Source organism: Acinonyx jubatus, chromosome B4 (genome assembly GCF_027475565.1).
Source record: "Acinonyx jubatus isolate Ajub_Pintada_27869175 chromosome B4, VMU_Ajub_asm_v1.0, whole genome shotgun sequence".
Taxonomy (NCBI): domain Eukaryota; kingdom Metazoa; phylum Chordata; class Mammalia; order Carnivora; family Felidae; genus Acinonyx; species Acinonyx jubatus.
Window position 1 is genome coordinate 9362653 of NC_069387.1, and position 995520 is coordinate 10358172.

General features: G+C 42.8%; 1 protein-coding gene, 7 long non-coding RNA genes and 1 pseudogene across 21 annotated transcripts; 1 reads left to right on the forward strand and 8 right to left on the reverse strand.

Moving 5' to 3' along the window:
- Positions 1-5965: 5965 nt before the first annotated feature.
- LOC106981349 (uncharacterized) lies at positions 5966-57431 on the reverse strand. Of its 3 annotated transcripts, XR_008299904.1 has the most exons (7): positions 57120-57431; positions 39346-39405; positions 38241-38289; positions 37506-37581; positions 31939-32166; positions 24999-25127; positions 5966-13224 (listed from the first exon to the last, which is right to left on the reverse strand). It is a non-coding gene; the product is annotated as an uncharacterized LOC106981349 (long non-coding RNA). The 3 variants fall into 3 exon arrangements; XR_008299903.1 differs by lacking the exon at positions 39346-39405; XR_003425190.2 differs by lacking the exons at positions 31939-32166; positions 39346-39405.
- Positions 36225-36322, reverse strand: LOC113603747 (uncharacterized; annotated as a pseudogene).
- A 15-nt stretch (positions 57432-57446) lies between the features above and the next one.
- CELF2 (CUGBP Elav-like family member 2) lies at positions 57447-879431 on the forward strand. 11 transcript variants are annotated; one of them, XM_053225256.1, is made up of 16 exons: positions 57447-57523; positions 253472-253511; positions 478922-478957; positions 717446-717642; positions 767938-768020; positions 798779-798827; positions 806969-807103; positions 815327-815406; positions 819512-819670; positions 823783-823846; positions 835425-835559; positions 862006-862125; positions 869081-869278; positions 873519-873662; positions 876792-876963; positions 878372-879431. In XM_053225256.1, exons 4-15 carry the CDS (start codon positions 717465-717467, stop codon positions 876917-876919), a joined length of 1473 nt encoding a protein of 490 aa, XP_053081231.1. In that variant the 5' UTR covers positions 57447-57523; positions 253472-253511; positions 478922-478957; positions 717446-717464; the 3' UTR covers positions 876920-876963; positions 878372-879431. The 11 variants fall into 11 exon arrangements, with proteins under 11 accessions (XP_053081231.1, XP_053081223.1, XP_053081233.1 ...); XM_053225248.1 differs by lacking the exons at positions 57447-57523; positions 253472-253511 and adding an exon at positions 361207-361326; XM_053225258.1 differs by lacking the exons at positions 57447-57523; positions 253472-253511; positions 478922-478957 and adding an exon at positions 494423-499011.
- LOC128316277 (uncharacterized) lies at positions 467902-474809 on the reverse strand. Its single transcript, XR_008299905.1, has 3 exons — positions 474421-474809; positions 469463-469613; positions 467902-468786 (listed from the first exon to the last, which is right to left on the reverse strand). It is a non-coding gene; the product is annotated as an uncharacterized LOC128316277 (long non-coding RNA).
- Positions 507016-508315, reverse strand: LOC113603585 (uncharacterized). The gene is made up of 2 exons (XR_003425189.2): positions 507938-508315; positions 507016-507304 (listed from the first exon to the last, which is right to left on the reverse strand). It is a non-coding gene; the product is annotated as an uncharacterized LOC113603585 (long non-coding RNA).
- Positions 713709-715264, reverse strand: LOC128316279 (uncharacterized). The gene is made up of 3 exons (XR_008299908.1): positions 715054-715264; positions 714707-714902; positions 713709-714033 (listed from the first exon to the last, which is right to left on the reverse strand). It is a non-coding gene; the product is annotated as an uncharacterized LOC128316279 (long non-coding RNA).
- Positions 804271-810776, reverse strand: LOC128316278 (uncharacterized). 2 transcript variants are annotated; one of them, XR_008299906.1, is made up of 3 exons: positions 810607-810776; positions 809082-809566; positions 804271-804912 (listed from the first exon to the last, which is right to left on the reverse strand). It is a non-coding gene; the product is annotated as an uncharacterized LOC128316278 (long non-coding RNA). The 2 variants fall into 2 exon arrangements; XR_008299907.1 differs by having other exon boundaries at positions 805095-809566.
- On the reverse strand, positions 839694-853857 carry LOC128316280 (uncharacterized). The gene is made up of 3 exons (XR_008299909.1): positions 846596-853857; positions 841508-841587; positions 839694-840810 (listed from the first exon to the last, which is right to left on the reverse strand). It is a non-coding gene; the product is annotated as an uncharacterized LOC128316280 (long non-coding RNA).
- Positions 860880-955805, reverse strand: LOC113603586 (uncharacterized). Its single transcript, XR_008299902.1, has 15 exons — positions 953837-955805; positions 953352-953573; positions 950847-950978; positions 945389-945499; positions 944466-944544; positions 941497-941686; positions 935453-935646; positions 931359-932863; positions 930996-931183; positions 920255-920317; positions 916582-916768; positions 914706-915427; positions 907859-914296; positions 875446-875525; positions 860880-862880 (listed from the first exon to the last, which is right to left on the reverse strand). It is a non-coding gene; the product is annotated as an uncharacterized LOC113603586 (long non-coding RNA).
- Positions 955806-995520: the final 39715 nt, after the last annotated feature.

Below are 995520 nucleotides of genomic sequence, written 5' to 3' on the forward strand. Positions count from 1 at the left end.
CTCTCTCTCTCTCAAAATAAGTAAACTTTTAAAAAATGACAATTTTTTTATTAATTCCCTTTACAGGTAGGGTGAATTTTATAAGAGAGGGTGTAGGTCATATAAACAAAGGTTATGCTGTGTGTCTTGTTCAGAAAAATAAGACGCAATCATTGCCCCCAAGTATCAAAACTGACACTGCCCTTTTTACTCTATTTCAAGGGTCTATTCTAAATCTCAATACTAGCCTCCAGTTCCCTATGTTCTTCTCCCTAAACACTCAACTGTTGTTTACCACTGTTATTTCTATTAACTGAATTTCCTTACCCCAAATTCTTGTCTTCAGTTTAGTGGCGTACCTCTTTTGGCTTGCTCTTACTTGAGGTTTCTTGATGCTATAATGTACCCTGGTTTTCACTGATCCAACTCTTGATTCTGCACAAGAGGCTCAAGGCCTTTTGCTAACCTCCCTTATTAATGATTTACAAACAGATAAAAACTTTAAAGAAATATTCGGCAAGGATTTTGAGAGCAACAAAGGGGAAGATAGATGGGTCAAATCAGCACACTAGCCATAGGAACCATGGCTACAGCCGAGTGATGACAGAGGGCTCACTCACTGCTTTCTTTAAACTTGCCACGTTTCTCCTTAAGTGAGCCAGTTTGGGATTGGAATTAAGCAGAAGAAAAAAGTAGTGTATATGGAAGATGCTGTGTGCTTTTTGTGCTAATCTGATGCCCTTAACATTTTTAGCTAAAACTTCAGGACTCATGAAGATCAAGTATACAGCACATTACAACAAGTCCCACTGAGGCATGGGTGGCCCTGGAGCAGGTGAGTGTCTCGAGGGATCATTATCTGGCTGGAAGTACTTTAAGAAGAATGTCTGTGGCAGAGATCTAAGGAGCTCACAAAATTCAAAGCAAAGTGTTTGGATCTCTATTCGAAATTTTTTGACAAGCGCTGCAAGGTGCAGATGTAAGAATTACAAAGGTCCCATTTCTCAGCCTCCCCTGCTCCCCTGCAGAGTTTCCATTGATTTCAAAGACTTGGCAGGCTTGGATCAGCTCTGTGGGGCATGGACCCAGGCAAGGAGTGGGCCAAAGACGAGAAAAAAGAAAAGCTGAACAGGGGAAAGAAAAGTTCTATGGATGAATTTTAGTACAGAAGATTGCCCCTTTCTTCTGACCCACATAGGGGCTAATACAGCTGAGCTAAGCATCCAGCATATATATATGCATATATATATATATATATATATATATATATATATATATATGCACCAGCATATATATATGCATATATATATATATATATATATATATATATATATGCACCAGCATATATATATGTGTGTATATATATATCCAGCATATATATGTGTGTGTATATATACACATATATATATGCTGGATGCTTAGCTTTATATATATATGTATATATAAACATGTTTATAATAGAAACTATATTCTATGTAAGATACAGATACACATGATTATGTAGCATATGCAGAATAAATAAAGTGCATCTGTTCTTTTTTCAGTAAAACTGAACCCGAGGGAAACTTGGATAGGAACAGTAAGGGTATTAGAGAATGTCACCATAAATCTTAGTGCTCTTTGTTACCAATTAACCAGTGATTATATTTCATCAGCAAGACTATAGTGAGAGATACCACATTATTCAAGTCGATTTAGGGCCTGAGTAATAAAAGCTCAGACAGTGAGAGATTTGCTATGAAAAAACTGTATTCTTATGAAGACTTTGGAAACTAGGTATATTTCTATGTCTATTCTGTAAGTCTTGGATTTTAATATTTTACATTTAGGTCTTTCACCCATGTGACATGTATTTCTGTGTGTACTGTGGCATAGGAATTTATTTAAACATTTTTATACAGGTAACCATTTATCCCAAATCATTTACTAAGTAACTTCCTTTTCTCAGTAATATACAATTGTACTTCTTTCATATTAGACTTCTATATTCTTGGGTTCATTTCTGGGCTGAGTGTCATTTGCCAATTTTCTACTCCAATGTTAATACCAAATGATCTTAATTCCTATATCTTTAAAATAAATGTTGACATACGGCAGTAATCCCCCCTCCCCACGCCCCGCCATACCCTTTTCTCTTCAATTTTTTTTAGTATTTGTTTTGTCAAGTACATTTAAGCTAAGATGGTCCAATTCTGCTAAAACTCTATGGTGATTTCAGTTTAAATTACATGTAAATTCTAGAATAACTTAGCATCCTCTACATCTTTATTAAGATTTTGTTTTCCTATCTATTACTAGGTAATCAGGAGATGATTGCCATAGATCCCAAACCTCACATCTGTGCTACCACTGATGTCTGTGTCAGTACACTCTATTTTAAAAGTTTACTTATTTTTGAGAGGCGGAGGGGAGGGGCAGAGAGGGAGGGAGACACGCAGTATCCGAAGCAGGCCCCAAGCTGTCAGCACAGAGCCCGATGCGGGGCTTGAACTCATGAGCTGAGAGATCATGACCCGAGTCCAAGCTGGACACATCCAGCTGAGCCACGCAGGCGCCCCTGTGTCAGTATACTCTAAATGCTGCTGTAGCTGAACAACCCTTGTCCCCACCTGAAACCAATCCTGCCGGTTTTGCACTCTTTCGCCTTATCAAGCACTTCTCTCCCGCCAATCTGTCCTTTACCTCTTACAACTCTACCAGATTATTCCCATCATTACATAAATATGTTTTCTGCCATCTTCAACAAGTAACTTCTCTTGGCCTCATTTCTTTGTCTAGCTCCCACTGAAGTTCCCTATCTCCCCATGCCACAAAATTACTCAAAAGCTGTATTTTAACTCCACTTCTTCTCCCTCTAACCTCCCTTAAACTCATTGGAATCAGGATTTCTTACCACTCTGTGAAAACGGTTCTTGTCAATATAACCAATGACCTCCACACTGATGCATGCCATTGGATTTCTGTTTTCCTAGAAAATGGTCCAATTCACCTAATTATCAAATGCTTGGGCATATAATTATTTATATACATAATTTTATAAACTTTTCAGTGTTTCTAACATTTGTAGATAGTGACTTTGTCTTTTTTCCCCACCTTATCTCTTCTGTTTTTCTCCTTTCTTTGCAAAGAATGAATGTTTTCCTTTGTTGCTCTTTTTATCAGTTTCTACTTTTGCCTTTAATATTTTGTTTTGTTTTACTTTCTTTATTCATTTTACTATTTTTCCCTGCCTTCTTGCAACTGAGACTTAGATCTGTAATTTTCTTTTCTTTTCCTTTTTTTTAAATATTTTTTTAATGTTTTTATTTATTTTTGAGACACAGAGAGACAGAGCATGAGCAGGAGAGCGGCAGAGAGAGAGGGAGACACAGAATCTGAAGCAGGCTCCAGGCTCTGAGCTGTCAGCACAGAGCCCGACGTGGGGCTCGAACTCATGGAGTGTGAGATCATGACCTGAGCTGAAGTCGGATGCTTAACCGACTGAGCCACCCAGGTGCCCCTTCTTTTTTTTTTAATAGGTTCCATGACCAACATGGGGCCTGAACTCATGACCCTGAGATCAAGAGTCACATGCACTCCTGACTGAGCCAGCCAGACACCCCAGATCATTCACTTTTAAACTTTTTCTCATGAAAATATTTATGTTTTTAAAGTTTGAGATATGGCATTTTATTACTTTAACTTCAAGATATTTTCTAAATTTAATATGGTTTTTTTTCTGTGACTCATGAGTTACTTAGACATGTATCTCTCAATTTCCAAACATAACATTTTTCTCTTATCCTTTGGATGTCTACTTAATTGCATTAAAGTCAGGAAATATGCTCTATCTTCTTTAATTCCTTTGAAACCTGTTGAGACTTGCTTTATAATTCAGCATATGATCAAATTCCATACATCTTTTATGTGAGCTTGAAAGGGATGTGAATTCTGCAACTTTAGTTTGCAGATCTCTATGTAAATCACTAGATCAAGTTTGACAATTATGATGTTTACATTTTTTGTGTTCCTGCTTATTTTTTATCTACTTGTTCTGTCAGTTGCTAAGAGAGTTGTATTAAAATCTCCAGTTGTCATTGTGACTTTCTCGTTTTAATCTTGTAGTCCTATCTTTTTGTTTCATGTATTTAGAGTTCACGTATTAGATGCCTACAAATTTAAAGTTTTCTGATAAATTGGAGGTTTTTTTCACTATGAACAGATCCTTTGATGCCTAATAATGCATTTGCCTCCAAGTTTCTTTTGGAAGGAATTAATCTGTCTTTCTCCATCCTTTCAATTTAACTTTGCTATATATTTTAGATGTCTCTTGTAAAGAGCATGTAGTGAGATTTTATTTATTCTTTTTTTGTTTTCCAACCTGAAGAACTTTTGGTTTTCTTCAACTAGAGCTTTTAATCCATTTCCACATAATATGATCAATGGTATTGTGTTTATTGTGCTTTGTTTCCTTCCTCCCCCATATTCAATATTTCCTTTTTCCACTTTTCTTTTTTTAATCTGTTGAGCATGTTTTCTTTCTTTCTTTTTCTTTATGTTTTTAGCATCACTAGACTGGAATTTTAACACTTTTCTTTTTTAAGAACCAACTAATTTCAGGTCACTTAGTGATATAGGCAGAGTTCTAAGATGACCCCAGTGATTCATGCTTTTGTAAAACTCCCTCCCCTTGAATGTATGCAGGATTTGTGAATGTGATGGGATATCATTCCCATGATTATATTACCTCTTAAGGCAAAAGGGATTTTGCAGATGTAATGGAGGTCCCTAATCATTTGACTTTGAATTGCTCTCAGAAGGGAGATTATCCTGGCGGAAGGGGGTACTGACATAATGAGGTGAGCCCCTTAAAAGAGAAAAGAAGCAGCAACAAAGAAAAAGAACATGTATTAATAAAAAAAGGATTTAAAAGGCAGATTACTAGCTGACTTCACAACAGCAACAATGAAAATCAGAAGTTACTGGATTCGTATCTTCGATGTGCTGAAAGAAAGTTCATCTAGAATTCTATACTAGACAAAAATGCTTTTCAAAATGAGAGAATGATAAAGAAAAGAGATTTTCAGGCAAGCAAAAAGTGAGTTTTTCACAAGATGAAGTCACTAAAAGAAAACTCTGCAGTATATATACTAGTCAGAAGTGACATATTTTAGGTGAATAGCATGAAACATAAGACAGAATAAAGAGCAAAGAAAATGGCTTACATGTGAAAAAATCCAAATGAGCATTGGAAGTATAAACTATGAAAATCACAATGTCTTATGGCACTAAAAATAAAACAAAATAGACAAACTTTATTAAAAGTTTAAATAGTGTTAAAGTTGCATTATCTGGTTAATTGTAAAATATGAGAAAAATATGCATTAAGCTTTCTAATGTGGTCACTGAATGTATTTTCTCTCTGTGCAGATTAGTACAAACTTAGGACCTTGTAACAAAACCAATAATTTTACAGTTTTCTTGGGCCACGAGTCCAACAAGTGTTAACTTTGTCTTCTGCTCAGGCTGAAATCAGTGTTGGCCAGGGCTCAAGATCTGATGCTCGGGATCCTCTCTCCAGGCCACTGTTTTGGGAAGAAGTCAGCCCCTTATATTTGTAGGACTGAGGACTCAGCTTCTATCTTTTTTTTTTAATGTTTATTTTTGAGAGAAAGAGAGAGAGCATGAGCGGGAGAGGGACAGAGAGAGAGGGAGACACAGAATCCGAAGCAGCCTCCAGGCCCTGGGCTGTCAGCACAGAGTACAACAGGGGGCTCAAACCCATGAACCATGAGGTCATGACCTGAGCTGAAGTCGGACACCCAACCGACTGAGCCACCCAGGTGCCCCCTGAAGACTCAACTTCTAAAAGGCCTCTTGTCATTTCTCAACACATGACCATCTCCATGATATTGGCAGCCAGGTAGCACCATTTCACTACTAAGAGAACTGTGGGAAAAATGTAAAATGAACAAGCAAATAGTGGGGAAGGTAAAATGAAGCTTAAAGTATTTTATTAACCCAAATAAATAGAAAAATATAAATGAAATGTCTCATTTCTAGAAAAACCAAGTCATGAAATTGGCACAAAAAATAGAAAATCTGAGTAGACTTATACCCATATTAAAGATATTAAATCTGTAATTTAAATTCTTCCTACATTCACATCTATTAACCAGTGAATTCTTCCAAACATGGAAGGGAACAAGAATATCATAGAGGCTATAAAAAGAGGTAACATCATTTCATTTTATGAGGCCAACAAAACTGTAGTGGATGCCATACTAAATTCTTGACAGTCACTGATTCCCTCATTGATTTCAGTGTTGGCAGCTGATAGCTCTCAGTTTAGTATCCCTAGAGGAATTTCTAGTGACCAAAGAGAATGGTGTAAATGCCCAGCCCACAGACTTTACAGAAGAAGAATGCTGAAGACCATCCTGGGTCATGAACTCCTCTGGGTTGTCTGAGGCCTCTGTTGTGACTGTTTCACAACAAATGCTTCCTTTTTACCCACTACCCCTTTCCTCACTCATCCAAAGGAGTTCATTTGCAGGCAAATTTCTGTCTTGAAATTTTTCTGGGGAATCCAATCTGAAACAATAATCTTGATACCAAAAATTAGAAATGATATTATAAGAAAGAAATATTATAAGTTACTACCTATCATGAGCATAGTTGCAAAAATCTTAAAATTTAAAAACAAATTCTAGTGATATGTAATGGGGATGATACATCTTGACCAAGTTGAGTTTATTTCAGGAATTCATAGTTAATTGTATAATTCACCACATTGGCAGGAATAAAGAAGGAGAAAAATCATATCTTTCAAGAGATGAAGAAGAAGTCTTTGATAAAATTCAACATTTATTTAGGCCAAAAACCTCTCAGCCAATCAGTCATAGACACCGAGTTCCTTAATCTGATGGAGAAAAATCTAGAAATACTGTATAGCAAACATATAATTAATTGTGAAATATTGTATAGATTTTCTTGTGGTTGGGAAAGAGACAAAGACAGCCCATATCACAAGTTTTATTTATCATATTTTAGGCCCTAGCAATTGCTATAAGACAAGACAGAGAAATAAAAAATACAAGGATGGGGAAAATAACAGAATACCATTTTTTTGCACATCAGAAACTTGTCTGTGTAAAAAACACAAAGATCTACAAAAACATCAGTATTAATAAGTGAAATTAGAAAGGTTATTGGATGCAATGCCCATATGCAAAAGTTATATTTTTATATATTAGCAAAACACAAAAAATAACTTTAAAAAATTCCGTTTATAATAGCTTCAGAAAGCACCAAATGAATACAAAACATGTGAAAGAATTCTTTACTAAAATTTCTAGATGTGGCTGAGTACAGTTAAAGAAAATATAAATAAGTACCTTGAGTACCTGGATTGGCAGACTCAATATCTCAGATTCTTCCCAAATTAAGCTATAGGTTCAGTGCAATCTCAATCAAACCCCACAGTATTTCTCTACTTCTTTCTTTCTTTCTTTCTTTCTTTCTTTCTTTCTTTCTTTCTTTCTTTCTTTCTCCCTTTCTTCTTCTTCTTCTTCTTCTTCTTCTTCTTCTTCTTCTTCTTCTTCTTTGTATTGGGAATATTGTTAAGCATATTCTAAAATTTATGTGGAAATGCAAAGAGTCCAGAATTGCTAAGATAGTCTTGAAGAAGTTAAGTTTTATACTAATAGTTGCCAATACTTTTAAAAAAACATTTTTGCCTTTACTTATTTTTAACCTACAGTAATTAAAATATGGTGTTCTACTGGCACAAGGACAGATGCCTAGATAGATGGAGAACAGAGAATTGACAAGTAGACAAACATATGTAGTCAAATGATTTATAACAAAGTTGATACTGTAGTGTGGTGGGGAAAGGATAATCTTTACAATAAGTGTGTAAATCAATTGGATATCCATAAGGAAAAAAATACTATAAGACCTATCTCCTACCATATATTAAAACTCAGCTCCAGATGGACCTACGCATTTAAATGTGGAAAGGCAAAATATTAAAATTATAGAAGAAATTATGGGAGAATCTCTTCATGATCCTGAGGTAGGCAAGATCTTTTAAACATGACACATAAAGCATTAATCATGAAGGAAAATCTTACTAACCTGGACTATATTGAAATTAAGAGCTTCTGTTTAAAAGACAACAATAAGAGAATTTTAAAATAGCAAACTACAGAGTAAGGTACAGTCATTCTTTGTTATTTGTGGATTTCACACTTGTGAATTTGCTTTACACTAAAATTTATTTGTAACCTCAAATTAAATACTGCCAGTGCGGTTAAGGTCATCCATAGACATGAAGAGAGTAACAGAAAATTTGAGTTGCCCAGCATGCATGGTCCCAGCTAAGGTCAAACGAAGAGATACACTGCCTTCTTATTTCAGCAAGTGTCCTTTTTGCAGTATATGTAGTACCACATTTTTTGCATTGCCGAACTTGTTTTGTTATTTTGTCATTTCAAATGGCCTGCATCGCCTAGTGCTGAAGTGCTGTTTAGTGTTTTTAAGTGAGGGAAGGGCTGTTTTGTGCTTTACATGGAAAGTGTGTTAGCAAACTCTGTAGGCATGAGTTACGGTACTTTTGGCTGTGAGTTTCATGCTAATGAATCAACAACATATCAGATGAGGTGTCTTTAAGCAGAAAATACATAAAACAAGGTAATGTATTGATCAGTTGACAAAAATGTTGTGACTAGAGTCTTATAGGAACCCAATCTTGTATGTCCCCCAGGAGCAATGATTCAGCATTCACCAATTCAGTGCTTATGTGACTTTATAGAACATAATTTATTGCAAATAATGAGAATTTGCTATATCTGTAATACATGTTTTTTAAAGGACTCATATACAGAATATATAAGGAAGTCTTATAAAACAATAAGAAAAAGGTGGGCAATCCAACATAAACATAGGTGAAATACTGAACAGGTACTTCTTGAAAAGAGATACTCATTGGGTCCATTTATTTATGAAATGGTAGACTTGGACATATATGCTTTATCTGTACATTATCACCCAGTTTCACTCACAAAAATGATAACCTACAATTTGCATAATATAAAGTTATTTTTAAATGAAGCGATTTTAACTTTGTAGGTTCCTAATGCAAAAAGTCCACATTACCATTATAATAGTTTCCTCTACAAACAATTGAAGAACCATGCCTAATAAAGTCTCAACTGATAAGTCAAAAGAATAAATATATGACTATAATTATCCAAAGTCAATCAAATACCACTTGAGCCTATATTTTATCTACAGAGCTTTAAAAATATTTGAATGTTTGTTGGAATTCATATAATAACTAAATATATAGAGTTTTAATTTAGGATCTTGGTATTTTCTGAGAAAATAATGGGGATGGTAAAATTAAATTCATGTGCAAAAAAAAAAAAAGGTTTTAAGATTACCAAATTCTATCCAGACAATTTTGTCATAAATTTGTATATTTAATCTGCTGTTTTAATCTGCTATTTGCTTTGCCACTGCTGGGTCTTTGCTCATGCATTTCCCTGTATGCCTGTGCCTACTACAATGCTAACCATATTTCATTGCCCAGCTAAAAATGTTGCCACTATATCCTTTTCTCGTTTCTCATCTAGGAGTAATTCCTTCTGCTGCTGAGCTTCCATTGTACTCTTCAGACATTTAGTCCTTCTCATTCCACTTGGCAATGTAATTATTTACATACATATTCTATCTTCCACACTAGATTATAAATCCTATCCAAGGTAGAGGCAAGGCACACTACCTGTTTGAATCCCCATAGTACTGATCCCACACAGAGACTTCAAATTTGAGATTCATTCGATAAATACTTAAAAACCTAAAGAAAATTTACTTACTTGATAAAATACATTTTAACCATCATTTTCTAGAAAATGAAAAGTGACCAAAAGAATGTAGGGAATAAGTAGGGCAAAAACAAACAAAAATTTCAACAACAACAAAAAATAAGCCTAGCAAAGTTGACAAAAGCAGTCAGGAATAAGGTATGATCAGGTGAAGGAAGTTCCTTTTGATGACACCTTTTCCTCCTATAGCTCTTCCTGTCTCTCCTGTGTTTCCGGTTTTCCTTGTTTGACTTCCATCTTTCACTCTGCCTTTGGCTACTAGTACTGAATTCTGCTTTCCCAGCTCCTCACCGCCCCCCTGGTTTAGGCTGGTGCCAGTCAGAGCTAAGTCAGACTGTGACCATGGCCAATCTCCCAATAGCCATGCTTTCATTATTTGTTTCCCAGCCGTAAAGCTGGGTGTCACAATAGCTCTTTGAGTACCCATCCAGTATGTCATGAGACAAAAGACATTTCCTGGCTGCCTTCAATGAGACAGACAGCCTTCTTTTATTTGGATAGCCATTTTACCGAAAAACGATTCTAGATCCCATATTACCACCTGATGAAAGTATCTAATATGCGGAAATCAGTTGATTGTTTTCCAGTAAGAATGGTCTCTCCGAAATATAATTGAGTACCTTCAATAAGTTTTCTTACGGTTCTCACAATATATTAATACTTCTGTTCTCAGTACATATAGATAACTATGTTATTGGAGGTTTTACATGTTGAACTGGATAGATCACTGGTCTGCTGGAACAGAGATAAATAAATAAATAACCCAACACCTGCTAGAGTGCCTGAGGCAAAGGATGATTAATGTGAGTGGATGATGATGTTTAAAGCAATATTTTCTTTTCCCTCAGTCTTGAGTGACTACACCATCCTAATGCTCTGGAGACAGCTGTTTTTCTCGTGGCAACAGCTGGAGCTGTAGTACCCTGTGGGTAGCATCAGCCCACTTCATGGACCCTGTGTTTCCCAGGAGAGTCTAGTTAGAGTCTCTCACTGCACACAAAGAACACATCAAAGGAAATGACAAGACAAAGAGAGTGAATAATTGAATGGAGCCATCCGAAATGTTTTAAGCCCATCCTCAGAAAAAAAAAAAATTCATTCTTACCTAAACTATCTCATGTGCTGATAAAGTACACATCTGATTAAAGCTGCATCCTCATTTGTACCATCATTACTATCATTATCAAAGACCTGAAATGAATAGCCTCAGTGGCAGAGCCAGGCGGTGGGCTCAGGGGACGCACACCCAGGCTTCTACCTGGCATTCCACATCTATGCTTGTGATTGCCCACTGGGCGTTTGTCTCAGGTCATCCCACCAGTAGAAATGGGAAAAACTTTAACTTAAAAGATCCAACACAAACTTTCTGTTTTCCTCTCCATAAGGCTTCTCTGTCTCCTGTCTCTTTCCTTTCTTTGTACTGACACCAGCATTCTCCATGATACCCTCTGCAGGAACTTGGGGATGATTCCAGATGCCTCTCCATTGCCATCCCTCTCATTTACCAAGTTCTTTGATTATGTCAACTATATAGTTCTTCCTTATGCCCAGCTTCTTCCTCCTTAGTCAATTCTAATTGTATCTACTGCCCATATACATGGTCTTAACCCATTCAGCTTGCTATAAAAACAATACCATAGACTGAGTATCTTAAATAACAAACATGTATTTCTCACAATTCTGGAGGCTGGGAAGTCCAAGATCAAGGTACCAGCAGATTCTGTGTCTGATAAGTACCCACTTCCTGACATCTTCTTGTGTCCTCACATGACAGAAGGGGAGAGAGAACTCTCTGGGGTCTCTTTTATGAAGTTATTGATCCTATTCATGAGGCCTCCCGCCTCATGACCTAATCAATTCCAAAAGTCCTACATCCTAAAAATATCACATTGGGAATTGGGTTTTTGTTTTAAGTAATCTCTAAACCCCAATGTGGGGCTCGAACTCATGACCCTGAGATCAAGAGTCACATGCTCTACCGACTGAGTCAGCCAGGTGCCCCATTGCAGATTAGGTTTTAGCATACATTCTACAACATACACTTCCTCCAAAACGTTCTCCACACTTTACCCAAAAAATAATAGTAATTTTTGTTGCTAATCTGTACAAATCATCGTATAACGTCCTTTGGCCTTAGGATAAAATCCAAGCTTTTTAGCATAATATGCAAAACCTTTAATCATCTAAGTATCATCTCCTGCTGATCTCCACTATTTTAAATTTTATGCTCTATTGCTGCTGCACTGCTTTCATTTCCCCAAATGGGTCAGATATGACATGTTCTAGTCCTTTGCACATGCTTTCTTTCTGCCTAAAATAGGATTCTCTTTCCCTTACACTTGCCTAAGGGATATCAACTTATCCCAGAGCCTATCACAAATGTCACACCTGTAATGACCATTTCCCGACACCTATGCCTTCAGCCGTGTCACATCCTGCCTTGCTACCTGTTACTTTGGCCATACTTCTATGGTTGCACTTTTCCCGCTACACCTGGATCATGTGCCAGCCTCTTCATCTATATATTAAAGTGTTTACGAGAAGCCAGGGACCATGTCTCAGGTATTTATTGCTGGCACTTCGCATAGTCCCTGACATGTAATAGGTACAGAATAAATATTTTAGACTGAATGGGATTAGATTGAACTGAATTACAATCTGTTGCTAAGGGAATGCATGCAAATAAAAACATTCACATGCAAAGTGCCAAATGAGGGTTTAGAGTCACCCAAAAGAGAGAGCAGTTCTTCTGGGCTAGGAAGAGTTGGATGAGACACAGAGCATTCGATAATATGAGTATTGTATTTCGTGGACTCTTATGTCCATTTCAGTCCTCACAGAGATTTAGTAAATGTGGAAGTGACGAATTCAAAAGTACTGTGATAGTATCAATAGACCCCTCTTCTGGTTTACAATGTGTTCCTTAAATCCCTTAGACAGTCAAACAGTCGTGGTGTCTGGGTATGCTTCTGCAGGAAGGAAAGGAGTGAGTCCATTCGCACAAAGGTGGAAAACTAGAAATGCTACTCACATTAATTTTTCTTCTATTGTGATAACCACTGTCCCTTCGCTACCATGGAACATACTTTTACATGAGTAAACAAAGCAATTAATATCTCAGTTTGAAGTACTTCCCTTTAGATTACTTTGCCAATATCCAGAGTTAATCTAAGGAAAATAAGTAGCTATTCGTCTTTGGTAGACCTTTAAGACCATTAAGGTCTACCAAAGTAACTCCTGCCAGTCTGTAAGATGGGTGCCCACTTCTGTCCATAGAGCACTGAGACACACATTTTGGCACTTTTGGAAAAACACTTTGTCTTTTTTTTCCAGCCTTCAAGTTTTCAGTAATACTGAGTTCCAATTTTAGTGAATCCTGTTGGAAAATAAAGAATTTTAAATGGCAAAAGAAAAAAAGAATATTTACATCTCTGATTTATTTTTCAACCAGAGAGCTACATACCGGATGGCCTCATGGAAAGTTTGATACCTGTCATCCCTTAATCATGGTTCATTAAGGCTTTACCTCTCTTTAAACCTAGGTCACCCTTACGCTAAATGAAAATGTCACAGGCCAGGAGAATGCTTCCAGAAATCCCAGGAAACTGGGGGTTCTGAACACCTCGCACATCTGAAAAGGCAGATCAACTACCCTTTCTACCTCTGACAGATCTAGTCTTTTGAGTGGGGGAGAGACAGAGAGAGAGAGTCCCAAGCAGGCTCTGTGCTGTCAGCACAGAGCCCAAGGCAAGGCTTGATCTCACCAACCCTGAGATCATGACCTGAGCCAAAATCAAGAGTCAGACACTTAATGGACTGAGCCACCCAGCCGTCCCCAGATCTAGTCTTGATACTTGCCCAAAGGGAGCATACTAGTTCCTGGAATACTAGCAGGGAGAAAAAGGCTGTCTTTCTTGGTCACATAATTACTCACTAGTTGACTAGGGCCATAATGGCCAAATCACTTCAGTCCTATTGAGCAAACAAGCATGTGGCTGCCTGAGTAAAGGTTCCCAACTGGTTTCTTCCTCAAATGCAGGGTTATGCCCACTGTGGCCAGTAGAGAAGGTAGGGAGGATGTGATCATTTTGTGAGGAGGGAACGTTACCTCTGATCTTAACAAATGCCACAACTCAAGCACTTACAATGAAGCCAACTCCAGACCCTCATCCTTAGGGGATTCATCCTTTCAGGAGAAGAGAATACAGACTTGACCGTGCCCCCTTCTTTGTCCCCTGGGATCCCCAGGTCAGGACCGTCCTGGTAAAAGATCCCATGCCATCCTGACTGAAGCTCAGACTTTCCTCTCAGAAAGAACTTCTCTCACACAGAACTCTGTTCGAAAGCCTGAAATGTTCATTCTTTTATCAGCCCTAATGATTAAATTCTGCAAAAGAAAGGTGTTATAGGAATGCCAGTGTCTATTGTATGAAGGGGGGAGTTGTACGAAGGTTAAATGAATAGCAGTCACAGGCTGTGTGGACAGTTTTATTAGGGATATTTCCTCCTCTCTGAGAACCACATTGCGTCATTCCAAAAAGCTCCCAGTGTGACTCGGGCCTGAGAAGCCCTTTCCTTTTCTGCCAGGTAATTTGATTCTTGCTGATCTCACCTGAGGGGACTGAGTCTTCTTACTGCTGTCAGCACCTACAGTGACCCTGCTTAGTAATTATTTATTCAATGGGTACGGGAGCAGTGCTTTTTCATTTTTGTCTGGACTGAGCAAGATGATGGAGACAGGAAATGGTCACCATCCTGCACCCAAACAGATTCCACTGTTCTAGTCTTGCTCAGACTAGACCCAAAACAAACTCAATGGAAGGACATAGAGTGTTCTAGTCAACGCCCAAGTATATATCTAAAGAGTATATACGATTTATATAGTATTAATGCATGTGTGTATTAACTTATATACATATATAGTCATGTTAGTTCAGGCTGCTGAAGGAAGAAAATACCATAGACTGAATGCCTGATAAACAACACAAGTTTATTTCTCAGTGGTCTGAGCCTGGAAGTCTGAAATCAGGATGCTTGCATGGTCAGGAGACCTTCTTCTAGATTGCAGATAGTTGCCCTTCGTTATATCCTTACATGGTAGATAGACAATGAGGCAGAGAGCTCTATGGCGTCTTTTTTATAGGGGCACCAAAATCCCTTTCATGAGGGCTCCACCCTCATGACTTCATTACCTCCCAAGGCCCCACCTGCTAATACCATCACCTTTGCGGTTAAGGTTTCAACACATGAATACTGGGGAAACACAACAAGCCTGTAACAATAAGTATTTATGATTTCTAGCTAAGGAAGCTGTAGCTTCTTGATCCCCTTGTCGTGCATATTGGAAGAGGGTCATACAGAGTTAAGCTTTCAGAATGTAGGCCCAAAGAAGGGTGTTTATAAATCCTCCTCCTCTGCATCAGGACCCTTTCTCCCTCCACCCTGTGCAGGCATCTGTTTTATGGGGTTCAGAGTTCTGTTTTGTGCGTTCCAAACCCAGTTCAAGTTCCACTGAAGCAGGGCTGGTGAGTTTAACTCATTAGCCTCCCAGGGAGACAGTGCTCCTCAGCCAGGCCAGTGATATATTTTCTCAGAGACCACACAGTGTGGTCTCACCTAAGACAAGTCTGTCCCTCCTGCTAGCATGACTCCAGCTCCTTCAAAACAACAGTTACAATCATTTTGTTTTAAGGTGCATGCATTCTTTTCTGGGCCTGTCTTACATTGATAGATCCGCCAAATTGTTGTCAACGGCTTTTTCCTTAACATCAGGATTAAAAATATGATCTTAGGGGCGCCTGGGTGGCTCAGTCGGTTGAGTGTCCAACTTCGGCTCGGGTCATGATCTCACAGTCTGTGAGTTCGAGCCCCGCGTCGGGCTCCGTGCTGATAGCTCGGAGCCCGCGGCCCGTTTCGGATTCTGTGTCTCCCTCTCTCTGACCCTCCCCCATTCATGCTCTGTCTCTGTCTCAAAAATAAATAAAAAACGTTAAACAAAATTAAAAAAAAATATGATCTTAGATTAGATTATTTATTTATGCATTTATTTATTTATTTTGAAAGAGGGAAAGAGAGACAAAGAGATGGGGAAAGAATCTCAAGCAGGCTTCATGCTCTCAGTGTAGAGCCTGACATACTGCTCAATCCCCGAACTGTGAGATCATGACCTGAGCTGAAATCAAGTGTTGGATGCTTAACCAACTGAGCCACACAGGTGCCCCTAGATTATTTTTTATTCCAATGTGGCTCGCCTACGTTCCCACACCATCCCCAATGGGACAGGAGTGTCTAGATTATACCTCCACGTCACGTCACTTTCGTATAAAAGTATGTTTTTAAAAATTTCTATTCGTATGTCTAAGGAATATACGCAGTGAGTCCATCTGAGATTGCATGCATGAGCCATGTAACAAATACAATTTTCATCTTTTCTTTAAGTTCATTTATTTACTTAGAGTGGGGGAGGGGCGGAGAGAGGGGAGAGAGAGAATCCCAAGCAGGTTCCACACTCTCAACGCAGAGGCCGATTCAGTTCTCCAGATCACGACCTAAGCCAAAATCAAGAGTTGGCGCGTAGGAGTGGGTGTTCTAGCTATGGCTCCTACTGGACATGGAATGTTGGATTCCTAAGGTCCTGCACCTATGGACAAGCTAATTTAAAAAGGTCAAAGTAGAGTCTCTGTAAGGCAGGGTGTGTCCAGTTCCCAATGGGGGTGGTGGTCTGCTGATCAGGAAATCAGGGAAGTTATTGTCATTTAATCAGAGAACTTCACTCTCATGTGATTATCATGGGATTAAGAGTGTAATCTAATAGGAGAGAATGTGTAAGGATTATTTCCCTTGGAGGAAAAACTGCATGGTAAGAAAGGGTTATTTACTTACTCATCAGAATACAGGCCACTACCTTGGTAAGAAAATGGTCCTTTTGCAAAGTGCTCTATGAACACTTTATCATCTGTAAAGTAAGCAGTATCAGTTTGAGGAGCTGAGGGCATGAGTTTTATTTTTTCCAAGTTAAAAAAGGATAGGTCCTTCAAAGTTGAACATTTTGAATTACAGATATAAAACAGAACTCATGGTTGTTAAAGTTGACCTTAGTATTATAGGGAGTAATATTGCTTTACCACAGAATCTGGACAAAATGTATTCTCTCTCAGAAATACTCCATGAAATTCCACAGCTGCTCAATGGCCCAACTTCACCTTTTATTTTCAGATATTTATTGTTAGAGTCTTTCATAATTCATAATTTCTTTCTTTTATTAAAGAGCAAAAAAATACACAAGTAAATGAAAAGTTATGTTAGAGCTTTAGAAACTGCTGTCTTAACTCTTCATAACTCTTTTATAATATATATATATAACATATATATTATATAACTCTTTTATAAATGTGCACTGAATATTTCCAATGTTTGTGGTCTAGGTCAGGGTGGAGACCATGGGGTGAAGGGTCCAAGAGGAAGCAAACAGGAGTGAGACACTAGTCCTGCTTGCAAGGGTCTTGCAACATCATGAAGAGAATTAGAGGAGAACACAAAGAATTAAAATATGAAGAAGAATGTCATTTTTACTGTGAGGAAAGTGCACATGAAATTCTATGCAGGTTTAGAGAATAGGTCCTTCATGTCCAAATAGTGACATTTAAAAAGACAGTAGAGGTTATCACATTTGAAATAGATCTCAGAAACCTTCCTGGGATATGTTGGAAAGTGTAGATCCATGGAATGGTGTGAAAAAAAAGATGTTTAGGGAGGAAAGTACAGGGTAATTCCATAGGCCATCAAAGGCTCCACAAAGTCATGCCATGAATTCTATATGTTATCCTCTGTTGGTAGAATCCTGAGCTTTTATCAAATTCTCATAAGGGGTCAAGGGGCACCTAGGTGCCTCAGTCAGTTAAGCATCCAACTCTTTATTTGAGCTCAGGTCATGACCTCACAGTTGTGAGATTGAGCCCCATATCAAGCTCCATGCTGAGCCTGCCTGGGATTCTTTCTCTCCCCCCCACCCCCCCGCCTACTGCCCCTTCCCCACATGCGCTCTCTCTCTCTCTCTCTCTCTCTCTCTCTCTCTCTCTCTCTCTCTCTTTCTCTCAAAAAAACATCTCATAAGGGGTCCATATCCTAAAAATGTCTAGGATCCTTCTGGTATAGATCATGTTCTGGGAATAGCAGGAAATTTGAGGCATTTAATAAGCACTGTACAGTAAGCCAAAATAAACAGGTTCAACTCCTTTATTTTTAAATCAAAGAAATGGGACTCTGAGGGCTGATGGATCTCGATCATATCAATGGGCTTTCTACTGGGGGTAAGGCTAATGTCTAGGAAGCCATTCTTAAAAATATGTGACAAATTTATTCTGCTTGAATAGTATTACTGTTAGCCTCTGTACTAGGCATTAGGAGTCATTAAATTGTTTTTGGACAAATAGTATATATAGAAGATGTGTCTGGCAGAACTGTTAGTTGTATTGCAGAGGGCAGACTCTAGACTTCAGAAAGCCAATTGGAAATTTATTGTAGTATCTCAAATCAGAACCAAAAATGGTCTAAATTAGAGTGGTGTAGGTAAAGATACAAAAAGCTTATGTAGCAGTATTTTCTAGACAAGTCTCCTGAGGAAAGGGAAATAAAAGCAAAGATAAGTAAATTATCAGGACTACATCAAAATAAAAAGCTTTTGCACAGCAAAGGAAACAATAACAAAACTAAAAGGCAACCTACTGAATGGGAGAAGACATTGCAAATGGTATGTCCAATAAAGGGTTGGTATCCAAAATATATAGAAAACTTATACAACTAACAACCAAAAAACAATCCAATTAAAAAAAAAATGGGCAGAAGACATGAACAGACATTTCTCCAGAGAAGACACCCAGATGGCCAACAGATACATGAAAAGATGCTCAACATCACTCATCATCAGGGAAATGCAAATTGAAATCATGATGAGATTTCACCTCATACATGTCAGAATGTCTAAAACCAAAAACACAAGAAACAAGTGTTGGTGAGGATATGGAGAAAGGGGAACCCTCTTACACTGTTGGTGGGAATGCAAATTGCTGCAGCCACTAGAAAACAGTATGGAGGTTCCTCAAAAAGTTAAAAATGAAACTACCCTATGATCCATGAATTGTGATACTGAGTATTTATCCCCAAATATAAAAACACTAATTCAAAGAGATCCATTCACCCCAATGTTTATTGCAGCATTATTTACAATAGCCAAAGTACGGAAGCAGTCCAAGTGTTCATGGATAGATAAAAAGATAAGATGTGATATATACATACAATGGAATATCACTCAGCCATAAAAAAAGAATGAAATCTTGCCATTTGCAACAACATGGATGGAGCTAGAGAGTATGATGTTAAGTGAAATAGGTTAGAGAAAGACAAATACCATATGATCTCACTCATATGTGGAATTTAAGAAACGAAACAAACGAGCAAAGGAAATAAAAAGAGAGACAGAAATCAAGAACAGTTCTAAATTATAGAGAACAAACTGATGGTTACCAGAGTGAAGGTGGGTGGGGAGGAAAGGAGAAATTAAGTGATTACCTTGATGAAAAAAAATTAAGTGATTAAAAAAAAAGAGTTGTAATAATTCACCTAATATGAAAAAGCTAATAAATGACTGAGTTGGGACTTGAAAAAATAAAAGAGGATAAACTTTAATAGGAATAAATGTAAAGCCTTGTTTTTAAATGTGTTTTTAATGTTTCTTTTTTGAGAGAGAGAGAGAGCAGGGGAGGGGCAGAGGGAGAGGGAGAGAGAAGTCCTAAGCAGGCTCTGCTCCGTCAGTGCAGAGCCTGACTCAGGGCTTGAACTCACAAACTGTGAGATCATGACCTGAGCCAAAACCAACAGTCGGTCGCTTAATAGACTGAGCCACCCAGGTGCCCCAAAGCCTTGTTTTTAGAGGCATAAAAACTAACCTCTCAAAAATGTCAAATGACATTTAGCTAGTATTTATAAGTTTGTAGAGAACACGATCCATTTGTAATTCCTAAATTGGCGTTAAAAAAAAAAAAGATTCAAAAAGCTTAACATGAAACTCACGGAGTTCAGAATGGAATAGCCATAAACAAGGAAGACTTCACTCTTGTAAACTGGGAGATACTGCTGAAATATGTAACACACAGGGAGAGCTGTTTCAGGAGAAAGGTGATATGTGGTGTGGGACATAAATGGTTCTATTAGCCAACAAATTATGCCAACCTCCCAACAACGTGTATGGTTCCACAAGTTAGTTTTCAGAAGAGAATTGGCATCAACCCTGTGACAATTTCATGGTCAGAGCTGACATCCGTTTCAGCTGACATTCCTAGTGGGGTACACACACCATGTGAAAGTAACAAAAATACAGTTAACTGAGTTTATCTTACAGCCATTGTACAGAATAGATATAGGAGAAATCAGAATAATTTTACCCTGCCCATAGGTTTATGAATATTTATTACCATAGCTGCATCAATCCGTATAGTCTATAAAGACCATGCTAGTGACTCAATGTAATGAGTATTTAGGGAGCTCCTATGATATACCAGTGACTGTCACAGATATTTTTAAAAGTAGGGGGTGTATGCAAAAAAAGAAAGATTAGTCCTGAACCTTAAATACTGGTACTTTTTTAGTTACGGTTGTCGGAAATAAATACAATCACTGATTTCCCATGGACACCACAATGTTTATCTAAACATAAAATGCTAAAAGCCTTGTCAAATATGCATATCCCTTTTGCCCTCCCCTTGAAACTAGTTTTAACTCTGTTGGAAGTGGGGGCTGGTAGGGATTAGCTAAGAAATCCGAAACAAACCCTGTCACTAGAGGATAAGAAGAAACACACCCTCAGCTTTGCAATTGTTCTTGATGAAGCTCATGGCTCCTGTTGACTGCCAATGTCAAAAATCAAGTTTCAGCCTATGGGGGTGTGTGTGTGTGTGTGTGTGTGTGTGTGTGTGTGCTTGTGTGTGTATTCTGAGTTGTGGCAGTAATCAGTGTGGCCTGCTGTAGCGTCTGATTATTCCTGGGTCTGTGTCTGTGCAAACCCGTACGACTTGACAAGTTCACTCCACCTTAAACTATAATTTCTGCGCCACATGAAAGGCCTACTTCCTCACTGTTCTTGAATTTCTACTTTAAGTTGTCTCCCTGTTCACTCAAACTTTCTCACCTTCCTATGCTGGTGGCTATAAAAGTTGTTCTTTTCTTTCCATTCGATTTTTGTAAAGTCAGAGTGAAACTAAATGACTCAAAATGAAAAGATAAAACCGGGTTGAGTGCCAGTTGCTGAGAACTCTCCTGCCACCATGCCTTTGTCCTCCAAGACGCTGGTTTCTCTGAAGAAGTTCCTGTGTGTGTCAGAAACCCTGGAGCTCTGGACCAGCAGCTGGTATATATCATAATTACTTTAGAGTTGTAGTATTCTGAGAGCATCAAGAAATAATGAGATTTGCCTGAAAAATTATTATTAGTGCCATCTTAAAGGCTTAGATCAAAGTCTGCCTGTCCTTATTCTAAAGTGGTAAGTACGTTAATGGTGTGGCCCACTATCAGAATAGAATCCTCTGCCTGTGAATGTGAATAGCACAGAAGCGGATTGCTGGAAGTGAGAACACGTGGACCGTGAATATATGCAGTGGCATTGTGGGCAGATGGAGTTGCCTGGGGAGCAGGAACAGCCACTCCCTGATGGTTGAACTGAGACTAGAAGGGCATGTCTCAGGGGACTAAATGAGCTACAGAAGTAAATCATACCTGAAACTCTGTAGACCAGTACCTTTATTTCAGCACCCCATCGTCATGAGATTTTTTTCCAGTAGAGCTATGGATGATTAAAGCTTTCCTTCATATGGGGCCTATGGGGAAGCAGCTTTGCCCATCTGAAGATGGTGGAATATAATTACTAAAAAAGTTAGTGCTCTGGAGTGAGATGGTTTGAATTTGAATCGAACTTCACTTGTTGTCACTTGCTCCTCGTGTGACCTGAAGCATTACATAACCTGTGTAAGCCATTGTTCTCATCTATAAAATGAGGATAACAATTAGCCTTACTTGATAAAAGTATTTGTGATGGTTAAATGAGGTAATACGTATTAATTGCTTGACAGAGAGCCTGGCTGTTAGCAAGCCCTCAGTTAACAAGCACTATTATTATTGTGTATCCTAAGTTTCTTGTAGAGCGTTCAGCTATCTCTCCGTAAAATGTTTCCCCTGGTGACTTGGCTCAATAACCCCTGACACATGGATGAATCTTTCTTCTCTAAGAGTCTGCTTCTGTACCTTGATCCAACAGTCTTATGGCACTCCATTTATACCTACCTGAATCTTGCTACCATGACTGTGTAACAAGTAAATCATGATGAAGTCATTGGCTCACCTTTTTTCACTATTTCTGAGAGATGTCTATGGCAATCTCAGGGCAACATCTCTTTCTGTATTTTGTCCAACACCACCTTCTCAAGAATGGATATGTCTACATGCTTTCCCCTGCCAATAGGAATGATTCTATTCTGTATCACAAGCCCCCTGCTTTATTGAGTTGAAACAAACTAAGAAAATGCAATTAGACTTTAAGAAGTATAATTGCATAAGGAAATCTACAAAGACAGGGTGTTAGCACATATTTAAGTTTTTAATTTAAGAGCATAATTTGCTATTTAGACTTACAGGAGAAAAAAATCCTATTTTAATGATTCTTACTTTTAAAAAAGGGTTTATTCAAATCAATTTCTAAGTCCCAAGAGGTGAATCATTACCCCAAAAGTTGGATCATGGAAAAAAGTTTTTTAATCTGTTTATACATATGGATTTCACCCTAAGAAATCATGTGTATGTAAATATTACATAAGATAGTTAATTGGTTATAGAAATTGTTTAGATGAAGTGCTGTGGGAGCTCTGAAGAGAAAAAATAAATTTTCTAATACTGAATCAGGGTCAGCTTCAGAGAGAGAGAATGAGCTGAGATTTAAAAGATTTGGATGTGTGGTCATGGCTCACCTATTTGTTGAATAGATTGTAGAAGTGAAGTATATACAGGCAACTACAGTTTAGCTACAGTTAACTGTTAAGCTCCCTTCCACACTATCATTTAATATCAATTTTATCTTCATCTCTCTACTCCAAATATTTCTTTTTTTTTTAATTTTTTAATGTTTATTTATTTTTGAATGAGAGAGACAGAGGAAGAGTGGGGGAGGGGAGGGAGAGAGAGGTAGACACAGAATCCGAAGCAGACTCCAGGCTCTGAGCTGTCAGCACAGCGCCCGACGTGGGACTCGAACTCATGAACCACAAGATCATAACCTGAGCTGAAGTCGGACACTTAACCGACTGAGCCACTCAGGTGCCCCTACTCCAAATATTTCTAAATCAACTTATGATAGCCTGGGTTTTTGCCTTGGTTGCTTTATAACAAATGTCAGCAAACTTTTTCTCTAAATAGCAAGATAACAAATATTTTAGGCTTTGCAGGCCATACAGCATGTGTTGCAAGTCCTCACCTCTGCTGTTGTAGGTGAAAGTAGCCATAGACAACACGGAAAGGACATGCATGGTTGTGCACAGAAAGGTGGAAAGCTGGATTTGGCCTACAGGGGAGCAGCAGTTTGCCAATCCCTGGTCTACAACATAAGCTCATTGATATATCAGTATGAAGGCAATATTCCTATTATCTGATATTCATAGGAATAGTACTATAACAAATAGGGGTTTGGCATTCCTACTACACCAAATACCCAACTATCAAGAGCAGCAAAGGATCTGGGATTTTACTTGGAAGTGAATAAATTAGCCTGACACAGTTTCAAAGATGCTGGCATAAGATACAAGATTCCTGGGTCAGAAACAAAGGAAAATTTACTACTCATGGTAATAGCAGAGTCAGAACATCAACATTTCTTGTGCTGGTTCCCAGATTCCTAATCTCCATAAGGCAACACAAAAAAAGCCAGGTAAGAACTGCACACATAATGCATTGTATTATAGGGGAAAAAAACCCTGAGTTTAGAGAACATGAATCTTTTATAATGGGCAATAAGCCTGCCTGACATTTGCCCCAGTGAGAGACATTAACTTTATTATACTAGACAGTAAGTACGCCTGCCCTTTGCTCTGGAGAGAGATATCATCTGTATTTTCCAAGTCTTTTCACCATACAAACATCCTTAATAGATAATCCAGAACAAAAGTAGATAGTGCCTCTATTTGTAAGATGTGCAAAAATGCCAGAGACTGTGACAGAATTGTCTACTAAACCCAGCCTCCCAAACCATCCCATTTTCTCGTAAATCTTGATACAAGACCTTGTAGATCTTGGTAGAAATGCAGTTAAATCAAACACACTTAAATGTCCACAGGATGTACCAAAATGAATGTCAAAAAAAATCTAAGAAATGGGCAGAAGAATTCTGAACCTTTTTAATTCAAGACCCCAGCTAACCAATAGCAAAGATGGACATCAGCTCTCTTTCATTACCATCTCTGGAAGTATATATATTTAAATAATATTATATTAAAATCAGACTGTTTCAATGCCACTTGTTTTACTATGAATTTTTAAAGTTTTATACGCTTGTATGCATGTTATATGTATATGTGTGTGCATGTATAGAAACGTATCTTTGATTACTTATCAGAGATTACAGGCAAAAGAGAGAAAAAATTGATGCTGAATTCAAAATAAGTTGGAATGCTTCCGATTTTAGATAAACTGACTAGAATTTCAGGTGGTTTTTGATGAGATTCATCCTCTCAGAATTTTTTAATTTTAATTAGAGTCTCCAAGAATTCAGGTGATCCAAAATCACATTTATACAGTAAGAGATGACCTGTACTATTCCTAATCTGCAGCACTGGGAAATAAAGGTGGGTTTGTATAGAACTATTTGGCCAAGGACAATAGACATAGTTGGAACAAATTTCTAAGTTTAAATATTTTTTTTAACTAATACATCTCACATATTTATTACTGAACCAACCTGTTAGCAAAGAGCTATAAAAAAATTATTATTTTCCCTAGAAAACATGCCTGACTGTCCAGATAGTGGTGACTTTTTCAGTTCGATATGGTAAGATGTTAGTGACCTTGACACAGCTTAAATATGTGAGCCATCATATGTGGGATTCCCTATAGACTCACCTTGGTTCTTCTCCAACATCTCCTTTGCAGTTGTACTTGGTTTTATCAGCAGTTTTCATTCAAATCCATGGGGGAAATGGGAGGATTCTGCTTTTGTTTCTTGGCCAAGAGTTGCTGATCCTGAAAGTCCTGTGAGAAGGCATGGCCAGGAAGAGGTCAACCGCACACACTGTGATGATGGGGGAGGGGAGAGAGGGTCAGTCATTTTTTAACAGATGACTGTAGGTTTTTGAAAAGCAGAGCCCAGGGTATTTTATTGAAGTGAAAAATGTGTTAATGTTGCTCTTGCAGTCAGCGTTTTAGATATTTGTATATTGCTATGTCAGCGTACTAGGTTCTGTGGAGGAAGTGGGATGTAGGATTACAGGCAGCCCTACAGAGGGGCTATGCGACCTCAGGGCTCATACATCATACACCATACACAGAAGCAGAATACATGAACATGGCAGCAGCCTGGTCCAGGCAAGCAGAATGCTAGTGGCTAGGGTCTGAGAGGAAGGTGGCCCGTGTCACACAGCTCCCCTCCAAGAACACATTTGTGCCTACTCTGAACAATTCACTGAATATGAGCAGAAAGGTGTGGCGGGGGGGGGGGGGCAAATGGCAGATGGATGTAGGCATGTGTGTGTTTTCCCTTCTAAGGGCTCTTCTTCACTTTGAATCCCATTGGCCTTTTTGGAGTCATGCATCATGGAAATGCTAGTGTTGGCTTGGCAGTAGGAAAATAGAACTGTGGCAGGCACCAGGTTTCAGCTATATTTTCACCGTGCTTATACTTTGTTTCACTTTTAGTAGCAGCATGATGTCAGTCATGTTTAAATCAGAGGAAAACCTGAATTTTTCATATTAATTAAAGTTTAGTGGGTTCGTTATAAAGAATACATGAAGAGATCAGTAGTGGTGGGGGTGGGGAAGTCACATGGGGTAGTTTCTGCAGCTAGACTGTGAGTGAGTTGAACTTCCTCTTGGATTTTCTGGACTAATTCCAAATTTGAGAAGAGATTAACAATTGTTATTTTATACTGCATGACTTTTTTTTTCTTTCCTCTTGTGAAGAGGAACATAAAGGAAGAGGGAGAAGAAATGGTCTCAGTGGGTACTCATATAGATAGGATCGTGAGTCTGTGTATATGCACATGGATGTGTGTGTGTGCGGGTATTGTGGTTCTCCTGTGAAATGACACAAATATATAGAATATATATTTGTGTGTGTGTGTAGATATATATATACACACACACCAACAAAGCTACTCTAGTTGCACGTATCTCTAGCAGCATAAGGCAGGAGACACATTAAGGCCTATGCCCCCAACCTTCCTATTCCAGCTCTAACATGTAGCCTGAAGAATCAACTAAAGCAGTACTTGCCAGGTTTCTAGATCATTGCCATGTAACCAGTTGAATCCATTTGAGTTCAATCATTTATATTCTTCTAAATAGATATATTTTTAAGTTTATTTATTTATTTTGAGAGACAGTGAGAATGAGCGGGGGAGAAGCAGAGAGAGAGAAGAGGGAGAATCCCAAGCAAGTTCTGCACTACCAGCAGAGGCCAACATGGGGCTTGATCCCAGGACCCGGGGATCATGACCTGAACCAAAATCAAGAGTCCTATTCTCAACTGACTGAGCCACCAAGGCGCCCCTAAGTGTATATTATTTAAGTGTTACTTGGGAAAGACATAGATTTTTTAAAAAAATCAACCCTGTGGTGCATATTGTCTTACTAAAAACTAAATTTGAACTCAAAAGAAATTCATAGATGTGACTCTCCTTGAACTTCCTGTGACAGATACATTCTGAAGGTTTGTAAAATTTGTCACTGTAAATGGGAGAGATAGTCATTGTCCTGGTCTCCTCAGGTCCCACCTGCCACCATCCTGTCGGATATCTTCTTCCCGTAGGGTTTCCAGAAAGATCTGACTATAAACTGTACTCAGATGCTCTGTGCCTTTATAAAAACCAGATTCCTAGTGCCAAGGGCTTCTTGCTTTCACAATTACTGCTGCTACAGTTACTGCTATGTTATTACTATTAATGTGTCTACTTCCTCTATCTGTCTCTTGATATTTGGACTGCCTATTAGGACACAATTGTCTCTAGTTAGGAAAATCTGAATTATTCTTTTAATCTTTCACACTTTGTTTTTGGTACACTGTGTCCATCTGTGATGGCCTCCATTTCCCCACATTGAATTAATGCTTCTTGTAATCCCATTTAAGTCTACTTTCTTGGGGCTTCGCTTCCTGTTTGATCAGTTGGCATCATCAAAGTGGAATTTGGGATATTAAGTCCTTAGGACCCAGAATGTCTCTTGACAGTGATTCTCCAATTGTGGAACATGAACGGGTGATAGTAAACTAAAGTAAACTAGGTATGGCAGAATTAGCATAGCCATTATTGAGGCAATTAACAAAAATCACATAAATAAACAAGTATGCTAATCTTAAAAAAAAAACAGCAAAAGCTTTTTTCTTTCATGATGGGACCTAGATTCTTTGATATAATGATTGGTTGACCTAAGACTTGTAAAACTTAAAAATAAAATTAAAAAATTTTAAAAGACCTGTAAAACTTAAGAACCACATATCTGGTCATTGAGCAACGGTGGTTTCACTAGACCGTCTGCCTTCTTTACCATGTTAGTCACATCCTGACGTTTCATTTGTACCTCTGTTGTCATATGCTACAAGGAACAATTTACCCTGCCCTATCCTTTTGATAAAAATGAATAACTTCCAAGGACAGTGCCTCTTTCCTACAAACAATGTAAATTTATTTCTGCTGCTTTTTGCTATTTTTTTAATACCTCAAATCTCCAAGCAGTGGAGCAAAAGGTAAAATGGCCATGTGAATATGCATTTGAAGAGCTCTCATCATGATAAAAAATTGCCTTTTAAATATTTTTTTCATGCCTCTGCATTGTCATAACAACACACTTCTGAATTACTAATGGCAAATAAGTCAACTATTGGTAAGTTTTAATGGAGCATATTGATCTATTCAAGATCCTTAAATTGTTAGAGGAGAGGGAGGTTTTTTAAACTAAATGAAACATGACCTAATGTGTAAGTAAAAGAAATAAAAAGGAAACAAAGAAAAGGAAAGTTCAGCAAAGTAGAAAAGTAATTGACAGGGTATATGAGGAAGAAATGAGTGGTATATACATCCTACAATTGTGTAATTTGGTAAAGATGAATTTTGTAAAGTCCAGTAAATGATTCACCTAATATAAAATTTGACTTGTTAAATTAATAGAAAACAAATAAAGTTTCATGGTATTTTACACTGGTGCATACTACTTGAGAAATAATACACAAACCCATTCCTCTGTCTCTCTCTTGGTTACATCTAACTTTGTGCACTGCCCTTTTGGTGGGAACCTAGTAAAACAGACAAGTAAATAATCATAACTGAACTAATTGATAAAATCTGTGGAGATAAAACACAGGTTTTCAAATACGGAAGGTCAAAATACACATTTCTAGCATAAAGATAAATGTAACTCAAGCAATAGTTTGGAGCGCCTACTATGTGCCTGTCACTGTTCTAACCTGACATGCTCTTAGTAAGCAAAATAAAGGTTAACTCTGTAAGGAATAGTAAAATTAAAACACGTGCAAAATAGGTATTTATAATGAATGTTTGAACCCTTAAAAATCATAATGGTTTGTTTGTACAGATTTACATTGGAAGAACTAGAAAATTTGCTTTAAAAATTGGTTTTGAATGCTCAATGATAAATTTGAATAGAGCCAGCCATGATGAATCTGCTAAACTCTCTATGAATCACAATAAACAGGACTCTCTTGCCTTTCTTGACTTTAGTAGTGAAAGACATGACTCAGATGTTTTATTTGATAATAATTGAAAACCTTGGTATTGAGCAAATGTATTTTCTACCATGAGACATTTTTATAGAATGAATGCAATACATTTCCTAATCCATCATTCAAAGGCTATTTTCATTCATCAATGTGGAATGTGCTTTTCTTTTTAACATCACATTTTTAGTAAGAAAAATTAGAGGATAAGAAAATCTCCTTTAAAAATGCATATACATTTTTCTACTTTCTGATTGTTTGACCAAATAGAAATATAGTTTTCTGTATCATTCTTTGAGAGGTAGGGAAAAAAAGCTAACAACTATCTTGCTTTCTTCCTACTATAGACTGAATGTTTGTGTCCCCTCAAAACTCCTATGTTGAAATCCTAAGCTCTGAAGTGACAATATTAGGAGGTAGGGCCTTTGGGAAATATTAGGATAGAGCCCTCCTGAATGGGATTAGTGCCATTATAGAAGAGGCGCCACTCTACCATGTTCTGTGTGAGGACACAATGAAAAGACTGTCATCTATGAACCAGAAAGTGGGCTGTCATCACACATAAATCTGCCAGAGCCTTGATCTTGGACTTCCCAGTCTCCAGAACTGCGAGAAATGCATTTCCGTTGTTTATGAGCCACCCTATCTATGGTATTCTGTTATAGCAGCCTGAACGGACTAAGACACTTTCTCATTAATATATGTGTAGTAATAGAAGGTCAAAACAGATAATAAATTGAAGAATTCAACCCTGCTGACAGTATATTATCAAAAGAACACAAAGTATCTGGGTAATCGTTCAGCAAATCTCTACAGGAAAGCAGAGGATGGGAGGTTTTTTGATTAAGCCTTCTGTAACGTCACAGAGGTAAGAAGGGTTCCATCTCTACATCCTCTGCTCTCACCGTGAATGGTACCCGTAACAGGATCTCTGCTCCTATGCAAATCACTGATTCCATGGAAATACAAGAGAAAAGGAGAAAAAATTTTTTTTTCCATTTGCTCTGAAGGAGTCATTCTCTTGGATATCAAGAATGGGATGAACCAATTCATTTATGAAAACTTCTGTGGGGGCCAAAGAGAATTCCTATTCTGTTTGAGGATACCAGTGAATAGTAATTGCAACAGTTTATGCACTGCCGACTGCATATTTAGTGTTTTGTGCCCTTACCTTTAAATCTGCAATCACATTTCAAGTCAAATTTCATTATCATCATACTGGAGATGAACAAAATAAGCTTTGGGGAGGTGAAATGACATTCCCAAAGACAAACATTTAGTAATGTCTGAAGCTGGAATTCTAACACAGAGCTCCATGTCGAAAGATAAAGACCCTTCATAGCATCATACTAACACCTCAGTGGTGGATGGATTCCTGGCTTGGAAAAGGGTACGTTCCCTAAAAGGGCTGTACTACTTAAAACAAGGTAAACATAATGGAACAAAAAGCAGGAAGAAAATGTAATTTAGCAGGTTCGTTAAAATGTGAACATATATTTATCAATGTTTATAAAATCACATCAAGAGTTAATCAAAATATAGTGCATAAGCTACATTTGCCCTAGTTTGACATTCAGTTTTCCTGGATGCTAATACCAAGACCCTGGTAGTACTTTAACTTTTTTTTTAAGGTGTATTATTTATGTAACTAATTAAGTTTTAAAAGACTTTGTCACTGATATGATGTGAATTTTTGATGATAGAAATTAGGAATAATGTTTCCCTCTTTGGCTAACTCATTCTTTTCTACATTCTGTTTTTTAAATTTTTTTAGTGTTTATTTTTGAGAGAGAGGGAGACAGAGTGCGAGTGGGGGAGGGGCAGAGAGAGAAGGAGACACAGAATTTGAAACAGGCTCCAGGCTCTGAGCTGTCAGCACAGAGCCTGATGTGGGACTCGAACCCACGAACCATGAGATCATGACCTGAGCCGAAGTCGGACACTTACCTGACTGAGCCACCCAGGCGCCTCTCTTTTCTACATTCTGAACAAATCGAATACCAGCATTAAAAATAAGCTTAAAATAAGACTTTATTTTAAGCTGATTTCTCAGACATTCTTTGCATGCTTTGTATTCTTTGTAATGCTGACTTCTGTGGTTGGTTTTTCTCTTATACAAATGAGAACTGTAATGAGTATTGAGTAAGAGTAACTTGTAAGACTTGTAAGATTATGGTGAGAAAATTTAATGTTAAGACATAAAAAAACCAATTGCATCCCAATCTGTTATCCAATGAAATATTAAAAGTCCAGCTTAAACATGTAAACATTTTCCAAGATCAACTCTCCAGAATCTGGACATATAGGAAATATATACTATTCAGATGACAGGTAAACTATGAAAACTGCCACAATTTGAATAATTGATCCTAAATAAAGAGCAAACCTCAAATTTGATTTTTTTAATCTGGATTCTTCAACAATAATTTATATATGATTCAAGCCTCATATTGACTGGAAGGATACTAACTTTTTTCTTTTCCTGTAGATATACTTTAATAGTCAGTTTGCAAGTGACATGACTTGCTTATGCAAATAAAGGAGGTTCTCTTGAAAATAGCCTAATATCTCATGGAATTAAAGCAGACGAGTATGGTTGGGCTCAGGAAAAACCAGAAGCGCAAATGGTATTGAATTCTGTCTTCTTACCTAGGTTTCTGTTCTTCACTGTTTTTCCGTCTCCTTCCTCCCCCCCTACCCCTTACTAAAAACAGGCTACCTTTCTTTATCTAGTCTATATGACAAGACTCATGATGACCTGTAACACCCAAGCTGTTTTTCATAGAGGCACCGTCTGGGTTCTCAATATACCTACCTCCTGGAGGGGCAGAGCTTCAGCCAGCATGAGTCAGGTACCCGCTCCTGAACCAAACAGCTGTGTCCCGGTGTGTACAGGGTTATGTGTACAAAAGAGATCACAGTGGTGTTTATGTGGATGGAAGTTGTAAATCCCAAAATGGAGGCACAGACCTCTGGGAATAAAATCTCATAAATGTCACTATTCTATAAATTTCAATAACTTCTCCATTGTCAACCAGGGGTAGTTAGCACATTAACGTTATCTTTCTGCTGCTTCTCCAGACCTTAAGACATATAGGCCTGTGGTACCTGACTCACCGCAAATCAACACTCCGTTTCAGATGAGCACTGCTGGGTTCAGTTGTTTTCAGACTTTGGACTCATGAAACATTCCAACTGTACTTGGCATGAGTTATTGAGTACACATAGGGAAGCTGCCAAAATGTGCAGAGTGTCTTTGGCAGAAGAAAAAAACAGATGGTCCCATCAAATGCATCACGTTCATGGCCATTAAGTTAGATTCGAAGAGAAAAGAGTGATATTTACCTGGGGAATATATTTTAAAGGGTTAAGTAGCTCAGTTATCATAAGCTCGAACATAAAGCTTCAAGAAACTGATTATGAATATGGGCATATAGGCCAGATTCCAGATACTGAAATAGTGGCAGGTAAAGGATGTTTCATGATCAAAAACTCTGCAACAGAGCTGCTGGGGGCTAGGAAGTGGTTGACAGATCACCCTGGCAAAGAGAGTCAGACATGAGCAGAGCCAGTGTGAATAAAATCGTCGGTGTGAATGACCGCAAGACGAGAGCAGAATTTCTAAGGTCTGAGGTATGCAAGCAATATTATAGGTTCCCCTCAAGTATAAAGAGAACTTGGAGATTGTTCAGTCTAAACTCTTTATTTGCATTGAGGAAACTGAGGTCAGAAGAGGGAAGCGATTTAGTACCGGGTCTCCTAATGACATGGATAGTGCTCTTCTGTCCATTATTGAACAGGAACTTTGCATTAATAATCAAAAAGGGAAGCAATCTGCTTGGAAAGACTGTCTTCATATAAATTCATCCAGGAATGCTTTGTCTAATAACCACTTTGCTTCTGGCATGCCTTCTTATTTTCGTAATGAATGTAATGAGAGTCATTCAAGTCATAAATGGAGGAACATTGTTGTCAATCTTGGGACAGACCTCAGCCAAAAATTCCACTTATGGTTTAATGAAGTTGGTAAAAACTAATGTGTGGGTGGCCACTTAATAAAGAAACACAGTGGCCTGAACGTTAAAGGACAGGCTTAACAAAAGCCTCCTAATATTAACTGATATATTGGATGGGACAGAGATAGCTGTTGACATCCATGCTTTCCCACCTCTGGAAAGTAAGGACCAGCCAGGGACTGCATTTCCCAGCTGCCCTTTAATTTTGACTAGAAAAGGAATAGAAATGATGTATGTGCTGCCTCCAGCCCAAGGGGTTAAAAAATGCTGTTCTTTCTCTATACTCTTTCCCCTGGTCTATTGGCAGGAAGCAGAGGACTCTATGGCCATGAAGGACAGTAGGGGGCTGCACGTGGAAAAGGGTGTAGGTCCCCATATCATAACACAGAGCAAAGTTTTTCATAGTCCACGAACATCTACATTCCACTGTTACTTGAGCAAGAAATAAACCTCAGCAGGGTTGAACTACTGAAAGTTTGGGTATTATTTGTTAAAACAGCTGAAACTACCCCACTTAATGTAACAGACTGTCTCCTTATGTGGTTGCCATGTTGGATATGTCTGAAAATGCATGAGAATAGGCCACATTCCTAAAGAGATACATCTGAGTGAAATAGGTCTATTAGCAATGCATAATGTGCCAGAATTATAGGCCTGAGCATCTTTTTAGCCCCACCAACATTTCTTTTAGCGTTTCTAAGCTAATCTGTCTCTGTATAACAGAAGGTAAAGTTTTATGCTAAGATAATCACTTATAATTTGGTGCTATGGCTTGAGTCAAAGAATATTGTTACAGTGAGATTTTCACAGAACTGTTGGGAACTACACAGACTGCAATTTCTAACATGTGTTTCCAAGTCATCTCCTTTGGGCCCAAATAGCCTAATTTGTTTGTGCCAACAGAAAATCTCAGAGAATATGGCCAAGGCACTTAAATATCCCAGCAAGTGAAGCACAATCTTAAGGGATGTTAAAATAGTACAGAATACATGCAATATCAGGACAGGACCCTGACAGTGATATTGTCCAGTTTCTTCATTTATCATAGGAGAAAACTGACTTTGCTTTTTAATGTCACTCCACAAACAAATGCCTTAAAAATTCTGAGATCCCTGAATTTTACTAGAAAACTCTAGAAAACTAGAATTGATCACAAATTCATGTTTTCTTTCAGTTATCTCTTCTCTCCTCCGACTCCCAAACTGTTGTCTTCTACTGATTTATGTACACAGAGGACTTAAGCACCCCCAACACTGAGGTCTTTTCTGAGGATATAAGCTGTGTATAACAATGTCCGCTTCTTTGCGTCTTCAAAACCCTTCTATGGAAACTTGCCTTACCTCCAAATATTCCTATCAATAATGTAAATGCAAAAGCATGACTTTAGTATCCACATTATGAACAAGAAAAAATTCAGTGGTAACACAAGAATGCTGGAGGCACTTCTGCTGCTTTCTTCGAAAACATACTCTGCGAGAGGTGGGTGATTTGCACGGTACTTCCCAGGGGAGGAATTGGTACCGACACCTAGAATTCTTGATTCTGTGTCCTGCAGTCCATTTCTCATGTTAGAAGGACACCAGCTACTTGTATCCTGACCATATCACGCAAGGTTTTTTTATGTTTATTTATTTATTTTGGGGGGGAGGGGAGGCAGGGGCAGAAAGAGGAGAGAGAGAATTCCAAGCAGGCTCTTCACCCAGCACATGGAGCCCGATATGGGGCTCAGTCTCACGGCAGCAAGATCATGAGCTGAGCCGATATCAAGAGTCCAGTACTTAACCGACTCAGCCATCCAGCCGCCCAGCAAGATTTTGTCAAAAGGAGTATGTTAGAGAATCAGTAATATCACCTTTGCATTGATGGCTCATAACTAGTTGTAGAGAAGAAAGTAGTTCAGTTCTGTTTTACTTCTGAAGTGAAAGATATCAAATTCTTAACAACATGATCACAAGGAGATGTTAACAGCTATACTTTCTTTGTCCTGATTGCTTTTCCAATCATTTTTTAAGAGGATTAAACAAAGGTCACCACAGTGCTAATGCAGTAAAATCTGGAGAATTTTTGTTTCTCCAGGAAAATAAAAATATGCAGTGATTTTTATACCAGACATTTTGATTATATAGACATTGCATGACACCCCTTAGGGCATGATCACATGCATGGCAGAAAATAAATTAGTCCATTGGCAAAACATTAGAGAAGAATTAAGATTTATAATCCCAATTATTGATCAGGAGAATGACAGCAATATCATTCTCTGCCAAGAGAAATTGTGTAGAGAGAGGAGAAACTGACAGAAAAGGAACTCTCAGCAATGGAAATAATACAAGATACAACCAGATCTGTTTCCTCAGTACAGATAAAGAAATGAAGATCATTTTAAGGCAAATATATATTATTTTTTTATCTGCAACTTAGACTTTATTTTTTTAACTTGTTTTATTTTTTATTTTTTTAAATTCACATCCACATTAGTTAGCATATAGTGCAACAATGATTTCAAGAGTAGATTCCTTAGTCCCCGTTATGTATTTAGCCGTTCCCCCCTCCACAACCCCTCCCGTAACCCTCAGTTTGTTCTTATTTATGAGTCTCTTCTGTTTTGTCCCCCTCCCTGTTTTTAAGGCAAATATAAATTATATAATTTTATATATAGCATAATTTATATATAGCATAAAAGTTTATATAAATATAATATATATAAATTGTGTATATATATATATATATATATATATATATATATATATTCACATTACCTACTGTGAAAATTGAATTATCCAAGAGGAAAAGAAGCCCCTCTTCGCCATATACTTTAATGCACCAAAAACTTGTACACCTTTTTGTGTGTCTGTGTATGTATCACAAGTACTGATTCTTAAGCTAGCAAGTGATTCGTTTATATAATAGTTAATATTACTTAACCCCCACTCTTTCTTCCATCAGGAAAATCAGCTTTCAGGTTCATACATCCTGAAATAACACTCTTAACTTTAAAAAGCAAGATGAGAGACCATATTAAGTAGTGGTACAAATCAAAATGATTATAAATCATCCAAAGAACTCTGTTTTTAAAAATCTACTCCTAAAACTTTCTAGGTTGTTTATCCAAACTTTAAACTTTTATTTAAAGTACTGAGTATTATTTTCACCTATATATTGGGAGAAGATACTGTAAGATGAAAGTGTCCATGTCAGTAATTAACTCATTCCATTTTCAGGGGTATCTAACTATCATTCATTGCTGGACCCAGTCACCTTCTTTTTTAGAAATTTATGTTGAAGAAATCATCCAAAAAGTAAAGATTTACAAACAAGGATATTAATTGCATTGTTATCTAAGTAATAGTAATCTTAAAGATTAGAAACTACTAAACATGTAATAGAAGGGAGTATATAATAGCATTGGATATATATGCATTATAATTTTAAACTGATAAGAACAGATACTACACTTGATTTTAGCCAACAGCCCCAAAAGCAATATACATTATAATTTTAGTTTTGATATTTTTAACTCTTTAAAAGTTATTTTATGTACATGGAAAAAAATTCAAAACAGTAAAAAAAAGAGGGGGGGATTTTTCCACCATGAAAAGTTAATTTTCACTTGTACCTCCTAATTATCCTCTCTAGACGCAACTACATTTATCATTCCCGATATATTTTATATATATACCAAAGTTATGTATATATATCTACCTTTTGGGTTTATACAAATGGTTGCAAACTATTCATATTGACTATTCTATAAATTGCATTTTTCTGTTGACAAAGTACCTTGAAATTCAATATAAATAGCATGTAAATATTATTCATTCCTCTTTTTAACTTTTTTTGAAGTAATAACATGCATAAGAAAACATAAAAATCATCAGTAAACAACTTGGTGAATTTCCAAAAACTGAACACTCCCATGGAACTTGTACATAAATCAAAAACTAGAACATAGTAGAAGTCAACTCTGTGGCCTCCTACAATCACAATCCTCAAAGGGTTACCACTACCCTGACTTCAAATACCATTGATAAGTTTTATCCATGTTTGAACTTTATAAAATTAAAATCATGCAATGATTTTATCCACTAGCTATTGAAACAATAATGCTGCATAACTAATCCCCCAAAATTCAGTGACTTAGAAAACCAAATAATGATTCTCATTATTAATCAATTTGGGGCTCTATTGGATTTCAGACATTTTTGTCCATTTTGTATGATAATAGAATAGTTATACCAGGGACAGCAAACTTTTTTGGTTTAGGGCCAGATAGTAAATATTTTAGGCTTTGGGAGCCATAAGGGACATTCTCAATTCTGCCATTGTAGCATTAGAGCAACAATATATAATACATATATGAGTGGATGTGGCTGAGTACCAATAAAACTTTATTAATCAAAACAGGGAGTGAGCCAGATTTAGGCTGTGGCCATAGTTTGCCAATTGTAGGGAGTGGATTCAGATTTCACATAACCTCAAATTTTCAGTGGCTTAATACAACCAAAGTTTTATTTCTTCAGCACAAGTCAGTGAAGTAGGATGTATTCTCAGGGACAGACTGCACATCAACACTTACACTATCAGCATGGCAATGGGAAGCAAACATGGCTACTAAAACATGGGCTCAAAGTTACCATCCAGAAGTGATGCACACAAGCTTTTACTCACCTTTCACTGGCCAAAGCATATCAAATAGCTTTGCCTTACTTCAGAAAGGGCAGGGAAGTATAATCCTCTTCTGTGCCTACATACAGGAAGGATCCAAATATTTGTGAATATATTTCATGACAACCAGAGCTGTTGTTGCATCCGTGCAATATGGTGGACTAAGACCTGGCAGGACCATCGTACTAGAAGAACATTTGTATACATGTCTGAGTGTTGCAAATGACTGTAACTTACCATGTCACTGCCACCCAGTCAACATGATCTCCTCATAGCTATGCCTGCATCCTTATGGTGCAGTATGTTGCCAACCTCCCACACAAAGATCTTGCTGAGATATATGCTTTGGAGCCTCCAGCCTTCTTCCAAAGCCACAGAAGTCTTTTCAACTGTGCAGAAAAAAAAATGTGGGGGTATAAACACTCTCAGGGACAACCCATGGGATAATTCTAATGTGTGTGGTCCATGGTCCCTCAGAGAGCTACTAGAAGGCTTGAACCCCTGTTATCCATGACCATAAACAGCTAATTAATGTATTTTGTAATTAATTGAATTCTTTCCGTATCTAATTTTTCCACTTCCTATTTCTGCTTCTTAGGAACCCTTCTCAAATTATCTACGTACACTCAAGGAATTGTTCTGTGTTTTGCTTTCATGGCAACAGAAAGCCAATTTCTAATTTCTAAGACAATTAGAAAGCCTACATTCATGATGGAATTCTAGAATTGGATCACTTACCAGTCAAAGGGCCTCTGTTATATTCTTACTCTATTCATCTTTATGGCCTCTGTGAAAAAAATTATATGTATTATGACTGGTGATTGTGGATTACTATAAACCTAACCAAGTTGTAGCTCTAATCTCTGCTGATGAGACAGATCATCACAGATTTTGACACTTTGGATTTTTGGCTATTGATACGGTGAATGCCAACTGATACAGCGAATTATTTTCAATATCCATAGGTAAAGAGGATCAAAGCTATTTGCCTTTACGTGGGGAGAACAACAGTACACAATCACTCTCTGGCTCCAAGACTGCCGGCCCTCTTGCTCTTTGTCACAATATACTCTATTGAAATTTTGATGATCTTGTCATTCTGTAAAACATCTTGGCCACTGTATTGATCGCATCATATTAATGCCCTGATGAGGATATCATCAGAATCTAGATGGCCTGTAAAGGTAGATAATATGCCATAGGGTTTACATGTGCCCTACAAGATTCAGCATCTTCATATGATTCCAATAATCTGGGACCTGTTCTGATACTCATGTAGGGAAAAGGACTAGATGTTGAACTTTTGCCCTTTATCACTGAGGAAGAGATACCACCCCAGGTTTGGTGGTTTTCTTTGGGTTTTGGAGGCAGCATATAGCATATTTATACCTGGTGCTTGGATCTATGTATTGAAAATTCAAAACTCTGTCAGTTTTAATTGTACAGAGCAAGAGAGAACTTTGCCACAAGTTCAGATGATATGATCTGGCAGGTCCAATGGTGTTGGAGGTATCTGTGGTAGATAAGATACTGTATAAAGCCTCTGGCTGACTCCACTAGGTAAGTCACTGCAGAGAACACTAGGGTTCTCTGCATATGTTTGAGAAGCAGCTCCTGGCAAGCTACCTGGTGCAAGTATTTGGCAAATGCCTAATCATGGGACATCAATTGACTAAAAACACACTACAGTACATTAAAAAACTGGGTATGCTTAAATTCACCAAGTTATAAGGTTGCACAAATGCAATCATAATCCATCTTACAATAAAAATTATACATTCAGAATGTGTCATTAGCAGGTCCAGATGGCCCCCAAAATGAAAAGAACAGATGCCCATATCACCAACATCTGTTGTATTGATGGCTTTCCCCAGTGCACAATCATGACCTCCCAGAGTATTCCCTAAAAAAAAGGAGGGAAAAAAAAGCATTGCTTCAAAAATGATTAAGTTCAATATGTTGGTACAGAGATGCGTTGACCTATAGACCTAATCAGGAATGACCTCCAAGAATCATGGTGGAAAATCTATTCATAGAGCCACAGACAGTAGACTTGGTCGTCACTTTGGTATGAGGAGAAGTAATCTCAAGTGAGAAGATACATGAATAAATGACGTGAAGCAATGACTTGGCTGATTGGTAAGGGCCAGGAAGCAACCACAGTGAAAAACTGAAAACAAAGAAGAGGAAAATAGACATGTGATGGATCCATGAAGTCAAAACCTACCAGTAAAGAAAGCACTCAATAGCTAGATAGGTTACGTTTGGAGGTAAATATCAGGCAGACTCTGTCCTTGGCCAGTTTTTTGTCCTTGCACCATTGACCCATACATGGAGAAGCTAAGGTGATAGAGATGAGGCTAAGTGTGAGCCCAGTGACTGCTTTTCACCAAGGCTCTTCCTCATTCATGTTCAACTACCTTTTGCTGCTCTTAAATAACCAACCCTGCCAGCGGCCTCTATCCTAGAGGACCAGTAATTCATTCTTACCAGAACTGGTGCTTAATCAGGATACGGATTTTTCTTATACACTCCCAATGTGTCTGCCAGTACTATCTTGAGAGCGTTTAGAGAATGCTCTGAATGTTACTGACATAGAATCCCACAGAATGTAAGCTTGAACTTAAATGACCTATTTTATTGCAAAGTTGGTGTGAAAAGGGACATCAGTTTTCATGGATGGATGGAACTATTTCTAAGTTCCGTATGTTGTTCCATCGATCAATTTCTCTATCCCTGAACAAGTACCACACTGTCTACTGCTTAATAATAGGTCTTGATGCCTGGTAAAGCAATCCTACACATATATTCACATCTTATTCTTTGTTAGAAATTTCTTGGCAGATTTTGGCCTTTGAGTCCTCTGTATAAATTTAAGAATCAACTTACAAAGCCCCACGTAATGTTCTTTTGGAATTTTGATCAAAATATCATTAAGTCTATAGATCAATTTGAGGAAAAATTAAATATAATACCGAGGCTTCCAATTAATGAATGCACATATATTTCTTTTTTTAGATTGTTTTATAACATATTTTAATAAAATTATCTTTTTTTTCATTCCTGTCTTGCACAAATTTTGTTATACTTATTTCTCTAGCAGCTTCATTTCCAAACATCTTTATTGTTGATAATAATTATTATATTAATTCCTATGTTCTTTATACACACATATCTTCTGTGAATAAGAGAATTTGTTTCTTTCTCATTCTTATACCTCTGCATCTACTTTCTTTCTAAGTTTTAGGATCTAGTGCAAAGATGAAAAGATATGATGATATTAAACATTCCCTAGGAATTTTTTTAAGGTTTCACCATTAAGAATGATGTTTTTTGTAAGCTATCTTTTATTTAGTTAGAAGTGCTTTAGTTTTCTAAGAATTTTAAACATGAGTCAGGGTTGAAATTAAGTTATTTTTACATTTATTAAGATGATTATATAAATGTCTTTTAAAATATGTTAATGTGGTGATTACACTCCTCATTAAAATGTAACTTGACTTCTTGCGTCATAATAGAGACAGTTTACACCAGGGGGTTGGCTACAAAGGTGATAGAATAGGCAGAAGCCAAATGGGACAAGGAGGCACCTGCCCTGGGGAATACTCAGTGAAAGTGGAGTCATGGCAAGGCCAGCTAGTGACAGCTGGAGACACAGGAGAGTCATTTGCTGCTAGAAAGTCCATCCAAAATAAAGCCAGGGAGAAGCATCCTGGCTTTCCCTATCCTTCTACTCTCCTGTCTCCCTTCCAGTGCCTCCCACTGGCTGAAGCCAGCCAGAAGCCAGCAGATGTAGGAATCTTTGAAACATAGGTGCAGAGTTTGGCCACCTGTAGTGGTCAGTTGGTTGCAAAATTCAGTGGTACTTCAAGTAAATAGAGACACATCCAGGGGAGTTTGTAATTTTTTTTTGGGGGGGGGGGGATATTGCATTAGGCTGTTTTAAGGAGTTTTGGATATAGGATCACAATTGAGATTGGCTTTAAGGTTATGCTAGTTGCATGGAATTAGTTGAAATGAAATCTCCTCCATTTTCTGGAGGAGATAGAATAAAATTGGAATGATCTTTTTCTTCAAAGTTTTGTAGAATTTGCTGGCAAAATAATTTGAGGTGTGTGACTTTTCTGTGAGATTATCGTTAATACTAATTATGTTTCTTGGGTTATTATAAGAGTAAGCTTGCTATTTCTTCTTGAACATTCTATAAAAATTTATATTTTTCTAAAAATTTGCCTATTTGATCCAAGTTTTCTAATTAAATGGCATTGAGTTGCTCACAGTATTCTCTAACTGTATTTAAATCTCTCCTCTATCTTAATTATGTCCCCTTTTGTTGCTAATTGTTCATTTATAGGAGATTTTTCTGTTTTATTATTCTTTTGAAGAAAACAACTATTGAAATTTTGAATATCTGTAGTATCTTTACGTTCTAAGCCATTGGTTTCTAATCTTTGGCTTACTTAGTACCCTTTTTATACTTTCTTTTGGTTTATTTATCTCCTAAAATGAATATTCATGACTCTCAACTTCCCTCCATTTACTATTAGTACTATATTCAACATGTTTTGACTTGTAATTTCATTTTACTCAGTTATAATTTTATTTTACCCAATTCTAACTATAATTTTTGTTGTAATTTTTTTACTGAAATATGAGTAACTTAGATGTATATTTAATTTTCATGCATAGAAATACATGGAAATCATTATATAATCTTGCAATGATAAGAGATTATTTCAACATGATGACGTAAAAAATACTAAAAGAAAAACTGATAGATTTGAGTACATCAAACCTAAAAATTTCTTAATAACAAAAAACTTTGTCTATACAAACACAAGTTATCAGAAAACTTAAAATAATTTATACAAAAGATAGGGGTGCCTAGGTGGTTCAGTTGGTTAAGCATCTAACTTCGGCTCAGGTCATGATCTCACAGTTCATGAGTTTGAACCCCACGTCAGGCTCTGTGCTGACAGCTCAGAGCCTGGAACCTGCTTCAAATTCTGTGTCTCCCTCTCTCTCTGACCCTCCCCTGCTCATGCTCTGTCTCTCTCTGTCTCAAAAATAAATAAAATTAAATAAATAAATAAATAAATAAATAAATAAAATGAAATGAAATAAAATAAATAAAAACATAAAAATTTTAAATATATACAAAATATAAATTTTAATATCTTTAATATAAAAATCTCCTACAAGTCAAAATGAACATAAACACCCTAACATAAAATTTGGTAAAACATGAAAACAGATTCCAAATAAGATATATAAATGACTAGTAAGAAAAAAATCTTATTTAAATGACCTAGAAGTCAAATTAAAATTAAGATAATATACATTACTCCATTTTATCTATATTGTTGAAGCCTTTTAAAAATGAAAATATGTAAAGAATTCTCATATATCCATTTGAATGTAAATTAGTTTGATTTCTCAGGAGGTAAATGTAGTAATATAGGTAATATATATCAGAACCTTGAGCATTGTGTACAACTTCTAAACCAGTAATCCATCCTTTTAAATAAAACTTAGGGGAAAAGTAATGATAATGAGGTAATTAATATCTTATTGGCAAAAGTGTCTATCGCCATATTTAAAAACAAAATGCTCGGAGGAGCCTGGGTGGCTCAGTCAGGTAAGAGTCCTAGTCTTGGTTTCGACTCAGGTCATGATCTCAAAACTCCTGAGTTTGAGCCCCACATCGAGCTCTGCGCTGACAGCACAGATTGCACTTGGGATTCTCTTTCTGTCCCTCCCCCACTCGTGCTCAAAATAAATAAACATTTTTTTAAATATTAAAAAATTAAAAATTAAAATAAGATGGGAAGTTCTACATACAAGTAATATTAAAACATAAAAATATTGGGCAACGTAAATTTTCCTAAGTTGGTGCTCAAGTTTCTATCTGAATTACTTCATCAGCATTTATTCACTGTTAGCATGGGCTGAACCTCAAAAGCAGTTTTGTTCATTTTTGTATTATATTTATGGGTCTGTTTTATAAGATGCATACAAGTTTGCAGACCTATAACATCCAGGGGAATAGAATCCTTTTATTATTATGTAGTGATCCTCTCTATCCTTAATATGTTTTGCCTTAAAGTATATTTTTATATAGATGTAGCTATCCAATATTTATTTTGGTTTCTGTTTTCTTTATGTATCTTATTCCTTCATTGTGCTTTCAGCTTTTCATACTATACATATACCACTCATAACGGGATAGACATGTAACTTTTGAAATCCCCTTGAAAATCTGTCTTTTGCCAGTAACATTAGTTATAATTATCATACATAATTGGACACTTATCATTGTCATTACTTTGGAATTCCTTTCATTCCATCTCTTTTTGGTTTTTTTCTGCTCCACTTTTTGGGGAACAGGAAGATTTTGGTTTCATGAACGGGTTTTGTAACCAAGCTGCCTAGTTTTCAATCTGCCACTTGGTAGCTTTATGAAATTTTGCGTCACACTTTCCTACTCTATAATATGAGGATGGTCATCAAGCCATAAAGGTCATCAAGCCACTTTGTGATCTAAGTAGTTCACATGTATAAAGTGATTAAACCAGCCTGGGTTGTAGGAATCACTATATGAGTGTCAGTTACAATTAGAATTCTTTCTCGCTTACGACCTCTTCATTTTGTTTGTTTGCCTATTTTATCTTCCATGTTTTTCCTCTACTGGTTTGAAATTTAAGCTCCCTATTTTTCTCTTTCTTTTATTATTATTTGTTTCTTGTGACTACTGTTGAAGTAGTTTTCATGAATATTTAACTTAAGAAAGGTAAAAACCAAAGTAAAGCCTTTCTAGAAAACAAGATTTGTTTCCAGAAAACAAGTTTCTAAGATTTTAACTCTACTCACCTTTCCCCTGACATACATACCGTTTTTGTCTAATATTTAAATTTTCACTTTTTATGAAAATCTCAATAATTGGACATTAATAATATTTTATACAGAGAGAATTTCAATTCATATATTTGTTTAGGATATCCTTCTTTGTGTTTTAAAGTTAATATTCCATTTTCTTCAGACTTACATTGTTGTATTTAAAATATATGCAGTTCTTTCGATTGTCCTTCTTTTGTAACTATTCTACCTATTCTGTTTTCCACAACTTTTACTATAAATTTTACATACAAAATATACAATAATGTGCTTAGATTTAAGTGTACAGTTCAATGCTAACAAATATATATGTCCGTGTAACAGCCACTCCCAAAATTTCCTTCTCCCCAGACTGCCTTCTTCACACCTTTGCATTCAGTCTCCCCCAACCCCATGCCACATAACCACTGGTCTGGTTTCTTTCAGCATTGATTAGTTTTGGCTCTTAGAGAACTTGATATTAACAAAATTAAACTCTGCATTATTGTATATCTGACTTCCTTTACTAAATATAATACCTGTAAGAGGCATTTATTTTCTTGAGTATATCTTCAGTTTGAGTATATCTTTCAGTTTATTTTTCACTGGTAAGTAGTATTCTATTGTACAGATGTTGTTTATCATCTGTTAAACATATTCTTATTGCTAGTTTCTGGTTATTGTGAATAAATCAGTTATTAACATCAAGTACAATTCTCTTGGGGATATGTGTTTTCATTTCTCTTCGTTAAACTCCTGGGAGTTGTATTACAGAGCAGTTGGGTTGGTATATCTTTAAATCATAAGAGATTTTGGACTGTGCATTACTTTTCTTGTAATGTCCACGTCAGTGTTTGTTACTACAGTTATTATAGCCTCATAAATTGGGAGAGTGTTCTATTTTCCATTTTCAAAAACACTTTGTATAACAATGGACAGTATTCATTTGATAGGATTCACCAGTATATCTGGGTCTTGACTTTTCTTTGTAGGGAGATGTAATATTACAAGTCTAATTATTTTAATAAATGAATAGTTTTCAGGTTTTCTGTTTCTTCTTGTGTAAGGTAAGTAGAATTTTTCAACAGATTTGTAAAATTTTATTTGATCTGCTACATGGAACTTTAGACAATATTCTCCTATTCCTATAAGGTATGGAGAATATGTAATGATATCTTCTCTTTCATTCCTATTAGAGGTAACATTTTTCTATGTTTTTTCTCATTAGTCTTTTGGAATTTATTATGGCCCCAAGTACGGTATGTCTGTCATTGCTTCATGTGCACTTGAAAAGAAAGTATATTTTTCAGTTACTGGGTATGATGTTCTGAGGTCAGATCTTCTCTGTCATTATTGATTTCTTGTCTACTTGTTCAAACCATTTCTGAGAGAAGAGTCAACATTGCCGACTCTAACTTTGAATTGGTCCATTTTACTCTTTAGTTCTGTCCGTTTTGCTTCATGTTCTTTGACATTCCTATACGAGATACATGCACATTTAAGACTGTATGTTTTCCTGCTGAATTTACCCTTTCACCGGTATAACATTTCCCCTTTTTTCTCTGCCAATACTTCTTATTTGGAAGTAGGCTTAATTTGATGCAAATTTAGCCTTTATGTTTTTATATGTTTCATGGTTTTTACATATTTAATGTTTATGAGGCATAAATTTGTCATTATTTTACTTTAAGCCTAGTTGTGGTTTATAATTCAAAGTGAATCTCCTAGAATATATGTTATTGATTCTTACTTTTTTATACAATCTGCTACTCTCTGCTTTTTAATGAAAGTGTTTGATTCATTTACATTTAATGTAGTTATTGACATATTTGGAGTTTATTATGTCATATTTCTGTTTCTTTTCTATCCGCCCCATCTACTGTTGTCCTACTGTTTCTTTTTTCATGTCTATTTTAGGTTAAATAAATGCCTATATTCATTTTCTTGCCTATTCTACTGTATAGAGAGCATGCAATAATATAATTTGGGAAGGATGATCAGTTATAACAGGTGTGGTTTAATGTCTCTTTGTAAGGAATGTTGTGTTTTATTAAAATGGGAAGTTAATTTTCTGGCACCTTTAATGATTTTGCTGAAACTTAGTTCTAGGTTTTGTTAAGAACCATCACAGTTACTTTGGGGCATGATCGTTACCCCTTAGGTATAACTGTGCTGAGATATCAGCTGAATGTACACAGTAGTAACAAGGTCCTTCAGTTATGGTTGAGTCAGGACATCAGTATTTCCTAGAACTATGCAGCCTTTTGGTTCCACTCCCAACCTTGAGGCAGCCACTCTCTCCCAGGCAATCCTAGGAAATCCTAGGATTCCCTCTCTCCATTGCCTCCTCCTTTCTGGAAGCCGTTATGCACATTTTAGCTGCTTCAGTAGCCTTGAAATCTGTTCTTAGCCTCCTCATGTCAGTGAGACCCTGATACTCTGCTTTAGCTCTACTCTTGTCTGTTGCATTTAGGAGTCACTTTCTATGCAGAGAGCTAGGGTAAATATGGTGCTTACCTCAGGGGTTTCTTTTTGTCTCAGGGATGACAGACCTGAGCTACCTATGGTTTAATATCTGTACACAGTTTCATACATTCTACCCAGATTTATAGTTCTTCATAGCAGGAAGCTAAATCCAACACTTAGTTCTTACATTATGGCTGGAAACCGAAGACTCCTTTAACAGTGTTTTACCTTTTTGTCATCATTACATATCATCTTACGTTTCTTTTTATTCATTTTCTTTCGGTGCTTTCTGAAGCTGTGGTTTCATATTTTTCATCATGGCATAGCTGGTAAATTTTCATGTATTACCCCTCCAAATATTAACCCTCATTGATTCTCTCTATTCTTACCTTCTGGAACTCTTATATATATGTTAATATTCCCTACTCTCACCCCATATTTTAGCTGATCTGTGTTGGTGTTGCTTGCTAGGTGAGGGATACCAATCCTTTTACCTCTGAAAGATCTGGGGCTTTTATTGCCTTGCAACAGTGTCCACTCTCATAATAGCAAAATAACTAGAAATGTGCAATATTTGTTGTAACAATGACATAATATATGCAGTTTTTATAATAACCAGAACCAAACAAAAATCTAGAAACAAACCAAATACCTATCAGTAGAAGAGTAGAAAAATTATGTAGTATTAAGAATGGAATCTTCTACTTGAGTGACTGTTCATTATCTACAGCTACAACTTCTATATGCTTAGTGGAAATCTAAGTGAAACAACACATTTCAGAAAACTAAATGCAGCATGATATCATACATCTAAAACTTTAAAATAAACAGAAATAACATTATATTTGGGGAAGGATAGGATGGAGCTGTTCACAGCATGACAATCCTCCCAATGAAATGAGTGTGAAAAGCCAGATACAGTATAAAATTAAAATATTTAAATAGGCCATAGAGCTATAGAAGCAATGAGGACTAAAGGGAGTCAATTTCTAAAGAAACAGGGGTGCCGGGAAGTCCTAGGCTATCCGTACAAGCAGTTTTCAGTCCTAAGCATATGATGAATACTAAGTCTGGTCCGGGCTCAGACAGGGTGCTACTCCTGGGGAAGGGGAAATGCACAGAGATGTTGGTTATTGTGAGGGATGTCTTCATATTTTCTTATTCCACTCTATAGTTTTGAATACACTTATTTAGATGTTTCCTATATTTACTACAGCACTCTATTTTTACATACATTTTGACAGTTTATAAGCTGACAGTCTTGACAATTTTACTTCATCTGTTAACACGCTCATTTTGTTTTCCCCTTTAATTCATGTAAATGTGAGAAAATTATTTTAAAATTACGACATTGAAATCACTGTTTTATAGAAAAGATATGGTGCACAGTTCAAGCAATAGATTTTAGATCTTCCCTGAGTTCTAATGTATCAGATTTTGACTAAAATTGCCTTGCATTTATAGATTAATTTGAGGAATATTAGATCTCTATAACCTCGTGTAACTTGTAACTCAGATTTTCATATCCTATATTATTTATTTCAGTAATATTTTGGGGCGCCTGGGTGGCTCAGTCGGTTAAGCGTCCGACTTCAGCTCGGGTCACGATCTCGCGGTCCGTGAGTTCGAGCCCCACCTCGGGCTCTGGGTTGATGGCTCAGAGCCTGGAGCCTGCTTCCGATTCTGTGTCTCCCTCTCTCTCTGCCCCTCCCCCATTCATGCTCTGTCTCTCTGTCTCAAAAATAAATAAACGTTAAAAAAAATTTTTTTAAAAAAATAATATTTTATAATTTTGTGCAAGACGATCTTACACATCTTTTGTCAAGTCTGTTCCTCAGGCTTCACAGTTTGCTTCCTAGTATATAGAGGGTTGTGTTTTCCACTAAATTTTACGCTTATTGATGAAATGTAGGAATATTCTTAAATTTTTATGTATTTTTCATCAATAATCTTGATGATCTCCTGTTAGTTATAAATGGTTATATTTATATGTACGGATCTCTTGCATTTTCTCTACAGATAAGTATATCATCTGAAAAGAAGAAATTATAGTTTGTTTCTTCCCTTTCAAAATATACATTGCTTATCTTTTCATGATTTCATTTCATTTATTGTTTAGAATCCTTAAGAAAATGCTGAATAACAAGGATAATAGAAATCACTCTTATCTTTCTGATTCTAATGGGAATGCTTCTGAGTTCCAAGACTCAATACAATACTTGTCATAAGTTCTGGGTAAATGACATTAACTGTTTTCAGCAAGTATCATTCTATCAACTTTTGTTAAGAGAGTATTTATTTTTACTTAGGAACTGATGTAGAATTTTTTTAGATTGCTCTGTTGTATGCACTAGAGATACAAATCCTAATTCATTTGAGGAATGTCGTCCACTTCTTTGTTCCCTTTGAGTGTGACAGTTTTATCTATTTCCAGTTTCCTAGTAACTTCTTTCCTTACTTTTTTCTTCTTCAGGATGCTGTATAGAGGTCACTTCCCCTTGGAAGCCATCTTGGATTCCTTGAGTCTCAGTTGACACTACCCTTTCTCCGTCCACCCATATCAGGCTATCTACTTCCCATCCTTACACTTATCACTCGTCTTGGTTGTCTATCAACTTGTCTTCATCCCCACTTGTCTGAAAGAAAAGATTGGTTCTTGTTCCCAGTTGTATCTCTAGTAACTAGGACAAGGTCTGACACAAATTAAGGTCTTAATATTTATTTAATTGGCTAGTTAATTGCTTACAGTGTTTTCCTGGTTTGTTTTAGGGCTGAGGTGGAGCATTTGATTAGTTTTCAGCCTAAATTATAATCATTTTAAGCTTTGATATAAGAAGTTTGGCCCATTTATGACTAAAACCAGGCCCATTGTATATAAGATATAAATGTTTGTGTTGAGGAGGTTTTTGGGACCTCTCTGTGAGAAACTGAGAGGAACAGCTTTCTAATTTCTCATCTCAAATATCTGTATTTCTCAACAGCTGTTGTTGTGTTTCTGGTTTTGTTTTTTTTTTTTTTTTTTTTTGAAAGAGAGAGAGAACATGTGTGAGCAAGTGGGGGAGGGGCAGAGAAAGAGAGTCTCAAGTAGGCTCCACACTCAGCATGGAGCCCGCTGGGGCTTGCTCTCACAACCATGACATCATGACCTGGGCCAAAATCAAGAGGCAGACTCTTAAATGACTGAGCCACCTAAGTGCCCCAACAACTGGTTTATTTTAATCTTATGAACAGTATGACACATGAAGCTGATTGTGTTTTCTATTTCACATTGTTTGGGAATATTAGAGCCAAATTGCCTCTTAACTTCTATGATATTACAGTATCATTGTGTTCATTAATTTAATTCCTGATTTCCTTTGCATATGTACCTTTATTTTTCTCTCTCCTCAGTATCATTAAATTATGTTTTATATTGCTGAATTATATGTTTCCCTGTAAACTACCTTAAATCTGTTTTTTAACCAAGCAAGATAAAATATTATTGGCGTAATATATCATTGAAGGAATTCTCACCACTTCAACCTATTGTAAATGCTGCTAACAGATTTGTTTTTCAACAATACATATATAATTATATCTTACTCCTGTTTAAAATACTTCAGTGATTTCCTATGATGAGACACAAACTTCATATAAAGGTACACGTAGATCTTTAAGACACTTTTACTCAGTGCAGTCTTGACATAGGATCATTTAAGTATATCATGTCTGCATTTGACTAAACCATTTGGAAAATAAAATATACAAATATATTTCTATGAAAATGTACTGGCTTACCTTTTCATCAAAATTATAAAGCAAGACCTTTTCTTTTCACAATAGCAAGCTTAGGGGTAGTTAGTTTTATCGTCACTTGTTTATTTTGTTGTGTTTTGATTTTTTTACACAATGATAAATATTGGACTGCATTTGGCAAGTAATGGAAATGCTACAAGATTTATATCATGTTGCAGAAAAAGGAGAGGGCACAAGACAGAGCATAAAAAAAATGTAACTATGAATTGTTCAACTGCTGTCTAAATAAATAAATAATAAAATTGTAACATGTTATGCACAATGTAGCAAATGTTATCCAGAAGTTAACTCAGAATCCAGGAAAACTGTACCTACAATCCTCAAGTTGGAAACAGCTTTAAATTAATGACAATGGGAAATTATTTCAGAAAAAGATAAAGAAGATTTTCCGGATTCACATCTGATCTTCCCCACTGTATCACCCCCTTTGTTTCTCTTCCTATTTCTAAAAAAGAAGAATTATGTCAATTCTAATAGATGCAGATAATCATGGTTTGGGGAAAATAACTCTGCTTTACAAAGACTTACTCACCACTGGCTTGGGAAGAAATTATGAGTTTTGTAATGAAATTCTATATTCCTTTGCTAATGTGCCAAAATAGCAAGTCATTTAAATCTGCCTTCCTAACAGTATCAGATAATAGAAATATGTTGCAGAGCATTTTGCAGAACATCTGTAAGATGGGAGGGTTAAACTTCCTTAGAGATCAATTGATAAAGATTTTAATTTGGAAAAAGTCATGAGCAGTGACTACAGTGAAGAACCTGAAACAAGGATGGGATAATTCCAGTTCATATCGGAATGAACAATTATATAATGTAACAATTGAAGAGATATTTTACATGTGTGCTTGTGTGATTCCTGGGCTGTTTGTTTAAATACAAGATGCCTTTTAGTGCCCTTCATATGTATAGACATGGCTATCCAACAAATATTCCCTTGGTCTATTAGGTGTGCCATAAATCATCTTTAAAATTAGGTACAAATACAGTTTCTGCCAAATTAAATGCTATATATTGGTAAGAAGGGATTGTCATGTACACATTTACGTGTGCTGTCTTTTCAGTCATATCACAATTTTCTCCACATGAGAAAGATTTCTAAAATAAACCTTTAAAAATTAACATTTATTTATTTTTGAGAGACAGAGACAGAGCATGAGCAGGGGAGGTGCAGAGAGAGAGAGGAAGACACAGAATCCGAAGCAGGCTCCAGGCTCTGAGCTGTCAGCACAGAGCCAGATGTGGGGCTCAAACTCACAAACCGTGGGATCACGACCTGAGCTGAAGTCAGACACTTAACCGACTGAGCCACCCAGGCGCCCCTAAAATAAACCTTTAAATGTAATTGTATATACAGTTGACCCTTGAACAACCTAAGGGTTAGGGACACTGACCCCTGCACAGTCAAAAATCTGTGTAGAACTTTTGACTCCACAGAAACTTAACTACTCATAACCTATTGTCAACAGGAAGCCTTACTGATAACAAAAGTAGTCAATTAACATATTTCTATGTTACATGTATTATATACTGTATTCTTACAATAAGGTACGCTAGAGGAAAATAAAATGCTATTAAGAAAATCATAAGGAAGAGAAAATACATTTACAGTACTTTACTGTATTTATGAAAAAAGCCCAAGTATACTCCAATTAGATTTTCATATATTCTAACTAGATCGAGAATAAGAACCTGGAAGTCTTATTTCATTGTATCCCTTACTATCTCAACCTAAACTGGACCACATTGCCAAATAGAACTGCTGTAAAATGGTTAATAAATTCTAATTAGATTAAGTTGTGTTGTAGTTAACTCCATGAAGTTTTGCCTTTGGCATTTCCTTTTTTTACCAATGCTATCCGGCAGCCGACCCCACCACCAGTATAACGAGATCGCTTTGCCAAGAGCCTTCAGCTTGCTGTTTCCTCAGCATTTTCTAGTCTATTCCAGTCCAGATTATATATATTTGCAATCTTTGAAGAATCTGATGCTCTGGAATCTTCTGACCCCATCTTGCTCCACATTTCTTCTCACCTCTGATGTCACTTCTTCATCTGTCACTTGAGCTCCACCTTTACCATCCCTGAAATTCTTCTCTCATTTCTTGGCATTCTCTTGAAGAGCTCATCATTATGTGCTCTCTGCCCTATGCTCATAACTCTCATCATTATCACCTCTGCACTGATCCCTGTCTTGGCAGCTAGAGTCAGACACCGGCTATCTTCTGTACTTTGTGCAGCTGAATTCTCAAATGGGCATGTTCCAAACTAGCCACACCATCCCTCACTGTGCAAAACTTGCACCTCCCTGCAGCCCCCACAGGGTGAATTGTGCTGCTGTCCACCTCTGTATCCAAGGGAGAAGTCACCCCTCCTTCCAGTGTATTCTACTGATCGTATTCTATAAGCCCTATGTCACCTTGGCCAGTACAGGGACCTGAATTTCCCTGGACTTTCATCTTTGCTTAAACTTTCTCAGACCATAATCTCTCACCAACTGATTTTTAAGGAAGCTTTTTCTGCTTTCCGATCTGTTCCACAAAATTCCAACAGCCAGTTTAATCAAGAAATGAGCATTTTTATAAAATGCTCTATTTGGAGGGTGCCTGGGTTGCCCAGTCAAAGCATTCAACTTCAGCTCAGGTCATGATCTCACGGTTCATGAGTTTCAGCTGCACGTCAGGCTCTGTGCTGGCAGCTCGGAACCTGGAGCCTGCTTCGGATTCTGTCTCCCTCCATTTCTGCCCCTCCCCCACTCGCTCTCTGTCTCTGTGTCTCTCTCTCTCTCTCAAAAATAAATATCAAAAAATTTTAAAAACAAACAAAGTGCTCTATTTTTTTACATGTCTAAGTTGGGTGTTCTTTTCTGTATTTTCTGTGGTTTACCGGGTCCTCTTCTTACATCTTGTGTGTATGCTATGCCTATCAGAAGAGCAATGTATAAATAGAATTTAACGTTGTTTCCCATTTTAAACCACCGTTATTCTTCAGGTATCACATGTTCCCGGCACCACTAATGAAGAGACATTATGTTTAGCCATTTGAGCTCATACCCAGAGGGGCTCCCTTACACTTCAGTATTGAATTCAATCTAAAAGCATGCTTCCATTTGTCAGATGTTTGCTTGTCTGTGTGAGACTATGTTAGTTAGCAGGGTAGGGAACTCTGAGGTACCCTACAGTCTTTGTTCTGTCCTAGGCCAAGTGTCAGTTTCTGAGTTAATACTTTCATAATCTGAACACCCAGACTGAACTGGGTATTTACTTGGTCCTAAAGAAATGATAGTGAAAACCTTAAAACCAAAATTCTGTGTCTGTGTGTGTAAAGTGTGTGTTCAAAAACTCAAACTTGCTTTTCATAAATTTAATTAAATTGATTTAATCATGGAAACATGTTTCAAAAGACAACCCAAGAGTGAGGCACCTAGGTGGCTCCGTTGGTTAAGCATCTGACTCTTGGTTTTTGGCTCAGGTCATGATCTCATGGTTTCATGAGTTCAAATCCCATGTGGAACCTGCTTGGGATTCTTTCTATCCCACTCTCTCTGCCCCTCCCCCACTGGCATTGTCTCTGTCTCTCTCAAAGTAAATAAATAAACTTTAAAAAAAGACAATCCAAGAGTAGCAGATATATTTTTATGACAGTGGTGAGGTATTTTTTAGTTATTCACATTTAAAGGGATTAATCATATTAATTAAGTAATATAATAAATATAAGCAGTTTATCAGAACCCTACTGAAATAAAAAAACATTATTCATTGGGTAGTGTAGTCAGTAAGACATCAGGATCACATTTTACCATTCACTAGGAAGTGCTTCACTGCCCCAAAGACAAAACAGTGAAATCACACTAAAGAGAGTTGATCCAGAATGAGGGAGACATTTATCAAAAAGTAATAAATAATTTTAAAATATGCAGTAAGTTTGAAAAAATTGTCAACTATAACTGAGAAGATAAAAATGTATTCGTGTGATACACTTTAAAAAAATGAACTAGCATTTCCCATCCTGACATTAAGTTTCTCTAAGAATGAACATTTAAGTAGTGTATGACATTAAAGCTATTGAAAGAATTTCTCTAAAAAACATTTCCAATACACTTGTTCAATGTGTTTCTTTAAGGCACTTTTCCATGATTTGAAAGCCATATAAATGTATATCCCTACCCAGAACTCCTAACGATTCAGTAGGGTATTTTTGAAGTGACTTTTTTCCCAGGTTAGTTATGAGATACGCAGTAAGATGATACTCGGCCCCCCAACACCAAGTAGTAACTTCTGCAGTCACAGGTTCAATGTCTAGTGAAATCACAGGGCTCATTCATACATTTCTTAAAGCCTATTCCTTCTCTAAGATTCAGTGTCAGGATTTTTTATTTGCTTGAAACTGCTCTTCTGCTAACTGCACTCAGTCAGCATTGACAATGTAAAAATATTCTTCATTTAAAACAGAGATGTTCAGAATATAAACCAACATGTGCAGCTCTGTGTATATTTGTATATATCCTAATATGTTCTGTGTGTGTTATGTTTTCACAATGGTACCAAAGTATTTAATATTGGCATGTCATCATAAAACTGTATAATTATAAGGTAAGACACCAGTTTTAAAAAGCCATTATCATTGCTTTTTTCTAGCTCTACATATTTTTTCCTTCTACATATTTTTCTACATATTTTTTTCTTCTACATATATTTTTTCTTCTATATATTTTCAGCTCTACATATCTTCCTAGAAGCCTTCTTTTACAGAAAAGGATTGAGAAAACTCCACTTGGAATTACAGAATGCTTTAGGAAAATAAAATCTCTCTTCTGTTAAATCTTTTGAAAAAAATCTATGCATAACACTTTCCAAGCCAAGACATGGGTTGGTTTTATTGCATTTTATGCTGTGACAAAGTACCATAATTAGCACATTGGTGTAATTTACCACTGTTTCATTAAAGCTGATTGCCTAACTACCTGGGAAGTTAACATGGCTTCTTGAGTACTTGAGCTGCCTTATTTTTCCACGCTATAGCTGCTCATGGGAGTCGAGTAAAGGCATTCATTGCTACCAGAAAAGTAATCCCGATAAAGTTTATAATACAAGGCAAATATATAGTTTTGCTCGTTGCTTCCTCAGTCTTTCCATTTTTGGTTGGTTTGACTTTAGGGTGAAATTTCAAATGACAATATGGATATCTGATATTCAGCTAAGTTTTTACCAATTGAGAAAGCCAAATCATGTTTATTTCAGTTACATTGCAAATCATTTCTCTTTTGAAAATCTGACTTTAAAAAGTCAAGTCCCTTAGGTCAGGCTCACTGTTGGCTTTCAGGGCTTCTCCATATTGTGCAGGAACAGTGAAATGCATTTAAATGGCTTGAGGTAGGGATAAGGGGAAAAGGTTTTTAAAAATACAAAAACTAACAAGTAAAAGTAAATTAAATGCTGTCACATCTGTACGAATAACTTTCCTTCATGTTAGCAGCCACTAGCAAAGAACCATGTGCATTTTATCCTTTACACCTTAACCGCCGCACCCCGACTGTGTGACGTGACACATCGCTCAGCACAGTACTCGGTTGGAGCAGGAGGATTATCTAAGAAAGTCCGTGCTTTCATAGGAGACCCAGTGCTATGTATACCATTCTAGAAGCAGTGCTTCAGATGAAGAGGCTAACGTGTAGATAATCCTTACATGTACAGGCATGTCATAGCTTCCATACCAAAGTAGCCTACAGCAGCCTCATCTGAAATGAAAGTTTAGCAAACAGCAACCACAACAACAATAAAACTTATTGAAAATCCTCCATAAGCTATTTACGTTCTGACAGAAGGACGGGCTTTATTATCTCCCATGATTCCTCCTGCTACACACTGACAGAACATGCTGCACATGAAGTAGCCATTTTATTTCGTTGGCTAAAATTAAAGTGGTTTTCTACACCTTAAGGTTAAATATGCAGTGTATACCCCATCTCCGTATATGGTTTGTAGCTATTTGCCTCATTCATAAATATGAAAATGAGCTTTTTGCCTTATTATCTCATCCTTTTTAAAAGTTTCTGGTGCTTATGGAATCTCCTTCCTAGGCCCTTCCGTCCCTTGAACTATTCTCAATACTAAATGCTCAAAAATAGAAAAAAAAAAAAGCATTCAAATGAGAAGTGGCAACTCTGTTAATCTTGGCATTTCTACCGTCCCTAGAAATTTCAGTGTTTATGACTGAAAGGAAAACACAGGAGAGAACATGTCTTGGAGAGGAGGACAGGACAGTAAGAAATGCAAAGAATGACACTGAACAGCTGAAAACAGTAAAAATGTGAATAATAACAGTAACTATGATTATTATACATATTTAGAAAAACAAAACAATGAAAGGAAAAAAGAAAACCCAAACAGTAATCAAACCCCATCATCATGAGCTGTATGTGTATCGTTAACATGGAAGGGAATTGCATGCAAAAATCCTTCAAGTAGAAAATGTAGAATACCTTTCCACTGATGATTTTTAGTTGTCAGGACAAGTGAGACCCAAACAGCAGTCAGAATGGTCCCAGCATGCTTGTTTCCTTTTTTTGTTTGCACAGTAGCTGTCAATTCCAGCCTTGCAGGTAGTGGAACCCAGCGGGAAGAAGGGGCGGGACCCAACGATGCAGCCTGAACTGAGAGCAAATTTAAATTACTGAGCCTTTTTTTCCCCCTTTTTTATTTTTCTACTCTGCGACAAACTGAAAAGATTCCAGCACGCTAATTTAACCACCCTGCTTCTTCTTCTTTGCCTTTTTTTTTTTTTTTTTTTTTTTTTTTTTTTTGTGTCTCCCTGCTTCCAGGATAATTAAAAGAGAAACCTGTAAAGGCAACACTCCTGTGAGCGAATTTGTGCTGCAACGTGCTGGTAAGAAAACGAATTTAATTTTTTTATCTTTTCCTTTTTTTTTCTGCCCCCCCTGCTTTTTTTTGGCTTTTCTTTTTTTTAAAGAGCTGAAGGCTTTGTCTGTCTAATGCAGTCATAAGCGTGGCATCCCTGCCGTGAGGGGTTAGCATGTAATGAAAAGGTGTAATTGCCTGATATGTGACCCTCGCGTCATACTTATAATGGGTAATAACAGCATTCCTAGGTATCCTGATGATGCTTCTCTCTGCGAATTGACTGGTCACCCAGTTTTAACAAGGTTAAGATTGTCGCACTATGGCAATGAGTTGTTGATCGTTTAGGGTTGACATTTCAGTGTCCTGTCAGGGAGAATTCTTGAGTTCTCCAACTTACTCGCTTGTAGGGGTGTTAGGGTTTTAATAGGTCCGTTACAGACCATAACTGTTCTGTTGTTTACTCACCAAACAGGAAGTACAACGATGAAACTTTTTTTTTAAGTAACACCGTAATTATCCTAGACTTCCTTAGTCCAGATAATGAAACAGACACAAGTGAGTGCTGAGTAAAGTCATTTTAATCCCTTTGATCTGTAACTAGTCAGGAGTTCATTAGACAGTCAACTGTGGAGAGCCTAGATCATTTGGGGACCTTGAACTGGAGATGCCAACTTTATTCTTGAAAAGGACAAATTTTAATTCAACCCAATTAAATTCAGCAAGTATTTCTATAGACTCTGCCTGAGACTGGGGCTGAAAATGTTCTTGCCTGTTATTCTGTTACGGGGAGAAACAGAAGCTAAATGGTATAAATTTTCAGCAACATCTCTCCTGATTTCCATGAGAGCTGATCTGATCCTTTAAGACACATTTCAAAACACATAACTGTTGACTATGTGATGAAGTTCCCAAGGTTAAATCCACAATCAATGTACTCCTTCCTTTGACACATGTAGATTTTATGTCAGTTGGCAACTACGGTCAGTGTATTTTTTTACTGAATTTTAATATTATAGAGCAGGAAGAACACACACACAAAAAAAACCTTTCTTGCAAACCAAATATCTCATTTGAAAATATATCCATGTGGCAAACTTCATTTGAGCTTCTCCAGACTCTCCTCGGAAGCTGGAATATACATGGGAAGGTTTAGGCTTGTCTGTGAGTTGGGCTGGATTTGGGTCAAGAAACTTAGGAATAGAGATTTTCTCTTTTTTACCTTGAAAAATACATGTAAGATATCAAGGGATATTTTATGCTGTTCTCCATTGTTGTTTGTTAACTATGGTATTTTGTGTTTTGTTTTTTGTTGTTAATAGATAAGTAAAAAAAGTAATAGGGAGACTGTCGAGAATATAGTTGCCAAATGTCCATTAAGACCTTTTTTAAAGAAAACTCTCCTATGAAAGTTTGAAGACTGTATGTCATTTGCATCTGATAGAGAATATGGCATTCTATGCGCTGGTAACATTTGGTCCCTAGTCTCTGTAGCTGTTTAATCTAATTGTGTCATTTCTACATTTAACAGCTCTGAACCGTGCCACCCCATGGGTCCTCACTGATGCCCCCCCAAATCACTTGAAATGTCTAAAAGGACCTCAGAACATTAGAAAGTGTCAATTGTTAGAATAATTTCTGCCTCTTGCATCAAGAGAAAACACTATGGATTTAGTAGTTCATTTTTAAAATCTGTTTTTATCCGCCAGTAACTGTCTATTAGGAACATTTCAGTTATAATTGGAATAAATTGTTGCCCAGTAACAAGCAAGTAACTCTGAAGCTACTTTCCGTAGAATCGGTGACTAAAATGGCTACAAAGAGCTAACTGCAAGTTCAACCAAGGCACCGGCATTTCTTAATTTATTTTTTAATAAAAAAGATTAATTTCCTTATAATTTTACCACGCTACTTAAACTCTTAAACTTCTTACCAAGGTGTCACCTGCAAGAAAATAGCTAATTGACCAAAATCCCATATCTGAAGAATAGAGGCCAGTAGACCTCTGAAACAAATTTCTTTCTGATTCAAAATAAGAATGAGAGAAGATAAGCACCACCTCTCAGACTATGAGTGTTAACAAGATTCCGGGCTAGCGATACCATTGTATGTGGAGAAGCACTGTCATCTCTTGCAGAACGTAATGTAGAATTATGGGTTTCACTGTAGGGCTCTGTCATTTGAACTAGTGATCAGTCCATAATTCTACAGATTGCTGCAGTTAAAATGGTGCTTTCCCCCATTAATAAAATATTGAATAACACTGAAATTACTTTAGATTTTACCCTATCCATTTTTTTTCAATAAAAAAGAACCAGTAATAACCCCACATCCCACTATCGAAGCACGCATAATATCGGAATGTCCTTTCGCCTTCCCTTGCTGAAATGCTATGACATGACAATTTCAAGAGCAAATTTCTTTAACAATAGTTCCGCATTTGCCATTTAGTTCTTGTGGTGTTTGGGAATAGTTTTCAGCTTATAACTGTATGGATGTTGAAGTAGGAAATGCCTTAAGGAGAGGGTGAACGTTGTTTTACACGTAGACGTACAAACAGATGGGGTTATATATGATGCTGGAATGAAAATGTAAAGGCGATATAAAAGTATACATAATGCTTTTTGAAAATATGACATTTGCTCAATTCATTATAAATGTTTATTAAGTATCAACTGTGTTAGGATCTGTGGGAAATTGAAAAATGAAATAGTCATATCTTGGTCATCCAGGGATTTACAAATGTAGTAGAAATTCAACTGGTGGACTAAAAAGTGTAATTTGATTAATTAGCCTATGACAAACTCAGCATAGTATGAGGCTCCCGGGATCAAGAAAAATTATGATGTATTGTTTCCGACCTCTTGGAACCGGCGTATTCTTCTCACATTTCCTTCAGCAATTTTTCTATAGCCACATAGGTGTTTTCTCTTTCTTGTGCTTTTTAAAAATTATTATTATTTATTGATACAGTCTCAATTGTGTATTTTTTTTCACTATAATAAGAAAAGAAGCAAAAAATACTGAGCCAGGCATCAGGAGCTATCCATCCTAATACTTGATTACCACTGACTTTGTTAATTAATCTTCTTGGGCCTCTGTCTCTTCATCTTTGCCAAGAGGAAGTGGCCCCATCAAATAGTCAAGTTTCTTGACTCTGCCCAGCTGAAGATGGGTAACTTTCAAGGAAGAGAAAGGGGAATGTCAGTTTGGGCAGCCACCGTGGTCAAGTGGTTCAAACAAAATACAAGAGGGCGATGAGTTAATTGACTACAAGTCCTGGCCTGTGCATTTGTGCTTAGCTGATGTGTGGTTAGGCCAGTCCCTTGAATTTGTGCCCTGTTCTCCCTTCACTGATGTGGTAAATGCCCACAGGACTAGAAAGACACATTGCAAGAGAACAGTCAGTGTGTATCAGGAATGCTGTTCTATCATCTGTTGAGATGCCTCCACATGTGACCCAAGAAAATAAAGAGAATATCTCTCTCCTCGAAACTAAGATGTATAGCAATGCTTTTTTTCAACACATAAAAATATTCTTAGGTGCACCAATCCCTAACACTTCAGAGTGATGAAATAATTCAAAAAAGTCAGTTTATAACCTATGCATTAATTAGAATATTGTCTAATGCCTATTACCAAAACTGTTCTAATATACCCATCGTATATTTCCTCAGAAAGTATGTAAATGCTTAGTTACACTAAATCTTATAATCCTCCGTTTCCTTCCTGCCTCCTTGGTTTTCTATTGTTTTCACAAGGATGAAGATAGAGAGATACATGAGATACAGAGAGAGAGGGAAACTGGTTTAAGTTTTTTCCCTTTTATTCTGATCTAAAGGTTAATTCATCATTTAGAAACCCAGGTCAATGGAGGGAGGTAGAGAGAAGGCTAGTTGTTCCTAGATTATTTTTGTAGGAAGAGTGGCAAGATAGCACGTGTAATTTCCTCATTCACTCATTCATTCATTCAAAATTTGTCCTTAAATGTCTGTTCTGTAGAAGACACTGATCTATACTGACTAAAGAAACATATATGATCCTCAAGAAGCTTAAACTATTGCAAATGACAATCTCTTGTTCTTTTTTTTGTGGCTGAGTAACACTCCATTGTCTATGAGCGGCACATCATCTTTATTCATCTACCTTTGGACACTTAGGCTGCTTCCATATCTTGGTTAATGTAAATAATTCTGCAGTAAACAAGGGTGCATGTATCTTTTCAAATTAGTGGTTTTCATTTTCTTTGGGTAAATGCCAAATTGTGGAATTACTGGATAGTGTGGTAGCTCTATGCTTAATTTTTTGAGGAGCCTCCATACTGTTTTCCACGGTAGCTGTACCAGTTTACATTTCCACTAACAGTGCACGAGTGTTCCTTTTTCTCCAATCCTCACCAACACTTGTTATTTCTTGTATTTTTTGATACTAGCCTTTCTGAGAGCTTTGAGATGATAACTCATTGTGGTTTTGATTTGTACTTCCCTGATGAAGAGTGATGTTGAACATCTTTCCAGGTGTCTGCCGGCCATCTGTGTGGCTTCTTTGGAAAAATGGATGGATGGACCTAGAGGGTATTATACTAAGTGAAGTCAGACGGAGAAAGACAAATATCCTATGATTTCACTTATATGTGGAATCTAAAACACAAAACAAAACAGAAAGAGACCCATTAACACATAGAATAAACTATGGCGGTTTCTGGATGGGGTGAGGTTGGGGATGTGCAAAATGTGTGAAGGGGAAAAAGCGATACAGACTTCCAGGTATGGAATGGACACATCACAGGGATGAAAGATACCGCACAGGGAATATAGTCAAAGGTATTGCAGAAGTGCTGTGTGGGGACAGATGGAAAGTGCACTTATGACGAGCAGAGCATAATGCACAGATGTGTCAGATCACTGTTCTACACCTGAAACGAATGTAACACTGTGTCAACTAGAATGCAATAAACTAAAAAGAAGAATGTAGGAAAAAAAGAGACTTAAAATGTAAGACATTTTTAAACAAATGGCCACTAAATATGTCCTTACAAGTCACGTTACGTGCTGTGAAGGAAAACTTCAAGTGCTCTGACAGAAGCTATGGGGGAGACTGAGATTGGTGGGCTCAGAGAATGCTGTTCTAACCCAAAGATACACATGCTAATTCTTTCTAAAGTGAAAAAAAATATATGATTCTATTTCCCCATGTCTTTAGGTAGCAGAGTTAACGAAGTCCTTTGCTAACCTGGATTATTGTAGTAACTTCCTAGCTGGCCCCGAGCTTCTACGGCAATCTCTTCTACCGCCTGAGTGGTCCATTAGAAATGTCAGTCAGAGGCGCCCTGGTGACTCAGCTCGTTAAGTGTCCGACTTTGGCTCAGGTCATGATCTCACGGTTTGTCTTTCCGAGCCCCATGTCGAGCTCTGTGCTGACAGATCAGAGCCTGAAGCTTGCTTTGGATTCTGTGTCTCCCTCTCTCTCTGTCCCTCCCCACGCATACTCTGTCTCTCTCTCTCTCTCTCTCTCTCTCTCTCTCTCTCTCAAAAATGAATAAATATTTAAAATTTTAAATATATTAAAAATTTTTTAATGTAAGTCACATGGTGTCACTCCTCTGTTCAAGACACTGCAATAAAGATGCCTTAGAAACTTGTAACATTGGTTTCCAAGAAGGGAAACTGGAAGCCTGGGACATAGGGATGAGAGGAAGGCTTGCATTTACTATATGCCCTTTTATACCTTTTGATTTTTGATACCCTATTCATGTACTGCAAATTTGACTAAATAGGTTGACTGTGTAATTTGTCATTTAAACCTGGACACTTTTGAGAGTGAAAGCAGTAATATTAATAATCACTGTAGGACAACCACATAAAATGGAGTTGTCTGGGCCAACAAGGATAACACAACCCTACATATCTCCCTGACTCTTGCTTCTCACATCCGCTAATATTCTAGGCATGTTCATGTACTTGTATACACACAGAGCATTTGAGGTCTGCTCCTACCCCAGGACCTTTGCACCTGATCTTCTCTAAGCCTAGATCATGCTCCTTCTAGATATCCATATCTATTGCTTGTTCACTTCCTTCATGTTTTGCCCAAATATCACCTTCTCTGACCACTCTTTTTGTAAGTACAAGTCACTCTAACCTTCGTTATCCTCCTTCATGGCTTTCTCTCCAAAGTTATCACTTCTTTTATAGTGCATCATATACTGTGTAATTAATGTATTGTAGAACAGTCTCCATTAAAAAGATGTTTCATGGGGGCAGACATTTTGGTCTGTTTTGTTTACTGCTGAATCCCTAGGCAAGATATACTTAGCACATAGCAGGTGTTCATTAAATACTTATTTAATGAATGTCGGATGTCACTATTATCCTAATCAGTAGACTTTAGGCTGTGCTCTGGGCTGGGCTCCAGAATTGGGTCTCAGTGCAGAAGTGCAGGAGATTAGCTCAGAAATGTGGGGAATGGAGTCAGGGAGGCTGAGAAAGATCCAGAAATAGAGCCAAAAAGTAAAATAGAATATCCAAATAAGTATCAAGTTCAAGAACTCAGATGAAGACACCAAGAAGAGTGGAGACATAAGGCATCATTGGAGATGATGAGACACAACCAGTGGGTTAGATGGCAAGTGGGGACAGTAGTAGACAGTTCTCTGATGTCCTGTGTATGTGCAGAATCTACTGGAATGTGGACCAGATCATCTAAAATAAGGTAGTTCTTTCTTACAAGGTAACTTTGGCTTTGCTGGGATCCCTACAAGACTTTCTTAAGGAACTATAGTTGACCTGAGTAACAATGAGCTGATCTAATGATTGATAATCATCCAAAAGAAAGCAAGGTTCAAGGGATCTGGGAAACGTTTTACTAAAGTTGCTTTTATAGCCACAGCATACAATATGAAATTTTCTGTGTACCTTTTTTTTTAATGTTTATTTATTCATTTTTGAGAGAGTGGGAGGGAGAGACAGAGAAAGAGGGAAGGAGAGAACCCCAAGCATGATCCATGCTGTCAGCATGGAGCCCAATGCAGGGCTTGAACTCATGCACCATGAAATCATGACCTGAGCCGAAATCAAGAGTCCGACGCTTGACCAACTGGGCCACCCTGGCACCTCTCTGTGTACTTTTTAAAGTAGCACTTGAGTAGTACAAATAGCATTCCTCAGAATCTGTGAGTTATAGGATGATGTAAGCAGACCACAGAGAAGTGGACAAAACTCGTTCTCTTGTTCATGTTTAATTCCACCACATTTATATGAATATGTATATGATACACATATTAATATGCATATTAAGTCAGCCCTATATTCTACAGATGACATTGTGGGAGATAATGATTTCTGCATATTCATCTTCTTAAAGGTTCTTACAAGAACATAAAGATGGGATGGCTTGCTTTTCTGGTAAAGACATACCTCGAAGATGCACTACTTTTGAGTATTTCTATTATACTAGGAATATCTATTATACAGCTGACCTATTTAATTGAGGGGTTGGGGGTGAATCCCGAAAACCCTTCATTTTGAAAGATATTTGATAGGGATTTTAATCAACTAAATTGATGTATACTTTACATACAGTAGACTGCACCCATGTTAAGTGTGCAGTTTGAGGAGTTTTTAACCAAAGGTGTTCACTGTGAAACCAGTACAGAAATTAAGATAGTACAGAACATTTCCATCCATACAGAATTTCCTTGTCTCCCTTTGTAGTCAATCCTGTGCTCCACACCTAGCCTTTAGGCAACCACTGATTTGCTCTCTGTCGCTACAGGTTAATTTACATTTTATAAAATTGCATGTAAATGGCCTCATGCAGTATGTACTCTTCTGTGTGTGGCTTGTGTCATTCAGCATAACGCCTTCAGATTCACACATATTGTTATGTGCATCAGTAGATTTTTTTAAGTTTCTTTATTTTGAGAGAGAAATAAAGAAAGCACAAGTTGGGGAGGGGCAGAGAAAGAATCCCAAGCAGGCTCTGCTCTGTCAGCGCGGAGCTCCCTGCAGGACTCGAACTCATGAGATCATGACCTGAGCTGAAATCGGGTGTTGGATGCTTCAGCGATTGAGCCACCCAGGTGCCCCACATCAGTAGATTTTCTTTTGTTGCTGCATTGTATGAATATGCCATACTTTGCATATCCATTCATCTATTGATGGGCATTTAGGTTGTTTCCATTTGGAAGCTATTATCAACAAAGCTGTATGAACATTCACCCACAAGTGTTCATGTGGCCATAGGAGGAGTTCTTTGCACTCAGGTAATAGATAAAAGTGAGAATGCTGGATCTTATGATAGGCGTATATTTAACTTTATAAGGACAAACCAAGCATTTTCCCGAAGTGTAAAACTTTATGCTTTATCCAGCAGTGTACCAGGATTCTAGTTGCTAGATATCTTTGCCAACAGTTGAAACTGCCACTCTTTCCCATTTTAGCCATTCTAATGGGTATGTGGTGCTATCTCACTATGGTTTTAATCAGTATTCCCTGAGAAGTTACGACGCTGAACATCTTTTTATATACTCACTGCCTTACTGTGAGGTGTCTGTTCAAACCTTTTGTCCATTTTTCTCTTAATATTTAGTTGTAGGAGTTCCTTTCATATTTTGGGGAGAAGTCTTTTTCAAATATCTGTATGGAGAATATTTCCTCCCAGTATGTGACTTTTCTTTTTGTATCTTTTGGAGCACCTGGGTGGCTCAGTCAGCTAAGCGTCCAACTCTTGATTTTTGACTCAGGTCATGACCTCACAGTTCATGAGATGGAGCCCTGTGTTGGGCTCTGCACTTGGGATTCCATCTCTCTCTCTCTCTCTCTTTCAAAATAAAAGAATAAACCTTAAAAACATTGTGTCTCTCAAGGAGTAATATTTTTCAATTTGGATTAATCCTAATTAAACATACTATATAATCAGTGTATGAATTTTTTTCTTCTATGGTTCATACTTTTTGTGTTCTCTCTAAGACATCACCTAATAGGAAGTGAAAAATATTTTTCTTTTGTTTCCCCCTATAAATTTTATAATTTCAGTTTTAATATATAGATCTATGATCCATGTTAATTTTTATCTTTGGTATGAGGTGAAAAATCAAGATTCATCTTTTTTTATGGATATGTAAATGCTTCAATAGCATTACTGATAAACTCTTTCTCCCAATTAAATGATCTTGAACCGTTTGACAAAAACCAATCGACCATATATGTGTTGGTTGTTTTCTGGAATCTCTGTTGAGTTACATAATCTATGCTTTCACAGTTCCACACTGTAGAGATTCCCCTGGCTTCATACTAAGTCCTGAAAACAGGTAGTGTAAGTTCTTTTTCAAAATTACTTTGGCTATTCTAAGTTGTTGTCATTTTCATATATTTTTAGGATTAGTTTGTAAATTTTTCCCTCAAAAAGGCTGCTGAAATTTTTATTAGAGTTTTATTTAATATATAGTTCAATTTGTAGAGCTGACATTTTAACTACCTTGAGTCTCCATCCATAAACATTTATTTAGTTGTTCTTTAGTTTCAGCAATGGGTTGTACTTTGTGTAAACAAGTATATTACCATTTTTGTTAAGTTTATGAATTAAGTATACAATGCATTTGGATGTTATTAAGGTGGACTTGTATTTTTTTTTATTTCATTTCCAACTTCTGTTGCTAGTATATATAAATACTTGTGGCTTTTGTATACTCACCTCCCATAATGCTATCCTGACAAATTTACTTATTAGTTCTAGTGCATATTTTTTGCATATGATTTCTTAGGACTTTCCAAATACAATGTCAACTTTTGATCAAAACACTTCATCTTTTCAAATTTATATTTCTTTTATTCCTCATCTTAACTGGTTGAAATAGCCAGGATTTCCAGTAAAACATTGAATCTAAATAGTGAGAATGAACATCCCTTCTTGTTCTCTGTCTTAGGGGGAGCATTCAGTCTTTCACCACAGAGTATGATTTCCATGAAGGGTTTTTCAACACACCCTTTACCGAATAAGGAAGTCTTCTTTTCCTCCTTTGCTGAAAGTCTTAACAATGAAAGAGTATTGTCTTTCTATATACTGAGGACTTATTTGCTAATATTTTTATTAGGGATCTTTGTGTCTTTGTTCATGAAGGTACGGGTTGGCTCCTTTCTTCTCTTTTAATGAATGTGTCTGCTGTGCTCTCAGAATAATATTTATCTTATAAGATAGGTTGGAAAGTATCCTTCCTTCTTTATTTTCTGAAATATTTTGTGTAGGATTAGGAATTTTTTTTCCCCTAGATGTTTGATAGAATTTATCAATAAGGTAGCTGGGCCTGGAGTTTTCTTTGTGGGAACACTTTTAGTTACAAATTCAATTTCATTCATAGATACAGAATTATTTAAATTTTCTGTCTCATGTTAACTTCCGCCATTTGTGTTAGTCAAGGAATTTGTATATTTTATCTGAGCTATCACAATTATAACCATAAAATGTTCATCATATTCTCATATCCTCTGAGTGCTATAGGATTAGTAGTAGCATTTTGGCTTTCTTAATATTAGTAGTTAGTGTTTTCTGTTATGCTTTTTTTAATCCGTCCATTCATTTTCTACTTCTGCTGTAGCGTATTGCCAAAACCTTAGTGACTTAAGCAATTTAATAAGTTTCTTACTGTGTAGTTCTGTGTATCAGAAGTCTGACAGATCTCACTGGGCCAAAACCAAAGCATCAGCTGAACCACATTCATTTCAGGAGGCTTGGGAGAAGGATCTGTTTCCTCACTTGTTTGTATTTTTGGCAAAATTTGATTCCTTGCAGTTGTAGACTGAGACCCCTTTCCTTTGCTGATATCAGCTGGGGGTCATTTCCATCTTCTAAAGGTAATTTCTGGGTTTATGGACTCCTTCTTCTACCTTTGAAGCTGGAAATGGTGAGTCAAGTCCCTTTCACCCTTCAAATCTTCCTTCCTTCTTCCATCTTATTCTTTAACCCAACTGGGAAAGTTCCTCCACTTGCAGAGACGCAGGTGATGGCATTGGGCCGATCCAAATATTGCAGGAGAATCTCCCCATCTCAGGGCTGTAGTCACATCTGTAAAGTTTTTCTTGTCATCTAAGGTCACATATTTACAGGTTCCAGGGATTAGAGCATAGATATCTTTGGGAGTCCAGTTTACTTCCTTCTATGCTAGAAGCATACCTAATTGACTTTGCCCTTTTTTTGTTTTTCTAATATATGCCGTTGAACCTGTAAAATTTCCCCAACCACCACATTAGCTATGTTCCACAAATTTTCATTCATATTATCTTCATTGTTTATTCCATTCAGGATAATTTTAATTTATTTGTGATTGCTTCTTTCTCCCATGGTTTTTAAGAAGTGCGTTACTTAATTTCTAGATACTTTGACTTTTTCTACATATATTGTTTTTTGTTGCTGATATTTGTTTTAATTCCATTCTAGTCAGAGAACTTAATAATTTCATAATTTTTAGATTTATGTCCCAATGTATGGCTCACCCTGGTGAAAATTCCAAATGTTCATAGAAAGAATATGTATTCTGCAGTTTTTGGTGAAGTGTTCTATGACTGACAGTGAGGTTGATAAATAATGTCCTTCCGACCTTATATTTTCTAATTGATTTTTCATCTGTTTGTCTTATCAATTACTGATTAAGTCTCCATCCATGATTAGAGATTCGTCTATTTCTCCCACTTAGTTTCTCTTAGATTTTGATCCATGAATTTTGAAGCTTTATTATTAGCTTTATTATTTTTTATTAACTTTTCCTTTCTTCCCTTCTTTGTGTTAATCAGATCTTTCTGAAAATTTCATTTTAATTTATGTTTTGGTTTTCTATTTATATCTTTCTGAATTATTTTCCCATGATTTCTTAGAAATTAAAATATACATTCTAAAATTAATTGTAACATTCTAATAGGATATTTCCATTTACCCTCTCTCTTCTAAGCTATTGTTACATAATTATATTTATATACATTATAATCTTATCTAGTTAGGAGATAAACTAGTAAATTAGTTTTGTTTTTTGTTTGTATGGTTTGCTTGTTTTTAGGGGTTAATTTTTTGTGGGGGTTGTTTGTTTTGCTTTAGACTACCATTTCTCTTTTAAAGAAATTAAGAAAAGAAATATGTTTATAGAGGCTGAACACCTTCCCTTACATTATTTGTAATACAATTCTGATAATAAATTTTCTCAGTTTCTGTTTATCTGGAAATGTTTTCATTTCACTTTATTTTTTAGGATGACTTTAGAATTTATTATTGACACCTTTTTTTTTCTTTTAGTATTTTATTGTGTCATTTCAATATCTTCTGGCCTCCATAGTTCATGTGTAGAAGTCAATAAATCATAGCATTCTGCACCTATTATTAATGTGTATGTTTTCTCTGGCTGAGTTTAAGATTTTATTTGTTATCTTTGGATATCAACAGTTTAACTACAATATTTTAGGAATATTTTTCTTTATTAAGTTACTTGTATCTGAATTTAACAGTTTCCATCAAATTTGGGAAAGATTCTGCTATTTTTCATTCAAAAAAAATGTTTCCTGATCATTTCTCCCTCTCTTTTAGGAACTCCAACTACGTGTATAACAGCTTACCCAATATTCTGTCATAGGCCTCTTAGACTCTATTTTCCTTCGTTCTTTTTTTCTCTATTTTTCTAATTGGGTAATTTGCATTGGTCAATCTTCAAGTTTCGTGATAGCTTATTCTGCTATCTACAATATACTATTAAGCCTATCTAGTTAATTTTTAGAGTTTATTGAGTTTTTCAGTTATCAAATTTCTTTTCTATAGATTTATTTCTTTTTTTAAGTTTCTTATATTTTCACTCACTGGCATCATATTTTCTTTAATTATTTGAACATATTTGTAATCACTGCTTTAAAGTTTTTATCTCCTAAATCCACACCTGGGATCACTGGAAGTCAGTTTCTGTTGACTGTCTTTGTTTCTATTTATGGATCACACTTTCTGTATCTTTGCATGTCTAGTAATTTTTGGTTGTAAACTGGACATTAAAGATAGTACATTGTTGTGACATTGGATTTTGTAGTATTCTGAGAATTGTGCTTAATTCAGTTAATCTTCCTGAACATGAAACTCAATGTTTTTTTTTTCTTGTAGTATGCAACTACTGATATCTCTAGACTGTTCTTATGAATTCCAAATGCTTTTATTAGTCTAACCTCTTGGAGTTCTTTCCTGTGCTTGTGTAATCTGACAATGAGGGATTTTGGCCAAGATTTTATTCATATTTTGGGACTCCCCTTTCTATAGCCTTTTGCCTCTAGGAATTTCCTTCTAAATCTAACTTGTGTGGCATATCCTTAGGATCTCACTTTTGAAACTTCAAATCCCTGAGGCTTCAGCCTTCTGCTGGCTATGTTTCATGCAACTGGAAAATGTATTCAGCTTAGAAAGCAGAAAAATTATATATCTTGCCCCATGCATCTTTTATCTTTCAAAAGTAGATTCCTCTCTGACCTCTTCCTGCTTTGTTGCAAGCCCTATAGAATTTTTCCTCACCATGCATAGTATATCTGTCAGCTAGACACTGCATTTTTGGTTTCCTTCCTCTGCAATTGTCTTGCTCTCAGAGCTTCATCTTTACATTTCCAAGTGCTTTGCCAGCCGTAAATCCTGATTTCTGTACACATTTGACAAGGCGTTGTTTTTCTACCACCATTTTCCTCTATTGTCACCATGGGAATTGGGAAATACTCCCAATTCTTACACTTTGTAACTATGTGTTTCTTTCTTTTTTTTAAAGAATAAACTGTTCACGGCTTTTGTACACTGTTGGACACATCCAGTATCTTGAAATTAATAGGGTTTTTTTTATGTTTTATCTAGTTTTTATCATTGTTATCTGTGGAAGGTTTGGCACAACCACTTTACTGTCATGACTGTAAGTTCCTTTTGTAGGCATATTAATGTATTTTCTGTGTCTGATATGTCATAGGGACTATTTAAAAAGTAAGAAAGAAACTAATCCAAAGAGAAAACTCTTTGACTTCTTCATGTATGACAATTTAAACCTGCCCTGTGGTTATTACATCTCTTATTAAATGGTTAATACATTCACAACTCACTCATTTCAAGAATTGAAAGCACTCAATTTTATGAAAAGGTATATGAATAAAGAGCATTTCATTAGGTTTTTTTCTAGTTTAGAACAAACTGACAAGATTCCAGTCCACTAATCTAACAACATCAAGGTCTCATTGTAGATGACTACGGACTCCAGTGATGATTATAAGTATGTTAGTGTCATATATAAGGTAGATAGTGAAGTAATCAGTTGTCCATCCTTATTCTTTAACTCGGGCTTCAAAGAGTGACTATCAAGTACCACTGGAAGAAACTGGGCGATCACAGTACCAATCGTTGGTTTTCTCCCTCGTCCTCCTCAAAATGCTGTTTACAATGATAACAAGCAAATACACACGAAAGAATATGCATTGGGGAGTAAGCAGTTCACCTGTGTCTATGAATATAAGAATTAAATATCCTTGCCATTGTGCTTTTGGGCACTATTGCGCATTATATTGTATCCCACCACAAAAAGATATATGTTGAGGTCCTCGTCCCCAATACCTCACACTGTGACTTCAGTGGAAATAGAGTCATTATGGACAGAATTGGTAAAGTTTTAGAGAACATCCAGGCATAGGATGAGTTCCTAATCTAGTATGACTGGTGGGCTTAAGAAGATTCCATGTGAAGACAGAGACATGCAGGGAGAACCCCTTATGACAAGAAAGCAGATATTATAGTCATGCAGCTTCCAGCCAATGAACATCAAGATTACTGTCATACCACCAAAAGGTAGAAGGAGGCAAGAAAGGATTCACTTACAGATTACAGAGGAACATGGCCCTTCCAGCACCTTGATTTTGAACTTCTAGCCTCCAGAACTGTGAGACAATACATTTCTATTATTCTAAGCCACCCAGTTCATGGTGCTCTTTTATGACAACCCTAGGAAACCAATAAAGGTGCCATTGCTAGATACATGATTTGCAGGTCTAAGTAAAAATAGTCATTTCAGAAAAGTAGTCATTTTTCTTTTTTTTTAAACTTTTTTAAATTTGTTTAATGTTTATTTTTGAGAGAGAGAAAAAAAGAGTGAGAGCAGGGGAGGGGCAGAGAGAGAGGGAGACACAGAACCCAAAGCAGGCTCCAGGCTCTGAACTGTCACCACAGAGCCTGATGCAAGGCTCAAACTCACAAACCACGAGATCATGACCTGAGCCGAAGCCAGACGTTTAACTGACTGAGCCACCCACGTGCCCCTAGGTTGTCATTTTTCTAAGGTGGTTGATCCAATCACTGTGCTTCTTGGTATTTGCCCAAAGCAACTAAGGACATATGTCCACATGAAAACCCATTACGATGCTTATAGCAGCTTTACTCATAGTTAACAAAACTCGGAAGCAACTAAGCCTCCCTTCAACAGGTGAACGGATAAATACACTATGGTATATGCCTTCTGCCCATCCAGATGACCAACAGACACATGAAAAGATGCTCAACATTGCTTATCATCAGGGAAATACAAATCAAAACCACATTGAGATACCAGCTCACACCAGTCAGAGTGGCTAAAATGAATAACTCAGGAAACAACAGATGTTGGCAAGGATGTGGAGAAAGGGAACCCTCTTGCACTGTTGGTGGGAATGCAAACTGGTGCAGCCACTCTGGAAAATGGTGTGAAGGTTCCTCAGAAAGTTAGAAATAGCATTACCCTATGACCCAGCAATAGCACAACTAGGAATTTATCCAAAGGATACAGGGTGCTGACTCATAGGGGCACATGTACCCCAATGTTTATCGCAGCACTATCAATAATTGCTAAATTATGAAAAGAGTCCAAATGTTCATCGACTGATGAATGGATAAAGAAGATGTGCTATATATATATAAAGGAATACTACTCAGTGATGTAAAAGAATGAAAACTTGCCATTTACAACAATGTGGATGGAACTGGAGGGTATTATGCTAAGTGAAATAAGTCAGCCAAGAAAGGCAGATATCGTATGTTTTCACTCATATGTGGAATTTGAGAAACTTAACAGAAGATCATGGGGGAAGAGAAGGAAAAAAAATAGTTACAGAGAGGGAGGCAAACCACAAGAGACTCTTAAATACAGAGAACAAACTGAGGATTGATGGGGGTGGGAAGTCTGGAGGGGGTGGGAAGTCTGGAGGGGGTGAGAAGAATGGGTGATGGGCATTGAGGAGGGCACTTGTTGGGATGAGCACTGGGTATTGTATGTAAGTGATGAATCATGGGAATCTACTCCTGAAGCCAAGAATACACTGTATACTCTGTATCTTAGCTAAGTTGACAATAAATTATATTAAAAAAATAAAAATAAAAAAACTATGGTGCACCAAAACAATGTAATATTTTCAGCACTAAAAAAATGAGTTATTAAGCCATGAAAAGAATGGCAGAAACTTAAGTGCATATTCCTAAGTGAAAGAGGCCAAACTGCAAAGTTTACATACTGTAGGAGTCCAACTATATGACTTTCTGGAAAAGGCAAAACTGTAGAGACAGTAAAAATATCAGTGGTTGCCAGTGGTTGGAGGGGAAGGGATGAATAGGCAGAGAACAGAGGATTTCAAGGGCAGTGAAACTACTCTGCATAACACTATAATGATAGTTACATGCCATTATATGCTTGTCTAAACCCATATAATGTCCAACACCAAGAGTGAACCCTAATGTAAACTATGGACTTTGGGTGATGATGATGCATCAATCCTGGTGGGGGATGTTGACTATGGGGAAGGCTGTGTGTTGCAGGGGCGGTGGGGGGAGGGGGAGGTTTGCAGGGATTATATGGGAAATTGTCGTTTCTTCCTCTCAACTTCCTCGCAAACCTAAAACCACTCGAAAAAAACTTAAGCCTTTTTTAAAAAAAGAAATAGGTCGTTGTAGATCATGGACAACTAAAATTACAACTCTGTCTAGCGTATATTGGTGCTGCTTTTGATTCAGAGAGTTTTTGTGTGACTGCTGTAATATAATGGGTGAGCCCCAAAATGTTTCATCTCTCTGGTCTGCCCAAGTCATATTCATAGCTAAGTAGGTAGAGAAAATGGAAATATCTGTTGGGCATTCAGACATCCAAAATTTTGGAGATAATCTTTTCTTAATTAAAAACATTGTCAATCACATTTGCATACCCCTACCTGGTCCTTCTTATCTTTTTGACTCAGCCATTTTCTAGGCAGAAGATTATCATTGTGTAATATCCCTAAAAATTAAATATGATTAACAGACCCATAGCCTGTCTTTGTATGGCCCATGAGCTAAGAATGTTTTTACATTTTTAAGAGTTGTAAAACAAAACCAAAAAAAAGCAAGAAAGAAAAGGAAGGAAAGGAAGAAAGGAAGGAGGGAGGGAGGGAAGGAAGAGGAGAGAGAGAGAAAGAGAAATTGGAGATAGAAACTGTGTAACCTTGCAACACTTAAAATAGTTGTAAACTGGCTCTGAATAGAAAACAAAAATTTTTCCAACCCCTGAACTATAGGATTTATAATGTTTTAAACAGCATAACATAGAATCTTTATATTCTTCATATTATTTTAGTAAGCATATCAATAACTGCTCCCCAGGGAAAATAGATCCTTCACATAATGTGGCAGGCTATTTATTTCTGCCCTGACAATATCAGTAATACAATTTAATCCTACAGACGAGATTCTTTCAGAAGTTGTTTTGATCTTCTTATGGTTGAGTCACTGCCAAACATCAATTAAAAATATCACTCAGGTATGAGTTTCCATATGAGCAGTTTTCTTACATACCCTTCAAGGGAAAAGATGGCCATCAGCTTTTCTATCTTTTGTCTGATAGAAGATTATGTTCTGCAGCACGTAAATTGCTTTTGTCAGCAGGTGAGCCAAGCCTTCGATGGGAAAAACTATAGACCCCAATGCTGTTTGCTTCTCAATTACATTATGGGTTTTCACCCACTAAAAGATGAAATCTGGCCGATGTGAGGCTGTTTTGATTTATTGAAGCCTACCACCCCAGTTATACTTCTTCATTATAAACTGCATTAACATTACACATTTTGTACAATTTGTGCCTACTAGTATTCAAATACTTTCCAGAAAATGCCCAATTTAGAAGGAAGGGCCTAACATATATACATTTCTCTTTATAGCAACTGAGGCATCTTTACTACATTTAATTTTAGATCAGGGAAAGCAATCCATTATAGAAGACAAAGACCTCTCTAAATTTGCCCAAATCCAAAAACAGAGTTATATAGTAATTAGAGGAAAATGATTTTTCCATTTTGTTTGGACTCAACATGAATACAGTCCATGAGAAAGAATTCTAAATAAATTATTAAATCAAAATGACAGAAGTGACTGCCATTCAGGGACTGTGGCCATAAGAAGTCAGTAACTCATGAACACAATTGACCATGTCTTTCTTTAGCCCCAGACATTTCTGGAAACAGACCTCTATTATTTCTGGCTGGAACAATTTCAGCTTTAAAAGCATTCACAATAAATTACTGGCAGCAACTGAATATTTTATCTGGTTTGGGAGCAGTAAGAGGGTAAAAGCACAAAGAATAGGTTAAAGTAATTGTTTTTGTTTGGTGTGGTTTGGTAAAACTGGAAGGAGTTCTTAATCTTTCTTTTGTTCATGCTCCCTGCCCTGTGACCCCTGCCCCTCTATTACCACATTGGCAAAGCACTTGTGAAGCCCTGAGTTTTTATATAACTTTCTTTCTCTTCAAGCAAGGACTGCCACTCACATTCTGAAATGGGTGGAGAAGGAAAGAGACGCCCTCTCCTACTTTTCCCTCAGTCTTTATCTAGATTATTTCTAAACTGGTGGGAGTGAGAGCAACATCATGATGACTTTATCAACTTGTCTGTAAATCTCACCACCAAAAAAAGGCAAAGCCCTCTTGTTCTAAAGTATGACCTACTTGGAAGTTGTGATTAAGAACATGATATTTGAAACCAGACAGATCCTAGCTTAAAGTTCTGGATCTTCCACAGGACCTTGGGGAAGGTATTTATTATCTCCAAGCTTCAATTTATTCGCTTGGAAAATGGGAATATTCACACCTTCCTCAGTGACTCATTGTGTGAAATAAATGTCATGAGGTATGCAATCCTCTAATTTAATGGTTTCTTAATAAATTATTTATTAGTATGACTATTCACAATTTAACCCTGTACACCTTTTTTCTTTTCAAAGAAAGTATAACTGTGCATTAAATATCTTAACCAAACATTATTAAGCTTGACCTGTAAATTTACCCCGGTTCCAAAGAACTATTTCCGTTGCCTAGAATCTTTGTGGACTCTGGACCTTGCCTGCTCTATGGAAATCGAGTTCCCAGCTCTTTGTCTACTCAATAGTTCAATGGTGGTTAATCTATTTAGAAATAAAACTCCCAAATGGAATCATACATGTAACCCCAGTATATAACACAGTCAAAGGAAAAGTCACTCTAGTTTCCACAGAAGTGGAGACCAGAGCTTCACCTTACAGGCCTCTGAATAATGCCTGAAGGACCCCAGACTTCATTAACCCCTTAGGAAAACCACTACTGTAGTGGATCTCCCAGACCAAGTTCAGTGTTCAGGTTCCTGGAGGACCGGCTCTCCCATTGTGTAACTCCACTCCTATCCCTGCACATGGACACCTGCAACGCAAGCTCTGTTAGCCCAGCCTTTTGCTCCCTCAGTTTGAGGTTAAGTTAGAACAATTTGGGGATGTAGTTTTTTTGAAATCACTGAAGGTTTGGATGAGATATTCATATTTTAACAAGCTTCCCAAGTGGATAGAGATGCTGCCTCATTTGAGAATCACTGCTAAAAAGACAACATGGTCATAGATTTCCTAACTCCCAAATTGAAGGGAACGAACTCACTCTCTTATTTAAGCATTTGAGGATGGCTGTTTAACACCTGCTTTTGAAAATGAGGATCAGAAAGAATAACTAAAAATCTGGATATTTTATTTATTTTTTATATAAAATTTTTGTTTATTTATTTTCAGAGAGAGAAAGTGAGACAGAGACAGTACGAGTCAGGGAGGGGCAGAGAGAGAGAAAGAGAATCCCAAGCAGACTCTGTGCTGTCAGCACAGAGCATGATGCAGGGCTCAATCTCACAATTCAGAGATCCATGACCTGAGCCAAAATCAAGAGTCAGATGTTCAACTAACCGAGTTCAACTAAAACCGAGTTGTAAAGAAAACTCAAAATGAAAAAAGAGTCATCTACATTTCAGTAAATCAACCTTTTGAGAACTGTTTTCTAAACAGTCCATTACTTATTTCTCATCTCAAACATAATTCATGTTTTTTGTTGTTGTTGTGTACACTTTAATATTATTCGTATAGTAAGGAGTCCTCAGTGTATTTTTAAAGAAGGAAGATTTGAATGTGCTACTTTTCTCTAGGTCCTTATTGTTTAATTTAAACAACTGCCTCCTTAGAGAGTCCTCCCTTGAACACTGAATTCATAGTAGTGAACAAGTCATTCTCCTTGACATCAAACTTTTAATTTTCTCTATATCATTTTTCCATATATTTTCATGTTCATTTATTTATGAACTTATTTATTTGTTTGTTCTTTCCACTTATTGAATTTGCTCCATGAGCACAGGAACTTGGACTTACATCAAGGGCCTGGCCATTTTGGCTCATAATGAATATTATTGAATGAAGAATGAATGAATGAACTAGTTAAGTGAGCCCTTGCTTTGAACTACCACAAAGAGAATTCTTTGGGGTGAGAAAAGTATGACAAAGGAAAAATTGTCTTGGCAACAATTTAACTCCAAAGTTAAGGTAATCAGATTCCCCATTCTCCATTTCCCCCTTTTGAGTTGGGCCATTTCATTTCATTTTATTATTTTATTGAGAGAGAGCAAGAGAGAGGGGCAGACAGAGAGAGAGAAAGAGAGAATCTTGAGCAGGCCCCATGCTCAGTGTGGAGTCCAATTCAGGGCTGACTCTCACAACCCTGGGATTACGACCTGAGCTGAAATCAAGAGTCAAATGCTCAATGGACTGAGCCATCTAGGTGACCCAAGTTGGGTCATTTTAGACGTGAAGATATCATCCCAGTCACAGACTCTCTGAAAGGACGTTTAGACAAATCTTTGCCATTTGGGTTATATATGATACTATTGGAAAATTTGTAATTGTGTCAGCAAGACTTGGGAAGATGAGGGAGAAAAGAAACAAGATCATTCCTTTGTTTTCAGAGCACGAGATGTTCTGTGATGGGTTTTTCCCCCTTTTAATTGTTGACTCAATTCTGGAGTATGGGGGAAATCATGCAAATGTTATGCTTCATTTTCCTTCTAATAACTCAAAATAATTATTCACTGACAGAAACACAGGCTTAGCAGTACATGAAATAATACAGAATCAGGTCTCATTGCATATGTAGAAGGTCCAATTTAGGCAAAAGTTATTTCTGGCATTGCATGAGTCTGAATCCTCAATGGCCATGTTTTGGATGTTCTTAAACTTACTAATGTTAAGAATCATTTTCCTATCTTTTAAAGCAGATATAGGAGTTAGCATTATAGGATTCCTAAATGTAAGTGAACAATATTGATTTGCACGTATATTCACTGTCTCTGGAAAAGAATTGCAAGTGGTTTGCATAGTAGATGTCTTTGAGGAGATGATCCCATTTTGGAAATGGTTGGTTATATTCAAACCTTTCATTTACTGGGGAAAAATTCTGTTTAGAAGGATAATTGTTTCAGAATATCCCAATGCATATTGTGCTTTTTTTAACATTATAAATTATTGCCAATACACTAAGCATATGAAGTGTATGTTATAATTAATGTTCAATGACAGATTTATGAAAACCACTCAATTTAAAATATGAAAAAAGTTGGTTAAAAAGCTATAGTTCATAAAATTAATGCTCAGCTAAATGTTGATAGGTGTTGGGTCAAATCAATTTAAGGACTCTGGGTTAAACAACATTAAAAAGGTTACTTTACTCTAGGACTTCATGCAAACTTAAATATGCTAATGAGCATCATGAATATTCAAGCCAAGTATGAAGTTTGCATGATTTACCAAATTCATACCAAAGACAACAGTGAGGGTTTTTTTCTGTATTTTATGATATTTTGGCATCTTGGGGGCCTTGCTAATCTTTGACAGACTACTCCCTGGACTAGCTAATTTCTAAAGACAGCAAACTTCCCAGCTGCCTCAGCCTGTTTGGGCTGCTATGAAAAGTACCAGAGACCAGGTGGCTTCTAATCAACAGAAATTTATTGCTAATAGTTCTGGAGTCTGGAAAGTTCAAGATGAAGGCATGAGAATGGTCCTGTTCTGTTGGGGAACTTATTCCAGGTTCATAGCTAGCAACTTCTCTCTGTGTCCTCATGTCATAGAAGGGGAGAGGGATCTCTCCGGGGTCTCTTTTATAAGAACACTAATCCCATTCATGTGGGCTCCAATCACATGACCTAAGCCTCTCCCAAAGACCCCATTTCCCAATACCATCACATTGGGAGTTAGGATTTCAACATAGTAATTTGGGGGAGAGAAACATTCAGACCTACTTGTGAACATGTCTTCCATATGCAAATATATCCACTGTCCACATCCCAGCTGCCTGGTTTTTCTAACTTGCACACCAGACCAATATTTTCCCTGTCCCAGATCACCCTAGGGCCAGCTAGTGGAAAACCACGGACCACCCCTATACCCTGGGGCCTGCTGAAATTATTCAAACCATCCCATCCTGAGGCTCTACTGATGTTTAACCTGCATCCTCCTTTCCCTGGAGAACACAATGAAGGCTCTGGACCATGCATTCCTCTCCTGCCTCTTGACCAAACCCGTGCTTCCCCATCTAGCCCTGCATGACCTGGTGGGCCCTCTTCTCTCAGACACTCCCATAGCATTGACCTCTGTGTGTCATCACTCAGTCTCCCCCAAAAGTTGAAATCTCACAGGTACAATCAGGATAAACAGTGTGTTAAACAGTTCGGTTTAACACCAGTAGAGTAAAAAGGAGCATAAACTTTGGAGTCAAGGTGGGTTCCAAGCAAGCCCTGCTTCTTACTACCTAAAATATCATGAGTTAACTTCGCCAAGCATCTCCTCTCTCATTCATAAGATGGAAAAGAAAGTAATAATCCCTCCGAAGGTACTCTGAAAATTGAATAAGACAAGATATTTAGAACACAGTTTCTGATAAAGCTAGGAGTTCAGTGTCTAAGTATTTACATAAATTCAGTATGTAAATAGAGAAATGAACACACCAAAGAGTGAGGAAAGTTTCATATTAGTCATTTATCATCCTTGAGATACGAAAAAGTCTCGTTTATTTATTTGCCCTTAAATAAAATCAACCAGTTTTTTGAAGGCAATTTTAAGATTGCTATCTGCGTCTTTGGTTTTGCTTAGTTTGGTAGTGGGAGGCAGCAGAAGTAGGTCTTTTTAAGATCAATTTCATTTTTTTATACATTCTATCAGCTAGGCTATAGTCTACAGGCCTGTGTTTGTTCGCTGAAAGGAGGATTCCACAAATGCAGGAAATTAAACTTAATTCAAAGTATTCTGTAAAGAAAACACTTCCCCCTTAACTCTACAAGTTATAAAATTTTATTCCTCTTGAAAATGTCCTTCAGCTAATGTACTGGTGACCTTTCGGTGGGTTAGGGATATAAGCCATGCTCCGATCTATATGCAACTAGCCAGGTTTGCACATTTTAATGATCAAAATTTAACTCAACTCCCAACAAGTGAAGAATCTAAAAATGAGATATACCACATAAAATACTGTCATAAACTGCTGCAATGCCATTCTTAATTAGTATACCTAATAATTAAATTAGACAGGTGGTATATCTGCTTTTCTGGATATGGGTTTTATTTTAGAATCCTGCATTCCAAATCTGCCATGAGGAAAAGGGTATTTTCCAATGAAAATATGATCCCTATTGTTGAATTTTTCTTTTTAGATAGCTTCCTGGTAATGCTTTATGGGCAGCCTGTACTTTATATCTCTTTATGTACTCTTTCTGATGCTACAAGAAATTGCCCTCTAGGGACACTATGACGTTTCACTGGGGCATTTGAGTGATAATTTTTACGTGGTCTGTTAAGGGGATTGGGTTCACATAAGAGTTAACTCCTTACTCTGTGATTGATAATAGATACAATTACATTGGCTGCCATTTCTGAGCCTCATTGCCAAGATAAAATTCATGTTGTTACAGCATAATCTTTATTAAAATGTTAAAAGCGATGATGAATAATACCAAAGACCTGCATTTGCAAGGTACGAATGTCCAGAGGTAACGTGTTCATTTCCTTGTTCAACAGATGCTGCTCTCTATAAACAGTTCTACACAGTTTTATTTCAGTATGCCACATTAACCTTTTTCAATCTGGTTTGCAGTGAGAGGCACCTGCATATGTATAAACTTTTAAGCTTGGGATATTGCTTTTCTTGCAAACCAGTCTTTAGGTCACATTTGTGAGCGATCAGACAGATACATACAGGCTGGCATTCACAAAGCCATCCAATGGATGATTCCCCTTAAGAAATGTGAGGAAAAAGTCGTCATTTCTCATGCCGTGAGAGAAAATCACCTCCGTTCTATTTGTGGCACTGGCAGCTTTGTATTAACAATGTTCACGGTGCACCCACCTCATGAGATATTACGAGGATGAATAAGACCGTCTTTGCAGAGTGCTTTGTGTTTATACAGCACCTCTTCCCAAAATACCCTCAGAAGTGCTGCAGCCATTGTCGCCTGAAGTTAGCGGTACCCATCCTGTCTATCTCCGAGCGAAGCATACAAATGCAAAGCCACATTTTAGAACCTCAGCATCATCAGGATGAATATAAAGGCTATCTGTATAAAAAAAATGAATAAATAAATTCTGAGGATTCCAGTGTAGAGAAATACAGGAGAGCAAGTAAAATCACCCACATAATCATCAGTGTTTATGATCAGAAACTTTCAGATTCTATACTTGGCAGTCATGTGAGGAGAGACACCATTTTAAAATGAGTTAATTGCATCCATTAGAGCATGGAGTAGAATTAGAATCGTAGAAATGTAGAATAACAGCATCTGGAAATTCAAGAAACCTTAGAGCTTCTGCATGATTATCCTCTTTATTCTCCTGGAAAGGTCAAAGAGCCTCCAAGAGTGTGTGGAATAGCTGGTAGTGACGAATTGAGGGTCCTCATCCTCTTGCTGCTAAAGACGAAGAAATAGGAAAAAACAATGAACAGACACTATGAACACAGAAGCAAGGAGCCCAGACCTTACCCTGTTCTCACTGATTAACTAAACACGCACACATGCACGCGCATGCGTGCGCGCGCGCGCACACACACACACACACACACACACACACACAGACAAGCTTAGGTACTGGCCCCTCTGAAGATCTTTCAATACAATTATTTACTTATTTGTGATTCAGAGACAGCAACTGCTAACCATCAGAGCTCAAATGAGTCTTTCATAATAAATTATATATTTTTTCTTCTATACAAAAGTAACACACATTTCACACAGTTGTGTATCATTTTCTTTATTGTTTACTATCTTTACAGTGTTGTATTTTTTCAAAGGAATCTAGGTACACATCCCTGGGTTTGTTGTCCTAGTGTCCACACACTAATTTAGGAAGCTGTTGCCAGGATGTTAAAAGCAGAAAGATCCAACAGTGATGGGAAAGAATTAGTCAGCTGAAGGTCAGTAAATGCCAAAAGGAGCAAGAATGAATTATTACAAAGAGCTCAAAGCAACAAGTTGATAAAGAGATGAACTGTGTTTTTCTCCACCATCTCCTTACTCCCCCCAGTATAAAATGAAATTTCCTTTTCCATTGTATATGTCTAGGGATGTATTTCATTGGACTAGAGAATGTGCAAGCATTTTCCAGTTGGAGACATAAGGGTGTGTCTGTTTCAGAAGTAAGATGGTTTCCCCTATGGTTTCTGGAATGGCTCTCAGAGAACATGTTGGGTGCTTATTCTTTCCAGACACCTCTTCTATGTTTGCATTTTCTTTCATTATCATTATACACAGGTTGCCAGCATCACACTCACAGCACAGATGTAATATCTAAATTATAGGAGAGCCAATTGACCATGTCAGGAGCCAGTGCCACATGAAGGCTGGGTGGCTACTTGTAGTCAAAATGTCCCTCTCTTAGACCTCAGCTATTTAAAAAGCTGCCAGGTACCTGGGTGGCTCAGTTGGTTAAGCATCCGACTCTTGATTTTGGCTCAGGTCATGATCTCATGGTTTGTAAGTTCAAACCCCGCATCAGGTTCTGCACTGATGCATTTCCTCTCTCTCTCTCTTTCTCTCTCTCTCTCAAAAATAAATAAACCTCAGAGCGCCTGGGTGGCTCAGTCATTTAAGCATCCAACTTTGGCTCAGGTCATGATCTCAGAGCTTATGAGTTCGAACCTTGCATCTGGCTCTGTGCTGACAGCCCAGAGCCTGGAGCGGGCTTCAGATTCTGTCTCCCTCTCTCTCTGCCCCTCCTCCACTCACACTCTATCTCTCTCTATATATCTCTGAAAAAAGAATAAAACAGTAAAAAAATATATTTTAATAAATAAATAAATAAATAAATAAATAAATAAATAAATAAACAAGCCTTAAAAAACCATATAAACAAAATAAAAAGCCAAACTGCAGTCTGATTTGTTTGGTCTCTCGTGGATTGGAGTGGTTCTAAAGGTTTTTGCATTAACCTCCAGAAATTTCACATCAAACAAACCACTGTACATTTGTTGGTGTTACTAACCTAGGGTGGTTTTTAGATAGGCTTTTCACGATTTTTTTAATGTTTATTTATTTTTGGGAGAGACAGACAGAGAGTGAGCAGGGAACAGGCAGGGAGAGAGGGAGACAGAGAATCTGAAGTAGGATCCAGGCTCCAAGCTGTCAGCACAGAACCCAACAAGGGCCTCAAACCCATGAACTGTGAGATCATGACCTGAGATGATGTCAGACACTTAACGACTAGGCCACTCAGGTGCCCATGGTTTTTATAATCCTATCTTCCTACTGGGTGGCTCAGTCAGTTAAGCATCTGACTCTTGATTTCGGCTCAGATCATGATCTCACAGTTCGTGAGTTTGAGCCCCACGTAGGGTTCTGTGCTAACAGTGTGGAGCCTGCTTGGGATTCTCTGTCTCCCTCTCTCTCTGACCCCCCTCTTTCAAAAATAAATAAGTAAACAGTAAAAAAAAAATCCTATCCTCTGGGCCACCTGGGTGGCTCAGTCAGTTAAACATCCGACTCTCAATTTTGGCTCAGGTCATGATCTTGTGGTTTGTGAATTCAAGCCCCATGTTGGGCTTCATGCTGACAACATGGAGGTTGCTTGGGATTCTCTCTCTCTCCTTCTCTCTCTGTGTCCACTCCCTCTCTCTCAAAATAAAAAAAAAAAAACTTTAAAAATAAAAAAAATCCTATCCTCCTACTAGAGATTCTGCTACTATATCTACCCTCTGAAGAAAGGAGTATGCTTTGGTTCTTTCCTTAACTTTGTCTCTTTCATAAAGAAACAAAACATTACACTTTGATACATATTTGAGAAGATATTGAAATAACAATAGACTATTTTTTATTACAATAGACTATTTAACTGGTAAATTATAATGGAATCACTTAGAAATTATATATTATATCCACATTTATACCAAATTAATACATCATGATTAAAGGTCTTATAATGAATGCCAAATGAATTAGTAATGATGGTCTTTATGCATAACCCTTTAAATTATACAAGAGTATATTTGTAGCAAATAGTTCAACATAAGAATGAGAACTGGAAGTTAACTAAGTTGTACCTGCAATACAAAGATTGCAAACTTTTATTTGTGATCTTTTTAGGACTATATTTTTTGATTAACAGTTTTTCATTGCATGATATCTTTTATATAACATGAAAACCAGTATACTATTAATTTAACTGGGTTTTTGTTTTGTTGTTGGGTTTTTGTTTGTTTGGTTGGTTGGTTTTTCTTTTAGTGTTGAACTGCTTAACTGTTTAAGTTCTTGATTTAGTGTGGATACTAACCCTTTATTGGATATGTCATTTGCAAACGTCTTCTCCCATTCAGTACTCTTCTAGTTTTGTTGATTATTTCCTTTCCTGTGCAGAAGCTTTTCATTTTGATGTACTCCCAATTGTTTTTTTTTTTTCTTTTATTTCCCTTGCCTCAAGAGACATATCTAGAAAAATGTTGCTATGGGCAATGCCAGAGACATCATCTGTACTCTCTTCTAGGATTTTTATGGTTTCAGGTCTCACATTTAGGTCCTTACTCCGTTTTAAATTTACTTTTGGGTGTGATGAAAAAAGGTGGTCCAGTTTCACTATTTTGCATGTAGCTGTCCAGTTTTCCCAACACCATTTGTTGTGTTGGGAAACCAACACCATTTGTTGTTTTCCCATTGTGTTCCCCAACACCATTTGTTGTTTTCCCATTGTGTGTTTTTGCCTCCTTTGTCGAAGACTAACTGACCAAGGTAACATTAATTTAAATCAGTAAAATAATACAGCTATTAAACTAAGGAATGCACTTCATACCACATCTTTCAATTCTTCCCCTTCAAGACTTGGAAACACCACATAAAAGACAGGAAAGGGTCAAAATCTCCTACAAAGGCATGAAGATAATACATCTGAACTTCCCTTCCTATTTTATAAGTGGAAAAAATGAGTTCAGGAATGGTGATGGTAACCAACTTAACTGCTAAACAAAGCTGTGGAAGACCTGTCAAATCTTCACTTAACTATCAGGACATGGTTCTGATATGTACTGCAAACATTCAGCCCTGTAAAACAGCTTCTAGAAGCTCCATAACACCTCACTGATGAATAACTTATTTCCAAACCAATGTTTTCACCAAAAATCCACTTCACCTTACTTATACTCTGGGGAATATAAATAGTGAAGAAGAAGAAAGAAGAAAGAAGAAAGAAGAAAGAAGAAAGAAGAAAGAAGAAGGAGAAGGAGAAGGAGAAGAAGAAGAAGAAGGAGGAGGAGGAGGAGGAGGAGGAGGAGGAGAAGGAGGAGAAGGAGAAGAAGAATTCAACTTAATAAGAATGGAATCTCAGCGCTATAAAGCATCTTTCTTACAAACAGTCCAGATATGTTAGTCCTGTCATGTTCCTTATCCAGAGTGAAAAATGGCCCTTGGATTTCGGAATTTTAATTTAGAACAGCCTAGGTATACTTATACAGAGAATCCTTGTCACTGTTCATGTAAAATTTAGACACATTTTTCAATGTCTGCTTAGTCTAGAACTTATTGTCTTGACAGTGTCCAAATCATACTTTATTTTTCATGTTTCTTCATTCACTCATTAATTCACATTATTTAATAATTTCACTTAGGGTCCCCAAAATATTCACATGATTCATTGGGTATACAGCATGTATTAGAAATGCCTTGTATTTCATTGTTTTGATTTTTATGTAAGCCAGTCAAGTAAAAACAACAATTCTAATTGAAGATTTTCATCAAGGCATGGGAAACCAAAATTTTCTGTCAATTTCTTGGCAATGTTTGGGCTTTTTAATATTCTGAAGAAATTTTATCATAAAGTAGTCCATGAATTATTTGAGAGCAACTTGTGCTAACATACTTTCTTTGGCTTGTCCATAAAAACAAAATATGAGAAGAATTAGTAAAATGTCAGGATTTCAGGAGCGAAGTTGACAATTTCAATTAAATAGCCTCATGAGCTCAAGAATCTCAGCAAAATAACTCTTTCTCCATTCATTCTCCTTAATTTAAAAAATTTTAATCTACATGAGTATATCCCAGATTTGGGAGAAAGCCATGTATATATGTTTGTATCTCATGACTCTTGCCATTATTTAGAAGGAACATTTCTTTTTGTAACTATTTGGTATAGGGACTCAGATGTCAGAAGGGAATGCAGAGTGTTTTTATAACATTATTGAAATTTATAAACCTTTATTATCTGAAAAAACACATTTGATGATTCTCCCAGTAAAATTCTCTGGCATGTCATGGGGAAAATCACTTCTATCATATTATCAAAAAAATAAAAACTATTAGAACACCTGAATTTAAACAAATTGTTCACCGTTTCTTAAGATGATGTCCATTTGATATTAAGACATGGGTAATGTGAGCCTTTTGGCTTGCTTAATTACCAGAGAGCAGAATAGGTCAATTTTGCCTAAATTGGAAACAATTCTGTTATTAAACGATATGGGGGCTAGGGGTAACTATAGTTGAAAATTTCAGTTTAAGACTTGCAAAATTACCAGAAGCAGGAATCATTTTTCTCTATTATCACATGACACCTGCCAGTTATTCTGACATGACTATTCTCTGGAAAATGTCCCTGTCTGCACCAGAAAATTTTACTATGGTTATTATTTTGGACTTCATTCAGCTGAACACACTAATGGGTACTCACTCTGGAGTCAAACATGTGTTTGATGGATTTAGAGGGGGAAAAAACAGTTTTAAAGACATATAACTTATAGTCTATCTGGCCAAGGAGAGATTATATGCACAATAAATTGGAAATTATACACACACACACACACACACACACACACACACACACACATGCACACACTACATAGAATACAGAAAAAGAAGAGAGGGAGGAAGGGAGGGTAGTAGGAATATGTGAGCAGGTTACAAATTAGTGCAAGGCTCTGGGCTGAGAATGGTCATCTCTCTCCTATCTCTGAATCTGGAGAGGTAAACAGGCTTGTCATCAGGTGGAAACCAAGAAACAGAAATTGATGCAAGTCGCCTAAGGGAATTAATAAAGAAAGGCTACTTACTTGGAAGTGAAAATAAGCTTTGATTCAAATGGAAGAGTCTTAGGACCTGAGATGTTTCACCCCCAAAAGGTGACCTTCCAAACTGAAAATGAGAAGGTCACATAAAAATCCAGCAGTAGTCGGGCTGGATGATATGAAGTTTTCTTAAAATTAGTCATTATTTGCTACCCAATGACTATTGTAAGGAAGTCAATCCTATTTAAATGTCTGTAGGGGGACAGGTTAAAGAAAACTTAAATCTCTTCACAGCGAGAAAACCACTTGATTCCTCCTTCTCTGAGGCAGTTTGTCTCCCAAGGTCAAGGTTAGAGGAACTTGCCTGGCAACAAGGCTTCCCCAGCAGAGCAAACAAATGTGTAGGTACTTCAATCCGGCCCCTTTCACTAACATTACAATCTATTCAATATATTTTATTCAGTATGTTTCAAAAACTTCATCCAGACACATTCAATAAATGCAGAATTTTCTTGCACAGAAATTATACTTGTTTGCATAGCCTATCCATTCAAAAATATGACTAAATGAGATTTCCAGCAGTGTCTGCGCTAGAAACAGTTTCAAATTCATTTGGTGCCCTTTTGCTCCAGCTCTTCAATATCTTCGGGAAGATAAGCTCCATTCTAATCACACTTATCAGTGGATGACCCTCTCTTTCTCTAAATATGGGTGGCAACTGGACTCTATTTCTAATCCTGGGATTTTCTCAGCTGAAAGCTAAGGGCAAGAAATCCATTGCCCAAACTGTTTATGTTGATTTTCTTACTTTTGTGATTTGTGAATCCTTATGACACGTGTATTCCTATTCTAATCTGTAAAACAAAAGTGTGTTCTACATTCACACACAAAACCAGTGTGATCTTTTGCTCAGTTAAATAGGTGATCCAGTGAAGCCACAATGTAAAAGTCATGAGTTGGGTTGCCTGGGTGGCTCAGTTGGTGAAGCATCCGACCCTTGATTTCTGCTCAGGTCACGATCGCGGGTTTGTGGGATTGAGCTCTGCGTCGGGCTCTGTGCCCACAACAAGGAGCCTGCTTGGGATTCTCTCTCTCCCCTCTCTCTGTCTTCCCCTCCCCTGCTCGCATGCACGCTGTCTCTAAATAAATAAATAAACTTTTTAAAAAAGTGATGAACTAGCTGGGCTGCCCCATAACTACTCCATTCTTATTTGAGAAGCACATGTCTTTCTGTTGTCAATTGCTTCGTCCACCACTTCTCAAGTACATCTTAATAAATTTCTTTTTTTTTAATTTTTTAATGGTTTATTTTAATTTTTAGAGAGATAGAGCATGAGCAGGGGAGGAGCAGACAGAGAGGGAGACACAGAATCCAAAGCAGACTCCAAGCTCCAAGCCGTCAGCACAGAGCCCGACGCGGGGCTTGAACCCACGAGCTGTGAGATCATGACCTGAGCTGAAGTCAGATGCTTAACTGACTGAGCCGCCCAGGCGCCCCCATCTTAATAAATTTCTTTTTAAAGTTCTGTGGTATATAAGACTACCTGATCATCTTTTCATAAGCCTTATCATAGGATCAGTGTCTCCTGGCCTTTTTCCTTTTTTTCCTTGGGTTTCTGTCTGACTGTCTCCTCCTCCTTTTCATATCCCTTTCTCTCAGTTCTTCTGCCATTCCCAGACAATTCATTTAATAATTTAGGATTTATTCTTTCCTTAATTCCTCCCCCAACTCCAGCTGGGGCTGGTTATTGGTGATACCATTACAAGAAAGCTTCATTAAGCACGTGATTGTACTTGTCAGGAATCTCTGCAGCTCCTCGTCTGTCCTCATCCACACAGGGCCAGCCCCAGGTCACAGCTCCCTCAGCCCTAAGCTGGTTGTCAGCATCCTAACGCCAGCTCCGCTGCCTTTCGTCCATCCTCCGTACAGCAGGCGGTGTGCTATCCACACCAAATGATCAGTCTCTCACTAGTTTTAACATCCTTTAAAATTCAACCCTTATTTAGGCATGATAAAATTGTAAGCCACTGTGGAAAACAGTAAGGCAGCTCCTCAAAAAATTAAACATAGAATTACCACATCATCCAGCAATTGCCCTTTGGAGTATATATCCAAAGGAAATGAGATCACCGTCTTGAAGACATATATGGACTTCCCACATTCACTGCAGCCTTATCCACTTAAGGCCAAAGTTGGAAGCAAGCAAAGTGGCCAGCAACAGAAGAATGGATTAACACATTGTGGTCTGTGCACACAGTGGACTACTAGTCACCCTTAAAAAGGACAGAAATGATGGCACATGCTACGACATGGATGAATCTTGAAGACATTGCACTAAGTGAAATAAGCCAATGACAAAAGAAAGGACAAATACTGTATGATTCCAATTATATGAGGAATCTAGATTAGTCAACTTCATGGAGACACAAAGTAGAACAGTGGTTGCCAGGGGATGACATAAGGGAGGAATGGAGAGTTATTATTTACTGGGTACAGAGTTTTGACTTCACAAGATGAAAGCACTCTGAAGTCGGATAGTGGTGATGGTTGCACAACCGTGTGAATATACTTAGTGCCACTACACTGTGCACTCGAGAACGATCAAAATGGTTAATTGTGTGTTATGTATATTTTAATAAAATAAATCAGACCTTGCTGCCCTTAGCAAAAGCCCAAATTCCTTACCAAGCCATAGGCTACTCTGTGCCCTTATTCCTCCAAGCCCTGCCCATGATGTTCCTGCTGCCTAGAAAATGCCATTTTGCCAGCCTACCTCTGAGCTCTTCTTGACAATTCAGAGCAGAATATATATTGCTGTCTTGTGGAGACCCAGTGGTTCTTGTCCTCATGAGCCCAATAGCATTACTATGGTAGAATCTCTAAGAGGTTTATCCTAAGATCTCCTCCAAGAGAGGATGAATTTCACAAATACAGAACAATTTTTCTCTGGCACAGAGCAAAAGATGCTTCATAAACATTGAATTAATGAATGAATGTCAGTCTTATAATATGTAGAACATTCTCTAAGAATTACCGTATGTCCAATTTACTATTTTTCCTTTAAAGGGAAAGGGTAAAAAGGTAGCAACCATAAGATAAATGGAGAAGGGTTTTGAAATATTAGAATTAAGAATGTTTCCTTTTAAAGTTGAATCGGGTTGTGTAAGCACTTCCTTTCCTAACATCATCTGGACATTTTCTTTTGGTACATTTTGTTACTGATCAGTAAAATATTAAGAGTAAGTAACCCAACGTGTTTGACCATTCCCAGTCAAAGAAATGGGCATGCTGAGATACCACAGTACATTCCAAGTTCTCTTAATATTGGAGACAATCATTTTCCAATACCTCATCTTACAAGTAGGAAGATAAGTGCATAGAAAAGATGATGCATTTACTCCAATTACCATAAGGAAAAAGCAATAAGTATGTGATTGAGAGATTTGACAATTTCTTCTTTAGCTCATTGTTTTATACAACTATCGAACTTCCTCACCATGATACTCTACTGTAGAGTTGTTTTCATAAACACTGAACCCATCAGTGGGGGTTTGTTGAGCATATATTATGTGTTCTGCCCTGTTCTTGACCTTGGGGAGAGGAGGGAGGGATACATAGAACATGTAAAAGGCCCAGTCCATGTTCTCAGAGTTTATCATCTAAACATTGCAATCACTATCAAATACATCTATGAAAGGCATTACAAGATTAAACTCTGGGCTTTTGATATCCCAGACAAACATTATATGGATCTATCCATACAACAAAATATATGGATTTTAGCCAAACAACAGAGAAACTCAAAGTAGGGAGGATTAGGATAACATCTGCTTGAACTATTTTAAGTTAATATCAGTCCTCAAGCAAACAAGGGTTGCATTCAAAATCTACCTTGCCCCATTAAAAGATGTATCTCTTTGTAAATAGAAAACAAAACAGTTCATATCATGTATGGAATATTAGATAGCTATTGATCAGGTTAGAAAATAGCTGTGTGACTTTTATCTATCATCTCTTGAAAGGAAAATTCTTGAAAGGAAAATTGCCCTTTCTACTTTGTATCTCAAAACAGATAATTAGTATAGAGCTTAAGTTACTAAAGTAGATACTAGTAGATATATTGAGGACCTCAAAGGTGCCTTGAAAACTATCCATGTTGTAATGCATGTTCCCAAGAGTTGAGCAGGCAGCAGGATCCACAGACAACCAGAACTGTCCCACTGAGCACGAACTGCTTTTTCCCCTTCCTTTAAGAAAGAAATCAAAATTTCTGGCAGAAGAAATGGTTATCCACTGCTCTCTGGCAATACCATGATTAAAATGACTCTAAATGACATTTTTTTGCATAATGTTTAAAGCTACATGGGCAATGAGAGACAGGCAGACAGACAGACTTGGGCACTTCTATTTGCTGTGTTCTACAATGATCCCTTCTTGCCCCAACAGAACAAACTCACTAGTTATTAGTTATTATACTTGATTCACTTTCTGAGAACTGTAGGTATTTTCTCCTGATATCCTCATGTACTGGGAAAGAGGAGAAATAATATAATTGAAATAAAAGTTTGTATTTATTTCTATTTGAGTAGCTGACATTTCAACTTGTTGGGAATATCTATTTGTCACTCTATTTTTTTGTGACTCTTTAAATAGTCACATTAAATGTTTATTATAATGTAAACAGTGACCTATACATCACATAGTTTGTACCTGGCCCTGTTCACTTTACATGAATTTCCTTATGTAACCTTGAAAAAACCCTTTGAGTTGAGTTTTGCCCACCTCATTTTACAGCTAAGGAAACTGAGACCTGGAGAGATTAAATAATTTGCCCATAGCCATACAGCTAGCAAACAGATGAGTTTAGGGGATTTAAACTCAACTCGATGCAACTTCAAATCCTGAGTTCTTATAAGCCAGTTTCTTCTATAACAAATCAAATCATCTAGTAAAAACTATTGAGTGGCTATTCTAGATAAGTTTCTCATTGGATATTTCTCAAATCTTATTACTTATTTCCATCTATACCTTCCCTCCTTTAGAAATGGCCTTGATTTATTCTCTATACTACAGTAGTACTCTGCTAATTGGTTTTTTCTTCACTGTGTCCCTGATCTCCATGACTTGAAACCTTTGAGCTTTTCTGGTTGTTCTTAATACCATCTCAGGTTTTACCTAACTTTGCATTCCCAGAGCCTTGGGAAAAGACCTGGCACCTAGTGGGTGCCCTACAAATCTCTATTGGTGAATGCATGCATGGATAGATAGAGGGAAGAATTGATGAATATAAACATTAATAATGTATGATCCTTGCCCCCCAGAAGCTTACCAGACAAAAGAAAATTGAACATATAAACTTATTCCTATAACCCAAGATGGAAACTCAAGGCCTTTATGGTAAACAATACTGAAATCATCTCAGTGCTCATGCCGCCTGTTCTCCTGCTTCTCTTGCCCTGCAGGGTCCAGATGTGTAGCACCCCTAACTACAGTCAGAGGCCTGGGAGAAGTGTAAGAGGGAAAGAGAGATATCTGTGCCTTGAAATCAGGGGCCAGTGGTCAAGGGAAGAAGGTGGAAGAGAAAAGGAAAGGGAAAAAGAATGTAATAAAAGATGAGGGCACCAAGGAGACACTCTTGGGACATACCTACATTTATGAAGCAGAGGAAGGAAAGAATAGCCAAGAATGGAAAGGCCATAATAAAGGGACACAGAGAGAGAAATGGAGAGACACAAAGACAAAGAAAATAATTATTCAGTTCACGTAGAAATATTGACCGTGAGTCTGCGCACCAGGCGCTAGTCTTGGTGCTGAAAACAGAGCATTGGAAAGACAAACAAAAATGTCTGCGGAGCACCTGGGTGGCTCAGTTGGTTGAGCCCTCACTTTGGCTCAAGTCATAATCTGACAATCTGTGAGTTCCAGCCCCGCGTCGGGCTCTGTACTGACAGCTCAGAGCCTGGAGCCTGCTTCGGATCCTGTGTCTCCCTATCTCCCTGCCACTCCCCCTGCTCATGCCCTGTCTCTTTCTCTCTCTCAAAAAGAAAATAAACATTAAAAAAATTTTTTAAAAAACAAAAATGTCTGCCCACTAAACTCACAGCCTAGTAGAAGAGAAAGGCACTAAGTAAGATTAAGTCAAATGTATACTATGTAAAATAGGTGCTACTGATGAAAATTAAAACAGGAATGGGAGAGATAAGTGCCTGGGATGAGGGCTTTCAGCGTCCCCAGAGGTGGTGGGGGGAAACCCTCTGAAGCCTGACATGAAGAAGTCAGACACGCCACTCCCTTGAAAGAGCATTCAGGCAGAGGAAACCGATGGCAGGCATGAGGCTCCGAAGCAGAAGTCTGCATGATCAAGAAGACCAAGGAGGCCAGTGTGGATAGATCAGAGTGAAGGATCATGTAATAAGGTGGGAGTGAGCCAATGATACAAGCTAGCAGAAGGACTGGCTTTTACTCTAAGCCAGACAAGAAGCTGCTGGAGGATTTCTAGATGAGACTTGACCTGCTACAATTTAACATAATCACACTGGCTTTTCTATTGAGAATTAAGAGATGAGCAAGGGCAGAAGCAGAGACCCGAGGCTATGGCGGTGACCCAGGCAAGCAGAGAAGGTGGCACCCATGGGGGTGGTGATGATGGAAGTGGTAAGAAGTGCTCAGATTCTACACATATTTTGAGGGAAAGCAAGGAAAGTTTGTTTATGAACCAGATGTAACTGGGGAGAAGAAGAGGGGATCAAGGAATACTCAAAGATTTTTACCTGAACAAGTGAAAGATTGGGGTTGCCATTAACTGAAATGGGAAAGCAGATTTGTGGTACCATCAATAGCTCAGTGATGGGCAAGTTTGAAATGCCAGTGACGCATCCAAAGGCAGATTATGAGGAGACACTTTACAGGAGAACTGTAACTGCCTCCCATCTTCAGGAGAACCAGGGGAGGCAACATTCATGAAATCAGGGAAAGAACGTGTCGAAGTAAGGAGGTGGGAGGACACCTGGGTGGCTCAGGCAGTTGAGCATCTGATTTCAGCTCGGATCATAATCTATCGGTTTGTGACTTCGAGACCCACATCGGGCTCTCTGCTGTCAGCCCAGAGTCCGCTTAGATCCCCTCTCCCCATCTCTCTCTGCACCTTCCCCATTGTGTTCTCTCTCTCAAAAATAAGCAGACATTTTTTAAAAGTAAGGACGTGAATAGTCAGACCAAAACCACAGATGGGCTAGTAGTGGCAAGACTGGGCCAAATCTCTTGGGTTTGATCAAGGGAACTATTTGAGCTCAGCGACTAGGGGCAGACCTCTGACTGCCAGTGGTTGAGGAAAGAGTAAAAGGTGAGGAAGAAAGAAAGCATGGCATAAAGAAGACTGCAGTTGGGTAAAAGAGACTGGATAAATCTAGCACAGAATGCCTTCTGAGTTCATGATACAGTGCCTTTCTGGCAAGGGTTATTTTGCAGACTATAGTCAAATTTCACCTTGCCCTGCCCTCTTTCTCCTTACGGACGTAACAGCTAATACAGAGGCACACTGATGGAAAACATCATGTAACAAGCCACGCAAGTGAGAACGTCAAGTCCATGAAAAATTAGGAGGTAGGGATTTGCAACTAAAATTTGATTAAGTCATTTCATTAAAAAGGACATTTACAAACAAAATAGTGTAACACAATTAATGGTCTCATTAAAATATTTACTCACAGATTAGGGAAGGACCACAGGGAGGTGGGAGAGAGTTGGAGAAGAAAGGGCAGTCCAAGCATGCGCTTTGGTATTTTCCTAGCCCTTCACCATTCTCCTTGACTAAAATCAAGGGGGCGGGGGAGTCAAAGGGAGGCTCCCGGCTTCTTTACAACCACCAGTCCCGTAGGGACAACTGGATCTCCTTCCGGCAGTCTACCAATAGAAGAGTAATTGAAATCATTTTTGATTCTTTTAAAATATAAGACATCCAGAAGGAGGGTTAAACTGGTAATTCAAACCTGTTTATTTAGTGCTGTGATGAGTTTGCTTACTAGTTTGGATTGGCAGTTTAAGTGGAGGCAATGGTGGGAAGGGGGGGAAAGAATGATAAGGTGGGTCTTTTAAAGGCATACTGGGAAGATGCTGTGCAGAAAGGGAAATTCCAGAACCATTTAATGGCAATACCAGGAGCCATGACGAAGGCCAAAAGAGAGGCATGTATGCAGGTAAGCTGAGGTCAGCGCAGTTCAGACTCCATGAAACATGAGGGTGAAATACAACCTCATCATGTAAACCAGAACGGGAAACAGCGTCTCAGTTACGTTGAGTCATGGAAACTAAACCCTCTACGTTGAAGCTTCTTGACTATCTCAAGTCTCATTTGGGCACTACATAATATTGATGTGGCATTTTGGGGTAGAATCCAGTTTACTCTATTGTCCCAAGCATTATTACCCTGTTTGCTTCATTTTATATCATTTAGTTAAACTTTAAATGACTTAATTGATCTTTTTAATTGAGATTGTTGTAGATTCTAATACAGTTTTGAAATCTAACACAGAGAGAACCCAAGTATGCTTTATTCAGTTTCCCCCAAGGGTAACATCTTGCAAAACTGTAGTGCAATGTCACAATCAGGATCACTCATGATGCCCTTTTATATCCACTCCCACTTTCCTCTGTCCCTTCCCTAACCCCAGACAACCGTTAATCTATTCTCCATTCTTATCATGTTGTCATTTCAAATAATTTTATATAAATGGAATCACACAGCATGTAACCTTTGAGGATTCCTCCAGATTTTGCATTTATTAATAGTTTCTCACCCCCCCGTTTTTTTTTTTTTTTTTTTTTTTTTTTTTTTTTTTTTTTTTTTTTTTTTTTTTGCTGAGTACTATTCCATGCTACATACCACCCTGTACTACAGTTTAACCCCTTACCCACTGGAAAACATCTGGTCTGATTCCAGGTTGGGGCTATTATGAACTCGGTTTTTGTGCAAATTTAGTTTTCATTTCTTTATGATAAATGTCCAGGAGTGCAACTGCAGGGTTGTATGGTATTTATGCTTTGGTGTGTGTGTGTGTGTGTGTGTGTGTGTGTGTGTGTTTTATTATTGTTTGTTTTACGAAACAGCTTAACTTTTCTAAATTGGCTGTACCATTTTGCATTCCCACTAGCAATGTATGAGTGGTGCAGTTTCTTTGCATCATTCTTTGCCAACATTTGGTTTTGTCACTATTTTTTTTTTTAATTTCAATTATTCTGATAGGTATGTAGTGATGTCCCCTTGTGGTTTTAATTTGCATTTTATTACTGGCTAAAATATGTTAAATCACATATTTTCATGTGATTACCTGGCATCTGTATATCCTCTTCCATGAAAGGTCTCCTCGTGTTTTTGCCCACTTTAAAATTTTGGGATTTTTTAATTTTTTTAAAGATATGTCAGATACTGTCTCTTTGTTGGGTATGTGGTTCACAAAGATTTTCTCCCTCTCCATATCTTGCCATTTCATCTTCTTAACATATCTTTTATGAAACAAAATATTAAATTTTGATAAATTCCAAACTATTAGTTTTTCCTTTTATGGATCATGCTTTTGGTGTCAAGTCTGAAGAATTCCTTACCTAAAAATATAGTGAATAAAAAAATTTTTAAAAAGAATTATTTGCCTAGCCCTAGACCCTGATAATTTTCTCTTATATTTTTCTCTAAAAGTTTTATAGTTGGGGTGCCTGGGTGGCTCAGTCGGTTGAACGTCCGACTTGGGCTCAGGTCATGATCTCACGGTTCGTGGGTTCGAGCCCTGCATCGGGCTCTGTGCTGACAGCTCAGAGCCTGTTTCAGATTCTGTGTCGCCCTCTCTCTCTGCCCCTCCCCCACTTGCGCTCTGTCTCAAAAATAAACATTTAAAAAAATAAATAAATAAAAGTTTTATAGTTTTGGGGCACCTGGGTTGTTCAGTTGGTTGGGCGTCTGACTTCGGCTCAAGTCATGATCTCACAGTCCGTGGGTTTGAGTCCCACGTCGGGCTCTGTGCTGGCAGCTCGGGGCCTGGAGCCTGCTTTGGATTCTATGTCTCCCTCTCTCTCTGCCTCTCCCCTGCTCATGCTCTGTCTCTCTCTGTCTCAAAAATAAAAACATTTAAAAAAAATTTTTAGGTTTTATAGTTTTATGTAGTATTACATTTAAGCCTGTGATCTATTTTGAGTTAATTTTTGTACAAGGTGTAAGACAAGTTTATTTTTTTGCCTACTCATATCTACTTGTTTTACCATAATTTGTTGAAAAAGATATCTTTCTTCCATTGAATGCTTTTGTATTTTTATCAAAGTCAATTGGGCATATTGTGTGGTTCTGTTTCTGGGTTGTCTATTCTTATCCATTGATTCATGTGTCTATTCCTCTACTAGTATCGCTTAGTGTATGTTATAACTCTTATAATTCATTAGATTGATTTCTCCCACTGAATTCTTCTTTTTCAGAATTTTTTCAGGTATTCTAGTTCTTTTACTTTTCCACATAAATTTTAGAATATTGCCTTATATAGAAAATAAAACACGGTGTTTTTGATAGCAATTTTATTCAACCTATATACCAACTTGGGGAGAATTGACATCTTTACTGTGTTGCATCATCCAGTCCTTGAATATAGTACGTGTCTCTATCCGTTTAGGTCTTCCTTGAAATTCTTTCATCAGCATTGTGCAGATTTCAGCATGAAGTCCTTTAAGTGTTTTATTAGATCTGCAACTAAGTATTTGAAATTTTGGGGTGGTTTGTTTATTAGTTTAGCAATTACAAATGGTATTATATTTTTAATTTTGGATCCCCTGTGTTCATTTGTTCATACAAATACTATTGATTTTTATATTTTTATCTTATATTCTGCAGCCTTGCTGAACTCCATTGTTCTAGGAGTTGTCTATGTAGATAATCATGTTATCTGCAAAGAGGACACTTTTATTTCCTCCATTCTGATTTGTATGTTTTGTATTTCCTTTTCTTGCCTTAATGAACTAAAATTTCCAGCACTATGTTCAAGAATGGAGAGAAGACATCTTTGTCTTACTACTGACCTTTGGCGAAAACATTTAGTCTTTAACGATTAAGAATAGTGTATGCTGTAGAATTTTTTAATGCTCTTTGTCAAGGAAGGAAGTTGCCTCTATTGCTGTTTTTGTAAAGAGTTTTTATCAAAAATGATTGACAAATGGTTTTTCTCTGTCAGTTGATATTTTATTTTCCTTCTTTTGTCTGCTAATGTGGTAGATTACTTTAATTGATTTTCAAATACAGAATCAGATTTGCATCCCTGAAATGAACTCCACTTGGTCTTGGTGTACACTTCTTTTTATATATTGCTGAATTCCATTTGCTAATGTTTTATTAAGGATTTTTATGTCTACATTCATGAGGTATATTGGTTTGCAATTTTCTTTTTGTGAACTGCCTTTTGTCGGATTTTATGAAAAGAATTGGAAAGTGTTTTCTCCTGGGTTTTGTTTGTTTGCTTGTTTGTTTGTTTGTTTTTGGAACAGACTTAGTAGCATTGGTATTAACCCTTTTTTCTTTAACATATTTGGCTTTGGGTTCCAGATTTCTCCAGGGAAACTCTCTGGGCCTGGAGATTTCTCTTTCAAGAGTATTAAAATTATGCATTCCCTTCATAGGTATAGGGTTATTCAAACTATTTAATGTGTGTGAGTTGTGCTACTTTATGCTTTTTTGAGGAAGTGGTCCATTTCATCTAAGTTGTCACATATAGATGTATAAAATTGTTCATAGTATTTCCTTATAGCCTGTTTGATGTCTGCATGGTCTGTAGTGATGTTCCCTGTTTTATTTCTGATATTGGCAGTTTGCATACTCTTTTTGTCCTTATCAGTCTTGCTAGACATTTTTTACTTTTACTGATCTTTTTTTTTAAGCTATATTTATTTTTCTGGTTCTAATTTAAATGTTTTCTGCTCTTTATCATGTTTTTCCCTTTGCTTGCCTTGAGTTTATTTTGTTCTGTTTTTCCTACATTCTTGAGGTGAGAAGTTAGATTATCGATTTGAAACTTTTCTTCTTTTGTAATGTATTCATTTAGTGCTATAAATTTCCCTCTGAACAGTGCTTTCTCTGTGTCCTACAAATTTTGATATACTGTATATTATCATTCAGTTCAATTTTTTTAAATTTCTTTTGAGACTTTCTCATGACCTATAGATTATTTAGAATTAGGCTGTTTAGTTTCAACATGTTTGGATATTTCTTGTTATCTTTTTGAAATTGATTTCAGTTTGATTGCATTATGATTATAAAACACACTCTATATAAATTTAATTCTTTTAAATTTATCGAGATTCATTTTAGCCACAAGATATAGACCATCTTGATATATGTTCCAAGGCACTTGAAAAAAATGTGTATTCTGTTGTTGTAGAATGTTTTATAAATGTATGTTAGATACCTATTGCTTGATGGTTGAGTTCTTCTATATCCTTGCTGTTTTCTAATTGTTCTATCACAGTCTTCTTATGTTTGTTTTATATATAATGTTCAGGAATTCCAGTAGGAGGAATACGTAAAAGTCCATCTACTCTATCTTTCCGGAAATGGAAGGCAGTATTTACTAATTTTTAAAAAATATTTTACTTATGACTCAAATGTCTACCTCTTGCAACAGTCAAATCAAGGGGAAAAAACTGCCTCAGGCTATCCATTTCAGCAGGAAATGATCAGTTCTCTACTGTTGAGTCTCATGCTTTTTTTGTTTTCTTTCTTTTTTTTTTTTTTTTTTTTTTTTTTTTGCTTTTCACCCAACTCTTATCAAATCCTCAGGATACTCCTGTGGAATGAGTACATTCAATGTGTGTGTGTGTGTGTGTGTGTGTGTGTGTCTGATGGTAAATAATTTCAACACATACTGAATGTCCATAGCCAACAGTGAGTGTCAGTCCCTAAAAGCTTAATCACATAATACCAAATGCTGTTCAAATATTTGATGCTTTTCAAATAACACCAAAGTAGCTACCAGGAATCACTTGGTGGAGTGTGAATTCCAGAGACAACCATCATAGTTATCCACTCATTCCCTACCCCACCCCATTTTCCATTAAGAAAGAGAGGAGGCTACAGAACTTGCTGGAATTTAACCTTGGGGAGCACAAGTTCTCATCTTGAACTCTGGAAGAATGCATACATAGTGCACCTATGACTTACCACGTCACTCCAAGTCCTATTCTGGTTAAAACTATGTTCCATAGTGGAGACCCAGATGAGGGATGTGCTTTGTAGAACAAATGATGGAGATATGGGGACGTTTTGGGGTTTAGCCCAGAGGATTGACCAAAAGGAATCTCAGTCCTCCACTTCAGCTGCTCCAGCCTCAAGCGTCAAGGACTTCAACAATGTGTTAAAATGAGCCATTTTCTTTCTTTCTTTTTTACCAGTAACCTGGCTACCATTATTTCCTGGTTCTGTAGCCCTCTGGGTCCAAAAACATGAAAGGCTACATCTAAGCATATATCATACTAATCTCCAGAAATACTTCAAGGGAACCACAATTTTAAGCAGCAAAATAGCCACCAACTTTTCACTGAAATCACCACCAATTTTGCAAGCTTATTTGCTTTGTTTTGTTTTCTTTCCAAGCAGCCCTGTGATAAGTAAAGGAGTCACTTTGCCTGGGCTCCAGTTCCCCACCCCATGGATCCCCACCCCTGTTGGGAATGAGACCATGGAAACCATCTGGCAAAGTACACAAGCCAGACGGTGTATGTTTTGCAGGACCCACTTTGCAATTGCCAAGATAAAAGAGAATAAGCAGCCACTTCATCTTCCTAAATCAACCCCTCTCCCTGCTATGACACTATTTTAGTGTATGTTATTAAGAAACACAGGGCATTCCTGGTTATCATCTTTTGGTAAATTTAAAGTCTGAGTATAAGTGAGATAACATAAATAAAACAAGCTCGAGCAAACTAATAAACTTAGAACAGGCCCCTTCGATGCCTAATTGGAAAGAGTTGTTCTCAGAGACTCAATAAGTCAGATGCAAATGCCAAAAAAAAGTACACAAAATATTAAGGATTAGGCCTGAGAGTGGGAAGTTCTCATAACCGCATGATCCAGAGGACATGGTACAAATTAGCATAACCCCATGTAGTTACCAAGTGAGTAGTGAGGAAGAAGAGATACAGAGTTTCCAAATAAGTTCATCCCCAAACCTGCATTGAAAATTTATGGCAAACTGAGGTACCAGGGAAGAGAAGGATGTGAAGTATCAATGTGATTTTTTCAGAAAGTGTTTGAATTCAATTTTCCTCCATCCAAATGAAGGTTGACGCTATAAAAAGGCAGTTTGGGGAGAAAGGTAAAAAGACAGAATACCTTCAAAAATTAGCAGATTCTAAGGGGTCAGATATGCTCTTTATTTTTGAGAACCCTCAAATATAGCAAGTGTTTGAATGGATCAAGCTCTGTTCCAGGAACACCACTTAGTTTAGTCTATAGCTTTCTGAATCAATACCAGACAGGTGATAAAATAAAATGGAAATAACTAGCTGCCCATAGCATTTACCTTTGGTTCTTGTGTTACATAAGGCACTAGGGGAAAGAACACGTGCAAAAATAAAAATAAATAAGCCCAGGACAATTTGGTAATGTTACCTAAATCTTGGACTGGTCCAAACCGGAACTCCTCAGAGGTGTCTGTGCTGTCTCACACAGACAAATCAAAAATTCATGTGCCTTGCAATACGCAGCCAAATTGTGCATCCTGCCTCCAGCAGATAAGCCTTTACTGTTGTGCAATGCTGTCTAGCAGGTAAAAGGAAAACCACTGACCCCACTGAGCAACTCGCAATACTACTTGAACACGAAAATACCAGATGGATTGAAAGTGACAGACCTAATAAGCAACTTCCAGAATCTGCATGAACCTAATTGCAGAAAATCCTTAGTGCAGCTGCTTCTATTTGCTTCCTCAAATCCTGAAGCCAAACAACTTAGATCAGAGAGCCGCAGCATGCTCTTGAGCTGCCCCAGCCATCTTTAATGCACTGTCAGGTTTAGCTGGACCATTAGGAATTATTCAGAAAGATCTTCCAATATTCCACAGGAAGGAAAGTCAGTTAGGGATATTGGCTGCGTGTAGAGTTTTACTTCTTAGAGTTTTAATGCCTCTTTCATCCAGATTTCTCAAAAGGAAGAGAGGCATATTTTCAATTAATGAGATATTAATGATAACAAGTGCCTTCCTTAATACTTGTTATGATGAGCACTGAATGCTGTGTGTAAGTGATGAACCACTGAATTCTACTCCTGAAGCCAATATTGCACTGTATGTTAACTAACTAGAATTTAATAAAAATTCTAAAAGGAAAAAAAAAGAAAGCCAACAACTTCAGAAAGACCAATCCGAATATCATCATCATCATCATCATCATCATCATCACCATCATCATCATCATCAAATAACTTGAATCCTAAGGTAGATACATGGCTGGGAAGCCTAGAATACTCTTCCACTTAGAAATATGCAGTTGCTCAGAATTAGGCAAAGTCAAGGATTAGAGCATCTGTTTAACTTTATTTTCTACTGTTTTGCCCGTGTATTTGATTTCCCTTTCATAAATAACTTCAGGTACTAGAAGAATAAAGAGGTGGTTGCAGTGAGATGGAAAGGGATGGGTTCACCCACTCTTGTTGGAGGAAACTGCTCTAATTCCATCATGCCTGCTTGTGACTTTCCAGTACAGAAAAGTCCCCATCCTGTCCCAGGTGAAAACCTCCACTTTGGAGAATAATCTCTGAGAGTCCCTGCCATTCCACTGTTTCAGCTTTGGTTCAGTCATGAACCATTTTTACCTTGACAATAAGTTTATCTTCCCTGAGGTGATAGTTCATCAATTTGTTTTATTTGTTCACTTCCCAAATACTTACTGGCACTGATGACGTGCTTGGCCGTGTTCTTGTCACTGAGGGTGGCAGCAGTGAACAAAATGAATATAACCCCTACCCTGTTTGGGCTTACATTCTAATAACCGTGACAGACGATAAATAAATACATAAGTTATGAATTGTCAGGTACTGATATACATCATTTAAAAAAAATAATAAAACAGTAGGGGAATGGGCAGTGGGATGACCATTGTAGGTTGTGTCCAAGGAGGTGATATTGAGGCAGAGATGTGAATTTTAAAAGGTGAGCCATGCACAGAGCTGGGGTATGAGCCTTCCAGGTGGCAGAGAAAATGCAAAGGCTTGAAGAGCGAATGAGCATGGGGCATTCCCAGAGTAAAAAGGCCAGTGGCACTAAGGGGAGACAGTTAAGGGAGAGGAGAGGATGGAAAAGCTCAGAAAGGTGGGCAGCAGCAAACTTGGAGGCCCAGCAAGCCTGTGTGGAGGGTTGGATTGGATTCTATATGAGACGGGAAGTAAAGCAAGGGTTTTGAACCAGAGTATCATATGACTGGTTTTACTTAAAAATATATATATTAAGCAATTTATTAATTATATTAATTAATTATTTAATTAAACAATATAAATTATATAAGTATAATAAGTATTTAATCTAAATATAAAATAAGTTTATATTTAGATTTATATGGCTAGGACCCTGGTTCTATCATGAAAACTTGGATAAGTTATTTGTGCCTGGGTTCCTTTGTCTATCAAACATGAATAATACTGTCACCTACTTCAAGGGTTGCCATAAGAATCAAATGAGCAGGGGCACCTGGGTGGCTCAGTCAGTTAAACATCCGACTTTTGATTTCAGCCCAGGTCATGATGAGCCCCCCCATCAAGCTCCGTGCTGAGAGTGAAGCGTGCTTAAGTTTCTCTCTGTCTCTCTCCCTCTGCCCCTCCCCAACTTGTGAGCTCTCTCTCTCTCCCTCTCCCTCTCTCTCTCTCTCTCTTTCTCTTTCAAAAAAATAAATAAATAAAGAGAGACAATCAAGTGAGTAAATGTAAGTAAACCACTTAGAACAGGCCACAGCACCCAGTAAGAACCATACAAAGGTTTGCTATTATTATTTTCCTTATTGAGGCTGATATTTTGCACTCATGGTTTCTCTTTTCAAAAATATTAAGATTTGGGGATATGAGAACAATCTCTTTTTCTTCTGACTAGATTTTGAAGAGCCAACAAGAGATTGCAAATGTTAGACTGTCCGTAGATAAGTACTTGTTGAATCGAGTGATTTTAACCCCCAAACACCAAAACACAGAGATATAGAAGTAGGCAATATTCCTAAAGGACCATGGGAATCTGGCAAATTACCTTCAGTTTTCCTTCTGGTTATTCTTTTTTTTTTTTTTCATTTATTTTTGAGAGAGAGGGCTAGCAGGGGAGGAGTAGAGAAAGGAGGACAGAGCATCCAAAGCAGACTTTGCAATGACAGCAGACAGCAGGGCTCAAACTCAGGAACTGTGAGATCATCCCTTGAGCTGAAGTCCAAGGCTCAACCAACTGAGCCACCCAGGCACCCCATTTTTTAAATAAATGAACAAGCAAATGTATCCAGGGTATAAGTGAAGCAATCAGTTAAAGAAGTCTCTGATCAGAGGACATCTCCTCCTCTATCCCTGTAGTAGGAACTCAGAAGATATTTGTGCTTCAGGATTTGGAATGCCAGCCACCAAGTGTCAATAGTTGCCTGCCCTAACAACAGGAAAGAATGATTTCTCTTCTACCAGCGAACATGTACCATGAGACCTTCCTTCTTCCAAAAGGTCCAGTGTAGGCAGACACCTCTGGGAACTCTTAACAAGATCAATTAAAGACATTCTGGTTTCTGCTGTTTGGTAATTCCTACTCTCCTGATAAAACACAGCCATCTCTTTAGTTCCTTTCTTGAATTCTCTTTTGCATGAGAAGATGGAAAGACGAGCTATTAGTCTTAGTGGGTGGTCAGATCATCAACACTCTGGCCTCTATCTTGGGCTTAAAAGAAATCATTTTCTGATGATTTTAGCATCCTACTTTATAAGAAGCTGCCTGTTGCCTAAAGTTGAGGTCCAACAGTTCAGTGACTCATCTGACATGATGATAAGGTCGTGAAGGTGGTTGTTTTCTGCGGCTACATAAGGTCATCCGGGAAACTCACTCTCTTATTTCCTGTTCTTTCTGAGTATGGCACGATGATAATAATCAGTGTCTATTAAAAGATTTAAGGTAAGCATTAATAGTGGACCAAATGCTGTGGACCTTAACAGTTCATTGAGCACTGTAGGTTTTGGTCCCTTTTTATTTTTCTCATGAATTTTCTGACACACTTAAGAAATTACATCACCCCATCGACTCTGGTAATCAAAGGATGACAGATATCAGAACCAGAGCGTCCTCACAACTGGCCCGACTAGTCCTGATGTGTTCAAAGAGCAGCATTTCCTTTATCCTGGCACAATCAATTTATTAGGGTGAGAAGATTTCCCTCTTCTACTTTCAATTTCAAAGCTTTTTAAAGAGGAAGATGAAGTCCATCAATCAACAAATACTTTTGTCCAATTAAGTGAAATCCTCCTTCATTCAGTATAAAGTGAGACAGAGATAAAAAGACATGAAACCCCTCCAAATAAGAGTCATACAAAAACCTCAATTTATCCTACGATTGTTCCAAGATTGTTTTAGCAGAGCTACCTACATAGAATAGAAAGTTGTTCAGATTACAGTAAAATAGCCAAGATGACAGTATCATTTAATCTAAAATATATATTATAAACCTAAAGCATAAAGCATGTGTGTTCTTCAAAGACTTAATTTTGGAAAATATAAACGTTCAGATTCCACTTTGTCACAGACCCTGTCACTTTCTAAATTAGCTCCAAAGAAGGGGCAAAGGTAATGTATGTAAGCGAAGCTGGGTTCTTTCTCTAAACAAAGCCTAGACTCTTTCTCTCACCAGGAGACCTCCCACTTTCTATCACCTACTCAAACACTCCTGACGGTTGCCATCCTGACAGGCTCATTCATATTCTTGGCCAACCACACGGAACCCCTAAGGGCTGTAGAGGATGTTATCTCCAGATCCTCAGGGGATGTACGCAAATAAAAAGTTCTTGATTTCAGATATTTTGGAACGAGATATGGCAAAACTCAGTTTAGAATAGTGGAAACGGAGAAGTTTATAGAAAGTTCGCTTTGGACTGCAGCTGCAGACAGATCCATTCATGGAATTGATTTGCAGTTGGTTGGGCAGACCCATAATCGACCTACTGAGGGATGATGAACAACTAATTCAAACATGACTTTTGTTATGAATTAATAGTTGTTGGGGAGTTATGTTTGGTACACTCCAAGGGAGGGACAGGGGAAAGACCAACAAAAGGTATGATTTCTGCTCCTCAGCAAGGTGTTAGAGCAGCAACACAAGAAGCAACAGGCACCAGGCAGAGGATGGGTAAGGGCTGGGCACTTGGTGGTTCGGAGAGCCTTCTGAGGGCAGTGCCTTAACTCCTGGCTAACAGCAGAAGTCTAGCAGGAGCCCCGGAGAAAGGGTGGGCTTGGGTGCCCACCGCACGGTGAGGAGAGCAGCTGGCATGGTGGACTAATAGAAGAGCTAGGAGAGCCACATAGGCAAGAGACATGGTCTCTGGGTCCCTTTCCAAAGAAAACAAGTAGCCAGACTGCTTAACCCACAGCTTAAACAGAGAACTAACAAATCCAGAACGTGAGTGCTAATTCCTGAAGCCACCATTGTATCACCATTGGGTGCGGTTCAACCTCGTGTTCCCAGATAAATCTCACCCTCTATTTCCTCATCAGCAAAGTCAGGATAACCTCTGGAAGCCTTGCAAAGCACTGCTAATTAGCATCTATGACAAAGTAGCAGTTATACAACAGTTTATGTAAATGTGTAATAGCAGCAAGGACCAAAATGCTTTGCCTGTGGCATTTTGACTTGAAAGGAGATCTGAAAATACAAAAGATAAAACAGAGAATCCCACCAAGTTTGAGAAGAGCTACTAAGGACAGAGAGTACTGAGCACCTGATCTACTCCCTCTGAGCTATCGCAGGGACACTGAGCTCTACAATGGCATCTGGTCACATTCTATAAACACATTAAGTTCTCACAATTCATTTGATACATGTAATGAATCTGACATCCATTAGCTGTGTGAACTCATGACATCACACAATTATGATATGTGCTATTATGACCAGCCATGTTTGCCCAGTGAAGTCTTCCACATCTTCAGTGGCTTTGACTAAAGGTCTTGCGTTTGAACTGAATTCTCGGCTGCGACTGCACAGTCTTCCAACACTGATATCTAGTAGTTGAACATTTATATTCAATAATTAGGGGAAAAATGAACATCATTCAATCTGGTAAAAGAGAAACCAAGTGACCTTGAAGGGAGCAGAGGATCATTTGAATTCAAAGAAACTTTTATAGCCCAGTATCCCACTGTGCCTCACTAATACTCTATTATTATCACTGTGAACTTCACTTTAAACAAAGAAGAAAAGTAGCACAGAGAGAATCCGTGACCACTCAAGGTCACAGTGTTAGACAAGCTGAGTTGGAGAGATCTCTGGAGTCAGAAACACTCTCATCTCCTGTTTTTGTCACTTAGTAGCTCTGTGAACTTTGATCAGTCATTATACCCGTTTTTCTCCTCTGACACATGGACATCCCATATTTCATGTTCTAAGAACATTTTTTCTTCTCATTGAATATCACTTGGATGGGAAAACATCTTAACTACCTATGTTGTAGCATATTTTTGTGGGCAGCACTTTTTCTGTTTATGTCTTATAAAAAAAAACAAAACAAAAAACGGAGGCACCTGGGTGGCTCAGTCGGTTGAGTGTCCAACTTCAGCTCAGGTCATGATCTTGTGGTCTGTGAGTTCGAGCCCCGTGCTGAGCTCTGTGTGGACAGCTCAGAGCCTGGAGCCTGCTTCGGATTCTGTGTCTCCCTCTCTCTGCCCCTCCTCTGCTCGTGCTCTGTTTCTGTCTGTCTCTCTCTCAACAAATAAATAAACATTAAAAAAAAAACGCAGCCATACTTCTTAGATTTGATAAAAGACAGTAATAACCAGTTCATTTTTAAAATTTTTTTAAAGTTTATTTATTTTTGAGAGACAGAGAGAGAGAGAGAGCATGCACAAGCAGGGGAGGGGCAGAGAGAGAGGGAGACACAGGATCCAAAGCAGGCTCCAGGCTCTGAGCTATCAGCACAAAGCTGGAGGCGGGCTCAAACTCACAAACTGTGAGATCATGACCTGAGCCCGAAGTCAAATGCTCAACCAACTGAACCACCCAGGCGCCCCAGTAATAACCAGCTCTGATGAGAACACGCAAAGAAGGCAAATGGGGCAAGTATACGCATGAAGTTTGTTACATTGGGGAAGTCAGTCCAACCCAACAAACTTACTCAGCGACTGGAATTTGCTAGGTGGATGAAAAAAAAAACTTTAAAATAATTTAAAAATAAAAAGCAAAACCACTCCCATGTTGGTCTAGTACTAACATTTGGAATGCGTGACTGCTAAGTCTGACACACTGAAGACGCCTGGTCACGAGTGAGAAATAGGCATTGCTTGGTCAGTGCAAACAAAACCATCAGAAGTTTCATGGAATATATCTGAAAAGTCTATTATTTAAATCTGGGTGCCATCGTAGCTTGTCATCTTGATATCTTTGACAGGTGCATGTGAGGATTTTGACACTAAGGAAGTTTCCAATATACTTTTACTATATAAAAAACGTAAAATACATAAATGTGTTTCTAAATTGCTACTGTTTATTTTAAGAAATAAAACATTCATCATCTTAAAATTCTGCACTTCTGTACACTGATTGCTATGTGGTAAGGGTAAGAGCGGCAGCAAATTATAGTCAATTCTGCAGCACAGATAAACCGCAGCTGTTTTTAGTTCTGTTTCTGCAACATCCATAGTGGAATTCAGAATTTACTGAGAGCTGGCTTTTCTCATTTTACTGGCAAAGGAATTGCTGGCTTAATTACCCTCGGGGTCCTGTGTAAATTATGTCCATAGATCTGGAGAGAAAAGATGGCAGAAAATAAATATTCAGCAGCATAAAAAAAAATGCAAACTTCACCTCTGCTATGTTTGCGTTCTCTCCCCCGAATCCTCTGAAGTTTGGAGGGGGACAAGTCCCCTCCCCAGTCCTAGATAAATCATTTGGTCCGACACAGCCTACGCATCTCCATCTCCGTAAAACGTCTCCCAGCCTGGCGTCTTCATTCACCACAATCATACACACCCAGCCCTGGAAGACTGTGTTTACCTCTTCATTCATTTACCCCAGTGCCAACAGGTGCACCCTGGCAGGGGCCCCCACAGTCTCATACTTTACCTTCCCTCATGTTTTAATGCTAACATTGCCAGGATGGGTGCATGGAAACATTTATGCATGAATTAATTTTTCTCGTGTGAAACCAGGGGCCAGCAACACAACATTACCTAATACGTTATTATGTATTGAGGGTTGACCCCATGCCATTTGTCTCAGCCAAGGCTTACAAGCACTGTGGTCAAAGGTAGGTAGGCATTCTTTTTTTTTTTTTTAATGTTTATTAATTTTTTAAAGAGAGAGGCAGAGAGAAGGGGAGAATCTCAAGCAGGTTCCTTGCTGTCAGCCCAGAGCCCCATGTGGGGCTCAAACTCACGAACTGCAAGATCATGAACTGACCTGAAGTCAAACTCTTAATGGAGTGAGCCACCCCAATGCCCCGTAGGTAGGCATTCTGAATTCAGTGACCGAATTTCGCTACAGCTTGAGAAGAACTGAACAGACACACCAGCCTCCCAGGCCAAGTAGGAGTGGCCTGAAGGAGTAGGAGGTGATGCCCATTTCCATCTAGACACAGGTTGTTTTTACCCTCAAGCGCATCCTTTTAGCCATTTTACTCATTTTTGCCTTCCTGCTATGAGGATTCTGGCCATGAAGGAAGAGAGGCAAGCGTCGTAGTAAGAAAAACAGGAAGACTGTCAAACCTTCATAATCGTGACCTTGGTCAGCTCGGCTCGGATAAGAAGTATATTTTGACGTGTGACCCTCTCCTGGAGTTTAGGCTGACACTCAGAGCCCATATTTTACATTTGAAGCCTGGATCCCTTAGTCAGGTGCATCGGAGACCTCGGCAAGGGCTAATGTCAGATTGTCTCATGAAATTAGCCCAGTTTTAGAAAGCGATTTTGATTGGCAGCATTAAAAAGATAGGTGAAGAGGGGAGCTGCGAGGGCGTGGTCCCACCAGGTGCTGAAATGCCGCTCTACCTCTCCCAACAAGAGCTTTGAAGCCTTTCTGAAAGCAAACCCACTCTGGCAATTATGTGGGAGAGGGCTGCACTTTGCACAGAGCTCATGATCCTGCTGAGGAATTATGCAGTTAATGTGCTAGAAAAATCCTTTATAAAGTGGCATTTCCTTTTCCGGCTTTCCAGCCGCCCGCGCCCAGGGCGTGCCAGTTTCTCACATAAGTACAATGGCCTCACAGGTGCTGTTGCATTTCATTTCCATTGAAGAGGTGACAGACCGTGTCATAACCACCCACAGTCTCCTTGAAGCCCACCCCGCCATGCAGACACCCCCATCACGCTGGCGTCTATCTGCTTTACGTGACTACGAGACCAGGGGCCTCTCAGTGGCACCTGGCCCAACTTCTCCCAGCACCCCGCAAATGATGCTTCCCTTGTTGTTGTGTCTTTATCTTTCTCTCTAATAGAAATTGTTGTGAGCAGTTGTGAGACTACAATTATTTTCCCAGGCCCGTAGAATAGCCCTAAGACAAATAGGACAACATGTATGTGCATTATTTATACCAGACTGAAACTGCAAAAAAGCAAAAATACAATAAAAGACAGGAGATTGTGTTTCCATGCCTTGGTCTGCTGCTGTGTGATCTCAGAGAAGTGACTTAACCTCTCTGGGCTCCTATTAGATTTTGGGAGAGGATTATACTAGAGAATGTTTATGGGCCCTTTCACTGTAATGATTCTATAATTCCAAACACTACAGGAGTAGGACTCCTCTCTTATTATCTTGAGCTGCAAATAATTTACTAAAACTCAGTAAAAATTCTTAATTATATAGTAGGTAATGACGCACAACACCTGATAAAATACAACTCTCATGCCCAACGTTGGCATGTGCTTTTATCCGGTGGACATCAGAATGGATAGAGCATCGCACAAATTGGAAGAGACAAACAGGTCCATACTCAGAGGAAGCCTCTTTTAAGGATCATCTTACTGGTGACCCAAGCTCCAAAGCTGCAGAGGAAGACAGATTGGCTGAGAGGCCGTCTTTGAAGAAAATAAGTTTCTTCATGTGGTTGGGGAAGCATACTGCTTGCTGGGAGCTGGGCACCTGAGGTGAGCCCAGCAGAGCTTTGCAAGTGGCCAAAAATTTGTCAGGAGTTCAATCCAAAAAGAGTCAGAAAGGGGATGAATGGGAGCCGAGTTTTAGGAAAAGCAGGTAGAATTTCAGGAAGTCAATCAAAAAGTAAAATAACATTAAATAGGATGATCCAAGGCCCAATATGAATAGAAATATGAGGGCAGCCTGGTGTGAACTTTGGGGTAGGAAGGCCAAGCAGTAAGCTGGGAACAGAAGTTAGCAAAATGGTAAGTTATTTAGCTGTTTTGTGGGCAGGTCCTATTTGTTCATGACGCCTCTACTCATCTCTGGAAACAATTGTTCTTTTAAAGGGTCAGGCTCAGGAAGTCCTATTAAAATAGGGATGTATGAATACTTTGAGTAAATCTAAGCAAATTAATGTAGCCTAATATTAGGTTACATCAAAAAAAGAATTCAGATCATGAATGGTTGGATTGGGATTTTAATAAATGAAATGACCCACACCTTCACTTTTGACAGTTTATGTTATGGTAGGTAAGACACGTCTGTCATATTATCATTTAGGATAGCATTAGAGAGCCTTTGGACCTCTACAGTCAACAGCTGATTTGACTTCCTAGTGGTAGAAAAAGAAGAGAAAATTAGTCCTGACAGACGTATCCCATGAAAGCAGAGTACTAAAAGTGAAATAGTGCCTACAGTATCCTGCCGGATCCAATTCTTCTCAAGCAAACCTTCTTGTAGGTGAACAATTTCCGGTTGTTCCATTTACAAACACCACCTCCCAGACGCTCAGCGAGGCTAGACCACAGAGACCATCACAGCTTCAAAGACTCATCAGAATCCAGAGTTGCACCAGCTAGGTTGCTTTCCTTGTGTTTACTGTGAAATCAGCAAACACTCAGTTCAAGAGACACACATGAGACAGGCGTGAGTTGCTGGCCAAGTTCCTCCAGAAGTGATCTTCCCAGAGCATGGAAGGTAAGGAGTACTTCTGTCTAGATAAGCCCAGACCCCCAGGCTGGTTACTGTATGTAAGAAGGTGAAGCAGAAGAGGGGCCGTGATTGGCCTTGTGGGCGCCCCATCTGATTGCCAGCTGAGGAAATCGACACCACGACTATTGACTTCTTTGTTCGACTTTTCGCTTCACAACTGGGTCTATTAAATCTTTCAGTGCACCAGTGGACAAAAGATTTGAGCCTGCTTCACATTTTAAAAATGACACGGCATGACCGTGTCATTGACCCAGCAATTTTGTAAGCACTTATTTAATAACCTAAGGAGAAATTTTGAAACTTCTACCAGTGTTCACGGGAGCCAGAGAAGGCAAGAAGAGGTAGTATGAAGGCCCCTCTCCTACCTGATGCCTCGTCCAGCTTTCACCCAAGTCAACCGAGGCTACCACTGAATGCCTTAGAATATCCCGACCTTGACCTAACACCGTGGCAAACCGTCTAGACTGCTGGGTCTGGGTGGGTCAACTTTCTGGAACACACTGGAATCTTTTATATTTTGTGCTAAGCACGAGATACCATAGAGCCAAACGTTCCTATTCTCCAGTGCGTAAGAGTTTGTCCTCAAGCTCTCACCCAGCTAGTGATTCTATGGAAAGCAAAACCCACGCTGAGTTTTAAGCTGCCAGGATGAAATGACATGCAAAGGGAAAATGAGGGCACGCTGCTAAAGGCAAGGGTAAGAGAATTGGGCATGTATAATGTGGGAACAGCAGCCGGAAAGCCAAAGCACAATGTGAGATGCAACTAGCAAGAGAAACAAAGGGCAGCCAGACAATATTTCACAAATACATTAGGAACAAGACAAAGGAGAATGTAGACCCGCTAATTAGTAGGGAGGGAAAACAAATAGCAGATGCATCAGAAGGCTTGAGCTTTTAATACCTATTATGCTCTAGGCTTCACAAAAATGGCTAGCTATCATCAGAAGCTGAATATAAACCACAGTAATGAGCACATGGTGGGGGGAAAAGGAAGTTTAAATGGAAACCAAACAGATTAGTAACTACTTAGTCAAGCTAGATGGTTTCAAATCAGGCCCTGACAAGAGTCATGGTGCTATGGTAACAAAACCAGCTTGAGAAATGCAAGTTCCTGTTAAAAATTCTGTTGAAGGAGTGGGAATATTTCAGGTGGCTGAGTCTGAGGCACATGCAGGGTTGGCACTGAGCAAGAGGAAAGGAGAAGTGACTGGAAACCAGAGCACTGACCCTGGGAGAGGAGCACAGGTATCCCCACCACAGGACAGTCAAGGTGAGTTAGAGATTGGGTCATTCAGCCCCAGACCAAGCACAGAAGGAAGGGAAACTCAACTGGCAAGGGGGCCACTGGTGATAAGAGCTAAGGCTGAGGCCATGGAATTATCATATTCCAAAATAGAGCTGCTGTGTCTCCATAAAAATGTCAGGCCCTTGACCAAAGAAGGCAAAGTGGGAGAACCTGGGATGGACTCCTGCAGATGTGGGGTATCTTAGGGGAGGCAAGAACCTGAGAAGGTTCTGTGGCTTTAGTTGTCAGATTAATAATAGTTAAAGTAGTTTGCATTATTAATCGGTGTGGTGCATTGTGCAAAGTACTTTGTGTGCGTTTTTAATTTGATAATCTCATTAACCTGGTAAGATAGGTACACTTATTATCTAAATTTTTTGAACTCCCAACTTCCCTCAGCCTGAGACTCATCATGTAAAGGATCCAAAGAGGGAGAGCTAGAATGGTGTAAAACAGGGAAGGAGCTTCATTTATCTGTTTTTTGTTTGCTTGGGGTTTTGTTTGTTTGTTTGTTTGTCTTTGTTGTTTACTGAAGTAGAGTTGACATGCATGTTACATTAGTTTCAGGTGTACAACATAGATTAGATGAGTCTATACAGTACACTATGCTCGTCACAAGTGTAGACACCATCTGTCACTGTACAATGCTACTACACTACCATTGACTCTATTCCCCATGTTGTACCTTTTCTTTTATCACTGTGACTTACCTAGTTTCATACTGCAACTGGAAGCCTGTATCTTGCAGGCCCCTCCACTCATCTTGCCCATCTTCCACCCTCCTCCACTCTGGCAACCATCCGTTTGTTCTCTGAATTTATTCATCTGTTTCTGCTTTTTGTCTGTTTCTTTGCTCACCCTAGATTTCATGAAATCTATAGAATCTCTTTGATTTGTTAGCTAAAAAGCAAAGTACACAAAACTTAATTCTTTATGTAATTTTGTCATCTAAATGTAACTCCCAGGGTTCTGCCAAGATGTCCATCCTACTTAAAAAAAATCCATAAGCAGATGTGTTATTTCAACAACAACAGCAACAAATATGAGGCTCTGCATGCTTATCACATCCTTCCCAAATACCAGATAATGAAGAAAGAATAAACAGGCGTAACTGGGCAGTGATCGTCCACACTTGGCTGCGGTTTATGAAAAAGAATGGCCATAGCCTGGCCAGGGTCTTGTAAGGTGGAAGCATCTTGGTGAGGTCACTTTTATCTGGGGCAAGGATGACAAAAATAAGTGAGTCCCTCATACTTGTTCCACCCTTGGCAAATATTGCTAAGTAATCCCAACAATCTTTGGGCCCCGAGAGTCCTTCTCCACACATAGTACAAGATTCTGTTTTTGCCAGAATACTTGCAAGTGCTCAGTGCAGTACTTCTTAGTATCAAGGTGTCTAGGGCATCCAATTAACTGTCAGTAAGATGTTTGTTGAACATGGACCCAGGAAGTAGAACTTCCTGGCTTGGGAAATCCATTCAGCAAACATTGGGAAATGTTGGGCTCAAAAAGGCAAAATATATTTCTTTACCATATCACTTTTCTGTCCTGGGCACGCCAATTTGAACTGTTATGTCTACATAGATTGGATATAGTATGCAGCATTTCCCAATACTGAGGATCGTTGGAACCATCTTCCCACAGAACAGGTAACATCCTGTAAGGCACTCCCCCGTCCTTATTTCTGAGAGGTCAATAGAATATTCCTTTTGTGGAAACAAAGGTTATTATTAATCATACTCAACATATTTCATCCTTGGATGACATTAGCACAATGGTCAGACCAGGATGGAGTTTAGGACAGAGCCAGGCAAACAGAAAAGATGCTGGATGCTGAGATCCAAAGGGCTGAAATTCTTTCAGTCTCCCTTGCTGAGAGGAAGGGTCGATTCTAGAGTCTTTTGCAGAATGGTGCCTCCTTGTGGAAAGCCACATGAGTCTGGCTCTGGGAGAGGAAGCAGGGAGGAGCTGGCAGGCAACAGTGACCTGACAAACACTGACGATTCCTCTTGTCAAATTTCCCCTTTTGCATGCACCATGCAATTCCTTCAGCCCATTGAGTTGTAATGCAATTTATTAGGTTACAACATTCTTCAGTAACACTCCAGGCTCGACTCTACATATATCTTTCAAAGGATATCTGGGAACATTTGAGTTACTTTAGCTGCATGCATTTAAGCCATTACTAATAATGGGTTAGTCTGAAGATGGCCACTTACATCCATTGTACTTCAGCTTTTATTGATTAGCAGTCAGAAGGTGACTCATCTCCAGAATTTGGAGGCATCATACTATAGGGCTACGTACACTTAACTAGATGTTGCTGAGGAGCTAGTGAAACCTTGTTAACTTAGTTTGAAACCAGCATAGGAGACCTCCTCAGCCTCTACCACCAAAGCTTCCATTTCCTGAAGTCAAATTAAGAAGTCCTTGCAGTGGGACTAGGAACATGATGCATCCACTCAACCTTCATTCAGCATTCATTCACTTAACAAATGTTCACTGAACATAATTCTTTGTTATTAATACTGAGGTTACCACAATGGAAAGAGACATAGCACAGTCCCTGCTCTCCCAGGGCTGAAGGTGCAGGTGCAATCTCCAGAGTGGGGCTGTGCGAGAGTGAGGTCAGCAGCCCAGGAACTACCCACAATTTCCATTTAGTAAATGAAAGCCTTCACACTTCAATCTGGTTGGTCACACAAGACAAGAGCGTCTTACACCTATGAATGGCACCATCCAGCTTCCAGTCCAAATCCTTCAGCCAGTAAAATTCTACAGAGATGAAATTCTGTACACTCTATGCATTAATGATTAAGGCAGAGTTGGTTTAAATTCTGCACAAATAGAAGTTGTAAGAGAGATTTGTAATCTGTATGTTCCTATGTGGCAGGAAAGTCTTTCAATAAAGGGCATCTTCTATAGACACTTGGTACCTAATATAATAAGAAATGTGGAAAGATCAAAATAAGATAAAATGGAAGGAACAAAAAAGAATTAGAATGGCAAAGTATATGGGGACCCTCAAGAGACAGTTTGCTCTTGAGCTAAGTATGTTTCAGAAGGCAAAGATCATGAGAGAAGTTTGAAAAAGTTCCTTCTGGGCGTGTATGTGCCTGTATGTATGCCTCTCTCTGTGAATACCTAACCCTAAAATAAAAATAATCTTCTCCTCAGAGATTTCAGAGACCTTGAGGCGGCAATCACTTTCTGCTTAGTATGAACACAAGATGAACAAACTCATGAATAGATAGATACTCAGCCATTATTAATATGGGATTGAGATCCAGGGTCTGTGGCCATTTGTATACCAATACCCCATGAAACTGCCCATCACACCAAAGGCAACCCATCACCTTAACTTTAAGTTGTTTCAAAGGAGATTTTGCATTCAGAAATAATGACTTAGGAGACAGTCATTAGCAGTGATAGAAGTGAGAGAATTTCTCCCACTGAAACTTCCAGGATTGGGTACATGGCTTTTTAAAGAGATTTCAAGCACTGTCATCTATTTTCTATTGTAACAGTATTCAAATGATGCCTCACACTGTTGGGAGATGTGAGGACATCCTTTTGAGCTAATAAGCTACCTAGGTACTTTTGAAACTTGGGATGAAACTTAAGTTTTGTTTAGAAAAATAGGCTGTGTATTTCTTGAGGAGAGGGTCAGTATGTACTGCTTATTTTAGTGCCTGGAGGCCTACCAATATCACATGTGGATGGTGAATGTTATGTCTTTGTGTATGTATGTGTGTGTGAATATGTGCATGTGTTTCTGATCGAATCATTATTCTAGCCCTAACAATAGAGGGTTCTGAAATGGGGCTCTATTTCTAAGTTTCTCAGCTTTTTTTTTTAACAAAGATTATTTTAAAGATATGCTTACTGAACTTCTTAGGTTTTTAATCTATTTATTAACCAAGTTTATACCCCTTTCTTTTCCAACTGTTTCTGCAAAAGCATTATAGAATCAAAAATAATAGACCGTCACATGTAATTCAGTACATAAAGGTTTCTCCAAAGACCTTTGTCTGGAACCAAATGTCAGATAAAGTTTTATGGAGAGACATTACAGTAATGGGTAGTTACAAAGGAGCAAATGGGACTGGTCTTCCTACTGTCTGATGACTTCTTAGTAAGTTCCTTCCGTCCACCTTAAATTGTTGCTATTTGACAGGCTTCCCTCTGCCATCACTATTTGCCACTTCACTTAAATTGAAAGTGACTCCATACATAGCAGATACTGATGGCTTCTAAACCAGCCCTTAGGTTCAAACATCTATTCAACTGCCTGCTGGACATCTCAGATTCCACAGACCCCCTCTGAGCTCATTCCCCACCAACCCTACACTCTGCCACTTGCTACTCTTCTTTTACTCAATACATGTTTGTTGAATAAATAAGTGAATTATCTCAACAACTTCTAAACAAATGTCATATGGAAGGCAAGGATTCATTTTTCTATGTAATGAGATGGATGGATGGATTCCTTTTAAATTGGATGGATCCTTTCTAAGTAGGGTTAGTTTGGCTATTCTTTCTGGAAATCAGAGGCTAGACAAGTAATGGGGACCTGGAATTCTGGTCATTTGAGCAAAGAAGCATATTCTAGGCTAGGACCAGACAAGGATATATTAAACTTGTACCACAGTTTATAAATCATCTGTAGCACTTAATTTTGATCCATTCGAGCAAAATGTTGTGGTTTCATTAGAAGCAGAGAAAGATCCAGATGTGTACCTTTGCACACATAAAAGGAGACCAAGTTGGTTAATATTTGGTTGACCATCTCCCACCACTGCAGTACTCAGTGATGTCATACTCCAATGATAAATGAATGAGGTTGTGAATCTGGCCTATTCTTAATTAGCCAAACTACAGAGTAGAATAATGTGTTAATGCATGATTCTCCTTTTAAAGATAATATATTTCATAGAGTATGTGGAATTTATTTGACTCTGCTGTGTGACTCCAATACTTGAGTTCTTCTAAATGATGTCTGTGTTTCTTTTATGAGTCTTTAACTTTTTACATGGCTGTGACTGCAGAGGGTATTCTGGCTAAAGTCCAAGGAAACTCAAACAGCAATTGAAGAACCAATTACTGTGTCCAGTGGTTCATATTAATTCTTTACAGGAAGAACAGTGCTGTTACTTACATAGCTTTTCTGGAGTTTTGACCCCCTCAGGAGTAAGTGCATGGACAAGGCCACCCTATCATGAAGGAATTGCTATGAAGATTCCTAAGTGCTCATACTTCTTTGACTTGACTCTATAATCCTTACTCAAGAAAAGTTCGTATCAGAAAACCCAACAAATTGACTGTATGACATATACTCAGAGCTTCATTTAGTGTTGACATGTATGGGACTTTCCCATACATTGTTTTATTCCATGCCCGGTTAAAACACTTACCCAAGATCACACAGATAGTAGAGGGTCTCACATTAGAGCCCAGGCCTCCTCATGCTCATCATGCAATATTGCTAAGCAAACCACCTCACTGTATTTGATTTCAGTTCATAGGTGCTTGAATTTTCACAACTTGAGATATATCCGTTTTGTTTTGTTTTGGTCACAAAGCAAATGCACCAGGAAGGGATGAGCAAATGCACCAGACTCTCTGGGAGATGATACTAAGGTGGAAGACATAATGAACAAAAGGTACAGATCACCTGGAGGATGAAAACAAGACAGGCGTGCAGGCTTAGAAAGGTGATCCTGTGACAGTAGACCCCTTTAGCCTTCCTGTCACGTGGGCAGCTAGTTGACATTAGCATTCAAAATTAATGTGGGAGGTTTCCTGCCAAATACATAATAGCTCCATAACAAGAGGGAAGTCCCAAGCTTAGAGAATTCACTCTTGAACCTAAACATGAAATGTGCTAATCTACCCCCTGTAAATTAATGGGAGACTTTGGGGAGGAGGTATCTCATCGTATATACAGAGTCCATCAGCAGTGCTGGCCCGTGTCAATGCTGAGTTGATGTTCAGCCCACACTCGTGATCCATTCCCTTTATTTACTGAGTGGTGATAATTACTATGGTGTCACATTCTTGAAAAGACTTGTGCTGTTACATGTGGCAATATCTGTTTAAGGTCCTTTATCATCAAACAAATGAAATAAAAATGTAGACAATTCATTCATGACTCAGCGGTATGGGAGGGACTTAAATAAAGGGGTATATTTTGATCTTAAATGGAGGATTTTGTCCTCTAAAACTTTACTATTGTCATTATTATTAGTTTTATGTTGACACTAGTATTTACCAAGGACTATCTATCATAGCACAGTCAAGAACGGTAATTGAATGGAGAATTGATTTTTATTGCATCTAATAAAAAGCAACTATTATTATCGTTACAAATTGCCCATAATTACAATTGTCTGGAGAATGTCTTATCAGCCCGAATGGGGTAGAAAGAAGCTAGGTGTACAATAGCACTTCTTCGTCTATGAGTTAAACATGTATGTTCATTAAAGGTATTGCAACTCAGCATCCTAGCAAATTCAGTCCATTTCACCCTCCTGGACAGAGTCTAATGCTGCTGCTGAATGATATTTAGTAGACATGCCATTTATTTCTGCCCTGTCACATTCTGAGGCACAGGTGCAGAGGGGATGGTGTGTTCTTCTTAGTGAGTGGAGATTCTGTCAGCCTTCCCCATCAGAGCTTGGTTCATAAAATATTAAGCACTTGTCATGCTCTTTTTGTACACCAGTCTTAAAGATTAGTAAAGTATTTGCCACATTTTGGAGACCACTTACATTTATGAACGTGTCTTCCAGCCACCTCCATACCTGGTTCCCTGGTGGACAGATAAAGTCAATGAAATCTACCCCAGCCTCAGTCAGAACATTAAGAATCCCTTGCAAGGGCTACAGAGGCACTCTATCCCAGGGCCTTCCTCATCAACTCTGAAAGAAATCAAGGCAGTGCCAACATTTCTAGGCTGTGGCTTAACACGTATCTTTATTCTCAAGACAATATCCAAACCTTGTAGGAGCTGAACAATTTCTAGAGCTGCTCTGTGTTCTTAATGGGAAATAAGAGGGATGTTTATTCCTGTTTCCTACATACCATCCTCCTCCAACACCCATATACAAATACACACCTACCGTCCAGGGGGATTTCTTTGGGTGTCTAGAGCCCTCCCTGCCCTTCTGGTTGAGAATTCACGAAAGGTTAGGAGAGATCCAGGGCAGACCCTTCTCAGTTGCTACACAACTCTCATGTATTGATACCTGGTTACCTACAAAGCTGTTTGAAAACAGTGAATGCAGAGATGGAAGGGGTATATTGAATGAAGAAAGGTTTCTGAAGCAGTGAATAAGTACAGCATGCTATTCACTAATTCTTATTAAAAACTATTTTCAGGGTTGAATTGGTACTGTTCTTTTATCCCAGATACAGAATAGAATTGTCTCTTTAATGCCTGTCTTCAAATTACATAGGAGTAAACTAGAGGGTGGGCCTACACCTGCAGCTGATGATTGCTCATAGTATTTATAATACAAAATAGCTAATTAAGATTATGGTCAAGTGGTAGTTTTCTGCTGATATTAGCACACAAAATCATGGTTGTGTCTCTATGTGCTTTTACCCTGTACAGTATCAGCAAGCTAAAAACTAATGGTTAATTTAATGCCAGATCTTTCGAAAATAAGCTAGCCACACCTTCCAAAGAAATGCATTTGACTTGGCATTCAACTATGATCATACATTATCTCCATGTAAATTGGTATTCTTGTAAGCCACAGTCTCTCAAGGTCTCTCACAGTAGGACGTGAGAACCACATACATCAGAATCCACTGAGGACACGTTCTAAGATACAGATTCCTTGACCTCACTCTGGACCTACTGGGTTAAGCTCCACGAATCTGTATTTTAATATTTTCCTGAGTGGTTTTGATGGGTGCCATGTTTAAGAATCACCTTCTAAAACAAAGTAGGATGATTGACCAAAGTCTTATGGTGTCTTTATGATGATGAAATAAGCAACACAAATAGTCCTGTGAAAGGAAAATACTGTTTACTTGACCACATACCCCAGATCCTGACCTCAGATCCTATTCTGAATCATTCTTTCGGGTACATCTTGGGCAATTCTGGATTCAGGCATGAGCCACTCCTGAATCTTTCACACTGAGCCAGCTCTGCCCAGTCCATGGAACACTAGGCAGTATACTCTTCACATAGGGCTGAGATGTGATTATCCATGAATCCTGCAGGAGATGCCTAGCATTTAAGTCCCCTACATTCAATTTCTCTTCTCACTTCTTGTTTTTAAAATAAATTTTGAATCAGAATTAATCAGCTAAGTTTCCATTTAGACATTGTTTAGCTATAAATTCACCACTTGTAGAAAGAACACACTTTATCCACTGTTAAGAGAGGTAGCACCCTTCGGTCCTGTGGGCAACCAGGAACAGCTGGTATTCTCAGAAGTCCCCAGCATGACAGGGTGCCCCGACTACTCCCATGGTATTGCAGTTGCATCAAAGCTGCAGTTTTAGCCATTACCCTATGAGGAAAGCAGGCACCTGGGGAGTTGACTAAATGTTTGGACATCCTTAGCTGAAGATGGCTAAGAAAAAAGAAAGAACATAATGGTTTAAGTCTTAGGTATCCAAATAACCAATACAGTAGAAGTTACTCAACTTCCTCAAATGACAGGCAAGCAACGTCTTTTCAACCCTTACTGTCACTGCTGTGGTGGAGAACCACAGGAGTGGAGAGGTCTTCTCGATAAAGTCCATTTGATGCTACTGGAAAACCCCTCGGCCATGCATTTGGAAAGTCGTTAGTAATCATTGGTTCCAATAACTTAATTAAAATTTAAGCCACACACCTGTTTGCAAACTTACAGGCAGAGATAGAGAAGCTTGTTCTTGGGGTGGTGACTGACAGGGAGGAACAGATTGACTTGGCATGTATGTAGGACTCATTAATCTTCTTCAAGTATGTTCTGGGGAAACATGGAGTTCTCTCAACAAGCTGTTACCAGAACAGCACTTTTCTTTGCACAGTTGGAATCCTAACAGTTTAAATGGGAGTCACAAGTTGAGGGAGAGAGGCGTACTCTCCTGTGATAAAGGTTTCTGTGATTATACAACTTAATATTGTAAGCAGCACAACACAAGGTAAATAATATTGCATCATTGTTCTAGTTTCTGTAGTCTTGATCTCTAAGTAGGATACAAGCAGCTTGAAGGTTTGTCTTAGATATCACTTGTTAAGTGTGGGTCCCTACCTGTTAGCGAATTTTATATCTCCTTTAGCATCACATATTTCTATTACCAAAAAAAATTATTTACTTACTAGATATCTGGGAGCTTTGTGAGCTATCTTGGCATATCATTGGGAGATTAGATGCTACAATGATACGAGAGGGAAAAAAATTAAATGGAGATATCATTTTCTTAAAGAGATCAGTCAAAAGACAACATAAATGTAGAGCAGCCACGCTCAATCAGACACCCTCCAAATATTGGCGGGAGATTTGGGCTGATGGGAATTTTCATGAACTTAGCATTTCTGGCTTTGTTCTTTCTCTGAATGCTGTCTCTGCAGATTTAAATCCATCTTATTTCAGACTGCTGGGTTTCTAACTGAGAAGAAATAGTGCAGATGGCTAAATTATCTTCACTTGTTCGAAACCATGACAACTTACCATAATATAGCTTTAAACACCTGAAATTAATTAGAGAGAGTACATTTGAATGTGGAGAGTGTGATTTACAGTATGGGCTTAAATATGGGGACGTGTTTTGATTTAAGGTTGTCATTTATTATTTTAACCATAAGTGTTGATCAAACAGACTTGTTTTGTCTTTAAATAAAGACGATTTTGAGGGGCACCGGAAAGGGGCTACTGTCCAATATTCAGACCATACAAATTTTGGAAGACCCAGAATAAATTATTTTTATAATTATGACACAAACATTCACTGATTATTATGGGGAGGTAGGAAGGTAACACTAACAATTTTTTTAACGTTTATTTATTTTTGAGAGAGAGAGCACATGAGCAGGGGAGGGACAGAGATGGGGTGGACAGAAGATAGGAAGCAGGCTCTGTGCTGAGACCAGAGAGCCCAATGCAGGGCTTAAATTCAAGAAACCCTGAAATCATGACCTGAGCTGAGGTCAGGTGCTTAACCGACTAAGCCACCCAAGTGCCCCAGGTATACTAACAATTTTTAAGAATCTACCAAGGGTCATTAATTTTTTTTTGAATAGTACTCCCTGAACTTTGTTATAGGTCCTTCAAGAGCTGAAACTAGGTCTTATTAATCTCTCCAGCCCAGAGTAGCTGATAAAGGAAAGAGTATCATGTAGTGGAGTCAGACATACTCTGGCTTGACTCTTGTATCACAGCTGACTAACTGTGTGACCTTGGGTAAATGGCCTAACCACTCTGATAGAGAGGTAAGATTCACAAATGAGGGAGAAATAGAATCAGAGGTAATGGGACAAAGACTATGCCCAGAGACAGAGAGACCTTTTTGGGGAAATAAATATGTCATTAAGGTCTTGGTATGTTGACTCGGAGATGCCAGCAGACCATCCAGGAAGAGATATATAGCAGGAAGTAGGGTATCAGGGTCAAGGAGAGAGCTAGAATAGGAAAGAGTAGAGAGGAAAAAAAAAAGAACTCTAAGGATACGGTTGGAAAATTGAAAGATCAATGGTAATTAAAGAACCAAGAAAGGATCCGCTGAAAATAGAAAGAAAACCAACTTCCATTTCACAGAGTGTTGGAGTGAGAGAAAGTAGACCACAAGATCAGGTGCTTTAAAGTTGTCAAAAAAGATCAGGGCTGGAAAAATAAAAGCCAAGAGGTTAGGAGTAAGTGTAGTAGGGAAAGGCAGGCACTAAATATAGACACACTTTTAAGAAGTTTAGAGTAAAAGGAGAGGTGAAAATAGCACAATGATTTGAGGCAATCCAGCAAACTTCTTTTAAAGTTGGGAGGCCAGAGTATGTTTGTTGATGGGGCAAAGAGCTCAGAGAGGAAGAGAAATGCATCAAGCCAGTTTCCAGTGAACCAAGGAGGAAACAAGGTGAGGGACACAGAGTTAGGATAACCTTGGAAAAGAGAGAATCTTTTTCATCTGAGCCAGAGGGAGAAGGGTAAAGGGAAACACAGATAGATTTTGTGAGGGTCACGTGGACCTCATGCTCCACCTCAGTTTGTTTTTTCCTCACTTGTTCTGTGCCTGTTGTACCCCCTTACCAGACATCAACTAGAATCCTATCTTTGAAAGAAAAGAATAGGTTCATTTTTAAGAAATGGTTAACTTCAGACCACTGAGGCATTTCTTAGAAATCAAGAGGTCATCCTGATATATCATTATGGTCTAAAAGAATTGATGTGCTTTGAAAGGGGGGGGGGGGGCAACTTAATTCTTTCCCCAAGTAGGATTAAGCATAAGGTAGAATACTTAATACTTAAAGAGATCTTATTTATCAACAGTGCAATGTTAAAACAAATCTGTGACTGTGTAGGCACAGATAAAACACTAATCTGTTTAATACTACAGAACTCCTTGCTAAGAAAAGTTTACAGGAAAGAAAAAAATATTGTTTTCTGTAAACCAAATCCCATTATATCAGCCCCAGTATACAATTAGGGGGATCTATTATACCTACCTTTTCAACACCTCCCATTCATTTCGTTGGTGAAGGAAAGACCCCTGCCCCAGGGTTATGATGGTATCTGTGAACACGGGACGTCAACACTGGACGAGTGGAACCACCTGTGGTTTATTGGTTACGTATATTCACAGCATGGAGGAGGAGGAAACTGCATGCCACATAGGGCCATAGGGCTGTGCATTTGGGGACAGGGTAAACAACCAGGACTCTGGGAGGTAGGCCTTATGGTATCAAAAGGGTGAGATGTCCCCTCGTTGCCATATGGGAGTGTGCAATTGGTGTGTTGGAATAAATCTATGAACCTACAGAGAACTGAAACATACTACTCAGAGGTGAGCAGTAATTGTGCCTGGTAAGGAGGACTGTTGAGGTGGAGACCTTACCCACAGGAGCAGGATAGGGAGGGAAACTTGTGGTTAGGCCATTCAAGGCCATTCTCATTGTGCCACATGTCAAGCCAGCATGTAATACTGAGCCTTACTTTTATGCCTTACACCACACTCGTGACATAACCAACACGACATAATAAGTAGTCATGTTATAATGGGATCATGTTGGAATTTGAGGCAGCAAAGCATTTTGCCGAGGGTGGGCGGGCTCAGGAAAGCTCTGGACTCTTATTGGAGTGATTTGTATGAATGGCACTTTATGTGCTTTCCACATACACGGTTTGAAAGCACCACAAAAAGAATTGCTCCCATAAATACCTCCTAATGCTTGTGGTCTGTTTTGCAATGGCATCTGCTCTGTAAGCATATGTTCTTTGTCTAAGTGAAGTGTTCCTCACTGAGGAGAATTTAAGGAATCCCAAGCCACTGATTAAATATCAAGTCAGTTTTGTGGATGGCAACACTCATCATTTGCCCTAACTGTGATTCCAGAAGCAGGATTCTGGGCTTCACTCTTGGCTAGGAAAATCATTCAGGGTCCCAGCAGGTAGCACACAGCTCCATCAAGCAGGGCCATTCAAAAGAGTCTGATGGTGGATCCCATCAGAGACAGAAATTGCACCATTTTAACACAGAGAATTTAATATGAGGATGTGCCTCCTGGGTACGTGAAAGGGTAAAAAGAGAACACTAAATAATTGCAGAGGGTACATGAGCTTGGACTTGGAGAAATGATGGGCAGTAACAGGAAGTATTAACAGGGATTAGAGGAGGGCCCTCATGGGTGGGAACCAAGCCCCCAAGGAAGGGGCTCCATCGGTGGGTGCTGATGGCTCTTGGGGGGTCATGGTGAGGCTGGTTCTGCAAGTTTTGAAGAACAAATAACAATTAGACGGGGGGGGGGGGAGGTGCCTGGTGGCTTACTAGGTTAAGCGTCCAACTCTTGGTTTCGGCTCAGATCATGATCTCACGGCTCATGAGTTCAAGCCCTGCATTGGGCTCTGTGCTGACAGTGTGGAACCTCCTTGAGATTCAATCTCTCTCTCTCTCTCTCTCTCTCTCTCTCTCTCTCTCTCTCTCAATCTCTCTCTCAAAATAAATAAATAAACCTAAAAAAAATTAGACCAACGGGATTCAATCACTGCTATGGAAAAAAATGCCACCACCAGAGTGTCAGGTATAGCTGCCATGATACTAATAAGAACAAGAAATAAATAAGAGGGAGAAACCGCTTCTTCCTCCAGGCTTATCATCTCCCTGTGGTGTGAAGCGCCTAACAAAGAGCTAGCTGGACTAGCAGAAATGCAAACCAGGTCCTGTATCACAAAGAAACATCCAGGGGGGTGAGTTTTGAAGCTGAGAGTCACTAGCTTTAAAACCAGTACAGGAACATTCCAAAAGGTGGGGCAGCATGAAGGCAAACTGCCGAGGCACGTGGGGGACACAGGAGACTTATCCCTAACATTTGTGAGGCCCAAGGCAAGAGCACAAATGGAGACCCACCTCCCCATAGATCTATAAATGTAAAGGTTATAAAGTAAGCAGACCAACTGTGAACTAAAATATATCCTGTCCACTTACCTAACCAAATTGCATTTCCTGCTGGCCCAGGAGCTGGCTCAAAAGGACGCTTCTGGGACTCCTTGGAGTTCTGCTGGAAATTTGTGGTTAGCGGGAGCCATCAACCTGTGCTGTCATTTTTCTTCCCACCTCAATCTCTGTACTGTCCCATGAGGGGGTCCCACATATCCCAACTCAGGTCACTCTCCCCCCACAAACAACTGAGCTGTAACCACTCCTTGAGCCTGAGGCTGAAAACACTACTGTTGCGGGATCAGGCCAGAAGAAAGTCCTGGCGGAACCTGCAACTAGGCTTGGAGCCATGTAGACAGAGAATTTGAGGTCCTCAGTACTTGAAGCCTGATATAGAAGGAGGTGGTGCCTGTCCTTCAAGTGGCATGACACCTTGTGCCCGAGGACTACGCATGGAATGAAGAGGGTTATGGCTAGAGGGGCAAAGCTGAACCGGTAAAAGCCCTAAAAGCAGTTCAGGCCCCATTATGACCTGTAGGCATGAAAGGGCAAGGAGAGAGAGTGGTCACAGGAACCAAGACAGTCCAGTTGACCCTCGAACAACACAGCTTTGAATGGCACAGGTCCACACACGTAGATTTTTTTTGATGAATATAGTGCAGTACTATAAACGTATTTTCTCTTCCTTATGATTTTCTTAATGACTTTTTCTTTTCCCTAACGTGCTTTATTATAGGAATATAGTATATAATACATTTAACATGCAAAATGTGTGTTAATCAACTGTTTTATCAATAAGACTTCCAGTCAACAGTAGGCTAATTAGTAAAGTTTTTGAACAATCAAAAGGTACACATGGATTTTCAGCCGTGCAGGGGGTCAGCGCTTCTAATCCCTCTCGTTGTTCAAGGACCATTGGGAACTGAAGGAGATGATTATCTGACAGAGAGTGTGGCCTTCAGCAGAGGAACACTGCTATTGTCAACCACCCCTTTGCCCATTAGGGACATAAGCAGAATATAAATACTCCATTCCCCCTCCTCTGTGAAATTTCCTCCACTCCCCATTGGTTGAACCCAACTGGAAGCCAAGCCAATGGACAAGAGAGTTCAGTTGACACAACCCATAGATCTCAACCTCCCTCAACAGAGGGAGATGGAGAATGGTAGGTCTGGAGGGGCAAGTGGAGGCCATACCACATACCTGATATACCAGTCCCACAAGCTTTTGTTTTGTGCTATGTCTGGCCCCACGTGTCTAGACGTGGTTAAGCCCCTACATCTCTCTCTCTGTCCTCCTGGCTTTCATCCATCATCTGACAGCAGGGTCACCTCTCATGTGTCCCCCCAAAAGCCCAGCATGGTCATAATATAGTCAGAGATCAAATACCCAGCCCAGAACATTCTACAGAAGAGGGATGAGTAACAGTATGGTATGAAGATTGGATAACCTCAAAACAGCCATATGTGCTAAGCATGTAGGAATTACTGAAGGTAAGAAGAAATGTCAGGGGAAAGAGGTTGGTTATGCTGAATATATACCACTGTTCCCTGTCCTATTAACTGGAAGGAAGCATTTTGTTTCTCTTGTTCTCTCGGTCTCTTAGTTCTGATGTTCCCTAGTATTTTTTTAACCTTTTTGTGTGGGCAACATCCTTTTTTAAGTCTTTCCCAAATTCTTTTAAAAAACAAGTAGGATACGGCTGTATATAATAAGCAGCAGCAGGACAGTGAATAGTAGTATAGTTCAATGTTTCTCATTAGTCTGATGACCACTGATTCATAACAGAATCATCCAGATGCTTTATAAAATGCCAGTATCTGGTCTACATTTCAAATTTCTAGGAGTTGGCCCTAAAGTCATTGATGAAGTGGTTAAAAGCAGTGAAGCTAGAGTTACAGTGTTGCTATGAGATTTAGGAAAGCTTTCTTAACCTCTCTGAGCCTTTTATCATCTATAAAAGAAATAACGGTATCTATTCTGTTTTAGTAAATAACAGATAATACGTGTAAGAGGACTGAGCACAGTTCTCACTGATCACCACTAGGGACCGATGTTTAGTTTTTTCCCTTGTTCTCTATAGGGCTGGCCAGTGCAGAAGGTGACCCTCTCTGCTTGGCTAACTTTAGAGGGACTCTATGGTTTCCAAAGAACCAGGACTCTCCCTCTCTATGCTACTTTGGAAATTTACTCCCCCATTCGGATGTCACTCATCATGACTGCAGCAAAAGAGGTTGGGTCAGGTATTTCACTCCCACTATGCAGATGGTAAAGCCAACACCCAGAAGGGCACACTCCCTGAACCAGGCTGGAGGATCTTGGCTGCTGGAGCTAAATGGAAAACTCTGGAACACCAACTCTCAAGAGATTATTTTTATTCCTCAACTGTGCTACTGCTTTTACTCAGCCTGCACTGAGAATGCCTCCCAGTAAGAAATTGTACCACCAGGCATTAGAAGTATGTGCGAAGTCCATCACTGGAAAAGGCTGAGGCATAATAGAACCCATTTGAAATAGCTCAGCAAATATACATGTTCAGTTACAGAAGCTTTCAAAGTAAATAACTTGGCTACTTGAAGCAGAAAGTAAGAAAATAAGCCAGGCTAAATAAGGGAATCTTTCCTAGATTTTTATTTCTTTTCCCTCGGGTCCTCAGGGAAAACTACCAGGTGTAGCTCTAACAAATTTTAAGAAACAGAGTATTTCAGCAGAGGTAAAGGGAGAACTGGACTTCTCTGGCTCCCTTGGTTTGTGTGTGTGTGTGTGTGTGTGTGTGTGTGTGTGTGTGTGTGTGTGTGTCTTTAAATACTCATACTCGAATTCTTTCCAAAAAAGATTGAGGCAGTAATAATTCCTGTTGCTCTGGTGTCTCAGTTTTGAACAGCAGAGTCGATATTAAGAACTCTGTAACTTCTTTTGCTGGAGGCAGCCTTCCTCAGTGAGGTGAAAAAGGACTTCAAGGTGAAGTTTTAATTCTTTAATTCTTCAAGATCAAGTCCAAGCTGTTTCATTGGAGAGTGTGGAAGCAGGCATGTCAGCACACACAGCATAATACATCTACCCCCAAACCAAACACCCCAGGAACAGGTTCAGTTTAATGTGAGACAAAGGGCTGCATGCTCCTGGCTTTTCACACCTGTTCCCCTTATCTGCTGCCCACACAGGCCTGGGCTCTGAGGCTTGAAAGTGACATGCTCTCAGGGACTTTTTGCTAAGGGGGCCTTTCACAGTCACCGTCAAGATGTATCTCATGCCTTGACTATTTTCTAGCAAGATACCTAGGCTGGATTTGCCTTTTGACAAGAGCAAAAGGCTTTTTTGTTGTTGTTGTTTGTTTTGTTTTGTTTTGTTTTGTTTTGTTTTGTTCTGTTTTGTTTTGTTTTGAAGGCTTTAACTCTAGGACCTGCCTACCCACACAAGCGATTCATGACTAAACAGGAGGTTGCAGAACAGCAGGGAGGGAATGGCTGATCCCTCTCAGTCCAAGCTGGTGAATGTGACAAATGATAAATTATCCAGATAACTTCCTAATGAACAGAAATAAAAAATCTGCACAGGGAGCACTGGGTATTTTCTGGAGAAGGGGGTTCATCTCTTGCCACCAATAATTAAAACCTATGAGGCTACCAGGACTGTGTCCGTCATCAAAATCCTGGCCTCATTAGGTGGATGGATTTCCCAGTGCTGGTATCCTCCCCCACAGTCACATGCACATCCTAAAAAATTCAATCCTCTCCCCGTTCTTGCTCCTTTGGTGTTCATTAGATGCCTACTGAAGTCCCTAACCACCTCATCACCCAAAAGACCATATGTCTAAAGCCTTTTTAAAGACTTGCTAATATCAAATTTCGGGATGCTTCATAGATTAATAAATCTCTTTTTCCTAATTTTTAAAGTGTATTTATTTATTTTGAGAGAGAGAGAGAGAGAGAGAGAGCAGGGGAGAGGAAGAGAGAATCCCAAGCAGACTCCACGCTGTCAGCACAGAGCCTGACATGAGGCCCAATCTCATGAACCATGAGATCATGACCTGAGCAGAAACCAAGAGTTTCTTAACTTAATAACCCCCACCCAGGGGCCCCTCTTAGGTTAATAAATATTATATGCTAATTAATTCAGGTTATTTTTGTGAATAAAGTCAAAGTTTCAAGTTCTATTTTTCCGAGATAGGATTTACATCTTTTTAGGATTTATACCTGTATAATGCAGGTCAAAGGAATGGGTGATGGGACAATGAACTTCATTGTAATAGGGCTGATAAAATGGCTAACAGTAGTGCTTAAACAGCGTTCTAGGCGCTTTAATGGGTACAACATCATCTAACTCAGTATCTTGTGAAGCAAATGCGATTACCAGCACCATTTATAATTGAGGAAACTGACACATAGAGGGTTCAGTAACCCACCAAAGGCCACACAGCTGGCAAGTGTTGATGCCTGTGTTGAAACACAGGTAATTAGTGTGTTGCCAGAGCCCCATACTTAATTACTATACAACAAGATGGGAAAAGAAGCTTTGGGGCATGTGGAAATAAACAAAGATCAAGCAAATGAGAACAGACACGGATTATTTATTCCAAGTTTGCTGCAGCTAAGAGTCAGCCACCATGTCTTATGGAAGTGGGGACACTGTATAGAGACAAAAAGAAAGGCTTCAGGTATGCCCTGATGGGGAGCTGTTGACATGGGAGGGTTTTACGCAAGCTCACTAGAACTGACTCATCCCATGTGATTGGTAGAGGTTCACATTTGGCTTTCTCTGGTTGACCCTAAGTCAGAAGCAGAGACAAAAATTAGGAAAACTCACAGTTATTGATTAAGTCCTGGTCATTTTAGCCAATCGTTAAAAGGGTTATTGTTTGGCTTCCTGGACTACTTTCTAGAAATATTAAAAGGACACTTTCTACAAGTCTGGCTTCTGGGTAGCTGGCTTCCAGAGCTGGTTACTGAAGATAATATGTTGGTTTCCTGAACCAGTTGCTACAGAGAGTAGGTCGCAGTCCTATTTTTATATATGGTCTGGCATTGTCAGTTTGTAGATGTAATCTCTCAGGCAGAAGGATCTCCTAGAATCATTCATTTTCCCCAAGCATGGAATGACAGACACCTCCTTCTGGAAGAGTCTTCCAGCTGTCAGATTCTTGCACTGAAGCAGGTTTGTGAATTAGGTCAAAGTCTTGATTTCTGACAAATAGATGTCCATTGAGTTTCCTGGTGATCTCTTCATTACAACTGAATATTTGCCTGGTGGTGAGGAGCCAAACGGTAGAAAAATTGCTGGCCTTACCCCTAATTGTGGCCCCAGAATAAATGCCAAAAATTGACCAAGGTCTTAGCAGATAAAGAAGGAGGGGAGAATTTCTCTTTCCATTTTCAAGCTAAAATGCAGATCTCAAAATGACTGCTCAAGCGAAGTAGAGGATAATCAACCTGTTCATGAGGCGTTTGCTCCCCAAGACTGAGATACTTTTCAGCAGCTGGTGACCTACACAGTAGCCTAAACCTCTCATTATGTTAGCAGATGGTTCTGTTTTCAAGAGAACCAAGCACATCCCAGAGAGACTGAAATATAAATAACACAGCTAATCAATATTTTTTTTCCTAAGAACCAATTCTGTGTTAATTATGATAAAAGTAGAATATAATGTCCCTGCCTTCAGAGAGTCTTATAGTCTTTTGTGTGAGATACCAATTTTCAATGACTGGAGTGAATGATAAACAAATTCAACACTAAGCATCCAGTAAGTTTTGCCTTGAGAAATACATGAGCCCCTAATGAGATATGGCTCTAGCTGTGATTTTATTGACTCTTTCTAACACAAAGTTAATATGAAAGCTAACACAAGTGCTTGCATTTGGGGACCTGAATCAATTATGTATCCACAACAAGTACAGACATATGTTCTAAAGATGTTAAAGGAGGAGAACACAATTAAAGGGATGCCAGCATCCTACCTATGAATGTTCTGATGTAACAAGTGCCAGTGACCAGTGTTAACATTGGAATCTAATATAAAATTAAACGATGGCTCCTTCCAGCTAATGGGTAAGCACAAATCCAGAAGCACATTACCCATTAGCAATGCAGGTAAAATGCTGATCAAGGCATGGAGTGTTTGGCCAAGGCCATGATCTTACTCACTCCTCCTGGCAGGGAACAATTTGGGACCAGGAAAAGAGTCCCAAGAAACTGGATGTGAGGACTATCCTGTTATATACAGCACAGCAAGGATAGTGTGAAGTTTGATAAATGTGGGTTCTAACCTGACTCAGTTACCTGAGGAATGACTTTGGGCAAATTGCTTCCATCTCTGGGCTTCAGTGGACATTATAAGACAATATATATTACATATGTACAATATTATATGATATATGTCCAATATATGGACAATATAATATTATATTACATATATAGGTAATATATGTATATAGACTTATAAAGTGTTTAAATATTTTTCAATGTTTATTTTTGAGAGAGAGAGAGAGAGACGGAGTGAGAGAGGAGGAAGGGCAGAGAGAGAGGGAGACACAGAATCCGAAGCAGGCTCCAGGCTCCCAAGTTATCAGCACAGACCTGACACGGGGCTCAAACTCACAAACTGTGAGATCATGACCTGAGTCGAAGTCGGAGGCTTAACTGACTGAGCCACCCAGGCACTCTTATATAAAATGTTTAAAATTAAAATAAGAATATTCCATGTAGAAAACTATTAGGATAATTTTGCTAGTGTTATTCACCAAAATGATGGCTTCATAGAAGGAAAAGTAATGGAAGACTTGAAAAGAGAAAAGAACAAGCCAAAAATTTTGCAAACTCTTCTCACCATTAACTCTACAGACAGAAGAAAGAAAGAGCATTTTCCTTTAAGAAGCCACACATGTAATAAATAAAAAAGGAATTGTAAGAGATTGCTCACCAATAGGTATTGAAGCGAATCTGAACATCCCTTCCTTTTTTAAAAAAAATTTTAACATTTATTTATTTTTGAGAGAGACAGAGCATGAGCAGGGGAGAGGCAGAAAGAGGGGGAGACACAGAATCCGAAGCAGGCTCCAGGCTCCGAGCTGTCAGCAGAGAGCCAGATGTGGGGCTTGAGCCCACAGACCACAAGATCATGACCTGAGCCGAAGTCAGAGGCTTAACCAACTGAACCACCCAGGTGCCCCTGAACATTACTCCCAATAACACATGTAAAATAATTCCCTAATTTAATATTCTATTGGCAAACAATGGCAAAATAAACCCCGTCGTCTTTCCAGGACCCTTGAATGAGTATCTAGTTCTACATCTAAAAGCAAATATTTTGTCCAAAGTCATCTTTAAAATCCTTAAACCTGAAGCACCTGAATTCCTAATCACCGTCATGCACACATCTCAATGGGTTTTCTGTTTCTCTTCAATACACATAGAGCCTTTAAGCAATCAGCCCACGCAATTCCTCTGCTCTCCTCGAGCACTTGATGAATAAAATGAGAGACCGCAATACAACCTGAGAGATGATGCTTTCTATTCTTTACATAAGGATGCCCATTTCCACCTTAAAGTAAAGTATTCTTTTGTGATTTATTTTCAAAGCCAGACACGATCTAGAGAGATGCGTGTCAGCAGGTGTGTGTGTGAGTGTGTGCACGTGCACGCATATGTGTGTGTAAGGACACTGAATCACACATCCCCTCTCAGGCTACAGCAGTCATTCTTAGATATAAACATTCCACTTCATCTAGTATGGCTGGTCGTCTTATACTTGGATTAACTGGATTTCTGCCTACAATCAAAAGAAACCCAAACAAGTCCCACTACAAAGACTTGACACTACGTATGTTTCTCTAAGTAAGAAATAAGGGTGTTTTAATTAAGGACAAAGATTTCCTATCATATTAAGAAGGAGTTGATCGCCCACTGCATTATTCTCTACAGTGAGTCACAAAAACAAAGCACAAAGACACAAATAAAGTGATGCTTTGGTTGCATTGATATTATCCTCGGAATAAAATTATACATATAATCTTTTTATGTTAAGGAGGAGTAGCTCTTCAAATAGAAGATATATTTAAAAACAGAGAGAGAGAGAGAGAAGTTCATCCTTTTAGGATGAGGGAGGTAGCAAACCCCTCGAAGAGACATTTTTGCAGGGCACTGAGGAATATTAGCATGAGCTCTGGCAGAAGCCGCGTCTAAATGAAGAGCCTATCAAAATGAGGCCCCGTCTATGGTTCAAGGCACCCAGACGGGTGGGAATGCGTCCACAGAGGAGGTGTGTAATTTTGGCTGTGCTCCTGGAGAAAAGGTAACAGCCCAGTGAGAGGTTCAGAGAACAGACCTTGTGCTAAAAACCCCTCAGGATACAGGATGACACCGATAACAATCAGGGAAAGAAATTTGACAAGCGCTTTAGAAAAATTATGCAGACCTCAGGTAGCCGGCACCAATAACCCATTCAGAACAGCGTCAGAAGCACCGGGGCTGTATAGCCGATGGCAGTCATCTACAAAATTGCCACTAAACGCTGAGACCATTCCCACAGATTGTCATCCGGCGGGTGCCATGCAGATCCACACAGTGCAGGATAACGTGGCAGCCATCATCAAATAATCTCTACATTGCTAATTGTACCCGCTGAATTTTGAAAAAGTACCTATAAATAGCAGGACAGGCGCTTTTGTTCGCAGAGTTCAGGCAGACACCTTTTTCAAGAGCTCATCCCGGTTTCGTTAATGAGGACCGGTTGCCGCAGATTGCAAGGAGAGGGTGCACACGGTCAGTCGTGAGTTTACGTCCAGGACACTTAGGTAGATGAACCCTGTGTTTTTAATGGTAAGCTGACGACATTATAAATAAACTGGTTGTAAGTGTCTGAGCGGGTCAGAGGGTGACCCACTTCCTCTCCACGAGGACACGTACCGGAGGGTAATGAGCCAGCCCAGCCACCCAACTGAACACCATAATTACTCTCTAGTCGAGAACAGGCTACGTGAGAATGGATTTATATGTTGCAGCTAAATTATTTTCCTGATTTTTGTCGGGAAAGAACACGATACAGTCCTCTCCAAACAGGTGAGAAGAGAGGGAACAAGTACCTCACAGACGTTTTGTTTTTCTTAATGGTTGGAAACTTGATTTTCAAGGAAGCACCTATGAATAAAAATGATTTTGTGTGTATGTGAGCAGGAGGAGGAATCTTGGAGAGTCCCGTATTTTGCATCCTAACCCTACCCAAATATTTGCCTGTCAAGAAGTTTCCATTGTACACTTGCCATCGTCTTACCAAAACTGTAGCCCCACTGGGGGCTGACTGCCCAGCCAGGCTGTATGGTGGGTTACCATACCACCCAGTAATTACCTTAATTGGTTCTACAATGGTCACAAATACGTCTTAAACAGTAGCGGATTTTATACCTACTGATTTTTCCAGCAGAAGAGCTAATAAGAGATAAAAGTGGGCTTAACTCACAAATGGATACCACAGGATCTTCAAAGCACAGAAACAGGAGGTCGTATGCTGTAGATTTCAGTGTCTTTTCAATATGCAATTTATTCTTCAAGTGTAGAGAGCCTTTGCCTCTTATGTCACCAGGAGTCACTTAGCCATGTGTGAGCCACTCAGTCTCTGTGGAGATCTCACCCCGGCTGGTCCCCTCTCCCACGAAATATCACTGATTTGTCCTTAGAATGGCAAAGAGTGCAAGGAGTCTTACAGTACAATGATGTTTTTTGTCATCTCAGCGCTAAGTTCTCTTTATGTCCATTTCATTAGACTGGTGAGATTATTGGGCCTGTTGTTCTCTAACCTTCATTGTTGAGCAAGTTTTGATCTGTTCTCTATAAAATATCTATCATCCCACCCTCAAAGAGCTAAGATTCTATTACGTGTTAGAGAACACAAGCAAAATGCATCGATTAATCCCATTTACAACATGCAGAGATGAACACCGTTCACCAAAATCCGTTTTAAAGATTATTTTCGGCTTTCATTTAATTTGGTCACCTTTTTAAGTTCAGTTTCCATGGAGAGAAAAGGCAGCAAGTCACAGGGGAGAGAACCCCGGATGAGCAGCCGGGGGCCCCTAGTTCCAGCCCAGGCTCCAGCACTAATGAGCGTGTGACTGCAGACACACCGTTCAATCTTCCTGGGCCCCGTCCCCTCATCTGTTAAGTGGACTAGAGCTTCCCCGAGGTCCCTCCCAGCCTAACATACAATCTGAAATCATTCACTGTCAACCTCCCTCTGTATAATTACCCCTGCAAGCATGCATGTGCTGGTCGTTTTTTCCTCCTTAAGGGGATCCGTCAGTCTCGGCTTCAGATTTCAGCCTCACACTCCCTGAACACCAAGCTAACCATCAGCCTTTCTTTCTGAGTACAGGGGGCAGCAAGGGTTGGAGACGCGAGCCTTTAAGCCATTCTAATAAGGTTTTAGTTTTAATTATGAATATATATTCCAATAAATATCCTCGTAGTCCAAACAGTTTGGTATGTTTGACATTTTGAACATTGAAGACTTGAACCGAACTTATTTCATGGCTATGGGGACCACAGTATTTTGCAAAATTAAGTATAAATAGCTTTTCTCTTCCTGGATCAATAATTTTCCCTTGGCTAAGAATAGATCGTAATTTCCTGTTATCTGAGAAAATTCATCAAGGTTTTCTTAATCTCTCTTTTGATATGGTTTAAAGTTATTGTTAATACAGTTTTCTTAAATGAGTATCCATTTTCCTTCCCATAGTTATTTTTCAAGTCATATATTGCCTTTAATTTCATAAGTATGTTTGGGGTGTGGGGGAACATGCTTTTTTAAATGATTAGTAAAGCAAATAAATAGCAGTCTGTGGCTTATTCCTCTTGATCAACCCCAATTAGAAGGAGCCTTCATTCTGGACAGGGGCTAAATGCTATTGAGTGCAATTTATTCCTTAGTGTCTCTAGTGGGGTTAATGATGGTTCCAGAAGGATTAGCAGGTGGCAATAGGAAGGTTAGATTTCATCTCCTGTAGCAGAAGGGCATAGACTTGGGCTCGTGACTCTCACTTTTGTGCTCTGTGACCTTGAACAAATTATTTAACCTCTCTGACCCTCGGATTCTAATTTGTAAAATGGACAGATAGAGCAACTCAGAAGATGTCTTAGGTGGTGTATTAATTCACAGGTGCTGCCATAACAAAATATCACAGCCTGGATGGTTAAGCCCCAACAGACGTATTTCTCACAGTTCTGAAGGCAGGTGCAGGCAGGGTGAGTCCTTTCAGAGGCCTCTCTCTGTGGCTTGCACATGGGAGCCTCCTTTCTCTGCCATCATGACCATCCCTCTGTGTATACAGTGTCTGGTGTGTGTGTGTGTGTGTGTGTGTGTGTGTGTGTGTGTCCAAATTTCCTTCTCCTATAAGGCCACCAGTCATTTCGATGGGCACCCATCCTAAAGACCTCATGTTAACTCAGTCACCTTTTTAAAGACCTTATCTGTGAATACAGTCATTTTGGGGGTGAGGACTTCATCATATGAGTTTGGGGGGGAACACAACTCACAACCAGCAGGTTCCCTGGGCAGCAGTCCCTGAGCAGGCTATCTGCATGTGACAGGCCTGCTGGGGGTGACGGGTTAGACAAGGTCTCAGGAACAAACTCAGCAAAGAAGCGAAGGAAACAGCATTGAGCAGTGGAAGAAGCTGAACCATGACAGAGTTGTAACAGAGGCCTCGACTGATCCCAGAGACCGCTGGAGCTAGGATGGCCCTTTAGAGTTGCCCCACGTGGAGGCCAGGTCTTTGTGCCCTGACATGGACCAGATGCCATCTTTGCGCCCTGCCATTGACCCAGATGCTGTCTTTGCACCCTGACATGGACCAGATGCCCCCAGGGAAGGAAAGGAGGTGTATCCTTGAGCCAGGAGACTCCCAGTAATTGAAGGTCATTCATGTGAACCTTCAGCTTGGCAACCAGAGGGTTGAGTGCCTTGGTCCTGTAGGTGGGGTGCAGGGTGGTGCCCCCAACTTCCACTGGAGAAGTAGATTTCAATTTCACCATTTTATAGGATTTGGATGAGACTGAGACCAGCATGTGGACTAATATTTAGAAGCTCGAATGATTTCCCCTCCATGGCCCCAATCTGCGCATGTCCACAAGGCCTTTCCTTGACAGCAAGATCCTCAAGCAGTAGAGGATCCTGGCCTCCCACACAAATCTACTTAATGAGTTTCTGCTGAATAGGAACAGGGTGCGGGAGAGCTGGTTTTCAGCTACTTTCCAGTGTTGATATTTAACTTCCCTCCCCTCTGACCCCCTTCCTTCTGTCATCCATATAGCTCAAATCACAACCCATAAACCATCTGAACTCTTGATAAACGGAGCTCTTTAGGGAGCCACGTGCTGCTGTTCTACTACAAAGCTCTGTAAATTTCACGGTGTTTTTTTTTCTTTATTATTTTTAAATACCCTGCATTTAAAGTTTCATATCTGCAGAGGCACGGAGAAGAGCACGTGGAACATAATGCACAGTGAGCTCTGGAAGAAAACAAAAGAGGAGGGGGTGATTTCAGACAAAGAGGTTGCCTTGTATCTCTGACACGAGGCTTTTGTCGGTGCTGTTGATCAGTGCGAATCAAAGTCCATTTGGGAGAGCCACGTGCCTCTCCAAACCGTGCAATAATACTTCATGGCGGTGAGTCCTTGGGTTGAGGCACAGTGAGGCTTAGAGGGAGAAGCTAAATGGCAGGCTATTGTTCCGGAAAATGTAACCCAGCAATGAATGGATGGGAAGAAATAAAGAATTTTAAGTAAAGAAAGGCACCGTGTGGGAGTGAAAGAAGTACATAGGATCCTTCTTGCCTGCAGCTTTTCCTAATGGAGACTAGCAGAAAATAAATGGAGATTTGCCTGATATATTTGTTCTCCCAAGGACAACACCTCAGGTGGCCTGTCCTTCAGTACCTCCCGGAGGTGGATCCTATTTCCAGGTGTAAACTCACACCCCCCAAGTAAGGAAGGATAAAGAAGCAAAGAAAAAATGCTTCAGGCTGTGAAATGAAACGGTTTGCTCTGACCACAAAGGTGTCTTCGGAGTGTTTTGTGTTTTGTGGCATAAAAGAGATTCACACCCTGCATAATGAATAAAGAGTAGAGAAGGCTATTTCCCATTACGTGAGTCAGGGATCAGAGACAGATCCCAAGGGATGCTCTTGGCTCGGTGGGTTGCCATTTCCCTTGTAGCCTTGTTTATTCATTAATTCTTCATTTACAGGGCACCTTCTCTCAGGTTCCCGTAACAAAATACTATAGACTGGGCAGCTTAAATAACAAACGTTTATTTCTCACACATCCAGAGGCTGACAGTCCAAGATCACGGTGCCAGCAGATTTAGTTTCCTGGTGAGGGTCCCATCCTGGCTTACGAATGGCTACCTTCTCCCGTTGTGCTCACATGGCAGAGAGAGAGGGAGCAAGCTCTCTGGCTCTCTTCTTATAAGGGCACTAATCCCATCATGGGGGCCCCACCCTTATGACTTCCTCTAAACCTTCCCAAAGGCCCCATCTCCAAATACCATCATACTAGGACTTCAGTGTTTTCCTTTTGAGGAAACGCAATTCATTTCATAGCATTCTGTCCCCTTGACTCCCAAAATTCATGTTCTTCTCACAAATTATAGTCATTCATTCCATCCAAACTACCTCACAAGTCTTAAGTCACTCCAGCATCAAGTGTGAAGTCCAAAGTCTCATCTAAATCAAATGTGAGGGAGTCCTGAGGTATAATTCATCCTGAGGCAAAATCCCTTTTGAGATGTAAAAACTATATAAAACTAGACCCTATAAAACTAGACAAGTTGTATGCTTCCAAAAATGCACTGGTGGGATCAGGGGAGCATAGGCATTACCATTCCAAAAGGGAGAAATAGAAAAGAAGGAAAGGGTGATGTGTCCCAAGCAAGCCAAAACCCAGCAAGGCAAATCCCATTACATCGTAAGTCTCAGAAAGACTAAATATGAATATGTTAATTTCATATGAGTATGAATATGTTGGGGAATATGGTTCAGTCCACAACACCACCTGTGCCATGGAGAGAAGGGGGTAGAAGGGATATGGTCTGTGCTTTCAAAGATTGGGATGAGAGAGACATAACATAGTTAGGGAAGTCAGAGAAGACCTCCCTCAAGAAATGACTAAACCAGGTTCTGAGAGATGAACAGAGGTCAACTAGGAAAGAGCATTTGAGGCAAGTGGACAGTAGGAGCAGAGGCCCCATAGCAGGAGCATATGTGACAAGTTCAAAGCCCAAAAAAGGTCTTCATTGTACTTAGAGAAGAAAGAGCTCAGGGAAGCATAATGAGCAGGGTGTGGTCAGAGAGGCTGGTGGGGCCAGACCAGGCAGGTCCTTGCCTACACAACCCAAAGTGAATCCTCTAAAGGAATTTACACAAGGTGGCAGCATGATCATTTTCACGGTTTGAGAAGATTATCCTGTCTTGGGTGTAAAGAACAGACTGAAAAGTGGCTCGAGTCTGAATGGAAGCCAGTAGATGGTAGGAAGTCATTGCAGTAATCCAAGTAGGAGTCCACAGTGGCTTGGACCGGAGTGGTAACGGTAGGAAAGGAGACATGTGAGCTGATTTGGGAGTCACTGGGGAGGTAAAGGCCAAAGGATTTGACAATAGACTAGATCCTGGGGACAAAGGAGAAGGAATTAGTGAACCTCATTATCCTTGACACCTGACAGAAGAATCTGGCCCAGATGTGTGTGCACACAGCACCTTCCAGATCTTATACCCGTCAGTCTTCACATGGAGCACTCAGGGTATGCTTCCTATATCAAGATGATACATATTCCCCATGGCCTTGGTGGGTCATGACCTGTTTGCTCTCAGCCCTCTTCTTTGACCTCCTGCTCTGCTCTAATTACAGAGAGGTTGGCCCCTGTAGTCTTTGTTTTCCAGGCCACTTCTGGCTGCATCTGGCCATTGAGAGGTTCTGCAGGGTAGAGAACAGGAAGAAGACAAGATACTGTCTCAGATAGTATCTTCTGGAGTTCCAGGTCCAGGTCTGCCTTGCCTCCAGCTGCCCTCAGATGGCCCCAGCCCTGGGTTCCAAAATCACTGCTTCTTCCATGGTCCCCCCACACTAAGTGCCATAGTATTTTTCAGGTTACCAGTTGCTGCCTTATCTCACTAACCCCTATTTGGCTTTTCAGCCCTTCTATCATCTGTGTAACTATTTCTGTGAATTAAGCTTCCTCTGTGTGCCTGGTATGACCTTGTTTCCTGTGGTTCTTACACCACTAAGGCCAGAAATGCATCCCTTCCAACCACTTCTCAATGTCTAAAACTCATTCGTTTTCCTCCACCGTGAAATAGAAGGCTTTAGATGCAAATAATCCTAGGAGGTTCTACAAATCGAATTACACATAGGACATATGTTTTCCCCCAGACAGCACAATGTATATATTTGGTACAAGAGAACAAGATGCAGTGGGGTTGGGATGGAGGAACATTAAACAGAATCACAAGGAGAAGGCCAAAGATTAGGTAAGGTATAGCAAAGTGTTGTTAACAATTAGACAGCTAAAAGTAGGATCTCAAGAGCAATAATTAGAAAGCTATATTAGCAAAATATAGAAGTGTGGGAACCAAAAAGTCTATTCGGTGTTTTACTTTATCTATGATACAGTTAAAATAATTTCCACCTCAAGTCTATACCAAGCTGTGCTAGCTGTCCAGTCTCCATTCTATATTGATTGCCATTTACCAAAAACAAAAAAACATCATGTCTTTATAGTGTACACGTCATTGGTAAATGCAAGGCTGATATACCAGGGCAGGACGTGAAAGCCTGAACCCACGTCGTATTTGTTCAGAGCTGGGACCTTTATCCACTCATGAGGATAATTCTAGTGTAATACAAAATTGGATTTGCTCGTGTAAGTATAACCTATGTATTAGCAATTTGTGCTGGGAATGACCCAGATTGTGGTTTTTATAAATAGCCCACATTGTTTGATATATAGTATACCCTGCACCATTTAGTATATTAAACAAGTTAAATTATGTAACCTCTCCACCTCCTCATGTGAGTGTACACACACACACACACACACACACACACTTACATCAATCTCCAAACACCATTAATTCAAGATTTCAAGTCAAGTTCAGTAAGCTACAGCAGCAAATATGTCACATACCAGGATCACAGCCTTACCTAGCGCTCCTCAGTCACTATCTGAGATGGTAGTCACTGGCCACAAACGGCTACTGAAGACTTTAAAAGTAATAGTCTGAATTGAGATGTATTGTAAGTATAAAATGCACACTGGGTTCCTCTAAGACCTAATACAAAAATAATATGAAATATTGCATTAATACTTTTTGTGCTGATTATATGTTGAAGTAATTATATTGCAAACATACTAAATTGCATATACTTCTAAAATTAATTTTAATTGTTTCTTATTACTTTTTTAATGTGGCTACTGGAAAATTAAAAAATACATACTTTGCTAAGGGCAGTTTAAATCATCACCCATCTAAAGACAGATTGTAATAGGTACCATGATATTCAAATCTCTTCCCACCACCACCATTAAGCATATCTGGCCACCTCATTGGTGATTTGGGAAAATGCACTGTTTCATCTGGGAGACATGAAGGAGGGCAAAATCAAATGAGATTGGTAGCTAGAGAAATCTGGCTTTGAATCTAGTGCTCAGTAGCTGTGTGGCCCTGAGCGAGTTATTCAACTCTCTCAGTCTTAATTTCCTCATCAATTAGACACCCCACAGGATGCTTAGAAGGATTAAGGATAATGAATGTCAAGTGCCTAGTTCAGTGTCTGGCATATAGTAACTGCTCGAGAATAATACCAATTATTTTATTTGCTTTTACATCAAGTGTGTGTGAGAACAGGTGGGTAGCACCGGACCGACAGCATCGGTCAGCATGGCAACTCAAGCAGCATCGGTGGTCAGTGAATAGACTGAGGCAGATGGAAGGAAGGGTCCCACCAGCAAAGTGTTATTTGGTAAAGGCTCTCTTAACTCTGTTAATTACAAATCATGTAAATCTCTAACCCATTTAAATGGCCTACCTGGGAATTCCAAGGTAGGATTTATGCCAATGGCATAAGGGAAAGGAGCGAGGCATGCTTCCCTTTGCTTAGTTGTGAACCACTCTCTGCTGCCTGCCATAGTCTCCCCTTGTCCCTAAGACCTCCACAGCCTTAGCTGTGATCTTTGCTAAAGAGCTCTAGGAGTATAAAAATGGGCACTGAAATAGTTATTGAATGCAAATTTGCTGTTTGATGAAGCTTCAGAAGTCTCTGATAGTTCTCTGTGCTTCTAAAAAATATACTACAAAGCCAAACTCACACTGCTGTAGGTTGGCTTTCCAACCATTTAACCAGGTAAAACAGGAAATCTTAAATGAATTCTCAATGTCATGAAATCCTCAATATGATTCATCTCTGTTGTGACTCTGGACAGACTTCCCAAAACTCAGGTCAGCTTTCCTGTTACTTAATAACAGCCTACAGCCTATCCAAGAGAATTTTATTCTGAACCCATTCTTTCTAAGGTGCATAGCTCTCCTTATTCTTTCCTCAAAAGAATGATAGGCAGGCATAAATCAAATATAGGCATACTAAAACATACATGCTTATTTTTGTTGAAACATAGAAGTAATTTCTTGCACCACTACCATATTGCGTATATCTCTGAAACACACTGAACTATTACTGACCAAAAAAACCTAACCATTTTTCCCCATGGAAAAATGAGTCCAGAACCTAACATTAGTCTAGCATATACTCTTTTCTGTCCTGATGGGATTGAGGATGGTGTTCTCTTATCTGTCACATCCTTCCTTGATTCTCCTGCTTGATCCCTCCACTTACAAACAAATTCTCAGCCTCCTCTCTCTTCAAAAGAACCACATCTACTTGCTCTGTCCCCTTCCCAGCCACACTGCAACCCAGTCCCACTAGAAGACTTACTGACCTGACTGGGTAGCGTCCCAGACCATTTATTTGGTCTGGGGTTTACCAGTTGCATGGCCTACTCTGTGTTAAAAGATACATAGGCATGATTCATGCCCTTCTACTTCATTCATTCATTCATTCATTCATTCATTCATTCATTCTCAATACGTGAGAAGTGTCTTCTCTATTTTAGAGGCTGTTTTAGTTGCTGAGATAAAGCAGTGAACAAAACAGACCAAATCACTTTCTTTGTGGAATTTACATTTTAGTTGTGAGTGATCCTTATCAACAAGATAAAGAACTAAGACATTGAGTATCTCAGGTGATAAGTGCTAAGTAGAAAATGAAGCCAGGAAATGGGGCGGAGGGTGGGAGTGGGGGGTATAGGTGTTGCATTTTAAAGACAGGACAGAGGAGGGCAACTTCACTGAGAAGGTGGCATTATGTCCTAAGATCTGGCTATAGATGCAGCCATCTGGCTCCCACCTTTTCCTTGACTTCATTTCTTTGTAAGCCTAGTTAGAGAGTGGTTCAATCTCAAGATTAAATTCTGCAGAGAAAATCTCAGCTGTGTGCTGTAATTCCAGCATTAACCAGAGGACTGTAAACCTACCAACATGACCAACCAACTCTGTTGTTCGTTACCTAGAATTCCCTTGACAATTTCTCCAGAGTTGAAGTTATTAGCAGGGCAGAATTTTAGAATTGCTGTATTTCCAGTTGTAATAGCTCTAAAATAGTACTCAAAAGCAACACTCTTACCCTCTGGCTTCTCTCTTCTCTTCATCTCCCCTAAGCTCCTGCAGAGTAGGGAGGAAGAACAGATTCCCAATCTAAAACTGTGAATAATGGCTTCTACAGCCAAGTCTGGGTTTCTAGTTCAGTGAAAACTAAAAAGGAGCAGTTCTGTGCAATTAGAGATGAATAATCATACTCACTCATTTTTATTGATCACTTACTTTCTTATTGAAATGCCTATGTTTTAGCACTTAACTAAAAATGTGTATATATCATCATATTTAATCCTCCCAATAATTTTGTTGTTTATGTATATAATTATCCATTTCTTACATTTAAAGAGGACAGACCATAAAGAAGTTAAGTAATTTGCAGTGAGTAATGGCAGATCTAAGACCCACACGTAGGCCTTTTGGCTCCAGAGCATTCATTCTAGAGACCATGCAGTATTTTCCATGGAATACTGGAATATGGCGATTTAAGAGGAAATATCCTCATTGGTTAAGTTACCCACATGAGCTACAAGCTTTGATCCCTCAAGCTTCCCATGGTATTGTCCCTTTCTTCCTTTCCCTTTCCTCCCTTTCCCATTTATTTCCTTTCTTTTAATTTCTGGGTCAGATGTTGATTTCACATCTTTGCCCTCCCCTGCTATCCTGGTGCTTCCAGCCAAGGATGCTCTCATTCTTACCCTCTAGCACAGAACCTCTGGGGAGCCTTCCTAATACTTTTTCTACACGCTAGTAACACAGATAAAGAGACAGAACATAAAGCTTCTTCCTAGGGCTCTTCCTCCTCATCACCTTCTCTTTCTCTTAAATCCTGCAGAGAAGGACAAAGTTACCATTGTAGGGGAGGGAGGAAATGTTATTTTTCCTTCCACCCTGCCGGGTTCTTCAGCCACAGCCTATACCTTGGTCTGACAGAAGCAGATCCACAAGAGAAAAACAGAAGCGTTCTCACAGGTGCATCCTGCATTCACACGGTGCCCAGTCCTGAGTAACTCAACGGAGGGTTGGACTTGGAGGTCTGTGCAGCTAACTTAGCAGGGAAAGGGAGGGGAAGAAAGACACTGAAAAGCAAGGGACTGTCTGGAAAGATAAGTGGGCCCTTAGGCGAAGCGATGAACGATATGATAGTGCGTGGCCGTGTTTGGGTATGGTGCTGGAGAGAGCAGAGTTGCCTGAGATGTTGAATATTTTGGAGAGGCTTTGCTTTCAGGCAGATCAGAGATTTCAGGAACTCAAATACCTTTTAAGTAGTTTTTTTTTTAAGCTTCCTTATTTGTTTTGAGAGAGTGAGAGAGAGAGAATGGGGGAGGAACAGAGAAAGACAGAGAATCCCAAGCAGGTTCAGCACTGTCGGTGCAGAGCCTGACAGGGGGCTCAGTCTCACACACTGCGAGATCATAACCTGAGCCGAAAACAAGAGTCGGGCAGTCAACTGACTGAGCCACCCGGGTGCCCCAAGGAACTCAAATACCCTTAGATCAAAAGAATTCTTATGCCAAAATGGCATATTCGGGGGTGGCATGTCCTGACCCCCTTCACCATGTTAATTTTCAGGAAGCCACTTCTGCCCCCAAAATCCTGTATGTGTGCCACAGTGTCTCTGGCTGAGGGGGAAGAGCTGAATAGGGAGCCCCTTGTCACTGGCCCTTTATCCATTGTTCTCTGTCTCTCCCAATACTTCTATCACCAGTCCTGCCTAGAGGGCGCCCAGCCTGAAAAAAGTCTTGGGTGAGAAAGAAGGTGCCAGGATTGTAGAACCCTGAAGGTGTGAGGAAGAAGAGAGAGCCTCAGAAATGGTTGATGGCTGAGGTGGGAATACCTTAATCACTGGCCATTCTTTGATCACCATTCAAATATAACGCACCTACTGAGACCATATATTCTGTAATGGTACACTTTACAGCTTAGGGTCATACAAAGTCGACAAAGCTCAGCCTGCCTTCTCAAGGATCTCACAATCCAGACAAACCTGATCATTAAACTGCCTTAAAAACATGTAGCATTCCTGAAGTGCCTGGGTGGCTCCGTCGGTTAAGTGGCCAACTTGTGTTCAGGTCACGATCTTGAGGTCTGTGAGTTTGAGCCCTGTGGGGGGCTCTGTGCTGACAGCTCAGAGCCTGGAGCCTGATTCCGATTCTGTGTCTCCCCCTCTCTCTTTCCCTCCCCTTCCTGCTCTCTGTTTCTCTCTCTCTCTCCCTCCCCCAAAAGTTTTTAATAAAAAAAAAAGTATTTAACATTCTCATTTGCAAAGGTTTGAGTGAGGTGAATTGAGTGTTGACTTCAGTAAAAATATATCAAAATTACACTTTGTTCAACAGACAGGAGTGTTGCTCAAGGCTTAAGGCTTGATACTACTCATTTTTGGTGGTTTTTTTTTTTATTATTATTAAAAAGTCCTAGGAGAAGTGTAACATATTAAGTTAATTTGTGATTTTTTTTAAAACTTCCTCTCTCTGATCCTTTGCCCCCCACATTTTGCCTCCAATATCTCTGTGTGAAATATGAACCACTTCCAAACAAGTTAAACTTGAAGACCTACTTAGTTTCTCAGGCTCATTACCAAGGATTTAAAACCTCTCCTATTCATTTCACAACAATGGTTTCCATGGCAATTACTGCAACACATGACGTCCCCTGCAGCGCTGCTTAAAAATGCACCAGCAGAAATGGCTCCACATCAACACATTCGTCAGGAAAAGCTAGGCTGGGCAGGTCCCCCTCTTGGGGGGGCACTGGGTCTAAGAAATTAATAATAATTTAAAAAAGACAATCGTTTTGATTTCTTTGTTCACTGTTGATCTTCTCTTTTCATTTCAACACATCACACCTGTGAAGATATTTCTTGTAGCAAATCATTTGAATTGCGTTTACGTGAAAGTGGCTAGGGATGAAGACAAGGGCTTACCACAATTTCTATCATCCTTTTACCTCTTTCATTTGTCCCTGACTCTTTTACTCATTACCACTTGCCCTTTGCCCTTCAAAGAGAGACATACATTCTGCAAGAGTAGGTAGAGTGCCAGAGTAGAATCCCAGAGAGAGAAGAGAAACACACACCACCCTGACTCACTGTCTGCCCTTCCTCTCTCTCACCAAGAAACACAAACAGAAGGTTCACTTAAAATACATCCACAAGAAATAACTAGTCAGATGAATACACAAAGCAGGGGCATCCCTTTTATTGAGGACCAGCAGTGTGCAGGTACCGTGGTGAGAGCTTTGCATTAATCATTTCATCATGTCCTATGCGATCAGCATTTTCACCCTTATACAAATTAAGAACTGCATGCTCAGAGAGATTAAGAAATTTTGCCTAAGATCACACAGCCCTATGTGTCTGAATTGGATCAGAATTGGAACCCAAATTCACCTGGCTGCAGTGTCCATGCTCTTGACTTAACTGATAAAGGGACAGATTTTCTCACTCGGGTCTGAGAAATGATAGATGGGGAGAGGTGTGTAGTCAAGAAATCCAGGCTATTATCTGAGCGCTTGGAGTCCCTGTGCACTGGCTGGCACCATTCGAAACAAGTCTCTGCAGCCCTACTCCTTCATTTTTCTGGGAAATGTTAATAGCAACGTTGACCTGCTTCCTTGGGTTATGTAACAAGAGACTGAAATAAACAATAGGTAACAGTTCTGAAATGCTAAGTAGTAATGATGGTGACAATGAACCCACAGGCCCCTCTGTTCAGAGGGGAAACAAACATAACAAGAATATTTGAAAATAAATAGGGAGAGGGGCTTGCCCAGAGCGAATGAATGGTATAATCCAATTACCCTCATTCTGTCAAGCCCTAAGCATATGTGTTGGATGAGAAACACAGCTCCTGATTCTAACTTCTGTGAGACCTGGCTCTAGAGGGTGTGAAAAGGCCCTCATGAGAAGACTATCTGGGTCATTCCTAGATGTTTCTGGCCCAAGAATTTATAAGACTGTGGAAGCCTTTATGTATGTGCGTTAATTTTTCCGCGGGGAGAATTTTGGACTCACGCTTTCCTTTTAACAAGCATGGTAGTAATGAAAATATCAGTTATCTTCAGCATGGGCCCCAGTTTGTGTAATCATTAAATAAGGAGCTATATTAGCTTCATATGAAGGTAACGGCTTTGCTTATCTAATTTTGCATTTACGTTACTTAGGCCCAGTTCTTAATGCTGTGCGATAAGGGTGGGCAATTAATGCAGCAGTTGAGGTTACCATGCTAGACTTTATGTTTAGTTAGAAATTAAACACGGTTGCAACTTTGCATCAGTTCCCCCTTTTCCTGCACTTGGACTGCTATGTAAAGGAAGACCTTGGAAATAACACAGAATTGTGTTCCAACACATCCCCATATAGTTGGTTGGCAAGAATGTATTCAGTACCTGAGGATACAAACAGAACCCCACATGGTCCCTTTGCTCAAAGAACTCAGAGTCTAGGCATAACCATAGAAGACTTCCACAGACATCATTTAAAAAGAAGGCTCCAGGGAAAATGGGAACGATAATCTATATAGATGCGATCAGGCTGAGTCCCAAAGTCCTGAGGATTTTGCCGGGCTTCCCATTCTCTTACGCTGAAAACACGTAGGAAAAAGGTTTCTTGATTCTCAGCGATTGTGCCAAGCTCTTTTAAGGACCTTCTATGGCAGGTTAAAATAAAGAATTTTAACTTTCAAAAAGAAAGCAGATTAAGCAATCATATTTCGTAAACTTCTAGGTTGGTCATTTTTGTCCATTACTTAAATAAGTGAATTATATCTGAATTCTAGGTTGAGTCCAAAAGGCTTTAGATTGTCCAAGGCTATTATTTTGGGATTTTTTAAAAAGACACCCCTGGAAATTGATTTAGCTTCTTGGAAATAAATAACTCTTCTGCAATGTGCTTCTTCCACATACCCGTCCTTAAATTTTTGGGTTTGCTTAGAGTATCAAGCTATAGGCAAAGAACATGCAATGCATTGTGGCTTTCAGAGACATAAATACTTAAATATATATAAATAATTACATGTATTTAAATATTCGTCACATTGCTACTAAGAGTGAAGAGCATCGGTGCAAATAGAAAGACAGTGGGCATTTAAGAAAAGATACCATAACGATGTATGAAAGACTAAAATATCTGGATAGATTTATTCTAAACTAAAAAAAATTGATGCATATAGATTTGATGAGTAAAATAAACACTCACTCTGTTGCTCTAAGTCAGTTTTAATGGTAAAGAGAACTAAAGAAGGAAAACAAAGGAAAGAGGTTTATTTATTTTTTTTTTTTAGCTTAGAAATCTAGGAAGATTTATTCAATTGCAAAATAATAACTAATTCTCTTTATTTTTTATTATGTGAGTGTATTTTATTGGCTTCAAAGCAGTACAGTTTTATTTTTTTTTCAACATATGAAGTTTATTGTCAAATTGGTTTCCATACAACACCCAGTGCTCATCCCAAAAGGTGCCCTCCTCAATACCCATCACCCACCCTCCCCTCCCTCCCACCCCCCATCAACCCTCAGTTTGTTCTCAGTTTTTAAGAGTCTCTTATGCTTTGGCTCTCTTCCACTCTAACGGAAAGAGGTTTATTTTAAAACTACAGAATCACATAAGACTTCCAATAAACAGGTGAGAGAAAGTGCATTGACTTTAAAATCCAGCAGGAATTTGTTTGACTCCCAACTTGCCACTTACAGATCAGTTCAACTTCAGCCAACTGTTACAAGTTGAGTTCCCTAAAGAGGCTGACTCTACAATAGGAGATTTATCTGGGGGTGCACTTGGAATGAACATCCAAGAAAAGGGAGGAAAAGGAAGAGATTGAAGCAGGATTGAGTAGAGAGAAGTTGAGCTTCCCTGTAGTCTCAGTGGAGGCTTCCAATTGCTTTACAAGAAGCTGGGTTGACCCTTTACAATGGTCCTGGGTCCAAACGGGATCAGGCCCTTGTAATTCCCACCCTGATGACTCACTGGATAGACCTCCCCACAAAGGCCATGACTTTGAGCAATACGGTTCCTTTCAGCAGAGGCACTAGCAAAAAGCCATCTGCCAGGAGCACTCTCAGTATCTGGAGAAATAAATTCTGGAAAAGGGGCACCTCAGTATCTGAAACAGTACACTGTACTCATTCATGTATTCAGCCAATGGATATTTATGGAAGTTTCCTAGTCTGCAATTCGTGTGCCCGTGATCAAGTGATAAACAAAGCAGACCAGGTCCTCACCCTCTTGGGACTTATGCTCTGGAGGATGGGGAGGAGGTTTTATAAAAAGGAAACAAACAAATGAAATAATTGCCAAGTGTTAGTCTTCTGAAGAAAATAGAGTGAGACAGAGATGAGGAGGAGGAGAGGCCACTTTAAATCAAGCCATTTCAGGGGCGCCTGGGTGGCGCAGTCGGTTAAGCGTCCGACTTCAGCCAGGTCATGATCTCGCGGTCCGTGAGTTTGAGCCCCGCGTCAGGCTCTGGGCTGATGGCTCAGAGCCTGGAGCCTGTTTCCGATTCTGTGTCTCCCTCTCTCTCTGCCCGTCCCCCGTTCATGCTCTGTCTCTCTCTGTCCCAAAAAAAAAAAAAAAAAAAAATGTAAATCAAGCCATTTCAAAGAGAGAGGACCGATGAATGAATGGAGAGAGTGAGAGCAAATAATTCCTTTGAAAACATTGACTATGAGGTCAAGGAGAGAAATGGGACCATAGCTGCAGGAGGACATGGTGTCTAAAAGGTCATGGGTTATTTTCATAATGTGTTTGCAAGGTTGATGGGTAGAAAAGAAGGGAAGGGTGAGTCAGGAGAAAAAAAAAGTAACTGAAGAAGCAAGGTCCCACATCAGGAATCAGCATACTAGGGCCCCAACTCTGGAATCTGGTTTTGTAAATAAAGCTTCACGGGGCACCTGGGTGGCTCAGTCCGTTAAGCCTCCAACTTCGGCTCAGGTCAAGATCTCACGGCTTGTGAGTTGGAGCCCTGTGTCGGACTCTGTGCTGAGCCTGGAAACTCAGAGCCTGGAGCCTGCTTTGGATTCTGTGTCTCCCTCTCTCTCTGCTCCTTCCATGCTCATGTTCAGTCTCTCTGTCTTTCAAAAATGAATAAACATTAAAAAATTTTTCTAATAAATAAAAAATAAAAATAAAGCCTTACAAAGCCACACACATTTGGTGAGTTATTGTCTGTGGCTGTTTTCCTGCTCCATCAGCAGCCTTGAGTTATTGTGAGTGAACTCATGGCCCACAAAACCTACAAACCACAAAACCTCATGGCCCACAAAAACTTTTACTATCTGGCTTTCACCAAAATGTCTGCTGACCTGTGGTTTTGAGGAGGCAAGAGGGAATGGGATCCCAGGCAGATCTGAAGATGCTCACCTAAGGATGGAGAAGGTGCCTGTCTTGGGATGTAACAGGAGGAAAGACGAAGAAAATCTACTCAGAGGTAGGTAAGTTTATAGATTGGTGGTGGCAAAAAGAAAGGAGTTCCATTTTGATGGCATTTATTTTCTCAGTGGCAAATAAAATAAGACTGCAAAGGGAGGAGTTGGAAGTATTTGAAAAAAGGTAGAGAGGTCTTGAAGTTCTTGATTAATAAAGGCTAATTTACTATGGTAGTGTAGTAGAACTGAAAGAGGAGGAGATCGTGGCCTCAAATTTGAAGTAAACCCAAATTAATAAAGAGCACACTAGTTATGATGTTGTAATAAATTTATACTTTGACAGCAGTCTCTCTCCTCTAACCTTAAGCAGTGAGAAATAAAACACTAATAGAATTTAAAAAAAAAAAGAAAGAGACTCAATTGAATTTAAAAAGAAGATAATCATCTCCATATACCCAAAACAGCAGAAAACACAGCAGTATAGTTCACTTGAAGAATCCAGCATTGGTGCCTAGAGTTGGGGGTTATCAGGGTGAGGGATATAATAAGCTCAATTTCAGGCTCACTCTTTTTTTTAAATTTTTTTTTCATGTTTAATTTTGAGAGAGAGAGAGAGAGAGAGAGAGAGAGAGAGAGAGAATCCAAAGCAGGCTTCAGGCTCCAAGCTGTCAGCACAGAGTTCGATGAGGGGCTTGAATTCACGAACCATGAAATCATGACCTGAGCCAAAATCAGACACTCTGCCTCTGAGTCTCACTATTAGAGCTGAAGTTAGGGTGTGTGTATTGGTCAGGTTCAGCAGAAAAAATACAAATCATTCTAGAAACATAGAGGAATTTAGTACAGAGAATTAGGTGCTTACAAGTCACTGGGAGGGTTGAAGAATCAGGTTTTAGGCTGGACATCTTGGAATGATGGCAGAATACCATGGAGCCAGATACAACAACCTCAGCTGCTCTGAGAACTGTCCTAAACTGGCAGCTTCACAAGTCTCTGGACATCGGAAGAATGCTCACCAGAAACTGCCTCAGGAAAGCTGTGCACTTGCATCCCAACAGAGGCAGACAGAGGCTTCAGGAAGATTGCCTCTACCTCACTTGCACTTTTGAAATCTAGCATGGATGTACCTATTTCACATCTGAGAAAGAGTTCACAGTTGTGTAACTTCTTCAGATAAAAGGAAAAAGAAATGGCAGAAACCAATCTAGTATCCACCACCATGAGGTATCATCATGTGAAGGGGTTGCTCCCTGAGGCCTGGGGTCTTCTGTTAAAGACAGCTGTGGGTCTTTTGGGGCAGCCAGAAGAAGGACAAAGCCCTCAGGGTCAGAAACGGAGTCAGATCACCTCCTGGCTCAGTGAATGGTCTGGTGAGCACGGAAAACCATTGTAAGACTCAGTGATAAGTTTTGCATCCAGGAGGCAGCTGCTAGGTTGGCACTAGTGAAGAGAAAGTGAAAGAAAGAAAACAGAGAACATCAACTCCAAATGAACTTAACAACTGAAATGCATTCGAAGAAAGCAACAAATCAGCAATTAGAACACAAATTCACTCCAGGTGAAATTAACTTTATACAAGCATTTAGGATGTTCAAAGACATAAATGAAAGAATAGTATCAATTTCAAAAGAACAATAACCTATGAAAGAAAAACTGCCTAAAAATAGGTGGATATGAAAGAGAAACTTAAGGTCTGTGAATTAAAATGTAGTTGTCAAGTTAAAAAAAATCAATAGATGCCATAAATACAAAACTGGCATAGTTAAGGAGAGAATTAGTAAATTGAAACATAGTAATGATGAATTCACCTGGAACATGAATAGAGATATTAAAAACATAAACAAGAAATTAGGAGATGTGGAAGATCATTTCAGATGCTTTTATATCTAAAGGGAGTTTCAAAAACAGAGAATGCAAGAAATAATGGACAAATAATATTTGGATACATACTTATGAGATTTTTGCAAAAAGAAAAAAGATAGTTTTTCTTAGATTGCAAGTGTACTGTGAATACTAAGCAGCTCAAATAAAAATAAACCCACACTGAGATGAGTTGTAATTAAATAAAAGCACTTCAAGGATAATGTTAAAATCTTAAGAGCTTCTAGAGAAAAAAAGAAAGATGGCTTAAAAGAACCAGACAAGTACATACCATCAGAATTCTCATCAGCAATAATGTAGTGTTTTCAGAAGTAAATGTCACGCTAGTTTCAGAGGACTGAAAAATATAAATGGCAACCACAACTCTATGTCTAGTTTGACTAGATTTTTTTTTAAATGACAGAAAAACAAAATATTCAGACATTCAGAGACATAGAGTGCTTACCACCCACAGACCTTTACTGAAATTATTATTAAACAATGTACTTCAGCAAGAACAATAAGTGAACATATTCACTTGGCATGTATAAAAGAAGAAATCGCAAGTAAGACATTGATGAAAATGTCAGTAAATATTATCACTGTTAACAATAAAAAAGTGAATCCAGTCACCCAAATAATATATTTTTTCTCCAAAATCTAGGCATATTAATCAGCTCAAGTGTTGGCATAAAGAATGTAAATAGTTGGGGCGCCTGGGTGGCGCAGTCGGTTAAGCGTCCGACTTCAGCCAGGTCACGATCTCGCAGTCCAGGAGTTCGAGCCCCGCGTCAGGCTCTGGGCTGATGGCTCAGAGCCTGGAGCCTGTTTCCGATTCTGTGTCTCCCTCTCTCTCTGCTCCTCCCCCGTTCATGCTCTGTCTCTCTCTGTCCCAAAAATAAATAAACGTTGAAAAAAAAATAAAAATAAAATAAAATAAATTAAAAAAAAAAAGAATGTAAATAGTTGAGGCCCCTGGGTGGCTCAGGTGGTTAAGTGTCTGACTGTAGGTTTCAGCTCAGGTCATGATCTCATGGTTTCATGAGTTTGAGCCCTGAGTCGGGCTCTATGCTGGCAGTGTGGAGCCTGCTTGGGATTCTCTCTCTCTCTCTCTCTCTCTCTCTCTCTCTCTCTCTCTCTCTCTCCCCCTCCCTCCTTCCCTCCTTCCCTCCCTACCTCCCTTCTTTCCCCTCCCTCTCCCTCTCTCCCTCTCTCTTCTTCTCTCCCACTCATGCTGTCTCTGTCTCTCTCAAAATAAATAAATAAACTAAAAAAAATTTTTTTTAAAAGAATGTAAGTAGTTGAGATTTTACCACATGAATTTAAAAGTCGGCAACAAAGGCCAGGTTGGTGATCATGTATCAGGAAACAAAAATAATGGTGGAGCATAGGTTGTGAATGGAATTATAAAGAAAATAAAGGCATCTGAGCTGTAATAAATAGTGCAAAAATGGTACGATCATTAGGAAGTCTCAATGAGGTCAAGGAAAAGTTACAATCAGGACCCTGATAGGATAGGATAGAAAGCTGTGAAAGATCGGATCCTTGCAACAGATTTCAGAGGCATTGCTCTGATGGGATGACCATGGGTGTGAGTCATGAGATGAGGCAGAAGAAAAAAATTTAGAAGCAAAATCTAGGAAGTGACAAAATTCTATCATGCCTCAGAATGAGATGGGAGTGAGAATGGAGGAGAAGGCAGAGGGTCAGAAATCCAAGGGTTCACAGGGCACCTGGGTGGCTCAGTTGGTTAAGCGTCTGACTTCAGCTCAAGTCAGGATCTCACGGTTTGTGGGTTCGAGCCCCACATCGGGCTTTGTGCTGACAGCTCAGAGCCTGGAGCCTGCTTCGGATTCTATGTCTCCCTCTTTCTCTGCCCCTCCCCCGCTCATGCTCTGTCTCTCTCACTCTCAAAAATGAATAAATGTTAAAAAAGAAAAAAAAAAGAAAAATCCAAGGGTTCAATAAGTGAGGGGAGTGATGGTGTGATCTATAAATAAAGGCAATAAGGAAAACATGGAGTTGGAGTAGCCTGATGGAGTGGTGTGTCTTGAAAGAACTTGGGTGTGGCCATGAGGAGCAGCTCTTGAAAGTTTGATGTTCTATTTTCCACCCAAATGATGACAACATGTATAGTGTGGGTTTCTGAGAAAGAGAGTCTGGGCCAATGAACCACACCGCAAAATGAGTCTTTTTAGAGTTCTTACTTGCAAGGCTTATATTAGAAATAAAGGGAATCTAGAAATTCTTTTTTTTTTTTTTAATCGTTAAGGGCACTTTGGTGTCATTGTTCTTTCTGGATGCCTCAAGATTAGATTTTCTGACTTAATGTCAAGATTTTTGGAAGAGCTCTTATGCCTTGTTCGCATTGCCTTACAATTTGATAAGTGTCCAAGGGTTGTATGGAACTATATACTATTCTCTGAGGAAGAAATCTACACCAACAAGATTCAGAAGTCTATTTATCAAGGAATCTACAGTCCAATGAAAGAAGAGTAGGAAATATATCATTATGAGTACCTACACTTCTATGTTTTATTGCTTATATTGATTATATATTGGTTATAAATAAACTATGCAAACATCCTGCAGTATATAGATAAAATCTATCTGTAATATAAATTTAACTCTAAAATTAGGCTTAATACATAAGGAATAGAACACCCTGATTAATCATGTACTTTATTTTTTTTTAATTTTCATTTATTTATAGAGAGAGAGAAAAGAAAAACATGGAGTGGGAGAGGGGCAGAGGAGAGAGAGAATCCCAAATAGGCTTCTCACTGTCAGCTCAGAGCCGTGGGGCTCAGCCTCATAAACACCAAGATCGTGACCTGAGCTGAAAACAGGAGTCAGACACTTAATCAACTGAGCCACCCAGGTGCCCCAGATTAAATAAGTATTTTAGATTTCACATGATTTGAAAATAAACAAAAATATTTATTGACCTCCTTGAACATCTTAGGTGATGGTTTCTGTGTCACAGGTGATACAAAGAAGTATAAGACAATGTCCCTGCTTTCCAGAATTTCAGTTTATGTATTTTTAATATATATAATATTTTAGAAAAGCTGATACATATTAAGTGTCAAAAGAAGTATTACCCAGATTATTATAAAAATTGCTCTGCATGTTCAGAGTAGATAGGGTCAATATGGTCTGATCTGCTCAAAGAGAACCTCAGAGAGATTCTGTATTCCAAAGATAAATAGAAAGTTAAAAAATGGCTTGAATACAAATTGAGAAACAGCAAAACAGAAGACTACTTCATAGAACCATTCCTAAATATAGAGTATTTGTGTGGTAATAATGTAAAATACAGATTACATGGTGAAAGGCTTTGAATGCCAAGGACATTAACCCATAGGCACTTTGGGCCAAGGGAAGGTTTGGGGGCAGATAAACGATATCGTGGAGTCAGTGGTTTAGGACTGACTGATGGTGAGATATAAGAAAATAGTATAACAAAGATATTAGAGTCATGAAACTCTGTTAGAAGTTCAGTCCTAGGCTTGAAGAGACATGAGCCTACTCCAGAGGTAAGAGAGAAAGAAAAAATATATGGCTGAATGAAAAAGACATTAGGGTCAACCAATAGACTTCATTGCTAATCATCAGCAGTGAAGTGATGGCAAGAATAAATCAGGCATTCAAAAGAGTCCAACAGGAGTTCAATTTAATTAATAAAATTATGAACAGAGTGAAAAATAGGAAAGAAAACTGTTTTAGCTCAAACTTAGTATTCTCGTGCTTACAAAGGATAATGTATACAAGCAACCCCAAAATTAGAAGCTGGCAGTGTGTATGTTGTTTTATTTCAAGCAAGTGACTTTTTATTTTGTTGTTCTTATTAGAAATGCTAAGTATGTCTAATAACTTTTAAAACCAGCGTTAACACTGGAAGAATAAATAGAGGCACAACTGATCACCATGCCAGGCATATGGTGTTTCATTGAGCCAGGTTGCTCCTAATAATGGCAACATAAACATAAATAAACACAAGAGTGCACACTACTCATTAGCTTATTCTTGATGGGCATTAGACACTGAGTAAAGAGAATATATAAAGCCTGATGTAGAATAAGGGACAAATCATGGAAGAAATCTGTGTAAACCCATGCTTCATGTTTAGATTATGCTTTTCTGATTTTGCTTTATTAACAAACGTTATTGGCCTTGGTTAATTGGTATTTTGTATAGACTAAAGCACTGATAAAGCTTGCTTCATGTTGGAGATTCATGCTTGTGGAAATGGAAGGAGATTTTCATTTTCAAAGTATCTGATCTAGACAGGTTTTTCTTTTGTTGAGTGTTTTATGTACCACGACCAGGATTTTTTTTTTTTTTCCAATGCAGGACCCATTCTACCAACATACAAAAGGAATACACTCTCAGTATGGAATCTCTGTCTGACCTTGCATCAAATAGCTATCGTGCATTACCAGAATTGAAAGCCTAGCTTTCCTCTGGCTACTAAGGTCATGTGTTTAATTTTTTAGGTCAACATATCCAATTAAAACAGATTCAGTTCAGAATAGACAATAAAAGGTGGAAGGTTTACAAAGGACAAGACATTCACTTGTCTGAGGTTACATAATTAAGGGGGAAAAATGAAAGTTTCATACTGGTTTGTGCTGGAAGTGCTGGGTACTCTAAAATTCAGCCACTCAAAAAACATTTTTTCAAGATAGCATTAAAGGTATCCCGTGACCCCTGGCAAGGTCAATAATCATGAACAGGCATTATCTCCAGATTTGGAAAAGTAAATCATATCAAAGTAGACTTTAAATCAAATCAGAGTGGACATTTTATCAGTCTCATGGACTGATATAAAAGCTTCTGCATTTTGAATCCTTTGCAAAAGCCACAAAGTCCAACATAGACAGGCATCCACCAGCTTCTTTATCCCATAGGCATTTAGCCTCAGAGTTTTTCTGTTTCTCACATGGCGGGCACTCCAGGAGCCCAGTCTCATCTTTGCAGGGAGATAGGGGCTTCAGGCTGTACAAGAAGCTAAAGAACTTGGAAGGGTCAGATGACTGAGTATAGCTAACTGAAAGTTTCCTCCCCATTGCCTCTATGTCTAACGTTCATAGTTAACACAAGCACAAGAGACAGCCTGGACTAATTTTTAGGTTCTTACCTAAAAATTTAATAAGATCAAGGTGAGCTCAAGTGTTTGATTTCTCTGGCCCAAGTTTTGACATACTATTCACTCACAAAAGAAGAAATTAACCCCCAAACAGGCTTATGATACTCTTAGTTAGCTAGTCAATGTATTGTTAACTATGAAGTCATCAGTGGATAGGTAAGGGAATCTTTGAAACAGTGCATGGTCTCCTTTGAGCCAAACTACCTAGGTTTGAGTCCTGGGTCTACTACTTATGAATGTTGTTTCCAATTGTTTAAACACCATAGACCTTGGTTCCTCACTTGTACAAGGTAAATAAAAATAGCTTCTACTCCAAGAAGTTGTGAAAAGCGATGAGCTAATACATACAGGGCATCTGGCTCAGTAGTTCTCTCTTACCAAGCTCTCAGTACATGCCAGCCATTCTGTGGTTACTCTGTGAGCCTACCCACAATAAAAACTTGATCGGGTACAATAATGACCTGCATTTGTGCAATTGCCTTCATTTGGGGGGGTTGGGGGGGATGGCTTACATATTCCTGTCATTGTGCCTTTACTGATGCTGTTTCCATTATTTAGACTATCCACCAACCATCTTTCACCAAACTATAAAACTTGGCATAAATGCATCTCCTTCGAGATTCTTTCTCTACCTTGCCCAATTCTACCCACTCTGATCCTTTCTCCCATTCCTCATGCACTCATGCATGCACTCATGCAATGATCCTGAAGATCCTATGGAAAGTAAATAAACTAACACCAGAATTACTCTTACCAGTGGGATGTTTCATTGTGTTGTACAGGAAACATAGTGTTTCTTATGCATAAGTAAATGAAAGACCCATTTTCATTTTAGAGGCCAAATAGGAAAAGGCTATGCTATCCCCAAGCTGGCTTACCAATCCAATCTCATTACCACAGCAAAGAAAATACTAAGCACACAAGGAGACGGAAGCCATCAGAGCAGAGATCTCAGATCACAGCAGAGAGAAACTCAGAGTCAGAATGCTGTACTTTGAGGGACACCTGGATGGCTCAGTTGGTTAATCATCTGACTCTTGAACTCAGCTGAGGTTACGATCTCATGGTTCGTGAGTTCTAGCCCCGCATAGGACTCTGTGCTGACAGTGTGGAGCCTGCTTAGGATTCTCTCTCCCCTCTCTCTCTGCCCCTATCCTAACCACCCCCCTCTCAATAAATAAATAAACTTAAAATGAAAAAAAAAGAAGACTGTACTTTGAGCAAGTGCTAAAAGCAAGCTGCCTCAAGCCAACAGTGAGTGATGAGAGTATTGCAGGACGCCCAGAAAAATATGTAGACCAGACTAGATCTATTTGCTGAGGTTCCATGGCCATGGGTTATTTTTCCCTTAGCAGAGAGGAACTAGAGTTGGAGAAATCACTTGGTCAATTCTTCAGATGTTTTTGGTAGGTGGAAAAATCTGTATGTTGTTCTTATTGTGAAATTTAAGTTAAATTGTTCTCAACAAATCAATCTATCAGGTTTCACAAGCTCTTCAATTTTCATACATCAGAGAAATAATCCAGTGTAAATGTATATCCAGGGTTTGCCTACAAGACTATTTCAAGTAGAATATTGATTTACAAAGTGAGCAAAGTACCAATTGGGCATCCTCCAGACATAAACTATAATCATCTTAACCAGATATGCTTCTCTTTGGATATTCTCTCACTGCATTTACAGCTTTCACTAGGATGACTTTAGTTGCTCATATTTCATGCATATATTGGGTCTTTCCATGGGTCCAGAGACTCTTTAGCCATTTAAATCTTTATATCAGTTCTACCTATAAAAAACAATAATTTTAGGGGCACCTGGGTGGCTCAGTCAGTTAAGCGTCTGACTTTGGCTCAGGTCGTGATCTTATAGTTTGTGATTTCAAGCCCCACATCGGGCTCTGTGCTGATGGCTCAGAGCCTGGAGCCTGCTTCCGATTCTGTGTCTCCCTCTCTCTCTGCCCCTTCCCCCCCCCCCACTCATGCTCTGTTTCTCTGTCTCTCTCTCTCTAAAAAACAAACATTAAAAAATTTAAAAAAAAATTTTAATTTAAATAATAATTTTATTCTACACTGATTATTCCAAGACTTGGCATTTTTACATGTTTTTAAGGTTAGTAACATACATGCCCCTTAGCTTTTTATCTTATGCATGTCCTTGTTCTTCAATTACATTATAATCTCCAGGTCTAGAACATTGGAACTGTATTTCCTTCTTTTGAAAATTTGAAAATGCCTGCTAATTCTGTACATATAGTACAACAAACATTTCATGTAATAAGTGATTAAAGAAGCAAATACACTCTTGTAAAAGAATAACACAATTCTTCTAGGTTCTGATTTCTTGGAATTTTCAGCTGGCCACCTAGGAAAATTTGAATTCCAGCCACTGCATCAAGGAATGTTATGAATTTGGGGCTTAGGGTTCAAGAATGATGAAAATGTGTGAGTTAAACTCACGAAAAGGCCTCCATGTAAGGGCTGTTCATTGTCTTTCAGCATTCTTCATATGTTTGCCTTTCTCCATTGGTTGGAGGCTCTCTGGTAAAGATGAAACAGAAGTCTCATTTCAGCTGCATCTGACTAGATCCTCAAGGATCAGTGTAGGTTGTTAAATTGTTACTTAAGACGACTTTTTAATTGTGTTGCATTTGTTATTAGCCTTAGAACCTCTGTTACACGGCTTTGGGATTAGGATAAAATGAAAATATGTAACCTAGAATAAACTTTCTCCCACCTTGAAGAAGTGGCATCTTTAAGAGAGGGTAAACAGGCAGTCTTTCAACAGAAACAATGCTGCCCCAGAATAATAAGAATATTCATCTTTTAGTGCTACAGATTTCCCTCTCAGAATACACTGAAGGAATTTTAATCTCCTCTGGGAAACACTGAGTATCTGATACTCTAGAATACATAGAAGCTCCATACATCTGGGGAGAAAAAATTGTTTTTGAGTGGGACCTGCAGAATAAAGAAGATATGCCCAAAATGCAATTAAGTAGTGATGGAATGACTTATAAATAGAATGCTTATGGGGTGGGGGAGAGATCTGAATTACAGGAACAGATAACAAAGAATGTAAGATATGGATTGACCTCTGGGGATCCAACAACATGTCAAAAAAGGTTAACATAAATCGTGTTCTGCTCCTACACAGTAGTAATAGTTGCCACACAAGAAAAACAGTTAAATATTTTCCTTAAAATACCGCATCACAAAAAACACATTTTGTATGAACTTTAAAATGAGAGAATGAGTTTACAAATTCAAGCCGTTTGAAAAGCCTATGGTCATTTTTGGATTAATCAATACAGGATCAATTTTATGCAGAGGAAAGTAGAGAGGAAAAGAGTATCTGTTCCTTTCCCAGATTCATCCATGCACTTTGCAAGGGTTAGTTTATTTAATTTTGCCATTAATCTCGCAACTATCCGGAGCCCTTCATTGAAATGAAGACTCCAGGCCCTATTTCTCCCATGGATCCACTCAGGTGTGACTGTAGGAAGTCCTTTTTTCTAATCTTCAAAGCTCACAACCTGTTCTCAAGTAGAAACAATTTGCATTTTGTACACATACATGGAGGTTGGTTGAGCAGGAAGACCGTTCTGGCACTCTCACTAATCAACTGTGTAATCTTGAGAAAGCTACTTAACTCTTCTGGGACTAAGTTTCTCCATGTTTAAAATAGAGTGGTCAAAACTAAACAATTCTCAAAATCCTGAAAGTGCTACAACTTTGATTTTAAGGAATTAATACATGGCACAGATCATAATACATGTGAGAAAATAGAGCCCAAATCAATGTATTTTGCAGTTTTCAAGCTCTCTCCTCTTGGAAATTCTGTCTCCTGAGAGTCGGAGACAAGGCAGTAGAAATGGCTTAACAAACTGTATTCTGTTGGGTCAGTAAATATTTACTATATGATTGAGTCAACAGGTGAAGAGATCTCATAGTGATGTCGTAAACCCTGTAGAAGTCAATAGAATTATCTGAAAATATAGTGCAGGTGGTAGGGAATGATTTTCATTTATAAATTTCACTTCTTTATGCTAATGTCCATGGGAAGGTTACAATTTTAGAGAAACAGATTTTTTCAGGTCACAATTACACTACCATTACTATAGCCCTTTGTTGGCCCTCTCAGCTTAGTGTGGTAATTACTGCTTGTATGTCAGAGATAATGTGTTTTTTTTTTTAATTTTTTTAATGCTATTGAATTACATATATTTGAATCTCTTGCCAGGTATAAGATGTCAGCGCTTTCATGTAACGATTGTTGTGGAAGGTATGTGGTATTTACAAGCAAACAAATGGGTAGTATTCACAAACTGAACAAAGGATGTGGCCCTATTCATTCCATTTGCTAATAGTTGCTCCCCACATAGTAGTTTAAGTATAACCTTCAGCTGTAACTTGCATATTGAAAATACTTTTATAAGTAGCCAATTATTTGAGTCAAGGAAAAATCTGTGAAGGCTGAGTTGGAAATAGTGCCAATTTTGATCCATTTACTGCCAAGAGAGTGCCTTGATGGAGAAGCCCAAAGCTCTGGATCTGGGATTGACCATTGCAAATAGGAAATGACAGTCAAGATGAGAGATGATGGGAAGACTTTGGCAGGGGTGGATATTGCGTCAATAGTACTCAGAAAAGCTGACACATTGACACCAGTAACAGAAAAAGACCACTCTATCTCCCTCCCACATTCAGGCAAACGGGTATTTCAGTCACGCGAGGCTTCAAAGAGAAGGAGGGGAATGGAGACAGAAAGTTGGCAACGGCCGCCATGCTCACCCCGGAGACCATTGTTACATAGCCGTCTCCAAGTTCTTTGGAAAATCAAGAAAATATCTAACCTAAAGATTTGGGCAATTATTGAATCGCCTTACATACCTACTACTTACTATAAGGGTAAAAGAGTTCCATATTCCAACCAGCAGGAGCAAGATTAACTCCTTCCTGTGAATATTTCTCTAATTCTTTTTTTTTTTAATTTTTTTTAATGTTTAAATAAAATTAGCATGAGTAGGGGAGGGGGAGAGAGAGAGGGAGACACAGAATCTGAAACAGGCTCCAAGCTCTGAGCTGTCAGCACAGAGACCTACTCAAGGCTCAAACTCGGGAACACGAGATAATGACCTGAGCTGAAGTCGGATACTTAACCAACTGAGCCAGGTGCCCCTATTTCCCCAATTCTTTATACAATCCCATAAAGTTTCTTTTCCAATAAAATTTCATTTCCACTTGACACAGTTTTCTTGCACACTACCCTGAACTTCTGAATCCCAGCTTGGGTACTAAAGCTATATTAACTACTTGATGTAATTAGTTACCTTTATAAGATTTTAAATGTGTTTTTTTTCTTTCCTTTTTTTTGTTTTTTATTTTTTTAATTTTATTATTTTTAATTTACATCCGAATTAGGTAGCATATAGTGCAACAATGATTTCAGGAAAAGATTCCTTAGTGCCCCTTACCCATTTAGCCCATCCTCCCTCCCACAACCCTCCAATAACCCTCTGTTCTCCATATCTAAGAGTCTCTTATGTTTTGTTCCTCTCCGTGTTTTTATGTTATTTTTGCTTCCCTTCCCTTATGCTCATCTGTTCTGTGTCTTAAAGTCCTCATACGAGTGAAGTCATATGATATTTGTCTTTCTCTGACTAATTTCACTTAGCATAATACCCTCTAGTTCCATCCACGTAGTTGCAAATGGCAAGATTTCATTCTTTTTGATTGCCAAGTAATACTCCATTGTGTATATATATACCACATCTTCTTTACCCATTCATCCATTATTGGACATTTGGGCTCTTTCCCTACTTTGGCTATTGTTGATAGTGCTGCTATAAACATGGGGGTGCATGTGTCCCTTCAAAACAGCACACCTGTATCCCATGGATAAATGCTTAGTAGTACAATTGCTGGGTCATAGGGTAGTTCTATTTTAGTTTTTTGAGGAACCTCAAAAACTGTTTTCCAGAGTGGCTGCCACAGCTTGCATTGCCATCAACAATGCAAAAGAGATCCTCTTTCTCCGCATCCTCGCCAACATCTGTTGTTGCCTGGGTTGTTAACGTTAGCCATTCTGACAGGTATAAGGTGATATCTCATTGTGGTTTTAATTTGAATTTCCTTGATGGTGAGTGATGTTGAGCATTTTTTCATGTGTTGGTTGGCCATCTGGATGTCTTCTTTGGAGAAGTGTCTATTCATGTCTTTTGCCCATTTCTTCACTGGATTATTTGTTTATTGGGTGTTGAGTTTGATAAGTTCTTTATAGATTTTGGATACTAACCCTTTATCTGATATGTCGTTTGCAAATATCTTCTCCCATTCCGTCGGTTGCCTTTTAGTTTTGCTGATTGTTTCCTTCGCTGTGCAGAAGCTTTTTATTTTGATGAGGTCCCAGTAGTTCATTTTTGCTTTTGTTTCCCTTGCCTCCAGAGACATGTTGAGTAAGAAGTTGCTGTAGCCAAGATCAAAGAGGTTTTTGCCTGCTTTCTGCTCGAGGAGTTTGATGGCTTCCCAAGATTTTAAATGTTTTATCAGAATTTAAATATATTAACAAAACCCATGATTAGATGGTTTTCAGTTATGTGTCTTTGGTGAGGCTTTCAATCATGCCGAGATAACCAGGATATTACAAAGGCTGGTAGTATTTTTGCTAATGACTGAGTTCGCCTCTTGGCATCCAAATATATGTTTTCATAGAAATATATAAATTGAGACAAAGAAGAAACTAAGTGATTATGGGGTCCAGACTTCTCACTTTATAGATAGACAAACTTTATTCCCTGGAATTGTTTTACCAACCAGCTCTCCTAATCATCCCCCAGATAATAATATACAAAATAGTAAATATGCAACAATAAATATACAAAATAACAAATTTTATAATTTCCTCGGTTGTGTATGTTCTTAGACTTTCAACAATCAATAAGTTTTGAGTATTTATCATACTCCAAAGTCTGCTAGCTGATCTAGAGGATATGGTAGAACTATATGTATCATGATATTTTCCCTAAGATCATTAAAATCTTAGAAAAGAGGGTAAAATAAATGAAATATCAGGGACTGATGGTTCATGAGCTTCTATATATATTCTGCCAGCTTCAGCCTTCAACAAAAAGTGGTGGTGATTTGTGTTAACAGAAGTATAGGATTTGGAGAGAAGGAAGTGATGGTTTCATTCTATGCAAAGGTGATCAAACCACATCTGGAATAAGACAGTCAGTCCTGGACTCTCAATTTAAGAGGAGTTAGACAAGCTGTATGTTCAGGGGATAACAAAAAATCCCAAGACTGTGTAGAATAACGGAAGACTGAAGAATAATACAGACCTTAACCTAAAGAAGAGAGTATGTAGGGGGATAATGAAAGCTGTCCTCAAATATGAGAAGGTCTTGTATGCAATTGTGTGAAAGAGCATAATGATCATATATAGCATATTATATATGTGTGTGTGTATATGTGTGTGTGTGTGTGTGTGTGTGTGTATAGTATATATATAGCCTGAGTTATCTCTAAAAGCACCAGGCCAAAGGTAGAAGTGATTTTATTTATCTGCCCTTTCCCACTTTTATAACTGCAGAGTTGGGCTCTGCCCCTCAGACTCAGCCCTGTTTATGTCTGTGCCCTTAGGCTATTTTCCAAATACTTACAGTTTATTCCCTTCTGTATTTTTCTGCTCTCACTCCATTGCTCCTGAGTGCCATGACAGACTTACTTCATGAGTACCAGTGCTGCTGGTGGAAACTGTTTCTCTGCCAAGGATGTGGTCTTTGTGTGCCCCAAAACTTCAAACTTACTCAAATGCAAAAATCTATGGGCATTTTAGGCTTAAAGTTGCTTCTGTGTTGCTCTAAATGAGGAGATCATCCCTTCTCCCAATAAAGCCCAAGACCTTGTTGTTGGGTCAAAACCAGAGACCAGATTCTCTCCTATCACACCCAAAATTTCTCTTTTCCAAAAGCCCCTTCCTTCTATAAAATATATGCACAGAGCATGACATCTGGAAAAGAGGGGCTGACTGGCATCTATCTTAAACACCAAAGTCAAGATTGAGCTCTGGCCAGAGAAAGCTCTGACCAATGACAGGAAGCTACTGGGACATGCTTCCAAGTAAAGGAAGACTAGTAAATATTGGGGGCTTTTATCAGATCAGATGTGCCATCTTGAAAGTTTTCTCCCCACCACTATTCCAGTTCAAGTGCATATCCCATGAGTGCTTGATGGAAAGTCATCTAGAGAGGATTCACACAACAAATGAGTGTTCAGACTAGATAAGCTTAAAGATCCCATCCAACTCTAAGACTGTGAGAGTCTAAAGCTAGAGTCTAAAGCTATTTACTCACCTTGGACACCGAATTAGGATGTTGGTCATAGATATTGATCAGTGGGGCAGTCATCATCACAGACCCTGAAACAAGTGGAAAACAGAGGGTCAGGATGTCTTGTGGTCCTCTTCTATGTGCCAGTCCTAGTGCTGTTTCTCCAAGTATGATGTGCAGACACTCTGCATCAAAACTCACCTCGGGAGCTCATTACAAATGTAGATTCTTAGAATGACAGCTTAGAAATCATTGTCTTTAAAGAGGTGCTATCCAACAGGACTTTCTGCAGTGATGGAAATGTTCCATATCTGTGTTGTCCAATACAGAAACCACAAGCCACATGAGCCTAATGAGCATTTCAAATGTGACTGGTGTGACTAATGGACTGAAGCTTTAAGTTTAGTTCACTTTAATTAATTTAAATTTCAATAGCCGTGTGTGACTAGAGGCGGCCATGTTGAATAGCACAATTCTAAAGTCTTAGAACAAGGAAGCTTAGAGAGGAATAAGTTTGCGATGCCTAAGAGTAAGGCTGGGCCATTGAGGCAATTAGAGGTTAGAGCAAAGATGCAGCAAAAACTGAAGAAAATTGTAACAGGAAGGGACCTCAGACTTCATCTCGTGGAATAGTTCATAGCCTTTCTGAGTTTCTGGAACCCTTTGAGAATTGATGAAAGCAATGCATTTTCAGAGCCAGTAATAGGAAGGTACTAATTTATATGATAAATTTCTATGAGGTTTTGGGTAGAAGAGTTAGAAAATCCCTAAAGCATCCACTGTCCCCTTTCCAAACTACAAATCCCTGACTGGGAATTCCTGATATAGCAAACACCCTCAGTCTACAGACAGGAACACTAAAACACAGACTTTCAAGATTGGCCCAAAGCCATTCATTTATCGTCAAGCTTGGGTTTCAGTGCATCCCACCCTGTCCTCCATACATCTTTCTTTACCCTGGGTCATGTAAATTTCACATTTTGTGTTGACAGTAGAATGAGCTTAGATTTATCCACAAAGGTTGGGAGTTCAGCAGGGTGTGCTGGAATAAGCACCCTTGCATTTATTTGAAAGTGCAATGTATTGTTGTAATACTTAACCTTGTTGTCCCATTTCTGGAAATGAAGGAACCATTAGTTCCATATTCCAAGTGCAGGAAGAACAACAAAGTGCTTTTGATTTTCTTTCCTGGCTCTTATAAGAATAAAATGTGGTTAAAAGGAGTCAATAAAGAGAAGTCTTGCTCCTTGGTGTTTGATTAGGGGAGCCTTTATGCAATTGATTTTGCAGCCTCTTTATCATATCGCAGGAAGGTCCCCATACATTTCAGGAGTATTAACTGTTAAAAATAGTTTGCAGTTGCTGGGTAAATACCAATTTGCAGCAATTGGGAAGAAAAATTTGGCATGACTGTTTACATACATTGTAGAGAGAATATTAACATCACCTTGAGCTATCTGTTGTTTGCTTGTATGTGTGAAGGGAGAAAATCCAATGCTTAATACAACACTTGGAACTCACATTTGCTATTGTGTGTTCATAAATATTAATCTAGAGAGATAATTAGCTCTATAAATTTTACAATTAGCCTTTCAGAAAAGAAGTGGATGCTAATAAAAATAAGACGTGCTTTTAAGCTTTTCCACTGCAAATGTTTTCCCTCTAACAACTCTGAGGCAGGTCTGCCTTTGTTTAATCTTTTCTTGAAATAGGCATGCTTTATACTTATTCCATCTCCCCCTTGGGACCATAACCTTGTAACAGGGAAAATAGGTTTTCTATTCTTAAAATCTAGTTACTATCTATTTTTAAAATCTTTTTTTTCTTTTTTTTTTCTCTGAAATATCCCAGGATAATAAAAGGCCATGGTTCACTCCCTCTGAGATCGCTCCAATTTAGGCCAAGGGAAATCTACATAAGTGTGTTGCCCAGGTGACATTAACATGTTTGTGTTTGTGTGTTCTTCTGCATGTATTGACTTTAAGCAAAACTCCAGCCCTGAAATCTAACAGTGAAATCCTACAATTTAATGTCAGTTGCAAATTAGGAAGATATTAGTCCTAAAGACATGGGCAATGCCCCCTTTTAGAAACTATACAATGTAGTGGAAAAACTATTCAGTTGGAAGTCAGCAGTGCTGAGTCCTAATCTAACTGATATGAACCAGCTGCCTAAGCTTGGGAAAATCATATAATTTCTTTTTCTTTGAAATTAAGAAGGTCATCTTGATCAGTGGTCCCTAGTCTTTCTTTCCATTAGAATTTATTAACATACATATTCCTTGGCCTTTCTCCAGCACTACTAAGTCAGAATTTTCAAAGATTGAGGCCCATGAATCCATATATACACACACACACACACACACATATACACACGCACACACAGACGTGTGCGTGTGTATATATTGTTTTCTCTGAACAAGTTCCTCTAGCAGTTCTCATACCCAAACAAACCCAGTGGATGGTATATGGCAGCTGGGGGACTCAAGGGTCTTCACCGTCCCTTCCTGTTCTAAATGTCTGTGATTGAAATGTATCCGTGCAGGGTATAAGCCAGAGACCTCAGGAAGAAAGACGTTACCAGTCTGAATCATGCAAATAATATATAAAATGTGAGCAGAACCAGAGTGGGCTGTGGCCTTTCCTGTTCACTCAAGGCCATTTCTTAGCGGCACAGTGAAAATGGTTGTAAGATGGGTCAAGTTTTCCCTTGAGGCAGCCTAGAACATTGCTAGGATGGGAAATAGTTTCCTGCTCTCATGTCAACTATAACTGACTAATGGTAGAACCTGGAACCTTATAAGAAGAATAGCAAGGCCAAGTCAAGGGCTAGGTGAGCAAGGTACCAGGATGAATGGTTAATGCAAGAGTGATCACAGAAGCCTCACTTACTCTGCTTTTAGACCCTAAGAGGTCTGAAACCCACAAACCTCAGAGGCCTAGATTCAAACCTGAGTTTCCACCATTCATGGCCATGTCACCTTGAGGAGGTCAACTCCCCTGCCTCATTAAACAATAGGAAAAATAAAACATAGCTCATAAACTCCTTTGAACACTAAACTAATAATGGGTTAAAAGCTTGTAACATACCTAGCACTTAAAAGGCAAAAAACAAAAACAAAAACAAAACTAGTTCTTCATTCCCCTACTTCCTTGAAACAAAGTTTTCATACCTGATCCATCGACATAGCTCCCAGGCAAGCCAGTACAACTCCTGGAACGTGAGAGGTGCTTGAATAATTCCAAATGGGTAATGAATGAATAATAAAAGAAAACAGAGATACAACGCTTTATGTGTACCTGGCAGTGATCTAAGCACTTGATAGCCTTGTTAATGTTACCATCCACCTTTTACACATGAATGAAACTGGGTCACAAAAAGGTGGAAGCACTAGCCCAGGGTTACACGGTTAACTGTGTCCTGACATCCATGTTCATAACCACTCTGTCACACTACTGCTTAGAGGGAGGAAGGAAGGGAAGGGAGTTCACATCACTGTGTAGAAACAGAAAACAATGCAGCCTACTTTGGGCAAAATGTATATTTTGTGTAGCCTGCATGGGATTTATTAAAAATTCAATGTGACGCCTGTAGGCGGGACATGCACATACTGGCTGCTCTGGCCTCACCATCCTGTTGCCTCACTCATGTTAGTCATGTATGTCCCTGCCTAACCCTAAAAGGATTTGAATTTGGGATTATCTTTTGTACAACTAGGTGGGGCCCATGGAACCCTCACCACACAAGTAAATGTCTGTGGATGCTGGACAGTGGGTACCTGTTACTCCACGTTATTTTGACTCATGAGACTCTTGTGCAAAAGAGATCATTTTGTAAACTTAAAAATATAATAAGAAGCAAAACAATAAGTAAATTCTAGGGATTTATTTCCTCCTCTCTTTTCAAGTGAAGTTCCCATGAGCTTGGAGCATCAGAACTCCACAGTTTAGTGCCAGTATTGCCTGCTGAGATTTCCAGCTCAATTCTTTTCTTGTTTGTTTGTTTGTTTGTTTGTTTGTTTGTTTTTTAATTTTTTTTTTTTTTTTTACTTTTCCCCATCAAGATTTTTCTACTGAAGGGCCCAACTAAGCTAAATTCAAGAGAAGAAATTAGGGCTGAGCTAATATGGAAAACTAGCTTATGGGCTTTATGGGCTCCTGGGGAAGATCCTGGGGTAACTTATAAAGAGATATTTTCAGGGCCTGAGAAAATTTACCAGATGTCCCAACCCAAGCACACGTGAACTGGCCCCCCTCACCCTGAGAAGGAGGACCTAGGAGGGAAAGTACAGATTCAATTCTTATCTTTTACCTAGAACTGCCAAAGATAAAGATATGGCCCCCTTCTAACAGATTCCATGTTAAAGAAGCATAAAAAAGTTTCCACCAGCTGAGCCAGCAGGCCTGAAACTGTGCATGCTTTACAACTGGCAGACTCTTCATGAGCCAGTGGCCCCGCCCGGGGGTCTCCTGAGGATTGCTTTTGGAACTTTGAGCCACAGGAAGGAAACTGCATCAGCCTTGGGAGCTTTTCATCGAAAGGAAAGAGCAGGTCAGTGAGACACGTGATCCTGGCTCCCATCTTGTCCCTAACTGCCTGGAAGGCAGGGGGACCATGTGCCTGTCATTAACTGCTCCAAACCTCAGTTGAGGTTTGGTTGCAAGGTTGGTCCGGATGTACCACTGCACCATCCTGGCATCCCCAAAAGCCCTGGAGGGGAACCGTTGCTGTCACCTTAGGGTTGACCTCGGAGAAGTGACGGTCAGGATAGCAGTGGGGAAGGTGGGCTACAGGGGCAGCTCTTTGAGGGGTTGTAGATGGTGCAGTTTGGTCTTGCTAGTTAACATATTTTGACATTTTAAACCGTAAAAGAAGCACAGGGGGCACATTTTTATCACAAGAGGTCATGAGTTTAAAAGGAGAGCAATCTTACCTCAAAGCCCATTGAGGGAACGAAGAACCCTCTCACTGTCCTCAGGGTGTTCCAGGCTTTGCTCACTAAGCACATCGCCCCACCTCATTCTGGTGTGGATGCCAGGAATTAGCCCCTTATGTTGAAATACCAATTTAGTCTCCCTGGCGCTATCACGTTCCTTAATGCACACTGCCCTAGTGAGTTCACACACATTAACTGACTGGAATCCCTACACCTTTCCACCATCTATGTCCCGTGGCTGTGGCTGGTGCTGTTAGCCCCATTTAATAGAACACAAAACTAAGGCTCCTCGATGCCCAGTGACCACTCCAGGCCACGAGCTAGTGCCCAGCCCAGCTAAGGATGGAATGTGTCCTTTCCACCACCACACCAGAGGACGTGAGTCACTGTCTTCATTGTTCATGTGAGAAAACCTTAAGCCCCAGAGAAGTTAGGTGACTCCTCAGAAGTCCTTTAACCTGTTAGTGGCAGAAAGCAGGACTACGACCCTAGAACCCATCTTTCCTGAGTTTATATTCTTTTTGTGCATCATGAAGCTTCTAAAGCCCTGGCTAAAGTTCTAGACGTTCCTCAAACACTAGGACCATTGTCCTTAGGATCATAAAAGTGCTGCGTTCGAGGCGGCCCATGTGTGGCCGGCCAGCTTTCAGGAAGCTTTCAGGGCAGCTGGGTGTGATCTGTTCACAGGCAGCTTGGGAACGTTTCCCCATCGCCAGAGCAGAAAGCACATGTGAGGCTGCTCTCCTGGATGCTGGTCGTCCTCCAGGAATATAAAGTAACTCTCTGATCCAGAATGTGACACACCAGACACACACACACACACACACACACACCCTTTCTATAACTGGTCTCTATTTGAGGTAGGGGAATGAAGAGAAAAAGCTCCTACAAGTTCATTTCTTATTTTTTGTGACAACAGAGGTTGAGAAAAAAGTTGCTTATTGGGAATCCACAGACAATCTCCAGCCCTCATGTTAGCCATTACTTTGTAACATTCCATAGAGGTACTGATGAGCAAGGACGTGTCTAAAACTCACCCTGGAGCAAGAAAACCCAGGAGCCAGAACAAGTCACAAACTGAATTATCAGCTCCAAGTGGAGAGTAAGTTATATAATAAAAGGCAGATTTATCAGCCCCAAATCAAGAATCAGCGTTATAAGGAAAGACAGAATGGCACTGGGCTATTTTTATCTCAGATTCTCATTTTCTGTAACTTTCTTGCACTGTTCCCACCAGCAGCACAGAGTCTTCATGTCCCACTGTCAGCCTCTCTTGGGGACCCACACAGTCCTGCTCTCCCTGGCAAATCTCTGTCTCACCCCTAGTTCCATGTTAGATCTCCTGGCAAAGCTTTCAGAAAGTACCAATACCTGGCCTCTCCATAAGCAGTTAAGTCAAAATCTTCATGAATTCCTCAGCTGATACTTTTGTGCAGCTGTATCTAAGCTTTGGACATTTCTTTCTTTTCTTGTCTTTTCTATCAAAATGTATTTGTGTGTGTTCCATTCAGTCAAATCCTCTCCCCTCCCAGAGCAAAATGCATAAGTTAAATTGCTGTGGTAGACAAAATTGTCCCAACTAAGAGCAAAGGAAATGCAAATTAAAACAATGAAATAGACCTTTTCACTTATCACATTAGCAATATTTTTGGAATATTTAACTCCTTGTGTTTACGAGAATATGGTAAAACATTCAGCCTTATGTACCATTGAATATAAACTGACACATTTCTAAAAAAGTAATTAAGACAGAGAAGAGCTTAAATGTGCTGATGCCTAAATTTTATTTCTTGCACTTGCCCAAAGAACACAGTGAAAGATATGCAGAATGGTGAAGTATGGGAACGTTCAGTAGTGTGTTATTTATAATATCAGAAATGATGAATAAGTGAAATGAAGCATTTAATAATAATAATGGGATCATTAAAGACATCACAGTCTACCCACATTATGGAATAATATATAATCATTAAAAGTTATGTCTACAGGGGCGCCTGGGTGGCTCAGTCGGGTGAGCGTCCGACTTCGGCTCAGGTCATGATCTCACGGCTTGTGAGTTTGAGCCCAACATCGGGCTCTGTGCTGACAGCTCAGAGCCTGGAGCCTGCTTCATATTCTGGGTCTCCCTCTCTCTCTCTGCCCCCTCCCTGCTCATGCTGTCACTCAAAAATAAATAAACATTTAAAAAAAATTTTTTAAAGTTATATTTACAGGGGCGCCTGGGTGGCTCTGTTGGTTGAGCGTCTGACACCTGACTTCGGCTCAGGTCATGATCTCACAGTTCATGAGATTGAGCCCTGAATCAGACTCTGACCTGACAGTGAGGGCCTTCTTGGGATTCTCTCTCTCTCTCTCTGCCCCCCCAACTCTCTCTCTCTGCCCGTCCCCTCACTCTCCCTCTCTCTTTCTCTCTCAAAATAAATAAGCATTCTTTTTAATTTTTTAAAGTTCCATTTACAAAGGCATAGAACATGGGGATATGCTTTCAATAGATTAATATTACTGAAAAGACAAGATGCAAAGTTGTGCATATGAATGTGTGTATATATATATATATATATATATATATATATATACACACACACATACATATATATACAAACATACATATAAACAAAAAGTAAAGAACATATGTGAAATTCTGAATGTTTATCTCTAGGAGGTAAGATTATAGGTAATTTTTATTATTTTTCTCCTTCAGATTTCATTTTCTAAATGTTCTGCCCCCACCTGCCAAATATGCTTCACTTTTATAATTAGGAAAAACAAAAAAAAATGCGTTTTTAATGAATCGACAGTTTGATCGTCCCCTTCGCAGACAACACATACGCACCTTTTTAGGAATCTCTCATTAGGACACAGGGGTTCCATGAGTAGAAGTCAGTGGCGATTCAAATAGAGAAGATAATGCTTCAGAGGGGGTATTTTCCTCTCGACTTCCCCAGCCTCTGGGCAGCTTTCTCCACCAGCAGTTCCGGTGTGCCTAAGCCAGCATTGGAACACAAACCCTCTCCTGCCCTCATTGTCACACATATGATTGTGGCTTAGTGTGTGTTTGCCACCTGTATGCCTGTGTGTGTGCTCGCGCACATACACCCTCTTGTAATTGGACATGTATTTGTTTCATTAAATTCACTCGGTCAGCAGTTTCTCCTCTAAACAGTCCCTGAGGCCAAGAGAAAAAAAAAATCAGTAATCAACATACTACTTTCAAGTACAGAGTACCGACCTATTTATAAAAGGAAATTAAGTAAAACCGGTAATTATAACTAGCGTACAACCTTTCAACATAGTCAATGAGAAATTCAATTTGCTTAAAATAATGAGATACTCTGGCAGGAACAATCTGTTCAAATGCTGTTCCCAAGAGCCTCAGGATGGAAGCGAAGCCCTGGCTGACATTTGATGCTATCTGTCAGTTTATCAACTCTGTCTCGGGGTGAGTTTTACGATGGCGCTAGGAGGTTTGGGATAGAGAAAGGAAAGAAAAAAATCTCTTTCTGTTTTCTATCCAGTTAAAGCAAACCTATTAGAAAATGGATTCAGATTTCCATTTTGAACACCTAAGCAAGCTCAGTAATCTACCTCAGACCTACTTCCTATGCATTTCTCGTAGCTACTTTCCATGCTTCTGCACCATCATATAAGCCACACAGTTGAATTCTCTGAGATATCTGCCCAAATTCATGTAGGTTTTCTTGCCAAGATCACACTTTATTGGGGTAGAACGAAGATATATAAAAGTTAAATTAAAGAGTGTTGGGGCACCTGGGTGGTTCAGTCGGTTGAGCGTCCGACTTCAGCTCAGGTCATGATCTCACAGTTTGTGAGTTCAAGCCCCGTGTCGGGCCCTGTGCCGACAGCTCAGAGCCTGGACTCTGCTTCGGATTCTGTGCCTCCTCCTCTCTCTGCCCCCCACCCCCCTGCTCATGCTCTGTCTCTCTCTGTCTCTCAATAATAAATAAATGTTAAAAAAAAAAAAGTGTCGACGCAAATCGATACCTTCGACTCAGGGGCCTTTCCCTAGCTAGCTACAGACTACCTCCTGATTCCCTTTATTCCTTCCATCATTCATTCATTCAACAAGTTTTATTGGCTACTACTGTCAGCCGTTCTGCTAGATACTGAGGAGATAGAGAAGAGAGAACAAAGCAAGTCTGTGTCTTCAAATACCCCAGCCTCTAGCAGGGGAATAGACCCACAAAGAAGAGATTATAAAATTATGTGGAGGTGTGGTGATAGAGAGTTGTGAAAATGGTTAGAAGAGGTAGCTACCTAACCCAACCTGAAGGGCCACAGGGATGGGTGAGAAGTGTCAAGGAAGGAACAAGGAGGTAAAATCTAAACAAAGTAGTAAAGGATTAATCAAAGTTAACCAGGCTGAGAGGAAGTGCAGTCCCAGCCAAGGGCTCAACATGAGTGAAGGCAGAGAGGCCAACAAGCAGAATGAATGTCAGGCAAGGAGTGGTGAGAGATGAAGATAGAAAATTAGGCAGGTGTATCAGCTGGCTGTTGCTGTGTAACAAACCACTCCCAAATAAACCATCCCAAAAGCTGGCTTAAAATAACCATCATTTCAGTCATTCATTCATGACTCTCTGGGTCATCTGGGTGTTTCTTTTGGTCTGGGCCAGCTTAGCCAGAGATGGATGTTCTAAGATGGCTTTGCTTACGCATCTGAGGCCCTCACCTAGGATAACTGACATGACTTCATGTGGTCTCCCATCTTGGAGGAAGTTAGCTTTAGATTCTTCCTGTGGAGGCCACAGGGTCCCCAGGGAGCACGGAGATTCCCAGAATGCCAATGCCATGTGAGGATATTTTTCAAGACTTCACTTGCATCACACTTGCTGATGTCCCAGTGGCCAAGCCCATAGCCAGCGTGGGAGAGAACCTTCAAGGGCATGGATACATGGAAGTGTGATATGTTGCAAGTGGGTACTCTTCACAATCTGCCACAAGAGGTGAGATGATAGAGGGCCTTGAATAACATGCTAAAGAAATAGGAGACTCCTTCAGGCATTTAAACACAGGAAATTTATATTTTAAAAGGACTACCCAGGCAACTATGAGTTCAGAGAAATTATAGAGTTCGGAGAAATTATAGAAAGTATAGCGTGATAAAAACTCATGCTCTAAAGACAGGCAGACCTAGATTTGCATCTTGGCCATACCACAGTCTAAGTATGTGACTTTGAGCGAGTTCCTTGCCCTCTGGAATCCTCAGTTTTCTCATCTATCAAGTGGAGATAACACTGAATGCCTAATCCATAGGGTTATAGTGAGGATTACATGAGATAAGGCATCTAAAGCACTTCAAAATAGTCTAAAGCCTCTGTTAACCATGCATGAAGCATTAGCCATTATTAGTTTATTGTTATTATGAATCTGAGGGAGCAATCAGGACCCAGATATAGAAGTTCATGGGAGAGCTGATAAAAGCCTAGAATGAGCAATAGTAGCTGAGGCAGTGAAGAGAGGTTTGAGAAATATTTAGGAGTTACCATTGGAGGATGAAGGAAATTGATTGCGTGTGGAGCTCTAAGGAGAAGGAAAACTCAAGAGAAATCTCCAGATTTTCTAGCTTAGGCTACTGCGTGAGCTGTTTGCTTATAACTGACATAGTTAGGATAGGAGGCCAAGTTTAGATAGAAGGAAAAATGATGAGTTTTTTTTTTTTTTTAAGGAGAGTTTGAGACACCTATGAGAGTCTAGGCTTATGGGCACCCATTGGACAAACACTGTTAGTTGAAGTTCAAACCTAACTGTGCCCAGCCGTGAGATTACATAATGTGAAAAGAAACTTTAATTGTAAATGTATATACTTTCAGGCAAAGGTTTCTTTTTTCCCCATTTTATTGAGATATCATTGACATATTGCACTTCATAAATTTAAGGTGCACAGGATCATGATTTGACTTACATATATTGTGAAATGATTTCCACAGTAATGGAATGGTTAACATCCATCATCTCATACAGATAGAAAGAAAAATTGGGTTTTTTTTTCCTTGTGATGAGAATACTTAGGATTTATGCTCTTAACAATTTTTAAATAGACCAATATAGCAGTATTAGCTATACTCATTATGTTGTCCATTACATCTCCAGGATTTATTGATCTTATAACTGGAAGTTTGTACCTTTTGACCACCTTCCTCCAATTCCCCAGCCCCCGCCTCTTGTAACCACAAATCTGATCTCTTTGTCTATGAGCTTGATTGTTGTTGTTGCTATTGAGTCCCACTTATAAGTAAGATGATAGAGTATTTGTCTTTCTCTGTCTGACTTATTTCACTTAGCATACTGCCCTCAAGGTCCATCCATACTATTGTAAATAGTAGGACTTCCTTTGTTTTAATAGCCGAATAATATCCTGTTGCATATATATGCCACAACCTCTTTATCCCTTCGTCTGTCAGTGGACACTTGGCTTGTTTCCATGTCTTGGTTATTGTGATTAGTGCTGCAGTGAACATGGGGGATGCAGATATTTCTTTCGTATAGTGTTATCATTTCTTTCGGGTTTATTCCCAGAAGCAAAATTGCTGGATCATATGGTAGTTCCACTTGTAATTTTTTTGAGGAAGCTCCATACTGTTTTTCATAGTGGATGCACCAATTTATAATCCCAGCAGCAATGTACAAGAATTTCAAAGGATTGTATTTTTAGAAGCGAATAGACCCTTATTCTTCCGTAAAATCCAAACCCTAATAAGCAAAAGTAAGTACCTATCATTCCTTGTTGTGTTCAGTGTTATTTAACTAATTGCAGCCTCCCTGGAAGTTAAGACAGTGCTTACCTCATGATCCCATCAGAGGTCTCCATTGGAAGGGGCTGACTTAGGGGAAATGCCTGGAAGCAGAGAAGACCAGAAGTGGTCAACCAGAGAGGAAAACAAAATCCTGGGGGGAACGAGATGGGATTTTGCCTCCTCTAATTGGGTACAGCAATGTAGACTGTTCCAAACAAAAGCACTGCAGATTCCCAATTACATGATGAGGATCAAGGATCACCTGGCAAGAAGAGAAGAAAGACACAACTTTGCCTAACAAGAACTGTAGAACTTTTACTAGAAGAGTAAAAGGTACACACTCGGTTCTTTTAGGAATTAATTCCCTCACCCCTTAATTCTCAGAACTCTGGGACCACTCCATCTCTCCCCTGCAGGTGGCCATAAAGTCTTTTAGGCAGAAGAGCTATCAGAGGGTGAGCTGGGTGCTCATCCGGAGGTCTGTCCCCAGACAGTGTAGTAGAATTAGCTGGAGCCTCTGCCCTTAGACTTACTGCAGATAGGAGAGTTCACAAACATGCTAGTGTATAGGACAAAGGGTCCTAAAATGTATGACTCCTAGATCATTAGTTCTTTTTTTTAATATTGATTTATTTTTGAGAGAGAGAGAGACAACAGGGGAGAGGCAGAGAGAGAGACAGAGGATTTGAAGTGGGCTCTTTGCTGACATCAGAGAGCCTGATATGGGGCTTGAACTCACGAATCATGAGATCATGATCTGAGCTGAAGTCAGAATGCTTAACCAACTGAGCCACCCAGGTGCCCCAATCACTAGTTCTTAAACTGATGAAAATCATAAACTATCTCCCCATGAAAATTCACATTCACAGAAAATTACCCATACAATTTTAGAACTTGCATAAGACTCTTAAGAGACCACGCATGGAAAATAGACATACCTGAGGACCCAAAGCTATCAACATAGACACAGAAAGTGGGTAGGAGGAAACACAAGGGTCACCAAATGAGCCCTCATTCTCAAGAGTGGTACAGGGACCAGGTCAAGGCCAAGATATACAAGGGGTGCACAATTACACCAGGATGTTAGCTGGAATGATTGAGAGATTTGACCATGACATGCTGAAGGTAGTTTGGGAAAACCACTGTATTACTCCATTTTGGTTGTATAGGTACTGAGGCTAATAGGATCGAGCTTAATGAAACAGTAAAGAATTTTGGAATTTGAAAAGGGATTCTGACTTCTACCTGTTAAAAAAAAGCAAAAAATCCTAACAATACCAAATTTAAGTCTTTGTTATAAAGTTTGCTTTGAAAGAGGCATTTAAGAAACTCAATTTTCACTTTCCTGGGTTTAGATTATCATTCCAGGCAACCCACCCACTCTCTGCCTTTGTCTTGGATTGGCCCACATGGCTCGGTGTCCTTTCCGGGAACATTGTGTCATTGTGTGCATGAGACTTGGGTCTGCTTTGCTGTGGTGGGTAGGCAGCAATCTGTGAAGGAGACCCAATTGCTACTGCAAAAAGTGTAGGTGTCCCAGTAGCGTCAGGCAGCGCTATGTTATGGAGCAAATAGAAGGACGGGGGTTAAGCCCCCTCAACCACCTCTCCACTTCTTGCTTCAAAGAGCATGATGTTCTCAGGCGTGGGCTCCTGCCCAACACCCCTGCATGTATGCCTATATCAGCTTAATCTTTACCCAGTTGTCAGAGGGGAGGAAAGCCACCATCTCTGTTGTCTTCACTTCCTCCTCTTGAGCATTCCCCATGGTTTCCTCTCTTTGGGTTGAAGTTCAACACTGAAAACTGTGGAGGTGGCCCACGGACTCAACTCAGGGATGAGGGGTTTCGGCCTTACTGTGACAGCATCTCCCTAACTTCTCTGGGATCCCTCCCATGGATGTCCCTTCCTCCTTGGCCCACTAGAATACAGTGGTTCCTCCAAGTTCACTCAAGAGATGCACTCTTCTCATAATCCCCTTCCCATCCTCAAACCAAATCTGAGTTTCTTGAGTGTGTTAATCCAGGATAGAAAGACACACATCTCAGGGCACCTAGGTGGCCCAGTCAGTTAAGCATCTGACTTCAGCTCAGGTCATGATCTCCCGGTTGGTGAGTTTGAGCCCTGCATTGGACTCTCTGCGAGAGCCTTCTTCATATCCTCTGTCTCCTTCTCTCTTCCCCTTCCCCCCCCCCACCTCTCTCTCTCTCTCTCTCTCTCTCTCTGTCTCTCAAAATTAAACATAAAAATATTATTTAATTGTTTTTTTAAAACAAGACACATATCTCTAGTAATTTAAATTTGGGAAGGAGATTGATGTTTTGATCTAAGAGAATGAGGGGCCCAATGAGTCAGAGAATTTGCCTAAAGATATTCAGCCACTTGTAATTGTCCAAGCTGAACTCTGAGTGGTGGTACATTTGGAAATGCCATTCCAAACAACAGGCATATTTTAAAATAAGCCTGGACACTGTCATTTCTTTTTGTCTCATATGCCAAAACCTCCTAGAATGTAAACACAAACAGCTGTGGAATGAGTACTCAAAGCTTGGGGTTTATTGACTAATAATGAGAAACCACACTTCTAAATCCTTTCCAGGCAGGCATAAATGTGACATAGACAAAATGAACTCTAATGACAAAAGGAACATTTTGTATAATAACCTTTGTATATTGCATAGTAATTATAATTAACTGTAGAGGACCAGTGTGTGATACACATCTCTCTGAAAACCCCTTGTAGTTGATTCCAAGTTAATGGTAAGATTGGGCAAATGAATGCAATGAAGTGTGACAACATTAGCAAAAATCACATTTTTCAAGTGCCCTGATCCCTAGGCCTCTTCTACCACAATGCACAATGTTTTCCAATCTTTCTCAAGTGCCTGTCCTAATGACCCCGACACTCGACTATAGATAAAGCAACCCATTTGCCCAATTAAATGTTTTCTCTTAAATATTCCCCAGTGCATTCCAAAGGAAAATGGTGCCCAGAATTAACACGTAAATATTACTTCTCAATAAAATCCAGGCATGTGCCCTTTATTCTAATGAATCTAGTCTAGGGAGACTACCTTTGTGTGCAGAGGGGGTATCATTTATCAAAATAGTGCTTTGTAGTTAAGAGGGAACCCCTTGGTTCCTGGACTGAAGAGCATTTCAGATAATACTTTCTCTTAAACTGATAGAAACCTGTGTCCAGAGAGAGTAGGGGTCCTAATGAATGGAACACTTCCAACGCAATTAATTTTCAAATCTTATATTCCACCTGAGTATTTAGTATGAGATGTTGATATGGCCAAAGATTGTGTTCTGGAACCTCAGATAGGCATGAATAAAACATGAACATATTTATTACATGTAGTCTCAGCCCCTCCTCAGAAAAGGCCCTTCAGAGATTTATGTCGGCCATCATTCTTTCAAAGAGCTTTTTTTCACTTTGACCACAGTTCTTTAGGGATTTGGCAGTGGGTTATGCATGAAGGCTGTGACTCGTGTTGGACAGCTGTAATAATTAATAGCAAAACACAAAACCGAGATGCCACAGTCAATGCCTCACTCTTGTCGTTGGGGTGTGGTAAAGTGGCCTAGGTCTCCGATGTGACAACATGCTGGTCAGGGGCCACCTGGTTCCATTTACACAATCACAGTACATGTGCATACAGCTGTGAGGGCACCCATACCTGGCAAATTATTGTGAATGTGTATGGATATTCAGAGTATACTATTTAGATGGATAACTTGCTAAAGCTGAAGAATTTAGGCATCCTCAACAATCTGTGGGTTCTTGGCACCTTTTGAAAATTAAGGGCTGATGTTCTAATTTGTGGGTAATTTAGCATTTTGCTTCTCTTCCCTCCCTGTGCTTGCTTTGGGGCCTGATTTTTAAGCTGGCTGGTGTATGGATGAAAACCGTTAACTAATATAAATGAGAAGAAATTTGCTGTGGTCTGAATATTTGTGTACCCTTAAAATTCATATGTTGAGATCCTAATCGCCAGTGGGATGGTGTGAAGAGGTGCAGCCTTGGGGAAGTCACTAGGTCATGAGAGTGGAGACTTCCTGGTTGGATTAGTGCCCTTGTGCAAGAGGCCCCAGAGAGCTAGCTCAACCCTTCCACATGTGAGCTTATGGGGAAGCTGGCAGTCTACGATCCAGAACAAGACTCTCATCAGAATCTGACTATGCTGATACCTGAATCTTGAACCTCCAGGCTCCAGAACTGTGAGCAATGAATTTCTGTTGTTCATGAGATACCCAGTCTGTGTCATTTTATTATAGCAGACAAAATGAGGCAATAGACCAACAGACTAAGACAAAAACGTAAAGAAGTCATTGAGAACCATGGTTTTTGATGAGACTTGAATTGCCATTTAGGCTCCACCCCTTATAAACTGTGACCAGAGCTTGTCACGGGCTCTGAATTTCTGAGATTCAAGTTCCTTACCTGTATAATGGAGATCACAGTAGTTTCTCTCTCTGGAGTTACTGAGATGAAATGAGGAAGATACATTAAAAGCACTTAGTACCATGCTCAGCTCAGAATATGTACTCAATAAATATTAACAATCCATCTTTATGTTTACCAGCAATAGACAAAGTCATGTTATAAAGGGTTTATTCTGTCTCTGAATTCTAGGTGATAGCATGAAGCATGCCCATCAAGTCTATAACACTATGGAATGTTGACATCAGGAGATGCGTTAGCTTTGTGGCTGGTGGGCATGCAAAGGAGAAAATGGAAAACACGTCTGCAATGGGTGACAAGATTATCATATCACTATGCCCTTTGCTACCAAACCACCTGTGACATGTTTTTCATTTTTTTTCTGTTGTCTTTATTGTTTATTCTCTGTCCCTCTTATTGGTATGCCTTAATGCTGACTTCCCGCACAAACATGCTATTAAATCCTTAATAGTTTTTACCAGTTAACGTGGTGGGGGCTCATGAACATGTCATCAGGAAAATGCCATGTAGTTCATGCGTCCCGGGAGGGGGATGCGAGGGACGGGGAAGCTGGTTCATGATGTAGAGATAGAGGATTTTGCAGAGTAAGCTTCCATTTAAAAGTTATTTTCTCAACTGACATTCTTAGGGAGTCAATTACTCAAATCCATTTTAAAACTTCTTCATAGGAGTCTGGTCTATCTCTGAAGTCATTCTGAAGACCACAGCACCATTCCTAACATGTCCCTAACATTCCACTTTGTATTCCTCTAATTGAAAGGGTTGGAAGGATTTTTGCTTGTAATGTTTTTAAAGGAGATAATTTGGATAAAAACTGAGACACGGAAGTTGCTGGCATGGTGGTGATATTTGTAGCCATGGAAACAAATAAGATCCCAAAGTCAAGGAGGAAGCATGAAATCTGGGTGCAGACCTTTGGAAAACGCCTCCGTTCAGATGACGGATAGAGAAAAAGCAGACAATCCTAATAGTCTGAAAGGGAGAGAGGAACCAATATATTTATTTGACACATAAAGCAAGGGAGGGGGACAAACTTCAACAGAGATGTTCCAACTTTTTTAGACATAGATCCTCTTCTCAAAGGATTTTATGCAAAGTTCAATAAATAAACTAACAAGGGAAAACTGGTAGGACATGCTATGTGGCATTTTTAAGCACTCTCTATAAATCTTATATAAAGTGCCTATTTATTTAAACCTTGTTTAAATAAATTAAATCACTTACTTAAATTTTGTGCCGCCCTGTGACATAGGGACTATTATTACTCTCTTATATTTGCTTCTTTTACAGATAAGCAAACTGAAGCACAGAGAAGTGAAGTAATCTGCCCAAAGTCACACAGCCAGTAAGGGGTAGATCCGAGAGTTTAGATCCAGAAAACCTAACTCCAGGATTAGAAAGGTCTGAGAAGATATTGTGAGGAGAAGGAATAAGTCTTAAAGAGGTCAGAGCAGCAACCAGATTAGGAGAAATGGGGAAGAACAGCAAAGAATAGTGATCTGTTAGCTCCAAAATGTTTAGCCAACAATGAAACTTTTAGAATTCCCTTTCCTCTCCATTCTTCACAAATAGGGTTTTAATTTCCCTGCCAAAGTCCTGTGAAAGATAGTCCCAGTCTCTCCATAATGCTTCCAACCCAAATCTCTAAAGTGATGTTCCAAGAGGGAATAAGGGGAAAGATAGAGAGAGTCACTTCAAGTCGTTGTTGCGTTGGCAGAGAGAGTGGGGGTGGAAACCCCCGGCAAAGGAGAGGAGAGGAAGAAATTCGTAGTGTCAGAATTGTGGTGGATCTCTAGTTGGGGTGATAGGGTTTAATCAGGAATCATAAAGAACTTTCCACAGCCCAGACCTGCAAAAACAAAAACAAAAACAAAAACAAAACCCTATATATGGGTACCTGGGAAACAGACCACTCCCTGAGCTTTGGGCTAGGAAAGCCCGTACTGAAATGAGGCACATTTAAACTGCAGTTTATTTCTCTTCAAAACATTCTGTCTCTAACCTTTTAAATGTCTAATTGGCTGCGTCGTAAATCTAAGGAATGGCCCATCTGTGCTCTCTTCCCTCTTACAAACAAAAAACAAACGCAGCTCCTAGATTTGGGCTCCCTCAATAGCAATTTGCTTTAAGCATCGGGTTTCTTGATTTCTGGGATTGGTGCTGCACAGCGATGATGAGTTTTGTATGTGGATATTTTTCCAAACTTCTCGAGGCTTTGCTGACCTTCAACAGTTGTACAAAGTCTTTGAACCCTGGCCTCAAGTCTGGGCTCCTTAAATAAGGGCTCTCTTTCATTATATCTGCTTACCCCTGCCCAAAAAGAAAACCATCCCGCATTTATGCACACAGTTGGCACCTAATTATTTAATTTTTAAAATTTTCTCAAGTGTTCATTTATTTTTGAGAGAGAGAAAGAGTGCAAGAGGAGGACGGGCAGAGAGAAAAGGGAGACACAGAATCCGAAGCAGGCTCCAGGCTCTCTGAGCTGTCAGCACAGAGCCGGACCGGGACTAGAACCACAAACTGGGAGATCATGACCTTAGCTGAAGTTGGGAGCTTAATCGACTGAGCCACCCAGGCACCCCAGCGGCTAATTATTTTAAAAATAGAATAGAACTGAATTGCTCACAATAGTATTACGACCTGGATGAACCAAAATCAGCAAGTATACCATGACTTGAAAATTCTTAGTGTTCAGGTAAATTCATTACCATTTCACAAGTATTTATTAAGTGTCTACTCAAACTTTAGGTTTGGTGATGAGATTTCAAAAAATTAATAAATTATCATTTGGGCCATGAGTTCCTCCCAAAACTGGAGGGAGATAAGACAATTGTATTTCCTACGGTGATTTTCAGCTATTTTTTGATTCATTGACACTTGGTGAGAACACATGTATTTATAAAAACTAGGCACGCATCACAAAAGTATCCGTGATGGCAATAGGGAACTGTTTTTTTGTTTTCAACAACTCGTCACATGTGAGCCACAAAATTGACAAACCATAAGGAGTAACTCACAGATAATTTTCCCTGTCTTTTCCTAACTGATGTGGTTTTGGGGGATTTGCAGTTGTCTCTAAAATATGTAACTATGCATATCAAAGAGGTACACAAAGAGGGAATATGCATTTACATTTAAAAATATTTTGGATCTCATTTGTATCTTTGCCAAGTAGTCCTAAAACTGCCTTTGTACCAGTATTTTCATCAGCCCGTGCTGTAACCATAAATCTCCGATTTCATTTTATATTATTTCTAACTAAAAGAAGTCAGATAAATGTGTGCATATTTGCAACACCTGGTATATCTTTCATAGCACACTGCTCTGTTGGATGGAGAATTGGAAATTCAGGCTTGTAGGGAGACTTAAATCTGTTTTAAAGCAATGTTAAGTGTAGTGGGAAGGCCCAAAATAGTTCCATGCAGCTTCAAAATGAGAAAAATAGCCAAGAGGACAATGAACTGGAGGTAGAATTATTTTCCATATATTTTGCAAATCCGGGCAATGCATTCTCCATTCAAGCCACAAAATGAATGAACAGCTAAGGGAGCAAGCTTGAGATGAAAGCTTAAATTGCTTTTACCTTGGGGCCACTGTCTTCCGCCTCCTGGGATGCATTTCAGTCTAAACTCTCTTCTTATTTGGGGAGAGTGGGGAGGAAAGGGGGCCAATTATCACAAAATTAGACTTCATCATTAATCTTATCACTAGAACTGCACCACTAACTTAAACCAAAACTTGGAATATTTTACTGTAAAAAAAAAAAGCTCCTTCTCTGCATAAAAGAAGGATAAATGTCTTTTCTTTAATAGTCTGCTAAAAAACCTCTAAACCCTGAGTGCTACTACAGAAAGTGGTCAGATGTCTTGCTGCCTAAAGACACACAATGTAAGGAAACAATGTCTGGGATATTTTCACCAAAAAAAAAAAAAAAAAGGAAAAGAAAAAAATCACCTTTAAATAGAAAACCTTTAACCTACAAAATTAATATTTTTAAAAGTTTAAAAAAATTTTTTAATGTATTTATTTTTGAGAGAGAGACACAGGGTGTGAGTGGGGGAGGGGCAGAGAGAGAGGGAGACACAGAATCCAAAGTAGGCTCCAGGCTCTGAGCTGTGAGCACAGAGCCTGATGCAGGGCTCGAGGCTCATGAGCTGTGAAATCATGACCTGAGCCAAAATTGGATGTTCAACTGACTGAGGCACCCAGGTGCCCCCAAAATTAATATTTTTCATGATATAAATGATAAAGGTTGCAGTGCTTTAGAGAGGAATACAACTGAAATGTTTACAAGATTCACAAATAATAATTGAGTCTCATAAGGTAATACAAATTATGGGGTGCATAATTGCAAATTGGGGTGGTTCAGTCGGTTGAGTATTCAACTTGGGCTCAGGTCAAGATCTCCCACTTAGTGGGTTCGAGCCCCGTGTAGGGCTGTGTGCTAACAGCTTAGAGCCTGGAGCCTGCTTTGGAGTCTGTGTCTCCCTCTCTCTCTGCTCCTTCCCTGCTCATGCTCTCTCTCTCTTTCTCTCAAAAATAAATAAATATTTAAAAAATTTTAAAACATTAACTTAGGGCCCTGTATATTTAGTATTTTGGCTGTGGTTCACTAGGAACTAGTGAATCATTGTTCTGGTCAAAGAGAAGTTTGATGGCCTCCTATAGACAGAGCAAAATGGCCTCTCATAATGGCAGTAGTAGCAGAAATAATAATAATAATTCACTGACTTGTTATATAAATTATGATGGGTAAGCTGAGGAACAAACATAAGTGCATAGGAACAAAGATGTATTTTTTAATGTTTATTTATTTTTGATGGAGAGCACAAGTGGGGGGGGGGGGGGGGAGGGGGAAGGGAGGGGAACAGAAGATCCAAGCAGGCCCCAGTGTGGGGCCTGAACTCATGAACTGTGAGATCATGACCTGAGCCAAAGTCAGATGCTCAACCGACTGAGCCACCGAGGCACCCCAGAAAAAAGATGTATTCACTGTAGCCTGCTAGTCTTTCTACAAAGAGCTGCTCCAATAGATTTGGCTAAAATTACCTACCTCTTGTAGCCAGCAGCCCTTCGGTCATGAGCACAGAAGTCTTGATCAGCTAAGAGATAAAATAGTCAAAAAATCATGTCTAATATCTTCAGTGTTAGTACAAATATTTTGTTCAAATTAGTAATGACTAATAAAAACATTGCTTAACAATTGGAAATATTCTTGATGCCTGTCCTTTGTATCTGTGTACTTCATATCACTATTCCATTACTGTCTTCCTAAGAATTTACAAATAAAAACATGTAATTCCAACTATTTGGAAGTTTTAGGTTTTCCATATGTTCAAGGAAACCTCTTCCTTTAGAGCTGAATCACCCATAATGTGATTACTCTTTTGGCTGGCTTATTGGTCAAGTCAGAGTACATGGTTGATCCTGTGGCTTACCACATTGTCCAACATGAAATCAGCTTAAGGCGTTGGCACCCTGGCCGATTCGACCACATTGTACAAGCATGCTTACTCTGGGAAGAGTCCAGGAAAGGGGAGAGTGTGTGTGTGTTCACACAAATGTTCTGTAAAACCCCGTGCAAGAGCATAGGACCATATCAGCCATGTGAGAAATAGGAAAGTCATATAACAAGTGCAGGCACACTTTTGGAAGATTTCCTTTAATCAGTCCAAGGGACTTAGTACAGAAAGCGAATACAATGAATTATTTGGAACGGCGCTAGTGCCTTGGAAATTACTAGCCTGTAATCGTGAGCCAAAAAGCATTTGTATCATGTGCCTGAAATGCATGATCTATGCTGAATGTTCTGCCAACATTTTCAGGGCTATAAGTCATTTTACAACCCTGCACGTGACTCAGAGCTGGAACGTGCTGGTGTTTTGTTGTGCTCTGTGCTACTTCCTGTCTCTCCATTCCTCTCTGTCCCAGCCCTTGTCTCCCCTTTAAGTAGACATGGCCTCGGTTTCAGAGGTAAACAAAGGGACTGCCTGCATTCACTGGCTGTGCTGGGCTCTGCAACTGAAGATGCATTTAATAAAATATCTGCAGCACTGAGATATCTGTGTTTTAGAAAAATGTGACTTGAGGGGACTTGGCTGGTTTCACTCCTCTGGGAGTCCTTGGAAAGAGTTAGACTGTGATGTAAAATCCACTGGACAGAGAATAAAAGTTCTAAGTTTTGGTCCCAGTCCTGAAACAAAAGGCAATTTTTCTGAGCATGAATGTCCTTTGTAAATCAACATTGCGCTACTGACCCATGGTTACTTGAGAATGAGCTTTGGATTGGACAAGATTCACTAATGACAAGAGTGAGGAGAAGCAGGCACCAAGGTCACTCCTCAGGCTGATGGCACATGTTTTCACAAGTTACAGGTACCGGTTATGGTCACACAAGAGATAATTAACTAGCATCGTACGGGGTTCAAATCCATGACTTGTTGCCTCGTAACATGTTCTAAGAGATGAGATTCTGTGAAGTAAATTCTGTTGAGCCCTTTTTGAGCTGTACCTTGAAGCTTTCTGAAGTCGCTACAGTAAAATTAGGACACTAAAATAAGAATTTATTTGATAAAATTGGGATGAAATACACACTGGAGAAGTCTGGTTCCACATTTATCTGGAGATGCCTGGCTTTGTAGAAGGATATCAAGACTGGAAGGTAACAGATTAGTGTTTCAGAGGGGATCTGTTAAGAACCAGCTGTGTAAACTAGGGAATGGTTATTCCCACTTTACTCTGAAGTTCTTTCCAGACCTGAAAGTCCATGTTTTTTTAAGCTATGTTCTATGCCCAACACGGGGCTTAAACTCATGAACCCGAGATCAAGAGTCACATGCTCCCACCCCCTGAGCCACCCTGAAACTCCATGGTTTTAATCAAAGGAGAAACCGAGGAAAAATATTACTGAGATCACCTTTAAGCATCACTATGGTATTACGTGCTACCCATAAATATTCAAAATCTATTTAATGCTAGAAGATGATCCTTGACCAAGAGCAATTTGATTTCCTTACTCAGTTTATAACCTCAGTAATGCTCCTAACACTGAAAGATTCAGCGAAGATCATGCATCATCCACTTGCTTGAAATGACTAATGCGAATGCTCTCTGGTGCACCTCATCGTGTGTTTTGTTCAGGTGTTTCATTTTTCACAGTGTTACATTTTATTTATGTAAAGAGAATGTTAAAAATAGGAAACAGCAGCAAAATGAGCTACCTGACAGGCTAACAAAACGCCTGCCACAGGAATTGTGACTTCCATTTGTAACTCGTAGGTTCAAACAACAAGGATTGAAATTACAGGTTTTACCCTTTGATGTATCTCAAAGCCCAGCATGGGTGGGATCCCATTCGGAAAAGCAGCAGGTGTTTTCCATTCGTCCTGAACTGGAGCCCCCAAAACACAAAGGTTTCTAAAGGAAAACATTGTCAAGAAAGAGGGTGGGATTAATAACTCTTTCTCTGTTAATTTTGGAACCAGACCATTAGGTAAATTTGCTTCCTCAGATGCAAGACACCAAGTGAGAAGTTTAAAAGTGGACTACTTTAAAACTAGTGAGTGACTCATTTTCAGTCAGGTTTGACTACTTGTCCAGGATCATTGGGAATGAGAGTCCAGGCATTTTAAAGCGACACAGGCCACAGGCTGTTTTCTTGGATACCAATAAAGAGAAAGGTCTAAATGTCATTTGAATAAGGGGAAGCATTTGTTACAAACTGTGTTACATCCTAGAAATCCATGGAATTGTACAAAAGATACTTCGTTTGGGGATGTCCAGATTCAGATAGCTGTTTGAGTTAAATGAGAGAGCATTTTTGAACACCGTATGTGTTTACCTTAAGACAACCAGATTAATACTGGCCTGGGGACCTAAAATCATTCATCCTTAGTGACTGTCCATTACTCTCAGCAAAATAACATCCCGGACTTAGTGCATCCCACAGGATACTTAATTAGCTCCAAAGACAAAATCAGACACTGCTGATGCCTCTGTTATGTCATCTTAAAGCTTGAGGGGCTGAATGGATCTGAGAGCCAGACTATTTCATCATCTTTAATGGGCGTTCTTTAAGGAAAGATTTAAAACTCTATCCAGGTTGAATTGGCAGAAGGGGAAAAAGACCTGCATGAAATAAAAGCAAATGAGGCCTGACCTCTCAGACAGCACTCAACTTGGGTCCTACCATCAATACTTCCCCAGCTTTTCCAAACTCTCCGTAGCCCAGCCACCTGCCTAATGGGTAGATCTACACTCACACTGAGACCAGATAGAGGATGTGAGTGAAGGAGACTTGGGAAACCCTTGACTCTCTGTCAAGTATCTTCCTCTATTTTTTGGAATTCCTTGGTAACAGTAGTGATTCCTCACTAGAACCACCTATCTAGAAGGACCCATCAGAAACACCCCAAGATCCTTTCAAAAACATAGAGATAGATGCCCAAGAGATGCCCTGAATAAGCAGGCTTGGTATTAGACATTTCAAATGCTCTGGGGATGGGGGATGACTCTGATTTATGGGCAGAGCTGAGAACACTGGCTAAACTGAACCAAAATTGAAAAGCAGCCTTCCTGCAAATGTAATCTCCCTTGAGAGAACCATTGATCTTCCTCACCATAATTCAACACTTTCCATCACATTCTCCTATAATATCAGAGTCCGTTCTGTCTGAGGGTTCATCTAGTCTACTGTGTCCTGCCTGTATTCCTGGTGAAAGAATTAAGTCCAGAGAGAAAAATATATATATGCATTAACCAAGGTCACACAGGTTTAGTGGCAACAGCCAAAGCCAGAATCCTGTTATTTTATTTCATTTCAGATTCAGTAAACATTCTACTTTGCCGCCACCAGCACCACCATCTTCAATTTATTTCCCCAGCATCTATCATGTACATTATGAAATATGGCGCCATTCCAGTAAGTTCTAATGAAGCTGGAATGAGGGAAGAGTACAGACTACCCAGAGCTGTGTTTGCAACACGGAAAAGGGGTGATAAATGTTTCCTTTTTCAAGGATCTCCTTTTACCACCTGAGTACACATAGCCCTCTTCTGGAGCATCACAGTAGAAGGCTTGAATAGTCAATGAGAACGTTGTGGTCAGAAGCTAAGAGGGTGGGTCAGGAAGGCGGGTGCGGCAAGAACAAGAAACACGGGAGTGCAGAAGTCCAAGCAAACTTTGCCCGGGGCCAGCTCCGTCCCTACTAATAGAATCAATAGATTCTTCTTACAAAAGAACAGATAATTGGCTTCCAAAGTCACTTTAAAGAACAGATGGGGGGTAGGAGTTGAGAACTCTATTCTGGGATTGCAGCAATCACTGTAGATACCGTGGTTTTAGCCAAATCACCCAACTGGCTTGTGGCTCAGTTCTCTCCATCTGCTAATGTGCTAAAATAATGGGCCGCATCATCTTCCGCACCTACTTGCCTCTCTGATATGCTCTGAGGAACAACATTACAAAGCTTCTCAGAGATTTTGGATTAATTTAAAACTCTTCAAGGTACAAGAAACCCAACTAATCACTGTGGTTAAGGGGAAATGAGTTTTCACCTTCAGATTCAATGTGTTTCTGAGGTCCTTTCTAAATGTGAATACTACTTTCTAAAGCACAATTGATCTGGGACCTATTCATGTGGATCAATATATTTTGCTGTGCATCATATCAATTAAGATAACTAGTTCAGGCTGAAGTACCTTTGATATTTTGATCAAAACTAAAAGGCTGCAAAACAACGTGAACCTTGCTTTTCTTCAGTCATTTAAATAAGATCTATCAAAATGAATATGCCATAAGCCTAACTGCATGTGCCTCAACACCCAGCATCACTAATTAGAGCTGTATCTTTATAATGTTCATGGTTCAAAAGTGTAAAAATATTCTTCCTACACAAGTAAAGATACATCTTCACATTCCCTCTCCCTCAGAGCTTCCTTAAAATGGTGCCAAAGAAAATTTTTCATTCTAGATTTTAGAACATGTGTGACTATGATTTTATTCTGTGAGTGGCTGGTAATATTTTTTTGGAGTTGACATTTTTTTGACGGTTCATTTAAAGTGATTATTGCCCCAAGTTGTTTTCTGTAATGTGAGATAACTTTAAAATCTGAAATTTATCTTTAGACCAACTTACCTGTTCTTCGAGACGGAAGTTAAAAGTTTGGAGAAAGTCGTTTTTCTTTGATTCAACTCCACTTCGTGTGCACAAAACTATTCTTTCATGCCAGTAAATGTTTTTGTCTATGTGATGCCAGAAAAAACCAACAGTGGATACAGAAGTCAATAAAAAATAGGGAAACTCGTACTTTGATAAGTATAAAGAAAACAAGTTAATTGGCTCAGCGTCTCACTTTCAGAACAGTTATGGTGGTTGGGGGAGTAAATTGGAGAATTCTGGGTTGAGAAAACAGAGAGACACATACAGCCAATTGGGTTGTATTGGGTTGTATTGGGTTGACAATACAGCCAACAAACACAGGTTTGCAAGTTTGTACTGGTCCAAATAAAGATAGCAGGAAGGAAAATGATCAGAGGTGCCTTAGGACTATATTATTTGCTTTCTCTCAGGAATGGGAGAGTAGAGATAAGAGTGATGAGTATGGAGGTCATTCTTCTGGATGCCCTGCTATGTTCTACTACGAGCCAACTATAATGTGAGTTGGAAATACCCTGTAGTGGGGCCAAGTCAGGTGTATTCCTCTACACCCCATGAATTACTGTGTGTGGGAAGAAGGCACTGCTGGCCTCATGTAGGCATTTCTGCAAGAAGGCAGCCAGAAGCCTAAGCACCCCACTCTGCTGTAAAGAGTTACTATCCAAAAATGTCTGTAGCATCTGATCCTTCTAGGGGGCTGACCCTATAGTCAGACATCGAGGCCCAAGCACATTTACTCATCCTGATTATCTTCACTGAGCTACTTTAAGGAAACTTTGCGTCCTCTGCACCATCTCACTTGACTTTTCCTCTTTAAGCTGCAAGGATGCAACATTCAGTGAACTTACTTTGGCAAAACACTTAGGAAAGTGGCACCAGTGTTGCCCTAACAATGCCCTCTAGAGCAGCAATGTCGCAAACACTTGAAATGAAGACATGGTTGTAACGAGCCATATTTGTAACAAACCGTAACTGAGATCACTTCAAATTATTGCCCGTAAAAAATCCAACATGATTGTAAAGCCCTTTCCCCGAAAAGACCCTGAAAATCAGTGTCATCTGTGTCCATGTCTGAATGGATTTCCTGGTTAAGGTAGAGATTAATGACAAGGAGGCCAAAGACACATGAGGCCCCTTTAATTATATAAAAACACTTACGTACCCATATACACATACACACACATCCATATCTCTCTACCCCCCATACACACACACACACACACACACACGTGTACACACACATATGTTTTACATGCATATATATTAAATATATCTAAAATCTCCTTTTATACCATTCTTTTATGACCAGCCAACTCTCTAGTAAAGGCAGCTATTTGTCAGAAGGCAGGGCAGGCACAAATTTAGCATATCCCATCATAACTGGGCGGAGGGAGGAAGCAGGGATTGTTTTCATCTACAGCATTATCTACACGTTAAATTTGTCTCCACAGAGTCTATTATTTCAGTTTTTAATTCGAGGACAAAGAGAAACACAAACACCCTGTCTACTTCTTACAGTATTTTGTAGCAGAAACAATCAGTTGGAAAAGTGGAACTTTCCCTTCAAGACTAGTTATTGTAATATTAGGTCCCACCCATAAAAATGTGGCAGTAGCTTTTATCCCAAATACGGTCAGTGGTGTTTCCATACAGTAAACAACAGCAGAAAGGCCCCATTATATGTACTCTAGGATTCCAACTATACGACATTCTGGAAGAGGCAAAACTGTGGAGACAGTTAAAACAAATCAGTGATTTCCAGGGGTTAGTGGGGAGGGAGGGATGAGTACGTGGAGCACGGTGGATCTGGGGAACAGTGAAACCACTCTGTGTCAAAACCATAAGCGTAGATGCTTGTCATTGTATATTTGTCCAAAACCATACAGCGCACAACACCAAGAGTGAACCTTCACGTAAACTGTGGACTTTGGGTGATAATGATATATCCACTTGGGCTCATCAGTTGTCACAGATGTCCCACTCTGATGGGGGATGTTGACAATGGAGGAGGCTGGTGGGCAGGGGTGGTGGTTGTAATGGGGCACAGGGGTATTTGGGAAACATCTGTGCCTTCTGCTAAATTCTCCTTGAACCTAAAACTTCTGTGAAAAATAAAGCCTTTTTTTAGAAGTCTCCACTGTCAAAAACAAAAACAAAAACAAAACAAAAACAGAAACAAAAACAAAAACAAAAAAATACCAGCTTGTTTTACGGATAAATCAAATCCAGCCATCCATTTTACTTCTCAGTTGCTTTATCCAGGAAATGATGAAATGGTAAGCTTTTCTATAGATTGTGTGAAGAGGGGGAAGCACAAATAGAGGGAAACACACACACACACACACACACACACACACACAAATAAATATGAGTTTTAATCTCAGATCTGTCGCTAATTAGCTGTGTGACCTTAAGCATCCTATCACCAAACAATTATCAAGAATTTTATGTGCCAAGAACTCTGCTAGATACAGGGACATAGAAGCCAGAGAGAGGAAAGGGCAAATAAATCATTATGATTAACAGAGCCAAATCTCCAATAGACGTGTTACTTCCCTTTCCTGGACAGAGGGAACAACATGTGCAAAGTTATAAAGTTCTGCAACAGAAGATACTTAGCAGGACAATAGAAGGAGGTTGAACCCATGGCCCGCAAGCCTCTTAATTCCACCCGACCTCCGTTACAACAACTTTAAAGTAATTGATTGGCTTTGGCCTTCAGCCAACCCTTCTTCTGCTAACCCTTGCGATACCCTTTGTCATTCTCATTTGGGGCCTACCACGGCTGACCAACTTACACGTACTTTCAGAGGCACATTCTCGTATTGGGTCCTTGTGCCTTAGCAAAGATGGCTGGACACTTTATCCTTGTCTTCTACAAATAGAAAAGTCTTTTGATGTTTGAGTTGCAAGGAAAGAGTCCTTGCCGGACATTTCAATAATAGTCAAATGAGTAAAATTGTTTTAACTATCCACTTAACATGAAGTGACAGATTTAGAGGAAAATAAAATTAACATTAAAAAACAGTAAAGCATCGTATGAAGCTTACAGCTGACCCTCATTAGAGACATCAGTGTCGAAAATCAACCATTCTTAGCTTATAAACTCTTAAAATCTTAGCCCAGTAACTTTTAAAAGCAGATTTGTTTTGGTATGGTCCACAAATCATGAAACAAATGTCAAGTGGAATTGCAAAGGGTATTCTCTTTCTTGGTAGTGGAAATGAGGGTGGGCTGTGGGAGGGAGAGGAATATTACTGCGGCTTGACAACATTATGCTCAGAAAATATCAAAAAGCAAAGAGAGTTTAAAATGGGTATTTACATATAATATCCATGCATATTTACATTTAATATCATATTGGATTTAATTTTATTACTTTCTGGAAGGCAATTGGGAGAAAAATAAACACAGTGGAATGTTAACTCATTGGCATGCAGAATCGATATGATAGTCACATGGCTGATATAAACTCATAAGAAAATGCTTCTGACATTTCATCAGAGCTTCTTAATTTAGTATTTACAATGTCTGTGTGAAATGATATAGTAGTTTTATTGTTTAATTACAGAGAATGTAGCAGATTCCTGACTTTTCCCCCTTAATTACTATTAGCTTGCTCAAACTATTGAATACAGAAGTATATGAGTTGGTCTCTTGTTAGGTTTGCTATTGCTCAGATTTCAAATAATTTTTAATCCTCCCTGAAAATGCTTTTAAAAGAACCCACTTTTCCTCTCCAATATGTGGACTTTTATTATGAGCAATAATGTAACACAAGGGTATGATTCTGGTGAGATAATCATAATGCGAAATAGAAACGATGCTTTGGAGTACTATAACCTGCCTGAAATGCTTATTCATCTTGCTGATGTCCCTTAGATTTATTGCCCCTTCTTGTATAAGGTGATCAGCTCTTTTGGAAATGAGGGCTGCATTTTTTTATTGCACTCAATGTGTATAATTTTTGAATGTCATTATTTGTGCTAGCAAATGTGTAATAGAGAGTAAGTCAGAATGAGGGAATAAACAAATGCCTTGGCCCTCTCCCCACCTAATATAGAATTCATGACCATGGACTGTACCCAGAGTAATGTTTGTAGAAAGGGGACTGGGCTCGTGTTTCTAGAGTAATTTGGATTTGAGGATCTGGGTTAACTGATCCCTAGGGTTGAATAGGTTGACCAGATGTCCCTTTCTCCCCCATTGCTCTTTTAGTAATTTTAATAGTTCTTGTTATGCCCTTGGATTGAACACCTGTTAGATGCCTGTTAGTATTTGTACTCTACTGGAGCAGTAGAAGAATGACCACCTCCCATCCATTTCCCTCCCAATAAGCAATTTTCCCCATCCCTGGGATACAGGCCTCCACCATGAAGCCAATGTGAAATATGTCTCTCCATCAGCTGCAAATTTCATAAGGCAGTCTCCACAGAAGTTGTTTTTCTGATTGTAAAGGCAGATTTATCTTACAGCAAATGGCTCCATTTAAACAAAACAAAACAAAAGTTATAAAACCCCACTGTCTCCAGAACTGATTGTGAGTGATTAACATTCCCCACAACTTCACAGAGGCTGCCACAAGGAACTCCACGAGGGAGAATTGATTGAGTCGCTTATTCAAGAATAAAAATGAGCAGGGTGCCAGGCCAGTTGACAGAAAGAGATAGGAGTCCAGCCTTATCTTCATGTTAGTGCCCTTGCCAGTTGCTATCACACTATTAAGATAAAGCAGGTTACCTGGGTTTATAAGCCACTGATTGGAAGTTGGATAGTGAATTCAGATTTTTTTTCCTCTCTGCAAGTATTGGCCAGAGCCCAGATGAAGGTGAGTTGGTACATGAAAAAGCAGCTCTCTAGGAAACAGACATATGAGCAAACCAAAGCACTTATGCAGCCAGACAGAGCCTTTTCTGTAGAATGGTGAACAGTGATCACGTGCTGAGAAGCGCTGGACAGGGAAGCTCCGAATAGCTCAATGGTACCTATAGGCTCAACTAAACAGTGTTCAGTTTGTCCGGCCTGGCTCCTGTCTCTCAGCTTGGGAGCTATCTTCCCATTAATAAATGAGGTCTGCTAGGTGCTAGTCCCTGTTATGTGACTGTATGACTCATTCACTGTTCTCTGTTCTAATTTATAAAAGAAGAGTTTAAAAATATTTCGTGCAGTTATTGGGAAGATGTATATTGAAGTACAGCCCATTCTCATTATTCATTGATCCCAAATCTGTCAATAGGCCGACTCACTAAAATTATCTGTAACCCTAAAGTCACTACCTGCAGCACTTTTGTAATCATCTGTGGACATGTATAAAGCAGGAGGGGAAAAAAACCCCACTTGAGTTTCCAGATGTGCATGTTCCCAGCTGAGGTCCAACAAGTCCCGCTTGCTTTAGCTCCCATGCTGTACACATGGTCTGCTTTGTGCCACATTTTTTACATGTTTGTGCTTTTTGTGGGTGATTTCGCTGTTTATCATGCCCCCCAAGCACAGTGGTGAAGTGCCATGCAGGGGTCTAGGGCAAGAAGCTGTTCTGTGCCTCATGGGGAAAGTAAATTGCGTTAGATCAGCTTCATTCAGACATAAGCTATAGTGCTGTTGGCCATGAGTTCAATGTTAATGAATCAACAGTATACATTAAATGAGGTGTCTTTAAATGGAAGCACTGGTGTCTTTAAACTTTAAACACATAAAACAAAGGTATATATTGGTTGTTTGATGAAAGTGTTATGACCAGAGTCTCGGAGAAACCTAACCTTATATTTCCCCTAGGAGCAATGGCTCAGCATTTGCTAATTTAGTGTTTGCAAAGACTTTTATAGCACATAACTACCACAGATAAGCATCAGCTGTATTTTGGAAGGTAAAAAGTACTATATGGACTCAAAAAAGTTTCCCATTATCTAAAAGTTCTTCTACAAAGCAAATTTAGAACCTATTTGTCAGAGGTAATGGGAGGATTCCATGGCCTCCCGTCCTAGAAACGACTATGCCATTAAAATGATGTTGGTCTTTTGCAAGTCTCTACCTTTCTGGGTACATCTGGGTATATAAAATAAAGGGGCTCCATAAAGGTTTCTTCCAGGTGTCAGATTCTATAGACAGGTTTAGCAAGCCTTTATTGAATGAATGAATGAATGAATGGGATTCAGTAGTGATCCTAACATGAGGAATTATGCTCAGCTGCTAGTGTCATGATGCAGCCAAGCTGCTCCCCTCTTAGCAGAACGAGACTATCTACCTAATGCCCTCCAGGAGAACGAGACCAATAATATTGCTTCCTCCTCTCTAACATTCTCTTTTAAATTGGGAAAATCCTAGATTGGCCAATATCAATTCACATCCTTCAGATAGTTTCTCAGATGTCCAGCTGCTATATCTCCTAAAAGAACGAGAGTTTTGATGGTGATAGTTTGGCTTCATAACTTGGAGTATGGGTTTGCAAAAAAATGGGGATGAGGGAAAGTCAGGCTTACATGGAATCCAAAATAATAGCTAACATTTACTCAATGCTCACTCTGTACTGGGCAGTGTCATAGGTGGTAACTCATGTAATACCCTCAACAACACTGTAAGGAACAGACTATTATCAACCCCATTTTAAGGTGAGGCACAAGAAGCTAAGTAACTTACCAAAGGTTACACAACTATTCCATGGCTAACTTGGGTTTTGAACTTGGGTCTTCTGATTGTACATTCTTGGCTTTAGCCAGGAAATACAGCAGCCCCCAAATATCCTCTTAGGAAACATGAAAATATCAGAAACCCAAAAGTGCTCTGGGATTTGGGAAGAGAAGAGAAAGGGTCCAGAAGAGAAAAAAAAAGTACAGGAAGGGAAATCAGAGAGAGAACCAAAGCACAGCACTTTACTAGGACTAAGTAAACCGAGTGCAGTGGCATCACCAAAGTGGCATGTATCTACTTTCCATTAATATTCCAATTCACACCCCTCCGTTCTTTTCTCATTGGCACTAAATTTCTGTGCTGGAATCAGGCAACACAAGGCTCAGAAAGGACCCCAGACATTACCCTTGACTACTTCCTTTCCCTGACTTTTTCTATAAAGCAAAGCAATCTTGAACTCATCAATTCACTGTCTTAATACTTCTGACTCTGACCAGCTCTCTCAACCTCACACCTTCATTTAGCCCACCACCATCTCCTATGTGGATTATTACCACAGCCCACTCTGGTTTCCACATCTTTTCCACCCATTATCTAGAATCCAGCTTAAAGGATCTTTTCAAAATGTACATTTAATAGTTAAAACCTTCAGGTGGCTCCCAGTATCCCTAGAGGTAAACCCATTTCAAAATGCGTGATGATGTGGGTCTTGCTTTCTGCCCAGCCTCTCTGCCATTCTCCCACTATGACTCAGTATTCTAGGTTTTTCTGTGAAAGGAGCATGTTCCTTTTTAGTTCAGGGCCTTTGCACTTGCTGGACCCTTGGCCTTCTGGCTCAGTACAAAATTTGCCTCATGAAAACCCACGTGTCTGTTGCATATCAAATGAGTTGGCACATCATCCAGGAAGCTACCACCACATGTGATCGAGTTTGATATCACTGCCATGCAAGTGCAAAGCACCCCAACCAGTCCCCCCAGGGCGCTTCTCAGGGTGCACTGGAATGGCCTCTCACCCCATTAAACTGCAGGCTCCCTGAGGACAGGAACTGCCCCTAGTCTGTCGCAGCGTTTCTAAGGCCAATCATAGAGTTTGGCATATGCTAGGGCAGGATTTCGATTAGTATTTTCTTTTTTTTTTTAATTTTTTTTAACATTTGATTTATTTTTGAGACAGAGAGAGACTGAGCATGAACGGGGGAGGGACAGAGAGAGAGGGACACACAGAATCAGAAGCAGGCTCCAGGCTCTGAGCCATCAGCCCAGAGCCTGACGCTGGGCTCGAACTCCCGGACCGCGAGATCATGACCTGAGCTGAAGTCGGACGCTCAACCGACTGAGCCACCCAGGCGCCCCTTGATTAGTATTTTCTAAAGTGCTCTGCCACTTGCTAGCTGTGGAAAAAACACGCAGACTTTGAGTCTCAGTTTCACATGTGCAGAAATAACACCTAAAAGCCTTATGGACCAGCTTGCACACTGGCAGTCACTGGGCTTACCTTAGGCCACATGTGTGTTTTGTCAATGAACACACCATTATTTCTAAATATTGATGGGAATTCTTCAGACATTGCATGCCTTTCCAGTTCAGCTCCTGTTTCCCTACTTCCTGTGGTCTTACGGACCTGGCCACTGCCTGATCTTGAAGGTATTACTGTTTTGACAACTTATTTACAGGATTGTTGTGAAATTATAATATTGAATGAGGCAGGGGTGCCTGGGTGGCTCAGTTGGTTAAGCGTCCTGCTCTTGGTTTCGGCTCAGATCATGATCCCATGGCTTCATGGGTTCGAGCCCTGAATTGGGCTCCGTGCTGCTTGGGATTCTCTCTCTCCCTCCCTCTCTGTCCCTCCCCGACTCATGCTCTCTCTGTCTCTCTCAAAATAAATAAACTTAAAAAAAAAAAAAAGGTTGAATGAGGCAGAGAATACTGTAATCTAATCTAACCATTTACTGCCAGAATCCTTTTCAACAGAAGAATTGTTTTTGCAAAAACATCTGATAAGAGTTTAGAAGTTGAGACCCCAGGGGCTTGCGTACCATGTGATCTCAAGGTTCTGGAGAAGAGGATAGAATTGCTCTACCTAGGAAGTAAAGGTCATTTGGGGTTGTTGGTGAGGACAGGAATGAGACACAGGATTGACAAAGAGACAAACAGAGAAGGGAGAAAGAACCTACAAAATAGCCAAAAGAATACTCTAGGGCAAGATTGACAATTTGTGACCCACAGGCCAAATTCAGCCTGCCACCTGTTTTTGAATAAAGTTGTATTGACTACAACCAGGCTCATTTGTTTACATACCGTCTGTGGCTGATCTCACACTACCAGGGCAGAGTTGAGTAGTTGTGACAGAGACCATAGGGCCCACACAGCCTAGAATAGTTACTCTCCTGTCCTGCACAGAAGAGATTTGCTGATCCCTAATCTAGGGAAATAACCATTGGGCAAACCCTCCACTTATTAGAATGGCTAAATAGGACTTTTTAGATCAGAAAGGTCTCATACACAATTAAATGTATAGTGTAAACATATATCAGCCCCCTTGATTCTTTGGAAAGAGCTACTTTGTTCATGAAGCGTTTTTTGAGAGGCCTTCTTATAGCAAGTTTGAAGAAAAGTTGGAGTTTCGCATCTGAGACAACACTGCGTGTTCTTATACGTGGAGAAAAGTTGGTGCAGCAGCCCGAGCTGGCATTCTTGCTGAAAAGGCACAGAAATCCCCTAGAGGGATTTCCTGATCAGGAACTGAGTGAACTATAGATTGTGGGGTGCTGAGTCCAAATTTACCCCCCTTCATAAGGGAGTAAGAGCATCTGACCTAGGCTTCATACATGGATCCCCTAGCACAGTGCCAGGTCCATAAAGTATTCAAGGAATAGCAGAAAACATCATTATTATTTATTGTTAATTATTATTATTATTATTATTTAGCCCATTTTCACTCATGGATGGTTGAGAAAATTGAAAAGCAAACACAAGAAGCGACTCCCTCAAGAGCAGTAAAATATGTAACAAACATATTTATAAGAGATATTAAAATTAAATTTAAAAAGAGGGGCTTGAATATACTTGCCGTGAGAGCTCAGACGGCTTCTGTGATTGAATCTTAAATTTACTCTAAGTTTCTTTACATCAGTTATAATAAGAAATGAAGTGTATTACATAAATCTTTCTATTTAGGAGAAGGAAGAAAGCTATGTCTTCATTAGAAAAAACATTCCTCTGCTCTCAATTCTAAAAGGAATTTCTCACGTTGGACCTTGAGGGTACTCAGAGTGGCAAAATGAAAAGCAAAGTGGTTCACAGGTTGGCTTGCATACTGTAGAACTTGTGGACGTTTCCAGAAGTACCCATTCCTAGGCCTTAGCACACCCCGCCCCCATTGACAGTCTCTAGGGCTGAGGCCCAGATGTCTCCATAAAATCGGTGGTTCAGAGGCACAGCCAGGATTAACCACCACCAGTTCAGAGCATCCCCCAGTTTAGATTATCATAGAAGCAGAATTCAAATGAATATACTTTTGGTTTTGAGACCGACCAGTATAAGACTTTTAATGTAACTCAGCAAAAGATTAAACGTCTGAAAGGGCAGACTGGTTCTTGAAAGATGCCAAGGTTATGACTATACATCGGGAAAAGAATAGAATGTTTCAAAGTTGAAATAAAGGTTAGTAACAAGGCGAAGCAGTGGAGTCCAGGCAGGATATGTGTTTGTGGACCTGGTTTCAAAGTAGGTGGTTGGAGCCCTCTTTATGGCCATAGCAACCGTGTGTTAAACAATACAACAATTTGCTGAAATGCTGTCACTCACATGGGAGATGCAGCTTGTGGAATCTGTTCCTGTGAATAACAGCATTGCTGTCTCTATTTGCCAGAATTCGAAACCTATCTGCAGAGAGTATCTAGAGGAGGGTTCTTCTTTACTCTCCAGCGGGAGGCAAATGTGGGTAATCTATGTCATACACGTGCATCCAAAAAGAGCTCCATATTTTACTAAAAGTAAAAGGGCAGTCTGCAAGCTGATTGCAGAGTAATCATTTAATTTACTCCGAGTTATCTCTACTACTGTCTTCTGATTCTGCAGAGATGCTAATCTTAGCAATGGGAAATTATGTCATGCCTCTTTCCCTTAGGCAGAATTGGCTATCACTCCACTTTCCCTGGCCACTGACGTAACCCAAAGCCACCGCAACAGGAAATTCCCTTGGAAACAGCATGCCCGAACCAGGGGCTTCTGGATCTCAGAGGAAGCATACCTGAACCCTGAGCATTAAGAAGCAGGATGAACGAAGACAAATCAGAGATGATGAAGGGGAAAGACATTTAGATATAACAATGAGGATGAGCTTTAAACGGGGCTTGTAGTTATTGAGGATTTATAATGCGTGAGGCACTGACATATATGAGTGCCTGACATCAGTTTATCTCATCAAATACTTGACACAATTCTAGAAGATAGGATCGATTGTATCTGATTTCCTGATCAGAAAGTTGAGATGCAGAGAAGTTAAGCGTCAGCTAATGAGTGAAATTGGCAAGCTTGGCCCGGAACCCAGGGAGTTTGAGTGTAGAGTGACATGTTTAACCCCATACCCAAGAATGTGGAGGGCCCATGTGATATGACTGATAAAACTGGACTCAGCAAGTCATTTGATTGTACTCTTGTGCCTATATTTCCAATGACCATTCAGTGTTTTTTGTTTGTTTGTTTGTTCGCTTGCTTGCTTTTACTTATCTCTGTGACTTGGAATGAGAAAGAATCGTGTGTAGGAGGCATGTACACTAGGCAGAATATTCCCAGGGGCAACTGGGAGCTTTCTCCATGGCCTTTGCTTTATTTCTGCCATCTCCTCTGCTTTCCTGACAGTTGACATAGATCATAGCTGAGCTTGTGTATAAATTTCTGCAATCCAAACCAGAAATCTGCTCCATGTCAATTTCCAAGCCATTAAGACTATTTATCACCTTTGACCTCTCACCTTTGTCCCAGCACATTATGAACCGTATTGAGTCCCAGCACATGTCACTTAAAATAGTCGTTTAAAATATTTGGTCTGTATCTACATAATCAAGACGATTTTTGTTTTGGTACAATCAATTAGTAAACTTAGCTTCTTTAATCAATTCACATCACATTCAGTTAATTTGGTCAATCGATATATAATGGCTTCTAAAAATGACCCAAATTAATGCTGCACCATGTTTTTAGCATATAAGCCTAGTCCTGATGCTATTATATATGTTGATTGCAGAAAACCCTGGGGGATAGTCTCAAATCCCACTAGATCTAGAAATGTGTGAATAACATACTACACTCAGATATATTCCTGGAATTTGACGAATGAAGGCAATCATCCTGAGATTTTTGAGAGAAATTCTGCACCGCTGAAATAACTAGTGGATAATCATCTTCCTCCAGGGAACAAAAGGAAAAAGAGCAAATTTAGGGACAAAAAGAGACAGATGGCAGAAGGAAAGTTCTTCATTCTGCCACTTTTGTTGTTCGTAATAAAATAAGATATCACATACCCACATGTATCCACTTAGCTAATGTCCTTTACCCATAGCACCATGGCCAAGTCTATGTGGGTGAAAATGTTTCTTCAAATTTACAAATACATATATATATATGTGTATATGTATATATATATGTATATATACACATATATATATACATATATATACACATATATATATACATATATATACACACATATATATGTGTGTGCATATATATATGTATATATATATATATATATATTAAAAAATAAAATCAATAAAACAACTAAAAACTTTGAACTTCTTACTTCCCTCTTGTGACCTTCTTTTGCCCTTATAGTTTTCCATGATTTGTTTTCAGTTTAATTAGACAGCAAGCTAAGTAAAAGTGTAGAGAAGGTGGTAAAAATTTCCGTAGTCCTGTAGGTATAGTATTGATAGAAGAGACAAATTTAAAATTTCCCCCATTGGCCTTTAATCCACTTACTGTGTTATCACTTACCTGCCTTCTGAGTATGGTGACTTAGCACAATTCTTACTGCTATGGAAATATGGCCACAATAACGACAAAAATAGCGGCAACAGCAGCTGGATTTCATTGCCCTTGTCCTGTGTGAGGCTGCCATTATGAATTAACTCATTTAATACTCATGGCAACCTTTTATGAGGCACTTCAGCAGGTACCAGTATTAATCCCATTTCATACACAAGGTTATATGGCATGTGTTAGAAGCACAGGAATAATGTCCTGTATTTTCATAGAACAAAGAGCATCATGCTTTTGCTGAATCAGCTGGGAACGTAGTCAAGTTTCACAACTTCACATCTTGAAGCTCTGAAAAGCACAGTTTTCCCCATAATGAAATAGCCTCAGGGCCAAAGTGAAAACTCCTTACTTGATCATTTGTAACTTGAGCTTTAGAAAGTGTCCTTGTGTGGAACCAGCTTCCTAGAGCTCCCCTTTCTTCTCTGTATCCTTCCCTTCCGTCCTTAGACTGAGCACTCCACTTGGACTTCTTACCAGCTCTTTGCTGAGGAAAGGCTAAAGGTACAAGTCACATACAGCATCATCCTGAGCCCCAAAGGGACAGGGTGGACCTCGGTATCCAGGTTTCAGAGCCAGCCTGGTTTTCCTCATTTGCTTTGTTCATGTATTTGAAAGCTGTAGCCACTGCATCTACTTCATGTGATTTTTTTTGTCTCTGAAAATACCAAGTTGTCCGCCAACAAGTTTCAAGCTTTAGAACAGCGTGGTTAACATCCGCCTCACCTGCCATTGGGGCCCCGCTTTCTCCTGGAAAGAGAAGAACATTTTGGCATTTGCTCCCAACTTGAGCCAAAACAAAAAGCTAATGTCGACTTTTTCTCACCTTGAGTTTACTTTCGTTAAGCTGGTATTCTTTTGTGCCTGCATCCAATTGTGAAGTGTGGTAGTTGCTTTATTGATCTACAGTCTACTCCTGTATTGGAGCTTCCGAATCACACTTTCTCCAGACAGCTCAGGAATTGCATCGGGGGCCCTCAGTCACACGAAAAGAAAGGGTGATTGTCGAGTTGAGACTCACATATTCATGTTACAATGAATCTGTATTAGCAGTAGGAGTAGGGTAAATGAAATAAGACTGATCTAGGGTAGTAAATCTGCCCAACTTAAGTGAGTTTCATATGCAGTTAACAGCGTGTAAATTTCCTAAATGTGATTAACAGCTTCATGCATGTGAGACCCATCAACTACTGACAAAGCTTTCGTAAGGGAATGAGGAGGGGAGAAAAGATCACAAATAAACAGATTTTCTTGGATTTCCCTCTAGGGTCTCATCTTTTTGCTATAGATTTTTATGCTTTCCACTCTTTTTTTTCTTATTTTAGAACTTAATATTTGATGCTTTTAAGGGTTCCTATATTGTTGAGTTGAAGCAGAATAATTCTTCGGCTGGCTAGCTCTGATAGCAGGCAGCAGTATATTTTCTATTTGGTGTACTTCATTGACAGCTTATTAAAATGTGCTGTCTCTTGTATATTAATTTTAGAGTCCTCAAATCCTGAAAAATCTGTCCTTAATCACCTCTTTACAGTTGAATATTAAGATGTTGAGTGTTTTTCTCTGTCAACAGCACTGATGTACCAATGTCATACCAAATGTTACAGGGCACAGAGGGTTTTATGTACTTTTTTAATTAAAAAAAAAATTTTTTTTAGCATTCCCTAAACCCTAGATGGAACTTTGTGAAGTCTTCAGGAGGGTTTCTCTGATCCCAAACTCTAGGTCTCCAGCATTTAAGAAGCCACGGCTAAGTAGCTATTGAGGCTAAAAAAGAATTTGGCAGAGAAATCCAAGTCCCAGAACCATGCACTAAAGACATATGTGGGGCCTCCACAGCCCCTAAAAGAGCCTCATTTGATTCACTGAACAGAGGAGGAAAAACTTGCTTTCATAGCAAGATTTCCAATGAGTTAGGTCTGTAAGACTTCACATCTCAGGGTCTCACACTTTCCCATAAAACCTCGGAGTAAGTGCATGTACCTTCGGAGGGAAGTGTAGATGCGGGCGGGGTCTTTAGGAATGATTAGAATTAAAGTAGTTATATTCCAATGTTACTGACAGTCCTGTCTGCTTGTGGGCTGTTGTGAGATGCACAAGTGGTGTCAAAACTCCTCCTGGAGCCCTCACCCCTGCAGGGAGTGTACCTCTGAGAGGAAAGCCCACATGCAGGAGGGCTGGGCTCCCCAGGGCGCAGGCGTGCAGATAGCTGAGGTTGACCAAAGTTCCCGTCTCTTGCTAGCACTTTGTATATTTCAAAACTCTATTAGCAGGTGAGCCACCTGACTCCAGGCCATCAGAGATCTCAGAGGAAGGTGGCGCCTGGGGTGGCCCGCTCAAGGGCACCATGTAGCTCGAGGAGAGGAATGTGTCTGATGCTGCTCACATCCCACCCTGAACCCAGCAGACCCACCCTCTCCCCCGTCTCAGAACACTTCAGCTTCTACCCTTCAAAGGAAACTTTCTACATAACCGCTTAAAATGGGATTTCTTTTCACCGTCTCCCAGAACGTAAGCCCCAGAACAGTAGAACCACATGCACGTAATGTCTTCATCACTATATTCCTAGTTTTTCACATATTATTTGGGACCTAATTCTTCTCTAACCCTCTTAAAAACAGTAAATGCCTCACGGCACGGTCAAAACTTTCATCAGGATCCTTGTGTTGATGGAGACAGATATTTTATTATCATGTACACTAAGCTGCTGCCATTCCAGAAAAGGAAACAGAAGGAAGGGAGGGAAAGAATCTCATTTATGGAGATGCTACCTTATGCCACCCACTCTGCTAGATCCTTGCTGTGTACATTTCACCAGTGCTTCCGAAAAACGGATGAGTGGGAAGCGTACTCTCCATTTTGGAGATGTATCAATCAAGTCTCAGAGACATGAAGGAGCTTGCCCAAGTCACTGCGCTAAAAGTGGCAGACATCTATAGTCTGAAACCTCATAGATACCGATAGCCTGAAATTTTCCTCTTTTACCGGACAGACTTCCCATACATTCGTGATTACAGAGAAGAGGATGCCCAGAAAACGATGATGACATAAATAAGAGAATCACCTTTTAAAACCCCAAAGCTTCTAAAGAGCAGAGAGGACCCCCCATTTTTAATCCAATGGTATTAATAGTCTGTGATGGGCACATGTGAACACAGATGTTCCACTCCCCCTGGAGCTTGTTTAACAGTGAATGCCTCAGGTATTGGACCCTGGTGGATAATTGCCCCAAATTTCTTCAGCACCCTGACCTTAGATCTTTGCCCCAAATATCCCTCGATGCCGATCTTCCTTGTTCTCTTACCCTGGTTCATTTTCCTAATCTCTGAAAGTAGCCAGAAGTCAATAATTTTCCCCTATCGTTTTAGAGGAAAAACGTGCCCACAAAAGGCATTTCTCCACCTGGAATCCAATTCATACCTCATTAGACTAGTGAGTGCATTTGCTTTTTAATGTGAGGGTCCTTATATTCCCTAGAAAATCTGCAAACTGTTTTTAACCTCCTTTTTAAAAAATTTGATTTCCTTAAGCTTAATTAAAGGTCTCTTTACATCATCTTAGACAAATTCCTAACTATCATCCTTTCTGCAACATAAACTTCAAAATCATTGCTCCTTGAGCTACATTCTTTATGGATTACATAAACCAAGATACTTGGGGAATAACAATCTCTCCAACAAAAGAACCAGTGTGCTTAAAGATCGCAGAACACTTCCAGGGAAATGTTTTCTAGTGAGAATATTGGAGAGGCCAGTGTACTCCATTTCAAAGTATTAATTGGAGGTATTTGTTTTAGGGGTCTGGACACATTGCACATGATCTCATGGCTGTGCAGTAGTTCCTTACGTAAGCAAGCCATCGCAAAGTACAAAAGAAGACAAAAAGAATCGAGCTTTTGCAAACCTGTTAAACAATAGCCTATTAGTTGTTTTGGCCCTGGAGGAGTTTTACCTGATGTTTTATTACGGACAAATCTGTGTCTACGATTATGCTACGTTCTCCCATTTCAGAAGTTAGATCATAAAAGAATAATGGAATAATATCTTGCCAAGCAAGACACTCCATCTGCTTTTGTTTGTTTTTTTTTTTCTTCCCCAACCCATCGCCCACTTTCCCAAATGCTTCCTCTAACGCAATAATTTTCCTTTAACACAGACCTATGATTTTAATCAGCCCATCTGTGTGGCTCCGTCTGGGGGAGAGGACTGAGGAATTCATGCTTGTTCAGTTCACATTTTGAATGTAAGGGCGTTCACAAGCACAAAGTTCCCTTCTGAATCTCAAAGTTAGCGATCGTAAAGACCACCCCACGGTCCTCAGTTCACACCAGTTGTTCCTTTTGCTCAGCAGGGGTTGTACTAAATATTAGGTGCGGAGTTTGTCTCATCTGGGGAGAGGGAAAATCCCTACACCCACCATTTGGATTGAAGGCCACTCAGATCTGTATTCAATAGTGACTGTTCCCCTAGATGTTAGAATGACAGAAGCCAAAAATCAGCACTCTGACAACTAGTTGAAACTAGATCCACTCGGTAGAGATTGTCACTAGATGCTATAAAACATTTTGTAGCCATTAAACCAACAGCTCATAAAATGAGTGAGATTTGGACAAGCGTAAACATAGAACCTGTTAATGGTTCCAGAAAATCTTATGGATTGGAAGGGAAATTAACGAGAGTCAGATAAATGGAATAGGAAAAGGAATTGAGTATTTTCTCTGTAACACTTAAAACATATGCAGTGTGTTAGGATCACTAAATTTTAAGAACTGCAAAAATATAGCTGCAAACAAAGAAACTGAAGAGATTAAACATTATAACTAAGATTTCAGAGGTAGCTCCCACCCCCCCCCCCACTTAACTCTAATTCCCCCTGCACATGAATTTGCTGTAGAGTGCAAAAGTATACATTTTTATGCCTCATTACATAAAATGTGATGTCACAGAGTGACAGTTGCCAGGGGAGCACTAATTTGGAATTGCCAACGTTATACACCTTAAGATTCTCAAGTATAACACTGCGTTAAAACTCTTCTCGCTGAATTCCTCTAATAAAAAACACAGCTGTGAGCATCCATTCAAATATGTACTTACCATGTTTTATTCCTATGAGTAATCACTTCCAGATTCAGCCTGACATTTGGAACTTTGTTTCTAAATAGAAGTCTTTGGAGTAACAAAGTTACCTTTCCTCATTAGAAACAAAGCCAAGCTGGTGGTGAGCTTGAACAAACTATACCAGGGATAAAGAGACATCTAGTTCAAAAGCATGGACATTATATGGAAATGGTAATTTCTGTGTGTACAGAAGGGCTCAGGACTAACCTACCAGCTCCAACCCAGAAATATACTTCACATTTGTCTCTACAGGGCATGCCAGTCCGAGGAATGTTAGCTTTAGAAGATTCCAGAAGCTGTCTTAAAGCAGGGGTAAAGCATAGTCATCCCAGCACTAACTGTTCCATTGAGAAATGACTTAAAACTTGACAATAAGATGACTTAACTTGCTAAAAACTAATAAACGTAAGATATTACTTTATTTGAGAAGATGAGGGAAGCTGTAAGTTCCTAGAATGTGAATGAGTTGAGATTTTGGTGAATCGCCATACTTTTTTCTTTTTGGAAGAGCCTCCACATTTGACTTTCAGCTCGTCTTCTTACAAGTTTTTAGCATCAGAATTTTCCCTAGCGCAGGTGAAATTCTACTCACAAAGGAAGGAGGGTATTCTATGAAATGCGAGCTAAGGAACGGGGAAAGTAGTGAACAAAGATACCAAACTGGCTGGTGCCCTGGGGCTGGGGACCTGGTTCTCCTCTTACCAGCTGCAAGGCTCACTTCTCTTCATGCATAAAGTGATATTGATGGTACATACTTCTCAGCATCGTGAGGAATACGTGAAATATCCACGTGAACTACTTAACGCTGTACCCACCATATAGCAGGTGTTCCCAACTGTTAGTTCCCTCTGTTCCCACATACCAACCCCATCCTCATTCTGGCTCTCCCCTTCTGCTTTATTTTCAGATGCCAACATGTTTTAGGCTATATTCTCATAACTAAAAGCAAAGTGGAGAAAGTATGTTTTTGAGTTTATTTCAAGACATGAGTCTGGTCCATACCTTCCACACCCAGGAGCAAGGCAGATGGTGTGTTCTTCTTTCTCAGGGACATGAGCACAAAGGACGGGGTGCAGCGAGGGATGAAATGGGGTTTTATATTCGTGGTCTAACCTTGTAAGTAATCACCTGGCTCACCCAGTAATTTCTTTGATGTTCACAGGTAGTTCTAGAAGCCTCATGTTGTGTATTCTGTAGGCACAACTCCATTTTCAGTTTCCCTCTAAAAATTAAAAAGAAAAAAAGGTATTAGCTTTTACTATATGGAAGAGTAGACAATCTAGATCTTCTAGGAAAGGTGAATAGAGAGAAGGCTGGGCCAGCTGGCAGTTAGATAGATCACGGTGAACAGTCAGCCCTCAGGTGCGATCTCTCTTTTGCACTTCTGTTAGAATTGCTAATCCGTCATAAATCTGCACTCTCCATAAAATCTCTAAACCTTTTTGTCTAGTTGTGTTTGCTAATGTTTCTTTTAAAACTTACTTCCATTGTTTTAGTACATAAGGAAGACGTATAGCACGAAATTCATAGAAAGAATTTCTAGAAAGGAAAGCCTTCTTCCCACATCTGAACCAACCAACATTTCCTGTCCCGAGAGGCAAGTGTGGCTGCCAGGACTCTGGGATCTTTTTCCAGGATTATGCTCTGCACACACAAAGATACAAACATATGCCAATATCAGGTTCTGCACCTGAGGGCTGCATTTTGCACTTTACAGTATAGCTTGTAGCTCACTCTGTAGTCAAGTAGAGAAGCTTCATTCTTTATAAAGGCTGTGTAGTATCCCAGTGTATGGATGTACCATGCTTTTCTTTAAACTAGTGCTCTTTTTATGAGCTTGAAATCATTCTTCAATCTTTATTATTATCGTTATTATTATTCATTATTACAGAAGCTATTTGGGGGCCTATACTTGGGCCTTACTCAGCTCACACTTGCATGAGTCTATCTATAAGACAAACTTAAAGAAATTAAAATAATAGTTCAAAGACTATGGGGGATTTCTTTTTAAGGTCAATAGACATGGCCAAATTCCTCCTAGAGGTTTTATCAGTTACACCCCCAGAAATGCACGTAAGTTCCTATTTCCCTACATCTTCATCCACCCTGTCCGTAAGCTGCTTTGCTCTTTGCTCATCTGTGATGAAAATCTCTCAGGGAAGTGTTTGCTTACTTTTCTCTGGCCTAGTATCTTTTTTGTATGTTTCTATTCCCTTGTCTGTGCTTTGTTTCATATCCACTGCCCATCTTTCTACTGGATTGTTGTTGTTTATATTAATTTCTATCTTTTTTATATTAAGAACCGTCTATAAGTTGCAAGGTTTTTTATAGTCGTATGAGTTGCAAATGTCTTTATAGTTTCTCATTTACCTTTGTATTTGATTTTTTTTTTGTCACATAGAAAATGTTTTGATGTTTACGTAACTAGATTTTTCATTTCTAGCTTTTAGATCTTCTGGGCTTTGTGTCACGTTAGAAGGAACTTTCCTACTCTGAAATTGTTGGTTTTTCTACTATCTTAGTGATTTTAGTTTTTTTAGCCTTCAATGATTTGACTTCTCTACCATGTATATTTGTGTAAGTAGTGAGGTAGAGATATGATATTTTCATGATACCTATCCATTTGTTATTCAATGAGTATTACATCTTTTCCCACTGATTTAAAGTACAATTTTTACCATATATTAAATGTTTGTGTGTATTTGGGCTTATTTCTAAATTTCTAAACTCTGTTCCAACACTCTGCCTGTTCAGCTACCAGAATTACCAGTTTTTAATTATTATATCTTTATACTATGTTTTAGTAAGTCCTAAGGTCAGCCTACTCTCCCTTTCTCTGATTTCCTCGAATTTCCCTGGATTTTTTGTTTTTTATGTTACTATAGGTACTCTGAAATAAGCTTATCTTGATATTTCAATTAGATCAAAATGAGATTTACCAATTAACCCACAGAGATCCTTAAATCTTTATGATGTCGTGTCTTCCTAGCCAAGAACTTGACATGTTTTTGTATTCCTTCAAGTTTTCTTTTGAGTTCTTTAGTAATGCTTCAGATTTTCCTTTATATATATTATATACATGGCTTATTACTTTTATTCCTAAGTATCTTCTCAATTTGGGGCTGTGATTATAAAGAGAGATTTTTCCTTTACCATACTTTTGTTTTTAGTGTTGGTTGTATATATGAAGGCTCTTTGTTCTGTATATTAATTTTTTACCAGACCACTTACTGAATTATCATAGTGCTTATAATAGTTTGTCAACTGATTCCCTGTGTTTTCCAAGTAAATAACATGCCAACTGCGAATATTCCTTCTTAGTTTGGTTTTTAGCCTCTATTGGGGTAAGCTTGGTTAGACTGCAATTGTAAACACCTTCAGATTCTTATTCAGCACAACAAAAGCACATTTCTTGCTCAACCAATGTCCTCTGTGGCTCCGGGTGATTCTCCAGGATGGCGATCATCCGTGTGTTGACTGGGTGTTCCAGGCAGCCTGACCCTTACAACGCCTTCTTATTATTAGCACATGCTTCCGTGGAACCCATGCAGCAGAAGCAATGAACAAAGAGCTAGGTATCAGCAGTTAAACGAGTAGGCACATGCATCTCTGTGCTTACATTTCATTGTTCAAAGCAAGTGACACGCTGCACTCAAATCCAAGGGACCAGAGGGAGCAATCCCGTTGCATATCTGAAGGTAGAGATCATTCAGATACAGTCTAATGTGCCTTCTCCCTAATTTCTTTGACCAATTTAGCAAACTGTCCTGTCACCCCCCAGCAGAACTGACTCCATTTATTTATCATCCTGCAAGTAGAAATAATTTACTTGTGAATGATTCAAAAAATCATTTCAGATCTTGTTCAAAGGAATCCTTATTAAAATCCAGTTCTTGGGGTGCTTGGGTGGCTCAGTCAGTTGAGCTCAGTTGGACTTCGGCTCAGGTCATGATCTCACAGTTCCTGAGTTTGAGCCCCGCATCAGGCTCTGGGCTGGCAGCTTAGAGCCTGGAGCCTGCTTCGGATTCTGTGTCTCCCTCTCTTTCTCTGATCCTCCCCCCACTCATGCTCTGTCTCTCTCTCTCCTTCAAAAATAAATTTAAAAAAAAAATCCAGTTCTCAAACGTATCTGGGGCATGATTCCAAGCTCGTCGGCCTTCCTCTGTGAAAGATCCCGAGTACCGTTTATCAGTGTTTCTTCCAGGGGGCCACTGAACATTCTAATCTTACCCCACTGCAGAGTTTATCTCTTTGAATTTTTCTTCCATGTTTTATCCCTTTCTAGATTAACTCTGTACACCTAAGGGGAGGAGACAGACTTTCTTCCGTTAAGCACTGTGTATTATATAAAATCTTGGTTTTTAAGATGTATGTGTGGAAGGGGAATGAATGTATGTGTACACATACATAGAGCATCACCTCTCCATCTGCTGTCCTCAAAAGCCATGACATGAAAAATAAACATGTCCAAGTTGTCTCTAAATAATGAGCAAAATAAAAAATGTCAGCGTAGGAGAGATTCTACATGGCTATGAAAAGATTTTTAGGCATTATTTTCTTCAAATTCTATACAAAACAAAGTAATTACTTAGTTGGTAAACAGATACCATCCATGTGACCTCCAGATCCTTCCTTCTTAGTGGTGACGATGATAATATAATTTGACAACAATGTTTTAAGAATGCCTATTGTTTATTTGCATTTTCTTCCTTCTTCCTTGGACCCATTTGGGTCCATTGAAACAAAAATATACATGACAAATATCCTGAAGAAGAGATTCTTGAGTAGGGATGTTTTTCACCTAAGAAATATAGCAAAGAACTTAAAGGAATGGATTTGTAACGCTTTCAAAATACCATCGTAATGGCCAGTTAGTCAAAGTTTTATTTGTATTATTCCCTTCTGATCAATAACATATACACAAGAAAATATGTGTTTTAAAGAATTCCCTGCGTGATCAAAACAATATATAATTGCTACTTCACTTGACTTACTTTGTAACAGAGCTAATATTTGGCTTTTCAACCTGCAATAAATACCTTCTTCTCTATTCTCTTCTGATTGTGCCATAATTAACACCAGGGAAGCACAAGTTTAACTATATATGACAGATATTTATTTAAAACACCTTCTGCTGAATATATTAACATTTTTCTTTCTACATTTTAAAGTAGCCTTGAGTTCAGCACTAAAATCAGATTCACATTTCTATTATGTTAATAGCCCCATGCTAGAGCAGAGTATATCATTTCAGAGGAAGTCAGTGAGCTGCATCACAATAATTGTGTGTTTACTGCATTAGGCAATTTAAGTGGAAAAAATATGCTGTGGAAATATGGTACCCTCAATCTCCCCTACCATCAGCAAGGACAAACATGGAAGTCATATCCACACCTGCTAGCAATAACCCATTAGATAGGGTTCCTGTAGCCAGTTTCTTACCAATTTCTAAGAAAATGGAAATCTCCATTGCTTGAGATCCTTTACCCTGACATCATGAAATTAATGATTTAAGTATGTCAATTGTCAAAAAGACCTTCCCTGGGGCGCCTGGGTAGCTCAGTCGGTTGGGCATCTGACTTCGGCTCAGGTCATGATCTCACAGTTCGTCAGTTCGAGCCCCGCGTTGGGCTTTGTGCTGACAGCTCAGGGCCTGGAGCCTGTTTCGGATTCTGTGTCTCCCTCTCTCTATCTGCCCCTCCCCTGTTCACGCTCTGTCTCTGTCTCAAGAATAAATAAACATTAAAAACAATTAAAAAAAAAACAAAAAAAAACCTTCCCTCTAAAGATAATCTGTGAACAAGATTATGACAGGGTGTAGTTCACCAAATTCTGGAAACCCAGACTTGTGAGACATTTGCACATGTGGCAATGAAATTATTAAGGTAAAGAGGAATAAGTGTTATTTTCATATTAGGATATGTTTCACAATGTAACTCTTTTGGAGCGCCTGGGGTGGCTCAGTCAGTTGAGCATCTGACTCTTGATTTCGGCTCAGGTCATGATCTCGCAGTTCATTAGATCAAGGCCCATGTAGGGCTCTGCGTGGAGCCTACTTGGGATTCCCTCTCTCCCTCTCTCTCTGCCCCTCCCCTGCTCATGCTCTCTCTCTCTCTCAAAATAAGTAAACTTAAAACAAAAATAAAATGTAACTCTTTCTAGGGAAGAGATTGAGGTGAAGCACATCAACAATATCTACAAGTTAAAAGATTTTCCGGGTGGAAAGTATGTTAGATATGATAATTGTGTAAGTGAGGGAACCAGGACTCAGAGAAGTCTGATACACACACAGCTTGTAGGCAACTGCATTTACGTTGCAACCCAGTGTCCTGGCCCACCTCAATCCACTTTTCTCCACATGAATGGTCCATCTCTGGCGAGTTAATAAGGGAAAGCTAGAAATGTTGAATTACAGTATGCATACCTTGAGAATTCACTGTGCCCCCCCAAAACGTGCTGCATTATCCCGGAATCCCAGGCAGGGACATTCAGCTATAGATAAACGCTTGATTCACTGAAGATTGGGACTGGGACCCCCACCTGGTCTTGCTAGATCACAGGCCGGTGTAATTTCCACAGCAGTGTACTCCCTCCCTGACTACTACAGAAACAATACATCCTGCAGGCATTGCCTTTGAGCTTTTGTTTTCCTCAGAGCATGGGGAGAAATATCCCAGCTCAGCACTGGCTCTTGCAACAGGTAGTCAGAGAAGAGCTTGGTAGCCATCACTCAAAAGTCGGAGGACACAAGGCTTTCAGGACTCTGATATACCGTCACTTCCGTCCTTCAACGTGGGAAATGCCCAGCAAATATGAATGGAAACCTGTGCTCTTCCTTAGTGGGCATGCGATCACAATAGTTATCTGAAGATTCTGATTAAGCCTTTCAATTTGTCACTCAGTCTCAAATGAGTGAGACTTGTCATGGGATCTCTCCTCTGCTCGAATTAGCCTGAATAGAACACTGTGGACTGTTTTGGTCCTTTGCACCAGAAGCCCCTCTGTTGCAACTACACTGAATTCCATACCTTGAGAAGGGGCTAAATAGAATTCCTGAGGTCCTAAAAACAAGCATCATATTTACTAAGTTCAATAATAGTTAGAAATTATACTTCTTTTGAAAAAGAAAAGAAAAATCATAAGGTTATTATGTGTGATCTCGCCTTGGGTTCAGTTTATGAATAGTTCATCAAAAACAGAATCTAAAGAAATATTCAGTTTAATTAAGGGCACTGACATGGACGGAGAGAGTAGAATATTTAAAAATGTTGCCAGCATCTTCCTGGGCTATAGAATAAAACACCCACCATACTGTTTTCTTCCATTTATATAAGTTAATGCCACCAGAGGAGCATCATGGACGCTCGATTACTGAAGGGCCCAGACTTATAGAAATGCATGGATCCTTGGTTTCTGTGTCTGAAGTTGTGTTACAAGTATCCTCTATGCCAAGCCTATAGTTAATCTTACCATTGAAGGCTTCTGGTTTCTGTGTCTGAAGTTGTGTTACAAGTATCCTCTATGCCAAGCCTATAGTTAATCTTACCATTGAAGGCTTCATTCATTAATGAATTCCTATGTGAACACATTTATTCACTCTCTCATGCATCCATTCATCCATTTATGAGTGAGGGGTAAATGGTCATATTGTGTTATAATAAGAGCTTGGAACTGTGGAATAATTTGTGCAATATCTACTGGAAGGTCGTGAATATCATGAATAAGATTAGCTCCATATTCTCTGCTTAAGACATTAAAAGAAAAGAAATGTTTTAGAGAAATGCCCATCTAGAGACAAATCCCCACTGCATTTAACTATTTTGGAGGGCATCCATTGCTATTAGGACCCAGAAGGTTCTGGAAGTAGGTGATCGCTAAAGAAGTTGCTGTTAGAAGTATATGATTAGAAGAGGTGCCTACTGATAGCATCTGCCTCAGAGCAGGGCAAGACCTACTGACAAAGGACAAAATTCCCTACACTTTCTGGATTCAATTTTCTCTTCAAGTGTAGAACTCTCTTCAAGGCCATGAAGTGTTGGTTCATGTGTGGATGGAAAGATTATATTTGGTTCTTGGTTTTACTCTTGAAAAAAAATTCAAAAGAGAGTTTTTAATACCAGACTTTGGCTTTATGATCATGAGAAAACAAAGATATAGTCTAGATAAATGTGCAGTTGTTCTGGATTGTGTGGTTAGCCTGGACATTGTGAAATTCTTTCTAAACGATTGGATATCCTAAGTGTCTTGAGTGGTTTTGTTTTTGGTTGGTTGGTTGGTTGGTTGGTTGGTTGGTTGGTTGGTTTTTGGGTTTTGTTTTGTTTTGTTTTTTTAATAATATTATTTATTGCCAAGTTAGCTCACATACAGTGTATACAGTGTGCTCTTGGAATCTTGGTAGATTCCCATGATTCATCGCTTATATAACATACCCAGTGCTCATCCCAACAAGCACCCTCAATAGCTAATATTATTGTCAGCTTGTGGCACACAGTACTCTTGATTATGACGAAAGAATGTTTTCCAAACTGGACTATACCACAAACTTGTACCATACCTCTTGAGATTTCCCTCTGTGGATATTGAAATAGTGGTCGCAATTTACAGGACTTGTGCCTTTTTGAAAATATCCCTATCTTTTAGGAAATTAAACATAAAATGAAAGACATTTAGGGAGTTTTGTAAATGTTAGAGGAAATAATTATTTTCACAAAGCATTGATGCAAATGATAAGTTCACTCTTTATTTTTACCATTTACACTTGAGCTTTGTTCAAACAATATTTTACAAGAATTTGGGGTGAGTAGATTTTAACAGCCCTGATACATATGTGTGTGTGTGTGTGTGTGTGTGTGTGTGTGTGTGTGTGTGTATTCCTTCAAAAACATTATTGCAATAATGAAAGGGCTGTAGATGGTCTCCAGTAAACATTTGATAATGTTTTTTGCTTAGTATAGTTTCTCACTGGGGCAAATAATTACCAAATTTAAAAATAAATCTATTTTAGTTTGGCAACTGATTATTCCAAGGGTCAGCTTTGAAATATGAGGACTTCCCTGTTGTCTAGACCAAGCTAACGAGATTCTCTAGGGACAGTCAGTGAAAGTAAGACTGTGGGAGTGGATGGAGTCAACATGACCAGGCTCATCTGTCACCACCCCTGCTGCATGTGCCGGCCTCCAGTCCACAGAAATAGCTTCCATTCCTGGAATGGGTCACACCTTCCTATTTCTGTGCATGCTCTTCTTGGAATGCCTTCTTCTAATACCATCTGTTAAAAGCTTGTTCATCGTTCAAGCCCCATTTCAAATGTCCTCTCCAAAAAGCGTTTCCCGATCCCTTAACTAATCACTGCTTCTCCTGTATTTCCAGCATGCTGCTCCCACCCCCTTTTTAATACTATTTTTTATCACGCGTTTATTTATTTTATTTATGCCGTTATGTATATTCCCGCTGAGATATTAAACATGCTGAGAATGAAAATTTTATCATATCTTTGAATCTTTGTGCCTTAACAGGATTTTGACCATGGTAGGTGTTGAGTAAATACTTGGCTTCAATCACTTTTGTAATTCTCTGAAGGTATCATTGTCTTTGTCACCTATGTGCCTTTAGCTCCACTGTTTGTTCTCTTTGACTGGAACACCTTTTCCCAAGTCCTACCCCCTTTGGTACCCAAATCTCTTACTCATGCATCAGGATTTCCCCAGTTGTCATGCCCCTGTATAAGTCTTCTTCAGTCTTCACTTTCCCCTCCACCAACAGCCATGAAAGTTTTGGGTCTCTCCTCCACACTTCCGTAGAAATCCCTATCTTCCTGAATCGTGGTAGGGATTGCATGATTCTATGATGGCTTGTTTACAAGGCGGTCTTAGTAATTTTGTGAGTTCCTTGAGGACAAGAATCATTTCTTGTATCTCTGAATTTCTAAGACTAACATAATAGGCATTCAATAAACATTTGCTGAACAAATGAATGAATGGATATTAAAATGAAATTTGGTAGATACATTAATGCATCTTGCTATCATTCATTCTTATGTTATTTTCTAAATGTGGGTGGTTCAGTCAGTTGAGCATCAGACTCTTAATTTCCGCTCAGGTCATTATCTCATGGTGCGAGGGATTGAGCCCCACATCAGGCTCTGTGCTGACAGCAAGAGCCTGCTGGGAATTCTGTCTCCCTTGCTCTCTGTCCCTCCCCCACTCATGCATGCTCACATGCATGCTCTCTTTCAAAATATAAATAAACTTAGAAAAATAAAATAAATATGAGAGAAACAAAGGCATTAAGAAAAGAAATTTTTAAAATTCTTAATTTTTATTTATTTTTGAGAGAGAGAGAGAGAGAGCAAGCATGTGCTGGGGAGGGGCAGAGAGAAAGAGAGAGACACAGAATCAGAAGTCGGCTCCAGGCTCAGAGCCTTCAGCACAGAGCCCAAAGCGGGGTTCGAACTCACGGAACGTGAGTGAGATCATGACCTGAGCCGTCATGATCAACCAAACTGAGCCACCCAGGAGCCCCAAGAAAATAAATTTAATTAACTAAGCATATTACAAAATCTTTGACTGCATTTTTCATCTACTTCTGCTATTCATTGCATAAGTATATTGGCCCAGTTATGGCGACGGATGGCACACCCCTCAGCCATCTTTGTTTTCTTCCACACTCTGCCCACCACCCAGTCCCATCTACTTGGCTGTGAGAAGTAAAGAAATTCTGGCTGGCAATACATGGATTACATGAGTATGCTATACCTTCCCTTCTTTAGGGAAAAAGAAAAATCTATCTGCATAGAATACAAACCATGCTATTGAGAGTTTGTGATACACCAGTCATTGTCATACCCTACTACACATTCTGAATGAATTTGCAATTTCACCAACTTCCCATAATCTGAGCTCATCAACAACAATAATAAGGTTTATACTTAGAAGGCAGTATGTGGTCGTGGAAAAAATGATAGACTTGTATCTAGACAGACCAGGATTTAAATCAGTAACTCTGTTTCCTAGAGTGACCTTAGGCAAGTGATTTAGTCTCAGTTTCCTCATCTGTAAAATGGCAGTAATACAGTACTCTGTCATGTTGTTCCTAGGAGGTTAACATCATAGCACCTGCTTACACCTGGCAGCAACTAAAACATGCTAAGTACTCTTGTCCTTCTTTCCATAGGTAAAATGCCAAAGAGATTTTAAACAGATTTCTCTACATCTCAGTTTGCTCCCCCATATCCTTCAACCCTACCCCCATTATCATTTTTGGATAAAAAGTGGGTTAAAATCAGTATCAAAATTCAACTCGGTATCCCTCAGGCTGTATCAGGTCTCCCTCCTTGTTCTCCTGAGGCATTCTATATTATCTGCTCTCGTAATTTTTCATGTGTTTGTTTTAATAAGCTTTCAAACTAGATCAGAAACCCCTTGAGAGGAAGGACACTGCTTTTCTGATTCCGAGTGCCTAGTAAAGACCGGACAGTAGGTGGTCAGTAAACAGTTGGTTCATTCATTCATGTATTCAGTAGTCAACCAAGACCATCCTGCAATTAAACAAAAGACAACAGGAAGCTGGCTAGACATAGACGGAAGAGCAGAAAGAGATTCCTTTTGCCTTGGCAAGGATATTTATGAGTCCCAGGTTGTTGATTTTGCTATGTATCATCTGAGGCAAGTTTTTCTCCTTCATGCCATTATTGCCCAGGATCTTGTCACCATAGTGGTGGAGCCAAAGGGACTTGGGACAGGTCACATCGACCGTACTACCCTATGAATCATTTCTCCAGCAAAGTCCTGAAGTCAAACTCAGATTACCTGAAAATTTACACCACCAAACAGACTTAGAATCTTGCTTGTTTGCCTGCATTAAATAATGATGTCACAGCCAGACTGAGGATGTCTTTCTAGCGAGGAAACAACTCGAGAGAGAAAGTGTTTATTGAAATGCAAATGAACCCTTTGTGCTTGTTCTTTAGCTCTTTTGAAAAAGAAAATCTGTTAGAAGATAGCATGTGTGTTGTTCCCCTCCCCCCATGCTTATCTCTACAATGTTAGAGGGCACTAATAATATGAAAATATGTAAGAATCTTGCAGAAGAAATGCTTATTTCAAAAAGGCAGACTTCCTCTAAAAATAGCAAAAGGAATAGTGAAAGTACCCAGAAGAGTAAATCAACATTGGCTCAAAATCGTTCTTTTTCCCCATGGATCCATGGACAGCCTGGGTGCAGGTGCTGACCTGCCTTCTCCGGGCTCAGACCGGAAGCCAGGGAGGGGTGCGTGTTGAGATCCCCAGGCCCCAGGTAGGCCTGTCACCCTACGTGGATTGCCTCTCGGGCAGCCTGGCAGTGGCTCCCCCTCTCAAAGAACAAGGACATTTCCTCATCTGCATCTGCGGTAAACAGCAGTCCTGAGAATTGGAGCTGCCACAGCCCTCTGAGTCTGCAGATTAGTAGGTTCTCTTGAAATGTAAAATATTAAAAAATGTCTTAACTATCACAAGGCTACCTTCCCTGTAATGCTGAACAGGGCTGGGAGAAGACATATGAGCTTTCGGCATCTCACTCCAGCGGTCCCTTTGCAAGGTCAGATTCCTGACAGTTATGTCATTCTTATAAATGTAAATTTTTGCAAAGTTGGACCACAGAGATTTAAATATTTTCTTGGTTTCCACCCGATTCTTTTGTCCAGTGCTTTCCTTTATTAATCATGCATCTTATGGAACAACATAGATATCCACCCCTTGGGGAGTCCCTTCTTCTAGAGAAAAGAACACCAGGAGTTCCTATAAACATACCCAACCTTCTCCTAGACCTGGAATTGAACTTCTGTGTTTTACTTTGTGTCTTAATGTAGCTTCTGAAAGTTTTAAAGTGCATCAGTCTTAAGTGGCAATTTCTTAGTCTCCATTTGCATTTTGAACATTTGACACAGCTACAATTTAATAGGTTATAAATAGTAGACTCCTATACTCCACAGTCAGAAATAATCTCTTTCTCCCCTCTCTTCCAAATGATCCTTTCTAGCGCATTGTCAGCCCTGAGGCAAAAATGCAGAAATATGGACACCTTCTGCTCTCCGCCCCACAAACCCAAACCTTGCTTTGTTTTCTACCAGGTGACAGAAGAGGTTTACCAGGTGGCCGAAAATACGATGCTGCAATTTAGACTTTCTTTACAAAAGCATGTCTCCTTTCTCCCACCCCATGATAAATAGAATCTGTGCTGCCTGACACTTGTGAACAATGGGTGAAATGGATATTAGAAAAATCTCATTTATCTTCTGCTTTATTTCTTGATAGGGGTCCTTGTCACTAGGGCTATTGTGTGACCAGCCCTGGAAAGGGCATCTCATTAGTTTTTCTTATCAAGATAGCAAGGTCCTTTTAAATGGCAAAGCACTTACATGTTAGATTCAATTAGGAAACTGCATAGTGGGTGTGTGCATGCACGCGCTTCCCTGTGTCTGCTTCGAGACAGAGCTGTGTCCACTTGAGTCCTGTGGAATCAGCGTTCACCACGGTCAGTCTGGGGCCCGTCACAGCGCACCACACCCTGGGACCCTTGCTCAGCCCCTCTCGCGCAGCGGGATCTTTTGACAAGCGTGCTTTGGGACGACTCGCTGTTGTCACCCAGACAACTGGGGAAATGTCAACAAATCAGCAATGATTTCGAATATGTCAGATGGAATTCAACTTTTTCACGTCGTTTCGAGAATCCTAGTGACAGGCAGATGAAGTGGGACAAGTGTACATCAGGGCACTGTTTAGTAAATGTAGCTGAGACCGTAAGAAAGAGCTCCTCTCCACCAGCAGCTGTGAAAACAAACCTAAAATGAAAATATCCTGCCAGGGTTGTGAATGATCTCCTGGGGATACTGGCCTCTTTTGAAAGCACAGTGATTCTTTCAGGGCAGTAGGAAGCCATGTAGCTCACTTGTTAAGTGGATATGGGATATTATTGGCTTGCAAGATTGAATCCCCCCTTGATGAATGCTGTTAAATCCCCTCCTGTCCAATGGATGTTTCAGGGAGAAGGTCCATTTACTCACCTCTGATTAGAGTCACCATCATGATCCACACTCCCCACAATTGTGATTAAGGAATGATTTCCGTGAGGGGGCGCCTGGGTGGCTCAGCCGGTTAAGCATTTGACTCTTGATTTCGGCTCAGGTCATGATCTCACCGTTTGTGGGATCCAGCCCCACGCTATGAAGAATGACTGAATGCAAAGAGGTTCCCATCTAAAACTTTCTTTCTCTTATTGAAGGGAACCTAGTATGAGACGCCAGGAATGTGCTGTGTAGGGTAGCTGAGTTCTGGTTCTGGCTTTGTGTCTTGCTGGCTGGGACTGATGTCAGGACTCCCACTTCCTGGGCCCTCAGTTTCCTCTCATGTGATGAAGGGTGTGCACTCAGACCTTTCCAGATGTTCCAGTCCTAGTCTCTTGGCTTAGGATCCTGGGGATCTTCACCTCTTATTCCTCTTTGTGCAAAGTCTCAGCCTGAGGTTGCTGACAATGTATTAAGGCTCAAATTGGTCCTATTTTGTCCTATGAGACAAGGCATCTGAGGCCCCTACATGTTCTGAGCACCTTAAGGATAAGGGATCACAAAGAGTAGGGGGCTTGAGGGAGGACAGAAAGGGAAGTAGACCACCAAAACAAAAATTTGCCTACTTCACAATCTCCCCAATGGCCAATCTGTAAACACCCACAAATAAAAACAGAGTATGTTCCTGGGAACGATAAAAATGAACCAATCCTTGCAAATGAAAGCCATGTGGCATTGATGCTAATCCTCCAATTTTCCCTGGCACTTGTCGCACCCATGCTCGGTTTCCTGCCCATTGTCACTCGGTCCCTTACCTTGCTCCCTCACTGTTTAACCAAGCGTCTTCCATCACTACACTTGATAGTGTTAAATATTATAGCAGTCACATCTATCTTCATGCATAATTAAGAAATGGATTAGATGCTTTGAAAATGAAAATCGCTTCTCCGACTTCCGAGGCTAGAAAAATTATCCAAATCCAGTATTACTTCCTGAGTTTTGTTTCATGGAATATTTATGACAAGCTGTGATAAAATATTGAACCGGGATGTTCTGACTAGAAACAGGTGCCATCGAGGTACCACATCATTATGTGGAACTTGCCTGGCCCTTGTTTGCCAAGAGCCTCTCTCTGGTATGCCAGCTTTGCTTCGCACTCAGTCAACTCCACCGTATTGATGCTCAGAGTGAAGAAATGGAGTCCAAAGGGAGGAGCACGTTCATGATTCCTCCCCACCCTTCAGCGAGCTGGGTACGTCCTGCCCATTCCACTTCCGTCCAGCCCCCTCTTTCTTGTGAGTGATGATGGCCTGAAGAATGCATGACGTTTCCTGCCACGTAATGTCTCTGTGACTTTATATACAGGATCACAGACACGTTTCTGCCTCTCCTGTCCTTCTTGGATTCAACCCAGATTTGTAAGCCAGACGACTGGCTGGCCCTCCTCACAGCCCAGCCCCTTGCCGCCTTCTGTTTGCCCTTATTATCCTCCAGTGGAAACCCGAAGCCTCCTTCAGGGCTTGGCTGAAAGGTCTCTTCGCTGTAAGACTTTGTTGCTAACCCAGTCCCTGGGGTTTCCTGTCCTCTGAACCCAGTCCCTGCCCCGTCCCATTTGTGGGATGCTGGGGATCTTGACCTCTTATTCCCCACATTTTCCCTGCCTTTAGGTAAAACCTGCCTTCAATTTGATCTCAACTCTTGTGTATTTTTAACAGATTAAGAACTCGTAAATGCAAAAAGAAACGTGGGTAAGATTTAGCCACCAAATTCCAAAGCCACGTTTCTGTAGTGCAGCTCTTGAGAGGTGAGGATGACCTACCAATAAATGATGATGACAAATTATTAAGACCACCGTTTGGACACTGCCCTACGTTTTATTCAGTGCCTCCATAGACAGCACCTCTCAGAATTTTTTTCTCTCAGACACCCTGGATGTGTATCCCTAGGGCAGAGGGAAACAGCCCCAAAAGGCAGGCAAGCATAAAATATTTTCAGTCTCTTGCTTTATGTTAAAACTTTTTATAGGGTGCCTGGGTGGCTCAGTTGGTTAAGAATCCAACTTCAGCCCAGGTCATGATCTTGTGGTTCATGGGTTCGAGCCCCGCATCAGGTTCTGTGCTGACAGCTCAGAGCCTGGAGCCTGCTTCAGATTCTGTGTCTCCCTCTCTCTCTGCCTCTCTCCTGCTCTCTCTCGCTCACTCACTCTGTCTCTCTCAAAAATAAATAAAAACATTAAAAAAATTTTTTAACTTTATTTGAAACTTGTTATCTCCCATAATAAGCCTACTCATTTTCTTCTTTAAAATGTTGTAGCTTACTGACCGTTAAGTATAAATGCTAGTCCACAGTGATTCCATGTGTCTATATGTCAGTTTGAAAAACACTAGAATGTCATTGAACTTGATCCTTTTCGATGCTCTATAAAAGAGATGAGACATTTCTTATTAACTCATTGTGATAGGAGACAAAATTGACCCTCAGCTTGATTCACTTCCCTGGGTCACAGATTAGTGACAGGCCAGGATTCAAACCCAAATGTGTCAACTCCAAACCTCATGTAAAAATTTCTTTGCCCCTCAAGAAGCTTCCAGCCGCACTGGCCTAATGATATGCCTTTTACCCACCACCAGCTGCTAAGGCAGTGAATGCAACCACCTACTGCCCAGACACGTCAGAGCCCAGGCCCATGTGGATTTAATCCCCCTGAGAACCTGGAACCCAGCTCTCAGCTCTGGTCCTGTCTGCAGCCACATCCAGCAGCCAAGCTAGAGACGGGGGTGCCCTCATCAGTCTCCCTGTCACATTCATGTATCATAGCTGGTTGGAGGACTTTACTGCCCTCATTACCATTTACTTCCTTTTTAATTTTTTTTTAAAAATTTTTATTTTATTATTATTATTATTTTATTTTTTTATTTTTTGCTGGACTATAAAGCCCTCAGACATAGGGACCACCTGTTCTGTATCTGAATACATCTCACTCAGCTCAGGATCTGGCCTATCCTACGTGCTCTTCTGTACATATTTACCAAATGACTGAACTAGCTTCCTAGTTTTCTGAAACGGCACAGAAAGGGTTGGAGTGAGGAAAAAAAAAATGTACCTTTTCCCCAGAGCCAGAGCTAAAGTATAATTGTGACAACGAACACATAACACAGTGTTGAGCCAGGCCAGTCTACAGCCTTTCTTCTCTACTCTAAGGGATGATAAATAGCGTTCTGGAAGTAATGGTCTGTGGCTTAAATGGGCCAGGTGTGTATTTTGATTTCCTCTTATTGCCTCTTGAAAAATATTTTACGGTTTTGTAATTTTGTTTCTTAGTATCCAAGATGAATGACCATACCTACCCAGCAGCCGGAAGGAAGATATTCTTAAATGTCATGATTATTTATCCCAAAATATTACAATAATCATATTTGATATTTGGTCTTCTCAAAAATATTACCAGAACTGCTTTTCCTTTGATTCGATGACTGAAATAAGGCCCTAGGGTCAGATGGGCAGGCCTTCCTTTCCTGTTTCTGTACTTCTCACCCACCACCCGGCCACAGAATTGAAATGTTACATGTTCCTCACCTTTTCTTATGATATATTGTAACTTCTCAAGGCTTGAGATTTCAATCCTGGATTTTCAGCTGCTAGACTATAACTGATTTCCCATCTATTCCTCTTTGAAAGAGGTACTATGTCTAAAGAAAACATTATCTCCTGATATTTTCACTCTGGTGGAACCATGGATGCTCATAGGTATTCTTACACATACTTCAGAGCCAAGAACGGTGAGGCTTTCGTTTTTCTAAGTGACCTAATAAATAAAAGGTAACTATCTCTTCTGAATATACTTGCCTTCATGATCTTAGAATAAAAATGCAGGTCTGGGGCACCTGGGTGGTTAAGTCGTTTAGGCATCTGATTTTTGGTTTGGGCTCAGGTCATGGTCTTGCGATTCATGAGTTCGAGCTCCACACCCTGCTCTGCTCTGACTACACCAAGCCTGCTTGGGATACTCTCTCTCTCCCTCTCTCTGCTCCTCCCCCATTTGCGCTGTCTCTGTCTCTCTCAAAATAAATAAATAAACTTAAAAAAAAAAAAGCAGGTCTGTTTTTCTAGTGAGAAGGTTGGGAATTATAAGTACATGGTAGAGGAACGCCTGGGTGGCTTATTCGGTTAAGCTTCCGACTTCAGCCCAGGTCATGATTTCACAGTTCGTGAGTTCCAGCCCCGCGTCGGTCTCTGTGCTGATAGCTCAGAGCCTGGAGCCTGCTTCAGATTCTGTGTCTCCCTCTCTCTCTGCCCCTTCCCCGCTCACACTCTCTCTGCCTCTCAAAAATAAATAAAAATGTTAAAAAAAATAAGTACGTGGTAGAATGTGTCTTTTATATATACTCAGGTCAATATTACTAGCTCTTTTCTTTGGAAAAAAAATGAGCTGGACCATCCCCAAGATTTTTTTTGTATATTTCACATACAGATACGTCCGACAGAGAGGGATGTAGCACCAAAAGCCATATAACTTGTCTCAGATGACAATCCAAATTCACAGACATCACCTCTGTGTAATAATGGGCTTTCAGAGCAGATCGTGTGTTGAATCTACAGGTGCAATGATTCACACTTCTAGAAGAAGAAAGCAGATTCCCATAACCCCACAGTTCTCCAGAGTTCCCAACACACTGGGTCCTGACAACAGACTTTCCAGCCCTGCGAAAGACCCAGCATGCAGTGTAGATAAACTGAGTGTGCCCACTGGCTTTCAGGAATACTCCAATACCTAAGAGTCTACATTCAGATTCCCCTGGTCTGTGACAGTTCATCTGCTCATTTCTGCCACCGCCACATCGATCTCTGCGGGGGAATGATTTAAGTGGCCGATTAGATCAATTCTTAAGACAGCTCAACAAAGATATCCACCCTGCCATAATCTGCTCATTCTGTATGGATAGACATGGGCTTAGCTCCAAGAACTCCAATTGCATTCAATCTGCCGAAAACTTTCAGACTATTTAATGCTCTGCAAATACTGTTCCCGAATCCAAGGAAGGATAAAGAACAATGCAAAGTACAGCCTTGTCCCTTAATGGTGTTTTATTAAAGCCTCAATTTGAGGCAATACAAGAAATTGCAAACAAAAATAAAACAGAGCAAAACAAAAACCCCCGTTGAAAGCATTGTGAGCCTTCAGTCAAAGCAATCTGCAGAAATAGGCAAAGAGTAAGACCTCTTTAGCAAGACAAGCAAAATTATTTTCATTGAGCACATCCCAACTTCTGCTATCCATCTTACTGTGAAAGTATTAATCACCTCATTTCACTCACTCGCTTAAAAAATAGTTGCCATAGGGGCATCTGGGTGGCTCAGTCAGTTGAGCGTCCAACTTTGGCTCAGGTCACGATCTCACGGTTTGAGTTCAAGCCCCACCTTGGGCTCACTGCTGTCAGCTCAGAGCCTGCTTTGGATCCTCTGTCCCTCTCTGTCTCTGCCTCTCTCCCTCCCTCCCTCTCTCTCTTGGTCTGTCTCAAAAATGAATAAACATTAAAAAAATAGCTGCCATAATTTTTCATGAAGCTGAAGATACACATACTTACGAACCAGAAATCCCAATCCTAAATATATTCCTAAATGTGTACAAAAAGGTCCATGTAAAAATATACACATCACATTATTTGTAAGAGGAAAAAGAAAAAAAAACAACGTATTAATAAGAAAATGAATATTTTTAAAATTTGTTTGTTTTTATTTTTGAGAGAGATAGAGAAACAGAGCATGGGGGGGGGTACAGAGAAAGGGAAGCACAGAAATTGAAGTAGGCTCCAAGTTCTGAGCTGTCAGCACAGAGCCTGACACAAGGCTTGAACCCATGAACCATGACCTGAGCCCAAGTGAGATGCTTAACCGACTGAGCCAACCAGGAACCCCAGGAAAATGAATATTTTTTAACAAAATGGAATACTCTACAGCATTCAAAAGTGAAATAGCACCACGAGATGCCACTTCACATTCTCTAAGATGACCAGAAAAAGACAGAAAACAGTGAACGTTGGCAAGATTGTGGAAAAATTGAAACCCTCATCCGTTGCTGATAGGAATGTACAATGGTGCAGCCACGTTGGAAAGCAGTTTGGGAATTCCTAAAAAATGTTTCACATAGAGTTACCATATGACTCAGCAATTCCACTTCTGGGTATATACCCAAGAGAAATGAAAATATGTTCACACAAAGGACTTACACGTGAATGTTTATAGCGACATTATTTATAATAGCCAAAAAGTGGACACCATCCAACTGATGAATGCATAAATGACATGTGGTATATCCATACAATGGAATATTATTCAGCCATAAAAAGAAATAAAGTACTGATGCATGCTACAACATGAAGCTTAAAAGCATTATGTTAAGTGAAAGAAGCCAGATACAGAGGGCCAAATAACATATAAGCCTATATAATAGTAATGTCCAGAACACATAAATATATATAGATGAGAAGTAGGTCAGTGGTTGTATGTAGCTTGGTGGTGAGGAGCAGTGGTTGCCAAGGGGTGCAGGGCACTTTTGGGGGAGGAATGAAAACGTTCTAAAATTAGATTATGGTGATGGTTGCACAGCCCTGTGAATATACTACCAAAACAATTGAGTCATGTGCTTCCAGTGGGTGAATTGGATGGTACGGTAATTTTATCTCAGTGAAGTTATTTTTTTTAAGTTACAAGAAAAAAATGAAATAGTGGCAAAGTAATCAATATGATTAACTTTCCCAGCATAATGTTGAGTGCAAAATGTTGGTGATAGCAGCACTATCAACCATAGCCGAATTATGGAAAGAGCCCCAAATGCCCATTGAATGACTAATGGATAAAGAAGATGGGTGGTATATATACACACTGGAATTTTACTTGGCGATCTAAAAGAATGAAATCTTTCCATTTGAAACAACATGGATGGGACTACAGTGTATTATGCTAAGCGAAATAAGTCATTTGGAGGAAGAGAAATCTATGATAGGATGCATGTAATGTAATTCCCATTATATAAAGTTTAAATAGCATGCCAAACAGTATTACATTTATATGAAGGATATGTGTACACAGGTAATTAAGGAGAGATAAGAGGAGGGGAGAGGGGAACATGCTTTGGAAGATTTGTGCAAGGCTTTTCAACTCTATTTATGATATTTATTTCTTAAATTTGGTTAAAGATAGAAGATATTCAATATAAAATCCTTTATGTCTTTTTAATTGTTTAAGAAATTTGGGAAACAAAAATAGTAATAATTACCAACAAGCCCATTCATCCAGAATGGTCAGCTGAATTTTATCAGAGTGCTTTGCCCTATGAGTAACTTTATGCTCCCATCAATTAGATTTACAGTGAATTATAAGATAAAAGAAAGTTAAATCCCCTATGATTTTTGGTTGCAACGTTAATATCTCACTATAAAACTTGGAGGAAATGAGCAATATATCCCCACACTTGCCCCATAAAAACGTTAAATCTTTAAGTTGTCATCATAATTCCCCTGGTGAGAATGATTACTTAAAAATTTTTGTCTGATGATGTCCTTCCTAAAATCCAAATATTGAGTCTTAAAAAATAATAACAACCCAATACATGGTCAGCTGTAGGCCACTAGGACCATCATGGTCTTCTTTTTTATTCATTTACTTTTCCCAGTCTTCTGCTGCTTGGGGCCTTCACAGTGCTGATGTATATGTTCTATCATAGATTATCACTTGATCATTCCTCTTTTGATCACATCTCCACTTTTTGATAGTATCTCAAATTTCGAACCTGGAACCTGAGATAGTATTGACAATTTTATAAATGCTATCATCCGTTAAGCTGCTTCATGAGAATGCTTTGTTTTTATTAAGAAAGTCAATATAAATCTATACATGCTGGATCCAGGACCAGATCTACAGACTCTCTAAGCAACTTTGTGTATCCATTAACAGGACACCAAAATCTTGCCCTGTTTACCAATTGTAATAAGTGTTTTTGCCATCAAAGTATTTTAGGCCTATTTTCTGCATTGTTTTTTCAATTTTTCTGTAGTAGAGAAAGATTTAAATTTAGCAAATGTGACTTTGTAAAATATATCCTATACTGCTACAATTTCTGAATATAAGAGTCTATTTTGTATAGAGTCTTCTCGATGCTTTTCCAAGTCAAGTTTTTAACATGCTAATTGGCCTAATAGAATTTGCTCTTCATAGAGTCTAGATGGTCATTATCCAGAATTTGTCACGTTCTCAGACTTTGTACATCTTGGCTGGATAACTCCAAGAAAATGCCAAAGCCTTTTTGAGGATTGTAGAATCTTAAGTGAGAGGAGGGGGTATTTTCTGTGTTTTCAGAAACATCTGTAGCATTTTACCTAGGGGTGATGTTGAGCTCATAAATCAATCTGCATTACTGTTTGAGGTGCTTAAAGTAATGACTGTTTGCCAGAAGAATGCTTAAAATTTATGTTTGACTTCTGATTATTAGAAAAAGCAAGCATCAGCTACCTTGTGTCTTGTAAAAATGCTGTTCAAATTATTTTATTGAATATAAAATGACCTCAAGAGCTTGATAATAAGGGTTTTGTTCTTTAAGATTTTCTTGACCCATCTAATCCCTCAATTCATAAAGAAAACAGGAGCATATCAAGGAGATCATGCCCTGTATACAAATAAGTTGTCAGTGTTTTCGTAATGAGGGGATCTTCTTCTGATCAGGTTAGTTGGTGAATTGTTTGCTCTTTAATAAAATATTTATGTTTCCAAGTCTAAAGTGCCCTCAGTGTTGCAATATTTAAAGGAATTTCAAAGTCAGTAATTATAAATAATTCCCATGAAAGTTATTTTCCTTTTGTGATTACCGATTGCCAAAACTCTGAAAACAAGAAATCCATGCTTCTCCCTCCCCTCTCCTTTTCTTCTTCATATTCTTCTCTTTAAATCTCCTCCTTCATTGTGGTGATTAAAGATGGAATCCATCTTGGACAAGACTGAGAAGCTGGTGAGCTTTCTTGTTCACACCTCGCCAGGCCCATTGTTACTGACTTCCAAGGTTATGGCCTCACCACCAGTTTCCAGACCCTTGCAAGCCATCCCATACCCTAAGCAGAACTGGATCCCTGAAGCACAGATCTGAGCTTGTCACTGTGGGACATCATGCCCTCAGCTCTGACTCCCTCTCAGTGACCTTTCCCTGGCCCCAACCAGCCTCTCATCTGCTCAATCCCACCACCATTGCCTCTCAGCTACTCAGATTCTATACAAAGGTCTCAGGACAACTCATATATATATTGTGTTGGGCTGAATGATGCCCCCTTCACAGAGATGTCCACATTCAATCCCCAGAACCTGGAATGTATTGCTTTACATGTCAAGGGGGTGCTTTACAGAGGTGAGTAACTCAAGGATCTTAAGGTGGAGGGATTTTCTTGGATCATCTGAATGTCCTCAGGGTTATCACAAAGGTTCTATAAGGACCTTCCTATAAGAGGGAGGCAGAAGGGTCAGAGGGAGAGGGGGTGAGGTGATGTGATGACAAACCAGGGAGAAAGTAAGAGATATGGCAGTGAAAGCAGAGATGAGAGATAAGGAGAGACCTGAAGATGCTTCACTGCTGTGAAAATGCAGGACAAGGCCATGGGCCAAGGAAAGCTGATGGCCTCTAGAAGCTGGAAACGGCAAGGAAAGAAATCTGATCTTTGGCCCCCCCAGATCAAAGTTCCCCAGTGATCTTTACTTCTGTTAGACTGGATTGTTAATCTGATGAAGCACAGTGTTAATAGCTGATCATGACTTAGTCACCTTTCCCAGATAATAATAATAATAATAATAATAATAATAATAATAATAATGGCTAGATATGATGTTGTAGCAACACTGCAAGTGTTACTATCACAAATTAGAAATAATGAGGTGGAGGCTCAAGACAGATAAGCCAACTGCCCAAAGTGACAGAGTATGCTGGAGCAAACCTCTCAACGGAGGTTTGCCTAAATCCATGGTCATCCCACCTTAGAAGGACCATGCTGTCTCCTATAGTTTACTAAAGCCTTGGGTTTACTAAAGCCTTACTAAAGCCTCCTATAGTTTACTAAAGCCTCGGGCGTCTTATTTCAAGCATCACCTCCTTTCAGAAGCTTGTCCTAGTACCCCTAGATGCATTTCTCCATCCCTGTCCATTCAAACTCTGCTGCGCCCAGGCCAGTACTTAGTTCTGCCCTGATCCATCCAGTATGCTATTGACCGCATTAGCTACAGTGAACATCTTCGATCCATTCTTCAAGGCTGATAAAATGACTTCATTTTCTTTATATTCCTTGCATCTAATTCAGTACCCGCGATGCTATAAGTAAGCTACAGATGTTTGATAGAGAAAAATGAGTGAATGAAGAAACCTTTTGCATCTTTGCAAATAAAGTGTCATCAAAAAAAGTGACCTATATTGGGGCACCTGGGTGGCTCAGTCGATTAAGCATCTGACTTCAGCTCAGGTCATGATCTCGTGCTTTGTGGGTTCGAGCCCCATGTTAGGCTCTGTGCTGACAGTTCAGAGCCTGAATCCTGCTTCAGATTCTGTGTCTCCCTCTTTCTCTGCTCCTGCTCTCTCTCTCAAAAATAAATAAACATTTAAAAAAAATTTAAAGAATGACCTATTTACATTCATTTTTGGGTTTTTTTTTATTATTTTTAAGTTTATTTTTGAGAGAGAGAGTACACAAACAGGAGGGGCAGAGAGAGAGGGAGAGAGAATCCCAAGCAGTCTCCACACTGTCAGTGTGGAGCCCCACACAGAGCCTGATCCCATGAACTATGATCATCATGACCTGAGCCAAAAACAAGAGTCAGACACTCAACAAACTGAGCCACCCAGCTGTCCCTACATTCATTTTTAAAAAGCAATTTGGAGAATCAAACATATTTCTATCCTTCTTTCCTCTGCCTTTTCTCTTTCTCTCTCTCTTTTAATCCAAAGTCAACCTGAAGTAAAATGAAACTAAATGGAACACTCCATGGAACAGATGCATTGGTGTGCCTTGCAACCCTGGGTAGCCACCAATCACTTCGGTTTCTCTCCCAGCTACCTTCGCCACAGTCCCTGTTCAACACAAGTTTATGATCAAAATAAGCAAAACTCAGAAAAGGATACATTTCTCACATCTGCTTTTTTTTTAATTGAGGGATAATTTACACATAGTGAAATGCTCAGATCTTCAATGTGTGTCTTCAATCAGTTCTGATGAATGCAAATCGTGGGAAAAACATTTCTATCACCTTGGAAATTTCGTCCTGCTCCTCTCCAGTCACTTGCACATTCTCCTCCAAAGTAATCACTGATCTGATTTCCATCACTCTAGATTAGTTTTGTCTACTATAGACGTTTATTTAAATAGAACCATATAGTGCATATTTTCTTGTGTCTGGCTTCTTTCATTCTGCGTAGTATTTTTGAGATTCGCCTCTATTGTCGCCTTCACCAGTAATTCATTTTCTTTGTTGCTAAGTTGACTTTCATTTTAGGAACACACCACAGTTTGTTTTTGTCATTCTTCTACTGATGGACATCTGGGCTTCCAGGTTTTGGTCTTTTTGAATAAATCTGCTTTGAATGTTCTCATCCCTGGGTTTTTGTGGGCCTGTGTTTTTATTTCTCTGTGATAAATACCTAGGAGTGGAATTACTGGTTTACATTATAACGATGTATCTTCATTTTACCAGATGAATTATATATGCGTAGATTTTAGAATATACATGAAATCAATTATTATAATTGTCCCATGGATGTGAGCATGTTGCATAGCATGTTGCCTGTGTCTTGGGTTCTGTTCCCTTTTAGTAGAGGCTGAGACAGGGATTTTTGTGGAGATTACAACATTGAGATGGTGCCCCTGGGAGGAACTTGTTGGGGAGTGAGGGAAGCAGGGTAGAGCAGGGAAGAAGCCAAGCAAAGAGGTGGTTTCAGCTGAAGCCCAGCTTCACCCCCGTCCCACCGAAAGCTCCGGAGCATCTCACCACAAGGTAGGAGAGCTGGACACTTCACAGTTGTTTGTGGAAGACAGCCCCCATCCAGGGCAGTGGAGTTTCACGTGGAGGGAGGAGCCTCTCAGGCACCTTTTCGGTTTGGTGGCTCTTATAAGGACCAAGGGTAGTTCATTGGAGAAAAAAGCAACTATGAGCCACGAACAGCCAACGCACAGCAACGGAGGAATGGGAGCATCGGCCTGGTCAAGGACATCTGGGCGGGGCTCAGACAGCATCCATTCTACCACATCAGTCCCTAGAATGCATAAATTATTTCCACACCACAGTTTACCTGCATTGGCTCAGGATAGGACAATCCAGACAAAGAAATGTACTCAGACAGTACTCTGAAAGGCTCACTTCTGTGGCCCAGAGCTGATGACTCTAGATAACAGATATCTGCCCAGGCTTCTATCGAGCTGAAAACTTGCATGACTTCCCAATAAGGAAAAAGCCAACAGTAGCTTTCAAACTGGAACTTCTGCCTAGTGACCTTGCCCTTCAGGGATGATGTGGCTGCTTTCTGAGGTCTTTCAGCCCTGATGTAGCTCCTAGTGGTGGCTGTTTACCCCTGTATCCTGGTGGTTCAGTCGCCACTTAATAACACTACAAATATAGTGCTATTAGTGTGATATAGTGCTACAAAAATAGATTTGTAGGCCTAGCAGGCTTGGCAGACATACGAAGAAGGGCATGGCTTGTGAAATTCATGTGCCTAAGAAGTCTCATTTTGCACTAAAAACTGACCCCTCCTCCACAGAGCAAGTGGTATCTTTCTTTGAGGGCTATTGTAATCCTAAATTGACAGCGTAGGTATATAAAATGAATAAGAAAAGCTCACAAAATGGCAAAAAGTTAATACTATCTTTTTCCCAGCCAAACCAGCAATGTGGAGGGGTCGGTAGGTACAGGGGACTTTTAAGGTCCCAGATGATCTTTTGACCCAGTGACTCTGCTTTCTGATGTGTTCATTAGAGCACATATCAACCACTTCCTGAAAGAGAGGAGTGTCCCTATAGCATCATAATGCGGCCATGGCAACACCAGGTCAAGATATCTTTCCATGACCTTTGTGGCTGTTTGTATGAAGAAAGCCCCATTCCGTCCTCACAGCCTGGACTCCACTGTTCTGGGATGTCTTATTCTCTGCAGTATAAAGAGCTGTTGTTCCACTTCTTAGAAATAAGATGGTGGTGGGAATGAGAGCTGTTATGGCAAACTCATCCCAGTTTATTATTTCCGTCAAAGAAAGGGAGGACATCCTCAGGCAGGCTTAGTTGAGGTTATTACAGGAGCTAAGAGGTGAAGCTGAAACACCTTTCATTTTAAACCTGCAGCTGCCGTATACGCTCAAACTACTGTGAGGACGGACTTGCCCAAGGACAACAACCATGAACTTGAGCAAGGTTTATGAATCTTTGCTTATTTCTCTGGGGTCGTTCAATAGCAAGCAGCCACAAGTTAATATTTAGGGCCGTTCAAGAGAAAAGGCTTACAAGTTGCAACTCATCCCCAGTTTTCCCCAAAGAATAAAAACACAAGAAAAATGTAGGGTATTTATACACCAATGAAGAAGTGATCTTTCAATTTGAAATTGTGGTCATTATCAAAGTCCTATGATATTTGTTTTGGCTACTAAAGCTGTCCAATCTATCTGCTAACTGTGGCCCGAAGAAAATCTATGTCAGCAGCTGAACCAAGAGGGAAAACAGGAAGAAGTACCTCAAGTTCATTATTTCTCACGCAATTCTAAGTCGTCAGGAAAGAGAGTAAGGCGGTTTGTGGATACAGGAAATGACATGGTAAGGTGATAAATAAAGCCTCAGTTGGCTGACCCTTTGAAAAACATCTTGAGGCTGACTATGTTTGAAATGACTTAGTAGTGAAATCAGAGACACATGTCCCTGGCCCTGGATATCTGTGCTGTCCCTCAGAGATGAATCACAGCATGTAGCAGAAATATTATTACATTTCTAACTCGATAGTAGCAACATGTTATAGAATTGGGGCACAAATAGATCGTTCAGCATGCCGTCTCCTGTTTTCTACCAGTAGTTAACCTATTAAAGCAAAAGAAATCCATTTTGTTGTAAGTGACATTTTGAAAGATGTACCGACTTTGAAAACTTACATGTATTTAGCCTTCTGGAGCTTACCTCGAAGAACTTTGAACTCTCCAAACAAATCAGGTCAAGGGTAAGAACCACTGAAGATCAATGCATATTAACATCCTTAGGGTCAAAAAATTATGAATCCATTCAAAATCTGGGTAAAACATGGTAGACAAAAGCAGGAAGCCACAGTTTTGATAGTCCTAGCAGATCGCAAGCTGAAGATAAATTTTGAGCAATTGAAAAGGGTACAGATATCAATATAATGATGGTAACAGGGTGTTTGGGTGGCTCAGTCGGTTAGGCATCTGACTTCGGCTCAGGTCGTGATCTCATGGTCCGTGACTTCAAGCCCCACGTTGGGCTCTGTGCTGATAGCTCAGAGCCTGGAGCCTACTTCAGATTCTGTTGCCGTCTCTCTCTCTCTGCCCCTCCCTTGCTCATGCTCCCTCCCTCTCTCTCTCAAAAATAAACACACACAAACACACACACACACACACACACACACACACACACACACATAATGATGGTAACAACTACAATTTTCTCTTTAGAATATGAGGCAAGAAGAGAAACCACCACTCAATTCCAATATACATTGTAACGCTTTTTATTGGGACTGGTTTGGGACTCAACTTTTTACAATGAGTATGGAAATACAAACATGATATGATATAAAACTCTGTGATGAAAGATTAATGATAATAGGACTGTTTTCATTGGGAATAGGGAAGTGAAAAAAAAATACCCTTGTAGTAACCCTAGGGTATTTGAAGCAATATCACAAAGATGCAAAGTGGGTTTTCTCTATTTGTGCAAAGAAGACAAAAGAAAAAGTACAGAAGTTGCGTTGGGCTAGAAATTGTTGCACCTACTTTGTAATGTTAGCATTGGGATAGCCCATCAAGGAAAAGTTTAGGATCCCAGAAATCTTTAAAAATAGCCAGGTATTGGGGCGCCTGGGTGGCTCAGTCGGTTGAGCGTCTGACTTCGGCTCAGGTCGTGATCTCGCGGTCCGTGAGTTCAAGCCCCGCATCGGGCTCTGTGCTGACAGCTCGGAGCCTGGAGCCTGTTTCAGATTCTGTGTCTCCCTCTCTCTCTCTGACCCTCCCCCCGTTCATGCTATGTCTCTGTCTCGAAAATAAATAAACGTTAAAAAAAATAAAGTAAAAAAAAAAAGCTAGGTATAAGACAAACTGGGATCAGAAACCATCTGAACCATCTGCCTTCATTTCTACTAAACACACGATAAACTGAAAAGAATCTTTATGTCTGCCTTCATGGTAGCAGGCCGAGGTGTGTGAATTCGTCTTCACAGGCATATATCTTGGGCCTGCATTCCTTGCCTCACAAAGTTGGATATGAGTAGTTTAAAAAATTATTGAAATAGTTAAGACGTTTTTGCGACTGCAGAGAGATGGTGGTGGGAATGAACTGTGCCAACTAAAATCATCATCATTCCAACAAATCAAATGTAACCAAGGAAAATAACAATACCAACAAATGAAGCCAGTGTGAAGCCACTCAGCACTGTGGTACTGGATTAATCATGTTGCTCTTTGAGAATTTAAAGCTTTTAATCATGTAGTGCTGTAAGTCTTTGGTTAAAATTCATGGGCACTTTATAGGTTTATTTGGCCCCCAGGGCCCCTGTATTGTTCACTAAGTACAATGAAAACCTGTTAAGAATAAAGAAGAAAAATTAATGTCAAACTGAATAAAAGAGCTGAAAAGGTCAAAACTTGTTCCTAGGGCCAAGGAGTATGCCTGCCCATGGAAAAGATCACAGAAATCAAATTTAAAAACAGAGCTTATGCCCATAAATTTGTGGAACTAGCAAAATTGTCTGCAAATCGGCTTTCCGATGGCTCTGCGTTACAAACACATAATATGCACAAGAATATATTATGGATATACATAAACATATGTATAAGCAAGAAAGAAATTCCTACTTTTTCTTATAATCCAAATACCTTGAATTATCTCTTTAATTATCTGTCCTCAAGAAGATAAGAGCAGGCCCCCCTTGGAAGACCCATGTCTAGCCTGGATACATAAACCTACCGACGGGCATTAAAATTCTGTATCGAATGAGCACTCACTTTATAGTTGAAAATAAATATAATTAATACTGATATAATAAAGCAAATATGTTATTCTTTAATTTCAATTTCAATGCATCACAAGTTAGTTTTAAAAGAAGGGTAATGCTCTATTTTTGCAAATCACTTATCACTAAACTCTAGGAGCTAGGATTGCTCAGGGGAGGTAGGGCTGGATATATCAGCACCTTGCGAATTGTTCCTAAAAGTTAAGGTGCACAGATAACTCATTTGGTAGAAAAGTTCATAAAATTTTAAGGAAGAAGAAAAGATAAAGTTCCACGGAAAGTATTTGTGCAAGTTTATCCCAGTCACCAGCAACTCATGGTTCAGGAATGGAGCTAAAGTCCTTGAAACCTGTAATAGGGTTCCAGCCCTACAGTCAGGCCCCAGGGATCCTAAGGGTTGGGGACTTTCTCAGCAGGCTTCGTCCTTCTCCCTGGTTATGAAGGGAGAAGAATCTTCCTGTGGCTCTGTTGCCATCTGGGGTAGGTGTCCGGGCATCTCAGAGTTGCTGATTTCCATGGTCACCTCTTGGGTTCCTAAATCCCCTCGCCAACCAAGCAGTGCCAATCCATTCTTTCCATTCAGGACCCTCAGAGTTTTACCTTTCCCCTATTCTGGGAGAAGAGTCCCAGCCAGGCACCAGTGACTGAGTAGATTTGTAGAGTCCTACTGGTCAAATTAGTTCCGGGTCAAAGGGCCTACGTGGATTCAGTGTCTCCCCAGAGGACAGGAGTCGGGGGAATGAAGGTCACAGGTCAGTGCCCTGCATAGCCCCAGGCAGCCCAACAATGGTGACAGCTCTGCCTCCAACCGGCCCGTGACCTCAAGCAGCCCACATCAGTTCTGCCCTCTGAACGAAGCAGAAGAAACCAGGAAGGGTCTCAAGTGGTAATGTGAGTAGCTCAGAGGGCGAGGGAAGGAAAGCCTCGAAATGACTTGTCTCAGAATCGCCCAAGGTTCCTGCCTGAAAGGGAAGTTTGTATGCCAGCAAGAAAGAGGCTAGCTAGTTCACCTCACAGCCGAGTCTGAGGATTTTTCATTGCGTATACATGTTCACACACACACACACACCTCAGCCTACGTTTATTAAGCCGAAGGCCCTCCAAAGTGTATCAGATGAGAACCTGATGGAGTTCTAAAGAATAGAAAGGAGAATGAATACACATTCTAGATAATCCAAAGGGTCCCTGTTTCATTTGAAAATGTTTTAAGATGTCAGGTTGAAAGGCACCATGCTATTTGAATAAATGAATCAATCCACCAGCATGGTAACTGTGGCAGTTAGAGCTATTATCGCTCAAACAGGCAACTTTAAAAAAAATATATTGTGCAATAGAATCAGGAAAAGTGTCTGGGGTCAGCCTTTTATTATAGTGACTGCCTATATCAGTGGATGTTGTGAAAATCAAACAAGTATTTGTTTTGGAAAAAACAAAACATTCAAAATGCGTTCCTGCCTTTAGCTCCTTCCAAATAAATGAAAGTGTATGTATTTCTGACTTTGGGCTAGTGTTCTCAGGTGTTGGCACACTGCAATGGAGACGTTTTTAAGTGTTAAGAGGCCACAGGAATAGTTGCCAAGCTGGTCACAACTAAATCGGTCTTGAAATGTTTCCTGTAACTCAAAAAGCATTATTGAAGTTTTTGAATATGTCCCCTAAATTTCAAGGAGTCGTTTTATTTTTATCTGCAGGAGCAGTATTACACTTATTGATGGATCTTTTAAACACTCTGTGGTGTGTGTGGGCTTATGCAAATTTGATTTTTCAAAGGCGCCCCTGTGAATGCACATGCCATTAGTCCCAATCCACTGGAACCCCTGGGATCAGTGCACAAGGTGGAATCAGAAGAAGTTCAGATGGAAATAAAATTGAGCCCTTTTAGCTCTCCAGGGGCGTATCCCATACCATTTCCCAGTAGGGATTTTGCTGGGCATCTCGGAATGACAGCTCCTTTTAGCTTTTTATCCTGAAGCCTAACCCCGTGGTTCTCTGCACAACCTCACAGTAGTCCTTTTGACTACATTAACTGCTCAAATCATGTGCCCCAAAGAGGCACAGCTTCGCAATAGCAGCCAAGCAAGTATTTCCATTTTCTCAGCTGTTCAAAGGGATGAAATGGACAATTGTGGCAAAACAGCAGCCTAGAGGGAGAGATGAGCCACCCAGAACTTAGAGTGAACATTTCTCGAGTACTGTGAATCGCTTCCCCTTTTAACATTTGTAGCAGTTTTATTGCAGTGTAGCTGACATACAACGAGCTGTACATATTAAAACATGTCATGTGTAAGTTTTACCATGTGTAGTCATCCCTGGGACCTTCACCGTTGTCAGGAAAGCATGTCACATTCTCCTCGGCTCTCTTTCCAATCCTTCCCTCCCATCACCCCTTGCATTGCTCAGCCCCATCCCCCAATTTGCGACCTTCATCTGTTAAGGAAGCCAAAAAAGTTGTCCCACCAGAATGCCCCACCTTCTGGATTTGACTGGTTACTCCCTCTTGGTGCCGTTTAGCTCATTCCTCTGTCTGCCACGTTTCCTATAAAGTGGAAGGTGCAATTTAGAGGCCTGATGAATTTGTGTTAAGCATTTTGGGCTAAAAACAACATATGTATTAAGTGTCATGTCCTATCCGAGATACTTAATATTGAATTGACCCAACTGTTTCTATCTTACTTTCTCTGAAACTAGCTTTTATTTGTTGTTGTTTTATTATTTGCTGTTTTGTTTTTTATGATTTCTTTTTTCCCCCCTAAAAACTACACATAAAAAAAAACACCTAGAAACTTGAGCAAGAATATTACTTGGGTTATAGTTCATGGAGTTTTAACATTGTCTCTATTACAAACTATTTGTATGTCCACTCTGACTGTGAGGAGAGGTAGCTTAATCGTGGCTTTCAGTGGCAATAGATGTGGGTTTGAATGGTGGCCCTCTCACTGAAAGTAAGTAGTGTGGTCTTGGAAGATGTACTTTTCTCCTCTCAGCTTTAACTTCCTCACCTGCAAAATTAGAGATTAAAATGTCAGCTCAAATTCCCTGAAAGGTTGGTTATATAAATTAAAAGAGATAACATATCAGTTGTTTTGAGAAGAGTAAAATCCTAATCAAGTAAAAGCTTTCATTATGCTGATGCTCCTTTGAGATCAGGAAGAATCCTAAGAATTGAATTGCACCGGTGGCAACACGGAGACACAGAGAGAACTAGTGTAATGACTTTACAGAGCTGGGAACAGAACATCATCTTGTTGGCTCCCATCAGACTACAATGTTAAAAGCTGAATGATGTGATTTTATTTCCAAACTATGCATGATATATTCTTCCTAAAGGGGTCATGCAAATCTTGGTCCTACTTTGAAAGTAGAGTTGCCTTGCTCAGAGCCAGGACCCAAACACATAGAAGAATAACAGGGCTGTCATCTACGCTCACTCCCAAAATGCAGTCGGCACACTACCTAGGTCAGAGCATGCATTTTTGCAACACACCCCATGCTTACCTGCCATTGCTAATGTCACCTCTTTCATGACATATTCATTTATCCTCACAAGATATAATTTCCTTTCCCTCTGAACCCTAGGCAATTTACCTTGAACTTTTCTTAGAGATCTTACACATTTTTCATAGTATAATTGCTGCTTATTTAAGATTGCATTCTCTGGCAGGCAAGGACCGAGTCTCATACATGGTTTAAGCGGAGCACATATTCAGCATACGCTTGCTGAATGCTGAAAGTGGACTTTCAGTCCCAGTCTGAGTTTCCAGTGAGAGTAATCACACCCTTACTGATGGGCCAGCCCAGCTGTAACCACCAGACAAAACAGGTCACTTACCAAACAACAAAATTCTGATCATACCTTAACAAAAGATAAAACAGGTAGTTTACAGCTTAGCTCTTAGGCTTTTAATAACTGTGAATGCCATATTTAAATTTGGGGAATTAAATCAAAACTGTCTTTATAATTAGTCATTATTCTAAGGGCTGGGTAAGCTAAATACTTAACCTCTAATTTTCTCCATTTATTAACAATATAAAATCTTTTAATATAGTCCCAAGAAAAAAAGCAGACCAATTCAGGCCAGCTGCTCATGGTTTTATTTGACAGCTCTAAGGTAATGATGACCATTAGCAATGTATAGTCTGGGGAAAGAAATCTGCCAAGGATCATTCCCTGGGGACATTCGAGTATACATTTACATGAGGTTAATAAGATGCTTTTAGAGGACCAAATCTTTTACATCCTTAAAATTATATAGAAGCCAAGTAAGTACCATTCATATAATGGCAAAATGAATCTTAAGGCTTGTGGACAGGGCCACGGGATGCAACCTTTTCTGCTTGGCCGTAGAATGTGAGGCCGCCACAAGGTTCTGCCTGGCCTTAAGCACAAGGATTATATGGCGACAGTAGGAACCAGCTGCCCCTTTTGGAAGCTTAGAAGCAGTTCTGACATTTTAGGGTTAGTGTTTTTCCAAGTTTCTTTGAGACCATCAATATCAGAATGACTTGGGTAGTTCTGGAAAGTGCATATCCCAATACAAAATACTGAAGCCGTATCTCTGGACTGGGACCTAGGAATCAGAGTTTCTACATAAGTTCCATGAACTTGTGATTGTTACACACAAAAATTTGAGACCTCCCTTAGTGAATCTGAGTCCCATCTTCAACATGCAGTGCTGCTACCCAGCACTTTGCTCTCCATCACCACGTTCTTTCCTTGGAAGCAGCCTAGCGTTTAGTGCTTTAAATGGCCCAAATATGGCCGCCGCGGCTTTGGGAGAATCCTAACTGCTATCTGCTACACAATGAAACAAGTTGCCACGGGTCAATTTGATTGAGTTGTTCTGTTGGCCAGAACAATCAATGAGAGTGGCCTGATTATTTGGGGCCACATGAACAATAGAATCAGATGAAGCCCTGCTAATGCAATTACCAGCAATTGACTTCTGACCATGGGTCCGGGTGAATTCAAAAAGGCAGTCACTTTATAAGATGACCTGGTAAGTTTCTGTCTTCGGTCTGTATGTATCCCTCTGTCTGAGCAGACCCCTGATAGAGGGCTTTAGCAAAATTCTACTTCTTTGGCATACTTTGACTATTCTACACAACTAGTTACCACCCATCCTTGTGGTGTCTGCCTTTGTTACCTATAATGTTATTACATTAAAAGAGATATTCATGGGGCGTCTTGATGGCTCAGTCAGTTAAGTGTCTGACTATGGCTCAGGTCAGTGATCTTGTGGTTCATGAGTTCAAGCTCAGCATCAGGCTCTCTGTTGTCAGCACGTGGCCTACTTGGGATCCTCTGTCTTCCTCTCTCTCTGCTCTTCCCCCACTTATGGTCTCTCTCAAAAATAAATAAACATAAAAGAGAGAGAGAGATTCATGCCCCTAACATCTAACAAAAATGTTTCTAAACTATTGATTTTTACGTTATTTTTAAAGGTCAGTAAATTATATCTGATACTTTGAGAAGTTAAATGAATACTTAAAATTGCTTTACCTGTAACCATATTAAAATATCTCTATTTGGGGGCTATCATCAGACTTATCAGATACTAAGCAGTAGCAATTGCTAAAGAAGTTCAGTGATCTGACTATAAAGAATCATGTACTTTTTTTAAGCTACTCTTTGCTGCTTGGAAGATGATAGTGGTCTTTCTATTTGACAGTATTGCATGTTCTGTGTGGACACTCAATGGTTGCAAAAAGTCTGGAAACTGGGCACAAATGGATCTCTGTGGACATAGGGGACCAAGTGTTGATAGGTTTAAATCCTTCTTGCAGTCAATCAGTTTAAAATTACTTACCCACACACATAATAGTCCCAGAACTGGGGTAGTGCTTCAAAGGGGAGAGAAATCTCAGTTCCTGTTCGTGGAAGAGATTATAGTTCATTGTTGTGATCATGTGTGACTCTCCTGTGTAACTGAGATGTTAGTCATTTCATCTAACCTATACAAAGGTAGTTCATTCTGTTACACCTAAATAAAAACAAGAGAAATCAAACATTACTTTCCAAGATACACATGTAAGTGGAACAGAGTTTCCAAGATTCCAGCAAATAGCAAATAAAACAAACTAAAACCAATGTTCTAGCACATGACCATGGGAATTGTGATTTTGATCCTTGAACAACAAAGTGACTTTTTTGTGAAAAATAGGTTATAGTCCTTGAGTAATAAGACAAAGGACAAAATGGCAACATTTTGTGTAGCTGAATGATTCTGATGCTACACTGGACCGTGTGTGTCTGTGTGTGTGTGTGTGTGTGTGTGTGTGTGTGTGTGTGTTTATAGTAACATGCTCTATCGGGAGTTTTTACCTTTTTAAAAAAAATATTGAGATATCATAAATACAGGAGAGTATATAAAATGTATAAGTAAAGCTTGAAGAATAATTATATGTTGGGGGTGGCTCAGTTGGTTGAGTGTCTGACTTCAGCTCAGGTCATGATCTCACAGCTCGTGAGTTCGAGCCCCATGTTGAGCCCTTGCTGACAGCTCTGAGCCTGGAGCCTGCTTTGGATTCTCTGTCTCCCTCTCTTTCTGCCCCTCCCCAGCTCATGTTCTGTCTCTCTCTCTGAAAAATAAATAAACGTTAAAATAATTTAAAAAAATAAAAAAGAATAATTACATGTTAGTATCCATTTAATTACCATCAGATCCTAGGATGCTAGCATACTAGAAACTACGTGTCATGCCCACTACCCAATCTTGGTAACCATTGACATGATTTTTTGTGATATATATGTATGTATGTGTATATAAATTTTTTTTAATGTACACATACTACAGTTTTTAGGAGTCCCCAAGCCCATGCTTACTCTGACACCAGCTCTAAGTTAGCAGGTCCCCCAAACCAACCTCAGGTTCCATAATTTGCTGAAAGGACAACACCGAACTCACTGAAGCTGCTATTCTCACAGTTATGGTTTATTACAGTCAAAGGACAGAAAAACAGCCAAGGGAAGCAGCACATGGAACAGGGTCCAGGAAGGCTCCAAGTACACAGCACTTAGCGGTCCTTTCCCGGTGGCATTGTGTGGACAGTGCTTACTTCTCCCACAGATGACACATGACAATATATACATAGCATTACCAACCACAGAAGCCCACCCAAGACTTGGTGTTCCGAGTTTTTATTGGGGCTTAGTCACATAAACATGGTTGATCATCTGCTGGGCTAACCTTGGTCTCCAGCCCCTCCAGAAGTTGAGGCGACATGCATGATCCAAGGCTTCCCTATGTACCATAAATCCCATCGGTATTATAGACTATCTGGTGCAACCTGAGGCCCCCGGACAAACAATGATACTCTTATCAGACAGGATATTCCAAGGGCTTCAAAATTATCTCCCAAGAGCCAAGGGCAAAGGCCAGACCTCTCTTTGAGCAAGGTTAACTCTTTACTACACATGGGTGAATATACATGTTATGCATATATATCTTTTCATTAAAAATATATTTTGGTTGTTTCTGTTTTTAAACATCATACAAAGGCTTCATTTAAATCATTATATATATATCATATGTATATATCATATTTGTGTTTTGCTTCTTTTTTATTCATTCCATACTGTGTTAATGTTCTAGGTATTTTTATCAAATATTAAGGAGAGTCTTGAAGTTTTATTATAAGATGAAAAGTAGATTTGATAAGTAACTATAGTATAGCAATAAAGCCAACCTAGAACTTCCTGCACAAACAGTTAAGGACTCCATTTTTTCATAAGTATGCCCTTTATGATCTGTGATGAGTGACTTAGATGACCCCAGAATGAAATGTAGTCATTTTTATTTTAATAAAAGCTATCACTCACCTATCTATATTGATTAACCTTAATTATTAGGGTCTCATCACATTAGCTTCCTTATCCCCAACAAAGATGAAATCAATCACAGCCTAAGCCAGGGGTCAATACATTTTTTCTTAAAGGACTAGGTAGTAAATAGTATAAATTTTGTAGGTCCTATCCCTTCTGTTCCTACTCACCTCTACAGTTGTAGAATGAGAGCAGCCATAGACAACATGTAAACAAGTATGTGTGGTTGTTTTCCAATAAACCTTTATTAATGGAAACTGAAATTTGAATTTTGTAGAATTTTCATATGCTGTGAGATATGATTTTTCTTGTGATTTTTCAGGCATATAATAAGGTAAAAAACCATTTGGGGGTGCCCAGGTGGCTCATTTGGTTAAACATAGACTTCAGCTCAGGTTATGGTCTCATGGTTTGTGAGTTCGAGCCCCACATTGGGCTCCTCACTGACAGTGCAGAGCCTGCTTGGGACTCTCTCTCTCCCTCTCTCTTTGCCTCTCCCCCACTTGTGCTTTCTGTCTCTCTCTCTCTCAAAGTAAATAAATAAACTTTTTTTTTTTTAAGGGAGAAACCATTTGTAGTTCATGAGTCCTATGAAAACAGGTAGCAGGCTGGATTTGGCCCACAGGCTATACTTTGACAACTTCTGACCCAGGCCAATGGATTCCGAGTTTCTAGAATTGGGTTCAGGTTTTCTATTTATAATAGAATACTCCTCACCTCTCACTAATTCATCAATCTTATACCTCTGACAATCACAAAAATGAATTGTAACTCATATAAAACACTTCAGAACCCAATTTTTATTGTCTGACCAAAAAAATAATGTTACATATAGTAAATGGATTTTAGTAAGCATTGGACCAGAATAACTAGCTGACGTTCTATATTTTACACCATAAGTAAAACAGACCAAGAGATTCCCATAATAATCTCTGACATTAAGTCCCTGGATAGAATTTTGATGGCAGAAGAAAGGCATTAATTTTCCTCCTGCCCCCAATTCAATTGATATGGATCAAATAAAAGGTAAACATCAGACATCAAAATCCCCAAGGTAATATAGACAAACTCTAATAAAAATCTCATCAACACAGATGTGGCAGAAATCAGAAATCAATTAATGCAGTGCTATCGTTTTACTCTGAGAATTGAAGAGGTCCCTGACAAGTAAATTTCACTTCTGCCTTCACTTTAGGTCCATGAGCACAATGAGCAATCTGCAATAGCAAATCACACAAAAGTCATCTCATTTGCTTGTTATACATTGCTTTCACTGCAACTTTTTTTAATAAAAAAGTGAGCAATTTTTTTAAGGATATGTTAGCATAGAATATCTTTCTCAAATTCAGAGACTGAACTTAATTACTTTTTTTTTTCATCTTCAGGTCTACAGAACTAAAGAAAGGAGTTATCCAGCTAAGGCAGGTAAGAGCTTCCTTCTTCTGCAGGCTTAAGATGGACTGCTTGAAGACACCTGTTAAAGGTAGTGGTGGTGGCTTAATCACATGGATTCGCTTATCTGATTTCTGCTTCCTAATATAAGAGTAGTGCTGTTGTTTCTCTTTGGATTTTTCTCTTCTGGATGTTGTTTACTATTGAGTCTGATCCTTTGTCTCTTTGGATCCCATTTATATAAAAGCCTACCTGTTGTTGGATATTGAAATTCCTGTATGACTAGTTGATTTCATATTCTACTCTTGGTTATTTTGTTGCAAGGTGTTTTGTTTTCTTAAAGCATTAGCTTCTCTTAAAATATTTTGAATAAGGTTATTGGAAGAATGTTCAGAAAATCAGGCACATGGGTATAGTTTTTAGGTTGTAAACAGTCGACTATACACCAACCCTGTCACTCCTCAATTGACAAAATGGCACACCATACCCAATGACTGTCAATATCACAGTCACCTGTTCATGCCACTCAGCAAGGCTCTGTGGAAAGAGGTCACATTTATTTTTTTTTGTTTCTGTGATTTCAAGTATCAAAATACTAATGTCCATATTTGAAAGAATAATTAAGTCCCCTTAAATAACTTAACACAGGTGCTTTCCTGACTGTGGTATTTCTGTATCTAGACCTGTGAAGATTTATACAGTGCCCATGTCTCAAGACAACCCAGAAGAACACAGAAACTAATCAGCCACTTTCAAGTAATGCTTACAGTAAAGCTATTCAGAATCCTTTTCCTTTTTCTTTTAGGTTTTTAAATATCATTTCCATTGAGTATTGAGGACCACAAACTCAGGAACATTGTTACTGATAAATGATTTCTATTAATAGCCATTTTATTCATTAGAGCTTTTTAATTTGTTTTGGTTTTGTTGATTTTATGCTTGTGTTTTTTTTTTTTTCAACACATTCCATTTTTCTGTTTCTTTTCAATGTTTTAATCCAATTACCAGCCCGGTAAACAAGCATTTGCCACATCTACAGTAGAGGCACTGAACTGTGAATGGAAGTGATTTCTGATTACAGACAGGCTAATTTTCAAGGGACAAGAGGAACAAAATGCAGTGAACTGAATAAAAGAATAATGGAAAATACCTTGTTAGGTGACATATGGCACAGATTTAGAGCCACAGATTGGAAAGGAAAAAGTTACTTAATCCTAAAATACATATGCATTGCATGGATCGTAGTTATGATCTGGATCATGTATGATCTCTTGGTTATGAGAGGAAAGATATTTTACACATTTTATTGTTCAGCAGTGTTCATTAATATTAGGATTAGCCTCTCTAATTGAGAGCGTGGCAAAAAAACCAGTTCAGAGCCCGTCAAGCCCCAGAGTTTTGTAAAGAGAGCCAAAGGCAGAGGCCATTAGGCAAGAGTGTCTCCAGAGATCTGGAGTTTCTTTTCCTTCTCGCTCTTTCTTGTCCCCTTTCTCCACCTCTTTTTATAATTTCTACCTCCATGGCCTCCTACTCTTACCAAACCAAACCAAACAAACAACAACAACAAAAAAAAAAACCCTCTCAAACTTCCTGTACCTAGAGGAATGATTAATAGCATTTGGGGACTTATCCATGTTGTGATTTTTCACACATTGCATGGCATTCATGCCTTGGGCTAAAGGGAGAAAGTAGTGATAATAGAGAATTATGATTGCTTTAATATGAGCCAACAGACGGATGAACATTCTAGGTAGTAATAGGACGTTCGCAGATCTGCCTAAGTCGTGGGGGTCTCATTGCAAAGTGGGTTTCTCCTCCATGAATGTGAGGGCTGACCATGATTACTTATTGGAGTCAGAGTCAAAACAAAGTGAATCTAGAAACTCGATGCAGATGTTTCTTACCAGTCTCGCCAGGAATATGAATGATAGAGGGGATGGGAATGGAAAGCCCTTTATATTGGCAGAGGGTTAGGTAAAATAAAAATCACAAATAATGAGTGCTTTGTCAAATTAGGCCACCTTCCATCACAAGAATAGAATGTCTTGCTTTGAAGCTCCGAAATCAGAGAAACAAAATTCATGGGCTTCTGAATCTTCAAGAAAACTAGCAGGCACCTAATATTCATAGCACTGGAAGCTACTTCACTGAGCCTTTAACCACTGTGAGTTAAGATTCCTACCTACTGATGAATTCTTTTTGGTCACAGCAAAGCTAACAAAAGGCAGGAGGCTAAACACAAATGACCACTGGAGACCAAAATATCAATCTCTTAGGAGAAAAGAAGAGGTTGAGAGGGCTTTCAGAACAAATGGAATGCAGCAGTGGAAAGCAGATCAACTCTTAATTTGCTCAGTGCAACGCATGGATTTGATGATCCTTGGGGGAAGGGGTGTCCAGAGGTAGATAGATCAGCTCAAATTTTGGCCCTGCACTCCTCTTCTTAGAGGCCAAAAGAAACTAGATCGAACACCTGTCTTTTGATGGTTTTATGCAGTACAGTCTGATTCTACTTAGCAATGCAGCTTAACACATTTCTTTCCATTCTTTAGGCAAACATTGAATCATAAAACTTTGCACAGTATTTAAAAGACATTTAGCTGCCAAATTATGAATAAAATGGGTGATTTAGACACTGGAATCCAAAGCCTGATGTCACTTTTATCATCCCATTTCATTATATACTATAAACTGCAGAGCTGTAACTTATAATGACAATGACAATCACACACAATATATTCTGTAGATTTACTTCTAATGCTAACAGACTGTGTTTTAGACAGACTGTATAGTCCATATACATCTAACACACAGGACTTTTGAGTTTAGTTTCAGTGGTTTTATAAGATGTCTCATGGGGCCCTGGGTAGCTCAGTCAGTTAAGCATCTGGCTCTTGATTTTGGCTCAGATCATGATCTCACGGTTCATGAGATCAGGCCCTGAGTCTGGCTCTGCACTGACAGTGTGGAAGCTGATTGAGATTCTCTCTCCCTCTCTCTCTGCCCCTACCCCACTTATGTCCTCCCTCTCTCTCTCTCCCTCTCTCTCTCCTTCTCTCTCCCTCTCACTTTTTTTCTCTGTCTCTCTCAAAATAGATAAACATTTAAAAAAGAACACTTAAAAAAGAAGAAGAAAAAATGTTTCAGGTGCCAAGACCTAAAAAAATTAGCTGATGTTCATTTGAATCCTGACTTGATCGGAGACGGACTTTATAGCCCAGGACCCCTACTGATGAAACAGAAGACTGTTCTGGGTGTGAATATGAAAATAGTCTGTTTCCTAGTAGACCATGGACATTTGCATGAGTCAGGTAAAGAGTAAAGTGAGCCTTCAGTGAATAAAAACTGACAATGTAGAAGGTGAACGATCTAGCTTGGTTTTCTACATTGATCAAACTCATTGAATAAATGCTTAACAGTCCTCTCCCTACTGGGGAGGGGAAGAATGGGAGGAAAGAGTCCAGTTCAGAATGGTAGTGGCAGGGCAGGGACTAGATTGCCTTCTGTAGTCTTTTGCACCCACAGCTGTTCCAGTAGTCCATGCAAACCATGGTTACATTTTCAGGACCTCGCTGAATGATGTGATGGGGAATTTTATCTACAATCCGTCTGTCAACATGGGGATAATATTGTGAAACTTTAGACTTGCTTCTTCATTGGCAATTTGTTGATAAGATGGAGGGAGCGTTTCGCTTCGCATGGCCCTATGCTATTTGCTGATTAGCTGGAAAAGAGTTTGGAGCTGCCCCCATGGAAGAGTAAATCAGTTAGTGTTAACAGAAAAACTAGTTGCTAAAGAAACCTTAACTTTCTGTGTGTGGTGGGGGGGGGGGGGAGGTGCACACACATATGGGTATCACAGCCTCTTGTTAACTCATCCCTTCTCCAATTAAGCAGAGCAAACTCCCCATCATGTTATCAGGGTTGGTCCATCCTCCCATGACTGGCCCCATGATGTGGCTTTCTCATCCTGTATTTGGGACTGTGTCTGCCCCAATTTGACATTCTTGACTACAGCTTGAATAATGGCCATCCTACCTAAATTCCTGACATCTGGTAATTGTGTAGTCCTTAACCCTTGTTTCAGAAACCTGTAGCATTCACTTCTCATCTATTTTGTTTCTGCTTTCTTGGGCCTGATTTATGCCTATTCCTTTTCCTGTGCTCAGCCCCATGAAAACACCCTATGCTTAAACGCTGGGGTGCCTTTTCCATTTTGGTATTTTACAAAAGAGTCTCTTACAGAATCACTGCATATATCGGCATAGTTGCAAAGCACTGTGATGCTGTGGGCCTAAGCTGCTTTTTAAAGGATGCCCATAGACTATGCCCAAAAGGACTGCCAGAGAAATACTAAAGGTTAACTTTCCTCCACCTGAGATTTACTGCTGAAATTAGCAGAGCTCATTTGAGAGATAAATTTGCTCTTTAAAAATTTATTTCCTCTGCATTCATTTTCCCTTCCTATAAATGGGAACCTGGGATCTCATAAAACTAAATTAAAATTATCAAATACTATTGAACCAACCTAATGAAAATTTTAACCAAAAGTCATTGTAAATTAGGTATGCGCTATACTGAGAACACAAGCCCTTGTAAAGTAGATATTGTTCTTATGTAAACTCATGAATGGAGACTTTCTTGAATAAATTACTTCTTAATAACATCAGAAAGTCATTGGCTGGGTAAATATCTCCCTGGGGCATTCGCTGATATTCTGGAATTTAAATGTTCAATAGAACTTCATATTTGTCACCTTTACTAACGAGTTTTGCTTTATGAAATCATTATTAGCATGAAAAGGTTAAATTTTGTGTCTTATTTCTAGAATTCATACCATTTAAAAGAGCTCAAGGGATTGAAATTTGTCTTGCTGGAATGCAACATTTACATAATTTCTCTTACCCCAACATTTTCTCTCCCCCATCCACTGGTAGTTTGCTACTGAAGCAGGAGGGAAACAAATGATCAGAACAGCTAGAATGTCTGGGAATTTCTGCCAAAAGGACCAGATAGATTTCCTTCTCAAAGGACCAGATAGCAAAATTATTTCTTCCATTCTAACTTGTGGTTCAACATCTAAAATTTTTAGGGTTGTTCTTTCTAAGCCACATATTCCCAGCAAGGGCACCCATGGCTGCTACATTTATAAGGCTCATGAACACATTTATCAAAACTCCCTGAGTTGTGAGAATTTGCTTTGTTGTGCTCACACTGGGGTTTTTTATTTGGAGATATTTTCCCTGCATTTCTTTCATTTCAACATTTCAGCAGATATACTAATTGTTCTTTTCTCAAGATGAGAACAGTAGGCCCTGTAACTTCAGCGTGGGGAACCCTGTGAGGTAGGAGACAATATGCTCATTTATGATCAGACCGAACTGCTTTTCCTCATAGAGAACAGAGAAGCAATGCCATGAGATTTCAGAGATGTGTCCCGATGACCACACTCAGCAAGAGAGATGCCAACAGATTATCATCACTCCTCTTCTGTGCTGCCCAGATCCTGCCCAGACTCCCCCTGTTTGTGGCTAACTATATTCCCAAATTTACTGCTGACTTTATATCAGCCAATAGGATATTTGCTGCATGTCCAGGATGGAGAAAGTCCAGGGTGCATTACTCCCTGACAAGTAGGTATTCATGGCACCTTTATAATATTTATAGCATCTAGCTTCCCTAAAAATTGAATCAATACCTTAAGACTAATCCATGATGCTATAATTGGTTATAAGAAAATGAATGGTCTCCTTTTGGAGGGCCATCATCTTTTATCACTTTTGCTATTTTAGGTCAAAAAAGTATATTGAATAAGATCATAACATGAAAAACCAAAACTGGTATGTGAATGTACTTCATATTACTGTGAAATGTTTTTTAACACATAGGCTAAAGATATTAACAAAAGTTGCTCAAGGATGGTTTTATAACCATGAATTTGCTCCTATGCAAATACCTAAGAAAGTCATGGAAATCACCATGGCACAAGACAGATTTGCCAAGGACCCCAGATTAGTAAATAACTGAGTGTGTTCCCTAATGTCTGCAAAGAAAACCCTGTATTCAGCCAAAGATTTTAAACAGAAGTGAAAGTCGGTTCCACATTATGCTACAGATTCATTGAAATACATATATTCTAACAAAATTATCTCTATATACATATACATAACATTTTTCTACTGAATTTAAAATCAGATCAAATCAAATATGATTGCAATCAAATATGAAATCCCACAGAAAATATTTCCTGGGTTGATAATAATCCAAACACCAGACAGAGTCCCATGGCAGGAGTCAGAGTAGACAGGATTGAGAATGAGGTTTAAATAGTGACTAGCTCAGTGAGCGGGAGGTATGATGTGCACTTACAGTCTCTAGGACCCATGGTCTCTGATCGCTTCTGCAGTTTCTCCATCATTCCTCCAAATTCTGAATTCTCTCCACTTCTTCGTTACCCTCTGAGACATTATGGGTTTCCTCCATGGCAGAAGAGTCTCTGACCTCACACTTGAAATTCCCAGAACCTTGTACCTTTGTAACTTGACCGGCTCGTTCCCATGTCTGAGTGGCAGGTGTCACCCTCCAGGGTATGAGGTGCTCCAGTCTAAAATCCCCTTGTGCCTGAGGCTTGTGTTATACAAAGCATGTTTCCTGTCTTCCAACTCTGCCTTATTAAAATTATCTATGTATCTTTAAGCAAGAGTTATCCATCTCTATGCACAGCAGCACACTACATAGGGTATACTGATTTGCCAAAATAGAAGTTGAAAACTGAGGGGTACCTGGGCGACTCAGTTGGTTAAGCATCTGACTTCGGCTCAGGTCATGATCTCATGATTCATGGGTCCGAGCCCCACGTCAGACTGTGTGCTGACAGCTCAGAGCCTGGAGCCTGCTTTGAATTCTGTGTCTCCCTCTCTCTGCCCCTCCCCTGCTCATGCTCTGTCTCTGTCAAAATAATAAACATTTTTAAAAATGTCTTTAAAATAGAAGTAGAAAACTGAGTCAAGAATGTCCAACTGCACCCATCAGGTGCCCTGTCAGTGTGGATTGGTTGGCATTAGTTCAGATAAGACAGAACACCTGGAGACAAAAATTTCAGCTCAACCTCCTACCAGCTGTGTGTCCTTAAGAAAACTTGTTTTGTTGTTGTCTTAGTTTCTTTTTCAGAAAAAAATGGAGAATTACAGTATTTCCTATATCACAGTGTGGTTTTATGGATTATGTAATAAAATATATTTAAGGTGGTTGGAATCATGACCAGGACGTGTTATTACAACATCTTGCCTTCGAACAAGGCAAAGAAATAGCCATCCACCTGGAGCTAGCATCCAATCTGGGTTTGGGAGGAAGTTGAGTATAAAAAATGATTGTAGGGCTTAATAAATAGCAAGACAGGAGTGACACCAGGGCCTGGGAATTGCCAACATGGTAGTGATTGTTTATAAGATGTTTCTAACAGGACCAGGGTGTAGAGAATTGATGATGGATTACCAAAGCAGCTGTTGGATGATAGCTGTCCACTGCAAAGAAAGAGGACCACAGGAAACCCATCTCATTAAGAATGCTCCAAAGCACTGCTTGGGGCATGTTAAGAACTAGGAGCTGTAGGGGTGCCTGGAAGGCTCAGTCGGTTGAGCGTCTGACTTTGGCTCAGGTCATGATCTTGCAGTTCGTGTGTTTGAGCCCTGTGTTGGGCCCTGTGCTGACAGCCTGGAGCCTGGAGCCTGCTGTAGATTCTTTGTATCCCTCTGTCTCTGCCCCTCTCCCACTTATGCTCTCTCTCTCTCTCTCTCTCTCAAAAATGAATAAACATTAAAAAAAATTTTTTTAAAGAACTGGGAGCAGTATACAGACCAGCTCTGTAGACATCCCTGAGGGCTGGCATGGTAACCACAAGCCCTGACATGACACCAGCCATATCATTTCATAGATCCTAGAAACTATCTAATAGGATGGTAAATCTATAGTGGAATACTCACTTTAACTGGAGAAAGGCCTTCAGGAGAAGATCTTAAGCCAATGGAATTGATTCACAGAACTCAGAGTGGCAGAACAGTTCCACAAATCAGGCCACTTCTGTGACATTATGCAAATTAACTGACTTTTCTGCTATGTCATTAACAATACATATATCTCTTAGGATACACGGAGAGTTAAATAAGAGACGTAAAGCAGGGTGTCTGGGTGGCTCAGTCGGTTGAGCATATGACTCTTGATCTCAGCTCCAGTCTTGGTCTTGGGGTCATGGGTTTATGCTCGACCCTGGGCTCTGCTCTGGGCTCTGCTCTGGGCTCCACACTGGTTGAAAAGCCTACTTAAAAAAAAAAAAAGAGAGAGACAGACAGAGAGAAAGAGAGATAAAACTTATGGAAGTACTGAGCAAAGTCCTTAAGGCAAAGTAAATAATACATACACGTAACTTTTTTGTTGTTGTTGTTCTTCCTAATCCCATGTACCTGAAAAGAAGACCATATGCCTTTCTTAAAATTATGTATCCTTTAGTTTTCAGGACAATAGTCCAAATAGTGGAGGAGCATCCTCAATGAACTGTAGGTCTGGGGCTCTGGTCCAATAATGTGCTCATGCAGCAAACACATTCTGGGCTGAGCTGCTTCCTGACTGACTACTGTTTTATTTCCTTTCACTTTACAGAAAAGTCAGCAATGAAAGACTTCTCAAAGCCTCCAACTATTTATTATCATAAGCAAACAGCAGAAGACAGTGCAAAAATTAAGGATCCATTTTCACACACGCCAACACGGAAGGAAGGGTTGTCTAGAGTCAGGCTTTTCAACAACACCCACATAGAGTCATCACCATCTTAACCATCACTCTTGATTATATAAGTCAGTAATGAATTCTGTCTTTGCTACTAGCCTACAGTGTGGCTTTTCGTAAATATATGTAACATGCTGGTAAATTTGTATATCTATTATATATACAACATCTATATAGAATACATAATTATTATGTATTCTGTATTATGTACTAGTAAATTAGTGTAGATACAGTATATATGCTATATGCATGTTATATGGTATATGAGATACATACTATAGTGTAATATGTATTATGTGCTATATACACTATGCACTAGGGTATTATATATACTAGTATATTATATATCTATTATATGCTATGGTAGAAATATACTATATACTGTAATGTGTATGTGTATGTATATACACTACTATATACACTATATCCCAAATACTATATATATTACTATATATACTATAGAATATATCTACTATTACTATAGTAAGATATGTATCTTGCTCTCAGATATATATGTTATATATATATATAATTAAGATATCTTAATCTTTTCAAAGTAAAATGCCTTACTTTATTCACAAAGATTTTTTTGATAAGAAAATATGATGGAAGATGCAAAGGATCCTTTGAGAAATTAAATATTATCCCAATTATGCTGCACATTATTTGTGTATAAACATACACACATACGTATATCAGACTTACCTAAGAAAATAATACATGTTTTGAAGACAACTCCAGTTAAGTTTTTTTCGATCATTAAACTATAATGATGATCATTCAATCAAGATAGGAGAAAATTTCTAGAAAACTTTAAGAGTTTGCTATAATTTACCAGTTCTTTTTTTAAAAAATATTTTTTAAGTTTATTTGTTTGAGAGAGAGAGAGAGAGTGGCAGAGGGGCAGAGAGAGGGGGAAAAAGAGAATCCCAAGAAGGCTCTACACCATCAGCTTACAGCCCAATGCAGGGCTTGAACCCACAACCATGAGATCATAACCTGAGTCTAAAGCCAAGAGTTGGACACTTAACCGACTGAGCCACCCAGGTGCCCCTAATTTACCAGCTCCTTGATATCATAACTGCTACTTAGTGCACCCGGGAGCCAGGCAGTGTGCTAGCGATGGGCACATCAGTGGTAAATGATTCATATGCAGCTATGTCCTTGTGGAAACAGACACTTAGACACCTAGTAAATAATGGCACAAACAGATATATAATTGCAAATTGTCTCAGCGCCTGTAATGGATAAGATCACAAGTAGATGCGAACTGGTCATCAAAATAGTCCCTGAAGAAGTGACATTTGCTCCACTATCTGCAGGGTGATTTGTAGTCATCTAGAGAGACAGGGTGGGCTGGGGAATGGAAAGGAGGTGAGAGGTGAGGGTGACCTCTCATGCAGAGGAAGGAGGGACTGGTGTGGAGGAGGTTGTCTGAGGCCCACTGGATTGCATAGTTGGAGAACTGGAGGAAGCCCTGTGCAAGGTCGGGGGAGCTCCAGAAAATGAAGGAGCCGGGTTGCCACAGAAGGCTGGAATCTCCTGCGGCCTTGCCGACCTTCCCGAGGGTTTTGACCTCTATTCTAAGAGCCATTATAAACTGCTCCTGACTTTCAATTGAAGTGAAGAGATTTGCGCTTTCCAAATAACGGCGCTGGTGACTGATCAGAAGAAGAGAATGGTGTCATCAAAATATTTCCAGATTTCACACTCTTCTTACTTTCATCTTAGGGGAGACTGGTCTTATAGAGAGAAACTGCATCTCACTAGTTAAATGTTGACATTTTAATAATTCCAGGAGAAATAAGAAAACTCCAACCTCTACCTTAAACTGAAAATATGGCCCCTGCTAGATATCTGGAATCCCCAAACAAAAGGTTTACTCCTTTTGCCTAAAGGCTTTATCCCTATTAAAATGCTAAAATTAAAATAAAATGAAATAACATAACATAACATAAAACAAACGTGTGCTCTGAGAAGTAGCACATGAAGCCCATTTGTCCATTATACCTCAGTGTGGAGCCATCATTCTCTTCATAGGAAGAGGTGTTGTTTAGCAAGAGGTAGAATAAAACCCACATATAGGAATATAGATGGGTAAAATGACCAACACCATGGAGAAAGGAAAGGGAGACCAAGGGAAAACCCAAAAACCAAATTCCCAGACTTCGCAATTTTATAATCTGATCTCTACCTTGTTTGAGAAAAATTTGCACGAAGCCCTAACTACCGAGTTCTGGCTTCATTCATTGCTTCTGCTGTACCTCAACTCAAGGATGCGACCTTGATGTCTCCCTTTCTCCTGCCCCCATAAATAACAACCATGAAGCAAAAACTTAGCTTATCAGTGGCACTCAGGTAAAACAACTCATAAACGCTCCGAGTAGTGTTTGCAATTTTCCTGGAACTGAAAACATCAGGCTCCAGGTTTGAAGCCCCAGCCAGACGGGATGAAGGCAGACTTCAGGGAGCCGGTGCAGGAGGAGGGCCTTTGTGAGCCTTCTGCCACTGAAGACACTAATGCCGCTTCCCAACCTGCTCAGAAGGACTAGACAGACAAAACCCAAACACAGAATAAGATGCAAATATCCCCAGGAACTGGGACAAGTATGAGCCTCAGCTCCAAATGTCAATTACTGGAAGTCTCCAGAGCCTGGTTAAAAATAGATATGCAGGTTTCTTTGTTCCCATGTCAGAAAGGGTCATCCCATCAAATCAGATTCCCATCACCCTCTTTTCACCCAATAGCTGAGTTGTCAGCCGCTTGCAACTGTAAACCTTGGTTACGGCACTGTCACAGGGTCCAAATTAGCATGCGCCCTTTCAATTCTATCCAAATACCACCGTCTCCAGGTTTTCACAGGGTGTGCACTATGTGGAGACGCATGTAGACATACTACAGGTAAACACTGCTAGAACCAGGCTGTTTTCCCCCAAATAGCCTGCGCGAGTTTGTGCACAGAGAGAGTAGGGGTGGGTTGGAGTCGCCAGCAGGCAAGCAAAGGCAGACCAGGAGGCAGGACGGGGTGGAGAGGAGAGACGCATGCGATTTTCCATTTCAGCTGCCATCTCACTTAGGGACCTTTAGAAAGTCCCTCACACTGCAGTCTTCCTCTTGTCCGTACTTAGGTGAAGCCCTAGCTACCCACCTTTGCCCGAGAAATACTGTACAAATGAATTAGATTTAGTCTGAAGGACTCATGAACTTCTCCTGCTAAAAGTACTTAAACCTGCAGCCAACTCCAAATTAGACTCGGTAATTGAAGGAGCCGCAGTGCAGATATTCCCAAATAACAGACAATCCAGAAGTCATTTTGACTTGATTCTGGTGTGCAACGTTTCAGTTTTGAGGGGAGCAGCGGGTTTGCTTCCCTAATTAGTTTGGGCTTAAGCCAGTGTTAAACTTGTATTCTCTTCCCTGAGCCTTGCCTGGCTCAAAACAGAAAGGTACGGAACAGGAAGGGGAGCCCCCAAAACGGACATTTTGCCACCGAAAGGGGAAGCATTCATCCCAAAATGAACAATGTACAAATTCTCAATAAATCTGGGCTTCACTTCGGAGAGAGGAATGCTGGTGGTGTGCTTAACTTTTCGTTCTTGCCAGAAATTTCCTTTTCATCTGACTCACTCCTTTATGGGTCTCTCACCTGTGAGTCTTTGGAATTTAGCCCTGCTGAGGAGCCCCCTCCCCAGCCCACCCCAACCCCTGCCAACCCAGAAGAATCACTGTAGCTGTGTCAGTGCTTGGGACAGCTTAACCGGGCTTATCACATCTCTGCCATAGGGACTTCTACAGATAAGCAGGCATTTTAAGAGCTAGCCCTCCCTCTAAAAAAAGAAGAAAAAAAAAGATTCAGATCTGTTTGGGGGATGAACAGAATTTATTAGAGCTCAAGTATGCCTCCCTTTCAATACAAGCAATTGTATTCCCTTGACCCTTTTTTTCACATGAGTTTTCCTTCCCCAACTAGGTATAAAATGCAAGAGCCTATAGAACTGACTCCATTTCAGACCATTTATGGTGCCTACCCAAAGGGCCATCCTGTTCTCCCTGACAGCTCTCAGCCATTCTGCTGTCTCCTGTGGGGCCCAGCGTCATCTTTTCAGAGCCCACAGGCCTTGGGAAGCGATGCCTTTTTCCTCCTCTGTCCTTGCCCTCTGGGTTCCCTTTGAATAACACTGAGCAAGTTCACAGTTCTTGCCGTGTCCTGGGAACTGTTCTAAACCCTCAGTGTATGTTAACTCATTTTATCACAACTCTCTAGACGACGGTTTTATTATCCACATTTGACAGGTGAGGAGACCTGAGGAGAGAGATGTTAAGTAAATTTCAGTTCGCCGCACAGCTAGTAAGTGATGGGCTGAGAATTCAAACCCAGCATGCTGCTGCCCAGCTCGCCCTTCTAATCTATAGCGCCTCCTGACGGCCAGCCTGGCCCTACCCTACCCTGAGATCTACACTTCCCATGCTGAGGGTTCAGAAGGACACAGACTATAACACTGAAGATAAAAGCGTAGTTCTGCATGGGTCCTCTCAACTACGGTTTCTCGGTGGCTCTCAATCATCAATTAAGGCAGAATGTCTGCACGTGGGGAATGGAGTGTTTAAATAGCTCCCCAGGTGGTTCAGGACAGCCAGGGCTGAGAACCATTCATCAAGATTAATAGAAGGGAGAAGAGAAGGAGGTAACAGAAAATGATGGGTAATAAAAATCGAGGTGTGTTAGATTCCGAATCCCAACATTACCCCAGGGCCTGGGTCTTACTCCACACGTAAAAATGTGTAGCCCTTTCTCAGACAAGGGAGAATTGTGTGTAATGAAGTTGGGCCTCCCTCTTTCTTGAAGGAAAAATCATAAAATCGTAATCAGTACAGCAGTGTAATAGACTAGAAGGTTGGGCAAGAGAATGTATATGATGAGGTCTCTTCTGCCTCAAAAGATAGGTGATCGCAGAGAAAAATATTATAGCAACACTAAATGGCAACCATACGATGGATTAAAATATCTTCTTACCTCTGTCCTCACTTTGCGTTTACAGTGGAACTCGCTTCAGTACTTTGTAAGCTAGATAATTATTTGAAACCCCTGCAGTCCCAAAGCTATCTCTGAGCAAAGATTTAATGTCTGAGTTCTATGGTGAGATTTCTGATTACCAAGACTTCATCATCTTTATGAAACAAGCGACAATACATTTACTGATATACAGGACAGTTTTATCATAGACTGTTAAGTCTGAGCTACCATTGTCAAAACAAATGGATAAAGCATATTGTGTGATTTACTTTCCTTGATTTTCTTCTCTCTGTTTGCATACCCACTCATCTGCAAAATTTGGTAATTCACAACGGGGCTCTCTGTCATTAGTCTGAATTAGTAAGTTTCTACTGTATTTTAGAAATCAAATTGAAGTCCTCAGGAGGTTGAAATACTCGAAATTATCTAAATGATTTTCATTATTGTAGCTCAGATTTTTATTAAACATGTTATTACTTTTCAGAAATAATGAACAATAATATAATAATTAATAATCAAATATACATCAAGGGGTACTTTATTTCAAACTACAAAATTAAAAGGCTGATCATCAGCATTGTAGTGATGGAGTATAGTCTCTGGTATCTCTGTGAGATTTTTTTGTTGAAACGTTTGGGCTTAGTTAACTCTCAGGCAGGCACATTGCTATCTCTGTCATCTTGCCACCTGTTCTGATGACCAGTGCATCGTGTCTACTGGCTCCCAGCACAGGCGCTTATCCGTAGAGAGAGAAGTTTTAATGGTGATCACAGTATCTAATGGTAAAAGAGTACCAGCATTCCCATTAAAGTGCCCTCCCAGCCCATCCTAGCAGAGACGAAAAAGCTTATATATTATCTTCTCTTTTACCAACCCCACTTCCCTCCAGATTCTTGCACGAAAGAACATCAGGTCACAAAATAAATGTGTGAGGTTCTCATGTGAACGTGTGAGGCTCTCATGTGAATGTGTGATACCCGTTTTCTTCTCCTTTCTCCAATGGCTCAGCATCCCTGAACTCACGGCAGTACGGAAGTCTGCCCCCTTCCCTCTAAGAAACTGGAAAGACTCAGCAAGACTTTTCCTTAGCAACGGGGAAACCCTCTAAAGCATTTGCATTTAAAACATGTAATGCCTGCTCTGTAATGAAAGTCTGTGTTTAAATGTCAAGGTGGGGCTGGGGGAGTAATGGCACTACAGGGTAGAGGAGCTCTACCTGACATTATACACAACAATCCAAAGTGGAGCCTCAAGCCTCTCACTTACTCACTCAGCACTTAGAAGATCAGAAAAGAGTATGTGCTCATATTTTCCCCCAAAGCTTCTTGGCTTTCTCCTGTTACTCCCCTGCTAAAATCAGGATGAATTACCTTTAACTGTTTTAAATTTCCTTAATTTGCCATTTATTCAGGATGTTCTGTCAGTCTGGAGCAGTCCTCTCTCCTCTATCTGTCCCCACCCACCTCTGGCTATTCCAGGTTTCTGACAGGTTTCTGACAGAGTAGATGTCTCTTCCTCCAAGAAGCTAAGCTAGGGCTGGAATCCCTTCTATGTGCACCTTTCCTGATAATTATAAATCATGTCGTTTTCATGGTATCCTCCATGTAAACTACATGCTCTATGAAGGCAGGAATATGTTTGCTTATTTATTCTTTATTCTATTACCTAAGACAGTATCTTTATTCTATTACCTAAGACAGTACCTGGCACAAAGTAGACCGTCACCACGTTTTTGTTCACTGAGAGAGTGGGTGGATGAATGAGTGGATGGAGGTCAGTGATGCAGGGGAATCTTGCATCCTTCCTGTCTCTGTTCGTATCACCACCACTCTATCCGGGTGTCCCTCCAGCCCATCCCACCAGCCTACGTCAGTGTCCTCCACTTTACAGCATCTTAGCTCAGAGTGTCTGAAGGAAGCCCTCCAGCCTTCAGAACACTTGAGGATGGGAACGAAAAGGGTGTGCATGGGCCCTTACACCTCAGCTTTTCCAAAGAATCAGATGTGCTTATCAAATGATAAAAATCACGTTGAGGGAGGGGAGGGGGAAAGCAAAAGAAAGGGAACTAGCCTGTGAAATAAGAAATCGAGAAAAATTAGTGACACTGGCACAGATTGCAGATATAAGAAAATTGAGCAAACGAGTAACTGTTAAAAACTTGGAATGGCTGTGCGGATGTAATTACAAATTGTATTCATTTACATAAGGTGCTTATAAATTTTGCCAAAACGTTATGCAGAAAAGAATAATGTTATCTATCACAAGACACAAGTCAATGTTTGTCCTGTGGTCAGTCTTCTCTTATTAGAATGGCAAACCCAACACACACAAGTCTTTTTTCTTTTTCAATTATCTAGGTATTTAGCTTGGTCAACTCTCACAACTTTAAAATCTAGAGAGAACTCTGTGACTATCTATGCACATGTTGAATTCTAGAAGCCATTAAATGTTTTCAAATACTGAAATTAGCTTTATCTAAATGGATTACCCCTTTAGGAATAAGGTAATAGTAACAAGTAACAAAAACTTTTCTGTTGGGAGTTACCATTAATTCATCTGAGTTCAATTCAACCAAAATGGAAGGAGGGCCTTCCATGTAACCAATTGTAGAGATAGCGGAGAGAAAACTCTACCCAGGTCTCCATCCCCAACCAGATCTTTTAGGAGAATGGAGCCCACACTTAACTAGGACCAATCCCATAACCAAGACCTCAAAGAAATTGCCATCCTGTTATCAACCTCAACCCATCAGTTTCATACTGGATTCACAGCATTTGGAACACCTGCCTCCACAGTAATAAAAGACATAGGCCTCAACATGGTATAAAAAGAAGGTAACTAAATCATACTAGGAGGTGCCCAGCCAAATGCAACAAACCTTTAGTTATTCCTGATAGATAATGGGAAGCAAGAGGGCACTGGTATTCTCAAGTAGGTGGAGTGCCTGGGTGGCTCAGTCAGTTAAGCTTCCAACTTTGGCTCAGGTCATGATCTCATAATTGGTGAGTTTGAGTCCCATGTTGGGCTCTGCGCTGACAGCTCAGAGCCTGGAGCCTGCTCTGGGTTCTGTGTGTCCCCCACTCTTCGCCCCCTGCCCCACTCACGTTCTGTCTTTCTGTCTCTCAAAAATAAACATTTAAAAAAATTAAAAATAGATAAAATTCTCAAGTAGTTTAAAATCCTTCCTTCCACACATTACTGTTGGGCATGAGTGGATACTTGGGTCTTAATGCTACTCAACTAGATCCTCTCAGATTAAGTATTAAGAACCTTAAGATCCAAAGAACTCAAGTGAATTGTCAAAGGCCATACTAGTTAGTAGTAGAGTCAAGAATAATACTCAAGGAGCACCTGGGTGGCTCAGCGAGTTAAGTGTCTGACTCTTGATCTCAGCTCAGGTCATGATCTCACAGTTTCATGAGTTCGAGCCCTGATGTCAGTGCAGAACGTGCTTGGGATTCTCTCTCCCCCTCTCCTTGCCCCTGCCCTGCTCATGCTCTCTCTCAAAATAAGTAAATAAACATTTTTAAAAAAGAATGTTATTCACACTTACAGATACATAGTCCAGTGGGCTTTCTTCACCTATATTTTACAACTTTAACTTTTACCAAAACTTGAAGCAGGTAGATTTGTTAGCCAACCAAAGATACCCTCTGTGTCTTCTACTAAATTGAAAGAGAGAAGATAAAGCAGATGAAAACACCAAAAAAAAACCTCAGAAAGGCTTTAATTTTATAATTTGGAGAGTGTTCCAGAATGGCCTGGGACCCAGCCTTTTATCTTCCAAAATCTAGTCCATTTTTTTAGTAGAACCTCAGTCTTTGAAGTAAATACCAAAATCATGATCTCTGACTTTGAGGGTGATTGGCTTACCCCTACTTTATCAATCTGAGTTAAATATTCAAATTCACTTGAAATTCCAGTTCTTTGAGTACAATGCTTTAGTGGCAATATAAATAATAACTCAATTTTAGGGTGCTAATTACAGAAGCCAGACTCTATAATCAGTGTACAATTTGATCTAGAAATTCTCCAGTGGAGTGTGTACCTTCAATCTGCAGACACTTATTAAATGTCAGCAAAAGCCTAGCCATCTGATACTATTAGGGGCTTTTGATTATGTCAGGCAGGGTGAGAATAGATTTCTTTCCTTTATTTAAGATAGGAAAAATTGGTCAGTTGAATGCAGTTTATGTCACATAATGGTAATATGACAATTATCATTAAACACTTGAACGATGACAATGTGAGATGCATTCCTTGTTAAGATAGAGGCAAATTAGAAAAACTGGGTAGAGTACAGGGAGGCAGACCTTTGGTTCATGAACATAAAGAAAACAGTCCCTCCCCGTCAGAGCTGATCAACCATGTAAATGACTTGCCTCAAGAATCAGTGAGGCAAACTTCTAAACTTTCTAAAAGCAAACTTTGCACAATGTAGCCTTTATAAATTTGTCTTTAGTAACATTTGGATTATGAGTTTAAATCCACTATTACTAAGCATCTAAATTTGCACTTTGCTTGATCCTATGTAGAGGACGTCAGGGACGTGAACATAATCCTTATGAACTGAAATACATGTATTCAACCAAAGGAATGGGTAGGATTTCACATCTTATGCTTTTGGAGCTGACGAGAGAGTGAAGTCATGAAAACACTGAGCATTTGAATCAGAGAGCAAAACCAAAAGGCATAAAAGAGGAAGGCATCAGCACATTATTAAGTGAGATATCCTGGCTGCACCATATCTCATAGCACTGGCTAAGTCCACCAGCTGGGAAACATAGGATCATATTTCTATAATGAACATATGTTTAAATAAATATAGAAATAAAATCTCAGAGCTGGAAGACTTTAGGCTCCCATCATCTCACCTTGTAGATGAGGAAATGAGACCCAAGAAGGTGACTTGCCCACAGCTCTTGGGATTTACATGGTGCTTAGGGCTTCAGGCACTGTTTCTAGCCAAACCAATTAATTGATGTAAGGCCTGACATCTTGGGACACAAGACAATGACATTGAATGGCCCTGAAGAAGGAAAAGGAAGCAAATGACCAGGCACATGTAAAATACCTCCAAATCAAAACATAAAAATCATGTCAGTGTGCAAAACTAAGGGGAAGGAAAAGGATATTGTAGAGCGCTATGATAAAAGAAGTCATTGACTCAAGAAAGAATAGGAAATTATGGGAAAAGCATGACAGATTACTCCATTTGAGAGCTATTTCTCTTGTTTTCCCCTCTTTTTATTAACTATATCTCATTGTGAGATCTTGCTTTGGATTCTGATATAAATGGTGTTATTGAGCCCAGAATAAACTTATATATGATTGAAATAATATCCTGAGAATGGTGAGAAATGATATTTAAGTTAAGAAATAATAATCCTGTGAGCATATTGGTATTCACCTTGACCCTTCCAAACACACACACACACACACACACACACACACACACGAAAATTTTATCTAAAAAATGAAGGCATAATGACATAAATTCTATAAAAGCAAAAGCTATTTCTGGCCTGTGGTCTTTAAGCGGCCTGCCCTTGCAAGGTATTATATATGCAATATATGCTTAATAAATACTCATATATGAAAAGGATGATGATGATAGCAGCCTTTGCCAAATGCCAATTACAGGACATCCAGTCAAAGCTTCATGGGTCAATACATCAGCAGAAAGGAAGCAGCAAATGGAATTAAAATAATGTATCTGTTTGTTCATTGTTAATGGCTGCTATGAATTTGAATTAGGCCAGTAATTGCTTCCCTGATATGAGAGCAAAATGCCAAGGTAAAGACTGTAATTAACATTCAGAAGGAATGTACTCCCGGAGTGTGGGGACTCCTTTGAAAAGAAATCTCCAGTTTCCTCTGTCCCTTTTCCAAATCTCTTTTCTAATTTCTCAGCATTGTTTTCTCTCAAAATTTCATTTTTGTGGTTTTTGATCTCTCCCTTTCTTTCACATTTAATTATCGTCCCTGATTTTGAAGCTGGCGAAATCCCAGTGTTTAAGGAATGCTACTTCTTTTCCATGAAAAGTTGGAGAATAGGAGATAATGGCCCCATCTTGGGCAAAGAAACGCAGGAGTCACACAATTAAACTATAAATTCGATAGTGTCATCCTTCCCAGCCTGTGTGATTTCTTGGTTTAACTTAGGCAACTGTGGTATATGAAACTCAGAGTTTGCTCTTACAGCCAGTAGTGACTCAGGATTCGCTTTCTGTCAGGCATCAATACACAGCACAGGTTCTCAATGGGGATGGGGGAGAAGGGTATGATTTTGAACCCACATACCTTAGGCAATATCTGGAGACGGAGGCAGTTGTTGTCACGCTGGAGAGCTCCTCTACCTGGTGAGGGGAGCCCAGAGATGCTGCTGAACATCCCACAACCCACAGGACATTCCCCACAACAGAGAATTGTCTGACCCAAAATGTTGGTAAGTGTCGAGGTTGAAAAACTGATACACTCTAAAAACCATAGTTTTAGAGAAAACTCTAAAAACCATAGTTAACTCCCAGCGTGAGACTTAATTTTAAAATGGATTGAGAGTACGGATCTTGTTAATTCGTTTTCCTGCCTGTTCTACCATTCTATAACAATATCAATGTCTCGGTTTTATGCCATTTGTTTCACTTCTGAAAGAAGAAAATGAGAAAGGTATTCCATTAGAAGTACACAAAAATGCCCATAGCATTCTCCTGATTCCATTAATGTGTTTTAGCATTTCTTGTGAAGTTTTTGTGTCACTGATACTGCAAATGAAACCCCCACTGCTCCTGAGACAAAATTTGACATTTAAAGTCATTCCAAGAGAGGAACAGAAATAAAAGGAAAAAAAATTATTTTTCAGATTTTAAGCTCACAGGGTAGTGGGTAGCCAATGCAATTGATTTTCAACCAAACAATTCTTTCCCTAATCATAGTATCAGATCAAAAACATACTTCTGCTGGACTCAGTCATGCTTAAAAAGACAGTGCTATGCATGCAGCATGTGCTTAATGTATGCTTCTAGAGTAAGCGATGCCCAGTCATTAAGTAGTGCTTCTTGCTTCCATGTAATTATTCCTACTTAGAGATAATAAATCCTGGTCTTGGGAAATTTTTGCCTGGGACACTAATTATATTCAGATGATGGAGTCTCTTATTTCAAATCCATTTCTTCACCCCACTTTATGATTGTAAGAACTTCAACCTTCCTGAAGATTTTACACTGAGAAATGCATTTCCCTCCAATATCCTGTTTCAAATGTTCTGTTTTTGTTCCCCATACCCTAGTAGGAAAACTGTTTTTCATTTGCTATTTCAAGCATTCTTTTATGGCGATGGGCGTTGAGTCCTTGCTAAGTGGCAGGCAGGGCTCTGTGAGTTTTCATGAGCTGTATTGCGGAATCCTCCATTAAAGCATCCGTATGGGTCAAGGAATCCAGCACAGAGCCAGAGGCCATGACAGAAAGAATGGACAAAGCACATAGTGTTAGCTGTGCTCTTCACCCAATCACCAAGCCATCAGCTTCCCTTGGGGAGACTGATCTTCCTTCTGTACCAGTGTGACTTGGAGGGGAAATTGAGGACCTTCCAGCACATCTCAAGCAATAGCATTCCGAGTCAGTAAAAGGAGTAAGAGATAACAAATGGATCTCAACTGTAGGGCATTTTTTAAAAACCTGAGTGCTCGATTTTTAAATTTTATTATAATGACTAGATGGATGTAACTGAGTTAATTGGTTTCCTCTGGACAGAAGATGTTCAGCCATAGTCCTCTCTTTCCTATTCAACAATGATCAGCTACGTCAAAAGGGGTCAGCTCACCTCCCCTTGGAGGGAGGAGCTTGGCCAGTAAGAGTTCTTTTTAAAACTGAGTCTCTCAGAGGCCTTTCCGTATTCTCCCCCATCAAGACTCACAGTTGCTCTAAGTTAAACCAAGAAACCCCACAGGCTGGGAATGCTGATACTACGGAATTTAGAGTTTTATTGTGTGACTCCTGGTTTTTCTTTTCTTAAGAAAAAGAGGAAAGACATCATGATGTCCTGGCCTCAGGCTCGTCTTTCTGAGTCACAGTGAAGCTCTGGTTGCTTGGTGTCCAGAGTCCATTCCTCAACTTCCCTGAACAGAGACAACCACCAGCCTTCCCTCCAATTTGCACACCTTGGGCTTAATTATAAGGACTGACCGTGTACACTTTGAGAATAGAGGGAAATAGGAGTGTATTTATCCCGCTACCTGCTTTCCTCACAGGAAGATGGCAAAGTGTTTGCCGCTGGATTTGCAATGAGGACGCCATGATAGGAGTGCTGAGCTCAAGCAATCCTCAGCTTTTCAAGGTCTTCGTTTTCCTGTTCATAAAATAGTTTGGGAGCCCTTTATTCCTCTGAATTTTCTCCCCTCAAAAAATGTTAGCATGTCTCTGTAGTTTCATGAAGTTCTGTGGAGATTGGTAGGATGTAAAGATGAAGCACTGAAATCTGTCAGAGAGGGGAAGGTACATCGGTCACCTAGTGGCACATCAGCTCAGGATTATGATACAGATCACCACTGATTGAAGGTGTCAAAGTCTGCATCCTCACAAGAGGAAGGAATTTTCAGAGTGGACAGTTCTGTCTTGACATTCAGTAGTACATATCATGACCAAGGACATTCTTCTCTCATCATTTTTTTTTAAGTTTATTAATTTATTTTGAGAAAGAGCAAGAGAAAGCATGATCAGAGAGAGGGGCAGAGAGAGGGAGAGAGAAACCCAAGCAGGCTCCACACTGTCAGTGCAGAACCAGACACAGTGCTCAGTCTTATCAACTGTGAGATCATGACCTGAACCAAAATCAAGAGTTGGATGCTTAACTGACTGAGCCACCCAGGCACTCCTCTCATCATTTTATTCTCTTGACTTCTGTGATCAACATTTTCCCAGTTTTCCTACTATATTACTTTTTTTTTTCCTAAGCTCCATTACTGGATCCTTCTACAAAAGGATTTTGTAGTGTTTACAGGATCATGTACTCAGCCCGTCTCTCCTTACACCCCCTCCTCCTTTGTGATCTCATCCAGTTCCAGTGTTTCAAATGCAACCCATATATCAAGGATATATTTCCACAGGCTAGACCACTCCGCTGAATTCTATCTTCTTTTATCCAACTCCTACTTGGCATCATCATCAGGATACCAAATGGGCATCTTACACTGAACACGGCCAGCGGACAACTATTGATTTCCATCTTCATTTCTGCCTATTAGTCTACTCACAGACCCAACCATCTCCCAAACCTATGAGTCATCCTGACTTTGCTTCGCATTCATATCCAGCCCTCCAAAATATATCCCAAATCCAACCACTGCTAACCTTCTCCACTCTTCCACCCTAGTGTCGACCACTGGCATCTCTCCCCAGGACCAATTCAATAGTCTTTGAATCATTGCTCTGTCAACAAAGTATTCCTCAAGCTTTAAACCCTCTCCTTCCCACTATACTTGGGGTGAAATCCAACCCTTATTAAAATCTGCAAGGCCTCCAAAACCTGGCCCTTACTTCCCACCACCCTCTGCTCACTTGCAACACAACTGTCATACTGACATTACTTCTGTCACACAGCATATCTGGTTTGTTTTGATTGCAAGGGCTCATTGCCAGTTTTTCCTTAAGTTTGCGAGATTCATTCTCCAAATCCTGGCAAGGTGTTCTCTTCTTATCATTAAGATCCCAACTCCAGTGGTTACTCCTGAAGAGACCTTCATTACCCTATAAAGAAGCCCCACCTTGACATTCATGTGAAACATTCACCTCTTTCATCTTAATCACAGCATGTGCTTCTGAAATTATTTATTTGCTGTATGTCTATTGTCTGCCCTCATGGCTACAATATATTCCCCTTGCAAGAAATGACTCTATTTTGTTTATTGCTATATCCCTGGAGCCTAGAACATATAGGAAAGCTGATATATAGACGAGCTAAATCAACACTTCTGTGGTATGTAGAAATAATCCAAACAGTGGGGAGAGAAACATAAGTTAAATGCTGTGTAACAAGGCAACTTCTTACTCTATCTAGTTGCTGCCTACCACCAGAGAGCATTTATCCACCTTGAGATTTACAGATAATCCCAGATTGCCCTTCAGTGATTGTAAGACCCGTATATGAACTAATCAAGTGAACTGCTTCCAAATAGCTTGCTTCAAATTCTGGTATGTCATACAATTCTGCTTCCGTAGTTTGGGCTACCTCTGACATCCAGTGATGCCAGTGTTCTTATGCTATTTAATCAAGGACAGAATGAGTGAATCATTGTGAATGAACTGAACTAGCACCAAAGGAAAATATGGCTACTGGTGCTTTTTAAAGATTTTTTTAATATTTATTTTTGAGAGAAAGAGACAGAGAGAGACAGAGAGACAGAGACAAAGCGTGAGCATGGGGAGGGGCAGAGAGAGAGGGAAACAGAATCCAAAACAGGCTCCAGGCTCTGAGCTGTCAGCATAGAGCCCAACGCAGGGCTCAAACTCCCAAACCGTGAGGTCATGACTGGAACCGAAGTCAGATGCTTAGCTGACTAAGCCACCCAGGTGCCCTGCTATAGGTGCTTTTAGAGCAACGAGATTAATATAAGACTCCAATTTCAGGCAACGTTTAGATGGTGATTAAAAATGTAAACCTCGTCCCAGAAAATATCAAACATTTTTTGGCCGCTAGAAAACATGAAATGTCCTTCAAGATCAGCCTTTAAATTGAGGCAACTTTCTGAAGCTCCCATTTTGCGTTTATTCCACTATTATTTTTCCCATAATTACCTTGTTATTGCCAACATCATCAGCACTATCACTGGTAAAAGAAATTTCCAACTGGAAAAATAAAGAAAGCATGCGGGCCAATTACCAATATTGACCTGAAATTTAAAGCAGGATGGTAGCTGAATTATAACTAATTAGAGGCTAGCCATGAGAATTAGGGAGGTCTGCTGGTTACACATGTTCAGCTTCAAGAGGAAAAGAAAGTGTGAATAGGGATGAAAATCAGAGAATCTACCTTGCATCTTCCCACAGTTTGGCAATTAAATGAAATTCACACCAATTGAGATCAAGGATGCCTGTAGGCTGACACAATAAAAGAAGGTTATATATGCCCCTACGACATGTTGACAGAATTACAATCATTTCAGTGCTGGAAGGACAGGGAATTTTTGATGAGTTCCTTACAAGGGATATCTTTTAATCATAGGAAAAATGACTTCTCCAAAATACAAAAGCGGGCACATTGAAATGCTTCCTTTTGCATCCACATGCTTATATTTTAATTGACAAATAATTATGTTGGCTTAGATCTACAATGTGCTCTTTGCCTTCTCATCCCCACACCATACAAACATAAACATTTAAAAAGCCATATAGTCAACAAAATCTGACTTACCGAAATAGTTTATATTACAAAGGGTTTTTATTTCTACCATATGAAAGATTCATCACTGGATGACTTCATAGAGAGCTCTCCTATGTTTTTAAGTGTTTGCTTAGAGATTATTACCAGACCAAGAATGACAGAAAGAAGGAAATTTAAAGTTCACATCCTAGAAGCCATAACCAATTCAAGAGCTATCAGAAATAAAAATAAAGCAACTCTGAAATCATTAAATGTGTCGATAGGAAAGTAAGTTAACATTTTAAGAACTTCATGGATCATTTTAAAGAACAAAAACACGATATAAAACAGGACATTGGTAGTTAATCAAAAGCCACGAAGGAGAGAAAATGCCTTTTCAGTAACTGGAACAAAAATATCCTTGTTCCACACTATCTCCATAGAATTTTCAACAGTCCGGCCTCAACCCATAAGCTAGACGATCAAATTCATATATGAAATCAGTTTTCATATACGAAAACTGTTATGCTCAGTGTTCAGTAACCGCTTTTTATGTTCGATTTGCTAAACATTCTTAACCAAAGGATATATTCTATTCTTTCATGAAAGCACCTTTTCAATATTTATTGTTGACTACTTTATAACGAAAAGAAAAGGATCAAATCAGTTCCCTTTATTAATCTATGTTACATCACATTGTGGGTTCAGATTGTGGGTATCAATCACCACAGTGTTGTTCTACGAAACCAAACATTCCTGACACGTGAGCCAAAAATTCCGGTAGAAGAGCTGGTGGTGGGGCTGAGGTTTTATTCCATTACATAACCACCACTTTCCTCACCAGGAAAATAACCCTTATCTGCTTGCCCTATAGTGTTGCTGTAAAGATAAGATGGGCTGAGCTATCTGACTCTCTGAGATGCATAAATAGCTATACACAAATCTAGTAGAAAATAGTGCTATTTACTGCTGATATGTCATTTGCATTTATAGGCAACAGATGATTAGAAAGTGATTCCATGATGTCCAGGAAAGATTGAAACTTCTGGCATGTCCTTATTTCTCACAAAGGGTCACCACCTCTGCCATGTGACCTGTTCTTTTGAAGTCAGCTGAAGTTGATACATGTCTGATATAGTATACTCTGTACTTTAAAAGCAAACTTCATTCCCCATTAGTTAGAAAAGTTCTATGTGAATATCAAATGAAACCATGTGAAGGGAAATGATAATGTATCCAGCTGATTTTCCTAGCTGGCCTGTAGATATAATCATGGATAGAAATTCTGTCACCATTGGCACTGAAAAACAATTTGATCAACGATGTTCTTCTATTAATATTCAAAAACTACAGGTCAGGGCATAGGCGGTTCAGTTGTTAAGCATCAGACTATTGATTTTGGCTCAGGTCATGATCTCACAGTTGGTGAGATCGAGCTACACGTTGGGCTCTGCACTGACAGTATGGAACCTGCTTGGGATTCTCTCCCTCCCTCTCTCTCTGCCCCTTCCCTCCTCTCTCTCTCCCTCTCACTTTCTCTCTCCCTCTCCTTCTCGCTCAAAATAAATAAATAAACATTAAAAACAAAACAAAAGCTATCGGTCAAATAGTTCATGAAAGTTCCATCATATACACTATTTGTAAAAATTATTGGGATTCATCTTGAAAAACAAATTCCTTCAGTTTCCTTCTTTTTATTTGTTTGCAATTTCTTTAAAAATTGCACCAGTTGGAGCGACTTTCTTTCAGTTTATTGTCATGCTCTTCTCCTTGTTTTTATTTTAACCCCAAGTGGTCACCATATCTGAGTATCAGAGACCAAAGTGGACAATTTCAACCAAAGCCTTGGCAAGAATAACCTGCTGTTGGAACTCTCCTAGTCACTCCAGCATTTTTGATGTTTGAGTTTTTCGCTTTTACTACCATACCCAAAGTTTGTACCTAAATTTCATGACCCAGATGCTTTAATTATGCCCAATATAAGTAATCAATACCAGTGAAGTGTTCCCATAATTTAATAGAGCAGATAAAGTCTGGATGTCTAACAGATAAGAATAAATCATGTGGGCATGTGAATCACAGTTTTTGTCAGAGACTCAGTGGGATCATAATGTATTCTTTCAATCCACACCAAAGGTAGTAGTAGCAGGAAGCTATTTTATAGATTTCTTGGTAATCTGAGCTGATGTTATACCTGTTATAGGACTTTTCCAATAAAATAGAAACACAGCAGGATAAAAAAGATACAAATGGCGATTTTATAACAGTCAATAAAAGCATGACTCTATAGTAATGGAAAATTTGTTCATGAATTGTGAGGTATCAGTGACTCAGTTGGCGTGGTAATAAAATAATTTGTGTTCTGCCATTGGAACATTTTTTAATGTGCTAGCATGTACCTTTAATTTACTGGGGTTTTTTTTTCCCCCTTTGAGAGAGGAGTCACCAAAGGCAATGAAACTTATTAAGAAAATAATGTATCATAGTCAAATACAGACACCTAATCAAAACAGCCTCTTGAATGGCTTTTTAAACTACTTTATAGGCCATTACTTTTATTCATGAAAGAAAATTTCAGCCCATTATGTGAAGAATAAATTTATATTTGGTTCTCTCCATTCATGTAAATGGGAATGAACCATTTTATGCATAAAATAGTTAACCTCGTGCCTCCCAAATTGAGTTTTCACTACCTTGTAAGTCATACGTTGACCCATAGGAAGTACAACGCAGAAAGAATGAAAAGGATGAATCACCATTTTATGTGATGATTTAAATTAAAACAAAGAAACAGCAGAGGAAAATGAGTCATGGTCATTTGAGGGAAGAGGGCAGAAGTGATACAATGCTTTGTTCGATACCTCAGAGTATGTTCTATCTAATGGATTTATCCCCAGTCATCTCCAAAGGGAATGCTATACAATGGGTTAGTGTCTTTGTGGTTATTAATTTGCTGGGAAAACTTTATTCCTTCACCTTACCCCAGGGTTCCTAAACTATTATAAGTAATCAAAATAATGGCAGGATCCTGTTTCCTAGTAAGGCTAACCTGTCAAATTCATGAACTATGATTATTCTCTTTCAGTGACAAGATGCATTCACTTAAATTACATGACTTTGTATTTGGTATTAAGGACAGGGAGAGAAGATCATTTTTATCTCTAGAATGTAAGAAACAGCATGTCAAAGGGCGAAGAAGCCACTTATGAATGCTTTCTTGCCTAACAAACCAATCCAAGTTTATTTAAATTTCTAGTTTTATTTTATTTTTGTATTTATTTAAGCTCACTTATCTATTTTGAGAGAGAGAGAGAGAGAAAGAGCACACATGTGTGCACGTGAGTGGGGGGGGAGGGCAGAGAAAAAGGGAGAGAGAGAGAGAATCCCAAGCAGGCTCCACTCTGACAGCACAGAGCCAGATGTGGGGCTCGATCTCACAACATTGAGATCATGACCTGAGCCAAAATCAAGAGTCGGACACTTAACCGGCTGAGTCTCCCAGGCTAAGATTTTAAATAAACACACCAGAGAACCATGTATGAAAAACGGGGTGCTATCTTGTTCTGAACAGGAAGCAAAAGAGCAAAGTAAAATCGAACCAAAGATACATAATTGTGTCCATTCTTTTTGCCCTTTTGGTGACTTCACTATCTGCAAGTCTTAAGACTTTTTATACTCATGTTTGTGGGATGGAGAAGCTTTAAGTGCCCAGCAACATAGATCATGACGATGCCCCCATCATACTGCACTTTACTGTGTGGTGCTAACCTGCCTCCACACTGCTGCTGACTTGTTCTGCTGATCTCGTGTCCATTCCTGTTGTCATTGCTTCTTCTTCCCCAGGGCTGGTTCCAGAGCGAATTCCACCGCTCAGACCCAGCCACACCAAGGAGATACGAACATCAAAACCCCCACACACCAGCTGGTAGTGTTTGCAGGGCCTTAGAGGTAGGGTGGGAGCGCTCTGCCTCACTGTGTTTGCACAATTAACACCATGTTAAATGTGCAAACAGGCGGAGCGCTGAAAACATGCCGCAGCAAACACAATCTTTGTCATGCAAGAACTCGACAACTCCTTGCTCAGGGGAAACGGGTTTGTTTTCCTTCCCTCAAGTCACTTAATGAGCAAACAGCTATATGGGAGGCTCGCCATGCTCCTGCTGAACAGTTTGGCTGAAAGCTAGGTGTCACTAGGAGGTCTCCTCCAGGAAGCCGACTGAAGTCAGGCCACCAAACACCATACCCTGTATAGCTGTTGCACTTCCCTCACACCTAGGGGAAGAGCCAGACCAACAGGTTTCCCGTCCATGGCAGTGGACTTGTCAGCCTGTAGTAGTGAGCCTGACTGCCCTCTGTACCAACTCCCCAGAATCTGTTAGCCCAAACATTTTAAGAAGCAGAAATAAATAATTACTTTTTAAGATTATCTATTTTGAGACACAGAGAAAGTGCAAGCAGGGGCAGAGCAGAAGGAGAGAGAGAGAGAATCCCAAGTATCTCCACGCTGTCAGTGTGTCAGCCTCGTGAACCATGAGATCATGACCTGAGCTGAAGTCAAGCATTGGAGGCTTAACTGACTGAGCCACCCAGGTGCCCGTGATAAATAATTATTTAAATGTCCCCACTGATTCTGAGGAAGCCTAACTTCTTTCCAGAATATTTAATTACTGGAAGTTTTTTTTAATTTTTTTTAATGTTTTTATTTATTTTTGAGACAGAGAAAGAACATGAGCAGGGGAGGGGCAGAGAGAGAGAGGGAGACACAGAATCCGAAGCAGGATCCAGGCTCTGAGCTGTCAGCACAGAGCCCGACGTGGGGCTCAAACTCACGGAGTGTGAGATCATGACCTGAGCTGAAGTCGGATGCTTAACCGACTGAGCCCCCCAGGCGCCCCTAATTACTGGAAGTTTTATATTGCTTTTGCATGTTTGTGACAGTGAGCAAGCTGCTTCCTTCAACTCTATGAACTGTGTAATAGCATGAGAGCCAAGCTATATGGGCTTCTTTCTTGACCTTGACCTAGCTGTGTGACCTTAACCTTTCTGTGCCTCATCTGATCTGTAAAGTAGGAATTAAAGTAGTACCTATCCCATGGGGTGATTATAAAGATTGATAGAGATAAAATAGCAGGGCATATAGCACATAGCAAGCACTCAGCAAATGTTGGCTATTGATCCCAATTTTAGCCGTGGGAATCACGGCAACATGTAACCTAATTTGAAAAGGGCAAAAGCAGTTGTTCTCAGTCCAGTGACAGCCATCCAGTTAGTCACAGGTACTGACTTGTTATTAGCCGCTTCATTCGCCTAGATTTCCTCATTTTCATTCAGTCCTAAAAGGATATAGCTTAATACAACTGAGCGAATTCCCGTTGGGTTTCTTTCCATGAACCAAGGCAGGAAAACGCGATGGTAAGAACTGGGTTGTCGTCAGAGGCCCCGTAGGCTCTAGCACTGGCTTACCAATGGGTAGGAGATCTGCCAAGTAACTCATTTATAAATAGGGCTAATAATGACACCATCTCACAGTTTAATGGAATAAAGAAATTTTAAAACAAGATAATATTAACTATAGAATGCCAGGCAAATATAAGGGACTGTTACCCTCTTCAATGGCATATTCCCTGCTGGCAATTAATTTGCCTGTTTCCTCCTCACTGTTTTGATGCCACCATCAGTATCCAATGCCTTGAGTATCATACCCCCTCTTGGAAAGCCCACAAAATGAGAGTAGAAATGATTACATGATATCTCTTATGTAAAGCAGCTAACAAATAATAGGACAATTTCTTTAGATAATACCTGTCCCCAACCCCCCTACATTTTTCCACCTGTCCCCATCCCCCCTACATAAAATGGTAAAGAGGGGTGCCTGAGTGGCTCAGTCAGTTAAACCTCTGACTTCAACTCGGGTCATGATTTCACGGCCCGTGGGTTCAAGCCCTGTGTCGGGCCCTGTGCTGACAGCTCGGAGCCTGGAGCCTGCTTCTGATTCTGTGTCTCCCTCTCTCTCTGACCCTCCCCTGCTCATGCTCTGTCTCTCTCACTCTCAATGATGAATAAGTGTTAAAGAAAAAAATTTTTTTAAATGGTAAAGAATCTGGGATGTGAGGGTTTTGAGAAGAAAGGGGCAATGCCAAGGACTAGGTAATCCTACATATAGAATGTAGTAAATGTTGATTGGACATTCTTGGTTAAAAAATAAAGAAATTTGGAGATTATTTGAGAATCTTAAGAGTCCCCTTGAAGTCGGCCTATCTAAACTTCATTATCCAACAAAACCTTTTAATCCAGTCATCTGATCAAGACTCAAGTGAGTTTCATTTTTTACTAGTTACAATTTATTGAGATCCTACCACGGAGCCAGGTACCACACTAGGCTCATTGCATGTATTATCTCTCATCCTCACAACTGAACTTGGGATTGCATACTGTCCTGGGCATCTAGAGGAGAACATGGGCTTGGAGAGGTTGGAGAGCCTGCCCAAAGTCACACAGGTGATGAGTAGCTATCTGGATTCAAACCTTGGGCACAGAAACACGCACTCTCCCCCGATGCCACAGAGCCTCCCCTGTGGGGAGGTGGTGTCAGACCCAAGTAATACACGGCTGGTGTCAGACCCAAGTAATGCTCATGAGCAGCTTGTGCATGACCTATCCGGGTGTTTGCCTGAGATCAGGTTGCAAACCTTCTTACAGCCTCCCTCTCCACGACTGAATTCAGCATCTCACGCCCAATAAAGTGAGCAGAAATAACATCTTAAGAAAGCCAATTGGGACGAAAAAGAATGCAAATCCTAAAACTATCATTTAAACCCCACCAACACCGGATGTAGAACAAAATGTTCTGCCTGGTAACACAGATTAATAAAATAATTAAGCCCTGTTAGACAGGTAACGTTTTAGTCAATTTCATGTGGGTAAAGCACTCTTGCACAGATTGCAACTTCTGCTCAGAGACTATAAACATTTGCATTTTATGAGTTTTTAAAGGCATATCTTATTTTAAATTCAAAACCTTAATGTTGCATACAACTGCATTTGATGAAAAGTTATTTGGGCATCATTTGGAAAGAGAAGCCAAATACCCAGTTTTGGCAGAGGTCTTGAAGCAGGGAAAGGTCAATCTTTAAAAGTAGCCAAGTAGATATAGCTTGAAATATTAATCATTTGTTTACCCACATTTAATGCATTTTACCCCTGTTAATCTACACAGAAATCTCACTTGGAATTTAACAGCAATCTATACCCAACCATCAAATATTTAGTGTCTGTTTAGGAAAAGTAATCGGTAGAACTCAAAGCTACTATTTGTTCTGTTTGATTAATGTTTACCAAGTGGAAGTTTTGGAGCAAAATAATACATCAGTGTTCCACACTTACTGATGCTTCTTCTGCTTATCAATACCCTGTCTTCTGATCCTTCTTGGCATCGTCCTTTGAAAATGGAGCACAATGAATATTTTCTTGAATTAAATTTTAATTTCTGTCAAGAATCTGCATTTCTTGTGGACAACAAATGCATTACCTTTACAAAATTCACTCTAGGTAAGTTAATAGTATTCACCTCTCACTATATATTTGCCTTCTCTTTAAAAAAAAATCACTAACCACGGTCAGTTATAGACAAGAGCAGAATCCTTCTTGCTCTGGCTCCTTTCTGTTGCATTATTTCAGGTAAATGCCAATCTCTGGGGGCAGCATGATCCTACCATGTGCACTGGGTTCAGGGTTCTAAGAATGAATTAATTAGCATCTTCCCATGCATACTGAGGGTAATGGAGTCCACCCTGCCCGTTGAGCAGTGATTTCAGTGATTAAACAAAACAGGGAAACATTTTTAAAATAGTAAAATGGTATATACACAGACAGTCTTATTAAAATTGCAGGCCTTTGAGGACACCTGGGTGACTCAGTCAGTTAAACGTCCAACTCTTGGTTTCAGCTCAGGACATGATCTCACAGCTTTGTGAGTTTTAGCCCCTCATCAGGCTCTGCACTGCCAGTGCAGAGCCTGCTTGGTATTCTCTCTCTCTCCCTCTCTCTCTGCCCCTCCCTGACTTGTGCTGTCTCTGTCTCTCTCAAAATAAATAAATAAACTTAAAAAAAATTACAGGCCTTTGAATAACTCATGGTAAGAAATATTTGAAAGCAGTTGAAGGGTAAGACATACCTGCAGGCTCATAAAAATTTGCATAGCTTAAATCACTTTGTTCCCTGAAATAAATTAAATAAGTTAGCACAGTTCCTTAAAGCCTGAGTTGAAAAATTGAAAACAAAGCCTTGCCCTTTTCTTTACTCCTCTCAGCTCTGACTCAAAGCCAACCTCTCATCACAAAATTATTTTTGTAATTAAAAGGTTTTTTTTTTCAAGAATAGAATTTTGTAGGCTAATGCTTAAAGGGCATCAACATGTGAGTTTCAACAGGGAAAGATTCTGCTGTGTATGAATGGTAAATGACACCTGCACTGCCATGATGAGCCATACCCAGTGAGGACCAGAGAAATGAAGAATAGTTTGTATGAGTGAATTGGAAGTCCTCACTCTATTTCCAGAAGCACGCTCCAGCATTTCCTTTTACAATACCATCTAGGCTATCTTGACTTGGGCAAGATGATAGCAGTCCTGAGATTTAGGGACTAGACAAGCTAAAAGATCATGAAGCAAGACCCCTCCCTTTTTGACAAGGAAATGATCTCTTCCTCAATTTTAGATGTTGATATTAATCGTATTTTGATTCTTCTAAAAGGAAATGCTGAAGTCTTAACTGCAAAATTGCTTCCTTGTGAATCCGTGTGCACTATAATATTCTCATATTTTGTCTTTTCTCTGAATTTTAATTCATTGGTATCTATGAGCAATGGGACTTTTGACCCAGTTGTAGTCAACTGGAAATGCTAAACACCCCCTAAATTCATCTTTTGATTATTGTGGCTATGTGCCTGGGTCTGTGCTTTCCCGATGATAACTGCTCTCATTGTCTTAATGGAAAGCATTGCATGAGGAGTATATAAAAGTGAGTGTGGCTCTCTCAAAAGAAGGCCAAATATTTCTTGGCTCTTGGCAAGCCGACATACTAGAACTTTTGGTCTAAAAGGTTTTCTAGGCAGGGTCCCCAGCCTCCTAGAAAGGAAATTCCAAGTGGCTACTCAAACAGATCTAGTAAAAGTGCTGCTCTATCAGAGACTGGTAAAGACTCCCGGGTGTTTTGCAAATACATTTTCAGCTCTTAGTTAATTATCATTTGAATATCATTTGCATTGCTGGAAATTCTTCCAGAAACTCCAAATAGTTCACCAATTAGCATTTACCGTGAGCCAGTTTTTTGAAGCATGTTGAAACCATCTAAAGTTCTACGTAGTCCCTCATTTTTTTTAAGCACAAAACCAGACTCCTTACAGGGACAAGAGAACTGATGATGTTAGGCAGGATGGAAGAATAAAGTAGAGAACTCCTGGAAGCACCTGTGTGCCATCCTGGAGAGAAAGAGAAAAAGAATTCTGGAGGAGATGAAAATTAAAAGTGACTGTATATATCCCAAGTACACAGCCAGTGCATCTGAAAATGATTTGTTATACATATTAAAAAAAATCACATCTCATTGGCTGTATTCTTTACATCTTGGTTGGATAGTTTCTTTAAATATTATTGAAAGGACACTAAGAAGACTACGGGCTTTTTTTTTTTAACAAAGATGATATTTTCATCTTTAAAGGGCCAGTAACCTATAAATCCGTTCCATCAAAGCAATCCAGAATCAGTGATGGATATATTATTCAGCAAATGAAAATTTGAGGTCCTCACATTTGTGTCCTAAGCCCAGCTCTGTGATGGCTGACAGAGCTGCCTCCTTGTACACAACCATGGTAACTCACCTCATCTCTGTATGTTTTCAATGATAGTTCTGTTCCTTTTCTTTTGAATGAAAACCACTCAAAAACAAAAACATCCATGTAGTAATCATGACACCTGTTTGATCCAGTGCCATCTCTTCTAGGTTGTACACATTTGGGTCACTTCCCTTCCCTTTGGTTGCAGTGTCCTCAACTAAAAATTAAATTCACTCTAATCATGGATTGTGTGGCAACTTTGTGATTTAAAGCACAAGGGACACTGTAACCTAATGATGTGGGTTTTGTGGGTTCTACTCTTGAGCATGGCATTCCTACTGAACAGGTGCTAACTGTTCATCTCTCCCTCAAATCCTTGCCTCCTGTAAATGTTGCTAGCCCATGGGTTTCTATCTAAATGACTCAAAATGGCCCAATGGAATTGTCTTAGTGACTCTGTCTGTTGGGGTGTTTATAAGTGACAGTAATTTTTATATAAATTCAGAAAGCTCGGAAGGGAGTATGGTTTTTAGCTCCATTGTAAAATGTCCAAGATGGTGGCTCTCATTGAAACGTTTCATCCTGATTAGTGTAACTACTCTTCAATCCTAGTTTGATGCTGCTTTGAAAACATGTTCAATTTCAGCACTACCTTTTATGAATTATTCTTGGATTTACTCTTGCTTTTACCAGAATTCCAATTCCTACCTCAATTATCGACTGTAATTTCCCTAAAGGTGGCTTTCTTTCTGTATTACTGAAAAATCAATTTTTTGTTTCTGGATCTGAATTGAAAAGTGACTCTAATTAGCTGCCACTAACAGGAATAATAATAATAACTCCACTGGTAAGTGTTTACATTTATATAAGACTTTTTTTTTTATCAAAGGAGGATGGAGTACTTCTCCTGTTTGACAGGGTGATGAACCAACTCAGTCAAAGTGATGGATTCAATCACCTGGGGTGGAATGTAGTAGCTATTAAATAGTCCGTAACAGTACAGGATTGATGGGGAAAGAACAAAGAGGATTTCTTTCTTTATTGCCTTATGGTATGTGTATCCACCGCTGGTGATCCTCCTTGGTGGTCCTCCTTGGACTGCCAGAGAAAATCCCAACTGGCTTGTAATAAATTTCTAGTAATTTGTGTTCCTGCCTTGGATGAAGTCTTCAGACAGTACATTGAAATGGGACAGGCACGGTGGTAGAGCCAGATGGACCCACCTCTATCTCCATTTCTTCCACTTACGGACTTGCCAACTTGGGCCAAAGATACAACCTCTGTGAGTAGTACTGTCCCCATATAGTAAATACAGGATGTGATGATAACCACTCTCTTGGTGGGATATTATCACCATTAAGTGACATACAATATTCAGGATGGGAATACAGAATTGGCATCCAGGGCTGAGTGGGACTGTGGAATTTTCTATTGTGTTTGGCTGGTTATTGTCTACAAGTTTTCTGTCTTGCCTGTTCATCCCTTTCTAGTTTTTTGGATAGAAAGCAGACTTTTCTTCTGACATTTTTTGTCTATATGCATTGAAGTGTCTAGGTTGTGACCTTCTATAGTCCCCACTTGGGGATACTTGAGGCACAAAGAAAATTTGGGAATTCACCACCCTGCTGTTAACCAGGTCCCAAGGAGCCTAGCTGGGCTACCTTTGTCTCTCCCCCTTTCCGAATCTTTTCATGTGTGTTTCATACACACACTGTCCCAACTGTTTGGTTGTACTTCAAAGGAGAAACGGATGTGTTCCACCTTGGTCATGAAATTGGAACACAGACTTTTTGTTTTTGGTGTTTGTTTTTGAAGAACACTTCTAATGTATTTGCCCAGTTTCCTACCTCTATACGCATTCTATACAAAACATAATTTAATCTTTTATAATTAAGAATAATGCTATATTGGCCATTACAAGGGAAGAGGATAGTAGATCTAGATGATGTAGGAGATGAGACCCTGCTATACATGAAATCCTGCAAATGACTTTCAGGTCCCTGTAACAGTGAAGCCTGTTTGCTTCCATCTTCCTATGCCACTTTTCCTGTTTTATGCAGCCACCTACCTTGACGTTATTAGAGGCTTTTATTTTTAATGTTTATTTTATTTTTGAGAGAGACAGAAAGAGAGACAGGGTGTGAGTGGGGGAGGGGCAGAGAGCAAGGGAGACACAGAATCTGAAGCAGGCTCCAGGCTCCCAAGTTGTCAGCACAGAGCCAGTCCAACAAGGGGCTCAAACCCACAAACCATGAGATCATATCCTGAGATGAAGTCAGACACTTAACCAACTGAGCCACCCAGGCACCCTGTTATTAGAGGCGTTTACACCTCCTTCCAGATATTTGCCACATCATTTCTGAACCATTCTGCTTTGTGTTGATATTGAACTGAACTCCTGGCTGGCTTTGTAAATCATCATCAACAACAACACTGACCACCTGCCCTTGATTGCTTGATAAAGAAGAACAGGGTGCCATCTTAAAGATTGCTTTCTAGTATACAATAACTTTGTCAAATAGAAAATATTTTATATTTATTCCAATCCATTTGTACTGAGCACTACAATAAGCCAGGCACCTAGCTGCTAAGGACACAGAGATGAATAAGATCCTCCCCAAGTTGCTCACAGGAGAGTGAGAAGGAGGTCATACACACTAACAACAGGTAGACATGGCACGATTCATGCTGACTTGGGTTGGGAGGAGGTTGGGGAAAGCCTCTGAGCACAGGTGACCTTTGAGCGGGATCTTGAAATACGAGATTTGTTTCTTACTTCAGCTAAGTATAGGGATAAGGAAGAAAATGCATGCAAGAGCATAGAGGTGTGAAAGAATCAAGAATCCAGGGAAGCCCAGTGCCTGGCATCGTGCCTGCCGCCCTGGAGGGTCCCAGCACACATTTGCAGAAGTGGTGATTAAGGAGAACTGGTGAATAGGAGAGAGTAGGAGAAAGTCAAAGGAATTTCGTGAAACATTTCTTCTATGTCATTTCCTATTTTACTAAATGCCTTTACTGCTTTATTTCCTTTCACCTGCCTCTGGTATGTAGTGATAATGTATGCATATTGCCAACTGCACAAAGTGAGAATTCATTCTTTTAGGAAAGCAGGTTTCCTTCCCTTTTTTTAAGCCCTAAGAACATGAACTGGTTAAATTATTTTGCCGCCTCTAAATGTGGAATATAGTTGAGTTCTGGAGGGGGAAAAATTGATTGCCATAACAAGGTCTACTGCTAAAGTGAACATATGTTGCTCATAATGTCACTTTCTAAATCAATGAAATTATCATTATAGAACATGTCGACAAATTAGACATGTAAAGTGCCGGCTGTATGTGGGAGAGATGTAATTTGGCTCCATAAAAAGAAAATTAAACAATAAAATATCAATGACAGATGTAGTTAGCTAAAGGTTTTGAGGTTTAAATACCAATTTGTGGGGAAAAAAATTACGCAGACAAACTGAGGGTACCAGATAAAAATACAAGTCTTCGCAGGAGAGGAAGATTCAGCCTTTGGACCAGATGTTCTAAGACCTTAGTGGTGCCCTTTATGTACCAGATGAGTATACTGACAAGTTCGTAACTTTTTCAAAGCTGAATCAACTAGACGCACAATGATAAAAGAAATAAAGCCAATCAAATATTTAATTCGTGTCTCTGATTTGAAAGAGTATGCATTAGGTTAGATTGATAAAGCCATGTTCTTCCTCAGCAGGGCTTCCTCAAGAAAGATTTGTCTCGTGTTTCTCTTCTTAGAAAGCAGGTTGCCAGAAACCACAGATTCCAACATATTTCTAGTTGTGGTTAATTCTCCCCAAAAGTAACAGCATTGTAGAATTATCTAATAAGAATCTTAAAGATAAGTCTAAAAATAATCAACATAGGGGCGCCTGGATGGCTCAGTTAGATAAGCATCCGACTTCAGCTCAGGTCATGATCTCCCAGTTTGTGGGTTCCAGCCCTGCGAGGGACTCTGTGCTAACAGCTCAGAGCCTGGAGCCTGCTTAGGATTCTGTGTCTCCCCCTCTCTCTGCCCCGCCCATGCTCGTGCTCTGTCTCTCTGTCTCTCGATAATAAATAAACGTTAAAAAATTTTTTTTTAATTTTTTTAAATCAACATACTCAATGATGATAAGCATATTGTTATTACCATGAAAACTGTGTACTACTACTTGGATAGTAGAACATATTAAAGTTAATCTTTTTTTATACTCCAACTACATTGGGTTATTCCTACTGGGTCTCAGATTTATAATATCCTTGGCTGGAAAAGTAGGTAGACCCAAACTTTTTTCAACATGGATGCCCCAGACAAAGTAATAAAATATAAGCAGTAGAAAACACTTGATTTACAAATTTTCAGCGTCACCTAAGGTTAAGGTAGGAAAAATGGGGCACCTGGGTGGCTCACAGTTTGAGATCAAGCCCCACATCGGGCTCCATGCTAACAGTGCAGAGCCTGCTTGGGGTTCTCTGTCTCTCTCTCTCTCTCTTTCTTTCCTCTCCCCTTCTCTCCTTCTCTCTCCCTGTCTCTCTCTCTCTCTCTCTCTGCCCCTCCTCTGCTCATGCTCCTCTCTCTTTTCTCAAAAATAAATGAATAAACATTTTTTTAAGATAGAAAAAGTGACATATCCTGAGATTATAGAAACATTGGACCATTTCAACAACAATGAACTTTTTTAAGGGACTTTTCCAATCTTTTGTAAGTCTTCTGCTTTCTTTCTCCGCTATACCCACTGATCTCGGGGACCAAGAGTGGGTTCGTCATTCTGTGCCCTAACACTTAGCACAGTAACTTGCACATACTAGTGACCAAATAAACACAGGTTGAAGTAATATACAGATGGATAGATGCAGAAATCAAAGAAGGAAGGTTAAAATATACCCCACATGGAAATCATTAATCCTGCTCATAAAATAATTTTGCCTCTCTGTGTTCCAGACACTTGGGAGAGTTGGGGTCTTGGCCCCCACAAAGTTGAGTGGGGCCATGTGAGTACTGCTTCTACGAACCAGTTGTCAAGGGAAATGACCTGGATCACTTCCAGGCTGGACCGTCTAGTTGCTGGTGTGAAACCCAGCAGAGTGTTATTCTCCTCTCTCGGTGTTCATACCTGCTGCTCTGTCAGCCTGAATCCCAAGCTAATTATCATTTTAACTACAGTCCCCAGCTAACCTGGGGGCATAATGCATGGGTGAAAAATAACCTCTTGTTGTTCTAAGTCCCTGAGATTATTTTGGATAATACAGTAGGCAAAGATAGAGTGGCTACTAATATTTCCTAAGAAACACTGCTTCTCCTATTAAAATGTCACATGGTGGGGCACGTGGGTGGCTCAGTGGGTTAAACATCTGACTTCAGCTCAGGTCATGATCTCGCAGTTCATGAGTTCAAGCCCCGTGTCGGGCTCTGTGTTGATAGCTTGGAGCCTGGAGCCTGCTTCCGATTCTGTGTCTCCCTCTCTCTCTGCTCTTCCTCTGCTCATGCTCTGTCCTCTCCTTCTTCAAAAATAAATAAACATTAAAAAAAAATTTTTTAATGTCACATAGTATACATCTTTAAAATTATCTTAACCTTGTTCTAATCTCAGTCCCATTTCCAAAAGGGGCAAGTTTGACTAAACTTTAAATATTGCAGTAGTCCACACCTGAAGATTTTTCTCCATTGGAAAATCCCTTTCGAAAGTGGGTTTACATGTTAAGGAGACAAGGATGGCTGCAGAAAATTAGACACAGACGCAGACACACACACACACACACACACACACCCATAAGTAACTTCATTCACTATCTCCTTAACCTATAGAGAAAAAAAGACTTGACATAAATAGCTGGATTATCTGGTCATTCAGGTAAATATTATTTTCCCGAGTTTCCATAGCTAAAGTTACTGAACTGATGGTTCCATTACACTGCACACACATAATTAATAGAAAAAAAAAATGACATAATTATATAAAGTGGGAAGGAATGAGGATCTAACATAAATGGCATTCCCTTTTGAAAGTTGTGGATAGAAAACTTCTCCAGCATCTGTTATGGAAATATGGAAACTGATATTTTTAAATGCAGTGTGAAATGTAAAATAAGAGATAAAATGTGGTTAGTCCATATTTGAGGATCTTTGCTTGTCAAAACAACACTTCCAAAAAGAAAATTCTTTAGAAGGATTACCCTTCAGAATACTGCCACCAACAGTCCTACTTCCAAGAAGCGGTTTATTTAGTATATCCATACAATACTCAGCACCACGAACTCACAAGCCCAAGACGACCCTAGAGGAACAGAAGAAGGAAGGTACCCATACAAATAGGTAACCTCTGGACAGTGTGAAAGGAGCTGTATTTTAGGAGACCAGTTGAGATCAGAGAACCCACCCCCTAACTCCCCACGAGGAGAAAAAATCATAATGGGGGTCATTAGCTAAGCAATGGAAACTATAAAGGAAACATCAAGCAATGATGGAACATAGAGTAGTTATCTTCTGGAAGTTAACTGTAGGACCATTTTCTTTATTTTAAAAAGGAGCATCAGACAGAGTCAACACAGAAAGGTAGGAGCCGAGGCTCCATCTGGATTACTTCCCAGCCATGTGTCTGGGGCAAGTCATTTGCTCCTAGCTCCAGCTTTCTCATTTTTTAAATGAATGGCATTCGTCTGGTTGTTGCAATGAGCAAATAAATCCCATAAGCTTTGTGCCCAGTACACTGTACATATTCAATACATAGTCACTATCACTGATATTGAAAGTATGAATTTTAATCACATATTTGATGAGTTTGCTCTACAGCTCAGATCAGTGGGGCAAAACACTACTTAGAACAGTGAAAAGTTTGGGGCCTGGATGGTTCAGTTGGTTAAGCGTCTGACTCTTGATTTTGGCTCAGGTCATAATCTCACTATTCATGGGTTGGAGCCCTCTGTGCTGACAGAGTGGGGCCTGCTTGGGATTCTCTCTCCCTCTCCTTCTGCCTCTCCCCTGCTCACACTTGCTCTCTCTCTTTCTCAAAAATAAATAAACAAAAGTTTAAAAAAAGAACAGTGAAAAGGAAATTTTGAAAGATGCAGGGATTCATACCTTTTGTTGAATAAGTAAGATTCATGTACATATAAAGTACAACGTAGACTTATGTTCCCTAAGGTGAATCTCAGGCATGATGATTCCAAAGTCATTTCCAAATCATTTCTAAAGGAGTACAATATAAATACGATATTTTACATTAGGCATGTTAAATTTTACTGAATAAATTTTACTGAAATTTATGGGGAAAATTTTTTAACAGACCTGTCACTGATTCCAGAGGAGCCTTAACCAAGTACAGGAACATTCACTTTCCTTGACCTCTGTTACTCATGTGCATAAACGAAGGGAATTGAATTACATGGTTCTTGAAGTTAATTTTGATTCCTAAATTTTGTAGCCCCAAATAACTTATTTTATTGTTCCTGAATATTGATTAGCTAGGCTATCTAATTTCCCAGTCACGCCAAAAGAAAAACAGAGTGGCTCATCTTCGTATGGCACACACACACAAAAGATCTTGTCATAAAAAGGAACATCAGAGTGCAATCTACTAACAATCAATCAGGCAGTGGACACCCCCCTCCCCAGGGAGAAGCAGAGTGCCTGGTGCATATTTCTGCACTTGGCTTCTGTGTGTCCACAAGTAGACTCTATGCCTGGGTCTGTTCTGCCTGTCAGCTTCTCTAAGAGCGTTGCTTTTCTCATTTCTCATCTTCACATCCATAATTTATATTTTTTTCTTCAAACTTTTCCTTTGTCTATCTGCCAGTAGAGATAAATGCCCCAACTGCCATCATCAAAGACAAAGACTTTAGGCATGTAAAGAAATGCAAAGTGTGCCCAGGGGGAGCATCAGAGAGAGGACAACCTGTGGAATCCGCTTCACCCGGGACCGTAGGTCCATCCAAGGATGGTTCCAGGTTTTGTGGGACCTAAAACTTAAATATGGTAGAGCGCCTTTAGGAAGAATACAAAATTACAAATACACAATCAGCTCAGAAGTATCTATTTAGAAGGGGAAATTACAGGACATTACAAATGTGTAAAATATTTAAAAGTCCAGAAAAAATAACATACATATATTTATGAATAACTGTTTAACATATCTCAATAATACTATTTTTCCCCTATCATTTTTGGCTGCCTAGTCTTTGATTACCTTTTGATGTGACAACATTCATGTGTTTCTTTTTTTATGAGAAAACAGAGAGGTAATTCAGTCTTCCAGGATGACTCACCAGAAACTGGTGGTGATTCTCATCATCACTGTGAGTTCTTCCAACTTGACAACTCGTCATGGGTAAAGGCATGTACATATTCAGGATTGTTGTGAAATTTGGGAGAACCTTTTCAAGTGTCTTTCCTATATAAGCTGTGAGATTTTCTACATTTTCTGCATTTTCTACAGCACAGCTTCTGGATCTGTGCATTTCACATCCTGTTTTCTCTCCACCTCCTCCATGCTTCCATGCAGACTGCTAACTGGGATGTATTTGTGGCACGATTGGACATCTGCCCCTGCATCATCTTGTCACAGTGCTAGGTAGGCTGGCCAAGTGGGCATAGGAGTAGTCCTGGAAGCCATTCCTAATGTGGGATCGCTGGCAAACAATTAGCTGTCCACAGAAGTAACTGAGGACTATGTAAGTATAGCCCACTGTTTGCAGCTTAGCCTCCACTTTAACTAGAACCTGAAAGTGTACGGGGGCTATTCCAGTATCACAAGGGGAGGTGGGATGGAGGAGAAGGAAATATGGGCAGGAGAATACAGCTGTTTTAATCCACTGTGATCATAATGTCTCACTTTTTAATTTTTTAAAGAACTATATGACCTTTTATAATAGTCTGGCCAACCATCCCAGGTTGCTAGGACAGTCCCAGGGTTAGTGCTGAGAGTTCTGCACCCCAGTAAACACTTTAGTCCCAGGAAAACTAGGAAGTTGGCCACCTGTCTTGTAAACACATTTCTGGGGCATCTCCCAGGGCCTTGAAGGGACTCGTGTGAGTGAGGGGTCCCGAAGCTCACACTTAAACACCACCCTTGTGGTTAACCTACCTCTGGTCCCAAACCTTGTCCTACCAGCTATGAGGGTGAGAGTTTGGGCAATGTACCTTATCTTCTGAGTTTCCTTCTCTTTTAACAGGTATGAAAGAGGGTTGCTTGAGAGTATTATATGAATTTATAAGTTTAAAGAATCTGTCACAAAGTGGGAATTCAACCCTTGGGAATTATTATTACAGACAATTATTAACATCAGGAACCAAAAGATTTCCATGGGTGCATGGCTTCAATATTTTAGTGTGAAGTCCATGATAAAAAATTAAAAAGTTAAATTCTGAATTTAGCTTTACAGTTGACTTTTCAGAACTCCATGGGTATCATATTTCACAGAGTATTTCTGTGCCGTGTGTTGTGAACACAGTAGCACAAGAGCGAAACTGTCTTTATGAATTTTAGCAACTTGGAGACAGTAACGATGACATACTTTATATCAAAAACAACTGTGCAACTAAAACCCAGGAATTAGTCCTCGAAACAGGACCTCATGAGAAACCAAATGAATAATTTGCAGCAAACTAGAGTTGAAAATATGAATATCTCTTTCATTTCATACTATCAGCAAGTTCCCTCAATAATGGCATCCAGGAAGTGGTTCCTTATTTTAACTGAATTCTGTTCCACTGCAACATGAACCCATTTGTCTTGTTTGCATCCTTATGGTGATAATAAAGGGTTAACATCTTCCTCAGAATATTTCGTATACTTGTGGACAATTATTGCACCTTAGTCTTTCCTAGGTTACATGAAGCCGTATTGTGTCCCGTCATCATTTTTGAGAGAAGTGGTGTGGAGGTAGGAAAGTCAACAGATATTTTATAGTTGCCGCTTACTTGCCACTCTCATTTCTGTGCCTAAAATTTAATAATACTCAACACAGTCAGTATAAAGCCAAAAACCACCTGCTAAATGAATAAGCTTTCCAACAACACAATGTATGAATTTAGATCGGTCACCAAACCTCCATGGACTTAGCCATTCTCATCTTTAAAGTAAGAGAATTAGACTCAATTTTCTTGAGCATGCAGTCCAGTTTTGAAAATCTGCCTTCTTAGAATCTTTTTTTTTTTCATTCTTTGTCTTGGAGTCTTTCTGCACAGCCAAAACAAGATACAAAACCCTAACAAAGAATCTGGCCCAACATGCTGGCAGGGCTTTGTCCTTGCCTCTTTTGTTGTTTTCCTATAAATGCTCATGATAGCTTGCTTGCTTTTAAAATAAAGGTGCTAGGAATGTAGCCCACTCTCTAGCTCAGAATTTCTTGCTGCTAAGATCATCTCTATTCATTTTTTTCCCATCTCCTAGTTGTTTTTTCCTGCCCAGTTACCGAAATGTATCAAGCGTATCAAACTGGCAAAATGTGAATATCTGTAGATCAATTCTTGATAAAGTACTCTTTAGGTTAAAATTTTGAAACTTAAGGGCAGTAGATTAGGTTTTTATTTTTGCTTGATTGCTCGCTTGTTTTGGCTCACAAAGCCGTACCCATAGGGTGAGACCATTGAGTTAGAGGGAGGAAAGAAAAAGAAAACCTTCAAGCTCAATCTTTTCAGCCTTCTTACTGGCCTATATGTGCTGACCATCAATTTTTCAGGATTCAGTGAGTAAGATGATTTCATCATTTTTTCAAAAGTAAACCACGAAGACCAATCTGCTCAGTAGTTTCGTACGAGTATTGACTGATAATCTTGCTCGTGATGGTGTGGTGCCCTGACATACATGTTTCTAAACCTCTAGGGATTGAAAGAGTCAACATGCCTTCCAAATGGCAAAACTTAATCCCGCAGAGAAAATTACTCAAGTAGGATGAGCTGCCCCTATCTGGGTAATTATAAATTATAAATAAGTAATTAAAGATTAATTCTAAATCTCAGTAGGCCCTATGATGGATGTGCCATCTGGTTGTTCCTGAGATGTTTAAAGAAACTTGGTACTTATATGTCCCAATCAATGGCAAGACCTTTTACAGAGAAAACGCGTGAGAAATTTTAACATTTTGTTCTTTAATATATTTAATGGCCCCATCTAACTATTCCCTACATGTTTAAAAAGTTTTCTGAAGGGTCTTTTTAATGGCTCATGCACTGTTCCTATCATTCTCTTTAATCCTCATTTTTGAAAAGCTATGAAGATTTAGGAGATTGTAGTGCTTTCTATCAGCCCTCTGTCATCCCGAGTGTGATAAACATCTTTGCATGAGGAATTATTCAGTAGCACCAAAGGATAGATCCAGTGTCTCACACGGAATTATCCCTGAACAGCTCTTTCTGATGCTACCTTATGTTCTCATCCTGGGTAATGTGTTGCTGCCAGGATTCAAAATTAGCAGAAAACTGTCAGCTGTCTGTGAGTTGTTCCTCTCATGTCCCCATTGCTCTTTGTTCTAATGAAGTACACGAGACACGGCAGACAAGGTGGAGTTCATTAGCAGCCGTTTGGAAGGCCTTCAGCAGTGGGGAGGCTCTGCCCATTCTCTACCCCATCCCACCCCACCACCCAACTCCCTCCCTCTGAATAAATCATGTCAGCACTCTCTCCTCTCTTTCTGGCCCTATCTTGTGTGCTTCCCCACTTGATGGCAAGTTAGATTGGCGTAGGAAAGAAGAGGAGGTCATCTGTCACATTGCCTTGTTTTTATGACCTCGAGCCAAGGGCAAAGGGAAATACCCAGCCATAATCTAATTGACCATTTTAAGAAACGAAGTCATGGCTTACAACACATTAAGCAGATCAGATCCCTCCCCTGCTAACAAGCCTCTGATGCCCTCCCATTACACTGAGAATAAAAGGCAAACTCTTTGTATACCCTGCTCCGTTGGGCCATCTCTCCACGCCTCCAACGTCTTCTTATATCATGCTTACCCACACCAGCTATACATAGGTGGTGTAAAGAAATGGCGTGCTCCGGGTGATGCGTGCTGGTGGGACTATTGCCGCAGATATTCTAGAATCTGCTTTGCACTATGTGTCAGATGCCTTGCTGTACATATCCTTTGACCCAGCAATTCCACTTCTTAGTTTTTACTCTAAAGAGATAATCAGCAATACATAAACAGATAAATGTTCCTTGTTAGACACAATGCAAGGTTCTTTATAGGAATTAAAAGTTGAAAACCATCTCTGTGTCCACCAAAAAAAAAAAAATAGATAGGTTAGGTATACTACAAGACATTCATATTTCTGAAGCCATTAAAATTAGACTCTATCTTTAAATGTGGAATATAGGAATTTACCCAAGGGATACAGGAGTGCTGATGCATAGGGGCACTTGTACCCCAATGTTTCTAGCAGCACTTTCAACAATAGCCAAATCATGGAAAGAACCTGACTGTCCATCAACTGATGAATGGATAAAGAAGTTGTGGTTTATATATCCAATGGAATACTACTTGGCAGTGAGAAAGAATGAAATACGGCCTTTTGTAGCAACATGGATGGAACTGGAGAGTGTTATGCTAAGTGAAACAAGTCAGGCAGAGGGGGACAGATACCGTATGTTTTCACTCTTAATGTGGATCCTTAGAAACTTAACAGAAGACCATGGGGGAGGGGAAAAGGAAGTGCGAAAAAAAAGTTACAGAGAGGGAAGGAGGCAAACCATAAGAGACTCTTAAAAAGTGAGAATAAACTGAGGTTTGATGGGGGGTGGGAGGGAGGGGCAAGTGGGTGATGGGCATTGAGGAGGGCACCTGTTGCAATGAGCACTGGGTGTTGTATGGAAACCAATTTGACAATAAATTTCATATTAAATAAATAGATAAATAAATAAATAAATAAATAAATAAATATTTTTTTCATTATGTATTATAAATGCAAACTTTTTTAAAGTTAAGCTTTAAGGGTAAAAATCATGAAACTATGTTCATTACAAAAGTTTGAAATCTTTAGATCTTTAAACAACTAGGGTGAAAATTGTTAAAACAAATATTTTCTTTTTTTTTTTAATTTTTTTTTTAATGTTTATTTATTTTGGGACAGAGAGAGACAGAGCATGAATGGGGGAGGGGCAGAGAGAGAGGGAGACACAGAATCGGAAGCAGGCTCCAGGCTCTGAGCCATCAGCCCAGAGCCTGACGCGGGGCTGGAACTCACGGACCGCGAGATCGTGACCTGAGCTGAAGTCGGACGCTTAACCGACTGAGCCACCCAGGCGCCCCTAAAACAAATATTTTCAAAATTGTTGATATTATGAAGTTAATTAAGGAGTTCTTTCAATGTATAACATTTGAATATTTTATCTTTTCAAGTTTTACATGGATTTAGGTTTCAGACAGAATATAGAGTAAACCAGGATTTAGTAGATTAAATATTTAAACTTAAAACTGAAAGTTTTAGAAGAAAATATATTTCTCAATGGGAGGCATCTCTTTCATGTTTCATGAAGCAGAAAGAAGGAAACTGAAGATGAGACAACTTCAAAGATCATTTCTGTCTCCATCCAAAGTTGTATAACTTTTGTCAATGCTTTTTTAAAAGTCTTATTGAAATTGTATATGTGCATATACATATATATATATACAATTATTACAAGATAAAATTCTCTTATCTCTTTATAAACAATAAGACATTAAATAACAGTCTAAAAAATAAATAAATGTGGAATATATATAGTGACTTCTTTTTAAAGAGTACAGTATGGAAAATGGGGTCTCTAGAGAGGAACTTTACAGTGGAGAAGGCTGAAAAACAATCCTCAGCCAGGTGATCAACACTGATATCAACATGTTAATATAAATCATTTTGATAAAAAAATAAAAATAAATAAATCATCTTGATGGTATAGACACTTGATATGTTATAAGAATAGCACTTTGGCTCTGTGGTCTTCCTCCCAAAACCCCATTACCCCAATCTGATCTTGAAAAAAATATCAAATTCCAATAGAAGTGCATCCTACAAAATACCTGACTGGTACTTCTCAAAATTGTCAAGGTCATCAAAAATAAGCAAAATCTGAGAAACTGTCACAGTCTAGAGAAGCCTAAGGAGACATGACAAGTAAATGCAATTTTTGGCCTCCTGAATGGGATCTTAGAATAGAAAAAGGAAATTAGGTAAAAAAAAAAAAAAAAAACAACCTGAATAAAATATGGACTTTACTTAATAATCATGTGTCAGTATTGGCTCATTAACACATGTACCATACTAATATAAGATGTTAATAGTAGGAAAAACTGAGTGTGAAGTATATGGGAATTCTCTATATTATATTCTCAATTTTTCTGTAAATCTAAAATCCTTATAAAAATTAAAATCTATATAAAAGGGGAAAAAGTGAGATTTTAGGTGTATACAAAATATATACTAGCTTAACTTTAAGTGAAAAAAGCAAATTATCAGATGGAATCGGATTCTAACAAAAAATTATGTATGTGCACGTATATTCACATTTTAATACATGCATATTTACATCCATTGGAAAATTTGGGCAAATGTACATTAACAGATTAACAGTGGAATGACAGATTTTTTTTCTTTTGCCTTATTTTCTATTTTTTCACAATGATTATTTAAGTATCAAAAAAATTGTGAATTTTATTCAAATCTTCAAATGTTTAGATACACCAATGCTGACCAATGATCAGTGCAACCTCCTGAAAACTGTACCATGTGAGAACAAATTTTATTGCACCTTGCATTCTTTTTTTTTTTTACTTTTTTATTTTGAGATAATCTTAGACTTGCAGAAACGTTATAGAAATAGAAGAGTTCCTAAATACTCATCATCCAGCTTCCCCTAATGTTGACATCATCACCGTAAAATGAGCATAACTGGTAAATTAAATTGATACAAGACTCAACAAAACTATGGACCATATTCGAATTTCACCAGGTTTTCCACTGCTGCCCTTTACCTCTTAGTTTCCTCCCATTTGTGAAGTTCGCTTATTCTTCCCTCATCATGTGTGAATTTGACATTTTTGAAGAGCTCTCGTCAGTTATTTTGTAGCATATCCCTCTTTTGGGGTTTGTCTGATGTTTCCTCCTGATCAGAAGAGGTTACTCATTTTGTCAAGAACACCGCAGAAATGACGTTGCCTTTCTCGGGGCATCATAATTGGGCCTTCATGAGGCTGATGTGCCTTATTACTGGGGAAGCTGACTTTGATCACTTCGTTAAGGTGTATCTACTAGATATTTCCACTTCTGAAGTTGCTATTTTTCTCTTGAAATTCCTTATCTTCAAGACTTTGAGACAATGCATCCTGATTCCTCCTCAAGCCTTTGCACCCTAATTTTAGCATCCACTTTGTGGCTCTTGTCTGCAACACTTATTGCCATGTTATTTGCCCAGTGGTGATTTTTTCTATGTCATTCTTTCTATATTTATTAATTGGAATTCTTAAAAAGACATTCCTTCTCCCTTGTTTATCTATTTATATCAATATGAACTTATGCCATTCTATTACCCAATACTCATTTATTTTTAAATAAAACATATAAAAAGTATAAATATCTCAAATAGTTCCAGACTTTGCCATGAGGAACCTCTTGGGGTTGACTCATTTGTCCTCCAACCATTTGGAGCAATTGCTACTTTATAGAACCACAAGATGTTTCAGGCTCTTATATTTCTCTGCTCCAACTCTGGGACCTACCATGTCTCCAAGGAGCCCTGCTCCCTTTATTGGAAAATAGTGTTTAGAAACCAAAATCTTGACCCAATGTATGCAATTACTACTGAAAAACCACTGCTTATAGGACCTCTGAGCAGATAGAGCTAGTGAAAATATATGTATGTATACCAAACCACCATACCCACAAACAGCTATTTTTCTATTGCCATCTGTTTGCATAGATAGATAGATAGATAGATAGATAGATAGATAGATAGACAGATTCCAATCCACACCCCACAGGTTCTTTTTCACCTTCCTTGTTTATAGCTTCTTTCTGTAACAGTGAAGAACCTAGTTCTCATTATGTACAATGCATTTACTTATTTATTCAACCCTAATATACATATAAAGTAGTCTCAGAATGTATAGCCCATACCCTGAAACAAATTTAATAATTGGATTTGTATACAGATGTGTGTGTGTGTTGTCTTTGGATTTACACCATTTAATCATAATATTGTTTCCTAAAGTTATTTTGGTTAGTTTTTCTCTCCACTCCCCCTTCAGTGTGGTTCTGTCACCAATTCGTAATACATTTTATGTTAACTTGGTATTGTTAATATTTCATTGTGAGGTTTCCACATGTCTTGTTTTCTTATTCTTGATTTTCTTGACTAGGTACAACAAAACTGTGGTTCTAAGAGTTAGAGCTATCCAAATGGGTATACTCAGAAAAGTGTCAATCCCTCCTTATCAAACCCCCTGTATCCCCATTCTCCTCACCCTTTCCCACCCACCCTCTGTTGGGAAACCAGTCTCTTCAGTTTCTGTTTATCTTTCCTATAGTTCCTTTGCACGAATAAGCAAATACTTGTGCGTTTTCTTACATGAAGGTGGCATACTATAGATTCTAGTTTGCATTTTGTTTTTTTCACTTAACAATATATTCTGGAAATTTATTTTCTACAGTTGTATGGTATGCTATTGTGTGGCTATACACTAGTTAATTCAGTGATTCTCCTATTTGTGCGTATTTAGGTTTTTTCCAATGTTTTGCAATTACAAGCAATGCTATAAGGAATAATCACGTGCATATGTATTTGCATATTGTTTTAGGTGTATCTTCCTAGAAAGTGAAACCCCTGTGTCAAAAAATAAGTGCATATGTAGCTTTGATAGATATTGCCAAATATCTCTTAGACTTTTTTTTTATCAGTCTGCATTCCTAGTGGGAATGTGTGACAACAGGCTATGTTATTATATTTTTTAGTCTTTGCTAATTTGATAGGTGAGAAACACATCAGACTTGTTTTTCGTTAAAATTTAATTCAAAATTTAAGATTACACTCTAACCATACTGTTTTTCCATATGTGTAAGGACATTTTCATATGCGTTTCATGAATTATCTGTTTGAATCTTTTCCCATTTTTCTACTGTGTTTTTGATCCTTTGTCTCTCAAGTTTTTAAAAGTTCTTTGTGTATTAGGGACCTTAGCCCTTTGTCTATGATATATGTTGCAAATATTGTCTCCCTGTTTATCAGTTGTCTTTTGATATTATTTATATGAGGCTTTTATCATGTAAAATATTCTCATTGTTATGTAGTCAGATGTATCAATCTTCTATTACCTCTTGATTTTAAGACGTCTTTGACAAGTCTTTCTCAAGGATAAGGAGAAATTCACTTCTCTCTGTGCTTGTATGGTTTCAGTCTTACACTTAGAACCTTTTTTTAATGTTTCTTTATTTATTTTGAGAGAGACAGAGAGTGCACAAGCCTGGGAGCAGCAGAGAGAGAGAGAGAGAGAGAGAGAGAGAGAGAGAGAGAGAGAGAGAGAGAGAGAGAGAGAGAGAATCTCAAGCAGGCTTCCTGCCATCAGCACAGAGCCTGGTGCAGGACTTGATCTCATGAACCGTTAGATCATGACCTGAGCTGAAATCAAGAGTCAGACGCTTAACTGACTGAGCCACCCGGGCACCCCTGAATCTTCCACTTAGATCCTTAATCAACTAACATTTATTTCTGTGTATGGCCACACACCCCTTTCTCCACCATCTCTTTACAAGAACATTGTCACTCAGGTAGAGTCAACTTGGAGTAAATCAGGTTAGCCAAAAGATGTAGCATTAAGTCATCCCATGGAGAAAGAGAGAAGCTTCCATTGAAATGGCAAGAGGAACCATCAGTGTGTGTCATGGCTTCCAGAATGGCTTGGTGTCTACCTGCCAGTGTAGCTTTGTCTCTGCATGACAAGGGCAGTGCTCCCTGCCCTGGCCAGGGTCTTCCACCTCACTGGGAATGTACACTAGGACCACTTGCATTTGCTCCTTCATACTTTGTCAGTATCTACTATGTGCCCAGGACTGTTTCCATTTCTGGGTAAATGGGGAAGACAATAGCCTTGGTTCTTATGGGGTTCATCTCCTGGTTTAGAAAATATTTCCACAGCCCATAGATCCCTCTGAGCCCATAATAGCCTTAATCTTTCCAAAACAAAAGTTCCTCCAACTTGGAAGGTACCCAAAGACGTTCCTTGTGATACAGCGTGTGAAAGCAGCTGGCTGTCTCCACTGGAATAAGGGGTGGTCTTTAGAAGCAAAGCAAGCTTCTTTAGACTAGGAGAAATTGGAGCGTTTTTGATGAAAAACTAAAATGACAAGTTACAGGTTACACACAATAATACGCTCTTTCTGCAGAGTGTTTCATGCCATGCAGCTAGATAAAGGACTGTGCTTAGAGAAACTGAGAATAGCTCTAATCTCTAAATGGCTACGTATAGTTGGGTCTTTCTCACCCCTGATGAGAAGACACCATCTGTCCAAACTCACATTTGAGGATTCCCTCACTGACAGGCAACTTCTAAGTGCAAGAAATTTTTTAATTGGAAAATACTGCTGTTCCATTTTGTCTATTTCCCACTCATTTATTTAATGCAAAAACAACATCTTTGTCTTAGTGATGTTTCATTCCTGTTGTTTATTCTAAAATGAAATCTTAATCCTCTTTGTGACATCTTAACCCATAGTGGTTGCTATGGAAACAATTAGACTATCACACAGAAAGGATAATTACCTTTGGTTGGGTACCATCCAGATCATATAAGCTCTTTATTTATTTTTTTAAGATGTGGGGGGTGGGGCAGAATGATAGAGGGAGAGAGAATCTTAAGCAGGCTCCACGCTCAGCAAAGAGCCCAAAACAGGGCTCGATCTTATGACCCTGGGATCATGACCTGAGCTAAAATCAAGAGTCAGATGCTCAACTGACTGAGCCACCCAGGTGCCCCCCCATAAACTCTTAAAGACACTATTTAAGGCAAATGTTCCAATGAGATATAGAGATAGAGATAGAGATAGAGATAGAGATAGAGATAGAGATAGAGACTAGTCCCCCCTTTATCCATGAAGGATATATTCTGAGACTCCCAGTGGATGCCTGAAATGATGAAAAATACCAAACCCCATATATACTATGTTTTCTCATAAGCATACATACCTATGATAAAGTTTAATTTATAAACCAGGCACAGTAAGAGATCAAAACGGTAACTAGTAATAAGAGCAATTTAAACAATATACTGTAATATAAGCTATGTGGTGTCTCCCTCACTCAAAATACATAATTGTACTGTATTCACCTGTCTCATGAAGTGCATAATGATAAAATGCCCACGTGATGAGATGAAGCAAGGCGAATGATGTAGGCATTGTGATACAGCATTAGGTTACCAGTGACCTTCTGACCATATGTCAGAAGGAGGATCATCTGCTTTAAGACCACCATTGACCAGGGATAACCAAAACCCTGGAAAGCAAAATGGGGGCTCAGGGGGCCCACCGTAAGTGAAATGACTCCAGTTCAGCATCCTTCACCATCTTTGATAGTTCCAAGATGTGAAAGATAGAGGCAAAGTTTTTCTCAGTATCCTTTTCCTTCTTCACACCAATGTGTTATACACGCATTTTTTAAAAATCCATTTGTTCATAAGCGAATGTTTTCCAAATAAGTTGCTAAGACAGTTTTACAAATATCTGAAGCAGTGAAAATGATCCAAAACTGCTCAAAGAAACTCTAAAATCTCAAGTCCATATAAAGAAGTACGAATGTTACTAACTCACTCTGCCACCTGTATCACGAGAAAAGCATTAGAAGTCACGATCACTTTTAAACACCTATTTTCTCTCCTAGTGAGTTTTGAAAAGATCAGTGTTATTTTGCGTCTTGAATCATTCAGATGCATATAATTTCAGTGCCTGGAGATGTTAGGCAGAATTATTCACATTTGCAAAAACAAGGAGAAATCTTTTGGTCATAAATTAGCAGTAATAGTACATGCAATTTAGTACTTATTTGTATTAGTGCAGTTCCAAAGTGTCTAAAGAGTACTTTTACAAAGAAATTCCCTATGGTATCTACTGGTTCCCAATTAAGGAAAAGTTGACACCAGTGCTTGTATTGATCCTATGCCATCGCAGACATCTCTAGCAATTGTGTGACCCACCGCTGTGGGTGTCACATACACCTCATCCCATCCAACCAAGCGTGCCCCACCCTCCATGTCAATTACCCAAAGCCTGTGCGATGAAAAGACATTGCATATTCTTACTTCAAAATATGTATTTATATCTTTGCCTATTACACTAGAAAAATTGTTCTCTTTTTTCAGCAAGCACTTATTGAGTATCTAACCCTTTCCACTCTGACATTAAATTGGCCAATACTGCCATTAATTTTTCCCCCTCATGTTATGACTGCAGAATCAAGATTTTTTAAGTCACAGAGAGGCTCTGTGTGAAGAGGAATCTTTTCCTGCCTACATCCACTCTCTACCTAAATTGAAAGCCAGTGAGCAACCTTCCCTGTTTCCATCTTGTGAAACTTTCCTGGCACATGGGGTTCACACACGAGGTTTTCAAAACAGCCCATGCATGGCCAGCCTTCCTGGACATCACCAGAACATCAAGGCTCAGAAAAGTCAACTCACAGACATGAATATTAGTTTATTCCTGTGGGAAAAGCTCCTTCCCTAAAAGATATGCGGAAGGTGCTTTTTGTCAAATCCGTCAAAACTATGCCATGTAAAGCTATAGGGGGAAAAACACCTCTGATAAAAACTGAAGAGACATTTGCAAAGAGGCCTGTTTCACGGACATGGCCTACTTGTGGTTCTTTTTCCCATCATCACTCAGCAAGCAAGAAGTTAGAGAAATAGAAATGGAAGTCATGTGTGCACAATAACATTCTATTGGTCAAACTGCTGCTTCAGCACCTGGATTTCTCACTAAATTATTTTCCTTTCTTGGCTCCTATCTCATTTTATAGTTTTCAAGGCAATTTCCTAGTCCATGTGAATTTGTTCAGCCTCTTCTCCTGGATCCATGTAAACATTTTCACATGTCCCTCCAAAATTCTTCCCTTCGTCCGCACCCCTACGGAGCTCTCTTTGAAGTGGAGAACTTGGCAGATCCTTTCTCCAAAAAGCAGCAGGCTTCATCCTGGGGGTTTGAGATGTGTGTTGTGTTTAACCTCCTCCTAACTGGCCTGCTTGCCAATAGTTAGTATAATCTTAAACCAGTTCCATTTTCCTCCAGCGGGTCCATCTATCCCCACATAGACCACCTACCTTCATTCTGCTTCACTACTTGTGGATATTTTTTTCTGCGGGTGTCCCTCTGATGGAAGATGACCTCTCTAAAAAGACCATGGAACTAGCCCATCATCAGTACTGCCTATCTCTGTGCTTGATGTAGCTATCTTTGGGTAAGTTGCATACTTCCTGGTAATTTCTCAATGCTTCTGTACTTGAACAAGGCTGATCATCTGTTCTTCCCATCTATCGTGTGCTATTAGGAGGGTCAGCCATTTTTTAATGTGGTCTGCATCATGTTGATATTCTTTCCTGCCTGTCATTTGGACTGGGTGACATAAGACACGCAAACGAACATTCTAAAAGATAGTGTCCCTATTTTGCATTTTTGCCTGATTAGTAATTCCCCAAACTGCTTGGCTGCTGTCTGTCTCATTTCTTATTTTAATTAGATGGCCAGTCCGGGGCGTGAATCCTTGAGTCGCCTAAATCTTCACCATTCATCTAAGGCAAATCAGCTGCCTTGCCTTTCACGGCTTTCATTCACTGTCTTATTTTTAAATCTTGCAGCAGGATTTCTTATTATGAAAACCGAATAGTCTGTATTCTTTGAGGGCAACAAGTAAATCTGCAGAAAACCAGGATAACAGAGAACGTGGACAATATTGACACAGTCTTTAAAAACCAGATGTTTAATGTTCAATTATGCATTTATTTGGCGAAATGTGCTATAGTCGCTCTCTTTGCGTATGGAGAATTTAAGAATTTCACTAGTGCTGGCAGCCTCTTGGAAAGAGGCTGTGTCAAATAAGGCTCAGCCAAAAAAGAGACCTAGATTTGGGATTGATTAGCCATCTGATAGAGTTCTAAATCAAAACTTTTTGAGGTGAATTATTTTTAACTTTAGCTTCTGATTGAGGCTAGACCCCATAAAGAAGTTCCAATGTGTATTGTTTTTTGTTTTTGTTTTTCGGTGTTTATTTATTTTTGAGACACAGAGAGAGGCAGAGCACGAGCTGGGAGGGGCAGAGAGAGAGCAAGACACAGAATCCGAAGCAGGCTCCAGGCTCTGAGCTGTCAGCACAGAGCCCGACGCGGGGCTCGAACTCACGAACCTTGTGATCATGAGCTGAGCCACAGTAGGACGCTTAACTAACTGAGCCACCCAGGCGCCCCTCCGATGCATGTTGTAAGAGAGAATCCTCACTCTCCTTCCACCATCTCTGTGCTGAACACTGAACAGAGACCAGCAATCTCTGTGAGGTGGTTCCTTGATTTTCTTAAACCTGTTCCTAAACCTCTTAGGCCTCAAAACTGGCGATTTGGATCATATGATGTTGGTTTTAGAGTTGCTGTTCTTAATAAACATGAATAAAATAATTATATTACTAAATGATTACAATAATGATTTCAATATCTCAAGCACAGCAAAGTGGATAACTGCCCTGTCACCACCTAGCCATGTCCCTTAGTAGGATTGTGAGCCTAACCTTGGCTCCACAGTAGGGCCAGGTGCACAGTGAGAAACGTAAGACAAGTGTGAGACAAAAAGTAGGAGATAAGTTACGTTCCTGTCTAAGGGACAGCTGGATGGCATCGGAGTGCCACACCGCTGGAGAATACAATGCACCTTGCAGAAAGAGCTTAGAAACCATTTGTTGAACTTACAAAACGGTGATCTAGATTTTTTTTCAAGGATAGGATTCTTTCAGGGATCTTTGGAAAAATAAGCTAAAGTAGTTGCTGGTGTTGCCCAACTAGGAGAAGATCCATCCTCTGGGAGCCTGGTGGGCCTATAGATGGAGACTGTTCTAAGTTGTCCCCAAACCACCCCGGAGTGATGGATCCTGTAGTCATGTCTATCCCTGCAACTACCCCTGAAGGGTCGCACTGTGCTAGGCATTGAATCAAACCCTATAAATAAAATAGATGGTATGGCCCTTGCTTTTCTTTGGCTTTCATCTAGTGAGAGAGACCAAGGAAAACCAAAAATAAGTGTATTTATAAATCATGGTCAGTGCAGTGAGGAAAATAAGAAAGGCACATTGATAGAGAGTGATGGGTGTTGTAGAAGGTGGGATATGTTCAGACCTGAAGTATGAGAAGAATACACCTTTGTGAAGGGCCCCAGGGAAGGGGGAGACAGATCCAGAACAGAAAGGGACAGTGTATGTGGATTCCCTGAGGACGACAAACATCGGAATCGTCACAGAGCCTACAAGAGGACCTGTGTCAGGGGACAAATCAGGCAGTGACTTGTTAACCCTTAAAAGGAGTCTGAGTTTGTATTTTATTAAAATGCTCGGTGCAGGGGCGCCTCAGTGGCTCAGTCGGTTGAGTGTCTGACTTCAGCTCAGGTCATGATCTCCTGGTTCGGGAGTTCAAGCCCCACACTAGGCTGTTACTTGCTGTCAGCACAGAGCCCGCTTTGATCCTCTGTCTCTCTCTCTCTCTGTCCCTCCCCTGCTCATGCCCTCTCTCTCAAAAGTGGATAAATATTTATTTTAAGAATATAAAAATAAAATAAAATGCTCAGTGCAAAAGGCTGCAAATGAATTTTTAAAAAATGTCAGTATGAAAGAGGTCAGTGGTGGAGGTGGGACGACTGGAGAGAAGGGCTCACCATGAGCTGGTGGTAGCTTGGGCCAGGGTACTTAGTGGCTGCAGCGACGGACAGAAGATGGGTTGGAAGTGACGATTCTGTAGAGAAAGCGACAGCACTTCCTGCACGGGGTGAGGGAGACAAGCAGGTCAGGGATGATTCCCAGCTTTCTGGTTGGACAAAACGTGTGAATCATGGCCCAGTTTGCTGAGATGGGGAAGAGGCAGAGAGAGACACAAAGGGTGTTATGTTTGGTTTATGAGAGATTCATGGCAGTTATTAAGAGTTCAGCATATGGACATTGTTAAGTTTGAAGCACCTGTAAGATAAGCAAGCGAAATGTCCAACAGATTCTTGGATATTCTGTTTACAAGGATTTGGTGCCTATCTACTCTGTACCATGCACTGTTCCATTATGAAAGAAGGTAAGTGATTCTGGATCTTTTGGGAAGTTTGGGCTGGATATAAAATCAGCTTGCAGCTGCTCTGAGGGCTGGCTTCCTTACAGAGGGCACGTTGCCTTCCGCTGCCATGAGACATGAGACACATCATGACAAGCTGACAGTTACTCGGTGCTCCCAAAGAAGGAAATGCATTACAGCTTCATGTACTATCCATCAAACTGTGGATTAAATGGCCCCCAAAGGACCGGAATCAGTCAACAATGTTTACTAATAGTCGGTGTGCAGGGGCACCTGGGTGACTCAGTCGGTTAGGCGTCTGACTTCGGCTCAGGTCATGACCTCGGGGTTTGTGGGCTTGTGCCCCACGACGGGCTCTGTGCTGACAGCTCGGAGCCTGGAGCTTCTCTCTGCCCCTCCCCACTCACGCCCTCTCTCCCTCTCTCTTTCTCAAAAACAAACAAACATTTTAAAAAATTTTTAATTAGTGGGCCAAGATTATTACCATTTATTTATAATAGCAAGATATTGATAGGATCTACATGTCTAACACAGAAGAAAAGGTTAAATAGGATATATTCATCTAAAGGAATGTTAAGCGGTCATTGCAAATAATAGTTTTGAGGAATATTTAATGACGTGACATAATATTTAAAATCTCCAAGTGAAAAATGGGCCACTAGGGCATATTGATAGGATGATCCTAGTTTTCTTTAGAATGAAAGTAATATATGCATTAAAAAAAAAGACAAAGGAAGTTAGTAAATAATATAAATTATGGCTATCAATAGTTGACATGATTTAAAGTGACTTTCATATTTTCTCTCTGCTTTTAAGTATTTGTAAATGTCTTATAATGAGCCTCCCCTACAGTTCTAAATTAAAGATGGGGGCAATTCCCTACAAGAGAAGGCGGCCTGATAGGAGGGTTGGGGAATTAGGAAGGACATGTAGACATGGCCCCTACCCCTAAGTTAAATGTATAAAATGGATCCATGAAAACCAGGGCCATTACTTTCTCTTAAGTCGCTGAAAAGATCAGTATGTTTATTATTTATCGCCAGTGTATCACATGGACAGGCTTGTGGGAAAAATGTGCAAGAGTGTGGAGAGATACTCTGAACAAAGGCGGGCAAACAAGACCAGGAAAATTGTTATTGTTAACTAACATTTATTGCACGTTTATCAGACACTCAAGTATTTTACGTTTGAGAATGACAATTGCAGAATGTTAAATTTATATTGGATTAATTTGGGTTAAATACTATTTCTTTCCCTTTCAACCCTCTGGTATAAAATCAGAAATTGGGAAACTTTAATTACTAAACAAATACATCCATGCAAATATGTATGTGCCCATGTATGTGTGTTCCGTCTTCATATAACGTTAATTAAGTAAGATAAAGTTAAAATTTAATTAAAACTTTGTCACTAACTCTAGCCCCAGTGATAAGGTGAAAGAATATAATGGTTGTCACCTGTCTGTTGATTTATCATTAATTAAAGCTCAGCTGGTAAAGTCGTCCTTGAACTGAAGTGGGAGACACCGTTCAGATGTAGTTGCCATGGGTGCGGATAGTGAGGTCCCCAGAGTCACCAAATCTGTTCCATTCTTATTCCAATTTAGATACTAGCATCTGTAAAATCCAAATCCTTTTGTTAAAGCAGATATAAAGACCTAAAAAAATAACAAACGTCACTTCTCAAAATAATTGTTTCAGGATTTCAAAATGTTTTAGAGATGTCTAGAAATCCCTGAATATTCCTTATGCTCCTAAATAGAACCCAGTAGGCTTAAGATCCCATTGTGCTAACAATATCTCCTTCTCTGAGAAATAGTGGAGGGTCGGTCTTGTGGCAAATCTTTCCGTAATCTTGGTTTGGGGGTCTGTTTATAAATCAGATCTTCGGGTAGCCCCTCCCCCTATCCTTTTGTTTAAAACTAAGTATCACCACCGCCTTACAAACAATTGCATCAAATGCAGTGACTGTCTGCTGTGTTCATGAGGGTGTTTGCTTTAGAAAGCAAGGTTAGCGCACTCTTGTCTGGAGGTAGAGGAGAGTCAACGTTCTGAAAAGTACAAGAACAAAATCCCAAGTCAGCTATTGATCCACTTCTGAGGCAGAATTAAGTTTGCCTCCGAGAGGAACAGAATTATAATGTAACTCCTTCAGGGCAAAATGGACCACCATCAACAAAGCCATTATACACATCAGCCACTTTGTAATTCCATCCAGATGGTGCCTTTTGCCTTTTTTTCTTCCAAGGTTCCCTTGAATAGAGAGAGCTTCATGCTAATGAGGCAAACCATTGTACTCCATCTTAACATTGATCAGTCAGATCACCTCGCTTTGGGGCTGTAGATTTCATGACTAAGCTTTATTAGTTATTACCCCCTGCTCCCAGAGGAGTAAGGTGAAAACAGAGATGAATTAGCACAAATCTTGTATTGGTTTTGGAAACAATAAGCTTACTATTCTGCTTTAATGAGTTTGACTTAAGTGTATTTGTGAAATATATCATATTTCCAGTTTGTGAGTGGAAATTTTTTAAAAATCGAGTGAGAAGTTAAATGCTCCGGTGTGGTTTCCAACACTAATGTATTCATTTGTTGCCAAACACGCCTGACCCCCTGTTGTTTGATTACAAAGTTTAAAATGCATTCCCAAGCCATAGGCCAATAACCTTTCTGCAAAAAGATGTGCTTGTAACAACAAATTATGACCTGGTTAGGTCACTGAATTGATGAAGGTGAGGTTTTACCTAACCTACTGATGTGCTACCTAAAAACACACAAGCGGGTGCAGAGAAGTGTTTTCCGGCATTTACAACAGGGCACGCATCAAGTCCAAATCCTGGTCCCACCTGGCTTGTACTCCTCGTGGGAGAGTCTGTCCTGTAATCCAGCCCATGGATACTCTCCGAAGGTTTCCTGGCACTATCAACAACTGCTAATCTATTCATCACATTGTGGAATATTCTTTGCACTCGAACATGTCACAAGGAACAATGTGCACAGCAAGAGGTCTTAAATAAAGTTGGTTCTAGAAATATGACATGGCAGGAGTGAGCTGCTTTGGTATTTCTTTATGTTTCAAGAGATTTCTGGACATCTAAAAGAATTTAGGCTATATAATTTACTGATATTACCCAAGGGGAAAAAGTGTTGGCAGCACAAATATTTCTACCATGATGGCATTAAAAATGAAATACTGAGGGGCTCCTGGGTGGCTCAGTCAGTATCACTATTAAGTATCTGGCTCTTGATTTTGGCTCAAGTCATGATCTCACACTTCATGGGTCCGAGCCCCCACATTGGGCTTTGTGCTAACAGCACAGAGCCTGCTTGGGATTCTGTCCCTCTGTCTCTCTGTCTCTCTCTCTGTCTCTCTCTCTCTGCCCCTCCCCTGCTGGTGTGCTGTTTCTGTCTCTCTCAAAATAAATAAATAAACCTTAAAAAATGAGGGGAAAAAATGAAATACCGAGTCTCAGAATTATTCTAGTGGTAATCCCTGACTCAGGAGAATCCTAGTTCACATATTCACAAACCAATATGTGAATATGTTTACATATTTTAGAATTGTCCACAAACATTACATCATGTACCTAAAGCCAGTGATTTTCAACTGATGTGGCCCATTAGTGAGTGACATGAAATCAGTGTTATGGGTTATAACCTTCCCTTGTTTATTTTTCAACGAAAGATACTATTATGATAAAAAAATTCTGAGTGCATCTCATATTAAAAAGGCAAGTATGGGGCGCCTGGGTGGCGCAGTCGGTTAAGCGTCCGACTTCAGCCAGGTCACGATCTCTCAGTCCGGGAGTTCGAGCCCCGCGTCGGGCTCTGGGCTGATGGCTCAGAGCCTGGAGCCTGTTTCCGATTCTGTGTCTCCCTCTCTCTCTGCCCCTTCCCCGTTCATGCTCTGTCTCTCTCTGTCCCAAAAATAAATAAACGTTGAAAAAAAAATTTAAAAAAAAATTAAAAAAAAATAAAAAGGCAAGTATGGCTTAGTGAAATGTTTGTTTCAGTTAGTGTGTATTTAGTGGGTTTATATATGGTGTCACAACGTGAAATAAAATTTAAAGCCAATATCGTAGGAGGTTTATGTTCTTTTATTAATAAAGGGTCACACTTTTTAAAATTCTTTACTAAAAAAAAGGATTCTAATTTCCAAAGCTCTGTGTGTGTACGTTTACACACATAAGCAAAGGCCAGGAGAGTGGGTGGGTTTTTACCTATCCATGGGGGGGGGGGTGAGGGTAGGTGGGTGCTATGCGATTCTACAACAGAAAGAGTAATTCACACAAAAATAAACATTTTACCACAGAGTTCCAAATGTCTCCACCATTTCTTCCAATCTTATCCACTTAGAGGTAGTAAAACACCCTGGTAATGTTATGGGAATTTGCTAACAAACAGCGCCTTCTGAAAAGCGAGCCCACTCCCCAAAATGAAATGTGGCCAACGATTGGAAAGCACACCACGTGACTGATTATAGCTTTTATTCCTGGGCAGCTGAACAAGAATAGCATTTTTCTTTCTTATATAAAGAAATTCGCAAGTCTTTTGGAAAGACTTCTAGGATGAGCGGTTGACTTTTGAAATTATAAATTCTTTGTGATATCCCTACCTTGGGGACATGGTCCCATGCCTCTGACTTCCCAAATTTAAAGTAAAGTTAACGTAATGGACTGTACCTCCCTGAGGTCATAGAAACAATTCCAGAGCAAAACTTACAGCATCTAGGAAACAGACCACACTGCTTAACGCGGTTGCTTAATTTGTGTTTTCAATGTACATTTATAGGTAAGGGTTTATTGTAAACAGGATGTTCTCCGGATCAAATGCATGGATGTAATTAAATTGCGGCCTGTTGAGACATGTTTTATAGCTCTTATTAGAAGTAAATATAAATAAAGGTTGTTTGGAGATTTGTGCTTTCTTTTTAACATTTAACTTGAAAAACATTTTAAATTAACCATTTCAGTGATGAGGCAGTACTCTTACTCATGTTTCTTTAAGGTCCTAGAGGAAAACTGAAGACACCAGACCCGCTTCAAGAGAGAAACACGAGTACGCATAATCACAAGGCAGTGGCTTCACAGAGAACTCTGCCGTCTCAGAATTTGACGATATAGGAGCGCCTGGTCTCAGGTCTATTTTTGTTGCTCATGGGTTCAAGTCCAGATTCTGTGGCTTCTTTTCTTACCCTTCAACCATCTTGCCAAACATAGTATCCTGCCACATTCCAGCACAAGCCCTGTTTGCAGATTCGAATTCCACTTGTCTTTGAAGCCCCACACGAGTGTCTCTGTCATTCCCAAGCCTCTGCTGGTTCCCAAAGCCTTAAATTATGCCGTCCTGAGTTTCTGAACCACAAACCATCTGCTTCAATCAGTTCCCAATAAGACTTTACTTCATGTGTCGCGTTAGTTACTACGGTGTTTTAAAACTTAGATGATTTCTTTCCCTAAATAGATTATTTGCTTCCTGTGAACACAGACCATCTTCTCTGGGTTCAGAAATGACATTAACCAGTCACTTTAAATTTATTTCAAGGTCATGTATACAAAAGACCAATACTAGGATGAAAACTTACAAGAGAAATGAAAAAAAAATCAGAAGCGATAAAATAGAGGTATAAAATCTCAAAATGTCATAAAAATCTTCATATTAGGACATATGAAGAATTAGGAGGCAATTAGCAGGTAATTAATACAACTACGGATCATTTTCAGCAGATATGTGAACTTGGAGCAAGGATTTCGTCCGTATTCATGTTCATCTTCTATTGCACCCTCTTCCTAGTTACTAATTGTCCAATTATTCAGGTAATAATAGGTATTATTTAAGATGACTCTGGGTGAAAGTAACAGAAAACACAATTCAAATTGGCTTCGACGATAAGGGAATTAATTGGCTTAAATCACTGGAAATACGGAGGTAGGATAGGCTTCATGATTTGCCTTAATCTCCTGGCACTGCCTCATTTTCCTGCAATTCATTGGGTTCTACCTTCTTGTGTCTGCTAGCTTTCTCCTCTGACTGGTCTTGAGATAGAGCAATAGTTCTACAACCAATGCACAGGACAAATTGGCTGAAGGGAAAAGAAAAGGAGACGTTTTGGGAACCTTTCCCAGGACAGCAGGAAAGAGCTCTCCTAAGATGGTCCTGCATGTGATGTCCATGAGCCATTGTGCCAAATTCCATCACGTGGCCCCTCCTACAAACTTAACCAGACCAGTCACACTCACTCTTGGAGCCGTGGATGGGTTTCGACTCACCTCAGACACCTGAGTCTGGAATGGAAGAAGGTACTCCAACAAATCTGGGGTTCTTTGGGGAAAAAGAAATGAGAGAAATGATGCTAGGTAGGCAACCGACAACAACCACTATGACAACTTTTCAAAGAAACCTTTCTTCCCCAGTAGAACCAAAGGCTCTAATGCTCATCTCTCTGTTGTTCAGTATCAATGAGTGTTGGCTCAGTTAAATATAAAATGCTCCCTGGACAAAGAGTCTATTTCCCACAATAATTTTACAGATATATTATTGGGGAAAGCTGGTAAATATTTACTTAGGAAGAGTCCCTTTCATATAATATCAAGAATAATTTTTTTCTCTGTATCCTGCATTCCTAAAATAGTGCCAGAAACCTGGTCATTCACCAAAAAATACTGATGCTGTTTCTTTCCACTTTTATGTAGTTTCTTTTGGAAAAGAAAGCTATACTTCTCAGGTCATTTAATATTCTGATGCAGAAGGTCTTTCGAAGGTGCTCAGTCTATATTTAAAAGTATTTAAGGGGCGCCTGGGTGGCGCAGTCGGTTAAGCGTCCGACTTCAGTCAGGTCACGATCTCGCGGTCTGTGAGTTCGAGCCCCGCGTCAGGCTCTGGGCTGATGGCTCAGAGCCTGGAGCCTGTTTCTGATTCTGTGTCTCCCTCTCTCTCTGCCCCTCCCCCATTCAGGCTCTGTCTCTCTCTGTCCCAAAAATAAGTAAACGTTGAAAAAAATAAATAAAAGTATTTAAGAAAATTTGGCTCATTTAAGAAAATTTAGCTCACTGATTACTGATGATGGTAGTTATCTCACTATTGCCATGATAAAGTTTGGTAGTAAGGAAATTTTGTTTTCATCATTTCACTCATAAGGAATACAATAAGAAAATACCTCTGCTCATAAGCTAATATCTAAAAGACCCATTATGAGACATTTGGGATGGAGTCATTGTATTCGGGGTAGAGGTTTTTTTTTTTCCTCCTGAGAATAATAGTGCCCTCATAGTTTTCAGCTAGAAAATTTATTTTGACTTCTCCTAAAGTAATATTATATTAAATCTTGATTTATAAAATCCATATACTATCACATAGGTTTGTTTTATAACTGTTGAGTCATTTTTCACTGAACATCAGTGAAAAAGGTACCAATCTCAAAGGAAGTAGATTTCTATTGAATATCTCTCTATGATTTGTTAACTTTCAATGGCTCAGTGGTATTGATTCAATTACATTAACCTGTGGTAATAATGATACCTTTATTGATCCTTTCATTTTTTTCTTTTCTTGAACTACCACTTTCCTAAGATTCATTCATGATTGGTAATTTTCTAAGAATCATCATCCTAGAACAGCATGAATATCAAGAACCTATAAATCAGATTGACTTAAAGAATCAATAGTTTTGCTGGGGTGCCTAGGTGGTTCAGTCAGTTAAGTGTCAGACTTCAACTCAGGTCATGATCTTGTGGTTCACGGGTTCGAGCCCCACATTGGGCTCTCTTCTGTCAACACACAGCCCACTCTGGACCCTCTATCTCCCTCTCTCTCTCTGCACCTCCCCCACTTGTGTGCATGCGCTCTCTCTCTCTCTCTCTCTCTCAAAGATAAATAATAACATTTTAAAAAGATCAATAGTTCTGCTAGTCACTAGACAAAAGGTCAGCATCTGTAATAAAAAAAAACTATGAATTCATTAAATTCAACAATGACAACAAATACACATGCAGATATGTATGTGGGTACCTGTGTATTTGAAAGGCCATAAAACCAAATAGGCAAGTGGATGAAAAAGGAAAAGAAATGATTAAGAAGCATGAAAAGACATTCAACAGCCAAATACTAAAAATACCAATGAAATTGACTATGAACTATCTTCTAAAAAACATAAGAATAAAAAAAACATAAGAATAAGCTTGTTGTTAAATACATAGTTCAAAGGAATTGAATATACACCTATGATACAAAACCATAATACGTTATAGTAAATACTCCTCTCTGCATAGAGTGAAAGGAGTGTAGAGAGAACTAGAAGGTAGAGTTCTCGCCCTTATCATCTTACCATTGAAGTTGTTAAAAGATGGTTACATTTTCCATCCTTTAAAACTTGTAAGGAATTCTTCAGTAATGAAGAAGCGAAGTTTGTAAACTAGGCCCCTTGTAAAACCAAATTGTTCTGAGCCCCAGGACTTTCTTTCCATTTATTGATGGGTTCAGATGCCTGCACTCTATCTACAGGTACCACAAATAAAGTGTTGTTAGCCGCTGAATGATATTGACAGAGCTATCAGCAATCTGCAGATTTTCATTGTGAACTGTGGCATCCTGAAATCAGTTGAAGCAGAAATAATATCTCTGTGTTGAAAGATTTCAAGTTCCTTTTATTGATGGGTGAAGTGCAAGACTGGATATGAGGGACTGAAGAATGCTTTGAGAGGGCAGAAATGACAGCTGGAGCACTGCCTACGATTGTGAAAGGGAAAACAAGAGGTAGGAAAAGAAACCAGCCATGCTCTGTGCTGTTTGGTATATTAAGCTTCAATTCACCTTAGGTTCTTTATCCAATTTTCATCAGGTTTACCTCTCTGCTTTATTCTCTTCTGAGCGCTGTAAGGAATTATCAGTACCACAACCCTTTGGCAACACTTAGTGGGAAGCCCTGGGAGGTCAGCAGTATGAGCTGGCGTAATGACATCTTCCTGCCTGGAACAAAGATAGCATTCATCATCATTTAAGTAGACAGACGATGCTGCTGGACAGCACTTCAGCCCTGGATCACCTCAGTGTTCCATATGGAGCCAGCCCTTGTCCCTGTGTCTGTGTGGAGTAGGAAGCTCAAGGCTGGAGAGTGAGACTCTTGCTAGAACTTCCAGGAAAATTAATGCACTAAATCGGTTGGTTAATTATCTGTATCATTGACCTCGGTGCCTTAATGGGAAAAGATAGTTCAGACGTTGCATGGTGGTAAACAAAAAATTATAGTGCAAGCGTCCATTGCATATTGACAGACTTGAGTGTCTTGATAATGTGGAAGGAAATCAGCCACCTGGTCCAAAATGAGTGCCTCTCTTTTTGTTTTCCTTTATTTTATGCATTTCTCTTTTTGTAATTTTTTTTAATGTTTATTTATTTTTGAGAGAGACAGAGACAGAATGTGAGTGGGTTGGGGGCAGAGAGAGAGGGAGACCCAGAATCCGAAGCAGGCTCCAGGCTCTGAGCCGTCGGCACAGAGCCTGACGCGGGGCTCGAACTTACAGAGCTGTGAGATCATGACCTGAGCCGAAGTCAGATGCTCAACTGACTGAGCCACCTAGGAGCTCTATTTTATGCATTTCTTATTCCCCCAACCTATGTGTCACTCAGTTTCCCTAAGATCAATGCCATGTGTCCTGTAAATTCATTTGTCTTTTGATTAAAGCTGCCTCTTTGAGCAAAGCTTCTCGGAGAGCTTTTTCTATCTCCTAACTGTCACAGAGTCCTCTGAATGTTTTTAACCTTGTCAAAAGCTGGGGTTCTCCTTAGTTGACGTGGATCCTTGCTTCATGGTGATGTGAGACATCCAATCCTTGAATGCTTCCTAACACTGTTCTTGCCAGCCATCTCTGAGCCTGAGCACAACAAACAGATTTCATCATTGAAGCTGAATCTCAAAGAATAATACGGCATGAAGTCAAGATGAAATAGGGCCACATAGATGGAGAAGCCAAGCCTCACACACCCATGCCACGTAAAGTGGGTGAATATTAGCTGAACTCAGTGACCTCAGTTAGCAGCCAACCAGGACTCACACAGGGCCTCACCCCCAAGGTGAGCCACGTGGCCCCAGCCCTGCATAGGAGAATCACCATTGTCATGGAAAGTCCTTCCAGTGGCTTTAGAAATCTGAATGTTTATCTTCCCCTTCTCACCAAAAATTAGTATCAGTATGGGATGCCAGGTTTTTCCTGGCTGTACATGCCTTTGGAAAACCACAGAAAAGATAAATTATATTCTTGAAAAGAGAGTGCTTTTCCGAGTAGAAGTAGTAGCTAAAATAGCCAGGTTTTTATCATTTTATCACAGTAATAAGACTGTTCCTACTCTTACTCTTTCTGCCCTGGTACATCCATCCAGACCTCCTCTTTACCTCCTCCCACAGTCCTCCTCTTTATCTCTGAGGACGGGGGATGCTGGGAGATATCTGCTTTTGCCCTTTGGATTCTCCACATGATCCAGACTGACACTTGAATGGGGAGAGATTGTGCTACTGTCACTTGGTTTGGTATCTGATTGTATTAGGAGAGCCCATCATTTCATTGGTTCATCCATTCATTTACTCACGAAATCATTATTCATTTATTCATTAAATGACTCATACCTTGTGTGCGCCCTGCATAAGTCACAAGATGCAAATAATTCAGATGGATAAAACTTACAGTCTGGTATGGGAGATGGGCATTAAAGATAATTACAAAAGCAGTAGAATTAAGGGTACCTCTGATTAGAGCCATAATGGAGAAGCACAAGGTGCTTTAAGCACATGTACACCTAATCAGGGGCCTCAGGAAGATTTCCCAGGGGAAGTGACATGCAAGCTGAGTCCCGAAGTCTGTACAGAACTTGTCCAGGCAAAGGCAGTAAAAGGCCAAGAGTGTTTCTGGCAGAAAAGAACAGTATCTGTAATATTGTCGAGGAGGAAAAGAACGCTCTGTGTGGGAGGAACTGAAAAAAAAAAAAAAACCTCTCAGCAGGGCACAGTGAATGAAAAAGATCCACAAGATAAGGCTAATGATGTTGGCAAAGGTCACATCATGCAAGGCTTTGTAGGGCTTGTTAAGGAGTTTGGATTTATCATACGGGCACTGGGAAGCCATAGAAGAATTTTAAGCTGGGTGGTAACATGATTTAATGGGCATTTTAAATGATCACTTGGTGCTTTATGGAGTATGGATTTGGGTGGTGGGAGTTTAGAAGCCTGCTGGTCATCATTTTGGCCGATAATTCTTACAACATATTATGACACCTGAATTAAGTAACAATAGAAATGGAAAAACTAGAAATCTGCAACAAATATCTGAGAACTAAAATTGATGCTTTTGGGGGAATGTGGGGGAAAGGGTATGGAATGTGGCTCCTGGGTTTTGACATAAGTGGTTGAATGGATGACAGTGTGTGTCACTTGATAGTTTTTAGGAATATTTGAAGGAATAAATTTGAAGAAAAAGCCTATGTGTTAATTTTTTGACAGGTTAAATTACAGGTACCTATGTGAAATCAAAGTAGACCTGGTAATTAGGTAGTCAGAAAAGTTGTGATGGTTAATTTTATGTGTTGAACTGACTGGGCCTTGGGTCATCCAGATAGTTGCTCAAACGTTACTCTGAGTGTGTCAGTAGGGACGTCTTGTGGTTGAGATTAACATGTGAATCAGTAAATTGAGTCAAGCAGATTTCCTTCTCCAATCCGAACAGGCCTCATCTAGTTTGTGGAAGGTCTGATTAGAACAAACAGGCTGACCCTCCCATGCGGAAGAGGAATTCCTCTTGCCTGATGGTTTGAACTGGATCTCAGTCTTTTTCCTGACTTTAGTCTGTAGAACCAAAACATCAAATCTTCTTGGCTCTGCAGCCTGTTGGCTTTCAGACTAGAATGTACACCATTGACTCTCGGTTTTTAGGCTTCACACTTGAACTGGGACACTTGAACATTGCTTCTCTTGGGTTCCAGCTTCCCAATGGCAGATGTGGCCTTCTCAGCCTCCATAATCACATGAGCCAATTACTTATAATACATTTCTTCCTGTGTGTGTGTGTGTGTGTGTGCGCGCGCGCACACACACACACATGTGCATACACATATATCCTTTCAGTTCTGTGCCTCTGGAGAACTCTAATACAAAAGGTATCTGAATGGTGATATAAATTGAAAATTCTGAGCATATAGATGTTAAATGGAGCCATTGGAACTGATGAGACAGCCTGAAATTGGGAACAAGGGAGAAATTCTAAAACTGAGCCTTGAGGCATTTCAACATTAGAGGTTGGGTAGAGAAGGATGATCCAACAAGGACAAAGGAATGACCAAAGAGGTGGGAGGCAAAGTGGGAGATTGAGGCACCATGGAAGTAGAAGGAGAATGCTTCAAGAGGCAGATGGGTATACCCTGTGGTGCATTTCAGGAGTGACTGGGCAGTGTTTGTTGAGTTGAGCAATACAAAAGTCAGTGCTTGTAACGGCATCTAATTGTGAATCATGCTGGCAGAAGTCAGATGGAAGTAATATGAAGCATGACTTAGAAGTGAGGAGATATAGATATTGATTAGGAAGTTCAACTGAGAATTGGTATAAGAGAAAAAAAGAGAGAACAGATTGTACCTACAGAGACCCTCGGAGTCCTGGAAGAAGAGTCACCCACGCTAGATGTTTGCATGTCAGTAGCATTCAAACAAGTGCTCGGGAACGGAGACAACATTCTGGCATGTTCTGGGAAAGCTTAAACTCTAGCTTTGGAGGGGGAATATCTCATAAGGGTTCACAGCCTATATAAGATACACACCCTACGCCGGTGGGCTTTTACATGAGTACAACCACTTACCCTCTCAAACAAACAATTCCATAACGATAAAGCAAAGAAAGATTTGAAAAACAGCCATGTTTTTAGAGACGTCATTTCTAGTTAGTATTAGAACTTCAGATTACAAATTAGAACTTCATGTTAGAAGTCCTAGATTTAATCCAAGATTTTTTATATGAAATCTCTTCTTAATGTCTCTGAGCTTCACTCTTTAAAAAAATATACCTGATGATACTCACCCTGTTGAACTCAGAGAGTAGCTGTGGGAATCTAATGAGATAAAGCATGGGAAGGTGTGTTGGTACATTTAAAAATGCTGGCCAAACTTGTATTAATGGGGCACCTGCTTCTTTCCTGTGCAAATAAATCATTTGAGCAGTTCCAACCGTTTGCAAAGCTTCTTAACCCCCCACTTACTCTGCACAAAAGCAGCCATATCCCTTGTAGTGAGCCTTGTGAAGTTGCTTATGAGATGTATTTGGTAATGGGCATAGAAATTAGATCTCAAAGAGTCTGAGTTTGTGATTATGAGAAGGAGGCCCCTCAGCTCACACGAACTGGCAGGCTTCCTAGGTCAAGAAAACTATCTCCAAAGGGTCTTAGAACTGAATAGCTCTTTTATAAGGAGTCTGTACCCTGAATATGAAAGAAGATGAAGAGGATCGTAGGGGAGGAAAAATAATTTTCCCTCTACCCTTCTAGGTCCTCGGCTGAGACTCCTCTGTAATAAAAAGACTGATGAACAGGAGAAAAACAAACAGAGGTTTAATAACGTGCATACCTCCTGTATACATGGGAGAGACCCGGGAAAACTGAGGAGCTCTTCAAAATGGTCCAAGCCGTCACCTTAAACTCCATTTTTAGCTAGAAACAAAAGACAGATGTTGCAGTGGCCAGGCCGCTCACCAGGAGGTTACCAGGAAGTAACTAGTAACGAGAGTAATATAGAGGTCTAAATCGTTGCCTTGTCAATTGAGAAGTTTCTAGAGACTTAGCCATCCTTCCCTTCCTAGTACACAGAGGGAGACAGCCCTCTGTATATGTTACTGTAACATATACTTGGTTTTTAGAGCTTTCCCCGTGTGTGCTGTTTCCTAAAAACAATCAACTCCAAATAATCCTTATGCCAAAGAGGCATGTTTTGGGGTGACCAATTCTGCTCCCCTTCAGGTAGATGATGGCAGGTGAAACTGAAGTATATAAACCATGTCCCTTTTGTACGTACTTGTTGCAATGGTGCGGCTATTCAAACCATGGAGCTATTTAAATAGAATGAGGCATGAGCACGGGAACGGAGGGTCAGTGTATCTTCACCAGGCAAAAATATAAAATCCAGCTGGAAAAAGAATGGTAGACCCTGGGGAAGGAGGAGGACGATTAAAATGTAAAACAGAAGGAGACTGTCTCCTATAATATTTATTTGTGACAGGTAAGTCAGTCCATCATATCACCTGAACCATGGAGAATTGTGCTATTGTATTAATTACTCTCTTTAGTGACTCTCTGAGCTTTGGACTATTTAAATTCCAGGATGAGAAAGCACTAATGGATATGGTATTGTAGATGTAATGAATTAGTATTTCACGCTGTGCTACTATCTGAAAGAGTGTTAAATGGTAACCCACAGCCTGGCATCGCCCCATGCTTTTAGTGTGCATTCAGCCATTCGTTCCTATTAGTAACAGAGCCACTCTAGGGTCATGTAAAAATTCAAAAGGGAAGAAAAGGAAAGTAGATGTCAGTGGGACACTTCGGGAAGATTAACATGTTTTGCTGTGAGGCTGTTTATGACACATTTTATTGTGTACATTGACAATAAAACCCCAATAGTTCATATTTGAAAGGGAAATCATATGCCCTTTAAAAATTACATACCACACCTGCTTTCAAACAGGAGTTTTTAAAAGGCATACCTCCCCAAAAAAATTCCATTTGGCAAATTGGCACAGATCCCATAGCATCCCATACTTAGCCATCTCCACCCACCTATCCTGGGCTTCCATATACATAACAGGGGTAAACAAAGAGGCTTATGGCAGGCCATTTTGAGGCTCCAACACAATCGCTCATTAAAACCTAATCAAACAGCAGAGGGACACTACAGTGCACTGCATAAAGTGTCTTCTGAGAACAGTCAAGGCCAAGTTTTCCAAGAAGTGGAACAAGCCTGCAGATGAGTGTCTCTGGAGGGGTAGGCGCCAGGCCAGGTGTTAATGTCAGAAAAAAGCCCAAATGAAATAATCCCCTTCTTTACATGTCTCACAATCTTACTTTCCACTCTCCCTAATGTCTTTTTAATAATATTATAAATCCTCATGCCAATATTTCAAAACGTCTTGAATTGGAAAACAGTCAAGAAGAAAAAAGGTCCCTCTCCCACTTTCCAGGCACATCTCCCCCTCCCGCACTGCCCTGCCACGCATCTGCGTCTAGATCCTTTGTACAAACTCACTCTACTTCAAATCTCTGCATTTTTATTTCAGTTCAGCCTTGGCTAGGCTTCCCAGAAAGCAAAGCCTGAGGCAAAAGCTTATGTGTAGTATTTTGTTAGAGAGTACAAATCCCCAGGAAAGTGGGATTAAGGGGAAAAGGGGAATAAGAGGGAGATGTGAGACCCAGTATAGGGTAGGTTATCATTACCAAGCTGGCCACTTTGGTATTGAGTGTCACTGGTTGCTTGATCTTGTAGGACTGGTGTCCAAGGAGCCATGTGAACACGTCTAACTTCAGACCATGTGTCTGCGGAAAGAGAAAGGAAGATGTTGTCTGCCAGCTCCTGTCTCTCACTGGTCAAGTTTCACTTCATGGGATAACTGCCCCATACATCTGAGTTGCACGAGGGTGGCAGTGAGCAAGTTTCAAGGCCTCTCTTGCTTCAGTTCTTATAAAAATAGAAGGCCCCGGGCATGATGGCAGGAATGCTTGGTTCAATGACAAGAGCTGTTCTTGGGTGCAATCTGTAGGAAACTGACCAGAATCGAAGCAGGTATCTGGCTGGTTATACAGCAGTGGCCAGGCCAGAGCCAGTGGCCTAAGACCCCAGAGATAGATGAGTCTATCAGACCTATCCATCCCCTTGCCTTGTATTGGCTCCCCTGTTATAATTTGGGCTTCATTGCTGTAAGAACAAGATGCCCCGAGAGGGGACATACAACCAGTCTCAGAGTCTCCTTCAAGGTGGCAGCAAGTCCTAGTCTCTAAGAAGAACGAGAAGCTAGAAGGTGGGTGAAGGAACTACAACCCCATTCTTGCACTTGGTCTTGAAGCCATGACTGATCATTCCCCACCTCCCATTCTGGATTTCACTTATGCTCAATGAAGTGACAGGAGATGACCATTCTGTTGGACTGATGTTTAACCTCCATCCTCGGCACAGTGACCACACTGTTCATGGGCCCACTACACCTGCATTAGGGCTGCCAAAGATGGAAAGGCTGGGTGACAAGCACAGAATGAGTCATCCTACCCCCTAGTTTTTAAAATCCTCTAATTCAGTCGATATTCTTCCTTGAGCATTACCATGAGACACAAAGACCTGCACGCTTTGTGCCACCTCACAGATGCCCACCCACATATATCTTCCCCACACTACTTTGTCCCTGATCTTCCAATGTTTTTCTTCTAAGTCTCTGAACAATCAATCACTTTGTTCACCATTCACTAGGGTCCATATATATATATATATACACATATCTTAGACCACTTCTCTCTCACTACAATGGGAATAGCTAAATATACTGCCAGAAGTTTTGCACAGTGAGCATATTTAACTTCATCACTGTCTTTTGGGGATATGTTTGAATGGGTCTAAAATATAGCACTAGTCCAATTTATACTAGTATCAATATATTATACTGACCTATCAATGAGCTGTAAGCCAACCCCAACACATTCAACTGATTGTAAGAAACCCTACTACTCCCACCATGATGCTATATGTGTGAGTTGAAGGACACGTATTAGCCCTTTAGAAGTGGATGCCAAGGTAGATTGAGCCACCTCTTCGTGTAATTTATTCGTATCCTCTGGATCTCGTAGGGCTGATTCCAAACTAAGAGTTTCCAAAATGCTATCCTTAGGGTGTATTTTCGAGGGCCATACAGGGTACCAACTGGCTTATCCTGGGTCCCCCAGAGAGCAGAGGCTAGGATTAAAACAATAATAATAAAATAAGTAAAAAATTATATGTTACTGTGTTAAGGAGTACAATGCAAGGGAAACAAGATGAGGGAAAGAGGGAGAAAGGCAGAGAAAAAGAGAGCCTATGCAGAGAGTGTTAGTAAGCAGACCACCACTTGGTAGTTAGCATGATTGATTATTCAGTCTCCTGGGGGTGTCCTTGAAAGGGCTGCATGAATAGTTTCATTTTCAAACAATTCATCTGTAGGAAGTAGGGGGTAAAAATTTATCTTCCAGCTCCCATAACCAGTTGGTCAAAGACTGGCTCCATGCAACAATTGCTCCCAATCTTCCAGGGCTGCACATGCGTGGGTCCTTCACCCATGGGGCAATCATGAATCTTTGATGTATGGGGGCATCTCACATCTCAGCATCAAAAGCAAAGCTTGAGGGTGGGGGATAAGAAGTAATATGGTACATAGTAGGACAACTGGGTGGCTCAGTCAGTTGATCTCAGCTTGATCTCAGCTCAGGTCTTGACCTCAGGGTCATGAGTTCAAGCCCCGCATTGAGCTCTGTGCTGGTCACGAAGCCTACTTTAAAAAGAAGAAGGAGAGGGAGTGGTAGAAGGAAGGAAAGAGGGAGAGGGAGAAAGGAGAAGGAGAAGGAGATAGAAAGGAAGAAGAAGTGGTAGGAACATGATGCAAAGTGCTATCAGGTTGAAGCTCCAGAAATTTGGTTGGAGCTCTTAAGAGTTTGCTGAAGAAACTACTGGGCAGGAACAAGTGGCCCAAAGCCTTGAAAACCAGTAAAGTCAAGAGGATTAGAAGAAGGGGACTGTATGGTAAAAGTTCTTTCTACCTCTGTCATCCCCCTTCTCCAGATCCTGATTTTTCTTTTCCGATTTTTGCTTTCTACTAAAGTCTGTATCTTTACCCACAACTGTCATCTACAGTGATAATAATGCCCTCTCCCCTCCATCCTTCCTTCCACCCATGAAATATATGCTCTACTATAAACAAAATTATAAAATAAGCAAAGGGAGTTTTTGACTTCTTTCTTCTTACTATTTCCTATTGGGATTGTCTCACCAAGTTATCCTCAGCTCAGTACCACAGATATTTATTATAAGCTTGTCATCTGTGCTACTGAATAAGAATGTGAATGGAGATTAAAGAAGTGACCCTCGTCCTGATAAGTTTACAATCTAACAGGAGAGATACTACAAAGGCGGGGCACTTCTCCTAACCTGGAGGGCTAACCAAGTTTTTCTGGAAAAGATGATTCCTGCCAAGTCTTAAAGGATGAGTAGCAATCGGTCCAGCAAATAAGGAGAAAGGAATTCCAGGAAAAGAGAATCACCTGATCAAGGCACAGAGGCTAACCAGGGTACAGAGAGAACTGCTCTCAATTCTATGTTACTTACATATAAAGACTAGTGACTAGTAGATCATGGGAGATCTTTTATGTCATAATAAGGAACAAGATGATGATTCGGTGGGTGATGTCAATCACCGTAAAATTTTAAACAGAGGGGCGCCTGGGTGGCTCAGTCAGTTAAATGTCCGACTTCGGCTCAGGTCGTGATCTCACGGTCCGTGGGTTCGAGCCCTGCGTCGGGCTCTGTGCTGACAGCTCAGAGCCTGGAGCCTGCTTCGGATTCTGTGTCTCCCTCTCTCTCTGCCCCTCCCCTGCTCATACTGTCTCTCTCTGTCTCAAAAATAAATAAAAACATTTAAAAAAATTAAAAAAATAAAAATAAAATAAAATTTTAAACAGAAAGCGTCAAAAGCAGAATTATCTCTTAGGTACACTACTCTGGCTGAAAAATAGAGGATCAATTTGTAGCAGCAGAGAGAATAACTGTAGTGTTACTGCAGTTGTCCAAGCAAAGAATGATGAAGGTCTGAACCAGTAATGTGGTTACAGCAGGTCAGAGAGAAAGAAAGAAGTTAGAGATATATTGAAGTGTTAATATCAGTGAGACTTCATAACCAATTAGATATAGAGATTGAGGTGAGCAGAGGTACACTGGGTAGCTTGAAGTTTCTTAAGAACTTGAATTCCTGAGAGGATGTGGTATAATTAGCTGGGATTGAGAATATAAAAAGAGATACAGCTTTGGTAGAAAAGATGATACAGTCAGTTCTGGATATGTTAAGATAGACATGCCTATGGAACATCCAAGAGACTGTCTAGAAGGGAGCTAAGGCTGGAAATATTTTGGAATCATCAGTCTGAAATTGGTGGGCTAAAAATTTAAAAATATATGATCATCCAAGATAATTATCTGAAAGGAAGAGATGAGTATACCATGAATATATTCTTAACTAGGTCCAATGTGTAAGCAGTAAGCACACAGCAAGTACCCCACAAAGAGAAAGAGAAGGAATGTAGAGACAGAAAACAGGGCCCACGGAAGAGTTCTGTTGGACAGGAGCACGTAGAGATGCTACTATGAACTAGAAGAAGAATGTGTCATTCTCTGAGAATAAAGAGAAAGAGATAAGTAAGTGTCCACGTCTGGATTCAGAGAAATTTGATGTTTCAGTCGGTGGGCTGGATGGCCCCAATTTTCTCAGCAAAATAGGGAGGGAGCGATATGATGGGCCTGAATGTTGAGTGGGTGGCTGGATGAGGACAGGACAGGTATGGCCTACCTAGTCCCTTATGATAACAGGATAACGAGGTAGCATAATAAATCAAAATTTTGGAGTGTCACTGTACAGTTTCCTCAACAGGTGGCAAAACAATGAGGGAATAGAGCAAAATATAGCACCGAACTAGGGCTGAGGTCTGGTGGGCTGTGAGCCCGAGAAGGATAAGGTTACAAAATAGGTGAAACAGCTCTATACTCCAGGCTGGTAGGGGAGAGATTGAGGCCACTATGAATTTAGGGGAAAAGAGAAAGAAAGGGAGAAAGAGAGAGAAATCATGAACTGGAAGTTTAAGACTGAAGACAAGTTGTAAAGAATGAGGATGTGAGAGAGTTGGAATAATGGAATGTGGTCAGAAAATGGAATAGGAGCTTAAGATCATTCATAACTACTACAGGGCCCCCCTGTAATGCCACATCCCACCTCTCTACACACACCCCCTGCTGACCAGGCCCCATTAGTGCCAGCTCAAATTCCTCTTTTCTTCATCAAATTGTATTCATCCTGCATCTCATGCTTTTGAAATCCAGCTAAATGAATTAGGCTAATGTGTTGAACTAATCATGATAAGATATTAATGGCTGATGAATGCTTAATATGTTATCCACCCCAGAAAATAGACTCCTGATGATAATGACTTAAAACAGTAGTTCTTAACTAGGGGCGTAGCAGAGTCCCCTGCGGTGCTATTTCAATAATAAGCTCTTCCTGGGCTTTATCCTAAGAAATTCTGATTCAGTCACTCTGGAATGGGAACGGAGCATCTGAATTTTTGCAAATATCTCCATTAAAGAGGGAGGTCAATGGAATAATGACTGGGGAATAGAAGAACCTTCTTCCAGCTCCACAAATCAATAGCTCCTACTATATACAGTTGACTTTGGTTGTTGTTGTTACTGTCTCTCTATGACGTTTTTCCATGCCCCATCTTTCATTTTTGTATTCACTCCTGATCCAACTTGCAATATCTTAGACAACTCTGGTGTCATTTTTGGACACAATGAGATTTATGGCCTAAGAAGAACTCATCAGAGACTTTTTTTGTTTAGATTCAGCAATAGATTGGAAGCCACTGTATACAGTGGTATTGCTAATTCAGTGTTAATCTCAAGCCACTGGTGGCCATCTTCCCAGATATTGGTGGGAGTCAATCGACACAATGAAGCCAAGCAAACATAAGCAGAAATGACATATGAGGACCCATATCTGTCCCTAGTTTCTGGAATTTTTCCTTCAATCCTGTGTGCTGCCCCAGTATCCTTTCCAGTTATGGGAGCCAAAAACATCAATTTCAGTCACTTACAACAGAAAAAGGCCTGAGTAATGCCTACATGGAAGACAGATTTTTCCTGAGAACATCAACCTGTTATTCATTTCTTGGGATTCATTTACCTGCATCGATAGGAAAGCCTCTTACAATTATATGTCTGATACTGCAGCAGAATAGAGTAAACCCTATTAATGTGACTGAACAGCAGGAAGGGAAATTGGGGAAAAGTTCTAGATTGTAGAATGCATTTTATGAGAAGTATTATTGCATTCAAGAACAAAACAACTGGACTTTCCTGAGAACCTGTTTTTGTTAAATAAATGTGAAGGCAGGGTGGTGCATTCATGAGTCTGCGAACTTGCCTTCTAACCTTGGTTTTGCCACCATCCGGACAGATGATCTTAGGTAACTCTCTTGAGTTCTCTCAATCCAGTTGCAACTATAAAGTATCAACTGTATGATTCTAGATTTTTTAAAATCAGTTTTATGATTATTAAACATAAATTATATAAACATTAAATAATTTTTAAATGTGTAAAGTTGCATAAAATTAGTTTGTCTCAATTCAAATGCTGTACTTTTTACCTCCTTTATATTTTACGAATTTTCTAAATAAACCTCTGTGACCTTTGTGAAACACACACCATCTACTTCAGCCCAGTCGCTCGGTGAATGTTCACAAATTAGGGTCTGAATCAATGAGCTTGGGATGTACCCAAGTGAACAGGTGGGATTAGTACTATCACAGAGGGAACTCTGAGAAATCTCTATCAACAGCCAAAAGCTATAAACTCACCATTGCTTCTTATTCCTCTTTAAGGCAGAGCTAGAGAGAAGCAGCTCTGGATTTCCCTTTAAATTGTCCCCATGAGATAATTAAACACAGATCCTTTATTTCTTAGGCAGTCTCCCATATGGGTAAAAGATGTGGAAGATCAAGGCAACATATGTGAAAATGTGTCAAGTAAAAAGAAAACTCACTTATTTGAACATCTTAAAAAATCAAGATAAAAAAGAAAGTACCAAGGGAGTCATAAAAGTTAGCTCTAGGCCAGAGAAATGTTGCTTTTAATTTCTATACAGTAGAAGAAAATTTAGCAGCATGATAACACTTCATTAAAAGGTATACTTTTAAAGATCTGTATTATCCAATTTGAATTGAGGGGACAGCATAAGGTAGTTTAAACTGACACATGCTGATTTAGCATTTATTCAGTAAACAGGATCTACCACTTGCTGAAAAATATATAGAACATCTCTTTCAACCCAAATATGGTGTGGATTTCAAAGGACTATGGAAGAAAGAAGGAAAAAATAACCCCCACCTTTTATATCCACCCACTTTTTAAGACTGTTCTCAGATAAGGGGCTTGTGTTATATGCACCTGAACAAGTCTGTCTAGGACCCCATCACTATGGGCATTAATACAAACACAAATAAAGGTATAAAAACTGAAAAAAGAGAAATTTTCCTGTAACCTTTGAAACTGAAATACTTCAACTGAAAGCCTTTTGCCTCATTTTGTATTGCAGGCTCCAACATTACATCTGGTGCTTTGGTTTAATTATGACACTTGAAGACTCCTATAGGCATTTATACATATATGAGCTTTTTCCCCTGATTTAAAGCTTAGCATGTTGCCTCAGGAAAATAAATCTTTGGAACAACCTAAGCCTCACTATTTGAGCAGCATGCTGACTCTTAACTTGGTCAATATGATACATTTGTTCTCTGGCTTCAGTGATTTTCAATCCTGGCTGTATATTAAAATTGAGTAGGGCACAGACATCACTATGTGTTTTAAAGTCTAGCCCACTTCCCACCATTCTGTGATTCTTCACTTTTGACTTTGACCTTTCCCCTGTTGGGTAGTGCCCTTCTCTCTTCCCTTCCTTCCCTACGTGGCCCAGACCACACTACCCATCTATTCTATCACATTCCTCCCAAGATTCACAGTAAAACGATGATGACTGCAGTTTGGAGCCTCGCTCAACATTTTCTACTCTCATGGAGAGAATTAGCCAAGATCGGTACTACTAGAGATTCACAGTCCCAACTCTAAGCCAGGACACAGTACTGACTGATAAATTTTCTTTTTAAGTTTTTATTTTAATCCCGGCGTTATATTAGTTTCGAGTGTATGATATAATGATTCAACCCTTCCATACATCACCTGGTGCTCATCACGACAAGTGTACTCCTTAATCCCCATCACCCATTTCATCCGTCCCGCCCCTCCCCACCTCCCCTCTGGTAACCATCAGCTCAGTTCATTCTCCATTGTTAAGAATCTGTTTCTTGCTTTATCTCTGTCTCTCTCTCATTTTTTCCCTTTGCTTATTTCTTTGGTCTCTTAAATTGCACCGAGTGAAATCATATGGCATTTGTCTTTCTTTGCATTATTTTGCCTAGCATTATACTCTGTAGCTCCATCCATGTTGTTCCAAATGGCAAGATTTCATTCTTTTTTATGGCTGAATAACATTTATTTATTTATTTACCACCTCTTCTTTCTCCATTCATCAATCAATGGACACTTGGGCTCCTTCTATATCTTGGCTATTGTAAATAATGCTGCTATAAACATAAGGGTGCATGTATCCCTTGGAATTAGTGTTTTGGTATTCTTTGGGTAAATACCCAGTAGTGCTATTGCTGGATCATACAGTAATTGTATTTTCAACTTTTTTAGGAACATCCATACTGTTTTCCACATTGGCTATACCTGTTTACATTCCCACCAACAGTACATGAGCGTTCCTTTTTCTCTACATCCTGGCCAACACCTGTTGTTTCTTGTATTGTTGATTTTAGCTATTCTGACAGGTGCAAAGTGATAGTTCATTGTAGTTTTAATTTGCTTTCCCTGATGATAAGTTATTGTGAGCATCTTTTCATATGTCTGTTGGCCATCTGTATCTTTCCTTTGGAGAAATATCTGTTCATGTCTTCTGCCCATTTTTTAATTGGATTTTAATTATTTTGGGGGCGTTGAGTTGTATAAGTTCTTTATATATTTTTATTGGACATGTCATTTGCAAATGTCTTCTCCCATTCCATAGGTTGCCTTTTACTTTTGTTGATTGTTTTCTTCACTGAGCAGAAGCATTTTAATTTGATGTGATCCCAGTTGTTTATTTTTGCTTTTTTCCCCCATGCTTCAGGAAACATATCTAGAAAGATGTTACTGTAGCAGATGTCAGAGAAATTACTGGTTGGGTTCTCTTCTAGGATTTTTATGGCTTCAGGTCTCACATTTAGGTCTTCAATCCATTTTGATTTATTTTTGTGTTATGGTGTAAGAAAGTGGTCCAATTTCATTCTTTTGCATGTTGCTGTCCAGTTTTCCCAACACCATTGTTGAAGAGACTGTCTTTTTCCCATTGGATATTCTTGCCTCCTTTGTCTAAGATTAATTGACCATATAATTATGGGTTTATTCCCAGATTTTTTGTTCTGTTCTATTGATCTGTGTGTTTATTGTTGTGCTAGTACCTTACTGTTTTTATTACTACAGCTTTGTTATATGACTTACAGTCCGGAATTGTCATGCCTCCAGCTTTGCTTACCTCCCCCCCACCAAGGTTGCTTTGGCTATTTGGGTTCTGTACAAATTTTAGGATTGCTTGTTCTAGCTTGGTGAAAAATGCTGTTGGTATTTTGATAAGGATTGCATTAAATATGCAGAGTGCCTTGGGTAGTGTAGACATTTTAACAATATTTGTTCTTCCAATCCATGAATATCTTTCCATTTCTTTGTGTCATCTTCAATTTCTTTCATCAGTGTTTTATAGTTTTCAGAGTATAGGTCTTTCCCCTCTTTGGTTAGGTTTATTCCTAGGTATCTTATTATTTTTGGTGCAGTTGTAAATAGGATTGTTTTCTTAATTTCTCTTTCTGCTGCTTCATTATTGGTGTATAGAAATTCAATAGATTTCTGTATGTTTATTTTGTGTCCTATGATTTTACTGAATTCGTTTATCAGTTCTAGCAGTTTTTTGGTGGAGTCTTTCCAGATTTCTGTATATAGTATCATGTCATCTGCAAATACTGAAAGTTTTATGTCTTCCTTACAATTTGGATGCCTTTTATTTCTTTTTCCTGTCTTATAGCTGTGGCTAGGACTTCCAGTACTATGTTGAGTAAAAGTAGTGAGAGTGGACATCCTTGTCTTTTTCCTAACATTAAGGGGAAAGCTCTCAGTTTTTCCCTATTAAGGATGATGTTCACTGTGAGGTTTTCATAGATGTCCATTATTATGTTGAGGTATGTTCCCTCTAAACCTTTGTTGAGGGTTTTTATCATAAATTCACGTTGTACTTATCAAATGCTTTTTATGCATCTAATAAGAGGATCGTATTGTACTTATCCTTTCTCTTATTGATGTGATGTATCACATTGATTCATTTGTGAATACTGAGCCACCCTCAAAATGAAGTACTAAATCCCACTTGATTGTAATAAATGATTTTTATATGTATTATTACATTCAGTTTGCTAGTATTTTATTTAGAATTTTTGCACCTATGTTCATCAGTGATTTTGGTCGAGTGTCTTTATCTGGTTTTGGTATCAGGGTAATGCTGTCCTCATAGAATGAATCTGGAAGTTTTTCTTCTTTTTCTATTTTTTGGAAACATTTGAGAAGAATAGGCATTAACTCTTCTTTTCAATTTTTTTAATGTTTATTTAGAGTATGAGCAGGGGAGGGGCAGAGAGAATGGGAGACACAGAATCCAAAGCAGGCTCCAGGCTCTGAGCTGTCAGCACAGAGCCTGACACAGGACTTGAACTCACGGACAATGAGATCATGACCTGAGCCAAAGTTGGACCCTTAACCAACTGAGCCACCTAGGCACCCCAGCATTAACTCTTCTTGAAATGTTTGGTAGAATTCACCTGGGAAGCCCCCTAATCCTGGGCTTTTGTTTGTTGGGAGTTCTTTGATTACTGATTCAATTTCTTTGCTGATTATCAGTCTGTTCAAATTTTCTATTTTTTACTAAATTAGATTTGGCAGTTCATATGTTGCTAGGAATTTATCCATTTCTTCTAGGTTGTCCAATTTGTTGGCATATATTTTTTTTAATATTCTCTTATGATTGTTTGAATCTCTGTGGGGTTGGTTTTTATTTCTCCTGTATCATTTGTGATTGTATTTATTTGAGCCCTTTCTCTTTTTTTCTTGATAAGTATGACTAGAAGTTTACCAATTTTATTGCTTTTTTTAATAGAACAACCTCCTGGTTTCATTGATCTGTTCTATTGTTGTTTTAGTTTCTGTATCATGTATTTCTGCTCTAGTCTTTATTATTTCCTTCCTTCTGCTGGTTTTGGGTTTTGTTTGTTGTTCTTTTTCTAGCTCCTTTACATGCTAGGTAGGTCGTTTATTTGAGATTTTTCTTGCTTCTTGATATAAGCGTGTATTGCTATAAATTTCCCTCTTAGAACTGCTTTTGCTGCATCCCAGAGGGTTTGGATCTATCTGTTTTCATCTTATTTGTTTTTATGTACTTTTTAAATTTCTTCTTTTATTTCCCGGTTGACCCATTAATTGTTTAGTAACATGTTATTTGACTTCCATGTATCTGTGGTATTTCCAGACTTTGCCTTCAGGTTGACTTCTAGTTTCATAGTTTATAGTCAGAAAATATGCATTGTATGATTTCTATCTTTGATTTGTTGAGGTTTGTTGTGTGAGTTAATATGTGATCTTTTCTGGAGAATGTTCCATGTGCACTTGGAAAGAATGTGTATTCTGCTGTTTTAAGATAGAATGTTCTGAATGTATCTGTTATGTCCCTCTGGCCCAGTGTGCCATTCAAAGCCATTGCTTCCTTATTGATTTTCTGTTTATATGATCTGTCCATTGATGTAAGCGGGATGTTGAAATCTATTATTATTGTAGTTCATTTATATTTGCTATTAACTGCTTGATGTTTTGGGGTGTTCTTATCATGGGTGAATAAATATTTATAATTATTATATCTTCTTGTTGGATTGTCCCCTTTATTATTATATAGTGTCCATCTTTGTCTCTTGTTACAGTCTTTGTTTTAAAGTCTATTTTGTCCAACATAAGTATTGCTACTCCCACTTTCTTTTGACATCCATTTGCATGGTAGATGTTTCTCCATACCCTCACATTCAATCTGCAGATGTCTTTAGGTCTAAAATGGGTTTCTGGCAGTCAGCATATAGATGAGTCTTGTTTTTAATCCATTCTGTCACCTTCTGTCTTTAATTGGAGTGTTTAGTCCATTTACATTCAATGTAATTATTGATAGATACGTATTTATTGCCATTTTATTACTTGTGTTGTGGTTGTTTCCGATGATTTTCTCTGATTCTTTCTCCTTCATCTTTCTTTGTTTATGTTAAATATTTTTTTAAATTTACATCCAAGTTAGTTAACATATAGTATAATAATGATTTCAGGAATAGAATTTAGTAATTCATCACTTACATATAACACCCAGTGCTCATCCCAACAAGTGCCCTCCTTAATGCCCAATGCCCATTGAGGCCATCCCCCTACCCAACACCCCTCCAGCAACCCTCAATTTGTTCTCTGTATTCAAGAGTCTCTTATGGTTTATCTTCCTCTCTGTTTTTATTTTATTTTTCCTCCCCTTCCCCTACATTCATGTGTTTTGTTTTTTAAATTCCAGATATGAGTGAAATCATGTGATATTTGTTTTTCTCTGATTTATTTCACTTAGTATAATATACTCTAGTTCCATCAACATTGTTGCAAATGGCAAGATTTCATTCTTTTTGATTGCTGACTAATATTCCATTGTGTGTGTGTGTGTGTGTGTGTGTGTGTGTGTGTGTGTGTGTATACACACACCATATCTTCTTTATCCATTCAGCAGTCAATCTCATCTTTCTTTCATGTTTTGACTTTATTTATTTAGTCTTTAGACTTTATTTATTTAGACTTTATTTATTTATTTATTATTTAGTGATATATATGGATTTCTTTCTCTTTATTCTTTGCATATTTATTAGTGATTTTTGATGTATGGTTACCAGTATGTTTATATATAAAACCTCTCCTATATATATCAGTCTATTATATATTAAGTTGATGGTCATTTAAGGTTGAACCCATTCTTCTCTACTCCCCATGTTTTAGATAGATGTTTTTATATTTTATATCATTTTTTGTGAGTTCCTTGACTATTTTTTTTCCAGAAATATTCATTTGTACTGCTTTTGTTTCCTACCTCTATAGTGTCAGTTTTGGTCTCTCCTTTCCACTCCAAGAGTTCCTTTTAATATTTCTTACAGGGCTGGTTTAGTGGTCATAAACTTCTCTAGTTTTTTTTGTTTGTTTGTTTGTTTGGGTTTTTTTTTTTTTTTTTTGCCTGGGAAACTCTTTATCTCTCCTTCTATTCTGAGTGATAACTTTGCTGGATAAGTATTCTTGGCTTTAGATTTTTCTCATTCAGCACTTTGAATATATCATGCCACTCCCTTCTGGCTTGGGATGTTTCTGTTGAAAAGTCTCCTGCTATCCTTATGGGTTTTCCCTTGTAAGTTAATAGCTGTTCTTTTTCTTCTTGTTTTAAAATGTTTTTCCTTATCATGAAATTTTGCAAATTTAATTAGAATATGTCTTGGTGTTGGTCTGCTATTGTTGGTTTTTTGGGGGGGATTTCCCTGTGCCTCCTGGATATGGCTATCTGTTTCCTTCTCCAGATTAGGGAATTTTTCAGCTAGTAGTTCTTCAAATAAAAGTGTGCCCCCACCCACTTTTTGTCTCTTTTTCTTCTAGGATCCCTATAATATGAATGTTATTATGTTAATTGAATCACTGAGTTTTCTAAGTCTGTTCTCTCTTTGTATAAATCTTTCCTGTCTCTTTTGTTCAGCTTACTTTCCATTGCTCTGTCTTCTAGATCACTAATTTGTTCCCGTGCTTCCTACGTCGTGCTATTCATTCCATGAAGTGTGTTTTTCATTTCATTTATTGTGCCTTTTATCTCCACTAAGTTTTTCTTCATCTCTGTGTTCAGGGTCTCACTCATGCCTTCCACTGTTTTCTCAAGTCAGGTGAGTATCTTTAGGATCATTGTTTAAAATCTCTATCAGGCATGTTACTTATGTTTGTTTAAATTCTGTTTCAGGCATGTTACTTTATCTGTTTCACTTAGATCTCTGGCTGTGGCCTTGTCCTGTTCTTTGATTTGGGATAAATTTTTCCGTCTCCTCATTTCGTCTACCTCTCTGTGTCTGTTTCTCCATGTTAAGAAAGTCAGCTGTGTCTTCTGCTCTTGAAAGTAGGGACTTTATGAAGAAGAGGTGCCCTGCAGTGCAGTGTCCCCTGTTCACCAGAACCTGGCACTTCAGGAGCGCATCCTATGTGTGTTGTATATTCCCTGCCGTTGTGTCTGAGTCACTTTTCCTTTCAGTGAAATCATCTGCACTGACTCTACCTATTGTGGGCTGTGCTTGCTCTCTGTGGTGCTAGTGAGACCCAAACGGGCCAACTCTGTGGGGGCGTGCCCACTGGGAAACTTGGGAGCATGATGATGGTGTTAGCAAAATTTACGCTGGGCCACTAGTCCTATGATAGATCCCTGGAGGCACTGTGGCAGCTGGGGGCCACATGCCAGTGCTGCAGGGGGCATGAGGCTGGGCACAGTGTGCGGCTGCAGCTGTGCACCTGGCGGTTGAGTGGGGTGCATGGATGGCTTTAACAAAATTTTCCAAGCCCAGGGCTGAGGCTAGCAGGCTTGGAGAGGGCAAGTCCTCAGGAGAAGTTGTATGTTGGGTGCACTGCTAATAGGTTAGGTAGCAAGTGTCTGTGCAGCCCTGCCCCCCTCAGGTGGCTCTGTGTTAATGCTGGGAGTCAGGGGAGGAAAATGGCACCCACCAGCTCCCTCATTTTCAGAAAAGTCCCCCAACATGCTCCTAAATCAGTATGACCAATTCTGTCTCCCATTTGTTCCCAACATTGTGTAAACTCCCCTTTTTATGTTCCCTCTCTGCGCAGGCTGCTGTCTCTTTAAGGGCCACAACCCAGCTATCATTTGCCTTCCAGGTTCACCTAGTGCTGAGTCAGCTGACTTTGAAAGCTCCAGGCTCCAAGTCCCCCCCCCCCCCCACATTGTATAAACTTATAAAATTCAGCCCCTCTGGTTTTTGAAGCCAAACATTATGGGGATTAGTCTTCCCCATGTGAGATTCCTGGTGAGAAGACCCGTTTCTCTGCCTTCTCCATGCACAGAGCTCCCTACCTCCTGTAGGCAACCTCCCTCCACCTTTCTGACCTTCCTAACCTTCCAGATGCAGCTTCTTCTCTATATGTGGTTGTGGAGTTTGTTTTGCCAGTCTTCGGATCACTTGCCAGTTTATTGACTTGGGATGTGGATGCTATCTAGTTGTAAACATGGGACAGGGTGAGCTCAGCATCCTCCTACTCTGTCTTCTTCCCAAGCTCCTGCCTGGTAACTTTTTAAAAGAATTTTCTTTCTGTGTTGCTAACACTTCCAGTCAACCAAGACATAATCTTTGGACACTTAGTTAGCACTGTTTTAGCATTGGAAGTATAATTTCAAACACAGTAGATGGAGTCCCTGACTTCAAGGAATGTACATTTCATGGAAGGAAACATAAAGTACATACAGAGAAATAAATGAATATGAAAATACGGAGAACTGATACACATCATGACGAAGCTCAAATAGGATTGCGTGGTAAAAGGGGGCAGTGAATGGGTAGTGGTGATGTGCTGTCTAGATTGCTTAGGGTAGGGCTCTGGGCGTGGGGGGACTTTTGAGTTAAGACCTGAAATACAAGGAGACAAGCCTGAAAATATCTGGGGGAGAGCATTTGAACAAAGAGGGAGTAAATGCAAAGGCCCTGGAACAGGAATGAGCTAGGTGTGTGTGAAAGGCAGAAAGGAGGTCCTGTAGCTCTAGGAGTGGTCAAGGGAGAAAGTAGGGACAATGCAGTCATAGAGATGGGCAAGGAATAGATCCTGGGGGCCTTTTAGATCCTGTAGAGGATTTCAGGTTTTATCCTAAATTTGATGGGAGACCAATGAGGGGTTTTAAGCAGGTGCTCCACAGATCTAATGATGACTTCTTTTTATCCCATTGACTCCTTGACCTCTGGCTCTGTTTCCATTGTTCTTCTGACAATGATCTGGCAAAAGTCATCCCATTCTCTTCCCTTCTCCCCATGGCATTTGTCCCAATCACCCTGTCTCTTTCTTAAAACTCTCTCTTCCCTTAAGTTCCATGGCATCCTCTCTCTGGAATTTTATTCCTAGTCTCTTCCTGACTTCTCAGTGTCTTTTGTGGGATTCTCTTTTCCATTTACTCGTAATGTGTTCCAGGCCCTAATTCCTCCTTGCTTCACAGACTCAACCAAGAAAATATCTTCCACTGCACAAACTTCAAATACATCTCTATGATAATGATACCCAAGTTTTAGCTCTAGCCCAGACCTCTTTCCCAGGCTCTGGTCCCATGTGTCTAGTTGGCCCTTTTGCATTCTCACATGGATGTGTCCAGGTACAAGTTCACTGTACCCCAAACTGAATTCATAAGCATTTCTCCAAAGCAGTGCCTTCTTCTACACTTCTTTATCTTAAAGAATACCACCCCCTCTAACAAGTTGCTCAAGCTAGAGTCAGAGCCGTCACATCTGAATCCTCTCTCTCCATCACCCTCAATATCTGATGATTGGCTCAGTTCAATCTGATTCTCCCTTCATAGCATCTTTCCATTATGCCCACTCTCCTCTATGCCCCCCATAAGTGCCCTGATTTGACCCTCTCTCATCTCCTGCCTGTGTCAATGCCATGCTTCATAACCAGTCTCACTCCCTCGGGTATTGCTTCTCTCAACTGCACTCAGGGTGTTATTTCTAAAGTACAACCCAATCACACTATCTTCTGTGAGTGACCCTCTACCCCAAACCCCTCTTCCTTGAGGATGAACCAAAACACCTAAGCATGACTTCATAACCCTTCATTATCTGGTTGCTGCCTACCCTGCTCCAAACTGATTATCACTCCTTGCCTCAAAGTCCATGCTCTGACCATAACAAACTATTGGCAGTCCCTAGGCTACCTGTACTCTCACTTCCTACAATGCTCTTCTCTCTTCCTGCACACGAGTCTTTGGGTTACACTTCTTTTCTCTTTGTCAACTTCAGCTCTCAGCCTGGAATTACCTCCTGCAAGAATTCATCAAACTCAACCCCCACCTCCAACCCCAGTCTTCCCCTCTCATATGCTCCAATCATAGCACCATCCACCATGTTTTTGAGTGATGTAGAAAAGCAAGCATCCCCCTCTCTATTTAGACCACCATCAAACAAATCTTCTTCCTGGTTACAGTAGATATTGGCACAGCTGGGTCCAGGAGAAAGGGACCCTGTATTCCTTTTTTTTTTTTTTTTAAAGAGCCCAGCATAGTAGCAGCAAAACTATGATTGATTTTATGGGACTAGAGAGGGGACAAGGGTGTTGGAGCATGGAGGGTCTATCCTACCTTCTTGAGCATGGTAGGATAACCTCACCAGTGAGGTTAAGTTCCCAGGGAAGATTCAACAGGAATATTATGCAAATACAATGACCTGAGAGAGGAAGCCATCTCAGGTGGGTAAGAATGTGAGATGACTTGTTGCCTTTCTGCATGGATGTCCAAAGAAACACATGCCTGCACAGATGCTTAAGTATCAGGTGACCCTCCTGCTTCCAAAACCTTAGTAAATTGTAAGCTCCCAGAACTTAGACCAAAGCTAGGAAAGGGAGGAGACTTTATAAATTAACTGAGAGCTGAGCTGCCCTGGTGATACAGGAACTCAAAAAAATAAAGCCGAGTTAAAGAAAAAATAAAAACTTATTTCTTCCACATCTGAGTTATGAACTCAGATTTGTATTGGTCCACTTACTATTCTGATTAGTAATCACCTATTTATTTGTTGATCTCTCTAACTAGACCATAACATGCTTTGCCCAGAACACAGAGTCTGGCTAATAATGGTGATAAGTAAATAAATGTGAGAAGAATAAATGAGTGAAGACATGTTTTAGTACCAAAAATGAGCCACAGTTAAGAACTCCAAGAATCTCAGTCTGCTGGGGAGCGGGACAGGAGACAAGTAACTATGGTGCAGTGGATTCTAGTAGAGATACATTTATGGGGCAAGGAGAACACTGGAGGGAGCAACTAAACTCCTTGCTGGGAGTCCAGAAAGGCTCCATGGAGGAGATGACATTTGTGCTTAGATGTGAAGGTAGACAACAGATCTTGATAACCAGTTGGTTCCTGCATCAGGCCTGGCTGATGATTTCACCAACTTATAACTTGGATATATACTACTTTCACTGAGGGTCAACACAAAAAGTGCAAAGAGGAATCAAGGAGGACACTGAGTGCAGACCCTGGGAAGAGGCGTCTGGAAAGAGCAGGATAGTGTGCATTTGACCAAGAGCAAGTCACTGTTTCTTCCTTCACCTTTTTTTTCACCTACCCACGCTGTGTCAGCTCTGCAACTAATATTCGCTTTGTGGGTTCACAAACTGTGTTCTGTGTGTTGACTCTCCCATGTCGTAGAATAGTGCTAAGGTTTGTAGTTAAAAAGTAGGCTTGATACTTAGGAGCTAGAAATGTTTAGGCTGGTTTAGCCCTATTTTCTCTGCCATAGTCTTTTCCAACATAGTCACTTAAGTAACTGCAATCTATGGCCCATCGGAAGGAGAACATGGTGCCACAGGCTTTGCAAACATAAAAGCCTCACTCGAGCCAGGGGCTGACCAGAGGAACAGCAGGCCCCTTCTGTTCCACCTTTACGAAACTCCCAGTCTCCCCTTCCTTCTTCTTCTGATTTGCTCTTTTCTTCCTCCTCCTCCTGTCCTTTCTCTCTTCTCTGACCCCTTGCTCCAGCTTGGAGCACGGCAGTGTGAAGCTTTCTGTTAGCAAGCACTGGTCACAGATCTGTTGCTACAAATTGAACAATCGGGCCCGTCTAGCCTAGTCGTTCCCATACTTCCATCGTCATCAGATTCATCTGAGATTTTCCAAGCAAGCGCGCATGGCCTCATTTCAAGATCTTTGAATTTAAATAATCTGGGGTAAGGTCCAGGCACTCGTATTTCTAAATGTTTCCCCAAGATATTCTAAAGTGCAGGCATGTTGAGAATCACTGATCTAAACTCTGCCTCCTTATTAGAATTTTTTTTTCCCTGTAAAATGGTCATTGGCCTGAATGATATTTAAGAAAACTGACAACTTTCCAGTCTATGATGTCCTGCTCAATGGCCCATATTGGTGGATCCCTGGGGAAAAGTGTGGTCATTATTGGGAGGTCCAGAGGATGAGAGAGTGAAGCTGGTTACAGATAAGATGGGAAGAGAGGTAGAGAGAGGTGAGTTCTGACATTCTGTGCCCGGTTAGTCCTGATATTTCTGATAGTAGAGGGTTTTGTGTTTTTGTTTTGTTTTGCTCTCTTCTGTTTTTCTCAACAGGGATAAGCATACTTTTTTGGGGAAAGTGACTTGTAAGTCATATCTTTGGACATATACTGATACGATTGAGATCCTCTGGCTCTTTTGTTTGTTGTTTATTTTGTTTTGTTTTAATACAGAATCAACAGCCAAATAGCCATTTTGTGGAGCTCCCCAGCCCCACCCAAATTCTGTACATACAAACATCTGTTAAGAATAAGAATAAAATATTCCTGAAGGCAATTACTGTGGGTATTGTTATTAAGAGGAGAGACACCCAGTGCTTCTCCATGTTGCCACATGAGCAGTACAGATCCGTTACTCTATAAGTCTCTCCCCTTCCTAATTTAAGAAGTGGTTTGCTAACAGAGGGAACACTTCAAAAGCCAAGGATCTCAAACATCTGTGGCCTCCAGCATATGAAAGGGTTTCTGTGAGTGACACCGTTATCTAGAATCTACACATCAACACAACTCTGATTAGTTGAATTTGTCAATAGGCGTTAAGTTGGGGTTGTTAAAGACTCTGAGTAACTATTCCACTGAGGGCTCCGCATGCTTCAAGGTGCAATATGCCTTGTTGATCAAACATTCCGCTCTTCTTGAGTCATGACAGAAACACTAAGAAATCAAGCAATTCCATCAAAGAAAGCATTTTGTGAAAATGAACCCACTTACCAAAAGGGGGAGTCTTCAGTGTCCTTGTCCTCTTGCCAGTGACCAGTATTTATGGGAAGGCCCATAAACTAGTGGCGTTGAGTTTCCTTTTTTTCCCCTCAGTGTCTCATCTTGAATACTCTGTTCCCGGAGGGGAGATATGTTCGGCTTCCTTTGCCTTTTTGCAGTCAGGTTCCATTCAGGTTCTTTGTGACATCAGCTCTGTCAATCTGAGGTTTCCCAGCCATCCTAATTTATTTGAGGAGAGCAGTAGATTTTGGGGTTGGATGACTGAGCTTCAAACATGGACTCCCCCCGCCCCACTGGCTTTATTAGTTCTGTGGCCCTGAAGTGTTCCTTGAACTCTTTGATTTTACATTTATTTAGTAAATGTGAAGGGCTTCTGTGAGGGCCATGAGTTAGAGTGTCTAAGAGGATGTTTCCTAAGCTTTAAAATGCTTTACATAGGGGTGCCTGGGTGGCTCAGTCGGTTGGACGTCCGACTTCGGCTCAGGTCGTGATCTCTCAGTCCGTGAGTTCGAGCCCTGCATCGGGCTCTGGGCTGACAGCTCAGAGCCTGGAGCCTGTTTCGGATTCTGTGTCTCCCTCTCTCTCTGACCCTCCCCTGCTCATGCTCTGTCTCTCTCTGTCTCAAAATAAATAAATGTTAAAAAAAATTTTTTTTTGATGGTTTACACATTCACGGTATACTTCTTATCTTCTTTCAGAAAATTAAGAAATTTTCTCTCATTGGGGATTTTCACAATTTCTAGTGAGTGATAATTTCTTTCAGTTGGCAGACAGTATGTGTTGCAGGCTGAATTGTGTCCCCGTGAAAGACACACCCCCTGGATATGTCCCAACACTCAGTACCTGTGGAAATAAGGTCTCTGTAGGTGATCGAGTTACAATGAGGTCATTAGGGTGGGCCCCTAATCCAATAGAACTATGTCCTTATGAAAAGAGGGAATTTGAACACAGAGGCAGAGACACATAAAGAAAGACAGCCATCTATAAGCCAAGATGTTGGGGCTACCAGAAGTTGGGGAAAGGCCTGGAACAGCTTCTCCCTCACAGCACTCAGAAGGAGCCAACCTTGAGGACACTTTGATCTCAGACTCTAGCCTCCAGAACTGTGAGACGATACGTGTCTATTGTTTCAGCTACTCAGTTTGTGGTGTTTTGTTATGGCCACCCCAGGAAACTAATACATTATTATTTCTGGAAGACCTGAAATGCCCTGTAGCTGAAGTTCTAAGCAAGAATCTATTCAGTCTCCAGCAGGGGCTGTTCTCAAGCAAAATAAGAACGGGAGGTCATGACCTCAAACTTGCTGCCTTTGGGAATGTTTCTGGGGTTTAGATGACCTGAGATATTTAGCCAGACACACTTGGACCCACATCACCTGTATGGGAGGCTTATGTGTGGGTACCCCTCCTCCACATGCCCTCGCCTCTCCTGCCTGATTCCATAGGGGCAGGCTAAGATCTGTGAATGCTTAAAGCAAAAATTGAAAGCACTTAATTATATAATTTTAACTTTTTCAAGTCAAATTCCACTGTATTTGCATGTCTAAACCATTATGAAGGGTTGTTCTCAAATGTAAAATGACGATTCCTAAAACCTCCGTATGTACTTGGCTCAAGTTTGAATTGCAGCCAATCCTTGTCTTGACTAGCTGGGGTGACTGATAAAGTCGTCCCTGTAGTACAGGGGTATCAGCCCGCCCTGCACATTCGCATCAGCTGCAAGTTTTTAGAAACACTGATGCCTGGGTAATGCTGCCACCAGAGATTCTATTTCACCCCTCATCTGGTGGGTGTCCTGCACATTGAGATTTTAAAACTCCAAGCCAAGATTGAGAACCACTGGTCAAGCATAGGCTCTGGACTCAGCCACAAGTGAGCCAGAATTGTGCTCCGCCCTCTAATGGCCATGCTACCTTGGACTTGCCTCCACTTCTCTTTGTGAAATGGGTGATAAGAATACATATCTCATAGTATTTATGTGAGCAATTAAAAGAGATAATGCATATAAAGTGCTTGGCCCATATTAGGTGTTCTCAGGAGTAAACATTTCCTTTGACTGTCAACTTACAGATTTCTGGTCATGTTGGGTGTTTAGAAAAGGTGACATAAATGACCCTAAGCTACCACATCACAAAAGCATGTTGGCCAATCATAAAACTGAGATCTGGATGATGAGAAGTCCTCAGTCACAGCTTGTGATTCATCTGGAAAAAGAACAAAAAAACCACTTTTTATGAAAGGTTAATTCTTTTAAAAGGACGTTACAGAGCAGATACCCTTGAAGTACTTCCATATTTCTCAATCTGCTCTGACAAGTTTTCTGTACTCTGTGATTCAACTCAAAGAATGGAAATCAAATTAACAGGAAATAAATGGCCTAACCTTATTTTCAGGAGGTCACAGGAGGTCAAAGGTGCGGTAGGAACAAGAAGCATTTTCCTATTAAGCAAAGTGAAAATCATAGACATAGTGAATTTAACCCCTCTGGACCCTCTGCCCCTATAGAAAATACTAACCTGCTACTCCTTTTGACCTCTATTTGCCTGTATGGATTATGTTATTTAAATCCCCCCCCACACACACACACATTAAAGGAAAGGCCATAGAGTAATCTACCCTCATTTTCATAGAGAACTCATCTCAGAAAACTTTTCAAGTTTTAAGGTGAGTGATTTGGGATGCCTACTTTGTAGAGAAAGACCATGGACAAAATGAGGCAAGAACCACGTTATGTGGTTTATGTTGTAACTTTAAAATATGTTAAATATTCACTTACCAAAAGTTTCCCCTTGCATTTGTAATTGTCAACTGACACATTCATTTAAACGTTGTCAAGAAGAAATCAGGATTCTCACTTTTTAATGCTTCAGTGGAAAGAAAGCCCTTAAGGTTTGATATCACAGACACACACACACACACACACACACACACACAAGGTTCTATCAAGCCTTTCTTTGAAAATGAATTACTCTATTTCCTGATCCAATAATGTCAGCCTAATGGCTAAGATACACTTGTTTTTATTCTATAATGAGGTGAACAATTTTCATTTTCTCTTTTCATTTAATACTTTCTAAAAACACAATATGCTTTCAGTAAAATAGGGGAATTAGAAAAACAATGGCTGGTTAAAAATGAAATCCAGATTTTTTCTCTCTGTTTTCCCAATTTTCATAAGCTACAAGCTCTGTAAACAAGAGAAATGGTCAAACAAGCTTGTTTCCAAGAAGCCTCACCCTTTAAGCATAAGACCCCCGGAGGGGGTGGTGAATACGGATTACTGTATGTGTGCAGCCGTAATTCTGTAATTAATTTGTTTTGAGCTTTGTGAAAAGCATGCTTTGTCCCTACATAAAGAGAGGACTTTGTAGTTTTCGCCAGTTATTTTATCATAACCCTCAATCGGCTGAGCCTGTTACATTCTTTTTTCCTAGAGTGAGTACTTGCTAGCTACATTCCTTTTTCCTTTTTTAATCCCCTTTTGTTAAGGTGACTGACTATCCAGAGAAGCATGTGTGAGGGAGGTGGCTGTGCTCACATAAACCTTAAAGCTTTCTTTTCTGTTCCAAAAGCCATGCCTGTCCAAACAGCTATGGAATGCCCTAATAATTTAAATAACAAAAGGCACTTTGGCCAGTGAACTGCCCAAATCCTACCATCAGTGGTCTCTACCACTGGATTAGAAAATTGCTTAACATCACCTAGCTGTAATTGAAAAGGTTAGATGTGATTTAAAGGAGAAAAGAAAAATGCAGCTGATTTTAGGCAGAAAATGATGAGAGTAAGCCACCAAGGAGCAAAAAATGAGACAAGGTTTTAGACCCCTGTCTTTCAAAGAAGCTTCTGATGGCTTAGAAGTAATGATTTCATAAATAAGAACATGACCTATAACCATGTAGATGTGTGGATGTATCTAGAAATATAAGATCAGAGACAAACTTCAAAATAGGACTGTGCATTTTTTTTAAAACAAGAACTACTCTAGATCCCCTAAAAGGAATTACTAAATAGATAAAATAATATGAGAGGTCATGGTTCTCTGATTATAAAAAGAAACACATGGAGAGAACTTAGAAAATAGAAAAATTGTAAAAAAATAAACTGAAATTATGCTAGTTGTCCACAGCCATACCACCCTGAATATACCCAGTGTTATCAGAAACTGCGCCAGTAATATTTTTGTAGGTTTCTTTCCAGTTGTTTTTACATTCGTGCACATAAGTGTGGATGTTGGAAGTCACAAATTGGGAAGTCTCTCAGTGTGTTTTGTTGGGTTCTTGCAGTCGCAGGGTGTGTGTGTGTGTGTGTGTGTGTGTGTGTGTGTGTGTAAAATATTAAGTCCACAACTAAAGTCAGAATTCACCTAAAAAAATAAGATTTCTATTATCCTTGAAGAAAGTGCAAGAACAGATTGGACAGGACTTCTGTCCTCAGAGGCTCGTCTCTCTAGCCGGCCAAACACCCCTCTTCTGCACGCTGTTTCTCAATATTGCTGAATTTCCATTGCCAGTAATTACTTATTTTTACAGTGTTGGTAGATTTTTCTGTGTCTGGTCTTCAATAAGAGTGGGGAAAAGAGAAATGGGTAGTAGGAGGAGATTACATAATTGTAAAAGAGAAAGCTAGATCAAGAAGACAGTATTCCAGAAACGCTGGAGAAAGCAAGATTGCTGCATTTTCACGGGTCATCTTCCCTGATGCCTCTACTCACTGTGGTATCTCTGTGGACTGTTGGCAATTGAGTTGACAAAGTATCGATCATATGTTCTATATAACATGCTATGCCCTGCATTTTTCACTTCTTTTGAAAGCCTGTCATCCACCAAAGCATGGTTTTAATGGCTTCATAATATCCCATCTTATAGTTCTAACATTAAATGCACATATAGTTTTATTTTTTTTAATTTTTTTTAACGTTTATTTATTTTTGAGACAGAGAGAGACAGAGCATGAATGGGGGAGGGTCAGAGAGAGGGAGACACAGAATCTGAAACAGGCTCCAGGCTCTGAGCTGTCAGCACAGAGCCCGATGCGGGGCTCGAACTCACGGACCATGAGATCATGACCTGAGCCGAAGTTGGCTGCTTAACCGACTGAGCCATCCAGGCGCCCCACATATAGTTTTAATGTACCTTAATTTGTGGACATTTTGGTTGCCTCTAATAGTTCATTAATATCATTAGTATTGCAGTCAATATTCCTCTACATGAATATTAAACATAAAAACTTTTAGAAGTGAAATTTCTGGGTCAAGTAGTAAGAATATTTTTTTAAATTTTTGTCACTTCTTAATCAAATGGCTTTCTTGACAGTGGCTTAAACATTCAGCAGTCATATATGAATGGGCCCATTTAATTGTACCTCATTCTGCCATCACATATAATCATTTAAAGATGCTTACCAATTTGATGAGTAAAACACTGTATCTCATTGTATTTTAACTTCTATTTCTGAATTCTTAAAGAGATTTTATATGTACATTTTTGCTTTGGTAGAGTATATATAAATGACACATATGAGGGTGGAAGCAGGGGTTATTTTCTCCTGTATAGGACCAGTTAGAGATGGATGTTGACCAAGGAAAGTATGAAGGCGACCGAGTGGTCATTATATTACTATAGTCATCTTACTCAGAAAGGACATAGAGACAAGTAGTTTTTAAAGGGAGGTGAATGAGCATTCAGTGAACCTTCAGAGATCTGAGAATAACCCTATGGTTTCTGCTTTCTGCCTTGATTTATGAATCAGATATGTCCATGGGAAAGCCTTACTGAAATCGCCATGCTCGTTAAATTGTCCAGTTAAATTATATTCATGACTTAAAACTGCTTTACCCCTCTTTCTGATTGTCAGTTACAAGACACCTGCTGTGTATGGAAAGAGAGTGACTCCAAAGCTGGACCAGTGAGTGTCATATCTTACCTCTGCCACCCACTGACTACTGCAATCGGTTACCCTCTCTCCCCTCACTCACTATTGGGATCAGTTACCCCTCTGCGCCTTAGTTTCCTCACCTGTAAAATGAAGATGAAAAGAGAGTCTGCCCCATAGGTTGTTAAGAGGACTTTGTGAGTTAATTTTTGTAAAGACTTAAGAACAGCATCTGGTACACAGGAAGTGCTATGGGTTTGTGAAATCAATACAGTGTTCCTCGAATTTTCACTTCCAGGCCTTTCTACTTTATAACTCTGTCTCAGTTGTTTAGTGATCTAAAAAAAATGCTTAGGTACACCAGAGGAAATTAAATATATTAAGGAAGCCCTCTGAATATGTTGTAATCTAAATGATCTTTGGGGAAGTACATTTGGATTTTCATATATTGAGATATCTTAAATTGTGACAAACTGGCAGCTGTGTTTTGTTTTCCTCTCTCTAATGAAGAATAAAATAGGAATTAGAGGAACCACTTGGAGCTGTGTCACAGGCAGTTAGTAATTTCCAAACTTGCCAGTCAACAAAGAATTATTTTCAGTGAACTCGAGTCCCAGTTCTTAAAGCATTAATGTAATTATAAGTGATTTGAAAATTTCTCAGAAAATGGTGACTTTAAGAAACTTTGGCATCAATTGGCTACTAAGTTAATTGATTTTCATTTCTAATTTTTTACTAGAAGAGTTTGGTGTATTTTTTTCATTTCATCAACAATATAAATGGATGTAGTTTCTACTCACATTAGATCATACATGGCTTTATTCAATACAGACCCTAAAAGTCTTGTTTGAAAGTATCTAAAAATCTTTTTTTAAATAATTGTTGTAGAATACTTTTCATCAGTACTCCTCAGAGTGTGAAAAACAGAGCAATGCAGGTTGTAGATTATAACAAAGTGTAAACAAAGTTTATAATAATTAAGAGTAATGGGGCACCTGGGTGGCTCAGTCAGTGAAACATCCAACTCTGGTTCAGGTCACGATCTCACAGCTTGTGGGTTGGAGCCCCGTGTCAGGATCTGTGCTGACAGCTTAGAGCCTGGAGCCTGCTTCAGATTCTCTCTCCCTCTTTCTCTCTCAAAAATAAATAAACATTAAAAAAAATTGTAGTAATTGAGAGGAAAGTTTAAATACACATAGCGTTTTTAAAGAATAATTTTATGTCTACTAATTCAGTAATTTAAAAATGGGGTTTATACTTTTGTGTGACTCTGCTGTGTTTAATTTTTTCTAGTAATTCAATCTTATCACACTTTACAAAAGTATTGGCCTACAATGCACTGGAAACTAACAAAAAAAAAAAAAAGAAAGAAAGAAAGAAAAAGAGAAAGAAACATGGTTCTTCACCATTGGAGAGAGTTCCTGCCTTGCCTAGCAAACAGGAGCCTGCTTTGGCAGGCTAATGAATCCTCTGATTGCCAAATAAACACTTTGCACAATCAATCATCATTCAATATGTTTTTGTCGTAGTGGTAACCACTTTGAATTAAATTAACAAGTTATGAAGTATTTTAATGTGTGTCTTCAAGTGAATTTGCACACACCTAATTCCACCTACGTCTGCTGGTTTTGATTCAGGGATAATAGTGAAAGGCTGATCTTTTCCTCTTAGTGATTCAAGGTCAATATTCCCGGTTAGGCATCCTTCTCCAGGAGCAGATGCTGACATTGTCTCATTGACTGGAAAAACTTGGCAATTGTGCATGGCTTTTCTCTAAAACTCAGATTTCCCTTTTAAAAACCACTGAGGAGGCCTGTCTTTAAGCACACAAACACCAGAGCAATCTGAAACTGCCATTTAAAGAAAAACAAAACAAGATTATAAGATCCGTGTTACAGGTTTTATTCCCTGGCCTGGGATCCAGGGACTGTCTGAACAATACATCCTTCTTCTGGGCATTCGTTTGTCCCTGTTGGTGTAAGCGGTGAATCCTAACAAAAGCAGACGGGAAATTCAAAGAAGGACATTACGCAGCCTTGAAAATCTCATCTTCTATGGCCGTACAGGAGTTAAAGCTTGAATTTTCTTTTTTCCCACCGTATGTATCAAATTTGGCCTGTGATTCCTTTGCATGGCATGAAAAGCAGCCGGCTGGGTGTGAGTCTCCTCTCCCTTCCTTTCTCACTTGTAAAATATGCCTGGCAAAGACCCCACTCTCTACCCACCCCCCCCAATCCATTTTGCTCTCCCGTTCAGCTGACTACCACTCCAAATGCAAAAAGCATTCCTTCCCAATTGTTAGAAGGGCCTTTGCATCAGTAGAAAATATTCAGTACGCGCGTAGACCCTGAGTAACACATTTGGCCTTACCCTACCCTGAGCAGGTTTTGTAGCTGTCTCTTCAGAGACCCTTTAGAATTAAAATAATAAACAATAGCATTTTTTTCCTAGTGTCCCATAGGAGCAATTCTCAAGTCATGGATGTAGCACCAATACCCACATCTCTGTTCATAGTCCCTTCACTGCATCAGGTGTAGGGAGGCAAATATGGAAGTGCTTGAAATTCCATTCAAGTTAGATTCATTTATTTAAAAGAAGAAGAAGAAAAACCGACCACCTTTGGAAGTTTGTCTCCATGGGCATCATTAATGTGAGGATATGTGGAATACACATTTTATGTAACTGAAGATCAATGGTTAACTATTCAGGTACAGATTTCGTACGGCGGGAGCTGGTGCGCGGTGCAAAACAAAACACAGCAGCTGTGTTCACCGCCAGGTCACTCTGTATAAAGTAAATACGATAGAGACACGCTGCCCAATTTACAAAACGTCAGCTTCCGTCCATCTGAGCATATCGATGTTACCAACAGTTAAAAATGCATTCCACTAGCCTGTCTTAAGGCAAGAAGCCTGCGTGGCATTTCCTAATTCCCAATATTGATATCCAATATCTAATAAGATACAAGCATACTTCAGTCATATCCCGGCTTTGTGGAAAAAGCAATCTCCAATGTGGCTTTTTATGTTTGGCTTATAACAACTAACACAATAGAAAAGCTTTAAGAACACTTAAATACATGCATGTCGATGCCTTACTGAATATCAGGGTGCCTTTACAGACAGCCATAAATGAAAAATAATAATCACAGTGATCTCGCTATTTTTATTTAAAAGTCAGTCTAGCGTAGGGTTGCCAGATGCAAGAAATAAAAACACAGGACGCATAGCTAAAGTTGGCATTCAGGGGGAAAGAAGCAAATCATTTTTTTATTACAAGTATGTCCCATGCAGTATTGGGGAGGGGGGTATACTTCCACTAAAAATGTACTCGTTGTTTCTCTGAAATCCAATTTTAACAGAATGTGCTATATTTTATCTGGCAACCCCTGACTGCCATCTTCGCCACACTGAGGTTTGCTATGAAAAGCACGCAAAGCTGCATCCTATTTTCAGGGTCAAGAGCAAGTGCTTGGAGTTGAACTCCTTCCACCTGCCAACTTTAAAACTCTGGCACATCAGCAAGACCAGGAAAGGTTCTTTTACAGAAATAGAGTGTATCTCCAATTAGTCGTTTCAGTTTCTTAAAGGGAGAGAGGAACCTTATCCACTTGAGGAGAAGTTAAGAGCTGGCAAATAATTAAAAGAAAAATTTGGGACAAGCAGAATGGGAAAGACTCTTTTTATCAGGAAGTAACAGAATTAGGAACAAATAAGTGCGAAGCAAGACTTTCTAAAAGAAAAAGAAAACATTAGTATAATTACATTCCTAGGAATCAGGAGACACACAGAATGAAAAAGAGGACATAAAAATGTATACTTTACCCCTTAGCAAAACTGCTTTTATTATTATTCTTGGTACTTGTTAAATTCTGGACCCTCAGGAAGCTACATATTTTGTGGGAGGGAAATTTCCTGAGACCTCACACCTGTTTTCCAAACCTCTGTTCAATAGCCGGTCGAACATCCAGCTGATGGAGAAGACTGCTTTCTGTTTTTCTTTAGCTAACTCACAGCCCCAGGTGCAGCCTGCTCCTCTAACATGTAAGATGAGCTTCCACAGATCCTCAGCTTTGACCATAACTATGTGAGATGCACTATGGCCTGGGTAAAACTGGGTTGCTTTTTGTTTGGATTTGGGTTTTGGTTTCTGTACCTGGAAAGAGGAAATTAGTTCTATGAATGGGAGAAAATTAGTTCTATGAATGGGAGAATGATGAGTCTTTTGCTGGTAATTGTAGGACAATTAATGAACACTGCTTTATGTGGACTGAATCTGTCTTTAACACACAGGGACCATTCCAAACAGCCAACTATTGATGAGCCATTATAACCAACGACAAAATAATCTGATTTTTTAAAGGCATAATTGTGTCAAAATATGAGAAAAAGAACACAAGTAAAATTAAATCTCGTAGTTCATTCGGTGACAGAGAGGAAGATTATATTTTTTGGCCCATGTCTTCTCAAGGCGAAGCATAACCTTTTATGTTTTATGTATAGAAATTTTATTATTGCTTTTCCTGAGTTATAGGTGAATAGTTGGCCCAGTTTCGAATAGGGCAGTATTTTTGTCGGTTTGTTTGTTTTTAGTGAGCACCCCACAGGTGAAGCTGATGGGCTTTTTCTTAGTAGGAAGGATCCATAAGATGGGCAGCTGTTCAGAATTAGGAACACAGTACCTGGAGGACTGGGAGTGGGGCGGCGGGGGGAGGAATCTGCCATTACTCTAGGGGGCATGTAAGAAAACATGTGGTCCTCAACATTAGGAAAGAGAAGAGCAAAATATTCAGCCTGTTTTGGACTCAATGCAACCTTTAAAAGATTATTCACTTCCCTCACCACCAAATAGTTCCAGGATGTGGATTTTAAAGTGTGTCCCTGAAAGCTAGGGTCTGTCTAGGGAGCCCCGGGAATGAAAGCATGAAATTCAAACAACCCCCTCTTACCCATCCCTAACCTGACGCCAGCCAGCCCCAGTCCTACCCCCCTGCAGGTGTTCTCTGCTTGAATATTCCTCTCCAAAAGGAGGGCACGCCTGCAGTAGTTGGTCCAAAGGCACGCCTTCTAGATCCCACACCTCCCCCTACAGGTGACCAGCCCTGTGAGCTCAGACCATTGGCTCACTTCACGCATGCCCAGATGTCCTCCTTGGCATTAACAAAATGGGGGTGCTACTGCTAATTTACCTCATTAGCAAATTAGTTATGAGGATTGAACGAATTAATAACCCTAAAGAAATTAGAACAGTTCCTTCTACCTCGTAATAAACTTTCACGCTTATCTCTTTCTGTACTTGAACTTGGTGCCAGATTTAATGCCAAGGAAAGATTCTACTGCCTTTAAAAAGTTTCTGGAAGGACTAAGCTTAAAAACATTATTTCATAATTTATGAGCATGCTTTGGTCCTTTTGTTGTTTGACTGGAAGCCAAGTCCCTCCCCCTTTCACCCATTAACCCTGAACTCCCAGAGTTAAGGGCGCCTTTCTCTTCTTTCCCCAGATCTGAATTCAGGGGTCTGGCGGGTTAATGATAAAAAGACAATGTCATTATAGTCACAGTAACAATCTCATTCTAATCTTTTGTTTTTCTCTTGCTAACTTTCTAAATGGAGAAACATTTTATTAATTAAGCATTAGAAACCTTTTGGAGGTACACTGCACACATGCTATTTGGTGAAGGTTGGGGATTAGAAGCATTATGTATACGTTTACCCATTATTACGCTACGTAATAATGATGAGTATAATACATATAATGTTATGTATAAGGATACGGCCCAGGAAGAAGCATGAAGCCCCAAAGAGGCAATGATTTTGGTAAAAGATATGAACTAATTTTTAATTTTAGCATAAAGATGGTTGTACTTCTGAAGCGAGTCATTTACAGCCACTAAGGAAAGTATATGTAACTATAGAAGAACAAACATATGTCAGCTGAGCGTCTGCTGAATATTTTAAGGATGGGGTCTGTGGAGAAAAGAGGGATGGGGAGCGGATTTAAAGTGCTGTGAGGAGCATCTGGAGTTGACTAGAAGAACTTCCTGACTATAACAGCAGGATGTGTCCAAGAGCTGTCCCGTCATCGTCATCTTTCCTTATGGAGACTCAGGGAAGAATAGAGATCTTCTCTTTCTTGATAGGTTCTGCCTCAAGGCAAGAGACTGGAATGGAACCTTCCTCTTGGCTGACGATTTTTGGTAGTCAGGTCATCACAAACAACATTGAATTGTACCGTGAATCTTTACTCTTCCTGGTGGGGCAAGTCCCCAGTTGGTGCAAGTGTATCCTTACCCCACTCACACTGGTTAAACTCCCTTTTCAACCAAGAGAAAAAAGACCCAGATAAGGGCCTTTAATTTTACGTTTCTGGGGGAAATTCTTTCATTAGAACAGTGAAGCTGCTTTTCCATTTACGGTAATGATCTTGAAAATTCCTTTTAAAATAAGTGTAAGAAAAAAGAGAAATTTGACATAAAGAGAGAGAATCAAGTAAAGCTCATGTGGCATGCAGCTAGGAGGAAAATCTTGGTGACCCGAGAGACACTGGTCTGGAGCCCCCTGTACCAGATGATCTGAAGGTCTTCTAACTCCAGAGACCTGTGACGACGAGGGCAGAAAGAGCTTAGGCTAGAACCCCAGCGAAAGCGGAAAATCATGCTTAAGAGGCAGTGCTTAGAAAAAGAAGGAATCCGTAGGCTCACAAAGAATCTACATCAGCACAGAGACGAGGGCTGGAGATGCCAGAGGAAAATAATCCTGTTCCTGATACACGTTTTTTTGGTTTTGTTTTTGTTTTTAACATCTGCTATGCACGGTTTCAGATGATTATTGAAAGGATGTTCAGCTTTAAATAAAGGACAAAAGGTACACAACTTGAGGGAGAAAAGCCCACACCCTTTCCCCCTTAATGTTCAGAGAGATCCTACACCTGCCCCCCTTCATGTTATTTACAAACACAAGAAAGAAAGAAGGCGAAGAAGGGAGAAAAAAAAAAGTGGTGTAGCAAAATCACTGCCAGAAAACACACAGTAAATTCTAGCTTGTTAAGCAGCCCGTTTCCAAATTATTTTTAAAAAACAAATCCTAACAGTCATGTAGTTACAGCTTCTGAGGGAAGCTCTAAGCCGGATGCTTAGTGTCCCAGAACCCAAGCCACAAAAAAAAAAAGGGGGGGGGGGAGAGAAAGAAAGCTAACCAGTCTTCTGACTAGGAATATGAAAGCACAAAATCTGCGAGACAGGAGGAGTGCCCCAGAGGAGGAGGCTGCAGGCAGCTTGCCGTAATCTGTAAATGATTGCTGGTAAAGTCTGGAGGCTTCAGGCTTGATCTGTGTTTGTTCCAAAAGAAAGCCAAGGAGGACGGTGTTAATAAAGAGAGATTTAACCGAGAGCTGTGCTTGGAATAAAGTGGGCTACAAAAAGGTCAAATTTGATCAGTTGGAGCAGATTACAGGGGCTTTCAAAGGTGGTGTGGAGAAATGAGCCGGGCCCGGGAAGTAATATAGCGCGGGATCGCGGTGGGGGTGGAGAGCGGCCGGGGCGCGCGAGCGCCGCTCGGCCGGGGAAGTGGGCAGAGCCGGCGCCCCGCCGCCCGGCCCGCCGCGCGGCCGGCTCCCCCTCGCCCCGCTCCCCCCACCCCCGGCCTGCGCGCGCCTCCCGCCCTTAGACCATGGTGTCCCTAATCTCCGACTCGGAGCCACTCAAAGACTGGAAAGTTTTAAGGTAGGCCTGCTTTTCTTTCTCTCCCCCGGCTGCCCCCGCTCTCGGCCAAGTTCCTCGCGGCCCGCGGGCGAGCCGGTGCCGTCGGGGCCGCCAGCGCGGGTCCGGCGGAGGGACGGGCGGGGACCCGCCGCCCGCCCCGCCGCACACGCCGGGGCGCGCGGGGAGGCCGCGTCCGCAGGAAGGGGGGCGCGGGTCCGCGAGGGGCCCGCGCTCCCGAGGCGCCGGCCGGCTCCCCCGCGCACCCCGCGCCTGCGGTCCCGGGGTGCTCAGGGCGCTCCGGGCGGGGGGTGGGGGGGGCGGTGAGCCTGGCTGTGTCCGACTCTCTGGGACTTTGTTCAAAGGGAAGCGAACTTCTTCCGGAAAACGGTATCCCTGCCCCTCTGGCGAGACAGGCTGGGGAGACAGTGTGTTCCTCCCCTGACCTCCTCCTCCCTCCTCCTCCCTCCTGCCCCCTCCTCCCCCTTCTCCTCCCCCCTCCTCCCCCTTCTCCTCCCCCCTCCTCCCCCCTCCTCCCCCTTCTCCTCCCCCCTCCTCCCCCTTCTCCTCCCCCCTCCTCCCCCTTCTCCTCCCCCCTTCTCCTCCCCCTCCCCTCCTCTTCTCCTCCCCCCTTCTCCTCTCCTCCCCCCTCTTCTCCTCCCCCTTCCTCCTCCCCCTCCTCCTCCCCTTCCTCCCCCTCCCTCTCTTCTCTCCCCTCCTCCTCCCCCCTCCTCCCCCTCCTCTTCCCCCTCCTCCCCCTCCTCTTCCTCCCTTCTCCCCCTCCTCCCCTCCCCTCCTCTTCCCCTCCTCCCCTCCCCTCCTCTTCCCCTCCTCCCCTCCCCTCCTCTTCCCCTCCTCCTCCCCCTCCCCCTCTTCTCTCCCTCCTCCCCTCCCTTCTTCCCCCTCCTCCTCCTCCTCCTCATCCTCCTCCTCCTCTTCCCTCCTCCTCCTCTTCCCTCCTCCCCTTCCCTCCTCCTCCCCTCCCCTCCTCCTCTCCCCTCCTCCTCTCCCCTCCTCCCCCTCCTCTTCCCCCTCCTTCTCTCCCTCCTGCTCCCCCTCCTCCTCTCCCTCCTCCTCCTCAAGTCTAACTTGGAAAAGCCAGTATTAAAAGCTCAACTGACCCTAAAACTAAATGAGAACAGTTTATGAGCTGAGGTCTCTGCTCCTCTTCATCTCTCAGAGGCTCAGAGAAATCGGAACCCATGGAGCACAGAGTGGCAGAGTTCCTGCATCCCTCCACCCCCCTACTTGGGTCTAAACTGACCCCTTTGGTAGAGTTCACAATGAATTTTAGATTTAACTTGACACCACGTGCTATTTTCCAGCAAATGAAACCACTTCGGTCAGTTTTTAAGATCTAAAAGCGTTAAATTGAGGGATTTTTATTAAACGTCGTTCTCCATGATGCCATGTTGTCCCAAATACCTAACTAACCCCATTGGGCCCAAATAAGGAATAGAAGTGTGTACCTTACTGGGACCTCTGTTTCCTGACATTTATCTTGTATTAATTAGCTGTTACTTATTTCCTTCGTACGAGTTCTCCCTTCGTTTTTGTGTAGTTTTATTATTTTTAAAAGCAACAACATAATAGAAAAGAGCAAATAAAAGAAAAAATGGCCAATCTTCATTTTCTTTTCTTCTTCAAAATTCTTACCACTTGTTTTCTAGAACTTCGTGTGCTACGTGCTGTACGTCATGGAGTATGTGCCGTTCTATAATCTGCCCTTTCTCAAGTTAAATATCAAACTTCTTTCCATGCTTCTGCCTACCCTTCATAACCATAATTTCAATGTTTAGATAAAGCATGGTGACATTGATGTACCATATTTTACTAAATTACCCTGTTTGTTGAAAATTTAGATCGTTTTCAGTCCTTCCCTTGTGTGAACAACAACACAATGAACATCTTTGTGCTTGTAGCTTTAAAATGTACCTATGTATATGCGTTTCTTTACAACTCATTTATTGGGAAATAGTGCACTTGAGCTACTAGTGATGTGTTGGTAGCATTTACTTTTTTTGAGGGGTAAGAAAAAGGGAGAAAGTGTGTTTATTTTCCTACTGAAGGACAACATAACAGGATGTAGTCTTTATTGTCCATGTACCTGTGCTGGTATTTAGATTCTTTATTTGTTTGCAAGAATTCTAAGGTGTTCCACTCCATGAAGGACTTTTGATAGCATACCAAGCAACCCCCGCCCACCGCCATAGTGATGCACTGTCCTGGGTGCTTAGAAAATCAGAAAGGTTCTGGTGATGCAGACAGTGGCTGCAAGGAGTTGGTTGTTCAGAGCAGATGAGACTAGGTGAAACAGACCGAGTGCTGTGGGAAAGGTACAGGCAATTACTGGGGTTCCAGAGGAAGGCGGTGTTTCCACCTGGAGCATCAGGAAAGGATTCCTGAAGTGAGTGACATTTTGAGAAAGGTTACTGAAGGATCTGTGCATATAGCTTTTTGCTTTCATCAAATAATTCCCAGGATTTCTAGACGAAAGGGCACGAACATTTTTATGGGTCTGTCCGTGATATTTTCTTCTGTTTGTAGGTTTAAATTTTATTTTTAATCAAGAGATGGTAAAGTACTTCTGTAAATGTTCTCTGATGCAGCTATTAGAATAAAGTTTATTCTCCTTTTTCTTTAACTGGATTAGTCACCGACTCTTAAAATTGAAATATTTCTTAAGAGTGCTCTTAAAAAAATTGTTTTGGGTGGTTAACTTATTAACATTATTGCACAAGTGGATAAGGTGGGGCCCAGCTTTAGGAATGTGTGTGTTACAAATTTTGGCAATGCAGTCCTCCAAAGGCCTTTTTAGATAATGATCCAAGTCTTAACCCATTTAAAACTCGGCGATAGTGTTGTCTTTCCCCTGAATGTGTGCCTAACATAACCAAAGTTGATTTTATGCCTAGAATAAGTAAGGCTTCACAAGCTTGGACTGGCAAGTCCTGAGAAAGAGAAACATTTTTACACTGACCACTTTGGGTGAACACCAAGTTCATTCTGTCCACACCTCTTCTTGGCAAGCATCGTTCCATCAGCTTTTAACTGTGTTTGATCCTTTCCTGGGGTAAGGAATTAGAAAGGGGGTGGTGTTTGGGAATTGCATTTTAAATCCTTAATTGTGTACAGTGAGGCATCTCTTTGGCTAATTCCCATTCATTGAGCCATTCACTCGCCAACACTGTCTGCCTACCATATGTGGGAGGAGCCAAGATACAATGTGACCTTGTAAGTGGGATGAACCAGCAGATGAAGACGTGTATGCTAATGCCCTCCAGGGTGGTGGTGACAGGAGTTATGTCAGTAAAAAGCTTTGCAAGTTCAGAGGTGAGAGACTCAGTTCCAGTAAAGAGAAGGAGCATCATTTCTGCCTGTGATTAACAAATGAGCAGAGTGCCTGGTATTCAAGGGTAGAAAGGCTTTTAACCTGCATAGCTTGGCGTATCGTCGGGTGTTTGCCCCAGGTCTGTGGCCTGGAGTTCTGCCAGACCTCTTGCTCCTGAAGTGATCGCAAGATACCATTTCTAAATCTGTTTACCTCACAGTTAAGTGTTTTAAGATAAGGTCTGGTGGTGGGACCCAAGTTCAGGTCCTCAACCTTTCTCGGGAACTTCATATTTGATGTCATTCCATCCTAGGTCCATTTTGTCAAATGGAAAAGTCAAGGCTGGGGATGGTGCTGTTGGCTGTTCTAATTATTGGCTACTTCAGGGGGCATGACTTCCTCAAACACGCACACCAACTATTTTCAACAGGAAGACTCCCCTCTCTACCATCGAGAAAGCGCAAACACGAAAGCTTCACTCAAAGACTCAAAGTCATCTAAATCAGGAAGAAATACTCTGAGCACATAGAGGAGGAGAAATGAAGTGACCGTGAAAGGAACCAGCCTGGCAATGGGATTGATATGAGAGTCAATATTCATTGATAGTTCTTGAGGGGGAAAAAGTTGACAGTTGGGGGAACTTAACAGGGTGGGGCTCTGAATACCTGGCCTCTCCTGCACCCCTGCCCAGCCCCTGTATCACTTCTGTGGAAGAGTCTGGAAAACCCCAAATCTAGTTTAAGTCTCCCATTTAGAGATGAGGAGGTTGAGGGCCGCCTGGGTGGTCGTTCAGTTGGTTGAGTGTCCGACTCTTGATTTTGGCTCAGGTCACGATCTCATGGTTCGTGGGATCGAGCCCCATGTCGGGCTCTGTGCTGAGAGTGCAGAGCCTACTTGGGATTCTCTCTCCCCCTCTCCCCACCCCACAATAAATAAATAAACTTCAGAGGTGAGGGAGTTGAGCCCAGAAGATGAAGTGCTAAATGGTCATCGGGACAAGCTGTCTCCACTCCCCCATCTTCTGTGCTGAGCAGCTTATTCACCACCTTTGCTTCTATTTCCATCTCTTCTTCCCTGGTTTAAGATGCTCAGCCCAGACCTGGCATTAGAGCTCCCCAGCATCTCCTCGGTATAGCCGATCCTATGTCCCCCAAATGACTCGAGGTCGCAGACTGTGCATGTAATATCTCCCCCAAGACTGGCTCTGTTCTGTTGCTCACAGGCTTAGGAATCACATGGCCATCCAGCCGGGTACTCCACTCGGAAAGCCTTGCAGCCCCCCTTGTCCCTCACTTCCCCTCCTAATTCCATCCCCCACCATCACCGGCTCTTGTTGATTTCAGCTCCCAAACACTCAGGACTCTCCACTTGTCTCCACTTTCCTTGCTATGCTTTTGTATTGCTCGGAGCTCTGCACTGCTTCCTAACACATTTCTCTGCTTCCATTCTTGCTCTCATAGTCTGTTTTCCACACAAGAGGAATGAGAACACTTTGAAAGCCATGAGTCGGATCATGTGACTTTACTCTTCAAGTAAAAGCCAGTATCCTCGTCCTGACCTACAAGATGGCACCTGACCTAGCCCTCAACTACCTCTCCAGCCTACCTCCTTCTTTCCTACAGCTCCTGTTCCTCCAGCTCTGGTCTGTTTTCTCTTCCTCAACCAAGCCAAGCTTAATTTGGCCTTAGGATATTTGCATAAACTAATCACTCTCCTAGCCTGGAAATCTTCTCCTTTGCTCTTTGCAGGCAGGATGCTGCTTGTCATTAGTCTTAGCTCAAATTTCATCTGCTAAGTGAAGCCGTCCCTGACCCCCCTAATTTTAAGCTACCCAGGGGCGCCAGGGTGGCTCAGTAGGTTAAGCATCTGACTTCAGCTCCAGTCATGATCTTATGGTATGTGTGAGTTCAAGCCCCATGTCAGGCTCTGTGCTGATGGCTCAGAGCCTGGAATCTTCTTCAGATTCTGTGTCTCCTTCTCTCTCTCCCTCTCCCCCGCTCGTGCTCTCTTTCTCTCTCTCTCTAGAAATACACGTAACAAAAAATTAAAGTCGCCCAAAAGTCTAGCATATCTCCCTAATAGGCTGAACCACATAAAATTGCCAGTATCTAGCCATTTTTCGCTCATAAAAATCTTAATTTCATATAATTCACTGATATTCTCACGGTAGCACTTACCAATACCTACTATTTTCATATGTATTTATTCTCTCTTTTCCCCATTGGAATATATGGTTTGTGTGATAATTGGTATAAATACAGTACCTAAGATATTTCCTGGTACATAACAGATATTGAATGAATTAATGAAATGGTCAGTGTGTCCCCCTCATCGACTCTATACTCTGTGAGACCAAAGGCTTTATGTATTTTGTTCACGCTCAAATGCCAGTATTTATCCCAGTGGAGGCGGCGTGTTAGGTGGAATGAATGAATGACTCCTGACAGTTGAGTAATCCCATATTCAGGTTCTCATTCCTGTTCTAATCAGCAACATGTCCGGATTTGATAACAGGGAACATGTTTCAATTCTCTGAGAATTTGATAGAGGCCTCTTAATTAAAGAGAATTTATTCTTTCTACACAAGAGAATGATCTAGAGCAGGGGTTGGCAAAGATAGTAAATACTTTAGGTTTTGCTGGCCACACAGCCTCTGTCATAACTACAATTGCCATTGTAACATGAATGTAGCCACAGGCAATATGTAACTGATTGAGCTTGGGCGTGATGCAATAAAACTGTATATACAAAAACAGGAAGTGGGCTGGATGTGGCCCCTTGGCCACATAGCCTACCTTTCATCCAGTAGTGAGGCTAATGATTTGACGAACAAGAAAATAGAAGTGGTTTTGGCCCACAGATGTTTTCAAATCTCCTATGACAAAGTGCATATTATAAACTTGCCTCATTATTGGGGGGGATACATTAAAGGAGACTTATGGGTATTTCAAAGGTCAGAGATGTTATAGGTCATGAGCATGTGACCTCACAAAGATGCGATTATGGTCTGGAGAAAATTTACGGGTTACTGTATCCCTTAAGTGTTTGGATGAGTCGTAATGCTATAACAAGATACACTTTTGCCTGTTCCCTTACAGAGTGTGTGAGAAACTCCCATTAATGAGAACAGCACATGTTGATGGAAAAAATAGACCAGATCCTGACATGTTTTAAGTAACTGCTTGGCCTCGTTTTTTTTTTTTTTCCTCGTTGCTTTCTCTAGCTCATTTAGGAGACATTTCCCTTTCACATGCCTGATAAGTCTCCCAAGATGAATTCCAAATCCACAGAGGAAAACATGCTTTGTAATTTTGAATGGATGCCATGTGTAGATGCTCTTTAGCTCCCATTACGTGACATCTTGGAGACGCATGGAGTGGGGAGAGACTGTGTGGAAGCTCTCTGGGTGTCCACCGAGGGTAGGCTGGCCATCTGCAGATCAGGGATTAGCTTCTTAGAGGGGGACCTAAGAACTATTCATGCTTTCTCTGTGCTAGGTATGTTGCTAAGTGCTTTATATTTAATATCTCATTTAACCTTTACAACAGCCCTGCGAAGTGGGTGGTGGTGTTGTTGTTCTCATTTGCCACAAAGGGGGCTTGGGTTTTGCTGTCTCAACTTCGAAGAGGCAGAGCACTTAAAAGATGATGTCATATACTGTCCTGACACAGCACCTTTCCTCGGTACATTGGTAGCTTGATGAAGCATGTTGCCTTAACTTAACTGTGTCTCAGATGGGAAAAGTGTGCACCACATCATTCTTCCTATTCCCTTAGGGAAGTTTGAAGAATTGTGACCCAGTTACTGCTGGGTACTTTCAAAAAAAAAAAAAAAAAAAACAACGTTTGCAGAGCAGAGGGGGATGTAGGCTGTGAAAATAGAACATCCAGTCAGAATTCTCTAGGTAGAATGAATTATGGGTTTATGAAAAGCGAACACAAGACCTGGGCCTTTTAAATAATGTATTATATTGGAGAATAATCTAGGATTTTTCGCAAAGCGTGACTAATGTAGCCCGTGACATAACTAATAACGACAAAGGTTATTCTAAAAGTCACATAAAAATGTAGAGAAATCCCGTTACCTGTTGGTTAGATGCCACTGCCGCTGTGTTTTCGTCCAATGCCAGTGTTGAAACAAAACCAAAAAACCCTCATGAGTTGTTTCCACTCCATTGACCCAAATAATCTATAGAGAAATATTCAGTTGACAAGCGTGTTCCCTGCCCCCCCCCCCTGCCCTCCCCCAGATTGGCTTTTTTCTCTCGTGGGCTGAACTGGCAGCATTAAGTAGATCGACAAATCCAGATCTTTGGAATCCCCTGTTAGGAGAAACACAGGAGGAAACTCCCCATATGATCAGATAACATCTCCCAAAGGTCAGAGACCACAGTGAAGCTATTTTCCCAAAGTGGAGAAGAATCCTCTGTCCCTTTTATCCCAGCAGTTGGGAACAGAAAGCAGAATGTGCCACATACATGCCTGTCCTCCCACACATGTGTTCACGCTCAAAGTGTGGGAATACTAGAATCACATGTTGTGAAGGATGCTTAAGGAGAGGGCTTGGGGTACGGGTTTCCTCTCTGTTCTCATGCTCCTGTGTCACCTTCCCTCTCCACGTTAGTGCCACGAGAGAGGGCCCCTCGAGTGATCAACTAATCACTCTCCTTTCTTCAAGTCTGTTAACTGCCCCCCCACACCCTATTATTCCCAGGCGGGGGCTGTGTGTCTTGTTTACCACTGTGTCTCCAGCAGAGCCTCGTCCTGACCCCAGTTTGATACTTAATTTGGGCTGAGAATTCTCACTAAAGCCTCCTCCATGCCTTCCCATGCCACCCCACCCTCCTCTCTACAGGAAGGAAGATACTCTCCCCCTCAGTGATCACAGCACCAAATCGAAACCTTAGATCCCCAAGTGCAAGTGCACTATTTACTATTCTGTGACATCTTAGTTTTATCAGCAGGCTGAGAACTCTCTGAAGATGGGGAAGGTCCTTGTCCGATTCATCTTGGCACATACTTGCATCCTTTCTATCACCAGACGGTGCATTTGGTCGAGTCGGTATCTGCACGGACACCCATACATATCTCATTTGTAAAACGAGAGATTGAACCAGATTTTATCTAAGGATCCCCATCTATAAAATTATCTGATCAATGGGAGGTGGAACAAAGAGGCACCCTCCCACAGGACCCACCTCCGAGGCATGCCGTGTATCCTTCTCGTACACTGTCAAGTTTTTCTCACAGCGAAGCAATTCTCTTTATATTGATCCTCATTTTCTTTCAAGGCTCTTTTATTCCCAATCCTTCTGTAGAGCTGATGGACTAAACTACAAACCTGTTTTCAGATGTTCTGTCTCTGAACCGGGGCTATAATGTAAATCAGCTGTTCCAGGGATGAGTTCTGCTGACACGTACTGACATTAGCAATCATATGACTGGTCCTGTGGGGCTGAAGATTGCAATCCATCCAGGTTGCAGGTGTTTCAGTGAACCGGGGCTTTGGAACTCCATTTTGTTTTTCATTGCGTCAGTTTTTCATTCTTATAGAGACACAAATGTCCAAGCCAGAAAGAATTGTCAGAGGCCTGTGGAAACGGCAGTTTATATATTTTATCACGTTTCCTGGTGGGGAAGTGGAAGGATTTTGCAAACTGGAAAAATGTTGCCCGTGGTTCAGTTTGGTACCTGTCTACACTCCCACACGTGTGTTCAGGCTCAAAGTGTGAGAATACTAGAATCACATGTTGTAAAGGGTGCTTAAGGAGAGGGCTCGGGGTACAGGTTTCCTGTCTGTCCTCATGCTCCTGTGTCACCTTCCCTCTTAATGCTTAATGCTTCTTCTGGGACTTGGCACATGACATTTCTTTCCCACCGTCATTAGCATCATTATGGACCATAACAACCACTGTCCAGGGTCCAAAAGCTGGAATGAGCTTGCCTTCTTCTCCATGAAACACAGGTGTTTAAAAGGTGTATTTTAACCTGAGCTCCTGAATGTAACTTTGCCTGATAATCCTATTCAAATCAGCCACTTGCCTCATGAGAGCTTCCTCAACATGTAGTGATAACTCTACAGAGATGCAATTGATTTACTTTTTTTTTAATGCTTATTCATTTTTTGAGAGACAGAGACAGAGCATGAGTGGGGGGGGGCAGAGAGAGAGGGAGACACAGAATCCGAAGCAGGCTGCCGGCTCCCATCTGTCAGCACCAGAGCCCCTCTTGGGGCTCAAACCCATGAAAGACAAGATCATGATCAGAGGGGGAAGTCGGACACTCAACGGACTGAGCCACCCAGGTGCCCACAGAGATGTAGTTTAAAGGACTACTTGGAAGGTGGGGGTTTTTCCAGGTGTAATTAATACAGATCATTGTCTTAGCTTCAGTTGTACAACACATTTCGATGTTTGCGTACCGTGTGAAATGATCACGGTAAGTCTAGTTCACATCTGTCTGTCAGCGCACATAGTTACCGGGTCATTTTTTCTTGTGATGAGAACTTCGAAGATCTCTATTAGCAGCTTTCAAATGTGCAATACAGTTTTATTAACTGCAGTCGCCGTGCTGTATGTGACATCCCAGGACTGACTTGTTTTATAACTGGAAGTTTGTACCTTTTGACCCCTTCACGCGTTTCACCAACTCCCCTCCCCCTCCTCCACCTCTGACAACCACCAGTCTGTTCTCTGTATTATGAGTTTGGTTTTGGTGTTTTTTTCTTTCTTTTTTTTAAATCTGCATATAATCCAGGTCATATGGTATTTTTCTTTCTTTGTTTCACTTAGCATAATGCCCTCGGGGTCCATCCATATTGTCACAAATGGCAAGATTTCATTGTTTTTTTTTTTTTTTTTTTTTTATGGCTGAGGAGTATTCTGTTCTGTGTGTGGTGTATATGTATACACGACACATCTTCTTTGTCCATTTATCTATTGGTGGACACTTGGGTTGTTTCCACATTTGAGCTATGATAAATAAGGCTGCAGTGAAAACGGGGGTGTAGAAATCTTTTCGAATTAGTGTCGTCGTTTTCTTGGGATAAATACCCAGAAGTGGAATTGCTGGGTCATATTTTTTTTTTATTTTTCTATTATTTATTTTCAGTTTTGTTTCTAAGTTTTTAAGGACCCTCCATACTCTTTTCCACTATGGTTGCATCAATTTGCATTTCCGCCAACCGTGCACAAGGCTCCCCTTTTCTCCCCATCCTCGCCAACACTTACTATTTCTTGTCCTTTTGATAATAGTTGTTCTGGCAGGCATGAGGTGATATCTCATTAGGGTTTTGATTTACATTTCCCTGATGGCTTGTGGTGTTAAACACCTCTGCATGTACTTGTTGGCCATCTGTGTGTCATCTTTGGAAAATATATCTATTCAGATACTCTGCCCATTTTTAAATTGGGTTATTTGTGGGTTTTTGTGGTTTTTTTGCTCTTGAGTTATAAGAGTTCTTTGCATATTTTGGATGTTAACCCATTGTCATATATATTATCTGCAAATATTATCTCCCATTTGGTAGGTTGACTTTTCATTCTGTCAATGGTTTCCTTTCCTGTGCAGCATGGAATGTGTTTTTTTATTTCCTTATCTGTTCCTTTGGGTTACCGAGTAACTTCCATGAAAGCAGAAATCCTGTCTCTATCACAAGGCCCACTGTATTGGGTGTTTATGAAATGTGCACATTTGAGTGTCACAACAAATGGAGTTCTTTTACATGCAGATGGAAAGGAGGATTGGGTGCTATTCAATGGCAGTATGCTCAGGGAACCCAGGAATATTTGGGCCCTGATCTAGACCACGGCTACCCGTCTCGTACAAGTTTCCAGAGGGACCAAAGATACAGGCAACAAGATGGGGCCGATCAGTTTCTCAACTGAGGATTCTGAAAACTGTTTAGGAATCTCTTTGTCGGGGGGAGGCTGGAACATTCTATGATACTTAGCCTCCTGTACCACCAGTTCTGCCAAACCCGGACCCTCATGGCCTGAAAGAAACAATAACAAGTTGAAGCAAAGTAATAGTTTATGATTAAATGTAGTATTGCCTCAAAACCCCAATATGTATAAAGCTGAGGAGTTAGGCTAAACTATGTATTCATTTTAACCCCCAAGTCTAATCTAGATGGTCCCAAATAACTTCCAGCCTGTGTCACATTGAAAATACCTCAGTCTGTTAGTTAAGATTGTTTCAACTGCAGGTAACCAAATACTGAGTATTTTGACTCCATTTGACAATGGTCTAAACCCAACGGTTGGCAAACTTTTTCCATAAAGGGCCAGTCAATAAATATTTTTGGCTTTGCTGACGACCCATGTGGCGTCTGTCACAACTACTCAACTCTGCCATTGTAGCAGCAGCCAGAGACAATATATAAATGAATGGGCATGGCACCATTCCAGTAAAAGTCTGCAAAAACTGGCAGTGGGCTGGATTCGGTACACAGGCCATAGTTTGCCGACTCGTACGTTAGCCAATGGACTGTATATATAGCTCCACTGAGTTTTAGACCTTTCAAAGCCAAGGCAGCCTGGATAGCAGTAGGGAACTTGAACCAGAGAAAGCAGCAAGAGAGAATATGTTTCTCCAGATATTATATGCTGAGCTGGCTTGAGCTATATTGGAAAGAAAAGAGAGAATATATACAGAATGAGAGAGGGGTAGTTGGACTTTCTCAGACTCAGGATTACCTTTCACTTTGGCCGTATTGAGGCAAGAAACAGGACACACTTTACCTTTTAAGGAAGACCCAACACTTCTACCCACCTGTCCTTTATAGTGACCTGGGATCTCATCAGTCCATAATAGGAGCTCATGCCTTTGGGGAAGGGGGACAGGTCATGAAATGAGACCAAGGAAGGGAAGAAAAGAGGATTTTTGCAAAACCTGCCCTAGAAGGATTATAGGAATCTGTGGACAGAAGGCAGATGGGATAATTTATTGTCCTATGCCCAAGAGAGATAGAAAGTGACTTTTGAAGAAACAGAACTTGATTCTTGGTGCCTTTGGTCTGTACCCACTGTTGCTGTCTTCATCACCACAAAACTGGCCTATTCTTCAGGATGTGGTTATACATTTTAGTATTAAACAAAAATAAAGCTCGTTTGTGGAACGGATGCTAGATCCAATATGTGCATGATCATTGCAAGCACAGAGGTGTAGCATTTCATGGGAGTCCATTTCCGGCTCACAACAGGTAACTGCCCCCACCGTGATGGGCCTTTCATCGCAGTCACTGCGGTATAGAAAGAGTATCTCTGAAGACATTTAGGATTCAGACCTGGCCCTGGGGCCAAATAAAGTAATAGGTCTTTCCCAGCCTCCTCTTGTGTTATGCAGCTCTTCAGAGAAATCAATCAGTTATAGCTTACTATGAAGGTGAATCAACATAATATGATCTTAGGGAATTTACATTTTAAGACTTCCAGTTAGGCTGCATGAAGTGGGGTGTGGGGACAGAAGAATTCAGGAATTAGAAGAAGTTTAGTGAGGCTTTCTGTATAGCTGAAATCAAGCCACATAGGTTCTGTCTAGAAAGATCTGAGTCAGGAACACTCCTTGGCTAGGAGAGCTCTCTCCACTCTTAACTGTTACTTAATAAATTACCACTTCACAATAAATTGCCGTTAAATTACCAGATCAAAAGTGTCAGTTTCCCTTGTCAAACAGCTAGAATTACACAAAAACGGGGCTTAGAGAAGACCACTGGAGAGGAAAGTGGTTTGAGGCAGAATTTCTTAAAGACTTTAATTTCATTTATAACTTCTTCCCTGTGGGCACCCGCCCCACCCTGGATTCTAATCAGGTCCCCTCCAGGCTGGCCGCCTTTGTCCTCCTCCTTCCCCTGCTGTCCCCTTGGAGCAGGAGGCAGATTTCATCTCTGGGCACCTGGCATTGCTGATGAAGGACAGAAAGTGGCAGGAAGGAACAGCATAATTTGCTCAACTCAGATTTCTGTAGGAAAGGAAGGAAAGGGTCATTGTTTTCATCTTTGAAAGAGGGGTGAGTGTAGTGTGTTTGAGGCAAGCAGCTCCTGAGAACTTGGATGTTGTTTCATTTTAAACCAGTAGCCGAGTGGGAGACTAAAACCCAGTTCCCTGGCTCCCAGACTGGTATCTGGCTTCCTGTCTTCTCTCATTACAGAAGGCAGGCGGCAAAGGGGTTTTCCATGTATTGAACGTATCTTGGGCAGAGCTCTCGTAAGGGAACTAATGTGTTGTGCTTCTGAATCCTGGTTTTAAGCTCTGTCTGCAATCAGGCAGAGCTCTCTAGAGGATAAAGCTATATTAAGCTTTAATTCTCTAGTTAATATATATATATTTTTTCTTTCCATAAAATTGGTTCCCTTGTCTTTTACTTATTCTCTGTAGGTCACCGTTCAGCAAATCAGCAGAATGACCCGCACTCTCTACGAGCCCATTAGTTAGATGGGGATCCGAGAGAAATATTTTGCATATAAGCCATAGCGTAGAAAAAGAGAGACTAAGAGGATTTGCAGCCCTTGACTCTATTTCATAGCTTGGGTTTTTCGCCCCAGTAATTGGCTTAAATCCCTTTTGATCATCATTTCACATTTTTTTTTTTGGCAGACAATGTTTTTTCTTTATAAAAACAGTGATGTTTTTAAACTTGTGGTAACACCATTCTCTCACATAGATCTTTTACTTTCCTTGACCCCCGCGACCGTATTTGCTCTGAACTTTTATCTCCAAACTGAGAAATAAAAGTTTAAGTCACATCTTGAGGCCATAAGTTTCTGCATTTGCCATTGCTACACACAGAGACTTTTGTGGATGTGAGTTCAGCTGAGGGAAAAATAAACCTGTTCTAGAAGGTCATGAAACATGCCCTAATGCTTCACAGATCCATTGGTTTACAGTTTGATTTCTCTTTATATCTGATTTTGAGAAAGTAATTGGAGGCAAATGTAGTTAATGTTGTGTTATAAGGTGATTCTGAGAGCTGCCTCTTGCTTCTGACTTTAGATAAACCTCTGTTTAAAAAAAGTATTTGCTGAAAACCTAATCTACCTGATTATAGCAATCAAGATGTTTCAGGTATACTGAATGTATCTTGCAAATGCACGATTTAATTATGACATTTCTCTGTGTCCCTTTTCCTATAATTATTTTTCTCTGCATTATGCACATGCTAAATAGCCAAAGAGCTGTCTGTGAGGAGGAAAATGAATCTGTGGAAAATTAAATGTCCAGCTACGTAGCGACAAGCCTCTATGCAGATATGGGCAACGAGTCCTATCTTAAAAATACAGTCCATTCTTTTGAGGAGCCTTGGGTAAACAAACTTAGTATTACTCAAGCTGATCATATGGCACTAATTTGCTGCCTTCCTTTTCCATTAAACTCTCCGCAGGTGGTGCCATATAACAACTGGGCTTAGTATATTCTAGATCCAGGTAATGGATTAAAGTTAAGCAGATATTCTTTTAAAAAGACAGCATGTAACCAGAGGCTGTAACTAGAGTTTTCAACATGAAAACCTCTAGTACAGGAAAGATAAAATATGTTCATGTGCACTATTCTGACTCTTCCTTAAGAATGAAAATTGGGAGCTGAAAAAGGAAACTGGAAATCTGTAGCTTAGAGTTACGTGGTGTCAGCAGTTCAGACAGGTAACTTGGAAACTGGTTCCAGAAGATTCCGGATGGTATACAGAGAACGTGACCGGCAATGGAGGGAGAAAGACTGTATGAAGAGAATTCACGTTTCACGTGAGTCAGAGGTAGAAGACAGGGAATGAGTACATCCGTCTATATTAAACTCTTTCTTCTGAATTTTGGGCAATAATACTATTATGTAGTCAAACAATGTTAGTGAACCTGTTGCCTTCCTCAGAATTTCTTGTTCCATAGTTTACTCACTCAACAAGCTACTGTTGCTACTAATACCTCTTGTCCATGAAGCCAAACATTTCTGATGTTACTGACATTTACTTTGAGGTAAATAAAATTGTTTTGGCAGTATCTATTCAGAAACTACATTTTGATTGAGGCTTTCCAGCAGAATTTTACAAGGTAATCATATGCCATTAGTTTGGTGTTAATAAGCATTCTCAAGACCTCGAGGAGCACCTTCGGTGACCTTCACATCTGTTCAGCCAGCACAAGATGTCCCTGTCACTGGCACATCGATGATACGTACAGGTGCCAAGAGCAGAGGACTTAAGCGGATCCAGCCTCCCAGCCACTTACATTGTACATCCAGGAGAAATGGTTTCTCTCTAGAGATGAGGTTTAACTTACATCGAAAGCATGATCACAGAGGCTACCTACTTATAGGGCAGATGAGAGAAAAGCAGGCAGCCTATGTCCTGAAGTCTGAAGAAGGTTCTAGCCTCCATAGCTCTAGCACGGCAACATGGCTTCTTCCATGTGGAAGGTTGAACCTCTGAAGCATGGTCAGCTTGGCTTGCTGTGTGTGTGTGTGTGTGTGTGTGTGTGTGTGTGTGTGTGTTTCCTGTGGTAGGGGTGTGGTTGGCTGATACTGTTAGTAGCCTATCACCAAGTGGACCAACCGGGAAACATCCAGTGTGGTGACATGGGAGGAGCCCAGATTCAGGCCCACTGTGACTGACACATACAACTGGTTGTATGACCCCTGAGAAGTCCTAGGTTACCCTGAGCTTCTGTATTCTTATCTAGAAAATGGGGATAATTCCTGTCCCATATACTTCTCCAGATTGTAGAGTATTCACATTATAAGAATATGAACCATTTTCACAATTACTCTTGCTTTGATTTTGTTTCAGTTATAGTTTAAGTTTTATTTGGAATTTCAAAATAACACTGAAGGAGAACGTGAGGTATTTAGGTTTAGTGAAAGGGAGCCTGAATTAACTAAGGGCAGAAGCCGTGTTCTGTGGTAATCCCTACTTATAGAAAGAGTGCTGAAATCGACCTGGCTCCAGAGCTGGAAACCATGAATTTTAGCCTGTTTCTCGTGCAACTGCCCCTGCTAAGGTTACTAATGCCAAATCCAGTGGCCTACTTGTCATCCTCATTGTACTTGAACTCTCGGAAGTGTTAATAGTGTTGGCTCACCCTTTCTCTTTGAGAAGTTTCCTTTCTTGCCTTCCAAGAGACCATACTCTACTGGTTCTGTCCACTGGGATACTTATTTCTTCCTCTCCTCTGCTGGATTCTCTGTGTACCTAGGTCTTTTTTCCCTCTACTCTCCAAGATACCCAACAGCCCTCCAAAAGGGCTGGGTGGAATTTGCAGAAGTGTTTTGTCTTGCTGCAAAGAGGTTTTGTTTTGATATGATTGTGCATGCCTTACACCCTCCAGTTCATGCACACTGCCACCTGTCTCCTGCTCTACCGTTGCACACACATGCCTTTTCTAGGGGGTCCCTGGAGGAATTTGAGCTTGTAGTTCTTCTCTGTATCTGCGCCCTTAGCACCGCCAAGTTTCAAGTACTGACGCATGATGATTCCTCAGTTTCTCTCGAAACTTCTCTCAAAAGTATTTTGTATATTCCGCCACCTGCCTGGGTATCCCATGGAGGTCTATAACTTGTCCCAGACTGAATTCATCTGCCAGACTCCCCACTGCCCAACTCTGTTCTCAACTCTGAGCAATGACTTCATCCATCTCCCTGTTCTTCCTTCGTTAGAAACCATGGACTTTTTCATTTAGTCTATTTTCATGCAGATGTTATTGTGTACCTAATGTGTGCCAGCTTTGTGCCAGAGGACGAGAATCCAGCGGTGAGCATAAAGAGACCTAGCCCCTGCCACATGGGGTTTACTATCCAGTCAGAGAGAAACACATTGAGGAGATAATACAAAAATAAATACAAAATAGAACCTGTACTAAGAGGCAAATAGAGAGATATGGCGTGCCATGAGAATTATCTATGGGTTTCTGACCTACTTAAGGATGTCCAGAAAGGCACTCCCGTGGGATAGTTAGGCTGACATCGGAACATACGTAGGGCTTACCTAGCAAAAAGAGCAGGAAAAGATGTTAAGGCACAGTCTAGGCCACATTGAGGATTTTGTTCATTCATCCTCAGAGCAATGGAAACCACTCACATTTTTCAACAGAAAGAGTACCACCATGAAGAGATGAACATCGTTGAAAGTTGAGCCAGACAATAGCAGGGAGGACAGTAGGGAGAGCATTTTGGGGGCCATGGGGGATGTCCAGGCTAAAGATTGTAGTTGGGTGGGATGGTGGCATTGTTCCTGGAGGTAAAGGCGCAGGTTCCAGTGTCGTTCAGGAAGTAAAATCTAAGGATCTGGAGTGACAGTGGATGCGGGGCCAAGGGAAGAGAAAGTCTCAGGGATGACTTGTGAGTTTCTGGCATAATGGAGATGTCATTTGCCAAGATGGAATCCTCCGGGAGCACCAGATCTGGGGTAGATTTTGGACATCTTGAGTCCAGGGTGCCTCCAGTACAGTTTAAGAAGACCTCGCAAGCCATGCGTTGACCCCGTTCATCTGGAATTCCATGAAAATAGCTGGAGAAATCTGAGATTCATTTGTGCAGGGGAGAGAAGTGATTGTGTATGTGGCGGTTGAATGCCTCTGTGTGACATGGGCACGGACAGGGCACAAGACCTAGGGTGGAAGCTTGAAAAATGCCAATGACTTGGCTCCTGCCCTCCCACACATTTTTAGTTGTCATTAAACACTTCTTTGTCCCCTTGGGAGCACCTCCTCAGTTAAGGTCCTTCTGCTCTTCCTTCCTGCTTCAGCCATGATGGAGATCCCCATTGTTTCTTTCAGACGCTCTTAGATTCTGACAAGCCTTTCTGCCACTCTCATTTACAACTCCAGAGCTTCCCACTGTGCTGCCGTCATTATCATCTTAAAAGATGAGTGTGCTCGTTTCTCTCCTACTTGAGAGGCCGTGGGGCTTCCTGTTCTCTTTCAGCACCCTGTTTATATATCTGCCTAGCAAGAGTCACATTGTGCTGTGGCTACTGGTTCAAGAGTCCGTTTCCTCCCTGGCTGGAATGCAACAAGCGCTCGGATAGGGGGCGCTAGACCTCGCCCACCTATGCATCTGCACGGCGCCCGGAACAACGTTTGGCATCTCCGAACGCACCTGATGTGAACCCTGCTGTCAGTGGACCTTCATTTCCCTTTGTACAAATGTGGGTACAACTCTGTGCCTCTTACTGACCTCAGAGGCACTTCGGCTGCCAGTGAGGGGAATCTCCCTGCCTAAAGGAGAGGAATTACATAAATAATGCTTACAAGAAATAATAGTAACACATATGCGATCGTGTATGTTTAAGTTGATCGTCAAAGCTGCTTTACTGGTTTAGGCATGACATTATTTTTACTCAAAATAAAATGCCCTCAAAACCCCATTGGATTAAGTTCCACAGATTAATTATATGTGCTCAGTGAGAAAAAGTTCAGACTTCAATTGGAAGAACCTCAGGGGAAAAGGTGTCTTTTTAAGCAATTAACTATCTGTACTTCTTGCATGTAGACCTGACTTACTATTTTTCTCTACCCATTTTTTGCTTACTGTCTTTTCACATGGAAGAGGGACAGGGAGGGAGAGAAGGAGAACATGTATTTAAATGAGTTTTGAACCCTAATCATTTGAAGTAAAGAAAATTAGACTATTTATTACCAATTTTTATTTTTCGTCTTGCTCAGAAAGCAGCTGGCTGGCCCAAACAGGGTGCCTAAAATTGGTTCATTTCAAAGAATCCTCTGATAAGAAAATTTCTGTACGTTTCTAGGATTTTGACTTGTGAAACTATGATAGGTGCAGGTAAATCCAAAATGGAAATTTTAGAAATCATTTACTTATATGGATAAAAGCCTGCATGTTTATGGACTCTTGAAAATGGAACATCTTCTTGCGATAGAGCATAATTCTATTATTCTTAACAATTCTTTTCTTCTGTTGTTTCCTTGGGGGGAAAAAATCACAATCAGGAGCACTTTTTCAAGCATATTTTTGGTACATAGAAACAGAAAAATATGTATAGGTATGGTCTGTACTCTCTTGAGTTCTAGTTAAAAATAAATGTATCATGAGCCTATAGTTGAAATTACATACTGTTAACTCACAATTCGATATCTGAGCAGTGTCCCAAAGTGTTTTAGTTGCACGGATTCTGCATTTACAGACCTTTCCGGCACAGTCTGAGAGGACGAAAGGGGAGGTGTGGGGACCGGAGCACTTGGAGGGATGGAAACTGGTTCTAGGACTATCACCCCATCTGGTTTGGGGATGGGGGTGTCCAGATTCATCTCAGGCTATAACCTGTCAGATGTAGGTCTCCCTCTTCCCTGCACTTAATGCTTTCAAACTGTAGGCAGGAGACATAAAGTCAGGGACATTGCGACCTGAGCCATGTGTGTGTGCACGTACAGGTGTGTAGATATGCTTTTTGATTTGAAAAACCAAATGTTTGTGTGGGTGTGCACGTGTGTGTTTTCCTACAGATGAGAAAGTAGAGTGACCGAGTTGTGTCAAATGTGTGTAAAAACCATCAAAACAATTTTAGTCATTCAAAAATACTAAGCTAAATGTGGGGAGATCATAGTATCCATAACAAATCCCTTGTAAGTATAGTATCAGCTGCTATCTGAATAACAATCATATGCCAAGCCCTATCCTAAGCATTTACATATATTATCTCATTTCATCCTTGCAACAACCCCATGAAGCAGGTACCATTATTACATTATCATCCGTGTTTATAGATGAGAGAAACAAGGCACAGAATTTTCCCAAACTCATGGTATTAGCTTATTTACTTCTTTCAGATCCTTTAACAAATGAACAATAACTACGTTAAACCACAAAATATAGGTACATATTTATTTTACATGTAAATTTTATTTTATGTTTTATAAAAGGTATATAATTTATAATATATATATATGCATACATTTTATACCTATATGGACAGAGAGGAGGAGAGTTTTATGGCTGATAGAATTGAAGCTCACCACAACGGAGAGATCAAAGTTCATTTTCCCTTTAAATACCATTTAGAATTTGTTCCTATTGTACAAATAATCTTAGTTATGAAAGCTTAAGAGTAGAAAGCCTAGCCTATTAAAATCTATGGAAGAACTTTGTGAAAACCCTTTGTTTTATCATCTAAATAATGAACTGTGCTATATGGGTCAGCTGCACTAAGGAATGCTATTAAGTGTGATCACTATTTATCTGGCCAGTGGAGACAGTTTCCTAGAATTTTCCATTGGTTTCATCTGACAATATTTCTCACCTCCCAGTTTTCTCCACCAAACCCCGAAAGTTCAAATGCATATCTGGAACCTGAAGAGTTCCACCAAAACTCTGAAAAGAATAAAAGGGAGCTGAACTTGAGGGTAGGTGAGACCCCACCCCCCCCACCCCCCAGTCCGACCAGCCTTCAGCACATGTGTCAGGCATCCCTGTTTCCTCCTCCACGTGACTTTGGGATAGTAATTACACACAGTCTCTAACTGGAACATTTAACACTATTCCTGTTAAACCGTGCTTTCGATAAAAATGCCAAATGTAAACCCACTTAACACGACTACTTTCTTAAGCAACGTCAGAAATATTTAGTCTCTGTTGCCGAGCATTCTGCGAGGGAACCTTAGCCAACGAAGGTCAGCTCAGATATGTGCCTGCACGTTCAAGCTGCCAAATAACATAAGAAAATGTTTACAACAATGGATTGTAAGTTGAAGGCTTCAGTTCTCATGGAAAGTCAAGTCCAGCACTCACTCACACTTCTTTAGCCTCTGATTAAGAGGGAAAACCAGGCGAAGAGTATGGTGCGGGGCTGCCTAATGGAAATACTTCATCAGGCGGTGACCTTTCTATGTGTCATTGTTTGTCCTCTCTGCTTTCTTGGGCATGCTGTTTTAATAAGCATTTGTAATTGTAATCTGCACAAGCATCTTAATCGTTTCCAAAGAGACTTGGATACTCATCTGAGCTGTTTCACAATTGGAAATTGGCATTTGTTTGGAGATGGCTCTACTCGGATCATTAGCCTCAACCTCCCTGGTGTTCCCTGGTATGATTTCAGTGGGTCTTTGTTGGGAAGGATGCCAAAGGTTTAAGCTTCCAGCGGTGATCGTGAAATCTCTGTGTTCCTATAAACTTTTGTAACAGTACAGCTAATATTTGCGCATGTGTTTGAATATGCCTCTTATTTTTGCATTGTAGGGGTAGAATGATTTCAGCTACCTACTACCTAGATACATAGAGCATCACCGTTCATCTCCACAAAGTCTTATGATGGAACAAGGGAAGAACACCAAGGACGTTAGGCTGTGCACCTTCCTGGCCAGGAGACTGAGTAAACCACTTAATCTCCCTAAGGCCTCAGTTTCCTTATCTGTAAAATGACAAGTTTACACCAGATCATCTCTCAGATCTGAAGCTCTCATTGTAGGATGCTTATAAAGCCATCTCTAGGTTACCGGGTAGGTTATTCCTGCAGAGATGTTTGAAGACTAGTAATATTGTGGACCTCGAATGAGCGTAGACTCTGTGCCAGGAGCTCTACTAGGAGCTTAAAGTGTAGTCTCCACTCTCCATCCCTACAGATCCAGATGAGGGGGCCATATAACCAAAGAGATGCCAGAGTGATCAAGCCATCAGGTGCTTAGTTTCTGATAAATTTAAAGCTCTCATGTGAGCATTAGTTTATTATTAAAGTAAAACAGCTTACTCTTACTAAATAAATTCCATGCAAGTATTTGATGAATAGTAATCAGGTAGAGGGAAAAAAAAAATTAGTCTTTCCAGGGTTCCCTTTGTCTTGAATTGGCCTTCCCTTGAGGAAGATGATGATTATTTATTTACATTCAATGGGTAAGGAAACCAAGAAGCATGGAGGTTGTGTAACCCATTCAGTTAATTCATCCACATGTGGCCAAAATGGGCTTCACGCCCTATGGGACCCACGCTCTGAAGGTTGCAAGATTTCAGCAAAGAAAAATAGAGGTTCTCCCATTACATTTGAATTTCAGACAAGCAACCAACAGCTTTTGTTAGTATAAGCATGTCTCAAACATTGTGCTGGACATACTTATACTAAAAAAAAATGTATCATTCATCTGAAGTTCAGATTTAACTGGGCATCTTGTATTTTTATCAGGCAGCCCTATCCACGAGAGCATTCTGTGATAGAATCTGGATCTCTGTGCTTTGGTGGATATATTGAGGATAATCAGGAGGCCCTATCTCTGAGAACTTTGAAATCCAGAGGACGAAACTGAAACACTAAATAGAAAAAGGAAGCATCCTCAAGAGCACCTGAATACCCTGAGAAAATCAGGAACATTTGTTTTGCTTAAGGAGCCCTGATTTGGATTTTTGCCTTTGGGGCCCAGAATTTGTACCTGGATATGTAGGTGCTATAGGCACCTTGATAGTTTATGCAAGGTAATCAAGAGAGGTAGAATTATGGAATTTCAGTGTTGGGAAGTAGATGACCTTTAGAATCCATAGATTCAGATCCCTTGTTTTATAGATAAGGATGCAAACTATGTGCAGAGTCAAAGCTACTTGGATCTAAAATACAGTGACTTAACTGCCTTTCTCAAGGAACTTTCAGGGAAAGAGGGTGGGTGGTGAAGGATGTTCTAAGTGGTATAGCACACTAATCAGATAGGACTAAATCATCCTCTGGCTTCCAGGAAATTTTATTGTAATCAAACTGTTTTTGTAGGTAGTTACGTAGGGAATTCTGTCCTGACCCATATCCCTGGTGCCACCAAGGGACATGTTCTCCATTTTACAAATATTTTATGTTCTCATGAACAGATGCCACTGTTCACTCACAAGTGTTCAAAGCTAAATATGTAAACAATAGGTTATATAAGGATTTTTCCCCTTCCTTCATTTTACTAACTGGCTAAGAATTATTTCGTAATTAACACTCTACCCTCTCAATAATGTCTCCTGAAGATATACAACAGAAAAAGAATAACAAAATAGAAATCATTTATCTTTGCAAAAAACCACTCTGGAAAAGCCTTAGTGAAGAAACACATTTGAAGAAATGGCTAAATAGGGTTCATCCATAGATTTTACTAATTCATCATGTCCTTGACCCTAGTTGCTGAGGGTGATGGGGGTAGACCATGGATGCGGTTACCCTTCCTCCAGACACAGAGAGTCCCTTGACTCTCACAGTGGAACTGGATTGGGCTTGGGAATCCTAGTTACTCCTTAAAATACTTCTGAAAAGTACTTGTGTCATATTTGGCATTGATTTTGTATTCCTGTATGCAGAAAATGCACAAAAGGGTATATGTGTGCGCATGCACTCATACGTGTGCGTGAGGGCATGTGTTTGTATTTATTACAAAGATGAAAACAGTGCAGATCACGAGTAGAGAAGTGTGTGTTACAGATCTCATTTTTCCCACTTTAAAAATATGAAATGAATTTGGATTAGGAACACAAAATCACAAGATAACACATCACCTCCGTAGGATGACACCATCAAAGGAAAGTACGTAACAAGTGTTGGCAAGGACACGGACAAATTGGAACCTGGTGCACTGTTCGTGGGGATGTGAAAAGGTTCAGCCATTATGGAAACCAGCATGGTGGTTCTGCAAGAAATTAAAAATAGAATACCATACCATATGATCCGGCAATTTCACTTCTGGTTCTATAACTAAAAGAATGGAGAGCAGGGTAAGAAAGCTGTATTTCTATATATGTTCACAGCAGCACTGTTCACAATAACCAAGGGTTGAAAGCAACCCAAGTGTCCATTGGCAGCTGAATGGATAAACGAAATACAGTGTTGTGGAGTTCTGCACATCAGAATATTACTCAGCCTTAAAAAGGAAAGAAATTCTGACACAGGCTACCACATGGACGAACATTGAAGGAGCTAGGCTAAGTGAAGTAAGCCAGTCACAAAAAGACAAATACAGTTTGATTCCACTTATGTGAAGGATTTATGGTAGTCAAATTCATGCAGACAGAAGGTAGAGTGGTGGTTTCCAGGAGCTGTTGGGAAAGGAGAATGGGGAGTTGTAGTTTAATGGGCATAGAATTTCAGTTTTGCAACCTAGAAGAGTTCTGGAGATTGGTTGCACAGCAGTATGAGTGCATTTAATGATGCTGAACTGTACACTTCAAAGTGGTTAAAATAGGGGGCACCTGGGTGGCTCAGTCCGTTAAGTGCCCGACTCTTGATTTTGGCTCAGGTCATGATCTCATGGTTCACGGGTTTGAGCCCTGCATCGGGTTCCATGCTGATGGTGTGGAGCCTGTTTGGGATCGGTTTTCTCTCTCTTTCTCTCTGTCCCTCCCCTGCTCGTGCTTGCTCTCGCTCTCTCTCAAATATTTTTTTAAAAATTTAAAAAGCGGTTAGGATGGTAAATTTTTATGTTATGTATATTTTACCATAACTAAAAATAAGTAAGTAAATACATAAAACTAATTTGGCCATTTGCTCATTTATTAAAGCAGTATTTATTGAACGTCTGTTGTATTCCAAACAATATGCTAGACCAAGAACATCCAGGGCTAAAACTGATATTCTGAGGTACTTTAGACTAGAATCATTGGAAATAATGCTCAGTCATATGTATCGTGGGTGCGAGGAGGCGGGGAGGTGGAAGAGTAATGGCACTTACCACTTACCTCCCTTCCATCACCATCCGCTGAGTCACAGAGTGAGAGACACCATATCTCTTTAAGAAACTCAGAGTCTAGAAAGGGAGTAAACATGGAAAGAAAAAAATTCTAATGTGAAATTACAGGTTACAGTACACAAAATAAGCCCACAAAAATGATCTCCTGTGTTGAGGGATGGTTAATTATAATCTGTCTCATCTTCTACATGTGCTGTTTTATCAGTGTAATATGGACTAATATTTATCTTGAATATTGACTTTCAAACCTACCCATGCTGTCCACTTTTGATTCATTTTTTTGATGAAAGCTAAGTAAGCAAGCAAAGAATGATACATTATACAACAATAATCACAATTACTTATTAAACACAGAATTGTTTAAAAATATTTTTAATTGGGAATCAATCCCTAATCCAGGAGTGAGGAAACCTGTATCCTTGTCCCTATCTAATCATTAAACTGTAGACCTTGATTGGATAGATCACACTCTCTTTGAGACTCACTGTAAGATCTGTAACATGTCTAGACTTCAGGACAAGGTTCTTTGCAGAGATAACTTTCTTTAAAAATTTTTTTTAAATGTTTATTTATTTTTGATAGAGAAACAGAGTGTGAGTGGGTAAGGGGTAGAGAGAGAGGGAGACACGGAACCTGAAGCAGGCTTCAGGCTCTCAGCTGTCGGCACAGAGCCCGATGTAGGGCTCGAACTCATGAACCGTGAGATCATGACCTGAGCCGAAGTCAGATGCTTAACTGACTGAGCCACCCAGGCGCCCCAAGAGATGACTGTCCTTGAATTTATGAATTTGAAATTTTGATTCATTCGGATGAATTTGTCTACAATATATAGTTTTTTTTAATTTTTAATAATTTCATGTAATTTGGATTTAAATATCTTCATTTCTCACAGGCAGTTAGTTAATCTAGGGGAATTGTTCTGTTAGATTTGTAGTACAGCAGGCTTTGGGATGTACGGTGTATGGATATTTTCTAGTTACCTTTCTATTAAAAGCTTTTAAACTATACTTCTGCCTCGAGGTCTTTGGGCAGCCAACCTCCAGAGGGATAAAAAGCAAACAGGGGAGACTGAGGTGCTTGGGACACATGGGTACCCTGCCGGAAGTGACATGGTGGACTGCCAACCCTGCAGAGACTCAGTTCTGTGAACATGACATATGTTCTAATGGAGTCCCTCAACATTCCGGGTCACTAGTTAATCTCTGGAACTTACGTAATATTTTCATCGTACAGCTGCGTTTTCTAGAATCCACAGAACCAACTTATGACCCATTGGTCGGTTCTGTTTGTTTCTCTCACCACTATTTATTTGGTATTCTATCGAATTTACTTTTTTGCCTGTCTGGAACCAGTATGGAGAGGCTATTGCACTAAGCAGCCGGTTGAGGGTCAAGATACAGCAATTTCCATTGAAGAGGTTTATAAGACTCCTTTCTTTAAAATGCATGGGTGATATCCCGGAACGAAGTCCCTTCACTTTGATACATAAAAGGAATTATGTAGCCTAGGCTATGAAAAGATTTCCACAGGGAAGTACAAATTGTGAGCTATTACATACCACGGATTAAAAAAAAAAAAGGATGAGGAGGAAGATATTGTAGAGTTACAGTAATAATACCAACAGTATTTATGGCAGATTCTTGGAGTCTGAATTACAATGTAATCAGAGCTATTTTATAGCAATAGTTTTTACTTCCACACCAATCTATTTCCTGAAAGCTTAAAAAAATATAACGTAGTTCATATAATATGTAACTCCATAATGAAGCCAAGATTGACTCCTCATTTGATGATATTCTTCCTTGGGTCCTTAAAGGATATTTTTCTTTAAAAAAGTAATAGCTTATGATACACTACCTTCTTTTCTTTTTACAGAACTCCCCACTCCTGATACCCTGAAATTAATAGCTTATGATACACTACCTTCTTTTCTTTTTACAGAACTCCCCACCCCTGATACCCTATGGGAAGGACTCACTAAGGAAAGAAAATAAAAGGACTGTGGGAGAGAATTCAGTCCAAAACAAGCCCTCTAAACCCTAAGGGGCTTGCTTTCTTTCATTTACTGATTTCTTTCTTTATTTTTACATAGAGAATATTCACGTAAGGAACACAAGAGATTTGTAATTCCCATAATTTGGCTGGAAGAAGTACACAAGTACATACTTCCTGTGTGTTAGTCATTTTTCGTTGCCTAGCTGCAAAACACAAATATATTGCAAAACTATTTTTTTCATCACAATTGTACACATCTGTCAATGAGTCTGCTCTCCTAACTTGTTTTGTAATGTGTGAAAAACAAAAGACGTCACCATCTCAAATTCCAAATGTCTGATTACTCCAACCTCACTTAACTCTATGTTCGATCCCTAATCTAGCTTAAGCATCGGGCTGTCTGAGGCGGCATGAGAGAGAATTGCCTAAAATAAATCCACAGTGCTGGAAATGGGTAGTGGTGGTATCCTGGAATTTTTTTTTCTCTTTTTCTGAAGCCAGCAGAACAAAGAAAGAAATGTTCTTATATGCTGGGATGAATTAAATTCCTAATTGCGAATCTCAAGTATGTTAGCATTATTCTAGAACAAGTTGCTCCAGTGTTGACTTCTTATGGTGTAATGCGTATTCTGAGGTACTTGAATAGGATCCCAGATTCCCTGGTGTTTACCTCCTCAGGGTTGACGGAGGGTCATGGCTGATACAAAGGGTAGCAAAGGCTCTTCTGGAACAGGGCTCACTGAGGCACTTTTGCCTCCTCTGTGCCACACCGTTGGCACATGCTGGTGTGTGCCCGCTCCCTACAAGGCCCTCAGCCCAAAGAGGTGATTCAGTAAGTCCTAAAGGAAGGTGTTAAAGGAAGCGTGACAGTGTGGAAGCGAGCTCAGTTTTCTTGGACTTAACCCTGTCCACAAGGTAGGGAGGGGTCCAAGACAACTCTTTATTCCACCATATACGAGGGATCCCTGACTCTCAAAGGCACTTTTGGGACCCCTGATGATGTCCTTGAAGCCTGCCCTCCACCTAGGTAACCTATCCCGTGTTGGCGTCCCCTCAGGGAAAGGCCAGTACAGTGCCTGGCACGTGGCAGGCATTTAATAAATATTTGCTGAGTGAATGACACTGTAGAGAACTTTGTGAGATGGGTTCGGCACAGGAATTCTGGAGCCACAGATACAGTCGAATGTGCTTGAGGCCTCTTATAAGACCCCAGATGTGGGAATAAATGGAATCACCCATGGTACAAGTAGGTTCTTCTTTGGGAGTTTCACCTTGGAACTCGACTTCTTGACAGCTGCCGTTCTAACAGTAAAACGAAGGGAAGAGGATCCCTGTCTAGGAGCAATTAATGCTCTGTGGTGAGTGTGCAGGTGAATGAGTTACAAGAAACACAGATGAGGAATCTGTTGTCGACACAGTCCACGATTCAGAGTGAAGGACCCATTCTGACTGCAAGATCTTCTCCCTAGGTTCCTTGAGAATAGTCTCAAACTTCCTTCTCCACCCCCAGTGCCTTGTTTTTAAAGTGGAAAAAACAAACAGAAACCAACCTCTGGGAACATGCATTCATTGCACTAGAATTGGAGGGGAGAGACAAATCAAATGCAAATTCAACCAGTTATTAAGAACAGTCATGAATGAGATGCCTCCCTTAGAAATCTACCTTCCTCAAGTGTCTACGAACGTCCCTAGGACACCATTTCAGAGTTCTGGTGCTGGGTGCATCAGCTGGCAATGTTGGAGGTTTCTGAGACGAATACACACACAGAAGGTGTCAGGGGCATTTTTAAAATGTGAGTTCTGGGATGCAAAAATTTTAGTAAAGAGAAAGAGCGTAGCCACTTTTTACCCTTCGTATTTTTGAGGATCATCTCTCATGCATAAAACTTTTGTGATAATGCTGTATGTTTATGGTTTGTCTTCTCTCCAAAAAGCATCAAGTCTTTTCAGAAATATGGCATGTAGCCCATTCTAATCAACCTGGTTAATGTAAATGAAGCAATTCCAGACATAATTCAAAACCACAAATAATCTTAAAAGACATTTATGCTTGATTTTGGAATGTACGTGGTATTTGTGTTTATTAGACTGATATTCAATTTGAGCTCCTTTTCCATAGCATGCGGCAACTGATGGTATAAAGAAGCTGCCAGAATATCTCCTAAGGCGAGGATGAGGCTAAACCAAGAGTAAGAACTTGCTGTAAATAAGCTACAAAGTGGATAATGAGGAGCAAACCGTATTAACTCATTTATTCTCACACTGTCCCTGGAAACTAGGTAGGAATATAATCAGGGATTTTGCATTGTGAAGATCAAGAAGATGGGAATGGACGGAAATTAGGACGGATGAAGGATGGGTTGGGATATACAAGACCACCTGGCAGGTGCTGTGCCCATTTCAGACCATGGCTGTTACCCAATATTAATTGTCTGGACAACAGGAAGTTGCGATTCTCATTGTACTGAAGATTCCAAGAATCGGAGAGGTTAATTAACATGCCAAGGCCACACACCAGGGAGTGGCAGACTGGGAGTAATACTCAATTTTTTACTTGATCTCCACGCCTTTCGTCTCTGCAGAAGAGCTGGAAAGCTCAGTAGGTATCTTAAATATCATGCTTAAGACGGAAATTTGGTTTCATGTGATATGTAGTAAAATTATAGAATTCATTAACAGCACAGAAGGAAACCTGATTTATTTAAGGTGCAGAGTCCTAATAGGCAGGCAGTTCAAGGTGCTTTTATCCTACTTCCTCTCCAGAGGACGTGTGTCTGTGATTAGCCGGTGTATCTGCCCAGGCTCCACATCTTAGGATCATCTCTGGTCCTTTCTTCTCTCCTTTCCAGCCTTGTCAAATTCGTAACACCGTGCTGACCGTCTTAACGTTCTTAATGTCTCTCTCTCCCGTTTGTGCCTCCCTCTTCTACCTGTTTTCTCTTATAGAGGAGGCTGGGGTATCATTCAGGGATGCAAAGCCTGGACTGTTGCATTTCTTCTTGACTTTGCTTTGAATCATGAAACCACCTATGCCTTGTGACCAGATTAATTTTTAAATGTTTGCATCCTTACAGTGCATCAGACCCTAACTTTGCATGACATGGCAGGCAAAACAGGTGTCTTCCTATCTTTTGGGACCTTCGGATCTAGTGGAGGAAATAGACCAAGACGTGAGCAAATTGTAAGACCGCGGAGCTCTAAAGGGTGTAAATAGGACGGTGAGGACCCTGCTTAAATAAGGTGGCCAGGGAAGGCCTCCTTATTTAAGAGGTGATATTTATGCTGATATGGAACTCATTTTGTGAATAGTCAAGGGGGAGATTGCCAGGCAAACAGGCAACTGCATGTGCAAAGCACCAGGGCACAAGTGAGTTTGTCTGGCTGGGTAATGACGGGTGAGGAGAGGGGTATCCTGACACGAGAGAAGAATTGAGCTGATCCCACAGAGCCTTGTGGCTCACGTCAAAGAGTTTGTATTTTGTTCCCCGTGAGATGGGGGTTCATTGACTGTAAGGGTTGTTGTGTGACGAGGTGTGTATTTACCTTCTGACAGAAAGTTGGTGTGGTGGAGCAAGGGAAATGTGGAGCAAGGCGAGGCCAGGGGTGGAGACAGACAAGACCAAGCAGGGTGCGTTAAATATTTCGACTTTTATCCTAAGAGCCTCAGGAAGCCACAGAAGTACTTGAAATAGAGGGCGACTGGATGGCCTTTGTTATGGCAGAGATAAAGGATTGAAGTAAACAAGAGAGGAAGTAGGAAGACCAGTTAAGAGGCTGCTTCAGGGCCTCTTCATGGCTTGGGGTCAGGGGTGCCCGGTGGCTCAGTTGGTTAAGCGTCCACTCTTGATTTCTGCTCAGATCATGATCTCATAGTTGGTGAGTTCGAGCCCCACATTGTGTTCTGTGCTGACAGTGCAGAGCCTGCTTGGAATTCTCTCTCTGCCCACTCTCTCTCTCTCTCAAAAAAATAAAAAAATAAAAAACTTAAAAGACCACACAATGGGTTGGACTAAGGAATGGAGAAAATGGACACATTTAAGGTAATTAGAAATTATTATTGACTTGTTTTTAATGTTTTTACCTTTGTAATAACACTTAGGATAATATCTACCCTCTTAGCAAATTTTTAAGTATATAACACAGTATAGTTTAAGTATAGGTTCTGTGTTGTACAGGAGATATCCAAAAATGATTCATCTTGCGTAAGTGAATCTTTGTGCCTTTTGAATGACAGCTCCCCCTTCCCCTACCTGCAGCTCCCTGCTGACCACCATTCTCCTCTCTGATTCTGAGTTTGACTGTTTTAGATTCCTCTTGTAAGAGGATCATGCAGTATGTGTCTTTCTGTGACTGGCTTATTTCATTTGGCATAATGCCATTTAGATCCATCCACATTGTCACAAATGGCAGTATTCTTTTTTAAGGCCGAATAATTCTCCATTGCATGTATAGACCACATAATTTTTAAGTGCCAAACTGACAGGATTGGCTGATGGGTTGGATGGGTGGGGGGCAGTGAAGCAAAGGTCAGAATCAACATCTCCCATGTTTCTATGTAGAACTAGGAGGAGGGTAATACTATTTAGGAAATGTGAAATATTTGGACACAATTTAAGAAGGAGGAAGGGGAGATCAAGAGAACAATTATGGATATATTAGATTTGACCCAGCTCTGATATAGCTCTGATATAAAAGGTGTCACAGACAGCTGTGTCTGTAGGCGTGGAGCTCAGAGAAGAATTCTGAGCTACAAACTGTGGATTAGAAAATCAAACAGATGGAAATGAACCAAGCCATGAGCATAAATGAAGTCAATCAGGGAGACAATATAGAGAAAGAAGAAGAGGGAGCAGGTAGACTGGAAGAACACCATCACTTGGAGGTTGGGTAGAGAAAGAAAAACCAGCAAAGAACAGGAGCCAGGGACATAAGGAGACCATCAGAAGGGGTGGTGTTGTAGAAGCTCCTTTCAAGGGGGAGCAATCTCTAACACCGAGATGGATGATGGCCGGTGGAGCAGTGGGTGGAAAGAAGCCATCTGGAGTGGACTGAAGTGGGACAGAAGGAAGGGGAGACAACGCGTGTAGCTAAAGTCCTTATCGGATTCCATTACTTCTTTAGTGGGAGACTATAGATGGCTCCCTACGCACTGCACTGCTCCTGTCATTTTACAACTCCTTGCTTGCTTCTTTGTGTCCCAGCTCCCAGATGATTAGCCTGGATTTAACATCCTTTGAATTTTTATAGCACATTCTATCTGATATCCCCTGTTGTGGCATTTGTCTATTGTTTTTATTCATGTTATCTCTTTTTTAAGTTAATTTATTTATTTTGAGAGAGACAGAGACAGAGACAGAGCAGAGAGAGAGAAAGCATGGAAGGGGCAGAGAGAGAGAGAGAGAGAGAGAGAGAGAGAGAGAGAGAGAGAATCCCAAGCAGGCTCCACGTTGTCAGCATGGAGCCTGATGCGGGGCTTGAGCTCGGGAACTGTGGGATCATGACCGGAGCTGAAATCAAGAGTCGGATGCTTGACAGACTGAGCCACCCAGGTGCCCCTCACATTATTATCTCTTATGTTTTATCTTACCAAAGGTTAGAGACTGAAATGGGTGTTACATTTAGTATTTTCCCAGCATGTAATCTTACACATATTAGTAGATGGGATTAATTGCCTGACTGGTGGCGACATTCTCCACTCATTTATTCCTAGTTTTGGGGTCAGTGTCAAGGAGAAGAGACCTGCTCATACACCCCCCCTGGTTGAGGGAGAAATTCTAGCAGAATGACAAGATCCTGACCCATTAACCATATTTTATTTTGCTTTTAATACCTTTTTAAAAAGATTATGAATAGTTTTAGATTAACAGAAAAACTAAAAAGATAGTACAGTTTCAATATACCCCACATTCAATTTCCATGATTATTAACATTAAATTTTTTTTTAAGTTTATTTATTTATTTGGAGAGAGAGAGCAAAGGAGGGGCAGAGAGAGAGGGAGAGAGAGAATCCCAAGCAGGCTCTGAGCTCTCAGCATGGAGCCCCCAACTCAGGGCTCAATCTCACAAATGATGAGATCATGACCTGAGCCAAAACCAAGAGCCGGATGCCTAACCAACTGAGCCACCCAGGCATCCCCATGGTTATTAACATCTTATAGTAGTATGGCACATAGGTCATAATTAATTATCCAGTATTGATACATAATTATTATTATTACTTGATGTCCATACTTTGTTCAGATTCCTTAGTTTTTCCTTAATGTCCTTTTTCTCTTCTGAGACCCCATATAGGGGTATCACATTACATTCAGTCATCATATGTCCTTAGTCTCCTCTTGACTGTGAAGGCTTCTTAGATTTCCTTGTTTTTGATGACCTTGGCAGTTTTGAGATGTGCTGGCCAGGTATTTTGTAGAATGTTTCTCAATTTTGGATCTGTCTGATGTTTGTCTCATGGTTACATGGGGTGATGGGTTTTTAGAGGAAGGCCACAGAGTTAGCTAAGTACCACTGTTCCCTTCATAAAGGTGCGTTCTGTCAGCATGGCTAGTCACTGTTGATGCTGATTTGATCACCTGGGGTCTGTCACGTGTCTCCATTATAAAGTTGGTCTTTTTCCCCTACTTTCCATGCGGTACTCTTTGGGAGAAAGTCATAACGTGAAGCCCATGCCTAAGGAGTAGGAAGTTGTGCTCTACCTACTTGAAGATGGAGTATCTACAAAAATTATTTGGAATTCTTCTGCATGGGAGATTTGTCTCTTGCTCTCCATTTAATTAATTATTGGACCATTTATTTATATCAGGATGAGTGGACGGATATTTATTATATATTTGGGGTTATAATCCAACACTACTTTATTCATTTTGTTGCTCAAAATTGCTCCAGCTTTGGCCATTGGGAGCTCTTTCAGTTCTCTCTTTAGTTGCTTTGACATGACCCTGTCCTTGTGGGATTTTTGTTTATTTTGGGTACTTCTTTGCTCAGAGACAAGATACTGCATGTGCGTCTTGAATTTTTCCCACCTTAGTCTTAATATCAGCCATTTTTCTAAGGGGCCCTGGTTCCATTTATTGAAGGATGGCATTAGAACCAAGATCGGGGTAGAGTAGGCATGCTCATTGCTACTGGGTTGTCATTGCATGTGGCCCCTTGCCCCTGAGAGGGCTATGAAATGCAGACATGTATAATACTGCATACGTATACACATATCTCCAAATATTTGTGCGTATAACATTCCGTATCAATATTAAGCTAAAGATAAGTTCATACTAATGTCTCCACCTCTAATCCAGTACCTTCCCCCCTTTTATCTTCCAAATGCACTCTCACACTGAGACACCTGGTTCTCAACTATGTCATTCATTTACTGAAGTGTTCAATTTCACTTGTGTACTGGTTTCAGAATGTTAACCCAGGCTTCTACTCCATTGGGAAACAACTGTATCAGCTGGAGTACAGTGCTCATGTGTAGTTCCTTTTGTCTTTAGATTCCACTCATTTCCAAAGTTACTTAGGTCAGAATTTTTTCCTTTTTGTGAGGTTGTTTCATATGTGTGAATACTGTTAGATTCTTTTTGTCCCATTCTGAATTGCATGCTGGGACCCCCTGAACTCCTAAATGATTTTTTTAAATGTATAGAAATTAAAGTTCACTCTTTATGCTGTAAGATTCTAAAGGCTTTAGCAAATAACAATGTCATGTATCCACCATTAGGCTATCAAAGAGAATAGTTTCGCCACCCTAGACTTTCCCCTGTGCTACACCTATTCAAGCTCCCACCCCAATCCCTGGACAACTACCCAGATGTTTATTATCTCTTTAGTTTTGGCTTTTCCAGAATTTCATATACATATACTCATACAGTATGTAGACTTTTTAGCCTGGCTTCTTTAACTTTCCAATATGCATTTGAGATATGTCCACATTTTTGCATGGCGACTTGGTAGCTCATTTCTTTCTCTCACTGAGTAGTATTCCAGTATACAGATGGACCACAGTTTATTTATCCATTCACCTATTAAAAGACATCTTGGTTGCTTCCCTTTTTTTTTTGCAATTCATGTGCATGTTTATATGTGGGCATGTTTTTTTTAAATATAATTTATTGTCAAATTGGTTTCCATACAACACCCAGTGCTCATCCCAACAAGTGCCCTCCTCAATGCCCATCACCCATGTTCCCCTCCCCCCCACCCCCCATAAACCCTCAGTTTGTTCTCAGTATTTAAGTGTCTCTTACAGTTTGCCTCCCTCCCTCTCTGTAACTTTTTTTTCCCCTTCCCTTCCCCCACAGTCTTCTGTTAAGTTTCTCAAGATCCACATATGAGTAAAAACATATGGTATCTGTCTTTCTCTGACTGACTTACTTCACTTAGCATAATGCCCTCCAGTTCCATTCACGTTGCTGCAAATGGCCAGATTTCATTCCTTCTCATTGCCAAATAGCATTCCATTGTATATATAAACCACATCTTCTTTATCCGTTTGTCAGTTGATGGACATTTAGGCTCTTTCCATAATTTGGCTATTGTTGAAAGTGCTGTTATAAACATTGGGGTACATGTGCCCCTATGCATCAGCACTCCTGTATCCCTTGGGTAAATTCCTAGCAGTGCTATTGCTGGGTCATAGGGTAGGTCTATTTTTAATTTTTTGAGAAACCTCCACACTATTTTCCAGAGCAACTGCACCAGTTTGCATTCCTACCAACAGTGCAAGAGGTTTCCTGTTTCTCCACATCCTCACCAGCATCTATAGACTCCTGATTTGTTCATTGTATCCACTCTGACCTGTGTGAGGTGGTATCTCAGTGTGGTTTTGGTTTGTATTTCCCTGATGAGGAGCGACGTTGAGCATCTTTTCATGTGTCTGTTGGCCATTTGGATGTCTTCTTTGGAAAAGTGTCTATTCATGTCTTCTGCCCATTTCTTCACTGGATTATTTGTTTTTCGGGTGTGGAGTTTGGTGGATTCTCTATATATAGATTTTGGATATTAGCCCTTTATCTGATATGTCATTTGTAAATATCTTTTCCCATTCCATCAGTTGCCTTTTAGTTTGGTTGATTGTTACCTTTGCATTGCAGAAGCTTTTTATTTTGATGAGGTCCCAATAGTTCATTTTGCTTTTAATTCCCTTGCCTTTGGAGATCGAGTAAGTAATTACTGTGGCTGAGGTCAAAGAGGTTTTTTTCCTGCTTTCTCCTCTAGGGTTTTGATGGTTTCCTGTCTCACATTCAGGTCCTTTATCCATTTTGAGTTTATTTTTGTGTATGGTATAAGAAAGTGGTCTAGTTTCATTCTTCTGTATGTTGCTGTCCAGTTCTCCCAACACCATTTGTTAAAGAGACTGTCTTTTTTCCATTAGATATTCTTTCCTGCTTAGGCAAAGATCAGTTGGCTATACATCTGTGGGTCCAATTCTGGGTTCTCTATTCCATTGGTCTATGTGTCTGTTTTTGTGCCAGGACCATATTTTCTTGATGATTGCAGCTTTGTAGTAGAGGCTAAAGTCTGGGATTGTGATGCCTCCCACTTTGGTTTTCTTCTTCAATATTACTTTGGCTATTCAGGGTCTTTTGTGGTTCCATCCAAATTTTAGGATTGTTTGTTCTAGCTTTGAGAAGAATGCTGGTGCAATTTTGATTGGGGATGCATTGAATAGTGTAGATTGCTTTGGGTAGTATTGACATTTTAACAATATTTATTCTTCCAATCCATGAGCATGAAATGTTTTTCCATTTCTTTGTGTCTTCTTCAATTTCCTTCATAAGCTTTCTATAGTTTTCAGCATATAGATCTTTTGTATCTTTGGTTAGGTTTATTCCTAGGTATTTTATGATTCTTGGTGCAATTGTGAATGGGATCAGTTTCTTTGTCTTTCTGTTGCTTCATTATTAGTGTATAAAAATGCAACTGATTTCTGTACATTGATTTTGTGTGGGCATAAGTTTTTGGATCAGTTGAGTAAATACTTGGGAAGATGGTTGCTGGATTATAAGCTAAGATTGTGTGTAGCTTTGTAAGAAACTGCCAAACTGTCTTCCAACATGGCTATGCCATTTTGCATTCCCACCAGCAATGAACGAGAGTTCTGTTGCATCACATCCTCCCCAGCAATTGGAATTTTCAGTTCTTTGGATTTGGGTCATTCTAAAACATGTGTAGTGCTATCTCATGTTATTTTAATAGGCATTTCCCAAATGACAAATTATACTGGGCATCTTTTCATATACTTATGTACTTATTTGTATATATTATTTGATGAGGTATCTATTCATACCTTTTGCCTGTTTTTTAATCAGATTGCTTATTTTATTGTCAGGGTTCTTTGTGTATTTTACATTTAAGTCTTTTATCTGATATGTTTTACAAATATTTTTGCCAATCTGTGACTTGTCTTTTCGTTCTCTTCACAGTATCTTCCTCAAACTAGATTTCATTCTGACAAAGTCCAAATTATCATTTGTTTCTTTCACAAATTGTGATTTTCATGCAGTGTCAAAAAAATGAAATCCTCATCACCAAACCCAGAGTCATATGGATTTTCTCCTATATTTTCTTCTAGGAATTTCATAGTCTTATGTTTTACTTAATTTTTGTGGGAGGCACAGATTTGTGTCTAGGTTTACTTTTGTATATGTAGATATCCACATCATGTTCCAGCACCATTTGTTGAGAAAACTATCCATTCTTAATTGAACCTTGTACTTTAAAAAACAAAATCTGTTGACTATATTTGTGTGAATCTGTGTCTGGGTTTTCTATTCTGTTTCTTTGATCTTTATGTCTCTTCTTTCCCCAATACCATGCTGTCTTGATTACTATAGCTTAATTATAAGTCTTAAAATTGGATAGTGTGAATCCTCGAGCTTTGTTTTTCTTCTTCAGTATTGTTTTGACTATTCTGGATCCTTTGCCTTTCCATATAAATTTTAGAGTCAGTTTGTTAGTGTTCTTAAAATAACTTGCTAAGATTCTGATCCCATTAAATCTATAGATCTGGTTTAGAACATTTCATATCTTAATAATACTGAGATTTTCAAAACACAGACTGTTTCTACATTTACTTAAACTTTTGATTTTTCTCATCAACATTCTTGTAGTTTTCAGTATACAGGTCCTGCATGTGCTTTGTCAGATTTATACTTAGTATTTCTTTTTCTTTGGTCTGTTAAACATGGTGTTTTTTTTTTTTTATTTTAAATTTCAACTGTTCATTGCTGGTATATGGGAAAAATTGACTTTTGTATATTGACATTGTATCCTGCAATCTTGCTTTACTTCTCAAATAGTTCCAGGAGGTTTTTGTAGATGATTTATAATTTTCTACATAGACAGTCATGTCATATGAAATTAAATACAGTTTTATTTTTTCCTTCCCAATCTGTATACCTTTTCACTTCTTTTCACTGCCTTTTTCCATTAGCTATGACTTCTAGTATGATGTTGAATTGGAACTATGCCTTGTTCCTGATCTTAGTGGAAGGATGTCCAGGATTTCACTATTAATTAGATGTCAACTGTAGGGGTTTTTTTGTTTGTTGTTTTTTGGTTTTTGTGTGGGTGTGTGGATTTTCTTTATCAAATTAAGTTTCTCTACATTCCTTTATTTTTAGTTTTTTTTTTAAATCATGAATGGGTGTTATAATTTTAAAATGTTTTTTCTGCATTGATATGACCATAAGGGTTTTCTGCATTAGCCTGTTGATATGGCAGAATACATTGACTGCTTAATGTTGAACTAGACTTATATACCTGGAATAAATCCACTTGGTCATGATGTATGCTTTTTTTACAGATTGTTAGGTGTGATTTGCTAATATATTGTTGAGAATTTTTGTATTTATATTCATGAGAGATATTGATCTTCAGTTTTCTTTCTTACAATGTGTGTATATCTGGCTTTGACATTAGGATAATGCTGATCTCCTAGAATGAGTTAGGAAATGCACCCTCTGCTTCCAGAAGATAATGTAGAGAATTGGTATTTATTTCAAAAATGCTTGGTAGAATTCACCTGTGGAGCCACCTGGACCTGATTCTTTTGAATATTATTAATTATTGATTAAACTTCTTTAATAGATATAGGGCTCTTTAGATTGTCTGTTTCTTACATTAGCTTTACAAGCTTGTGTCTTTCAGGGAATTGGTCCATTTCAGCTAAGCAATCTGATTTGTAGCCATACAATTGTTTGTAATATTCCTTTATTATCCTTTTAATGTCCGTGGGATCAGCGATGATGACCCATCTTATTTTTGATATTGGTGATTTGTGTCCTCTCTTTTATTTTTACTTGGCTAGAAGTTAATAAATTTTACTGATCGTATCACAAAAACAGCTTTTGGTTTCATTGATTTTCTTGTTTTCCTATTTTCAACAATTTTTTCTAATTTTTTTAATTATTTCTTTTCTTCTCTTGGCTTTCAGCTTAAATTGCTCTTCCTTCATTAGTTTAATGAAGTAGAAAGCAGCTATTGATTTTCGATCATTCTTCTTTTCTAATATATGCATTTAATGCCATAAATCTCCATGTAAGCACTGCTTTTTTTGCTGTGTACTACAGATTTTTTTAGGTTGTATTTTTATTTTTGTTTAGGTCAAATTAAAGTACTCTTGAAGCTCTTATTCAACACGTGGCTTATTTAGAGGGAATTGTTTACTTTTCAAATAGTTGGGGTTTTTATGGCCATCTTTCAGTTATTGATTTAGTTTAATTCTATATTGTAGGTTGAGAACATACTTTGCATGACTTCTATTCATTTAAATTTGTTAAGATATGTTTTATGACCCAGAAAGCGTCCTATCTTGGTGAATGTCCATGAGAGCTTGAGAAGAAAATGTATTCTGCTGTCACTGGATGAAGTATTCTATAAATGTCAGATCAAATCAATTGCTAGTGCTGTTCAAATCACCTATATCCTTACTGACTTTCTGCCTGCTTGATCTATCAATTACTGAAAAACAGTGTGAAGCATTGACCACATCTTGATCTTTGAGACGGAATCACCTTCTATCACTGCCGATCTGCTTCTCAGTCAGCCCACCCAGTTGTCTTTCCATGAACAATGAAAATGAGTATCCTTGAAAAGCGATGATCGTGAATTCCTTGCTGTTAAAGGGATGAAAAAAGTAGGCTTAGCGATCACATGTGAAGGATATTTTGGGAAAGAATCATGAATCAGGACAAAATTAAATTTGATGATTTCTAAGGGCCTTCCAACTCTGGAGTCTTGGGTGCTCTTAATGATACTTTTTTTTAATTTTTAATTTTTGTTTTTATTTTTATTTTTTTTAGAGAGAGGGAGAAAGAGAGAAAGCATGAGTCAGGGAGAGGGACAGAGGTAGAGAGAGAATCCCAAGCAGTCTCCATGCTCAGCATGGAGCCCAATGTGGGACTTGATCCCATGACCCTGGGATCATGACCTGAGCTGAAGTCAGAAGTCGGACATTCAACCGACTGAGCCACCCACGCATCCCAGTGATATTTTGTACTCAACTTTTCTCCCTCTTTGCTCCCACTCTGTTTTCTGCCTCACAGTCCTGCTAATTTTGTCCTCAGCAATAGAGGCTATCTGTTAGGAAACCTAATCTGTGACCTCTGACCAATATACAGGAGTATCCTTATTGGGAGACCTAGGGGGTCAGATATCTTCCAGGCTTTTCCTTAGATCATCCTCTAATATAAAGTGCTGGTCTTAAAACATTCAAACCCAGAGGAAAGCAATCCATACCCCACTGTGAGCCAAAGGAGAGAGTCTGAAAGGGTCGGAGAAAATAAGGAGTCTTTATCAATACTTCTGGTCAAAACAGTGGTTCCCTTGCTGCCTTCCCCCAGAATAAAATTGTACAAGAGAGAGAGACAGAGACAGATGTAAAGAGAGAGGCCAAGAAAGAGAAAGAACTCTGCATGTAAGACATCTGAACTTGGATAGCACAGGAGATTCTGCTAAGTGGAAACAGTCCACACAGGACTTGCTCCATTGCTCTGTACTTTTATCCCCAGAAAAACGAGGAGCCTACGGCAACACTGGCAAACAGCTCTTTTATGATGTCTGTAAATCCATCGTGCGAATCAGTGTGTGTCTGATGCCCAACCCTAAGGAGGCTTCCTGAGCCGTTCTCCTCTAGGTACTCTTTGTTGACTTGTCTTGGGAATCTCTTCCTTTAGGAAATTGTAGCTATGTTTTAGGTCCATGAGGAAGGGGAGTTCGATTAAGGTTAGGAGAAAAGTCTGGCACAGAGCCTGACATATGACCTGACAAAGGGAGAGAAAATTTGCAACCAAATTTGTCTTCCAAACTAGGGAAAGTACAGCCATTTATTGCTATCCTCTCCCACAAGGACTTTCTTTTGAGAAAGAGCCTTGTAACTGGTCATTAGTTCTCAGAGCTTCACGATAGACGGATGAATGACCAGAATTTTCATTCCATTTCCATAGACGAGGGCGAGAAGCAGTGAGATTTTAATTATTTGCTCAAGGACAGGACTGATGTTCTCAGTTGGGTCCCTGTTCACTGTTTGAGCAGTTTTGTCGCCTGTATTATGGTAACCGGCTGCTTAAATGTTTTATTTAATGATGAGTGGCTTTTGCCATCACTGATGGGACATAGGTTTGGCGACTTTTCTTGCTTGAATAACTGGAGTCTCTGAGAGGGTAGGCTTATTCTTCGAGGGCCTCCAATGAGAAATTTGTTTTAAACATGTTTCCAAATGCAGAGTAGCTTTCTTAAAGGGGGGAAAAAAAAAGAAGAGAATAGTCCCAGTTTTCTATCCATTATTAGCCTTTGCTCCAAAGAAAATAGGAGTTGTTTTTGTAAATAGCCCTCTGGTGTTGTGATGATATCTATGGAAACTCCCTAAAACTTTAAAACAAAATAAAATAATAAAACACCCCCCGCCCCCACCACACACACATAGAGTTAAAGTAAATCCTGCCATCTGCCTCTAAGCTATTTCTTCCAAGAGACGGTGCCTTAGGAAGAGGTGTCAAAGATTGATTCTAAAAGCAAAAGATGAAACTGGATATTATGTAACCATTCGGTTCAGTGATAAGGAGATCTTTAATTCAGTAGGGTAAGTCAACATGTAAGTGTATCTACATGTCTCAGTTTTTCCATCTGTAAAATGGTTCATTGACCCGTGAGGCCCCTTTTATTTTAGGAGTTTGTGATTTGAACAGATCCTTCCATGCTCACAGAGTTCAAATAGGAGCAGACATTTCCTTCTACAGCCTTTGGGACTATTTACAGCAACAAATCTGTTCCCTCCTCTTCTGCTCACACCCAGCATTTCCATGCTTGCTTTTATGGCTCTCTTGTATCTCCAGCTTTCAGTGCTGTTTCCCAGTGTCTTTGTGCTTTCCAGGATCTGGTGGTTCCTAGAGCTTTTTTGCTGACAATGAAATCTCTCCACTCACTGCTCAGAATCTCTCACAGATGTTCCCCATATCAACAGCCCAGCAGCTGCTGCCTGGTCAGTGAGAGTCTTAACGGAATCTGCTGGTGCCTCTTCATCTTGGCAAATATCGTTCGGAGAAGCAAATAACTTTCCCAAACTCCCAGGAGAATCTATGTATGTGATAGTTTCCCTGTCACTTTCTTTTCAGGAACTTGTCTTCATTTTGATGTTTTTATCACCGGGGCTAAAGATTTAGAAGGGATCCATAAATTGTGGGAGAAACTAGTAATTGCCTTCTGAGTGGAGTGCAACATGCAAAGCCGGTCTGAATCCCTGACTGGTCCAGATCTGCAAAGGATGCTTTATACCCTGAGTTTGCATTTAACACAAAGCAGAAAGACACCCTTATAAGTATGCCTGTAAGCGGAGTGAGGTACATGCGAATCTTGAGATAAAGCTCCCTTTTGCTGAAATGAGGTTTGAAAACAATCCAAGGAAAAGTTATGTTTTCCTAAAATAAAAATTGAGTTCAGGCATCAGATTTTGTACATGCTGTTTAAATAAGATTTGAGCACTTTCAAGTGATTGCAGGCTTTGGTTTTCTGTTTGTAATTCCCTCTTGCAATTTCCCCATACCTGCTTGCCTAAGGTTAAGAAAGATAGATCTGATGTGATTTCTCTTATTACTTATATATGTGATGTGCAATTTTGAGAGCCAAGTCTGTTATTAACTTTGAAGAAGGCAGTTAAAAAAAAACTAAGCAGTACCTTAATATTTTTATTTATAGGAGATGTGTATATATTAGATATATAAACAAATATATGTATAAACAAAAGTGAAAGGTATAGTATTATGCAATAATGTTATATATAAATACGATGGTATGTTATTATGGAGAAGTATATATTATACAAAAGTAACTCATATATAACAATTTATGTACATGGGGGGGGGAACACTGCATTAGGCATAAAGAAAGTTGCTAGTTCTGTCACAAAGATAATTCAAAAATGTCATTTCACTTCTTTCTGATTCCTCATTAATCTGTAACACCGTAATGCTGCTCTTTGACCCTACTTGTTATATAGGCTCAATTGAGAAAATGTTCTAGGGAAAAAATTTAATGTGGAGTCCAGGTGGTTTCCCCGGGATGCACGTGTGTAAAGAAATGCACATTCATTCTGCTACAGACATCTCTCTCTGTAAACACTCGCAGGATTTGCAGCAAATACAATGTAAAAAAAAAAAATGAGATTCAACATTTCTAAAAGGGAGGATGGCTTTCCTGTTGAAACAACATCATTAGAGAAGGACTTTCAATATCAACTTGTGGTGCATTGTAAAAGGGTTTCCATGTGTGGGAGCATGTTTATTTTAGAAAGCAGAATGCATATTTTAAAGCAGTGGTTCCCAGCCCTCATTGTACAACAGAATCACCTGGGCCCCACCCCCAGACATTCTCATTCACAGGGTCTCAGAGGGACTCAGGCATGCTATAGTTTTAAGTTCCTCCGGGATGGTAATGGGCAGCCAGATTTTATAGCGTTCTCTGAATTTGAAAATACAGTATTTCATACACATCCAGGTAGAATGACTGTAGTACAATGACTACATTAAAGTAAATATTGTAAGCATTGAGGTTGAACCAGAAGACCATCACAGCACCTGTATAGAATGATCTCCTCCCCGCTCCCCTGCTTTCTCTCTCTCTTTTCTCTTACCCTCCAGGTATACAAGTCTATCAGATAACTGGAGATTACAATTTCCTGCTATATTGTGCATATCAATTCAGATTAAATCCTTTAGATGAAATTTCATTTCCTATTCCTGTAGGAAATTGCCCTTTTAAACAAGCACATTTTAGGTAAAAGCTTTTCTATTTGATATGTTCAGTACCTCTTTGTTGCAATAGAAATAGTATGGATCTGAATAAGTTTGAATGGTCTTGACTTAGGGAGTGAAACTACTTTGTGTAGCTCATGTGCATGCCGACACCTTCCCCTTGGTGCCCTGCAAGCTTTAAAATTAACAGCGGTACCTTGAACATCAAGGTGGGATCATTCTATGCACTGCACTCTAGAAGCATGGCGTGTGAGCCTTAAAAACTGCTGAAGATTAGGAATGTTGCTTTTCACCAGAAGACGCTTCATGGGAAATTCAAGTTTGCTTTAAGTTTATGAATGGGATTAAGACAGCAGTCTTTAATTAAAGCAGTTCAGAGCCACACAAAACAGAAGGCTCCCTGAGGCAAGAGTTCTATTTTGTCTCCCTCTCTGGAAGGCTCCCATGGTAGTGTAGGAATTTCTGGTGTCTTCCTTTTAGGGTAGGAGGGGGAGTGTTTGTGTTGGCCTTCCTGTGGCCTCCATCATCCTCCCAGGCCGGTGGGGGAGACAGAGAAGGGGCACCAGGAAAGCGGGTTCCTATTCCTAGCTCTGTCAACCATGTAAATTGTAAATGGCATTTCATTTGTCTCTACTGGGTTTCTTCGACCATCTAGAGAATGGAGATTATAGCACAGGGCCACAAGGAGGGGGTGGGGGTCTGATAGGAGGAGGCACCATGATGTTTTAGGCAACATCTGTTTAAGGAGTCCCTCTCTTCTCCGGTCCATGACTGTCAACTGCCCTCACATGGGCTCAAGGAGAGGTTGTCCCAGCTATGGTGGGTGAAGGGGGAAAATCATGAGGACAGCCTCCCTGTCTGCTGTAGACTGGATGTTTGTGTCCTCCCCCAAGCCCCCACCAAATTCTCACGTTGAAGCCCTAATCTCCAATGTGATGGTACTTGGAGGTGGTGCCTTTGGGATGTGATTAGGTTTCAATGAGGTCACGATGGCGGAGCCCTCATGATGGGATTAGCGTCTTTGTAAGAAAAGGAAAAGGGCTGAGTTTGCTCACTCTCTCTGTCTCTCTCTCCCTGCAACGTGAGGACACAGCAAAAAGGGAGCTGTGAGAAGAAGTGGTTTTCACAGACAGGACACTGCCAGGGCCTTGATCTTGAACTCCCAGCCTCCAGAACTGTGAGGAGTGAATGTCTGTTGTTTATAAGCTACCCAGTCTGTTTTTGCAGCCTGAGCTGACAAAGACAGTCTCAATCCTTGACTCCCCATTACTCGCATGTATTAATAGAGTTCTGAACTACAAACAATAAAATCCACTTCGACTATTTTTTTTTACCCTTTAATGTTTGTATTTAATTTTGTTTAATTTCTGTAATAACTTTAAACTTGCAGAAAAATTGCAAGAATTGAACAAAGGATACCGTATACCCTCCTCCCACATTTTTTGTATCTTAACATTTTGTCTCATTTGCTTTAGCATCCTTTCGTACATATTTTTATCTGAATCATTTGAGAATAAGTTACAGACGATGCCCTTTACTTATAAGTTCTTCAGTGTATATTTCCTAAAATCAAGAAAATTCTGTTATATAATCATAGTAAAATTATCAAAATCAGGAAACTAGTGTGAGATAGTAGTGATACAATCCACCTCATTCAAAGTTCTTTAATTGTCCCCAAAATGTCATATATATATATAAATATATATAATCTATATTTTTATATATATAAATATATATATATATTATCTATATATGGGTAAAAATATTTTCTGTATTGTGTATATATGTATGTGTCTAAGAAAGTTTTATTTAAACCATACATGCAACCTTTTAAAAAATTTTTTTAAATGTTTATTTATTTTTGAAAGAGAGAGAAACAGAGTGTGAGCGGGGCACAGGCAGAGAAAGACGGAGACCAAATCGGAAGCAGGCTCCAGGCTCCGAGCTGTCAGCACAGAGCCTGACATGGGGCTCAAACTCACAAGCTATGAGATCATGACCTGAGCCGAAGTCGGAGGCTTAACTGACTGAACCACTCAGGCATCTCTACATACAACCTTTTAAAATTGGCTAATTTAAATGGCCAGGGAAATTATTAAATAATATTAGGTAGGTTGATAATCTCCAAAAAGGCCATACAACCACACTCTGAAGCTACACAACCAGGGGAAAAAAAGGCCAGAGAAAAGGTTGGGCTCTCCAGGAAGAAAAACCAGTCCTTCTCTGCTCACACCTGTGTCATTTGGGACTGAATTCTAGAACACTGCTGTGGCTGCCCCTGGAAGTTCTTTGAAAGAGTGAATTGCTGGGGTGCCTGGGTGGCTCAGTCAGTTGAGCTTCCAACTCTTGGTTTCGGCTCAGGTCATGATCTCGTGGTTCAAGCCCCGCATTAGGCTCCACACGTTGACAGTGCAGAGCCTGCTTGGGAGTCTCTCTCTCCCCCTCTCTCTGATGCTTCCTGGCTCTCTCCACCTCTCTCTTCCCCCCTTCCTCAACATAAATAAACTTAAAAAAAAAAAAAAACAGTACCAATGTCATTGTACACGACTATCTGCTTTTATTGCCCACTCCTGAATCCGAGTTCTTTATGGCTATGCCTGATTGGTAAAACCAAGTCGCATGCCTTTGCCCCAGCTGCTAGGAAACATGGACATGCAAGTTTTCTGGTTTCTTCCTAGGATCTCATAATGCAGGAAACTTTCAATATATAGACAGGGTGTTCAAAGGTGATGAACAGCCAGAAAAGATAATAATGGCAGCAATACCAATTGCAAATAATACCAGCCAGCATTACTGACCTTGCCTTACATACCACACATTCTTTTAAATACCTTTATTTTCAGCCATACAGAGAAAGACAGATACCATATGGTTTCACTCTTATGTGGATCCTGAGAAACTTAACAGAAACCCATGGGGGAGGGGAAGGAAAAAAAAAAAAAGAGAGAGAGAGGTTAGAGTGGGAGAGAGCCAAAGCATGAGACTCTTAAAAACTGAGAACAAACTGAGGGCTGATGGGGGGTGGGAGGGAGGGGAGGGTGGGTGATGGGTATTATGGGTATTGAGGAGGGCACCTTTTGGGATGAGCACTGGGTGTTGTATGGAAACCAATTTGACAATAAATTTCATATATTAAAAAAATAATAAAAATAAGTAAATAAATACCTTTATTTTCAATGCATTAAGTCCTCAAAGCAACCCAGTGAGGTGGGTATTATTATTCTCTTGTTTACAAATAAGGAAACTAAGGCACAAAGATATTTAATAAATGGCCCAAAATTCCTAAGAAGGAAGAAGCAAAAGCCAAATTCATAGTTTTTAACCCTTATGTCTCCTTTTTCCAAACACATACTAAAAAAATCGTTCGGCTGCTCTTAATAAAATTCAGCAATTGCATTTTTGGGCATCTATTTCGGAGAAATAAAAATTTAAATTCACACAACAAATGTTTATGGCAGCTTTTTGGTACCAGACCTACCCTCCCACCACAAATGACAGATGATGATGGGACAATTAGACCTCCATGTGCAAAGAATAAATTTGGATCCTCACAGCACATTAAAAAAAATTAACTCAAAATCACCAGAGACCTAAATGGAAAGCTTAAAACTATAAAACTTCTAGACAAGGCCCTGGAGAAAATCTCCGTGGCTTCGTGTAGGCAAGAATTTCTTAGATGGGACTCTAACACTGTGACGCAAAAGTTGGCAAATGGGACTTTGCTGAAACAAGACGTAACAGAACAAAGCCTTCATTTTGAAAGATATCCTTAAGAGAATAAAAAGACAAGCCACAGCCTGGGAGAAAATATTTACAAATCATATCTCTGATAAATGAATTCTATCCGGAATATATATAGGACTCACAAAACTCAACAATAAGGAAACAAATAGCTCAATTTTTAAAAGAGACAACAGCTTTGAACAGGCACATCCCCCAGGAAGATATGTTGATGACCAACGAGCACAGAAAAGATTCCCAACATCATTAGCCATTAAAGAAACGCAAATTAAAAGTATAATGAGCAGTGCACCTGGGTGGCTCAGTCAGTTAAGTGTCCAACTCTTGATTTTGGCTCATGTCACGACCTCACGGTCGTAAGATCAAGCCCCATGTTAGGTTCTGTGATGAGCATGGGGCCTGCTTGGGAGTCTCTCTGTCTTCCTCCTTCCACTCTTTCTTTCTCTCTCTCTCCCCTCTGCTTCTCTCCCCCACTCACGTTCTCTCTCTCTAAAACAAAATTTTAAAAATTAGTTAAAAAAAACCGTAATTTTTTTACAACTCCTGCACATCCATTAGAATGGCTACAATTAAACAGGTGACTCTATCAAGTGCTAGGATGGGAAGGGACCGGAATGCTCTTATACAGGCTGGTAGGAATGCAAAATGACACAATTACTTTAGAAACACCGTTTGGTAGTTTTGGGGCGCTGGGTGACTCAGTTGGTTAAGCATCTGACTCTTGATGTCGGCTCAGGTCATGATTTCATGGTTTGTGAGTTCAAGCCCCACGTCGAACTCTGTACTGATGGTGCCGAGCCTGCTTGGGATTCTCTGTCTCCGTCTCTCTCTGCCCCTCCCCCACTCACTCTCACTCTTTCCCAAAATAAATGAATAAACACTTAAAAAATTTTTTTAAGAAAACTGTTTGATAGTTTTTTTTTTTTTAAGTTAAATATACAGCTACCATCTGATGGAGCTATTCTACCCCAAATGCTCAGTACAGCTGTATCTGTAATAGCCCAAACTGGAAACAACCTGGATGTCTTTCAACACGTGAATGTTTAAATTAACTATGGTACATCCATGCCAGGAATACTACTTAGCAACGAAAAGAAACGAACTACTGATTTACATCATAAATTGGATGGATCCATGAGAATTATGCTGAGTGAAAAAACGAATTCCAAAAGGTTGCGTGCTTGTATGATTCCATTAATATAAAATTCTTGAGATGACAGAATTATAGCAATGGAGAACAGATTAGTGGTTGCCAGAGTTAGAGGCGGAAGGGGGCCCAGGAGAGGCACGTGGTTATAAAGAAGGACAGCATAGTGAATCTTCACGGTGATGAATTGTTCTGTATCTTGACTGGTGATGGATACACAGTCCGACACATGTGATAAAATTGCGTGAAAGGAAACATACACACATAAACGATTTCATAAAACACTGGGGAAATCCGAATAAGATCCAAGGATTGTATGGATATCAATATCCTGCTTGTGATATTATACTTACAAGTTTTCCAAGATGTTAACATTGTGGCTAAACAGTAAAGTATTTCTGTATTTCTTCTTATAAATGCATATGAATCTACAGTTATTTCAAAATGGAAAGTTTAAAAGTGTATATATGTGCATACATATCAAAACAATAGCACAGGATGAAATACCCTTATTTGTGTCTTTAATTTTTAAAAGCTGACATTGAAGGCAGGACAAGAAACATATAATTTATTTTTGTGTATCCTTTTTTAGAACACAGAATTAACATTTTAATTTTACTTGGGCACAGGATGGTTTGTGCATCTATGATACAACTATTAATCATTATTTTTAACTTTGTATTTTTCAAGTTTATCAGTCCTAGATTCTTGGCTGCAGTGATAAGAACAGGCTTAATTATCAGGCTGCTGTGAACAACAAAAAACAAAAAGATATTTAGTAAAAGGATCTGGGGAGCTCAGAGAATCCACTGGAAGGCTACAGAACCAGTTTCTGAAATGAACAGAGTCCAAAGCAGCTCTGAACGTCTAGGAAACAGAGCCATATAAATAGAGTGGCCTCATGGTAGGGACAGGTGGCTGGGGAGGCATGGTGGCTGGGAAGAATGCGTTCCAGCATTCTTCAGTCATAACATCACTTGCTCATGGTCCAAAGTCTAGCAAAAAAAAGTCCTCCCATTGCAAGAATTACATCATATGCCTCCCATCCTGCCCATATAGAGACAATGAGAGCAAGGATCTGGCCTTCTTGGTTTCCTCAGTGAGGACCAGACACCCGAATTTAACATTGCACTACATTTTCCACAATGTAGAAGTCGTGGTTCCCCTGGAGAAAATCGGGAAGCCATTGGAAAGGAGGAATGAATGATGAATGTCTGCCTCAACAAGGATGTCAAAGGAAGAAAAAGACTTAGACATATACCAAAGTCAAGGAGTGTGATGTTTAAAGAGTGCTGAGAAGCCAGCTTTTCTACCCCCCAAATTCCTTCTTTGTACAGTTTCTAAAATTCCATTCTTTGGGGAATTTTTTCCTGTTAAGAATTAACCCTCATTTGATAGTTCGTTTAAAAGAGGCATTCTCCAGATACCAGCAAATTACCAAGTCAGGAATACATAAATATTCACATCAGATTTGTCTGGGGGTGGGGAGGGGACATTAGGAGGGCTCTGTGTCAACATGGGAACAGAACCCGGACTGTGGAAGTGAAGAACGAGGCTGTGCCTGCTCTAGTTTGTCTGGAGCTGGCCCAGCCTGAGGAATGATTTAGGGACAGTGTACCTATTTCAGATGTTGTCAGTCCAAGGCTATGAAAAACTGTAGTGCAAGGTGGAACCAGGAGTCAACTTATGTATGTGCTGTGACTGCCCACAAGATGTTGTGCCAAACCTGCAAATGGCCCTTTCCGAATGGCCATTTACTCTAGAAATGAGAACACAGGTACCAGTCAGCAAGAAGGCCACAGGAAAGAAATTGATTCTATTCAGTCATAACCCAAGTAAACCCCAGGATCTGTGAGGCTTATTCCTGGCACAGTAACTCATTCCAAGGAACACCGCCCAGGAACCAAAAATAATTACTTGCAAAAGTGATCACATTTTTATCTGCATTTCTCCCAACAAGTTTAAATGAATTGTGTCCAATTTCTATCCCCCGTTTCCCCAACAGAAGCTCTTTCTTTATTTGTCTACTCTCTGCCTCATTATACAGCAAACCGGACGACTGTGCCCTCCTAACCTTCAACTCTCAATCCAAACCCATCCTGACCCCTCATCTTTCTGTCAGCTGATACTTCCCCTTTCATATATAAATATTAAAACGTCTGAATGCAAGTCACATATCCTCACTGTTCTCCTCTCTCCACCCCAGCCCCTAGCTGATTGCCTTGATCTGTTTAGGGACATAGAGCACTTGGGGGACAAGAAGAATAAAGACCCTTTTCACTCATAATAACGTTGAATCCTGTTACACAAGGATTTAGTCATATGTGAATGGGCAGAAATGGATTTCAGGTGAGGAAAATTAAGGACAGAGTCCCCCTGTCAAGCATCGATGACTAAGTTCACATCACCAACACCATGAGAAGAGAGATAACTATGCCAGGCAGACAGAAGTCCATCAAAGCTGTCTTTGCCTGCTAGGAAACTCCATGTTCGGATCACAAATGTAGGTTTACCTACCTCTCTCAGGTTCTGGAATAGTGGATCCCAGGCACAGTGAGAATCTGTGCGTGGTGCACAAGCCTTCTGTATTTCCACAGCACTCACACTGAGGGTCTTCAGTCCCCCTCTGCATGGCAAGATGTCCATTTGGCATCCATTCTCCCAGTCACTTCCTCCAGCCTTGTAACTCGGGTGCTTTTGGCATCCCCATCTGCAAGTGTGATCAGGTGTAAAAGAGGATGTGATACCAAAGTGACACTGCTGTCACCTAGGATGGACTTCCTGCAGCTGACACATGTACACACAACAGCAGTGCACAGCCTGCTCATCTAAATCCATTGGCACCAGGGTGAGAGCCAAGGACAGGGGCTCCGATAACAGGAAATGTAGTGCCCTGTCACCAAAGACTAGCAGAGCATAGAAAGATTTAATCCTTTCAATATCCCTGGCACATAAATCCTACACAGATTGTGACTTTAAAAGGTTTCGCTACCAGACTTAGGATATAGCCTCTCACTGACATACACAAAGAAAGAAAGCTTCCCATTCATTGTGCAACAGAAGGTCTCAACACAGAGAAAAAGAATCAGGGTGGTTAACTGAATTATTCTCCATGACCGCAGTTTCCAATTTGTTCCATGGAATACTAAGGTCCCTGGAGGTATTAGCAGGTACTGATATTCAGCATTAATTCCAACTTAATGTTTACTGACTTCCTACTGTGTGCTAGGCATGATTCTAGGACCCAGAGATCCATCAGTGAGCAAAAGAGACAAAAATCAGGACAGGTAGTAAGGGGATCACAGTCTGGAGAAACTGGATCTAAGAATAATACTAGTAAGAGTGTTTGGAGGAAAAAGAACTAAATTCAGTAGACTTCTTTGGTGGATGGTATCCAATATTGTCTTCCTAGCTAATCTTTCCAGAGAACTTAACATTTCCAAATGGAACACAGAACTATGTGAGCCGGAATTTCCTCTACCTATGGAGAAGAAAAGGAAATTGATATTTCAGTGACAACTATGATTGGCACATTAATTATATTTTATTTTAATCTGAACGTAACCCTATTATGCGGTTAGTAATCCCAACACAAAATTACATTCGTTTTCCTAATTAGAAAACAATAGAGTGTTGTTTTTTTAAAACAAACCAGTTGACCAGCACCAGAACCCAGAATTTATCTACAATAATTCATGTACATGTAGAATTTGTTAAATCTTTTATTTGATCCTTTAGGATATAGAGATCCTCAAAAGACAGTGGATGTATAGTGGAACAGAGGGACTAAATATTTAAAGGTTTATAATTTGGAAGGAAAAAATAACTCCATTTTGACCAAAGATAAAGAGCAAATATTTTATTATATTTGCTGTTCTGCTCACTCAAATCATCTTATCAAAATATACATAATGGATATAGTATTTCTATTGCAAAAGTTTTATTTTATTATTTTGACTTTGTTAGCATCTTACTTTAACTCTGAGTTAATAAATAAAATTCCCATTTCCTTATTAAAATCAACCCTTCTACTCATGCATTGGTTTACATCCATTCTCACTTTCTTAAAGGAATTGCTTCTGAAATACTTCTTTCAAACATCACCAGATTTCTCTTCTTAATTGGATCATTCCCACTGGCCTGTAACATTGCTATATCTTCCCTCTTCACAAAAATAATAGTCTTCTGAACTTGTACTTCCATACTTGTTGGGAAAATTAGTATTGGACTTGCCCTCTCATCATAAACAATTAGAAAATTGACTAAAATATATTAATCAAATTTGTTTGGATATTGGACAGCAGGCACCACAGGATTCTAATCCTTTAGAGAAGTGAAACCTAAAATCCTTAAGTGAGGTAAACCCCGTGATCACCCCAGATTTTTGCCTGAGGCCACTTTCTGGACTGTAGCACAGGAGGGGGGAACCCAAGGAGGGAACAGCAGTTTCAATGAATTGAGGACACAAAGATTTGAGTTCAGAGGGTCTTAGGCAGATGGAATTTTCAGGGAAGAGAACCAGAAAAGAAGCTTTGCAGAGAAAATGGTTTAAAAATCTACAAAATCACCTTAAGTCTTCAGCTGAATTCTAAGCTCTTCATGCATTGAGTGAATCTCCACAAGGTTGGGTAAGGAAGTACCAAGGATCCTGTAAACTACAAACTTAACAGAGGGCTGGAGATGTTTGCATTCCAATGAGATAGCATGGGAAGATGTTGTTGAACACTCGAATCATTCAGAGAAGACCCCAATGGTATTACTTCTTAGTAGTAGAACTAAATTAGCTCTGGAGTAAAGGCTACTGTAGACTCACCCTAATAAAGCTAAAACACAAATCTCAGAAGGATCCAGCTACCCCATAAGTAACTTAACTGCCTACTAAAACATACTTTAAAGGAAAACAACAGTGTAATATTGAAAATGTCCAACATCCTATCAAAAATTATTAGATGTACAAAGAGGCAATAAAATGTAATGCATAGCCAAAGAGAAATCAGTTAATAGAAGACGACTCAGGAATGACTGTGATAATAAAATTAGCAGGAGAGGACTTTAATACAGCTGCTGTAAATATGCTGAGTGATTTAAAGGAAAACATGAATGTAATGAGTCAATGCATTGAATATATAAAATACAACAAAGATAATTTCTAGAATTAGAAAATACGGTTCCTAAAAAATTTTAGAAGTCGCTAAGTGGACTTAATGACAGATTAGAAAGTGTAGAAGAAAATATCGAACTTAAGGACATAGCAATAGGAATCATCCAAAGTTAAAAAAAAAAAAAAAACTCAGAATAAATGCTGGAAAAAAATGGACAGTGCTTCATTGAGCCATGATCCAATTTTAAGTGACCTTAAATGTAATTTGGAGTCACTGAAGGGAGTGAGAGCAGAATGAATAATTGGTGAAATAATGACTGAAATGTTTAAAAAAACATGATGAAAACTACAAGCCCCAAATTTGAGAATTTCACAGATACCAAGCAGGAATGTTGTCATTCAGTAGCCTAGCCCTGGCTTATTTATATAGTAGAAGGAGTAGCAAGAGAGGGAAAATCCCATCGTGCAACTACTTTTCAAGACTCTGCTTATGTCCCATTTTCTTCCATCCAGTTGGCACAGCAAGTCATGTGACCTGGACTAGAGATAAAGTCTGGAGAAATAAACTGTCTTTTGATGAGAGAAACAGCAAAGTCACATTTCAAAGAGACAGGTACATTGAGATAGAATGTGTGGCCATTTGCAATCTACTCAGTCACTCCATCAGAGAAGCCTTTCTGAGGATCCTATCTAAATATATTCCCTTCCACATCCTATCACATTCTATATTCTTGTTTTATTCCTCTGCCTGTAAGTAATCAAGATTATATTAAATATTAGTTTATCTACCCCATTAGAATATAAACTCCATGACGTTCATTCTTTCCCAGTGCCTTGTTTCCAGCAAAGGCATGTAGTAGTTGATCAATAAATAGTTGAATGAACTTGAAAAGTGCAGAAGTAGATACCTTTTCTGAAAGCACATACGATATATAGTTTTAACTTTTCAGTAGGATATTAAATAATGTTATCCCTTTAACTCAAAAGATTCAGAAAGCTAAAAGAGTTTATAAACTAAGTAGAATGTAGTTTTGTCTCATAACTCTCGATAAAGCGCTATGCATACATGTACACTTTAATATTAAGTTAGGACAATGTGGTCTCTTTGCGTTTTGTACAATTGTTATATTCCCACAAGGTACTCAGTAACTAACAGATAATAAGTAAATATTTAATTTCTTCAAAGAACTGACTTTCAGAGAGCAAATTCAAAATTATGAGTAGGCCCTGTAAGAACTAGACTTTTTAAGAAGTCTTACAGAAATTGTGTGAGTTTTTTCTCCCTCCACCTTTTTTTTTTTTTGCCACACTTAGTAACTTTTCACTTGATTTTAAATAAAAATGTGGTTTTAAAGACCTGAAAGCAAGTCATCAAAATTAAAAAAAAAAAAAAAAAGAAAACATAAAAACAAAAAACCAAATCGCACATTTCCTGAAAACTTAATAATCAGATCAAGGCTTGGTTGAAGGCTCAGGTCGTCAGGGTGGTTAATTTTTATTATCCTAATTAGAATAGAATTTCATAATTTCTTAATCAAAAGCAATTCGGTATTTTCTTTTTCCTGGTTAAGAGGCAAAAGCCTAAATGGAGTGAGTATTAGCACTTTGGAATAGGATTATCTGACCATTTTGCATATTTTTCATATTACCTACTTTGCTAAGCAAACAAGGAAATGATGAATAGTCACAATAGCATGACTTTTATCTAGTCTGAAAAGAGAAGAGAGTTTTAGAGAGAAGGTAACCTAATCCTTCAATCAATAGTATTTCACACAGAACATGTTCGTTTGTTTGTTTGTTTTTAGTGTTTTTGATTTTTTTTATTTTCTGCCATCTTATCAAATAATCACACACACACACACAAACACACATTTTTTACTAGCTGGAATCTTTGGTTCAGAGAGCTTCAAGTAACTGTCTGTCAATTAGGCCATATATTAGATAATGATATTTCTCATTCTTACTAGAATTTTTGAGATTTGCAGCATAACACAGATTTAGAAGTTTTAATTTACCCAGAAGTATAGATGTTATTATTTATTATCAGTAAAATAATGTTTATTTCTTCAGATAAATTCCTAAATTCCTAGTTATCAGATGTTTTGATCTCAGTCCTTTTTTACATTTTGGAACAATTTTAAGGATTTTCAGAGTGTCTCAAACATCTATCAATATTTAACCTTGGAAATTAAAACTGGAAATTTTTAAAGTATTTATTAATTCATTTAATATAATAATAAATCCATTACCTATTGCTAGTTGTTTAAGCAAAGGTATTCATAATCTAAAATAGTTATATTTTACCAAAATTAATTGGTGATACAAGTGGTGATACAATTGGTGATACAAATTATTTTACATTTTTGCAAATCTTTTTAGTATCTTATGTAATAAGACGATCGGATTCTCATGTATAGTTCCGCATTCAGTCTGTTTCAATATCATACCTCACAGTCTCTAGAAAATGCCACAGTGCACTAGAAACAATGAGATCAAAACAGCAAATAGTCTTAACATTATTAGGAAAATAATTTGACTTCACAGACCTCCCGAAATAGTTTCTGGGACCCACAGGTGTTCCCAGGCCACACTTTGAGAATGTCTGTCCTAATCAGTTCAAAGAACTTCTCTCTCTGACCAGAGTCTCCTGATGGCAATTGTATGACTTATAAAAAAGGAATGACAAGTTATCAAAAATATAAGAGAAAAAAGTAAATTTTATTCCTTTTGATGCCATGGCAAAACTCCATTTTAATTCAGCTGATAAGTTTTGGTACATTTTTATAAAAGAAAAATACATTTGCATGGTCTTGTAAAAGTTGATGATTCCTAGAATGTTTCTCAGCTTTGAAGGGTGCAGTAGGTAAGTTGATCAAAATTATTAGCCTCCAGCCACTTATCAACCAATCAGCAACTCTGTGCTTTCCCAATCTTCCTTCTTATCTATAAATCCCAAATATCTTGCAAGAATTAGAAATTTCTACTTTAGCAATTATTAAAAAAAGTTTTGTTTTAAAGTGAAAAATAGTCACATTTTGTCTGTTAAAAATTCTAATTTTCCTAGAAGACATGATCAAGGCAGATAAAAATTATATACTTGACTTTGTGAAGCTAAGATGAGATAATTAATATGCTCAAAGGTAGACAAAGGCCCTCGACTACCTAATAATTATGTAATTAGAAATAATCTTTAAAACACAACAGGTCTAATAAAAAGAGTTGGCAGAGTGAGGCAGTTTTTAAAAATTCTCATTGTGTCCAGCTCTCCAAAATGCTTACAGTCAAGGTTCTTGGGACATTTTAATGAAAATAAAGCTAGCTCTTCATATTAACATAGAACTTCTATCTGTAGAGGTATACTTCTTTAGAAATATTAATGTATAGTTTGCAAGGCTGTAAGTTAGACCAGATGGCAACGAATAGAGGATATTTAAGCATATAACGGGTCTACTATCCTTGTGTTCTCGTTACTAGCTGTGAATAAATTATCACTGAGTTTAGCAGCTTAAAACAATCATTTTATTTTATTTTTTTTTAATTTTTAAAAAAGTTTATCTTGAGAGAGAAAGAGAGCATGTGAATGGGGGGCAGAGCAGAGAGAGAGGAGAGAATGAATCCCAAGCAGGTTTTATGTCCAGCACAGAGCCCAGTGCAGGGCTCAATCCCACAAACCATGAGATGATGACCTGAGCCAAAATCAAGAATCGGACGCTCATCTGCCTGAGCCACCCACGTGCCTGGCTCAGTTTTGTAGGTCAGGAATTCGTGAAGGATGTGACTGTGCGGTTTTTCCCTAGGGTCTCTCATGTTGGCAAGGCTGCAACATGATCTGAAGGTTCAATTGGGACATGTACATCCAATTTGGCTCACGCATCTGCCTGGCTGTTTGATTCAGGTTGTTAATTGGAATTCAGCTGGACTGTCAATCAGAATGCTTGTATGTGGACCTGCCAGTGTGACAATTTCAAACTTCTTATGTAGCACCGGGCTGTTTTACTTCAGAACAAACATCTTACAAGTACTAGGCAGAAACTCCTCAGCCTTTTCTGATCCAGCTTCAGAACTCACTTGGCATCACTTCCATTGTATTCTATTGGTTACAAGAAAGTTATTAGGGTCAGCCCAGATTCAAGAGGGAGGGCACATGGACCCTGCCTTTCAATGGGAGGAGTGTTCAGTAGTTTGCAGACATGCTTTAAAATCGACATGCCATGCAAGTTTGAGAGTGCCTGCTTTAATATTTTCAAATATGTGCCATGGAGACAATGTAATGTCAGTAAAATTCCTTGTCTCTTCATTGTAATTAAAAATCTTCATGATCACATAGAAACAGTTTATGTTCAGAATTCTCATTTTGACTCTGTCAAAAGTGTTGTAGTCTGTGTAAAGGGAGCAACCTTTTTCAGAAAACAAATTCTAAAGAATTCTTTTATTCTAAAGTTAATTTGTTAAAAGCTGCAGGTTGCTAAGCCATTGGTAGAGTTGCTGTTAAAGTGAGTAGTACTGTATTAAAAATTGTTCAGGTAAACTCTGACTTAGAGAACTATTGAGAGAGGAATTGTTTCATTTTTCTTCTGATTGGTGAAAACATGAACATAAAGGGAAGTTTTGTATATTCTCAACAAAGGGTTGACTAATACAACCTCATTTTCTATATGGAAATAAAAATGGACAGAGAAGAAACTAAAAAGAAATCCCTCTGTTGCGGTGCCTAGATGGCTCAGTCAGAAGAGTGTGTGACTCTTGATCTCAGGGTCCTTAGTTCGAGCCCCATGTTGGGTGTAGAGATTATTTAAAAATAAATAATAAATACGTCTTTTTAAAAAAAGAAAGAAATTCCTCTGCAGAATTATAAACACTTCATCAGTGGGCAATAAATGAAGGAAGCTATAAGCCTGACTCCCAAAGCTAAAAAGATCTACCACCTATAAGCTGAAAGAAATTGTAAGGGCTTTGGACTCTGGGTTTGCCTAACGTCTAAGAGCTGAATCAGATCCGGGACAGATTAACCACCAAGGCAGAATTTAGGGTACATTAAAATGAAACATTCTAATTTAGGACCGAGAATGAGAACAAAGTTAAATTAAGTTGAAATTTGTAGTAATTTATGGAGACAAATGATACTTTTATTTTAGATGCAGAAAGAAATTTTATGATAAGTCATAAGAAAAAGCTTGAAAACAAAACCCCATATGAATTTTAGATAAAAGTCCCCCTTTACCTTTTGCCTGGATTATTGCTATTACCTCCTAACTACACTCCATGCTTTTTCCCTTGACAAAATTATTTTTTCAATGCCTAATGTCAGTGTCAGAATTTTCCAGGTGAAAAGCAAAGGCCTTACCATGATCTATGAGATTCAATATGATCTGCTCCGACCACTTGCCTCCTTGACCTATTCACTCACCTTCTCACTCCCTTCCCGCCACAAACTCATTCTTTTTTTTCCCCTTCTTTCCTAGAATGCCACCGTGGGTTTGTTTAACCTACAGATGAGAAGTTAGGTCTAGAAATCAAAGGAACATTCCTGTGTGGAGATCTAGAGTCAAAAGCTGTGAGACTTGCCTTCATGCAAGTAGAGATCCGTGGAGAGAGGGCATCGTTAGAAGAAAATGTAAGGATGAAACTTAAAGGAGCTCTAGTTTAGAGGGGTAAATAGAAAAAAAATAAATAATAAAAGGAGAGTTCAGAAGAAATGAAGAGAGAAACATGGCAACCAAAGAAATGTAAAATTCTCTGAAGTAGTAAATAACTGGCAACCATGACTAGTTTTTCTGTGCTTAACTTGGAAAGACTCATTTGACTTGGTAATTGAGCACCTGGAAAGTTATATCCACGGAGTTTGAGACAACAATTTCAGTAGAGCCATCTGCTGAAACCACCCAGTTGGTGTGGTGGTATACATATTATAATGATAACGATAAGTGAGTTCATGTTATTTTTCCTCATCAGTTTTCAACTGTTGAGATCAAGACTCAACTAAGGAGAGAGACTGATCTAAAGTTGGGATTTTACATTGTTAAAGAACAAAACAAATGACAATAGGGCTTAAAAAAAAAAATACAAAGCCAATTTTATTAACCTTCCAGGCAAGAAAGCCTATGCCAATGAAGAAAAAGTCAGACATCTGTAAGTATTGGGAGGTCCACGGTGATCATGCTAATTAAGGATTAAAACCTAGAACTGTAAATAGAACGGAATGAGTCCATAGGTCTGTACAGGGTTAATTATTTTTTAAATCTTTATTCATTTATTTTGAGAGGGGGTGAGGGTGGGCAAAGAGAGAGAGAAAGAGAAAGAGAAACTCAAGCAGGTTCCATGCTATCAGTGCAGAGCCTGACTCGGAGCTCCATCTCAAGAACCGTGAGATCATGACCTGAGCTGAAATCAAGAGTTGGACGCTTAACCAACTGAGCCACCCAGATGCCCCTGTACAAGGTTAATTTTTTTTTAATATAATTTGTTGTCAAATTGTTTTCCATATACAAGATTAATTTGTAAACATTTCATTGCTTATTAGTCAGGAAAGAGATCTCTAGCAGGTCCAGTAGAGTCTGGTGTCCTAGATCACTCAGAGTTTGTTATCAGCTTCCGCTGTTAGAACCAGTTGTGCTAGAACACAATATTCCATTTTGATACCTCTAGTCAAGGGCTTTAGTAAGTAGGAAATGTTCCCTTCATGCCATGTGGAGGAGAGGGAAGGAGGGAAAGACAGAATGACGCTGGTGCGGTGGGAGGGTGGAGAACCATGGAATCCGAACTGAGTCAACCAGGATGTCACGATAAGAGGCTCCAAGCAAACGCATCTTCATGTTGGGAAGCAGTTCTCCATCCACCTGGAGGGCCGTTTCTGTGGGGCCGTTTAAGCGAGCGAGCTGGAAGGAGAGGAGGCTGTGATAGGGAGGCGCATGAACTTGTGGTTGCAGATGTGATGGCAAAGGCAAGGGCCTGCCGCTGGGTTGGGGGTGGGGCAGCAAAGCAAGTGATCAGACAGGACCTGAGAGCCAGACTGTCTCATGTGTCATCTGCATAGATTTTAGAGTTCCTTAAAATGTTGGCAGCATTAAGGGTACTTAGGGATGCTGGCAGCAGTTGTGGTGAGAGGCTTGTGCAGGCAGTTGCTGTGAGCCTCAAGTAGCAGAAGTTTTGCGAAGGTCTAGAAAGAATATGGATCGATGGGGAGGACCCTCATCCCTCCTCCCAGCTAGGGTCATGTGGGCTGAGACAGAGAAATGTTCTCAGTAGCATGGCATTCACCCTCACGTTAACCCTCTGAGGGAGGCATTACCCCAGTTTTACTGATGAGAAAATCATACAGTCGATGTATGTTCATATGTGTGAACAGTGTGTATGCAGAGACGCTAGGGATCTACTGATCAGCGTTTGTTTACAATTTAATTTCCTTCAAGTCATTTCGCATGTCTTACCATCCTAAAACATTGATGTTCGAGTATCTGGGTTCAAAGCCCAGCTCCTATTGTACTAAGCTGTGTGACTTGGGGCCGGTTAGTAAATCTCTGTGAATCTCAGTTTTCTCATCTGTCAAATGGGGCCAGTGTGGTTGTGAGGATAAAGTTAGATATTCCTATCAATGCTTATGATAATAGTTAGCACAGGGTAAGGGCTTAGTAAAAGTGGAGTGAATGAGTAAAAAAAGACATTTATATAAGCACACATGCGGAATACCTCGGACAGTAGTCTGGCCCTGCCACCAACCATTTTTGACCCAAGCAAATCACTGCCATATGTAGGCACGGTTCCTTCACCTCATCACATATTAGATCTCAGAGAAGCAGGTAAAGTATCAGTGCCTTGCACTAGCACCTCATGAGGTACTGCCACGGCACTTACTGAACTCATGTGTCTACCTTCCCCCTCTGGATTGAGCTGTGTGAAGGCTGGGAGACTGTGAACGAATTAGCTCAGGCTGCCATAACGAACTATAGACCGGGATGGCTTAAACTAGACATACTTACTTTGTCACTGTCCTAGAGGCTGGGAGGTCCTGGATCAAGGTGTCGGTTCCTGGCGAGGGCTCTCTTCCCTCTTGCGGGCCTGCAGGCTGCCTCTTCTCGCTGCATCTCACGTGCTGGACAGGAGGGGAGCTGAACAAGCTCTCCATTGTTCCTTCTCATGAAGGCACTAATCCCATCATGAGGACCCCATCCTCACGACCTCTTCCAACCCCAATCACCTCCCAAGGCTTCACCTCCAGATACCACCATGTCGGGGTTGGAACGTCAACATAAGGATTTGGGGAGGAAACAAACACACAGGTCATCACGGACTAGCTTTACTCTCCATGTCCGCTAACTTCACATGTCATTTTTCCCTCGGGAAAAGATGGTTGAAATGTTAAAGCCCCTTCTTTTGTGCATATTCTATTGTCTTGAAGTACAGTAATGAAAAATATATATCCACGATATAGTAGTTTCCCCCCTTATATAATAAAAGAACCTTGGGTATTTTCAAAATCTCACAGTGTGTTGTTGTTTTGATATAGCAAGTTTAATTTGCTGTATCATTGCATATTCATTTAAGAAATCCATTTTAATAAGTGCCCTTGGAAGGAAAAATGAGGAAAATTATTTTCCCCTGTTAGATAATTTTCATTCATGAAACAGAGTAACCATTAAACAGAATTCACCATGTGCCTTACTTTTCATCTGTTCTCAGTAGGAAACATGGTCTGTTTCCTAGTGTATTCAAGGGAAAATATGGAAGGAAGCTTTCCAGTGACTAACGTAACACCTGCAGATGCTAATGGGATCATCGTTGAAGCCACCTGGATAGAGAATGTCACAAGACAGAGTTCAAGTATGGAAGTTTTGTTAGTGCTTTTCCTCTGTCTCGAAAACATCACCTTGCATTTCAACACCCATTGTTATATATTCATCTCTTCTAATCCTCCCCCCAAATAAAATACATTAATGTGTTCCCATTTGATAGAAACAGAACAATCTAAAATGCTTCTAATTTTAATGGAAGATTTCAAGTCTGTATGGCAACTCTGAGAGTGAGTCACAAAGAGCTTTATTACCCTTATATCACATCTAAGTCATTCTCAATACGTTTTTATTGCATGAATGAAAAAAAATATTAATATGGTTTAGTATACTAAGGGACAGCTCAAAATTCCCAGGTTTGCTTTGCCTAGCAGATAACATTTTTGTGTCTTCCTTCACATTTATCAGGCTGAGATCCCCTGAGGATTATGCTTTCATTCATATTCTCAGTCACCTTTCCTTTCTATTGTGCTAATTCGTTAATTTTTGCTACTATCCTAAAGCAAAATGAGGGGGAAAGGAAAGTGCAGACAGTATTTGAAAACTTAACTGGAAAGAAAAAAAACTGAAACGAGATGAAGCGAGAGAATGAGTCTGTTTTGCTATAGCTTGTAATACACCAGCTACACTATGGGGCAAGTTTGAGAGGTTAAACGTTTGTTTGAGTGATTGGTTGATTGCCATTCTTTTCATTGCCAGTATTAATAGAGTTTGCAGACGAAACGTGGAAGGAACACAGACATTTTGGGGTGGCTTTCTGGTCCCATGATTTTCAAGCAGCATGGGTGGGTATGTTTGCACAGATCAAGAAGAATGCTTCTCCTGACTTTCCTTGCTCTTTGCCACAAGGTCACCAAGAAGAGAGAATGAAGTACACTAGTTTTCCCCCTCTTAAAATAATCTTTTTAGAGTTAATCCTTTTTTCAATTCCATAGCTGTTATAGGACCTACAGCTTCACATGGCTGACCTTTGCTTACTTCAGCTTGTTCTGTTGACTTTTTCCTTCCGTCTTGGAATGTTCTGGCATAGGAAAGAGGGGGAAGTGTGTCTTCATGTGTAATAAATCACATATCTTGAGTTCAACATTTGTGCTTCATGCAGCTAATAAAATACAGAGAAGTAATGTTCCCGTCACATCCTTTGAAGAATAAGGCATAGGTTGGGAGATATACATTTGTAAGAAATGTACAAAATTAAATTCTCTCTTTCTTGTGGTAAATAGAGTATATGGAGGGAATGAATAGTGGTGTACTGATAAATGTTTAACAGCCCGCTCTCTGGGAGACAAAAGCCCCGAACTGTAGTGTCTGCAAATTTCTGTAATGTAAATATTCTGCCACGGTCAGTTTCCAGCTACAACATGATGTCACTGAGCACAAATCTAGGAAGGTGTGCAGAGTGTTGGGTATGGGCCAGCTCCAGCACACCACTGGATATTGGCAAATAAAGCCACGGTCTAACCCTTCATTGTGAATCATCTTCCCATCCGGGGATGTTTACAAATTAATGACAGGTGGAAATATTAACTGGTTTGTAGTTTTTAAAGTGTATTTATTTATTTGAAGAGAGAGTACAAGGGGGGGGGGGGTGGAGCAGAGAGAGAGAGGAAGACGGAGAATTCGAGGCAGACTCTGCACCATTAGCTCAAAGCCCAACATGGGGCTTGATCTCACAAAACCCATGAGATCATGACCTGAGCTGAAACCAAGAGATGCTTACCCAGGTGCCTCTGGGGTTTTTAGTCTATTAGTCTTTAAATATTTTATAAGTAAAACTCTTAATTATTACCAAGGTCATAAAAATTACAAGTACATCAAAGAATTCAATAATGGTCTAGTTTTGGATCAAAACTTCTCTCTCCAGCTTTCTCATTCCTTGCTCTCATATAGCTAATGCTTTATACCTCCATTTTCTGTATCTTCTTTTCTTTCACTTCTATAATCCCCCCAATTTCATTTCCTTTCCCTACACAGGTTAAAATCCATGATCCATTGCTTCAACCAATAAGTACCAGAACCCACAGCTGTGGTGTTCTCCCTTCCTTCCTCACCTGCTCTTTAAAACTGCAATCCGAGATCAATCCAGTCATATGATTTCTCTTCTAACCTGCACAGCCAGACACAGATGGAGAAAATCCCAGCCCCACACAGATGTTTTTCTTCATATAGATAGTTTACAACATCAGCACGGTCTTCAAACGTGTCAGTAACTTTTGCTGGAATGTCACCGGTTGCATGCATATGATATTCCAAGTATCTACCTCTTTCTGAAGCCTGATAGCCCATCTTTTGCTTTCTTACCAAATGCTGTCCCTTCCAGATTCTCACCCCATCTCTTATGCATTCGATCTGTGAGTGTACCTATAATCTTGCTTGTTCTTGTCTCTGCTCTTGTCTCTCTTCCATCCTGTGAAAGTCAAATTTCTGTGTCTGTATTTCGGTGCTTCTTCCAGTTATCTGTGTCTTGTTGGCATACTACCCCCACAATTGGTGGGTTTAAAACCATTTATTGTTATCTCTCATGTGTCTGGGGGTTGACTTGGCTCAGCTGGGCGTTGCTTTCTGGGCTCTCTCATGCTATCGAAGTCAGATGTTAGCTGGAGCCACAGTCATTTGAGGTCTTGACGGAGCAAGATACCCTAGATGGCACGCTCAGGTGGCTGGCATCTGATGCAGGCTGTTGGCTGGGAGTTCGGCTGGAGTATGATGGAAGCACCTATACATGGCTCCTCCGTGTGGTTTGGGCGACTTACAGCCCAATGCTGGGATCTGAGAGGGAGCATGCCAAGAGTAGATTTTCCAAGTGGCAGAAGTTGAAGCTACCAAAACAGTCAAAGGTTGTGCCCAGAAACAACAATGCCCTGTCTACTGTGTTCTGTTAGTCAAAGAGGTCACAGAGCCCACCCAGGTACGAGTGGAGAAGTCAACTCTACCTCTTGATGAAGGACTAGCTAGGTAGCATGGCTGTAAGACATGTGGGATGGGAGGTATTATTACGGCCACCTTTGGGACGTACGATCTGCCACAGTACTGAAACTCTGTTTCCATCTGCTTTCTTCCTATAGGCTCGTCTCCTGCCTTAGCCTATAAGCAAGCTCTTATCTCTGTGTTGTTAAAAAAAATGTATAGAGATAATGAACTCATCATTGTGTATGCTTTTCTCTGTGTATTATACTTCAATAAAAAGTTTGAACATAGTAGAAAAGGGGAGAAATTAAACAAACATGTGGATCTTCATAATAAGCATTTTTGGTACTAACTCCAATGCTAGATATTACCCCAAACTCAGCATCTTTCTTCTTAGACTAGGGAACTAATTAATTTTTACCACACATGTAAAAGAATGTTATAGTAATACATACTAATGTCAGGATAAATAAAACTACTACATAGACCTCTATCTCTATATCTCTGTCACTGAACTATCCATCTACCTATCTTTATACTTATTTAAGAAAGCAAAAATTGTTGATTTTTCCATGCCTTATTTTCTTTCTTAGCAAAATGAGGTAATAAACTGACCTCTTAACTTGGATATGGAGGGATCTGATATGATGTGACAAAAGTTTTGAGGTCTACGACGAGAGTAAGTACATGTCAATATAGCATATTTTATTTCTGTTATAGTTATATTATGGTTCTAGTATACTATATTTCTATTAAGTTAGGTAAAACAATATCCCTTACAAGTTGAAATAAAGATGGTCTTGCGTATGCATTTGAGGATAGAATTTCTCTCTAAGCAAGTAGGACAAAACATTTCCTAAGCTCTGGTGTTGGGAAAACTTATGAACTAGCCAGTCTTTGGTATCTTCTCTCTTTCCTCCTGTGCTGTGTCCACTTTTTCTGCACATCTCCTCCGTATCGTGTGCTTTCATTCTGCCTCATGAGGTAATGGATCTCTGAAAAAAATCAGCGATTAGTCACTGAGATAATTTTACCCGGATGTGTAAATGTGTTACCACAGGGAATGTGCATTTAAATCTTCTCTATATTTATACAGCAGTTTGGGCTTTCTTTTCATGTGAGAGCCATTTGGGGATCAGGGCACAAGGGATAAATGTCCACAGGAAAGGTCCACCCTAATGGAAGCACCATTGAGACTCTCCATGTGACTCTCTACTTCAGGGATTTCCAAAATACCAGCAAATCTCTGAAAAGCTTTAAGAAATCCATCCTTGTGGGGGCACCTGGGTGGCTCAGTCAGCTGAGCATCCAACTTCGGCTCTGGTCATGATCTCACAGTTTGTGGGTTCGAGCCCCGCATCGGGCTCTGTGCTGACAGCTTAGAACCTGGAGCCTGCTTCGGATTCTGTGTCTCCCTCTCTCTCTCTCTCTGCCCCTCTCCAACTTGCGCTCTGTCTCTCTCTCTCTGTCAAAAATAAATAAACATTAAAAAAAAAAAAAGGAAAGAAAAAGAAATCCACCTTTGAATCAGCCCTGTGTAAACAGTCAGGTCTTCTGATGCTCAACGTAAAGCTGTTTTGACACTCCGTATGATACGAACTGAGGTCAAAACTTGGAAGGAGGAGTCTCCAAATTTGCAAAATCCCTTCTCCAAATGCTTGAGTTGCTTCTTATTCCCATTTTTAAAACTTCCCCCTTGAATCCATGTGGTCCTTCTAGCCCGTCCCCTGCACAGCCCTCCCCAGCCGGGCATCAGCAAACATCCACAGTATCCCAGGCAGACCGGAGCAAAGAGGCAGCCCTGACAGCCCAAGAGCTGTCTCCAAACAGTGAAAAGTGATTTACTGCCTCTTTTGTGTTAATATATCTCGGTTGCCTCCAGCCTTGTTATTTTTCTCTAGACATTGCTGGACTCGGGAACGCAGTGGCCTGGAGTAGACAAGAGGCAGAATGCACTCCACCCCACCCCCAGCTCGCAGAGAAGAGCAACTCCCTGCTATTGCACCATAAATAATTTAAAAATCTCTTCCAGGCAACACAGTCAAGATGCAGATTTAATTTATTCCCTGGGAGGACTAAAGGTGGCTATATAGACCTGGTTCACAGTCAAGCCGAGTTGGGGACACTAGTTCCTTTCAAAATGTGTCAGACTTAACACAGCACATGCCCTGGGGCCTGGCACCAAATGCCATTGCAAGGAATGGTTGGGGGTTTTTGTTTTGTTTTTCCTGAGTCCTTGTCACCGTCACCAGGGAAGGAAACTGCTCCACAACAGAAAGGGAAATAATCCTGACGGAGCGGCGTGGCATTTTGTGTATCTCCAAGTTCACAGGAAAATGTATGCAGTGGATCTAATGTCGATGGGCGACTGTTTCACCTCCTTGCATCTCCTGACTTTCTATAGAAGGCTCCTTTCTCAAAACCCACCTGTGACCCGATATCTGGAGTTGTCGTTTTGCATCACACACCCGGGAAGGGACACCTAGTAGGAGCTACAGCTACTCCTGTCTTGTTAGGCAGGTCCTAGAAGGAAAGGAAAGAAAGAAAGAAATTCAGATTTACAAGGCTCTGATGAAGGGCTGTGGGTGTGTGGCCCGTGGGGGGGGTTGTGGAGGCGTCCAGAGACCTCAGGCAGAAGGAGGCCCCAGGAGTGAGCACGGGGCATGGTTTCTCCCAAAGAGGCAAACGTGCCAGAAACTCGATAACTCAGCCCGAAGTAAGGGGCAGCAGGGAAGAAATAGTCCCATCTCGCTCTCTTTCTGCCCTTATTTTTTATCTCCAACTGCTGTCATCGGCCCAGCCCAACAGGGGCCAGCTGTCAAGGGCTGGGAAATGCAGTCTTAGGGCTCAACTTTCCAGAGCCCAGAGGGGCAGTTGGGCCTGGGGAAGAGGCGCAGAAGAGAGGGGCTACACAGTGAATAATGGACCCACCGCTGAAGCACCCAAGCATATTTAGGTCACCAGTAACCACAAAACTGAATAAATTCCCTTCCACATATTACCTTCCATCGATGTTTTACAAAAACATATTTTGCATTTCAAGAAAAGCATATGTTTTAAAAATCTTCTGGTCTGCCTTTTAATTCCTCGCTTTTAAAAAATGCTTAATGTTTTTCATGTGAGGTCTTTCCCTTTGGAAAGTGTTCCTCCTACCCTCTCTCCCTCCCTCACCTTTTTCTAGGAGGGCATTTGCAAAGTACATAGATATAATATGGCTGGATTTTTTTTTTTAACACGTACTTAATAACACTCAAACTTTGTTTTCAAGTCTGGGTTGCTATGATTGTATTCCTAAGGAAGTTTGTTAAGTTTTGGAAAGACTTGGATAACTCCGAGGCCTGACCTGACCCTCTGACCTCTGAGGTGTTTTGAGGAAGTGACTTACATTCCTGATTGTTTAAATGACTTTGAGATAGATACAGAGGGAAGAAATGCGCTGCAGAAGTTCCAAGTAGTGATGTTTGGCTAACACTGCACAAAATTGTAAGTAAAAAGTTCCAAGTAATGGAAAACACATCCCAAATAACGTGTCATCTGATTCACTTCACACAGCTGTCAGCTGACTCCAGACATTTACGGTTTCCATTGAGAACTTGGGGGAGCAAGATAAGGATTATTTCTGGTCAATCTAGACTACGGATAAAAGTCCAAAGTTCTGCGGACTCTACACATGTAAAATAAATCGATGGAAACAATAACAAAAAACTCTACTGAAATTGTAAAGGCTCTTTTGTAGGCTGGTGAGCTTTTTGGTTTTTTGGGCCCCTTTGGGTGAGGAAAGAGTAGAATGTTGCCCTTTTGTTGAAACCTCTTGTAACGTAAAATCATGTTGTTTCTGGAGTGATGTATGTGCTTTGTGTGACACATAGACTCTGGGGAGAAAACACACTTGGTTTTAGGGTTCTGAGGCCCCACTTCACAGGGTGCTTCTTCCAGTAGCTTCTGGGTGACCCATCTTGGCAATTAAAATAAAACGCAAACTTCAACCGTTCAAGTCTCTCCCTCACTTCCGTTGAGTCAGCGCTCCTAACTCGGTGCATATTTGGGTAAATGCACACACATCCACTCATTGGCTTATGTATACACATATATTGTACCAAGCTGGCCAATGCAATATTTATGTTTGTACTTTGAGCTGCCTAAGAGTTTGTCATAAAATCTAAGGCTGCTGTAGGGGAGAGAGCACATAAAACTTTCATGACTAGTATAAAAAATACAAAATGTTATCATTAATATTTAATAAAATTTGCAGCAGTCAATGAGCAAAATCAATGTTTTTTAATTAAGTTATTCATTTGTAATACGAGCTGTACCTTGTTGTGTGTTAGCACGGAATTTAGTGGGCTGAACTTAAAATAAATAAATAAACCTAATTTTAGCCCTTGGGGTAATGGTATTAGTAATAAAACTATTAATTGGTTGCCTTTTCTTTGATAAGCAAACAGGCTTTCTTCAGTGACAGCATCTTGTATTCGAGGTGTTTTATGATTCTCGAGCTGGATGTTGTCCAAGGTGTTTAGTAAGATGAATTGCAGTTCAGACTGTTTATAACAGGTACCCCCATGCTCCTAGCATATTGTTGGTCTCACCAGGTCTCTTTAATACAACTTGGGGCCGCTGAGGGCTGTAAGTTTATACAGCATGTGTAGGGTTTTCGGCAAGGTTTAGAGTTGTCGTACATTAAAGAAGTTAGCAGTGAGCCAAAGGCTTATTAATCTCCACCTCAACCTCACTCTGGAATTCATCTTCCCGCCCTCATAGTCTCTGTCCACTTCTCTTTTCCCCGAGTCCTTATGGTTGATTTTCAGAACCTCTCTCATGTCCAGCCACCTTTCTGAGGGTGTGGAGGAAATGGTGTGCTAGAAGCAAAGTTGACCTGTGGGGTGTTTTCTTTTTCCTTATGGCCATTTAAAATACAAGTGTGATTGGCATGATGTTAACCTAGCCTCTGTATATTCCCTAAACCTAGTCGATATAAATTATACATTGAAATTGTATATTAAAAGCCATACCACTCTCTTTCAGGTTACTTTACCCAGACTGCAGAATAAAGAAAACACCTCACTATGTTATACAACGGTGTCCATATTATTGAGTTGAACAGTATAAGCAGACCTCTAAGGACTTCTGACACAAGCTTTTTGAGGTTTTCAAGAGAAAAAGGCATTTTTTCCCATCACCCATAATCATTAAAGAAATATAAATTATTGGTATAATTTCTAAATGTAAAAAGATTAAGTACATTTTATTATGAAGTACCATTGGTTAAACTTACCTGTGGGGACATCATGAAATCCCTGAAGACCCAATGCAAACAAAATAACTTAAAATGAGTAAAATATATATACTGGTAAGGTGTGGTGTATAGAATTTGGTATTAACTTGATAACTTCTAAGGAATAAGCAAAATGAAACAACATCCCGAAATATGTTCCAGATTCATTGATGTTGTGACATCGAAGGTGTGTGTGGGGAGAACACAGATTTAGCAGGGTGGCCACACAAAAAAAGCGTTCATTTTGGTTAATCTCAAGAAATAAATATCAGATGTAAACTGGATTAAATTAGAAAAGATCCAAGAGGATTTCCTTGTCAGAATTAACCAAGAATACGGACTGTAGACCCTTTGGGGGTTAGGAGAGCACAGGAAGAAAGGGTACTTCCTTCTTATGCGCGTGGCTTTTTTAGTTTAGTGAAATGGGTCAACTTCACTGCTAATATTTCACAGTGATTCTTTCTCCATCTCTTCAGTATAGAATTCAGTTTAAAATAAAACCCAATATTCTGTCTGAATATTTCAATTCCCACCACAAGTATAATTCAATTAAGCCCCAAATATTTCTTTTAAAAATACAAAATAAAGCCATTCTCTCTACATGTGCCATTTCTGCTCCGTTCCAAAAGGATAAAAAACCGCATTTGTTTTGTTTTGGTTCATCTATCACTTTGTACGTTTTCATGGATTTTTATGTGTAATCACATTTTCAGAGAGGATTTTTATATAGTCTGCTCCATTTCTGTAGAGTTACCATCTTTCAGCTTTAAAATTATAAAAATTGATACACAATCTTTGGTTTCTCTCTTTCTGGGAAAGTGATCGCTAGCCATTCATCATTCACTGTGACAAGCTAAACTTGCTTTGTTTGCTGTAGTGAAAGATGACTTTTATTCTTGTTTCTATTCTTTCCCCCCTCTTACTAACAATGGTGGTGGTGATCATAGTGGCTTTGATGTGAGTGTGTGTAGGAGTAGGAGACTGGGGATAGGCACCTTATTTCCAAGCTTCAGAAAGAATCTGCATTTTTCTTCTAACAGCTCAATAAAATATGTTATTTAAAAGGAATTTATAAAAGAATTTAGACTTCCATCTGCCTATCCTGTTGAGGCCACTCTCCATACATCGCTTTCCCCTGTCTCTCTCTACCAATTTGTTCTTTACAAGATGACTGCTCTATCAGACATAAAATGCTGCCTTTTTCACTTAACTATGCAACGGCCGCTCTCTGTACTTCTAGGACAGATTTAATGGTGCATTTATATTCCATTCAGACTTGAGCACAGCGAGAGAAAACCTACCCACAGGGATCATAAGTACTGGTGGCATTTGTGGGGATCTGAAAGCTTTGCATATGGCACTATATTTACCTGAGCCATTCCAAAGTGTTATCATTAAAACACAATTGTGCTTTACGGGTGTCAGCTGAGCATAGGTGAGGTTTAGAATCATTTTTATGCCTCTTCCTGATGGTTTATGTTGAGGCTCATTTTAATCTCTGGGTTGGAGCAAAGGGCCATATAAAAAAAGCTTCACTTACATCAGTGTCTTAGAAGTGAACCCAACATCAGTTTCCATTTGAATACCAACAGGGGAGATGCCTTCTTCCATAATATGGCAGGGGAAATGCCAACTGGTGAGAAGCAGGGTGATGCTTTGGAGGAAGCTCCCACAGTGGGGCCAGTCTGGTGAGATTTCATTTAACCCTACAGTTACTATTTCAGACCCAGAGTCCCCAGCTTGGCCCAAAGAGGCCCGCCACTGACAAGAAAGTAGTTGCACCATAGGTGCCTTTTCTCGCTGTCCTCTCACGGGGTGAAGATTCACACACGTGAACGATCATATCCTACCACAAGTGAGATGTGGTAAAAAGTACTGCATTTTATAAAGCCGATCAGTTTTAATGCAGTTTGACCACTTAGGTTTTCTGATGGCTTCAAGACAAACTCATAAAACATGGAAATGGCTCTTCACTGACCACTGCCCTCCCTACATATACCAGGTTTCCTGCTCCATGGAATGAACCTCCACTTAAAGGATTAATTCTCCCATGTTTTCCTCTGCTTCCTTCCTCCTACTAAAATGCTGCCGAGAGAGAATCATCATCATACATTCCTTTATACGAAGGTGAAATTTCAGATATAAATTAAGAGATGCTTTTCCTAAAGCGTAGCTGTGTTTAGTCAGCATTTATATGTCTATGTGTGTATGTGTATTTGTGTGTGTGCAGATTGATCCTTCCTTGACAGTCCTAAATTTGCATGCTCAGCAGAATGGCATCTGGAAAGTTTATTTACGCCACTCTTCTCTGTGAGCAGTTTTACACATCCCTTTCAGAAGAGTCCTAATCCACTGTATGGCTAAAAACTCCCAGGTACGGCTCCATGTAGGTGAGCAACTGATAGAGACCATGAATAGGCAAAATGGCGGTACTTCAGTGACGTAGGCAAGCAGTAATTCAACCTTTCTTCTTCCCAACCTTCAAGGCAGTGTGACTAAAAATGTTTTGAATAGATGGAAGAATCTGGAGGGAGCCAGTTCACTCCCATCGTAGGGCCAGTTGGGTACGCCCTGCGTGCATTCGCTTGTTCATCCTTCCACCCATCCATCCACCCACCAGTTCTACTTTATGCCTATTATATTCAACAGGCCTGGTCCAGCTCCTGGCTTCCTTAATTGATTGCATGTGTCTCTTTTAGTCATTCAACCAGGAAAGACCTGGTTTTCAGCAGCCTGAACCAGAGTATGGCACTAAAGATGCGCCTTTTCAAGGTAGAAGATTCACAGACCAAGGGGAATGTCTGATAGAGGAAAGACCAACAATGGGTCACTGGGCCTCCCTGCCTTCACAAGAAGCTCAGGCAATCCAAAATATTGAGATTGGTGGCATGCCAAAAGGGAGCTCCCAACTGTACACAGAATGATTACCACCCCTACACCATCCAGTGTAAGGAGCCCAGAAGCTCCCCCTCCACACTCACACAGTGTGACTATATTGGGATCCTTTATCCCTAAATTAGAGGGAAGAATATTGATTGCAATGTCAACGTCAATCACCATGCGCCCAAGAGTTGCCTTGTCCTCTGGTACATTGAGGGTTTGGGATATAAACCACAGACCTTTCTGTGAGTCTCTGAGGACTAAGAGTTACTCTCCTGAAGGGAGAGGAAGACACCAAGCAAATAAATACCTCCTATGTGTGTGAACAAGTTCCCTTTAACAAAACCTCGAGTCTAGCCTGTGCTTCTGTGCTACCTTCTGCTCTTCTTGTCCATTCACCTTGGCAAGCCTGCAGTTTTGGGATTCTATCTCCTCTGTGGGTAGGATGGTACATAAAGGTCTTGTATACAAACGACCAAACGGGCAGGCCAAGACCAGCGACTCTGCCCTGGTAAGCACCTTCCACAGTTGTGAAGTACGTCCCCTTTGGCCGGAGCTCTCGCAAGGTATGGTGGGTGCTGACCAGACTCTCCTCATCTTGGGTGAGTGGAAGGTTTTCTGAAGAACAGTACATATCTACTTGTGGAGGAGAGTGTTTGTTTCTAATTAGAACTGAGGTCACATCATTGTTTATGACAGAACACATGACTTTCCCTCAAATGCACCGATGAGAGAGCTGTACCTGACATTGTGGCTTTGTCCCAGCACCACCTTGTCTCTGTCGTGCTCTGGGGGAAGGTCAGGGTCAGGGAAAATGAAGAACTCTGACTGGTTTACCGTGGAGTCCCTCCCACTGCCCTCAAATGCATTGTCTGAAGAAACAAATGAAGATTTTATTGCGTACTTTTCCCAACTCCCAGGGCTATTCCAGATCCTTTTGGCTTTGTGAAGATGCACAGGGGACCATGAAGTCCTTGTCTCTTCATGTCCAGGGGAATATTTGTGAAGATGCACAGGGGACCATGAAGTCCTTGTCTCTTCATGTCCAGGGGAATAACGGGGCTGATTGTACCTGTGGGTAATTATCCTGTAGGTAATCCAAGGAAAACAGTTAATTCCAAGTCTGCATAGCCCTGTACTTCCTCCTAATGGAAAGTAAACACTGTCACTCTTCTAAAACGGCTGAACATTTAAGGAAGAGGCTTGGAGAATCCAGTTCCACGCAAGGATGGAAAACAATGCTGGCTGCTGCTGTCTCTCTCCAGTCACCCACCCCTCAACACTTCTCAGATGTGTAGAAGAGGCAGCGCCACACTCTGGCTAATACTTTTAAATGCAACATAGGTAAACCCAGACTAGAAACTTGACTAACAGCTTCACTTTGGCTCTGCGTTTAAAAAGAAAATTAGATTGTCTAGAGCCAAGTTGTTGCAAAACTCATCCTTGACGTCGTCTATATCCTAGATTCTCAGAACTGTAAATACAATGTGGTGCTCGACTGACCAGTACTCTCCCAGGAAGGCCTGCACTGAAACCCTTCTGAATGGAGAGATGGCAATTCTATTTAAAAAGCTTTCGAGGAAAAATCTACAGGGCAGCTGTCTAAATCCTTTGACACCGAGTGGAGGACTCTATGTTCTGCCTGATCTAGATTTTTCCCAGTCGAACGTAATCCCATTAGCTCATGTCCACTGGGCCTTCTACATGGAAATAAATGCTGTCTCTCTATATCTCTTCTTCATAAGCTGAAATCCTGTTCCTAAGCCTTCTCTTCACCAAGTTGAATAATCCTGGTGTTTTCAGACGGTCATGCTGCCCCCACCCACCCACCCACCGCCTCACCACACACACATTTTGCGGACTCTCTCGTCTAGTCCGACAGCATAGAGATGACCATCTTCCTAATTAGAAAGCCTGACATCTAACCTCCTGAGAAATCTGACATGGGGTGAACTCGCGCAGCTCAATTTTCATTTTTAAATCCATTTAGCAAATATTTATTCAGCCTGCTAAGTAGAAGAAAATGTGCTCAATCTAACAGGAGTCAGGAAGGGTAAGATAAGGTTCCTATCTTCAAGGGCTGTAAATCTCAAGTCTGTGAATAGCTACATAAAAGAACATAGTAGTGAGTCAGGGGAAAGCAGTTCCTTGTTCACTGAGGAAGGATCAATTCCTACACATTCTGTGGAGACTGGAAGTGGTCGAGCTTTACCAGGGAGGATACGCATGGGATTGGGGTTTGGGAAGAATTCTTCCATACCTACTGTTAGTGGGCATATATTGTAGTTTCTGCCGTATTTTAATTTACAGGTGGTTGGAAAAATATGTGTACTTACATGTTAGGCCTGAATATTCAGGGCAGAGAGACCATAGGGATGATAAACATACTCTGGAAATTCTTGGACCTCATTTCTTAGTACTGTCTGATAAAGAAGGATGTGAAAAAGCACATCCCTTTACCCAAACCTTTTTAGGAAACTATGACTGTAACCGGAAGGGTCCTTCAAATGAGATTTGGGCTATAGAGACATGGGCCATACACACTCTGCTGCTGAAATATGCGGGACATATGGATTGCAGAGGAAGGCCCCGTCTCCGCAGCATGAGGGCAGGCTAGGGGAAAAACGAAGAGGGGCCTATGATATTACGTGTCCTCTGACGTGACCACTCTTCAGAGGAGGCACAATAAGACCAAAGCCATGGGAAGTGGAATAAGTGTCTGGGTTCCACAAAGGGACGGGAACACAGTTGCTTTGGAAGACAAGCAAATAACCCTCTCTACCCCCCGAAACACAGATCTGAGCAACACCTACTGTCCCAAGGGTGAGTGTCAGGGAAGGACTGTGGGTAGAGCAGCTGATTCTTGGGGTCTGAGAGAGCTGTGTAGGCACAGGACTAAGGATTCTTTCACAATACTGATTTTAATCACAGTGCTTCTGATGTTACTCCATAAACTGAACAGTGATCGTTGGCTTAAGGTATATAGAGAGATGTTTTTCATCCTGTTTAAGGAAGATTACTACTGATGCCATTTCACCTAAAGTTTTTTTTTTTTTTACGTCTATTTAAGTAATCTACTAATTCATAGATGACCAAATGTATACACAGCCTTACTTCTTGGTAGCAAACCCTGTGAATTCTTGGCTTGTGATTCTTTTAATGTAAGTTAAATGTAATTTCTTGAGATTTTGCTTAAAACGTTTTCACATCGATTGCCATGAGGAAACTTGTCTTTGATTTTTTTCCTTCTCGTTCAGATTTTGATACTAGAGTTTTGTTCCTTTCACCAAATATACTGATTAGCTTTGCATTTTCCTGTGCTCAGGCACAAATTATATACTAGGGACTGATCAGTACCTATAAGTTTTTTTTTTTTTTTTTTTCAAGTGTGGAGGGTATAAGGAAAAAAGAAAAACCAGTACAACTTATATAGAAGCCTATTAAGAAAGTCATCTTTCCTACTACTTTTTAGTTTGTTTTCACTGTTTTCAGACCTACTGAGGTATAATTGACAAAATTGTAAGGGAAAGCGCACAAGGTGATGATTTGACATATGTACATTGTGAAGGGATCCCCCATCTAGTTAATTATCCTATCCAATCATCTCACATAGTTGCCTTTTTTTTTTTGGTGAGAACATTTCAATTCTACTCTCAGCAAATTTCAGTTATACAATATGGTGTTATCAGCAGCAGTCACCGTGTTATACATTCGACCCTCAGACCTTATTCATCTTGTAGCTGAAATCTTGTACCCTTTTACCAACCTCCCTGTTTCACCTACCCACCGGCCCCTGGAAGCCACTTCTGTATTTCTCTGGCTTATTTCACTTATTATTTTCATAATACCCCCCAGGTTCATCAGTGCTGTCTCAACAGGATTTCCTTCTTTTTAAAGGCTGAATAATATTCCATTGTATTTTCATTGCACATCTTCTTTATGCATTCATTCGTCCATGAACACTTAGGTTGTGTCCACCTTGGCTGTTGTGAATAATACAGTGTAGGCATCATTAGTGAACATGGCAGTGCACACATCTCCTTGAGAGAGTGATTTTGTTTTCTTTGAATACATACCCAGAAGTGGGATTACCAGTTCTATTTTAGTAGTTCTATTTTAAATGTCTTAAGGAACCTCCATACTGTTTACCATCGTGGCTGTGCCAGTTTGCATTCCCACCAGCAGCGCACCAGGATTCCTTTTCTGCACAACCTTGTCAATCCTTGTTATTTCTGGTCTTGTGGAGAATAGTCATTCTAACACGTGTATGATGATGTCTCATTGTGGTTTTGGTTTGCATCTCGTCATAATTAATGATGTTGAGCATCTTTGCATATACCTGTTGGCCGTGTGTGTGTGTGTGTGAAAAATGTCTATTTAGGTCCTTTGCCCAATTTTTAATTGTCTTTTTGCTGCTGAGTTGTATGTGTTCCTTCTCTATTTTAGATATTAACCCCTTAGTGGATATATGGTTTGCAAACATTTTCTCCCATTTGGTAGGGTGCCTTTTCATTTTGCTGAAGGTTTTCTTTGCTGTGTAAAGAAATTTAGTTCAAATTTACTTTTAAGTTTGATGTCGTCCCACTTGTTTGTTTTTGCTTGTGTTGCCTTTGTGGTTTTCATTGTCTTGATTTGATTTAGTTTTCTAGCCCCCAAATTGTTCATTACTTAATTTCTGAATTTATTTTTGTTTCCTTTTTCTATAATTTCTATTATCTCTTAGATCTTCCTGTTTTCTTGTCTTTTTTATTGTCATAAATATGTCAAAAATTTACTGTCATAAATACTGTCATTTTTATTCATTGCTTAATAAATCTACCCATTTACAAACTGTTATAGGTTGTATTTTAATATTTTGTAAATATTTTTTCAAGAGAAAAAAGTTCTAAAAATTTTTCTAATAGTGTGTAAATTTTAAAATTTTCTATCTGAGGGCTCTTTAGCAGAAATTTATTTTTTGTTTTGCCTTGTTTATTTTGTTTAGATTTCCAAGTGACTATGTTTGCTTATATTTTCATTATTAATTTCTGGTTTTATTGCATTATGGTTGGTCAGAATCGATGGCATTCACATTTCCTTCCTTTTTTAAGGATTAAAAAAATGCTTTTGATAGCTTATTATTGGATCAAGGTTTATAACAATTCTATGATGGCTGCTTTGTGCAATACATAGTTTTAAATATGTATTTATTCAATTCTACCCAATTTATAATATTCAAATCTTTTATCTCTTTGCTTTTTGAAAATTCTTCATCTGTCAAAAACTGAGCAAGATGTAATTCTCACAGAATTTTGATATTGTCCATTTTTTTAATTTCTAAATTTTTGATTTATTGAAATACTACCAGAATTGTCACCTATGTGTTGATTAATTTCTTTAAGGATTTTAACTTTTAATAATGAAAATTATGCTCTTTCTCCTTTGTCTTTAGTTCAAATTTGCTTTCAGTTATTTTTGCCACCTCTGTTTTCTTTTTTATCTGTGGTTGCCTGGTAAATATTAGCTTTTATATTTTTTCCTTCTTACTGTTTATCTGTCCTCTTGTTTCCCTTTAAAACAGTTTACAGTTGGACTTTTGAAACAAATTCTTCAAGTCTTCATTTTTAAAGGGGGATTTTAAACCTTGTTCCCACATCGATTTTCTGTCTCAGCCAAAATGTTTGGACTGACTTCTGTCATATTATTTTATACATTTCATGTTTTATGTGCCTTACTGTTTGCCTAATCTTTTTTTTTGCTTTTATTCTTTCCAGTGATGAGGAGGGTACATTTCTGGAAGGTAGAAAAGCTTTATTCGCTCTAATGACACAACTGAAGAACCATGATTTTCTTTCCTCTTTACTTTATGATGAGAGATTTAGAATGTTTTTACTTCTCCCTACCCACCTCCTGGCTAACCCTTGTGTGGTAGAGAGTTTAGACCCTGGTTATGACTACTTCATAATGTTTATCACGAAGTTGTTCCTTGTTACAGAAAGATTTTTCTTTCAAAAATTATTTTTCACATTCACGTTTGGCTTTGCAACTTTATTTACAGCTGTGATTTGAATGTAATTTTATGGGTGTAGCTTGTTTAATTGCTTACCCCGGTCCATTTACACTTTGACATTCCCATGCTTTAGGTTTTGCCTCTGATTCCCCTAGCTTAGAACTGGGAATAGATTTGCATAAATTTTTAGAACTAGTACATGGGTGATATATTTTCAGAGACCTTGCATATCCAAGCAAGACTTACTGTTGCCTTAAATCTGAAAGCCATCTGGCTGCGTACAGAATTCATGAGAAAGCAACCATTATTTCTTTCAGAAACAAGTTTGACCAAATTTTTTTCTGGAGTTTACAAGTTGAGAAAGAAGAGTTTGAGCAAGAAAGGTCTGCTTTTATTAACTGTAAGATATTTCAAATCTATGTCACTGTCCAAAGATTAGTATAATTAGACAAAGGGAGACCCATCATCCAGACTTAACATAATGAAATGTTTTATTTCACCTGTACCTCAGATCACTTTCCTTTTTTACAGACATAAAGTGTTAGCAACATTCCCAGTCTCACTTTTGATGAGAATATTTTGCTTTAGTCTTGACATTTTAAAATCTTGGTATGTGCATAGTTACGTGTCTCTTTACACTTAATATTGTTTTCTGGAACACAGATGAATCTTTTCCTGTTGACTGATTTTTCTTAATTCAAGAAAGTGGGGTTTTTTGTATGTTTTTTTAAATATTTTTAAAGTTTATTTTATTTTTGAGAGAGAGAAGGAGACAGCATGAATGGGGGAGGGGCAGAGAGAGAGGGAGACACAGAATCCGAAGCAGGCTTCAGGCTCTGAGCTGTCAGCACAGAGTCCTACGTGGGGCTCAAAGTCCCATACTGCGAGATCATGACCTGAGCCGAAGTTGGGTCCTTAACCAACTGAGCCACCCAGGTGCCTCAGTTCAAGAAAGTGTTTACTGAACTTTTCTTTTTTCTATTTTAAGATCCCACCAATTATAATATACAATTATAATACAATATTGATTTAATTCTGGGTGTATATATACATATGGTACATGGATGTGTGTGTAGATGTGTGTGTATACATACATCAACAAGAAGATAGTCTCCTGCTTGCACAACTGTTAAAAAGTCTGTACAGGAGAGGGGAAACCATTCTGGCATCATAGAGATGTAGTATTACGGATCGTTCTGCTTTGTTTTGTTTTCCTGTCTGCTTTCCTGGGACTAGTGGACTTGTCGTAGATAAGATCCGGGTACCATCAGGGTACCTCCCTACACACTGTCCATTCTGTGTTTTCCTTGCCTTAAATGCACATTTTCATTTACTCAGGCAATCGTGCTTATTTTCTTGCATGAATTGCTTCTCTGCCAGTTGCCTTTCAACACCTTGGCCAGATCCCCTCCCCTGTAATTTTTTTAAATCTCTTATTTTATAAAAACCCATGCTTCCTTTCTTGACATTTTAAGAGAACCCAGAGTTCCGTAGTCTGTAGTTTCATGTAGTGGCGATGATCATGGTGATGCTGCTACTGCTGCTGATGACAGTGACAGCAAACGGTGTACCCTGAGTTTGTCAAGGAAATTATGTGTCTTAATTTATTTAATATTCGCACCACATGGTGCCGTTACCCTCTTCATTTCACGGATGAGGAATCGGAGTCCCAGTAGGCTCCATAACCAGTAGATGGAAAACTTAGGATTTTAGGGCAGAAATTTGGCTTCCAAACCCCCTCCCCCCTTAATGATGAAATTACACCAGGGGGTGTAGTACTCTGGGTCCTCCTTTGTAAGGCATACTTCCGTTGCATCTGCAGGACAGCAGACGCTTTTATGCTAGCGCTTCTTCTCATAGACCCCCCACGTTACATATTTGTTGTTGTTTGAAAGGTTATTTATTTATTTTGAGGGAGAGAGGGAGAGCAAGAGTGGGGGAGGGGCAGAGGGAGAAGGAGACGGAGAATCCCAAGCAGGCTCCACGCTATCAGCACAGAGTCCTGCATGGGGCTCGAACTCGTAAACTGTGAGATCATGACCTGAGCCGAAACCAACAACTGGCCACTTAACCGACTGAGCCACCCAGACACCCCTGTTGTTACTGTTTTAACTGTTTAACAAAGAAGGATTTTTCTATACCCAATGTTTGTCCGTCGAAGATTCATCTCCTCTGAGATTCTACCTGGTGCCCTCAAAACCCCTTTTGCTCAGACCTGAAGCTTGAGAGCAAGTTGTTGGGTGTGTGCCAGAGGGCATTTCTGCTGCCCCGCTGTCCGGTATCCAGTATGCCTCTGCCGTGTTGAGCGTCAGAAGCCTAGGCATGCTGGGTATTGCCCCATCTTCAGTTACCCCTTCTTCAATTGCCCTGTTTTGCAGGTGGGGCAATTTCTGACAAAGACCAGTGATGTTTTCAGTCGGTAATTTTCTCCGCTAGTGCTACTGCACTTTTGCATCTTTTAATGTATTTTAAAGGACACTGCAGACGAGAACTATAGCAAGTGTCCCTGGAACAGCTATCGGATCACCATTGTAATTCTGAAGAACACAACCGTTACCATCTCCGTTTATTTGGCTGCATTTCCCATTTCTTCCAAGGCGATCACCAGCATCTTTTAGACTGCTATTGGCTGGCATCTTAGTACTCACTTTTAATGTTGTCTCTTTAAATAAAGCCATTAGCAAGAAAGGGGAATTTGAAAAACTCAGTGAGGAAGGCAAGTGAGAAAAGAAGCAGAAAAAAAGACTCCAGACTCCCTGGAATGGCCCCAGTGCTGCTTATACTAACCACCCTGCGAGAGCAGAGTTGAAATGTGGTTTCTCTCCGAGTTTCTTAAATCCCTCTCCATTCTCATTACTTGACCACAAAGGGAAAGTGCTCTGTTGTCACTAAATTACTTGCCTGAACAGGGAAGGAAGTTTATATTGGTTTAATCCCCATTCACAGCTATGAAAATGGACCCTCTTGTTTTCCTTAGGAAATGCAATTCATTATTGGAAAATCCCAGCGCTAACGTGAACAAATTGAATTATTCCATTGGGTTTTATTGCTCTAAAAAGCAATTCCTCCATCGATGAGAGCAACTCTGTAATATACTAAGGAGGAAAAGTATTATACTTAATGACAACAATATGCCCCATGTGAATTTCCTCCCCGAAGGTTTTCTTGCGATTTGGGCCCTTGATAAATACATAAAATGCCTTTCATTATTCTACTCTTATCGTTTTATGATTCTGTTATTCCACATCTTGAACCATTAAGTACAAACCATCGTGGTCTGGGTACAACAGTAAGCGTTGGACCATTTGCCTGTCCCCTCAGCGGCCACCTCAGGCTAAGTGTGCTCTGATATGTGATCTTGTCATGACTGTACAGCAGAATTTGTCCTCCCCCTAGTTTATAAGCTCTGCACTTTGGAGGATGACGGAAGTGCTTATTGTCATTCTGCCTGTCTCTCGAAATGTTAGTTCCAAACTTTTTAATTAAGATACGATAGCACTCAGGGACGCCTGGGTGGCTCAGTCGGTTAAGCGTCCGACTTGGGCTCAGGTCGTGATCTCACGGTTCGTGAGTTCGAGCCCCGTGTCCGCTCTGGGCTGACAGCTCAGAGCCTGGAGCCTGCTTTGGATTCTGGGTCTCCCTCTCTCTCTGCCCCTCCCTCGCTTGCGTCCTGTCTCTCTCTCTCAAAAATAAATAAACATTAAAAAAAATTGTGTACAAAGGATAAGCTAGCACTGGGAGTAAAAAAAATAGTTTACTTTCATTTTTATTGTATTTTAACAGGCCATCATGAGATGCCCACCAATACTCTTGTCAGTTTGCTAACTTAGTAACAGGCACGTTGACTCTTCTGTGGATAGCATGCACATCTATACCAGTTTTCAAGAGGATTGCCTTTGGAAAGCTTTGCAAATGTAAATACTGACTAGAGGAGCAGATATATATATGTATATATGTGTATGTTGTATATATGTGTATATATACACACGGAGACACATGTATGTAAACAAAACTGCAGAACAATAAATGAGACTGTATGTTAACTGTGCTTCACTATGTTTATCCATAGCTTTAAATTTCCCCATACAAATTGGGCATTTAAGAAATAAAATTTGAGGGACACCTGGGTGGCTCAGTTGGTTAAGCATCTGACTTCAGCTCAGGTCAGGATCTCATGGCTCATGGGTTCGAGCCCCACGTTGGCCTCTGCGCTGACCGCTCAGAGCCTGCTTCAGATCCTCTGTCTCCCTCTGTCTCTCCCCCTCCCCCACTCTCTCTCTCTCTCTCTCTCTCTCTCTGTCTCAAAACTATATAAATAAACATTAAAATAAAAGAAATAAAATTTGAGAAGTACAGCATTTTTCATGTTCCAAAATTTCCTTTCCCGCATCATAAGGACAGAAGAATGTTTTATTCACACGGCAGTGCTGAGATTCCGTAGCATCTCTGAGGGGATTCTCCCTTGAAACACGGGTTCTGTAGAGCAACTGGCACTCTTTTTACTTCCCCACATGCTGCCACTAGTCCTCGTGGATGCTGCTGCCCGGAATAGCTTTTTAGCCGCGACTGACGCAGACTGTGTGCCCCTCAGGCTGCAGCCACGAGGGCCCCTGGCGGGTGTGTGCAGGGACCACACCGCCTAATGCTGCCACCACTGAGGTGCTGTCCCTTGAGGCTGTGTTGCACCTGAGATGACGTCGGGCCAGAGGCATCCAGGGGAAGCTCGTCTCAAGGGGGAACAGGAGAGTAGAGGAGAAGGATAGGTTTAACCACATTAAATTGCTGATATTTGACCATTTTTACTTACAAAGATGACTATTTCATGTGGTTAACCTGACACAGTCCCCTCCTGCCGCTGGTGTTAAAGAGGTGACGTGAAAAGTTAGATGCTCTCCCTGTGTATTCCCTTCCCTTTCTTCTCCTCCTCTGTTCCTCATCAGAAGCTGTTTGGGAATAGGATTCAGGAATTTAGGAATAGGATTTAGGAAGGAGTCCCAAGGAACCCCAAGGAACTTCTCCTTTTTCTTTCCGTTCTATTTGAAAACAAAGCAAAGCATCCCTTGAAAAAACAGCCCAGGCTGAGTAAACAGTCATCTCAAGGATCCCCTTCCAGTCTGACACCTCTCTCACGGTGACTCCAGGAAGGATCACCAGAACTAAATGGGATTGCACTGGGAGCAGAAGTCTTTTCCAGCGGCTGGCTTTGGGAGTGCTGGAACCTGTGCATGCCCGGCCCTGGCAGGAGTGATTGTGGCGATACAGAAGATGACTGACGTTTCTCGTCTCAATTCTGAACTTAACTGCCATCCCCTGCTAGCACTGCTGTAGCTTGAAACATCCAAGGTCAGGCTCTCAGTTCACACAAATCTGAAGAACAGTGTGCCATCAGTGTTCCCTAATGTTTAATTTCATTCTGTACAAAGTGAGGTCTGCATTGTTTATTGTGACTTTTAAGACTAAGAGCAGAATTTATCCTACCCTTTCTTATGCATTTCATATGTTCTGCTCTTCGCTGGGTCCCTCCCCGATCTCAACACACACACACACACACACACACACACACACACACACACACACACGGTGTTTTAACCATCTCATGACCCCATGTCATTTCTAAAATATGCCTTGTACCTAAATGACCACAACTCCTTACTCATAATGTTTTCCTGAACTTGAGAAAAATCTGAATAAATGAGGGCCCACATGAAGTTTTATCTTCTTTGTGAAAGCCTTCCCGGTAAAGACCAGCCTTCCAATGTCTTTGTACTTTTACAGGTACCACTGTGTAGTTCTTTGGACCCCTTGGTCTTTTTTGTGTCCAGTGCTTATCTGTGTAAATGCACGTATCTGTAGTTTATTAATTGCTGCATTTTCTGCCTATGAAACAGTGTTTGGCACATGGTTAGTGCTAAGTGAGTGATTTTTAACATTAAATAATAGGTCTTTACACACACACTGGTAGGTATCTCCTCACACACTGGTAGAAAAGGAAAAATGCTTTCTAGGGGTGCTAAAAAATGAAGTCAAAACAAAGCTGTCCATGATAGACAGCTGTCATTTATTATTATATAAGAAATGTCAAAAGTACAGTTTCAGTCTGAATCTAGAATCTAGGCTTTGGATGGGCAGGAAACAAGCAGAAGATGGGAATTTTATTGTGATGAGCTGTATGATGAACCTCAACTAACCTTCTGAAGTTTACAAAAATAATTACATAGAAGAAAACTAAGTCAAAGAACAATGTTGTAAAATCACAAAAATGGCTCCATCGGCTCCTGGCAGGCAAGATAGAAATCTAATTTCTATTGTTGCTGTAACAAATAATCATGAGCTTTGTGGCAGAAGTAACACGGATGCATTACCTTACAGTTTCTGGGGTCAGAGTATCTTCCGGAGGCTCTAGGGGAGATTTGCCCCATTGCATTTTCCAGCGTCCAGGGGCCACCTTCACCCTTTGGCCTGTGGCCCCTCCTCCATCTTCAAAGCCAGAAGGGCTTCAGCCTCCTTCTCTCTGACCTCTGCTTCTGTGATCACCTCTCCTTCTCTCCCTCTGAATCTCCTGCTCCCTCTGTTCCTAATAAGGACCGTTGTGATGAGACTGGGCCCATCTAGATCATCCAGGGAATTCTCTCACCTCAAAACCCTTAACTTAATCACATCTGCAAAGTCCCTTTTACCATGTAAGGTAACATATTCATAGGGTCCAGAGCTCAGGACATGGTTATCTTTGGAGGATCATTGTTCTGCCTACCCTATCTCCTGGGACCAGAAAGGGCTGTCTTCTCAAATATTCCAATGGTCCAAACAGAGACTCTTTTATATTTTTACATCAGTGTTCTGTCCAGGGTTGTTTTCCTTCCTTCCCCTCTTTCCGTAGGTATTTACTGAGTCCCTGCCCAGTGTCAGGCACCAGCTTCAGCACAGCTGAGTGGTACCAGCAGGAATCACTTGACCATCCATCTCCCTTTTTGAAAAAAATATTTCAATGTTTATTGATTTTGGAGAGAGACAGAGCACAAGCAGGAGAGGGACAGAGAGAGGGAGATATAGAATCCGAAGCAGGCTCCAGGCTCTGAGCCATCAGCACAGAGCCCGACGCGGGGCTCGAACTCACGAGCCGGGAGATCATGACCTGAGCCGAAGTCGGACACTCAACCAACTGAGCCACCCAGGTGCCCCCATCTATCTCCTTTTTGACTGTTCCTTCAGGGCAAAGCTATTGGGATTTGGCTGCCTCAACCTGGTATTCTTCCATGAGCCTTCCATACACAAGTTTGAGCATTATTATGTTAGAACACTTATTGAACGTTTCAGAATCCAGAATGCCGGCCAAGTGCTGACTGAGGGCCTGCCCTCCTGATACTTACACTTCTTGACAGATGAGACTATTGCAAAGGGATACACAAGGAACAGTCTGACAACGGAAGGAACAAGTTCCAAACATTTCTGTGCAGTAAAAAAGTAAATGAGTAACATGTTGACGTTATTTATAAGCCGTTTGCAGCCTGCCAAGCAAGGAGCTGTCACAGGATTTGCATTTCTAGACAGGGTGGGATTCGGGGTGGGTTGGGGGGTACAGATTTTTGTCTGGGTGTCACAACTTCCTGAATTTGCAGTTGAGAACAGGTGCCTCGGCAGCCTCTCGTAAGCCCTAAACTCCCTGTCGCCAGGTCTAAAATAACTGGGGACTGGCAGAAGCCTAGAGCTAGTCCTTCCCAGATTTGTAGCATTGTTATGTTTTTTTTTCTAAACTCCACTTGTGGAATATTTAATGCCAATCCAACTTGCAAAGCCATCTGATATGAGCACATCATCCCGTAAGCATTTCTGACAGTGAGTGTCACTATGCATCTTTTTTATCACCCTCCTTTTTACAAGGTATCACAGATAGCACACTAAGTTCAACTGTGATTAATAGGTCTCTCTCACCATTGACTTCACTGGGCTCCAGCCTACTAAGAAAAATGTGGCTGCTGATAAATCTCATGTGATAAAAGCCGTGTTATGTAAGCAGTCTGGGCAGGCATTTCGGTACATATTATTATGACAGTGTGGTAGTTTGCAAAGTTCAATGGAATCGACGAGGCCTCTTGTTCCATTGATTTTCTAGGCTTCTGTAGAGTGAGAATAACAAGTACTTAAAGTATAGAAACCCATGTACACATAATAGAGATTAGACTGTGTGGCTGCTTGTGTGCATTTTTTCGGACCACTTTCAGGGCACGATGTACACTTGGAAAAAAATTTTTTTAATGGGTGTTCTTTTATTCTGTGTCTTAGAAATTCATATATCATAGCTCCAGGTAGAACATGAAGTTGAAAAATTAAAAATTGTCTCGGCAAGTCCTTGGAGCCAAGTCGGAAGTACTTGTGATGCTCTAGATGGGTGTACAGGGACTGCTTAGCCCGTCAACTTGTATATGTGCCCACGATTTATGGATGAAATGGCACATTATTTGGGTTACTACATTTCTAAATGACAAGAGATTTAAATGGTGGGGGAAAAAAACCACCTCGGGTTTGAGGGGAACATAAAGAACATTCCTTCAAGGCATGACTGGCTTACTGGAAACATTCCGAAGGAAATTTAATTGTGCACACAGGGTATTAAGGGGCATGGAGGAGGCTTTCCTGTGAATTGAAGTCTGTTGGGAGAAAAGTTGGGGGAGCAGTTTCATGTCACGGCGTAACTTTTAAGCACAGCTAAAACTTACCACTTGGTTATAGAGCAGCATGCGATGGTATTTATGCACGTAACACATGGAGAGTGGGGTCTTCTATTTTAAAAGCCTTGTCCAGCAGCTCTCATGTGGGTCCTGTGAACATAGGACTCTTGCCACACTGACAAGCCTGCCTTCCCCAAACTTGAACTTTTTCATTTCTCCCTGACTTGGCTTGAGCTATTCTCCTGTGCCTGAAATACTGCTTTTCTTCTGGTGACCTTCCACGTCTTCTGTGAGGTCCAGATGCCACCTCTCATCAAAGCTAATGAGTATCTCTTTTCTGAAATCAACTAACATGTAGTACTGACTCTTTTATAATCAATTCATTGTCACTTATCTACCACATGATCTGTCCCTCTTCCTCCTCCATAGATTGTGAGCTTCTTGGGGCCGTGAGCCTCTGGTGACTCTCACCCCAGTATTCCTGCCCTGCTCAAGCAAAATCATGAATTCTCAGTGAGTGCTATCCAATGATTGAATCAATCTGTGCCCAGAGAGAAGAAATACCAGCTAGTCAAAGGGGCATCCCATCACCCTCTTTTGTATTTCTTACCTGGCCCAAGAATGTAAAACTCTTAATGTAAAACCTTCTCTGATGAAGAAAGCAGAAAAAGGTTGTAGAATTTAAAATCCTCTAATATAAAATCTTCATGTGGGCAGATCCAACAGAGAAGAAAGTAAGCCTGGGGGATTTTCACTCTGAAATCCGCGGATTTGCTTTCTTGTTGTTTTCACCTCTTTCCAGTAATTCCATGTGATAGAGGCATTTTGTAGGGGTTAATCTACACGTAATGAAGTTTCAAAGAAATCATATACTGTACTCTACTCGCAGGGGCCCGGGGTTTTTCTTTTTCAGACAGCACGGTACGAAAGAGTGATAAATATGCTGATGTTTATCACTGTAGGCAGTACTTTTTTTTTTCTTTTTTTTGTATCCCCAAAGCCAAGTGTGTATTATTGTGAGTAGTTGCTTCATTAAGATCCGTGGTTTTCTTTGCATATAGGTCAGCAGAACTGGAGAACCAGAGATATGCAAGATCTAGGGGTTGACAAGTTTTATTTCAAAAGACCTCCTGTGGGCTCTGGCCCATGTCAGTCAGACCTTTGCTTTCTCATAGAAGTAATGGGCAGTGTCCAATCTAGCCTGCATTTGAGCACTGATAGGAAGAACATGGTTGTGTCATCGCTAACCACACACCTGCTGGCCAAGAAAGCGCAGAACACCCTTCCCGCCGGGATTTGCAGCTGGACAGTATAACTGAGAGAGCTCCCCCAGAGTAGTACGATTCAAACCCTGCGCCTGATTCGGAGAAAAGTAAATAGCCCATCTGGACTCCACAGTAATTCCTTGTTGAGTGTAGAGTCTTTCTTGTGCACGAGAAATTTGGAGAAGTTACGGCTAGGAGAGTTCTACACAATTGTCGATCAACTTTGAACTTCATCTTCTAGCCTAAAATCAAAAGTTTGCAGACTCCTGAGATGTAAAGCGTGGGGTCAAAGTAATGAAGAGGAGTGTTTATTTTTTCCCAAATCCCAATGAGGAGAATTTTAGTGACTTACAGATGTGGCTAATTCTCATGACTGTCTTCTCTCCCATTTCAGAATGAGAGTAAAATTAATAGCCCAAGGGAATGAGATAATGACATACCCAAGATGGAAGAGCATCCCATCAATTATTGTCCGGACTTCTGGAAATTAGTGGTATTTCCATAGATCTTTAGATTGGGGCTGCTCTGGGCTGAATGGTCCGTATCATGGAGTGTGAGCTATGGAGGAAGGACCACAAATTTGGAGGACGCAGAACCACACATCCGTCTGCCCCTCACCAGCTGCATTATTTGAGGCCAACTTATCAGACTGGCTGAGCTCTGTACGCTGTCATGGAAAGACTGCTTTGGAAACTAAAAAGCATAATGCAGCATTCAGTTGTTCAGTATTACAACAAATCCTTGCAAATGCTGCTTTATTGTTTCACTGAATTTTTCAATCCAGTCTGATTAAGATGAATGTAATGTCATTTACTGCTTGTCCATTTGTCATAAGACAGTGCCTTCTGGAACATTATGTTCCTTTCTGCCCTGGAAGGGAGGATGTTTCCTGGGAGAGGTAAAATCTGGTTTTGGTTGCTCTCCACAGCAGAAAAGAGAGAGGACAGTGATTAAAGAAGAGAGAGAGTGAGGCATCTCAGTGTCCAGAGTGATTTTCTCTTTGTTTAAGATTACTTCCGGAAGATTAGACATACATACTTTAGGTCAGATCAAATGTAAATAACTTTTGGATTGGCTGTTCAGGAGCATGCATACTGATTTTCCTATATGTTAGTGTGAACGACTGGGAATTGACCACCCTTTCTGGGTATTGTCAACCCTCACTGACATAAATCTTTAGCCAAAGCAGCCATTTGGGTGGGAAGCAAGCAGTACTCCCCTAATAACGTTCGCAGTCAAACTCAGTGAAAGATTTGCTATTCCTTCCTCTAAAAGAGGTTTGAAAGGGTAGTTGTTAGCGCCGGGAACTGAAAGCTGGAAATGACAAAATCCAAAAGTGTTACCGTTCATCGTCTATAATGGTAATCATAATAATAGGCAGATTTTACTGAATTCTTTCTAGGTGCCAGATGTAGTACCAGGTACTTAAATCCATCAGCGCATGTAATTTCATTCTTATAACAACCCTGGGAGGTATGGATCATACCTCCCATTTTTCAAATGAGCAAACAGCAGCTCAGATCCTTGACGTAACTTGGACAGCTTTGAAGAGGCAGGGCGGGGACTTCAGCACACATCTCCGGCTCCAGGCCTCACTTCACTCCTCTTCGTTGTTCCTTCGATGTTTATTAGCTAGATGAGCCGGATGGATGGATGTGCAGGGCTCCAGGCCTTAAGGTCAAATAGCCTCTGTCTTCGCGTCTCAGTTCTGTCACTTATTACCTCTGTGGTCTTGGAGAGTCTGTTAGTCACTCTAAGCCTGTTGTTTCCTCTGTAAAGCGTTGTTAATATTGGGCCTTCAATCCTCACAGGATTGCTGGGAGAACCAAATGGCATGATGCATACTGAGTGTTAGACGGATGCAAGGTCTCCTGATGACCCTTCCTTCTTGGTATTATTTGCAAGCCTTATTCTTAAAAACACATTTGTCTTGAAGGTTTCATAAAGACACAGACATTTATCAAGTGGTACAAGCAATGATATGCAATAAAATCTTTAATTAGAGCCCAAACAGAGACTCCTAATTAGCGACATTGTTTTTTGTTGTTTTCTTGAACCCTGCTTTTGAGAGCAAGAAACAATAAGAGAATAAGTGAAAAGCATGGATTTGGTAAAAATCTGGAGAGCTTTTATGGTTTTTTTAAGAGACTGAGATTCCAGTGCTATTTATTTACTTGTTTAGAGAGCTCACTGGGCAAGAGCAGAGAGACGGGGAGAGAGAATCTCAGGCAGGCCCCACACACTCGGCACAGAGCCTGACGCAGGGCTCAATCCCTCAACCCTGGGATCGTGACCTGAGCTGAAATCAAGAGTTGGATGTTCAACCAACTGAGCCATCTAGGCGCCCCAACTTCTAAGATTTTTCTAGGATCACAATCAGAGACTGTTAGAGCCGAAAGTTTCTCTAGGGACCACAGACATCACATCACTTGTCCAAAGTCACTTCTGCAACCAGAAGCCTCTGCAGCCCAGGTTCCTGGTGCTCTTTCTGTCTCATCTCCCCCTAATTTCTCTCTGTACCTCATCACTCCTTGGCCTGATGTTGTGCACACCCTCTTTCAGAGTGTGAGCTCTTCTGATCTTCTCCATTCACATGGAATGGCACACCTATCTGTTCTTGTAAGCTGTGTTTACTCTCAATGAAATGATTCCTTTTTAAAGTTGGTTGTTTTTGTTTTTGTTTTATTTTTGTTTGTTTGTTTGAGGTGGGGAGGGGGAGTAGAGATAACGGGGGAGGGGCAGAGAGAGAGGGAGACACAGAATCTGAAGCAGGTTCCAGGCTCTGATCTGTCAGCACAGAGCCCAGTGTGGGGCTCAGACCCATGAACCGTGAGATCGTGACCTGAGCCGAGATGGAGAGTTGGACGCTTCACTGACTGAGCCACCCAGGCGTCCTAAAATAATTCCTTTTAAAAAGACTTTCAGTCACAAAGTCTGGATGTAGAACTTGCAAGTTATTAGCATATCCATCTCATGAACGGTCTCATTAATAGGGTTTTTTTTTTTTATTGTTATTTGCCTTATATAGTAATGGCCAAATCAGTTTGCATGGTGACCTGAACTATCTGGGGCACATATGGAACTTGAGCTAGTCATTCCTCTGACCCACTGTCAGCCTCTTCGTGTTGCCCCAGTTCACTGGAAAACTGCCAATGTCACTCCCAAGTTTTGTTTTCCATCATAGGGGAGGGCATCCTGCAGCACCGGAGAAGATACAAAAACACATGAAGATGATTTGGATTGTTATTGTCCAAGGCGAGCCCAGGAAGATGTGTTTGTGAACAAGGGCCAGGTCTAGTCATTACTTACATTCAGATGGAGATAATAGTGCTTGAGAGAAGGAGAGAGGAAGGGCCAAAAAGCCGAATGTGAAATTACTTCCTATGGTCCTCCTTCTCTTACGATTATTTCCTCTTGATTGTTTTGCTTCTAACACTGGCTCCTTGGGGGCATCCTGGATAGCATGAGATCAGAACATTCTCACATTTTGCTTTGAAGCAAGGATTAGAATTAACTGCCCTTTAAATATAGCAACAAATTAATCCAGCCCAAATCCCGATGAGAGAGGTCAGGAAAATTCTTCGTCTTTCACAGATGCAGGGCATTTCACACAGAGACACAAGAGAGGGTAAATTACTCGCTCAAGGCCACACAGCAAGTTACTGAATGGCGCGGAAGCAATTACACATATAGAAAGATCTTAATTATTTGAGCCCTAAGATGATAGAAGTGTCAGGATATCTGAGGCATCCAGCAGTTACTCTGCAGTCCACATGGTTGCCATATCAACTGCCATGAGGTCGGGAGCAAACAGCTAAAACCCCAGAGTCAGGCAGGGGCGGAACGCGAGATTTATAAGGGTAGAAAGCTGCCACTACATTCTTGTACGTGGCTGCAGGACGTAAACCGTGGCCTGGCTCTCCCACACAGGGTTCCCAGAGCAAACTGAGTCTCGGAAGGTAAGCAACGGATGGGTGGTCTTTATGCGTTCTAGAATCAAAGTTCTTGGACTGGAATGACCGTGTTAATAATGGTGGCAGTAATAAATGTGAGTCCGAACCTTAAAGATAATTTTAACAAAAAATGTTTTTGACCTGATCCTCATAGGGCAAAGAGAGTGCAAGTGATAGATTTTTCCTTTGGGGCCCAAGAAGAATTGGAAATAATCTCAGAGGTTTACCTCTCTGGGCCAGAGGCCAAAATTTGCAGCTTAGAGAGGAGGTATAATGTGAGTTTTAAAATAGATTATAAAGAGCCAAATAGAATAAAATTGGAGTCTGAATATAAGAGTTGGTAACATATTACTGGATTTCCTGAGATGAATCATCTGACCAGTTCAGTAGCACCAACATGATGGCTTTAATGTAATGTGTAAAATTGCTAAGCTTTGATATTGTAAGTAGCCTGACCACACAGTGAGATTCTAAGCATAATTTGATTTTGCTGGTATTGTTCTAAAGCGGATCCTCTTTATCAAAGCCACAGCTACATGGGGCAGTTTAAAAGATAATGTGAAAATTCCTCTAGCATAGAGACCTCACAGCTACTGGTTTGTATCATCGACAATCAATCTTACCAATAGGTCTGGTTTATAGGCAGTTAGTTATAAAAGCTTGTCTGAACTTAGGGAAAGGATGGTTAACTAGAAAGAGAAATTTGCTGTGATTAACTGTACAGTATGCCACCTGAAAACACATTGATGTTAAAAACAGACAGCCTGTCAGGCACAATGTTTTTAAATGGCACTAAGTCAATTCCCAAACTTACTCTACCTGCTACCCTGTGGCGAATCCCCTTCTCCTACCCTATGGTGAAGCCACTCTGATGTTGGATCCCCTGGAAATCTAACATGATTTCACACTCTCTTTATAAACTGGAAAATGTCTGTTCATTGAGGAACCTAAAGCTTTATTTTTAAAAAATTTCTCCTACGTTTGCTCACACCTGTGGTCTCTAGGCAGGATTGCGAAGTAGAAGGAATAATGATCGCTAACATTTATTGAGAATTGAATGCCAGTTGCTACATGCCTGGCACTGTGCTGAGTGTAGGGGTATCTGATAGGACCTTACATCCTCACGGGAGTCCAGATTTAGCCACATTTTACAGTCAAGGACACTGAGGTGCCAGGGGGTGGGAAACTTGCTCAAGGTCACATGCAAAACAGGGGACAGAACCGAGATTTGAACCCAGGCGTTCAGACTTGTGACCCACGTTATTGTGCCACTTCCTAATGTCCTTTGTGAAGTCTCCCCGTAAAGCTGGTTTTTTCTAGCAAAGAGATATCAGTCATCTTGAGGTGAATTTGACAGTATTACCCACCTGGCACATTTTAATCTTAACTATAATAACGAAATTGGAAGCTTATTTTCTAATTCACGACAAGTCAGCTGGGGGAGTTCTCCTCTGACCAATGTAGAGTAATGGGCACTAGATTTGCCTTCCTGTCTGATGAAACAGTGAGAAAAAGGGACAAGATATACTGTACAAGTAGAGTAAAACATTAAATAGATTTTTAAAGAAAAACACAACAGTTTTCAAGGCACTGGTCACCAGATGATGAAGGATAGTGATCCTTAAGAAATGAGAGACAAGTGAGGTGAGCTCTGAGTTGCCCCCAGCTCACAGGGTCGAGAGGACTTCCAGGCCAGAGCATGGGGTGGGAGGAGCCAGGTAGGTGGGGCGGACCCCTCTGGGTTGAGGACACAAAGCTGGGAGCCTTGGAAGACCAACCTGGCTAGGATTCACATGAGTACTGGAGAGCAGAGAGCCACAAAGAGAAAAACCCAGACATCTCTGGAAGGTTCCTCTGGAGTACTCAACTGACTACTGGTCAGCTTATCAATATTAAGAAACTACTAGAGGCGGGGGCGGGGAGGGGAAGAGCCATCAGAAAGGATTAGAAGTATTAGTGACTGGCACTCACACAGGGCTACAAATACTGCCTGTTTCCATCAGCCACAAAGGACGACCTCAAGATTCACAGAGCAGTGGGTACCGTACATGGAAGGGTCTTGTCTTAACGATAGGGAATAATAAGCTATAAATCGAGCAAGACCCTGACTAACTGCTGCCTGTAAGAAAGGCACTGCCAATGTAAAAATATAAATAGGTTAAAAGTAAAAGGATGAGAAAGGCACACCCTATATACTGGGTTGAACAGTGCCTGCCTCCCCCAAATTCACATCCACCTAGAATCTTATGTATCTTATGTGAAAATAGAGTCTTTGAGAATGTAATTGGTGAAGACGAGAGCATGCTGGGGGAGGGTGGCTCTTAAATCCAACATGACTGGTGTCCTAATAAGAAGAGGGGAGGAGGGGTGCATGGGAGGCTCAGTCAGTTAAGTGTCTGACTTCGGCTCAGGTCATGATCTCATGGTTTGTGGGTTCGAGCCCCACGTCGGGCTCTGGGCTGACAGCTCAGAGCCTGGAGCCTGCTTCAGATTCTGTATCTCCCTCTCTCTCTCTGCCCCTCCCAGCTCGCATTCTCTCTCTCTCAGAAATAAATAAGCCCTTAAAAAAATAAATTTAAAAAAAGAAGAGGGGAGGAAACACAGACACAGAGCCATGGGGAAGAAGGACATGTGAATGCAGACAGAGACTGGAATGATATTGCTATGGGGCACTTGGGTGGCTCAAGTCGGGTAAGCATCCAGCTCTTGGTTTTGGCTCAGGTCATGGTCTCATGGTTTGTGGGTTCAAGCCCTGTGTTGGGCTCTGTGCTGATAGTGCAGAGCCTGCTTGGGATTCTCTCTCTCTCTCTCTCTCTCTCTCTCTCTCTCACCCAACCCCCCCCCCCACAATAAATGAATAAACTTAAAAAAAAAAAAAAGGAATAATATTGCTACAAGCCAAGGAATGTTAAAGATTGTCAACAACAACCAGAAGCTAGGAAGAGGCAAGAGGTTCTTCCCTAGAGACTTCAGAGGGAGCATGACCCTGCCAACACCTTGACCTCAGACTTCTTGCCTCCAGAACTGTGAGGAAATACATTTATATTGTTTTAATCCACCCAGTTCCTGGCAATGAGGTAGAGCAGTCCTAAGAAATGAATGGAGATCTTGGTACTGGAAGTGGAGTACCACTGTCACCGATAATGTGGACGTGGCTTTGGGATCATATAATGAGTAGAAGCTGGAAGAATTTTGGGTACCTGCTAAAATAAAAGTTTAGATTGCCTTGGAAAGATTGTTGGTGATATGTAGACATTAAAGGTGATTCGGGTGGAGACTCAGAAGGAAGTGAATGAAGGTCTTGGTGGAGAAAGCTCCTGACATAGGGGACACTGGTACCACCATGAACAGAATGTTGGTAGACTTGTGAACCTTCAGGTGTTTCTGGTGAGAGGCCTCAGGACAGACGTGTGGTTGGACACCAGAGGAAAAGCAGTTCTTGTCACGCAATGGCAGAAAACTTGGTTGAATTGCATTCCAGTGATTGGGAGAAAGTAGAGCTTAGAAGCCACAAACTTGGATCTTTAGCTGAGGAGACTTCAAGTGGAGTGTGGAAACTGTGGCTTGATTTCTCCCAGTTGCTTATAGTAAAATGAGAGAAGAGAAAAAAATAAATCGGGGAAGGAACTGGTAAGCAGTAGAATCAGAACTTGATGACTGGGGAAATTCTCAGCCTCTCCAGAGGGTGCCCTGGAAACAAAGCCAAGGGTGTGGCAGCAGGGACCTGTGCTGAAGAGATCAGGCGTGTGACTCTCGGATCCAATCAGTCATCCCAGCAGAAGCCGGGAATATAGATGGGCTTGTCCAAGAAGAATCTGTAGAGAACCCCCCTGTGTAATGGTGTGGATCCCCAAGATACACACGGAAGACCGACAAGATTTTGGAAAGCATCATATCAGCAAAAACACTTACAGTTTGAACAGAAGGGGACAGAGGCAGGGTGAAATGGCAGGAGGCTGTCTGACTTCTGGGATTCTACCAGCAGGAAGGGGCTGATGGAACGACTCAGCTACAAACAGGCTTCACTTTTCAATAAAATGGAAGAATGGCTCTGAGAACTGGAGCTACAGATGGAGAGGTCAGAGAGACAGACCCTGGGGAGGGGCTCTCGGGCCTCCTGTGGGCTCAGAGGCAGGGGTTGATGGGAACTCTGCCAGCCCAGAGGCCAGAGCTGGCTCAGCCTTTGTGGACCCGCAAGATGGACCAAGCATCCAAGAGTTATTCTCAGGCTCTGAAGCCTAATGGTACTTTCTCTGCTGGGTTGCAAATCTGTTTAGACCAATGGCTCCTTTATTCAGTTTCTCTCTCTCTCTCTCTCCCCCTTCTCTCCCTCCTCCCCTCCTCCTCTGCTCCTCTTCCCTGCCTCCCTCTACTCTAGAATGAGAGTATCTATCTTATGTCTGCCCACAATTGTACTTTGGAAGCAGATAACTTATTTTTGAGTAAGACAGGTCCACACATGGACAGGAATTCTCCCAGGATATATTGTGCCCACAATCTCACCCATGCCTAATTTAGATACTTTATATAATGATATTTGGAGCTTTTTTTTTAGAGAGAGAAAGAGAGAGGATGGGGGGGGGGGGGGGAGGAGAGAATCTTAAGCAGGCTCCATGCCAGCACTGAGCCCAATGTGGGGCTCGATCTCACGGTCGTGATGTCATGACCTGAGCCGAAATCAAGAGTCAGACATGTGAGATGCTTAACAGATAGCCACCCAGGCATCCTGGAACTTTTTTGAAGTGATGATACTTAGGTGAGATTTTGAATTTAAAGTTAATGCTGGAATGGGTTAAACCTTTGGGGGATGGTGAGATGAAGTGAATGTATTTTGCATATGGTATGAATGTGAATTTTGGGGGTCCAGAAGGCAGACTCTTCTGGATTCAATAGTATCCCCCCAAAATCATGTCTACTCAGAGTCTCAAAATGTGACCTTTTGTAGAAATAGGGTCTTTGCAGATGTAACTAGGTAAGAGGAGGACATTCTGGATTAGTTTGAGTCCTAAATCCAATATGACTGTTGTTCTATAAAAAGAAGAGAGGAGATGCAGAGACTTAGACACACACGGGAAAGATGGACATGTGACAGTAGAGACAGAGGTGCTGGCAGGTAACAAAAGCTGGAAGAGGCAAAGAAGTTTCTTTTCTGGAGTTTTCAGAGGAAGCATGGCCCTGCTGATACCTTGACTTTGGACATTTATCCTCCAGAATTTGGAATGACTCTATTAATAGGGACAGAGTACATTTCAGAGCAGAGAATGTTACTAGAGATACAGAGGGTCATCTGGTAATGATAAAGGGGTCAATTCATCAATGTACCGAGAGTCCTAAACTTTTATGTATCTAACAGTGGAGATTCAAAATACATGAAGCACAAACTGATAGAAGAATAGACAATTCCACCATGGTGAGAGACTTTAACCCTCCTCTCTCAATCGTTGATGGAACACGTAGGCAAGCAATCAGTAAGAGCAGAAAAGATTTGAACAACACTTGAACTAAATTGACCTAATCGACATTTCTAGAACATTACATGCAGCAACAGAATTCATATTCTTTTCGAGCACATATGGAACATTTAACAAAATAGACCACATTCTGGCCCATAAAACAAGTCTCAATGAGTTTAAGAGTATTCAGATGACACAGAGCACACGCTTGGACAAAACAGAATTGAATTAGAAATCGATAACAAAATCTGTAAATATTTGCAGCTAAAACAACATACTTCTGGAGAATCCATGTGTCAAATCAAGTGGAAAATTAGTAAATATTTTGAACTGAATAAACACGAAAACATAGCATATCGGTATTTGTGCAATGTCACTAAACAGTTTTATGGGGACTTTTAACCCCCTATATTAGAAACAAAGATAAGTCTCAAATCAGTGACTTCAATTTCCACGTTAAGAAACTACAAAAAGAAGACCTACTTAAGCACGAAATATGTAGAAGAAAGGAAACAATAAAGTTGAGAGTGGAATAGAAGACAGAAAAACAACACAGAAAATGAATGAAACCAAATGCCAGTTCTCTGAGATTAATAAAAGGAATGGCTAAGCCTCTAACTAGACTGATTGGGGGGAGGAAAAAAAACCCTCACTTCCTAATATAAAAAATAAATGATGTGACATCACTAGAGATTCCATAGCTATTTTAGAGGATAATAAGGGGGTAATATGAACAACTTTATGCCAGCAAATTAAAAACTTAGATTAGAGGTCAAAACAGGCTTTTTTTTGGTAAAGGGCCAGATAGTAAAAAATTTAAGCTTTGAAGATCACATATGGTCTATGTCACATACTTTTTTTTCAATTAAAAAAAATTTTTTTTAAACATTCTTAGGTTGTAGGCTATGGACTGACTGCTGACTTAGGTAAAGTGAATACATTCCTTGAAAGCCAGATTACTCAAGAATAAATAAAATACCTGAATAGCCGTATATCTAATAAGAAATTTAATTAGGAGTTATATACTTTCTCACAAAGAGAACTCCAGACTCAGAGAGGTTTGTTTGTAAAGTCTACCAAACATTTCAGGAAGAAATAATACAATTCTACACAAACTCTTCCAGAAAATCAAAAAGGAGGGAATACTTCCAATTCAATCTATGCGACCAGTGTGACCTTGTTACCAAAACCAGACAAAGATGCTCTAAGAAAACTGCAGATCAACATTCGTGTGAGCATAGATGCAAAAATTCTAAACAAAATTTTAGCACATTGAATCCACAATATGTAAAAAAGGAAAATTCATGATGGCCATATACGTTTTATGACAGGCATGCAACATTTAAAAATCAATTACTGTAGCTCACTGTATTAACGAACTGAAAGAGAATAACTATACGATCATCTAATAAATGCCGAAAAGGATTTGACAGAATGCAACATCTATTCCTGAAAAAAAAGTCTCAGCAAACTGGGAACAGACAGAAACTTCCTCAATCTGATATGAAAAATTCACTGCTATTGTCATACTTAATAGCAAAGTACTTAATAATTTGCATCTGAGATCAGGGACAAGCCAGTGTCTGCCTTTCCACTTTTATTCAACATCATATGGATTCTCGCCAGTATAATCAGCAAGACTGTGGTAGAAAGGTGCGACGTGAAAGACGTGGATGAAGAAGAAGTGCGATGCCTAGTCAAAACCAACACGATTGCCTTTTTAGAAAATTCTACGGAGTTTACAAAAAAAGCTTTTTAGCACTAATAAACAAGCTTAGCAAGTTAGCAGGATATAAGATCTATATATAATAGCAAATTGTATTTCTGTTTACTACCTTTTATGACACCATTGAAAATATTCAGTGCTTGGGAATAAATCCGACAAAAGAGATGTGCTGAAAACCACAAAACATTGCAGGAAATTAGAGAAGACCTAAATAAACAGAGAGATGCACTGATTCATGGTTCAGAAGTTTCAATATTGTTAAAACGTCAATTTTCTCTGAGTGGATCTATAGATATAATGCAATATCAATCAATATCTCAGCACACTTTTCTTGTAGAAATTGACTGAAATTCATGGAGAAATGCAAAGGGCCTAAAGTAACCAAAATAACTTTGAAAAGGAAGAACAAAGATGGAAGGCTAACCCTACAAGATTCCAAGACTTACTATAAATCTGCAGTAATGACAACTGTGATATTGATACAAAATCAGACAAATAGATAAAGAGAACAGAATAGAGAACCCAGAAAGGGACCTACACATGTATGGACACCTGATTGATAACAAGAATGCAATGGGGAAATGATACATGTTTCAACATATGTTGCTGTACCAACTAGACATCCACATGCAATAATCAAACTTTGATCTTTGTCCCAGATAAAAAGAATTAACCCAAAATATCACGGGACTAAATACAAAACTTAAAACTATAAAACTTCTAGGAGGAAACATTGGAGAAACTCTTTGTGACTTTGAGTAGGCAAAGATTCCTAGATACAACTCTAAAAGGAATAATCCAAAAGTTGGTAAATTGGACTTCATTAAAAAAAAAAAATCTTTCTGAGAGTAACCCTTAAGAGAATGAAAAGACAAGTCGCAGATGAGAAAAATTTGTAAATTATCGGTCCGATAAAGAACCTGAAAATTCAACAATAAGAGGAAAACCCAATATTTTAAATACTGGGTAAATGATTTGAATAGGCACTTCTCCAAAGAAGTTATGTAGATGTCAAATAAGCATATGAAAAGATTGCCAACATCATTAGTAGTTCCCTAATAATTAGTTGTCCCCTAATTAGTAGTTCCCTAATAATGGAAATCTAAATTAAATCTACAATGAATTACCACTATACACCTATTCTGATAAGTACAGTTAAAAAGATTGTACCAAATCATGGTGAGGGGAGACATACTGGGACTGTTGTTATATGCTCTTGCACACTAAAAGTGGGAATGTAAAATGCTCCAATCATTTCAGAAGACGTTTGGCAGTTTCCTTAAAAGTTAAGTACATACCCATCATATGATGTAGCCATTCCACTTCTAGATGTTTACCTAAGAAAAAGGCAATCATAAAATGTCTATACAAAGATGTGTACATGAATGTTTATAGCAGCTTTATTTGTAACAGTCATAAATGGAAACAACCCACATGTCCACCAAGAATGGATAAACAAACCATGGCATAATCGTACAATGGAATGGTACTTCGCAATCAAAAGACCTTACTATTGATACAGTCTACAACATGTATGAATCTCAAAAGGATTATGCTGCATAAAAGAAAGCAGACAAAAAAAAGGATTGCTGTATGATTCTATTTATGTAAAATTCTATGTAGGGTGACAGAAAGTAGATCAGTGGTGATTTGGGAATGGGGAATGGGAGGAAGGGGTTACAATGGGGCAGAAGGGAACTCTTGGGGTTGATGAACAGGTTCACCAACTTGAGGTGGGAATAATTTCATGAGTGTATATGAATGTTGAATTTTACCAAATCCTACACTGTAAGTATATGCAGTTATATCAACTATACCTTAGGAAAGCAAAGAGGAACTCTTCTGGAAGGAAAGGAGGGAGGAAGGGAGGGAGGGAGGGAGGGAGGGAGGGAGGAAATTTCAACTTTCAGAGAAGTGGTAGGAGGCTATGTTAGTGAAAGGAAGGTGAAGGCTCCCCAATATCATTTCCTAATCTGAATGAGACTGGCCCTGACCATGCATGTAAGCCAAGTGACATTTTCCACTGGAATGTTTGCTCAGGTGGTTCTATTCACATTTACTTTTTACAGCTTCTCTGTGATATTTTTAGAATGCCAGGGTTCCTACCCATCCACCCTCTCATAAAAATCCAGCCTTTCTACTCCCAGGATGTTAGATGAAAAAGTGAATGACTACATATAGAGCCTAGGCATAGTGGTTTTCTAAGTCTTATTTTTTTATTAGTATAAATACCTCCTTACTTTCTACTTAACCTTTACTTCAGAGAATTCTGTTAATTACAAAACTTTCCAATAAGCAAAACTGATTTATGAAAATACTAATTTTAAAACAAGTGAGAGATTGATCACATTCCTTACCAAAATAGGTTCCCCCGAGGGCCCCTTGAAATAGCAGAGTTTCTTGGGGGCATCGAAAATTCATTCAGTACATTAAAAATTGGTTTTTGCACACATTTCAGGAATCTATATACATACTCTTAAGCCAAGCTGACCAAGTGAATGAGCTTTTTAATAAGCGTCTCTTTCTTTGGGTTGACGTTTCTGGACATAAATATCCACCCTGTATGCCCCCTACCGACTCCTGGCAGCCCCTGGTGGAATGTGGGCACAGGACTGTGTCACTTGTGCTGCTGAGCCTTCTTGCAGAGGGGCCTCTAGGGCTCTTTAGTGCCCCTAGAGGATGGGAGGCCTGGTGCATAGATCTGCAGGCTAATCCCCAGGCCCATGCCCATCTGGACACCATGAGCAACCTGCCAGCTGCACCTGGCCCAGCAGTGGGAATGGAAGTGTCCCTTCCACAGCCCAGCTGGCAGGTGGCATGCACAGACAATGGTGTGCACCACTTGTCCCTTCTTGGACCCCAGCTCCTGCCACCTTCCAGCAGATGCTGAAGTCAGCTGATGGGCCCTGTAGGGCCCTGACGCCTTCTACCCCGGAGAGCTGGAAGCCATGCTGCTGCTCTGGAAATGACACCTCGCCCGCTGGGCCCTCAGGTTGGCTGGGCAGTCCTTTAGAAAAAAGTTTTGTGTGTAAGACGGAATTATGCCCACTGCTGTCCTTTCTGCAGAGGCCAGCACGTGTCAGTCTGCTGTTCTTCCCCAGTCCTGTTTCTATGTATTTCCATACTCAAATGTACTCATGGAACTTCTTGTTCTGGGTTTGTTTTTAACATCAACAACATAAAACCCAACCTATTATTCTGAAACTTAGTCTTTCTCTAATTCAACGTGCCTTGGAATTCTGTTTTAGAACATTCTTTGTGATTGTTCCGTAGGTATTGTGCAGTGTGGGTATCACGCAGTTTAGCCATTACCTTACTTGTGGGCATTTAGTTTCAGTTACAGACAGAGCTATGACAAATGGCCATGGCGATGCCTTCCTGGGCATTTGGGCAAGGGTGGATACCTAGGAGTAGTTTAAGCTAACCTTTAACCCTAGAGCTGACCCATTTGACAACCCTCTCATACCTCTAATACGTGTGGACCTTTCTCATGGGAAGTACATCTGAGAACCAGTAAGATAAAAGCTTATAGATCTATAAGTAAAGTTCAGATTGAAAGTTTTTTCTTAGATTCCTGTTTCTCTCATTTGTGCCATTGGATTGCTATATGTAGAGATCTGTCCCCTCCAGGTTATCATTCCTAATTTTGATGTCTTTTGACCGGGATTAGCCATGTGTTGTTTTGTTTTCTTGTTTTAGCTATTTATTTGAGAATTGGACAGGCCTGGGTTCAAACTGACTTGACTTCTCTGAGACTCAATTTACTTACCTGAAAAGTGGGCATAATAATAACAAGCAGTTGTGGAGAATGAGAGAGAGTTTATGTGAAATGCTAAGCAAAGCAACTGAAACATAGTAAGTATGTAGTCATTGATGGCTGTTATGAAATAAGTGATAAACTTTATAAATCACATTCAGATCCATTTCAGTATTTTGGATATCGAGAGTATTTTTAACAGTAGCTATTTCTCAGTGTTTTAGCATCTTTGATGCCAGTGGCCTGTCTTGTGGGTATGATTGCACGTATTTGCTCCACACACTAGTACACATGCCTGTTTTAGGCTTATGTTAATGGCCTTTACACTTTGGTCTGTGTTAGGTATTAGATAATTCAGTGGAAAGGATGATCTGGTCCAACTCCCCATTTTCAGGTGCACAGACTTTGTCTAACAATGTCTCTCCTAGGACAGCTAATCCAACCAGATAAGCGGTGAAAACATCCTTAATTTCCAGAGTTGAATTACCTAATTTTCTTCTATCTTCAAGTCATTCGGGTGATTAATTTTCAATTATTCCCAACATAAACGGGAAAGACCTGAAAAAAAAGCCTGCTTCATTGATTCAGCATATTTAACTTAGCACTTTCTGACGGCCCCTCTCTGACGTGGGTGCTGGTGACAGAGATGGACAAAAGAGATCATCCCTGCCCTCACAGACCTTCCAGTCTAGCAGGGGAGATAGCGATCGGGTAGTGTTGAGTCAGAGTCTCGATTTATGAGGAGGTAGCATTTCACTGATCCTGATGAGGCCCTGATCCCATTCAGCTGATGCTCACCACGTGCTCCGTGAAGAACTAAACCAAGGGACAGATTTGTCACAATGCAGAGACTTCATTTTGGCACGTATGGTTTGGGTAGTGCATGAATATGCAGTCGATAAACACAGAGCCAGCGTTCTGTAATGTAGAACCAGAGAACGCCTTTTTCTAACACAAGCAATTTTCTTTTCCCCGAAAATCTTGAGCAAGAAAGCGTACTCTAAAAATGTAGCATATCTTTTGTTTTCTTAAAGGACACACACATGTGTGTACGCCTGTGTGTGTGCTTGAACATCCATGCACATAGACAACTAAAAGGAAAATGCTCTCATGGCTTGCAGCAGGCCCTAGAGATTTAAGTCCCGAAACCTCCAATTTGTACCAATAATTCATATACAGCCATATGGGGTGAAAAAGGTTAATGATGGAATTTTTTTAAAAGTATGTTCCATTGACTACAAATGGCAGATCTGACAGTTAAAATGAAAATTGTTCCAGAAGAAACTTTAGTCAAACTAATGATTTGAGACGTTATAAGGATGTATAATTATATCCTTCACCTTTTAAAAAAAAAGTTTTATTACAAATGTGCTTTTAAAGAACAAGTAGAAATAAAAGCTGTAATTGTTCTTAATTATAGCTAACTGTAATTGCACTCAATTGCAATATGCTGAATATCACCAATGGCTAAAGAAATCCTGGCATACAGACAGTGCCCCCACATTCATGAGATGAGGTATAGTTTTATGAATATTCTGTTATCTATAATTTAGCTCTTTTACTGTTGATTCCATTTCTGTTGGTTTTATTTTATTTTTTTTTTTTTAGTGATTGTAGAGACATAATTGTCATCTGTGAATGTGTTGAAGGTTGGAGATTTCGTCTGGGACTCGTTCAAAACTGCTGTTGCCACACACACAAAAAAGGCACATTGGCGATTGTTAAATGAGGGATTTGGCCATGACCCATCGTGGTTGAATACACAGATTTGAATTTTCAGAGGTAGTGATGAATACCCCATTTAACTTGCCCAGCAGAGTCTAAGAAGCGACCAGGAAAATAGGAAGCATTAAGGACTCCTCTGTGGATAGCACTAGAGTTGTGCTATTTTGAATGGCTAAATTAAAGAAGGTGAAAGGGTCCCGTGAATGGGAGAAATTTCGTCTCGCCCCTCTCTCTGTGCCCAGAACTCAGATTGAATTCCGTGTTTCTGCCCAGACCTCTGAGGTCAGTGCCAGCCTTTATAGGCAGAAAGGCTGGGCTCCCTGAGGGGGCCGTTTGATCACGAACTCTGGACTCTCTTGGATCCCCGCTTGACTCCTCTGTGAAATGAGGGGTAACCACACCATCCTGTTCTTCACTGAGGGCCGTACAAATGGGTTGATTAGAAATAAATAAATAAATACACTGTTGGAGAGAAGTAAGGTCTTTAGCTTCAAACAAACAAAAACATTAAGATTCCCCAGATCACATGAGCACAATATTTATTACTTTTCATTTTTCATGGATGGCTATTTCAAGCTTTTACCCCTAGAGCCAGAGTCAGCTTTGAAAGCATTTCTGGTTTTGATGGTTTTTTTTTTTTTAATTAAAAAAGGAAGAGGGTGGGGCTCAATACCTTGGCCTGAGCCCCATTCCGGACTGCAGGTGGAGGCCAGGTCCACGGAGGTGGAAGCTCTTGGAAGGGCTGTTCTTTTGGCAGAGGTCATGGTTACATCACACGCCAGATAGGAGCATATCTGTCTCTTACTTTGGGATATTGAGCAGAAGCCAACAAGGCCGTGAGTCCAGAGTTCCAGCCTGTGCTCCTCAGAATCCTCCAGTGCCCAGTGCCTGGCAGGGCCTGAAGGTTGCATCTGTGAAGGGGCAGGAAGTCATTGATCAGACTCTTGAACAGACCAGGAGTCCAGGAACTGGTATAACCATCTCTCCATTTTTCCATTTTGTACTTTCATCCCACATAGGGTTTGACTGTGGCTGTCAGAAGCCACCACCTTCTCTCTCCTCTCTCCTGCCCCACATCTCCCATCGCCTTGGGCCCTCCGCCGCCTTTCCCCAGGCCAGAGCCCATCTTGGGAAGGTGCACAGTGTCCAGCAAGTTCTCACATCCATCTCGATTGGACAGTGGTTTTTATATTTTAGGTTCTTGGAAAGGGCAACATCTGTGAGACAGAATTATCCTTCCTTTCCCTGAAGTCTGTTTCATCAGTCAAGACTTTGACATTGTTATGCTGATGAAGTCTCTCTGAATCTGTTTTCCCAGAAACCTCCTTGAAGGGGATTCTCCGGGGATGGGGGCAGATAAAACCTCATCCTGCTACTCAAAGCCTAGGAATGCCTATTGCTTTGTATAAGTTTGCTGTGATGGCTTCCACACTACATGGTCAACCTTGTGAGGGAAGGGTCTATGTTTATTTATTCCCTTCTCAATCCCTAGCAGCTGGAAACTGGCACATAGTAGGAGCTTTAGAAAGCATTTGTTGAACAAATTAATAAATACATGCTAATATTAAATGATAATGAACTCAGTACCAATACTTGCCGGTTGATGGATTAGGCCATTAGTCAAACATTACGATGCAGGCTGCTTTTTGCAAATCCCTCTTTGATCCAGAAATTATCAGGAGTGGGGATGATTTTCTCTCATTAAGAGGACTTATTGGTGATATTACATCCCTAGGAGCTAATAGAGAAAAATTAGGCATTCTTGCAAAACGGGCTGCCTTTCAGACTGCTTTATCAAAGAAAAAAATTATTTTTGATTAATAATTTTTGGTATATTTTCCCTTAAGCCCATTTATGAATTGCAGTAAATTTTGGAGCACAATTATCCAGCAGTATTAAGTGCAGAGATCTTTTAGTAATCTGATACCCCTGCCCTCTGGCAAAAGCATAGTATTTGAAGAGGATACACCTCTTCTTTTTTGTTGTTGTTGGTTTGTTGTCTTGTTTTCGTTTGTTTTTTTGTTTGTTTGGAGAGATGTCATTTTCTTAACGAAGCTTTTAAAAAGCACACATACCTGCAGCCTTTTGCATGTGCATTTTCCGTTTTTCTTGTTTGGTTTTGTTTTTGTTTTGCTTTCTGGCTCTGAGAGTACAAGGTGCCCAATGAAATGTAATGTGCCTTCCATGGGGCACCTGGGTGGCTCAGTCGATTGAGCATCTGACTTCGGCTCAGGTCATGATCTCTTAGTTCCTGGGTTCCAGCCCCGCATCGGGCTCTGTGCTGACAACTCAGAGCCTGGAGCCTCCTTCGGATTCTGTGTCTCCCTCTCTCTCTCTGGCCCTCCCCTGCTTGTACTCTGTCTCTCTGTGTCTCTCAAAAAATAAAATAAAAATGTTAAAAAAAAAAAAAAGTAATGTGCCTTCGTTAGGCTCTGGGACTGCCCTCCAGGACTGGTTATATTTGCCATTGCCACAGTCTAAATGAGTGAGTTTTAATGAGCAGGAATTGTTACTCATGGCAGATTCGGGTTCTTCCTGGATATATTATTTAACTGTGGTGGATTCACCAGCACAGAGGATGATGATGAACAGGTGAACCCAAGTGCATGTGGACATTCAGTCCCACGGCTACCAGCAGTCTCGAGGACAGGCTTCCCCATCTCAAGTGCATTCCTGAGCTAAGTGTCAAGATGACATTTTTGAAAGAAAAGAAAACAAAAGCCCTCGACGCCGTCTGGAAATGACCGGAGGGGCAAGCAGGGCCATTCGAACCAAGGCCCCTCACAGGTGACCGTCGGGGCCTGGCCGGCCGTGTTGCACAGTTGAACCGGAGAAACTTTTGGCTTTTATTTTCGAGGCGCTGGAGCACAAGAACACACACAGAGGCACACCTTGGTGGCTGTTTTACGTGAGGGATGCTAAAATGGTCTGAAGACGTTTTGAGCCAAAAAAAATTCCCAGCGAGGACTCCAAATATGACCTGCCTGTTCAGGAGGCTGGATAGGTCAGGGATGAGATTAAATTAATCTTAACGTAGCCAGTCTGCTGACCACTCACACTGTGCCGGCGCCCTGCTGCCCGACGCAAATCCCTCCTTCCACACAGCCCTCCAGCGGGTCCCTGTGTCTTCCTGCGGGACTCGGTGGACGGGCGTCCCGTCTCCCCACGGTGATAACCCTCAGCCCGAACCAAACACCAAACGTCATTTAAAGGGAAACACCACCTCGTCCACTTAATTCTGTGTGCCGAGGGCTCAGAAGAGGTCCTCTCCGCGGACGCGGGCAAGGCGGAGACCCTGGAGGGGGGCTCTTGTGGACGGGGCCCCGCCGGCGGGCCTGCTTCTGCGAGCGTCGCCGGCTGACCCCCCGGCGTTCCCACGCCCGAGCGGGTCCGGAAGGCCGGCCTCTGCAGCGACGTGAAGTCTCTCTCACCAGAATCTGCGGTTTCCTAAGTGACTGTGTGAGTGTATCTGGGGGCCCGTCCCCCCATTCAGGCTGCCAGCATTTTGAGTGCACGGATCCAGACGGCCTATCGTTTTTTGTTTTTTGTTATTTTTACACAAAGCAACACCTAGAATTGTCTGCTTCAGGCAGTGGGTCCTCGGTGAGTATTTGCTGAAAAGGAGTGTGAAATGCAGTGGCACCAAGGAAAGAAACAGGCCGAGAAGTTAAGGCGGAGGGAGTGGTGGTGTTTCACGCATTGACATGTTTGCTCAGTGCCCTTCCGGAGGTCCCTTCCTGACGGCCCTCTAGACAATAACAGCCCCCACCTGCACTCTCCGAGCCTATCCTGTTCCTTTCTTCTTCATCACATATACTACGGGAGGCAGTAGTAAGTATCCATTCGCTCGTTTGTTTTTTGTCCATCTCCCCGTTCTACACTGCAGCCTTCCTGGTAGTGGGGCCATTTTTTTGTTGTTGCCTGCTGTAGCACACAACCCAAACCAAATAAAGAAATGTATTCGATATATATGTGTGTGCGTGTCTATGTGCCCCCATTTTATTACCTCTGGTGACCTTCCCAGGCAGCAAGAGAACACTGAGAACACTACCCATGGTCCACCCCATTTACCGGCCTGTGCTTCTGGGCCCCTCCCTCCTGCGCTGCCCACGAGGGGCTTTGCTTGAGCCCTCGGCCTGCGTTGTGTTGCAGGACAGGCCTGGGCAGCCTGTAGGTCTCAGAGGAGACTGGACCCCACTCTCCCCCTGCTGTGAACCTGACCCCTTTCAGCCACTGAGACCCCACTCTCCTCCCCTTCATTCTGCTGTCGTTGTGGGTTCAACGTGACCTCTGTCTCTAGGCCACCTTGGCTGTGGCTTCCTTTCCTACCCTGCTCCCCTCGGACCCTGCCACCGCCCTTCGGACGGATCCTGCAGATTTGCCTCCACCCCAGTCCATGTACTAAGGTTCCGTCCTGCAAAGAGAGAGAGAGAGAGAGAGAGAGAGAGAGAGGCACCTGGGTGGCTCAGTTGGTTAAACATCCGACTTTGGCTCAGGTCGTGAGCTCATGGTTCATGGGTTTGAACCCTGCGTCAGGCTGTGTGCTGACAGCTCAGAGCCTGGAGCCTGCTTCGGATTCTGTCTCCCTCTCTAGACTCTGCCCCTTCCTGGCTTGTGTGCTGTCTCTCTGTTTAAAATAAACATTGGGGCGCCTGGGTGGCGCAGTCGGTTGGGCGTCCGACTTCAGCCAGGTCACGATCTCGCGGTCCGTGAGTTCGAGCCCCGCGTCGGGCTCTGGGCTGATGGCTCAGAGCCTGGAGCCTGTTTCCGATTCTGTGTCTCCCTCTCTCTCTGCCCCTCCCCTGTTCATGCTCTGTCTCTCTCTGTCCCAAAAATAAATAAACGTTGAAAAAAAAATAAAAAAAAAAATAAATAAACATTAAAAAATTTTTTTAAGAAAAGAGAGTGAGAAAGTATACATATATACGTATAGATGTATATGTATGTGTATATAATTTGTAGCTTGTACATACTGAGTAGCAATATGACTTCCTAATCAGAAGAATGGGCTCTGAGGCCAGAATGCGTTGGTTCAGATCCTGGCCCTGTCACCAGCCATGTGGCCTTCAGAAGCTACTTACATTTTTGTGTCTCATTTTTCTCATCTCTATTGTGTTTTAATCATAGCAATGACTGCATGAATCTTCAGTAAGAGTTAAGTGAGTAAACTCATGTCAGTGGCCTAAAGCAATGGCTGGTGTTAAATGAGGGTCTGATAAGTGTGAGCTTGTGTGTGTGTGTATAGTTTTCACCATGTGGGAATAATGCTTGTGTCGACATACAGACATGCACTTGTGCGTGGCCACACACACACTCTTATTTTACTCATGTGAGTGGAAATTGAAGAAGGTAGAGCAGGAGGGAAAAGATATAGAAGGGACAAAATAACAAAAATATAAAGGGTTAAGAGGAATGAGCAGTATCTTTGGGCTTTCTTCATCAGAGGAGAAATTTTAATCTCTACACTGTTTTAGATTTCCTGGAGCTAAGGCTCACCAGGTAAGACAAAAGTTAACGGCCCTCAATTAATATATGCATTTGTAATGATGCCTTTTAAGCCAATCTTCTTGTCTATGTAATATTTGGAAATAGATCCAACTTTATTTTTAAATTTTTTTTTAATGTTTATTTTTGAGAGAGAGAGAAAGAGACCAGAGTGGAACTGGGGAAGAGGCAGACAGCGGGGGAGACACAGAAGCTGAAGCAGCACAGAATCTGATGTGGGGCTTGAACTCACAAACTACAAGATCATGACCTGGACCAAAGTCAGACACTTAACCGACTGGGCCACCCAGTCCAACTTGAAAGGCCCACACTTTGCCCCAAGCCAGGTGAGAAAGGAAGAAAGGAAGGAAGGAAGGAAGGAAGGAAGGAAGGAAGGAAGGAAGGAAGGAAGGAAGGAAGGAAAGGAAAGGAAGGAAGAGAAAGGGAGGGAGAAAGAGAGAGAAGGGAGGGAGGAAGGAAGGGAGGAAGGAAGGAAGGAAGGAAGGAAGGAAGGAAGGAAGGAAGGAAGGGAGAGTAGAAGGAAGGAAGGAAGAAAAAATCTACTTAACTATAATATTTTCACTCTTAATTAAAGAAAACTTCCCTTCTGTGACTGAAATATTAAATCATTTGCAAGACAAGCAAGAAAAATAAAATATATTTTAAAGTTTTTAAAAAGTCTTTGTACTTTTGGAAGAATCAAAAGTATCTACCATTGGAGAGAAACCTTCCAGGTCTTAAAAATATTTATCATGCCGCCACACAATTAGCATGGGGGCTCATGTCCTCTGTTTTATAGTTGTCGGCTAATTTTGGAAACTGGCAGGCTGCACAGAAATAGACGGTATGCTCTTGCTTCAACACTTCCTAAAAAAAGAACGGTTTGCATCGTTCAGGAATGGGAAGGGATAGGACATGATGAGGAAGAACGCTATTTCAGACAGATGATAAAAGCTTGCATCACTCTGTGCTCCAGCAAATGTTCCACACGTTTAAAATTAAAGTTTTTTTTTTTAAGGGATGCTAAATAATCTACAAAAAAAAAACTGTATAATACCAACGGGATACTTATCTGCTTTTGAAAGATGCTTGTCTCTTCTGGTTTTTTTCTTTGATAAAATTGAATTTATAGCACAACTTCAGATTTGCAGAGAGCATTCTTGTTTGTTCACATTGGTGATTGATCCAACAACTCGAGATCAAAGGGCAGCATTGTTATTACGTTCTGGGATTTAGAGAGCCACCAGGCAGAAGAAATTGCCCAAGGATATGCACCCTGTCGCATGCCTTCCATCATATTGGTCTACTTCGGAACCCCTAGGACAGCTCCGTTTCTTGGAACACGGAATTCTGCTTTGTTGTTTTTTTCATTGTGGTTTCACTTAGTTTTCAACATCCTGCTCTCTTCGTGAAGTCAGATTATCTTAGTAATGGTAACTAAAGAAAGGAAGTGAATGCAACCCCAAATATTGGTATTCCAACAAGCATTTTAAGAAACGAATTGAGGAGACGGGAATTACCTGCAGGTAGAAAATGTGTCCCGGTCTGTTCCACTCATATTTATTGAGTGCTTGGCGTGTGCCAGGAGCTGAGTATTCAAAATAAATAAGTCATGATCTTTGACTTCAGGGAGCTGTCAGTTGTATAAAATTCAAAAGTCTCCACCACTGTCTACCTTATATATAATATCCTTTATTGGAGTATAAACACTTGGAAAGGAGGATCAGGATCTAATTCATCTTGTTGCCTCTGAAAGCACCCAGCATGGGTGTGTGCTGAACATATGCTAAGTGTTCAGTGAATATGTTGGATAAATAAATATTAGTAATGAAGATGAATTATACTTAGAAAGTCATGTTAATAGTGGACATCGTAACTCATACAAGTTCACTGAGAAATGCCTTGTCTTTATAGTACCTTCTTTTTTATAGACATAGACTTTATTTTTTAGAGCAGTCCTGGATTCCCAGCAAAATTGACAGGAAGGTACAGAGATTTCCCACATTCCCTTCTCCCCCACACATGCACAGACTCTCCCATTATCAACACCTCCACCAGGATGGTACATGTGTTATCCTCGATGAACCTACATTGACACGTTATTCTCACTCAGAGTCCACAGTTTGCATTGGGGCTCACTCTTGGTGTTGTCTGTTCTGTGAACTTGGACAAATGGGTGACGACATGTATCCACCTTTGATGGTATCATACAGAGTAGTTTCACTGCCCTAAAAATTTTCTGTGTGATACTTTTTGGAGTTCTGTCAAGTGGGTCTTGATGGAGCATTATCTAAATGAAGCACAGCATATCGTGCTGAATTTATTTTCTTCAAGGATTTCTTTACAAAAGGTATACATTCATGAAAACGAATAATTCACATTTTTTTATTAGCAATAGTAAATGGGTTAAAATGAGCAAGTTAGCATTTTCAAAGCCATAATGTTTTGCCAATCTTGAAAATGACAACTGCTTGGTGAGTCTTAGCTGTGTTATTGCAGTCAGGTATGGGGGCTGTTTCTTGCTTTGTATTCTTTCTTTAAATCATGGAGCCACATGTTCCAATGCAATCACCAGGTTTTTAGGTAACATCTTACAATTTAAGCTGTGTTCATCCATTCATGCACGTTCACCAAAAATTCCTTTTCCTATGAAAAGTCTATAATTCTAATGTAAATTTTTGAGTATGCAGTTTTGTAAAAAAAAAAAAAAAAAACCTGTAAAAAAAAAAAAGATCAATTTCCCATGCTGGTGCTTCCTACGTGGAGAGCCTAACTTTCTTTCACAGCATTTTTTTGCTCTGAAGGTAAGGCTAACGCTCTGAGTGTGTGGATCCACTGGGTGGAGTTCTGCATTGTCTTTCATGCATATGTCACACATAGAATTCACCCCCTATTTCTAGTTTACTTTTTAAGAGGAACGAGAACTGAAAGTCACCTGTGAAAATCATGTCTTTCTTCCCCCAAGCCCCTAGATCTAATTCAAGATCAGCTTTTCTTAAGCTACTTGTCATTTTATTCCTTCCAAAGAATACAATTTATTTTTCAAAAAACAGAACTTCTCCACAGTCATTTTTCATTGGGTTTATATCTTGTTTAATTAAATTTGAAAATAAGAATGAGTATCGCCATCATAATAAATTGGTTGGGGAACAAACACAACGTACTCTCAGTAAGCACACACACGTAGGTGGCAGGAGCCAGAGCGAGATGGGCATTCTTGACAGGGTTGAGTCACCATGTTTTTCCCTAGGAGTGGAGAATGTTGCTCAATACACTAAGGTTTGGACAGAGAAGTCAATTATGGGTGCTTCCATTCTATTTTTCTATTGCACAGGTTCTCCACCGAGGGAAGTTTTGCCCCAGGGGACGTTTTGCAATGTTTAGAGACATTTGAATTGTCACAAAGTGGGGGGAGTGCATACTACTGGCATCCAGTGGGTAGAGGCCAAGCCTGCTGCTAAATATCTTATAATGTACAATACACCAAACGGCCTTCATGACAAAGGAAGATCTGGCCCCAAATGTCATTGTAGTATGAGGCTGAGAAATGCTACTCTACTGCAAGTTCAGTGGATTTATTATAATGTATGTTCAACAATGTTTTAAATTTTTTCAGCATTCATTCATTTTTGAGAGACAGAGAGAGACAGAGCATGAGTGGGTGAGGGGCAGAGAGAGTTAGAGAGAGAGACACACACAGAATCCGAAGCAGGCTCCAGGCTCCGAGCGGTCAGCACAGAGCCCGACAAGAGGCTCAAACTCACGGACTGTGAGATCATGACCTGAGCTGAAGTCAGGCATTTAACCAACTGAGCCACCCAGGCGCCCCCTGTTGTACGTTGTTTTGAAAGATACCAGGGGGACTCATAATATTAAAATACATATAATCTGGAAAGTAAATATAAAGAGTTAAAAGATTAGAAAGAAGGGAAGGTAATGTACCTTAACCTTGGGATGCTGCTGTTATTATGATCAAGCTCTAAACATAGATCGAACCCTGCGGGGCAACAAGAAGATCAGAAAAGTTCATTAATTCCTTCCTTGAAAATTTAACAAATACTTATTGAGTAATCATATATGTTGGCCTCAAGTTACAAAATAATAAATACTAAAATAGAATGTAAAAGATATTTCTGTTGTGATCATTGTTATAAAGGAAAACTAAAGGGAGGGGTGCTTCTTGGCTGGGGTACCCACAGCTCTGATTCTATCTGGGAAGAAAAATTTCTTATGCAGGCATGGAATTCTTGGAAGAGACAAGTTCATGTAAAACATTCGGTGGTGTCGCGGACCAAGCTTTCTACTGTGGTTTTTGCTAAGGGGATGAAAGCTTTCTCTCAAAAACTAGTTTCTGAAGCAGTAAGAGCTGGAGATTTAATATTATCTGGTTATTTAGGAAAGAATATTTCTATGGGAGCTCAACTTATATCATTCATTTATAAATCATTCATTAATTTAAGGTGGTATGGTTCTAAGGGAATCAGCGAGTCCCTATGGTGCCCGGGTATTGTCGCAGACAGTAGGTAGGAAAGAGTTCTAGAGGCTGGGAGGGCCAGAGAAGATTCCTGGAGGAAGAAGTCCTGAGATTCCTAACTCAGAGTTGATGTATTAGTTGTAGGAGGTCCACGAACCATCTATAAATGTGGTCTGTATTTTACATACATATGTATGGGTGTATTGTTATTTTCCCCTATGTAAGGTGTTTGTATCTTTGATGAGATTCTTAAAGGAAATATATGACCTGAAGAAGATTATGTACCACTCTTCCTAAGAATTACACCTTTAATCCCCCAACACAAAGTGGAACCTGCCTTCACTTTTAAAATACCTCAGCATTAAGCCTCCATTTCTACCTCTTACTCCTTGCCCCCCATAATTTCCAAGAACACATCTCAGATTGAAAGATAGGATATTGCGACTCGGAAAAAGTTAGTTGTGAAATTTGTGTCTCATTGGTCTTATTAATGTACTATAAACCCTTCAATTAGTGACTCGTCTTTTGTGCCCCTTGAATTATCATAGCATGTGCCTTCGAAAATCCCACCTGGTAGGGCAGTATAATGAAGAAATAAGAAACGGCAATTTGCTACTAAAAGAATTGGATTTTGTGCTGTACGTGTTCTTTCATAAACCTCAGGTGACAGAGATCATCAACACAAAGACACATTCTCAGAGGAATTTGTTCCTAAATGATTCTTGGAAAAAGAATGCAAGTGCTTTATTTAGCTGGAAAAGATCTAAAAGGTGGTTTGGGATTTTTTTTTCCTTCCCATTTTCTTTCTGTATGTTGTATATTTTCAAATTGTAATGTTTTAAACAGAAAGTAGCGGTATATTTTTGCATGTGTGTAAAATCACTTTGAAAGTAACCATTGAAATGTTTATGGGAATTAATCAGAAATGTCATTAGTCCGTGCTTCTACTGTATACTGCATATGCTGTATCTTCTTCACATGTATGATCTTATAATGCCTTGGTGCATTATGTTGTGGTTTTATTAAACAAATTTTTTTATGATTTACCAAAAGAAGCTAATTATGCATATCTTCTTTTTCTCCTCCAGAGAGACAACCACAGAGTTAGCGGGAAATCTACCAAGGTGAGCAGGCTGGCTTTGCTTATTCTGTGCATGATTTCTGATGCCCCTCACAAGAAGCGCTGGATCTTCTTGGAGAGGCCTTTGTAATTTTCTCTTCCTTGCAGCAGATTTTAAGACCTCATATTTCACGATGTAAATGCCAGAAATTGTGTATGAGTCACATAGAAGAGGTGTAACCAAGAAGTAATGAGAGAAATGTCCATATATGACTTAGAGAAATCATTCTCATTGTTTTAAAGTTACATCATGCATTTGGAGATGTATTTATGAGATATATTCTCTGCAGAAATCATAAACATGTTGTTTCTTGTATTATATTTGTGGGCATTAGTGCAATGAGTTGTGGTTTTCTCCACTATACCTCCTATCATCCTTACAGTCAAGGATTTATAGATTTATGAAAGAATTCTGAGCCTCCATTCAAGAACTTACATCATAGTTTTGATGATTATATAAATACTTTTATATTTCTTATTGTCATTGAAATAAGTACTTAGTAATATTATCTCACTAGGAAAAGAAATCGGTATGTAAGTTGATCGATGTGTATTATATATTTTTTTTATATTGTATGTTACTATACGAAATAAGATATGATTAACAGGATGCATATTATAGACAACTAGCTATCAAAAATGATTAACACTATTTATTAGCAGAACAAAACAGGAGTGACAGTATTTTAAGAGATCTTTTACTGGGTATTATATGCAGCACTTAGCATCTCGCCTTAGTCTTTGAAGGTGCTCAAAAACCACTTGTGAATGAGTGAATAGGGCATAGGGTATTGCTTGGGAACTATTGGAAATGCAAACATGAGAATCTCAAGAACAAGGAAGAGAAGAGCCAGCAGAATGTGATAATGAACAGCACCAGGGAATAGGGAAAAAGTACATATCGTCACCATCTGTCACAGGAGATAAGCACATTTGGTTGCTTTTTTTATGTAAAGTAAATCTTTGCTTATGGGATCGTGATTAATATTGCCAAAAAAAAAAAAACTGTTTACTGTGATCCAAATATCTAAATTACTATATGTCTTAATTCTTTGGATATCGTCCCAAAGAAACTTTTCAACTCCGTGCCGGTTGACCGGGTTAAACGCGGACGTGTGTGCTGGTGTGTATCCCCACTGAGTTTGTCTGTCATTGTGCTTTCGCTCTGGGGAAAGTCTGCTATGAAGACCTAAGCATTCGTCATTTTCAGAGAGCGAGGGAGAGAGTTGTGTATCTGCCCATGTTTGTGGTAAGGAAGTTAATCCCAAAATAATGGAATGCAGAATGACTTCCAAACTTTTCTAGAACGGCTAAGGAGCAGACCACCCTCGTATTGTCAGACGAAACCCACAAGGAGCTATAATCACGCAGATAAAAATTACTCCGATGTCTGAGAGATGTGGTGCACACCTTGAATTCTATTCAGTAGTGTTATGTTGTGAGTACTAAGAGGCAACGCCTATGTTCCCTGTGAATGATCTTCTCTTGTTCTGTTGTAGCTGGTTTATCACTCGAGGGAGAATCTGGTCTTTTCTGGAGTTTGGTAGGAGTATTTTGGTAATGAGCCTACTTATTATTTTTTTTTCATGAATGTTTGCTATCCTAATGGCGCATCCTGTTGAAAATAAACATGACAACAATCTCATCCTGACTGCAATTTACAGCCACTGCAATGCACGACAATTAGGGCGTGAGAAATAATACGTCAGTCCTTTCTCAATTATGCTTCTTCTAATGTAGTCTCAGGTATTTTTTTTTACTTTCTCCGGGGCGGTTTGGGACATATCCACTGACAATTATCTCTCTTCCTCACATTACTATGAAATAATGCTAATAATGTTGGTGACGAATCCTTCTCTCGGTGGCAGACCCTTTCTTTTGCTAGCATTTGTTTGTTTGTACAGTCTCATAGAATTCCATCAGTTGAACAGCGTTCAGCCCTTTTACGGATTTCTTCAGCCTGTCAGCAGCAAAGTGCAAATGAGCCCCGGAAAACCTTGGTGCTATTTAGAACAAGGCACCTGTAGTTATTTTGTTTGTTTGTCGGCTAATGATTAGTGGAACGTGACACTTTGTGGGTTTTTTTTTAAATCCGGTTAGTCATAAAAATATACTTATGCTGTGACATCAAGGAAAAATGGAAAATTCAGGCAACTGCTAAGTAGTGATATGTGGCTGGGAAGGAAGACAGTGGCATTTGAAAGCAGTTTTATGGTTTGGTTTTCACTGGCTTTTGACGGTCTTGAAATTTTCTGAAAGGCCATTTACAAATATTACACAGGGGTGGAGTATTTCAACTTTAATTGCCTTACATTGCATTAATTTAAAGTGGCTATGGGGCGCCTGGGTGGCTCAGTTGGTGAAGCGTCTGACTTCAGCTCAGGTCACGATCTCGCGGTCCGTGAGTTCGAGCCCCGCGTCGGGCTCTGTGCTGATGGCTCAGAGCCTGGATCCTGCTTCCGATTCTGTGTTTCCCTCTCTCTCTGCCCCTCCCCTGTTCATGCTGTGTCTCTCTCTGTTTCAAAAATAAATAAACGTTAAAAAAAATAAAAAAAAATAATAAAGTGGCTAGCCACTGGGTGATAATATTCTGTGAAAACGTGCAACTCATGTAGCAGTGGTCTGTGTCTTGGTAGGTTAAAAATGCTTTGAAGTTGAAATAAGATACGCGCACAAGGCCGTTGAGCAGACACCAGGTTTGTTTTTCGTTACTAATGATAACCTAAATGTGTTTTTGAATTCTTGCCATTGCTGAAATTAAAGCCTGGTAATAATCTGTCACAAGAAAAAATTAGATTATATGAGCAACATGCACGAAGCATTATAATTATATTGTAAATATTAAAACCAATGATCTTGTTGGGATTAAAACAAATATTTAAACTGGCTACACGTACTACTTATGTTGCCCTCTTTGTCTTGAAGTGTCCTGGAAATGGAATGTATGGTTCTATCTCTTGAACTGTGAAAATGATCATTTTCAATATCACAGGTGACTCCCTGCTTGTATTTTGTGGTAGCAAAGGACGACGTAGCAATCTGAACAATTGGTGTTCTTTTTTTTCCGTTACAAGCCCGTCTTTCAAGATATATTTTTAATGGTGAAGGGTGTTTAGTTTAGGCAGATGTGTTTTAATTAAATTGTGGTAAAACCACAACTCTTCAGATGGAAAGGAGGCACTCAATTAGTTACGGTAAGCTGGGGTTTTAATCTAAATGATGCTTATACAGAGATAGCACTTTATTTTGTATAGCGGAGTAAAGGTATAAACAAGGTTTATATTAACAGAGGTTTCAGCATAATCATGTACTATTAGTGCCTATTTTTGAATAAGTGAGAGAATTTTCATTCTTTGCTAACAGAGTTCACTTTCCTAATGTAAACTAAATAGTATGGAAAATAAAGGGATTTAATAGACCTTAGTAGAAGTTTAGCAGAAGTGCCACAGTAGAGATTCACGAGCTGGTTCTTAAGGCACAGCACCCAGAGGTCAGGATGCTCTTTGAGGAACATGAAGTATGGGTAAATGAAGCTTAAGATAATTAAGCATATAGCTCAGATGCCATGTTTTACAAGATTTTAGCCATTGGAGACAGGGGCCAAAGGTTCATGTAATGAAAGAAAAACTTGGACTTTTTTCTTGTCTTTTAATCCAACAACTTGCTCTTTTTTCTATGCCTTCTTTGAAGGGATTAGGGAACATAAGTATTAAATATATTGTACCAGAGCCCCTGATTCCTAGAACACCAGCATACCCTGTAGGATTATTATTTGAGATCCTATACCAGGAAGATAGAACTGCTTGTTTATGTGACCGTCAGAGATAAAAGTCATCATACTGCAGTTTCACAGATGGAATTTTGGTCTTCAGTTATTGATGTTTGTTATTTGGAATTTGAACTGAACGGATTCCATGTGGTGGAAGAGCAAGACTAAACTTTCTGATTGGCCATATTTCTCAGTCATGGGCGTTGGGTTTTAAATGAGATAGATGTCTGGTGCATTGTGGAGGGCTTTGGTACATAAAAGAATCTCATATCCCTTGTTGTCTTCATTATGAAATGCTATCTCCTTTAGAAATTAGGAAGTAAAAATGTTGGTGACATCAAAAGCAAAGGCAACAAAAGCAAAATTAGCAAGTGGGATCATATATCAAATGCAGAAGCTTCTGCACAGCAAAGGGAACTATCAACAAAATGAAAAGGCAGCCTTTTCATGGAACAGAGCAAATATTTGCAAGTCATATATCTAATAAGGGCTTAATATCTAACATATATAAAGCACTCACAAAAACCAATAGCAAAAACACAAACAATCCAATTAAAATATGGGCAGAGGACCCGAATAGGCACTTTTCCAAAGTAGACGTACAGATGGCCAACATGTACATGAAAAGGTGCTCGACATCACTAATCATCAGAGAAATGCAAATCAAAACCACAGTGAGGGGCATCTGGGTGGCTCAGTCAGTTAAGCGTCTGACTCTTGATCTTGGCTCAGGTCATGATCTCACAGTTTGTGAGATCAAGCCTCACGTCGGGCTCTGCGCTGACAGCATGGAGCCTGCTTGGGATGCTCTCTCTCTCTCTCTCTCTCTCTCTCTCTCTCTCTCTCTGTCTCCCCTTCCCCCACTCATGCATGCTTTCTCTCTGTCACCCTCTCTCAAAATAAATAAATAAACATAAAAAAACCCCACAGTGAGCTATCATCTCACACCTGTTTGAATGGCTATCATCATAAAGACCAGGGATAACAAATGTTGGTAAGCATGTGGAGAAAAGAGAGCCCTACTGCTGGTAGGGATGTAAATTGATGTAGCCATTATGGAGAATGGTATGGAGTTTCCCCTGAAAATTAGAAATAGAACTACCATGTGATTCAGCAATCTTATTTCTGGTTATATATCTAAAGGAAATGAAGAAAGGATCTCAAAGAGATATCTGCACCCCTATATTCAGTGTGGCTTTATTCAAAATAGGCAAGATATGGAAACAACCTAAATGTCAATAGATGAATGGATAAAGAATATGTGTATGTACACACACACACACACACACACACACAGACACACACACACACACACTAGAATATTATTCAGTCATGAGAAAGAAGCAGTTTGCCATCTACAACATGAATGGATATGGAGGGCATCAGGTTAAATGAAATAGGCCAGACAGAAAAAGACAAATAAGCCAGACAGAAAAAGAGTCCCTGATACGTGGACTCTAAAAAAAAAAGTCAAATTCATAGAAACAGAGAGTAGAAAATTATTTTCCAGGGGCTAGGTAGTAAGGGAAATAGGAAAAAAAAAATGTTGGTATTTTCAGGCCAAACTCTTACTAAGTAGTCTAGAACGGTGAACATTTCCTGCCTTCCAACTTTCCTGGGACCCAAATCTTGTGCAGTTCAATATTTACATAAAGCTATCATCTGTTTATGAATTCAACAAAGACATACCAAGTACTATATACTGAGGAAAGTTGTAGGCTCTGTGATGGAAAACAGGCAGAACATTTTCTCTTTCCCTGAGTAGCTTAGTCTGGTTTAGCAGGCACAGATCATCACAGTGCTGGGTGGAAAGTGTTTAATGCCATAAGCCAGAAAGACATCTAAACAAACAAAAGGCACTAAGGGATTTCAGCAACAAGATGGGCCGCTGCTGATTAGAGGAAGCAAGGACAGCATCATGAATCAACGTCTGAGCATGACTTGAGAAGATGGTTCGGGATGGAGTATGTGTCAGTGGAGAGGGCTGTGCACCCCACACAGAGGAAAAGTCATCACGGAGGCCCAGGGATGGTATGCAGGGAACAGGAAGTGGTGCCATCTTGTCAGATATTGTACAGAGGTAGGAAAGGGAGTTCTGGGGATGACCGGTTGATGTGGAGGGTTTAGAAACCAGTCTGAGGAGCTGTTATTCTCTTTGATACTGTTCATCCAGAGAATGTTCTATTCTGTTTTTAGGGCAATCTTGGGGGCGCCTGGCTGGCTCAGTCAGTTGAGTGTCCGACTTTGGATCAAGTCATGATCTCACTGTTCATGGGTTCAAGCTCTGCGTCAGGCTTTGTGCTGACAGCCCAGAGCCTGGAGCCTGCTTCGGATTCTGAATCTCCCTCTCCCTCTGCCCCTCCCCTGCTCACACTCTGTCTCTCTCTCAGAACATTAATTTCTTTTTAAAAAAGAGCATCTGGGCAAATTAATAGAATGGATTTGGGGAAAGAAAAGGAGTTAAAGTTCTCTACATAGAACTCCATTATACCCTTAGACCTTACAATCCCCAGAACCCTCCCTTTCAGATTCACTACCTAGCTAACAATAAAAAACAAGCCACACATCTTTGGGACACCTGGGTGGCTCAGTTGGTTGGGTGTCCAATTTTGGCTCCGGTCATGATCTCACAGTTCGTGAATTCAAGCCCTGCATCAGGCTCTGTGCTGACAGCTGAGAGCCTGGAGCCTGCTTTGGGTTCTGTGTCTCCCTCTCTCTCTCTGTCCCTCCCCTGCTGTGCTCTCTCTCTCACAAAAATAAATAAATAAAGAGTAAAAAAAATTTTTTTAAATAACAAGACACACATCTTAGATGCCATTTCTTCTATGAAAGCTTCTTTGCCCTGAAAGAAGCTCCTTCTGTTAATTCCCAACGCCCTGGGTGCTAAGTCTTATCCTAGCATTTGTGTTACCTGATACTGCAGTTTAATGGAGGACTTCTACACCTTCTCACCAAGTAGAAAACACACTGAGATCCCATTATTATTCATCATTTATCTTCAATGCCTAACAGTGCCTGCAACTTGGTAGGCCCAGAATAAATGTTTACATCACTCTTTGACCATCTGAGTGAATAGATGTTTGAATGAATGCATAAAACTTTGAATTGGAAAGTGTTTTAGTCAGCTCTGGATGCTATAGCAGAACTCCATACCATGGCTTGAACATTTATTTTTCAAAGCTCTGGCAGCTGGGAGGTCCAAGATCAAGGTGCTGGCCGATCCAGTACTTAGTGCCTGGGTGAGGACCTGATTCCTCGTAGGCAGACACCTGCCTTTTTGCCATATCCTCTTATGGCTGGGAGTTGGGGGAGGTAGAAAGCTCTCTGGTGTCTCTTCTAAGGGCTATAATCCCATCACGCAGACCCCACCCTCATGATCTCATCTAAATGTAATTACCTCCCAAAGGCCTCACCTCCTAATTCCATCACATTAGGGGTTAGGGCTTCAGTATATGGATTTGGGGATGTGGGGGCACAAATTTTCAGTCCCTAGGAGGAAAGGAGGGAGGAAGCACTGCTGAAGCCTACTCCCAGAGAACTAGCGGTAGACCAGATGTTATGATTTCTGCCTCCTCTCACTTCCCACACTGCTCACTGTTTTGTACACTTGGCACCGAGAACCATTCATCTTAATGGCTGGCGAGTTATTAACCTAAATTTGACTGTTTCTAGGCTGTCTGGAGTCGTTGCTGTTGAGTATGTGTTAGCATAGAGGTTAGGAGATTGGGCTTTGGGCTCAGACATGCTTGAATCTTGTATCTGCTGTTTCTTAATTGTGTGACCATGAGCAAGTCAGTTAATATCTGTCTCAGGTTTTCATTTGTCATTTTGGGGAAATTACGATACCTGTTGCAAATTGCTGGTGGGAGAAGATAAACCATATAACGTGTTTGGCTCAGTTTCTGGCACACAGTGAATAATCAATACACGGTAGCTCTTACAGCAGTCCATTCAAAGATGGATTTGTGCTAATTATTTTTACCAACACTTGGACACTGTCCGTCTGTGAGACAAGGCACCTTTAGTTTTGTTAAGAAGCAGCCTAGTGAAATGGTTTGGCACATATACTCCAGCATATGTTCAAATCCCAGTTCAGCCACTTACTAGTTCTGTGACCTTAGATAAATGTCTTCACCTCTGTGTGCCTCATGTTTTCTATCTGTAAAATAGGGGTACTAATAGGAGCAATTGTTCTGAGAATAAAATGAAGTGATATGTGTAAAGTGCTCAACACAGCATTTACTTTATTATTTTATTGTAGAGAAATTCGAGTTACATGCTAGTTGAAATTTGAGGTACGGAATGAAGGAGTAGCAAGCCAGAGGCCATACAGACCTCTAATTCAAACATTAATTATTCAGTGGCAAGATTTTTTTTTTTACCTGGTGATGAATGATTATTGATTTACAGCAAAATACCCCAAACAGTAAATAAAAAATTCTCTTAACCTTGCTAGCATGCACGAAAATAGTGATTACCCAAAGTAAGCCAGTATGCAGATACTGGCCATCTAACACGGGCAACTCACTCAGAAACATGATTTTCATTAATTCTCTAAATTACCTAAATCAAAACATTTCATTCTTTATAGATGTATATAAGGGTCTGTGGTGACTGAATTAAATTACACTTGTTTTATAATATAGTGTTCTGATGTGTAACAGACTATCAAAGGAACGATCTTTACAAGGAAAACTTTAGAATATTGTTAAGTTACTCACTGCATGACCTATTTAAACAGCTCAGATTCTTCTTGTTGTAGACTGCGTAATTAAATTTTAAATGGAACATGATAAAGAAATTATACTGGTGATCTCCAGAGATTTTGATACCCTATTTGGCTCTTTATAAGAGTATAGCAGAGGCATACTTTAAAATTTAATAAAGGCCTGCCCTAATTTTTTTCCTTTTAGATTTTCCTTATCTGCTCTGTAATTCAAAGCTATGTGATATTATCCATGTGTTCCCTGAAATAAATGATCAAAATAAAAATTCTTTAAAGCGCATTTATCCCAATTTGAGAATTCCATTATTTGCGCATGAGAGCTTTTGAGTAGTAGTCGAACTCTTTTAAGATACAACCTGCCATTTCCTGAATTTGTCACCATAGAGAATTGGGGCTTCATTCATTCTGTTTGTGGAAGCATTCATACCTTCAGAGCTTCTAGAGCAAAAGGGTAGGAAAATGGTTTCCATTGAAGGTATAATTTTGCAATTAGAATTCCTTATTTGCTATGTTAGAGTTGCTCTTCTTGGGAAGATTGAAGGGAACACGCACACCCTCACGCACACACGCACACACACACATACAGGCACATACACACAGGCGCGCACACACATAGGCACAGCCTGCAGGAAGCAAACCTAGTGCTCCAGCATCCAAAGGGCCATTGTGGCCTCTTGGGTAAATAGTTTTGTTTCATAATCTTCCACTGTTCATTTTCTTTTGTATTCAGAGGGAAGCTGACGAGATAAAATTATGTGTTAAATACAATTTTTCTCATATTTACTTAAAACCACTTTGTTGTAGAAAGCATACACACTGGGAGAAAAAACTGCTCTCACTTCCCTGAAGGGTTTCAGATTTTGCTGTCCACTGAGCTTTGACAAAATACCAGGTGGGAGAATTTCTATCCCTGTTCAGGGATGGTTTGGTTTTTATACCTTCTCAAACATTTACCTCCACTGATGTTTGGAATTTTCAAGCTACCGATATTCTATAAATCAATAAAATTCATTTTTATTCATACACATAGTTTTAAACCTCATAAACCTTTCTTTTCAGATTCGGTTTTTGAATGTTTCTGTTATGTATTTCCCTTTTTCCTTCTTTCTGGCAAAAATACAGATTTCCTTTTGGGCCCAAACCACTCAAGCATCCTATGTTGTTTTCATTTTTCAAATAAGCAATATTAAACTCACATAACACTATATAAAACCAAACTGAGGCAGTGACACAAGCCGACAGAGAAAATAAATTCACCCTTTAGCCTGACTATTCATCCTTAAACCTCTGCTTGTCATGCTTTTCTGGGGGGAGAGAGGATGGAACTTTAGGGAGTCATGCTGAGCTACATAAAAGATTCTAAAGAGAAATCTATATTGGGACCATGAGTATCCAGTGAATAAGTGGAAACTACCATTATAATATGATATTTGAGACACTTCTTCATCCAGATTCAGACCAATGGAACTAGTATTTACAAGAGTGATGTCTGGTGGTTCATAATTCATTATAGTCACTGAGTTCCCCTTCTAAAGTAACATCATTCCCAAATGAAGCTTTCAGAGAAACAGGTTTCTGTGGTTAGTTCACAGTTAAAAAAATATGTGATGAGTAAGGAAGACGATTATTGACATAACAAATAGTGTAATTTTTAAATGACTCCATTGGTATTAACAATATCATTACGACTAGCTGCGTCATTGACTACCCATATGAGCAAGTAAATATATAAAGCTCTACAGAGGTTACAAGGTACCATGATCCCTGCCTTTGAGAACCAAAAGACTGTAAAGGTGACAACAAGAATTATAATAGGAGAAAGCATGCTCTTCCTTAGTTCCCAGCGCCTCGCACAGAGTCTATCACATGAGAAGTTGGGAATATGTTTATGGAATGCATTGAGTATTACGTAAATTGACCAAATATATATGTTCAGAAGAGAGAAAGAACACATTTTATATGACAATTAGAAAAGCATCACGATGGAGGATGTGGATCTTTTGGGAAAAGCAACAGCAGTCACAAAGCAAAGAGCAAGAAATAGGGAATGTTCTGAAATGGAGATTCAGCCAGCTGGTTTCAACCAGATGGTTTGTTGAGAAAATAGTAAAATAGGGGATTAGAAAAGTAGGTAGAAGCTAGCCTGCAAGCTTTAAAATGGTAGAAAGAGTTTTCCTTTGGTTTGCTTTGCTTTTAGTAAGCTGTTGGAGGCATTTGAGCAGGATGAATGTATGATTCAGAGAGTGTGTTAGGAAGGTAACCTGAATGTGTCCTGCAAAATGAACCCCAATGGGAAGAGCTCCACCAGCCCACAAACTACCTGAGCGCTGGCTTGCTCCCCTTTTTATCCTCCAGCACCTAGCACAGTGCCTACAGCACATAGTAGGTGCTGAAATATGCACCAAAGGAACTAATGAGTAAATGGAAGATGAACTTTCTAAATAGCTCACATGAGGACAATAAATGCATGAACTAGACTGGGCTCTGTAGGAAGAAAAAAGCAGTGGTTGATTGCAGAAAATACTGGGAAGAACAAGTCAATAGTACTTTCTTAGACCTGAGCGACAAAGGAGAGAGAGCAAACGACTGTCAAGTTTCCAGTTTGGGAATGTCATGTCCCACAATGTTTTTGTCCCACAAAAACCAGGGAGGTCTGGAGGAAGAGTTTGCTGGAGAATGTGGTGCTACAAAGAGGGTTGTTTGATACTGAGTTTGGGATCAAGCCAGATATCTAGATGAACGTTCCCTGTGGTCTTGAGAGTTCTTTGCACAGAAGTCTTGTAGTCATTTCGAACACGCACACGGATTCTGTGGCTGCGTAGTAGCATCCTTTGCCAAGTTAGTGAGATGCAAGTTTGATAGGAAGTCCTCAAGGACAAACAATGTTGAAGCAGAGATAAGTGTAATACATAACTGGTTTCTAATTCATTCTGGCAATTTCTCAGGGGAATAAAGCAAAGAATTCTCTGGGGTGACTTACACATTCGACTGTGCTTTCCTTTTAAACACCCACCTCAATTGCCATCTTGTCCCTAACATTCACTATGAAACTTTGGTGCTTAACGCTGTTCAGAGGGTTCTGTTGGCCACAGAGTCATGTATGCAGCCTGCTCCATTTGGCCTTGGCCTGGTGCTGCTTGGCTAATTCCATCATGACTGGAGTTTTATCTTTTCTGGGTTCTTGCCTGAAGCTCTGGCAGCTGACAGCGTTCAGTTGAGAAAGTTCGATCCAAGTTCAACTTTCACAATGCAAGAGTTTCTCTCCTTAATATCACGGTGAATTGAAACTCAAAAGGAGTGCAACATTTTAGCTGTTTCTTTTGTAACCTAACTATAGTATTGCCTAAATATTATAAATTAAGCTTTCCTATAGAAGAGCAGAGATTAGTTTGGGAATGCTTTGGGCGAACTTTAGGTATATAGTTAAGGGAAATCGATCACAAAAGAGGCCCCCTGGTGTCCATTCAGACATTGTACAGGGATGCTTGTGCAGGTGAAAACACTGTGCTCCTGTTGTAGCTAGGAGGTGGTCCCCCCTTATCCGTGGTTTCACTTTCCATGGTTTCAGGTACTCACAGCCAGTCACATCCAGAAGCAGATGATCTTCCTTTTGACATACGGTCAGAAGGTCACTAGTAGCCCCACGCTGTCACAACACCTACATCATTCGCGTCACCTCATCTCATCATATAGGTATTTTATCATCTCGCATCATCACAAACAAGTAAGGGTGAGTACAGTGCAGAAGTCATTCATTTACCTTTCATTATGGTATCTTGTTATAATTGTTCTATTTTATTGTTAGCTATTGTTGTTCATCTCTGATGCCTGATTTATGAATTAAACTTTATCGTAGAAAAAAACAGCGTCTGTAGGGTTCAGTACTGTTCAAGGTTCAAGGCTTCAGGCATCCACTGAGGGTCTTGTAATGTGTCTCCCGTGGGTAAGGGGAGACAGCTGCATTATGTTAGAATCGGGAAGTGAGGCCGCACCAAAGAACCATGGTCTGGAGCACAAGAAGAAGTCAGAGAGGTCGCCATGATTTCTCAGCCCAGTGACTACAAAGGGCTCTTACATATTTCTCTGTTCTCTCTTCCTCTCTGCCTCTGGCTGGCTTCTGTCCCTTCTCTGATATACGTGTGTAGTGTAGTTGACTTTCAGAAAGTAGAAGGAAGCAAAAAGAGCTTTAGAAGGACCAAGGATAAGGAAATGGTTACTCTCACTCAGTACAAAAATTCTCCAAAAATAAATGTTTTCCCTTAAAAAGTTACTCTCTGTGAAACAATAGTCCTATTCTAATACAAAAATCGCCCGAAATCACAAAGTAATCTGTACAAGAATTGTGAAAATATCCTTGTGTTATGTGAATGTTCTGCCCTCACTATACACCCCAGCCTGTTACTTTTTTGTATGTTGAATGATAGAACTTTAGAACTAAATGGAGCTTATTTTGTGTCATCTCCTTGTTTTTACAAGTGACCAGACTGAGTGTCAGAGAGTCAAAAGGACGTCCTCATGACAACACAATTTGGGCTCACTGGACAAGCCAGTACTTGCTTGCTATGGATGGAGTCCAGCAATCATTTCAAGCTTGTTTGGGGGGCCACAGACCTAGAAACCCCTTCAACTACTTTCTGGCTGTCTGTACCTCACCCCACCCCCCAACACTTCTCTGGTAACTTCCAGATCCCTGGCCCTGGGGACAAAAGCTTCATTTTCAGTATCTGTTTATACCATGTTATATCATGTTGTACAACAGTGCCTCTCCAATTGTCCTGTGCCTGTAAATCACCAGAGGGTTTTGCTTAAATGCATATTCTGATGCAGTTGGTCCATAGTGAGACGTGACCTTCTGCATTTCCAAAGCTCTAAGGATTCCGGTCCTTGGACCACTTGGTGAGTGGTCACTTACCAACTTCTGATCCATGCCTTCAGGACTTGATGCTCTTATTCATATTATTCTACCTTATCTGTGGTTGGCTTGTCACTATTTACTTTTTAAGAAGCAAACAGTACAACAGTACTACAAGTACCATATCATGGTAAATAGTACAAAGCACTTTGGAAACTAGCACTCAGGAGGAATTTCTTTCCAGACTCCGAGTAACTATAAAACCACTGTAGAAGCCTGTGGATTGAAAAGAACTAAATAAAGGCAGTGTTCCATTATCAAGCCCATATGAGTTTAAGATACAATATCAATCAAGATCTGACTTTCAATTCTGAGTTTATGACAAGTAGCTATCATTGCAGGAGAGACCAGAAGTTTGGCCATGAGAAAGTTTTTATTTTGCAAATACGAAGTCTTATTTATGTCAAATAATTGAGTTCCCAAGATATTATTCTCATTCTGTACAGTGACTGTAGACCATATAAGTCTAGGTAGTATGACAGTGTGAATAGGTATATTCATATTCACATTCAGGAATCAGCTTCAATACCGTCGTCAATTCACGGGCTGTGGAGCTGATTTCTGGAAACTGACATTTATTGACTGTGCAGATGTTAAAATCGTCTTTGTTTTATTTATTCCATATGAAGCTGCAAAGTATTATAGGAGCAGTATTGCTTCTCTCTTTCTACCTCTATTCCTATTCATCCTGTCCCTGTTACTGAAGTAAACTGAGGTGTCTCGGATAGCAATCTCATTTGGAATGACTCAAGAGGGATAGAGAGGGAGACAGGTAACACTGAATATTCAGAATTCAATAATGGAAAATAATCATGTTAGTGGAAAGCCAGCTGTTTTTCATTTTCTAATAGGCATGTGATGTTGATGAAAAACAGCATTCGAGTAAAGTTTACCAAGAAGAATCGGTTTGATTCAGGGTCTTATACTATTTTGCAGAATAGGAAATGTTATTTAGCTTTAACAAAAAGCTAAGCAGTACAGCCAGTCCAAAGACCCAAATGCCAAAGGATCATCTTTAAATTTGAAGAATGGAAAATGCAAGTGTCTTCTATTTAAGGCATCGCATGATAATTCTTTCAGAGAATATGCCTGTGTTTTCTATGTCCTTCAAATTTCATTTGAATGAATGCTTTATGGGTTTGCCTGACACTTCGGGATATGTTAAAAATACCATCGCAAACATACCAGGCCGCTTAGGTTTAGAAGATTCTCAATTTGAATTTTTTTTTTTTAGCATTCTGCTGTTTTCCTACCCGGAAAAAAAAAATGGAGTTTTGCAACAATTCAGTTACTTTTCTGTGTCTCCCCAGTAAGTTTGTAAGTTCAGTGGGTTTCCCCCAGAGCTAATCCTGAGTCAAAGACTGGAGTCACAGGACAGGAGGGAGTGCGGAAGTGATGGGGGAAGAGAGGACAGCCCATGAACAGATGCTCATGAGGGTTACTTCTTGGACCACAGGGCCCCAAGCACGGGGGACACCTGTGGGACACTGTCCCACTGAGGGGTAAGCCAGATTGGGGTTTTCCACAATGCCTTGCCCGTCGGTGGTTGATGGCACCCTGGGAGCATTCCTTCTTGGGCACTTTACCTTCCCCAGGCTCAGGCCAAGCACTCCAAAGGCCAGAAAAAAGGCTCTTTCGCTCCCTCAAAGACCAAAAGAGGCAGGAATTCACAGGCTTCTAGGGAAGGATCTGCAGGACACCCTCAGGGCAAACGAGGAGCATTAAAGCAGGTTTGGACAGTACCTGTCTCATCAGCGTGTCACCATTCCGTTCCCAGCACTTGTCCTAGTGCCTGGAACCTGGCAGGTCCTTAGTAAATATTTATTCAGTGAGTGAAGGAAATAAGGAAGGGGAGGAGGAGAGGGAAAAAAATGCATGACAGGTAGAATTGGAAAAACTGGCATTGACCACACGTTAGCCAACAATATGGATACATGGAAGACTAGAGAGCACCTTTTTTTTAATTTATTAACATGAAATGTATTGTCAAATTGGTTTCCATACAACACCCAGTGCTCATCCCAACAGGTGCCCTCCTCAATGCCCATCACCCACTTTCCCCTCCCTCCCACCCCCCATCAGCCCTCAGTTTAGCGCTTTTTTTAATGGTACTTTACTTCTGACTTAGGTCCCCAAGCTAATATCTAAATTTTATGCCTGTCAGATTTATTATGCATGTGGAAACGGGCAAAGGAAAGATAGGGTAAGCACGAGAGCAGAGAGCTCTGGGTATCAACCACCTCAACTCTAAGGGACCCGCACTAGGGGACTTACACTTTGGACATCCACAGTTACCCTGGATGCACTTAATTTTTAAAGAGATGGTCACCTCGGATTATTTAGTATATATGAATTTCCAACATTCCACTCAGTTTCTAGTTATTAGCGAATCTTCAAAGAGCTAGCTGTGTGGATTATCCGTGCTAAGTCCCAGATCAGAAAACAGGGAAAAGACTAGCTTCTTGGTTGTAGGGAGAAGCGTTGGGACAGCACATGACCAGCATCCAGACAAAAATGAAAAAATCACTTTGGTTACCGGAAGTTTGCAGAGAGCAAGTTCAGTACAACACAAGTGGGTTTCTTTACATTCTACTGACATTTTTGAATGAAGAGTCCAACACTCAGTAAATCACACAGATGTTTCAAATACATGGCACCAAGCATAAGAATATCTAGAAACAGCGTATAATGCTTGCATTTCTTATTCTAAGAGCTCTCATTATGTGAGTAGGTAATTACCACCGGAGAGTGTTTCTCCTTAACCAGACATGAATATGAGTGTGTTTATATGTGTGTGTGGTGTGCAGGTACGTTGGGAGGAAGATTTCAGGGAGGGGTTCCTTCCAAAAATAAGTGTGTGGGTTTTTTTTTCAATGTTTATTAATTTTTGAGACATACACACACACACGCACACACACACACACACACACAGCTGTCAGGGAGGGGCAGAGAGAGAGGGAGACACAGAATCCAAAGTAGGCTCCAGGCTCTGAGCTGTCAGGACAGAGCCTGACCTGGGGCTTGAACCCACAAACTGTGAGATCATGACCTAAGCCGAAGTCGGATGCTCAACCGACTGAGCCACCCCAGCACCCTATCATGTGTAGCTTTTGAAGCCCTCATGATTGTACCTTGATTCAGTGAATGTGTGAAAACATTCAGAGGGCCATTTCTCTAGCATACAACCTTCTCTCACTATGACAGCTGAATTAACTTCAGAACTTATAGTCCACATGTGCTCTTTTGTCCCTTTTTCTGGGGCGGTGAGTGATGTTGTTGCAGACAAATCACAGCAGAGGAAAAAGGCACACGTTGAGAAAGCAACATCAAACATGCAGACTTTGACAGTACTAGCAAAGGGTTAATAAGTTAGAAATATGTAGTCCTTGCCAGAAACAGAAACACGAGCAAAAAGAGTTGGGCAATGATTGCTTCTTTTTTTTTTTTTTTTTCCCTGAGTAGTGGAGAAATGTGCCACGGAGACACTGGGGCCCACATGGACCCAGAGTACTGAAGTGCTTTCATGCCCCCAGGCCTGCTGCACTCTCTCTCTCTCTCTCTGGGCCTCCCAAGGCCCTGAAATTGGGTGGCAAGCCAGTTACAGAGTGCTGTGGGAATTCAGCCCATAAACACTTGCTTTCTTCTCCAGGACTCCTAGCTCCTGACAATTTCCTTACACTGATTTATTGATTTAATTTTTGGTTGGCAATGGTGGTAGTTGTAAAGTAAATTTACCCCAGAAAAAAAAAGAATATTTTGGGAATTCATTAATGCTAACGCTGAATGTGGATGCTAGACTCACTTTCCATCCGCCCAAACAGCTACATAAAACAAGCAAGTGACACCAAGCAAGTGACAACTAATTATCTCCTCCATTTATTCTGTTGGGATGATGGGAATTCAATGTTATACTCTTCTTAATAGTTAACCTTGGAAATCAAAAGTCAAATGACCTTCACTAGCACCGCATTTGTCACCCTGTTTGAATTTCAGCAAATGTATTTCTCTATCTTCCTTTTGACTTAGGGTTCAGAAAAAAAAAAAATCTTGGATGTATTTCTTCCCTACTCTGAATCCTGTTTATGTGTAACAAACTACCCCCAAAGCTTAGCAGCTTTAAGCAACAGACATGTGTATCTCAGTTTCTGCGGGTCAGGAATCTGGGCATGGCTTACCTGAGGGCTTGTGTTTCAAGATCTCTCACAGAGCTGCAAGTAAGAGTTTTTTTGGCAGGGGTATGATCTCATAGGAAAACTCAGCTGGGGAAAGACCCACTTTTAAGCTCATTTACATGGTTGTTGGAAGGATCCAGTTCCTTGTAGGCTATTAGAATGAGGCTCCACTTCCTGGTTTTCTGTTGACTGGAACCTCCCCCACTTTCCTGCTATGTGGGCCTCTCCATAGGTAATGTGGCTTCCAAGGTAGTGAGATATGAGGTATGGCCAATGAGATGGAAGTCACAGTCTTTTTTATAACCTAATCTCATCAGAGACATCCTATCACTGTTACTGTGTTCCCTTCATTATAAAAGAGTCACAAGATCCAACCCATACTCAAAAGAGGGATTATCCAAGGGCACAAATACCAGATGGTGAGGATCACTGGGGGCTATTATAGAGGTTGCTTACACAAATATGATTCCAAATCGCAATCTGATGGAAAGTTATTTTTTGCTGGAGTTGAAATGTTGTGTTCTAAGACCAACTCAATTGTTTGTGGTGATGTGGATTAATACCTTGATGGTGAAGAAGAAAGAAATCATAGGGCCAAGAAAAACGTGATCATTATTTCTTTGGTAATTGAAAACCATCTCACCATGGCTAAGAAGGAACCAGAGTTGAAGCTGAGAGTAGACTCAGAGTGGGACTCTATGTCTGCTCTAGGGTTTGATGAGACAGGTATCCCTGTCAAGGGATCCCCTGTGAGGGGCAGAACCCCCACCTGGCACTGAAGAAAGAGTTGGTTGAGCCCTGCAAGGAGCAGGATCTAGGATCAGGGATCTAGATAGATGGCAGGAGCAGAAACTTAAGTGTGTACCTCTTACTAGAATGAACAGATTCTGATAGGGAAAAACAGGGTATCTGCTATAAGACTGGATTTGGAAAGATCAGGATGCTTGGCTAGAGCCCTAGGCAAAACACTGTTCTCAAAAATCTAGTTCTGTCACTTACCCCAGATGACTCCTGAACCGGTTGACTCTGTAACTTGACCAGCTAGGGGCGGGCTAGCCATGGCCCAAAAGGGAGTGCTCTGTGTACGCAAGAGTGAGAAAGTCCAGACTGTACTCACTATGAAGGGATGGAGTCAGCATGTCTTGGGCACATATCACCCTGGAATCCTGTTCGAGTACTGGATCTGCCTAGGTGTGTGACCTTGAGCCTCTTTAGACACTTAGCCTCATTGGGTTTAGGTAGTTGATCTGCAAAATGAGCGCTTTGTCCTACTGTCACCAACAGAACCTTACAGAGTTTGCCAGTGTCTCAGGTGCAGCTAAATCCAATCCCATGTATAGACACTTCAGTGCACATGTTGTTTAGCTTCTTGGAAGTATTTGATACCATTGGCCATTTCCTTCTTCTTGAAACACTACTTCCCTCAGTGTAGGTATATATATAATTTCAGGTGTCATTAGCAAATAGATGACCTTTGAATCTCGGGAGCGTATTTGGCCTGGGGAAGGTATCTTGCGTATGAAGGGCAGAGAGCATAGACTAGCACCTCAGTAATTACATGTACTAAGGAACAGGGGGATAGGGGTATCTAGCACAGGTATTGACTTAAGAGGTAAGAAGGCAGCCATATTGGAGTGGATTTAGAAGGGAGTTGGAAATGAGCAAGTCTGGAAAATTCATTTAAGAAGCTCAGCATCAAGGGGGACAAGCGAGACGCAGTGGTCGCTGGTGGGAAATGATGGACTTTGAGGTAGGATGTCTCTCAAAGACAGGAGAGATGTGCACATGTCTAAACGCATGGAAGGAAAAAGAGAGGATAGGGAGAAGGGGGTGCAGTCCTTGAGAAGACTGTATGGCAAGAGGGTATGGCAAGGATTAGCCAAAGAGAAGAGAGCCAACCCTTCCATTTAAACAGGATAGGGGCACCTGGATGGCCCAGTTGGTTGAGCGTCCAACTTTGGCCTAGGTCATGATCTCATGGTTCATGAGTTCAAGCCCCACATGGGCTCCCTGCTGTCAGCGGAGCCCACTTCAGATCGTCTGTCCCCCTCTCTCTCTCCCCCTCCCCCGATCGCATTCTCTCCCTCCCTCTCAAAAAAAAAAAAAAAATCTAAACAGGATGGAAGAAAGAAAAGGTACTTGTGGCTTCAGATCAATCTGTGGGACTAGTGGCATCAGTGGGTCCCCCAGACATTCCATCCAAGAGTAGACTGGAACAGTACTAAGCCAGTAACCCAGGAGCAGGGGATGCTGTTGATGAGCATGACACAGGGACACAGGGCAGGAAGGACAAGGTTAGAGGTAGTGGGTGGAGACAACTCACTCCATTTCCCCTCCTTCCTGTCTTGGCCACCTGCACTTGGGCAGCGGGACAAGGAGGTGTGTGCAGCAGTACAGATAAGAGGACGGAGAAGAGTTTCCAACGTGGCCAGGAAGGGAGCGGTGCAAGCTGAGAGGCTGGGAGGGCTCCGTGGAGGAGGTGAGGTGCAGCCCGGGCCTGGGAAGGATGGTCAAGACTTAGGTACTCAGGGGAGGGAGCAAAGCGGGTCACAGACGCTCAGAACCTGCTCCCTGCCAGACCCTGGCACGTGTTCCCCAGTCTTACCTCAGCCTCTTGCCACTCGGGCTCGCAGTAGCTGGGCTCGCCAGGACGGTTCTGACGTTGGCAGTCTCTGTGCCAGCTGCTGAAACGGGGTCGGGGAGCCCGGGAACGGCGTTCGGGTTCGTGAGAGGTGCTGAGAGCCGGGGGGGGGGGGGGGGGAGCGCCCCGTGCGGATGAGTGGCAAGTGGGGAGCATGGCAGCCCCTGGCACCGAACCCCCCCGGGGCTATTTCTGCCCCTGACGTCCAGGAAGATGTGGCGCAAGGGCCCGCGGCCGGTATCGGCAGCTGTTCTCGGACGGAAGCCCGGGAAGGTGGCCCTTAACAATGTTGACAAATTTCTGACGGGGCCGTTTCAGCATGTTAATGTGCTTGCTCAAACAATACGTCTCCATCTTGCGCTCTTTCCCCCTGCTGGTGCGATGGAGAAAACCATAGCGACCGAAAGTGCAGGATTTATACAAATGGCGTGGCGGGGGGTGGGGGTAGGAGCAGGGGGCCCCCTCTGGGAGGAATTTACCTTTTAGAACGAGAGGGGGAACAGGTGCTCTGGAAATGGCTTGTAACTGCATGAGGGCGGGGGTGGCGTCCCTGAAGGGAAAGGTTACTTAGATTAACAACACTCCACTGCAAGTGTTGACATCCTGGCTCAGTCACTAAAACAGGTGGCTGTCGTTATGGCCGCTCACTCATGATGGGAAGATAATACCGGCTGCGGGAGATTTATGTAGACCCCAGAAAGATGAAATTGCACATCAAGGAGGAAACAAGGCATAAAGAGGGCCAACTGGGGGATCTTCTCTCCCCACAGGACCGCACGCGGTGCTCGGTAATGCTGTGGCATGTGTCCCCTATGAAAGGGTTATGTTACCTACCCCACTTTCATCTTTCATTCGGGTTGATTCAGGTATCATTTGGGGAAGATTTTTTCCTCTTTGGATGTTTTTCTTCTGTTTAAGAGAGTATTAAGCACAAAAATGTACTGTGCATGGCAGAACTTACTCCTCTCCTTTTCTTACAAATAACATTGGCTGCCCCGTAGACCATTGGGAACGGAGAGTTGTCTACAAATAATGATGAGGTCATGAAGACATTCCCATGCCGTGTGGGGTGACTGATGGGCGCAGGCGCCCTATGCTTCTTTTCTTAAAAAGATGAAGTCTCAGGGCACCTGGGTGGCTCAGTTGGGTAAGCATCCAACTCTTGATTTCGGCTCAGGTCACGATCTCACAGTTCATGAGTTCGAGCCCCACATTGGGCTCTGCGCTGACAGTGCGGAGCCTGCTTGGGATTCTGTCCCTCCCTCTCTCTCTGCCCCTCTGCCGCTTGCTCTCTATCTCTCTCCCCACCAAAAAACATAAAAGATGAAGTTAAAAAAAAAAAGACAAAGTCTAAAAAACATTGTCTGTATTTAGTAAACACTGACATGGTGCTAATGATTGCCAGGCACCGTTCAAAGGATCTTATACATATTAATTCATTAATACTCATAACAACACTTCTGAGGATTGTTATATTATCTCCATTTAGAGATGAAGCATATAGAGGTTAAGTGACTCATGTAAGGTCACACAACTTGTAAGCTGTGGAGTTAGCATTCTGGCCCAAGCAGACTAGCTCTAAAAGCTCCTAACCACTATGATATACTGACTACACGCTGTTCTTATTTTCCTTTTAGGGGGCATTTAAACTACTTGTTTGCCCCATCTTAGGCATCTCCTGTATGATGAGAACACATTTCTTTTTTTTTTTTTTAATATTTATTATTTTTGAGAGAGAGAGAGAGGGAGAGAAAGGGGCAGAGAGAGAGGGGACAGAACCCAAAGCAGGCTCCAGGCTCTGAGCTGTCAGCACAGAGCCTGATGAGGGCCTTGAACTCACAAACCATGAGATCATGACCTGAGCCGAATTCTGACGCTCAACCGCCTGGACCACCCAGGCTCCCCGAGAACACATTTCTAAATCTCAGCCTGTTGGACGTTGTATCAAAGGTCAGTAACTTATCAGAATCATACCTGAGCTTGAGCGGACAGTTGTGTTGTCCATTTCACGGGGCGTCTTTAAAATGTGCGGCACATGTCCCAGTCAGACCTTCAGAGCCCTGTTCTGCTAGCTGTGTATACAGTCGGGGGAGGTAAGGTAACCTTTTAAATCCATTAGAAGTGCACACGCTCTCTCTCAAACATAAAAGATCAGCACAAAGTTTCAGATATGCTTACACACCTATTATAGCCAGCCCCTTTCCTACTGCACAAAACCCTACTTTTGGATGCACTGTGGGAAGGATCTGTCTTTGGAGATCCTGAGCACATTTTTCCTGGAGATTTAGAGCTGATTGGGCACAGATGGGAAGCAGGGTAATTTACCCTTTTCCTCTCCTCCCTCTTCACCGTTTGACACAAGACATGAACAGCTCTTTTGCCTTACAAGGCCCAGCCAGATTGCCAAGTAATTACCTTGATTTATGAGGGCAGGAGTAGACGGGAGCGTGAAACATAATTGTTAACTGAGGATGGTCGGATTACCACTCCCGTAATGTGTAAATTATTTCATGTTGTGTTAAATACCTAACGAGCATATTGAAGAGGGGAATGGTATCTTATTACCTTGGTGTCCTCAATGCCTGGCTTTCAATGTTTGTGGAGTAAAGAAGTTAATGAATAAGTGAGCACCTAGGTGCCTGGGATCGATACTCTGGTACCTAGCACCTAGGTATCTAGCATCTAGAGTACTCCCTGATAGACACTCGCAGACATTCAATAATGCCTTCAACTTTCTGCTTCCAAGGTCATGAAGAGTGTAATAGGACAAAAGTCCTCATCTGTACCACAAATGCATAAGACAACTATGTCATTTTAGAAGAGGGAGAAAATGCTTCCAATTTGGGAGAATAAGAAGGTCTTCATGAAGAGGGAATGAGGGAAAGCTGCAAGAAGGCAGGTGTGGCTCCAAGAACATGAGGCAGGAATGTGCAGGATATGACAGAAGACTCACAAGTCACGTGCCGTGCAGGGTCAGTTGTGTCGAGGGAATAATGAAGCTGGAGACAGACTTGGACGTATCTGGGGATTGTGGACCGCCACACTGGGGCACACCCGCACCGGGAAGTGAGGAACAGCTGGGGATTTTGCAGCAAGGGTCACAGCTTGCCTTTGGCAAGGTTGAGCTCACAGGAGTTTGTAATGAGGGATGGGTCTGAGAGGAGAGCAACCAGTTGGGCAGCTCTGGAAATCATCCAGAGGGAGGGAAATGTCATCCAAGGGAAGGACGTTGGCATGGCAGTGGGAATGGAAAGAGAAGAAGTCTCAGAGGATAATTTATAGGAATCACCATCATTTGGACGAGAGCCAAAAACCAAGGTGGATTGAGGTCCAACTACAAATCTGGCCTCCTGGTCTTGTGGTCAGGAAATAGGGGCATCCGGAGGCTGTGGGGTAGGAAATAGGGAATCGTAGATGTGCTCGTGGAAGTTAGAAGTGTGTGGGCCGGGTGTGGAGTTCAGGGCTCTCCTCCGCAGAAGTAACAGTTGAAGAAAGAAGGAATCAGAGCCCTGAGGGGAAAGTGAGATGAGGTGAGCGAGAACAGCTTGTACCCAAGTCAAAAAGAATGTCAGTCAGTGATATCTGGTGAGCACAAGGCAGCCAAGAACAGAAGCTCGTGTTTCCTCCGGTGTCCAGAATCTCCCAACCTTGCCCGCAGGTCGGCGGGTCTTTGTGAACAGTGCAACCGACTGGCCCTGCACAGCCCGGGGACATGGGGCTTCACCGTGAGCTTAGGGGTGCCCTCAAGGCCTGCTGACCCCTTCTGTCCCTTGACCACCGCCCCCCCCCCCCCCCCGCCCTGGCAGTGTTGTGTTGTTGGAGGTCAACAAGCCTCTGACTGGTTTCCCAGCTTCTACCCCAGAAATCCTTAGTGTATTCCCAGCCCAGCAGCAAGAACTTTAATGTGAACGTCAGACCGTGCCACGTGTCCCCTCAGACTCTCCAGACTGAAAGCCGCAGGCCTCGTCTACGTTTCTGAGCCGCCCTCTGCAGCCTGGCCAAGACGCTCAGCCTGGTCGCTGCTGGTCCCCGCCTTGGTCACACTGCTCAGGCTAGGCCTGTCTCCCTCTGGCCTTGAGGGCTTTGCGAGTGAACGATCTTCCCTCGGATAGACTCCTATCTCCTCCTCACCTCTGTGCATGGTTTTGCTCAGTTATCACCTTTCCCGTGAGGCTTTCCATGATGTCCCTATTTCAAATCACTATTCTCACCCCGACCCTGCCCCAGCATCCCTTCCGTTGTGTCCCCCCTTCCCCCTTGCAGTATAGAGATGACCGAGAGTGTGGACTGTGGGGCCACACTGCCCCCCTCCCCCGGGTGAGAGGTTTCTTGGCTATTTGGTTTCCCAGTTGCAGGAAGTTGGGTGGTTACGTCACCCTCTCGAGGTCTCACTTCTCTCATCCATAAAATGGAGATACAACAATGATAGGTCGTAGTGAAAACAGAATAGGTTCACATATGTAAAGTGCTTAGAACACCACCTGACAAATAGAACTTCTCTGTAAAAGTTAGCAATTGAGGCGCCTGGGTGGCTCAGTCCGTTAAGCGATGGACTCTGGATTCGAGTCAGGTCATGATCTCACAGCTCGTGAGTCGGAGCCTTGTGTCGGGCTCTGTGCTGGCCGTGCGGAGCCTGCTTGGGATTCTCTCTCTCCTTCACTCTTTCCGCCCCTCTTCCGCTCGTGCTCCCTCATGCTGTCTCTCCCTCTCTCTCACTCTCTCCCTCTCTCTCAAAATACATAAACATTAAAAAAAAAAAAAAAAAAAAAAAAAGAGGCTCCAGAGAGACTCCCAGCCTCTTCCACCATGTGATGAGGTACCTGAGCCAATAAGAAGGCCTTTACGAGAACCTGACCTTGCGGGCGCCTTGATTTTGGACTTCCAGTCTCCAGAACTAAACTTCTTTTGTTTAAGTGCCACCGAGTCTGTGATGTTGTGTTATAGCCCCTGGAACAGAGTTAAGACAGCATGTGAAGTCTCCCCTCCCAGAACTTGAGGATGCCCCATATGGATGTTCCCTCCTCTCATCCAGCCCCTCCCACTCCTTCCCTTCCCGTAGTCTTTCTCTCTCCATTCATCTCTGTCCTACTCCCAAAGCCCCTGCATTTTCTGGAATATCCTATCAGTCCCTAAACCTTGCTGTGTCCTCGTGTCTGCTTCCCAAGAGGTCTCTCCCAAGCCTGATTTCACTGCCACGGACAAGAGAGAGGGGATGCTGAGTGCAGAGTGGGAGACAGGATGGCATGGACGGGGGTGGCAGACGGCTGCTTTCTCAATCCCACCTGGAAATGCAGACTCACACCGTAAAGATCTGTTTCTGGCTAAAACCCCTTACTTTGTCTACTAAGAGATTCACATTCTTCAGGTTGACAGAACTTTGACTTTTTTTTATGTTAAAAGAGTATTTGTCCCCTTTCTGATTCTGGGTTGCTTGAGGGGCTTTTCTGATTACAAAGGAGGAGCCACCATCCCTCACCAGGCCTCCTGTCCTCCATTCTGAGTTCATCCCCTGGGGTAGGGCTGGGCGGGTATCTGGCCACACTGGTATGTCTTAATTGGTTTGCAGTTTCCATAGGCCTGTGCCTCCATCTTTACTGCGTGCCCTTGAACGAAACAGGAAGCTTGAGCTGGGGAAAGACCGTGATCCGAAGGGCATTTCTGAGAGTGTTCTGTAGCTTTGGGTTGCTGGAGCCCCAGAGAAAATCACTCTGAGGGAACACGGAGGAAAGTGGTTGCAGTTGAGAGCACGTGGCCCACACAGCCCTTTAAGAGGGTTGGTTTCTGTCCGTGCCCCCCTCCCCCTCCCCCCCCCCCCCCCCCCCCCCCGCAAACGTTGGGTCTGAGCCAGTGGGGCCAGAGGCTTAAACCACTCAGGATCTCACATGGGGGGGGGGGGGGCGGGGTCCAGACAAAGGGCAAAGGAAAACTGCTCGATGTTCTTGTAAATAGTAGCAACCACAGGGGGAGATGGATATGGTCCTTAGTATTCTGTTGATTTTATTCTGGGGGTAGGGTACGGGGCATGCTTTAATCACGGCATGCTACCCGGGGACTGCCCTTCACAGGGAAGTGTGGAGGAATTGCCAGGATTTCACCAGGGACCTGGGAACAGTGACTATTTCTAGGATTTCCCACGGCTGCCACCCTCTTTTGGAAACTGAATACCATTTACTTATTTATCAGTTTTTTGCATATAAAATTGCAACTGTTGTGATTAAGTTGCCTCGGGCCACAAGTATAAAACATACAAGTTCAGTTAAAGTCCTTGAGACAGAATGGCCTCAGCCATCAGCACGTGTTAAGAGATCGCCTGTTCAAGGCCTGTTACGAAGGTAGGTCACGCATGGCGTCTGACAAGCTAAAGCCTACACCAAACGGAAGTAGAACTTCCATGAAAAACACCTCGTAAGTCACGTTTCAGGATGGTCAGACTTGAACTTTGTCGTATGGTACACGGCAGCAGTAATTTTCTAGAGATAGCATTGTGGTAACTTGTGCAAATAGCTCTTGTGCCATTGGTGACCCTCTCTATTTTGTGACCTACTATTTAGCTAGACTTTGAGTGTCTATAAAAGCCAGTTCCCAAAGCCATCAGGACACATTCTTCAAGCCTACCAGGAACTCGTCTGCAGCACCTCCTTCTTGCTTACCCTCCAAGTAGTGAAGCCCTGATTTTGGTAAGTTTCTGTTCAGCGAGTAGGCACCGGCCAGGAGAAGGGTGACTGGGTGGGTAGGCATGGCTCCATGCTGTTCAACTCCTCTGAGGACGCTGGTTTGTGAAGCTGAGAACTGGAGCATTCCTCAATTCCATGCCTTCTGTTCAGACTTTCCAGTTCAACCAGTGTCTCTCCCCTAAAGCCAGCCCCTTTACCATTGGGCAAAGAGGAAAGAAGGCAGGTCACACTTTTCCATTTAAATCACACTCTGGTCCCCCACGCGACACTGAGTCTTGCCTTTTTGGCCCGGCAGCCCAGATATAATGAAGTCACGGCCCAGCAACAGGCTGACACGAGAGAGGAAAGGCCCTCTACGCAAAGAGACGTGTAAGTCCCCTCTCCAGATAGCCAAACACTCCTTCCGATGACAGATTCCCTCTCATTCTTCCACACTGTGAGCTTCTGGAGCTGCCCCACCAGCCACAGGGCAGCTCTCGCCCCACCGTCCACGGTGAGGAGGAGAGTGGAGGAGCAAATAGGGACAGGATGGCATCGAGCCAGGGCAACGCTCAGGGTCAAGTGGGGGTGGGGCTGCCCTGCGTCATGAGAGTGAAGGCCCCAGAGCTTCTGTGCAGGCCTCCAAGGAGAATATCTTTGGACATTTTCAAGTGTCGGGAAATTGCAACAGGGAATAACAATGCCAGAATTACTGTCTTAGTTGTACGTTCTGAAGGCAGATCCATGTCATAACAGACTCTTAATCCTTACACGTTGAAATTCGCACCTATCATGTACTTTTCTCGTCATGGCTGTGCGATCCACACCAACTTAGAAAAGAGCCAAACTCCCATCTCCTTGAAAAACTGGGTACTGGACCAAACCCCAAAGAAAGCAGCTACAGTTACACACAGCTTTGGAGTTGGAGACTCTGGAGATGGAGAAGGAAACCATTAACAGAGAAGGAAGACAGTGAGAGAGGAAGGAAGACAGAAATTAGACTCAGGGGACGAATCTGGCAGGACATAAGCCCAGGGGAAGAGACATTTGCTGGGGTGTTCCAGAGTCTCTGTATGATGTTCCTTTCTCTACATAAATATTCTTACATTTACCTATATCTGTGTCTAGCTACGTCTATTTACTGATAAAGAAGTAGTGACTGTGAGAAGGTCCAGAAAAAAGATTACAGTTATTTAAGTGGCTACTTTAAAGTGATTTTTATTCAGGTGCTTGTATGACATAATTATGGCCTATGGCTTTAGGGGAAGAAGTATAGTTTAAAAAAAAATCAAGCAAAGATGGAATAGGGAGGTAACACCCTGATTGCTGTTCACCGTTTGGTCCATGTGTCATTAATTCTCCTCATCCTTCCTGGAATCAGGCATCCAGAATGATCCCTACATCTTTAAAGGGCTCAGGTTGGGTGGTAGTGAATGATGATACCACAGAAGAGCAGACTGGCGAGTTGGGTCAGATGTCTACATAATAGAAAAACAGTAATAAAAATGCCATCACCTACATATTGTAGGAAGATAAAATGCAATGCTCCTCACGGTTGAATGGTTAGGCTCATTCTGTCTTCAAGCCATAATCAATTGTGCATCATTAACAAGACACAAAATCTTTACTAATTAGCTTTTATGATTATATTGTTATTGCACTGAGGCATTTAAAGCATTGCAGATAAAGGAGATAGGATTGCCCACACACAAAAAAGAATCATTCAAAGGGGGACAATAATGCCATCTTCAGAAATTTTCACTTACTGTTCCCATCTGTAATTTTTAATTCAATTCACTGTGAAGATTAATATTTTTAGTAAATGAGTGACAACTGTTGAAAAGGAGGAGAAGAATATCAAATGTGTTTTCACACCAGGAAAATGGAAGGAAAGTCAGCTGTTGAAGTTTTCTAACAAGAAAGAATAACTGTTCATTTTCTCTTTGCTTGGAATTTTCAAGGTTGTTTTTTGTTTTTTGTTTTCTTACCGTACAGATAATTTCTTATAAATTGCTCTTCTCTAAATATGAGAACTATGTTAGAACTTATATTAGAAGTATGAAAACCATATAAATGATTTGAATTCAGTCAAGTAAACAACAGGTACGTACCTTACACCAGCATACATTTCAAATGGATCAAAGATTTCAATGCAGAATGTAAAACAATACATTTATCGGAGGAAACCGGAAGAGAATTCTCTGGTGACATCAGCACAGGGAAGCCTCTTTAAAACCATGATACAAAACCCAAAAGCCATAAGAGAAATAGTTGGTAAATTTAACTCCATAAAAAATTTCTACGTGGGCAAACGAACAAATACAGGAGGACGAATTAGCAATAAGCAAAGTCAAAAAACAAATGACAAGCTGCAAAAAAATATTTGCAATTCATATCACAGACCAAGGCCTGCCAAGTCAAATATGTAAAGAGCTGCTATAAATCAAAATGACATAGTCCAACAAACCAATGGAGAAACAGGCAAAGGACAGGAAGAATCATTGCCTAGGAAAGAGTATTCAGAGTGTCCTAAAACATGAAAATAGGCACAATTGTACTTGGAGGGCAAATTAAACCATGGGATACCACTTCCTGACCATTGGATGGCCAAAGACCAGAGAGCTTGACAAGAGCGTGTGTTCATGGAGGTGTGGGGAGCAGGCTCCCTCTCATTCCTGATGGGAGTTACAAACTGGTGCAAAATCTACGGAGGGTGGGTGGGGGATTTTTTAACAAAATAACGAATGTACAAACCTTCTGATCTAGCGATTTCACTTCTAGGAATTTATCCTACAGATACATTTGTGTGAAAAGATTTATTTAAAAGTTAGTCATTGCTGCATTGTTTGTATGAGAAAATGCTAGAAAACCCCCTAAATGCCCCTCGATGGGGCGACTGGTTAAATTATGAGACATCATTTCAGCGGAATACCATGTTCTGTAGAATAAAAATGAGGATCTTCCATATGTACGGATTTCGAAAAAATCCCCAAGATATATTGTTAAGTAAAAAGAAAAGAAAAGAAAAAAAAAAAAACAGTGTGTAGCAAAGAGTACATAAATTTGTTTTGTTCAAAAGGGAGAACATGTAACATACAGATGTGTTTGTTATCTAAAAAAGACAAATTATAATTCATAGTTCTTAGAAGATTAACTGCCTGTTCCAAAGGCCCCAGATAGCTAGCACTTCTGTTTCCTTTCCTTCTGTTTTGAGCAATCTACGTAAGCATAAGTATACATTTTTTAAAGCATCCTGTACCGATTGCCTGCTGGAGCCTTCACAGATCTCTCTAAACCTCACGGCAACACTCAGTAAGTTGGTGCTATCTCCATTTACAGATGAGAAAACAGAGACTCACAGGAGATAAGTGATTAGCTCCAGGCCACGTGGCTGAGAAATTGCAAAACCGGTGTTTGAACCCAAGCCTGTCTGGGTCTGAGGTGTGTGCTTCTCATTCCCCCAAAGTTTGCCTTACCTGTCTCTGGGGGCCTGCTGTGAACTGATGCCATGGTAATCTTTGTCTCCAGCCTTGCATCAGGGTCCCCCCTGCACGGACTTGGCAGCTTCCGAAGCCCCCTCCCAGATCTACTGATCCGACCCCTCTGGAATAGAGCCTTTACCTATGGGTGTTTCAAAGCCCCCTGGATGAGCCTGATACGCAGAGAACCACTGTCACCCCATAATAGTAATGATGGCACACACTCATTCCCTCACTTAATGGTGAGACGAGCACGTGACACAGGTACCATCCATAGCCCTGGTTCGTGGATGCGGAAACTCGGGCTCAGAGACAGAGGGAGGTTAAATGCTTCGCCAGGTCTCACAGCTGGTCCTGGGGTGCTGGCTGAGATTTAAGACCGAGTGGTCTGGTCCTGGGCTGTCATCCATTATGCGATATTCTTAGCCACGTATTGTGCTTATACACAGTAATATCAGTCACAGGACAACACGTGGGGATGTTGTCGTAGGGATGTGCTGGCGTTCATGGAGGCAGAGGTGAAAGAGACCACCGGGGTCCCCTCATGCTACTCAGGAGGAACCAGAAGCTCGGAGAGGCAGAGGAGGGCGAGACTTGAAATGCTCACCAGAGCTCCCGGCTTCCTGGTAGGCCCATCACTGCAAATCAAGTCGTCATTTGGAATTGTTCAGACGGAAGTTAGGAAAGATTGCGCTTGTTAGACAGAAATGGGAAAAGAAAGGGCAACTGAGAATCCATCTGCCCTGGCTTTTAAAGTGGTCTTATGTGGATGGATCAGTTTACAGGTTATTTTTATAGCAACATCCTTCTTCCCTTTTTCCTCTGTGTTTGATGGGGAGCTTACCGAACATCGATACTGAGTTATTTTACTTTATTGCTGCCACAAAACTGCCCTTAATAAGAAGTGAAGGAAAGACAAATGACAGCTTACGGTCTCTCCACTCTGTTTCTTCAAGAGAAGCCCATAATCAACGTTTTAGGATTTTAAGATTCTTTTTAGACAAACGGCTTTCCGTCATGAATGGAAGCTATTCCAGGTGCTGTGTTTACTTGTATGTTCCTGTCCCTTTTTAGCAGCTCTTTTCCCATAGGGGCCAGCTGTCAAATGGGCACAGCCTTGGGAGTGGCCTAGAGTTGGACCGAATCCTCTTTCTGCCTCTCGGAAGCACTGTGACCTGGAGCAAGTGTCTCAGTTCCTCTGAACCTCCGTTGTTAACTTCTCTACCACCATGTTAACTGATAGCTACTGTGCAGGGTGGGGGCAGGTGGTTCACTGAGCTATCATTTGTAAAAGCACCCTCCACAGTGGCTCACGCGTCGTAGATGCCCCTTAAACCTTAGATCCTTTTATAATATAACAGACTCTGCCTCCCTGTATCATCAGTGGGCCATCCCAGGCCTGTTTTCTGGGCGCTCAGGAGCACATGTAGAATCGTCCACAGGACAACCCTCAAACTATGTAAAAGCGGCCATCTTCTCTCCTGAATCCTCTCTTTGCTTCGGCACTCTGGAGTTCTTGACTTTTCCACGTGTGATAATTCGTAGTCTCTTTATCGTTTAACCAGTGTTCCCACTAATTCACTCAAACTGGTTTATGTATTTAGCTGTGACCTAAGGTACTGGTTAATTTATTGGAGGAAGCGTATTACTAGTAATGGTACATTAGCACTGTGATAGAATTAGCGTTCTTCTTGTGTGTATGTATCCTAAGGGAGTCATTCCGTCTCTGAAAGATTATCCCAGAATGCCTTTTGTTTGAATGTAAAAGGATGAATTGATTCACCTGTGAGGCAATGTGAGCTAAGGCTGTAAGAAACCACTGGAATCAACCAGGTTCTACTTTAAACAACTGTACAGGCATTTGCCTGATGGATTGTTGAATAGTCCCTCCTCCTTCCTTCCCTGTCTCTGTCTCTCTCCCTCTCTCTGTCTCTCTCTCTCTCTCTCTTCTGTCTCTCTCTCTCTCTCTCTCTCTCTTAGAAAGGAAGCAGACAGGTTAAGGTCAGTGGGAAGATGTTACGTGAAAACTTCCTCTCTCCCTGCCTCATAGGCAAGTGGCTGATAACTGACACAGCTCTTCAGCTTTTCACTGGTCTCAACATTCTGACTCTTCAAAAGAGTTGGTAGCTGGTGGATAGGAACTGGTTTGGAGGCCAGAACAGAACCACACTGCTTTACTCACAAACTGACTAAGGTTTCTTTAGTGTCCTCATCTTCCTAATTGGGATCGTATCACCGACCCTATCTTCACGCCAGGCCACGACGAGGTTCTACGAGACAATGTTAGAGCCGCTTCCGGTTGTTCGGGGAAAATCATTCTGTGAAGTCCTGTTAGTGTTGCTGTTTTCGTTGTCAGTTTCTGAGGCGTGTTGGGACTTGGGAATGTGTGTGAAGCGTTCCACAGGCTGGGGTGAAGTAGACAGATTGAATGTGAATGATTCCTTAGCAGCACGTGACTGAGCCTGGCGGAAAGCTATACTTCAGCAAAGAAGTGTTTAGACCAAAATAAGCATGTATCTGTCTCCTTGTCTGTCCATCTGTCTGGAGAGTAGGGTGTATAGAGGGAATTGAACAGGTTTCAACAAGAAAGAAAAACTTGTTCAAGCATGAGGGAGATGTTCCACTGAAATCTGTGCTTGGCTTCTTCCCAGAGATTGTGCTTCTCCTGGGCTTTGCGGCTGACTTCTCGTGGATCTATCCTCAGAAGTACTATGTGTACCAATTCATCTGTTTCTAGAATGAACCGCATTTTAAAAGGGAAAGATAGAACAAACTGTGGAGCCAGGGAGATGCAAGTGAGAAGCCCAGCCATCTGCCTGAGATTCTGCAGGGCATGTGCCTGGAACGCAGAATGTCCTGGAAAAGCTGTGACTGAGGGCCTCTGCTTGGGAAAGCCGACTATCCTCCCCTCCATTTTGAAGTGGGTTCTCATTGCTCTGCCTTTCAGATATGGTAGAAAACACACAAAGACTAGGGCCACGTCATTGCCACTGTGTATGTATGTACCACGCTTGGTTGGCATGTCACAAACTAGGCCAACACATTTTTGCAGTCCCAAGAAGTTCCAGATCCAGTGTAATACTGCCATGGACTGCATGGATGTGTCTCCCCAAATTCATATGTCGAAGGCCTCATCCCCAGTGTGATGGTATTATGAGTTGGAGCCTTTAGGGCACCTGGATGTCTTAGTTAAGCGTCCGACTTCAGCTCAGGTCATGATCTCACGGTTCATGAGTTTAAGCCCTGGTCGGGCTCTGTGCTGACAGCTCAGAGCCTGAGCCTGCTTTGGATTCCGTCTCTCTCTCTCTCTCTGCCCCTCCCCCACTCATGCTCTGTGTCTTTCTCTCAAAAAATGAATAAACATTAATTTTTTTTTTTATATAAAAAGGAGTTGGGGCCTTTTAGACATGATTAGGTCATGAGAGTAAAGCCCCCATGAATAGAATTTGTGTCCTTATACGAAGAGTTATGAGAGAGCTAATCTCTCTCAGCCATGTAAGGATGGAGCTAGAAGGTGGCCATCTGCAAACCAGGAAGAGGGCCCTCACAAAGAGCCTAAACCTCCTGGAAACTTCATCTCAGACTTTCAGCCTCCGGAACCTTGAGAAATAAATGTCATTTAAGCCACCCAGTCTGTGGTAGTTTTGTTATAGCAGCCCAGACTAAGACAAATACCTTTTGTTGCACTTTACAACTATGATCTTCCACATATCAGTCATTAATGTGGGTACACTTTCATTATAGTCCTTCCTAGTTTCTATGTGGCATTTTACTTCTAATGGGAGATGGGAGACTGTGATCATCATCCATAAATATTTGCTGAGCATTTAAGATACTTTGAGTTCTGTTCAGAACAAACAAATGTTTAAAAGGAGAATGGTTACATACACTTTACAAAGTAGACCGATAAGGCTCTAACTGGATGATTTGACGGAGGTGAGATTGCAAGAATGTTCTTGAATTTCCGGCCTGGGTTATTCAGTGCAGTTCTGAGACTGAATATTACATTTTTCCACCTTGGGTCTTTTTGGCCCATCTGCAGAAGGCACTGTCATCACATAGGTATTGCCTGGCCTTTTCAAAGACAGAGAATGACCCATACCCCAGGGGAAGCTACCTTATTTTCCTTTGTAAAAAAGACATTTTTTAGTCTTCTGGATGAAAAAGCATGAGGTAGGTGAAAAGTGTTATAGCATCGAATTATCGTTTTCCTTTTCAATTAGCACCAGTAGCTGTCACCCTGTGTGACCCAAACTGAAAAAAGATTAGCACCAACACACTTTTATTCCAACACAGTGGTTATCAGCATACGCAGGAAGCTGTCAGGATCCCTGCTTCAGGCTCTAAAACTCTCCAACCACTCAGGAAGGTTGGATTATATAGCCAGACAGTAAACTTGCCAGAACATTTTCCAGCCTGTGGCATATTCCTCCTTGAGGAGTCTAGAGCTCTAGAAGCCCGAGATTTCACAACTGGAAAGCTTTCTGTCGCATAGTCAAGCAAGAAAAATGGTGGAGAAATCGAAGGAACTTGCACTGCTCTCCTGGTTCCTACCCATTGCTCACGGCGGGGAGTCTGGCCCCCAAATCTTTGCCATCCAAACCACATGAAGCGAGTACTGTCTGAGGCCCCGACCCAAAGGACTGTCTTCCCATGCAAAAAAATCCAACTGATTGGTATTCATGTTGTGTCTAGTACCCACCCAGTAGAAACAATATACGGTTAAAGCTAGTTGTTAGAACATTCTGTCGAACGGAAACCTCTATTAATTGATATAACCATGCTTCACTGGGCATAGTGAAAATTGAGGTTGGTAATGGTGACCTAGAGGCAGTGAAATATTCTGAAATGTCTTGAATCATCAGAGAAAGACTAAAATACGCTCTGTGTATTTTAGTGTTAAGTATTTTATTATATTCCATATCTTGCAAATTGGTAATGCATACCAGGTATTTTTTGATAGTAGTCTATTAAACAGTGTTTGATTGGACACAACATCCCATTTCCTAACAGAGCAGGGTAGCATATATGGCTGGTTGTTCTGCTAAAGGCAGAGTTAGGTCATTCTTATTTTTTATAGCGAACCTAATAGGTATGAGAATCTGCCTCCTTTTTCTTCTTAATTGGGCATTAGCTTTATAGATTTAAACACGCTAGGCACATTTTAGAGGGAGGTATTGTAACTAGTTGTGCCCCCAGCCAGACAACTCACCGCTCCTAAATTTCTTAAAGTACAGCATTCTCTTTGGCTAATGGGATTAAAGAGAACATAACAAGGATGGGAATCTCTTTCATTGCTCTGATATCTCTACCTATGTCTTCCGCGTAGCCCCCAGCTGCTCAGTGGACTTTGAATTCCAATATAATCCTTTTATAAGCCTTTTTTTTTTTTTTTTTTTTTTTTTGAGGCCTGAGGAAGGCCAAAGAGTTAATTTGGAATTAAAGGCTTCTGTTCTTTTTCAAAAAAAAAAAAGAAGAGGTAAGTTCTTTAAGTAGATGAGGGGGACTTGGAGTAGGGGATCTCCAGTTTTAAAGGAGACCCAAAGGAAGGCTGACCTCAATTTATTGGCAGATTACACTATGTATTTACAGTTTGGGATATTCACTTCCTGAAGAAGAAAACCAAAAATATATGGCAAAATATTACTTTCTTAAAGAAGGAGTGTAAATTTCATGTAGGTAAATTTCTTCATTTGACTAACTAAACCATGAGTGGTGCCAGTGACACTGAAGATTTCATTAAAAAAAAAAAAGAATGTTGTGAGTTCGAGCCCCGCGTCGGGCTCTGGGCTGATGGCTCAGAGCCTGGAGCCTGTTTCCGATTCTGTGTCTCCCTCTCTCTCTGCCCCTCCCCCGTTCATGCTCTGTCTCTGTCTGTCCCAGAAATAAATAAACGTTGAAAAAAAAAATTTTAAAAAAATGTTGGAAATTTTTTCCACATTATTTAATTTGGGCTTTTGAAGTTAATCTTTCCCTGTCTTCCTGGGTATGCTTTTCCCTCTTTTTTTTTTCCTCCTCAGATTTTTTTTTTCCCAATCCAAGTACAGTGAGAAGTGAAAATCAAGTCACAAGTTGGGAAAGGCTGTTTCTTCCCTCCCACTTTTAACCCACAAGCCCCACGGGCACACGTGGTGGAGGCTTCAGCAGAAACAGAAGGTGGGGGCTGTGGGTGCCAGTTCTGCAGCCCTACCCCGTCTCCTTTTGCTTTTCTACAGCGACACACAGACTTTGAAGGGCCCACTTGTCCCAGGATAAGACCGTAATTCTGCCGTAAGAGAGTTCTGTGCTTGAAGTAACAGAGAAAATATAGTCTAACAAGAAGTCTCTTATCAAAAACTGGAGTGAGGAAATGGAGGAGGGGAGATGATAGGAGGAAAGTAGGGGGAAATTTTAATATTTCTTCAGAGACCTGCAAAGGTCATCCAAAGCCTTGGCTAATGCTGAGGTGGGTTCCACTCTCCTGCATGACCTTGTGATCCCGGCGTTACAAGGATCGTGTTTGAATCGAACGTGAAATACCATCTTGGTGAGTCACATGGAGTAACCTTCTCTCTAAGTAAATTCTCTTTTAGTCAACACTGAAAAAGTATTTCCCTTCTCTTCCATACTTAAGGTTGTCATCTTTAACCCTGGCCACTTCATAGGTTCTTTAACATTCCTCAGCATCGAGGGTTAGAGCTTTCCCTTGGAATTTGTCAGAAGTGCATCTACCGGTAACCTTTGAAGCTAAAACCTGGAGAGACTTAGGTGAAGAATGAGACAAGAATGCACACCTTTTTTTTTTTTTTTTAAGTTTATTTACTTATTTTGAGAGAGGTTGTATCAGTGGGGGAGAGGCTGAGAGAGAGGAAGAGAGAATCCCAAGCAGGCTCTGCACTGCCAGTGCCGAGCCCGATGTGGGGCTCGAACTCCCGAACCTGTGGGATCATGATCTGAGCCGAAAGCAAGAGCCGGACACTCAACCAACAGAGCCACCCAGGCGCCCACACTGGCTACCTTTCATTGGATGGAGTGAAATCTCTCCGTAGTACATAGAGATGTACTCACATGTAGTCATAGGTCCACTGTATCCCACATGCATTTGTAATGACGAATATTTCCTTCAGAGGAAGATTTTAGTCATTTGGTTTGTTGGAAAATGATAAGGTAGCTCATAAACGAGACTGAATTCGTGACTTCTGGGGAAGGGCACCAAACTGAGGTCAAGGTGAAAGTCACATGGATAGGTAAAGGTGCCCACCTCAGTGCCCATCTTCAGGCCCATCCTCCTGAAGTTGTCACCTGACCATGTGGATCCCAACCTAAGTGCACTAAGGAATCCTTAACCATTCCCATACCAGCCTGGAAATGCCTACTTACCCCTGAAGATGCCTCATGAACAAGGCTGCCGAGTTCCCACTGTAGTCACAAGTGTCCAAAAAAATTCAGGAAGATTTTCTCCTAGGCCACAATCTAAATTCTAATTCCCTATGCTCCCATTCAGCCTGAAAGCATAAATGAGAATCAAGAAGATATTAGACAAGATATCTTCCTTGGTGTAAATAAAGCATGACCTATAAAAGAAGAAAGCATAACATTTGGGTATTATTTTGCAACTAGTGGACAAATTTATGATTAAAATCTTTGAAGGCCATGGTATTCCTTTACCAGGGAAATTCTGAAAGCATTTTTGGGGGCTCCCCTTCCCCAACCTAACTTTGGTGTTAAGGATGAATTTTGTAATGGCTATAAAAGTACTTTTTTAAATCAGAATCTAGCACTAAAGACATTGAAGCTATTTGGGTGGATGTTATTGGGGATTATAAGTTATTGGTAGACTGACCACTTTTGGAAGGTGATTCAAAACTTTCAGACCTTTAAGATTTCCTTTAGTGCCTTGGAAAAGGTAATTTACTAAATGGTACTTTTGTAACTTAAAAGAATTAATGACCACCAAAAGTGAGCAAATTATTCCTTTTTTTTTTTTTTTTTTTAGTTTTAGGATCAGATCTATAGAATTAGATGTGAGGGAATCCACCATTCAAAGGGATTTGATTTTATGTCATTTCAGCAACTTAAAAAAAATATCTTGAGAGCAGCAGAAAGCCTGGGGCTTTTGATTTGTCTGTTGTACATTTTCAGACACATCCACAGAAAGAATAAGGAAATAGATTTTTTTTTAATTTTAAACTAAATGTGAACCTTCCCTTCACATGTTGTCATTTTAGAATCAACAAAATCATTGAGCTGTCTCATGCAGAAACAGTGCAGCTGTTTAAATCAAACAGTAGTAATAATAATGATAGCGAATATCTGACTTCTGTATAACTTTTTAAACTTTGTAGGATGCTTTCACATCCCACTGTGTCACAGTGGCAATTATGAATTAGCTATGAAGAGCTTTTTCTCTGGTCAATAAGAAAAGCTTTCAGCTGGGCATGAACATGTCTCTTAGCTCTCGCAGTGGTAAAATACCGCCATGATTTGCTGGGAAGGCTGTAGAGTCGCTGTCTTTGAGGATGAAAACAAAACGCATTTAGAGACAAGATTCACTTTAACCCTAGCCCAATTCTTCGGGTCCAGGAGAAAAGGTTGTAGCCTCTTTTTTCTCATTTACTAGGAGAACATCTTGCCTTTCCATCAATAGTAATTATATATTTGTAAGGCAAATGTTGAATCATATCCAAATAGATATAGTCAATAGTATGATCCCCTCTCTTGAATATCCTGTAGTACCATTTGATTTTCACACATCTAATTATTTATTGTCATATCAGCTGTTAATCTCATGTGTGTGAGTTTCTCCAACTTGATTGAAAACTCTTTTAAAACACAAGACTCAGGGCGCCTCAGTGGCGCAGTGGGATAAGCATCCGACTCTTGATTTTGGCTCAGGTTATGATCTCATGGTTCATGAGTTCAAGCCCCGCCATCAGGCTCTGTGCTGGCAGCGTGGAGCCTGCTTGAGATTCTCTCCCTCTCTCTCTGCCCCTCTCCTGCTCATGTGTGCTCTCTGTCTCAAAGTAAATAAATAAACATTAAAAAAAAAAAAGAAAGAAAAGACAGGACTCCTTGGAGCTATTTGTGTGCTCTCCACAGGGATTATTAAGTACAGCACACTTTTTTTTTAAATTTTTTTTTCAACTTTTTTTTTTTTTGGGACAGAGAGAGACAGAGCATGAACGGGGGAGGGGCAGAGAGAGAGGGAGACACGGAATCGGAAACAGGCTCCAGGCTCCGAGCCATCAGCCCAGAGCCTGACGCGGGGCTCAAACTCACGGACCGCGAGATCGTGACCTGGCTGAAGTCGGACGCTTAACCGACTGCGCCACCCAGGCGCCCCAAGTACGGCACACTTAAAACAGCTTACGTGACCCATGATTGAGATCATCCAGTACATGACACTGGTGGTTCCCAAACTTGAACATGGGTCAGAATCACCTGGAGAGCTTGTTAAAACACAGCTCTGGGCCCCACCCCCCCTGAGATTCTGATTCAGGAGGTGTGGAGTAGGGTTGATAATGTGCATTTCTAATCATTTCTAGGTCCTGCTGATGTTACTGGTCCTGAGGCCACACCCTGAGAACCTTTGCATCCCATTAATGTTTAAAGTCTCTTTCAAACTTTATTTGCTGATATTTAAGATCTCTACCAATTTTTAATTAGGGCTTAAAAGCACAAAGCAACATTACTCGTAGAAACAAATGTTGTCAAGGAACTAATTGCTGAATGCAGAAGTTAAAAGACTTAAAAGAAATCAAGCTGAGCTCCAAGTTTATCAGACAGGCCATGAACGAATAGCTCTGATTAATGATAATAATTTTATAAGTGAGGATGTTTCCCGCATCGTTAGCACAGCTACTACCCAACTTATGAATGGATCAGATTCTGGTGTATTTATTATCTGTTGTTTGGAACTCAAAATGTGTTTTGCCATAGAAGAATTGTGATAAGCAACGGTAGCAAATGTCTCTCTCGCTCATGATTCACCCGAAGTTAGTTCTAATAGTACCATAGCCCAATACTGGGTTTCTAAGGGGAAACCCTTGGGATTTACAGGGATACAAATCACCACCAACTGAATAGGGTCCCCGGACAGAAGACCAGGGAGGGAGGAGATGGAAGTCCTGTTTCGGACGTACTGAGCTTTCATTGGCACATTGGGATGCTGTCCACCGTGCAGTATTATGGGGCTACCCCCACCTCCGCCGCAGCTCACTGAGATTCCATTTGCACTTCCCTTTTTGACGGAGATGGATGAGACTGATGTGTCTTTCTCCCATGGCTGGTCACGGCAGAGCACAGTGAGGCTGAAGGGTTCAGGGAGAGCTGCCTGCATGCCACGTGGTATAAACCACTGAGGATACTTCTGGTCTTCTTTTTCATAACTCCTGTCTTTCTTCTGAAGGTCCAGCAATGGACAGGCCTATTTAGATATTTCGGCCACAATCTCTTTTGCTCTGCTCCATCTCTCACCTTCTCCTGCAGGCTTCCTACTCTACCCCCAATCCTCCCCTTTCCTTTTCTTGTTCAGGTTTACAAAGGACTCACAGCAGATGGAGATTTTTGGGGGGACAGCCATTCACCTGCTTTTTAGGGGAAATCCCAAAGTACCTGGAGCTGAGCAGGTGGTCTACATCGAGAAAGGGAAGCGGGTCTGGGAATAGGGACTTGAGGAAACGGGTAGACAACTCCAGGTAACCTGAGACAGGACCAGGATAGCTGCGATGCAGCTTGGAGTTAGCATCAGCCCTGTCGTCCTGTGTCACTGTGTGGACTGCCTCAGAACCCACACTGGATCCCAGGTAACAGCATGTTCTTCTCTATCATTGAAGGCTACAGAATAGGAAGGAATCGAAAGAAGGAAGTAATCATTGGCAGATCCGAAAGAAAAAGGAATTCCTCTAGCCACCTGATGGGTATTGCTTGGGGTGAGCCAGACAGCTATTCTGAGTTGGCCATTGGCCATTTGTGAACCGTGGAATTCCTGAGTAAACACACACACACACACACACACACGCATGCACGCATGCACACACACATTGTAATGCCTGAATGAATTTCATTGATTACTGATTCATTCTTTCCTACACCTGATTTCACAGAGAATTATAGTCTGTACGAGTTTGGGTACTTTGAGAAGTAGGCACCAAGAGGGGAATAAATGTGCAAGGATTTTATTAGGGGAAATGTCTGTGAGAGAAGACGGGGAAAGACCTGGAAGAGGCTGGGAGAGTGGCCAGACTGCAGTGCACGTCTGACCTGGAGGGAAGGGAAGGCTGGATAGAAGCTCCCAAACCCAAGTGCAGCCTAAGATTCCACCAGACCTCGCAGAGTTCGTGAGTGAGAGCTGTCCCCTTCTGTGTCCCTTTCTGTGCCCACTTGTGGCTGGGAGCAGCCCGTGGCAAGTGTGACCTGAAGCAAGTGAGCTCATGGATCCATAACACAGCAGCTGGGACCCCTGGGCAATTATGCCTCCCGTAGCTGGAGTATTCCGGGAGGTGGGTGTCGCCCGCATAGACCAATAGCCAATGTATCTTGGGTAAATGTGACAGTTGTACTTTGGTCTGATATTGGTTATTAAAGTCAAGAGGAGAAAAATGCTTCATTATCTTTAGTACTTAGACAGTAGAGAGCATAGGTCATTAAAATCCACTATGATCTGAAAATTCTACTTTAAGCTTACAGTTCCAGCCTCTGTGTCCCTCTGGACTGGTCTTAAGAGCTGTTAAGAGGAGCAAAAATGAACTGCCTTGGCCTCACTTTTCTCCTGGTGCTCAATGAAGGGGCAACGAAATGCGGTAGTGGTGTCAGCCAGAGGCGGGGGCTAGGGGGAGGGATGGGAGGTTCTGGGGAAAGCACCAACTTAATCATTGCTGCTGAATAAGCAAGAATTGGCAATACATCTTTTTTTTTTTTAAAGATTGCTAAAACTTTCATTCTTTTGACCTAGAAAAAAAATCTTGGCCTTTAAATGTGGAGCACCTAATTTTTCATTTTATAAATAATCTGTATTCCATTGCACGGGGTAGAATGCATAATGATGTTTGGAATACCAGCTGCCACCTAGCGATGTTCCCAAAGTTAAATATACATATATACATATATCATGCTGTATTTTAAACTGTGTAAATAATTTACTTTGTGTCCCTTCTGATGTTGAAATGGAGAAATGAGGAGTTATGATTTCCAAAACCCAATGAGTACTGTATATTTCATGCTGTTTGTAAGAGGTGGGGGTGCCCAGGGAGTGGGATTGTCTTAGATACCTTGCTGTCGCATGCGTGTGTTCTAATTGTATCGCACTCCACTCTCCTAGGCTGAAAATACCGTGTCACAAAAATGTCACCATATGAATGGATTTTGCTTAAAAAGTGGTACAACAGGGTGCTTGGCTGGGTCAGTTGGTTGAGGGTCCAACTCTTGATTTCAGCTCAGGTCATGATCCCAGGGTCATGAAATCAAGCCCCATGTTGGGCTCCACATGAGTGTGGAATCTGCTTGGGATTCTCTCTCTGTCTCTCTCTGTCTGTCTCTGTCTCTGTCTCTCTCTGTCCCTCTCCCCCATTCATGTGCTCTTTCTATCTCTCTAAAATTAAAAAAAAAAATTTAAAAAAAGTGGTAAAAGACAGTCATCGGAGTGGGACATTTGCTTAATGTTCAATAATATCTTGGTAAAGAATCCAATCTAAAAGTCAGATAACCATTATGATTACTGATAAAATTTCTCTTTGTGATGTTTAAAGAGATACACTTCTAATGATTAGAGTTAAAATTAATAATGTGGTAAAGACTGTAAGGTCTAAAATACTTTTTTTTTTTCTTGTTTGGAATGGAAATACTTTAACCCTAATACTACAGAAAATACTACAGGGTTTAACAAAGACCTTGGTTTTTCTGAGAGACAAGACAGTTGAAGTTGCGGGTATGATCATGACAAAAGTATCCAGGGACAGTTTCAAAATGTGGGACTATGGGCGCCTGGATGGCTTAGTGGGTTAAGAAACTGACTTCGGCTCAGGTCGTGATCTTGAGGTTTGTGGGTTCAAGTCCCACATTGTCCCGTGTTGCTGACAGCTCAGAGCCTGGAGCCTGCTTCGGATTCTGTCTCCCTCTCTCTCTGCCCCTCCCCTGCTCATGCTCTGTCTGTCTTTCAAAAATAAATAAAAATAAAAATAAAATTTTTTCAAAATGTGGGACTTGGGCAAACCCCAAAAGACATGGGCTGAGTTCTAGTAAGTCGCAGGCTAGGGTGGGCATTAGGGGGAAACAGGAACAGTGAGGTGGCTCTAAGAACTGTGACTCACAGCGGCTTCCAGGATTTGAAGAAGGTGCATTTTCTTATGCGATATGGAGATTTAGCCATTAAGTGGAGCAATTAATTGCTTGTAGACCAACCAGTCTGTCCCCTTAGTTTACATAATAATGAGCAAACTACAAGCATTCCTATTTTGCTACACATACAAAAACACATACAGTATTGCATGGGCTTTGTGTCTGCCTGTCTCCTGCGTGCACACACACACACACGCGCGCGCGCGCGCACACACACACACACACACACACAGTCATATATTCACTAACCCACTGTACAAAAAAGAATAGTCTCTATAGTCCTTTGCCTCAGAATACATATCAAATATAAATGCATTCCCTAGTTATACATCTGAGGTAATGTGCAGTTACTTGAGGTCTATTTATATAAGCTTCCCCACAGAAATGGAGATGTTTATCCTCAGATAAGCTTAATTGTCTGTGGCAATTAAAGATATGTACATTTTATGGTCCTGTTTTCAATAGGATGCTGGTGGTACTGGTGTCTTAGGTTACCAATTTGCCACTTAATAATTGTTGTTTAAATACTTGTTTGGGATGGGGGACAGCTTCCCCCAGCTGCTACATAGACTAACAATGAGGCTTTATCCAGCAACTGAGTGGGGCCGGCTTCTGATTAAAACTACATGTTTAGAACGGAATAATTTCCATTCCTGTTAATATTTTTTAACATGACTTTAGCTGAAGAGTTGAAATGTTACAGAAGAAAACAGCTGAGAAGCTTCTGTTCATGCAGGCTGCATAGAACAAAAAGGTTTTGCAGAATTGTCTTCTGAATATGTCCAAACCCCGGTATTCACACTTTTTCCAAAACAAGAGATAACTTAGTGAGTTCTTGCTTTGAATTGCACAGGCAAGAAAACCTTTTAAAATCATTGTTTTTAAAACGATTACCAAAAATACTGGTTATTTCATGCCTGTAAGTGGTAAACAGTAATCACCAAGAACAACTCCCATTTTCTTGTCTAGAAAAAGATGTAGTTCCAACAAGGTGGAAAATATAATCTTGTTCAGATCTATTACACACTTCTCTTTCCAGATACTGGTCTTGCATAAATCGCTTGACTGAACTCTTAGTTCCAGATTAGCAGAATGAACATGTAATTTTTTTACTCACAAGATTGTGGTTTGTTTTGACTTAGTTTGTCTATTTACACTCTTCAGTCCCACCAAAAGTAAACTGTGTGTTTCTTTTTTTTTTTTTTAATTTTTAACATTTATTCATTTTTTGAGAGACAGAGACAGCACAAGCAGGGAAGGGGCAGACAGAGAGGGAGACACAGAATCCGAAGCAGGCTCCAGGCTCTGAGCTGTCAGCACAGAGGCCAATGCAGGGCCTGAACTCACGAACCATGAGATGATGACCTGAGCTAAAGTCGGACGCTTAACCAACTGAGCCACCCGGGCACCCTAAACTGTGTTTCTTTGTTCTCCTTTTCTTTTTAATAGAAACTTTGGGTTGTGTAACTTTGGATATCAGGTATCAAATAATAAAATAGGACCCCAAACTTCAAATCAACAGATGGGTGAGCACATCATTATTAAGGATCCTGTAGTCAATTAGACATCTTCTTCCCCAGAATCAATGACATCAAATGAAAAGGGAAATAGCTAAGAATGAAGAGGCCTGAAATTCCCAGAATGTCCTTTCTTGGGCACACTTTTTTTTTAATGTTTATTTATTTATTTTGGAGAGAATGAGAGAAAGAAAGAGAGAGAGAGAGCACAGACAAAGAAGGGGCAGAGAGAGAGAGGGAGACACAGAATCTAAGGCAGGCTCCAGGCTCTGAGCTGTCAGCCCAGAGCCCGACCGGGCCTTGAACTCATGAGCCGTGAGATCATGACCTGAGCCAAAGTCGGATGCTTAACCAACTGAGCCGGCCAGGCACCCCAGGCACACTCTGTCCTTTAGCACCTCCACACCCCTTCTTCTGGCTCCTGTCCCTGTGGAATGGCTTGCATTTCCGGCATGCCTCTCTCCTCCGCTTCTCTCCTGCTCCTTCCAAGCCCAGGTCAAAGACTGCCTCTTGCAAGGAGCCGTGCCCAGTCCTTTCCATCAGTCCTGAGCTCCTCCTCCTCTGTATTCTCATCATGGGCTACTTTATTTGTATGCACCCCCTCCCTCCCTCCTCCACCCAGTTCCCGCCCCGCGTCTTCGGTGCCTTGTCCCCACACCTACCCTTTCGACTCACCCCACGTATTCTTGGCTTTTCTCCATCCCTGGTTTTTCCTTCCAGCCTATAAATTTGCACAAAGCTCTTGCAGCCTGAAATGTCTTGTTGAAGCTACAGGTTCTCTAATTCCTGTCCCTGTGTGTCTTGCCTTTCAAACCCAAGTCTCTTGAAAGAGTAATCAACATGCACTGTTTGCACATCCTCACTTCTTACTTATTAGTCCTTTGCTGCCTTGCCTCTGTCTTTACTGCTCCACTGAAGCTGCTCTGATAAAGGTAATCAATGGCTTGCTAATTGTCAAAATGTAACCCTTATCGAATACTCATATGTTGGCTCTTGCTGTGCACTGATGTCACAATTTGTTGTTTAGGGAAACTCACTCTTGGTTTTCCCAAAGTGTGCTCTAGGGAGCCTTAGTTTTGAGGGATGTGAATAGGTTTTATGTAAAAATGAAGAGTTCTGTGGTCAGATATTTTTAGAAAGCTCTCCCTATATAATCCTCTTTAGAGATTCACAATACAAATTAGCAAGGCAGTTTTATTTTAATCTGTAAAGCTTATCTTACTCTAAAACTAGGAATACCCTTTGAGAAATGCTGCTCTTTAAACCTGATTCCCCATCACTGTTCTCTCCTGGTTCTCTGATTTCTATGGCTGCCCTCCTAATGTTCCTCTCTTTCTGCCCATGTCTCTCTGTCTCTCTCTCTTTTGTATTTCCCAGTGTTCTGCTTTGACCCATTACTCTTCCTTTCATATATTCCCACCTTGGGTGAGTTCATCCTCTGTGGTTTGAAGGATCTCCTGGGTATCAATGGTTTCCAGTCTAGATCTCCACTTCCGAGCTTCCCATGTACTTGAGACTCATATATCCAATTTTCTCCCCTCCATCTCCCCTGGATGATCCTCAGGCAATTCAGGTCTAACATGTTGCAACTTGATAGGATTATTGCCACTCTCACCCCTCATTTTTGACCTGTTTCTGTTCTTGACTGTCTGGTAGGAAACTAGTGGCACCCATTGGATCACTCTCACCAGAAAACATGGGGCACGATCGATTTTGCCTGTGACTTCACTCCTGATTCAGTCAGCCCTGTAAGGTTGTCACAACAGGATGGTCATGTGATGGGAGACTATGAATGGAGGATGATGAATTTTTTTAATAGCAAAGAATACAGAAACCTAGGGACAGGACTAGACAGAGCAGAAGACAACAGAACATACTCCTAGATGGGGTATGACTTCTGGGGCCCCAGCTCTCTGTACCATGCCATGTCGGCAGAGTGTGCATTCCACAGAGTGTAAGAACTTTGTCTGTGACATTTTTAAAGGGCATTACGCCCTGGCACCCACCCACGCTGGCCTCTTCTAGAGACCATGCCCGTAAGCCTGCCTACTCACCATGTGGGTGAGGCATGGCATGAGTGGGAAGATCGGTCACCAGCTCCTTCAAGACAGTCTTGATATAAATCGATGACAGTTTGACCCAGGTTTCCTTTTTGAGTCCCTGGGTCCTGCTGCCTTCCTGGTTTGGGCTTTCACTTTACAACTCCATTTTTGGTGCCTTCCACATACTTTGTTGTTATTTTCTACGTAGATGTGCAGTGATTGTAGGGCGGTGTATGTACATGGAATATCACGGACGTGTGATCAGATACACCTGGGTTTAAATCCTGTTCTATTTCGGCTCATATGGTTTTGGACAGAACATGTGGCGTTCTCTGTAAACTGGGTGTTAAAATATCTACCTTATAGGGGGCCATGAGGATTGAATGAGAGAATTCACATGAAGTGCCAAGTACACGGTAGCCATTCAGCAAATGGCAGTGACTGTCATGTGCTATGTTGGATTTGTCTCTGCTTCGTGGGCTGGATCTCCTACACCCACTCCCTTACCAATACTGGAAGATTGCATATATAAATTAAATAGTTCATGATTCCACCCAGATAGTCTCATCCTAATTAAAAGGTTTCACACAATTTCCTCTCTAAGTGCTAGGAAGGTGTTAAGAGACAGTGAGCCTGAAACTCAATATTTAGATAAATAAAAAGTACAAGGTGTGTAGAGTCTCCATAAGATAAACCGGATTTGAGTTATAAAGCCTTATTTGAATCTCTCACATAATAAAAATCTATGAAATGTAATTGATCACACTCAAGGAGATAAGGAGCCATACAGACTCTTCTGGGATTTGAACTTAGGGTTTTAAGCAGCCGAGGCATCGCAAACCTGAAGCTTAGTGCATTAAGCTATGCCCTCTGGCTATGGGATTATATGCAGCCATTTACTAGGAGTGAGAGTAGAAGAAATGCTTGCTGTGTTGCTCTGTTCCCTAGTCCCACCTCTCAACTACAGTAAGTAAATTGAATAGACCATCTTAAAGAAACATTGGGTCCTTCTTCGTCAAGTTCTCCTGGACCAAGACTGAAATTAATTTTCAGTTCGTGGTGTAGAGTTGAACTTCTTTGTTTCACCATAAAGGAAAGCACATAGTGATTTTTGCAGTGTTCCTTCTCAAAAACCTATCTTCCCATATTGTCAGAACACTATTCAGATATTTACCGGAAAATGAGTGTCAGTCACTTGTAATCAACAGTAGGTAGAGGGTGGAGAAGAAAGCCAGCCATTTTTAGTGTTCACAGCTAGTAAAACATGTAGCATAAGGCTGAGACTGTCCTCTTTTCTACATGTGTGACTTGGGATACGTTATTTAAATGGTGTATTTCCCCCAGTGAAAAGATGCAGGGATGAGAAACTAGACCTCATTTCTAATGCCAGGTCCACAAACTGACCACCCAGGTTCAGTTTTCCTCACTTGTAGGATGGGAACAACATCTGACTCATGGAGCTCTGAGACTTGAATTTGTCATCCTGAAAAACATTTACAAGTGATCGACTGAGAGGAATCTGATTACCATTTTAAGCTGACATTTTTGCACGCTTCCTAAATAGGAAGCAATACCGTAAATGCGTTTGCATAGACAACGGAAGGCAGATCTTTCTACTGTTGTTTTGCAGATGAAGAAGAGTGGGCTGGGTATGGTAAATGACGCGCCCAAGGTGACACAGTTGGTAATTTACTGAGCCAAGTCTAGAACGTGTGTCTTCTGACTGAGATCTAGCACTTCTTCCGAGCGTCACAAGCCTGTGCCTCAGACACAGTTTGTAGCTGCATTTATCTTTGTGAAATGAACGTGTCTTGTCTCAAGTCAGGCTGATGATTCTTCTTACTTTCAGCTATTTTCCTGATCTTTTCTCATGTCGTCAGTTTCAGGGAGTAGAACTTGAAATCACCTTTGTCTTTGTTCCCTTTTATTTCTGTTCCCTTTTCTGGGTTCAGGACCTGGTTCCACTTTCTCGCCCCAGGTTCCTAATTGATCAAATGACACAAGCACCTAACAGGGCTCTGGAGATTGCAGAACACTTGTGGGTACAAGGTCCTGATGACCGTTGGCATTACGGCTAACCTTGCAATGCAAACCATAGTTGCATGTCTATTTATGCAGAATGTCATTTTCCCTCGCCTTTTAGGGTCTGAATTTTAGAAGTTTCCCCTATCTTCCCTTGAGGGAAATCAAAATACTGCTCATTTGCAAGCCTGGGTCCCTCTCTGGGCCCCATCATGTATGTCAGTCCTCGTCATTCACCGCACATTTCCCAGGTGACTCTTCTCCCACCTGCACTGCTCAGCCATAGCCTTTTCTGCTGTTCCTGTCCCTGAGTTATTTTTGAGTGCAGATTCCACCTACATATCTGTGTCCCGGAAAGACGTTCTGGCACCTAAAAAGTTCCCACTGCTTAATTTTCTTCTGTCAGGAGCATTGCCCTGATTTGGACCAACTCTTGACAGCTTCCCATGGGCAAACACCTGCAGAAACCTGCCGGTAGCCACAGGTGGATCCCGGGACCTGCACAGTGTCTAACGCTCCTCTCGGAAGTTGAAATGAGGATGAAAACTCATTGGTTCTTCCTGAAACTGTTGTGGAAAAGTGAGGGGGAACTTCAGCTCCCCCACAAGTCATTTTGTTATTCTAAGGGAACAGCAGGAGCCCAGAACATCTGTTGTTTCAGAGGCGTTTGTACAGACACTTAGTGATGCATCAGGTCCGAAGCGTTTGTGTGGTATTTCCAGATACTATATCAGCAAGGAGTATTTTTAGTCTCTGGGGAATATTGTACATGGTAGACTCATCGTTGACATCTGGCTGGTTCATATGCAGCCACAGAGATCTTTCAAAACAAAACTGTTGCAAAGGATAGTTAAACCCAGAATGTCACTTGGGAATAAAATGTTCCCTTCTCTGTCTTTCCTGGTGTGAAATGTAAAAATTTTAAAGATTAGGAGTCAGTCGATTTAGATACTCTGAAGCACAGAAATGGAAAGAAAGCATTTTTCTGAATGTCATCCCCTTCCAAAATTAGGAGGGGAAACTTTGCAAGTTTTTAAAAGGGAAATGGAAGAATTCTGTACATTGTCTTCACTGGGCTTATTCAGGTTCATCATTGTCTCCTTGGCAGTTCACTGCTGTGTGCCCTGGAATTGGATTCAGCTCAAATTCTGCCTCCACCGTCTCATAGCTGTGTGGCCGTGAACATGAAGTCTGACTCGTCAGGGCTCAGATTCTTCCTCCCTAAAATGGGAATGTCAGCGGTCCTCCCCATCTCCTAGGATTATTGTGAGGAATAAATGTCTTACCTACAGAGAGTTAAAATCAGTGCATGGTGCAGTGAATGCTCAAGAAATGTTAGCAGCTATTTTGCTGTTACATGGAAGTGAATGTACTAAGCAAAGTATAAGGTGTTTTTTTTTTTTTCTTTCAGAGAAAGGTAGGACATCAGGTGATTCTTTTCTGAAGGTGATCATAGATTTACAAAAATGTTTCTGTGAAATCCTCACGCTTGACTCATATTGAAATTACATGATTCAAAAATCAAAATAAAACAACTGCTCTCCAAACATTGCCAGACTTACCAAGACACTGGTTTTGTACCATTGTTCAGTTATTCAGAAACTGAATGGCTAATTTTAGCCTAATGCTTGGCAAAACCCATCTCTGTGATAGCTTAACCATTTCACTGCCTTCTTGCAGTTCTGATCATTTAAGTGTCAGGGCTGGGTTGGGGGGAGGGCGGTGGGGACAATTAAATGTTAATCAGACATGATTTGCTTCTTTTTTTAAAAAGCTCAAGATTTTTGGTTTCAGTCTTCGTTGATGACCTTGATTGGTTGCAAATTAAGAAGGCAAGACCAGAAGCATTCCTTCTGGCACATAGGTCTCTGATGTGGTTTGTGTATTTTCAAGACATAAAGGCATAGGGGAATGGCAACTACAGGTTGACCAGCGTCCAGAGTAATTGACCAAATTAGAACTCAAAATTGTGCCATACATGCCAAGATTGCAATAAAAACAATTTGGAATATCATCATAGCTTATGAATGGGATACCAGAACCGTATCTACCAATTGTCTAGGAAGCAGGGGGCAGGAAGAAATTGGCCAGACTCAACAGCTACTGATTATGTTGTGGGCTATTACCCTGAGCCTGGAAACTGAATGTGGACAAAGGAGAACAAGTTACGAAAACAGAAGGGAACAGCTGTAAATCCCAGTGTCCAAACGATATCAGTGTTACTGATGTATATGAGGGAAATTAACAAAAATATTCATGAGCAAGGAGTATCTTACGTAAGCATATTTCATGCCTTTTGAGAAGTCGGTAACCAGACAGTTTGGGGTCCTTCACAGGAATCAGCTGGTGCCTACCTTTTAGCCCATTTCTAAGATTCCAGGCTGCTTGAGTCCAAAACCCTGGAAACTATATTCCAACTTTCAAGGTCCAGTCAGTTCTCTTAAGATTCTTCTGTTCACTCTCTGGCCCCAGGTTTGGCCAGAATTTTCTGGGAGAAAAAGTGATTGAAACATGGAAGCTTGAGAGCGAAGAAAGACTGAGATGGAGGGTATTTGGGGTCCCTCCAGCACACCCTCATTTTGCAGACAGTGAGTGATATCATTTCTATGCTCTCGACTCCAGGGACGTGCCTTCCAACTGTCCAGATTAAGATGAGGTCCAGAAAGTCACCGATCAGCAAACTTCAAATTGTAAATCCAAGAAGGCATAATGGCAGAGCATTGTGGGAATTGCTTAAAGAATCAGTAATGATAGTGACAATTATAATAAAAATCCCATTGGATTATAACTTTACAATTTGCAGAGTGCTTCTGCTAAAGAGGAAGTCAAACTTTATGATGCTTGTAAGAGCGGGGGGCCATGTTTGGCAAAACTTGTGAAATGGGGGTGGGAGGAAATGAACTTTTAACAGTAATACACTGAAGGAGGAAAATTCTATAATTGCAAAATGTTTTACTATGTCTCCAGTCCCTTTTTGATAAAAAGATATATATATATCTATATATAGATATATATATCTATACATCTATATCTATATATCTATCTATATATCTATATATAGATATATAGATAGATATATAGATAGATATATAGGTAATCATGGTGGTTTTAAGAAACCCAAAGAGGGTCTTGGGTGTCTCAGTTGGTTGAACGTCCAACTTTGGCTCAGGTGGTGATCTCGCGGTTCCTGAGTTCGAATTCCGCATTGGGCTCTTTGCTGTCAGCATGGAGCCTGCCTTAGCTCCGCACCCAACACCCCTGCCCTGCACCTTCCCCACTCACATGCTCCGTCTCAAAAACAAATAAAACATTGGGGAAAAAAGAAAGCCAAAGGGCATTGTTTTTAGACAGAATGTTGATAGCGCTTGTAGAGGCAAAGTGCAAGGTAATAAAGAAGGTAGTGAGTGTTAAGTAGCACTAGGCAAACCAGGACTCTAGGCCCCATAATTCAGTTAAAAGGCATCTGACTTTTTTTCCTGTGATAAATTGCTAAAAACAGAGAAAAGAGAAAAATGCAAGGAGAGAGAGAAAGACAAATTGCAATAGCTTCAGATGTCAGAGAACAATAACAGAGGAGCAATTACACATTACACTTGACCGATTTTTAAGAGTACAATGCAGTATTGTGGACTGTAGGCACAGTACAGCAGAGCTCTAGAAGTACTCATCTTGCAGAACTTAAACTTTATGCCCTTCAATTAGCAATTAGCCATTTCCTCCTCCCACCCCTCCCCCCCCAGGTCCCTGGCAAATACCATTCTACTCTCTTCTATGTGTTTGACTATTTTAGAGACCTCATGTAAGTGGGACTTATGTAAGCAGTATTTGTCCTCCTGTGACTGGCTTATTTCACTTAGCATAATGTCCTCAAAGTTTATCCATATTGCTGAATATTGAAGGATTCTTCCTTTAAGGGTGAATAATATTCCACCGTGAGTGTGTGTATGCATATGTGTGTGTGTGCACGTTTTCTTTATTCCCTCATCTATCAGTGGACACTTACATTGTTTCCACTTCTTGGCTGTTGTGAATATTGCTGCTATGAAAGTGAGGAGAGGGCACATGTCTTTTTAACATCTTGATTTCAATTCTTTTGGAATATGTACACAGAAGGGGAATTTCTGTATCCTATGGTAGTTTTATTTTTCATTTTTGAGGACACCACTTACTATTTTCCGTAGCAGCTGTGCCTTTTTGTCTTCTCGCCTGTTGTGTACAGGGTTCCAGTTTCTCCACATCTTTACCATTACATCCTGTCTTTTTTTTTTTTAATAATAGCCACCTTAAAAAGTGTGAGGTGATATCGCATTGTGGTTTTGATTTGCATCTCTCTGATGATTGGTGTCACTGAGCATCTTTTTCTGCACCTCTTGGCCATCTGTATGTCATCTTTGGAGAAATGCCTGTTCACGTTGTTGGCCCATTTTTAAATCTAGTTGTTAGTTGATTTGTTGTTGTTGTTGTTGTTGTTGTTGTTGTTGTTGTTGTTGTTTTGGTTTTATTTGGTTTGTTTGGTTTTGGTTTGTTTGTTTTGTCTTGGTTTGCTGTTGAGCTGTAGGAGTTGTTAATGTATTTTGGAAATTAGCTCTTTATCAGATACATGATTTCCAAATATTTTCTCCCATTCCGTAGGTTGCTTTTTCACTCTGTGGTTTCCATGTCTTGCACAACACACAAAAGTCAATAATTCAAAATGGATTAAAGACATAAATGTAGGACCTTAAATGGTAAAACTTCTAGAAGAAAATATGGGGTGGGGGACACTTTGTGACATCAGCCTTAGCTATGATTTCATGGCTATGACACCAAATGCACAGGCAACAATAGACACATGGGATGATGTAAAAGCCTTGGTCCAGTTTTATTTTCTAGCCTTTACAATGGCTGTGCTGGTGCTCTATTTTGTTGAGCATTAGGGTTTGTCTTCCCAAATCATAGAGTTCTATCTTTACAGATGGGCCTGTTTATTTAAAAGAAGCTGTGTTGGGGCGCCTGGGTGGCTCAGTCGGTTGAGCTTCCGACTTCGGCTCAGGTCACGATCTCACCGTCTGTGAGTTCGAGCCCCACGTCGGGCTCTGTGCTGACAGCTCAGAGCCTAGAGCCTGCTTCGGATTCTGTGTCTCCCTCTCTCTCTAACCCTCCCCCGCTCATGCTCTGTCTCTCTCTGTCTCAAACCTAAAATAAAAAATTAAAAATAATAATAATAATAATAATAATAAAATAAAAGAAGCTGTGTCTTTTTCTCTCCTCCCTCCCAAGATGGTATCCATCTTGTTTTATAGAGAATATTATCTTCAAAGGCCTTGTTGGATCTGAGGCTCTGGTATATCTCTGTTTTTGCTGTGTCCTACAAAGCCCAAAGCCCACATTCTCTGCAGCCTAGCCCTCTCATTTACCACACTGTACTCAGAAAATCTGCTCAGCTGTGTGGGCCGCCTTGTTGGTCCTCAAAAACACCACTGGGTCCTGCCTCAGAGCCTGCACTTGCTCTTTCCTTGACTGGAATACTTTCCTGATGGCTCATGTGCTCTCCTTCTCTCTCTCTCTCTCTCTCTCTCTCTCTCTCTCTCTCTCTCTCTCTCACACACACACACACACACACACACACACACACCTTATTCAAGTCTGGTCTGATATCACCCCCTCAGAAAGACCTTTTTTTTTTCTTCCCCCAAATCAATACAGCTTTTACTTTATCTTTAAAACATGACAAATAAGTCTGAAAAGTCATCTGGCATCTTGCTGTTTCCTTAGCTGGACAACGTAGATCTTATTCATCAGCCTGCTGAACTGTTCCTTTTTCAGAAACCTAGACACCACCCCCAAATTTTTTGATAGCCTTGGTGTTAACTTGGTAGCTTGCTGAATCCAAGCAGCTGAGTTTGATACAAGTTCAATGTCATTTCCTTTAAGAATTAACTCATCTGTGGGGTGCCTGGGTGGCTCAGTGGGTTAAGTGTCTGACTTCAGCTCAGGTCATGATCTCACAGTTTGTGGGTTCGAGCCCCACATCAGGCTCTGTGCTGACAGCTTGGAGCCCGGAGCCTGCTTTGGATTCTCTCTGCAACACCCACTCCTGCTCATGCTCTGTCTCTCTCTCTCAAAAATAAATAAAAAACATTAAAAAACATAATTAATTCATCTTTCTGGGCTTGCTTAAACAAGCAACACCTGGCCTTATCTGAACCTTATGGATGTGTTTTTCACCCAAGAAATTTCAGATTTCAACAAGAGAACCATTTTCCTGAGTAACAACATTGATAGGGAAGTGAGCATACATGGACCTCATCTTGTAATGGAAGCCCAGTGTGACGCCCTTGACCATGTTCTATATATGACTACAAACAAACAATAGCTGGTTCCTTCTGTTTCTCCACTACTTGTCAACTCAGAGCCCCTTCTTTCCAAGGAGACTGAATTCTCCATTCGTGTGATTGAAGTACCTCCACAGGATTCCTCTGGGGCCCTTCGCAATAACGGTGCATCCCTTCAGAGTGATATCGACATTTTCTGGAACGTCGACAGTTTGCTGAGAATGGTCTTCCCTCTCACGATAGATGTGGCAAAGAGCAGAAAGGCCGTCTTTATCAGCATCTATAAAATATCCCTTAACTCACCGTACCCCCTCTCATCACCTTTGCCCTCCTTTACTTTTTTTTAATTGTTGTTTATTATTTTTGAAAGAAAGAGAAAATGCACAAGCACGGTAGGGGCAGAGAGAGAGGGAGACAGAGGATCCAAAGCAGGCTTTACACTGATGGCAGAGAGCCCAATGCAGGGCTCCAACTCACGAACCTTGAGATTATAACCTGAGCCAAAGTAGAACGCTTAACCGACTGAGCTTCCCAGGTTCCCTTCCTTTACTTTTTAAATCACTTTAATTTCCCTATTCACTACCTGCCCTGGGATCACATATTAATTTGTGCATATCTACACATAGGTTTTTATAACAAACATTTTCACAAAATCCTGAACTGCTAGCACATGAGGGCTATGGGTTTGTGGCACATGGGGGCATCATGCCATCATGACATGTCAACTGAATTCCCAGAGCTGGTATATATTAGCTGCTCAATAAATGAGCATTCATTGTTAAATGAATGAATGTTTCCCACTTATTTCAGTCCTTTCTTCTCATTTGGATTCCACTTTATTATATAGACTTCTATAAAATACCTGTAATCAAAGATCTTTTTCTCTTTAGTCCATGCAAACGTTAGAACGATGTGATTTGTCAAAAGGCTGAGTGGGAAATGAGCCCGCTAAACTGTCAAAGCATTTATTGGCTTTTTACCACTCACTTAGCAATACCCCATTCCTGTATTTTGAGAGCACTAAAAAGTAATAGCTGGAAAAAGGATGCATATAGCCTGATATATCTAGGGTTACAGAATCTTCACCCACAGTAATTTGCACAAGTTAATAAATACCTTACAGGTTGACATCTATATTTTTAAAAGACTGAGTCTCTATACGTGCTTTATAACTAACAAAAATATAGACATAGTAGTCTGTTGTCCACAGTGCATTATTTTCACTGAGACTCTTAGAAGAAGGACGCATTTTGAACAGTGCTGGTCATGGCTAGTCCCCTTTCTAGGGCCTCACTGATTTTATTACGTTTTGCCCTCACCTTTTCCTGCCGGGATATTATAGATATAATATGAATAGCTAATGTTTTTGTGCACTTTCTATGTGGTAGGCATTGTGCCAAGACCTTTTCGTGCATTTCCTCATTTAATCCTCTCTACTCTATTAAGCAGGTAAAATTATCTTATTCTCATTTTAGGAATAAGAGAGCTGAGACTAACGAGCAGCCATGCAGTTACTGAGGATTTAAACCTTGGCCTGTCACGTTTCTAAGCCTCTGCTCCTAACTGCCTTATAGACTACCTCCTCTACTTCCTGGTACCCTGACCCTCCAAATTTGGGGGCACCTGGATCACACAGAAATCATAGGTAGAGGGGTAGGAGGTCTTCGGATGGCCCAGAACCCTCCAGATGCATGCCCCTAATGTTCTGTTTCTCAAGTGACTAAAGAAAACCAACTTCCCAGGGGCGCCTGGGTGGCTCAGTCCGTTAAGCGTCCAACTCTTGATCTCGACTCAGGTCATGATCTCCCAGTTCGTGGGGGATCGAGCTCCACCTTGGGCTCTGCACTGACAGCATGGAGCTTGCTTTGGATTCTCTCTCTCTCTCTCTCTCTCTCTCTCTCTCTCTCTCTCTCTCTCTCTCTCTCCCCCCCCCTCCCTCTCCCTCTCTTTCTCTGCCCTCCCCTGCTTGTGCACTCTCTCTCTCTCTCCCCTCTCTGTCTCTCTCAAAATAAATAAAATAAACATTTAAAAAGAAAAGAAAACCAGCTTCCAAACTAACTTGCAAAATGAATCATCACGTGCTACAGAAATTTAGGACCCTGACTTTACTGGGAGCAGACTTGAGGTTAATCTAGCAACATCTGGGTTGCTTGAAGAAATGTCAGGATAGAGTCTACCCCCCACCCCACCCCCCGCCCCAGGCCAGAACCCTAAGAGAAAGGAGGGGCGGCCAGAGCAAGTAGCAGTGAGATCCAGGAAAGAGGGCCTCATTGCATCAGAGGATGTTAAGAAAGTATATCTAACACCTTCTTATTACCTTGTACTCGCAGCTTTGATCTAAAGGAAAGAAGTTGGTTCCATCTGCAGACTAGATTCATTTTATGACCTGAGGCATATTCATTCAGGCAACTGGGGTATTACATTTTCCCTGCAGCTATTTTCAAGCTAATTAACGTATCAAGCACTTTCCAGTTTTCCCATTCTTGTTCATGATTACCCCAAATCTTCCATTTCTAAAATGATTTTGTTTTTGAAGTTACTTTCACTTCTTAGGGCTTCCTAGAGCTTTCGCTAACTTTTTTCTTGTTGAAAATTTTATAGGAATATGCTGCTTCTGTATTGATGCAATTAAATTGTCAAAAAGTACCTTGTCAGGATTATATGCTGAAGACGTGTCCCTGGTCCCAGCAGTTGTGCTGTATGAATGGGGTTATTAACCCTTCACCGACCTGACGGCTGCTTCTTAGCCCAGCAGGTTCATGGAGATACTAGTTTTCTCCAGCTTTTCAGAAGGTAAATGCAGACACACGGGCTTGTACATGATGAAAATATTAAATAAAATGAGTGATCCATATGAATGTTGTACTTTTAACACTTTTACTGAAATACCACCACACCTTCCCACGTAGCGTTATATACACACGGTGAAATTAACTAAGGGTGTTTGGGGCATGGTCTTCGTGAGTAGCCTGTACCTGAGTTGACACATCCTCCCTAACCCAACAGCTTACTTGGTTGGCCTATATAGCATGGTCCTTCCACCGCACAAGGAAATTCAGTCCGCAATTTTTATTGTCTATAAAGACCCAGTGCCCTGCTAGGTACTCTTGAAGATCCATATTTTTGAATGCAGGGTTTGCATCGTGCCCTCAATGATTTCAAAACCAGGCTCTCAATTTGCATGTAGCTTCTGAGTTCAGTTACTGTGCTCTGTCTGGAGGCCTCATCTATGTGAGTTTGCTGATTTTCTTTAAGACCTCAGAGTTGGGAAGATCACGATAAGGAACAATAACACTTTTGAAGAGCCAATTACCCGACAGGTCCTTGACACCTATTCAATTATTTTATCTTTGCAAAGTGCAGGGAAGGTATGCATCATCCCTGCTTTACCGATGGGGGAATCAGCTCGGATAAGAAGCTTGCTCAAGGAACCACAGGTTATTGAGTCAGAATTGTATTCTAAGTTCTGTCTCACTTTAAAACCCATCTTCTTTCCAGCACACTTGACATCTGGCCATCAATGTAAAATGAAATAAAGTTTTGATAGCTGCTTAATGTGATCAATGTAGGCGGCCAAATAAAATAAACTAAGAATCTGAAAGAGGTATTTCACTTTGACTAATATGGCTTATTTAACTGTCTCACACTTGTACGTTAAAGAGATAATTGTAAAGTCTCTAAATCACTTTACGTTATGTGGACATAAGCCTGATGCTGTTTTATTCTGACTCTAATTATATTTAATTTCATATTCCTAATAGCTCCTTGTCTAGTGGGTGTCCTGAAGGATAAGGAAAGGTACGTTTTCAGCATGTTTTTCAGTAGTGTATGTTCACTAGTTCTTAAGAGCAGGACAGCATGTCCCCCTTTAAAGGCACTTCGTTCAGACAAGTCAGGCTTACAGATACACTAGGGAGTGATTCGCTTACAAAACAGTTCTTCTCTCTTAAAGGGGTTCACCACAAAGTTTGCTTAATCAGTAAGACCCTCTAGTATATTTAGAATAGTATTTTAATACTTGAATGTGAATGACCCTTCTTTTAAGAAATATTTCTGTTAAATTTTGTGTTAAGTGGGGTTCATCTGTACCTAGAATTGATCAAGTGTTTGCCCTCACGAAGAGCACAGAACACTTCTCCCGTGTGATCTCATTCATTCTTGGAATGATTTTGGAAGCAAACAGGAACAAACGCAGAGATGAAGGAAAACGTGTGTGAGTGTGTTCACCCGTTTATTCTAACGACCGACACTACAAACCTCGGGAAATTTAGGAAAGAGATGTAATATAATATGTTGCCCCAACTCCTTCCCCATCTTCTGAAGAAGGATTTGACTGAGAATTAGGTAAAATTTATTCTCTATATAATACATATGAAGCTGTTTAAACTGTAATTGTGTGCAATTTGAAGGAAATGTTCTTCCAGCGGAGTGAAGATTGACCTACTCAGGAATATTAAAATGTACAGGGGTTCACACTCTTGTGATAGTGTTTTATCATTTTGAAAACTTATTCTTAATAGACCCCCACATTACATTTCAGTAAAGTGGTTTCATTTTCTTTAACAACCATTAATAGCTATTAGCGGTAAAAAAATATATATATAAGGCTTTATATAGATCATTAAAGTACACTTAAGTAATATGTAATTGACAATTAAATCAGCATGGCAATGCATTATCCTAAGTTTGATAGATCTGCCTTTTCTAAAGTACTGAGAAGAAAGGGCCTTTGTAAGACACCCCGCTACAGACTATTCTTGTACTTTAATTGATCACAAAGAATACATTGTCTTCATGTATGTGCTTGGTAATCATCTTTTACAAGTTTCCTTTTGTGAGGATTTTGATGCAGTGTGTGGGAGTTTGGTTCATGCTAGAAACAGTGTTTTGGGTGAGAGTTGGAATTAGCAGCCACCTTTAACCCTTACTCCTGGCTATTATCACAATATAGAAAACAGTTGGAGCTTTCTTTCCAGTCTGAAAGCCCAGAGTCACCATTCTCTCGGTCCCTCTCCTTTCCTTCACCTCTCCAAAGACATGAATGTGTAGTCATGAGGCCGGGTCTCCGTGCTGCCTGAACGATGGCACACCGGTGATGCGAGCCCCTGTACCTGGGCAGCCAACGGGCATTGACCTGATCTGCTCAAACCATAGAGGAAGCATGCAGGCTGTGTTTGTTTGGGCAATCTGGAATCCCCCAACACCCTCCCCCACCCCCGGCCCGAGGAAATGTGTGGACTTACCATCTAGAAATTCTGGTTAACATAGTTTCTACATTGAGGTCAAAATATAGAAGCATAACAGCATTGGAGAGGGGGTTTTTGTCATTCATATATTTTTTTTGCCCCAGATGGAACTTCTAAAAATTTCAAAGATCATTGATTAATCCCCACTTTTCTTCATTTCCCTGTACCTGTAATAACAAAGGAATTTATTTAGTGTAAATCTTCAAAAAAAAGGAAGAATATATTTGCTGTATTTCAAACTATGAAAGAGGAAATGAAAAAATTAAAAAGATTAATTTCCATCTAATTTGCTAGACTCTGAGATAGGTCAAAGTATCAATAGAGTATTTTTACCCTCTAAAATCTTACAAAGATATTTTATAATCTGAACATAGTCAAGTTTAATGTGAGTATGATTAATCTCGTAAAGATTTCTCTGCTTTACTGCATCTTCCTACTCTTATTTAATTTATTATTTTTAGGGGGTTTTAGGTGAGAAAAATGTATCACTTTAAAAGTAGAAAAAGCATGGGGCACCTGAGTGGCTCAGTCGGTTGAGCGTCCGACTTCGGCTCAGGTCATGATCTCGCGGTTTGTGAATTCGAGTCCTGCACCGGGCTCTGTGTTGGCAGCTCAGAACCTGGAGCCTGCTTTAGATTCTGTGTCTCCCCCTCTCTCTGCCCCTCCCCCGCTCATGCTCTGTCTCTCCCTCTCTCTCTCTATCAAAAATAAATAAACATTAAAAAAAATTTTTTTTAAGTAGAAAAAGCATGATGGGCAATTTTTAAGTAGTTATAAAAATATTGAGATTATTTAGATATTGATACCCGATTAGTGGAAATTAAATTTTTAATTGACCTAGGAAGGAGTAAGGGGTCTTGTATAAACAGACTGTGTTTCTTTATGCTGTAGTATGGTCCCGTGCCCATGATTTTTTAAAAATTAAATTGAATGAACGAATTCAAGGAATTTACACCACACTTAACATGACCAGGGCACAGTTGTGATGGGTGATTCAGCTGATGGCTCCAAGCCTACCGCACTGCAATGTGGCCAGACTGGCTGGAACATGTGTGATGAGTTAGCAGTCAGAACGCAGTCTCATGCATCCCTAATGCTATATATAATGGGTACATCTGAGCTTATTAAAGAGGGGCACTGCACCCACAGAAGGTCCCCTGCCCTGAGGACTTTCGGCAGCAGTAGGAAGGCACAAATCCGAGGGGTAACTGATGAAAATGACAAGAGAATGCTGTAGAAGTGTATAAATTGTGTTTATGGGAAGAAGCAAAAAGTCGCTGATTTTCTGAAGGTCAGCCATGGACAGACTTCTTGGCAATGATGATCTTTAATATTTTAATCCCGCCATCTCAATTTGATTCTACAACTTGAAACAGGCTTCATGGTGTTAACTAAAGAAATTAAGATTGGCAAGGTTATCAAGACTTGATTGCAAAAACCAGGCAGCAAGGTGGCTAGAAACTTTAACATATCTGGTCAGTCGGCAGTGAAAAATGATAACCCATCTTTGAAGATTTTGTTTTTTATTCCTGGTAATGCACCAAAACCTCACTAATTCAAAACAGTCTTTCCTAAAATTGGAGAATTTCCCAAATGTAAACTATATTTGTAAATATTAACTAAGGCATGCTTACACTACTTAGTTGAATAAAGTATGTTAAATGAAAAATAATGTCACAACAGAGCAAATTCAATGTTTTCTCTAAACTTTAAAACAGCAAGTTGCATCATTTACTTTTTAAAATTTTGCTCAAAATCAATTACATATTTTGGGGGTCTCTGGTTAGAATGGTGTTTTGACTTCTGGCCCCTGACATAATTCAAAGGTAGAATACTTTAAAAGAATAACCCTCCACAACCAATTATGGTTTGTGCCAAGAATAAAAAGATGTTTTTGTTTTAGAAAATCTGTTAATATATAATACATCACCTTTGCAGATAAATGAGAAAAAAAAATGATCTTGAAAGATACACAATAAAATTAAACCCTAATTCCTAAGTGGGAAAAAACTCTTAGAAAACCAGGAATGCAAAGGAACTTTTAAAACTTAGTAAAAGACAGGTGTTTAAAAAAACTTTTTTTTTACATTTATTTATTTTTGAGAGGCAGAGTGAGACAAAGTGAGAGTGGGGGAGGGGCAGAGAGAGAGGAAGACACAGGATCGGAAGCAGGCTCCACGCTCTGAGCTGTCAGCACAGAGCCTGACGCGGGGCTCGAACCCACAGACCGTGAGATCATGACCTGAGCCGAAGTCGGACGCTCAACTGACTGAGCCACCCAGGCGCCCCAAAGATAGGTGTTTTAAACCAATCATTGGATGAGAAATGAGCAAGATTGCAAATTATCTTCATTCATTAAATGATGTTCTAGAAGCCCTGGTCAGAGAATAACACACAAAACTGAAATACGGATATGCTGATTAGAAACAAAGATGACAAATTTATCATTTGCACATGACATGAATATAAACATGAAAACCTCTAATAGTTTAAGGATAGTATAATAAAAAATGTTTTAAATCCACAGCTGTACTAAAAGTCAGTAGTAATGGTTAGGTAAACCACTTGAAGAAAACATTAAGTGCTCCCTGAGAGAGAAAATAAATGAAGATTTTAGTAAATTTAGACTTCATCCATATTCCTAGGTGGAAAGAGCAAGTATTATAAAGATGTTAAATTTCCCCAAATATATCTAAGTTTTCTATTCAGATACCAATCAAAATCTCAGTAGAAAATTTTTGAATGGGCAATGTTCTCAACTTCAACTTAAAGTTCCCTTTGTACAGAAAGAGTACTAATTAGGGTACTTGCCATCCTAGATGATATAAAACACAGCTCCCAAGTTTTACTACTTAAATCAATGAGGTACCAACAAAAGAAATGACAGAGAAATTCAGTAGCACTGACTCTAATATATCAACATACTCATCATACCCTAAAAATGCTGGGAAAAGAATGGATCACGTGATCAGGGATACCGGCAAAACCACCTGTATGTGAAAGACAGAAAATTCAGGTTGAAGCTTACTTTCCAAAATAATTCTAGATGAACCAGATAGTAAGAATAAAAATCAACAAAACACAAAGTCACAGATTAATCTTTTAGGATGGACAAGACCTTTGCTATAAAAAATTAAGGGAAGTTATGGAATATTTAGCTGTCTAAAATACTAAAATTTGGTACCAGAAAAAAAAATTAAGTAACATAATGATCTGGGGAAAGTTTATAAATTTACAAATCCCTTTTTTTTTTAATTTGAAAGAGAGAGAGTGCATGCACGAATGGGGGAGAGGGGCAGAGGGAAAGAATCTTAAGCAGGCTCCCCCTCAGTCTGCCAAGCCATCTGTGGGGCTCGATCCCACAACCCTGGGACCATGACCCTGAGCCGAAATCAAGAGTCAGACACTCAGCCAACTTAGCTATCCAGGCACCCCAATCCTTTTTAAAAAAGAATTAAAATAGAGAAATTTTGTAGAACCGGTGCAACTTAATTAAAAAAATCACCAGTTTATGACGAAGGCACATGAACTGACCAATCATAAAAGAAGACAAATGACCATAAATATCAGGGTAAATATTTATCTTCAAATAAATAAAATATTTATATTTATATTTATATTTATATTAAATAAAACAGTGACATAACGCATCTCCCTCTTCGTGTTTGCAAATTTAAGATTAAATAGTGGTGTGTTTGAGAGAATGCCGAGTCCAAGTGCCCTTGTCCTGTTGCAAATTCACAGAGCAATTTGGTGATAGATGTGAAGACTTAACACAGTTGTCTTCTCTCAGAAGAAAATCAGAAATGCTCACATTCACATTTAAGAATTCTCATTTCAGGGGTGCATAGGTGACTCAGTCCATTGAGAGCCCGACTCTGATTTTGGCTCAGGTCATGATCCCAGGGTTGTGGAATCCAGCTCCATGTAGGGCTCCACGCTGGACAGCGCAGAGCCTGCTTCAGATTCTGTTCTTCCCTCTTCCTCTGCCCCCCCCCCCACCCCCACACACGTGTACGCTCTCTAAATTAAAAAAAAAAAAAAAGAGTTCTCATTTCAGTGTTATAAATGAAAGTAAAAATGGAGAAACGCCATAAATATCTAGCCTTAGGGAAGTAGTTGAATTATGTGACATCAGTAAAATGAAATAACGTGCATCCTTGGGCCACATTTTTAAAAATCATTACTTGTTCATATTGTGAAAACAACAGGAATAAAATTAGTATGATCAATACAACCCCAATTTTAGGTGGAAAGACTAAAATTGAAAATGACTGAAAGGAAATATACCAAAAGATAAATTATTTTTTCTAGTCAGATTTAGGTGACGATAATTTTTATCCTTTATACTTATATGTATCTCCGAGCAACACTGTGAACGTGAACTGCTTTTATAATCATTAAAAATAGTAAATGTTATTTTTGAAAGAATCACCTTGTATGTCCAAATTATCACTAAATCTGAGTTAATGACATCTAAATTAAGAACATTTTAATAGTAAAGCTTGAATAGTATAGTATTATATGCACAGTGGGAATTCAGTATATTATATTGATAAGTTTCATTTATAGCAAGATGCTAAATATAGGCTTAAAAAGGAAATTATTTTCCAGAGATTTCAGGATAAGTAATTGTTGCAAAACAGGTTGTGTTTCAGCCTAAAACAATCTGGCAGCAGGATTCAGTAGAGTGCTTATAATCACATCAACTGGCACACTTTTCTAGGTATGTCAACACAGTTTGGGTATCATGGGGGGCAGTTTGTGTTCCCCATAGCTTTGTAAAATCTTAACGGCTTCGCAGATAGTCTGACAAAAAGGCTACATTTATAGAAATGGGAGAAAATGCATTCAGGTACTTATAGCATCTTTTTGAGGTACATGTATGCGTGTGTGTGTGTGTGTGCGTGCGTGTGGTTTTGGTGTGGTGTGTGTGCGTGTGTTTTCCAATGAAGTATTCCTTTTGAAGTTCAGAGCTTAGGCAGAGAAAGCATGAGTTTGGTGGGTATAACTTTCAAATGCTTAAAACAGCAACTTTAATCTCAAGTTATGATTGACATCAAGCAAAATGCAGACTCTCTTTGTTCTGTGTGTGTGTGTGTGTGTGTGTGTGTGTGTGTGTTGTTTAATGTAAGGAAAAGGTTTGAAAAGTTCAACTGTAGACACTAATGAATTTGGCATCCTTCAAGATGTGTCTCATAAGGAGCAACTCTAATGACAGGCCCATGACACATGCTCTAAGGGAATGTGACAACAGTCCCAGTTGGGAGGCCTGCTGTTGTAGAGACCTGCCTTCAGCTCCCAAACTCTGCCCTGGGGAGAGCAGGATGTATAGCCCTCTGGTAACCAGGCTGAGAGCCTCAGATATGGCATCACACAGGCCTTTCAACAATGACAAAAATGATCCATGGGTCAAGGTGGCCATAAACCGCCCACATCAGATTATATCATTACACAGAGATGAGGTTACCTGAAGGAAGAGTAGGAAAGCTTTACTTTCTGGTAATTTTGTTTTCTTGATGTTTTTGGAAAAGGTTCAGGTTTTTTGTTTCTTTTGTCAACTTCCCTAATAGTATATAAGTGGCTATAGACGGGCACCGCAGCTTTGATTGAGTGCTGACCCCAAAGATTTATGAAAGTTTACAGCAGAAAAAAAAAAAAGCTCTTCGAAGATGACTCAAGTCACATGGAACCTCTGTGGCCTTTTGAACCTTTGATCGTCTCAAAATAAAAGGCAGATAACATTTGATCACATAATTGTGCATGGACCATATTATGCTTACATTGGCTTCTAGACTCAGCTCCCTCATTTCCATTTTACACACCTGTATTAGTTTCTACTTCCTAACGCCCCTGTCCATGCCTCTCTCCATTATGGTCCTTTGATCATTTGGTCATTTGCTTATTTATTTGAGTATGCAACAGGCATTTATTGAGCACCAACCATGTATCAGGCATCTTAGCATCAGAGATCAGGAAATTATCATCATGGTCCCTAATCTCAAGGAGCCAACACTCTAATTGGGGCACAGGAAAGGAAACTAATTCACTAGGCAATTGCTGCAATAAAGCTGCCTATAAATGATTACACAGTACAGTGGATTGCAACAATACACATTTACTCTTACACTAAAGAATCTGCAGGTCAACTGTAGTTTGGCAGATCTAGGTTGGGAGCTGTCTTTTCAGCTTTAAGTCAGCTGTGTTTGGCTCCAGACTGTGGGTTGGGCTCAGATCTTCTTCATGTGTGTTTATTCTGAGGCCCAGGTGGAAGGGACAGTAGATTCTCCGGGGCGTGCTTTTCTCAGGCAGGTCACAGAGTAAAGACCCAAACTAAGCCACGCGAGCACATTTAATATAACGCCTGCTAACATTTTAACAGCTGAAGCAAGTTACATTGTTAAGCCCAGTGTCAATGGAGTAGGGAAATCTGTTCCACCCACTCTAGTGCATTACAGGCAACATGGTAGAGGAAGGGCATGAATAATTGGCAAGATAAGAATCTACCACACAAATGATGACAATCAGATATGATACACAGTACAAGAGAAGTATAGTCAAGGTTTCGAGGAGGTACAGAGAAATACCATAGAGGAGGGGCATGTCAATCACAGTTGAACCAGGAAAGCAAAGGCAGTAGGATAGATAGATAGGTGATGTATAGATGGATGAATAGATGAATGGAAGATACAGAGAGAGAGAGATACATACATACATACATACATAGTTGTTACAGGGCTTTAACTCTACACAGCATGGGAAAGCAGTGTCTATAAGGTTTTTCTGCATCTGATGATGGAACTTGACATTCACAGCCAAACAGTCAAAAAGGGGAAATGGATGCAGAGTAGGGGAGATCAAGGACAGACTGGAACCCCCAAACACTGAATGTTTGCATGCAAGGATGGACTGAGACATGCGTCTGTTCTTGTTGCCTCTGCCTTGGGGACCTGGATGATAGAGGTAAACACGCACCTGGCCCGGAAGTCAGAGAAGCCCAGGGAGGATCTGGGGAAGGCAGAGTGGGCTTGGCTGCTGCTTCACACCAACGAGGCAAGTCAGTACATCAGCAATAATGTGTGCAAGCTACAGAATGACTGTTTCTTCCCTTCTGTCCTTCACATCTCCCAAGAATCTTCCTGTAGCTCACCCTAACCAGAAACATTAAAAGTAGAAGAAGGAGAAGAAGGAGAAGGAAAAGGAGGAGAAGGAAGAGGAGGAGGAAGGAAATTGAAAACTGGGGAAATGTAGTTCAGCATAGCCCAGTGGACACATGACAGGGCCACCACAAGGGAAACCTAATCCAACTATCAGAAAGAGTAAATTAGAAAGTACTTTCAGTGAAGGTGATATTTGAACTAAATCTTTAAGGATGAGCGGGAGTTAACCAGGAAGGAGGAATGTCCATTTAGGCAGGTACAAAGCATGAGAAAGGTAGGCTCAAGAATATGGAAGTCCTGGTGTGGGAAGCAGCATAGCCAAAGCCACCAAGAACACATCATAGTCAAAGTTGGGTTTAACTTATTACAGCAAAGGAGAATGCACACTAGGAGTATGACGGGGCATCTTAGGGAAAGAGTTGGAAGAGGCTTACTATAGAAAACAGGGCTTGTGCACATGCTGAGGAAGTTTAAAGATGTGAGAGTCAGTTCCCACCAGCTGTTTTTAAGAAGTATTGGGCTATTGTGATGGACTGAACCATTCTCCACTCCCCAAATCCATATACTGAAGTCCTAACCCCCAGAATGTCAGAATGTGCCTGTATTTGAAGATAGGGCTTTTAAGTAGGTAACGAAGGTTAACAAGACCCTAAGGGTTAGATCCAATAGAACTGGTGTCATTCTAAGGAGAGGAAGAGACCCCAGGGATGTATGTGCACAGAGGAGAGGCCATGTGAGGACACAGAGCTACAAGCGGAGGAGAGAGTTGTCTGGAGAAACCAAACCTTCCAACACCTTGATCTTGGACTTCCAGCTTCCAGATCTGTTGCTTAAGCCCCCCGCCCAGTCTGTGTTCTTTTGTTACAGCAGCTCCCACAGACTCATACAGGTATCCTGGTAGCTTTTGTCTAGAAAGCAGGAGAACTAAAGCAGAGCTAGAGTCACCACTGGCAAAGAAGCAGTTGGGAGAAGGGGATGTGTCATTATTTTTGTGTTTTCAGTGCCTTTGTCTCTCTCCTGTTGCACATGGTCTCAAAGTCTGGTTATTTTTATATTCTGCGAGCGTTGTTTGTGTTTAGTTGGGAACATCATGGCCTACCTGTCAGCTACCAGCTGCCGAAGCTGTTTTTCGCCTTCTCGTTGGCATCTGCGGAGAGCGGTCTCACTCACTGATCCAGAAATTACACTGAGTCTCCAATGCTTATTTTGTTGACTACAGATGCCACTGCTCGATTTACCAGATTCCCCGCCTGGCCTTGCTCTTCCTCATTTCTCTTCTTCCCCCACATTCTCCAGTACTTGTGCTGTTCTACTCAGACTTTCTTTTCACTGTCACCCACGTGTGAACTGTCCTCAGACTGGTCTCTCCTGCTGGGGGTGTCCTCACACTTTCCTTCCACATCCTCCTCCAAAGCAGGCATACCTTTTGAGATTCTCCACGAAGGGATCTCACATTACTCTAGCCAAGCCTTGCCGTGTCTCCTTCCTTGGAACTCCTATGGCTCATAAAACATCACAGCAGTAGATACTCTTGTTCTTTGTCCCTTTGGATAAGTTCTGTGTTTCTAACAGGAATATCCACTCTCTGAGGGCAGGGGCCTTTCTAGAACCTTTTTTTTTTTTTAAAGGCTGGGGCGTGGAGCCCAGCACAGGGCTTGAACTCAGGACCCTGAGATCAAGAATCGGCTGGCGGCTTCACCTACTGAGCCACCCAGGCATCTCTAGAACCTCTATTGAATTCAATTGTAGGTAAATGACATTGTAGTCCCTCAGCTACAAAAAGCGTAGTTGGTTTATTACATCATAGTTTTGTTTCCTTTTTAAGCTGGGACTGTATTATGACATCTTTGTGTTTCCTTTGCTGCTGGGATGGTGTCCTTGACTTACTCCTGTATTCAGCCAGCCAGCCAGCCAGCCAGCAAGTATTTTTGAGTGCCTATTTTTGTGCTCAGCACTTGATGTTTAAGCCAAGTCCTGAAGGATACGCAGAAATAAACCTGGTGAGGGGGTGGGATCACTGGAGAGTTTTGTGCTTGTGGGAAACAGCCAACCCCAGTGCAGAGGCGAGGGAGACCCTGTGTGTGAGGGCCTGAAAGATGTTCCCGGTGCACAGGACACCAGGGTACCAGCCGAGAAGACTGTGAAATGAGGCTGGAGATGTGGGTGGGTCCTGTGAGTCATGTCATGTGGCTTGGGCTTCAGTTTCAGAGCGGAGATGGAAGGGGGAACCCTCAGCGGGTGCTGAGCAGGTGGTAACTGTGACCATTTTTCAGTAGCAGAGACCTCACTGCTGAAATGGATAGCAGGGTTCAGAGCCAGTGAGACTGGAGGCAGAGAGGCTCCTTAGGAACAGTGGTAGCCTGAATTCGGCTGGTGCAGGTGGTGAAAAGTAGGTGAGCTGTTGAGAAAGTCTTCAATGCACTCTTGCTGTCTCTCAGGCAATTTTCACTTACAAGCATTCTAGTTCCTAGATATTTAGATTCATCAAATTCTTTTTTGGTTATGGAATTAAAAGCAAGTTTTGGTTTAAGAAAAAAAAAAAAGGTTTTATTGACCTGGGTGCTGATTGCATGGCTGGATTCACTCTGTGGCTATCAGGGAGCTGAACGCTTATGGGCACTTTTTTCTAAGTATATGATTCTTCGCTAAAAAGTTTAAAGCAATTGGTCCCAGAAATGTTATCCACGTCTAGAGTTTTATAGTTCCTTGTAGTTTTGGAAATCCTTATCTGGCAAAGTTCATAAACACCTTCAAAAAGACTTTTGCTCTGGGCCTTTTTGAACTGCTGGGTCCAGCTGGCCCGTCGGTAGTATATGAACTTGCTCCGCACGGGGGCTCCTGTTCTGTGAGCTGGATGCAGCACCCCCTGGCCTCCTTGTTTTTAAAGTTCTGCATTAAAGGAGGCGGTGAAGAATGGCCGGGCGCCTTTCGATCTGTCTCAGGAGTCAGGGCAAGCATCTGACGGTTCAGCTGGAGCCTGCCTGGAGCAAGCAGCAATTTCACCTGCGACTCTCAGGCAGCCCAGCCCCCTCCCCCTTTCCAGCGTGTGCAGGTGCGGGAGTAGCCTGCTTCCTTGTCAAACTAGGCTGCCCTCTAGAGTTACCACCATGGTTCGAAACTGGTTCCTGGAACTTTCAGAACGTTCCTGCCTCGTATTGGTACTGCCCTGCTTTTCCAGTTAGCCTCCAAACAAATCGTTCATGCTCTCCTGGCCAACAAAGTCACTGCAAACTTCATGGGCAGATTTTTTCTCTCTCCACTGGAGCCTAAGCCCCTTAGTGATGTATCTGCCCTTCTCTTTCTCTGGGTATCTTTCTGTGCCTCCTCCATTTCTGATTTGCCCTGGGGTTCTGGCCTCGCATCACTTCTCGTTTTGTGCCCCCAGTGCTCCTTCTGGCTGATGTCATCCACGCCCGGAGGTAGTTCTGCCTGTTTCCTCCACGTGGGAGGGCTGCCGCCAGCCTCTCGGGCTCAGCGTGTTCCCTGTGGACCCCTCACCTTTCCTGTGTACCCCACTGTGCCTTTTTAGCTCCAGCTCAGTTAGCATATCATTTGCCAAACCATCATGTTAGCGCCACCAGAATCATCTTCCACTCTAGTGTTTTCTCTCTTCTACCCATTCAGTGGCCCATGTAACGGTTCCATCACCAAAATATCTTTTACCCCCCTTTCTGTCTTCTAGATAGCTACTGCCTGGACAGTGTGCGATAAAGAAGAGAAAAAGCCTGACTTCCATCAGGTTGGGAGCCTGATACCTGATACCTGATGAACAGCATTAATGTACACATTATTATATATACATGTACATAATATTATTATAATTAATATATGTAACAATATATACTATATGATATACACACATATATAAACATATATAATGTACATATATATTGTGCATATTATATATACATGTCATATATGTGGCATTAATGTACCTACTATATATACATGTTGTATATAACATCAATGTACATAATATATATATACATGTTATATATAGTATGAATATGATTAGTATATGTAACATGATATATACTATGTGATATACACATATATGTGTGTATATCTATATCTATATCTATATCTATATCAATCTGTCTATATCAGGAATAGAAAGTCAAAGTAATGTTTAACAGCTAGCCCTACCACATCAAACGAAATCAAATTAATGCATTTTTAAAAGTGAGGACACATCTCCTGAGGAACTGACTTAAGGCAATGTGTGTTTTGTTTCTAACCAGAGGATGGAAGTGATAAGAAGATAAGTTGCTATAGACCCCGGGGACCCCAGTGAGTGACAGGCAAGTAAGGCAGGACATCCCTGGCACAGATGCCTTTACTTGCCAGCTCCTGGAGCTGTGGCAGAGTTAACTACGGAGTTCAATACACAGCACAGATCTCCTCCTGAAACTGAGTGGTATGAAAATGATACCGGCCTCTGATTCCTATTCCTTGTCCTAAGGACACTTGCTTTTTCTGGGACATCACACCAAAAAAATGCAATTCGCTTTGCTCTCGATGCTGAAAATTTTGTCTGTGCATCTCACCTTCAATGCTCAGTCCTACCTCCTTGGACTTTACTAACTCCCAAACTTCAGCATTGTGGAAAATAAGGAGGCCTCATTTTATTTTCTATGAACCCATGTAAATGGTAATTTTATACACACACACACACACATTAAAAGCTTATTTATTTTGAGAAAGAGAGCGAGCATGAGCATGAGCAAAGGAGGGGCAGAGAGAGAGGGAGAGAATGCCAAGCAGGCTCCACACTGTCAGGGCAGAGCCTGACGTGTGGCTCGAGCTCATGAACCATGAAATCATGACCTGAGTGGAAATCAAGAGTTGGACGCTCAACCTACTGAGCCACCCAGGTGCCCCTAAATGGTACTTTAAAGTTCAAAAACACGTATTAAAACAGCAAGCTTATCTTCCCATCCCAGTGAATCTATAACGTACTTAAAGTCAGGAACAGACCTTCCTAATCTTTGTGTCCCTCTGAGGTTCTTACCTAATGAGTACTCACAGCTGAGCCTGGAAAGCATCTCACAAATTGCGTCCTATAGCTGTAAGCCACTGAGATTAGGTCACTTAAGAAGAAGAATGTGCCTCACAGAGAAATCCAGCCATTGAACAAATGTTTATTAAGTGTCTACCATATGCCACACGTTGTTCTGAAGTGGATATAAAAGGGAGTAAGTTCCTGCTTTCATGCACCCTAGGTTCAGATGATTTAAAGATAATAAACACGTAAACAAGCAGATGATTGAATCTCAGAGCTATATATAAAGAAATGTAACATTTAAAGCACCTGCAGATTCTGTAAGAGCTGTGAATGTGTTGTGAGGTTTTCAGAACCACTTTCCCAGACCATCTGGGTTTCTCTTCCATCTCTGTCATAGGGTCGTGTGAATCACCTTCCTGTGAGGACTCATCAGCTTCACCCACAACCTTTATTCTACGTGTGCTGTTAACTTGTTACAGTTCCCTAGGATCAAAACCACTTAAGCAACAGGGATCCCCAAGTGCACCAAATTCTACATGTCCATTGAGGACTCGTGGACAAGAGTCAAGTTACAGAACCTGTCCGACGTGGCAGTTTGCACAGGCAGAAAGGCAGGTGTGTGTGCATGGGTCTGTCTTAAAAACAGCGATGATAAACTTCGCCCATTTTCCGTGCAAATATTAATGGCTAACTTATGTCTAGTCACCTGTGGCCTTCTCAAGATTTCCCATCTGCCCGAGAGTGGTCCTTGACAAAACATTAGGTCAAAAATCACTGCTCAATTGTGAACATGTTGTTTGCTAAGTCATAAGAGTTCATGAACCAAAGTTAGTTATTTTATCAAGTAGGTAGTCTGTGTTTTTCATGGGAATTCCTTTACTTTCTTCAGCTTGTCCTCCATGGACCTTTTGCTACCTAGACAGAATTAGTTCTCCAAACCCACTTTCCAGTGTCTGTCTCCATAGCCCCTTTCCTTTATAATAAGAAGTCATTATTACTCTTTATAATACCTCTTAAACTTATCTAGTGCATATTTTCAAGTGGCTTCTTGGAGTCTAAGTAATTTATAGTTTATTATTTATATCTACTTATTAATAAATACCACACTTTATAATTTTAAGGGGCTTTACGATTATTCTTGCTAATTACTCACCCCATGCCCCACTCATCCTAGTAAACATCTCCGTGTTTGAAACGCGTAAGTAGTCCCATGGCTTGTAGAAGGAATGCCTCTTTAGAACTTAGGGGCCTTGGGCTTGTTACTGGGATAGTGGCCTCCTGTTTCTAAAGTCTGACTTGGAGGTAACGTTTGAGTGCTCCAGTGACAGGAACTCATGTTACATAGATCCTCGGATTACCGTCAAACCCTTCATTTACCAGCTCTGCCAGGCTTTACTTTAAACCAACTGTCAGTTTTATGTTTCAGGTAGTGATTTGTGATACCTATGTCCTTTTGGCTTTGGAGGGTTTTCCCCTCAAGCAAGAGAGAGCCCTGGAGCCCGAGGGGACAGGATTCCTCCATAGTGCATTCATTCCATCTCCTGTCTCTAGTCGCCCCTGTGTGCAGACTTGACTATTTTGCTTCCCTTTTGCCCACAGAGACCCTTCCTCTGAGGCTGGTGAAGGTGATCAGAGAAACTCTGTGTCTTCTGCTTGGTACCAGCTCTGGATAGACAGTTATCCATTCACACACAGATGTACCAACTTTATCGAGCACATACTATGTGCCATTCACGGAGTATGCTAGAAATCCATTTCTTGGAGACCTCGGTTATTGCTTCATATTTACTTCATGCGTTCTCTGTGTGATCTTTCCATCTTTCGTAGCAATGTACTTTCTTGGTTAAATCTGGATATTCTTCATGTCTGCTGTGGTTTGAATGTTTATGTCCCCCACCCACATTCATATATTGAAATCCTAAAGCCTAATGTGTTGGTATTAGGGGCTGGGGTGTTTGGAAAGTGATGAGGTCATGAGGGTAGAGCCTTCAGGCATGGGCTTAGGGTTCTTATAAAAGAGACCACACAGAGATCCTCTGCTCCTCTCACCATGTGAAGACACAGCAAGAAGGAGCCAGCTATGAAACGGGAAGAGGGCCCTCACTGGAACGTGACCATGATGGCGCCTTGATCTTGGACTTGCCAGCCTCCAGAACTATGAGAAATAAATTTCTGTTATTTATTCTGTTATTTATAAATCCCTAAGTCTGTAATGTTTTTGTTTTAGTAGCCCAAATGTTTTAGTAGCCCAAATGGACTAAGACAATATCTAAAACTAACAGCTAAAGAGATTTAATGTCCTTGGCTCCTGCAAATTCCAAGATTATTCTTTTTGGATGGGAATCTAAGAGGCAGATTAGAGTTTGGTAGTGTCTCATCCTTCATCAGAGAATGAATCTTGGGGCATCTGGGTGGCTCAGTCAGTTCAGTGTCTGACTCTTGATTTCGGGCTCAGGTCATGATCTTGAGGTTCATGGGATGAAGTCCTACATCAGGCTCCTCGATGACAGCATGGAGCCGGCTTGGACGTCTCTGTCTGCCCCTTTCCCACTCGTTCTCTCTCATTCTCCCTTTCTCAAAATAAATAAATAACCATTAAAAAATAAAAAGAGAATCTGTACTGCCTGGCCCTTCCTCTCTAGCAAACTTCATATTGTACATTTCCATTGAAACGCTCTTTTCTACTTAACATTTTCATGCAACTTTCAAAGTGCAAAGATACGGTTTAGAAGAAAGAAGTTGCGAGTTGTTAATGTTGCATTTAGAAATTCAGCTTTTAATTCTAGAAGTTCCCTATAACATAAATAAATGCACATAGAATTTACCTTTGAAAACATTTTTAGGAAGCTCATATCTAGAAAGGTCAAGAAGTCTGGCTGATTCTCAGTTCCCTCCTGTATTCCCACATTGCAGGAATTTTTCCGTTCCCCTCCCCCCACCCCCGCAAGTTTGCATTATTAGCTAAAAATTTAATTTATATAATTAAAAACAGAGGAATACAGAGGGCATTGAGATAAACTAAGTTTTTGTTGCTGTCCTTGGCCAATTACTGCTATAATCTTTTTGAAAAAAATTTCCCTACACACCAAATGTAGTAATCAGGGTTGCTAAAAATCAACTCTTGTTGTAGATGACCTCAAAAAATAAAAATCCCCCAAAGTGCTTAGTTTGTCTAGTTGCAACTCAATCTTCATTGGAAATAGAATTTTGAAGGGAATTAGTAAATACTAGTAGCCAAAACATAATCTTTTAATCAATTTTCCTTTAATTTACTATCCTCTACGTTTATTACTATTGCATTAGAAAAGTGTAATAAGATTCGTTGCACTCAACACTCCTTCAAAGCCATGCCTTGCTTGGGGGTGCTGTGAACCCCTGGGCAGAGCAGAAGCACTGGATCACACTGTAGAGCAGTGGAAAGAATATGGGTCCAGGGTTTGGTTTAGACTGGATTCCCACACTCAGTTATCACTGCACCTTCTGGGCATGCTGCTCAGTCTTTCTGCATGTGAACTTTTTTAGCTGAGAAGGTAATGGTACCATTTCCACCTGCCCCACAGTATTGTTATGGGGATTGAATAAGTTGCTAGATGTGAAAAGGTCCTGTAATTTAAATTTTTTTTAACGTTTATTTGTTTTTGAGAGGAGTGGGGAGGAGCAGAGAGAGGGAGATACAGAATCCGAAGCAAGCTCCAGGCTCTAAGCTGTCAGCACAGCGCCTGACGCAGGGCTCAAACTCATGGACCACGAGATCATGACCTGAGCTGAAGTTGGATGCTTAACTGGCTGAGCCATCCAGGTGCCCCAAAAAGGTCCTGTAATTTAAAACATAGCAACATGTAAGGAATTCTCAGTGTTGTCGGCCATGCCAACTGAATGCATGAGTTAAAATAAAAAGTGAAGTGGGTTTGTTTCTGCCACATATTTGTTAAGGAAACTACATAAAGAATTTTGAAAATGAAACGGTCCTTTCCCCAAAGTTCCAGTAGTTAAAAATAAATTTATTCCTTTATTTAACAAATACATATTAAGTACTAGCTTTGGGAAAGTTATTCTATTGGGTGGATTAAGAAGTACAAAGATTAATCCCCATGGCCTTGGAGCCAAAGCCTTACTGCACAATATATAAATGTTAGAAATAACACATCTTTCTATTCACTCATCATTATAACCCCAACTTCAGCACATACAACTAGCAGGTGGAAGCCCCTCAGTCTGTTATCGTAGTGGAGTTTGGACGAATATTAAAGTCTTACCTCGATCGCTTTCTCATTATTTAGGTCCCTAGACTAAAAAGGAAGTGGAGAAAATATTTAATGGTTTGATTCACTTCCGTTCCTTACTACTGTGGATCCATAATTCATTTCCCTATAGGAATATCTCCATGTACTGCAGCACTGGCTTCTAATGCCAAGAATCTATTTATGGATAAGCAAATGCATTCTTGTCATATATTAGTACTTGCCTCATAATTTAACCCCCATTAGAACTGTGAACAAGTATTCAACAAAGTGGGTATAGAAGGAATGTACTTTAACATGATAAAGACCACATATAACAAGCCCACAGCTAACATCATACTTAGCAGTGAAAAGCTAAAAGCTTTTTCAGTAAGATCAGGAACAAGACAAGGATGCCCACTCTCCCCACTTTCAAGCAACATAGTATGGGAAGTCCTAGCTAGAGCAATTAGGCAAGAAAAAGAAATAAAAGGCATCCAAATTGGAAAGGAAGAAGTAAACTGTCACTATTTGCAGATGACATGATATTATATAAAGAAAACATGGGACTCTGCAAAGAATTCTGTACATAATGGATGAAATTAGTAAAATTGTGGGATACAAAACCAATATGCAGGAATCTGTTGTGTTTTTATACACTGATAATGAAGTATCAGAGAAATGAAGAAAACAATTTCATTTACAATTGCATCAAAAAGAATAAATTACCAAGGAATAAATTTAATGAAGGAGGTGAATATTGTGTACTGGAAGCTGTAAGACAATGATGAGAAAAATTGAAGGAGACACAAATTAACAGAAAGATATACCATGCTCATGGATTCGAAGAATTAGTATTATAAAAATGTCCTTACTATCCCAGTCTACAGATTCAATGAAATCCCTATCAAAAGTTCAATGGAATTTTTCACAGAACTAGAACAAACAGTCCTAAACTTTATATGGAACCACAGAAGACACCAAATAATCATAGCAATTTTGAAAAAGAAGACCAAAGTTGGAGGCATCACACTTCCTGATTTCAAACTATATTACAAAGCTATAGTAATCAAAACAATATGGTTTTATCCTAAAAACAGACACATAGATCAATGGAACAGAATAGAGTTCCCAGAAGTAAACCCACACATATATGTTCAATTAATTGATGACAAAATAACCAAGAATATACAGTGGAGGAAAGACAGTCTTTTCAAAAAATGGTGCTGGAAAACTGTACAGCCACATGCGAAAGAATGAATTTGGACCCCTATCTTATACCATGCCCCAAAATTAACTCAAAATGGCTTAAGATGTGAATGTGAGACCTGAAACCATAAAACTCCTAGAAGAAAACATAGGCAATTAAGTTCCTTGACATCAGTCTTGGTGATGATTTTTTTTTAAATCTAACACCAAAAGCAAAGGCAAAAAAAGCAAAAGTCAATAAGTGGGACTACATCAAACTAGAAAGTTTCTGTCCAGCAAAGGAAACCATCAATAAAATGAAAAAGCAAAGCACTGAATAAGGGGTCAAATATTCAAAATACAAAAAGAATTCATACAACTCAATAGCAAAATAAAAACCCAACCTGATTAAAAAATGGGTAAAGGTGGATGCCTTGTTGGCTCAGTCAGTTGAACGTCCAACTGTTGATTTTGGCTCAGTTCGTGATCCCTTGGTCATGGGATCGAACCCACATCGGGCTCCACGCTGAGTGTGGAACCTGCTTAAAATTCTTTCTCCCTTCCTCTGACCCTTTCTCCTGCTCATGCTTTCTCTCTAAAAAGAAACAAAAAAATGTAAAGGATCTGAGTAGACATTTTTCCAAAGAAGAAGTACCGAAAGCCAGCAGGTACTACATGAAAAGATGCTCAACATTACAGTTCACCAGATAAATGCAAATCAAAACCATAACGAATATCACTTCATACCTGTCAGATTGGCTATTATCAGGAAGATAATAATTAATAGGTATTGGAGAGGATGTGGAGAAAAGGGATCCCTTGTGCACTGTTGGTGGGAATGTAAATTAGTGCAGCCACTGAGGAAAAAATTATGGAGGTTCCTCAAAAAATTAAAAAGACAGCTACCATATGATTCAGCAATTCCACTTCTGGGTATTTATCCAAAGAAAATGAAAACACTAACTCAAAAAGATGTATGAATCCCCATGTTCGTTGCAGCATTATTTACAATATCCAAGATATGGAAACAACCTAAGTGTCCATCAATGGATGAACGGATAAAGAAAACACACACACACACACACACACACACACACACACACACACACAGGCATTTAAAAGAATAACATTTTGCCATTTGGAACAACCGGGTTGGACCTTAAAGACATTATGCTAAATGTAGTTAAGTCAGAAAAAAACACAAGTACCATATGATTTCACTTCTATATGGAATCTAAAAACAAAACAAAAACAAAACAATCTGAAATCATAAATACAGAGACCAGAGGAGAAGGCGGGTAAAATCGGTAAAGGGAGTCAACAGGTACAAACTTGGCAGTTACCAAATCAAATCATGTGGATCTCATGTATAGCATGTATCCACTGTAGTTAATAATACTATATTGCATGTTTGTAAGTTGCTAAGAGAATAAGTCTCAAAAGTTCTCATTACCAAAATTTTGTAACTATGTATGGTGATGGGTGTTAGACTCACTGTAATGATCCTTTGGCAGTATATACAAATATCAAATCATTATGTTGTATATTTGAAACTAATATGTCAATTATGCTCCAATTAATTTTTTTTAGTTTTTTAAAAGAAAGGAGTTTTGTGTCTGAGCAGCATAATTTTACCTTTTTTTTTTTCCTTAAGTTTATTCATTTATTTTGAGAAAGAGGGGAGCGGCAAGGGAGGGGCAGAGAGAGAGAATCCCAAGCAGGCCCCAGGCCCTCAGCACAGAGCCTGATGCGGGGCTCAAACTCATGAACCATGATGTTGTGACCTGAGCTGCAATCGAGAGTTGGATGCTTAAGCAACTGAGCCACCCAGGTGCCCCACCTTTTTCTAATAGACAAAAGTCTCACCAGTGTCCAGCCACTCATTCCACTTTTTATTCATCTTTTCACCAAAAAAACACACCCAGTTTTATTATAGGATCTTCAGATGCTTTAAGACAAATTAGCATTTGTTGCCCGCCCCCCATTTAAGAACAGGGGTCAAAGGGAGCCATGAGAAGTTAAGTGCCTTCTACCTCCACAAATCACTAGGGAATGACTAACTCTCTCTCTCTCTCCAAGGTCTCTCTGGTTCCACACTCGTTCATATGATGTTTATCTTGCTTCTAAAGAATATCATAGGTTTTATGTGATCGCTTTCTTTGGCAAAGTAATTCATTTTTATATATTCATTCCATAACTTCCATGTGCTATAATGAAGGAAGGAAATGTAGAAATGTGATTATTTTAGGGACAAGCATTATTTCATCGTTTGATCTTTGCTGAGTTATTCATCATGTTGTCTCACTGTCATTCAGAAATGGGAAGGGTCACTGCTTTCAGCCACTGCTGTTTCTTGTCATCAGTGCTAAAGTTGATAAACTGAGAGAGATTATTTTGTGGTAGGTGGAGGAACTCTTAACAGAACATCTCCATTTCCCTGGCCAAGAGATCAGAGATCTAGCAAGATATTGGGTGGTTTTCCAGATCCTCAAAGGGGAGGGAAATGGAGCACGCCATTGTTTCCCCACCTCACTATTATTCCCATAGATGTTGTGACTCCGGATTCTTCCTGAGGTGCCTGGCCATGTTAATGGAGGACAGGGGCGTACTTTGAGCCTGGGGGTGAGCAATTCAGTATTGAGTGATCCAGCTCTGTTTCGGGCCGCGTTCTGTATTGTACCGTCTAAGCAGAGAGTGTTCTTGGCTTCCTGTGAGCACCCAGGAATGATGTCTTAGTTTGCACTTTTGGCCTACTGACTGTTTTGTCCATAGCATCTTGTCTTCTCTCTGTGGGATTCACCTGCTGCTTTACTTGGCTAATCTGCACGGAATTCTTCTAATTCCAATAAACAGAAGCATAATGCATATTTCCCCGGCTGACTGTCTATGCTGAGTCCATTGAGTATAATGAAGTAGGGAAGCTGATTTTTCTTATTTTGGAAAAGAACATCCAATTGGTCTTTCGAGGATGATGCACCAGTATCAACTAGGACTTCAACATGACCACACAATCTTTGCACTGCCTGCCTCCTTTAGATGCCCTGCTTCAGGTGAATTATGCTGTCGTCTGCAAGAGCTCTGGTGTGCATAGAGTTAAAATATCTCCAGGTCCCCCAATCTCTGTCTTCTGCATCCATGACCCAGGGTGGGGCTAAGGGTCTTGACCTTGTCACTCTTCCTGAGGACAAGAGGAGAGGAATAGATGAATCCAACTGTGAGTTCAGTGTCCCAGAAAAGAGAAGCAAAAAATCCTTTTTAGCACACACTGACCTATCCAAATCCTCTGGTGGTCGTCTGCAATGTGTGCTGATAGTGGGTAGCAAAAAGAAAATGTGACACTGGCTTTGCTATTATATGTATAAAAAAAAGGTAAACGAGTCACTTATTTTTCTTTCCAATTTTTTAAGATGGTAATTAGGAGAATTAACACCAGGCAGGCTTGAGTGAATGCACGCAAGACCCCTATAGGCAGCACAGTGTATTAATGTAAAAATATGCCTAGACAACATAACTTGTCAGAGAGGATTATTTCTACTTAGTGAATCTGCAGGAGCCCCTTTGCTCCACCATTCAGAATTTGACTAGAGAAGAGAGTGGGGAAAGAGAGAGAGGGAGAGAGAGAGGGGGAGAGAGAGAGGGAGCGCATTAGTGAACAGCTACTGTGGCATTGATGTTTGAGCGCACTTCTGAACTGGCTTTTGTTGAGACTATCAGTGTATCAGTGTAGAAAGCATGCGCTGTCCCAAATCCGCTGTTACTATGAGAAATGAAGAGCTGCTTTTAAGGTATGTTGTTGTGTCCTTTGTTTTTAATGTGTGCTTTTCTAGTTTCTGGAGCTGGCTGAGACAATAATCATGCTCGGCATCAAGTAGCTTCCTTATCTTAGAGGGGGAAAAAAGAATCGAGAGAGAGAGAGAGAGAGAGAGAGGGAAACGAAATCGAGACCAAGGACTGGGAGAAAGGGAGCCAGCAAGAGAAAGGAAAAGGATTGCCCTGTGCGAGTTATATTTGCACCCGTTGCCTTTTGAAAGCGTATCGTGTATTTGTTCCCTGCTATTTGTGAGTGGCCAGTGGATAATTTTAAAGGCTCTGAATCTGGCTCTTGGTTTGTCTTTTCCTTTGCAATGTCTAAGCCTCTTTCATTATCATGCACTCTGCATGGAATAATCACCGAAAAAGGAGCTAAGGAGACTCCATATTAGACTTGCGTTCCAAATACCGCTCTAATCTGGACTTAGCCTACCTAAATAGTCCTTCTGTGTTACCAGGTTTGGATCACTTTATCCTGTTTGCCAAAATGTGTACCTGCTTAAAGACCTCTGTTCATGCATGGCGTCCTGGGTCCCTATGTATTGAAAGCAAATATTTGTTTCTTGCATCTGTGTTAGGGTTCGATCACATACCGAGAGGAGCCACCACTGACCTTTGGGGAAGCAGAGAAAGAATTATGATAGAATTGGCATCCTGCTTTGAAAAATGTAGTCTTTTGTTTATTTGCTAGCAGACATTGTAGCACTGAATACATCTTTGGGTCTGACAATGGGACCGGTTGAACAATGGAGCTGTCAAACTAGCTTAATGCATGTCTGGGCTTTTTTTTTTTTTTTCTTTCTCAACACCCTTTTTATCTGCTTTAATCTTGTTTGTATAGACTCTACAGAATGAAGAGCTTTTAGAACTGCTTGTTTGTGGTTTTGTGCTTTTAAAAAAAATTAATATCTACCATTCATAAAGCTTTTTGCATTTTGCAGCTATGCTGGTTGGATTAAGTTAGAGATTTATTGCTTACCTCTCTGTTAACTACAGAAAGAAATGTATTGATTGAGACTGCTTGTAATACCATTATCATTCTGGCAAATACCTTGTTATCAGACATGCCTCTACAGTGTTTAGTGCTGGGGGATTTTAAATTTGTCTATTTGGTGGACTCACGGAACATAGCATAAAAAAGAAGTTAAGGGGAATATTTCTAATGTTTAAGGAAATTATCATTTCTAGCTTCTACATCCTCTTTTGACATTCAGGTAGATAAAGAGTTTAGAAATTCAAGGACACGTGAGAACTTTTGCCCTTAGAATTTTGGTCATTAACCAAACCTATAAACTATTGTTACATAGCCTATTTAAGTTGTTAAGTTAAAGGTCTCTGTGGAATCTACTGATTTTTGACATATGGTTATGTGCTCATAAGATGCATTTTTATGCAGGGCAAACATTTCTCATGTCTTCAAAAATCTTTCATTTTATAACATAAGCACTGGTTTCTAAGGTGAAAACAGAGTTCAAAAAGAGAAAACGGGAAAATCTGTTTCAAACTTCTCAAATATTGAAACCATTTTTATTCTCACGCGTAATGTAAGAGAACTGGTCCTAGAATATTCAGTGGCCATTGATTTACATTGAAAATCATCATACTAATGTTGGTTTCTACATAGAATATATCTTATCTAATACGTTAGTGTTTTGTTTAATTACTTGTTCATGCCAGGGCAATACATTGAAAAATATTAGTAAATTTATGAAGGAAGATCAAGGACCTAATTTTTAAACACAGAAGGAAGGGAAATCACTTTAAAGGGCAAATTAAAAAAAAATATTTAGTTACAAATTTTCCTTTTGGGTTGTATTGTGGTTCAAATTAACGACACTCTCAGTAAATAAGGAAGAAAATGCATTCCTTATAAAAACACAGTATGGAACAGTAACTGTTTTTTAGAGTTTGGACATGCATTTTAATTCTTTTTAACTTAAGTTGAAATGTCATGAAATATCTACTTCAAAACTAGTAAGATTAATGTTTCAGGCTAAATAAATTGCCTTCTCAAGTATAAATTTTCTGTTGACAGTATATTTAGAGCCTGGGTGGACCCCAAAAGGGTCTGTATAGTATAATAATATTTCGAAAGTTATCCATTGTGAATAGAGTGGATTTTAAATGCATACTTATTATGTTCTCTTACTTCCAATGGGATCTGAACTGCTCATTCCATCGGGCACGCCAATAATTGCTTTTAGGATGAGCTCATAAAAGGTAATTGGCGAAGCTTTATATCTGAAGCCCACTGTTACCATCACACCTAGATTCTGCTTTCATGGGAAATTTTTATTCCAAACAAAGGCTGCAAAGCAATTTTTTTGTGGTTTGGGAGAAAAGTAGTCCTATGTGCTCCCTAGCTGCTTGTCAGTGGCACACCGAAATAAAGAAATAACTTAGAAACCTCCATGTTGAATTTTTGACTATATTATAATTATTTACCTGTCATCCATTCACTTTAATTCCTGGGTGTTCATAATTAGGTCAAGAACAAGGAAAATCCTTTCTTACTTTGTTTCTCCTGTGGTTTGACCCATCATCAGCTTTCAGAATTCGGAGACCCTCATTCTAGTATCCAGCACATGGGTGTCTTTTCCTTTAGCCTGCTGGGGACGGTGTGAGGTTGCCTGAAGTTGACAAACTTGCCTGCATCTAATTCCACAGCAGTAAGAATATATGTAATCTGTATCCTTCCATTAGCCTCTGTGTGTGATGAGCCCCCTCCATAGTGACCTAAACACATGTCAAAGTAAATTTGAATTCTAAGCTGAGACTTGCAGGAAAAGGAAGAGCAAAAGACTCAAACTGGGAAAATGGCTTCTTTCAATAGATTCTACCCAGACCCCCTTCACACATGAGCCCTGGGAATACTCACATGGATGTGTTCAGCAGACCACAGACTGAGATCTGTAACCCCAATGTATTAATTCTCTTTTTTATTTGTTAAAACGACACCTCACTGTGGTTTTTTTTTTCTTTTTAAAAATAGGAGTTGTATGATTGCAAAATATCCCTTTGGGGCTGAAAAACAAAGGAGGGCATTTGATTAATATTTATATGTAGAACTTTATAGCAAGTGCAGATTGTGCTTGAATACCTAGGAAGTCATTCCAAGAGCGACTCAATACTAATTATTGTCATCAGGGTGGTTAATTAGGTGAAAATGTGGCTGATGGAAAGTTCATTGTGCACAGCCCTGGAAACACCCAGGTTGATGAAAAACAGGTAAAATGCAGAGGGAGTAGGGTTATGTGGGAATGGTGGCTCTGAAGGTAAGGGGTCAGAATTTACAGGTGAAAACCATATCATGAACTTGTAGAACGAAGGTAGTGGGGGAATGAGATATATCCAACTTCATTTCTTGTAGAGATGTCTGTGAAGTCATTAACAGAGTGTAGTTTGCTCAATGGCATCTCCCCAGCTCTGTTGCATTTTTAAAATGTTTATTTATTATTATTTATTTTGAGACAGAGACAGGGCTCACGTGAGCAGGGGAGGGGCAGAGAGAGAGAATCCCACGCTGGGTCCGTACAGAGCCCAATGCAGGGCTTGATCTCACAAACCGCGGGATCGTGACCTGAGCAGAAACCAAGAGTCGGATGTTTAACCCACTGAGCCACCCCAGCGCCCCACCCCCCACCCCCGCCCAGCTCCACTGCACTTCTTCCAGCAGGAGCAAATACAGTCCAATCAGTTGCAATAGTGCCTTGGTTCATCTTTATCAGCATTCACTGAATTTATTTCTACATACTGGTAATTCCTGGCAGATGGGTGTTGAGAGGGGCAGGCTTCCCCTTTCATAAAAGTATTGCTTCGTCTAATGGTTATGGGCTTTGGGAGGTGTTTGTTTGTTTATTTCATTTTTTGTTTTTTGTTTTTTTGGTTCACGGTGACTTGTTCTGTAGGAAAGACAAGGCAGTGTTTTGGAAAGGATTGAAATTCATGGCATTTTAGTTAACTGACATTGGGAAGAGGGTGTCAGAGGAAGGAAGGCATATGTGAGGCTTTAGTGCTGTTGCCCATTAAGAACTGAAGCTGGAGCTGAAGCACCTTTCCAGTCACGTGGCAGCCATCTACAGAGATGGGAATGACGTGGAAGCTAGACAGATCCATAAGGGTATGTGTGTGTGTGTGTATGTGTGTGTGTGTGTGTGTGTGTGTGTGTGTGTGTGTGAACCTCCACTCCACTCAGAAATATGCTCTTTAACCTTGATTTGGGATGAGATACCCTTTGTCCCCACACTCCGAATGTTTCATGCAATGTCGTTAGGGATTATCGTGCACACGTATCGTCTCTGCAGCTTTTCTTTCGGGCTGTGACTCATGTCAGCACATTTCCTTGTATGTCAAGCCCATCATGGTTAACGGGAAATGGTGTCTGTGGGGAGAAGATGACACTAGCCCAGAGTGACACCAATTACCAGGGCAGCTCGAGCCACCACCTTCAGTTCCATTCCAAGTTGACCCGCCCATGATTGGCTGCTTAGGATCGTGATGAATCACTGGGGTTTAGAAAGCAGAACTTGCCAGCATGCCAGCATGCCTCAGAGAAAACTAAAAACTTGAATTTTCAATTCTGAATGAACAATTGTTCAGTTCAACAAACTTTGCTGTCTTGGTCAAGGAGAGCTTGAGGTTTAAAGTTATAACAATGATACACCTACAACATCGTGGCTTTTTTCATCCCTGGCTTGAGAAAGGTTGCAGCTGCAAGCGGTAAAAAAGGGTACAAAGCCTGTGTTGAGCTTATGGATGGTACTGCTGGCCTCTGGCCTGTGTGCGAACTAACTGGAACAGTAGAGACGGATCGGGTGCCACTCACCTTCCTGGAAAGCGGTCCGTCCCGGCCACGCCAGGGCTGCAGGCCCTGAGAGGTCCTGGTCTGTAAATGTCTTGCTTCTTGCACGTCTTGGTCTGGGACCCCAGCTCTCTCTTGGGCTCTGTTAAATGGCTTACCTGTTCATTCAGAGATGATTTAGGAAGCAGCTCTGAACATGAAACGTCCCGGAGTTGATGGTAAGAGGCCTAAGTTCCTGACGGTAGTGATTAGGATTCATTTGGACCTTCTCTTTGGAAACTGACCTGAAGAAAAGGGATGGAGACCTTACCCCAAGCCCCAGGATGTCTAGTGCCTGCTTTCTGTGAGCTATAGGCTTCCCCTTGCCTCTGACCTGGGCTGCTGGCCTTAGAAACAGAAGTGTCTGTGACACTTGGATGCTACAAGAACAATAGGATCAGTCCCGGCTCTCTCTTTTCCTTTCCACCTGTCAGTTCCAGGTTTAAACAAAGATTGTGGGCAGATTATGACTGGAAGTGAGGAATAAAGCCAAAATTTATTAGCCACCCATACCTGGGACTACACTAGGTGGTTTCTTTTATTTTATATCATTTAATCCTCACAGACATCTGACATTTAGTGGTAGTTGTGTTATTACCATTTTAAAGATGGAAAACTGAGGCAGACGGAGGTAAAGGAATAGGCCTACAGACACACAGCTCACAGGGGAGGGATTCAAAGTCAGGACTCAACCAGACTCCTTCCCTGACAAGTGGAGAGTATAATTATTGAATGTCTGACACTTTAAAGTCATGTCTTCCTCTGGTGCTGCGTTTCTGCCATGGCCTTTGGTTTGTACATGCTCCATAGTTTCACTACTGAGGAAGTTGTACAGTAACAACAGAAAAATAACGAACAAGAAAGGAAAAATCTCAGTGGTGTTTACTTCTGATTTCTAACAACTTCCCTCATATCCTCACTCATCTGCCTTTTAGTTCATGAGGTCTTTGAACTAAAGCATCCTATGCCTCACTTTTCTAAGGCTTTAAGCTGTACAATGGGAATAGACATTGGCAGGGAAAAGAGAATTTTAAAGCGTTATGAAATTGAAATGTAACTTTTTATCTACAAGAGGGGCCAAAAGATGTCCTATTGTAATCATAACTGGTCAAGGCACAAATATATATTGTGCTCGACATGAGACGTAGTCTCAGCCTTCTAGAAACTCAAGACGGTCATGAAAGGAGAGAGAACAGCAGGTAGAAAGGAACCAGTGGTGCGATGCAGAGGAAGGGTAGTTCAACTGGCTGGAAGGGCAGGTGACTGAGAAGGAGAGAGCAGGTGTCCTTAGACACCCTGGAGATAACACCCTGGAGTTATTATCTTTGTTATTAAAACGAAGCAAAACAAAATCCTAAGCTTCCTCTCCTTTCTTCCTAGGACCCAATGTCTTTCCCATCTCTCCTGCTCCCTAACCTTGCCATATTCCTATGAAATAGGGCAAATATAGCTAGTAGCCTCCAGAGAGTATTGAGACAGAGCTATGGGTACTGTCAAAGTTGACATTCAGCAGTGGAGATAAGATAGAACACTTGCCACTTAGTGTGGGTAGATAGCTATGCCACTTTTCCACGAAGATTTTGGGTAGTTCTTATAAGGGGAAGAAAAACATTTTTTTTTTTTTGGCCTTAATGGACTTCAGGGGAATTAGCATCAAAAGCAAATTTCAATAAAAAGTCATTGGGGATTTTCAAAACCCTCTATCATAAGCTAAAAATAGCTAGAGATTTGAACCATATTATAGGGAAAAAATAAATTTCCTGTACTCAAAACCTTAATGTATTTTCAACCTACATGTCATTTTAATAGCTTTGTTATATAATTGCTGTAGGAACAATTAGGTTAACACATTGCACTTCTTATAGGAAGATCATGGTAGAGTTTGAGTTTTCAGCCCTTCATCCCTATGAGGAAATGATGACCACACATATGACAAAGGTCTAGCTGATGAATCAGTAAATTAAATGACGCGTTCCCTGGTGTCATTGACAGAATCAAATGCACAATCAAACAGGTTGGGCTCTTAAATCTTCTAATCTTTTTCATTCAGTTTGAAAGTAGCGCTTGCCTTCAAGAATCTGACCTGCACGCCCCGTATCAGGTGGCTTCTGATCCTGGTAACCAAAGCTCTTTGAAGGCGATCTGTCATCATTGTGGGTAAAGTGGATTCATGTGTTTTGTTTTACAGAAACCCAAGCTTTTGCTCTTAATCTTCACTCTTCCTCAAGATGTATTTGTTCCGAAAAAAAAAAGAGAGAGAGAGAGTTAACATTCGGGCAAATGGGGCTGTCATGCCTTCTGAGATTGCCTCTCGAGTTGAGTTGAAGTTTTGATGGTTGCCAGGATCTGTCTCAGACAGCCCCACCCCAAGGCTTGAAACCCCCATTTCTTTTCCTTCACCCCCACCTGTTGCTTCTCTCTCTCTGGACCTCACGTCCGCCCCACTCCTGGACCCACCCAGCTGTTGCTACTCAGCTGTTGAGTTTTGTCAAGCAGAAGTTTCTCTTTTTTAATTGAACAACACGTGACAGTAAGATGAGAACTTGTGGCCAATTGGGGAAGACCTTTTGTGGGGGTTGGGGGGGGGTGTCGGAGGGCAGATTGCCAGGGAGTTAAACGCCTCATTCTGATAGGTATAAATTTTGTTCCTGCCGCCAGACTGGCACCAGATAAGGGTACCGCGTGTAGCCTGACACATCTCAGGATCTTCAAGAGGCCACTGGAACATTCCTTCAGAGGTTTTAACCGAGTGCCTTCGTGTGCGAATCACCACACTAGGCCTTTTTCCTCTGCCTCCGATTTCTCCGTTCTTCCCCATGCTCATCTCCTGTGTACTCACTTCATGGGACACAGCCTTGCATCCTCCCCCTCCCACCCAATGGTAATGTCTGGAAAGGAATCTCATGGCTCACTTCAGAGACAGCTGTTCCTAGTTCAGAAACCAGCTTTGGTCAGGGCAAGGCAAACTTGATTTCTCTCGCAGATAAGCAACCAACCACAACTCTCTTTACTTGGGTAGTCACCTGCCTCCTCAGACACACAGCTGTAGAGGGAAGCTTCTGGCATTGTTTAGCTTCCATCTGAGAGAGAAAGCTAAGAGGGGGGAACAAAAAGAAGGCAGCAGCGGTATCATGGAGAAAGGCAAGGGGAAAGGCAAGTTAGAGAGAGAAGTGATGAGCTGGTTGGGCTCTGGGTCTGACAGACCCACAGTGTTAGCATTTCATCCCCTTGGAATGGAAGCTTCTGGAAACTCTAGAGGGGCATCTCATTTCGGAGCACGAAGGTATGTATACAAAGAACCGTCTTCATGTTGAGGGCCTCTTCAGAAGGAAGATAAATTCACCATTATGTATTTTTGCTCTATTAAAAACAGATTCAGAAAAACACAAGATTGCAAAAAGCCAGCAGCAGCTGTTCTCCAGGGAGAGGACTACTTAAAATTCCTGTAAAAATGTAAAATAAGACTCTAATAACTACCTCATCTTTATTGGCATTTAGTTTTACTTAAGTCATTTTAGGGATGTGACAAAGTCACCATTCCAGAAGCTTTCAATGGAAAATGGGAGGGGGGCGTGTGTGAATAATAAAGTGATCACTTTAAATTTATAATTGGCGATAAAAGTCTTTTTAAGGGATGCCTTTGCGGGATGAAGAAAAGATGTATTTCCATGTATCGCTTAAGGATCTGTTTGGGTGTTTTGAAGCACATAAAAAAACACCATTGTTTATTTTTGCAAGTTACTAATGAAACTGGAGAAAGCCAAGAACAAACACATGGCCACAAAGTCAGATATTCTCTCAGGTAGTTAACATTCATGTGGATTTCAAATTTATTGGCTAGAAACGATAGGAAATCCCCTTATAGGGCCTGTATGTCTTGCTCCAAATGGCCCTGAGCACATTAGGCTTTTTTTTTTTTTTTTAACCGAAACAGCTATGTTAATAAAATTTGAATGCGAAAATGTGATAGGGCAAAGATGTTTTGGATTCCAGTTTGTAATGATGAGCCAGAAGTGGGGGGGCGGGGGGGAGGGGGAGACGCTTTTGTGAAGATGATATCTATGATAACATAGCTGATGGTGTTCTGCTTTTAAAGAGATTGCAATGTAGGACATTGTGTATAGGAACAATTAAAAAATGGAAATTTATCATGAAATATACAAGGTTATCTGTAGGGGGAAAAATTGCTTATAAACGCTAATCACCATATAGCAAGCACCAGTCTTTAACTTACGGTATAAACTTTCTGCAAAAATGTTGAAAGCTTTTTGATCAAGGGACTATATTCTGGTTTGTTGATTGAGTGGGGTGACTGGGATAGTATTTTTCCCTGCAGTGTGTACTCTATGTACAAATGCATTTATTAGCATGCTGTTTCTATTGAGATTTTTTTTTTTAATGCCAGTGATAATTCAGTGCGCAAACAATGACCATTGGAGAAAACTCAGTTTGAGATGAGGCATGGGGGTGGGGGGAAGCAGCTTGCTGAAACAGCACAGAGCACCCGATTGCCTTGGAAGGCCTCATATAAAATGAGGTCATTCAGAAACTTTCCCTTGAAGTGCTTCCAATTCTTGAATTGCCTTTTGTTTGGGAAATGAATAGCAAGTTGATTAAAAAAAAAAATAGACAATTAGAGAAGGTAGGGGGATGGGCCTAGGAAAGAGCTTAAGGTTTTTCTACAATGAAGCTAAAACTATGAGGAATCTTCATTGTTCCCCACAGACCTGTCCCCAGTGATGTCAGCACACAGTGGTGTCACCAACCAGGTCATGTCCACGAGAGGGGCCCGCTGATGGCCTCATCCCTTTTCACTGCTGTTGATAAGATCCTTGGCTATAAAATAGCTCCATTGAACCCGAGTGAACAGCGGCCCAGCGGAGCTGTCTGCCAAATAACACCAACTGCCAAAACATGATACCTGATGGCTCATTACTGCATGAAAATTAAAAAAGGGGCCCCATTGAGTTGTTTCTAGATTTTGTTTTTTCCTTCTGCCAAAGCAGTGAAACGGGAAATTTACGCTTTTCATCAGGTGGTATTTGGTTGGGTGTTTTTGTTTTGTTTTCGTTTCTAGACTCAAGAGCTTTTGAAATTTGTATTTTTTAAAAGGACTATTGTGTATGTGCTATGATCATGGAAACAACACCCTGTGGAGGGTGTGTGTATGTGTGTATTTTGTTTCTCTTTGGCACCTGCATCAAGTGCCTGTGCAATCACTGTATTATTTATGTATTTGGCAGCCAAACGATTTAAACTCAGCTACACTCCATAAGTGTTCCTTGGTTCACATCATCACGGTATCCCATGTAAGAGTGGGTTTTCTTTTTATACTTGACCCTGGTTTTGCTTCTAACTTTAAATGGCAGAAGCAAATGTGCTTTGAAAACTCTGGTACATACACCGTAGTTGTTAAATAAGGCAATAACCTATGCACTTGTAGTTCTTTCTCTATGACCTACTTACATACTACTTCACCCTCCTTATAGTGTGATTAAAAGCTGCTTTGAATCCACTATTGCCTCAAGGGATTTGAGACTAGAATTTAACAAACTGCTGAGAAGGCTTAAGTCAGTAAGAGGGCTTCCCTACAGCTTCTCCCAACTAATTCACATGCAATTAAAGAGAAAATAAATATTTCAGAAGTGTACATGTTAATGAAGCGTCTTATACCTTATAGAATGGAGATACATATGGAGCTTTATTCCACAGCTGATTTGAAAATATTTTTCTTTTTGATGAACGCGGCTGTGTTTTGCTTCTGTTCTGGAGGTTGGCTATGCTCATTCTTAAAATGAGTTTGTTACACGGTTGGCTCATTATATACATTTGGGATTTATATAAATGTATGAAAACCAAGAACTGACCAGGTTGGTCTCATTTATCCAGTTAATTACTTTATTAAGGTTATTGAAAGACCAACAAAATTCTTATCATTTCAAAGGCAGCCAATAGTAGCGAGGAGAGGGAGTAAGCTGAACTCGATACTATCAGGAAAAGTTTGGGCATTTTGGGTCTAAGAACTCATTTCATTGCATCTGTTTTTCAATTCCTTGTGAACTTAAACCTCATTCCTCAGAAAGGCAATATTTTAAAATGAAGGTTAGTCCTAGCCCTGCATCTGTCTTGGAATTAGAAGTGCCTTGGTCAAAGCCAGATATACTGTTTAGCTGAAGGAGGAAATCAAGTCTATTAAGTATGTATGGACTTAATTGAATACTCCAGGCCTGTTACTTCATATTACTCAAGCCATCCATCAAGCCTGGATTTAAAATTGATAGGTGGATTTAAAATTGGTATATAAATATTTGTTTTCATTCATAATCTCAAAAGATGGTCAGGTCTCATGATCGCACAAGAAGTTGTGAGAAAAGATCGTTTCTCTGAATAATGGTGCCTGATACATCAGGCTTATACCTGGTGTATTTAACTACACGTGACTTAGTTGTTTAACCCTCTGGCTACCATGACTGTATCCCCAGGCGTGTGCTATGTCCTTACAAAATGAGAGCGATTACCATAAGAGGCAAACTGTAATTCTGGTATGCAGTTTATGATGTTGCTTTAGCACATGAAATATGAGAAGTTTTACATCCTTGCATCCTGTGACCTTGTGAAAAGTTTGCTTTCATCTAAATAACCAAACAAAACAATGACAACAGCGAATTAGAACGTCACTGTATACTTACCTTTCAAGAATTGTTGCAAATCGCTTGGGAAAATTCAACTCCCTGCTTTATTCCTTTGAGATTTTCGCCATTTTTCACCACTCCTATTAGTCAAGTCACACATCTTAAATGGATGTTTAGGCCTCATGGCCGTTACGTTACAGCTCTCACAGTCTTTCAGTAAAGTCCGTTGGTTTTTCATCCTTCAATACTAGAAAAGGACAAATTTGTTTCCTTTTTAAAAGAAAACGTGATTACCGTGATTCACATTTTTCAGTCCCTTATCTGAACTTGTGCGTTTTTCCAAGATGATACAAAGGAAATGTAATTGTGTGCAGATTGAGTCCTCTTTGTCCTTAAAGCATTGAGATAAGTCCCTAAATGTCACTTGGGCCGTTTATCTGATACTTTGGCCAACCCACGAATGCTAGATCAGTTATTGTTGGGAGTTCATACACTGGCTAGCAGATCGCACCGAGGTGCGTTTCAGCAAGCACTCGTGAGGGTGCCCTTTCTCCCGGCTTCGGCTGGGGACTTGGGTTTGGACCGTCATGGGAACTAGGCTTTGGCAATACAGTGGCACTGATCTACCACAGCGGTTATTCGGGCCTCATGCCAGGCGCCGTGCAAATGGGGGAACTGAGCGGAACTGGACCGAGGCTGCGTGGTGAACTAGTTTGCCTTGCTGGAGGCTGGGGACCCCAGGAAAGTCTGGCTATTTTTAAAAGCTGGTGAGCTCAGCTTCCCCAGCCGCGGGCCTCGGGCGGGTCCCTCCCTCCGGGGGCCGGGCGGGCGGGCCCGCAGGGGTTAAGCGGCGGCGCGGCGGGCGCGGAGCTCCGCCTCCGCTCGCCGCACCTGGCGCTCCGCAGACCGTCGCCGGGGCGCTGGATTTCGGAGGGGATTGGCGGAGAGCGGGAGGGGAGAGAATGTGACAAGTGCCGGCTCGGGCGGCCGCCGGGAGGCCGCGCGCACCTGTCCCTGCCCATCTCGCGCCGCCCGCGGCCGCTCGGACGCGCGCACAGCCGCCCCCCGCCGCCCGAGCGCAGAGCGCGCGCCGAGAACATGACTTCTGCCTTCAAGCTGGATTTCCTCCCGGACATGATGGTCGAGGGCCGCCTGCTAGTTCCCGACAGAATGTGAGTGCAGCCCCGGGGGGCACGCGCGGCCGCTCTCCCCGCGCCCCCGGCCGGGCGGCTGCCGCCAGGTCTCGCTCCCGGAGCCCCCGAGGAGGGCGAGGGCGGCCGGCGGCTGCGGCTCGGCCGCCTCCCCCGGGTTTGTGAGCCGGCGCTGGACGCGGGGAGCGGGGCGAGTGTCCGGACGTGCCGCGCCGGGCGGTGCGGGGAGCGGGGTCGGGGCGGGGACCGGGACCCGGACCGGGGTCGGGGCGTGGGTTTCAGGCGGCGGCCGGCGAGCGGGGGACCAGGTGGGGACCGGCGAGCCCGACGCAGAGTCCGGGGGTCCGGGCGTGGGGTCCGGTCGGCGGGGCGCGGCGTCCCGGGGCGGGGTGCGCGCGTGCACGCTCGTGTCATTTGAAATGCGGGTCTGGTGGAGCTCTCGTGGCCCATTTAAAGATCCCTTCTTACCATATTACCCGCTCCTCTGACTTACATTTGCAAAGACTCTTCGCCGGCGGTGGGAGAAGTGGAAGGACAGGAGAGAAGAGGAAAAAAAACGGGAGGGGGGAGAGGGGGGGTAATTATAAAGCGTTAAAATAGCCCGGTGTACTCTATTGCAGAAATTAGAGGTAATTTTTACGTAATCATGGTGGTTCGTCTGATGTGCAGTCTATAATTTAATAATTAATGTGGTTCTGGTTGTTTTACACGTCGCCAAACTAGGGTGGAGAGTTTATTGGGAGAAGTACGGAGCTGGGATTTCTGAGGAAAGGAAACTATATCTAATTTTTCTCTGGCTCGTTGGTCTCGATAGGAAAGTTTCTTCTATCAGCTCGGGCGCTATCGAGTCAATAGCATCCACTTGTATTTCAGGCGTGTTACGAAAAAGAAATCTAAAAGGATTGCCAGAAGCGGGTCTGAAAGGTCTGTGTCCATTTTAGACTTGGAATGTACAAAATTGTCTCTTATCGGGCAAGAATTCTGCCAGTGAATCTAGGCTACAAGTAATCTAGTGAAAAAACGACGGTTATCCTTGCTAAGAGTACATATAAAATGTTTCCTATTCTACCCGCTCTACGACTTCACATCCATATTCTTTCTGGCACCTTATGTACCCTTTGCAGTTTTTAGACCATTCACAGCTTTCTGATCCATTTCTCTGGCAGCTCGCTTTCCCCTACGGAGCTAGATTCATTTGCTAGCATGTTAAATGTTATGAGTGAAGAGATTTTTGAGAAGTTCCACGGTGGCCAATTATTTGAGCCCCTAGGATTAAAAAAACAAAAGGGGGGGGAGGCGGCTGATAGAATCTGTTAAGTGCGAATTGTCCTTCCAGTCGATATGAAGAATGTTAACTTGCTTGTACACACGATCAGGTTCATTGTCCCAACTAAGACAATCAGATAACGTAAATTAAAATATTGAATTTCCTTTTGGCAATTTTCTCTGGGAAATTAATCTTGATTAGTAACATTCCCGTGATACTTGTTTTACAAGATCTCTGTCCTGTCCCCCTTAAAATATACGTGTGTGTGGATATATAATACTTGTTTGTGCATTTGCTATTGAAAGTTTTGTGGTTTCTGCTGTCCGGAGGAGCGTCAGGAGGAAGAAGTGGCTTGATCATGATTGAGTTTTCAGTCACCTGGTACTTAGGTGACCAGAAGATCTCCATCTAATGAATGCTCTGTGAATTTAATGTGTTAATGGTCTCCGAAAGATGCTGTCTCTTGTCAGTTAAATTATGAATTATGAAAGTTTAATTTGTCTTTTTTATTTGGTGGATGAATGTGGCTTTTTCAAACTGTTTGCTCTGAATAGAGCCTTTGTATCTCAGCCATGGAGTCTCCTATGCAAACCCTGGTATAACTTACTACCCCCACTTCTCTTCCAGATGCTAGTTATTTCCCAACGATATCCTTTGGAATCAGACCCCCATTGTTTTCAGTGCTTGCCAACTCTTGCTTAATTGAACTTTAAAAAATAAAAATAAAAAGAGGATTTGTAAATAATTTGTTTCCAAGATAACTATTATGTCCTCTTAGCCCTAGAGTACTGTAGCATGCTTTCCAAAATAGTTTGTAATTAACTCACATTGGAGACTATCTTTGGGGAACAGAGGTGTGTGGGAGGGCGTGTGACAAGCTGAAAATGCTTGAAGCCCACCTAGCACTGTGTCTTATTGCCATATGCATGCGGTTGAGAAGATAGCCGTGCAGATTTATTGTTTTCGGGACTGGTTGTCACATATGGTATATTGCCATTTGGACTAAATTGCAGGCGGCTGAATATTGGCCTATTCCTAAAAGGGACCTAAATAAAGCATAGGGGCTTTTCTGGTGTTGATTTTCTAAAGCAGTAGGACATATTTTCAATGGCATTCTCCCACAAGAATATATTACATAAGTTTGCAAGATGTAATATGTTTGAGTCCTCAAGGCAGATGAACAAATAGCTTTTGAGATGAATTATTACGCTTGATGGCCCCACGAGCCATCCAGTGTTTAAAGAGCCCAGATCATTTAAGGCTCTGCAGTGGCTCTGAATTGTTGGGACGTATGCTTCAAAGTCTTGGCGTTTTAAGCCTTCAGTATCAAAACTGTAAATGCAAATAGACCTTTTAAATAATCTTAACTACTGACGTTTTGTTGTCTTTATGCTACTGTAGAATATCGATTGCAACAAAGCATAATGAAGGTAGAGTAGGAACTGATTTCAAAAATTCTATTTTAAGCTTGGGCAGTCGGTTTGGGATGGGTGTGGGGATGAGGGTTTTCCTTTGTTTAACCTTTTCAATGATCACATATGCGTTCAGGGGTTTTAGATGCTTTTCAATTTTTAAACAGAAGAATCTAAGAAATCACGTCTTAGAAATGAGAAATTGCAGGTGGAAAAAAAATCTATAAATGCAGCTTTAAAATTATTCCTATTTGTGATGTTAGAATAAGACATCAAGAAACAAATTAAAATGAAATCTTATTCCCCCCAACCACCCACATTCAGTAAGTAACCTTGTTGGAAATGAGAAAAGTTATCCTGAGTGTAAATTCATCAGTTTGGTGAATTCACCATTTTTGTTCATTAGGTCCTCCCGAGTTAAGATAGCTGGAAAAATGTCAGTGTCCAGTTAAACTGAAAGGGGGGGAGGGGGGTCTAGGGGCTTTCACCGCTCAGGTTGAAAGGGGCTTTAGAGACCATCTGGACAGACCTCGTTTTATAGATGAAGAAACTATCATAGGGGGCAGCGTGACCACTTCCGGAAGGCGTCGTAATTACTGTTTTCTCCCTTTCCCTCAAATGATGAAAACGTGAGTCATTAATGGAATACCTACTGTGTACCAAGGCACTTTATTTACCTGTCTCTAACCTTAGCAATAGATCTGCTGGGGGCGGGTTATACCCATTTTACAGGTCATGTTTAAAGGTGTTATATGCTGCCCATGCCTCATAGGCAGTGAACAGCAAGGCTGGGGTTGGCTTGTGCGTGTGTTACATAAATGCAAGTTCACGTGCTGATGGGGAGAGAAGAGAGAACTGTGGATTAAATATATGACGTAGATTTTTACCAGAAATCCAAAATTATGCCACATGAGAATGGTTGAGCATTATAGGAAACATGTGTGACTCGTTCAGAGTTGACTTTCTAATTTGATTCAGATTCACACTATTATCCATATGTTCATTAAAGAGAATATATTTTAATTAAAAATATTTTCTGGTTTACAAGGTACCAGTAAGATAAAGATGGGATTTGAAGTATATTCAGAAAATGCCATTACCAATAATAAAATACAGCAATAACTGGGACTTAGCACCTGATTCTTTGATGATCATGCAAGGAATTAGAGAAGATTCTGCAAAACGGGTTATGCATACGGATTTTTAAGGAAAATTTTTAAAGTCTACTTTCAAGTGGGATTTTTCAGTGAGCAATACATATTTTAGTATCAGCTGCTTCCTGAGAACAGAAACTCCTCCCATATTGGCATTTTGGAACACTAATGTTATCTTTGATCTGGGTTAGAGGTATTATGTTAATTGTTAAGTATTGCTGTTTAATTGTAATTTGCTGGATTGAGATTACTCTGGAATCTGTTGATGAGACACTGTGAACTGGGGGGAACAAGAACCTTGCGAGACAAGATAAAAAAGGAGATAAGATTTTCCGATACGAACCTAGTAATTAAGATTTCATGGGATCATTTAGGATGTTTCCACCTCAGAGCAGTTCTCACCCTCCCCCCTCCCCCAACAGCTGTAACAACAGTATATTTGGCCTCTGATAAAAGACTGCAATCTCCCTCCTTTTTTTTTTTTTAACATACATTTGCGAACTTTTCATTTCTCCTTACCACCCGCCTTTGTGGTTTTGTTGCTTCTAAACTAAATGCTCATTCAAGACAGGTACTGTTGTGGCACGCAGAACCATCTGATGAACTTGAGTGTTCTGTAGCCAGCACGGGGCGCGATCTAGCTCTTGTGCCAAAATTCGGGGTAGTGCTCATTTGTTGAGGCTGATGTATGTAGACTTGTCCACAGCCCTGAACGTCACTGTCGCACATTCTCAGTCATCATTCATCCTCACGACTGTTGAACAATACTGTAAGCATCCTCTGTCTGATTTGCATACCACTGGAAAACCTGATATTTTCAACACGTTTCAAGGAGCTGAATTAATAAGCCATTGACGCGGCATACTTCCTGGGCCGAACTTCATCCAAACTTCAAAAGTCTTTATTTCCCACTTAGAGTATTAATACCAGAGGGGTTCTGTTTTTGGGGTTTTTTTTGCGTGTTTGGTTTTTTTTTTTTTTTTTTTGGTTTGGTTTTTTTCAGAGGCTCACATTTTTGCTTTTTGTTTGCAGATTAGGACACCAGAAGGAGTCAGCTGTTTGTTTGGTGGAATAGGTGTGCTAAGCACTGCAGAAGGGAGGGTCTGGAAAGCACTAACGGTTTCCGGTTCATTCACACCAAGAAGTTCCCATGCCCCCATGTCTGTTTCCACTGTCAGGGAGGGACCGGTAACATAATGGGGCCAGCGTCACTGGCCACTTGTGTGGCAGTGCAGAAAACGTAGTTTTATTTATCCTTAAGAGAAAGCTCTTGCTAAAGCGAAGAGAAATGGAGCTGCGCATTCCTGGAAAAACCTTTGTGGGAAACAAAAACTAATTAGCGCAGTAAATGTGATGCTCTCAGGTAATTGTAAAATAATTATCCCCCTTTAGCATCATCACTGTGTAATTGTGCCATCCAATATTCTCATGCTCTGAATCTAGATGCGGAGGGAAGGAAACCTCACTCTTCTCCCGGGGATTTCTTTTTCATTTACTGGGAGCTTTAGTCTCCTTCTAGAAAGGACTTTTAAAGGAAAGGGGGTGACAGGGAGATTTTGAACCGCTTCACCCTGGCCATTTGTTCCGAATCGGGACAGAAAATGATTACTCCAACTGGTTTGATAGAAATACAATTCCAGTTACATGGCCGAAATGCCTGGTGAGCATATTTGAGATTTACACGTTCACAGAGCTACACCCGGAGTTTTATGAACGGTCTGTTTTATGAACTGCAGATTGTATATTATGTTCAGATACTGAGAGTGATACTTTAAAATCAGCTGATCCTTTAAAATGGAATGCTAATAAATATGTAATCCTACGGCTCTCAAAATGACAGATGAGTACAAATTCCGTTTTTGGTTAAATTTTAATTACTCCATTTGAATGAATGCCTCAGAGCCAACTTGCCAGCAAATTATTAGACCCATTTTTTTTTTCTTCCTGAAGATTTATGTAAATTAAGTTTAGCCTGTATTTAGACTAAAATATCATTTGGGTTTATTATTACGAAGTTTTCTACCAGACTCATATGGCCTTTTACTTAAGGTCAGGTTTTAAATAAATCTATCCTGAGGAGGACTCAGTTTAAATGATCAGTGCTCCCTTTTGGTCAGCCGAACGGCAGGAGTCCTACAGACAGATGACCAGATCATGGGATTCCTTTAATAGTAACAGTGCCTTAAAATGGGGTTATGGGGAATGTTTTGATATTGTCTTTTTTTTTTTTGTTAATGTTCATTTATTTTTGAGAGAGAGACAGTACACATAAGGGGGGGGGCAGAGAGGATCTGTCAGCACAGAGCCCCATGCGGGCTTGAATTCACAAACCATGAGATCATGACCTCAGCCGAAGTCAGAAGCTTAACCAACTGAGCCACCCAGGTGCCCCTGATTTTAAGTCTTAATAATTGAAGAAGTCAAAAAGGTTTGTCTCCTCGGTAAGAGGAGGTTCTGCTCACGCCTTTGTTAGAACTGTGGACATCAAGTTCCCCCAACCCAGTAGCTGCTTTGTCTGACATTTATAGGCTCCAGTAGCCTCAAGATCGCCCACTTTCACAGATGACGGTGGTGACTCCTCAGAGGGAATGCAGTTAATTTCAGCTGATTGATTTGACATTTTGACATAACTTTTGGACAGCTTAAAAGCATTTTGGGGGGAGGGGTACCATGGGAGAGTCACGAGTTCTCTCATAGTAGGATCTGAAGTTGTATGATTTTGTGCTGAAATTCTTAATTTTTATACTCTTTTGTAAAGACAGTTGGTAGTTTGACCTAGGCTCGTTAAGTTTTTTTTTATTTTTATTTTTATTTTACGTTTTATTTATTTTTGATAGAGACAGAGCACAAGTGGGGGAGGGGCAGAGAGAGAAGGAGACACAGAATCCGAAGCAGGCTCCAGGCTCCAGGCTCCGAGCTGTCAGCACAGAGCCCGACGCGGGGCTCGAACTCACAAACTGCGAGATCATGACCTGAGCCAAAGTCGGACGCTTAACCGACTGAGCCACCCAGGAACACAAGCTCATTAAATTTTAAGGTGGCATTTTTATGTCCTTTTCCATGAATTGTGTCTCCGTTTCTCCTATCTCCCCCCATAGCTTAGAAAGTTGTGCCACATTTATCTGCCAAAAATAAAATCAGCTGGTCCTTTCATAAGTTAAGAGAGCAAAATAGCATTCTTCACTTGGCTGTGGTCAGTAGGCATAAAATGTGTGTGTATGTGTGTGTTCACATGAGTACATATATGCACGTGTGTATGTGTGTGAAAGTACATACACATGACAAACTACCTCATTGGGCATAAGTCTTTACTTTCTTGAAATATCTGCCCCTTAGTGGTCTTTGGGTGTAACAGTTCTGAAATTGTTATGACACAGCCTGTGTTTACAGATTATTATCTTCATAACTGAAAACTGTAAGATTTAGAAAAGTTTAGCATCTTGACCAAAGACGTATTCAAATCAGGTCTCAAGACAATGTTCTGACTCTTCGGCCCAGAACCCCCAAGTTTCTGCTAAAGGTAAGGGAAAAAAGCCCCTCCTGATGTTGCTGTCACCTCTCACTGAGTAGAAAGCTGAGGGTTGAGTGGTCCTTTCTGTCCTTGCTGCAAAGTCCCTGGACCTGGGGGCCCCCTCCTGTGGCTCCGTTGTGATCAACATGTCGCTCCCATCAGGATCTTCCAGGTTTGAAGTAGGAAGAAAGGCTCCTAAGTGGTATTTTCTTGGGTGGTCCCAGCTGGTACTGGCCAGACCACATTACATCCCTTACCTCGTGCCTCTTGGCCCCTGCCCCCCCCCCCCTTCGTTGATGCACGTCATTATCCATGCCTTGCTGTCCTTGTTGTACAGAGCCCTTGAAATTTCCATGGTGCCTAAAAGGGAGTTCAGCACCTTACCAGGACATCTTCAGAAGGTTAACCTTAGAGCAGATGTGGGGACCTACGAGGGGGGAGAGTAAACTGACATAAACCATCTGAAACCCACACATGCGCTCCTGCATCCACTTGGTTTCTCTCTGCATCTCCTGAGTAAGATGTTGGGTCGAGTAGGTAGAGCAAGTAATGTGGAAACCTGATATCCCCTTTGTTCCTTGAAAACCTTAGGGGAGTGATAAAGGCAGGAGGAGGGAAGACTTGGGGAGAAGACTAAGGTATATTCATGTAGTCAGGCTGCTTTGTTTGGCTCTCCACTCCTGATTCTTTGCACCTGCTCATTTCCTTGTGGTCCAAAACAGGATAGCTGTTTCTGAGTTTGCTTCCTGCCTTCCTTAGGCTTTCCCGATTGATATCTTCTTGGCTCTTGTATTTGAATCTTCTCTAGCCCCATTTAATTAGGCCCTTCCCAAAGAGTTCTCCTCCGTGTGAAGAGAAGGGGCCACGTGTGTCCACACCACATCTCTCCCAACAGGAGCCTTGACGGGAGGGCAGCGTGGAAAGCCCTCGGCCGTCACTTGTAGTCAACTCCTACAACCAGAGTAGCTGCGCGTTTCTGTGCATGGAGCTGTATTTTGTCTTCATACATTACAGAAGGGGTGTTGAGTTTTCTGGGCGAGCAGAAGGGGAGCGTATTTCAGAACGATTAACTTTACGGATGCCATTGTCTCAGGCGGCGGCTATATTTGGATGCTCGGCAGCTGTGTCTGCTTGCTCAGAATCGTCACCAGGAGGCTTCCAACTGCAATTACTCCCTTCCGTCCATGCTGGTGACCTCTTTCCTCGTGACTCCCGTTGTCCACGCAGCCATCTCTCTTGGGTGTCAGGATTTAAAGGCTACGCGCCAGTTCTTAGAAAGCCTGCGTGCTGGTTACCACCACTGGTGCCTCTGCCAGGCACGTCTGTTTTACATGCTGACGCTACCTGTCAGGATTCTCTCTTTTCACAAAAAGCCACGTTTTCCCGACTCCTTTTCCCTCTTTCTCTCTCTCTCTCCTTTTACTGCCTTTTTTCTTACTCTTAGATGTCAAAGGGTCGCCTCCAATATCTACTTTCTTTCTTCCTGTCCTGTATTCACGAGGGCAGTCCTGAACAGGTGCTCCTTCACTCCTGGTCCTGCGAGGCCCCTTAAGAAGCACTCTGTTGGAGTGGAGACCAAGCAAAGCACTCTGTGTCTCTTTCCTGAATGGACCCTGGCCACAGAATTCACTTTTCTCCAGAGAAGAATTCAGGAAACCTTATTCTTCATACAGAAACCATGTTAATGCCATGAGGCACGTGTGGGTTTAAATTGTTTGTTAGAAATAACTTCCTGTTAGATTGTTTCTGCTTGTCAGGGACGTTTGCCCTGCCTTGGGTACTGCATTGGGTCCTGCTTGGGCGTAGTAGGCCGGGATCACTAGGGATGTTGCTACAGGGTTGGAGGTTGCTCTTCAAGACTAAAGACCCTTTACTAAACAGCAGTCTGAAGCCTTCCCCTGGCTTGTCTTCTGGTTTGTTCCATGCCCACTTAAGGTCTTGGCTGACTTGTCAAGATTCCTCATCTAGAAAATAAGAATAATAAGATATGCTCCTTACCTGTCCCACAGAATTACTGTGAGGCTAACGTTGGGAAAGGAATGACAACCTAAATATTTTATTAGCTTCATGGTACTTAAAACTGACCACAAGTTCACCTCCATTTCCTGGGAGAGTCAAGTACAGTGAAACCTCATTACAATTGACCGGTTAATGTTTTCTCCCTCAGAACATTCGTGCTTTAAAGTCTCAGCCAAAGACCCATAAAGCAGTATTGCTCCCATATAAACTTCCAGAAAATGCTCAGTCCCCAGGACAACATTATAAAGACTGATTTTTTTTCTCTCTCCCTTTTCTGCATGATGATTGAGAAATGAAATGCAGTTCGTCTTCCAACTGTGAACTCGTGGTCCGACCTTCCATTCTGGGATAGGGTTGAAGCAAAAAGCAGTATCTTCATCCAATATCCCCTTATGTGCTTTCTGGGGGAAAAAAAAAAAAGCCCATCTCTACACCAGCTGAAATAGATTTTGATTTTCTTATGGGGAGAGAATCAACCACACAATACGCAGGCTGGTTCCCGATAATGGGACTCCTAGCCCTAGCAGAAACCCGGCCATTGGGAAAACAATTTGGGTGATGTGAATATGGAGAGGGACTACGGTGCACACTGGTACCTAATTCCTCTTTAGGTGTTCAGGCCACAGAGTGCCTAGAGAACACAGAAGGAGAGTCCCTGAGGGAGGAAAAGACTTGGAGAGGGAATCAGGGATTTTTATGAGGTGGCACAGTGGGTAGAGGGTGTGTATTCGGGTGGTGCCCAACAGCAGGAGGCGCCACAGTGACTCTGGTCTGTGCGTTGATAAACAGGCACTTCTCCCAACATAGCTGACCGAATCCTTGACGTCCTAAGAGACTAGAGCTGCCTCAGCTAGGGTGAAGATTTGCTCCTAATGTTGTACGTCGCTTGATTGCTTGAGATCACACGTATTCAGGTTCAGTTGGGAAGCCTATACAGCCTGCCCGCGTGTGTGGGTTGAAGGGTGTTGTCGGTGATGGGCCAGAGGAACACTCGGCACCCGCTCCGGCTGAGAGAATGATGTTGACTGCAGATCTCCAGGTCGCTAGTGTGACCGCCAAAGCTAAGCGTCCCCTTCCTTGCGGAACAGACCGCTTGGCATTAGGGTGAACGTCGTCACCCTGATGCAGTGGGAGCACTGTCCCATCAGAGATGACTGCTGGTCCTAAGCTTGTTGGGAAGGGAAAACTAGGCCTGTGGCCCAAAGCTGGCAAAGCCTTTGGAGAAGGGGCCAGCCATGCACATACTGCAAACATTCCTGGACAGATTGATCGGTACTTTGCAGTTGGCTCATTTTATCATCACAGTATCAAAGAAGTCCAATTAACTTGTAGGTAGCCTTTCAGCTGGGCCAAGATTTTGTTCCAGTAGTTATAAAAAGTGACCAAGATTGGACCATGGTCAGCCACAGAAGCCACGTGGTGGCCTTTATCTTTCTCCTAACTGTGTCTTTTTTTTTTCAGGTCTACTCAGAACATGATACTTTTGATTCAGTTTGGGATTTCTAGTTGTCTGTTCAATAAAATAATGATGTCTGCCCAGAAGCCAAAAAAATGTTCTCTCATGTCAACAAAGCTATAATTCTTGGACAAATAAATACTCCTTTTTAAATGTTTTTCTCCTGATTACGGACGCTTTAAAGAACGCTACCTTCCTTCCTGAGTGTACTTTGTGAAATTTTTTATGATAGTAGCCGAGGATACCCTGGAGACCAGCCATTAGGCTAAGGAATTTATATAAAATATCAATAATCTTCAGAAAAATTTTGCAAGATTAAGCTGTATCGTCCTGTTTTGCAAACAAGAAAGAGGTTTGGGGGAAGGGGGATGGTATTCCTCTGTTTCCAAGTGCTTGTTTACAAAGCCTGAGGTTTTTCTCTCAGGCCACCTTGCATTTTGGTCCAGGAGGCTGTCTTTGCCTGTTGAGGGATTCTTAGACACTTCTAGAACCATAAGTACGCTGAATTTCTGGTTACTTTGGTGACTTGGCAGCTGACGATGCGGGTTCCGAGGATGAAGTACAATTTCTTCGCTGTGACCCAGTAATAATCTGCTTTTTATGTGCTTTTTCACATAAATTGCTTGTTCTTGATTTTATTTCATAGCGAGACCTATTTCTGAGTCTAGAAGGCAAGTGTGTTGTGAGCGATGTCAGTAGAAAGGGGCACCATAGCAATGTCAAGATCTCTTAATGCCTCAGATTCTCACTTACTGCAGAGATAAAGAAGCAGTTAACATTGAATGTTAAGGCGGGTCCTTGTTCTTCATTCGAGATAGCCATATATTTCATGAAGAGGTTTCTCGTGAGGACTTCATTAGGCACCTGGCCTTCCCCCTGTGTACTTCCAACTTCTTAATTTTTACATCTAATTCAGATGAACACTTGGCCTTTCTCAGGGGCGCCTTGAGCCCAGAGCAGGCCGCCTTGTGAATTAGAAAAAGGCTCTCAGGTGGTATTCAATCTCTACTGTCCCCCTCAGTTGGTGACTTTTTGCAGAATCCTTTCTGTGCTACATGCGGGTTTATCCCTCCATAAGTGGGCCAAGTAAGTAGACAGTAGCATAAGGGAGTCCCTGAACAAATGGACTGACAGTTGTGACCACCTTGAACACGGTATCCCATCCATTTCAAGTGTCTGTAAACTTTGGCCCTCTTTGTAGCTTCTTGCTCAAGTGTCTAAACATTTGAGGGGACTCTGGATTTTCAGCAAATGGTAGATAGCTGTTTCATGACCACATACCCAATGTAAAGGAAGGGATACGGACAGGTTAGAGGAGAATTCGTGCATGGGCTGGTCTAACCCTCAAACCATTTCATATCGAGTATGAGCTTGTCGACGTGCCTTTACTCTTGGCAGGAGACAAGCGTCGTAACCTAAGAGGATGTGATTTGAGTGGAGTTTTCGTGCCCCGTGTGCTTATTGTATTCTTGCTACTGATGCAAACATTATCTATAATTACATTTTCAAGTGACTGAAAATTGCAGGCTTTGTTGAACAAAAATACAGCCAAAGAATGGAATGTATACCCACTCCACCCTCATTATAAGGCTTTCAGAAATCAGACTATAAGGCCCAATACCATGGCTCTCAACTGCGCGGTATCAGCTCCGTTCTCCGATGTTTGAACACTTTGTCAAAATGCTAGGTTCCCAAGGATGATCACATAATTGGAAGAAAATGCTAGTACTCTTTCAGCACTTGGTTCGCTCCATTGTCACCTAAGTCACAGTGGCACCTCCTCTCACGAACGCTCTATATCCAGGATGTAAAATGAGGAACCACAGTTGGATTTCGATGCACGCTTGAATGGGCCACTTCGAGAGAGTTGGTTGAGATACAGACACTGTTGCCTTCCCGCAGCACTTCCATTACATCGCTGTCTCATTACGTTTTCTGATGACGTCGTTGCTCTGTTTATCGCTACTGTTTTGAAGGTATTACATTTGTCATTTATGTGACAGTTCAGAATGTCACAACTCCCTCTCCAGACCCTAGTAGAGTTCAAATTCGACAAGAACCTGAAGAAAAGTCATGGTGAAGCTTTAATCCACAGTAGAAGCAGAACCAACACTTGACTGAGGTTGCTCAGAAAACCCACAGACTGTTCCTGATTCTTTTTAATGTTGGTTTATTTTTGAGAGAGAGAGAGCGAGAGAGAGCGAGCGAGCACAAGCGGGAGAGGGGCAGAGAGAAGGGGACAGAGGATCTAAAGCAGGCTCTGAGCTGACAGCAGAGAGCCTGACGTGGGGCTCGAACTCACCCTTATGATCATGACCTGAGCCAAAGTCAGACACTCAACCGACTGAGCCACCCAGCTGCCCCAGACTGTTCCTGGTTCTATCAGGCCCCGCCCTGACAGGACAGAAATGTCATCGAAGAAGTATTTATCAGGTCATAATTAAATTGTGAATAGTTGAAATCTGTTGAGCTCTAGTGTGTACTTGGTGAATTGGATGTTCCTTCCTAACATAAATTATAAACTCTTAAGGTGTGTTGGGTTTTGAATAGACCACCTTATATATCACGTGAAAGTAACTAACTGTGTTCAGTATTTTTAACATTCATAGAGTTGAAATCAACTCTGGTTTCCAAGTAAAATGCCTTCTGTGGAATACAGTACATCAACAAGCGTTGTGGGTTTTTATTTTATCTTTAAATGGATTGTTGCAGCTTTTGAAGCAAGGCCTCTGTGAGGTGTAGCCAGTCTCCATAATATAATTGCCCAGTTGCAAGGTATAAATAAATGAGGGCAACTCAATTTGTGTATTTCATAAATTCCCTCGGTGAGTTACAAATAACCTTCTCTTATGTTCAGGGCTCTTTTTTGACAGGTTATGTGTTTATGTCTCTAAATACCTGGGCTTTTGATAGCTTGGGTTCTTAACCAATCAGCAAAACTTACTTTAGGAAATGTAATTAGCCCAGAACCAAAGTAAATTAGCTCTTAAAGTTATCTGATTCTCGAGGTTTCTTGTTGGCCCCTACAATAGTGAATTGATTCCACGGCAGTGGGGTAAATTCAGTGAAAGTCAGAAAGAGCACGGCAGTTTTCTGGTTTGAACCACAGATTGAATAGTTAAAATTAAGTTGGACAGCTGAGGAGTTTAGGATTTATGAGTCACAGCTGACCTATTATTTGGCTGAATCGATCAGTTTGTTTGTCATGTGGAAACCACCTAAACATTTTCTGATTTTCTGAACTGAAATCTGTTTCGGTTTTTTGTTTTTTCTCTAAACTGCATCTCCTTGAACAAGAGTTCTGCCTTAATCATCATTCTCAACAAAAATATTTAAAGTCTCATAATGGACTGGATGGTTGCTGCCTGTTCCGCGTATAACAGAATTTTATAAAGTGTTGCCAGTAATTCCTCCATTTGGTTACTTTATTCATCACTGTTGACTTTCTTTGGGGAAACACTGGTTTAAAGAAAGAGGGATCTGCACAATTGTGTTGTTTTGGGCAAATAAAGGATTTTCTTATTGGGAAATAAGAATGTTACTGTTCTATCTTTCTGACGACCTTCATTCTTCATCTTGTAGATCACATTGGATCAGTAATGTAATACTTGCTCACCAGTTTTTTGTTTTTTTGTTTTTTTTGGTTTTTTTTGCTTTATCTGGATCCTTCCTAGAGTTCTCAACAATCATATTTCACGTGTTCCTTACTACCAAGAACCCAGGAGAGAAAATATGGTTTCTCGGTGGAAGTGTTCATGTACATTAGCACTTTCATGATCTTGGCCATTTGGATTGTAGAATCCGGGTAGTGTGAGAGATGGGGGGAAATCAGCATTAATTATTAAAACCTGTGCTCTTGTAGTTCTTTCTCATCTAAAACAGCTGCCAGAGCATAGCAGTGCCCTATTCCATGAAGTCAGATTGGATCTGGTGTGATCCACAGAATGCATTGTGCAAGATCTCACCTGTAACTCTACCCTTTTGCTCCCTGAGCTTCCTTTAGACGTGCTCTTTAATTGACACTAGATCTGGAATCTTGAGGACAAGTGGGCACAGAGAATGAAAATAAGCCGATGGGATAATAGCCACTTACCTGGCATTCCATATCCAACCTCAAGCTCCTTGCCATGCACCTGGTGCTCAAGTTACAGGGAGTAAGTGTCCTGGTTAGCTGGGATGCTCCCAGTTCATACCAGTTGTCATGCAGTCATCATTATCGTCCCTCTTTCAGCCTAAAAAGTGTCCCAAGTTTGGATGATAAAATATGTGGTCTTCTCGCATCTGATCCTGTGTCACTAGCCCTTCTTCAATATAGTACAAACGTATTCGCCGGTTTTTAAAAGTCTGTACATAGGACTAACCCAAACCTTCCCACAAAAAGGGTTATTCCTGCTTTTAAGCGTTCAGGAAAAGGAATTTCTAGCCTTTCTTTCTCTGACCCATTCCCATACTTAAATCCTCCTGGATAGAAAATTGAAGAAATTTCACAAAAGCAAATGTAACAAAACTTAACAAAAGTTTATTCTGCGTTTCATGTGTGTGCACCCTGCCGGCCACTTCGAGACATGCTGTCTCGGTAACTTCTGTGTCTTTCTGACCTGAATCTCACGTACCGCGCTTGCCTGGCTACAGCCTTGTCTGAACACCCTTCCCACCGCCCAGGGTTTCAGCATCGGAGGACCCTGAGGCCCACTTTTTCAGGGCAACCTTTCCATTCAATTCAGTTACACTCATGAAACAACAGTACCTCGTTCTGAAAGCTCAAGTAGGAAGCTCAGTTTCTTCTGCTGACTTTCAACTGGAGCACGACCCGAGCGAGAAAATGATCTGATGGTCCTGCCTTTGTGTGTGACCACACTGCCCTTTGTGAAAGAGTAACAGGAGAGCCCAGCCTAGGTATGATGACACCGGGGAGCCCAGGTATATTTTTGAGTTCTAATCTCAGCGATGCTTTTGCATTCTTCAGTACTAACTGCTCTTTCTCATTCAGTGCTGGGATTTCAGAGGATTTGTGAAGTAGGTGTGTTTAAAATCGATTTCCTGATTTTTACATTTATACCCAGCTGTTTGTTATTCAGTTCAGCCATCAGCATCTGAGTCTCAATGGACCATGTAATGTGCAGCTGTAGCCAGATGTAACGCTTCTGTTCCCTATATGTTTCTGTTAGAAGCTTCGAGAGGCAGGCTAAAGACTGCTGATAACTGTGTTGCCTGCATTAATTTACCCTCTGGAGCTACACAAATTCTGCTTGGCAATTTTATTTCATGACCAACAAGCAGAGCAGTGTTTGCGATCTCCATGCCTGGTAGTAGTGTTGACACTGTATATATCAAGTATATCTGCATTGATATGAAAGGTACTTGTACAGCTAATTCAAACCGCGGGAAGCTGTCTGATCTGCATGCATAAACACTCAGGAAGCAAGGTTGTACTTAAGAAACATCAGCCAGGATTCACATCAAACCTTGGCCTAGATTAAAATAGGTTCATAAACTAGTCTCTTGAACTGAGCATTTCTTAGGGAAAATAATTTTAGGATCACTTCTCTTCAGTCTGTAGTCAAACCTTGTTTCTAATTTACATTTATTATTCAAATCTGTGTTTCCTTTTGTACTTGTGTTATGTATCTTTGTTTAGAGGCTACAGCTTCTACTAAATTTAATTACTTCCCTTCGAGGCTTTAAATTGAGGGCAGCTTCTATTAATTGTTAATTATTCTCCCCTGTCATTTGCACAGCAAAGGTACAGTTACTAATTGAGGGTCTGTTCTGTGCGATGACAAGAGGCTTCTTCAGCCTCAATATTTACCTTTCTTTGGGGACCGATTTTTATTTCTCTAATCTTATCTTTTATTAAACATAAAAGTAGACGTTCTGATGATACATTGGCCATTCCTGTGATCCAGTGTTGTCCTATATCCCAGAAGAAGAAATGGGAATCGTATTTGGCTCTGTGCTGCCATCTGGTGGTGTCTTGGTCTCTTTTAGCCCCCTAAGACCAATTCCTGATGGGAGCATGGTACCCTTGGGTCTGTTCCTTGGCTAGTTTGACCCTGAAGTCCTCTCTGGGGATTTAAAATGAACCTCATTCCTCACTGGTGGCTGAGGGAAGCGTCAGTATGGCTCGGTGTTTTTTATGTCATTACGTATTCACTGCATGTCTTCTAGGTATTTGGCAAAATGCCTGTCTCCTTGGTATTCCTCATTTGACCTCTGTGGCATGTGGTTCTTTTTACTTTCCTGATGCTTCTTCAGGCCTCTCACCCCCCAACTCTCCACACCCAATTCTTCTTGCCCTCTTGACTGTGGGCATCTCGCATGACTCACTCTTTGGCTTCAGCTTGTTATTCTCAACCTTCTCTTTCTTAGAAAGCTTATATCCTCAACTACCCTCCCTAGCCTGATGGGGGTCAGTGGAAGCTGGGTCTCCCCGTTTCATCTGTCCATTTTATGTGGGTGTCTTTTTGCGAGCTGTGTTCTGCCTCAGTAGCCTGGGCTTGCTGTCAGTCACGGGAGGTGGTGGATGGAGCCTGTCTGCTCAGCGGTGGCTGCTTCCGGAGTGTTCTTAAGTTGGCCACGGTCCCATTCCAACAATTTATTAAGAGCATTATGAATCCCACAAAGGGTTTTGTAATTTACTGAAAGAATAGCAAGAATTGTTTCTTCATCTGTTTGTTACACTCAGTACTTCACAAGATGAAGTTCCCTCCCATCCCAGCTTGGGCTGTTTCTTACTGACATTTCCAGCCTCCATTTTGGAATGGATTTGCCATGATACTTGGCTTTCATGTCACGATGTGCTTCTGGTCCATGGCCCTAGAACTTTTAATTTTTTAAAAAATCATAAAGGTAGAGAGCCAAAAAAAAAAAATCAAGATACAGGTTGGGTTAATGAGGTATGGATAAGTATAAAACCTTAGATCCCTCGTTATTAGGCTTATGGCACAACCAAAGTAATTTTAGTTTGTGATTTTTACTGGATGTTGTAAAAATGCCCCATGGCACCTCCAGGTAGGTAGCCACGCTGAATTATAAGTCTGCCTCCTCTGACAGTAGTAATGGGCAGGGGAGCCCCAGCATATGTGGGCAATGCTGTGTCCCTCCGTCCCTGGAGGTGGCTCCCCATGAGAGGGCCAAGCCACACCAGCAAGAGGGTACACGTCAGCCTCATTTGAGAAATGAGGTCTCTGTTCCCCACCTGTGTGCAGGCTTCTAGTTGAGTCCTCTTGCATATGCCCTCTGACCCACACTTTTTTTTTTTAATTTTTTTAACTTTATTCATTTATCCTTGAGAGAGAGAGAGACAGAATCCAAAGCAGGCTTCAGGCTCTGAGCTGTCAGCATAGAGCCTGATGCAGGGATCGAACTCGCAAACATAGAGATCACAACCTGAGCCGAAGTTGGACGCTCAACCAACTGAGCCACCCAGGCACCCCCCCCTCTGACCTACGTTAAGAGAAGAATGACTCTCAGAATGCATCAGAGGTGGTTTTCGCTGTGTTACATCACCAGGGCATGCAGGTGGAGTGTGTGGTGTGTGAAATGGAAGAGTCTTTCTAACTGTAGTGCTTATTAACTTACTGATACAGGATGGTTGTCCGCTTAGGCGAGGTGTGAACAGTCCTATTAGAAAATAATCACTCTTCAACCAAAATGCACCAAAAGAGTAGTAGTTATGGTGCAGGGACAGTGGGAATTCGGACAGGATTTCTGTAATCAATCTAATATTATGCACTACACAGCTCAAAAAATGAATTCTGGAGTGAAACTTAGAATATCCATTGTAGCACTGATTTCGTACATATTACACCTAAAATTTATGTATTCTACATAATTACAAATGGAGGGAGGATGAAACACTCTTTCCAAAGGATTACGGTTTTAAAATGTGCTATAACCTTTGTATAAATATCCCACATAAAACCATTTTAATATTTGGAACCCCGTATAAGAGCTTGAAATCACAATAATTATTTTAAATGACACTGGTTGGGTTCACTTTTATTAAAACATTTTTGGCAGTAATGAAACTTCCTTATTAAACATGATTTTGGAATTAAAAATGGAAGCCTTTATAAAATCTTTGAACTGGAGGAGGGGTACGTGGGCCCTTCAGTAGGAAACCAGCTGCATGGCCTCCTCATTCCACATCCCCCACCCCCACCCCAAGGTGACCACTGTGCCTGCGCATGTGCAGGGGACACGTAAACCACAGTGAGCACCCGTGGCATGTACCGTGGTCATGCAGCATCTTGGGTCCTGGTCACACTCTCCCATTAGACTGCATGACCCTGAGCACAGAAACCAAGATGAAGTGAGAGCTCTCTGACCACAGCACCTAATGCTCCATATGGCACAGAGAAGGTGCAACCGTGTCAAATCAAAAGAAAAAGGGGGAGGGGCGCCCGGGGGGGCTCAGTCGGTTGAGCGTCCGACTTCGTCCCAGGTCATGATCTCACAGTTGGTGAGTTCAAGCCCCACGTCAGGCTCTGTGCTGACAGCTCAGACCCTGGAGCTTGCTTCAGATTCAGATTCTGTGTCTCCCTCTCTCTCTGCCCCATCTCCACTCATGCTCTGTCTCTCTCTGTCTTAAAAATAAAACATTAAAAAAATTAAAAAAAAAAAAAAAAGAAAACGGGGGAAAAGTCGAGAACTCCAGTGCTGAGTGTTGAAATGACCTGAGCACATGGAGCTCCTACCACCTGCCAGGATGTGGGACGTAACGACAGAGTGTGTCGTGGGACCAAACACCAGCACTTCCTGAGATCTCTGCATTCCAGCTGTGGGGACAGGGAGCTCTGGGGTCACAGGGAGCGCTGACGGTGCCCCGGGATACCACCTGAGGGCCTGGGCTGTGGGCTTAATTATGTACCCCAAGAGACACGACTTTGCATATTCCGTGCTTGCCTACATACACGTTTTGTTCCTCGCGGAAGCTCCGTGAGCTCCTCAGTGCACATTATTGAAGAAGAAATTTGAGTCCCAGGTTTATTTTTGAAGCTTTCTTGAAAGCCACTCATTGGAAGGTAAATGTTAAATGTGCTTCATAACGTTCATCATTGCAGTGAGAACTTGCACATACCAGTTTTGCAGGCTAGTTTCATTACAAAATGAGGAATAATTATATATCTGTTTCAATTTACACTTTTATGCCAGTGCTCCTGAAGGAGACCCTGGGCCCAAGGCAATTCAACTATGCAGATACATTTTTTTAAATTCCTGGTGACTTTGGGACGTATGGTATATGTCGAGTGGCCGAGGTGGGGAGGACAGAAGGATTATTTTCTCTGTTACGCTTCCGTCATGCTATCATTACTGTGTCATTTCTGAAAGGATTTCAAAACCATTCTAGGGATGGAGAACAGAATGTGTTGGGGGCATGTATTTGGGCTGTTACACAGTTTTAATTGAAGATTTCCCATCTTCAGAGTTCAGGGTCTCTTAGGAAAGTGGCAGATTTAGAAAAACTTTATAATTTTCATGTCATTGACGATGGGACCATGAGATTCCAAAGAAAGCCGGCCCAAGAGGAAGGGAAAGCCCACGCCAGGGCAGGGCAGAAGGAAATGGCAGTATTCGTATGCCTGGCCACATTTTCACGGTGTGGCCTGTGTGATTTGCCTCCAGCAACATGGAGATAATACAGAAGAAGCACTCACAAGACTGAGATGCTGTTTTGGAGACGATCTAAGATAGGCAGTCTGTTATATAAACACACTGACTTCTGTGTAGTATTTGATAAGACCTTAATCTGCTATAACAACATTTTCACGTATAATAAATTGCATCATAGAACACAAGGAACAATGGTTTATGGAAACTTTAAAGGTGTAACTAGACGGAATTTTAATCACGGGCCGGTAGAACCCTGAGCTGCCAGGAAAGCTCTGTCTTATGCTGCATTTCCTATGTAGCAATTTATTTCGTCTCCATTATTTGTCATTCTGGTCTGGTTGGTGTCTCCCTTTACCCTGTATAACGATCTTAATTGTTTTTTTTTGGTTCAGCAGATATTTATTAAATGCTTACTTCTCTGCCAGGGACTATTTTAGGTGCTGGGGGAACCCTGCATCCTCAAAGTTGTATCCCCATTCACAGAAAAGATGATGTTTTACCAGCCTCCTCTTTCATGATCTCTCTTCCAATCATTTATCTTCTACCTCTTGGGCCCTTCTGTGATCCGGCTGTAGTATGCCTGCTCTTGGGCTCCACCTCTGTAACAGATTGTGTTAATGGCTAGTCTTCTGACGTCCTGCCACTAACAGGGTCTTACTCAGTTGGGGGCGGGGGGAGTTGTAACAATTCCCCACAGACCGGGCAGCTTACGCAACATTTATTTCTCATGCTGTAGAGACTGGGAAGTCCAACATCAAGGTACCAGCAGATCTAGTGTCTGGTAAAGCCCCTCTTATTTGTAGATGGCCACCTTCTTGCTGTGTGTCTCCACAGGACAGAGAAGAGTGAGGGCTCTGGTCTCTTCCTCTTCTTAAAAGGGCACTAATCCCATCAGAGGAGCCCCACCCTCATGACCTCATCTCAACCTAATGACCTCACCAGAGCCTACTTCCAACTATCATCATTTTGACTGCTGGGGCTTCAACATAGGAATTTGGAGAGGGGAGACACATGTTCCATCCATAACAGGTAGTGACATTATAAAGACATAGCAACAGACCTGAAAAGAGAGAGGAACCACAGTCGTCTGTCCTCCTAAGTAGGACAGAGCTGGGAAGGTGAATAGTGTAGTATTAAGACCCCTGCGCTATGAGTATAAACATACATTCTTTGGGATTTCCCTTTAAAGCTTGGAGCAGGAGTACTTAACCATGCCAGAGAAAGTTCCCAAACCCTCTCATTTCATGAGAAAATAGCATTAAAATTGCAGATGTAGATGGTATTGAGTGTAAGATTTCGTATTAAGCATACAACTCTAGAGCACCTGGGTGGCTCTGTTGGTTGAGTGTCTGACTCTTGATTTGGGCTCAGGTCATGATTCCAGGGTCATGGGTTCAAGCCCTGTGTGGGATTCTGCAGTGAACATGGAGACTGCTGTGGGCACTCTGTCTCTTACCCTCTGCCCCTCTTCCCTGCTTGTGCATGCACGCTCGCTCGCTCTCTCTCTCAAATAATAATTAATAAATCTCCTATTTCTTAGTTTAACACATGTTCAGTTTTTTCTGCTCAATTAAGTTACACAAACTTATCTTTCTGGGTTTTCCAGACTGTTTTGTTTTTTTGTTTTTTTGTTCTTTTTAAGATTACTTTGTATAAAAAGATCTCCCTGGGCCCTTTTCCACGATGTGTACCCAGTAGGATCTATGTAACCCTTCCATCAGGACATAACGGTAATCCCTCTGGAGTTGAATGGATCCTGGAGATTTTAAAGTGTGTAAGCTGATCTGTTTAGACATTCACAGTCCTGTTAGTATGTGTAAAAAGAGTTCTGTTAGGATTATTTGGATTTTCATATCTTTGGATCATACCTAGCACTGGCTTCATGAGATTAGTCTCATTACCCTGTATCTGGATTTTACTAAAATTACATTATGATCTAATTATTGGGACACAGTTGTGGGTACATGGTTAGCAATGGTTAGAATCATGATAATCTGGAATGTTTGTGATGAATTGTATTTGCCTGATGAGGATTTATTCATAGGACAAACAGGAAAGCTGGGGGCTTAGCACTGGGTTGATACATCAGGAAATTACTAGGAGGTTTGTTTTCTGTTTTGGGGGGGAAAGAAAGGACATTTTATATTTATCCCCTTCTGTTCATTTTTGTTAGCATTCCATAGTAGACCCTATATTTACTTCAGAGCTTTTCAAAGCCTGACAACTTTGCTCTAAGTCACACGACTTTACACCAGGTGCTCGAAGGTTCAAGTTGCTTGGAGGCCAGGGTGGTGGTTGAGGGGGACCTGAACACAGCGTTGGCAGGTGTCATGGACGTACCAGCTCACAAGTGACTTCGTCATCCTCTCGACTTGAAAGAGTCATGCTGAGGTTTCTCCCACAGCACATTTCAGCCTGCTTTTCTTTTTCTCTGAGAAACTGGGGGGATCCTTCTTCCCCCTCATATTTTTCTAGCATGTTTGGGTTTTTTTTTTAATTTGAGATATAATTCACATACTGTAAGAGCCACCCTTCTAAAGTGTGCAGGGGTTTGAGTATATTTACAAAGCTCTGCAACCATCATCACCCCAAAAGTGGACTTTGAGAATACTTTCCTCGCCCCCTTCGTTGCCCCCCTCCAGCCCGCCTGTCATTCCCCTAGGCAACCGCTGCCTACTGCGGCGAGGATCGGTGCTGTGTTCCCCTTGACGGCTGAGTATTACTCCACTGTGGGTGGACCCCACCTGATCTCCACCAGCGGATGGGCGTTTAGGTGGTTTTGGCTGTTGAGGCCAACGCCGCTGCGAATATTCCCACGCAAGGGTTGGTGCGGATGTGTTTCTGGTAAGGTTTGTGCTTAGGAAGGCAACTGATGAGTCCCGCGGTAATTCAGCATTTAACTTTTGGGAGAGCTGCTGGCCTCTTCTCCACGGTGAGCGGGCCATGTGACTTTCCCACCAGCAGGATGGAATGAGGCTCCGGGTTCTCCGCGTCATCACCAACACCGGTCACGGTCCGTCACCGTGTCTTTCCTCGTGTTTGTTTTTGCAGATGAGAAGGGTAGGATACGGAAGGTAAACCCGAGCGTCCCGGACAGAGCCGGGGATAGAATGCGTGTCTCCAGTTATACCCACCACTCTCTCTGCCGCACTGCCTCAGGGAAAAGTGTGTGCGAAAAAACATGACAGAATAATTGTTGTGGAGTCACCTGTTTTTATTGGCCCATCCTAAGAATAGGTGGTTTGTGCCCTCGTTCTCCGTGGTGACCTCTGTTGTGTCTCTCACGCGGCCCTTTCTCCCAGCCGCAGCTTCAGTAGCCAACTGTCCCCGCTCCGGTGTGTCTCCAGCATCTCAGACTTGCCCCAAAGCAAACTCTGGATCCCCTCCCGCCTCCTGTCCCCGTCTCCCTAATACTGGGTGCCCAGCCAGCCAGGGCAGAGCCCTCAGCTCGTCCGTTTCTCGCATTCTCCACGTGCAGCTCATGGGCACGTCCCGTGGGCTCTGTGCCCATCACGCTGTCGTTCAGGCCCCTCTGCTCTCTCTGCCGCACGCCAGCCGCAGCCGTCCCCCCAGGACCTGGTCTTCCCTGGGGCTGTGAGTCACGCCAGTCCCCTGCCCAGCAGCTCCCCTTCACTCTGACCCAGAAAACCGCTGTCCTTACACTGTCCCGAGGCCTCAGTCCTGCCTTCTCCACCCCCTCTCAGGTGCCCTGCACCCCTTTCCCCAGACGTTTTGCCCCGGCTTGCACCCTCACTTCCTTTAAGTGTCTGCCTGAACTGTCACCTCATCGGAAGACTGTCCCTGACCCCCACTGTCAAAAATAGCCTCCCCATTCCTTTTATCCTCTTCCCCTCCTCTATCTCCCTGAATGCCGTTTCTCACTGTTGGAACCTACAGTGTCTGTCTGTTTACTTATTTGTTCATTTTACGCCCTGCCCCCCACACGGCAGAGGCTTCTTGTCTTTGGGCCGCTACCGTGTGCTCCTGCCTGGAGTTGTACTCAGCACGTGCAGGGTGTTCGATAGATGACTGTGCAGCGAGCAGGTTATTTTATTCTTCCTGACATCACTCGGGATCTTTTTTGCTGTCAACCTATATTGGGTGGGCTTTTAATCTTTCCTCCATTTTGCAAAAGATTTCCAAGCATTTACGCCTAAATTCGTGTAAGCCTTTTCTACAGCACGGTTTCTCCACGTACGCATTTGCACTGATGCTAGGCAGGTGCTTTGGAGGCCTCATCTGAAAAATGTTTTTCCCCCCAAGTACCAAAGATGATGATTATATTATTGTCATTTTTATGACTCAATCTGGCTTTAATACATTATAACAGTATGGACCCTATTAGCCAAGTACGTGATAATAACCCTGTATTATAATACCCTAGGATATAATAATGTACTAATATCTTATTACTGTGGTTCTAATAAGGACCTCACTTATATACACATAGAGCTCTAATAGTTTTATAATAAATATCCAAGGATAAGAATCTGCTATTGGGAATCTTACCTAATTGTGGTCTTGAGATACCATAATACCAAAAAGGATATTGACAAAATAAGTCCATGTATTTTTGTACATTAGTTTTATTCTGCTTGTGGTGTTGTGCATCACTACCTAAGATTCCAGATTGTTCAGGTACCTTCCAGCCTTCCTCTTGTCTGTTTATTTCGTTTCATGCAGTTGCCAAAAATAAGTGAGGCTGATACTAACTTTGGTGAAGCTAATGTCCCAGTGCCTTCCAGTACACTAAATAATTCAGGAGAATATGATGCAGTGGTTAAGGACTTGCTCTCTAGAGTCCGGTTCACCCGAGTTTGAACCTTAACCTCACTCTTGAGGGCACTGCGTACCAGTGAGATTTTCTCTCTGCCAGCTTCAATTTCCTCACCTGTACAATGGGATGAATCACAGCTACCTCATGAGTTGGCGAATCCTACGAGGTGATTTATATCAGGTACGTAGCACGTAATAAAATGCTCGATAAATGTTAACTGCATTTATTATTACTATTATTATCTGACAACATTTGCACAGTCTGAAGAAATATTCTTGAGTAAAGGGATGTTACGATGGCTGTCAGGGAAAGAGTAGTAAAAGGACTTTAAATAGGGCAATAAAGTGCAAATGTATTCCCCTAGAATGCAGAACCGTATCTCATTCGACTCGTTGCAAATAACAAATATAACACAGATAGAGACCCCCTTAAGGTACCATATATGTTTATAGCCTATTTAAAGAATAGAAATCGATCTCTCTGTAGCGCCGCATCTGGCCGAGATGCTCGGAATACCCATTAGTTTGTTATGTTCGTTTAGTTGTAATGAGAGTCCACGGTCTTCTCTCTTTTTGCCTAAGCTTCTAGGGGTGGTGGGGAGAGAAAGAGAATAGAATTTCAGACGCCCTGGGTTTGTCCTTAAAGGCAACGGCTTGCTCCTGAGGAGCTGTACCTTCAATGACACTGAGCTGTCTGGATTTTTCAGCTCCGTTTTGTCCCCCGCTACCGTCTAAGGTTTTCCTGTCTTCCAACCGCACTGTAGGCCAGTGGTTCCCGAACATCACTGCACACCAGCATTGAACCGCTGCGGGGCATGCGGGAAGCTCTGAATGCCAGGGCCCGTGCCCAGACTTTCTGATTCAGTGGGCCCCAAGTGCGGCTGAGAATTTGCATTTCTGATGAGCTCCCGGGTGGTTCTGCTGCTGCCGGTCAGGAAATCGGACATCACAAACCACTGCTGCTCGCCTTTGGAGACCTCCGCAGAGTGCCGGGCCCTGGGGTCGGGCACAGAGTACGCACTCAATAAATACTTGTTGGTTCGCTGCGTCTAATGACACCAAAATGAAATATAAAGGGAAGATAAAGTATATTAAGGTTCTCATTAAGTGCCCTGCCTGAGTCTCATTAAGAGTGTCCTGATTTCTTTTATGTCCTGGGCATGTGGGCTCAGTGCTAATTTTCATGGCTTGTATGTCCCTGATGTGCTATCATTTTCATTTTCTCCAAGGTTCTCCTCATTTACCCTTTCTTTTCTTGACTCATTTTACAGAGAACACTAATAATAGCCAACAGAACCCTCAGGACTAATACGTGAATGAGAATCCTTATACCTACTTCCCAAAGAGTTTTGTTAAAGTCCCTTGTCATTGATCTTATTTCACCCTGTGTCTCCTCCCCATTAGCATAAAGCTGAAGCTTTTAGCTTGTTGTTGCGTCATTTTCTAAAATTTTAAATTTGATTGAAATTGCGTCCACCAAGCTAACATTTGATTGAGTCACTGGGGAGAAGAAAAAAGATTTATAGAGAGTCGATAAAAAACAAATCGGACTTGCAGAGGAAGGATTGTTTGGAATTACCGTATTCCCAAGCTCATTGTTTATTTCCTCCTGTTTTTCTGAGCTGTGAGCACTTGGATACATCTTCACCAGAAAAGAATTTTGGGGGTGGTGGTTGTTTTGCACATCCTTTAAGCTTCCTATTTGACCATCAGATTATGCAGGAAAGTGATATTTTCCTTCACGAAAACAGAGGGGGGGGAACCCCTTTGAGTTTCAGTTTCTCGTGACCACTGGCAAGGAAGCCTTCTGTGCAGAGATATTGAAGACCTTTAAATATGTTTTCTGCTGAGTCTTTCAGTTTGACTTTCACTCTTTGCTCCCTCAGCTGACACGTGAGGGGTTTTTAGATTAGCGTTTCCCAAAGTGGGTTCCATGGAACACCAGGAGGGCATTGGCTGGATGAAGAGGCTTCTGGAGGAAGAATGAGGCAAGCTTGCAGATGCAGGCTTAAAGTGTCTCTAATACTTTAATTCAGGACTGTCAGAACGTTTAACATGGCTCTCAGGCATGTGGACATCAAAGAGGGGTGTTTCTAGACTCTTTGGTGGTCCTGGAAACTTTTGATGGAGCATCTTCTGGAACCCCCGCAGAGCATACCTTGGGAAACAATGTGAAAACCCTTGGTAGTATCATCTCTGCTTCCTAAAGAAGCCTCAGATCAAGGATATGGACGGCTGCTCTTTTCTGTGCAGTCAGATGTGGTAGACACAATTTCACTTCCATTTCCAAAGCAGGCAAACATTTAATGCTTTTTAGAAAATTTACAATACGAAAGAAACTACTCTGTCAGTAATTCTGTCACTCCCGAAGGTCTTGAATGCTGGCTTCTGGTGAAATTTTTCTGGAATATAGAAAATTTCATTCTGTATTATTTATATTGAGACAAAATTTCACTGCCTAATTCACTTGGCATTCTGTGGCTAAATTACTTCTAGGGTGAAATACTGCGGAAAGGTCACAAGTCTGGTTTTTTGGGTTTTTTTTTACCCCCCTCTGGGATGTCAACTTCCAAATTTATGGAAAACTCAAGTTAATATTCATTTGAAGTCAGTCATTCATAATTTAAACAGGCCCATGAAGCCACATACCCAAATGTCAGAATTATTGCTTGCCGGTTTGTACTCTTTCAAGTTCATGGTTTTTCCTGTGACCTCCCCCGCCCCCCGGCCAAGGCCATATTCCAGTTAGCAACACCATCATGTTGCTTTTCTCAGTCACTAGAAAATGCCAGGGAAGTCTAGTTTGAACTGGGGAGGCTATTAATCTCTGAGGCACTGTCAGAGGAAAGAGTAGAGTTATCTAGCTGCAGGTTATTAACACTACCAAATATAGCAAAGTTGACTTTTTTTTTTTTCCTTTGCATGGGGGCGATTGCTGCGTTTTTAGAATTGGCAATGAGCAGCATATGCATTTTTAGCTGTTTTGTATACATATATAAACGTGGCAGAGGATGAAACCACATGCCCTTTATACAGAGATGGTTGGCTTTCTGTACTCTGGGCATCATCAGTTACTTGTGCAACTTTACTACATTTTAAGGTGTTCATTTGTGATGGTGGATGTTGCAATGCTCCCCAGCCCTGGTTTTCTGTTGTCCCCACCTCCACCCCCAACGTGAGGAATATTGGCATCTGGAAGGAGTTACATCACCCCCACTGGACAGCAACAGTATGCTCGTTAAGATCCACTGAGCTGTGAAAACACATCCATAAAACATGGAAAGATAGAATTTAAGAACACGGTCTTCTTCTCTCTTCTCGAGGGGGCAATCCAAACTTTTTAAGATGATGTATTACAGAGCACTGTCATTTTTTGTTTCAGCCAATCTGGTTCTTATTCAATGACTCTAATTACCAGTGTAGGTATCTGAATTAGTTGGTTAAAAACTCCAAAACGCACACACACGGGTGTGTTGCATGTAAATGTTCTGAGCGCAGAAGATTTACTTCAAATGAATGACAGAGAGCGCGACATCGTTGAAGCTGTCGTGAAAACAAAAATTAGGGATTTTACAGCCCTCTCTTTGTCCCTGCATGCTGCCTTTATGTATCAGAAGCTTAGAGGAGCTGCAAAATGTGTACAGAATTGAGTGGGATCTGGGGTGTAACCTATTACCCTGAAACATTGGCAAGAAGGACATCATTTCTTGTTTTCTGCATGTTCTTATGTAACTTTGAACAAACTGTTCTGTCTTTCCTTTATTCTTGCTGGGGGTGGGGGGAACAAATTTCACCCTTGTTTTTGATAGCTACCCTGGTTTGTGTGCCTTTTTAATTTTTTTTTGAAAGCACATCTCTGTGTATGTTCCCCCCACCCCCCAATTTCCTGAGTGTTGGTTTGCCGATGCAGATGTGAGCCTGCACTGAGAGTCCCAGCAACTTGACTTTTAGCAGTGTTTTCATTACGGGGAAGATAACAGTGTGTTCAAGTGGGCTGGATCCCATCATGGCCCCTCTGTTGCCTTCTGGTGTCAGCAGGATTGCATGAGCATGGGTACCCTGCTCGTATCTCATCGTTTCATGGCAGAAATAGATGGGGAGGGGTTAAGGACACAGTCTGAAAAACACCACCACCAAAACAAACAGACGACTCCAAAAACAAACGGAAAACCCCCAAAATAACCACCCCCCCCACCCCCGCAAAACTGCAAGCCTGGACCTTGATTTTACCTTAGCCGGAGCCACTCAACAACTGCCTTTCATTCCCTTTTTCTTCCAACTTGATGATTTTTTTTTTTTTGTCTCTCCTGTCCTTTGCTTGAGTTCTAATCTCTTGCTTCTTTTTTCCTGTCCAAAACAAGCTTACTTTGTCATTTTGTTTGTGACCCCTCCTGCCAGGTAGCAGCTCCCAGAGTGTACTTAGGAGGGAAAGGTCCACAGAGAAGTAGTTGATTGGAATGTCTTGCCTGCCTCCTTCAGGTGGTTGGGTTTTTCTCTTTGAACAGGTTGTATTTGCATACCTGGTGTTAGGGGGAGGAGGATGAGATGGTCTGTGGGACAGCCTTCACAGACTGTCTTGTCACAGCCTGGGGCGGGAACAGAGTATCTGGAACAGATCTTGTGGGAGGAGGACAGTATGGAGCACTGGTTAGGTCCTCTTGGGTCTGCGCCGTCCCTGTGCCCCCTCATGGGTGTGATGGGCGTTGCTGGTCCCACGTGTCACCTGTGGGTTGGGTGCTGGGGGTCCGCAGGGACGGGTGGTTCCTCGGTGGTTACATTGGGGTCTGCAGCCCAGCTGCGCTCCTGTAGTTCTCGGTTCCCTCTGGGTTTACTGACAAGCTGGCCTCCTGCTAAGGGCAGAGGACCCAGTGGCATTGGGAGGAGTTAATGAACCACAGAAAATGTGGCTCTTTGAGAACAGAGCGTTGTCTGTGTCCCAGACTCTGTCCCTGCAGTTCCCAGAGAGAAATCCAGTTTAAGGGGCATGAAAACATCCTGCCTGTGTTGATCCCTTTTGAACAGTAAAAGAAAGTGCACTATGTAAAAATCATTACAGCACAGCGTTGGGGAATCTTGATGGATTTGGGTTTCACAGACTTCTGGGACATGTAGGAGATGCTTGGACACTACAAAGGGGTGGAAACTGAGGCAGGTAGGGGGTATTTGTATTATCAGAATGTGGCCTTTCTTGAGCCGGGATGTGGGCCTGACTTGGTTCTGCTGGGCCAGGTCCACTGCCATGGGACCCTTCTCCCTGACCCACATGGTCTCTTCCACGTGGTCTCTCTGTCCCCCGACTGTCCCCTCTCCAGTCCCTTCCATGCTCCCATGGCCAGACCGGTCGCGCTAAAGCCATTGGGGTTGGGGGTGGCAGGCTTCTTCTCTGGATACCCATGCTCACATGTCCCCCTCTGGCACTCAGAGCTCTGCAGACTGTCGGGTGTCTCTTACGGCTTGTTGCTCCCCGTCACCCACTAGCCTGGTGGACGTGTCCCTCGCTTGCCCACCCCCTTGCCTGTGTCCTGGCTCCCTCTGCGCGAAGCTCCCATTCGTGAGGGAAGGGGAGTGCAAGGAACCCACCCCCGACGGAACCCACCTGCTTCTTCCCAAGACCGAGCCTGCTTTCAGCACGTGGAAGCCTGGAAGCCTAGTGGGTCCACCGTGGGGCCCCGCATTGTCTTCTTTAGGCCCGGGGATGTTCTTAAAGGGGGAAGGTGCTCGGGTCTGGGAGAGGGCTCCAAGCTGCATCTCCCTTGTCTTTTGTTTCTAATTTTTCTTAGAAAGGTAGCTCTGCTTGAAAAAGGTTAGCCTTTTAGATCCTCCTTGAGAGAGAACTTGTATTGGGTTGAATAGGGGCTGTACAATGGAGCGGATGCTATCTTGAAAGCATCCTTTCTGCCACATGCCATGTGGAATGCCAACTTACATTTTGGACGTTGAAAACAATGGAAATGCACACGGTTGTCTTACGATTATCCATTTCTTACTTATGGGGAATATTGAAGCCCAGCAGGTCAGGGGCCCAGGCAGTATTCCTGTGGGCTTGCCTCTCCAGCTCAGCTGGCCGACATAAAACGTGGTAACCCAGCTAAGCAGTGCCTGTTTATGAAACTCAACTCAGCACCTCCCCCAGTCAGATCCTGCGTTTGATATCGTGGTTCATTGCAGATGGAATGCCTGCTGGGGGACAGGCACCAAGCTGAGGGCTAGGTAGGGTTTCAGGACAGAAGTGACCTCCTTCGTGGTGCTTACATCGGAGAGGAAGACGGATGCTCATCAGATAATGACCCAAATCCATAATTATGAACTAGTTTCTGATGTATAAGCAAGGGATTTGATTTAATTCTGGGTGGAGCTGTGCTGAGGATGAAATGCTGAAGCTTCATATAAAATATCTTCCTGTTTGGGTGCCTGGGGGGCTCAGCTGGTTAAGTGTCTGCCTCTTGGTTTTGGCTCGGGTCATGATCTCACAGTTCGTGAGTTCGAGCCCTGTATCGGGCTGTGCACTGACAATGCAGAACTTTCTTGGGATTCTTTCTCCCCTTCTTTCTCTGCACCTCCCCTGATCTACCCTACCTCAAAATCAATAAGAACTTTTTTTCTTAGTTTTTTATGTTTACTTATTTTGGAGAGAGAGAGAGGGAGACACAGAATCTGAAGCACACTCTAGCCTCTGAGACATCAGCACAGAGCCTCAAGCGGGGCTCGAACTCTCAAACCATGAGATCGTGACCTGAGCCAAAGTCGGACGCTAAACCGACTGAGCCACCCAGGTGCCCCAAAAACTTAAAAAAAAAAAAAATTTTTTTTTATCTTCCTGTTGTTTACTATATAGGATTGCTGTGCAATTTAATGACCCGAACTGCTTCCTAGACTTGCAAGATTTCATTTCTCACGTGTGCTATTTGTTGTTGTTCATACTTTCGGCTTTGTTAAATTGGGTCTAGGGACCATTCGGGGGAACCCGGAGAAGACTTTAGGCAATGGAGACCATTACCCTTGTTCGAAGACATTGCAGAATTTAGTTCATATGGTCTAGTTTGTAGTTGCTGTGACCCGACCTGGCTTGATCCAGACGAAGATAGACGCGTCTTTATACAGTTACCAACCTATGTTGTTTGGCCTTAGAAAGCACCAGACTGGAACGTGCTGATACGTGTTTGCTTCAGAGATGATCATTGTTGCAGGGGCCTTGGGTGCCGTCCTGTGGCTTCATCAAATGGACTTTTGCCCTGTTCGGAACCAAGCAGTGCCATATTTAAAAGTGAAAAACTAAACTGCAGAGAGATAAAACATAATTCTCTTTATATAATGTCATGGTCTTGTCGTTAATTGGCACTTCTTTGGGTCCTTATAAATGTCTCTCACACAGGGCAGGGTCCTTTGCAAAAGAAAGCCCTTAAACAGCCTGTGTCTTGTCTGATCTAAACAACAGGTTGGTGAATTAGGTGGTCCTGTTACTCCGGTGGGATTCAGAGGGAGACTGTAGCCCAGGAAGGTGAAGCCTGCAAGTCAGATAGCCGAGGTCTTCTGATGTCAGAATCTAGTGTTTTTCTCACACTAACACACTGCTCCATACTAATGCCTCAGAACCCGTTGCTGTCCTTAGAGTGAGATCCCATGTTATTCTATTTAACTTTCCTCCTGCCTGAAGCCTGAGTTATTTTTTTTTAAATCTTCTTCAATATAATTTTGTAGTAGAGGGTTCATTATTTCAAAGATTTTTGAAACCAAGGTCATAACGTAGGAAGTTGAATTCTCACAGGTTGGAAGAGTCCTTCAGGACGAATCCAATTCATCTGTGCCTTTAAATTATCCACCATAAACACTATAATTATGTGACATTCTCTGGACACTTAGTATTATTATTATCGTTATTATTATTACAGCCAGTTTCTCAGCAAAATGTCACACAGGAGTATTCTTTTGTTCCTCGGATCAACAGTTGATTAGTTTCCTCAACAGAGTCTCTTCAATTAAGTAGATGCATGTGCTGGTCTGGTTCAGGGCTTCCTAGGGCGCGATTCATCCCTGAAAATGGCCGCCAGTCTGCGCTTCCCCCTGAGAGACTCCCAAGGGGATAAAACAATTCAGACACATTCCCCGTCAGTTTCATCTGTGTGCTGTGGCCGGATCAGGAGGAGACCTCCCGCGTTATCTTTTTCTTCCTGCCATTTGTAGGTTAAAGGATACTTTTTAACTTTTGTCAACAAATTTCTGTCATTCTTCTTCCAAGAAGCACGTTGCAAAGAGGCTGACCCAATTTACTAGAGCGTTCATCGACGTACGCCGGTTCTTCTCCGTAGGAGCTCATCTTGAATGTGCTTTTGGCAGTTTGGTTTATAGTTATTCCTGATACTATTGTAAATAATGGAACTACATTTGGATCGTTTGGAACATACGGAAAAACAATATTCCATTTTGGTCCTGTCCAAACATAGCCACATTTAATTTTGATGTATAATGGCCGCCATCTTTAGAAAGCAGCAGATTCTTGAGCTCAGATCCTCAGATTGTGAGTAGTGGCATCATGTTCTTCAGTACAGAGCTTGCGCACGGGTTGTGCGCAGTCAGAGCCCTGATGATGCCGTGAAGCCGGTGCGTGTTTATATAGCAGCGGTCATGGGATCCAGCCACGCCTCTTACTCCATCGTTAATCTCCTGCGCCAGTGATTTCATCTTCCATCTTCCTTTGGATTGTTTCATCATGTCATCAGGAAGAGGTGGTTGATACTTAGGGCTGTGGCTCTTACACCTGGAGGGAGGGATCAGCATAAGGTGCTAAGATTTTATTTTGACAAGGATTTAAGAAAATCAAGGATGTTGAAGAAAATCTGGCATCAGCTTTCATCATAATTTTTAAGTTTTTGGAGACCATCTCAGTGAATATTAATAGGACTGTCTTTTAACTTAAATAATTTTGCTTTATGAAAAATCTACTACATTGTCCTTCCTGATCTTATTTTACAACAGACCAGAGGAGACTCTGTGGCTGGGCCCTGCTTCGGTGAAATGTGAAGGTCAAATGAAGGTCTGAGCAAGAGGGTTAAGATACTAGTAATGGAAGACCATAGACTCCCTTTTCCAGAATATTCTATGAGACACAAATCCATGAGCTAGCCATAGTAGATGGTGAAAATTGATTGAAATGTAGATATTAACATAATGGTCATAATCTTTACTCCATGTGTCAGATGTGTCATTCATACAAATTTCTAGTTGGTCTGAAAAACTGGGGAAAAAAATGTTGATGGGAAAGGTGTTAACTCATGCTTCACGGGTCTTTTCTCTCTGTGTCCTTTACTAGCATAGGGTGAATATAGGTGACGGATATACTCACATTCACACAAAACAATAGGTCGACTATACGCATTTGTAGAATGCCTTTAAAGTCCAATTGATAGCCATTCTTTTTTTTTTCTTTAATTTTTTTTTCAACGTTTATTTATTTTTTTTGGGACAGAGAGAGAGCATGAACGGGGGAAGGGGCAGAGAGAGAGGGAGACACAGAATCGGAAACAGGCTCCAGGCTCCGAGCCATCAGCCCAGAGCCTGACGCGGGGCTCGAACTCACGGACTGCGAGATCGTGACCTGGCTGAAGTCGGACGCTTAACCGACTGCGCCACCCAGGTGCCCCCAATTGATAGCCATTCTTATTCTACAGTTAGTACTACAGTTTTATCATAATAACAGCCGGTTATAAATACTGTAAATTCCTGATTCTACCAAGTTTCTGAATTGGAATAACTGAAAGAACGATAAAGGGAATTGTTGGCCTGACAGAATATAATCATTTCATATGGAATAGTTTTAATAGGGTGCCTGGGTGGCTCAGACCATTAAACATCCATCTTTGGCTCAGGTCATGATCCCACGGTTTGTGGGTTCAAGCCCCACATCAGGCTCTGTGCCAACAGCTCAGAACCTGGAGCCTGCTTCAGTTTCTGTGTGTGTCTCTCTCTCTGCCCCCGACTCCTGCTTGCCCTCTGCCTCTCTCTCAAAAATAAATATTAAAAAAAAATTTTTTTTTTAAGGAATAGTTTTAACAGAGATACGGATAATATAAGTTCACATAAGTGTATTTCCTCCTTTCAAAAATTTCGATCTTATCCGGGTGCCCTCATGCCTTAGAGGCTCCTGAGTGGGTGAGTAGGATAGATGTGCTGGTCCTCAGTGGTTTTTAAGACCTAATCTAACCCTCATGTTCTGTAGAATGGATTCTGAAGAGAAAAACACAGTGTTTTTGGTAAACATGACCTGATTTTAAACCCAATTGCTCACTCAAACTCTTGAAAGCAATGGAAAAGCGTGGCATATTCCATAAACCCAGTGCCAACGCTGGCCACCATCTTGCGAGCGAGGCTCTTCAGCCTTCACTCTCCCCATCTGGTCTGTCCCCTGTCTAGCCGTTTCTAAGGGTTCCTTTTCAGTCCCAACTGCTGTATTATTTAAATCCCATCGACAGCACTCACTACCAGCAATGCTCAAATCTGCTTTTGTATTTGAAAACAAAGCTTTAAAAGCAGCCAGGGGAGCCACACAGAAGAGTAGTGATTTTGTGACAATGGCCTAAATCCAAGAAATGCATTTAGAAAGAGTTTTTGTTTGTTTTCAACAGAACCGCTTTCAGTGTGTTTGTCCATTGAAAATGGAGAATACTGCGCTCCCATGTAGATAAAAATCTCTGAAGGAAACTGGAGATTTTTTTGTTGCAGGTAGAACTATACTCATATCATTGTATTTTATATTCCATTAGCCTATACAACTATTTAAAATGTAGTTTATAATCATACAGAAATCATGCAGGCAATTCATTCTTCATATAGGATATACCCTTTCACACTCGGTGGTATTTCTAGGGTTATTCCATAAATGAGGCCTGGTTGTTCCTAGTGGATAGGAACGGCTGGAAGGAATGGTTAGATCCTCTTCTGCCTTTTGTAAAATGCGTAGCTGGGAATACATGGCTAATAGCATGCTGTGTAGTTTGTGCTGAAGTAACTTGTCGGAGGTTCTCAGTACTGTGACCATCTCTGTACAAGATAAAAGTGTAAAATGCAGTTATAAGCATAAATTCAAGAAGATGCACTCATGATGCAAAATGAGAGAGAGGAAGAGAGGGCGGGCGGGAGATGGGATGGAGTTGGATCCCTGAGGAACCCTTACACAGAAAGGGAGAGTGTCTGCCTTGTAAAGGAAGGGAGTCAAGGGTGATACATTTTACGAATAAGAATGGAATATTTGCCAAGAGCGTGGGTTTGTTTTTTTGATAGAAGCCTCAGAGAACACGTAAGAGGAATCAGAGTTGGAGGATTTCTTTTCATTAAAAGAGTGGACCACGACTCTCAGCAGAGGTGAAGAAGATGCTAGGAAGGAACCAGGGCTCGAAGAGAATCATTGCGATCAATTAGGGAATTTAAAATAAAAAAATTTTTTTAATTCCGAAAGGGCATAGACATTAGAAATGACTCTGGAACCTTAGACGCCCCCCCCCCCAAAAAAAGCCCAAACCTCGATGTCCTAGGACTATGGGAATTTTATATACAGTGAAAGGTGAGGGTCCTGGGGGGAGAATCTAGTGCCAAGGCCAGGCTCCTAAGGGCGCTCTGGGGAGGGGGCCTCCCCCCGACCCCCAGGAGGAGGAGGGCGTCAGGACCAGCTGAGTGAGTGTACCCAGTCACCTGCTCTCAACTGAGTCCAGAACAGCTCGCCCAGGGGAGGCCGTGCTAGGAAGATCAGGCAGCTGTGCCAGTAGACTTTGGAACCATCTGGATAATAGGGAAGCCATCTGCCCTGATGAGAAATCCGTCTCAAGAGGCAGCAGATAGAGCCCCGGAAGGAACAAGAGGTCCCAGACCCGACTTTTAGCTAGATGGCACCGGAGCTAATGAGCCCCGGACTTTGAGAGCCTCTCTCACCGCCTCCGGGAGGGAGTGGGAGGGGGCTGCCTGCCCAGGGTGGTGACACAGAGCAGGCTCCCAGACCCACTGCCCTAATTCTTGTGCCCGGTGAGCAGAATCCCTCACCAGAGGGAGCAGTAGTTTTCATGAATGCCTTGAAATACAGCCAGGTAATTACCTGGAGGAAATTTTCATTTTGCTAAATGTTCATCTATGGAGAAGACAAGAGGAAAAGGAAAAACAAGTTCGAGGCATGATAAACACCTACTTACCATGGAGCTCTTAGAAGCCCCAGACAGGGTCTTGTGGGGGAGGATTTCATTAGGATAAGTGTTCATCCAAGAATGTCTGGCCCGTATGGATACAAACACTAATTATACACTCGAAGCCATTGAAATATTATTCCTCCCCACACCCCCCACACCCCGAAGTCCTTGAACCTGGCTTTTTAAGTGTGAGGACCTCACGAGGGATGATGATTGTTGGGGTATTAGCTTGGGGATACAAGAGCCAGGAAATATTTCTTCTTAGCCTGCTTCTCCAAATGTTTTCCCCCATCTTGTCAGAGTGATGCACTTGAAGAAACCGCATCCAGCAAGATTCTGACATGTGCCAGCAGTCCATCACAGAGAACAGTTATCAAAGTATAAGAAGCAAGACCAAAAAAAAAAAAAAAAAGCAACCAAACCCCAAGACCAATTCCAGTTCTTACTGTTAGCAGGACATGTGTTAAATGGAACTTTCTTCTCCTTCCTACCTCTCAGAATGCCTAGAAATAAAGAGGAGTCAACACAAAATGAAAAAAACTGCATTCCCAACCAAATGAGAATATATTCTTTGAAGGGAAAACCCCACCTAAGTCTAATGTTCAAGTGCCCTCCCCTGGAGCCCCGGGAGAATTCAGTTTGCCCCCGCCCTGTTTGACTTTAGTATTTCAATACCGTGCATGCCAAAGAGGAGAAACAGAACAGGCCCCATTGGCTGAGCTGAGGCATTCAGTGACCTTGTAAGCACCCTCTGCACCTCCTCCTGGAGGTGGGATGTATTCAGCTACAACGGCTCTCCACGTTTCTTTGATGAAAAATTTTAAAGGACTCCTTGAAATGGGTTACATCATATTTCCTTTCTACTTCGCTTCTAGTGGCTTTAATAGTTTGGGGGTTTTTTAATTTCTTTTTTAATGTTTTGTTTATTTTTGAGGGAGAGAGACAGAGTACGAGTGAGGGAGGGGCAGAGAGAGAAGGAGACACAGAATCCGAAGCAGGCTCCAAGCTCTGAGCTGTCAGCACAGGGGCTCGAACACGTGAGCCACGAGATCATGACCTGAGCTAACGCGTTATATTAAAGTATAAAGCGTGATTTTTCGGCCACCCCTCTGAGCCAGTTGGGTGAGGCCCTGCTTACTGTATTTGGGGTGTGAGAGTGAAGCTGGGGGACACGTGGACACAGGTGAGCAGAACAGCCCCTGGAATACAGGTGTTCTGATCCCCATCTTCCTCTACTGAAGCCTGTGGCTTCACCGCTTGATGATGCAGTTTTAAGGAGCCACCAAAATGGTCTGTGGTCAGAGATCTTCGATCCCTGACTTCTTAATTTGATTTGAATCTAATATCTCTTTTGGTGTGGTGATGCTGTGCTTCAGTTTGTCTTTACGGTGGGCTTAATAAATTTGGCCTGCCTCGTGGGCTTTGTGGGGGGAATTGAGGTACGAGGTGGAAAGCAAATTAAAGAGCCCTTCGTAAGCAGGTGCTCGGGTAAGGGGGCCCTGGCCTCACCACGAAGGGAGTGCTGCTCGAGGCTGAGCCGGTGATGAAGGACAACTTGGGATCTCTTGTCTCCATTTCCCCTGTGTCACCACTGTCCGTTCTGCACACCAAAGGCTTGAGACCTTGGAGAGGGGCAAGGAGGAAGGAAGGATGGGTGCAGTCGCAGTAAAGCAAAAGCCCCACACTCCGGGATCACAGCAGTCAGGCTGGAGATCAGCACGGGAAGAATTCCTTCAGCCGGAGGGAAGCTAGGAGAGATCAGAGGGGTTCTTCCACCTGAGGAAACTCCAGGCCTCCCACACCCATCTTGTCGAATATCTGAAATCCCTCAAGTGTATGCATGGTTTTCGTGAGGGCCTAGAACCCTTGCCTTTCAGTGATTTGACTTGATGTGATGAACTGAGAGTTTCAGGCTCTGGGGGCTGGATGCAGAGTAGAAACGCGAAAACAGCTGACGTGGCCATCGCTGTCTGTCCTGGGTTCTCTTCCTTGCAGAGCTTATTGGAAGCACTTATCTTTGCCCTGAGTTAGAAGCTGGTGCTCCAAATGGACGAGGAAGCGCAGAGCGATGAAGTCAGGCTGGGGAGGGGGCTGGGGACCCGCTGGGCCCAGCCAGCAGGGCGTTTGAAGAGTCAAATTGCAGTTCGTCTCCTCAAGTCACTGAACAGCCCTGTGGTCTCGGAGGTGCCCGAGGGCGTGGTACTTTCTTCCGATGCACCTTGTGATTGGATTCAGCTTCTAAATCCTGCGTGAGTGACCCTGAACCACAGCTGTGCCAGGACAGAGCCGGCTTAGAACGGTTTCCCCAACACAGTTCGTACCTCCTGAGGCGTGACCTGTCCCCATGCCAGATTTGGTCATTGCAGTCAAATAAAAATAAGTACAGGAAAAGTTTAATTTATTTATTTTTGTAGGTGTATTTTGTTTTTTGGGTTTTTTTTTTTATCGTTTATTTTTGAGAGACAGCATGAGCTGGGGAGGAGCGGATAGAGGGAGGAGACACAGAATCTGAAGCAGGCTCCAGGCTCCCAGCTGTCAGCACAGAGCCCAACGCACAGCTCGAACCCACAGCCCGTGGGATCATGACCTGAGCCGAAGTCAGATGCTTAACCGACTGAGCCTCCCAGGAGCCCCCAGGAAAAGTATAACTTGAAGTATTTTGTATGGTAGAGTTTCTTGATGTCCTAACGTTCTCAGCATTTCATAGCCTCAGACCTGCCCCCTTTAACTTTCTCCTCGACCCCTCCGAGTTCGAGCGCCCTCCTTGTTTAATGTGTTTGAGACCGACTGCTGTGTAGGAACACACTGCACGTAGGAGGAAGGGGCTGCCTTGTGCATGCCTGCTCCCCGCTGGAGATCGATCGGTGAAGTGATTTGAAATCGTTAAACAAGAAACGCTGGTTTGAGGTGGTCAGGCTGCTGCCACAACGCTTGGGGGTTTATTTGTAAAATGTTGGCCCAGAAACATGGACACGCCAGGAGTGAAAACTGTAGGGTTTTATCTCCCAAGTTTTCTCTGAAAGCATCACTGCGTGTGAGGCACTGTGCCGAGCATTTCTATTTCAGGGTAATTTGGGAATCACATTTGAAGTTAAAGCATCCTAGACATGAGGGTTATTTCTTGACTTGATGGGAAATGTCCTTGGAATATGCTTCTTGCTTGTCAGCGTAGATAAAACGTTATTATATCGAGATGTTCAGGTTTGAGAATTCAGTGTTGTGTATAGATCAGTGGTTTTTATTTTTTGCTATGCATTAGAATCACCTGGGTGATTCTGTAAAAACACTGATGCTTGGGTCCCACCCCAACCCGTTAAGTCAGACTTACTGAAAGGTAGAGTCTGAACATCTTTATTTTTTGGGAGGAGGGTGGAATTTGTGCCTTTTACTGTCGATGTGGGTCCTCTAACGTAGCTCCTAAAGAACAGTGTTTGGGGGTGCCCAGGTGGCTCCGTCAGTTATGTGTCCAACTCTTGATTTCGATTCAGGTCATGATCTCACTGTTTGTGAATTCAAGCCTCAGGTCTGGCTCCATGCTGACGGTGTGGAGCCTGCTTGGGATTCTCTCTTTGCCCCTCCCCTGCTCTTGCGTGTGCTCTCTCTCGCTCGCTCTCTCTTTCTCTCTCTTCCTCTCTCAAAATAAATAAACATTAAAAACAAAAGTGTTCATCCAGTAAGGTTGCCCTCACTCAACTGAACTACAGGAAACTTCATCCCAGAGTCTGTTCCACAAATATTTTAAGGGTCCACCGTGTATCAGGCACTCTTCTAGCACCTGCTGGGGAGAGTCTTGATGGCCGCCTCCTGGAGGTTATATTTCTTGGTTTTGGTAAAAGATTCTCCTTCAAGCCTTCTCAAAGTCTGAACGTACCCCCAACAGCACCATCTCATTCCATTGATAACACTGAACCTAATCCTCAGGTCTGGGCGAGGCTGTCAGAATCAGAGTACTTGACGTCTTTTCTGACCCTGGGATTCCATTTCTCCTCAACCACATGTAGGATTTGGATTAATTCACTAACTTTAGCAGGTGCATTTCTAGTGTTCACCCCTCATCACGCTCTGTGGTCATCTAGCCAAAGAGTCATTTTTGTTTGCCTGTTACAAAGAAACAAATAACACACTGCTTTCTTTTTTCCAGAACCCTAAGCTTCACAGTTAAAATGCAGCAATACTTCTCAGTTTAAAAAAAAAAAAAAAGTTTAACGCTGTGGAACAAGTAGTATATAAGCAAGTGATATCAGCTTAAATGGTAGTGATTCAGTTTAAAAGCAAACCCAACGTTCAAGAATGAGAGACTTTAAATTATTCAGACGTTTTGGGTTGTTCTGTGTCAAACTGAGTATAATTATCACAGTCCTTCTGCATCTTGAAACCAATATTGTCTGTCTTCCCCATTCCCCAATAACTGTCTAAAATCCTGATATATAGAGCATGAACACCAAGGATAAAATGCACATTCAATTAGGCAGAGACTCTTAGCTGACCTAAATAGCAGTTCACTCGTGCGATAATGTGACCTGAAGTCACAGAGATGAAAATCTGTCGCGTGAGCTGGGGTAAACCTGGCACCGTGCAGGCTCCCCGGTGGTCAGAGGATCGTCTAAACTTAGACCGGGCAGAAAAATACTGCAAAAGCTTTGCAGGCCTGGTGCATATTCCAGGAATATTTCTTCCTCGAGATGTGTGTGTAATTTGTCACCTGGCCTATCCCTGTTAATCCTCTAAAGCTCATCTTTATTAGCACGAAGTGCTTTGGTAGTAAAAAAAAAAAAAAAAAAAAAAAAAAAAAAATGGAGCAGTTTAACAATTTATATATTTTCAGGTTGGTTTTCTATTTAGAACTTGAGAACTGCACCTTCTGTTCGAGAAGGTTTTCTCTTTGGAGACAGCCAGCATGTGCTGGGATTTGGGGGAGCCGTGGGCTTGACAGCCATTTGCATTAACAGCATCTGTGCCTGTCTAAGAAACGGGTACTCTGCTGTATTTGCAAATGTATATTTCTTAATCACAGTGCTTTCTTTCGCCAAAAAAAAAAAAAAAAAAAAAAATATCATTTTGTTTCTTCAGGTTTCTTGCCGTAGATCTGACGGTAAATTCCTATACTGCTGAAGGGAGATCCCTTGCCGCTGAAATGACCTCACATTTCTTTTGGAAGGAGGTGGATAAAAATAAATTTAGCCCCTAAGTTCATTTCCTACCCAGCAACCATCTGTTGGGATGGTTAGAGATTTCCTGGATCATTTGAATAGTAAGGGGTTTTGATGGATACGTGGCTAGATGGGAAAAGGGCAAGGATGAGATTTTTTTTTCTTCAGAGCAGTAAGGAAAAACTTAAAGGCAATCTAATACATTAAGTTCCATGAATATTTATGGATGGAGCATCCGTGAACAAAACAGACAAATCCCCTGACCCTTCCAGAGCTACAATCCAGTGGGGGAGATAGCAGATAGACACTAAATATAACCAGTAATTTACATTAGAAAGTGATAAGTGCCATGGGGGACAAATAAAGCAGAGGAAGGGAAGTTGGGAGTGTCAGATCTGGTGGAGGAAGGGTTGCGATTTTAAACAGATGTCAGGGTGAGCTGCATCAAGGGGAGGGTGTGGAGACAAAAACAGGAAGGAGATGAGGGGTTTAGCCAGGTGGTTCATGTAGGGCAGGCAGTAGAATGGAAATGTCAGGAGTGTGCTTGGCTGGTTGGAGGGAGAGCCTGAGGGAGTAAGGGGGGTGGCGCAGGGGGGTGGGGATCGGGCAGTAGATTAAGCAGATCAGGTCACAGAGGTGGAGGAGGTGGAGACCACATAGGGCCTGGAGGGCCTTGGAAGGACTTTGGCTTTACTCTCAGTGACAAAAGCCTTTGGAGCTTGTTTGAACAATGATCTGGCTTCCCTTAGCTGTCTCAGCACTCATCAGATGTCTGGGAACAACTTTTTCTTTCCTTGAATTTCATTTCTCTTCAGGAAACACAGGCTCCATCCTTCATTTTTATTTTTATGTCTATGACGAGTGTAACAACAATAGCTAACAGTTGTTTTGTTGGGTAAGCTGCCGGTCACGGTACGTGGATGAAGCCCTGTGACCCTTAAACAGGTCTAAGCAGTAGATATGACCATCTCCATTTTATCAGTAAAGAAACAGATCTAGAGGGTATAAAGGACTTGCACAAGGGGCAGAGTCCATACTCATTCCCAGGCAGTGTATCTCTAGGCTCCTGGCACTTGACCCCAGTGGTGAAACACTCGTGCCCTCCCTGCCCTGCATCATCCACAGACATCCTGTTGAGCAACCCACTTTTTCATCAGCCTCGGGACCCTTGGTCCTTCCTGTCCCCAGACCTGGTTGACTAAAGGAAGATCTAAGGCCAGCCTGGAGAGAGGGAGTACATGGGTTGTACCTTGTGGATCTATGTGTGTCTTCCAGAGGGTAGGAGGGACACATTTGTTAGAATCATCTCTGGGGTTATGTCAGATTATCCCCCAATTATGACATAGTGTCCTATGTGCCCAAGAGTAGGGGTGGGGGGAGACAAAGAACCCCGGCTGATTCCAAGAACCCCCCCCCCATTGAAACCACTGGTGTGCATGTTGCCGGGTAGTAAATACCACGGTTGGGGGGACACGCTTCTTGGGGTGTGCAGTAACCATCATGTGGCATGATCGATACTCTTGCCTACAGGTAGACATCATAACGAGGGAGTAGAATTTGCAACTTGACTTCACTCTCAGTTCCCTCCTACATCCAGTCATTAGTCACTTAATGTCACTCTAACCTTTTTATGGCTAGTGAGGATGTCGTCTCATGAATTTGCCTTTTCATTTTGAAAGGAAGGATGTAAGCATCTAATAGAAATGGATGAGGCGAAGTCGGTTCTAAGGAGGGAGCCGTTACAACCTTATTAGAGTGCGTAAATGTGCACGTCTGACAGATTTAAAAACACCGGGCTTTAAATTATTATGTTTTATGGAAACAAGCATTAAGATAGCCAGCAGAAATAGATTTTTGAGGTGCTGGTAAAAGGCAGATCCCTCATTGGGGAACTTCTGACTTTGCTGAGGAAAACTTCCACAGATATGTAACATCTACGTAGCACATGGCTGTCACTAATATGTCAGAGCTGACGTTCTGTTTTCCAAGGAAAAGAATGCCACTCAGTGGTTGTGTGGCATATACTCCACTTTTAAATAAGACGCCACATAAAAGGCAAGGAGAGTATAAGCTTTGCTTCCCTGCTGTATGTGTCATTGGATGGAATGGGGAGAATACAGGTTGGAGCCAGATCAGGCATGAATTTGAATCTCTTTTCCTGTTTGTTGGTTCTGTGACCTTGTGCAAGTTATTTAACCGCTGGATACCAGTTTCCCATCTATAGAATGAGAATAGTGTCATATACACTTTGCAAGACTGTTAAAACCAGTAAATCACCTGACCCCAGTAGGTACTTAGCATGTATTACCTTCACGGTGGTCAGTGATCATGTAGCTGGGGGTGGGGTCAGGGTAGTGAATGAAAAAAGATTATCTTATAAAAAGAGAAACTCTGAAACAGTAATGGGTAATTACAGTTATTTCACACAGTGGGGAGCTAAAAACAGAACTGAGTTTGAACTCCTTTCCCTAAGATCCCTATTGAGAACCTACCGTGTGCCGTGCCTGACTCCAGGTGCTGAGATTACCCTAGAGTTCAAGATCACAAATACTCTCTGCTTTCCCAATCTTGACAATTTAGTGAAAAAGCAGACACTGAGTAAATACTCTAATCTGACCAATAAATGTCAAAACAGAGCTGTGTGTAGTGCTCTGAAATTGATAGGGATAAACCGTAACACGGAAGTTTGACATAGTCGGGAAGATGGAGAAAACCTTCCCTGAATAGCAACAGTGCTGACTTTAAATGTGAGCTAGGTGCCCTTAATCCTCATAGTACCCTCAGGGACCGTTGGGTCCCATTTTGGGTTTTGGAATTTCATTTATTTTAATTTTGAGAGGGAAAGGGAGGAGCAGAGGGAGAGCGGAGCCCTGTGTGGGGCTCTATCCCGTGACCCGGGGATCATGACCTGATCTGAAATCAAGAGTTGGGTGCTCAACCAAGTGAGCCACGCAGGTGCCCCTGGGATTCCTTTTTTGAGCGGCCTTAACTGTTTTTACAGATTTCCATTTCATGAGTTTTAGCTCTCCTAGAGGTCTGCCAAGGAACGGGAAAAGCGTACTTACTTCTTCTAAAGCAGAAAACAATGGTTTCTATCTTACCGTTACCATATGGATCCACTGGACTCGCATAAATCTAAGATACATTATAGGATCATAGTGATCTTAGCTTTCCTATATCTTGAAACATTTTGCTGTTTAATCACCTGAGAATGAGTTCACTTCTACTTATCAATTATTCCTAACCATGCTAAAAAAGAATAAAACCAAAACACTAAAATTATAAGAAACACAGAGAATAATGGAGTAATCTATAAAGTGATCCAATGCTGAAATAAATGTTAATTATTATATTATCCTTGAGTTGTCCACCTGCACTTTTGTATCACCTCTCAAGAAGACCTAAAAGAAATCTGGAGACACCATCTTTGTACCTAGTTTTTAAAAAAATTTTTAATGTTTATTTATTTTTGAGCGGGGCGGGGTGGGGGGTAGAGAGAGAGAGTGTGTGAGCAGGGGAGGAGCAGAAGGAGAGCGAGACACAGAATCTGAAGCGGGCTCCAGTCTCTGAGCTGTCAGCACAGAGCCTGATGTGGGGCTCGAAGTCACTCACGGACCGCGAGATCGTGACCTGAACCGAAGTCGGACGCTTACCCGACTGAGCCACCCAAGCACCCCATACCTATTTTCTAAAAAAATCTTCAGTTGAACATAACGGAGCTTTCAGAATTTTACATTTTCTCCGATGATAGTAAAGAAAATTGACAGAGGAAGTCATCTCATGATTGTTTGGTGAATCGGAAGATAAGTGCAAAAAGATCTGTAGAATCCCTCTAGACTCTGGTGGTGATCACGGTCAAATTGATTGTGAAATCTCAGACCGATTTTCCAGATGTAGATAGTCTTCATGAATTTTCCCCAACTCAGGAATCACTGAGCCAACAGTACATTTCTTTTTTTTTTTTTTCCACCGTTTTTATTTATTTTTGGGACAGAGAGAGACAGAGCATGAACGGGGGAGGGGAAGAAAGAGAGGGAGACACAGAATTGGAAACAGGCTCCAGGCTCCGAGCCGTCAGCCCAGAGCCCGACGCGGGGCTCGAACTCCCGGACCGCGAGATCGTGACCTGGCTGAAGTCGGACGCTCAACCAACTGCGCCACCCAGGCGCCCCACCAACAGTACATTTCAAAGGACAAAAGAAATAAGGTATTCTTATCCAGTCAGTCATCCAACAAGAAGTACTTTCCCATGCATTTTGCAACAAAAACCTAGACTGTCCCATTTGGCAAAAAGGTTGCGTGACAATATTCTCTCATCTTTGAGGATGTTTCTGTACCAAACATTTTCTTCATATGCTTCATGAGTGAACAACTGTGATGTGCACACAAAGGTAGTTGGAAGAAATAGATAGTGTGGAAATGAAAAATATAATCATCAGATTGTCATTCTAATCGGTGTGACTAAATCTAAAAAGGAAGATGTTGCGCAATTAAGCCAAGAAGATGATTGTGCTCGTCGCAAAATTATAAGCCGTCAAAATGTTCGAAGATACTGTGTTTTGATGAAGCAACTGTCAGAAGCAGCAGAAGTAATGACAAGTTAGAACTCACTAGAGATGCATATTTGAACAGTAGAATCGGCATTTGCAAGATGGGTACAGTCCACTTCCTTTAAGACTATTGATGGGCAGTTGGTTGCAATGAAAGGATGCCGCCCAGTTGGGGGGTCTGTACCTTCAGGGTCAGGAAAATAGGAGATACAGATTTGGGTTTGCTGTCGAAAGCCTTTCTAACACCTCTAACAAAGTTTCCACTCTCCCTTTATTCTCTTGTAAATTATTCATTAAATTCATTCCAAAAAAGTTTTACAAAAAATTAAACGGCTCGTTGGATACAGATGGTAAATGGTGTTGACCACTTTCTTGGAATATGGGGGGTTCAGGAAGCAAAAGGTGAGGGAGGAGGCATTAAGAGGAATCACATGTGCAAAAGTCCTGAGGTCGGGGGCAGGGTTTTAGTTCAGGAATTAACTCAGGCTTGTGGGGCTGCAGTGCAGAGGGCAGGCTGTGAAATGAGGCTGGAGACTGGAGTTGGGGGCGCCTGATGCATGCTTGGTAGGCCTGTGGACGATTTTTGTCTTGATCCTCAGAGCAAGGGAAGCCAACACGGCATTTTAAGCAGGGACCAGCCTTATCACACTTACATTTCACAGGAAGATTGCTGTATTTGAGGTGATTTTTTGAAGTCTCCAAGACGAGGTGTCGAGTAGGCAGTCAGGTGTGTGAGACTGAACCTCAAAGAGACTTCTGGGCTGGAAATTTAACAGTGTGATTCACTCACATTTACTTGGGTGGAAGATCTTTAGTTGTTAAAATCTCATGCAAGTATGCAACCAGCCCAGGGGGCGGATATAAAGTGAGAGAGGATCTGTATTTGGCCCCTGGGAGGACCAATGATTTTGGCCCTGAAGAGGAAGAGGTGCTTGGAAAGGAGGAAGAGCAAGGTGACCCCGGTCATTGAAGAAAACCTGGGGCCGTTGTGTGAACGAAGATGGAGGGAACAGATGTCACGTGAGTGAGGTGTCTACAGTATTGTTGCCTGTCGGGGGCAGAAAAGAGAATTTTTAAAAAACTGTTTTGGGGGCACCTGGGTGGCTCATTTGATTTAAGCCTCTGACTTTGACTCAGGTTATGATCTCAAAGTTTGTGAGTTCGAGCCCTGCATCAGGCTCTGTGCTGATAGGTTGGAGCCTGGAGCCTGTTTCGGATTCTGTGCCTCCCTCTCTCTCTGCCCCTCCCTCTGTCTCTCTCTTTCTCTCTCTCTGTCTCTCTCAAAAATAAATAAACGTTTAAAAAAAATGCTTAAAAAGCTAGTTTTGAACTGAGCAGCATGGAGATTGTTGGTAAACTCATTGGGTGCTGCTTCAGCAGAGCGATGAGGTTACAGGCTAGGTTTGGGTTCGTTGTGGAACCCGGAAGTGAGACGAGAGGGCGTGGATAACTTGTGAGAAATGTGGCCGTTGGAAGGGGGGGATAGGGAGAAGATACGGAAATACCACGTGGCCATGTGATCAATGCACCAGCCAACTGAATCTCATTTACCTTTTATTTATCCAGGCTCATTCTGCTTTAATTTCCATCAAAATGTTTTCCCTTTATCAGAGACTTGAATGCTGGTGATGTTTTTGAGCTGTCAGGAGTTTTCTCAGATTCCATCTGGGTTTGGGGGGGTTTTGTTGGGGATCAAGCCCCCAGCTGGGACAGGTGCCAGTTCCTGTCATCAGGCTGTGAAGGGTGCACAGGCCTGTTGGACCCAGTGCCCAGACTGTTCCCTGCACTTTGTTTCTCAGCAGGGCCCTGTGAGGTTGGTTCATCACCTACATTTTACAGATGCCGCAGCCACGCTCAGCAGTGGTTGCCCCGGTGCAGTCCAACATCTAGGAGGAAGGAGAGTGGCCCAGCCGATCACTGATGGGACTCCTACCCATGATAACATCTGAGTTACAGTAACAGGGGCGTCTGGGTGGCTCAATTGGTTAAGCACTGGGCTCTTGATATCAGCCTAGGTCACGATCTCACCATCATGAGATCGAGCCCCATGTCAGGCCCTGTGCTAACAGCATGGAGCCTAGCCTGCTTGGGATTTTCTCTCTCTCCCTCTCTGTCTCTGCCCCTCCCCTGCTTGATCAGCTAGCTCTTGCGTTCTCTCTCTTTTCTCTCTCCCCCAAAAGATAATTTAAAAAAATCTCAGTTACAGTAACAGGCTGCTTCTCACAAAAGATTTTTTTTTTAATGTTTGTTTATTTTTGAGAGAGAGAGTGTGAGCAGGGGAGGGGCAGAGAGAGAGGGAGACACAGAATCCAAAGCAGGCTCCAGGCTCTGAGCTGTCAGCACAGAGTCCGACGTGGGGCTTGAACCCACAAACTGCAAGATCATGACCTGAGCCGAAGTCGGATGCTCAACTGACTGAGCCACCCAGGTGCCCCTCACAAGAGATTTTTTAAATCAAAACCCAGATTCCTGGGGTGGTTTTTACTGTTATTCTTTGTAATATAATCATATGGTCTGTCAGTATGGGACCGGCCAAAGGCCAGGAAGATCTCCTTCCTTCCTGCTGTTGCCATTATGGGACATTTCTCTTAGCCACGCTGGACTCAGTCCTTCTGAAGAACGGCAGTGGTAAGGTGAGTTTGCTTCCAGAGGCTCTGGGAACGTGGAAGGTTTAAGATTCGCTTCTACTCCCTCACGCCCTAGATTGTGTCATCTCTGCGCTCTGTCCAGGAGCCTGGGGCAGGAAAAACTCTGATCTGAAATCCCTGAGTACATGGGGTCATGTTAGTAAACTGTTTTAACCTCTTTATATGGACAACCATGGAGTGAACAGGAGTCCTAGCCGGCATCATTCTGCTGGGTTGATGCCACGTTGGAACAGAAGAGTTTCTGATGACCGCCGTGGCTTAGCAGTGGCCCTGCGCACGGTGTGGTTCCATTTTCGCAGAGGATCGAGCTGACCGAGCACGTATGGCTGGATTTGGCACCTCTAAGTAGAAGAGAAAAAAGTTGGTGAGAGCAAAGTAGAACAATATTGCTTATTTGTTCGTGGGCCGGTTTTCCCCAGGACCAAAATACCAGTTTCATATGCCCTTGCAACCTGTGGAAGGCGCTAATTTGAAAGAAGTGCCCATTTTGCTTTCCTAGAGTTTTGTTCCTTTTCTGCAGCTAAGGGAAGCTTAGAGAGTCTCTTTGAAGTGCATGTGACAAGGTGTTGCTTTGCCTCGAGGGGGAGATTGTGGTGTCACAGCCACAGTAAATGGTGTTAAGGAGTTAGGTGTTTATTTTCTGCACGTAAATTCACGTCTGTGCTCGTCTGTGAGGCTGGAGGATGACCATTGGCCTCTGCAAAGCCACAGCAGCCTCACATCTGAACACACGGGTCTGAGAACTGACCATCCTAACTCTGGGTGGCATTTCAGACTAGGGGCTGGTGGGGAAATGATGTCGATGTTATTTCCTGAGCCTAATCTTTCCTCCCTCTGAATTTTAAAACAGACAGCCCTTGCCACAGATAGATACACAAGAGTAGTTTTCTACCCAGATAAAGTTAGCAAACTATAATCATTAAGTTTGAAAGACATTTTGGGTTAGAATGGCTAAAATAAAAAAGACAGGAAATAACGAGCGTTGGCGAGGACGTGCGAAAAAGGAACCTTGGTGCGCTGTTGGTGGGAATGCATGTTGGCACAGCCCCTGTGGAAGACAGTATGGAGGCTTCTCAAAAAATTAAAAATAGAACTACCATATGATCCAGCAATTGCACTACTGAGTATTTACCTAAAGAAAAAGGAAAACACTAATTTGAAAAGGTACATGCACCCCTATGTTTGCAGCATTATTTACAGTGGCCAAGATATAGAAGCAACCCAAGTGTTCATCAGTTGATGAATGGATAAGGAAGATGTGTGGTGTAGGTGTATAAAATGGAATGTTACGGACCCAAAAAAAGGGAGGAGATTGTGCAACTTGAGGCAACATGGATGCACCTAGAGGGAATTCTGCTAAGTGAAATAAGTCAGGCTGAAAAAGACCATTACCATATAATTTCATTCATAAGTAGAATCTAAAACAGCAACAAGTGAAAAACCAAAAGGCAGAATCAGACTTACAAATACAGAGAACAAATTGGTGGTTACCAGAGGGGAAGGCGTGTGGGGGCTTAGGCAAAACGTGTGAAGGGGGTTTGGGGGATAAGGTTTCTAGTTATGGAATGAGTAATTCACAGGAATTAAAAGACAGCACATAAGAAGCACAGTCAATGATACTGTAGTAGCTGTGGGTCAGGACAATTGGGAAGTGCACTTGCAGTGAACACAGCACCGTGTGTAAACTTGTGGAACCACAACCACGACGTTGTGTCCCTGAGACTAATGTAACATTGTCGACTATACTTAAAAAAAAAAGAGACACATCTGAACAAGTATTACTGTCATTTTGAAAGATCCATTTAGGTGATGTCCTTTTAGGTGAGTTCTTTTTTCTCATTATAAATAAGCGGTGCATTAACTGGCGATGGGAGCAAATGTCCCTGAAATATAAAATGCATTTTAATGTTTATTTTTGAGAGAGACAAAGCATGAGCAGAGGAGGGGCAGAGAGAGAGAGAGAGGGGGAGACATAGAATCTGAAACAGGCTCCAGGCTCGGAGCTGTTAGCACAGAGCCCGACACGGGGCTCGAACCCACAAACCATGAGATCGTGACCTGAGCCAAAGTCGGATGCTTAACCGACGGAGCCACCCAGGCGCCCCTGAAATACATTTTAAAATGGAGGAAATATGAAAAGAATATATTTTGAATAACTATATTAAAATGCTATGATAATTCATACATTAACATGATTATGTTGCATTATGTATTTTACAAATTATAATACTCCTATGAGAATATATTATATAAATATATACTAACATAAGTTATAAATTATGTATTGTACAAAATGTATACGTATACAGTATATAAATTATAACAAATTATAAATTATATCCAAATTATATATAGTTATATGTAATAACATAATTAATTTTATAATTAATATTAGCATACTTAAACTAAAATACACCACATTGTAGCCACAATACCTTAATCATAAATATTGGGACATCTCGAAAGTCAGAAGTATAATGCCCACCCTCAGTGTGACCTCATTTGCCTCCGAGATTGCTCTATGGACGCAACTATCCCTTAAGCTTTGACCACTTGTTCTCAAAGTATTGTAGCATTTTCCTCTAGGAAGGCTTTTTGGGGGGATATCTTCCCCTCCCCCCATACTCAAGATTTTGTCTTCCCAGTAACTGTTTCCAGGAATATTGATCCATTTATATAAAAATAGAAAGATAGCAGCAGCAAGGAACTTTTAGGAATCTCTGCAACATACAAGAGCTACAGAAAGTTTCTAGCATTTTATATATTGATAAAAGCAAGATTCAACTGAGTGCATTTTAAGATCTTAATGGCTTTATCCAACTCTTCATGAATTGGTCAGTGTCTCATCCAGTAGGTAGAAAGGGGCTCCATGGAGCTGTACGATGTGAAAGACTTATTAGGTAGGAGGGAGCAGGAACAAGGAACCAGGCAGAAGAGCAGGTTGGTATTGCAAGGTCACTTTTCCTTAGGGGAGGGCAGGGGTCTATAAGTCAAATGGCCTAAGACGGGCTGAACTGGCAATTCCTGATTGACTAAGATTCCATTTCTGGGAGAGCTGAAACTAAGTTAAGTCTGGGTTTGGTGATACGGGGCTTAGCATAAGCAACTCCATTTTGGACTTGTCTGGTTTTTAACACAATCCAAATTTAATGAGTTACTAGCCTGAGACAGTTCCAGGACTGACCAAATTTGCTGCCACCTTCTGTAGGGCAGGCACTGTGCGTAAACACTTGCTACCCTGAATGTGCGCTTTCAGGTGGGGGGGCCTTTATATCTGAGTAGCTGTGGTTCACTGGTTGGGGATTGGCATGGCATGAAAATGGCCTTGAGACTTGCAGCATGCTAATCTGACTAACACCCACCTTGCAGAAGAGGAGGGGGTCTCTCCGGGATGCAGGTAAGAGGTGATGGTCACAGAGTGGTGTCATGGGTACCCACAAACATGCTTTTGTATTTTACATAGTTTTCTGAAGCAGAGTTAAGCTTCAGTTCAGAATTTCTTTACATTCATTATTTTGGCAACTTTAAAATAATTTAAAAAGCATTTTCACAACATCACCAAATGTAAAGTGGGAATATTTTCCTAAGAGTCCTAGAACTTGGAATCTTGGGATTTAAAAGATATTTTTAAAGAAATTATTTCCAGCATCTCTACCCCAGGTCCCTGAGGGGGCTGCAGAGTTAATACCACAAGTTCTAAAATCTTTGAACACATAAAGCCTTGGTTATAAACTCTTAGATGAAGTATGTGTAATATGTGAGTATATCTGTGTTAGAACATTTGTCCAATCTAGTTACTACTTTGATCAGTAAAAACAAAAACACAAACTTTTAACGTTATCACTAAATTCAACATGGCTTTGTATCCTTTTGTATATTCTCAGTCATCAGATACTGGAAGTTCAACTATTACCCCCTGAGGGGTCTAAAAATTTTTCAAAATAGACTCAAAAAGAGTGGGTATTACAGCTCAAGGGAGTTAAAACTAAAAACAATACAACAACCAAAAGATTGGAAATTATTTAGTGATTTTGGCTTTTAGCCTAGGTCTCCATTCTTGGAAAGTATGTCCGCTTATTCTAAAGTAAAATTTCATCATGGAAATTTTCGTTTTTCAAACTATTTGGCACTGCTTTAGAAACAAGGTGGAATTAAGGAGAAAGATTTCTAGCCCATGTCTGGTAGCTGTTCATGGTTTCCCTAATTAATATTCAGTGTGAAATAAATCACCCGCTATTCTTTGAAACATACTAAAAGATGCCTTCCATTCCCTGTGGTCACCCTGTGAACCAGTGTTATTGGCATCATTTGTGTAAGCAGAGATAAAAAGCAGGGGTACGAAAATATATCAAATGCAGTTGAGAGAGCGGTGGCAGTTCCGAATGCCACAAAAGGTATAAATCATGCATTACAAGTCTGAATGATCAAATGGGCAAAGTTCTAGTGGAATCTCTGCCTAGCAGAACCCCCACTTCTTTAGGAAAGACTCACCGGTTACCTTGCCCAGATGTAGGGACCGTGGCTTATTCTTAGGTTTGGGTATCCAAAGCAAAGCAATTTGATGGCCACTACGTAGCGGATTAGTCGAAAGTTTGTCACGTATTTGAACCTTGGAATTTATTTTCTCATAAAAGTAGTTGGTATGTAGGTTCCCCCCAAAACCTCCCTGGCTCCGAAGGAAACCGAAAGACGTTTTCGACGATGTTCTTCTACTGTGTCGCTGTTAAAATGGGGGGCGGGGCGGGGGGGAATGTTCTTCTGTCCTAATATTTTGGCCCTGCCAGCGAATGATCAGTCACTTGGCCAAGTTCCACGGAATTGCCCGCTTCTTCTGTGTGGCAGAGACGTGGTGAGCCCCACTGTGTGGAGGGACATTTGTAAGTCACCTAAGGAGGATGTGTTTGCATCCTATGAAAGAGTGAAAGAAAGCCTAACACCCACTCTGCCTCCACCTTCCAGCACCCCGTTGATTCATCACGCACACGCACATGTGCACGTACAGATTTTAAACAGAAAAGAGTGATTGAAGGTGTGGGACTTGCCCAGTCAAAAGAGGGTGATCTGTGACACGACACTTCATGAAAGGGTAAAGAGGCAGTAAGAGCGGGGAGTCCCAGCATATGGATGCCTGACAGATGTCTTCAGGAAGGTTTGTGAGCGACTCACATGAGCCTCAGCACCAGCTTGTGGGAGCTCTTTTACTCTAGAAAGACCCGCACGTAGCCCAAAGGAAGGTTACTGTGTGGATAAAGCAGATTAATTCACGTGTTCAGGGTCTAAAAAGCGAATGTATGTTCTCTCTCCTTTGTTTCCGTTTGGTTTAGCACTTACTAGAGACCCGTCTTTGGGGAAAAAAAAATGTGTATCCTTGCATCCATCAGCAAGCAGAAAATGGGGAGTGAGAAGCTGTAAGCATTCTTAGGATCTCAGGGTGGTGATCATCAAGGAGCCGGGTGGGCAGATACTATGAAATAATGGTTAGAAACTTTTTAGGCAAGAAAAAAAGACAAGTATGAGAACAGCAACTCAATTAACTGAAAATTTTACCGCTAACATTAACAATCTTCGAATGAGCAAATCAAGAAAACTTTTCCTTTTCCTCCTGTTATGGCCAAAAGGTTCTTAAAAGTGATGTACCAGTCATTTTTTTTTTCAGTGTGAAAAAATACTGATTATCTCAGAGTTTTTTTTTTAATCTTGAGTTATTCAGAAATAAAAGTCATGATTTCTTGGTTTGTTGTTTAAAAAAAAATTTTTTTTACATTTATTTACTTTTGAGAGACACAGAGACACAGAGCACAAGTGGGGAAGAGGCAGAGAGAGGGGGAGACACAGAATGTGAAGCAGGCTCCAGGCTCTGAGCTGTCAGCACAGAGCCTGATGCAGGGCTTGAACTCACAGGCGGTGAGATCACAGCCTGAGCCAAAGTTGGACACTTAACGGAGCCACCCAGGCACCCCCTTTTTTTTTAACCTTTTTTTTCATTTGTTGTTTTTAAAGTTCAGTAGGCGTAAAGTATGAGTTTTTTAGGTGTTTTAAAAAGTGGATGGAATATTTATGATTCTCGATGGAGGAAACTTGTTAACAATATTGCCAGGCGGACACATGCCCCACTTCCCTGAAGCAAAGTTGGCTGCTGCTGGAGGAAGGGCCCCAGAAACAAAGAGAATGCAATACGGGGCCCTTATGGTAGATCCTAAGTGATGGTCCGAGAGTCCAGATTTAGCAACAGGCACAAGGGGACAGAACCTGTCCTGCAGACAGTGTGAAGAAAAGACAGTTCTGAGGATGCGTCTGCCTTGCAAGGAGCGGGGCTTGACGCATTCTCCCGCCAGTGTTGGGTAAATGTGGCCCGAGAGCCTTAAGTGTGCGCCGCTTGTGTTAATACCCATGGACAGATCTGGATCCGCGGCAGCTTTTCCCTGCTTGGTCGTTTCTTAAGTGAGCCTTATAAGGATGTTCTGCAGCCCAGAATTCGGTTAAGTAGTGACTGATAACAAGGCAAGTTTGAGTTTGCAACGTAACGAGCACCGAGCATGGGGTTGAAAGAGCGCCAGCTCCAGCCAGAAGGGTGCCCTGAGCCTCTCACGGCGTATGCTAACATGATGCACGTTCATTAAGTGAGACTTGATGGGATGTCGGGCGTTGCTTGGATTGTGGGCATTGTCTGTTCTCAGCTTCGGAGGCCTGAGGAAAATGTAAATGAGCCGGTTTGAGCTCCACAAATGGAGGTATTGGTAGCCAATAGCCGAATTTCAGGCTTGGCGGGGGGGGGGGGGGGGGGGGGGGGGGGGGGGGCAGGGAGGAGGGGAGTGGTGGGGCGCCTGCCTTGCGAGTGCAACTTGGTTATTGATAGCAAGAGGTTTTGCAGAAGGCGGGGTGAAGGAAGGGAGGAAGGCTGCGCGAGCCCTGCCGGACGTGTGTTGAAGATCTGGCTTGGGGTTCTGGCTCTGCCGTTGAACATGCCGTAACCTTCGGCAAACGACTTTATTTTTCTGGGCCTCACTTTCCTCTCCCGTAAGGTGATAATGTCCTGAGTTCTTGGCAGTTTCGAAAACTCTTAATTCTGAGCCAAGGGAATGCGTCCGTGGGGACGGTGGTCCGTAACCATGCCTAGGGTTACCGTTACAAATGCCAGGTTTTCCGTGCACGGAATGGCCGCGGAGCAGGGTGTGAAAAGGTGTGGGAGGAGTGTGCCAACACCAGGACAAGCAGAGCAGGCTTCTCGTTTGCGTTTTATTCTGATGAACGTTTTTATCATGACTGTAATGGCTCTATTTTTTTTTTTTTCTCCTGCAAGGCACATTCAGACGAAGTAAGGAGCACTACACTGGAAAAAAATCCTACATGCTTCCAGTGTCATTAGTCCTCCTTGGTCCAGTTTTTAAAGTGTCCTGTAATGCTTTTATAACTAGAGACTTAACACCATAAATGTGAGCAAAATCTCAAAAGTAATTAGGTCAACTTGCTGGCGTTAGAAACGTCTATCTTCCAAATAAGCAGTCTTGAATATGTATTCTCCAGTCTCCTGGAAAATGATGCAAGTCCTCTGAGCCATATAAAAACAGGTGTCGTTAGATCTGTTGATAAAATTTAACGTTGAAACTGGAGACTCCTTATTTTCGAAGTTAGTTCTTTAGTGCTGAGTGTGTTAAACATTCTGATGCCCTCTGAGATAGACTGTGAAGTACAGGGTGAGCCTCTTGACAGCTGAACGGCTCACCCATCATCTTAACCATACGGTACACAGAAACATAATATTAATTTCACTCGTATGGGCTCCAGTCCCGAGGCTCTAAGAAACTGTTGGGTGAGTAGACGCCACATTTGTAGGAGTCTGATTTTCAAACTGTTCCATCAGGATGTAGACATAAGTAATGCTTAGGAACACCTGTTATGAGCTTTGCAACCAAAGCCCAAAATGACCCTTGAGTTAAACATCCCACAGGGAGTGAAACCAACATGTGAGTGTTGAGTGACGGACTAGAGCAGACCATTTTCTACTCGTTCAAGGTCATTGTTGACAAGCCTTTGTTTTATCCATGTAAGTTGTGGGTGCATTCCCTTAGAGGGCAGTCCACAGTCTGATAGAGGTATGGAGAGTTTCCTGAAGACGTTCGCCCTAAATTTTCTCCTAATTTCCTCTTCCAGTTGCTGTGCAATTGCTCTCTCTTGTCTTATCCTAAAAGCACTTTGTGGGGAATGTATGCAGTGGGAAACAGTTCAGCGCCGTTTCTCTCGTGGGTGCCACAAATTTCACCTTTCATAAATGTATGCTTTGCTCGGAGAAAATGATCACAGTGGGAATGAATTCATTGCTTTTCCACAGCTGAACAGGTTCCACCCATAATAAAGGTGCAGATAAATAGAGAATAAACTGGTCCCAAGTCCTGGAAGAGAGAGAGATTCCCTAAATGTGTTTTTCACACCCCCCCCCCCCACACACACACTTCAGTGCTGGACCCAGTTCTAGAGTTGCCACTTGTATTTATCTCAAATCCTCCCATCTTCCGTAATCTGTCTATACCCCCTGCAAAGTTAATCCTCAGAAAGGCTAGGTAAAAATGTAACACCCATTAAAGGCTTGATGAACGAGTAATTGTACCAGATCACAAAAGTGTGGGTGGCTCTGTCTCTTCATGCCCTGCTTACGGAAATTATAAAAATAATCCAAGGCAGAAATCCCACGTTCCTGACCTACGGGAGGAAGATTCGGAAGCTTTGGAAGCTGGAAGCTTTGGAAGATTCTGAAGCTCGGTAGGCATGATCTGGGAGTGATGGTGCACTTGGCCGTGTCCACTGCCTTCTTGAGGGAAATCCTACTATTCCATCTTTAGTAGAAATGTGACATGATTAAAGAATTAAGTAAGCAAACTCTCCTGGACCAAAAGAGATTTGTTTTACAATGGATTAATTCACTTGAGCAGATTGTCTCCTGCTTTCAACTGTTATTTGTATTCTGTGAGCACAGCTGAGTTGTGATTGTGTGTCCTTCATGCCCTGAAGGTTAAAAAACTACCCTTCCTGGTGGTTGGTTGGTTGGTTGGTTGGTTGGTTGGTTTTTACCTCCCTGACCTGTGATTTTAAGGATCTTCTCTGATTGATTGGCCTAGGAGTAAAAACGAAAACATTCTTATATTTGTTCAGAGGGACTGGGGGCAGGGGAGGACATCCAAAAAACAGGTAAAGTCCTTAAGTTTTTCAGGATCTACGTGAAATAAAGCCCCAGCACCTAAAGGATTTCTTACTCTATAATTTCTTCATGTTTTATCACTAGACCTTGGTTTTAGCACATACCTAGCTTTTGGGCTGATGGACAGCCATCACCTCAACAGAAGTATGGAGAAAATGCAAATCAATGGAATTTAGCTTTTCAAAATAGAAAGAGATGCTGTCACTCAGCCTTATCTCCTGGGTTGGCTTTTGCTATCACCCGGCTGTATCATTGTGTATGATCAGAATTACCACAGTACAGTGCAAACAGTAATACCGTTTAGTAATAAAAATACTACTTTGGGATCTGTTAGTTGCTAGCCATTTGTATGACTCCTAATACTAAAAGAAAAAGAAAAGGAAGAAGAAGAAGAATGTGGCCAATAATCAAGATTATAAGCCACAGTCATTTGCTCCCTGGTTTGTAAATGTTTTCTTCATGTGGATGAGAGCCAGTAACATAGAATGCAAAGGGCTTTGCCCTGGGCAGACAGTAAGTAGTTCAGATGCTGGCTGTGCTACTGTAAACCTTAAGCAGGTCAGTTAACTTTTCACAGACTTCAATTCTTTCACCTAAAAAAACAAAAAAAAAAAAAATACAGATTTTAGGATAGAATTAAGTGGGACAATATATAAAAAGGTCCAAGTAGAGACCCCATTAATGTGCCCCTTGTTTTTTCTGTCTGTGTTTAAATGTGTATAAGTCTTTTACCATCTTTAATAAGCATGCAGTTCCTAGCCCATCCTGATTGCTTAGTATTCATGGATTGACTGAACAGATGAGGACATATATTTACTGGGATGTGAGTATTATTATTTCCTCCACTAGACCAGGAACACAGAGTTTGAAGCTTCCCCAAGATTACCCAGAAGGTGGATTCCTGACCTCCATGGGCATCTGGAGAAGTGTATGACCATGTGAAGTTCAGGCAAAGACAGTATTGGGAAGTTTCCGTATGTGTTAATCATTACCTTCCTCTCAAACACTTGTCTTGCGAGCATATAATCTGTGCGTGACATTGAGTCAGGTATTGAGTAGCCTTTTCACTGTACTATCAAGAGAACCTCACTAAATGCTTAGTTTAAAACTTAGGTGGAAAGAGGGCACCTGGGTGGCTCAGTCGGTTGAATGTCCAACTTGGGCTCAGGTCATGATCTCACAGTCTGTGAGTTCGAGCCCCACATCAGGCCGGCTGCTGTCAGAGCAGAGCCCGCTTGGGATCCTCTACCCCCCTCTGTCTCTGTCCCTTCCCTGTTCTCTCAAAAATAAACATTACAAAAACAAAAACAAAAAAATAACCTTAGGTGGTAAGGAGAGGAAGGTGCTGTCCTGGGGGTAGTAGGCAGTGGTGGATAGACTTTGATGGGACAGTGTTTAATTCGAATCAAAGTGCTAATAATCACTTAATGGAGAGGAAATTGTATGAACTGTGATTTGACCCATGTCTGTTGTGCTTAGAATTAAGTGTAGCCAGCTGCCAGTTGTTAGAGGCGCGATGCTTCCATTTTCTGTTCCTAAGTTGGCTTTGTTAGATGAGTTTGTGGTGTTGATTTGAAAAAAAAAAAAAAATAGGTGTTGAATTTCTGAAATGTTGCTTGAGTATTTAGTTCGTAGAAATCAAACATGCAAAAATTGTTCTTTAAAAGGTGCTTATTTTGTAGGAGAGGGCCACCACCTTGAAATAAAGTGTATAGTAAAGTGAAGAATTACCAATTTACCTTTTCTTGTTACACATAAGTTTTTTCATATAGCAGAGTTTGGTCTCACATTAAGAGCATCAGTTAGAAGGTAAGGTAACTTGAAGAAACTAGCTTTTACCAAGTGATTTCCTATTTACTAGGTTGGCAAAAAGACCTGACAGGGAAAGAGAGACGAAATCTTGAGGGTAGATGTTGCAATCTCAGTATCAAAATTGGAAGAGTACCTCTTGAAAATTCAAGTGTAATCAGCATCCAGGTTCTCTGTCTGGACTTAAACCAAGCTAAGTCAGACCCAGGGTGATCCGAGTTTTCAAAACTGGCTAACAAATATTAGGGCAAGAGCATGGACATTCCTGAATAGAATTTCTTCCCAGGAAGGAACCTGCATCAGAACCCTGCTTCACTGTTTTGCCACCGTGAGTTCAGATTCCAGCCAGAACCTGGAAGAGTTGAGATGGAAAAAAGAAAAAGAGAATTCGTTAAACAGACAGACACATTGGAGCTTCTATGTAAAGGTTCTCATGAGGTTCTCCATGTAGAAATCGATGGCAGTTGGGACTAGGGTTATTTTGATTGGTTTGTTTTTCTCTGAAGTACTTGACACGTTCTCTTGTCCGCTCTGGTAAAAACGTATTGCTAAAGGGTTTCTAGTGCTTATTATCTGGGCATTCCTGATCTTCTTTCTTAGGAAAGAAAGACTTTTAGGGTATATTGGTCCTTTAATGGATACATTGTCCCTGGACTCCTATTACACCGTTATACTGGTGCTTTCTTCCATACACTTAGAATTCATTTTTTTTTTTTTTAACTGATGCCAATATCACACTACCCAGGCCTGCTTTTCTTTTTTTCCCCAGAACTTCTGAATTTTCCTGCAACTTTGACCAGTTTATCAGAAAACGGTCAATACTCCAGTGGACTGGGAATAGGGCGCTGGCTTCCTTGCTTTCGGTTGGAGCCAGGGTTCCGTGGAGGAGGGGAGTAAGAAAGTAAAACAATTTTTGGACTTCAGCCCTGTCTGCTCCCTTCCCCATTTCCACCCCTGCTGTTAACCCCCAAGTGGTCTCTGAGTTCAAAACTATAACTACTCCCCCAAAAAACACACCCCAGGATGATATCCAGCCTGTAGGTCTTTCCAGCAGGGGACCCTGAAGCCAGTCTGTCCACTTGGAGCCAATGGGTGAGCTCATGTCTTTCGTTGAAATAATGAGAGACATGACCTGGCCTCCCAGATGGTGATACCTCTCTCAAAACTCTCTCCCCTCCAGGTTTTCTAGATTTCCAGATCACCCAGCTGTTTATTCAATAGCCGAGTATTGGTGGCTGATAGGTACAAGGCAGCATGCTCGGTTTCCCTGCAGGGTAGAAAACATGGTGGCCTAGGAATCGTAGAAGTTGGGTTCCAGAGGTCACTTTGTTGTGAGCAGCTGAGAACTGTGTGTGAATTCACTCGCCCGCCTGGCTTTCTATGCTCTCGTCTGTAAAAAGGAAGGGGTTATTTAAATGAGCTCTGAGGTCCCTTCCACTGCTAAACTGTGGTGATTGCCTGGGGCCCCTGGGTGGCTCAGTCAGTTGAGCGTCCGATTTTGGCTCAAGTCATGATCTCACAGTTCTTGAGTTCAAGCCCCACGTCGGGCTGTGTGCTGACAGCTCAGAGCCTGGAGCCTGCTTCGGATTCTGTGTCTTTATCTCTCTCTGACCCACCTGCTCGTGCACGCTCTCAAAAATGGATAAACATTTTAAAAAAATAAAAATTAGAATAAAATCAGATCAAATGTGCTGATTTCCTGATTCCAAATCTGTACAGCCAGTATTTCACATTTCCAAATATAAGTTGAAAACTAAATTCTTTCTGTTCTTGGTGTGAAGCATGCAGTGGTCTCTGGGTTAATCCTATGGTTTATGACTTGGTTGTGTCATCCGTGGTAGAATGTGCCCACCGCCTCTAAGATGCGTATTGCAGCTGACGAAGGAAGCCAGACCTCCGGGCAGATCCACCAGATAGCCTTCAGGATAGCATGTGTTGAACAGCATGTAAGAATTAGGTATTAGGAACTCACTAGTGTCTTCATACTTAGAACAGGATGAGGCTCACTTTATACTAATGTCTCCAAATAGATGCCAGATAAAGAATTCCATTTATCCCAGGGGGAAAAAAAATGTTCCTTTTCTCCTTTCACAGAACCTATCACCTGTGAGAATGGATCCTCACCCCAGGTCCTGTCCCAATATACATCATTTCCTTGGGCTGTGCTTTTTATTCTATCCTGACTGGCAGTGAGGTCAGAGGTCATAATGACCCTTCTGTTCATACCCCAGAATCTGTTGACAGCTGACACCTCTCTTGGGAGAATAAAAACGAGCTAGTGAAAGCACTGTTATCATTTTGACAGATGCCCATTATTGGGGGCCATGCCAACTGGCAAAGGAAGCAAATGTGTACTTCAGTTTCTTGGCTCGCTCTGCGAATGGCTTATAGGAGCTCTTGAACTTAAATGTAATTGAATTTAAATAACAGAGAGGTGGAGAAGCCAGTGGAGACTGGTGCTCAGGGCAGTTTGGGGACTGTGCTATGTATTTGATTCTGTCACCGATGTGCCCAATAACCAGCCTGTGAACATTGGAAAATTACTTGATTTGCACATGAAGGGTCTTACTGAGGTGCTGTCGTTCACACTCTCTAAAACCTCAGCTCAACCCTCTGCCTTTTTTTTTTTTTGTGGTCTTTTCCATATTTCCAATTCCTCTTTTCCTGCAGTGGGTGAGAAATGCATCTGTCACCTGACCCCTCCAGCAACATTGAATGGTTAAAAGCGAGGACTCTGCAGTCAGCTCGAATTGGAGTCTTGGTTCCACCATTTATTTGGGCAAGCCATTTAGCTTCTCTGTGCCTGGCTCAGTTCCTTTGTCTTTAAAAGGGGGTGAATAATGCTTTTCCCATTTGGTGGTAGGGATGAGGAAATTAGAGAAGGGACGGAGAGGCCTTCGAAACAGAGCCTGTCGAGTCACCATGTCTTCATACTTCCCGTTGCCAATCACAGCAACCAAAATATGGGCTGTTTTAGGCTTTATTTTGCATTCTTTCATTCAAGGGGGCCGAACCCCATGATGAAGGGGTTCAGAGTAGTTACCAACTCACTGTGAAGATCCAGTCCATGCCAATTGTCAGTGGTCTGAGCAAATAACTTTCTGGCAAAGGGAGGAAACTACCACTTGGATAATTCATTCCCCTCCAGGAGAGGGAAGAATCTGGAAGAATCCACTTTCTTGTTTTCTAGTTGGAGATAGCCCCAAAAAGTGAGTTTATTGAATTCTACCACTCATGTTGAGCCGAGGCCTAGTGGACGGTATGCGTCAGGAACCGTGGTAGAAACGAACGTGAATGCAGACCTAGTCCTTGTATTATTGTTTTATCTAGTTGGGCAGAGAGAGGAATACAAAGACACAAGGTGGACTGTATCTTTGTGGTTTTTTTGTGTTTTTTTTTTTTATATGAAATTTATTGTCAAATTGGTTTCCATACAACACCCAGTGCTTGGACTGTATCTTTGAGGACAGAAATGGTCCCAAAGCTTCAAGTCTCACTGGGCCAAAGGACAGAACGCAGCAGACACAGTTATGTGTGCCGTGCAGAATGCTGCACTCATGGTGTGAAGGCTTGGGGGCTCTGTGAAGGGGTAGCAGGTATCATCTGGAAAGGTGGTCAGTGATGTTTTAGATTAGGGTCCCAAAGAATGGTAGTATGTTAATAGACCAAAGGTGGGGTTGGGGGACAGAAATGAAGAAATCATACCCTTGAATTTGTAACTGGCATAATCCACAAGCAGCGAGTTCAGCTTTTAAATTGAAAATAAATACATTGCTGAAAAAAACTAGCCAATTGTCTGTTGGTGTTGAAATCGCAGCCTCTACCTGGTAATGAACCAGTCTTTGAGAAGAAGAAAAAAGAAAAAAAAGACCAATATTCTAAGTTCTGCCAAGAGAATGTGAAAATTATGGCCTAGATTATAAACCCCTTCGACAAAAAGGCCATTATCGTCTAACTGCTAAGGTCATCACTATATGTGCTTTTAAATAAACCCAATGGCCCTTTTAATATCATTATGGAAATGCAAGCTTGAGCACATTAAAAAGTACCCTATTGGGAGGCTTTGCTCTTCCTGTATTTTGCAAAGTAAGTTTTTAGAGGCGTTGGTTTACTAAAACATATACAAATAAACACCCTGTGGCTTTATTAGTTGGTAGGGGTAGTGATCTCCTAAATATTCAAATACACCTTTGATAGGATTTTCTTCCATTCATATAAAATTGCAGGTGTGTGGCATTGGATTTACTTTCACTCCTGGTACTGTTTCTCCCCCTAAAGAGTAGGGGGCGCCTGGGTGTCTCGGTCAGTTAAGCGGCTGACTCTTGGTTTCCACTCAGGTCATGATCTCACAATTTCATGAGTTCGAGCCCTGCATCAGGCTGACCTCCTTGGGATTCTCTGTCTCCCTCTTTCTCTCTGCCCTTCCTCCATTCACGCTATCTCTGTCTTCCTCAAAGATAAATAAATAAACTTAAAAAAATAAAAGAACAAGTACAGCCTATAGGTTTATGTGTTAAAATGTTCACCACCATTTGAAGATATTTGAGATTGTTTTCCAATTCTGTGTGGTATAGATTAAAAAACTAGACCTCAAGATAGGAAGTGCCTTGACCAACATCATAATGTCAGTTAGGGACTGACCTGGGTCTAGACCTTTTAGCTCCTACTTGGGGCGCGTCCCTTAAGACCCTCATTCTGTCCATTGAAAACAACAACAAAAAACAACAGGCAACATTTATGAAGTTCTCTGGAGTACCAGTACATGTATTAATTCATTTGAGCCATCCTAGCAACCTTAGGATACCGGTACTGTTATTTTTCCCAGTTTATAGACAGGTCGTTGAGGTTCAAAGACTTTACATATGGCAGTTCAAACGCTGGCGGCAAAGACCCCTTTGCCCTTACTCTGCACCTTCTTCTGCTTCTCCCAAATGGGATCTGCTCCCTGGGAGCTGTTTGTTTCTCCCTCCCATCTGCCCCGTGTCAGGAAATAGTCCTTGCAATTTTGGGTTAAGTACACAGTTGGTACAGTACGGAGGCAATCCTGCCGAAGTTTCGTTTGAATCCAGGCTCACTCTTGCACCTCCAGAGGTGCATCGGGCACAGAACTGTCCTGAGTGAATCCAGACATTCAGAACAAAGGTACATCTGTGCCATGGCATTGCCATCTACGGCAGCCCTAGAGCTGAAGGGCAGTTCCGCAGAGGAGGAAATGGCACCTCCCTGGATGAGCAAGCCATTGGAACTGCTTTGGCCCAGTCAGCGGTGTCAACCACATTTTTCTCTCCAGCTGGGATAAGTCTTAACTTGGAGACAGGACTTAACAGGGACAGTCCACGAGCCATGGCGGGTGTGAGCTAAACACTCCCTACCTGGGTCTAGAGCCAGATGGGGACTGGACTCCAACATCATTGTATAAAATAAAACCCTGTCATTGGGAGAGAGGGGACTAAGCAGTCCTCAGTATTTGATAACAATTGAAAGAGCTCTTTTCCTCTCCACAATTAATGCATGTCTCCATTTGCATTTGTAAAAAAACAAAAACAAAAAAAAACCAACCTCCTGACAGCCCAACAACACAACAAGAGAAATGCACAGGCTGAGCAATAAATCTCCCGAGGCATTCAGCAAGTGCCACAGGGCTCATTAATCTTGATTATTTCCCGTAATAGATAACTTCACAAATCAGCTATTATTCCTAATCACGCACATAAAGATAACGGACGGGTAATAGCTTCCTGCATGGCGAGACCAAAATAAAATTTCATTTAAAAATATATTTCTGCAAATTCCAGGGAAAGGTGTTTTCTGCCTTCTTAAAGGGGCAGGAGCAACCAGCAAAAGAGAAATTGATCCTCGAGGACTGGGTTTGTAAAAGAATTTAGGTTTCTGATTTTCTGAGAGACGTTGGCTGGCTTGTGTGTCACTGTGTTGCCATGAGTGGTTTTGAGAGACTTTGGGCCCTAAGAGGCAACAGAATTGTACAATTTCAGTCCCTAAAAGGAATTGAACCGGAATATCCAAGAACAAATAGAAAGCCCAGGAATGTCAAGGCTGTCTTGTATCTAGAAAGTTATCGTTTGGATTTCAAAATTTTTGCTGAGTGTAGTGAAATCATTTATCTTCATGGGGTATGTGGGTCACTTCAGATGACAGCTACAAGGGAGAATGAACAACAAGAAAAGGGTTTACGGGTGATGAGAGATGTGCTTTCTTACATACGTAGAAACATCGGTGTCACCCGTTGAGAAAACACTTTACCTCAAACCTGAAAACTCCCAGCTCGTTTGCAAGGGGCAGAAACATGAATGGCATAGAATGCCGGAAAGAGCCAGCCAGAGTTTCCCAGGTGAAAGAAATTAGCAGCTGGCTTCCGCTCCTAAATGACGCCTTTCTGAAGGCATTGCGATTGGCGTGGGAAATGGCCTTGTTATTATCCAACAGGCTGCACCTGTCCATCATTTCGTTATCAAATGCCAGCGCATTCCAGTGGGGCCCGGAATGAGATGCATCCCATTTATGATTGGATCAGGAATAACTGGCCTATCACAACAACACATACCCACAGAAACGGGCTCATGACGCGTGGATTGTATTTTATTTTTAGAAAAAATTTTTAACGCTTTTGAGAGGCAGAGACAGAGCACAAGCAGGGGAGGGGCAGAGAGAGAGGGAGACACAGAATCTGAAGCAAGCTCCGGGCTCTGAGCTGTCAGCACAGAGCCCGAAGCTGGGCTCGAACCCATGAATGCAAGGTCATGACCTGAACCGAAGTCGGGGGCTCAACTGACCGAGCTACCCAGGCGCTGCATAATGCACGCATTTTAAACCAACTGTATTATCAGACAGCGCTAGCAAAAGTATGTTCCTTTACAGACCTCTTCTCCAGGCTCCTAAAGTTGAAACTACTCGAAACTTCTCTCTTGATGTAAAGTGAGACAGTGCTGCCTTCCCAGAACTTGCAAAGGAGGACAGAAGGCCATCATTCTGATGGCCTTGAACTTTATATGTGTTTATTAATGGTAAGGTGAAAGAATTTCCAGACCAGATGACTACATTTTTTTTCCTACCAACGACGTCCACATTTCTGATTTATTCTCAGCAATGCCAGAAATACCCTCCCAGTGCAACACACGTATTAGGCACTGGGGAGAGGGAAGTGTCCAAGAGAGGATCTGTGCCATAAATGAAGTTGGTGGTACAGCAGAGGAGAAGTGACTCAAAACCAAATATCCGTTCAAGGTGAAAGGTGGACACGCCAGGATGCAGGATGAGTGCCGAGGGTGTTTGGTGAGGCAGAGCTGTGCATGAAAGGAAGCGTGCACGTGTCCTCGTGGCTGTGAGGAGAAGAGACATTTGAGGCGCAGAGCAAGGCAAAGCCAGGGAAGAATTTGGGGCATGTCTGGAGAAGAGTGACTAACCCAGTTGGGTGGCACTGGGCAGTGTAAAATGAGAGATGAGGTGGGGAGTGTGAATTTGGCCCAGATTTTAGAGGACTTTGCATGCCGGGGTAAAGAGTTTGGACTTTCCTCTGTAGACATCGGAGGTCTATTAACGGCTCTGTAGCACGGGAATGACATGGTTAGGCCTGTGGTTTAAACAGATTAATTCAGCAATATGCAGAGTGGATTAGAGGAGGGAGAGCACAGGAGTAGAGCCAATGTGCATATCGCTGCTCACCTGCACCCTTAAAATGATCGTCTGCCTTAGCTGGGGGAATGGATATGCCAAGACTTATGCCTTAGGCAGCAGGGGGAGCCAGACAGAGTTGGTGGGCCAGTTGGGTGTAGCGGTTACCTGGTGCTGCATAACAAACCATCCCAAACTTTGTGACATAAAACAATGACCCCATCATTATGGAATCTGTGGATCAGGAGTATGGACAGGGTAAAGTGATCCTGGCCGTGTCTGTTCCACAGTGCGGGGACCTCCGCCGGCAAGGTTTACATAACTGCCAGTGTCTCGGTGGGCTGAGGACTGGAATCAGCAGCTTCTTCACTTGCATGTGTTTGTGTCAAAGATAAACAATGCCTCACATCAGTTACAGTGGCCAGGGCAGATTTCAATCGGTAGTATACTGTTACAGTAGAAAAGAGAGTCCAGCATGGACTGAACTCAGCTTTGATTTGTACAGAGGTGACTGGAGTTGAAAAGGGAGATTGAGGTCAGGGGGGCGGTGTCCACCCGGGTGGCTCAGTCAGTTGAGTGTCTGACTTTGACTCAGGTCATGATCTCCCAGTTTGTGAGTTCCCGCCCCATATCTGGCTTTGTGCTGACAACACAGAGCCTGCTTGGGATCCTCTCTCTCCCTCTCTCTCTGTCCCTCCTCCATGCCCCGCTCTTTCCCTATCTCTCTTCCCATGTGCACTCTCTCTCTTTATGTCTCTCTCAAAAGTAGATAAACATTTAACTTTTTTTTTTTTTTAATAAAGGGAGATTAAGGGAACGGGGTGGGGGGGCCTCAGTAGAGTCAGGGAAGTAAAAAATTACAAAAAGCTGGAAGGAGGAGGGATTGGTCCATGAGACACCTTTGTGGGTTTGTTAGCTGGTGCTTCTGGAAGTTAGGCTCCTACCCTCCCCAGAGTCTGGGAGACAGAAACCCTTATCTTCTGGCGTTGGAAGAAATGGTAAATTCTTTCAGCAGTTTTGAGTTTTCCCAGGCAGATTCGCTAAGGGAGAGCTAAGGTCATCTAGGGATGGAGCTGTTAAAAACTCTTTGTGTTGAAGTCTTTCTTGGCGGGGAGAAGGCCTAGCAGAGAAAGGGCTCAGAGGAGAGAACCTTTGTCCCGTGATGTGTTCGGATGGGTTCACTAAAAAGCCGGGCCCAGCTGGAGCTGGAGGTGAAGCACACCCACGGTCTCCGTGCTTTTTGGTCTTTCTTGCAGCAGGACTGCTGGGTTATTAGCAAGAGCACTTCTGTAGGGGAGCATTCCAGAGCCGGCGAGAGCCACACGGCCTTCTCTGACCTAGCCTTGCAAGTCCAACAGCACCACTTCTGCCATGTAATGTGGGTCACAGGAGAGTCCTCGAGGCCTTCAGACTCAAGGGGAGAGAAGTGGACTCCTGCTCTCAATGGGGGTGGGGGGGTGGGGGCGGCAGGGCCCACAGCAGGAAGAGCAGGTGGGATGGGATGGGATGGTTATCGGAAGACAGTCTGAGGTCGGCCATTGACAGCAGCAAAGGTGACTGGTCCAGTTTTGCAACCAAGAAGTTTGAAGTGCCTCTGGGACTTCGGAGGTGAAAAGGGTATCGTAACTGAAAATATCGGAAATAGATCCCAGTCTAGAGATAGCGCAGCATTTCAAGGAGGAGAGAGTATGTGCCAGAAGAAGGTCAAGGACAGTCAGCAACTTCAGGCCCTGCATTGGGAGGGCAGACTGAGGGGCCCCTGAGGAAGGGGGCAGGAGACCGGGAAAATAGGGTCATGGACGCTGAATGAAGAATGAGCTTTAGAAAGGACTTGTACTCCGTGACCATGAGAAGAGTCCTTTCAGTGGCTGGTGGAGGCAGAAGCCAGACAGCAAAAGCTTGACAGAATAAGTTGTTAGTGAAAAGGAAGAAGGAACCAGGAGTGGCCTGGGTACATCTTAGCTCTGATGGGAGTTAGGAGCAAAAAGGTGGTTTAGAGACCTGGCAAGTTGAAGAGAAGATTGCTGTATATGTATATATTTAAAGGAATATAAATGGCATTTTCCCTCCAGACTAAATTGGAGAATACATAGTAAATCATGTCTGATCCTGGATATTCCTCTTCTAAATAAGAAAAAGTTTTCTTCCCACTCCCAATTAAAATTTAAAAGAATTTCCATTTTTCTTCTATTAAATATAATTGAAAAAGAAACGTGTAGTTTACATGTTCACACATTTCTACAGACTCACCTGAGAGAACACCAAAAGATGGTTTGGGATTTGGAAATGTAGGTAATGAAGTTATAGCATTATGATTATGAAAAATTGGGAGCAACCTACATATCCAGCCTAATGGAATATTTTGAAGCCAATTCTAAGATTAATAATCAGAAAAAAAATGGCTGATCTTTATTTACTATTTTCTATTTGCCAAAACTTGGCTAAAGACATAAGTGATCTCGTAAAATTTTACAAATGGCTCAGTCAGGGCGAGGCTTATACGTGCACTGATTTATAGATGAAATTGACAAGATTTAAGTGAAAAATTTGTGTGTGTGTGTGTATAAAAACTTTTAAAAATACAGGATGGAAATATATCAAAACAGTAATGGGGTTTTCTTCTGTTGCCTAAATTTTCTGTAATGTCATATTTTTTAAATTTTATTTTTTACTTTTTAAGAGAGAGAGTGAGTGGGGGAGAAGGGCAGAGAGAGAATCTCCAGCAGAGTCCACGCTCAACACAGAGCCCAATGCGGAGCCAGATCCCATGACCCTGGGATCATGACCTGAGCCAAAATCAAGAGTCGGATGCTCAACCGACGGAGCCACCCAGGCGCCCCATATGTGGTCATATTTTATTTTTAGAAAGATGGAATTGTTATATTCATCGTCTTTCTTTTGTAACCCTTAGTTAACGTAAGGTCACGTGTAGACTTTCAAGTATCCGTTATCTGCCTTACTCTCTGAAATTCCTGCTGAAAAGGATGATTTCAAGGAAAAAGGTATATAGCAGTAAGCCCACAGCACAAATGTATGAGTCAACTCTTGTCCCGCTAATTCCTGAAGTAATGTGCTCCTGCTCCAGGAAAGCTGGCCTCTCCTACCCTACACATGCAGATCACATCATTAAAAAAAAATTTTTTTTTTTAATGTTTATTTTTGAGAGAGAGAGAGAGACAGAGTGTGAGCAGGGGAGGGACAGAGAGAGGGGAAGACAAAGACTCCAGAGCAAGCTCCAGGCTTTGAGCTGTTAGCAGAGCCTGACACAGGGCTCAAACTCACAAACTGCAATATCATGACCCAAGCTAAAGTCAGACACTTAACCAACTGAGCCACCCAGGTGCCCCTGGGTTCTGTCATTTGAACAAGCTGCTATGGCATCCCCACACGTGAGGGCAGAAAGTGAGATCGCTGGTGTCTCAGGAGGTGGGAGTAAGGCAGTTGCCCCTGGGGACTCCATGGCCAAGGAACAGACTTTTGTGAGAAACATGGCCTCCTTTAGTAGAAGTGAACCAACCTCTTTTGGCCTTGAGAGAATACTGACCCACATGCCCAGGACCTACAAGAAAAGAGGCCACGAACACGTGAGACAGCCCCTCAGAGAAAATTAATGTGCTCTGACTTTTCTTTGAATTCCTTTCCTGGCTTTTTTAAGTAGCTAAACTATACTTGTGAGGAAATATTAAAATGTAGGTTCCTGCAGTCAAATGAGCATGTTCTCTGCTGATAGGGGAATAATACAAGGGAAAGTCAAATCAAAGATGGATGAAAAAAGTGGTTTTTTAATTTATTTTTATTTTTTTATACCAGCCCAATAGTTTCTGAACTCATTTTGTAAAATTTAACCTGTAGAAGAATTGAACCCATAGGAAAATGGAGACAGGTAAGCATCAGAATTCTCTTCAGTGACTAAAAGTGACCTTCCTGTCAGAATTGTCTCAAAAATTGTCAAATGTAACTCTCAGTCAAGTACAGAATGAACAAGCGTCAAAGATTTAACTCATTGAGGAAACCAGTAAGGTGGTCACTGAGGTTTACAGAGCATTTGAAGAACTGGGTATTTATAGGCATTTGGAAAAGAATATTAGAATAAATTTTTTTAATGTTTCATTTATTTTTGAGAGAGAACAAGCAGGAGGGAGGGTGGGGCAGAGAGTGGGGGACAGAGGATTGGAAGCAGGCTCTGTGCTGACAGCAGAGAACCCGACGTGGGGTTCAAATTCACGAACCATGAGATCATGACCTGAGCCAAAGTCAGACGCTCAACCTACTGAACCACCCAGGTGTCCCTACAATTTCTTGATTGTATAGAAAACTGATTAATGTCCTAGAAGGTAATAAAGCACACCTTTGGGGTTCTCTTTTCAATCAAATGTATATCCAGAAGTTTACCTGTACCATCTAATGAATGGCTAAAAAGCAAAATCCGACACAGGTGCATTCTAGAGAATTTAAATAATCCTGGGACCAAACCATGAAATGTTGCCCTGGTATGTATGACAAGATTAAGGACATGGTATACTACCCCACCTGTCTTTTTTGCAAGTTTAAGGTAATTTTTCTTACCAACACACAACGTTCAAGGTTTATTTTTTCCCTCTACTTCTCTAAAAGTCTTAAGACATTTAACACAACCTCCGGCTCCCTTCGTTAGAACAGTGACGGTGACCAAACCAGAGCCCAGCTCTTGCAAGAGGGTCTTGTGGCTACCAGTTCATTCCTTCGCTCCTTAATTTCAAGCCATGGCGTCTCAGACTGATAAATGAACACTCAAGCTCACAGCTCCGTGTGTGTGAGTAGCGGTCCACCTGCGGGACCCAGATAGTTTATTTTTAGCCAAGTTTGAATTTGCGACTTCACTTTCCTTTGCGCTTCTCAGTCACAGGGGAGTTGTGCTTCCTGGCGTTTGGATGCTGCCTGTTGCCTTCCCTCCCTTGCAGTGTGTGACAGGAGACCTTGCCTCAAGATTGGCATCAGTCTTAATTTCCTATTCTGTCACGGAATTAACATGCCAAGAGATGCAAAATGAGGTGGTCACTTAGAATAGTCTCCTCCAGCTTTTTTTGTTGTGGTTGTTGCCTCTGTAGTCGGTTGATTTTCTTGACAGAAGAGGGGGTTAATGCTGCTGTCAGTCATCATGCGGGACACTTGGCCTCTTCCCTTTTAGAGGCTGCTTATCGTATGGCAACAGTTGGGTGTTTGGGAATTAGTTAATGTGCAAATTCCAACTGACTGTTCCCAGGATTGGAGTTGAGCCTTAAAAGTCCCGACAGGCAACATTGTTGTCACCTCGGGGTGTCTCTGCCCTCTGGAAGGGTACTGTGAAATCCCAGCTAGTTATCCGTTTTAATTTATTTTGGTATTTAAAGTCAATACGCTCCATGTAAACTAAGAAGGTAGAGGAAGAAGAGTATGAAAGATGCCATCAGACTGGACATCACCCTGGCATTAGTATGTCATCCAAACTTTAAAAATTTTTCTTAAATCTTTATTTATTTTTGAAAGAGAGAGAGAGAGAGAGAGAGAGAGAGGCAGAGTGCAAGCAGGGGAAGAACAGAGAGAGGGAGACACAGAATCCGAAGCAGGCTCCAGTCCCCGAGCTGTCAGCACAGAGCCTGACGCGGGGCTCGAACTCACAAACCGTGAGATCATGACCTGAGCCAAAGTCAGACGCCCAACGCATTGAGCCATCCAGGCGCCCCTGTCATCCAGACTTTGGAACAAACTTGGTGCCTGTTACAATCCGCATACACAGAACGATTGAGCAATTTTGAATTCACTGGGGGATAACTTCTTTTTCACTTGTATTTAACCAGGCCTTTTTTTTCCAACTGAGTCAGCCAGGCAGTTCCGTTAACTCGGCCCAAATCGTCAACGTGATCCCAGCTTACCACTCCTTTCTTGATCTCTGTTTTATAGCTAGAATTCCAGAATGGCTAATTAATAAGGTCAGCTTGTGATATAATTATGATAGCTTCAGACTGCACCTCTACCGCGCAGACTAAATGAACTCTTCTGAGGTTGATGCGGTAGTTTCCATCATTGTCATGGACAATTAGGAGCCACTTACAATTGGTTACAGTTCATTTCTGCTAATGGTATTGGGATGAGATCCTATCGACCACGTGACAGCCCACATGAGTTCTCAGAGACGGGGTGTCCAAATGGTAGGTTGGAAGCCAGTCCATTTTTCACGCCAGTTTGGAAAACTACTTTTTGTGGATTCCAGTACTGTTTGTACTGATGTTTATGAAAACGTGTCTTTGTGGCAAATTAACTTGCTGGAGACCTAGCTGCCTGACTGAATTGAATTGCAGGGCATTAACTTTACACTAAGTACATAACAATGACAGGAACTGCGTGGTGTTTGAGAAATCTCAGAATCTGTGTTATTTTTCTAAAATGCCATCATGTAGGAGAGTAGCTTTGGAAAGAAAAGTGTGTCAGAAGCAGCCGTGAGTATGGAGATCCCAGCGACTGTGTTTTGCAGTCCATTTATGGGCAAAGAGTGCCATTGTTTTTTGAAATCACCTTGTCTGCCACTTTCTCGTTCTTATCATAATGAACTTGGGAGTGTTTAGTAGATCAGGTGACTTGAAACGGTTGAATGTTTTCCAACCTTCTACTACTCAAGTGGGCGACAATAAAGCTTCCATAGCAACCAGCCTTTTCCTGAAAACATTTTCTCTGGAAGGGTAAAAGAGCAAGTGGAAGCCAGCGCCATGCCTCTATGTTAAATACATTTGATTTGTTTTTGAAGGTAAAAGAGTGTTTCAGGCACTGTGGGAAAGGGCTGCTTGCAGTGTGTCCGTGCCAGAGTGTCTGTCATTTGGTTTCTGCATCTTCACTAGGAAAAATAGGTCCCTGGCAGATGAACCCTAAACATCAAATAAACATGTGTAAGACTTCTTGGTAGAAACTCCTAGAAGAGGGGGTGGGGTGGGGGTGACGTTGGTAAGAATCCTAGTGCAAAACCTGAAGGATGGACTTGAACGTGTTTTAATTGAGTAGCATTTTGGCCCTTAATTAATGTGTCCGTTCCAGTTTCCCAAAATGGCAAATAATGATGTGTGAAAACAGTATAATTGCATTTTGATATTTTTGGTAGAGTAATAACTGGATCCGATTTGCTTTTGATCTTGGAGGTTATTTATTATTCCTCTCAGTCATTCGTCCTTTTTAATTGTGTTTGTGTTCATTTCCTGTTGATACTTTTAATTACACACCGACATCAGCACTGGCCCTGCTATGTTGCCCTGTGATACTTTGTGCAGGGGATTTACAAAACGGAGAGTTTCTTCCTGCTTGTTAGCAAAATACTTGGAGATTCTCCACGGTAAAAGAGGCACACGTGTGCACACACAGGTACACACACATACACGCACACGCCGGCTTATTCACCAGTTTGTGACTTAATTAAAATGAGAATCCTTGCTTTTTTTCTTTCTTTCTTTTTTTTCTTTTTTGGTAGCAGCAAACTGGTTGTCTGCTGCCCAATTTCAGAAGACGTCACTTGGACTGAAATGTCGAGCACCGGCGCGGGGTTGCTGTCTGTGGCCATGCGTGGCCAGCTCTCTGGCATTGGCTTACTTTCTCCATCCGCTGGCGATGGTTTACCTGTAGCCGGGAGCCAGCCGAGGGCTCTTTTCATCCGTGACCCACAGAGGGCCGGGGCAGCTGGGATTCACCAGAGGCTTGTAAACCCCCACGTCTTCTGCTCACATTTTAACTGTGACAAGGAGTTGTCACTTGGAAACAGCCTCTCAGCTTGGGAAAAGGCCTCCTTGCCTTTCAACTTGAGAAAGGAGGTGGTGGAATTTTTGTTTGGAGACCAGAAAACGAGAGTGACAGAGGCAGATGTGTGATACTTTCCCGGTAGGAGAAGCCAGGCTCCCGCATTCATCATGATGACAGGAGACTTTGAGATGAAATTCTTACAAAGTAGGAGACCAGCACTTAGGAGGAAAGGGATGAAGCCCTTTGTGAAACTCCTTTTGTGAAAGAGGACCTATTTATTTTAGCTGATTTTAGAGCAAGACTATTTAAAAAAAAAAAAAAAAACAGAAAAAGCCCCTGTCTTCACAATGCAGCATTTTGCCTTACATATTCTATATCGTCACAGAAATATGCTTGGGCATCTGTGTCAAATTTTTGGGTATTAATAACCCCTTTTATCTCCTCCTGCCTTTGTGCTGACATCAGAACTGATTCTGCAGAGACACGTAGCCTCACATTGACCTGCATTTACTCGAAAGGCATTATGCACCCAGTGCAGAGATGAATTTACCTCTCTCGTGCCAAACAACTAAGACTTAAATAATGCATTTCAGCAAGATAATCTATTAGAACAGCTCTCTTGAGAAGTGTTGTGTTATGAATGGATTCTGCGTTTAAAACTCTCCATTTGTTCCTCCCTCCTACTAATTACTTCTTTCTTTGTCTCACCTCTCATTTGCATTACTTTATCGTAAGAGAGGGAGTCTAGTTCGTTGTTTTCCCCTTTATAAACCCTTACACTTAGGAGTGGTAACTGTAATGTTGACTTAAGCTCATTTCCGTTTAAGGGAAACTGCTCTGCCAAGGAAAAGATGCTTGCTAATCGCTCCATCTAATTACAAAGAAGAGTAAATCACTAAAAACAAATGAAGTATCTTAAATAAAATGGAAAATGAAAGCAGTTAACAATCAAGGAGGGAAAAGGGCACCTTCTCTCCAGTCTGTTTCCCGCCCTGATTGAAGCCAGCCTAGGTTTGGAGGGCTGGCCAGCCTGGGGCTTTGGCAAAGCTTTCCTCCATGGAACCCCTTTTCAAAGAATATGACCAAAATGATTTAAAAGAAGAAAAAAATCTTAGATCTCAGCCATTCTGTTTTGTAAAAGAGGAAACCACAGTTAACTCTTCCTGTTGGGCTCGGTGGACCTCTTACACTTTTCCTTCTTAGCTCAGGATGATGGAGGTGACTTTCAAATCATAGCAGCCCTGATTTAAATAAACTGGAAACTAATGAGAATTTTATACTTGACCTTAATCTGAAGAGGTCTGAAATAAGCTTATTACTAACCAAATCCTCCTTCTCCTCCTTGCATTTCTTTATACTAGTTCCTTACGCTTTCAAATGCATGCCAATCTGCTAGATGTTAAAGCCAACAACGAAATGAAGTTTTTAATCACTGGTTCAAAAAACGTGGTCTGAGGAATACTATTGTTCCTCACAGAATTCTCCGGACCATGTTTTATCTTGACAATTTCCCTATTTTTCTATCTCCATGCAATTTAGTGATTTATAACATTTCCCATTAGTATCCCAGCAGAAGTTGGGCTGACCTTCTCATTTCTGTGGTCTGTAGGTATTGTAATAAAAATCAAGAGAGCGAAGGCAGAATTATTTCCTTGAACTGTTCATATAAGAAACTAACCTTTAAAAACGCTCATAGCTACATACATACCCATCACGTCATTCCATTTGCTTTTCAGAGTGCTGTGCCTACTCTTGATCCGCGTGAAGAAAGATCAAAAAGGTTTTAGAGTAAATTTACACATAGGGAAGTTTAGGATAAGAGATGGATGGGAGATAGAAATCTGGCCTGGGAAAATTCAAATGCTCGATAAAATGACCTGCCTGGTTCTATTCCTCAACCTAGAAACACTTGCCTCCCACTATAATAGGGTTCCAGTCTACCCTAAAAATGCAGGGTTCCTGGTAGGAACCAGGAAATTTGAATGAGTCCAGTGTTCCAATTCAGTGGTTAGGTCTCAGGCCACCTTTACTATTATCTTGGACCTTCAGCCTCAGTTGTGACCAATGCCTTCCTGTACCGAGCGTGACCTGTTCTTCCATTCCTGCTTTGAGGATCCTGCGGGGTACCTGAATTTCTCTGAGGTATTCTAATACTATGCTAACCTGCTAGGGTTACACCCCCAACTGGGGAATCTCCCTCATCATAGAGAAACTCTGCCATTACAGTCACCTGCAATCAAGGCCTGCCCAGACTGGCCCTAGTTTGAGACCTTCTCTAGGCTCTAGCCTTCTGGAGTATGACCCGTCTTGCCAGCAACCATATGAAATTCAAACATGGCGAGTCATATAAAGCTGGGCGTTGCGTTTCCGTGGTTGTGCTTTAGTTGTTAAAGTCTGACAAGCAGTGAACACTCATCAGAGATGATGAGGCCTTGCCAGTAAATGACCTGTTGTCCCCAGATACTAACCAGGAAAGCAAATTCAAAATTATTATTCAAAGAAAGAGAGTTGGTGAAGGTTTAGAGTTTTGTCTTTTTGAACAGTGAGCTGTTTTTCTTATACCCACATGTTGTATTGAGCAGACCGAGCAGGACTGGGATAAAGAAGGTGGTGACAGAAGGTTCTTTGCTGTGGACAGAGACGGGCCGTCAGTAGCCATTGCCTTCTCTTTCTGTGAAGGGTCAGGATCCAGTCTGCCCTTGGCTCTGGTTCAGCCAAGAGCCATAAATGCAGGTGCACAAGCCTTTAGCAGATAGAGGGGGATACATCTGATTCTCCCTTCTGCTCTGCACTGTTCTCCCCTGGGGGAGCAGAACCTCATGTCTGCTCAAACCCGAGTGTGCCGGAGAGAGGTGAAGATGCTCGCCTTGGAAAAGAGAAGTTCCGAGGAAGGAGGACATAGGGGGAGGAGAAGCAAACAAAACAAAACAGGTAAGCAGGAGGAGGAAAAAGAAATGGTAGCTCCTGAAGTCATACTCTGTGCCGGTAGAGACAAGACAGTTATCATGGACTCTCTCTCGTTTTTAAAAAATTTAAGACAAGGAGTCCATGATACATACAAACATGTGTAATGAACGTTACTGTTTTTCCCTGCAACAGTAGTAAAGGCCCCACCTAGTAGTCTCTCCGATCTTTGTCTCTGTAGATGGGCTTCCCAGTCCTTCATCAGTGTGGTTAGTTTGGGGGCTGACAGGAAGCTCGTTGGACCAAGGCCGGATTCTGGCTGCCGGTGATAATACTGCATGGGCAGCTGGCCGGGCTCCCCACTCAACGCTTCATACATCCCCCTCAGTTTTGCGTGGGGTGTCGAAACTGTGCTGTGCTGTGCTGGAAGAGAATATGCAAAAACTATGTTTGGTTTAAAATGCTGATAACAGAAATACAAATAGGGTTGTACCGTCCAAAGCGCAGGGACGCCTTCACATGGAGATTTGGCCAGAGAATGAGGACTGTGCTCCTGGGGCAACTTGACACCCCTTTCCTACCAGCCAACCCTTGACTCAGGAATGACAGATAATGCAAGGAAGGACCTATTTGAAAATCCAGGGGATATGTGACACGTGACTTTATGAGGAAATGAATGTACTCTCAGAATACCCTCACCTTTTTAATAGCAGCATGTAGCATGGGCTATTCTGCTCTTCAGTAAAAATGATTAATAGCCCCCATCCATCACCTCGTACAGTACGGTACCTCTGAGTAGCAGAGAGCTTATAAAATAAACTTGGCAATAAGTCACAAAAACATTCGTATTTTTTAATAACATTTTTGAAGGAGAAAAATCTGTTTTTCAATAAATTCTGGCATGGCTTCCTTCCAGATTTTATTTCTCATTTAAGATTATCTTGGGGTCGATTTTTTTTTTCCCCTCTCCGTTGGTGTTTTACTAGGTTTCTGCCTAAGACAAACACATTTCAGAGGTGGATTAAAAAGATGACTAGGGCCTGCACGTGAAGTTCCAGGTTTCCTTCTATTTCTGCTTTTGGTTAGTAGTGATGGAATTAACACCAGTGTAATCAGTTAGATGTTACTGAAATTTTATAGTCCCTGTGACTCATGATCAAGTTAGATGATTTCTCAGCATGACACATTCCTATGCTATTATCCCTATTTATTTGACTTTTCTTCATGGAATATCTTCAGTGCTTTGTAAATTACAGTCTTCGTTATAAAGTGGTAGATGGCTACTGTCTTTAATGATAGAATTCTGGATTTAGTATGTATTACCTAACAATCTTGGTTATCAGAAACTCCCCGTTTCTACATTTTCAAAACACAATTTGTATTTATAATGCGTAATCGCCCAGGACCAACAAGGTAGTACCGTGGAATATCAGCTGAGGGTGACATTAATTGTGGAAACACTTCTCTCCCCTTTTCCACTCCTAGAAAGTGAACACATTCTTCTCAAGTGACACAGGGCCGCCTTCATGCAGGGCTAGGTTGGAGTTCCTAATAAATGTAGGCGGATTATACTGTCTAGGAAATGGAAAAGGAACTCTTTTAGAAGTCCATGAAATTCATTCTTGTATGTGAAAGAAAAAATGACCCCCCATCTTCCATTCTTCACCCCCAACCATGAGCTGAATGTTCAGTCTAAGTCCGTGAATATAACAACACATATGTCCTGTCCAGAAAGAAGGCCCATGGCATTTTATGTTCCGAGAAACGTTAGAAGTAGAGAAAAAGTTGCTAGCATTCATGTATGTTCCAACCCAGTGAACAGATAGCTCAGGAGATACAGGAAAAGCTCCTCTCCTTCTGTGTTTGAAATACTGGGAGGTTTCAGATACCATCCATCTTTTTTTCCTCCTATGAAATGGAAAATTTAATTCAGTGACACAAAATCTACATGAAAATGTAGATGACACAATGTCAAAACAGCAGGCCGAGAGGTTACTTCTTCCAGTAAGTACCTTGGTTTGTGAGCATAATTCGTTCCAGAAACATGCTTGTGATCCAAAGCACTCGTATTTCAAAGTGAATTTCAAGAACCATTTCAAGAACCATCATGTGTTGCTCAGCATCACGTTACTACTGATACCGCTCGTCTAGCAAGTTAAAACTTATTAGAAATGTTTACTCTTCTTGCAGGATACTCGCAGAACAAGTTACTCGCAATCCAAGGTTTTACTGTACTTTGTTTCTGAATCTGGAGAGATTCTGAGAGGGGAAAGTCAATGGGACGTGGTAATGGATTGTATTAGGAGGGAGAGATTGGGAGGGAGGCCTAAGTGGTGGCTCAGGGTTTTTTGAGGACTTAGGTGAGTGAGTTTGGTAGTGGAGTGGAGGGCTGGTTGCTGGGAGGGAGCCAAGGTTGGAAGAAAATGATCAGGAGTGCTAGGTGTTACCTGTGTGGAACGAGCTGTGCTACTTTGAGACGTCCAAGTGAAGATGTCCTACAGGGAATAGGACACTGTAGGCAGTGTCCTGTAGGCATGGGACGAGCCAGGGTGGAGCTCCAGATTGTGCCTGGTATATATACAGGCATGATTTCAGTCCTGAGTGCGAATGCGGGTGTTTAATGACTCCTCAACTGGTGAGAGGAAGAAGGGCCTGTATAGGAGACAGAGAAGGAGCTCCCATAGAAGGGAAATCCCAGGACGGAATATATCCTAGAACGTAAGGCAGGAGAGCGTTGCAAGGTCAGAGAAATTGACAACCTAGACAGTGAAACATGTGGTTTTCTCTGTTAATGCTGGCATAGTCTGAACTTCTTTGTAGAAAATCTGCTGTGCTTCCTAAGCAGCAAAGAATTGCCCCTTCTGACTGGCTGATGGGTATATTTTCACCTCTCTGACATAACAGAAGAACTTCTAACCTCTACCTCCCCAGCATCGTCTCTCCCTTACCTGGAATAATTCTGCTTTAACATCATCCTGTGGGGAATATATCTAGTTTATTGCTCCATTCTTTCTGTCTTACATGGGGTCATAATGATCTTCCCTTTTGTTGACAATTGGGATAACGATGGGAAAATATCATCATTGCTGACGTATCCAGGTTTAAAGCTGTTTCCTGGGAGAACCCCTCAAACTCCCATAATAAAGTTATAGTCCAGATTTAATAAATGCATTTTTAAAAGTATGTTTTCTTCCATATGGAAGCAGTGGGGCTCTTTATTGAACGAATTATAACAGTGGAGCTCCTGGTAGAGTCACCGTGGTGAAGAGAACCTCTCCTGTCCCTTCTGTTCACCACGCAGAAGTTCCACAGTTTCAAAGTTTGACACTCACCATTAGACCATAACCCAGTGGAATCCATTGCATGAGCAGAAATAAATTCAAAAAAATAGCAATTGTTGTTTACTTAAGCTTTTCAGTCCGTGATAAAAATAGACTTCCAGTGGGTTGCCACCTACTTTCCCTAACATGCCAGTTTTAAAATCATCGATTGAGAGAAAAAGGCATTAACATTATTTTGGGGGGTATGAGGTAAGAAAAAAATTAAAATATCTAAGCAATTCTCAGTTCACAAAGCCTACTTTCCCTGTGTAAACAGTTTCTGCCCTGGCCGGATATGGAACAATTGTATGTGCTATTGATTCTTTGGGAAATTAAACTCTGTCTTACTGAGGCTTGTTTTATAAAGGTTTCAGAGTTTAAAATACATGGGCTTCTGTTCTGGCATAAGAAGCAGACAGTGGCCTGTAACTTTGGTGGAGCTGCGTTGTTTGTCCGTGAAACTCTGGGCCCACCTGTCCCCCCAGATGCCTAGTTCAGCCATGTCTGTGGCTTTAAACAGCACCCATACTACGGTGACTTCCAAATCTGTATCTCAAGCGCCACTTTTTTTCTTGAATTCCAGTAATTTTCTGTTAGAAATCTTCATATGTCCCATAGGCTGCAGCCTTCCACGTAAAATGGAACTCCTGACTCTCCCTCTAATTTATTTGACCACAAGAGTCTTAAAAAAGTCACCCATACAGTGCATCAGAATCCTGCTTAACACCTCCCTCCCTCCCTTGACCACAGCTGACCGACCTCTCAGTCCTGTGTTTTCTTAATAAATGCATTTTAAATCTCAGTCCCCTTCTCATCACACATGAACAGACCTTCACTCCCTTGCAAAATTGCAGTACTCTCTTCGGCCCACCCTCCCTGCCTCTAAACTGAAGTCACAGATTTTTCTAGAACCCAGGTCCCAGCATGTCCCCCCCTATCTGAATTTCTCCCGCACCTCCCTAGGCCTAGTGACTGAAGTTTCAACTGCTTAGCATTTCCAGAGGCACCTCACAGTGTGGCTCTAACTTGCTCTTTTTGAACTTTTTAGTTAGCCACTTGTATACACTCTTGACCCAGCTACACAAAACTATTTATCGGTTTTTGAAAAAATGTCTGCCTTCTCACAGCAACCCCACAGCGTGCTTTCATCTTTGAGTTTCTATTCATCATTTAAGATTCAACTCAGATGAAGTGTTGCCCTGATGACTTCCTGTACATTCAGGGCTAGATTTCCCCCTTTTATCTGTTTTCATGATAAGTATATAGCTGAATACATTTTTTGGTACATTTTAATATTTTACAAGAGACCATATAGCCTAGTGCCTTTTTAAAGGCACACAATTTTTTAACCACATAAACCTGAACTTGAAACCCGATTTTACCATGGACTATAACACTCCATTTATTTGACTTCTCTGAACCTCATTCTTCTCATCTGTAAAATGGGGGATCACAGCATATACCTTTTGTACAGGGTCATTCTAATTACCTCTATAAACTTGGCAAAGCACTTGGCACATTAAACACTGTACGTGCTACATATTTATTTGTATGGTCATTCTCTTCAAGATTGCAGGTTCCGATATTGGTCCAGTAAATACCCAATGAATAGATAACCAGTAGGCGAATTCACCTGTGCATGTAGTTTTGCGGTCCCAGAGATCTAAGTTATAGTGTTGTTAGGACCAGAAGGATAGATTACTGGGTATTCTTAAATTAGGTGAGCAAAACTGAATAATTTCTGTCTTCATCCAGCCACGCACAAGAAGTACTTGGACAAAGATATACAGACTCACACCTGAATTTCACTCTTGGCCTTTCGTCTCCAGCACTGATCTGTCACTGGTGTGGACTGCTCTTCATATCATGCCACAATTAATAGAGCATAAGTTACATCAGCATATACAATTCCATGCATTTGGAGGAAAGGAATTCTTAGAGTCCTATGCTAGTGTTTCTAACTTGCTTGCATTTTGCCGTGTGCTATAAACTATTACAATTTTCTTTCAGATGATCACGTTCTGCAATCTTGATATAAAAAAAAACTGGGTTTCATCTTCTAGGAAACATAAAATGTTCTGATGTGGCTTACTTTTTGAACTTAACGTATTTACCCAGGAGCAGTGAAAAATACCCTCGAACTAAGAAAAAAAAAAGTCCTCTACGTGGACTGAGAAAAAAAAATCATTAGAAACAAGTTACAGTTCATTTTCTAATAATGCTCTTTGGAGTTGGTGGGTGTGGGAGTCTTCAGGGGAAACCGTGGGACGTTTCCAATGTGTGGAGTTGGTGTGTGGCTGGCTCGTGGCACATGGCAGGCATAGGTGACTTGGTGAATAATGTGGGATGTGAGACCCTGCAGCACACTGCATCTTTGAGGTGTATGGTCACCTTCTCTGAAGGTCTCAGGCAGAGAATGAAAACCCTGGTCGACTAAGACACCGTCTCTCCTTTCTGATCCTATGATTGCGTGATTGGCTGAATTGCAACAGCGATCCAAACGCACACTCAGTTGGGTTATGTGATGGGAAAGAAAAACTCTCCACAACCCAGGTTGATCAAGACGTTGCCACATTTTCACTGGGTGAAAAATAAAAGTCATCCTTCGAGAGTCTACGTGAGTGATGAAGGGTCGGGGCCCCGTAGCCGGACTGTCTGGGTTTGTATCTGGCTTTGCAGGTTTCTAGCTGTGACCTTGAAGCAGTAGGTTTGCTTCTTGAAGTTGCGTGTCCTCATCCGTGAAGTGGAATGATGAAGGCCCTTCAAGGGGGTGTTGAGGAGACCGTGTTGGTAAAACGCGGCGGTGGCTGGAGTGAGCTGCTGCCGGCCTCTGTCAGGATGAGTCAGCCATGACTTCGTTTATCTCCAAAACACTGGAGCGTCTTCAGCCCCTGCCATATTTTGACATCCAGTGTGTTGTTCATCTACCCACTACAGGTCAAGTCTTAGTTTCCTTTTGGGGTGCTGTTTGACACCTCTCTGGTGACGTTCTCTCCTTGCCCCAGCTCACAGGAAGGCTTTCCTTCTTCTCATGCTCCCCGTGTCTCCCGCTCATTCCGCTTCTCACGACTGCCTCCCTGCACACCTCCGCTCTGGAGCCTCGGGTCTGCTGTTCCCCAGATCGCCACCCAGGTTGGAGGCCCTCTCACTTGACTGCAGACCACTCACTACAATATTACACCCCAGTGGCACGCTAGCATCTCCTTGTCGAGATTTCTTTATTGCCCTTACGGTTACCTAACTGTAGCGTGTTTTGCACTTAGAAATGGTCTCTGACGGGACACAGATCAGAACAAAGCATATGTAAGTCGTGCCTCTACTGTTTTGATAGAGCATTGCTGCTGGTACCAGGGCTTTCTATTTCAAAGAATTGACGCCAGGTCCTTGTCGATCCCTTACGTGCACCTTATCACATATGCCTGGTCATTTTAAGAAGATACTAGCCACTTTAAAGACAGTCCAAAGCAAAAAAAGGGTGTTTCAATTTGGTCATCTTGACACGTGTGATACTAATCTTAAAACACAAGCAATGCTTTCATTTCCACGCAACTTTCGGAATAGGGGCAAGGTTCCGGCACCCTCAGGGCATTTGAAGGCAATGTGTTAAGCACGAATGAGAAAATAAAAACAATTTAAACAGTGACTGGTGTGTGGAACAAAACAGTCATTGTTGGTGTTTCTGTCATCTTGATGCACGGAGCTAATACCTGACTAGGAAACAGGATCTGTAGTTAAATTTACTGTAAAGGGGGTGCCAGCCCCCTCGGGGATGGGAATAGCCAGAGCGCAGGCGTCTTCTCCGTCTGGACTTGCTCTCGTGTCCCTTCCAAAAGGTCATTAGGGAACCCCATCTGCTCGAATACCTTCTAAACGCAGGAGAACTAGACCTCTTTGCTTTCCCTGCCCCATTTCCTCCACTAATTCGGGTGCATTCCAGAGGGAGTAAAGCCCTTCCAGATGTCCCACTTGAAATGGGCTTATGCTTGTTGGAAGCTAAGACTTCTGTCGTTTCCATTAGTGACCGCTCCGCTCTAACGCCCAGCTTCCTCTGTGGCTCCAGGCTGCAGAGTCGCCTGTCATGTCTGGCAGTGAGTAACTGGGAGCCACAGCATCACTGGCCCAGACATCTTGGGGCCCAGGGGAGTGCGGGCCCGCCGAGGCCCTCTGGGCGGATGCCCTCCTGAGGGTGCGCTCCTGTCATAGGAAGGCGGCTTTAGCAGGCGTGCGGCCCACTGTCCTGGATTTCTCCAGTGCTCCGTGGACCGGGAAACTGTTCTTCACGGAAAATGTCAATATTGGCAGCTAATTCAGTGATGTCACCTAAGCTGGATGTGACCCCTGGTCCACCGGCCTGTGACCTTTATTCTTGGAAACAGACCTTTCCCTTCACCCCGGTTTCACACTGACTGCAAGTATCCCAGGTCGTCATGCGACTCGCACAGTGAGTCCTGTGGATTTGGGAGCTTAGGTAGCTAGGCTGCAGAGGACTGTGGGAATCCCAACCCACCTGCTCTTAGTTTGAATCTACACCCACCACAGTCGCGAGTACTTGGCAAACACGTATCAGTATTTGATTGGGGCTCAGTCAGCTCAGTGCCCGACTTCGGCTCAGGTCATGATCTCCCAGTTCACGAGTTCAAGCCCTGCTTTGGGCTCTATGCTGACAGCACAGAGCCTGCTTGGGATTCTCTCTCCTTTTCTGCCCCTCCCCTTCTCTCTCTCTCAAAAATAAACAAACTTTAAAAAAAAATCGATTGATACTTACTCATCGAATGCCATGCTGTGCTTTGACCAAACGCGTATTTCTAGAAGTTACGATACCTCACTTCTTTGATGAATCCTCTTTTCAAGTTCTTCAGGCCAGCGTTTTAGCATCTTAACCCCTTGGTTCTGTCCACACTCCAGTTTTCAAGAGAAGCAAGCAAGCCGCCCTCCAGTTTCCCCCCTTCCCCCGCCCCGTTCAGGTGTCCAGAGGTTGTTGATAGAGTCATTGTCCTGAATTCTCGGCACATCACCCTCATCAGGCCGTGCCTTTCTCTCCCTCCTCAGCCCCCGTCCCCATTCCCATGCCCTTCAGAGGTCACTGCTATCATATAGTTAATGTTGTGTTAGGTGCATATGTGTCCTTGGAAAACACATCCTTGCGTGAATGAGTTTTAGAGTCTATATAAATGATATTCTAGATTCTGGTTCTTTTTTTTTTTTTTTTGGTCAGCACTGCTTTTAGAGCTTAGACCTGCTTATGTCGCTGGGTGTGCCTCTTACTCCTTCCTGGTGGCTACTGCATGGCACACTGTTGCAGAAACCCTCCACATTTCATTCACTTCAGTAGTTGTGTCCTCTTGGCCGCCTCCAATTCCTGGGTCTCCCGGGACAGCACCGGGATGCGCGACCACGTTTTCTTCTGGTTTTGTGGGAAAGCCTGTGTGGGTTGCACTCTCAGGATCGTGGGGCAAAAGCACACTTGGTCTCACCGGGCGCAGAGGACTGCTCTCCAGAATGGCAGAGCCAGCCCGTCCTCCCACAGCTGTGAAGGAGCCTGGCTGCTTCCCCACACTGCCATGTGGCTCTGTCTGTCCAGTTCAAATCTGCTGCTGGCTGCATCCTGGTCATTTAAATTTGCATTTCTCTGATGATGAGTGAGCTCGAACTTCTCTTTATATGATTCTTTGCCATTTGGGCTTTTCCTTCTCTGAACTGCCTGTTCCACATCTTATGTAAATTTTTCCATTGGTTTTTTTCTTCCTTGGGGACCTCCTGTATAGTGTAGATATCAATCCTTTGTCCGTTTTTAGAGATGGCCCGTATCTTCTGTCGATTTTGGCTGGCATGTTTTGTTGAAGGCAGATGCATCGATATATTCCTTTGTGACTTAGAAAAAAGTCATGCTTAAGATCCTTTTTCATCCCCAGTTATCAAGAATACTTTCCGGTAGCTATTTCTGGTGGGTTCATGGTTGTGCTTCACATCTAGACCTTTATGGCATTTGGAGGGGGTTGGGCGGGGGGGGGGGGGGGGGGCTTTGGGGGGATTTGCTTTTATGGTGGTGAGGTATCGATCCAACATTTTCTCTCTGTAGAAAGCTAGTCTTTACAACACCATCTCCTAAATAACCCATCTATTTTCCACTAATTCCTGTTGCCCAGTCATAAAACCAGTTGCCACATACACATGGATCTCCGGTAGGACCCTGATTCTGTTTCTAGAACAGCAGACACACTTGGGCCTCTGAGGGTCCAGGAACTCCTGGACCCTCACAAACCCCATGCATGGACTCGAGGAGTTCCCGTCCAGAGTTATTAAAGCTGTGAAGGCACCTTTAAAGCTGCTTCATGCTGTCGTCTTCATATGAAGAGTCTGAAACTTAGAGTCACATGCGGGCATGTGGCAGGTGCAGGGCTGTGACTCAGGTATACCTCAGAGTAACACATGTTCCCTGAAGTACCCCAGGCTGCCTCCCTCTTCGGGACCAAAGAAGGTTGGTTTTCAGCCCCAATTTCTACTTCATCCTGTCACTTTGATCAGTTCCTAATGATTTTGTTTAGTGATCAGCTTTTTTTTTTGCTCTTTATGCCTATTATTTTTCATAACTACTGGGTGGCGATGTGCTGTAATTTTCTACTCTGTCCTTTTTTTCTCCCTTCCTCCCTTCCTAGCAAAGGTGAGTTATTGGTAGAAGTCTAGGAAGCACATGGGAATCCAGACAGGCTGGAAAGAAAAGATGACAGGATTGTCATCTGGATGCTTTGTATTTTAATATATGGCTCAGAAAAATTAATCTGTTATTCCTTCCCTGATGCACTGTCTTTGGAGACATTGCAAAGATCTGTTTCTCCATGTGAGAGTGAGCGAGAAAGAGACTGTCTCTGTCTCACTGAGTGGAACAGGAAAAAATGTTGTGGAACAGAATGATGTTTTAAACCACTCTCCCTCTTGCATTTTGCCCCATCTTTTGCCCGAGGCTGGGCTCCTGCATCATTGCTTTGCTCGGTCTAGACACTGGGAGGTTTGTAAATACGCTAATTCATGAAGTAGAAGTAGAAGCAGAAGAACTTGCATCAGAGGTAGCCTCCTGAGGGAGAGCATCAGAGACGAGAGCTAAGGCGGGCAGCCTGGTTCACTTCTGTCTGCTGTTTGCTGAGCGGGAAGGCAGGAAAGCAGCCAGGGTGATCTTGAAGAGGTTGCCTCATCAGCGCAGCAACAAAGGGCCACTTCTTCTAGAATAGTGGAGTACAGCGTGCCAAAAGGAAGAGTCTCATCCAGCGTGCAAGCCTGACTTTAAGCACTCCGTCATGTAACACCTAAGGGTTTGGCCACCGTGGCCGTGACGAAGGAGGCACAAGGCATAAGGCCCCACAGCACATGTTTTACTGCATCCACGGGTTCAACACTGCACAGCTCCATGGATGTGTAGCGAGCCGTGTCGGGAGACGGGGCTGGCAGATCAGAAGGTACCCACGCTATGGAACATGCGTTTAGGACGGGCTCTTCAGTTGCTACTCTCTTGTCTGCCCCTGCAGTGGGAGCTGACGTCTGCAAGGGATTTGAAATCCTTTGGTGAAATACTAATTTGTAGCATTAGTGGACGTTTTTCCACTCTGGGGCTCCTAATGTTAATCTCCATCTTGCCGTTGGGTGTGTTATCTCTTGAGTTTCTCTGTTAACCAAGCAGAAACTATTGAACCACTTACCTATCTGCTGGGTAGGTCCTCTAGTGATCTCTAGAAAGAAAACAGCCACAGAGATTAGATGCAGTGTCTTGATGCTTTTGTAAATGATGAACGTTTGTCAGCATAGTTAAGACTGATTCATAAGAAGAATAAGCTTAGTTTTTCTATGATCCACATTCAGTGCAATCTCCCTTATAAACTAAGAAATGTTTCTCTTCCCAGCAAAGCCTAACAGAGTTGTAGAAGAAGGCTATTTTCAGTTATAAAGAGGATTTCTTTTTCTTTAAATGGGAAACTGTTCTTGGTTTCTGGATTGAAGACCGTCGTAAGTGCTTGTCTGTTGGATGTGAACGCATTCTCTCTTTCACTAAGCAACTTGCCCTTATGTCATAGAGGTTATAGATGAAAACTGATTAAAATCATATAAATGAATCTTCCTCTGCTGTGTCTGTAGTACAGGCAAAATGCCCTGAGTTTGTGGTGGATACGTTGAAACTCAGTGTGTTTCCACAAGCAATTTGAGAACAAATCAATAATTCAAACAGTAATACATTTTAGAAGAAGACTTCTCATATAAAGCAGAAGCTGCATCTTATGAATTTGGTTGACTTATAATAATCAAATGTTTTGGGTAGGAGAGACCAGTTCTCTGACAATAGTTCTTGCAACCTGTGTGATAGACCTGGTTTTTGTAAAGCAAACACACTAAGTATTTGGGGGATACCCCAGGGTAGCTTTTTTCTTTAGACCTACTTATTTCTTATGTGCATTTTTGGCTTTCAAGGGGACTTTTCATATTTATACCTTCAAATATACGTGGAATACAACAGCAGAATTTTGGAAATGTCCTGTGTCAGTACAGGTTCTAAGCTGATGCTCTGCTCCATACTGTATTTTTATTGGACATTAATGTCTTGTCTTTTTTTTTTTTTATGTTTTTTTTACTTTTGAGAGCGAGAGACAGACAGAAAGAACATGGCTGAGCTGTCAGCACAGAGCCCATCGTGGGGCTCGAACTCACGAACCACAAGAGCATGACTTGAGCCAAAGTCGGATGCTTAACCAACTGAGCCACCCAGGCTCACACAAGAAATGAAAAGCATTTGCCAGAGATCAGTAACTAGGGATACAAATAAAATTTGAGGTTATGGATTATTCTGTTTTAGAGACTAAGAAGCTACAGAAGTTGAAGAGAGATGAGGCCAGATTGATACTTCTAATGAAGTGTGTGTGTGTGTATCTCTAGTTCTGATTTTGTGTACACACACACACACACACACACTTACCTGGAGGAACTAGAGCTGTTGGTTAAGGTACTACTGGTTCCTCAATTTTCCAACTGGTAATCGAAGTGTAAGATTCAAAACGGACTATACTTCTGGCTTTTTGTTATTGTTGCTTTCTATATTTTTAATAGCAAAGGAAGAAGTACATGTGGTGAATAGCCAGAGAAATGCCTTTATGTTTATTTAAGGAGAAGGAATTCAAGTGGCAATAAAGTCGACAACAAGACTTACTCAGGGGAAAGCACTAGTAGTAATCAGCTCTAACACAGGCATCTGTAAGGCAAGAAAGGTTCGGTCAACAAAAATGACTTACAGACAAAGATACAGCAAGTGAAATGAAATGATGATCGAGGGTAGTTTTGAAACTGAGACTTAATAAGTAAGAGCATTGCGTTTTCACACATGGAGCCCATAGCTGAAGGCTGTGCCCCGACTTCAAAAACACCTTATTGTCTTACTACTAGTATTTGGAAAGCCAGTGAACAGGGAAATGCAATTTTCAATTGCTCAGTGAATCAATATCTTCTTATTTTAAAATATAGATGGCTTTACCTTGCATTCTAACCTAGAGACCTTGGTGATTCTTCTCAAGGTAACACGAGCAGTTCGTTTCTTGGGAAATGTTTCCAAAAGGAAAATTCAAGATTATTTTCCACTTACTGTTAAAATGGCCCTTTTAGGTGTTTTTAAAATTCATTGAGAATACCATCATCAGCATCATCATTGCCGTTAATACAATTATCATCACTACTAGATGGTGCGTGGGGAATTGGGGGGCACTGAATATTAGAGGATTCACTCTCCTGTACGCTATCACTAATTGGCTGGTAAGGGAATATAGAGATGTATCCGAAGGTGGAAGAAGGGGATGATAACATTCGATGGACTTTTCTCATTAATTAAAATTATGCTAAAGACAGAGTGGTGGGGATAGCCATGGCAGGAGAGGGGGTCTTCATATGTGCACCTGTACCCACGCACAGCATACTAAAGTAGGGAGACCATGCTTACATGTCATAAATGTCCTGTAGCAGAAGCAAGTGTTGTGTTAATCAGACTTGGGAAGGGCCTCTGCTGTCCTGGTAAGGCTGGATCTTGAGAATCCTTACAAAACATGGAAGGCTGTCTTCACCTAGGTCCCCATGTGCAGAATTGTCCCAGTTGGGGTCCTGCCTTGTCCCCCCACCTCCCTGTAGCCAGCCCAGGACCACAAACGAACTCATGGTTCTGGATTTGTCAGATGTCATTTTCAGAACCATCACATGTTGATTTCCTCTTCCTTTTGGTGATTTTAATAGACTTGAGGGAGTTCCTGCTGTCAGAAACGTGCTGGCTTCTGGTTTCATGTGTAACATCTTACGTCTGGCTTCCTCTAGACTAAAAATATAAGTGGAAGGAATTATAGATGGTTCAATTAAAGTAGTAATTGGGCAAAAACAGCTCATAACAAATCCAATTCTGGGAAATGCTTCTGTGCTTTGATTATTATGTTCCTCCCTATTTCTCCTGCTTAATTTTTGTTAACGTGATAGAATAGCTCAATTAAAGATGCTCCGTGTCTCATTTGTCTTTCTAGTCCTGGTGCCTAGCAAAGGGCCTGGTGCACAGAACATACTGAGAGTAAAAAATGAAGATATGAGAGGGAATAATGATCAAAAAGTCCTCTAAAAAGGTTTTGAATGCAAAAATAATAACTTCTTAATATCCACAGCATTAGAGACCAATTATATTTATGTAAAATACCAGGACAAAATGGATGTGAAGGAATGCTAGTGAGAAAAAACTGACAGTATCAGTAAATATATAGTATGTTGAGGAGAACTTGACCGTTACAGATGTTACATCAAATCTTTTGATAACACCAAATTTGGATTTGACATAAGTCACTTGCAGCTATTTAAAAGTAGCTAACATGGCCACTTAGCTCTACTCTCTGTCGTAATCAGAGGAGTAGGTGAGGTTAAGACACGTGGGTGGGATTTCCGTGCAGTTGAACACTGCTCTTTGCGTGAGCTTGAGTAAGTGGATGGTGGGGTGGGTTTTGAGAGGAAAAGTTTATTAAGCCATTGTCTAGTTGTCATGGGTTGGCAAAGGCCCTTTAATTCTTTTGACCTGAGAAACTTAAATGTATTCCTATCATCTTGGACCTCACAAAAATGTTTATACTCTGGCAAGACTGATTCCTTGTTGAATCACCCACAGCAGAAAATGCAGTAATCCTAGAAGCATGTATTTATAAGCTCCGATCGGCCAAAACATACAACCAGCACATCAAAATTACATTTTTTTTAAGGTCATCAGTTCAATGGGTAAATAAGTTGATGTAATTCTGTCCATTTTGTATCACCAGTGAGTTCCCAGCATGTAGTGTAGGGTGTCTGGCATGTATTGAGGGCTTAATAAACGTTTTTGAATGGGTGAATCCAAAATGCACACCTAGAGAATAAAGGTAATTCCACATAAATGTGTGGAGATCTGCATATTCCAAATTGTCCAATATGCAGATTAGCCACTTGAGTATCTGGAGGGCATTGAGGTGGAGCACTGAGATGTGTATACACACGAATTCATGATCTGTCAGCTTCATTTTGATTGGTAACATTAATTCAGATAGACTCCTAAGCCACATAAGAACAGACTTTTAATGGTGAAAAGGATGTGTGTCTTTTTCAGCTTCTTAGATCCAGCCCAGAAGCTTTATAGAACCTGATAGTACACGCAGGCGTTTAACAAATTTTTGTTGGGTTGTTGCAAAGGGGAAGGGGAGAACGTATTGGGTCATTAAGAATCCTTGCCCTTTCTCGTCTGGGAAAGAAAGGGCTTGCTTGTAGTAGGAGGGAGTTGCATTCGTGAGTCATAGGGATCCATTATCCCTATCTGCTGAAGGGCTGTCAGATACGAAGTAAATTTAGAGACCTACTTGTCTCTTTGGCTATTTATCACTGTTGATTGGCTCCGGTGGCAGGCAGCAGTATTTTTAGAGAAGCAAATGATACGGAATTTCTTCATGTACAGAACATTAGCTGATCCCATTACTCAAAGCTACTCAAAAAGTCACAGCTGACACTTGACTGAGCGGCAGAGGAAAAACCATAGCCCTAAGAAACAAAATACTGAAATGGGTGATGAAAATATACGTAGATTCCAGTTACTCATCACCATTGTTAATCCAGTTTGGTGCTGCTAGTTGTCAGTGGTATGAAAAATAGAATTTTCATAGGAATCGATTTTGTGAATGTCTCTTCATTCTATCGTAGAGTGAAAAATTGGTTGATTTTTCACATCGTATACCCCTCTCCTTTGAAACCCGTCTGACATTTATGCTTTGACAACTGTTACGTGAAGACAAAGCATGAAGGACCCCTCTCCCTGTAGCAGTCAGCATGGTGCTAGGTTATTCTGGTTTTTGAATGATAAATGCAGGAAAATAGGGAATGATTTTTTAAATAGCCGTAATCCTGTGGGCTGGTATTAGTAATTTCTAAGGTAAAATCCTTTCGATACTATAAATTAATGCATTTGAATTGCTTCTCTGCGAGAACTCTCGACCACAGAAAGTTACAGATAATCCTTCAGAAGACCAAAAGACCAAGGCATATGCACTTTTAACGAGCAGTAAATGGCCAGGTCTCATCCAAATAGATCATTCTCAGCACTCTATCTTTGACATAGTTTTTGAGACTGATTTTTAAGATGCAGAGATTTCTCTGATGAATATGATAGGCTTGTTCCATGTGAAGTCTTCTATTCCCCGATACGCTGTACACGTGAGGTCTCAGGGGCTTAACCAAACTGGCAGGGCTGCATGCCTCAAGCCATAAGATACTAGTGTTACAGGGAGCCGTGGTGACCACTTGGACTGAACAGGCTTCTTTCTGGGATCAACCTATGTAACTATTTGATAAAATTAGTCCTTGGTTTACCACGCTATTGAGAGAAGAGTGATCCTCATGAGCCTAAGGAAATGGGTTGGATGTCAAGTAGTGAGAACAAACTGAAGGTTACCAGAGGGGAGTTGGGGGATGGGTTAAATGAGTGGTGGTGGTGTGGGGGGTGGCGCCTGGATGGCTCGGTTGGTTAAGTGTCCGACTTTGGCTCAGGTCATGATCTCAAGGCTGGTGACTTTGAGCCCCTCTTCAGGCTCTGTGCTGACAGCTCAGAGACTGGAGCCTGCTTTGCATTCTGTGTCTTCCCCTCACTCTGCCCCTCCCCTGCTCATGCTTTGTGTCCTCTCTGTCTCACAATAAAAAATAAATGTTAAAAAAACTTTTTTTTAATAAGTGGTGGAGATGAAGAAGTGCGCTTGTTGTGGGGCACCTGGGTGGCTCAGTAGGTTAAGCATCTGACTTCAGCTCAGGTTATGATCTCATGGTTCGTGAGTTTGAGCCCCGCATTGGACTTTGCACTGACAGTGCAAAGCCTGCTTGGGATTCTCTCTCTCTCTCTCTCTCTCTCTCTCTCTCCCTCTCTCTCCCTCTCCCTCCCTCTCTCTCTCTCTCTCTCTCTCTCTGTTCCTACCCCACTTGTGTGTGCACCTCTCTCTCTCTCTCAAAAGTAAATAAACTTTATTTAAAAAAAAGTGCACTTGTGATGAGCATCTGGTGGTATTTGGAAGTGTTGAATCACTATATTGTATACCTGAAACTAACTGTATTTTTAAAAATTTTTTTAATGTTTATTTTTAAGAGAGAGAAACTGAGCATGAGTGGGGAAGGGGCAAACAGAGAGGGAGACACAGATCCGAAGCAGGCTCCAGGCTCTGAGCTGTCAGTACAGAGCCCAACACAGGGCTCAAACTCATAAACCGTGAGATCATGACCTGAGCCAAAGTCAGACGTCTAACCAGGTGAGGCACCCAGGCACCCCATTACATTGGATATTAACTGGAATTTTAAAAACAACTGTAAAAAAACAAGACAAAAAGTGTTCTTAAAAAATTGAGTTCTACCTATAAAAAAACTTTTTTAAATAAAGTCTATGAGGAAAGAGGCCCTCTGTTCCTGGAGATTCTGTTATTGCTCTCATTTTAAATATAAGGAAATTCACATACTTCATGGTGAAAAACTGAAATATTTCCTGTAAGATCAGGAACAAGGCAAAGATGTTGATATTCACCACTTTTATTCAACATAATATTGGAGGTCCTAGCTGCAGCAATCAGACAAGAAAAGAAATAAAAGGCATCCAAAGTGGTAAGGAAGAAGTAAAATTGTCACTGTTTATGGATGACATGATGCTATGAATGGAAAACCCTAAAGATTCCACCAAAAACGATTAGAACTAGTCATGAATTCAGTAAACTTACAGGTTACAAAATTGTGTTTCTGTACACTAAAAATGAAGTAGAAGAGAAATTAAGAAAACAATCCCACCATTTACACCATAAAGAGTAGATACCTAGGAATATATTTAACCAAGGCGGGGAAAGACGTGTATTCTGAAAACTGTGAGACACTGATGAAAGAGATTGAAGACGACGCAAACAAATGGAAAGATACATCATGCTCCTGAATTGGAAGAATTAATATTATTAAAATGTCTGTACTACCCAAAGCAATCTACACGTTCAGTGCAATCACTATCAAAATACCAATAGTATTTTTCAAAGAGTTAGAGCAACGAATCTTAAAATTTGTATGGAACCACAAAGACCCTAACTAGCCAAAGCAATCTTGAGAAAGAACAAAGCTGGAGGTGTCAAATCCCAGATTTCAAGAAATAGTACAAAGCTGTAGTAATCAAACCAGCGTGGTATTGGCACAAAAATTAGACATGTAGATCAGTAGAACAGAATAGAGAGTCCAGAAATAAACCCACACTTATATGGTCAATTCATCTGTGATAGAGGAGGCAAGAATATACAATTGGGAAAAGATCATCTATTCAATAAATGATGCTAGGAAAACACCCACTTTCTTATACCATATGGAAAAATAATTCAAAAATGATTAAAGACCTAAATGTGAGACCTGAAACCATAAAACTCCTAAAAGAAAACATAGGCAGTAATCTCTTGGACATCGGCCTTAGGTGTATCTCCTTAGGCAAGGAAAACAAAAGCAAAAATAAACTGTTGGAACTACACAAAGATAAAAAGCTTATGCACAGTGAAGGAAATGATCAACAAAATGACAAAGCAGCCTACCAAGTGAGAGAAGATACTGGCAAATGATATGTCAGATAGGAGAGTTAATACCCAAAATATATAAAGAATTTATACAGCTGAACACCAAAACCCCAAATAATCCAATTAAAAAATAGAAGACCTGAATAGACCTTTTTCCAAAAAAGACATACAGACATACAGATGGCCAATAGACACATGAAAAGACACTTAACATCACTAAACCCCACTGAGATATTACCTCCCACCAGTCAGAACGTCTAGTATCCAAAAGACAAGAAATAGGTGTTGAGGATGTGGAGAACAGGGAACCCTCGTGCACTGTTAAGAATGGAAATTGGTGCAACTATTATGGAAAACAGTATGGAGGCTCCTCAAAAAAATTAAAAATAGAAATGCCATATGATCTTGTAATTCCACTGATTGGTATTTGTCAGAAGAAAAAAACCAATTCAGAAGTACGTATGCACCCCTGTGTTTATTGCAGCGTTAACCTCCAAGCTACGGAAACCTCCAACAGCCAGGCTACAGAAACAACCTATGTGTCCATTGTTAAATGAATGGATAAAGATTTGGCATGTGTATACAGACACATACGTATCAGGGAACATTACTCAGCCATAAAAAAGAATGAGCTATTTTGCCATTTGTGATGATGTGGATGGACTTATAGGGTATCCTATTAAGTGAAGTAGGTCAGACAAAGACGAATACCATATGATTCCATTTGGATGTGGAATCAAGAAGAAAAAAAAACCGAAATAATAAACTCATAAATGCAGAGAAAAAAACTCATGGTTGCAGAAGGGGGATGGGTGAAATAAGTGAAGGAGATTAAGAGATAGAAACTTCCAGTTATAAAATGAATAAATCACAGAGATGAAAGGTACAGCATGGAGAATATAGCCAACAATATTATAATAAAGTATGAGGACACATGGTAGCTACACTTACTGTGGCGAGCGTTGAGTGATGTGTAGAATCGTCAAATCCTGTGGTTTGCCAAAAAAAACAAAACAACAACAACAAAAACTACTTAGCCACAGAGAGTTGAGTAATTTGTCTAGGATCACACAGCTAATAATGGCAGAATGTCTGGCTCATGACTCCATGCTCAACCCTCTATGTTCTGCTTCCTCCTACTATTTCAAGCCACGATTTGTAAATCGTACTGACAACCAGTGATAGTTCCTCTCACCTGATGTATTTTACCCCTTGATATCCTGTCTCTTTCCACTTGTATCTTTTAGAAAGACCATTAAGAGATGTTAGGTGGGAAGCGTGCTAGTTTCTAAGACCTGCTTGAATTCTGACATTGACTACCTGTGGGGCTTTGGAAGAGTCGCCGTTCTGAGTCACTTTCATGGCCAAACAGGTAGAATGCTATAAATCCTGTGGCCATCACAAAAGTCAGTGTTCTTTAAAATGTAAAGCACTGTAGAAATGGGTGAGGCATCATTCAAAAAGACCAGTGTTTTTCTGACGTTGAGAAGTCCCTGAAGGGCCTCGCCTTCTTCCTGTGGCTCCAGCTTACCCGTTACTCTGTGCTCTGGAGGTCTCCTCTAGACCTGGGTCTAACTTGAAGCCAATGCTGGACAACCTGTGGGGGGTTTTTGTTAGACTGTTTAGTATTTATGATAGAAACAAAGATTGCAGATAAGATGGAGTCGGAACATGAACATGATTCCTAGAACAGAGTCTCCGCTTTAGGTGACAAACGGTACATTTGCCCAGATATTTTTAAATTCTCTGGCTCTCCAGAGAAGATACCTTTGAGTGGCCCTGTCACTGACCCCAGATGATGTGATACTGAACTTCCAAAGCATCAGGCTTAGGTTGAATAGAATTCATCTTAACTTCTCGTTCTGATCTTGTAAGAGCTAACTCATGCATGCACAACATGATAGGCCATGTCACGCCTCACAGCCCTTTTCTGTGTTGTCCTCTTATACACTTTTTTTATAAGGCAGAATGTATTCAAAGCATTCTCCCTTAAAAGGCATTTTGCTCTAATGGCTGTGTAGAAATGTTTACTCTCTATGTCTATGTTTTTAAACAACAAAAGGGTAATCAGAAGCATTTAATTGTCTTAGATGCTCCACAAATAGTAATTAAAAGCTTTTTTTTTTCCAGTTTTGCAGAAGTATAAGCATGTCTGTGAATTAAATAAGGCCCTGTGTCAGGCCTGATTTGCACAGAAAAAGGTGATCTATTTTTAACAGCGCCGGAACTCTAGCCCAATTGCGTGATAAGGAACACCCAGTTAAGTGTGCGTTTATTCCCCACCCCTGTTCTCCGTCATCCTAAGTCAACATGCAGAGTAGTGATTTCAGAATGTCACCTTCTCTTGATTCTGGTTTCTGTCATAAGGAGGATGCTCAGAAACCTTGTGTTCCCCACATCTTTGAATACCGGTACTCAAAGATACGTTACTTATGTTAAAAGGTTAGTATATTCAGTATGTGGTTCAGAACATCCCCATTTCATGAAAAACTTGAGGCACAGTGGCCTCACTTTTTTGCCTAAGGTTATAGCTAGTCTGTGGAGAAGCTGATGTTACTAATATTTGGATTCTCGGCCTTTGGTGTTCCCCAAATTTCAACTACCTCACATTTGGGTGTCCATGAAAAACGTTAAGCCAAACAGGTGCCCCAGTTCATCTTCTTCAAGGATGAGAAAATCAAATGCCTGTAGCATTTTTTTTTGTTTTGGTTTTTTTTTGGTTTTTGGTTTGTTTTGTTTTGTGTTTACAGCTCAGGAGTCACTTTTCTTGTCCTTGAAGCATTTGAACAGGAGACAAGGAGGTCAGCAAACCCCGATTCTATTTTGGTCCTGACCAGTGACTGTTGGTTTGACCTTTCTCAAGTCACTTAACTCCTCTGTCACTCTCTATAAAATGAGGATGGAGGTGCTGTGGTCTCCTGCCTGTCTGAGAGGGTGACTTCATAAGGAAAGGTGAGCAGAGATGCTCTGCAGAGGGGGCTGCTGAAGGCACTTTGCTGAGCCACCAGCCATTTGACCAGATGCATAAACAAAGCTGAAGCTAGATGGGGACTAATCATCTTTCGAGAAGCAGATGCACCAGAAAGTCAGTGTAACCTTGACACCTGCTGTCTCCCTGTATTAACAATGAAGGTATGATGGTCCAGATATATATTTTTTCCCTGAAACTTTAGATTTCTTCTGTAAACTGGAACAGATCAATTTAAGAGGATTTGATAAAACAGAGCAGTAAATTGAGTTGGTGGAATTCAGTAGATGTGCTCCCTAAAAAATTCAGATTTCCCTTTACCATCCCCCATATTTCTTGAGTGATCAGTGTCATCCAGCTACCCCAGAGAAAGCTAGAAAAATTCCTGTGACTCAAGACAGCAAACATAACTTTTCGTGACAGCATGTGACAAGCACTCTCATGGACCTTTCCCTAGCATTTAAAATAATTAAGAGAAAAAAATTCTATTGCAACATGAATCAAATTTATGGTTCCCTCTAACATAGTCTATTAATTATTCTATCAATTCTAGGAGAAATATCTTCTTCAGAAATGTCATGTTTGCGCTATAAATCTTCAGTTTCTTTTCATTGACAAAGTTAATGTTTTAATATTTAAAAATCTTTTATAAATTATATCTTAGAATTCAAAAACCCAATAAAGAAATGGGCAAGAGATGGAAATAGGCTTTTCACAGAAGAAACACAGATTGCTAACAGGCACATGCAGATACCTTCAGCCTCACTCTGCAGTCGATCACAGGCACTGGAACACTTCATGGTCAAGAGGATGGCTAGATCTCCATCCAGATCCCGGCTGCACTGTGTACTTGGCTGTTGGATCCCCACCGCACCCCCCGCCTTTTACGTACAATAGAATTCACTCGGATTGTACAGCTGATACATTTTGGTGATCCTACATAGTCCTGTAACACTACCACAGTCCATTTTGTTCCTCCTTCATCCTTCGGTTCCCCAACACTTAATTTTCCTGACCTAACAGAATTGGATGGGAGGCAGGTACAGTGCTAATTCTACAGGTGAAGGCAGAGGTTCATCCAAGTCAGCAAACATTCTTGGAGCATCTGCCGTGTGACCGGCACGTTCATGGGGGGGCAGGGAATACTGACTTCGGTGAGTTTGCGTACCAGGAAGTACAAGCAGTTGCAGATGGAGAGTGTACACATTTAGCTGTTCGTTTGCACATTGAAGGAAAACAGGATGTCTGCTTCTAGTACTGGGGAGAACGATGTCTTGAATAACTAGTCTACTAAATGGCAAAACTGTCCACATTCCCTGCGCTCCTGCCTTCAAGAAGCAGAAGGAAAAACTTTGTTGGGCTTCATTCATAGGTTCTTAATGTGTTAACAGGATTTCATTTCCATCGTTGAAAAAGAGGAAATTTACCAAGAGAAAATCAAACTTCAAGCTTACTTGATATTATTTAAAGACATACTAACCCCCACCATCTTTGAAGCTGAAATTCCTGTAAATATGAAGCATCTCCAAAGACCCACCTCCAACACCAGCTTGCACTCAGGGAGCACTCTGGCTTTTTAAAAAGCGAAGGAAAATGGGAGCACTCCACTCAGCCGCGAGACTCTGGAAGAGCCTGTGCTTACCCCCCTCCAGCCTCTGGGGCCTCTTGATTCACCCTCCACCCCCACGCCCCACCCCTACCCAGTCCTTCTGACCCCTCCATCTGCTCTGGTGGTATGGCCCTTGATTTCCTAGATTACTACCTGGGAAAGGGCCATAGCAAGAGCTGCGGTAGCACTAGAGATAGCACTCGGGCTCTTACAGATACTTCACCGGTGCTCCTGTCTGAAGCCTGCCGTCCTTGAAGTGCAAAATGACTGCAGGTGTGGATCAAACAGTGCATGGGTTGGCCCGCCAGTGCCTCTCAAGTCAATGGCTTTTAGCGTGTCCGTTTGTAGAGGCGCCGGGGCTTACAGGTAGACGTGCAGCCTGTAAATAGCTCACTGTCTACAGTTTCCGTGACGTAGACCCTAGGGCGGGTTCCTGTCAGGTACAGGAGTCACCGACTTCGACCGCATGTGGCCCTGGAAGTTGATAAGTCTACACAATTGGACCTTTCAACCAAATGCTATTTTGCAAATTCAGAAATAATGAAATTCCCACCAATTTCCAGGCATAGCAAACCAATTTCTCCCTTGATGGGTCCAATTACATGGTTGGTAAAAAGTTTTCAGACCCATCTTCGTGTTTTCTGAGGCTAGCCACCCTCTGTGGGCTTTGAATATACCGCACGTGGAAGGCATCTGAGTATCTGTAGGTCTGGACTATTGGCATGGAATGAAGTAGGCAAATTTCTCTCACGCCAAACCGTGAAGCAGCACTTTCTCTTTTGCAGTACCCCTTTCTCTCCTTCCTCCCTGCTGTTCTCCCTCTCTCTCCTCCTCCTCCTCACAAATATTGAGACCCTACTAAGTGCCAGACTCCATGTTATGCTGGCGAAACAGTAACAACATACACAAAGCCAGGTCGTGCTCTCGTGGAGCTTATGGTCACATCGAGGAGGCAGGTGTTAGCCCAACAGTCACAAAACTAGGCACACGTTACAAACTCTGATTAGGGGAATGGAGAAACCGTGCCTGCTGCTAGAAGGCTAGAGTCTTTGCTGCCTTGGACCTGAAGAAGACAATGGTTTTGGCTCTTGGTCTGTGTCTGAATGCAGAGCACCCCCACCCGGGGCTTTTCTGCAGATGGTCTTTTGGGAGGTCTTGTTCTAGGTACACGGTCTTGTTCTAGAGCCTAGTGTGCTGAGACAAGTGGTCTGAAGACAGGAGAAAGTGGAGATTTTTACATCTTTCATGGAACTCATTAGGGCTTTTACAGAGGAAATTGGTTCCTCAAGGAAGGGCTCTTACAGGTTTGTGTCATACAGATATTATTTTATCTATATTTGCCACGTAACCATATAGCCTAGAATGATGGCAGTATGTGATCCTCTGTTAAAGGGTCTGGTGGGCTTCACATCCAGCTGGGATACCCCCGGTGGTTTGGGCATCTCTGGGAACTATCTTCGGTTTCTATCCTGCCTCCCTTCGTATTTTTTAAGCACCCACTGAATGGAACATTGATTTTTAAAATGCATCATCACACTGTTCAGCATTGAGAGCAGTGTTTTTTTGAAAATGGATCTCTGCAACAAGACCCGGGCTCTATACCTGGATCCTTTCTGAATATGACATCCTGACAGCCCAATACTGTGCAGAACATTCTTGCTCTGTAGCCTTACTCAACTATTTTTTTTTTTTTTTGCAATAGCGATGGTAACCATTAGAATAATGTAAACCACTTACTGATCAGTTTAGTAACCAAGGACATCTGCTTTACACAATACAGAGCCAAATCAAGACGGCGTTTATGACGTTCAGAAATTGCCTGTTAGACAAAGTCAAAAAACCCGATGATACAATCAATTGACTCTCTGTGCCCGTCTCCAACCAGCTGTACCCTTCAAACCGTAACTGCAGAAAGTCACCGATTTCTGCTCATTCAAAACATCTTCAGAAGGTAATCCCTTCATAGATAATATTCCAGAACCTTCCTCACTTGATACTGGAAGGAGTGGAGCCCCCTTTCTCCCTTCTCTTACATTTGCTCATTTAAAACCAGGAGGAACGGGCCTCTTCAAAACAAGAAGTCGTGAAAAAAAGTGGTCTCCTGCAGATCTATTCAAGCTTCATGGACACATGTCAAGAACTGATGGTGGCCAAGCTCAGTGCCTAACAAAACAGGATTTTTGTCCTCCGGAAACATACAGTCTTGGACACAAATACAGGAAGCTGTTGCAGAGCCTGAAATTGCTGTCGTGAAATAAATAGCTGGCGTATGGTTGCTGGGAGCAGCTGATCCCAGCGTAGGCTGGGGGTGAGACAGAGGGAAGCTTCCCGGAGGAGGAGGGAAGGCATCTGCCTGTCCTAAGGATTTGTCTTACAGTTGCAACGTCTGGCACCAAAATGTACAACTTTGAGTGTCAGTCTTGCTCAAGTGGCCAAGTAAAAGAAGAAAAATAAGGGCAGATAAACTTGGCTTTTGGAGTTCCCCACATTCTCCAGGTCCCTCTGCTCAGTTGCCAATTTGTAGAATGAAAGCCACAGAAGTAAAGGGAGGAGGCATCTTCCACAACCAGGAAGACCAGTGGTCTCCAGCGCACCCTTGTCTTTGTGACATTCTGAAAGGCCACCCTCAGATATGTGACAAGGCAGTTTCTGAAGCCACACACTACTATGCACGTTGTCAAAGCTTGTGTGCCGTGCTTTCTATCTGCAGGAATTTTCTTTCCGTCCCTTCCTTCCTTCCTTCCTTCCTTCCTTCCTTCCTTCCTTCCTTCCTTCCTTCCTTCCTTCCTTCCGTTTGTTTATTTTTTGAGAGAGCATGGAGGGAGACAGAGAACCTGAAGCAGGCTCCGGGCACCAAACAGCACAGAGCCTGATCCCACGAACCATGGTGGGTGAATCATGGTTGTGAGAATCATGGGTGTGAGAACACTCAGCCATGACTCTAGAAACTGCCCGGGGGTGTCTGAGACAGAGGGGCCCGGGGAGAAGCGAGAAGCATTTGGTGATGGCACTCTGTAATGTTAGCAAGTCTTCTGCTGCTGGGGAAAGAATTGGGGCAGTTGCTCAATATTGAGAAAACTTGGTCTTCCTGGAGAAGGACAGTGGCCAGCCTTCTGCAGTTAGGAGGATGCTGACAGGTCACAGTCTGGACGTACTTCTGCCAGATCTGAACCTCTGGCGGAGAGCCTGTAACAAAGCCGTGAGAATGGAAACAATTGTAAAGCTAATATACGCGGGAACTAATATAGGCAGGAACATAGGGCTGTGTGTCCTCTCTCTTCGATCTCTCTTGGTTGCCCCTTCCTCCCCTCCCTCCCTCCCCCACCTTGTCTCTGTCTCTCAATGTCGAAAGATGAGACTTAGATCTCTGTACGTACCTGTACACACCTAACGTGGCCATGGTTATTACTCTCTTCTCGGTGACTTCCCTGTGAAATGAGATTGGCTCCAGCTGTTTTTGTTCCTGTTCGAGGACAGGATAATATCACTTAGCTCCTTTATACCTAATAAAGATGGAAATGGGTTGGGATAAATGTTGCTCAGTTGAAAATAAATCGCAATACAAATAATGCATGTAATTCACTTGGTGTCTTCGTATCCAAAACAGAAACTGATGCAGCACTTAGTAAAGCGTTGTCACTCATTCATTTATTTGTCGAACACCTATTCGTTGATGCCTGCTTTGTGCCCAGCAGTGCGAGAAGTTCAGGGTAGGTCGCGGTTCTTTTTGGTTCAGTCTTTTTGGTTCCTCTCACGGAGCTTACAGTCTCTCATCACATGTGAAATTTCAAAAGATGCTCAATGGATTCAAAAGCCCTTTGATATGTATTTCAAAAATGTATATATTCTGAAATTCCTCTAATTACTTTCTGTAGCTTGTGGACAACATAACATTTTCCTCTGATTCACTTGTGCTCATTTGAAAGAAAAGCATGAGGTGGTTTCTTGTAGACCAGGAGGGAGAAAGGAACCACTAACTGAAATTCTCTCCCCGACCGACAAGTAGATGACAAACAGGCTGAGGGCAGAATTTGCCCTCAGACTGCAGAACATTGTTTGGCAAATAGCTTCCATCTAAGTGACTCGCTTTCTAATGGGACCCGCTTAGATGGACCGTTAAGGATGATGGTTTCAGGTTCAACAGGCTCGCTCTCTCTCCAAACTGACCTGATCAGTGGTGGAAATGGCCGGAACTTTCCCAGATGGGCTCCTGAGCGTCCTACCCTTGGCTCGGGAAGGACAGTCCTTTCTCTTGCCATCTGTACCATTAACCTGCTTGGATATCCATCTGCACTCGTGTGGGCCAGGAATTGGGATTATTCAGACTTGTGTTCTTTGTGATGTGGCCACAGGGAAAGGGCCTCTGGGTGTGATACACTGATGCGGAGAGACAGGTGTAGGATGGGTAATTCGCTAAAAAATGAGAGTCTCACACAAGCAACCGCATCACTCAGAAAAAATAACTCAGCCTTCTCGACTAAATTTTGAAAATACTCCTCCTGTGAGGGATCGAGTGCCTCCTTTTGCTCCTGTTTTTAATAAACCAATGATCTATTATCCAATAACCTGGCTTCTTCATTTTCAGTTACTCTAAAATGGCACAGTGGTCCAGAGTCGATGCTATTAAAATAGTGATGGTGGCGTTTTGTCACACTGCCTGTCACCTCTCGGTGTCTCTGTCCCACCTCCTTCCTTTGTCACTATAGCCTTAAATCCCTGCTGCCCCCATTAAAGTGTCTACTTGTCTCCTAAAACTCATTTATACTGTTTGTTTTTGATGTCTTCCTTGGCAACTTAATTTATACGTCTGCTGTTTTTCAAGCAGAGTGATGCCCTGTGCTCACTCGAATTTCCTGTTTTTAAACTGGAAGCCTTTGGGTTCGTGTGGCTTCTACCCGCGTAAACTGTTCGTCTTACTCTTCTGTCAACATCCGCTTATAATTTTCAGTATATTTCCTCAAATCTTCTTGCCATCACTCAGAATAAGATCTTTCTCTCCATTTGACCAAAAAAAAAAAAAAAAACAGTTAACTGTTTTTCATGTGATGCTGGCAGCTAGAGCTGTCTTCCCCTCCTTTGAGTAACTAGAATGTGCTGTGTAGAAAACCACGACCAGGTGTCAAGAATTCACTGACGATGGCCAGTGTCTTAGAGGAGAGAAATACCTATACCTGAGTTTCCAGTTCTGTGTCCTGTATTAATTTCTATCACCTTTTTATTATTGTAGTCTGTATGATAATGTATAATAATATTATTATATTATATTAATATTATATATAATATTGTATATATGTAATATATACAATATTATATATTATATATAATTATATTAATATTATTATTAATGGTTATTATTCCTTTGTAATAACCGAGGAGTCTTGAACCCTTCCAGAACCCCGTATCATCCCCTGCACCTGTGAAGCGCTCGCTGACGTGTGACTACTCATAGGTTTCAAGATCCCAACGAGGGACTAGTGTACTTACGAGAATATCAATATAGCCCCTGCAGATTAGATTCGAGTAGTAAGCAAAGTAGGAGTAAGAGAGGAGTCTGACATAGCTCCAGAAATTTGCAAGATAGCATTATACGTACAAGTAGATACACATACCCATGTGTGTCTTTGTAGTTATCCCAGAATACAGGTATCAGCTTTTCAACTGTTTTCTGGATGAAAAAAAAAAACACATCAAAACACGAACGATGTGTATAAAAAAATTGCCTTTCCCCTGGTTAGCTCTGGTTGCAGCTAATATTTACACTCACAGAGTTGTGTCTCAGTCAGTGTGGAGACATGAAATGCAGTGTGTCAGTAAGAGAATAGAAAGAGTCATATCTGTGGCCAGTTTTATGATGTACATGTTGTTAGTGGTTAACATTTTATATTTCCTACAGCCGTGTAGTAATCTGAATGTTTGACTTTACAGTTTAGTATAGACCCTATGGACCATTCTTGCTCTGCAGTCATGTAATATATATATATATGTAATATATTTGTATTAATGGCCCTGAGTCCTGAAGTAAGAATGTTTTTTCATATTTCTAACAAGATTACTATTTTGGGGAGTACAGCGTGTTTTTTTTATTCCTCAAAGTGCCACTAGCTTATTCTTAACATCTGTATGTGTATGCATTGTATGTGTGCATTTGCATATGTGTATTTGTTTATGCCTGCGTACTTTTATGTGTGCCTGTACATATATATTTATATTTGTCAATACTAAACAAGTATTTGTTGGGTGAATAAGTATTAATGAAACCTAGTCTGTTATTAGTGTACTAAATGTCAGTTCCTTTCTCTTTTCTGCTCTACCTTTTCACTACTGGTTTAGTCACAACTAGATGTTGAAACATGGAGAAAGGGGATCCGACATTAGAAATATGAGAAACCCCTAAGACTGTGGTTTAGTGCATTGACTTACTCACAAAGAGATATTCACTGAATGTCCCAAGACAGGCTCAGCTGTTGTTATGTGTTAAGTTACGGTTTTTAATGAAAAAGTTTTGTAAAGCAAAGTAACTTGCATCAAATTTCAGTTCCACTAACAACAGTTCACAATAAAACAGCTTGATAGTTTGACTATGTGACTTTTTCAAAAACTTGGCAGGACGGTAAGTGAGTTAGGGTCATGATGCCTTACTAGAGGCTAAAGTCCTGGATCGTGATGCCTCCTGCTTTGGTTTTCTTTTTCAACATAACTTTGGCTTCTTGGGTCTTTCATGGTTCCATACAAATTTTAGGATTGTTTGTTGTAGCTTTGAGAAGAATGCCGGTGCAATTTTGATTGGGATTGCAGTGAATGTGTAGAAGCCTAAGGACAAGAAGACAGTTTCAAAGATCACAGTACCTTTAAGTATGTCCTTAAAGGAAGCCAGTTCTCATAGGTTCGGTTTCGTGGAGGGATACGCTGTATCAAGAGGCATGAGAACCCCTGTGGGGTTCATTATGGGCCTCGTACGCTTGGTCACTTAGCAAAAAATGCCCTGCTGTCTTTGCAGGACTTGGGTTGTTAAATTTTAAGCTCTGAGATGCATCCTCCTAGCTGAGAAAGGCTCCAGTTAGCTGCTGGTAAGTTATCTGAAAGCTGACTTAGATAGCAGTCTTTGTAACTGTTTGTGAAATCCAAAGGTAACAAATAACCACCACGATTTTTGTGGATAACGAATCTGCCACTGTTCCTCAGTCTCCAGCTACCTCCCCAGCATTGTCTACGTACTTTGCTCATATGGATCCGTCAACCAGGATGACCCATTCTCAGCTCTGTCATGCTTGCTGACTTGTAATGAATGGGGAGAACAAAATGTTCCCCACATGATATACTTTGTAGCTGGTTGTAGCTCAGTAGTAAATTGGTCTTGGTGATTTCTTCAGGGAAAGAAAGGATTGCATGGCAAAAGAGAGAGATCATTTGAAGGGTTGCCCAGGATTTTTGTTTTGCAGCTGGTTTGACATAAAAGCCAGCAACCAGTTTTCTAACGCCAATTCACGGAAGAATTCATAACAGATTTTGAGTAATAATTTGGATGGCTATTGAGTTTTAAATCTTGCAACAATGATAAAACTAATTTTTTTAAAACAGTGGAAGATGTGATTATTATACATTTCTTTTAACAGAACGTACAGTTTATGTCTGTGTGTAAATGTGGGCCCAGTTGAGTTACCCTCAGATCTTCCTGCTTTATCCACGTCCCCCGGATCAGTCCTTCCTGCTTTGTTTTTAACAATTTCACTGCCATTCACACATCCGCCAGCGTGTAGTCTGTTACAAGGAAGAGAAAAATCATTCATGTTCTTGTAAAAGATTTGCTTTTGGCCACAGATCTCTTATCTAAAATACGTTTCTAGGCCAGTTTTAATTATTGTTACCTTCTTGTCCATTTGCACCAGTTTTTACAAGCAGGTTATACTTTTACACGGGCAAAAGCCTGGTTTACATGAGGGTAGAGTTTCAAGGGGAGGAGGAAATACAGACATACTCTTATCACAGCGAAGCCGAAATGGCTCGAGAGCATAGCCAAGGAATGAAAATAAACCAACTTTGTAATTCAGCAAACGTGGGCAGTAGAGGTAATGTCGTAGAAACCCACATGATCCTGAGTACTCAAGGGACTGTGTGTTAAACAGTGACAGAGCCCAATGAAATTGTCTTTGTGTTATAAATTTTCAACTGCAGAAAGTTACAGCTCATTCAAGACCTAATATCCATAATACAGTCTGACGGCAGCAAAATCACTCCAGCGGCAAAAGACTTAAATGAAAAGCAATGCTAAATGCCTGCCTAGGAGAAAAATGGACAGAGTGTTAACTAATCCCATGTCCAAAGGGTGTCCTAGAACACAGAAGAACAGGGCCACCAAGTGGACCCGGGGGCCTCTGTTAATCATGCATCCAAAACACTGGTCATTTGTACAGTGAAATTTGCCCTGTTCAGGCACCAGCTGAAGTTTCTCAGCCTCAAAACAGGCCAGATAAAGATCCTGAATAACCTAAGGATTCTGGTACCGGTGGTTATACAAGCCACAGTGTTATTACAAGGGACAGCAGAAATGTTGGTCCACATGTGACTGTCGAAGACGCCATTAATTAGTGCTGTTACGTTTGAAGGTGGAACACTATAAGTAGCTTGATGGACACAGCAAGGCTACATGTACGCTCTACCCTAGAATTCCCGTGAGCTTTCTGTCGTTCGGTAGGAGACCCAAAAGTCAAAGAAGGAAGGCAGATGGCTATATCTTATTTCTCTAAGGAGATCCTTGAGTGCGTAAGGAGCCATTAAGGAAAAGAGCAGCCAGTAAAAATAGCAGTGTTTTGGAACCCCGAGTCGACAAGTGTTAAGAACCTAGATTTCTTACCCTTGATCATCAGAATTCTTTAAACAGGTAGCATCTGGAAAGCTAGAGCCATTCAGTGTACCCCATTCAGATATGGGTCTCCTGATTCAAATACTCATTCTCCACCAATGCAATGCTGGCCCCTTTATTCACATGTTGACCTTTATCTCCATCAAAATACTGGTTCTTTGATCCAACAGCATCTGCTTTGGTACCCAGAACAGCAATAAAAGTACAAGGTGTTCTTCACGTTTTACAGTGTAGAGGCTTCTGCGATTATTATGCAATTTACGGTGGTCACAATAATGGTGATTGTGAAGAAGTCTTGTACATACACGTGAAGGCGCAGATAATGCTAACCTCTAGACATAAGAGCCAACGTCCTGTTTCTTCAAAACAAAAGGGGAATAATGTCCATGAGGCCACTCCCACTTGTATGTGTATCCCCGTATTTGATCCAGTAAGTATCCAAATTGGTTGTGATGCTCCTTGGAGCAGTCTCTGCTTTGTAGAGGAGATCTGAACGTGAAAAGGGCCGAGTAGCCTCTGTGCTACAGCCTCAGGCCCATGCTGGAGCATCTGTACTTCTTGCCTGACTTCCTAGCCTTCCCTGACCCAGCCTCTTCCTTGGGAAAGACACAGCTGCCTCGCTGAAGAGAAGTCGCCGTTCCTCGGGACTGAACCTGCAAAGAATTTTGAAATCTTTAGAGATGCCCCTGTCCCAGGTTAGCAAGTGCGAGGCGGAGACTGAAGAACGAAACACTTGAGCAGCAAAGCTTGTCATGGCTTCACAGTTGCCTTTTCTGACACACGTAGGTCTTGGGGTTTGGGTTTTTTTTTTGTTTTTTTGGTTAGATATTTATGTCATTGGCTATTTTCTGTAGGGTGTAGAGTTATGGGCATAAGGATACTTGCATGTGTCTTACTAAGGATGTCATTATACTCCTTTAAAGAGGTGAATACTACTCTCCTCCCCGTCTCCTGCCTGAATGAAGTACATGTTGCAATAAAGCCAAATATTTGAGCGTCAGGAAACAGTGGATTCCACTACAAGGAGAATTGCACTTGGGTGCTCCAAAAACACCAGTGATGACAGAGGCAGTAGTCAAGTGTCACCTGAGAAGATGTGCCTCTTGGGAATTTGAGACAGCCATAGGAAGGCTTTCCTTAGAACCAGTTCTCAACCCGACCGAAGGCGTGGGACTTGGGTTTGTTTGGGCATCCTTGTTAGGGTCTCCCGAGAAATCATGGGCCTTTCCTTTCTGCACTCTTCTTTCTCGTACTTACCTATGGGTGAGCCGGCCCTCCACGCTAGGCTTGTTGTGTGAGGGCAGCGGCTGTGTGTCTCCACATCACCACCATCCCGGCACCTTGATGAGCGTGCCTGCTGAATCACCTTTGCCACGAAAGCTTTTTGTAATAATTGTAGCTTCCATTGGTGGGGGGATCTGAAAAGTAGGGCAAGAGGAGAGAATCGGGAATACTTGGGTAACTTGCCTTGCCTACACCCTCCGCCGTGCGCAGAGAGCCCCTCCTGGTTGGAGGAGATGGGCAGAACTGGAAAACCTAAGGGACGTGTGTCCACAGATGGGAATTGAAACGCTTTCCTTTTAAAAAAACTGAATGTGAGTGCACTCTGGCTTGAGTGGTTAAAACCCAGATCACATGAGGTTCTCATATGATCCTGAAATGCAATTTCTGCAGCTTTCCAGAGTTCGTAAAATGCAAGCGTCCGTACTGACTGATGCTTTGAGTTGAGTGATCCCAAGACTAAGACAGGGTCCCTGGTCCGGGCTCTGATGCACATTTTCTCCCAAGAAGTCACATGACCTGCACCGCCCAGTTCTGCTACAATGTACTGTGACATTTTATGCCGTCTTAGCTTAAAATACCGCCTAGTTCCACCCCCCGCCCCCAGCACCATCCATATTCCCGTGCCAGTTTAAAAATCATTCATATGCATTTTATCCATATGTGTTAATATGTATATATTAACCTGCACACCGCTTTTTAGCAATTTCTCCCTTCCCCAACTTGGTTTTTTTCTTTGTTTTTTTGTTTATTTTTGGTGCATGACATGAAATTGCAGAGGTCAGGAGCCCGGACCAAGTACACGGCTTGTACATTGTGTCTCTTTTGGTTCGTCAAAAAAAAATTGAACTTGCGTCTTTGAAAGACACATTTCTTCCAACTTGTCCCTGCTATAGTTCATTACTTAGTGAGCAGACTTCCTGAAAAGGAAAATGATTGTGTCAGTGCCTATGACTTAAGCTAAAAGAGGACCCTTGCCTTTCTAAGAAATATTCTAAATGTCCACAGTTTTTTCTTCTTTCTCAAGAGATAACAAAACAGGATCACAGAGCAGGGGTCCTCTCAGCTGCTCTGCACTTACAACCTTGCTCATTGGTCTTCCCTTTATGAAATCGGCTAGCATTTCTCCCGTGCATCTTGACCACATAGCGTAGGCTGCTCTGACCAAACGCCTTTCTCAGAATCCTGGTAGCAGATGGATAAGGTTGGTACTGGTATGAGTTCTGTAAATATCAGCATCCCTGGGGACATTGGTGCAGATTCTAGGATCTCTCCCTCGACCACCAGAATCAGACTCTCGGGGGTGAGGCCTGTGATCTTGGACTTCTAAGCTTCCAGGTGATTTTTGGCCCTTTGAGAACAGTTGCATCCGTTGAGTAAATATTTATTACAGTCTCGCGTGTACCAGGCACTTCGCTAGATGCTGGGAATAGAGAAATGCCCAGAAGCAGATGTGGAGCCTGAATGTGTGGCTCTGCACTTGTTTAGAAATGTGACTCGGCTTTGGATGGTAAGGTTCAGAGAGATGCCTGAAAACCTGGAGCTGACATTTCGAACCAATCAGCCAGTTAACCAATGTCTGTTCTGTTGCTCAGAGAAAGGCACTGTGCCAAGCACTTGAGCTAATAGAGAGTATAACATGGTTCCTAGGCTCCAGGAACTTTACAGTCTGCTTGGGAGAACAGCGTGTATGAAAGTTAATAGCAGTCAAATAGTTAAATACTGTAACAAAGAAACCACGGTCAAGTACGTGGTTAATTGTGAGTGGTGCTAACTTAAGTAACCATCACAATTTGGGACATTAGCTCTTCTCCCTTTTATCTGGATTTTTCCCCGTGCTGAGTCCATCCTACTGGATGAGTTTTTTAATAAAAGTTAGTGGATAATATTAAGTAGCATTTAAAATGTTCCATATTACACTATAGGTTATTTGGAATTTTTTGAAACTGAGGCCACCTCTGCTTCAGACAGCATATCATTCCGCTGCCTTCGTGTTATCCAGCCGTAAAGTAAGGGTCAGTCACCTAATTATGTAAGGGTATATTCAGATAAAATCAGCATTTTGGTTCTCTAGATGCTCCCTAGTTTGAATGAATATGTGTGTGTGCGTTACGCACATGTACACACATATTATACAGACATAAGAAAAATCCAAGGAGAACAAAGGCACGTTTGGAAAATACGTGATTCCAGAATACATCAATTCAAATAAAAGTTATGATATAGGAGCTTTTTTTGATCATTTGAGGTATTAGAGATTGCTACAGGTTTGTGCTGCCGAGGATACCAGAACATCCTCTCTTGGGAATTTTAAAGAAGTCGGTAGATTAGTGTGAGTTAGAAATGTCCTACGTGATGTGCCTCAGTAGGTCTCCGGGGATTGCCTTTCTGTGACTTAAGGACTCTGAACGTAAGGTGCCTTCTTCAGGAGTTGGATGCTGATAAATCCTAAAGGGTAGAGGCCACATCAGCTTAGTACAGAGCTGTGCGTAAGTACGATGCTGTGCATTGTTTTTAGGGTCAGACAGTTCTGTGTTCACATCGTGGCTCTCTCACTTCACTCTGTGGCCGTTACACTTCATTCTTAGGTTCATATGTCTCAAGTATAAGACGGCCTCAAAATAATACCTGCCTAGTAGCTCTGTAGGATACATTAAGTAAGTTAATAGATGTTAAACACTTACCCAAAGGCCTGGCATAAAATAAGCTCTCAATTAATATTAGCTCTGATTATCCTTGCCACTATTTATTGTTAGGTAGAAGCACCCAGTATATATTTATTTATTCACCTTTCCCCCAGAAAAGTAAGGCAAATTAAGTTCTACAAAATGACCTTTTTCAACAACTATTTGTACATGTATTCCAACGAGCAGGTGAGTTTTTTGTAATAGAATTATCCATTTTCTTTGGTGTGTTTGTAATCTGGGAAAATTCAAACGTGTCTCATTGCAATATATACCCGAAGGATGATAGGAATTTACAAATGCATTATTTACCAGTGGATCCACCAACCAGTACATACGCTCCATTTTGGCTGCTAACGATAATTTGAACAAAGCTAGCTCACTGCAAAGCTGTACTGAAGCAAATTTTATGGCAGTTCCCATAAAAGAAGCATGGAAATATTGACAGTAGGAATCATGGGATTTTCACTTCCCACTAGCTGTTGCTGTTTGGAGCTGTGTACCTTTTAAATGTTAGAATGTTTCTTAAAGAAAAAAGAACTGAGATGCGGAATAGAATTATCTTTGCCCTGAGGCTAAGGCCTAAGGCCCCAGAGGGGACTGGGCCATGCTGGATGACACTTGGTGCTCCATTCAACAGCTCTTGACCACCCAGGCCCAGCTTTCAGCTGACTCACAGGAACTCGTGAGTGTCCCATGCTTTTCAAGGTAACACAGCTCTTACATGCTTGTCCTGCGTCGTTTCCTTTAGAAACTTTATTCACCCCACAGACACAAGTTCTAAGAGCATAGAATGTGCAGGATGGTGCAGAATGCCATGGTGGTTACCAAAATGAAGCTAACCCTCCAAGAATTTATAATCTAACAGAAGAGATTAGCCTGAATATGTGCTGCCGGATTTCTATGGTAGAAAGATCTGGTGATGAACCGCTTTGGTTGAATGTATGTCAAGCCTTATTCTCCTTTAGGAAGCTAGGATGCTAAAATGAATGGCAGGTGTTAATTAGGAAACCATCTCTTGAGCGTGTTAAACAGAGCCACGTTCTCTCCCTCCTAAACAATGTCTGATTTAAGATGGGACCTTGGTTGGAAAAGAGGGAAAGTCCATGCGTATCATGTTAACTTGAGCCTTGAGCGTATTGAAGGAATTAAGTGCAGTGGTATGTAACGAAACTGATGGGAGCTAATATGTAATTACTGTTTTTTTACAGTATGGTTGGAGTGATTATATTCTATTTATTCTATTTTCCTTTGGAAATACAGTATAATGTAATTATAATTAATAACTCTAAAGATAGGCTCAATTACTTAAGTCATGAAAATGAATTGCCATCATCACGTTGAGAATTTCGCAACCACCCCATCTAGAGAATATCCACAGAAACAGCAATGCTTCTGAGACTATTTCTTGTAAAGAAACCAAAATGAATAAATGCTGCGTTTGTATTGAAATCAGTACAATTTTAAACAATGGGGAGAAAGATTACTAGAATTTTGTAGCTTGCCAGTATCTGTAAATCCTTTTATTATGTTTTATGAATCTTCATACTTTAGCTGTAACTGTAAATTTTTAAATTATAAAAATTACATTTGAGGAAGGCTTATCTTTGCAAAAATATAGTTTAAAACAGCTTTAAAAGAATGAGAAAAATCCTGTTAAAATTCAGGATGATTTTTGAACCATTGATCTACTTTTTTGAGGAATGTTTTTAAATAACTAAAAAACCCGACATGAATATTAATAGCATTATGTGCTAAAAGGGGCCATATTACTGTTTCCTTATAAATATTTCAGTTACTTTTTGAGATGAAACTTGCACGCAGATTATGTAATTTTTATGAAAACGTGAAACCTACAGGGAAGAAGTTACTATCAACAATTTTTGCGCCATTTCAGTGCGATTAATACATACGTTTCTCTGTTATTATTCTGGTCCCTCCTTTGGGGTACCATGATTGTCAGAAAGCTAAGAGGAATCCTCTGGAGTCTTCTAGGTTATAAAACCTATCAAATCTTTACCTCTTTCCTTTTCTTTCCCCCCCACCCCCACATCTAGTTACTTGCCTTATCCTATAAATCCTAGTTCTACAAATACCTATTCTGTACGCCTGGCCCTTTCCATACCCAGCATCCTAAATTAGGCCTCATCATTCAGTTATGTCTTATCAACAAATACTCCCTCAAGGCACAGACACCAGCCTCAATAAATCCTCCTTACTGCCTTCCCTGCTTGATCCTCTCCCTCCGTCACCACTGTTACACCTCTAGACTAAGCCACCTTCACTTTCCCATCTGCGTTATTTCCTAGGAGTTTAAGCCGGGGACAGTTTCTTGGGATTTCACCTCAAGTAGAGGTAAAAATGGACTCCTCCAGTTTTTAGGGGATGGTGAACTCGACATTCTGTCTTAGACGACAGCCTTACTGCTAAATCAGCTAATCAGAAATACTGAACAGTAACTTAACTTGCCTTAAATCTGGTTGGTAGGTTTTTATGCTTCCCCGTGCATAGGTACCCAAAAGAACAGGAATTATACTTCAGACTTCATCCCTTGATGTTTAAATGGCCTGTTCCGTCTGTGTAGCATGCTTTTCTGTGAAATACTGTGGACACAGAATCATCTTCCATTCTTCCCTGGTCTACCTTTTAGCCTCAGGCAACTCTCTTCATTGCTTGCATGTGCTTTGACAAGGCTCCTTTCATTTTATAAGAACATATTTTTGATCGTAAAAAAAAAATGTTTTGATACGTTGAAAAAATTACAGAACACTGAATTCTGTTTATCACATAAATTTAGTGCTTTGAGATGTAATATCTTCACATTTGTTAAATTGTAATTTTCTGAAATAATGTCCATCATTTATTTGCATTAAAAATAGAGTAGCAGGGCACTTGGGTGGCTCAGTCGGTTAAGCGACTGACTTTGGCTCAGGTTATGATCTTACGGTTCATGAGTTCGAGCCCCACAACGGGCTTTGTGCTGACAGCTTGGAGCCTGGAGCCTGCTCCAGATCCTGTGTCTCCCTCTCTCTCTGTCCCACCCCCACTCATGCTCTGTCTCTCAAAAATAAATAAATGTTAAAAACATTTTTAAAAAAAAATAGAGTTGCTAACTTAATATAAAAAAATTCATCCATAGGGTCATTTATTCAAATTTAAGCCCTTGCCCTTTGCCAGGCATTGTGCTGAGCTCTGGGGATGAATATTTGAAGGCATGCCCCGTTTATCAGGAAGCCAAAGTCCTAGATCCGGTGCTGGGGTACTAAGTATAGAGCTCCCTAACCTTTTCTGGAGTCGGGACTGGAGTGAGAGAGAAGAGTTCCCTGAAGAGTGCTTCAGGGTCAAATAGGATTTGACCAGATGAATGGAGCTGAGGCAGCCTCACACTGTAGGGCAGCGGAAGAGGAGTTGCATCTACCGGATCCAGTCGATCTGGAGCATACTTTGAGGGGTGTGCAAAGTGGTAATGGAGAGACTATGGAATTAGCCACAAACCAGATCCTAAAAGGTTTTGATCATTCTGAAGAGTTTGAAGATAATCAAAAGGAACTGGAACAAGAGGCAGGTTTGCATTGTCAAAAGATTCCCCCTGAGAGCCAAGTGGAAGATGAGTTAGTGTGGTGTAGACCAAGCAACCCTGGAGTGTAGGGGATACAAAAGCAACAGGCCTTGGTTCCTGGGGCCTTTTGCTGTAGACTTTGTAGTGCAAAATAGCGCATCGTTGCATATTTATTCAATTCCTGATGCATTTATTTAGATCCTGATGTGCCTTGATAGATGAAGTCCAGAATCCCAGGGACTGTTAGACCTGGTTCCTGCCCTCAAGACATTGAGAGTCTAGATGGGGAAAAAGTGAAAACCCAGGGTTTTGCCCTCGAACAGTCTGCGGGTTTGCGGCACCAGCCCCCATGCAGTCAGAAAGGCACATAAACTTTTGACTTCCCCAGAAACTTTACTAATAGCCTACCGTTGACAGGAAGCCTGGCCAATAACATGGTCAATTAACACATACTTCGTATGCTCTGTGTATTATTTTCTATATCATTACAATAAAGTAAGCTAGAGAAAAGAAAATGTTACTAAGAAAAATCATGAGGAAGAGAAAATGCATTGACAGGGCTGTATTGTATTTATAGGGGGAAAAATCTGTGTATAAGTGGACCCGTTTAGTTCCAACCTGTGTTGTTCAGGGGTCAGCTGTATAATATTGTCGTAGTTGGAAAAGTTCTTTCACACACAGTATCTCCTTTGATCCTTAAAGCAACAGTGATGTATCACATTTTTACAGTGACATTTTATTAATGAAAGACTGTACCCCAGATTTATCTGTGTTCTATGGCCCTGTTTATAAGCAGAGTTTTAACTCCAGCCAAGGTCTTTGTTGTAGCATGGGATCTTGCCACTATACCACACGGTCCCATTTGTTAAATAATACAATCATTAGGTAACTATGATTAAGTTATAAGGTGAAAATATATGAGATTACGTAAAATGTGATTACCCATCAGATGGCTTATGTAGACAAGAACTATATGGTTAGTTTGAAGAAGCATTAATCACTCTCTATATCTTGAATGGTAATTTGCTTCTTGATGGAGTAGGAAGCTAATTCTAGAGTACAGAAATGAATGAAGAAATGTGCAAAGGCAGACAACAGGATATAAAAGCTTGTGCCTGAGGGTTCTTGGAGGGGAAATAGGGAAAGAACTGGTATTACCACTTGGATCCAAGGGTGAGTCATTTGAATGTCAAGATTAAGAGTACATAGGCTGTCCTGGGGCACCTGGGTGGCTCAGTCTGTTAAGTGTCCGACTTCGGCTCGGGTCATGATCTTGCGGTTCGTGGGTTCGAGCCCCGTGTCGGGCTCTGTGCTGACAGCCTGGAGCCTGCTTTGGATTCTGTGTCTCCCTCTCTCTCTCTCTCTCTCTCTCTCTCTGCCCCTTCTTGACTCGCTCTCTCTCTCTCTCAAAAATAAAAATAAACATTAACAAAAAATTTTAAAGGTATATCGGCCGTCCTGAAGAGAAGGTGGTAACAGAGACTTAGAAATACATGCTCAGCAAAAAGAACTCAGCAACCATGCATAGAATGAACGGGCAAGAGAGATTTAAGGTCAGGTCGGTTAGGAAGAAGTTACAACAAAGCCAAGGTGTGCCCTCCTCTGCCATGAGAACTTCTGTGCTCCTCCTTCCTTCCCTTTTTCCTGTTCTCTGTGGAGTGCTCCAGCTGTCACTCTTGGATTCCACATCACTTAGATATTTGAGATGCCAGTGGTGTCCTTGGCCCACCACTTCCTGAGGATCTTCTTTCTGTTTCTGTCTCTTGATCCTGACACCCAGTTCAATCAAGTATTTTGTTCTTGTTTAATAATCATGATTCTAGGGCGCGCGCATGGGTGGCTCTGTTGGCTGAGCCTCCGACTCTGATTTCGGCTCTGGTCATGATCCCAGGGTCCTGGGGTCGAGCCCCACGTCGGGCTCCGTGCTGAGCATGGAGCCTGCTTGGGATTCTCTCTGTCTCTCGTCACTATCTCTGTCTCTATCCCTTCCCCCCCACACTCTTCTCCCCTTTCTCTCTCTCTCTTACATAAGAGGAAAACTCATGATTCCTCTATATTTGAAAATCTTCCACCTCTTGAAATGCTGGAGTGCACCTTTTTCCAGGTCCTGGGAACTCTGCCAGCACAGCTTAAGATTTCTGTGCTTGGTTTTCCATTTGCTTGAGGCCACACTTTGGCCCGGCTAACGCACCCTCACACCAGATATTTCTTGCTGTTACTATCTACCTACCTTTGTCAGCATTTAGAATACCTGTGTTTGGAGCGGTCTTCACCCCAGGTGAATTAGTTGGACGTTTTCTAATGCACGTATCATGTTTTCCCCCTCCTGGCCCCATCTCTTGCCTGCCTCTTGTCGGTGACCTCAGCCCCACACACAGTTTAATATGCCCTGCAATATGTTATGCTGTTTATTCCCCATTCCAAATTCCTTACCAAGGCAGCAGTCTTAGCCAGAACCCTGCATCAACCACAGCAGTGCTCTTTGGAGCCCCTCTTTACAGTAGGAAGCCTCTTTGCTTTTATTGTCATCTTTTATTAAAATATATTTCTCTTCAAAGGCTACCTCCTGACTTTTTTTTAATTTTCAGAGTGGTGAAATGTCTTTATCTTATTCTTAAAAAAAAAAAAAAAAAAAAACAGAAAAGAGGAGGGGAACTGTTCAATAAAATGCACAGACTTGCAGGTGACCACTCTTGAATATATTCAGTGGATTCAGTGGCATCACCATGTGGCCCGAGAGCCCCTTGCCGCATTTCCACAGTTAATGCTCGGCCACATGGCCCATCTCCTTTTCATTTTCAGGCTCGCTCGCTAGGCCTCTGGTTGGTGCATTTAATATGGACATTATCTAGTGAAAATGCCACATTTCATAATGTCGGAACAAAGTTTCAGTGTAATTGCCTCTGAAAGACATCCGCGGCTCTGCATTTACAACTCAGTACCTCGCTAATTTATGGCAAGGTCAGAAAAGCAGCAGGCTTGGGAGGAAGAGGAGAAGAAGAAAATGTGTCCCTTCTGCTCACAGTGATTTGTGGAGTTGGGCAATTAGGCAAAGTCCACAAATTGTAGTTTGATGTGGTATTAATAGCTGTAGCCATGGGAGTTGGAGCCCCAAGGAATGTCATCCGCTCAGGACAAAACACAGCCCAACATAGGAAATGTTTAATGTTTGGCTCTATGAAGTGGGTAAGTATGTAGTTTCCAGGAGAATTAGAATGCTGCTTTTACTTGGTTCTCCAGACTCCTTTGTTAGCTTGATGTTGAGAAAGCAGATTACACAGTGGTAAAGGAAGAAAGAAACTTGAGGAACAAATTTACAGAAAACTAGACTTTTTTTGTTTTAAAGACCCTTCTCCCTCCTCCTCCAGAGTGAAGCCCCCCCCAGGGATGTGCCAACTGGGGGGCGGGGGGCAGGAGTTCAGAACGCACGATGCACTGAGGCTCCCTTGTTTATGTCTGTGTTTCCAAGCAAGGCGGCTCAACAGAATTGGAATATGGCTAAAGGAAGCCACTTAGTGTAACTGCCTGCCTCCCTATAATGCAATAGCCAGAGGTAATCTGCTTGTTAGGCACTTTCCTTTATGATCCTAGCAAGTCCCACATTCTGGAAGCAAATGTTGTATTTACCATAATCCACGAAAGGAAAAAGCCGGGGCTAAAAATACAAAACCGAACAAATGTAAAACAGTGCTGCCGCTCCAGTCTCGTAATTGGTCTACAAATGAGTCTCAGGCATCTGTGTGGCAGAGATACTTTTATGTATCCCTGTCAGAGCTGGCTGCGCTTCAGATGGGTTTCCAGGGGCATCAGGATTCCTAAGCCGCTCTGAGATGGCGTTTTGTGCTGACCAAGCAAATAATAGCAGGTTGTAGGTGGGGCTCCCACGTTCGAAAGCGTGATTGCCTGATGAGTGATTACATTTAATATGAGAATCAGGTAAGGTTGCTCGCCCAGAACCGTTTGGTGGGTGGAGATATTAAAGGGTGGAATTGCTCTGGGAAATCTATATTCTCACATCAGCTGCTGAGGAAAGGTGGTGATGCTGAGGCAGGAAGCACAGAGAGGAAGTGAGCTGCGGGGAGATGCTTGGGCACTGCCCACAGAGAGCATGGCCGTGAACTCCCTTCAAGCCGAGTGTGGCACAGCCTTGCAACCGAGCAGGGTTCGAACAATCCAGCCTGGCCTCTCTAGCAGAGAAGAAGGGGCTTTTTTCTTCCTCCTTTGGCATCATCTTCAGTGCTAGCTAAGTTTCATTGAGCATCTTGGGTGTTTGGGATTCTGTTTGAGGATGCGGCTTCCATTTAAAATGTGGCTTTTAGGGGTGCCTGGGTGGCTCAGTCAGTTAAACATCCAACTTTGGCTCGGGTCGTGATCTCACGGTCCATGAGTTCGAGCCCCGCGTTGGGCTCTGTGCTGACAGCTCGGAGCCTGGAGCCCGCTTCGGATTCTGTGTCTCCCTCTCTCTCTCTGCCCCTCCCCTGCTCACGCTCTGTCTCTCCCTCTCTTTTTCAAAAGTAAGTAAAGATTAACAAAAAAAAATTTTTTTCACATGGCTTTTAGGGGCACCTGGGTGGCTCAGGCAGTTAAGCATCTGACTTCAGCTTAGGTCATGAGCTCACGGTTCATGAGTTCGAGCCCCACGTCTGGTGAGCATGAGCCCCACTTCTCTCTCCCTCTCTCTGCCCCTTGCTCATTCCCTCTCTCAAAACTGAATTTAAAAAATTTTTAAAAAATTCAATGTGGCTTGTATCTACTGCTGCTTACCCTGCATGAGAAACGATTACTCCTTGCTGATGTACGCACTTGTTTGGATTTCCAGTTACTTCTTCACTAAAAAAATTAAAGAATGTTCTGAGAGCACCTGTACTCTTTCCAGGTGCCGTGTCTCATTTAATCCTGACCACAGCACAGAGACAGGTGTCTTCATACTCTTTCTCTGGCTAAAGGTGTTGGGACTCAGAGTAACTGCCCCAGGATTAGGTAGCAGGGTAGCTGCACCGCTGGGACGTCAGCTGGGGCCTGGCTAGCATCAGCACCCTCCCTCTTTCCCATTCATCACACCTCGAGAAAGAGTCCGTAGTATTGCGTAGACACTCAGTAAATATCGAATGAATGAGTGAATGAATGATTCAACCAATGGCATCTTGGTATTTTACATGCATTCATATGAATTTTTCCAAAAGGACTCCATGTGTAATTGATGAAGCTTTTCACTAAGGGATCTTCCTTTAACATGACAAATGTGTCTGGGTCTCTGCACATGTTGTAAAAACCAAATTAAATGGATAAAATAGTAAACACAGCTACATTTCGGGTCTGAATGATCAGACTCTTTTGGATTTTTCTTCTGGCTTTATTGACATATCCTTGGCTCATAACGTTGTGTGAGTTCAAGGTGTACAAGGTGACAATTTAAACAGTCAAACTTTCATAATAAAGGGAGGAAACGTTCTTCTTACAATGCGAATAAGGAACTTTGTTTTCCCTCTTTGCCTAGTGCCTCCTGCCCCTTGTGTGGCCTTGGTGTCTGCTCTTTTTCCTTAGCTGGCTGAAGAAACTTACACACAAAATACATTGGACAAGTATATTGTTGAGTCACCGAACCACATTCTGTCAGTCCCTGGGGACCACGTGCCTAAGTGCTCCATGTGTGAATTGGTGCCATTCACGTTCCTACAAATGGAATCTTTCCTACAATCTGAGAGGTCTTTTCCGGATTCTTTGCTTCTGAATCCAGAGGCCCTTTGACTGTCCATGTCATTAAATAGCTCATTTTCCATTTACAAGCCACAGCCACGTCCCTAAGTGTACTTATCCACGTAGCTTTACCTTTGCCTGATCTCCAACGTCTATCTTAGGTGAAAAACCTAAGGCACTTTAGCAGCCAGCCCAAAGCCATAGCACATTGAAGACAGAACTGGATCAGAATGGATGTTTATTGAAAAGAAAAGGACGGAGCCAAAATGGTAGATAGAGTTTTACAAATTTGGATTCAGATCAAATGGTGCCTTAACGAAAGTCACAAGGAGTCATTAGGATTTTAGATCAGGACCTGAAGAGACAGATTATTTGTCCCATCCATCCATCCATCCATCCATCCATCCATCCATCCATCCATGCCTTGTATATAACAGGCCCTCTGCTTAGGGGATGATGACATAGAAATGAACAGGAAGCAATGGGTTGAAGAGAAACCACTTCTTGAGATTTTCAGGTTTTTGTTTTTCGCAAAGGAGGATTCCTTGGAGAGAGGAATTTCAACTTATTAGTTTCTGCCTTGTCCCATCAGTGAGAAATCTTCTCATGCCTGCAGCAGTGGGTATGAGCAGAACACTGACGGCCGGCCAAGTCAAAAAGTCTGCACTTGGGTTGGTTTCTGAGTGTTTAAAGAATCCTTATTTTAAGATGTTAGCTTCAGAGGTAGAAGTAATTAAAAACCAATGCTACTTCCCTCCCTTTTTGTTTCTTTTAATATGATGAGCCCCAAGAGCTTCTACAGTCATTAAAAAATAAAATGCTTGTGCAAAGCTTGTCCCCATAAGCCTTTTTGAGCATGGCCCCCATGCATACAAACCAGGATGTCTTTGTTAAGTAGGGTAAGCCTGTTAAAACGATTGAGCTCAGCGTTTCATAATCACATGGCAATAGATGTGAGGCAAGTGAATTTCTCTTGCGTTGAATGTGGACTGTATTTACAGGAGTGTATATAATCACCGTTGACTGCTTTTATTGAGAGGAAACTGCTCTCATCATATCTATCTCCATGGTGTAGACTGTAGATCACAAGCTACTGTGTCCCTTAAAAATTCGTTTTTACAAACACCTGACCACAAGTATGTAAAGTGGCCGAGCAGAGTCTTTCCCTGGGCTCCCCACGTGATGAGACTTCCTCCCTCTCAGCAGGGGCAGAGGTCACACAAAGAAGGTTCTCCCCCGTGGAGAGCCACACATCAGAATGGCCATAGGCCTAATGGTGTCAGAGATAGTATACATATGTTAGGTTAAAATAAAATTTACACGGAAGGGGTTCTAGAGTGGAGCGAAAGGTATTCTAACCGTCCTAAAGTCGGTATTTTTAGCAACAAAGAGAATCCTACGCTGGGATGCATCATCGTATATCACTGATGCCTTGCCAGAGGTTGTCCGCAGGCTCGTTGGCACCATATAGAAAGGATGGACTTGCTTTTGCTGACTGGTTGGGATACGCAAAGTGTAAATAGTGGAAGTGAAATTTTGCCTGATTGCTTCTTTCTCCTGTCTTTAGCCAACAGAAATACAGGGCTGTGACTAAATGAAGCTGAGACTCATGGAGTGCTAGAGACATACATGAATCATAATAAATGTCAAGGACAGTTGATACTTTGGCCGACTGGCAAAGTGACACGCCTTTTATATTTTGGGTCAGAATAACATTGTGTCCTTTCTAATTCTTGAGATGCTTGGCTTCCTAAAATGACCATCTTTATTTAGATTAAGGACCCATTTAGAGTAGTTTTAATAATGTATGGTTTCATACATAAGTGGTTCCATAATTTATTTCACCATTATTCTCTGTCAGGGTCTTGAATGTTGTTGTTAATTAAGGAGAAAAAAAAAAGGACAGTATCTCCCTCTGGTCGGCCAAGTGAGTTGCCCTCGTTGTCGATTGTCGTCCCAAAAACAAACCAAAAACTACCCTTGGAGCCTGTCAATGATGTCCAGTTAGTGAATTACAAATTGCCTGAGCAAATAGCATTCCAGGCTCACAGGTGAACTGCCTCTTAGCTAGAACCCATTTATCACAAGTAACCCATTTACCAGGGAACCTTCGACTGATTTACGCCCAACGCCTCCTTCGCACACCTAAATTATTAATGTCCATATTAAGGAGATCCCCTGCCTTCGTCACCTGATGTGTTTTGACTTTCTCCACACAGCTGAAGCCACCGATCTTTAGGTTCGATGTCCTGTAGATGAAAATTCCCAAAGAACACATCCTTGTTGTAAATGCTGTACATGTGACTGTAAGCCTCGTGGCCAAAGGGGGCGGGATTTCCAGAAGCAGTGTCTGAAGTAAACATGCAGGGTTTGCTCTTCCTGAGCATAGCTTCAGGACACATCTAGTGTTCTGTTCCTTCTAGATCTTCCCGTGCTTTACGCTCACAGTCCCTGTGTGCTGAGGTGCAAGGTTGCTAAGCTGTCCGCGGAGATCCTGATGTCTTACGTTTCTAGAGACACCTCTGCATGGGGGCCTCAAAAACAAACCGATCTCAAAGCACATGTGTAGTTATCGGTACATGATTAGGAAGTGACCTCACCATCTTGGATTCTCCCCGGATAGGAAAGCACTCTGTCCTCAGGTGTTCACGCCTTCAGGTGCACTCTGTGGAGTCAGCTCATTGCCAGAATGAATCATCCCAGCGACTTGGCGCTGTGAACTGTGTTCCTGATCCTGTGGACACAGGAGCCCTCATACAGTTCTATTTCCCAGGGGAAGTGTGGTTTCCAGAATTGGTGCCATATGACCTTGGGAGGGGAATTAAAATCATTCTCATAGCGTTTTGGGTGGTGGTTTTTAAAATTCCTGTGTCATCCTGTCCCCGATGAGTTTTCAGCTTTCAGAGTCCATCGTGTTTCTCTTTGCTTGTTGTTTTCGGTAACAGAAGACACGAATCTCTCCAGGTAGTTTCGCTTTCCTTCCATCAGTCTTCTAGGAAAGCAAACAGCTCATGGTTTTCAAAGTAAGTCCAGAGCCAAAGGCAAGACCATAGGTATCACATGCTTTCCGTGGCTCAAAATCCTCATGCTTTTTTTTTTTTTTTGGCATAGTTACTGACTGCAGTACTATTTCTGTAATAAGTGTGTCCCATTTTCGTATAAGCACGAACCCTGTCACCCCAAGTCCCGGAGCAATTTACGATCTATTCCACGTTATCTTGGAAAGACCTCTTTCATGGTAGTTTTTAATGGCTTGATACCTCTTCAGTTTTTTGAGTTGATTGTCCTTGTCACATTGTCTATAAAAACTAACACACAAAATTAGGCAGCTGTTTGTGATACCTTTCAAAGCAGAGGGTGGGGCTCTGCTGGTCACAGTGGGCACCTGTCCCCTGCCTGCATGTCATTTTAAGCTGGGCCGCCTGAATGTAGTTAAGCCTCTCAACGTTAAGCAACAATGAGAAGAAAACAACAACAAAAAAAACCTAGGCAGCAATTTGTTTCCTGCTTTCACTTTTGAACTCACTGTTAAAGTTCTGCCACTAAATTATAATCTCCTATTTATTTCCCACGCGTGTACCCTTCGTCTCTTCAAGGAGTCTATTTAGCAAATATTGTCAGTTCCGGAAAATTATGATCGTAATTTTGGTTGCCCTAGTTTAGAGCTATCATTTTAATATTGAAGAACTATTGTAATATGCTTTGTGGTGTTGTTATTAAAGATAACAGTAATTATTTCAGTGATTTTTAAATACCAGCAATAATCATTGCAGGTGACTTCCTAGTCTCAAGATTGGACTCTCCAAAGCCTTTTAAGATTGATGGGAACCTGTGAAAGGTTCTAACAGGAACAAAAGGAAATTAGGGGTGCTAGTCCAAAGTAAGCTTCTAAGCGGTTGAGGGTATTTAACTGATTGGTCAAAGGCATGCTGTGGACAGTCTTTTTGTTTCCATGACCACAGATGCTTCCTCATCCAGTTTTTAGTACCATCGTATTATGTTCTTTTATCCGCAACTGAAAAGTTTTCAGTCTCAAGCCCCGTAGTTCATGTTGAGTTATTAAATTTAAACGTTATTACTTCCCCGTTGTATTCTCCAGATTCAGAAGTGGCCCTATTAAAGAATCCTTTTGCTAGCATCTTGGGTTTTATGTGCTCTTGAGTTACTTTTCCTTTCATACCTTTTCCGTGGGTGGGTTAACAGGAAGGGAAATGAGGGAGCATGAGAGCATGTGATGATGCTGATGCTATAGGCTTTTATTGTTGTTATTGATAGTTTTTGGTTTGTTTTGTATGGTTTGTTTTGCTTGGAGATCATTCCTTATGGTCAAGGGACACGGAGAGGATTTTGAACCCTGGAGTCTTGTATTAGCTTCACTACTCCTAGGCATGTACCATCATATATGCACAGGGGACACTGTGTGTGGCCACAGGCCAAGGCGTGGGACCCCTGTGTCTGGAGATCCAGCTTAGCCACAAGAGAGCCAAAAGATCTTTATGTTTTGTGAGATAAGGCTTCCGTGAAAAGGAAGTCCAAGGCTGTTTCGGTCAGGGAGGAAAGATTGTAGGGACAGACTGTTAGGAAAAGTAGTAAGGGCTTTCTCCTCATAACCAGAGCATCTAGCCTGAGCCATTCATTCTCTGCCCACTTCCCCCTGGACCTCACTCTGTCATGCTAGATCTCGCAAAGCTAGGAGAGGTCCCCGTCTCTCAGAGCCTGGAGACAGCCCTCCTACACGGTACACCAGCCATATGGAGTTACCAGGGGGCCTTCTAAAGAGGAAAAGAAAATGCTTGATGGGGAAACAGTAAATTGTAACTTCTTCAAAAGCTGCACCACAAGTTTCTGCCATAGCACCACAGCCGGTTACAGTTCACATCCTGAACCTTGGGTTTGACCCCGTTCATCTTCCTCCTGGAAAGTGGAGTGAATGGAAGGGAGTCCAGAGTAGTAATGGTGTCCTTTGGACTGAATGCTTGTGTCTCCCCAAAATTCAAATGTTGAGACCTAATGCCCAGGGTGATGGTATCGAGAGACATATGTGGGCCTTTGGGAGATGATTAGGTCATGAGGGTGGAACCCTCCTAATGCGGTTAGTGCCCTTATAAAAGATAATGCCTTCACCCCTTTCACCACATGAGAACCCAGCAAAAAGACAGCCATCTATGAACCAGCAAGTGGACTCTCATCAGCCCCCGAACCTGCCAGTGCATGGATCCTAGACTTCAAGCTTCCAGAACTGTGAACGATAGATACCTGTTGTCTATAAGCCACCCAGTTTATGGCATTTTTGTTAGAGCAGTCCAGACAGAGATACAGTGGATAGAGGAGGGAGTGAACTGTTCCCGAGGTAGACTAGTGCAAATGGAGTTGCTTTGCCCCAGTCACGGGGTTACTTCGACAAGGACCAAACAAGGGCAGAATAGATATCTATATATTGTAATACTTTGTTCAAAACTTTGGCTGTTCGGTTGCCCTGAAACCATGAGAAACCTAAGGGCAGTGACTGTGTGCTACTCATCATTGTGTTGTGACATACGGCGGTGCCTGGCACTCCATACACAGTTGTTAACTAAATGAAGGAAAACATGTGGTGCAATGAAAGAAGTCCTAGTGGATGCTGTGGCAAGGTCAGCGAGTCCCGAATCGTGAGCAGTTACCACGTACAGGTTGTCTTTTTGTCTCTGATTTGCAGGATGATCACCCTTTTAACACTTCCGGGTCTTGAAGGGTGTTCCTGATGAGAATATAAAAAAAAAATGTGTTCCATGTCTGAATCATCTTTTCCAAACAAAAGGAAAGTTATTTTTCCTTCGGTTCCTTTTTATAAAATGTGTCCTTGAACGGAGCTGCTGTTCACACTTGCACAGTCTGAACCTGTATGTTCAAAATGCTTCAAACTTACTTCAATCTGCAGTTGTCAATTTTTTTTTTGACCTGACTGAGCCTTCCTGGGAGAATTTCAGTGGCCCGTATTTGGCTGTAGACTACTCAAGGGTGGTTTTGGATTCTGGATTCTAGCAATCTAATTATAGTCATCCAACAACCTGGAGAGAGGGGGAGGCGGCAGGCTCAATCCTGCTACCATGAGGCTGCTTGTAGCATTTATTTCTCCGAAGCTCCCAATCTGCCGTGGTCAGACTTAGCGAGCTGAGCTCTTCGCTTCCAGAAACAAAAGAGATTCACCACCTTCAAAGAAAAAAGTTCCATCCATTACTAGGCGAAGTAAGGCATTTCTTCATGACAGCTAAAGCCACCTTGGGACCCATGACTGGTACCTAATTTTCCCAAGAAACCAGCAATTACTTTTTCTTTTCTCTCATTCAGATTGACCCACCAAATTTAAGCCACTCCAGGGGGGTCTCTCCCCTCTCCTCTTAAATATACATAGGTAGATATTTAATTTTTAATACTCTCTTCCAGATTTTTTGACAGGTTATACATATGCTAATGGAAATAAGCTTATTATTTGAAGCCCAGAGCTTCTTGTCACTGAAGCTTCATTAACACTGTTATCGCCACCTGACATTTATCTTATAATTTTCTAGAGCTGACTGTTGGGTCTCCATGGAAACCCAAATTGCAATTGAAACAAGTACAGTAATAAAGGCATCCACGGAGATTGACAGCATGCAAAGCCTGGTTACATTTGTTGATAGTAGCTTCAGTGGCTACAGCTAGAGAGGGGGAATGTGCCCTTTGGGTGTTTAGAATTACCTCTCTGGCTTCACGAGTGTCCTACCTGACTCCCCTTATATGACAAGTTTACCCTAACATTGTGGGTCCTGATGTTAGTAATTAGGTCGCTCATTTCTACTGGAATCCTCTCAAGGCGTTGCGAATATTGGATGTGAAATTAGCCATGATCCTGTTTGGATCCAAAAGGAAATTCTTCCTGGATGATTCTGACCCAGCGAGATGTTGGTCAGGACTTAGGGTGGATTTCTTTCCAGGCATGGGGGCAACCACTGACTTGTACCACTTTCTCCCCCTTGATCTCAAGGAACCTGTGCTCTTTTAAGTTCATGACTTCACATCAATTTGGTTGATGCCTCAAAGCAAAGAGTCATGAGACTGGAGTGAGTCCAGAGTGAATTAATCTGAAATTAATTTGATTCTGAAAGACTCCATCTGGCTGTGTTTGGGAGAGGCAGTTAGACAGATACATAAACAAATGATCATCTGTATTCATTGTGCCAGATGTAGTGTCAAAAAATGAAGAAATGGCTTTAAAAAAAATCAGCTATGGGGAATTTTGATATAATGATATTCAGCCTCTTAGAATAACAGCTATTATAATTTAGCACATAATCCTATTTTCATTCTTATTTGTTTAGAGGGTTAGATCTGATGGTGTGTTTTTAAAGAAATAAGCAAATTAAATGTCAAAACCGATTTTAATTGGTGATTGAAGAGGCTAAATGGAATTTATGACATGCTGAGGGAGAGAAGGGGGTGTTCTAGATTTCTGAATCAAAGTGTTGTATTTGGTATTGATCTCTTCAGGTGTGATGTCAGGATTCAGAAACTAGCCAAGCGGCATGCCATTTGGACTTTGCCCCTTGATACATGGTTTTGTAGCATGGCCACTGGTATTTTGTCTCATAGGGAAGCATACCCGTTGAGCTGCCATGCATACAATTCCGGAAGTCTTCACTGAGTAGTGATACAGACTTGGCCCTGTTTTTCCATTACTTTTACCAATGTCTTCAAGCAGACCATCAGAGAGGCGAACGTTGTGGATTGCTATCTAGGAATCCCATGCAATCTCCGTAGGGCCTCTTGTTGCCTTTTTTTTATGCTGGGACAGAAGGATTCTAGAAAATTCGTGGTTAGTGCCTTGAACAGTATCATAGGCACCTGTTATGGGCCTTTTATTTCCAATTTTCAAACCACAAACCTCATCTTTTGTGATGTCGTAAAGAGAAAGAATTAACGTTTACTTCTTAGTCAGTGAACAAACATAATTTACTTTAGAAAAACAAAATCCCCAAAGGGAGCAATTCCTCTCTCCCCCCAGACTCCCACCCACTTCCCTCACTTGTCCCAGCCCCAACGCAACAAGAACCGTAATAGCAAGCTGGTAAAATAGAGCAGATGACTGAGGAAAATTAACCCCCAAAAGCCGAACCGTCTTGGCAGAACTGGTCGCTGCATCCAATGACAGCAAATTAGACGGTCCCCAAACCTTGAATGTTGATGCTCACAGTGTGTTAGAACGAGAGAGTAATGTCTCAGATACCTGGAGCCCCTGGGGGATGAGTCAGCCTTATTAGCCAAGTTTGCAGGAGAGTTGAAAACGTATCCTGTAAGGCACAGGCTCTTTATTGTCTCATTTTGAAGGAATCCTTCTTAAGAGTGAATTACATATTTCCCTGCCTCCTTAAACATAGTTATTGAGCATAATTTTGACCCTTTCGACAAGACAAGATCACCATTATACAAATTAATTATTCTGCTGTGCTGCTGTCCTTGGGAACTCCTGGAGAATAGAATTCAGCCCCAGCTCAGAGCAGGCTTTCCACCGCTATGCCCCATCAGAATCGCCTGTCTGTCGGCTGTCACCCCACGGGCCACCTACTGCAAACCCTCTCATTTGCTACTTCAGTCTCCTGTGGGTTTGAAAGGCAGATGATCAAGGCTGTGAAAAACCAACAGAAAGTATAAGAAATCTTTGAGGAATGGATTGAGAAGCTCCCCCAAAGGATTTAAAGGGCGTCAACATCAGGGCAGGAACTTTGTGACATACATTTTGACCGCTCTGAGGTCCTTTCTGTCTTGATTCTCTTGCTGGCATTGCACGAACGTAGGAGTTTGAAGGCATTATTTAAAAAAAATACATCTAAATCAAACTGTTACTCTACAGAAATACATGCCTTCCTTCACAAATGGATGCTGTTTTGTGATCTCAACTGTCATTAATATGACGTAATTAGATCCTATATATGCTGTCAGCTTTAGATTTTCCAGATCAGTGGAAGGAAACAGTGGCATCGCTGATGTCTGGTGCATTTATATAAAGCCTCACGCTGCTGGCTGCACCCCTCAGGCTGGCATTCATTTTAACTTGCACGTCTTGATTACATGTCATTTATGACCGAGGAAGGTAGGCCAAATGCAGGTTGAGGAGAGACCAGCCTGAGATTCAATTTTGCCATTGATAAATGATAAAATGAATAATGGATGGACAGATAATCAATATTTAACGGAAGGGTAGATAGAGTTCTAAGTACAAGGCCAAGGACAAAGGTCAGTGACATCTTTGTCCTTTCATCCAAAGTAGGAGACCCCCCTGAATGGATTTTGCAATGGTTTTATCACCAGAATAGCCAGAATCAGGACAGTGGCTTTGCCGGGGCAAGTGGACCCAGCGGGCATTTAGAGAAAAATAGGCATGAGTCATTAACTCATTGGTAAATGGCATATCAACCCTTAGATTCAATAGAGGACTGTCAGGTGGAATTGCCTGCTTCTTTATAATCATGGTTCCGCTTTGCATAGCGCGTGACTTCAGTTTTACTACTTTAAAGACTTCTTCTGTATTAAATTGAGGATACACGGGCACTGTGTAGGTACCATACTCACCTTCCAAATGAAACCCTCCCTGAATGTTTATTCAGAATTGTACCCCTTCCCCCACACTCCCTATCTCCATCCTCTGCTTTATTTTTCTCCATTGAGATGATCTCTAATCTCTTGGAAGACTTGCTTATTTTGCCATTTTATGCCCCCTTGTAGAAATAAGCTCCATGAAAGGCAGTTTTACCTCCTTGTATTCACCGCTGTCTCTCCAGCACCTTGAATAGTGCCTGGATCGTGGGGTCACTTTATAAATACCCACTGAATTAATGATGGAGCAAGACATCGCTGTCATCGAGGACTCCACAGTCTCACTGTGCACCTGCCTGGGGGCTCAGTTAATTATCGTTTCTGTAGGTTCAGCTGTGAGAGAAGGGGGGAAGGTCTGGGCTGGCAGGCGATCAGCCTGCTGGTCTGTGGAAGACGTTCTTCCTGATCCCAGATTTGGGGCAGGGTGGGAGGCCGTCGGAGCCGGTGAGAAAAACAGGGAAGTCGAACATGAAACCAAACTGGAGGCAAAGCCGACAGGAAAGGATTCTTGTTAGATGTGCTGAGGTCGAGGCGGTGCCGAGAGCTTTCTGTTGGCCGCGGCCGTGGGAGAGCGGACTGGGGGGTTGAGTGGACCCAGGAGGGAAGGGATCCCCCCACACGTGGCTGGGAGTGGCAGGGAGCCTCGCGGGACTTAGTGCAGAGTGCTGGCAAAGGGAGTAAGCGCAGGGCCCCCCACCCCACGGCACTGCGAGTGCAGGTGGTGGACAGGGCTGTGCCATCCAGCCTGAGGGCGTGGTGCAGTGGTGGCTGTCCCAGCCTTGGGTCCCTCGGCATGGCTCAGTCCCCGGTGTCAAAATGCAAGCTCCGTGGGAGGCAGGGGCACCGGGCCTGTGCTCTGCCAAGTGTTAGTCTCCTTTTCTAGCCTTCTGTCTTTGAATCTCATCGCCAACTCCGTGAAACGGTACGCACACCTCCTCTTCCTTCCCCTCTGATTTTGTTTATATTCCCTTTAAAGCTTTGACCACAGGGATGAAGCGTCGTTTGGAATGCCACGTGGCGGTCCCCACGGCCAGATCAATCACTTGTTGCGAGCGTACCGCAGCCCCTCATGTACGGACGGCTCTCTTCTGGGCATTGGCGCTCTGTATTTTGATCTCACATTGTGCACTCTCTTTTCATTGGCCCGGAGCGGCTCCGGGGCATAAGCGACCTATTTTTCAACTCTCTCCTTCAAACCTAGCACGGTGCCTGACATAAAGCAAGCCTTCCGTTAACTGTGTAATTTGCAGGAGAGAAACAGATTTTTGTGGGAGAGTAAACTTGAGGTGCGTTTGACGTCAGCCTGCCAAGGACAGCCGTCCGCTTTCACCACCAGTGTGTTTTCAAGCGAGTGGCCAGTGTTGTCAGTCTGCCCTGGTAGCTCCCTCTTGCTGCACAGGTAACTCCTGGAAAAATGTTGTCACCAGTGGCGGAAGCAGGAGTTACTGGTCTCAAGAGGCGTGGGGGATAGGACCAAGGGACAGGGCACCAGACAGGGTGCCCCTTATTTACATCGTTTGCTGCCAGCAGGTGAATATGGGGGACACTCTAGGTGAAAATTAGCGTTCAGTGTGGGGGGTTCCCCCACATTGGTCTTAACTTCATGATGATTCCCATTTCATTTATTCGATGGCACCAAACCAGTGTTTTCCCATCATCTAGAAGGACCACGTACAGTTGCTTGCCCAAGCAGACAGGTGCATTCTGCACCACTGAGCCAGGGGCAGGTGAATCGGACCGGGAGGGCACCTAGAGGGGGCGTGCGACCAGAGCTAGGGTGCCCCCCCTCTGTTTTCTCATCTACAAAGTGGGAGCAGTAATCCTGACCTCAGCCTTGGCGGGGGGGGGACAATTAATTAATGTGAACTCCTGGAGGACTTTGAAAATGTGAAGCCCGATATAAATCTTATGTGTGACTATTATTCCCCTGTTGCCATTTCTAAAAGTTCATCTAAAAAACCTCTCCCTATGCAAATGCCTCCTGCTCCTGTCTGAAGTCCGCTGAACTATTTCTGATAAATCACTGAATGAAGTGAGTTCCTGGGCAGGGGCCATCCAGAGCCGATGCCTCACTGCCTTCCCAGCAAGGGTTATTGTATGTTCAGACTCCAGGTACCCCCTGGATGCCTCCAAATTTACCTCTTTGTGGGGGTTTTCCAGCTATCTGCTTTTTACTAGCAGTCAAGTTGAGAGAAGATAATAAGGTTTCCCTTTTACTCGGTGAGTCCAGATGCCTGTGTCGTGTGGCCTTTCCTGCAGGAATCATTTCCTACGAGTCAGGCTTACATTTCACCCTGGTAAACAAACGGATCACTTTGAGACCTCCGTCCAAATAAAATCCAGCCTTAATTCCAGCAATCCAGAGGGAGGATGCCTATCACAGGGGTCATCTGTGAATGAAATTGATGTGCTACATGTTCTTAATAAAGTATGTATTTTTTCACCTTGTCAAAGCACAGGGATAAACATAATACATGTATATGTACTCACAGGGAACTTGAACTTTGTTCTAGAGGAACACAAACTAATTTACTTTACAATTGGACCATTTAGAGAAAGGCTTTGTCCTCTTCAGCCACTTAGGGTATTGTGTGCTCCAGTTAATATGCTGCGAGTTCACCAGCCAACCTCCAGATGTCTCACTTCAGAGATTTGGGGTCCCATCCTGTACTTGGAGTGGCCTGGGCACACAAAGTTTTGGTGGCAAACGGTAACAGTACCTTCCAGGTAAATACAAGAATGTCATTGGTTTCATCCTATTAGTGAGACAACAGATACCCAGAGTTTTGCGAAGTTTACCAAAACCATTCAGCAACTCGGAATCCCGATGCAATTAAGATATAGCTGCAGGGCGCCAGGGTGGCTCAGTCAGTTAAGCATCCAACTCTGGCTCAGGTCGTGATCTCACAGTTCATGGGTTCAAACCCCACATTGGGCTCTGTGCCGACAGCTCAGAGCCTGGAGCCTGCTTCAGATTCTGTGTCTCCCTCTCTCTTTACCCCTCCCTCCCTCTCTTGTGCTCTGTCTCTCAAATATAAATAAACGTTAAAAAAAAAAAAAGAAGTAGCTGTGTCAGTCCAATGGCAAAGGTGCTCCTTTGAAAGGCAACTGTAGAAGATGGAGGTTTTCTTCATGGTAACCCTGAAACGGTGCATTTGCAGAAGGACATGAAATTGCCAGAACTTGAGGTTGTAGGACAGCTGATTCCTTTCCCCAAAGTGAGAGGCTGGGAAGGTTTAGAATAGAGGATTGTGCCTTCTGAACGTGGCCGCATCCACATCTCCACTGGGTCGAACACAATGCAGTGTAGGAAACTGTTGCTGCTGGACTCTGGCTGCCACATTGCCAGTCAGTGGAGGAGAGAATTCCATTTTAAAATTACTAAGCAGGGGCGCCTGGGTGGCTCAGTCGGTTGAGCGTCCGACTTCGGCTCAGGTCACGATCTCACGGTTCGTGAGTTCGAGCCCCGCGTCAGGCTCTGGGCTGATGGCTCAGAGCCTGGAGCCTGCTTCCGATTCTGTGTCTCCCTCTCTCTCTGCCCCTCCCCCATTCATGCTCTGTCTCTCTCTGTCTCAAAAGTAAATAAAAAAACATTAAAAAAAATTTAAAAATAAATAAAATAAAATTACTAAGCAACAACAGCATGGACAATGTAGAAGATCGTTAGTAGTACTGACTTCCATGCCCATCCTGTAGCCCATGCCCACCGGAAGGCACCAGGCTCGTGGCCAGCTTCCTTCTGCCTTTGCCTTATGCAGCTCAGTCTTGGACAATTTCCTGTGATCACCAAACAAAGCCTTTTCTTCATGTGCTATTACTTAAGTACAAGTGATACACACACACACACACACACACACACCACGATTCCTGAGCCCTTTGAAAGAGCAGCCTGTCAGCTGACTGAAATGATGGGACCACAGTTGGGATATTAGGAAAAATTGGAGCAAATTAAGAGAGATGATGCTCTGGTAGCAGCCCCGTCTGAGCCTGCAGGCTGCTGTGCACAGTGTCGGTGACACCTTGTCAGCTCCCCAGCCTGTGCCTTAGTCACCTGTGAGCCCCAGGGGACTGCATCAGACACAGATGGGGAATCACCCCCAGGCTTTAGGCAGCTGGTCATATTACCTAAATTATCTTCTCTGTACATCATCATCTGGGCCCAACCCACAGTCGCAGACTTACAGAAATGAAGAGCCAGATGAGAACTATTTCTCTTTGTTTTTCAACTGAGGAAACTGAGGCACAGGCTGGGTACATGGTTTATTGGGATCCCACAGTTACATTACCGCTGAGCCAGGACGAGAACCCAGGACCATCCGGCCCACCAGCCCACAGACTTGCTATCAGGTGCCCCCAGCATTGGTGTCATTCTCCTGGCCCCTTATTCTGGTTTTCCCAAAACCTCCTGAGGAGATAATATTTTAGTAATCTCAACTCTACTTAGTTTTTTTTTAAGTGTATTTGCAGTTAGAGGTATTTAATTACAGATAAAGTTAAAAATTGTTTGTCAGCTGCGATAATTTCAGGTGTAGCCACTTGTAACTATTGGCTACCATATTGGATTGTGCAGTTACAGAGCATTTCCACCTCTGTCCAGAGTTGGGCAGTGTGGACACAAGACATTCTAAAAAAAAAAAGACCAAAAAAACCAAAATAAGATGGATAAAAAGGATAGGAATAGTAAGATTGCTGATAAACCCTCAGGGAAATTAGCTGTCTTTACACAAAATTTGTCCAAGACAAGGCATCCTTTTGTGTTGTTTTGGGGTTGATCTATATCCTGAAGGGGGCATTTTATGTCTTCCCCTTTTTTCAGCACTGATACAATTGCTTAGAGCTCCTTATCGCTTCTTATACCCATTTTGTAAGTTTGTCATTCTTCCTTTCCTATAGATTAAAGGAGATAGAGTGCAGAAAGTTGCTTTCCAAGCAACAAGATGAAAGAATAGGTCTATCAATTCTTTTGTTACCACTCTCTAAAAGGAAACTTGCAACTCACTGGACCATATAAAAGCTTATTGTCTTGGAGTTAATGACAATAATATGTCGAATGAATTATTATAATTTTTGTAATATTTTACTGCTTAGAGGAACCTCAGAAGATTTTGCATATCCTCTGTTGATCTAGTTTTCTTTAAGCAAAAATAGAGTAGGGAAGTAGGTCAGTGCCTGTGCTAAAAGCAAAAAGCAAGTACTCTCATTTTTTCCCCCCAAACATCATTATATTTTCATCTTGGCTCTGAGACTGATACCACCAATGCCCGCTGGCTTGGTGCTCTCTAACTTGTGGTCCGATTCCATATGGCATCTGTCCTAGAGGAGCCTTACATTTGGCTCCTTGCCAAGAGCAAAAGCAGAATTGGCGTTCAGCGTCTTGTCGTTTGTAGGTGAGGTGCCCACGGAGATGCGTGTGGTTCTGTCGAGGGCCTGGAAGTGGCCACGGAGTCTACAGGAAGCCTCACCCTAGGGCAGCCCTGTTTATGGGATACTAAGCAACCACAGGTGGTCTTTACCTCTGTGTCCAGGCTCTGCACAGACCTCTTCTCTGGGGTGGGACATCGGAAAAGCCACTCTATCTTCATGACTTGCAGTTGCGTCATTTGCAAAATGGGGATGAAAATGTCAGCTTTGCGGGGCTGTTGCGGTATTTTATGTCACGTACGTGGCAAAGTTTTCTGGCCGAGAATAAGCTCTCGATAAACATTTGAATTTGCAGTTAATTCCTGCAATGTCCTGGGTGCTGAGGATGTCTAGGGAATACACAGAAGTGAGCTAGTCTGATTTCCTAAGCCCGAAGTCAGATTCTAGTAAATAGAAGATCTTCCTGAGGTTTGTGTTATCTGCTCCCGTAATTACCCCTACGTGAAGAGTGCCCAGGCTCTCCGTGGCCTCTGGCAAGTACCCCCGAAGGTTTAACTGTTGGACACATAATTTCTGGCTTCCTTAGAGGTGTCGACACGTTCAGCCTCATGAGGACAAAAGAAGTCAGTAAGTCTCTGACTTCTAAGAATGAGCATCAGCCAAAAGAAAGCTGGGAGTCCAAAGGAGGAAGAGCTAAAGGGGGGCCTGGGAGGGCTCAGTCGGTTGAGCATCTGACTTCAGCTCAGGTCTTGATCTCACCGTCTGTGAGTTCAAGCCCCACATCAGGCTCTGTCTGACAGCTCAGAGCCTGGAGCCTGCTTTGGATTCTGTGTCTTCCTCTCACTCTGTCCCTCTCCTGCTCGTGCTCTCTCCCTCTCTCTCTCTCTCTCTCTCTCTCAAAATAAATATTTTTTTTAAGTCCAGATAAACAAAGGAGGAGGAGCTTGCGTGCGTTCAAGCCAAGTTAACCAGTCTGTGGTAGTACCATTAGGATCCAGGTGTGGAATCCAGCAACATGGGGTCTGTGGGGCTAGGACCACCTGTCCTGCACACAAGCTTTTGATTGAGAAGCTCTGTTCTTGCAGCGGTTTGTAGGATAACTAGTCATTATTAGATTGACTTCCATGCTTTTCATGCTCTTAGCATTTGATGGTGATCTTTGGAACAGTTGTTTGCAAAATGGCAAGTAGTTGAGAAATGATGTGTAGATGTGTCTGAGAGGCGTTCATGGAAGTGACCCTGTGGTGATAGAGAGGAAGGGGGTGTGGGGATGGAGACATTAAGTTATTATTGAGAAAATGCGGCTTTTAACATAGTCTTAATGGACTGTCAAGTTCTGCCCTTGGCCCCCTCCTTTTCACAGATGGTTGAAAGGTGTGTGTGCGTGTGTGTGTGTGTGTGTGTGTGTGTTGCCTTTTATTCGGCAGTATGATTCCAGGGACCTAATGGGATTTGCTCCTGGCCTTGTCTTCTCTGAGATTTACCCTGAGCCATTCACTCTCAGCCCACGAGAGACCTGACACAGTGTTTGGCCACATGATGGATTAGAAATATTTTGTGCTTTGGAGTCCACTGGGCCTAGGTTTGAATTCTCCTCTCACCATATGTAAGCCAGTAATCTTAGGAAAGGAACTTCTTCAATATTTGCATCTAGAAAATACTACTTTCTGATAGGATTGTTATAGAGATCACTCATAATGAACGCAAAGACCCTGACACCACACCTGGCATGTAAATCCTCGCTAAAAGATACATTATTATTATTTAGGGTAGGAATTGTGTTTGAGTCTCTGCTAAAAAAAAAACGGAATGGAAAAGAAGGCTTGTAATGGTCACTCACTCTAGTGTATCACAAGCGCAAAGAAGAAGAGACTTAAGGGCAGAAAAAGCTAACACTTTCGGAGACACTTACTGTGGACCGTGTTCTGTAATGAACACCTGGCTCCGTGAGGCGACGTCTGTTGCTCCCATTTTACAGATGAAGAGTTGAAGGCCCAGAGTGGCCCAGTTAGGAAGTACTGGTGCGAGGAGTCAGAGCCCGTGCCCTGAGCCCTGACAGCCTGCCGCCTCAGGATGATCAGGGCTCTGAAGGCATCCCTGCAGGACCGCTAATGGGAGAAGGGTTATAAATGCGCACTTACCGATATAAAGAGCAAAGGCGTAAGGTGCAGGCCCTCTTGTCCGCTTCCCTCCCTTTATGTGCCTCCGTGAGTATTTTCGGAGGAAATGAAAATGGCCCCTCATTGGGAGGGCACTTACGGAATGCTTGCTCTAGCCTAACTCCAGACATAAGGACTAATATCCCGGCACCGAACTCCTCCATCGTATTCACCGTGCTCTTTACAGACACGATGCACCAGCCCCAGTTTGGGAACTTCCGTTCCCTGTTAGCTGAGACCTGTGGCAATGCCTTCCTCTTTTCATCCTAGCTGATTGTCAGCAGCGGTAACCACAGCCCTTCCTGTCCCAGCACTACATCTTACCACACTCTCGTCTCTCAACGAGCTGTGAACACCATATTCTGTTCTGCACCATATTCTGGGGCCTCGCCACCTCCAGTGAGCCAATCCACCTCCCTCCCCCTGGGGTTACGGTGCCCACTGAATTCTCAAAGGGTGATTTGTAAAGTACAGGTGCCCAGGAACAAGATAAACCATCAACCTCTAATATAAACGACCATTACATTGCACCTAAATTGCTGAAAGAAGATTTTGCGCTCAATATTTTATTCAGCAGAACATTTTTTTGTAACAATAAGGTTGATTAGAGAAAGCTCTGAAAAGTGCTTCAAGTTAGTCTGATTGTTTGTCTCAAGGATTAAAAAAAATAATAAGTGGTAAAATAGAGGGAATAAGAAGAAGTAGAAATTGAAGCCAGGACCCTAGTGAAGAGTCTTTGCCATCATTTTCCTCTCGGGATTAAATTAAATTCAGGATTCGCGCTTTCCACAGCCTTTTTGTTTGTTTTTTAGCCATCAGGGGTGGGGGGGTCTTTTTTATCCAGGGCTCCGGACTAGCCTAGGTCCACAGCAGATTTAAGGTACACTGGTGGTCTTGGATTGTTTGTTTTAACCTAATAAGAAACCCTGCTTGAGATCCTCGACTGTCTTCTAAATTATTACCCCCAAGCCACCCTGAAATGACACCTGCCATTTGCACTGAGGTTTTCGCCCATGTGGCCCCCGTTTGACCTTTCTGCCTCCTGGGCTGGGGGCTGGCGGACCCTCAAGGACATGGCTCTGCAGGTACTTTGCCCGGCGGCTGTGCACTTGTTTGGGCGCGTTTTATTTTCACAGGATGAGATGCTAAACCAAGGGCACAGTACTGCAAATGAAGGCTGCTTGGAGCATCCAGCCTTGTCACTTGGCAGAGTAGGTGGGTTTAGCCTGCAAGGAGGAGGGTGGTAGATGAAAGAGGTAGGGGATTTTGCTTTATTATTTACTGCAGCTCAAATAGGGATCCAGATACAAAATGAATGCCTTCATCATCGTATTACACGATGTTGACTAGAATTGCAGAATTCTAAACAAGCATTCTTTCTTCCAAATGAGGGTTTTGGAAAACAGCATTAAAGAAGATTGATATGTAAAAGCTTATGGTCTTGCTCTTTGTATCAGCCCCAAATATTTACTGAAGCTAGGAGAAGAAAAGGCAGACTTTCCTCTTTTCTCTCCCAAACGTGTGATTGTTTAGAACTCAAGTGCAACATCTGGAAGTCAGATATACAGAGAGCAATTTATGGAGTGTGAAAGATTTGAAATATTCAGTGTCCTTTAGTGGGAACTCAACTTTCTGGGGCTGCATTCCCCCCCCACCCCCCCCAGCACAAAGCAGGCATTTCTGAGATCGCCTTTGCCTCTCTGAATTAAACCCTTTGTGCCTGGATCCCATAAACAATGTGCTTTTTAAATGGGAGCCCCCTCCCCGCCCAGGCCCTTTTCTCCAGTGTGGGCAGCCAATCAGCTGCGCCCAGCCGCATTGCTGGAGCACTTTCCATTCTGAGCAGCAACAACATACTAATTTGATGCACACATGGATGCCTCGCGCACTCTGCAAATTCATCACCAGCATCTTGCATTAGTCATCTGATGGGCTGCCAAGTGTTTCATTTTCTTTTCATGTGACTTTATTATTACCACCTCTCTCCTCTCTTCCAAAAACCTCCAAAAGGCGGGGCCGGAGGGAGGGCGGGGGGGGGGGGGGTGGGGGGGGACGGAGGGGGAGAATCCAGCAGAAATCCAGCCCTGCCCTTCTTTGCACACGAGAGCCAATGTGGGGCTGATAACGCTGCGGATGCGTTGGTGGCAGCCTTGCAGAGCGAGACCTGCACTTAACTTGCAGCTGCCTCCCGAGCCGGGCTTCAAGATGTCCACGCCCCGGGTGACAGCCGGCGGGGCGCTGCCCTGTGCTCGGGCGGCGATGCTGAACAGCAGCCTGCAGTGAGAGCCCGCAGCCGCCGCCGCCGCGGAGCAACCTAATGGTGCCTGTGCTTTGTTTTAGTTCATCAAATTTCTCCGACTCATTAGGCACTTTGCCCCGTGCTCCTCTTCCTCCTCCTTCCGCCTCCCCGCCCCCACCCCCACCCCCATTTTTTTTCTTCCTGTCCCTCACCGTGCAGCCCTAACTCTGGCTCCCGGTTCCCTTTTTGACAGTAACGGCACAGCCAACAAGATGAACGGCGCTTTGGATCACTCAGACCAACCAGACCCAGATGCCATTAAGATGTTTGTCGGACAAATCCCCCGGTCCTGGTCGGAAAAGGAGCTGAAAGAACTTTTTGAGCCTTACGGAGCCGTCTACCAGATCAACGTCCTCCGGGACCGGAGTCAGAACCCTCCCCAGAGTAAAGGTACAGACCGTGGGGGAACGCACGCGGTGGGGAGGGGGCAGGGCGCGCGGTGGGGGGCAGGGTGCACGGTCAGGGGCACCGGGGGCGCGGGGCCGGCGGGGCTGCCCTGCGCCCGCGGGAGGGAGGATCGCGAGGGGGAGCAAGCCGCGGCCGCCGCCGCTGCCCGGGTGCTCCGGCCAGGCGGGCTCCTCCCCGCCCGCCCGCCGGACAGGTGGACCGAGCCTGCCCGGGACGCGGGAGGGAGGAGCGGCGGGAGGGAGGAGCGGCGGGAGCCCGCGGCCGCGCCTCTGTGCAGGCGCGTGATTGCTCTCCCGAGGTCACTTTCTAGGCAGCGCAGGCTCCTCTGGGGTGGAGTAGCTGCCTCTCTAAGGAACCGTGTTTCTCAGCCTTGCGTTTCCTAAGCGAACTCTTCCTACCCCTGCCTTCCCGTTATTGCCCGTGCAATTACGATGGCATTTTACTTTTCCGTAGCCTGTGGGGACCCTGAAATGCCTTCGGAACAGTTGCTGTAATACCACTGGGGTCAGGAATAAAGGGTACACTTTTAAGAGGGACATCAATTCTTGGGGTTTAAACGGGGATCATTGAGTGAAATGCGCCTTTTCGGGCGGGAAGAAGCACCCTAGCGGCCTGAAATAGTTAGCACACCTTAAAAACGCTTGTGGTTTACGCCCTTACCAGTGGTAGGATTCAAGTGTACAACCTGGTGCTTTTTACTGCCTCCATTTTAAGACGAGGGTGATGGGGGGCGGGGGGTGTCGGTTGTTAAAATAGAGACGAGAAACCTCTTTACCGGGTGGTTGAAGCTTCTGTGTTTTGGAGTCCTCCCCTGTAAGCTCCATGCAAACTAAATTTAAAATACCTTCTCCGCTGCTCCCTTTTGGTCTTTGTCGATGTTTTAACCTGGCTTTAGTATTTTTGTTCTTTCTCTGTTCTTGATTTCTTGGACTGTCGAACTAGGGCCCCTCTGTCTTTCAGTAGATCTTGCTCTTTCTTTTTCTCTGCACCTTGGAATTTCTGTCTGCCCTATTATTTTGTTTCTGTGTCGCCTCTCATGAGAGGTCCTGCAAACTCATTGTGTGGCTCGTATGTATACTTTAGTTGAACCCGTGAATGTTAGCACACACTTTTCTGAGTCTCTTTCTTAATGTGAAGGTGAAGGGACAGGACTAAATAATCATTAAGACTGATGCTCTGTGACTCTGAGAAATGCTGGGCCATCTCTTGTTCTCTGTAGTTGCTAAGGTCTGATAGCACGTTTGGAAACCTTTGAAAGAATGTTAAGGCCAATACTCGTTTTATAAAGCCGAGCAGACGTTCCTTCAGGTTAAGTTCCTAAGACTCCTGTTCTCTGTCTCAAACCATGTAACACCAAGGGTGTTTTCAAAATAAGGGGAATTTTCTCACCACAAATTTGGTTGTCCCATTATTAGAAAAAATATCAAATATCTGAAATTCGATAGGAGTTAAGACATCACAGACGGGCAATGTTGAGATGTTTGTGGGTCATATTTCCAAATTATTTACCCACATGTGTCCCAAATGTAGAAGACTAGAATTTGTTTTCATAATTAATTTCTATAGTATCCTACTGAGGAAAGAAACTTCAGTGCACCATACCGGAGCAGAGAGTCACCAGAAGGGCCATCCCACCATCTAGAACGGCACCCGCAGCAAACTAGGCTGGGGCAGTAAACTAGTGTTTTAGAACAGTAACCATGAGTTCATCCTTGTCCAGGAAAATGTGCCTCCAGATTTCAGTTTCTCAGCATTTTTCAGAATGACCTTTGACATAGTGATCAAACCTCATTTACTATTGTCTGATTACTTGCATTGTAGCTTTCACACATGTCTTGCCTTAGCCAAAAAGACCTTCTTTCCATCAAGAAAGTGTGCATGGTCTAGTTTTTCTACCATTTTCTCTTTTCCTCAGTGTTCCTCTGAGTACTGTCTTGAAGAGGCTACATTTGAGACTACACATTTTGTTAACTTCATTCACTGTGTCTTGCAACTAACTTCCTTTAAATAGTTTGTGTAAGCCCAGAGTCTTGGAGGGAGGAGGAGACGCGATGAAGGAGCAAACTTTTTTAAGCACATACACTATGCACCAGGCCCTGTTTTAGGAGTTCTTTCATTTCCTTCTTGCCAAAATCCTGAAAGTAGGCGCTGTTCATCACGTTTTACAGATGAGAACATCGAGGCTCTGTAAAAAAAAAAAAAAAAAGTTAAGAAGCAAAACTCATTTGACCCAGCTAGTAAGTAGCAGAGTAGGAATCTGGGCACAGTCCGTCTTCATGTACTTGACCTCCATGTGTTCACTTCACTCAGATGAGGCCTCAAACCAACCTTGTTCTGCTCCGTTTCAGGGTGTGGGCCGGGGGGCCTTCTCCTTTACCTAAATGCTCCCCAAATGAAAGGAGGGAATTCTGACCTTTACGAGCAAGGTTGATTTGGTTCCTGCCTTTGTGTTTATTTAGTTTCGATGCTCATGGGTTTAGATTGTACATCATTCCCATTCTATCATGGGATAGAAGTTACAGATGAAGGGGCGCCTGGGTGGCTCAGTCAGTTAAGCATCCAACTTCGGCTCAGGTCATGATCTCATGGTTCGTGGGTTCGAGTCCCATGTCGGGCTCTGTGCTGCCGGCTCGGAGCCTGGAGCCTGCTTCTGACTCTGTGTCTCCCTCTCTCTCTGCCCCTCCCCTGCTCACACTCTGTCTCTCTCTGTCTCTCAAAAATAAATAAATGTAAAAAAAAAAAAAAAAAATTTTTTTTTTTTACAGTTACAGATGAAATCATTCAAATCTTACCTTTGGAAATATAGGTCATTTCCCATTACTGTGAACTCCAAGGCTCACATCAAATATTGCTTGAAGTATGTGGACGGTCAGCCGAAGCTTGAAAGGATTTTTGTTACAGAGATACCTCTGTTTTAACAGTATTTGTAGTGATGGGATTTGAGCTGTATAATGACATTCCCCTCCGAGGATTACAGCCCTTAGCCGCTTCCATATAGAGAGCAACCACCACCACTTTTCCACCGATGCCTGTGTGCGCCCTATGGTATTTTCCTGTGCACACGTACAGTAGGACCTCACATTTACAGTGGTCCTGTCAGCAGAGTATAGTCGTCGTGTGTTCTCGGGCTGATGTCACATCCTCAGAAATCAGAATTTTGGAGCTCTGTCTGAACACAGTCTAAATAGTCTAAGTAGGGCTTTTGGAGTGGCCGTGATTCATTGCCTCAATGACATTGATAGTTCCAAGGACAGAGACAAAATCCGGTTATTCCGTAATCCAGGTGAATTAGGTTTTTCTCTCGCTTTGCACCTGACGTTCTATTTAAGTCTCAAGGCATAAAAACTTTGTTTTTGTTTTTTGGGTTTTTTGTTTTGTTTTGTTTTAATCACCCTTTAAAAATTAGAGCCTAAGCTGTTCGTGCCTTCTCCTTATTAGCATATGTGTTGACTAGGCAAAGTCCGCAAGCTGCGGAAGCTGGCTGTCCTACCTACTAGGACTCATGGAGAAGATGTTTTATTCAGTAGTTACCGGTCAAGTCTGTGGGTGCTGAGAAATACCCCCCAGTAGTTAAGAGCATCGGTTTTGAAGTCAGACAAGCCAAAATTCAATTTCTGGCTCGACCACTTCTTGGGTGTCGGCCTTGTGCATGTTTCTTAATCTCATCTGAGGGTGGAGACTGTCCAGTAGGGTCACCCAGATGAAGTTACATGCTTTGTTTGCCCAGAGCTGGGAGATAGTAGGAGCTTGTGTGCTGATGGTTACTGTTATAATTGCTATTGTCATCACTGTCCCCAAGAACTTGAAATCTAATAGGGACAGTGAGGCCAGTGCACAGGTAACGGAACTATTGAAGACCATGGGATAAGGGCAGGAAGGGGAGGAGCCTATCTAAACTCTGGAAGTTCAGTGTTGGGGGGGCGGGTGATGAATAATTGGCAGCTGTGGAGATAGGGAGACATGGCAACTGCACCAAATCCTGAAAAAGAAAAATTGGATTTCAATAAGTAAAGACAGTGTTGAACACTGCAAGTGGATGGACTGGCCTGATCGTAGGCGTGGGGTGAGAAATGCAGGGCAGGTCCTGGGAACTGTGAATCCTGCCAGAGATGGAAAGAAATGTGAAGTCCATGAAATGAAATGGAAGGGGGGGAGGTCACGACATCTGGAAATAGAAGCTAGGGCCAGTTCTTAAAAGGCCTTAGTTCTCAGGCTTAAATATTAGAATTTTATTGCCTAGATAGTTGAGGGTCAGTGAAGGCTTTGTCAGCACAGGGAACAGAGACCAGGAGGCTGGTGCAGTGTGTCGGCTGAAGCACGTGGGGCCTGAACAGAGACGCTGCTGGCCCTGGCCATGGGCAAGGGGGTCCCGAGTGACACAGACCTGAGAGTGTTGGAAAGAAGGGGACTTGATAACTAAATCGAGGCAGGGATGAACAGGAGGACTTTGGCCTCACTGGGAGGAGTGGAAAAGCAGTCGACAGTGAAGAGAAGGGGAAGGGGAGGAATATGGAGTCCAGGTTGGACCGTGTGTTGAGTCTGAGGTATCACAGAAGAGTCAAGAAGGATGTGTGTGGGCCAAGGAAAGCCACTGGCTCGGGTGTTTGGGAGGACGTGACAGCATTTGAGAAGGGTAGCAGTCACGGACTGTGTAGATTTACGTGTGAGGCCGCCCTTTCTAGGAGTCTGGCCATTTTTGTGTTAAGCAAACGATAAGGAGCTGAAGCCAACAGACATACTGAAAGCATAAGGAAGACAGGAATCGGAATCGGGGTCTTTGAGGAGACAGAGTGGCCGAAGAACAATGAAACAGGGGACAAGGGGCCCTCATCTGAGACAGCAGGGCAGTTAGAAGGAAGTAACAGCAGATCAGATTTCGGTCTAATGGAGGGAAGTAGCACAGATGCCCTCCATCTTCTCTGGAGATGGCCCGTTCCTGAGGAGGCCGGCGGAGCAGAAGACATAAGGAGAACGGAAAAGGTCTAAAACGACTGCTTTGGAAGAGCTGGTGGGAAAGAAGGGCACGATCGCTGGAGAGCAGGGCGGCTCCTCTTGACACTGGGATGGTGCGGCTGTTGAGAGTAGGGTGCTGAGGGTTGTGCTTCTGGGAGCGAGCAGCGAGGTGGAATCACCTGTTTCTGGAGAGGGTCAGGAAGGGTGTCGGGTGTGTCTCAGAATGTTCTCTGAGACCTAAGATAGGGAAGCCGGGCAAGGCAGAGGCGTGGCCTCTGGCCTCAGATTGGTGGTTGAAAAGGACGTACGTGGAGGACGTGGCAGGTGCGGGCATGGGGTTCATGGAACCCAGACTCCCCCAGAGCCTCCCCATGTTGGTAAATTGGGTTCCTTGGATCGTTGCTCTCTTGATACTTCTGTTCTTGTCAAGATGATAACCCAGGACCATAGCACCCTAAAAAAGTCTACTGTAGAATGAAGGCGAGTTACATTTTTCTAACCTCAGGTGTTAAATATTCCTATTTAATCTTGTTAAGTTACATGCTTGTTGTTCTGATTTTACGGGAAGGAAAACTGAGGGGTCTGTGCTAAGTAACTAGAAAGAAATCACTGAACGTTTGAAAGTAGAGGATCAGACCAAGCCCTGGGTCCGAACCTAATGCCTCAGTGATCACATTTCTCTCCCTCTCCCTCCCTGTCTCTCTCCCTCCCTCCACCCCACCCCTGCGATTTCTCAGCCAAAAGAGAGCTAGAAACGGGAAGTGGCTTGCGTAGACTCTCTCTGTGTGCCACAGGCCTGAAGAACAAAACTTCCTTTTTTCTTGAAATGTGCTCCGAGGTCAGGTCGTGGTAGAGCTTCTCTGCAGCTGTAGCTCCTCCAGTTCTAGAGCCCAGAACATTCTGGGTGGAACAAAAAGTAAATTCAAGGCTCCTCTGGGAAGAGTTATTAACGTTTCAAAAGAGCAGTTCTTGGAGCGGCTGTGGTGCCGGTGCCTTTTCATCTTCTTGATGGTCTGGCCGCAGTTGGGGTGGCCCGCGCCATGGCTGATGTGACCCTCGTCCCCTCCTGCTCGGTCTTTGACTCGGAGTCGCTCCTTCCCTTCTGAAAGCCCCTACTTCAGTCTGCAGGAATTCATTAATAAACTCTAAGTTGGTCCTGATCCCTAGGAGAAGGGTGCAAGGCACCAGTACCTAATGTTCCTCATTTCAGACTTTGACGAGAGGAAGCCCTGCATCCACAACATTCTCCCGTGGTAGGGTGGGAGGAGAGCAGGCCCCGGGGCTTACAAGAGACTTAGCGCTATTTCATCATCACCAGCTCATTCAGGGAGCGCGTCTCAGTGGCTTCAGCCCTGACGTAGCGGCGTCACATGCTGCTGGAAGAGTCCGAAGAGAGGTGCTGTCTTATTGACCCATAATCCTTAAAATGTGAAAGGTTCGCAGAGAACACCTCCGACCTTTTTATTAAAGGAATCCCATTGGAGGACTGGGGTGGGAGCGTTTCCATGTTTCACGCCTTTCCTTTCTTCCTGAAAGGACTCTTGTCAGAAGCTTCCCTTAAGTAACAGAAATGGGCGTGGAACCGGTTTATTGAAGCGATGGCATCTTGAAATCCATAATTGAGAAAGAATTCAAAATGCAGGAAGATGAACCAATTTTACATTTCGACGCACGCAAGTAGGGATAGGATTTCTGCCCTCAATCTCTTGGAATCCAGGGCTGCTGCCCTAGATTTTCTGGGACAGCCCCAGTTTTGATAGTGCTGTCTCAGTGGCCCACAGGAAGGATCTCTCATCCTGAATTAATTTTACGTTAACAGAAATCACTGTGTAACTTCCTGTGACATCTTTTCATTGTTTGGCTGACTGAGTCCTGCAGGATAAATGTAAAATGCAGTCAGAATTTTTATATTCATGCAGGCGGGGATCCTTACCACATCCCTGGGAGAGGTGGGTTCAGTAGTTTTATCATATGGCTATATTAAAGATTTAACAATTCATGGTTTTTGTGGGGTTTTAAACTATTTTGACTTATACAGACTGCATCCACAAGCACTGATTGAGATGAATCAGAGAATTGTTAAATTAGCCTCTGTTAAGTTACAGCAAGAAGGAATCCTGTTAAATGCCCCCTACTCCGGAGCTGAGACTGGATTGTGCCTGTCTAGCCCAGCCCTGAATTTCTGTTGCTTTTATCAAAGGGTAGCTTCTCCCCTGGCAGATAGTATCTGTCCTGGGCATATTTTGATCCTTATATCTCTGGAGAGAAAAAGAGGAAGAAAAGGAAGGAGGGAAACACAGAGGACACACAGAGCCAATATCAAAGAAGAAAATAAATTACTTAAGGCTGCTTCTGACCATTTTGTTTTCTCCTCCTCTGTCTGGGACATCAGCTGGTCCCCAGCCGTCTTGTCCCTGGTAGATTTGCCTTTCTGGAATTAACGTAGCAAAGGAATAAAGAAAACAGGATATGGATGAAAGGAGAATGGATTTTTTTTTTTTTTTTGGTAGAAATTTACATGAAAAGTAAACCCAGGGCGTCAAGGCCTAGGTCTGTTGGGATCCCTCCCACACGTCTACAGGTTTACTGAAACAGCTAAATTTGGATCTCACAATCTGCATTTCCCACTGAGTACATTTATAGTTTGCCTGCCCAGAGGTCTTATTTGCCTTTTCATTTGCCCCCAACGAGAGATTTGTCCATGTTAGAAATGCTCTCCCATCAGTTACACAAGTGAACCACCCTGGTTTACGATACTGAGGGTCATTATGAAACCGGTCTTGGGAAATGAGAAGTCCAGTTTCCCAAGCAGAAGGAGAGTGCTTCCTGTAGGGTAGAGCTGCCCGTTGCTCTGACACACACGTGCGTGGCCTATGAATTGGCGTGGCGTAGCACGACCTGCCCTCCCTTACTGCTTCCACTCCAAAGACCCCAGATGATCAGGCAATCAGGTTGAAAGGTTTTCCCTCTTCCTCCTTCAGTCTTTGCTTCTAATGAAAACTTACCGTTGACCGTAGTTGAGTTAGATTTAGAAGTGTTTAGAATGCTAGTGTTAAAAATACAAATAAAGTCATTACATACCTTGTGAGAAAGTTTCTGGTCTTTAATGATTCCAACCATGGTCTTAGCACCATGACTATCCTTTTTCTTGTGTTCATGGATTCTTAAAAGACTGAATTTTCTTCTTGGACATATGGCCCCAGATGCTAACAAGATTTAGGCATGAGGTCTCGGGTTCTTTGTTCCTTGTCCAGACTTCACTGATCCTGAGATCATCCATTCACATGCTTTCTTTTCTGATAGTGGCTGGCTAGCCCAAACCTCTTACGAGACCCTTCAGACATACGCGTGCCAGAATGTGCCACTATGAATAAATGCACAACAATCATATGACCTTCAAAACCACTGGAAACTAAAAAGGGATGAAAAGAGAATTGGCCACATGGGAAAAAGTAGAAGCTAGACTAAAATAATATGATTTAGCAACAGATTGATTCAGGTTTTTATATTCTGGTAACAGAAATGACAGATGATGGTACACTGGCTTTCAGGACCCCCTGGCAAGAGAATTGGAAATGTTCTGACCCCTGCTGTGAAATTCAGTGGAAAATCAGACATTAGGTACCTCAGTGATACATTAAGTATCCCACTAGAGGAATTTGCAGTGAACTAGACCAATTATATGTATTAAAGAATTAGGGCCTTCCAATGTCTTGAGTTTATTTTCCAGTCTGCTTTGATGCACACGTGTGGTGGGGAAGGGAGCACAGAATAAAGGCATATGGGGCATGATGGATTGGGAGGTACGTGGATTTCTCCAGGCCTCTTTTCCGCTGAGTCACGTAGAGAGACACATAGGTAGCAGCACAGAAGCAGGTTTTGCTATAGATGGAAAAAAGAGCTAGTTCTCTGAACAGGGCCAGGTTATAATGGTAAAAACTAATGGGTCTGGGAGAATGAGGATGGCAATTGAGACGCCACAGGAATAGCTATTAGGATCAATATTTTTTCACTCTCTATGTAAATTGCTGAGAAAGATGCCCCTAATCCAGTTTCCACGTTCTGGCATTAATTCAGATTGGAGAAACCTGGTTGGAGGAGAAGTATACTTTGGACAGTGATCAGTTTGAAGAACAAAGAAATGTGATTTCTCTACTTCCATTAGGAGGATCATGAATTGGTATCAGAGAAATGAATTGAAGGACCGAAAGGGAGTATCCACTCATCGCACTCTTTAATTGACCCAGATTCTGATCATTATAAAATATTTTGGAGTATGTTAAGGCCTCAAGTCTATGGAGGACGAGTCCCATAGCGGAATACGTATTTGGCTCAAGACCTGCCTCTCCATAGTAACCTTTAGTGTCGTCTGGAGTGTTCAGAGTCTCTTGCCAGCTAGGCCCATCGATTGGTGTTCCCTTATTGACTTCTTTTTAGTTTTAGGTGGAAAAAAAAATTGCTTTATAAATTCCTATGGTTTAATGGAAACTGCATCAGAGACACGTAGAGGGGCATCACGATAGGGAGGGTGAGGGGTGCAAGAAACCATGCCTTCCACAAGTTCATGGTCAAAATGGCCCCCGAAACCTAAACGTTACAAATGAACAGAGCAGACACCAAGTGTTAAGGAACAGGTAATCCACCACTTTGCACAAAGAGCTTTTTCGCTCCTATATAGGCCACTGTGCCCGATATCAGGAAATGTTATTGAAGATGCATCAAGGAGGTGGAGGCCTTCCAAAGGAGAACAGCATGAATCACCGAGGTCTGGAAAGGTGAGCCCATATGGAAAGGTCCAGGAGGTTAACTTAAAAGGCCTGAGAGCATTGAGTCACAAAAATGAAAAGGGAGGAAGCCTGTAGCAAAACATAAAAAGAGGGATTGTGCTGTAAAAAAAAAAAAAAAAAAAAAAATGGAGAAGAAAAAAAAAGAATATGATTGAAGTTTTGAAGATGCTAACGTGCAGAGTGAGGCTATATATAGATAAGCTCTTTCAATTAATGCTAAACCCCTGGATTCCGCTGCTTAGACTGAAAATGTTGGCACAGCAGCAAAGTATAGAGTTTGAGCCAAACTTTGACCCAGAAGAGGTGGTGAACTTAGAACATGATGAAAGTTACAGACATGGCGAGCCCGCTAACTCACAGCCCCCAGGAGCGGACCTCTGGCCGGCGCTCTCCTGAGGCTTCGTGCCCGGCTCTTTTGTAGCAGGGATTTGGAGCCTTGAAAGCCCTGGGTCCTTTTTCATGTAGAACCAAAACGATAAAGGGGTGGCCCAGAAAGCTAATGAGATGTTTACCTGAGTACCGCTGTGTGGCCATAAACATTTACTGGCGCCTACTGTGTGCAAGGCATCATACTTAGTGCTAGGAATATACGTATACATACAAAGAACGGACCATGGTCTTGGCCTCAAAAGGAGAGAAGGAATCGGACAGGTCAAAGACAGGATGACCATCCATTCTTTGGAAATGGAGAGTCAGCTTGGGGTTAAGCAGTGTCCATTGTGTGCATGGGTGCATGGTTTCTTTTGGAAAGTACCCTGAGGTTGCCCCGTGTGTGGTCCTGTGCTATTCACATAGTAAAGGTGAAGTGAGAGAGTTAGCGGAACCCAGGGTCACGTGACAGGAGGAGTTTTGGCTTCCAGCTACACACCCTGTATGTCCTCTTTCCCCTTTGTCTTCATCTTTGGTTTCCTTCCTTCTTTCTCCTCCCTGTAGGGAGTTGAGGACGAGAAGAGGCTAAAGCGTTCACTAAATGAACCTTTCGGAGGGTTCTCCGTAAAATGCAAGGGTTTGCGGTTTGGTGCCATCCCGCAGCATCACGCAGACAAGAGTGATGCGTCGGCAGGCCCTCAGTACCCCCTTTCTGCGTACACCCTTTAGAACAATGCCTGGCCCTACCTGACGGCCCTACCATCCAGGTGATACCGAAGAGACATGAACAGCCTTATCCTCCGTAGGACGTGTGTGTGAACTTGTGTTTGCACACATATACAACACACGTTTGTTTTAAACTTTGTGGTGATGCAAAGATAATTTCTTTGAACGCCATTTCTTCAAATGGGCGTGTTATTGCCTACACAGTAGACCTCTGAGGAGTAAATTATTCATAGAATATTGAACGTCAGTGGCCTTATACAGTGCCTGACATATGGCGGGATATGAATAAAAGATAGTAAATAGTGTATGGTAGGTCGAGTAGAAGAAGACGGGGATGGAAAAAAAAAAATCACGGCGTCTAGATTTTGTAAGCCATGTGTTTTTGTTTTTTTAATTTTTTGTGCAAAGAAACCTAATGCTTCTTTCTCAGCTAGTCTGCTAGAACATACTATGCCTGATTTAAATCGGCATTTTATGGGGAAGGAGAAGGACATGGTAGAAGGAGGAGGGGGGGTAGACTCCTCAGTAAAAACCAGAGGTCTCTGGGGAGAGATTATAAATGTTGGCAAAACAAATATTGGAAACTCTGTAGAGGGCCTCCTATAGATTTCCAAACCTAAGTAATTATTCCCAGTTCTTGATCCTCATGTCCTGGCCTCAAGGACAACAGGCTCTTTCAGAACAATTGTGTCTGATTATCTTGCTTTGGCCCAAATTTCCACGGACTTTGGATAATGACTGCAGGCCTTACGTCACATTGCTCGGCACATTGGGCTGTGTTTGATATTGAGACACATTGTAGTAACCGACACTAGCCTAGTGCAGAGTTAATGCAGCCCAGTAGAGTGGTAAAGCTCTTATTTTTCACTGCCTGGATTGTTTCTTAAAGATTGTCCTTTGGGGCTCCCGGGTGGCTCAGTTGGTTAAGCGTCCAACTTCAGCTCAGGTCATGAGCTCGCGGTTTGTGAGTTTGAGCCCCACATCGGACTCTGCTGATGGCTCAGAACCTGGAGCCTGTTTCGGATTCTGTGTCTCCCTCTGTCTCTCTGCCCCTTCACTACTCCCACTGTCTCTCTCTCTCTCTCTCTCTCTCTCTCTCTAAAATAAAATAAACATTAAAAAGATGCTCCTTCAAGTCAGGTGAGTTGGGTGTTTGTTTAGCTGAGTGGTTTTTGTTTGTTTACGTTCGTGTGAGTATCTTGTAAAGAATTTTTGGCTACTCAAAGAGGATGTGAACCAAACTGTTCGCATATGTTAAGAAAAATCAGAGAACGGCATTGCCCAATTTGTACGCTCCTGCCATGCTAGAGACCTGTCTCTCCTTCACGCCTCCCACTTCCGTTCGGCTGGTTGGGGTGGAGGGAGAACAGATCCGCTTCGTTTCACTCTTCAGATTAAACCGTTAACGTCAACGGCAGAACAGTCAAGTGGAGCTTCAGTTTCTTAAGTCCTCTGGAAGATGTTCATGAGCTGTCTTAGCTGTCCCGGCAGGTGGGACTTTTTGAGATGAAGGACCACTATTTTTGCCCTTTCTCTTTAGGGTTCAACAATAACCTGTTCGTTTGGGGGGCCGAGAATGCTAATGATGAGCCCCGGAAAGGCTGACCAGGGCCCTTTCTCTGCCTGCCCTGCCCCGCACGGTCTCCCTAGGACCGGGGTGGAAGCTGGCCAGAGTGTCATAGCAGTTGGGATCTCCATCAGTCCCTGAGTGAGGTCCATACACCCTGGTGATGGTCCTCGGGGACCGCAGCCACTGTGCGGCTCAATAAGGCAAAACCTAGTTTTGGAAAAGGTCGCTTCTCAGTAGGGTGAGTGAGAAGTGTTTTGAGGTGTTTTCTCAGGAGTTAGATGGATCACTGAGCACGAAGCAGCCTTCCCAGAGCCCCCGCCATATCCTACCTGCCATCATCCCCCTGGCTCGCTTCCGTGCGGCGGAACCAGGAAATGCCATTTCCATGTCCAGGCCTCTCTCCTCTCTGCCAAGCCCGCTGCTGAGTGTGGTGCTCTCTTTGTGAAGTGGACATCTGTCTAATGGGAACTGGATTGTGACCACCAGTTCATTTTACACAGGCCACCGTACAGCTGCCAGATGGTGGCGGGGCTTAGCTGTTCTGCAAATCCAATAGGGGTGGTTCGCCACCCTGGAGGTAGGAAACGGAGGGGGCCCGGCCACTGAGCCCGCGTCCCTCCCGAGGCAGTGCCTCCAGGAGCCCGAGCTTGGCTCTAATCTCTCCGAAGGAAGACTTACGAAAAGGTAATGAATAAATTAAAGCCACATTTTAAAAAATCAGGTCTTTGGGGTTTTCCTCGCGACCTCATTGTTGACTAATCTGTATTTAGGAGAACAGTTCTTAAGTGGGACATATCAGGCTTTTTCGCTGCAGATTAAACCCCAAGGCACATACAACTGTGACAGCTTCGGGGGCAACAGGAAGAGTCCGCGTCAAATGGCAGAGTCTGCTTGTTGAACCTGGACCGATGCGTGGTCGGGAGGCCCGCCTCCTCCCTCCAGGACGCCAGGCCCACAGTGCTCAGAAGATCAGAGAAAGGCCCGCCTGCCTCTCTGTGGCTTGCTCGCCGCCTGCGTGAGCTGCCGAGCTATAAGGGTTTGTGAAATCATTGGTCGGCCTGCCCTAGCAACACGAGATGCCGTGTTGACACATATACCATTCCGCGTTCGCGACCGCTTTATTTTTAGAACGCTTCAAAGTGAGGAAACCGTTAAGCCCGATGGCATCCTCTCTCGCCCTCCAGCCATTTCTCCCGCTGCCCCAGGCAGATCCACCCCCACTTTGTAAAAGAGGAAGCTGAGACAGGAGATTAAGCGATATTTTGAGCAAGGCTGATAATGCCTGGGAAAATTGCCGATCTGGTCTTAAAATCGAACACATCCTTCGGAGTAATTTTCATAATGCTGCCACTTCTTCTACCTAGACCATGTGCGTTCCATATGACCTCACATCTAAGCCTTAATATTGTATGTGGAGTTCAAAAGACAATTCAGTCTCCCATTTACTTTCCTGGCATTCATTCAAACAAAAATAGGCACATAATACTGCTTCGTATAAATCAAAGCCCCAGGCACACTTTGAAAATCTTTGAGAATGCACAGTACTTATTTTCATAAGTATCTCTCCTGCAACTAGCTTCAATTTGCTTGTGAGAAGTCTGTGTCTTTTTTTTTTTTTAATCCCTGGAGCCGCTGTGCCTGGCTCAGTGCCTGGCATGAAATGGTCCCTCAGAATTAGCTGCAGATTGAATGAGGCGAACGCTTCATCCGTCCCGTCCAATACCAACCTGACCCATTTGTACAGAGGCGCTCCTGGGAAGCGGAGAGAGGCCTTTATTCTTTCTTAGAACGTGTCTTAAGAGCCTTGTGTACCAGGCAGTGTGCAGTGTCCTGGGGATGCAGAGACAGGAGGTGTGGCCCGTGTCCACAGGGTGCCCAGGGGTGCGCCGTCCTGAAACAAATCATTCACCATGGCCCCAGGGGTGACTGTCCCCACAAGTCACCTCTGTCAGCACCCCCAAAACCACAGGGCTGAGGTGTCCCTCACCCGAGGCTGTATTTGTTAGGCTCCTGGTGGCCCTCAGGAATGTAGTGTCCCAAGGGAGGGAAAAAAAAGAAGCCAGGGAAAGAGTCGCATGAATTGTAAAACTCTGTACAAACGTGAGGTGTGATGTTGAAGTGTGTGCTTTCCCTGGCGCAGGTTAACGCCCATGCCACGTTTAGCTTTGTTTCCCCTTTCTTTTCCTACCAAATGAAACGCCAGCTTCCCGTCAAACACCTGCTGGAACTGAACAGGGGCACCGCCGGAAAGGCAGCGCGGCGCCGCGATGAAGAACGGGGCCCTGGTGGTCAAGTGCTAGTTTCTGACCCACCCCTGCAGTCCACTTTGTGACCTAGAGCAAGTGACGTGACCGCTCCGTGCCGCGGATTCTTCATCTGCAAAGCGGATACGATTGCGATGCGGCTCTGCTGAGATCATCTTGTAGCGCGCTCAGAGCAAGGGGGCGCGTAGCGAGCCGTTCCCATTCCCCGTCGGCTCGAGGTGAGAAGACTCGAGTTCAGACAAGTTGGGTGAGCCAGCGGCCTTTTTCTGCCAGCGACGCGTCAGCCCGCGGGCAGTCGGAACACGCTGGCCTTTCTGCAAAAGCAGGATCGGTTCTCGGTAGGGTCAGCAGTCACAGCTGATACTCTGCAGAGGACGTGCTGTGTGCCAGGTCCTGTACTAAGGGCTTAATCCCGCAGTATCTTCCTGTAGCGCGCAGCCTCACAGTATTCCCCTGAGGCAAATACTCTCTCTTGAGCCCATGCTACAGCTGAGAAAATGGAGACGAGGAAAACAAATGCGTCTAATGAAGGGGCAGGTGAGGAATTCAGACCTAAGAGGTTCATCCTGAGAATCCATGCTCCTAACCACCCTGCCTCAGGGGTTCCTGTAGCCCCTGGGGGTGTGTGTGTCTCCATTCTTGGTATTGGTTATGACGCCGAAATGATCCATTTCACTTCGAAAGGCATACTTCTCTGGAGTGGAGTTGCCTCTGACGCCTCTCTATGCCTACCGCTTGGCACAGCAGCAGGCAACCAACAGGTGCTTTCTAATGTTTGTTGAACGGTATCGAATAGCATTCCTTGGATGTCGGCCTCCGTGCCTTGAGTCCCATCCATTGCCTCTACCTAGAGGTGTTACTTCTTTTTCTTCTTTCCAGTTCTGATGGTTTATATGCTGGCCTCTCTAGTGATGTGCCACTTCATCCATAAAAGCTCCTTCGTGCACATAGCTTTCTGTGTCATGTTCCAGTTGGGTATGCACTGGTCTACTTGAACTGGAAGCTTCCGGCAGTTGGGGGTTACTTTAGTCAATTGGTGCATCTGATGGAACCCCGCAGAACTTCACACAGGGCTTTAATACCTGTCCTGGACAGGGGCGCCTGGGTGGCTCACTCGCTTAAGCATCCCGACTTCAACTGGGGTCATGATCTTACAGTTCCTGGGTTCGAGCCCTGCGTCCAGCTCTGTGCTGACAGCTCAGAGCCTGGAGCCTGCTTCAGATTCTGTGTCTCCTTCTCCCTCTGCCCTTCCCCCTCACGCGCTCTCTCTCTCTGTCTCTCTCAAAAGTAAACATTAAAAAAAAAATGCCTGTCGTAGACATCAGTTGAGTGAGTGAATGTGGAACGTTCAAGAGAAAGGGATACTTTTTTCTCCCCAGCTGTTCCACCTGGCTTTTTTTCCCCTCCTTTTTCTTTCTCACAGCACGTTGGAATAGAGTGCCCCATTGCATCCCTGGTTTTGAATCCACTGGCGGACACTCTATGGAGCATGAAAAAAATATTGTTTCAAGGGAAGCAACGGAAGTAAGAGAATCATTTTAGGGTGTCACCGTAGTGTGAAAAGTTTTGACATTTAAAATAAAATCAGGAAGGAGAAAAGCAGTTCACTCTGGAGCCGGAGTCTCCTGCCGGCACAGGCTGGGAGCCCTCTGAGCGGCTCGCTCACCTGAAACCCCGCCAGACTTACAGATGTTTCCTTTGGCTCCGGCACGGAGCGCCACATTGCAGTCCTCGGGAGCAATTCCCTTCTGGCAGGGACTGATGTCATGGGGGGTGGGGCAGCAAACAGAGCAATGACTTCATAGGTCTCACCCGTTGCTCGTTTCTCAGGTCCTGGGATGCACATCGCCCGCTCCCTTTGCCTTTCCGTACGTCACTTGATTCACATTTCGCCAACGCCTCCAGCCCTTTTAGGAGGCCGTAAAAGCTCTGCTTGGCTGAGTGCGTTTCTGGAACTCTGTGAGATGAAGACCTGGTGGGTTTTACCTCTGGTTGCGAGCCGAGAAATTCCCTGAGGGTCACACGTAGGTAAATGGAACGCTTCCAAAGTGAGGTTTTCTTCCCTCCTGGACTCGGATTATAACACAGCAGAAAATATATCCACCCAGGAGGGATGAGGGAGGGGTGTGAAGTGAAGAAAAGGACACGGAGCGTCCCAAGGCTGTCTCCTGCCTCTGATTTCTAGCCCGAGGTTTTAAACTTTCCTTTGGAATGCAGTGTCCCACCGGCAGGCGCCGTGCCTGCAGCTTGAACCTGCCTGCTGTTCTGCTCTTTGTCCCTGTTGCTGTTGATGGTGTCACCTCCCTTCCTATCAGCCAGGCTCCGTATCTCGGGAACCCGAGTCTGTGGTGTTCTTCCAGCCGCTTGTTCTATTCCTCCCCCCACTGCCGTCTGTACCGCCATCTTGGGGTATTGTGTGCAGCCAACAGCCTTCTGGAGGCGTAATAAACAGGCACTAAATTGACATGACTGCAAGTGCAAAATTTGGTTAAGTTTTAAGGTGTGTGGGCCTCGGAAGCCATCACCACAAGGAAAGTAACATGTTCACCGCCCCCAGCAACTTCCTCTTCTGTGGAAATCCCTTCCTTACCCCCACCCCCAGCCCCAGGCAGCCAGTGATGCTTTCCGTAGCTTGTAAGTTTCTCTTTCCTGGAATTTCATGGAACTACAGTCCTACTGCATGTGCCTTTTCCTGGCCTGATGTCTTTCACTCAGCATAATTATTTCAAGATTCGGTAGCAATAGTTCACGTCTGTCAGTACTTTATTTCTTCTAAGTGCTGAGTAGCATTTTGTTGAATGGACAAACCACCGTTTGTCAGTTCTCCTGTGAAGGGGCGTTTGGGTGGTTTCCAGGTTTTTACTATTAACAAGTACGGCTGCTGCGAACACTTAGGTACAAGTGTTTGTGTGCTCCTGTGTATCTTGGCTAAACATGTAGGAGTAGAAGGGCTGGGCCCTATAGTGGGTGTGTATCTAACTTTTCCAGAAGCTAGCAAACTGTTTTCTTAAGCTATTGTGCTGTTTTACATTCTCACGTGCAGTAAAGGGGTCCCAGCCCTTCCATATCCTTGCCAACACTTGGTATAATCAGTATTTCTAAGTTTAAACATTTGAATCGATTGTGTTGGGTGTGTGTCACGGTGTTGTAGCTTCCATTGGGCTAAAGACATTAATCATCCCTTCGTGTGCTCATCTGACACTTGTATTTCTTCTTGGTGAAGTGTCTCTTCAGATGTTTTGCCAGCTTTTTAATTGGGTTTCCTTACAGTGGAATTTTGAGAATTACCGACCAACTCCCCATCCAAGGCCTTCACCAGATCCAGGTTTTACAAATACGTACTGCCAATCTGACTTGTCTTTCCAATCTCTCAGTGGCTTCTTTTTAAAAGCAGAAGTCTTTCATTTTGATGAAGTCTTATTAATTTGTTCCTTTACTGATCATGCTTTTGCTTTCGTGTCAAAGAAAATGTAGCTCACAGTTACATGCGCACACAAAAAATCCGTTGTACTTCTTTTCCAATATAGGTGTCTTGTTTGTTTGTTTCCTCCTTGCCTGCTTGCCCTGGCTAAAATCTCCAGGACAGAGTTGAGTAGAAGTGGTGAGAGTGGACATCATTATCGTGGTTTTGATCTTAGGAGAATATCATTCTGTCTTTTAGCATTAAGGGTGATATGAGCTGTAGGTTTTTTATAGATGCCCTTTATCAGGTTGAGGACATTTCCCTTCTGTTCCTATTTCACTGAAAACTATTATCAGGAATGGATATTGGGCTTTGTCAAATGCTTCTTCTGCGTCTGTTGAACTGATCCTGTGGCTTTCTTTTTTAGTTCATACATTTGGTGAACCGCACGGATGGATTTTTGACGTTAAAGTCACCTTGCATGGCTGGGAGATAAACCCCACTTTACCGTGATGTGCAGCCCTTATGAGATTCAAATTTTATTCAGAATTTTTGCATCTGTGGTCAGGAAGGAATATCATTAAGTAGTTTCCTTCTAATTTCTTTGGCTGATTTTGGTTTGATGGAATCCTGGTCTCATGAGTGAGTTGGGAGGTATTCCCTCCTTTGCATTTTCCTGGAAAAGTTTGTGTTGAGTTGTACTATTATCTTCTAAAATGTTTGGTAGAATTGATGCAGAAGTCATCTGGGGTTCAGGTTTTCTTTTTGAAAAGGTTTTTAAGTACAAATTTAATTTCTTTAGTGTATATAGATCTATATGTACTAAATGTGTATATATACATATCCATAAACGTATATGTGTACACATATATGTATACGTACGTATATTGTGTGTATATGTATATGTATTTGCATGTACCTATAAGTCTCTTCAGATTGTTTCCTGTTGAGTTTCTCTCCTTCAGTGACTATGTCTGTCTCATCACAATAGTCAAATTTATTGGCATAAAGCTGAATATAATGTTCTTTTATCCCTTTAATATCTGTAGAATCTATAGTGATGTCATCTCTCTCATTCCTGATCTTGATATATTGTGCTTCATCTGGCTAAATGTGTCTCAATTTTGTCTGTTCAAAGAACTAGCCTTTGGTTTTCTTGATTTTCTTTGTGTTTGCTCTATTTTATTGATTTCCACTTAGATTTTTATTCTTTGTTGGTTTGCTTTGGGTTTAATTCGCTAATTTTTCTGGGGTTTTTTTAAGGTGGAAGCTGAGGTCATAAATTTGAAATCATTCTCCTATTCTAATGAACACTTAATACTTCTCTCCTGAGAACTGCTCTGCCTACATCCCACAAATTTTGATGCATTGTGGTTTCATTTTCATTCACTTCTAAATAATGTCTAGTTTCCTGTTTTATTTCTTCTTTGACCTGTAGTTATTCAAAACATGTCATTTAATTGGTAACATTTGAAAATTTTTCAGAGATTATTCTATTACTGATTTATAATTGCTTCATTGTGGTCAGAGAACCTAACGTACCTTGAAGGGCTTGAAGACTTAGAAATTTCTTGAGAATTATTTGATGCCCCGTAATATGGCCTGTCTTGGTAAGTGTTCCATGTGTGATTGAAAATATATATCATACTGTTATGGGACTGAATGTTCTAACAAATGTCAGTTTGGTTGATACTGTTGTGCAAATCTTCTGTATCCTTTCTGTATCTTCATTCTATCAATTAATTTAAAAAGCTTTTGAGAGGTGCTGGCTGGCTGAGTCTGTTGAGCGTCCAGCTTCGGCTCAGGTCATGATCTTGAAGTTCGTGGGTTCGAGCCCTGGTTGGGCTCTGGGCTGACAGCTTACAGCCTGGAGCCTGCTTTGGATTCTGTGTCTCCCTTCTCTGCCCTTTCCTTGCTCATGCTCTGTGTGTGTGTCTCTCTCTCTCAAAAAATAAATATTAACACTTAAAAAATAATAATAAATAATAAAAATCTATTGAAATCTCCAAATATTATTGTGGATATTTTGTTTATCCTTTCAGTCCTATCATTTTTTGCTTTATGTATTTGCAAGTCCTCTTATTCAGTGCATAGATGTTTAGAATTTTTATGTCTTCTTGATGAATTGACCTATTTATTATTTTGAAATAATCTTGATTTCTGGTATTCTCCTTTGCTTTGAAATCAATTTTCGTAGATATCAATATAGCCACTTACTTTTAAAGCATGTTGTAATGGTTTTTCTTTTTTCCTTCTTTTGCTTTTAACCTATTTGTATCTTTATATTCAAAGTGAATTTCTTGTGGATAGCCAACAGTTGGGTATTACTTTTTTTTTTTTAATATCTGTAACAAGTTCTACCTTTTAATTAAAGTATTTGCTTAATGAACATTAATTTTGATTGTTGATAAAATTGGGTATCATTCTACCATTTCATGGTTTGCTTTTTATTTCTCCTTTATTCTTTCATCTTTTTCTGCCTCCTCTTAAGATTATTTTATCTTCTTTATGAGCTATAAAACTCTTTGTTATTTTAGGAGTTGCCTTGTGGTTTATGATATGTATCTTTACATTATTGCAATTTACCTTCAAAGGATAGTATACAGCTTCACATATAATTTGAGAATCTTAGAGTAGCATACTTCTTCCTTTTTTTTTTTTTTTTTACCTCTCAGACTTTATACTATTATTATTGTACATGTAGCTTTGACATACATTATAAACCCCTCAGTACATAGTTATTTTTATTTAGGTAGTCAGTCTTCTTTTAAAGAGACTTAAATAAGAAAAATTTCTTATATATTTACCCATGTTGTTATTATTTCTAGTTCTTTCCATTCCTTTGTGTGAACCCCTATTTCCTTCTGGTATCATTTTCCTTTTGATGAAGGACTTTAGTCAACACATATTATTGGATAGTTCATCTCTTGGTAAATTCTTTCACCTTTTGTATGTCTAAACACATTTATTTTGCCTTTTTTCTTTTTTGAAACATATTTTCACTGAGTATAGAATTCTAGGTTGACAGGTATTTTACCATCAGTGTTTTATTTTTTATTCTTTCCAGTTCTTTTGAGAATTAATTGACATACAGCATGCTGTTAGTTTTAGGTGTACAACATGATGATTTGATTTAGGTCTATATTGCAAAATGATCGCCACAGAAACTTTAGTTAACTTCCGTCACTTCACATAGGTACAAACTTTTTTTCTTGCAAGGAAAACTTTTAAGATCTCCTTTCTTAACAGCTTTTGAATATGCAGTACAGTATTGTTAACTTTAGTCACCATGCTGTATGTTACGCCCCCAGATCTTACTTCTCTTATAACTGGCAGTTTGTACCTTTGGCCACCTTCAACCATTTCCCCCATCCCCCAGCCTCTGACTCTGGCAACCACAGTCTGATCTCTGTACCTGTGAGTTTGTCTTTCAGTTTCTAAAGATTCACAGTCTTCCCACTTGTATTGTTCCTGACAAGGAATTTTGAGGTCATCCTTACCTTTGTTTTTCCATTAATGACTCTTTTATCTTTAGTTTGCTTTTGAGACTTTTTTTTATTACTGCTTTGAAGCAATTTCACTATAAAGTGTCTTGATTTAGTTTTCTTCATATTTCTTGGGCTTTGGTGAGCTTCCTGGATCTGGGAGCTTATAGTATTCACTGTAACTGGAAATTTTTGAGTCCTTACTTTGTTCATTTTTTTTCCTGTCCCCTTTCTCCATCTTTCAGGGACTCCAGTTACTCACGTATTTGGCCACTTGAAGTCACCTCTGGCTCACTAATCTGCTCATCCTCCTCTTCCTCTTCTTAATTCTCCTCTCTGTATTTCATTTTGAAACATAGTTTGCTAATCTTTTCTTAAATGTTTAATCAGCCTTTCATCCCATCCACTGTCTCATTTTTCTCAGACGTTATAGTTTTTAATCTCCAGAAGTCCATTTTGGGTCCTTTTGATATTTTCCAGTTTCTACTTAGCTTTTGAAATCTACAAATCCAGGGATGTAAAAGTCATTTTAATGTCCTTGTCTGCTAATTCTAACATCTGTAGCACTTCTGCATGGTTTCAGTTCGTTGCTTTTTGTCACTATGGACCATGTCTTCCTCCTCCTTCGCATGCCTAGAAATCTTGGATTGCCAAGATACCAGACACGAATTTCACCTTACTACGTTCTGGATATTTTTGTTTTCCTCTAAAAAATGTTGAGCTCTGTTCTGCAGTGCAGTTGGGATACTTACAAGCAATTTGATTGTTTTGAATCTTCCTTTTGGGATGTATTAGGCAGATCTACCCAGCCTAGGGCTCCTGATTTCCTACTTCTGAGGTCAGGCCTTTCTGAGTTCTCTACCCAGTGTGCCTTGAAGTAGTTTTTTCTAGCCTGGCTGGTGGGAACGGCACTATTCTTGGTTTTTAATCCTTTTGGGTGCCCCCACACACACCATCTTTGGTAGTTTCTTGATACACGTGCACTGACCGGCATGCTCCTGAATCCTCCGGCGGGGGGTGGGAACCCTCTGCAGATCCCTGGGGTTCTGTCTGTGTCGCATTGTCCTCTCCAGTATTCTTTCTCTGAGTTGTGTCTATCCTCCCCAGACTCTCAAATCCAAATTCTCAACTCAGGATGTCTGCCCAGATTCCACCTGGCTTTCTGCTCCCTGCTCTGTGGCCTGGAAACTCTGTAGAGCAGTCAGCTGTTAACAGGCTGGAAGGTTATCCGTCTAGACCAGAAGCAGAGGTGTGTTCTTCGGGATTAGATTTCTTCATCCCGATTCTTTTCTCACAGTGCTTTTTATCCAGAGGAGTCACAATATGGGTAACGGTACATGAGCATTTGGTGGCACCCTGTTGCCTAGTCCGTAAAGCCCAGAGTCCTTGGCCATGTTTTTCAGATCTTCCCTAATCTAGCCCCCACTGTTTTTCCTAATTGCCCTCATTGTCTTCATTCCTCCAGATCGATTCTTTATAAGACGGAATGCCTGGACTCCAGCTCCTTCTCTCCGTAGCCTGCCCTTTTTTCAGAACCTACCATTTCCAACAAAGTTGTATAAAATCTCTGGGTTCAAAATAACCTCTTTCTCCTACTCCTTTAAAGACTTACGTGTGTCTCTTGCATTCGCTGTCACCTTCCACTGTGTATTAACTTACTTATGCACAGCTCTTAGCTCCTCTCGGTATCTATAAATCGTTTGAGGGTGGGATTCATGTCTCATTCGGAGGCTCTTAGAAATATATGAGGTATCCGATGTAAAGCGATCTTTTCATGTGTAGGCAACACACACTTACTTGGAATCAACCCTGGAAAGGTATTGATGAGATTTTAGCCCATTGATAAAGAGTATTCTAGGCTAAAAAGTAAGCGGGGAGATTTGATTGTCTACAGGCTGCTTCAGTCCCACTCCTCCCTGAGCTACTGTCGCTCCTCTTTCTTCCCTGGGTCTCAGTTTGAAGATGAGCATTGACATTGTCCCTTTAAAGAAATGTCTCTTGACGGTGGGGATTTTTGTGTTGCTCTCTTTGTCTTCCCTCAGCCCAGTGCTGTACCTGGTTCAGGAAATAGCCCTCTGATCACAGCAGTGAGTCTCAGTGGGATGTCCTCTCAATAGAATTGTTCTTTAAAATAAAAAAAATTCCACAAAGTGGACCGGTCCACGGATGTGGGAAGGAGAGCTTTTTTTTGTCTTCCAAAATCTGTCTGAAATACTGGGAGCATTCAGGAAAGGAGAAAGCACAAAACTGAATTCTGACTCTTTGGATTTTCTGCCTCTCTTTTAAAATCCATTGGAATGATTCCACTTCTTTGAGGTACCTAGAGTAGTCAGACTTTGAGAATGGGAGAGCAAAATGGCGGGCGCCAAGCACTGGGAGAGGGAAGGAGGAAGGGTTGTTTAATGGGCGCAGAGTTTCGATTAGGGAAGATGAAGAACTTCTGGGGGTGGATGGTTGCACAGCACTGTGAATATACTGAATGCCACTGAACAGTACATTTAAAAATGTACAGTGGTAGGGGTGGCTGGGTGGCTCAGTTGGTTGAGCATCTGACTCTTGGTCTCGGCTCAGGTCACGATCTCACGGCTCATGATAGGGAGCCCCTGAGTCGGGCTCTGTGCTGACAGCATGTGGCCTGCTTGGGATTCTCTCTCTTCCTCTCTGTCTGCCCCTCCCCCGCTCACATTCCCATCCTCTCTCTCTCAAAATAAATAAATACACTTAAAAAAATGGTTACAGTGGTAAAGTATAAGTTACACATATTTTCCCACAATAAAAAAAATCACGTCATCAAAGTCCTGGTCATGTTTATGGAAAGATAGTAGGTAAATCTGAGTTTAAAGTCCAGTTCCAGTACTTGCTGGCTGTGTGAGGACTGGGCAAGCTGCTTACCTGCTCTGAATCTGGGCTCTCATCTACAAGTGGGGCCTGATGTATTGAGTTCGAGGTGCCTGTAACATAGTGGGCACTCACAAACATCCATTGTATTCCTCCCTGTTCAGCTTTAGAGTGAATGTCTTCTTACTTCAAAAATCCTGCCCAGGTACCTCTAACTTGCAGAGGAAATGAGGCAAGACCAGTGGCTTGGGAAGGGGCAAGCTTTAGTTAAGCTCAACCTGTCTTCATGTTGATAAGAGGCTGAACCACAAGACCCAGGGTCTGTAGTCTCAGGGGGTGTCCCCAGACAGGGAGACTCTCACAAGTGTGCCAGTTTTTCATGCTATCGTAGGGGAATCCCCTCTGGACCAGGACTTGCCATGGGACCAGCTCCCAACATAGTAGTCTCAGGAAAAGGACCCTTCGGGGGAGGGGGGGGGGCACGAAATGGGGACACCACCTCAAAATCTGCAGCCCCTGAACAGCTGGAAGAAATAAGAGCTTCTAAGCTAATATCCTCTGCCTATCCTTGCTTTTCATTAAGTGCGGACTCCCCAGCGATATATACCCTCAAGCACCCTCATTTTCAAAGCTTAGATCTTTTCCAAATCACCAGGCTTCTTTTGTAAATAAAAAATAGTAAGTGGTTATTTCGTTAGTGTTTAGATTCCCAAGCAAAGTGATTATCCACAGTCTGAATGTAGGGACATCTGAAATAAATAGGGAGGGAGGGGATGTGTGTGTGTGCAAATGCTATTTCTCTGGTTTATCCTGCTGCCCTCCCCCCCCCCACCCCTGCCCTCACATGCAGATTCCCAGTCTCTTTTGCTTTCACTGAGAAACTTGACCGCCCAGTGAATTTTCCCATGGAGGTGTAGAGGCAGCACTGTTTTACGAGTTACCGCTGTTTGCCCAGAGGAGCCAGTTAGTAGAGAGGAATCGTCATCTGCTCATCTCTCTGGCCTCACATGCCTCCGTGGAAGCCCATCCGTCAATTTTAAGGAGCCAGCTGTCCCACGAGCACAGCTGTGTGGCCCCTTGGGCTATGATCCCGTCAAAACCACTCGCACTGAGCAGGATGTGAGAGCCTGCTTCGTGGTTCGGATGGGGCTCCTCCAGCGCATGGCCACTGCGCCCCTGCCCCCTGAGGGAGGACCCCCGCTTTGTCCCAGTGACATTGAAAGTGAGAGCACACGATGCAGGTCCTTAGAAGTGCCAACCACGCTGCCCCCTTTATTCTGGTAGCATTAGGGGGCACCTGCTGTCTTGATCACCGGCACGCGGTTTCTCACGTGCTTGTAGCCCGGAGGCAGAATGTGCCCCCACAGCCCTGCCTGGCCCTGCCACTGCGTGACTGACCGGCAGAGGGAAGCTGTGTCAGCTGCTAATACCGACGGACTAGATTTTGGAGGAGCTGGTGTTCCATCGACCACCAGCCCCCCTGCCATCACAACCACCCCTGTGATAGTCTAACAGAAGTGAGTGTGTTATTTGGGAGGAGTCAGGGACTCTGAGCTCTGATCCAGACTTAGAACACTCTCGTGTGTGGCCTGGAGTAGGTCGTATACATTCTCAGGGCGCTTTTCACGACGATGGTGCGAGATTCAGATGAGATGTAAGTCTGTCTGTATGTTAGAATCACCTAGAGAATGTGAGCAACAAAAATACCAGTGCCTGGACCCTACCCCTCAGGAGTTGGGGTTGAATTCCTCTGCAGAAAGGGCCAGGCAGCATCCAGAAAAATTCAGGTGATTCAGATGTGCAGCCAGACTTGAGAAGGACCTGGACAGATGAGGCGGGGACGGTTTGAGGAAGGGTAAGGCGCTGCCTGAATCCAGTTGGGCGTTCCAGTCATCACATTTTTCACTCTGGCGATCCCCAGGATTTCAACCCGATGTAAAGGTAATGTGATCGTGACCTGGTTCTGTTCTGTTTCTTTAACGTTGCTTCCAACACCCACCCCAGGCCTTTTTTTGGTGAGAATTAGGCATGGTAGTTCACCGCCCCGAGCACAAATGAGCCTCTCGGTAAGCATGCAGGACCGTTCCCTGGAGTGGCCTACTAGCCTTTCCCTGGGGGGGACATGGCCCTACCACGGACTCAGAAGCAAGACTGGCCGCCCCAGGCAGCAGTGATCGTGTCCTGACCAGAGTCCTGTAGCGCTCCTTCGGGGACAGGGTGCCTGGTACTCGGGTAGAGAAATGGTTCTGATGGATAAGGCAGTTAGTTTCGGTGTCCAGATCTTACAACTAAAGGGTCTGCAAGCAAACACAGGTTTATGTGAAGGGAGAGAACAACTCAAAAGTTTCACCATGACAAGATAAGTGCAGCAATTACGTTTCAAAGACTACAGAAGAAAATTTCACCAGGGACTGCACTAACTAAGAAAGGTTTTCTACCCGGAAGTCTAATTGAATTAATGTTGAGATCCCTGCTCCTGCTAATGCCCTGCCCACTGGTGCTGTCACTCAGCACAGCCTCCTGTTTGCACCATGCAAGGACCGAGAAGGTGAATCAGACCTTCCCAGTAGTGGATTTTCGGCACAAGAGAGAACACCTTCTGAGGGTCCAGGACAGTTTTCGCTGCGAGAAAAAAAATAATGCCGACTTAACCTAAAGTCTGATCTTTAAAGGCACTGTGTCATTTGACACATGTTTGTATTACTTCGTGAATAGAATAGCTTTCCCAAGAAAAGCTGGAACACATGTGCTTATATGGGGCTGTACGTCACAGATTGATATGGTATGAATTCTCCGTGGAATCCTGGGAAGGAGGCTGGAGAGTGGATTCATCCTCATTTTGTGGATGAGCAGATGGCAATTTACAGTTTAAATAACAGTCACAAAGCTAGGGATGTGGTCCCCTGGGGACCAGACTCATGATCTTAGGGCTCTTGTTTTGGTGCTTTTCCTGTTGTATAACTTTTCACATTTTTTTAAACTTTGAGCTTTAAAGTAAAGATTTTTCAGGGCACCTGGGGGGCTCAGTCAGTTGAGCGTCCAACTCTTGATTTCTGCTTAGGTCATGATCCCATGGTCATGGGATCAAGCCTCGTGTCAGGCTCTGTGCTGATTGTGGAGCCTGCTTGAGATTCATTCTCTCTTTCTCTCTCTCTCTCTCTTTTCTCACTCTCTCCCTCCCTCTGCCCCTCTCCCACACTTGTGCTCTCTTGCTCTCTCTCAAAAAAGAGAGTAAAGATTGTTCTATTGTTTTCATTTCTAAATGAAAAAAAAGGAGAAAATCACAAATTTTGAAGTGGGAAAATTGGCGTTTACCTAGTAACTCAAGTCCACTTTGACATTCATTCTTCCAGGCCTTTAGAATCAAGCTTTCTGCACAGCGTACCCTGAAACATTCCAGGTCCAAAGACTGATCACAGAAGGGTAGGGGGAAAAAAAGCACAGGAGGCTGGATTAAGAGAAGCCGCCTGAATCCGTAAAGTGAACTCTAAGACAACGGTTAAGTTTCAATAGATGCAGAGTCAGTTTCTGAATCTGGAAGAAACTTACATGGTTCCAAACAGCTGTAGGTATTACTTGCCGTGGAGGAGTTCAACTCCGTTTTTATTTGCTGTCTGTTTTACAGAAAACAATAGACTGTCATTTTTTATAATGCCACATTGGTTATAAAAATACTCGTGGCTCTATGCCAGACAAGCCATAATCTCAGGAAGGAATGGAGGTGAGCTTTGATCTCAGTGGCCTCTGTCTGAATTACCATTTTCAGTGGACTACTGTGGCACTAGTCCCATCCTAGGGTATTTGGGGGACAACCGTGTCCTTCCCTCCCATAGTTGAGAAGGAGCTTTTGAAGTGCCCTTTTGGAAGCTATAGAAACACACGATACTTATCGTCAGTGTTCCACTCTGAACTGAAGCTCACCTCCTATCACACCTCTAGGTGTGATACTATTTCTCATTCTGTTACCACAGAGTAAAGTCACACTTGGCACTTTTACTGTCCTTTTCCTAGAATATCCCCAAAGCGCTTTCCGAGAGTGTCAACTGCTGTTTGGCTTGTTTTTCTGCCATGGAGAAAACAGAAACCCACCAGACACCAAGAGGATACTTAGTGTGTGTTAAGTAGGCGGTTCCAACCAAGCAGTGAGTCAAATCTGGCGTTCCCTGCCCCTGCCCCTGCCCCTGCCCCTTCGGTCGGTCTGTGCTGGGTCACCAGGTCTGAGAGCCACGCTTCAGAAGCATTTCTTTCTTAAATTTTTCTTAATGTTTGTTTTTGAGAGAGAGAGAGGGACCGAGTGTGATCAGGGGAGGGGCAGAGAGAGGGAGATGCAGAATCTGAAAGGGGCTCCAGCCTTCGAGCCGTGAGCACAGAGCCCGATGCAGGGCTTGAACTCCAGAACGGCGAGATCATGACCTGAGCCGAAGTCGGACGCTTCACCGACTGAGCCACCCGGGCGCCTCCAGAATCATTTCTTTTTATCTCTTACTCTTCCCTGATGATCACACTCAGTTGTACACCCGCTGCGTTCACCCAGACCACCCTCTGTGCTTCCACAGAAAGCAGTATCACCAAAGAAAAGACGGAAGATGCGTTGTGTTCAAAGTGTTGACTGGCATCTGACTGGAATGAGGACAAAAATTAACGTACCATTATACCCTCTATCAGCAGACCTCGTCACCACAGCCCTGTGCTTGCCAGAAAAAGGGGGGGGGGGGGAACCACAGTTACTAAGATAATAAACAGCCATTTCCAACCTGGCAATATTTTATATGAACTGGCCCTGCTCTGCTGTGTATCATTTGTCTTCTGATTCCTTGTTCAACGTTGCCTCCCACTCGAGGCCAAGTACATTACAGCTGTGCCAAAGAGTGGGTGGAAAAAATAGCCTTATTATTAACCTATGTTGAAAACATAATGGCTTTCTGAATGTCTTCATTCAGAGATGCAGTCACACAAGGTATTAATGCTCTTCCTTAAACATGGCAGAACAGAACCTTCGTTTAAACGTCTTTTGTCCGTGTCTGTGGCCCACCCGCACCTCGTGAGAAAAAATGAGCCCCGTGAAAATGACTTTCCTCTTTACACATTCACGTAGCTTGAATTCATAATTGGGCTATTTTTATTGGTCCGCGGCCCTATTATCCTATAACGCCGTGAATATGTAATTTAGAGTCATTTAGACCAGTCACTCCTGGTCCCCCAGTGCAGCACACGAGCGAGGCTGGCCTCTTTGTAAAGGAAGAGGAGAAATGGAGAGTAATTTGGCACAGAGCTGCTCAGCTCTGAAACGAGAGAGCTTTGGTAGCCTGTTTGGTAATAGCCCCCAGCTGTGTAGACTCCTGGCCGTAGGGCGTTTCCACATCGTCCTCTCATTTATTCCACATTGCGGCCCTGAGAGGAGGCAGGGTGGGGTTCACATCTTCACTTGACCCAGAACAGGGATCTGTGGTTGAGGGAGGACGGTGACTTGGCTGTGTTAGGACATTTGGGGCTCAAACCACCACATGGGACTTGGGCCACACTCTAGCTGTTATCCTAGGTGACACCGCAAAACCCAGGGTCGTCCCTTGCATGGCGGAGTGACACCTGTCCTCGCCTACCTGGTCACATATATTAAAAAGGCCCTCTGGCCTCAGTCACTGCCGTTGGCATCTCTGCTTTCGCATCCCATAGAATCAGCAGGTGCCAGGGGAGCACAGGCTTCCTTATCAACTGCAACTGGGGAAAAAGAAGACAGACATCATCCTCCGTGCTCTCCAGGATACAGTTCCGTGTCTGGGTTCCTCCATGGAACGCAGCAGTGGTATTTACTGGCCATTTCTCCGTGAGCCACTTTCGGTTAAACGGTGCCCAGTGGCGGGGACACAGACCGGCCTCCGGACTGCCGGGCTCCATCCCCTGAAGAGACTCTCCCTCCTGTCTGACCTGCAGAGTCCATGGCAGGGGGAGGAGGGAAACACCTCCGAAATCTTCCTTCCCGAAAGGTGTCCTGATACTTAGGTGCATGTAGACCACATCTGTTCTAGTCCCTTCATGCCACGTATACGGGTCTGTATTTACTGCTGATTTTAATTCACGTGTTTATGAGGGATCTTCTGTATCTCTCTTGATGCTGACAGTTTCATTAGGGATATTTCTTTTACTTTTAAAAGAACCCTTTTAAAAATATGCTGTGGCAGCTTGGAGGCGGTTGCAGGGTCCTCCTTTTTAATACAAGAAGTTGGGTTCAAACGCACAGTAACTGTCACCTGGTAAGCAGACACCGCCTGACTATGTCAACATTGCCGGTGATTTATTGCTTTAAATTGGAATCAGCTGATATTTGGTTCCACAGTTTTTAACTCTGCGGGGTTAATCTGGAACCTGCTGGTACCCATGAAATAGTTGTTTGTCTGCAGTTCTAAGACTGATGAAATGTGCAAAAGATGACTGTGTAATCAGCCTGGTATCTCTCTGTGTTACAGCTTAGTCCGTATGGCAGCACACGATCTCAAAAATAATTACTCTGCTGTAGTTAAAACATGGGAGCCGAATTCGGGAGCTGATTAAAAAAAAAAGAAAGAAAGAAAGAAAAGAGAAAGAAAGAAAAGAATGCATCCACCAAGTCCTTTCCTGAATTGGGTCATTCTGTTTTGTTATCTTCTTAGAGGGAACAAGTGGGTTATGATGGTCAGACCTCCTAGGAGCCTGAAAGCTTAGGGCAAGGCCTGGCGGACAGAACACTTAATCTGTTGCCAGTGTCTTTTACTACCTTTGATCTTTTGTTTTAGATAAACTTGATTAGACTAGACTTTCATTCCCTCCTCTAGACCTAGATAGGGCGCTTGGAAGTAAGGATGCTAATGCTTAGAGGTTTATTTTGTTCTGAAAGCAATCAAAAGATACCTGAAGTTATGGGAATCTGAAAAAAAAGATGCTAGACCAGTATCTACCCTTTAACATTCTACTTTCATAGCCAGCTATTGAAGACCTGAGAGAGAGGTCATTTGTTTGGTCTGCTTCAGATCTCGCCTCTTCTACAAAGCCCATCTGAAGGAAAAGCACTGTAGGTTTTTTGGAGTTTTTTTCCCCATAAACTGTGAAGTCTTGAGGGATATTTATTTCTGTTTACCAAGACGTTAGGAGTAGTCCACAGACAACTTACTGAGGTTTCAAGGAAGATCCAAGACTTGGAGTAAAATCTTCTGTATAAAGGTCTATTGATTAGATTATATGACCTGTCTTTGAATCGGAAGTAGGATGTAAGTTTTTCTGTTCAGAGGAGAGAAGAATACAATGGAATCTATCCTGAGGCAGTTCTCATCTTGTGGATCAAGACTCGCCTATCTGTTGGGCAACCGAGGTTATCTTATGGACCAGGGTTTCTCCTCCACGGAGGAGTCTGATGTACAATACTTTGTACAGATGAGAGATTATCAGGGAAGAAATGACAGTCTTATGAGAACCCAAGAATATTATCTGTAGCACCAACCTCTTTCTTTGGAGGCAAGTGAGAAGCCCTTTGGTTAAGACATACGAGAGGCTTTCTGTTTGCTGCGATAAGTTTTTACCCTCCCTGATGCGGTTGCTGGCTGTCTCTTTGCCTCTTCTGTCCCCTCTTGAACATACGGCTCCTTCCAAACAGACTTCCATCCCTTGCAGCCAAATGGTGCCTCCGTCATGACTCGAACACTGGCCCTGCTTGCTGTTACTGGTAACCAGAAGTATCGGAAGGTGTCAGCCTTGCGAGCAGAGCAGGCCCATACATTACTGCACTGTTTAGAGTCTGGATGGGAGACATCGGGCCTAGGAAGGGGGATTGATGGATGCTGCCCCCCACTCCCCTTTCTGAGCATGCCTTCTCTTGAAATATATATTTAATTACATGGAGTCATCAATTACATGTGATTTCTAGTCACAGTTTAGAGCAGGCCCTCCAGACTCGACTCAGCTTGTCTGTTATGAGGAAAAAGCCATCAATATTTTAAAAGCTGCTGACAGGCAAGAAGTTAGCCCTGATGCCTGGAAACTTAGTTTTTTTTTTTTTTTTTTAACTCTCTACGACATCTATTCATTACACCCCTACAGCAGTACTGAGGAAGGCTTACCATAGAACAGGGGGCATAATGAAGACTAATGAGATCAAACCAATCAGAGTCTTGAGGCATCAGGTAACCTAGATGTGTCCTGATTGTGTGGCCTGAATTTCCCACCTGGGAGCTTTCCGGAGCAGCCAGCACCCAGAGATGCCCCAGCGTGGATGTCACGAAACTGGGTCATGGGAGGTGCGGTGCGTTCCGGAGAATATATTTGAGGGCAGATTTTCCAGCGACAGATTTTGACAGGCCTTCCAGATTTCTCGTTGCATTTGGAGAGAATGAACGGTGTTCCAGTTCACCTAAACTTTCCAGCATTAAGGAAATGCTCCTGTGAGGGGTTTGAGGGAGGAGATTTACTCTCCCAGGCGCCTAAAGGAGCTTTATAGATAGTTTGCAAGAACCAGTTAGCCTGTTAGATTTCCATTTTGCCTATAAACTTGTTCAGGGGTCACGTTTATGCATAGCTATCTGTCTCATGTTCAACCTCACCCTTACCTCCTTTCAAAATAGTCATTTTGCTTTGTTCCTGTATCACAACACAAAAAGCCTCAAAGCCTCTTCTTAGAGCAAAGACTTATTAGTATTTCTGTACCATTGGGTTTTTTTATTTTTAATTTTTTTTTTAATGTTTATTTTTGAGAGAGAGAGTGAGAGACTGAGTGCAAGCAGGGGAGGGGCAGAGAGAGAGGGACACAGAATCTGAAGCAGCTCCAGGCTCTAAGCCATCAGCCCAGAGCCCACCGATGCCCAGGAATTGTGACATCATGACTTGAGCTGAAGTCAGATGCTTAACCAACTGAGCCACCCAGGAGCCCCCAGTTGCTTAGGTGTACATGAAATCCCAACTAAGGAGGATAAAGAAAAGAGGTGGATGTATTAAATTTTTTGGCGTGCCTGTTACCTAGATGTTCATAGCATACACCTTGATATCTCGTATATCTGTTATGTTTGGGCATGTGCTGATTTTTTCATGAATTCCTGAGAGGGATTTAAAACAGCGTTACCTAGGTACTAAAAGGGCTGGAAGACACCACTTGCTAGCTCATATCTCACCCCAGGAAGACAGCCCAGGATAATGCCCCTCTCCTTTGCCCGGTCCAGACCCCCTGAGACCTCTCCAGGTCACGGCACGCCCACCGGCATGGCACCCACTCACTTGAGAATGCTGATCGGTTAAAGGGTTAGGGTTAGGGAGTCGTAGGTGAGCCTGAATTACTGGGTTTGCACTTCGAAAAAGTGCTACTGGAGAAGACAAAGAAGAACTTCTCATTGTGGATCAAATGTCACCGTTTAAACAAATGAAATTAAGAATCGCTCATCACTGAGGACTGAAATAGTAGACACGTAATAGACATGTAATAGCAGTATTACATTCCTCCTCGCAGTGTAGCCAATTTTACCAAGTGGTCTGTTCAAAAAAAAAAAAAAAACCACGAAGCTGATTTCAATGCATAACGCACTTCATCTACCTGATTTCTCTAGAGTCATCCTCCACCTCCTGATTTTCTGAAACATACTCACTTCGACCGTCTGGTGTGTTTGTATCATAGCCACGTTGCCAGATGTGCTGAAGGTGAGGGTGGAGTGTCCTGACATGTTTGTCATTGTTTCTCCTCCCTCCCCACCTCTCTCTCTCTCTCTCTCTCTCTCTCTCTCTCTCTCTATATATATATATATATATATACATATACATGGCCCGTTTGTCATTGTTTCTTCTCTCTACCTCTCTCTCCCTTTCTCTCTGTCTCTCTCTGTCTCTCTCTGTCTCTCTCCCCCTCTCTCTCTCTCTCTATATATATATATATATGTATATATATATATATATATATATATATATATATATATATATATTTTTTTTTTTTTTTTTACTACTATGTGTTGCAGTTAACCAGGGTTCGCTAAGATCCTGTGATAGAAACAAAAACGTGTGAGGGCTTCAGACACAGCAGGAGTCTCTTTCTTGCTCTTTCTCTTTCTCTTTCTTTTCTCTTTCTCTTTCTTGCTCATGGCAGTAATCCTGTCTGGGAATTCTTGGTAGTTGTAATGCGCCTTTCCTCTGCATGCAGGCGTAGGGATCCAGCCCTCTTCTTCCCGCTCTGCTTCCCCCCACCCCCACCTGCCTCCCCCGCCTCCCCCCGGGGCCTTTTCTTTCCCCTATCTGATCCATCTAGAAGAAAAGGAAGGAAAATACGGAAGAGTTCTATCTGATCTATTAAAAGCTTTGGCCCTGAAGCAGCAAGTATCACTTCCACTCACATTCTCTTAGACTGCATAGAGTCACATGGCAAGATGCTAGCAAATGTGCTTCCGCCCATGTGCTCTGGGACAGTCCTGGCTCGGGGGGCTTGGGGCGGCAGCTGGTGTGTTTTCCTGCAGTGCTTCCCAGACTACTTAGAGGATAAGCATCACTGGGAACACTGTTATACATATTCCCAGGCCTTTTCCCTGGACATCCGTATCCGGTAGGACCCTGGCTTGGTTCCAGGAATCTGGTTTAATATTCACACTCCAGGTGATGATCTTCTTCAGGAAAGTTTGACAACCACTGTTATAAGATATAATTAGATTGTAAAAAGGTATTCTGTGCATTTTCGCAGTCTTGGGCTGGAAATCCTATGTGATAAGGAATGGTGGTAGACCAGATGAACAAAGTCTAAACCCTGGCACCCTTGCTTAACTCTCTTTAGCCTCAGAGTATGGCTGCAGGCCTGATTGCGTAGACAAGGTTACACTCTGACTCCAACATGGAACACCATTACATATGTCCAAACCCGAATTTTTCTTTGAATTAGCTGATTGCTTCATTTAGTTGAGTGTGTTTAGCAGTCGTCTTGATATACGGTTATTTTATGGTTTATGTCAGATACTTGGAACATACCTGCTTACGACAGCTCTTAACACTTAGGCCAGTGTATAAGATTGACTAGGAACAAAATCTTAGGTGTTCGCTTTCCCTCCTGTCATAACATTGAATCCTTTAGAAACTTACTACCATAGGAATTAAAAGCATAACTGTCTTAGACGAAGAGTGGTTGAATTATATATCAGTGACCTCAGTCCAAACACGAAGGACAGAAAGCTCTCCACCCAGCCTTCTGAACACACCAGGAGAATGACACGAGACGTGAGGAATTCTGTTTGTTACCCTCATGGCACACCAGAATCCCGGGCCACTTTCTCTGTGCTACCCAGCAGTCGCGTGGACCATGTCCCTCTCAACAGATCGGAGTGGGCTCAGAGAATTCAGACCAACTTTAATATTAGCCCAAGACAGTCAAACACAAGAAGGTAACCCTTCCTCTGGAGAGGCTAACCTAAAAAGCGCTTGAGGACAAACCAAAGGATATCTGTAATATCCACTGTCAGGGAGTTCCTGAATGCTTCATCTTCTGGAGATTGAATCACATTTAGAACTAACAGTGCAACGCTTCGTGGTGAGAGAAGATCTCACTGCAAAGAAGTATCATTATCATTTATTATCTGCACAATTAGGAAGCAGTAGCGTAAGGCAGAGGCTTGGCCGTGTAACTCATCTACGGTGCCCAGAGCCTTTTAGCTCACTGCAGGGGCTTTTATAACACACCCTGCCTCCGATCCCCATCTTAATAATAGTGTGTGCAAAATCCAAACAGGCAGGGCCCTTAGGTCCAAAAGAACTACACGCTTGGAAATCCATTTCCATCCAGTCATCTCAGGATGGAATGGGAGTCTGCTGGATATTCCTCTTCTCTTTCCTCTAAAGATCTCGCAGAAGAATTTAAGTGTCATTGGCAGTGATCGAGAGAAATGAAAGTTTTTAGATCAAACACCACTTGGCTGTGTGTGCAGCGTGGGGAAGGCTGATAGATGGCATGTTCTTCTTGAGTGAAACCAAAAGGCTGCTGATCAGTGTGTGGCATGTAGTTTGCTATAATCTTGAAACCAGGGAAATATTTCACGTTTCCCTCAGGTTTTCTAGGGAGAGATTCTGTAGGCAAAGAAGATGAATCTTCTCTCCACCTGCTAAAGAATGAGCAGTTAACTCCACAGCTAAATATTAAATACATCAAGTACACGGACTGTATTATATTTTTCTTGTATCCATAATCTGTTATACTTACTTAGTTTCCTGAAAAATGGAAGGCCACGCCCAGTAGATGTATGGGTTGAGATTTAAAACAACGAAGCACGGGGGTCTTGGACACAAATCGGTCTGTCCTTGGATTCAGGCCCGAGGATGGAAAGTGAGGGCCAGCGGGGAGAGTTTTGTCTGCGGTAGCCCCCGTTCTTCTCTGCTATGGCAGGATGACCCCTAAACTACCCCCTTCCACTTTCCAAACTGTCCCCACTGGGATAGATCTTCCAGTCACCCTAGATGTAGAGGAAGCTTCCTGGTACCCCTACAGTGCCATCCTACAGTAGAAGGAAGAAAAGCCGCTAATTTTTTCCATGAGCTCTATGTGCTCTGTAGACAGTATCTTGCTAAATGGATAGAACAAAATCTGTCTGACCCAACCAGTAGACCACACCTATCTCAGCTCAGACATTGGTCAACGAAACCAGAGTCCTTTCTCCAGAACGAACCGAGTGTTGCATGGACAGTTTTTATCTCAGGTTGCCCCAATTGGAAAGGCTCGTAACACAAAGTCTAAAAGGAAGCCATGCTGCTGTGGGGCAGGCAGATGGGAAGATGGCCCCAGGACAATCAATCAAGAAGTATTTAAAAAGTACCTGATGCCTGACGCTGTGCTATGCCTTGTGAAGGGGACCAAGGAAATTCATGACATGTCCCCCCTGCCCTCCTAGAGCTTTGAGGGACCTCCGGTGGCATGATAATGCAGCCACACCTGAACTGTGATAAGAGACAGTTTATCAGGCGGTCAGTGATCTTCTTCTCGTGTCTTTTCGTTGTAATGGTAACTCTCAAAATGCCGTCCAGCCCCTGGGATCCCCTTTTCCGGAGGTGCCTAAACACGCTCTGGACACATGTACCCTATTCTCTTCCTGACGTTTTCCTTCCTTTCCTCCCCTGATCCTGGGCGTTTAGAGTGCCCCCTCCTTGTATGCAGCCTAGTGTCTCTGTTGTTTTCCCTCCTCTGTTGTTGCTGAGATAAAGGGAAGTGATAAGTCTGTGGTTAAACTCCTTTGATAACAGTGAAACCCGTGTGCGCCCATTAGATGCAACAGGTTTTATTTCAAATAACAAACTGTTTTAGGGAATTTTTGCCTCCTGGGGAAGTGCCATCAAGTGTTCAGCTTGGCAGAAATATTGTCGTACCCTGAATAGGTAAGTCATCAAAATGATTCCATTAAAATTGATTGGCACTGTAGAGGCCACCGAAATGGGTGTTCAGAAGACTCAAAGGCCATGCAAATGGGTGAACTTGGCTAGTTCCAAGTAATTACTTCAGAAAGCAAGACAACAAAATCAATTCAAACCCTATTAAAGGGTGAATGGTCATCGCTTACCGAAGACGCCCGCTCGTCCCCCTTCTACCCAGACACTGCAGGGAGCAGCGTGAGATTGTGACACGTGTATCAATACTGCCTTCCGGTACCTCGGTTTCCTCTGGCGTAATGTTGGGCTGATGCCATCTCGTCCCTCCCCTGTCTCTCTGGGCTTGGGGCTTTATGGAGGAACATGTCCAATTTAAGGTGGACCGTAATCTCGACCACTTACTAAGCACTCTGAGGTATATGTCAAGAGCTGTGTTACACATTTTCATAAATTATCTTCTTAATACAGTAGCCCTGTGGTGTAGCTGCTGTTAACTAATCCCATTTTATAAATAAGCAGAGGTTTAAAGACATTTGTCAAACACCCAGTCAGTCTGAAAAATCTATTAAGGGGGGACTGCGTCCCTTCTTGGGAAGCTTTATGAATGAAGGACAGAAATATCCGTGTCACTTTGAAAACTGACATAGTCTCTCTCTGCCGTGAGAACTCTGGGCCCGAGGATACTTGCCTTTTATCCCTGGAACATCAATTTATACTTGGCCACAAAAGCGCATTTCTCCTCTGAGTTTCGCTGTTCGAGGCAATTTGTAAAAATATCTCCCTCCCTGATCTCCATGCACATGAAGGATGACTCAGTTGTCATGGGAGTGAGAGAGACAGTTACCATGGCCATAAATATCGGCTCTTCAGAGTCCTGTACCACAGGAAAAGCACTAAAATCAGTTCAAATCTTCACTTTAGCCAGCACGCAGTTTTATGCCTCTCCATTTCAGTGTGACCATAAAGACCAGAGTAAGGCAGGAGATACGACTCTCCACATTCCGATTCCAGAAAAACCACTTGGGTTCCACCTCAGATTGAGACAGGTCCTCACACAGGCCCGTGAAACGTTAGAATACAGCGATGCTGCAGATGAGTGCTGAACTGAGCCGCGCTTTATCTGACTCAGGCTAACGACAAGGGGCCTGTACTCGAGGTGTCCGTGAGCGCACTTGAGGCAGGATCATGAAGCTGACGCTTGGGAGGCTGGTCTGGCCACAAAGCATCGTGTAGCCCAGTGTGCTGAGTCAAGAATCCTAGGAAAACAGACATGATTTTAACTTACTCTCATTGCCACTAGGCTCCTAATTACAATGCCATCCTGTCCTCCAGAGAATGCATACTACGAAATAAACTTATATTAGAAACTTCCTTTTAATGAGGTCTCTCAGTACTTTAGAACCTAAATCCTTTTTAATTGGATTCAAGCTAGAACTACCTTCTACCACATTTAACCCTGGGATGCCTTCCTCGTGTGAAGTTATCTCTGTTCGTTGGGCCCCGGGAGAAGGAACAGTTCCTGCCGTCCCCACGGGGGCCCATCGCTGCCTCAAAACTCTGAGGAGGCCTGCCCGGCCAGTCACACCGGTTTTAGGGAGACTGCTCCCATGTGGCCTTCCAGTTGGCTTATCAGACTCAACCTAAAGTTATTTTCTTCTTACCTTTAGAGAAAAATTACAGTCCTCCTTCTAAGTCCAGAATTTGTCTTTTCAAAATGAAAACGCAACCAAATCTGCAGTTTGCCTCTTACCTTGCATCCCCAAGATCTAATGACATTCTCCCACAAAGGAGGCTGCTTGCTTGCTCCGCCCTGTCCGCCATGGCTCCTTGACAAGCACGTGCGCGTCTGGCCTTCCCTTGCCTAGCGTGGGAGCGGTTGCGAAACGGCTAAATGCAGTGATGGGCCTATCTGGGGGAAAGGTGACATTAAAATTCTTCGGATACCTTTGCAGCTGTTACACATTTGAAGTGGTCTAACACAAGTGGGTTTTTTTTTCAGAGGCCCGGGGACAGGGAGAGAGAGCCGATTCCAGAAACTTTGCCCTTGATGTCTTTTCTGTCTCTGCAGTGCTCTTGCTGGGATTTACATAATAATGGTGAGGAAGCGTTGCAATGCACACAAAGCTGTGCACATTCCTCAGTTGTTTTCCCAAAAGGCTTAAAAATGCGGTAGATTTAATCTAGGTCAAAAAAAAAAAAAAACCAAACCCTCCATTTTCTTGGCAGAAGATTTAGAGAGTACTCCTAGGGGTATCAGGAGACAGTCCTCCAGGTGAGGTCCCCAGGACAGCAGGAGGCTGGGGGTGGCCTAGATCTTGTGGCCAATTAACAGAAAGTGGTCATGGCGGGTCAGGTGCAGGGTCTGAGGGCAGCGGGGCGGGGTTGTGCGGAGTGGGTGACATACGTTCTCTGTCCTCGGGTTGAACGGCCAGCTCAAGTTTGTTGTAGAGTAGTAACCCTGCTGGGGACGTGAGTCACGATTCTCGCTTCTCACTTCTCGGAGGAACGCAGAATCCCTGCCCCAGGCACCCGGCCGTGCTTTGTCCCCATTTTGTCCCTGAGGTTTCCCAGGGGATTCCCTCGGGATTGTGCCTGGCGATCCAAGCGGTGGGGTTCCCCCCTCCCCGAGAGCAGAATGGCGGCGGTGTCCCCCTGCTTCCTAGGTAATGGCCAGGTGGTAAGCCTTTTTTTTTTTTTTTTTTTTTTTTTACATCAGGGCACCAGTTCGCTCAAACTCCACAAAGCGAAGCTGATTGGATACGGTTCCGTTAAAAGTTGATTGCTACAGGATGTGGCGTTTGCGCTGGGTAGCTAGGGAAGTCCCGCTCTTAGATAGAGGGGGGTGAAAAGCTGGTCTCGGGAGGCTGGCTGAAGTTTCAGACAGAAGGTTTAGGTTCTAAAAAGGTATTTCTGGCTCCGTGAAAGTGGGCTGCGGCAGTTCTAGTGGTCTCAGAGGAAGGCAGAGCCCGTCAGGTGGTTGACGGCACACCCTGATGATCAGCATGGACACCGCAGAGTGCGGTCAGTCCCCAGTGACTGAGATGGTTATGCCTTTGCTCTTAGCCCCTTGTGGGTAGTCTGTTAACTACCTCTGGGGGTGACAAGAGAGGCAAGTTACTAGCATTAACTGGTTGTAAAATTCCCTGAGGAGACGGTACCGAAGCCCAGAGAAAGCTGTGCCCCCTTAACGTCCTCTGATTTTTTTCCCCCTTAGTTTTGAGTTTAAAGCAGAAAAGGAGGGGAGTGCGAAACAAAACTCGTGTGTTTTCTTGCAGGTCTTTCCCATAGCTACCTAATGTTTGCTTTGATGGCTGCTTTTTTTTTTTTTTTAATTTTTTTCTTCAACGTTTATTCATTGCTGAGACACAGAGATCGAGCATGAGCGGGGGAGGGGCAGAGAGGGAGACACAGAATCCGAAGCGGGCTCCAGGCTCCGAGCTGTCAGCACAGAGCCCGACGCGGGGCTCGAACTCACAGACCGTGAGATCATGACCTGAGCCAAAGTCAGACGCTTAACTGACAGAGCCACCCCGGCGCCCCATATTGCTGCTTTTTTTATTCCTTTACTTTATGTCTCTCATTCTGTCCTTGAGGCCAGCCTGGTTCAACACCCACGTCCAGAAGAGCTGCCATAAGGAATTCGCACACAGGAGCACGTAAACGTGCTCAGCGAGGGGGCTGGGTTTTCAAGGTAGCTGGTGAAATTAGAGCATTAATGGTTTGGTCCTATCTTGAGCTCCCCTAAAGCAAGCCAGATTTTGAGGCCTGAGAGGGAACAAACAGCTAGGACCTTGGAGGCCATGAGTTAACAATGTTGCATTTGATTGGGGACTTGTTTCTTGGTGAGTGGGCTTCCTGCTGAGGAAAGGGCTACATGCCTGCCTCTCCAGGGTACGGGTTCGCCTCCAGGGTACTGGTTCGCGTCTGCTTCCGTTTGAAGAATGACAGTCTGTCATTGCCTTTTTCCTCAAGATGCGAAATGTCAACCTTCCAGCCACAGGAGAATTACTTCTCTCTCTCTCTCTCTCTCTCTTTTTAAGGTCATTGCTAAGTTTTAAAAATTTTAATTCAGGGGATTTTTGATGGGGCTTTTTGAACCTTTAACTGCTTTGTAGAAACTGAAAGTCGGGGGTCTTGGGAAAGGTGAGGCCAGTGATTGAGAATCTAAACCTCCCACATGTGGAACACTTACTGGAGCACAAAATGTACCACTTAGATCAACAACCTTTGAACTCTGAAAAAAAAAGTATTGAATTCTCTCTATGGAAGCTAAAATTGAAGAAGAAAATAGATTACCCGGGGAATCAAGTATGGGGACTATGTCCTCTTTTGACTTAAACTGGATCGTGTGCTACCGACTTGACCAGAAGCCAAGATCCCAATTGAGGGGACTTGTGTAAAGCGGGCACCTGTTTTGCTTACAAATGTGTGTACAAAAGAGAGCTTCATTCACAGAAAGGGGAAAAAAACATAGCGGGTTCACTAATTTAGCCTTCCAGGGCCTTCGGTCCCTTGATCTGTGGGCACCTCAGAATTCAAAGGCAGCCTTTAAAAGAGTTCTCAATTCACAACATGATGGCTTTGTCGATGTCCTGAATTCGAATATATCTTGAGCTAAATTTGTCTGCCAGAACTGTTAGCTTTGTTTTTAAAAGAAATAAGTATAGTGTTCAGTCATCAGGTGATCATTCTCTAGTTGTCTTCAAGGGTTTATTTGCTTAGATTTAGAAAGATAAATTTCATAAGTTTGATATGTTGAATGGCCTTGGAGGTGTGGACAACCCCTGCTCTTTACCCCACGGATGGAGTTCATGTGGGGAGACAGTTGTTCAGTGCACAACACCTTAAGCTCCACACATGAAATACTTTTATTTTATCAGCTTAGCCAGAGTTGTGGGAAATTACTTTTTTCCTTGCCTTCTTTCTTCCATCATGATGCTACTCTTCAGTAATAATAACTTAATATGAAAGAGTTATGTATTTCAGAAAATGTTCCACAATTTTCCATATTAAGATGTTACTAAAGAATAGCATCAAAAAAAGAATCAACAGTTAGGACTAGAACATTCCAGAAAGGCCCTTTCTCCCATTTATGAGAGTGCCTTTCAAGGAGCATTTTCCTCAGTCCAGGAGATTGGTGGCTCCAGCAGAGTCATGAGGGGCTTCTCAGAGGGCTGGCTCCCTGTGCCATGGTGAGTGTAAATTGTGGGCCTGGGGTCTGAGACTTCAACCCTAGGGTTGACAAGTGACTATTTCAATAATTGAAGACCAAGTCACCGACCTCCCATCTTTAAGCCTGGGTTCTATAGTAAAAACTGCCTTACCATCCATACTTTAGAGTGAAAGACAACGCTGCCTTTTTAAAATGGCATCTCTACAGCATTAACCCTTACTCATTCCCCCTCATGTGGAAGGGTTCAGAAAACTCAGAGGAAATTTCTTTAGTGAGTATGTTGTCAATTTTCCTAAGGGCAGAACTGGTTTTAAAATCTGGTTTTGGGGGCACCTGAGTGGCTCAGTTGGTTAAGCATCCAGCTTTAGCTCAGGTCATGATCTCACAGTTTGTGAGTTCGAGCCCCACATTGGGCTCTGTCTGACAGCTCAGAGCCTGGAGCCTGCTTCGGATTCTGTGTCCCCCTCCCCCACTCATGTTTTCTCCCTCCCTCCCTCCCTCTCTCTCTCTCTCAAAAGTAAATAATTAAAAAATTTTTTTTTCAATCTGGTTTTTGGTATCATTCCCCAGGGCTGTGTCTACACTGCCCTCCACACTGAAGAATATAAATACAGTGCTGTTTCATTCAGGGCAAGCCATGATATAAAGTGGTTATGTCTACATAAGCAATGCATTTTTTTTTCCCCTGTGAGTATTATTACCAAGAGTTTCCAAGTAAAGATTTTCAAGAGAAACAGCTGTGGTTTGAAAAGATTTGTGATAATCCAGATGGTTTCTTTGAGGATAAATCTACTTGATCATTTAAAATTAAAGTCTTTCAGTAGACTTGAGTGTCTTTATGATTTTAAATACACTACGTGTGTGTGTGTGTGTGTGTGTGTGTAGATACCATTGGCCTGTCTTGCTTGGGGCTTTATCTTTGGAAACAACAAAAACCTCCTCACAGTGTCTCAAATTATTCTGCAATTAAGCTGGCAATGTACCTGAGGGAACTCTGGGTGACAGCAGAAACTATTTGTGAAGAGTTATAGTCAGACAGCAACTACTCTGTCTGGAGTATATGCACTTAGCCTCTGTGGGAATTGCCTCCCGCACCTTCCGAGACAAGATGCCTAATCATATTGCACAATTATAATGCTGATTGCACATTGCTTCACACGTCGAACACATGCCATCAGATTGCTAGCCTTGTCAACTTGTGGGAATCGGGGCGGCCAGAGGCCCCTAGGTCCCCTGACTCACTCCTTTGGGGCCCAGTGTTCACTTGGGGCTCACTGACCACCCACAGAGGCTCACCATGAGGTTTGCGCTGGTCAGCCTTCATAGACGGCACTCAGCACCCCAAGATCTTTCTAGACCTTCTCGCCCATCAAAGCTAATCTTCTGTGGCCTTCCTGGGAGCTTTCCTGGATGTTCCAACGTGAAGCAGCATAGTGAATTCCTCGGGAGATGTGAGTGGCCAGTGAGCTTTACTGCGTTACCCTTCCCCAAGATGTGCACAGACTCCTCAGCATCTCTTCACGATCAGTAGAGGAGTCCTCACTGGTGGACATGTTAGGCTCTGTGTGGGCCTGACACGCTGGTATTTGGCTCTGGAACCTCTTCCCAAGTTTTACCACCGAACCTATTGCAGCCGTAAATTTAAAAAGCCCTGGTGAGGAGCAATGGGGAGGTGTTGATAAATAGAGCCATGGAAGGTGAGTTATTATTTGGGGGGCGGGGGCTCTTAAATCCAGAGCTCTTAACTGATACAATGAATTGTCAAAAAGAAAAAAAAAAAAACCCTGTTAACATGGGACAACCATAAATTAACCTGTGGGCAGAGCATCATGTTTATCTTTTCAAAATTTCTGCTACGGGCAGAGACCCCTGAATGGGTGGATAAAGGTGGCGAGAGTTGTACAGTCCACGTGCGTGTTAAGACTGTGTGAAATGGACAAGGAAGAAACGTGAGAAACAGCACAACTCAATGGCGTTGAGTAGAAACCGGAGGGCGGAGACATGGCCAAAGCACCTGGCTCATCAAACTGCGCTAGTCTCTGCTAATCCCCCAGAGGCACCTGCCAGGTCACTTCCCATCTCTGAAATGGAACAGAACCGTCTTTGGTACCGCCACCGGTGGCAGGGAGAGAGGGGCATTCCAGAGTGACGCTGACCCCTGAGGGGTCGTCCGCCCTGGTGCCTGCCACAGCCGCTGACCATTGAAGGGCATCTGTGGCCGTTGTCGGTGTTTAACTGCCCACCTTACAAGGGTGTTTGATAAAAGAAACGGGCTAAAGGGGGGAGGTCCATCCCCTGAATCGGATTGCTAAGCCATCTGGTGCTGCAGCTGACCTGAAAATGAATCCAGTAAATTTCAGACCTGAGTTACAGCTGGCATGGGGAAATCTAAGAGACAGGTGGTTCCCTTAACAGCTGTACATCCAGTTAGGGTAGGCAAGAAAGAAAATTCCAACTCTGCTGAACCTTCATGGATTTTCTGGGATCTTTAGTAGCCCCCGGCCCTTTTGCCATGGTAATGACCACATCAGGGCAAATAATATATCTCTCCCTTCCTTGGTTGAAATAATCTGTGCAGGTCAATGCATCTGAGATTTCAAGTGGGCATGTCAAGTGGTGGATGGAGGAAAAAAGACTATGGTTGTTAGCCAGGAGGGTACTCCCAGAAATGAGAGTCTTTCAAGCACGTTTCTACTCTGGATTAATACAGACTAGTGTCTCTTGAGGGGAATAACCACACATTGCTGTATCTAAGGGGGCTACTTAAATTTGTAGTTCCACATACCATAAATTTTAAGATAACTTTAATCAAACACTGTTTTTATTCAGTGAATTAGTATGCATGCTGAATGAAGTACAAGCAAAGAATAATTTTGACTTAAAAAAAAAATGTGTTGTGAATGGAACACTTCGGCTATATAGCCATGTTGTTTTGAGAAGGAGTTGAGGCAGACCTGGTTTTTCTTCACTGATTGAGAGGTAATGAAACTAACTAAGGTACAGAGGAAGTAAGATGTTTCTGTCTAAGTCACTCAGGAACCCAAATGTGTGAAACCAAAAGTAGAATCTTGGGGTGATATTCCCAATCCTAATGTCTTCCCCCCAGAACCCCCACGATTGTGCAGATTGTTCATTGCATGCGGGTGCCCAGCTGAGACCACAGGTAGAGGCAGAAATTCAGCCCGGACCCCGCTCACCAAGCCTTGGGCCATGGCAAGGGGCTGTGCCCGTCTGGAGATGGGACACCTTTTCCCAAGGTGCCAAGTCTGTTAGTGGAGTCTGAGGGGCCTGCGCTGTTGGGTTGGGGTCGGGAAGCAGATCACCATGTTAGCCAGGATATTCTTCTGTGCGTTACAACGAGAAGCATAGCTTATCTTGGCGTAATCTCTAAAACGTCTTGTCTAAACGGATATAGAGTCAGGGAGGCGAGAGCTGTGCACAATTTGAAGGGGGGTCTGTTGAGGCGACCCTGATTTCACCCTAGCAGTTGTACAGGCAGAGTGGGCCCTGGGTGAGACTGGAAAGTGTTTGAGATCTGGGGTATCTTCCCATCTCCCCTTTTGGACATGAGGCTCCTTTCCCCATTCCTTTCCCCTCTGCCTCCCGATGCCGCATCACTCTGACATCAGCTTCAGACTTGCCCTTTCTACACACACAGTGACACCCACACCCACACACACCTTGTGCTCACTAAGGACGTCGTTCAAAAGGAAAGCGCTTTAACCAAATTCATACTAACATGTAAATAGCTGGGAGCGATTAGATGTTTCCATCCCCAAGGGCAGCATTTTAATACTTAAGTAGGAAATGAACTGCACCTTCCTGGTGGATGTCAGGCAGTGAGAAGGCGTAGGGATTCTGTTGCAGGGTTAAAGGCAGGAGAGCTTTCTTTATTCCCAAGACCATCGCGCATTGGTCTGAGCTCTTCCCGTTGGCCCCACACATGGGGTTCACTCACTTGGATCATCGTGCTTCTCACTGCTTTCATCTTACTGTCTCCAGCTGTCTGAGTTCGGGGCCCCTGCCCTTCCACGGTCCCCGTGGGCCAGAATGAACTCCGTTCTCGGCTCTGAGCCTGGCCACGCTGGCCTGTGTTCCTCGGCTTCTGAATTGCCTTCTTTCCTGGCGAGCCTTACGGCCTCACACCTTCCACTCCACCCCTCAGCCTTTTTCCTAAGTGTCCCACTCCCAAAACCTGTCTGCTTGAGAGCATCAGACTCTGCCTCAGTTTTGAAGCTCTGGTGACCAAGGCTGAAGTCAGGGGCCTCCCCCATTGCCCCTTCTCCAGCAGCCAACGTTGTAAGCCCGTGAGACAGGGAGTGGGAGAGAGGGAGAGGGGGAGGCGTTACCGAGGTTCTCTTAGGAGCTTTCAGAAAGCAGAGGTTATGTCTCTCTGCGCTTTTCTTACTCTAGCAAGCCCAGTGAAGCATAGTTGGTATTTTTTTTTTCTTCTTAGGTGTTTATAGTGGGTTGCTGGAAGCTGGGATTTGACTTCCCTGTTTAAAGTTACTCCTGGGTCCAGGGCGCCTGGGTGGCCCAGTCGGTTAAGCATCTGACTTCGACTCAGTTCATGGTCTCACCATTCATGAGTTTGAACCCCGCATCGGACTCTGTGCTGACAGCTCAGAGCCTGGAGCCTGCTTCGGATTCTGTGTCTCTCTCTCTCTCTCTCTGCCCCTTCCCCCCTGCCCTGAAAAATAAACATTGAAAAAAAATTACAAAAAAAAGTTTACTCCTAGATCCTAAGCACATCCTATAGCTCATCTTGGGTTCACTTTATGCCACTGAAGCCAAAGCCACTCATTAACTTGAAAAAGTTTTGTTAAAAAAAAAAAATCTACCATCAGGCCACATAACTCTGGTCAAAGAAGTCAGAATAGCTGAAGCGAAAAGCACGCTAAAAATAAAAATGGTCAGTCTGTCCATCTGTGATTTTAATTTTTTTAATGTTTATTTTTGAGAGACAGAGTGTGAGCAGGGGAGGGGCAGAGAGAGAGAGAGAGAGAGAAAGACACAGTATCTGAAGAGGCTCCAGGCTCTGAACTGTCAGCACAGAGCCCAACGCGGGGCTCGAACTCACAAGCTGTGAGATCATGACCTGAGCCGAAGTCGGACACTTAACCGACTGAGCCACCCAGGCGCCCCTGTCTGTGATTCTTTCAAGAAACTGCATAATGTTCACTTTCTTCCATTGTGCCAATGAATGCCTACATTTTAGGAGTTCCTAATCCTTGGATGCATGTGGTATGAGGGCCAGGAAGCTGTGATTGTTTTCTGCTTTCTCTAGAAGGTGAGGTTTTGTGTATTTAATCTCAGTAGACTGAAACAAAATCAGATCTGCAACAAGTTTCCAAATTTCTTTTCCGAAGGAGGAGGAAGCATCATAGATGTATTTTTGTATCTTTGGGGTAAGTACCTAGTTGTGCAGTTGCCAGATCATAGGGTAGTTCTATTTTTAACTTTTTGAGGAACCTCCTTACTGTTTTCCAGATGGGCTGCACCAGTCTGCATTTCCACCAACAGTGCAATAGAGTGCCCCTTTCTCTGCATCCTTGCTGACACCTGTTGTTTCTTGTGTTGTTAATTGTACCCCTTCTGACAGGTGTGAGGTGGTATCTCACTGTGGTTTTGATTTGTGTTTCCCTGATGAGGAGTGATGTTCAGCATCTTTTCCTGTGTCTGTGAGCCATCTGGATGTCTTCTTTCGAAAATGTCTATTCATGTCTTCTGTCCATTTTGAATGAGGCTTTATTTTGAAAAACCAGAATGCCAATTTATGATTCTGAACTTCTGCTGGCTTATGACGCCAACCCCCTGCTCTCAGCTGTGCCATGTTTTCCAGCTCTTTGCCATACTCCCTTCGGTCCCCAAAACAGAACCGAGGTCGATGCCTCAGTTACGCATTTCTTTCATGCTCCTTGCTCTGCTTGGTGTACGAGGACCTCTCAAAGCCAGCCCCAACTCTGTGGCTCCATGCTTCAGGACCCTTCAGTACAGTCAGGCTGAAATATTTACAGTCTTCATGAGTGCATCTCCCCACTTTTTTTTCCTCCGTCCAGCTTACAAAGACAGTTCAGAGGTAGCATCTTTTTTCTTTCAATTTTTATTTTTATTTTTATTCTTTTAACATAATTTATTGACAAACTGGTTTCCATACAACACCCAGTGCTCATCCCAACGAGTGCCTTCCTCGATGCCCATCACCCACTTTCCTCTCTCCCCCATCCCCCATCCCCCATCCACCCTCAGTCCATTCTCCGTATCCAAGAGTCTCTTACGGTTTGCCTCCCTCCCTCTCTGTAACTTTTTTTTTCCTCTTCCCTCCCCCTCCACCTGTGAATGAAAACATATGGTATCTGTCTTTCTCTGACTTATTTCACTCAGCATAATACCTTCCAGTTCCATCCACGTTAAATTTTTAAAGGTTTTGTCCACTCCCTTTTCCTGAACCTAATTGTGCTGAGAAACTGTATGCTAATGAACAGATCGTTAACTGGTTTCTTTATCCGATTTAAGCAGCTACCTTAACCAGTATCTTTAGCTACAGGTTGGAGGTCAGCCATCCTTCAGAGGACAGAAGTGATGGTCTAAGGCTTCCACACCATTTTCTTTGGTAGAGGACGTTGGTTAGGAAGAGGGGTTTTGCTGGCCTCTCCGGGGTGGGGGGTGGGGGGGGGGCATTCAGCCTGGACTCCCATCAGCTCTTGGAAATGAGGAATCAGAAGGTTGCCCGTTGATGTGCTATAGCCGTATCTAATAATACATGGGACAGTGTGTCCAAACAGATGTTTGGAGACGTGACCACCCGTCCTGTAACTAAATTTCCAAACTGGTTAAAATAGTCTTTCATTTTGGCCGACAAAAACTAAGTATCTCTCATATGGACCTTTGCATTATGATACCATGGTGTAGATAAGGAATAAAGCACTCTTTTAGCTTTTAAGAACCTTATAATCCAGTGGTCTAAAGTATTGGGTTTAAGAGAGTGTTTCAAAAGTGTGACGTTCTAGAATATCCCTTCAGGAAATTATAGTTGCTGTAAGTTTCTGCCTTTGTCACTGTGATTAAACACTTCTCGCTACACATGCCCCATTAACACGTCACCCACCACTTCTGCCCTCATTCCTGAAGAGCTGTGTTCCAGGTAGTTGGTGCATAGAGTTATGAATTGATCTCCAACATGGGTAAAGCTCATAAATGTGGTTTGGGTGAAAGGCATTGGTAAATGCTTTAGATGTTACTACTGTTCTCATGCACTTGATTATTTTTAAATTGTGCATCCTTTTAAGTAGATTATTTGTTTGCCGTAGTCTCCATTATATCTAAGCAAAGCACTCACAGAAATTTCTAAAACCTTTTCATTTCTCTCTGTAGGTTGTTGTTTCGTAACATTTTATACAAGAAAAGCTGCACTTGAGGCCCAGAATGCACTGCACAATATTAAAACTTTACCTGGGGTGAGTCGGTTTACTTTTGTACGAAAATCACTTTATTGCTTGAAAATGGTCCTTTCAACTGAAGGTTCTAGTGGCAAAAATGACTTTGGTCTTTTGAGGAGTGTGTGCTAACCCTTCTGTTCCCCTGCAGTAGCCAAAGCAGGTGGCCGACCCATAAAGGAGCATTGGCATTAATGCTGATGGAAAGAGTTCTCAAATAGTATGTCCCCTGGTTAGAAAATCAGAGTGACCCCACTGCGCAGCAGCGGCCGCCAAAGAGTATTGGGTGGGCTGAGATTTTAAAAGGGGAAAAAAAAACCCCAATACACACGACAGAAGCAGATGGAAAAGGAAAAGCTTTTACTCACCAGGAACCCCTTTTGAAATTTAGTCTTAGATTTTCCTTTGAAAGGGCAAAATGTACCCTGTATGGCCATAATATTAAACCTCCTCATGGTTTCTCAACAGTCAGTGGCAGTTAACAACAAAGTCAATGTTTTAATGCCTAATTTGTGACTTCAGGTTGATAGAGAACGGAAAATACAAAGCTTAACAATTTTTTGCCATTTCCTTCCTGGTAATATTGGATGATTAGTACAATTGACAAGAAACGAACTGATGTTGTGTATAGCTGCTTCATCAGAATACATTATTTCTGGGGTTTCATGGCAGTGTTATTTATTGCATGCTGGTATAAAGTTCCTGGGCTGTTTGGTGTTTTCCCCACTGACCCAAATATCAGTGATGAGTTCATTCAATGTCGTGACAATGTGCGTTGGTTATAATGAAGAAGGTGTGGTGAGCAGAACAATAATGATTTTATTGAACTCTGGTTTGATCAAAAGAAAAGAAAGATAACCCAGTGTCCCCGATGTTTCCAGGGCATAATTCTAGCTGTCGTTTTGTTGTCTCTGTAGACACACATGAACACACAAGCTCACACACACGCATTTGCTTAGCTACCTTAGATCCATTGAAAATTTCATGGGATTTGTCACGGCAAGATACTCAAGAAAAAGTTTTCAAAACATTAGTCACCCAAAAGTACTAAATTATGAACCCTGGTCTTCAGTCACACCACTGTGGCTTCTCCCTTTCCCTTAGAGCAAATCAAATAGTGGAAGATTCAAAAAAGCAAGCATGTGATACCAGAATTCTCTGTCCCCGTTTCACGACTTCTTCCTCAAACCCTTTAAGTGGTTTTATTTAGTAAGGCAGCTTTTAGTACATCTCAGTGCTTTGCTCCATGACTTTTAAGTATTATTTAAAAAAAAAAAAATCTTTTTAAATGTTTATTTTTGAGAGAGAGGGAAATAGCATGAGGGAGACAGAATCCAAAGCAGGCTCCAGGCTGTGAGCTGTCAAGCCTGTGAACGGCGAGATCATGACCTGAGCTTGAAGTCAGACACTCAACCAACTGAGCCACCCAGGCACCCCTAACTATTATTTGAAATAATTTTATTATTTAAGTATTTATTTTGCTTATAAATGGAAATATTTTTTCCAATGGAAATTCTAGGAGGTTACAGTGTTTGGTCACATTTTCAAATGAAGCAACCAAGGCAAATATTTACTGGTTCGGCCAACTGTAGGATATTCTTGTTTAAATTTCTCAGTCTCCTGATCAAACCCAAAGGCTAGTTTGTATTCCCGCTTTTGAAAAGAAATACTTTACAGTAATCTGTACACAAAATCCGTTCTAGGTATGTTTAAAAAAAATACTTGAGATGATGAATTTATTTAGCATTTAGGGTATATTGATGCCAAATCGCATTCTATTTTAAACTAATGCAAAGCTTGGGTAATTTGAATTCATCTGCTCCACTAAAACTTGCACAGCTACCTGTATGCCATCCTTATAGGTGAAGACACTCTCAAGAAACCCAGAGTCAATATGATGAGTGAGCCATGTTGAAAAACATACAAGGGACTAAGTCTGCCTCTGTTGGGGACATCTTATTCTGACCCTTTCTTAGCAAACAAGTAGCATCTTCCATATTAAAAAAAATTTTTTTTTTTGGTGCATCTATCTGTTTTTCTCTTCTTAAAAATTCAGCATGCAAAAGTCGGGAATGGTGATGTTGGAGACATGTTATTAAGGGCAAGAACTCTGGAGTTGGAAAAGATGGTTTGGGGATTGTTTTGGTTTTCTTTAATCCAGTTCAGTTTCATTTGCCCAATGACTTCAGGCGGGTTAAATGGAAATTTTGAGAAGACAGGTCTGATTTGTAGGCTGATAGCCTTCACAGTGCACACACTGTAGCTACATGTGACACTTCAAATTAGGTAACTGGGAACAGGGTTTCACATCTTGCATTTATGTATATCTTTATCTGATAAACATCACCCTGAACAGCTATAGGAAGAACATGAAAGTGGTTTCCTTTCAGCTGTGAGCTTTTGGTGGACAGGAGGCAGGGGGACCAGACATGAAAGATTAATGCTTATTTTAGGGGAAAAAATATTACAGGGTGCCTTGCTGTTTGATTACAAGCCTTGGAATTAGTCAACATTTCCATAATTCTAAACCAATATACACCTGTTTTCCCACTGTGATGTGAAGGCACAACTTAATTTAACAGAAACCCTGCTGTGCTAAATCTCTCATTAAATACCAAGTGAGTTCGGTAATTTAAAGTTGTAGCACTACTATTTTAACTGGTTGCCTTCATATTATGAAATTAATAAGAAATTAATGATGCACTTTGCCATATGCCTTCAATTTCTTTCTGAATAAAAATAAAAGGGATAAAGAAAAATGCATCACCAGCTGACACTTTAAAGCTTTTCTGGTTGTAATCATTTTTCCTGCGGATAAAGTCCATTAAAAAGGCACTTGATGCCTTTTTTTTTTTTCTAAAGTATCCAAAACTTTCAGTTGAAAACAAGATCAAATAGCGCTGAGGTTTCCGCGCCCCCCCCCCACCCCCGTTTCATTTTCTTCTGCAGTTGATGTTATGTATCATAGGGAACTTTTATCATGCAACCAAACTTGATTGATATTTAGGGACCATCTTTGGGTCTTGAGAGAAACAAAGAACTCAGTATGGCAGAGGACAAAGTGCTGATGGGACCGTCTGTTACTGAGTTGAATGTGTTTGCTCTTAGATTTCTATTGGAAGGCACCCTTCCTTCGTGCCATGTACGGGTCATAGAGACCCTTTCCATAGAGGACAGGTGATGAGGTGAAGGACCAGGGTCTTACTCAACAGTGCAGAGTCACTGAGGACACGTTTTTCACGCCATGTGACTAAGGAAGAAATGCTCGTCATAAACCTAGAAATACAGTATTGGAAATAGGGAGCAAATTCAACAGCTCAGCACAGGGAGAAGCAAAGACTGAGCCTCTGGATGGCATTTCCCTGGTGTGACCAGCTCTCCTCTAGAAATGGAGGCTTGACGCTTAGGCAACAGATCACATCTCAGGCACGCTGCCTTATTTATTCCTGACATCTCATTAGATTAACAAAACGCTAATAATTATTGAGTGCCTACTGTATGCAGTAAGCTGCAGGCACTAAGCTGTGGCAGTTCATGCCTGCATGCCTGTCTGCCAGCCCTTGAGATGCCTAGTGAGTTAGACTTCCATCACCCGAAGAGAAGACCTTCCGTGTGTCTGCACAGGCAGAGCTTCTTGGGGAACCTGTGTGTTTCCTTGCAGAACTGTTAGCCTGACTTTTTCTACAGCTGAGCCATCGGTGTTCCCGGACAGATTTTGGTTGCCTCTGCCTTGACAAGTTTGGCACGTCAGGCTAACACATAGCTTCTTTTGTTTAGGACGGCACAACCTAACTGGGAGAATTAGTCAATAGAAATGTCATCGTCTGCCATTGTATTGCCCAGAGAGAAAAATCCTTGTAGAGGCAACTTGAGAGATTCATTTTGTGTTCACTGACCTAATTTAGCTTAATTAAAAAATAAAGACCTTAATCGAAACACAGAAAAACTACCACGATCTTTTCAATAATCACATGTCCAGGACCAAATATCCCCATGCCAGTGACAGCACTGGGCCTTACATTCTTCTTTTCTCAAGGTCTTAAAACATATTGTCTCTCGCAGTAAGGCTTTCTGATTGAAAACCTACAGCAGTATCATTAGAGCATTCACTGTATAAATTAATTTAATTAAGGATGTAATAACAGAGAGGAATACAGTTTTGGAAAAGCTCTTAAATTTTAACAGCAAGGAGGAATCAGAATCTAAATGTCTTGTAAAATATTAATTGCAAATTTCTTCCAGACATTTTCTCTGCCTATGCCTTCCTCCTTCCTTTCTTTTTAGAATCACTACCAGTTTTATTAAATGCAGTTTATATTAAGGTGTTACTTCCCTAAGAGAACATTTGTTTAGAGCATTCCATTTCAGCGGTGGCTTACCAAAAGGTGTTTTATAAGAACACTTGGAGTGTGAGCGAGGGCTCCACGTAGATTGGAGATATAAAAACAAATGAGGCTGATCCAGTAGGAAGAAGCTGTAAATAAAACTGCCTCTTGGGACGGGTGTGTTCACCCACATGAAGTGAATGAGCCCCTTCTTGGCTTCCCTGGAAGGGATCATTTACCTACTCGGGCGGGCACTCTCCTTCCTGCCAGGCGGCCTTCCACACAATTCTCCATAGAATTGTCCCCCTGTGTCCTTTAAGAGCAGAATGCTGGGGTTTAATATTCTTCCAGCAGAACAGCTTGGCTCTCACTGGGACCAAATTCAATTTGCCCATTGTAATGCATTTTGAGGTACTCATTTTCTTTGAACCACCTCTTCTAATTATTAATATGTATTTAATGCCTTCGTGCTCAGAGCCATGATGATTATTTTATCATCACCATCATCGTCATTATTTCTGTCGTAAAATCCCTCCAACCCCGTCTCATCGTATCATGAAAATCGTGCCCCCCACCAAACCATCTCATTTGAATCCAAGCCTAACTAGACCAGGCTAGATAAAGTTTTGTCTCAGATGCCATTTATTTAGAACAGGAAGACACCGCCAAAATGTCTACATAAGCAGAGTTAAGTCTTCAAAAGCATGTTATCATGTAGAACAGAGCATTCATACACTCGTTCATCAAATATCTACTGAATTTTTTTTTATTTTAAATGTTTTTATTTATTTTTGAGAGAGAGAGAGACAGAGTATGAGTGAGGAGGGGCAGAGAGAGAGGGAGACAGAGAATCCAAAGCAGACTCCAGGCTCCGAGCTGTCAGCACAGAGCCCGATGCGGGGCTCAGATTCACGAACCGCAAGATCATGACCTGAGCTGAAGTCGGACACTTAACCGACTGAGCCACCCAGGTGCCCCAGTATTTACTGAATTTTTATTGTTTGCCAGGAACCGTTCTGGGTACCAGGGAATACAGTAGCAACCGTGCTGTTTATAACTGAATCACCCAAAAACAAAGCCAGCCACCATGCCTGTACTTGGTTAAGGTTTAATAACTAGCTCTTGGATATTTCATGCCCACATGAGCTACTTTCATAAAGTGTTTCCCAAGGAGTCCACCTTTGTTCCCAAAAATGGCACCTTTGCCCACACGTCTTCCAAGTGCTCCAAAATAGAGGATGAATGTAGATTTGCTGTGTTGTGCACTCCTGTGTGTGTGTGTGTGTGTGTGTGTGTGTGTGATAGAATTTGTATCCTCTACACAGACCCATATGTATGTCTCTATATACTTAAGATGGGCATATATTCACACACATCCATATGTGAGTATTAATTCAGCCAAATGAAACCAGGAAGATATAGCTTAAAATCCCCCCCCCCCCTTTTATTTGGCCTACCAACATATTCTTAACCACTTTGCAGTCACCTTTCTTATATTAGGCTTCGTGAACTGTGTAATTCTCATGTTTGTTTGTCTGTTGATTGGTTTTTGCTTTGAATCGGGATCATGGCTAATTCATAGTGCATGTGTGAGGGTACTTGAGAACCACCATTTAATGGTGATAATCCCTGCCTTCCACCTTCTTAACAGAAGAGTAGGCGCCGAATGAGATAATGTATGTAAAGCTTTCTGAGCCCCTGAAGAAATGTGCTTAGAAGACATTGTTTCTACTTGACAGATTCTGTAGGTGTGAACTCTTCTGGGGTTGCAACCCAACATATAAAATGTGTGTGCTGTGGAGTGTGTAAATCGGGACATTTGGTGTGCATTCTTCAGATTTGCATTTGCGGGACTGGGCCTGGGCTGAAATGTTTGGCCTTCCAGGACTTCCCCAAAGCAGCTATTCCCCTGCTGTCGGTGCTGTTTTAGCAGAACACTTCGTCCTGCCGAAATGAAAGCTAAACAAAAAGTGAGGACTTTTTTTTTTTTTTTTTTTTTTTTTAAGTAGGCTTCATGCCCAGAGCAAAGCCCAACACGGAGCTTGAACTCACGACCCTGAGATCAAGACCTGAGCTGAGATCAAGAGTCAGGTGCTTAACCGACTGAGTCACCCAGATGCCCCAGAACTTTTTTTTTTTAAGATGACCTTGTAAGGGACTATGATGGAGAGTGCCGTGTTGTGCCTAGAGGGCAGCTCCCCAGGGCTGTAGCCACCAACAGGAGCTAAGCCAGTGTGGAGGAGAAGCGTTCAAGCTGCAGAATCAGGCCCACATGGGATTCAGGCAGGCATGGCAGGGGTGCTGGGCTGCTCATTGCTTTGGGCCTGAGACAGAAAGTTGGAGGATGAGGGCCGCCTGGCTGGCTCAGTCGGTGAAGCATCCGACTCTCAATTTCGGTCATGATCTCATGGTTCATGAGTTCAAACCTTACGTTGGGCTGTGTGCTGGCAGTGTGGAGCCTGTTTGGGATTCTGTCTCCCTCTCTGTGTTCCTCCGCTGCTCACTCTCTGTCTGTCTCTCTCAAAATGAAAAAGAAAGGAAGAAAGCCAGAGGATGAAAGAAACTCCAAGCCCAGTGGTTCCCAGTCTGGAGGCCAATCGCAAGGGGTCTGGGAAAGCATATTTTAATATTTCACAAAAGGCCACTGGAAGTAATCTGTTTCACCCCCCGTAACATTTTACATGCCACCTCAGCAAGGCTTCTTTTGCTTTAGGCTGGCAGCCAGTCAGGTCAGTAGCTTTGATTGGCAGTTATTGACCTATGGCTTTGATTTTAACTGTAATAAAAAGCTAGTTACTTTTATTTATTTTGAGAGAGAGAGAGATGGAGAACACGTGCACAAGTTGGGGAGGGGCAGAGAGAAGGAGAGACAGAATCCCTAGCAGGCTCTGTGCCATCGTCATCAGCACGGAGCCCAAGGTGGGGCTTGAACCCACAAACCGTGAGATCACGACGTGAGCCAAGATCGAGAGTCAGATGCTCAACTGACTGAGCCACCCAGGCACCCCAAAAACCAGTGACTTTTAAAATAGGGCCCGCTCGATACAAGGAAATCTGTGGGAGAAAATTCATGAGGGGTCCTTACTGGTGAAATGTGGAAAGTGACTGAGCTGAGCAGCCCAGGTAGCACGGGGTTAAAACAGGGAGCAGTTACACCAGTTTTTGATAATGAGGTTTCCGTGGAATGCCGTGCAGAGGCTCAACTGCATTCCCTCGTTACCAGGACTGTTGTGAGGGCTTAGGAAAGCATACGTGCAATCTACGTAGCCCAGGGGCCCAGCCAGGGGTGCACAATTGCCCCATGTCATTGAGCAGCACTGTGGTCTCATTGGTAATGTATGAGGCCACAGTAGGATAGCACAGTGGCAGAAAGAAACAAGAGTCGGATTTCAGAGGTACTCATTTCTCTCTGATATCCCAGGACTACATTGGGAATATTAAGTTCACTTATTAGATCTCAGTTCTATTAGAGGTTGATAAGCTTTCAAAAGAAGATTGTAGGGAAAATCCATGAATTGGATTAAAGGTCTGGATGGAATTGCATAGGAAAGGACTTGTGACAATCAAATGAAAGGGGAAAACTTTTTTCAAAGATTTTATTTTTAAGTAATCTCTACACCCAACATTGGGCTCGAGCTTACAACACCAGGAGAAATGTTTTTGGTTTTTTTTTTAAGTTGGAAAGTAGTCCAGATTTTTCCTGGGGAGTATGCAGTCCCCATGAGAATTCATCACCTGAAAATATTACTGTTGTGCCGGACAGACCGTGAATCCGTCACATGTGGGGTGGGCACAGCTCAGGGGACTGTGTCCAGTAGAGGTGGGCTGTCCAGTTCTTCAGTCTCAGGCTCCAGGCCATGAAAAAGTATGTGACGAGGGTGGGTATGGAGAGAGTTCTCCCAGGAGCCCCAAGATCCTTACCCACCCACCAAGACACGGAGAATGGCTGAGCTGGGGGAAGGGACATGAGGATCAGAGGGAGTCTTGGAAACCCCGCCTGGGCCACATCTAGGTTGGTGAGCGCAAGGGAAGCAGGCTGGCCACGGCCACTGGGAGGCAAGGAGGGAAAGAAGTTTCATGTATCCTTCGCTCATTTGAGCCATAGACTGTGACCGTACACAGGTGCTCAGGAAGTCTCATTAGTATTGTGACATAAGCTATTAAAGTTGTTTTGGTAATAAAGCAGTACCTCAGGACCATATCGTTACGGCTCTCCCTACCCAAAGTCTCCAAGATGAAAAGATAAACAGTAAACAGTGCCTGTGGGAGATTGCAGAAAAGGGACGCCACGACAGATGTTCTCTTTCATGTTTTTTATTGTTCCTGACTGTCATTTCTTCCCACCAGTAGTCAAAACACATATTTGTCCTGTCATCCCCTTCCCCACCTGTCATTAAGAACTCTTGAAAGCCCTTCCTGTCTTCATCTGCAAAAACGAAATGGTTGGACTCAGTGGTTCTCAGAGTCCTTTGCAGTCTCGTAGGACCAGTCTTCCTCCTGTGCGTTGTCTATGGTAATGTCCTGCTTAAGGAAACACATCTCTGTGTACATCTATCTCTCTGTCTGCCTGTTTATCCAAGTGGGTAGCCAGGCAGACAGCTAGGACTTGACTTGCTTCAGGTATCTGTTAGTAGTGTTAGAGTTACACTTGACCCTTGAACAACACAGATTTGAACTGCGTGGGTCCACTTACAGGTGGATTTATCTTTTAGAAAAGCAAAACTGTAACATGTAGTTTCTCTTCCTTGTGATTTTCTCAATGACCCTTTTTTTCCTCCAGCTTACTGGATTGTAAGAATATAACATATAATGCAGAGAACATACAAAATATATGTTAATGGACTGTTGATGCTATGGGTGAGGCTTCTGGTCAACAGTAGGCTATTAGTAGTTAAGTTTTGGGGGAGTCCAAAGTTACATACAGGTTTTTGACCACACAGGGGGTTAGCGCACCAACCCTCGCGTTGTCCAAGAGCCATCTGTACCTTACATAGACTCATCTGGCCCGTTCGGGGCTTGGCTTCCCACTTTGAGGTTCTCTGGACATCTGCTTCCCACTCCCCTCTGGCTGAGAACCAACAGGGAGCTGAGCACTCGTAATTTTTTTCCCAAGGAACAAAGAAGGAGGGAGAGGCGATGAAGGCTTAACAAGTCCATCTAATTCCTTGCTTACAGCCTTGGTTTGATAAGTAAGGGTGTTTAACCTAATGAGGTTTCGGGATTTTTGGTGGATTTCTTGCATCTGTTTGATTCCTGTCCCCAGTTCACATGGATGAATGAATCGCCTGTGTTTGTAGATGGCCTTATGGTATTCTTTGTCGTCCCTTCTAGAAATATGTCAGGTGCTGTATTGACAGTGTTCAACTTGTTATACGGAGGACACTGGGGCATCAGGAGATTAAATTAACTCCTCTGACCTCCCCTAGCCAACAGTGACAGCACTAGAATTAGAAGCCACCGTTGCTAAAACTCCCCAGGAGCATGGCCGCCTATCCCTGGCCCTGGCCCTGCCCCTGGATCAGGCATGATGTCCACCACGTCTTAGGGGGTAGGGAGTGGGACCTGGGTCGCCAGCACAGCACGATAATGCAAATCACTGCAAAAGTGACTGTCTATTGATGGCCCACGTATCAGGCACCGCGTGAGGGCTCTGTGACTATATTTCTTTGCATTGTCACAGCACCTCCACGAGGTCTGTGTCATATGGCCCTGTTGGCTGGTGAGGAAGCTAAAACTCAAGAGTGAGCTGTCTGGGGTCAGACAGCTGGTGACTGTGAGTCTGACCTCGGACGCCAAGGGCCCCGCCGTTGGAGACCCCCAGGAGCAGGTGTTCTCTCTCGGCACTCCCACTGCGCATGGATAAGCTCGGGATGCCCACACCTGCTCCCTTTGGAGCTGTCCTGAAATCGATCTAAATCCTCAGCTCTTTTACTCCTACAACTAGTGGCGTCTCACGATGCACTCGCCCGAGAGGCAGGGCGCCCGGGTCCTGGTGCTTCGCCAAGCAGGCCTCCCCAGAAGGCAGCTGGCGCCCAGAGCCAGTCCTGATGCCACATGGGGCCCGGGCACTGTGCTGTGCAGCTTTGCCAGAGATGCGGAGCCCTGCCCTCTTGTCCAGCCGGAGACCACTGACGTCGCTGGGCGGGTGTGGCCAGGCATTTGCTCCTGTCTTGGGCTGGAGGCTCCTGGTCCCAGGCTCTCCAGGAAGGAGCTACAGATCAAAGGCAGTCACTCCTGTAAGAGGAACTGCTTTGCAAAAATGATTATAAATGCAACACCTTTCTTCAGAGGAATGCAGCTTTACCAACACCATCTCATTAACATTCATGTTATTAGGGCGCCTTGCTTTATCTGCATCCCCAGGCTTTCGGTCCCAGTCCCCAATCTGCATCCTAATGCCCCGCTCTGTCCAGCTGGCCTCCCCGCCCCCCATCTCTTGGCTCTGTGTCCTTCCGTAGGGGAAGGGCAGAGCGCGGCCCGGCTCATCCTGGAAGATCAGGCACGAACCCTGTTACTCAGCACACCAAGCAGGAAGCAGCAGGACAGCCAGCAGGCTGTGGCTGGGCATGAGGACTGGGAGATAAATAGGAGTTCTCCGCCCTCCATCATCGCGCCTTGCTGCCCCAGGAGCCCTGACGCCTTTCAAGAACAGCTGAGCCCTACCCCCTTATCTCTGCTTCTGGAAACGGGGGGCCAGACCCCGCACGATAGACGAGGGCACCAGGAAACCAGTGAGCGCCGCACCTGGGGTCTACGTGGCCCCCTCAGCAGCCCCACGGCCGCGCGCTCAGCCACGTGCTCTCTGCCTTGGCAAAGTCGGGCAAGGACACTGGGTCAGCACAGCGCTTTTCCTTGTGTCCTGGGAGCTCGGGTGCCCTTCTCTCTCCATCCCCAGCCACCCACCTGCTCTGTCCTCTCCCTTGGTCAGGAGGTGAGTTAGGACCAAAGGCTCAGTGTTGACTAAGACGTTTAGGGTAAACCATGTGGTTAATTCTGTCCGGTCGTCGTGCTGTCATTGCTGTGTTGATGTGAATGTAGATATGTGGACATGTCTTGGAGACTTGGTGGTACATCCCCCCCCCAACCCCCACTGGCCTGGTCTTGGGAGCAAGAGCCGGGATGCCGTGTGACAGCATGTGGGGTTAGACCTAGAGTTCTGTGATCTCTGGGCCACCAAGTCCTCCCTCAGGGGCCAGGAGGCCCAAGTCAAAGTGAAGAACAGGTTCCCTGGAAACTCACCTCCACCCTGAAGACTAAACTTGGGTGACCGCAGGCCACTAGGGTATATTTCAGTCTGTCAAATTCCACGCTTTGTGCGCTTGCCCACACATACACGGTTTTTAATTTCTCTAGAAAAGCATATATTTAAATGCAAACCAGGAAACTGTGCCAGATGCTTTGTGCTGAGTGGTACGTGAGGTCCAGTGTAAGCAGACCGGCTGTCAGCAAGTCATGTAGACCAGGAAATAGAAAGCTAATTGCTGTCATTGCCCATATTACTGCAGGCGGGTGTAAATTCAGAACAGTAGTTCTAGAACTCCAGAAGTATCTTTCTGGCAAGTTTTGGTTTTGTAAATGTTCTCTCTACGTGACTGGTATTTTTCAGTGACTTTTGGAATTTAGATAACTTTAACGGAATAGCAATAGATGTTTGATTAATAAAACTAATTGTAATAGTTAACGTGTACTGAGCACTTACTGCGTCTTGGGCACCATGCCAAGGGTTTTTATATACGCCTGAGCTCATGACAATAATAAAAGGCTAGATAAATAATAAAACAGAGAGTCATAATTTGTTTTCCCACTCTGGTTGCCTTTTCAGTGAGAAGTCTGTCATTCCAAATTTAAGGGCATACTTTTGGCTATTAGAGGAAAAATTCCCTAACAAATCACTGAGTGTCGCTTACGGCTAATAATTGGCCTCTTCCATCCAGATACAAGGAGATGTGAAAGACAACTGCCCTCAAATTCAGCTTAACTTCACCTGTAATCCTACTCCGTTATGAGTGTCTGATGGTTTTTACTAATATTTATAAGCCATCATTCAAATAGGAAGAGGCGCTTCAGCCTAGATTTGGATGAGTTGTATCTTAACATTTCTTCGGCAGCTCATGGAAGGCATTAACTATAATCACAACTCCTACAAAAAGTCATTACGTGCCTCTGAGGCATTTATTAGAGAATCCTAATCACTGTGTTGCCCAACCTGTCCCTGAGTCAGCATTGCCCAAATGTAAAACCCCTGGAGGTCATTAACCAAAACTAAATATCATCAGTAAGGAAGATCAGAGTCCCAGACCTAGGAAATCCTGGGGCTAATCTCAGTAGATTTCTGTCTAGTTGAATGCGGTTCTCTGGGTCAGCAGAGGAAGAGAGGGCATGCTGAGGAAAATAGACCCTATTTCATCAGAGGTCATGGACTGTGGAAGCTAAAAGTGTTTTTTTGGAGATAGTACTGCTGCCCTTCAGATGACAGATGAGGAAGCAAAAGCCCAGAACAGTTCGGTGGCGAGGTCGGGGTGGGACAGCAACATGTATCTGCCGACTCCCAGCCTCTTGGTCTTGTCAGCGTCTCAGGCCCCCGCGATTTCTGTACGAGATTATGCCAAACACGTCACTTAAAGAAGCAGCGGTTCAGGGCCCCTACGACCCATCTGTCGGTGACATTACACTGTATGATGTGAGGCCCCTGAGCGTGGTGATTCCTTTTCTCATTTCTACCCTCTGAGAAAAGACTCTGATAGTCATAATATTCTTCCTGGCCATTTACCTAAAATGACACAGGAACTAGACAAATTTTTACAGAAGGGAGGAAGAAAAAACCAAAGTGGTCCTAAGTTTGAGTCCATTTGCATCTAGAGCTAGTTCTGTGATTAGTAGCCCCGACTGGGGAGCTTTTGAAATGACACATGCCCAGGCCATGCCTCAGGCAGATTAAAGAAGAATCTCTCAGGGTATTTTTAAAGCTTTCCAGGGGATCCCAGTGTTCAGGTTCGAGAACCACTATTGGAGAATGACCGCCATCAGCCCCAAGAGTAAGGTGGTGGCGACTAACCTGTTTCCTCCTGCTCATCTGGCTGTGCGGGAGCCCTCGCACCTGCTGATGACCCTCCTGCAAGTACAGGTAGCCTTGCTGTTCAGAGCCTGGTCCGCGGCTAGCAGCCCCGGAACCGTCAGGACTATGTTCGTTGTGCTGACTCTCGGGCCTCTCCCTGTACCTGGATTTGCACCAGATCCCGGGGACTGTGTGTGCACAGCACAGTGCGATGCCTGTGTGCTGGCGGGAACAGTCCTCACCAGTACCGCCATCCTGGGAATTGATCACAGTTCGCTTTAAAGACCACACTGACTGTGTGTGCACACCTACCTCCCGCAGCGGAATCGACAGGTTTCCTCGGTGCTCAAGAGGGCGGAGCTCCTCTGTCACTGCAGATGCTGCCACCCTCCCAGATTTCCTTGCAGACGTTCTAAAAGGGATCTGGGTGACCTGAGCATCTGGGACAGGTCGGGAAGGAGGTAAAGCTGCGAACGGCATATGAGGAGGTCTTTTGTTCGCCAGTATCTTTGTGGGGGCAACTGTGTGTTTTCCGTCCCATCAGCTCTCAAACACCTGCCAGAAAATCTCACATGAGTGAGACTTACGTAGAATTAATATGTCCCGGGCTGTAAGAGGATGAATGGAGTTAGTGCTATTTTTGGCACAGTTTTTTTCTGGCCAGAATAAGCTAATTCTAGAGAGGAGCAATTTTCTGCCACACAGAGTTCATCTGTAATACTCGGCAGCCGGGTCCCACCTTGCAGAAACGGTGGGCGTGCAGAGTCCCTGCTGGTTCATCCTCCATGGACCTGCGCTTCCTTCCTAGGGAAGCAAAGCACTTCTTATTCTGTCCCTCTCCGTAGCCACCGCTTGAGAGACTCTGGCTGACCAAGAAGATTTCACTGCCACAGGCATGCGAGGGTAGAATGCACTGCCTCCTGAGAAGAGGTACTTTATAAACACATACAATACGTGCGTTAATTTGGGAGGTCTACGAAGAATGTCACCTGTCCTAAATAGTTGTGAGATTCCTCCGGAGTGGGTTCTGGCATTCCATCCCTACTTCTCGTGGATCGGGAGACGTGTTTCACGTGTTGGGTGGTTCGCGATCACTTGAAATACAACAGGCACCCCAGGCAGCAGTCTCTAAGCACAGAGTCATTTGTTGCCACGAAAACACTAAAACCTACATGGCCACCGTTTGCCTGAGTCACACCGTTGTCTGTCAGACCAGCATCAAAGCGTGAGCTGCGGCTGGTTAACTGAGTAGGAAGCAGAAGGTGAACAGAGGAGCCAGCTGGGAAAGGAGGCCAAAGGGGCAGGACGAGAGATCAGTGCCCCGTCCCAGGAGGAGGACACATTCGGGGTGTAATACCTGCTGATGGTGGGTTAGATCTGCGTGGAATAGGGGACCAGGAAAGACACATAGAAGGCAAGAGTAAAATTACCAGGCCTTCCCTGGAACTTACAAGCAGACACCCGTGTTTATTTCACTCAGCAGAACCGACTGGCTGACTCGTGAGGACGAGCCCGCGGCAGAGTGCATGCGGCCCCCAGGACTAAAACATCCTCAGCCTTGCTCTTTGCTGACGTCACCTCAAAGTCAGGCCACGCCTCTCTCGCAGGCTTCTGTCAGCTCACAGTATAATCCCCAGCCCAGCCTCCACCTCTTGATGGGGGAGATCCTGAAATACACGTGAGGGCAGGGCTGTATGTCAGGTGCTGTCCTTGGACTTCAAGTCACCCTCCCCACTTCTGTATTTCACTGATTAGAGCTGAATTAATAGATTGGGGCTGCAAAGGAGCTTCTCCTTCCTAATTATGCATTTTTGGAGATGCACAAACGGTACTTTTCCCTCACTGCGCCTCTGAGTCACATGTGCCAAGCCCCTCACCCTTGGTCTCGGGAAAAATCACGAGTCAGTGATTGCAGGCTGCCGTGACCGTGGTCAGCACATCAGCTCGTTAGTGGAAATGAGCCCTAGGCTCTCAACCCAGTTGACTAACCATGAAATCTCCTTACCGCTTGAAAAGGAGGGAGTGAGCCACGGCGAGGATGTTTCGGTCTGCATGGCCATCTTTGGTAACACCTCCTGAAGGCGCTTTGGTGATGTTGGCTGAGAAGAAGGGTGTTGTGCCGGTTTTTAAGGGCACACCCATGTTCTTTTTCCATGTAATTCGCCTCACGGAAGGTAGCCACTCAGGTTCGTGGGTGGGAAAAGGAAAATGGAAGAACACTGTACTTGCAAGGCAGGGGCCTCTTGGGAGGCAGGTCTCTCAAAGGCATCTGTATACGGTGCCTGGTTCCCAAAATAGCCTCGTATGGACCATGACCTTCAGTCTCTTTGACAGCATTTGGTTGGACAGATGTCGTAGTTGGGATTCTTTCGGTGTGTTCGTAGGCATTTTATCTTGACTCTCTTCTCTAAACATGATATGCCCTTCAGTTTTATGGCAATCCGGACAATAAATATTTCCCATGGTAACTTTCAAAGACCTTAATGGGAAAACAAAAATTTAGCTTAGACTTTAACAAAATTCCAAATAATGAAAAAGAATAAATACACCAGCTGGCTAGGCATGGTGTTGATTTATGAAAGGGAAGGTTGGGTCTGGCCTAAAGCTTGAAATGCTGAAGACACTGGATTAAAGCAGAGCCAAGTGCAAAAGAGAACCTTTAAAGACATCTCAGGCCATAAGCCTTCCAGGCACCTTCCTTACACAGCACAGTGACAGACAGTCGACTTTTCTCCCAATAAAAAGGAATGTGCTGTTTCTCACAAGGATGGCGGGCAGAGAACTAGGCCTTAACCACGGATGTGCCCCCCACCCCCGGGTTCTGTTTTTACCCCTTCGTTCTCACTGCACGATTTCTGTCAATCATCCTCCTGTCTTCCTCTGCCTCCTGGGACCTGCCGCCTCCCAAACCTTGATCTTCAAAGTCAGACTTCTCTGCCAGGCCCCAAACCTAGATGTCCGATAGCTGTTACTGCAAAGTTGCATGCAGTTGGTCCCCAGGCAGTTGCAATACTAAAGTCCTCTTCTGACCAGCACCCAGGCCCTCTTCAAGTATGGTTACCTGTCCACGTGGACGGGTGCACCACCCGAGACCAAAAGCCAGGAGTCATCCTCAACCTTTCCTTCTCCCCTACTGCCTCATCTCAGTACCCCATTTGTGATCAGCGAGGAAATCCTGCGTTCTCCCTTAGCATCTCTGGAATTCTGCCCTCTTTATCATTTGGGACCATGGTTGTCCCCACAGCTAGGAAAAGCACGGAAGGGGTTAGGAGATTTTTGAAGTTATCCCGGTCATAACTGCGATCTCACTCATCTCCCAGGTGCTCCCTTGAGTCGGAGAGGATGGAGTGGAATTAGGACCCTGGAATTGCACATCACCCCCAGCGCACTGCGGGAGTGTGTGAATATGGTTGTGTTGTGTCTTGTGGCAGGACAGAATGGACACCTGCTGGGTCCTAAGGGTGAGACTCGACCTCCACGCTGTGTCCCTGACTTTCTCTCCAGCGTCTGTGACACTCTTGCTCACACACTATAGTCCAGCCATAGGATCACACACAGGTGCTGTTTCACTTCTGCGAAGGTAGAATCGAATATTCCTTCATGTGAATCCACCGTAGTGGGGTGGTGATTTCATCCTGTCATGCTGAATTTTACTCCCCCTGGTTATTTACCTCTTAGTCTGTCCTGGATTAAGCTCCAAATGCCTCAAAGAGAGAGAAGGTTCTCAGAGCCCAGCCTCATACCATAGATGCTGCCCAACAAATGTGTGTTGAATAAATGAGCTCTCAGGAAAAGCTTTTATTCATCGACACTCTCTGACTATAAAATATCTCGAGAGTTGTTTACAAACCGAGGGCGGGGGGTGCAAGAGGGAGATGGGAGAGTGTCCTCAGTACTTTGATTTTCCATTGCAGTCCTTTTAGTCAGGTTAGACCCCTACTCCACAAACTACAAGCACAAGGTGAGACAAAGCATGGATGATCACAAAGCATTTTTCTACTCTAGTAACACCTGCGTCAATTAAGAAACTAAGACCTTACCAAGGCTTAAAGAGGTCAAGTGACTTGACCGTAAGTACTGGGAGTTGGCAAAGCCAAGTCTCAAACCCAGACCTTGTGATTGTAAGTGTGATATTCTTTCCACTACAGAACAAATAAAGCTGGCCAAATTTCCCAAGACCTCTTTCGTAGAAGAAACCATCAAAATAGATGAGCCACTGCAGATCAAGCATTGTCAATAAAGAGTTGTTACCTTATTCCCTTAATTTAAGATGTCTCCCATATTCATTTTTTTAATTTATTTTTTGAGAGAGAGACAGCATGAGGAGGGGAGGGGCAAAGAGCGGGGGGGGGGGGGGGGGAGAGAGAGAGAGAGAGAGAGAGAGAGAAAGAATCCCAGGCAGGCTCCACACTGTCAGCACAGAGTCCAAGGGGCTCAAACTCACGAACAGTGAGATCCTGATTTGAGCCGACATCAAGAGTCGGACGCTTAACCGACTGAGCCACCCAGGCACCCTAAACGTCTCCCGTATTCTTAATGTATCCCCTATCTGAGTTTATCTCTGCCATTTGAATTTTGGTGACAGTGCTGTGTATATGAAGGCCTAAACCTGAATCCGATCCCTAGAAGACTGAGCTTCAGGGTAAGGGTATTTATAGAACAATTGAACCGTCATAATTTCCCTGAGCTCTGCCAACAAGTAATTTCCAAAGTTGGTAAACCATCTCACACATGAGAGTAGAAGGTAGAAATCAAAATGAGACAGTAAAATTAAACTCGAACTCATAAAGAATTAGCGGCACTGGAGGGGAGTTCTTCATTTGGCAAAATATCAACCAAAGTTTAGTACTGTTGTGGAAAAGGAGATGAATAATAGAGTCGCTAAAAACAATATCAGATGTCTTGCTCAGATGTTTAATGGATTTGCATTTTAAACATGGCTAATATGAAATAGCCCTTAAGGCATATTTTTTTCAAACTTGCCGACTATTTTTAGTATAGGGAATAATTTTTTAGAAACCAGCTTCATTTGTTTAAAAAAAAAGGTACTTAATCATTTTTGCCTAAATATGATTAAGAGAGGAAAATTACACTAGTTATCTGCTCTCATTCGCTTCGTATAAATCCCAAAGGCCATGGAGGTAGCTAAGTAAATAAATGGAGAAAGATCACTGCGCGAGGTATGGTATTTATATGTCTGTTGTAAATGAAGTTGTCATTGCTAAGCCAATCAAACCATGCATTTTTTATGAGAGGTTGCAACTTGCAGAGATGGAAATGTTAGACACTAATTAATAAACGTGGCTGGCAGAGCAACTCAAACAAGTCAGGACTCTGACGCTAAGGTAGGGAAGGATCAGTAGAATACGAAATTCAGTGGGGCTTTTCCGTGGATTTGATGAGACGTCGGTACCCTGTCAGAAGGTTCAAGGGAAGATACGGTTGGCTTAAGTTTTCCAAGTTAGTTTTGAACCAGAGGTTTTAAAGATTTGCTTGATAGAGGGGTATCCTTGTGGGGGCTTTAGTCTGCCTTGAAGTTGAAAGGAAACCCGAGATTACTGGATAAAGCATCACTAATCTCAGCAGCGTTGAAGCCGCAGAGAGTGGGTGAAGGGAGTCCAGCACTGCACGTGGAACACCCATCGATTCTGCGCCTGGTGTAGGGGGTGGTTTTGCTTTGTGTCATCAAGTTCACGTGTAATTGAGCTCATACCCTGATAAATATTGCAGACGAATTGCTGGAAAGCTCTCCAATCCTTACAAAGGAGAAAAACCTACATGACTTGAACTCGGAGAGCTTTTCACAAGTCACCCGAAAAGAAAATAATGCAGTTCTGTTGCTGTGCAGTGTACGAGGTTGTATCCTATGAAATCGTCACCCTTCAGCTATTCACAATCTACAAAATGGGAATTTCACATGATTCAGCCTAATAGCATATAGGTGTTCCTATGTAACATATACAGTGGTTATATTAGTGAAGGAAGTACTGTGTTTATATGTGAGAAAGGTCGTTGTGCCTTTTTGTGGAGAAGCATATGGATGAGGTCCCAGTAAGAGGGAGTTGTCCAGTTTGACTAGAGTTGAAGACAAGTGTTGAGCAATCAGGAGAAAGAAGCCTGGAAAGGTAATTCGGGGTCAAAGCTTGGAGTTGTGTGAAAGGCAGGCCAAGGAGCTGGAATTTAATTTGGCAGATCATGGAAAGTTTTGGGGCAAGGGACAGAAATTACCAGAGCAGAGTTTTAGGCAGATTAAAAAGGTAGCCGTGTATGAGATGCTTGGAAGGCAGGGACCAGAAGTAGAGAGGGGGCCACTTCCGGAATCTGAGGGACCAGGAATCAGGAGCTAACAAGGTAGCACCAGTGGAAACAGCAAGGGGTAGGGTAGACAAGAAAAATGGAGCGGAAATTCTAAACTGGGAATTGAAGGGGAAGAAAAATCAGCAAATTTAGGGCCAAGCCAGAGCGTCAGTCGGGTGAGGGGCTGGGAAAACAGACCCGGCAGCTGTCTCTTCCAGCGTGCAGGTTTCCAGCCGGGGTTGGAAATTCAAGTGCAGGCTGGCAGGTTGTACTGTCCAAAGGGTGTTTCCGGCGGGGATGCGGCAGGGGTGTGGCTGAAAGCAGCTGAGTGAGAGGGTTCTGGGAAGCAGTACCAGGGATTGCCAGTAACTGGGTCGAGCCCCGGGCGGCAGGTGTGCTCCTGGCTTGGCCAGGACTGGGGGCTGGGTTTGCACAGAGTGAACAGGTGCACAAGGACCAGGTCAAGCAGCAGGCATCCCCACACAGAGTGAAGGTGAACAAGGGAGGCACAGCGATCCACTCCCCAGTGCACAGGGCCCAGCTCGTCCCCGTTCATGGGGTGATGACACGTGGGGAGTGGCGAATGACCTCAAAACGGCTGGTGTTGGGGACGGAGCCCCCATGAGCCTGGCAGGCTGGGTTCTCCTTTATCCCAAGGCTTTGACAGAGCCAAGCCCAAAGATGGCCATTACAGGCAGAGGCTAATGTCAAAAGGACAATTTATTTTTAAAGCAGACTCATTTGTCTTAAAATATGAGATTATGCTGAGTTTGTGGCATGTGGAGTCATAGTATTGGAAATATAAATGAATTACCCAGGTCATTAAACCACCCCTTAATGGTTGGCCTGGCCAGGCGTTATTCAGTGTGTATTTTGCATGGCTCAGTTAGGCAGCATGTCTAATTTAGCATCTGGGTAACATCTGGAAGAATGACTCTCGGAGCATCCATCACTGCTTTTGGAAGACAATTCCACAATCAAAAAGAAATCATGATTAGAAAGGATATCTGTACATTTCCCATTTAGTAATAAGGGCAAATTATTACCTTTCTGCTAATTTTGGCTCATTAATCAGCGGTGATTGTACTCCCAGCTGTCACACAAAGTCCTCGTGCGGTCTTCTGCGGTTCTCGGGGCTGTCCCAACTATCGCCTCAACAGCGCTGTAATCCTACAAGCCTTTTGTTACATTGAGTCTTCCCGTTTGCCTTTGTTTCCGAAACTTTTCATGTCCTCCGGTTTTCTCGTCATTAAAGCATATGGATCTCAAGAATCGAGACAAAAGTAAGGTGTGCCTGCAGCCTTACAGTTGTAACTCATTTTGCTGTACTTTTCACCAAATGTATTTGGGAGCTCAACTGATCGGATGAATTGCTTATTATATTCCAAAGATGCAGTGACCGAGACGTGAGGACTGAAATGTTATCAAAGAAAGGGCTTTCTGTTCACGAGAATGTTGCGAAACACAATAGCGGTGCCTTGTACAGAAATAACAGCTAATGAGGTACCAAAGTTGAAGGAGTGGAGGGGTTACAAAGAGACCTAGATTAACCTCTCCAGGTAACGTAGTGTAAGAGCTCCGAGAAAAATCAAACTATGAAAAGGTGAACATTCTTCATGAGTAGCCGTGCTCCGGAGAGCGTTACACTCCCACGTTGGTGTAACAATTCTTTTTCATTCACATGCCCTGCCTCCTACTTTGAGCCCATGCATTTTTCTTGTAATTTTAAGAATAAATAAAGCACAACGGAAGCTTGCGTTATTACTTAATCTGAAAACACAGAACCTAATCACAGCTAATGAGTATAATAAGTGCCGGGCTGTACCTCCTCTTGTTTGTATGTGTTATGTATGTCCAGAAGGTAACACTGGCTGAGTAACTAGGACGCCAAGTTACAGATGGGGTTGCGGAATGTTACTTGACAGCCAATTAGAGTAATCTGTCAGAAATGATGACTTAATCACCATAACAGACTCCACATTCCCTCCTAGAATTCCACCCAAGGTAATCTAATTTTCCCTCCATATTTTGTTTTATTGATTTTATTAAAAAAAATTTTTTTTTCCAGGACTAAATGGCTATATTGCTTGTTTTTCCCCCTCTGGTATAGCACACGATTGTAGGAGAAATGTAAGCCATTGTAGCTAAACGAGCTTCCCTACAACTCAACGGGCCAAACGCAGATCTATAATTTGGGTTCTCTAGGTTTTTCTCCAACACTGGATTGTAAAAAAGCTGAGAGTTGAATGAACCTAGCTGCATACCTCCCAGGTGAGCAAGAGAAGCTGTTCCCTTCCAGTATGTTATCTTGGCTTTTGAATGGGACCTTCCCCCCCACCCCCACCCCCACCCCTCCAGGGAAACCCTTACGCTTTGTAAAATCGTAATGGTAGTGATGACTTCTTTCAGCGCCTAAGCACTCAGTGCTGTAAGCATTTCACGCGTATCAGTCAGTGACTGTCAGGAAGAAATAGTTGTTTCCACTCTGAATTTTCTCCCCTGGTTGTGATTTGCCATGGGAAGAGAAAAGGTAACTTCGGTTTCCTTACTGTTACCATGTTCAAAACCACTTTTTTCCTTGGCTGAGATCACTTTTATAAAAACTGTGGTTAGCAAATACTGGTTGAAAGTTTTCTACGCACCTGCTTGTGTTAACCTGGCTGATGGGAATGCACAACAGCAATTTGGAGTAGCCCTGGGACTCCCAAGTGTAGACAAATCCTACGCACTCTCTTCCCACCAAGAAGTTCCATCTTCAGAGGGCAGTTATGCACTCTGTTTTCTCCAGGATTTCCAAAGCTTATTCAAATACACAGGCATCGTACAATCCAGTCAGTTAACAGAAAGTCAAATGCCAGGCTCTTCTGGTGTGAATGATGGCTTTTCCAACAATAAGTGGTCCACACTGCTAGGGCGCCTGGATGGCCCAGTCGGTTAAGGGTCCGACTTCAGCTCAGGCCATGATCTCACGGTTTGTGGGTAGGAGCCCTGCTGACAGCTCAGAGCCTGCTTCAGATTCTGTCCACCCCCCCCCCACACCTCCCCCATTTGCGCACATGCTCTCTCCCTCAAAAATAAATAAACATTTAACAAAAAACCAAGTGGTCCACACAGACTGATTTTATGGATTCTAGTGTACTTTCTTGCCCCATCCATTTGGAAGGAAAACGCAAAATGTAGGCTCAATTAATGTCAGGGATTCAAAATTATTTTCCTGAGGATAACTGATAGCTAATCTTGTTCCTCATCAGTCCGTTTATCATCGATGGAAGTGGGGAATGTTTCAGATAGCTTGGCCCATGGAACACACCTCTGAGTCTGATTCTGTCGTGTGTATCTTGTTGAGGAGGGGCTGACGAGGGGGTCGTGGAAGAATGAGCCCCGAACCCCTGGATTAGGCTGCACGGCCCCTCCACGGTCAAATGGCACATTGGCCACGGTAGCACTTCCCCGCCGTGGCCACAAGGCTACGGTTTTTTTCCCTCCATTACAGCCTTTGGGGTTGTCTTTCCTGCCCTTTTTCATGGTGAAAACACAGACAGTAATTCTTGTTCTGAAGCTCACTTAAAATGTTTTTATGGACGTGTGAAATACACATAGTCCCAGACATCTGTGCGCACGCACACACACACACACACACACACACACTGCACACATTCGCACACCATTCTAAGTGGGAAGAAATTTAGACAACCTTTGTGTTTAGTAAGGACAAGGGAAATTCTGGTGATTTTATTGGTTCTTAGAAACCCGAAATTCACTTGCAGAACAGGTGTCCGGTTATATGCTAGGGGAAGTATTGAGGAGTAGTCGGGGACTTAGGCTCCCGTGAGACAGTCCTGAGTCTGAACCCCTCCTCCACTACTGACTTGCTGTCTGGCTTGGCCCAGGTTACTTACGCCTCCCTCTCTCGCTCCCCTCTCCCCGCTGTCTCCCCGTATGGACCTGTCTCAGGGTTACTGGGACAGTTAAGATATGTATGGAGCCTATACAACAACATTTGGCACAGGAATATTGAGAAGAAAAGATTTCCTCTGTTTCTCACAAAAATAGTTCCCCAAAATTGCCTGAATTCTCCACTTAACAGGTGTTGCTACGGGCTGGTTGTGGCTGATGCAACACGATTTGTGTCATCGATTTCTTGCAGAGGTGTCTGTCATACTGTTACTAAAGTTCTTCCTCAGTGGGGATAAGTCCACATTCCTAAAGCTACCTTTGTTTCTCCCCACCCCCCTCACCCCGAGCGGAACCGTGACCGAAATGGCACAGTTAGCTGCTGCCTGGGGAGGTGGGCCAGCCTTCACTGCTTCGGGGCGCCTAACTGTCACAGAAGACCCTTAACCATACACACAGTCTAACATCTGGGGCCACGGCACGCCTCCAAGAGGAGGCAAATCTTTTGAAACTTATTTTTGCCGTTTATAAAGGCTTTTCGAGACAAATGCAGAAAGTACAGGTGCTATAGGTATTTCACGGCCTCCTATACAGTGAGAGGGGAGGTACTCCACTTGAGCTGTATCGGCATTGCCACAGAGCGCGAGAGCTCTGCTTTGTCTTGAAGGGCCGGGATCCTGTCGTTTTCTCACTTGGTGCGTGGCTTTTGTGTGAAGTCACGTCTCCCCCCTCCCCTTTTCTTCCTTTAAATATTTTATGGGCAGTGAGCTTATAATATGTACTATCACGGCTGTTCCCTCAGGGGTCAGGACAGGCTTAATAATGAGACACAGGAGAGTGACTCTGTAAAGCCCACTTCAGGTTAAAAATGGCATGTTTTATTGAATCTCGTGTTAAAGGTGGTTAACTCATCAGTCGGTGATGGCTGGGGTTAGACAAGTTTCTACACGAGTTCTGACTCTGTGCGGGAACCCAGTGTCTCTCTCCCCCAGGCCCTCCAGCTCCCAGACTCGGCCTGTGTTAAACATTGGCTGCTGCAACTCAGAAGCTCCCTGTGACTCATCACAGGACCAGGGCAGAGAGGTTTGGAGAAATCACGCCAGACTTCGGATATAATGGGAGCTCTAGAGATTGCGGCCCACGAATGCTAGTGGATCTCTGCCACTGTGACATGGCAGGACCCTGTACGTGCAGGGAACCCCCCCCCCCCCCCCTCGGACTTGGCGTAATGGCTTTGCTCCAACGTTGTGTCCTCATTATCATTTTCATGAGCCACAGCTGGGCACTCCTGTGACGATTTGAAGGTCAGCACATTCAGGAGTGAGGATCGTCGGGCCCTATCAAGAGGTCTGCAATTCCGAAGACCGGGGGTTGGGAAACCCAGTTCTGGGGCCCTTTGTGTATGTGGGGGGATGAGAGGAGGAAGGGCCACGTGCTGCTCCCTCATTAGGATGTGGGATAAAGGGGGAGGCTTTAGATCGCAAGGCTGGCATGCCCCAACGCCGACCCACAGCTTCCCAGGAGAGTTGGAGGTGTGGGATAGCAGCTGTCCCTGAGTCAGAGGGGAGCAGGCTCTGGGTTGCTGTTGATGCCATTGCTCAGATCGGGCATGAGATTCGGTCCTGAACCTCAAGAGGCTCCAACTCCCTGGAAGCCTGATCAGGTCCCCAAGAAATGGACGCCCCTGAACTGCAGTAACTGTCTTCTTCTCTGGGAGTCTCCACCTTCCGTAAGTGGGATGGAACGACAAATCCGCAGAGGTAACCGAAATTAACCAATTTCTGAGAAACCTGCTTGGCTCCGGTCCTGCCCCCTCCCCCGCCCGTGCCAGGAGGGAAGGAGCTCTTAAAGTTTCCCTTTTGTTGGAATTCATTTGTTTTTAAACAAACAGGGCTAGATAGAGACCGAGAAGTTGACCGGCACCTTGATGTGTCACTTGAGGCAAAATGTTGTTCTACAATAAAATGAAAAATTCACGTGGAAGTCTTTCTTCATAGAAATGCAAACTTGATGAACTATGTTAAGTCACATTCACTGCCATGAACAGGATCCGTTTCCAAAACGATTGATCTTGGCATTTCCCCGGGACAAGCGCTCTGCCCACAGGGAGCCCTGTCGTTGGGTTTGCTCCCAGGACAGCTGGCTTGAACACCAATAACAGACTCACTACTCCTGTTTCCCTCCTGCCCGGGGAAAACCGCCCTGTGGATGTCACAGGCTGGTGTTTATGACACTCGTGGACTCCTCCAACAGTGTAGACACATCATGACAATACAGACCACTCAAGACTTTTTCAGACACAGCTGACCCTGGATGCTTAGGGAGATGCGGATTCAACTTCATTAGTGCGTGTCTCTTAGGAGACTCCTTGCAAAACTTCTTGAAGATCACCCTCCCCTAGGGAACTAGCCTCAGCCTTAACTCTGAGATGGCCTTGCGACAGGTGAGGTGTTAGGAAACTGGAAGAGGGACTGCCAGGGCCCCCGGCCCTTCCTCTGGTCCGCTGCTGTCACCTGGGACCTCCAGGTGCAGACACAGCACGGGCTCCCCGCCCCATCCAGCTCTGGGGCGGTCCAGCCAGCTTCCCCAGAGTCTAGAGCTAAAAGCAGCAGTTCGGACACCCTGGAGTTCATCTCTAGTTTTCGTGGAGGCGGTCAGGGTGTGGTTGTTGCTGGCCACCCATCCGGCTCCCAGTTTTAACTCAAGCTTGAGTAGATCTGCATTGTTTTCATCTTGAAATTCTCCAGTCTATGAGCACGTCCCTCACTATCAGTCTTGTGCTTTAGGTATTCCGTATTTGGGGAATGATCGTCAGTGACTTCTCTCGTTTCCTGTGTCGGTGAGAAGGTCGTCACATCATTCTTCAGTAGCACATGGCCTCTTCCTTACTCTGTGCCTTGGAACGTGTCCTCCACTCTGAAATGTCCTTCCCTCAGGCCCTGGTTAGCGTTAGGATTCCTTCAGGATTGAACTCAAACACCGCTCCAGCTGAGACGCCTTCTCCGGCTTGCCCTCCCTTCGTCTGTACTGGCCACCTCTCGGTCCTCACGCTGCGTGTCTCAGCACGGCACATGGCACCGGTGTGTCCCTCGCAACCCTCCTGTTACAAGCTCCACTGGGACCAGACTCTTGCATTGTGTGTTCCTAGCGTGTAACTAATAGGGCATCTGGAAAACACAGACATAGGTGAATGAATGCTTGGTCCTGGTCATACCGGGTCAAATCTTTGAAAGCATTTCCTATTACAGGAAAGGAATCCCTTTATTACACCTTGAAACTCAACACAGGAATGCCTTCTCCTTTCCAGTAATTTCCCTGTTCCACTCAACAAACTTCCCCAAGTTCTTAAGAATCATGTAAAACAACATTATGAGAACAACTCCTACAAACCTTTTTTTTGTTTGTCTTCCTTGACATTTACGTCCCATATCTGATCAGAAATTTCTAACTCAAACGAACTGTTTGTGATGATGAGCCATTCTTAACACAGGACTGATGGAACACCTCTCTCCCCGAAGGTCACAGTGCTGTGCACACATGATCTGAGCAGTCCAGAATACACACGAAGGAGGGCGACCACCTGTTCAGAATTTGCCGTGCTCTGACCATCCAGCTACGTGAAGTTGACTTTTTGCCTCTCTGGGCCCTGGAAAGACCAGAACCGAGTTCAGGTCTGCAGTGGCAGTAGCTGTGTTCTGACCGCCACTGTTACATTCCAGAACCTTCTGGGTAGTGTCAGGTCAGAAACGGAGCTAATTCAGCAGCGGCAGGAAAGCGAGAGTCAAGTCTTAGAGTAATGCCTGTCATAAAGCTACACCAAGTGGCCTGGTGGGGGGGGGAGGGGGGTGCGCGCAGACTTGACAGGTTATTACAGCGGCTTCGGTGGGCAGGGCCTGGAGTCCTTCATCATAGTCTCGTAAGTCCAGGCCCCACGTTGGACATTTTGTGGAGAAGCGGTGTGATCTGGGGGAATCGGCTCTGGATTAAGAAGAGACAGCTTAGGTTGTTTGATCGCAAAAACTGTGTCCTTAGTGAAGTCCTTATTCCCTTCAGACCGATAAATGGAGAGCATTGGACTGAATGCTCCCTGGGCCTCTTACCGCCGTAGAGTAGAAGGCTTTCTTGCAGAATGAAAGCTTCCAGAACTCCCGCACTTCAGAGGTTGGTCTCACCGCCTGCAGCGCTCCGTCTGGGCTCCTGTTCTCAGGTTGACCACCGTTTATTCTTCTTCATACGCGTCCGTACCAAACACCGCGATGGATCGTAAGCTTGCTGCGGGCAGAAGGCCATTCGTTCGCGTTTGTGTCCGTACGTGGTGTCGGCACACATACCCCTCTCCTTGCCTTGACCTGTGACTCTCCTCTGAGTCTTCTCTGCACTTTCACCTGTACGTCTTTGCTGTCTGGGGAAGACGGACTCCACCTCCCCACCTCTGGCCCTGACTCCACGGAGCTTTTTATATTCCCACCCACCCTGGCGGCTCATCTTGAGAAAGCCACGTACATTTCTCCTGTCTCCTGCTGCTGTCCCCCCTGTCACGCCCCCACCGCCCACAGTGTGGCATTCTGGCCCCACCGCCCCACAAAAACTGCTTTGGAGAAATTTCCAGAATATCTTATTGTCGAATCCAGAAGGATCCTGGGGCGTTTTCATCGTCGCGGCTAGAAGTGCCTTGTTCTTCAAGCTCTCCCATGAGGCCCTGCCTCTGACTGCCCTCTGCCCTGTCCCTCTTAGATTCCTCTTTCTTGCTATTCTCTGTGGTGCTCTCCTGGGCTCTTGGCTCTTTCCACTTACATCCCCTCCTGGACAGTTCCATGCTGCATGCCTGTGGCTCCCGCTGCGGGGAGCACCCCCCAGAGCTGCCGCTGCAGCCTGAAAACCACTCCCGCAACTGCTCTCCAGCCTCAGTCACGTTGAGTGGGGCATGTCCAGACCTGGGCTCATCAGTCTCCCCCCACATTGCTTTCTCGTGTTTCTTCTACTGGGGCCCTGATCCCACAATGGTGGTCTCTCCCCCTCACCCCCACAACCAGCCAGTTGCCTCTGAGGTTTAGGCCTTCGGCAGTTTCACACGGACGCTTGCAGTAGCCTCTTAGCTGTCTCCCTCCATATCCCTCTTGTATAATCCATCCACCACATTGTAGCCAGAAAGGACTTTTCTAGAATTCAGATTTGACCTTGTGGCCCTTGCTACTCGAATCTTCTGTGCCTGACTTGACTGTTAGACACAACTTCTGTTCCTTAGCGTGCAGGATCGTCTGAGACCCGGGCGCCCACTGCGTCCACGGCTCCCCTGGTGTCCTTCCCCCCACGTGTGCTGGCCTTCTTGCCAGGGACAGCTGTGTTCCTTCTCACCACTGGGCCTGGCCCAGGACACTGTGTCGTTCGGATACCGTTTCTCCCTGTCCTGCCAGCAAGTCCAGCTTGGCCTTTAGGACTCGAACCACTCGCCCCCTTTGCTAAGAAGCCTTCGCCTTGCTGCCCGGGCAGAAGGAGGTGCCTGCTCCGCCCGGGCCCTGCCGCACCCTGTCCTCGTGTCTGCCATGGCACTTGACGTGCTCGAGGGGCTGTTTACAGGTCAGCCCCCCCCCCCCCCATACACAGTGAGCCCCCGAAGCGTCAGAGCTGCTTCACTTGGCCTTGTTCCCCAGCTCTTCGCCCAGAGCCTGGCACACATTGGGAGCTTCACATGCCGCTCAGGGACTCGGCCCGTCTTCCCCCAGGCATCACCTATCGGGGAGAGCCCACACTCCTAGCCCAGACCGGGGCTTTGCACCGTTCACTTCTGCCTGCTTTTTGAGGGGTGTGTTCCAGGCTTTTCCAAAAAAGACTGGTCTACTTCCTGACCTCCGAACATCCCGCTCTCTTCCTGGTCTCTCCTTCACAAATTGAATATGTTAATGGAGTGGAGACCCGAGTAGACCCCACACGTCAGGGTCTATGTTCAGGGAGTAAGAGCGCCTTGCCTTTTAGAATAAACGGAGCAGCTCTGCATTATGTAGCCTCTTGTCCCCTGATAGCACTCCCTCATCCCTCTTGTGAAGACCCTGGCAGGCGTCAGCTGCACGTGGGCCAGCCTGCCTGATGATAATTGCCCGTCATTTAAGGGCCAGAGCCAAGTATCATTCCCCTCTCCTTTAAATTAGATAAAACCCAGGGCTGTGGCTTGCAAGTGATGGAAGTCCACTGGGCGAGTTAAAGGTTCAGAGAGAACGGGACCCATTATAATGAGAGCATTTGCACGGCCAGTGATTCCATCGACACTGTGGCTCCGAGGTTCCTCGGGGTATGCTGAAATACGAAGCCAGAGGACCTTTGAAAGTGGTTGGAGGAATTTATTTTAATTGGAAATGGTGGTAGCGTTCTTGCGCTTGGAGTGAACTCTACGGACCACGCACGGGGGTGAGACGGGCTTTGTGTAAAGAGCCACAGAGGAGCTCAGGACCTTGGCCCCACGATGTCTCTCTCGGGTTCCTTCCGCTCCTGCACGCCTACAGAGGGGACAGGATCGTGAGATCCGTGCCTCCCGCCCTCCCTCCCCAGTTCCCTTCTCCTCCTTCCTTTCCTGGGTCCGCATTCCTATTTCATACTCTGTATTTAATAAAAATCACATAATGGTGCCTAAGTCAATCTAGATGAGAGGCCTTCAAATGACAATGAGATCTAGGGAAAATCCATCAGAATGGCCCCAGGAAAAACGAAGACAGGCTTGTGTTTAGATTTGTAAGAGTTACAAGGTAACTATAGATCATTTTTCTCAGCAGGTCCCCGTGCCCTCTTAACTAAGCCCTTCACGTGCGTTTCCTTATTTCATACTCCGCGTTCACAGATAAGGAAACTGAGGCTCAGAGAAGTTGAGACACTTGCCCAAGATCAGTGGTGATGATGATTGGCAGAGCGAGAATTACCTGTAAGATACAGGCGGAAACTCTTTACCAAATGGCAAACCAGGTGTAAACTCCAGTCTGACTGCAAAGCCCAACCTTTTAAATACTGTGCCGTGATGCCCAGTGACTCCAAAGAATCCTGTTCCTGAATGTAACTGCAGGCTTGCCTCCTGGCGGCGCTGCTGTTCATGGAGAGAGATCCTGTTTTTGTTTCTGTGTCCTCATGACAGTATCCGTGCTCAAGTTGAACAGCGTGGGATTTCTGAGGCCGTTCGTACACTTGCTCAATCTGCCTTTACTTTCTCACTTTTGTATTTTTAGATGCATCATCCCATTCAGATGAAACCTGCCGATAGTGAAAAGTCAAACGGTAGGTGGTGACCAACTGTCTCTTTTAATACTGTCTGTTTCTTTCAATTAAGAAGTCAGGTGGGGGAGGGAGGCGGCGGCCCCACTTGCTTCGGCTCTGGGAGGGGAGGGGAGGGGAGGGGAGGGCTGCTGTAGGGAACTTGCCCTGCGGGTGTCTTAGCTGGAGACCCGCAGGAGCCGCTCCCCTGCCTCAGTTCACCTCTGGTGTCAAGATCTGTGAAGACGTTACAAGAAGTGGTTTTCGGGGTCCCTCCGTTTGAGGCTTGCTTCGTGTGGTGGCTCTCCGGCCTTTGCATCTTGTGGATCTCCTGGCACAGAGCAACCCAGGACACCCGATGGGGAGGAGGGACCTCACAGTGTGTGGAGCAGATGAGTTGGAAAGGGCTCACCCGCTGAGGATCGGGCCGGCTGTCTCTTTCCTCCCTCTGGCGTGTTCCTCAATGGCACTCTTTTCTCTCAGTTGTACCGATGCATTTGCATCCGAATTCATTCAGAATTCAGTGGGCTGATTAAATAAACGGATGCTCGGTACTAAAATATGCATGTGATGAGGTCCGGGAAGTAATTGAGATTTAGCTCTCCGACACAGGGGAGGGCTGATAGCCACATTTCGCGCTCATGAGTTTCTGCTTCCGTTGACACCCGCCTCTGTCCCAGTTTTGTTCTTTGACTTTCCTGACGTGTATGTTGAAGGAACCCTCTACCTTCTGGTAGACCTGGGCGCGGCTCCGCCCCCCAAGACTGACACAATCATCACTGTTTGCCTCCACGAGCAGGTCTGCACCTCATTAATTAGTAATCAGGGCAGAAGCCGTGCGCTTGGAGAGCTGCATATCTGCAAATGTAAATGATGATTGGGGTCTCAGGCTCTCCTCAAGGTGCTTGGGGTGTTTTTTGATTTTTTGTTTGGCTGATTGTAGTGCATCCCATTTTCTGGCTTCTTCACAGAGGAGGTAGGAAGTTTTGAAGAAAAGGCCAGGTGGGAGCGTGGCGTTAGTAGCACCCAGTTTGTCTGTAAGGGAGTAGGCTTCTGCGCCCTGCCCACTGCCTTCTCACCTGCCGCACCCCTGCCCCAGGGTCTCTTCCCATCCCCTACCCCTACCACCTTAACCACGAACACGGCATCCAGCGTCAGAGGGTCTGAAGTCCCCCGGGACCTCAGGCAGGTCTCTTGGGTCCTTGATTCAGCAGTTACTCATTGGTGACCGCTGTGCACCAGGGGCGTTGCCAGGGGCTGGGGCTGCTGCAGCGAATCTGAAGACGACGGCTACGGAGACACTGACCTGACCCTTGGAACTTCCCGACCTTCAGTTTGCTGATCCGGTGGTCACTTAAAGACCGAACTTTAATCTCCTCGTTCATGAAATGGGAATAAATGTAGCTGCCTCGTGTAGGTTGGCTTTTTTTTTTTTTTTTTAGATGCATATAGGATCTTCACAACAGTGCTTTGCAAAGGATAGAGCACCACTTCTACAAAATGCAGATTATCGTTATGACCCAGATTTTTCCACGGCCTCAGAGAGCTCTGCACTGAGAGTGTCTACAGGAAGAAGGCCAGGTACCCATGCCGGTTCCTGAGCCTTTTTGCTCCAGAAGTACCCACTTACAGTCCGGTCTGTTCTATTCCTCGTGGAGAGAGGACTCATGTATTTGGGATGAACGCTGCCCGTGAAGGTCATCTTGGAGCTTCTGGCCACCTAGAGATGCTCTCTTTCCTTTGGACTCCTAATTCTCTCAACTGTGTCAGGACAAGGGCCACGGAGGAACGTTTGTCTTATTTCTGAACCTTAAGTCGCGGTTGTTAAAACAAGATGAATTGGAGAATTGAACTGGAAATATTTGACCTGAAATACCCAAGTAGTGGGACCACGAAAAGGTTTCTTCTTTAGCATTTGCTGCTGTGTGGGCACAGACCTGACTTAGAGAATCCATCCCGTAGGCTGGCCACCTGGAGGTCTCCAGAGTGTTGGTCGCCCTTGTTTCCAGTGGCAGCTCCGGACACTGAGGGTGATCTTTGCTCTGGGTCTAGAACCACAGCAACAGAGTGGATGTGCCATTGGCGAGCCCAGCAGGGCACGATCTCAGGTGCCAAGCAGGATTAGACACCGTTTTACTAAGATGAGAGCATCCCTAAAAATGCCATTGTCCAAGAAGCAACTCAGGGTGGCAGTTAAAAGCTCTCTGGGGGAGTCCAGACTTGACCCCTGACCCTGCATACATTAGCTGTGTCCGTGGGCATGTCCCGTGACCTCAGCCGACCCCGTATCTCCAGCTGTAAGAGGAGGCTACCGTGGTCTACAGTCTGAACACTTCCTGTATGGCCCACCTTACAGGGTTGTTCAAGGAGCACATAAGTTAACATCTACAAAGAACTTAGCATAATACCTGCCAAGGTATTCACTCTGTCCTCGGCGCATTTGTGGCCTCCCGAGGCAGCCGGTTTAGTGCGTTCTGAGCAGCAGAGGCCGGCACTTCCAGCCTTGGGTTTTCATACCAAAGCACAGATCTGTATACACAAGGGAAAATTCACTCCCACATACCTTCTCGTTGGGCCAGCTCCTCCTTTGCTTTGTAGATTGACCTTCATTTTCTGAGTTCTCAGAAACAGAAGTCAAAAAATATAAGTGGACTGAAGCAGCTCCTTTTAAATCATGTGTCTTTATGGAGGTGCAAAGTCTGTGCCTCACCTTGCAGAGACTGAACCGGCTTCAGGGTTCTCCTTGGACCTGATTGAGGAGTCAGGAGAAATGTGTCATTTTCGAGAACAAGTGATAAAAGCCACAAGCCCTTTCTGATTGCACATGGCAGTTTTGACAGGTAAGCATAGTTTCCAAAGCTCCTAGAGCACAAAGATTTCTTTGGCTCAGATGCTCTCAGTAGTTGTGAAAGAAGAATAACGAGGTCTAATTGCAGCGTTATTGAGTTTGCTGACATTTATGGATTGCACAAAGGACTCATCACAGTTAGACAGTTACCGTCTTCATTATCAGTATGTTCGGCTTTCGGAAACTTTGTATTTGCTCAGCAAGAAAGGGCTGCTAATCACAGATTAATTAGTGATGGACAAATGAATTCCAGAAAGCAATCACTCTTTGAAGCCTTTGTCCATCTAGAGATTCTGACAAAGGGAACTGCCATGGTGAGCCCAGAAATGTTAGGCTGCTCATAGATCTGCCCTGCCCTTCGGTATTTTGCCGAACGGACGGGCTTTCCAAATCTCCAGGCTTCCTATAGCCTGCCCTCTTAATTGGCTGTGATTTAAGCTGCAGCCTCTAGCACATTTCTGCAAACTCACAGCATTATACTTCTGCCCTCGTGTTTCTAACTGTGCCAGGTGTCACAAAAAAAAAAAAAAAAAATCCATTCCGGATCAGCAGTAAAATATTGGGGCCTTTAAGAAGAACACACGCATTGAACAAATACCCAGATTTCCACAGAATCCAAGTTGTCTTGTTTTTCCATTGCATCCGGTTGAGTCATGGCAGGGGAAGAGCTCTTGAGGAGGTGTGGATTCCAGGTCACAGCTTACCCTGGCACAAACACAGTTACTTACAGTCTTTCATTCTGTCTACCTTGAGAGGGCTGCTTTTCCAGCTCTCTTTGCGATGCAGGAAAAGGTACCAGCTGCGCACAATTCAAAAGTAAGCGCAGTTGCGAGATCTGAAGTTTGTCTAGCAGTAAGTGCTAAGAAAAGCGTAGAGGTTGCCTTTGGTTCTGTGCTGGGGGTCTCAGCGACCAACCAGCATTCACTCTTCTGTCATGCTCCTGGTTGAGAGGGGTTTGTTTTGTTTTGTTTCTTTCTTTTTTCACTCTGTGGACAGAGCATAAATTTATTCTGCTTTAACCTTAACTCCAACCTCCCAACTTGTCAGGGGTCCTTAAACCTCACATCCAGAAATGCCACGTCAGCCCTTTCTCTTTTCTCAAGGCCTCCGAAAACCCCTGGTGTCCCTGTGTCAAGTTCAGAGCTCGCAGGGTCAAGATAACTAAATGTTGTCTGGGAGGTGCAGGCCTGCAAGCCTCCAGTGAAAATGGGATTCACAGGGTGTTCCCATCCGGTCACTTTCTGACTCACTGGAAGAGGAAGAAATAATTTTGAAATTCAAAGCAGAGAGACTCACGGGTTTGGAGGCAGTAATTAAATGCCATATGTTAGCACTAACACATTGAAAAGTTGTTAATTAATTCAGGCCGCCCTGAATCCAGGTGTGACTTTGACAGATTATACACCGGGGTGTTAGCGCAGACTTACAATTAGGGATTTTTTTTTTTTTAATGAAAGTTTCTATTCCCCAAACTGAAAAATCCCCCCTTAAAAACTTAAAATATTAACCCTCTCTCCTACCACCGGAGGAGAACTTGCAAAGGTGGCCGGTATGGAACACCTTTTCGGCTCTGTGGTTGTTAGTGATGGCACTTACCCCACACCTGCACAGAGTTCTCTACACAAAGTATCTGCCTTTACTCATTCATGGGTTATCCTGAAGGAAAGTAGACTTTCCTCCTGGAAGGCAGAGACCTTTCCTTTTCATTCTTTTTTTTTTTTTTTTTTAATTTCCGTAAGGCACTTAGCACAATGCTATAAACACAGTAGGTATATTTCAGCAATCTGCATTCCCGGGGATAGAACACAGACACTGACTGCCTAGGAGTACTGACGAAAAGCCCCACCAAGAAAGTCATCAGAAATTGATGAAAAAAGTTAAGTGAAATGGCAAGATAATTATGTTTATGTAAAATGGTGACAGAGCTGTTTAGGGGTCCTCCGAGTGGGAATCCCAAGAATGAGTCTTACAAATAAATTTCCACTGGGAAAACTTGAAGGAGGTTAAAGCTGGCACTGGGTAGTTATCCCCATTCGCCACTAAAGCACAGGGAGCCCTCTGCTAAAAACCACAGAGGACTTCCGCTAACACGACTGTGAACATCCGGCTTCTCTGACGCGGCGCATGCGCAGGAGGAAATCCGCTTTTTGGAAAGCCTGTGGATCGTGTAGGTTTCCACTTTACTTCCTCAGCGGCTGCTTGTTACTGGAGAAAGAGTTCGCCTCCGTCACCCTGCCCAGATTTGGCCTGTCGTGATGCCTGGGAAGCCGGGGCTTGTTTACTGGTGATTTCCAGCAGTTTGTACTCTTCATCTTGGGTTAAAAATTATTTTTTAGCTTAGTCACGAGTTGCCCATTTTGTCTGCTCCGGCATCACCCCGAAGCTCAAAACCGGCAACATGCTTCAGCTGCGTACCACCGTGATAGGTTTACCAGTGAAACCAGGGACTCACTGGGGATTTGTCATTGGCTTTTGTTGGAAAGAACTAAAGCTGGATTCTTCAGGATAAGAAGAAATTCGACAGGATTTGTTTTTTGAGTTTTTTTTGTTTTTTGTTTTTAACTCTCAAGAAGCTATCAGCCATAGCTTCCTCCAGTAGGAGTCCCAGAGATGGGGGGGGCGGGGGGGGGGGGAGGTTAAGGCTGCGACTGGAAGAGTTTCCCACTGCCTGCTCTGCCAGGCTTCAGTCCGGTCCTGCCCATCGCGGGGATGCCTCGTTCCCTTGGGGCCACCGTGTACTCCTGGTCACCCTGGTGTTGGTGAGCACGGATGCTTAACTCACTTGCACCGCTTCCCAGTACCGCACTGGTGGCTCACCTGCTCCGACGGGAGAGAGAAGAGCTTCTGAGGCGTGAAATCGTTCATCTGCAGGAGGGAAGTCAGTGACGCCATTGCCCACATCCACCTTGCTGAGGCTCAACGCAGGCAGCGGCCGTGGACCGAGTTTTCCTTCCCTCATACCTTGAGCCACCCTGCAGAAGCCGCCGGAATTGCTGCCCCCATCCTTCCGCCAGGCTCTCCCCAAGCTCTTTAAAGTCCACCTTAAATGCCCTGTTCTTCGCCCGTCAAACCTTTCTCGAGCTCTTGGCGCACGCTCCGCAGCTCACAGTCCTGTGGCATCGTGGTCTCTGCTGGCGTCCCTCGGAGCCCTTGTTTTCCTGCCGGGTCTCAGGAGCTGCCAAGTGCAGAGGGTGGCTGGCAGGTGGGATCCTGGGCTCTGGCGTTCTCCTGCCCCAAACATGCAGCTGGGCCGCCTTCTCTCTGTTACCGAGGAGAGACAGCGAGGAAAGAGAAGACTTTAAACCTCATTCTGTGGGTGACAAGACTGAGGTCCACAGAAGTCCACTCACTCACTCCCCAAGGTCACGCATCAGCGTGACGGCAGTGCTGGGACCAGGCAAGTCTCCCGCCCCCGCCCCACGCTCCTCTGGAGGCCACCTCACCCTCCTCTGCTCTCGTAGGGAAGGGCTGGGAGTAGGGCATCAAGTGCGGCCCCGGGCAAGTTCCTTCACTGCCCCGCTTCAGAGCCAACTAAAACCACATCTTTCGCGTCTTCCTTCCGGTCTGGGGCTCTGTGGGGAGAGCATTTAGCTGCCTCACTGAGGCCCCTCGGAGCTGCTCCATCCAATATAGTGTCACATGTGGCTTTTTAAAATTAGATTAAAATTAACTCACAGTAACAGTTCAGTTCCTCAGTCACACTAGCCAGGTTCCAGGTGCTCACATGGCTTTAGCTACTGCAGCGGACATCCGGGACGGAGCGGTTCCCTTCCTGGCGGGTCCTCCGAGGCTGTCTGCTCCAGAGCAAACCTCCCTGTGTCATGATGCCCCAGCATCACCAGCGGCTCTCTCCCAGCTCCCCGGGCGCCCCGGGCCGGCCTGACTCAGGCACCAAAAGCACCTGGCCCTGGAAATTCTATAACACAGTCTTGTCGGTTAAGTGGAAATGAGACACTGACTCTCCAGGGAAAGAATAACCGAGAGATAAAAGCCAGTTAGATGGCAGTGATGAGGTTATGGTACAGCTACGACAGCAAGGGTTCCTACACAGGGATGGATGGCAGGGCCCCTCCCGAAGCCAGGACTGCCTCTCAGGTGCTGGTGCAGCTGGTTGTCCTTTCTTTAAATTTCAAGAAATGGGTTAAAATGCAACATGGGAAATAAAACTCCCCATGGGCATCTAGGGTGGGCTTTTTGTTTTGTTTTGTTTTGTTTTGTTTTCATTGTAAAATGGAGGCAGGGGAATGTTTGGTTTTTTTGTTTTTTGTTTTTTGTCTTTTCTCTTTCCTAAAGAGGACTGCAAACACTGTCCTGAAATCAGTTATAATTGTGCCTTTGAGGCTAAACGTAGGCCAGTTATCCTGAGCACAAGCTTGTAGATTTTGAGGAAAATCTCCCAGGTCATCAGAGGTAAACCTTCCCTAGTCTGTACCTCCTGGCAGGTTCCACGATGGAATTGGTTTCTTGTTGTCATGATACCCAAAATGTATTTTTGCTCATCAAGAGTCCTGCCTCTGGGTGTAGAACAGTATTATTCCCTCCTTGTTCTTTTTTGTTACGGGTTCCCGATGGGGTCATCCTGGTGCGATCCTCAGGTAGCCCCAGTCCCATTCTTTCCTTGGAATTGCCGTCCTCTTCGCTTGCCAACCCTGTGTTGTCCTGGTTAGAGCTGCACAGCCAGTGCAACGGACAGACCGACAGACAGACAGCCATGGAAGGTCTTCTTTACTGGCTCTCCAGAGAGATGAGCATCTCTCTTATCTCTTCTTACTGTCTGGATCCATGGATCCAAAGCTATTTGAAGTTGGGGGAGAAGGTTTTCCCCACTGAATGCTTTATGAAAAGATCTATTTCCTATCCCGCTCCCTCTGTTCCTTTCTTTCCCTGACCTTTTTCTTTCTCTGCCATTCTTCAAGTTAAAAGAATATCTACCAAAAAAAAAAAATGTTTTTAACCTGTATTCTAAAGTATCTCTATGGAATGGTAGTATTTTAGCAACTCCATGGAGCTTGAACAAATTAGGGAAAACCGAGTTTCCAAACAGGGTTGGGAAGAGAGGACCTCACAGTGTTCCATGTCCTCTGAAGATGTCATGTTGGTAAGAACAAGCGCCAGAAAGAGGCAGTGTTCAGGAAGGGAGAGTAGAGGCAAGACGGGGTGGGGTGGGGAAGGAAGGCAGCCTGGAAGTCGAAAGAGCTGGCTTTCGGCCCATGCTGGGTCTCACGTGGCTGGGACCCGGTTTGATGTGGTAATGAAGCCGTGATTACGAGAAACGGGATAAAATGGCCTTTGCTCATTCATTATTTTTATCTCCTAGCCGTGGAAGACCGAAAATTGTTCATAGGAATGGTTTCGAAGAAATGTAATGAGAATGATATCAGGGTGATGTTTTCTCCATTTGGCCAGATAGAAGAATGCCGGATTCTCCGGGGACCCGACGGGCTGAGTCGAGGTGAGTGTGCTGTCTGCAAAGTCTCTTCCCTCAAGTGCTAATTGGAACTCTGTGTCACCATCAAGGTAGATGTAGCCACTGCACACAGCAAGAGGTCACCCTGTAATGCGTCCCGTGTGATCAAGTTGTCCAACCTGAACTTTTCACCGTAGTCGAAGTGATCACCTTGTATTTCTCAGGTCGACAAGGTCTCGATGCCAACTTATTAGCTCAGGCTGTCCCGGCCAGCCCGGAGGCCGACAGGCTGTCCTGTCGTTCACATCCCTTTCTATCTCACACTGAAGTAGATGTTGGCGGATGAGGGAGAGATGGGGAGGAGGAGAGAGGATATTTGTTGTTTTCATCCGAGTCTCCAGCTTTCTGCCCATGCCTGAGAGAAATGGGGAGGGGACAGGCCGCTTGATGGTGATAGAAACCGAGGACAAACATCAGTCGTTCCCCGTAGCACAGAGCAGGTAGGGACTCAGAATAACTGGGCCTGTCCTGGGGTCTCAGGCTTTGATTTCAAAGAGCAGAACTCCTGGAGGCCTGAGCACAGGAAGTCCATGAAGTGGCAGAGATGACACGGTCCCGGAGATGGCAGGTTCCTCTTTGTCACCATGACGGAACCGGCCGCTGTGGCTTCGAGCATTGATGAAAACCAGTATTTTTGCCAGCAGCCATCCACGGCAGCTGGAGCTAACTGTTTTCTTTCCATGTTTGCCTCCCCTTGGACAGCGCCACACAGACCCTTCCCTCCACCGCTCGCAAGCGCTCCAGAATTCACCCTCATCTGACCGTGTTTCCCGAGACAGCCCAGGAGGCCTGAGTCAGAGTGTATCTGTAAAACATATTCTCCAGTTCTTCTAAGAGCTCCGTATGTTTGCAGTACAAAGAGCATTTCATTCTCTTAATGTGCTTATCGATACAGTTTCCGCGGGGCTAATTAGAAACTTCTTTTCATTCCTGGTCTCAGGTTCTGGGACAGCACTGCCATCTCGAGCCACATGCCGAAAGCAAAGGTTGGCCCTTGAGTCCCAAAGCACTAATTTCCACCCATTTCCCTCATTTTAGCTAAATTCAGCACCATGTGAGGAAGAACATTGGTTCTTTTGACTTAGAGACGTGACACTTCCCGGTGTCAGCTGGGGGAGCCGCAGGCGCAGAGAACCGGAGTTTTCCGCCCACGTCCACCTCCAGAGCCCCACAAGGAGGTAGTCTAGGGGGACAGGAGGAGGAAGCCACGAGCCTGCGGTCCCTGTACTTTCCTCCGAAGGTGGCTTGGGAATGACGGCCGGAGCGTTCCCTGATCGCTCCGAAGGTTGTCACTCGCCGCACGGAAAACACGTGCCGCTCTGAAAGCTGAACAGGTCCCACGCGGATGCGGTGCCCGGGGCTGAGCCATAGCATAGCACCCACGCTGTCGCCGGCGGCACCCACAGCCGCGCCCCATGCCAGCGACTGCACAACCTCCGGTGCAAGGGGACGCGGGGGGACCTCGGTCCCGGGGCCCTCTGCGCCACCGCAGCACGTGGACTCCGTGAGAGCTTCCAGTCACGTCGGATCATCTGATTGTGCCGCAGTCGTGATAGATTCGTGCCCACTCAGGCGGGCCAGCAGTGGGGAGAGGCCCCGGGGACCGGCGGTGCGGCTAGGCAGAATAAAGTAGGGAGGCAACGCGAGATCGCATTTTCGTGGTCCTTTCCCGCTGCCCTTGTAGCAGTCAGAGCCACCGTCCCCGCCTGTTCTTATTCACCGTCACACTTCCATGTTGGCAGCTTTTCATGCACCAAGGCATGCAGCGCGGGGAAGGAACAGAAAGGCAGGCCCCTGAGGAAATCCTAGTGACATTTATGGTGGCTTAGAGGTCAGTGACCCCCGACGTCCAGTCCCAGGACTTCTGACATGAACTGTAACCAGAGTCAGTTCGTTTCCCTGTCTCCGCCCCTCAGTCTCCCCCGTTGCAGATGGCAGCAGTCACAACACGCGCCCCACTCACCTCCTCGGGCGTCGCTAGCTCCCCGGTGTGGCAGATGTCCTGTATAAGCAGATGATCCCCAGGGCCTAGCGACACTGTGACCGCTGCTCTCCCTCTGCCGGAGGGGGCGCGCTACGCACTCTCTGTGTCCGGCCAACGCAGACCATAATGAAGAGCGCTGTGCCTGTGGTGTGTAGAGCTCCTTCAGCGTCCGGGAGGGATTTCTGCAGATAAGATTTTAAAGCAGCCCCGGCTTTCGCAGGAAAGAGGAGGACGCAGTACTCGACAAGAGCGGTTGGCTCATTTGATCTGCCGTGTGGTTGATGAGCCAGCACTGGAAACTCGGAGCAGCTGATTTCTAAGACAAGTTATGGGAGCAGCCTCATCCGTATTTTATGCGGATGCCGGCCCGGTGTGAAGAGTCAGATGCTCCTCCCTGCCCTTTTTCTTCTTCCTCTCCTTCTTCTTAACAGAAAAGTAATTTCTGGTGAACTGATGAGGATTCCCTGTGGCAAAAAGGAAAATACTCATTTATAACCATTTGTTCTGAAATACAAAGGCAGACAGTGGTAGGTTTTTCAATTAGCGAGACCCGGGGACTCCTGGGTACAGGGGACTGCTCCTGAATCAGTGTATTTGTTAAAAGAACAATTCTCTTTCGTGCTACTATTTTGCTTTCATTAAAGAATTGCAGTTTTCAATCAAATATTAATAAGTGTCTCCCGTTAGTGGCTCTGCAGAGAAAGGGTGCTCAGCGTTTCTGTTCTCAAGGCCTGTTGCCGGCTCAGCCATTGAAGATGTAAATAAATACATAAATAAGTGAAAGGGAAAGCTTGGCTGTTCTGAAAAGCACCTTCTAATACTAAACCGAGTATTGAACTAGTCAGTAAAAAAGTTGTCAAACCATCCGATCATCAGGGAGAGGGACAGAAAAGTGGTTCACCTCTCTGGCTTTGCCTTTGCCCTTGCCCAGTTCGGCTACGGGAACGCGGACAAGAGAGGCAGTTAGTGAGTGGCGCTAGCTCCCCTGCAGGTGTCCCCTGTCATCTCTTCTCTGCTACTTCAGTAGTTTCTGCCCCTCCCCGCAGGCTATGAAGTGGAAGCTTCTCCGCCCCACTGATTCGGAGTAGCGAGTTGCCAGGACCCACGGCTCTGCTATACTTAGAATCACCATCTTTAAAACAAAACTCCTCATCTCCATGTTGGCAAGAAGGGCTATTTACAGAGTCCCATCAGTACTCCCCAGCGTCCAGATTTGTGCCATGTCCCCCCCCCCCCCCGCCCCAGGAATTGTCATGACTGTCCACGGACCGCAGCCATCATCTGCCAGGCACACTGAGACCAGCACTCAGCAGATGTCAGGAGTCTGACTCTCTTGACACAGTATGCCCGCATCTAAGTGCACATTTTCCCCTTTTGGGGGGCAGTGACCTGTTCTGCCATCTCTTCTAATTTGGAAAACCTGGTTTGGGCTGCGTTCAGGCCCCTTCACAACACTCTGATCCCTCTGCAGTGGCAGGCCAACCCCCAGGCTTGCCATATGAACCTTGTTTGAGAAAGCGAGCAGGAGGCCACGGAGTCCATGCGTGGGAAGTCACATGGGATGTTTGCTCTCAGAAGCAAAGCTCACGTCATCCAAGCCAGTGCAGTTAGTTGTCAGCGTCCCCTTAGCATGTTGATTTCCTAAAATACACATGTTCTCACTTACCCATAATCCCACAGTCAGAATGGACTATTTGGGTACAGTCTACAGGGTTTTCTGCACCATGGCAACGATTATCTGTAACTCGGAGACAAAGAGTTTATTTCATTTTTCTTTCCCATAAAGTATAGTCAAATCTTCACTGCCATTTAAGGTAACTTTCTGCTTGTTTAAGAATATTCCAGCTGTGTTTATGGTGTTCCAACATTCTCCTGCCAAAACCCTTGACAAATGAATTGGCAATATTTTCGGGGATGTTGGCGAGCACAGACTGGTTGTAGCCATTAAATCCTCATTTGTTTCTGTTGTATCTGATCAGAATATTAGGATCGGGCTTTTGACTTTAAAAACATGTACACAGAGCAGACTCCGTTTTGATCACGACATTGTAGGCTTGCCCACAAAGTAGTATCTAAGCATATGTGGAAACTCGTATCAAATGCCCCTGGGTTATTAACTGCATTCTGTCATCTTATTCTGAATACAATCTTCAAATCTCATCTCAGGGGTGAAACTTTGTAAACTCTTAAGTCCTAGTCTGCCCTCAGCCTCAGGTGCCATAAACGAGTGATCTCTCCATGCCAATTTTAAATAAACTAACCCAACATCAGGGACAGTGCATTGGTGTGTTAGTTTTGATGCTCTCTTATTATACTGGTAGCGTATGTTTTAATAAATCGTGCCACTGCTAAAAAGATACAGCAAGGAAAATTGGCTGCATTGAGAACTTTCTTTGGGAATTTATAAACAAGTTTTCCCTAGGCTGAAAGCTCCTTCATGCTGCACAAGTTATTTTAAATTATGCTTCCCTCAGTTGAAACATAGCAGGCTGCTGCTTCTCTTACAAAGAAGCAGCAGAAAAGCAGGAGGCCCTGGCATTGTATGTGCCTTAAAAGTGCCCGTTCTCTCTCTCTCTGCAGACCAAGAATTCATCAAGTTCTCTCAAAATTCTCTTGCAGCTGAGAGAAAAGGTAGAACACCTGAGTGAAGACAGCTTTTCAGTTGAGATGACAAGTGTAATAGATGTGTTCCAGAATCTTCTCTGTGACAGGGCCACGTGATTTCCTTAGATCCTGTCTGTAGGAGGAAATTACTTGGAGAAACCTTTCCCCAGTCAATCATTTATCTGTTTTAGCAGCAAGAAGGCAAAACCTCACCGAACAGGGAGGAGTTCAGCTCCTTTCATTTCTGTTAGCAATCTGTGACATTCTGAAAGTGGAGAGCATAAATAATTGTAAGGTAAATTACAGGTTGGCCACATTTAAGGAGGGAATTTTTCTTCCCCCCCCCTCCCCCCCCCCCCCCCCCGCTATTATGTTTTTGGAGAGGCTTTAAGACAATAATATACAGGCTATCTTACCTAACAACAACAAAAACCCTTCATTTCCTTGGTACCTGTGTCTTTTTCTCTGTTGTAGTGTTTCCTGCATTTTGGTCAGTAGCCAGAGAACTTACTACTGAGACAGTACATCCAGTAATCTAGAACAGAGGAGGGCTGGCCCTGTAAGGTCAGAGCAGTTAATTCTGTCAAGACCCAGTGGGCTCCATTGTACCCCAAATCTTGTTTTTCATAAAAAGGGGCCAGTTGACCTAAGTTACTTTTGTCCAGTGGAAAGCCAGTCCTTTGGCTTGTAGAAGAAGCTAGCAGCCAGTCTTGATGCAAGGAGCTTATATGACCCTATATTCTTGAAAAGCCACGGAGCTGAGGCCTAATCCTAAAGCCACGTAGAAAAGAAAAATTAAAATCCAGCCATAGGACTAATACAGCCTCCTGTTTTAACAGAAGCCACAAAGGTTCACAAGCTACCAAACCATGAAACATTCAGTCCTGAAGTTGTGGAACTTCATCCAGAATGGCATAGAGAGGGGAATTTTCGACATGTGCTCTCACTTTATAAACGACAGTAATTGTCTCTCCTAAGTAATTGAACACAGCACACGGTACCAAAGTTGACAGAGCCCCTGAGGAGATGGGTTCTCTCTTACTGCACCACTGCCAATAGAGTAAAAAGGTTAAAGAAGTCATCAGATTTGTCAGATCATTTTTCTGGATGCAGTAAGGGTTGTATAATTAGAAGCATCAGTCGAGCTTTTAATTGCAGGTTTCAGAAAGGAAAGAGCAATGGTTCGAGTTTATAGAGATGGAATTTTATCGTTCTATTGCTAATCCTTCTGAGACCAGCTAATTGCTATTTCTTTCTCACTAAGTTACTTTAAAAAGTTCTACTTGTTCTGAAATTGTGGTAAATGCATCAACTGTGCCTTATTGATTTCTGTTGACATTTTACATGTGTTTTTTTTTTTTTTATGCATTCTTAACCTCCATTTGGAAACTGTCACTTTGGCACATGTTCCTGGATAATAAGAGCAAACGAAGTGAATGACACAATCTCCATGACTGTTAAAGGCAGAGTTAGCCCAGGCTTCACATGATGTCCAAGATCTCGCCATTAGATTAATTGCATTTGCCCCCATTGTAGTCTCAAGAAATGGAAAAAGAAAATTCTTAGTGTTACTTCTTTCGGTTAATGATGTCGGTGATATTCACAATGTTCTTGAAAGAGGGTATTACTTTGAGGTGGATGGTAAATTTGGGGCTAATTGTAGAGCTGAGTTGGAATACAGAAGCCAAGTAGAGGTGGTACCCTATGTCCCACACTCTTACCCACATCTTCTAGATGCCTTAGAGAAGGCTCCAGATAGCTTTACTGATGACAGAAGCTACAGCCAGTGGAGGTGCAGACAGTGTGCTTCAGTAGTGAGTTTCACTAGCTGCTATAATGTCAGAGAAGTGTATGAAACAGCTCGGCGTTCATAGCAAGCTAGACTTCAGGCTTCATAAGGCCAGCTGGACCCGGAGGTGAATGAGAGATGAATCTCCCATGTACTAAGAGTTTTGTTGTATTAAAAATTACAGCATGATGCAAAAAAAAAAAAATGCATTGACTTATTTTCATGACTGGATGTTTTTGTGCTTTGGGGAAAATGGACAGGTGTTGCTTTCTCTTATTGCTGTTTGATTAAAAGGTGCTAATGCAGTATTGACTTGATAATCTCACCAGGTACACAGGCAGAGCAAACGAAGAAAATCTATTTGATGGCTCAGAAAGTGACTTACATAAACCAAACAGTCCACTGGCTGTTTGGATGCGGAACAACCGATTTGGCTTACTGGCCACAGGGCAAGAGCCAGAATCCCACTTCCCACGCATTCACTCCGAAATGACAACAGGCTTCAGCCACTCAGTGTTTAGATCTGCCTCATTTGGAAATCTTTTAAGTAGTAATAATAATAATGTTTTGAAGAAATTGAGTGGAACACTAAATTATTCTCTGATACCTAAGTTCAAACTGTGCAAAGCTAAAGAAGCTGAAAATCAATGCACTTTTAAAGTCATTAGAGATCATAAGTGAAATAAGTCTGCACTGCTTTAGCTAAGCTTTTAGTGTGCTGTGCTATTATTATAAAATCAGCCTGAATCTGCATTAATTTCACAGTCTTTTTCTCGAAGAAGCCCAAGGGTGCATGATGAATAAAATGTAAATTTCAGAAGGCCGTGTTTTTATTGGTGAAAAGGGCAATGAGCCATGTAGTTGGAGCAGTGACCTGCATGGTGGCCAGCACTTGTACAAGGAGCAGGCAATATAGATTCTGGTTATTTTCCAGCATGAGAAATAAAGAGGCACGGAAAGTTGAATGGGTCTCCCAGGAAGCATTCAGAGAACTATACATTGTCTTGTGTACGTGAGACGTTAGGCCAGATCTCTGATGCATCTCTGAAATCACAACTTGGAAAAGTCATAAAGCTTTTATACAACTCAGAAACCCAATGCAGATAAAGGTTTGCCTTATATGCACTGTTGAATACACTCAGAGTAATAGAGCATTTGTTTTTGTTCGTAGTCAATAATTACAAGTTTGTGCAGGATGTGGTGTATTTCTTTGCATTTAAATAGCATCAATGTATATGTATACATATATATGTTTTAACAACCCAGAAGAGATTAGATCTATTTATTTGCTCACATTTCGAGCTCTTGGAATTTATTTGCTAATTTGCCCTTGGTGTGAGGATTTTATTATTTGCTGCTTAAAAATCAACGCTAAAATTTGAAATCCAAAGCCCAAATGTGTGGATGCCCTAAGTAAAGATAATCAGCCAAGGAGAAAATGTAAAATAGCAACTTTTTATTTTAGAAAATGCAAACTAGATCTTGCTAATTTCAACCCCCCCCCCGCCCCCCGTGGCTTAAAAAAAAAAAAGAAAAAGAAAGAAAAAAAGGAAAAATAAAAGTACCTAACTACTTTCCCCTCATCTCCATTTTAAAAAAGAAACTAGCCAATAAATAAATCTTTCTGCTTCGGTCAGATTAGCAAGTCCGCACTGTGAGTAAAAAGCCAACTAAGATAAAGCCAATAGAGAAGTTGTTGATTTTTATGTACTACTGAGAACAGTGTCGTCCTGTGGCAGTTCTCGTAGACTGTGTTGGTTTAACAAGCGTCCAACCCTTTTGTCTTGTTGTTTTTTGTCTTTCCTGCTCCCTGTCCCCTTGTTCCCCACAGGCTGTGCGTTTGTCACATTTTCTACAAGGGCAATGGCACAGAATGCAATCAAAGCCATGCATCAGTCTCAGACCATGGAGGTACTGTATCATCTGCCCTTTCTTTGTTTTCTTTGTGCAAATGATGGGGAATGATAAAGCAGCTCTCTCCTGCGCGGATTGTTCACGTGACAATCACGGATTGACACTTGCACTATCTCTTCATTCATTCATATTCATCCTCTCTCTCTCTCTCTCTCTCTCTCTCTCTCTCTCTCGCTCTCTCTCATCCTCTCTCACTCTCTTCTCTCTCTCTCTGAATTTTTCCCCTAATGACTTGAAATGCATTTAGTAAAACCTTCCACTTGCTGTACATTATTTTTTGAGCCTTTTATTGCAGTGGCCCAGGCCCTGCAACGTAGTGTCACGATGCAATTGAAACCAAGAATCATTCTCGATCTCTAAAGGATCGAATCTGTTCCTGGTCCAGGGTTGGTATGGAGTAAACCTTAACAGCCCTCACTCCAAATTGCAGCCTGCCCTGTGTCCATCACAGGGTTCTTTTTTTTTTCTTTTTTTTTTTCCTCTCTCTCTTTTTTTTCTTTTTTCTTTTTTTAAATATGGGGTCAAGTTCTCTTCAGTCCAACAGAATTGTGCTTTTGCATCAAGAATGTTGGGAGAAAATTAATACTTCTCCTACATTGTTTAACCAGTGAAAATATTAACGTTTGAGAATTCCTTGAAAAACGAGATTTGTCTTTTTACTAAAAAATGTGCAGTAAAAGAAACATAAAGGCTCAAATTTGGTCTCCTAATGAGAGATAGTGGCTTTGGGGGAAGATAAATACGCTGATGCGGGTGTTCACCCACAAACGTAGAGAGACGGCTCTGTCTAGCCTGTGATTTGAGTCTGGCCTTTCAGAACTTTGCACAAAAGCATTCCAAGAGTGATATGCTGTTACTTACTCGGTATTGTCTGATAGAACCATTTGGGAATGCATGTTCTGCCGTACTTGTATACCGTGCCTCTGTGTATGGGTGATCTGTTCCAGAGGTGGCCCTGTGGCGTTACCTGAAGTTACGTTTTCATCTTCCGAAAAGCAGAATATTTTCGATTTGATTTAATGTGCAAAAATTTCTTTATGGATTGTTTGCGCTTCTTTTTTACCTCCATTTTTGGGGGAGGGGTTATTTTTTATTTGTTTGTTTTGTTCGTTTTTTGCAATGCTGCATCTCCCAAAGCATGCTGGGAGCTAAGTGATCATTCTGCGTCATGTTTTGTGGGCAACTTTTTTTATAGTGAGCCGAAAGGTGGGTGGACAAGGGGGGCAAGAGTGTGCATGGCCTTGTCATTAAGTGTTCACTGTACTTTTCTGAGTTTTGATATCAGCATTGCAAAGCCTATTGTCTTTTTCGAGCTTCATTTTGACTTTGATATTCCTAACATATTTTATATAATCACTGTGTTTTCCTTTCAGTGCAATGCATTTTTAAGATACTCACACCCCCCTACCTGAAGGCAAGCTCAGGTGAAAATCGGCCACAATAGGAGATAATTAGCAGGACTTTGAAATTCCTAGGGATGCAGTCTTGTACGACACGCAGTCACAGGTTGATGCTGTGTTTGTCCCCCACTTTCTCTTCGGCTGTTCCATTATTGGGGATCAGTCTGAATCCCAGCTACATTTCAGTTTGGAGAGAAAAATGAAAGTACCATTAGGGAAAAAAAAAAGTCTTCACCTGTATTTATTATCTTCCATACATGTGCTTCATTCATAATTATTTTATTTCCTGTAACTTAGTGATTTGTACCTTAGATGATTTTTTAACCTACATTCTTTCAGCTCTAACCCAAGTGCCTTCATCTGGGCCCCTGAGTACAGCTACAGAGGATGCTGGTCTGTGTTCTCCTGTGTTCCTACAGGGAGAAAGTTCGGGAACGTAGCTCAGACCTGGGTATGAACCCGAACTAAGGAAGAATAGGCTCAGAATGAAAAGAATCTGCTATGGAGAATGGGGCATATTCTAAGAAATCCTTGATCCTTTGGTTATTAACGTCTCTATTACAATTTAAAATCAAATTTGGTACATTTGTTTTTCATTCTGAACACCCATGCTCAAACAGAGGGGCCTCAGACATTTAAATGTCTTGTTGAATTGAAAAATACTGAAATAGAAGATTATATATTATGCAGTCACGTTATAGTTGTCCAACTGAAGTTCATCAGGGGTTTTTTTTGTTTGGTTGGTTTTGTTTTTTTTTTTAACTAATTTTGTTATTTTCAGGACTCTGGCTCACATCTTTAACCAAGATGTGTGATCTAAGAAATTTGAATTCAAAATGATTTGAATGTTAAGGTTTAAACGAACATGTTCTTAAGAATAATTAATTTTTATATCGTACCTTCTATTTTTCCACTTTCCTCCGATCTATGCCCAGCCCATTATTCCTTTTTATGGCTTAAACAAGTTCTTTTGAGCCTAATTTTTTGCTTTTATATAATTTTTTTTTTTTGTATTTAAGGAAGAAAAACACAACAGTAAATGTCCTGTTAGGAGGAGATGCTGTCATTTGTTATGGAACAAATTTGATACAGCAGTAACAACCCTTTCCATACAAAACCCTCCCTCTGTACAATCTCCATCTTCAGAGTATTTTGCTCACTTTAAAGTGGAAGTACTGAAATATGGAGCAGAAGAAGAAAAATGAAGTATAGATTTTTTTTAAAGGTGGAAATATTATTTTTGTGTGGTTGACATTTAACATTGTGTCCTGTGACCGTGGCTCAAGAGCTGAAGACCGATATGCTCGCTGGAGGTTGACCACTGAAACAGCCACCTCATTTTTCTCACATTGTTTTGGTAATACCAGACCCGCTAGCCTCCCACCTTCACAGCTACACCCCCAGTAACCACCCAAGGTGATGGGGGGGGGGGGGAGGCACACAGGTTTGTTTTCGAGGAGAGAGAAAAATGACCCAAAGGAAGGGGAAAGAGCTCGTTTAAATAGGAACATAGAATTTCTGAGAGGGGAGAAAGAAGTCTGTTATCATGCTGAGTTTCAACAAAAGTTGTGTTTTTTTTTTTTAATCAGCTGGGTAGAATTATTTCTTTTTACCTCAGCAAAGTGTAAAGGACTTTAATGGTGAGGAGACGTGTAGGCAAGCCATGGTAAGAGGGAGACGGAGGGAGGGAGGGAGGGAGGGAGGAGCTGGTGTCTCTGCAGAATGGTGGCCAACGTCTCAGAGGTGTTCTGGGAAGGAAGTCTTCATGCTGGAGGCCATTTTTTTCCTAAATGATCTTATCCACTTCAAACATGACAAGAATTCATCCTATTCTAGAACCCTGAGCCCTTCCCTCACGCACTGCCCCTACTCCTTGCCTTTTAAAGGCAATGAAAACTGAAAAGCGTCTAGAATGGTGATGTCCAGTGAGACAAAAAGCCAAGGCGGCGCCTCCTGCCATTTCAGATCCAGCTCCTCTTGCTAGAATATGCTTCTGAGGCTGGTGGTTTGTGGTAGCCCCAGGCAGGGTGGAGAGAGGAGATGCGTTAGAGAAGGAAGGGAGGCCCGTCTGCAAACACCACAGTTAGGTTGGTCGGGGCCTGCGTTCTCTCTCTCCTTCCCTCATCCACGTTCCTAAAACAGTCCACTTCTCCCCACCGATAGTGCCCAGTCAGGAAGATCCCCGCGCTCCTGAGTTCAAAAATGCATCACTGAAAATGGGAAAGAGTGAACAAGATACATGAGCGAGGGACGTTTTCGTCCCCATTATGGCATCTCTCCTTCTTTGTCCCCTGCTCACGTGTGGAAACAGGCAGACACACAGACGACTCTGTCTGTCAGACGAGCGGAGCACGAAGCTTAATTAAAGAACGTTGATAAGGTGTCTTGTCTCTGAGGAGGTCCCGGAAAGGTTGGAGGAAGACACACGAAGAGAGGAGGAGAGGCAGTTTAATAATCAGAGCAAGAAAGCAAATGGCTGCACCGACCACCAGATCCCCAGAGAAACCAGTGACAGTATCTGGAATTTTCTGTTGATGGTACTGGTCAGAGAAGAAGAAGGAATATCAAACCGTTTTAAAACCATTCCAGACCGTTCCGTGTGCTCCACGATAGTGGAGAAAGCTAGACCCGGTGCTGAGTGTCACGAGAGGCTTCCGCCAGGCGGTAACCCCCTCTTCACTTTCCGCTGTGTCTGACCACAGGGCTGCTCCTCACCCATCGTAGTCAAGTTCGCGGACACTCAGAAGGACAAAGAGCAAAGGCGCCTCCAGCAGCAGCTGGCGCAGCAGATGCAACAGCTCAACACTGCCACCTGGGGGAACCTGACGGGCCTGGGCGGGCTCACCCCGCAGTACCTGGCGGTAAGTGCTGGGCCCGGGCCGCGAGGAGGGGGCCGTCCCGCCCCCCTGAGTTCAGAAAGAGTTCGTTTGGGGGCTCGTCGAGTCCCAGGACATTAGTGAAGTCGGCGGCGTTGACGCCGGTTCCTTTTTCCAAGTTAAATCGATTAGCTTCGGGATGTGACTCGTTTAACTCTGGCCTGGCTCAGGCCGCGGAGTCCCACGGGGCGAAATTTCTGACCGGTGTGGCAGAGACCGCTCGCGGCCTGGCCTGAGAAGGGGGCGCGGCGCGCTTGCCAGTCACGGGGACACTGAGGCGGGCGTGTCGCTGAAGAGAGGTTAGTGCGGTCCACGTGGGGACCGGCGGGATCCCGTTCCGCTTTGATCGGCCGTCTCAGCTCTTCCCTGTGGAACTGCGTTGACAAGATCAGATGTTTCCTCCTGTAGTTGAAACCCCCAAATTATATCCTCCTTCAGGACGAATAAACCCAGTTCCCTCAAGCATGGTTACATCGGTTTAAACTTTCATTTTCCTGTCATTCCTTGTGCTCCCCATTTCTGTCAATATCTGGAGTAAAATACGGGGACCAGAATCTAAGACAATTCCCCCGGTGAGATCTAAACAGCACAGAGCAGTGGCCCCTGGTGTGGACTTGAAACTGTCTTTTTATTATTACTATTATTATTATTATTATTATTATATGAAATTTATTGTCAAGTTAATGTCCGTACAACACCCAGTGCTCATCCCAAAAATGCCCTCTTCAATGCCCATCACCTACCCTCCCCTCCCTCCCACCCCCCATCCACCCTCAGTTTGTTGTCAGTTTTTAAGAGTCTCTTATGCTTTGGCTCTCTCCCACTCTAACCTCTTGTTTTTTTCCTCCCCTCCCCCATGGACTTCTGTTAAGTTTCTCAGGATCCACATAAGAGTGAAAACATATGGTATCCGTCTTTCTCTGTAGGACTTATTTCACTTAGCATCACGCTCTCCAGTTCCATCCACGTTGCTACAAAGGGCCGTATTTCATTCTTTCTCATTGCCACGTAGTACTCCATTGTGTATATAAACCACAATTTCTTTGTCCATCCATCAGTTGATGGACATTTAGGCCTTTTCCACATTTTGGCTATTGTTGAGAGTGCTGCTATAAACATTGGGGTACAAGTGCCCCTATGCATCAGCACTCCTGTATCCCTTGGGTGAATTCCTAGCAGTGCTACTGCTGGGTCATAGGGTAGATCTATTTTTAATTTTTTGAGGAACCTCCACATTGTTCTCTAAAGAAACTGTCTTAATGCAGCCTTACAGCGGCCCTTGTACTAACCATGTCGCACGTGAGGCAGAAGGCAGCTAACGCTGGTCTGGGTTTTCATTGGTTTTTACTTGAGCTACTGCCGAACCATGGTGCTCCGGCCCCTTTTTCCGCCTTGGCACCTGAACGCAGGACTTCACCTTGGCTAGTATAACGTCCCCTCTTGAGTCTGGGTGGCGTGTGCTGGCCTCTCTCGGCACGCACGTGTGGGTGTGAGTGAGTGCATGCATGCGTCCACATGTGTTCTGTCCCGATCCTGTTACTTGACACGGTAACTGTCCCCCTCGGGATCACGTGACCCATTAGCCTCACCTTGTAACAGCCCGTGCACTTCCGTACAGCAGTCCTCCCTGTGATCTTGGAAGGGAAGAGCCTGCCTGTACCAGTGCAGACGGAGAGGCTCAGAGGGGCTCCGCAGCGTTTCCAAGACCGAGCTGCCGGCGGGCAAGTGGCACCTCAGCCCTCCGTGTGCTCTCTGTGCAGCTGGCTGCGGCTGTGGCTCTTGGCCCTCTCCCGGCCCACCCTGCCCGCTGCCCGGCAGGGTCTGGCTGTGATAGCTACTCGATACGTGTTTTCTCACTGAACGAGGCACGCTCTCCTCCCGTCTTCATCTGAGCCGTTAACAAAAGTGTGGCCTGAGTTGACTAGGCGCCTTCTAGCCATTTCTCTGCCATAGCCACAAAGGCACCATGAGAGATCTCCTCAGATGTCTTGCCGAGATCCGTATATGCCGTGCCGCGTCGTCTTCTTGGTCTCGCCACCTTAACTCGTACAAAACAAGAAATGAGTCCAGCTTAACGGTGATTCGGTTTTCCCGAACTTGTGCTTTTCGGTCGTTCACGGGACACCTGTTTAATTGCATGTACCAGAATTGGTATCAGAGATCGGTGTCAGGCTCACCTTCTCGTGATTTCTAAGAAACCAGCTTCCTACTCTGTCATTTCTAGAAACCAAGACACCTGTGCCTGTCCCCAGTCTCCTGGCACATCTCCCATGCCCCACGGCTCACAAAAATCTGTGGCACGTTTCTTTGGTTGCATCTGCAGATTAGTTCTGTACCCTGAAAGAGAATTCATCTCAGCCTCGCTTGCAAAAACATACTTTCATATGCTCTTAAGTATGTTTGCTTCTGCCACGGGCTTCCATTCTTTCTCTGCCATATCGGTTCTGCCCCTTTCAGTTGGAAGTCCCATTTCTTCGGAAGGGCCGTTGGCTTCTCAGGCCTTGCCTCCTTCTGTGTCGAGGGGTAGATTCTGACTCTGTCCCACCCGAGGATGGTTACCAGTGGGTGGAACCCTTGGCAGTCGTTTAAGGACACTTCCCACGAGTTCCACACACCTCAGTTGGCATTATTAATTCCTCAAAATGGCCTCAAAGCTAATTTAATTTTACTTCCCTTTAATTTTTAAGCATACCCAATAGGAAAGGGAGTAAGGGCTCACAACTGCAAGAGAATGGGAAACCCAAGATACCAGACCAGAATAACGGATTTCTATCAGAGCGGTTCATCTCTAACGTCTTCCTCCTCGTGTGTGTCTCTGGGTCTGTGTGTAATCCCTAGACAGTCTATCTCAACAAGCCAGGAGGGATGAGTGAACATCGCTGGCATTTTTTGTTACCTGTCACTGTTAATCCCCGTAATATCATTGTAATTGAGACTCGGGTTGAATCAGCCACTGATACTCCACTCCACTTGGTGATTTTAAGTCCATGGAGAGATGCTCAGTTTTGAATCCTACCCTGTTGTAGGCCCGGTTTTGCACTGAACTGAAAAAAAAAATCTACCCTTACCCAGAGCAAGGACAGTGTTGTGTGGTTCTGCAGCACTCCAAATAAATTCTGAAAGCTGTTTTTGAAGTCATGAATTGGTCCTGTTCCTCCTGAGCATATAGTATCATAACATCCCTCAGTAATAAATTTGATGAATTTGGTATCCACGTACATTTGCGTATAGGAGAGAACTACGTGCTTGTTCCTATGTCTTTGTTGATCTACCTTATCCAAAAGAGTATCAGTAAATCCAGGTTAGTGGTATAGGACGGAAGTTAATCTATAATTCAGCTGAATCAGACAGATAAAGGAGCCCTTGAGGACAGCAGCCACCTGCCTTTACCTTGTGATACCCACTGATTGAGGGTGGGATGGGAGTGGGGTGTTTTTGAAAGCTCTAAGGAAAAGCTCAGAGATCCTGATTTTAACTTGGGCTTTAAAAGATGACAACACATCTGCCCAGCGTCATCGCACATCACACCAGACACTTGTAAGTTTTGACAAATAGTATGTTCCTCTCTGACGGTGAAGACCACCTTAAAATTGTGACCGTTGTCTTGGTCGTGTGGTCACCGGCGTAGCTGTGCCTACCTATGCTTATGTCCGTAGTTACCGTGGTGATGTCTCTGTTGGCCCAAGAGTCTTTGAGTTCCGTGTGCTTCTCATGAAGGACACCGAGCGGGGAAGGAAAGTGGGAGAGCGAGGGATGGGCTTTGATTGGCAGAGATGAGTGGTGGTAACCGCTAGGCTACAGAGAGAGCATTAGTCACGCCGCGTTGGTTTCGATAGATTTAACACCTGGTTGTTAAAAAGACTAAATTGATTGTTTTAAGGCAGCAGTGTTACTGAGTTTCCCCGGTGTCTGTGTTTCTTAATAGAGATCAGACATTAATATGGATTTACAGCCCCGACTCTGGGAGCCTTCTGTCCGTGAATAGTCGCAGCAAGCGGCTGGGTACGCGCGAGGGAGAGCGGGCGGGCCCCCGTGTGGCTCGGCGTGGCCCTGTCCTGTCCCTGCCTTGGTCTGACGGTCCACTTTTCTCTCTGCAGCTCCTGCAGCAGGCCACCTCCTCCAGCAACCTGGGTGCGTTCAGTGGCATTCAGCAGATGGCTGGTAAGTCCTGACACGTGCCTTTGCTGTTGAGCGTGCTGCTCAACCCCGTCTGCGTTTGGGGTGGGTTCAGAGGCAGAGAACGCCAGCAGGGAAGACGAACAGACAGCGATTAGCAGCCCTGTTCACTTTCTGACTTGGGTGTAAACATGAGAGTCTGCCGCTGGGGAGTCACTCGGGAGTCACTCTCCCACCTTGGGCTTCTCCAGCGGTGGGTGGGAGCCAGAGAGGCCGAGAAGCCCTGCGTAGCATCCGCAAGTGTTGTGTTTTGGTTTTGGTTTTGGTTTTTAACGGGATTGATTGCGGGGGAATTTCCAACAAGGTTCCTCTATCCGGGGGGCAGCCACCATGGTTGACGTCCTTCTAAAATTTTAATAAGAAGCAGTCAATAAATATTCTGACCTCCATAATGAAAGCCAGGATCGCAGGCCTATCTTTGATACAGTTTGCCATCCCTTGATAACCACAGACAATTAACAGGGTGCCTTTTTTTACTTCAGTACCCCGGTTGACAGAATTGTGCATCAGAAGCTTTTATGTGGAAGTATAATCTTTGTTCTTAAGAAAATCAAAGTGGGGCTGGATTTGAAAGCTGGCTCGTAAAGGATTTCTTTTTATAATGAGCTGTGTCAGTAGTAACTGAGGTGCAGTGATTAGTGAAGAAAGGTCACTCCTACTGTGTCACCTTCCAGGCTGATGTCCTAACTTACACGGGGCCAGGGAAGGCGGCCCACGCAATAAATCAGAACACAGGTGCCATTAACCTGCCGTGAGGAACAGCGAGAAGGCTCTTCCCTTGTTTGATTGCAGAAAGATGGGGGAGAGAGGGCAAGGGGAAGAACAGATTTTTGGCACATTAGAATCAAGCACCATTTGTTTTTAATGAAGGACAGACACCCTGAGTCAATGAAATGAAACCTGAATATGCAGAATAAAAGCCAGATTTCTTTTGCTGTCACTACGAAAACTCCTTTTTTCTCATTTTTTTTCCTTTTTTTTTTTTTTGCTCCCCAAATAAATATCCTTGGTTTTGTTTGTTTCACTTTGAATGGATCCGGAAGGACTTCCTCCTCACATGGGTTCTGTGATCGTCAGCCCAGCCTTCCCCTGCGGCCCCACAGGCTCATGGCAACCTGTTGTCTGATGGGATGTATTGACCTGTAGGGGGAAAAAAACAAAACTGCCGACTTACTCATTGGGCTTTAAATCTTCTCGCACTGCCAGCTTATTTTTTGTTTTTTGTTTTTTTGGGGTTTTTTTGTATAATACTGCTTTTCACTTATTAGGAAAAAATATATGTTAAAATGGTAAATTAAATCATTCAGCAGTATCTTTATGAACACAGTTTGGGAAGCTGGCTTTGGAGCGAGGAATCCCATTGAAGGGTTAATTTTTAGTTCTGTGAAGGGAATCAGAGAGCCATAAGTAAAATATTCAGGGAGTTTTCTGCGTTTTAAAGAGAAAACCTCCAGATTGCAAGCTCTAAAATAAATGTGAAGATTTGTCATATTTTCAGCCAGTGCAACATTTATTCTTCCTCCTAATAGTATGGACCCACCCAGATCCGAAATTAGGGTCTTTCCTTCGAGGAAGCCTCCGGCTCTTCCACTGCGGCACTTGAATTATGCAGAGAAGGTCACTGGGTCCTGAGGCTACTACCAAGCGCGTCTTCCCGGGTGGACACAGCGCCCTGTCATTTGTCATTAGACTCTGTGCTCCTCTGCCTTGACCACTGCAGGTCAGGGTGTTAGCGTTTACATGCTCTGTGTGCTCATTTAAAAACTAAGGGTATCTGGGAGTGACCTTAGAAGGCGCATGAGCAGATGGCTAATTTAAAGCAGTCGGTAAATGCTCTGGGCCTTCCAGAATACCCCATTCTTGAACCTTCTTGAACCTTCCACATAGAAAATTCAGCACACTAAGTCCGTACAGGCTGTGAAATCAAATGCTGAGCGCTCCATTGGCTGCCTTAACATCACCTTGAATGTTTAGAGTATCAAGGATGTAAATGTCAAGGCTCCATCTGCTTGGTGAATTCCAGAAAGGGGGTTTCTTCCTTCATAAGGATAATCAGGTCTTATCCTCCTGAGTAGTTGAAGCTCTGTAGTTGGAGGGTTTTTTGTATATATATAAAATCAAGTTGTACGGCCTCCTGCTCTTTTGTTTTCTCCTGAAGTAGGACTTAACTTTTGTGTCTGCCAGTGACCCAGACCAGTATTCTAAAGTGAGCTGGGGGGCTGGGAATAGAAGTACCTGTCTGAAGGAGGCTTCCCTGACTCCCCACAGGCGGGTGGGGCACCCTAATGCCCCTTCGTTCCTCACTTTCCTCCCCCACCTCCAAGTCACCAGGCCCCAAGACTGGAATGGCCTGGGCTGAGGAACTCAGCCAACTCAGTTGAGACGTGCTACTGACTATCTCTGAGTGGATGTATGAATAAATTTATAAATCGACAAACGCAGATTTGTATTTTGGATACATTCCCAGGGGAGCTTAACTTAAATGCCCTGTTTTTTTCAATTTAAGAAATTTGACTTTAGCCTTACACCTAAGCCCAGAAAACATTATATCAACTAATGGCAGTATCTTCACGGGTGAGCTGGCGAGGATTTGGCAGTAGTCGGTGCAATATCAAACATGTTACCAAGTGCGTGGACGTGGACGTGACATCCGGTAGAAACGATACGAAGAAATCCAAGAGCCCATTTATCCCAAATCCCACCTAGGTTAAGATGCTCGTGGAGGCCTGAGGATGTGGCACAGCTCAGCTGGGCACCTCCACAGTTCACATGCCGTCTCTATGTCTTACGGAGCCACGTAATAAACCCACTTGTAAAACTCAGTCCAGCTTGGAACGCTGTCCCCAAAGAGAAAGAAATGTCATTTCAGAAACCAATAATATTTTTTTGTGAACAACTCTCAAAATAGAATGGTCTATCCTTCAGGAGATTGAGGTTTATCACTAGAATCTAAAGTGTCTCATTTCAATGAGTAAACACTTTCTGCTTAAGGAGAAAATAAAGCCAAAAAAAAGAAGAAGAAAGAAAGAAAAGAAGAAAAAGAAAGTTTAGATGACAAGTCACTAAGTATTTGTGTCAGGAGAATCGAATGAGACATCAACTATACTTTTTTCCCCAAAATAATTTACCATTTTCCTTTCAAGCTAAAAATAACTTCACATGTGTTTCATGATTTTATAGAAAGGGGCCTTTAGTGAATATGGAATTGAAAAGCAGAAGCTGGGGCGGCCCGGGTGGCTCAGTCAGTTAGGCCCAGGTCATGATCTCACAGTTCGTGAGTTTGAGACCCATGTTGGACTCTGTGCTGACAGCTCGACTCCTGGAGCCTGTTTGGGATTCTGTCTCCTCCTCTCTCTGCCCCTCGCCTGTTCATATTCCCTTCCTCCCTCCTTCCCTCCCTGTCTGTCTCTCTCTCTCTCTCTCAAAAAATAAACATTAAAAATTTTTTTAAAATAAAAGCAGAAGCTAGATTAGGATCAAATCTTTAGAAGCTGAACGTATTCACTTACACTTTTGAAGCATCCTTGATTGATACTATTTTCCCTCTAAGAAAACCTCTCAGAAAAACTTGCCCATTCCTCCCTCAACTGTAATCTTTGTCCCATGAATTTCTGTAATCTCTGTCCCATGAATTTCTGTAATCTCAGAAACTTGAGCTAAGAGTCTGGATTTTTTTTTTTCTTTTTCCTGAAGAAAAAGGAACAAGGGAAAAGTGACTTTTCGGTCATTAATTTCTTTATAACAGCTACCATCTCCAAAGAGCATCGTGGTACATAAACAAGGGTAATATTTTACGATTTTGTTTTGAGCTCCTTGGAATAATCATGCAGTTTATCCTCACAGCGGGCCAAGCACAAAACCTGCACTTTGTTACTACGTTGCAGTTGGGAAAATGAAGTATGTAAAGGTTAAATGACTGCGTGGGCCCACAAGTCCAGTAAGGGGCATAGTATGGGTTCCCAGATAGCACGAGGCTGAGAGGGTCATTAACAAACTTGCCCAGAGTCACTGTGCCTGTAAGTGGCAGGTCCAGATTGCAAATACATCCAAACCCTCAGCTCCCTACTGCCCAGAAGCCTGAAACGGCGCTCCCTGTCTCAGCAAATGCAGATACATTTGCATCAGCGCGGGCTGTGTCGACTTTCCTCTGCAAAAGGTTTAACAGGCCAAGTAACAAATCCAAGCCCTGGATCAGTGATGCAGAGAGTAGTCCAGAACTGTGCGAAAGGAAGAGATTCAGAGACAGTAACAGGAAGAGTGCCTCGCTTCATTCTGGAACGCATTTCACGAGCCTTGGGCTGTTTTTTGTTAGGGCAGTTGTTTTCTTTTCCCAGCGTGAGGAAGTGTTATCAGAGAAGTTAGAGACTTCACTACGGAGCTACAAGGAAGAGTTTATCTGTTGATACGCGAGAGAGGACTGCTGTATTTCCCATATTCAGTGCAGCTGGCAGTAATTCTCTCCCGGAATATCTGGTCTCGGTTTTAAAAGTATCAGTGAGGGGGCACCTGGGCGGCTCAGTAGCTTGAGCATCTGACTCTTGATGTCGGCTCAGGTCATGATCTCACTGTTCATGGGTTCGAGGCTCAAGTGGGACTCTGCACTGGTAGTGTGGAGCCTGCTTGGGACCCTCTCTCTCTCCCTCCTCCTCTGCCCCTTCCCATTGTCATCCGCATGCGCTCTCTCTCAAATAAACTTCAAAACAAATTTTTTTTTAATAAAGTAACACTGAAATTGTACGGTGCAAATGTTGGCTTCCAACAACAAAACAGGTCTCCTTTCATCAGTTTGCCATCCTCCCTCCAGAGAAGACCATCCTGGACCGTCTGTGACGAGGGGAGCAGAAGGGAGACTTTTGTAGTGGCCTGTACACGGGAGGGCCAAGGGGCTCGCGCTGGAGGCCCCCCGAGTTGTGGGGTGTGCATTTTGGATTCGCGAAGATGGCCTGGCCTTCCTGGAGCGGAGCCTCCCACCCTCTCACCGCAGACGCTTCCTGCGAATGTGCTAATAGGCCTTATGAGAACATTCCATAACCACCCATCTGTCACTTTTTAACAGACCTGATTGGCAAGCACTTGTAACAACTGACATCTGTTCTCGCTTATTGATATGCAGATTTATGGTAATTGCTACGAACAATAAGACACAAAATTACCTAAGGTGAACATTAAATTAAATTTTCATGCCCTTCTCCTTATAAATAATTTTTTTAAATCTTAAATTTCAAGTAGGCATATTGCACATCTGTTTCGTACATCATTTCTTCGTTTTGGGAAGGAGTTTTCTTTTCCCAAGTAATGAATGAAAAGTTGGATGCCTGTATTTCCCCAGTTATTTTTTTTTTTTTTTTTACCACCTTGATCCTGGCACACTGTGGGATTTCATAAAATGTATTTAAACGTTTTCTATTTCTAGTCACCCAGATTATTGCCCCTAGTTTGCAGGGTGCCCCTCTGAGCCGAGTGCCAGGTGAGGTTAAAAATGGTTGCGATATCGTCACGTGCCAGGCCCCAGCCCGCTTCTTGGTGAGGCCGCCCTGTCTGGTCGCCCCTTCCTATCGCTGTGTGGGTGTGACCGAGAGAGCCACCCGCAGGCAGACAACCAGGAGGGTCCGTGACTCAGGGGAGAGAGGAAGGAACAGGGTGGCTCACATACCCCAAATAGACAAGAAAGCGACCGGAAAGGACAAATAGGAACGCAGAGAGCCCCAAAAGAAGGCTGGCAGGCAGGGGCCGCCAGTGTTGTCTGGGCCCAGGGAGGGAGCAAGTCTGTGGAGGAGAGGACCCGCGCCTCCCGAGCAGGCCAGTGTGCAAGCGTCTGGAGGTCAGAGAGCCCGCGGACCGTCCCATGTGGTTCCAAGGGAGAGGAAGGCTGGCCTCACGTAGCTTCTGGGTTGCTTTCCCTAAACGGGGCAGGTGCCTTTTCCAGAACAGCATGGCCCCCAGTGCCCTACCCTCATTAGGACATAGCACACGTGGGATGTCCACACTGGTCACAGGAGCACAGGGGCCCAGAAGAGCCAATACATCCACTTCCAGGCTTGTGTGCTGTGGGCAGTGAAGGGTCCAGGTCCGTGTGTCCTGGGGGAATGTCTGGGGCTCTCCACCCACCCAGGACGGGCCCTGTGGCCAGGGTGGCACAACAGTAGCACCTAGAAGGACCTCGCCGCTCATGGGAGGCTATCTTCCCGGAGGGGTGCACAGGAGGATGAGCCTCGGCGCTCTGCCACATCGGACAGAAGGCCACAGGGAGGGGAGCGGGTGCCTCGCTGCCCCGCGGCCTGGCCAGTGAGACCCACGGCGGGGGGGGGGGTGCTGTCCTGCTGCCTCAGCCCAGAAGTTCTTGGAGAGTCTCTGGCTTCCTTCACTTGAGCTAGAGCTGTTTCTGTCCTCAGTTTCTCTCCCCGGCAGGCAGTCCCATGCCTTGGTTTCCTCCGATTCTCCATCACAGCCACTGCTCTCCTCGGGCCAGGGCCTCCCCCGACCCACTATCCCCCCGAGACTCCCGCCTCTCACCTGCCACGTGGTAGGCAGGAAGTTCTTGGTCCCTAGGATCTGTCACCAGAAACAGGCGCATGCTGGGCCACACACACCTTCACACGTGATCTTGGGGAGTTCGCAGCCCCCGTGCGTCCCCCCGGTGGACTGCGGTTAGGAACGCCGAGTTAAGATGATGAACGTGCGGGAGGGACACAGTCGTGCGACACACTTGGGGCTCTGAAGGAGGTCACGGCCCATCTGTTCCTTGAGGAAACTGAAACCGGTGATCTGTGGTGTCAGGGATTCTGGTAATGGCTGAAAAAGGAAACCACGTTAAGCAGTTAAAGGATTGAGTCTGTAGTTTAGAGAACAAGACGTAGGCCACAGCTGTGGTGTGGTTCCCGGTTAACATCTTAGCTCCCGATGGAGATGGCGCACCCAGGGCCTTGCCCCCCAGGGGCCTGGAGCAGCAGGCCCAGCAGGCCCAGCACCCCTCGCCCATCCCCCTAAACCTAAGGGTGCCACGTTGAGTGAAGTGGAGCCCGAGCACCAGGAGGAGGAGGAGGGAAGAGCTCCAGGTGGAACCAGAAGAACAAGGAGCATGCGTGGGGAGGCCGGGTGGCGGGCAGAGGCCAGGCTTGCCGTGAGAGAAGGCACGACGCCCCTCTCCTGTCCAGGCCTCCGTGTTCTCTCTGCCTAGTGTGTACAGTGTCGGTAGTGGCTTGGTCACATGGGTTTGTTACCAGTGCTGAGCAAGGGCGCACATGTAGCGTGAGGAACATGCCTGGCACATGCTTTGTTCTTAGCACCGTCATCGTGGTTGAGGTGATGTCGCTGCGTTTTTTTACCTGGCTAAAAGAACCTGGGCTGTTGGCTTCCTCTGCCCCTGGCATTGTTCTCTGAGCTTTGCGTGTATCGAAGACTTTAATGTCTCAACCCTCCAGAGGGGTGTCGTGTTTTGGTCCCACCACACGCCTAGAGAATCTGAGGAGCACACAGCTGGGCCAGTTTGCTCAAGGTGACGGAGGCTGTCAGGAGGTGGGGTGAAGCCAGGATTTAAACCCAGGGGTCTGAGAGCAGGGCCCGCACTCTTGGTAACCAGCCTGCACCGGCTCTAATGTGGCTCCTGTCACCAGCAGAGGATGCTGTGTGATCCCAGCCCTAGCAGCACAGGACAGGGTGAAGGAAGGGATGCCTGTCTCTGCATTAGGAGAAGCAGAAATATGGGGGTCAGGGCTGGGAACTGGTCCTCACTCCACAAAGTTGGCAAGGAAGCTGCCCTGTCGGCCACCGCTCACAGGCTCAGCGCTTATTTCTCAGGGGTCGGGGGTGTCGTGAGAGCTTTGCAGGGTCAGCACACAGGACCACAAAAGGCCTAGAGTGGAAGGATTGGCGTGGTCCTCCACTGGGAAGCCCCTGCCTCCTTCAGCTACCCAGTGCAGTGCTCATCCCCATCAAAGACTACGGAGAATGAGCTTCTGAGTCTGGGCCTCTTTCCAGAAACAGATGAAGTAAGATCACCCTCCAGTCCCTGTCTTCTTGCTCTGATACAGAGCAGCCTTTCTGGGGGCAGGCGCTGTCTGGTTTTCCACTTAATCCTTCCTGCTGTGCCTAGGGTCTGGCCTAAGGTGGCCTCTCCATAACTACCTAGTGGATGGACGGATGATGGTTGGATGGATAGATGGTGGATGGTTGGATAGATGGGTGGGTGGATAGATAGGTGGGTGAATGGACACGCAGATGGATGGATGGATGGACGGATAGACAGATGGGTGGATGGTTGGATAGGTGGGTGGGTGGGTGGATAGATGGGCAGATGGATGGATAGAGGGACGGATAGACAGATGGTGGGTGGACGGATGGACAGATGATGGATGGATGGACAAATGAATGGATAAATGGATGGATGGATGGATGGATGACAAGAACGTGGGCGAATGGACAGACAGATGGATGAGCTGGCAGACACACACAGGTCCTCCTGCATGCTGCCTCTCTCCATCTCATCCTTCTCATCTTCTTTTTTCCCCAAATCCCTCAGATGCTGCCTGTCACCATGACCACTCCTTTCCACTCTTGGTCTCTGCTTCCCTTGGCCCATATTTTCCTTTCCCTTGCAGTGTGACCATTGAACACAGTTGGCCCCACACACACTGTGGCGCCCCAGAGCTGCAGTCCCCTGTCTAGTTTGCCAGATGGAGGCAGGGAAAGGCCAGATAGGATTGCAGACACTCTCGGGTGGCAATGTGTGGGAACAAAGGTAGAGGGGACACTGTGGAGGACACACCAGGCTTCAGCCCTGGGTTTCCAAGCAAAGAGGACAGTGAAATACAGAACCCAGTGTTGTCAGCTGGGCTCTCAAGAATGCCAGTGGGTGAGATTGGGAACACGCATAGTTCTGATAAATACTTGTAAAATGGATTAATGAACAACTGAGGGAAACAGTAGGTAAAGCTGTTATAAATACTGAAGGACTAACAGCGGAGAAAATGAACACTTGGTTGGGTCTATGGACGGTACTCTTACCTGGCGTTAATGAAAATTTCATCCTGTTCGATGCCCCGTCCATTCATTCTGTGTAGATTCACCCGTCACCCACCATGTGTACAGCTGTGAGTGTGTATGTCTGTCTGTTTAGGTGGACTTGAATATCAGACAGGCTATTTGTTCTCAAAGAGCTCAGTATTTAGTTCAGAAGGTAAGAGATACATATGCATAAGGTCAAGGTAAGATATGGTGACTGCCACGGGGTTATAAACACCAGGACAAGTGAGTTTGCAGCTGACACAAAGAAGGGGTGTGTGTTGAAGGCAGACTGTCAGTCTTCTCCTGAGGGAGGCTGGGAGGTGTGGCAGGATCAATGCCCCAGACTTGGGGAGTCCACCACCATTTGCCCTGATGCCTCGGCCCAGGACCTGAGTCCCTGAGCACTTACTAGTTAGCTAATAATACTAAGTTCCCTCCAGCTCTGGAATTCCCTCCGTGCCGATGCTGTGGCCCACACTTGGGGCGGGTCAGGGGCGATGTCTTGGAGGGCCCCCTGACCTCACCAGGAGAGTGGTTCTGCTCACCACTAACTGATGCCAGGCGTGTGCTGCAGATTTTCATTTCGGTCCTAAACCATCCCCTTGTCAGCACAGCTCTCGGTCAGGGACACAGTCGGTCACGTGGTTTACGTCATTACAGCTTTAGAGGGACCGTCAGTCACAAAAGGGCCAAGAGATGACAGATGGGTCAGAACAAATGTACCTCAGTCCTCTCAGCGTCGCTCAGGTGTGAAGCACGTTCGAGCCCCTGTCCAGAGCTGAGCCCCTGGCTGTGTCCGGGTGGCTCTGCACTGAGGCTGTGCAGCTCCTGTGCTTCCCCCATTTGCCTCAAGCACCCCAGAAGAATAAGACCAGTGCTTTCTCAAGTCACACGTTCTTATAGATAGGACCCTGTCTGACCCTTGATCAGAAGGAAGGAGGGAGAGCCTTGTTCCAGGTTGCACTGACAGGAGAAAACAAGGTTGCAAAGTCTACACTCTTCTTGCAGAAGTTGACAGGATCCCTCAAGTACTTGTGTCCTGCCTCAGAGCATCCTCAGGACCTAAGTGGATTTTGAAAAACAGGTGTTTGGCTTTCACCCTCGGCCAAGAAGGCTGGGCATCTTCTGGAAGAGGACAGAGCATTGTGTTCAGCAAAATAAGGAGCCCTCTTGCAGCAGAGGCATCAGAAACTCTTGTCTGAGCAGAAAGAAGATGGAGGCAGCCAGGACGGAGGAGCAGATAAGTGAGCCTAGCTGCTGTGCTGTGAGCGGTGCTTAGGCGGAGGGCTCCACACCCATGGCTGGTAGCTTTCACGGAAATGTTGCTAGAACATTCTCTCACCATTCCATCCACCACCACCCCCCAATGAATAAGGACGCTGTGATCTGGCCAGTCTCTCTAAGGCAGATTAAATTGCTCGGTAGGCATTTATTAAGTACCTGGATTTGAGACATGAGAAGAAGGTGAAATTAAGCTGATTACTTAACTCTAGTGTTTGTCTGTATAAAATTTCTCTGTACAGGGAGAGAACCATTGTGTCCTGCTTCTTAAAGGTACATTAGTGTCAAGTGGAGAAAGACTCAGAGACCCTTGGATTGAAAAATAAAAATGGAAGAGGCCTCAGCCGATCCCACCCTCACGTTCTTGTAAAGTTTCACTTCTCTCTGCTGTTCTTTTCTTAATTTTCACTAGCCAGAGATTTGTCCTGGGTAAACATGATCCTTCTTTAAAAATAGATGCCTTTAAAATGCAAATACAAGCACATTACAAATAAAAATATAACCATGATGCCATTTTTATTCACCCATTTTCTTTTTATTCATGAGATGTTATTTGAGTCTCTACTAGGGTCCCATTTAGACTTCACATTTAAAATAAGTCTGGAGAGAGGATGTCAGTGGCAATAACCACCATGAGGGTCCCTAACTCTTATCGAGTGTTTACACTGTGCTGAGTGGTTTGCATCCATCATCTCTTTAAATCTGCACACTGCCTTTGGAGGCAAGGCGCAGTTAGTGGTGCCGCTCACTAAGCAAGCAAGAAAGAGGCTAAGTCATTGGCCCAGGGTCACAGGGCTGGTACAGTGGCAGAGCCAGGAAGCCATCATAGCAGTTCAAGTTCAGAGCAGGAGTGAAGTACTGCTTCCTCTGGAATTCCTTCTTCTCAGTGCAGCTGACGGGCTTCCCGGGAGCCCTTCCTCCAGCCACGGGGCCCCAGTCTCACGAGTTCTGTACTGCTGCCCTGTCGTGGTAGAAGGCTCCGGTGTGGTCAGTCTGCACAGAACCGTCCTGCTCTTTCCTCGAGCTCTCTGAAGCTCCAGGACAGGGTGGTTGGGACACGTCCTGGGTTGGGACACATCCTGGGTTAGGACAGGCAGCGCCTCACACGACGGGTAGCTCCACTGGCAGGTGTGGTGACTCACGGGTCACCAGGGCAGCGGCACAGAGTGCGCCATCCCAGGACCCGCTGCCCGGGGCCTCTGATCCTGTCACCCGCCCTCACGCTTGGAGCCGGGCCGCACGGGCCTCTTGCTAAAGTGGCGTTTCTCTCCCTCCACAGGCATGAATGCTCTGCAGCTACAGAACCTGGCGACGCTGGCAGCCGCCGCGGCCGCGGCCCAGACCTCAGCCACCACCACCAATGCAAACCCTCTGTCCACCACGAGCAGCGCCCTGGGAGCCCTCACAAGTCCGGGTAAGGCGGCTGCTCTCCTTCCCGGGACGCGGTGGGGATGGCACCTGGGGTGGGGCCGGATCCCTGGAGAGTTTCTTAAAGACACCAAGTTCGAACGCACGTGGGTTTGGTTTTCCCACGAAGACAAAGAGGAGGTTTTCCAGGAGGGAACCACCCGAGCCGGTGGGTCTTCGGCCTTCACCGTGCTTGGTGGCCATGCTGTCGGTCTCGCTGCTCAAGCTGGCACCTGGTGTGGGTGTGGGAGGAGCCTCCCTCGCTTCCTGGTGTTCGCTCTGCTTGTTAGCGGTTCGAGCGTCCTCTGTTGAATCTCAAAATCCCTAATGATTCCAGGGTTCTGTTTCACACCAGCTCCATCCTTCCCGCTGGCTCTCAAAACCCACGGTCCGGAGGGGACCATCCTTGCCGTCGCCTCCCGGTCGCGTCCCGGGCTCTGTAATTTCAAGTCCTTCTGCTCGGAAATGTTGTCGCCTTACTCAAAAGCAGACGCCGTTTTCCTTTTCACACGAGCCAGACATAACGCGGTTGCTTAGATACAGCATTTGTGTCTTAACAAAATGTTTTGCTGGCTTTTCTTCCCCTCTGAATTTTCGAGACCTTGCTGGACGGGCTCCCTTCCCCACCCCCGCCTCTGCAGATCCCGTACCCTCTGCCGCCTGTGCCCCAAAGATGAACTGCTTGGTGACCGAGCTTGCATGAGCTCGTGCGGGGCTCTCTTTCGGGAAAACACAAGATGAAAACACGACTTTCTTAAGGCTTTTGGTGGCAGGAAGCGGTGAGCCCGCGCCGCAGCCAGAAGCCGCGGCCCGTGGTTCGTTGCTGAAACACTGGGTGTCTAATCCGTCTCCCCATGAGGACCGTCTGCAGGGAACCTCAGAGACGCTTAGGCGGGGCTGGGGGCTGGGGGCAGGGAGGGCATCCTCAGGCGCGGTGCTCTCCTAGCGGGACGGGTGCGTGGACTCCGTTTTCTAGAATGCCTTCAAACGTGTCCGTTACCCCATGGGGGCCTCATTTGGGGCAATAGATGGCATTTCCGAAAAATCAACTTGAGGCCCTTTTTTCCCCAACAAACGAAGTTACAAATCTCATGCAATACGTAAACCTGTTATTTATACAAATCCTTAAGTGACCCTTGTTAAGCAATAGACGTTTTGACAGAAACTCCCCCTGTAAAAATAAGCGTGATTTTTCTTAAGGGCAAATTAAAAATTTGACCTCACTAATTTACCTGTTTTATAAATCAGATTGAAAACTAATTTCTTGGGATGCCTGGGTGGCTCAGTCAGTTGAGCGTCCGAATTCGGCTCAGGTCGTGATCTTGCAGTTCGTGAGTTCGAGCCCCGCGTCGGGCTCTGTGCTGACAGCTCGGAGCCTGGAGCCTGCTTCGATTCTGTGTTTCCCTCTCTCTGCCCCTCCCCGACTCATGTGCGCACGCTCGCTCTCAAAAATAAATATTAAAAAAATTTTTTAAAGTATTTTTGTAAATAAGAATGTTTTTCTGTCCACGAGGACAATGAAATGACTACGTTAAAACAGCACAAAGTATCTGTCATACACACATTTTATTGTGTCTTTAGTTAGAAGCTCGTGTTTTTAACTATAACTTATTTGGAGAGAAAAAAACGTAAGTCATTTACAACCTGTATGCTCCTTTATTTGCTTATATAAAAATAAAGATAGCTGTGTTTTTTAAAACACGCTTTTCCTTTATTTAGCAAAAGTATATTATTATAGTTTTCCCAACCTTGGCCTTCATCTTGTCTTCCTTTTATCAAGAGTGACCAGCAGAAACTAACCAAATCATTGGTAGTAAACTGGAGGAAAAACAAGAACACTTTTCCTTAAATGGCAAGGAGCCACAAAGCCCGCAGCTTGGACCACCAGCCTTTCAGGGCTTTAACTTTGATATATTCAGTATTGTAATGATGTTAAAATTGTCCTGCCTTTCCAGAGATGGGCAGACCATTATCATAAGTGGACATTTTGGTTAAGGGTATGTGGCCTATTATTTGCTTGTGAGGGTTCATTTGACTTTGTTGAACTGTGTTCTCCCGTTGTGATATTTGGGCTGGAATGTGCCTTGGCTGCAGGGAATCAGAATTAATATTTGAACATTTCGTTGTCCTTTAAAAGAAGACTGGTCAGTTTACGAAGTCAAGTGCAAGTGGGATGTAAGTTGGTCGGTGTAGACAACGGAGTTGATACCTAACAGCTGTCCGAGCGGCTGTACGGTGTCAGGCACCGGCCCCGGCCCCGGGCACGGCACAGACCTGCCCCTGCCCTCGCGTCCTCCACTTGGTCAGGGCATCTGATAGCGAGCGAGTCCGCGTGCCCCGTAGGTGCCAGGCGGTGTTGTAAGGACACACCAGAGTACGGTGGAGAGTGAAGGGTGTTGGGGGGAGGCCATGGGGGTATCCAGGGCAAGGGCATTCGGGTGAGGCAGGAGCAAGTGTGAAGGTAGGAGGCAGATGGCACCTGCTGGGCGGGGAGGGGTGGGGGATGGCCATGTCCCCGGATCCACATGCAGTCCAGCCAGTAGGGTCGGAAGCTCAAATAATGTAACCTGTTTCAAATGGGGGGTTACTCAGACAGCCAAGGAAGATGGCCTACATGCTTCAGAAATTTTAAACATATTTGACCACTTTCAGGTTTTTCCTGAGCTCTTAGTGAAAGGGAAATTGTGTCCTGAGATCTGCTTTGCTTCTTCTCTCCAAAGCGGAGTGTCCTTACCTTTGCTCTCAAAGAAACATTCCGCCCTTCCATTAATTCTGCTGAGGTGCCAGACCACCGAACGTGGTTTTTCTCCTCTCTGTTGAGCAATGCTTTGCATAATAGCTGAAAGTATTTCATTAGAATCCTGAAGTGTAGCAGCCGAAATGATTTAAATCTACATTTCAATTATTTTTCTTAAGCGTAACTAAAAAAAAATCTGACATTTAAGTGGAAGTAAATTATTTGTCTAATTTCCATCAGGGACTTTTTCAAAGTCACAGAAAATGTGGTTGGTAGAATTCACGACCCTCCACTCCATCAAAGCAATTTCCTGTGAAATAAAAGGGGTACACGGTAGTTCCCAAGGCCGATGCCATTATTTATCTTTTAAATAATAAAAAATAGGACTTACCATCGTTGTACCTCTAGCAAGACCAGTCCAACTGTGAAATGCACTGATGCCCCATCACTCAGCTCCCACACAGACCCTGGTTTTACCCTGTTTTTAAAGATGTCCCCTACGCTTCCGACCAATCCATCTCGAAGGGAAAGGGACAATTCAATCCCCCAAACTATTAATTTTTTTAATAATTGTAAATTTATCATTTTAATTTTGCATACCCAGGCATGGTCTCCCTACAGCATTATTATAAATGATTTTAAACAGTCTGTGCTTTAAAACATGAAAGATTAAGCTTTAATTTTTGTTAAAAAAATCCCCTTAGGCAATAAATAGGTTCCTTTGTCTCATGGCCTTGAAATAAAAATTAAAATAGTTTAAATTGCCCATGGTTAGAATAAGTGTTTCATGCAATTATCAGATGGTAGTGAATAAAATTAGAAATTAAATCATGAAAGAATAAAAACCAGGTAAATGCATATTATGCCTTTCATGGGTTTCTCATGGGGTCTTTTGAAGCCTAATTTAATCGTGTTTCTTGTCTTTTATGTTGATATGATAATTTTTCCTTTGTTTACTTCATTCTCCTCTTTCATTAATTAATTCCTGGGTCGTTTCTTCTCCAAATTTTGAACTTGTTTTTGAGGAATGTGTCTCTGTGTTGGTATAAAGAAGACATTATCTCCAGGGTATGCAGCAAGGTCTTAAAGAGAGATGATAATATTTGTCTTCTCCCCAACTCGTGGATTTGTTGGTTTGGGCTGGCAATTCTGAGAACTTGGGAGAGAGCATTATAATTACCACACAGGCACGTGTCTTTGGCACTTTCTGTCTAAAACATAATACTGCGTTGGTGTGCCACATTATTCCTCTGACCTTCTTCTGTTTTTTTTTTTTTTTTTAAGAGGTTTTCACATTCTCCAAATGCTTCTGTAAGTGCACTCAATCAGGTGCACACTTCAGGATAATAGATAATTTCTCTTGATAGGATAAGGCAGTTTAAAATGCTAAGGAGGATTCCCCCCCCCCCCCATTTCCACCGTTGGCTTTTCAAATAGTTTTCCCCTTAAATTCTAGCAATATTTTATCCCCCACGTCTTCCAGACGTTACCTGCCTCCTTGAAGGCTGTGACAGACACAAAGTCCCCAGGACACGGTGGCACCTCCTTGTGGACTGTTTGAGGTTCACGGAGCCTGGAAGTCTTTCCGTGTGAGCCTCCCTTCCGGAGGTCATCACGTGGGAAGGACCCGTGCGTGGTGACCTTCAGTGTCACACACCCCTTTCACCGGGGCAGCAGTGGAGAAAAGCCGAGTGGGAAACGAGGAGTTATCCTCGGGGTCACTCCAGAGGCTTTCGGGGTGACGAGAGGTGTCTGTCCCCCGTGTGTGTACCTGCGCATGTCCCTGGGGGACCCGTGTCAGGTGAGGAGGTGCGATTCACAGGCCAATTTAGCCCACATTGGTGGTTTGGGCCCCACCCCTCCGCCCGCCAAGCCGTCACGCACAGGGGACAGGAGTACAGGTGGAATTAAGGCGAAGGGGCCAGGAAAGGCCATCTGCCGAGGCTGCCACCCTGACCCCACGACCCCGGGGGTCTGCCCATCCATGTCATCCACGCGTCCAGACCTCCCCCTGCCCTCCCTCATCCCACTCCCCTCTCCTCGGCCAGCCGCCTTGAACCAGCCTCTGGGTTCGTTGTGCGTCTCATCAGCCGCGCATCCAGGCCGTTCTGGTGCCTTCTCGGGAGCATCGTATGGTCCCGCTACCCCGGGTGAAGCCGCGATTTTGCCCTCTTCCTGCCATCAGAACGGCCTTCAGCTTCACGCTTGCCCTCCGTCCATTTTGCACGCTGTCGGGGACACAAAACAGCTCCGTCGGACACTTTCCGCGTGGTTCACACACAGTCGAGAGGAAGGCAGATGGAGGCATTGGCGTGGTATTCAAGGCGCTCCCTGGTCTGCCTCCACGCTTCCCTGCCAGCACGACCCCCCCCCCCACCGCCCCCCTGCAGCTGGATCAGGCAGGTCTTCATCCTCCCCAGACACTGTCGGCCTTTGTTTCTGCTGGCTTCTCTGCCTGAAGTGCCTTCTCCTGTTTCCTCTTGTGAAAATCTTCTGCCACTAATTTATTGCAGTGTTGGTGCTTAGGGAGATTAATGTATAGGTATAAATTCAGTGTTCATAATGCACATCATAAAAAATAGAGTTTATGCTACATAAGTTAAACTGCAGTAAAAAGAAAAAAACATTTGATAATAATTGATGCAAATTGCTTTAAATTCTCTAGTACTTCTAAGAACCAGGGCAAATACCCCCTCCACCATAAAGCCCCCTAGAAAGAATTAAGAGCCTCCACATTACATTTCTAGCATAAATACTTAACTAGGTCTAAACCTGGGTTAAAGGCAGACTCCTTTATAAGGAGCTCCCTTAGATGCACCTTGCCAGTGGAGACGGAGAGAAAAGTGCAGCAGCGAAGAGGCTTCTAGAAATGCCGCCTACCCTTCTGGGCTACCCAAGTATATTCTCCATCCTTTTCCTAGAACGCTTCACCTATTTTCTCTGCAGGATAGTTGTTTGGACACATGCCCTGTTTCTCCCTGTCTCGAGGGCAAGTTCTTTCAGAGTAGGAAAAGTTTATTTACCCATAATCCCCCTTGCTTTTGGAAAGTACATCACAGGCCCTCAAATGGTTTTCAGTTCAGCAGAGTAGCCAAGCAGCCAATAGCCAAGTGCTCTAAGACGGGGTCTCAGAGCCATCTGTTCAGCCCAGTGCAGTGCATACATCTCTAAGGAGGAACCTGGCTCTGCCCTGCTGACATATGACAGGGTCCACTCACCACCTCGGACCATGATCCGGTTCCTCAGTAATCCCAGAATAGCCACACCCTACAAGTGAATACACAGGTCTGACAGCTTCCTGAAAAATGAATCATACTAATTATATTAGTACAGAATCACATAAAGTGGTTTTTATTGCAGTCATTACAAAGATTGGCTTTCAAAATGTTCTCCTGTCATGATATAGACGTGAGAGTCTCCTATCAAATACGGGCATTCATTTTTCAGAAGCGCCATCTACTCTAGTGTGGGCTTTTGAAAGATCATCCTCAGAAAACTCCCGTGCATCATGCATGCCTCACCAAGGCCACGTGCCCCCAGTGCGCCAGCGTTGGTTAGATACAGCAAGAACCCAGCCAACTGTTGAGGGTGTTTTTACTTACACTCTGTTCAACCTTGACTGCGTCTCTGACCTTCCTCTTTTCCTCCATTCATCTTTTTTCACTGCTTATTACCAAAGAAAGTTCTCAAAGCCGTCAGTGTTCCCCATCATTAGCTATACTTTTAAGTGTTTTCGTCGGGAAGGCTGTTAAAATTGCCTGTTTATTTGTGGGGTTGAATCAGACAGGTTTACACCCTATTGCTACAGAAAGAGAACAGATAATGCGATTCTTTGCTCATTTCCTGCAAGTTTCAACATTTTATCTTTCTAGAAGGTTTCCGTGTGTGGACTTGCTGCTGACTTACAGGGCTCACTTTATTTTCATTGATGTTAATGGAGTTGAACATGATGTAAAAGCCCTGTAAATAAAATATCACCATAGCGACTGTAATTTCTGGATATATTTTTTCATTTGACAAATATTTCCTGAGCATCTTCCATGTACCTGGGACTATTCTAGGCATTTGAAACACATCAGTGGACAAAGTAGAGAAAATCCATGCCCTCATGTAGTTGATATTTCTAGCATTAGCTCTTTAAAAAACGTATTTTACCAAATTTCTGCTATCATCAAATGACTTGGTGAGCATTGAAATATAAGCTATAACTTCTACACCCTTTAAAATAACCATTTCATAACCAACTTTTTGGCTTATGTTATGTTAAAATTTTGTGAAAGACCAAAGTTGAAAAAGGGGGGGGGGGGGGGTGGGGAATCTTCCTTCCCTTTCTGTAAGCCTTGCTGTTTCTCTTCACATTGAATGAAAGCAAAGCATTCACATTGAATGAAGCAAAACGCTAAGAATAGTATGCACTAGTTAGTAAATTTGATGATAAAAGTCTAATGATGAAAGTCAAAAGAAGAAGAATGCACACACTTCTGTGAGTGGCTTCTCAACAGAAGCATTTCGTGAAGGGGTGCCTGGGTGACTCCGTCAGTTAAAGTGTCTGACTTTCGACTTTCGATTTTGGCTCAGGTCATGATCTCAAGGTCGTGGGATCATTGGGCTCCTCTCTGAGCATGGAGCCTGCTTAAGATTCATTCTCTCTCTCTCTCTCTCTCTCTCTCTCTCTCTCTCTCGCTGCCCCCCTCCCACTCACACGTGGGCTCTCTCAATAAATAAAAAAAAAAAAGGCATTTCATGAAAACCAAATTACTTCCAAAGTTCTTAGGCATTCAGAACATATTTGGGGGGGGGGGGAGGTAATTGGCTGTGGTCTGTCTTTTTGGTAAGTGGTTCTTTATTTGTTTGGCATTGATCGTCCTACTCATAGGGTTTACAAACAAAAAACATGCAAATACCTGCCAGAGGAATCTCACTGGCTCCTGCACGTGCTGGGTGTTTCGATGCAGAATTCACTTTAAGTTTTACTTGGCATCAGGAAAACGGATGTCTGTTGGGCTACATAGTCCAAACCGCGGCTCATCCCTAAGTCATCCCGGTGTCCTGAGCTGCCAGAGGGTTCTCCACTCCTGGCATCAGAACGACTCTGCATAGTATATGGGCAGCCCACGCAGATGAGGTGCTCTGAACGGTCCTGAGCTCATTTAAAGCTTCATAAAGCTGCCGGGCTGAGGGGCTAGAGCTATTTTTGGATCACCTCTCTTCTCCTCGGAGCCCGCACTCAGGTCTATGTGGCCGATTCTACCTGTGCCCCGAGTACGGTTTGTCCTCCTGTCCTGGGGGCTGTCACTCACCACTCAGTGCTTTGTTCTTGCCTTGCTTTGGGTACGCTTTTTAATACGTTTAGATACCGGCTGTCGTTCTTTGCACGTTTGCTTTTAGCGGCTCTGGAGTTGGAGCTATGCCAAGCGTTAGTGATTCGTTGTAAATAGTGCTCTATACGGTCTACGTTGTGTCAGACCCACATCGGATCCCGTTGTGGTGCATGTATGAGCTCACAGGTGTGTTTTCTGTACAACACAGTCACTCGGTGTACTTCTGTTCCCACTGAATCATTGATGTTGCTGTCTGATAGAGCTATGTTATCACTGCTAGCACTGGGGGAAAGCCCATATTAATCACATAATGATATATTAAGGAGGAAAAGCAACCAACTTTTGCTAACAAATGTTGCTAGACACAGCTTCCCAGAGATTTATGACCAAAGGTCCGTGTTTTAAGACCTGAAAGCCACAAAGTATGATCACTGAGTTCACGTGTGGTTTAATCCCACGAACTGCTTAAACCAGATGCAGTGGCCACATTCAAGAAACAAGCAGAATGCACCAACCCAGTCAACCTAGTTGAAGGGCAGAAAGTCAGAGAGATTGTGTCTTGAGGAAACGGGAAATTTTGAATAGAACAGCTGACATTTAAGCCCAAATTTTAAGACTAGGTAGGGTTTTGAGACGTAGAAATGGAATGGGAGATCTAACAAATGTGTCAAATGTGCAAAAAATAAAAAGGATTTGGTGAGCAAATGGAAATTGGTCTCCTTTTCACAGCCATGAGATGTATGGAAAATAATGACCAGAGTGGGTCCTGAAAGGTGTGGTTAGGGAGCCAGAACTTCCTCGTGCAGGCAGTGAAGAACATGTGAGGACTTTGAGAACAAGAGAGTCCACCATGGGACTTGAGCGCTGACTGGATGTGAGGATAGAAGGAAGGAGTTGAAGGTGACAGAATCACATTTCCTCTGGGGGACAGGTGGCCCAGTGTTTTCATTGGTGTAGAGGGGAGGCAGGAGAAGGGAAAGTTTGTAGTAGACAAAGATTGGATTTTGTGCTGCACACGTGAACAGGCCTTTTGTGTACATATATCCACCGTGCACACGGTTGGCCATCTGACCGTGGAGTTTGTCGCGGAACTAGAAGAGTGGGTTGGAAACTGGCGGCAGAGGTGAGGTGGACTGATGTCAGCTTGGGGTGGGTGATACCTTTAAGTTAGAATCACCAAACAGAGCAGAGAAGGAGACCAGGCGCAATGCTCTGGCTGATGGCTGTATTTGTGGGGCAGACAAGAGGAACCACGTGGTGGTAGCGTGGTACCCAGGAACCACGCAGGGAGGTGACAAGGGAGAGCAGGGAAGGGGCATTTGAATTTAGCAATTAGGCAGCCCCACCTCCCACCCCCTGCATGGCCAGGCCACTGTGGCGGAGTGAATGTCCCAGTTGTAGAGGCAATGAGAGAGGAGGAATGTGGGACTGGAGGTGAGAATTGTATCTTTATAAATGACATTTTCATGAAATTTAGTGTTTTTTTTTAAAAAAAGTCTACAAAAATAGCAAGGTCAGGAGAGAGATGAAGATGGGGAAACTTAAAAGTACTTCTAAGCTAAATAGAAGGAGCCAGAAGGAGAGAGAACAGGAAGAGGCCAATGAGAGATGAGACTGATGGACTGAGTGGGAAGGCGGTCAGAGGAAGGGAACCAAACCCTCCTTTATGCCTGTCTGTGGCACTGGAGCAGCGCATGAGGGTCTGTGACGAGCTGGGAGGGGGACCCTGCCACCGAGTGCCTGGACGGCGCGCCCTGCCCTGCTGTCCCACAGCATGGTATGTGTGTGACCATGTGCCTGACGGGGCATAAACCCATAATAAATGCTGGCAACGGGCTGTATAGTCTTGAAAGAGGGAACGCCTTCTTCACCTCTGAGACGCGAGCACACAGCGGCCAAGATTGGGGAGGACGCAAGGAATTTAAGACACAGAGGTATTTACGTCATGTGTAGGCTAAGAATTTAAATATCTAGCGCTACAAACAGAAAAGTTCATACTTGGGGCAGAAGTTTAAAAAGGAGGTACACTGAAGAATGTACTAGAGGAGTTACAGTTTCATTTCCTTTCTAGAATATGTGGACATCTTGACCAAGAATTGGAAGACTGATGTGGAGCAAGTCATTTAATTTAATCTTTATCTAATTTTCTCAGTTGGGAAATGGAGTTGTTCACTTTACTGAAATATTGAGGTTAATACATACATAGAAAGCACGCTGTTGCTTTTATTTGAAGACAACGTTAAATTATCTTATGAGAAAGATGATTTCATTATTTTGGAATGATACTAAATTCCCCTGTTGACAACAGGAAACTAGGTTAAAACTAGAATAAGATCAGTGATATTTTTCTCTGAACCTTTTACCTTTGGAAATGAGTATCTCCCCCACCCTTCCTAAAAAATACCAGCATATAAATGCAGAAGTAGACCCACTCCTTCCTTCCTTCTCCTTTGGGGCTCAGCTGAACAAATTGTCAGTGACTTTCCCACGTACTTCGAGTGTGACTCCAGGTTATGGAACCAACACACCCTTCTTACCAAAGACGGCGTGGCACTGTTGGATTCAAGAGTGCCAGCTAACCGTGACGGGGCAGGACTTCTGGGTAGCGGCCACCATGGAGGGTCACGCACTGAGGCTCTTGGAGAGCTGGGGGTTATGACTGAGTCTGTGCTCGTGGTGGGCCATTCGCAGAGGCAGCCGCCGTGCCAAGGCGCACGCTCAGACCGTGCCTGCGGCCCACAGCTCTTCATCTAGAACCCTGCTGGCTGAGCACTTGACCCTCGGCAACTGTGCCATCTTATCCAAAGGAAAACGCTAGAAATGAGCGTTCGGTCCCTCTGGGCAAACTGCCCCCTTTCCAGGAGATCCTAAGACCAGACTCAGCCAGGTTTTCGGCGACCTGCCAACAACACACAGCTGGTTACCACGGAGGTGACTTCTCCCCAGGGTGCAGAGCCTGGTCAGATCATCAAGTTTTACAGTTACAAGGAGTCTTCAGGATAATCTGTCCAGGCGCCTCACGCATGATCCACACGGAAGCCCGCAGGGTTAGTTAATGATTGGCTGAGGAAACACAGGCGATTAGCAGCAGATGTGACGACAATCCTGCTACCGCGAAACATGCAAAAGCAGGAACTCTGGGAGAACTGGAATTGTGTTTCTGGATTTTTCCACTTACATGTTCTCACTCTTGTGAGGAAATCCACATTTGTTTTTTTCAATCTGTGTTGATGACCATCTGTAAAAACAAACATCTGGAGCCATCCAAGTACTTGTATTTTCGTAAATCGTTAGCAGAATATCGTCGGAAGGGAAGACAGGTTGTTTTCTCTCTGCTCCCTTCTTATTAGATCCGTATTTACTGAGTTTACATGAACGGACTTTTTCAAACTCGCAGCCCCAAATTACACCTTCATTCTTCAGTGTCTGTCTTCTTGGGACTGGGAGGACACTACAAACAAGGCAAGACAAGGAGGTACCCAAGTTTGCTGACAACTAATGAAGCCAGTTTCTTCCTTAGAAATGTCAACTAGTGAGGGGCACCTGGGTGGCTTAGTCGGTTAAGCATCCAGCTCTTGATTTTGGCTCAGGTCACGATCTCACGGTTTGTGGGATCGAGCCCCACATCGGGCTCTACACTGACAGTGTGGAGTCTGCTTGAGATTCTCTCTCTCCCTCTCTTTCCGCCCCTCCCCATGCTGGCACACACATTTTTTTTCTACGTGTGTCTCTCAAAATAAATAAAGTGAAGAAATGTCAACTAGCGAGGACTCCCAACAAGCATTTGCAAAAAAGAATTAAAATGAAGGAAACCATTTCCGCTTCCATTTCTGCACCGCTTTCTCACCTTCCAGTGTGTGCTTTCCTAGGAATAATGCCTCAAAAGCCAGTCAGGGTCCAGACGAGGGGCTTGCTTCACCCAGCCCTCTAGACTGAGAGAGAGTTCTTCCTGCGCATCTTCCGGAGAACCAGGAGAACCAGGGTGGCCTGTCTGGCCCGGTGTCGCCCGAAGCCGCATCGTCAACTGTCCTTCTGAGGTGAGGCAATGTGCTGGGAGAAGAAAATGGGACGGAGGATATGGCCATTACAGACCATCAGGTAGTGACATCGGACCGCCTCAGACCCTTTTAACACCATTTTCTGATAGCAGCAGCCTCCCCCTACCCTGTCATTCCTCCCCGCCCCCACAACTTGAAAGTTAAGGGAGGAGACGTAACTGTGGAATAATTGGTCCCCTGGGAGAAGAGTCACTCCGTGTGTCACTAATGCCCTGGGGTTGTGATTAGCTAATAAGGCTAGTGCTTGTGTCATTGCCTAATTCTGCCTCCTCACAGTCTTCTCTGCGCCAGCCAGAGACCGCGTCCGAGCTCCTTTGAGGCAGGGTGGCAGCCTCAGTAGGTTCGCGCAGTGTAGACGGTTTGCTGTTTCCTAAGCCGCAAAGCCACTGTGCTTTCACCGCCCGATGGCTCCGAGCAGATGTTCAGTGAGCGCACTGCAGGCAGTCTCCCCGTCTTCGGTGGTGGTTTGTTGTAGCTCGGGGACAAACCTCGTGCTGTCCAGGGGAGGAGGGGGTGCTTAACGCAAGGAAGCGGGTGCCTTTGGTTCCTAGAGAGCACGGTGGGTCGTTCCTCCTGCCCGTGCAGAGACCAGGAGGCGGGGCGGCCTTTGGGGAGGGAGAATGTTGCCGGCAGGGAGTGAGGTGCATGAGAGACTCCTAGGCCCCCCGGTGGCCGTCTGTCTGCTTCCCTTGCTGGGCCTGGAATCTGTGGAAGGACAGAGGGGTGGCCGCGTTCCCCCTGAGCAGTCACTTCACCCAGACCGCGCCTCTGGATCTTTGTCCCGCCTTCCGTGCGGAAGGGGAAGGAGCCGCCGTTTACCCGTGTGTCTCTGATCCCGCGGCAGGCGAAGGTGGGTATCGAGGCCGGTCTTGGAGCCGGGCCATGCCTGCCCCCCGCCACAGAGGCGCCACTCCCCACGGGAGTGCCAGCTGGGACAGTGAGCGTGGGCGTCTGCTGCCCTCTGTGTAAGAGTTCTGTCCCAGGACCAAAGGGTGTCTCTTGGTGACAAGGCAGCAAGTGGCTTTGTCCATCCTGTTATTTTTTTTTCAACTTTTATTTATTTTTGAGAAAGAGCACAAGTGGGGGAAGAGAGAGAGAGAGAGAGAGAGAGAGAGAGAGAGAGAATCTGAAGCAGGCTCCAGGCTCTGAAAAGTCAGCACAGAGCCCGAAGTGGGGCTTGAACCTGCAAACCGTGAGATCATGACCTGAGCCAAAGTTAGACACCTAATGGACTGAGCCACCCAGGCGCCCCCGTCCATTCTATTTTTTAAAATAACCACACTCTTCGTGGCCTGTGAGCAGAAAGGGACAGTTTGGGGAGAGTCTTTTTTTTAGCAGCTCGGCTGTGTCCTCAGGGGCCCTCATAAGGTGCAATGGGATCGCCTTGACCCGGCTCATGAAGGCCTTCGATTGGCCTCATCCTAAGAGAAACTAGATACGGCGTTCAATGTACCTGCCTCAGCCTTCAGTATTATTTTCATTTATTCATCCGCTCAGCAAATATTTGGTGCCTGTTACATCTTAGTTACTCCTGTAGGTTCTAGGAAATGAGGCAGAACTTCTCATTAATAAGCTTATCTGCTGGGGGGATTTTTTTTTTTCTTCGGGAAGATAGAACCATAACTCAGGAAACATTTTACTCCTGGTTTCCTGCCCCCCCCCCCCCGGCATCTGTTTCCCTTTTTATCTCAAACCAAACCTCACCTCCCCTATAACCTTTACCTTCTCAGGCCCCAGACTCCCCACACACAGCCGGACAGGGTGAGGTGCCACTGTGCTTGGAGGCCTCCCAGCCCGGTGGTTCCCACACTTCACTGAGGGAGAGACACACCAGGAGGGCAAGTCCTGGGCCCTGCAGCCACGGATGTTGGTTCAGAGGGTCCGAGGTAACCTCCAGGCGAATGAGGTGCCCGAGGGCCTAGACTCTAATTTTTAAAAAGTGACTTTGCTCCATCTAATGTGTGTACAGATACCACACCCTCACAGGGTAACGTGGTCCCTGCCTCCAGCAGACAGAAGATCCCTCACCACGTGGCCGGCAGAGCAGGTCAGCGAGTTTTCACCCCCAGAGTCTGGCCTGTCTCTCCTTACATCCTTTCCTCTGTGACTGGGTCATTTAGGATTCAAGATGGCTGTGCTGGGTGGGGCGGCTCTTCTAGCAAAGAAGGTAGAAGCTGTTGGTGTCTGCAGCTTGGCTGGGCTCCTGTCGGTGTAGATCCCTGCGGTCTCTAAATAGACCCTGGGTTCTCACATTCTTCAGTTACACCGTGAGCAGTGAAAATCGGAACCTTCACAAAGTGCCGCCTTTAAACCAGTAGAATTCTGCCTTCTCTGAGTCCTGGTTTTCCCTGCCAGCAGAGGCGGCCAGCCTGCGTTTGGTACTCGTAGAAACAGTAAGAACTTGTCAGGAGTTGGAGTGTTGGGCCTCCAAAGCCATCAGGCATATGTCAGGGTCTGCAGAAACCCCCTGAAACGTGACCACCTGACGGCCTTTGCTTTCATAGTTCCACAGACAGGGAGGACGTGCTTCTGAGGCCACTTCCGGTCCACAACCGGCCCTTCATACTGTGCCTGCCCCCTTACGGCTTTGACCCATTGACCCATCACTTTGGTCTCCTGAGCTACGGAGTGTCTTCCTGACGACAGCACCTAACCCTGGCCCTTCCCTTGGTTGTCTCCTCTCTGGGCTAAATTTGACCTTTTCATCAACGGTTTCTCTCACCGGCATGACTGGCAGGCCTGGTCACCCTCTTCCTGGCTCTCAGAACGATACACATAGACCGGGATTCCTGACGGCAAGACCAGTGATACAGGCCGTGGGATTGTCGGTCATCTGTGCACTTCCTTCCATCTCTCCTGCCGGGAAATACTGAATCTGCATGAATCTGAGGACAGGATGACCAGATTCTCATCCTTCGGATAGACATCGTCAGCAGTGTTTATCAGTCACCTACTGTGTGTCAGGCATCATTGCCACCTCATTTGTTTGATTATCATGTCAGTTCTCAGGGTGGGTCACATTATTCCCATTTTAAGCATCATTCGGAGCCTCAGCTAAAGTGAGGGATTGCCCAAGGTCTTACAGGTGGAAGGGACAGGGCCTGAAAATTAAGGGTGAATATGAATAACCGCAAGTTCATTGCTTCTGTAGATCTCAACAGCAGCCAAGATAGACACAAGATGCAAAACAGGAATTTAAGTTTATACGCTCATAGTGTTAACATTCTGGAGCCAGAGCTAGGTGAAGTCATGGCTCTACAACCTACAGCTGTGTGGGACCTTCCAGCAGTTACTTAGCCGCATAGGCTAACCATAAACAAAAGAGCTGATGCACAGAAAGTACTTAGAACAAAGACCGGCCCCCGGGTAAATGCTAGCCACCGCCACGATTAAGCTGTATTCCTGGTGAAGCTGAGTTGGAAAATGTACTCGTTTTCCATTGCTGCTCTGACAAATTACCACACACATTGTAGCTTGAAACAACACACGTGTATTATCTTCCGACTCTGTAGGCCAGAGGTCCAGCATAGTCACTGGGCTGACACCCCACATAGTCAGGGGTATCAGCAGGGTGCAGTTCTTTCTGCAAGCCCTAGGGAAGAATCCACTTCCCTGCTCCTCCAACTTCCGGAGGCTGCTGGCTTCCTCAACAAACAGCCCCTCCTTCCAAGTCCTTGTCGCGCTGCCATCTCCCTGGCTCTTGCGAGCCCCTCTGCCATTGACAGGACCCCTGAGATTACACTGGGCCCAGGCAGATAATCCTGGACAGTCTCCTCATCCCAAGGTCCTCTGAAGAGCAGCTTATAAACCCTGTAAGCTCTGTGTCACAGGCTGCAGGAATCCGAACACAAGCATCTTTGGGGGGAGCCATAGAGCATGTAGTAGTAATTTTTGTCTCCCTCTGCAGACGTAGTCCTGGGACCCAAATGAACTTACCTGCCCTCTCCAGTAATGCAGAAGTTAGAACAGAAAGAGAATGGAGAGCAGGAAGGCCTTCATCAAGCACCTACTGGTGTCCTGTGTTTTAATTTGGCGGCCCCATGGATGTTAGATCCTTCCCAGTCTCTCCTGCTACATTCGTCACCTGCTTCATTGTTAGGGAGATGAAGGCTGGTGGGGGCTGGAAGGGAGGGAGTCCGGCTTATCCACACGGCAGAGGGAGGGTGACTTTTTCCTGAGAAATGAAGCCAAGGGCCTTTTCTCTCTGGAAAGCTCAGCAAGAATAAGCATTTATCTCTGGAACAAATAAATATAAAACAAATGAAGCATTTTTTTTTTAATTTAGGTAAGATTCAGCTTGCTTGTTTTTTGGGGCTGCTTTGAGAAAGTTTCCCAAAGAGCCCTTCTCCCACAGCTGTTAGCTATCCCGATGGCCTCCTCACCGAGGACTCACCCACAGAGCTACAGCACCGGCCCCGTCCTGTGCCACTGCTCGCTGTGTGCCCTGGGCAGGTCCACTCAGCCTCTGCTTTCCATCTTCTAAGTGGAGAAGACTCTCAGTCTAGTTCATGCATTGCCTCAGAGGATCCAAGTTGAAATGAAGGAACACATGTGCAAGGCAGTGCTGTCTGTCCCTGTCGATGGGGATTAAGGGAGAGAAACAAATCACTGGCCAGGGTAGGTGAGCCAGCACTCGGCTCTCCTGGAGATACTGGACATTGGATATTCCTCCGGCTCGTCTAGCACTCTTTTCTCTCTTTTCTCTCCCTCCTCCTTTCACCTTGGCATAGCAAGGAAACCTAGTGATCTAGGCATGCCATCCATGACCTGAAGCTTTGACCTGGGCCAAGAAACTCTACTCAGTGTATTATTGATCTAAGACCTAGTGCAGTTCAAGGAGAAAGAACCCGTCTTCTCACTTAGATTGGGAGAGGCATATGGGAATTGTTGAGCTTGGCGTCTTCCCAGCAGTGAATTAACCTCAGAAGAGCAGAGAAATCCTGTGATGCTCACCACCAGTCTTCCTTTCCCCCACCCCCCAGTCTCTAACGCTGTTCCCTTCCCTCATTCTTTCCTAAGAAGGCACAGAACTGTGCTGCTGTATGAGGTAATGAAAACAGGACTTGTGTTTATTGCATGGCCATTTTAGTTCCTGGTTAGCCGGCCAGTCACAACCTCTTTGGGTTCGTCGGTAGTTTCTAAGCAGTAGTAAAACAGGCTGAAGATGTGACCTCTGACAAGACACGTCTGCACTGCGTGAGCAAGGGCAGCCGAGCTTTGCTCCCCTGGCCTGGGTGCCTCTGGGCTTTGTCATGTATGGAGCAGCCTTCTACTAAAAGAGGTGCCGTGGACGATGGAGAGTGCAGGTTTATTTACCACCCTTCTCCCAAAATGTGCCTTTGGCATGTCATAAACAGTTTAATGGAGAAAGTGAAGGATACAGTTCTTGGTGGAGACCAGAGGGAATTTCAGATGGGCAGAATCCTCTGGCCAGTTGGCCAACACAGAAATAGGAAAATATGTGTGTTGTTGGCATTGAATTTGTCTCTGTCTTTCGTGTCTGGGGTCTCTTTCTCTATTGTGTGTCTGCTGAATATTTGGTTTTGGAGCACATGATTAAGATTGGCTGTGTGACAAACTTGAGGCTTTTTGCTTTAAAGCGGTTATTTGCTAGAATTCAAAAGATTCTTAAAGGTGGCTAGATCACAGTTGAGCCATCTTTTCCAAATGAGACTCCAGTTGGGGTGAATTTTCAGAGTATTGTCTGAAGCTGTGGGGCACACAGGGTCGTCTCGTTTCAAGGTCAGTTACTTAGTTCACTCAGCATTTTTTCTGTAATTTTTTTTTTTTTTTTTTTTTGAGAGCACACAAGCAGGGGAGAGGGGCAGAGGAGGGGAGAGAGGGAATGTTAAGCAGGCTCCACAGTCAGCACAGAGACCAACAAGGGGCTTGTTCTCACAACCCTAGGATCATGAACTAAGCTGAGATCAAGAGTTGGACGCTTAACCGACTGAACCACCCAGGCGCCCCATTGGTCCAGTCGTCTTACTGTCACACTTGATCCCTGTCCCTCGTGTCCTTCACCCACTCCCCACCCTTCTACTGGGTCTAGCCCTCAACCACATACTAAGAGGCCCACTTGACTGTATCCAGTCTTCCTGCGGTTTTAAAGAAATAGCAAACCAAGACCTAAAGAGACCTCTAACTTGCATACTGTTTGTATTATCAGTGACAAGTGGGCCTGCTGAATTTCCCAGCTCCCCACCTCACTCCTGTCCCTTATGCGTCCATGGCTCGTGTGTGTGTGTGTTTGTGTGTCTGTCTGTCTGTGTCTGTCTACATCTACGGTACACTCTCTCCAGCTTGCTGCTCACCACCGTAATTGAGAATTACCCACACAAAGCAGAGAATGGCTTAAACCCACCTCTTCCTCAAGCCCATCTTACAGACATGGAGGGTGTGAAAGATCACCCACAGTGTGAGGTCAGCCAGTTCTGATGTCGCCCAGCTCCTGCCCCCTCTTGCCCCCTGTGAAGCTCCAGCTAGAAGTAGGTGACAGACAAGTCTGCCCGTGGCCGTTCTGGGTTTCCCTGGGTGAGTGAAAGCAGGCCGCATCTACGGCCTGTAGTCCCTGACATGGCTGCTGAAGAGGGAGAGGGGCCTGGGCCCTGCACACAGGCTTTTCTCTGTGACTGGTGGTGAGGAAGAGGAGGGTCAGCCAGCAGAAACAGAACCAATGGCCATCCAGTCATCAGTAACTGAAGCTGTGTAGGCAGAGATTGGAGAGAAGCTTACCTCCTTCCTTGTTTTACAAGACATGTCCTACGTAGGTTTGTCCTCTCAGTTCGGTGTGTAGCCAGTAATGGACTATGATCTGAAAGTCCCCAGATGGTACCACTGTGCCAGGTTCATTACCTAGATCACCCTACTCAATCTTCACAACCTTTTAAGTTGGGTGTTCTTTCTTCTCCCATTTAAAAATGCTGAAATGGAAGCTTATGGAGAAGAGGAAAGGTTGAGTCCAGAGCACTCAGCTTCAACGACAGCCCCATTGTGACTCCAGATTTCTGTCTGTAAACGGGGGTAATGAGATTGTAATGGTTTGTTGCTTAGAGCAGTAGTCTCACTTTGTGGTGTCTGTGAGGCCATGTTGGAAGCTTTCCCCTGACCTTCTCCAGGATGCCTATGCTAACCTCAACTTTCATGATCCTCTTCTGCCACCAGAGGAGATGCAGGGTGACCTCCCAGGGAGCAGCAGAAAGAATTTTGAGACTAATGATGTCTGTGCTATAAACAAGGTCTGGAAAATGTAAGTTGCAGACACTGAGGTATTAAGGTCCGGTCATATATTTCCTCTCCAGCACTTACAGTGAATACTCCACAGCAGCATGACGACTGGCGTCATAAGTCTTTCTAGTAATGTGCTGGTGTCCCTAACTGATAGGCACTTTCTCCAGGTCATTGACCTTAGTGCTTTGGCACCTCTGCTTCATCAGTGATGTGAGCAGCAATGGAGTTGGAGGCCTTTCTGATAACGGTAGCTTGTGTTTCTCAGATGAATGAGAGACTGCTCTGATCCATTACTCGGCTGACTCCCTCCACACCTTATCCCAGTTTGCTTCATTTCCACATCTCCATCATTTCCTGTGCTGTCTGAGGAATATCTGCTCTCCTTATCCTATTCCTTTCCATCCCTTTCCCTTCTGAAAGATCTCAGTGAAGAGTCTGAGGGCATAAAGAAAAAGAGTGCTGAATAAAATGAGGGTTTTCTGACGTACCCACTGGTAGTAGTGTTCTCTTATGAGCTGTATTTCATCCGGACAAAGACACAGATGTTCATAGAAGTGTATCAAGGTCCTTTGCAATGCAAGCAGTTGACCCACTTTTCTCTTTCTCTCTGAAACTGATGCAAAAGTCTTCTGTCTCATTATAGCATATAGTTTGTTGTTTGCATGGTATTTATCTTTCCATCCTTTTACTTTCAACCTATTTGTGTCTTGGAATCTAAAGTGTGCCTCCTATAAGCAACACAGACAGCTAGGTTTTGTTTTATAATTTTTTAAGCCAGTCTAACAATCTCTACCTTTTGATTGGATTGTTTACTTCATTCACATTTAATATTATCAGGTTGCATTTATATGTGACATAAATTTACTTTTCACTTTCTGTGTATTTCAGTTGTTTTTGTTTCTCCTTTGTGGCTTTATTTTGCATTAAGTGAATATTTTCTAGTATAATGTTTGAATTTCTTCAGTGATTTTCATCCATATTTTTGAATTTTCTTAGTGGTTGCTCTAGGGTTTACAACATATATCCTGTCTTATCAGAACCTACTTCAGATATGTACTAACCTAATGCCAATGAGATGCAGAAACATGCCTCCTATACATATCTCTCCTTTCCTCCCCTTTTTTCTACTATTTATATACATATTATGTCTTTGTATGTTATAAACTTAACGTATAGTTACAATTATTACTTTATATATTTTAAATGAACTGAAAGAAAAAGGAGAGCAGATACATGTATCTCTAGAGTTTGTTTATAACCTCCTTATTTATCATTTCTGGTTCTCTTCATCTCTTCTTGTGGTTACTGTCTGGTATAATTTCCTCACTGCAATACAACTTTGTCCCCCTACCCACTTCCTTTGTGCTTAAAATGTCAAATATATTTCTGTATATTAGAGACTCAATGATACAATTAATATACATACTGCTTTAGGCAGTTGATTTTTTAATCAATTAAGAGAAGAAAAGAAAAATGCAACTATACAGTCTTTTATAAGTATCCACATAATTACCTTTATGGGTGTTATGTATGTGTATGTGTGTAGGGATTTGAATTATTGTCTTGGGTTATCTGCTTTCAGCCTGTAGAACTTGCTTTCGTATTTCTTGTAATACAATGACTGCTGGCAACACATTCTGTTTTTGTTCATCTAGAAATGTTATTTTTCCCTTGGTTTACCGAAGATAGTTTGGCTGGATATAAAATTCTTACTTCATAGTGTTTTACTCCTTTCAGCATTTGCAGTGTGCCATGCCACCTTCTGGTCCACTGTTTCTGCTGAGAAGCCAGGTGTTAATCTTCTTGGGATCCCCTTATACACAATGAGTCATGTTGTCCACTCTCTCCTTGCAAGATTTTTTTTTTCTTCATCTTGGGCTTTCAGTATTTTTACTATCACATGTCTGGGTGTGGATCTTCTTCTGTTATCCTACCTGCAGTTTGTTGACTTTCTTGGATATATAGATGAATGTTTTTGGTCACGTTTAGGAACTTTTCAGTCCTTGTGTCGTTGAGTTATTTATTCTTTTCTCTGCTCGTGGTACCCCCAGTATCTGTACACTCCTGTATCTCATGGCATGCCACACCTCTGACGTTCTGTTCCTTTTTATTCACTGTGGTTTCTCTGATTTTCAGACTGCATGATCTACATCATTCTCCAAACTCATTTGTTATTCTGCCTTTTCAAATCTAGTGTTGAGCCCCCACAGTGAATTTTTCATTTCTGTAATTTACCTTTCAAGTCTAGAATTTCCATTTTGTTCATTTTTATAATATCTCCCTTTTTATTGGTATTCTTTGCTTGATGCAACTTTGTCATCATACCTTTCGTTAAGCGTGTTTTCCTTTAGTTCTTTGAACATATTTATAGGACCTGTTTTGATGTCTTTGTCTGCTAAGTACAGTATCTGGACCCTCTCAAACACAGTTTCTGGTGCCTGCTCAGTGAGCAGAAGCTACTTTGAGGACAGGACTCCCACACTTCCTGGCCCGGAACAGAGCTTCCATAAGACAGAGCCAGGGGTGTGGTTAAAAATGCCAGTGGCCTGCCCTTCCCTGGGAGAAACCATAGCCCTAGGTTTGGACCTGTGGGGAGAAGAAGCCCTTATCTCCTTGGCCACAACCACCTGGAGTTGAGCTTCCATTACATACACTGACCTTGGGGAAGTGGGAGAGGAGCAGCTGAAAGGGAGGGAGCAGGTTGTGGCTCAAATGCCACAGACTCTTGCTGTTCATTCTGAGATTTTGCAAATTTACCTGAATATCTTCTTTCAAGGACCTTACAATACTTTAACTGAAGGGCGCCTGGGTAGCTCAGTCCGTTAAGCAGCCAACTCTTGATTTCAGCTCAGGTCATGATCTCACAGTTGTGAGATCAAGCCCCCAAATCAGACTCTGCACTGAGCATGGTGCCTGCTTGAGATTCTCTCTCTCTCTCTCTCTCTCTCTCTCTCTCTCTCTCTCTCTCTCACCCTCACCCTCCCCCACTTACTCTCAAAAAGGAAGGGAGGGAGGGAAGGAGGGAGGGGTAAAGAAGAAGAAACTAGTTTAATTCAGAAGAGCCTCTCTCCCAACCCATGTGTGGTGTATTCACATTGTCATGTATTGCAGTTCTAGCTCCAGTGTGTTTCATCCCAGTACACTGTTACTTTATATAAATAGCGTTTATTTAAATCTGCCTGCATATTTAACTACTTCCTTTGCTTTATTATTTATTCCTTCTTTCATCTGGGATCATTTCTCCTTTAGTTTGAATCCTATCCAACAGAACATTTAGTGAGGGTCCACTGGTTAAAAAGTCTTAGCTTTTATGTGACAATTATTTATTTTGTCCTAGTTTCCAAAATATATGTTTGTTGGATGTTCTAAGTTGACAGTTAATTTACCTCAGCACCGTGTCCTAATCTGTCTTACATTACTATTGATATGATTAGCAATATTTTAAAAGATATCTTATAGTGCTTGTTACTCTTTTGGTGTTTACTCCCCCCCCACCCCCCCCACCCCCGAGTCCCTCTGGTCACCTAGACCAATAAACTGCCAGAAACAGAAGTCCTCCTTTCTGGGCTATTTCCCATGGAAAAAGAGACTTAAATCTAGTGTCAGTCTCCATGTAATAGCCCTTCCCACACTGTTGTGCCAGTGAGTGAGGGGTAAAAACTATCCGTCATGCGTGTTCTGACTCGCAGCCAGTAATAAAAGCCTGAAAAACTTCCACACAATTTTAGGTGACACCAGGGGAATACTTCTAGAATGGTAATGTGAGGATACCTGTGAACCCTTTACCCCGTGAAACCACCATTACTGGTAAAAATTGTAAAAGTCAACCACTTAAAATCTCTAGAAATTGTCCTTAAACGTCCACAGATGGAGAAACATTCTCGCAAATGTTCTGGCAAGAAATAAAGGTAATGATTACCTTTGATTTTCATAAGTTATGTTTGTTAAAATTGTTATGGTAATATATAAAAGAACAGAAATAATATACATTACCTCCAAAGTAGCAGAGGGGGAAATGGAATGGGGGAAAAAAAGTAAATAATAGTCCTAAGAAGGAAGGCAAAAAAGAAGAGGAAAAAATATAGGCAGGACATAGAACACAAAATTTAAACATTTCTACTGAAAGGCTGTTAGATTATTAGGCTGTAGTTTTTAAAACCTCTTTAACATATTGATTATAAGAGAGCAGAAATAGACAAAAAAGCAAAACGATGGTGAAAGATACATCATGCAAATAACCAAAAAAATCTGATGCTTTTATTTTTTATCATACAAAACAGACTTCAAGAAGAAACTAGAAATAAGAGCTGCCACAAAAAGTTGATTGCACCACAAGATACAATAATTTACAAACATCTACACAAGTAGTAACATAGCTTCAAGATGTGTTCCAAAAAATGTCCATATTTACCTGGAGAAATTGACATTACCACAGTGGGAGATTTTCACATGCTTCTCTCAGTAACAGACAGCACAAGCAGACAAAGAAATAGGATTTAATTGTAAATGTTCCTGATTTTAAACATTTATTAAGAGCATATTATGAATAATTTTTGCTAATATAAACTTGAAAACTTAAATACATAAGTTCCTAGAAAGCTATAACTGAATACAACTGATTAGAGAAGAACAAGAAAAGTTGAACAATCTTAGTTAAGGAAATGTAATCATCCCATGAAGAAATATCAAGTCCACATCATTTTTACTGGCATATTCTATGAAACATTGAAGTTAGAAATAATTGCCATCTTTTACAGTTTATCCCAGAAAATGCAAAAATAAAGACACTGCCTGAGTCATTTGATGAGGTTAGCAAAAGCTTATTAGCAAAACTAAAGACACACAGGAAGGAAAATAAATGCCAATCATACTCATGTACATAGACGAAAAAAATCCTAAACAAGGTATTATTACATAATAAAACCAAGGAACTACTGTTATTTTTGTGAGGTGTAATACTGGTTTTGAGTTTTTAAAAAAATGTCCACAGTTTTTAGAGTTGCATACTGAAGTATATAGGGGAGAGACAACAGAAGGTCTGAAATTGGCTTTAAAATAGAGATTGAGAAGGGGCGCCTGGGTGGCTCAGTCAGTTAAGCATCCGACTTTGGCTCAGGTCATGATCTCACGGTTCACGAGTTCAGGCCCCGCATCAGGCTCTGTGCTGACTCTCAGAGCCTGGAGCCTGCTTCAGATTCTGTGTCTCCCTCTCTCTCGGCCCCTCCCCCCCTTGTACTCTGTCTCTCTCAAAAATAAATAAAATGTTTTTAAAAATTAAAAAAAAAAATAGATTAAATTGCTTCTCAAATATTCTAGAATGTGGCTATGAGTTTGAGTTTATGGGAGTCCGTCATGTTTTTCTCTTGTGTATTTGAAAAGTTTCATAATACAAAAGGACTAAAGACACTGGATTATATATCATGTTCTTTTAAAAAGAGATATGCATCATGAGGTGTGAGAAGCTAATGGCCTACATGGACTGAAATGTGACAAGGTGAGGAATTCATTTTTTAGGCATTTGATCTGGCCTCATCCCAGAGGGATCCCAAGCAAGGTGCTTTTCAAGCAGTGCTGTTTGTGGTTTCTGAAGGCAGAGGAAGGATGAGCTCCCGCTGAGCAGGAACATTCCAGGAGATGGATGAAGTTCCTGGCCATCCTGGATCTCACAGCTAGAATAGAAAAGGACCAGGTGCTGCTTTCGGCGCTGGTCAGAGTTCAGTTCAGCTTTCACCTCCATCACCAGGATAAAGCGAAGTGATGTCCATGGAAAAAGTCAGCGGAGTGTGAAGCTGTACAAGTGTATACACATGTAAGACACGTGACATACTACTTACAGACGCCATTATGTAATGGTGTAAAAGGGACAGAGAGTGCAGCTGCTCTGGAGAACAGTCCAGCAGGTCCTCCAAATGTTAAGCAGGAAGTTATCGTCTTACCCAGCGGTCCTGCTCCTGGGTGTGGTGTGTGTGTGTGTGTGTGTGTGTGTGTGTGTGTGTGTGTGTGTGTACTCAAATGAAAATGAAAGTTTATGGCTATGCAAAAGCTTGTGTTAGATGTTCATAGCATCATTATTCATACTAGCCCAAAAGTTGAAACAATCAAAATGTCCACAACTGATGAATGGATACACAAAATGCAGTGTTTTCATACAGCAGAGTATTACTCTGCTATGAAATCCTGGCCCGTCCTACACAGAGGGATCTTGAGAACGTCTTGCTAAGTGAAGGAAGCAGTCACAAAAGATCACAAATTATGTGAGTCCACCTCCATGAAATATCCAGACTGAGCAAATTCATAGAGACAGGAAGTGGTGGGGGGAACGGGGAATGATAGCTAACAAGGATGGCTTTCTTTTCGGGGTAAGAATATTCTGTTAGATGGTGGTGCGGCTGGATAACTGCGAACATGCTAAAACCACTGACTTGCATGCTTCAAGGGCCAAATTTTATGGCAAGTGAGTAATCTGTCAGTAAAGCTGTTACCTAAAAGGCTGGGGGGTAAGAGAGAGTTTGGAGCAAAATGGTTTCGTCTCCTACGACTCCTCACCCTGTTGCCAGCACTGCCTGGGCCCTGAAGTCTTCTGTCAAATTCAGGAAGATGTAGGATCTTTTTTTTTTTTTTCAGAATTTCAGTGAGAAAAGAAAATGCTGAGTCTGAAGCAGAAACAGTGAGAAAACCAAGGACTGCCATTCACTCCCACCCCCTACCCCCTTCTGTGCCAGTCACTGGTGAACAGGAGAAGGCCTCGGCCTGCAGGACTGAGGCTGCCCTCCTGTGGCTGGTGGGGGGGGGGGGGGGGGTGGGGGGCAGCCTACCCAGAAGACGGCCTCCTGTTTGCCGATTCACCCCCACTAACGAGCAGTGAGCGTATTCACTGACTGGCCGAACAGAGCTGTGATGGCTTACTTGAATCACCAAACCTAACCGCCAGAATTGCCCCCAAGCACAGCCCCACATGCGTCTCTCCGATGGGAAGCGTTAAGCGTGGCTCGCGGTTCAGCCCCCAGCTCCAGCTGCCGTGGAGAGGACGATTACTTTCCGGGCCACTTGGCCTTCACTCATCTTGTGTTTTCTCTCCCCGTTTTCCTGTCTTGTTTTGTTTTTCAGTGGCTGCTTCAACCCCCAACTCCAGTGCTGGTGCGGCCATGAATTCTCTGACCTCTCTTGGGACTCTGCAAGGGCTGGCGGGAGCCACTGTCGGACTGAATAATATTAATGCACTAGCAGGTACCATAAACAGTGAGTATTTGCTGCTCTGGTGGACAGCCTTCCCCCAAATTCTCCCCAGAAAATGGTCAGCCAGCCCTGAACTGCAAAGGATACGTAACAGGGAGAACTAAAGCTTGGGATGGAGGAGCACATACCCCGCTAGGCACATGCGATCTACATTCATTTGGCCTCAAAGGTACCCAGCCCTCGTCGCCCCGGCTCTTTTCTAATCCTCAGAACGTGTGTTCGTTCACTCGTAGGTTTCTGTGGCTGACAGCTAGTTGCAGCTTTCACAGGGGCGTGCTTTGGTTCTCTTCTTCTGAGAGGCAGTGTGTTTTAATAGAAAAGTGGACACGTGGGTCCAGTTCCAAATCTGGCAGGCACCTGCAGAAACCTCAGCAAAGCACTGCCCAGCCACCCCAGGCTTCAGAGTCCCATTTGAAAACTGGAAGTTCTGGATTAGACGATTTTATTGGTACCCTCTTGCTCTAAAGATTGATGACCTATATAGAGAAGCACGAGGCCTTGGAAAGGAGGAAATAAGGCTGAGTGGAAAAGGCCCCGGCTGGCAGTGGTACCGTGTGGAGTCTTTAAGCGCTCACAGACGGCTCACTCAACAGCAGTTCATCTCTGAAGAGGCTCATGTCACCATGGCAGGCTGAGGCAGAGTGAGGCAACTCGCTTCCAGAAGTACTTCAGCCCAAACCCTAGGGACTCCCTGGAGAGCTCCAGGTTCCGTCCCACACAGCCTGCCCATTTCTGCCACGTTAGAGCTGTGGGGGATAAAGTCATGTTTTAGGCTTGTGCTCGGCACTGGCTTCTACACTGGGAAGAACTGACCCTCCACGCACAGAAGGGACATCTCGTTTGCCTTTCCCTCAGTTCCGTCCTGAGTCAAGAGTAGCCAGGCCCAGGAGAGCCCAGAGCAAATCTGATTTCTGATTTGGGGGCCCAGTTATCTTCCATGCAGTGCAGGCAACACAGCACCTGCCTGCTTCAAGCTTTAAGAAAGGGTCCCTGGCAAGTTAGTTTACCCCATGACTCAACAAGTGAACAGTTTTCAAGAGGTGATCAGATACTACCATTTTTTTTCAGCAAAACAAAAACACAAAATCTAGACCTCATCAAATTTCCAAGTTTTAATAAACACTTGTTCAGATGCTCTGGGAAAAACAAACAAAAATTGGGACTGAGTTTCTTCTGACCATAGGCCAAAAAAAAAAAGCGGGGGGATCGTTCTTTCTAGATATGATAGCTCTTGATTAGCAAATAGCGTATTAAGTGGCAATCATGTGACAACAGAATGTCTTATTCCAGTAAAACGGCCTCCAGCTGCCCACCTCCAGCAGCCCAGGAGCCCTCATCACGTTTACTCCTGTTTCTGACCTTGTTCTGCAGACGCTCCAACCCACTTCCTCCCCCTTGGTTGCAGACATGGGTGTTTACACACATCCCTTCATGCTGCTTCTCTTGCCCCAGGACCTAGTTCCCCTAAAACAAGGACTTTGATTTGATCGCCTGCCTGTCCTGTCCTTGGTCTGCAAAGTAACAGGCCAGTGGGAATGGCTGTCCTCCTCAGCACGTGCTCATGACTGCTGTGTGTTGTCTCGGGTCCGTGTGTCCACCTCTCTCCATCCTCGTCTGTTGTGCTTTGCTGGTATTTTCCCATCGTTACCATGAGGGACTATAGAGGGACTGTGTTGAATGGCCAAGACTATGACTAGTTCTTGTGTGGGGTCTATGTCATACAGATGTTGCTTCTGGCAAGGACAACAGGCTTATTAAATTGTTTTGTTTTTTAAATTGTTTGCAATTGGAGTAATACAGGTATGTATAGTTCATGGGGAGTTAAAAATGTGTCTCATTTCGAACAGTCCCTACCAAACAGTGTGAACCAGGAAAAGTGTTTAATTAAACCAAAAACCATGAACAAACAAAACCACATTCCTTCTGATCCGGTAAGTGTTACTAGCACAGAGCTATTTAACAATCCCAACGTTGGCTTGGAGCAGATATTTGTTTCTTTTCAAATACCAAGGAAAACCCAAAATATATAGTGTCCTCTTTCAGACCATTCTGCCTAAACAGACATGATGATGCTACCTGTCCTACTGGAAAATTCTCAGAGAAGGTACTCAAGAAATGGGTACCGGAATAGAGGCAGCTTCTGAAATAGTTGGCCACAGTTTCCCTATCATTGCTGTTTCCTACCCTACTCCATCCCAGGAACAGTTACTTGGTACTGAAAGAATTCTCTGGCTGTCTGAATAGAGTCCTCTTTCCCAGGGACCAGGGAGCCAGGAGAATGTAGGTAGACGGAATCCAATTAATTCCCCAACTCATCTTCCTATAAATTTTACCCATTTCGCTTCACTCCGCCTAAAATAAAGTTTGGGGTCGAAGAAAAGAAGCTAAATTAAAGTGTTCAAGTTTGATGTCCCTTTCCTTGCTCCATACATTCATGAATGGAGGGGCTAAAAAGGTACAGTTGAACCCTAAAGCTAAAAGCAGAAATTGTCAAGATCATAAGTAAGGAATGTGGGTGATTCACTTCTGGATTATCTGAGGGTTCTCCAGGCATGTTTTGTGTATTAAGATCTAAGCTAAGACGAAGAAGATATTTTTTGTAGACACAACTGCCCAAAAGTCTGTGTCTGACTCTATTTAAATGTATATCAGGTGACACACTTATTTTTCCTTGTTCCAATCAACCTCGTTCTTCCAAATGGCTTAGCATACAGCCCTTAAAATTAGGATCGTCAGAATACAATCAGGCACAAGTACCTGATGAATAGTGTTTGTGGAAATACTTGGTCCTTGAACACACAGGTTTGAAATGTGCAGTCCACTTATATGCAGAATTCTGTCAATTAATACTGTAAGTAGGATACTACAAATGTGTGGTCATTTTCCTTATGATTTTCTTAAATTTTAAGAATACGGTGTATAATACAGATAATGTACAAAATATGTGTTATTTATGTTAGCGGTAAGAGCTTCTGGTCAACAGTAGGTTGTCAGTAGTTAAGTTTTGGGGGAGAAAAATTAACACACAGAGACTTTCATTTGAACCCCCACTTGTTCAAGAGTCAACCGTATTTTATGTAAAGGAGAGAGAAGATGTTTGGGGCATATTATTCTGGCTTGTCACTCTTAAGTATGCATTATAAAATCACCCTCAATCTGTATTCTTGGAATATGTGAAATGTACATAGGTAGATACACATATAGGCACATACAACTTCATACACACTTGTGACCATAATAACACAAACACACATATAAATGCCGCTAAGTGCATATTCATACTCCTCTACCATGGTTCTAGACATTTTACACTTCTTATCAGCTTGCAGCTTAGGAGGATGTATATCTTGTCTACAGCAAGGAAAACATCCCAGGAAATAGATTATAAACCTACAGGAATATAATACATTCCTCACTTTTGCCCTTTCGCGGGGGAAGCGGGGGGGGGGGGGGGGAGGGGGGCACTTACGCTGCTTCCGCCTCTGCCTTCAGGACCATCTTCACAGTGGCCACCAAAAGTGCTCCTGCTCACACTGGTGGGTCCTTCTGTGTCATTTGCAGATTTACTCAGGCGTCTCACAGCTCCTCGGGTCCCTCTCAGTTGAGGACCTTTGGAGAGTTAAAGCGTCTCACAGGCAGGGTATGCAGACTTTGTTGCCCATGCGCAGAGACGTCCCCTTGTTGAGGTTGCCACATCTGTCATTTTGTTCCTCATCCAAACAGCATGCGTGGGAATTTAGATTACATGGGATGAAATGACCGATCCTTTTGGCTTTTTGAAAGAAAATCCCTACTTTTTTAAGGGGAAGCATTTTTTCAATTTAATTTTCTTCAAACTTCTTTTTCTACTGCCCACAGTTTTTACATGTAATCAGATACCAGCAGCTGAATTGACAGGGGTTATCTTTGACAGAATAATTATTTAATATAAATCTTCCCTGGGTGATTTTTTCAAATTCTACAAGATAATCAATTACTTCTTGTACCTTGTCTTTGATAACCACATACCCCCAGAATCTCCAGGATAGTTTTGGTTTCAAATATTCTCACTGCACTTGTACTTGTCAGAATTTTGACACTTATTTTTTGCTCAAAAGGGTGGTTCTACCACGAAGAAGGAAAGCCCCAAGCCGGAGAGCCCTTGCTCGTCCCCTCTTTGACATCAACACCCCCTTTGCTTGATGCCTCCGATACCGTTTCCCTCCCCACCTCAGGCAGGTCAGGCCGGCCACGGCTACCTCCCACGTGCATGGAATCAGTTGAAGCAAGCCAACCCTTCAGAAAGGAGATCTGCCCTGAGATCTAGTCCAAAAACACAGTCAACCACTGTGAAGTGTAGGCAGAACAGCGGCGATGTGCAGGAAGCCTCACAACAATTCTGGTCCTGAAACCCATCCGGTCTTTCGGGAGCACTGAAGTTCATTCTGCTTCTGTGTTTCAAGAGTGGGGGGAACAATTGGCGAAAAGGGGGAAAGAGAAGAAAATTCTCCTAACCTGGATGACTAAAAAGAAAGAAGAAGAAAAAAAACAAATCCCGTGCCACAGAAGGAGGGAGTCAGGGGCACCAAAGACCACTGCAGCGAAGGAGCACCTCTTGGAGAAGCTGGGCCTCGGAAACTACGAAGGAAGGCACTCCGAAGGCTCTTGCGCGGCAGGGCCGGCAAACTCTTAAGGCCCTTAGCTGCCCGGGTACCAGCAAGTGGCGGCGCTCTGTACCAGTGACGGCAAGGGGACTCGGAGACGTGGATGGCAGCCGAGCTGGTCTTCGGCTGTGCTCCACGAGGCCCTGCGGGCTGTGATGCACCCTTGCCCCAGGGTGTAAGCAGAGCGCAAGGTCACCACTCACTCTTACTAGAATTTCCCCCTACACGGGAATCCGGCTTTCTGGAGGGCTGGGCCACGTGGCGCAACCACTTGTATCCCTAGCACCTGTTAACAGCCTGACAGAAATGAAACACAGGGCACTTAACTGTGCCCAGCTCTTCCGGAGTTATTTTACACCCTCCCGCCTCTCTAGAAAAGAAACACCGATGTTTCTTTGCATTCACACCAATGTTGGGAGGTGAGGATAAAATAAGACCAGAGGAGAAAAGAGAAATCACCCCCCAGCCCTTCGGCAGCCGTAAGAATGGCAGGGGTGGAAGAGAGAAGCCTGGGTGAGGTAAATGGGATTAGCTGGTGTCTTGAGGGATTAATTAGGAGGCCACACTAGTTCTAAGCTCTTTAACAGTATTGATTTCCATGACTGAAAAAAATTAACAGAATAGACTCCTTCACAATAAGAAACCTCAAGCACAGTCCTCAGGACCTCTGCTGGCCAACACCTTTTTGCCTAATTTGAATTTGCTAGATCTGCCTGCGAGGACTTCCTCTCTGCAGGCTTATTATTCCATTCTCCTGTGCTTCAGACTCTCCTCAGCACCCCAGCCCAATGCCGTGTCTGTACCGAGGACACTGTGCTTGGTAATTTCTCTTAGGGCCCACTGTGTCTCCTCGAGCCTCCCACCCCCCAGAGAATACCAGGCCCGGGGCGCTACGCATTTCCTCTGCTGTTAGGCCATGGTCTGACTCCTTCTAACCTAAGAGATGAAGTTATCAGAATAACAGTCGTGTCGAGAGTAAGAACATTCCCCACCTGCTCTGTCTCCTGTGGATGGCAGGCAGGAGCACTGATGGATGGTGACATGATTCTAGTGTTGGATTCCTCTGTATAATTTCTAAGCATCTTTAGTCCTCTATCCTCATTAGACTCCTTACCACTTTTTTTTCAGTTAGTCATCTCAGGTGTTTTAACAGCCCTTATCAATAGCCCTAATCCGTTCAAGTGTTTCATTAATGTTTTCAATAATTTCTTCCCAGAAACCTTTTTTTTCTTTAATGTCTCAGTCACAAAGGGAACTAAAAGCAATTATGATGTCACCTCTTCCATTTCCTGAGTTCATATGAAAGTTAACACTCTATAAAAGTATTGCTTGTTTTGACTCCATATTCAGGGAAAATGTGGCACAGTCAGCAACCATAACAGAGCAAAAGAGCAGCCAGGATCCAAGAAAAAGGTGCTGGACAGCATCCAGTTCCCATCCGTTACTGGCCAAGATCCAGCTTATAGACACGAGTATCCCTTCAGTTAACTGAAAAACATGACCTGGAGCTCCTTCGTGGGTAGAAACTCCGGTTACGTGGGCACTGATAAATCCTTGCACGTGTGCACGCGTCTACTCGCTGCTAAAGATGGCCCCGTTCTTTTTTGAGCCCCTTGTACTACGTAAGCAGCTTTGGTTCTCTGCACTTAGAGTAAGGGTCCACATTTTTTCCTCGCCTTACTTCTTGATCAGCTTGCGTATTCTCCCTGGGGTCCTCCTCCTTGACACCATCCCTCCGCTGTTTCGTAGAGCCGGAAGGGCACTGCCCGCACGCTGGCTCACCGAGGACAGAGCTGGCCTCCAGGACCGTCTGGTCAGATGGCCTAGGGACACCAGTTTTACCCCTTTCTCCTCCAACCCGTGAGCCATCCCCTGGCCCTTCAGAGGGCCCAGGAGGTGGACTGAAGTGTACAGATGTTACAAGCCTCTGTCACTAATGTTTTTTTCCAAGCTTCTAAGCTCCAAGGAGAAGGCTTTCATTTCAAAAAGATAGCGGGACTTGCCAGTAGCACAGCGCATGGAATGGAGACGTGTTGTCTGTCGGTAGTGCCTCTGTGAGTTTTGATCGCTGGCCTTAGGGAGTGAGGGTGTCATTGCTCAGGGGGCTTTGGGGGGCGTGGTCTGTTTACCATCATGCTGATGTATTCCTGCATCGTTGCGTTTTTCCTTCCGTGTCGGTTTCACTGGTGTGCCGGCTGCATGCACTTGCTGTTGTACGTGTGTCAAATGATTCTCTAACTTCCTTTGGAAAGCACTAATGAAAAGTGCTGTTTCTCTTCTCTATTGTTGGGTTTTTTGTAAAGTTGCTCAAATGCTCTCAGGTATGGCGGCTCTGAACGGAGGACTTGGCGCCACGGGCTTGACGAATGGCACGGCGGGCACCATGGACGCCCTCACGCAGGCCTACTCAGGGATCCAGCAGTACGCGGCCGCGGCGCTGCCCACTCTGTACAGCCAGAGCCTGCTGCAGCAGCAGAGCGCCGCGGGCAGCCAGAAGGAAGGTAGGTGCCCGGCCCGGGCCCGGGCGCGGCGGGCAACACCCACCGTGGCGGCGGCCTTCGGAGAAGCTAGATGGGGCCGGCATCACGAGAGGGCAGTTAGCATACTTCTGTTCTTCCTGGGGTTTGTGGTGGTTTTCTTTTTTTTCGGGTCTTTGGGGTTTTTTTTTTTTTCCTTTTAAGAAACTTAACAGGCCTAAACCATTGGTTTGAATCTTCTCTCCCCTCCTGTTCAGCCTTGTCCGTTTATCTTTGAATTTTTCGTTCTTTTACCTCCCACTATGGATTTCTCCCCCACTGCACCCTTACACGCAATCACTTAGGAATTGCTGTCCTCAAAACGCTGCAGGAACCCCCTTTCCCGAGTCGGCGCGGACCATCTAGGATTTCTCCCCTTACACCTCAACTCCGCATGAGTGCAGGGGGTGAACAGAGAGTCTCCTGTGGGCAAAGCGCTCTCAGGCACATCCCGGGTTTCTCAGCGTCCACTAGCCCTGGGACCACAGAGCCTGCCTCTCGGTAGGTGAGGCTTTCCAGGGTGATGATGATCAGATCCACCATTAGGATCGACTGGGTCCGTGTTTAACTGGGGGTCCTCAGAGCACGTAACTAAGTGACCGACTGTCTTGCTCCTCTGCCACTAAGGCAAATTGAGTATCAGGAAGTTAATACTAAGAATGAATTAAAGCTAATTGTAAAATAGTTCATGAGCCAGTCCAGAGAGGGACAGCTTGTCTTTTTCCCTTTTTCCTTTTGGTTTCTTTAAAGCAAAATCTGCAACATTATGTTTATTCTCTTTGTGACCTGTTACAGTATGGGGGAAGAAGCTACGGTAGGGAAGTACTGAAGACATTTTAATTTCTTCCCCTTCTTTATCCTCACCCTACAGTTCCAAAGTATTCTTGTGTGCCAACTTCGGCTTGACATCTGGTGTTCTACAAGAAATAGAGTAGTTTTACTTTATAAAGTGAACCTTAAAAGGGACACAGCTTTAAAGAGACTCGTGTGTAAAAAAAGATTTTTTTTCTAATCTTAAGAGATCGTTAAAAGTGAAAGACAGATGAAAGTTTCTTTACTCTCAGCTGTGACTGTTAATGTAGGTTTTTAAAGAGCTGCACAACTGTTCAGTCCACTGTGTCTCCCGAGGTGTGGGGAGACTGCACGTCATATATGCCTCGTTTCCCCAAGAAAAGCCTGCACTGAGGTCCCTTTGTCCAGGATCTAACTACCCAAATAGTGCCAAATAAGGGTGGTAGGAGGCGTACATGAGATAAGAATGTTCTCGGGAAAGAACCTAAAAGCCAGGTCCCTGCGTGATTTTTAGAGAACGCCGGTCACTTCTCCAGTGTCCCATCAGGGCCTTCCAGCAAGCCACATGACCCTTGTCACTGAAAAACTTGAGTCACGGTGGCCTCAGCATGTCACAGTGCAAGGGTGAAGTCTAGGCCCCAAACACTTCCTCCACTGCCCCCAGTGTCCACGCCTTGAGTTTTCAGGAGAGCCTGTGCAGCTCACTCTCGGGGATTAACATGGAGAACGGCCACCCACTGAATGATTGTTGACATTTAGGTATCGGGCCTACCAGCAGCAAGGTTCAGTGCTTGATGTTTGTGGTTGGTGGTGTTTTTTGGCTTGTTGAGTGTTTTTAAATAATTTCCCACTTCCTCCTACCTCTCCTCTGATCACCTTCTTCTCACCCAGTGATGTGTGCTCAAGAAATTTAAACCATCTTAATATTAGTTTTACCTCAATTGTTGTTTTCAAGGCACATTATACTGGAAAGGGGAAGAAGAAGAAAAAAGATGAATTCCACTACTGAATAGATTTTTAGCCTTTCTACTCCATAGTTTTTTGTTCTTTAGTCAAGAGAGTTGAAAATCAAGTGATGTGTTATCCTAGTGTATATTTTCCCCGAGGAAAATGAGCCAGGCTGGCTTTGTTTTTTAAAGTAGGTTTGATATTTTGCCCAGCTAAATCTTCTGAAAGCTGATGAGGAACACTGACCACCTTTCCTGTCCCTCCTAAATACCCTCTGACCTTCTTTATACCTTCCCATCCTCCCTGATTTACAGGAGGCAAGTCTCTCGCTTATACACACACACACACACACACACAGGTAGAGCCTCTGGAGGCCTGAGCAGAAGCTGGTGGGTGTAGGCTGGCTGACACAGATACCCCAGCACTCCATGCTAGACCAGGTGCCCCATGAGAAATACAAAATGTGAGCACCCGCCCAGCTGGGGCCAACCATGTAAGCAACTCTAGGAAGTAAAAAATAATGTGTACTAGGAAACTCCAAGGAATGTGATTTGTCAGGTTTTTACTAAACGTAGAGGTGGATACATAGGGGGAACCCTCAGATTGTTTTAGTGTTCACGATTTTGGCAGTTTGCAAAATCAAACTGTTGCTGGGTAAAGAAAAAACAGGGAGGGAGGGGGGTCATACACTAGGAGATGCTGGTGGCAGTTTTACCTGAGAAAATAGTGAACAAGAAGACAAAACCTCCTTAGATTTACCATTTTGTATTTTCTTGGTCCCGTCTCTGGCTCAGATACAATCAGAATGTCTAGCGTTCTAGAATGCCAGGATTATCCAGGCATGGCCAGTAAATCTGTCAGAGCACATTAAACTGCTTTTCTCCCCAGGCTTCAGGAGTTGAGATGACTTCACAGATCAAAGTGGGTCCCCTAAATCCTCATTTGTACACTTGGATCTTTTATCTAGAAGGAATATGAAATCTGGATGGCACCAGATTTGCCCAATATACGTATTGCAAAAGATGTGCCTGGCATAGTACCACTCAGAGCACCTATTTCTACTGTTTTGGTTTTACATCTATCCATATTAAGTTTTGATTGCTTAAGAATTTTTTTAAACCAGGAAACGTGGGGCCCTAAGTCCTGCAAGCATGCCCCTTTAACTACAGACTGCCTCCTTTGCACTGGAACATGGCTTTGTCCGTGCAACCTGTGACACCGAAAATTAAAGTGGTCACGTTGGCACTTAAATAAGAAAGGTTTCACCTGTGTGGCTTTAGACATTTGCCTCAAGAAGACTTCCTTGTGACAAGTCCTACGCATTAGAACACTCCTGTTTTGTGGGAAGAAACTTGGTTTGACTCTTCTTTATGAAGATGTTTCTCTTATTTTCACAAAGTTCTTTTACCCCAGTTTTACTTTTCGTAGACCCATATATTGTCCCCGCCCCACGGGCAGTGCTGGTTCCAGGGGACACCAGGCCCAGAACTTGGAACATCCTAGAGGCATCTAGCCCCGGGGCCTCTGAGAACCAGTGGGGGGAAGATCTGTAACCACCGCAGGCAGCCTTCAGCCTAGAAAGTGTTCTTGCTGGTTACATATTAGAAGATGGGTACTTCCCACCAGGTCATTCAGATTCCCTCCTTTTCCTTTTTTGCTCCTTTTAACCTTCAGATGGTTCTTGTGCAGGTGGCTATAGAGAGAGGGGAGAGTGCACGGGAAGACACTTAGAAGAGCCTACCTTTCTAACCAGCATAGCTAGGAAGACCTTCCCTACTCTGCCCTTGCTTCTTGTTTCTCTGGAAAGTGACAGTGGAGCGTGAGGAGCTTGGATGAGTTCAGTCTCTGACGAGAGTCGGCACCTTGCGCGTTCATTTCCAAGGCTAATCCCCAGTGGTATAATTCCTATCACGCCTGTGAAACTCTAGCTACCTATTTTTCCCTGCTTTGACTCATTGCCAGTCATTTCTAATAAAAATGATTATTAGACTGTGTGTTAAGAGATTTGGCAAATCAAAACTGGATGGATAATTAGGTAAATGATTGAGAAATCCAAGCAACATTACTGCTATATCCATTACTCTAAATTGCTGCAATTTGCTTAGAAAACACAGGATACTCTCAACTCCCGAGAAACAGTATATACATACAACAAAAACACAGCCACCCGGGAAAACCCCACACCTGCATTCTCCTCCCCAGCTCTACCCTACGGCAGCCACCCTCATCCCCACGAAGAAGAGACTAAAACTATGCGCCCTAAGCAAATACGAGCCACAGACCAGTGTCTCTGGAAATTGGAACATCTGAAAGGTGATTCCCATCTTGAAAGACATACCAGCACTTGACATGTATACATCTGTTTCGTTCCCTTTAGTATGAGAGGAAGGCACACGCTTAGCCTGTTGTTAAAGCAGTCCTAAGAAGAGGCCTGGGGAACTAAGAAGCGAAGAATACCTTACTCTGATTTCTTTTTCCTCTTTAGGTCCAGAGGGTGCAAACCTCTTTATTTACCACCTTCCACAGGAGTTTGGAGACCAGGACATTCTGCAGATGTTCATGCCTTTTGGAAATGTTATCTCTGCTAAAGTCTTCATTGACAAACAGACCAATCTGAGCAAGTGCTTTGGTATGCAAAAGAAACCAAGCCAGAATATCACAGTTCATTCCCAAGTGAGGAGTCATGGGAAGGAAAATGTAAATGGCAAACATTTAGACGTCCAGATAGGGCCTTCCCTGGGTGGTGCCGTTTCCGGTTTTCTGGATCCATGTAAGCAGATTGGGCAAAGTCGTGTAATCAAAAGCAGAGGTAGGGGCTATATAAAAAGGAGCTGGGAAATTAAATGCCTATACATTAGGTATTAGAGCGTCTTGCTCCATACATCTAATCATCTTTCACTATAGAGCAGCAGCAATCTCTTTAAGCCCCAAGGTCTGAAGCCAGCTTTAGCAGATGGAAATACACTTAACAGACTGTAGTGTAGTTTAAGCTACCCTGATACAGAAGGGCACTACAGACCCTTTGCCACGGTTTCCAGGCCCTTCTGGGTCCAGTAGGATTCAGACACTGTGGCTTTGGGTAGCATGTCGTACTGGGAGGCTCCTGTTCAGCACCACATACACTCACACGAACCCTCACGAGAATGCACATCCCGTCACAGCAGGCCTGGGGCTACGCTGCCCACCACAGCTCCTTGAGCCCCGGGGCAGGCCGTGGAGGTATTTCACAGTCACATGAAATGCTGCTTGTGCTGAGATTCAGGAGCCAGAATTTGCAATGACAGGATCTGCAGGGACTGAATGAGTGGAGGAGCACAGGAGTTACAGGAATTCCGAGAATGCTGGAAAACTCAGGTCCTCGGTGGCTTGACCTCCTTCCTCAAGGAGCCCAGACCCTGCCTCCTGGGGCAGTGTTTCCTCCCTGAGAGAGTAAGGCCCGCTCTCTACTTGCTCTGATGTTTTATAGCAAAAGCACAGCATTCATTAAGTCTATTTCGTGTTTTACTTTTTGAACCCTTCTGGGCCCCCAAAGTGGTTTAGAGGCCAGAATGTTAAGAGTATATATTATTCACTTGACAAGTCGTGGCCCAGTTTAATAGAACATTTGCCTGAATCATTCCTCCAGTTTAGTAATTCACGTGGGCAGTAGCCGTACAAAACAAAGCGAAATAGATACAGACCAGTGGAAACGCAAATGAAAGTGAATGGTATCAACAAAAACAGCGAGGTGGGAGGGGTGGTACTCAAACTTAAGATCCTTCTCACTGGTAATGGGCAGCTCATCTAAAGACAGTGTTTCGGCTTCTAAAACCCCATTATCATATAACACCTTTCTAATTTCTGTGCTATCAACCAGCAAGGTCTGAAGCCTCTGTGTTTAGGGGAATTAGTATGGCAACCACTGAAAGTCACTGTTTTCACCCAACTGGAAAGGCTGTCAGCCTGAACTCAATACACTATGGCTTCTGCTACATAAACCCCCTTGTGATGGTTCGTGAGCGAGTGAAGTGGAAAGTAAGTGGTTACATAGGGGGTGAGTGTGCACTTGGGTAGCTTACCGTTAGGAGCTTCCCTGCACAAGGTTTTGATTTTTATACTCCTTGCTAAACAATGTCCTGGGCTTATCTGGAGATTGGAAAGGGATTGTGCTTCAGGGTCTGAATTTAAGAAAATATGTACAGCCTTGAAAAGAGATTATATCAGCCCACAAACTATTCAACCAGTGTGTAATCAACCTACGCCTATGAATATCAGCAGACCATTGTATGCAATGCTACGCACTGTTTTCAATTTTTGTCACAAGCTACAGCATCCCATACCTACGTTTCTCAGTGAGCCAGCCTAATGGTGGCGGGGAGAGGGGAGGCCAGAGTTGTCATAAGCTGGTACCCCATCCTTCCATGCTAACTAACCTCGTGGCCAGGTTTCGTTGTCCATTTCACCCTTGATCCGTTTCCATTCTTTAACTATCTTGCTGCTTCTGGATAAAGACCTAGAAGGAAAGGAGAAAATCATAGCAAAAATCTTGGATTCAAGATCACCCATACCAGGAATTAGATTTAGTCAAGAATCTATACCCCCATTTTGCAATACAGCCTGACTAGGAAAAGCTTTGCTGCATTACACCATATGCTCATTTTTATCAGCTGAGAACTCTGCTGAAGGTATATTTTATGTCCTTGTCTTCCTCCTCTAGTTTGTAAAGGAATTTTCTCTTTAGCTTTAGACTTTTAATAGTAGATCGTCGAAGAAGCCTAATACAGAACGTTCTTAACAGAGCGAAGATGCACTCCGTATAATGGCTTCCTTTCAACCCCAAGTAGGGACAGTACAAGCTCAACAGCTTTACACCAGCATTAACTAAAGAAAGTTTTGCGTGTATCCTGCCACCCCCACCCCCAGTGTCTGAACAAACCATATGATCAGAATTGTTTCTGGGTCTTTGCAGAGCATCACTGGTTCTTTGTCAGAAGCCTGCCCTCCCTGCCATTTTGGTGGTGAGTGTTGGTACAGAGAAAGATGCTAGGAAGTCTGTTAGGGTGGTTCTTATGCCCTGAGCTGTTCACTCTTAATATTCTTAGAGGTTGCAAGGCAGAGATTTCCAGTCTGTTGAATTCAGTGGAGCTTTGAAAATGGAAGTTGAGCTATGGAAAAAAGGCCCAGCATTTCCCTTGGATCCCTAGGTTCCTCCCAGAAATAACTCCACAATGTTAGAAACCAAGTATAAATTACTCCAGAGTTAATTCACTAACTGACCCCATCCGACAGAGGAACGGGTATGGGCTCTGTGGATACAGATGGAGAACTGGAATGAAAGTCAGGATCTTTGCAGGGCACCGTCACCAGCCCTGCCTTTAAACCTCACTGGGTTGGGACCTGTGAGCCTCTGGGGGGCCCTTTGAACCCTGGAGTATGTATCCCTGTGCTCCCATGAGCACCACTTCAGGGAACCCGGGGCTATCTCAAAAGGGTTCGGTAAACAAAAGAGGCCGGGAGTTGGAGATGTAGCTGTTCACAGACGGGTTTTGTTGCCGTGATGCATCAGCTTTTCTCCCTGCTTCTCAGTGGAGATTTCCGGTGCTGCCCATAAACACCGCGTGTCCGTACATGGCAGGCACACCGTGAGCTGAGTGGCGCAGCACGGAGCCCACAGGACGTGCACATCACCTACCACTTTCCGCTAACTCTCCAGCCACCCCGTGACGCCCTGCTCCCTCTCCATGTTGATTCCCACCCTCCTTCCCCTTGTGTTTTCCAGGTTTTGTTAGCTACGACAATCCGGTGTCTGCACAAGCTGCTATCCAGGCTATGAATGGCTTTCAGATTGGCATGAAACGCTTGAAGGTCCAGCTGAAGCGCTCCAAAAACGACAGCAAACCTTACTGATCCTAACCCCAGAGGCTCCCTGCTCTTATTTTAGCTTTCTTAGGGTAAGTCCCACAAGCCAGCCTGTTCTCAACAGGAAAGGCAGAGGAGGACCACATTGCCAACTTTTACCAAGAGAGACGGTTATTTTTACAATAAGGCCTCCATGTCCCCTTCCCACTCCCCCGTCCCCGTTCGCCATAATTAAAACTCGGGCTACCTTGTTTCTATTGAGTAAACTCCTCTTCCAGTTGTGCCACTGTATTCTCCTTTGTTTTGCAATTTGAATCTCCTTTTACCTTTGTTTTGTTTTCGTTTTTTGTTTCTTCGGTTTTGCTTTTGTTTTTTTTTGGTTTTTTTTGTTTTTTTTTTTAAGAAAAACACACATAAATAAATGACATCTTGAGAATTTAAAAGGCAAACAAAGGCTAATGTGCAATTCTAACTCTGAGACCCCTGGTGCCCCAGAGCACTGCCTGGAGAATTCACCCCTCCTCGTCCGCGCCCCCCCTCGAGGAGGGCGCCAACCGTTTAGAGGTTAAGGTGGTGGCATAGCGCAAGAGAGAAGCCAGGAGAAGCACTTAAAACAACACAAACGTCTTTCCACTACATTTGGTTCTGTTTCAACAAGTAGGATTTTATTTTAGGGTTCAAAGAAACATGACATTTATTGGTCAGATTATTACACTGGTTGTCTATTTCGTTGTTTTATTTTTAGTTTTTAGAAAGGATTAATGTAAAAAAAAAGATTTAGAGATCTGTTTCTTAAAGCTACAGGGTTTAAAAATAAAATAAAAATGAGTGAAAATACTTGATGTTTCTTGAAAGATAAATTTAATAATAAATAAATAATACATAAATACATAAATAAAAAAGAAAGCCACAGGCCTGTAAATTTTATTTGTAAAAAAAGCATTTCTATTTTTGTACAAAATTTTTACTGCCTCAGAAATAATGGAAGTTATTTATTGCCTATTGTTAACTTATTGGGTACCTAAAGAGCAGTTCTCTGTGCTAGCTAGATCCTTTTGAAGTAGTCTCTAGAGGAATCGTTCTAGGAATGGGCTTTTTTTCACCGTTGAACCCTAGGCCTACAGTTCATGCTTTATCCTCTCGTTGTTCGTATCTGTCTGATTATTTTGTTCGTAACTTCCATTATCTAGTTTACAGCTCAGTCGTCTGACTCTCCCCATATGTTACATCCGTTGAAACTGGATCCTCTCCCCTTGTCCCTTGCCAGCCCCCATCCCAAAACACCCAGAATCCATCCCCTCTCCTCCTCCGGATGGATTCTCTTGGGGTTCCATTGTGCTGTGGATAAAGACTGTAAGAAATGCAAATTACGCGAATGGCTCGTAGACTCCCTAATGACCTAAGATTTGCATTAGTTTTTCTCCTGCACCCTTAAGAGTGATTTTGTTGCTGCTGCGTAGATTCTGTGTAACTTTTTACTCTCCCTTGTTTTCTCCCTAGACATCTTCATGCCCGTTAGTTCACCGTTTGCCTAGCATGTCCCTGTGGCGTCTCAAAAAAAAGTTTCATCGTCCCGTCATTGTTTCTGATGTCTTTCTGACCTCACATCACATTTGGTTCTCCTACTGACCTTTGATCTAGTTTGACCTTTGAAATTTGCATGTGACCTCATCTAGCTATTGAATTCTGGGAAGTCAATGTGAAAAACATTGCTGCATTCATGCAAGACTGAAATTTATTATTAGACAAATTAATTATAGAAAAAACCTGTGGCAAAAACGTTTCTTTCTTATTTTTTTTTCTTTTCATAAAACAGACTTGAAAGTATTATACAGGGATTGGCATTCTTCCCGGTCACTGGTAACAATAGCAATATGTGTCCAGGGACACAGAATGTTGGTTTCTAACAGACTACTTCCAAAAACAGTTTGAGAAAAAAACTGTCTGATTTTAAGTCTCTAGAGGTCTGTAATAGTTTTTACATTTTTCAGGCAGTGTAAAGTTTTTTGATAAGGCCATTTTAGGTGGCTCACTTTCTCATTAAGATATATATATAGAACCACTTTTTGTAGATTAGTATAAGAAAAATATTTACCCTGTTTTGGGGCAAATGCTACCTATTTGTGTCACCTTTTGCTGAACTGACTCACAGTTAGACAATCCATGGTTTAATGCACATGAAATTACCTATATTTTATACTGTTTCAATGTACAGGAGAAAGGTTACTGTAAACTGTGTTACGTTGGTGCTTCTGTGAATTAAGTTGTGGCTTCATCATGAGTCTTACGGTCTTAATGTTCTCTGTTGATAAGACAAGTTTAGAATTGGTTTACTTAAAGAATTTCAAAAAAAAATGTTTGCTTAAAAAAAAATTTCATGTGAGGGGAAAAAAAAAAAAAAAACCTATTCCAGAATAAGTTTTGTGTTGGCTTGTAAAGCATTGATGTCATTTTTTTTTTATTGTGGACTATTTAGATGTGTTTGTGTTCAGCAAAATGTGATTTTTTTTTTCTTTTAAAGAAAAAAAGTGAAAATATATAGTGCCAAATTCCAAAGGTACTTCCTTCCTAGAGCTTCAGTGTGTTTCTTGTGAGAAGTAATTTGATAACATGGGTATTTTATTATGTGTTTTGTATAAATCCCTAATATTTAAAAAACAAAAAACAAAAAAAAAGAGGTTAAAAAGTTTGTTAACTTGCTATCCTGTGGTCTTGTTGCCTGAAATTGTTATTGTTTGTTATTTCTCTATGATGTTTTTTGTAAGACATTGTATAAGTGCCCATGTCTCACTTTTTTAACCGCTCTGCACATCAATGCTGTGACGGCAACCTCACAATGTATTTTCTTCATAATATATGGAAACCTCTAAGGTGAGAAAGTTTTGAACTTTTAACCCTTTCTACCCAGAGCTATCTGGAATGTGGGTAACTTTTTATACTGTCATCATTTTTCTTTGTTCCGGGGTGTTTCTAATTTGGATCCCCCCAGATACATCTTTTTTTGTTTTTGTTTTTGTCTTTCCTACTTTTTTTATCCATTGGTTGAGACCCAAAAGAAGAAAACTCTGCAAGGCAAATCTGAAGGAAAAAGAATATACTTTAACCCTCTCTGATTTTTTTTACCCTACACCATTTTTTTGTTGTCGTTTTGATTATTTCTCATCATTAAAAAAAAAAAATCAGTATGCTCCTGAATATTCCTTCTCTGGTTTTCATTAAAAAGTTTATTGGCTAAACCTTCTAAAGGGGGATGGATGGTAGGTAGATTCAGCACTTACATTAACCTTAACTCATGTATGCTTTTGAGATCAGGTTCAGGGGTCTGTTCTAGTGCAGAATATTTTCATTCTCCTTCCAATTAAGCGACTTTGTGTTGAGGTAGTATTTTGAGGAATTTTTGTTTCTTACATGCTTAAAAAGTTAATGATGTTTCTCATCAGCCGTTGTGCTGAGCATTCTCTGATCCCAGCAGATACCTCTGATTAAGCAAGGTGTCTGGGGTTAGAAGCTGATAGCCCTTTCCCTTTGGGTTAACTTTATTAACTGAAATCATGTACAAGGGACTGACCACGGAAGTAAAACTCTGATCTTTATCACAGTTACTGACCAAATACCTAGTACCAGGTCCTCCTGCCACTTTGTCAAGTGTCATAGTACTTGGACTTCGACTTCACGTTGAACAGCTCTCTCTGGCTGTCTTGACAAACCCCTAGGTCATCCCTCAAGCCTCAACACAAACTCCCGCCTTCTTGAAAGAGGCCCTGGAAGCTTCTTAGTCTCTAAAGGAGTTCAGAAACTGCTGGCTCCCTTTCCTTCCTCCTTTTTCCCACTCACCACTCTGCTTGGTTTCATGTGGATGGGATAGCCCTGGGATGGAAAGGACTAGCCTCTAATGATGCAAAAAAACAAAAACAAAACCACAAACTCAAAACAAGTTTCCTTCTTCCAGCACATGCACTTACAACGAAACGATCTGTATTATCCTCACACGTGTTTACTACTGCTGGGGCCTTCCTTCATCCTTTGAGGGCTATTTTGTACTTCCTGCAGCAATCAGCTTAATACCAGAAGTTACCGCACGTGTCTCTCACATACAGCACAGGGTGGCTTGTGGATGCACAGAACACAAGAGAACACCATCTGAGTTTCAGACTGTCCTCTCCTTTCACCCGCCTGCATCTCCCCAAGAGGAGCCTGAGTGCCGGTGACGGTGACCGCAGGCTCAAGACGGGCACTTCGCATTGGGTGTCTCTTCTTTTGCAGGCAGCCAAACATTGAAGGGCAAAGTTTGGGGGTTTCTCTTGTTTTGGTTTTTTGTTTTTGGGGTTTTTTTGCATGTTGGCATTGTTCTTAAAGCTAACCCTCAGAGACAAACTGTCCTTTTACTCACTTTATCTTTTAATATAAAAAGGAAAAAGCTGCAAGGGTGCAAAGGGCCTGTGCCAGAAGAAAAAACACACAGGAAACTGTTTTGTTTTTTTTTTTTAAATCAAGTGTAGAGAATAGTCGTTTTTAAACTAAATTCGAGAATTGTGAGAAAATGGCCGTCCTCAAAGGCGTAACAAGTTCATCTTTCTTTCACCATAGGGGTTACAGTTCTTTGGCTTGTGCTACTCTGGACTCATTTTACCGTTTGTTTTTATTATCTTAAGTGCTAATTAACAAGAAATAAAATTTTAAAAAAACCTGTAGTTTCATTACCTTTTTGAATAATGTCATACAAAAAATGTATTTGTGTTTTTTTGTGCTGTGAGAATTGTTGTTTGTAGATTAATAATATCATTTTGTTTAGAATTACAAAATAGTTTTTAAATATTGTCTGAGAAAAGCCAAAGTTAATGCAACCTAGTGGAAACTGTAAGACCATTTGAGTATTGTTTGTTTTATTGATGCATTTGGATTTTGTTGTTTGATGGAATTTGAGCCAAAAAAAAAAAAAAAATACGCAGGCTTTCCTATTTCTACAACTGATTGTACTTACGCATTTTGTACCAGTGGAACTTTTTATACTGGAGATTAAAAAAAAAATGGAAATTTTTGTGGCTTACTCTAGTGGGCCCCCTGACAATGACTGATTTCAAGTTTGATTTCTGGTTGATAGAAAGAAAGTTGCTTTTCTTTTGAGAATTAAAAACTTTGGCTTGATTTCTTTTTTCCCTTTGCTTATATCTAGCATTAGAATTTTGTCTTAAAATACAGCGGTAAGTTTCACTTTTTATTCTGTATTGTGCAGTTACACAATAAGGTAATTAGATTTAGAAGTACTCAGTCACTTTAAGTGGATAAATGTATTAGTTACAACTTTAGGGGTTTGCTTTTTTGCTGTTTAGATCAAAGTTTTTTCTGATTCTTCTGTCCTCATTGTGAACATAACCGTGTAGTTGAAACAGTCAAACTTATTTTTGTAACGTATGTTATTGTGTGATGCAGTTTTTTGCTTCTGTCTCCAATATTAAACCATTTTCCTAATACTTGTTTCTCTCTCTGCGTGTTGTATTGTTGGTAGTCATTCTGTGTTGGTGATGCATCTACACACCTCACTGTTTCACGTATCTGTTTTTTTTCTCTATGTTGTGTAAAAAGATACAGTCGATTCCACCTAAGTGAATATCTGATTTGGGGAAAGAGAAAACCACACACCAGCCACCTCCGATTTATGTACAACAAACAGCCCATTTTAACCACTGCTTCCAAGACCGCCACTACTTAACTGCTATCTTTCACCTAAATAACTGCCTCCGGTGTCGGATTTGCCAAGACCTTTCCCGGTCTTGTGAGCACAGTGTTACATTTCACCCTCTGTCCTCTCGCCCTGTCCCCCTCACGGGTGCGTGTACGCGGCGGCTCCTAACACTCCCTCACAACCGCTCTGCTGCATCACCTTAAGAAACGTCCCAGCAGCAGAGCCCGGGCTCCTCCCACCTCCCCACAAGGCTAAAGGCACGTGGGTGCAAAGCCTGCTTAGAAACTAATCACGTATTTTAAAGAGGTGAGCTCTAAGGGAAGAACCAACCAACCGACCTGGTGAACAGAAGATGGGAAAAGGGTTCAACTTAAGTTCATGCGTTGCTATTAATCACTACCTACTTATAGCAAGGTAATTTATTTTTAAGAGCTAACTGAATCCAGGGGCAGCTTTCATTATTAAAAATATCAGAAAACAAAGGAAATCCTTCCAAGTGCTCAATCTAGAAGCTCTCCTCGGAGATGGGAGGGGAAGGAGGTAAAGGTTCTCATGCTCACATCTTCATAATCTATCATCCATCTCCAAATGAAAGCCAGGAATGCCATATGCATCCACACACTCCCTCCTGAACGAACATCTGTTTTTTAAAACCTTGTCCCCCACTATCACCCCAACCCGTTACCAAAAACACGAACGAAAAAAAACTCTTCCTCGTAGGCCCTCTGAAACTGAAGCTCCAAGCCCCTCTCCCTTTTCTGCCCATCTCTTAAGCTCAGGAATCTGACCGCTCTCCAAGTGCTCTTAAAAGATTCCACTGATGTTTGCTCCCTCTGTCTTAGCTCTCCTACCAGCCTTTCAGACGCACAAACTCTGTCTGACTCAGGCCACCCGGCACCGGGCAGCGTTCCTCTGGCTGCCAGTGAGGTTTTCCCTGCAGGTGCTCAAGCCCTTCACCCTCTGGTTTCGGCGGCCCCTCTGCCCCCTAGGTTGCCTTTCCTAGTTGGCTCCACGACAGAGGGGCCCGGGGAGGCGGAGGAAAGGAGGCCCTTTCCCCCCATAGGCCGAACACCTCGGTGAAGTGACTTCTGCCAGCTCCAAACCTGCACGGACAGGAGCTGACTTCCAGCCAATACTTCCGCTTTAAATCTCACACTTCATGAGACTGCCTGAGAACCCACCGCTTACCTCAGTGGGGCAAGATGGCTAAGGGTGTGTTTTGTTTTCTTTTGTTGATGGGGGAGGGAGGGAGAAGGGGGTAAGGAGGGTGATTAATTCTTTCCGAGATGCAAGTGTTTCTTTTTAAAATCTGTAAGTAATACAACTATATATATATCCACCATTTGGCACAAGGCAAAATACTCATGCTAAGTAAAAGAAGGGGAAGACAAAGCCAGTTTCTTTTGTTGTTGTTTTAGAAAAACAACACAAACAGGAATTCTCCAAAGAAGGGAACAAAACTGCTAGTTCCCTGAAGTGCTCATGATTGTACAGCTGGTCCCTGCTTGAATTCATACTTCTCATTTTGATTCTGTAAAACACCACTGCAGCGTCCGTTAGCGAGGTGTATCTGTTTGCCACACACGGCCACCTTGGGAAACTACAGAACTGCCAACATTTACCACGCTGACGGCAGCCACACACGTCTGCCTGGCCCACAGCACTTAGAACAGTCCGTGGGCTGGGACTCTTAGCTGGCAGGCTAGGAAACACAGTGAACATAAATGTACTGTGAATCGTTCCTGATAAGTGAATAAAACATTGTGACCAAACAATCAGCTTATTCACTTATCAGGAATCGACTGTTCTGCTAATTCGCTGTTTTGTTTTTCATCTCTGTTGTAGCTCACTATTTTTGCTGTGTTCTGTTTTCTCCTCTCATGCTTGGGCAGAATCACTGGGAATACTATCTTCATGTGACCATAAAACGTTTATATCGAGTGAAATGATATCTTAACAAAATCTATGCACTTGCTATCAGGAACACAATACTGGATGTGTCTTATATATATTGAACTATATAGTACTCGATTTCTTAAATAAAGCTTAAGAAAGGACTCTGTTGTGTGTAAAGTTAATGTGATTATTTTTCAAGGCAGTGTTTCTAAGGGGTATCTTTGTTCTTTTAAGTCTTGAGTGATACAGGATATTTTTCATTAAAATTATATCACTGGCTTTATGACTTACTATTCAATAAATTTTCTTTGGAAACAAAATGGAGTGGGGGGAAGTTCTTCCGAGTACATTTTAGCAGATGTCTATCTGGAAAACCATCCCCTTACTGGTGACCATGGCAAATCTCTACCCAGGGCACGATGGGTGGCAGAAGAGAGCAATCCCTTCACTGCCAAAGACCCCTGGAAAGCATCTAGAACTGGCCCTACACAGAAAACCCAAGTGCCTTTCTGAACGTGATCTCTTCAGGCCCAGAAGAAAGGGGACAGAAAAGAAAGATCCGAGAATAATGCTGGTTTGCGTCAATGCTTTCCCAAAATGCTGTGACTCTAAAAACTATACCCTGCCGGAGAGCAATGGCAGTTCTATTCAGGACTGCAAAATGAGAGCGAGCAAGAGAGGGCGTTTGATCATTCAGGATGAGAAGGGTAACATTTCAAAGCGATATGTGAGAGAGACATCTTATGACAGCTGCAAAGCTTAAATGGGAGTCCTGCTGCTTGGCCCCTTGAAGAAATACTTTTGAAATTTTTCCTACAGGCCACAAGTCTGAACAGAATGGAGCGTTCTCTTGGATTTTTTTGCTTTGGGGTTTTATGTTACATTTGTTTTTCTTGATTAATGTTTGATTCTAAGAAGAACTCCTAAACTTCTACTTGAAAAATGGCACAGGCATCCTAATCCCTTATAAAACAAATCTTTGTAATCCCTGATAATGAGGGACAGAGACAGCATGGCTAATGAAAATCCACAGACAATCCAAAATTCTTCTTCCAGTCTCTGCCTCCTCCCACATCCTACTCATCAATTTGTCACAAAAACAAAAACAAAAACTTCTAGTGAAAGCGAAGGATCAGAGAAATCGCCAAGGGTAGTAAAATCAAAGGGTCTAGACAGACTGTGCTTGCTGGAGCCATGGAGTTTGGGTTAGGGGAAAGAAGTTCTGTTTAAAAAAAAAAATTTTTTTTAACATTTTGAGAACCATAGTTCTAAATGACCTGGGTTCAAGTGTTGAACAGGTGCTTACACACGGAGGTACCCTAGGAAGTACTTTTTTCAAAGTCTTGCCCTGAGCATCAGTCACATATCTAGGAAGCATCTTTTTTTTTTTAAAGAGAACCTATCCAAGGCGATCACGGGTAGGAGAGCTCTGAGGCTCCGTCAGGAAAGAAGGAAAACCAGCGCGTGCCCTCTCCCTCTCAGCCCCAGTTCAGTGGTCCCCCCACTACTGACTCGCCACCCCGGGCCTACGTGCTGGGAGACCTGGCTCAGAATGAGGCTCGCGGGTCCGTCAGGCGGGAGGTGCTTCAGGGGAAAGCTACACTTTTTCTTACCTTTCTCTACGGGGCGGGATGTTTTTGAAAATGAAAAATGAATGCATAAATCTATACATATGAAATATATAAATGTAAAAGACTGGTCACTTATAGTTAAAGCCCCAAATAAGCATCCCCACTTCTGAGACAGAATGAACTTTCTTACGTGAAGCTGGCGTTAAAGGTACGCAACACTCTTAGGAGCATTCTCTGGTGAGCCACGCTGCCTCAGTTGGGATGCCAGCTCTACCACTAATTATCCACGGAATCTCTCTGTGCCTTACCCTCATTAGCAAAACAGGGATGAAAAAGTACCTTCCACGTGGGCTTCTTGTGAGGATTCATTAAGCCAACACACAGAAAACACTCAGAGCAGGGTCAACCACACCGGGAGCGCTCAGTAAAGTCAACCAGTATGTAGCAGTGGTAGTATTTACTGACACGGCCAGCCAAGCTCCCCTCCGCGGGCCTGGTCTGTTACTCTCTCCTACCACGTGTACTCTCAGCCAACCCCAGAGAGCCCCACAGCTCTCCCTGGGTTCTTGAGACAAACATGGACAAGGCGAGACCAGATACCACAGCTCCTCAGGTACAGATCTCTGCACTAACAAGACCCGGAACAGGCTCCTCGCATCATGAGAAACTATAAACCAGAAGCATGCCCACCACACGTTACAGGCTAGCACACCCACACAGTCCTGCCCTGAGCCAGGGAGACAAAGAACTAACTCCATCCCAAAAGGGGTAACTGATTCCTCGCTCTAATCCACCCCTTCCTACCTCCAAGTATTATACTTAGGTCTCTCTTCCACAAAAGAAAAACCCAGCTATCCAGTATGGGTCCTAGGTGGGTGTCAAAATCACCTAGAGATTTGCCTGTTAATAGCCTGTAGGTTCTCTGCCCTTCCAAGGCAAAGCTGTGTCCACAGCAACAACCAGAATCAATACAACTTTGACCACCTTGGGAAGAACAGAGGTCAGGGCTCAGAAGCTTGAATGTAGCCAAGCAGAGATCTTTCTAGACCACCAGCCCCATCTTCACCCCATCCCCAATGTAACCAAAGATACTCTGCTTTTGTTTATTTACTGGTTGTCTCATGTAGGATTTCATTTAGAAAAACCATTTTCCTACTAAAAGCATGAAGATTTTTAAAACACTGTTTTAGAAGAGCATAACTGAGAGAGAGGCTCATCAATACCTAAGCCTTGTGACAAATACTGATTGCCTTTGGAGTCATTCTCTCCTTTCCTCTCTCGTCTCTCCACCCTTCTATATTCTCATAGTTCTTTGTCTGCGATGCATCACGACATTCACTATTTACTGTGCACTGTTTACACGTTGCTTATGTCTGTCTCCTTACGCTAGAACATGAGCTCTCTGGAGGTGCCTGTCTCTCCTTCATCACTGTATATTCGGTGCCTCACACAGTACCTGCCATATAGTCAGTGTTCAAAACTGTTGGGTGGATGGAAGGATGGCGACAGAGAGAGATGAGTGGATGGATGGGTTGGTGAATGGATGGATGGATGGATGGATGGATGGATAGAAGGAAGGAAGGAAGGAAGGAAGGAAGGAAGGAAGGAAGGAAGGAAGGAAGGTGGATGGGTAGAAGAGTAGATGGGGGCATAGATAGATGGATGTATCAATGTAACAGGTGATCTTGCTGGGACCAGAGAAGGGCGTTCCATATTAAATGGACAACTCAAGAAATATCTGTGGAGGGAGTTCTGATTATGCTATGGTCTGGATTATGGTTGACGATGGTGGAAACTGGACACCTCTCGGCAAAAGTCAGGAGCCACGATGTGAGGCCTGGGACATAGGTGGGGACAAAGAAGAATACTCCCTGCTTGAGGATCCAAAATATGCAGGTTTTTCCTTACTGCCACAGGGCCAATCAGCCACTGAGTCCTGAATGGAAGGACATTCCTACCATCAGGTCAAGCCACCTTCGGTATGCTGTCATCTCTTTCAGGCTAAATTTTGCACCCTCTCAGAAATATTTTACATGTAAGGACTATTCCTAGAAAGATTTTTAACATCTAAGAGACCAGAAAAGCTACAGAAAGGAATACAAATCAATACCAAAAAAAACTATGAGTAAAGGCATATGATTCTTCAGCATTCCTGAACAGCAAGTCAACTCCCATTTGCCGCGTCTCCCATTTGCAGCTACTGTTCAATGTGCCAGGATAGGGCCCAGACCAGCCCCAGGCAGTATGGTACCACTCAGTCATTAGAACGGCCTCGAAAAGGCAAAAAGTTGGTGCTGCTACCGGGATGCCATTTAGCTCCTGGCATCCAGGAAATGCATCCAGTGATGTGTTAGCTACCACAGAAATACTGCATCATCAATTAATGGTTCATTTATTCCAAAGATACGTATTAAGCAGCTACCACATGCGAGGCCCTCTAGCAGGCGCTGGGACTGCAAAGACAAGCAATAGATGGTCTTGCCTCCGGGAAATTGCCATCGTTAGCAAATGTGCCAGGTAAGGAGAAACCCTTCAAATGAGCCTGTGGACCGTCCCAACAAAACATCGTGTCTGCACCGCAGTGTTATCACACACATGAAGCTTCGTACTGGAGCTCCACCCAGATGACAGTTCTTTCAGATATTTTAGTCCTTGGCGGGGCTCAGCACCACTAGGCATGTCTCCCTGGCTAGAGCTAAAAGGTCTGTCCTCAGAATGAAATAACATGGGTGATGGGGGCAGAGGAGCTGGCTCTAAAGTCTTCTATACACCAAAGTCTCTACAAAGGACAGAGCTGAGCGAAGCGGCTCTATGTGTTCAAGAGTCATGTTTCCAAACCGGCCAACTGTGGCACATTCCTTCCGGTCTACGGAATGTGTTCATCCACTAAGTTCATCTCTTTAAACAGTATGACCTGAAACAAAGGAGAACCTTCCCATTATAGAGTACAAGGAAGATGGGAGGGGACTGGTGAGGGGAGACAGAGCCTTGGCATGACAAGACGTCCTGCAGAGCTGACGGTGGAGTCACCGTCCACCTGTATGAAGTCCCAGGCCCCACAAGCTAGCTCTGCACCCAGTTCTGCCCACCCACTCTGCCCACCTTCCCATCCCACTGTGAGTGTGTGCTCCACCATCCAAGAGCCTCACCGAGTTCTCCTACGGAGGTAGGTCCACCCCAACCCTAGTATCAGCTTCAGCCCAGATGCAGTAAAATGTTGGTGACACCTGCCAGCTTTCCCTGGTGTCCCACCCTCTGCAGGGCGGGCTTCAGAGAAGAGAGATTTCTAATTCGACTTCCCTGTTCCTGGGATGAAAGGTGAGAAGGGCTTTCATCAAGTTGGCTGGAACAACCAAGAAGGAAATACGGAGAGGACTCTGTCATTAAAGAATGCGATAGGAGTGACATCACCAAGGCGGGCAGAGGCTGGAGGCTTCACTCCCCCTCACAAGAACCACTAACAACTATTCACGGACAAGACGCCACTAGAATCCACGGACAAGGCGCCACTAGAATCCACAGACAAGACACCACTAGAATCCCAGAACACAGGAGTGAGGCTGAAGCACCCACCGGCACCACAGAGACCAAGCCAGATGGCACCTCAAGGGTGAGGGGAACACTACCTACTGACCACACTCCCCCAGGCCAGCAGGCATGATGCTGACAAGTCTATCCTGAGCATAGGGTTCCTCCAGTGGGAAAAGAGAGCCCAGGGATGACATCCAGCCCCACCCCCAACACTATGGGTCACTTCATGGGAGCCCCTACTCTGGTTTTGCCCCATAGGGCATACAGGGGATTCTGTGGGACTCGATCACGAGGTATCTGATTGTGATAGAGAAGCAGGGAGGGTCCTGCAACAACCAGCACTCAGATCTTGGGAGACCAAGTTCCTACCTGTAGAGCCCAAGCAGTATGCCCAACCAGCGGATTTGCTCACGGGCAAAACCAAATTGGTGGCACAGTCTGACCAGAGAACTCAGGAGGAGCCCGGTCAGCCTGACTCAGGTGCTCACGTAAGGAGTTCTGCTGGCCCTGGAGCCTGGTCTACCCATCCCCAGGCAGAGGAGCTGAGTCACCTTACCCGCTGGAAAACATGGCTCCCAGACACTCCCAACCAGAAAGCCTGTGAGGGAAAACTGGGGAGTTCCCCTCCCAGTCTCACCCAAGCAGGAGAACTGAGTCACAGCCCCATCTTCTGCAGAGTATGGACCCCCGCCCCATCTGACAGGAAGAGCTGGCACATATACCTTGAAGCTGCTACATAACTCGGCAATGCTTGAGCCAGGAGGCAGGTGGGCAGAGCTGATCACCTCCGGAGCAAAGCCAGTGGTCTTGTCTGGCCAAGGAACCTGGGGCACAGGTCAGCCTGAGTCAAGACCACAAAAAGCCTCAGTGGCCGGGGAGCTGCATCTCCCGCCGTGCCTAAGCAGGAAAACCAATTTATATCCACTTCCTGCTGAATACAGCCTTCAGTCTGCCTGACAAAGAATCTCACCAGCAAGTAGCCCATCTGAAAGCCCTACTTTCGGTGGCATTGGGACGGAGAGTACAGCAGATGGCTTTCCCCGTCTGCTCAGCAAAACCAGTGGCCTCACCTAACCGGGATATTCAGTGCACACTCCTGGTCCCCAAACAGCAGAGAGCTAATTCACAGTCCCACCTACTGCCGAGTACAGTACGCAGCCCAGACCTTCTAGTAAAGCCTGACCAATGAATCCAGGCAACCAAGGAACCCATCCTGCATCCTCACTTTGGCAGGAAACCAAGCCAGAAGTCCTATCCAGCCATTCTCAGCAAGGGGCCCATCCTCCAGTCTGACCTCAGAACCCAAACGGTTCCCTCCCCCAAAAATAGACCCTAAAAGCCGGCCCGACCTGCCCAAGGACATTACCAGCAGACACACCTAGAAACCCAAACTGAGCTGATGGGTGAAGACTGCCTCTGCCAAAGCAAACTTGCAAAATCTTAGAGATCACTTACTCAGATGGACAGAACCAATGGAAAGGATCAAGGATCACAAAAAAGGAGGTAAATAGGACACCACCAAAAGAAACTAGTAAAGCTCTAATAACTGACCCTAAAAAAACTGGACATCTATGTATTGTGAAAAATTCAGACTAGTTACCTTAAGAAGTTTAGTGAACTACAAAAAAAAAAAAAAAAAAAAGACACAGAAAAGTAAATAATACTAGGAAAGCAATGCATGAAGAAACAAAGAAACCATAGAAACCATTCCACAAAAAAACAGAAACCATACAAGAAAAAAACCCAGAGCTAAACATACAATAACTGAATTGAAGAATTCAACACAGAACTTTAAAAGCAGATTCGACCATACAGAAGAAACAATCAGTGACCTGAAAAATACGACATTTGAAATTATTCAGTCATAGGACCAGAAATTTAAAAAGAATGAAAAAGAGTGATAAAAGCCTATCAGATTTATGAGACACAATGAAAACAATATTCACATGATGAGAACTCTAGAAGAAAAAGAGAAAGCAACAGAAAGTACATTCAAAGCAATGACTGAAAACTTCCAAACCTGGCAGAAAAAAAAAGACATCCAGATCCAAGGATCCCAAAGGACCCCAAAAAGAGTGAACCACAATATCACAAACCACATTAGGGCTGCAGAGAAATACATTATGATTAAACTGTCAAAAGTCAAAGGAGGAAGAGGGGCACACCTGGGTGGCTCAGTCGGTTAAGCATCCAACTTCGTTTCAGGTTATGATCTTGTGGTTCTAGAGTTCAAGCCCCACATCAGGCTCTGTGCTGACAGCTCAGAGCCTGGAGCCTACTTCAGATTCTGTGTCTCCCTTCCTCTCTGCCCCTCCCCTGCTTGCTCTCTCTCTCTCTCTCTCTCTCTCTCTCTCTCTCTCTCAGAAATAAATGAACATTGGGGCACCTGGGTGGCTCAGCCGGTTGAGCATCTGACTTCAGCTCGGGGCATGATCTTGTGGTTCATGAGTTCGAGCCCGACATCAGGTTCACTGCTTTCAGCAGAGAGCCCACTTTGGATCCTCTGTCCACCTCTCCCTCTGCCCCTCCCCCACTCACACTCTCTCCCTCCAAAGTAAGGAAAAAAACCCTTAAATAAATAAACATACATTTAAAAAAAAAGTCAAAGGAGAAAGGAAGAATTTTTAAAACAGCAAAAGAGAGGAGTTACATGTAGGCGAATGCCCATAAAACTATTCACAGATTTCTCAATAAAAACTTCTCAGGCCAGGGGCACCTGGGTGGCTCAGGCAGTTAAGTGTCCAGCTCTTGATTTTGGCTCAGGTCATGATCTCATAGTTCGTGAGATTGAGCCCTGTATCAGGCTGTGCACTGACAATGCAGAACTTGCTTGGGATTCTCTCTCTCCCTCTCTCCCTGCTCCTCCCCCACTCACATGCATGTCCCGCTCTCTCTCTCTCAAAATAAATAAATAAACTTGAAAAAAAGAAAAAGAAACTTCTCAGGCCAAACTAGTCACATGATATATTTTCAAAATATTAAAAGGAAAAAAAAAAGAAAAGATCAACTAAGAATGCTATGGTCAGTGAAGCTGTCCTTCAGAAATTGAGGGATAAAGCCTTTCCCAAACAAACAAAAGCTGAGGGAATTCATCACCATTAGACTTGCCTTACAAGAAATGCTCAAGGGAGTTGTTTGAGCAGAAACAAAAGGACGGTATGTAACATTATAAAAACATAACAAGCTAGTGTAAAACATAATGGTAGATATACACTCAAAGTCAGATTCTGTAATATGGTAATGGTGGTATGTAATTCACTTACAACTCTAGTTTAAAAGTAAAAATGTAGTAAAAATAACCATAACCACAATAATTATTAGTTACACAATATAAAAAATATGAGAAGTGTGACACCAATAACCTAAAATGTCAAAGGGAGAAGAAATAAAGGTGTAAGGCACAGAAATTATATGGAAGTTAAGTTGTTAGTTTAAAACAGGGTGTCATAATTTTAAGATATTTTATGTAAGCTTCATGGTGGCAAGGGAAAAACCTGTAGTAATTACACAAAAAGGAATGATAGAGAAGTCAAAGCACAATAACACTAGAAAACATCAAAACACACACAAAAAAGGCACCACGATAAGAAACAAGGAACAATAGAGCTACAGAAAAAAATTAACAAAATAGCAATAGTAAGTCCTTACTTATCAATAACTACTTATATGTAAATCGGTTAAATTCTCCAATCAAATGATGAAGAATAACTAAATAGATAAAAAGACAAGATCCAACAAACGATTCACTTTAGTCTTAAAGACAAATGCAGACTGAGAGTGAAGGGATGGAAAAAATATTTCAAGCAAATGGTAACCAGAAACAAAAATAAAAACTGGGGTAACTATCCTTATATCAGACAACATAGACTTTAAACTAAAAATGGTTTTAAAAGAGACAAAGAAAGTCATTATACCATAAAAATATCAATACATCAAGAAACCATAATAATTTAAATATTTGTGCACCCAACATCAGAGTACCTATATACATAAAGAAAAACTAGTAGAGCTAAAGGAGAAATAAACAAGGAGTACAATAATAGTTGGGGACTTTAATACCCCTCTCAACAATGGGTTGATAATCTAGGCAGATAATAAAGACAATAAAGAGAATAAAGAACCATGGATTCGAAACAACAATATAGACCAACTGGTCCTACAGACATAAGAGAACATTCAATTCAACAACAGTAGAACCCACATTCTTCTCAACTGCACTTGGAACAATTTCTAGGATAGTCCATGTTAGCCACAATACAAGTCTTAGCAAATTCAGGAAGATTGAAATAATACGAAGCAACTTCTCTGACCACAATGATACAAAACTAGAGTTCAATAACTAGAGTAAAACAGGAAAATTCACAAATACATACAAATTAAGCCACACTCTCCTAAACAAAGGATCAAAGAAGAAGTTAAGGAAAAATTAAAAAGTATTTTGAGAAACAAAAATGAAAACAAAGCATACCAGAACTTAATGGATGGAACAAGCAAAAAGGTTCTCAGAAGGAACTTCGTAACAATACAGGCATATCTTATTCTATTGCACTTCATTTTATTGTGCTTCACAGATACTGGATATTCTACAAAATGAAGGGCTGTGGCAACACTGCATCAGGCAAGTCTGTCAGTGCCAGTTTTCCAACACCATTTATTCACTTCATGTCTCTGTGTCACATTTTGGTAAATCTCACAACGTCTCAAACTTTTTCATTATTATATTTGTTGTGCTCTGCAGTGATCTTTGATGCTACTATTATAATTGTTCTGGGGCACCATAAACCACACCCATATAAGATGACATACTTAACTGATACAAGTTATGTGAATTCTGACTGCTCCAACAACCAGCTGTTCCTCATCTCTCTCGTCCTCAGGCCTCCCTACTTTGAGACAAAACCACACTGAAATGAGGTCAATTGATAACCCTACAATAGCCTCTAAGTGTTCAAGTGAAAAGAAGAATTGCACATTGCTCACTTTAAATCAAAAGCTAGAAACGATTAAACTTGATGAGGAAGGCATGTCAAAAGCAGAGACAGACTGAAAGCTAGGTCTCTTGTGCTGAAGAGTTAACCAAGTTGTGAATGCAAAAGTAAAAGTTCTTGAAGAAAATTAAAAGTACTACTCCTGTGAACACACAAATGATAAGAAAGCAAAACATCCTTATTGATGATATAAAGTTTTAGTGGTCTAGATAGAAAATCAAACCAGCCACAACATTCCCTTAAGCCAAAGCCTCATCCAGAGCAAGGTCTGAGCTCTCATCAATTCTATGAAGGATGAGAGAGATGAGGAACCTATAGAAGTATGAAGCGAGCAGAGGTTGGTTCATGAGATTTAAGGAAGACACCATCTCCATAACATAAAAGTGCAAGGTGAAGTAGCAAGTGCAGATGTAGAAGCTGCACCAAGTTATCCAGAAGATCTACCTAGATAATTAACGAAGGTGGCCACACTAAACAAGAGATTTTCAATGCAGATAAAACAGCCTTCTATTGGAAGAAAATGGCATCTACGCCTTTCATATCTAAAGAGAAGTCAGTGCCTGGCTTCAAAGCTTCAAAGGACAGGTTGACTCTTTTGTTAAAGGCTAATGCAGCTGGTGACTTTAAGCTGAAGCCAATGGTCATTGACCATTCAACAAACCCTAGGGCCCTTAAGAATTATGCTAAATCTATTCTACCTACGTTCTATAAATGGAACAAGAAAGCCTGGATGACAGCACATGTTTACAACATGATTTACTGAATATTTTAAGCCCATTGTTGAGACCTACTTCTCAGAAAAAAAAAAAAAAAACTCTTTTCAAAATATGACTGCTCATTGACAATGCACCTCATCACCCAAGAGCGCTGATGGAGATGTATGATGAGATTAGTGTTGTGTTTTCATGCCTGCTGACACAACATCCACTCTGCAGCCCATGGTTCAAGGAATCATTTCACCTTTCAAGTCTTACTATTTAAGAAATACATTTCACATGCCCATATCTACCATAGATAAGGATTTCTCTGATGGATCTGGGCAAAGTAAATTGAAAATCTTCTAGAAAGGATTCACCACTCTAGATCCTATAAAGAACATTCATGATTCATGGAAAGAGGTCAAAATATCAACATTCACAGGAGGCTGGAAGAAGTTGATTCCAACCCACACGGATGACTCTGAGGGTATCAAGATCTAGTGAAGCAAGAAACTGTAGGTGTGGTAGAAAGAGCAGAAGAACTAGAACTAGAAGGGGAGCCTGAAGATGTGACTGAACTGCTGCAATGTCATGATAAAAAATTTTAACGGATGAGGAGTAACTTCCTTTGAATGAGCAAAGAAAGTGGTTTCTTGAGATGGAATCTACTCCTGGTGAAGATGTTATGAAAAATGTTGAAAATACAAAAAAGGATTTAGACTATAACATAAATTTAGTTGATAAAGCAGTGGCAGGGTTTGAGAGGACTGACTCCAATTGTGAAAAAAATTCTACTGGAGAAAAATGCTATCAAACAATATGGCATGCTACAGAGAAATCATTCATGAAAGGAAGGGTCAATCAATGCAGCAAATTTCACTGTTGTCTTATTTTAAGAAACTGCCTCAAGGATCCTAGGTGGCTCAGTTGGTTATGCGTCCAACTCTTGATTTCGGCTCAGGTCATGATCTCACAGTCCATGGGTTCAAGCCCCACTTTGGGTTCTGCGCTGACAGTATAGGGCCTGCTTGGGATTCTTAGCTCTCCCTCTCTCTCTGCCCCTCCCCCACTTGCACAGATGAGCTCTTTCTCTCTCAAAATAAATAAACATTAAAAAAAAAAAAAAAGAAAGAAATTGCCTAACTATAGAGAACAGATAGTTACCAGCAGGGGTGGGGTGTATGGTGGGATGGGTGCAATAGGTGAAGAGGATTAAGAGTATATTTATCTTGGGGACACCTGGGTGGCTCAGTTAAGTGTCTGACTCTTGGTTTTGGCTCAGGTCATGATCTCACAGTTCATGAGTTCAAGCCCTCATGGGCTCCGTGCTGACAGTGTGGAGCCTGCTTGGGATTCTCTCTCTCCCTCTCTCTCTGCCTCTCCCCTGCTCATTCTCTCTCTCTCTCTCAAAAAATAAATTAAAAAAAAATTTTTTTAAATAAATAAGTAAATAAAGAGTACACTTATCTTGATGAATACTGAGTAGTATATGGAATTGTTGAATCACTATATTGTATACCTAAAACTAATATAACACTGTATGTTAACTACAGTGTAATTAAATTTTTAATTAAGTTAATTAAATAAGAAATTGACACAGACAACCGAACCATTAGCAACCACCACCCTGATCAGTCAGCAACCATCAACATCAAAGCAAGACTCTCCACCAGCAAAAAGATTATGACTTCCTAAAAGCTGAGATGATGGTTAGCAGTGTTAGCAATCAAGTATTTTTTAATTAAAATAATCATAATGATAAAATAACAATTACATTACATTTTTAAATATAATGCTACTGCATACTTAAAAGACTGCAGTACTGTACATGTAAACAAAGCTTTGATATGTTCTGGGAAAGCAAAAATGAATTTGAATCACTTTATGGAGATATTCACTTTATTTTGGTGGCCTGGAACCAAATCTGCAGTATCTCCAAGATATGCCTATAAACACCTACATTAGGAAGCAAGAAATATTCCAAAAAACGACCTAACTCTACACCTTAAAGAAGTGGAGAAAGAAGAGTAAACTGAGCTCAAAATAAGCAAAAGGAAGAAAATAATAAAAATTAAAGCATAAAGAAACAAAACAGAGAAGAGGAAAACAACAGAAAAGATTAACCAAAGTAAAAGTTGGTTCTTTGAAAAGATGAACAAAATTGACAAAACTTTAGTTAGATTAACCAAGAAAAAAAGAGAGAGGACCCGAATTAACAGAAATGTAAGTGAAAAAGGAGACATTACAAGTGATAACAGAGAAATACAGCCATAAGACGCTACTATGAACAACTATATGCCAACAAATTGGACAACCTAGAAGAAAGTGAAAAATTCTTAGAAAAAGGCAAACAACTGAGACTGAATCAGGAAGAAATACAAAGCCTGAACAGAGTTAAGTACTACCAGACTGTACCAATAATCAAAAATCTCTCCCCTCAAAACAAAACAAAAACAAAAAAACAAAGCCCAGGACCAGATGGTGAATTTTACCAAACATTTAAAGAACTGGGGTCAATCCTTATCAAACTCTTGGGAAAAAAATCAAAGAGGAGGGAACACTCCCAAAGTCATGTTACAAGGCCAGCATTATGCTACTACCAAAGCCAGAAAAGGGCTCTACTGGAAAAGAAAGCTACAAACCAATATCCTCGATGAATATAGAGGCAATAATTCTCAATAAAATACTAGCAAACAGAATGCAGCAGCACATTAAAAGGATGATTCACATTCACCATGATCAAGTGGGATTTACATCTGAGATGTGCAAGGATGATTCAGCATGTGCAAATCAAGTGAAGTGGTTCATCTCATTAATAGAATGAAAGAAAAAAATCAGATGATCATCTCAATAGATGCAGAAGAAGGCATCTGACAAAATTCAGCATCTGTTCATGATAAAAACTGTTAACAAATTAGGTACAGAAGGAACATACCTCAACACTATAAAGGCCATATATGATAAGCCCACAGCTAACATCATACTCAGTGGTCGAAAGCACTTCCTCTAAGATAGGAACAATAGAAGGGTGCCCACTCTCACTACTCCTATTCAATATAGTACTAAAAGTCCTCCCCAGAATAATCAAACAAGAAAAATAAAAGGCACCAAAGGAAAGAAGTAAAACTACCTCTGTTTGCAGATGACATGATTTTACATATAGAAAATCCTAAAGACTATACACACACATACACACACGCACAACCATTATAACTAATCAACAAATTCAGTAAAATTGAAGGATACCAAATTAAAATACAAAAATCAACAGCATTTCTATATATTTACAAAAAAATTATCTGAAGGAAATAAAACAATCCCATTTATAATAGCATCAAAAACAAAATACTCAGTAATAAACTTACCCTAACCTAGAAGATGAAAGATCCCTACTTTAAAAACTACAAGACAATGGTTGATAGAAATCACAGAAGACATGAATAAATGGTAAGGTATCCCATGTTCATGGTTTGGAAGAATTAATATTGTTAAATTGTCAATACCACCAAAACTATCCAATGATTCAATGCAATTCCTATCAAGATGACAACAGCATTTTTTAGAGAAGTATGAAAAAACAGTCCTAAAATTTACATGGAACTACCAAAGACCCTAAAGAGCCAAAGCTTTCCTAAGAAAGAACACAACAGAAAGCATCACACTTCCTGATTTCAAGCACAGCCTCAAAACAGTATGATGCGCTGTCATAAAAATACACAATGGAACTGAATCAAGAGTCCAGAAATAAACCCAAGCATATATGGTCAATATTTGACATGAGAGCCACAAATACTCAATGGAGAAAAGTTGATCTCTAGAATAAATGGTGCTGGGAAAACTGGATATTTGCATGGAAAAGAATGAAACTAGACCACTCAAAAAAATTAACTCAAAACAAATTAGAGACTTAAATGTGAGACCTGAAACCATAAAATTCCTATAAGAAAACATAGGAAAAAAGCTCCCTGACATAGGTCTTGGCAATGTTGTGGATATGACACCCAAAGCACAAACCATAAAATCAAAAATAAACAAATGGCACTACATCAAAGCACACAGCAAAACAATCAACAAAGTAAAAAGACTATCTACAGAATGGGAAAAAATATTTGCAAAGCATATAGATAATAAGGGTCTAATATCCAAAATGTATAAAAAATTCATACAATTCAGTAACAAAATAATAATAATCCAATTTAAAAGATAGCAAAATGGAAGAAAGAGGAAAGATTGCAGAGCAGGAGGATCCTGAGCTCACCACCTCCCAGACACACCGAGGCAACAACATATATTACAACTCACCTTGAAAACAAGTCGAAGACTGGTAGAATAGATCTTCGACAGCTACAGTCATAAAGAGAAATGCACACTGAAAAGGACAGAAGTAGAAACATGGTCAGGAACCAAAACACCAGTGCAGCTACCCACAAGCGGAAGGGATATCACAAGCATGGAGGAGCAAGGGGATCAAGTTCCACAAAGGGCCCCTCCAGCCCTGGGGGGGTGCACTCAGAAGATGAGTCCCCATGACATATGGCTTTGAAAATCAGTAGGTATTAACTCCCAGAGGTTTAAAAATCAACAGGGCTTACCTCCAGAAGAACTGGAGGGCTATAGGAAACCAAGTCTCTTCTCTTACAGAGCCAGCATACAGTCTCATTCAGCACAAGACCCGGTTCAGAAGTAGCCAAATTGGTAAGGGAAAAGTAAAACTGTCACTACTTGCAGATGACATACTATACAGAGAAAACCCTAAAGACTCCACCAAAAAACTATTAGAATAAATGAATTCAGTAAACTTGCAGGTTAAAAAAATCAATATACAGAAACTGCTGCATTTCTATTCACTAATAATGAAGTAGCAGAAAGAGAAATTAAGAAAACAATCCCATCCACAATTGCACCAAAAAAATAAAATACCGAGGAACAAATGTAACCAAGGAGGTGAAAGACCTGTACTCTGAACACTGTAAGATACTGATGAAAGAAACTGAAGACTACACAAACAAATGGAAAGGCATACAATGCTCGTGGCTCAGAGAAATTACTATCATTAAAATGTCCACAGCACCCAAAGCAATCTACAGATTCAATGCAATCCCTATCAAAATAACAATAGCATTTTTCACAGAACTACAACAAATAATCCTAAAATTTGTTTGGAACCACAAAAGACCTTAAATAGCCAAAGCAATCTTGAGAAAGCAGAACAAAGCTGGAGATAGCACAGTCCCACATTTCAAGTTATACTACAAAGCAGCAGTAATCAAAACAGTATGTACCGGCACAAACACAGGTACATATACCAATGCAACAGGATTAGAGAGTCCAGAAATAAGCCCACACTTATATGGTCAATTTATCTACAACAAAGGCAAGAATACACAATGGGAAAAAGACAGTCTTTGTAATAAATAGTGTTAGGAAAATGGGATAACTACATATAAAAGAATGAAACTAGACCACTTTCTTATACCATACAGAAAAATAAACTCAAAACGGATTAAATAAATACATAGATGTGACACCTCAAACCATAAAACTTCTAAAAGAAAACACAGGCAGTAATCTCTTGGAAAATAAACTCAAATTAATTAAATAAAGACCTAAATGTGAGACCTCAAACCATAAAACTTCTAAAAGACGACATCAACAGTAATTGCTTGGACAGCAGCCTTAGCAACATATTTATGGATAGGTCTCCTGAGGAAAAGGTAAACAAAAGCAAAAATAAACTAATGGGACTATGCTAAAATAAAAAGCTTTTGCACAGTGTAGGAAACCATAAACAAAATGGAAAGGTAACCTACTGAATGGGAAAAAGTATTTGTGAATGAAATATCCAGTAAGGGATTAAAATCTAAAATATACAAAGACCTTATATAACTTAATGCCAACACAAAAGGAAAAAAATCTGAAAAATGGGCAGAAGACCCAAATAGACATTTTTCCAAAGAAGACATTCAGATGGCCAGCAAACACATAAAAAGATGCTCAACATCACTAATCATCAAAGAAATAAAATTAAAACCACAATGAGATATCACCTCATACCACTTAACGAGAAGTAGTACCAAAACAACAAAAAATGAAGTGTTGATGAGGAAGTGGAGCAAAGGGAAACCTTGCGCACTGTTGGTGGGAATGCAAACTGGTGAGACCACTGTGGAAAACAGAAGTTCCTCAAAAAATTAAAAATAGAAATATCACAGGATCCAGTAATTCCACTTCTGCATATTTACCCAAATAAAATGTAAATACTAATTCAAAAAGATCTACGCACTCCTATGTTTATTGCAGCATTACCTACAATAGCCAAGATATGGAAGCAACCCAAGTGTCCAAGAATAGACGAATGGATAAAGAAGGTGTGCTATATACATATATGATGGAATATTACCCAGCCATAAAAAAAGAACAAAATCTTGCCATTTATGACAATATAGATGAACCTAGAGGGTATCAGGCTAAGTGAAATAAGTCAGAAACAAGCACCATATGAGTTCACTTCTATGTGGAATCTAAAAAACAAAACAAATAACCAACCACAAAAATACAGAAACAGAGCCAAAAATATAGAGAATAAATTGGTGGTTGCCAGAGATAGGTAAAAGGGACTAAGAAGTGCAAACTTCCAGTTATAAAATAAATACATCATGAGGATTAAAAGTACAGCATAAGGTATATAGTCAATAATACTGAAATAACTCTGTATGGTGACAGGTGGTAACTACACTTAATGTGATGAGCATTTCATAATGTTTATAATTGTTGAATCATTATGTTGTACACCTGAAACTAGTATTATAGGTCAACTATATTTCATTTATTTAAAAAAAAAAAGTGGGCAGAAGAACAGACATTTTTCCAAAGTCGATATAAATGGCCAACAGGCCATGATGAGATATCACCTCACAGCTGTGTGATGTCCATCATCAAAAAGACAATAGATAATGAGGATGTGGAGAAAAGGGAAGCCCAGTGTGCTGCACTGGGACTGAAAACTAGTACAGTCACTATGGAAAACAGTGTGGAGAATCCTCCAAAACTTAAAAACTGGACTACTCTTGGTCCAGCAGCTCTACCTCTAGGAAGACAGCTGCCTCCTGAACAACATGGATGTGAACTGTGTGAGTCCCCGTATGTGTGGATTTGTTTCAATAAATATGTGTACAGTACTGTAAATGGATTTACTCTTCCTTGTAACTCTTAACATTTCTTTTCTCTAGCTTACTTTATTGTAAAAATACAGTATATGATACACATAACGTGCAAAATATATGTTAATCAACTGTTTATGTTATTAGTCAGGCTTCTGGTCAGCAATAGACAATCTGCAATTAAATTCCGGGGGAATCAAAACTTACACAGATTTTTTACTCTGCAGGGAGTCGGCGTCCATAACCCCTACATTGTCCAAGGGTCAAGTGTCTATCCAAAGGAAGGAAAACACGGACTCAAAAAGATAGCTGCATCCTTATGTTCACTGCACCATTATTTACAAGAGGCAAGACACAGAAATAACCTAAGCATCCAACAATGGATAAATGAAGTTGTAGTGTATATATACAGAATATTACTCAGCCATTAAAAAAAAAAAAAAAAAAAACCACACAGGAAATCCTGCCTTTTGTGACAGCGCAGATGGACCTTGAGGGCATTATGCTAAGTCAAGTAAATCAGACAAACACTGTATGATCTCGCTTACATGTAGAATCAAAACAAACCAAAGTGATGGAAAAGAGACTAGATTTGTGGTTACCAGAGGCGGGAGGATTGGAGGTGGGGACTAGGGTAATTGGAGGAAAGTGGTCACAAACTTCCATTTATAAGATAAATAAGTACTAAGGATGTAAGGTGTTGAGCATAACTAACACTGCTGTATAATATACAGGAAGTTATTAAAAGAGTAAATCCTGAATTCTCCTCACAAAGATCTTTTTTTTCAGCTTTTTCTTTTTTTTTTTTCTTAGATTTTTCTTTTTATTATATCTAAATGAGATGATGGATGCTAACTAAACTTACTGTATCATCATTTCACAATAGATTTAAGTCAAACCATTAAGCTGTACACCTTACACTTTTAAGTGACATGTCAATTATATCTCAATAAAACTGAATGTGATAAATATATAATATACACACACGACTGTCCAGTTTAAAATTTGCATAATTTATTAAATACAGTGTGGTATGAATTTGGAAACAGTGATCTAAAGCACTGTTTTCCAAATTATATTTCACAAACATTAACCTGCAAGATAATCTATGGGGAAAAAATAAGGTTTGGTAGCCAAGAAAGTACAAGGAATGCTGTTAACTATAGTCTCCCTTTGGAAATTCACAATGTGCATTAACACATAAAAAGGTCTGAGAAGTCAAGGGGCGCCTGGGTGGCTCAGTCAGTTAAGCATCCCACTTCAGCTCAGGTCATGATCTCACAGTACCTGGGTTCGAGCCTCGCGTCGGGCTCTGTGCTGACAGCTCAGAGCCTGGAGCCTGTTTCAGATTGTGTGTCTCCCTCTCTCTCTGTCCCTCCCCTGTTCACGCTCTGTCTCTGTCCCAAAAATAAATAAACATTAAAAAAAAAAATTTTTAACGTACCCTCTCTCTGTACCCTGCAGCAAAGATCCACCCATGTAACTTGGCTTAATCCAGTGTTTATTAAATTGGGCACTTGTACTTCAAACTTCGTATCACGTAATTCCTATCAACTCAAGGGGCAATAGACCTGTAGTGTGATGGTGAAGACAATACTGCCTCTATTCAACCCTGCATGGCTCTGCCCTTCAGTAGCTATTATTTTCTTCATCTAGAAAATGGATAGGGTAACAATACCCTCCTTCATGCAAAGTATTCATAGCAGTATTTTTATAACACCATGAGCACTTTATAAATGTGAACATCCAGCAGAACCACTGTTGTAAGACACTTTGGCAAACACTGGTAGAGAAACTAACCCTTTAGTGTTCTGGGGCTCCTGTCTAAGAGAAGATTACAGACTAGTTGCAGAGAGGGTATGTAATCATGACACAATATGGTAAGTCCTGAACAAGGAGCGGGTGAGGACTTTTGGAGCCCACAGAAGGGAAGGAATATTTCTAAGAGTGAGGGAGGTTTCAGGAAAGAAGCCAACTGAGAGGTAGGATTTCACCAAGCAAAAAAGGAGACAACGACAGGAGCCCAGAGTTGGTCTGGATGAAAAACAGTGAGGAGCCTGATTTGATTAGAGTGCAGAAGTTACAAAATGGGGGATGTCCTGAAAATGAGGTTGATGTTAGATTGCTAAAGGTCCTGTATTCCATACTGGGGACCTTGGAATTTCTTCTACAAGCATGAAGGAGCACACACGTTAAAGACAGCCAGTCAACCAGGGAAGGATCAGAGAATCAATGTGGGAAGTGAGAAGACAAGATGAGGCTCAAGGATATTATAAAACTTCAGGGAAACAGAGAAGGAAGGAGCAGTCACACTAGAGAAAAGGAAAACAGGTTTAATTTTTTTTTAACGTTTATTTTTTTTTTAATTTTTTTGTTTAACGTTTATTTATTTTTGAGACAGAGAGAGACAGAGCATGAACGGGGGAGGGTCACAGAGAGAGGGAGACACAGAATCTGAAACAGGCTCCAGGCTCCGAGCTGTCAGCACAGAGCCTGACGCAGGGCTCGAACTCTCAGACCGCGAGATCATGACCTGAGCCGAAGTCGGATGCCCAACCGACTGAGCCATCCAGGCGCCCCACGGAAAACAGGTTTAAAGGCACTTCAAATGTAGCAAAATATCAGGTATGGCGTTTAGAGAAAGTTTAGACACGGCAAAAAGACAAAAAAGGACACTAGGTGTGGGGGATGAGAAGGTCCAAGGTGGTAGCAAATGTCCTGGAGATGGATGCAAGAAGAGCAGATGCATGTTCTGAGAGGGGGGATGGGCAATTAAATGGGTTCACGTCAGGGCCAAATGTCTACCGGTCTTGATCTCAGGGGGAGGGGGCACAGAACAGCGCTGAGAGACAGGAGTAATGGGTGGCCATTAGAGTTACAGGAATGGTCGGGCTCACCCTTCAAGAGTGTCAACAGGAGGGAAAAGGGCCTGTACTGAGTAAGATGCAGGATGGGGCTTTCTCTCTCCCCTTCCCCAAAAGAGATCAGTGTGGATACTCTGGGAAAGCTGGGATGTAACATCTCCAAGCTACATTCCATTCAAACTCCCATTCTGCTCCCTGGGCCTTCCTCCCCTCCCCACTTGATGGCAAAAGCCTGGAATTTCTATCAGGTGGGTAACGTTTTAGTCCCTTCTCCCTCGGCACACTCACCATCCGTGAAACTATGTCTGAAATGGTTACTTGACACAGGAATCTTTCATAGCGAAATTTATAAGCCTATACATTTTCATTTTCTGAAATTTTTATTATGTTTATTTTTGACAGAGAGACAGAGCGTGAGCGGGAGAGGGTCAGAGAAAGGAGGAGACACAGAATCCGAAGCAGGCTCCAGGCTCTGTCAGCACAGAGCCTGACGTGGGGCTCGAACTCACGAACCTCGAGATCGTGACCCGAGCAGAAGTCGGACGCTTAACCAACAGAGCCACCCAGACGCCCCTTCATTTTCAATATTTATTTTATTATGCTCAAAAACCCGCACCCTGTCCCTGACGCCCTTCACATCCTCATCCCTCTCTTGGCTTACGTGCACCCCTGAACTTCACTCAGGAGTAAGAACGAGGTTCAGGATGCGTTAAGGGTCAGCAGCGTCTGAGTACGCACTCTCCTCGGTAACAAAAAACACTTTCTTTTTTTCCCTGTTGCCATGCCTGTGTCAAAGTGACTGTCTCAAAACCACCACAACAAAATTTCCTACGTGGAGCTCTGACTCTTTCTACCCCCACCTGGATCGGCTGAAATCCCCAGGTGGTACCACCTCGTCTTAATTAGCCGCCTTCCTCTCCTGCAGCCCAAACTGAACCGAATGTACGTCGGTCATGTCCCTCCCTCCGTGAAGTCCCCCCGTTCTCCTCCTGCTGACTTTCCACTGTCAGGCTAACCGCCCCAGCCAAGAACAGACAGCTGCTGCAGGGTGACCCTGAACGTAAAGTCCCTGTGGACTTTCAGGGTCACGGGGTGCAGTTTTGCCCGCCAGCTCCTAGCACCCAGGCATCTCCCGGCCCACTGCTGGACACACCGGAGCGTCACCACCTGCCAGCGGCAGGGCCCAGCCCTGTGCGACCCGGCGCCTCGCAGGCTGCACCTGCCATCTACAAGGATTTCCGCAGCAGGGAAGGGCTCCCTGCTCTTAATTAAAAACTTCCTTCCTGACAAGCTCCACTTAGAAACCGAAGCCTCGCACCCCACAACGAGATAAAAGGCCATGCTCCTGAAGAAGTCAAACAACGGTTTCTCCCAGAAGCCTGAAAGGAGAGAGGATGTGGTCAGGGAGCTGCTTCCACCCAAGACAAGGGACCTTCGGCACCTTGGCTATGTACCAGCCATTGCACTATGGACTGGCTCTATATCCATGGTCTCAATGCGTCCTCAGAGTGACCCAACGAAGGGGCATCACCGTTTCCGTATTACTGTTGCAGGGTTTTTTAATGCAATACCCGGGGTTCGTTGCCTCACCACTTGGAAGGATGAAGAGGGGGACACAAAATGAGCAGCAGGCGAAGACCAGAAAGGAAGAACAGTGGGGAACCTCCCTTTACAGAGAGGGGACATCGGAAAGTGAACTGCCTGAGGACAGGGGTTCTTGTTTGATAAGGTTCTGCTCGGCCCTCCTCATCCCCTTCCCCCTGGTTCCTTCTCAGGTTCTACCCTTATTGGCTTGATAGCTCTAAGTGCTGGGTTGTCCATTCCTGATTGGCTCCTGTCCATTGTACAAGGGGTGGTCTATGGCCATACTTAGGTCTTGGGCCAAATTCCTGAGGGGAAACCTGAGAGGGAGTAGGTGGGGTCTGTTACATTCTTGAGAGGCACCTTATGCCTGCGGGGTTTGCTGCGGACATTCCCAGCATCGTTCCAAAATAGGTGTTTTTTCCCCCACCCAGGAACCTCAGGCCCTAATCCTTCCCTCTTTGCCGAACTCCTACGTTCTCCTAGCACATTACAGGCAAGCAAGCTGAGTTTCAGGTGTTAGTCTGAGCCCACACGGCCCCGCAAGTTTCCTTACGTGGTTTCCCTGTAACCATCAGGGCGCACGGGTGCTAAAAAGCCTAGATCCGGAGAGCAAGTGTGGTTCATTCCCACCACCCCCCGGTTGTGCGGTCGGCTGTCAAATGCAAAGCGACAGTGCACGCTCCCGCAGCTCCCGCACGGGCGCAGGGGAAGGGCTGGCCGGCGCCCCGCACCTGCTACCCCTGCGCTAAGGGTCACCGACCCCAGCCTCAACACGCCTGTGAGGCTGAAACCCTTCGCGGCATGTATGACCACGTCCTTGTGGCCTCCTGCCACTAACGGGGCTCCCGCAGCTCTCCACGAGGCGGGCCCCAACGTCTCCCACCACAATTCAGGCGCGCAAGGACCCTAAGTGTTTATCCGCTGCTCACAAACTCACTCGGCCTCAGGTTTTCACCTGGAACCCAGTTTCAGGTTTTCTAGGTCGCGCTCTACACGTCGGGGGTCGGCTTACCTGCTGGCAGGCCAGTAGTGAGGCTCCACGCGGCAGGCGCTTCCTGCGTCCTCGGGTCCTGTGGTGGCTTTCCCAGCAGTCAGCCCCTGACCCAGCTCTTGACCTTGGCTGAAGCCCTGTGGGTCCCCCGCCCTGGGGTGACCTCCCAAAGGCGGGGCTGATCTGCGGCGCCGCGAGGAACGCTGGGAAGTTCCTTGCGCACTGCACTCTGGGACTGGGGGGCGGGAGTGGGTGGTGCTACCGCGAGCCACGCCTCCGTCCCGGTTCCCAAGCCCGGCTGCTCTAGGATCCTCCAGGGTAGTTGGGGAAAGTATTGTTCTTTGCGGAGCAAGGAACCGTTACAGTCAGCACCGTCTCTTCCTTTTCTGGCTCCAGCCCCTGCCCCTTACCCAGGCCACGGTTCTTTTCTCCCATGCAGATAAATAAAAACACTCGGCAAGCAGTCTTCCCAGTGTTTTTATTTTACACTAAATCACAGTTTTTAAACTTAAAAGCCAAGCGTTTGTGGGGTGCCTGGGTGGCTCAGTTGAGCGTCGAACTTCCGCTCAGGTCATGATCTCTCGCGCCTTCAGTTCGAGCCCTGCGTCAGGCTCTGTGTTGACAGCTGAGAGCCTGGAGCCTGCTTCAGATTCTGTGTCTCCCTGTCTCTCTGCCCACCCCGCCCCTCGGTCTGTGTTTCTGTCTCAAAAATAAGTAAACGTAAAAAAAAAAATTTAAAAAAAAAAGCCAAGCATTTGTTACTTTTCTTCTTTGATTTCACCCTCCTTTGGGGTTGGGTTGTCAGAGCAAATACGAGTCACCCAGTGACGTTTGAATTTCAGGTAAATGACAAAAAATTGTTAGTATACGTCCCAAATATTGCATAGGATATAATTATGCTAAAAATTATTTGTCATTTTTCTGATTCGGAGTGAACTGAGCATCCTAGATATGTATTTGCTAAGTCTGCCAAACCTACTCTGGGAAAACGGAGGCCTGTTTGCTGACGCCCTCCATCAAGGGTAGCGCTGAGGAGCAAAATGTGTGTGTCCTTGAGAGGTGCGAGATTATGTTAATATTTCACAATATTACCCACCCTCACAAATAAAAATGCACACGTTTCCTAAATGTTTTTAAAGGAACCATAATAGGGGCATTTTATCAGCAGAATCCATGGTGATGGATAGTGTTAGGAATTTATTTGGAACAAATGAAACTGTCATGTATCATGCAAGGTAGGAAGCACACGTTTCCGTAAGCATAGTTACCGAGAGCTGCTCTCTTGTAACTGTGTTTTAGTCGCTGACATTCAGACCATGTAGTCACCCGGGAATTCAACCAAAGAACATTCAGCAGAGCTCCGGTGGCCCTTCGTCACACACATACACGCTGGCGCTTGTTTAAGCGAGCAGAATGGCAAAGTGCTCTAAAGTGCGGTGTTCACTCTTTGTGTGAGCCTGGACAAGTTACTTCACAAGTCTGCACCTCGGTGAAGGATCCAGCACGAGAATAAACACACCATGATATGAACTCTGATAGTCAGAATCGGTGACTGAATTCAAGTAGTGGATGTGACACTTTCCAAGCAACTGAGATCCATGGAGACAGTGCTCGCTCCGGCGGCACAGACAGTAGAGCCACCAGGACAAAGGAATTAACTGTGGTCCCTCACCCTTGTCAGAGATGCCTGAGTGAGCGACATTGAGACTAGACGGAACATTTCAAACCAGTTATTCCTAAAAGTAAAAAGGCCGTGTTTGGGGATGTCCGCACCTTGCCTCATGCTTCTTAGTACCTAGTTCCAGAGGCGGCCTCTGCCCTAGACTCGGGATGGGGGCGTCCAGGCGGAAAGGTGGGGCCCGAGGCAAGACAAGGGAGACCAACAGTGCATGATGGCTTTTCCCGAAAATGCACCAGAGCCGGCCCTACCCAGCCCTCTTGGGCCCCTCTGCCACTCCCATCCCTTCCGAATGCATCTTCCTTCCCCCGACCTGATTAATATTCCTTCCATTTCACACTTCTCCCTCGGGATTGAAGTTGCCATAGTCACAAGCAGCTGCCTCCTGCGTGATAATACTGTGACCGCTCACGCGCTAACCTGGACCTCCAAACCCATTTTCTTTCTTTATCCTTTCTTTTTAAGTGTGTGTGTGTGTGTGTGTGTGTGTGTGCGTGCGCGTGGGCACACACATGTGCACATCCAAGGACAAGAATCTGAGAAAGAAGATAACTTTAGCCTTGAGAGAGAGGTTGGTTTTCTTAGAACTAATGGGCTTTTTTTGGCCTGTATTGCTGACATAACCAAGGCTCACTCTAGGTCTGTGTCTATTGTGCCCAAAAAGAGATTCGCCCAAGAAAGGGCCTTCATTCTGCCCTGACCTTTAGGCTTGACTCCAGACCCCCTGGGCAGTAAAGGACAACAGAAGGACATCTTTTGTAATGTTTATTTATTTTTGAGAGAGAGAAAGAGAGAGAGTGAGGGAGGGGCGGAGAGGGAGGGGACAGGGGATCTAAAGTGGGCTCTGTACTGACAGCAGTGAGCCCAATGCAGGGCCTGAACTCACAAACGGTGAGATGACCTGAGCCGGGGTCAGATGCTTAACTGACTGAGCCACCCAGGTGCCCACAGGACAGGTTTTAAATCTGTCACGAACCAGGGCCTCTACGGCACTGATCTTCTTACACAGTCACTAGGTGGAGGTTCCCTACACGTTCTACCCCAACCTAGAAGAAAATAGACAAAGACCATCTGCAGCGCTGACTCTTGTGAGAAGCGTCAGAAATATCTCTTTTCCTTCTATCATCTCTGGAACCACAGACACTCTAACATGGGCGCAATCCACCAAGAGTTGTACATTTTTAAACAATCTTCCCGCAGTACTAGGATGTTCTTTAGATATGTTACAATGACCCAGACAATGAACGACTGAAGTTCTGGAGTTTCTCATGTTTGCCCTACATTTTTCTAGGGATGGTGGGCTGAGAAAAGGAGCGGGAACAGCAGCTGCCTTCAAAGAGCTTACAAAACCAGACAGCCCCAACGGGCAGCCAAGTGGGTAAGTTTATTTAGTTAGTGGGAGAGAGGCGTTTCCCCCACACCAGCCTCACCATTTCAGTCACCTTGTGACTCAGCAGATTGTGGCCTGTGATGGCTGGGGCAGTAAGGACTTCAGTCAAAGAAGGCTCTGAGTATCTAACCTTGGGAATAGGGTAATATGGAAGACTACCTCGGGGGACCATCACCCCAATTCTCCATTCGTATCGATTTCCACACAACTGCTTCTAAGGCATAAATTCTTCCACCTCTCTTTTCCCCAATTTCTCAGTTTCTCTTCATCTCTCCCAAAGGATGTTGGGCCTCTTATTCAGGTTTAAAAGACAGGACTGGGGCAAAGAAAAGAAGGAAAATTTATTCCAGGTCCTGCTTTGTTTCTAACCAAGACTCCTGACTTCAAATTGCTCTAAAGATTAGGGGTGGGGAGGGCGCCCAGGTGGCTCAGTCGGTTGAGCGTCCGACTTCAGCTCAGGTCATGATCTCACAGTCCGTGAGTTCGAGCCTCGCGTCGGGCTCTGTGCTGACAGCTCAGAGCCTGGAGCCTACTTTGGATTCTGTGTCTCCCCCTCTCTCTGCCCCTCCCCTGCTCATGCCCTGTCTCTCTCTGTCTCAAAAATAAATAAAAACATTTTTAAAAAGTTAAAAAAAAAAAAAAGATTGGGGAGCAGAGGGGAGGAATAAGCATAAGGGAGTCATGATGTCATTAGGCATCTGACCAAAACTCCCTATTCCTTCCTGCTGTGAACTATAGGACAAGTCAAGGTCAAAAGCAAAACCAGGTTGGAAAGGTGAGCAGAAAAACCATTAGCAAAAACCAATAGCAGTTAACCCTCCTTAAGCAAATGTTAAATACACTTATTATAGCAATAAACAATAATGCAGGATGGAGTGTACATGGTGTAAACACCTTTAATACAATTCTAATTTTCTCTTTGCTTCAAGAGCCACAGATTGTTATGGCAACAAAACAGAAAAACAGATCACAGTATTAATTTGATATCTCAGCTTCATTTGTTCCACATTTGCAATACAACACATGCATTAACAAACAGCCGGGGCTGAGCCAAAGCAGAGAAAACACGTAAAACACAGAAGGGCACAATGGAGCACGCTCTCAGCCTTGAGTTTTGTTAAATAAAAAAATAAATAATAATTTTCTATAACGAAGAGAAGTTTGGTTGCCCACACAATTCTCCATCTGATGGATAACACTTGAGAAGCACATCATTCCGTTCCTGCTAGCCCCATGATACCAGGGAGAATGTGAACAGACAATATGGCCTCCCTTTGCAGAAAGTTCTTGACCGCAAGTTTTGACCTGAGGAAACTCGGCTGACCTGGCTCTTAACTCCCATGTGCCTGGACCCCTGTTGCGCCCCCACCCAACTCACTCTTTACAGAATAGCCTTTGCAGGACAAAAAACTGATTCTTCTGTGTGGAGAAAAGGGAACTTTCAAATTGCTGGGGAGAATAAAGTAGTAGAATCTTCCTTGGATAAAAACTTGACAAGATCCAGCAAGGTTGAATATTCTCCTGATCTGCGGCCCAGGCATTCCCTTCTTGAGTAGAGAACTTTTGCTCATGTCTCCAAGGAAACGCGTCTGAGACTATTTGTTCCAATGTTGTTAAAAGCAGAAAAAAATTAGAAACAATCTAATTTTCCATCAACAAGAGAAAAGATGGGTTATGAGTGTATAGATGTTATGATGTGTGCATTTTACCACAATTTTTTAATGTCATATTTTATTTTTGAGAGAGATTGAGAGAGAGATTGGGAGAGAGAGCATGAGCAGAGGAGGGGCAGAGAGAGAGGGAGACACAGAATCCGAGGCAGGCTCCAGGCTGTGAGCTGTCAGCACAGAGCCTGGTGTGGGGCTCAAACTCACCAATTGTGAGATCATGACATGAGCCAAAGTTGGATGCTTAACCGACTGAGTCATACAGGCTCCATTGTTTAAAGTAAATAAATTAAATAGGCAACACAGGGATCCTTGTGATATTGGAGTTGTTCCACATCTTGGACTTTATCAGTGTCAGTATTCTGGGTGTGACCTTGTATTATTATTTTGTAAGAAATTATCTGGGCGCCTGGGTGGCTCAGTCGGGTAAACATCTGACTTCGGCTCAGGTCATGGTCTCACAGTCCGTGAGTTCGAGCCCCACATCGGGCTCTGCGCTGACGGCTCAGAGCCTGGAGCCTGCTTCGGATTCTGTGTCTCCCTCTCTCTGACCCTCCCCCATTCATGCTCTGTCTCTCTCAGTCTCAAAAATAAATAAACATTAAAAAAAAAAGAAATTATCAATGGGGGAACTGGGTAAAGGGGATACAGATCTTTCTATATTATTACTTACAACTGCAGATGAATCTGTAATTATCTCAAAACAAAGAAAAGTATAATTTAAAAAAAAAAAAAAAGACAACTCTAGGGGCACCTGGATGGCTCAGTCAGTTGAACAACCAACTCTTGATTTCTGTTCAGGTCGTGGTCCCAAGATCATGGGATCGAGCCCTACACTGGGTTCCACACTGAGCATGGAACACACTTGGGATTCTCTCTCTCCCTCTGTCCCTCTCCCTCTCTCACGTTCTCAAAATAAATAAATAAACTTTAAAAATAAATATAATATAATATAATATAATATAATATAATATAATATAAACTCTATTTTTAAAAAAGATAACTCTAGATGTTGTGTGGGGTACAGTTTGGAAGAAGCAGTATGTGGACAGGAAATCCAGCTGGGAAGCTGTTGTAGTTGCCCAGCTGAGCCCTTTGAACCTGAACTGAGGCAGGAGAGGGGCAGAGGAGAGGGTGGGCACAAATACACTTAGGGAAATGGGCAGACAGGCTGGACGGGGTGAGATAATGAGGGAAAGCGAGGGGTGGTAAAGATAATGCCAAATTTTCTTCCCTAGGTAACTGGGCAGATTGTCATGTCAACAACATAGAAAAATCATCCAAGAAGAGGAATAAATTTGGGAATAGGAGTGAGTGGGGGTGAGTAGATCAGTTGGGACAAATGAACTTTGAGCTGTCTCCCAGGTCATACATTGTCAGCTGAATGCCTGGCACTTAGTGTTAACTGAATACTTGATCCTTGTGGTGATAGCTCCCTAAAGATGTCGGTGTCCCAATTCCTGGAACCTGCAAATATGTTACATTACACACGGCAAAGGGGAATTAAAGTTGCAGATGGAATTAAGGTTGATTATCAACTGATCTTAAGTAGGGAGATTACGTTGGATCATCTGGGTGGGCCCAATGTAATTACAAAGGTCCTTAAATGTGGAAGTGGAAGGCAGAACACTCAGTGTTCAGAGTAGTACATTGCGAGAAATACTCGCCGGTCATTGCTGGTTCTGAGGACAGAAGGAGGCCATAAGCCAGGGAATGCACTGATTCTAGAAATTAGAAAAGGGAAGAGAAAGATTCTCCCCTAGAGCCTTCACAAAGGAATACAACTCTGCCAACACCTTGATTTTAGCCCAGTGAGCCCTATTTTGGGCTTTTTACCTCAGAACTTAATGATAATAAATTTGTGTTGTTTAAGCCATTAAATGTGTGTTAATTTATTACCTCAGCAAAAGGAAACTAATATAATCCTTAATGGGTAATAGGACCACCTGGCTTGGGAATTTGCTGGGTGAAATTCCTGTCAAGTCCCAAATCCTTCAGTGAGGAAGGGAAGGTCAGATGGATGAGATAAACATTAAATATAATTCAAAATGATAATGGAATGACAAACTGGTGACTAAGCCCATGCCCCACCGGGCCATCAACATCAGATGACAGGACACAGTAGAAGCATACCTTAGAGGGAAAGACAGCAACTCGACACAAGGAATCTCAGGCAAAGTACTGTCTTCTCTGGCCTCATAGAATGAACTGTTACCCTTGGCCCATGACAGAGAGGCCTGAGGCCCTTCCTCTTTGTGGGCTGCCTAAGAAGGGCCTCGCTTTGAGAAAAAGAGACCTGACCGCCCCAAGAATTCTCTGAAAATGGAATTCCAAGGTATTTCTTTCACAACAAAAATAGCATTTGGTATCACCATGTATTTTATTTTAGCTTTGTGTGCGCAGGTAGCCTTCAGCGAATGCCTGCTGGTTGGATCGATCCAAGAGCATTTGTCTTATAGGGAGACAATCCCAACTTCCCATGTCTTCACATCTCTTCAGGATCCATCATGGAATATCTCCCATATACACACCCAGGTTGGATCTAGAGGCAGTCAGTATCCAGGGAGGAGGGACGGAAGTGGGCAACCAACACTTAGAGTATGGTGAATCCATAGACCACAGAGCTTTAAAAAGTCTGGGCCCTGCATCTCAAAGTGGGTTGATTCCAAAAGTAGGAGATCAGAGATCAGGGTTCCAGGCGTGGGTCCAAGGTGATTTTTTGTTCCTCAAAACATCCAAGTGGTAAAGTAGAATCATAAAAGCGGTTGTGGGCACATGACCTTGCTCTGCCACTAATTTTCTCAGGAGAGCTGTTGAATAAATCACTTACTTTATCCAGACCTCACTTTCCTCACCTGTAAAAGGCAAAGACTAAATTAGACCTATCGTAACAAATGACCAAATCTGGTGAGTCAAGTGGGCATACACCAAAAATATAAATTGTGAATATGTATGCAGTTATCAATTCTTATTGCCAACATTTGACTTATTCATTTCAATAACTCTTTGATCAAAGAAAACATTTAAAACGATAGGGTAAGAGAACAAGAACCAAGAGTGGATGAGAAAGAAGAAACAAAGGCAAAGACGAACAAGTAGAGATAAAATGTCAAGAAAAATGAGACGAGAACACAAAATTCAGTTCTACATGCTCTAAGCTATAGAGAAGCCAATGGGAAAAGAGAAGCTTACCCGAACCAAAAAATAAAAGCAAACCAGCCTTTCAGTAAAAAAGAATTAGATACCACTCAAGGATAAGACAAAGAAATTCTCTTGAGGATCCTTGCAAGAGAAGAACATTTAATGTACTGATCAATGTCCTCAAAAGCTTCCTTCTGGGACACACAATAACGAGTTCCTTGGGACTTATTATAGGCTGTGGCTTCATACCAATATGAAACTCGGCAACTTGGGAACACAACATGCTAGGCTTCAGGTATGTAGCTTTCAAAGGCTCTGGCTAAATTCAAAGAATTCTTTTAGATCATTGAGATGTATGGAAGGACCACATATCTTTCAGTGATCTTTATTCAAATTGTTTCCAACTAGCTTCCAGATATCACATAAAGACATTTCTGTTAACTTTTCTTCTCACGTTCATCCCAAACAGTAAAGAAAAAAAACCCAGAAATATGGACTTCATCTTCAGTGAGATGAAAGGATTTTTGTAACCAGAATGACACAAAGTAAAGGGAAAAAAAAAAAAAAAAAAAAGCAGATGGAAATGACCAAGCTGGGAGCAGGAAGGTCATACCTAAAGGGCCTATAGTAAAGTGTCGGATTTAGAAGAAAGCAGATTTACAGTGAAGCTCAGAAAGCCCCCAGGACCCGAGGCACAGGCACAGTGAAAGGCAGGGAAATGTGAGGAAATGAAAGCGGAAAGTGTGTTCGAAAGTCTGTAGGAGGAGAACTTAAACTCGCAGGCCCAAAGTCCACCCGTTCTGGCAAGCGATGTGTCCCACTGCCCCCCCAGGAATGCCAGGATCTTGAACCAGAGAGGGGGACTCACAGTTGGCAGGTATTGAGGAGGTGGTGGTGGAGGGTCCAGGACTGGATGTAAGGGAATTGAAGGAAGGCTTGCACACTGACAGGTGAGACAGCTCGCCCTCTGCTCCTTCCTGGCTCCAGAACGCCCACAAATGGGGAAATCCCAAGCCAATGGATAGACGATCCTTCTCTAGAGGAACTGATACACCCTTGAGAAAAGACAGACCCACAGGTAATAACACATGGGGGGCTCCAAGGAGAAAGCCTTCTGGCTACCCATTCCACCCCCAGTACAGCTCCCAAGGTAGGCATCCCCATAAGTGTGCACAGGGCTCCGATCAATTGCTTCTACATCCCTCTTAAACGTGAATGGACTGCAAAGGGTCACAAGGCATAGGAGGAATGTCTTCATCGTGAAAGAGAGATACCAAAACAAACAGAGCGACAGAACTTGGGGGAAAATACAAATTTCAAGCAATAGAATAAAACTTGGGGGAAAAAGCCTACCTATAAATAAAATCTGCAGCTGGATAAGGAAAAACCTAACAGACAATAGACTAATGCAGTTACTAACTCCAAGAAAAACAAAAGTTGAACAAGAAATAAAATACTGTCATGGAACATCATTTGACTCAGCAATGAACAATATTCACAGAGTCACAAAAGAAAACATGGAAGAAAGAGCTAATACAAGATGTGATTTAGGAGAGCCTGGGTGGCTCAGTTGGTTAAACGTCCAACTTCAACTCGGGTCATGATCTATCTCAAGGCTTCTTGAGTTCAAGCCCCACATCGGGCTCTGCGCACTGGCAATGTAAAGCCTGCTTGGGATTCTCTCTCTCTCTCTCTCTCTCTCTCTCTCTCTCTCTCCCCCTCTCTCTCGCCACCCCTCCCCCACTCGTGCTCTGTCTCTCAAAATAAATAAGTCATAAAAAAATAAAAAATAAAAGTTTTCTTTAAGGAAGAAAATAGGATGGAAATAGGAGCCAGAAGACTCTTTTGTCTGATTAAAATTTTTAGTTATCATCTAACTTGTTTGATAATGTGCATGCTTTACTCTGATAAAATAAAAAATTGACTAAAACATGTAATGTGCTGGGGCACCTAGGTGACTCAGTAGGTTAGGTGTCCAACTTCGGCTCAGGTTATGATCTCATGGTTCATGCTCATCAGGCTCTGTGCTAACAGCTCCGAGCCTGGAGCCTGCTTTGGATTCTATCTGTCTGTCTGTCTCCCCCTCTCTCTCTCTGTTCCTCCACCGCTTGAAATCTGTCTATCTGTCTCTCACAAAAATAAAAATTTTAAAAATGTAATGTATCTCGGGGTGGCTGGGTGGCTCAGTTAGTTGAGTGTCAGACTCTTGGTTTCAACTCAGATCATGATCCCAAGGGTCATGGGATCAAGCCCCACATCATCAAACTCTACACTGGGCATGGAGCCTGCTTAAGATTCTCTCTCTCTCTCTCTCTCTCTCTCTCTCTCTCTCTCTCTCTCTCTCCCCCTCTCCCCTGCTCACACTCTTTCTTTCTCTCTCAAATAAAATTTAAAAATAAATTTAGAACTGTAACGTGTTGGGCACCTGGGTGGCTCAGTCATATAGCGTCCGACTTTGGCTCAGGTCGTGATCTCACAGTTCATGGGTTCGAGCCCCACATCAGGCTCTGTGCTGAAAGCTCAGAGCCTGGAGCCTGCTTTGGATTCTGTGTCTCCCTCTGTCTCTGCCCCACCCCCACTTGAGCTCTTTGTCTCTCGAAAAGTAATAAACATTAAAAAAAATTTTTTAATGTAATGTGTCTGTCAGCCACACATGAAATGTGTTAAGTGATGGTCAACTTACAATTGCATTTCCTAGGATTCAGCCATTTGGCACACCACTACAGCAGGGATATTTTGTCATCACAATCCACTGAGCTAATGAATGGAGGGAATACCTCGTAGCACTAACTATAGACCCCGTGATGGTGGGGATCATGCCAATTATGTCCGCTTAGCACGACGGCCACACCTGCCACACTAAATAATAATAGCTAATGTTGTTATTTACCACTTGCTATGTGCCAGTCACTAACGCAAGCATTTTGTATATAGTAAGCCATTTAATCCTGCCAACATCCCACCGTTATCCCCCATTTCATGAGACAACCAAGGGACACAGAGAGCGAGTTGTTCATGCAAAATTGCCACCTAGTAAGTGGGGACGCCAGGATCTGATTCCAGTCTGACACCTTCCCTCTCAATGACTATGTGCTCAATAAATACCTGTGCAAGTTTGAAAATCCTTATTTGAAAATACTGGGGCGCCTGGGTGGCTCAGTCGGTTGAGCGTCCGACTACGGCCCAGGTCATGATCTCGCGGTCCGTGGGTTCGAGCCCCGCATCGGGCTCTGTGCTGACAGCTCAGAGCCTGGAGCCTGTTTCAGATTCTGTGTCTCCCTCTCTCTCTGACCCTCCCCTGTTCATGCTCTGTCTCTCTCTGTCTCAAAAATAAATAAACATTAAAAAAAAATTTTTTTTTTTAAAAGAAAGAAAGAAAATACTTCCTACCCATCTCCAAATGGCAGGTCCTGACTCAGCATTGAGCCTGGGGGCATGACCTTCTCTTCCCCAATGATTCTTTTTTCCTCCTTATTTCCTCGGCCAGCAGACCCTTGGGAATAATCCTAGGAAAGGGATTTGACAGCAAAAACACACAGACTGTCCTTTTGGGAAAGAGAAGACTTTTGCCAGCTGAGTTGGCCAACGGCCACTTTGGGGAACAGGTAAGCTGTAACTGAGTCACGGAGAAGGACAGGGTCCAGGTAGAAGTGGCACGGGCTTTCCAGGAGAGCGGGGTCCAAGACAGGGGTGTAATAGAGCACATGGTGGCCTGGTGCTGAGAAGCTGGGAAACTGGTTGTGCTCAGCCAGAGGGGACACGTAGGAGAAAAGGCGACAAACAGCTTGTACAAGAATCCAGTTCTGGGAGTCTCTCCAACAGCTCTACTCACATATCCTGCGGCAGGTGAGTGTGAGGATGGCTTAACACACCATCCCAACCACCTTCTCCCTCCTGCCTGCCTTTACAAGCAAGCTGATAAAACACATCCATTTCCAGCCTCTTAATGTTAAGAGGCCATGGGACAGTGTCTGGCCATTTACACGGACGTGTGACCCTGTGGCACCCCAGCACAGACACGCTGAAAGGCAACTTCTCAAAAGCAGAAACGCTTCGGGTATCACCTTCACTTTCTTCCTTCCTGGCTGAATCACAGGCGCGTACCCGGGCGCTGCAGCCTTCTTTCCACCAGGAGGACCAAAGCCACACGGGAAGACAGTCCTGGACTGCCTGCCTCCAGGCTTCTCCTTACATTTAAGAAAAGGAAGGAAGAAAGGGGGGAAGGAGGGAAGGAAGACACAAGGATGGAGGCAAGAATCCCATGTTGTTGTTTTTTTAAGATTGATTTTCTTTTGAGAGAGAGAGAGTGTGTGAGCCGGGAAGAGGGGCAAGGAGAGAGAGAGAGAGAAAGAGAATCCCAAGCAGGCTCCACACTCAGCATAGAGCCCAATGTGGGGCTCAGTCCCACGACTCCGGGATCATGACTAGAGCCCAAATCAAGAGTCAGACGCTCAACTGACTGAGCCACCCAGGTGCCCCTCTTATTTAAACCATTAGAAACATATTTACATTTATATTGATATTTATAATCTATTACTTACAGAAAAATGCATTCCCAGACACCGAAGGGTCACTTGCAGTATCACAAAATGGGAACAGTTGACCTGGAAGTGGTGACATAAATTGTGAGCCATCCACTCTATGGAACATTATGTCGTGGTTAACAAAATTGTGTAAACACACATGTACATACAGACAGGGAGAGATCTTACAGTATATTGTGAGGTAAAACAAATCGACAGAACAATATGGACTATTGATCCGTTTATGTGATTTTTAAAATTTTATGTGCGCATAGATTTTTATATCTATTTACTTACCTACCTATGAGTGTATAGATAAAAGAAGTATATACAATGACTGTTAACGATGCTTGTTCCTGAGGCTGTGGGAGAGTAGGGTTGGGTTGTGGGTGAAAAGGGGCTTTCGCTCTTCCCTCCATGCTTCTGGGGAAAAGTAGTTGAAAACTACGGTGTTAGTTTGCTTCCTTCGCTTTGGGTAATTAAGTTCCAGTCTTGTTGAATTGAACAGAGTTAAATGCCTTGGGAGACCATCCTCTACATACCTATGACTAGAATTCCAAATACCCCAGTCAACCCCCCTATCAGACAGAGAGAGAGAGAGAGAGAGAGAGAGGGAGAGAGACAGCCGGCTTTATGGTCAGGGAGCCCACTGGGACTGCCACGTTGATGGCATGACCTCTGTGCTTCTGCCTCCTAGAGACCCAGACATGGAGTTCTAGCACAGCCAATCAAAGAAGCTATTGGGTCAAAGAGCTGGGCTTCTAACACCTGAATCCAGCCAAAATGCCCTTGCCCCAGCACGTCTGGCTGAGGCAGGGTGCTACCCATGAGGTTGGGGGGAAACCCCCCTTGGACCCCAGCCCTACCTCCTCCCCACGGGTCTAGGAATCTGGATGGAGGGATCCCCACCACTCCTCTACAGCACCAAGGAGCGTCCTGCTGCTAAGGCATCCGCCAGTTTCCGATGTCCTGGGCTCTCCCAAGTGCGGGTCTGCTGAACACCATTTAGCAAGCTGAATGGATGTGACCTGTGAATTACGCAGCCGCTCAGAAGGATAATTGCTCTGTAATCTAAACCATAATGGGTGTGAGCGTGGGAGAGTCTTCGACAGTGGCTGCCCTGCATGCCTGAGGGTGTCCACAGGCACGGTTCCCTGTGAACGGGTCCCCGGCTGGGCACAGGGGGTGGGGGTGGGGGGTGGTTCCAGGGGAGGGCACCGCAGGGAGAAGGGTCCAGGAGGAAGGCTCCACATGCACACTGGTGCAGGGAGCAGACCGAACCCTTCAGAGGCATTATGTCAAGTGAGTGCAAATGAGTAACAGCGCAGATGAGTGGATGAGAGGTGTGTGGGAGACATCTTCACGTCAAGGGTGGCATGAGAGTCCATGGGAGAGACCCAGATCTCCCGCCATGGTCCCTGCGGTCCTCTCGCACTGGATTTCCTGCTGCTGAGGGCCAAGTCACCCTTCGGTCCGACACTCCAGCCGCTGCACACTAACGGGCCTCCTACTGAATGCACCACTCAAAGCTTGGCAGACACAGGGGGGCAGCTTGGCGCCTGTGCATGTATGGGCAGGGGCGGCTCTGAGCCCAGCAGGGGCCACAGCGGGGCTATCACCCGGCCGGCCGGGGAGCTAGGCAGGGACAACAGTGCCACAAACAGCGCCAGGCACCTGCGGATGGGGAGAGCTGGGCCGCGAAGGCCGTGCAGAAGGCTGCAGCGGAATCGTGCCTCTCCACCTTCGGGTCTGCTGGGGGAGGCGGTCAGAGCCCGGACTGGGCATCCTTCTGTCTGTTCCCCGGGCTCGGTGACCAAGGAAGGTCCCCTTCTCATGCCCAAGAAGCCCCTTCTCTGGGGCTTTTGCAGAGGCTGAAGGGTCAGTGGGAAGCATGTGGTAGGGGGAGACTGAGGGGCCGGGGTTCGCCTTGAGGATACCGTGGGTGCCATAGCACTGCACCCCACTTCATGGTGGTTCCACAGACCCCAGGAACAACCTCACCATTGCCTCCTCCCCCACAACTCCCCCTCCATCTCTCTGACCCTTCTGCGCCCCAGGCGCCGTCCCCCACCCTGCTCTCTTCTTCTCCAGAACGGTGGAAGGATACCACTTAGCAGGGCCCTGGAGGAGAAAGAGAGGGCACCGCTCTCCCTCACCTCAACCCCAGCCACTCCGCCACAACCTGCACCCCCGAGGATGCGGAACCCCCTAGCGGTCTCTGGTCCCGCCCATCTGCCACCTGCTTTCCCCACCCGCCCACTGAACCAGAGCTTTTAAAGGAATCAGCTTTAAATGTGGGGGAAACCCCAACCCTCCAAGTAACAAAGAATCATATAATTACTTTGCAGCTACTTGTCCCTGGTAATTTGATGCTTGTGTTGCTATAATTACACATTCGGTGGAGTTAGACAGTCGTGGCACTTGTGTGGCCTGTCCGTGGCATCTGTTTTCAGATGGAGAGAAAGTCTGACAGGGAGCCTGGTGGCTGGAGGGCCCCAGACCCAGGCTGGGGGGAGGGAGGGGGAAGGCAGGAAGTGCCAGAGCACAGGTGAGGCTGGGGGGAGCCAGGAGGGACTGGGGCGAGCATTTACTGGGCGCCCACGGCGTGGGGGCACGCGGCCCCGATATCTAGAAGCGAACAAGGCCTGTGTGTGACCCTCGTGCCTGGCAGCTCCTAGTGCCCACAGGCTCTGGTCCCCATTCACCTCTGAGGACAGCTCTCACCTGCCCCCCACCTCTCTGCACCTCCAGGGAGGGGACTTCCCACTCCGTCCTCACCAGCCTCCTACCTCTGCCCTCCACCCGTCCATTCTCCACACAACCTTTAGACCGCCTTCTAAAAAGGCAGGGGCGCCTGGCTGGCTCAGTCGGTTAGGTGCCTCACTCTCGATGTCTGCTCGGGTCATGATCCTACCGTGGAGCCCCGCGTCGGGCTTTGCACTGACACACAGCGCCTGCCTGGGATTCTCGCTCTCCCTCTCTCTCTGCTCCTCCCCGACTTGTGCTCTCTCCCTCTCAAAATAAACTTACATAAAATGTTTTTTTAATTTAAAAAGGTTTTTAATTAAATTATTTTTAATGTTTATTTACTTCTGAGAGAGAGACAGAGTGTGAGCAGGGGAGGGGCAGAGAGAGAGAGAGAGAGAGAGGGAGACACAGAATCCGAAGTAGGCTCCAGGCTCCGAGCTGTCAGCACAGAGCCTGACGCAGGCCTCGAACTCACGAACTGGGAGATCATGACCTAAACCGAAGTCAGACACTTAACCAACTGAGCCACCCAGGAGCCCCTTAAAAAAATTTTTTTTAAGGCCATTGGTGCCATTACTTCCTGCCTGGCATTCACTGGCTTAGCACTGGCTTCGGGAGAAAATGCAGGGCCCTGGCGTGCCCCCCGCTCCCACCAAGGTCTGGATGCCCTTGTGGCACCCAGACTAGGAGGGGTGGGGCTTCCTTGTCTTGCCTGGTGGGAGCTGAGATGTGCCCACCTATCCAAGTAGACCAGGCGCTTGGCTGAGCCCATAATCGGGTTCCGTCTCACGAACCCCGGCTTAGGGCCAGTCCAGAGCTCAGTGGCCACAATGAGAATGGGCAAGAGAGGGCCAGACGGCAGGCGACTTCACCCCCCATCACAGCCTGTGACCCCCTCACCCTGCATCTCCTGACGGCCCAGACCCTAAATCCACTGCCACTCCCTCTTCCCCTCATCTCTGCAGGCCGTCCGTCAGGAAATCTAGTGCTGCCCTAAAAGGACCTGCTTCTGACTAGCTGTCACCCCTGCACGGCTGACACCTGTGTCCCCGCCTCCCTGGTCTCCCCCTGAGCGGTCTCCTCCCCTCAGAGCCTTCTTCCGCTCCCCTCACCTGGAGGGGCTCCTGACTCTCCAACCGACACAGCACTGGGTTCCTTGCTTTCCCAGCTCCTCCCCACCAGGACCTCTGTCAATGTCCCCACACCAGAATGAAAGTTCCACGAGCAGAGGACTCTTCACTGCTTTCTTTCTGGGACATCTTGTCACAGGTTCTTAGTACAGAGGTGCTGCGTGACCTACCGACAGGTCCTGGTTCACAGAACCCTGTCCTGGTTCTATGGAGGGCCTGTCAGGAGTGTACCCGCGGTCAGGGCAACATGGGGTTCGGGGGCTGGCTCCCTCACTGCCTCTCTTCCTTGGACCCTTGGGTTAGGGGGTGGTTTTGTGGAGACACGGCTCTTCAGACAACGAGGCAGGAAGAGGGGGCACAAAGGACGGACAGACAGGAGGCGGTGTGCCCGGCGTTTCCGCCTGCAGGTGGACAGCAGGGCAAGAAGGGGGGCTACATGGTCCAGGCGGTTTCTGAATCCAGTCAGAGGGGCGAGCAAGGGCTGCCCCCACACCCCACCCCCAGCACAAAATGTTGGCCTCCGGGGGAGCTGTAGCCCCGGGAAACATGGCTGAGCGGGGCCAAGGACGGCCTGACTGTCACAGACGAGGGCCGAGCAGCGGGGTCTGGAGGGGCTGCCCTGGGGCTCAGGTACAACAGAGCACAAGTTGACAGAGGTCCCAGTGCGGTCTGCTCGGCTACAAGGACCCCTGGTCATGGGGGTGTGTTTTGACCTCGGCAGCCCCGCCCCTCCTCTTCTGTGGGCACTTCTCCCGTTCCTGGGGACACTGTGGGTCCAGGCTTGGTGAAGATCTTCCAGCCCCGGCTCAGGAGGGCCCGGGTTCTCTGACAGATGGTTGGCTCTGTCTACGGGAGCCCCTGGCCCCACCCCCAGCCCAGAGTGAGTCACCTTCTTCCTGGGTGAGAGCAGGAAGAGGGGGACACATTGACCTTTCTGCAGCATTAACTCCCCCCACCCGTCCCACCCCTAACCAGGCCCCGCTGGACCCCAAGGGAGCCTCCACCAATCACCCACCAGCATTCTGGGGGCTCCCTCCAGGGACGCCCCTGCTCCTCTCCCCGAGAAGCCCATCCACGCGTCCAGTCTTTTCTGTAAGAGGAAGAAGGTAACAGCTAGCTGCACCTTAGGGAGAACACATCAGATTCGTTTCCTAGAGCAGCCATAACAAAGCACCACAGACTTAGTGGCTTAAAACAACAGAAATTTCTCTCTCACAGTCCTGGAGGCCAGAAGCCAAAAGTCAAGGAGTCGTCAGGGCCACACTCCTTCCGAAGGCTCTGGGACAGAGTCCTTTCCCGCCTCTTCCAGCATCTGGAGGCTCCTGGCGTTCCGGGGCTCCGTCTTCACACGGCCTTCTCCCGTGTCCGTGTGTCCTTTTCCGTCTCCTTGTAAGGACACTCTCATTGGACTTAGGACCCACCCTAACCCAGAAGGATCTCATCTCAATTCTTAACTTACTTCCATCTGCAGAGACCCTATTTCCAAGTGAGGTCACATTCTGAGGTTCCAGGTGGACACGAACTCGGGAGTGCCACAGTTGGACCCACTACGGCGACCATGTGCAGGCCTCATGCTAGGTGTTTACCTCATTACCTGACCGACTTCATGGGCCATGGTTCTTATCCTCACTTTCAATAAGGAAACTGAGGCTGGAAGAGAGGGGTTGCCCCAGGCCACACACACACACACACACACACACACACACACACATTGGAACTGCCACCAGTGTCCTTGTTTACCCTGCTCTGCTGTGCTGTGGCTAAAATGTGGTGCTTCCCAGGACAGGGGCCACAGCTAGGGAAATGGCCAGGTCCGCCCAGCACTCTCCACTACAGACCTTCCTTGGTCCATATTGGGTGAGGGGCTAAACTGCTGAGTATTATATAAACCCAGACCACAGAGAGGCAGAAACCAGAGAAGCCAGCGCCCAGAGTCAGCCCTCCTCTGTGAGTTAGGTAGGATTATTTCCACAGGAAAGGCTGTGGTCAACCAGGTCTGTTCCTCTGCCGAGGCTAGCGATGACGAAAGGGCGAGTTCAAAGGATCCCTTCATTCAGATAGTGATTGTGTTCAGCTGTATGCAAGCACCGTTTTAAGCCCTGGCTTCTAGGACAAGTTTTAAGCACATGGTCCTTGGAGCTTTGAAGAGGAGTGAGTCAGCTGGTTCCCATGCAGAGAGCACAGATTTGCAGAAAAATAGGAGACAGCAACCCTCTAAGAACCGATGCAGAGATCTGAGGCAAAGAGGTAGAGATGCTGACAGGAAAATGCACCAAGAACACCACACGGTGGCCATTTTTGGGGGGTGGGGGGGAGCCTCTCGGCTGCAGTGATCACGCAGAAGAAAAGTGAAATTAGGCCAGAACTCTCCATGAAAATGACCACTCAAGAACAGAAGGGAACGGCATCTCTGGTTAAGAAAAAAATCAAGTGGTAGGTGTCAGGCCACTTAACTAGGCTCTTCCTCGGTATCCCCAGGGTTCACTTTGAGGATGAATCTCATGTTCCCAGAAGGAAGAATTAAGAGGGTCTCACAGTGATGCAGCCTGGAGAAGGCTTATCTGTGACCAGCTTGTCTTGAGGGTGAGCGATGAGGGCCACGGGCCTGGGAATATCTGAAGGGTGAGGGCAAGGGTAGCCTGAGCAGCACCATGGACAGCAGGCAGGCAGTCCCCAGTGCAAACCAGGCTGGGCCACATGCTTGGTGGCACGTTTCTTTGGGTTCTGGTGCTAAAGTGCCCCACAGTCTCTCAGGAAAGTCGGATACCACCTCCTGCATTTCCCGAGGAATAAAGGGAGGCCAAGGTTTGCCCAACAAGTGAACAGCAGAGTCTCATGGATCTTGTCTGGAAGTCTGGGATTGCATGGCGTTGGGGTCAGCCAACCCTCGGGTCTTCTCTGCAGTTTTCCCTCCAGAAGCCAAAGACATTCTTTTTCAATCTTTTTTCTCCTAGAACCCTTCTGTGATCTGACATTCTGATAGATTTTTTTTAACGTTTATTTAGTTTTGAGACAGAGAGAGACAGAGCATGAACGGGGGAGGGGCAGAGAGAGAGGGAGACACAGAATCGGAAGCAGGCTCCAGGCTCTGAGCCATCAGCCCAGAGCCTGACGCGGGGCTCGAACTCACGGACCGCGAGATCGTGACCTAAGTTGAAGTCGGATGCTCAACTGACTGAGCCACCCAGGCGCCCCTCTGATAGATTTTTTCAAAACAATTTGGTTCTCCTAGAAGCTCATGCCCTCTGGCCCGCATGTCCTAGGTGCCCAGTAAACATTGCTCAGTAAGTCTGAGTCCTGTCACCATCTCTAACCTCTCCCATCTGCTAATTACTTACTGTGCATTTATCTGTGTGCAGAGTTGCTCACCAGACCATGTGGGGACACAGAGGCCAGGGCATGGTCACTGCCCTCAAGGGGTTTAGACCCCAGGTGGATGGCAAGACCTCCTGTTAGGACAGCGAGCTGGACCCAAGGCAGCATGGGAGAGGCGTCAAATGGGTGACCTGTACAGGAGCTCCTGGCAGTGCTCATGGGAGGAGAGAGTCCGCTGAGCTGGAGTGGTTCTTTCTGCAAGATGCCCAGAGTGGGGAGAATTTGAGCCGACTTTGAATCATGATTTCCAGGGTTTTTTATTTGGAAAAGAAAATAATTTCTTTCTGCTTCAGTGGCCACTCATTTTCCATCTTCTTCACACATCCTCAAGTTGCAAACATTGGGGTGCCCAACACGTGATCACTTAATCTCTCCTAGGGGTCGTCTATACTCACTCATTTGCTGGCCTCGAGTTAAATACCAGCCATACGTGGACAACTCTCACTCTTAAGAGGGAGACAACTCTCACTCTCACTCTGGAGCCGGGATCTCTCTTCTGAACTACAAACTTGAATATCCAACTGTCTCGTCAACATCTTTCTTACGACTTCAAATAGACCTTTCAAACTATTGTCAAAACTCTATCTGATCTTCCCTCAGTTGATCACAACTCCCTCTCTGCAGTTACTCAGCCCAAAAGCCTGAACACGTGGCTCCCGCCTCTCTTTGCCTTGGATTCAACATCTGATTTGTCAGCATATCGTGGTGGCACCACTTCTTCTCATGCGTCCGCTGTGACCCGAGAACAGAGCTGCCATATTTTCCGCCTGGAGTTCTGTGGTAGCTTCCACTCCTGACTGTGCTGCCCACAGTCTATATCTCTTCCTCTCTGCCTACCCATCTCAAACCCAATCTCCTGCCATCTTCCCTCTTGCTGACTCCCCGCAGCCACCTTGACCTCCTTGCTGGTCCTCCAGCATGCCACACATGTTCTGCCATAGCTGCTTTCTCAATGTCGAAAATCTCTCCCCCCAGATAGCCTTCCAGTGTTGGCTCAAGTGTCACTGGGGCCCCTCATAACCAGTCCTTCAGGTGCTGAACCCCTGCACTTTCCATTCCTTATACCACTGGTGCTCTGGCAAATGGTCAACAACTGGTTTCCCAGCCACCACTCATTTCCATGGGGTAAAGCCTCTCATCATGGCCAGTTTCCAGCAAACTATGGCCCGGGTCAAACCTGGCCTGCAGCCTATTTTGTTGAATGTGCTCATTTGATCATGGATTATCTATGGCTGCTCTCAAATTACATGGCAAAGTAGTCATGACACAATCCATAAAGACCATCTGGTCCCTTACAGAGAAAGTTTGCCAACCCTGGACATAGAGGAGTGCCTGGTACAAAGTGGGTTCTCAAGGGACACCTGGGTGGCTCAGTCGGTTAAGTGGCTGACTCTTGATTTCAGCTCAGGTCATGGTCTTGGTGTTCGTGAGTTTGAGCCCCATGTCAGGCTCTGTGCTGACAGTGCAGAGCCTGTTTGGGATTCTCTCTCTCTCTCTCTCTCTCTCCCTCTGCCCCGCCCTGCCTCTCTCTCTCAAAATACATAAATAAACTTAAAAGAATTATTAAAATAAAAAACAAAAAACCCAAGTAGTTTCTCAATAAACATCTGTTGAATGCATGCATGAATGAAAATCACCCCTCCCCCCCAAAAACAACGTGGAGACTTTTGTTCTAATCCTGCTTCGTCCAGTAGTCCCTCCCATTCTACTGAAAGAACAAGATGTTGCCCCTTGTGTTTGAGGAAGGTGAGCCTGAGACAGGACACCTGCTGTGTCTTCCTCCCAAGGATGCCCCAGAGCGTGGAGGAAATACCTGCAGGTCACAGCTGGAGCTGTCTTTTCCCCCAGGGCTGGCACTGAGCCCATGCTGCCTCTTCTGGCCAGTCAAGGCTGGGTACGTTTTATGCAATTGTATCATTTTATCTTCATACAGAACCCTTGCAAGTGCCACTGTTTAATTCCCATTTTAGAGAGAGTAAAACAGAGGCTCCAGAAGTTTAAGCAACGGCCTCAAGGTCACATGGCTAAGGAGTAGCAGAGTGGAATGGGACCCAGCCCACTAGACCCCAGAGCCCTAGACTGTCTCACTTCTGCCCACTTGTGAAATGTTTGCCTCCACTGGGGGGGTATGTGACCAAGGGCCCAGCCTTCTTGCTGAAAATAAAGGGACAGACTCAGTGACATTCCAGGGGGACTTCAATTTCCTCACGGGGTGTCACGAATGATTTTTAACAGCGACAACTGCTGCAGAACCGAAGTTCATTTCAGCCTGGAATAACGTACCATAAGGTGCTAACAAAACTGAGGGCAGAGGAAGTTGGTCTGTGCAGAGACAGCTGGTTTAATCTATCAGTCCTCGTTGCCCGGCTAGACATCCCACCTGGGTTTTACATTCTCGAAAATGTTGCTGAGGAGGCAACACCCTATTTGCCAGAAGAGAAAGTGGGGTGGGGAAGGGAAAGAGGAAAGTGGTGTCTCCGTTTTCATAGTAACTGGGCTGGCACGGGGCCAGGCTCAAAACTGGGAACACCTGATTCCAAGCTCCTGCCCTCATAATCGGGCTACTTCCCTAGGCGCTGGTTTTAATTCAGTTCAAGGGTAGATCATAAATTAATTTGATGCTGGAATTATAGTAGACACTCAATAAATTATAAAAAACACAGCAATCTGGAGCTGGCAGGGACCCTGGAGGCCATGGGGCTGGCGGTTCTCAGCCATGTGCACATGTGATTCACTCACGGGCCCGGCAGATCAGTCTGGGGGTGGGCCTGGGCATAGAAATATTCGAAAAGCTTCATTTCATACATGAGGATCTGATGCTGGAGATTTTAAGGGTTTTCCTCCATTAGCACAGAGCATGCAGGCATGACCGAGAGACCCAGGCAGGCCTCCCAGGCCAGTGACCTCTGTGCCAGACTCTGTCCAGGCCAGGCAATCTGCTAGTGGAGCAATAGTCGTTGTAGGGGGCTGGTAAAATTGAGCAGATTTGGAATCTTCCTCCAAAGAGCCTTCAAGTTCCCTTAGCCCCATAGTATCCATGTGAGGGAGGGTAGAGACCGACATCATTGCCCCATTTTACTGATCTGGGAGACCGAGGAGCTGAAACTCTAAGTTCTAAGAGGCAGCACAGTCCTATGGTTAATAAGAATGCTGGTTGTGGACACAGACAGACCTGGCTTCCAGGCTGCTTGTGCACTCCACAGCTATGTGATCTTGGGGAAATCACTGAACCCCTCTGAACTTTGGATTTGTCCTGTGTTAAGCAGGTTATACTGAGTTCTGTGAGTGTGAAGCGGCCTGGCCCACATGGGCACTGCTTAATAAGCATTTGCACCGTTTGGACCGAGGGCTCCCCCATCACTGTCAGTTCCCGAAGAGCCAGGAGTGGGGGCGTAGACCGTTTACGAAGGAGAAAGCTGAGACCAGAAGTCACAGGACCAGCCTCAGGTGGCACAGGAGGCCGGGTGACGGGTCTGGGACTACAGCGCAGTCCTAGATACCCCCACCTGGCCCGGAGCTTTACGCAGACGCTTCGGTGACTTGGGCGTGGAAATGCTCTCCCGGGGCCCCTTTCACGTGAATGTGCTACTTTCAATGAGACCAGAAGATCAGCACTTTGTGGCAACTCCTCTGGGGTGAGCACAGGGAAGAAGGAATCCACCAGCCCAGCAGCCTCCACAATAAACTCAGACCCCTGGAAGAAACGTAATTAAAGTCATGAATCCCGGGAACAGTGGCTGCATCACACGTTCACAGGGTCAGGGGGGCAGGACAGAGAAGAGCTGATTTGCAGGTGAGTTCAAACTGCTTACTTTGGGATTTACAGTCTGGTAAGGGGCCATCCATCACGTTTATGGGGGGACAATCACCTGAGATCACGAGGAGCAGCAGTCCGGGCCACCGTGGAAGGCCAGCCCATCCAGCCCCAGCCGGGCCTCGGGATGATGATAGGACCACCTCTGCAAACAGTGAGAACGAATGGGGCACAGGTCACCAAGGAAATGCAAAAAAATAACAACAACAAAAAAAACCACCAAAAAACCAACAACCCATCACCCATTCTCCATGTGTCTCTCTTCCAATAATACCTGTTCACGCTGAATTCACTTCCCCTTACAAGCCACTGTCAGAGACAGTGGAGAATAATCGGCCAGGGGAGAATAATCAACCAAGGAGAACTTAGGAGAGTAACCCCAGGCTCCCAGCATGGCAGCGGGAGACACAGCCAGTAGCTGGCTGGGTGATGTGGAGTATGCCCCTGGCCCTCTCTGGACCTCACTATCTCTTTCATAAAGTGGCCAGGTTAGACCAAGCTCTGACACTCTATGACTCTGAGATCTCTGGTAGGAGAGCCAGGGGCTCCAGAGCAAGGCTGCCTGCTGGGCTGGGCTGAGCCCTCCACTCTGGCACAAGAAGGGACACGGCACCCTGGGTCCCCACCCGGCCCACAAAGGGTTTGAAGATGAGAACATCATGTACCCCTAGGAAATTTTTTTTTTTTTTTTTTAGAAACGGGGCTTAGCTTGACCTGGAAGAATGGGGAACCACAGAGGACTTTTGGATCCCGGTGGGGGGCATTTGAATCCTACTCTACAGGGAAGTGGAGACTCTAGGAATTTCTGAGAGCACTGAAAACATCCAGTCTGTGTGTAAGGAAGATTATAGCAGGGAGGCCAAGGGAGAGAGGGTCTGGGCTCCGTGCTTTCCAGGGCAAGGTGTGGGGCCTGGGAGCCTCTTGGATCCCCTCCGTTCAGCCCTGTGTGTTTCTATTCCATTTGAAAACTGGAGCCTCCCCAAAGGCTTATGATTATTATGATTATTATTTAGTCTTTTGCAAAGACTTAGAGGCATGAAAAACAAGGAAGCAAAAGAGCAAAAATCTGTGCATCTGGCCAGAGGGAGTTCTATTTGCCATCCTGAAATCTCTGCTTCTCATTAATTAGAGGAGCCAGGAAATCACCCTTCGAAAACTGGCTTTTCCACCAGTAATGCCAGCTGCTCAACCTTTTGTGGGAATGTGCAGCTGGCCCCTTCTGGAGCCCAAGCCCTGATGGCACTGTGCCCCAGCCACAAGACTGCAATATCCACTTGGTGCCACTCTGGCCTGTTAATTGCTGCGTGAAGAGTGTTCCTCGCTGGACCTTTCTATCTGTGTTCTTCAAAAGCAGGTCCCTCCCCGGCGCTCTCCCCCGGGGGCCAGGCGAGGTGAGCCACCCTCCCTAATGCCAAGCCCTAGCAGCAGCATCTGGTGTCTTGCTCCTCGGCCGTCTCCACTCCTGGCCACGCAGAGCAGAGGGATAGCTTGGGAAGCCGCGGAGGCAGGCGACAGAAGAACATGGTGGCCTCCTCTCCGGCTCAGCTGCCCTGGGGTGGTCTGAAAGGGGAGAGCAGGACAGTGTGGCCACCCAGGGTAGCAGGTGACTGTCGGGACTCTGGGCCTGCCAGACAATATCTGGATCTCAGCCCCACATGGACAGGAAAGAGGAGCCCTAGGAATGAGGTTTCCCACAATGGAAGACTGTGATGTCGTGATTTATTGATAAATATAAATTTGGTCTTCGTCCCTGTTCCTGGCACAGAGCTCCTAAAACCCTTGGAAATTCCTAGGGGGTGAAAGCAATAAAGGTGTCATTGTCATGTTAATGAGGCGACTTTTGGAAAGCACCAAGTTCACCTAAGGTTGGAGGCTGGTCACCAAGGGAGCCAACCGTGTGATTGGATGGTTGGAACTTTCAGTCCCTCCACTGACCTCTGGGTCAGGGAGAGGAGCTGGAGATTGGGTCAGTTGCCAAAGGCCAGTGACCTAATCAATCATGCCTATGTAATGAAGCCTTCATAAAAACGCAAAAGGACATGTTCAGGGAGTTTTGGGTTGGTGAACGCATAGAGGAAGCACAGAGCCCTTTCTCCATTCTCTGCCCTGTGCCTCTCTCCCATCTGGCTGTTCCCTTAATATCCTTCATCATAAACCGGGAATCTAGTCAGTAGAATGTTTCTCTGAGTTCTGCGAGCCCCTCCAGCAAGTTCACTGAACCCAAAGCAGGGGTTGTTAGAACCTCTGACCTATATAGCCAGTCAGAAAAGCTGAGTAACAACCTGGACTTGCATGGAGGGAGGGGCGGTCTTGAAGGAGCCAGCCCTCAATCTGTGGGACCTGAGGCTCTCTCTGCAAGCAGACCACGTCAGAACTGAGGTAACTGGTGCTGTGGGGAGAGAACCACACATACATCAACATTAGTTTCAGCATCATAGACAGGAAACAGGGTTGTTTCACCTGAAGAAGAGAAGACAAAGGGACAGACTGCAGGCTTCCTATGAGAAGTGTGGTCACTGCAGGAGGGATCAGAGTAACTCTGTACAATCCTGCGAGGCAGAACCAGGTGCAAGCACCAAAAAGACAAATTTCAGTTTGGTAAAGAAGAGACATTTTCATCGAAGGTGTGTGGCCTGCTTCAGGAGATGGCATTTCCCCGATGAGGGTGCTGGAGAAGCTGGGTACCAATGCCGGAGGCTTTGGAAGGATGGGCTCTGCCTCATTAGAAGTCATCGGTGCTAACCCAGCCCAGAAATTGTGCCTGTGCGCAAGATGGAGGGGACAGAAAGAGCACTTGGCTGTAGAGTGGAGTGGGACAGCTTCCACTCCCAGTTCTGCCACCAGTCTGTTGACAATGGGATTTGGCAGGTCACTTAACTTCTCTGAACCTCAGGCTTCTTGTCTACAAGATGGCAGGTCTCAGAGAAGATCAGCTCTGAGTAATTTCCAATTTTAAGTGTGCCCCACCCCAACCCTCACCCTGTCCTATGACCAGAGAGGGGCTGGGCCTGGGCCCTTCAGAAGTGCCAAAGTAATGGAAGAAGTTTTCACAAAGGTAACCCAAAGTCAGGGGGCAGAGCTGGGGGTGCATTGTGCAGACTTTCTACAGCATAATAAGCTCATTTACACCAGCAGAGCGGCTCTGAATCTCAAATGTGAAAATGATAGGACTTGGGGCAGAAATCACCCCTTGCAATTTGAGAGGAATCTGATTGGCTTTAGGAACTTCAAGTAAATACAAGGAAAAGACAGCTGTCACTGGGAGCAGAAGATCACCACCGCTACCCCCTTTCATTCCGCCAAGGAGTAGAAGGGTTGCTGTAAGTGGCTCATGGCTGTATCCACAGGCAGTGAAAGCTCACAAGACAGTGGAAAAAACTTGAAATTCCTCAAATTCTGATGGAGGCTGGGGGGGGGGGGGAGGAGAATAAGGGGTCTTGGAGAAAGAGGAAGAAGTTAAAGGGGCAGAAAAACTGTGTGGAGAGTAAAGACGTAGCCAGTAAAGCAGAAAGGGTGGCCCAGGGGACATCTATGAGGGGTCATCCCAAAGGTCTGGGCCAAGATGGCCACATTCTTTGATGGTATAAGGCACAGGAATTCTAGACCAGGGTGGAGGATTCGGGGTGAGGGTAGGTGTCTAACACCTGATTTTTCCTCTATTCCCACCTCTGAAGTTTAGATCTCTCACCAAAGACCTTAAGATCTATCTGAACATCATTGGTATCCCCCTGCTCACGTGTGTTTGCTTTAGAGGGATGGTGGCCGAGTTGGTCACAGCTGAGGGTGTGGAGTAGGTCCCAGCTCCAGTCAACCCAAGTAAGAGAATTATCTTGAGCATGGGCCATGAGCCATTATTAATGGCTAAAAAAAATAACAAGTCCTTTGGGTCCTCTCCTAGCCACACTTTGCTTCATATCCTGGGAGCTAAGGAGCTTGAGTGCCATGAGAAGTGTGGGAGAGGCCACCATCTTGGCTCTCCAAACTTTGATTCAAGGTCCCACTGTGTTAGAATCACGCTGAGGGTCCCACAGAGCTAGAGTGTGAGCCTCTTCTTCTGACCCCACATTTTCAAGCCAAGATATCTTCCAGGAGGGGAGGCAGGTCTGTCGGAGAAAAGAGTCCTGGGAAAAGCCAAGTTAAATTTCTTACCTGCTGGGAGAAAGGGCGTGAAGGGCCCAGAGTCAGAGATGAGACTGGAGAGGCTCCCAGACAAGGCAGTGAAAAGGAGGCAGAGAGTGTCAGCAGGGCCCAGCCAGGAGTTCACTGAAGACGGTCACAGTGTTAACAACAAGCCTCGGGCTTCATGAACTGCCTGAGGGTCCTCCAGAGTCTTCAAGATCATTCTGGGCAGAGGAGGAGAGAGAGAGCAGGCCACAGGTATTTTAAAGAAAGAGAAATGCTACAAGCTCAGGTCTTAGAGACTAAAAGAGAAATAGCACAGAGAGAGAGAGGACAGCAGCTGCCCCAAACAGAGTGGGGGTGGGGGAGCTCCAAACTCCACTCTTAGGACAGGGAGCCAGGCCCGACTCAGGGCACCACCCTCCCATTCTGGTTTCCTACGATATGGATAGTGGGGTATTAAGGGGGTATATGCAGGGCGCATACAGCCTGAGAAATATGCTTGGTGTTGGGGAAGATGTGAGTCAGTCAGAAGATAAGTTAGGGTCACAGGTTGGACAGGTTGGACCAGGCCTCAGTGATGCTCAGTGCTTCCCCCACGGCTCCTGTGCCCAGCTCCCCGGCTGGTGGCACCAGAGGGGAGACAGGTGCAAATCAGAGAGGGGGAGACATGCCTCGCTATGCCAGATGTCAGATCCCATGCTGACACCCCTCTCCGGTCATCCCCAAGCAGTGTCTTGCCCCGGGGTCCACTGCGGGACTCCAGAGAGTCCGGCCCCTGATGCAGGTTCAGGATAGACGCCCGGCGAAGTACACTGTGCTGAGCCACGAATTCCAGAGGTGGCACAAGGGTAAGAGAAGTTGTGCTGCACCCCAGCCTGGCAAAGTGGCCCAGGTCATTAGGACAAATGCTCATCCCTCCCAGGTGTTAGCCATTACTCATAGTTGCATCTCTATCCAGCAACACTATGGCTTCTGACCTTGGCTATTCATGCCCACAGTTTCCAACTCAACCCAGCCAGTGGGGAAGGCCTCAGGCAGCAGGGCCAGGCAGTGTAGACTCCTGCTGCTCCCAAAGATTTGCCCTCCATGGACGGAATGTGGGCTTGGAGAACAGGCCCTAGTCGAGGACCGTTGAAAGATCCTAAAGTACTCAAGAGACCGATAATTTAAGGAACCACATTAAGAACACCCAATTAATGGCATTGTATGGGAATAACCAGTCTGGCTAAAGTGAGGAAGTGTGGTAGGAGGTACCGGACTGCCATGGGCCTCGCACACCAGGTCAAGAGGTGTGAGCTTTTCCTCATCAGCAATGGGAAGACTTCAAAACCAGGCAGGAGCTGGTGGATTGGTTAGACAACCAACATGTGCTGGTAGCCACCCCTACTCCTCCACATGGCCTCCCCTCCATTCTTCCAAGTTGTCCCCAGCCAGCTTTCCAGACCAGTGCCTGGCAAAGAGAGGGTGTTAAAAAAGAATTTTCTGGGGCGCGTGGGTGGCTCAGTCAGTTGAGAGTCTGGTTCCAGCTCAGGTCATGATCTCACAGTTCATGAGTTCGAGCCCCATGTCGGGCTCGTTGCTCTCAGCTCAGAGCCCGCTTCGGATCCTCTACCGCTCTCTCTCTCTGCCCCTCCCCTGCTCACACACTCTCTCGCTCTCAAAAATAAACATTAAAAAAAAAAAAAAAGAATTTCCTGAACGCATTAACGGACAGCATGATATTTATGGGAATCCAAAGGGGTAGAGTCTAATGAGTGTTAAATGTGACACAGCATTTACAACCACCAAATAAAAAGTCATTGATGAAAAAATTTCTTTCAATTATTTCTCTCAGGCAGAGAAATCTCCTTGAAATCAGTGTTTTGAGAAGTTACTTATGGAGAGTGACATAATCATCAGAGACGATCATGTAACCCCTTTTTATAGAAATTGGGTCCGGTTAACCTTGGAAACCTGGAGCGAGGGTTTTGGGGCAGGTTCGGGAGTAGAGGCTGGGGCAAACCCACTGTGTGCTGTGTGAATGAGGAGAGGGCAGCCACCCAGGTCAGGTGCCTCCTGGGGACAGGGAGATAAAAAAGCACTCAGAGAAAAGGTTTAGAGCCACAAAACATCTCAAAGGTCTTTAGATAGTGTGCTGTGATGTAAACCCCCATCTCCCCTACGAGGGTGCCTGCAAATCCTACTATGGAAACAACTGCTGTCATATGAAGGAATGAATAAACACTTTGAGTTCTGCTCCCAAGTTGGTGCAAGACAGAAATAGAGGCTGTTCCCACAAATGCTGGGGCCAGAGGACAAGGGACAGCTGATATCTAGCACCAGTAGGTGGGCCATGGAGTCACCCATTCGAGACGTAGCCTAAGGGACCCTGAAGACATTCCTTGGGAGGAGACAGGGTGATGGATGTGAGGTGATGGCAGACACGGATATCCTTCGGGCAGGGCTGGCACAAACCAAAGGCATACTGACCCATAAACCACCAATGCCAGCACCTGCTTGTATCCCCGTTCTATCCGTGTGGGGGTCTGCTTTTTTTTTTAACGTTTTAATTTTATTTTTGTTTCATTTTCTTTAAGTTTATTTATTTATTTTGAGAAAGAAAGAGACAGCATAAGTGGGGGAGGGAAAGAGAAGGGCAGAAAGAGAGAATCCCAAGCAGGCTCTGCGCTGATGGCACAGAGCCCAATGCGGGGCTCAGACTCACGAAGCAGTGAGATCATGACCTGAGCCAAAACCAAGAGCCTGACACTTAACCGACTGAGCCACCCAGGGGCCACTATGCGGGGTGGGGGGGGGGGGGAAGGGGGGTCTTTGATTCCCACAAGCCAGCAGGGACACCGGGAGGGCAGGAAACCAATGGGACAACGACTCGAAAGGAAGTTTTGTCGTGGAAAAATAAGGCTTTCACACCACTCAGTGCTCTGGAAATCCTGTTTGCCCTGTATTGCATTGTATCGTATTGTATTTATTTTCGCCCTGTATTTTAAATGTACGTTCACTAAAAAAGAAAAACTAAGCTAGATAAAGGGACTCGAGATCCCCCCAGGGGAAGAAGCTTCCCCTGCTCGCACCCAGCCACCACTCTGTTCCGCGACTCTGAGGTCCGTGTGCTCGCCACTCAGATGGAAGGCGGTGATTAAAGCCAGCCTGACCAACACTGCTGCTCAAATTAAACTCCTTAAAAAAGCACAACATTTTCAATAAAAGAGGCCGAGCCCAGCATGCCTTAGTCATTACTGTAGTACTTTTCTTCCAGAAAGATTAACAAATGTGAAATAGAGGGCTGAGAAATTTTGATCAAGCAAAGTGTTTTAAAGGGTTTTAGTTCCTCCCTCTTTCATTAAAATCGCACCACTGCGATTCTATTCTATATATAACATAGATATACACATGCATGCTGTGTCGCTTCTACCCGATGAGGACAATAGGACCCTCCCTGGGAACTAATATCTTCTTTAGGATCTGCTGGGGAAAAGCAACACATATAAAAATATAAATGAAAATGGCCCCAGCTATAACTATATAAAAATGAGTGCTTATTTCCATTGCTAGGATAGCAGCTTTGAACTTGGGAACACAAGAGAAATATACTTATTAGCTCAAAGAAAGCAGATCTGGATTTGGGGATGTGAGTTAGGGGAGGCCAGCAAAAGGAGTGTGGAAGCCCCCTCCAAACGGCTGAGGCCCAGAAGAACTGACCACAGTGCCTTAGTTCCTCCCCAATACTTCCCTTCTCTTAGACTCAGTGAGGGGAGGGAAGGGGAGAGGAGGGGGAAGGGGGAAGGGGAAGGGAAAACAAAGAGGTAGGGAAGAGAAGGGGAGGGAAGAGAAGGGAAGGAGAGGGGAGGGGAGGGGAGGGGAGGGGAGGGGAGGGAAGGGAAAACAAAGAGGCAGGGAAGAGAAAGGGAGGGAAGGGAAGGGAAGGGGAAGGGGAAGGGGAAGGGAAGGGAAGGGAAGGGAAGGGAAGGGAATGGGGAAGGGGAAGGAGAAGGGGATGGGGATGGCGATGGGGAAGGGGAAAGGGAAAGGGAAGGGGAAGGGGAAGGGGAAGGGGAAGGGGAAGGGGAGGGAAGAGAGAGGCCAGCAGGGGAGAGAGAAAAAAGCAAAGAGCAGGAAGAAAAGCAAAAGGTCGCAGGTGCCTTTGGTCACAAGGAGAGAAACCAGTTAACACAAGCCTAAGAGACAAAGAGTGACAGACTATAGGGACAGAGTAAGATTCATGGAAATAAATGTGCTTGGGCAGGCCTAAGGGAAGTTCTGAAACAAAGACCTCAAACATCTCCAGAAACGTAGGCCTCCCCGTTTCTTCCTGCTCCCATCCCCTCCTCCTGCACCCTCTTCTCCTGCTCTGTTCCCCTCTCTCTGTAGCTCAGTGCCCTCACCTCTCAGCCCACGCAGCTGGACATGACCTGTGGTAGGCAGATATCCCACACACCAGGGATGTCTGTGTGCAGAAGCCAGCTGGCCATCTCTGAATCCCGGGGCTGAGAATCTGGCCAGGCCCCTGGGCCCATCTCAGTCCAGTGCCAGCAGAAAGGGGTTACATGATGCACATGTGGGCCAGAGCCCAAGCCCAGAGGGGAGGGATTTCAGGGAGGGGTGGGCTCCTGGGCTAGAGGGATCACCCTAAAGGTGAGGAGAGGGGGTGCTGTGGAAAATGAGAAAGGAAGACCAGAGATTGGTGCCTCTCCCAACCCGAGTTTGAAAGGACAAAATACCGCAAGGGGAAATTTGTTCTACACGGACGTGTGCTGAGGTGTGTGTCATGAAACCTTCTGGAATCCCTCCCTCCTCATCTATCTCACTCAATAGCTACTGAACAGGAACAGCCTGTTGGACGCCCTCTTTGTTCCAGGGAGACCCTAACGGAGAATGAGTCATGGGTGAAGTGTTTTCCTGGCAAAAACCTGCCTTTCGTGCAGTCTCCTCCCCACACCCACCCCAGGCTCCCAAGCCCACCCTGCGGCCCTCTGGCTGCTCTCCCGAAGTCCACCTCCCTTCTGTCAACACCCTCCTCCTAACTGTTCTTTTCCAGCTAGGTTCCTCAACCAAGAGGTGAGTAGGATCTGATTATCAACTCCACACCACCATTCTCTCCTATAATATCTTAAAATTTTGTTCTCATTTAGCTTACTCCAAAACAAAGCGTGCAAAAGATACAGACATAGAAGACCAAGGAATCAGGGCTCTGCGCTGCCATCCTCACACCTGCTCACATCAGCTTGCATGAAGCAGCTGGTTTTCCACTCGGAGGATCACCCCTTCAATACTTTAAAACCAGTTCTCTTGTTTATTCAGCCAGTCATTTCACCCACACTAACTGGTACGTCTTCTAGATACCAGAGGGTGCGCTAGACGCTGAATACAGCCATGAGCAGGACAAACACAAGTTTCTTTCAAAAAAATTTAAAAAAAATTTTAATGTTTATTTATTTTTGAGAGAGAAAGAGCATGAGTGGGGGAGGGGCAGAGAGAGAGAGAGAGAGAGAGAGAGAGAGAGAGAGAGGAGACAGAGGATCTGAAGCGGGTTCTGTGCTGACAGCAGAGAACCTGATGTGGGGCTTCCAGCCCACGAGCTTTGAGATCATGACCTGAGCCAAAGTCAGACACTCAACTGACTGAGCCCCCCAGGTGCCCCAGAACAAACACAAGTTTCTACTGTCAGAGAACCCTGAGGACTTGCAAGGACACCAGAAGTTGGCAGGGCAGCTCTCTTCCAAGGCCTCTCCCCTTGGCTTGTAGATTACCGCCTTCTCCCCGTGTCCTCACACGGTCTTCCCTCATCTGTGTCTGTGTCCTCATCGCCTCTTCTTATGAGGACACCAGTCATAATGGGTTAGGGCCCACCTAACGACCTCATTTTAGCTTAAGTACTTCTTTAAAGGCCCTGTCTCCAAATACAGTCACATTCTGGAAGTTAGGGCCCACGGTTCAGCCCCTAAGAGCCTATTACTTGCTGGCCAGGTACCCAATTCTGGAAAGAGTGTTCCAGAAAGAACGCAGCTGGAGAAGAGCAAGTGTGATCACGAAGGATCCAGTATGTCAGGTTAAGTGTTTTCTTTAGACCTTACCTGAAAGGGAAAGTTGAGATCATGGAAGAGTTTCAGGCAGAAGAAGGACGTGACAAACGGCGTGCTAGAAAGATCCTTCCCGTCTGTGGTGGAAAATGAATTAAAGGAACAAGGGTGGATGCTGCCGGCAGTCCAGGCGGCAGATGGAGGTGACTCTAGGTTTGGGTCGCTGCGAGGACGTGAATGCCAGCTGAAAGGACAAGATACAGATGAAGAGGCAGAACAGAGCCCTGGGAAGCACTGATCTTGCAGGACTGCAGAGAGAGGTCAGCAAGGGCCAACCAGGAAGTCGAGAGCAATCTGGGGGTGGGGGGGGGGGTGGGGACCAGAGTGGGTGGTCAGCAAGGGAGGATGGCCAAACAGGTAGGGGCAGAGGGCAGCTGTGGGGATTATTAACTGTCTTGGGGCCACGGTGCCCTGGGTCAGAGCAGTTGCAAGGGAGGGTAGGACTGGAGGCATGATTCCACAGGAAGAGGACGTATATTGTATATTAATCTCATCGGAGACGTGCTACATTCATAAGCCATCCCATCCCTAGGCCTCAAAACTGATGCCATTCCAGGCCGACTTAATCAAACAACCCTAATGGGCACACGACCTGGAGTATATTACAGCCAATGTTCAGAGATTTGAGGCTCTAATCGCAGCTTCAAACCTATTGTACTGGAACTGGTTCCGTTCACATATTTCGAAAAACGATCACCATCTCTACCATAAAGTCATTAAGAGGCTATATAAGCATTAACCTTTTAAGTTAAAGATTGAAAGTTTAAATCTCCCCTTAATGATATGCCACCACTAGATACATCAACTTGATTTATCACTCTGATCAGTAATCATTAACGCTATTTACCATATTTCAACCAAAAATCTTGCAAAATTTATATCCATGAAATCCAGAACCCAAGTCAGCAGTTGCACAGAAACAAACCAACCCTTGAGAAAAGAAAAGAAGGAAAATCTATCCGCCTCTTTCATTACAACAATAATAGGATTACCTATTGTTATTCTAATTATTAGTTATTCTGTTATTCTAATGCTCCTGGCTTGTTCAGGCTAAAGGACAGAGTCACATATGGGAGGTTAAGGAGCCCAGTGGAATTTTTTTAAATGTTTATTTATTTTTGAGAGAAAGAGAGAGTGCGAGCTGGGGAGAGGCAGAGAGAGAGGGAGACACAGAATCCAAAGCAGGCTCCGGGCTCCAAGCTGTCAGCACAGAGCCCGACACGGGACTCGAACCCACGAACCATGAGTTCATGACCTGAGCCGGAATCAGACGCTTAATGAGTGAGCCACCCAGGAGCCCCCCCACCGCCAGTGGAATTCTTTGAGTGGAAAAAGCTTTCAACACACTTAAATGATGTTGGCAAAGAGCCAGTAGAGAAGCACCTTTGGACCCCAAGGAAGCCAGAGGGAACACTGAATTTGGGGAAGAGAAGATCCAACTGCCCCGTTTCAACACAAAAGGAGGAGGAGGAAGGGGACCAAGCGGAAGCTCTAATCAGAGCGACGGACCCCCAGCGAGGTGGTGTATGCAGTAGAGGGATATTTCATGCAGGTCGTGAATGTAAGTGGAATGGATGAATCCATGAGGGATGCACTTGATGGAATGTACATCCACGGCCATGTGGTCTCTAGACCAGCAGACAGGAACCATCCCCTTAGCATACAGAAGTAGGCCATTGAGCTGCTCACAAGCAAGCCAAACTTTTTCTCCAGAACATTTTGAACTAACTATAAAAGCTAGAGGAGGCTGACTAGTTCCCTAAGGCTGCAAAGTCACAGAGCATGTAGGAACTGTCGCCTGGGCCTGGATAATTTTAAAGGCCACTATCATGAGCAAAAACAACAGGCAGGACTTCCTTGGAGCGGGTCTTCTCTCCTCCCTCCACCCTCCCTCCGCTTTCCTCCCTCTTCCCCTCTCCTCCCTTCCCTCCCGGCCTCGGGCTGCCCTCAACACCACTTGCAGGTCCTGGATCTGACTACAACGGGACACCCCTACCCTGTGGGCTCTGGGGTCCAGAATAAAGCCCACTAGAATAACTAGACCATTGAGTTTCAAATTAAATCTCCCCCATAGGCCCTTCTTCTCCAGTTACTGGGCTCATTAGAGCTCAGATAATGGAACATCTCCTCCCACTAATGGCCCATGAGAAGTGAAGGAGAGAAACCAGCCCCTCTACAATGTCACTACAGAGAAACAGAGAGAAAAAGGTCACTGACTATGGCCCCAAAGTTTTTAGTGTTTTGGAAGAACTTTCTCCTGACCATGGGAGATCTGGAGCATGAAGAATGGCTTTGCCAGGGCGTGGTGGTTGTAAACAGAATAGACATTCATTTGTGCATCCTTGCGACTAAGCCAGAGTTCTGGAATTTGTCATTCCAGAAGGTTCCATGGCTAATCTCATGGGTAGGGAGGGGACACGTGCGATCGATGGAGCCAGAAGAGGCTTTTAGAAGCTGTGGGGGCTGCTTGTCAGGAAAAGGGAAGACTGCTCGCCACAGCCTGGTTTGTGCTGATTTGTCCCACGTGAAACACAGGGTCTGAGCAAGGACTCCATCTACAGGGACGGGGAAGGATTTGACAGTGACCGTGTAACTGGGATACGGACGTTCACCAAGATGCTGTGAGCATTCGGCCATGTGTGCCAAACAGACTCCTATGCGTCTGCAGCTGCTAGAAAGTGGTGAATGTTCTGGGCTTGGAGTACTCGCTAACCAGGGCTCCACCATGACCTCTGCCAGGGGCCATGAGAAAACGGAACACCCCCTATTGTCCACCAGTCTGACCCCGAGCCCCAGCCCCCTCCAATCATGTTTCATGGCTTAGAAATCAGCTGATTTTAAGAAAGTGCTATCTGATAAAGCAAAGGAATTAAATTCCAGGCCCAAGAAAGCTACGAGCAGCCCCTAACTGCATGCGGACTGGCAAGATTTCCCCGAAAGGACAGCAGCAGAGAGGTTCTTACCACAAACGAGAAGTGTTATCAAGTGCCTTACACACATAAAGCGGATCGTCTCTAACTGGTCCCTCGAAAGTCACTCACGCTAAAACAAATGGAAACAAAGAGACCCACGGTTGCGGGCCTTCCCGACCCACCAGGCTGGGAATCATTTCGTGCAGGTGGTGATGTCAGCAAGGGAATGGGGACCCCCTAGAGCAAGTTCCCCTTTAGTCCCTGAAGGTCTGTGGGTCTGAGGTACAGGCTTCTGTCTGGGGCACAAGCAACGCAATGACCCAGCTCAGTCTCCTCCCTCCTAGTGTCCCATCCATCACAAAACCTGCACAGGGAGGAAAGGGGATGTGTGGGGTGTGGGGGCTGCTAGTGGGACACGGAAGTTTCACAGCCTATGGCCTTGGCCAGCTCTGTCGCACGCTGGGGGACAGAGAGCATCACCACGGAAACCAGAGGAAACACAAGTAGGGCTCAGGAGGCCCCCGGGACTCGGAGAGCTCTCCTACTGAGACACCCCAGCAGACCCCTTTACAGCCCACCAGGCAGGGAAAGGGGGGTCACCAAGAGGAAACTCTGCAAAGACTTCCTGCTCCTGCACCCTGGCCCCCCAACTCACACTCTCTGTGTCCCCGTGACCTCCTACTCCCTCTTCTCCCAAGTCCCTGGGCCCCGTCACTCATCTTAGAGGAAGTGACCGATTGATAAATCATCTGTAAGACAATATGGAAAGGCTACTATTTGCTGGGCACCATTTTTGGGTCGGGCACTGCTTTCCTTCCCAGATGACTTCACTCTATGCCCAAGAAAGCCCAGTGACGTAGGCACTGCCGTCACCTTGCAGATGACGAGACTGAGGTTCCGAGAAGTCAAGCAGTCCCAACTCGCTGCTGGCACATTTAAACCCTGCCATCTGGCCTCTGAGCTTTCACGCCTACCTTTTTCGCCTCAATTCGCAGGAGCACTTGAGAGCTGACGTCAGACACTCAGGAGGAGGGCACTGCTTAGCCGGAAGTCTTAACCATTACTGATGATTCTGCACAGGGCTCCTAGATAGATAGGAAGAGAACCTCTGTGGACGCCCTCACGCCCTCCCTCACCAGCCTATCACGGGCATCCCCTGTCGCTCACTGGGGTGGGTGGGGGTGTGAGGGGACTCCTCCTAATCTCCCACTTCATTCTTTCTTGTGATTCCTTTCCCAGGGCCCCGGGTGCTTTGAAGTACTTGCCATTACCATTTTGGCGGGTGGGTTTCCCGTCTTCTTTGAAACCGAGGGTTTAGACCATGATATTTGAGGGGGAGGACTGTTAAGAAGCCTTCCAGGAAAATGAATGGCCAGGTCTCCACCCACATGCCTAGCTAGGTCAGCAGGAAGCAGCTGTCCCTGGTTCCAGATGCTGACCCACTCTGCAGGGATCCAGAGACATTCTGGAGAATTGTTCCAGCCAAGCCGGGTTCCTCCTGTTTATTTACTAGAGTGTCTGCCTTTGGATGCTGTCTTCCTTGATTGGGTGTGCCATCACGTAGCCAGACATGAGCACTGACCTCTCCTGGTCTCCAGACCCACAGCCACACGAGGGGTGGCCCAGCCTGAGACAGGGGGCCATGCTGCAGGTGATAGGTACCCTATCTCCCTGCTCACACATCCAGAGGTGCTGGAGGAGACAGAGGGGGGTCTGTTTGTGCTGTGGGAAAAGTCTGGACAGGTCATAAGGAGAGCTTCTGCCCATCAAGAGTGTGTGACGTCAAGCCTCAGTTTCCCACTTGCAGAATGAGGAGGTCGGACCAGGTCGGTGGGTTCAAGCTGTGCTCTGAGGAGCCCCAGGATTCTGCCTCATTGCACCGCTACCCAGACCAGGAGACCCCGCATGAACTGCACTGGGCGTGAGACTCAGTGCCCTGAAGGTTGGGGAAGGAGAGCGTGGGGGAGGGGAAGGAATCAAGCAGCCCCACTTTGCTCTCTGCTACACACGAGTTTCAGGAAGGTTCTGTGGCTCTGCAATGTCTGACATTTATCGGGCTGGATATTCTCTAGGTCCCTCTGACCCAGGGGTCGGGGGTGCCGTGCCTGCAGGAGGCCCCTGATCTGCTCATTCTACCCCCATTCAGCTGCCATGAAGCCAAAAGAGCCTGGGGGAGGGGGCAAATGGCTGGCCTGGAGGGAGGCGACCCGATTTCACCGACTGAAACAGTTCTGTGACTCCCAAGTGCCTCATGTTGAAATCAGGAGACATCACAGAGGTATCTCCTGTTCGGACAACGCACCCTGCCCCGTATCACACGGCCGGACTGGGCTGAGCCAGGCTGGACCCGGGTGGGGGGCTGGCCCAGCGGGACCCACACTGTGCGTCTGTCGCTCAGAACCGCAGCCCCCTTGCTCTGCCCCTTTGTGAGCTAAACAGGACAAGTGGACAGAAAGGTGCCCAGCACCTCCTCACCCCGTCCACCAACATCTGTCCCCTAGGGGTCCCAGTCCCCAGCAGGGACCGGAGTTCCTGAAGCAAGGCCCGGGGTTCTGCTCCGCGTCTCCACCTTGTGAGACAGCTCCCAGTGGCACAGCCTTGCAGACGTCACCCTGAAAAGCTGATTTGAGAAAGCAAACTCAATGACAACAGTATCCAATTGAGACCGCAGAGGGAGTTTAACAGGCAGAATGTAATTACTGAGCCTGGAACGGGTCCAAGACGTGGCGTTCCCACAGAGGCCACGGGGACTCAGCACTAGCAGAAGGGGGCACCGCCAGCAGCCCATCCCAGACATCTCCGCAGAGCCTGGGATGTGGCACCCAGGCCTTCTCCCTCATGCTCCCCTCCAGCTCTATCGCTGGACCTTCTCCCCGGGTTCCCAGGGCAAGGCTGCCTATAATGGCACCTTCTGAACTCCCAGAGCAGAGCGTGGGGCACATGAGGTGCCTGGACCCAGAGCATGACCTGATGGGGAGCACCTTCAGGATCATTCTCCTCCTAGGTCCTCAATGCGCTTGACTTTGAGGAAGGGATTCAGAAGCAGCTGCCCACGGGGCCATGGAAACAGCTGAGGGTCTAGATTCTGGCAGAGCCTCTCCTGGCCAAGGTCAAGACTGTCTCTTCTTGTCCAGTCCTCCGCCCTCTGCTTAACTATCCTCGCCTGCCAGTGGGGAACGAGGGGGCTGTTCGTTTCACAACCAGTAGGCAGGTCCCACATGCCTCCCATGTGGAGCCGCTCTGGATTCCCTGGTGAGTTCTGCCTGCCCCAGGGGGACATGCACCGGGGATGACAAGGGACTGAACACAACCTACCGAAATGCAGGTGAGACTGTGATCCGGGCCAGTCTGAATGAGGACCAGGGGAGCCCGGGAGGGGGCATGATTGCCTCCAGAAGACGGCACAGCTGAGGTGGCCTTGGAGCTGGGATTCTGGCAGATCATTAACAATTGGCAGACGGTCCTCCGGGTTGGGCGGGCAACACTTCTCAGCACTTCCAAGGCAGAAGAGCTTGTCTGCAGTCAGGAGCTGGGTGGTGCTGGACCATATGCTGCCAGCACACTGATGGGGGTCAGGGGCTTAGACGCATCCATGCCTCGTCCTCCCCCGGTGCCCCAGATCCAGCTCTGGTTCATTCTCCTGTCCCTTCTAAACCTCCCTGCTACGCACTGCTTTCCCTTTGCCACCTCAGCAATAGCAGCATCCCATCCGAGGCCCATTTTCAATAGATGCCAAAGTAGAGAAGACAATGCCTTTCTACCACCTGAATTCAACACTTTTCAACTCATAGCCAGCCTTGTTGTATCTACAGCTACCCCCACCTTCCAAACTCCCCCCTCAGACATCGTATCATCTCATCCGTAAATACTCCAGAAGGTTTCTCAGTAAGACCAGAGTTTGTTTTTTGAGCACAAATCTACAAAACCCATTCCTTTCAAAAACGATATCAATTCCCGATGAATATCAGATATCCAGTCAGTGATCCCGCAGTCTGGATTTTGTTGATCGCATCCCCAAGATGTCCCTTAATATGTTTCTCTGTCCTTTGAAATTCCTGCGAGTTCATATTTAGATCTAGAGGCTTAATCCAATTCAAGCATGATTATTTTTGGCCAGAAACACCAAAAGTGGCGGTGTTCTTTCCACGAGGAGGTATATGGTTATCTACCTGGTCAGCTCTTCTTGGGATATTATTAGGCACTGGGGCCAGATCCATTCATCCGTGAGAGGCTGGCACACGGTGATGTTTTAATTCTACAGCTCCTTCTTCAGTTATTAGCTAGAAGGCTTCTGAAAGGAGAAACTTCATATGGGAAAAGCAGAAGGAATGCTTGAGAATGCTGGATATTTTCCTTTCTTAGACACGTTTCCCAAAGAATGAACTCCTCCAAAAGTGGCCAGTGCGTGTCTTACTTTTAGCATTGTGACAAAGGCCTGGAGTTCAGCATATCTGATGTATTTTAATCCGTTGCGATCAATCCCCTGCAGCTATTACCCTAATTGATGTTTGCATTGTCTCGTCTTCGGCCGGTAGGAACCACTTTGGCCCCTGTGTCCACTTTGATGGTATCCTTGCTTTCTGATGTGACATGTTCCAGGCTCATCTTGTACATTCATCTCACTCCTGCTTATTTCAATAGAAGGTCCCCTGACCCCAGCCTCCAATCTGTCTGTGTCTTCACTGCAGCTAGATGAATCTTTCCTTAAATTAATTTTAGCTCTGCTGCTGTTCTTGGAAGGCAATGTGCTACAGGGAACAGACAGGAGCTTTGGGAACTGGGGGAAAGTGAGTTTGGAACTGGCCACATCAGTTACCGGCTGCACCACCCTGAGCTGGTAATACCATCTAGCTGAGCCTCGGTTGCCTCATTGGTAAAACTAGGAATGATATTTTCTTGCCTTACAGGACTCTGGTGAAGGGTAAATAAACGTAAAGTACCTGGCACAGAATCTGGTGACTAGAAAGCATGTCAATGTCCGTTCCTTTTCTTCTTGTCCTTTTCAAGAAACATCAATGGCTGCTAATGTCCGCCCCATTGTGGAGATGTTCAAGCCCCCTTCAGTCCGACCCGCCTTATCTGCCAGACCTTGTTGCTGTGACTGTTCTCCCGAACTACCTGCCATTCTGGCCCCACCAGCCTGCTGTCACCACTCACCAGAGCCACTAATGCCCTCAACCTTTATTTACACGGCCTCCTGTATCTTAAATGCCCCCATGCCCTTTCATTTATTCAAATCCTACCTGTCTGTGAAGACCCAGCTCAGATCCCTGTACTTCCCCAACCCCTCCAAGCCTCACATTCTTCCCAACCCTTGAAAGGCTGCCTGCCCACACAAGTCTCACTGGGGGGCTACATGTATTATAGCCATTTTCACCCACCACCTACAGACTTGGACAGAATACACTTCAAGAACGGTTCTTTCTGCAGCTAAACTGGTCTGCACACAGATCCCTGGGTACATTATCTATGTGTGTGACTGTGACCATAGCAAAGACGCTAAGTTGCGTATGCGTACATGGGTGCGCACGTGTTTACGTGTACACATGCATATATGTGTGTCTGAGTATGTGCACACACATGCCTGTGTGCACATGTGACTAACACCCTTCAGGAAGCCAGTGTCCTGGCCTGTCCTCTCTGACTCAGAATCACTCAGAGTCCCGGAGGCTCTGCCCCACCCTCAGACTTCAGCCAGGACGTGGGAGGACAACTGGACCCTGATTACAGAGATCCAGTGATGATCTCCTCGGGGGCTTGGTTTTCTGAACCAGATGTGACCTCCATCCGGAGGAACATGGAGGAGAGCCATAAATGACTAGGGAAAGTTGCCCTGTCCAGACCTGACAGCCGGGTCCCAAACCAAAGATGATCTCAGTGCAGAACTTTTCCATGAAAGAGCCATCCTACAGAGCAGTGATGAGTCAGGACACTTGGCGAGATGGCCTCTGCTCCCCAGGCAGGATTACCCCAACTGCCCCAATGTGCCACAAAATCGGAGGGGGCTACATGACATGTGATGTCCACCTCCCTCCCTGGACCCTAGCGTCTGTCTCAGGCTGGTGCCCACAGGCAGATGGCGATCACTGCTCTGTAGGGGCAGGAGACGAAACGGAGCTGCAAGGGAAGTGGAAAAACCCCACCCGGGCTTTCTTGGGTCTTTAGGGTCTAAAACTCCTGCTTCTTCCCTCAGAAGGCATCACTCCGATAAAAGAGATCTAGCCAAAGCAGTGTTCAAGGCTCAGCTTTAAAAATCAAGAGCCCTGCAAGCACTTAAAGTGGAATTTCCCCGGGTGATAGGAGGGACAACTATGAAGAGGGGTTGGGCAGCATCCCAACAGGAAGACGGCTTCTGGAAGAATGGCAGGGGCCCGTCAGCACAGGAATGGCTACATTTCAAGGGGCCACCTGTCCCCTCTGAACCGAACCCACCTCTTGTGGTCCGGGAGCCATCAGGAAGACATCCTGGGCTGATGTGCCCCCAGGGGACGAAGGAAGTGGGCAGAATCCCTGGGGCTGGTAGCTCTGTGCCCAGCGGCATCGGAGAAGCAGGCTGCAGCATGGCTGGAGCAGAAATGAGACAACCCCGAATTATTCGGGAAGAAAGTGGCCTTTGGAATGAGTGTGGATGGGTGTGCTCTTTCCACCAACTGAGTGTAAATGGGGTCTCAGGTTGTTTCATGGGGTGTTAAAGGCACGGTGTCACCCTCCCGACACTACTCTGGGGGAGCATGTGAGGACATCTGGGGGGGCAGCAGAGTTTGGCTCGCAGGTGTTCACTGATTAACGGAAGCCACGCGGGGGTAAAGGCTCTTTGGAGCCGGCTGATGTGCGCCCCCGCTCTGATCTCAACCCCACTTCCAGGGCTTTGTGGGGGTGGAGAGCAGGGGGAGGAGGTTCCCAGCGAGGGACACGGCTCCGCTAATCACCACGTGCCATCACATAATCACATTTAATAGCAGCGCACAAAGCACCAGGTTGCATCTGAACATCAAACATCGGCTTGAAAATGCAGCCCCCCTTCCCTTCACGGGCTCGTCACAGCAGCAGCATCTGGGGGCGTGACGATGCGGCCCTGCCCCAGCTGCCAGCGCCCCCCGAGAGGCCCTGCACCCAGCCCTGTGTGCCCCTCGGAGCAGGGAGGTTTGCCCGCGCCCACCCTCCTGGGGACGGCCTGATTGAGGCCGCGGCTGGCGCATGCGCCTTTCGAACCTCCTGTGACTGCTATTTCTAACATATAAATAGAACGTGCTTTTGGTGCAGCTTTCTGGAGCAGGTCATGTGCGCAGGCTCTCTCCCCCCACGGCTCACCCTACACAGGCTGTTCGATGGGGGCCACTGAGAAGAGTCGGGGGCGCCCCTGGGCCAGGCCTCCCAGAGGCTCTGGACTCAGAGCCCTCCTCCCTGCTGTCAGCCTGGGAAATCCAAGCTCAGAACCGGCAGCGTAGGGCCCTCCTGCTGGGGTGCCCGCAAACTCTTTATTGTCAGCTTGCTTTCTTATTTCAGTCGTCTTTAAATGTGCCAAAGCTCCCGGCACCCCCACCCCCGCATTGCTTCTCTGCACTTATCCAGGGGAATGGAGCTCACAGTTATGGAGCTCACTGCCTGCCCCCCGCCGCCCACCCCGGGGCAGGTGCACAGAACCCCAGAAAGAACCAGGCGCCCTTTGTATTCTTAGGCAGCTCTCTTCAACCTTATTTCTTCCTGGTTCTTATTTTTTTCAGCCTAATCTCCTCTCGTTTTTCAGGCTCCGTCAGAGGGATGAGTTCCATGAAACCCCCCGTTAGCATTTTATTTTCCTCATAGACATCCCTTTCCTTTTCACTCAGTGCCCATTGGGTGCAAAGCCCCGGACAGGGGGCCCCGAGGATCTGCATTGAGCACAGCAGATGTCGGGGCCTCGCGATGACCTTTGTGGTCATTAATATTAAATCAAAGATTAATATTAAAATTTATATTAAATTAATATTAAAAAGTATATTTTATGACTCTGTTGGCACAAAGATGAATACATGAATAGCATATATGACAGCATTTTCTTCTACCTAAAAGTTCATCTGTTTCTTCCGATTTTAAAAGAAGTGAAAATTAAACCTTATCCGGGGCCCCTGAAGGTGTCCTGGATCACAGACACTGAGCCTGACGGATCCTGCAGCCCCAACAGACCGGTGGCACCTGCTTCAGGGACCCCACGTCTGGTTTACAGCGGAAGCGGCACACGGAATGTTCTGGGCAGCTATTAGAAACCCCACAGCCCAAGGGCACTCAAACCTCGGGATGGGACCCAGACCAGCTGTACTTTTTAAAGGCTCCCCAAGTGATTAAAATGTGAGGTCAAGGCTGTATGTAAATCAATGGTCCTCAGCCCTACCTGCCCAACAGAATTACCGAGGAGCTTTTTTTTTTTTTTTTTTTTTAAACAACTCAGAAAGAAGGTCCTGGGCACCACTGTTTTTAAAGCCCCAGGTGATCCTAAGGGCGATGTGTTGAGAGTGGTGGGTCCAGGGTCTGCTGGGCCTCCACCTCGGCCTGTCCTGTCCACCCCTGTGGGATCACTGTCCCCGGCCTTCTGTCATGTGGTTTCTGTCAGACCTGCCTCTGGGCTGGGACACAGAAGGTTAAAGAAGACAGGGTCAAGGTGGGGGGGTGAGAGAGAGAGAGAGGGTGAGAGGCTGGAAGGGGTGAGGTAGAGGGGCTGCTCTGTGACCAGGGGGCTGGAGCTCTTGTGTCACCAGGACTCCAGGTGCTACTGCCCCTCCGAAGAGCCCTACTCCCAGGTGACACCTCCGAGGCACTAGTCTTGGGCTTCTTGATGAGGAGCCTGAGGACAGGGTGGGACTCAGACTCCTAGGAGCAGGCTGGAATGCGGAGACAGCAGGGCGGGGGGGGGGGGGGGGGGGGGGGGGGCAAGGAGAGATGCCTAAGGGGGAAACGCACCTGTGTGATAGTTCAAGGACCCCTCAGGGTGTCAGCATGTACCCCGGGCCGGCGCCCAAGGTGAAAATGGGCGCGTACTTCACTCATCCGTGCGGGAGCCTCAGCAAGGAGGGCTGTACAGAGCATGAGATCATCACTCTGAACCCCAAGTCCGGTGCAGCCGCTGGACTAGAGACGTCTCCTCTAGAACATGGACCCCTCGAGAGCAGGCACTTGGTCTCTCTTTTTAAAAAGAGGAAAAAAAAAGAAAAGAAAAAGAAAAACTGTGTTAAAATACACATAACATAAAATTTACTATTTTAACCATTTTGAAGTCCAGCACCATTAACTACATTCCCATTACTGTGCCACCATCACCACCATCTATCTCCAGAAGTTTCTCATCTTCCCAAACTGAAACTCTGCCCCCATTAAATACAAACTCCGTGTTCTCCCATCCCCAAGCCCCTGGAAGCCACTGTCTCTGTGAACGTGACTATCAGTACATCATGTGAGTGGGATCATACAGTGTTCGTCTGTTTGTGCCTGGATTATTTCACTTAGCGTCTGTCCCCAGCATCCATCCACGTGGCGGCACGTGACAGGGTTTCCTTCTTCTTTAAGGCTGAATAATATTGCACTGTGTGTATAAATCGCCCTTTGATTCTCCATGGGACTTTGTCTCTTTTGTCCACCACTATCTCACAGCACCTAGAACCTTGCTGGCATTTCGGGCGTGTGCAAATAAGTGTTGAAAGAATGGTTTAAGTGAAATAATCCACTTAAATTTTTTTTAAATGAAAAAAAAATGTTTATTCATTTTTGAGAGAGAGAGAGCACAAGCAAGGGAAAAGGAGAGAGAGAGGGAGACACAGAATCTGAAACAGGCTCCAGGCTCCAAGCTGTCAGCACAGAGCCTGACGCGGGGCTCGAACTCGGAAACGGCAAGATCATGACCTGAGCCAAAGTTGGAGGCTTAACCGACAGAGCCACCCAGGCGCCCAGCTGGCATTTTAAATAGGTCATTTCTCATCATACTAGAGAGCGCCCTCACCACTTCCCCTCGGAACAAATTCCAGGAGATTCGGGTTATTCTCCCTGAAGGTGGTCAGCTGGCAGCCCCCGGGGCCCGTTTTCTCGGCCCATTTTCTGTGCACAGACCCAGGCCCCGAGATGGGGCTACCGTCTGAGGGCATCAGCTCCAACGCAGAGGGAGGCCACGGGCTGGTGAGATCTTATTTAGGAGGCTAGCAGGAGGCAGCGCAGGAAAGGCTGTTATGTCTTTCCACAGAACATTCCAGAACCTTTAACCCTCTGCTGGAGCTTCGTGGCCCAGAGTTTGATGGGGGCCGCTCTATCTTTTCCTGTCAGATTTAGACAGCTCAGCACGGCGCCCTTTCGACATGAAGTAATAATTGTCAGAGCGGGTCAGGGCTTCACCAGCTGAGAAAACACCAGAGTGACCCTCGAAAGGAAGGCCGAATCGGGACACAGCCCATTAGCGGGTCAGAGGAGCTCCCCCGCTGACATTTGCGTTGACGCTCCCTCATCCAGAAATCTGACGTGGGAGACACCCTCTGTGCAGTCACCTTGACGGGGGCACGTGCGAGCTGTCCCTCAGAGTGGCGCTCAGCAGACGGTCTTAAATGCCATGGTAAAAAAACAAAAGAAGGCATCTCACGGTTATTTTTGCCTTAATACAAAAGGAATAAATAACCATAGAAATGGTGGAGAAAACCGCACAGATGGATTCAGTCCTCTGGGATTTCACCCCAAAAGGTGAGAGCTGCTCCCACTTTAGCACAGAGTCCTCCAGTATTTGTCGATGCCTATATACGTATACACGCGTGTGTATGTAGGGTGGGTATACACCTGTGTAAGTGTGTGCACATGTGTGTATGTGTCTGAGCACGCGTATGGGTGTATATGCATGTGCACATGTGTGTATACATACACCTATGTATGTGTATATGATGTATTGCGTATATATGTGTATATATACGTGTTTGTATGTGTGCGTATGTGTATACATGTATGTGTGCACATGCCTGTATACAAGCATGTGTGTCCATCTGTGCATATGCATACAGATGTGTCTGTGTGTATATGTATATGCATGCAGTGGTATTTTTATGAACAAACACTTTGTAACAAAAGTCAATCACCAATATAAAAAAAGAGGCTTATGAGACCAAATACATTTTAATATCTAAAGTTTGAAAAATGTTTGTAGACATTTTTCATATTTTTCTACCTGCAGCATTTCCAAACTGTGTTCCACAAAACAAATGCATGCATTAAAATAAAAGCTAGGGGGGTGGTGCCTGGGTGGCTCAGTCATTTGGGTGTCTGACTTTGGCTCAGTCATGATCTCATGGTTTGTGGGTTTGAGCCCACAACAGGCTCTGTGCTCACAGCTCGGAGCCCGGAGCCTGCTTCGGATTCTGTGTCTCATTCTCTCTCTGCTCCTCCCCCACCTGTGCTCTGTCAAAAATAAATACGTGTAAAAAAAAAATTTTTTTTTTTAATTTAAAATAAAAGCTGGGACGTGCTACAGAATGCAGCAGGAGAAGCAGGGAGGCAAAAAAAAAAAAAAAAAAAACAACCCTCAAAACCCAGAACCAGGAACATGGTTGCTAAACATGGTCTAACCAGCACTGTCGACCACAGGCCACTTTTTTTCTCAAGAACACCGATACATGCTGATCTACATAATAAGGAGAATCATATTTTCTCACGCCCTTCCTGAAGCCAGTGTACAAATCCTTTCTAATCCTTTTGGGTCTGAGGGGAGGCCAGTCCAGCACCGCTGGGGGAATCCTGAGAGCAAAAAGGATGAGGAAAGTGGCAGACGAGTATTTGTCGGCTGTGATCCGACATAGCTCAGCAATAACTTCGCTACACCTTCTTCCCAACCCCTCCTGGGTGAGGGATGAGGCGGCTGACAGGGAAGGAGCTAAAGCCCTCGGTTCTCTCGTATGTGAGGTGACTATCCCGGCCCCACCGATTTCTCACTCTCTTATTCTAACCAAACAATGGGAAAGGGTAGGAGGGGGGTTGACAGGCAGGAGGAGGAAGGAGAAGAAGTTCAGGAATCTTTTTCTGTTAAACGAACACCTTTGCTCTCTCTCTCTCTTTTTTAATAAAATTAGGGTACCGTTTTAATAAAAACAGGGTACCATTTGCTTTTGTAACTGGTTTTTTTCACTTAAGGTATTGTGAAAACTTTTTTAAAACAGGAATTAAAACAGTGTTTTAAAACATAATATTAGGGGTACTCGGGTGGCTCAGTCGACTGAGCGTCCGACTTCGGCTCAGGTCATGATCTCACCGTCCGTGGGTTCAAGCCCCGCATTGCGCTCTGCGCTGACGGCTCAAGGCCTGGAACCTGCCTCGGATTCTGTGTCTCCCTCTCTGCCCCTCCCCTGCTCGCACTCTGTCTCTCTCATTCTCAAAAATAAAGAAACAGTATTAAAAACCACATAATGTTACATTACTCCATATAATTTTACCTTGTGGATAAATACCACAATCTTTACCCCGTATGCCCGTTACTGATTTCCTGTCAGTCAGTACTTCGGTACACCCTGCAGTACCTGCTCTGTGGTAACAGGCCAGACCCCAGCATTTCCCCTTTGTAGTGAGGGTAATGTTAAGCTTTGCCAGTAGAGGGCGTGAGAGGGACACTGCAGAAGGAGGTCAGCCTCCCTTCCTCATTCAGCGAGTGAAGCCGGGTTCCAGCCCGGTGCACAGGCCCCCGGAAGTGTGCTCCAGGACTCACATGGGCAGCAGTGGCCCCTCTGCACCCACCTAGAAGTCCCTGCTCACCTATATCCTGGAGGATGACCTGGGGACATGGGCCAGCTCTGACCGGAGCTACCAGTGGATTTCCGCACCATCCGGTGATTCCCAACCACACCTGTTCAACGAAAGGTGAACCCCCTTCCAAGCCCTTCTTAGGGGGCCTCCCCCAACCCTAGGACACCCTTGAGAGTTCTTGTTCCATCTTCATTCCATCTTTACTCTTCTATCACTAACTTCCTCGCTCAAATTATTGTGCGGTTTCTGTCTCCTGATTGGACCCAGACTGAAACAACCCAGCAAGCACCATGCTTTAAGCACTATTTTTGAAGCATTTTAATTTGCAGTTGGGCACAAGGAAAGGATAGTGTGAGAGACGTGTCTATTCAAACAGCAAATGTGTACTGAGCAGATCTATATCTACTATGAGCAACTGGGCCGCAGACATGGGCGGTTAGAGAAGAGTAACATTTACTAACCCTGGGTTATGAGAACTCACTCACTGTCACAACAGCCGGTGGGGCAGGCAGGGTGACAGGCGAGAACGAGGCGCACGTGGGTGAAGTCACTGCTCCAGGGCCCACGGCTGGTGTGGAATTCACGCCTGGCCATATGCCTCTGCCCACTCCTCCTGCTGCCCAAGATGGGGCAAATGTGATTGTTCAGACTTTCTTTGTCTGTGAGTACGGGAGTTCTAGACAGAACAGAGAGAGAAAAAATAGAATTTGGGGCAGAGGACATGAAAGACTCAGAGAATTTAGAAACAGATCCCATGAGGCAAAATGAGAAGATAGTGATTCTGGAAAGTTCTGTGGCCATGTTTGTCGATTCTACTCAGATAAGGAGTGGCAGTTCTCCCTGAAGAGATAGAGAGACAGACGGGGGGCAGCCCACTCTGTGCGGGACAGGGACCCTGCAACCTCATTATTAAGACAGTCTTGATTTTAGGGGCACCTGGGTGGCTCAGTCAGCTGAGTGTCTGACTTCGGCTCAGGTCATGATCTCGCCGTTCGTGGATTCAAGCTCCGCATTGGGCTCTGTGCTGATGGCTCGGAGCCTGGAGCCTGTTTTGGATTCTATGTTCACCCTCTCTCTCTGCCCCTCCCCCACTCACACTCTCTCTCTCTCTCTCTCTCTCTCTCTCTCTGTCTCTCTGTCTCTCTCGAAAAATAAACATTAAAAAATTTTAATAAAAAAAATACAGTCTTGATTTTATATTTTTCTACCCTTTTCAATGTATACTGTAAAGTGAATGACCTGATGTAAGTTAGCCTTTATGCTTTTGCATGACCCTTCAGGTAAACACCTTCGCACCTCAGCAATTATGTCCTCATTCTGGACTTGGGGGACACGGCCTGCTGTATCCCAGGGGCAACTCGATTTTTCTGTGACTAGGCCAGTTTCTAGCAGAAAAGAGACAAACCCTGGCTATGGCTAGTTTTTCTGCTTGGAGAAGGTAAGGCTGGGCCTGGAGGAAGGGGAGAGAAAACTCTCGTGGAAATTAAGCAGGAACAGAGGGGAAACCAAGGCGAGATCAGAGAATGGAGGCCACCGCTGCCTCCACTGACTCCACCCCCCGGGGCCATTTCAACCTCACGGAGCAGCGGGTGGAGACCCGGACACCCTCAGATGGACAGAGAGAAGCCCTCGCTTTCTAATGAAGACGAGACTGAGCTGAACAAGGCTAGGTTCCTCAGGCACCAGGGCACATTTGTCGGCTGAGGCTGCCATAACAAAGTACCAGCTTCATCACGGAACCTACAGTCTCACAGTTCTGGAAGCCTAAGGCCAAGATCAAGGTGTGGGCAGGGCTGGGTCCCTCTGCGAGCAAGGAGGGAATCCCGTCCAAGAGTCTCTGGCGGTGTGCTGGCAACCCCCTGGGGTTCCTTGACCTTCAGGTCCCCACCTGCGTGGTCACATGGCCTTCTCCCCCAGTGCGTGTCTGTCTCCCAATTTTACCATTCTTATAGGGACATCAGTCATGGAGAATTAGGGCTCACTCTAATGACCTCACATTAACTTGATGACCTCTGTAAAGATCTTACCTCCAAATCAGGCCACATTCTGAGGTACCCCGGGAGTTAGGACTTTGGCATAGGACTTAGGGCACAATTCAGTCCCTCACAAGGGGCACCAGTGGACCCGTCACCACTGTTACATAGAACACAAGGACTTATGCTATAAGGGGGGTCAATATTAGCAAGAAAGGGGTGTGCTGGCCTTGCTGGTGCTCTCGTTGGAAAATTCTGGGTCCAGAAATGGGACTTCCCCAGTTGTGTACACAGGATGGTGTGAGGTTGGGGCTGGAAACTTCTGAGAGGCAGATGGAAGGAGTGAGAAGGAGCCCCAGGAAGGCACATGGTGCACGGGGGAAAGAAGCCAAGGAGAGCTTTGAGGAGTGGATTGCACCTTCTCTGGGCTGTGTGTGTGTTTGTAATTGGTCAGTTGCACTCTGGCCCGTATAAAAGCATTATTGCCCCAGAACGCTCATCCCTCCACTGTCCACTACTCCTCTGTAGGAACACCTGGGACCTGGGGGGGACAGCAGTGGAGAGCAGTGGTCTCCAAGCTTTGTAGATCAAGCACCCCGCCATTTGCAAATGCCTGGTGAGCACTTCCATATTGTATATTTACTTATAAATTAAATATATTCACTACTGCACTGATGATGGTGCCCACGTTAGCAAACATGCACCCAAGAGAAATGCCTACAGGATGAGGTAAAAATAAATGCAGATGAACATTCCGGCACTGTCTTCCTGCATTCCGATGGGCCATCCTGACCCCACCCCCACCGCAAGATGCAGGGTCCCAATTCGGAAATCCCTAGTTTCCAAGCTATACTGATCCTGCACGAGACTCGGTCCACCCATGGTTGTTCTTGTCATGTCATGGCCAGCTTTTCATTTCCTTTCAGGAGTCTGTGTTGGACCCCTATGATGTGGACCCAGGGTCAAGAAGGTTGGTGAGAAAGCTCTCTCAATTACAGTCTTGGGCACAGCTTCCTAGTGTAGAGCACGGCCATTTGAACACCTGCTTTGTCGGCTTTGCAAAGACTAAATGAGAAAATGCACATGAGTCACTTAAAAAAATAACACTGTAAAATGGCTGTTCAATAATGGTGGTTGTCCATTATTATTGCTATCATTACCAACCACAGGGCAATTGGGAATCTGGATTGGAATGGCCATCTAGAAGAAGGGACATCACTCCAGCTAAAGCCCTTATCCCTGATCTGACTTAAACCATGAGCTATGCAATAAGATTTGAGCCACAGAAAATGTCTCATTTCTTGGACAGCAGAGATTTAAGGAAAAATACCCTGGAGTGAGCTCTTACCCCAAGGGTTGGCTAGGTGGGGTAGAAAAGTTAATTGCCCCAGTATCCATTTTCCCCTTCCTCCTTCTAATAACAGAAACCCTTGAATTTGGCTGCGCACATGGCATCCCAGTTAGAAATTACATTTCCTAGGTTCTCGTGCGCATGGTTATGACCAGAGAGTTAAATTTTGGCCAACAGACTGTGGGCAGAAGTTATTTGTTCAAGTGACAGGTTATTGTCATAAAGAAGTTCTCTGCCCTCCATTTCCTCCTGTTCTGGCTTAGTCTGGACTGGAAGGCAGAGGCCATGGAATGAGTCAAATTCGACCCCTCAGTCACAGACAGCAAGCTCGGGGACTGGTTGAGCAATGGCAGATGAGGCCCTGGAGCCCCTGATGGCCTTGTGGAGCAGAGCTCCCTGAGTACCTGTGTCCCGTCTGGGCTTCTGTGTGGGAGAGAGCTGCGATTTCACCTTCCTTGAGCCCTTGTTGCCTGGGCTCTTGTGTCACAGCATCTGTCATGTGTCCTAACTAGTCGTGTGCCATCATAGTGAAAACTCAATCACACGGCCCCGTGTTAGCACTTGGGTGGCAGGTGGGAAGAAAGCCACGTTGAGGCTGGAGAGTCGCGGAGCTGCATTACTTATGTGGCGGAATACTTGGCAAATCAGTTGCCTTCAATAACTCGGAGAATGGACCAGGCACCTAGACAGCCTGGAGTTCTAGGAAAACCAATTCTTAAAATGGGTGTGGGGCACGTGGGCGGCTCAGTTGGTTGAACATCCAACTTCACCTCGGGCCACAATGTCGCGGTTTGTGATCGAGCCCCGTGTCAGGCTCTATGCTGATAGCATGGAGCCCGCTTCAGATTCTCTCTCTCTCTATGTCTCTCTCTCTGTCCCTCCTGCATGCTCTCTGTCTCAAAATAAATAAATAAACATTTTAAAAAATTAAAAAAAGAAAAGAAAAGAAAAGAAAGCCATGTTAAAAGGAGGAAGACAGGCAGTGTAAATCGTTCAATAAAACGAGCTGAAGGGTGGTGTCCAAAAGAGACGTTTGAACAGACTGTGTGCCTGTGGAATGAACCGGAAGCAGACAGACTGAAAGTATACGGGGGTCCTTAAGTTTGGGGTGGGGGGCAACAGTGTCATCATCGGTTCCCTAAAGAAGCCCTGAGATCCTCCACCCGCAGTGGCAGTGGGAGACTCCTCAGTCTGGCTCACGACTGCGTCTTGGGTGATGACGAACACAGAAGGGAAATCTTACATCTCCAAATCTCCTTACCGCTTGTAACCCACTGACAGACACCTGGAACACACAGATCATGAGCTTCCTGGAGGAACTCACAGCGGCCTTGCTGCCTTACTTTTCCTGTTTCACTAAAGACTAAAAGTAACCTTATTCTAACAGCAGCTGGCCCTCAAGGTCCTGAAAGCTTTGCCTGCAAATTCCTCAGAGACTTACGCTCTCCTTAACACCCCGCCCCGCCCCCCCTCACAACTTAAGGGTATATAATCAGCCACTCCTTGCAGCCCCAGGGCAGCTCTTTGTGCCCATGGGACCTGTCCCTGGGTTTTAATAAAATCACCTTTTCGCACCAAAGACGTCTCAAGAATTCTTTCTCAGCTGTTTGCTCGCAAACCCCATCATTGGGCATGTGTGTCACCATCTTTGCTAACATCCTCGCTCGTGGGTATGACACGATATCTGAGCCGACCGTGAACATATCCCATCCCAAACTTAGAAGTCTTGGTTCCTCCTGCCAGGATTTAGTTTTAGATATTTAGACACTCCATTTGGGTTCCAGTGGCGTTCATCGTCTCCAAGCCTCTTTATTGGACAAAACCAGGAAATACGTCTCTTTTTAAAGATAAAATACATGAGTTCATACTAACACTTCCAACTCTGATTCAGGACTATGGGGTTTTTATTTAACTCATTAGGTGGATATCTGTACATCCTTCCTTCCATACCAAATAGTCCCATCCACGGGGCGCCTGGGTGGCTCAGTCGGTTAAGCACCTGACTTCGGCTCAGGTCATGATCTCATTGTGAACTCGAGCCCCGCATCAGGCTCTCAGCTGTCAGCACCGGAGCCAGCTTTAGGTCCTCTGTTCCCTGCCTCTCACTGCCTCTCCCCTGCTTGCACTCTCTTTCTCAAAAATAAATAAAATCCTTTAAAAAAAAAAAAGTCCCATCTTCAATGACACCAACAAAACAACTCATGTTCTCTACTCCACGGTATACACACAATAGGCTCAGAATGAAAATGCCTGACGCTATCACAAACAAGAGAATTGGTGACTATGGTTTTAAAAAAATGTTTTACGGTCCTTTTGTTCTCAGAATACAGCCCAGCTTGGGAGGCAGAGTTCCAGGATCGCATTCCACAGTCACTGGAATGTTTATGCCACCGGTTCAATACCCATTCCAGGTCACTGGTCTCCTTTTCCTCTTTTATTTAACTCATTAAGTGCATATCTGTACATCCTTCCTTCCGTACCAAATAGTCCCATCTTAATAAGTCCCACATTAATAAAATGAATTTCATTAATAAAACTTCATTTCAATTCATAATTATGTAAATTATCCACACGATTCCAAAGCCAAATGTACAAAACAAGGTGAATTTAGTCAAGTGTCCTTAATACCCATGGGTCCTTGCACAAAGGTAACAGGGGTCCATATCCCATGAGAATTTCAGGTTATACATCAAGCCACCAAATTCTTTTTTTTTTTTAAATGTTTGTTTTCAAGAGAGAGAGACTGAGCGTGAGCAGGAGAGGGGCAGAGAGAGAGAGGGAGAGGGCTCAGGATCCAGAGCAGGCTCCAGGCCCCCAGCTGTCAGCACAGAGACCGAGGTGGGGCTCGAACCTATAAACTGTGAGATCATGACCCAAGCCAAAGTTGGACACTTAACCGACTGAGCCACCAAATTCCTAAATAGAATATGTCCTCTCCTCCTAGAAAGTGCTTCTTCCCATGGACATGGAGACCAGTTTCCCACTCAGAACTTGGCTCCCAGGAGCTCTGGGCTGGAACTGGATGGCCCAGGGAGAGCCTGCCCCATCCCTCCGCCCACTGCTCCCAGGCCCCAGGCGCTCCCATCCCACAGAAGCCTTGCACCCACACGTGCGGGGGGGGGGGGGGGGGCAGCCCCTGGTCGGCCCTCAGGTGGTGGGTGTGCATCCCCGAGGTGCTGTTTGCCCAGAGGAGGGGGGACGCGGGAAGGGTTCTGTAAGTGGGCTTGGGGCCACAGAGGCAGGGAATTCGAGTGCCATGATCTGTAAAGGAGGGTTCCAGTTCCTCCTCACCCAGCCCTGCGGAGTGGGGCAGGCTGCTGGAAGCAGGCCAGAGCCGGCGGCCCCGACGGGGAGACCCAGCTCTTCTCCCTGTCCCCAGCCCCTCTGCAGTTTCTGGTTTACCATTACTTTTTATAAATACAAGCAAATTTTACACAAACACACTTCTGTCTATATTTACCCACACACGTTCACATGCAGACTTTGCGCTGTGGCTGGGGCGAGAAGCAGGGAACAGGAAGCCTGTTGTCACACAACCACCTCCCTCCCGGCTGAGCCTGCACGAAGCCAGCAGCCACCGTGAGCCCACCAGCACCGGGGACCGCGGGGAAACTGCTTCTGATCACTTTGAGGTGATTCCACCCAAAGAAGCAAATGTGACCTGATTCACACTGGTCAGGAGGAAAATACCGCCTTCTTGGTCCACCAAAATAAGGCAAAGTGGACGGAAGAGAAAAAGACCCAGTCAGCTTCCTAAAGTAACAGCACCACCACCTTGAGCTGAATTGCTGGCATGACCGGCTTCTCTTTCCTTCACAAATGCCTAATTGTGACTTTGCCCCTGGTCCTTGCAGGGAGGGAGGAAGGCCCTCTCCTGCCCCCACGGGAGGACACCCGCCTCCTTCACCCCACGGCTGTGTCACAAACTGCCCTCTGCAGCTCTGAGACTTTTCCTTTGATCCAGTCCCCCACGCCCGGCTTTTGGGATGTGCTTTATCCTCCTCAGCTCCTTTCAGAGCTCCGGTGAGAGGTAAGAACTACAGGTCGCCGTCTTCTCCTGGAGCGCCATTCCCTCAGCGACGGGGGAGAGACGCTTGCCCCCTCCCCGCTAAATGATCAGGTGACTGCGAATCCGAATCCGTGTCTAGTCAGGTCGGGAGGATGAAATCAGGAAAACAAAAATCAGAATCCTAGGAACAAATCAGCTTCTGTGTCTTTTCTGGACACAAAAGAGGTACATTTGGCATTGTCCCTAGGGGACAAAGTAGCTACTGGGGGACCCTGCAGGGTGGATACTGGCCGCTCAATGGTCTGTAGGGTCTGAGGAAAAGTATTTCTCCATCCAGAAAAGCAGAGAGATTGGAAAACCTATGACCCTGTGAAAAGTTCTTTTTTTTCAATATAAGTAAATAAATACATATATTATTTTAAACTTACCATAGGTTTTATATAAGAGCAATGTGGTGTTCACTCGTTAAAAACTCTACTTTTCCTAAAACACTCCCTAACTTTGTCTTGGGTTTAAAAATCTTTTGGGGTGCCTGGGTGGCTCGAACATTTGACTTGGGCTCAGGTCATGATCTCGCAGTTCGTGGGACCGAGCCCCACGTTGGGCTCTATCCTGACAGTGCAGAGTCTACTTGGGAGTCTCTCTCTCTCTCTCTCTCTCTCAAAATAAATAAACTTACAAAAATGTTTAAGAAAAACTTTAAAAATGTTAAAAAAAAAATCTTCCTGACTTTTTTTGGAATTAGAAATATCAGCAACCGTGGCCTGTACTAGATCTCTGTCTGGTGGCCTCCAGGGAAAGAAGGCTCCCTCCCGTTGCCTCCCTGAGTGGTAATAAACAGAACTTCTGTGGAGCCTGTCTCTGCGACAACCTCTCGGCCATGGGCTCTTATCCCCACCCTTGATTCCTCCCCAGTGTGTAATTAAACAAGAAATCAACATAGAAGCATGGCGGCCCATACCTTCTTTTTGACCCGTCACCCGGTGGGGAAGAAAGATCCTCTCGGTTACCGTGGGCAACCCCACTCATCCCTGGGCTCTCAAACAAATGCCTCTGGTATTGAAAAGATTTTCTTTGTTAATGAAGGACTTCCCTCCTTTATACCTTCAACTTCCTCCTGAAGCCTCAGCCCCATCTGCTTTATTTCCTTTCTAGATACTCAAATATTTTGAGCAGGACAGCTGGTAAATATAGAGGATTCAGCAGTTTCCTCTAAACCGGCAAGAGAAGGTCAAACCCCAGGGCGCTCAGCCGGGATGTTAATAATGTCACTTGTAGAAACGACTTTGTCTACACAAGACAGCTGGTGTGAAGGTGGTATCGTAAACTGATCTCAATCTAAAATACTCTGCGTGGAGATGTGACTCTCAAAAATAAGCTGAGACAAAGCCACCTGTTAGTTGCCTACATGACATTTATTCTTTCTTTGCCTTCATCCACGGTGGCCACAGGCCCAACACCAGATAATAAATCATGACAATCCTGTTTCCTGATTTGCCAGCTTTGCTTGCAACTAGGGGTGGTTCTATGACCCACATCTGGCCAACGAGACCTTAATGAAAGTAGGTTGAGAACATTTCTGGGAAAACTTTTACTTCTCCCGTTAAAGGGAGAGACGTGGCTGGTTCTACACTTTCCCTCCCTTTTCTCCGCCCTGAACAGACATGATGTCGGGGCTGTAGCACCTATCTTGTAGCCATGAGGCAAAGAGAGACGCTGGGTAAGCATCACAGATTAGCAGAACCGGGCAGCCAGTGCCCACGTCTGAACCTCTGCTTATGTGAGAACAATAAGCCTGCACGTGTTCGAGCCATTTAAGTTGTGTTACCTGCAGCTTCACCTGTTCTAGGTAAGACACACCACACTTGGCATACTTCTCTTGGTCTGCTCTCTCCAGGACAGTCTGTGCCCTCTTCCACTCTCTGCTACCTCTCCTGTGGAGCACTAACTCATAAAAACTCAAGCCAGGAAGATGAGACTGTGAACTTTTCCAGTTCGATCCAGGGATTTTTATCATTGATGGGTTCAGTGGGTGACGGAACTAACATCCAAAGAAAGTCATTAGACTTTCTGTCAAAGAAGATGTTAAAGGACCAGCTCATTCCAAGCAGGGACATCTGCATCCTGGGTGGGGGCCATCTTCCCAGGGGCCAGGAATGCAGCCCCAACCAGTTATCCACATCACAGGGATGGGAGGGCCCTGGTCATCGGCTGGGCAGTGTCACAGGCCAGAAGTACACTGTGTAAGTAGAACACAGTTGAATAAGGCCAAGTGGATTATTCTGGCAAAATCCTCAGTATCACATGGTCCCAGTAGACATCAGAGAAAGACACCAGTCATATAGGATTAAGGCCCACTCTAATAACTGAATTTAACCTTAATTACCTCTGGAGGGAAGAAGGGAGGGAGTCAGGAGGGAAGGAGGGATGAGGGAGAGAAGGAGGGAGGGAGGAGAGAGAGGAGGGAGAGAGGGAAGGTGGGAGAGAAGGAAGGAAGAGGGGGAGGAAGGGAGGCAGAAGGGAGAGAGGGAGTTAGGAGGGAGGAGGGAGGGAATCAAGAGGGAAGAGGAGGGAAGGAGGGAGGGAGAGGAGGGAGGATGGAGAGAGGAGGGAGGATGGAGAGAGGAGGGAGGGAGGCAGAATGGAGGGAGGGAGGAGGGAGGGAAGAGGCAGAGAGGAGGGAGGGAGGAGGGAGGGAGTCAGGGAGGGAAGAGGGAGAGAGGAGGTAGGGAGGCAGGGAGGGAGGGGGGAATTTACTGGCTCGTGTAGCCAACTGTGAAGTTGAAGAAGGGGGCTCAGCTGAATGATGGACTGAAATAGAACATTCCTGTGCCACCTCGTCTGTGATGGCTGCATTGTGCCTTAGCTTCATTCCCAGCCATGAGTGCTCCAAGCTCAGGACCCCAGCAGGAAGACCAAGCCCAATTCCATCTCCACAACCCCCACCCTCTATGGCGTAAATAATCAGCTTACTCCAAACACACCCAATAAGCAAGAGAGGAGAAGTTTGGGGGCCACACTCTCCTTGAGGATGCCATTTCTTTAAAGCATTAGGAACAAAGGAGGGTTTATTTGGGACTTTCATTTTTCTGCAGGAAAGGAAGGGGTAAGTATCAGTCAAGGTCCAGGCAGAAGAAACAGACCACCCTGGTTATTTGAATGGGAAGATTTAATATAAAGAAATATTGGTAGAAAGATGGAAAGGCTGAATGAGGACCCGAGGGGATCTGGAAGGGGCAGAAGCAAGGGTGGGACCAGTCGTGGCAGTGGGAGAAGGGACATGAGGGAACGTGGGTGGGATCCTGGCTCCTTCAGTGACACCAGGCTGGAGGGAAAAGCAGCCAGAGGCTCCGAAGGAACTTGCTGGAAGGGTAGCATTCCCGAAGCCGGCCAAGGACAGACGCTCACAAGGGTCCAGCCCCCGTGGTACAGGCAGACTGCATTTGTTGGGTCTTAGTTTCTCTGATGAAACACAAATGGGAGGGGTTTCTGCTGTCTCTAGCATGGCGTCTGGCAAGGTCTCTGGTGACCGTGGTGTTTCTCTCCGGAAAGGCCAGTTACACACCGAGCAGGGCCTGCAGATTAGAGGTCTAATGTGTGTTCTTGGCTTTAATTAACGTCCATTCTGATCTCTTTCCGGGGACAAGAGCTGGCCTTCTCACTTTGCTGATTCTGCAAGGACTTGGGGATGCAGAGTAACAAGGAGGAGGCAGGGTCGCCTCCCTCTATCCCCTCCCAGGGAGAAGGGACATGCATTCTTGCCCCTCCCCACCCCCCGCCCGGAGCTGGGCTGCCTCTGCAGGTCACTGTTTATTCAGACCCAGGTGCCCTTCTTTTCAGTCTCTGGCGGGACAGGGTGATGGCCCAGCACAGCCACCGTGCCCTTTTCTCCCCCTTGCTGATGTAATGGGGTACTGGGTGTGCTTTGCTTTGGTCGCCTGCCTGAGGCCCTTGGTAGAAGGTGATGACACTCTACATCTCAAGATTTTGGCTGTGGCCTCCTGCAGAATCCGGCCCAGCTTCGCGACTCTGAGCTGCGCCGGGAGACGACACTCACTCCGCTGCTACAGAAGTGGTACCTGCTTCCCCATTTGCTCCCGCTCCTTATGACTCAAGGTCCTTTGAAACGTGCCGGACAGGATGGGGCCAAGACAGGGCCATACATTCCCGAGCTCCCTGGAGCTAAGAACGCTTGCGACAGCCACCCAGATTCCTCACCACAGCGATCCCAGTACACCCGCCGTGAACAGACAACAGACCCTGTATTGAGTGTAACTGTGCTTTGAGGAGGCCAGGCTACAGACGGTTTGAGTCCTACTTGGAAAGTGTATATATTTGCATCCTAATTGCATCAGTGCTTCCGAACCTCTCCGCGGGATTCTGATCCACAGGATCCAACGTGATAAATTGCACGGATGCAGCACATGCCTAAGCGATGAATTTGGCACAGAGTAGATCCCGTGGAGAGTGCGCACAAATGCACGAAGTAAAGACTATTTCGGAGAGTTGGTGGCACGGAAAGCATATGTCCAGGTTGTTAGAGCCAAACACAAAAGAGGAAAATCTAATCTTTCATCCATCAGCCAGTCAGAAGGCAAACTGGTCATTTCCCCAAATGGCACTTCTCTTCAACAAACAGTGCCCATAAAAGCAGGGGCTCCGAAACTTTAAGAGGCCATAAAGACCTTGGCAATGGCACAGGGCTGTGAGAACACAGACATGAATAAATAAAACCCAAAGCTGCCGTTGAGACACAGCCGAGTCTGGAAGGATGTAGATGGACAGACTCTGAGAGGAGAGACACAGGGACCGCTCCACCTGACAGCATGCACTTGAACCGGGGGGTAGCCGCCCACCCAGCACCGGCTCCCCCAAGCCCTGAACGACCTCTGGTCTGCCCTTCCCATCCAGCTGTGCACGGAAGACCAGATGCAGCATAAAACCAACGCCATCTGTGGGTCACCAAATAGCGACCTCGCTGAGCGACTCACGGGCCCCCAGACGCTGTCCTCCGAGGAGGGAGAAGACAGGGACCCGCGGCTGGGGATGGAGGCACACAACGCCCTGAGTTAGCCAGTTCACATTCAGCCACCAGACAAGGTGCTTCAGGCAGAGAGAACCACTCGTCTGGGCTCTGCTCTCAGTGGCGTTCGTGGGGCGTGCTCTCCATGGGGCAAGTCTGACATCGAATGCTGGATTTCTCTATTGAGAACCAGCTACAAAGACCCTGCAGCCTGCTTGTGCTGAGGTTTTGTCCTCGATTTGAAAAAAACCTTCTTTTCCCTGAGGACTTGTGAGCGGGGGACTGTAAAGAATTGCAACGAGGCCCTTGAAGTCGGACAGAATTAACATGACTCATTCCTCCTGCTGGATCTCGACAGGACACTTGAAACCCAGACCACAGACACTTAGCTGCTTTCCCAGGGCTGCATGTCAAGGCTACAAGCTTGGTTAAGCTTCAAGGATGATTTGCGATAGAATTCGAGTTGAAGTTTGGGGTTTCTGTGTGTGTGTGTGTGTGTGTGTGTGTGTGTGCGCGCGCTCATGCGTCTGTGGTGGCAGTGGGGGAGGGGGTCTTATCTTCACCCGCAAGCACACCTTTCCAATCAAGTGCCCAAATACACATTTATTCTATGCACTGAAACAGTACAGGCAAACAAGACCCGGGTGGCTGGACGGATAGAGGTTCCATGAAAGCCGCTGGAGGGAGGCAGAGTTTAGGACGCAGGAGTCTCTGCCTCAGTTTCAGCAGCGCTGGGTGGCGGAAGGACATGAGAAAGATGAGGCAGAAGGAGACACGAACCTATGAGAGGCGCCTGGGTGGCTCAGTCGGTGAAGCGTCCAACTTCGGCTCAGGTCATCATCTCACCGTTCGTGAGTTCCAGCCCCACTCTGGGCTCTGTGTCTGCCTCTCTTTCTGCCCCTCCCCTGCTCATACTCTGTCTCTCTCTCAGTAATAGATAAACATTCATTTTTTTTTTTAAATAAGTAAACCTATGAGAGTCACTGTAGCTTCCCTGGGCGTGTACCACATGCCTGCACCACAAGTGATGGACCCTCATCCTCAGAGAGGCCAGAAGACAGGTCTGATCCTCTGCCTTGTGGGTAAAGAAACCGAGGCTCAGAGACGACAAGTTAAATGTAGCCGTCCTCCCCTCCTCAAAACTCATAAAAGCTGTGACTGCTTCTGAATCACGGGAATATCAAGTTAGGAAATCTCTGATTTTTGCCTGAGTTCAAAACGAGTTCACGAGGACTGTCTAGTCCGTTTGGGCTGCAGTAACAGAATACCACAGTCTGGGGGCTTAAACAACAAGCTTTCACTCCTCACGGTTCTGCAGGCTCCAAGCCCAAGATCAAGTCACAGGCAGATTCTCTGTCTGGTCAGGGCCCGCTTCCTGGTTCACAGACGGCTGCCTTCATGCCTCACACGACAGGGGCGCCGGGCGGCTCTCCCCGGTGTCTCTGTGAGGGCAGTCATCCCATCCTGAGGGCTCCCCGCTCACGAACCACTCACCTCTCAAGGCCCCACCTTCTATTTCCATCACCTCGGACAGGAATTTGGTGGAAGACACAAGCGTTCTGTCTGCCACATGGACCAAGCAAGCAACACGATCTGGGGACCACATGATGCTGGGCAGGAGGGACCCTCCTGTTCCTCAGCGGGGAGGCATGGAAGTTCATGGTCCTGCGGTATCATTTTCTACATTAAGCTGAGGCAAGCTAATTTTTTTTTCACGCTCGTAAACCCCACTTTTTCCCAAATAAAAACCTCTCTCCTTATTCCTATGTGAGGAAACACTTTTGAACCCCTCTGGTTTGTCCAACACGACACCACATGCTTTGATATTTAACCCTCACGATACTCCCAAGAGGCTGGAGTCCCATTTGGCGGATGAGGATGTGGAGGCTCCGAGAGGTTAGGTCACCTGCCCAAAGTCACAGAGCGAACCACGGTCTAGTCGACTCCAAAGCCCATGTGTGCCCCTTCCCAGCTCATACTCTGTCTCTCTCTCAGTAATAGATAAACGTTAGATAGATAGATAATCGACTGCCACGTCTCCATCCATGGTGGCAGGAGCAGAGGGTGCCAATGAAAAAATTCTCAGGCCGAGGCTGCCGTCAGTGACAGGGCCAGACAGCAGGTGCTGCTCCCTCCTGCCAATGGGGGGGAGGAGGAAGGTGGAGAAGCTGTTTCCAGCAAGGGGCCATGATGGGGTGGCACCGGACCCCTCGGTGGGACTCCCAGGGGCCACAGTATAGACTGGAGGGATGGTGGCTGGGGCGGCAGCAGCCACTGTATTTTGGGTGTCACAGGTTGCTTGCAAATGCCTGGACTGATACTCTGATGGCAACACAGAAGGGACACCTGAGTTGATCCCCGTATGATCCCCCGGATCCCTGTTGATCTGCCTCTGCCCCGAGGGTACATCTGGTCAACCTGATGGGTCTAATAAGTCACTAGCATTGAGCTGACCTTCTCCATCGTGAGCACCTGCAGAGGACCGCAGTGTGCATTTACTGGTGTCTAACTGAAGCCGCCCTGGGGTTTCCACCACAGAGCCTGGGCATGTGGCAGAGCCAGCTGAGAGAAACCCACTCACCCCCTGGTCAGACACTGAGAGGCCCCTTAGGCAGCCTGCTGCTTGATGTGCTAGAAACGTCCCGGGCTTCTGTGAAAGACTTGTTTTCAAATCTTGGCTCTGCCACAAGCTGTGTGACCCTGAGATAATTACATGACCTTTCTGTATTCTCATCAGCAAACCTGCTCCACGCGGCTCTAAAGCAACGAAATGGAATTGCACCTGGAACGGTACGCAGCATGATGGGGCTCTAAATGACAGTGTGACGCGTTCATGGGCGAGAACGCTCTTCCACCCCCCTTGTCAGGGACCCCCCCCCCCCCCCCCGCCGAACATTACACACGGACCTGCCTTGGCTTCAGCGTTTGGCCAAAAGTTTCAGAGCTGTCATCTCTGGGTAAGACAAGAAGGCTCATGTGTATCTGATAAGCGAATCACACCCCCCACCCTATGAAGGAAGGAGAAAGACAGACAGACAGAGAGAGAGAGGGAGGGAGGAGAGGAGAGGAGAAAAATGAAGAGTATTGGGAGGGAAGGGAGGGGGTGTTCAGGGAGAGAGTAGGAGCAGGTTTTCCAAGAAGGACCCCTCATCCCTTGGTGTGGAAGTTCCAGAGAGGTTTGGGGACACTCGAGGAGAGTTCGCTGTGGTTTGGAACCTGATAGTGGAACAGGACGTTGAGGGGCCTTGGCTAAGGGCTTACAGGAGAGAGAAAAACTGCATTGGAAACAGCTTTGCAGTAACGGCAGGAGTCCACCAGCACTGTTGCCTGAAGCAATGGGGAAAGTAGAAAGTGAACCTCACACACGGGGTCATCTGGCCAAGGAGACAGTCTGAACTGTCTGACTTCTTGCTGCTCTGGGAAGAGGCGAGAGGGAGGAGTGAGCTAAAGGGAGGGCCGTTAAACAAAAGGGAGCCAGGTGTCCTGGTTTGGGAGATTCTCCACCTCTCCGGATGCCAAATGGTGTTAAAATGAAGAAAGGGCGAGGCGCCTGGGTGGCTCAGCCGGTTGAGCATCCGACTTTGGCTCAGGTCATGATCTCACAGTCCGTGAGTTTGAGCCCCGCATCAGGCTCTGTGCTGACAGCTCAGAGCCCGGAGCCTGCTTCGGATTCTGTGTCTCCCTCTCTCTCTACCCCTCCCACGCTCACGTTCTCTCTCTCTCTCTCTCTCTCTCTCAAAAATAAATAAACATTTTTTAAAAAATGAAGAAAGAGCTCTTCCAGGCCAAAGACAAGTGCAGGGCTCTGCCAGAAAAATCTGGTCTAAAGATGAATCCAGGAGTGTGATTAGGTCTCTGTTTGAGCCGTAACAAATAGCAAATACCACAGACGGGGTGGCTTAGCCAACTCTGTCTTCTGCAGGGCTGATATTACAGTTGAGCTGTTTTTTTTTTTGTTTTTTTTTTTTTCTGATGGAATGAGCCCCACAAAGATTTGCAGGATACCCACAAAGTCTTACAGAAAAGTGCAGTGGAAGAAACATGGCCAGCTTGGGCTGAAAGGGACAGAGAACACACATCGAAAAGATGCCTTTGGACCCTGAGCCTTGCACAGGTGGAAAGCGGGCTGAGAAAAGGAGGCCCCCAGGACAAGGAAGGATGACTCAGAGGTAGAAACAGAGGCCACAAGAGCCGGGGAAGATTATCCGCAAGAACCATCCACCGGCACCGCCTGTTTCAGAAGTGCTCCATCCGAACCAGTGACTTCGGCACATCCCCACCTTCCACCCCTGCTGAACGGGAGGGGCCACAGCATTACCCTATGCTTGTCCCGTCATTGTCTGTTGTTGAGTGTGGGAGGGGACAGATAGCTTGTGTCTCTGGTTCACAAATTTCAGATCGAAAAGACCTGGATTTGAGGGCTCAAGGAGGCTCATCAGTGTGGACCTCGTTTGGATAAACTGATGCTCGACCAGGATGAGCCTCCGGGGGCCTTGGGAGAGCCTGGGCGCATTTTGCAACGTGGACAGTCCATGAATCGCTGCGGGACAGAGGGGGATTGTGGCACCCAGCCTCCAAGATGACCCTTAATGATCCCACGCTGTGACATTCTCAGGCTTGTGTTGTCCTTCCTTAGGGAATCGGAGTGACCCGCGGAACCAACAGCAAACCGCAGAACTCAAGTGCACAACTTCCAATGCACCTCTGACCTCGTGGCTTTCCCCTTATTCTCTGGGGGAAGCCAGTGGTCACACCACGAGGACACTCGAGCAGGCCTCTGCAAAGTCCCTACTGGTGAGGAACCGAGGGCTGTGCTGACAGTGAGCACGGACTCGCCTGCACATGAGCCATCCCGTGGAGCAGATCCTGTGGCCTCGTTCAGACGGTCGCAGCCCCGCCTGACTTTTTTAATACAACCTTGTGAGAGAACCCAAGCCCCGGGATTCTTCTAAAATGCTCTTTAATCCCTGACCCACAGGCACCATGTAGAATAATAAACTCTTATTACTGGTTTAAGCCGCTGAGGTGGGGGGTAGTTTGCTACCCAGCAACAGACAACTATTACAGGATTGAAACAAACACATCAAACAGTTCATTCAATTCATTAACTAATGATGAAGACAGTACTATAGTTCCAAGAGCATTTGAGGAACTTGATACTTAAGGGCAATTTAATGAAGAGCCTCTAGAATCTGAGTGCTAGATTAACACAAAATAATACAATGGGGCACCTGGGTGGCTCAGTCGATTGAGCATCCAACTTCAGCTCACGTCATTATGTTGAGGTCTGTGAGTTCGAGCCCCATGTTGGGCTCTGTGCTGACAGCTCGGGGGATGGAGCCTGCTTCAGATTCTCTGTCTCCCTCTCTCTCTGCCCCTCCCCCACTCATGCTCTGTCTCTCTGTCAAAAATAAATAAACATTAAAAAAAATTTAAACACAAAATAATACGAAACTGGGTTATCTTTTCCACCAAGTAAATTATTTTCATTTGTGTCAGTCAAAAATCTAAAGTCCATATAGAACTTCTGAGACCTTTAATCAACAGAAAACAGGGAGCGGAGTAGTTCTTTGTTGGGAGAGGCTGGACTGGACATGGTGGGACAGTTACCAGCATCCAGGTCTCTCTCCGCTACTTGTCAGTAACACCCCCATGCTCCCTGCCAGTCACAACAATCCAACATGTCTGTAGACGTCGCAATGTCCCCTGGGGGACCCAGGGTGGGGAACCACTGCCTCACATAATTAAATAATCCTTGGGCAGACCTATCAAATGATGCTCACTTGGACACTGAAATGTCACTTTTTGGTCTCATTTCCGAGTTTTCAATACTTTTTCTTAACAAGCATCTGTGAGCCAGGAACTGAGGAAGGGGGCAGGAATGAACTGGTAAAGAGGGCCCACACTGTCGGAGAAGGGCATGGGGTCAGGGCGTCTGCGGGTAAGCCACATGGCGCTATACACAGACGCTTGTCTCCAAGCGGCTCTGGCGGGGAGATGACTTGTTAGCTGATCAAAGGCAGGCAGAAGAACAGGTAGAAAGGAAAGGAAAGGCAGGATGCCCACAGAGTACTCTAAGTGAGATTCTTTGGGTTTTGTTTGTTACTTTTGAAAATTATGTTAAACATGCAAGCAGTAATTACCCAATAAAAAGAAGAAATGTGAATTCCCCATTGGGGCAGACAGATTCCTTGTTTTGAAAGGAACCATTAAATGAATTCCTTAAATGAATTCCCCCTTAAACTGATGGGGGATAGAAGCAGGGAAATGTTCACCTTTAGCCCAGAAGGCTGACCTATAGCCTGCATACTTTCAATAAGGATCAAATATGTACTGCTTGCTACCTTCTTTTTTTTTTTAATGTTTATTTTTGAAAGAGAGAGGCAGAATGCGAGCAGGGGAGAGACACAGAGAGAAAGGGAGACACAGAATCCAAAGCAGGCTTCAGGTTCTGAGCTGTCAGCACAGAGCCCGATGTGGGGCTCAAACTCATGAACCGTGAGATCATGACCTGAGCCAAAGTCGGACGCCAAACCAACTGAGCCACCCAGGTGCCCCTGCTTGCTACCTTCTTAAAGAGTCTCATGACTGTCTGTAAATCTCACCAATAGTTAATGTCGAGCTGAATGATAAGCAGAGAAATCTTGCAAAATCAGTTTTATGAATAGAAACTTGAAGATATTTATGATCTAATGATCATATGCCTCCCCATCCCGCCGACTCACTTAAGCACTAAGCATATAACCACCAGCTTCACACAGCAGCAGTACCACCCTTTCTGCCCATGGGTCCCGTCCCTGTGCTACTTAAATAAACCTACTAAGTTGCACCAAACACTGTCTCAAAAATTCTTTCTTGACCATTGAGTTCTACAATCCCGCAACAAAACCAGAACATGAAGCTTTGATGACTAAATATAAAGCAAATACTCACCATGCTTCGTGTTGAGTCTGTTGTCCTCAATGTGCATGGTTGAGGCTAAGAAGCTCCACGTTCTGTGTAGAGTAAACAGCACAATCAGAATTGTACCTGAAAAAAAAATTTAATTGGTCAGTAAGGGGCTGAGAAATTGGGTTGCAGTGACTGTACCTGCAGCCTATGGGGTGATGTTTCAGCAGAAGGCCAAACAAAGTTGGAGAATTCCCCCACAAGGGAAGGAAGAAAGTCCAGAGCAGGGAACCTGGGTGGGGCTTGTAGCCTTTGGGGATGCTGTGGCCCTAAGCTTCATTTTAAGGCCCAGTGAGGGATCGTGTTGGACAAGCATGTTCTGATGGACCAGTTTTGTCAATGACCAGAAGGCAAGGGAACAGTCCTGGGGCCAAAGGGGTATGCCTCAAACTTAGGGACCATTTCTGTTGTCAGTCATCCTGGGAAAAGTCTGGTCTTGAGACAGGAAACAAGGATCAGGGAGGCCAGCCTCTGATGGGAGAGATGGCCATTCTTTCTGGGCCTCTGAGCAGCTGGGCTGGCCCTTGAATTAAAAATATGCCCAAAGCTTTCCTAGGGGAGGGAGGTGGTCCCTCCTTCCCATGAAGACCACTTGGAAGCCATGTAGGAGAACCCTGTAAAGGACCCCAGGACAGACCCACCTAGAGACTCTAAAGGTAGCCACATCCAGGAGGCTTATCCCTTATCCATGCTGTACCTCCTTCCCCCTCTTTCTCTCTAGCTCGTCAGCACAGGCTGGTTTCTGTCATGGGTAGGCATTTAAGGGAAAAGCCTGTCCTGTGCCTGAAACTCAGTGCCAAGTGCCAAACCTAGCGTGCTGGTAAGGACAGCAGCCTGAGGGAGAGAGACCGTGGCCTGGCCCAATGACAAACATGAATGCTATACCACAACTGCTGAATCAGACCTCTGAAAGATCTCAGGAGACTGAGACCCTGGGCACGGAGGGGACCCAAGGCTAACAATTCACAAGATTAACAAGCAGCTGGGGAATTCATAGAAAAGATGAAGTGTGGTTGAAATGTGATCACAGACTGTGAGAGTGAGACATGATGAATGAGACAAAGGATAGATGATGAATAGACAGGTAAACAGACAGAGCTACAGGTAGAGAGGATGGATGGATGGATGGATGGATGGATGGATGGATGGATAGACAGGCAGGCAGACAGAGCTACAGGTGGAGAAGATGGGTGGCTGGGTGGGTGAATGGATGGATGGATGGGGGATGGGTGGGGATATAGGCAGACAGAGCTACAGGTGGAGGCTTGATGGTGAAGGAATTCAGAGGTGATCACTGCAAAGGAGGCCACTTTGGCACATTGATTATTTTGAGTTAAAAGAACTGAAGAAACAGCAGGTATAAGAAAGACACTTGCACCCTCCTTTTTCTTCCCAAAAGCAAGAGATAAACGCCCACATGAAAGTGCCCTCCCTGTTCCAGGAGGAAAGAAACATTCTTATCACCAGAGACAGGGAAATGGGTGCCGAGAGATCTGTACGCTCAAATATTGTTAAACAGACCCGTATCTTCCTAGACACTTCTTCACAATTTACCACTCCTAGCCCAAACCCCTTTGTCTTTTTGATAAATAAAAATATATTGTCTCTTGGTCTAAAAGGTATGAACGCTTCCTGTTCTGGTCACATCTTTAGGTCTTCATTACCTTGAGAAGGTTCCCACATACATGCAAATATATATTTTTTAATGTTTATTTTTGAGAGAGCACGCGTACGAGCAGGGGAGGGGCAGAGAGAGACAGGGACAGAGGATCTGAAGTAGGCTTTGCTCTGACAGAGAGAGCCTGATGCAGGGCTCAAACTCCTGAAATGCAAGATCATGACCTGAGCCAAAGTTGGACACTCAACCAACTAAGCCATCCAGGTGCCCCATACATGCAAATATTTAATTAAGCTTAAATTAAATCTCAGACCCAGCTGTAGACCCAAAGAGGGTAGAGGAGAATCCTTCCTCCTCTATAATAGATACGTATTGATATAGGTATACGATGCATAGAAAGATGATAGATAGATAGATAGATAGATAGATGATAGAAAGAAGGAAGGAATAGAAAGAAAGAAAGAAAGAAAGAAAGAAAGAAAGAAAGAAAGAAAGAAAGAAAGAAAGAAAGTGAGAGAAAGAAAGGAAAAAAAAGAGGATGGAAAAAAGAAAGGAAGAAAGAATGAAAAAATGAAAAAGAAAGAAAGAAAGAAAGAGGAAGAAAGAAAGAAAAAAGGAAGGAAGGGAGATAAAGGGAAGGAGATTATGGAGGAAACATTTATATTTATTATCTGCCTAAAATATGGACAAGGGGCAAAGTAAGGACATGAAAACAAATGAAAACCACAGAAGGCAAATCACTTGCTTTGCTCCCCACGATCCAGAAGGAGTTGCAGAGGCAGAGTTCAAAGCTTCCTGGGCTTTCTCTGCTCCAGGTGTGTGTGATGGAGACATTTCAAAGCAGTTGCACCCAACACCAACCAGGAGGTCACAATGCAACATGAACCAGAAGTCTGAGAGCCACAGGGTCGGCCCATTCCTGTCCAGTAGGTCACAGGAAAGGCGTTATGCAGGGGAAGTCATCCAGAAGAGGCCTGAGGGAAGCTGGACATTGCTAGTGTCACCATAGCCATGGGGTTCCTTCAGGACAGTGCCTCTGCCCTTCACCCGCTTCCTACAGAACGGGAAGGGTATGATATTTGGCCTGCTTCCTGAGGGCATATCAAGCAGCCCACACAACTATTCTAAAGAATGTGGCTATTTGGGGATACAAGTCCCTGTGTAGGGCTAACTAATGTCACTGCATAACCACACAAGGCCTCCGGAAACATGTCAGCCAAGTAGATTATGCCAGTGAGCAGGAGAGGGCTTTTGTGACCAAATGGAGCCCCATGGGGCGTTAAGAGTTCTAATCTTCTGTGAAAGGCCTAACTAGGGGAGCCCAGCCATATGCAATGTGTGTATTTTTCTACACATAAAGCTGATTATCTACCATTACCTGGAAACAAGGAGAAATTACTTGTAATTATTCTAGACTAAAAAATAGCAAGTTTTGGAAGTTTCTTTGACTCCCCCCCCCCCCCCCCACACACACACCATGCCCTTTAATAGGTCTAAAGAGGAAATAATACCGAGTTGACTTGGAGTGACGCAATGGATGACAGCGTGCCTCACATCTTAAGACGAGGTGGGTGAGAAGGATCTACCTTTAAAGAACTCCAATTAAAGTAATTACCATTGTTACCAAAATTACTGTTTTTAAAAGACCAGAGTCCTCTATCGGAGAACACTTCAGAAAGCTGTGGAAAAAACCCACATGACCAGCACGATTAGGGAGAACAAAAGCCAAATATTGTTTAAAGCCAGCTGCTTAAATCCTCCCATGCCTCCCGTTCCATGGTGGGAAGTCACTGTTCCTGAAAGCCTGTCATACTTTCTTAAGTTTTCAAAGAGCTGTCAGCAGTATTCCCCGGGGTGGGAGGGTGACACACACGTGAGCGGGGCTGCATGTGGCAGGTCACGCAGGGTGACGGCTGTCGCCTTCTGTCCCCTCAACTTCTCTTCAGACAAGGCACAACCTGTGGTTCCCTGTTCTGGGCCAAGGGGTGGATGGACCACTCTGGGCACCTGGGCTTGAGACTCCAAAATTGCAGGGGTGTGAGGAAATGATACCAGGCAGGGACGGCCACCCTGCAGTGGCAGAGGGTGCCAGAAGGTAGTCCAGAGCCCATCTGGGCTAACCTTTGTGCTCTTGACCTGATGCTAGAAAGACCTAGATGTTGGTAGGGATGCCCTCAGATTATGAGGGTAAGGACTGATATTTTCTGTAAAATACCCTAAAAATGAACTAGTAGGAACATAAAATTAATAAAACAAAGAAATGCAAAAAGTAAACCCCACAACATTGTTATTAGGCTCAACAGACAATAAAAATTACTCACTGCACTTGCTATAAAAGTTTCTAAAAGCTTGCTCTCAATTTCTGTACTTCCCCTACTGCAGTCTGGGCCCATCCTTTCATCAGCTCTGGTCCAGGACAGCATATCCCAAAGTCGTCGCTGGAATATTGTGTCACCCAAGGTGATCTCAGGGAGACAGTTCCACTGGTCAAATAAGGTGTGGAAAATACTACATCTCCTTTTGGACAGTCACAATGCATGGGGGCATATTAAAGCCTCTGAGAAATCCTGTTTCTTTTGTAATGTGTATTGACATATTTTGGGTGGGGGAGGGGCAGAGAGAGAGGCCCACCTGGTCACTGTCAGTGCAGCCCAATTCGAGACTCAAACCTACAAACTGAGATCGTGACCTGAGCTGAAATCAAGAGTCGGATGCTTAACTGACTGAGCCACCCAGGTGCCCCTATCCTGTTTCAAAAGAAGCAAAAACTACTTGCATTGAGCCCAGTTTTCCAAGTTTATTTGCTTACTTTCTCTTTCTCTCTCCTTTTATTTGTTTACCGATTAACTCATTTTTGCGTAACACACCCACTATTTGCCTAACAACATCCTACCAATCACACGCTAAGAAATACTTGCCTGGGGGTCCGGCCTCAGCAACAGCCCAGCCTCGGGCAAGTGGGTCAGGAATGCCGGACTCCAAAGTGGAAGATCCCAGGGGTCAGCAAGTCTTTATCTCAGCCCAAGGGGACTCCACAGTGGTGACGTCTGGACCCATTTGCAAACGATGCCAAAGTGTCCAACGAATTGCTCTTGGTGAAACTCAGGTTCCTCTTAACTGTTCAGCGGAGGCAGATAAGAAGCCTGGCTGTTACTGCTACTGCACTTTGGAAATTGCCTGACACATTGGGACGGGGCGGCCTTTAGCGAAAGTCTGTGCACAGAATAAGCTCGATCAAGTGTAAAGGGACTGCGGGTTACGCTGGGGACCTGCAACGCACCAGCTACCGCGACACTGTTTCTCCTTCCCTGGGCTCACTCAAGCTAGGCCCAGGATGGGTTTTCCTAATTAGCTGGCATCAGGCAAACATCGCATGGTGCAATCAGTGTCCTTACAGGAGGCTTTCGAACACCGCTTGGAAACACACTGGAATGCGCTAAGCCTCCCAGCCCCCCTCTAACAAATCAATTATCTACAGTCCAGTTTCCGCACACGGAACCCCAAGTGCCACTCACACCGGGGTCAGTAGCATGAGAGTCTGGTGGTGCCGGGACTCGACTGCTATCGGTTTTAGCAGTCACAGAGACAACTGGTGGCCAGCATTCTAGTACCCAGACCGCCGTCTTTCAAAGACAGGACTTCTCCGCTGTGGCATTAGAAATCAAAGGCACACCAAAGTCAAGGCCCCTTTCTGGTCTCCTGCTCAATCTCTTCAGTTTCCTGCTCCCCTAACACTGTCTTGTACCCCTGTGGCATCACCACTTTACCATCTACTCTCAGATAAGCCATCCCGAGTCACAGAAAAGTCTTTCTAGGCACAGGAGGTTTCCTGGTAACCACACAGGCGTAGTATTTAGTCTCAGAACATTGAGCCACCTGTCCGCGTGTCACATCACCCCTCCACACATGAACGGCCAGCCACTGCAGACAGCAAGAGACTTCTCGTTGACGCTGGCGTGATTGGGAAGGCCCCAGATGACGTCGCAGGCTCCTGCGTGGTTATGAAACATGCCAGAAGATTCTTAGCTATGCCTCCCAGCAAAAGGTGGATGCCGACTCCCCTCCCTGTGAATGAGGGCCAGGTGGGGGCACTCACTCCTGACAGACTGCAGCAGGAGAGACGGCTCAGAAAAGGGGCACAGCTTCCTCCTGGCTGTCCCTGTCTCTGGGGACACCTGAGCTGCCACATGGGCAGTACCACTAACTGGAAGACACCATGCTGGACAGACCGTGAGTGGAGACCACATAGAGAAATGCCTGAGGAGACAGAGCTCCCCTGTGCCACACGTGGGAGTGAAGAATCCTCTGAGATGCCCTCAGCGGTTTCTAAACTGTGTGAGATAATACACGTTCATGGTTGTTTTAAGCCATGAAGTTTGGGGTGATTTGCTACTCGGCCATAGGTAACTAACACACTCCTCGACTGGGGCACAACCGGTGCCCTTTCTACTTCTCTTTTCGCACCACACACTGTTGGCCTGTTGAAGACTCCCCCAGATGGAGGAGCCCAGGGACAAAGGAACATCTGAGCACACCTGGTCTCACAGACTTAGCCTTGAACTGCTCCTCCCCACTGCGCACACTCTCTTCATGCTGCTCCCCTCCTCAGTGCTCACTCCTATTTTCTACTTGAGACACCTGTAATTATGGTCACTTGGTTGCTAACTTTAACACTATGTTCCCCTGACCCGTCAAGCTTCGCTCTCTCATGCGCCTGCCATGCACCTGCTGGACTGATGTACCCCATCCCGCACAAGCGAGGAGCACTGGGCGGTCCGGGCGTGGCTGGCTGGTGCCTACAGGGTCCACATGCTTCCTTGCTCGCTCACTCTGGTGTTTCTGGAGCATCCACGAGCCTCCAGGAGCAGAACAAAGCTGATAATCTCTCACTGTTCAGTACAAGCAAGGAGAGAAAACTCTTATCTTCATTAACAGGGTGATGAGCTGATACCAACCAGGACGTCGTGCAGTTGAGACAGAAAATATAAACAGAAAAGATCTACTTTGTTGTTGTGGTGGTTGCACGAGGTCTTGTAAGGCTGTGAATGGGCACGGTTACCAATTTTCTTCTCTCTAAAATAGAGATGATAATAGTGCTGTCGTAAGGATTAAAGCAGACCATGTGTGTGAGATGCTTCACCCAGTGCCTGACACACAGGAAGAGTTCAATAAACGTAGGCTTCTCTTACTCTCATTACATATTATCTCGAGTTTAACATGCCCAGTACTGAGCTCTTCACACTCCCTCAGCACCTCCCACATCTTCCCCATCCGGCTTAATGGCACACTGTCCTTCAACTTAGGCAAAAAAACCCCAAACACCGGGTTTCATCCTGTCCCCTTTCCTTCTTTCAAATTCCGCACGCAGCCAAATGGCAATGCATTTTGGTTCTATCTCCAAAATAGATTCACAACTGACCACTTCTCACCACTGCATGCTCTTACCTCATCCAAGCTCTCATCACCTCCCCTTAGTTCATGGCCAAGATGTGCTGCCACCCCCTCACCCCCCTCAGCACCCGCCTGACTGGCTTTTTGACCAGCTGCAGGGAGAAGTGTGTTTCAACAGAAGTCACATCAACTTTTTTTTCCCCTCAAAATCCACTGGTTTCTGATCATTCTCAGATTAAAACCAAGTCCTAACAACCTCAGGATCTAATTATCTGGCCCCTGTTCTGGACTTCTCTAGCCCATCTACCTCTCACCCCCTCCAACATTGTTGGATTTAGCTTTACTGGCCTTCCTTTGGTTCCTCAAACATGCCGTGCCTGCTCCTTCTTCAGAACATACAAACTCACTGTTGCTTCTGTCTGAGACTCTTAAAGAATATCTCAATAGCGTGCTTCCTCAGCTTCTTTCAGTCAACTTCTCCCGGAGGTCTTTGCCAACCATCCTGATTACTATTGTAACCCCTCCCAACGCTCTCTATCCCTCCCCCATGCTTTCATTTTCACCGTAGCCTTCCTCACTCTCTACCATACTATGTATTGACTTTGCCTTGTTTCCCTCCTGGGATGGAATGTAAGCTCCCAGAGGGTGTGTGGTCTGTGGTACACTGCTGCGTTCCCAGCACCTAGAAACACTGCCTAACACATGGCAAATGCTCAATTAATGTTCAATGGAGGAGGTGTGGGGAGGGAATACAGCATACCATTTCTCAAGTGATCCAGAAAAAAATCCAAGCTGATCATGTGGATCCTCGCGCGGTTTCTAAACTAAAATAGAAAGACCTTTTGTACTTCTTCAGAAGGGAAGGGAAAGTTGGTGGCCCCTTGGGTACCTTTCTCTTCATCATTCACTTGGTGCAGGTACAGTGGAGTCACCATTAGTGTGTGGCTCCCACTCCTGCTGGTCTTAGGCATCATGCTCATTTGCATATGGGGCAGAGTTAACCTCTTTAGGTAAAGACGTTCACTCAAGGTGGAGAACAGAGGCAGAGGTCAGGTCTTCCTACTGGGATGCCAGTGCTTAGGGAGGCCCTTTGGCAGATCAGTGGAAGGTCTCAGAGTTAAGGACTGCTACTACTCACGGTGGAGTAAACATTTCCTGCGTGTGTCAACAGACCGATAAATCAGAAAGCTTGTTGAGTTGGGGGTCACAGCTTATGGGTTTTAGTCCAGGCTCCGATAGGAACCAGATCCAGAAGCTCTATGACCTGAAGGAGACCCTACAGCTGAGGGACTTGCCAAGACCCCATGAACCAAGCTATGATTGTTCCCTTCTCAGGAGGAGACATCCGCACATGTCTCAGAGGCCCCCTGCTGTTTAGGACAAGAGCCATACACGTAACTGGTGGGAAAACAGGAAAACCACCGTGCTTCATGCACAACAGCCTTTTCATTCTTGCTTTTATTTTCACCCACTTATTCTCTCAGCAAATGTCTATTTAACATCTACCAAGGTAACATAAGTTTGCAATGGATCTTACCTTCAGAGGACCCTCATTTTCTCTGTGTCTTTGACTCCTTTTTTTTCCTCCTGAGTTGTATTCTCCATCCCTTTCCCTGGGGTGAAGCTCAGGGCCTCTACAGCGGCGAGAAAGGTGATTGGCTCCCTGCCAAGGGGTCAACAAAAAGGTTGCAGAAGCTATAGCCTTCAAAAGGCCCAGCTGAAACCTGCTGGCAAAGTCCAACATTCTGCAATCCCATATGCGTGACAAATGGGTTGGGCAACCTACCTCAAGGTGAGCTTCCAAAACCACTTCAGGAAAAAGCAATGGGGGAAGGCAGGAGAGCAACGACTAAAGATTTACCGGGAACGAACATGTCAGGAGTTCTGGGTTCTGTAGGGATGGGTCTGTCAGAGTTGGCATCCACCACATGGCACGAGGCCCAGGCATAGCAGGTGGCATAGACACAGATTTAATTGATAGCTTAATTAAGGAATTAGGTAGGTTAGAACTTGCAACCATAGCTCAGTTTAGCTAAATTTTATCATCTTCCTTTTCCATAGAAACACAAGTATAGAAGTGAGGGGTGGCTGCCACATACCCAAGAACTTGTGCTCAAATGGTCTGGCCTATCTGTATGTACGAAAGGAAGAAAATGTATGTGGGAGAAAGGAAATGTCAACAGGCACTTCCTCCACTTGCTGGAAGCTCCTCCAGGAAACCCCAAGAGGCAATGGTTTCCCCATTCTCCTCAAGAACTTGCCGAGTTGCCTTCTATTGATGAGAAGCAACATCTCCAACAGCCAGACCAGAACCTCCAAGGGGGTTGCTCTGTAAAATGAATGAAGTTTGCAAAGACGTGCACAGAGAAGACATAAAGTCATCTTGTTTACGTCCATTAGCTCTTCAGAGGCAAACGACTACGTACTTTAAGAGCCACAATGGCCAGCTGCCTCTGGTCCCGGGAAAATGCTGGGCCCTCCAGGGTGGGTGTGTTGGGGCTCAGGAACTTGAACGTCTTCCTGACTGCTTTTCAAGCCTTGATGCTTACAGTGTGGTCCCCAGTCTAGCTGCATCAACATCCGGGAGTTCATTGGGGATAGAGAACCTCGGAGCAAATTGCAGAAGTGTAGAACCAAGTCTGCATTTGGCAAGATTCCTACGTGATTTCTACGCACGTGAAAATTAAAAATTTAAGAAGCAGTGGCTTGGGCAATAGATGGTGCGGTCCAACTTCCAGTTAAAACTAATTCTTTCCTAAAAAGTTTCTAACTTGAAACTGTAAGAAAAGCAAGGTCTATGAAAAATCTAAGCCACCGGATAGATACCCATGACTGAGAGATGTGACACCCTTATTTGAACATAAATACGATAAAGTTTGCAGGAGAAGTGATACCAGGTGGTGAGAGTCTTTGACGTGGGAAGGGGGTACAAAGCACTAGAAAATAGACAGGAAGTGTGCGGAGGACATGAAAGGCAGACCATGCTTTGTAATTTCGCCAATAGCCTGCTGGGTGATGGGCACCCAGCAGTAGTGGAAGGTGGCCTTCCCACTACAGGGTGCTGTGGAGTTTGGGGCATTGACCAACCAGCAATCCACAAAGCTAAGAGCCCGGCTGTGTACCTCCTCACTGATCTTATGCCAACCAGGCCCCTTGCTTCTTCTCACACAAACATCCAACTTTGCTTTCCCCAAACCCACCCCTGTGTGAGTCCTGTCCAGGAAGGTCTGGGGCTCCAGAAGGCACAGACAGGAAAACCCTGCTGAAAGGAAGCTGACAGCACGTCATGGACCACTGTGAAGGCCAGGCTGAGGGATGCATATTCAGGGCAATGGTCATGGGGAGCCTCTTAAAGCAGGAGGACATAATCCAAGTGGGCTTGAAAGATACCATTTGAGATCGTGCGGCTGAGTAGACAGTTATTACAAGAATCCAGTCAAATGTACTGAAGACTTCAAATAGGGTGTTACTGTTTTTGTTTTTTTAATTGGAAGTGCAGTAAACAAAATGTAACTTTATTCTAATGGACACTCATTTATTCCAAGGGACACACAGCAGCATCCAATAACATTGTATTGAATGAATGTAGAGTGACTTAGGACATGATTACACAGACCAATCTACATAGTAAAGCAGTTAAGCTTTAAATGTTGTTAAGATCTTTTCACCCAGATTCAATGGGCCAAAATACCGTCCCTTGAATATTTGTGCCCGGACTTGTTGGTTGGTTTTACACACGACTGGGTTTCCTTCCTCTTCGTGGTCGGCCTGAGGCCTCTCTGGCAGCAGGCAAGGCACGCACAGCCCACCTTTGAGTGGTGCCGGCTTCCCTCTGCTGTGGGATGGAGCTGGAGTGGGGAAAGGCAAGTTCCGGTCTTTTGCCCAAGGTCAAACCACTGGACGATTCTGGGCTCGTTTCTTCAGCTGTAAACTGCCCAACACAAAATAGGAAGAGCTTTAGGGGTTGCCTGGCTTGAGCCTGCTGGGGATAAACAGGCCTCCTGGGCACTGGGGTGGCCCGTCATCCTGAGAGGTGCCCTCACAGGCACAGGGGTTCAGCCTTGTCACTCAAAACAGGGGATATCTGCTTGCTGAGGCCAGGTTCCTGTTGGCCTCTTGTGCTCAGGTGAAGCTGCTAGGTGACCAGATTCTAGGTACCTTGTCCCCGCTTGTCACCAACATACTTCATTGTAAAAGACCACCTGCTTTTCTTTGCATGAGTTATAATTTCAGGTATCAGCTTCAATTAGGTTCTACTTTTCTATGCTTCTCTCAGCATATCTCAGACTTAACTCCTAGATTACAGTGGATTTTTAAAACACACTGCGCAGACCCCTTTTCAGGACTCTGATTAGACTTGCATACTCCATCTGGTGTTCCCAAAGCTGTTTCAAGCCTGGATTCCTTCTCTGAGGTTATTTGCCAACAACCTATCCATAAATTAATAGTTATGGTATGTTTATTAGTTTCCGGGACTTCTAATAGCATATTGATTCTGGGCAGAAGCTTAGCATCTGGTTTGGCTAAAGAATTTAATTTTCTACCAACCACACAATCTAATCATATCATCTGGGACTGAAACAAACACTAATTCAGTGGCCTTTAAATGCTGATGTGTGCACCAGAGCTGAGCCACTGAGTTTTCACCCGCCTGCAATGAGGTGTTAAAAAAAAAAGTCAATATATTAAAAGGGTAAGTATATTCAACGTGAAGAACTGTCGTTTTTTTCTGAGTTTACACTTTCTTATCATGTGCGTTACAATATTAACATGTTTTTAATAAACGTATTTGAAAAATACAATGGACAACTCTATGGCAGTGCCTCAAATCATGGGGAAGATTTTACTGATCCCCTGGAAGCCAAAGGAATAGACTACCCTGGACTAATGCAGCATCCAGTGATATTTTAAAATATGGGACACATCCAGGCTGAAAACCCTCTCCACATCCTCCTGAGACACCTGCCATGGTTTCCATCAGGGATGAAAAGACGGGCTTTTAAATAGAAGCCTTTAAATCCAACATTGGCTTATGCAGCAGGAAGAGGAGAGGAGACATCTGACTCTCTCCCTATTTCCAGGTCTTCTTACTTCTAAGATTTCTGCCTTTTGCTCACTGGGCATCACTTCAGCTTTGAAGGTAGAAACAAGAGGGCGCCCTTTCATCCCCAGGCCATACCAGCCTCAGCCAGTCAGGGTGCGGCTTCTACTTAGTGTTCTGGTTGCAGGCTTCCTGGCCTGGGACCACCTGTGCCTTTCAGGGCTACCCCCAGGGACCTGTTTTCTCCCCCCTCCTTCTCCCCTTCCTCACCCTTCCCCCAGTGGAAGACCAGTACGGGAGCGAACAGTGTTCAAAGGGAAGGATCGGCAGTCTGAGAGCCTCTCTGTTGAGGACAGGGACTTAGTATATTCCACCCAAAGCCCTGTCATGTTCATTTTTGGTAAAGGCCGAAACGGTGACCCCAGCTGGGAGTGTATGTTCTGCTTTGCTCCCACCTCCTATTCCCACCTACCTGGGATGAACCCCTCCCCCTCTCAGGGGTGTCTGCCCTCCTCACCTCCCTGTCTTGCTTCCACGTGGCTGATTTCTTACATCCGAGTTCTTCCCTCTTTGTCCTAAAAGTCCCCAAAGGCTTCATGCAAACCAAACCTTCGTGGCCTTCCCAGAGAGCCCACCGTCCTAGACTGACAGGGAGCAGCCCCCACTGCCAACGTACCCGCAACCTTCAACACTGCCAGGCTGATCTGAGGCGAAGCCAGAAGCTGGAAAGCCAACCAAAGTACGTGAACACTGTCTGTAGCTTTTTTCAATGAGCAATAAACACGTGTCCATGTCGGTGCATGTAAAGCTGCAGCAGAGATGTCTGTCTATGTCCGTAGGTGGGTGAACAACATTCTTTCATATGGTTACACCACAACTTAACCTCTCCCTTATTAATGGACATTCAAGTTATTTCCAATTTTTCTCTATTGCAAATACTGTGAAATCCTTTCACATATATGTTTTCCACTTGTATTTCTGCTCATAGAAGTAGTATTGCTGGACCAAAGAATACAACATAGAAATGCAGGTACTGGAAAGCGGCCTATTTGGGGGCTGCAATTTTCCTGTCACTAGCAGGGCACGGGCATTCTTCCTGCTGTCCTTGCCAATCACTCTTTCAGGTTCGATTTCTCTAATGGGGATACAGAACATGTTTAAAAGCTTTGGACTTCTTTACCTGTACATGTTCTTTTAATACTCTTTGCCCATATTCCATTTGGGGCTACTTTACAAGTCTAAAAGGAAAGAAAAGCTCGTTATAAATAAGAGTATCAGCCCTTTCCCTATACTAACGCTTACAGTCATCACAGAGTGTTATAAAGCATCTATGTTCCAGGCACTGTGTGACGTGTGCCTTATCGGAATGACTCCTCGGAACAACCTTGTAGGGAACGCCTCATTTTTCCTATTTTGCTCATGAGACGGGTCCAGCAAGGCTGGTGGAAACACTGAAACGGCTCCACGTGTGTTGTTGAGCCATCACACCATCCAAAGCCTCTAAATAAAAATGCCTCGATGTAATTTTCAGGGGGGTTTTCTGGTAGTAGTAGTAGTAGAATGACATGCGCGCTAGAAGAATGAAGAAACACGGGGCGAGGGAGTGGGCTCTCCTTTCTCTGTGGTCAAAGTTCACACGTCTTGTTGTGTATCCCCGGCAGTCGTGTTGTGGAGCTGGAGGCGTTCAACCCTGAGTCCTGGGCCCCGCCCGTAAACTGCTCTGGGGCTGGGACGCAATGGCTCTGGGCCGGAGGGCCTGGGCATCATTTTCTTGCAGCTTCCCTGTCATTCTTACGTGCGGCCATGGCTGGGCTCCACCGTATCGGGCCACCTCCACTCACCTTTCTAGCGTTCCTGCCCCCATTTTCTAGCTGAGGGAAGCGAGGCCCAGAAAGGGAATAGGACTCACCTAAGATCACGCTGCTAATGAGCAGCAAGCTCAGACTGCGGTGCGGACTTGGTGGCCTCCGGTCGTTTCTGCCACACTGCGAATGTACAGGGTCCCCGTCGTCCCTCCTTCTCAAAGGTAACTCCACAGAGAGTGTTATTCATGGGTGCAGACATGGCTGATAAAACTGTCCTCACGTCAGTGGCTGTTTCAGTATTTGCTGCTCCACTTTCCCTACTCCCAGGCTGCACCGTGAGAACAGGGGCACGGTCCACGGCAGTATGCCGGCGTTCCTCCACGTGGCCAACTCAAGCCACGGTTCCTTGTGGCCATCATCTTTATGCCTTCGTGATCACAAGCCCTCAGTGCACTGGGGTCTCCTTCCTGGTCGTTGCCACACAGGGGGTCGTCACCACATAATGAACGTGGGTCTTCCCCCCAAGACCATGGGCTCCGTGAGTAGTGGTCTCTGGGCCTTGATCACTGTCACTGTGCCCAGCATGAAGCAGGAAGGTGGGCCTGGGGTCGGGCACTCTCCCCTTAGAGTTCGGGGCAGGACCTTTTTCAAACTCCCCTTCCCTACCTCCAGGGTCTACAGATCAGAAAACCGAGTCCCAGAGAGGACACGTGACCTTCCCAAATTTCCCACATCGTGAATTTATGGCAGAGCTTATGAGCCCGTTCAACAGTGACGTGGTTTTGAAGAAGCCACGTTCGCGGCTGACTCACACTGAGCTTACAAGGAGGCGAACCTCTCCATCTTCGGCAGGCGCCCACCCCTGCATCACGTCTCCTATTACGACACAGCGCGACATAACACATGAGCTCTACCAAGTCACCGATCTTCATGGGCAGTGCTCGAGCTTTCTCGATACAGCCTGCCTCATATCGAGTATGCTGATTTTCCTCCAAATTCAAGTGACAACTCCGAGTTACAGGAAGTTTAAGGGCTGGGATTTTAATACGTATGAACACATTACGCAGCAAGCTGGAATAAAACCAAGGGCCGCCTTGGAGAAGTACTGGAGTGAGTCTGAATGGTCAGAACTGATTTCCAATTAGCTTACTTTTTCCCTGTAGACATTTCCCCCTGCCCCCCAGCCCCTACCTTTCCCACCAGTCCCTCTGGCTCTGATTCAGCAACCACCCTTCCCTTCTGTGAGCTCCGCCGAGAGCCGCATCGCCTCTCACTCCCACCCCAGGAGTGACAGCAGGGGGACAGCAAGGAACTCCTCGGTGTCACATCCAAGTTCTCTTCATTCCCGATCACGGGGCCGTCCTGCAGATGGTTTTCTTCTGGGAACCCCGCTCCCAGCTGTGGCCGTTCCTCACACCTCCCTTTGTGCGTTCCCCCTTCTATGTCACCTGTAACCTCTGAGCTCCTCACCGAACTCTCAGCTCCGGGACCTCAAAGCCCACGCTCTCCTGTCACTAAACCTTGCACAGTGGTGGCACGTGAGTCCAGGGGACATTTGAAATTATTACTGTGTGACGAGGCCGTGCTGATCGATCACTTTACACAAAGCAACCCATTCAACTCACAGCTCCATGAAATAAATACCAGTCTTCATTTACAGAGGAGGGACTGGATCGGAACAGCGGCCCCACGACATCGAGGACTTGGTTGCTTCATTACGTCAGAATTTCTGATGCAAAGTCCAAACGCGAGCCAGTCCGGCTCCAAAGCTCCACAGCCAGTCCCTGGGCATTCAGCTCCCGCAGAACCAGACCACGGCTGCTCGGAGTCCTTCGCGCACTCCTGTCTTGCTGGCAACCCTTAAATGTCAGCGACCCCCCGGGTCTCCCCATCCTTCACTTGCTCATCTTCTCCCTAGGCAAGTACTCTCTCACAGCTTTACCTCCTACGTGCTGGCAAGCAAGCCCCAAGTCTCTCTGGAACGGTCAGCTGTCTGTCAGACAACACCATCTGTCAACCCCCTGTTCCTCCAATTCTACATGTCAAAACATGTCATTTTCTCACTCAACCTAAGCCTGCTCCAGCTCCTGAATTCTATCAGATGGCGGCCCCACTAGCCACCCCACCACCCATTTCTGCACTGCAGAATCAACCTTCTCACTTGCTCTCCCCTCAATAGCACAGAATGAGGTGAAAACACACAGGGTCTGAAGAAAACCCATTCACAAGGGCAAGAAAAATAAAACATGTAGGAAAAATTTTAACAAAAATAGTGCAAAATGTCACCAAAGAGAAATTAAAGAAGATCAAAATAGATGTAGAGACGATCTAGGTTTATGGACTGGTGACTCAACATTGTTAAGAGGGCATTTCTTCCCAAACTGAGCCGTAGATTCAAAGTAACACCTATCAAAAATCCTAGGTCTTGTTTTTTTTTTTTTTCTTCTGCAGACACTGACAAGCTGATCTTAAAATATATATAGAAATGCAAAGGACCCAGGATAGCCAAAACCATTTGAAAAAGAACAAAGTTGAAGGATGTACACTTTCTGATTTCAAAACTTACACACACACACACACACACACACACACACACACACACACACACACAGTCAGTTGAGTTCTAACAGAGGTGCCAAGGTCCCCAATTCAGCTGGAGAAAGCAGTCTTTTTAACACGTGGTGCTAAGACCACTGGATAGCCACGTGAATTTAGCTCCTTACCTCACACCATACTCAAAACTTAATTCAAAATGGCTCATACACTCATATGCAAAAGCTGAAACTATAAAACTTCTAGAATAAAACAAAGGAGAAAATCCTTTGTGACCTTGGGTTAGGCAGACAGATAAAATTCTAAAAGCATGATTCATAAAGAAAAAAAAACAGAAAAAATGGAACTTCATTCAAATTAAAAGCATCTGTAACACAAAAGACACCATAAGACAGACTGGGAAAAAATACTGCAAATCATGTCTTATAAAGGACTTGTATCCAGAATATATTAAGAATTCCTACTATCCAATAATATGAAAATAACCCAATCAAAAAGTGAGCAAAAGATCTGGACAGCCATTCCACCCAGGAAGATATTATGAATGGCCCAGAAGCACAAGAAAAGGTGTTCACCATCATTGGCTATTATAGAAATGCAAATCAAAGCCACAATGAGATATCACTAGAATGGCTACAATAAAAAAAAAAAAATACAAAACAACAAGTGTTGGTGAGGATGTGGAGAAATTTGAACCCTCACACAATGCTTATGCTAATCTAAAATGGTGTAAACACTTTGGAAAAGAGTCTGGCACTTTCTTAAAAAGTTAAACATAAATTTGCCACAAAGGTCAGCAATAGCACTCCCAAGGGAAATGGAAACTTATTCCCACAAAGATTTGCACACAAATGCTCATAGCAGCATATGAAAACAATGCAAACATCTACACCTGGTGAGTAAACAAAATGTGACAGAGTCACACAATGGGCTACTGTTCAGCAATAAAAAGGAATCACTAATACATGCTACGACGTGGGTGAAACTCCTCATCATTACGCAAAAAGCCACATATTGTCTGATCCCATTTATATGACAAACCAGAAAGTGGATTAGTGGTTGCCTGAGGCGGGGCGGGGGGTGGGGGGCAGGAATGGAGACTGACTGCAAATGGGTACAAGAGATCTTTTTGAGGTAATGGAAATGTTCTAAAATTGTGTTTGTTTCAGTGGTTATATAACTGTGTAAATTTACTAAAAAAAACCCCCTTTGATGTGTACCTATATGGGTGAATTCTATGGCAGGTAAATTACACCTTCTTGGGGTACCTGGGTGGCTCGGTCAGTTGAGTGGCCAACTCTTGATTTCTGCTCACGTCATGATGCCAACAGTTCTTGAGTTTGAACCCCACATTTGGGATTCTTTCTCTCTGCTCCTCCCCCATTCATGTGCGCACATGCTCGCGCGCTCTCTCTCTCAAAATAAATACACTTAAAAAAGAAAGTTACACCTTCTTAAAACTGTCCAGTTGGGGTACGCACAGGCTCTAGATTCAGTCTGCGTGGATTCATGTCCTGGCTCTGTGACTTGAACCGGCTGTCACTTGGAGCAAAGTTATGTCAACTCCCTGTGCCTTCATTTTCCCATCTGTAAACAGGGACTTACTTAGAGGGAACACACTTCAGAGTTATTCTGAGAAGTATATAGGTTAATACAGGTTAAATGCGTAAGCACAGGGCCAGACACACAGCAAGCGTTCAGGAAAGTGCGCTAGTTTTCTTACGATTATTATTACATTCAGACAATTATTAAGTCTGGCCAACTTTACTTGGTAATTAGCTCTCAGTCACCTTTTCTTTGAAAGTGCTTCCCTGGTCTTACACTGTACTACTTTTAGACTGACCATTTGGGGCAGTCTTCCTAACCTTCTCCAGGCTCGCTTGCTCACTGCCACGTAGCCTCTAGAGACCACACAGGAAATATGAATATGCCCAAGGCAAAACTGGCTTCCAGGATCCAGTTCAATGGCACAGAAGGCCCCCATCATCTGGTCTCTCTGTGGAACACTCCACCCCACCCCCAACATCATCAAGGTGTCAGATGCCCCCCATGTAACCCTCATGCCATATCCCCTCTGCAAAGTCTACTCTACTAATCCTCAGGTTCAGCAATGGAGGCAACCCCGCCCCCACTGGCCTCCCCTGACCCTCCTGAGCCATGCGTGGCCTTTCTACGTCTGTATTAATCACCTGTGCACATCTCCCACACTGAATGGAGGCACAAAGATTAAAAACCATGTCTCCTACCTTGCAGCGTGAGCCTAGCATGGTCCCGAGGACAATAGTACACTGTAGGCGCTCAATAAAATATTGACTGGCCAAGCGAATGACCAGACTGTGCACATTTTCTCAGCTCCTCACATAGGGAAAATGCACTTAGGTTTGCAAATGCAGCTTAGGCCTATTTTTAGCATGTCCACTTAAGGAAAATGACAGAGGTTGTCCAGGAAAATGGAAACCTTACTATGACTCTACCTATTTTGAAGAACTACTGTAACGTATAATGAGAGAAGGCCCAGGGTCATGCCGCCTTCCATTCGAAGCCATTTACACTTTCCACAACTGCCAGTAGTTCATCAAAATTTACAGAGACGGCTGGAAAGTTAATCCTTCCAGTAGAATTTTTCCTAACTTACCTGAAATCAGAGTTTCTAAACCCT

Bases quoted from the DNA above. Each gene is read 5' to 3' on its own strand.
- CELF2 (XM_053225248.1), top strand. From the start codon at position 361,274: ATGGTGTCCCTAATCTCCGACTCGGAGCCACTCAAAGACTGGAAAGTT. The intron at 807,104-815,326 runs GTGAGTGTGCTG...TGTTCCCCACAG, and splicing joins ACCCGACGGGCTGAGTCGAG to GCTGTGCGTTTGTCACATTT. The intron at 869,279-873,518 runs GTAGGTGCCCGG...TTTCCTCTTTAG, and splicing joins CGCGGGCAGCCAGAAGGAAG to GTCCAGAGGGTGCAAACCTC.